At 42.3% G+C, this 1110311-nt stretch overlaps 7 protein-coding genes, 1 long non-coding RNA gene, 1 other non-coding gene and 1 pseudogene across 12 annotated transcripts; 3 read left to right on the plus strand and 7 right to left on the minus strand.

Annotated features, from left to right (window-relative positions):
* Positions 1-1529: 1529 nt before the first annotated feature.
* On the minus strand, positions 1530-509779 carry KIF26B (kinesin family member 26B). The gene is made up of 15 exons (XM_068986463.1): positions 509717-509779; positions 508505-508906; positions 313714-314250; positions 264648-264817; positions 149906-150089; positions 93503-93709; positions 88515-88608; positions 87042-87304; positions 83136-83319; positions 70627-70786; positions 25019-25181; positions 20592-24000; positions 7398-7600; positions 6791-6941; positions 1530-1678 (listed from the first exon to the last, which is right to left on the minus strand). Exons 1-15 carry the CDS (start codon positions 509777-509779, stop codon positions 1530-1532), a joined length of 6339 nt encoding a protein of 2112 aa, XP_068842564.1.
* A 48446-nt stretch (positions 509780-558225) lies between these two features.
* EFCAB2 (EF-hand calcium binding domain 2) lies at positions 558226-675732 on the minus strand. Its single transcript, XM_068986480.1, has 7 exons — positions 675483-675732; positions 624697-624781; positions 587179-587251; positions 564289-564368; positions 563661-563703; positions 563490-563556; positions 558226-558408 (listed from the first exon to the last, which is right to left on the minus strand). Exons 1-7 carry the CDS (start codon positions 675511-675513, stop codon positions 558293-558295), a joined length of 495 nt encoding a protein of 164 aa, XP_068842581.1. The 5' UTR covers positions 675514-675732; the 3' UTR covers positions 558226-558292.
* An 83129-nt stretch (positions 675733-758861) lies between these two features.
* LOC138090810 (keratin-associated protein 3-3-like) lies at positions 758862-759162 on the minus strand (annotated as a pseudogene).
* A 4776-nt stretch (positions 759163-763938) lies between these two features.
* On the plus strand, positions 763939-773587 carry HNRNPU (heterogeneous nuclear ribonucleoprotein U). 2 transcript variants are annotated; one of them, XM_068985670.1, is made up of 14 exons: positions 763939-764829; positions 765667-765778; positions 765860-765933; positions 767842-767981; positions 768544-768643; positions 768993-769105; positions 769420-769683; positions 769836-769955; positions 770281-770409; positions 770501-770669; positions 770923-771177; positions 771438-771622; positions 771983-772054; positions 772524-773587. In XM_068985670.1, the coding sequence occupies exons 1-14, from the start codon at positions 764139-764141 to the stop codon at positions 772575-772577; spliced, it is 2478 nt and encodes an 825-aa protein (XP_068841771.1). In that variant the 5' UTR covers positions 763939-764138; the 3' UTR covers positions 772578-773587. The 2 variants fall into 2 exon arrangements, with proteins under 2 accessions (XP_068841771.1, XP_068841772.1); XM_068985671.1 differs by having other exon boundaries at positions 763939-764772.
* A 4343-nt stretch (positions 773588-777930) lies between these two features.
* Positions 777931-784178, plus strand: LOC138090349 (uncharacterized). Its single transcript, XR_011145870.1, has 3 exons — positions 777931-778032; positions 779957-780056; positions 780689-784178. It is a non-coding gene; the product is annotated as an uncharacterized lncRNA (long non-coding RNA).
* Positions 781626-788363, minus strand: COX20 (cytochrome c oxidase assembly factor COX20). 2 transcript variants are annotated; one of them, XM_068985862.1, is made up of 4 exons: positions 788203-788363; positions 783022-783136; positions 782852-782915; positions 781626-782457 (listed from the first exon to the last, which is right to left on the minus strand). In XM_068985862.1, the coding sequence occupies exons 1-4, from the start codon at positions 788218-788220 to the stop codon at positions 782316-782318; spliced, it is 339 nt and encodes a 112-aa protein (XP_068841963.1). In that variant the 5' UTR covers positions 788221-788363; the 3' UTR covers positions 781626-782315. The 2 variants fall into 2 exon arrangements, with proteins under 2 accessions (XP_068841963.1, XP_068841962.1); XM_068985861.1 differs by lacking the exon at positions 788203-788363 and adding an exon at positions 788013-788065.
* Positions 788364-856581: 68218 nt separating this feature from the next.
* On the plus strand, positions 856582-857006 carry C14H1orf202 (chromosome 14 C1orf202 homolog). The gene is given in 2 exon segments (XM_068985725.1): positions 856582-856732; positions 856735-857006. Coding segments are annotated over 2 exon segments (423 nt in total).
* Positions 857007-885459: 28453 nt separating this feature from the next.
* DESI2 (desumoylating isopeptidase 2) lies at positions 885460-924440 on the minus strand. 2 transcript variants are annotated; one of them, XM_068986316.1, is made up of 5 exons: positions 924269-924440; positions 898743-898815; positions 896052-896145; positions 894394-894535; positions 885460-886012 (listed from the first exon to the last, which is right to left on the minus strand). In XM_068986316.1, the coding sequence occupies exons 1-5, from the start codon at positions 924308-924310 to the stop codon at positions 885779-885781; spliced, it is 585 nt and encodes a 194-aa protein (XP_068842417.1). In that variant the 5' UTR covers positions 924311-924440; the 3' UTR covers positions 885460-885778. The 2 variants fall into 2 exon arrangements, with proteins under 2 accessions (XP_068842417.1, XP_068842418.1); XM_068986317.1 differs by lacking the exon at positions 896052-896145 and having other exon boundaries at positions 894394-894530.
* Positions 924441-932552: 8112 nt separating this feature from the next.
* Positions 932553-1080106, minus strand: CATSPERE (catsper channel auxiliary subunit epsilon). The gene is made up of 22 exons (XM_068985726.1): positions 1080018-1080106; positions 1079661-1079709; positions 1064790-1064863; positions 1064442-1064511; positions 1061486-1061556; positions 1048052-1048076; positions 1037487-1037564; positions 1034817-1034923; positions 1011488-1011980; positions 999315-999792; positions 993411-993853; positions 983129-983187; positions 978673-978748; positions 974207-974259; positions 971608-971658; positions 970958-970991; positions 970809-970888; positions 961196-961295; positions 956501-956587; positions 949978-950135; positions 941698-941751; positions 932553-932706 (listed from the first exon to the last, which is right to left on the minus strand). Exons 1-22 carry the CDS (start codon positions 1080104-1080106, stop codon positions 932553-932555), a joined length of 2883 nt encoding a protein of 960 aa, XP_068841827.1.
* Positions 958322-958393, minus strand: TRNAW-CCA (transfer RNA tryptophan (anticodon CCA)). The gene has a single exon. It is a non-coding gene; the product is annotated as a tRNA-Trp (tRNA).
* Positions 1080107-1110311: the final 30205 nt, after the last annotated feature.

The raw sequence follows: 1110311 nt of genomic DNA on the forward strand, positions 1-1110311 counted from the left end.
ATGCTTTGGGTTTCCATCACTAAAATGGGTATACTAATCCCTAAGAGAATTGTGGCAGAGATGGACATCTCAATTTGAGAATAAAGTCCAAAGTTCCTGGAGTCAAGCCTTGTACACCCACATGCATGAAACCCTGGCCCCCACAGGTGTGTAATGTATGACAGGAAACCTTTCCCTGCCTTCAGGTGTCAAGGTTGAGCAGAGAGGCCTGGTCCTTTCTTGGTATGGAGGCTTTTGTTCAAAAGGACTGGAACTTCTTGCATTAAATAGCACTCTGGACAACAGAAAAGTTGTGTAACCCCGCCCCCCATCCTTCCTTGTTCTGGACCAATACTACTTCCATCTCTGAGCATTTACAAGTCCAAGAAGGTCTCCAGACTGGGAAAAATCCTCTGCTCTAACAAATTTGCAAAACTGAGGAACAAAAAATATGGCTCCGTTGAACTGGTTCAAGTGTTCTTTAGATCCAGAATCTTTGGAATAAAAATGAATATGAAAAATGTTGTTGAGGACCCCAGCTTCGTGGGTAAAAAGGAACCAGTTTTACGTGCCTCAGGACATGTAAAGAGTCAGATAAGACAGTAACTGAACTGAACTGACGTGCCTCAGGACTTGGAGGGGAAACTATTCAGCACAAACATTCCACTCAAAGGGTAAGGAGGGCCAGGGTCATAGAGGCTCCTTTCCCCCTGAAGACACACCCATTTCTCTCAAGCTCACGTGCGCCTGCTCCATAATCGACCTCCAAGTCTGCCCTCTGACCCTGTCACTGGTGGGAGGTGGCAATGAGCATCACCTGCGGTTCCAACCGTCCCTGGAAACGCTGGCTTGGGTCCAGAAGTCTCTAGTTTCTGCTTGAGTGGCCTTCCCAGCAGAACCATAGCAGACAGTTAACATTTATTTATATGCAATACTGATTAGGAAAGAGCTCTACAAACACAACTTACTTAGAAATAGCAAGTCAGAAATAGGCTAAAACACCAAGAGAAAACGAGCTGTAAATACATTGCAAAAATGTGTTCGATTTTTTTTTGTTCATGTTGTTGTTTTCATCTTGACTAGCACCATCTGTACACAAGAAAATATCAACATAAACGTTTGGATAATAACAAAGATTTGCAAGGCACTTAATCAGTCATTCGGGGAAACCTGTTGTTTTGTTTTAACTTTCCACAACAATCCCACGTCCGCTCTCGCCCTTTCTCACAAACCAGAAGAGGGAGGTCTCTTTTGCCAGCAGTTCTTATGTACAAACAAGTTCTTCAAGGTTCCTCAAAGTGCTTTTTCAGTCTCACGGGGGCTTCCACGTCCCTTGGGCTTCCCATCATTCGCTCCTCTCCTGCGTGTCTGGCGTCTGCACCGTCCCTACAGAAAACAAAAGAAAAACTCGCCTTCCGCTCCACGCTCACTCCAGACTTGCCACCAACCTTCGTCCTCCTTCCGTGGTCTCTGAGCGGCGCCGGCACTAAGGGCCGGCCCAGCGCGGCTGCCTGCGGCTCGGGAGCGAGGGCCGGGCCGGGCGGCTCCCGTCAGCGGCGCCGGGAGGTGATGTCGAAGCAGGTGATCATCATGAGGTGCGCCTTGCAGAAGTTGACGCGGCTCTCCAGGCGCTCCGTCACGCACTCCAGCGCTTCCAGGTACTCCAGGGAATCCAGCTCCAGAACCTGCTCCAAGTCAACTGCAAAGAAGGAGAAGCCCGATGGGAACGCGCTGCCCGCGGGGAAGGGTGACCCGACGGCTCGGTCCCGAGGCTGCTGCGCCTGCGCCGGGAGGTCTTAGCACCGCCGTGCCCTTGACCCTCTGCAGCTCTCAAGTCGGCAACAGAACCCCTTGCTACTTCCAACTGTACTGGGGCCCTCCATTCTAATGATAACACTAGATCCCGGACATTTAATTGAGGCTCTGTGTGTGTGCTAAGTTGCTTCAGTCCTATCCGACTCTTTGCTACCCCACCAGGCTTCTCTGTCCATGGAATTTTCCAAGGAAGAATACTGAAGTGGGTTGCCAGTTCCTTTCTCCAGGGGATCTTCCCCATCCAGGGATCTAAACCTTGCAGTTCCTCAGTGGTAAAGAGCCCACCTGCAATGCAGGAGACATTAGAGATGAGGGTTCAATCCCTAGGTCGGGAAGATCCCCTGGAGGTGGGCATGGCAACCCACTCCAGCATTCTTGCCTGGAGAATCCCCATGGACAGAGGCGCCCAACAGGCTACTGTCCATAGGGGCACAAAGAGTTGAACAACTTAACATGCACGCACATGTTAATAACTAGATTCCTGGACTCACAGACACAGAGAACAGACTTGTATTTGCTAAGGGGCAGGGCAGTGAGGGAGCGAACTGGGAGTCAGGGATTAGCAGATGCAAAGTATTATATATAGGATGAATAAACAGCAAGATCCTACTGTATAGCAAAGGGAATTCTATTCAATATCTTGTGATAAGCCATATGGAAAAAACATAAAAATGTATATATATATATGTTATATAAATGTATATATATGTGCATGCAACTGAATTATCTTGCTATATTGCAGAAATTAGCACACTGTAAATCAACTATACTTTGATGAAAAATAATTACAATTCTTTGCTCAGAAGACAAGCAAGATTTAGGACCCAGATTCTGTCCCTAAAGTTCAGACCTGCACAGGGTTAAAAGTCTATTTCCTTCAGTTCCTCAAGGGCAATTATCTGTGGCCACCTCTCCTGCGCCACTGGCTACTAGTTGGTCCAGTTGTGACTGGGTAGGGTGGTGGGCTGCTGCAGAGTGTCCAGCGTGGGAAGGACAGGCATGGACAGCAGCCAAGGCAGTGGGGTGGCCCTGGAATCCAAGGCAGGAGGCCTGCACTTGACTGCCAAGAAGGCCACACCTAACCTTTGCTGGCACAGGGTCCTTAAAAGTAACACAAGAGTCATCCCTAGCCTGCCTACTTTCCTAACTAGAGTTGCTATGGAGAGTAGAAGCAAGAAGAAACGATGACTGTGAATGTGGTTTGAGAACTGCAACGAGCTATCAGAAAATCTGGGGTGGAAATCAGGGCTGACTTCTTTTGTAGGGGAGCTAACAGAGCTCAGAAAAGGGATGTCCTGTTCAGGGTCACATAGTTAATAAGGACGGGAGCTCGAAATAAGGTGGAGGCTCCTGAACACCAGTCTAAAAGAAAAAAAAAAAACGCTCCCCATACCATATCCACATCAGACTATGTTATTGGATCACCTTGAAAGTGGCATCAGAATTAGGAAATTTGAAAAAAAAAAAGGATCCCAGCATATATATTTCTACGCCAGTTCAGTTCCAGTCAGTTGCTCAGTCGTGTCCGACTCTTTGTGACCCCATGAATCGAAGCACGCCAGGCCTCCCTGTCCATCACCAAATCCCGGAGTTCACTCAGACTCACGTCCATTGAGTCAGTGATGCCATCCAGCCATCTCATCCTCTGTCGTCCCCTTGTCCTCCTGTCCTCAATCCCTCCCTGCATCAGAGTCTTTTCCAATGAGTCAACTCTTCTCATCAGGTGGCCAAAGTATTAGAGTTTCAGCTTTAGCATCATTCCTTCCAAAGAAATCCCAGGGCTGATCTCCTTCAGAATGGACTGGTTGGATCTCCTTGCAGTCCAAGGGACTCTCAAGAGTCTTCTCCAACACCACAGTTCAAAAGCATCAATTCTTTGGCGCTCAGCTTTCTTCACAGTCCAACTCTCGCATCCATACGTGACCACTGGAAAAATGATAGCCTTGACTAGACGGACCTTTGTTGGCAAAGTAATGTCTTTGCTTTTGAATATGTTATCTAGGTTGCTCATAACTTTTCTTCCAAGGAGTAAGCATCTTTTAATTTCATGGCTGCAGTCACCATCTGCAGTGATTTTTGAGCCCCCAAAAATAAAGTCTGACACTGTTTCCACTGTTTCCCCATCTATTTCCCATGAAGTGATGGGACCAGATGCCATGATCTTCGTTTTCTGAATGTTGAGCTTTAAGCCAACTTTTTCACTCTCCTCTTTCACGTTCATCAAGAGGCTTTTGAGTTCCTCTTCACTTTCTGCCATAAGGGTGGCATCATCCGCATATCTGAGGTTATTGATATTTCTCCTGGCAATCTTGATTCCAGCTTGTGCTTCTTCCAGCCCAGTGTTTCTCATGATGTACTCTGCATATAAGTTAAATAAGCAGGGTGACAATATACAGCCTCAACATACTCCTTTCCCAATTTGGAACCAGTCTGTTGTTCCATGTCCAGTTCTAACTGTTGCTTCCTGACCTGCATACAGATTTCTCAAGAGGCAGGTCAGGTGGTCTGGTATTCCCATTTCTTTCAGAATTTTCCACAGTTTACTTTGATCCACACAGTCAAAGGCTTTGGCATAGTCAATAAAGCAGAAATGTGAGTGATCATACCATCATGATTATCTCGGTCATGAAGATCTTTTTTGTACAGTTCTCTGTGTATTCTTGCCACCTCTTCTTAATATCTTCTGTTTCTGTTAGGTCCATACCATTTCTGTCCTTTATCAAGCCCATCTTTGCATGAAATGTTCCCTTGGTATCTCTAATTTTCTTGAAGAGATCTGTAGTCTTTCCCATTCTGTTCTTTTCCTCTATTTCTTTGCATTGATTGCTGAGGAAGGCTTTCTTATCTCTTCTTGCTATTCTTTGGACCTCTGCATTCAGATGCTTATATCTTTCCTTTTCTCCTTTGCTTTTCACTTCTCTTCTTTTCACAGCTATTTGTAAGGCCTCCCCTGACAGCCATTTTGCTTGTTTGCATTTCTTTTCCATGGGGATGGTCTTGATCCCTGTCTCCTGTACAGTCTCACGAACCTCAGTCTATGCCAAACACCCTGCCTATTATCCAGGGAATAGTCAGCATACAGACTCATTGATTTTTTTTTTTTTTTTTGTCATTCTTGATTTTAATTCATCCTGAAGGGCCAATCTCTGAGCTTTTCCTTTCATGTGGCCTTCTTTCTGTTCATTACTTTTCTCAGCAAAAAAAAAAAAAAAAGCACTGATTCCTGACATGAACAAAGGCAAGAAGGAAGCAATTGTTTCCTGGAAGCATCTACATTTGTACCGATGTTTAAGCAGCTCACTTCCTGGGAAAAGTGTGACTTTGTAAGATGAAGACAATTGTCAAGGCTGCCTCAGGCATAAACAGCTCTCAAAAATGTTAATGAAAGGATAAAAATGAAGAAGAGGAGCTGCTGAATGGGTGCCCCTGGGATTCTGAAGTGCCAGAGGATTCATGGAAGAAGGAAAAGGGTGTGTACAGGTGGGAAAGACCAGCATTAGGCTCCATGTTTATGCCATGGCCAGACTTCAGCTAATGTCCTTGTTCGTGTCTTGTCTGCCCCATCACAGCTTAGAGGGAAATACCCTGGAGAGCAGGAGTTTGTGTCTCTGTCAGGATTTCTAACAAGGGGCCCCCGTTGGTGCATCAGGCAACCAGGCACTGAGGAAATCAAATTCCTCAGCCCTTTGAGAACAGCTATTTTCATTAACTCTAATAATACAAACACTACTACTAAACACTGAGCTTTCATCACTGGCAGGCAGTGTAAGGAGCACTCAACCGACAGTAGCTCATTTACTCTCCCAACAACTCTATGAGATGGGCAAACCATTATGTTTTCCATTTGACAGTTAAGGAAATCAAGGCTCAGAGAGGTTAAGCATCTTACCCAAGGTCTCACAGCCACACCCAGAGCGGCTCTGCATGACTATGGCTGACACCACACATGGTATAACTCAACATGATAAGATGCATCGTGATAACTGGCCCCAGCGTCCTGGCCTCCTATTGGCTTGTTTGATCCTCACGTGAACCGATGGGGTACTCAAGGGTGATGTTATTACTGCATCGTTATGGAAAGGAAGCCACCTGCAGACATGCTGTGAAAGTGGCAGGGCACAGCTAGGAGGCTGGCAAATTCTGTCCTTTCCTCTTTGCTCAGGATCATTTCACCCAGTATTTCATGCTCCCTGCACTGACCTGGGAATGCTGGGAATAGGTGCTGTGACATTCAGGGGTCAGTCGTGAAGAGAGGGAGGCACAAGGAAGAGCTGGTGAGTGCGGGATAGGAAAGGAGAGAAAGGAATTCTAGTGGAAGCAACACATTTTATTCCAGAGGCTAAGTTGTCCAGCATTGAGCCCCATATCATTGAAACAGTTGGGACCAGATCTGAGCTTTATTTTGTGGTAAATGGAATGGTTAGGAACAAATAAATAAGAGACAATTGAATCTATCTTTCAAAGAGAGCAAAATTGTTCTGAATTGTTACTAGATGGTCGCTGTCATCCTGGGCTTTCTATTAGATGGAAATAACACTGTGAATGTTATTCTTTTCACTCAAAAATGTGTTTTTTTTTTTTTTTTTCTTTCTGGTTCATTCTTTGTGAGTCTTTTCTAGGATTGCACATTCTACCCCATTAAGAGCTCTATAAATTCTTGTCTATTTCAGGATAGATATGCAATGTGATTTTGTGGCCTGGGAGCAGATTTGTAATATAGCCTTCATGTCTGGGTGATCGTCCACCACATGCAGGGGGGAGAAAAAAATATCTCATTTTCAGGCACTCTGGACTGAGACACACAAGAAATAATCCGGCAAGAGCAATGGTCACCACCCCGCTGCCCCCTCCTCCCCATCTGCTCCCAGGAGAGTGGGATCAAGCTCAGGGAAGCTGCCTCCAGCAGATGGGCAGGGATGGGGTTCAGACAGCGTCTCTGTCCCTCGGCCTGGTCTGTTTAGTAGGTGAACCCGGGAGTCGCAGTGACGGGCCTTACATTCACTGAGCCACTTGTTAGGGTCCAGCATCAGATACTGTTTGGTCGTCTCCAGCTCCTTCATCAGCCATTCGTACTTGGCACGGACCTCCGCGATTCTCTGCTGGCGATGCTCCAGAATTTTCAGTTTTGCGTTAAAACACATGACCTCCTAGGATGAAGATGAGAAGGAGAGGGAAGTTGAAGAGGGGAGGAAACGGGGACCTTCAGCTCCAATCCGGCCCACGCAACCTCATATGGAAAGGAATACTTCTGCTTATAGTCTGTGCAAGGAGGGCACAGGGGGTTCAGCTCTGATGCCCACGCACAGAGACAGGACTATCACAGGCTTATCCCAAATTTAGAAGGCGATTGGCATCCCAAGCTGGAGCCAGAAAAGCCCGGAGAGCCCACCGGCTCTCCCGGTCTTTGAACCTTCCACGTCTCCAGGTGGAGAAATAGGCAGCTCTCCTGAGGAGCTGGGTGCACAGGCCTGGCTGCTGGCCGGAGCCCTCGCCTCCCACCCGCGCGGAAGCTGGGGGTGTCCGGGGCCTGTGCCCGGTCTCAAGCACTGTCCCTGAGGGGCCGACAAGGGGACCTGCGGGGGCGCGGGGTGGAGGAGGCTCACCTTGCTGCTGCCCCCTCGTCGCCGCTGCAGCCGCTCCACGTCGTCGATTTCATAGACTTTAATCTCAAAAGGTTCCCCGAGGCCCCTCTGGGTGCTGCGCAAGGGGCCATCCACCCAGCGAACGCCCGCGCTATTGGTGGGTTTTCTCACGGGGGAGGGGGTGTCAAGGGACAGCGCCGGGATGAGCCTCCGTCTCTGGGAACCTAGGTAGGGAATTAAGTCCACAGATAATAGTTTTTGAATTTCTTTTGAACATATTTTTTAATTCAAGGGGTGGGGGCGTGACAGCCTCCCCTCCACCCCCACCCTACCCCGATCTGCGGCAGAGCTGGGTTTGAAATGCTCCAACCTCCCACCACCTCAGCATCCACTCCCTTTCACTGGCACTTGCCTTCATCTCCACAAGTTCAACCCCCATCCCCCACCAGGGGTCTCCCCCTTAAAACACAGGGGCTGGAGGACACTAGAACTGAGAGCCACTCTGGCTGTACCCTCAGCATGGACACGTGTTAGCATGAAATTAGAGATGTTCAGTGTTAGGGGAAAATAGATGCTAGGATTTGATACTGTAGTAATGCATGGAAAATCCCATGGACGGAGGAGCCTGGTAGGCTGCAGTCCATGGGGTCGCTGAGGGTCAGACATGACGGAGCGACTTCACTTTCACTTTTCACTTTCATGCATTGGAGAAGGAAATGGCAACCCACTCCAGTGTTCTTGCCTGGAGAATCCCAGGGACGGGGGAGCCTGGTGGGCTTCCGTCTATGGGGTCGCACAGGGTCGGACACGGCTGAAGCGACTTAGCAGCAGCAGCAGCAGGAGGAGTTTATTTGCTTCTAACAACACTGGAATCAGCACTGCTCACACCAGGCCCTACTGGACATGCTCTACACACTGTGAGGGAGACTGCTAGCTATCCCCCAGTACCTGCCCTCCTCTTCAACCTCAGCAAGAGGCCCCGAGTGGGAGCTGGATGCACAGGGTACCAGGTGTACCCTGTGTAGTACATGTGACTTAAGCTCCACCAGTGCAATGGAAGTGCCCTTTGCAACAGCTGTAATAGAAAGTGTCCTGAAAAGGTGAGGTCTGCCCTCCTTGTCCTCTCTCCTTTGTCTCAGATGGAATACGGCCTGCTGCCCAGTCCATGACGTGAAGATTGTAAATAACAGATAAACGAGACAAGCAGCCAGGATTCCTGGTACCCAGGAGACCTTCACATGATCGCCTATGCAGTTTTTTTCTTTTTTAAAAAGACTTACTTTTTCTAGAGAAGGTTTAGGTTGACTGCTAAATTAAGAGGAAGGTACAGCAAGTTCCCATATACCTTTGGGCCCCACAGACCCACAGCCTCCCCCACCATCAAGATCCCATCACAGAGGTACATGTGTTACCGCCGATGAACCTGCACTGTCATGTCGTCACGCATATGGACACCCAGAGTCCATAGTTTACACCAGGGTTCACTCTTGGTGTTTACGGCCTATGGTTTGGATAAATGTGTAACGATATGTATCTGCCATGATAGTATCACACAGAGTATTCGCATTGCCCTAAAAACCCCCTACACAGACTTTTACATGAGAAAATTAATCTTATATTGTTATTGGGTTTTCTGTCACAGACAAGCCTAGTATGTAATTCTCACAGAAGCAGAAAGTAAGGTACAAAAGACTTCAATAACTTGCCCAAAGTCTTAGCATTACCTTGTTTAAAAAAAATCCATTGCCCACATTCTCCACCAAAATAAGAAATATCAGATAATAAATGATCTTCCCAAAGGATGGCTTATGATCAAACACTACAGAACATGGCACATAGTAGGCTGCGGTGACTGAGGATGGACAGGCGGGTGGTACTGCAGACCAGGATGAAGACCACAGGCGGGCATGGTGATATCCCAGGATGTTGTCACTGCCTGTATTCTGCTTCAGGGTCATGATCTTACCTGTATCGTGTTTGTTAAACATCTTCTATTTTACCCCTAGTCTGAGGGGAGGGAATCTGTGAACTGGGAAACCAACGGTAGCCTCCCTGTGAAATGAATTTGATTGCTGGGTCTGCAGCGAGATCCCTCTGTCGTCCTTGAGACTTCCTTGAAAAATTGACCCGGTAAGCATCTGGCTCCAAAGTTTGCCCACCTCTTAGCTGCTGGGGTCTGTATTGCATTTGTGGTATTTGGTTGCAGTGCCCCTCGATATCTGGACCCCAGAGATATCTGGGAAGAGGGGTGGGCCAACATTGTAAGGGCCGAGCAGAATATGTAGGGGTAAAGTGTACTGTTATGCCATTTAAGATGGCTGTTCTCTTGCTTTCTATGCATTCCCCTGCTTAACCAGTCCCGGCTTCATTCACATGACTATCCAATCCTCTTAATTCTAGGGCTTAATCAATCCCTGGTAACCAATGAGACTACCTGACATCAACTGCGCGTGTAAATGGTAGCCTCTTTCTCCCCCAAGTAGCGAAACCTGCTGCCGTGTCCTGCCTGCTGCACAAGGTGGGGTGTCACTTCAGGACCCCCTGTCCCTAAACCACTGATGTCTCTGTTGCTGTCTCCCAGCTCTTTCTTCAGTCTGGGCCAACTATAAGGTTTGCAGGCCTGTGGGGTGCAGCCCAACACATACCATGCAGATTTGAGCCCTAAGAGGCAGGTCTCTAGAGGATTATAAGAAGCAATCACTAAAGGACTGTCAGGACGGGGGTCCCCAGTGCACCAAGCACCACTTTTTTTGGTGACTGGTGACATGAGTGAGTGAAACCATGGCCTGGCTTCTGAGGATGGGGTCTAATCTTTTCACCCACATCTGAAGTGGATCTAGCCTCCTGCTTTGGGTGACTACCAGGTTTGTTCCCCTGGCTCTGGCCCCTATCCTGGTGGAAGGCTGCAGGCCTGGCCTCCTGGTAGGGAAGCATGGTGCTGCCTCAAACAGCTGCATCTCATGAGGCACACACCCACCTGGCACCTTCTTTCACCAGGACCAGACATTAGGAAGCTTGCTTCCTCCTAGAAGGAGGATGGTTGGGAAACATGACACCATCCCAACAGGTTTATCTTGAAGCTGAAGGAAGCCAGATCTAATTTAACTCAGAATGGATATGTGATCCCTCTGGAGTCTGCGGGAAGCCTTGGCTAGCTGCATATAGAGGCTGAGCTGATTCTGCTTTGAGATAGAATGTGTGTCTTTGACCAGTCATTCATAGTGACCTACTCTTTGCGACTCCATGAACTGTAGCCCACCAGGCTCCTCTGTCCATGGAATTTTTCAGGCAAGAATACTGGATTGGGTTGCCAGTCCCTTCTCCAGCGGATCTTCCTAACCCAGGGATCGAACCCAGGTTTCCTGCATTATAGGCAGATTCTTTACCACCTGAGCTACCAGAATGGACCTCATTAAAGTCAGATTTGAGTGAGAGTGAAGGAGGGCAAGAGAACATACACACCATGATACAGCAGCCCTGAGAATACGAAGGATACAAAGCAGTGAGACTTTTCTGGAGGCCCCACGAGATGGGCTATATCGGTCAGTGGGCTGCCGTAAGGGGAAGCACTGGTCTTTACAGCTGGTCCTTACACCCCTGCAGTGTTTGGGGAACTCTGAAGGAGTGAGTGCCCTCTCTCCCCCACTCTCTCTCCATCTTCCTCCCCGATTCCAGTTGTTGCATGCTGGGCCAGTGTGGCCTGTGTGATGTGATGACCCTTCCAAAGAGAAGACACTGTACTTTTCTCCAGCTTCAAGAGATCCAGTGACTGCTAAGAAAAGCTTAAAATACCATAAGCTCAGAGAGAAAAAGAGCCAGAACTCTGAAAAAGAACCAAGGCACAGGACAACCTTCTCACCAACCTAGGGAGCTAGGAATGTGAAAAGCCACTCCCTGCAGCTCCAGGTGGTGGCAGTGGTGGTGGAGCAGCGTTCAGGGCAGTACACGCCTGTTCAGAGCAGTCTTTCCTTCAGCAGACAACGAGGGACTCTAAACACAGAGTCAACTTTCCCTACAGAATGTACTCTGTCCTCTAGGCTCGCTTGGTTTCATGTCAAATCTCATTGTAGGGGGCCAGATCTTTATCTTGTGTATGTATGCATGTGCAAACACACACACATACACACACACACACTAACTTATGAAACTAGGAAGTGTCAACCACTGAAGATGCCAACCACTGAAGATGCCAACCACTGAAGTAAATATCTGTGTCCCTTACAATGGAAATGAACCATCCGGTAGTTTGGGTTTTTTTTTTTAATTGGCCCAAGCATGCCAGCTGACTCTGAGCCAGTGGTTGTGCCTTTGGGGCTCAGCTCCAGTGAGACATGGCTGCTGCAGAACATGCATGGAGGCTAAAGAGCACCGAGCATCAGTGGGAAGATGTCCAGCTCTCAGGGACAAGGAGAGTCTGAGCGGCCTTCAGGTGGAGCCTTGGCCCTTGTTCCTCAGGCTGCAAACACTTGTCATGGGACTCCTGGTAAGCCCTATTTTCTCAGTTGGATAATATATACTCAGCCCCTAGGGAGGTATATGTATGGGCATTGTGCCTGCTGCAAGTGCTAAGTCGCTTCAGTTGGCTCTTTGCGACCCTATGAACTGTAGTCTGCCAAGCTCCTCTGTCCATGGGGATTCTCCAGACAAGAATACTGGAGTAGGTTGCCATGCTCTCCTCCAGGGGATCTTCCTGACCCAGGGTTTGAACCCATGGTTCCTGTGGCTCCTGTCCTGCAGGTGGATTCTTTACCACTAGCACCATCTGGGAAGCCATATGGGCATCTATCTCAGTGCACCCATCTCACTGGGTGCGTGGGTCCAGACATTTCTGGGATGACTCTAAGAATCTGTTTATGTGAGAAAAAGGGGAAGAACTGAGGAGGCTCATGGGATGGGTGGTGTATCACTTATCTATCACTGTGTGACCAATTAACCCTAAACCCAGCAGCTAAAAATCACAAATGTTGGCTCTCTCACACATTCCTATGAGACAGGGATCTGGGAGAGGCTGATGGAGCAGGCAGTTTTGGCTGAGCGGCTCTTGTGATCTGCAGTCAAGCTTTCAGCTCACGCGATGGGGCTGCCATCATCTGAAGGCTTGACTGTGGCTGGAGCATCCACTTCTAAGCTCAATGTTGTGGCTGTTGGCAGGAGTTTCAGTGCACTGCCTGGTGGGCCTCGGCACAGGGCTATTTATGGCATGGCAGCCAATCTACCCAGAGCAAGAAAGAGCAGCTCCAGTGTCTTTCACAACCTAATCCTGAAAGTGACATAACCATCACTTTCATCTACCTTATTCAATTGGACACAGAGACCAACCCTAGTAGAGTAGGGGAGGGGATGAATCAAGGGTGATGCCAGGAGGCAGGGCCCATTGGGGAACACCAAGGAGTCTTGTTACCACAGATGGGAAAATATCAGGAATTAGGGTCACTCTCTATTAGCCTCCTCATCTCTCCAGGGCACCCTATGAGATGAGAGCAGAGATCACCCTGATTGGTGAGAGAAAAGTAAAGAAGCCTGAAAGGAGAATGACATTTTACAGGGCTACAGTATCCTGATAGAGATATTCTGAAGGCTAATTTCTGTTATCATGCTTTTTTTCAATCTTCTCAACTTCCTCACCATGTCAATCAAGCCCTGCCAGGGTGAGAAGTGAGTGCCCAGTGTCAAGTGAATTGCAGTCTAAGGGCTTCTCCTGTGTGTAGTGACTGGCTATCTTGGATCTTCTCAGAGTTCTGAATTTCAGTTCAGTTCACTCGCTCAGTCATGTCTGACTCTTCGCTACCCCCATGGACGGCAGCACTCCAGGCCTCCCTATCCATCACCAACTCACGGAGTTTACTCAAACTCAGAGTCGGTGATGGCATCCAACCATCTCATCCTCTGTCGTCCCCTTCTCCTCTTGCCTTCAATCTTTCCCAGCATCAGGGTCTTTTCATATCAATCAGTTCTTTGCATCAGGTGGCCGAAGTATTGGAGTTTCAGCTTCAGCATCAGTCGTTCCAATGCATATTCAGAACTGATCTCCTTTAGAATGGACTGGTTGGATCTCCTTGCAGTCCAAGGGACTCTCAAGAGTCTTCTCCAACACCACAGTTCAAAAGCATCAATTCTTCAGCACTCAGCTTTCTTTATAGGCCAACTCTCACATCCATACATGACTACTGGAAAAACCATAGCTTTGACTAGATGGACCTTTATTGACAAAGTAATGTCTCTGTTCTTTAATACGTTGTCTAGGTTGGTCATAACTTTTCTTTCAAGTGTCTTTTAATTTCATGGCTGCAGTCACCATCTGCAGTGATTTTGGAGCCCCCCAAAATAAAGTCACTGTTTCCACTATTTTCCCATCTATTTGCCATAAAGTGATGGGACCAGATGCCATGATCTTAGTTTTCTGAGTCACACCCAGAAAACTAAATCAAGGCAAATTTGGCCTTGGAGTACAGAATGAAGCAGGGCAAAGGCTAATAGAGTTTTGCCAAGAGAATGCACTGGTCATAGCAAACACCCTCTTCCAACAACACAAGAGAAGACTCTACACATGGACATCACCAGATGGTCAATACTGAAATCAGATTGATTATATTCTTTGCAGCCGAAGATGGAGAAGCTCTATACAGTCAGCAAAAACAAGACCAGGAGCTGACTGTGGCTCAGATCATGAACTCCTTATTGCCAAATTCAGACTTAAATTGAAGAAAGTAGGGAAAACCACTAGACCATTCACGTGTGACCTAGATCAAATCCCTTACAATTATACAGTGGAAGTAAGAAATAGATTCAAGGGATTAGATCTGATAGACAGACTGCCTGAAGAACTATGGATGGAGGTTCATTCTGAACTTGGTCACTGGAAAATCAGGTTCACAAATGAACTGATATCACCTAGAACTTGCATCCACTATTGAGGGGCCTTCCCGCCCCTCATGTCTCCTCCAGAAATACACTGGTAATCTTACTTGGGGTGTGATGGGGAAAATTGAGGACAGGGGCCAGGGGAATGTGGTAAGACCAGAGGAAATGGAGTTTAATGCTATGAAGGGAATTTCAGAGGGAGAGATGGTGCCCTCGCTCTGCTAGAAACAGCATAGGAAACAATGGTGCCAAAATGCCATATCATCACTTGGAGAGAACTGACCACAGGGCTTTGGTCTGGGTCCCCATAGAAATACGAGTTCTTGGATTTCCAGCATGCTCTCAAGAAGATGCTTCCTGCTCTCTGCTGAGCCCAGTCCCTGCCAGTGACCACTCTATTCCAGGCTCCTGGAAGTTTGGGGAAACGCCTTAGTCAGGCTATAGTGGTGTGGGACCTGTCAGATGCAGCTGTCTGGTTTGGGACCACTCATCCTGAACCAGCCTCCCCACTGATGCCAGTGGGTCATCAGAAGGATTCCTTCTTCTCTATCACTCCCTGCTCATCAGCCCAGCACTCTGTATGGACATGGAGACGTCAAGTGTTAAACAAAAAACCTAAAGTTGATAAGTGCCAACAGTTTTGCTGCATGAAATGGCCCCAGTTTGACCTGAATCCCTTGTTCTCCCAGCCACTCCAGGCTTGTCTGCCAGCTGCATATGTTTGGAGGGGCCCCCAACCTGTCATGGCCCATCCCACCCTATTCTCCACAGCGCTGATGACTCCAGCAAGGAGTCTGATGTCAGGCCTTCCATTTTTACCATCACTGAGTGCAGATAACAGTGTCCACACTGAATCTGAAGATGCTGCTTCTTAGGTCAAGTGTCAGAAAACACAGGCATTCCAAGTGCCGAGGCCCACAACATGCCTTGAGGGACATACAGATGCCCACCCCGGCCACCCATGGAGAGCCCGCCATATCAGCTTTCCGGCCATCACCCTCCATCTTCATTCTGACCCAGGGAAGCATCACTAGGAAGACAGTGAGTCAAAAAGCAGAAAGCACCGATGCTGAAAGGCTGCCCAGGCATCAGTGATGAGGAGGGGGAGGGGAAAGATCAGTGAGCATGGATTTACTGACCAGCAAGGGCCAGCCAGCCCCAGGCCTCCCGGATGGATGCAGATGTGGCTGCATGGGCAGCTGTAGGGCTCAAACTGATGAGTGAGCTTGTCCCAGGCTGCAGAGGAGATGGGGAGATGCCCGGTAATGGACCTGTCCTCTGGGCAGAGCCCAGGCCCCTCACATGCTCACTCGGTGCCTCTCAGCCCTGCACCCACCTCCACCCACACTGCACTCTAAGGAGCTTCCTCAGTGTCTTAGGGAGCCAGACTTTTCTATTTTTTCCAACTTATTGTCAAAAAGCTGTTTTATTTGGAACCCTTTCTCATCTGTTTCTAGATGAAGTCTCTTAGAAACACTCTAGTAATCTTATATCAGCCAGCAAACCACTCACCTTAGCCCTGTTTCCATTAAGCTAGAGACCACTGTGTTTCCTGAAATTCATTAAAACAAAATAAGATTGCACCTGAGAACCGAATGGACCATGGGGAGGGGACAGAGTGAAGCATGGTGCTCTAGGCCCTTGGAGGAGTGACCAGTCAAAGATTCCAGGGCAGAAGATCTGTAAACTGAACCCATCAGTCAGTAATGTTTACTCATGTCCCAGAGAAGGGAAGGCACAGTGTCTGGTGCTTAGAGTGGGAAAGAAAATAAGAGGTTGGGTTCAGTGTTTAAAACACGGGTCACCAGCAGGGCATGCAATCAGAAGTACATAGAAAAGAACTCAGCTAACCTGTAGGACCACACTACCAGCCAGTCAACCAACCAATGAATCAATCAACGGTGTCCACCTGATTCATGGTAATCTGCCCCAGCCCAGCTCTAGGGACTTGACAGGCTGAGTGAAGTGCTGAACAGGCCTCAGAGAAGCTCCTGCCAGGCAGGTCAAGCCCTGGGTGCGTCTCGGAACTGACATGCTCCCTGGCTAGCTTCTCTCCTGGGCTTTCTGGATGTGGGGTCACACCACACTGGGGCTTGCTGCAGTGGAAATGAACTTCCCTTAAACCTAATCTAATTTTCATATTTCCCTAGCCAGCCTGAGAGACAAGCGGGGAGAAAGAAAGGAGCCAAGGGGGTAATGCACCAGGTGTGGGGTCAAGTGTGAGGAACATGAGGAAGACGAGAGAGAGAGAGAGTCAGGGAGGGCCCACGCAATGGGTGATATAAATGAGCTATCAGTGGAAAGCTGGGGCCTCAGGCGGGGCCCAGCTGATGCAGCAACACAATACACTGCCCATCACTGATTCATATACTTTTAGCAACTGATTTTCAGTTGCTAACCTATGGACAGGTTGAACATTTGCTCCCTACCTGGACTGGCTGTCATAACTACTTCATGCCTAACAGTTACACCTACATGTCCGTGCATGTCATAGGGGGGCTGGCAAGGAACGGTGGAGGGACAGATAAAAATCCATCACAAAAAGCAACCCACAGCTTCTGTCACCTTATGACACTCTCAACGAAGAACCTATAAATGACTCCCCGTTGCCAACTGCAATAATTCTTATCCTAGTTGCCAGATGCTCAAGGAATAACTTGATCTGGGCTTACGTTTTCTGTTTATAATCACATCCATTAAGACTATTACCTTTATTGAGTTAATCCCACTCTGTTGTCCATAAACCATGCTCTTACTGCCCCAAGCTGCCTCAGCTGACAATGCCCTTTGTCCCAGCATCCTTCAAGGCCTGGCTGAATCCCAGTATTTCCCTATAGCCTTCTTCAGCTGCTCTGGGCCATCTTTGTCTAAATATTTCCTCCACGTAGCCCTCACTTCCTCACTCAGCACTTGGCAATGCATCTTGGTTCCTGGTTCACTGTTCTCTGTTTCATGTTCTTTGTCTTTGCTCTCCAATGAGATTACATACTTCTCACAGTGGCTTGGTTTTCTACGCTACCTGCCCCTTCCCAAACACACTTGCAACTTTCATATCACCAAGCTCTAACAGCACAGAAGAGGTCTGATCAATGTTTAACAACTTAAAAATAAATCCCATTGACTATGCATCATCTTATGGAAAGGAAGGCATATTATCATCAATATTCTTTATGTTATTTGCATCATCTTATACAGCGTGAGCATAGAGAGACCATGGTGGTTCTCTACCAACCGCTTCATTTTACTTCTATGTGAGAAAACTGAAGCCCAGAAAGTATAGCTATTCCCTAAATGTCACACAACCCAAAACCCCAGGTCTCCTGCCTTTCTAGCTCAGACTTCCCACTGCACCATGCCCATAGGAAAAGCCCAATTCTGCTTACTCTCCACCAGCACAGATCTCCAGGAATGGGACTGGAAAGGTGAACCATCGGGATGTTTGGTTTCTCTACCTGCACTACAAAGCACTCAAAGAGCTCAAGGTTATCTTCCTAGTAATATATTTCTAGTTTGTTTTCACTAAGGAGATAACAAAAGAATTGAAGTTTTCCAAATTCGAAAGCAACCTCCACTAACAGGTGACTGCTTGCCTCCCCTGCAGTTCCCAACATCTCCAGTAACTGTAAAATCCAGCCATCGAGCTAGGAATTTCCTTTGAGGAGCTTTATGGCTTCTCTTAAAGAAGTTGCCTTTGATTTATGCTGATCATGTCTGACAGCCAGCATTTCTCTTAATAATAATCATAAATAAGTGAGACAAGGTCACCTCACATGCAGGGAGCGTATCTCCACTGCCATATCCATTAGGGAGCCCAGGATCTACAGCAGCTGCTCACAGAGGTTTGCTGCCCTCAGCACTCTCTATGAAATCCCATCTCTGGCACCTAGCCTGGTGCTTTGATTGTACACCAACAGCCAAACCTAACGAGGGACCTTCAGAGAACATATTTACAAACAGAGGCAGCACCAAGCAAGGACATGTGCAGGGCCTGTGGTCCACTTTCCAAGTAGTTACCTTAGTTTTTCTTCCCCTCTACTCCAGTGCAACAGCCAAAACAAACAATTCAAGTAAAAAAAAAAAGAGAGAGAGTAAAGCTATTGAAAGAATAAATTGGATAGGTAGAGTCAAGATGCTAAATTAGAGTATGTGAAAGCACTCTGTAACATTCAAATGTACGTGGGCACATAGCAAATGTCTCACAATAATCTGGATTTTGAAGACCAAAATTGGGTAGATTCTAATAAATAAGGTTTATCAAACAAGTATTGGGAAGGCCAGACTTTTTTTTTTTTTGGCAAAGGCTCTGGCTTAAACTTTCTTGCTATTTTTAGTAACCATTATCAGTACATTTTAGTGCCCTTGACTCTGAAAATAGGACCCAGCAGTTGTCATGTCATACTGAATAGATTTCTGTTCTCCACTTGTATTATATGGGATTCTGCTCCCAGGTCTGGTGGTGAGATTCAGGGCCAAGGGCCTGATGTGGAGCACCATCAAAGTGAATCAAGGCCTGATGCACACAACACCTGGGAAATAAAAATGTTAAGATTCTGACAGTCACGATGACTCCCAAACATGCAGGGAGGCTAACATCCTCATGGCATTTCATGATCTGCGATGGGATGGGTGGATGGGGCAGTCTATTAATACCTCATAACATCTAGAATTACAACATGACTCTGGTGTCCCTTGAAGTTTTTTTTTTTTTTTTTTTTTTTTAGGCAGACAAATGGTTTATCATGTGCACTGACCACAGTCCTTACATCTGAATTGAAATATTCCAGAGTTTGTGCCTGTCTGTAGTGTGAGACTAGAAAAAAGCAACCCTGGGGTTGAGAGAAAAAAACCTGAGAAGCAGTTGCTGGCTGGAGCAGCTGCAGGAAAAAGGAGACATTTCCTTTGGGTCTCATCTCATCTTTTAATTCCAAATGTGCTGGTGGCAATGGTTTCTGAGCACTCCAGGTTCTACAGAAGGACCACAGTGTAGCTAAGGACAGGCTAGGAGAGCTGGACAACAGGCCACTCACACATCAACCAAGGTGCAGAACTGCATGTGAGGCTCTGCAGGAGACAGCTTCATTACAAACGAGTCCCGCGCTAAAGATGAGTGGGGGCAAGTTCTCTGAAGGTGGTTTAAGAGCAAAGATGAGTCAGCAAAATTCTCAAGGAGCTAAAGTTGTCCTTGGTCCCTTCTGTCTTCTCTCTTTGTCCCTTTCTCTTTTTACTGACCTTTCACCTCACCTACCCTATGGCCACCTGGGTCATCAGCTCTGACCTAGGTCCTCTTCTCCTTGCCCATCACAACTTACTGTCACATGTTCCCCCAAACTCCAAAGAGACAAATCAGTGGGCTTTATACATGGCAGTTCCTCCAGAGGACTTATTTGTCTTTTGATAGGAGATTCCTGGACATAGCAAAGACTTCCTCCAAAAGCATGCATTTTGGTTCCATAGTGAGTGGGTGGTGTGCTGTGTGTGTGTGTGTGTGTGTGTGTGTGTGTGTGTGTATGAATGTTGGATATTTCAAGCCTGTGGTGGGAGCCTGACTGTTCCACCAGTGTGTGTGGAGGAGGCAGTGGCGTGGAGGAGGGGCTGCCCCCACTGCACCGTCCATGAGACAGTGGGCTTCATTCAACCCCAGAGAACGGGTGCTAGGCTCTGGGGGCCACTGGGTCATAAGGGCAGCTGCTGCTGCTGCTGCTAAGTCACTTCAGTCGTGTCCAACTCTGTGCTACCCCATAGATGGCAGCCCACCAGGCTCCTCTGTCCCTGGGATTCGCCAGGCAAGAATACTGGAGTGGGCTGCCATTCCTTCTCCAATGCATGCATGCATGCTAAGTCACTTCAGTTGTGTGCGACTCTGTGCGGCCCTATGGACAGCAGCCCACCAAGCTCCTCTGTCCACAGGATTCCCTAGGTAAGAATACTAGAGTGGGTTGCCATTTCCTTCTCCACATAACGGTAGCTACAATGACCTGATCCCTTTGAGTGGTTCTAAGCTGCAGTATTCTTGGTCCTTGAGCAGAGACACCAGGTGTCTGGGCCCAGAATGGGGAGATCTCATGCAGGAAGAGGCCTCTTCCCGTCCCCTCCCCCCCCTCCCCCCGCCGCACCCCCACCCCCGACAACCCAGGGCTGGTGAGTGAGGAGCGGTGCCCTGGGGGCCTGCCTTCTCTCTGGGCTGAGACTGACGAGCATCACAGCCTGAAGCCTGAGTGATGCCCTGACAGAAGGTCGGTTTTGACAGTGATGGCTCTGTCCCCAGCAGGTGATAGGTGGCAGGAACAGGGGTGCCTGGGCTCCCATCCCTGCATCCCAGGGCCCACCCAGTGCCCACCAGGTGCCCACGTCTACCTGAGTTGGCGCGCTTCTTTGGGGCTTTGAGGCTGCGGCAGCGCCCGCCCACGGAGCTGCTGTTCTCGCTCATGGAGTCCTGGGTGGACGAAGCACTGCCAGTGGCCTCGCTGTCGCGCATCATGCTCTCATAGCCACTGCTGCCGCCACTGTGGTAGAAGAGCGCCGTCTTGCCCATGGCGGGCGGCAGCTCCCCGCTTAGCACGCTGCTGTTGTCGCTGCCGTGGCCGCTGCTGCAGCGGTGGGGCCGGCGCGGCGGTGTGATCTTGCTGTAGGGCGAGGGTAGCGGGGCGGCGGGCGGCGGGCGCTCGTCGGTGGGTACAGCGCGCTCCTCCGCCTCGGGCCCCGCGCGCCCGGGCGGCCCTCGCCCGCCCGCGCCACCCTGCAGCAGCTCCGAGATGCGCCCGTTCACTGCCCGCAGCGGCAGCTTGGACGCCAGGCCCGAGCCGCGGCTCCGGCTCAGCGACTGGGTGGACCAGGACATGTGCTTCCCGCCGGGGGGCGGCCCGGAGCTCTGGCCCACCGCCTGCGGCAGGGACTTGGTGGAGAAGCTCAGGGTCTTGGTGGTGGATGTGGACAGGCTGCGGGCCTTTGGGCTGGCCAGGAGCAGCTTGCTCACGGCGGAGATCTTGGACTGGCTGGCCTTGGGCGAGGCCCCGGCGGACTGCGTGGGGCCTGGGTTGGTGGGTGAGGCCCCAGCGCTGCGGCCCGGGCTCCTCCCTGTGCGGGGCATTGTGCTGTCCTTGCTCGCGTGCAGCCGGGAGCTCATGGAGGACAGGCTCTCCGCCCTCTCCAGCGAGAGGCATTCGTAGTGGCTGACTGTGGTCCTACCCAGAGAGTTGGTCCGGCTGGCCAGCTGCTCCAGCTTAGCGCTGAAGAGCTTGCTGCTGCTGCTGGCATCCTTCATCTTGCCGCTGGGCTCGTCGGGGAAGCTGGCCAAGAAGGGTGCAGGTTGGTTCAAGGGGCTGCTGGAGCTGCTGCTGCAGGTGCTATGCTGTGGGCTAGCCCGGTTCTTCTGGTCCAGGCTGGACTTCCGGACAGGGGGCAGTGGGGGAGTCCCTTTGGGCCGAGCCAGGACACAGTGCTTGGGGGATGCCACCTTCCTCTCCAGGTTGGCCTTGGAGGGCTGGGTGCTGGAAGCCGAGCCAATGCCGTTGGTCTCCGAGGTGCAATGGTAGAAGAGGCTGTCTAGCTCCTCCTGCCTGCTGGCTTTCTGAAAAGCCCTGGGAAGGCTGCTGGATTTCAGGCTTTTGTTGAGATGCACGGGGCTCTGGGCAGCCACACTGGGCAGGGCCATCTCACAGCCATCCACCACTCTCTTGAAGTTGTCGGCACCTGGGGAGGCAGACACCTCACCGCTACTGTTGCTCAGCCTGTCACTGGGGCTGGCCTTCTTGTCCTGTTCTGCTCTGGCTTCAGGCTTTGGGGGTCCCGTGGCTGTCTCAAACCTACTCCCTTCTTCACTGGGATAAGCATTCTCTTTTTTCACCTCCTCTTCTCGTTTCAGCCAGGGGTCCTCAAATTTCATCTCTTTCTTTGCACCACTTTCCTTGCTCTCCTGGGACTGGGCTGCTTTGGGGACTGAGCTGATGGTGGCCAGGGACGCCTCAGGCTCCTGGACGTTGCGGGGGCTCATGGCGATGCAGGGGTATACTGTAATGTTGGTCTTCATGGGGATGTACCCTTCGCAGTTGCTCAGACTGGCCGTATTAGAGATGGTAACCATGGCCTTGCCCAGGGTGGATATCTTGCAGCCTTTGATGGGGGCTGCCTTGTTGAAGGAGTCTTCCCCCATTTCAGACAAGATGAGCAGGTTGTCGGGGCCTGCCTTGGGCTTCTCCCGGCACACCACAGCAGTGTTCTGGATGCTGCCGACGAACTCTGAGGCCGGAGGCTCTGCCATTGCTTCCCCGTGCCCAAAACACGCCTGTGCTATGAAACTGTGGCACGGCTGCTCGCCGTCACTGCCTGTGCTCATCTCACTCAGCCAGGAGCTGATGGAGGAACGTCTGCTCCCCACCTCCCGGGCCTTCTCGTCCAGGTTCAGCTTTGGGAGGGGCAGGAACTGAGTGATGCTGACCTCGGACACTGGAGCCACATTTGAGTAGCACTCCAGGTCCTCGCTGATGCTGCCGATGATGCTGACGGGCCGGGAGCCTGAGGCCAAGGCCTGCACCGAGCAGTCGCTGTTGAAGCTGATGATACTGGTGGGGCGGCCACTGTCTAGCACCCCGCTGATGGTCAGCTCCTCCACCAGTGTGAACACCAGCTCGTCCTCACCGTTCAGCTCCAGAGGCTGCTGTACTGTCACCATTGTGGTGCTCAGAATCTCCTTCGTGGAATCTGGGGAAGTTGCTGCCTGATGATCGTCCTCCACAGGGGTTTCTGGGAACCCTTCGCTCCCAGTAGACATGGATTTCTTCAAAACCTGGGGGCTCATTCCGACCGGGGGGGTGCGTACCTCGGGCTGCAGCAGGGACTCACTAGACACCATGCCCGAGTCCTTGCTCAAGGTGGGCAGCGGGGCCGGAGAAGGCAGGACCCCCTTCTGGGTGTAGACTTTGCATCTCTGGGAAGGAGAGCTGGCCGGCTTGTACTCTGAGGTCTTGGACAGGCTGGCGATGCCCAGCCTGGGGGAGCCCATGGGCCTGGGCTTGCCTTCCACAAAGCTGCAGGAGTTCAGGCTTTCCCGGCTGCTCCGGAGGCTGGGGCTCTGCGCGAGCTGGGAAGAACTGTGCTGGCTGCTGCTGCCGGGGATGCTCCGGGGTGAGGCAGGGGTGGGGCTGTTGGTGAGTAATGCGGCAGGGACCGGGGAGTGATTCCTCTGCACTTTGGAGGCCGGGGGCTCCGCACTTTCTCTGTCTGTCAGCTGGCTGTCTGAGCCATCATCTTCCTTATCAGACTCACAGAGCGGGCTTGCCCTGGCTGCCAGGCTCAACGGGACACTCTTGCTTGCCTGCTCTGCCCCATACTGGGCTGGCAGCTCTTCAAAGGGAAACTTGCTGGGCTCCTCGCTGCCATCGATGCAATCCAACCTCTCCTGCAGCTCGGCGAAAGTGTTGCACTTCAAGCAGTCCCTTTCCGATTTGCCGGCACTAGCCTCTCCGGCCTCCGTGGACCGGCTGTCACCCCTGGCCTTCTGCAGGGCTGGCACGATAGGGACAAAATCTGGGGGCCCCTCGTTGTCAGTGAGCTCCTTGTCAGAGAGGGCTGTGCCGTTTGGCCCGATATAGATGACTGTGTCGCAAGACTGCTCGCTGCTGGAGGAGTAGTCAGGGTCGCTGGACAGGTGAGGGATGGGGAAGTCTGACTCAACGGCGGCCCTGGCGTGGAAGGGTCTTAGCTGGGTGGGTCTGCGCATTCTGCCTTCCTCACAGGAGCTCTCTCCCCCAGAGGAGCTCGATGTGTACTGTGAGTGAGAGGGAAACAGTTAGTGTGGCGTCATGGGGCAACTGGCCAGGTGACTGGCGGAGGCCATTGGCTCCATGCAGGCCATCCAGACCCCGGGCCATTACCCGGGTGTGCCAGGCCAGGTGCTCCAGCTCTGTATGTCATGCCCTCATACTACTGTGAAGCACACTGGGGAAGCAGAGGCTGCTCATGAAAGGAGGTGACCACCCCAGGTCCCATGTGACCTCCTAAGGACTTGAGGGGGTCACTAGTTTGCACCCCCAAGCCATGTATGACAGTTTGTGCCAGGGGACACTGGTTGGAAAGATGTGCTTTTGACCAAATATATGTGTGTCTATATATATATATATATATATTTCTTATATATATATATATATATAAAGGAGGGAAAAAGCCCCCACAAATCACCAGCTGTCCACAGACCAGACTGACCACAATCATAATGATTTTCTCAGACATTCTTGTCATACCGCCACTGTCCTGGCTTTGCCTCTGCCTGAGAAAATGAGCCCATTGGTTTCATCAACCAGAATCAACCACTGAATTAACAGGACAACACCCCTTGACCGGAAAAAGTGCCTCCTGGGAATGCACGGGAAGTAGGGTCACCTGAGCAAGGAGTAAACTAACAGTCCCCTTTGGGATCAATCAGTTGAAGGACCAAGGTAGGCAAGATACAGACTATGGATATTTCCCATCGCTCTTAAAAAGTTTCACCTCCAAGTCGCAATCGTTTAAACTCTCTAAAGTGAACCAAGCACTCCCCATTAGGAGTCCAGGCTGGATGACTGAGGAAATCACCAGCAGTGGGGGGGTGGGGGGGGGGACGGGACTTCTGTATCGGCCAGAAGGTAGTCCTACCCCGAGGTGGATGCTGAGCCAGGTCTCCGGCAGCCAAGCTCACCAGGCCCCTGGTGCTGGGGGATTAGAAATATTGATTCCACTCTTTCTGACTCAGTTCCAGGGCAGGTCTCCGAAAGCTGCTTCCTCCTCCGCACCCCCAGCAAACCCCTTACCTTCGTTTTCTTTTTCTTCATCCTTAAGACTCGCGAGGCGATCTGGATCGTGGACAGGGTTTCGGCGTAGTTCCCAGCGGCGGCAGAGATATGAGCGATCATGGTGGTGCGGCAGTTCACGTTCCCCAGGGACTCCCGCAGCAGCATGGTGAGCTTGCTTTCTCTGCCAACAAAGTGAATTAAGGCTGCATTAGTGGGCCATGCCTCACTCTGGCTGTCAGGATAGGACTTCGGGCCCCTACATGGCTTGCTGTGGGCAGTGGTTTTTTAATCCCCCTCTTTTTTTTTTAATGTGTACTAATTAACATCATCTTCTACATGAAGTGATTTGCAGTTGGCAGCTGAGCCAGTGCTTCTAACCCCAAGGATGGAAAGCATGCAGAACACCTCCCTTGGCACCACTGTCCTGGCTGTGATGGGATATTCCTGTGTGTCTGTGCATATGACACTGCCCGGAATGAGGCCTGGGAATAGAAATGAGAGGCAGGGATGGGGAGAGAGCAACTCTGTGACCCGTGATTGGGCATGCTGTCTGCACATCGGGGCTTCCTCTGCAAATTTCCACACCAGGCAATCCCTGCCATAAAAAAAGCACTTTCCCAGCTATGAACTTGTATTGAAGAGCTATGTGTTTATAATACAGGGCAAGGTTTCTTTTGCCAAGGAGTTGCACCCACTTTATTGCCATTGTCTCTTAACATATATTTGCACAGAGTAGTGACAAAGGAAAAGGTATTCATATTCCTGATTAAAACCGGGGGCACACAGACATAGACCCAAGCACTTAATCAGCAACAGAAGGCAGAACTTTCTAGAAGGGACTCCTCTAGGGATTTTGCAGGTGCTGTGTGGGGCCAGTGTCCTGAGTAATGAGGCCCAGGAGTTTACAGATGGTATTTCTAGGCTCTTTAAAAAGTGATATGAAGGAACAACTCATGTTTTTTTTTCATTCCTGAACTAGTCTTGACATTCTTTCTGCCTTGCTTTTAAGAGGCTTCTGCTTGCGTCATCATCAACTCTTGCCTCTTAACTGCTGCCAAATGCCATTTTGTCTCTGGAGCCATCCCTGATCCAGAAGTCTGACGGAGCCTCTTTGCTTCCCATGCCTTGTGTTGAGTTTGTTTTGCCAGAGGAGAGGGGTTTGTCCTCAGGTTTTAATCAGGTTGTCAGGGCCTCCCTCGTGGCTCAGATGGTAAAGAATCTGCCTGCAGTGCAGGAGACTCAGGTTTGATCCCTGGGTCAGGAAGATTCCCTGGAGAAGAGATTGGCTACCCACTCCAGTATTCTTGCCTGGAGAGTTCCATGGACAGAGGAGCCTGATGTGCTACAGTCCACGGAGTCACACAGAGTCAGACACGACTGAGTAACTAACACTTTCACTACTTTCAGCAGCCAGCCATTGGCTCCTCCCCCAGCCCCGCCCCCGCCCCGCACCCCAGTCAGCTCTCTGGAGAGAGACTGTCCAGCTCAGGAGACCTGGTTTGACATGCAGGCCCCTGTCAGCAGAGATTAGACCTCAGAGACAGAAAACCACTTCACACGTGACCTGCATTAGACCTTCAGGGAGAAAAGACGTGTAAGAGCAATAGTTTTCCCTTTCCATCTGGGACCAATTAAGGTGTCAGTTCAGAGATACTGGGCTCACTATGGCTCAGTGCCAGTGCAATTTAAAATATATCATAGTTTCCCTTCAAGGAAAACACTCAGTGATAAAAGTGGTGGAACGACAATGCTATGGACTGACTGTTTACATCTCCCCCAAATTCATATGTTGCAACTTAACGTCCCATGTGATAGTATCTGAAGGTTGAACCTTTGGGAGGTGATTAGGTCATGAGGGTGGAGCCCACATGAGTGAAATTTGTACCCTTATACAAAAGACCCTAGAGAGCTTCCTTGTCCCTTCTGCCATGTGAGGGAACGGTGAGAAGATAGCTACCTATGAGCCAGGAGGCAGGGCCCCACCAGGCACAAATCTTCCAACACCTTGATCTCAGATTTCCAGCCTTTAGAACCGTGAGGAATTCACTTAAGTTCCTCTGTCTATGGGATTCTGTTATAGCAGCTTGAACTGACTTGGACAGGAAAGTACGTGGGTATCGAGGAGGAGCCCTCCAGCCCTAGGTCCTAGCTCTGAACATTTATCTTCCTTCAGAATGTCTATCAGGAACATCATAGAAACCTCCAGAGTTGACAACCAGATGGGGAAGTCAAGTCTCATTCCTGGCACACATTTTCAGTACAGACATTGTACATGGACAAGTCTAAGCCTTTGTCTTCCATATGGGAAGTGGGTGATACATCCCATCAGAGTTAAGTTGTGATCATATATGGTTAATTCTTATTAGTCATGACAGTTATTTTTATTACGTCTCCAGGAACACTGAGCTAGTGAATGCTGAGCCATGCCCCTAGGGGAAATATGTGGGTTTATGTTCCTGAGACCCCTGGTCACAATATTTCATCAATTGATCAACACATAACCTTGTTTTATGTGCATATCTATTTAAAGACATCCTAATTTCTATTTCTTATAGATAATGAATTATATGTACTTTCTATATAATAAAACACTAGCTGAGAAGGATTTAACATTTCCTTGACTGGGTAACATGACCATAAATTTCTTTGGCTTTCAGCCTTACAATATTTTCTACTATGCTTTAAAAGAAAAAAAAAACTGGGCATATTATGAATCCACCAATACAGCCCGTTTCCACAGTATCATCATGCGCTTCGATGTTACTTAAGTACTTTCCAGAACTCTGATGCATATACATCAGGGAATTTCCTCTTCCTGGATGTACCATATTGTTGATTCATTAACACTGAACTCACACCAACAGCACTATATCACGCCTAAATGAAGCTTCTCTCACACATGTATTTTTTCTGTAAATCACAGCCTTCTTGCACTAGACAACTGCAGCACTATACCTGGGGGCTACTTTACACAGTGAAATCACCAACAAAAAGCACAGAAATACAAAAAAGTGTCACTAAATAGACTGCAAAAAAGACCCTTTTTTACATGATGAGAGGTGAAACAAGAAGACAAAGCTGTTGGCTTGTCCAGTCTCAGCTGGGAACATGTGCATTGGGTGGCTCAAACTTTTTATCACTAAGCATGTCTGCAAATTACAATAAAACTATGGATTTTGAACATAATTCACAACATAGAATCTGCAAATGATTCTGAGGATCAACTGTACTATGAAGTTCTTAGGGATGAGTCTTGTTCATCAGTTGCTCTGCTGAAGGCACACCCCAGTTATTTATCCACATGGCCCTGTAAAGGCCCCAGGAAAAGATACCAAAGACAAAATAAACAGATATAGCATTGTTGTATCTAACTGTTTGCCCTGTGTGTTTCCACATGATTCCCCCATTCATAAGTCAATCATAGGACAATTTTTATTTTTAAGTCCACATTGTTGGAGGAAGCCAGGGCCTGTGTGTTGCTTGGCAACGAGCATTTTAGCTCTCCTTTGGAAAGCCAGTAAAACTGCCAGCAAGATTGTTTCACATGGGCCTCTCTAGACTCTAAAACATACCTGATGGGAGTGAAAGATGGTGTCTATAAAGTTTTCATTTTTTTCTACCTCATCATGATCCTTTAACTTGGAACAAAGACAATTAAGTCGGGGAGAGAAGGTGAAAGAAGGGACAAACTGTAGGTTTAACTCACTGTCTTTGGCAGGAAAATAAAAAGAGTGGAAAGTTTCTAGGGCAGTGATCAGTTCAAACTCAGTCTGTACCTCTGCATAGATGCCGAGGCAAGAGGAACAGGACAGCACAGGTGCAGAACTGCTGGCCGCCGAGCCCCAGGGCCAGGGTAGGTGAGAACTCAGCCTTGGGGACCCATGCGAGAAGGACAGGTTCGGCGGGACGGGAAGGGACGGGTGACAGAGTAGGCTTGACTGGGGTCTGGGAAGGACCATGCTGCTCTTCTTTCAGACAGTCGTGTTCTATGCACACATATTCCACTTCCCTCCCAGCCCACTGCACATATTTTTTAAAACAAAATTTTTTAAAATGTCTTGCTTTTCAAAATAAGTCAACCTTTTATTAGCCATAGCAAGAGAACACTAAAAAAAAAAATAGCATAATGAGTAAATTTTCATTAATTTTATAAGAACATGACAGAGCACGTAGTACTCTAGGACACGAGCTGACACACTGAGGCCCGCCAGCCCAATCCAAGCCCCTGCCTGTTTTTGTAAATAAAGTTTTATTGAGACATGGCCACACCAATTTGTTAACAGATTGTCTCTGGCTGTTTTCACACGACAACAGCAGAGGTGAATAGTCATGACAGAGTCCATATATTTGCTATCTGGTCTTTTACAGAAAAAGTCCATTGACCCCTGCTCTAAAGTATTGACAAAGGGTGGTTTCATTTTAGACAGTGCCAAAAAGTTATCAACAAGAACACAGAGGTATGTCTTAATTTCCTTGTGTACGTGCTCCGTCGCTTCAGTCACGTCCAACTCTTTGTGACCCTATGGACTATAGCCCGTCAGGCTCTTCTGTAGATGGGATTCTCCAGGCAAGAATACAGGAGTGGGCTGCCATTTCCTTCCTATTCAACAATCTCTTTCTGACTTGACAGTTGTCTGTGTTGTCTTTCTGTCAGTTCATCTGTCTTTCTTTCAGATGTTTCCTGAAGGGAGAGCTTGTAAAATCAGCAGCATGGAAACAGGCAGAGGAACAAGGGCTGGTTTTAGAAATCACTCAAGCACCAGGACACAGTCATCAGCGACTGCCCCGTTCACTTCCTATGTGATACAGAAGCAGAGGCTATCCTTCTCAAGAGCCTATGAAGCTGCTCACCCTCCAACTCATTAAGTTGTGAATGTCTACAGTGGCTCACTCAAATAACATTTTGATGAATGTGGACCCTCAGGAGGCCATCCTGCAGACTCTGAGGATGTGCAGAGCAGAGGCCCTAGAGCCTACCACCCAGTAAGGGAGACACACATGTAAACACATGTTATTTGACTTTGCTGGTGGTCCAGTGGTTAAGGATCCACCTGCCAACGCAGGGGACATAGGTTCGATCCCTGGTCTGGGAAGATTCCACTTGCCACAGAGCAACTAAGCCTGTGCTCCCTAATTACTGAGGCTGCATGCTGTAGCTACTGAAGCCCAGGAGCCTAGAGTTTATGCTCCACATAAGAGAAGTCACTGAAATGAGAAGCCTGTGCACTGCAACTCTCTAGAGTAATCCCCACAACTAGAGAAAGCCTGAGAGCAGCAATGAAGACCCAGCATAGCCAAAAATAAATAAAATTAAAAAAACCAACTCATTATCATACCATCCATTAAAGCCAATGACAGAAGAGCAATCTAAAACAGCACATGACAAAGAAAGACCCTCAAGACTGGGAGCGTCCCCACCATCACTGTAACTGCCTGATGGCTGGGAACACCCGGACTTCAATTGGTATAGCACAGTTCTCTCCTTGGCTGAGATTCTCCTACATGGCCCAGCATCCAGGGATATATTTGCTTGAGGCTCCCCCTGAACCCAACAGAACTCTAAATTTCTTTCTGAAAGGACAATCTGGAATCTCAAGATCATTGTTCACTAACCCTGAGAATTGGGAAACTGTCCCAACTGGTAAGTTGGTACAGGGCCTCCAGAGTCACACATTTACAATGTTGGCCAGGTAATTTCATAAGAAAATAGATGTTCCTTTCATGACAGCTGTTAAATATATTTCTTCCCCAGAAAGGAGGTGAAGAACTCTGGACATGGGAAGAAAGGTATCTACTGACCATGTTCTTTTGAAGAGTAGTGAGCTCTAAATCACCAAGTTGAGCAACTCAAATACAGCACCCTGGATGGGCCAGCCCTTCTTCAAGGCCTTATTCTTGTGGGAGAGCACCATAAATGTCCACTTACAGACATGGATCTGTTTTTAAAAAATATTCCTCCTTCAATGCAAACACAATGAGGGCACAGAAAAAAGCAAAGTGACTTATATTAATTCCTAATGAAACGAAAGGAAAGGAACTTAGTTAATCTTGAAAATTAATCTCCAGAACAATGTGCAATTGAAAGATTCCTGTGGGCAGCAGACATAAAAATCACAAACACATACACACATGTGACCTCCCAGACATACACACAGGCATGCTCTTTTTTAGAAAAAGGAGACAGTGCTTGTTTATTTTTAAGCAATACATCATTGGCATTGAAGAACAGAAACCATACACACAGAATTCTTATAGATGTCAGATCAAGATAACAACCAGTGTTTATATGCCAGGAAAATTCCGGTATCCCTCATGTTGTTAAGGATATGAACTCTGAACTCCCATTTTCTACCCATTTTACCTGTAAACTGCCAGAATGTATTGCAGAGCCCCAAACAGAGCTTGAGATGAGGGCAAGCGATCCCAAGGATGGATCCAGCTCCAAGATTCTAATCTCCCAGCCTTAGACCCCAAACACCAGGCCCCTGCAGCTACCCACTGACCACCAGGGAAGAGGAAAGAAAATAAGAAGAAAGAACAGAAAGGAAAAGAAGGACCAGAGATAGGCTAAAGTCATGAACTTGGCCTAGTTTCTGGCTCCACTATAGCCTCTCTCCCACTGACCCTGCCTCCTTCCCATTCACATCCTATTGGTCTGTGAACATCCTTTTCTACTATTGTCTGAAGAGTTACCAGTGTCCCCCTGAGACCAGCTCAAGTATTGAGGACAAGTGTCCCAAGACACCAGGACCTATAACCCAGTGCTCCTGGCCCAGGTGGTCCACATCTGAGTGGTTCTTTCTCTCTCACTAGAAACAGTGTTCATTGTGCAGAGGGTAGACTGAGTCACCAGGCCCCCAGGTGAGGGCAACTCTCATGCCTCTGCTTGTCTTTACTTGTGAGACTACTGGGCTGTGATGCTGAAACACATATGTCCACAAGGGAAAAACCACTTCACTTGAGTTTATTTCTCTGTAAGGGATGGGTGGTCCCCTGTTCGGGGTTGCTTCACAGACATTTACATGTTTGGGAGAAGACTTCACACGCCTTTTTGCACGGGAAGCTGTCTGCTCCGCAGGAACGGCCATTTCTCGGCAATGTTCCCCTCAAGGATGCCAACACTTTAGAGCACGAATTTTCCAGTTTCTGGTACTACAGAACAGCCCAAAGCTTAGTACAGGCCAAGCTATCCTACTGGCATACCCAAAAGGAATTCATGAAGTTAAAGGGCTTTTGACTCAGTTTCAGATATTACTCCATTTGTAGTGCAAACGGTGTGAGCAGGTCTGTGCTGTGGGATGCTAAAAACAAGAGTGCATAATCCTGGCAACCCTGATAGAGAAACATGGTTCTCAGGTCTTCCAATGAGGGTGACTTTGGCTTTCAGAATAAACCATTGGCTAGAATAGCTGCCTGCATCCGGCATGTGTGTTTGAGGTGCTTCTGCCAGCACTGGCATGCAGCAGTGTGCGAGATGGTGAGACCGCTCATCAGAGGAGAGCTTAGAAGAGGACCATGTGGAGAACCACCCACTGCCAACTGAAGGACCAGCCTTTGTGATCCAGCCAATATGCTGCCTGGTATGAGTTCATGCCTTACCTAACCTGAAACCATCTGTTGGTGGAGGTGCTAAGAGTGGTCACAGTTAGCCTAACTGATCTCTCATAGAGCTCTTTATTAAATACTATAGAATTCTATATTAAATACTATAGAACAGTGCCAGATTTTATTTTCTTGAGCTCCAAAATCACTGTGTGTGGTGACTGCATATTGTGCATGTATAGACGGTGACAGCCATGAAATTAAAAGCTGCTTGCTCCTTGGAAGAAAAGCTATGACAACCCTAGACAGCATATTAAAAAGCAGAGACAGCACTTTGCCGACAAAGGTCCACCTAGTCAAAGCTATAGTTTTTCCAGTAGTCAAGTACCAGTGTGAGAGTTGGACCATAAAGAAGGCTGAGCACTGAAGAAGTGATATTTTCTTTTTTTTTCTTTAATTTACTTTATTTGGAGGCTAATTACTTTACAATATTGTGGTGGTTTTTGCCATACATTCACATGAATCAGCCATGTGTGTACATGTGTTCCCCATCCTGACCCTCCCTCCCACTTCTCTCCCCATCCCATCCCTCATGGTCATCCCAGTGCACCAGCCCTGAGCACCCTGCCTCATGCATCGAACCTGGACTGGCAATCTATTTCACATATGATGGTATATATGTTTCAATGCTATTCTCTCAAATCATCCCACCCTTGCCTTCTCCCACAGAGTCCAAAAGTCTTCTTTACATCTGTGTCTCTTTTGCTGTCTCACATAAAGGGTCATTATTACCATCTTTCTAAATTCCATATATATGCATTAATATACTGTATTGGTGTTTTTCTTTCTGACTTACTTCACTCTGTATAATAGGCTCCACTTTCATCTACCTCATTAGAACTGATTCAAATGCATTCTTTTTAATGGCTGAGTAATATTCCATTGTGTATATGTACCACAGCTTTCTTATCCATTTGTCTGCCAATGGACATCTAGGTTGCTTCCATGTCCTGGCTATTGCAAACAGTGTTGCAATAAACATTGGGCTACACGTGTCTCTTTCAATTCTGGTTTCCTCAGTGTGTATGCCCAGCAGTGGGATTGCTGGGTTGTACGGCAGTTCTATTTCCAGTTTTTTAAGGAATCTCCACACTGTTCTCCATAGTGGCTGTACTAGTTTGCATTCCCACCAACAGTGTAAGAGGGTTCCTTTTCTCGACACTCTTTCCAGCATTTATTGTTTGTAGACTTTTTGATAGCAGCCATTCTGACTGGCGTGAGATGGTACCTCATTGTGGTTTTGATTTGCATTTCTCTGATAATGATGTTGTGCATCTTTTCATGTGTTTGTTAGCCATCTGCATGTCTTCTTCAGAGAAATGTCTGTTTAGTTCTTTGGCCCATTTTTTTATTAGGTCACTTATTTTTCTGGAATTGAGCTACAGGAGTTGCTTGTATGTTTTTGAGATTAATTCTTTGTCAGTTGCTTCATTTGCTATTATTTTTTCCTGTTCTGAAGGCTGTCTTTTCACCTTGCTTATAGTTTCCTTTGTTGTGCAAAAGCTTTTAAGTTTAATTAGGTCCCATTTATTTTTGCTTTTACTTCCACTATTCTGGGAGGTGGGTCATAGAGGATCCTGCTATGATTTACATCAGAGAGTGTTTGGCCTATGTTTTCCTCTAGGGGTTTTATAGTTTCTGGTCTTACATTTAGATCTTTAATCCATTTTGGGTTTATTTTTGTGTGCGGTGTTAGAAAGTGTTCTAGTTTCATTCTTTTACAGGTGGTTGACTAGTTTTTCCAGCACTACTTGTTAAAGAGATTGTCTTTTCTCCATTGTATATTCTTGCCTCCTTTGTCAAAGATAAGGTGTCCATATGTGTGTGGATTTATCTCTGGGCTTTCTATTTTGTTCCATTGATCTTTGTGCCAGTACCATACTGTCTTGATGACTGTGGCTTTGTAGTAGAGCCTGAAGTCAGGCAGGTTGATTCCTCCAGTTCCATTCTTCTTTCTCAAGAGTGCTTTGGCTATTCAAAGTTTCTTGTATTTCCATATGTACTGTGAAATTATTTGTTCTAGTTCTCTGAAAAATACCATTGGTAGCTTGATAGAGATTGCATTGAATCTATATGGGAATTTGTGTGGTATACTCATTTTCACTATATTGCTTCTTCTGATCCATGAACGTGGTATATTTCTCCATCTATTTGTGTCATCTTTGATTTCTTTCATCAGTGTTTTATAGTTTTATATATATAGGTCTTTTATTTCTTTAGGTAGATTTATTCCTAAGTATTGTATTCTTCTCATTGCAATGGTGAATGGATTTGTTTCCTTCTCTTTCTGTTTTCTCATTGTTAGTGTATAGGAATGCAAGGGATTTCTGTGTGTTAATTTTATATCCTGCAACTTTACTATATTCATTGATTAGCTCTGGTAATTTTCTGGTGGAGTCTTTAGGGTTGCAGAACCTCTCCTTTATGTAGACGATCATGTCATCTGCAAACAGTGAGAGTTTTACTTCTTTCCCAATCTGGACTCCTTTTATTTATTTTTCTTCTGAGTGCTGTGACTAAAACTTCCAAAACTTTTTTGAATAGTAGTGGTGAGAGTGGGCATCCTTGTCTTGTTCCTGACTCTAGGGGAAATGCTTTCAATTTTTCACCATTGAGGATAATGCTTGCTGTGGGTTTATCATATATAGTTTTTATTATGTTGAGGTAAGTTCTTTCTATGCCTGCTTTCTGGAGGCTTTTTATCATAAATGGATGTTGAATTTTGTCAAAGGCTTTCTCTGCATCTATTGAGATAATCATATGGTTTTTATCTTTCAATTTGTTAATGTGGTATATCACATTGATTGATTTGTGAATATTGAAGAATCCTTGCATCCCTGGGATAAAGCCCACTTGGTCATGATGTATGATATTTTTAATATGTTGTTGGATTCCATTTGCTAGAATTTTGTTAAGGATTTTTGCATCTATGTTCATCAGTGATCTTAGCCTGTAGTTTTCTTTTTTTGTGGCATCTTTGTCATGTTTTGGTATTAGGGTGATGGTGGCCTCATAGAATGAGTTTGGAAGTTTACCTTCCTCTGCAATTTTCTGGAAGAGTTTGAGTAGGATAGGTGTTAGCACTTCTCTAAATTTTTGGTAGAATTCAGCTGTGAAGCCATCTGGTCCTGGGCTTTTGTTTGTTGGAAGATTATTGATTACAGTTTCCATTTCTGTGCTTGTGATGGGTCTGTTAAGATTTTCTATTTCTTCCTGGTTCAGTTTTGGAAAGTTGTACTTTTCTAAGAATTTGTCCATTTCTTCCACATTGTCCATTTTATTGGCATATAGTTGCTGATAGTACTCTCTTATGATGCTTTGTATTTCTGTGTTGTCCGTTGTAATCTCTCCATTTTCATTTCTAATTTTGTTGATTTGATTCTTCTCCCTCTTTTTCTTGATGAGTCTGGCTAATGGTTTGTTTATTTTTTTTATCTTCTCAAAGAACCAGCTTTTAGCTTTGTTGATTTTGGCTATGGTCTCCTTTGTTTCTTTTGCATTTATTTCTGCACTAATTTTATGATACTTTCGAATTGTATTGCTGGAGAAGACTTTTGAGAGTCCCTTGGACAGCAAGGAGATCAAACCAGTCAATCCTAAAGAAAATCAACCCTGAATATTCACTAGAAGGACTGATGCTGAAGCTGAAGCTCCAATACTTTGACCACCTGATGCAAATAGCTGACTCACTGGAAAAGAACCTGATGCTGGGAAAGACTGAGGGAAGGAGGATAAGGGGCAGACAGAGGATGAGATGGTTGGATGGCACCACTGACTCAATGGCCATGAGTCTGAGCAAACTCTGGGAGATAGTGAAGGACAGGGAAGCCTGGTATGCTGCAGTTCATGAGTTTGCAAAGAGTCAGACACAATTTGGTGACTGAGCAAGAGCAAAGACAACATCAACATAGAACTCTTAGCACAAACAGCACCATTTGGGGATGTCTGTGATGCAGGGAGAGATGTGTTCTTCCCATTGCCATCCTGGTTAGCCAGGGCTGGCACCATGGTGGCTCAACAGCTTTGGTGACTGTGCCCAGTGAGAGGCAGGAGAGCAGTGATCATGCCCAAACAGGGCTATTCCAGGTGAAGCAGTAGTTGTCCCCAGCAGGGGGCTACGTGACGAGCATTCATGAGAGCTCCCTGAGGTACGTCAAAAATGATCTGGGTAGAAAGACAGTTTATATACACTGGAGGGTTTACATTGTAGGTATGGATTAAGGTCAAGGAAATTAGAGTTATGACTTTAGTCTTCTACCCTTATACACATAGGAAGATGAAATCTAAGGAATTTGGGCTGCATGAATCCATTTGATCCTGGATATCAGTATTCTGTTTATCTGAATAAGATAAAATTCACATTAATTCAGCCCACTCCATGACAAAGACCAGCTGTAAACAGGGAACAGGCTCAGAATCTTTCAAAAGAAGTCTATAATGTAACTTGAATTTAGAGTTAACAGAAGGTTTCAAGTTAAAATCCTAACTTATCTGCTTCAATCTCACTTAATGAGATATATTTGCAATTTCTGAAGTGGCTATAAAATATAGGTTCACATATAAATTAAATGTGTTTCATGAAAACTTTCTTACTTTATTCTTTTGCTTAACAATTCATTCCTTCTTATCTAGAACAAGAAAAAGACTTCCATCCTGGTCTAGTCATTGATCACTCAGTTAGTAGAATCCGAATTACTCTAGATATTCTAAATCTAAGTTCTGCTCAGGAAAACATACATTCATTTCAAGACTGTAGCACTCGGGTATGGCATAAGACATTTTAAAGGTAATTCATGTAATAAGAACACAATTTAGAAAACTCACTAATTCTAGGATACAAGGTTGAAAAATAGATACAAACTTCCAGTTATAAATTAAGTAAGCTTTGTGGATGTAATATACAGCATGGTGACTATAACTAGTAATAATACTGCATTGCATATTTGAAAGTTGCTAAGACAGTAGACTGAGACTTCCCTGGTGGCTCAGAAGTAAAGAATCCACCTGCAATGCAGGAGACCTGGGTTCGATCCCTGAGTTGGGAAGATCCCCTGGAGAAGGAAATGGCAACCCATGCCAGTATTCTTGCCTGGGAAATCCCAGGAACAGAGAAGCCTGGCAGGCTACAGTCCATGGAGTCTCAGAAGAGTCAGACATGACTTAGTGACTAAACAACAACCAGAGAGAAGATATTAAAAGTTCTTATCACAAGAAAAAAATATTTTGTAACTTATGATGGTGGACATTAACTGGACTTATTATGGTGATCATTTTGAATTATATACAAATATTGAATCATTGTGTTGTATACCTGTTGTATTGTCACCTTGCTTATTTAACTTATATGCAGAGCATATCATGCAAAATGCTGGACTGGATGAGGCACAAGCTGGAATCAAGATTGCGGGAAGAGATATCAATAACCTCAGATATGCAGATGACACTACCCATAAAGCAGAAAGCGAAGAGGAACTAAGGAGCCTCCTAATGAAAATGAGATAGAATAATGAAAAAGCTGACTTAAAACTCAGCATTCAAAAAATGAAGATCATGCCACTTCACAGCAAATAGATGGGGAAACAATGGAAACAGTGACAGACTATTTTCTTGGGCTCCAGTATCACTGCAGATGGTGACTGCAGCCATGAAACTAAAAGACGCTTGCTCCTTGTAAGAAAAGCTGTGACCAACCTAGACAGCATATTAAAAAGCAGAGACATTATTTTGCCAACAAAAGTTGGTCTAGTCAAAGTTATGGTTTTTATAGTAGTTATGTATGGATGTGAGAGTTGGACCATAAAGAAGGTTGAGTGCCGAAGAATTGATGCATTTGAACTGTGGTGTTGGAGAAGACTCTTGAGAGTCCCTTGGACTGCAAGGAGATCAAACCAGTCAATCCTAAAGGAAATCAGTCCTGAATATTTATTGGAAGGACTGATGCTGAAGCTCCAATGTTCTGGCCACTTGATACGAAGAACTGACTCATTGGAAAATACCCTGAAGCTGGGAAAGATTGAAAGCAGGAGAAGAAGGGGACAACAGAGGATGAGATGTTTGGATGGCACACTGACTCGATGGACATGAGTTTGAGCAAGCCCTGGGAGTTGGTGGTGGACAGGGAAGCCTGGTGTGCTGCAGTCCATGGGGTCGCAGAGTTGGATGCAACTAAGCGACCGAACTGACTGATACCTGAAACTAATATAATGCTATGTAACTTACACTTCAATAAAAATTCTTAATTGAGAATAAAAGGAAAAAATAGAAAAATAATTTTAGAACCATAGAGTATTAGAGCTGAAAAGATTCTTAAAGGTCATTTTATTTCTTAATAAGAGGACTGCCACTATTATAGGTGACCTGCTTACTGCCAGAATATTTTTAATGACTGAAAACTTCAAGGCAGCCTGGGTAATATTTTTAAATAGCCTCAATTATTAGAAAGTTCTCTCTTATACTGAACTTATATCTTTTTTATATTTCTAACCCACAGACATTCAACTCTATTTCCAAGGGGCACCCAGGGTAAGAATCATCTTTTTGTGCACACTAGCCCTTTACATTTTAAAAGACACTTATCATGTCCTTAAATGTTCTCTTGCTTGGGAGTAGTCCATGTTCCTTCTACTGCTCCTCAAGTATTTGGTTGGTCATCCAAGCTCATACTAAGCCCTCCTCTACTTACCACATAATTTAGTACTTCCTCTTCACTCAGACTTGTCTTGATTCCTATGCAATAAAGAATATGGCCTCGCCCAAAGAGATCTAGCTTTAACCTCAGCTTCTGGGAAGTAATCTGTATTATATCTGCTGGGACTATCTCTGTGGAGAGTGGGGACTGGTCACACTAGATCATAGGGCCACACCCAATAGTCTTAAAGTGGGAGCTGGCCATGCCTGGAAGATCAATCATGTGATTTACTTCAGGGGCCTTGCGTCACATGGTATCAGTCAACTTAGAGACCAAATTCAGCCAGGCTGGAAATTAATCCATCATGTCTTTGCAATGAAGCCCCGGGAAAAACTGCATACCAAAACTCAGTGCATATTGTCACACATTGACAACTGGGAGGGTAACACATTCTGTCTCCACAGGGGGAGACAATGGAGGCTTCATGTTTGGAACCTCTCTCTCCCCAGACTCTGCCCTCTGCATTTCTTCCTTTGTATGCTTTTAATCTGTATCCTCTATAACAAGATGTAGCCGTGAGTACTTTCAGGGAGTCTTTGAGTCCTTCTAGTGAATTACCAGACCTGGAGGTGATTTTGGGAACCCTCTAAATATGCAGTTGGTGTCAGAAGTGAGAGTAGTCTTTTCTGGACTCTTCCTCTAATTTTGTAGTTGGACCCTAACTCCTTACAGTTGGTGTCAGTAGTCTTGGGCAGACTTGGCAATTCAAGGACTGTGTCCTCAAACCTCACAGTTTGGTCAATGCCAGGTAGCTCTTTTCAACAGGATCCCAAGACCATCGAGGGTAGGAGTTAAGCTTTCAATTTGATCTTTCTTTTTATTTCAACCTTTCTTCACAGTAATTCAAACAATGTTTATGACTTATTAGCTCCAGGACAGAAGGGAAAGAGCCTATATTTATTTTTACTTAGTTTAGCATAACCAAGAGCTAGGAATGTCATCACTTTGTTGAAAAACAAAAAACAATAACTTAGAGAAGGCAAATTAGTAGACCTCACAGACAAATAGGATTCTCAGGTTGCTCAGTGGTAAACAATCTGCCTGCCCAATGTAGGAGACGCAGGATATACAGGTTTGATCCCTGGGTCAGGAAGATCCTGGAGAAGGAAATGGCAACCCACTCTAGTATTCTTGCCTGGAAAATCCCATGGACAGAGAAGCCTGGTGGGCTGCAGTCCATCGGGTTGTAAAGAGTCAGACACGACCGAGTGACTGAGCACAGATGCAGGCATGCACAGACAAATAGAAAATAACAGGTCCATAGGTTTCCCCTGAATTAGCAGACTAGCAAAAATAGAGTGTGATAGTGAAGTTTAAGATATTATAAAGAAGTGCTTAATGGCTCATTAAATAGTTACTGAACTCTGCAGACTGGTCTGTATAGATGCATGCTCATTATTTAATCCACCTGCAGGACCAGAATAGGAGTAATTATAATGTTTATACTGTTACTGAAATTTAGACATTCTTCACATTATCTGAAGTTTTACTTTCTTTTACAAATTTATTTGGCCCAAACCATTATCATTAATTATCGATACTTTACGATAGACATTTCTATAGCCCTGTCATTTTTTTATAGAGCCGTTGCAGTGGTTTATGACAGCTTTACTTGGGGAGAGATAAGGAACTATCTCAATTATGTTGCCTTATGACCATTACACATCTTTTGAGTATCAAAAGATGAGCTCATTATACTATTTAGAGACTTTGCTATTCTTCAGCTTTAAATTATCCTCAGATTTAGGAGGATGTGTTAATTCCAGTGTCAAAGATCTCTGCAGTAATCCAAAAGGCAATGATGGATGACAGAGATGGAGTCAAGAGTCACGTTGTCATGGTAACCCTGAGCTTCTCCCCTGATTTCTGCTCACCCTTGGTCTTTTCCATGGATTCTCAAAGAATTCTCAAGAAGAAAGAAAATGAAAGTTACAAATGGAATTCTTGATATAATAAAATCCTATTTTTGTCTAGTGCCTTCTATCAAATCTTTTCTACTGTCTTCCCACTATACCATCCCTAAGCTTCCTATATCATCTTAGTGATAAACCTATATTTTTAGAACATTCTTATGCATTTTCATGAGGTTTTAATGTTTATTTCAGGTAAGAAACTTACATGAAGCTTATGTTTGTTTGATGTGGTATTTTGATGGTGCCTCTTTCTGTGGCTCAGTCTGTGATTGCCCTTCAGGGTTGATACTAGAACTGTGCAAAATCTGGGCTTTGAGAATCTGCAAGTGTATTTAGAGTTCTTTCAAAAGAAATGTGTTTACCAAAAAAAATTTAAAAAGTCAGGGAAACATCTGGGAGGGTCTTGTCTACTTTTTTTAACTGACTCTCTAACAAAACTCGAAGATGACAGAGCAATGTGGGTACTAGGTGAATTATGGGGCTTTTATTTTCCAGCTCTGGAAACCCATATGAACCCCTCTTCTGCCACATTCCTTGGAAAGGCCAAAAAGAGGTTAAACAACATGAGACAAAGAGTCTGGGCTTGACAATTACACTGCATTACAATCATGACTATTTCCAGTCTCCTGTGTTCAGTTTAGGCAATTCCATGCTTTCTTTCTATCAAAATAAAATGAACAGAGAAAATGCAAATTTGAGCCCTAGCTGTCATTTCGTTTGCCTTCATTTGACTGTGTTCTGATCATGCGCACACAAAGAAAGCAAGGTCCAATCTCTCTCTGCTCATCAGACTGCATGCCAGAGGGCACCCCTCGTGTTGCAGGATAACCTTCCAGGAGAGGTGACATAAGCTGGATCATTATGTGAAGCCAGGGGTACAGAACATCACCCTCCTGGGAAGGATTCACACCAGTACTTGGGAGGATGGATTAGATGATGAAACGTGTCCTCCCTGTGATCTCAAGCTCAGCTCTCTCCCTGCGCAATGGCTTTTCTTTAAAGGCAGTAGCATGGAGCTTAAAACAGGATTCTGATTGTCAAGGTCAGGATGAGCCATTTGTGCCCTCTTCTTCCAAGCTTTCTCCCTAATCCTAGCCAATGGCCTTTCCAAGTCTTGGGAATGCTGAAAGTGGCTTCAGGAGGAAGAGTGAAGCACTATTGCCACAAAGTTCATCACTCACCAAACAGCAGCCCTTAGGTGCTTACCCTGTGAGTGGCTGACTGGCATGACCCAAGTTCTAATCCATTTGTTACTTTACGGACTGAAAATCTAGAAGGCTTCCTCCTTATCATATAAAATATTACAATAAAGATAACTTGGGGGTTTTGAACCTGGGGTTGGGCAGCCGCCTGAGGAGGAAGCTGCACAATATCCTAAGGTGCCTTTCTGCACTGTGGACACTGTCTGTTCCACTCCAGTCGCTATTTCTGGAACAAGGGCAGACGTTTGTGTTTCTCCTGCATCTGTGTTCATCCCAGCTTTCAGCCTGGAAAGACCTTTACTTTATTCCTGTCAATGGAAATTCTTCCATATACAACTCAATCCACTAATTATTACCCCATTAATTATTAAGGAAAAAAAAAAGAAGGTCTAATGGTAGTAGAAACCCTCAAGGACTTGTGTCCTTGAAAACTGCTGGCCTTTCCTTTTCCTTTTTTTTTTTTTTTTTCTTAACTGTGGTAAAAGACTCTGATGCTGGGAGGGATTGGGGGCAGGAGGAGAAGGGGACGACAGAGGATGAGATGGCTGGATGGCATCACTGACTCGATGGACGTGAGTCTGGGTGAACTCTGGGAGTTGGTGATGCACAGGGAGGCCTGGCGTGCTGCAATTCATGGGGTCGCAAAGAGTCAGACACGACTGAGCAACTGAAATGAACTGAACTGAAATATACTTAATATAAAAGTCACTATTTTAACTTTATTTTAACCATACACTTTAAATTTAGTGTATGGTTCAGTTGAATAATATTGCATTGTGTGGATATACCATGTTTTCTATTCATCTCTTGCTGAACACTTGCACTGTTGCTATCTGTTGCTTATTGTGAAGAACGCTGCCAGGAACATGGGTGTACAAGTGTCTGTTCAAGTCTGCTTTCGATTTTCTTGAGTATATATCTAGGAGTGGAAGTGGCTGGATAATATGGCAATTTTATGTTTAACTTTTTGAGGAATTGCCAAACTGTTTTCTGCAGTGGCTGAACCATTTTACATTTCTCCCAGCAATGCACAGAGGTTTCAATTTCTCCACATTCCTGCCAATACTCATATTCCAATTTTTGGTAATAGTCTTCCTGAATGGACTCATTTGAAAAGATCCTGATGCTGGGAAAAATTGAAGGCGGGAGGAGAAGGGGACAGCGGAGGATTAGATGGTTGGATGGCATCACCGACTCAATGGACATGAACTTGAGTAAACTCTGGGAATTGGTGATGGACAGGGAGGCCTGGTGTGCTGCAGTCAACTCTTCGGGGTTGCAAAGAGTAGGACACGACTGAGCGACTGAACTGAATTGAACTGAACTTCCTCACAGATGTGAACTGATATTTCATTATGGTTTTATTTGCACTTGTCTAACGACTAATGATGTAGAGCAGGGGTCCCCAACCTCCATGATCTAATGCTTGATGATCTGAGATGGAGCTGATGTAACAATAATAGGAATAAAGTGCACACTAATTATAATGTGCTTGAATCATTCTGAAACTATTCCCCCCACTCCCATCCTGCTGCTGCTGCTGCTGCTGCTAAGTCGCTTCCGTCGTGTCCAACTCTGCGACCCCATAGAGGGCAGCCTACCAGGCTCCCCTGTCCCTGGGATTCTCCAGGCAAGAACACTGGAGTGGGTTGCCATTTCCTTCTCCAATGGGTGAAAGTGAAAAGTGAAAGTGAAGTTGTTCAGTCGTGTTCAACTCCTGGCGACCCCACGGACTGCAGCCTATCAGGTTCCTCCATCCACGGGATTTTCCAAGCAAGAGTACTGGAGTGGGGTGTCATTGCCTTCTCCCACTCCCATCCTAGTCCATGGAAAAATCGTCTTCCACAAAACCAGTCCCTGGTGCCAAAAAAGATTGGGGACCACTTATATAGAGCATCTTTTTATGCCCTTATTGGTCATTTGTATATCTTCTTTGGAGAAATATCTATTCAAGCCTCTTGCCCATTTTTTAATTGAATTGGATTTTGTTGTTGAACTCTGGTGGTTTAGTTGCTTAGTTGTGTCCGACTCTTGCGACCCCATGGACTATAGCCTGCCAGGCTCCTCTGGCCACTGGATTTTCCAAGAAGAATACTGGCTGCTGCTGCTGCTAAGTCACTTTAGTCATATCCGACTCTGTGTGACCCCATAGATGGCAGCCCACCAGGCTCCTCTGTCCACGGAATTCTCTAGGCAAGAATACTGGAGTGGGTTGCCATTTCCTTCTTGAGGGGATCTTCCCAACCCAGGGATCAAACCCTAGTCTCCTGCATTGCAGGCAGATTCTTTACTGACTGAGCTACCAGGGAAGCTTCCAGGAAACTCTAGGAATTCTTTATATATTTTGGAAATTAATCCTTTATTAGATATATGATTTGCAAATAGTATCTCCCATCTTCCAGGTTGTTTTTCAACCTTTTGAGAGTATCCTTTGATGTATAAAAGTTGCTAACCCTTTATAACTCTTAGATTTTAACTTAACATTTTTTTGGCATCTGTGATTCAAAAGCCTTCCCATATTTGGTATTCCTGTGATAAGCCTGCCAATAAGAGTTACCAATGATTTCTTATGCTATTTTGTGCTTAAAATACTTAATCCAATATGGTCCTTGTTACTTGGAGACCAATAACCAGCCAGCAGATGGGGAAAACTTGAAAGACTGTTGTTACGCACATGTGCCATGGACTGCCCTGGGATAAACTTCTTTTGAAATCAAGAATAACTAATTTTAAGGACAGTGATGAGGGCAGCTCTGTTAGAATGCCTTCTGGGTATCATGTGTGGTTTAAAGAAACATAATTCCACAGTCTTCACAAAATGTACCAATTGGATGGGCTCTTGGCACAAAGACCAGTGCCTAGTAATTGGAAGGAATTAAAAGGAAATTAAGTTTAAAAATGGTTTCCATTACTGGTCCAAGTCTGAGGGAATATGTTACACAAGGTCACAATTCATACATGAAATCTTACTGGGAGACAACATGAAAGCCGTGAAAGAATTATGCATTTCTTGAAAAAGAATTAAGATATTTGAGTTTTCTAGTAACGCTTTGCTTATAAAAGGCTATTGCAGCACAAATTCTGCACCTTTTAAGTTGATAAGTTCAATCTCAAATAGCTGTTCATTTTTTAATGGCATAAATGTGGTCTGAGTTCAGAGTCTAGTCACTGTCATTCCTGTAAGAGATCTGAGTGGGCAGTTTCTCAAAGTCCTGCCAGTGACAAGAGGCTTGTAAATGAGGAATCAATCATAATGTCCTATGACACTTCTTTGCCCCCCATGCCATCTCTACTTTTTTATTTTGAAAACATTTCAGAGTTTTCCCAAAGTGCTAGGAAACACTCCCGGTGGGCTAGATGGATGGTCCAAATGCCACTAATGATGCCTGTTTCCTGGAGAACTGCCTAAGATGGGCAGAAATCATTTCTAATACAGTACCCAGCAGAGATCTGCCTTTTATGAATATTTAAATAACTATATAACGGGTACGTCTCCATCAAAAGAAATCTCCCCCAGCTTCGTACCTCCTTAACTTCCTAACTTCCAAAAGCATTACCTTAAAAAAAAAAAAAAAACTCCTAGGAGTCACATTCAGAATAAAACCAAGGTAGACACTGCCTTGACCTAGAACGGGTGCCATATGCTGAGTATGAGGCTCACAGTCTCACTTGCATAACAGCAGAGAGACTCCTCCAGCCCCTCCAAGTGTTCTAGAGCACAAGCCATGGCCTAAATGGGTGTGCACAGCTCATAGTTTTCAGGGGTAGATCACAGGAGAGACATTTATACCAAAGTCGTTGTCAGGCCCATCTTGAGAAATATGGACAACAACAGTACCTAGAGAGGAACAGTTGGAACCACCAATATGCCTTCAATTTAAGACTGTGGCCAAGTTAAGCCAGGTCAGTCTGTGAACTACGTCTGTGTTACGACCTCAGGTTTCTTCTTAGACTGAGTCCACATAGTTTGAAGGTCTCAGAGGAAAAAAAAAAAAAAGTTTGGGTTCAGCAGTGTGTATGGGTTAAAAGAATTGATAGAGCCAGCTTGTAGAGTTCAATACATGTGGTCTGTAGAAAAAACAAATGCTCCAAAATAGCAACAAGGGGTCATCTGCTTGCAGTTAAGTCTTAGCAGAGGAAGCAGCTTCCTGTGTGGTAGGAGGTCAGAGGGTCTTGGTACAAAGAACTTGCCCATCCTCATTCCTCTGCATTCATACAGAAAAAGTCTAAGCCAAACAAATAGGCTATTTTGGGGTAGTTTACCCAACAAGCAGGTATTAAGAACCGAGGATAGGGACTTCCTTGGTGGTCTAGTGGTCAAGACTTTGTGCTTCCACTGCAGGAGGTACAGGTTTGATCCCTAGTCAGGGAATTAAGATTCTACATGCTGCTCAGAACAACCGAAAAAGAAAAAAAATTTTTTTTAAAAAGAACCTAGGATACAAGGAGGCCCTCAGGTAGCCCTGGAATTGCAAACACAGATGAGACATATCTATAGGGCTGTAATTAGGCTGAACATTTTTGTTGTTTAGTTGCTAAATTGTGTCCCCTTCTTGGGAATCCATGGACTGTAGCCTGCCAGGCTCCTCTGTCCATTGGATTTCCCAGAATACAGAAATTGGTTACTTCTTCCTATTTCAAGGGATCTTCATGACCCTGGGATCCAACCAGCACCTCCTGCATTGGCAGGCAGATTTTTTACCTCTGAGCCACCAGGGAAGACCTAGGCTGAACATAGATTCTGGTTTACCCAGAATGTCTCAGGTTATGCCTATTATCCTGCATCTATCTGGTTTATTTTGTCCTCAATTTTTCATGTTTAAAAAAACACAGCATTATTATAAAGACTGTAAAAAAAGGAGGTAAGAAGAGTTGGGCAGACCTTCCCTCTCTACTCCCTTGGTTCCATCTTGCAATGTGTTTGATACATGCAGTGAACAGAGTTTACACTTTAAGATATAATGTTCCTAGCAAATGGAGAGACTTATGCTGAAAGGCAACTGTGATTGGTTATTGCACACACATAATTTGTGACTGTGCTCAAACAGACTTCTATTTATACCCAGAGAAATATAAGCTGTAGATGTCAAAATTAGCAAAATTTACATATGAAGAGTTAGAGTAACTCAGCTACAAAAATGTTGTGATAAATCTTATATGGGGTTTCCCTGGTGGCTCAGTGGTAAAGAGTCTGCCTGCAGTTCAGGAGTCCAGGGTTCAGTCCCTTGGTCAGGAAGATCCCCTGGGGAAGGAAATGGTAACCCACTCCAGTATTCTTGCCTGGGAAATCCCGTGGACAGAGAAGCCTGGCGGGCCACAATCCATGGGGTCTCAAAGAGGTCAACACGATTTAGTGGCTAAACAACAACAATAAGAAAAGTGTATATGGGGAAAAAAGAAGAAACCCAATGATTACATCAGGGAAGTAAGTAGTTTTGTCTTTTGCTGCCTGTAACTGACTGGGTTTGAGAAATGTTTGCGACTTTAAAGAACTAGCTTAAATGATATGAAATTGCTGACATCAGACAGGTTTTTCATGCTTTATAAATCTACCTAAGTGTCCTACAAAAAAGCATAGGAGTTTTAGAAATAGATCTTCTAAATTTTGATTGTACTTTGTTCAAAACAAAGTCATAAATCCATAATCAAGTGTTCAACAAACGAAATACAGAAATCTCAGCCTCTGAAGTTTGTAGAGTTGCAACTATTAAATAAGACAACACTCGCAAATAGGGAGGACATGAAATAGATCCCTGCCAAAGCAAGGAAGGAACTAAATGAATGCCTGACAGCAAGAGACAAGCAATATAAAAGATATACCTTTAAAATTCTATCATTGTGCTCCAAAATCGATTTTGAGACAGATCTTCTGAAACTTTAACACCGAAATTCTTACTGAACTGAGAAACTCATTGTACTGAAATGAACTCATAGTTGGTTGTTATGTAATAATTTTACACTTGACTAGGATATTCTATCAAGAGAAATAGAAGCTGTAATGTATAGTTTTATGTTAAGAAATACACATACATAAATATATAGGTAGGCAGTTAGATAATTGAAGCAAAGTGCTGAGGCTCTGTGATAACACTAGGGAAAAAAAAAGAATCTTAAGAAAAATACCATTGATATGACATTAGGCATAGACTTGGTGAAGGTGACCTAAATACAAAAAGCTGTATCCAGAACAGCTATTCTGCTTATTTTAATGTCTTGGCAAATAACAGAAAGATTTTTTTTTTTACTTTGGTGCACATTAAATTTTTTATCAGAAAATATTTTATTTTTGAGGGTGATTTTTCAATAGAAATATTTTATGGATTCACTAATCTAACTTCAGATTGTTAAAAGCATTGAGTACCCATTTTTCACTCTCAGAAGTGTCTCAGTTTGGATAGTAAATTTTGTGGTTCTATTATTTATATTTTAGAACAGTAAGAGATGTGTAACAGAAAAACATAGAAAAGTAGCTCCCCAAAAGCAATATGGTAATCTGAAAAGATCTTCCTATCAAGTATAATTAGACATTATGGATAGGATATTTTCACAAATCTTACTAGATGCATTGGTGAGCTTGTATAAGAGTAAAAAAATTTTAGGCAAAAAAGAATATACAAATTTGGGGACTCAAGAGAAGTAGGCAGAACTGGAGTTTGCTTTTACCCTGAATATATCTACCAAACTAAGTGACATTCAAGCTTAGCTTTATATGGCCTCAAAGGGCATGGATAAAAATATAAAGCCCAATGCCTGTCCAACTTGAAGGTTTTAATGGGACAATCCCCATCCACAACAATTGCCCCCTGACATACACAAGAAATAAGTCTTGAAATATGGCACTGAGAAAAGAAGAAAGAAATTATCCCCAGAATTTGGAACCAAAAGCAGAATTAACGTAGGTTTGCAGTCTTAATTCTCAGTACCTGGGTGGCCCAAAGTATTTCAAGCTGAGAATATTATTTAGAGTATCCTCAACTGGTAGTAATCCCAGGCATTGAGTAGAAATAAATACAAATGCTAAAGTAAACCATCTTTATCCCAGGTCTCAGAGTTCTCACAAATAAAATGCCAAAGAAAATGAGTTGCCCCTGGGCAAAAATAAACATACAAAGAAACAAGGCATCTTGAGAAAGACTCAGCAGAAACAACATATGGCAGAAGGAGATGTTCAAACGTAGATTACAAACAAACAACAAAAAATGGATTATGATGTTTAATGAAATAAAATAAATTAAGCAAAAAAAAAGAAAAAGAAAGATCAGGAATGACCAATTTCCACTGTTGGCCATGTTGGTAAAATAGGACCTGGATTTATCCTCCACTCTTAACAATGAGAAAATCAAACAGGATATTAGGAAAAAATTGATTTTGGATACCAGGCAATGGGCAACAACAGAAAGGAACCTTTGAGAGAAGGGAAACAAACAAGGTAGGACCTGAACTTGCCCAGTTCATTCTCCAGAGAGAACTTTGAGGCCACAGAACAGAAGGGCTCAAACAGAACCAGGCAGTGACCTTGCTGAATTGAGAAGACAAAATTTGGAATCTGGGGAGGACAAAGCAGCTAAAATTTTCAGGGCAAAACACAGAAAGAAAGAAAGAGCAGTGTTAGAAAGAAAGAGAGAGAAGAGCTTCTCATATGAAGTTGGGAATAATTTATGTTCAAGCAGAGTGGAAAGATTTACTAATACATGGAGCATTGGACAGACTGCTCAGAAAGGGCCAATAAGAAGAAGAATGTTAGGGTCCTCTGTGCTGCTGCGTTGCTTCAGTTGTGTCTGACTCTGTGTGATCCTATGGACTGTAGCGCCCCAACCCTGACCAGGCTCCTCTGTCCATGGGATTCTGCAAGCAAGAGTACTGGAGTGGGTTGCTGTGCCCTCCTTCAGGGGATCTTCCCAACCCAGGGATTGAACATGCATCTCTTACATCCCCTGCATTGGCAAGAGTGTTCTTTACCAATAACGCCACCCAGTAAGCACTAGGGTCCTTGACTAATGGTCAAATGAGCCCAAATGCTCTGCACCTGCCCTAGAGATGATTAAAAGCAAGCCTCAAAAGGAACAAACTGATTCCTGTGTAAATTAGTAAATAATTCTAAATAACTCACAGGTCAAAAAAGTACTGATAATAAAAAAACAAAAAACATTTTGAACTAATAACAGTAAAAATAATCATCACTATCAAAACTTGAGGAAAGAGACAAAGCAGTACCCAGTGGATGATGTAAAGAATTAAATGCTTATATCATAAAAGAAGAGTGAAAAATGTTAAGCTAAGTAGCCATCTTAAGATGGAAGATGAAGAATAGCAAAATAATTAAAAAATAAAGTGGAAGGAAAGAAATAGTAAAGAGTAGAAATCCATACAATGAAGAACACACTATGAAAAATTACAAAAGCCCAAATAATTAAGACAGTCTGGTCTTGGCAGAGGATAGAATCCAGAGACAGACGCCTACATATTTGACATGTGTTATATGATCAAAGGAGCACTGGAGATGGGTGGGGATTCAGTAAATGATGCAAGGAGAAATTATTGCAAAATAGAAGAACCCAGAGTTCACAAAGTATCCATAGGAATTGATAAGCAAAAGCTCAACAACTCGATAGAAAAATAAGCAAAAGATATGAATAAGAGTTATACAAAAAGGAAGAAATAACTGACAAACATGAGAAGATATTCAACCTTATTAGCAATCAGGAAGATGCAAATTAAAATTATAATGATATGCCATTAAGTACCCAGCAGATGGCCAAAATTTTTAAACCAGACAATTCAACTATTGGAAATGTTGGATGGAGAGAGAACTCTGGTCTATTGTTAGACCATTACTAGGTACTACTATTCTGATTTGACCTAATGGAGAAGGAGATGGCAACCCACTCCAGTATTCTTGCCTGGGAAATCTTATGGACAGAGGAGCCTGGTGGGCTACCGTCCAGAGGGTTGCAGAGAGTCAGACACGACTTAGAGACTAAACACATACCCGCAACAAATTTGACCTAAGAGAGCACATTACCTTACCCCAGAGCGAGCATAAAGGGAGAACCCACAGTTTTGATGTAGGTATAGAGTTGTGATGATTGGTTTTGATGTAGATCGGTTTTGATGATCAGTTTTGATGTAGGTATAGAGTTGAATGAGGCCCAAGGAACTGGGGACTCTTAACACTGGTACAGACAGGAGGATAGGGGTGGAGTGGCAGACACTGGGCATTCTTGGATATCACAAAGGCCCTGGGTACCTGTCGAGGGGGGTGAGGAAGGCATTCACTGGGAGGAAGAGGCACCAGCACTGAGTGGCAAAGTGGTAGTGAGGCACTCATAAACTTTGCTTCTTCATAATTTTGTCCCTTCGCAGCTCCACTAACAGTGCTGAGTCAAATGCGGCTGCAGAGATTTCTGTTATCTGCTTCTGCATGTGCCTGGCTGCCATGACAAAGGAAGTCTGGAGTAAACCTCCGTTGGTCAATTAGTAGTGCTGGCTCCATGGAACTGTCATGAAGATGAAGTGCAGTTAAAAAATAAAGAACTGAATATAGGCACATAGTTGGCACCAGATGATGTTGGTGGTGATAATAATGACGGTGACGGTGACGGTGGTGGTGGTGGTGGTAATGGAAGAGGATGTGGAGGGAGTAGGGGCCAATTTGCTTCATTTTTCTGTGTTCTCAGGGTCTTCATCTATAAAATGGTAAAAAATAATAGCATCTACTTCTAGGGCTGGTGTGAAGATGAAAAGAGAATACTTGTACAGACTAGGCTTATACCTAGCAAATACTCCCAAACTGGTAGCTTTGCTAAGTTTATTGCTTTTGCACACTACCCATGGTTCTAAGACCATGCGAAATGGGTCTTTAAATGGGTCTGGAAGAGGGGATTTAATGCCAAAGGGCAATTCCAGCTCATCCAAAAAGCTTTCAGAGGAATAGTCACTTGGTTCTTTTCATTGGGGCTTTTCATTTACAAATTATAGGCTCAAATGAATCACTTTGGTGAGGAAAAACCTCTCGCTTTTGGAAAGGTCAAATTGTACAGGTTTTTGAACGTGGCTATTCTCCTTTTCTGAAGAAAATTGTCAAGCAGGGGCTGAGATGGATTTCATTATTCCAGCAAGAAATCATGCAGGGAGGTTTGCTTTTTTCAGAATTTGATTGTCAAGGAGACCACAGTGGGAAGACATGCAGGCTGTGGATTTGTCCATTTCCCTAGAGTGGGTAGAGGTTGAATTAGCCAGAAGTTGGAAGGCGTGCAGGCATTTCCTGGGCAAGAAACTATCATCCCCTTTACTGCAAAAAGTTAATCACAAGAGCTGATGAAGCCTCATCCACACGGAGCCTAATGGTACTTCTTGGTACACGGTTTTCAACATGCAGCTCAAATTTTATATTATGGTCAAAAGATGGGCTGCTATTCCCCAAACTGAGAATATTAACTAGTCGCCATGGGAGTTTTTCCTTAGGTTTCTAATGCATTCCTGGAACTTCTCTATACTTAATCCTTAGGGCACCAACTTCAAAGCCATTCAATAAATGACTATTATAAAGATGTAGTTTGGGTAACTAAACCAATTAGATGAACTATATGATATATTTGTTTCTGCCAAATTCTAGACATTTGGAGAGTTGTGGCAGTAAATAAGAATCTATAACAGAGAAGGCATATTCAGACAACTTACTGGAACTTCTTACCTCTTTCTTAAATGTATTTTATAATATGGCTTTTAGTGGCACCAGTGGTAAAGAACCCACATGCCATCCCAGAAGATGTAAGAGACATGGGTTCAATCCCTGGGTCAAGAAGATCCCCTAGAGCAGGGCATGGCAACCCACTCCAGCATTCTTACCTGGAGAATCCCATGGATAGAGCAGCCTGGCAGGCTACAGTCCATAGAATTGCAGAGTCAGGCATGACTGAAGCAACTTAGCATGCACACTTTAACTGATGTACTATCATAAATAGTGTACAGCCTCAATGCATAGAATGTCACTTAATACACTGTAGATGCTTGATGAATTGTCAAAATAACCTAGTAGAATAAATACTGACTTCCCTGGTAGCTCAGCTGGTAAAGACTCCACCTGCAATGCAGGAGACCCTGGTTCCATCCCTGAGTTGGGAAGATCCCCTGGAGGAGGGCATGGCAACCCACTTCAGTATCCTTGCCTGGAGAATCCCCATAGACAGAGGAGCCTGGAGAGCTACAGTCCATGGGGTCACAAAGAGTCAGACACGACTGAGTGACTAAGCACAGAATGAATATATTTTTGCCATATATCTGATTCAGAAACTAGGGCCATAGCTTCATTGCTTCTCCACATTCTAAATGGCCGGCATCACTACTCTGTCCTAGCTGAGAATGGGGCTCTGATGGCCACAGTGCAAGTCTGGGGGCCCAAAGGATCCTCCAGGTAATGAGGCAGGCAGTCCAAAGTTGAAGGCAGATGTCTGATTCATATCTGTTACTAACAGGTAGGGTTTAGAGCAGGTTGGTTTAATTTAAATAGTGCAAAAATAATAAGGAATCTGGAGAAAAAGTTTGTCATCTTGATGAGCTCATGTGATAGGAGAGATATGTTTATAAAGAAATAATTAAAATGTAATATCAGTGCCCACAATTTAATACCTACAGAATGCCACAGGCGGTTAGGAGAGGGAAAGCACTTTTCTGGAGCAAAGAATTGGGAGGAAGGAAAGAAGATCAGAGAAGGATTCAAAGACAATACAGTATTTGAGATAAGCCTTGAAGGGTACACAGGAAGGAATGCAACAGTTTTTAATATTAGGAGGTTGATTTATGTAATTTACCACATTAAAGAATTAAAGGAGGAGAGCATCTCTTCAGAGGCAGAAATGAATTAGACAAAATTTGGCTATTTTGTTAAACTGCTTATAAAGCCATCAACAGGAGATCAAAAACTCTTGATATCCTCCCACAATGAAAAATCATACATTAATGAAAATGAATAGACTATAGCTACACACATCAATATGGATATCAAAAATGAAATACTGATTGAAATAAGTTAAGTTACAGAAGGACCAGGGAGAGCATGATTCTATGTTATGTAAAGTTCAAAAACACAGGAAACTAAACATGTAGTTTTTAGGGACACAATTTAGGCAGTAACATTGCAAAGCAAGCAAGGGGATTTTAGATATAAGACTTTTTTCAGCACAGTGGCCCCCTCTGGAAAAGGGGGGAGGTCAGTACAATCAGAGAAGAGTACATGGGGGCCTCTCGAGGCATTGAAGTCTATTTCCTCATCTGGCCGGTGGGCACACAGGTATTTGACTTGTTATTTTATAGACTGAGCTGATGTGTCTCTACATCTGTATATATGACACAGTTCACAATTAAACCGTACAAGAAACAGGCACTGGGATGACCCAGAGGGATGGTACGGGGAGGGAGGCGGGAGGGGTGTTCAGGATGGGGAACAGGTGTACACTCGTGGCGGATACATGTTGATGTATGGCAAAACCAATACAATATTGTAAAGTAAAAAAAAAAAGAAAAAAGAAATAGGTAGAAAGAGATCCAGCTCAATCCTGGACTATAGTGTGCTCCTGGGAACTATTCACTGAAGGAAGGAATGAATGGACAGGTTATTGTAAGCAGAAGAAACAGCATCTACAAAGCATGTGGGTGTGAGAGGCCATAGGGGCTTCAAGAGACTGTGCATAGTTTCTATGATCAGAAAGGTGAGCCTGCCCCAAATGATCAAGAGCTTCATAGGCCACACAAGGGTTTGAACCTGCAGCCAACAAGAAGCCACTGAAGGATTTAAAGAGGTGGGTGACATCAGGATTACATTTTAAAAGCACATTCTGGCAGCTGAGTGGAGGGTTGTTGTTGTTTAGTTGTTAAGTCATGTCCGACTCTTTTGCGACCCCACAGACTGTAGCCCACTAGGCTCCTCTGTCCTGGGGCTTCCCAGACAAGAATACTGGAGTGGGTTACCATTTCCTACCCCAGCCGATCTTTCCCGACACAGGGATTAAACTTGTATCTCCTCCATTGGCAGGTGGATTCTTTACCAATGAATCACCTGAGAAGCCCTGTGTGGACGTAGATGAAACTAAAACCTTTCTCCCTTCACCAAAAAGAATCCTCAGAAAAAAAACAGTGGATGTATCACATGCCCTTAGGGCCTCCCTTGGACTCTGTTCGAGAAACTACATACATAAACATCTTCTCAATACACGCAATTACAATTAGTCCTCAGTGTAGGATTTTATGCTTCCGGAAGGCAAGGTTAATGGGAGACATGAGATAAATGGTTTGACGGAAAGAGCTCACACAGAACTTTTAGGACAGACATGTTTAACACTCTCTATTGGCACGTTGGGACACGGAATTGGGAAATGCATGCTTATAAACTAGGCCCTGATAATACTTCCTTTTAGCCAAATCTAGAAACTCCCAAAGTTTTTTACTGATTTCACTGCTAAGGTACTCCTTACAGTACCTAAAGAATGGTAAGGAAAAACAGAAATAAAAAGCAATTGTGGTTGCTGCCCCAAAGGAGTGTCGTAAAGTCTATTCAGGTCCACTATTCTTCAAAGCAGTAACAAATGTACCATAACCTCTATTTCTTGAGTTCTTCCTTTATTATATAAAAATAAAACTTCAGCTGTATTTTAGTTAAAAAATTACTAGGTACATTAGACAATTTGGTACAACTTAACTGCTCCATGAATATAACTGAAATTTGTTCAATTATACATGAAATGAATTATCACCTCATTTGCATGGACAAAAAAAATCTATTAATGCTCAATTGAGCCTGAACCAGTTGTGAAACAGGTGAGAATTTATGGTTGGATACTCTGATTGAAGCTCTATTAATGTTCAAGACACTTTTTAAATGAATTAAGCCCCAACTCATTTGTATGCTCCATCCCTCCTCACGTCTAATGGTGCCTAAATCAAGCCATCCTTGAATAGTCACAGAGCCCTGCACATACCTGAGGGCACCTTGGGCTCTCTGTGCATTGGCCCCGAGCTAACCTGAAGCCCTCCTCCTTTGGCTGTTTTCTTCTAGCAGCAACATAACTTGTGATATGATGATTAGTTATCATTAAAGATAACAATTAGCTGTGGACTCGGAGTCTTGCCTTTGGCCCACTAGTTTATCATGATTTGTGTCAGGCTATGTTGACATCATTCTACCAAAAGACAGAACAGCTGTGAATGTTAGGCATTTATGGATGGACAGTGGGAAACTTTGCAAAACAGATGAGTGAGAATGGAGAGCGAGTGGGCACACATGAGGAAAGATCTGCCCAGACAGCCATTACTGCAGATTTTCTGATTCCCTCGGCCTTACTTGAGTAACTTTCCTCACCAGCGGTTAAGCACTGGTTTTCACACATTACCAAGTGTGAGACTTGCCGTTTATGTCTCTATCTCTCCTACACTGTAAATTGTCCAAGGAGTGGAAATCATCTATGTTTCTCTGTCATATTTCCAGTGTCTTGAGTATTGTAGGGGTCCAGTTAGTATTTTTTAATTAATAGTGAACAGTTGACTAAAAGATAATGACTCAATGCATAAAAGAACTTGCAGATATTCTGCCACATATTGCTCACATTATTTCTTGTGTATGTTTGTTATGGGTTTCCCTTGTGGCTCACTGACAAAGAACCTGCCTGACAATGCAGGAGACTTGGGTGTGATCCCTGGGTCGGGGAGATCTCCTGGAAGAGGAAATGGCTACCTACCCACTCTAGTATTCTTGTCTGGAAAAATCCCAGATGGAGGAGCCTGGCAGGCTATGGTCTGGGGGTAGCAAAACAGTCAGACACATCTTAGTTACTAAACAACAATGACAACATGTTTGGTAGCCTCAATCAGAATTGTAACAAAATCAGGCACTTGAACTCCCCCTTCAGTAGGGGGCTTTGGGCCAGAGTTCACCTTCCTGATCAGAATAGCACCATGCTCCATGAATAATGGAGTTAAACTTGGTGTATCACTTGGGATATAAAACGTAAGGTGAAATTTGTATCATCAAGGTCAGCCTTAAAAATCTCTTTGAAAGAAAAATCCTTGTCTCATGAAATCTAACACATTCAGGTTTTGCTTCAGGGTTGGAACATGTCTCTGGCTGAGCCCCAGAAGGCTGTGGCTTGTATTCAAAGGCCATATTATGGGAAAAATTTGTCTTTAACAATTTGAATGGCCAGACAGATACAGCACGGCTGCAGCACCCTCTGCTCACCTACCGCCCCCTCTCTGTGGTGGTCCCTCTGAGGTAGGCGGCAGGTGGAGTCATTCACTCCTTAGAGAATCTGTTATTTCTCTCTTTGTGCAGAGTACTCCAGGTTGGAGTCTCTTAAATTAAATGTCTGTATCTGGCAGCAACCCGATACATCAGGCACACAAACTCCTGCTGAAAAATGTATGAAGCTTCCATTTTAACAAAAGGTAATTATAATTCACTTGGCCAAAAGGGATGCATACTTTTAAAATCAAGAAACAGACATAAAAATACAATACTGCCAGATCAGTCTCGGTTATAACGTTTTGAAATATATGCAAACTCTCATTTTTACCTTTGAAACGTGTTTCTTTAAAGGTCTATCAGGGACATTGTCTCAAAGGACTCTATCACATTTCTGAGATAGAGGTGAATGGTAATTCTGAGTCAGCTGGTGGAAAAAAGCACAGGAAGAGGGACTTCCCAGGCAGTCCAGTGGCTGAGACTTTGTGCTTCCAAAGCAGGGGGCAAGGGTTTAATCTCTGGTCAGGGAACTAAGATCCTGCATGCTATGGGGTGCACCCCTCAAAATAAATAACATTAAAAGGAAAAAAGAAACTGCAGGAAGAGAGCCTGAGTGTCTGGAGGTGGGCAGTGGACCTGGCATGAGGACCCGCGCCTCCCTGGTCTCAGCTCAGCACCACCTCCTGAGCCTGTGTCACACATTCCTTCTCTTTTGGAAACCACAGGTATGTGGTTTCACATACTTCTCTGGGAGTGGAACCTGAAGAAACTTCACAAATTCCCATCAATAGATGACAGTCTCATCTACCAACTGTAGAAATGCCCCAAACTGAGATTATTGGCCAGCTGTTGGAGGAAGCTCATCACCGCACGCCCCGTCATCCTCGGCCCTGCCATCATTCTCACCTCTTGCCTCTCTCCACCTTACCTTTCTTGTGTTCAGCACAACTTCTAGACCCAGACTGGATGGTGACCTCTCTCTTCTGACAGGAATCTATTCACTCAGGAGTGTCTTAATGCACCTGCAGAAGCTGGTGCCAAGGGGGAAGAGGGCTGGAAACTGTCTTATCGGGAGGCTGTGCCGCTCTGCAGTCTCCAGAATGGGGGTGGGTAAACACTTCTCATGCAGGAGGCCATCCAGCCAGGCAGGAGGGCTGTCTGGGAGTCCTGTGTCCTCAGAAAACATTAGAGTATCCTGAAGCTCTTCAGGGTACAAGAAATGGCTATATGAACTTCCAGGCTCTCACACGAGAAAGATTACAGAAATTAAGAAAGAGCAGAAGACTGTGAAATAGCTGAGATTTGCTGAGTTCATCTGCTGGTGGTACCCAGAATATGGCATCAGGATGGGTGAGCTCCTCTGAGAGCCATTTAACAAGGTCAGCCGAGTTGTGTTCATCAACCCTGCACAAGGTTCTCTCACTTACTAACTTGAACATTCTCACGTGGCATTTCTGATTCAGCCCTGCTACTGGATTGAGATTGGGGAGGGGGAATTGTTTCCCATCCTCATTTTTCTTATTTTACTTTCTTCACTGCCACATCATGGAAAAAGTGAGGCCAGATGACCCTGAATGGACAGTTAGCCACAGCTGGTCCCCTGCCTTGGACCCACATTTTCACTTACAACCACCTGCATGTATTCAAGCTTTATAGATACATTTGATCCATTGTCTGGCCTTATTTCAACAAGTACTGATTGAGCACCATGCCATTCTGCACACTGTGTCAGAAAGAGGTTATATATCAGAGGCAGTGAAGTATCTCTGTCACCTACCAGTCCTGTAGATAAGAACAAGTCACTTAATCCTCTGGTCGCAGCTTCCCCATCTGTAATACCAGTATGACCACAGTAGTACCTATGCTAGGAGGCTGTTGGGAGAATTAAATCCCCAGCAAGCCTTCAGTGCAGCTCTGGATGCACAGCAAGGGAATGATGACTATGAGCTGTTGTCATTACACTCACACGGTGGAACACCCCTCAGCCACGGCTCACACTTGCACATGCCAACCACCTGGATTGGAGCAGAAACCCAGAAAACAAGTACTAGAAGCAATTTCCTCCTTCTCCCTAGGACTCAGCAACTCCATAAATTAGGAATCTCACAGCTGTGCATGCTGTGCTTAGTTGCTCAGTTGTGTATGACTCTTTGGGACCCCATGGTCTACAGCCCACCAGGCTGCTCTGTCCATGGGATTCTCCAAGCAAGAATACTCCAAGCATGCCCTCCTCCAGGGGATCTTCCCAACTCAGGGATCGAACCCAGGTCTCCTGCATTGCAAGTGGATTCTTTACTATCTGAGCCACCAGGGAAGCCCAAGAATACTGGAGTGGGTAGCCTATACCTTCAACAGGAGATCTTCCTGACCCAGAAATCCAACAGGAGTCTCCTACATTGCAGGCAGGTTCTTTACCAGCTGACGTACCAGGGAAGCCCCTAGGAATCTCTAGGCCCTTGGCAAAAATGAAAACAAAGTTCCCATTCTACTTTTTGTCCTTTTATTTACTTTGTCATGCAAAGATGGGCATGATAAAATATAGAAACAGCAAGGACCTAACAGAAACAGAAGAGATTAAGAAGAGATTGCAAGAATACAAAGAACTGTACAAAAAAGGTCTTAATGACCTGGATAACCACAAAGGTATGATCTCTCACCTAGAGCCAGACATATTGGAGTGTTAAGTCAAGTGGGCCTTAGGAAGCATTACTAAAAACAAAGCTAGTGGAGGTGATGGGATTTCAGCTAAGCTATTTCAAATCCTAAAAGATGTTGCTGTGAAAGTGCTGCACTCAATATGCCAGCAAATTTGGGAAACTCAGAAATTGCCACAGGAGGAAAAGATCAGTTTTCATTCCAACACAAAAAAGGCAATGCCAAAGAATGTTCAAAGTACCATAAAATTGCGCTTATTTCAAACGCTAGCAAGGTAATGCTCAAAATCCTTCAAACTAGGCTTCAACAGTACATGAACTGAGAACTTCCAGATGTACAAGCTACATTTAGAAAGGGCAGAGGAATCAGAAATCAAATTGCCAACATCCACTGGATCATAGAAAAAGCAAGGGAACTCCAGAAAAACATCTACTCTGCTTCATCAACTACACTAAAGCCTTTGACTGTGTGGATCACAACAAAATGGAAAATTCTGGAAGAGGTGGGAATACCAGACCACCATACTTGCCTCTTGAGAAACCTGTATGCAGGTCAAGAAGCAACAGTTAGAAATGGATATGGAACAATGGACTGATTCAAAACTGCGAAAGGAGAATGTCAAGGCTGTATATTGTCACTCTGCTTATTTAACTTCTGTTTCATGTGAAATGCTGAGCTGGATGAGCAAAAGCTGGAATCAAGATTGTTGGCAGAAATATCAATAATTTCAGATATGCAGAGTACATCACCCTAATGGCAAAAAGTGAAGAGAAACTAAAAGCCTCCTGATGAAGGTGAAAGAGAAGAGTGAGAGAGCTGGCTTAAAACTCAACATTCAAAAAACTAACATCATGGCATCTGGTCCCATCACTTAATGGCAAATAGATGGGGAAACAATGGAAACAGTGACAGGCTTTCTTTTCTTGGGCCCCCAAATCACTGTGGATGGTGACTGCAGCCCCGAAATTAAAAGTGCTTGCTCCTTGGAATAAAAGCTATGGCAAATCTAGACAACGTATTAAGAAGCAGAGACATCACTGCTGACAAACGGCCATATAGTCAAAGCTATGGTTTTTCCAGAGTCGTGTATGGATGTGAGAGTTAGATCATAAAAAGAGAAAGCTGAAGAACTGATGCTTTTGAACTGTGGTGTTGGAGAAGACTCTTCAGAGTCTCTTGGACTGCAAGGAGATCCAACCAGTCACTCCTAAAGGAAACCAGTCCTGAATATTCCCTGGGAGGAATATTCACAGGCCACCTGATAGGAAGGGCCGACTCATTGGAAAAGACTGTGGTGCTAGGAAAGATTGGAGGCAGGAGGAGAAGGGGGCAACAGAGGATGAGATGGTTGGATGGCATCACTGAATCAGTGAGCATGAGTTTGAGCAAACTCCAGGAGATAGTGAAGGACAGGGAAGCCCGGTGTGCTGCCACTCATGGGGTTGCAGAGAGTGGGACATGACTTCCCAAACGAACAACAGGAGGAAAAAGGCCTGACTGGTGAGGCTGGTAAATGTGGTCATGGGCACGTGCAGCCCAGTGCTGTCTGTCTGTCTGCCCCTCTGCAGCTCACACATCCCTCCACTTGAGCCATGTGGCTGTCTGGGTAAGGGACTGCTCTGCTGACCCCGTTTCTGCCCATTCCTGAGTCCTGGGGTCTAAGTCTGTGGAGTGACAGGAGATCTCCTTCCACTCTGCTAGGATTCAGCAGATGGAGAATTCAATTCCCAATCATTCGATTTTTTACATAATTTTATTGATTTATTTATCTTGGACTGCACTGGGTCTTCGTCGCTGTGTAGACTTTTCTCTAGTTTCGTTTAGTGGGAGCTACTCTCTAGTTATAAAGCTTCTGTCTACAATGCGGGAAACCCAGGTTCGATCCTTGGGTCAGGAAGATCCTCTGGAGAAGGAAATGGCAATCCACTCCAGTACTATTGCCTGGAAAATCCCATGGACAGAGGAGCTTGGTAGGCTACAGTCCATGGGGTTGCAAAGAGTCGGACACAGCTGAGTGACTTCGCTTCACTTCACCCTCCAGCTGTAGCGTGCAGGCTTCTCACTGTGGTGGCTTCTCTTGTTCTGGAGCACAGGCTCTAGGGAGTGTGGGCTCAGTAGTTGTGGCTCCCGGGCTCTAGAGCACAGGCTTAATAGCTGTGGTGTGTGGGCCTAGCTCCCCTGAGGCATATGGAATCTTTCCAGACTAGGGATCGAGCCCGAGCCTCCTGCATCGGCAGGTCGATTCTTTACCACTGAGCCACCAGGGTAGCCTCTAATCATACTCTTGTGTCTATTCGCCAACTGGTTTGGAATACAGAGAGAAAAGGGTCTGATTAGTAGCCTCAGAAATTGAACATCAAAGAGAACCTCTCGAAAAACCAAAAGAGAAATGAAGACGCCTCCTGACTTCTGCTCAGTCCTCAAACCATAGGCTCATTATCTGAGAGGGACAAAGAAAACTATATACTATGGCTTTGCTGCCAAGGATCATGATTGAGTTGGGGGCCTAACAGTCTGCTCCCAATTCAGTGAAGTTCTGTGAGGGGACAGAAAGGGGTCCTCCTGGGAACTGAAAGGATGACACACAGAGTTTATGTGCTCTGTGTGTGTCAGTCACTTAGTCATGTCTGACACTTTGTGACCCCCATGGGCTATAGCCCACCAGGCTCCTCTGTCCATGGAGATTCTCCAGGCAAGAATACTGGAATGGTTATCACTTCCTTCTCCAGGGGATCTTCCTGACCCAGGGATCGAACCCAGGTCTCCTGCATTGCAGGCAGATTCTTTACCATCTGAGCTATAGGGAAGTCCCTATAGCTTTATGTGTTTATAGTTTATGTGTTAGACAGTGACAGAAAGACCCAATGTTTGAACCCATGGCTTGTGATCCCAGCTGAGTCCCAGGCAGCCTCATTTCTCCCTGAGTGACCTGTATGGTTCTGTGATAATCCTGGTAGAATTCATTTACTGGTAGGTGATGCCCCAACTCGTAAGAAAATAATATAGATCTCTGAGAACTTTGAAAATTAAATGTGAAGATATTACTGGCCAGGGAAGCAAACGGAGGTAGGAGGGAAGAATGAAAGGAAGTAAGATGCTAGAATTTCATACAAAAGAGACCCACGTACCACTGATTTTCTGAACTCACTTTCTCTGCATCCTCACAGTCATTAAAATGTATAGAAATGGATATTCTGAAGCAGCAACACTAAGAATCATCATTGCTGCAGTTGCTTGGCAACCTGAGACTTTGATTATTTTATTTCTAAACAGGGAATGCTATAAACTGGTATCTGGAGTTTGTGAAAATAGTTTTAAATTGATGTTCTCTCTGTAAATCAGGAAGAGATAATACAGCATTAACGTACATTTAAAGGTTGCTAAATATGCAGATGTGTGTGTCTCATACCACATGCACACAAAGATTCTTCCTCAGAGTTTCTCTCCATTATATGCTATCTTAAGTAAATCTGGAGAATTAATATCCCTTTGCATTTTTCCTGGAAAATATCTATTTAATTTCCCTTTGTCAATAACATGCATTTGAGTCCCAAGGAACGAATCTTTTACCTCCTGTGTGAATTAGGGAAACTGAGTATTGTGGCTCATATCAGTCATGAGCTCCTTTCTCTAGCTTCCCAGACACTGTGTGGGTTTCCAGTTCTGAGAAAGCAAAGACAAACCCAACATCGAACTGGCTACTGGGAGAAAATTAGTTCTCAAGACAAGGCAAAGGAATGTCCACCTTCTTCAGAAATGTGACTCTTATGAAGGCCTGACAAATCTTAGGGTGCTCCCAGAGATCCTGCCTATGGGTTCCAGCATGGATGAGGTATTCACATTTTGAAAAAGTTGCCTGTATTTATAAAATGTCATTTCTCCACAATTTCTCCACATTCTCTCGAATGTGACCTTGGTTCCTGACTCCTCAGTAGGGCCTTAGGAGGAGAAAGACTCCCATTCCAGACACTGAGGATGAGCATCCCTAACTTCTGTAGAATAACCTTTTCTAAAATGGCCCCTGGGGCTTCCCAGATGGAGCTAGTGGAAAAGAACCCGCCTGCCAATGAGCAGACATAAGAGATGCAGGTTCAGTCCCTGGGTCGGGAAGATCCCCTGGAGGAGGGCCTGACAACCCACTCCAGTATTCTTGCCTGGAGAATCTCCATGGACAGAGCAGCCTGATGGGCTACAGTCCATGGAGTCACAAAGAGTCAGACACGCCTGAAGCGACTCAGCAGGCATGCACACAAAGTGGCCCCTGCAGCAGTATTTGCTTGCCACTGAAGCTCACGACAGCAGACTGCCTTGGGCTCCACCTTTCGTCTCCAGAGAGAAGGGCACCAGAGAGTCAGATGCCTGAGCCCCACAGACTGTCCGTGATGGATTCTTACACACAAGGATTAGGTCTTGGTCTGAACCACAGTTCAGTTCAATTCAGTCGCTCAGTCGTGTCCAACGCTTTGCGACCCCATGAATCGCAGCACGCCAGGCCTCCCTGTCCATCACCAACTTCCAGAGTTCACTCAGACTCACGTCCATCGAGTCAGTGATGCCATCCAGCCATCTCATCCTCGGTCGTCCCCTTCTCCTCCTGCCTCCAATCCCTCCCAGCATCAGAGTCTTTTCCAATGAGTCAACTCTTTGCATGAGGTGGCCAAAGTACTGGAGTTTCAGCTTTAACATCATTCCTTCCAAAGAACACTCAGGACTGATCTCCTTCAGAATGGACTGGTTGGATCTCCTTGCAGTCCAAGGGACTCTCAAGAGTCTTCTCCAACACCACAGTTCAAAAGCATCAATTCTTCGGCGTTCAGCCTTCTTCACAGTCCAACTCTCACATCCATACATGACCACAGGAAAAACCATAGCCTTGACTAGACGGACCTTAGTTGGCAAAGTAATGTCTCTGCTTTTGAATATGCTATCTAGGTTGCTCATAACTTTTCTTCCAAGGAGTAAGCGTCTTTTAGTTTCATGGCTGCAGTCACCATGTGCAGTGATTTTGGAGCCCCAAAAAATAAAATCTGACACTGTTTCCACTGTTTCCCCTTCTATTTCCCACGAAGTGATGCTATGATCTTAGTTTTCTGAATGTTGAGCTTTAAGCCAACTTTTTCACTCTCCTCTTTCACTTTCATCAAGAGGTTTTTTAGCTCCTCTTCACTTTCTGCCATAAGGGTGGTGTCATCTGCATATCTGAGGTTATTGATATTTCTCCCGGCAATCTTGATTCCAGCTTGTGCTTCTTCCAGTCCAGCGTTTCTCATGATGTACTCTGCATATAAGTTAAATAAGCAGGGTAACAATATACAGCCTTGACGTATTCCTTTTCCTATTTGGAACCAGTCTATTGTTCCATGTCCAGTTCTAACTGTTGCTTCCTGACCTGCATACAAATTTCTCAAGAGGCAGGTCAGGTGGTCTGGTATTTCCATCTCTCTCAGAATTTTCCACAGTTTATTGTGATCCACACAGTCAAAGGCTTTGGCATAGTTAATAAAGCAGAAATAGATGTTTTTCTGGAACTCTCTTGCTTTTTCCATGATCCAGCGGATGTTGGCAATTTGATCTCTTGTTCCTCTGCCTTTTCTAAAACCAGCTTGAACATCTGGAAGTTCACGGTTCACGTATTGCTGAAGCCTGACTTGGAGAATTTTGAGCATTACTTTACTAGCGTGTGAGATGAGTGCAATTGTGCGGTAGTTTGAGCATTCTTTGGCATTGCCTTTCTTTGGGATTGGAATGAAAACTGACCTTTTGCAGTCCTGTGGCCACTGCTGAGTTTTCCAAATTTGCTGGCATATTGAGCGCAGCACTTTCACAGCATCATCTTTCAGGATTTGAAATAGCTCAACTGGAATTCCATCACCTCCACTACAGACCAAATCCATAAAAGAAGAGCATAGAGTACCAGTTCCATCATGGGGCTGTTCATGCAGAACCATGCTTCAAATTGACTTAGGAAGAGGATCTCAGACAGATACAACACTAGAGGGTCACAGAATGACTTTCTTTGACCTCTTGTTCTGTGGAAGCCAGGACATTATAACATCTCTGTTGTTTAGAAATAGAGGACAGCATATTGCTGGCAAATGATAAAATAGACCATTTGACCTATTGAAGTCATTATTTCTCCAAATGGAGTCACAGCTATAAATGAAGGAAAAATGTTTCAGGCTTTAAGTGTCACTGTGTGAAGGGTATGCTTCCCCTTACCAGACATCTAGAAGGTACCAAAAATTCTATTTTGAGAGAACTGGGTGGTGGTTATAATTTCCAAGTCTTTGGAGAGACTGGTCCTGCAGATCAGCTGGGACATAACAGGACTTTTTAGCCAAAGCCAAGTACACACTGACAGAGCCTTGTGGTGGCCCTTCTGGGTAGCAGTTCTAGTGGCCCTTCTGGGTAGCAGTTCTAGTGGCCCATCTGGGTAGCAGTTCTAGTGATGTACGCCTGCCATGCTGGTTTCTGGCATAGGAATTTGTTTTGATGCCACTATATATTTTTTCTCATCTATCCAAGGGGAAGGCTATGATGAGGAACAGCAAATGGCTGAGCAATGGAAGGAAACAGGCAAAATGCACTGTTGAAAAGCTTAGGACTATGACAGCTTCCTGGAAACAAGAGGTTCCCCAAACTTAGGGAGTTCTGTGTAGCCTGTCTGACAAGGGGGTTGGAGCCTTTGGTGGTCTCCTTCCTGTCCCCGGGTGCTTTTCTGAATGGTGTCACCACTGGGATTGATTGATGGAACTTGGATTGCCCAGCGAGCCTGAGCTATGTCACGGCTGTGTCTGGGAAACTATTCTGCGCTTGCATTTATCACTTATAAAGGCAATATCATTTGCAAAGTCAAAAACCATTCAGGGCACACCTAGGGTGCCCATGGGAGTTCCTGGGATGAGTAATGAATCCAAACTTGCTTTCGGGCTTGATCACATGACAGAGAGTCTGTCTGGAACGATGACGAAGAGAAACGAGGACAGGCTCTATCCCTTCTGTGCACATTCCAGTTAATTTCCCAAAAGCAAACACAAGTGATGTGAGTTCCAAGCACAGAAGTGTCCAGGGTGACAAATGAAGTGGGTTTTTTGTGTGTTTTGGAGGGCGTGGGGGGAGGGTCATGAGAGTGGAGTCTGGTTTTCCTTTTTTTTTTTTTTTCCTTTAAGTGAACAAGAATAAGAGGAAAATTGCAAGGGTACAAAACCTATCTCAGGAACTTACTGCAGAGACAGGGTTTGACATGAGAAAAGTGTTTAGTATGCTAACAAAATGCTGTGTGATGGGGGTTTGGAGCACGTACTGAATTGATAAAAGAAATCTGGGCCATCCTGCTGTGCTGAAGACCTCATGCTGTGCAGAGCAAAGGCAGCTAATATATTACAGAGCTTGATGAGGCTGGGCGAGTGGATCAGTAAGGAACTGCCAAGGTCTCTGAGGCTGTAAAATGTGATGCGGATTGATCCTGCCACCAACTGGCTGGGTGACTTGAGTAAATCTTGGCCTTATCTTCGTGCACTTTGAAAGAGGATAGTTTATTGTTGATTAATCACTTTGCAAATGCATTCTCAGAACCAAATATTGACTATCTGCTGTGGCTGAGAATCTGAAACAATATTACAGCAACGATCTTCAAAAGCTCACACCTAACGATGCGCATTCAGGACTGAGGGATGATACAGCTGGCTATACAAGTGCACTGCCAGTGAAGGTCTGGGGAGGACAGAGCTGGCTGGGTGGCCAGGCCCCCACGTTTTCTGACACCAAGCAGTGGGGAGCTCTGCAAGGTCCCCAGGAGGATCCTGATGGTGAGGGACAACTCTACGCCTGGGTCTTATGTCGACACCGTATTTATATTAACTGTAAGCCTACTTCAACAGAGAGTGAGATGGTTGGATGGCATCACTGACTCAATGGATATGAGTTTGAGCAAACTACAGGAGACGGTGAAGGACAGGGAAGACTGGCATGCTGCAGTCCATGGTGTCGCAAAGAGTCAGACACAACTTAGCGACTGAACAACAAAGTCTACTTCAGACATGGAGCTTCTTTAATCATCACTCCCTCGGAGCCAGAAGGGAAAGAAGGGAGCTGAAGCAGACAGATGTCTGCAGAGAAAGGTGAGTGGAGTTTCCACATTTTGTCAGCCCTCGCAAGTGAGCAGGTCATTGTGACTAACTGGTGTATGGTATGTTTAATTTAACAAGAGACCTTGAACTATGAACAAAAACAATTTTTAATGTTGATAGTAAAACCCAACTTGAACCAAAAGGAAGTTACTTCATCTAAAGTAAAAGTAGTTTCATATGCTTACTTTTATCCATCCCCCCACCATCAATTCAACAAATATTTATTGAAATCCATAAAAGCATGTTGCCCCACAGAAACAATGTGAGATATATATATATGAGATATAAATATACAAGCAAAATACATAATCAGTGACCTCATAAGGTGGTATTTTGAATTTTGTCTACATCATGATCTGTCAAGTTATCTTACTAATACACGTTTCCCTTTTAATGGACAGGGAAGCCAACAAGGGCTGATAACGCTTTCTTTTCTTTCTGACATCTCAATCTTGACAGGACCTTTCCAGACCTTTATTTTTTTCCCTCCTTCTCTTCTCTCTTTCCTTCCTCCCTCCCTTCCTTCCGTCTTCTCTTTCTTGTAATCACAAGTTGACTTTATTCAGTTGTAGAAATGATACTGAATGAAACTTCATAAACCTTCAAATTGAATTTTTTTTTTCCTCATAGAAAAGAATCACACAAGGGCTGGAAAAGCTACTTCTGGGTGTATCCTAGAATTCCACATTTCAAGAACTGAGACAGACCGGCTTATAATATCTATTTAAACTCCAAAGTAGGCTAGTAATGGGCTTCCTGGTGGAGAACAAAATCACAGCGTTGGCATCAACTTATGGTAGAGGCAAAGCACAACTCCAGAACTCATACTGAATCTCAGCTACTGTAGAAAAAACTGCCTGACTTCCCAACACAACAGCAACATTTATTTGTCGAATCCTACAGATTAAAAAATTATTCCATATACCGTATATTTGCTTAATCCTCATGGCAACTCTGTAAGGTATGTGTTATTTCCATTTCAATAGGTGGGTATAGGCTCAACCACATTATTGTTATTGGTTATTGACTACAGTGTTACACACTTTACAAAAAACTTTCACACACATACCATTACAAGCCTTTTATCCTTGTTGTGTAAATAAGATATATAGCTATAGCTCTCAGTTCATGAGATGTGAAGGTTCAGATAGCTAGTGAAAGGTACAGCTGGACCTTGGCAGAGCCTGAAAAATTAGAGAGTTCCCCTCATCCCATCACCATATTGTCTAGTGGAAAAGCTGAACTGGAGCGTTGGTGGTGAGGGGTGGCTCCAGGGCTGGGTCATTCATGGCCAAAGATGATATGGCAAGTTTTTGGCTATTCCAGACATAGGAGCAGTTCTAATTTCATCTTTCTGGAGCATAACCGAAAAGAGGAAAAGGTTCTTGGAAGTGAAACAAACATTTGCTTGGGATAGTGGGTGGTAATTCCCCAAGCATTTCAGTTCTCCTAAATAGGATTGCCAGATAAAATACAGGGTGCCCCTATAGCTTATGCAATATTAGGGACATACTTAACACTGAAAATATTTGGTTTTTATCTGAAATTAAAATTTAACTGGGCATCCCATACTTTTATTGGCTAGATATGGCAGCTCTACTCCTAAGGGAATGGTAATTCAATCTTAGGACCCTTGCTCTTACCTCTATAAAGCATTCGTACAATGGTGGCAAAAGTTTGAGCGCATGCATGCTAAGTCATTTCAGTTGTGTCCAGCTCTGAGATCCTATGGACCTTAGCCCCAGGCTCCTCTGTCTATGGGATTCTCCAGGCAAGAATACTGGAGTGGGTTGCCATGCCCTCCTCCAGTGGATCTTCCTGACCCAGGGATCGAACCCACACCTCCTGCAGCCCCTGCATGGCTGGCAAATTCTTTATCACTAGTGCCACTAGGGAAGCCTCAACAATAATCTACCAATGGCAATTGTTATTGAAGCCCTCAACTGAGGTAACTTCCTATTATTTCTGACTTGAGCAGCCTAATGTTAGGATTGGGGCAAATTTATGTATTTCCACAGCTTTTGAATTTGGCAGATCATGCATTACATAACTGCTAGTGAAGGCCAGTTTCCGGCACTGAACTGACAGTGTGGTCCATACATCTGCAGTACAACTTTCCCCAGATGCCACTAGACTGAGAAACCCCCACCTAGCCCTGGTACTGTGCTCACTTCATCCCATTCTTCGAGCAGAAGAGTCACTTACTTGTATGGGATGTGCTTGCTGCCATTGACGAGAGCCAGGATGACATTGCCCAGGGCAGACAGTGAGAGGCACAGCCCTGAGCCTCCTTCCCGATTTTTGCTAAGAGCTTTCACACAGCTGCCAAGATCGATGAGGTGCAGGCGGCTGCGGCCTCCAGACACTGCCACAGGAGAGAAGACAAGAGAAGAAAGGACTGGTTAAGTCTGGTAAACCCTCATCTGTCCTTCAGGTGGCTCCTTGGGAAATCTGAGGGGAAACAAAGAGGAAGTAAAAGGTTGAAGTTCACGACGTAGGACGAGACCCCAACCAAATCCTGCAGGGGTAACAAATAGCACGGTCCTCTTAGATTCTGTCCATCACACACCACTGGCCTTCTGAAACCTATGGACATTCCTACTATAAATAAAGGAATAATTCCTTTTGGTTGAATTAGATGAGATTTAACAGAGAAGGTAAATTTATATTAAAAGAGAATAAGACTTGTGCCTACAGAAATTCCTGCCTTTGTGTAACAGAATTCTGAAATTGATCATATTAAAACATGAATAGCCCATAAGTGATTATCTGCTTTGGTTGAGTGTTATAGAGACCAGTGACCTAAAGCTCAGCCAGGAATCAGGCTAATAACTCAAATAATAATCAAATGGGTTTAAAACCAGTAATGATGAGAAAAAATCTTGAAAATAGCCAGAGGGGGAAAAATGTTACAAGTAAAGGAACAATGATAAAATGATTCTTCTCAGAAATAATACAGGTGAGAAGACAATGGAGCAACATTCTTAAAGTACTGAAAACTTCCAACCTACAGTTATACACCCAACCAGAGTATCATCCTCAGATAAAAGGAAAATAAAGACTTTTTCAGACTTAAAAAAGCTGAAAGAATTCATCACAAAGGATATACACAAAAGAATGAATAGTTTTGGAAATGACAACCATGTGAATAAATTTATGTTTTTCTCTTATTTAAATCTCCTTAAAAGTTAATTGACTGCTAAAGCAAAAATAACAAAAATGTAATATGTGGGTATAACACACACAAAATTAAAATGTTTGGCAACAACAGCACAAAGTTTAGGAGTGGAGAAATGAAAATACTGTAAGGTTCTTATTCTAGACAGGAAGTGGTATAATATCACTTAAAAGTAGACTGTGATAACTTAAAGATGTATACAATAAATCCTATAGCAATCACTAAATAATAAAGATTTAGAGCTAAAAAGCCAAAAAAGAATATTAAGTGGAGTCATATAAAATGTTCAATAAGTTCAAAAGAAAGCAAATAAAATAAAAAGAACAAAGGACAGATTGGTTGAATAGAAAACATACAGAAAAGTAATACTTTGGGCCACAGCATATGAATTTTCCCATTAAATGAAGTAGTCTGAATATCCTTATTAAAAGTCAATATTGTTGGATTTGATAAAAAGCAAGACTCTTCTACATGCTGCCTATGGGAAGTGCACTTCAAATATAAACAAACAATAGGTTGCAAATGTAAGTATGGAAAAGGCTATACCATGCAAATAGTTGCCATAAGAAAGCTGAGGCAGTTACAACAATATCAAACAAAAGAGACTTAAGACAAAAATATTCCTAGAGGAAAAGAGAGAGATTTTATAATGAGAAAGGATAAAAGTCATCAGGAGGTCAGAACAATCAAAATGTGTGGTATTTGGTGTTTCTAAACTATTTTATTATTTTTACACTATTGGGTAATGTTAGTAGAATAGTAATTTTTTTTTAAATACCTCGTGCTTTTGAATAAATAGCTTTGGAATGACATTGGTTAATGTTAAAAAAAAAATAATGGAAGTTGAAACATATGAAGTCAAATCTGATAGAATTGCAATAATGAACAGAAAACTCCAGGCTTATAGCTGGAGATTTCAAATACCCCTTTCTCAATAACTGATATAGCAGAAAAGTTATATCAATAACTGATATAACAAGTAGACAGAAAACCAGTAAGGATATAGAAGATTTGAACAACTATCAATTCATTCTACCTGACATTTACAGAACATTCAACCCAACAACAGCAAAATACACTTTCTTTTGAATTGCACACAAAATATTTACCAAGATAGACCATATTCTGGTACATGAAACAAGTCTAAGTAAATTTTAAAGGCTTCACATCATTCCAACTATGCTCTGACACACTAGAGTTAAATTTGAAGTCAATCCAGAAAGATACCTGGAAAATCCCTAAATATTTTGAAACTCAACAACACAGCTCCAAATAACTTAGGGTCAAAGAAGAAACCAAAATGGAAATTAGAAAGTGTTTTTAAGTGAATGAAAATGAAAAACAACATATCCAAATTAGGAAGACACTTCTATTGTTAGAAGGAATTTACCCCATTAAATGCCTGTATCAGAAAACAACAGAGGGTCTCCAATCAGTTACCTCAGCTTCCACTTTAACAAACTAGAAAAAGATGAGCAAATTAAAGGCTAACTAGCAGAAAGGAAATAATTAATATAAAGTCAGAAATCAAGGAAATATAAAATTTAAAGAACAATAGAGAAAAATCAATACCATCTAAAGTGGATTCTTTAAGATCAATAAAATTCATATTTCTCTAGCATGACTGATCAGCAAAGAGCAAAGACACAAATTTCCCGTGTCAGGAACAAAAGAGGTAGTAACCTCACTACTGCTGCTAAGTCACTTCAGTCGTGTCCGACTCTGTGTGACCCCATAGATGGCAGGCCACCAGGCTCCCCCATCCCTGGGACTCTCCAGGCAAGAACACTGGAGTGGGTTGCCATTTCCTTCTCCAGTGCATGAAAGTGCAAAGTGAAAGTGAAGTCACTGAGTCATGTCCAACTCTCAGCAACCCCATGGACTGCAGCCTACCAGGCTCCTCCATCCATGGGATTTTCCAGGCAAGAATACTGGAGTGGGATGCCATTGCCTTCTCCAACCTCACTACAGTTTCTACAAATAAAGAAAGGATAATAAAGAAACATTATGCCAGGAGGTTAGCACAACTTGGAAGAATGAACACATTTCTCGACAGATACAAAGTACCAGAGCTCCCTCAAGAAGTAACAGATAATGTGACTAACCCTACATCCATTAAAGAAATAGAATCTGTAGTTAACAACCTTTCTACAGAGAAAGCAGTGTACTTAACCACACTGGTGAATTCTACCAAACTTTAAAGGAAGAAATAATATCAATTTTACACAAATTCTTCCTGAAAATCAAATAGGGGAGTGCATGGGTGCTAAGTCACTTCAGTTGTGTCCAACACTTTGTGACCTCATGGATGCAGCCCGCCAAGCTCCTCTGTCCTTGGTTTTCTCCAGGCAAGGATACTGGAGTAGGTTATCGTTTCCTCCTCCAGGGGGTCTTCCTGACCCACGGACCGAACCCAGGTCTCTTACACCTCCTGCATTGGCAGGAGCGTTCTCTACCACTAATGCCACCTGGGAAGCCCCAGATAGCAGAGACTACATCCCAGTTAATTCTTTGAGACCAGGATTACCCTGATAGCAAAAACAAAGCTATTCCAAGAAAAAAGTTGAAGACCAATTATCCCTCATGAACAAATAGACAAAAGTTCTAAACAAAATACTAGTGAGTCATACTAGAAAATTATAGCTAGGAACATATTAAAAGGATTTTTATACCATGAATAACTTAATTAATGACTAAATAAATGAATTAATCCAAAGAATGCAGGGTTGGTTAACAAAAAATTCATCTATCATTATAATTCACCATATTAGAAGACTAAAAAGAAAAAGATTCTCTCAGTAGATGCAGACAAAGCATTTAACAAACTCCAAAATCCATTACTGATAAAAATGGTTGGCAAAATATAAATCAAAGGTGATATTCTCAGTTTGATAAAAAGTGTCTAGGAAAAACCTGCAGATAATAGTATTCTTAATAGTAAGAGACTAAAGCTTTCCAAGATCAAAAACAAGACAAGGATGTTCACCCTTTCTATTCAACATTATATGGGAGGTTCTAGCCAGAGCAACTGGCAAGAAAAAGAAATAAAATGTATCCAGATTGGAAAGAAATAAGTTAAACTGTCTTTCTTGACAGTTTACATGATTATCTATGTAGAAAATCTAACAGACGCCACACACAAAAAAACAACTAGAACTAATAATTGAGTTTAGTAAGTTGTGGAATACTAGGTTCATGGATCGAGATAAGTGTATTTCTAAACTGTAGTGCCAAACAACTGGAAATTGAAATTTAAAAATACCTTTTACAGTAACATCAAAATATTAAATACTTACAGATAAATCTGACAAAAGATACATGCACTGAAAACTACAAAACATACCTGAGAAAAATTAACAAAGACTTGAAAAAATAGAGAGAAGTCTGATGCAGGAGAACAAGGAAAACACCCAGGAACCACTGTCCTGATCCCAGCCTTGTCTCTGCTCATCCCAGCTCAACTTTACATCTAGCACTAACATAAAAGGTGATGAAGGTTTACAGAAAACATAAAATTTCAATTCAGGTTCTCCAGTGACTCTGGTACACTTGTGGCCAGAGTTATATTTTGTTTATATTTGTTATATTTTGTTTATCTCCAACTATCTCCAATAAAAATCCTTAATAGGAAAGATATAATACATTACTTTTCTTTAATCCTGTTTTGTATTATGCAGGATCAAGCCACTGGCAGCATGCAAGGGAAATTAGTTATTTTTAAAGCAAAATATCATCTGTTTTGCAACCTAATTATATAGACAGAAGAAGCTCAGATATTTCACGGGCTCTGCAGATTAAAGGGCAAAGACAGGGACCAATTTGGACTTTCAGACTCTAATAGTCCATTTGATGTAATGGAATAAAATTCGTAATGTACATGTAGTAAAATAGAACACAGAGAACAAAAGCATAGTTTAGACTGTGCTAAAGAATAATATTATAAAATACCTGTAATTATACCTGCATGACTCAAAATGAGAGTCATGTTTTAAACAATATAAAATCAACTTTGCTTTATAACCACCGGAGTTTCAGTAGTCACAGAATTCTGAACTTCACACACAGTGCTGAATCCGGAATGGAACACAGTGAGTGAGCACAGGCCGTCAGCTATTACCAAGAATTCCCATGGTTGGAGAGAAAGTAGTTCTAGAATCAATGAACAATAGGTGATAATTAATAGCAGGTAAGAAGCAGGTTCCTCATGGACTTTTCAGATTTTTGAGGTCAGAGCTGCAAGGTTTAGGAACATAACCCAGTCTGCCTTGAGACTGTTTATATTTGAATATGTATATTTCAAGTCTAGACTTTGACCAATTCAAATTACCCATGTGCCTTACTCTCCCACAGGGAGCAATCTACTAATTAACCCCACTCTCAAGTGATTCTTCCAACTCATGTTTATGGAGCCAGGATATGCTAAATTCTCCCTAAAACATTTAATTCCTACAATAATCCTATAAGGCAAGAATTGGCTCTGTCTTATAGATGAGGAAACTGAGGTTCACAGATGTTAAACAAATCACTCAAGATCTCATAGAAAATTAAAACTCAATCTAAGATGAAAATCCAGAGCTAACTTTTACAGTTATAGTTTACTCTTTTAACTCACTTTCCCATGACTTAGTGGCTCCCAAACTTGGCTGCACATCAGAATCACCTTGGGGTATTTACAAAATATGGACACCTGGCTCCTACTCCTAGGCTTTCTAATTTAACCAGTCTAGAGTATGGCATGGGCATTGGGATTCACTGGAAGGCTACACAGGTGATTTTCTTGTGCAGCAAAGTTTTGGAACAATGGCCTTGCCACCTGACCAGGTTAACCCAGGCCCTCCATCAGCTGTGTCAGGCACAATGTCTGATGCCCATAGCACATTGCAGGCTTGTGATGTGTGTTGACTGTTCCTCAGCTTGTCTTTGCACTTCTGCTCCAAAAACATGAACTGTACACTTATCAACAGGTCAGCTGGCTTTCCTCCCAAACCTAACTATGCCACTTGTACTTAATATTATAAATAAAAATAATAAAATATTATGTAAATCAATAAAATACATTTATGTAAAGAGTTAATATTTCTAAAACACTTAAATCAATGCTTTGGAAAGGTGTGATTAAAATGAGTTAGTTTTTGAAAAAAGATACTGACTTTGGTATGAATGAGAAATTACAGTGTGGAAAAAATTTCAAGAATCTAGAAAAAGTCTATACCCAGTTAGCTGTACAAGTGTCTCTTAAGTCCTTGAATCATTCAGAAGAAATTGAAAGCAAAAGCCAGACTATTATTAATATTGAGTGTGGTTTATAAAAGTCAGAATCTAAAGTTGAAAACTCATCTCAAAGAGAAAACCATGGCCCTGTATCAGAAGACCAATGAATAAACACACAATTGTATGTTTTAAGTTGAAAATATTTATGACATGAATGTATCCTTTAATATGATTTTTCCTTTTTAACTTAACTTTCTCAGTTAACTGATCAATTCCTTCTGACTGTGTTGCATGAGACGGCTTCTCTGAACTCACACCACCTGCTTCCACAAAGGGTAAGAGGGTGGTCTTTCTGAGAATTTCCCTGGTGGCTCAGTGGGTAAAGAATCTGTCTACAACGCAGGAGACTGCCTGCAATGCAGGAGACCTGAATTCAGTCCCTAGGTTGGGAAGATTCCCTGGAGGAGGGCATGGCAACCCAATCCAATATTCTTGCCTGGAGAATCCCATGGACAGAGGAGCCTGGTGGGCTGCAGTCCAAGGGATCACAGTCAGACACAACTCAACAACTAAACCACCGCTACCATCACCTCTTTATGAATCAGCTGAATGAGGTAAGGAAGAAATTCACTCACTGTTTAATACGTAGCACACATGCCGTTTGGTGTGTCACGTAAGAGCTGATGTGCAGGCACCTCACTGGGCTGCAGAGGACACTGTGCCAGGCGACAGGAGGCTCTGTCCCCAGGGAGCCTGTAGTCTGTCGAGGGGGCTGAGACAAGCCCAGAATGACTGAGACATAAGGCAGTGGCTTAACATCCCCTGAAATGCTATGGGACTTAGAGGAGAAAGATATTCCAGAGGGGAGAACCTGAAAGGCTTACGGGGAGGCAGCTCAAGGGAGAAGTGGGGTTCAGACACGGCTTTTAAAAATTATTTATTTGGCTACATCGGGGCTTAGGTGAGGCACATGGATCTTCACTGGGCCATGTGAGATCTTCTGTTGTAGTTTATGGACTCTCTAGGTGTGGCACACGGACTCAGCAGTTGAGGCTCATGGGCTTAGTTGCTGCGTTCTTAACCCTGGAATCTTAGTTCCCCAACCAGAGTTTGAACCCGAGTTCCCTGAATTGCAAGGCAGATTGCCACTGGACCACGAAGGAAGTCCCCAGACAAGGGTTTGTTTGTTTTTTTTTTTCAAACGATGTTATTGTTCCTCCCCTTCCTTTCCTTCCAAGAGGAGGCAGCCTTGACTCTAGTGGTAGAAGAGATTGAAAATAAAAGCACAAAAAGATGACTGATGGGGGTCCCAGTTGGTGAGGTCCCAGAAGAGGCAGAAGGGGGCAGGATGAAGATCAAAGAGATGGGAGGGAGCAGATCTATGGGAAAGGAGCGGGGGAAAGTGAGGCACACGGACAAGGAGGTTTGGATGCTAAGAGGACAGAAGCTGAGGCCATAGTCAGACTGACTTGTTCTTCTCCTTAAACAGGAGGCTGGTTATCCACTGAAAGAGATAGAGCAGGGGCCTCAGGCTCCAAAAGAAGATTGGAAACAGCTGCCCTGGTGGAGGTGGTGGGAGGCCAAGAGGCATCACTGTAGGAATCCCAGACTGCAAAGTCTGGAAAATTGTCTCCTGGCCCAAGATTTTAAAAATCATATTATAAAAATCTCAAACCATGGAACTGTCATTTCCCTGTTGACCAAGGAGAACATGAGAGCCTGCAGCGGCCCTCATGTGCGACCATCTTTGCTCCACAGGGCTTTGCAGTGATGGACAGCAGAGGCCCAGGTCTGCCTCTTTTAAAAGCAACATTTCCCAGATCCCTTTTTCCCACACTCACCACCCAAATAACAGATCTCTAGAGTCCTATGGACCCCATAGCCCTGGATAGAACATCAGCTGATTCAAGCCATTCCAAGACACACAGGAAAGAGTGGCTGGTGGTCAAAAGGAAACCAAGATTAAGGGAATAGTCTGATGAGACTTGAGCAGATGAGCGCAGGCAGAGAGTGTCCGTGTCCTCGTCCACTGGTTCATGTGCACACACACACACACAGATGGAGGCCTGTGTGCTGTACACAATTGCACACACAGCCAGCCCAGTCTCCACTCAGCCTCCACACTTCTTCCCCTGGAGGGGATAAAGTGCATGAACAAATCAGAGACCTAGTGTTATTCTTAACCCTGGGCAGTAGTTGCTTGCAAACTGAGATTACTCATCAAAATGGTGCTTTTAAAGACCATCTTAATCAATAGGACTTGCAAAAATCTATATGGTGAACTTATTCCACTGAAGTATCACTAGTACCATTTGGCTTTGAACTTCTAATTCACTCATCTTTATGGGGAGCAACTCCTAACTGTTACAGTTTTAGGGTCTCTTCCTCAACAGTGCAGTTTCCAAGGGGAATCTCAAGCCTTTACAGAGGTAGCTTAGCAAAGCGGGGGAAGGCTCTGTGGTGGGTGAAGAATCAGCCTCACTAATTCTTCAACAACGTTTAAACCAGGAAACATTTTAAGCTTAACCTAGTGCTATCTGCAAAGCAGTGATATATCAACACAGAATTTTCTTTCCTATCTTGATTGGACATGTTGAAAACATTTTCGTCTGTCCACTCATGTGCATATGTGTAGGTATGTGTGTGTTTATAAAATGCATATATGTGTATAAGATCCAGGTGCCTATGCACACATGGTGTGTTTAGTTCTTACAGCAGACAACTAATTTGAACTCTTTGGATCCATCATCTTCACTTCTAATGGCCAGTTACCAGCAGTTTGCTCTGCTCTGCTTCCCTGCAGGGTGACTAATTAATAAACTTTTCCTTAATTGAGTTCTGGCTCCCAGGTCCAAGGGGATTATTACTTATATATAAGTAAACAAAATTTCCATTTTAAACAACACTCCAAATCTCCTCATTATATTTTAAACAGATATAAATTCACTGAGGTCAAGCAAGCCGCAGGCTAGGAGGCTGTGTGCATTCTGGCCTAAATTCTCTTCCTCACAGGAAGCCAGGTGCTGTGGCAGGCAGGTGATGCCCCCAGATCCTTCAGGGCTTACCCCATCATCAGCCTCGATGCCTGCCCTTTCTTTGTTCTCATCTACAGCCATGTTAGAAAGTAACTATCGAGATTCTGAAAGCCATTAATGGTATCTGCCTTTTCTTTAAACCTGAATTTATTATTTAAAAGCCATTCACTTCCACAATTTATAAATAGGAAGAAAATGAATTTGATGTTAAATATTTAATAAGTGCCCAGGATTGGTTAAGGGCTGACTTGGGTGGATGGTTGGGTTTAAGGAGTGTCCTGCTGTTGCTGCTGCTAAGTCGCTTCAGTCATGTCCAACTCTGTGCGACCCCATAGACAGCAGCCCACCAGGCTCCTTTGTCCCTGGGATTCTTCAGGCAAGAATACAGGAGTGGGTTGCCATTTCCTTCTCCTGCTGCTGCTTAAGTAGCTTCGGTCGTGTCCAACTCTTAGAGACCCCATGGACTGCAGCCTACCAGGCTCCTCCATCCATGGGATTTTCCAGGCAAAAGTACTGGAGCAGGTTGCCATTGCCTTCTCCGTTCCTTCTCCTAGCCTACCCTTTTTGGAAGTTGAATGCTAAGTTCTTAGAGTTGAAATAATTTAATCAACTGTTTGTTTGTTTTCAAGATTCCTCCCTACTTTCAGATTCCAGATTGAGAGCAGACCCATGAAAGGAAGTGAAAAACTAACAAAGTTGCTTTAACTTGGTTTGAAACCTATAAGGAGGAGATTATCCTTCCTCCAGAGCTTTTCGGCTCAGAAACATGTGGAAGCTATTTGGCTCCAGATTCAGATCTTCAGTAAGTCACCCTTTGCTGACAGTACAAGAATCCACTGTAAGCTTTGATTACGATGATTACTGGCTGCTTAAAAGAATAAAATAAATATTTTTTTTCAGACTCCCCACATTCATGCTGCTAAGATAGAACCCAGAAAAATCAGTGAGGTCAGGATCTAAAGCCAGCTCCCAGACTGTCAGGAGAACTGTGGATAAAGCTCTGTTAGAGAATTTAAAGGTCTGGATCATTTCATCCCTATCCTAATTCCTTGTCTCCTTCTCTTCTAGCAAGTTATTCTAAATGGAAATGCTATACATAATGTGAGCCATCCACTGAAAATCAATCTCCCCTGAAAGGCTCGCATTCGAAAGATTTTGCTCATCCCCAGCCAGACCTGTATCACCATCACTGGCTGTCAAGAGGGATCTGATCAGCTGACGGACGACATATCTCCTCGGGTGCAAGTGAGGGCCAGTACTGGATTCCTGGGCAGCAGCCAGTGTAAGTAGCCAAGGCTGTGGGTCCAAGCCTGGGTTAGTGGAATTCTGGCCCCAGCAACGATATCTAGCAAGATTTTAGTCCTGGGACTACACAATCCCGTAACAGGGGAGAAGGGCAGGGCATATCTCTGCAAGAAAAGTGAATGACTGATCCATGCGGCTACAAGGATGCATCTCAAATGCACTGCAGCATGCTCAGTCACTCAGTCTTTTCCGACTCTTTTGCAGCCCCATGGGCTGTGGCCCGCCAGGCTCCTCTGTCCATGAAATTCTCCAGGCACGAATACTGGAGTGGGTTGCCATTTCCTTCTCCAGGGGATCTTCCAAACCCAGGGATCGACCCCCATCTCTTGCATCTCCTGCATTGGCAGGTGGATTCCTTACTGCTGAGCTATCTGGTAAGCCCCTCCAATGCATTATATTAAGTAAAAGAAGCCAGACACAAAAGGGCCACACGTGGACCACATGATTCCATTTAGGTGATATTCTGGATGAAGGCAAGGCTATAAGGACAAGAATCTGATCAGTGGTTGTCATGGGCTGGAGAGGGGCCTGACGGCTAGGGCTAGAGGGACTTTTCTGTACCCGTGGCTTTGTTCTCTATCTTGATAATGGTGGAGGTGGCTACACAGCTGAACAGATTTGCCAACATTTACTTAACAATATAGAAAGTGGGTAATTTTTACTGAATTTAAATTATATCTCATTAACCTGAACTAAACAACAATTAAGGAGTAGGAACAATAACGGAAGACTGGACCAACAAAGGCATTGAGATGGGAGGAGGGAGCTTCCACTTCCCTTAAGCAGAAAGGGGGAATGGAAGCCCCCCACAGCTGCCTCCAGGAGAACCAGTTTCCAACTCTTTGGGCAACAAGGGGCCCAAACGGGGGGGCCCATCCACAGGTCGAGGCTGCGTGTCTTAATTCCAGGTTCTATGGAATTTGGTTGGTTGGTTGCCTCCCATTATAGTCAATTAGCTCCACAACTTCTAGACACCAGGCCTAAACACCTAACTCAGGGCTTCTGTCTGTCTTTCTGGCATCCAGTTGGAGAGTGCTGGGGGCCAACTGCCTGGGTTTTGAAAAGCCGTGTAGAAGGGGACAGAGAGCTGCTGCTACTTGGCCAGCCAAGTGTTGGGGGCCACACTTGCCTTAGAAAAGCCCAGTGAGGTCAATGGACTACTTTGCCCACAGCCCAGGGTCCCACCTGAGACACTCAACTGAATGCTGGCACTCAACTTCTGAGCATGGAGTATATACTACTCGGCAGACAAAGACTGGAGTGATGCAGTGCTGGTTTTGAAAACAGCCAGGAGTGGACCCTCTAAGTACTGAGTTGGGTTCCTGGGAGAGCAGCTTGCTCACAGAGCACATCCCAGGCCTAGGTGTTTACAGAGAAATGTCACTGCTGGGCATTACCTGAGGGAGGGAGGCAGCCAGGATCTGGTTAGCTATTCAAAAGTCTGATTCACAGTCTATTTTAAAAACATGATTTTGTTTCTTCTGGGTTCATAGAGTGGATTCAAACTAATGATTAGTAACATGGCCAGGGTGCTTTGGTAGACACATTGGTCTTTCATGATGAGCACTTTTATGGTTTATGAACAAAAATATACTATGAAGAGGTTGTTTTTCTTTATGAAAGTTTGTTTTCTTACGTTCCCATAGCAATTACACGTGTAAATTATCTTTACCAAGGGAGCCCTTTTCGCTTGGATGTTCAAAAGCAAAGGTCAGCCCAGACTGGTGAGACTGTACTACATTTCTTTTTAAAAATTCATTTACTAGATACCTTCTTTTTGGCCGAGCCCCAAGGCATGTGAAATCTTGGTTCTCCCACCAGGGATCAAACCCCATGCTCCCTGCACTGGAAGTGCAGAGTCTTAACCACTGGACCACCAGGGAAGGGCTTAGCTCGTGTTGTGCTTTAAAAGGTCCCGGGCTGCCCTGGAGGAGAGCCTTCTCCCCAGGGAGGGCAAGGAGGAGTGGGGGTCGAGGCGCACTTACTTCCCCCCTTGCCGCTCTTCTCCATGCGGTACTGGTAGATATGCAGCGTGAAGAGCATGTGCGAGTTGCGGAGGTCATCCTCGTCGCAGTCTTGCTGGTTGCCCCGGCGGGAGGCGATGGCCGCATCCAGGAAGAAGGCAGCCTTCTCCGCGGTGGGTGCCCGCAGCTCGCTCTGGTTCTGCAGCTGCAAGACACAAGGGAAGGGCTGATGCCGCGGGCGAGAGGGCTCACCTGCCACTCAGGCTGGCTGTCCCCGACTCTCCAAGGCTGATGTCCTTCTGGAACCAGGGACCATGCCCATGTGCAATTCTCAGCTTAATTTATTCATATCTGAAAATTAACCCTAAGCATGCTTATTGGAGAAGAATATTTTTACCCATTTTACAATGGAAGTAGCATCTGTAAGCTGCTCTTGTTGTTTGGTTGCTAAGTCGTGTCTGCCCTTTTGTGACCCCATGGACTGCAGCCCACCAGGCTCTTCTGTTCGTGGGGTTTTCCAGGCAAGAATACTAGAGTGGGTTGCCATTTCCTCCTCCAGGGGATCTTCCTGACCCAAGGATTGAACCTGAATCTCCTGTATTGGCAGTGGATTCTTTACTGCTGAGCCACCAGGGAAGCCCAGAATCTCTAAGTAGCAGGCGTGAAAAGCAAATGGTTTTATCTCAGTGTTCAGTGGGAGCAGGTGTCCCGCCCTGACCTCTGCAGTGCCCAGAAAACCCAACATCCTGGGCAATCCGTGTACCTAAGGGAACATGTGGGATGTGGCTGCATCGTGAGTTCAAAGATTAGACTGTACAGAAGCAGGTAATCCAGGGTACTGTATCTCAAAGAAGTGAGAAACCTTACTTGGCTTTAACTCAACTCTCTATTTTTCCAGCTATTTAATTAAAGTCAATTTTAGGCCACATTTACTAGAATAGTTCTAAACAAGTAAATGTAAAAGACATGAAAATAAAAAACAACCCCAAGCTACTTGAATGTCTCATCTATATCATTTGTCTCATCTAAAGAGATATCTACTTTATCTTTAATTTCTAAATTATGTTCAAAGCATACTCATTAATTGATTAAAGAAGCATCAGGGGGGATGTATCTAAATCCTATGAGATGCCTTGGCAATTATTTTGACAGTTAACCTGACTCAGAGCAATATTATCAGCATTTGACCTGCATTTCTTTATCAAGGGAGGGGAAGAAAAGGAAACGAATATTTCTGATCTGTTCAAAGAAATGATTTGTAGTACGAGCCTTAGGGTCAGTAGACATTTTGACAGTTTTGCTGACAAAGGTCCATAGAGTCAAAGCTATGTTTTTTCCAGTAGTCATGTATGGTTGTGAGAGTTGGACCACAAAGAAAGCTGAATGTTGAAGAATTGATGCTTTTCAACTGTGGTGTTGGAGAAGACTCTTGAGAGTCCCTTGGACTGCAAGGAGATCAAACCAGTCAATCCTAAAGAAATCAGTCCTGAATATTCATTGGAAGGACTGATGCTAAAGGTGAAGCCCAATACTTTGGCCAACTGATGTGAAGAACTGACTCATTAGAAAAGTCCTTGATGCTGGGAAAGATTGAAGGCAGGAGGAGAAGGGGACAACAGAGGATGAGACGGCTGGATAGCATCACTGAGTCAATGGAATGAGTTGGAGCAAGCTCCAGGAGATAGTGAAGAACAGGGAAGCCTGGAATGCTGTAGTTCATGGGGTCAAAAAGAGTCGGACATGACTGAGCGACTGAACTGAATTGAACTGATTCTGACTCTAACTGCACCCATAATTCTGAACTGGGAGAGTTGATGTTTAGAACCTGAGGCCACCAAAATCCTCAAACTTCAAAGACAGGTTCTCTTGTGCTCATTGTTTTATACTTACTATGGCAGAAAAATAACTCAAAGAATGTTTAATATTCTTCAGCAAGAAGGTAAAGAGGACATGGGTCTTGTCCTCTTCTTCAGTTCAGTTCAGTTCAGTTCAGTCGCTCAGTCATGTCTGACTCTTTGCAACCCCATGAATCGCAGCACGCCAGGCCTCCCTGTCCATCACCAACTCCCGGAGTTCACTCAGACTCACGCCCATCGAGTCAGTGATGCCATCCAGCCAGCTCATCCTCTGTCGTCCCCTTCTCCTCCTGCCCCCAATCTCTCCCAGCTTCATTTAATCAGAGCTTTCACCTCTGTGGAACTCCATTATTGATGTTATAAAAGTGAATGGAGGTTATAGCATAGTTGAATGTCTAGGTGATGCTTAGAGTGGGAACAGTGGGTAGGGTCACACCAACTCTGTCACAGGTGCTGTGTAGATGAGGTCTGAGCACGTCTTATGCTTCCAACTGGTAGTTCTCAAAGTGTAGTCCCCAGACCAGCAACATCAGTATAACATAGAAACTTGTTACAAATGCGTATTTCAGGGCTCTATCCCAGGCCTACTGAATCAGAAATTCTAGAGGTGGAGCCCAGCAGTCTGTGTTTTAACAAGTCTTCCAGGCAACTCTGATGAAGACTGAAGTTTGAGAACCACTGCATTAAGGTCTGTATGACCACTTAGCTTGCATTCTATTTAGGTTTCATATCCAAATAATATCTGATGCATCATTAAAACTATGAAGAGCCAATTTTAGTCAGACATGGTACAGACCTTTGGGCATTGCTGAGAACTAACCAGGCAATCACAAGTGACAGTCAGCAGAAACATCCAAGAGGGCTTCCTGGAAGGAGTGACATCTAGCCAATACACCCAAATAAGGAGCTAGCCAGATGAAGAGCAAGAGGAGAGGAGCAGGCACTGTTCCACGCACAGGGAACAGAATTTGCAAAGGCCCAGGGTAAGAGGGAGGATGGTGGATGCGTTAGAGTCTTGCTCCTGAGAGTGCGGTCAGTCACTGGGAGGCTTGTTAGAAATGCATGATCAGGGGCCCAATCCCAGGCCTTCAGAACCAGAATCTGCATTTTAACGAGATCCTCAGGGATTCTTATGTACATTAAAGTTTGAGAGTCACTGCTTTCTGAGGTGATCTAAATGTAATTTAAGAAGAGCGGCAAGGAGGGAAGTGGGAATAGGTGATCCTGGAAGGTCACGTAAGGCTGTGTGAATCACGAGGATGCATAATGGAAGTAGGAGGATCTGAGATGCTTTAAGCAGGGCAAGAACATGGACAGGTATGAGTAGATGGGGGTAACAGAGGGTACCTTCACCTGAGAAAATAATCCCACTTGAGATGAGATAGGTATTATACTTATCAAAATGAACACATCTAAAATGCAGGCATCTGATAAAACTAGAAACTAAAGCCTACTGCTAGAGACTGAAAGAAGTGATTCTTCTGGGTGTGAACCAGAGACCTCCCAGGTCATTCCTGCATCTATCATCAAACAGCGAGGTAGAAACACTTTCAACAGGCAAGACATCCTGAAGAGGCCAACTGGAACTTCTCTTGGCTTAGCAATTATATCATGGTTCTAATTAGAAAGTGGTTATTAGTTTTTCCTACAGCACCACTAATCCGGCTGTAAACCAGTGCCAGAAACACAGTTTATAGAGCCATAAACAGTCCCAGTAATGGCTGGAGCTATTTGTGCAAAGCAGTAAATATTTCGGCTTGTTGTTAAACAAAAGAAAGATTGTACTTTTTTTGGGGGGGAAAGGGGCGAAAAGAAAAGTGAATTCAATTCCCCCCGACTGCTACAACAATTGTGGTTCCTGCTCATTGTCAATTAGATTCAAGGTACAAATATTTAGGTTGGGCAAGCAGCTGGTCCTGCAGCTGCAGGCCATAAAGTTCCAGTCCACTTTAAAGTAAACACTTGCAAGCCTTCCCAGTTTACATGTTGAGTGAGTCACGAGGTGAAGTGCCCCAGCCGCTGAGGTAGGGATGAGCCACCCGGAGCCGACCAAGCCCCCGGAAGCAATCACCTGCGTGCCACAGATGGGGTCCTCGCACAGGTACACGCCTGGGGACTGGCCGTCCTGCAGGCTGCCCGTGGCCACCTCCGACAGCAGGTCCCGAAGGTTCTCTTCTTTACCCCACACCTCCACGGCTGAGATCCGCACCGAGAAACGTGCTCCCGTCTTTTCTTTCCGTTCGTTGATCAGCTTGAAGAGCCAAGAGATGGCACAGGGGATGATGCCCAGATTTTGCATGGAGTCGTCTTTGCCAATCATGGTGTAGGACTTTCCTGGGAGGGCAAGGGAAGAAAGAACAGCAGCTTGAGTGTCTGGACATCATTCTGCAATCTCAGGAATAGATGCAAGGATGCAGGAGAAAGGCCTGGGGAGTGGGGAATGGGAAGAAAGGAAATGAAAAGGTGAAAAGTATTCAACAACAACAACAACAACAACAAAAATGTGACAGCAACAACAAAGAAGACATTTCCAAGTACTATTGATGGAAGGGCTATAATAAAGAATGTGAGAACCCAGACTGATGTCAAGGTTAAATCACAACTGACCTCGAGGAAGATCCCACAACATTACAAGCTATCCAGTTTCCGCACTGTTTTCCTCATGGTGCAAAGGCTAGAGGTGTTTCATCACTGTTACGGGTCTTTTTATCACACCCCACAGATTCACTCCACATGCTTACACTTTGTATCCTTTCTCAAGTTAAATGTTGGGTATACTTTTATAGCATGAGCAAATTCCCTTTAAAATCTGGACCACTGCTTTGATCAGAGATCAAGAAGTGGTAGTGAGATGAAATGGGCTTTCCATCCTGGCCTAGAACTGGCTCCATTATAGCAAAGTTGCTGCTGGGAGCTCTGCTCAGGGCCATGTTTTGGAACGCCCCAAATTACTAACTTATCAAGCACGCCAGATAAGACCTGGTGAGCAGAGGGCCATAGGTCAGGATTAAGAAGGCACTTCAGGAGGATTCAGTCATTAGGCCCTCACAGAGCTGTGGGGAGGCCTCCTTTCCCAGGTGCTTCAGCACAGGTGGGTTCTCGACCGCTGGGTGGTGGGAAGTAGGGGTGCTTCCAGACTGATCCCCCCAGACAGGGTCTAATGGGGTTTAGGCTTTGCTTGGTGGCTGCTCCTCTGGCTTTATGTAGAATCCAAGAGGAAAGGGGGGCCCTCTCTGCTCCCCAACAACCCCTGCTCAGGAAATGTAATTTTCTTGCTGGCTTTCTGGGCATGACCCTGACCCAGACCAACTGGGAACAACCCCGTTACTCTTTGTTCATCTTCCGGACTTTAAAGCTTTACTAGATGACTGGGAATCCACTTAGGATAAACATCTACATTTCAGAAGCAGAAACAGTTATTCATGATTATTCAGTTCAGCACTGCAGGAAAACACCTTCCCCTTCATCTGAGGACAATACAGAAAAAAGGATGAAGTAATAGGGACTCCAGCAAGCAGCATGAAGAAGCGAAGTTCTCACTGACCCAGCTTGGCGTGGCCGAAACAGAACACACAGCCATCTGCCCCATTGACCACAGACTGGATCACTTCTGCCACGGTTCCAGCACACACTTCCGCCTGGCAGACACAAGAGGAGACACAAGCTGTGAGTGGACCATTAACAATGGAAACTGGTGCCTGCTTTCCTCGGGCTCAGGGTCACAAAGCCTTGGCATTTTCAGATGGGTCAGCTCTAATGGAGTCCTGGAGGTTCTCAGAACCCTTCATACTTCCCAGTCCCTTGCAAGCCTGAAAGTTACACTCATTACATGCAAACCAACCTTCTGCTAATCATATATTTCAGTTGCTGTCTCTGCAGACGAGGCAGGAACAGGCTGGAATGGGAATCCAGGGTGCCTTCACGGACCTTACACCCTTCTCTGATTTACCATTCTGGCATCCTTGTACAAATATTTAAATTTTCCATTCACCCTCTGCTAACTAGATCCTTCCTTCCTTTCACACACACATGTGCGTGCACATGTGCGCATGCGTTTATGAAATAGATTAGGCTTTATTAGAGAGTAAAAGGTGATGTGCCATTTCAGGAAAAAGTGACCTTGAGATACATTATAGTTCTAATACAAGCAGGAGGTTAATGATGGATGTCTGCTTTGTCTTCCTAACTCCCTCCTCTTTCTCCATCTCCATCCTTCCCTTTTCAAAACCAGCTTTTTCTTTCTTTCTCTATCGATACACTCAACATATACACTATTAATCACCATCGGTCAGTATATTACAGTGGGTTTTCTTCAGCCTGTTATATGTCTCATCTCCAGTGTGACTATGAAATCTTTAGACAGAGGCCAGGCTCTTGGTGACATTTGGTATTTCCCCATTAACACCCAATAATACAGTGCTCTGCAAATGATAAGAAAGTACATTTAATGAACTGATTTGGGGATCTGGGAAATCCCTCTGGTTGGCATCCAAGGCTTCCACAGCAGCGAGAGGGCCAATCACTCGCCATGTGCTGCAACTTCTTTTCTGCCTCAGTATCGTGGCAGATCTGGAAGCAGTCGGAGGACGTGCAAACTGATAGCTCCACGGGCATCAGAGCAATGTGCCTCCTAGTGGGAATCTGAGAACTGCAGCCTCGGCAATGAATGCAGTTATTCACCTCCAGGTTGCAGCAACACAATGAACCTAAGTGTTCAAAAATCAATTTTCTCCCCTGAACTGAAACGGAAAAACCACACTCCCAACAGTTGTCAACTGTTCTGGTGGTCACCTCGGCAGCTCTGCTGGGGGCTCCCACTCAACGAAGGCGGTAGCTGGACAAGGCTGCGGTGGGGACCACAGGCTCTGTCTCACCCCCAGAGCCTAAGCAATGAGAGCCCAGTGCCAAACCCTGAGATGGAGGCAGTGGAAACTTGATGGAATTTGCTAACGTGCCTCTGCAGGACTGGGAGAAGTTATCAACAAATGAATCCTGCCTTCCTTGGATATGAAGTGAGATGGAATCTAGGAGGTGGAGAGCCCACCTAGAGCCATACATAAAATAAACCATATTAGGTTCAAGGTCAGCAAAGAGAAAGATGCTTGAATGTGAGCCAAATCCACACACATCCCTGACTCCCCTGTCCAAAGGCCCGAGGTCAGAGAGATACAGGAGCGGCCTCACAGGGCACAGGGTGGGCGGGCAGGTGTCCCCATGCAGAATTCCTGCCCAGTGTTCACTGAGAAGAGAATGCTCAGCAACATGTCCATCTGGTGTTTGTTAGGAGCTGACCGTGGTCCCTGGAGGCCCTTTGCTGTCTTTCCCCTTGAACCAAGAGAGGCAGGAGCCTTCCCGAGCAGACTCTGTGGGCAGGGCTGGGCTCCCCATGGGCAGGCCTCAGTTCTCCCACCCACCCTTCCTGGTGATGACAGAATGTTTGCGTTCCCCTTCCTCCATCCAAGTTCATATGCTGAATGTTCAGTGTGATGGTATTTGAAAGTGGAGCCTTTGGGAGGTGATAAGTCATGAGGGTGGAGTCCTTGTGGATGGGATTAGCGCTCTTACAAAAGAGGCCCCAGAGAACTCTCCTGCTCATCCCACAATGTAAGGATGTATGGAGAAGACAGCTGTCTATGAATCAAGAAGCACCCCTCACCACACACTGAAACTGCCAGCTCCTTGATCGTGGACTTCCAACCTTCAGAACTGTAAGAAATAAATTTCTGTTGCCTATAAGAAACCCAGTTTGTGCTGTTTCATTAAGAGGGTGCAAATGGACTAAGACACCTCCCAAAAGCTGGACCCAGCAGAGCTCTGCCCCAGCAATGGGCAGCTGATGACTGCCAAGCCCACTTGAGGGTACTGAGGGTAGCTTATAAGGAGGAGCAAGGGCTGCTCTAAGCACTGCTGAGCTTCAGGAATCTGATGTCCTTAGAGACCCAGTGAAAGCAAAGCTCATGACTGCTTCGGGCCACTGTGGTGGCTGCTGCTTCACAGGACAACCACAAGGGCCTGAGGGCAGAGGCCCCTTTGGCACACTTTCCTGCTTTCCCATTTGAGAGGCTCAAAGGGTGTTCCCTCAAAGGGGCCGAGGCTGGCCATGCCAGCAGCCTGATATCACTGCTAACAATGACAAGAGAATAGTAAAAATAGCATTGATTGGACACTCACTACGTCCAGGCTCTGCTCTAAGCACCTCATGTGTATCCACGCAGTGAATCACAGCAACCGCATGAGGCATATTTCGATCTTGTTTTCATTTTATGGTTGAGCACACTGAGGCCCAGAGAGGTGAAGTGACTTGCCCAAGGACACACTGCTAGTAAACAGTGGATAAACTGGCAAGAGGACAAAGATACAACACCATACTGAGCAGGACACAGATTGTTTCTTAGGAAGAATCCAGGATGGATGTCCACCCAGGAAAGGGTCTATGAATGAGAGACTGAGTTTTTGAGTCTCAGTTTCCTTATCTGTAATGTGAAAACAGCAATAACTCCCTTTCCAATACCACTGGATTCCAAGAAGAGTCCAAGTGGGTTAATGTACATGAAACTTCTTGAAAACTGCAAATTTATTAATTTATAGAACTGTCATTTACTATATTAGAACCGTAGCAAAATCAAAGCATTTTGAAGTGGCTGCAACTGTCAGAGTGAGCACACGAGCCCTGGAACCAAGTGCAAAATGTAAGCAAAGACTAGCAATAAAGATGGCTCCCTTTTCCGGAATAAATCTAAAACTCATTAATAGGCCACACTTAATTTAGGGTTTGCTTTGGAATTCTTATGACTTAGGGAGATCTGCTTTTGAAAAGTTTTAGCTTAATTAAATTATTTGTGGGTCATTTATTAGACCCAATGTCAGGTTTAGATTAGTGAGCCCATTGGGTGGTAGAATACACACAAAAAATGTAACGAAGAGAGAAACTATAGAACTTATTCATAAAGTACTTCATCTTTTCATAGTAAAACTCTTTGGGGAAACCACATGCTCGGCTTGTTAATGAATGGAGCCTATAATATGTGCTAAGTGCCAATGGTGTAATATACGTGCCCATGTGAATATCACTACTTCCTACATTCAGATGCCACATGGAGGAAATTAACAGGAGCTGCAAATGGCAGCCATCAGCACCCTGTCTTCAGGTTCTGCTCTAGGCTATTAGTTACCTGATTGTACATTGTTTTGAATAAATCTTGGGAAGTGCTAGAAATTTATCAGGAAGCTGCAGGTGTCTGATGCCAGAGTGCAGGCAAAGTAGGCCACTGTACACCTATAACCTGGGTTACAGATGTCTGCTACAAGATCCATTGCACCAATTCATGGCAGATGAATCGCACCAGATGGTGTAAGTGGATCTTCTAGTACACCTGTTCTTACTGGGATGGGTTCCAGGAGCTTTGGTTAAGGAATCTTGGCATCGTAGGCCCCCAAGAAGCCTCCAAATTATACTCATAACTGAACAACAAAAATGGCCACAATTCTCCATCGCTCTCTGTGTGTTTCCCCCTTGCAATGTGACTCTGCAGCTCCTCCAATCAAGAGGCAGAGCCTCTTCCCACCCCTCAAGTTTTGACCAATCAAATTCAGCAAAAGGGACGATGTGTCAGTTCTGAGCTTAAGACCGCAAGAGGCCTGCAAGCTTGGATCCTGTCACTGCCATGACAGCAAGCCCAGGATAGCCTGCAGGTTGATAAGAGACAACATGGAAGACAGACCAAGTGAGCTGCCCAATGCCACTCTGGACCAGCCTAAAGCTGGCCAATCCTCAAACATGTGATAACATCCAGCCGAGATCAATGGAGTTCTTGACCCAAACCAAAGTTGATCACTGATGCACAGGTGTGCCAAGCTGGGTGTAAAGGAATGCTCAGCTGACCCACAGATTCATGAGTGATAATAAATTATTCCTGTTTTAATCCACTAGGTTTAGAGCAGTTTGTAATGCAGCAAGAGTTATCCCTAGCCTGACCCAGGCCACAGGACTGCATGACAGCCTCAATTTCTCTGCCTAACACTCCAGGTCCTCACTAGGACTACCCTCTATGGAGCTGGAGAGCCCTGCCTAATTCTAACCCAGCTCCTTGAAACACCTTTTCTCTTCTTATAGGTTCACACCCAGAAGCCCAGGCAGAGACACGTCCCTGGTGGTCCACTGCAGATGCCCAGGCAGAAGTGGGGTCCCAATGGACCAGTTGCCAGCACCTTGATGCAGCTGTTCCTGAAGCTTCAAATTCGGCCCGCTCCCTTCCTGCTCCTGTTTGCCATCCACTGATTGGCTCACTCTTCCTTCTCTCCAAGAGTATGTTCTGCTGAAATCCTGGCACAGCCTGCCCAAGGTGTGACACCAACCATTCAAAAGGACTGAACTAGTCAATGGAACTCAAACTGACTTGGAAACGTTGCTGTGTGGACGCTGGAACTGACCCAGCAGACTGCTCTGGAAGGCAGCTCTTGGGTCCTAGTGAAGAATTACAGATTCTTGAAACTAATCAATATGGCCTGAACCTGAGGAGGGGTTATACCCACCTGAGAAGCATCTTGTGGGAAAACCGCATCAAAGGCAAACATCTTAGGAGGAACTTGGTTCCCTCTCTTTTGGAAGGCATTTAGACCTCCACACGTCAGGGGGTCATACAAGGTGATTTGCTTCTTCCGTGGGTCCACCTTTAAGAAAGAGCTGGATTCTGAGGTATCGCGAGCCAGCGTGGAACAGATGCGAAGCATGACTTTCACCTGTAAAGAAACAAAGGCAGGAAATGACAGGCATTAAGACACTTGGATACTTTATGATGGAGTATTTTTACGTCCGTTGGAGACACAAGTGTATATGGCAGTGTGGAATCATCTCATGTCAAATTATGAAAAAATGCACAATGAATTAGCAACATAATCCTCAGTAGGTCATGGGAAAACTGACTTATTTATAATTACCAGGTAGAATATTTTGATACGTCCGTTACTTTATTACAGAACTGGCACATCATGCTCTTTATCTTCCTATTAATATAAATAGAAAGTTAACTGTACCCAGGTGGCCCAATTACTTAGATGAAAAGGTAATCTGGACTGCCATGCTTTGGGGGCTAGTGTAGTTCTCTCGAAGCTCACAGATCAATAAACCCTGGACATAAAAGTTAGCTCCGTAATTTACTCCTTGCCTCTTGCACATCAGGACTCTTAGAGACAAAAACCCACAGTTATTAGTGTCATCATTAGAGGACTGTGAAAATGGCTTGTTTCTAATGACCAGCATTTGAAATGTGTTCTAAGGGGCAAAAGTGATAAAAGATTTGTTTGAAACATGTTATTTGAGATCCCATTAAGTGAGTGCATAGAAATGGTCATTTCAGGGGATGAAAGCACATCTCCGCGGGAAACAGGAGACAGCACCCCCTTTAACCTGCCTCTTAAGTCAACGAACGTGGACATTTCTAGTGCTCAATCCAGCCCAGCCCCATCCCAGGGCTGAGCAGGGCACTTGTGAGAATGGACTGCTTGCCCTGGACTCTTTGAGTTGAGTAGAAGTCGAGCTGAAGCCTCATGCACAGTTCTGGAGGCTCAAGTTCTGAGAAAATGGCAGCATTTGCTCCCTTACCAGCTCTTTGTTACCATGGAGCTAGTTCAGTCCAAACGTGTGAGCATCTAACCTAGGAGCCAGGCACTGGGGCTGCAAAGACCATAATACGGTCTTCTTTGCAAAGACTAGCAGGGCAGACAGACCCGAAGGGAGGGGATTTTTTTTAATACAAGGAGGCAAATTCTGATGTTATGAATAGGGTTACTTTTATTATTTAAATTTATATATTTATTTAATTGGCCATGCTGTGTGGAATGTGGGATCTTCATCCCCCGACCAGGGATCAAACCCACGCCCCCCACATTGGCTTTGTTGCCATTGGAAGCTGACAGTCTTAACCACTGGATCACCAGGGAAGTCACACATAGGGGTATTTTTGAACTCCTCTCTACATCATGCCCTCTTCATCTAATCAACATACAGGCCTGATGAAATGTCAATCATCAATTTTGGGGAAAAGGACTGTAAAATTTTACATCAAAGATTTCAAGCATACGGAAATGCTCAGAGAATACTCTCCACTGTGCCTAGCGAGTGAGGTCACCCTCCTGCTTATCTCAGCCTGTCTGCTGAGGCATAGGGACTCATCTGCAGGGGGCAAAGCTGAAATGTCAGGAAATCCTAGGGCACTGGACTCATTGGATGTTCCGCATCCTGTCCTGGCTGGCTTGTTCTTATCACTTAAGAATAGTTCTCTAGTGCAGATCCAGAGGCTGTGGTCATAGTGGAAGAGGGCAAGGTTGGGATGAAGCTGACCTCTCACAGGCAGGTCTCTGTTCTCCCACTGAGGTCATATAATTTTGCTGCTCTTGTTGCTCAGTCACGAAGCTGACTCTTTGCAACCCCAGGACTGCAGCAAGCCAGGCTCCTCTGTTCTCCACGATGTCCCAGAGTTTGCTCAGATTCATGTCCATTGAGTCGGTGATGCTACCTAACCCTCTCATCATCTGCCACCCTCTTCTTCTTTTGCCTTCAGTCTTTCCCAGCATCAGGGTCTTTTCCAATGAGTCACCCGAGCACTGAAGATTGAGCACTTTCAAATTGTGATGCTGGAGAAGACTCTTGAGCATCCCTTGGACAGCAAGGAGATTAAACCAGTCAATCCTAAAGGTAATCAACCCTGAATATTCATTGGAAGGACTGATGCTGAAGCTCCAATGCTTTGCTACGTGATGGGAAGAGCCAACTCACTGGGAGGTCAAGTAATGGTACCTGCCTTTTGCTGAGGGTCTATGGTATGCTAAGGCTGTGCTATTACTAATGGTATTGTACTTTACCCTCTCAATAGGCCTGTGCACAGGTGGACTTGTCCAGATTTTATAGATGAGAAAACAGATGTTACAGAACTTGCGGGTGGTACAGCTGGGCTCTGATCCCACCTCTGTCTGACTCCAAAACCCTGAAAAGTATCCAATCCATACTTTTTCCATTATGCCAACTACTGCCTCCCATACACAGTCAAACTTCTCAGAGCCTCAGTTTTCTCATCTGTATATTAGGAACAACAATGCCTATCTCATGGGATCGCTGTGAGAATGAACTGACATGTGAAGTACTGAGCACAGAGTAGGGGCCTGATTCCTGTTTCTCCTCCTCCTTCCTCTTTTCCCCCTCCTCCTCCCCCATCTTCTGCCTCCCTTCCCCCTCCGGCCTGTACTTGCCTCTCTCTGAATCACGATATTCTAGCGTTTTCCAATCACAGTGTGATTGATAAGGTTTTAGAACACTTTGCCCTGGACTCAGACAGGATGCCATGGGGGAATCACTGCAGATGGAGCTGGGTATGAAGTGCTGGGACTTACAAGGCTCCCATCAGTACAACACCGTCTAGTCTCATACATAGTCACCGCGTATATGACAATAACCATCACGTCTGTCTACCTTTCATTCTGGCAATTTTCTTGTTCACCATGAATGTCTCCAATATTCTTTCAGTTCCACTCATGTCTATACACAGCAGGTGTGCTAAGAGCATGTATTCAAATTGCAACTTTGGGTAGGTGCCTGGGGCCTCTGGGCTTTCTGTCAGACAGCCTCCTAGCCCAGCCCCTGAACGCTACAAGTCAGGGATGATGCAAGCCCAGGCAGAACTGATGGAGTCACATGGCCCACTGCTTTTCTATTTCACAATTTCACATGCAATTTCTGGGTAACTAGAGGTGCTGAATGTAAAATATAAGCTAAGCCAGGCAAGGGCCCACAAGGAGAAGCAGGAGAGAAGGGACTGGATCGGCGAGTCATTTGTTCAGGGGGAAGGCTTCTGAATCTTAGTGAAGTTCCAGGCCTGTGGTTCGATTTTCCCAGACAAGCTGCAGATCTCAGCCACTGGTCTGACCAAGGAGATCCACAGCTCTTTAAAAACCTACTGAATTCTGGGCTGAAGTAAATGCCACCTTCCATTCTCTTCTTTGCAATTCATTTAAATAAATGGATATATATTTTTTTCACCCTTAAAGGAAGGAAATTGGGTTTCTCTGCTTCATTTCTTTGTGTCATTATTCCTTGAGCCCAGCACTCCACTTCCTACTAATCCTCTGTAATTAAAGTGCTAAGGAGATACCACTTGTGATCAAGAAAGTCCCCTAACTTCTTGCCAGGAGTTTGTGCTTTTGTGGCAAATACTGGTAGGTTCTTGGCAACATCTCTGACAACCCTCCTCGCCACTGCCTTGGGAAGAGGGTCCCCACAGCTGTCGCCATGCACAGCCTTCTCCCCAGCTCTCAGGGTCGAGGGGACTATTTTGGGCCCAGCAACTGAGGATCTAGAAAGGCCCAGAGTAGGGAAATGCCAGCCTGTGCCCTGACTCCCTGAGAGGAGCTGAGCACCTCACCTACCAAAGCGCTCCCTGGTAGAGACTCCACTTTGCCTCATTCATTGGAGTTTCCAGTGGCTGGTGCAGGACAGGTGTTGCTCCCAACAGCAGGTATCTTGCTGTCCTGCTCATTAATCATTCCAGGGCCTCCTCCTGGATGGCCTGGCGGGACTAATGAAGAGGCGGGTTTGTGAGACTCACAGAGCCTCGACCCTGAGCTGGACAGACTCTCTGTCAATGTGAAGCAGCGCTGACTGCCTCAGCCTTCTGGGGAGCCCACGACAGGCAGCCCCACGGGGCTCACTGCTCCACCCATGTGATCACCCAGACCCCCGCCTTTACCGAGGCTGAGGACCAGGAAGGTTCCTCACCGCCTGTGTCTCCGCCCACAAGCTGTCTGGTCACAGGTTCTCCTCAGACTATATGGCTTAGGAGGGCTGGGGGCCAACTTGACCTTTCAAAGGGTCCCTCATCGGTCAGAGAAACACTGCAGCCATGGTGAGGTGGTGGGGTGTGGAGAGGACACAGCAGTCCTTCACAGGTGTGTCTTTGTCTCAGGTCCTTTGTGGAGCCTCACAATGAAGCCTCTGGAGCAACACACGTGTGACAGGGATCAGTCCCTGGCTGGTGCAATGAGAGTGTGCTGGCAAGGATAAATAGTTTTCCCTACAAGGTTAGAAACGGAAGAGTAAATTCACCACCACCATCTTTCAGTCACGTTCTATTTCTGTATTTTGGTTCTTTATCCTGGTGTCTAAGTTCACAGAGTTTTAAGAATCTGCTCAATAGAAGCTGGTCATGGTGACATCAGATCAACCGAACCATGAACACCGGGTGGCATCATTTCTGTCTCAATTCCAGCAGTTCAGAATGATCTTCACCTTCCGCATATATTCTTAAGTTTCTAAAACACATCTGGAAATGGTTCTCCGAGGCATGCAGAGTCACATAAGACGGGTGCATCAGAACCCACCAACCAGAAGCATGGTGGGGCGAGAAGAGCTGGTGAGACCATCAGAGGGGATTCTAGACCCCAAGGAGCCATCTCCTGAGACAGAACCTCCAAACTGCAGAGCCGGGAGCACTGACAACTCCAGCTCAGGGTCGGTTTCCATCCCACTGAGGCATGCAGTGACACTAGGGAGGACTCTGATGAATGTAAGCCATGGAAATATCCACCTTGCCATCACTCATGGGCGACTTTCTCAGCTCAGATGAGACAGAGAGAGGCCTGGACCAGAGAGTGAGCTGACATCCAGCCCCGCCTGATCGAGCCAATGGGCAGGCAGGAAGCACTGCTGGGCTGCCCGCAGCACACCAGGAAGCCTTGCCTGGTTTCTGTGTATGTCTGGATGGGATTCGGCTCTTGAGGAAAAAACACAGGAGAATAACAACAGGCTCTATCATACCTGAAGTACTTCTCCATTCTTACAGGTTCTAGGTGTGATGGGCACTGACTGCAGTGAACCAGGAGCCAGGGGACTGGGTTCTTAGGCAAACATCACCACCAGGTGCAGCTGTTCATCTAAGGTGCGATGGGGGTGGGTGTGGGAGGGGGGCTTGGCTTCCTTACCCCTAATGTGGGCTCGTTGCATCACCTCCCTTGCAGAACAGGCATGAAGAGATTAAAAAAAAAAAAAGACATACTCTAGAATGACATACAAATGTGAAATATCACTCTTTGAAGAAAAAAAGGAATGGATTTGCATGCTTCAAACTAACTAGTACAAAATAGACTTTCTGCATCAAATTAATGGCATTAGAAGCCCTTCTCCTAGGCTTAATTTTAAAAATTAAAGCAAAAACTTATTTAATGAACACACACAATGACAAGAGAGACAAGAATAAAATATCCTCCTTCTTCTTCTGCCTCAAATTAAATTAAGGCATATACAGTCTGCTTATGTCTTCTGTAAAGGTGAGTAATCTGTGTAAAATTGGATCTGAGGCTCTAAAAGCTAAATGAGCTATTTCTCTTATTTTATCCTTTCTTTTCTGTCTTGATCACACAAGATAATATGCTCACAGTGTCTACTTATGGTACATTAGCCACTTCAGGGAAATTCTCCAGCCATTCTAAGTGAGATGATTGAAGAGACAGGCACCTTAAACAGTATATATTTCTCAAAGTGTATTCTTCTCAACACACTCACTTTTCTGATCTACCAAGAAATCGAGCAATCTTCCATATTCTTCTATGCTTTGGACATTCTGTCAAATCTATTATAAAAGATTTTGATGAAGCACCAATTTCTAAAACACACTGCAAGGTATTAAGGGTGTGATTTTCCAGCCATTATTTAAAGAATGCTTTCCTACTTAGATGGAGAAGGAAATGGCAACCCACTCCAGTATTTTTGCCTAGAGAATCCCATGAACAGAGGGGCCTGGTGGGCTACAGTCCATGGGGTCGCAAAGAGTTGGACACGACTGAGCGACTAACACCCATTTCCTACTTAGAGCCTAATGTAAGATTCTCTTGCTAATCCACCACTGGCACAGTGAAACCCACAAGGATGACTTTCCTTTCCGCTTTTGAGTTACCAAATGTGCCTGATAGGAGAGAGGGGAAAAGATGTTTTGTAAAGAAGCAAATTAAAATTGGGTTTTAGAACAGAAGAAGGTTTAGACATTTTTCTGATAAAATTTCTAGAAATATCTGAAATTACCTTTTCAAAAAAAATAATTAGTTAATTATTTTGGGCTGCTCTGGGTCCTTGCTGCTGTGTGCGGTGAGTGGGGGCTACTCGTTTTTGCAGCGCACAGGCGCCTCATTTCGTGGGCTTCTCCTGTTGTGGGGCACAGGCTACAGGGCCAGCAGGCTTCAGTAGTGGTGCTGCACAGGCTTAGCTGCCCTGCGGCCTGTGGGATCTTCTCAGACCAGGGATCAAACCCATGTCCCCTGCGTTGGCAGGCAGATTCTTAACCACTGGACCATCACAGAAGTCCCTCCACGAGTTTCTAAGGAGACCATGGAATCATATGCCAAATAGTAATAACCTTGGAGGTCTCAAATAACTCTGATGCTAGGATGTCCAGGGAGAACCAAACAGGTTCCCTGCATTTACAGACGGGGCTTTCAAACATTAGGTTACCAAGTCATTATTCCATCTGCACATAGTTCCTGTTTACAGAATCACAGAGTCACATTGAAGCTCATGACCAGGCAGTCCCTGGGATCAGGGTCCCTCACACCAACTAGCAGGCTGGGAAAAGCTTGGCCAGGCTTCAAGGAAGGAGACGGGCATGTTTCAGGGGCTGGTCTGTTGCAAGGATAGTGACTCTGACAGCCACCTGTTAGCAAAGGCTCCATCTCTTAGCTCAGTGGTAGGATACTTATTTGAAATGGATGAGCTGTTTAGACATACATCCTAAGACACAGGTATTCTCAGGTCTAAGGAAAGCGGGATGTGGAATGTTCTCTCCAACATTCAGAATGCTCACTGTCTGCAGGTCCTCTCTCTGACCACATGGAGCATAGCCCGGCACTTGGCAGCAGAAGCTCTGGAGACCCAGTGCCTGGGTTTGAGTTCTAGTTGTACCTTTTACTAGTGCATATCTGTGGACGAGGCTTCACCTTCTGAAAGCCACATCTAGAAAGATCATGAACTCTGAAGTCAGAATGTCCTGGCTTCTACAAGCTGTGTGACTATCAACATATTTTAATAGTTTCCTCATGAATAAAATGGAGATAATAATCCCAGTCTAGAGGGCTTTACAAGATTATGAAGCAAAAAATCATGCTAAGTGGGATTCCCAGATGGCACTAGTAATAAAGGACCTGCCTGCCAATGCAGAAGATGTAAGAGGTGTGGGTTCCATCCCTGGGATGGGAAGGTCCCCTGGAGGAGGGCATGGCAACCCAATCTAGTATTCTTGCCAGGAGAATCCCAGTACAGAGGAGTCTGGCAAGCTACAGTCCATAGGGTTGCAAAGAGTTGGACACGACTGAAGTGACTTAGCATGCACGCACATGCTAAGTACTGAGCACAAAGTAGGTCTTCAATAAATAATAGTGACCATCCCACTGAACCCTCCTCATGACACTGCTGTACGAGCGGGTGTTCTAGAAGCAGATGATTTCTGCTCTCCCTATAAACACCTTAGACCTTAGATTCAGGAGATCTAGTCACTAGACTCTTAATAGTTTTTACCTGTAGGAGAGATCTAAAGAGAGAGAATGTTACATCTACATACAGTACAGAACTCCATGCTTATCCAAGGCTGCCAAATCTGCACAGATGCTAGGTTAGCTCATGCCTTCCAACTGCCACCCACTCTCTCTGTTGCCTGATTTTTTATAAATCCTGCGTAAGTGACAATTGGAGATTTTTCTGAATACTGAGCAGGAAAACCATCGTAGTTAGTCACCAGAAGGTGACTGTGGTTATTTTATCTTTGGAAATACCCATTCAACAGATAAAACACAGCTTGGAAGACATTTTCGAGAAAAGCAATAGTGAAAGTGAAAGTCTCTCAGTCGTGTCTGACTCTTTGAGACCCCATGGACTTAGTTCATGGAATTCTCCAGGCCAGAATACTGGAGTGGGTAGCCTTTCCCTTCTCCAGGGGGTCTTCCCAACCCAGGGATCGAATCCAGGTCTCCCACATTGCAGGCAGATTCTTTACCTGCTGAGCCACAAGGGAGCCCAAGAATACTGGAGTGGGTGGCCTATCCCTTTTCCAGTGGATTTTCCCGACCCAGGAATAGAACCAGGGTTGCCTGCATTGCAGGCGGATTCTTTACCAATGGAGCTAAAGCAGTAGTGGGAACTCCTTAAATTAGAATTCTTTCAAGGGGACTCTGTTTGGATTTGGGAACTTATTGGGGTTCCCTGGTGGCTTAGATGGTAAAGAATCCGCCTGCAGTGCAGGAGACCCGGGTTCAATCCCTGGGTCAGGAAGATCCCCTGGAGAAGGGAATGGCAACCCACTCCAACATTCTTGCCTGGAGAATTCCATGGACAGAGGAGCCTGGCAGGCAATAGTCCATAGGGTCGCAAAGAAGTCAGACACGACTGAGTGACTCTCACTATTTGTAAAAGGCCCATTTACTGCTCAAGCTCACTCATGGGTTCTGACTGGAGAGGTAACTAATAGATCTGTCTTTAAATAGTGAACATTCAAGAAATGCTGTGTCTGCTGGTTCTGGCTGTCATCAAAGATGCTGTTCAGCTTGGCCACCAACAGGGCCAAGGGAAAGCTGTTTTTCTTTTCTGCAGCCCAGTTTATCATAAATATGAAGACTTCAGCTTGCTAACCTGACACTTGATTTAGTGTCTTCTGTACCTCACTGCTGGATTCTCCTTGGTCCCAGGAATTTCAATATCCCACTGTTTCTGGCCTTTGACCTAGATAAATAAACACCCGAACTCTGAAAATAAGTCAAGTGACCCTGTTAGGGGACTGTCCAGAAATACTAGCTACCAGGCCCACCATGGAATTTAGTAGAGCACCACAATAAACAGTGTAGTTCTCTAAATCAAAAAGGCAACAGCCACGATCATCTAATAATTAGCTGTGTATTTCTCTGGTATTCATCACTTCCATCCATTTTCTTTATAAAACTGTCAGCTAGGAACCCTGTCCAGCTGCTCCCAAGTTCTATTAAATATGTGCATCTCTCATGGATTGATCATTTTGTTCCTGGCAACACCTCATATGAATGAGGCCTGGGCAGCATTAGCCCGAGTTCTCAGTGCTTCCTGGGGCCAGATGTTAGGTAAGCCAGTATAGAACCCCCTCATGCTCAGCACTGAGGTTTTTCTAGGCCAACATGCTTGCTGTTGGGAGAGAAATCATCCTGAAGAGGTGGGATCTGATGCAAGGTTGGGGAGTCCCCTCCTGGACAAGCCATGGGGGTGCACACTCCAGGATGAGACTGTTTCTCCAGCTGCAACTCTGCAGCTTTAGTTCCAGGAAAGAGAAGAAGGAGATTCTTGTCCTAGTGACAAAAAGCACCTGAGAGATCTTTAGGGCCAAGAGGCTGAAATCTGGAACAGTCTTGGCTAACACTTAGGGTAAATAAACATTTCATCAAAAACTGATGCACCCGATGGATCGCCATGCCCAACTCCACATTCTTGGGACCTCCTCAGACTAAAAGAGGTGGGGAGAGGGAAGAAAGAAGGGGGAGGAAGACATCATCCCAAATCTCAAATCCTTGGCCCCTTCATAAGTCTTAGAGACTTTCATTCTCATTCAATGAAAAAAGATGAGGAAAGTTCAACCCCAGCAACTCTAACCACAATTACTCCAATGCTTTCACTGTCAGTTCCTCCAAAAGGCCTCCCTATTTGCAAGTGCCTCCCTCAAATTCCACTAAACACGCACAAAACACACAGTATGCACAGAGCCCTGGTGGCTCAGCTGGCAAAGAATCCGCCTGCAATGCCGGAGACCCTGGTTCGACTCCTGGGTTGGGAAGATCCGCTGGAGAAGGGATAGGCTACCCATTCCAGTATTCTTGGGCTTCCCTTGCAGCTCAGCTGGTAAAGAATCAGCCTGCAATGTGGGAGATGAGGGTTCGATCTCTGGGTTGGGAATATCCTTGGAGAAGGGAAGAGCTACCCACTCTAGTACTCAGGTCTGGAGAATTCCACGGAGTACAGTAGTCCATGGGGTCGAAAAGAGTCAGACATGACTAAGTGACTTTCACTTTCATTTTCCTACCGATTTGAGAGTGCCTGTCTCCAATTCCACTAAACACTCATGAAAAACACAATGTTCATAGAGCCCCGGCCAGGGCTGGGCAAGGGAGGCGCGGGAGGACGTTGAGGTGGCGGGGTGGGGGGGGGGGGGGGGGGCGGTGGTAAAGAAAGTCAGACCTACAATAACAGAAAAGGGAGAAGGTGGCATTTCCATCTCAGATCACTTTATTTTCAAGTTTTTAGGCTTAGAACCAAAGCAACTTAATTCTCCGCTTAGCTCCAAAGAGCCTGAAGTTCAAAGCTGCCTGCTGGTTGGAAGAACTAGATGGGATCTGATAAACCTGGGCAGCCCCTGCGGTGAAGGGCCTGCTGATAAGAGGCAGGGATGAGTGAAGTCCAGCGGGGAGTAAAGGAGCAAATGCTAATGAAAAGCTCCGGCCACCTCTGGCCAGAGGCAAACCGCTGACCACCTCCAATTTCCTTCACTGACTGGATCTTGGCAGGGAGGCCCTCGCTGGCAGCAAGACACAAGCTTAAAGCAGAAGGGTGAATTCTAATATGGAGGATTATTTGGAAGACATGTGTTCTCTTTACTTTCTTAAAATGTCTGTGTGAAGAATCAGATCGAGTTGAGGAAGAGAATTACCAAATAAACGTGAGATTTACCTAACTGCAGTCTTTTGTGTGCTTATGGTAAGAACTGAAAAAGAAAAACTGTCAAATTAAGGTGAAGTGAAGTGAAGTTGCTCAGTCGTGTCCGACTCTTTGCAACCCCATGGGCTGTAGCCTACCAGGCTACTCTGTCCATGGAATTTTCCAGGCAATAGTCCTGGAGTGAATTGCCAGCTTCCCCACTGGCTTAGCAGTAAAGAACCTGACTGCAATGCAGGAGACAAAGTTTCAATCCCTGGGTAGGGAATGTCCCCTGGAGAAGGGAGTGGCAATCCTGTCCAGTATTCTTCCTGGAGAATCCCATGGCCTGAGAAGCCCGATGGGCTGCAGTCCATCGGGTAGGACGTGACTGAAGTGACTGAGCATGCATGCATACACCCATAATCCAACAATGACAATCCTCTTTGCCTGGAAGGCTGGGGCTAGGGAGAGGACCTGGGAGGGGGGAATTCTCCCAGCAGCTGAGAGGCTTTGGAAACCTTTAATGCAAGGTGCTTGATCAATAAGGTGTGCTACTGCATTTGAGAATTTAAAAGCCCTCCTAGCATGCCGTGTCTGAAGCAAATGTCAGAACCATTTATCATGTGTTGGGATGAATGGCATGCAGCCCCAGCTTGCCAAACTGTGAGAGTGAACTTTGCTTAGGTCCCACACAAATACCCTTGACAGGCCCTTTTATATCACATGGAATCAGCTTTCCTCAAAGATCAGAATGCATGAGGAGGCTTGATCATGGCTCTGCAGAATGGAGACTGCCACTCGGCTCTGTTACTGGGAAGTGTTCCCATCATGGAACTTTGTTCCTGGGCTCCAGCTTATAAACGAGTGTTTTCTCTTGCCTTCCAGGTGAACACATGAATTTCCCTCCTTGTCTTTTCAAAGAGCCTGAGCGGCTGTCCTCTCATCAGACAATGGTACCCAGTTCATCTTGTTTAGACTTAGAAACCTCAGGCTAGAAGAAACTTGCCCAAGGGATGTGGATTGACAAACAATGGCCAGTGACTCTCCCAGACTCCTGGCCACTCCTCCAACTAGTTGAGTGGGTAAACACCCAGAGCAGGAATCAAGAAACCTTCATCCATTCATTCCTTCAGCATCTGTGGGGCATCTCTCAATCTGAGCCAGGGTACCATGCCAGGCTCTGTGTTTGCAGAGATCTTAAAGAGCAGATGTTGTCTTCAAGGAACTTAGAGTATCAGGTGAGATAAAAAGTGTAACACATGGTACAAAAGAGCTCTATACTGGGGTACAGTGAGGGTCCAGGTGGGAGGGGACATTTCCACTAGGGGAGTGGGGCTAGGAAAGGTTTCAGGAAGATGATGATCAGTGAGAGGAGTCAGGGTCAGCCAGGCACCTCAGGCAGGGCACGGGTACCTGGGCAGAGTGAGCAGGTAGGCAGAGGCCAACTGGTGTCTGCGAACCTGCAAGTAGCCATGGGGCCTTGAGTCGAGTTTCTCAGCCTCCCTGCACCTCAGTTTCCTCAACTATAAAGTGGAGGTGGAAATAATGCCTACATCTCATGGAAGTTGTTAAGAGGATTACATGAGCTGATGCACGTGAAACTCTCAGCAAAGAGCCTGGCACAGGGCAAGGGCTCAATGAGTATTGCTTCATGACTTTACTCTGATCTTCCTTAGGGTGGAGGAGGGATAAGAAATTAGACTGGAAAAGTAACTGGATGTCAGATTGTGTAGAGATTTGCCTTCCAAATTAAAAACTCTGTACTTAACTTGGAAAATGGGGAGACATTAAACCAGTGGTCCCCAACCTTTTTGGCACCAGGGACTAGTTTCATGGAAGATAATTTTCTTCATGGGCTGGTAGGGCAGATGGTTGGGGGATGATTCAAGCAAATTACATTTTCTGTGCACTTGATTTCTATTATTATTACATCAGTTGCTTCCCAGGTGGCTCACTGATAAAGAATCTGCCAGCCAATGCAGGAGATGTGGGTTCGATTCTTGGGTCGGGAAGATCCCCTGAAGAAGGGAAATGACAACCCACTCCAGTATTCTTGCCTGGGAAATCCCATGAACAGAAGAGCCTGGCAGCATACAGTGCATGGGGTTGCAAAAGAGTGAGACACAACTTAGAGACTCAACGACAACAACACCTCAGATCATCAGGCATTAGATCCCAGAGGCTGAGGACCCCTGAATTAAAGGGCAAAGAAGGAAAGTAACGGGAGGTTCCCATCGTTCTGCGGTAGATCAGCTTCGGGGTCACGATTTCTCCATCCATAAACCAGTGCTAACAATACCACTAACTTTCCTTCAACTTGGGCTGTTACAAAGTTAAAGATGAGAGTGTGTGTGCAACTAGCACTTTCATAGCACAGCATTTTAGACATGCTGAGTCAATGAGTCTACTGGGGGCTTGCGTAGCTGACAGCTCTGCAGTTAGAAGTCTGCGGTATGCGAGTGAACTTGGTACTAAAAGCAGCCACATGACTTGACAAGGAGAATAATGAGCCAGTCAACCAACAAATAAATATTTATTAAAATGCCAGTGAGCAAGGCACACTCTTTACCTAGGAAAGCAAAGTATGCCAAAACATTTTCATTCAAGGAAAGAGCAAGACAGATCTGTTTCAGAACTCTCAAGAACAGAACACTTGTTGTACGGTAGCTATACATAAATCCCCAGGACCTAGACTGCTCGTAACCGTGGAACAAGCTATGCTGGCGGTAGTTGGGGTGCTACCTGACAGAGGAACATCTCTTTTCTCCCCAGTGGAGGATAATTCACAGTCTTGGCTCCTCTGCTGGGGATCATGTATATTTTGTTACTCAGTCGCTAAGTTGTGTCTGACTCTTTGTGACCCTATCAAGTGCAGCATGCTAGGCCTCATGTCATTCACTGTCTCCCAGAGTTTGCGCAAACTCATGCCCATCGAGTCCGTGATGCCATCCAACAGTCTCATCCTCTTGCCCTCAGTCTCTCCCAGCATCAGCGTCTTTTCCTTGGTCAAGAAGATGAAGATCCCACATGCCTCAGGATGACTGAGCCCATGCTCTAGAGCCCAGGAGCCGTAACTACTGAAGGCCACAAGCCCTAGAGTCTGTGCTCTGCAACAAGAGAAGCTGCCACAATGAGAAGCCCCTCAGAGCCACTCAAGAGTAGCCCCTGCTCACCGCAACTAGAGAAAGCCCACATGCATCAATGAAGACACACCACAGCCAAAAATAAGTGTTAAAAAAGTACACTCATTAGGAAATCAACAGTAAAGGAAGTCAGCAATTGTCCTGAGACCATTTTTCCTCCTGGAGAACGTGGTCCTGGTTCTGCAAGGTGTGTGACTCCAGGGGCATGAGTGTGGACAAGTGGGCATATTTGAGATTAATCTTTAACACTTTCACTGAACAATTTCCAGCATCAATAAGCATGCGTGATTGGGTAGAATGGCCAATATTTATTTCACATGGAAAACGGTTATTAAAATCAGGAGAGTTGGGATCATTTCACCAGGGAAGGATCCTTTGCTCTCGGCCATCATTCCAGAATGATGCTTGAATTTAATGGAAACGTTTCAGAATAAACCAGTCACTAGAAACATGTAACACTCACTGGGTAGGCAGAGGAAATGCAAATGCTGCTTTGTTGGGCAGTTGAAAGCTGGGAACTTTCCGGCCAGTTTGTCCACCTTTGACACACCAAACGTGAGGATGATGATATAACCCAGATCCAACTTGAATCCCATTTAGATACCAGAAAATCGTATTATGATGCTGTCTACCTGCAACACAGGCCAGACGGTAAAGGGCCCTCGAGCAACATGAGAGAAAGCTCTGGTGAACTCTACTCAGAATGAACTGATTTAATAAAGTCTCATGCATGACAAAAAACATTCATCTATAAAAACGGAGTAAACAAGACTATGATGAATTTCCCCCAGAAGATTGAGTCTGGGATAGAGGTGTCTGGGTGGGGTCATGATAGTGGCAGCTAAGGAGAGACCTGCAGCTGGGCTGCCCGAGTCCAGGGGCTAGTACCCAGATCTGGCAGTTACACACGGCAGTTATGCTCCACGCAAAAAAAAAAATTCATTTTCACATTTGTAAGACTATGAATGCCTTGAAGGAGAGCCTGCATCTTATTTATCTTCACATTCCCAATATCACTGATGGTGTCTTTCACCCATTTGGAGCTCAGTTCTACAGGATCAGTAAAGTCTTAATCTGAGATTTAGAAAATAGAGATTGAAGTAATTTGCAAATGGACTGTCTCCTAGGAAGGTTCTGGATGCAGGCACAGAGGGAAATGGAAGAGACAGGAAGGAGGAGGAAGATCATTCTATTAATAATAATGACAAACTAGACCATCAGGGTTTGGAAATGTTTTTAAAGCAACCCACCCAGATTCTAAACTTTTTCTTCTTATATTTGTAGAGGGTGGGTAGGTGGTGGTAGTTAAACTGAAGGTGAGGTAGGGGTTGTGTCTGAATTTACAGACGATATGGAGGTAAGTGGGGCTTCCCAGGTGGTGCTAGTGGTAAAGAATTTGCCTGCCTAAACAAGAGATCTAAGAGACAAGGGTTCCACCCCTGGGTGGGGAAGAGTCCCTGAAGGAAGGCATGGCAACCCACTCCAGTATTCTTGTCTGGAGAATCTCATGGACAGAGGAGCCCAGTGGGCTACATTTCACAGGGTTGCAAAGAGTTGGGCAGGACTGAAGCGACTTAGTATGCAGGCATGCATGGAGATAAGTGCATTTCAAATGCTAGCTTCTCTGAAGGACAGCAGGGGCGTGTAGGGTTTTTTGGCAGGTGGTGGTGGAGAATGCTGCTGACCCTTTTGCTCAGTGTCAGCTCTTGCACATGGTTTCAATTTAACAAGCATCTCTCTCTCTTTTTAAAATTTATTTGCATCAGGTCTCAGTTGTGGCACTTGAGAATCTTCATTGAGTCATACAAGATTTTTGTTGCAGGACATGGACTCTTTAGCTGTGGTGTGGGCTTAGTTGCCCTGCAGCATGTGGGATCTTAGTTCCCAGACCAGGGATCAAACCCCCACCCCCTGCATTACAAGGCAGATTCTCAACCGTTGGACAGCCAGAGAAGTCTCACAAACATCTAAGGGATGGTGGACTCTTGAGGACTTCACTCTGCCATGCTCTTTGCTAAACTTCCCAGCTACCCTATTAAGGTAGGCCTTTTACTGTCATAGAAGAAATAGGTTCAAGAGCACAGAATGGCTTCCCTGAGCTCTCACAGAAAGTAAGAAACAGAAACGGGATTCAAACCCAGCTCTGGGTAGAGGTCAGGTACACTGCCCTCTCTCCACCACAACAGTCTCACTGGGCAGATATGGTGAGAGAACTAATACAAGCCCTTCAGATCAAGTCCAACCTAGAATACGTAAACTGCACACAAAACAGACCTCACACTGAGTATATTTATATTCGCTTTTTTGGGCAGGTTTTGTGGAACTCCCTAAAGTCATTTTTTTTTTCCCCTTGTGCTGCCGTGGTTCAGCATGCTGAAACGTATTTCAGAACTTTAAAAAAGCACAAGCTATGATTAAGTATATTAAGGGACTTTTAAAACTTAGATTAATGGTCTGATAAATTGTAAAATAGCTCAAAACTGTATAAATTTGTATTCAGGGATTTTCTAAAATTGTTAGTTATTGACTCAATAGATTGTAACAAGTCCTTTGAACCTGTTCTGCTTTATTACTCAAATCTGTAGTCTGTAATTTATGGACAGGTTGAGGAACACAAAGACCCCCTTGGTGGACTCCCTGGAAACTCTCAGCCCCTACAGTTCTGCATTAGGAGAATCTGCTGGCCACTCTGCAGACACATCGGCAGGACTAGAGATGGTTCAATGGTGAAGTTAAGCTTAGTACCCTTCTTCCCTCCAATTGATCTGACTTCCAAAGGCCATAAAGACCTTTGCTCAAGTCTCAGTGGTTGCCTGGGGGTAACAGTTAACATCCAGCGCTAGTAAAATGGCTAAGTTATTCCACACTGCTCACCCAGAGAGTACCTGTCACTTCATGCTTACTGTATTTACAGGTAAAATAGCTGAGATCCGAAGATGAAAAGTGGGACTTCCCTGGTGGTCCACTGGTGAGGAACCTGCCTGCCAATGCAGGGGACACAGGTTTGATGCCTAGTTCGGGAAGATTCCACATGCTGCGGTGCAACTAAGTCCGTGTGCTACAACTACTGAGCCTGCGTGCTGCAACGACTGAGGCCCACGTCCCCTAGAGCCTGTGCTCTGCAACAAGAGAGGCCACTGCAATGAGAGGCCTGGACGTCACAACTAGAGAGGAGGCCCTGCTCACTGCAACTAGTGAAAGCCCGCTAAGAGCAATGCAGGCTCAGCTCAGCCATAAGTAAATACATAAGAATTTGTTAAAAGCAAAGAGGTACAGTGATGTACACAAGTTCAACAGCTAGATGCAGTAAACTCAGTAGAGAGTCTGTGCTTCTTGCCTCTCATTTAATAGCTTTCTACCTGGAAATGTGTTAACAAGTCAGTGGTTGTGGACTTTAGAGGAAGTGAAGACCTCTAGGACTGAAACCCCAGTCAGCTCTCTGAATTTAGGTCAAGGCAGGAAAATGGATGGCTCACAGAAGGAAATTGACCCCAGTCTTCAAAACACACACATCTGCCTATCTCACTATAATGCTCACTAATGTATTTGCAATACAGCTCAATGCTATTGTGATCAAGGGCAAAGCTCTCATCAATAGTTCTGGGTTTGAACTTGGGATAAAACTAGAGGTTGAGAACCTCGTGAACACCCTTCCAAGTAGCATCAACTCTTGTACGTCTCTTGGGTACTGACAATATATCTAAAGAAATAATCTTCTAAATGCACACAAGAAGTCCGAAAGGGTTGACATCCAAAAGGCGTGCAGTGTGAAATCCACACTGTAGCCACCTCGTTGGTGAGTGGGCCAAAGTCGTTGCTATGCCCTTATGTACCACATACTCAGAAACTGGTCAAGCGGTGGCAATTGAGAAAGATGGTCTGTATTGAGTAAAATGAATGCAAGAAGCGCAGAGTAACTCCTCACCTTCCATCCGAGGTCTGTATCACTCTACCGGCAGAACAAACCTCACGCCGTTAACAGCAAAAGAGATGATCTGAAACAGCCTTTAGTTTTCCTGACCGTTATCACAGTATTGACAGAAGAAGAAATGAGGGCAACACACAGGATAGAAAATGACAAGTGAGACAAGGGGTGAGAGGTGTGAGCCACACCCAGCCAGGGACAAGGAGGGGTGGCGCGAGTAGAAGCCTTTCAGTCTCCAGGAGTGAGGAGGGCTATTTTGAAGGAGTTATTCCGATCCATGCTGAGCCAATTTTCCTCTCTGCCCTCCAGATGCTCTCTTCACCCTTCCCCATCCTGCTCTGTGCCAGGGAGGCAGCCCTCCTGGACCACATCCATAGATGCTCACACATTCCAAAGGGAGGAGGGCATGTCGGGAAACCCCTTTACCCTTCCTATTCTTTGACTCTGAAAGCTGCTCTCTCTCTTCGTTATTTCAGACCAGGGATGTGGGCACTCTGCTGTTACTATCCCTGGGCTACTGTATTAGCTTTTCTAGTTTTCTGCAAATGATCTATACTTCTGTAAACAATCCCTCTTTACAGCCTTCTCAAAATAACCTATTTGAGTATGACACTGTTTTCCTGGTAGGATCCTGCTGATATACTTGATTGCTCAGGTGATATCTTTTTTTCCCTCAGTTTGCAGGCAATGGCTGCTCTTTGAGAAAGGGGAGGAGAGAGAAGACTCTAGTTTTGACATTTATAAGTCATAGAGTGGGAAGAGGCTGTGCGTGTGTGCTCCATCGCTAAGTTGTATCTGACTCTTTGCCACCCCATGGATTGTAGCCCACCAGGGTCCTCTGTCTATGGGATTTCCCAGGTAAGAATACTGCAGTGGGTTGCCATTTCCTTTTCCAGGGGAACTTCCTGACCCAGGGATTAAACCTTCATCTCGTGCAGGGCAAGAGATTCCTTACCACTGAACTACCGGGGAAGCCCCGGGAGAGGCCACTTAACGTTAAATACTGGGTGTGTTGGGGGCTTTCTATGCTATGACATTCTTCCCCACTGGTGCACACTTGTGCCCAGAGCATCGCTGTCATGACAGCTGCCACAGCTCTCATCCCCATTCTACAGATGGAGAAACACGGTGGAGAGAGCAAATGCTTCCCTTAATCACACAGTGCGCTCACTGAGCAGGACGAGACACAAACACAGACTGGTATTAGTGAAAACTGAGGCTCCTTTTTATTTGAGTTGCTGCTATTTTCCCCTTAGGAAACTTCAACTGTAGAGATAAACATGGATTTTTTTTTTTCTTTGTGCAAAGGTTCCAGAATGTTCTTCCTTTATTTGGTGGAAAATGGAGCACTGTGGTCCACATGCCAAGGGCAGTGAAATACAGCTCACAGAATCAGTCTGGTTTGTTTTTTTCCTTTGGATTATGACCAGGTGGCTGGGAAGGGAATAATTCAGAAACACAGAGAATGCCCTACTGTTTATTCAAAGAATGAAAAAAAAAAAAAAAAAGAACTAGGACAGGAAAAGTTTAGAAAGCAATGATTTATGAGAAGAAAACCACAATCTCTGGTAGTGTAACAGAACCTATTTCCCCCCAGTTCATAAACTCTGCTCTTTGAGCCTATTTAACTACCCCAAAAGTAATTTCATGCAAAAGTTCTGTTTCTATGTTGGCATTTCTAGCATCATCTAAACAAAAGTCTCAGTGAGTTGAGTGGATTTTCAGTTTGCCTGTAGGCACAGCCACCTAAAGAAGTCTTGTTTTTAGAGGAAAGTCATCTCAGACCAGCTGCAAGGAGCCCAGTGAGCCAAGGACAGAGCCCGGAACAGGAAAGCTAGAGGCTTAGGATCCAGAGCCCTGAGAATAGAGTTTTCTTATCTTTTCACAGTGGAACCCAGGTTCCTGATAGGTCCCAGAATCGGGCAGCAAGAAAACTTCTGATCTCTCACCTACGAATTCCCTCCCTGGTGATCATACTGTCTGCCTCCATCAGAAATACTCCAGGGCGGGCATTAGCTGCCACAAGCCTCACAGTGCTATCTGTGTTCTCTAAGTTCATGGCCAGGAGAGAAAAGTGACACAGATTTAAAGGAAAAAAATGGAGATCCGTAGAAATTGGATGCTTGTTAGAACTTAGGGAAAAATGCCAAAGAAACTGTGTGAGTCAGGACTTCCACCAGAGGATGGAGGCCAGGGCCCAGATGCCACCCACCTGGCTGGGAATGCAAGGGGGTCTACTGCGTGAGGCTCAGGGGGCCTCTTCCCCCAGGCTGGCCCCAGGCTCTGGATGTGTGTATGGGCAGGAGAGACATTCCTCTGCCTCTAGTATTCTCTCCCCTAATTCTGTTCTCGCTGGACACCCATCTTATGATTTTCTAAGACATATTGTCCAGTAGAAGTTCATCCACAAGAGTTGAGTCAATGAGCCACTGGGTCCGGTTCTATTAGCAGCTGGGACACTGAGTAAAGAGAACACATCCGCCCAGAATTCGTGAAACTCTTCTTTGCTCCTGCTTCCTTAGCCTCCTGAGCCCTCCTCTCTCCCTGGAGAACCAGGGAAGCTCTTCTGACCATGACCTTGAGCTCCACACAGAACTTAATTCTGTTGTCCCCTCTGGATAGGGTGGACCTGCAGTCAGGACACCTGGTTCTCACTCTTGACTCTGTCACAACCCAACTGTGCATTTACCTCCAGAACAGTGGTTCTTGACCAGGGAACATTTGGCAACGTCTGGGGACGTATTCATTTGGGGAGTGCTCTCGGCATCTGAGTGGGCTTCCCTGGCAGCTCAGTGGTAAAGAATCCAGCTGCCAGCGCAGTAGATGCAGGAGATTCAGGTTCACTCTCTGGGTTGGGAAGATCCCCAGGAGAAGGGAATGGCTACCCACTCCAGTATTATTGCTTGGGAAATCCCATGGACAGAGAAGCCCGAAGGGTTATAGTCCATGGGGTTGCAAACAGGTGGACACAGCTGAGCAACTGAGCACGCACACATTCAGCATCTGAAGGGGAGCTGTCAGGGATGCTCTAAACACCTCACAGTGCACCAGGCAGCCTTCTGCTGCTGCTGCTACTGCTAAGTCACTTCAGTCGTGTCCGATTCTGTGCGACCCCATAGACGGCAGTCCACCAGGCTCCCCCGTCCCTGGGATTCTCCAGGCAAGAACACTGGAGTGGGTTGCCATGTCCTTCTCCAATGCATGAAAGTGAAAAGTGAAAGTGAAGTCACTCAGTCGAGTCCGACTCTTCACGACCCCATGGACTGCAGCCTACCAGGCTCCTCTGTCCATGGGATTTTCCAGGCAAGAGTACTGGAGTGGGGTGCCATTGCCTTCTCCGAGGCAGCCTCCTACAATCCAGAATTAGCCAGCCCCCAAGAGGCCTTCCCTGGTGGCTCAGAGGGTAAAGAATCTACCTGCAGTGTTGGAGATTCAGGTTCGACCCCTAGGTCAGGAAGACCCATGGCAACCCATTCCAGTATTCTTGCCTGGAGAAGTCCATGGACAGAGGGGTCTGTAGGCTACAGTCCATGGGGTCTGCAAAGAGTCAGACACAACAGAGCACACCAGTGCAATAAATACCATAGGGCTGCTCGGAAGAAACCTTGCTTTAGAGTTCTGTTTTCTCACGTGTAAAATGAGAGGTTTTGATTAGATCATCAAAACAAAACAAAACAAAAACACTTTTGGAGACAAAATTCTGCAGTATAGATGAAGTATTTGGGGAAGTAAATAATCTTACATTAAATTTAGATGTGAATCACCTCATAAATGATGCTGAGAAGTAAAATTAATCCCCTGAAATAAATAGGTAGAAATATGGTAGCTCATATCAATAATATAATAAGTGAATGTGACCTGTAGCTAAGGCAGTCCCTTAGGCTATAAAATTGTAAGAAACTGTGTTGTGTCAACAACCTAGCCAACAAGGCAATCATTTAGAGGGCAGGAAAAAAAAAAAAAACAAACCCAGGTTCCAAATCCCAGGCTTCCACTTAGGAGAGTCTGGTGGGAAGTGATATGTACAAACTCCTCTTTGTCTAAACAATGTGCCAAACAGAAAAGGCCAGAGGTGATTCATGTGGAAATGGTTTTTCAGAGGAGCTGCAGTAAAGTACCCCCTTTCCCAAGCCCTGAAGAAATGTTAGCCATAAAATCAATGGAACACAGCAGAAAACACCTGAGAAGGCCCCAGGGAAAGCTACCTGATGCCCAGACATTCGAGGTGCAGGCTCAGCGCTGGCCACAACACAGCGACACTCAGCTCATGCTGGTAGCTCAGGGCACTTCTCCCGTCCGGCTGTCACACGCACAAAGGCCAACATCACAGGTGCTTTTGCAGGGATTCAGAAAAATGTCACTAAATCCCCACAAAGACAGCTGACAGTAAATATAATTACTGGGAGGATGGGGGAGCCAAGGAACAAGGAAAAGTCTTAGGATGGAGAAAAAACTCCAGCAATGACAGCAGTTGACACTCCATGTAGAGATGGGCGCCTGGAAGTTCCAGGCTTGTTTTCAAGGAAGGTCTGGGTTACCTAGAAACATCTGTCTGGTCTCCTCAGTGATAACCTGTGCTTATGAGTTTCTGAGGCTGAATTTTTTTTTAATGTGTTTTTATTGTGGTAAAAGTCACTATAGTATAAAACATACTATTTTAGCTATATTTAATTGTACAGTTCAGTAGCACTAAGTACATTTACACTGTTGTGACATTCTCACCGTTATTCATCTTTTTCACTTTATGATACCAAAACCCTCTCCCATTCCCGAACCCTGGCATCTACCGATGTACTTTCTGACTCTATGAATATGACTATTCTAGGACATCCATGGTGGCTCAAATGGGAAAGAATCTGCTTGCAGTGCAGGAGACCTGGGTTTGATCTCTGAGTTAGGAAGATCCCCTGGAAAAGGGAATGGCAACCCACTCCAGTACTCTTGCATAGAGAATCCCATGGACAGAGGAGTCCAGCAGGCTATAGTCCATGGGGTCACCCAGAGTTGGACACAACTAAGAGATATTTAAAACCACAGGTGCTTCTGAGGGTGGATTATTTTTCAAAAATTGTATTATTTATCTTTGTCTGCGCTGGGTCTTCGTTGCTGGTGTGGGCTTTTTCTCGAGTTGCAGCAGGCCGGGGCTCCTCTCTAGTTGTAGCGCACAGGCTTCTTGTCCCACTGGCCTCTCTTGTTGTGGAGCGTGGGCTCTGGGGCACACGGGCTTCGGCGGCTGCAGCACCCAGGCTCTGGAGCATGGGTTCAATTGTTGTGGCGCCTGGTTTTAGTTGCTCTGTGGCATGTGGGATCCTCCCCGACCAGAGATCAAACCCATGTCTCCTGCATAAGCAGGAGGTTCTTCCCCAGGGAATTCTTCACCAGATTCTTGAGGGTGAATTTTTATATTTTATTTTCTAATGTCCAGACTGAAGAAAATGCGGCAAGTCAAAGCCAACTGGACTCTTCAAATATCTGAGCCTGAAAAGACTGACTCTGAGAAGGTGAGCACAATCCTGACCCTCCCCATTGCGTGGAGGTGATCAGATGTGCGTGGAGGATGCTCCCTCAGCTCCAGGTCATGAAAGGCCCCAAGCAAGACTAAGGAAGGGGCGTGAGTGGTGGCAAGAAAGAGTTCAGGCCCTAGACTCTCCTCCACAAAGGCCTCCTTCCCATAATTCAGGGAAAATGTCACACAGAAAGAAAACTGAGAGAAGAGGCAGTCTCTGTCAATGCCTGTTTTCCTCCTGGGAACATTTATTAAATTATTGTATTGACAGAGCTAATAACATTACGGATTTTAAATCTTCATTTCCCCGACATCCTTACCCACATGACGGAAGCCCTGTGATATGAACAAAGTCACCCTCTCAGGAGGGAGTTAGAGAAGGCAGCAGTTTTGGGGGGCGGGTAGCACAGTCACCCACTCCAGGAACCTGACATGTCTGGAGCAAAGGCGTGTCAGTGAGGACATTTGCTTTATATTTACTTTATACTTTCAAAAAGATACAGGAAAGATAATCTTCCCAACTATGTGTGTTACACTCTCAGTTGTGTCTGACTGTTTGTGACCCCATGGACTACAGAGCGCCAGGCTCCTCTGTCCATGGGATTCTCCAGGCAAGAATACTGGGGTAGATTGCCATGCCCTCCTCCAGGGGATCTTCCCAAGCCAGGGATCGAACCTGAGTCTCAGGCAGATTTTTTACTATCAGAGCCACCTGGGAAGCCCATCACCCTTTTAAAATTGTATGTATTTGGTTGTGCTGGGTCTTAGTTGTGGCATATGGAATCTAGTTTCCTAACCAGGGATCCAACTTGGGTCCCCTGAATTGGGAGCATGGAATCTTAGCCACTGGACCACCAAGGAAGTCCCATCATTACTCTTTTTTGAAAAGGAGGATGGTGATGCGCAAGAACTAGGGAAAGGCATGTTTGGAACAACAGCAGCCTCCCTTACCCTCCCCCAGCCTTCCCAAGCCCATGGTGCTGGCGTAGACAGTTCCTCCCCAGGCCTTTGGCACCAGAGAAACTAAGGCTAGAGAAGTTGATGGCCCTACCACCAAACAAAGAGAGGTAAAAAGTGGGCCACAAAGCAGCCTGACCCTCAAAACCTCAGCTGGAAGACCCTAACCCTAAAGCAGGACAGCTGGGAGTGAGGCACCCAGCCTGCCCGCCACCCACATTGTCCACCCAGGCCCCTGCTCTGATGCTTCAGTGGCATCTCCCCAGCCTCAGCCCCTACTTGTTGCATACTTACTCAAATTAAATGATCTCTAAGAACTATGGAGGTTTGACGTAAAACTGACCCCAAACCAAAGCATGTCAACTGATTTTTTTTTTTTTTTAAGCCACTTTTCAATAAGCAAGAACAAACCTCTGCATGCGGAGGGGTCAGGGAGATATCAAATAACTTGAAAGGAAAATGAGGCTAAAGGATGATACCGAAAGAACTGATTTTAGGGGAAAAGTAAACTTCATTCATTTACAAAGCACCATGGCCTAGGCAAATACTGGAGCTTTAATGTGAAAAAAAAATTTTAATTTAGATAAAATTTGCATCTATAAGTCCCACTTGTAGTCATCTCAGGATGCGGCAGAGCGAAAGGCAGATATCCTCGTGTTTGTCATCTGTGTTCCTGGGATTTCTTCTTCTGTTTTTGCATTTTATTCTGTGTGCATTTCAAGAAAGGTTTTTACTCCTTCTCATATACTGGGCAAAATATCAAGAACTCTGTTGATATGTGTATTTATAAGAATTTTATATAAAGAATCAAGTGCTCAGAGCAGAAGCAGGAAGAATGAGGGTATGTTTCTCTGTTTCCCTATTTAGCCGGCACACTTTCCAACAGACGGGGCAACAACAAACACATCTGAGCCGCTAAAAGGCCTTATAACTTGATTACTTTCCGTCAGATAGGCATTCCAAAGGATCACACTAAATAAAAACAAACAGGTAATATAGGTATGTGACATGTGTGTTAGTCGCTCAGTTGAATCCGACTCTTTGTGACCCCATGGACTATAGCCTGCCAGGCTCCTCTGTCCATGAAATTCTCCAGGCAAGAATACTGGAGTGTTCAGTCCCTCCTCCAGGGTATTTTCCTGACCCAGGGATCAAACCTGGATCATCAGCATTACAGGCAGATTCTTTACTGTCTGAGCCACCAGGGAAGCCCAGGTATGTGACATGTCTTGAAATAAACATGAGCAATAGAACATGAGAATTGGGATGAATGTAAGAAGTAAGGAAGGGTGTTACTAGGATGATTCGTTCTGAGGATAATATTGAATATTTATTGAATATATTGAATATTTTAGTTTTACATTTTTATTTCTATTTTTTTGAGATAAAATTCATATAACATAAAATTTTCCATCTTATCCAGGACAAATCAGTGGATTTTTAAAAAATATGTATATTTACAATGTTGCACAACCATCATCGCTATCTAATCCCAGAATACTTCTACCGTCCCCAAAGAAACCCCAAATCTGTTTACTGCGCGTGTGTGGGTACACTGAGTAGTCACTCAGTCATGTCCGACTTTTCATTACCCTTTGGACTGTTGTCCACCAGGCTCCTTTGTGAGATTCTCCAGGCAAGAATACTGGAGTGGGTTGCCATGCCCTACTTCAGGGGATCTTCCCAACCCAGGGATGGAGCCTATGTCTTCTGTGTCTCCTTCATTGCAGGCTGATTCTTTACCTGCTGAGCCATCGGGGAAAACAGTGACTTGTGATTTCTCCTCCTCTAACTCCCTGGCAGCCACTAACCCGCTTCCTGTTTCTGTGGTTCTGTCTGAGAATGACTCTTCAGAGAGAATTCCCAACAACATCCCCATTTGTCCGAGGGATGGTGACAGGTGCAGAGGAGGCAGGATGGTGGACTGTTTCTGAGCTCTGGGCCAGTGGGAGGGTCCTCTGTGCACTTAGAGATGGCTGAGGTCTCAGCGTATAGGAGCTCATCCCTGAGAACAGAAGCGTGCCCAGCCTCCTTTTCAGGACCTCACCCTCAAAACTGACTCCCTGGTCAGGCAGCCCCTCTGTTCCCACGACAAGGCAGGAGCCAAGCAAGTGATGAAACCCCAGAACCTCGGCACTCGGTGTCCAAACATGAAAGTGTCGTCTACCTCCTTCTGTTTCCAAAAGTGACTCCTGTCGTGGGAGCCACAGCCAGGTGTCTGTGAAAGGGCGATATGCAACATTCCAGGCCGAATGACAAGAAGTAAATAAATCCTGCCTGCCCCAGGGTGAAGCACTCCTACAAGAAGAGGGCCTGTCCTCTGGAGCAGGGATGCAGGCCCTTGGCCTTGCAGCCAAGAGATCTCAGCTCTGCGTGCATTTGCCATACTTGTCATACTTAGCGGAGAAAAGCTATTCCCTGAGGATGTTGTTCCCACAGATTCCTCCATTGCCAAGGCCAGAAGCACACTCCTCTCATCTCAATCAAGGTGGCGTAAAGAGGGAAGCCAGCCATGCGTATCTGTCATTTGGACGATTAGCCCTTTTGATGGTAGATTCCTCTCTGAAAGACTGGCTCTTACAAGCACCTGATTGTCACCAGGGTCAATTTTCCTGGGTCTATCAAGGGCAGTAAGGGTGGACGTCCTTACAGCGTGGGATCTGGAGGCTAACAATGGAATCCGTGTAAATATACAGGAGACACCCTGGTAACCTCTGACCAAACAGAACACAAGTCTTTGGGAGGCAGAGGCCATACTAGAGACTCCATTGTGTACACAGAGAGCATGTCAGAGTGATGCCTCTCCCAAGCCTCTGCTTATTTTTCTAAAATCAAGAGAAAGGCTTCGTTAATTCCGTTACTGGAAGGGGTTAGAGAGCCTGACAAAAGGAAGTCAAAGCTAATGGACAAGCATCTCTCAAGAAAAGCTGATGAGTACAGAATCACAGAGCAGTGCACACTGCAAAGCCTCTGACCACTTTCTCGTGTGGGAAGGAAGAACAGAGATGGGAGGGCAGAGAGGCTCTACCCACTGGAAATCGGACTTACCTGCACCTCGATCTACAGATCAAATAACTGCACACACGTTGATCTCTCAGTCAACATGTTTACTTGGAAGCAGTGCAGTATCATGGCATAGACACAGGTGGGAGCTGGGAGCAGAAGCCCCACCCCCAGTGCCATCACCTCCCTGGCCTGGTGCATCACTAATATCAAGCAACACAACTCCTCTAGGACCACAGCTATGTACAGGGCTTTCCACATGACGGGCACTTACTAATGTCTTGTTAGTACCTGAACACATAAACAAGCACAGTTCTTGGTCACTGAGAGACGTACAACCCAACTGGAGAAGGGGGCACGAGGGAAACCAAATAGGATGTAATGCAATTACTCCAAACCATGGAAATGTGAGTAATAAAGCAGGCAGTATTATCATTCTAACTGACATATATTAACATGACAGGTTTTAAAATTTTAGATGTAACTAAGAGGCTAAAAATGACTTGTAATTTTTGTGAAACGTGACCATGAAATCACAGGTATGAACAGGTTGCCTCAATCCCCAGCCTGCAGCAAAATCAGTGAATCCTCATTCCGGGAAAACAAAACATTTCAGTTTGAGCTTTCCCTGACTTCTGTGACCTGATATTTAGTGACTGTGTAACCCTGGGGGAGAAATATAGATTCATGCAACTGTGTTTCTAACATAAACAGAGGTCCATAGACCAGAAGCCAATACTGAGCACTGTTGTGAGTTAGTATCAAGGTACAAGGGGTACGGCATGTTAGCAAATCTCTGAGAACAATTTCCTACCACAAGCATCCCAGTGCCTCCTCAGCTCTCTGCCTGCAACACATGGTAACCGTCAAGTGAACAAAGGTAGATTCATATTCCCAGGATTCCAAAACTCAGGGAAGGCGTCGAGGAGGAGGCAAAACTGGCCTCTGTAAGGGAATGCAAGAAACCAATATAATGGTCCAGGCATGGCATGATGATAGCCTTAAAGGGGGACAGTCGATGTGGAGAGAAAGCATGAGGTGCAGATAACAGTACAAGCGGAAATTTAGCAGAATTTGGTGATGGGTCGTATGTAGAAGAAACACAAAAATGATGCCGAAGTTTCAAACCTGTGTGGAATTATCACTTGACATCCTTGAATTTTAATTTTCTCATCTATAAAGTGGAAATTAAAACCCTCTGTCTGGGGACTTCTCTGGTGGTCCAGGGGTTAGGAGTCCACCTGCCAATGCAGGAGATACAGGTTCAATCCCAGGTCCAGAGAAGTCCCACATGCCGCAGAGCCACTAAGCCTGTGCACCACAACTACTGAGTCTGTGCTCTTCAGAGTCTGCAGGCAGCAGCTACTGAAAGCGCTCATGCCCTGGAGCCTGTGCTCTGCAAGAGAAACTACTGCAATGAGAAGCCCACTTGCTGAAATGCAGAGCAGCCCGCAAATAAAGTCCGTACACCGTACCAAGACCCAGAACAGCCAAGAAACAAACAATAAAAAATTACAGTATTTAAGAGAAAAAAAGAAGTGATTTAAAAAACAAGCACACACACCTGTCCCTATTTACCCCCTAACTTTGCCTCTAGGGAAAGATACTTGATCGTTAGAACTGACTCATGGAAAAGACCCTGATGCTGGGAAAGATTGAAGGCAGGAGGAGAAGGCGACGACAGAGGATGAGATGGTTGGATAGTATCACCGACTCGATGGGCATGAGTTTGAGCAAGCTCCAGGAGTTGGTGATGGATGGGGAAATCTGGTGTGCTGTGGTCCACAGGGTTGCAAAGAGTTGAACATGACTGAGCAACTGAACTGAACTGAAAAAGTGCTCAGGAAAAGACAAAAAGAACTCTTGACCATGCAAGAAGCCCCTAGCTGGATTCTTCATTTTGTGTGAGGCGAAGTTTCCCTAAGGCCCAGTGGGATACTTTTGAGGGCTTCCCTTGCTTCCCTGGTGGCTCAGAGGTTAAAGCGTCTGCCTGCAATGTGGGAGACACGGGTTCGATCCCTGGGTCGGGAAGATCCTCTGGAGAAGGAAATGGCAATCCACTCCAGTATTCTTGCCTGGAGAATCCCATGGACGGAGAAGCCTAGTAGGTTACAGTCCACGGGGTCGCAAAGAGTCGGACATGACTGAGCGACTTCACCTTCACCTCCAGTGGCTCAGCGATCAAGAATCTGCCTGCAATGCAGGAGCCACAGGAGACACAGATTCGACTCCTGGCTCTGGAAGACCCCTTGGAGGAGAGAGACTGGCAACCCATTCCAGTATTCTTGCCTGGAGAAACCCACCCACAGAAGAGCCTGGAGGGCTACAGTCCATAGGGTTGCAAAGACTCGGACACAACTGAAATGACTGAGAGTGCACACATGGGATACTTTGGGAAGACAGTCAATATAAAGTGGAGTGAATAATACACAGAAGAACAAGAACTTAAGTGGTCATTTCCTTAATCCTCTAGCACCACAAACCAGACTCAATTCCCAGTGATAAAGCTCCACACCTTCCCCGATGGCCTAACACAACATTCATTCACTGATTATAAGGAATATTCTTCACACCCAACCAAACTCTCATAATGCCCCTTAAACCTATTTCTCATCTTAGCCCAGTGAGCATGGAGCAAAACCAAGCATCTTCCACATTTTAAACCTGGTAATAACATCTAACTTCCTCTGGCTCAGAGTAGGAAAATCACAGAACTTTATCTTCAGTTTTAAAGTCCTTAGAACTGGCTTGTGGACACAGAGGAGGAAGGAGAGGGCGGGCCGCATTGAGAGTATGACTAACATATATACACCACCGTGTGTAAAATAGATAGCAAGTGGGAGGCTGCTGTATAGCAAAGGGAGCTTGGCTCTGTGCTCTGTGATGACCTAGTGGGGTGGGATGTGGTTTGGGAGGCTCAAGAAGGGGATATAGGTATACATAGAGCTGATTCACTTCGTTGTACAGCAGAAACTAACACAATACTATAATTATATTCCAATAAACAAAAAAAAATCATTCCTCTTATACTGGCTCAATCGAAAAGCACAGCTTGGATAAAGCACAGCTTGGATAAAGCACAGCGAATCTTAAAGACTCTGCTGCTGCTGCTGCTGCTAAGTCACTTCAGTCGTGTCCGACTCTGTGCCACCCCATAGACAGCAGCCCACCAGGCTCCCCCGTCCCTGGGATTCTCCAGGCAAGAACACTGGAGTGGGTTGCCATTTCCTTCTCCAATGCATGCATGAAAGTGAAAACTGAAAGTGAAGTTATTGAGTCGTGTCCAACTCTCAGTGACCCCATGGACTGCAGCCCACCAGGCTCCTCCATCCATGGGATTTTCCAGGCAAGAGTACTGGAGTGGGGTGCCATTGCCTTCTCCACTTAAAGCCTCAGAGACCATGAAACTCTATTTCCCACATCCATGCTGTGACACTGAGTGATGAGTCAGAACCTACAAGTGAAATCACAAAATGAATGGGTTCTCCATGCCTTCAGTTTCTTTTAAGGACTTTTTTTTAGGAACCCCGAGGAGACCGTGTGACCCCACGGCCAGAGTGTGATGATGCTGGTCCACACCTACAGCGAGTCAATAAATGCTCCCTCTAGCTCCCTGTTCCCTTTCATGCCGCTGCACACAGCAAGGGAAATGCCTACAACTATGTGATGTTCCACATGCCTTCAAGCCTTTCAAACAAGACTTTGAGAGCCCTTTTCCCCTTTGAATTCTTAACCCGAGACTGTTAATTTAGATGAAAACTTGAACAGGGAATGATGACAGAGAACAGAGACAGCATTGTGCTCCCACACAACCTCATCCTGCTTGCACTATTAGTATATAAAGGAGAGTTTGGTCCTGAGATCCAGCTACCTAACAGCCCCCAATTCTGCAGAGCTCAGCTAGTAAGAACCATTCAGCAAATCGGCCATTTTTTTTCAGAGTTTGTCATGGTAGACCATTGAATGATCAGTGTGGTTTGGTTTGAAGAATGTAAGAGAGCCTTCCCATCCCAAACTTGTATTCTTGCCCCCAGTAATCCCTGTACACCCTGGAGGTCACAATAAAATGCAACATCTGGTTGAGGGTGGGAGAGTCCCTTTGAGCCAGCATCTCTCTCCCACCAAACCTGCTCAGCAGATCCTGAGGAGGGCAAGGAAGAAGCGAGCTCTGGGTGGGAATGGAACTGGAGAAGGCAAGACCCCAGGACACAGCCCTGTGCACCGCTGGACACTGAAAGGTTGGCCAAATAAGAACACCTGAAACAGCTCCTGAAAAGCCAAGAGCAGTCACTTCTAAAGAGAAGCCCATGTAAGGAAAGCTCTTCCAGGATGGAATAAATCAGGAGCAGGAAGCGTGCTGCCATGTTGCAGTCTACCCAGCAGCATCTGGGATATCTCCGGGGAAATAGTAATTGCAGGTCTTTACGGGTCTGCTTATTTCTACAGTCTGGTCCGCAGAGACAGTAAACGCTGACTGTGTCTGAAGACAGGAGGCACCTGATCAATCATCATTTACTATTTCTGACCCTGTGCTCTGGCTGGGGGGGCAGGGCTATGTGCTCTGAGGACAAGGAATATGGGGGGGGGGGGGCGGCGGGCACAGCACAGCCACGTTAACTTTGACCTTGTGCTCTTGGCTTAAGTGTGGCTAGAGAAGCAAGTTTTAGACAGCAGTATGTTGCACTTGAAAGCTTCCACTTTGCGGGGAAGAGAAAGAATCATCACTCTTGCCCTTAATTTATTTTTTCCTTTTTTTTTTTTGTTTACATCTTAGCACAAGTAATTGTATTTATTTGTTTGGTATTCATTCATTCATTCACTCAGTCATATTCTATCTTATTTCAGAAAAGATTTTGTACAGGGTGCACAACTGTCGTCTAACGTGCCTTTAACCTCCAGGACCCTGAAGGAATGCAAGTTGATGGGCAGAACGTGGGGCCCTTAGGGTGGAGGAGCTACCTGGAAGCAGTGGGGGTGGGGCAAGTGGGGTAAAGCTGAACTGAAAAGAGGCTCCACAGCCAACTTACATGTTTCATGCGTCATGTGAAAAGGGCTCGATAACTTCCTGTGGGCACTGCAAAAATAACCTGCAAGAACTAACACTGAGCATCTTTACAGCAGGGCCACAGAGGCAAAGGAAATTACCTCCTTTGTCTACGTGGATCTGTTTCAGAGGTGCAATACTGTTGGCAGTACTGATGTCATGCCCCTAATGTTTCACCTGAGCAAAAACCTTAATGTATAAGGAACACTGCGGGACTTCCCTGGTGGTAAAGAATCCGCTGGCCAATACAAGGGAGATGGGTTTGATCCCTGGTCAGGGAAGATTCCACATGTTGTGGGGTAGCTAAACCCATGCACCATGGCTACTGAGTCTGTGCTCTGGAGCCTGTGAGCTGCAGCTACTGAGTCCACGTGCCCTAGAGCCTGTGCTCCAGAACAAGAGAAGCCACCACAGTGAGGAGCCTGCACGCTACAGTGAAGAATAGCCCCCACTCACCACAGCTGGAGAAAACCCACGAGCAACAACAAAGACCTAGAGCGGCCATAAATAAATTTAAAAAAAATTTTAAAGAAGGAGCACCGTGCAAATGGCTTGCCAAGGTCTGCCATTCTCCACAGTCTTCACAGTGAGGTCTGAATTAGGATAGTGTTTCGCCACAGTGAACTCCAAAAACTGCTGGCACTCAAATTTTGTTCTTTATAACATCCTTTTGGAAAGAAGACCATTCCCTGGAGTCTGTGACCTGTGCCCCCATGGGAGGCGACTTATGTGTATCTTGAGGTCTGGGTTTTGCTGAAAAAGCCTTGTGGATGCCTCATCTAAAGACGCACAGTTGAGGTGGGCCTTTTCCTATCTTTCTGAGTCCTGCAGACAGGACTTAATCCCAAGCTTTCAAAATGCTGTCTGCTGCTCACATTTAAAAGGGCGAGATGGTGGTGGTGGGGGGGGGGTCGTCCCTGGTGGCTCAGTGGTAAAGAATCCGCCTGCCAATGCAGGAGACATGGGTCAGTCCCTGGTCCAGGAAGATCCCACGTGCTGAGGAGCAACTAAGCCTGAGAACCACAACTGTTGAGCCTATGTTCCAGAGCCCAGGAGCTGAAACTCCTGAAGCTCGCACACCCTAGAACTGGTGTTCTGCACCAAGAGAAGCCACCTCACTGAGAAGCCCGGGCAGCACAACCAGAGCGTAGCCCCTGCTCACTGCAACTAGAGAAAAGCCAGTGCAACAGCAAAGACCCAGCACAGCCAATCAATCAATCAATACATGGAGAACAAGGAAAAGGGAAGCAACTCCAGCTCTGTGCTGGGAGAAGGAAATGCCATGGTGACCAGCCTCTGCCCTGGAGGAGGTCTCAGCATAGAAGAAGAAAGAGAGGCAGAAAGCAGTCCTGGCAGAGACAGGAGGGAAGTACAAGCACACTGCCTGGGGATGAGGGGTGGAGGGGATGAGCAGTTCGTGTGACCGAGGATGGGCGGAAACTCTACAGTAGAGGGAAGAGGTACAAAGGCTCCAGGACACAAAAACGTCCCTTAGTGGACACTGAGGCTTCAGTGTGGCTGCAGCGCACGTGGTAGCATTTGGGGATAGGAGCGAAGGCAGGAGTCTGACCGATATATTGGGATTGGATTGTGCAGAGCCTAGCGTGACTTGCTCAAACGTTTCACATAATCCAGTGTAATTACGATGCTGGAGAAGACTCTTCCTTGAGAGTCCCTTGGACAGCAAAGAGATCAAACCAGTCAATCCTTAAGGAAATAAAGCCTGAATATTGACTGGAAGAACTGATGCTGAAACTCCAATACAACAACAACAAAGTGTAAGTAAGTTCAACGATCACACTTGGAGTTTAGGAATATAATTCTGCTGTTGGAGGACACATTAAAGAAGGGGCAGAAACAGAAGGATGCACTGACCAGGAGAGAAAGCAGGAACCTGTGGGAAAGTCCTGGGAAGAACGCTGGGGGCTGGGAAGGTGAGAAGGAGGAAGGACGGGGTCAACTTTGCACATTGGAGCGGAAATGGTGGGATCTTTGGAAAAAGTGGCATTTGACTCAAAGCATTTGAATTTTGTTGATTTCCACTTTTAATAGGCTCTTTCCAGAATCCATCACTTATAAGCTCACATTCATTCCCTGAACACACAAGAACTAAATACCAGCTCCTGTGCTGGGAAGAGGGAAGGCAGCAGCTGCCAAGATGGCCAAGGCGATGATCTTCTCAAATTCTCACGAGGAATTTGCTGTGGACGGGGAAGTTGGACTGATGACGGCAACACAACTAACTGGATAGGTGTATACACAAGGAGCAAAGACAGGAAAAAATGCTTCTCTTGTTTCAGTACTTTCCACGTTTGTGGGAATTCTTTTCCTGCAAAACTGATGGGCTGGGGCCCCTGTCACTGACCACTGGTCTAGCGGTCAGGACTCCGTGCTCTCGTACCATGACCTGGCCTCAAACTCTGGCCAGGAACAAAGCTCTACTTCAAGCCACTGCAGGCCAAGGCCACCCCAGCTCATTCCTATTGTAAGGGTAACACCTAAAAATTGCCATTTTTTTGTCACCAGGTTATGTTTTTCGAAAAGTCTGTCATACTAAGTGCAAAAGGTAAAAGTCACAAACCAAGTTACCCTCTCACATCTCATCCTTTCTGTAGGATCTCTGACACCCCACCCCCAACCCTTGCCTCCTCAACTCCGCCCTGCGTCACCTCTGGGCTTTGTTCTTGAAGGTGGCCACTCACACGGCTGGAAAGTGGATTCATGGCCAAGTGTGGCAGAGAGAACGCGAAGACTAAGTTGTCCATATGAGGCGGTCCCTCAGGTTGCCCCATGAGCCTCCAGGTGTGCAGCAGAGACCACAGTGGCCCCAGGGGAAACAGCCAGAGGGGTGCTGTGAAGCTCGGGCCACACAGAGGATGAGGCTGCAGAGCGGGACAAGTCTTCACGTCCCCACTGAGTCCCTCCATGACTAGGAAACCTTGGTTTCTGCCTCATTTGTAAAATGCTCTGTAGGTCTATTGAGAGGGTCTGGTGGGCTGACGAAATGCTGCGCGTGCAGTAGTTGGTAAGAAACACTGATATGCTGCTGATCCTAACTACACCATCACAGGCAGCAAGAGCTGCCGGCAGAGCCAGCAGCAGCAAAGACTGGAGCCAGAGTTGACCCGCTTGACCCCAGGCATGTGACTCTCTGTGCCTGTTGCTCATCAGTAAACTAGATTCTTTAAATTAGCTAATGCATGTAAGTGTATGATGTATGTAAATGAGCTAACATGCGTGTTAGGTACTGAAACTTTGAGTCCCCCAGAATTCATACGTTGAAACCTAACCCCCAGTGTGATGGTGTTTGGAGGTGCAGCCTTTGTGAGGTGTTTAGGTCATGAGGGTGGCGGCCTCATAAATGGGATTAGTGCCCTTACAAAAGAGGCTCCAGAGAGCTCCCTCACGCTTTCCAGCATGTGGGGACACAGCGAGGAGATGGTCATCTACGCACCTGGAAGCAGGCTCTCACCAGACACCAGATCTGCCAGCATCTTCATCAGCGAACTGTGAGAGGCAATGTTCTTTAAGCCATCCAGGCTATGGCATTCTGTTATGGCAGCCCCGATGGACTAAGACAGCATGTAAACGTACCATGTATACAGATGAGTTAGTGTATGTACAATGCACGTGAATGAGTTAGTACATGTAAGGATACTGTGTGTATCACGTATGTAAATGGGCTAATGTATGCAAAACACTGAGAACAGTACTCAGCAGTCAGCACTATGTAAGGATTAGCTAAAGTATTATTACATTGGAGAGGAGAATGCTACCCCCTTTTTAGCTGGGATTCAAAAACTGATGCTGAGTCAGAATCCCAGAGAATGGTTCAAGTGGTTCTCCCCACAGTGCACATACCCGCCCCTTAGTTATCGGTATGAAGGCATTTCACTCGGTTTGCCTGTGCACATGACCCTGCCTTCCTCATTCTGGGTCTGCTCTTCTCCCCCGAAGGGGAGCATTCCACACGCCACATGGCTTCTTTCTGTATCTGCAGCCGCTCAGGCTGCTCCCCACATGTCCAACCTCCTCCTCTACCACCCCCGCACTGTCAGCCTGTGCCTACATCATTGCTGGTTCATTATTAACAGGCCAAGATCAGGCTGGAAATAGCTCTGTGCTTTTGGGTTTCAGCACTGCCTCCTGTCTTCCTGATGCCCCTCACGATAAACAGCTGCCATGAGCTAGAACAATTCCTAGCACTGGGCACTGGGTACCAGCCTCTGGGGGCAGCACTTGCCCCCCCGACTAAGGTGCTTTGGTTTCCCCATCACATCTGTGCAGGCTGCTATGAACCAGACTTCCCATGGGACCAGAAGGTACAGCCAGATCATTCCTGAACTGGGCTTCCCTTGGGGGCTGTGATTCTGAAGGTGAGACCCTGAAGTCCAGAATCTGTCCTCTCCAGAGCACAGAGGAGTCTGGGGGATGTCACCTGGGTGGAGACCTGGCCTGTCTGTCACCACCGTCTAAAGAAAACTCTGAAGGGATGGGGAGTGCGTGGTGGTGAGAGGGAGCTGGCAGCTGGAGGGAAGGATGGCTCCAGGGCAGACACACCTGACAGCAGGCATAACACCTGACATTCCCAGGCAGACCTCCTCGGGAGGGGCGGGGCTGACAGCTCGTCAGGTCTGTGCTTCTCTGTTCCCAGAAACTTATGAGGTCCCTGAGAACCTCCATGAAGTCAAGTGAGACGCTTAAAACCTCTGTGCTTTGCGAAAGCAATCCAAAATCCAAATTCCTTCTTTGTTCTTCTAATAGAATTAGGGACAGAATATAATAAGAGGATTACTATCCAGTGATTTGTTTTAAAACAAATATCATGGCAGAATTAAAATGAAGTAATAGCATAAGCTACATTTTTATTTCATAGGAAAGAAATAAAATAGTAAGTCGCCAGGCCCAGCATCACATATGTAGTGCAACAAGTCTCTCCTCCCTTAGCAGAAGGAAAGCTCTTTAAAGGCAAGATCTGCATCTTGGGGGTATCTGAGTCTCCTTCCAAGAGGGGAGATGCTCAATGAATTGAAGTAATGGGTGTCTGTGTCTTGAAATGAATAAACACCAAAAAAAAAAAAAAAGGAAAAGGATGAATAAGATACAACCCATTTCTTCCACATTCACAGTATGTGTCGGGCCACATGAACAGTGCATGGAGATGCGACAAGGGGGAGGGGCTGCAGTTGGCGGTAACGCAGGAGGCAGCTGGGCCTGGAGGGAAGAACGGCTTTTTCCAGGCCAACAAATGATGGGGAGACAGGCATCCCTGGCAGAGAGGAGGGCAGGTGAACAGACAGGGAGGCACCGCAAAGGGGCCTGGCATGTCGGTAACATATTAATATAATGTGGCATGAAACGTGCAGCCAAAATGTTGAAAATACTAATTGAAAAGAACAGACTTACTCAAGAGCAAATCAAAAACCCTCATTACTTGCTGTCCATTTGGTATTAAAAGCAGATTTCCTTAAATTTCAATATAAGTACTATGAGCCAGCATACACAAAGGCTTTAAGAAAACACAGATGCGTAGTAGATCCCAGTATGTGAAGCAGAATGATGAGTTGTTTCTCTTATATAATCTGACAAGAATTCTGCCTCGACTCCTGTCAAAGATTTGAGAGCATCCTATGTAACACAGCATCATCGCCTAGACACAAAATGCATCAACCCACCCTCTCCCCTTATCACCTCTTCCTGAGCCTGGGTAAGTGAGACCCTGGAACTGAGGTCTTTTGAGTGACGATGTCAGGCATTTTGCCTTGCAAATAAATGCGCCCTTCACAAGTTGTTATGTTGCTGTGCATGTAAATGGTGACTGAAATCATTCAACCTGAATGTTCTGAGAGGGCAGGCAGGACAGTGACATGGTGGGCACCCTGTCCCCGCAGCTCTCTGCCCTCTGATCCTCAGCAGGTGAATGTTTATCCAGCACCTATGTGTGCAGGGAGCGCCAGGCATGGGCACGGTCAGATGAAGTTCCTGCCTTCAGAGATTCCGAAGTGGGGAAGTGGGCCAAACCCAACACAGCAAAATAAACACTGAATTGGGGGCCCACAGGGCTGCTGTGAGGACAGCGTGAGGCTTGGGGACCCAAGGGAAACTTCTAGGAGAGAGTAGCACCCAAAATCAATCCCAAACAAGAAAGATGAAGAGTCAAGGAGGAAGACGCAGGAGCGTGGCTGAAGCCCTGGAAGCAAGAGGAAGGTTCCTCCTCATAGCGCTGAAAACTGTTCTCTTGGGTTCAAGGGGCCAGTGGGGGGAAGGTGGGGCCGGAGAGCAGGAGTAGTCTCTGGCAGCCCCCAGCTGAATATTTTGGATTTTCAGTTGAGGGCAAGGGTCAACTCGAAAGGGAAGCCACATGATCAGCTGGACAGGAGTGGGGTGAAGAATTTGGACAGCTGCTGGCACAATCCAGGCTCAGTCCCCCTGCTGGTCCGGGAACCACTTTTGTTCTTCACAAGAGGAGTCTAACAAGTTGCAGGTGGTCACCTGCTGGCCCTGCATCTAGGTGGTTGGTCATCCACCTTTTCTCTAAGCTCTCTTGCATAGGCATGCTACTCTTCCTTAGAAACTGCTAAATGAGTGATCCACAAAATGAATTCCCAAAGAAACCCTTGTTTCAATAGCTCAGTAAATACTGATTAGGTTGCATTTGAATTTGAGGCACATCATCCCCTGTATTAGTCTTTTTTCCTAAAGGCTCACTAAACCTTCCTGCGAATCCTGAGGATAGCTTTCCTTTGTTCAGCCTTTCTGGGGGCAGCATCCTCTCCTACTTGGACATGTTCCTCCTCACTCTAACCCTGATGTTCCGATGGGAACAGATACGTATTTACATCCCACACCCAATCGGGGCCAACCCCAGCCCTTCTCTGGAATTTTCAGGGCAGGAGAGGAGTCTGTGGGGTCTGCTGGTGGAAGCTGTAAGATAGACTTCAGAGCTGTCAGCAGGTATGTGAGGGCAAAGGCTGGTCTGAACTGAAGACTGAAGCCAAAATGTGGAGAAAGCACAGCTAAGAGGCAGAGAGAGACAGAGAGTCCTGGAGCCTCAGTGAACCCTGCCCCAGGCCTCCCTGACTTTCCCTGCTCTGGGTCCACCGACACCAACATCCCTCCAGTCATTTCCCTCTTCTGACGGTTTGAAACTAAAAAGTTTCGGTTTTTAGTCAGAAACTAAAAAGTTTCTGACAGTTGCTTGAAACTAAAAAGACTTCTAATTAAGACAAATCCCTCTCATTTCACCTTTAGGCCCCTCCACTCATCCCCACTCCAGACTGTACCACCTTCGAGTACACTTATTTTTCAAGATAACTTCAGAATCACACTGACCACTGATACCAGTCTCCAGGAGCATCTCACAGGAAACCAGGCAACACGGGAAGTTTGAAAGGTAGGAAGTGTCTGCCTCGGTGACAAAAGCAGAAGGAGAGTGTAGAGGGGGTGGGGAGCGTAGCTCAAGGGTAGGCGGCTTTCTATACAACCTTAAAAAGAGCCCCTTGCTTCAGCCCACCTCAGAGAGGACAAGTACAACTTCCTTATCACACATGTTCAGGGGAATTCTATCTCTCAGTACAGGACATGTGAGCTCTGTTAAGAGAGTCTGCCGGAACACAGATGCTCTGGAGGCCACTGTGATTCATTCACACGAACTAATTGCGGCGGAATTGCGGGCCGTATATCAAAGTGTTAGAAACGAAACAGAGGTATTGATACATCGTCTCTTGCCTGCTGCACTATCAGCTGTCATCACAATGTAATCTGAATACTTTAGGAATATGATGGTGTGCTCAGTAGAAAAGGAAAGAGGGAGAAAACTCACCAGGAGGCCAATTATCTTGCACAAATTTCAGCTTTATCTGCCGTGATAAGCCAGAGTGATGACAATAAGAATAGGTATTTTTAGTTTGAGTTGTCTACCTCAAGAATGATTTTTAACTTTTTTGAATAGCAATTGTTCGAACTCTTAAGGACAGAGAGCATTCTGAACTCATCTGTGTATTCTCAAAGTTACTAGCACATAGCAAGGACATCACACATGTCTTCTGAACCGATCAATGGACAGACACATGCATGGATGGATGATGGATAAACGAATGAGGGATGGGGTAGGCAAAAGCAGGAAAAATAAACACAAAGTGACTATTAGACTTTTTACTTCAATGTCATTCAGTTCAGGGAGTTCTATCTGCCTGGCATATGGCTAAACATTTGCGGGGATATGAAAGCAGTATAAACCAAGACCCCCACGCTCACAGACTAAACACTCAGTGGAGGAGATAAATTATACCCATAAAACAATGAGAAAAATATAAAGCAGCAAATGGTTGACGTGCAGAGTCTTTGCTTAGGGGTAGGACAAGGTGCAAAACACCAGGTGTGGGGAACGGATATGGGATGTTGACAAATGGAGGCACTTAGCCAGATTAGGAAGAGGGGGTAGGTGTGGACAGGGGGATAGAGTGATCCATCATGAGAGAAAATTAAGAGCAGAAACCAGCATGCAGGGCAGGCAAAAGGGGTTCGGGGAGCACTGCTTCTCCTAGCACTGTCTCCATAGACCGCAGCTCAATAGATCCTCACAACATACCTCCTGAAGCAAGAGTTGACATTCAAACATCCCTAGTGTCACTGAGCTGGTGTTCCAGACAGAGAATTTTAATGGGACTGAATTGCCCACGTGGTGGAATGTAGTCTAGGATGGGGTCCACTGTTGGGTCAGCTCCAGGCCCCACCCAGCTCTCATTCAGGGTTGCCACTATTCTGGGCTAGAGTACAAGGGCCTTTTCTCTCATGGAATTTAGGACATCTGGGGGGTTTGTTTTGGCCTTTAACAAATCATTTTGAATATTCGTTTACTTTCTTTTTTTAAGCACAGTATTTTAAAAAATATTTGTGCGGCTGCATGAGGTCTTAGTTGCGATGCGCAGGCCCAGTTGCACATGGGATCTTAGTTCCCTAACCAGGGATCGAACCTGTATCCCTTGCATTTCACTTAACCACTGGACCACTAGGGAAGTCCCTGGAGATTAATTTACACTTACTCCTACATGGAAACAGGAGCCACACAGGCAACTCATATCATTAGAGTTTTTAATACAGGTGATAAAACACCATAGGGACAGTAACAGAGCTCTTCAAGATGATGAGGGGAGAGAGCAGTGGGATGCTGGCAGCAGAGGAGGGAGGCCTGGCCCCGGCCTCACCTGTGTTCACCACCCTGCAAATGCAGCTGCAACACGAGAGCCAGGGACATTGGCTTCCTGAGCCCTTCCAGAAGCCCAATGCTTGCATGTGAAGGGTGCAGAGAGACGGCATCATGACAAGTCCCAGAAATGGGGTTCCTGTATATCCCAGCTCCACCGCGACTAGGCAACATGACCTTGAGCAGCCTTCTCATACCTGTTTCAGCTTCTCTAGATGTAAAATGGGGGTTATTATATCAGGTTCTTCCAACAGACTTGTAATGAGGATTTAACAAGTTAATACATATGAAACTCTCAGAACAGTGTTCCAGTGGCACGAAGAAATGGCCAATATATGTCGCAAGATCAAGAAATGAATACTGAAAACAAAGCTGGAGAGTGTTCCCATCCAATTTGAAAAGCTGTGACACCTCTGGGACATCTCTTACCTTCTCTGAACCTCATCTATCAGCAGGGCCTGACGCTGCCCCCTCCCCGACACTGCCCACTCCCAAGAGCTGTATGAAAGATCAAGGGAGATGGATGAAAGGAGGTGTGAGCCATAAGTCTCACATAGATCATCAACGCATAACTGAGACCCAGGTCATGAGTCCCATCATCCTTTCATTCACCTCCTGTGATAGCTAATTCTGAATGTCAATTTGGCTGAACCACAATACCCAGATATTTTTGTAGTCAAGTGTTGTCTTAGACGTTTCTCAGAAAGTAGTTTTAGATGAGATTGACATTTAAGTCAGCAGGCTTGGAGTAAAGCAGATTACCCTCCATAACATGAATGGGCCTCATCCAAACAGTTGAAGGTCTTCATAGAAAAACACTGACCTCCATGGAAGAAAACAGAATTCTGCTAACAGACTCCCCCCTGGGTTTCCAACCTACCAGCCTTCCCATACATTTTGGACTTGCCAGCCTCCATGATTGTGTGTATTCCCCTACCCCTTTTTCTGCACACACACACAAACACTCACACACACCTCCTGCTAGTTCTTCTTCTCTAGGGAACCCTGACTGATACACTTACGATTTACTGAGCACATGTGTAGGATTCAAAGGGCGGCAAGAGAGACAAGGTCCTGCCCTCAAGAAGCTTACAGCCAATAGTGAGAACCATTCAACATGGAATTAAGGAGATCAGCTATCTATAGGGTAATGAATGCAATGAAAAGAAACTTGGGGTGCTATGAAAGCACCCTAATGGGGCACCTAAGCAGGGAAATCGTCCTCAAGGAAATGGCATTCCTGCTTGGAAGGAACCAGCCAAGCAGAAGTGGAGCAGAGAAACAGCAGGACCTCCAGACAAGAGCAAGTGTTCCAGGCTGGATGCCATTCTTGCCCACGCTTTGGCCACTTGTACTGGGAACCAGAGTGGATAACCTGGTTTCAGCACCGTGTAGCTGGTGGTAGCCTGAATGGTGTTTTTTTAGTCCTGGAGTCCTCTGGGGCCCCTGCAGGGTGCTAATTTTTACCACATTCTATAGAATGGGGGATAGAGTAGCTGAAGGTAGATCAACAATCGCTGTTCTCTGCCTTCCCCATTTCCTATGATTTTTAGCTTTCCACTGCTTTATATGGGACTTCCCGGGTGGCTCAGTGGTAAGGAACCTGCCAGCCAATGAAGGACACTCGGGTTCGACCGCTGGGTCAGGAAGATCCCCTGGAGAAGGATGGCAACACACTCCAGTATTCTTTCCTGGAGAATTCCATGGACAGAGCAGCCTGGCAGGCTACAGTCCATGGGACTGAGGGTCAGACAGGACTTACTGACAAACAAAAACAGCTGCTTTACATGACAACACAGTGCAGGCAGTATTTTACTGATCGGGTTTCTAAAACTGTACCCTTCACTGAAAACCTTCTGATACAAATATGGTGAAATGTTTTTCTCAAAATAGCTGAATCACGGAATAGATCAAGTTCACAAAGATAGGGTTAACTGTCCCTCAGCTCGTTCATGGGGTAAGACATTCCCAAAGGACCTTTGTTCTTCTTCCCAAATTCAAGGGGTAGGTATGGGGTAGGGCAGTGGCCAAGCTGCTGAAGGAAAAACCCCCAAAAGATTCCAGAAAGAGAATGGCCACCCGCTCCAGTAATCTTGCCTGGAGAATCCCATGGACAGAGGAGCCGGGTGGGCTACAGTCCGTGGCGTCACAAAGAGTAGGAAATGACTGAGTGGCTACCGCTTTCACTTTCAGCCTCTCTGGACTTACTGTTTGAGGGTCAGAAAGAGCCAGAAGCAGATAATTTAATGATGATGGTTGTAGGTTAGGAATTTGCGAACTGGTTCCACACTGCCTGGTCCCATGCTCCCCCCAAATGCCACAGCACACATGAGCTTCCAGAGAGCCACGCGTGGCCCCTAGCAGCTCCTCTACCAGTACCTGCTAAACCAAACTCACTACATGGTCTCAATGCTCTGCCTTTTGCCCAAGCTGGCCTGAGCTGCTCCAGCCCAACAGCGATGCTGTAAGTTGTCAGACACAGACAAGGGTCATAAACACAGTGTAGGTGGTGCTGCTCTGGGGGTGGGCAGGGGACCAGGGATTAAGTTGGGCTATCTGGGAACAGTGATGGAGCAGGCAAGAGCGCTCTTACCCTTGGCAGGCATACTGTTGTGAGTTCACACTCCTGAACGTGCAGAACTGAACCTACAAACCTAAGAAGCTAGCACTGGAAACAAAATGATTTTATCATTGGTGGTTTCAGTAAGAACAAAACCTCTGATTAGCTACAGCTGGGACACTGCTCCACTAATGAATCCACCAGATATTCATTGTTGGTGGTAAAGAGATCTCAACTAAGCTGCACATGGACAAAATTTTTATATGAATAGTTGGCTGTAGTGTGGAACACACAGGCAAGACCAAGGGAACAGGAAAAGAAACTTGGAAGGAATTTTTTTCCCTGCCATGGTTATACTTTTGTTTCATCTAGAAAGTTATATATACTCAAATTCAAGACTGGAATTTGGAGATTGGTTTGTGTATCATGTAATGAAATCCTATCCCCCAAGGTGATGGAATTTCGAGGTGGGGACTTTGGGAGGTGGTTAGGTCATTAGGGTGGAGCCCTCATGAATGAGATTAGTGCCTTTATAAGAAGAGACAAGAGAGCTTGTTTGGGCTCTTTCTCTGCCTTCTATCAAGTGAAGAACAAGTTAGATGACTGCGGGCAAATCAGGAAGAGAGCTCTCATCAGATACGGACTTTGCCGGAACCTTGACCTTGGACTGCTCAGCCATCAGAACTGAGAGAAATATGTTTTTGTTGTTTCCGCTGCCCAGTCTATGGTATTTTTGTTATAGTGGCTGGAACAGACTAAGACAGCATTACAGAACAGAGCTAAACTGAACTTGTAAAGGATCATGAGAGAACTCAGGGAGTGTTGTGCCTCTCAGAAGCTAGACAATTTTTATTTCAGAAACTATTTAACAGTCTAAGCAAAATATGTTTTGCTTTTAAGAATGTATCAGAATGATCTCCCCCCTCCATAATGATACATTTCAGCTCAAAGAAGCATTATAAAGGAATTCAAATGTTTTGTTAAGCTAGTCACTGAGTAGGCGAGAATAGCATTTCCTACTCTGAGGCACAAAGGACATCTTTCTAATTAACTCAGCAGTTTGGACTCACCATTTTTTTTTTTCATAAAACATTACTATCAATCCTATTTTAATGGGATAATTAGAGCAAATCATGATTAACTTTTCTTTCAGCCATTAGCAGGAGAAAGACATAGAAAGATAAGATGTTAGAAATGTTAGTTTAAAATATACCTACGCTTCCCACACTCTTGATATCAGTAACTGTTAAATTGAGCTGAGCCTGACTAAAATGTGGTTTTTGGACAAAGAATGATCAAAAGCCTTATTCTGGCATTACAATCCATCTTATTGCCCTTTGTTTAATTGAGAAAGTGGCATTTATTCCAGAGAGAATTCCCTTATTTTATCTTGTGTTTCCATTTCATAAGTCAGGGTGCTAATTAGGGATTACAGGTATTCCGAGAAGCCCCAAACCTATCCTCCAATTATGCTAAAGGTTTATAGCCTTTAAAAAAAAACCTTAGAAAAATCACCTTCCAACTCGTACCACACAAGTGTGTGCATATGTGTTCATATACACACACCCCTCTCCCATCATCTCAATTCCTTTAAAAAGTCATAGACTTGAAGCTGAAGTCACAAAATTGGGGGAAAGTTTAAGAATCACTCACTCAGGGACTTTCCTGGTGATCCAGGGGCTGACACTCTCAGCTCCCAATGAAGGGGGCCTGGGTTTGATCCCTGGTCAGGGACTAGATCCCACATGCTGCAACCAAGAGTTTGCATGCCACAACTAAGGCCTAGTACAGTCAAATAAATAAAAACATGTAAAAAAAAATGAATTACTCACTCAAATTCTGCCTTAAAGTCTTCATGACTCACAACCATTTACACTCCAAAGCTTAAACTTTTGGCTTCTCCCACAAAAATGGGTTGACAAGTTACTTCATCTTGTTGGGCCTTAGTTTTTTCATATGCAAAATGAGAGGATTGGACAAGATGGTCTTTGGGAAAATGTCTCAGGGAGGGATGCTGCTGGCACTTGCACATTGCCAGAGTGCCAGCACTAGGCAGCATCTTCTCCCCGGTGTCACCCTCCCAGGGCAACTCAGTGCTGAGAAGTAAGCAGGGCCAAAGACCACTAGGGTCTTTTTTGGCTGTGCTGGGTTTTCACTGCTGCTTGGGCTTGCAGTGAACTGGGGCTACTCTCTAGTTGCGGTGCTTGGGCTTCTCATGGTGGTGGTTTCCCTTGTTGCAGATCACGGGCTCTGGGTAATGTGGACTTCAGGAGTTGTGGCACTGTGGGCTCAGCAGTCGTGGTTCCTGGGCTCTAGAGCACAGGCTCAATAGTCGTGGCCCATAGGCTTCGCTGCTCTTCGGCATGCAGGATCTTCCTGGAACAGGGATCCAACCTGTGTTTCCTGCACTGGCAGGTGGATTCTTTATCACCAAGCCCACCAGGGAAGCCCCACTAGGGTCTTGTCCTTCAGATGTTGTTGGTACTTTTGCTTTCTTATGACAGCTCTATCATGCAGGATGGTTCCTACGCTGTGCTGAATGCCCAGTTAGGATGCCTAGTACTAAACAGAATTACCATAAAACACCCAACAGTTTTTGAGTGTTCTTTATGTAAGCTGGCACTGAAAGAGTACAAACTTCCTCCCTGCTTACCCATGAATCATTTCATGCAGTTTGCTCTGTGTGGATATTTCAGGCAAAGAAAACCAGAAAATTAGTGTTCTATATATAATGTTAATGTGCCATCCTACCAGAAATCTGATGTAATTAAACTGAAATGTGCTGCTTACCCTTCTCCGTCTGCACCTAATAATGAAGCCAACAGAAAAATATATCCATACAACTTGATCAGCCGTCCTAAAGGCAGTCATATTAATAACGAAGAACAAAAATGGCCCTCATGCTTTCTTTTACGTGTGGTTTACTATGACTTTTCTGTCCAGTAGCCTTTAATGGAGAACATCTTCCCAACACTTTCCGTCTTTGCAAGAATGAGCCTGCTAAACTCAAGAATGACATGGCAGCAGCTGTAAAGTCCCACCTCATCACTTAGCCGTTCAGGTTGGCCCCAGGACCAGTGCAGCCCTCCCAGCAGGGCACCTACATTTCCTGAGCTTGGGGGTCCAGTGTTGCAGCAGCATTCTGTGCATGCGTAAGGGCGGGCGGGCTCTAGGAGAGATGCAGAGCGGACCACTCTGTGTCTGCTGGGGGCGGAGGCAGAGTGGTGATGGTGAAGGAACCACGAAGATTAATGAGTCGGGACATTTTCTTCAAGTCTCCTTTCTCTGGACATACAGGTTGGAGAAGGGGTCAAAATAAGAAAGAAAGAAAGGAGAAAAAACCCCAAACTAACTACAGGAGCTTAGCCGACTCAACCAAAACCAACGGAGCATAGAAAACAACTGTAATTAGGGAGTGGAAGTTCACATGAGTTTATTTCCCAGAAGAGCTAACAATTCAATTTTCAAAGCTATCAAGCCAGCTATCCTGATGAATGAGCATGTTTTATTTAGGCAGTCTATTTCTCCCCAACCCACAAAAGCACACCAAAATAGAAAGCTCAGATTCCTTTCTACTGTCTGGCATGTTTAAGGGAGTGGGGAGAGTAATCCCTGGTGAGTGAGCAGTGAGATCCAGAATTTCCCATCACATTAGGACACTGGAAATAAATGTTAAAGGCTGATTCAAATCTTTTCTCTTTGCTTTGGTAAAGTTTTAGGATGAGGAAAGGGAGAAATGATGAATTGGATCATTTGCATACTATTTCAATAACTCAGACCTTGGTGAGTTAGAAGGCACGAGATTTTCTCCTTGGTATTGCCTGGCATCACTTCCTGAACAAGCAAGAGCTACACTGGCTACTTCTACTTGCTGAACAAATGAATAAGAGCTTCATTAGTACTTTAAAAAAGATCTTATTTAAAATTTTAATCTAATTTTCAATTTTATTGTTGCAATCAGAACATAAACTGAACAGGAATCTTGGCTTCTTCTTCCTTACAGTGTCACAAGGGCTTAGTAATTGAATGACTTCTGCTCTAAACATGTGAATAAATCTGTAAAGGGAAAGAATCTCTACTGAAAACCACACATGGCTCATTTATTTTTTTCTATCCTATAGTCTACACACCAAATAAGGAGAAGTTTAGAATTAAACTAAGTCTAGACAATATAGAACCTGGTAACATGAGCCAAGAAGTGAGTGAGAGTGAGTGCGTGTGTGTGTGTAGAGGGGGAGATGTTATTTAGAGAATATGTTTTATGTTTTTGTTGTTGTTCAGTTGCTAAGTCACGTCCAACTCCTTGTGATCCCGTGGACTGTAGCACGCCAGGCTCCTCTGTTCTCCACTGTCTCTCAGAGTTTGTGTAAATTTATGTTCTTTGAGTCAGTGATGCTAAACTATCTCATCCTCTGCCATGCCCCACCCCCCTTTTCCTTTTGTCTTCAATCTTTCCCAGCATCAGGGTCTTTTCCAATAAATCAGTTCTTCATATCAAGTGGCCAAATTATTAGAGCTTCAGTATCAGTTCTTCCAATGAATATCCAGGGTTGATTTACTTTAGGATTGATCTGGTTTGATCTCCTTGTAGTCCAAGAGACACTCCAGAGTCTTCTCCAGCACCACAATTCGAAAGCAGCAATTCTTCAGCACTCAGCCTTCCTTATGGTCCAACTCTCACATCCGTATATGACTACTGGAAAAACCACAGCTTTGACTGCATGGACCTTTGTTAGTAAAGTGATATCTCTGCTTTTAATACTCTGTCTAGGTTTGTCATAGATTTTTTTTAAAAAATAGAGGTCAAAATATGCTGTGACAGAGTTTGAAAAGTAGTGCTAAATAAGAAGCAGATGACTGAAAATCAAGCACTGTGGAGAAGGGCTTCCCAGGTGGCACTAGTCGTAAAAACAAACAAACAAAAACCCGCATGCCAGTGCAGGAAACATGAGATGCAGGTTTGATCCCTGTGTTGGGGAGATTTTCTGGAGAAGGAAATGGCAACCCACTCCAGTATTCTTGAAAGGAGAAACTCATGGACAGAGCAGCCTGGCAGACTACAGTCCATAGGGTCGCGGACGACACGACTGAAGCAACTTAGCATGTGAAGAAGAATAGTGGCTCCCACCTCTATTGCCTAAGAAAAACAATCTAGCCAGACAAGTCTGTTTCTAAACCACAACTCTGAGGACTCCTTGGAGTTGCCTGCCTTGGGGCTGCACTGTCTACAGAGAAATCTTAGTGAAGTGCTTCAGAAATGTACAGATAGATGGGCATGAGTAGTGGTCAGGATCCAGCATGATGGGAACTACAACCCTTCTTCTACCCAGAGACAAGGCAAAGGGGGATCCCCAGGAGAAGAAAACAGCATTTGTAGCTCAGGAGAGTTGGCTGAGGCTGAACGCCAGGCAAGCATTTTCACAGAAGGGTGGAGTCCCAGAAGACCAGGGGTGTATATACAGGTGATATACACACCCTCCCCTCTTTGCAGGCATGTGGCCCAGAGCAGCCCACCAGCTTCTGTGTACTGTCCCCAGCAGTGGCGCCTCCTGCAGTACCTGGAGCACAGTATGTCTACAGATATCCACTGAGTAAACTGAGTATGACAAGCCCACCTCAACCTGGTTCCAGTTCAATTTTCCATAAATTTTCCATAATTCTTCATGTTTGTTTCATCCAATTTTTATGATCTTTCCAAATTCTAAAGAGTCTGTTCTCTCGCTGCGATTGTGTAGTCGCTCAGTCGTGTCTGGCTCTTTTGCGACCCCATGGACTGTAGCCCGCCAGGCTCCTCCGTTCATGTAATTCTCCAGACAGGAATACTGGAGTGCATAGCCATGCCCTCCTCCAGGGGATCCTCCCAACTCAGGGACTGAACCCGCATCTCTTAACATCTCCTACACTGGCAGACGGGCTCTTTACCACTGAGCCACCTGGTCCTCCCTGTTGCTAGCACCCACCTATAGGAGTTTTCTTGTATTCACAAAGCATATTTGAGGGAACAAAGGCAGAGAGTTGACAATTGCATTCTGTCAAGGCATTTTTGGAGGTTATGAAGGAAGAGAAGTTCTCTTTTCCCTTCATGCTTCATGTATTCCCTTCAGGAATTCTTCTAGGAAGAGGAGAATTAACCATCCCTAATGTAACTGTCACTATCACCATTCTCACCCTTAAAAGCATACATGCCCCCGTGGTGGGGCTGCAGAGTCAAATACTGAGTGAGTTAAACAGATAATATACGCTTTGCTCTAGAAGCTTGTAATCCAACACTAAGAGCTCTGACATTAATCTGTGACACACTAACAAATGAACCTTAAACATGGATGTTAATTAATTGTGCAAACAAATTTCATGAAGAGCTTTTACTGACTTAGGAGAAGGAACCATTTTCAAACAGATTAGAAATATCATTTACATAAAGTCAAACCCATGAAATATAAACAGGGACTAAGCTGCTTTGATCCACTAATCATCTTTATCTGTTCATTAAGAATGTCTCTACACGACCACTTAGTACTATAGCTTCTTTATATAACTTGAAAGTTAGACAGAATTACTTGAAGTCTGTGATTCCAAGTTTTCCTTAAGTCAAATCATCCTTCATCTTGGTCCAAGTCAGTGAGATGTCTAAGGCTGACTATTAAAATGATGAGATTGTAAGTGCTGTCAGGGCAGAGATTCTGCCTGTATGTCCATCGCGGCAAGCCTAGTGCTCAGCACAGGGCCTGACACATAGGACTCTGTGACCCCATGGACTGTAGCCCACCAGGCTCCTCTGTCCATGGAATTCTCCACGCAAGAATACTAGAGCAGGCAGCCATTTCCTTCTCCAGGGGCTCTTCCGAGCCAGGGATGGAACTCTGGTCTTCCACATTGCAGGCAGATTCTTTACCATCTGAGCCATAGAAGATGCTCAATAAACATTTGCTGTGTGCCAAGTACTACTCTAGGTGCTGGGGATTCTGAGATATTCCCTGTGTGTGTGTGTACACTGTGCTTCAGCTCCAGGTACACTGAAGTTACCCCAAGTCTGCCCATCACTGCGGTCTCCAGAAAAGCTTCTGCCTCAAGAAGCACTTGGCGGCCAGCGATAACTCTGGGTGGAGGGCCTGGTTGGGGTGAGGGAGGAAAGTTGTTGCTGGAGACAGCTGGCAGTGGGATGAGAGGAGGGGAAAGTGGGGCACTCCTGGCTTGCTATGTGTCTACCCTGGCCCGTCACCGCCCTTTCCCTCTCAACCACGACTCTGAAAAAGGAAGCCTGTCCTCTACAGGATGAAGGTGGCTGGTTCCCAGTTCATTCTGCTGCCCTTATGGTCCCATTACTTTCTTGTCTCCACTCGAGTTTTTAAAGGTCACGTGAAACAGAAGGGAATAAAATGTCTCATGGGTCCTGACCCCTGGGTTTGACTCAGGAGGCACTGGGAAAGCTCCTGCTCCCTCAGGGCCTCAGTTTTCTTGGGAGTAACTGTAAACGAACCCACAAAAGGTGTCTTCGGGTCTCCTGAGGAAGTCCTTGGTGGTTGAAGATGAGAACTGGGGCTGGGCTGGGCTTGCTCCTCACTGGGCCTCAAAAACCCCAGCCCCGCCCCACCCCCAGGTTAAATAATTAAGTTACCAAATTGCCAAATTGAGAATTTGGCAATTCTTTATGTTCTATATGAAACTCCACTGTATTTCTTTGAAATGTTAATATGTAAATTATGCAACAGAGATAAATTGACAGGGATTTTTCCATACAGGTAAGAAGAATGCTGATGCTGGGAAAGATAGAAGGCAGGACAAGAAGGGGATCACAGAGGACGAGATGGGTGGATGGCATCACTGACTCGATGGACATGAGCTTGAGTAAGCTCTGGGAGATGGTGAAGGACAGGGCAGCCTGGCATGCTGCAGTCCATGGGGTTGCAAAGAGTTGGACATGACTGAGCAACTGAACAAAAACAAGAAGAACGCTGGGGAAGGAAGTGGCAACGCACTCCGGTATTTTTGCCTGGGAATATGCCTGCAAAATCCCACGGACAGATGGGCTACAGTCCCTGGGGTCTCGAAGAGTTGGACACAACTGAGCGACTCAGCACAAGAATGCAGTTCCTCATGGTAGTGGACTAGCAGGCGGTGAGAAAAGCATGAGCCTGGTAAATGGACCTCCGCTAAGTTCAGGCCACTGGTGCCACTGTGGAGAGTCATGGGTGTCTCGCACTCGGAGAAGCACATGCCTCCGAGGGAGGAGGCAGGAGGAGGTGTACTTCTTTACCTCTGGTTTCAATCACACGTGTTTTCAAGTTAAAGTATATAATGACACTGCCTTCCAGAAAGCATACCCCCTCCCGCTGTCACTTCCTCTCCACCAGTGCCTACATCTCCATGCTGAGCTGGAAAGCTGCTGCGAGGTCGATCGTCAGACAGAAGTCACACCTTCTGTCATCTTCTGAGACACTCAGCCTGATGACCCCACTTCCATGGACAAACTCTGGGCTTCCTGCAGTCCCAGCTGGCAATGTCACCCTTTCTCTCCCATTACTTCCATGGAAAAATGCCGGCTTCCTGCATTCCTGGCTGGTAATGTCACCCTTTCTCTCCCATTTAAAAGAGCACATTAGACTGCAAATGAGTGAGAGGGACAGTATTTTGCTTTTAAAAAAAGGGTATCATTTGTGAGCTTTAGTTTATGAATGACTTTAACATTAATTGTCGTCATACCTGGTCTTATGCTGCATATCTTACTTATTTGTCTATCTGATCACTACATATAGTACATCTTGGAATCAAGATCAAATCAGCGCCCCCCAGATTATTTTCATTCAAGGCTCGGCTCATCATGGATGGAAACAGTCCTTCTGCTGGTTAAGGCCCCTCCTGATGCCCTGATCGCTTTGTCTCAGAATTCCAGGAAGGGGCGCCGGGATGGGGGAAGCGGGGACAGAAGGTCCTCTGCTCGGGGCCCAGGTCCACCTGAACGTATATCTGCAACAACCATTTTAGAAACCACAGACTGGGCCACTGCCACAGATGGAGGAGGATGGTTTCTTATGTGGTTCATTTTGAGGCATCCTGGTCAGGGTCATAGTAGGGGTACATGGGTGCCCCAGGTTGGCTAATAGTCGGGTACCTCTTTAGAGTGACAGCATTTAAATACTGGTTCACATACATTCAGAAGAGAAGTAGGATGTCTTTTAGAGCAGCAGGGGAAAAGGAGACTGCAGTGGGAATTTGATGTCACTTTGTCCAGGGTGGTTCAGCTCTGGCACTAAAGTTCCAAACTCCTCTTAGCTAAAGCAAAGTCCACGCACACTTAAAAATAATTCAGAAGGTAAATTTTCTGTTATGTGTACCTTACCACAAATAAATTTTAAAAAAAAGTTTTTTTAAGCCTTGCAATTACTTGTACTCACCCTTTTTAGAAGGCAGTCTATCAGCCATCCAGTATGACCTCAGTATGCCCCCAAAGGGGTGCCACTACCACCCACGTGAGTCCTGCTCATGGGGTTTCCTCCAGTTCCTTCCATGGCTGGTGATGCTCAGCAGCCCTTGCAGGCTGAGCCCAGGCCACTGCCGTGCTGCCTGGCTTTCTGCTTCACCACTGGGCCTGGGAAAGTCCTATCTAATGCCATGGAGCATTCCAGGGTTGAATGCCTTCCAATAGAATAAGCATTATGCTCAGTCACAGAGTTGTGTCTTTGTGACCCTATGGACTGTAACACACCAGGCTCCTCTGTGTGATTTTCCAGGTAAGAATACTGGAGTGAGCTGCTATGTCCTTCTCCAGGGATCTTCCCGACTCAGGGATCGAACCTGCATCTCCTGAGTCTCCTGCATTGACAGGCAAATTCTTTTACCGCTGAGTCACCTGGGAAGCCCAAAATAAGCATTGCTTGGGACTAAAGAAGGAAGAAGGCACAGTAGAAATTCATTCATTGACTGATTTCACTTTCTTAAAGAAGGTACTAAACTGATTTGGGGGCTTTCCCTGATAGCTCAGTTGGTAAAGAATCTGCCTGCTATGTGGGAGACCTGGGTTCAATCCCTGGATTGGGAAGATCCCCTGAAGAAGGGAAAGGCAACCCACTCCAGTAGTCTGACCTGAAGAATTCCATGGACATGGGGTCACAAAGTCCATGGGGTCACAAAGAGTTGGACATGACTGAGTGACTTTCACTTTCACTTTCAAACTGATTTTTAAAAGTTGGACCATGTGTCTGACAGAGATGGAGGGAAGACCTATAGTAAAAATTACTGTGTGCAAAGACCAGAAAAAGCATGGCATGCTTGATACTTGGAGAGCAGTTTGGTGTGGTTGGTTAGTTGGAAATAGAGCGATTTAAAAAAAAAAGGAATATTGCTCTATTCAACATAATCTTAAAATGTAAACTCTGTTGGAAAGAGTAGCAGAGTAGATTAGCAAGTTAGTACTTTCAGTGGGTGGTGAAATTGGGGGTGGGAAGGTATGGGAGGAAGCAGGAGAAGAGAGAAAAGCAGGAAGGAAGAAGGGCAGAGGGTGTGGGGTAAACTCCAGAAGGACCACTAGTCAGGCTGAGGCCACTGAAGGCCGTGAACCTGGGAATAACCACACTGAGGGTCAAGGGGAAAGGGAATCAGTGACATAAATGAGGAAAGTCTTCCAGGAGTTATGTATGGATGTGCGAGTTGGACCATAAAGAATGCCGAGTGCTGAAGAATTGATGTTTTCAAACTGTGGTGCTGGAGAAGACTCTTGAGAGTCCCTTGGACTGCAAGGAGATCAAACCTGTCAATCCTAAAGGATATCAACCCTGAATATTCATTAAAGGACTGACTCTGAAGCTGAAGATCCAATACTTTGGCCACCTGATGCAGAGAGCCCACTTACTGGAAAAGAACCTGATGCTGAGAAAGACTGAGGGCAGGAGGAGAAGAGGGTGACATGGGATGAGATGGTTGGATGGCATCATCAACTCAAGAGTTTAAGCAAACTCTTGGAGGTAGTGAAGGACAGGAAAGCCTGGTGTGCTGCAGTCCATGCAGTCACAAAGAGTCAGACAAGACCAAGTGACTGAACAACAGCAACAACAAATAAGGAAAATCTTAGTCCACATAGTCGAGCAGCCACTCGCCTCAGCAAGACCTGCAGCTTCCAAAACGAGCGCTGTTGAGTCAGCGGTGAGAGACTGGCAAGGTGGCATGGTCCAGCCTACTTGTGATGACAGCAAAAGAAAGGAAACAACCGCCCCTTTCTTCAGCTAAATGTTTTTATAAGTCCCAGGTTATTTACCCATTAAAGAGTAAACTATATGTCACTTCACCCAGACGTTCATCCCAGCAGAGAGAGTTAAGAGATGACATCTAAAAACAAAGTTATCCTAAACACAGCTGAGCCAGGTCTTGAGATGGTGTCCCTACATCTCATTAAGTACCTCATTTCTAAGTAACTGTAACAATTCAAAATTGCATTTCTTGGCTAGAATGGCACACAGCAAATGCTCCCCAGAAATCCCATCAGTGGTCTGGTTCAAAAGAAGAACTTGTGATTTCTCTAAAGGGGAGGAACAGTGAAAGTGTTGCAGGGAAATGACCTAGCATCTTTATGTCTTATTTCTGTACGGTCTCTTGGTCTCTCCTGCTTCTGCCTTCCATCTTTTGTGCTTTGGGGTTCCTTCTTTAATTGGTTACAGTTCTGTCAATCAATACAAGGCTGAGGTTTTTTTTGTCCCCTCCTGCCAAAATCAAACCACATCTCCAATAGATGGAATGTCTTAATTTACCACTTAGTATATGTAACCAAAGGAAAATTTTACAGTACTTCCCAATGAATTTCATTTTGTCTCCTCTCCCTGTCACCTTCTGGTTTTAATTATCCAACTGAGCCCCCATTCTCTTCCTTGCTTTTGACACAGAACCCCACAGTTGAAACCTGAGTGGATATGGCCCAGGTGCCTACCTTGCCCAGGCCTGGGGTGTCCTTCACCTTGCTGACGGCTCTCAGCAGGCAGGGCGGGGCCGGGGGTGGGGACGTCTGGAGAATCCCGCTGAAGCTGGTGGCAAAGAGAGGTGGCTCGGTAACAGAAGAAGTGGAAGGCCGATGTTTCTTCTTCTTAGATGAGAGATTTAACTTCTGGGCAGCTCTGGAGGGAAAAAGAAAAAAAGACCATAAAGGAAAAAGTATGGCACAATCAGATATGCTAGGGTCACTTTTTGTCCTTTCCCTTAAAGAAGCCCCTAGTTCTTACTGCAGTAAACAGTTCTCTCTCTTCCTCCAAGGGCCAGGTGGTAGCCCCTAATTGTGACCAAGTGAATCCAGTGTTGTGCACGCCATGCTAAACCGCTTCAGTCATGTCCGGCTCAGTGCGACCCTATGGACTGCAGCCTGCCAGGGCCCTCTGTCCATGGAATTCTCTAGGCAACAATACTGGAATGGGCTGCCATTTCCTCCTCCAGGGGGAAATCTTCCTGACCCAAGGATCAAACCCACGTCTCTTATGTTTCCTGCACTGAAAGGCAGGTTCTTTACCACTAGCGCCGTGAGTGAACCCAGGGAGCTGCCCGATCCTTCATATGGCAGAACAACGCCATGACCTCACAAGGTTCCGCAGCCTCCATCCACAAAGAACTGCTTATTATCCACAAACACTCAGCTTAAGCATGAATAAAGCTGGCCATCTTTGGGGATAAACAATACCAATTAGGTTAATCATTTCATAACTTCTGGTATAAACTCAAGTGTGAGAGACCTTACGAACTTCTTAGAAACTCTAACACATTGTAAAATCCAGACTGGTCTGAGGAAGAACCACGTGGTGACCGTTCAAGGTATGCTGTGGATGTGATTGTGGAAGAAAAACACAGACCCCAGTGCAGTAAGGAAATATAAATCAAGCTGTTAAAGAAACATAACACCTAATCAGGATAAACTGCAGCCAAGGTGTCGGGTCCTGAGACAAGGGGCAGCTCGTGAGGAAAGCAAGCTTTTTGCAGGGTGCTCTTTCGCTACAAAATGCAATTCATGGGCAAGAGCAAGGGGTGACGGAGTCAGAACTCACAAAGGTGGTAGAGGACGCAAACGAAAAGGTGGGCGGGAGGGCACTACTGTCATTAACAACAATTGTTATTCTCATCACATCTTCCCTCGTTAGAATGTCCTATAACACCTGAAATAGGGCAGTCGTATCATAGAGGAGAGTGGGGAGTAAGGCAAAGGCACGGACTATAACATACTCACTTCTGGATTCATTCTTGGTGTTTTCACCCTATATTCCTGTTCTAAGAATTCCAGTTTCCTTACCAAAGGTGAAGAAACATTTTAGCTGCTGCTTAAATCAAATGCTATTTTGTTTTGATGTATTCTACACATCAAAACCTTATAATCCATCCCGTGTTTTTACCAACTGCATAACAGGTCACAAGCAAAGTAGCTCAAAAAGATTAAATCAGCATTGTTTCCACCCCTCCCCACTTCCCACCACCTTCCCTCTTCATGTATGAATCTTAAAGCTGTGGACTGGTTAATTTTAATTTTGTATCAGTAACTGTCATGCTTTTGACACATCCCCTTGAGCTACAAAATGGCCACTACACAAATACAGCAAATAGAATTACCACTTCAAAGCTTAATTTTTTTTCTTAGCTGTGAAATTGAACATCTCTTTTCACAAGAGTGATTTTCAGAGGAATGGTGCGTGAGGAATGGCAGATTTTGATGGAATGATGCCCTAACAGTCCCAATGCCAGACTTAGGGGCCTCTATAGTGAATCTATGTAAGATGATGGAAAATGAAGGGCACTAGAAGGAGATTTCCTCAGTACTTTCTTTCCCCAATCAGAAAAAAGAAAACCCACCTAGGACTAATTTTTCTCATGCTTTCGTTGCCACTGTTTCTGATACTACCCCTCTAAAATTAAAGGTGAAGTGGGATTGTTCGGTGACCGGTCTGCTGTATCTCTTGGTAGTTTTCGTTACTCTGTGAGATTTTCTCCTTGAACAAACAGTGATTCATCCAGAGGTGTGTGTGTGGACATCACATTCTACTGATAGCAACCGCTTACTGCTTTCAAGTCAGGGTGTCCACAGACATAGGAGCGTTAGGAAGAAGGGCGAAGATGATGATCTGCTAGGAACTGAATGGATCACGTGCTTATCCATTCACATTAGAATTCTTTCAGATGGCGGTAAAAGGACCAAGGAGTTGCTGTGCTTCACACTTCCCCACCAGTTCGGGGTTCCCAGTCCAAAAGTGGGGACAGAGAGGAGAAGGCAGTGACACTTTGAAAGGCAGCTCGGAAGAGACGCTGGTTTTTTCTCATTTCTCTTATCTGTACTACCCATGCCCATTTACAAACAGACCCTGCAGAAGAGGAAAGAGAGGGTCCTTGAAATTAAAGTGTATAAAGGGCATTCCCAAGGAGCCAAGGTTTCATTCCTCCTGATATTAACATAACATTTAATATTTGATATTACTGCTACTGCTAAGTCACTTCAGTCGTGTCCGACTCTGTGCGACCCCATAGACAGCAGCCCACCAAGCTCCCCTGCCCCTGGGATTCTCCAGGCAAGAACACTGGAGTAGGTTGCCATGTCCTTCTCCAGTGCATGAAAGTGAAAAGTGAAAGTGAAGTCGGTCAGTCGCATCCAACTCTTAGCGACCCCATGGACTGCAGCCCACCAGGCTCCTCCATCCATGGGATTTTCCAGGCAAGAGTACTGGAGTGGGGTGCCATTGCCTTCTCCTTGATATTAATATAATATCAAAATTTTGCTCTATTACCAGATCAATCCCAACAGCACACAAACATGCTGTTATTTCTCCTGTCTTCAGAAATAAAACACAGGTCTTTCTCTTCATTCTTCTTACCCAGCCAGCTACCGTTCTGTTTTCTTGCTCATCTTTGCAGCCAAATTCATGGAAACTGTTGCCTACACTTGTTTTCTCCAGTTCACCTCCTCCCATTGCCTATAAACTCATCCCAACCAGGCATCCAGCCCATATCTAATCTGACACAGCTCTTGTCAAGGCCACAAATGACCTCATGCTTGCTAAATGTCATGGTCCTCAGCCCATTTTACTTGACCTATCAGAGGTCCTTCTGATACCCTACTCAGGCCAATATTTTGAATCTCAGCAAACTTTGTGAAGAAGATACTAATAGTATGCCCATCTAACAGACAAATAAACGAGTCTTCAAGAGTTAAATCCAAAGTCCTTTGAGTATCTGACTTTATTTGAACATCTAGCTTCTTCAGCTACTAGGTAGATGATAGGTAAGTTACTTAAATTCTGAAAATGTTTATATAAAGGTCCAGCATAGCACCTGAGCATATAGCTGGTACTTAGTAATATTATCATCATCATTATCATTATTACACATATTATTATCGAGCCTCAGTTCTGCAGAGTAAGACAGAACAAAAAAATTATCTACCTTTATAGACATTTGTGAAATTTAAATAAGAGTGCAGGTAAAGGGTTTAGTATACAGGAGGTACTTAATAGATGGTACTTTGAAGGAATATAATAATAAACAGTGGAACTGAGACTGAATCTAGGTCTCTGTTTCCCATATTGCATCAGATCATCTCTGAACAGGTAGAAAAACAGGCAGGTGAAATGCAAGGGCATTTGTGGGGTATAAGTAAAGGGGACGTCTTTCTAAAAATCAGAGTAACCCGTTAGTGATGGGTCTGCTTCTTGAAATAGCTTTTATCATCGAAAGTGTCCAAGTAGTGGCTAGAAAGCCATTTACAGGGAATACCAGGGAGATGAAAGCAGGCACTGGGAACATGGTATGATTTCCAAAATTTCTTCCGATGCAAAAACACTGAAATGATCCCTGAAATCTCTATTCCATTCAGGGAAGCTTCTGTTGGCTTCAATGCAGAAAAACAGTAATGCAGGAAATTATTTGAGAATACATAAAAACTACTTTCTTCCCAAAACATATACATATATGAAACTTCAAGGGGGAAACTTTACTCACATCACAGTTACAAAAAAAAAAAAAATACAAAACCTGAAACATATATATGAAATAAAGAGTATTCTAGAACTTAGAAATCACAGTTTAGAGCCATATATTACATAAGGACATTTTATTTTCATTTTGACATCATCCTAACCAGCTATTTGATCTCTATTTTATATGTTTCAATTTCTTGGAAGCCAGCAGCTTCTGCTGTTTTTACAGAGCACTTCAATGACACACAGATGGGTCAAGTTTGAGGGACAGAAATCATTCATATATACTTGTATTATTCAGTGACATAAAGGAGCAGAAGTCATGAAAGAATTGAAAAGGTAAAGACATTTTGGCTAGCAATTATTTTGTGTAATTAATGCCTCACAAGTTCTTTTTTTTTTTTTTGTAGGGAGAGGAACAGATGAGTATGTCATTTGATAAGATTTTAAACAACAAAAAGTTAACCTAAAAACTGTGAGAAGTAATATTTACTTGACTCATTCTTGGCATGGACTGTATCACATATTCCCTACAGCTATACAGCCCTGCACACATCTGTAACTATCTCTGGGCTTCACTTAATTCTCTGAACCTTATTTCAATTAAAAAAAAAAAAAGGTAGCCTCTCTAGCAGGATGAAATTAATATTCACTGAACAGCTATAAAGAAAGTGACGCCACACGAAGCAATATCAGTCTGTGAGGAGAGGAGCCATAATGTGAACTTGGCAGGAATTTAAACCTAGCGAGCTCAGTTCTTCCCTCTGGGCTCTACCCTTTCTCTCCATCCTTACCCGTCTCACACAGGAGACAATTACCCTAACACATCAGTGTGATGCCATCTGAATTCAGGAATCAGTTTAGAATTGAGATGACCTTCAAAGGGGATGGTTCCTTGTTCCCCCTGGCCAGATCTACCCAGATCAAAAAGAAAGAGGTAAATAATTATCTAGTGAATTTAATTGGTTTAGGTGGGGGAGAGCTTTGGATCTCAGTTATACAGATCAGAGGGGGGAACTTATGGGGTATCTTTTTCTTTTTTTTGCATTTGTGTGATAGACTATTTGACCTTGGATTTTCAGAATTACGGAGTGTTTAAACGGCAAGCCCTTCATTCTAAATGCATCCCATGAGAATTAAGTTGGGGTCTACCCTGCTTACTCTCTAGAGTTTACTAAAATATTGCCCTAACAATATTGTAAGAACTGTTAGCTTCATGAAGAATAGAACTCTCCTTAGAGAATATCAAGCAGGAATATCAGGTAGTACCGTTGTTTTCTTAAGGATTCTTCATCCTTTAAAAAATTCTAGTACCGTGTTTGCTAACAATACTCAGAGCATTTCATCCTGTCTGAAGGGGGTGTTCAACTGTGAGATGATCATATAGGTGGGTGAAAGCTTCATGAAAATTAAGAGGTCATTCAAATTGGGTTCAAATAAGTTGAATCCAAGAAATTGACTGGTGAGACATCATCTGAAAAACTGCTCAAGAGGAGGGCAGGGTGAGGCCCTTAGAACTGCCCCATCTGTTGCCCAGAGAGGGTCCTGACCCAGGAGGGAGATGAGAGTGGTAAAATCGCCAGCGTCAGCAGGTAAAAAGACAATCTGCATGGCAATTTAATGTGAAATGGCCAGGGTTGTCATAGGCTCCGATGGCTTATGTGCCATTATAAAATATTTCAATGCTCTGAGGATTAAGACTGTCTGGTAAATGAGCAATGACGTGACAGATCACAGCAGCTCCCAGGAAATCCATGGGGTCAGTGACACCGGGGTAGGAGAAAATACAACAGATTATAAATAGGGAGGATGTGTGACAAGAACCAGTGGTCTGAGGCAAAGCCCTCTGGAAATAGTTAAGATATCCATCTACATGTTAAAAAAAAAAATCAGTTAGGCTTCATTTTGAAATAATGCCTATTCAAAAGTATTCTGGCACTGCCATGAAGCACGTTACTCATTCTGGAAATTCTCCAAACAGGGAATAAAAAGCGTCCTCCTTCACCTTTCCATTTTCTAATTGGCTGTCACTGAGGTCATTTCCATGCCTCCGGAGACCAAAAAGCATATGGGTCTTGGGGTTTTTCAGATTTTTATGTAAATGATCCATTTCATTAGTGTAGGAAGATAATTCATGACATGACTTCAAATAAAATATTTACTGCTAGGAGGCAAAACATGGCTGACGGTTAACCTCAAACAATATTGCATTAAGACACGGCAGCCAGACACTATTATAATTTGAAAATAGATTGATTTTTGCAACTTGCTGCACAGCATTCACCTAGAGTGAGAATCTCTATGAATTTACCCTTATTCTTCTCTTAAAACTTTACCCATTCAAGGCTTCTACAAGTTGCCCTTATCAACTCATTGAGGCTTCAGCAATTGAGAGGCAATTGAGAGCCTATGTCTTATGTCTTAACACTTAATGAGATGCTGCTGTGCAGTGTGGTCTTTCCTTCTGGATGCTATTAGTGTTGACTCTATCACTGCATTATTAGTGATGTGATAATAGCAGAAATAAAGTATACAATAAACGTAATATACTTGAATCATCCCGAAACAATCTCCACGACCCCCGGTCCATGGAAAAATTGTCTGCCGTGAAACCAGTTCCTGATGCCAAAAGGGTTGGGGACCATGGTGTGTATCCACTCAGGGCTTCTTAATTGATTCAGCCTTTGGAGTTACAGGAACATATGCAAAGTCCCAAGACTATGTATCTGAAGTTCTAGAAATGCTCAGACCTTGGAATGTTTCACTCTTTCTAAAGCCTTTTTTACACACTCTCACATCCATCACACTCAGTCCTCTGAGACAAGCAGAGAAGGTGTTTGTACCACAAAGTACAGACGTAAAAAGCCAGGGAGGCACAGAAGTTACCTGATTTTACCTCTAGTCACAGGACTCGTGATTCTCATAACCGAGATGAGGATTTGCATTTTCTGCTTTAGACTTGGGGTCAGTCTACCACTTCATGCTGTTACGCAATGTGATAAATAGAAGCACTTATTTTATTTCATTTGGGCAATATAAAACCAAATGATAATCATGTGCCTAATAACGAAGACAGAAAAAAAGCAGTTACATAGTTTTGTATGTAACTCAAATCAAATCATATATAAGCATTTACCAATTACTGATCTAGTTGCTTAGCAACATACCTTCTCATCACAGGGGGGGAAAATGCCTCAGCTGAGTGAGTCAGGTCATGCCCAGAATTAGGATATGAAAGGCAAATTATATGAAAATGGTTTCTCGACTCCTACAATCCCAACCCAGAGCGAGTCTTTGCATGACAGTAACACCACCACAACCACCACCACGCACCATTCTTCCGTGCCATTCTCCACTGCCTCATACCTCTCCTACAGACACAAAAAGGATGCTGGAAACTGCTTAGAATGCAGCTCAGCGCTCTGGAAACCGAATCAATCAATCAGTGACAACTATATACTAAAGAACTATGCTTCCCTGGTAGCTCAGTCAATAAAGAATCTGCCTGCAGGGCAGGAGACCCGAGTTCAATCCCTGGGTCAGGAAGATCCCCTGGAGAAGGCAACCCACTCCATTATCCTTGCCTGGAAAATCCCACAGACAGAGGAGCCTGGTGGGCTGCAGTCCACAGGGTCGCAAAGAGTCAGGCATGACTGAGTGACTAACACTTTCACTTTCAAAGAACTATGCAATTAATAGGCTATGCATGTCAGTCACCTCTGAGTCACCCCACAGGTGCTCTGTGTCCAAGAGTCTACTCCTAAGTTGCGGCTATGAGAGGAATCCACACCACTCAATATTATTGAGAACTTCCACTGGCTCCCTAGAAGCTCGGAGAAGGTAGAAGCTTTACCTGAACTGCACATCATTCACTCATGCCTAGAGGTGCAAAATGGGGAAAAAACAAAATTTAAAAACCATACTGTTAGTGAATACTGCTAATCCATTCGTGTCTGGATTTTTTATGGTCAAAGTGAGAATAATAGAGGTGAATGAAAATACAACTACAGGCAAAAACAACGGGATGAAGAGAAGCCCTTTCATAAACTAACTTTTCTTTTACGAAAGCTATTCAAAGTAAAAATCTTCTCCTTTGCTGAAAGCCAGGTACCTAAGAAAGTGTTTGCTGAGCCAAGATCCTTATGTGAAAATAGAAATGTTTTCATATGCTCAAATAAAGCAGGAGATGTTTAATAATAAAAGAATTAGCCATTGACATGGAAGGCTAAGGGCTTCCCTGGTGGCTCAGATGGTAAAATAATCCACCTACAATGCAGAAGACTTGGGTTAGATCCCTGGGTTGGGAAGATCCTCTGGAGAAGGGAATGGCAACCCACTGCAGTATTTTTGCCTGGAGAATTCCATGAACAGAGGAGCCTGACGGGCTACAGTCCATGAGGTTGCAATGAGTCGGACATGGCTGAACAACTAAGCACGCACACATGGAAGGCTAAACAGGAGTACAAAGGATGAATCTGTTATTTCCTGGCTGAGGCAATGTGGACTGTAGGAACACAGACACACACTGTGTCAGTGGCAGAATTTAAGTCCTGCTGAGGCCCTTTGCCTCCCTCTCTCTGATGCTCCGTTTTCTCAGGGCTCAGGTAAGCTTCCTTGGTGTCTACAGGGATTTGGAACATTTTAAGAAAGACTCTTCCACTCGTCTTGCTGGGAGTTAAGCCCTTTCAGCTCATTATACAGCAGCTGCTGCTTGCACTGTGTAGGCCCCCAAGCTCCGCTCACCTCAGGCGCCCGGCAGCGGGATACCAGACATGGAGGCCGATCTTGGCAGCTTCCTGAATACTTCATGTGATGGGGCTTTGAGGGAGTGCCTTCACTAATGGCCGAGACGCCATCTTTGGGAGGCTAGGTTCCAGGGCCCGAAAGAAGGCTGGGAACCTCTGCTCTAACGAACTTAATCGCGTCTGGAACTTGACAGTTGGTGCCATACTCTTTTGGCAGCTTAGGGACATGTGGGCTTTCTTATTACACTTTTCTATTTCTGTGTGTCCAGCAAACCCAGTAGGTTAGACCAGAACACTGCTAAGACAACCAGCTTCAGGTCAAACCTAGAGGAAAACACATTAGAAAGAGGGAATTTCTGTGTCCGAGACTCAGTGACCTCAGAAAGATGCAACTCGCTTCAGGCCTCATCAATCTTTCATATTTTGAGAGGGCTCTCCACTCTTTCAAGGACACTGGAAGACTGAATAAACCAAAAATGGTTCTAGACTGGTGTGTAATATAAAGATCTACAGCAGTGGTCCCCAGCCTTTTTGGCACCAGGGACCAGTTTCATGGAAGACAATTTTTCCACAGATCGGGGGGCCGGGGGATGGTTTCAGAATGATTCAAGTGCATTACACTTACTGTGCACTTCATTTCTATTATTACTACATCAGCTCAACCTCAGATCTTCAGTCAGATCTTCAGGCATTAGATCCTGGAAGTCTAAAGAACATACTGCCAATTTGTAAGCTGCCTTTGACACCATGTGGAAGAGGAAATGGCCACCCATTTCAGTATACTTGCCTTGGGAATTTTCCACGGACAGAGGAGCCTGGCGGGCTATAGTCCATGGGATTGCAAAGAGGCGGACACAACTTAGCAACATGTATGACATGTATGACGTACATATTTGTTTGTGACTCCACAGCTGTTAGCTTCTTTATTTCACTGCTTCACTCCACGCAGATGCACAAAGCTACACTTTCTTCTCGCCTGCTGACCTGACTCAGTAGACTCCAACTAGCCAGGGCACATACCTAAGAACTTTACCAGGGATGGAAAAAGTCTAACGGGCACAGAAGCCTGGAGGTGTGCCTCCAGGATCCTCTACTCCAAAGGTGTTCACTACAGATGTCCTGGACGAGGCCACGTGAGGGGACAGCACAAGGCAAGCCCGCTGCCCCATCCAGGTGGGACACAGCCTTGCCCGCTCTCTGACCGGTGGCAGTGCCCACGAGCCTGGGTTTGAGGACATAGCCCAGCTGCACTTCAAATCTCCCTGCTCCTGCTCTACAGACTGTGCCAAGCCTAGGTCTTGGTCTTCCCGGACTCCTAACCTGGCTTCCTGATCTCCTGCATCTTGCCTTCTGCTTGCCGACTTGGCTTCAGCTTAGAAACCCTCTGCTTCGGCAGATCTGTAGGTCCCCGGCCTGATCTGCCCAACCAAGCCTCCACATTAGTACCTGGGAAACCAGCTAGTTTCTAACCTCCTCCAGAGTCAGGCCTTTGCAAACCGGGCTCAGCAAATAAAAGAACTGTAAACACCGAGGCCATCGGACCCTAGTCAGTACAACTGTAGTTGAAAAATCCATCCCAAACTAGGCATATATGATTGTAGTTAATTGCCAGTACTGCTATCTTTCACAAACATGAATAATTGAGAACTAGCTGGTCTTCTTGATTGGAACTGATAAACTCATGTATCTACAACTAGCTATTTTAGCTGCTTATAAATATAGACAGACAAAAAGACAATCATAGGCTAATTAAAGCCTATTCCTTAGGGATGCTTGTGTTCGATTTTTCTGCAGAGAAACAATTGTCCATAATATATGTATGGATATTGACTACATTGCAAGAAATAGCTAACTAAAATTAAGATTCCTTCAAGGAATGAGCATATTCCAGATAATTTGATTTCAAGAATCTAATGAATCTAATGTTCTTTTCATTACATCATGCAGCCTTTTAGATGCTAACTCCAGTAGTTTCTAGTTAAATCATTTATATATATGCTAATGTAATGTTCAAAGGAAGAAACCACATGATCTACCATAAACAGAGAGCCCATTTAAAAGCCAAGGGTGACCACTAATTCCCTAGTTTCCTCTCATATTTATCTTCCTTAGCTGTTTGGTAGAAAATTATCTTAAAAAGCATAAGAAACTGAAAAGCAGTTGTTCATTTAATGTCTTTATTTTAAAAGAAACAGTGCTTTATCCTCACTTTCCCCATATTTTGATCATGTGAAATTAAAAACTGCCATGAAATTACATACTTCAGATATAATTTGCTGCCTGAAGCAGCGAGCTGCTATCAAGGTGTGATAGCTAGAAATGGACAGCAATTGCAGAGAAAACAAAGCCTTTAATCTGTAACTCTTTGCTGAATACCTGTAGCTCTCTCACAGCAAAGATAATTAATTGTCAATGCTGGGTGACACACTCTGGTTTGGGGGCTTCTTGGTTAATTAAATGTGATGATATGTTAGTTTTGTTTGCTAATGGAAGTAATTTCTTTTTTCCCCTTTAATATCAATGTTTCTTTTTATTTAACAAATTATTTGGTATAGCTGAAATCTGAAGAAATCATTAAGTAAGTTATTTCAAAGAAAAACAATCTGCTAGGGGTCTCTGCATTAAAAAAGAGTAGGAACCAGACACAGCAGCGGTTCAGAATGCCCGCCCTCCACCTCTGTTGCAAGGTCAGGCAAGCCCTGATTCGGGGCAATCTTCTAGACTGCTGATACCTCAGCAGCCCCACTTGAGGGAGAGAGGTAGAAAGAAACTCACACCCCTTCCTCTCGTATTTATTCTACTGCCAGGTCACTTGGAAGGGAGTCTATGCAGATTGTTGAAAAACATGGCAAATTCACATTGCAGATATACACTATCATGGGTAAAATAGGCAGTTAGTGGGAAGCTGCTACATAGCACAGGGAACTCAGCTTGGTACTCTGTGATGACCTGGAGGGGTGGGAGGAAGGTCCAAGAGGGAAGAGATACACGTATACACATGACTGATTCATGGTGTTGTGCAGCAGAAACTAATACAACATTGTAAAGCAATTATACTCCACTTAAAAAAATACATAGGTGAACTCATCATAGGCATGTTCAAAGGCTCCAAAGCAGAGGAAAGGAGGCAGCTTTTGTTTTCAATGAAGTTAGAAGCCATCTCCATGCAGCAGACAGCATAGATGAGAGATTACTCCAGAGCAAATTAACTTGTGAAAGGAGGAAGCGTCTATGATAATCATGGCCACTTAGGACTGCAGGGGTTGGCAGAAAGGAAGGAAATTCTCACACATGATACAACATGGGTGAACCTTAAGGACATTATGCTTAGTCAAATAAGTCAGGCACAAAAAGACAAATACCGTATGATTCTTCTTGTGTGTGGTACCTCGAGTAGTCAAAACCAGAGAGACAAACAGCGGCATTGTGGTTACCAGGGACTGAGGGAGGCAGGGGATGAGGAGCTACTGTTTCAAGGGGATGGAGTTTCAGTTTGGTAAGATGAAGAGGTCTGGAGATAGATGGTGGAGATGCCACACAACAACACGCTGCTGCTGCTGCTAAGTCGCTTCAGTCGTGTCCGACTCTGTGCGACCCCATAGACGGCAGCCCATCAGGCTCCTCCGTCCCTGGGATTCTCCAGGCAAGAACACTGGAGTGGGTTGCCATTTCCTTATCCAGTGCATAAAAGTGAAAAGTGAAAGTGAAGTCGCTCAGTCGTGTCCAACTCCTAGTGACCCCATGGACTGCAGCCCACCAGGCTCCTCCATCCACGGGATTTGCCAGGCAAGAGTACTGGAGTGGGGTGCCATCGCCTTCTCCAACAACAACATGAGTGGACTTAATACTACTGAACTGTATATTTAAAAATAGGATGGGTAAGTGTTAGTTGCTCAGTCGTGTCTGACTCTTTGCAACCCCATGGACTCTAGCCCACAAGGTCCTCTGTCCATAGACTTCTCCAGGCAAGAACACTGGATTGGGTTGCCATTCCCTTCTTCAAGGATGGGTAAAGTTACGTATATTTTACCACAATAAAATTTTAGTTTATGGTTTGTTTCCAGATTTCAGCATCAGAAAACAACAACAAATTATGGGGGCAATTCTTTTGGTGACTTTGCATCAAGACTGCTAACAAAGATCTGTGCTTTATTTTTTGTTGCATGTTCTTGCTTATTTGATGATTCTACATGAGCGAGGCAGTTACGCTAGGAAACAGCCTGGGCAGGAAACAGGAGGTAGGTCTGGGTGCCTGTCTCCACTGCCAGGACATGGATTTGACGACCAAGGATGGATGCTCTCAAACCCATCCCTTTGCACACTGCATCTGGGGTTGTTGAAATCTGGACATGTACATGTGTGTGCATGTTAGTGTGTGTGTGTGTGTGTGTGTGTGTGTAGCATGGGTATGGAGGGAGGAGGCAGGGAGAATAATAAAGAAATTAAATAATATAGAATAATAAAAAGATAATGCAGTGGATTCCTCCCAAGTAATTCACATCTCTCTCAGCTAAAGTCTTTATTGGGACTTCCCTGGTGGTCCAGTGGTTAAGAATCTGCCTGCCAGTGCAGCGAACACGAGTTTGATCCCTGGTCCAGCAAGATCCTACATGCCACAGGGCAACTGAGCCCAGGAGCCACAGTTACTGAAGCCTGCACACCCTAGAGCCTGTGCTCCACAACAAGAGAAGCCGCCACAATGAGAAGCCCGCACTGAAACTAGAGCGTAGCCCCGACTCACCATAACTAGAAAAAACCTGCATGCAGCAACAAAGACCCAGAGCAGCCCCCAAAATCAATTAATTAAAAAAATTAAGTCTTTATTACAGTCTTGCTACTTTTTTGTCTTATAGTTAAAAAGTATTTTTGAGAACAATGATCAAACAATTAATAATTAAACCGGTATAAAGAAAAAACTATTTTGAAATAAATTACAGGCAATGGAGAAATTTGTCAAAATACAAAGAGGATTTAGTTCAAATTTCCTGGTTAACTCCATAAGGAAACCTGAGCCATGTTAAACTGCATATTTTACTATTGTTTACTTTAGTGGGCCTATTATTTTTAGGCAGGTGAAATCTAAAATGGGTAAATTAAATTTTATATGCTGTAGTTACTCTTAGGTATTAGAATCCGAAGTTCAATGATCACCGTTTTTGCAGAATTGGAACATGACTACCTTAAGCACCCATATAGGTTTCAAGTACTATCTCAACTTACTTACACATTAATTATAACTATAGTTTCCTGACATTCAATCCTTGGCTAAGAATAAAATTCCTAGTTCTGATATTATTATAAAGATAATAATTACATTGGGCTTTGCAGATGGCTCAGCAGTAAAGAATTTGCCTGTAATGCAGGAGACCCAGGTTCGATCCCTGGGTTGGGAAGATCCCCTGGAAGACGAAATAGCAACACACTCCAGTATTCTTGCCTGGGAAATCCCATGGACAGAGGAGCCTGGCGGGCCTACAGTCCACGGGGTAGCAGAGTCAGACGCGACTGAGCACAATGTTTATATACTGATAGAGCACCTAGGAACGGGTGATGTGATCCTGTTCTCTAGCCCCAGATGCCATCCAGCTGTGTCTGTGAACAAAGTCACATGCCATTGGACAGAATGTAATGCATATTATATAACCAATCAATCACCTTCTCCTCCTGTGAATTCTTGCATTTACACAATATACTTTTACAAATTGCTTGTAATTTAAGTTTTTACAAATTGAATCTTATTTCACATTGATTTCCATTAAAATTTCAGAGCTACTTTATCTTTACAAATGATATTCAATTGAAAGTGGCTGGAAACTCTTTAAATTTCTATGTTTTCCCTCTACTCTGCCAAACAAATCACTAGCAAGCAATGCAAAGAGCCATTCAGTGCTGTATTCAAAGGTGCACAAAAGTGACTCTTAATGCATGACTAATTGCCAAGAAATGGCTAAGAAATATTTAAGAGTCTCTTAATTTTTACACTTGCCTTTGACTCCATAGACAGAAACCAGTTATTTTCAAGATACATAGTCTATGTCTAGAGCTTCATTTATGGTATTTGGATTCAAAAACTACTTGGCTTGGTTTTTCAGATTGGAGAATCTTCAGCATGAAGTTGGCAACTGAAGTTGTGTGAATGGACGTGAGATGGTCCAGGGAGGTGCAGAGAAGAATGAGAACTGAAAGTGACTCATAACAGAACCATCGGAAACCTCAGCATTTAATGAGTAGATGCAATAGGAGGTATCAAAGGAGTCTTAAAAAGAGCAGCCAGAGAGACGAGGGAAAAGATGGAACAAGACGTCGATAATGTTAATGTTACTAAGAGACCAAAAAAGACAGAGAGTGAAAAGTGTCCACTGGATTAGAATGAATAAATTCATCATCAACTTTGACCAGAATCAGAGGAGAGGTGGAGTTCATTCCAACAGACTGAGAAATAAATGGGGGCTATAAAGAAATAAAGATAAGGAGGTCTACACCATTGTTTTAAGAAACTATAGAAGGAAAAATATAAAAAATTATATTTTTAGGCTTCACCTAAATGCCTTGAGCTGAATTACGATGCTATGTATAGTTTTGTTTTTATAGAGGCTAACATAAAAGCATCCTTAAACATTTCTATAGCTTGTAAAAAGTAAATGTTTTTCATCTTGTTATCTATGCATTTATTATTCATTTTATTCTAAAAATACTTATTGAATACTTGCTATTTACAGGTAACTATGCTATTACCCACTGTTCTCTACATTAAAATTCCCTAAAAAAATCTCCACGGAAGACTAAGAGTCTCCAGACAAACTCTGTATCACTTTATTGGGTAAAAATAATAACTCAATATGAAAAACAGGCTTTGGAGTCAGAGTGTGTGTGCGCTCAGTTGCTCAGTCTGACTGTTTGTGACCCCACAGGTTATAGCCCACCAGGCTCCTCTGTCCATGGGATATTCCTGACAAGAATACTGGAGTGGCTTGCCACTTCCTGTGTCAGGGGATTCCCAACCCCGGGATCAAACCCAAGTCTCCTGCATCGCCTGCAACGGCAGGCAGATTCTTTACCAGTGAGCCACCTGGGAAGCCTTGCGGTCAGAGAGTCCTGGTCAAATCCTGGCTTTGCCACTCTTCGATCTGTAGAAAGATAATAACTCCCACCGAGAGGGTCTGTGTGAAGATAAAGGGCAGGATGGATGAACAGTGGCCATTAGGATGGTCTGCAGCCAGTGAGCTCAATACGTGTTTTGTTCCCTTCTGCATTTTTTCACTCTCCTTCTGATTCATTTACCTTGAAAGTGAAAGTTAGTCACTCAGTTGTGTCTGACTCTGTGACCCCATGGACTGTAGCCCATCAGCCTCCTCTGTTCATGGGATTTTCCAGGTAAGAATACTGGAGTGTGTTGCCATTTCCTTCTCCAGAGGATCTTCCCCACCCAGAGATTGAACCTGGGTCTCCCGCATTGCCAGCAAACTCATTACCAACTTAGCCAAAGTCTAGTTAATGTCCAATAGCAATAATCAAATTGGTCCAGGAACTGATATCTTTCTCTCACACACTTCTCTCTCTCTCCCGATATATATATAGGGAAATATGTATACATATGTATGGATCTAATTTATTTTATAAATACATAATTTTATAAGCCACTTAAAATCACTTAGGGTATAAATTCTTAATGTTATATGTGACTATTCTGCTATTTATTGATCTAGGTGATTTTTCACACATTTTTATCAAGGCTGCTAAAAGGAGCTCCTACCTAATGTACTATGTAACAATATTGTATTGATCAATACCTGTAGTTCTTTTAAAGCTAGTTAGGTGGGCCAAAACTGGTAAGGTGCTATCTGTGATTTTAGATTATTAGATAATAAATGATCTGTTAAATCTGGGACTTCCTGGTATCTCAGTAGGTAAAGAATCTGCCTGCAAAGCAGGAGACCCACATTTGATCCCTGGGTTGGGATCTAGAATAGAACATTCCAGCCTCTTCCATGCCTATGATTTCAACAGGGCTCAAGGATTCTCTGGGTGGAGAGAAGAGCTCTGTAAATGAAGACATGTGATTCAGTACATGCTCCAGCAAACAATGATTTAGCATTAAGTACTTCAGTATTTCAGAGTTCCCTCAAGAGGCAGAAAAGAGAAACAGCCCGGAGTTTACAGATTGTGGAGCCAAGTGCTCTGAGTTTGGATCTTCTGTCTGACACTCACAGCTCTGTGACCTTTGTTGAGCTCCTTACCCTTCCCATGCCACAGTTTCTTCAGCTGCAAAACAGGATGGCCACTGTGTGGGGTTGTCGTGAGATTTAAACAAACAGATGTCTTAGAACAGCTCCTGGTGCATAGTACATACCTAGTAAATGTCTGTGTGCTACAATTACTGTTATAATAAAATACTAATGTGAAAGCTATATCCTAAATGTTTCTTTTCAGGGATTCTTTCCCATAAGCTTCTTAAAATATAATCATAAGAAGAAAGGTAAAAGAGATGCCTTTCCTTTAAGCCCTGTTAAGCCATTCTGGGTCAACTCTCAACATGGCTCACCAGGGCTTATTGCAACTGACTCTATGATACTGAATCTGATGTGTTCCAGTCCTGGGCATCATGAATGAGAATTCTGGTTGTGCTGTTGGTGGGGGTGGGTGGGTAGTGGAGGTGGTATTTATAGCAAAGAAAGGTCAGAAAAGAGGACAATGTCAGTAAATAAATTGAGGTCTTCTACAACCTTAAATCAGATGTCAGGGAAGTCTCTGTTGATGCAGTTGCTTCGGCCTGGAAACCACCAGTAGAAACTAGATTCTTACATCAACCGTGTGTCTGCAGATTTTATGTGCTAGAGGTAATTATTTGTTAGTTGCTTCTCTGACTAAGAGTCCTCATTCCAGAATGACTGTGTAGGATAACCAGTTTTCATCCTCACTGATCATCAGGCAGTGTCCCGGAGCACTTAGAAAAATCAATACATATGCAAAATCAAAATGCTCTTAAGCAAACTAACACAGTTGTTTAAACTGGCCCACGAGTTAAATTGGGTGTAGACACTGTCATTTTCCTTCATGTACAGGAAATAAGTGGTCTCTGCTGTACAGAGACTGATAGAATCTGACTGCTACGTCTTTCACGCCAGCCAGGCACCTGCCAGTGTGGTCCCTGGCCACAATGAGGAACGGACCAAAAGTGTGACTTGCCAGTACTGCTTCTTAAAACTGACTGTGACTGTGACTTCCTTACAATATTAAACGTTCCATAATGTCAGGAGCCATACCTGTCTTTCCTGCAAGTACGTTCTCAGCATTGCCTCAACATAGTGAGCAATTCATAAACATGGATGGATAGATGGATGAATAGATGGAGTTGGCCCCTGATCAAGGACATGGGTTTCCCTGGTAGCTCAGCTGGTAATTAAAAAAAAAAAAAAAAAAAAACGCAGAAGACCCCATCAATTCCTGGGTCGGGAAGATCTGCTGGAGAAGGGATAGGCTACCCACTCCAGTATTCTTGGGCTTCTCTGGTGGCTCAGTTGGTAAAAATTCAACTTCTATGCAGGACTCCTGTATTCGATCTCTGGGTTGGAAAGGTTCCCTGGAGAAGGGAATGGCTGCCCACTCTAGTATTCTGGCCTGGAGAATTCCAAGGACTGTATACTCCATGGGATTGCAAAGAGTCAGACATAACTGAGCAACTTGCACTTATTAATGACACTGAAGAAGAAAGTCTGGCTGCCTGTCTTTCTAATAGGAACGACCCTATGGTCCTCACATGATTCCCAATAGAAGAGTTTGGAAACATCTGTCGAGCTGGAGGCAATTTACATTTAAGGGTTCCTATAGCCCAGAGGTTCTGCACAGCTATGTTTTGAGGGCATATTCTGATGTATTTAAATTTCTAAATATCTTCCAAACCAAGCCTGTCCATTTATATTAACAGGTTCTTCATCATCTGTGGGAAAGGTGGTTATTTTTATTTTTAGGAGAACTAAAATAAGATTCCATCTAATTCTTTTTAAAGAGTTTGGCACAATCTAACCCAAGGATTCCCAGATTCACCAGTATCTCTGTCAGTCTGACTCCATACCCACAGCCTCGCTCATTCTACTGTGTTCCCTAAGGAAAGGCATATGGTCAGAGCTGGTGCTTACTATCTCCTGCTCCCATGTAAGTTTCATGCAAGGCTTTTGTTTACTTCATTTCTCGCCAAGAATGGTGCCTGGTACACCCACAGGTACTCAAGTACTCAATAAACACTAGTAGAATGCATAAATGAATAAAAACACTTTGGGAGGGGTTGTTTTTGCATTTTGCTAGCTCCTTAAATGATGGTAATCCATAAAATACTTTGTGTTATGGGATTTTGTTGGCTATTATGTTCATAAAACTAATATAATTATTGTACTCATGATTAGTCTGTGCCCAGCATTTGCTGTAGCAAGCCTTTGGAGGAGGGATGTTTTTGAAGTTGCCTGTTGAAGCAAATATCCTCACTGGGTTCTCCATGAGTTAAAAGTCGTAGACTTCTGTTTCAGAAGGTTCATTCCAAAAGTCATTTGATGATTCTTTTTTCCATTTCTGACTTTTAGAAAAGAAACCATTTGCTCCCAGACCAGCCAGGGAGGGCTCTTCCTCTTTCCTCCAGAGGGGGCTCAAAGTTCACATTTCCTTGACTTATCCTTGGGGTAGTTCTGATGAGAGACGCCTTTAGATACGGCTCACATTTATCATTAACTGATGAATCTTTGATTTTTTTTTTTAAGAAAAATAGATATTTGTCACAACCATAATTTCAAGGTAATTAAATCAATAATGTTATTGTACTTGAACAATATGTTCTTATTAAGCTGTCAATGAACGACAATTTAACAATTCAATTTTAATCCTGCTCTGCATTTCCCCAGAATAAAAATATGGCTAAGTCAAACAACTTTACCTAACTTTCCCCACTTATTGGATGGTCAAAACTTCTTACATAAAGCAACTGTGACTATAAAAGTCTGTGTTAATACAGCGAATTCTCTATCAGGACACAGTCGTCCTTTTACTAGGAAATAGTTTTCCAACTTCTGAATTTTAATAACTCCCTTTCATTTTATTTTAAAAATAATTTTCCCATTATATATTCTTTACATCCATGTCTTATGCCCTTACAAAGCTGTAAGCTCCTGGAGGGTACAGCCAGTATCTTATTCCAGTACTTAGCCTCCATGTGGCAAGAGCGTTAGGAACATTTGTAGATGAAAGAATGAATTGGGCCCAACCGTGAGTATGTGACAGTGTGGTGCTTCTCACTAACTCTGCTCCCAGACACCTGGCACAGCTTCCTTATCCAAAACGCCATTCTTCAAAGAGTCAAAAGCCAACAAAATACCTGATCCCTAAGGGCTCTCCCTATGCAAAAATGCTTCTGTAACCACTCTGACATTTTGACTTACTATTAAAAGCATCTAAAACCTTACTCTACCCTTAGAAGGCTCATTAGTACCTTTTCCACTATCATGAATTTGGGACATTATACCTTTAAGTAAAAGTGGGCTTACCAGGTGGAACTAGTAATAAAGAACCCGCCTGCCAATGCAGGAGACATAAGAGACACAGGTTCGATTCCTGGGTCAGGAAGATCCCCGGGAGGAGGGTATGGCAACCCACTCCGGTGTTCTTGCCTGGAGCATCTCCATGGACAGAGGAGCCTGGCGGGCTACAGTCCAGAGGGTTGCAAAGAGTTGGACATGACTGAACGACTAAGCACACACACACACATTAGTAATCACTGCCTATTTTGAGAATCCAAAAACGATTTTGTTTAATTGTGTAATATGAAGATAAATTCATAACACCCACGCACTTTCATGTTTCTGTGTATAAACAGAGACTTAAGCCAATTCCTATATAAAATGCCCTCCCCTCCCTGCCACCTCCCTACTCATCCTTCTAGACCCAGCTCTAACGCCTGGCACTCCTTTCCTACCACCTAAAGGAGAATTTATCCTTTTCTTCCGTATGTTCCGATAATATTTTGTCAGTAGAGCTATTTTGTGGTTTATCATAGTGTATTACACTAGAATTAATTTGTGTTTTAAGAACATCTCTCCTTAATACACTTTTGAATCCCCCAAACTTACAAGCTGCTTGTAACATATTAGGTGCTTGATAAATGTTTGTGCAACAAATATCTGCTTCCTCCCCTGAATCTGACCTGCAGGCCTATATTTTAAAATTAGATATACATATCATAAACTGCTGATTTGATTTTTATCAAAACTCCTGCTGCTGCTGCTGCTGCTAAGTCACTTCAGTCGTGTCCGACTCTGTGTGACCCCATAGAAGGCAGCCCACCAGGCCCCCCTATCCCTGGGATTCTCCAGGCAAGAACACTGGAGTGGGTTGCCATTTCCTTCTCCAATGCATGAAACTGAAAAGTGAAAGTGAAGTTGCTCAGTCGTGTCTGATTCTTAGCGACCCCATGGACTGTAGCCCACCAGGCTCCTCCGTCCATGGGATTTTCCAGGCAAGAGTACTGGAGTGGGGTGCCATTGCCTTCTCCATCAAAACTCCTAGCAGAGTTTTAAACACAAATACAAGAGATTGAAATTTGGACAGATTTAGTCATTGTTGCCAAAAGCTAAATGCTGGGCACTGTTTTTTCCTGTCACCATTTATATATTTAACCCTCTTCCTATCTCAAGTGCCACACTGCAAAATTCTTGCCCACATTTAGTAATCAAAATACCAAGAGAGAAAGCTCCCTACCCCCCACCCATGGTGGGATGGGGAGCAAAGCCAGCAGCCATGGAGAGCAGCCGGAGACCTTTAAAGACCCATCAGCCCAGCTCCCCCTCCCCGCTCTCCACTCACCAGCTTTTAGTCCTCAGTATCCAGGGACAGTCTGGCAACTGGAACTTTGTGTTCAGCTGACGAGCATGTGCAAATGACAGTTTTGGCTGTCAAGGAGCTTATTACCTAAGCGAGGAGCTTACATATTTATGAGCTGACAGCTCAGATTTGTGGCTTTGCAGTATTCCTCAATTTCCCTCTAGAACAGCCAATAGGTGTAGGAAGGCCTTGCAGGCTCATTACTTTACCCTACATCTCCACCCCAGCACCACGATACAGCAGGTGGCTCATTTGTGGAGACATCGAGGGTCAGAGGAAAGTGAAAAATGAGCTTGCACAACTCTTGGGCTGGACCTGAAGAGGTGAAGGTGAGTAATAGATCCACAGTGCACTCAGTCTAATGGCAAAGGCAGCTGCAGTGGGGCTTTTCCACAGATATGTGTACATATGTGTGTCTGTGTGTGTGTGTGTATACACACATAGGATGAATATATACATCTCTGTAGAGTTGTCTGTTAACAAAGCACACTCATGGACATGATCTTGTCACCTCTAGCCATCTTGTGGCTCTGCATCAGGACTGGTCATTAAGAATAACTGTTTCTGTTAAACATGCTTTCTTTTCTTCCTGCAGAAAAAAAAAAAAATTCTGAAGAAGAAACAGACCTAACATTAAGGCAGAGCTGTTTCATTTGGGCCAGAGCTCAAGCACTGCTATGGGAAACCACAACCTTCGGCGAGAGGGCTCAAGAAGTATAGCGAAGTCCCGCTGATAAGGCTGGAATGCAAACTCAAGTTTGTCAGGCTCCGAAGTCCCTACTCCTCCCTTGCCTGAGCTGCCTCAGTGATGAAGCTGACGAAATAAGTGATGTGGATTTTTCATGCCGAGGGCCCTTTTCTTCCTCTCTCTCCCCGCCTCTGCTCTGAGAACCCCTCCTGCATCCTCTCTGGCGGGGACCTGCCACCACCCGCTACTCATGCCCAGGAGGGTGAAGCCACACTGGGCTGCCCCCAGGGGCCGGGGCTTTCAGAGCCTTATCTCTCCCTGTGGAATGAGAAGCTCGGTTGCTCATAGTCTCAAACATCAGAGCCTCTGGCCCACATAAAGCCCGTCCTGTTTCTAGACAAAGAAGGGGTCCTGTACTACGAGGACAGTACAAAAAAGAACATTGTGTCACTGAAACTTATGAATCCCAGGATCTGAGAGACCAACTTGAAACACTGGTACTCAAGGTACACTGTGCCTCCTACAAACTTAAAACCAAGTGCCATCTCTACTCATCAAAGCCTTCCACAAACATTCTTTCATTTCTTTCTTCCCTCAAGACCAACCACGGAGGCAGCAGGGACTCTTCACTCATCCTTTCCCTTGTGCATCCACTCTGCAAGTGTTTATCCAGCAGCGTCCTGGTCTTGACACCAAACGAGGAGCTTCAGGCAGCAGCGTCCCTCTCCAGGCAATGACAGGGCCACAAAGCGGGCAGGGAGGTGAAGCCTCGTCCATTGGGGTGCCTGGGAATTGCCCAGAGTGGGGAGTCCTGACCTGGCACAAGGGATCAGGGCAGATCTCATAGAAGAAGAGAAGAAAGGAATTAGCCAAGAGCAGGAGGAGAGGACGGCAGCTGACTGAAGCAGCATGAATTGAGGTGTGGTGAGCAACGGAGCAACCTGTTTAGGGACAGGGAAGAGTGTCAGTGGGGCCAGAGTGATGAGAAGGGGTGATAAGCTCCTCGAGGTTACACAGTGATTACTAACAGAGCTGGAATGAGAACACCCAGGTCTTGACTCTTACCCACTTTTCTTTATGTTCTATCATACTGTCTTCCTCAAGATCCCCATCACTTAGGTCGTGGGAACTCTATTGAAAACGTCTGACCGACAGGCCCACTGCTGAGAGCAAAACGTGAGGACAGCATCCTCTCAAGGACACGACCAGGTGCCACGCTAAGTACCACGTGTCTTCATTTAATTCTCACAAAACCTGATGAGATAAGTTGTGCATGCATTTTACTGGTGCAAAGAACAGAAGTTCAGAGAAGCTGAGCAATTTACTGGCCAAGGGCTCAGATGGGCAGAGTAACTCTGGGTTCTACTGAAGGCAGATGTAAACTAAGTGTGGGTCTTCCAACAACTCAGAAGGCGGCGAGAGAAGGCAGGTCCTTCTGGTCACCAGGAAAACTTGCAGAGACACCTTTCACCGAACAGCTTTCTTTACCACATTTTTTTGCAGACACATTTCTCCCCTGCAGTCTCTCCCAGGCCTTGGGTGGGCAGGGGAGGTTAAGGATGGGCACAGTATATGAAGAGGTCATGGTTCTGCAGCGAAATGCCCCAGGAAGGTGAACACCCCCTGCAGTACAGGTGAGACCAGAGAAGAGCAAGTTCCCAGAGAGAACCATCAGGTATAAAGCTAAGTCTTAATCAGTGCAAGAGCACAAACTAGACCTGGGAGAAGAGCGATGAGGACCCTAACAGAAGTTTTTTTCCCGCAGTGACAGATCTGAGGAGGTGGTTTTAGAACCTTCTTTAGCATCCACTTGTAAAGCAGAAGCCGTCGCTATGGAAGATGGGGACCTAGAGTTAGAGAAGGGGGGAGCCAAGCAGAACGAGAGGACAGGCAGTGCATCCCCAGCAAAGCTTTGCAGCAGGATCCCAGGGCCACAGTGAAAGCTGGGCTCCATCTGCAAGTAGTGATCAGTTCAAGACGGTCTTAACCATCTGGCGTTATCAATTTAGACCTTCTGGGCACTTAACAGAACTTTGCCTGACACTCCTCAGAGACAACAGCTCCTTCCCTTTCTCTTCTTTCACCTTGACTTTCAGGTTTTTTGTTTTGTTTTGGTTTTAATTGCTCAGCAGTTTTACTGATGCCAATCAGCCGCCTCTCTCAGAGACTGTTTGCAGGTGTCAGCGTTACTAGCCCCCTTGCTCACGCACCACTATAAAGCTCTCTCCACCCTCCCCGAAAACCCTGCCCTTGGCAGCGGATCTTTTTAACAGGACGCAGGTGAGATTCAAGGGGGACGCTTCTGAGGCACAGAGAGCCTGGACTGGCAGAGAGGAGAAAGGCAGGAGGGGCACATGGGGATGGAAGAGAGCTGCTGGCCCTAAGGGAACAGAAACGCAGAAGATGGTTTCTTATTGGCTTTTCTGTTTCTGGAGAAATTGCCCCTCCTTTGCTCAAAATCTAAAAGCAGTGGGAAAGAATCGATCTCTACAAGCCCAGGAAGGCAATGATCAGTGTCTGCTTTAACAGGAAACTAAAACTAAGGATGAGAACTGGAATTTGGGTAAGAGAGTTATTCCATTTCTAGTCTGACCTTGCTTTTAGGTGATTTTCCTTTCCCCTTCAGGTTTTGCTTTAGGTTTTTCAGTATCCACCTACCCCAAACCTCTTCCAGATGCACAAGCCTGCCAGAATCCTGATAAACAAGAAACCCAAACAAAACAGCACAAGGTCGAAAGCATTTCCCCTGTGATGCTACCACTTCATGTGCAGAGGCACTCACGTGACGCTGCCAACATGTGTTTTCTGTCTCAGATTTCCCTTGATAACAAAGGACATATTTTAAAAGGCGTGGCCCTAGGTATATGTGGCCAGCTGGAATCTGAGAAGAGTGGGAGGATTTCCTTTGGTTTTAGGCTGATCCCCTCAGGTGCCCAGTGCTGCAGCCCTTGAAGCTGCAAAATGCCCATCAGTAAAGTTAGCAACACTCTGGGTCAGGTTTACAAGATATGATCTCATTCAGTGGCTCATAGAACTGATTTAATATTCAGGAATCAACTGAGCTCATTCAATTCCAAATTTGGCAGCCTTGTGTGTTGCATTACAGTACTTCCTCTGTCCAGAGCTGGGCAGGGCATGCTAAAGGGAATCTTTAGAAAGGTCTTTCATGAGGTTCCAATACTCAGAGGCAGGACAGGAGCTGGGAGAGGGGCAGGGATGGATGTGATGGATGAGAAAGGCAAAAGATCACTCAGAAAAGCTCTTTACAGTGTCCCCGGAAGAAATCCCTCTTCCAAATAACTAAGCAAGTTTTAAGCCAGACATATTTGTAGTAACACTACCAGAGAGACTCCAAGAGAAAAAGTTTCAACTGGTCATAAAAATGTTAGCAATCTGTTTTGATGTTTTTACCTAAGCGGTTTATGATCTTAAAAGTTCCCTTTAAAATGTTTTCTTAAATCAAGAAAGCTTAAGTTACTCTTTCTATACAAAATTAGCCTCATTTCAAATCCTGAAGAAAAAGCAAATCATCTTCTTTAATTTCCATTTCTAATCTTCTACAGAGCTGTTACTCTCTCCTGTGAAATAAACAGGTTTTGGTCTTAAACTTACTTGTTGTTCCCACCTTCCCACCCCAACCAAATACTGGAAATTAAGTGCTTAAATCAAGCCCTGGCATAGAAAAATGGAATATCTTCTGACTGGCATTGACTGGCAGTGAGTGCCTTTCAAACTGCCAATGTCATACAGCCGTGGGGTGACCAGACACTAAGTTCTAGAACAGGAGGGGTTCTGTCTCAAGCTGAAATGGAAGGTAAATATAGTCAACAATTAATATTAGGGGGAAAAATCCATCTCACATTTATGCAGCCACAAAGAAGCTATTCTGAGAGCCACAGGCTAACTTCATTTTTATGATCCTGTGAAGACAGCACATGTCAATTCTGTCTTTGATTCTAAAATGAGCTAATGTCAATTTTTTTTACCACCTCTGAACAAGTCTGATTATAGCAATGATTGTCAGTTCAAATCCCTGGTTCATTTATTGCCCATTTTAGCCTCACCCTCTGGGGGATGTTTGCAGATTCTCTGTGGGCAGTTTGTGTGTCTCACTTGATACAGCTGATGTATCCTGCAAGTCGACTGAACAAGGAGACGCTCATATAAGCTGGACCCTCCTAACTTCTAACTTCTCTATGCTTCATACATTTTATTCTTCACTTTTCTCAAAAGGAAATTCACTAGAAAAGCTAAAGCAAAAAAGAAAAGAGCAACTAAGACAGACCATCTAACTACAGGAATATAACTGTTACTTACACCGCTTTCCAATCCATCATCATTGATAAATCATGGCTAAATAATCAAGTGCAGAATCCATTTCTTCACATCTGTTAATAAATAGCTTCTCTCATATGTCTCTCGCAGATCGGGGGCCATCTCAGGAGGAAGTAAGAGAGTGCGAAGGTGAAGGAGGAAAGGCTGGGAAATTCTAAAATCCATGGGGGTCTGGGAATTCTCAGAGCAGACCCCGGTGAAACATTCCTGTGATTCCAGCCTTTGGCTAAACCAGGATCCCAGGCTCTCTGAGCGTCCAGCCACCTTCCTGGTCCAGCTTAACCCCTGCTCCAACATTGCATTTCCCTCCAAGAACACTGCATTGATGGACGAGGAACCCACAGGATCCTGCCAATCCACACACACAAGCACGCTTCTCAGGGCAAGCCGCTCCAGTTTCTCTCTTGTCTGCTATCTCAGAGAGAGGGAGGGAGGGAAGAGCAGAGGCAGGCAGGGAGGGAGGGGAGAGAGAGAGGGAGAGGGAGGGGGGAGAGAGAGAGAGAGAGAGAGAGGAAAGACAGGAGCTTTACAAAAAGAGAGCAGCACAGAGAGAAACACTTGCTAGAACTCCCATTAACCCGCAGTAGCTGAGGAATTTTCTGAGCACAGCAGCTGCAAAACAGATCCTCAAAATCAAGTGTTTAAAATCTTTAATTATACATCCACATACACATTTGATGCAGACAAAGCCAGGAGAACCAAGGTTCTGGGTCTGCAAGTGTGACTGTGCAAGTAAACACTTGTAGACAAACAGATGCAAGCATGAGTCCCCATGAGAATCATATTTCCATGCATATATTTCAGTGAAAATGTCTAGTCTCTCAGTTTACATGTCTTAAAACTATTCAAATATTCTCAGTGATAGAAGTGCAAATCAGACCAACAGCACTCTTTGCCTCTGATGGCATCCCTGAGCACGCCTTCCCCAGATTTTCAGAGGGGCGTTTCAGTTTCTTTTTCCCTGCTTCAGGAAAGAAGCCCCCAAAAGGAAGAGGATAAGAGGCGAGGCAGGGGTTTTCAGCTTGACCGTCAACTTCGTGTGGTGGTTCCTTTGTTTGGGGGCACTCTGCAGACAGAGTCCAGACACACTGTGCCTCAGGCAGGGGGTGGCATGGAGCAGGGACGTGACACACACGTGGGGCTCTGCAGATGGCCAGGGACAGGAGGAGACATACGAGGAGGAAGAAGCAGTAGCAAGAGGGGAGCTGAAGCAGGCGGCAGACGTGAGGAAGGGGCAGCATGGAGGTGGGCAGCACAAGACCATCTCCAACCACTTCCTGAATTCCTCTACACCTCCCCTCTCCACTCAAGAAATCCCTTCACCACGTTTCTCCAAGAGGCCCAATCATCTGCATTAGAAATACCTGGTGACAATGTTAAACTGCAGATCCTGGGACTCTATCCTGAAGGTTCTGATTGTGCAGCTGGGGACCAGAATATACCTGTTTTAAAATTAATATTTGTTGGCATATAGTATACTTTGGCCATCTGATGCAAACAGCTGACTCATTGGGAAAGACCCTGATGCTGGCAAAGATTGAAGGCAGAAAGAGAAGGGGGCAACAGAGGAGGAGATGGTCGGATGGCATCACTGATTTGATGGACATGAACTTGGGCAAACTCTGGGAGATGATGAGAGACAGGGAAGCCTGGCGTGCTGCAGGCCATGGGGTTGTGAAGAGTTGGACACGACTTGGCCACTGAACAATAACAACAACGTAGTTGCTTTACAATGTTGTATTACTTTCTGCACGGCAAAGTGTAGTCTATATATATGCATAGCTGATTCACTTTGCTGTTCAGTAGAAAGTAACACAACATTATAAAGCAACACCCCAGTGTATAAGTAGAGTTCCGTGCTATACAGTACGTCCTCAAAACAAATATCATGTATTTCCGCATACCTGCAGAATCTGCATCCTAACGAGCCCACAGTTGATCCTGATGCGGACCAGACTTATCGAAGATTCGTTTCTCCATCAGTGCGGAGTGAGTAGATGAGCGAACGGGAAAGTGAACGAAACGAGAAGAGGTCCGAATGGGAGACCTGTGAGGACTCGAACATTGATGGGGGGTGGGGCACAAAGGAAACAGTGTGCAGTGGGAGTGGCGAGAGGGGCCCAGGAGAGAGCGGGGCCAAGGAAACAAAGTGTGAGCCGGGAGAAGGAGCGACTTGCATCTTTTCCAGATGCCCCATGATTTTCACAGCTCTGCAACGACACACACTGTAGCCTTTGCCAAGAATTCGCTCCATCCCCAGACAAACCATCCCTTCAAACCCAGTCCGCATCTCATCCTCTTAGAAGCCTCTCTTGCCCAGAGGTAGGTAATGATCCCATCACATTTTGTTTGTACATCTTACTCCAAGTACCTTCATACCTTGACATTATGCATCAGCTTCTTTCTTACTTAGCAGATGATGGTGAGTTGTTCTATGGAAACCAGTGATCTCTCAATCATTATACACATCCCTAACTTTTGGATACAAAGTTGGTACCCAATAAATGTGCATTCATTAAATGGCTAAATATATCATAAGAGTATTTCTTAACCTGGGTGGTTGTTACATAGATGTTTGCTCTATTGGTCTTTAAACTGAGCATCTATCCACATTTCACATATTATTTTGTATGCAAGATACACTTAACGATAAAGAACATTTTTAAATGAGTCGTAACAGCTGGGACTTGGTCCAAAAGTTAGGTCTTAATGAATAATAAAGAGAAAAAACTGCAAAGAGCTAACGTAAAAAGAATACATCATGAGAAACACTGCGCTGGAAGAAGCATAAGCTGGAATCAAGATTGCCAAGAGAAATATCAATAACCTCAGATTTCAGATGACACCACCCTTATGGCAGAAAGTGAAGAGGAACTAAAATGCCTCTTGATGAAAGTGAAAGAGGAGAGTGAAAACGTTGGCTTAAAGCTCAACATTCAGAAAACAAAGATCATGGCATCTGGTCCCATCACTTCATGGGAAACAGATGGGGAAACAGTGGAAACAGTGTCAGACTTTATTTGGGGGGGCTCCAAAATCATTGCAGATGGTGATTGCAGCCATGAAATTAAAAGATGCTTACTCCTTGGAAGGAAAGTTATGACCAACCTAGATAGCATATGGAAAAGCAGAGACATTACTTTGCCAACAAAGGTCCGTCTAGTCAAGGCTATGGTTTTTCCAGTGGTCGTGTATGGATGTGAGAGTTGGACTGTGAAGAAGGCTGAGCACCGAAGAATTGATGCTTTTGAACTGTGGTGTTGGAGAAGACTCTTGAGAGTCCCTTGGACTGCAAGGAGATCCAACCAGTCCGTTTTAAAGGAGATCAGCCCTGGGTGTTCTTTGGAAGGAATGATGCTAAAGCTGAAGCTCCAGTACTTTGGCCACCTCATGCGAAGAGTTGACTCATTGGAAAAGACTCTGATGCTGGGAGGGATTGGGGGCAGGAGGAGAAGGGGACGACAGAGGATGAGATGGCTGGATGGCATCACAGACTCGATGGATGTGAGTTTGAGTGAACTCCGGGAGTTGGTGATGGACAGGGAGGCCTGGTGTGCTCCAGTTCATGAGGTCGCAAAGAGTCGGACACGACTGAATGACTGAACTGAACTGAACCTAAAAAGAAAGTTAATAGGAGGGAAAAAAAATAAAACAAACCCCAAAGAAAGCACCAGAGTGAGTGAACCCAGTGGAATAAGCAATAGAGTGGAGGTGGGTTTTGATAAACTGATGGGTTTGGGGCTCAGAAAGGGCTCACACTTGTAAGCAGTGGTGGCAAAGGGGTGTTCTTACAGAGATGGGTTACACGAAGTGGGAACAGAGCTTGCACTAAGTCTCCTCGAGAAGGACCACGTAAATTAACAGAGAACAAAATCTCTCATTTACTTGACTTAAAAAGTTTGGAGGAATTATAAATTGAAAGTTAGGAATTACAATAATAATTAATGAATGAACAGAGGTATGAATGAATACACGGTTGGATGAATGGATGGATGGATGGATGGATGGATGGATGGATGGGGTGCTAAGGCAAAAGGGCCCACAACAACTCTGGGTAACATCACTATCCAAGGGGCATTTTAAATGCTGTTTAATAGTTTTTAAAGTGTTTCATTTGGTAACAAGATTCCATGTATAGCTGAGGAATCATAGATCAGAAAAGTTAAATGACTTGCTCTTCGTACACAACTAATAACTTCTAGAAGGAGATCTAGAATCCAAACCTTTTCACAGGTAATCTGCTGCATTCCTCACTATCTCCAATTAAGCCCCAACAGGTGAACGTGGTCATTAAACTTGGCAAACAGAAATGGAAATGAAAATTACTCCCAGGATTCCATCTTGAAGCACAGTGGAGAAGCTATCTTGAGGACTGGTCTATCTGTCAAAACATCTGTTCAGCAAGCATCATATTCAGTATTACAGAGTTGGGACTCTCTAACCAGAAGTTTGAGATGGCCTGGCAGATGGTTGGGAAAGCTGTTGTCACCTCTTGCCTCTTCATTATCTCTTAGTTTACCAGAAGGCTAGCGACCATGGGTACTGGACATGGAGAGGTGTTCTCTAGATCTTTCTTCAAGGGAGGGCTTGTTGCCCTAGCTGTGGGCAGTTAGCCTCTAGCTGTCAGCTCTGTTAGGATTTGCCTAGCTGCAGAACGCCACTTTACCCAAACGCATGGCCTTCTCTGGGTCACCCACATTCCATGGTTGATGGGGGTTCAAGGACCCAGCGGTTAAGTCCAGTACAGGTCATCATGATGGCCATTTATGCTCCAGAGCTCCCCTGTGGTGTTGACTGAGGTTTTGTTTGGCAGCTTGACATTTTCCTCCATATAGTCCTGCATCCTCCTCCTCATTTCTACAGCCTTTAATCTCTAATAAACATCCTGCATGGGCAAGTCCATCTCCATGTTGGCCTGCCAGAGACCCCAGCCTGCAAAGCCATGGGGTAAAGCAGTGCTGTCCTTGTGCCCTGTTTAGGCTTTACTACCAGTGGTCTTCACATACTCTCTTTTTGTGATGCCAAAGCTTCAAGGTAATGACAGCTGATTCTTCTGCCCTCACTAAAACGTCAAGCAACTGATTTTTATCTCCAGGTCTCAGTTCCCTTATCTAGAGGAAATCAGAAGTTGTGGACCCTGGAGCCACCTGAGTGACACGAGGCAAGTCAGAGCCCCTTCACCCAAAGTTGGTGGTGGTGGTGGTCACTTCCTAAGTTGTGTCCAACTCTTCGGTACCCCATGGACTGTAGCCCACCAGGCCCCTTTGTTCATGGGATTCCCCAGGCAAGAATACTGGAGTGGGTTGCCATGGTCCTCTCCAGGGGATCTTTCTGACCCAAGGATCAAACCCACATCTCCTGGACTGGCAGGCAGATTCTTTGCCACTGAGCCACCTGGGAAGACTTTAACCAGAGTAACTCTGCTTTTATGTTTTATATGTTGAGGATTTCATTTAAAATTGGAGCTTTACAGTTACACATATTTTTGAAAAACACTGGTTCAGCTGATCCCACAGATACCTCCCATTTGTAACATTCTATGATGCTCTGATTATCCTCTGAGACCACCAAAGAAGTAGGATAATAACTTGGGGAGTGTGTGTGTGTGTGTGTGTGTATGTGTGTGTCTGTGTGTCTGTGTGTCTGTGTGTGTGTTAGGGCTTCCCTAGTAGCTCAGCAAGTAAAGAATCTGCCTGCAATGAAGGAGACCCTGGTTTGATTCATGGGTTGGGAAGATCTGCTGGAGAAGGGATGGGTAGCCTATTCATTCAGTTGTGTCTGACTCTTTGCAACCCCATGGACTGTAGCCTGCCAGGCTCTTCTGTCCACAGAGTCCTCCAGAAAAGAAACTTGAGTGGGTAGATATTCACTTCTCGAGGGGATCTTCCTGACCCAGGAATCAAACCCAAGTGTCCCTAATTGCAGGTAGATTCCTTACTATATGAGCCACCAGGGAATCCCAACAACGTGGTACCTAAGATGCTCCAGTGATTTGGAAAAACAAATCAACTCACATATAAAGCCAAAATATAGATTAAGAGACAGACGCCAAATAAGGCTGAATTCTAGTTTACTGGACAGATAGGGAATTATAAAGTGGTGATGGAATAAAGAGTTTCCCCAAGGATTTGGACAATGTATTAGTTTATGGGGGTATCAGAAGGATTTAAGATAGCAAAGTAAAGGAAACAGCTTTCATTTAAGTGCACCAGATTCCCTGCCTGTGGTGTGCAGGCATCTCCTCTTTCTGAGCCCCAAATACAATAAGTCAAGTGTGTGACGAAGGCCATCTTGGAGGACTCAAGACATTAGGCTCCACTGTTTCTGCAGTAGGCCTGAGAGAGTGATTTCCTTATTCCCTCTTATAAGGAAATACCATTCCAATGAAAATAACTGAAAAGGAAAAGAAATCTAAGCTGTTAAAACTGCAGTGACATATTCTGTATAAAAATGTATATATTCACATGCAAGGAAGAGGGTTTAATGGTTATCAAATCATTATAAACTATAGGGGGGGGCGGAAACAAGTCAAAAAAAAGAATTATACCTAAATTACCTGTGAATTTCCCTATGGGAAATACCAAACATATGAAAATCCTTAATCATTCAAAGATACTCATGCTAATATGAAGCATATGCATTCTGGAAATGCAATGAATTGATGGTTAAAAAAGTAAGTTATGTTCCTTGACATGCTGTGCCCCCAAATCTACCACCTTTTCTGAATGTTTTTATTTGGTCATTATTTTCAAGATCTCTGTTATTCATATTTGGAAAAGAAACTATGACATACAAATCAAGGGACATTATAACATATGATGAGAGTTGTACATAGCGCCTTGTGCACAGTCCTCTCCACCTTCAAAACTTCAATCTCCCACAAGTGTGGATCCTGAGTCTGCTAATGAGAAAACTCTACCTCACTGTTTGGGCTTCCCTGGTGACCCAGCAGCAAAGAATCTGCATACAACGCAGGGGTCACAGGAGACGTTCCTCTGATCCCTGGGTGGGGTGGATCCCCTGGAGGAGGGCCTGGGAACCCGCTCTAGGATTCTTGCCTGGAGAATCTCACGGACAGAGGAGCCTGATGGGCTACAGTCCACAGGGTCACAAAGAGTCAGACATGGCCGAAACAACAGAGCATGTGTGCACATCTCACCATGTGGAGCAGTCAGGCATGCAGGAGCTGGTATAGCTTTTTCTTTGTAAAACAATACTATGAGTTATTGCTTAATTCCCCAAGGTTAAAACATGCAGTTCACCCTTCAGTAGGAAGTTAAGGATTGGCTCATTTAAGATATTCAAATTTTACAATTTCTTTTGTAGCCTCCTGTAGTCTTTTGTGCTCCATGTTTTCCAAGCCCCCTCATCATGAGATGGGGACAGCCCAGACCACAAATATAATTTCAACTGAGAAGGGGAGGGAAGGAAAGAGCAGAGAGAAAGGAAGGGAGAGGACAGTGCACAGGGAGGCAGGTGGGGGAGTTGGAGCGGAAGCCCTAGCACTGGCCGTCTGCTCCCAGAAGAGCAGAGAAGCCATGGCGGGCAGAAGCTGCCCAATGGATCAGGCTCAGGGCCTCTTGTCTCCCATGGCTGAAGCCCTGCCTTCTTGGCCTGTCCTCACCAGCCATGCTCAGACGGTGTGCAGATGGGACAGGACAGCTCTGAAAGCTTGAAGATTGCTATTTTATTAAGGAGCCTCTAGGGATAGAAGGCAATGGCACCCCACTCCAGTACTCTTGCCTGGAAAATCCCATGGACGGAGGAGCCTGGTGGGCTGCAGTCCATGGGGTCGCTGAGGATCAGACACGACTTCACTTTCACTTTTCACTTTCCTGCATTAGAGAAGAAAATGGCAACCCACTCCAGTGTTCTTACCTGGAGAATCCCAGGGATGGGGGAGCCTGGTGGGCTGCCGTCTATGGGGTTGCACAGAGTTGGACATGACTGAAGCAACTTAGCAGCAGCAGCCGGGATAGAAGAAAATGGCCAGAGCAGGGCCAGGTTCCTTTCCCTGGGAAGCTCTTGCACCGGCTGCACTTGGCCACTCAGGAGAGGACCACTGGCAATCCTCTCTAGAAAACCTTTGCACACACCTCTGGCGAATGCCTGGGGTGGGCCCAGGTAGAGTCACACGATGTCAGATCCCACAGTATAACAGCTGAATTGGCCTAGGAAAACTACAAGAGCTGTACAGAAGAGCTGTGCTGTGCTCAGTCACATCCAACTCTTTTGCAACCCCATGGTCTATAGCCTGCCAGGCTCTTCTGTCCACGGGATTTTCTGGGCAAGCATATTGCAGGTTGCCATTTCCTCCTCTAGGGGATCTTCCTGACCCAGAGATCAAATTCTCATCTCTTGTGTCTCCTGCATTGGCAGGCAGATTCTTTTACTACTGAGCCAGCTGGAAAGCCATAGGAGAAGAGATCGATGTTCAAACTTTCACAAGGCGAGACAGCCACCCTGCAGCAAACCCAAGAGCAAAGCTCCCCAGTCCTCACTCCAAATCCACCCATCCATCCAGGGGTGGAAGCAGCCCTATCACCAGGGAGCCTTCTCTCCTGGACAATGATTGCTCTGCAGATAAGTGGGGCTCTGAGGCCTTGATCTTCAGTTTGGTGGACTTAAGAGAGGATTTTCATCCCTCTCAAAAGAACTGAGGAATTCTCTCCATAGAATGGATTTGAGAACAGAGATCTTTTGTTGAAAATAGTCAGAACATCAAACATTTTTTAAAATGAAAGGTCAAATACCTCTGATATTTAGTTAGATCTGTGTGGGGGAAAAGGAAGTGCTTTCAAGAATGTAGGTGCTGAATTTGGGAAAAGCCAGTATCTTAAAAATTCATTTGACATGGTATATACGGGGTGGTCAGCACCACCCAAAGAGAGCATGAATATCTTGGCACCTTACAAAAATTAAAATCTAATTCATACCATACACAGCCAAATAGACATGAAAGCTGTGTGTTAATTAGATATATGCATGAGGGAAAATGATACATGAAAATCTAGATCTAATGTTTAAAAGACAAATTAGGACAATGCATGTGTAGTTTGAAAAGAGCTTAGCATAAAGTTCTTTTCCAATTAATACAGATAGGTTTTCAGGAAGACCTCCCTGATGACAAGGAAGGATTTGGTACCTGCTAATGTCCTGTGTTCTTTCATCCCTCGGTCATTTTACTTCTCTTTCCATATCCAGAGGCATTTCTGCATGCTCAGATTATGTGTGTGCTAACTCACTTCAGTCATGCCTGACTCTTTGCAACCCTATGGACTGTAGCTTGCCAGGGTCCTCTGTCCATGGGATTCAATAGTCAAGAATACTAGAGTGGGTTGCCAAGCCTTACTACAGGGAATCTTCCTGACCCAGGGATCGAACTCACGTCTTCACTGGCAGACAGTTTCTTTACCACTAGCACCACCTGAGAAACCCAAATGTCTATAATCATAACTACTATTTTCATTCATTCACTCATTCAACTAAATAAATATGCACAAAGGGCCTGGAACAAGACCAACCTAGTTTTGATCTTCTGCAGTCCAACATAAACTAAGCTCATGGTTTCCAGAATAATTTTTGCTGCTTATTTTTAAACATAACAGCCTGATACACCTTGTTCTTGAAAAAATGTAAGAAAGTACATGTTTTATCTAGTTTTTTATCAACTTTAAAATCTCTTGTTGGAAGAAATTATGCTATAATGACCTTTCATATCAAGTAGTTATAAAACAATAGACAAAATGACCTTCTTATAAGGAAAGCAAAATGCAGTTATCTGTCCTGGGTCTGGAGTTCTTCTCCTCTGAAGGGCACACTACCTTAGTTGGATCCTCGATGGTCAGATGCTCGGAGAACTGTACTGAGGTACAGCTGGCATCCTATGCACGTGCAGGGCAGCAGTTACCAACATATCGGGGAAACACAATGTGTGTGTGATTAAGCAATTGCTGGTTCTAAAGAGAGAATTGTAGCCAGGCCAAATTTAGCAAAAGGCTCAACAATCCTCCATTTGTGTGTTGGTAAAGGAACAGCATTATTTTGGACTGCTAGATGCCTCTAAATATCTGGCTAGTCTTAGGAAAAAAAGACAATCGTTGATACTTCAGTTCACAAAATCTAATTCTGATATGAATTCTAACTCCTAGCGCAGTATGGCAATTTCCCTCTCTTTAAAAAGTTCTCTATAGACAAATATGAATTGCCACGATACCTTTGTATGCTAAAGCAGGATTATCACCTCGTTTTAGATGCCAGAGAAAGAAGAAATTTATTCCACCTGCATTTATAAAATCATAAAACAAGTGTCAAAGAACTCTAGCATCAAACTAATCTAGGTTCAAATCTCTCAGCACAGCTAAAAACAAGCAACCACCACAACAGATACTGAACAGCACTTGCCATGTGCCAGGCCCTGTCCAAGGGCTTTACGTGTGTCCGTTTATTTAATCCACATCACAATAGCTATGTGTCTACCAAGCAGGTGGCTCAGTGGTAAAGAATCTGCCTGCCAATGCAGGAGACACAGGAGACTCAGGTTCCATCTCTGGGTTGGGAAGATCCTCTGGAGGAGGAAATGCAACCCACTCCAGGATTCTTGCCTGGAAAATTCCATGGACTGAGGAGCCTGGCGGGCTGCAGTCTATGGGGTCACAAAGAGTCAGATGCAACTGAGTGACTGAGTGTGCACACATGCACAACTCTGTGTAGTACATAACATTATTATCTGTATTCCACAAATGTGGAAATGGAAACAAATAAGCTAAAAGCTTTTCTCCAGGTCACACAGCTAAGTGGCAAAGCCAAGACTCAGACACACTCGATGTGGTTTTAGAGTCCCCTCCATCAAACATCGCCCTAGATTGCTTTGTGTAAATTATTGAAGTCCTCTAAGCTACTGTTTTACCTGCGAATAATGGTACTGACCTCAAGGATTGCCAGGATGTCTAAGATAAAGCAACTAAAAGTGCCTGGCAGGCACATCACATAAGCTTAGTCTCTATTTTAATTGTTAGGCAGTGTCCAGTCCCTCCTCAACACCTTGCCTGCAGTGGGCTAAGTGGTTCATTCTTCCTCTAGGAATATCTATAAGTGACCTGACATTGCCTGCCGTCCTTTCTGGGCTCTGGAGATATGAAATCACAAAGTCCTAGGCTGGATATAAAGATTCCTCTCAGTCATCAAGGGGAGGGGGTGGCATTTTAGCTCCAGAAAGAAAGAAGCCCAAGCTGTTGAAGGAAATGAATTTCACCTTTATCCTCTCCCTGACTCTTGTGTAAGAATGTTGTTATTCAGTTGCTCAGTCATGTCCAACTCTTTCAGACCTCAAGGACTACAGCATCCCAGGCTTCCTGTCCTTCCACCTTCTCCTGGAGTTTGCTCAGACTCATGTCCATCGAGTCGGTGATGCCAACCAACCATCTCATCCTCTGTTGTCCCCTTCTCCTCCTGCCTTCAATCTTTCCCGGCATCAGGGTCTTTTCCAACATCAGGTGGCCAAAGTATTGGAGTTTCAGCATCAGCCCTTCCAATGAATATTCAGGGTTGATTTCCTCTAGGATTGACTGCTTTGATCTCCTTAAGATACAAATCAATTAATTCATCCTATTCTTATTCAGCATCTTGCCATCCTGAGGTCCCTTCCCAACTCTTCAGAATTCCCTCTCTAATTCAACTTGGCTTTCCAAGTTGGCCAGGAGCCAACCCTTGCCTGTGTGAAGTCTGAATGCTACGTAAGCTACCTTGTCCTGGATGTTCTTCTGAGAGTTTGGGAGTTTTTGACAAGTTACTGGCAAAAGAAGAAGACGCTCCTGCCAATTTGCTTCAGGCACTGAGAATGTTCACAGGTATCATACCAGGTGTTATTAATATGTTATTTACAAGAAACCCAGTGTTCAACCTATTGTTGGGGTTATATAGTGTTACAGTTTTTGTACTTACAAAGTAATGCATTTTTTCCAACTCAGAAAGCTTAGAATGTGTGAAGAACTCAATTTTCAAATGTGAGATATATTTATGGCAAGTGAGTCTTAGTTAGGAATCAGGATGTGGGCCAAATGGTCAATACTCTTTCTTCAAGTCAAATAATCACTTTAGAAAGCTGAAGCCTGGGACAAATGTCACTCTCGGGGCTGAGCTGGTCAAGCTCACAGGTGTAAGGTCAGCACCCTGGTGAAATGCCCTACTTTTTTAGTTCCCCAAAGTAAACCGACAACTTCATCCTAAGGAATTTGAGAACTGGAGGGAATGTTTCTGAATCCTCTGCTCTGGGGCTTAGAGAATGGATGTCTAAGACATGTAGTCCCCCAAACTGCCATATTCTTAGCAAGAGTGGGGGCCATCTATCTGCAGTCTACTTAATGGCATGCAGCCACACAGGCGGAAACAGTTAGCACTGAAAAATTAAAGAACAGGGGAGAAAATGATGCTCCCACCGTGGCTAAGCCTCGGCAGAATCTTGAGGGAGGGAGAATTCCTTCAAGGAAAATGGCCTTGTCACACATTCCACACTGCTTACCTGGTGTCCGTTATGGACTCCACGCTTTACCGGGCATCAGACCAACCAGCCTGAACACCAAGAGCAAAACCCCAACAAAACAAGGCTTCTGCCCAGTCTTCCATTCCTGCAGGCTCAGGACATCAACTGGTTAATCTGAAAGCCATATGCACGAATAAGCTATTTCCAAGAAACATGTGCTTTCTGAAGCAATGCTGTCGTCTCTGCCTCCTGGGGTCGTGGATTTATTTGTCAGTAAATTATAGAAAATCTGTGAGTGGAAAGTTTTTGGATTACAAAAATTATACCACTGACAGTTACCTATTTACTTATAAGTCAGGCATGTACCCCCAGCTAATTTAGCCAGCTTAACCTGTCCAAAGAAAATAAAATCAGAAAATAATATTTTTCTGATAATAATATTATTTTATTATACAAATAAAAAATAAATAATAATCATCTATTATGCTTAGTTCCCATGGAATATGGGAAGAAAAAGTCAGTATGAAGAAGGGACTCTATCTTCATCTGACTTTACTTCTCAATTCACTGTGCAGCCTTGGCTCTATCACTTAGTCTATCTAGGCTGATTTATTTAACCTCATGATACTCGGATGATGTTGGATTAACCTAGATTATTTTTGTAAAGTGTTAGAACCCTCTCCCAGAAAGGATACACTCCCCACCTTTACTCACACACATGCTACGATTATTTGGTGCTTTCTTAGGACACTGAGAATTGTCTGCAGTTTAGAGCTTCCATACACCTTTCTCTCTGAGCACAGGTAACAAGAGCCACTGCTAGCACTGATACGAGATACTCAACATCGATAAAACCTGGTACAAAAATGCAGTGTGAGTTCTTTTTGCAGTAGTCATACAAGTTGGGCAACCTGATGTGACTGAGTCTGCTTCCCTAAAGCACCTGCTTAGCCTCCTCTGCCCTCTTCCCACAAACACACAAAACTTTGACTTTTCCGCCACCGCACTTAATTACAGAAGGAATTCTGAAGACTCGGGAAGGGGCTTCAGGGTGGCAAGATGCTGAATAAGAAGAGGATGAATTCACTGATTTGCAACTTACACAAGAGTCAGAGGGAAGATAAACGTGAAATTCATTTCCTTCAACCAGCTCTGTCTCCTTTCTTTCTGGAGCTAAAGTGCCACCTCCATCCTATGACCATCAAGGATGAATCTTTATAGTCAGCCTAGGACTTAGTGATATTACATCCCCAGGGACCCAGAAAAATGGAGGCAAAGAAGAATGTGAGCCAGAAAAGGAAACATTGGTAGGCAAGAGAGAGGAGTGAGGAGAGACCAGACTTGCTCCTGCTTTTTCTGCCCGCTGCTCTCAGAGCTGCCCAGTGGACACACAGAACCTCTAGGCAACGGGCAAGACGGGTCTTCCTCACAGGCAGCTGGCGAGGGCAGCTGTTAAATTATTGAAAATTCCAGGCTGAAAGGAAGTCAAATATTAATGAGTATATTATTGAGAGGAAGAAAACTTGACAATCCACGCAGATTTAAACTATTAATATCTCTTCAGGAAGAAAGCCCAGTGAACAAAACTGAATGCCGTCAGATAGAGCTTCAAAGAAGCTGCCCCCTGCCCACACACCGGCTCGGTGAGAAGACTGCCAACGGCTGCGCTTTCTCCCACCCTAGCTTTTGCTGGTGGCTGCTGTGGATAAACAGTTTTCAGTTATGGTTCACAAACTCTGTTTTGGGCATGTTCTTCCTCAACCCTGTTGCTTCTCGAGTGAAGGTTTTTGTTGGTAGAGTACATGATGGTATTCCACTAGCTTCTAATTAAGCACAGGGAGCCAACAGTGATAACCTTCACAGCCAGGCTGACTTATCACTTGGGTTGCCCCTGAGGTTTCTGATTCAATTTCCAGCTTCTCCGATCACACTAAAGCCATCGGGTTGAAAATATTAGAATATATAGCAGGGCAGCCCAGGTTCTCATCCCTCCTACCTCACTCAGCTTCTAGGAAGACTTCCACGTGGTAAAAAAGATACACGGGGAGATCAAAGAATGTGGCAATTTGATGGATAATAAATGATGTCTGAATGTTGAGAAGTCACTTTGGAAATTAGATGTGCATTATTTTCATTTTTTGTATTTTTTAGATGGATGAATATAATATGATAGAACAAGTATGTTTTAAAATAGCATCAACTAATAATTGCTTTTTATTTAATAATTGGAAATTTCACATAAAGCACTGGCATTACTATAATCATCTCCATTCTTGTCCCTGTCAGCAATTTGCTTTAAAATACAGTCTTTCAGCATACATGGTGTGATATACATGTGAGTTAACATTAATTTACACCATAGGGAAAGTCAGTTAACATTAAAACTGTCTTAATCAGGAATATGCACTTCAAGGATGATTGGTTAGCACTTCATATGTTGAATTTTCATTATCATTGAATTTCAAAATATCATCTAATTTTCATTGAAATTTCTTCTTCAACCCATGGGTTATTTACAGGTGGATTGCTTAACTGCCAAACATTGGGGAATTTTTCTGTTTTCTTTGTTATTGATTTCTAGCTTAGCTTCTCTTTGTTCAAAAAAAAACTTACTCTGAATGAATTTCATCTTTGAAATTTGTCAAGATCTGCCTTATAAGCCAACAAATGGGTCAATTTTGGTAATTTGGGAAAAAACTGTACTGTGTCAATACTGAGTGCAATGGTCAATATATATCAATAAGGTAAAATAAATTAATAGTAATTGTTCAGATCTTTATTCTTACTGAATTTTTGTCTGTGTGTTCTGTTATTTCTTGAGACAGTGGTGATTATGTCTCCCACTATGATTATGGATTGATGTATTTATCTTCTTTATTCTGCCATATGTTTGCTTTTTACATTTGGAGACATGTTGTTAGATATGTACAAATTTAGAATTGTAACTTTCCTGCGGCTTCATCCTTTAATTGTTATAAAATATTTCTATTTGTCTTTAATGACGATTCTTTCCTTAAAGTCTATTTTCTTGATACGAGCTTATGTTGGTTAGTATTTATAAGATGTATCTCTGCTGCTGCTGCTGCTGCTAAGTCGCTTCAGTCGTGCCTGACCCTGTGTGACCCCATAGACAGCAGCCCACCAGGCTCCTCTGTCCCTGGGATTCTCCAGGCAAGAATACTGGATTCTAGGCAAGGTTGCCATTTCCTTCTCCAATGCGTGAAAGTGAAGTCGCTTAGTCGTGTCTGACTCTTCGCAACCCCATGGACTGCAGCCTACCAGGCTCCTCTGTCCATGGGATTTTCCAGGCAAGAGTACTGGAGTGGGTTCCCATTGCCTTCTCTACTGTTTCTTTTATTTTCAACTTCTCTGTGTCCTTATATTTAAGAAGTGGCTTTCACAAGCAGTACATAGTTAGACGTTTTTGTTCTTTTTTAATGTGGTGTGACAATATCACTTAGTTGGAGTAGTTAGTCAATTTTCATTTACTGATATGTTTATTTCTTTAGCTAGTATCTTAGAATTGTTTTCTATTGGTCCACCTGCTGTTATTAAGGTCCTCTTTCTCTCCTGTTTCTTAGATTAATCAAGAATCTTTCATTCTATTCCCCCTTCTATGTATTATTTTACTAGTTACTCCAGAGATTACAATACACGCCCTTGACTTATTATAGTATAGTAAAATTATGACTTTTAATACTTCCAGATGTTGCTGTCACCTTATAACACATGAACTCCATTTAGCCCTCTTCCACTTTTTGCATTTTTTGGCCATACATTTAATTCTACATATATTTCAGACTCCATAAGATTCCATTTTTGCTGTTTTGTGTGGTAAATGTTCCTTTATATTTGTCCATATATTTTTCTCAACATTTTATTCTAAAATGATATTTTTCAAAAATAAAAATGGAAGAATTATATAGTGAACAACCTCATTCAGATTTTCTAATCAACAGTTTTCTATATTTGCTTTACCACTTATCTATTCACCTCTCTATCCAGTCATCAATTCATTTTATATTTTTAATATAGTTCAACTTAAGCACATATTCACCCTTTCTGTCACTCTCTATTTCCTCCTGCATTTCTGGGATCATTTTCTTTCTACCTGTAGAAATATTTTAGTATTTCTTTTAATGTTAGAGTACTAGTGATTGATTCTTTCAAGTTCTGTTTGTCTTAAAATGTCATTTCACATCAACTTCTCATGACTATTTCTGTTGGATTTATGAAATTTTAGCTCGGCAGTTATAGTCTTCTAACCTGTTAATATGAATTCCACTGTGTTCTGGCATCCATTGTTTCTTCTAAGAAGTGAGCTATTGGTCTTACTTTTGCTCCTTTGAAATTAATGATTTTTTTTTCCTAGCTGTTTTCACAGTTTCTCCCTTTGATTTTGTTTTCAGCAGTTTTACTACATTTTATTCTAGTTGGGACCTGCAGGCTTCTTGAATCCATGTTTTTGATCATTTTCAGAAAATACCATTCCTGCCCTATTCCTTCTCTTCTGGGACGCCTATCACATGTGATGTAGAATAACATGCACACACGTGTCACATATGTGTGTACATATGTTATATGTCTCTTGCGCCTTTATATTTTCTACCGATCTGTCTTCCATTTTCACTAAATCTTTCTTGTCATGCATCTAATCTGCAGTTAAACACATCTGTTGAGCTCTTAATATCCATTATTTCATTTTTTTAAGCTTCAGAATTTTCAATTTGTTATTTAACAATTCCAGTTTTCTAATGAAATCCATCATGTCATCTATTTTCTAAATACACCAATCAGAGTCATTTTAAGGTCTATGAATGATAACACCAATAAATGAGTCATTTATGGTTAGGAGTTTTTTCCAAAGCATTTTTTTTCTTTTACTTGTTTCCTGTTATGCCTGGTCATTCTTTATTGAAAAAATTTATGAGAACTTTAGAGACTCTTAAATATACTCCCTTCTTTCAGTGACCCTATCATCTAGTAGGCAGAATGGGGGGTGAACACCACAACCCAATCAAAGACTCACATTAGTTTTTGTATGGCTGGGTCTAATTTGAGTTTACCTTTACTCCTAGGGTGTAGCTCTCTAAAATCCCAAAATGGTATCTCCTGGGGCCTCTTCTTGAAGGGCTTTGCATGGCAATATTTTTTAGTCAGCATTGTGTGCTGAAAACTCTTCTATTCAGTTCTTATTGTTTTCCTTCTTTTACCTAGCTCCTTAGTCTCCCCTTTCTGTACAGTAATATTTTTTCAAATATAATATAAAGGAAATATACTGGAGTATCTAGCTAACTTTTCTGTAATTTCCTTCTCTCAGGCTTTTGACCTTTCAAGTCCTGTCTACCTTGAAAACTCTGAACTCAAATTTCCATGATATTGTCAAAAGGTCTGCTACATTCTCAGCAGAGGACCTGAGAGAAAAAAGCATCTTCTCAACTCACTATAGTTCCCTTCTCTCTCAGATCTTAGCTACTCAAGCCCTACTGCCTTGGCAGCTTTCTGACATAACTCTGGCTCAGCAGGGGCCTTCCTCAACTTAGCATAGACTGAGACCCGAATCTGTCCGGATTGGCCAGTGCCTATGACAGTCCAAGTTATTATCTGAGAGGCTCTAATTGGCAGGTAGCAGTCCTGAAGCAGTTACTAAAATTGGTTTGGCTATCATTATTACTGGTCAACAGCAGAGACACTGATAATTAAAGCAATGCAAGTTAGAAGCGATTTATCTTTGGTGAAAATGATTGTATTCAAAATATGTGGATTGGCTAGAAATAGTATGTAGGTACTCTTACACAAACAGTAGGTAGGAATACAGCAAGCCAAAATAGCCTATAGATTAGAACTCCGATTGGTCTACTGTTCAGATCCTTACACGTGTATTTTTTTTGCCCGACTTTAACTAGATGTATCACACCGTCAGGCAAGAAATACACCTGCCTCTAGTGTATCTTTTATGCAAGGTGCTGTAGGAGTATGCACCTAAAAGGACAAAGATTTAGCTCTTTATTATGTTTACAAAATAGACTGAATAACTTTTTGCTGGCTTGCTAACACATGTTTATAACTATGGCAAAATCTAGTTTAAGATTTATTTTCTTCATAACATCACCTGGAAATGGTTTGTGGAAGGAAACCTATGGACCCACTTACCTTGAACTATGGGAGGCTATCATATCTACCAAAAATAACTACAGTTAACCAAATCGGCCTAGGTCAGTTTGGAAAACATCCTTTGCTTCACAAGTCAGTGCAGGACTTTAGTGGCCATGATGGCTTTATCCTTTGCTCTGGCTTTTCATCTTTGTTTTTCTTTAAAAATATCATGTGAAATATGGTAATCTTGGCTTTTTCATGGCCCCATTTAACCACGTTCTCTTATTAGTTGCACACAAGAAGAACTGAGGTCCTGAAAGGTCTAAGTTGACAGGTGAACCATATCCAAGAGAACTGAACTCCTCCCCCTCCGCATCAGAAGAAAGTATACAAAGCTTATAATATCACCTTAAGCAAAGGAAATATTACAAAGCCTGAATGCTGCTTCAATGAAACACCTCAAGACTCTAGAGAAACCCCTGAAGTGGCATTTCTGACATTTGTGAAGGGCTTAAAAACTGCTTCCTGGAAAACAGCTGACAGTGCTCAGCCCTTGTATTCCTGGGGCTTAGTGGGAATGACCCCCCTCCCTCAAAAATATGCAGAGAGTGAAACCAGATTGCTGTTTCATTGCCCTCCTGGGAGCGCAGACACCAGGAGGGTCCTGGGTACAGAGGATCACAGGATCCTCACACTCCTAGACTTGGCACAAACTTTGAGATTTTCTGGTCTATTATTTCCAGTTTATAATTAAGGAAACAGGTCAAGAGAAATTTCATAATTTAGCCAACATTACTCAGGAGGTAAAGGCCTGATCCAGAATTCAGTTAACTAGATTTTAAATCCATTGTCCTGCTTAGGGTTCCCTGTCTTCTGTCCTCCATAAAGAACTTCTGGAGGCCAGTGGCTCCTCCTCAGGTTATAGTAACATTTTCCCCAGGCCAACTCTTCTAATCTTTCCCAGGTTAGGTCACCATACGCTGATTCCAGTCCGGAACTTTAGGTGACCTGTGTCTATTCAGCTGTCTTGGATATGAGCAAAATGCCCTAGGCAAAGAAAATGGATGTTTTTTCTATCAGAGTAACAGGAAACAACCGCAGTCAGTAATGTGGGCTACTTTTAATTTTGAAATACCAATATATAGTTCTTTCTTTTCAGAGGAGAACTGTGGAAAGACTGATGTCAGCAAGACAAAGAGACTTATATGTTAGCTTTGACCTAAATTTTTTAGGTCTTTACATCTCTGGTTGAAATTCATTTCATTCTTAGGATAATTCTGGCAGAGCATAAATATGCTGTCTCAAAAGAAAGAATAAACAAAATTAAATCTGTTCAGTGATTTCTCATGGGACAAATGCCAATCTAAGCAACAAAATGAAAGAGGAAAAATTCTTCATCACTGAAGAGGTGAATATGTGTTTGAATTTCCTGTAAAAATGAAGAATGATGAGGATCCGATTTATTTGCCAATATTACAGATATTTTGAAACAGCATTTACTTGTTCTGTTTTTATTTCCCCACCTACAATTGGAGCTAGCAATGTACTTCACAAACAGGGAAAACACAAGCACCTGGGATTCTTGATAGAAAGGTTCACATATAGCAATAAACCACTCAAATATTTTTCATCGTACATACCATTTTCCAAGGATTCAATATTGAGGAAGAAAACAAATCCAAAAGTAGGATTAATGGAAAAATGGGCATTGCTTTTGATAAGACACTCATTTGAAATGTCTACTTTTTATTAGCAAGTAGCCACTAACAGGCTAGAAATACAAATACAGACTGTGTAATAATAACATGTTCTACAGAAATCCAGATGCTCTGTGGTCCACACAGAAGTCCCTCGTGTTTGTGAATAATAAGATCCCCTGGAGAAGGAAGTGGCAATCCACTCCAGTATTCTTGCCTGGGAAATCCCATGGACAGAGGAGCCTGGAAGGCTACAGTCCATGAGGTTGCAAGAGTTGGACACGACTGAGGGACTAAACCACCACCAACAACATGGGAATGGCTACTTGAGTTTCATCTTTGCTCTCCCTGAATCTACCCATTACATATATCACAAATCAATCACAGACAGCACTGTGTTCTGCCAAGTTCAATACTCAAGGTGCAGGCCAACATTTCATTATTGTGGGCAAGTAAGCCGAAACTAATTATTCCAGGTGGTCAAACAATTCTACAGACAGTAGTGCAACTGTCATAAATGTGGCCTTATGGGCTTCCCAGGTGGCACGAGGGGTAAAGAACCCATCTGCCAATGCAGGAGACGTAAGAGACATGGGTTTGATCCCTGGGTCGGGAAGATCCCATGGAGGAGGGCACAACAACCCATTCCAGTGTTCTTGCCTGGAGAATCCCAAGAACAGAGGAGCCGGGCGAGCTATAGTCCGTAGGTGTGCAAAGAGTCGGACACAACTGAAGCGACCGAGCATGCACACACATGGGCTTTACACACAAGTCAGTCATTGATTAGCAAGCTGTTCCTAGGTATGTTCCTTAAGCTCTCTGACCCTCTGTCTCTTCCTTTGAGTTAGGGTATTAACAGCATCTGCCTCAAAATGTTTCTGTAAAAACTGAGTAAGGTAATTTGTGTAAAGTTCTTAGCAAAGGGCCAGGCACATTGTAAGCATCAAGTGGATGTTAGCTATTATTAGTAGTAAAAGAATAATATAAATAGCATTAGCAGTATCTAAAAAAACAGAGTCCTGGTCTATATTAAACTAAGTCACACTATGTTATATCATATGATACCTTCTGAGCAGCAAGTTTGCTTCTTCCCTTAATAACCTTTGACATTACATACTCACATCCCAAAGAAGAATCAGAAATGGAAAATAGATCTGCTTTAAAAAACTTCAAACTTAGCAAACATTAAAATGAACTCTTTCAGGAGGGAGGAGTGCTATGTTTAAAATGTACTGGATCTGACTGTCTTGGAAAATGACAGGCTAACACTTGGGGGCTATCCCAAAATCACTTCTGTCCATACTGGGGCCTGACATCTCTTAGATTTCTACCTCAGGACTTGATCATAGATTGGATAATTTTAAAATGAAATGAGCCATCAAGTTTACTTCCATGAGATATAAATATCTTTTCTATATTTGCATCATGAATCCAGTCCATGTTTATTCATAAGTAACACACAATTGCAATTTAACAAATGATGCTGCATTCTCATATCTGCTCTGGAGGGTTGAAAAAGATGTATTAGTCCTTCTGAGGCTGTTGTTTCAAGGAGTTTGTTCAAGAAAATGCCTCCAATGCCAAAGGACTGCTATATGGTGGGTGTATTTATAACGATCAGTAAGTGGTTTTTACCTAGATGATCAGCAATGAGGTTTAGCTTCCAGAGTGTGGAAGCTAGACTAGCTGTTCCATGTCTGACAGTGATTTGTAGGAGGTAAGACTCTGCTTTCCTGCCCATACAAATCCATAGGACCCACTGCGAGGGATTCTGGGGTGCTGAAGTCCAGGGAGTCCTCTGAGATGGAGGGTCCAGGTCATTTGCAAATAAAAGTGCATGCGGCTCCCTTAAGAGTCACTGCTGCTGCTCAGTCATGTCTGACTCTTTGAGACCCTTTGGACCATAGCCCACTGGACTCCTCTATCCAGGGGATTTTTCAGGCAAGAATACTGGAGTGGGTTTCCATTTCCTCCTCCAGGGGATCTTCCCAACCCAGGGATCGAATCTGCGTCTCCTGTGTCCCCTGCATTGCAAGCGAATTCTTTACCCACTGAGACACTGGGGATGCTCAAGAGTCACCAGAGGAGCTTTAATCTTATCAGTATATTTTGCATCTTCCAACTGTAAACCCAGGCTAAGGCATAAAGAATCAAGTCTTGGTGCCTCTGTTATTAAGGACTCACTCACAAAATTAACCTCTTGTAGATCTGCCCTCTGATTTTAGTGTCTGAAATGCAAATGGAGCACCACGTCAGTGCCTTGAGATAATTATAATAATCTTTTTAAAGCTAAAATGCTTCACTCTCCTCTAAGTCTCCATTACAGCCCAGACCTGAGTCTTCCATTCATCAAAATCCAGACGGGGGACAGATGGGGCCACAGCAGAGGAGTGACATGATCTGTGGTTCAGATCTAATCCCAAGAATGGACAGACCAGGAGGCGCCAGCCTCTCAGGCTGCAAGGGTGATTCATTCTGTAGAGGCTGTTCCTTCAGGAACCGGGCTGTGTGGCACTGCTCAGACGAAGCTGTGAGAGATGCCACAACCAGACCCTGTCTCCTCTCACTCCTGATACCATCCCACCCCATGAGGAGGAGTATTTATTTGGTAGTGTTTTCAAAAAGTATACCTACTGTTGGGGTCTGTTGCCAAAATTGTGGCCAAATGTCAGGTGGGTGAGAAGCCTTCTGCTCTTTTATGAGGATTTTTTTAAAGCTTAAGTGAGCCTAAGTTGGCTTCCCTGGTGACTCAGACAGTAAAGAATTTGCCTGCAATGCAGGAGACCCGGGTTCAGTCCCTAGGTGGGGAAGATCCCCTGGAGAAGGGCAGGGCAACCCACTCCAGTATTCTTGTCTGGAGAATTTCAAGGACAGAGGAACCTGGTGGGCTACCGTCCATGGGGTTGCAAAGAATCAGACACAACTGAGTGACTAACACTTTCACTTTCTTTCAGGTGAGTCTGAGAGTTGCCACCAAAGCAATGAAAGAAGAAAGCACTCCACCATGGGAAGGTTTTCATGCTCAAAGGAGACAAAACACACAAACATCCAATTTTACAATATGGATTAGAGGAGTGTTCAGGCCTGAGGACTACTTACTACTGTTCCTTTGAGGTTTCACTTTGGAGGATGTCAAGGAGAAAGGCAGGCAACCAGGCTGCTCCTAAAAGGGTGAGGAGAGGCCAAAGCAGCCCCCGAGGTCCACATGAAGGAGCCGACAGACCTGCAAGACTGGCCACAGTTACTCCGAGCCCTGTGCTGGGTTTAATATTGTGTTCTCACCGCCTTGAAATTCTTAATCAATTTTGAATGAGGAACTTCATATTTCCTTTTGCACTGGGCCCCACAAATTGTACAGTGGGTCCTAGCAGTGGCACTTTTCTCTTTTGAAAGTGAAAGTGCTAGTTGCTTAGTCGTGTCCAACTCTTTGCTACCCCATGGACTGTAGCCCATCAGGTTCCTCTGTCCATGGAATTCTCCAGGCAAGAATACTGGAGTGGGTTGCCATTCCCTTCCCCAGGGGATCTTCTTGACTCAGGGATCAAACCCGGGTCTGCTGCATTGCAGGCAGATTCTTTACCGTTTGAGCCACCAGGGAAGCCCATGTTTAAGGCACATATTTAAATCTGACAGATTTAAATCTGTCAAATTTAAAATCTCAAATTCATATGCTAAAGACCATTTAGGAAATACATGGTGGATCATATTTACAAAGTTCACAAACAATGAGGTGATATAATACGAGTTGCACTGGTGAAACATTTCAAGGGACTCAAAACACTCCCCTGGTTCAGTTTTTACAGATAAAGGTTCAGGCTGCGTGTACATGGATAGAGACCATGGGGTTCCAACCCTCTGCAACTAACCCAGTCCTCAGGCCCAGGACTGTAGACTTTGAGATATGAATTCAGGCTCTGGTATGACCTTAGTGAGCTGTTTATGAAAGCTAAAACTTCTGAACGAAATAATAACTACTTTGCTGTGTTGTTGTGAGCATTAATGAGATACTGAGAATTAAATTGGGCTTCCTCAGTGGCTCAGCGCTAAAGACCCGGCCTACAAAACATGAGATGCAGGTTCAGTTCCAGGAAGATCCCCTGGAGAAGGGCATGGCAACCCACTCCAGTATTTTTGCCTGGAGAATCCCCATGGACAGAGGAGCCTGGAGGGCTGCAGTCCATGGAAGTTGCAAAGAGTCAGACACAACTGAAATGACTGAACACACACATACAGAATTAAATTATTTTATGTATTTTAAAGTTCTGTATAAAACCATTTCTGTAGTACTCTATGTAACGTTCTTTCTTTTTTCCCCTTGAATTATCTGCTCAATTGTATACACTGGGACAACTTTTTTCTTAGAAAAGATTCATCAAATCGACAGATGCTTCTTTTGCTTCAAATATGACCCTCATTTAAAAAAAGGCAGGAGTTTTATTCTGGACTTTCTCAATAATTTTACAAATTGCTCAATGAAACAGTGTTAGACCAAATAGATGGACAGGATAAAATAAGAATGTGTTACAAAAAGAGACTGGCAAATAGGCACTTAAATTAGAACCAACATTTCTTCACTTTGCCTACATTAACCCTTGAGAAAGCATACCGTCTTCTATTTTTAATCAAGGTATATGGATTTCTTTAAAGCTCCCTTAGCAAAGGTCATGTCTAAGTAAATGCCAGTATATTTAAGAAGAACAGCTAGGAGGAGGTGGCTGCAAAGAAAAATGTTCATATTTAACTAGAAGGCAGGATGAGTATTGATCAGGATGCAAAGCAGTATGGAATCTTCCCTCCTTCCTTCATTCATTTATTCATCACAGCAATAGAAAAAAAATGTCACCACCACTCATGTGGAAGGACCACAAAGCATTGTCACCTTAGAATCTTGTTTCACAGGGTCTGTGATCCCAGAGAAAGGCTACACAGGGTCACCAATTTATAAGAAGCTGCAGAAATTTCTCCTAAGGCCACCTTCACATACAGAGTTGTTTTTTTTAAATGAAAATTTTCACTGTGGTAAAGCATGTATATAATATAAAATTTGTCATCTTTAACATTTTAAGTGTGCATTTTAGTAGCATTAAACACATTCATATTGAACAACCATTACCAGCATTTACTTTCAAACCTTTCATCTTCCCAGACTAAAACTCATTAAGCAGTAAGTCCCCATCATTCCTCCCCCAACTCCTGGCAATCACTGTTCTACTCTCAGTCTTTCTGAATTTGCCTATTAGGCTTCCCTAGTGGCTCAGAGGGTAAAAAGTCTGCCACAGTGCAGGAGACCCAGGTTCCATCTCTGGGTAGGGAAGATCCCCTGGAAAGGGAAATGGCAACCCACTCCAGTATTCTTGCCTGAAGAATCCCATGGACAGCAGAGCCTGGTGGGCTATAGTCCATGGGGTCCCAAGGAGTTGGACATGATTGAGCGACTTCATTTTCACTTTCATTAGGTACCTCATATAAGTGGAATCGTACAATCTTTTTCCTTTGTGCCTGGCATATTTCACTTAGCATATGTTTTCAAGGTTCATCCATGGTGGGGCATGTGTCAGAATTTCATTACTTTTTACAGACAAATACTGTTCCATTGTATGGATACACCACATTTTTGCTTATCCATTCATGCCTCTATTGATGGATACTTGGTCAGCATTGTTTTAACTTCTTGGCTTCTGTTGTAAAAATAGGCTTAAAATACCAAGCAAAAAAGCATTGCTTTTTTGTCATCCCACTTAATCCAGAGAGGAAAAGTAAGTCTCAGGGCCCTCTGTCACACAAATCTACTCTGTTGTAAGCTTTTTTTTTGGAGAAAAGAGAAAGGAAGGAAGAGAGGGAGGAGGGAAGAAGTAAGAGAGTTAATGGCTCATAGTAAAAAGGAAAAAAAAAGTTCTAAATAGCTAGAATAATCTCCAATCTTTGAACACTGCTTCAAAATGTTTCATTGTGCAGCAACATTTCTTTTTCATCAGTCCAATTTGGAAACCAAATACTCCAGAGAGGAATGCATCCCAGAAAGTACATGGAATAGTAGAGGGACTGTATCAGAGAAACTACATGGTATCTGGTTTTCGCATTATGAGGCACATATAACAGATGACCAAGGTCAGATACATTCATTCACTGTTTCTGGACTTTGGGTGAATGCAGTAACATGGCTCCATCAGGTGCTGATCAGCACCTGTAGGATGGAACAGGTATATAAAGGGCAATACCTCACTAGTACTTTCCTTGGTGAGGTAAGATTCAGAATACTGCCCAGAATAAGCAAAATTACAACCCAGAATGATGAACACTTAATAAGCAAGCACAGAGGAGTCAGAAGTGAAGGGAAAGAGAGAAAAGCTATGGAAATAGAAATCTTTGGAGTGGAAGTAGAAATAAAACACGGAGAAATATTATAAGAAGCAGACTACTGACTGTCCCTCTTGACAAAGCACCATTACAGTGAAGAGCTTCAGTTCAGGAGAATGTATTCAGTTCAGTTCAGTCGCTCAGTCGTGTTTGACGCTTTCTGACTCCATGAATCACAGCACACCAGGCCTCCCTGTCCATCACCAACTCCCAGAGTTCACCCAAACTCATGTGCATCGAGTCAGTGATGCCATCCAGCCATCTCATCCTCTGTCGTCCCCTTCTCCTCCTGCCCCTAATCCCTCCCAGCATCAGGGTCTTTTCCAATGAGTCAACTCTTTGCATGTGGTGGCCAAAGTATTGGCGTTTCAGCTTCAGCATCAGTCCTTCCAATGAACACCCAGGATGGGTCTCCTTTAGGATGGACTGGTTGGATCTCCTTGCAGTCCAAGGGACTCTCAAGAGTCTTCTCCAACACCACAGTTCAAAAGCATCAATTCTTCGGTGCTCAGCTTTCTTCAGAGTCCAACTCTCACATCCATACATGACCACTGGAAAAACCATAGCCTTGACTAGATGGACCTTTGTTGGCAAAGTAACGTCTCTGCTTTTCAATATGCTGTCTAGGTTGGTCATAACTTTCCTTCCAAGGAGTAAGCATCTTTTAATTTCATGGCTGCAATCACCATCTGCAGTGATTCTGGAGCCCAGGAAAATAAAGTCTGACACTGTTTCCACTGTTTCCCCATCTACTTCCCATGAAGTGATGGGACCAGATGCCATGATCTTTGTTTTCTGAATGTTGAGCTTTAAGCCAACTTTTTCACTCTCCTCTTTCACTTTCATCAAGAGGCTTTTTAGCTCCTCTTCACTTTCTGCCATAAGGGTGGTGTCATCTGCATATCTGAGGTTATTGATATTTCTCCTGGCAATCTTGATTCCAGCTTGTGCTTCTTCCAGCCCAGCGTTTCTCATGATGTGCTCTGCATATAAGTTAAATAAGCGGGGTGACAATATACAGCCTTGACGTACTCCTTTTCCTATTTGGAACCAGTCTGTGGTTCCATGTCCAGTTCTAACTGTTGCTTCCTGACCTGCATACAGATTTCTCAAGAGGCAGGTCAGGTGGTCTGGTATTCCCATCTCTTTCAGAATTTTCCACAGTTTATTGGAGAATGTATTAGAATGAAGGAAAAAATATAAAGAGGAAGTGAGGAAACTAACTTATGGACTTTAATATTAATATTTTGCTAATATATTATGAAAAGTTGAAAAAGAAGAGAAAAAGATTTTACAAACTAATATAAAAAGATACATTCTTGGGGCTTCCCTGGTGGCTCAGTGGTAAAGAATCCACCCACCAATGCAGGAAACTCGAGTTCGATCCCTGATGCAGGAAGACCCCCTAGGCAATGGAGCAACTCAGCCCATTGGCCACAACTAGTGAGCCTGTGGTTAGAGCTCGGCGCAACTATTGAGCCCACGTACTGCAACTACTGAAGCTGGGTGCCCTTGAGCCTGTGCTCTGCAACAAAAGAAGCCACTGCAATAAGAAGCCTGTGCAATGCAATGAAGAGTAGCCCCGACTCGCTGCAGCTAGAGAAAAGCCTGCGCAGCAACAAAGACCCAGCACAGCCAAAAATAAATAAATTTTTTTAAAAAAGATACATTCTTTTTTTTTGGCCTTGCCACATAGCATGTGGGATCTTTCCCGACCCAGCATCAAACCCATGACCCCTGCATCTGGAGTGCAGAGTCTTAATGACTGGACCACAGAAGAAGCCCCTGAAACTGAATCTTTCTGATTCAGTTCCAAGGAGTTATTTTTTTGTAACGAGAATTTGGGGTTCCCACACCAAACCTGACAAAATTTGCAAAATTAATGTTCCAGCTCTGCAAGTTACCTTCTCCTTTTTAACCTTATGGTTGCTCCACTGTTGCAACCACTCCAGGTGATTTGTCTGTGCCTGCCAGCGACAGCACCTGCAGCAATGTGCTGGGACTTGCTCAGCACATCCTCCCAAAATTAATCAGTGAAATTTCTTCCCAATGATTTAAACTTTCCTCCTACACCTGCCCGGCTCTCTGCAAGACAGGTGTAAGTATCTGCGGTAAAGAGACTGTGCCACACAACACTGTAAATCACCTGTATTTCAATATGAAAGGAAGAAACCGTGACAGTCCAGGCGCTTCAGCCAGTTCTGGAACAAGGCAGAGCCGTTCAGGGCTTGAGCTCTAGGGGTCTGGATTTCCATGCCAGCTGGGTGGATAACTCTCTTGATCTCTCTAAGCTTCATTTTCTCACCTCTGAAAGGGAACACTAATAGAACCTGTGAGGACTAAAAGAAATGATGCCTTGAGCACACAGTTTGAGACAAAGTAAATGTTCCATAGAGCTTGCCGGGTGGCTCAGGGGTAAAGAACCTGCCTGCAATGCAGGAGACCTGGGTTCAATCCCAGGGTCAGGAAGATCCCCTGGAAGAAGGCACAACAACCCAGTCTAGTCCTCTTGCCTAGAGAACCCCATGGACAGAAGAGCCTGGCAGGCTGCAGCCAGGACTGCACAGAGTCGGCCACAACTGAAGTGACTAAGCAGCGGCAGCAGCAATCGCTCTGTAATAGGCTCAGTTGCACACTCCTGTCCAGCTCTTTGTGCTCCATGGACTGCAGCCTGCCTGGCTCCTCTGTCCATGGGATTCTCTAGGCAAGCATACTGGAGTGGGTTGCCATTTTCTCCTCCAGGGGATCCCCCCAACCCAGGGATCAAACCCTCGTCTCCAGGTAATTTCTGCACTGGCAGGGGATTCTTTACCACTGCACCACCTGGGAAGCTCCCAGGTGTTCTATAATGTTGTATTATGTCAACTATTAAATATTATTTTTATTACAATTGATTCTGAGACAGCCTTTCTCCACCAGGCTCTTGGATTCTACATGAAACATCAGTGTGCCTGTAGACCCCAGGCACTTATGAAACCCCCTGAGAACTGACTGGAAGGGACACAAAGGAAGATGAGCCAGAGCTCTGGCCAGCACTTAACACCCCATCTTCCAAAGGAAACAATGCCCCAGAGTGTAACCTAGCACTTGCCTCTTGCGCCTTCTCAGACCTAAGGGGAGGCTTTCTTCAACAACTTGGACTCAGTGTTTCATATTCCCAGAAACTATGCCCCTGGTACCCCACGTCATCACACCACACTTTCCAGACTCCAAGCTTCCAACACTGGAGATGACATGCAGGTTCATTCGTCTCTTAGAACTGGATTTCATGGCACACACTGTCCTCTGAAATCCACATGTTCCCCTGGGTAAACCATTCATTGGTGGGAACACCAGTAGTAATTATCAACCACCCCTGGTAGAAAGCACAAGAGGAATGTATTAATTAAGGCTCCACAGTCCATTAATAAGGCAAGTTTTCCACTGGACCTGTTCCCATCTCAATCCCACCAGTGTCCTCTCTTCTCGTTGCAAAGGAAGACTTCAGGCAGATGGAATATATCACGTACACTGAAAGCAGGGTGCCCTCGGGCAGTCTCTTCCCAAGCCCCGAGAAGAACCTGGTTAATGATGTTTATATTCAGCCTTCTGGGTTTTCATACAAGACAATATGCATCTCTGAATATACATCCATCTAGTGAGACACCTAGTTCTAATGTTGGAAGTTCTATCATTGGAAGTTCTTACTTAAAAAGAAGTATCTCTCCCTGTTGAACTGCCTTCTTGACAATCTCCACTCGTGGTCTGCAATTCTCCTAGAATCAAATTCGCTGCCCACTTGCTTTTTCTCTCCTCCTTTGATATGGGCCTCATTAGTGAGGAGAGTAAAAACACACACAGCTCTGAGAGGAGAGCAATTTGGTTCGATGCCACTATGCCACTGCTAGGAGAGGATGCTAGAGCACTCTGTCACATCAAATGAGAGGCTCCTCAAGGAGGCAGAGAAGATTTATCAGGTCTGTGGGCGAGATTCCCAGCCTAGAGACTCTGGGGGACTTCTGGAGAAATAAGCAAAGCTTAGCGCTCAGTAATGGTAACATTTGTATTCCCCTCTTACAGTAATCATCAACATTTGCCCACAGCTGTCCTGACTTGTTGAAAAAGAAAATCTATTCCTTGTTTTTATGGTGAGTTGACAGGAGGTCTGACACTCCAGGGAAAGAAAAGAGTATTCAAATATTAGCCTTATGTGAAAAGATCAAAGATCTGGGACTAGGAGGGAGAGTCACATCTCTCAACCAGAAACCAGAATGCTGAGAGATGCTGGGGTATGTACTGAGTTTTCCCGTTGAATGATGAGTCCCCAGTCACCAGTGGCGGAGTTCAAACATGGAAACCTGACATTTTCTCTTGTCCTTTTTATACTACATTTGAGCATTAGAATGTTTCAGGAGTTCCATTGTTCTCTAGACAGATTGACTGAAACATGGGAACGGGACCCGACACAGTTCTCATGCCAGCTGAGCTGGTGGCAGTGGGCATTCTCTAAGCAAAGGGAGGGCCACAGAGCTGTGAAGTGAGGCTTTGCCAGTTATCATTTATGGAGCAACCCACACAGAGGGAAAGACAAGAGAAAAGCCATTTGGTCCACCATTGATTCTAAGCAGATGTGTCTTCCTGGAGCATAAATATTCCAAGACAGCACTTACAGGTGATATTTTAAATAAGAAAATGCATGTGCGGTGCATGGCCTGCACAACACAGTATAAGTACTTCTCACATGGTAGTTGTTGCCAAATCTTAAATATGAAGTAACTGTGGTGAAATAACTATAGTGGGGATAAGAAGAGATTTGAATCAACTAACTGCTCTGGGATAAACTGCCAATGGGCCCTTAGGTCTTCTATAAAATAAGGAGATGGGCCCACATGATCGTAGGGTCTCTTTCACTGGGAACATTTAATGACTCCAAGGGTTTGTATCCAAACTTTAAACATTTCTATTCTCAATCTTCTAAAAGTGTTAGGATTAAACTACATTAGCACTTGGAACACATAAGTTAAACAGAACAAAGAATCCCAAGGTCTCTATAGAAAGCAGGACAGTCCATGTACCCAAGTGCAGCATAGTTCTAAAAAACCAGCCCAAACAAGGTCTGTCCACCCAACCACTCAGCAGCTCTAACTCTTGGAATGTATGGTTGCAACCCAAACGTTCACTTCAACCTGGGATTCACTGGTTAAATAATACCAGGTTGGACTATAATCCTCTGAAGGACCAGGGCCTATTTGCATCACAGAAATGTGGACACTCTCAGAGGCCCTCTCCAAGTCCATTCCCTCTTTTTTAAATCCTGCTATCTGAGAATCATAGGATTTGTAAGCTGGCAGAGCTCTCAGAGGTCTGCACCCAGTGCGGTGTCCCTCTGGTCACACCCCAACAAATGATCACAGAGCTTCTACAAAGCAGGTTAGGAGAAGGCTGCTGCACCCGAACCTACCCTGCATATAATACTGCAGCTTTAATGATTTGAAAGTCCCTTTGAATTTAAATGAAAGGTGTCAATTTGCAAGCCTTAATCTCCAATCCTAGTTCTACCTAGAAAGAAGACACTAAGTCTGTGTCCTTTCAAACGTTTCAGTGTAACTCCTTCCTTCCTCCTCTTCCTTCCTCCTCTTCGTTTCCTCCAGGCTCAACCGCCTCAGATCTAAAATTATTCCTCCCCGAGGTGATTTCTAGACTAGTCAGCAACCCACTTGCCTTTGACAGATGGACACAATATTTGGTCAGTGATCTAACAATGTCTTGGTGCTTTTTACCATCCTCTGCCTTCTGCTCTCAAACTGCTTTCTCTACAAGGGAATGAAGCAAATTAGTCAAGTTAGGTAAGGTTACCACTCACTTTTGGGGTGGTAACATCTCAACAACACCACCATGCTTACCCCCTCACACCGATCAGAAGCTGAGATACATGTGCAAGAACAGGAAAATAACCAAAAACCGGACAATGATTAGAACAAAAGAGATTTCACACAATGTTGATGCATGGGCCCCTGAGGTCATTAATGAATGACTTGTTACATAATACCCTGGGTGCCTGTAGTGTCACCACATTAAATATATGTTCCTAGAGAAGTTTCTCTATAATGTGTGTTTTCAGTTATAACATGAGCTCATTGTTGAAACTCAATAAACAAAAAATATTACCACATTCTATCCACATTCATGTTATTTTGTCCTTAAAATAAATGGGAACCTTGGTGATCTTGGTCAATTTCATGATTCTAAATACCATCTATATGCCAATGACTCCCAAATTTATATCTTCAGACCAGACTATTTCCTGAACCCCAGACTCATTTATCCAACTGCCTGCTTGACAGCTCCTCTTAAATGTCTAACGGACATCTCGACCTCAGCATACATCCAAACTAAACTCGTCTTCCTTCACAAACCTTTTTATCTCACTTAATGGCAATTCCATCCTTACGGTTGATCAAACCAAAAATCTTTGGATTAATCTTCATATCCTCACTTTGTCTCAATCTTAAGAGAAATTCTACTGGCTATCTTCAAAATATATCCAAAATCTGATCACTTCTCCACCATCACTGTTTCTGCCCTGATCTGAGCCATCATTATTTCTCATCTAAGTCAATAAAATAGCCTTCTGACTAGGCTCCCTTGTGTGCACCCTACAGTCTTTTCTCAACAAGGCAGCCACAGTGGTCTTCAGATATGTTAAAAACCTTGCTGTGGCTCCCCATTTACCCAAGACAAAACAAAACAAAGTCCTTCCACTTGTAGGCATGCATGCTCAGCTGCTTCAGTTATGTCTGACTCTTTGTGACGCCATGGACTGTTGCCCACCAGACTCCTTTGTCCATGAGATTCTCCAGGCAAGAATTCTAAAGTGAGTTGCCATGCCCTCCTCCAGGAGATATTCCTGACCCAGGGATTGAACTTGAGTCTCTTGCATTGCAGGCGGATTCTTTACCCACTGAGCCACCTGGGAAGCCCCCCCACTTGTAGGTATGTACTGAAATAAAAATACATATGCAGGGACTTCCCTGATGGTCCAGTGGTTAAGAATCTGCCTGCCAGTGCAGGGAACAGGGGTTCAATCCTTGGTCCAGGAAGATTCTACATATTGTGGGGCAACTAAGCTGGCACCCCACAACGACTGAGCCCACAGACCTGAAGCCTGTGCTCTGCAACAAGAGAAGCCACCGCAATGAGAAGCCCTCAGACCACAACTAGAGAGCGGCCCCTGCTCGCCACAACTAGAGAAAGCCCTTACGCAGCAACAAAGACCTAGTGAAACCAAAGATAAAATACACAAACAAATAAATAAAATTAAAAAAACATATACCCACAGCAAACCTCGTACAACATATTCATGGCAGCATTATTCATAAAAGCCAAAAAGTAGAACCAACTCAAATGTTCATCAACTGATGAACAGATAGATAACAAAATGAGATGTATCCTTGTAATGGAAACTTATTTGGCTGTGCAAAGGGTGAAATGTTGATACATGCTGCACGCGCATGAGCCTTGAAAACATTATGGTAATGTCTGAAGCTCCGATTTCTCCACATCCTTGCCGACACTCCAAACACCACAAAAGCCCCGTGTCTTTTCCTTATAGCTCTCCTAGGTGTGAAACAGTAGCTCCCTGTGGTTTTGGTTTGCATTTGCCTAATGACTAATGAGTTCAAGCATCTTTTCATATGCTTTTAGCTATTTATATATCTTTGGGAAAATGTCTATTCAAACCTTTTACCCTTTGAAAAATTGAGTTGTTGCATTTTTGTCTTTGGGTGGTAAGAGTTCTTTTTATAGTCCAGATACTACACCCTTCTAGGATATGTGATTTGTAAATATATGTCCCATTCTTCTTGCTGATTTTTATTCCCATCCACCCAATGACCTTCTGACTCCCAGCCTGGACCCAATCCAGGATATCTCAGGTTGCCCTTGCCGCCTTCTCAGCAACTGGCACCAGGCAGTTCCTCCTCCTCAACTGTTGGTCAACGAACACGTCCTCAGCACAACTGGGGCCAGCAATGGCACCCTTGACAAACATGGACAAGTATGATCTGATTGCCATCCATCAGGTCGACTGTCTGTGCAGCTCAGTCCAAGAGACTGAGGTGGCCATAGTCTCTGCAGGGCACAGTAGCTGGCTGCTCCAGGGCCAACCAAAAGCTCACCATCCAGGGAAGGAGGACATGTGAAAAGAGGTGTTTTTAACTTTGAGTAGGCACACAATACCCCAGTCAATCAATGCTAATGTGGCTAAGAATACTCATTTACAAAGTGTTGTTTATATGAGCAATGAAACCCTTTTACCAAAAAGAACTGTTTCTTATACAACATGTTCTAATAAGAGTAGAGCTGCACTGAGGAGGAGAGACTAGATGGGCCCCTGGCTCTCTGCAGGGTACCTGTTCTCTTGAGCTGGGCAGTCCCTGTCACCTCTTGGAACATAGTCTGAAAACCATGTATTCGCCTGTAAGTTCCCTGTTAGTGAGAAAATTGGCATTGTAATTTTGTCTGTTGTAATATTTTTATTTTATTTTTAATTTTTATTTTTACTTTATTTTACTTTACAATACTGTATTGGTTTTGCCATACATTGACATGAATCCACCATGGGTGTACATGCGTTCCCAAACATGAACCCCCTCCCACCTCCCTCCCCATAACATCTCTCTGGGTCATCACTGTGCACCAGCCCCAGGCATGCTGTATCCTGCGTCGGACATAGACTGGCAATTCGATTCTTAAATGATAGTATACATGAATTTGGGAGAATGGCATTGTAACATATTGTTATATTTTTAAAAGAAATATTTTCTCAAAGTATTTAGAGCGTTATACTGAGATAGCAACAGTAATTGCTGGGATTATGAATGTTTAACTTTTTTCTTCTTGCCTTACTTTTCTTCCACCTTTCTTGCCATCTCTCTCATTAAGGATGGATTAATTTTGTAATTTAAAACAAGCAGGTGAGTGCAAGAGAAAGTGCTTATACAGTGCAGATTTTAAAAAGCTCTTCCATCTCCTTGATTGACAGGGCACACAGACCCAAATGACCACTGCCCCAGTAGCAGCACCATCTCACTCAAATGACAATGATACGCATCAGTTATAAATCCTGATTCGTGCCATTTCAAGATCATAAGATATCTAAGGCTTTCAGGCAAATCAAAGATATCAATTAAAATACTGAAAACAATAAGAACTATCATATAAAAGATACACCATAAAACCATTGCACACTAGCCCTCCAAAACAATTGCTTTTCATCTAATAGTAAAGACTTGCTCCATGAGGACCATTGAACCAAAGAAGCTTCTTTGGTCCAATGATCCTTACTAAGCAAATCAAGGAGGCCATGGTGATGCCCACCCACTCATCCAATAGATTCTCTTGCATTTCTCCACAAGTCTTTACTATTTTGGTTTGCAAGTATTCTCTTATTGTGTATGATTTATTCACTTTCCCTAAATAAAAGGTTAGGTTGCATAAGGGCAGGAAGAAGAGATTTAAAGGAACAACACAGTGCTATGTTGTTGCTGTTGTTTAGTCACTAAGTTGTATTCCGACTCTTTTGGGACCCCATGGACCATAGCCCGCCAGGCTCTTATGTTCATGGGATTTCTCAGGCAAGAATACTGGAGGAGGATGCCATTTCTTTCTCCAGGGGACTTCCTGACCCTGGGATCGAACCCATGTCTCCTGCACTAGCAGGTGGGTTCTTTACCACGGAGCCACCAAGCCCACAGTGCTATATACACACAGGCAAATGGCCAGGCTCGGTACCTTTCATCTCAACAGAAATGGCCCCTCTGCATCCACTTCTTGGTTGCACTAGGAAAGTAACTTTCTGTGTCCACATTGGAGGAGTCTAGTTTAGAGAGTGAGACAGGCACAAAACCTGTAATTTCAATGTAGGGCTCAGGAAGGTTCCCTGAAGGAACTATAGCCTTGAAAGGTAAAGATGAGTTATTCTTTTCCGTTATCTGAGGGCAAGAGAGCATAGTGAGCCCAGTGATAGAGGGCCAACTAAGGCAACTGCTCACTTCTCTCCTAAGTCTCTTTGGAAAGAAAATACTATACAAGATTACTTTTATTAGCACAATAAACTTCTAAGAGCCAACAGTCTACTGGTGGAAGTTTTATAAGCAGGAAAATAAATGCATCCATTCATTCCTTTACTCACTTAATAAGTGCACCAATAATACTTCCCATGTGTAAGGCACATGTGCTTGTATGTATATCTTACATGAGTAGAGGTGGGGCTACAATGCTTCCCCCGAGAATTTTGCCTGGTTGATTTCATCATAGCTTTTTGACTGGCCAGTATTTTCTGGATTATTTATTGTCTGTCTCCTCTGATCAGAATGGAAGATTTATGAGAGCAGGAAGCTTATATTTGTGGTCCCATTGTACTCAATCACCTAGAACTATCAGGCATGGGCTCAATAAATGTTTGCTGATATAGCTAATTAGTTCATGAATATAAATATCATATATCTAGATAGAAAATGTCTACACATAGCCCAAAGAGATACAAAGCCTTACATGACAAGAATTCACTAAAGAGTGTGAACTTTTATTAATAAAGATAACATATTTCAATGCAGGAAAATACACTTTTGTCATATAAATAGATGGTAAAAGCACTGTAAAGGTGTTTGTCAACAGACTATTGACTTTTGTCTCACTTCTGTACTACATAGGTGTCTTTTGGCTGGCAAGAGTTAAAAAACAACTATCAAAAGCTGAACAGTAGACTCAACTTTAGTAATCACTTTTACATTGTCTTACTTGAGAATAGAAACCATATTAAAAGCCAACAAAAGAATGGGCTTCAGTTCTCTTGAAAATGCTTCCAGTTAACCAGGAATGGAATGTATCTTGAAATTCTTGAGCCAGTTATCAAATCAAATATATCTTATATATTTATTCATGTGTGAGAGAGAGGAAGAGAGAAGGAAACAGCGGGAGATCAGATGTGAAATTGTACTGTGAAATTCAGGAGGAAATGGGCATCTGAAAGTTACACAGACAAGATTTCAAATTATGCACCAATAGGCAGGAAATTATCCAACACAGAAGGCCATCCTGTCCATCAGGAGGTCGGGGATGGAGGCTGGAGTTACAGCGGCACTATGCTTCAGACCACAGTGCTCTTCTAAGCGTGAACTCTTTGGCCAACCCTTGCCAATTCTTCCTCCATAATTTGAACCCATTGCTTTCTTTCCATGTCTGCCTGATTCCGATTCTCAGTAACCCCAGTCCTGACTACTGCAATAGCTCAGTTCATCTGCCTTCTGCCTAATCCATTAGGACCGCAAGATCATCAGTACGTTCCCCCTGCCAATAAGATATAAGCCTGGGTGTCGAGGACCCTTCCAATGAGACCCGCCTTCTCAACACAATCCCTGGGCTTAGCAACCCAAACTCTCAATTATCAACATGTATGGTGGGAATACCCTCTAGCTCCTCTCATTCATCTGAATCCTCTTTACAGGCTTAAGTTAAACTCCTGAAGACTCCCCCGACTCTAATCCACCATGACCCCCACTTTCTTTGCACATCTATAGAATTCCCTCCTGGTACTATTTATTGGCATATATTCATAGACTACCTTTTGCATGTACACGTGCGTGCTCAGTTGTGTCCAACTCTTTGCAACCCTCTGGACTGTAGCCTACCAGGGTCATCTGTCCATGAGATTTTCCAGGCAAGAATATTGGAGTGGATTGCCATTCCTCCTCCAGGGGATCTTCCCGACCCAGAGACTGAACCCACATCTGCATCTCTTGCACTGGTAGGTGGATTCTTTACCACTGAGCCACCTGGGAAGCTTCAAATGCACATTTTATTCTTTTCAATGAGACCTTAAATTCCTAAAAAACAGGGAGTAGATCATCTCCCCATCACAGGGTGAAGCACAGTACACTTCAGGCAGACAGTAAAAAAAAAAAAAGTTTTAATCAATTGTTTACAGCAACTGTGTTTGGGATGTGTTGCAATATGGCTGTAAATTGTCTATTTCATTAAGCATGAATGGTGACAACAGCAATCAAACAAGGATAAAGACAAGTATAAGTTTTTACAGATTTTTAAAGGGCTTGGCTAATACAAAAGTCACTTGAAGGTGCTAACAGATACTCTTTGGTGTGCCTAGCCCCACCTGGAAGTCAGGGAACCACAAAACACATGGTCTAATTCTGGAGGAAAGGATAACACTGATTAAGTCATGAGAGTTCTTGCTACAGGTAGGGAATATTAATAATACATACTAAGTATTAATAATATATGCTAAATGCCCGAAGACTATGCCAATCAGTTCTGTTACCCACCTACCCCCCCTTTTTAATGGATACGACCAAAGGAAATTGAACCACAAAACCTTCACATTAAAGCCAAGTTAATGGCTTGATTACAACCGAGATGAGAGGAAAGGCATTTTCAAGTCTAGGTAGACCATCCCTTTCAGACACTCTCCCCTGAGGACCGTGTTTCTCTGTGTGCCATAATGTACGTGTGTGTGTATGTGTGTGTGTGTATGTGATCTTCCTACACTGGAACCTGGTGTTGGTGTTAAACTGGGGGGCCATGCTGGTGGGAGCGGGAGGGAGCCAGAGTCTCTTCTTTATGATCCAGCTGGGGAAAGGCATACAGCATAGACACACTTCTCTTTCTACCCTAGCTGATCTTAAAAGACAAAACCATACACACACACACACACGCACACACACACACATCTTGAACTCCTAAAAAGCAGAGAGTAAATTCTCTCTCCCCACAGGGTGAAGTACTATACACATTGCAGGCAGATAGTAAAATAAGTTTTAATCAATTGCTTAAGTCAACTGTGTTTGGGATGTGTTGCAATAGGGCTATAGATTGTCTGTTTCATTAAACATGAATGGTGACAATGCCAATCAATCACACACACACACTACATATATATGATGTGTGTGTGTGCTGAGTCACTTAGGTTGTATCCGACTCTTTGCGACCCTATGGACTGTAGGCGCCTCTGTCCATGGGATTCTCCAGGCAAGAGTACTGGCCTGGGTACCGTTTCCTCCTCCAGGGGATCTTCCTGACCCAGGGATCGAACCCACATCTCTTGGGTTCTTTACCGCTAGCACCACCTGGGAAGCCCACACACATATATATGGTGTATGTATATATTAAAATACACATATTTTAAGTATATATTCATATTTAAAAGTAACTAGTTTAGCAAGTAGTTTTACTTATTAAAGCAATAGAAAGTATTTCCCCTGCAAGAACCCTTAACAGTTCAATGAAAACTGCTAAAAAAAAAAAAAAAGCATAGCTAGCAAAAAACCAAAATCAAGCCATTGTGTATAACTGAGCTTTCTATCAGCAGTTCTACTCCAGACTTTATAACTTTTTAATAAAGAGAAATGTCACTCAACTCAATAACAAGGGTTCCCCCTTTCTCTCTCTGTCTCTTTAAGATACAAGAATTTGAAACAGTAACTTTCTAAGCCTGAGTTCCCTCTTTTGGCAAACAGCTCTCTTCTTTCCAGCAATAGCCTTCTTATTTTTTTCATTCTTTTCTCTAACCTCTTTGGGTTTTCATACAAATGGCATATGACTCCTGGGACATTTTGCATTGAAGTCCCACTCTCAGGAGAATGAAATACTGCCACCCTGATGGGCTGCCACCTGCTCTATAAAAGGAGCCTGGATGAAGATAAGTGCCTTCTTTTGTGATGAGAGTTCAGAGAAGGTGATCTGCGGAAGCAGTGAGGTCTGCGTAAGGCACAGAGAGATGCTCTCCCTCCTTCACCTTCTCAGATCAAGGACCATGTCTGCTGGGTCCCCCGTCAGTAACCCAGGGAAGGTGGTTTATGTTAACTCCCCAGGGCTGATTCTCTATGGAGGATGAAAATATCCTCATGATGGTGGGTTAGGGAGGGTGAAAGGCATAAATAAAGTTGGTGTTTCTGGTAGTTCCAAATCCTTAGAAAGGAATTTAAAGAATTCTAGGTTGGTGCTGCTCATCCCCGCCCCTCCACCCCTCCTCCTAGGAAAGGTCAAAGGTACAGGTGACTCTATAGGTCAAAGGACAAACAATTCAGGAGTATTCGACCTGGTTCTCACTTATAAACCATCGAACACATGATTTAAGCCATTATTAGGGCTTTCCCAGGTGGCGTAGTGGTAAAGAATTTGCCTGCCAATGCAGGAGATGCAAGAGACTCGAGTTCGGTCTCTGGGTTGGGTAGATGCCCTGGAAGAGGGCATGGCAACCCACTCCGGTATTCTTACCTGGGAAATCCCATGGACAGAGGAGTCTGGTGGGCTACAGTCCATGGGGTGGCAAAGATTGGACACGACTGAAGCAACCTAACGCACACAACATGCACAGAACCTCTTAGGAATTCAGATCCAGTGGTTTGCATCTTGGACCCAGAAGAGGAGAAAGGACTGGGGAAGAGAGGCCTCTTTTTGCTTTGGCTGTACTGGTCTTCAGTGCGGCACATGGGCTCCTTGTTGCCTCTCATGGGCTTAGTTGCCCTGTGGCATGTGAGATCTTAGCTCCCTGACCAGGGATTGAACCCACCTCCTCTACACTGGAAGGTGGATTCTTTACCCCTGGACCACCAGGGAAGTCCCAAGGCCTCCTTTCCTTTGCAAACACTCAAGTACCAAACACTGAGGTGCTCCAGCAATAATGGAAAACCAGATTTTTATCTCAAACTCTCACAGCAACCAAAAGCAGTGTTTTAAGAAATGATGCACAGCAAGCATGACCACCTACACAAAACTCCATGAAGCATCATCCTAATGATTAAACTGAAAACAGAATAAATAGCTTGCATCATCCTTTTACATTTTTTAATTGAGGTATAATTCATATAAGTTTCAGTGTAAACAGTGATTCAATATTTGTACATATTGCAAAATCATCACTCCAATAAGTCTAGTTAACATCCATCACCATACATGATTTTTCTCTTGTGATGAGAACTTTTACAGTTTATTCTCTTAGTAACTTTTAAATATGCAATACAGTATTATTAACCATAGTCATCACGTGGTAAATTACATTCCTGTGACTTATTTTACCCCCTTTACCCATTTTAGCTAATCCCCCTTCCTTGTCTTTAGCAACCACCAATCTGTCCTCTGTTATCTCTGAGGTTTTTTTTTTTTTAAATTAATAGATTCCACAGGTAAGTGAGATCATATAGTATTTGTCTCACTTATCTGACTTATTTCACTTAGCATAATGCCCTTAAGGTCCAACCAGGTTGCAAAATGGCAAGATTCCCTTCTATTTTATGACTCAATAATATTCCATTGTATATATACACTATACACACACACACACACATCTTCTTTGTCCATTAATCCATTCATGAACACTTAGACTGTTTCCATATTTTGGCTGTTGTACAAACGCTGCACTGAACATGGGGGTACACATATCTGAGTTAGTGTTTTCATTGAGTGAAACTGCTAGATGATATGGTAGTTCTAGTTTTAATTTCTTGAGGACACTCCATATTGTTTTTCATATTGGCCACGCCACTTTACATTTCCACCAACAGTGCACAAGGGATACTTCTTCTCCACATCCTTGCCAGCACTTGGTATTTTTTGCCTTTTTGGTATTAGCCTTTCTAGCAGGTATGAGGTGATATCTCATTGTAGTTTTAATTTCCATTTCCCTAAAGATTTGGTGATGTTGAGCATCTCTTCATTTACCTGTTGGTCATCTGCATGTCTTCTTTGGAAAAATGTTTATTCAGATCTTCTGCCCATTTTTCAGTAGATTGTTCAGTTTTTTCTTTTCCTTTTCAGTTGTATGAGCTCCTGATATACTTTGGTATTAACATCTTATCAGATATATAATTTGCAAATATTTTTTCCCATTCAGTAAGTTGCCTTTTCATTTAGTCAAAAAGTTTGTTTTGTTCTGTAGCTTGATCACTGCTTTTTCCCTCATTCTTTCATACCAGCCATCAGGTAGTGTAAATATTTTGTATCTAGGAGAACTTATTTTATTATGCAATGTCCAAAATATTGGTATCTAGGTGAATTCTCAAATACCTACAACTGTCCTAGGTCCGAAGCTTAATAACTTCCAATCTTACATCTTTTGAATGAAACCAGTCATTTTAAAATAGAAACAGACCGACAAACTTAGAGAACAAACTTATGAGGGGAAGGGGGGAAGGGATAGTTAGGGAGTCTGGGATGGATATGTACACACTGCTATATTTAAAATAGATAACCAACAAGGGCCCACTGTAAAGTACAGGGAACTCTTCTCAATATTCTGTAATGGGGGAGCAGTGGGAAGGCGGTTCAAGAGTGAGGGGATATACGTTTACATACAGCTGATTCACTTGTTGTGCAAACTAACACAACATTGTAAAGCAATTATAATCCAAAAAGAAAGATAAAAACATTCTGTAATAACCTAAATGGGAAAAGAATTTGAAAAAGAATAGATACACTACGTGTATAACCAAATCACTTTGCTGTTCACCTGAAACTAACAAAACATAGCATTAACATCATTAATCAACAATACTACAATATAAAATAAAAATTTAAGGACTTCCCTGGTGGTCCAGTGGTTAAGAATCCTCCTGCCAATGCAGGGGACACAGGCTCAGTCCCTGATCCACATGCCACAGAGCATCTAGGCCCATGCGCCACAACTACTGAGCCAGAACAAGAGAAGCCACCGCAAAGAGGAGACCGCTTGCCACAGCTAGAGAAAGCCCGCCTGCAATAAAGACCCAGGGCAGCCAAAAATAAAAAGACAAATCAATTAAAAAATAATAATAATTGTAAAATAATAAAAAAATAAAAATAATTGTAAAACCATTCACTTTTACCATTTTAAGCAGAATACTTGCTATTGGTGCCAAGACCCTCAAGTCACTTTATTATCTAAATGAATGCAGAACTAAAACTGAGGGTTAGGTAAGCCTTCTTCTTCAAGTGAATGCCAATAATTTAAGGAGCCAGAGGATTTTTAAAGCATTTATGAGAAAAGGCAACCAAGCGTTAAATCAAGATCCTTGCAACTGTCTGCCTACACATTTGGTTTTCATCCAGTAAACCAAGTGGAGGAAAATGACTTTGCTTTATATCTTACCCTGCCGTCCTATGGCTGATTTTATTTACTTGTAAATCCCAGCCACAAATTTTCCTTTAAACTGCCATCACTTTAAACACTCCCTTGAAATAATATAGGGTCATACTATTCACCTGATAGTGAATAGTACACCCCTTCCTTCTAAAGGGCTTATTTATTCTTTTGTTATGTAGAAACAAGAAAAGAAGCGTCTGCTTACTGTTCATTTGACCTGTGTACCAAGTGCAGGCCATTTTGTTCCTTTGGCCTTTACAGGCTTTAGGAAGAACACAAGGTTTTTTATCGAGAAAAAAAAAGCTATTCCTGTCTATCTCAGTCAAGAACTCTAACCCTGAGGTCCAGAGATGAGCTGAAAGGAGTGCTGAAACTCCCCGAAAACATATGCAACATTTTGCATGTTTGGGCACTTTTCTGAGGAGCAGACCTGCTGTTCTCAGTAGATGCTCATGCTGGGGGTCTTCCATTTTGCCCTCTTAGTCCCTCTCCAGCATCCACTCCTTCAATGCCAGGGGTGGACTGATGCTTGCTGCATGAACAGACAGATGACCTCCTCTGGTTTCAGGACGATGGAACACTCAGAAGGAGATGGGAGAGGACGGCACTTAGGGCCGCTGATGGCCCCAGCTCTTGTCAGGGGTCCTCCCTCTCTAAGTGGTGCCAGCAGCAGCCTCTTTTTGCCTTCAGGGCTGCCTGTGGTAGGAGCGCTGGCTACCCAGCCTACGGAGCATCCCTCGTGGTTTCTCTGCCCCAGCCATAGCTTTGTAAACAGCCCCCTTTAAAACTACTTAGTACATGTGCATGTGTGTGTGCTAAGTGGCTTCAGTTGTGTCTGACTCTTTACGATCCCATGGACTGTATAGCCCGCCAGGCTCCTCTGTCCATAGGATTCTCCAGGCAAGATTACTGGAGTGGGTTGCTATGCCCTCCTCCAGGGGATCTTCTTGATCCAGGGATCAAACTCTTGTCTCTTATGTGTCCTGCACTGGCAGGCAGGTTCTCCTGGGAAGCCCCAACAGACTGTGCCATCTCTTCTCTGCCAGGACCCAAAGAATATTAAAGAGGCTGATGATCCTGAAGGGTTATGAATATTTATACGCTAGAGGGATCTGTATAAATTTGATGGAAACTGAAATTAGAAAAAAACTAGAAAGCGCATCTCCAGGTAACTGGACAGAAAACCCAAAAGACATTTGCTCCGTGGCTCCTCCTCATCCTTTGATGCCATCTCTCCGCCCCGAGTGCCTTCATACGAGCCCCAAGCACTAGGTGTGGGAGCTCCTGCCAGAGCATCAGTGCTGCTTCCCCTTCTTATCCGAGTATGAGCTTAGGCTAAGGGGTAACAGCTGCTCACAGGTAGTTCCCTTGGGTCTCCTGTGAAACTACAACAGTCCACAGCCCATTGCATGCTGCAGGGAAAGAGATGGTCCTGCAGGTAACGTGTGGGCTGGTGCCTGGGCAGCTGACAGACCCGTGCACGTGCTGGGCTCCGTCAGTCAGCCAGTCCCACCCTATTGCTCTGCACCCCAGTGCTGCCCTCTGTTCACCTACCACCCCCCTTGATCAGTGAACTGCTGTGGATTTCACTTTCTAGATTTGATACTCATGCCCTCCCTAGTATACAGCTTTGGGTTCTTGTCTTATGAATATTGGCACCACAAAAGAAACACCCTGTCCTGAGCATGCACGTGTACATACCTGCACACACGTGCACTCACAGGTGGGGGAAATGGTCCCACATGGCTCTGCCTGGCCCACCATCTCCTGAGGCAGTGATCCCTCCCTTCCCAGTGCTTTGAAAACAACCCAGTGTTGTGGACAATGGATCAACCATAGCATGTTTGGAACCAGAAACCAGCACCCTATTTTGAATATGCATTTAGCTTTTCGTGTTTATTTCCTACTCTGACATGCTCCTTTCATCCGACTTGTGCCAGAGAGACAGGCACTGGCGGAAGTTTGAGGCAAGACTAGAAAGGGTGGGGATGGTGTGATTAAGTGTGAGTCTGTGCATGTTTTCCAGAGGAGGAGGAGGTAACAGTTTAGAAAGCTCTGTGGTACAGCAATAAAACATCACTAATTGAGGAATGAATCATTTACAAAAATCATTACAGGGAAGCCTTAGGCAACAGACCTCACGGCACAATATTCCCAGGTAGAAAATGAGCAAGAGGGATTCGTCTCTGAGGTGAGTGTACATGGAATCGTACTCAGCCACCACCAATTTCCTGTAACAGAGTCACATGGCGCCAGTGGTAAAGAACCCACCTGCCAATGCAAGCGAGGTAAGAGATGTGGGTTCAGTCCCTGGGTCGGGAAGATCCCCTGGAAGAGGACATGGCAACCCACTCCAGTATTCTTAGGAAGCCCCTGGTGGCTCAGGCAGTAAAGAACCTGCCTGCAACGGAGGAGACCCAGGTTTGATCCTTGGGTCGGGAAGATCCCCTGGAGAAGGGCATGGCAACCCACTCAAGTATTCTTGCCTGGAGAATTCCATGTACAGAGGAGCCTGGCAGGTTACAGTCCAGGGGGTCACAAAGGGTCAGACATGACTAAGCAACTAACACTTTCACTTCACACTCAAAACATAGAACACAGTCCTCTATCTACCTCCTCTTATCCCTTTAATCACAACCCAGACTGTTGTTCCCCAGAACTGGTCCAGTGGTAGCTGCACCACACAAGCAGGGAATATGCTGGACTCCCAGGTCCTGCGACAGGCCAATCTAGAGAAATTTCTGTAACCACTTGATTGCACAGTCCTAGGAAGTCCATGAACTTCCTGATAATGAAAATACCTTCAGATTTATGACTTGGCTACTGTTACCCTCCTGAGCCCTCTAGCCCTCATCTGCCCATTCCAGCTGGGAAGAAATAAAACCCACCCCAGGACTGGCAATATATCTACGTGAGATACACACGATATCATGGGAGTCTTCAGGCTTTTGTGGTCTGCCACACCACTGCTTGGATCCCGACTTCACTGCTACTCAATTGGGAGATCTGGCAAGTTGCTTAACCTCTCTAAGCCTCGGTTGTCTCCTCTATAAAATGGGAACGATAATCCCTACCTCACGGGATTGGTGTGAGGACTAGATACCGTCATGTATGTAATGGGATGCTGCTGCTGCGTTGCTTCAGTCATGTCCGACTCTGTGCGACCCCATAGATGGCAGCCCACCAGGCTCCCCCGTCCCTGGGATTCTCCAGGCAAGAACACTGGAGTGGGTTGCCATTTCCTTCTCCAATGCATGAAAGTGAAAAGGGAAAGTGAAGTCGCTCAGTTGTGGCTAAGGGTCAGTGTAAGTAAATGAAAGTCACTCAGTCGTGTCCAACTCTTTGCAACCTCACGGACTATGCAGTCCATGGAATTCTCCAGGCCAGAATACTGCAGTGGGTAGCCTTTCCCTTCTCCAGGGGATCTTCCCAACCCAGGGACTGAATCCAGGTCTCCCGCATGGCAGGTGGTTTCTTTACCAGCTGAGCCACAGGGAAGTCCAATAATACTGGAGTGGGTAGCCTATTCCTTCTCCAGGGGTTCTTCCCGGCCCAGTAATCAAACGAGGGTCTCCTGCATTGCAGACAGATTGAGGCAAATATGGAATGGATCATTCAAGAGGCAAATTTATTATCACAGGCAGTTCAACATCTGAAGAAAATGTGTCCTCTTAACAGAAAGAAAAGCCAAATTCAAGTTTTTGCACCAGCTTACTTTTAAATTCATTTAAAGGTAAACTTAACTAAATGTATTTTAAACTTAGTCCTGTGTTGCTGTGAAAGTTGCTCAGTCATTTCTGACTCTTTGTGACCCCATGGAATATACAGTCCATGGAAATCTCCAGGCCAGAATATTGGAGTAGGTAGCCTTTCCCTTCTCCAGGGGATCTTCCCAACCCAGGGATCAAACCCTGGTCTCTTGCATTGCAGGTGGATTCTTTACCAATAGGGTGAGTACAAGGAATAAATATGAGCCGACGTCACTCTCTTTAAAAAAAAACAACAACAACATTTATTCATTATTTATTTATTTGGCTGCACTGAGTCTTGGTTGTGGCATGAGGGATCTTTAGTTGTAGCAAGATGTCACTCCTGTTGACTTATACTGGCATCCAGAAGCTGTGGGTCCTTGTGAGAAAGGCACCATTGGGGAACATGGGTGCCGGACAGAGGGCGTGTCCTCAGTATTATGTGACCCTAATTATACCACATGCTATCCAGTTATCCATCCTATTTCATTTACATGTGCTTTGTATCCAGCCTTATCTCCCCAACCTGGTCATAAGCTTTGGCAGGAGCTGTCTCTCTGGGTCCCCTAGAACCTGCTCATCTCAGTCCGTGTGACTCATTAGTTTATTCACATCGATTCTTTCACAGGAGGCAGCAGGGTAAGGACTGAGAGGGCAGTCTCTAACTTAGGCCCAGTGGAGTTCACATCCCAGCCCTAAAGGACTTGGTGTCACTAACTTCACTTTCTGAGCCTCAGCTTCCTCGTATGGATGCTGTGAGCACAAAGGAAGATGGTGTCTGTAAAGCACTTATTAGAAAAGAGAATGACATGTGAAAGCCATTCAATAAATATCGGGTCTTATCACTCACACTGTGGGTGCATGGTGCGTACACAGTGGAGATGCTACTGTGGTCCACTGCCATGACCATCACTTTCTCCTCCTTCTTCAAAGCAGGAGTCCATTTCTGGCTTTGATTTGTTGACTGAAATACTCCACAGTGTGAAATATGCCTAGCCGATAAGTTTTACAAAGATATCACAAAACTTGACTTGAAGATATTTTGGAGATTAACTTAAAAAAAAAATCATCCAGGGAAAAGCATAAGCAGGCCTGTGTCATAGCATTCTTTCAGTGTGTCTTGAAGCCATTCCATTTGCTCAGATTTTGATGTAACTCACTCCAATCTCAATGGTTCTCCTGAGAAACAAGGTAGACTGCATGCAGTTTTGCAAAATTCTTCCACCACCATTACCAGTAAAGATCTCCTGTCTGCAAGACACCTAAAATCAAATTCCTGAGGTCAGAATAAAATGATATGAATTTCTGCATTCTATCTCTCCTAATACTTCCTTCCTTGTCTGGAGAGAGTATATCTCTTGGAGTACAATACTTCTGAGACCACAGTTATAAGTGGAAGATGGAGCCCAGAGCCCTCTGCTTCCTGAAAGCCATGGGGCAGTGTTCCAGGAGGGTCCCATCAGCTCTAGTCAAGGACCAAGCAACTCATGGTAACTGGATGGATATTAATTTCTTTCCCCCTCAGTGAGTTTCTCTCAGTGTATTGCCACTGACCACTATCAGCCAGAGTGTGACCTTACTGAACATATTATCAGCCAATCTGTTGGTTAAAAGATTGTGAAAACTGAGCTGACTTTGAAAAAACAGAACCGAAGAGTCAACCCAGGTTTTAGCACATCACCCCTAAGCAATACAGGCTTCCAATGGGTCCCCAAATGTTGTTGGACAACTGAGATGAGAAACCATTTTCCTGAATGTCAGCTTAGCCATGGCAGGGAAGATGGCTATAGGATGCTTCATGTCCTCAGTGAATGGACAGATTCTTAGTTTCCATTTAGGATCTTTCATAAGAATGAAAGGGACTAGACCTTTGAACTGTGGGTTTGTGTCTTCAAATCTTCCTGGCAGAGAGAGCTCTTTCCTTGGCTTCCCGTCAACCTTGCTCCTCCTGTCTCTAGAAGGGCTCTTCTGGGATCTTTGATTCTGATAACTTTGTTTTCCAGATTTGTTTGCCTCTCTGCCTCCTCCACCGCCCAGAAGCAGGGGACCGCTTCTGCCCTCTCTGTCTTTGTATCTTCTGTTGTGAGTGCGGAAGTTTTCACGAAAAGTCTGTTGAACAGATAGGAGCCACGATGGCTAAATAACTCTCGGACGGGTGGCATCACTCAGGGGCCGTGCATATGCTCCTGCACGGACACCATGGCCCTTGGTCCTGCCGCTGGAAGACAAGGCGGGCTGTCCACACTGTCTGCCTCTCTTTTACAAAATATACATCTTTTTCTCACAACCTTCCTTTACCAAATGACTTTTCAAGAACCTTCCTACACTGGAATTCTCTGAAGGCTGCTTCTTTCTACTCCTTCGGCAAAGAGCTAAGTGGTAAATACTTTAAGTTAAATGGTTTCTGTCCAGCTACAAAATTCCAATGTGCATCGTGCACGCACACATACTCAACTGCTGAGTCGTGTCTGACTCTTTGTGACCCCATGGGCTACAGCCCACCAGGCTCCTCTGTCCATGGCATTTTCAGGCAAGAATACTAGAGCAGGTTGCCATTTTCTTCTCCAGGGGATTCAGTTTCAGTGTATTACTGCGAAATCAGCCACAGACAACCCATAAACAAATGGGGCAGCTGTGTTACAAGGCATCTTTATTTTCAAAAGTGAAAGTGAAGTCGCTCAGTCGTGTCTGACTCTTTGCGACCCCATGGACTGTAGCCTGCCAGGCTCCTCTGTCCATGGGATTTTCCAGGCAATAGTACTGGAGTGGATTGCCATTTCCTTCTCCAGGGGATCTTCCCAACCCAGGGATTGAATCCGGGTCTCCCGCATTGTAGACAGACACTTTACCGTCTGAGCCACCAGGGAAGTCTTTAGGCTGGATTTGGCCCTTGGACCATATTTTGCTAACCCCTGACCTAAGAGAAAAATCATCCAGAGAGAACACGATAAACTCATTCTGCTTTAAGGAAACTTTGAAGACAACGCTGGAGAAAATTAACTCCAGGGCATTTCTTAACTTTTTCATTCTACCATAGGTCACATGCAGAAAAAAGAATGAGTGGAGGAACAGAGAGCTTGAATCCTAGACTTTACGGTAGGCTGCAAATTTGATCACAGATCCACATTTCAGAAGTTTTCATCCTTTTACGTGCTGTAACGGAGCATGGGAACCCAGCCCCAGATCTGTAGCGCTTGGTTTTTATCCCACTCTCACATCTCTTTCTGGCTTTGCTGTGTTCTTTAGTTCTTTTACAGTTCAGGTGACCCCAAAGTACCCAGTCACTCTTTTACTGACTCAGTCAATCCGAAGACCCTTCATAGCAAGGTCATATTCTCTTCTGTATTTCACCCTATCCTCCTAGGGACTGGCAGCACCTCACATACAGAGGATGGGCGATTTCGTCAGTGAAGGAGGTGTCACTGCCATCTTAAGGAAGGTATAAGACATGTGGCTTTGTTGGCTCTCAGGATATTCCAAAGCAGATAAGGCCGAACACAAGTAAGATGACATAAACCTGGAATTCCAACCACTGCTCTAAAAGCAGCTTAGAAAGATTAAAACAAACAAAAAAAAAGCTAGGTAGGGATGGAAGAGGGGTTAGAAAGTCAATCTGAAAGGAAAAAGAGGGATGATACTGAGGAAACCAGAATTGAAAGAGACACATGTACCCCAGTGTTCATCACAGCACTGTTTACAATAGCTAGAACATGGAAGCAAGCTAGATAAATGGATAAGAAAGTTATGGTACATATACACAATGGAATATTACTTAGCTATTAAAAAGAACAGATTTGAGTCAGTTCTAATGAGGTGGATGAAACTGGAGCCTATTATACAGAGCGAAGTCAGAAAGGAAAGTATATTAACGCATATATATGGAATTCAGAAAGATGGTAATGACGACCCTATATACAAGACAGCAGAAGAAACACAGATATAAAGAACAGACTTTTGGACTCTGGGAGAAGGTGAGGGTGGGATGATTTGAGAGAACAGCATTGAAACATGTATATTACCATACATGAAATAGTCGACCAGTCCAAGTTCAGTGCATGAAACAGGGCACTCAAAGCTAGTGCACTGGGACAACCCAGAGGCATGGGATGGGGATGGAAGTGAGAGGGGGATTCGGGATGGGAGATACATGAACACCCATGGCTGATTCATATCAATGTATGGAAAAGACCACCACAATATTGTAAAGTAATTAGCCTCCAATTAATATAATTAATTTTTAAAAGTAATCAAAATAAGCATATGCATTGAAATTGAGCAAAAGCTTTTTTTTCAAGTAATAAAGATTCTGTTTTTCTTAGTCAAAAAAAAAAAAAAGAGGGGTGATAAGCAGAGAGCTGGACTTCACCAGAAACATAACCGATGAACCCACTTTGTCTTGCATTTTTCCAGCACACAGGATGGAAATAATGGGCTGTTTGCAAACAGAATGCAGAGCAAGGAAGCATTCAACCTAAAGCTATAATTAGTTTGTCAGCGCTGTGAGTCTATGATGTGTGTACAAAGAGAAACGCGCTCCTCCTGGAGCACCTCCTCTTCCACCTCTGCCTTCTCTTTCCAAAATGGGCTTCAATAATAACAGGCAAATGGAAGGCAGGCTTCAGCCAGCCGCCTTGGAAGCCTGACTCATGACATGTTCCTATCAACTGAGCTCGAAGGCCACGAATAGTTTCATCATCCGCCATTCCAAACACTGATGGGAGTAATAACCCTAGGAAAATTACAGTGTAGGGGGATTTAATTCCATGCCCTTATTTGCAGGCTAAGGACGCTAACATCTCTTCTAACTGGGCTTGCGTCATATTTGATGAATGTTCAAACGTGATTGTACCGGTAGCTTTTTCTCTGAAAATTGCAGCGATTACTCATTAGTAAATGAGAGCCCTCAGGCAAAGAATCTGGTCAGAAGACTGAGCACCATGTTACCAACAGATTCAACAAATTAATCCTAAAAGTTTGGCACTTAGAATGGGATTAAAGCACTGCAATTAACATTTCCATGTATGAGATTATATCCATTACTACTCCTAAAAAAATTATTTGACCTTTCTATTACAAGCAGTCTACCCTAGACTGAAAGAAATTGAAAGCACATGGAGATGTAGCTTTATGCCTTTAGGGACACACAGGTGGAGAGAGAGACCCTAAACAGGCAACATGGCGGCACGCTGCACCAGAGCCTAAGGTTTAGTCACTGATCCTTGGATCTTGCACAAATTAAGCAACTTTCTGCTTCTTCCTCCTAATCGGTAGACAGTAATACTCTAGTAAGGCTGCTCCCTTCTTCAGAGGTTTCCCATCAGCTAAATGGCTGGTGTCTTTGTACCACTATATATGTGGCCTGGGCAGTGTCTTTCTATAACTTGGAGCATAGCCTAGTGTTAAGAGATAGGTCTTGTAAAGTAGACTTTTGTGGTTTGAAGGGGCTCTGGCACTCCCTGTATGACCTTAGTCAAGATCTTTGTATCTCAATTTCCTCACGTGTGAAATGAGGTAAGGACTAAATGTACTGAATCATGTAAAACCCCCTAGAACATTTGCTAGCCCACAGTAAGCACTCAAAAAATATTTACTAACTGAGGAACCAGAGATCAAACTGCCAACATCCACTGGATCATGGAAAAAGCAAGAGAGTTCCAGAAAAACATCTATTTCTGCTTTATTGACTATGCCAAAGGCTTTGACTGCGTGGATCACAATAAACTGTGGAAAATTCTGAAAGAGATGGGAATACCAGACCACCTGACCTGCCTCTTGAGAAATCTGTATGCAGGTCAGGAAGCAACAGTTAGAACTGAACATGGAACCACAGACTGGTTCCAAATAGGAAAAGGAGTACGGCAAGGCTGTATATGGTCACCCTGCTTATTTAACTTCTATGCAGAGTACATCATGAGAAACGCTGGACTGGAAGAAGCACAAGCTGGAATCAAGATTGCCAGGAGAAATATCAATAACCTCAGATATGTAGATGACACCACCCTTATGGCAGAAAGTGAAGAGGAACTAAAAAGCCTCTTGATGAAGGTGAAAGAGGAGAGTGAAAAAGTTGGCTTAAAGCTCAGCATTCAGAAAACAAAGATCATGGCATCTGGTCCCATCACTTCATGGAAAATAGATGGGGAAACAGTGGAAACAGTGTCAGACTTTATTTTTGAGGGCTCCAAAATCACTGCAGATGGTGACTGCAGCCATGAAATTAAAAGACGCTTACTCCTTGGAAGAAAAGTTATGAGCAACCTAGTTAGTATATTCAAAAGTAGAGACATTACTTTGCCGACTAAGGTCCGTCTAGTCAAGGCTATGGTTTTTCCAGTGGTCATGTATGGATGTGAGAGTTGGACTGTGAAGAAGGCTGAGTGCCGAAGAATTGATGCTTTTGAACTGTGGTGTTGGAGGAGACTCTTGAGAGTCCCTTGGACTGCAAGGAGATCTAACCAGTCCTTTCTGAAGGAGATCAACCCTGGGATTTCTTTGGAAGGAATGATGCTAAAGCTGAAGCTCCAGTACTTTGGCCACCTCATGTGGAGAGCTGACTCATTTGAAAAGACTCTGATGCTGGGAGGGATTGGGGGCAGGAGGAGAAGGGGACGACAGAGGATGAGATGGCTGGATGGCATCACGGACTCAGTGGACGTGAGTCTGAGTGAACTCCGGGAGATGGTGATGGACAGGGAGGCCTGGCGTGCTGCGATTCATGGAGTCGCAAAAAGTCGGACACGACTGAGCGACTGAACTGAACTGACTGAACTGAATGTTATTTATATAAGTGTCCATGGTGGGGAGACTCTGGTATTTATGTGATAGCTTTAAAACATGAAAAATAATTTGGCAGTTTCTAGAAAAGAAGGAGATGGACCTATTTATGACTCAGCAATTCCAATGCTGCCCTAGAGAAACTCACAAATGGCACAATCAACAACATCCACTGCAGCAACATCTGCAAGAGCAAAATGCTGGAGTGACCATCAGTGGGAGAGCGGGTAAATATGCTGTGAAATTTCCATATAATGGAACAGTATTAAAATGTTTGAATCCCCAAAACATAATAATGAGGAAATAAAGGTTGCAGTATGAAACTTACAGTATGATCCACTTATAAGAGGGCTAAAATGTAAAGCAATATTCCATATTGCTTACAGACATATGCCTGCGCCATAAAAGTAGAAAGCATGCACTCAAATTAAAAGTACCATATTCAGAATAACAGCTGCCTCCGGAGAAGAAAAGGAATGCAATCGAAGGAGGAAATACAGGGGGCTTCAACTATTCTGTGATGTTTTATTTCTTTAAAAAATAATCAAGAAAAAATGATAAAATCCTATTTGATAAAAGTCTTTCTTATATCATTCTATTAACATTTTGCATGCATAAAATATTGTTGAAACAAATGCTGCCTGTTCTTTTGTTTTGATTTGCAGCATTTGTTCTCTCTGATGTTCTGCTAGCATGAGATCATGTATAGAATACAGTTTACTTTTTCTTTTCCATCTTTCTTTTCTGGGATAATTTATAATAAAATAATAAGTTCTCATGACGACTCCTAATAGACTAAAAATTCTCATTTTAGCTTTAATAACCAACATTGTACATCAACAATATATTTAGATAATGAATCATTCTCCCATTAAAAAACATTTATGTAACCTCTTGTATGGACAGCTCTATTCAAAGTACAAAGGTTGGAAAATGCAAACAGCTGGTATTGCAGCTTCATTAAAAATTTAAAAATCACTAAGAAAAATTCAGATACTCTAATGGAAGGATGAATATGAAAGATACAAAAATTCTAGCAGAATTTAAATAGCTGATGAAAACATGAAAAACATTCAACTAAATAAACAATTTAAAATGAACAAAATTTAAAATGAGATATCACTTTAAGCTACCAAATTGGCAAAAGTACTATTCAATACTGGTGTAGTTTCAGGAAATAGGGCACTTATACACCGCTGGTGGTTAATCTGGCATTATATATCAAGGGCCTTAAAAATCTGGACACACTTTGACCCAGTGATTCTCCTGCTAGGATATACTAAGGAAATAACAGAAGACATGCATAAAGATTTGTGTGCAAAGATATTCACTATGGCATCATCTATCATAACAAACCCCTGAACATGTAACAATAGCATATTCATTAAATAAATATTATCAACATAATATAATAATCTTCAGTCTTCATATATATTTTCATATTTTTTCAAATTATATTAAATGGACAAAAGTTCAAGAGGTAATGTTAGTAGAGCAAGCAGGAGACTGCATACATGCATGAATCCAATTCAGCAAAATAAGTTACGCACTGGAGAAAGAAATACTCTAAAAAGTCACTAGTGATTATCTCTGCTTCTGTGATCATGGGTGTCGTATTTCTTTGTAAACTGATGCATTTTTCAATAGCCCTGTTTTATAATTAGAAGAAAACACAAATTATCAGATAATTATAGAATCTGAGACCTAGAAAGTACCTTCATTTTTAGAGTGAGGAAGAGATTAAGTGATGATCACACTCCTGAGTGATCATACTCCTTCCTGGCCTGGGCAGCCATGTTTTCCAAGGCCCCCAAGGAAGAGCTGCAAGACCTCTAGTGAGCCCCAGGGGGCCAGCCAGGATAGAACTGCAGACACCGTGAACAAGTACTCTGGGCTGTGTTCATGCTCTCTCACTTCTGGAATATTCTTCCATTTGTATGCAATCGGGTTAATCACAATAACTGGGGAAAGGCGTTAAAAAGATATTTTATTTCGCTTGACATCACTACCTCAAGTATTTGCTTTATACTTTAAGCTGCAATTGAAAATAGAAAGTGACATAGCATAGTTTTTTAAAAAGTAATTGATGTTTTGGGGGTTTAGAAACACCTAAAATCAACTAAAATCAAACAGCAGCTAGGGTGGCAAGAGACGGGATGTGTGTGTGTGCTCACTTGTGCTTGACTCCTCGGGACCCCATGGACTATAGCCTGCCAGCCTCCTCTGTCCATGGGATATTCCAGGCAAGAATACTGGAGCAGGTTGCCATTAACACAGTAATAGAGCCAGCTTCCAGCAGACGCACAGACAGACCACGAAGAGGGAATAGAGGTTCCCTAGCAGGAAGTTGATGAACAAGTTTTTTAATATTCAGGTGCTTTAGAAAACCACACTCACAACATCTAGTGCTTATTTCACCTTAACTCAAACATTTGTCCCAGATAAGTTTGTTATAATCTGAAGTTGAGACTCCAGATTTACAGAGTAGATAGGAGATATCTAGGCATTTATCCATGTTGGAAAACAAAGCCCAGCTTGAGAGTTATTTTCATTTAAAGAGAGTTCCCACAATTCTTACAATAGAAAGGAGACTAAAAAGGAGAAAGAAAAAAGACTGTTGCGGGGTGGGGCAATCTTCTCTTCCAGGGCTGGTGGCTCCCCTGATAGAGAACTAGGGCAGTTTCTAGGGCAGATCAGATCCTTTCCATTGAAGCCTCCTCAATAGTTTTCTCAATGTTTGCCTGAAGCAGGGGCTTGCTGACAAAGTGCATTGTATGAAGCCTCCCAATGGAAGGTATCAAAGGAAAATACCAAGTTTTGTTCAGCCAGGGCTTTCCTGCTCTGTTACTGATGCCTTTGAGCACCTCAGAAGGAGACAAAGGGAAAAAAAAACCCTGATGGACCAAAGCATGCTTTTTTTTTCTTTTCCCATTCACATAACAAGACATGCAGAGAGAAAAATGAATGCATTTGGAAGGGGCTGGTAAGGCCAAAACGGAGCCATATTTTATTTCCCCTAGTTTTCAGATTTACTCCCTGAATGCTCCAAGAAACAGACACAAGAACCACTTAGAAGAAAAGTAAGCAGGCAGTCTCGAATGCTGCAGAACTGCTTGAATGAAGCCAGGCTAATTAATGTAGAAGCTGTAAGGTTATGGCAAGAAGTACAAAAGGGAAAGACAAGAGACTCTGCTCTGTAATGTGCAGCAAGACGACTCCCTTCTTCTCTCATACAACTTGTAGTAGCTCAGAAAGGAAGCCCAGGGCTCCGCTGCTACAACCAAAACTTCCAACTATTTGAGTAGGGTGAATCATTCAAATCAACTGATTGGCCTTCCTCCAGTTCACATCCTTCATACTAGTGTGAGTTTCAGCTCCCTAACAGGGTACCACTGCCCATCCTAAAACCTTGGCTGAGTTTGTGACCCATGTGGTGCTCATGCATAGGAGACGCTTCACTGCCATTTTGATGTATACAAGTTCAGAAATGGCACCACTTCCATATGGAAGTATACTGAGGCTGTTACTGTGTCCGTGCTTAGAAGTAAAGCAATCAACATTTTTAATTTAATAGACACAATTATTTCAACTTCTTTCAAAGTCTTTGAGCCTCTGTTTCATCACTGGTAAACTGAGGGCTTGTTAGAATCTCATTTCCTCTTACAATTTGTGATTCTGATAAGACAAGGTAGAATGCTGGTCAAGAACCATGAAAGAAGACAAATGACACTATAATATTAAAAGCCACAATTCATAACAAAAGTATAACATTTATGAATTATTTTGTACCAAATACATGGCAACCACTTCTGAAAAACAAAGCTACATGAGCTGCGAAGAGAAATAGAAACACACTAAAAGCAGGAGCCTTTAACTCAAGGCTGGTACTAGGGTGAAGTGAGTGAGGCACTTTCCTCGGATGCGCAATTTAAAGGAGTGCCCCAAACTCAGAGCCAAAATTAATAATATTTGAATGCAATGCTTTAAAAAATATAAATTAATGCATATAATCTTAATAAATAAAATGTGAAATTTAAAAATAAAGACAGGAGCAGTATTACTGATTTTTTTTTCATTTGCCTCGGGCTCCAACATAGCTTAGCATAACACTGGCACTGCTTGAACCTACCACTCCTGGTCCAAGACAATTCAGCAATTCAAGAAGACAAAAAATTAAGTAAGGTTACAGGAAACCTAAACAATATGATAAATTAATCGATCAGATAAATCTCTGGTATGCTGGAAAAACTGGATATCCACATGCAAATAGCGTATTTAGACCTCTACTTCACACTATGGACAAAAGCTAACTCAAAATGGATAAACAACCTAAATATAAGAGCTAAAACCACAAAACTTAGAAAACATAAGCATAAATCTTCATGACCTAGGATTTGGCAATAGATTCTGAACTATAACACAAAAGGCAGGAGCAACAAGAGAAAAATACACTGTACTTCCTCAAAATTAAAAGCTTTTGCATCATAAACACTATCAAAAAAGGGAAAAGATAATACACACACTGAGAGAAAATACTTGTAAATCATGTGTCTGGTAATACTCAGATAATGCAAAGAATTCCTACAACTCAACAACAAAAAGACAATTAAAATTGAGCAAAAGATCTGAATAGACATTTTTCCCAAAAAATGGATAGTAAGCATATGAAGAGATGTTCACCATCATTGGTCGTTAGAGAAATGCTGCAGTGATATATCACTTTACACTAACTGTAATGTTAAAACTTTAAACAAATAAACAAAAATGAAAAATAATATGCTGGTGAAGATGTAGAGAGATTGGTATACTCCTTCTTTGCTAGTGGAAATTTGAAATGATGCAGCCTCTGTAGCAAACAGTTGGACAATTCATCAAGAAGCTAAATGGAATTACGATATGACTCAGCAATTCCACTCCTAGGTATATATCCAAAAGAAGAGAAAACAGGGACTCAGATACCTGTGCAGCGATGTTCACTGTAGCATTATTTCCAGCAGCCAAAATCTGGAAATAGCTAAGTGTCCATGAACAGATGAATGGATAAACAAATTGTGGTATATACATATAAAAGAATATTTTTCAGCCATAAAAAGGAATGAAATTCTGATATATGCTACAACTTGATAGACCCTGAAAACATTATACTAAGTGAAAGAGACCAGACACTAAAGGACAAATATTGAATGATTTCATTTATATGAAATATCTAGATTAGGCAGATTCATGGAGATAAAGCAGAGGTTTTTAAGAGCCAGGGGATGGAGAGTTATTACTTAATGGGTACAGAGTTTCTGTCTGAGGTGATGATAAAGTTTTGGAAAATAATAGTAGTGATAGTTGTACAATATTGTAAATATAATTAATGCCAGTGAATTATACATTTAAAAATAGTTAAAATGGAAGATTTTATGTTTTATATTTTTTACCAAAATAATATTACAGAAACATAAACCTTCTGGATACATATCATACTTTGCATCCAAAAAACAGGGAACACACCTCCTCATGTGCGATTCATGAAAGTTGACTGTACCTTAAACCACAAAGAAAAGTTCAATAAGTTTCATAAGATAGAAGTAATAAAAATATTATCTGATCATAATGCAATATAACCAGAAATAAATAACAAAATAATAAAACCAAAAGGCTCTTCCACTGGAAACTTTAAAAATCTATATTAAATAATTCTCAGGTAAAAGGGGAAATATAAACCAAAGCTGTAGAATTTCTAAAACAAAATGTTAATAAAACACTCTATATCAGAATCTATAAGATACAATTAATGCAGTCATGAGTGGAAAATTCATAGCCTGAATTTTACATTTAATGAAAATAAATGCATTAAATTCCAAACTTCAACAACAAAGTAAACCGAAAGAAAGCAGCGATGGAAATAGTAAGATTAAAAGCAGAAAGCAGTGAAGCAGCAAATATAGGTTGACCATAAAGTTCATTCAGAGTTTTCCAGATGAGCGCGTGGACAACTCCGAATGAACTTATTGGCCAACCCAACAGAAAAACACTAAAACCAATTAAAAAATAAACAAACACATTAAGCTGCTTGCTCTTTGTGGGGCAGAAAAGAAAGAAACTTTTCTCTGTAGTACATCTAATGGCAATGGACAAGATGAATTAGTGCCCAGGTGGGGACATAACTTCAATCTAAATCTAGCAGGAAATTACTTAGAAGTTCACTTTCCATCTTAAAAATTCATGCAAGTTTCATACAGTATTCCATATACATCCCTTTGTGTTTTACTCTTAAAAAATCGGTCTCATCCTGCCCCTAAGGCTTCAAGAAAAACCGATGCCCCAGGAAGACGTGCCATATACTCAACAGCTGCTGAGAGGTCCCGGCACATCACTGGGGGTTCAGGTACCTAGGTTTGAGAAGATCCCTTCAGGATTCACACATTTTCATTTCAAATCTTACCACAGAATAATCTATGCAAGAGATATAAATAACACCACTGACCTCATTTTCTCAAAAGATTAAGTCACAATGAAGTGAATTTTTTTAACCAAAAGCATCAAAATCAAATAGTGCCAGGGATGAAACAATACATAATTCACCAGCAATTCCTGTTCTCAGAGGCACTGAACAGCATCCTACACTTTACTGAAAGGGCCTTACAGAAAAGGATTACACTATTTTCCCATATAATTAAGATGACTTCTTTCTCCCTCCAGCATTAAACGTGAGAGAAGGCCACTCACTTCCCCTTTCAGAACACCTGGAGCAACCGTGAAAATCTTTTCAGAGTGTGTGGTGGAAGACCTTCTCTTCCAATCTTCACGTTCAAATTCGAATCCCTGGCAACTAATTGTGAATAGCAAGCAAGCTATTGTAAATTGTGATTTTCAGCCCTGTAAACCCAGTGATTTGGGACAAGCCACTCTGTTGCTTTCAAGCTAGACAGAGAAAGCAACTTGTGGATGGAAAAACAAAGTCAATAGAGAAGAGTGAGAGGAAATGGCCACCAAAAACACCAACTGGGGTGGGAGGTGGAAGGGAGGTTAACAGGGAGGGGACATATGTTTCAGTTCAGTTCATTTCAGTTCAGTCGCTCAGTAGTGTGCGACTCTTTGCGACCCCATGAATCGCAGCACGCCAAGCCTCCCTGTCCATCACCAACTCCTGGAGTTCACTCTGATTCACCTCCATCAAGTCAGTGATGCCATCCAGCCATCTCATCCTCTGTTGTCCCCTTCTCCTCCTGCCCCCAATCCCTCCCAGCATCAAAGTCTTTTCCAATGAGTCAACTCTTCGCATGAGGTGGCCAAAGTACTGGAGTTTCAGCTTCAGCATCATTCTTTCCAAAGAAATCCCAGGGTTGATCTCCTTCAGAATGGACTGGTTGGATCTCCTTGCAGTCCAAGGGACTCTCAAGAGTCTTTTCCAACACCACAGTTCAAAAGCATCAATTCTTCGGCACTCAGCCTTCTTCACAGTCCAACTCTCACATCCATAAATGACCGCTGGAAAAACCATAGCCTTAACTAGACAGACCTACCTATGGCTGATTCATGTAGATGTATGGCAGAAACCAACACATTATTGTAAAGCAATTATCTTTCAATTAAAAATAAATAAATTTGAAAAAGAACAAAAGATTAAAAAAAATAGTACTAAAGCACACACACACACACACACACAATATGCCAACTGGAGGAAACAAGTGATTGCTGCAAGGGGCTCAGTGGAATGAGAGCATGGGAATCCTCCACGTTCTGCCTAGACACACACCAGTTTTATATTGGAATTCTGGTGCTATCCAAAGCAAAATGCATAAGCCATCCCCATTGATACATTTTCCTCTCCTATCAATAAACAGAATATCCAACATGTATGAATACACCTCCCATGTATAAGACTGAAAAATGCTTACACAAGAAAAGTTATTATAGATTCCATATATGGTAGACCTACTTGCAATTAATCCATTAGCAGACAGAACTGACAGTAACTGCATGAGATATCAAGTAGACTATAAAAAGATTAAAAAGCATCTTATGATAGAGGCATATCCTTGAGACAACTTGTCATTTGAAATTTATGTTTTTTTCTTTTGCTGGATAAACCTCTCCCCTACCAGTAAAGTATCAAGGGTATTTTCACCTCTTTATTCAACCATGGGTTTTCAAGCAAATCTTAATTACAAAATTCCATAATTCAGTCTAAAATGGAAAAGTCTTTATAATTTCTGCCTCCTGTTTTGTCAAATGTAAAGAGCTTGAGGCTAGCCAGGTGTTTAGCGAATGCACTTCCCAGCTTGTAGTAAGTTATCTGATAAACAGTACCAAGTGGAAATACATGTCAGCCATAGAAGGGTGATAAAAATGCAGCTCTTACGGCACACTGATCATGGGAATTAGGTCAGCGATGGAAACACAGCCCCTCCTGGTCCAGCCACAATGGAAGTGATTACTAGACACTCCATAAACAAGCATTACTCAAAGGCAAGTTATCCAAAGCCTCCTCCAAAAAAAATGTTATTGAGAAAATGCATTTCCTTTGTGGTATATCCAGCTAGTTTCTTGACTCAGGCTTGCTAACTGCTCTCATTGATTTTTAGAAACATCTTGGCTCTTTTCACCCAATCATTTCCATATGACAACAATCCACGGGGATGCAGAGCTCAATGTAGGCAAAATCCTCGATGTGGACGGCATCTGCAAGCTCCAGCCTCTTTCTATTATCATGATGGATGATCTGTTGTTGTATTCATTTTGGTTCAAAAATCCACATGATGTTACCCTGAACTGCAGACTCAAAGCAGCAACAGATCAGTCCTCAAGTACAGGTGTGCTAAATTGAACAGTCTCCTCCTTCCAGACACTGGAGGTTCTTTACTCTGAGAATATGCATATTTTTTATTACTTTAAGGATTTAAAAGCTACTGGGTGCTTCTGGTTTTAAAAACCACAAGGCTAGCCAAAGTCTAGCAGACTTCACTATCTGGAATCCATGGATGTTCAATAAATATATTTTTCAGTGAATGGAGAACATGAAATTATTAAAATTCAACGTAGCTCTGTGTACGCAAGAGAGGATTCAACACTTTGTAGGCTGTCATGTCAATTCTGAATCCTAAAGATTGCTATCTTTCTGCACACCAAGCTGAGAAGAGCTCTGGGCTGTTTCTGTAACTGAGAGAACTCCCAGTCTCCTCCAGGCTTTGGAGCATCAGCCAGACCTTCAGAAAATCTACACTGATTCCTTCTTTCTAAGATTAGTTCTTATTAAGAGTTATGATCTATCTCCCCAGTTCTAAGCATATTCTTACTCACTTAGTAGATACAACAAAAGATAAGTTGGGCAGAATGAATTAAAACATCAGGGCTAGAACATTAGGCATGAGCTCCTTGTCACAATCAGTATCAAGTGACCTTCAAGAGAAGATGAAAGCACAGCTGCAGCATGGAGTTTACTCCACGCAAGGGACCAGCTCCACAAGCCTGATCCATCCCACGTGCTATACGGTGAAGCAGCAAATAAAACAGAGCTGAGAGTTGCAACTGCAGTGTATATTACCACCCAATCCATCCAATCAGATCATATCCCAGAATCTATTAGTGTTCACAGCACACGTATCTTTATGAAAGAGACCAGTGATGTGGTCAGAAACTGTACCTCCAAATATGAAAAGAAAATGAAATTTACTTCCCCAATAATGGAATTATTATTCAGGGTCCTTCAGAATCTGGTCAATGTCTATGGTAACTCCCTTGCAATAGTAGTAATGATCTGTCTTTGTATAAAATGGGAGAGGCTAGAGTTTCATGTGAATGTTTTGTAAATTAGAGCATACTACCTCCATGAGATAAATCATTCACTTAAGAGTCAACTGTTTTATCATAGGTTTGGGGTTATTCTTTAAATTACTCTTAAACCTAGAGGCTTAGTTCAGTTCAGTTCAGTCGCTCAGTCGTGTCCAACTCTTTGCGACCCCATGAATCGCAGCACGCCAGGCCTCCCTGTCCATCACCAACTCCCGGAGTTCACTCAAACTCACATCCATCGAGTCCGTGATGCCATCCAGCCATCTCATCCTCTGTCGTCCCCTTCTCCTCCTGCCTCCAATCCCTCCTAGCATCAAAGTCTTTTCCAATGAGTCAACTCTTCACATGAGGTGGCCAAAGTACTGGAGTTTCAGCTTTAGCATCATTCTTTCCAAAGAAATCCCAGGGTTGATCTCCTTCAGAATGGACTGGTTGGATCTCCTTGCAGTCCATGGGACTCTCAAGAGTCTTCTCCAACATCACAGTTCAAAAGCATCAATTCTTCGGCACTCAGCCTTCTTCACAGTCCAACTCTCACATCCATACATGACCACTGGAAAAACCATAGCCTTGACTAGACGGACCTTAGTCGGCAAAGTCGTGTCTCTGCTTTTGAATATGCTATCTAGGTTATTCATAACTTTTCTTCCAAGGAGTAAGCATCTTTTAATCTCATGGCTGCAGTCACCAATCTGCAGTGATTTTGGAGCCCAAAAAATAAAGTCTGACACTGTTTCCACTGTTTCCCCATCTATTTCCCATGAAGTGATGGGACCAGATGCCATGATCTTCGTTTTCTGAATGTTGAGCTTTAAGCCAACTTTTTCACTCTCCTCTTTTACTTCCATCAAGAGGCTTTTGAGTTTCTCTTCACTTTCTGCCATAAGGGTGGTGTCATCTGCGTATCTGAGGTTATTGATATTTCTCCCAGCAATCTTGATTTCAGCTTGTGTTTCTTCCAGTCCAGCCTTGATCCCTGTCTCCTGTACAATGTCACGAACCTCATTCCATAGTTCATCAGGCACACTATCTATCAGATCTAGGCCCTTAAATCTATTTCTCACTTCCACTGTATAATCATAAGGGATTTGATTTAGGTCATACCTGAATGGTCTAGTGGTTTTCCCTGCTTTCTTCAATTTCAGTCTGAATTTGGTAATAAGGAGTTCATGATCTGAGCCACAGTCAGCTCCTGGTCTTGTTTTTGTTGACTGTATAGAGCTTCTCCATCTTTTGCTGCAGAGAATATAATCAATCTGATTTCGGTGTTGACCATCTGGTGATGTCCATGTGCAGAGTCTTCTCTTGTGTTGTTGGAAGAGGGTGTTTAGGTTCCTCTAATTAAATTCTGGAACCTCCAGACTTACCAAAAGGAGGTAGCCTTGGAGATAAAAATCTACCCAAAGAGAATGCAATGGACACTCTGGGACCAGCCAGATTGTGCTTCCAAAGAGCCTTCTGTAGGGATCCTTAAGCATAAACTAGTTTCATGACCTTTTCTCCCTTCTTATTATGGAAGATTTCAAACACATACGCAAACAGAACAATCTTTGCAACTATCACCCAGTTTGAACAATTCTCAACTCATTGCCAATCTTTTTCCATTGCTTTTCTCTCCCAACACTTTCCTCTTCTGCATCACTGTAACTTTTCATCTGTAAATATTTCAGTATGTATCTCTAAAGGATAAATACACATAAAAAACTATAGTTCTGCTATCAGCATAAAACATTTTAATTCATTACCGGTTTAAGTATTTGCCTATGCCCCTTTGACGGTTCTCCCAGGCTAAGGTTACCTGGGAGACCAGGCTTACATAACAAGAGAAGCATGGTTCCACTATAATCCCTGATTGCCATGCTCACATTTCACCCTCTGAGCCCTCAAACAGCCCCAAAAGGAAGAAGATTTGTTCCTATCCCTGTTCAGTTAAAACCGTAATGTTCTTGGCATCCAGAGTCCTCGATGCTGATGACTGTGACAGATACAAAGCAAGCTAAGGACAGAACCAGAATCTGCTATAAATTACATCGGCCTTTGGTGTTTGTGTTCAGCTGGAACACATGTGGGGAACCCCCATACCCCCAAACAAAGAGTTGACATTTCTTTTAAATGGAAGAAATCTGTTTTCACTTAGACTATTACTGCTATGGGTTCACATACTATATACATATATATTTTTTTTTTTTTTTAATTTCTTAACATGCAGCTATTGGTTTTGAAGACACACATGGAGCTAAAATCTGTGCAGCACTTCGAGTCACAGCAGGGTTTCAGAGGGGGAGGCTCTCTGTCCTGAGCAATCCCCACTTCTTATTTTCCCTTTCCATTTTCCCACCTCATAAGAGAACATGGAAGTTTACTTAGGAACAACTTCCCTTCACTCCCCAGAGGTCTGCCTTGTCAACATGAATTATATCATCCAACATGAAATAACCCAACGTTCTGCTCCATACTGACTCAGATGGAATGTGGCTCACCGATCAGACATGTGAATTTAGTGAAGAAAAAATACCATTCCCAGAATTCAGGAAAATCGACACTCTTTCTTGCGGTGGTACAGAGGACAGTGTTGCTTGAAAACACCAGGGGTTCCTGGTGCCCCACCCGGCTGCCTTCCTATCCCCCCAGTCTCCTCTTTTGCAAGCTGGGCATGACGAGGGGCAGGTGCTGAAGACAAGGCTGGTGCAGAGCCCAGGGCCCCTCGGCACTCTTGCAGCATTGCGTGTGCCCCCCTTCAGTGCACGTCTGCTCCTAGCAGTCAGCACCTCCACTCTTTCCCAAAGACCTATCCTTGGACTGCTGGAGCCTGCTCTGCCTGCATGCACAGAGAGCTGGCCGGAAGTCTCCAGGATTCACTGCTCTCCTGCAACCCTAATAGGTGGCCAGGAAGTATGACAGCCTCAGCTCTGCTGCCCAGCTCAGGACAGCTCTGAGGTGTAACCACAGCAGGACCAAGTTGACACAGAAAGCCAACCTCTGCCGGAGTAAGGGTGTGGTGACATCCCCTGTGTTGGCTTTCTCTTATCTCTTCCCTTCCCTGCCTCTCTCAATTCCTTACCAGTGCCCTGGGGATCACATTCTTAATAAGTCACTTGCTTTGGGATTTGCTTCTGGAGAGATGACCTAACACAGCAAATCACCTACCACACCACGGTTTACTCTGAGCAATCTGGAAAGTGTCACCCCTTCTTAGCACATACATGCATGAGCGTCACGTAGGACAGACAGGTGCAGAGCTATTTCACATGTACCCAGAGCACACATGGCAAGCAACTCCTCTTTTATTCCATCTTTGCAGCAAGGTGGTACAGAGCAAAGGCCCACCAGGCATGGGCATATCAGCTTGTCACCTGCAGCAGTGACCTGGGTATGTTCCTCAAAGAGTCCAGGGCTCTTGTTTCAATGGTATTCTTTTTCGAATGGTAATAATCCCTACCTTATGGACTTCTCTGGTGGCTTAGTGGTAAAGAACCTGATTGCCAGTGGAGGAGATGTGGGTTTGGTCCCTGGCTTGGGAAGATCTCCTGGAGAAGGAAATGGCAACACATTCCAGTACTCTTGCCTGGGAAATCCCATGGACAGAGGAGCCTGGTGGGCTACAGTCCACGGGGTCACAAAGAGTCAGACACGACTGAGTGACTAAACAACAATAGTCCCTACCTCATAGTAGGAGGATTAAATGCGATAACCTGGCACAGAGCAGGTGCTCAGATCGCCTGCTGAGTCTGCATCTGCATTCTGATGGTGCCCATTAGGTCAGAAGTGACCCAAAATCTATCAAAGGAGCCAGCTGCCTCTGCGGTCTGGCTCTTCCCCGGCAGCTGTTTGCCTATGCCTGCGGATTCTTCGCATTTCCAGGGATAGCAACCAGATGCTCTCATAACTGCATGGAAAAAAAATGGTCCCTCACCAAGAAAAAAGGCCCTTGACGGACGTTACCAAGGCTTTATGAGCCATCAAGCGCAACAGCTGGATAGTTCCAGGAAACGTATCCGCCCAGCGACTGTTAAGCAGCAGGAGATATTTTATTATCTTTTCCCCTCTGTTTAATGTGTTGCTCACCTTCTGCCGAGACTGTTAGCCCTGATTATCAATCTCCACATAAAAATATAGGGACGACCTATTCCTGTTCCTCTCCTGGGGTCTCCCCATGTGGCTCATTACTGTTGGAATCACACACTGGTTAGCCATGTGGACTGGAACCCCCGCTCCCTGGAGCTGACAGATAGGCGGTGGCGGGGAGGACAAGGAGGAAGCCGGAGAAGCATGGATGGTCATGAGCACCAGAAAATTATATGATTACAACAAACAAGAAGCCAGCAACAGAGAAAGTCTCTTCCATTCACCTTTGGCTGAGGTGTAGACATCTTGAAAAAAGTCGACTTTTTTTCTGAACTGGACCGCATTCTGTTTCTTTAAGGAAACCTGGCAGCTGTGTCCTCAGGGAGCTGTCAGACTTCCTGCGTCTTCACTTTCAAATGTGAATCCTCACCATTTCCGAAGCCCAGCTCCATCCCGGTGAGGAACCGGACAGCAGGGCAGCAATGCTCCGCACCCTTCTTCATTAGGGCAGCAGATACCAGCTGGATTGCTCCCCGGGATCTAAGCAAGCAGATGGCTGGAGTTCACAGTCCCAAAGCAGTGCTTTGCAATTCCACATGAAGCCAAGGAGAGGACGCCAGACCATCACCTGTTCTCTTTCTGAGTCACTGCGCTGATTGGGATTTTTATCCTTTCCTGTCTTGCCTCCTCTTGGGCATGAAGCAATCCAGGTGCAAGGGAGGACTGTCTAGCATCTGCTATGCTGACATTCACGTCCAAAACATCGGATACCAGAAGTCACTCTACACCAACCTGCCCCTGAATTCGCCTCCAAAGGATAAGCCCGTGACGTGTGCCTAACCTAGACGTGCCGAAGGGGCTTCAAAATCCTGGCTTGCATTCAGCCAAGTTTATGCATTTACATCAGCCGATTTGTTACTTGATAAAAATGCTCAGGATAATGTAGCCACTTCCTAAAATGCTGTAGGAAAGACTACTTCAGAAACAGATTAGAAGAGCCATGATACTGGCCTGGAGGCCTGAGGCATTAAGCTGACAATTCTATCTCCTCTGCACAGGAGAGGCAGGTACCTCCCGCAGCATCTGAAGCTGGGAATTCACTCTCCAGCTCCCAGCTCTGGCTAACAGCTCCCCACCAGCCTACCATCTGTGAATGGATCTGGACCTGCAGATTTATAGTCTCAGTCGGTACCATGTCTGAGGATGTGGGAGACAGTTCCCCTTATTTTTCCCTAACGCTGTTTCTTCTCCATCTTAAGACCTAACTCAAGATTTAATGTAAAATGTATACACATGTCACATGAGACACTCCGATTCCCTCCCTCACAGCATCTTCCAGAGTGAGGGGTCCTTCCAACTGCCTGTCCTCAACCAGAAGTTCCTCTACTCCCTCCTTGGTTTCTGCGTCCCTCTCATATTTTAAGGTGTATTTATCAAAATGTCCCAAGAACTTCTATGTTCAAACAAATTTCTATTTTGTCCAAGGGTAAGACAACACCTTTCACTTTGTTTCCAATATTTTCCGTCCAACAAATTTTGTTCCTGTTGGTTTCCTGGTTGTAATCTTAGACTGAACCTTCAGGCAACGAGGTTCTTAGGCTTCCTGCTGCAGGTATCATCAGTTTCTCTGAGTCCTCTGACTCACAGAAGATTTTGAATCATCTCACCTGAACTGTTTCTTCCTGCCCTCATTAGATTGCCTCTGCTCATTCCGCTGTTCATTCTACCTTGACGATATTTCATTACATGGAAGAACTTAGCCCTATGCACAAATTTGGAAATTTCCCATGGTACTTTTTATCTCCATACCTTGAAAAAAATGTTAAACAAGTTTAGTTCAACATGCCTTCCTAAGGGGCGGAGGGTGTGCTATCATTAACCCTTTTTCTCCCAGAGAAAATGATCATTTATCCCACCTCTTCATTTACGAAGACAATTCTCTCTCCACCTCGAAACATTTTCCCTAATCCCAAAAGAACTCAATTACTTAGCATTAGTGAGGTATAAGTCATATATAATACGTGATACACATTTAAAGTATACAATTTGGTGAGTTTTTTTGTCACATGTATGCACTTCTCCATTGGCTTAGATGGTAAAGAATCCACTTGCAATGCAGGAGACTTGAGTTCAATCCCTGGATGGGGAAGATCCCTTAGAGAAGGAAATGGCAACCTGCTCCAGTATTCTTGCCTGGGGAGTCCCACAGACAGAGGAGCCTGGTGAGTTACAGTCCGTAGGGTTGCAAGAGTCAGACACGACTGAGTGAGCACACACGTCATATGTATACACCTGGGAAACCATCGTGGGATAATGGACATCCATTACCCCTAAAAGCCTCCCGCTGCCCATTTGTTATCTTTCTCTTCCTCCTCCCATTCCTAGTCTACCACTGATATGCTTTCTGTCACTGTAGATTAGTTTGTATTGTCTATAATCAAATATAAATGAAATCATACCACAGTAGTCATTTGGTTTTGGTGGGGGAGTCTGGCTTCTTTCACTCACTATAACTGACACTCACCCATGTTGCATATATAAACAGTTTGAAAAGTCTGAGTAGTATTACATTATATGAATATGCCACATTTTATTTATTCATTGGATACTTGGGTTGTTTCCAGTTTGGGGTTATGATAATATTGCGGTGAACGTTCATGGACAAGTCTGTGTGTGAACATATGCCTTAACTTCTCTTCAGTAAATACCTAAGAGTGAAAGACTGGGGGTAGGGTAGTATAAAATCATGTCTCAGTCAGTTCAGTTCAGTTCAGTTCAGTCGTTCAGTCGTGTCTGACTCTTTGTGACCCCATGGACGGCAGCACACCAGGGCTCCCTGTCCATCACCAACTCCTGGAGTTTACCCAAACTCATGTCCATTGAGTTGGTGATGTCATTCAAGAATCTCATCCTCTGTCATTCCCTTCTCCTCCTGCCCTCCATCTTTCCCAGCATCAGGGTCTTTTCAAATGAATCAGCTCTTCGCATCAGGTGGCCAAAATATTGGAGTTTCAGCTTCAACATCGGTCCTTCCAATGAACACCCAGGACTGATCTCCTTTAGGATGGACTGGTTGGATCTCCTTGCAGTCCAAGGGACTCTCAAGAGTCTTCTCCAACACAGCAGTTCATGTCTACTGCTTCCAGTATGACGTTTGTTAAAAATTACTTTTAATTGAAGGATAATTGCTTTACAAAGTTGTGTTGCTTTCCACCATACAACCATGTGAGTCAGCCATTAGTATACATATGCCCCTTCCCTCTTGTGTCTCCCTCCCACCTTCCCACCCCATCCCACCCCTGTAGGTTGCAAGTATGACATATTTTTAAAGGCTTTCTGAAAAATCTAAATAAAGTATAGCCTTTCTTTCCCCTTAATGTATTTTCTCAAAAAAAAAAAAAAAAGTAAACATGGTTCCCAAAGAACAAAATTGAGAAGGAAAAGTATATGGGGCCTCACACAACATTGTAAATCAACTATTTTTCAATAAAAACTTAAAAGAAAATGAGGCCTTGATGCTGTACCTATACTTATTCAGGACTTTTTTTCTCCACCAGGGCTCCTCAATCTTAACCTCAATGAAGTGGCATACCGCAGCTACATGGCCCAGGTAACAAGCAATCCCTTCGGGAGAGGAGGAGACATGATTTCCCCACTCTTGGAAGTGCTGTGGTATGCAGGTGCCAAAGCATTTAAGAGGCTAATCAAATTCATTCTGCCAGCCCTCGTGGGTGTATTATTTGAGTATATGTAGGAATTTATGGCTCAGAACAATGGTAAATAAAGAAGACTTTCCTGTGTTTTGTTTCTGATGCTGTTAGACTTGTTTTGAAATTTATGTAAAATAACAGATCCAAACCAAAACCCAAGACAGAAAGGGAGAGAAAGAAGAGAGAGTATGAAAAGATGAAGGTTAGAGGAAAAAGATAACGGGACCAAATTCTTAGAGTCTGTGCTTCAGGTAAATAATTCCCTTATCCTGAAAAATTTTTCAAGCAAAGGTCAAAAGATATGGGTGAGTCATTGCCTGCATATCAAAGCTATGTTGGGAAATCCTGTTTGAGCCATCACCCCCATGCCTCTTTTATGAAGGGGGCATCACAGAATGAACAGATTGTAATATTGAAGTTCCAGGTGTATAGGAAATACACTTGGTATTTTTAATTTATGAGCTCCTATAGCAATAGATATAAGCTAGGATTTTTTTCCCCTGAACGTGCAAAGAAATACTAGTGATTTTGAAATTTACTGCAGCTTCCCTCCACCCCCCACCAACTAAGCAGGATCTAAGCTCCATAAATCAATCTTCCTCGTGTGCCTATCTTTAAAGGAAATAAAGAACACGCTAAGTAGTAAATCCACCACCACAGGACTTTGAGGCTGTGGTTGGTGATTAGGACCACAGGCAAAGCCTAAAGATTCATGACATCAATTTTTATTTTCTCTATCTTTAGTGTGAAAGCTAAAACAAAATGCTCAGCATCTTAAGCAATGAGTGAAATGGGAGCTCTCCAACTGATCTAAAGGAGACAAGGATTAAATTACACCTGTCCACAGATGGGGACACTGAGGAGCAAAGAATGACAATGGGGCATGGACAGAGGGAGGGAAGGAGGTAGACCTCCTGAAAAGCAGCAGGCTCTTCCTCACAGCCCCAGGGCTAAGAAACCAGAGCCAGAAGAAACCCCAGGGGTCTCAGAAGATGATGGGCAAATTGCACAGGTTGGAAAGCATTTTCAAGTTAAACTGAGCGCTGATTCTAGGTGTGATGGTCCATGTGGCTAGGCCATGGCACCCAGTTGTTGGGTCAAACACCAGCCTAGAAGTTGAAGATGCCTAGATCTGTGAAGATGTGATTCACATCTCAGTCAACAGACTCTGAATGAAGCAGATTCCCCTCTGTTGTGTTAAAGGAAAACACTCAACTCAGGTGCATGGTTTGGCCAAGGGCTCAGTTCCAAGTGACCGGAAAGAAGGTCCCACCCTCAAGGCACAGCACTGGGCATGGCGGGGAGCACTCCTTTCTCTCCTGCCCTGAGCGCAGGCTCTCCCTCTGTGTTGGAGAGATGACTTTCATGGTGGAACTGGGTGACCTGGGATTCGAGTGGTCTCCCCAGGAGAGAAAGGAGGAGACTGGCAGGAACTCTCCACAGCAGACTCCTAATGCTTCTGAGACACACTCACCAAATATTGACTGGGCCCCAGCACTGTACTAAGAGTTAAGGCTGTAACGATGGAACGAGACAGACAAGTGCCTCTCTCTGTGGATCTCACGCTCTAGAAGAGACAGGAAATGGATGGAGAAGACAATTTCTGATAATAATACACACTGTAAAGTCACTGTTAACTTCCAAATAACCTGAAGACTTGTGGAGAGTGATACTGAGAGTTCTGAAGTACTGCTCTGTCCTGGACTTCCATGTTGCTTATAGATGCTGTGTGCATGCTCAGACAGGTCCAACTCCTTGAGACCCCCATAGACTGCAGCCCACCAGGCTCCTCTGTCCATGGTATTATCACAGCAAGGACACTGGAGTGGGTTGCCATTTCCTCCTCCAGGGGATCTTCCTGACCCAGGGATTGGACCCATGTCTCCTGCTTTGGCAGGTGGATTCTTTACCACTGAGCCATCTGGGAAGCCCTGTGTTGTTTGTAACTGTTCAGCAATGGAACCGGCTGCCCCTCTGGACAGGGAGCTCCCTGATGGGAGTGGCTGCCTTTCTGTCTTCCTCAGTGTCTAATAGAATGCCTGGCATAGAGTATGGGTTTACCAAATGCCTAATGAATGAATAAAGGCACTGACACTGAATGGATGCATGAATGAATGGGAACATATTGCCAATATCTTATGCCGGCTTTCCCTAGAAACATCCCTGGATAAGGATGAGAGTGCTGATAGGTTTAATAGGAGGGTGATTCTAGAAAGCAGTGCAGGGAAGTGGGAAAATGAGACAGGGTGGGAAGAAGTAATCAAGCAGATTGCTGATGTGGGCAACTGGGGCTCAGTCCAACTTAGGAAATCAGGGAGACAGGGAAGACCCTGCCTCGGTGTTATGGCAGCCAAGGGGAAAGGGAGTTCAGGAATTTATCCGCCAGCTCCTGTCAGCCTCATTTGAGAGCTGCTCCCAACAGGATTACTTCCACGGCTATCAGGCCTGTCCAGGCTTGAGGGCAGTGGATGCCAGCAGCCAGAGAAAACCCTCAGGTAGTTACAAGTCCTGGACCTTGGGAGCTGAGAGGTTTGGTTCAGAAAATGATGAGCAGATGGGTGTGGGGCCCAACAGTACCTGCTATAGCCAGCTATATGCATCTGGTAAATTCCTGGAGGACTGGAGCCCGTGGTGTGTGAATGGTTTGTGGAGGCAGTGGGGGTCAGACCTGCTGACAACAAGGCTTGGTCATCCTTGGCTCTTTCTCTCTACCTCTCTCAGTTGTAACCTGATGCTTTGAGTCCTCGAGGGTGGTAACAAGGTCTTATTTTGACTTTAAAACACTTGTAGGTGGGAGCATTCACAGGGACTTAAGATTGTTTAGGTTTTTTTTTTTTTTTATCGTCCCTATAAAGTGCCCTTAAAATCCTGTACAGCCAGGTTCAAGAATATTCTGCCACCTTGCCACTTTGAGTACTAAAGAGACAGATATAATAATAGATGAAAATTTATTTCAGAAGAATGAACCACATTTATTTTTTTAAGTACCTAAAAGACTGAGAATAAATTTTGAGTGATGGTTTCTATTTTCTCATGTTTTTATTCCAAGTGGCTTGCCTGGTGCTGATTACAACCTTTTCACTACAGACCCCGAGAGAATTTCCTCTTTCTTTGTTACTGCCAAGGCCCTTTTCTTTCCTTTGCAGGGGTTTAAAAGGACAAACTATGGACTCGTAAGGCTTTGGTATCAGTGGATGCCAAGAAAATGACACAGTCCATTATTTCTAGGCTTGTGAAATTATATTTCCCGAATTCCAGGGTACTTCACGAACAAGCACACCAGGTGCCAAAAAAGGCATCTAATTACCATGTGATGCTAAAATCATTTTTGCATCAACTAAGTAAAAAGATGATTATCAGAAATAGTGTCCTGCTGAACCTGTGTCGAAATCAATCATGAAAAATATTCCACTTATTTTTTTATCCATCAGAATTATTTATCATTAATACCAGTACTTGGAATGACGATAACTCTGTGGTTACACAATCCTACAGTTTCTTTTTAAATATTTCATTCCTTTGAAAAGCAAGACAGACCTAAGTTTTCAAGCATGGTTGACTCATTCTTTCAACATTGATGTACTGAGCTCCTCTTCTGTACTAGGTGATGCTCAATGCGGAGGGGGAATTAGATACAGTTTCTGTTCTCATGAAATCTACCCATTAGGAATCAGACAGAAAGAAAAGACAAATTCACTATTTTCACTTTGGACTCACCTTCAGGGACGTCTCTGTTATGAAAAGCAGAGACTTCAGTGAGATCTCTTTTAGCCTTCAGTTTTACCTATTTCTCACCAACTGATTATAACAGTATTTCCTAAATTCCGCTTCCTATACCCTAAATGAGGAGCCAATTCTTAAGTGAATTAATGTCACAGACCGATTGGTGTTTTCAGCAAGGATACAATTCCTCAGCACACTGAGCCTCTACCTAATACGACGTAAGATAATACATCTTTAGTTTCTATAATGTCTTCCACGTGATTTTATCCCCAAATGCTTTACATACTTCACTAGGACAGCTATAGAATTAAAATAATAAATCAAAGCCCGGGACAGAAAGCAAAGAGGTTTATTCAAGGGAGGAAAAGACAGGTTTTCAACTAGCCAGGAGGAAAGATGGAGAGCCCTGCTTCATTTGTGCCAGAGTTACAGCTCACAGCTCTTTCCTCTGCTTTAACTCTTTCTTTGGTTTCTTGTTCCAGGCAGCACCTCTTATCCCATATCTACAAAGCCTCCTTTCGAAAAGACAACCAGGGACTTAAAACTTAATAAGAATCTCACTTTCCCAACCATGCCTTTTCCCGTGCTTTGTCAGAATATTATCTCCCCCAAGCATCTCAAATTTAAAAGAATAATTTAATTCCTAAGCAGGTAGTTTTGAATTTAGTGGGAAAAAATGTAAACTTCTCAAAGGAATTCAGTGGAAGACCTTCTGGAGACTTAGCAGCACATCTCCCTTTCGGTCTGAAATGCACTCATTCAGTAAATATTCATAAGAGAGTATTATGTGGGAAAAGAGATGCAAACCCTGAATATCTGTGATCCTAAGTAGGCAAGTCAGGGAAGGCCTTGCCATTAAGTGGCATTTGAGCAAAGATCTGAAGGAAAGAAGGGCTGAGTCAAGAAGATATCTGGAGAAAGAACAGAGGAAAGAGAAAGAGCAAAGTCTATGAGGAGGGAGTGGCCTTGGCACTTCTTGAGGAAAAGCAAGGAAGTCGGGAGCCTAGATCAGAGCAAGCAAGGAGGGTGGTAGAGGAGCCGGGCGGCCAGACTATGGAGAGAGCCTGACAAGTCACTGTAAAACCCTTTAACTTTTACTCCGAATGAGACCGGAAGCAATATTTTAGTAAGCAACAAAATTAGAAGGATAGAGTAGTTGTTCAAAATATTTCTCCCTATGGCTTCAGTGATGCGCCCTGCATTCACTTCTCTGCTTTGGTCTCACTGACCGTCCTTGTGTCGAGACCGCATGAATGCCCACCCATCACAGCCCATCTTGAGTTTGGAGGCAGGATGGCACAGTAGCTAAGAGCATTTGTTCTTTCGTCCAACAAACATTTCTTAGAGATTCTCTTAGGCACTAGGGCTTCAACCAAGAACAAAGTGGCAAATATCCCCACCTGCATGGAGCTGACATTCTGGCTCATGGTCTCTGGAATCAGATAACCTACTGAAGTGCTTCTAGCTGTCTGACTGCAATCAAGTTACCTCATTCTGTGCTTCAGTTTCAACAGCTAAACAATGGGATGATAAGAGGGCCAACGTGTGGGGACTTTTGAAGTTTAAACTCATGTAAAGAACTCGAAATAGTGTGTGGTGTACAAGAAACCCTCAATAAACATTGGCTGTTATTAGTTTTAAATGAGAAAAGAACTGAAGGAAAGAACAAGCTACAGAGGTATTGCCAACAGGGTGGGCGCAAAAGTGCAGAATAGGAAACACATTTTTGAAATAAGTAGTAGATAAAATTGTGTCCTCTCCCCATCCATCTTCTCCTTCCGGACACAGGTCATTCTACTATTCTTTTTAATCGACTCCATGCCACCAAATCCTCCTTCTTCTGCTCCCAATTCAAATCTTGAGGGTATTAACAAAGAGAGTGACTAGGTCTTTTACTTCTAGTGTATTTCCTGTTTGGTTAATTTTCATTGTCAATGTTACACGGCAGAATTCCAGCTCCCCACCCGTGAATCACCACCAAGGTATACAGTCATAGAATTCTTCATTGCTCCTTTCACGCTCTCCTGCTTTTGTTTTTCTTTCTTATTTGAGAGTTTTGCTAGGACTATAAAACCACAAAAAGAAGGATTTAGAAGTGTGCAGCCAGCTAGCTAGAGCCCCATCAGGGAGGACAGAATTTCTCTCTGTGTGCATCACGGATGTTTTCAATCACCAGCGGCGCTTCATTCTTTCCAGGTGACGCTTTAAGAGCCAGTCGTGGTCCTCCGTCCCCTGTGATGGCAGTTTTGCTCGGAGGTATGATGCTGGATCTTTACAGTCACCATGGAGGTCCCTAGGTAGTCATTAGGCTGGACTACAAGGTGCCATGTAAGCACAATATAAAGGTAGGCATGACACAAGTCGCCTGCTCCAAAGGGAATGTTGAGAATTCATTGGATTTCCCACGAGGGTAGACTTTCATCCTTTTCATAGCAAATCTTAGAGAAGGGAATAGCAACCCACTCCAGTATTCTTGCCTGGAGAATCCCATGGACAGAGGAGCCTGGCAGGCTACTGTCCATGGGATTGCAAAGAGCCGGACACGACTGAGTGATTAAGCACAGCACATAGCAAATGCCATCTTAACATCATCTCTAGGATTTAGGTGACCCTTACAAAGTAGGATCACAGTTTCATTTAATCATCACCATAATCTTATGAAGTAGATATGATGATCTCTGTTTAACAGGAGAAACTGAGGCTTAGAGAGATTAAGTCACTTGCCTAAAGTCAGAATGTCAGTGGCAGACTGTGGATTCAACCACGGCCCACTCCATCTTTCTTTATCCAATATTCTTCTTCCTCTCCCCTACCCTTGCATGAGTAGAAAAGACATTCAAATTGTACAATAAGAACCAGGATGCCTAACCCTGAGAATATTTGACAAGAATCACCGGGATCCTTCCATTTCACTGAACTGCTTTGCCTTCTAACATCCACCTCAAGGCATGAATTGGATTTTCAGCTGAGGGAAAGCTCTACAAATGATTCCCAGATGTTGTGAGCTGATTGCCAGCACCCCAACTGGCCACCCAAAAAACAAAGGACTCGTTTAAGTCAGAAAATGCCGTAACTCACACATTCTCTGTGGCAGGAGATGAGAAGTGTGGCAAACACTGACCACTTTTTCCTTTAGCAGAGACCATCAGTTCAGAATGGCGTGGACCAAGCCATGAGTGCCATTTCTGTTATGGTCTGCACACCTCAAAACAGAACAGTCCTGAAGCTCGCTGGGGTGGGGTACTGGGTGTTAGGGTTATATATTTTAAGTGTTTTAGGATTTTTTTTGAACACAAAGGATAATAGCGTAGAATCGTGGCCACTTTTTCTTCAGCGCTGTCTCTGTCTCTCATAAACAATCAAGGATTTACTTCTTCATGCAGCAAATATCTTAAACTACTTCCTGGGGCCACTGAAATCTGACGGTGCTAAATACACGTTTGACTTCTTCGTGTTCTCCTTTCACATTGCGACTGCTGTGTGTTCAAGTGAAACTGTATTCATATAGCTATGATTCCTAAACATTCACTGCATCAATATACAAGGGCACGAGTTCCTTCTTTTCTGAGAAGTCCATGGAGTCTTTCCTAAGTAAAGCTGTGACTTGACAGAAATAAATAAACACGAAAACAGGGTAGGTGTTTGGTTCCCACTTCAAGACTTCAAAGGTCTCTGCCCTGCCACGGTTTAGCCCCCAAGGAAGGAGCAGGAGTGGCTGGTGCCATACAAGCCCAGACCTTATCTTTGAGCAGTTGAGAAGTAGATGTCCCTTTGGATGGACGGAGCACCTCAGCGAGAGGCACCACAGCTCGGCCAGTCGAGTCTAAGCCAGAGGGCAAAGGGCACAATTATGTATGTCGGACCTGACCACAGGTGTTCCATACAAGGGTCAACAGCAGCCCCACTTCCATGGGAGCTGTGGAAGAGGCAGGCAGGGAGATGGAGTCAGGGAGGAAGAGAGCTCATGGAAGCAAAGGGGAAAGGGATAGACAGAGAGTCAGCATGAGACCCCAGAACAAGTGAGGAGACCAAGGTGCACACATCAATGCAGACAAAACAGAAAAATACAATAATCATCAAGAGAAAGTCCACAAAATGAGCTCCCCAAAGCCCCTCTCGTTTTGTTTTGTTTGTTTTGGTTTTTTTTTTTTTTTGTAAAGTTATTCTATTGTAATGGACATGGTGCTGGAAATGAACTTCTAATGTGCAAAACTGGGGGAAGAAAGTCTGCCCCGTCTCCACAAAGAATCAGCAGGAGAAGAGTCGGATCTGTGCACCCTGCTCCATTTTTCTCCTCCTGGATCGCCTGAGACCAACTGTGGCGTGTTTAGGATAGTTCTTCTCTGGTAATAAGTGTTGATGCATTTATAATGGAAGATGCGAGCATCCCTAAGGGAACTGTACCTGATGGAAGAACAGAAGAACCGTGAGCAGTTTCACACTCCTCATCCTTCTTTGACTTAATAAGCTCCTTGCAAATAACCAGCTACTACTGCTCTGTGTCAGCATGCCCAGGGACTAAAGAAAGCCTTCACTGTACAAGATTATATATGAGAAGCATCTGCTGTACCTGGTTTAAACAAGGCACTATGTGAGCTGCCTGTCAGCGAGAATGTGGAAGATGGCTTTTAGGAAGGGCCTCCTCTGTAGCAGTAGGCTGTGTGAAGCAGTACATTTTCTCAGAGTACCAGGAGCAGATCTGGTGATAGCGGGGTGGGGTGGGTGGGGAGATGAACACAGAGACTCATATGAGGGTAAGGCCTTGGAGGGGTGTCAGCCCCCTCAGCTCAGCTTAGCCCTGATTCAGGATCCGAGTTGGTCTAGGTTTTAATGCCACAGCAAGCTCTGGCCTCAAAGGGATGCTGGTTAAGTCAGTCATAAGAGTCAGCTGCATGACAAGGGGCCTTGGAAAAAGCCATTAGGTGATATAAGGAACGGTCTCAGAACAAAGGCGGAAGAAACTGCACAAGAGGTGGAGATGGACAGAAATATAATAACATCCCTAAGAAAAGAGTGAGTTCTGGCAAAAGGCAAAAAGTCAGCAAAAGGAAATGAGAAACAGTTTGGCAAGCCAGAGAGAGAAAACAGAGCAAGTGGACCCTATGAAACAACTTTGAGGACAATCTGATATTGAGGTGAACATAAAAATGTATGCAGAAAATTCCAGGAGCTATGTCTTTTTAATCAACAGTAAAAAAAACAAAAAAACAAAAAGCTGTGTAAAGATTAGAATCTTCCAGAAGAGAGTCAGTAATCATAAAAGAACCCTGTTACTGGCAAAACAGAGGAAAAGAGAGGGAGAAGCTCTAACTAATATGGTGGACCCAACAATGAGCAGGCAGACAGACAGTAAGGATTTGAAAGGGAACGTGAAAGTGAAGGTTGCTCAGTCGTGTCCGACTCTTTGCGACCCCATGGACTATATAGTCCATGGAATTCTCCAGGCCAGAATACTAGAGAAGGCATTCAGTAATCTGAAACAAACAAAACCTACAAAAACAGATTTAAAGGACTTACTGACATTAAGCAAACAGAGAAATGAAAAAATATTAATAACCAGAAATGCCCTTTATATAATTTTACTTGAAATTTTCATTTGAATTTGGTAAAAAGTTACATACAGTCTTACAAAGGTTGTAAAGTAGAGGCAAAAGCTGTAAATAAAAAAGTATTACAATAACAAGTGGCGTCTGAAAACCCATGTGCTCTCCAACCCCACAGAGATGGCAGTACTAGTTCTGCCAAACTTGAACTTGTCTTAACAAAGCTCATGTGATATCTGGCAATTTTCACTGTTTTTTCTAATACTTAATCTGAATGTAGATTAAAATCCTCCAGAAGTTTTAAAACAACAATATGATTATCGGTCAGGTTATTTGGGAAAGAACATCAATGCAAAGATATGAGATCACTTGAAAGATTCATTTAATTTACAAGAGTTCCTGGCAGTTCTAGGCATCATCCAGAAATTGTTCACTGCTCTTCAAATTAAAATTAGGATTCCACTACCTCAACCTGCAATGCTGAGGATTCACCCAAGAGTTTTTATAGGGTTTCATGCACTTCATACTTTTAAAACACAAAGTACATAATTAAGTAACTCTCACCTATAGTCATCATATTGTACATTACAGCCTTGGTACTTGGTAGTTAACTCATAACCGGAAGTTTGTACCTTTTGACGACCTTCATCCGATTCCCCTTTAACACTGTTGTATGGCATGTTTGAAACTTGTTAAGAGAGGAAATCATAAGAGTTCTCATCACAAGGGGAAAAAATATTTTTTCTCTTTTCTTTTTTTGTATCTGTATCTGTATGAGGTGATAGGTGTTAGGTAAACCTATGCAGTAATCATTTCACAATACATGTAAGACAAAGTGTGTAAGGTAATCCATGTATACCTTAAACTTGGGGCTTCCCTGATAACTTGGTAAAGAATCTGCCTGCAATTCAGGAGGCCCTGGTTCGATTCCTGGCTCAGGAAGATCAATTGGAGAAGGGTTAGGCTACCCACTCCAGTATTCTTGGGCTTCCCTTGTGGCTCAGCTGGTAAAGAATCTGCCTGCAAAGCGGGACACCAGGATTCGATCCCTGGGTTGGGAAGATCCCCTGGAGAAGGGAACAGCTACCCACTCCAGTATTCTGGCCTGGAGAATTCCATGGACTGTATAGTTCATGGGGTCACAAAATGTTCATATTTAAAGAAATAAGAAAGTCTGGCAAGGGAGATATAGAAGGACAAGCTACTGGGGCTTCAATATTTTCTAAAGCAGGGGATTCCCAGGTGCCTCAGTGGTAAAGAATCCACCTGCCAATGCAGAAAACAAAGGTTCAATCCCTGAAAGGGGAAGATCCCCTGGAGGAGGAAATGACAACCCACTCCAGTATTCTTGCCTGGAAAAGCCCATGGACAGAGGAGCCTGGCGGGCTACAGTCCATGAGGTCGCAAAAGAGTCAGACACAGCTGAGCACACACAGATGTATTTTCTGAAGCCGCATTTCTGAAACTATCTGGTGAAAGAATCTTTTTTTTCTTTTTATTTCTAATTACATTCAAGCCCTACTTTTTTATTCTTAGATTCAACAGGCATAAAACTCCTGTTAACTTGCTACAGAAGTTGCTAAATTGTTCCTCTGAATTTCCACACTTCCCACAGACCAGTAAGTATGTGCCATTGAGAAACCACACGAGGGGCAGCCCTGGTCAAAAGTATTATTCAGAACTGGAATTCTTACTTTATAGGTGTTAAATCTGAAATGCAACAAGGTCCACTCAAAACTCTACCCATAGCTCCAGAAAGTAAACACTTTAAAAGAAAGGTTTGTATCACGGAAAAAAAAAAAAAATGTGGATATCTGCAGCCCTCAACAAATTGAGGTTTTGTCGCTGTTCCGCTTATCTTTTCAAACTGATTGCAGGGCCCACTTACTTCTAGGGTTTTATCAGCAATGATCATCAGTTCATGATTATGGTGGGAAAGCCTTGCAGTAAAGTATTTCCTGGGCCTACTCATTAGCATAGAGAACAGCATCAAGGCTCACAGTGAGAAGGCACGCGATGACTCCCCGCCCTGCCACTTCCAGCTGAGCAGCTTTGGGCCGGAGACTTGACTCAGGACACCTCTTTCTCTGCTCATCAAACAGAGGAAGTGGCAGGATCCACGTCACAAAGTTACTCTGAGGATTAAGGGAGATTTTGCCCACGAAGCGCTCAGTACAGTGAGTGATACATACTGAGCGCTCCGTAAACGTCAGCCAGGGTTGGCCACACATTTGGCAAATGGTGCCACTCCTAGGTGCAAGAACGAGGCCAGCACCATCCCTGAAGGCCGGCCCCGCTGTGCTCAGGAGGAGCTGCCCAGAGTCCAGAGCCCTGCAGACTAGGGGAGGTGTGTCCCTCACATGCTCAAGACTCAAGACGAATGAGCTGAAAAGCGGTGAGCACAGCTGCGAGGAGCTGGCTCTGCCCCTAGTCTCGATACTCCCGTTCTTCCACATAAAGCCTAACTTTACTATGTTCCACGTAAACACTAACCTGTCTCCAGTTCTGGCACCAGGGGCAGATCCAGATTTTACCCTCACTGAAAGCCGCCTCTGCCATGACCTCACACAGCTGCACCGCAGCAGAAACAAAAGCTCATCTGATTGCGAGCTCAGTTTACTGTTTGACAGCATAAGCCCAGCTGGTTTTGACTTCTCACGTGGGCCTTTGGGAACCTAACGATGTGAGGCACCTCCCCGGTTCTCTCTTGACAGTGTGGACCTTGGGCAGATCACTCAGCCCTCTGCTTTCAGTCCCCATCAGTGACAGAGAGGCTGTCAGGATGCTGCCTCCCTTCCTGGAGATACGAGGCCCAACACTTACTGACGAGAACAGCAGAGCAAACAGGGTAATGGGTGGGGGGGGGCGGAATATATATATATATGTTCATTCTTGAGACATATATTTAAAGTATACAAATATATGTATATATTTAAAGAATTATTCTTTTTCACACGGTACTTCCCCTTCACTATATACTGCAAACCCTTTAAACCCAGGCCATGTGCTTTTTAAAAAAGAAATACTTAGTCTCTTTGCTGCTGCTACTGCTGCTAAGTCGCTTCAGTCGTGTCCGACTCTGTGCAACCCCAGAGATGGCAGCCTACCAGGCTCTTCTGTTCCTGGGATTCTCCAGGCAAGAACACTGGAATGGGTTGCCATTTCCTTCTCCAACGCATGAGAGTGAAAAGTGAAAGTGAAGTCGCTCAGTCGTGTCCAACTCTTCGTGACCCCATGGACTGCAGCCCACAAGGCTCCTCCATCCATGGGATTGTCCAAGCAAGAGTACTGGAGTGGGGGGCCATTGCCATTGTCTCTTTAGTTGATGACATTTTATGCTAAATTCCCTCTTCAATATAAGATGATTTATATTTAGCTGATTCACTTTGCTGTATACCTGAAACTAACACAACATGGTGAATCAACTATACTCCAGTAAAAATTATTTTAAAAGATTTATTTTGCTAATTTATGTAATAAACCAATTGTATTTCCTATATCTATATGTAAGTATTTCTTATATGAACGTTGATTACCCAGCTATGGCATGCAAGGTTACATCTCCATTATTAGTCCTGATCCCTTTTTATTATATATAATACATATAGAATTGCTTTACAATGTCATATTAGTTTCTGATATACAACAAAGTGAATCAGCTCTAAGTATATATACATAGCCCCTCCCTCCTGAGCCTCCTCCCCGCCTCACCGCATCCCCCCCACTCTAGGTCATCGTAGAGCACTGAACTGAGCTCTCTGCACTATATAGCAGCTTCCCACTAGCTATCTATTTTACACATGGCAGTAAAAACATGCCATGTACTTTTAATGCCTTAAACCATTATGCTTCAAGTGCTATCAAAATTCATCACAAAGAAAGCAATAACAAGGGTTTAGGCAGCCCTCTGAATTCTTTCCAGCTCTTTGAAAGCTCATATCAGAAGTCCCTGCAATTCTGAAATCAAGAGTTCTTGTTTATCACTAACATCATCTGCAGGGTGAGCCCCAGCCAACATCACTGGCCCATTCATTTGAGTCCATCTTGGTGTTTCCATTCTACTCCTTGGTGTACAAGTAAAAGTCTCAGGAAGGCCATCTGTGCCAGGCGTTCACCATTCTTCCAATCCTCCTCTGATCCACATGAAAGCTGGCCTCCACGCACCTTCTGTCCAGCATCCTGGCCTTCCAGGTCCATCACATCTTAACATCCTCTCCCTGCACCCAGGCCTTCCAGGTCCATCACATCTTGACATCCTCTCCCTGACTCTGACAACACTGTTGGTTTCCTCCCAACAGCAAACACTGTTCTCCCTAACAGTGTTCATCAGGGCCCATAGCCTCCTATTTCTTCCTACGTCAAAGCCTTTTTCTGCGGTTTTTTTTTTTTGTGTGTGTGTGTGAGTTAGTCAATCTATAAAAATTTCCAGATGGATTCTGAACTGAAGGCCTTTCAGTGTTTCAGGAGATCAACTCCCATCTGGGCACTGAATGTTCTTGCCAGAAACAAGGTTGGGTAGTCACCCAATGCAAGCTTGGTTTCGCTCAGCAACAGGGACCTTGCTCTCTCCCGAGGCAGTGTGAATTGTGAGCTAGTTCTTGTTCATTCTGAGCTGAGAGAGCCCTCCCTTTCATCTTTAGCTTTTATTCGGCCTCTGCCCACATAATAGGGTGTTTTATACAACCATCCAAATTCCTCTTTTATGTGATGGCCCATGAGATAGCCGAGGGCTCCCATCTCCAGAATAAACCTGCCAGGACGTGGCTTCCTAGTTCCTCACCATTTGGTCACCCTCCTCCGGACATGTTCTAATAGCCTACCTAGGATCTGGGCTCTTCTGTGCTTGTGACATTTCCTTATATTCTGTTCCGTCTCTTTCTTCTTTCCTTGAATATGACCTCCCAGTAACCTTGCACAGTGGTCCCAGACAACACAGAAATTTACGTACAGAAAGAGCTAACATGATGGACAGGTGGCCACTACATACATGTTTCCTATTATGTCCTACACATTCAAGCTGGCCCAGTTATTCCTAGGACAACACACATGGCACCAAGGAACAATCGGAACCTCAAAACTAGTCTTCCAACAAGCCCCGTGTGCTGGCTTTATTGTGTCTTAATCCTAGATGTCAGTCTCTGTTCCTCCTCTAACTCACTCCTTTCCTAATCAGAGTCCTTTCATCAGATTTGTGCTTTGGATGTTACCATTCCTAAGGATAACAAGAGTCGGACACGACTGAGCGACCTCATTCACTTTTCATTTTCATGCGTTGGAGAAGGAATGGCAACCCACTCCAGTGTTCTTGCCTGGAGAATCCCAGGAACGGCGGAGCCTGGTGGGCTGTCGTCTATGGGGTCACAGAGTCGGACATGACTGAGGCGACTTAGCAGCAGCAGCAGCAGCAGTGACATCCATGAAAATGAAAGTCGCGTGTCTGACTCTTTGCAACCCCATGGACCATACGGTCCATGGCATTCTCCAGGCCAGAATACTGGAGTGGGTAGCCGTTCCCTTCTCCAGGGGATCTTCCCAACCCAGGGATCAAACCCAGGTGTCCTGCATTGCAGGCGGATTCTTTACCAGCTGAGCCACCAGGGAAGCCCATAGTGAATTATCATTTGTATAGCATATACTTTATAATTTACAATCATCTTACTCTTCAGAGCAACCCTGAGGAATAGGTATTACCCTCATTTTATAGATGAGTACACTGAGGCAGTCCAGGAACTCAAACCCAAGTGGTCTTCTGATTTCATAGTTGATGCTATTTAGTATACACTCTACTGACTCAGGGGCCCATGAATCTTAAGTACAGAAAGTTTTCTACAGGTAAGTGAAAGTGAAAGAAAGTGTTCGTCTCTCAGTCTTGTCCAACTCTTGGTGACCCCGTGGACTGACTGTAACCTGCCAGGCTCCTTTGTCCATGGAATTCTCCAGGCAAGAATACTAGAGTGAGTGGCCATTCCATTTTCCAGGGGATCTCCCTGACCCAGGGATTGAACCTGGGTCTCCTGCATTGCAGGCAGATTCTTTACCAACTAAGCTCCCACGGAAGAGGAGCTTATGAATCTTAGGTACAGAAAGCCTTCTATGGTTCAGTTCCAAGTATCAGAGAATGAGTCACAGAGGAAAAAGCAGAGGAATCTGGTTTCCATTTCTGGCTTTGCTATAAACTACCTCACAGTTTAACTTTGGTCCTCAGTTTCCTCTTTCATAAAATAAGGGATCAAATTAGACAGTCTCTGAAGTGCTTTCCTGCCCAGCTGTCCTTTGTCTCCTGCCCTGTCTCTGCGGTGTTGCTAAAATTAGGCAGAAAACATTGTTGAAATACCTTTCTTTTTTATTTCTCAGCATTCTTTTTTTAAGTTTCTGGAATTAGCTGGATAGTTTGACAACTATGCAGCTAGTCTGTCAAGAAGGAAGAAAACTGACATGTATTTAATAGTTAAATTTTAAGCAGTTCATTTTCTGTAATGAGAATACATATCTGGAAGCACCAGCCATGGGGCTGCACCCATAAAAGTCCACATCCCGTGGAGACCATCTTTAGAGCCACATATTCTCAACACAGGTTCTCAACGCAGGCAAAGTTTGGCAACGTCTGGGGACAGTTTAGGTTGTCACAACAACTCAATAGACATGAGTTTGTGCAAACTCTGGGAGATGGTGAAGGACAGGGAAGCCAGGCATGCTGCAGTCCATGGGGTCACAAAGAGTCAGACACAACTGAGTGACTGAACAACCACCACAACCAGCGAAGGTACCATGGGGATCCGGCAAGTAGAGTCCAATGACGCTGCTGAACATTCTATAAGCACAGGACAGTCCTCACGACAAAGAATTATCCGGCCCAAGATGTCAAAGAGCTGAGGTTAAGAAACTGTGACTTAAAGAGCGAAGTCAAACAACAGCCCCAAACTCTTGCTGGTGTTTTAGCTAAGCTGGTCCGCTTGAGAGGCTAACCAGGTGGGCTCACCTGAAAGAACTGAGGCTCTGGACACCTCTCTTACCTGGCAAAGAAGGACGCTGCCACCGAGGTGCCCGAGGAGGTCTCGCTGCCCACGCAGGAGCCCTGCGGGGCGGGGACGCCGCTGCAGGCCGAAGGCTTGTCTGCATTGTAGCGATTCAGCGCCGCCTCTGTTAGGCCTTCCCGGCCAGGCTCTGTCATCAGCTGGGAGATCTGACAAGGAAAACGGATATCGAGCTCATTACCTGTGGCTCATGGCATTTCCTGACCACCACTGGCAGCCTCTCTGTTTTGGGGTCGAAGCCAGAGTGCAGGGGAGATGGGGATGGGGGGTTGTGGGGGGGGGGACTGGGAGGAACACATTCCCCACATCCACTCAGTGACACGTGACATGTACACACTACATGTAGTGTCTAGGGCTTCTCTGAGGCCATTTTCCTGCATTTTAGCTAGTATACCTCATTTTCATTAAATGTAATGGAATAAAATGATCCTCTGACATTGTAAGTTTCAATTACGTCTGTGTCTCCCTTCCATTTGGAGGTGAAAGCGGGAGCCATTAATCAACACTGTTTGCAGCCCAAGACCAGACCAAAAAGACCAACCAGTGCTGGTTTCTTACCCGGAATGGCCCTCAGTGCTCTCAAATAGACAAGTGGGACAAAGATATCATTTTTATTAAGGCAGAAGTGAACCTGCTAATGAAGAACCTAAGAAATTAAACAAAACACTATTTGTTACTGTTGTTGCTGCTATAGGCAGTCAGAAAAGAGATGACTTGGAGGAGCTCATAAAAATAGATATAGTCTACCACAAATTACTAAATTTTTTTTTTCTTGGAGGGTTTAGACCATTTCAACAGACTTAATTTTCCTACTGGTTCATTAAGATAAATGGTTTCCATTTTATTGGCAATAATTGACTTCATGATGCAAATGCTAGTGGATGGGGATGGGTCCATTTTGCCTAAATGCACATAATAGACCATGAAGAACCATACTTCTGGGCAAAGTTAGATACCTGTATAGAAACGTACTTTTGAAAAGTGCTAATCCCATGACAAATGCAACAATTATGCAGGCAAGTCTAAGTGTGCTGTTTTGAAAGCCTGGTACTTTACAACTTCAGTCTACTTACAAAAGGAAAAACTGTTGGGTTTTTTTTTTTTTAAGGAAACTTTTTAGTTTCTTAAAAAAAAAAAAAAAAAAAAAAAAACTGGTCTCCAGGCGGTTCAAACCTCTTAAATGTTGAGTGGAAAATGTTTCTAATTGCCTAGAAAATACAAGAGCAATAAGGCAAAGATCAGGAACAGTTTCTACTTTGTAACTGAGCAGGCCAGAAGGCCAGTGAAAGAGTCCATTTGTTAACCTTTGAACATAAAACATTTGTACTTTCCATTATTAGAAGAAGAGCGATTACTCTTGAGCCCCATAGACTTGAAACTTAGCTCTGCTTCAATTCATGCTCTGACTTGGAAAGCCTTGGCATTATTCAGTTGTAGCTCTGCCAACACACACTTTCTTATTCTCATTCATTAAACGCACGGTAAGGAAACTCAGCCTACATCAGCAAAAGCAAAGAGCAGGCAGGAAAGACAGCCAACGGCCTGGAGGGCATCCCCTGCAGAGACAGGGACTGCTGCCCTGGGGCTTCCTATGCCGCCCATGGGGTGTGGGCTCCCCTCAGCCAACTGCCGCTCTGTCAGAGGAATGAGGCAGGCTGGAGCGGGGGCAGCTGAAACGATCAGGGACCTGGCCACCACCATGCACTCTCTTGTCAGCACAAAGTGGGTGTTGATGAAACACTGGTGGTACACGATGCCATCCTGGACGATGTCCCCCCATAAAACTCCAAAATCTGTAGCACCATTTTCTTTTCATCAACCAGCTACAATCCAAGAGACACTGGTTTTAATACACAAAGACAACTGAAAAAAAAAGGCAGGAAACCAGTTGCGTGAGTTGTGCGATTTGTTACCACTTATAAAATGCATTCACTGGCTGTAGCTACCGTCTGATCTTCTGCGTGTGTTGTTTCCTTTTCATTAATGTCACTGCAATCTGAAGTTTGGAGGGAAGGGAATGGCATCCCTCTGCCTCTCTATGTATGAACAGTCCTTGCAGACCCCCTGTGGACCCACAGAGAAGACAGTAGGATGTGTGGCAAATAACATGACGGCCTACCCCAGAGGCACGGGCTTCCGGGCAGTTCCAGGCTCCTGAGTCTGGCCCAGGAGGAGTGTGAGGGTCCTGCGGGCACACAGCTTTTCACAGCATCACCCAGCAAATGAATTTCCATGCACTGGCCTCCTTAAAAGAGAGCTATTGGCTACCTTGTGCCAAGCAAGAAACTCTAACTCTTAGAGAACTTTAACTCTAACTCTGAGAGAGCTCTTAATGGACATGGGACGCTCAGTTCTTAGGCCTCTAAATACAATTACTCAATAATCAGTTGCTTTTGTTTTTATTTATTTATTCGCCTGCCTTGGGTCTTCTTCGTTGCGGCAGTCAGGACCTTTTGTTGGTGGTATGCAAACTCCTACATGCAGCATGTAAACTCCCAGCTGAGGCACGTGCCGTCTAGTTCCCTGACTGGGGATGGAACCTGGGCCCCCTGCATTGGGAGCACGGACTTGTAGCCACTGCACCACTAGGGAAGTCCCCTCAGTTGCTTGTAGAAATTAGAATTAGAGAATGTTTTAGAGCTAGAGGTGATATCAAGGTCATCCTGTTTTTCTTAATTAAGGAAACTGAGGAGCAGAGAAGTGATTTGCCCAAACAAATGTTGTTTGAGACCAGGATTCTGACCCCAAGGCCAGCACTAGCCCTCTTCTCCCTCCTCCCTTCTTTCTCCTAATCAAAAGAAAAATTTTACACATATAGAAAAAAAATCAAATAATCGTCAAACATATGACAGGGATTACAAAAAACAAAATTTAACATTTTATATTTTAGAAAATATACTTTAAAAGAAATCAACTCATATAGAGAATTAAATTGCCCATGTCCCTGGTTCATTGCCCTTCTTCCTGGTTCCCCCTTTCCAGACACGGTCAGTGTTGTGATTTTGGTGGGGGCCAATACTTTGGCCACCCCATGCAAAGAACTGACTCATTGGAAAAGACCCTGATGCTGGGAAAAACTGAAGGCAAGAGGAGAAGATGAAGGCAGGATGACAAAGGATGAGATAGTTGGGTAGCATCACTGACTCTATGGACATGAGTTTGAGTAGGCTCTGGGGGTGATAGACAGGGAAGCCTGATGTGCTGCAGTCCATGGGGTGGCAAAGAGTCGGACACGACTGAGCGACTGAGCTGAACTGAGTCCATGCTCTTCTTCACCACATGCCTTCCATCACATCACAGCCCCCAAGAGCTTGGCTGAGCTCGCCCTGTGGTTCCTTTGGAGCATTCTCTATGTCTTGTTCTGCTTGTTGCAAAATGGGAAGGGGCACCCTCCCAAATGTCAACTGCTGTATGATCTCCCCACCTAAAAGTTCCTGTTATTGGTAATGAACACCCAGTGTCTTCTTCAGGGATTACAGACTTTCAGAAATAATATACAAACAGCTACAGCAATGCTAACTGACCTCCCCCTCAATCTCTGCACTCCAGTATTCCAGCCTCCCTCAAGTTTCTCAAACAGGCTCCTCTTGCAACAGGGTCTTTACACATGCCTTCACTCTCCATCTGGAATGCTTCTACTTTTCCTTCAGATTCGAGCTCAAGCATCACTTCTCAGAGAAGCCTTCTTCCAATCTCCCTCCAGCCTCTGTGGAACTTTTACAGAACTGCAGTCCTTCCTTCAATATCTTTACCTTGGTTTCTAGTATGCATTCAAGAGCAGGTCACTGGGGCTTCCCTGATAGCTCAGTGGTAAAGAATCCTCCCACTAGTGCAGGAAACATAGGCTGGATCCCTGGGTTGGGAAGATCCCCCAGAGAAGGAAATGGCAACCCACTCCAGTATTCCTCAGAATACTGGACAGAGGAGCCTGGTGGTCTATAGTCCACGGGGCTGCAAGGTGTCAGACACAACTTAGCCACTAAACAGCAACACACAGCATGGACTCTCACTACACAAAAGCCCCAGGATAGTGGGTCAAGGGTTACCACTATATTCCCAGAGATCAGCACAATGCTGGGATGTCCAAAACATATTTTTGGAATAAATCTGAGCTATTACTATTTTCTACTTCTCATATTTATCTAATTAAATATTTTTCCTTAAGTCCTTTACATAAGAAGTCTTAGTTCTTTTTAAAATATCACTGTATTTCTATTTCGTTTGCCTATTGGGATATACTAGTTTTTTCCCTCTCCCTATCACCACCAGCAGCGTCCTGGCTCCATTCTGTGCTAGTTTAGGGATCAAGAGCTGCCTCTTTTTCAGACCTGTAATTCATTTGTTCATTTCTTCACATGAACAACCACATATTGGGTATTTAGTACATGCCAGGTACTGTGGCAGGCACATATGCTAACATTTCTTACAGTCTCCTGTATCTTCAATATTTACTTTTTTCCCCTTGAAAGCTGTGTATAACTCACTGGCTCACTGGCCATCAGTTTCATACACAAAGATAATCCACAAAATAGCTGGCCTAAAGCATAACTCCTATCTGTTCTCTCTCCTTTAGTCAAATCTTTATGATTCTGAAAAATAGCCCAACTAGGTTTGCTCTCAACAGAGGCAATGATAGCTGCTTTAACTGAACAAATAAAATCATATTCTAGACTATTCTGAAAGAGAGGGAGCCCCCTTGTCAGATAAGCAAAGATTTTTCATATGCACACTGGAGCATGGGCTTTAAAATGCTGGGTTTTGATGGAGCTCTTCTTACCATGGTATTGTCATGCTTGCTGTAAAAATGTCCCTTTTCTTCAACCCCTCAAACTACACGTAAGTTGTAACTGAACTGTTCCACTATAAAAGAAACAGGTAATTGGCTGAAATTTGGCTATGAAACAACTATTCCCATCCAAATTCTTCCTGTGGCTCTCTGAAATTGTGATAGCTTGTCATTGTACTGGTCATACATTAAGCAGAGAAGGCTAAAGCTCCATATCTATGGCGCCACTAACAGAAAAAAAGGTGGCCCTAATACCTGTTGACCTCTTTGGTGATAATGAACCTCTTCTTCCTCTTACAAACCTCATTTGAAACTATCAATATTAGGTTAGGCAGACAAGTTGGCTATTATTCCCATCTCACAGATGAGAAAAGAGAGGTTCAGGGGAGTCAGTAATTTGTCCAGGGCTGTTCAGCCATTAAGTAGGGAAGTTCAGATGGAAATGCAGATTTCTGACTATATTCTTTATTCTTTTCTAAAATTATTGTAAGATCTCATCTCAGTGACTGAAGTTTACTGAATAACCTGGGAATCAGACTTGGCAGATTACATGGAATAAACTTTACTTAGTCACTGACCTCTGGAGAAGGAAATGGCAACCCACTCCAGTATTCTTGCCTGGGAAATCCCATAGACAGAGGAGCCTGGTGGGCTATAGTCCAGGGGGTCACAAGAGTTGGACATGACTTAGCAACTAAACTACCACAGTCACTGACCTCAAGAGATTTGAAAGAAAGCTAGACCAAAAAACTTGCAGTCAGCCAAAGAAAGACAATGTTTCCTCTCCCTCTCCAAAATAAGGGAGGAAGGGATGTAGGAATGTTGTCTGTGATTTGGCAATGGGGAGCTTCCGAAATGTGTTTCTAGCCAAATCTTTAGGTCAAAGAGGTCCTCAGGGAACTGGAAGGAAGGAAGGTGTCTGCGCTCACCTGCTGGCCTTCCTGGGTGAGCAGGTGCTAAACCTGGGTCCCTCCCAACCTCCTTCTGAAGGGAAGAGGCCCCGGGTGGGCTGACGGGCTGCAGCCCCGGTCATACAACACGAGTGACTGAGAGAGACCTCACTGTGAACTGCCTCCACCCCACCGCTTCCTGAGCCAGAGCTGGGTCTCAGGAGCCACATGAGGCAGACCCTACTGCCCCTGAGGGATTCCGATTTCCTTCCTTGATCATCCCTGTGACAGAATTAACATCCCCTCACCCCGCATTCCCAAGCCGACCCTCCTGGGCGGCAGACCACCGACCTAACATCACTCACTCTTCCTTGGGTTCTGAATTTTATTTCAGGGCAGTGGCCTTTCCCCCAAGCCAGGGGCCCCCTGCACTTCAAAAGCAAGTCTCTCTGAGAAGGGCCCGCTCTTTCACTGCCAGCCATAATGAAGGCTCTGTTCTGGACAGATCTGCCCAGAAGACTCTGCTCCTCTACAGGGCGAGGAGAACCCCAACCCCTTCACCAGCTGTGCAGCAATCCCACCTTTGGTGGGGCCAGGTAGGTGGGCGGCATGTGGGATGGAGCTGAGGAGTGGACTGTAGTGGTCGGTCCCACAGAGCCCTCACTGCAGGCCTGCGGAAGCTGGATTCCAAGATGCTGATGGTCAGAAAGCCAGGGTGCCTCCTCAGGGGAGAGCGGCGAGGAGACGCCAAGACTGGACCCCGATTTGTTTGATTCTGAGACATTGTCAGCCCGTTCTCCACACTTGGTCCAAGCACCACCCTGGCTTTAACTGACCCCTCACGGTGGCTCTGGTGGCCCCCTCCCCACAGCCCACGGTGTGGGGAAATGCTCAGACAGTAGCAGTGGCCAGAAACAGTCTGCAATCAAAAGCCTTCTTTTCAGAGGACTACCGTTTACCTCCGCTTTTCAGACTGTCCTGAATTAATTTCGTCTCTCACGACACTGTGAAAGCTACCAGACTCTTCCGGGGAAAATTCGGATCCCCAAACCTCATTCTCTCCATATTAACATGTCTAAAAAATGTACAGTTCTAGGGGAAAGGATTTGTTATCTTGATTATGTGGGTACATTACAGCCTAGAAGCAGCAGCTGAAAACTTGCCAGGGGGTTCTAGTCACTAACTTTAGGGGGACTAGATTTTCACTGCAGGATTTTGTTTGGTTTAGTTCTGATTAAAACCTGCAGTTGGCTCCCCTTCTCAGTTACACTGGATGGTTTCACTAACACAACAGTATCTGACTTTCAAAACACCACATCACATCCCTCGAGTGGTGGTGAATTAAACAGGAGACGGGCAGTAAAGGAAGCAGGTACAGGGAGGAGGAGGCCTGTGTATCTGCACACGTGCGTCCTTGTCCACATGGGGTCTTTGGTGTGCGTGGGAGTCCCCACTAACATTCCTGTGCATAGGGAAGTGCTCACAGACCTCACAGATAAAGCTCTTAACTTACGTTTCATCTTAGGCAAGAGTCATGTCTTACAATCATATTTACATTTTTGCACTGACACCTCAGGACGAGCAGCCACATACTGGTCAACAAAGAAGTCTCAAATCTTACATTCGGTTATGACCGTGACCACAGAAATCAAGACAAAAGATGTTTGGCTATTATCAACCAAGGCGGCTTTCACATTGCAAATCGCAATCTATAAGCCATTGACCTTTAACTTCCCCACCGACAGGAAGGCATCTGAGAGCTTCTAGAGTGTGACAGGTTGGGGGTTCATCTTAAATGGCATTATTGACCCAGAAAGCCATCTCCCTTTGACTCTGCTGAGGCAGCAGAAAACACCACAGTATCCATTTCCTGTGTAGAGACATTTATGGACAGCAAACGCATCCCACTCAGTCATTGTATTTAATGACATTATGACCCTAAATCTCAGAATATAACGTGTAAAGCATTTTCTCTTAGGCGATTAATATTGGGGTAGCTCCTTTATTGTTATTTACTACTTACACTGTTACTTAATATTTTTTATGATTTTGAAAACAGTTGTTGTTTTAGGCACAAAGTCGTGTCCGACTCTTTCTCGACCCCATGGACTGTAGCCCACCAGGCTCCTCTGTCCATGGGATTTCCTAGGCAAAAAATACTGGAGTGAGTCGCCATTTCTTTTTCCGGGGGAATCTTTCTGACGGAGAGATCGAACTTCCATCTCCTGCATGGGAGGCGTATTTTTTTACCATTGAGCCACCTGCAAAAATAGTGATGCTCAATAAATTTTTCTGATGTATGTACAAACTAATTCAGTTATCCTGAAAGTGACTGGGCCCAGCTAATGCCAGCCCTTGGCCTTGCCTATGCTGTCAGCCGCTGCACTCTTAGGGATTGAGGCCAGCAGAATACACTTTCAAAAAGCATATGTAAAATATAGGTGAGATAAACAAACCTACAAAGGACCTCCAAACCAAAGGGAAACAGTTACAGCTGACCACACAGACCCTGCATTTCAGTCATAGGGTAATAGGAAGCTGTGATAGTAGGGTAATAGAGAACAGTGTCCTCCTCCAGTAATCACATTGCAGTGAGATAGACTGCATTAACTTACTTAGTTTTTGCTCATATCAGAGAGTGGGGGGAGAGAGAATTTTTCTCCCCTTTCTGTATATGAGTCTTTGCTTTCACTGGAGGAATGTGTCAGTCCTCACTGAGTCACTTCTGCGGCTGGCTGTAACAGCCTCTGGCAGAGGCCCCCTCCCCCATAACCCCTCCCCTCCAAAGCAGGCTCCCCTTGGGGAAGCAGCTGCACTTGGTGAGGCAAGGACAGTAGCACAGAGGATTCTTGCCAACGGCCATGGATGTGTGTCTCTTACTTTGGAACCACTCCTTCTGGGGACCAAAGTGCTTCCTTCTATGAGTTATGTTCATTTGATCCTGGCAGGCAGAGAAACAAGAGGAATTACCAACCCACTAGGGAAGCACTGGGATGTCTCCAAAGCCTGAATGATCTCTTCTTCTGCAGTGTCTGGGCAAGTGAGTGTGGCCTGGGCTGGCTGCCCTCGGCCCTCACTGAGCTGTTCCACTGCGCTCTTTCCTTGTCGTGCTTTCTGCCCTGAGTGATTGGGCAAGCTTGATCCCATTTCAACCCTAATCTCCCTCTGCCCGCCTGTTCTCCCACTGGAAAGCAGACCTGCCCGGAACGGAAGGGATGCATGCCGAAAAGGCGCTCCGGTCCCATGCGCAGTGGAGAGCATCCTTCCTGAGCAGGATTTGTAAAGGGGGCAGAGCTGATGTCACAGCACAGGTTCTTGCTAAGAAGTCTCAGCAGACACTGCAGCAAGTTAACTACTGTTGGCTCTTCTTGCCTGAAGAAAATCTACTGAAAACTATGGTAGTAAAATGGGTTTCCCACTAATCTTGTCTAAAGATGTTTTAACAACAACAACAAAAGGACAAATGCTGTATGATTCCAATTGTATCAGACACCTGGAGTAGTTAAGTTTATAAAGACAGAAGGTAGAACGGTGGTTGCCAGACGCCTGGGGAGGAGCACGGGGGAGCTGGAGGAGGAAAGAGTTTCAGTCTGGGAAGATGGGCAAGGTCTAGAGATGGATGGCAGCAATGACTGCACAACACATGAACACACGCAATGCCACAGAACTAACGGCAAGTTACAAATTGTTAAAATGGCAAATTTTATTGTGTACATTTTACCACAATTTAAAAAAACAAAAACAAAAAAACAGGCCACCAGGAGACTGCTGACTAAAGGGACAGCCCAAGAATCTACTCATTGAAAGGACTAAGAAAAAAAGCCCATGGACAGAAACCAAAGCTGGAAGGACAGTGCTCCCCTTAATTCACAACACGGCCCCACAACCACAATAACATCTCCAGGGTTCAACTCAATCATTTGGTTGTACCTGAAACTTCAGAGCTCTTAAAGCAATGCCTGGCACACAGCAGGTGCTCTAAATATTTCCCGAATATTGTAGAATCACTTGAAGAAGTAGTTCAAGAGGAGACTGTCCTGTAGTATTAGAGACTGTGCTGGAACACAGGCCTTTCCTGGAACACAGCAGAGGTGCTGAGATTTTCTCCGTGCGAGACTCACCTAAGGGACAAAAGATTCTCTATCCAGAAACACCAAAGGGGGAAGTTTAGGTTATGTCTGTTTTACCACAATAATAAAAACAAAGGAACAAAACAAAACCACCACAGCATCAAAGAGTTAATCCTCTTCAGTTTGCCCCAGGTGGTCTGTACCTGCTTTGTCATTTTAGAGGACTCTGAGGGTCTAGGCCAAGTCAGAGAAGGGGGCCGAGTCCTCCAGGGACTCTCAGGGTGAGTTTGCAGGGTCCAGAGACTCTGAGGGTGAGTTTGCAGCGTAGCCTCGGTGACAGGACCCCACCAGCATATGCCCGCAGCCTACAGGAGACAGGGTCAGCCAGAGCCCTCAGCCACAGAGGCAATGGGAGGGGGAAACCAGGAGAGCCAGAAGGGGCTGAAGAAAGCCCCCAGCAGAACTGGACCCCTGGGTGAAACCCCATTTGAATTCTGCACACTTGCCAAGTCAAATGCTATCATTCCTCATCTTCACTCAAGCGACTTCACTCACGTCAAGTCACACCTGAACTGTGGGTTAACATTCTTTCCGTGATGGAGTATTCCCGAACTGGATTGGTTCAGACCCTCTCCTATGCCACGGTTGACTTTTAGGCATTAATGCTTTGGTTAATTTTCTCACAGCCCTAGGCATGCTGTCCACAGAACAGAGCCAGTGCCATATAACCTGAGCCTGGTCCCAGATCTGGCCCCGTCCTCACGGCTCCCAGGCACACAGATCACCTCTCAGACCCTTCGCTGCCTTAAGTCTGATAAACTCCCCATGCTGTCCAGTCACCCCCTCCCCCATCAGCACCAAGAGGCCATGATGGGATTCCTATGTTCCAGGGCTGGATGTTTGATTACCCTGATTATCTTAGCTTGCTTTGGCTATAAATTTTATTAGTGGCCATAAAATTATCCATCCACAGCGTTTGACTCAGTGACCTCTTGCAAAAGAGAATTGCACACACCGGTGCTACCGGGGCCTGGGAGAAGCCACCTTTTCCTCACCCGTAATTTACAGCCTCGCCTTCATCCAGGGTTCTGCCCTGTGTGATGAGACTCAGCAAACAGAGCGGGCTGCTTGTGTTTCATGATACCCGTTATCGGGGCTTAAATCTGGCCCCTCAGCACAGGGTGACTGTCTTCTTTTATTCTTTGTGCTTCTAGAAGGCAGAGGGGCAGGGCCACCCAAAAGCTTTAGAAAAGACTGAGGTACACGGTGCAGCAAAGGCCAGGCGCATGTCTGTTTTGAATTCTTCCCTTAGATTTCTTAGTTCTGAGATGTGCAGCTCAAAGCAGAGCTCAAATATTCCTTTAAAGAATATCTGATAACAAATGATAAAGTCTTACCATTAACCTGATAGTGTTTCTACATACGCTTGTTGTTGTTTCGTTGTTAAGTCACGTCTGACTACTCTGCGACCGCCTAGACGGCTAGCTCCCCAGGCTCCTCTGTCCATAGCATTTCCCAGGAAAGAATACTCGGGCGCGTGGGGTGCCATTTTCTTCTCCAGGGGAATCTTCCCAGCCCAGGAATCCAACCCGTGTCTCCTGCATTGGCAGGGGGATTCTTTACCACTGAGCCACCAGGGAAGCCTATTTCTACATACAGATACATGTAAATACATTGACTGAAAATACTTTTAATACTTACTCCTCAAGTATGCTTTGTGGGGTGGTTTGATAAAACATTCATAGACAAATAATGATACCTGGAGTCGAGCTGACATGATGAGGTTAGTTTCAGCCTGAGAGAACGCTGAAAAATGACATCAGACATCCTAATGGAGCATCGTCATATTCCTTACTGTTTTTGAGTCAGGCTCTATTCTAAGAGCTTTGTATATGTGTTGCCATATCTAATCCTGACCACAACCTTATGAAGGAGGCACAACTGTCACCAAATAATAGTTTAAACTCTGTCTGCCACATGGAAGAAGTCCGGAGGAGGTAATGTCGCCAGCTTCCCTTTCTATCCTGGAGTTTTCTATCTTGCACTGATCACATCCAGAGAATTCACAGCTCTCAGCTATGGCTGCCCCATTCAGAAAACGTGTTAACAGTCAATGAGTTGATGAAGAGCAGAGGAAAGGATCATTTGAATAATTTCTCAATATGCACACAGACTTGCTCTATCCAATGTTTGGTGATTTTTATGATCAAAGGAAAGTAAAATCAAATGGTCTGAATCTTGATGTAATTGAGTTCACTTTCAATTTGCAACTAAGCAAATTCAGACTGAGTAGAGCAGTCAAAGGGAAAAAGCACAACCCTCATCAAGGGTTAGGCCAGAGGTGACTCTTAGCTCGGCTCCCAAGACCTGGAAGGACTACTGATTTTTCCATGTACTGAATCATGTGGGCTACTCTTTTACTGGGGGAAGGTTACCATTGCTCAGGGAAGCCCCAGTGGCTCAGTGATAAAGAATCCGCCTCCCAATGCAGGAGATGTGGGTTCAATCCCTGGGTCAGGAAGATCCTCTTGAGGAGGAAATGGCAACCCACTCCAGTATTCTTGCCTGGAGAATCCCAAGGACAGAGGAGCCTGGTGGCTACAGTGCATGGAGTCACAAGAGTCAGACATGACTTAGTGACTAAATCACCACCACCTACCATTGCTCTCCACCCTAAACACTTCCAAGAGCCAGCGCTCCAGGAAGCACGCCCTGAGCATGCTTCCCCACCCTGAATGATCGGGGCCACCCCTCCATATGGTCCCCACACCTGCCCTTACATCAGAGCATTTGTTTTATTTCATTTTGTAACTGCCTGTCACAAACAGGTCTCTCTTCCCGACTAGACGGCGAGCCCAGTGAGGATACGTACTGGTTCTACCAGAATGGCACAGTGTCTGGATATGGAATATATCTAATAAATACAACAATTAATACATTAATGAACAAACACAAATAAAAATGAACTTGTTATAATTGGGAAAGGATTGCTGGAGTTTTGTTTGCTTTTGAGCACAGTTGCGAGCTCAGTCCCTAAGTCGTATCTGACTCTGAAACCCCATGGACTTTTAGGCCACCATGCTCCTCTGTTCATGATTCTCTAAGCATGTATACTGGAGTGAGTCATCATGCCCTCCTCCAGGGGATCTTTCCAACCCAGGGGTCAAACCCATGTCTCCATCATCTCCTTTATTGGCAGTTGGATTATTTACCACCAGAACACCTGGGAAGTCCTTGTTTTTGAAGGATAAATGTTATTTTCACCTGGTTTTTAAAACTGTGAATGGACTATATAAATTCTATTCAATAAAAATAAGATATTTCAGCATATAACTTCATTCAATACAGTGGTGACACAAATGACTAGAGTGGGGAAGAAAAGGCAAACAAAACAGAGGCCAAGGGACAGAGAAAAAGGAAAAAAGAGATAAGCAGGAGAAGGGGAAGAAAGAGAAGAAGAAAAGGACATTACAGAAAAAGATTTTTAAAAAGCAGAGGAGATCAGTTCCTCTCAGCCAGCTTGAGTTGAGCATGTGACAGCCACAGGTAGGGAGCTGGAATTCTCTGGACTATTGGGCAATCGATCCTAGGAACGCAGTTTCTGAGAGAGACAAAATCAGGCTCGCGGGTTGAAGTCCCTCTGCCTGTCCTTGGCTCTTCCTGGTACCAGGCAAGAGTTTTAGCTACACCCAGAACCCTGAGGTACGTGAAGATAAAAGGTGTGAAGGAAGAAGTTTAAAGACTCATAGGAACTGCCCTGGTAATCCCGTGGCTAAGACTGTGTTCCCAATACAGGGGGCCTGGGTTCCATCCCTGTTCAGGGAACTAGATTTCACATGCTGCAACTAAGACCTGGCACAACCAAATAAATAAATATGTTTTAAAAGACCCATGTCACAAAATTGAGCCACTCTCTCACCCTTTTCTAATTAAAAAACATAGTTCTAACTTCTGGGGCAAAAGCGGGGGCTTGGAATTGCTCAAGTAACTTTTACAGATGGCATTGTTTATTAGTTATGGTTCCAAGAGAAAACACAATAAGATTAAGAAACTGAACATTAGATTACAGAACTGATGTAGTATTTAATTCTAATACAGACCGTGGCCTTTCCATCCAAGCCTGACCTGCTGTGTTTATACAACATCATGCAGCTTTAGGAAGCAGTCCCTTCCCAGAACATACCACTGTTCTTCACCTAAGTCTTGGCTAATGCTTGGAAAACTTTCAAGAAACCAGCAGCGCGTTATGGCCTGGAATTTATAATGTGCATTCCTTGTAGGCACCTTACTTCCTCATATTTCCTTTGAGCTCTCGTGAGAAAAAGAGGGACCTGAGACAATACTTCTCTGTAAGTGACCTACCAAGGTCTGCAGAATGGCCACTTCACTAAATGCCAAAGCAAGCTTGCATTCTGGGCAAAACCAAGGGGACAATGTTGGGAAGTTGACAAACAAAGGCATGTACACACACACAAACACATACATATGTGTACACTCATGTGTGCACGCACTCACACTCACACACACACACACACACACACACACACACACTCCCCTCAGGATGCTGGGATGGTAAACGGAGAGTCCACATCAAAGAATGGGTGAGGTTTGGAGCTGCTGGAGCCTTGGTCCCAGAGATGTAAAAGCACAGGTCTGCAGGCCTCCCAGCACCCAGGAAGGGGCCTGTCCTTATCTGGAGTCCTTGGAGGAAGCTGACAGCATGGGGGTTGGCTCTAGGCCAGGGGATTCATCCTGCTCTTCCTTGGCCAGCTCAAACTACAGTGACCAAGAAGAGATGCCCAGACTGGAGACAGGCTGGGCCAAATGGAATTGCCAGTGGAATCCCAATGCCAAGAAAAGGGTGTCCCATGCACCAGGCCCTTGAAGGGTTGTACTGAATGAGAGGATCCAATTCTGGGTCTGACTTGGTTGATGACAATGTGAGGGACTCAGAGCAAGTCATTTCCCCTCTCTTAGCCCAAATTTCCCCAGGGAGGGGAACTCGTGAGTCTGTGTCTGGGATAAAATGAGATAATGCAGTTCTGGGGCTCCTAAAGTCATTATCACTTATAAAGCAGGGAGGTTTAGACATATTCCTGGTTCATCTTAAAGTATGTCCCTAATTTAACATTTGTGTGGCCTTTATGCAAAAACATACATATACATCAATTCAACAACAACAACAAAACAGAAAGGGTTCCCCAGAGCAGTACCAAACCATTGATGGTGAAAAGGGGGCTGATTCTGTCCAAGTGATCACAGACTTTCAAGGTTCCAGCTTTGAACTGACCTCACATCTTCTGTTTGCCAGCCACAGAACTGCCAAATCCTACACCAGCCAAAAAGCAATTTTCACAAAAATGTTTTAATGGAGCTGAAAAGTCCTTAGAGAGAGTCTTGGCCAACTATCATGTGCAAACATGGAGGGACTGTGGTCCATATTGGTGACACGAGTTGTCCAAAATCACACATCTGGTTTGTGGCCCAGCCAGTCAATTGCAGCACTTATTTAAAAGAGTATCAGACAACTAACACTAGGGCAGCAGAACTCTAACATGACTGAGAATTCCTGAAAACACATACAGACAGAGAGAGTCAGGGTCTGAGTTCAGCAATAAGCCAGGGGCCTGGTTCTAGCTGAAGAGCTGGCTGCAGGACCTTCACGAAGTCCATCAACCTCTCTGCCACTTAGCTTCCAAAATCAGGGATCTGCCATAAGGAATATCAAATAAAAACACTTTCAAATATCCTTTTCCTCAAATAACAATGGCTTAAGACTCTAAACTGATGTTTCAAAGTCTCCCATTGAAAAGCTGAACAAGAGTAGGCAAATATTTGTGGGCTGACCTAAGATAATCCTGTGAAGAGGTCTGGAACTGTACCTTGGTCTAGTCCCTTCTGAGTTTAGGATCAGATCACTTCCTACACACCCAGAATTCTGGAAATGGCTCAGCAGGGTTGCTTCCTGGGAAACTCTTGATCATTAATCCCAATCAGGACAGATACTAATCTTGTCACCAGGCCCACGACAAACTGCATTTGATGGATTTCTGAATTGGTTCACCCAGGGGATCTGGATGCTTAATAAAATACATTTATTTACACAGGCATGTTTCCACTGTGTATTTCACTAGTAAAAATAATACTGAGAATGCTTTAGAAGTTTAATAACATTTTGTTGTTCAGTCGCTAAGTCGTGTCCGACTCTTTTGCGACCCCATGGACTGTAGCCTGCCAGACTCCTCTGTCCATGGGATTCTCCAGGCAAGAACACTGGAGTGGGTTGCCATTTCCTTCTCTAGGGGATCTTCCTAGATCAGGGATTGAACCCGAGCCTCCTGCATTGGCAGGCAGATTCTTTACCACTGAGCCGAGGGAAGCCCTTAATAATATTTGGTTATCCGTTATATCCTTAACCCTGAATTCTCAAATTCAAGGATATTTAAAAATCTTGGATCCCATGAGTTGTAAAATGAAATTCAGAAATTAACTTTGCTGTTGTTAGATTTCTTCAAGTCCATATTATTTTCTCAGTACCTCTTCAAGCCTCTTTAAACAGAAGACTCTTTTAACATCATTAACAAAGAGACAAAGAGTTTCTGAGTGAGTTGAAGCCCAACTTGTAAAATCTTGTATGTCTTTACTCAACAAAAACCTATTTTTAATCTGTTTGGGCTGCAACATTCCATCAAGTGTCCTAATTTCTTCATCTCATGGTTCTGCTCAAATTTCTTCTCTGTTCATTTAAGATGTTGGTTTTCTCATCTATTTTACATGCTACGGCTTTTCCCAAAGCTCAGCTATACTTTCCACTTGTCAGAACTTTATAATATGGGTCAGGCCTAGCAAAGTCAATACCAACTAACTGATTGTGAGCCTATCTAACTAGATTCCCCCAGCGAGCAACCTAGAGCCAGCAAGATTGGCAGACCCTGACACCTCAGGGATTGCAGCCAACGCTGTGCTTTATTCTCTCACAGAGTGGGACCCGTGAGTTCATCTCTTCCACATCTGCCCTTTTGTTACAAACCTTGAGTCCCTGGAGTCTGCTATTTAAAATAGAGCAGATCTTTGGGGATTCTTGTCTTTCATTCACACTTGAAAAGCTATTCATCCAATCTTGAGTTAAAAGACTCTAAACTGTATTAACAAATCAGGCTGGTTGCAATTCTCCCAAAATTAAATTATTCTCCTGACAACCTCTTGAGAGAAAGCAACAAAGCATCAGCATCTCAGCTGAGTCTGTTGATCATCCTTCCTCAATTCTCCAAACCTTCATTCCACCCTTAACACAGAGTAACACTGAAGTCTGCAGGGCTCCCATATATGGGGCAACCATTCAAACAGATCTAGATTCTCGGATCCAGAGTGTGCAATAGCAAAGCCATCGCAGAGAGAAGCTGATGGCCCCAAATTACGATTTTCAACACAAACTGAGAATACATTGAGGTGGTAGTAACCCCTTATCAGCATGGACAGCAACACAGCCATTTCAGAAGGTCAGGTCCATGAAGGCAGGAAATAAATCTTGCCTTTGGAATACCTTTCTCACCCTGAGCAACCTTCTTACAGTAAGTACCGAAAACTGCTCTTTGACTTTCTACATGGCCTATCACCAGCACATTCATACAAAGCTGGCAAGAGCGAAACAACACATAGACATTTTATAGTAGGTTAAGATTTAGTAGACTGTGTTTTCCCCAGAGCCCAAGATGAGGCCAAAATAAACAGGCACACATACACAAACCCTAGAATTGCTCCTGTTGGAAGAGCAATTCTGCCAAGCAGGGTCTTTGCAAAAAATGAAAACTACTCCTCTGGGGCAATTTTTAATTGAGTGGGGCTGAAAAATGGAAGATATATGATTGTCATAGATATGTAACACTAAAGACTAAGAAATACACTGAGAACGTGGGCAAGCATGGTGCACATTAGGTTTAACTCAGAGCTATAGGCTGTCTGGGACTGAGAATGCTAGGAAAAAAAAATGTATGAAATATACAAAGACACATTTGAGAATTAGTAAACATACCTACTGAGGAAATACAGAATAAAGAACCTCGAATTAGATGGGTTCTAAAAGGAAGACATCACAGAAGCAGGGCTGTAAGAAGTTACAGAAGCTCCTTCTTTCCACAGAGACCTTAAGAACAATCATAGTAACCAACTGTCTAGAAGAGTTCCAGTGTTGATCTACCCAGAAGGAGAGATGTACCAGATGTTTAGAGGAAAGCTTTTCCCAAGCATGAGTTTTTGATGTGTAGGTACTTTTAATGTATAGAATCTAAACCTTTGCAGCTTTCTAATTACCAAATTGTAATTTCATTAATATCCCAGACAGACCACAGCTCCGAGTAAACCTAATATATACCACGCATGCCCACTTTCTCAGTAGATTTCTCACATCGGCTTTAGTGTTACTTATCTATGACACTCATATATCTTTCATTTTTCAGACTCATTCACTTGAAACTTTTTGTTACTGGCCTCCTAAGTACATTTACATGTGTCAAATCTGTTCTCCTGAATTTTGCTCCAGGAATTATGTTCGCTCCAGATTGCAGACTTACTATCAATTTTTAACTAGTCATCAGGAGCAAAAAAGCAGTATTTATGAAAGATGCTTTACCTTCACATTCTAGAAAAACTTCCCTCCAATCCAGGTCAGCACGGGGAGTATTTGCCACATACAAGGGTCAAACATAAAAAGGCAGTAGTGGGAATAAGAGGCGTGGGCCCCCCCTCTCTATCTAGCAAGCCTGCCAAAGCACAGACAGGAGGCACTCAGATGAAGGCACCCCATTTAAAGGAACTTTGTTCTGTATGTGCTTTGTTTAAATCCCAGAGTGGGAGATGACCCACAATAAGCCACTTGAACTTTTTTCTCTTTAAGTCCCCAGTTGAAATACAGTATGTGGGAGTTCTTTCAATAGCAGTTATGCAGGCCTTTTCAAAACCTAAATTTGAATACTCTGCAGTTACCAACTGGGAATATAACTGCTCAATGACAGGCCTGAAAGCCAATAGAGCCCTCACTGGCCTCACTTCACCAGGTTGCCAGCCAGGCCTTCTGGGGGCTTCCCCACAGGCAGCCTTGCTTCAGGCTTCCTGGCCAGGAGACCCACCCTTAGGAGACCTGACCTTCTTCCCAACTGACTGATACTATTTGCACTGTTGCTTATCTATTCGAAGCTGGAGTAATAAGAACAAACTCAGCTAAACTAAATTGGCCTTTTGTTTGCCATTATCATAAAAATTTTATGTAGGAACTAATAAAAACATGCTTTACATGCACAGTTACATGGGTTTACACAGGCAATAATATCCAGCAAGTTCTACCCATAAATTCAGTTATAGACACATAGGAATAAATATTTTATCTTTCCCAGTGTTTTCATTTATCGAAGGTGTGAACACAGAAATGAATGACTACCTGCAGCTTCTGAGGGCCCTAAGTCTCCCCAGATGTCTCTCCAGGAGAGCAAACAGTTCCTTTCATAAGTTTCTGGATAATTTTCATAATTTTTTAGTCTCCTAAGAGCTCAGTATTAATTAACCCTCCAAACTCAGTGAATGGAAAGCTTTTTACAAAGCTTTAAAAAAATAAATCGCTTTTAAAACGAGTTCAGGATTTCGTTAGAAAAAAATTTTAAGCAAACAAAAAGGTTCAATTCTCCTCTCGACTCGGACCTTACAGCAGATTTACAATAGGTTTAATTAAAGAAGTTTAATGAAATCCAAACCTAACTACTCTTTCCCCCAAACTGGATCACTGGGTAATTCAGCTTTTCCATCAGTAATGCACTCTAAAAATACAATGAATTGAATTTTGTCTGTGGGGTTTTTTTTTGTTGTTGTTTTCTCTATTTTCTTTCCTTCCAGATTTACACTGTTCAATAGAAATATAATGGGAGCCACAAATGAAAGCTGAGTATGTACTTCAAATTTTGCTATAGTCACTTAAAAGAGTAAAAAGGAATAGGTGAAATTAAAGAATGTATTTTATTTAACCCAATGTATCCAAATTACTGTCATTTTAATGTGCAATCAATCTAAAAAAAATCTTACTAATGAAATATTTTACACTGTTTTTTAATTGTCCTAAGTTTTGGAAAGCCAATGTGTATTTTACTTACAGTACAACTGAATTTAGACTAGTCTCATCTCAAATGCTTAATAGCCACATATTGACTGACAACTACCCTGTTGGACAGCAAGGGTTTAGAGAATCCTTGACTAGCCTAGGAAAGACAATTTTCAAGAAACTTCATGATTTATGTGATTGCTTTTATACCCTGTGGGCACACGTCTCCCAAGATGATAACTGTGAATCTAACCTATTATAAACTCAGAAAATAATTAAATTACATGTTATTTAAAAAGTCCATTTTTTTTCTGTCTATAACTGACAGTAACATAGGCAAAGACAAGTAAAAAGGAGAAATACTTAGAACAGCCAAAAAGAAAGTCTATGTCAACAGTTAGAAGAGCTAAGTTAAAAAGCGTTACTGATCAGACCCTCTACCAGCCTTCAGAAGCCCTGGTGTTATTGTTCAGCCGCTCAGTTCATGTCCAACTCTTTTGTGACCCCATGGACTATAGCCCACCAGGCTTCTCTGTCCATGGGATTTCCCAGGCAGGAATACTGGAGTGGGTTGCTATTTCCTCCTCCAGGTTATCTTCCAGACAGGGATGGAACCCATGTCTCCTGCATTGCAGGCAGGTTCTTTACCACTGAACCACCAAGGAGCCCCCGCAGCTTCTTAAATACAGACCACTGTGAAGTTTCTTCCATTTGAAATTGCACTTTGGGAAAATGAGAAGTTAAAATTTTCCCATTTAACTTTTTTCCCATATAAAGAAGCTATGTACTAGGTGTCTGTAACCTTTCAAAAAATGCTATCTCCTATTACTTTTCCACCATCCCTCAGTCTCTTAGCGTAGATACTAAAAAAAAGACATTCATACAGGGCATTTTAAAAGTGAAGGATTAAACCAACATCATTACCCTATCTCTGATTTTTTAACTGAGTGAGTGAATGAAAGTCACTCAGTCGTGTCCGACTCTTTGCGACCTCAAGAACTGCGGCCTGCCAGGCTCCTCTGCCCAGGCAGGAATACTGGAGTGGGTAGCCATTCCCTTCTCCAGGGGATCTTCCCAACCCAGGAATTGAATGCCGGTCTCCTGCAGTGCAGGCAGATTCTTTACCATCTGAGCCATTGGGGAAGTGTCTCTGTATCTCTGATTTTTCAAGTAAGTTTTGGCAAATTACAAACTTCTCTGTGGTTAAATGTTGTCATCTAAAAATAAAATCACCCCAGTAATTCTAAGTCTGTGTTATGTCTTGCAAGTGTGAGGCATATTTTTTTCTTGATGTGGTATTCTATTTAATAATGCATGCTGCTGCTGCTGCTGCTAAATCGCTTCAGTCGAGTCCGACTCTGTGTGACCCCATAGACAGCAGCCCACTAGGCTCCTCTGTCCCTGGGATTCTCCAGGCAAGAATACTGGAGGGGGTTGCCATTTCCTTCTCCAATGCATGAAAGTGAAAAGTGGAAGTGAAGTCGCTCAGCTGCACACTGATGCATATTAAACAAGTTGTTCTGGAGGGCAGAGACCAGAGTTGTTGAATGTACTCTGCTGAGCTATCCAAAGCAACGCGTGCATAGAAATCCTTAATTATCCCATGTGTTGCTGCTGTTGGCTCATAAAATGCATGCATGCACTGAAATAAGGGCTCTGAGTAAACGTAAAAGTATTTTTTTCTGTTTCTACATTCATAAGAGTGTGTTGTCTCAAGTTAAAACAAAGAACTTCAAAATGATGAACTTTTTCCTCCTTGAAGACAAAGGCAAGACCTTCTGGGAATAAGTCAGATTGACAAAAGGAGAATTTGAGGATGATCTCAAAGTCTTTGATCTGCTTTTGTGTGTTTTTGTAAAAATATGTATTTATTTGTTTTTATTTATTTGGCTACACTGGGTCTTAGTTGCGGCACGTGGGATTTTCAGTTGTGGCATTTCGAACTCCTAGTTGTAGCATGTTGGATCTAGTTCCCTGACCAGACAGAGCTCGAGCCCAGTCCCACTGCATTGGGAGGGCAGAGTCTTAGCCACTGGACCACCAGGGAAATCCCTTGTGTGTTTCCAATCAAATACAGAAAAGTCAACCATGTATAAAATGCACATTCAAAGTTCCTTGCCCTTCTCCCTTCCACACCGTATTTTCTTTAGAACGGGAGTGGGTTTGGATTCCAGAGAATCCTGCCTCGGTTTTCAAGTGAACCAAAGGATAAAAGTAAGTGAAATATACCCTAAGATTAGAAGTATTTTTATCTACAGATTTAGAATAAGGCACTGAGACGACCAATGAACCTTAATAATGTCACTGTTAAAAGATCTTCTAAAAGAGACATAACAACTAAATCCAAACTAATCCTACACCGAACCCTGTACTAGGGGAAGACAGGGCTATATAGGACATTATTGGGTCAATTCGAAAATATTGGAATATGGATGGTAAAGTTATTCACCACAGTTAATTTTATACTGAAGTTGAAAACTGCATGCTGGGGCTTCCCTGGTGGCTCAGTGGTAAAGAATCCATCTGACAGTGCAGGAAACACAGGTTAAATCTGTGATCCGAGAAGATCCCACATGCCGTGGAGCAAGCAAGCCTGTATGCTATTGAGCTTGAGCCCTAGAGCCTGGGAGCCACAGCTACTGAAGCCCACACGCCCTATAACCTGTGCTGCACACCAGAGAAGCCACTGCAACAAGAAGCCCAGCACCGCACTTAACGAGCAGCCCTTGCAGCCAGGAAGACCCAGAACTTAATTAATTAATTGATTTTTAAAAATCCACACTCTGGCTACACAAAAGAATATCCCATTTCTTAGGAAATACACATTCAAGTATTCAGGCATAAAGGACTGTGGTGTATGCCCCTGACTCTCAAAGGTTCAGAAAAGAAATGAACCATAGCTAACCTAAGTACAGGAAATACGGGTATCCTTCGTACTATTTTTATTTTTGCAAAATTTCTGTAAGGTAAAAATTATTTCCAAAAAAATTCTAATTATTTTAAGAGTGAATATACCTGGTAGGGAAAAAAATTCTTCTGAACTGTATTTTTCTTTTAGGAGTTTACACTGGCCAGTCCCTTGTCCTCTCTTCCTAATTCCCACAGCAAGCCTCTGGACTTGACTGAAGAAGATGGAAAGCGATGACCAGGCTCCCACCTGGTAAAGGGCCCACCTCTCTCCTGGGTTACCCTGGCTCCAGCTCTGAGCTCGAGGCCCTTGTCTCATCTCCTCCGTAGAAAGAACATGGGCTCTGGGCGCTGGGTCTCACATGCGCCCAGATGTCCTTGCCACACTGTCATTTCCATGGGGAGAGATATGGGATGTATCCGTCAATGGTTAATGCAATCTTCACAGTGGCTCTGAAAGCTGATAAGACTCCCTGTAAGGAGATAACCACAGGCTCCTAGGAACCCTGGCTGCAACCCTGCCGCCAGGATGATAGCCAGGATTATGGAGGGTCAAGGCACCTGTGGGAACCCCCAGGGCCACAGAGGAAAGGAAGTGGCTTGTGAAAGCATTTGTACTGCCTTCCCTTGCCCCACCTCCTGAAAACCTACTTACTTTGAAACAAACGAATCCTTCAGTTTTGCGCTAAAACCTCCAAGTCAAAGAGAATCATGGAAGCAGAGCAGGGCCAAACCTTAATGGTCAATAAGTCCACCCTCTCCCCTGATGCAGGGGTAGCTTTCAGGCTATTGGGTCACTCAGCCATTTTTGGGATTCCCCAGTGACCAGCTGGGACACTCCTCACGTAGAAAGGAAATACACCCCAAGACTGGATAACTCTGATTGTTGGAAAATTCTCCCTTGTAGTCGGCCAAAACCTGTTTCCCTAAAATGGAGGATGGCATCACTGACTGAATGGACATGAGTTTAAGCAAATTTCGGGAGATTCTGAAGGACAAGGAAGCCTGGCATGCTGCAGTCCATGGGGTCACAAAGAATTGGACACGACTGAGTGACTGAACAACAACTGAACAAAAATGAAAGCAATGTGAGAGCAGAGAACTTTCCTCATCCGTGCCTTGACAGCAGGCACCAGAAAAAAATAACTTGGAAATGAATTAATCAATTAATGGACAGTGTGCACAGTGGCTCTTTTTCTATCCTCAGGAGCAATGAAAAGCATCTACTATATCCTCTAAGATGCAGCATTTCAAGCACTTGAAAATAGTGTCATGTCTGCCTGTCTTCCCCTGTCCAGTCTAAAATCCTCCACTTTCCATAACTGTGCCTCACACTACAGTTTATGAAACATGGCCAGTTACTGTCACTCACCTCCCTGTACTCCTTCACAGCTCATTCATTTATTTATTCATCTGTTTCCAAAAGGAATTTGTCACGTTACTTTTAAAAAGAGGCAAATACAACAAAATTAATAAAATGGTTATGCAAAACCAGGGTCTAGAGAGATCTAACACGCCAAACAAAAAGTTTGCTCGTTTTTTATGACTGATTTTAAAACTTGACGCTAATATTCCTGGTGCAAAAGCAAAGAGAGAAACACTCTGAGTCTCACAACTCTGTATTACGAGGCTGAAACAGGCCAGTTCCTTGGGAGAGAAAAGGTGACTCCCTGTGTAAAGGACAGAGGTCTTGTGTAAGGCATTGGAAACCGGGGACACTGAGCCATGCAATGGATAATCAGTGTTCCTCCTCAAAATTCACAGCAAATGCTGAGCAAAATTACAGTAATTTTTTTTTTTTTGTAGTAATTTCTGATGAAAGCTTGAAGGTAGATCAAGACACAATTGTTGATTATAAAAAGGGTTAAGTTGATTTGGTACAAGTACACAAATATCTTCTTCAGTATTTTAACCTTATTCCAAGATGTAACTTAGAATAGTTGGATAACTTGTAAGTCCTATTTTAAATTGTGCTAAGTTGCTTCAGTCATGTCCGACTCTTTGTAACCCTATGGACTGAAGCCCGCTAGGCTCCTCTGTCCATGGGGCTCTCTAGGCAAGGATACAGGAGTGGGTTACTATGCCTTCCTGTAAGGGATCTTTCCAACTCAGGGGTTGAACCATGTCGCTTGCATCTCCTGCATTAACAGGCAGGTTCTTTACCCCTAGCACCACCTGGGAAGCCCATTTTAAATTGTTGACCCTTAACCAAACTTCTCATCCTCGGGGATTCTGAGTACTGGAGAGAAAAAAGCTTCAGATCATACTCTTGTGTGAGTATAGAATACTCATCCTATATTCTTGAATTAGGAGCTTCATACATTCTAGAGACCAAATAAACAAAAGGTAAAGTTCATTATTTTGTTATAAAAATGAGGGTCCTTACTAATGATGTCACAACCCTGCTGGGAAACAGAAACAGGCCAGAGGTACCTGCTCACAGAGCCAAGGTTTCCTGCAGGACGTAGCTGGGGAGGGCAGACTCACTGTCGTTTACTTTTATAACAATCCTGCTAGGTAAAAATAGAGTTTCTGTTTTACAGATTCAGAAAGTGAAGATGAGGCTGAGAGGAGTTTGCCAAAGGTCACAGAGCTAGAAGTAGCCAGATCTAAATGTCCGGAAAGATCTAAATGTCAAGCTGTCTGGCTCCAAATTTTGTATTTTCCCCGCTGTTTCATCTGGCCGCCCTGGGCCACAGTAGGACAAGTAAATACAATACCTATAATGTTGATATAATGACACAATGGGGGCTTCTCAGGTGGCTCAGTGATAAAGAATCTGCCTGCAATACAGGAGATGTGGGTTTGATCTCTGGGTCGGGAAGTTCCTCTGGAGGAGGAAATGGCAACCCACTCCAGTATTCTTGCCTAGAGAATCCCATGGAGAGAGGAGCCAGGCGGTCTACAGTCCATGGGGTCTCAAAGAGTCAGACATGGCTTAGTGACTGAACAACAATGACATAATCATGAAGCTTTAGGAGTTCACCAGGCTGCCCTGAGAGAAACATCGGGTCTAGGCATGATGTGCTCGTAAGGATTTTAAGACCAGGAAAAATATCTTGATTTGCAGCACTGTGCATTTCCAAAGGTGTAAGTTCCCCGCTCCATGGCCCGGTCATGGGCTCTAGCATGCCTCTGGGTCTGCAGGGCTTATTTCCAGGCAGCAGAGTCCACGGAAGTCTACCTGCCCCCGGATTGCTTCTTAGCAAACAAGAAAGGTCCACAGTTTCCTGACCTCGTGTTGCCACCAACTTATCTTTCACTTTAATGGCATAACATGACCTGTTTCTGGAAAATAAAAGGGAAAGAAGAGAATGAACCCGTCAACTGAATCAAGATCATAAAAAATTCTATCCTGAAAAACCAGAACATCCTTGAAATGCCCCAAAAGTCTCTCTATCTTCAACACATATATCTGCCCACATCTACTTGAGTTTGAACCTGATATTACATTATGATTGTTCAAGGTTGGAACCAAAATCAAATTGCTTACTGTTCTGTTATGCCTATATATTGCAGATACTGGTATATTTCTTAAAATAAATAACTAACTTTATTCAAGAAATAGGAGCTGAATAAATGCTTCTTTGGCTTAGCAAATTCATCTACTAATCTAATACAAAAGGTACTTTTATTTTAATACTGAGTATGAAAGTTATTTTTATGCTTTTTAAATATTAAAAAAAAAAAACCCTTCTGGTTAAACCTGGTGCGTTCAATACATGCACTTAGGACTGTTCTTTCCTAAAACCCTAATAAAATGACAATAGAGAGTACTTAAGAGGATAGGAATTTACAAGGCTGAAGAAAATGAGAAAGGAAGCAACTGCAATATAATTTTGTAAGCTAGAACCCAGATAGATGAGTAGTAACAAGCCAGCAGACCCAAGAAAGATGAGTCCCAAGCCAGTGCAAACAACCCAGTTTACACCTTGAAACCCTTAAAAGGTTCAAAAATTGACAGCATCACTGGAAGTAAATGTGATTGAACTAAGCCAAAGGGATTGATTTTTAAACTCTGTTTAAGAAGTAGCTAGAGATAAGAAGTTGTGGTACATATACACAATGGAATATTACTCAGCCATAAAAAGGAACACATTTGACTCAGTTCTAATAAGGTGGATGAACGCAGAGTCTATCATACAGAGCGAAGTAAGTCAGAAAGAGAAAGACAAATATCATATATTAATGCATATATATGGAATCTAGGAAGATGGTACTGATGAACCTATTTGCAGGGCAGCAACGAGACACAGACATAGAAAACAGACTTGTGGACTCAGAGTGGGAAGGAGAGAGTGGGGCGAACTGAGAGAGTACCATTGAAACATATGCCTTACCATACGCAGAATTAGACAGCCAGGGGGAATTTACTGTATGAGGCACGGAGCTCAAATCAGGCTCTCTGTGATAACCTAGAAGGGTGGTATGGTGTGGGAGGAAGGTTTAAGAGGGAGAGGACATATACATACTTATGGCAGATTCATGTTGATATATGGCAGAAACCAATACAATACTATAAGGCAATTCTCCTCCAATTAAAAATAAATAAATAAATACATTTAAATAAAATTTAAGAATAAAAAGGAAAAAAATAGAAGTAGTTAGAACTCCAGATCCCTTTCTCTGCTCTGGGTGGTTGCATCTTCCCACCCTGGCAGAGTCTAAAGGTTTATTCTCTGAGATGATAAAACCCAGGGTCTCTAGATTGTAACCCACTAAGCAGTTATATGTAGGGAAGTAATTAAGGAGGAATTAACTCAAAGTTTACATACCGAATTTGAGATCTCTCATCTTCTTCCTCTTGGGTCCCAGAAAACTAGCACCCACCAGGTTAGAAGAAGAGTCTTTTCTAAAGGAGTTGGAACAACTCCAAAGAAAAGAACTAAAGAAAAAAAATTTAATGTTTCCTTTAGGTCATTGCACAGGTAAGACCAGACTCAGTCACCTTTCATGCCCCTCCATTCACCTATTTTGTGCCTCCTTCATAAACATGATCAGTCAGCCAAGGAGCACCAAATATTTGAAGAAAGCATCTAAGACAAAAGAGAAAAAGGAGACCATCTTGAGGAAAGAGAGACTACAGAGGAAATAAAACTAAAAGAGAACAAAGTAAAACCCACTTTCAATAATATTCTCAGAAAGATGAATGAAAATACTATATCCATAAAGCAAGAATGGAATGCCATTTAAAAAAGGAAAATTTGGAGAACAACAATAACAACAAAAAGAAGCTCTTGGAAATTAAAAATATGATAGCAAAAATGAAAATCTTAATAAAATGGTTAATAGATAAAATTGAAGAAATCTTCCAGAAAATATGGGAAAATGAAAAAAAGTGTTTGGCAGATAGAAAAGCAAAGATAATTTTTTTAAACCAGACCAGAAGACCTAATAATAGGAGCTCCAGGAAGAATAAACAAGGGAAATGGAAGGGAAGAAAATTTTCAAAGAAATAAAGTTTCCTAGAATAGGCTAACATGAGATTGTAGATAGAAGGGCCCATGAAGTGCAAGAACAATGGAAAACAATAGACCACACCAAAACACATCTCTGAAATTTCACATTAGGGATAAAAGACTCCTTAAGAGAAAGGCAGAGACAGAGATTAGAAATGTATATAAATGATCAAGATTCAGATTTTCAGCATAAACACTGGACGCTAAAAAGTCACTAGAGAAATACCTTTACGATTCCGAGGGAAATTGACTTGCAATCTAGAACTCTATTGTTTAGTCGCATGACTCTTTCGTGACCTCATGGGCTGTAGCCCACCAGGCTCCTCTGTCAATGGGATTTCTCAGGCAAGAATCCTAGAGTGGGTTGCCATTTCCTTCTTCTGGGTGTCTTCCTCACTTAAGGATCGAACCCAGGTCTCCTGAATTGGCAGGTGGTTTCTTTACCACTGAGCCACTTGGTCTCTTCTAGCCAAAAATGATTAAGTATCAAGAAAGAATACAGATAGTTCAGATCCAAAGTATCAAAATTTACCCCTCTTGTATACTTAGAGGAAAAGTAACCACAGTTAAATGGATCAACTGCAAATACCCTTTATATGTCATAGCAATACCTTTATATAGCCTTTACATTATCATAATAATCGAATCAAAATTGTTGGAGCAATGGGAAGGCAAGAAATAAGCTTACCTGTGGTGTAGGAATGGGGTGGGTGGTGGTGAAAGAAAATTAAATCCTCATGTTCCTCAGTGGTTAAGCAATTGGTCAGTGATTCTCAAACTTGTCAGTTTCAGGAAAACTTCAAAATCTTAAAATTATTGAGGATTGTAAAAAGATCCTTCTTAAGAAGAGCTTTATTGTATAATATTTCTGTTTTTCAACTTGTTTAGTTTTCCATGTATTTATCATTAATTCAACCCCAAGCTATCCTCTGTATTCTATAACTCTGTCCTTAAATCAAATGTATTAGCTAAAATGATTATTACATATTCCTCAAGAATTCTTTTCCAAATTCATGACCTGCACAGTCTGAACAGGTTACTCTCTCTTAAATCTATCAATATTCACTATTTTAGAGATTAAACTAAAACTTTAAATATATATATATTAAATAAAAATAAGGTCATTATATGTTGTCATAAATATTTTATGAAATACATTTATTTTCCCAAGTTAAAAAATGTAATGAGAATATTGATATTGTTTTACATTTTCATAAACCTAATACCTGGTTTATGTTGTTTTGGTTATGTGGATTATGTGTGGGTATGTTGTTTCAGTTAAACACAGGAAAAAAAATCCTACCTCATACAGATATATGGTTAGTAAATGGAGGACTATTTTAATAAACTTTTCAGATAATTTTGGACATTCTTCTTTGATACTACACTAAAAATTGACAAATGGTGGTTTCTTAACGGTTCACTGAAATGAGCAATCTGAATTCACATTAATAAATATTCAGTACTCTATTGTACTAATATCCATTAGGCTATCTTGCACTTTGAATGGATATTATGTTACAACAAGATTTTGTAACATAATGCATTGGTCATTTGGAAACTATTAGTTTACTGAATTATACATATCTTCCAGATGTTGACACATTACATTATACAATATTTTAAAAGTCACCTTTGTTAATATCCCCACTAATCTTATCAGAAAAGTCTTTAAGTGTTGAGAAACTTTGCCATGGTGGCAAAATCAAGTTTCCCAAAAGTTGAGACTTCAACTGAAAGCTCAAATTTTACCATTGGTAAATCAATCCCATCAGCTGTTTTCCCCTTAAATAGCAAGCTTTTGCATTCATGTTTGAGAAAATGTCTGCCAAATACTCAAGTTATTCTTTCAACTATCTAAAAATATATTCCACCAGAGTGGCAGGGAGGAGAAGGCCAGTAGCTTGCAACTCAGACAACCCCATAAGTGCTTTTCCCCGAGACAACCGTTGACCGTCTCTGAAATACCTCACATTTCAACACACATTTCTAGGTTTAAGAACATTCATCATTTTTATTGCTTCATCACGGACATTCTTGAGTGAAAATGCAGTTTTTTAAAAGACTCCACATGCATGATGATGAAGAATACAGTGACTAGAGGTACAGTTTGGCACCACTGTCTTGATTCACGTGGACATGCCAGCAGTTTCACCCGTCACTGCCTTTGCACCATCAGAGCAAATGTCCACACGGTAAACAAAGGCAAAGGATGTCTGAACAGTACATAAGAGTGGTTTTGAACTCACAGACCCAACAAAAGGGTCCCGGGACTCAAATGGTCCACAGAGGACATGTTGAGAGTTGCTGTAATAGGTCATCTAAAATTAACTCAATCAAGCTAATAGGAACAAAGAAATGATACGCTATGGAAAGAAATATTAAGAGCTAGAAGCAGGAAATGCCCACTACATGGACAGGTCTTTCATATCAAGCTTGTCAAATGATTTAACTCTTTCACTTACGAGCATGTATAGCTTTGATTTAAAAACCTAGTAGAAGGACCTCCCTGGTGGTCCAGTGGTTGAGACACCAGGCTTCCACTGCAGAGGGCATGGGTTGGGAAACCAAGATCCTGTAAACATCGTAAGTAATTTAAGCATTCTTCCAAAACACAATGTACTGCTTCAGATACTTAGGTGATTCAAATATCACTTCAACAGATAAACATGGTTTTGTACAAGGAGCTTGAAATATTTCATTTTTAATGTTGACGTAATATAAGCTACAGTTCTTTGTCAGTCAATTCAAGTAGTGAAGGTAGATAAATTATACCTTATTTCAGTTCTGCCAGGAGAGTTGTGTGCTTGTGTGGACGCGTGAGTGTGCATACATGAAGATGAGCTTTTTAAGAGAGGACAGTATGAACTCTTGAATTATTAAGCACTAGATGTAACTGAAATCCTCCCCCATCTGAGAGGGAATGACATCGCTTGAAATAAGCTTTCTTGCTGACTGGAAGTCTCACTCAGGAGGGTCCAAAGCTCACTGTTCCAAGTCACCTTACAGAGACACACTTACAGAGACAGGAGCACACTTCACACCCCACAGTAGCTTTTCTGCGGGCAGGTCCAAGATTCAGAATCAACCCACTGACTGGCTATCTGCCCTCCTAGAATAAACACAGACTAAGAGCAGCATTCTTAACAGAAATATAATTCTGGACAGATGGACCTGAAAGGCTAGATGCCTAACACTGACAAAAGGTACTTGTGAGGAGGGCTGGTGTGCCTGTCCCCATGAAGAACAGCCCAGGAGCCATCTTCCCCTGATGACTCAGACTTGCTCCTCCCCAGGGAAGGCGGGAGACAGATGTGAAAGGGATGAGGGACCCACTCAGTCATGCTCCTGTTGATGGTGAAAATACATGGGGCCAGATTAATTAACACAGTCATTATCCTGGCAGTTTCCAAACATGGCGATAAATGCTAACAGCATCATATGTGCAAGGCAAGAGAAAAAAAAGAGCAAATCTGGGCAAATCAGGACTGTGACATTTATGTGACTAGGCATTTGAAGGAGCCATTTTTTCTTCAGTAAATAAAAGTACATGATTCTAATAGTCACTTTAGTATTATTTTTCAAGGAAAAACATTTTCAATGTGAGCTATTTTTCTACTTCTTCCAATAGTATCGATTCAGAAAGTTATCTTTCCTGGTGGCTCACTATAAAGAATTCCCCTGCAATACAGGAAACACAGGAAACTTGGGTTCAATCCCTGGGTCAGGAAGAGCCCCTGGAGTAGGAAATGGCAACCCACTCCAGTATCCTTGCCTAGAAAATCCCATGGACCGAGGAGCCTGGTGGGGTACAATCCATAGGTGGCAAAGAGCTGGATGGACTGAACACATGTGCACACACACAGAAAGTTACCATGTAGATCTTCTCAGAAAGTGTTTTTTCAATACTTTGATAAACATACTAAAATGTTCATATCATGGGCCTTTGTCCTGCAAGATTAAACATCTCACTCTCAAGAGTTTCCACGTCACATCTTTCTCATACAGACGAGCCATGAAAGACTCACCAGGAAGACAGGAAACAGCTCTGCTGCTCAGTGTCTGAAGTGGGAGGCATGGAACCAGAGGATCTTTAAACTCAAGGATCCAAAAACCTATTTGAGCCTCAAAAATATAAATACATATTAGACCAAAGTTGGTAACAGGAGCCCAGGACTCAGCATCTCCTGGGTGAATGACCAGAGGCTGGGTGAAATGGATGAGGGGGGAAAGTGAGACTTGCACTTGGTCTCAGGTGCTTTCCGCTCCTACCCCACCTGCCCAGGGCCACAGCAACACCCAGTTACACTCCAGGGAGCTGTCAGGGCAGCCCCGCCTGCTACTAATACGTGCACACAAGGGAAGCAGAGAGATATTTTTAAAAGTAGAATCAAGAGCTAGTCAGGATAATATACCTCTACTTCCTCCAATACTACAACATTTACTCTTTATTTCTGGATTACTGTTCAGTTAAATAAACAGCTCATCTAATTCATAGCTATGTAAGTAACCAATATGAAGATGCATTTTTCCAGATACCCGGATGGACTCCTGTCTGGCTCCCCCTGCTTTCCCACGGCATGGCGTCTGTGCTTCTGCCCTGGCACTGACCCCAGTCTGACCTACGTCAGACTATGCCTCACTGGGAAGTACAGGGAGTTACACCTCACTCATCTGTACTTTTCAGCCCCTGACACCTGGCATGTTGTGAGTGTCTCAAAACACTGAATGAAAGGAAATACTGACTTAAATCTATTCTTCGACGGAACTGTCTTTCTCCTCCTAGGATCAGGGAGTGACAAGATGATTAGTGATCTCTGTCATAGGTTAAGCTGATGAAGTTACTCATCACTTATCTTATCAATGGATGGTGTTAAAAAGGAGGTTGTTTAAAGGAGGAAACAATGCCAACACCGGTTGCAAATCTAGTTAGTGGGATCCTTGTGACCCTTGTAGTGTTTATGGACACTGAGATCAGGGTCAGTGATGGGGGTGGTGGGCAAGATTCTTCTGCATTGTGGGTGGTCAGGGTCTAGTATCCTCATAGTTGCAACCCCAGCTGGGCGTGAAGAGCCCCCCTGAGCCCACCACCTGTTGTCAGGGTCATAGAGCCTGCCTATCATCAGGGACACAGGAGTCATTCAGTGCCAATGTAAGAACACAACTGCCTGCCCCCTGCAACACACACACACACACACACGCAGGTCAAGGAGACCCACTTAGAACAGCCCATCACACCTCACCGACCTTCTACACCAAGTAACACTGCTAACAGGCAAAGCCGTAATTTAGCTGTCTAAAATACTGTGCTTTGTACCCCCAGGAACTAGTATGGTAAGATGTCCGCCTCAAAAACTGTTTCCTGGGGGGCCTCTATGGTAGATCAGTGGTAGAGAATCTGCCTACCAGTGCAGGAGACATGGGTTCGATCCCTGATCTGGGAAGATCCCACATGCCTTGGAGCAAGTAAGCCCATGAGCCACAACTATCGAGCCTGGGCACCACAGCTACTGAGTCCACATGTTACAACGACTGAAGCTGGCGTGCCCCAGAGCCTGTGCCCCACAAAAAGAGAAGCCGCCACGATGACAAGCCTGAACACCGCAACAGAGAACAGCCCCTGTTCATTGCAACCAGAGAATAGCCCCTGCTCACTGCAACTAGAGAACAGCCCCTGCCCACCGCAACTAGAGAAGAGCCCCTGTTCACTGCAACCAGAGAAACGCCCACACAACAGTGAGGACCCAGCACACCCCAAAATAAAAATAGAAATAAATAAATATTATTTCTAAAAATGTTTGCCGAACGGATGAATAAATGTATGTGATGATAACATAGTGACGCTGCTTTTCATGTCTATGTACTGAAAAGACAGAATGGTACCGTGGAGAAGACATGGAACCAGAGCCAGAAGACTTGGGCTTTGCAAGAATTAGTTCCTCCAGCTTCTCATCCACCCAGGAAAATACATACCTTATAAAACATTTAATGAATAGGTACTATAATTAATACATTTATACCCATTAACCTCAAATGCTGCCTTATGCCATTTACCACTGAGCCTATTATATAGCTAGAAGTTAGCAACTACTCTCCAGAGGTTGAAATGTTTGTGATTTTTAAATTTTGACTTCCTTTTTAATTACTGTATTTTAGTTTCCATTACCTTTTCTGACAAATATTTTCTGTGAATTGCTAACAAGTGATATAGAATTGACCAATTTTCATTGCAAGTCCTTTTATTTCCTTTGCCCACCATTCTCAGAGATGCAAATAAACCATAATAAAATGAGATTATGGGGTAGAATGAGGGGAAACGTACGAATAACTTATAACCTATATAATTAAGTCTTAGAACTCTCAAGAGGATGATTGTGTGATTTAAAATAAAAATGGAAGAAGGAAAAAGAGAGAAGAGACACGTGGGCAAGGTAAGGAGAATGAAGACTGGGGATTAGTAACTAAATAAGGAGAATCATCAGAATAGAACTTGCTTAATATTAAAGTCAGAAAAAAAAACCCAGAATTCCCTCAAGTTTATTATTAATATAAAACTTGTTACTATGAACTTATAGAAATGCAATTTACCAAACTTATTTCAACAAATAACTACACACTGAATAAAATACTTGTTGACTAAATTTTTCAGCATTCAGAAATGTGGGCTTCCTCCATACAGGTGGTGTCTATTCACATTAATTTGTACCTCAGTTTCCTCATCTTTAAAATGGGCATAATGATCTCCTTACTTCAGAGGACTGTTGCAAAGCTTGTGTGAAAACCCACAAAGCAGCAAGCACAGTACCTGGCATGTGGTGAGAACTCAGCACGTGTTAGCTGTAATAATTATTCTCACTACTATGAGACTCTAGATCATTGATATGCACACACAGCTGTCAAGTTGAGAGACAATGAACTTGGTAACTCTGGAGAGAAATCATACTAGAAATGGCTGAGCATCCCAGTAGGAGAATACAAAATATTAAAAGCTCAGCTGTCTGTTCATAGGCTGACAAAGCTGAGAGCAGAATGGGGGCAGGGGGAGCTCCAGTTTCCTCTTTGCAAACAGGGAAACTGCCCACAGTCATGAAGTAGTGGGAAGACTTCCCGGGTGATCGAGTGGTTAAAACTCCTCACTACTAATAGCAGGGGAAAGTGAAAATGTTAATCGATCAGCTGTGCCCGACTCTTCGCGACCCCATGATCCCGTGGACTGTAACTCACCAGGCTCCTCTGTCCATAGAATTCTCCAGGCAAGAATACTGGAGTGGGTTGCCATTCCCTTCTCCAGGGGATTTTCCAGACTCAGGGATCAAGCCTGGGTCTCCTACATTGCAGGCAGATTCTTTACCATCTGAGCCATCAGGGAAGTCCAACTGCAGGGAGCTCAGGTTCAATTCCTGGCTGGGGAACTAAGATCCCACAGGCTATGTGTCACAGCCAAAAGATTTTTTTTTTTAATGAAGTAAGTGGTAGAAGTGGGGATGGAATTAAGATTTGTGTTTCTTTGCACTCTATGATTTCCACCGTTCCCAAAGGAAAAGCCATTTTGATGGCTGAAACACTTGGCCCATTTTAGCCATCCAGCCACACGCTCAACAACAAATCAGTGTATCTCTTCCTCAATAATAAATGGATCTGGAGCCCTTTTTCTAAAATAGTAAAGCTTCCAAACTACCCTTGTTAGAGGCCAAAGCCTCCTGCTCCTCATTTTTTCCACAAAGCACCAGCTACCCTCATCTTTTCTACTCATTATGTGTGAACAAGAATTTTCATTCCTCTGCTCTCTGTCCCTCTCTTACCTCCTAAGGGCTCAACAGCATGGTTACTGCTGCTAAATGGCCAGTTTCATAAACTGTGACTCAGCACTGGATTTTGAAGTGTCTGGAGGGAATGAGCCACCTAATGAACAGCAGCGATTAATCCCTCAAAGCACCTACACCACTGAAGCATTCTATCAAAAAAGCTGTTTAGATGGAAAATATAATCTGTCCTTAGAGGAAAACAAAACAACTGTTGTCGTCAACAAAAACTCCAATACACAGTCTTAGCTGAAATGGGTTCTGATGCATCCTGAAGCTACAGAGTGAGCCCTGGGAAATAGCCATGTTCAAGATAATTGCCATGCTGTGACAGCTGGAAACTGACCTCAGATACAGGACTGCCTCAGACTTCTGAATTCACCAATTCCACCACTTTTTTCCAGGCTTATGTGTGTTGTTCCAGGTATGTCTGTGTGTGTGTGTGAGTGTGTGTGTGTGTTTTAGTTGCTCAGTCATGTCCAACCCTTTGCAACCCCATGGACTGCAACCTGACAGGCTCTTCTCTCCATGGAATTCTCCAGGCAAGAACACTGGAGTGGGCAGCCATGCCCTTCTCCAGGGGATCTTCCCAACCCAGTTGACTGCCTGTCAACTATGTTACAGGCAGATTCTTTACCATTTGAGCCAACAGAGAAGCCCCCAGGTATATCTACCTCGCCTTTAAGTGTGTTGTCAGGCTGCAGGAAGGCAGCGAGTCATTCTCTAGTAGTCAGTGCAGGTCGATTTTATAGAATCTCTCAGTATGGGATCTCATTTTGCAAGAGTGTGTGTGTGTGTGTGTGTCTGTGTGTGTGTGTGTGTGTGTGTGTCTGTGTGTGTGTGTGTCTGTGTGTAAAATTTCATTAATCTAGTGCTTAGAATTAAAGACAAATTCAGAATAAGTGAACCTAATCCTTAAAACAATCTTAGGAAAGATATAAAAGCAAATATTGATACTTTGTGTGGCAAAATGTCACTCAGCTCATAAGCAGGTGAGTCAGACTTTACAGGCAGACCTGGATGCCCCATCCACTACCCCAAACCGAGTTCCATCTTCACTGGAGATCTCAGCCAACAGAGTCCTTTCTAAAGCATACGTGTTAGGGGACTTTCCTGATGGTCCAGTGGTTAAGAATCTGCTGGCCAATGCAGGGGACACAGGTTTGATATCTAGTCTGGGAAGATCCCACATGCCACAAAGCAATTAAATCTATGTGCCACAGCTACTAAGCCCGTGCTCTAGAGCACACCAGCTGCAACTACTGAGGCCACGTGCCTAGGGCATGTGATCCAAAAACAAGAGAAGCCGCTGCAATGACAAACCCGAGCACTGCAATGAAGAGTAGCCTCCTTTCACCACAACTAGAGAAAGCCCACACAAAGCACTAAGACCCAGCACAGCCAAAAATAAATGAATAAGTAATAAAAAAGTAAGAAAGCATATGTGTTAGGACAGAGAATTTAAACATCTACTTACTCTGTTCAATAAAGACCACACTATTAACAAGAAAAGGGCCCTGTTGCCATTTATTAATCTTAGGAAATCAGTATAATTCATGATGAGAGTCCCAGTATTAGGCCTGTTCAGTCTGTCTCTCAGAGGAGCTAAAACATGTCTCACTAGATGGCAGCATTGCCTCCACAGCCTTTTCTGTTGATTTTTGGCCCAGCTTTGTCTCAAGCTTTGTCCCCGCTGGTCTCCCCACCTCCCAGTGAGAAGATGTGATGTAGGGCATTCGTTTTTACACAAATCACAGAGGAATACAATTTGAACGTGGACTTGCAAGTCCAAGTGACCTAGAACTGCCCACAAAGATATGTTAACAGAGTGTGCTGCTGTGGGTGGCCCTCCCCAGGATGGGGAATGTTGGACCAATCTGAGGAGTTGGCCCTTCTCCTGAGGGACAGAGGGCATGGAAAAGGCCAGTGCACAGGAAGCTCTTTGAATCTCAGCTCTGGCATGTTCAAGCTGCTGTGCGACCTTGGGTGAGTCACTTGACATTTCTGGGCCTTGGTGTATCATCTGTAACTCACAAGGGCAGCCTTCCCATCTTGCTTCCACTGGGGTCTCTAGGGACTGTTTACTTTAACAAAAAGGCAGCCTGTCAAGAACAGGCTAATGGGTTCAATCTTTCCACTGATACAGATCCTCACAGCCTGAGCCACAGGGACCAAAGGAAACCAGGCTTGCTAAAGTGATTTAGCAAGTTAGACTGGCTCAGATGTGTCATGGAATTAGAAAACTCCTGGTCACAGCCTTGAGTATAAGACAGGTCTGCTGCTATGCTTGCTTTTCACGTGGTACCTTTTTTCTCCCCAGAATCTCAGTCCTTCCAGGGCACTCAGATAAGCTACTGAAAGAGTATGTTAACTCTTTGTGGCCACTGACGCAGCAGCAGTGCACTAAGTGATCTTCAGAGTCCTAAAAATGGTGACTAATAAGCTTCCCAAACACCTAAATTACTCCCTGGGAGTGACTTAGTCATATGAAATGTATGACTCATTAACTAATGTTCACGAATACCTCTATAAGATAGGGGCATGCTAATTTGTCACGCTAAAGACTGTTAGCACAGTAAAATCTCAATTTAAAATTAATTAGGTGTGTGCCTGGGGTGGGGTAGGCAAGGAGCAGACCTGAAATCTCCAAGTTATTGAAGATTCCAAATTATGTAATAATTTCAAAAGAAAGTTATATTTGACAAATAAAGATACAAGCAGATAATACGAAAGCGAGAATATTACATTTTATTAGATGCATAAACTAAGGAAAGCAAGAACGAGCGACCTGAGGACTATTTCAGAACACTCGTGCAACAGGAGTCATGAGTCACGACTGAATAACCTCATGTTTCAAATTAACTTCAGAAGAATGAGATTTTTCTCTTTCAGATTATTTCAAATGCCACCGCTCTACTATTCTGTAGAATTTTAAATTATTCATGTTTATACACTGTCACCCCTCCTCCTTTTTTAAAAAAGGTCTTCAAAAATGGAGAAAGATGGGTCTATGAGCCTTCCAATATTTTATCAATTTACTCACTAATGGTGGGATGAGATCGACCTGTTTAGAATGTGACCTTCTCTTGTAAGATGTGGTGCACATACGGAAAGCTGGTTTCTGGTCATACGTGGAGGTGGCAGACATTGTCTGAGCTGGGTGACATTTATTTCATGAGCTTGATATCATTTTACAGTTTGGGTCTTGTTTTTTCATTCACTACTGGCTTTTCCATTGGAAAAGAGGACCCTGATTCCATGTAGTCTTGAGTCTGGGGAACCTGAGTTGACTGAGGGTAAGAAGGCCCTCAAATTTCCAGTCCCTTCACTGAGGTCTCACTCTGGGTCAGACATGCTGAGTGTTTCACATACATCATTTTGTATAGTCACCACAACAGCGCTGCAACTGGCCACTTTGCAGAGGAAAAAATACAGACATGTAACAGTAAGATGCCTGCTCGAGGTCACACTGTAAGCAAGGAAGCTGGACTTTTATTTCCGGTGCATGAAAAGCAAATGTAGCGTGACCCAACATCTAGTCCCTCATTGTTTGAGACTTGGATAAAATCACTGATGAGTAGCAGTCTCAGACTCCCCCCTCCCCAGAATCTGTTTCCTTTGTCATTTTAAAAAAGCAGCAGCCATTGTTCACTGTGGACCTGTGGACGGTGGGTGTTCCTGAGTTCCTTTCCTCAGCTCTACAAAGAAAGCCAGTCTTTTGCCCAAGTAAACCAGGGCTGGGAGGATGGCCCAAATGGGAGAGGAGATGAGATGCTCTCTAAAACAAAGATAACTGCGAAAAGGGGTCCCCATCCAGGGAATCCTCTCTCTGTTAGGACTTCACCTTCCTCGAGCAGCCATCCCCAGCTCTGCCCTCCACCCCGGCCTGGCCTGGAGGGAGCTGGACAAGAGGGTGGGCCACATTCCCACTGCTTCTCACCTCCCGCCCACCCAAAGGACCCAGGGGGGAGAATAAGAAACGCTTTTAAGTAGCACAGCACCTACACACTATTTTTAGCCTCTTTCTGGACCCTAGAACTATTGCTGAAGAAAAAAAAAAAAACAAGAACCATTCCACCAACGTAACCCCAGCGATCAGCTTGGTCAGTAGGAAAGGAACGGAAGCTTCCTGCACTGGTCAATTAGGTAGGTCATCAGCATAAGCTGACATACCCCAGGGAGCACTCCAGGAAGTACTGTTTACATGTATACCAATGGCTGTAAAGGCACGTATAACAGTTTGTGTGTATAAAAGCATATAACAGTATTATATGCGTAAATTCAGAAGAGGAGGTTGTTATTCTACAAAGAAACACATGTGAATATTTTTTCATTTCGTCTGACTTGAAGTATTCTCCAGCTGTACAAGGGTGTATGGATATGACCTTCTCCCCTGCTTTCTTTATTTTGCCCTTTGTATCTTTTCCCCTTCCCTTCAGTCTTCTCTATCCACAGGACAGAACAAGAACGTGCCACTGCTGACCAGCTGTGAACATCTGCACCTCCCCGTTTCTCAGAAGTGGGATCAGCAGGACCAAGCATGGGTCGCTCACCTCCTCAATGCTATCGTCATCTTTCACCCGTCTGGCTGGCATCTATTTATCTGCAGTCAGAGGAACAGTGACCCCAAATCCATGTCCACCCTGAGCCTCAGCATGTGACCTTACCTGGACATAGCATCTTTGCAGATGTAATTCGTTAAGGGTTGAGATGACATCATACTGAATTAAAGCAGGTCCTAAATTCAACGACCAGTGTCCTTATAATAAGAGGAAAGTGACAGATGGAGGAGAAAGCCATGTGAAGACAGAGGGGGAGACTGGAGTGACACGGCCAGAAGCCAAAGAATGCTTGCTGGAAGAGACAAGGAAGGATTCTCCCACAGGCTCTTCAGAGGAAGCTTGGCCCTGCCAACACACCTAGATTGTGGACTTCAAGTCTCCAGACAGAACCATGAGCCAATGAATTTTTGTTATTTTAAGCCACTTAGTTTGTAGTCATTTTACTATGGCAGCCCTAGGAAACAGAATATACCATCATCTATCTGTCTGTCTGTCTATCTATCTGCATTGTTCTCGTCCCTATACTTATTACACTGCTGCTGCTGTTAAGTCGCTTCAGTCGTGTCCGACTCTGTGCGACCCCAGAGACGGCAGCCCACCAGGCTCCCCCGTCCCTGGGATTCTCCAGGCAAGAACACTAGAGTGGGTTGCCATTTCCATCTCCAACGCATGAAAGTGAAAGTGAAAGTGAAGACGCTCAGTCATGTCTGACTCTTAGCGACCCCATGGACCGCAGCCTACCAGGCTCCTCCATCCATGGGATTTTCCAGGCAAGAGTACTGGAGTGGGGTGCCATCGCCTTCTCTGCTTATTACACTGCTGCCAGATAAACGGTTCTTTAAAGCTGGGGTTCTTTGCCCTGGCAGTTCAAACCAAAGCCTGGGTCCCACCTGAGATATTCTGATTTCATTGGTCTAGACTATGGCTTAGGCACTGGTATTTTTCTTTAAAGCCCCCAAGTGATTCTAGTTGAGAACTCCTGCTGTCAACAAGGAAATCTTTCCATTTTCCAGCTCCAAAATCTCCGGTGGTTGTCTTCTGTCTACTGAATTAAAAGAAAAGGATAGCAACTAACAACTTCTGCTCTCCAGCTGGCAAGGTGCTTCCACATTCATGTGAACCCTCAAAACAGCAGATGACAAAGGACTGAATCCCGGGGCAGTTCTGCGAAACCCCTCCAATCAGGACAGCAGACACGACAGAGAAGATGGGCTTCCTGCTACAGAGATGCCTGCCAAGTCTCTCCTCACCCTCCCACTCCCCAGCTTGCAATGTTTTCTGCAGTTTCAACAGTATGAGATACTTACATAATGGTAATTACTAGCTGCTGATGGAGAGGGCTGTGGCGTGCTTGTTATTATGATGCTGTAACAATAGGGAAATCTGAGACAATTGAAAACCAACCGCGCAGTATGAGTAACCTCTCATTCTGTGGAGGCACCCAGATGAAATAATCTGACTTGCTAATGCACTGTCTGATCCACCGGGTAATGTAGTTTGTTGTGCGGGATGAAAAGCCCATGTTCTTGGCCATCCTGCAGGTTTCCACAGCAACTCCTTGGTCCGTATACCTCATTAACGTCTCCTACCAAGCTTCACAGCTACCCAGTGCTTACCAGGTGTATTAATTTCCTATTCCTGAAGCAAATTACTGAACATTTAGCAGCATAAAGCAGCACGCACATCCATTCTTTACTCCATCAAGTCCAGGGTGTCAGACATCTAAAATGGGCTAGACGAACTGCTTCTTTCTACAGACTCTAGGGAGAATCTGATTCCTTGATTTTTCCAGCTTTTTAGAAGTTGCTTTCACTGCTTGGCTTGTGACCCCTTCCTCCATCTTCAAAGCCAGCGAATTTGCACCTTCACTCTTCTGACCTCTGCTTCCATCCTTACATCTTCTCTTTCTGACTCTGTTCCTCCTGTCTCCCTTTTACAAGGGCCCTTATGATTACATTGGAACCACCCAGATAATCCAGGATCATCTCCCCATCTTAAGATCCTTAACTTTATTGCATTTGCAGAACCTCTTTTATTTTGTAAGGTAGCATATCCATAGGTTTCAGGGATAAGAACATGAACATCTTTGAAGGTCCTCTTCTAGCCTCCTGGGCTTCCCTGATAACACTGGTGGTAAAGAACCTGTGAGGCAATGCAGGAGATATAAGAGACAAGGGTTCAATCCCTGGGCTGGGAAGATCCCCTGGAGGAGGGCATGGCAACCCATTCCAGTACTCTTTCCTGCAGTATCCCATGAACAGAGAAGCCTGGCAGGCTACGGTCCATAGGACTGCAAAGGGTCGGACATGACCAAAGTGACTTAGCACACACACACTAATTCAGCCTACCACCCAAGTAAATGACTGCTGCTGCTGCTAAGTCACTTCAGTTGTGTCCGACTCTGTGCGACCCCATAGATGGCAGCCCACCAGGCTCCCCTGTCCCTGGGAATCTCCAGGCAAGAACACTGGAGTGGGTTGCCCTTTCCTTCTCCAATGCATAAAAATGAAAAGTGAAAGTGAAGTCGCTCAGTCGTGTCCGACTCTTCGAGACCCCATGGACCGCAGCCTACCAGGCTCCTCCATCCATGGGATTTTCCAGGCAAGAGTACTGGAGTGGGGTGCCATTGCCTTCTCTGAAGTAAATGGCTAGGTAAAAAATATTTTTGAAATTTATTGATGAAGTGTAAGTGTTCCCTTCAGCCCATGGCCCTGCCCATGCTTATAAGAAGCGCTGACTCTTTCAGAATTTCACCCATTCTTGAGAAATGCTCTGTCCGTGACAGAAGATAGAAACTGATCCTGTTTCTTGTGCCCAGGTTTGTCAAAATGCATAAAGATAAATAACACTCTTTTGACCATCTATAAACAGGAGAAAACAAAAACTCATGATGTCGAATGATCTTGCTGATGTCATAACTTATCAAATTGCAACACTTTATGTTATTGGCCTGCCTGGACAGAGCAGCAGCAAAATGGCACTAGGGCTGGCCCAAGAAAGGCATTTTGTGTATTTCAGGAACAGGCGTCTGACTCTGCAGGGCTGCAAACAACAGGAATGGAAATCCTCCACTACTGACACACAGCAAACACCTGCCCTACTCCTTTGTGAAAAGTGGCTCAGTGAGGAAAGAACATGAGTGCACCTCATCCCCCAAGGCAACAGCTCTACTCTCCATGCGTTTCTGGGTTCCATGGATTCATCACAGTCAAAGCCTCTGAGCACTGGAACACGAGCGAGCCTCAGAGTCCACCCTCCTCTTCCAAGGGCACCTGGAAGTCCTCAATAAAAGGATCAGCACCAAGTCTTCCCAGAGCTTCTGACTTCAGAAGACCAAGGCCTGGATACTGCCAAGATCCCACAGTTGAGCAAGCTCGGAGCTGCTTTCAGGTTGGTGCTACTATTGCCTCGCTCTTGCCTGTATCTTCAATTACAAAGTCCAATAGTGCCTCTGCAAGAATACTGGAAAGGGTTGCCATTTCCTTCTCCAGGGGATCTTCCAGACCCAGGTATCGAACCTGGGTTTCCTGCATTGCTGGCAGATCCTTTACCATCTGAGACACCAGGGAAGCCCAGGCCTCTGCTTACTATATACAGTTAACTCCTAAAGATATGAGACAATCCCACATGACTTCAGCCAGAGTTTAGTCTGGAATTATTCCTAACATTGACTCTAATGGATGTTTTTTTGAGAAAGCAGGATAACTTTTATCAAACACATATCCTCAAATCAAGGAACGCACACTGAATTCATCATGGATTTATCACCTATGTATTAATTTAACATATTCCTGAATCTTCTCGACAACTTCAATTTATCAAAGTCCCATAAAATAAAACTCTTCAACCCTTTCAAATGTCCCTATTTTGAGTGTGACATCAAAAAACCACCTGGACTACTTTCATTGCACCCAAGGATTTACTGACTATCATTAAGATACTTCATGTTAAAGATTAGCTTGGAGCCAATTAACTGGTGGTTTCCACCCAAAACCTTGAGGTCTGGATAGGCCTTCTACCCTGGAATTTTTTCCTAAATTTAAGGCCAGTCAGGAGAAACAACTTTAGTGTATCCTTGAGACTGGAACTTTCCCTAATGAGTAGCCCTTTTTTTGTATATGTTAGTTGCTGTCAGAGACATGAGAATAAATAAATCTATGCTCTCAAGAAACAAAAGACATCAAACAGAATCAGGAAACTCTACCCAAAAGAAACTTCAAATCTCTCGGCCTTGGTTTCTAGACAGCTGATATTGGGATCCCTGTGTTACAGTTTATAAAATATGTTCATACTTTAAAAAAAATTGTTCTCTTGCAAGGTAGGGATTTCATTCATAAGGAAAGAGACCAAAATATTAAGCCACTAAAACAAGATTCAACAGTTGGTGGAGCCATGCTCTTGAACTAGGCAGAACCATCTCTAAATCTCCCACCACGGTGCAAAAGGCAATTACTATCCTACAGAAGTGGATTCTAACACGAACATTCTGTGATTAGAGTATTATGTGTCAATTCTTTCCTGTATTTCCTGTAATAAATGTAAATTGGGGAAAAGCAGTTGCCATTCAAAAGAGGTATATAATTAATCTGTGGTGAACTACAAGAAATTAATCCAGACATGCTTTCTCAAAGCTAAAACTCATGTGATAAAATGAAAGTTCTAGAGCATTGCACTGACTGTGCTAAATGTCTGTAAGTTAATAAAAGAACATCTTTCTTTTAAACAGTCCACCTTATCAGCTTCTGTGAAATCGACTTGCTATGATATTTAATGAAAAAAATTATCTGCAGTTTGTTCGCCATTTTTTAATGTAATCTCAATGCTTCCTAAATTACTATTTTTCTTACCTGTCTGGATAGATTCTCATTTATCTGCAGTGCTTATAGGTTCCCACTCTTTCTGGAGGTAATCGAGAAACATGAAGGATCTAGCAAAAGAGAATCAAGAGATCTTCCTACTGCAGCCTTTAAAGACTGCGTCCCTGGGACTCATAGGATTAAACAATCCACCGGCAAATGGTCAGGAAGATCCCCTGGAGAAGGGAATGGCAACCCACTCCAGTATTCTGGCCTGGAGAATCCCAGGGACAGAGGAGCTTGGTGGGCTACAGCCTACGGAGTTGGACACAACTGAGCAACTAACAGTTTCACTTTTTCACTTTCACACACACACAGTGCTGTGGGAAACAGGGAACTTGAGGGGCTTGAGGGACACTTCTCTCTCCCATACAGAGGTTTTCCTCTGCTCACTGCTGCAAAGCCCATCCTCATTCTTGTCATCCCCCTGTACTTAAATGGCAGAACAGCCTCCTCTTCTCCCTTGCTTCTACAGGCTCCAGGCTTGCTGGTGTGGAGCAGCGCACTCGGCAGCAACAAAGTCCAGACAGATACTTCTCTGCCCAGAGAACGGCTTTGGCACGAAGCCAGAGGACCATCTGCTCTGTGGAGAGGGAAGTGGGAGTAAGGGTGAGCAGGAAAAGTGAGGTCAGCTTTCAGAGCAGTCCACCATCTCTGGCAAGCTGGCCAGACTGTGAACTGCAGAATATTTACTGCAGGGAGATGTCCGTAAGAGGAGCCATGCAGTCTAGCCAGACCCAGAGCCCCCACCCCGGGGCATGAGGATAACACAGTCACAACACGGGGACATTGGTTCACCAGGCACCAAATCTCTTTATCCCAGAGAGATTTCCTCTGATCCCTTTAACTACTGCTCGGGGGAAATGCAGAAATTAGTCTGTTCTGAGTTGGAAAGAAGCAATTGAATGTATCCAGGATGATCTCAAGTTGGTAGCTGCGTGAATCACCTTTGTGCCTGCCTTTGGCCACATCAACACACTCTTGCCCCATGGGCTGGACTTCAAGCCCTTCTGCAGGCTCTCAGAGCACACTGGGCATCTGTCTATACTTGCAGCACCTCCCTGGATTATAACACATAGTTCCCCTGCCTTCTCCACTAAGGACCACAGGACAGGAGCCTGGGTTTCCAGCCCATGGCAGGAGCCCCAACCAACACACAGCATAGTGTCTGGCACTTGGGAGAGCTTATAGACACTTGTTATTGTACAGGAAATTCTTTTTCCTCTGAGGTGGAGCATGGGGAAGGAAGAGCAGAAAGAATTGTTGCATATTTTATTTTAAATGTACCAGTAATCCTCAATCTTCCTTTTAAGCAGCCTATTCAGCCCCCCACCCCCTACACAGACTTTCCCCACACTCTGGATTTTTTATATGAAAGCTCCAGTTCCAAGTTCTTCTGTCCTCACTCACCAGCACTGTGCAGCAGCTGAATCTTCTAACTAGCGCCTGATACATGTTACAAGTGCTCTGGGGCCCTGGAAGGTGAAATGTGAGTTGTCTGTGTAACATGAGTGAGTGTGTGGCTAGCACAACCCAGGATGTGTTGAAAATATGACCTGGGTAGAAGGATGTGCACCAGAGAATTTTATTTATAGTAGTAAAAACCTAAACTCAAATAATTGATGCTCGGTTATATAAATCAGGACATATTCATATATGGGTAGTATTTATATAATGGAATATTAGGCTACCATTAAAGATCCTATTTTAGAAAAATATATAATGATGGGAAAATACCATGAAGTATATTAAGCAAAAAGCAAATCACAGAACTGAACATTATCACAATTTTAGAAACTGCATGCGTATAAAATCCTGGGAGGAAATATACCCAAAAGCTGTGAATTTCTATTTCTGGGTGTTGTTGCTTTTTAAAGTCTGTCTTGAACTTTTTCATGTTTTTAAAATTTTATTTTACAACAGACATGTATCACTTTTTATAATTTCTAAAACTATTTTTAAATTACAAACCAAAAAAAAACCAAGCATATTATTCAATAATGGAAAGAAGTTATTCTGTTCCTGCCCTAGATGGTTATAGTCAAGCATTAGACTATGAAGTCCTACCCAGGGTGCCACTGGTTTCTCATTATATTTTTATCCACAACCCAGAAAATTCTATCCAAAAGTGAAGTGGCAGGCAGGCCCCCACAGGTCAAAATAGGAGGCCTTTTTTTTTTTTTTTTTGGTGTACCATGTCTTAAAAGAAACCATAGCTGGAAAAGATGTTGAGATAAGTGTTCTGGGGTAAGTTCAGAAAGTTGGAAGCATCCAGGGCAGGGAAAGCCATTCTCCTGGGCAGGGAAGACCTGGTGCTACTCTGGCACCAGCTGTTCGGCCACGTAATTATTCCATTTCTTTAAGCATCCTGTTTCCCCATCTGTAAGGGGAAGATCCAACATCTGTCTTGCTGACCTCACAGGTGTATGGGGCCGGTTGGGGTGGGGGGGATTAAATAAAATGATGTGTGCTCTATATTTTGTAAACTATACAGCAGCATCAGGTAAACGAAAAGCTTAGCCGTCCAAGGTTACTAACTTCTCAAGATAAAGATCCACGCTCCCCACTTTCTTTCAAGATATCAAGAGAAACAATCTCTACTCCCTTTTACACTCTAGAAAAGTCACCAGGAATTTTATCAGCTGCATGCAACTCATTTTATGTTTCTCTGCACCTCTATCCCATGAAAGAAAAACTACGCTATGCATTCACTCAACTTGTTTCTTTTTTCTCCTGGACACAGGGGTAGACTGGCTTTCTCAGCCTCCCCTGAGGGAAGATGGGACCAGGAGACTGAAATCTCACCCCCTCCAGGCTGGGCCTCCCACCTCTTCCTGGGAGATCCTCCACCCTCTCTCTCTTTCTCCAGTTCCTGGCTGGTTGTACAAGATCTCGTGGAAGACTCTGAGACCGCTGGAAAATGCTGGCATGCTATCGATAGATGGAGGAGCCTAGGACCCTATGTCATAGTGGAAGACTACCCACCAAACACCCCATACAACCCCAACACAAGTGAGAAATAACCTGAGACCAACTGTTGCACCAATTATCCACCCCGACTAGTACATTCAACATCAACACTTCCTGCTGCTTCCCACCATGAGTGACGCAGCAGACACAGAGAGCACATGGGGTAAACCCAACCCTCCTCCAGCAGAAAACTCACCCAAGAAAGATTAAGAAAACTTTTTTAGATTCCCTGGCAGACTTAAGACCTGCTCTGTTATTTCTATAGGGAAACTTGAGAGTGTGTGCTAATTTAAATAACAGAAAAGAGAAAATAAGAAAAGGGGAACACATGTTTGGTAACCTCATCCCACAGTATTTAAAGTGAGATGCAAACAGAAAAGGGTTATGGTCGGTCAAGGTGGGAGAAATTAAGAAGAGAATCTCTCTCTCTTTTGAGAATGGTATAGACTATGGAAACAGAGTGCCATCTTGGGTCACTGGTCCCTGGATTAAATAGAGACATTTTATCTCTATTTGGCATCATCCAGCAGGGCTACATGGAAACACCAGGCTCTGCATTGGGGAGTTCCCAGAGGGACAAAGTAGAGAAAGAAAGTGCTACCCACTTCTTTGCTTTGACTGTAGCCAACCCTGTCCGTTTTTACTCAGAGGCTACTTACCTGGTAGGGATACAGGGTGACCCCGTTGGTTCTCGACAGGGACCAGGTGCCGTCCAGGTACTGGTGAGCCTGAATGGCCACTGAGCTGAGGATGTTCCCATTGCTGGGACTGGTGGCCATCTGGAGACTGACCTTGGCCTGGTGGGTTGGAGACCCACTCTTCTTCTCCGCCCCATTGCTGACCCCAAGGCTGTTGGGTTTGCTGCTATGCTTATTGGTGATGAAGGCTGTGTAGCTGGAGGGGGCATAGGAGGCGGGCACAAAAGCCCAATCCCTGGGCTGCTGGAGCCCCCCCACGTGCCGGGACCCCACCAGAGTGGGGACATTGGAGAGGGGTGGGGGGGAGCCAGGGGAACCATCAAAGCGCTCGCTGCCAGCCGCCTGTTCCAGGGTCAGCACCATCTGAATGGCCTCCTGCTTCAGCTGGTTCAAGTGGGTGGCACAAATGTCACAGCGGTTGTCCCTGTCATTCCATGCTTTCCGGATGGTGTTGGGGACCTGGAGCTTATCATGAATCACAGCCGAGAAAGCAGGATCCTGGAGAACACATAAACAAACAAACAAACAAAAAAACAGAGAGCCTATAAATCAAGGCTGGTAAGTGCAATTCAGATGTCTAGTTTATGAGTTAAGCCCTTCATATATCCAAGAAGTTGGGTTGTTTGATTGACATCCAGCAGAAATGAGCAGCCAGATTGGCAGACGAGCCTCTGGTTGACAAACACATCTGACAAATGTAATATTTTACAATGGAGACATTAAGGAATTAAATAAATAAATAAATATATATATATATTTCTAAGCATCCTCCTTACCAGGCTAGTCAAGTAAGAACATTCCAGACTCTTCCCCTTGTGTCCACGGTAGCTCTATAGGCATACCTGGTTGCTCTCAAGGTGTTCACAAATGGGTGAAGTAGACGTGAATGGGTGTCCGGGCCTGGTGGGGGTGAGTACGGCCACTCTGGACTGATGCTCTGTGCCCCAACCCACGAACTATGAAAACTTGGTAGCAGATGGAGGCACTACTTGTGACCCAGAACAGAGATTCTATTCCAAGAAAACCCTGGCCTCATTAGCATCGTTTGCTAAGTTCCACTGGAAGAAAAACCAACTAAACAGATTCTGGCCCAGAGATACAGCCTCTCCAGCAGTCCAACAAACCCCTCCAGAGCCCCCATGTTTACTGTTGGCCCCCAGCAGGCTGGCCATGCCCACACCCACGTAGCTGACATTCTGAACCATCAGAAGAAAAATATCTCCTTCATAAACAGTCCAAGATACTTTTCCCCAGAAACTTCATCTAAAACTATTAAAAACTCTTTTGCTCAGAAGCATATATGTAAAAGAAACCAGAAAATGAATTTAATGAAGATAATTTCTTTCATTTGTGTGTGTGCGTGTATGCTAAGTCGCTTCAGTCATGTCCAACTCTTTGCAACCCTATGGACTATAGCCCACCGGGCTCCTCTGTCCATGAGATTCTCCAGGCAAGAAAACTGGAGTGGGTTGCCATACCTTCCTCCAAGGGATCTTCCAACCCAGGGATCAAACCCGAGTCTCTCTTACAGCTCCTACATTGACAGGCAGGTTCATTACCACTAGCACCACTTGGGAAGCTCCTTTCTTCATTTACTTTGCTTTAATTTTTGTGGGAAAGCAGGACTGCACAGAGAAACAAGCACCAGGTGTGTTAACCGGTTATCAAAATACTTGGATTCTAGTTCCAGTTCTGCTACTCATTAGCTGTGTGACCTTGGACAACTTACGGAGCCTCTCTGAATCTCTCATCTGTCACTCAAGGCCATGGCCTATCTTTACTGTAGGGTTCTTCCCGCTCCATGACTCTGTGTAGGGAAATGGGGATACCATAGGTACACTGTAGGATACAATGTCTGCAGAAATGGACAGAGCTCCTGTGCTGTTTGGGGGCCTGGTTGAACTTTTGAGATTCCACAACTGCTGCAAGTAACTCATGAGGCTTATCTCAACGTGTATTTTCCTGAGGACATTAGAAGAAAATCTTCCCTTCTGAAATCTGTGGTATCTGTCATGGAGTGGAAACCCCATCAGGGCTGAGTGGGATTTGATGAGCTGGGGGTGAGGGGGGCAGCGTGGGGCAGCCAGGGTGGGCAGGGAGATCAGCGACGGGAGGGTCACTCTTCATTATGACCCATCTTGATTACGGGCTCCAGCATTTTGTTTTCCCTGTTTAACTACCCTGAACAGCTCCTCAGCATGCAGTGATTAATTGATTAATAAATCAAGAGGCCTCTTTACACAGCAGCAGCAAGGAGTGGCTCAGAGGGGTAGAAACTCAAGACGGTCATAGAAAATGATGAGAAACAATAGGAGGTCAAGGTTGACCAAGTCTGACTGATGAAGTGAGGCAAACCATATGAGGCCTGTTTGTGGCGCCCCTTCTCAGCTGCTCTGTCCAGAGTCCCTGACCAAAACTCAGCACATGTGGGACCCAAAAGAATCCCTAGGGACCATTCTAGAGCAGACCATCACCCTAGTTTCCAAATAAGAAAACTGAGCCCCCAAAAGGGTTAAAAGCTTGGACTACACCCAGACTAGTTGACCTCTAGTTCACGATTTTCAGCTGTAAGAGCCAAACAGCCATCTTCATCAATGGACTCAGAATTTTGCACAGACATAAGGGTTTCACCACCTTCACCTATGAAATGTTCGTTTAATCAAAAGGAAATATTTGGGGCCCCGTATGCGTCAAAATACAGTTTCTTGCTTTTCACATAATATTACATACTGAGCATTTTTCCTTGTCAATATATGTCATTTGAAAATGTGATTTTTTTAAATGACCACATGGTATTTTATCCTGTGGTTGTTTCATACGTCATTTTTTAATTCCCACGTCTACTACCTAATTAGAGGCAGGGTGAGAAATCAGAGACTGGCATTCAAAAGCAATCTGCTCCCCATGGCTTATGCTTTCAAGGCGCCAAACTATTTGGTTTCAAGAAAGCTCAAATTAATTGCTTACTTAGAATATTTTTGTTAACCCATCACCTGAAGTAGCATCATAGGGAAAAGGGAGATATAAGACCAGCCCCATCCACACATCACAGTTGATTTTAGATTCCTGTAGAATCTGGATTTGACTCTGACATCTGCAGCTGGATTAGAAAAGATACATCCCCTCCACAAAAATTGCCTAATGCTGAGGACTCATTTTCTCTCTTCTTTCTTGGTTTTCACACTCTCCCTTGAAGTACCTTCCTCACTTAGCCTGCTACTGTTTGCTGCTTGACTTCCCACATGGAACAAACAATACATGTTGTCTGTGCAGCAGGCTGAGGATCTTGGTTCCTATTCTGAGTTCAGACTCCAAGGAAGCCTCTTGGCTCCTGGACTACCCAGTGCCAGGTCCCCTTGCTGCCCCCTCTAGTCTGGGACCAACCAGCACACACTCAGGCACATGGAGCCCAGCACTCCCCTCCCAGTTCCCAAGGCACCGACAAATCCATCAGGAGCACTGCAGCTGAGCCCACAACTAGGATGGCCCCTGACATCCAGGAAGGGGCAAAGCCCAGAGCCCACCGCTGCCTCATCCAGAAGAAAGCGAGATGGGTGGTTTAATGAGTCTGCCATTGCTGACGGATGTCAAGAGGTGTTCCCAAAATTAAGCCACCCTTGATCTGAAACCTTAAGTGAGTTCTTAGCATCAAAAGGCCTCAGTAAGTCAAAAGGTACATTTTAGGGAAACGAAAATCCCTTTCAAGTGCTGGTCTACATACTGTAAATATTTTAGTGCACCTCAAAACTTCAAAGAGGAAAGATCAACAGACAGAGTCTTCTGTAAGTGATGGCATAAAGGGAATACTGCTTCCTGGGAGAGTAGGAATAAACAGGGAGAAGAGAAGCCTTCAGGATCATGGAAGGCTCACACATGCTGAGTTCTCCTGACATGGACAGGAAAGGACTGTTGTGGCCCCAGGAGATGGACTAGGGGAGTGCCCTCCGGTTCAGCTCGCACCAGAAGAAACCTGGACCCAGAGAGGGAATGGGCTTAGTATGCAGTCTGGCATGCTACCTACCGTGTGGACTCAAACACTTTCATACTGTCTTGTCCTGACTCATCTTGTGACCTCCGAAAGTCCGATGGGAATAACAGGAATGTGTGCACAGCCAAACCTCTATTTTTGGAGTCCTGATTTTTATTTCAGCACCTTGGAAAATGGGCTAATGGCATTTGGGCAATGTTTTCATCCTAAGTTTTCAACTTAAGGATTCTGTGCTCAAAACATTCTCATCTTCCAAAAATAATACAAAATTATTATTATTCCACATGCATCATGGAGAGGAATTCAAGAAAACACTTAGGAAACTGATAAACGTCTTCAGGGGGCTTCCCTGGTAGCTCAGAGGTAAAGAACTCCCCTGCCAATACAGGAGATGTAGGAGACATGGGTTTGATCCCTGGGTCAGGAAGATCCCCTGGAGAAGGAAATGGCAACCCACTCCAGTATTCTTGCCTGGAGAATTCCATGAACAGAGGAGCCTGGACATGACTTGGCTAGTAACTAAACAACAGAAGGTCCTTAGAAGGAAAGTTAGGGATAAATGAAGTTAATATGAGTGTGTGTGCGCTCAGTTGCTCATGCAGACACCTATGTCTGCCCACTTAGTGACTGCTACAAAGAGAATGCCAGAAAATGGTTTTCCAATCCCTAGCTCTTCTAGGGATTGTTTCAGGAAAACCGGTGTCCTGCTTTGTCCCCTGGAGGTCTCTCACAATCTAATGGCTCTCTAAGATTGCCACATGTGTATTCCAGCAGACCGATCTAAGACACCATAAGTCTCTCTGCCTCGGGCAAGGGCACCCCAACCCATGGCTTCCACAGCCATCTGCATCCCAGTGACTGGGAATTCTCCATCTCCACCCCTACCTGGCCTTTCTCCTGAACACTAAGCCTTACAGGCCCCTGGAAAACATCATCCAGATAAACACTCTTCAAACTGACCATTCAAAATTCATTTTATTTCCCCCAATCCTATTCTTATTTCAATAGTCACTATCAAACTAAATAGTGCTATTATCCACTCAGGGACCCAGGCTAGAAATCTAGAACCTTCTTGCCTCCTCCTGTTCCCTTCAATCCAATCACAAAGTGTAGGAAATGGTCTTTCCTAAAAGCTCTTGAATGGTCCCTCCTCTCCTTGCTCAATGCCATGAGAAAGCTTTCAGCATTTCTCACATCATCATGGTCTCCCAGATTATAGCCTGGACCTCAAAACCCTCCCCACAACAACAACAACAAAAAGATAAAACAGAAATCAGTCACCATCCTGCTTTCCTACAACTCCACTCTGGAAACTATCTTATTATCTGTAGTTTTTATTTGCAGAACTGTTTGTCTGTTAGACTGTCAGCCCCTTAAGAGGAAATATCCTTTCCATCTTTAATTCCTCCAAGTCTAGAATAGTGTCTACTTCACTGCAGGGCCCAACAAACATTTGTCAAATAAACAAATTGAAAGAACTCAACCAAAGCTAAAACGATCAATAATGAAGTTGGTCTTGGTCCATCTGTCATTTATTTTGTCTACGTGAGCTAGTTGCCTCTTATAAAAATGACCATGAAATAAATTCCTTCAAATCTAAAGCTAATATAGTTTTCCAATAGCACTTGTTCTGCCTGACTAAAGAGCCTAAAGTGAGTTAGCCGTAATCTAGATAGCTTCCTTTTACCTGAAGCTTTCTTAAACTACCAGAATAGATCCTCTATGCTCTCCTCGATACACAATCTATTACTCTTTTCTCTAAGTTCCCAAGAAAATGATGTTGATATGCAAAGGAACTTTTTTAACCATCAGGCCAGCTCATCAGCAGGCCACCAAGAGAAATCTACTGAAGGGAAAACTCCACATCAATACCACACCCCTGGTCCAGTAGGGCTAGGCCCCGGCAAGCGGGCAATGTGCTTATTTTCCAAGAGCCAGCAGCCAGGTTTCCACACATGGGGCAGGGCTGCTAATGAGCGTGGGAAGTCTGTGGAACCCGAGCCGGAAAGCAAGAGCTACCGCCCCGGCAAACCAAGCTGTTTACTAGCGTCTTCACTGCTTTCTGTCCCAGTTCATCTTCTAAGGGATGATCTCCTTGGTAATGAACACTCAAGCCAGTTTTGAGGACAGGATTTTTTTCCCCAGCTTTATTTTGGCCAAGAGTACTTACAGTGCATTCCCGCAAAGCCTCTGGGTCTGTGAGGAAGACAACAGCTGGAGTCAGAGTCCAGCGTGAGTTGTGCAAACGCCTGCTGATGTTTGCTCCTGGTTTATTATTCTAGAGGCCTCTAGTGACAAGCTCAACAAGATTTAAACTGTTCTTCAAAGGCAGTTTTTTTCCACTTTGTCCCTAAACTTTCTTCTTCCATAAATGCTATCCCATGAGGCCCAGAATGGTGGCTAGAACTCCAAGAATGCAATGTTTTGTTCCCCAAGGCAGGCAGTTTCCCAGAAGATCAAGGGACTTTACCCTCACACACCTTGTAATCTTTCTATCCGAGGGTCTGCCTCCAGCCCCCTCCCCGCCCCCTGCCACATTCCCCATCCGTGTCCTTTCCATCTCAAGAATCTCAGCATTCTTCCCAGCTATTACCAAAGGCAAGTGTCCATATTAATGATTCTCTGTTTTGACTGGAAATAGCAAAATTGGCAGTTTGCAGAACAACAGATAGCAAACCTCAGGTGAATCTGACCCAAGAAAACAAATTTTTTTTTTCTTAACTTTTAATTTTGTTTTGGGGTATGGCTGATGAACAATGCTGTGATAGTTTCAGATGAACTCAGAAGCAGAGGGACTCAGCCATACATATACATGTATCCATTCTCCCCAAGACCCTTCTCCCATCTAGGCTGCCACATAAACATTCTCATTCATGCCTAAACATTCAAATATTTGAATTCAAATGTCTCAGAAGAACTTGGACTTTTCCAACTTGGTAATTTCAGAAGGAGAAAAAACAAAATTTCACTTAGCCATTGGTATTACTAGGAATAAGACTCTAAAACCTGACATCTAAGGATACCCCAAAATGCCAACCAGTGGGTGTGATTGCTTCCTCAGGAAGATCTGGTTCCTCCATGCTCCTCAGCCTTGATCTAGCATCTCACTGCCCATATGTGTTTGATGGGACATGCAAGATCGAGGGGATGCAAAGGATTGGGGAATCCAGAATGTCTCTCACATGAGACTCTACTCACCATCTGTCATGCTGAATCTACCCAGCAAGAATGGACAAATAAACATTAATATCCTTTACTCCTGTTGTTCAGAGTTCCCAAATGCACAAACAAGGCAGAGAACCAATTAGAAAGTGTGACAAGCAGTGACATCCCAGTGCTCTTTGTCGAGAAGAGTGACCACCCTCACAAGCTGCCATTCTCGCTGACGCACTGTGGGAACTCAAGAAAGTCCCTGAGTGTCTCACTCAGCTGGGCAAAGGGGACACAGCAGGGTTCATTCTCCAAAGTTAGTGACAGGGAGAAAGAGGGGCATGAAAGAGGGGACTGGGTGCACGGCAGAGTGTGTTCCAGGTGAGGTCTGAGACAATCCAAAGAACCAGCACCACAGTGACGGCAGCTCAGCCAGGCCCTGGAATCACAGCTGGCCCACAGATCTGCTCGGCACACCTGAAATTTCCTATCCTTCCGGGCCTCATCCAGACCCCAGGCTTTTTATCACTATTGGACTCCAGCACTGATCTTGCATGGAAAAAAGAATGAATATAAAAGATGCTGGGTAATGAGCTCAGAAAGACCAAAAAGGAAAAAAAAAAAAAAAAAAGTCAAAGGAAGAAATGTTAAATGTCAGACCAAAGTTGTTCTATATAAGAAACCAAATTAACCTGGACTGTAGTGACTTTGCACACGGCCTAAGCCACCCCGCCTAGTGTTACAGATGAGAGCTGCTGGCCCATTAGAGATGCACATGTGCTTCAATTTGAATGATTATATTCAGGACGCGAGGCTGCTGGGAGCACCAGAGGCAGGCAGGATGCAATTAACAGGGCTGCTTGCTGCAACATGTGAAAAAGTGTTGCATATGATAAGACTTATCTGCTTCAAAGGAAAAAGGAGATTTTTAATTGGAACTTCATATGATTAAGAAAACTTCATGGATTCTTTTGAGGAAAAGAATAGTTGAGGTATTTCTCATCACAACCACAGAAATTATTTTTCTGTCTATGTCTCTCATCTTTTCCAACTGGATGGCACGGACAGTGTCTTGATGCTTTTGAAAAAGCTTGTTAGTGAGTATAGGAGGTTCAGATGCTCCCCTGGTGGCTCAGATGGTAAAGAATCTGCCTGCAATGTAGGAGACCTGAGTTTGATCCCTGGGTGGGGAAGATTCCCCCGGAGAAGGACATGGCACTCCAGTATTCTTGCCTGGAGGATTCCATGGACAGAGGAGCCTGGTGGGCTACAGTCCATGGGGTCACAAACAATCAGATAGGACTGAATGACTAACACTTCCACTCTCATGGGAGGATCAAGACCTGTCTCCATAACTCAGTAGCTGTGGGACAGGAAGCCATTTTTAAAAACCTATCCAAGCCTCAGTCTCCTTAAATGTAAAAATGGGAAATGATAATAGTCCCTATTTTAATGAGTTATGTAAGTATTATATGTGCAACATGTTTAGCACAGTCCTGATGCCTGGCTCAGGAAGATCCTCAGGGATAGGAAATGGCAACCCTCTCCAGTATTCTTGCTGAAAGAACTCCATGAAAAGGCAAAAATGATGAGCCTCCCACGTTGGAAGGTGTCAGATATGCAGATGATACCCCTCTGCAGAAAGTGAAGAGTATCTAAAGAGCCTCTTGATGAAAGTGAAAGAGAAGAGTGAAAAAGCTGGCTTGAAACTCAATGCTAAAAAAACGAAGATCATGGCATCTGGTCCCATCACTTCATGGCAAATAGATGGGGAAACAATGGAAACAGTGACAGACTTTATTTTCTTGGGCTCCAAAATCACCGCAGATGGTGACTGCAGTCATGAAATTAAAAGACACTTGCTCCTTGGAAGAAAAGCTATGACAAACCTAGACAGTATATTCAAAAGCAGAGACATTACTTTGCCGACAAAGATCTGTATAGTCAAAGCTATGATTTTTCCAGTAGTCATGAATGGATGTGAGTTGGACCATAAAAAAGGCTGAGCACTGAAGCATTGATGCTTTTCAACTGTGGTGTTGGAGAAGACTCTTGAGAGTCCCTTGCTCTGCAAGGAGATCTAACCAGTCCATCCTAAAGGAAATCAGCCCTGAATATTCATTGGAAGGACTGATGCTGAAGCTGAAGCTCCAATACTTTGGCCACCTGATGTGAAGAACTGACTCATTTGAAAAGACCATGATGCTGGGAAAGACTGAAAGAAAAGGAGAAGAAGACGGCGGAGGATGAGTTGGTTAGATAGCATCACTAATTCAATGCCTATAAGTTGGAGCAAACTCAGGGAGACAGTGACGGACAAGGGACCCTGTCATGCTGCAGTCCATGGGATTGCAAAGAGATGGACACAACTTAGCAACTGAACAGATGAGACGTACTTTTTACATGTGGTCTATGATGAACCATCAGGTGGCAAATGGATTTCTTATCCATCTGTAAGTAGTTGTATTAACGTGAAAAGTCGCTCAATCATGTCCAACCCTTTGCGACCCCATGGACTATATAGCCTGCCAGGCTCCTCTGTCCATGGAATTCTCCAGGCAAGAATACTGGAGTGGGTAGCCGTTCCCTTCTCCAGAGGATCTTCCCAACCCAGGGACTGAACCCAAATCTCCTGCATTGCAGGCGGATTCTTTACCATCAGAGTTACCAGGGAAGCCTAAGAATACTGGAGTGGGTAGCCTATCCCATCTCCAGCAGATCTTCCAGTCCCAGAAATCAAACCAGTCTCCTGCATTGTAGGTGGATTCTTTACCAGCTGAACTACCAGTGAAGCCCAAGTTGTATTAAGGAATCTCTTAATTATCTAATTATGAAATTTCCTAATGTTTCTTTTTATTTCTTTTATTGATTTTATGTGTATGAAACACTGCAGAAATGTATTTCGCTATGTTTTCTTGGACTTACCACAAAAAGATAAAGTACCTAAAATCTGGTGTTGCTGCTGTTGTTTTTAAAAGAAGGAATTTTAGCAGATAAACTCTGTTTTGACCATGTGCTGATGTGCTCAGTTGTGGCCGACTCTCTGTGACCCCATGAACTGTAGCCCGCCAGGTCCATGGAATTTTCCAGGCAAGAATACTGGATTGGGTTGCCATTTCCTTCTCCAGTTTTGACCATAAACCACAACAAACTTAAAGACTTCTGCTGGTCCCCCTGTGAGCTAAACCTTACAACCCAGTGTCAAGGGCCCCGTGTAATTTACTTCAAGCTGTCCTGTCAGACATCTTTCTCTGGGTTCCTCATGTGACCCTGCAGGACAGGCAGGGTGGTTTCCCTCTGCCCCTTAGAAGCTTCTTCATTTCCCCTCTCTGTGCCTTTGCTTACATTTCTGCCCTGATGACAATTCCCATCTTGCCTTATAAACCACAAGAAAATTTAGAGGGCTGGGAGTGGGAGGGTAATGGATATGTTCACCAGTGTGATCGTTTCCTGGGTATCTATGTGTGACCAAATATATCAAATTGTATACTTCAGATGTGTACCGTTTAGTGAATGTCAATCATATACCCATTACACTAAAAAAAAAATCTTGTTTATCCATAGTAAGGCCCAGCTCGTCCACAAAGTCTGACTCCCAGGAGGCACTTCCATTGCACTTTTCTGGTCTGAGTGACTCACATTACTTAGCAAACACTTCCTCGTTGGTTAGAGCCATACATGCTCTATCTCCACAATCGTGGTAAATTCCTAGGGGGAAGAAACCATGCCATAATTTCAACAGTAATGATAACTTCTACGCTTGCCCCCCTGGTATCTACTCCAGACAGCACCCAGGGAGATCCTCATAAGTCTTAAATCTGATCCTAGTGGTCCTTGGCTAAAAATCCTCCCATGGCCCCCACCCTACTTCCCTCAGAGTCAAATCAAAGCATTAGAGTCTGTGTTTACAAAACTCATTTTAGATACCAGTCATCTAGTCATTAAATCTCTGACCCTAAATTGACTGAAGTCTGTGGATTCACTTGGATTACTTATTTCAAGTAGCATTTGCTGGATAAAAATTAAAATTAAAAAGTAATTTGAAGACTCAAAAAATAAAACTAAACAAAAACCCAAAAACACGCAAACAAAAAAATCAAAGTGTTTGCACTGGGCTCTACAGGACCTGGCCTCCTGCTCCTTCTCGAACTTCAGCTCCAACCACTGCTCCCTGACTCAGTCTCTCCAATCACAAGGGCCTGAGCTCTTCCTCCATCACACCAGGAATGCTCACTGCCACCTCAGTGGCTCTGTACTCCCTCCTCCTTCTTCATGGAAGACGTGTGCCCTTATATACAGGCCTGACTGTCTCTTACCACCTGCAAGCTGGTCAAATATCCCCTTATAATGAGGCCTCCCTGACCACCTCATTACAGATGTAAGTCACCCCAAGCACTCCCTAACCCTCTGCACTGCCTTCTGTCATTGTCTAACACAGCAAGAGGATTCCAGAAAAACATCTACTTCTGCTTCATTGGCTATGCTAAAGCCTTTGACTGTGTGGATCACAACAAACTGGAAAATTCTGAAAGAGATGGGAATACCAGACCACCTGACCTGCCTCCTAAGAAACCTGTATGCAGGTCAAGAAGTGACAGGATCAGACATGGAACAACAAAATTCAGAAAGGAGTATGTCAAGGCTGTATATTGCCACCTTGCTTATTTAACTTATATGCAGAGTACATCATGTGAAATGCCAGGCTGGATGAAGCACAAGCTAGAATCAAAATTGCAGGGAGAAATACCAGTAACCTCAGATATGCAGATGACACCATCCTAATGGCAGAAAGAGAAGAGAAATTAAAGAGCCTCTTGATGAAGGTGAAAGAGGAGAGTGAAAAAGCTAGCTTATAACTCAACATTCAAAAAATGAAGATCATGGCACCTGGTCTCATCACTTCATGGCATCTGGTCCCATCACTTCATGGCAAACAGATGGGGAAGGAAACAATGGAAACAGTGACAGACTTTATTTTGGGGGGCTCCAAAATCACTGGGGTTGGTAACTGCAGCCATGAAATTAAAAGACTCTTGCTCCTTGGAAGGAAAGCTATATTAAAGCAGAGACATTACTTTGCCAACAAAGGTCCGTGTCATCAAAGCTATGGTTTTTTTCAGTAGTCATGCACTGATGTCGGGGCTGGACAATAAAAAAGGCTGAGCACTGAAGAACTGATGCCTTCAAACTATGGTGCTGAAGAAGACTCTTAAGAGACCCTTGGACTGCAAGGAGATCAAACCAATCAATCCTAAAGGAAATCAACCCTGAATATTCATTGTAAGGACTGATGCTGAAGCTGAGGCTTGATTATTTTGGCCACCTGATTCAGAGAGCCAACTCATTGGAAAAGACCCTGATGCTGGGAAAGATTGACGGTAGGAGAAGAGGACGACAGAGGATGAGATGGTTGGATGGCATCACTGCCTCAACAGACACGAGTAAGGCTCCGGGGAGTAAGGCTCTGGGTGCATTTTAATAAATATCCCTGGTGATTCAGTGGTTTGGGGTTACAGAGGAAGGGATGGGAAGGGAGACAGAGATGGGGCAGGGAGAAGGAAGAGGTGCCTCTCCCTTTTAAGTTTCTAAGCCTAGCCGCGGCCTTTGGAGAGAAGTTGGCCATTTCCTGCAGGGCTCACCATGCTACCCAACGGACTGCAACTATTCTGAAAACCTCAACTTTTTCTAGACAATAATTCAAGACAGTGATAAATGGCTCTTGCTTCTCTCCTTACTCCCATAGTTTCAACAGCTGTTGATTTTGATCCCTAGGAGACATTTGGAAATACCTGGGGACGTTTTTGTTGTCACAACTTGAGACGGGGCTACTGTCATCTGGTGGGTAAAGGCTAAGGATGATGCTAAATGTCTTATCAGTTCAGTTCAGTTCAGTCCATTTCAGTTCAGTCGCTCAGTCGTGTCCGACTCATTGCGACCCCATGAATCGCAGCACGCCAGGCCTCCCTGTCCATCAACAACTCCAGGAGTTCACTCAGACTCATGTCCATCGAGTCCATGATGCCATTCAGCCAACTCATCCTCTGTCGTCCCCTTCTCCTCCTGCCCCCAATCCCTCCCAGCATCAGGGTCTTTTCCAATGAGTCAACTCTTTGCATGAGGTGGCCAGAGTATTGGAGTTTCAGCTTCAGCATCAGGCCTTCCAATGAACACCCAGGACTGATCTCCTTCAGAATGGACTGGTTGGATCTCCTTGCAGTCCAAGGGACTCTCAAGACTCTTCTCCAACACCACAGTTCAAAAGCATCAATTCTTCGGCTCTCATCTTTCTTCACAGTCCAATTCTCACATCCATACATGACCACTGGAAAAACCATAACTTTTACTAGATGGACCTTTGTTAGCAAAGTAATGTCTCTGCTTTTGAATATGCTATCTAGGTTGGTCATAGCTTTCCTTCCAAGGAGTAAGCGTCTCTTAATTTATCCTTTAATTAAAAATACATAAAATTTTTAAAAAAAATTCTAAAAAGCACAATCTCTACATTGACCTCTGGGTACTGGGTATTGGCTGACTAGCGGGCCAGGCACAGACGGTGTGGGTGAGTAAGCCGGGGGATAGGCACTGGCCCCAGGCTAATAAACCCCCCCACACCATGGCCCCCAGCCTGGGGCTGCCCTTGCTGGTGAGACAGGCACTGCTGGCAGGCCAGGCGATATCTTCTAGAGTGTGGTGGGAGAGGCTGACAGGAGACTCGAGTCCCGACCACACGGAACCACAGATCTGGCCGGCGGCTCAGGGGGCGGCAGTGAGTCTGTCACGCTCAGCTCTGCCGCCTGCCCCGGGCTGAGAGGGCACCGCTGAGGTTGCTATAACTACGAAATCCTTCAAGCCTCTGGCCAGATTTCATGTCATGGTAACTTTGCAATTTCCCTCTTGGAGAAAGAAAACCAGTGCCATGGCAAGAAAAAGTCATCTCTGAGATGTAATTTGGTGCAATTATAGAGAAGACCAGAGAGTCTTTGTTCCTGCAAAAACCACATTATGTAGCACAGGCTACATGCCAGATTCCATGCTGGGTGGGTTTGGTGAGCGAAGTCCTAAAGGCTTCCTCCGTAAGTGCCCCAGCTGAGGAGACCGAGAGGACGAGGACCTGACCGGACATTTCTGTTTCCACTCTTGATACGTTAGTGATGCCATAACACACCCTTGGCAAGGGGAGTCCTAGACGCATCGGACGGATCACACTTCCACGACCTAGTTATAAGATCTGAGCTGGGCAGCCCGGAACCTAACCATCCGCATCCTCAGACATTCGTCTGTTCGTTTGGGGTGGGATGGATTAATCACAGAAGAGCCAGCAATCCTTCTTACCCTTCCTTCTTCCATAATGATCTCAAGTGAAAAGTCACTGAGATGAACAAGACCACTCAAAAAGCTCTGAATATGGGGGGGGCTGGGAGGGCTGGAGGCTCGGGACAGGCAGGAAGGCTTTATCCAGCTCCTCTACCAGCTTTGGTTAGTAACAGTCATTCCTAAGAAGCCAGTTGCTGTGAACTGTTTACAAACCCACAAGTCAGAGAACCAGCCATCCAGCCAGCCTTGATTCAGGGCCCCACCCTCTCAATCCTGACCAGGAGTTACCGCAAGGCAGCGATGGTTTCTAGACATGCCCCGGGGCCTGTACCATGACTGGCATCCTCCTGAGAGACTGCCACCCCTGCCAACCCCCCACCAACACAATTTTAACCTCTCTCAGGGCCACAGTGATTCCTGGCTTCTCAGAGGAGTCTTGTGGCAGGCAGGGCTGCCACAGCATCCTGGGGATATGAGGAAGAGCTGAAGCTGTTTTGAGTGATGCCTTCTAGATGCTCCTATACAGGCTCAACCACAAGAAGCCCAGGTTAGTATCAGAAAGAGAGAGGGTGAGCAGACCAGGACAGCCCTCTCTGCTGCCTCCAGTCACTCTAGCACATGGGAGATGGCACTGCATTTGACAGAGTGCCAGTTGTACTTATTTGCTACCCTGTTACATTATTCACCTATCTCCGTATTTTCTAAAGGGGCCTTCTGACTAACAGAGCCTACAGAAGACAGGTTTGAACTGGTTGATTAGTATACATTGTCTACGCATATAAAATAATTGTGTAAGAAAAGGCAACAGCAACTATCTCACCAAGATCTCTGATGTGTTAATATTCAGCTGCACTGCATCTTAGTTGGAGAAGGCAATGGCACCCCACTCCAGTACTCTTGCCTGGAAAATCCCATGGATGGAGGAGCCTGGTAGGCTGCAGTCCATGGGGATGCGAAGAGTCGGACACGACTGAGCGACTTCAGTTTCACTTTTCATTTTCATGCATTGGAGAAGGCAATGGCAACCCACTCCAGTGTTCTTGCCTGGAGAATCCCAGGGACGGCGGAGCCTGGTGGGCTGCCGTCTATGGGGTCGCACAGAGTTGTACACGACTGAAGCGACTTAGCAGCAGCAGCAGCATCTTAGTTGCAGCGTAGCGGGTCCAATTTCCCATACAGCGATGGAACTAGGACCCCCTGCATTGGAAGTGTGAGGTCTTAACCACTAGACCACCAGGGAGAACTCTCTGACATGTCAATCTTAGGAAGATAACAACATCAATAGGAAAGGAAGGCATTCAGACTGAGGGGGTGGGTGGGCACACTCTACACACATTCCAGGAGGAGAGGGCAACAGAGGATGAGACGGCTGGATGGCATCACCAATTCAATGGACATGAACTTGGGCAAACTCTGGGAGGTGGTGAGGGACAGGGGAGCCTGGCGTGCTGCAGTCCACTGGGTCTCAAAGAGTTGGACACAACTTGGTGAGTGAACAACACACACACTCACGCATGTGCACATACACACAGAAACACACATCTTTCTAGGAAACTAGTAAGATGACTCTGGTGGGGCTCAGGGAAAACAGGTAAGACAGGCTCAGGAACTGAAATTTCCAAGCCTGGGAAGAAAAGTCATCTCTCCCACCTCCCACTCCCTGCCTCAGTGAGATCTCCTCAGGGTATGTTTTCCAGTGATTGATGTGTCTAATAAGAGATAAGATGGCAAAACTTGGACCCAAGCAAAGTTACCTGCCCCGAAGTAAACCTTAAAGAAGTAGAAATGGGAGAATAAGAGCATAGAACACATTCAAAAATAGATTTTAATTTTGGTTACAGATTCCAAGAAAATTTTAGGAAACATGGTATAAACTGGATTCGGCCTTCCATCCTGACAGGGAGTCAGGAGGAGTGAAAGACTTAGAGCATATCCCCACACATATGTGACCACATTTTAAAACTCCTTAACATGTAGTAATTCCCAATACAAATGCAGACTGACATATTTTGCCCTGTTTACCTATTCATTCAGTATATTCACTCATTCATTTCTTCATTCACTGTCATTCATTTATCAAACACTTATCATTGTGTCAGGTTCTTTGATAGGTGTTGGAAAACAAGCATAGCCCCAACTTTTATGGACTATTACAAAATATTTTATAAAGATTCATAACAAAATAGTACATCCTTCTCATCTGGGGGGGGATGATGAAGAGCTAGCGGAGCTGAGCAGAGCTCTGGACCTGAATTACCGGCATCTGGGTTTTGGTACAGGCTTTTCTATTTTTTAGTTTCAGAGCCTTGGTCAAATCATTCAGCCTTCCTGAACCTTAGCCTTCTCATCATAAGACGGGATAAATATTGATGTAAGTATGAAACAAGAGCATAGACATAAAAGCACTTTGTGAAGAACTCTACAAATGCAACGTGTTATTATTATAAACAATAAGTCTTTCCTATGTTGACTGCGTGAGGAGCAGTCAGGGGGAAGCCATGTCCTAACTGTGCACCTATCTATTCACAGCCAGGAGGCGCACGGTCCACGTGTCCAAAAGGATAACAGAATAACAGGACCAAAGACAGCCTACACAGGGAGGCCAGAGAGGCCAAGGTCAAGCATCAAGTCCAGCTCCCTGTTTCCAGACAGGGAAACACTCTCAGCTGAGTGTGTCACAATGAATAGGTCAGAAAAGATAAAGCCGGGGTGGCTCCACCTCCTCCCTGTGCCGTGAGACTGACCCTGGTATGCTCTGTCCAGGTGCCTTAGGACACCTGTGAGAATTCAGTTCCCTGGCCTCCTCTCCTCTCTGCTGTGATGGAATTTTCCAGAAGGACAAAGCAATAGAGTTCCTCACTATCTAGACTTCTGTTGTGAGCCCACTTACAAGCCAGGCAAAGGGAACAATTCAACACTGTGGAATAGTTACCAAGAGCCAGGAAGACCTTACACAATGTCCCCTGGAATCATATAACCCCCTCAGTGCAGTGGGCCAGCCATGAGCAATGGCCCCATCAGGCAGGCCTGGTGGGTCTCTCTGCACGACTGATGTTCATCCTAGTGATCTGGGATCCAGGAGTCGGGTCCACATGCACCATGGCCCACAAGATGCAGAGCACACATCCAGAACGTACACGGCCAGAAGAGGGCTCAGGGGAAAAGCCTTATGTGGGTTTGGATGGCCACAGATTGCATCCCAACATCTACTTGGGGTCAAAAGGTCAGCAACAGGGCAGGCAGTCCTGTTCAGGAGACACCAGCCCAGGGACTGGAAGGGCACTTGGAACCCAGCTAAAACTTTAACCAACCATGTTTTGAGGGGTTGGCAGAAACTTCTGTGGCCCATGGCACATGGCAAGCTTCAGAGAAGGTCAAGTTTCACAGTGGCCTGTGAAGTGACACTAGAACCTACTTCTTAGTGAGCCCCTGCTTATCTAGAGGGGGCTATGCTGAAACAGGTACAAAACTCTCAAGAAATATCCTTCAGAAAGAAGGGGATTCTGACGCAGCAATATCTGTGTTCTCCCCTAGCCACTGCTCAGATCACTTTCTGCCAAGCCTCGAATGTTGCAGGCTAACTGCGCACACCTCTGGACACCTGCGCCTGGCACCCGATGCAGGGGTCCACCAAGCCAGACAGTACCACAGCTGACTGTCACACAGCCACTGGCTGATCAGACTAATGCCTTTGGTGGAATGTGAAGGGCAATTATTTATGCAAAAAAATACTCTTTTTTTTCCTAATACCAGCTACATGGTCAAGAGGCTATCCACACTTTTTTTTTTTAATTGCTCCAAGACAATCCTCTGGAACTAAGATGTTATAAACGTGTTTCAGGTGCAGTTCTCCGCTGATTTTTTGCAAAAGCTTGTTCTCAAGGGAGTACATGCTTGTGTTATTTAAGTTTCAAATACAGGTACATTCAATATTAACTCCACTATGTTTGTGAGCTGAAAATAGAGCCCAGCTGTGGACAGTGGTTTGATTGAGACCAGATTTTTCCACATTATTATTTACAAGCAGAGTTTTGGTTACTTTTTCTACAAATAGTATTACCTGATTTATTGTTAACTGAGCCTGGCCACATTTCCTTAGAACTTAATTCATTAAGCCAATAGTATTGAGACAAAAACCTTTAAACTAGAGGCAGTTAATATCAGGGTGGGTATTTCGCGTGGGGGGAGGGATTATTTCTAGTAAATAATTCAACATTAATGAGTACCATGTATTTCAAAGGCTTAGGGAAGTAGTAAAATGGAATTATTGAAGTTTCTCTTTTAAAAATACTGTGGTTCTTTAGGAAAACCATAACCTGTTAATGTTGTTATTTAAACTATTTCTGGACGTTATCATCAACTGAAAACATGCTGTAAAAGCTTCTGAAATCTTTTATTACAATTTCAGGTGAATTTATAAGTGTCATAAAACTTAAGGGAAGAGGAAGGAAAACTCATTTATACATTGTTATTTTACTCATCTTGTAAATGTGAATCTATTGACTTAAAAAAAATTAAAGACATGGAGTTCTAAAAGGCATTGTCCATGCATTTCCTGTGATGATTTCATTCACTCACTCAATAGCTATCTATTAAGCACCTATTACACACCCTACACTGGCAACAGAGCGGAGACCAAGCTCTGTAGAGCTCAGCTGCCTGGAGCTCTCTTCTGCAGAAAAATGAATAATGAGCAAGTACATGAGCTGCCCTGTGGTGACACACAGAGAACAATGAAGCAAGGCAGGTCAAAGGAGACTTGGAAGTTGGAGTAAGGGGCTGCTCTTCTCCACACGACAAGCAGAGATGGCCTCTCTTAAACAGAGACTTGAATGTAGCAAGTTTGTGGGCCCAGGAGACATCTAGGGAAAGCATCCTAAGCCAGGCCGGGTCCAGAAAGCCCAGGTGGGAGCATGATCAGCATAGCTAGGAACAGAAAGGACGGCACGGCTGCAGCAGCTGAGTGAGAAGGGGAATTGTTGAAAATGAAGTTGGGGAGACTGTCAAGCCGAGAAGTGAGACCCAAGCTAGAGACAACACTTCAGAGGCCAACAGTGTGTAGATGGCATTTAAAACTGTGGGGCTGCGGGGGTTACCCAGGGAGTGAGTGTAGACAGAGAAGAGGTGTGATGACTGAGCTCCCAGGATCTATTTAGGGGAGATAAGAAGGAACCTGCAAAAGATACTTACAGGAACAGATAAGTGAGGTAGAAGGAGAACCTAAGGAAACAAAGGGGAACAGTGGTTCAGGAAGGAGGGAATGGTCAATGGTAAACACGACAGGTAGTCAAGTATCAATAAAATGAGGGCTGAAAAGTCAGCATGCACACTATGGTGGAGAAGATAAATTCTTTCATCTCTCTGTTTCTCAGCTTCCTAATCCATGTAATGAGGATAAAAACAGTACCTACCTTACGAGCATAAGTGAGTTAATATTCATAAAACACAATGGTGTCTGTAATAGCAGGTGGTCAACAAATCCTTGAACGAATGTAGCAAGATGTTCATAGCACAGTGAATGTCTGTTACATCTCACATATCATCCATCTATCATTACTATCTTCTATGACCTTTGCAAGAGTTTTTGACTGAGAGATGTCAACTAAAGGCTGAATGGAGAAAGCCCAAGAAAAGGTGGAGATGAGAGTCTGAAGATAGAGGTCAAATAAGTCTTTTCTAAAAAGATAGATTTGCTGCAAAGGGAATCAAAGAAATGGGGCAGTAGTTAATGGGGGATATGAAGTCAAGAGAGTTCTTAATTTTTTTTAAGTCGTGAGCTATAACAGCATTTTAATATTCTAAAAGGAATGATCCATAGAGAAGGAAAAAATGATACAGAAAGAAGAGGCCACTGGACGATGTCACTGAGCCAGTTGGTGAGGTGGCATTTAGAGGACACCCAGCCTTAAGGAGTACAGACCCACCCACTGTATCAGCCAAAAGGGAGAACAGGTGGGCAGATGGTGGGATCCTGGGAAATTCAACTGAGAATGAAGACGGAAAGGGTAGTGTCAGAGGCTGGGAAGAAGAGAAAGGTGTAAAGCAGTCAACCAGGAGAGAGGATAGTGAATCGTACAGGTGCCAGCTGGGACCGAGAGCCTGCTCAAGGTAAATGGTCAGTAAATGAACACAAAGCAACTGGCAAAGGGATTAATCTCTGAAATATATAAGCAGCTCACACAGCTTAATGTCAGAAAAACAAACAGCCCAATCAAAAATGGGCAGGAGACCTAAACAGACATATCTCCAAAGAGCATATACCACAGACCAATAAACACATGAAAAGGTGCTCATCATTGCTCATAATTAGAGAAATGTAAATCAAAACTACAATGAGATATCACCTCACAGTGGTCAGAATGGCCATCATCAAAAAATCTACAGACAATAAATGCTGGAAAGGGTGTGGAGAAAAGGGACTCTTCATGCACTGTAAGTGGGAATATAAACTGATAAAACCACTGTGGAAAACAGTCCTTAAGAAACTAGGAATAAAACCACCATATGACCCAGAAACCCCACTACTGGGCTTATTCCCTGAGAAAATCACCATTCAAAAAGACACATGTATCCTGATATTCATTGCAGCATTATCTACAATAGCCAGGATATGGAAGCAATCTAGACACCCATCGACAGATGAATGCATAAAGAAGACATGGTACATATATTCAATGGACTATCACTCAGCCATAAAAAGGAACGCATTTGAATCAGACTGAGTAAGGTGGACGAACCTAGAGCCTGTTAGACAGAATGAAGTAAGTCAGAAAGAGACAAAAGTATCATATATTAATGCATATATGTATGGCATCTAGAAAAACAGCACTGATGAACCTATATGCAGGGAAGCGATAAAGACGCAGATGTAGAGGACAGACTCGTCGGCGCAGCAGGGAAAGGAAAGGGCAGGGCAAACTGAGAAAGCAGCACTGACATATACACACTGTCACACGCAAAATAGACAGCCAGTGGGAAGCTGCTCTATAACACAGGGAGCCCAGCCTGACACTCTGTGATGACCTACAGGCGTGGAACGGGAGTGCGAAGGGAGGCTCAAAAAGAACGATATATATGTATACATATAGCTGATTCACGCTGCTGTATGGTAGAAACCAACATAACATTGAAAAGCAATTATCGTCCAATGAAAAAAAATCTATAAAAAGAAACTGAACAGTTATCATGGTCTTGTACTTTACCCAGGTTCCATTGGGCAAATTCATGGGCCAAGTGGGTGGACAACAGGATTTTACCAAGGCTGCAGCTTTGTAATGAGAGTGGGATGAAGAGAGAGATGGGGAGAGGAAGGAAAGAAGGGAGAAAAGAAGGAAAGGAGGGAGAGAGAGAGGGAAACAGAGAGGGAAGGAGAGCACAGTCGTTCTGGTTAGAGCAGCATAGGGCCAGAGACCCACCTGCACCCCAAGACAGCCTGGCGATTCCACCAAGGAAGCCCTCGGCCTTCTCGGGATGTGTAGGAAGCATCCTGGATTTCTGTTAAATGCTTACCTTCACTGGCTGTGACAGCACAGCAAAGGTCTTCTTGCTTTCACCTTGTAAATCAAAACCACACCTCGGCCAATTCCTCTCCTTTACAAGTGGAACATTGTAGTTAATGATTTATAAGTCAGCAGCTCCTGACCAAATACATCTATTTCACTTGAGACTTTGTGGCCTGTCAAAGCCATCAAGCATTGACAAGAACAATGAACTGAACCTTGAGCAGCCATGGATGAGGTCTTATCAATCAGGAGCAAAGAATTTGTGCTTTCTTCCAATTCCAAGATGACTTCTTTCCTACCTCTAATCTACTGCTAAAAGCAAAACAAACAAACAAACAAACAATTAAAGTTTTAAAAATTTAGCAACAACTTTTGGCAAACCATGCATTCATATTCACAGGTGCTTTCATCATGCTGATTTGGAAAATGACCTTAAGGTGTGGAGGCTATTCATTATCCTGGCAGGCAAATGGAGATTCTCAAAAATATATATATCATAGTACAAAAAAAAAAAAAAAAAAATTTTATGGGACTTTCTAAATATTTTTAACAGTTTTTATACAATAAAGTCATTGGCCAGCCTGAGTCTTAAATCTCAAATGATCCCTGTGTGAAATGTACTATTTCTTCCAACAATTCACACCCAAGCAACTAATACACTAAAGATACCAAAGGAATTTATCTTCCTAATTCAGCCACAAGCAAAGTAATAGTGAAAGCAGATAGTTGGAATATATAAATATATTTATGGTTGTTTCTTTCCAAAATAAACATGAATAATATCTGATTCTTGTTCTCCAAATCCTATTTAAGTCGGTGCTTTCTCTCTGTCTGTCCCCTGTTTCTCTCCCCAACTCCTCATACAAAGGTCTTATCCAGCTGGATTGCTGCCTCCTTGGGCACTGAAGCAATGGGTTCTAATCCTAGTAAACTAGTCTGGCTTACTAAGAAATTGTGCAGTGGTCCTCCAACCACTTGGGAAAAATGGGGAAAAAGATAAAAGAGTATCAACTTCAGCAGAAATACAGAGGCAAAATGACTGAAGACCCTACACTGAGGAGCCGCCTTGGGGTGGGAGACCAATTTTCCCCCGCTTGAATCCACATCATCAATATCCTCAATTAAAAAACTTATTTTTTGAAAAAGCAATTTTATATAAAAACATTGAAGACAATTGTCTCTGCACTTTTCTATCCTGGGCTCCTGGACACAGAACACTATCTGAATGACTCAGTTCAGTACAGTTCAGTCATTCAGTCGTGTCCAACTCTTTGCGACCCCATGAATCACAGCACGCCAGGCCTCCCTGTCCATCACCAACTCCCAGAGTCCACCCAAACTCATGTCCCTTGAGTCGTTGATGCCATCCAACCATCTATCCTCTGTCGTCCCCTTCTCCTCCTGCCCTCAATCTTTCCCAGCATCAGAGTCTTTTCAAATGAGTCAGCTCTTCACATCAGGTGGCCAAAGTATTGGAGTTTCAGCTTCAACATCAGTCCTTCCAATGAACACCCAGGACTGATCTTTGGGATGGACTGGTTGGATCTCCTTGCAGTCCAAGGGACTCTCAAGAGTCTTCTCCAACATCACAGTTCAAAAGCATCAATTCTTCAGAGCTCAGCTTTCTTCACAGTCCAACTCTCATATTCATACATGACTAATCTGAATGACTCAAAGGCCTTCAATTCTTTAACTTCTTTATCTTGGAGTAGTTTTCTGGTTGGTGAAATAAAAACCCACTGAAGGCAAGAAACTGTTTACTGGGTCAAGTGTGTGACAAATCTCAAGCAACCAGGACTTTTAAGGTGCACACAATCAGTACGCCATCCACCAAAGGCTCAGGGGCAATCAAATGCATTTCCTTGAGGTGCAATGAGATTTGAGGATGTTTTCTAGTACCTGGGGTGGTCTCTAAAGCAAAGGATTACTTCCCAAAACTCATTCTATAGTCTGAGAATTTGAAAATCCAGAGAGAAAGTGAAAAAAAAAATCTACATCTGGGTAGTAAAGCATCATGTGAACCCTGGAGGGAGAGGGTGGATGCCTGGGAGCCCAGGCCCCACACAGCTGTGCTGTGTCCCCCAGCCAATGGCCAGGCAACCAGCCAGCAAGTGAGACCAAGGTAATTTGGATGCTTTTAAAAAGAGGGAGGAACTTTTCATTGTGGAGAATGTAATTTGCTGTGGGGAAGAAGCTTGTGAACTAGTCTGAGTCTCCATGATTTTCTCCAGGTTCCTGTAGGGTCTGCCTTCTCTGGAACTTTCGGCTTTTCCATTGAAATCCCCCAGGGACAATCTGGAAAACCTACCCTTCGTGTTTCTGGGACCTTGACATTATAGACACAGTCCTAAAGCTCCCCTGTGGTTTTTCCAGTAGTCATGTACAGATGTGAGAATTGGACCAGAAAGAAGGCTAAGTGCCAAAGCCTTCAAACTCTGGTGCTGGAGAAGACTCTTGAGAGTCCCTTGGACTGCAAGGAGATCAAACCAGTCAATCCTAAAGGAAGTCAGCTCTGAATATTCATTGGAAGGACTGATGCTGAAGCTGAAGCTCCAATACTTTGGCCATCAGATATGAACAGTTCACTCACTGCAAAAGACCCTGATGCTGGGAAAGATTGGGTAGGAGGAGGTAGGGGCAATAGAGGATGAGATGGTTGGATGGCATCACTGACTCAATGGACTGAGTTTGAGTAAACTCCAGGAGACAGTGAAGGACAGGGGAGCCTGGCATGCTGCAGTCCATGGGGTTGCAAATTGTCAGACATGACTTAGAAACAGAACAACAAACACTGAAACTCCCCTAAGAGGATTACCAGTTGACTCTGGGACACTGAATGACTCTCAGTGTACACTGTGTACTCTGAGCCCAAAGAACAATGAGGACATCTCAGGAGCCAGAACTGGAAAAGGAGGATGGATTCTAATTGCAGAGATGCAATAGATCCTGTCAACTCCATCTCCTCGATATATCTCAAATTCACATTCCATATTCATAACTGTCCCCATCCTAGTCAAGAAGGCCACTATCATCTACTTGGGTGACTGCAATAAATCCCCCCACTGCACACTAACTTCCTCCTTCAGTTCAGTTCAGTGGCTCAGTCATGTCCAACTCTTTGCGACCCCATGAATCGCAGCACGCCAGGCCTCCCTGTCCATCACCAACTCCTGGGGTTCACTCAAACTCACATCCGTCGAGTCCGTGATGCCATCCAGCCATCTCATTCTCTGTCATCTGCTTCTCCTCCTGCCCTCAATCCCTCCCAGCATCAGAGTCTTTTTCAATGAGCCAACTCTTCGCATGAGGTGGCCAAAGTACTGGAGTTTCAGCTTTAGCATCATTCCTTCCAAAGAAATCCCAGGGCTGATCTCCTTCAGAATGGACTGGTTGGATCTCCTTGCAGTCCAAGGGACTCTCAAGAGTCTTCTCCAACACCACAGTTCAAAAGCATCAGTTCTTCAGTGCTCAGCTTTCTTCACAGTCCAACTCTCACATCCATACACAACCACTGGAAAAACCATAGCCTTGACTAGACAGACCTTTGTTGGCAAAGTAATGTCTCTGCTTTTCAATATGCTATCTAGTTTGCTTATAACTTTCCTTCCAAGGAGTAAGAGTCTTTTAATTTCATGGCTGCAGTCACCATCAGCAGTGATTTTGGAGCCCCCAAAAATAAAGTCTGACACTGTTTCCACTGTTTCCCCATCTATTTCCCATGAAGTGATGGGACCAGACGCCATGGTCTTCGTTTTTGAATGTTGAGCTTTAAGCCAACTTTTTCACTCTCCACTTTCACTTTCGTCAGAGGCTTTTTAGTTCCTCTTCACTTTCTGCCATAAGGGTGGTGTCATCTGCATATCTGAGGTTATTGATATTTCTCCCGGCAATCTTAATTCCCGCTTGTGTTTCTTCCAGTCCAGCGTTTCTCATGATGTACTCTGCATATAAATTAAAGAAGCAGGGTGACAATATACACTCCTTTTCCTATTTGGAATCAGTCTGTTGTTCCATGGCCAGTTCTAACTGTTGCTTCCTGACCTGCATATCGGTTTCTCAAGAGGCAGGTCAGGTGGTCTGGTATTCCCATCTCTTTCAAAATTTTCCACAGTTTATTGTGATCCACACAGTCAAAGGCTTTGGCATAGTCAATAAAACAGAAATAGATGTTTTTCTGGAACTCTCTTGCTTTTTCAATGATCCAGTGGATGTTGGCAATTTGATCTCTGATTCCTCTGCCTTTTCTAAAACCAGCTTGAACATCAGGAAGTTCATGGTTCAGGTATTGCTTAAGCCTGGCTTGGAGAATTTTGAGCATGACTTTACTAGCATATGAGATGAGTGCAACTGTGCGGTAGTTTGAGCTTTCTTTGGCATTGCCTTTCTTTGGGATTGGAATGAAAACTGACCTTTTCCAGTCCTGTGGCCACTGCTGAGTTTTCCAAATTTGCTGGCATATTGAGTGCAGCACTTTCACAGCATCATCTTTCAGGATTTGAAATAGCTTAATTGGAATTCCATCACCTCCACTAGCTTTGTTCATAGTGATGCTTTCTAAGGCCCACTTGACTTCACATTCCAGGATGTCTGGCTCTAGGCGAGTGATCACACCACTGTGATTATCTTGATCATGAAGATCTGTTTTGTAGAGTTCTTCTGTGTCTTCTTGCCACCTCTTCTTAATATCTTCTGCTTCTGTTAGGTCCATACCATTTCTGTCCTTTATCAAGCCCATCTTTGCATGAAATGTTCCCTTGGTATCTCTAATTTTCTTGAAGAGATCTCTAGTCTCTCTCATTCTGTTGTTTTCCTCTATTTCTTTGCATTGATCACTGAGGATGGCTTTCTTATCTCTTCTTGCTATTCTTTGGAACTCTGCATTCAGATGCTTATATCTTTCCTTTTCTCCTTTGCTTTTTGCTTCTCTTCTTTTCACAGCTGTTTGTAAGGCCTCCTCAGACAGCCATTTTGTTTTTTTGCATTTCTTTTCTATGGGGATGATCTTGATCCCTGTCTCCTGTACAATGTCACAAACCTCCATCCATAATTCGTCAGGCACTCTATCTATCAGATCTAGGCCCTTAAATCTATTTCTCACTTCCACTGTATAATCATAAGGTATTTGATTTAGGTCATACCTGAATGGTCTAGTGGTTTTCCCTACTTTCTTCAATTTCAGTCTGAATTTGGCAATAAGGAGTTCATGATCTGAGCCACAGTCAGGTCCCAGTCTTGTTTTTGCTGACTGTATAGAGCTTCTCCATCTTTGGCTGCAAAGAAAATAATCAATCTGATTTCCATGTGTAGAGTCTTTTCTTGTGTTGTTGGAGGAGGGTGTTTGCTATGACCAGTGCATTCTCTTGGCAAAACTCTATTAGTCTTTGCCCTGCTTCATTCCGTATTCCAAGGCTAAATTTGCCTGTTACTCCAGGTGTTTCTTGACATCCTACTTTTGCACTCCAGGGCAGCTGCGATGGTGTACAGAACGTGGCCGAGAGGAGCTACCCCACGTCTGAGGTCAGGGGCAGAAGCCAGAAGGACCCCATGCCCGAGGGGCGGTGGCCAAGAGGAATTACCCCACGTCCAAGGACAGGGGTGGCGGCCGAGAGGAGCTACCCCACATCCGAGGTCAGGGGTGGCGTCCAGGAGGAGCTACCCCACGTCCAAGGAGTGGTGGGTATGGGGGCGCAGGAGGGCCTAGAGGAGCTATTCCACGTTCAAGGTCTGGAGGGGCAGCAGTGAGGAGATACCCCTCATCCAAGGTAAAGAGCAGTATTGCATAGGAACCTGGAATGTCAGGTCCATGAATCAAGGCAAATTGGAAGTGGTCAAACAGGAGAAGGCAAGGGTGAACGCTGACATTCTAGGTATCAGTGAACTAAAATGGACTGGAATGGGTGAATTTAACTCAGATGACCATTACATCTACTACTGCAGGCAGGAATCCCTTAGAAGAAATGGAGTAGCCATCATGGTCAACAAAAGAGTCCGAAATGCAGTACTTGGATGCAATCTCAAAAATAACAGAATGATCTCTGTTCATTTCCAAGGCAAACCATTCAATATCACAGTAATCCAAGTCTGTGCCCCAACCAGTAATGCTGAAGAAGCTGAAGGTGAATGATTCTATGAAGACCTGCAAGACCTTTTAGAACTAACACCCAAAAAGATATCCTTTTCATTATAGGCAACTGGAATGCAAAAGTAGGAAGTCAAGAAACACCTGGAGTAACTTCCTCCTTAACACATAGCAATTAGTGTGGGTTTTGTTTTGAGCTTCAGCTTAATCCAAAATCCTCCCTTTGCCTGCAAGGCTGTCTGTGATGTAGCTCCTACCTTCTGCCTCTCCTCCTTCCCATGCCATATTTATCCTTCAGATCTTGGCTAAAAAAATATCACACCCTCAGAGACACTTCCCTGCCTGCAGACTAAGTCTGGCCCCACATTGCACCCTTCTATCACAAGACGCTGTACATTTCTCTTGGTGCACTTATCACAACTGTGACTGGAGAATTAATTGAGTAATTAGTCATTTGATGTCTCTGTTCTTCATTAAAATATCAATTTCACGAGCCGTAGGATCCTGTCTGTCTTCCCTGTGTGTTCTCAGGGTCTAGCATGTGGTGTAGGGTCACTGCAGACACACATACTTATGAAGGAATGAATAAACAAGTGACCAGTCTCCTTGCACAGGGCCCTTCTGGACAGAGTTTGAGGAGGGGTTGGACAAAAGAAGAGAAAGTCCACTGACATCCCAATACAAACTCTACCAAGAACTCTAGCTTGGCCAGAGCAGTTGTCATTTTTGGTAGGCTCTCCTGGGTTCACTTTCATGGAGAGGAAGAGAATTTCAGAGCTAGGAAGCTTGATCAAACCACTGAGGTCTGAGGTTAGGACAAAGCGATGGGACACAAGGGCCTGGTGTTCTCTCTGACACTGCTCAACTGGGATGAACAATCTGATGTATAAAATAACTCCTGGGACCTAGGACTGTCAGAATCCACACTCAGCAAACCCCATGGCACACAGGCCATTTGGTAAATCTCAGCAGAGCATAAATATGTGGATTTCAGTGCAACTTGCAAGGCTATGGTTTTTCCAGTGGTCATGTGTGGATGTGAGAGTTGGACCGTGAAGAAGGCTGAGCGCCGAAAAACTGGTGCTTTTGAACTGCGGTGTTGGAGAAGACTTTTGAGAGTCCCTTGGACTGCAAGGAGATCCAACCAGTCCATTCTGAAGGAGATCAGCCCTGGGATTTCTTTGGAAGGAATGATGCTAAAGCTGAAACTCCAGTACTTTGGCCACCTCATGCGAAGAGCTGACGCATTGGAAAAGGCTCTGATGCTGGGAGGGATTGGGGGCAGGAGGAGAATGGGACGACAGAGGATGAGATGGCTGGATGGCATCACTGACTCGATGGACGTGAGTCTGAGTGAACTCCGGGAGTTGGTGATGGACAGGGAGGCCTGGCGTGTTGCGATTTATGGGGTAGCAAAGAGTCGGACACGACTGAGCGACTGAACTGACTGACTGTATGATTACCTACAGTTCCTCAAAAATAAACCAGATTTCTTATATTGATATATTAAAAAAGAGATGACTGTGTAACTTTGTAAATATACTAAAAGCTACTGAAATGTACACTTTTAAAAGGTCACTTTTATTACATTTCAATAAAAAAGGCATTCCCTCTGCCACCCTAAACCATGCTCATTTGAATGACACTTATGCACACTTTACCCAGAGGGAATCTACAATCTTAGAAGCTTACCTTCCATAATGAATATTGGCCCCTGGTACTCGAAAATTAACAAAACAAAGTGAAGTATATTAACAAAAGGCTGAGCAAGAAGTACACTGAAGTCAGAACTAGTCAAAGCTAGCATTAGTGTGGTAAAGCCACACTGGCACAGAATAATAAATCAGTGTGATTGCCTTCAAGGGAGAAGCTTTCTCCACGAAATCAGCGGCAAAGGCCACAAGAATAATCTGAAAGCAAATTCTACCTAGAAAAGATTCTATAATCTAGGAAGCATATGATATTTCATGCTATTACACTTGGATTCCAGTACCATTTAAAAATCCCATAAGACCCTCTGTAATCTGGGATACATAATCATTGAATCCTTCACAAGGACATCTGTCTTATATAAGCTGAGTGCAGTCAAAATGCCTGCGCCCCAGGAGCCATTGAGAGGACCATGAACGTGCAGTGAGGTTTCTGAGGATGCTATAGTTCTCCAGAATGTCTCAGAGGTCACAACATACCCTCAGTTGAGCAAAGCAGGAAGAGTAATGACTAATTGGATCCAAAGTCTTTTATAGAACTATGGAGCTATGTTTTAGCAGTAAAGGAAATGTGGTGCTTAGTATTTAGTTGTGTTTACTATCACACAGAAACGAGTATTTATACACATTTATGTATACAGATCACTCAGTAATGCATGTAAATGTATCAGATGTACACAAGAGCAGAAACTAACATCCTGGAAGAACCCAACATGTAAATCAGGAAGCAGCCAACTTCTATAAAGCACTAGACAATAAATATTTTGGGGTTTGCAGGCCATATGGTCTCTGTTGCAATGACTCAATCTGCTACTACGGTGCAAAAGTTGCCATAAATAATATGTAAATGAATGAGCATGGCCATTTCTGATAAAACTTTATTTATAAAAGCAAGCAGCAAACTGAATGTGGCTTGCAGGCCATAATTTTTCGCCTCCTGGTACAGCAAATGGAAGCACAAACTTGTTAAGAAACAGTTACTTAAACTATTCCAAAGGACTCTTTCTAAAGAATTAGAGACAATCTTGTCTTCTTATAGTTATGAGACATCATTTAAGCATCCAGTGATTCAGTGTCTACTTATAAACATTAATTCATGTTATACCATACTATATCACATGATATTCAATGGATTTTAAAGTGTAAAAGCTGTGTGCTCCTAAACCAACTGGTTCCAGGAGGTGCTACATAGATTACTGGGGTCTGTTTTTTGTCTCCTCTCCTCCTGTCAAGCTGTTAGCCATCACTTTGTTGGTTTTGTCTCTGTAATTGTCTCTATCTTCAATTTGCCATTGCTGATCTGCTCCAGGCCAAAAACAGTATCTAAAGAAGGCCTGGCTTTGAAGGACCATATGTCTCTCTTATGCGTAAAGAAACAGGAGCAGAGGGTGAGACAAACTAGCAGAGTAGCACTGACATATATATACACACTACCATGTGTAGAACAGCTAGCTGGTGGGAAGCTGCTGTGCAACACAGAGAGCCCAGATCTGTGCTCTGTGATGACCTAGAAGGGTGGGATGGGGGTGGGCAGAAGGCAAGCTTATACACACATACATCTACATATTTATATGTGTATTTATGACTGATTCACACTGCTGTACGGCAGAAACCAACTCAAATTTGTAGAGGAATTATCCTCCAATTAAAGATAAAAGATATATATATATATATATACACACACAAACAGAATAAAAAGAAACAAGAGCACAAGGTTTACCACCCCCAGGCATGGCTACTCTATAGACCTTTGGACTACGTTCTCATTCTGCACTTATTTTACATAATCAAGGTTGTTAGATAACTGACTTGTGGGTAAGATGTTACTCTTGCCTGTACGTGTATGTACACCTATCTACACACACATTCATAGTCATTTATTTATTCGTTCCGCAAATATTTATTGCATCCCTCTGCGCTAGTCACTGTTCTAAGTACATGGAATACATTAGTGAACAAAAGATTAGAAAACCAAAATAAACATGCACACAAACAAAAAACAGCCATCAAGGAGCTTACATTACAGCAGTGGGAAATAGATAAGTCATCTTTGTCCTAGAGTAGATCTGAATGTACTGAAAACACATGGGCCTTAACATGCACACACATACTTCCTAAGTACTCGTAGGTCACCAGGTTAAATGACTAACAATCTTTAGTTACAGAACGTCTAAATGCCTCCCTCCACCCACCCCCCCCCCACACACACACACAGTTAAAGTTACTTCTGTTTGATAAACCAGAATGTCCACTCACTCCAATTTTCATTCTTCATCTCATTTCCTGCCTCTTTCCTTCCATGGTAGACCCCCTTAGAAGCAAAGGTAGGTCACAAACCAGCAAAAAGACCTAACAGACTACCTGGGATTGCAAGTGGTCAGCCTGTTTTTGGATTGTTTAAAACTGCTTATTTGACTAGTAATGAGGCAGTACATTCCTGTGATCTGGGAGGTGAACCAAAAATCCTAGCTTGGGTTTCAGTTTCATGTAAAATTGACTGCTTAGCAAAGGGCCAGTCTTTCCAGTTTAATGAAGCTGGCTTTGTGGTCCTTGAGCACTCTGGGAAGGGAAAGGATAAGGATTCACAGAGAATTAGCAACATTCCGGTGAGCAAGGCCAAAAAGCATGCTGTTGATCCAGTAGGTGAACAGGAAAAACTAGGAAATGGCTAAACCCCAAGGGCCCTTCAGGAGCTGTCCCCAACCCTGTTGTCACAGATCCATCACAGCCCACGCCTACAGAGAAGCCTAGGGAGACAGAAGATGTCCTGCCACGGAGGATTTTCACATGGAAAAAGGGAAAACTGCATCCCTCCCTGGAACAGATCACCGAGGGCCAGATCAACCGTTCAGCAGCCAGGACGAAGCACACACACGAATGGCTGTGACCCGCAGTCTTGCAAACTGCCCCTAAGACCTCCACATCAATCCACAGGCCCCTGTACAGTCCTTCTTCTTTGTATGGCCACCAGCCTCCTTTCCTTGTCTTTTTCCTGGGAACAGAGGATGGAGCTTCTTTTAGAGAGCACCCTTGGGACTTCCCTGGTGGTTAAGAATCTGCCTTGCAATGCAGAGGACGCCTGGTCCAGGAAGATCCCACTTGCCACGAGGCAGTTAAGCCTGTGAGTTGCAACTACTGAGACCTCGTGCCACAACTAGAGAGTCCGAGTGAGTGCTGCAACAAAAGATCTTGCCTGCCAAATAAATAAAAATAAAATTAATTAGTTTATTCATTTAAAAAATCTTTAGAGACGACCCTTGGGGCCTAAGGGCTTCCTTGGTGGCTCAGGCGGTAAAGAATCTGCCTGCAATGCACGAGTCCCAGATTTGATCCCTGGGTCTGGAAGATCCCCTGGAGAAGGAAATGGCAACCCACTCCAGTATTTTTGCCTCGAGAGTCCCCTAGACGGAGGAGCCTGGCAGGCTACAGTCCACGAGGTCAAAAAGAGTCAGACACAATTGCATGACTAATATTTTCACTTTGCAGCATAAAGGCAAGAGCTACACAGAATGGGGGAGAAATCACTGTGGAGGATTTCTTTTTTCCTTTGGGAATTCCAGCTCTGGCTCACTTCCCAAGACTCTCTTTCATGGCTAACCAGAGGAGTAACTAACTCATTCAGTGACAACCACTCACTGGTAAACCGGATGCCAGGCCCAGAGAGGCCACAGTAAGGGCCTAAAAGGAAAGGACACTCCAGATCTAGAATTCGACTGACAGAGTACTTAGGAGGTAAACCAGCAGTGTGCTGGGCAGCACGGCCCATCTGTGAGCTGGGCTGGATGAACTACGCCTTCATGTTGAGCACAGAAGGGCCAGCTGGGCCCCAGAGGCCAGAGACTGGGCTGATGGTCAGAAGTAGCCGTAAGTGAGCAGGGCAGGAGAGGGCAGGCACTCCTTGGTCCAACAATGTCTCTACCTGTCTCCTACTTTCTCAAGGTTAACAGAAACCACAGGCCTACTGGGACCTGCGGGGGACTCCAGACTAGACCCAGTGCTTATCCTGTTTAGGGTTATAAGCTTTGGAATCAAACAGATCTGGGTTCAGATCCCAGTTCTGACACCAAATACACGTGTGGCCTTGGCCCAGTGACTTCCCTCTTTGCACTTCGGTTTCTGCATCTACAAAAACGGAAGGAAAGGAACACCCAGTTCGTAGGGCAGCAGAAGGATGACAGGATGGGGACTGCAGAAGGTGCTTGGTGGAGGCAGACACGGTGACTGTGTAAAAATCTCACCATCGGCAGAAAACAGACAAACAGCCACACACCACACACTGGATTGCACACTCATTCCCCGTTCTCAGGGGCTGTTTCTGTTTCTTTGCCTGGCCAGCATCCATATTCCTCTCTAGAAGATGATCCTTCTTTGCCGATCCTTGAGGGAGCACTGGCCCCAGCCCAGGCAGTGATAATTCAGCTGGGGAAGGGCTGGGGTCACTCTTCTGAAGGCTCCAGCAGGATTGCTTGCTTTTGCATCCTTCCTGTGCACCCCAGGGGCTTCTCACCTATGTGCTGGAGGAGGAGGGGCTGAACTGGTAGGAATTTCACTCTCTGCAGAAGACATCTGTTTTGAGGGCAGTAAAGACCCAGGTGGCACTGTTTTGAAGGCAAAGAAATGAAGGGCAATTACCCTGCCATTAATCAGCGAGGTTACAAGAACTGAACAGTGTTACTTAAGACCAGGAAAGAACATTTTAATAACATTCCTGGGGATAAAGACTGAGCAAAACACAAATTAAGTTAGTAGGCATCTATGTGACTGCTTGATATATATCAATGTCGATTTTAAAGCTGCCTGGCAGAATTCAAGGTGAATTAACAGGGAGCTGCTACCACTTCCTCTGAAAAATAAAAACAAGAGAGGCCATCGCCAACTCCCACACATGTCATTTCCTGTACCTCAGTGTACAGGGAACAACAGACCACCAAACTGTCCTTTCCTGCTTCCTTCCGAGTCCCAAATAAATTCCCCATACCACCTCCACACACACTCAATAGGGGAGATGTTTAAGTTAAAGATCTGGAGAGGTTAAAAATTAAGTACATAAAAATACAAAATAGAGAGTTGCAGTGTTTTTTAAAATGTAGTAGAATAGACATAACACAGCATTTACTGTTTCAACCATCTTTAAATGTACAGTTGAGTGGCATCAGGCATACTCACATTGCTGGGCAGCTATCACCACCGTCCATCTCCAGAACATTCTCATCGTCCCAAAATAAAACTTGTACCGATCAAACAGTAACTGTCTCATCCTCCCCACCTCCTCCCAGCCCCTGACAACCACCATTCTACTTGCTATCTCTATGGACTGGACTGCTCTCGGGACCTCATATAAGTGGAATCATCAATATTTGTTCTTTTGTGTCTGACTTACTTCATAAAGTATAGGTTTCATCCATGTTGTAACATCTGTCAGAATTTCCTTCCCCCTTAAAGCTGAATAATATTCCAGTGTATGGCAGGCCACATTTTGTTTATCTATTCATCTATCAGTGAACATTTGGGTTGTTTCTGCCTTTGGGCTCTCGTGAAAAATGCTGCTCTGAACATGGATGTACAAACATCTGTAGGGACTCTAATCTTACGTTAAATCATCCAGAGCGTCTTTGTCCTACTTTTCTTTTGAATGTTGACTCTTTCTTATTTTTCACCAGTCTTCTGACCATTGCTGCCCAACATACCCTTCTGGACCGCTGTGATGGCTTCCTGTTGGCACCCCCAGCCTACAACATGCCCTCATTCTGTGGATTTGATCTGGAGAGACCCACTCTGAAAGCACATGGCCTCTCCAGATGTTCCTGAGCCCTTCACTCCCATTTCTGAGCTTGCCTCTTACCCCTGCCATTAACCAACACAGCCAGGCACCCACCCCTCCCCCAACACTGATGCAGAGGAGAGGGAGTGTGGTGGCGTCTAAGCTACAGCCACCCCTCCCAAAGAACAGCAAACTGTTGAGCCATAAGCAGAAGCCAGTTGCACTGCTGGAAGCTGGCAAAGCAGCCAGGACTCCTCAGTGTCTTGTGCAAAGCATGGACAATCATCACAGACCGATGTGAGGGCCCCATCACCTCTGTGAAACCTAAAGGAAGCTACAGCTGCCAGGGGACACTAGTGGGGGGTCAGCCACAGGGGAAGAATGGCTGTGCAGGGTAGGACAGAGAACGGTGGAGGGGCTGAAACTAACTGGGGAATGAAGGTTAACCAAACAAAAGCTCTTTCAGTAGCGAATCTTCTGGGGAAAAATAAAATTTAAAAAGAAGTGCTTACTTCAGACATTCAGAAGCTAAAGAGAGAACATATTTCAAAACATAAATCCAGACCTAGGGAGTGAATGCTCATTAATAGTGAGAACCCCTGTTCTGTCCTGAAATGTTATGCCCACCTCTCACCTGGCCCTTGCGAGACTTGCAGGGCTCACGTCATTTTCAGTCATCTGCCTGAATGAATTCACAACAGTTCAGAGAAAGGTTTGCACACACACTCTTCCAACCACCCGTAAACAAATATCCACAGAAGGGTTCCCCAGCAGCTCAGTCCAGTTCATAATCATATACTTTATTTCCTAATGTTCATTTAGTCTAAACGCAAAATCTGAGTTTAAAAAAAAAATCCCTTCATTTCCTCCCTATGGAAGAAGTACACAATATCACATTTTGTGCATTATTGCATTACCCTACATTACATAATTATATACGATGAATATTACTTTGTAGACACCTATCCATTTATCATCGATATCCAGTTATCAACCTAAAATCTCACAGTCAACCAGACCTCAGTGGAAAAATCAAGCCTTTCCTCTACAGCCACCAGTCAAGGAACAGTCCCCAAGACCAGGCTTGGGCTCCTCGGAAACCCTGTCTCCCAGGCAGAGTAATTCAGGTGTGTGCCCCACACAGTGCCGTATTTGGGGATGGATGCAACGTTTCCTGCAAATATGGTTACTTCAAATTTCCTTCATCTATGTCCAGATCTGTATTTTCACCTGAAATCTTGGATGACAGCAGGCTTTCCTTAAAAGCTCCTTGAGTTACTTATTCTTTTATCTTAAATATACAGAATGTTAAGGGCTATAATTTTTCCCAACTTGGGCCTGTCGCTCCTCAAAGTTGACCTATACAACTCTTCTGAAATTAATCTGGGACTTCCCTGGCAGTCCAATAGTTAAGACTTCACTTTCCAGTGCAAGGGGTGAGGGTTCAATCCCTGCTTGGAGAGCAAAGACCCCCACATGCCTCATGGTCAAAAAAATCAGAACATGAACAACAGAAGCCATATTGTAACTAATTCAATAAAGACTTTTAAAATGGTTCACATTAAAAAAAAAATCTAAAATTTGTCTTCTGGAGCCCCCGCAACCGGGCTCATTGCTTCTCAGAAACCTTTGGCATGCCTCCACATCCTCCAGGGCCTGGACTTCTCCGGCAAGGACGGGACTCCAGGCTCGCTGTCTCTCACAGCAGGTTGAGAAGCTGTGGTTCTGTCACCCCAAAGTGCGCAGGCCCTTCCTACCACCACAGCATATCGCGAATTCCCACCAGCCCTGGCGCGCTTCTGTATTCCTGCTCCAAGGCATTTCCCGCCTGGATGGCTATATTTCCAGACTGCGGTTTCACATCACCTCAGGCTGCATTTTTCCAGCCTGCTTCTCCAGAATCGCTAATCCCTCCTGTTCCCTTCTCAGTGTTTGGTCTTTGCTGGTTCTCCCCACCTCACTCATGAACGTGTTTTCTTAATCATGTAATTTGAATCACTAAGAGAATGAGTGAATAGATCAGCCCTCATCTGACATCCTTGCTCCCCCTCCCCCAATGCCGCGTCACCCCCTGCTCATCTTCACACGTGGCAGCCGGCCACTGCCATCCTGCCGCCTTGCCTGTCCAGAGCCGTCTGTCTGTGATTCCCCAGGAGCTATGCTGCTGCTCATCACCTGCCCTACCTGAGGGGTCCCAGCACAGCACCTCTCTGCTCGGACAGCACAATATCCCCACTCCTGACTGCCCTCCTCAGGTGAGCCCAGCGGGGCTCTGTGTGCTAAGAGTGGACAGCTCACCACACAAAGCCTGAGCCAGAGTGGACTAGATAAGGCAGGCTAATAATATTAAAATCCCTTTCAAATTTTATTTTTTCTATTTTGTACACATATCACTCCATTGTTTATCGGGCAACTATTTAATTAGTATCTACTGTGATAGCATTTGATGAACCCCTAGGCCACACATAGGGCTTCCCAGGTGGCTCAGTGGTAAAACGTGGGTTTGATCCCTGGGAAAGATCCCCTAGAGAAGGAAATGGCAACCCACTCCAGTATTCTTGCCTGTGAGATCTCATAGACAGAGGAGCCTGGTGGAGTCCATGGGGTCACAAAGAGTCGGACACGACTTAGTGACTGAGTACACACACACGCAGGTCATACATGGGAGAGAGTGGCGGGGGAAGGAGGTTAATGGAGAACTGAAGTGAACGGTGAATGAGCATATATGAGGGGCGTCATCATGGCCTCTAACCACCTGGCCCCTGGAAACATGGCAGGGAGGAAACACCCTGGAAACACCCAAGGCTGGCATTCTGGACTTCCAGACTCTCCCAGGTGCTGCTCCCAGCTTTCTGGGTACCTCCTCTGTTTGTGGTTCAAATCCCGAGAGAAACAGTATGGGTGAATGAATGGAGCCTCACAACCATGGACAAGAATAACCGAGTACTTGGATACATTGTCTCTGCACTTGTAATTCGTTGCACTGGTGATGAGTGCTTCTCTCTCAGACTTGTGTTAATGACAGGTGGCAGGGTGACAGCCCTGAAAATCAGATGCTTCTCCAAGGCCTGGGGATGCTGGAGTGAGAAGGAAGCCCAACCCTGAGACTAAGGCAGTGAAAACAATTCAGTCTTCGCTGAGTCGCACACTGCTGAAATATTCTCTAGGGACCAGTGGCTACCTCCTCTCCTGCCCCTACCTTCACAAAAAGGAAAATCACAGAAATGGTTAAAACTTTTCAAACATACTGCCACTTTGAGAGCCTGTGAATTCAGCTGGTTTTTTTCCAGTGATAACCAGATGCCCACATTTTAATTCACAATTTAATGCCTTTTGCATAGAATGGCAAAATGACAGAAAATTAGAGAAAATTGCCCTCTAATAGATTATAATATATTAATAATAACACACAATGCATCACAGAAGATGCGTGGACAGAAAGGACTGTGACGGGGAGGCCATTCTCACTGCAGAGTGAATGAAATATCCTGGCTAATTCCCAGCCACCGCTCGCCCACCTGTCTTCACAATCTCCCCACGGGAGACAGCTCGAATGGTCTGATACCTGGCGCCCATCATACCTGTGATGAGAAAGGCCCTGCCAGAGTGGGCATCAGGGGGAGGTTGATCACAGAATCACAAGAGTCATGTCCTTCCAGTCTCGTGGAAGCTGAGCCTTTCTAAACTGACTAAGCGTATCACCACATCCTGATCTTGGCTAGAAGGAGCTTAGTGTCACGTGGTGGTCACAGCGCAGCCGGCCACTCTCAGAACTGTAGGAACTATATCACAGACACAGCGTGAATTAAGGCCAGATGTTTACAGCTTATACAAAGGCATTCAGTGTCGGGGTATGCTTAGCACATCCAGGTAATTAACGGATAAAAATGAATCTAAGGTACCCAGGAGACAAAGTCTAACAGAGTAAAATGACAGCCACTAACTCACTATCTTGGCCTACTTAATAGGGATATTTTTGAATAAGAATAAATAAATTAAAGGATAACAAGTCAGAGGGTTGCCAGGGACCCTTAATTCAGGCGGAATCCCTTGTTTCTGTAAATAGGACTAAGACCCAAAAAAGGAATAAGTGGCTCCCCTATCTTGACGTGCTCCGAGTGGCACAGGGGTAAGCCCGCGTCTCCTGCCACACGTCCAGGTGGCTCCCCCGCACGCCCTCCTAGGTAATGATAGCCCTGTCAACAGAGCCACACACTCGAGGGTCCCTGTCCCTCCTCACCTGTCACTCCCTCGACAGCTGTGACAGAACCAGACAGTCCTGCTCTCTGCCACTCTCCCCTGCATGCTGGCTAAGGGTTTCTTGTTGTAGGATAAGGACATTCTTCCAAACCCAGGTTAGCCCACTATCATTATCTGGAAGTTATGAGTTCTTGAGGTCTGATAAACCCCACTTATCACCAAAAATATTATCTTTATAAAAGTATAAAGCACTCATTTTTTCTCCCATTGGTTGAGTATCTTAAGGCACTGGAATGCACACTTAATTGAAATTTTGCCATCATCTTAGAAGAAAAGATATGAGAGACTAGACTCCTCCAGGATCAATGCTATGAAGCAGTTGCTTTCAACTCCACCAGGGTCCCAGAGCCCTCTTAGATCCAGGTCAAGAGTTCCTGCTGTGTCTTCCAGCCAGTGTAGACTTCTAGAGATATAGCTAAAAGTTGGGAGGAGGAAGAGCCCAGAACACAGGGAAGAAAACAAAGCAGAAAGGAAAAGGAGCTAAAACAATGCACGTGATAACCAATCAGAGGAATTCGGGCTCTGGGAAGAGAACTTGAAAAAGAAAAGAATAGATCCATGTGTATGTATAACTGAACCACTTTGCTGTGGTTAACACAGCAAATTAACACAACACCTGAAATTAACACAACAGTGTTAATCAACGATACTCCAGTATAAGACAGAAATAAATAAATAAATCTATTTAATGTTCATTCTATTTTTAATACTTTAAGTATGCCTTGGAATAAACTAACACTTTAGATAAGAAGAGTAATTTGGGCTCACTTACATTTATTCCACATGCCTTGATCATCTGAAATGATACTACCCTATAAAGGAAGGCTCCTTGATTCAAACCCTCAAACCTGTTCCACTGACATAAGGCATGGGGTGAGGTGGGGGGCGGGGGGGCGGGGTAGGGGAAATAAAATAGGAAACCTTAACCAGAAATGGAATCACCATGAAGATAAAGGAAGCTTCAGCTTTGGAGTCCTCAGTTGCAGGGTCCCTTCTGAGTCTTGGGGATGGTGGGTCTAGCAATGTCTGCCCAAGGTCAACTGTATTCTCTCTTTTTTTTTTTTCCAGTTTAATTAAACAATAACTGATGTATATTATTATGTAAATTGAAGGTATAGAAACATGATGATTGGATACATGCATACATTGCAAAATATTTTCCACTATTAGGTTAGTGAACACTGCATTCTTGTTCTTAAAGAAGATTGCCTAAATCATTTAAGACTCATTGTTGTTGTTGTTGTTGTTGTTGTTGCTTAGTCTCCAAGTCGTGTCCGACTCTTGCGGCCCCCTGGACTGTGGCCTCCCAGGCTCTTCTATCCATGGGATATTTTTAGGCAAGAATACTTCAGTGAGTTGTTGTTTCCTTCTCCAGGGGATCTTTCCGACCCACGGATCGAAGCCACGTCTCCTGCTTGACAGGTGGATTCTTTACTGCTAAGCCACTTGGGAAGACAGGTCTCACAAAACTTAGTTCTGTCTCTGGTCCCAACATTGCTGTGACCGTCACAATCTTAACTTCTTCAGACTATGAAGAGTGAGAAGAGAAAGCCAAGAAATTAAGGATTTAAAGAAAACTATAAGAGAGAAAGAAGTTGAGAGATGGATGTGAGGGGGAGAAGGATTCCTACTGATCACTCGGCCTTTTGGGGCCTGATCATGTACCTGTAAACGGGGTGTTGATATTAATATTAGTATCAATATAATAAATAGATGGATTTATTGATATTAATATAGATGGATTTTTCCAATAATGGATATAATTCTTAGGGACAGAGAAATGCCTGCTAGATGTATGTAACCCACAAGATTGTCCTGAAATAGTTTCTGGAGAAACGTGCACCACGGAAGGCCCACACGCTCCTTCCTCCCAGCTGCCTCTCCTGTGCCAAGCCCACAGCAGAAGCCTTGGCACACGTGCAGACCTCCTTGGCCTCTTTGCAAAAGTCAACATTTCTGAGCATTCTGAGGCCACAGGAATTGAAAAAGAAAATGGTTCAGAACCTGTGCTCGGCTGCCCTGGAATAAATCCAACAGCCGTTAGAAATCGAGTCTCTGGGCTGAGGACAGGATAACTACCTTGGTGAGAAGAAGAAAAGGCTGTTTCATTGAACATGTGAAGGAGCGGAACACATTTACCACCGTCCAGAAATGCTATTTGCTAAGTAGCCCTAAATAACTCACCTACTAAATCATGTTCTTGATATTTCAGTTGGAATATTATAACAGCTTATTTTCTCTCTAAACAGAACACCTCTGTGACAACAAAAAATGAAGTCAGGAGATGAACTGTTACTGCTTGATGACTTTTATTTACACTTGAAATATATCCGTTAGGTTGACGGTGACTGTTCAAAATTTGCACCCTGCAAAGAACCCACCTTACTTTGGGAGAATTTATACACCTGAGAATTTATACTCAGGTCTTGTTAGGTATTTCTCATCTTTATGGAGACACACTCTTTGGGGTGGTGGTGGGGGAGAAGGAGTCTATGTTCCAACCACGCACTTTGATTTCATTTTCACCATCTCCCCTGCTTTTCTCTCCATTTAATAATAAAGCAAGGGGGCAGCAACTGAGACAGGGGTTTCCAAGTAGCCCTCAGAGGAGTAAGAGGTCATGATCAAGCCTGCTGTGGCAGCTCTGGTTGGAAAGTCTCCATCACAACCTGTAGCCAACAGCAAGCCCTGGGTTCAACTGAAGCACCTATTTCTAGAATCTGAAGTCTGGATGAAATGGACTCTTAAGCTTGTCTATACAATTTCCTGGGCTGAAGGCAAAGTGGCATTGCATAGAAAAGCCTCTATTTAAGCTCACATCAACAAATGAGCCAGCTCATAGTTAAAATGATACTTTCCCCCTCCACTGGACTGCACAGTCTTCCCCCTAAATTGGAATGCCTTCCAATAAGATTCTTGATTCTTTCATTTTAAAAACATAAATACTTCAGGAATCTATATATATCATGGTGATACCTGAAGTGCAGAGATGTATAAATCAGGAGATGGGTGTGATTAACTTATATAATTCTGATTTTTTTTAAATGTCCTTTTCCTTAGCTGGATAATAAAGTCAACCAATTTGTCATTTAGTCACCATATAGGAGAACTTTCAGCTCTTTCCAGCTTTTAATATGTTTTTTATTCAGTTCAGTTCATTTCAGTTGCTCAGTCATATCTGACTCTTTGCTGTCCCATGGACTGCAGCATGCCAGGCTTCCCTGTCCTTTACAATCTCCTGGAGATTGCTCAAATTCATGTCCATCAAGTCAGTGATGTCAGCCAACCATCTCATCCTCTGTCATCTCCTTTCCCTCCTGCCTTCAATCTTTCCCAGCATCATGGTCTTATTTCTAATGAGTCAGCTCTTTGCATCAGGTGGACAAAGTATTGGAGCTTCAGCTTCAGCATCAGTCCCTCCAGTGAATATTCAGGACTGATTTGATCTCCTTGCAGTCCATCTTATTAAACATCTATTATATGTCAGGTACTTGGCTAAGTGATGTGGATTCAAAGATGAACCATGAAGTGGTCCCATACCACTGTCTACAAAAACATACATAAATATCTAAATAACATACATGGTAGGTTGAACTATATGAAATTGCCATTTTTGCGGTCAAAACGGTAAACAATGGCAATTTCATTTGGTTCAACTTAATATATGTAAAAACTGCTATGGGTTTACTGATGAGGAAGTGATTAAGCTGGGTATTGTGTGAGGAGGTGGGCAATAGATAGCACCTTCCTTTAGGAACACGGTATCTTGGATCCTTCTCTTGTGTTAACAAGCCTGCTAGATCACAGTGATGATGTGTTTGAGGCACGGCTGGCCCATGGTAGGTATCTCAAGAGATCGCATGCTCCAAACACTGTGCAGCGCTCCAAACAGGAGACATCTCAAGTCAAGGGAGATAGACAAGTGACCTGGGCACTGAGCTAAGGAGAAATGTGAAGACAGAAAGGAATAAACCCCAACCAAGAGCACCTACCTCCATTCTGCCTCCCACAGCCTCTGCCATCTCACCATGTGGAGAACTTCTCTCTCCAGGTCTAAGGGATTTTTCTGTGACCTTTGTGAACCTCACGTGAAACACTATCACTGTTTATTGCTTCCACTGAAAGAATTCTTTTTCACCCAGTTAGTACACCTCAAAGTTCTGTAAGAACAGGACTGTGCTTCTTGAAGATCAGATTCCTAAACAATGTATCTTGAATTCTTTTCAGCAACTCCATCCACCATATGGGACTTATCTCAAGTCTGAAAATGTGCTTTCTGTCAGCCCAAACTGCGTGGCATTGAGACCAATTCCATCTACACTGTCTGCTTCCCACCTTAGCTTGGTCCTTGAGGGCATGCAGTAGGAGCTTAGTAAAGGCTTTTTGAGTGAACGAATGAGTAGATGGCTAGAAGGATTGATGAACAAATACACAACTACACGAAAAAGTGGTACCTTAGAGAGCAGGAGTCTTTTACAGCCTTTCTTAAATAACAGATTTAAGCAGTTCTTTCAGGTTGATTGAAGGACACCATCCCAAAGACAACCTTCCCGGGAAATGGGGAATCTCATTCAACATGCAAATTTTATGGCTCAATGAAAGACACCAATCGGTCTCTGGATCAAGAAAGACCTTTTTCAAAAGGCTGATCTTCTTGATTTTGGTTACTGATTTTCTTGAAAGTTTTCCACACTTGTTCACAATTTGTTACAAAAGCACTTAAAATCGTGACTTCTGTCTCCACTGAAGATCTTTTCCCTTGATTTTAAAATCATGGTAATTGTATCAAGTTTCAGGAAGCATAACCTCTCTCAATCACAGGTATAAAACGAAGGCAAAAAACCCCCCTTCAGAGAGATTGTTGGGAGAATCAAATGGGGTAATGCTTGTAAAAGAACTTTGAAAAACTACAAACTATGGGACACATATATAGTGAAAGCTACAAATACACACACATATTGATACACATACACACATATATGTATTGAACACACATACATGTTTTGAACATTAATAGTGTATGTGTACATATACAGCAAGACATATGTATGCCATATAAAATAAATATTAATGGTAAGATGCTTTTAATCAGGATACCTATATAACAGCTCAAAGTTGTATACTGCCAGAATAAAACTCTCAGTATGTGTTTCCTCATTTGTCCCAAATCAGGGCCAAGTATTGCTATGATTATTCTCCTTTTACAGACCTGGCAAGGGAGATCAAAAGAATTCAAGCGACTTGCCCGGGCTCACCCAAATATGATGTCAATAAGGGATTTAGGAGCAAACTGGAGAAATTTTGACCCACAAGCTAGAACTGTTTTCTACTAGACTATGCTGCCACCTAACTGACAAGGTTAAAAACACCCATATTTATTACACCAGCACTTAGAAGAATAAATTAGCCATCAATGTATCCATGGCTATCTGATCCTTAGCTATCTTATCTTTGGTTATCTTTTTAATAAGGAACTCTATCGTTATTAAAAAACAAAAAGGCTTTTTAATATTTAGAGACCTTCACCATTTTGTCACTCTAAAAATTGTCAACAACGGCCACCCAAGCAACAGAGAACCCACAATAATTAAGAATGCCAAGCAAATGCATAGTAGGTTGCTTAGTGCATTCCTAGTTCCTCTCTCCACTATAAGATGGCTTCACAGTGTAGTCTCTTCCATCAACCAGTGCTCATATTCAGTCCCATCAAACAAAACAAACAGACAAAAACATGAGTTTGATCTGCCTCCAGTTGACCCTGATTTTTCCTGGGTTTGGGGGTGAGAGGGAAATGAAATCTAAACTTACTGTCTTGGTTCTCCTCACAACCCAGTGGTTCCCTGTGGGCCCCAAAGGTTTCCAGGAATTAAAAATGAGTCCCAATGTAAGTCACTGATTTCTGTGAGGATCAAATCAAATTTGTGGCTTCCTCGAACTTGGTTGCGGAAGCCCCAACAGTCAGAGCTCCTGTGCTAAAAGGCTGAACTACCGGCACGCTTGCTCCTGTAGAGCCCTCTTTCTGCGGCACTGGCCACTCACAGCAGCAGTCATCAGCATCTCAGGTGGAAACAGACGGGGCTTTCACTTTCTGTTCTCCCACTGTCTTCGCTTCAGCCTCTTCCTCTTTCAATGCCCCAGTTTTCTCAATGGCTATAGTAAAATTCTCTCGTAAAACAGGTTTACAAGAGAGTAGATCACAGGTAGGATATACTATATTTTGCTGATTTTCCCCAGAGGAGCAAAATTCTTGATATGCACAAACAGCTTTGTTGCTGTTATTGTTTAGTCACAAAGTCCATGTCCAACTCTGCAACCCCATGCACACCAAGCTCCTCTGTTCTTCAATATCTCCTGGAGTTTACTCAAATTCACAAGCACAGTTGGGTTTGTCATATTAAGCAAGAACATCTCGACCAAGACATAAATCTATTGACCATATTCCAACCGGTGGTAAGAAACAGCAGAGGAGATGGTGGGGGTGGGGGGAAGTATATATACATTTTCATGAAAACAATTTAACTCAAATAGAAAGAAACAGCAAACTCTTCGTATTCTTCTCGACTATGCTAAAGCCTTTGATTGTGTGGATCACAACAAACTGTGGAAAATTCTGAAAGAGATGGAAATACCAGACTACCTTACCTGCCTCCTGAGAAACCTGTATTGCAGACCAAGAAGCAACAGTTAGAACTGGACATGGAACAACAGACTGGTTCCAAATTGGGAAAGGAGTACATCAAGGCTGTATATTGTCACCCTGCTTATTTAACTTATAGGCAGAGTACAGCATATAAAATGCTGGGTTGGATAAAGCACAAGCTGGAATCAAGATTTCTGGGAGAAATCTCAATAACCTCAAATATGCAGATGACACCACCCTTATGGAAGAAAGTGAAGAGGAACTAAAGAGCCTCTTGATGAAGGTGGAACAAGACAGTGAAGAAGCTGGCTTGAAACTCAACACTCAAAAGACTAAGATCACGGCATCCAGTCCCATCACTTCATGGCAAATAGACGGGGAAAGAATGGAAACAGCGACAGACTTTATTTCCTTGGGCTCCAAAATCACTGCAGATGGTGACTGCAGCCATGAAATTAAAAGACGCTTGCAAAAAAAAAAAAAGACGCTTGCTTGCTCCTTGGAAGAAAAGCTGTGACAAACCTAGATAGCACATTAAAAAGCAGAGACATTACTTTGCCGACAAAGGTCCATAAAGTCAAAACTATGGGTTTTCCAGTAGTCATGAATAGATGTGAGAGTTGGACCATAAAGCAGGCTGAGCGCCGAAGAACTGATGCTTTTAAACTGTGGTGTTGGAGAAGACTCTTGAGAGTCCCTTGGACTGCAAGGAGATCCAACCAGTCCATCCTAAAGGAAATCAGTCCTGAATGTTCATTGGAAGGACTGATGCTGAAGCTCCAATACTTTGGCCACCTGATGCGAAGAACTGACTCATCTGAAAAGACCCTGATGCTAGGAAAGACTGAAGGCAGGAGGAGAAGGGGATGACAGAGTATGAGCTGGTCGGATGGCATCACCGACTCGATGGACGTGAGTTTGAGCAAGCTCCAAGAGATGGTGAAGTGCTGCGTGCTGCAGTCCCTGGGGTTGCAGAGTTGGACACGACTTGGTGATTGAACAACAATTATTGTTGATATAAAGAAAGAGGAGGCATATATTATATGATTCCAACTATGTAACATTCTGGAAAAGACAAACCTTGGAGATAGTTAAAAGATCTGCTGGTTGCTGGGAGTGAGAGAGGAGGAGGGCTGAATAAACAGCACAGGGAATTTTTAGGGCAGTGGAGCCCTTAATCTCTATGGTTCAGAATGGTGGATACCTGTTATTACACATTTGTCAGAACTCATAGAATGTACAACACAAAGGGTGAACCCTAATATCATCTATGGAGTTTAGTTAATAAATAATGTATCAATCTTTTAAAATATTTTTTCCATGATCCTCTGTCACAGGATATTGAAGATAGTTCCCTATGCTATACATTAGAACCTCGTTGTTTATCCCTTCTAAATGTTATACAACATTCTTTTGTCTCATTTTAAGGTGGTATTATTACTGTATTCAGAAAATGTTTGCCTATGTTCTGGAAATAGAAGTAAGAGACGTGAAGAAAAAATGATGTATCAATACTGGCTCATCAGTTATAACAAGTGCACAATACTAACGCAAGATGTTAATAATAAGAGAAACTGGGGGTGGGGGAGGCAGCATATGGGAACCCTCTGTACTTCTTGCTCACTTTTTTTTTATAAACCCAAAACTGCTTTAAAAAAAAAAGTCTATTAATTTTTTTAAAAGGTAGTAGAGCAATTCATGGAGGAGCCTGGTGGGCTGCAGCCCATGGGGTCGCGAAGAGTCGGACACGACTGTACGACTTAACTTTCACTTTTCACTTTCATGCACTGGAGAAGGAAATGGCAACCCACTCCAGTGTTCTTGCCTGGAGAATCCCAGGGATGGGAGAGCCTGGTGGGCTGCCATCTCTGGGGTCGCACAGAGTCGGACACGATTGAAGCGAGTTAGCAGCAGCAGCAGAGGGATTCAGGGTTCCAGCCTGCCTATCTCTGGCCCTAAGCACTAATACACGGCAGTGTGTACGTCACATTACTACTTTGACCCTCCAGTTTCTCCTCTGGGACAAAGAAGAATAACAAGGGCTGATCTACCTCACAGAGCTGACCATCATATTATAGGAAAATACAGTAATATAAGTAAAAGCCTTTGTGAACAGTAAAATCCTGAATAAATGTCACTTTGTTACTAAGGAAAGTTCTTAGACTGGTAGGAACAAATATATTCTCTGAAGTGTTCATAGACAGAATGATAACACTGGCCTGTCTTTTCTTGCTCTTAAATCATTCCCACTTGATGGATGCACACCTAAGGAGCAATAGAAAAATATCATGGACTTATATGAGTCTAAACTGCAAAGTGTTTCCATGTACATATTTCTCAAAGTCACTGGCTGTACTTCATGTACAATCTCTTCTTCTCCAACCCATCTTCAGCGACGGGCCAGAGACGCCATCAGTAGTGAATCACGGTAATAAAGTTATTCACAAAAATCCTGGAAAATACCAGCAACTCTAGCCAGAGTTTATCCCCAGGGATTGGTGGACACACGTTTTTAGGAAGGACAGAGATTGGGAGAGATGCATACGAGAAGACAAAGCTCAGACATCATGAAATGTTCCATAATACCAATATGGGAAAACATTCTATCAGTGTTTTCTTTTGATTTCAGAAAAAGCATAGCAATTATTTTGCCAAGCACGGAAGATGTAATAATGAAGTAACCTCAACAATAATTTTTAAAAATCACTTTATGCCAAGTCGTTTTCACGGCTGTTTGTCAGGCCTGGCACACGGCCAGCGACAGGAGACTTCCTGAAGAATGCTGAGCAAGAGGTGGCCCCGCAAAATGCCACACTGTCACTCGCTCTTCAGCAGGCTGTTATTTATACTAAGTGGTGACAGCTGAGAAAAGCCTCAGAAGTCAGAAAGTCCAGCCCAAGGACAGAGGTCTCAGAAGTCTGAGCACATGAGTGACCTGGATCCGGACATGTTATTATATAGCCCTGTGACCTTCACTCAGCTTGTGTCTGGCTCTCTGTTGTTTACAGCCAGACAGCTACAACTTCAAGGAAAAGAATATCCTTAGCTATACTGAATTAATCCCTTTGGGTCTCTGTAGTGATTACATCAAAATCAAAACCATAGGCATCTTGCCAGTTTGCCCCATCTTAACTAAGAGCCTTCATGATCTCCAGATACTTCCCACCAGCTTTATTTCCTCCTTGTTGCTGCCCTCCCAGCCCACTCCCCTCTCTCAATGCCGATTCATAGATCTTCACAGAGCTCTTATTCCTTGCAGAGAAGAGTATGGTCCTGCCAGATCTTTTAACCTTAGAAGGAGAGCTTCATCTTCTTGAATCTCCTGGCACCTCAGAATGCATTTTCCTATAAAAGAATTACTGCAGACTCAGTTTTGTGTTCCTCTCTCTCTTCACCACTGCCAAAATCCCCCAGCTTTTTCTTCCAGTGTATACTTCAAGATTTTTCCTCGAGGCTAAAGATGCTTCTTAACCAGAGGATAAAGATATATAAAAGTCACTATAAATCTCCAGAAGAATCATGATCCACATATCCCCATGTTCTTCCTATTTAGACAAGTGTCCTTCTTTCCTAGAAATAAAATGGAATAGTTTTGTTTGGGATTTTTTGTTTTTGTTTGGTTTGATTTGGGGAGAACTGGTTTCAAATAGTAAAAGCTGTCCTTATTACTGACAAACCCTTTTTCTCTTCACCTTGTTTTGTTGATTTGCCTATGTTGATCTAATCTGGCCATGTTGAATCTCAGGGATGAGATTTACCAGCAGGCAGAGGAAATACGTTACACACAGCTGATGGGAGTTTTCAGAACTGCCTTTCTCCCTGGAGATGTAATGTGTATACCAGTCCCCCAAACTCATGTTTGCTGCTTTCTGCCTTAGCCATGTGATCTTAGCCAGTCACAGCAAAGTCTCTGCTGGGAAAGGTCAGCAACCAGAAGCTGACACTGCTCAGCTCTGGGGCAATTCCAGCACTGTTCTGTTACCTACAGCTCAGGAATCAGGCAGACCCTAGTAGGCAAGCCCACCTGTCAGACTGTACATCCCCCCACCCGCCGCCGACAGCCCCAGGGGTAAAGAGGGCCCCTTGGAGAAGCAATGGGGGTAGTCAAGCCCCCAGAGAGATACTCAGACTGGTGCTCACAGAATTCTCTCCTTCCAGAAGCATCCTCTCCCTTCATCTTGCTGAAACTAAGTGGAATTCACACCTGTATTTGCCAGCCATTCATTGTATTGCTTTTTTTGCCCGATCAGTGACAAGTGTTGATACTAGTTAATTGATTTGTCTTGTCTTTCAAGGCCCTGTCTTTTGTGTGTACCTAATAAATATTTGCTGATCTGACCCAGAGTTAAATCTTAATATGCTTGAGGGTCTCCTCATTCTTGTCTCAGAATTCTTAGCCCTTGGGACAGAGGCAATATAAACGAAGAAGGAAAACAATAGATTTAGAAAAGACCCTGATGCTGCGGAAGACTGAAGGCAGGAGGAGAAGGGGATGACAGAGGATGAGATAGTTGGATGGTATCATCGACTCAATGGACATGAGTCTGAGCAAACTCTGGGAGATGGTGAAGGACAAGGAAAGCCTGGCGTGCTGCAGTCCATGGGGTCGCAAAGAGTCGGACATGACTCAGTGGCCGAACAAGTACTTCTCAATCAGTCTATCTCTGAGAGAGGCCTGGCGAGGATCTAACCCAGAAATCAGGTGGAGTGGAAGTTTTATCTTAGAGACACTAACGTGCTTAAACGTATTAAATCCCCACTATCCCCATACTGTTCAAGGTCATTGAAGACAGAAAGATAAAATCTCATGGCCATTCTACTTTAGCAAAGCTTCCCGGTTTTACTTTTTTTCTATTCATCTGAAAACTTCCCAGCCTTTCTGGCAAGAAAGGCTGACATTCTCAGTGTCTGAGCCCAGTGCCCTCCCAGCACGGGGCAGTCCCTTGGCCCAGCACCATGGTCTGGGGGAGCTCCAGGGAGGTGCTCAGAAACCTGCAGAGAGGATCCCACCCCTGGGCATTTAAGGAAACCAAACCACTTTCTGCTGGTCATCATCACAGCCCCGTGGGCTACAGCTCTCCAGGTACCCTTACCACCACCCCTTCACGGTCCTCAATCAAAACCCAAGCACAGGCCCATCCCCTTCCTCTTGGAGTTACTTCATTCCCCAAGGTGATGTTTAGGTGATTAGGCTGTTTTTCTCAGCAGTGCCCAAAACAAACGACCTCCCTTCTAGCTCCAGCCTCAAGCTTAGCATAAACAGATCAATCAACCCTGAGGGAAAGCAACAACCCCTGAAAACCCACAGACAATGAGCCCCCTGGCCTGCCAGACAAGGAAAATGTAAGGGCTGTTAGGCCCCCTTAGTGTTGCTATGGGTTAGGTAGAATTTTAGAATTTCTAGAGCTGGAAGGGATCTTAGTTCAATTTCTTCCTTCCACAGACAAGAAAATTAAGCTTAGCATTTAAGATTGTTTCATTATATAAAACTGGATGCAGTATGCCCTTTTTAAAGCAGGTTTCTAGATTTATTTCCCTCCCGTTAAACACAGGAGAGCACAAAACAATATGGCAGCAAAATCCCAGTCTGGGAGTACAGCAACTCCAAATTACCCCTAGACTGCTGAAACCATATATCACCTTCGCGTAGCAGATCCAATATGCACTCCTGACTGGGGGCATCCATCACCCGGCCCCCGGGAGCCCCTCCACCATGGCTGAACTATCTTAAAGGAAACGTGCTGGAAGCATGTGAAAGGCAGATTACCTGGTTTGCTTGACCATGATAACAGGGGTCCTTGAGCTAGTACGTGTCTGTCCAAAGCCCCACGGAAATCACACTTTTATTCATACTTAAGCATTTTATATCAAATGCAGTGATGATATCAAATCAAGGTCAGGAAATTGGCCATGCTGGCCAATACAAACACTGCTGGGTGGGGTTATATGCGTCTAGATATTTTTAAGGGGATGAGTGGAGACAAACAAATTGTTCCTTAGTAAATGCAGGGGTAGAAAATAGTTTAAAATATTTTTTAAGCAAATTCTATTAGAGAAAAAAAAAAAGAGATTAATCATGGTTCAAAAAAAAATTTGGAAACCACCAAGCTGGGTTTTCATCTTGGGAGAAAAGGTGGAGAATGTTTCTACTGAATCAAAATGAATCTCGTTTCGGGAATAATTTTCCTAAGTAAGCAGCAGCCAGGGAACCACAATGTACTCAGCTTCAGCAAACTTTCTTGCAGCATAATCACACACTAGCCTGGTAACATGGAATGGGCTGTGGTCTCATTAGGTGACATTATATTGCAGTCTATAGTCATGTTTAGAGTACTCATTTACCATAGATTGGTATTCTATTTGAACTTTTGGAATCAGTGATATACATTATAACGGGAATCAAATTTTTATTGTGATCGATAAAAATTTACCATTTCAACTCTTTTTAAGCGTATAGTTCAGTGGATTAAGTACATTCACATTGCTGTGCAACTGACACCCCATCCATATCGAAAATGTTTTCATCATTCCAAAATGAAACTCCATACCCATTAAATAATAACTCACTCACTCTCCCCCTCCTCCCAACCCCTGGCCATCACTATTCTGCTTTCTGTCATATGGACCTGACTACTCTAGGGATCTCATTATAAGTATCATCATACAACAATTGCCCTTTAAACAATAACTCTAATGGGAATTATAGTCAAGTAATTCAGATACCTAATGACACTTTACCAATACTCATGTATTACCCCACAAATTTAAACCTTGTAGGGAAAATAGAAGATTATTTAATACTAGAAATATAAGATATTTCTACCACTTTTAAAATCAACCCTGAATATTCATTGGAAGGACTGATGCTGAAGCTGAAGCTCCAATATTTTGGCCTCCTGATGCGAAGAGCCAACTCATTGGAAAAGACCCTGATGTTGGGAAAATTGAAGGCAGGAGGATAAGGGGAGGACAGAGGATGAGATGGTTGGATGGCATCATCGACTCAATGGACATGAGTCAGGGAGATGGTGAAGGACAGTCAAGCCTGGTGTGTTACAGTCCATGGGGTCACAAAGAGTCAGACATGACTTAGCGACTGAACAACCACCACCACTTTTAAGAAAGAATGGTAGAATATAAGGCAAACCAAGGCTACCATACAAATGTGCACTGACCCCAAGAGTGGGCAAAATAGTGATCAGAGCTCAAAAGTGACCATCTTGACTACAGCTTACCATACGGCCAATGGAGAAGAGCATGGAATCCAGAGACTTTAGTGAAGTCTCATTCATTCACTCACGTGTCCATTCATTTGTTTATTTAACAAATACAGTCAATTGCTTCCATGCAATAGCTAAGCTCAGTGCTGAGGATAAACCCTAAAGGGCAAGTGCTGCCATCTGTCTCACTGTCTGACCCCAAGGGGTTTGCCATCTAGTTGAGGACTTGGATAAGTGAGTAGAATACTACATTACAAAGGTCCACTGGCTGAACAAAGGGGCTGACAGAGTATATAGGAAGGGGTTTAACCCAGGCAGGAGAGGACTGGCCTGAAAACATGCCTAAGAGTAGGAAGCGCTGGGAGGAAGTACTAGTAGGCAGTGGGAACGGCTTGTGTCCAGACCAGGAGGAAAAGAGGAAGCTCACTGGGCAGAGCTGAAGGGAGTTCCATAATCCTGGATCTGGTACAAGCGTGTGAGTGCAGGAGCTCAGTCGTGTCCGACTCTCTGCGACCCTATGGACTGTAGCCTATCAGACTCCACTGTCCATGATATTTTCTTGGCAAGAATACTGGAGCAGGTTGTCATTTCCTACTCCAAAGTATCTTCTTGACCCAGGGATCGAAACTGAGTCTCCCATGTCTCCTGCATCCCAGGCAAATTTTTTACCACTGAGCCACCGGGGAAGCCTGGATATGGTATGAGAAGCAGTGAAAAAGGAGACTGGAGAAGGTGTCAGGGGCCAAATCAGGATGGGACTCAGTTGTGTTAGGAGTTTTAACTGTTTCCTCAGGACAAGGGTCGAGGGAGGGGGGAGAATCACTGAAGGATTAATTAGGAAAATGGTGTTTATAAAATAGAAATCACCATCCTTGAACCATATCACAGATGTTTAGGATAGGTCACACGGTTTATATCCGCTAAATAGCTGTCAAATACTTGGATGTCCCTTCAAAGTAATTTCCAGTACTATGAACACTTTCCTTGTGATCTGTGACCTGGGTGTTTGTCCAAAGAGGTCCTGCTCTACAGGACAGGCCTTTTGGCCTGTGGATGGAGTGGTGGTTATTGCTGGTGGTCACCAGTATTGGTGGCTTTCCTCACCTTCCAGGACACACAGAAGACAAAGTTTCCCAACCTCTGTGCCGTTGAGCAGGGTCATGCAACTGGCATTAAATTTTGTTACTTTGGGGCTGACGCATCTAAAAGTCAACTTGCAATTCTTCTGTCCCCCTTTTTCTGCCTTGGTGCACCCCTGAAGGGAGTCATGAGATTAAAGCAGTTTGGAGAAGTGGAGGGCAACTGTCCCAGAGAGTCACCTGGACCCACAGGGGACCTTGTATAAACAAGTTAAACCACTGGAATTTTGTCTTACCACAGCTTAACTTAGCTTATCCTACCTAATGCAGGTGGAGTACAATATAAACCCATCTTAATCCTGTACTCCATTCTTCTATAAATACTTTATCACTGTTACTATCTGAGACAGCCTGGTAGGGTGAAAGGGCATCAAGATTGTTGCCAGAAGAACTGAGTTCTAGTATGGACACTGCAACCCATCAGTCTTAAGAACTTGGGCAAATCTCATAAGTGCTCAGAGACCACTTTCTTCCATAAAAGGGGGAGCCATACTTTCTACAACTTGAAGAGTTGGTGTAGAGTTTAAAATTAAAAGGGAAAATATATGTGAAAATGCCATCTAAGATACACCTTAGTGTGCTCATTTTCTTACAACTGCTAACGATAGTGTCCTAGGGGAAAAGGAGAGGAATGAATTAGAAATGTTTTAATCTCCCCTCCTCCCCCACTCAAAAAAAAGTGGGGTGGGGGCAAAAGACTCCTATATTCATGCAGATTAAAAAAATCTCATTTTGTGGCTCGAATAATTTCAGGGTTTTGAAAGCTCATGTGAAAGTTGATTATCACATGCAGCCTCAGATAATTTCCCCAGAGAGCTAAACAAATTAAAATATATTTTTTAACTCCAACAAGCTGACACAGACCATCAGTTGTATCCTTGGTACAAGTTTCATCCTGTAGTTTTAATCAGAACCTGGTGTCTAAGCAATATTTACCTGGTGGGAAGGAAGGATGCAGAAGGGATAAGCCAAGAAGTGGTTAATCAGCTGGGTCCTCCCATCCCAGCACCCGTTATATCTGCAGACGGCCATCTCCACACTGGAGGGAGACCTAGCCATACAGAGGCTGGGCTCCTCACAGCTTGAACAAGTTGTTTCCCACTCACCCACCCACCCAGCCCAAGCCACCATCCCAGGAGACCCTCAATCTGCCACACTTATAACCTTAGCCCAACCCAGCCTGGCTGATCCTACCAGGGCTGATGCAGATGGAGCAGGTAAGGCTAACTCCCCTGAAATGGTTTTCAGTCTGTTCGGGAAATGACAAAAGGGTGAACAGCCCAGGCAGCAGCAGCAGGTTTACGGAGCACAGACTGTATGTGAGCGGCTCCAGCCACCGTGCTGGGGTTCTCTGGCCCTGCACAGAGCTCCACTCCTTCTGAGCTGAAGTTAGGATCATGGGAAATGGACAATCAAAAAGGAAAGAGCAGGCAGTGAGAACAACTCCCATATAGGGAGAAGCTGGTCTGAAGATTGGTGGATCCAGGCAGACCCAATGTTTCACTTCCAGTCTGAAGGCAGAAAAGAAAAAAAAGAGGTCTGAGAGTAAAGACAGGTGAGCAAAGACCCTCACAGGATGGGCAGCCTTTTTGTTCTGTTCAGGCTTTCAACTGATTGAACAAGGTCCGCCTACACTGGGGAGAGCATCTGCTTTACTAGGTCTATGGATACAAATACTAATCTCACCCAAAACCACTCTCATAGACACATCAGGATAATGTTTGACCAAATATCTGGGCGCCCGTGGCTCGACAAGTTGACATATGAAATGAACCATCTCCATGCCACTGGCAGTATTATCAGCATGGACAACCCTTGGTTCCAGGCATTTCTGATGCACTCAGACCCTCAGCTGTGCTCCCCACGTGTGGTATACACCACTCCAGAGCACTGCAGTACTTTTCTACAATGTTTTAGTCAGTCCCCCTCACCACTCCATCAAGAGTGAGCACCACATCCTTAAGGAAATGGCTCTCAGGCATCTGTGCTACAAACAGGTATTCTTCTTTAGGCCACTGGTTTGCCTTTATCTTCACGGCCCCAAATTGGGTTACTGATCACTTACCTGCCTTCACTGTCTATGGTGAAGCTTGTGACCAGGTGTGTGGATCACTTCTAGAGAAAAATTCACCCATGTGCTGATCTTACCTTAGGGTTGAACTTATTATTCCCACCCTCATCTTCCCTCCATCTCCATTTCCCCACCTCATCCCTATTTTTGTTCTATTGCACGTAGTTTAAAAGGACATCTCCAGGGCTCTCCTGGTGACTCAGTGGTAAAGAATCTGCCTGCAGTGCAGGAGACCCCAGTTCGATTCCTGGGTCAGGAAGATCCCCTGGAGAAGGGATAGGCAACCCACTCCAGTATTAACGGGCTTCCCTGGTGGCTCAGGCAGTAAAGAATCCACCTGCAAAGCGAAGACCTGGTTTGATCCCCGGGTTGGGAAGATCTCCTGGAGGACGGCATGGCAACCCACTCCAGTATTCTGGCCTGGAGAATCCCAACTACAGTCCATGGGGTCGCACACAACTGAGCCACTAAGCAGCACGGCACAGCCATGCCCTCCACCAGGGGATCTTCCCGACATCTCATGGTGGGTGGGTTCTTTACCACGACCGCCACCTGGGAAGGCCAACTAAGCCTGTGTATCACAACTAGTGAGCTTGTGCTCTGGAGCCCAGGAGCCGCAACCACTGAGCTCACGTGCTGCAACTACGCAAGCCTGCGGTGCTCTAGAGCCTGCGCTCTGCAACCAGAGAAGCCTGCGCACCACACTTAGAGAGTAGCCCCCACCAGCCACAGCTAGAGACAAAGCCCGCACAGCAACGAAGACCCAGCACAGCCAAACACAAACGAATAAATCCACATTAAAAAGAAAAGGACATCTCAGGTTCCCAAGTTTATTTTTGAATGAGGCAGGCATGCAAAGGGATCCATCCCCATCTAGGTTATTTTATTTCCCTCTCTCCAGGACCTAACGCCTTGCCATTTTCTCCAAAACAACTACTAAACCAGACTGCTCTGCATTTTGATAGTCTGTTAAATGCACCATACCTGCCATATCCAAAATGCCCCAGCTGTCACCTAACTTCCACATTTCAAAGACAAGACCACATTGCCTTTTCTTTACTCTTCCCAGAATTCTAGGAATGTGGTGATAAGAGTCACAGTTACAGAGTGTCCTCCTCTTACCCAGGGGCTGATTTAAACTGACTCAGGGAAAACTTTCATTTAATGGGCTCAAAGGTGGACTTTGAATATTGCAGATAAGAGTTTTGGCCTCAAAACATTAACAATTCACATCAAAGTTGGGCTGAAAGATTAACCAGTTAAAGATCCCTGGGAGAAGATACTAATTACTTCTGAAGAGGGAGAAGGAAAGTGGGATTGGGGAGGGGAAGAAAAGATTCAACGAGCTGTCTTTGAAATGTCTTTCATCAAAAAGAAAAAAATCCAAAGCCAATATGGCAAAAAGCTGGCATTTGTTAAACATGAGTGGTAGGTTGGTTTGTTGCATCACTCCCTGCGCATTTCTGTATATTTGAAATATTTCTAAGCTGATCAATATATTTGCTTAAAGAATTCTGTTTTTAAAATAAAGATCCCTAAAGAAAAGGAGCTTTCAACCAAACCTGAATGGATCTCAGGGGCTTATCCCCCGGGGCCAGAAGTCTCTGGGGCCCCCTCATTAGCAAGAGCTGAGGACAGAGAACACTAATTTACTTACCAGATCACAATGCCTTCTTGCTGAAATGGATTGAAGTGTTTTCACAGAGCTGCTGGCATCCTATTCCCTCTTTGTCATGATCGCGCACACGAGACAGTTTTGTTTACAACTATGAAATGCTGCCAGTCTCTCCAGTGACAACTGTACCCAGAAAGAGTGCATTACCTCATCTGACAACCTAACACAGACGATAAAGCAGCTTCAGAGTGCCGCCAAAAGTTAATTGACACTAATTTGAATAGTTACCAGGGTTACAGATAATAATAATACCCTGCACAGTTAAGAGTTTTAAGAGTTTCCAAAAATGTCTTCACACGCTTGATCTCTCCCTGTTCTTGAAAGACCCTTGTGAAAGAGGTAGGTAAAGAGAGTGTCATATCCAGGGTCACTTCTAATAATTCCATAATCCATTCATTCTATCAAGTGGTAAACATTTATTACATACCAGGCAGACAAGACTAGGGGCCAGTCACTAACATGAACAGGCACCCTCTCTGGTCTTAAGGAGCTCTCCATCAGGTGCAGATAATCAGACAAATACAAATATAAACACAACATGAGGCAGACTGTGCTGAGGGCTGCAGGAGAGCGGTGAATGGAATATCTGCCTAGAGGAAGTCACGTCCAATTTGACGAAGGACGGCATTTGAATAATATGCAAGGTTTACAGATGTATAGATGAAGAGAAATGTACCATATAAATGAAAGACTGAAAGCCAAGCCTTGGAGTTTGAACCTGATTTAGAAGGCAATGGATAAACTTTTTTTCCTACATTTTTCAAACAGCTTTAATTGATACAATTCAAACACTACACACTTCACCCATTTAAAGAATAAAATTCTGGGGTTTGAAATGTTTACAGGGTTGTGCACACATTACCAAGTTGAGAACACTTCCAACTTCCTAAAAGAAACTCCATACCTTTAGTTGTCACTCCCCACCTCAGCCCCTGGTAACCCCTGATCTGCTAAATTTCTCTTCAGATTTGCCTATTCTGGAAATTTCATTACAGTGGGACCATACAATTCGGGGTCTTTGGGGTATGGCTTTGGGGCATACCATAATGCTTTCAAAGTCCATCCATGTTGCGATGTGTATCACTACCTCATTCCTTTTTATTGCCAAATAATATTCTGCTCTATGGACAAACCACATTTTGATTAGTCATTCGTCTGTTGATGGGCCACTTTTTGACTTTGTGAGTCATGCTGCCATAAACATTTGTGCACAGATTTTTGCATGGACTTTCTTGCATGCTTCTCTTGGGTATACACCAAGGTGTGGAATTTTAGGGGCATATGGTAATTCTATGTTTAACTTTTCAAGGATCTCTGAAGCTATTTTTCATAGTAACTGCAGCATTATACATTCCCGTCAACAGTGTATGAAAATTCGGTTTCTCCATATCCTTGCCAACATTTCATACCACCTGTCTTTTTCATTCAAGTCAAAATGTCCACAGCTATTCCGTCGCCAGCTGACAGGAGAAGTGTGAGGAAGGACAAAGTTGGGTATAAAGAGGAGTAGTCTCAACCAACAAGAGTTAAATAACTCAACTAAAAATCTGAAAAACACTTATGGTAAAGGTCCTACACAGGACTTCTCCAGTGGCCCAGTGGTGAAGAATCCACGTGCTAATGCAGGGGACATGGGCTTGATCCCTGGTCAGGGAAGATCCCACATGCCGTGGAGCAGCTAAATCCGTGCACCACAAATACTGAGCCTGTGCTCTAAAGCCCACGCTCCACAAGAGAAGTCACCGCGACGAGAAGGCTGTGCACCACAACCTGAGAAAGCCTGCTCGAAGCAATGAAGACCCAGTATAGCCAAAAATAAGATAAAGTTAAATTAATTTTTTAAAAAAAGAAACGCTTAAAAAACAAAAATATCTTGGAAGTGACCCACGCTAATGGGAGGCTCTGAAGCTTAAACTTAATTTAATAGTAAGTTCACTCTGTGTGCCTTTTAAGAGGGAAGATGGCTAAGGACAGAAAGGGAGATGTCTCTATTTAAAGAGAGAAAGAATAAATAGAATCATGGAAATTTACATTACCATATGTAAAACAGATAGCCAACGGGAATTTGCTGTAGGACACAGGGAACACAAACAGGGGCTCTGTAACAACCTAGAGGGGTGGGATGGGGAGGCAGAAGAGAGGGAGCGTCAAGAGGGAGGAGACATACGCATACCTATGACTGACTCATGTTGATGTTTGGCAGAAAACAACAAAATTCTGTAAAGCAATTATTCTTCAATTAAAAAATACATAATTTTTTAAAAAAGAATAAATAGAATCAACAAAAAAGAAAGAGGCAACATAAAAACTAGAAAGCACAGTGGTCCAGAATAATGATAATTTCCGTTAATATTTATTGAGTGAGTTTCTGTGAGTGGTTTTTAAGTGCTTTCTAGATATCGCTTGACAAGACTCATCATAACCCTATTAGAGGAAGCCAGAGAAGGAAAAGATTTTCCAGAATGGAAAATCAACAGTGTCAGACGCTGTTATTAAAAAAAATGTCAAAGACAATGAAGGTCCGCAAAACAGCTTAGGAATTGGTGACTAAGTTTGGTCATCAGTAAGTTGTTGGCCACATTTGATAAAGTGGTTTCAGGACAATGTAAGAATTTACAGCCAACTGCAGAGCATTAAGAAGTGAGTGAGTTGTGAGGCAGCGGATACTGCAAGTACCGACTTTTCTTTCAGAAAGTTGGACAGTGGGTGGAAAATTAGGACACCAATAAGAGAGGCTTGCAGAATGAGGGGATATTTGACTTTTATTTCAACTTAGGCTTATCTGTAAATGAATGAAGATTCAGATGGAGCAGACACCCAGAGCAAGTAGGAGACCAAAGGACACCCAAAGAGGAGAAGGGTAAAGAAGAGACGGGATCGTTCTTCCTCCGTCAGTGAAACCAAATATTTCTGAGGATTCAAGGGAAGGATCTAAAACGATGCCAAATCCATTCTGTACCATCGGTCAGACATACCTTCCTGAGCAAAAATATCCTCCTCATCATTTTTGCCATCAATTCTTGAGCCTTTTTCTGGTCTTGATTAGTACCCAGATTGATCAGGGAAGAGAGTGGAATACCATGCTATTTATCAGCCTCCATCACACCCAGAGTGACTAGATTAAAATTTAGTTCTCCAGTATCACAAAAGAAAATGAAAGTGTTAGTCGGCGTCTGAATCTTTGCAACCCCATGCACTGTAGCCCACCAGGCTCTTCTGTCCATGGAATTCTCCAGGCAAGAATACTGGGGCAGGCTGTCATTTCCTTCTCCAAGGGATCTTCCCAAACCAGGGATTGAACCCAAGTCTCCTACATTGCAGGCAGATTCTTTACCATCTGAGCCACCAGGGAATCACAAAAGAATGAGACTGAAATTCTTCCAAAATCCCATCAGACTCATTTGTTATTAGTGTTTTCCCTTTCTCCAAAAGAGAGTGCCAATGTTGCCCCCTGTGTATGTGGCTGGATTATGCTGCTGGAACTGGAATGTTTTTAACTTTTCTTTGGTGTAAGGGGACCTGCTCCTCTGTGAATTTCCCCAGGGACCCTCATCTGACCTGGGGGAGACCGCAGAGCTGGACAACTTTCCAACCAAGTACTTAGCTTGCGAAGCATCACACTTGCTCTGCGGTGAAGCCACAGACGAGTGGGTGCATCCTCACGACCTCACACTTCCTCCTCCTCCACATGTTGTCAAAAAGCCGGACAGGATGTCATTTCATGGCACGAGAGCCGGCAACGACTCTGAAACCTCAGGATCTGATGAAGGGACAGAAGGGCCTGGCCTGGCTATACTGCCTTTGTGTTTATTCCACTGGCACTTGCTCTAAAAGAGAAGTTGCTTCTAGTTTTAGTGTTGGGGAGGGATTTCACATTTCCTTCACCTCACTTTAATATCAGAAACCACCAGCATGCCAGATATTCTTCAGGTGTGTGAGCAGTAATTACCCAGATGCAAACCATTAACATATCCAAATTAATTTTGCTAAGATTGAGTAAATAAACGAAGGGAGTTGATGTACTGAGTTCAATGTCAGAATTGAAAAGGATCCTCGGGGACATTTAGTCTGAAAATATCTTTTCACAGATAAGGAAATTTAGGTCCGGCACAACAGAGATTTGCTCAGGGTCCATGAACATGTTAGCAGCAGAACTGAGAACAGAACTCAAATCTCCTGGTTTATTCTATTTTTCTTAATCACTACATAGATGACCATTCCATTCTCTACAATGACACAGTTCTTCATAACCTGGAAGAAATAACCATGGTTCTCTGATATACTGGGTAAATCCTCAATGTTTCTTGCTGTGTCCATGACACATAAAGGGGGTGGGGGTGGATTAGGGTGATAAGCTATTTCCTTCCTTGTTGCTGAATTTATGGAAAACCACCTTCCTTCAATCCTATATCCAGAGAATACAACATCTAATTTATGGCTGAATAAAACTGGATGCGTTCACATGACTCTATTCATTTGGACATGTTTGTATACTATCAACCCTCATGTTTTAGAAATAATTCCAAAACAAGTCCTTCAAATCCTTTACCACATCACTGGCTTTCTTTCCCAACAAGAGATTATTTAGGCCCACAAGACTGGCACCCTTTATGGCATTACAGTAAATTTATATTAGATTTTTCTGACTACTACTGATAATAACATGCTGACAGATATAATCCTGTTGATATGATTACACATCAACAAACAGGGCCTTGATTGTGAAGCGGCAAATGGACTAACGAAGTCTACTAAGCATAAATCCAAGAAATATGATAGAAAATGACTGCTTAAAGAGGTACTAAGTCACAATAAGAGATCAGACAGAATTCCTCCTCTTTGGTAAACTTAATAAAATGGCACTTTATTGGCACCGCTCTTCTAGCTGATGAACACATCCTGGAACACTTGCAGAGCCCACGGGGGTACGACAGAGCAATAAAAATAGGAGCGGATACTTAGGACGTAGAAAGTGGAACAGCTGAGTTGGTTCCACTCAGCATCTTAGGATGCTACGGATTTAGTTTTCACACATCTTGGCAACCTGGAGATTGTCATCTTAACACTGATTAGGAAGTAATCAGGCAATGGAAGGCAGAAGCAGGGGTCAGAGATTTCTCTGAGAAATGATTCAGCCTTATGGTTCACCAACAGTCTGTTTAAGCTTCGAACCAGGTTCATTTTAGCAGTAAACATTTGAAATGATAATAGCAATATAACATTTCCTCTCTTCTGGAGAGCTCTCTGATACAGGTGTCAGAGAATAAAAGCCTACAATGTTAAGATACAGGGCAAGGGACAGGATGACCTGGGACTCCAGCCCAAGTCCTAAAGCTCTTTGAGTCCAACCCCCAGAGTCCAACCAGGCAAGTACAGCCAGAATTTGGCCAGGCAGCCACTTTATTGCACTGCCTGGCTGTCCACTTATATAAACACACAGAGAATCCAGGAATATCTCCAGAGGAGAAAGCCCTGCTTTTGTCTGACAAAGCTGCTCTGACCCCAAAGGAATGCACAATAGGAAATGAAAGTTGGACAGAAAATCAATTCCAACAGGAAACAGGATGATCCCTGCTCAAACTCAGTTCCAAGATATATCACTGTAATAACCCAGAGCCCCCACCTCACCTCCTGCATAGTTTGGGAAGCGGGAGAGCCCAAAGAAACCAGGCAAAGGGGCCCACAGTTCAGCCATCACAGCTTACTGTCATCTCACCCAGATTTTAAGGCATCCGTGCCTTGACAAGTGCAAGAATGATAGTTGTGTTTTAAGAGGAACTGGAACTAAAGACATGAAAAACCTTCTTTAAAAGTAAGGGGAGAAGAAATTATGAGTGAGTTATGTTCAAAATCTGAATAAAATACACTTACACAGAGCAAATCAATCTAATTCCTCAGAAGAAGGAATTGCTATCTTCAGAGCCTCCACTCAACACATAGTTACTGAGTTCCTACTGCATCAAGCATTGGCAAAGTGCCCAAAGAGAAGAGATGAAGAAGATACTCCCTTCTGAATCCACAGTTTAAGGGGCAAGGCAGGTCCTCTATCCCGAGATCAGTCTCCTCTCTCAGGCTCTCTCCCCCAACACTGCTTGTTCTTTGACTCACTTTGCCAGTCTGTTAAAGTGGGTCCAGTGCAGACCATTGTTCCAGGCGTTCCTAAAGAACAAAGAACATGAGAGCGGATTTTTCCCAGGTGGTAAATAACCCACCTGCCAATGCAGAAGACGCAAGAGATGCAAGTTCAATCCCTGGGTCAGGAAGATCCCCTGGAGGAAGAAATGGCAACTCACTCCAGTATTCTTGCCTGAAAAATCCCATGGACAGAGGAGGTTGGTGGGCTCCAGTCCATGGGATCACAAAGACTTGGACACGACTGAGGCGACTTAGCAGCAGCAGCAAGCGACTGAGCAAATATTAATTAATATTAAATAAAGTCTATGACTTTTTAAATAAAGGACAACAAAGATCTGGTAAGTAGCTTGAAATGGTAGCTGATGCCAAAATTATTTACACTACATTGGATTTTCTCTTCCAGTAGGTAGAGTGGGCTGGTGGAAAGAATTCTGGATGTAGACCCAGAAGCTATCATCTCCAGATCCAGTTCTAGCCAGTGTTAGCCGGGCCAGCTTGGGCATACTAGGTAACATCTCTGTGTCTCAGTTCCTCCGATGAAGTGGGCAAATATCTGCTCAGCTCCTTGGGACTGTTGTCAGGATTGAAAGAGATTATTTATGTGAAAAGTATTTTGAAAATTCAAATATTAACTTTTATTACCTTTATGACTATATTCTGTTTTTCTTACATTAAACATAAAATAAATTTGCCTTTCCTATGAAAACATCGTCTGATGATGGAAGCCAACCGGGTGAGGAAAAGTCAACATAGGATCATGTGTTTTCCTCTCATAACACATCAAGCAGGTGATCCAAACTAAGAAAAAATCAATCTGGAATTGAACACAAATGCAAAGTGAAAGCCATTCATTTGATCAGACCTGTTGGAAACAGGATTTTATTTACCATGTTAGACTCTGGGCAGGCAAATAGGTCTGGATCAGGTAGTAGAGGCTGGCACCAAGGCAACAGTAATAAGGAAAAGAAAAAAATTATAATGTAACTGTTCAAACTCAGCTCTGAGAATTCGGGTTAAGCTAAAAGCCAGGCGGGAGGCAGGGAGCTGGGTTAGGAACACAAACAGGTTTAGTAATCAATCCAAAATCACAGTTGTGAAAACCACATAAAATGCCATCTGGCCTCCTGGATCGTGTGGAACATTAAGCAAAGGCAGCCTTCCAATACACATGTTCTCGTTTCTCTGAGACCAGCTCTTCTCATTACCCCATCAACTGTGCAAGAGTCACCCGGATCCTGGTCCAGGGCTGCCACCCTCGCCAGAGCAACTCTGAACACTAGCAAAGCAGTTCACGTTCGCAGAAGGCTATCCATCCGATGTTTTCTGCTCTCTGGAAACCAGCTGGGGGCTGAGGTCTCCTCTGCTTTCCCGAGACTGTCTGCTATGCCCATGTCCATCTTCCTCTTGTCTTAAACATGGTCATGCACATAGCTGACAATATTCTGGAGAATTAATTTTTGTGGCTTCCCACGTGGCTCAGCAGTAAAGAATCTACCTGCCAGTGCAGGAGACGTGGATTCCATCCCTGGATCGGGAAGATCCCCTGAAGGAGGAAATGGCAACTCACCCCGGTATTCTTGCCTGGGGAATCCCATGGAAAGAGGAGGCTGGTAGGCTACAGTTCATGGGGTCATGAAGAGTTGGACACGACTGAGGGACAAAACAACAAGCTGTGTGCTGTGCTAGGGCTCAGGTGTGTCCAACTCTGCCACCCCATGGACTGTAGCCCACCAGGCTCCTCTGTCCATGGGAATTCTCCACCCAAGAATTCTGGAGTGGGTTGCCATGCCCTCCTCCAGGGGATCTTCCAAACCCAGTAATCGAACCCAGGTCTCCCGCATTGCAGGCAGGTTCTTTACCATCTGAGCCACCAGGGGAGCCCAAACAACAAGCAAAAATATGCATAATATGAACTTTACCAATTTAACCACTTTTAGGTATACAAATCAACAGCATTGATTGTAGGTCCATAATGTTCTGCAACCATCACCACTATCCATCTCCAGAACAGTTTCATCATCCCAAATGGAACCTCTGCACCCAGTAAACAGTAACTTCCCATTGCCCTCCTCCTGGCCCCTGGCAACCTCTACTTTCTGTCTCCATGAGTTTGCCTATCATATAAGGTGAATCATATAATATTTCTCCTTTTGTGTCTGACATTTTATTTCGCATAATGTCTTCAAGGTTCATGCTACATGCTGTAGCAAATGTCAAATTTTCATGATTTCTAACACTGAATAATATTCCATTGTGTGGATCTGTTTATCCATTCAGCCACCCACTCTGAACACTACTTTTTGTATAATATAATCTCATTTGTAGTGAATGAAGGTCAAATTTTCCCATAGTAGGCATCAGTCTTCCAGATTCACAAGCACACAGGAAATCCACCACCGTGGTGCCCATCTCCCAGGCACTAGACTGTGAGATTAGGAAGCATAGGAATCATGCCTTCATTTGACCCTGTTCCCATTCCTGTCAATCAACAGCATGCCTAACACAGGATAGGCACTCGATAAATACTTCACAAAGGAATACGTAAACGTTGAGAACACCTTTTCCCAAAGGTTGCACCTACTCTTTTCCTCTAAGTCAAGCTATTTTCTAGAAAAAGACATACTGTTAAGAAAGATACTTCTAAGGAAGGATTTCATGTTTTTAAACAATTATGGCTCTAATTTTTTGAAGGCAGAATTTATTTGGCCCATCAAGCTCAGAGGTAGTATGTGGTCATGGAAAGAATATTGGACATGAAGTTGGAAGATACAGCTTTAAATCCCACTCTGCCCTTGACTAGGTGACCTTGGTTAAGTCACTAGACCTCTCTGAACTTCAACGTCATCATCTGTAAAATGGAAATAATAATAACTGTCCCCTTCTCCCAACTGAACATTAATATGAGGTGGATCAGGTGCTCTTTGACAACCTAGAGGGGTGGGATGGGCAGGGAGGTAGGAGGTGCAAGAGGGAGGAGACATGTGTACACCTATGGCTGATTCATGTCGATGTATGGAAGAAACCAACACAGCACTGTAACGCAATTATCCTCCAATAAAAATAAGTTTCAAAAAAATGTGAGATGGTTCATACAATTCAGTGTGCACAGACCAGTTCTACTTACTTGGACATACAAACACTCAAGTGTGCTATATCAGAAGTCAAAACATCAATGAAATCGCTAAGGAACACTTACCAGTTACATGCAGAATAAGTTCAAAATTGCACAGTACTGTGGTGAGGCTATAAAAAGAAAAGCTGAGTTTTGACTGGGCCCTTGAGGCAAGCGACAGGTGTGAACTTCTAGAAGAGGGGATGAAATTCTAGGCAAGTGACATAAAGATAGTAAAGGTGGAGAAGTGAAAACCGGTAGTTGGAAGGGAACATGCAAGGTGGACTTTGCCAAAGAAGGGATCTGTTCCTGACCTAACATTCTAGGCATCTCATTAAGATTTGAGCCAGCAGAGGCTCCTGAATCTAGAGACTACACGAAGGTCCCTCAGTGAGAAGTCCACAGGGCCAACCCTGGTGCACCTCGTGCAGATCCAGGTACACTTCCTGACCACATCTCCTTTTGGGCCCTTATCATTCCCACTCGAATTATTGCCCACACCTCTGATTGCTCTGCTTGCTTCTGGTGTTAAATGGCTCTATCCTGTAGCCATAAAGTTCAGGCCATAAAGAAGGCTGAGTGCTGAAGAACAGATGCTTTCGAATAATGGAGCTGGAGAAGACTCTTGAGAGTCCCTTGGACTGCAAGGAGATCAAATCAGTCAATCCTAAAGGAAATCAACCCTAAATATTCATTGGCAGGACTAATGCTGAAGCTGAAGCTCCAATACTTTGACCACCTGATGTGAAGAGCCAACTCACTGGAAAAGACCCTGATGCTGGGAAAGATTGAAGGCAGGAAGAGAAGAGGGCAGCAGAGAATGAGATGGTTAGATAGCATCACCAATTCAATGGACATGAATCTGAGCAAACGCCAGGAGATAGTGAAGGACAGAGGAGTCTGGCTTGCTGCAGTCCATGGGGTCACAAAGAATCGGACATGACTTAGAAACTGAACAACGACAACAAATCCTGTATCCATGGAGACTCAAGACTTTTTTAATAAGGGATGTCAACTGCAGACACAGTTCTTCAGCACAGAGAGGAGAGATTTAAACCAGCAGCACGAATACTCCTCACTTGCTCCTAAATAGGGAATATCATGTAAAGCATCACCCTCCTTGTTCCCTGAACTTGGGTAAATTTCTTAGCCCATAAAGAAAAAAAAAAAAGACAACACATCAAAACTTCCAGGACCCTACAGTTCCTTCCCTAAAGCCAAAGGTCTTAACAGCAAATGGAGTCCAATTCAATGAATACACTCAAGAGCTAGAGACTGGCAAACAACCAAACCTGAAGATTTATTGGACTCTTTGTGATCAACATTAGGTGAGATGCAAGGGGTACAAAGATGAGTAATGGAGAGCCAAGCTCATGTTCAAGTCTGAACCAGAGTTATCTTAAGCAAATGTAAATTCCCCAAACATCTTCACACTCATTCACGCCTCCTTATACCCCAAAGCCATCAAGTCAAAGCAAATCTGCCCAAGCCATTCTCTGAATGAAGTCCAAAAAAATCTCTCAGGCAAATCCAGTATACTCGAAACTAGACAGAAAATTTTTTCTAAACATATCTAATGGATATCTCTCTTTCAATTACTTCAAGTCCTTGAAAAGTAATGTTTCCAGAAAGGACTTAAGAAAATACTAAATAGCATCATTATCTCTAATGTTCAAATTGCCTCAGGAAAGTTCACTCTCAGTATCTCCTTTATGGCCTGCCACTCATCCAAGCGTGTCAACATCTTTTCATGTGCTTTCCAAAATGGATTGAAAACACCACTTAATGTGAAGTCAGATGAGACCTGGAGGAGTGTGGATTATGATTCACTGTATTATTTCAAGAGATGTTGTTCTAGCTGCGCGGTTAGAGTTCTCTGACTCTTCCTTAAGTTCGATCATAGTCATCAGTTTGGGCTTCCCTGGCGGCTCGGCGGTGAAGCATCCGCCTACAACGCAGGAGACATGGATCCAATCCCTGGGTCAGGAAGGTCCCCTGGAGAAGGAAATGGCAACCCACTCCACTATCCTTGCCTGGGAAATCCCACAGACAAAGGAGCCCAGCGGGCTGCAGTCAGGGTGTATGCTAAGTTGCTTCAGTAGTGTCCGACTCTCTGACTGTCAGGCTTCACTGTCCATGGAATTCTCCAGGCAAGAATACTGGAGAATTTTCTTCTCCAGGGGATCTTCCTGACCCAGGGATCAAATCCACGTCTTTTACATCTCCTGTGTTGGCAGGCAGGTTCTTAACCACTGGCACCACCTGGGAGGGCTACAGTCTATGGGGTCACAAGAGTCGGACACGACTTAGTAACAGACTTTCACTCTTGTCCACTTATTAGTTTAAGCTTGGTACTCTAGGCCTGTGTCTAAATCACACAATGACCAGTTGGTTCAGGCAGCTGATGGTTCGGTTTTACTAAGAATCAATTAGGAAGTTGGCTGAATTGACCATTTGTTGAACTGAAGTGTCTAATTAATTCAGTTAAACTGTTAAATCAATGGTATGGAGAGACATTTCCCTGGTATATACAGAGTTGTATCTAATGTTTGAAAAGGGATAATATCACTGCATTCACCACAAAGGTTTTTAATGTCTATGCTCCATTATTTTTGTCTTGATTGGTATGACATATGACTCTGGGCTCAAATCTCTGCCATCTTTCCCCATGAGTTGAAGCAGACCTGGATATATTTAAGAAAATATCAGAGCAGTCAAAACTGGAGTATCCACAGAACTCAAACTTGGCTTCCTTCAGAACATTTCCTTTAGGAACTGGTTTCAGCCCTTTTCCTTGTCTCCTCTCTCTATTCCCAACAAAAGTAGAGCAGAAAGAGAAATTCAGTCATTCAGATGAAAAAGCAAAAGCCTGCATTATACCTGATTCAGGGTTATGCTATTCAAGGGCAGCCTTGTTAACTCTGACTCCTTTAGAAGACAAGTCAGTTCATGATGTATGAAGAAGTTCAAAAAAAGGAAAACTGTAAAATCTGAGATGGGAGTTACCCTGCTCCTTCAAAGATGTAAGATGAGGATTAATTGTTGGAAGGATCCTCATGTTCAGTTAGCCTCTGATCCTTTGGTTCATTCCTTGAGAACAGAGTGAGAGGGATGGGGAGGGGAAGGAAAGCTTACGGATCCTCTCTCTCTATGACCGAGACTGAAATGAAAGTCTGGAGACTGGGGGTTCCCAGCACAACTGTACTGCCTCACACTTCTATGGCTCCTTTCTCTAAGAAAACTAAACATTCTAGGAACCTTACCATAGACTTCCCATTCACAGCCCCTCAGGGTACAAAACAGGGCTACCATTTTGGTCTATATTCCTTACAGGAAGAACTAAAAACAGTCTAACTGCCTTCCTTCTCCAGGGGAACCTGCCTGTGGGAAATCAGCTGTAACTTGCAAACTCAAATTTATAGTGATGCTCCTTCCAAAAAGACAGGTCGGAATGACTAAGTTCAATTTTAAGCATATTCCTAAGCAGAAAAATATAAAGAAAGGAATCTTCCTTCTTTATTGTCACACTTTGTTATCCCAAGAATCCCTTCACCACAAAGAGCCATCCGTCTGCTGTGAAGCTGAGTTCTGTTCGGGAAAGCCCCCCAGAGACACTCAGGCTTGGAGGAATCAGTAAGATCATCCAGACGACATAGGCACGTGGTTCATCTGCAGCCAGAGCAAAGACCAGCCCCGACTCTACTTCTGCCGCCAACCCCTACTCACGCAGCGCAGAGCTGGCTCAGAACATGGTCCTCCTCAGCATCACCTCTCCCTCCAGCTGCCCACACTCAGGAAGCATCACCCAGACCATCAGGAACAAAAAAGAGACACAGCCCAAGCAGAAGGCATCGAGAAAACAAGGTTTTTCTTAGCCCTGGGGACGGGATTAAGAAAGATTAAACAGACACACACAGGTAAGGTTTGAGTCCAAAGCCTGTCTAAATTACATTTCTTGGATTTTATTGTATTATCTTTGTGGCACAGTTATTAAACATTAAAGGGAATAACTCCATTCTCCAAGTAACCTGATACTGAACGTGATTGATAAGCAGAAATCATGGGCTTTGAAGAAAACTCCAAATGTTGAAAATTCACGAGCACAGACAAGACAGGAGTGGCATTTGGGCCTCCTGGTGAATGAACTGCTGGCCAGAGGGGGACCATCAGTGTTTTATTAGGCAGAAACTGGCTGGTTTACACGCTGCTTCTGTGACCTCTCCCCACTGCCTGCCCCCACCCCAGGATTGAATGGAGCTGGAAGACACACACTTGGTTTACTCCACCCATTGACAAAGATCCATCAGCTACTCCCAGAGTAGCAAAGCTGGTAACACGGGGCTTAGAGACCCTCCTGTGACAAGCCATGCCTGCTTTACCCTGAAAACCAGGTACCTTAAGGTAGCAAAGTTTTTAAAATGACCCCCAATAAAAAGGGTACGGAAAAAAAGGAGCAGCCTCTTGCACCCATTTAAGGGCCTTATACAGCCACCCAGCCCCTCCAGGCAGGGGAACAGCCCCCTACTGGCCCTTCCCAGTCTCCTCCCTTCCAATACCCACAGGCTAAGAAGACACTGTTCAGGAAAGGAAGGAAGTGGAAGTGAAGTCGCTCAGTCGTGTCCAACTCTTTGTGACCCCATGGACTGTAGCCCACCAGGCTTCTCCGTCCATGGGATTTTCCAGGCAAGAATACTGGAGTGGGTTGCCATTTCCTTCTCCAGGAGATCTTCCCGATCCAGGGATTGAACCTGGGTCTCCCACATTGTAGGCAGACGCTTTACTGTCTGAGCCACCAGGGAAGTAAAAAATGCATGTTAAAGATGTCTTTGAACAAGCACTTAAGGGCAAAGTTATCATAACCAGTGTGGATTAAGGTTAGTCCTTCTGCTTTCTTCCCAAGCCCATGATGGTGGGGAAAGGAGTGGGTTTCATAACCAGTCTGGCACTCCTTTAATCTAATTTTCTATGCAGCCTAGGAAAAGTTTGTTTGTTTATTTAATCTCTCCCCTGCTTAAAACCCTTCAACAGCTTCTCCTGTCTCTTGGGAAAGAGCCTTCTGGGCCTGGGAGCCTGGGAGACCTGCTCTTGCACACTTCTCCCTGGCCCTAGGGCCCCAGTCATCCAGTCCCCCTCCCCTTCCCGGATCCTCCCCTGCCCTCTCTCACATCGCCTTCTCTGTCTAAGAGCCTCTGGGTCAGCCATCTCCAACTGTCCCTTTCAGTCTCATCTCAAACATCACTTCTCCAACAGACCAGTTGTTATCTGTTCTCTTCAACGCCACATGTCTTTGTAATTAACTGCACTTGTAACTTCTACTCAAATATCTTCACCACCACAGGACAAGAATTATGTTTCACCTGCACACTGCTGTGTGTAGAGTTGGACTATAAAGAAAGCTGAGTGCCAAAGAATTGTTACTTTTGAAATGTGGTGTTGGAGAAGACTCCTGAGAGTCCCTTGGTGCAAGGAGCTCCAACCAGTCCATCCTACAGGAAATCAGTCTTGAATATTCATTGGAAGGACTGATGCTAAAGCTGAAACTCCAACACTTTGGCCACCTCATGTGAAGAACTGACTCATTGGAAAAGACCTTGATGCTGGGAAAGATTGAAGGCAGGAGAAGAAGGGGACGACAGAGGATGAGATGGTTGGACGGCATCACCAACTTAATGGATGTGAGTTTGAGCAAGCTCTGGGAGTTGGTGATGGACAGGGAAGCCCGGCGTGCTGCAGTCCATGGGGTCAAAGAGTTGGACACGACTGAGCGACTGAACTGAACTGAACACACTTCTGTATTCGCAATATAGAGTCTGGCTTATATTAGGCACTCAGTGGGGCCCAACACATAGTCTGTCAACTGCCTAGGAGGACTTGGGCACTGACGGGGCAGCACACAGGCCTAAGTCCTTGTAAATGTGGAGTGGAACCACAGGAGTGGGAAAATGATGACAAAACCCACATGGAATAGAACTAAAGAGAAAAGTTTTCCTCTTTGAAAGACCCTCCCAGATTTTGGCTAAATCTAATACTTCTCAGATTTAATTCAAACATTTTATTTGTACACCTATTCTCTGCCACGTGTGGTACATTGCTTGCAAAAATGTCCTCAATTAGTCTCTTCCCTGTACCCCTGCCGTCCACAGTAAGACTTTGCAGCTCCCCCCCAACCCCTATTAAAATGTGAAGTCTATTTCCCTTCCCTTTAAATCTAGGCTGGCCTTGTAGTTTCTTTAGCCAACAAAATACAGCAGAGGTGGCACCATGCCGATTCTAAGCTCAGGCTTCTAGGGACCATACACACTCCTGCTCAATCTCTTAGAACTCTGCCCAGTTGCCTCCTGAATGAGCCCAGGTTGGCCTTTTGGAAGATAAAAGATCACAACCCCCAGCTGACCTGAAAGCTGATCACAGACATATGAGGGAGTCCAGCTAAAAGCAGAACTCCTCAGCCGAGCCCAGAATCACAGCTAAATAAATGACGGTCACTTTAAGTCACTAAGTTCTGGAGCAGTTGGTTGTGCAGCAGTAGGTAACTGACACACCAAAGAGCACTGGGGATGCAGAAATGAACGCGGCGCAGAAAAGTCCAGCACCTCGGTGAGACAGACACCACTTCCATTCACTCATTTACTCAACACAGATTTATTGAGCACCTAAATGAATGCCAGGCTCTGTATTAAAGCTGGATATACAAAGGTAACAAGACACAGTCCCATACCCCAAACTAAATGAGAATATAGATAGACAATTCCAAAACAGAGTGTATTAACACAGGGGTAAGGAAACCTAGGGCTTCCCTCCTCTGCTCCCCACCCGCCACCACGGGTGGCTCAAGTAGTGAAGAATCCACTTGCAATGCAGGAGAGTCAGGTTCTATCCCCGGGCGGGGAGGATCCCCTGGAGAAGGAAATGGCAACCTGCTGCTGTAGTCTTGCCTGGGAAATCCCCCATGGACAGAGGAGTCTGGCGGGCTACAGTCTATGGGGTGGCAAGAGAGTCCAACCCAACTTAGTGACGAAATAACAACAAAGGAAACCTAACCGAGTTGGAAGTAGGACTGCGGGTAGAGGAGAGCGGTTTGGCGAGACTTCCTAGAGAAAAGGGTATCTAAGCAGAGCCCTAAGGAATGAGCAAATTTAGCCAGGAAAAGAAGACTGGTAGTTATATTTCCAATCCATACTACTTATTGTTGAAAGGAGGATAACATGTATTGTGTTATTCCCATTACATCTCCTGATGCTGTTCCACTCTTTATTGGTCTTTTGAAAGAACTGAGAAAACTCAGGGATTAAACTCCCAACTCTCCTGCAAATAATTGGCAATTTGGAACCTACTACTCCATGAAAAGAGTTTTAATTGAACACCCTCCCACCCTCCAAACAGAAGGAAAATTTTTCCAATAGATGGAAAATTAAAACATAGAAGTTCTAAATATTCAAGCGGAAGAAGAAAAAAAAAAAAAAACACTTTGAGACTGCAGAAACTCATTTGAGCCACAAAGCCACAATTTAAGTTAGCAATTTTCACTCTTGATGTTGCATACCACTCCTGATTACACCAATTAATTAAAGTGGGTGCATCTGGTTCCTTCTAATTTTCTGCTATCAGGCATACAGCAGCTACTAATAAATGTTTATTAGATGATTTTTTCAAGTCCATATACTTGCTGAGTAGAAAATCACAATAATAATTGAAAGGAGTAATAGCATACTACAATGTCTGGATTCCTATAACTTATTGGTAATTTTTTTTCAGTGATAGTCTTCTATTCAACGGATGGAAAATGTGTTCATATTCCACCCTATAAGCATATCTATGATTAAACCAAAATTCAATTTCATTGCACTTTACGAAGAAAGTTGTCTGACTTGATCAATCGGTTATGGTGAGGATTCCAAAATTACTGTTGCTTCAGAGAGAAATATTTTATTTCTGAGCAACTTTTAGCCACCAATTCCAACAACTTTCTTTTTTATGTAAATCGCATATTAAAAAGTAGCACAAATCTCAGACATCATCAAATAAGATGGAGCCCACTGCATCAGCTGCTTGCATCTTATACAAGGCAGGTACAAAAAAAAACAGTTGTGTTATTTGGACTGACTTTCCCCTTGTTGATAAAACCTCCTCCTCTGAAGTAGCAACAGTAAACTAAACAATTATTCAACTGTCAGAGATGTTACAAGTCTTTGGGCAAGAAATCAAGACCTTTTGGTTATTCTTATTGCTGTTAATTACAGAGAGGTTACACGTGTTACTGCACAGATCTAGTTCTATGTGCTGTACAGCTCTTCCTCATTGAAACACAGGAAACCAGACATATATTAGAATCGACTCATTCAGATTTAGTCGATTCAGAACACCGTCATTCACCCTGTGATGCTCTCTCTCTAGGAGTCCTACTGGCCAACTGGTCCACCACTGTCAGCCAAGACTTCATCTCCAATGGACACAATCCTCATTTTTATGGTACACATTCCTATGTTCTTTCTCCACATGAGTGCCACCTTTTCTGAGTAAATTTGCTCAATACTCTTTCATGCCAGCTATAATTCTCCCCTGAGATTATGTTCTGGAGGCATTTAGAACAGATTATTAAATTGGATGCTGTATTATCCACAATCCATTTATGCTGTCCATTTTCCTGTCTTATGTTGCTTGCTAAGGAGATTAGTGTGAAATGGGGTCCCTGTCCTAAGGGGTTAATGATTTTATACTGCTCACTCTCTGCAGAAGTCATAATCTGCTGTGTGTGAAATCACATTTAGTTGCTGTGAAAATGATTACGATGCTTGGAATGGAACATTATAGCTTCAGGTGGGAGATAAGTAGTAAGAGCAGATGGACTCCTAAAAAATACAAAAGTTCTTCCCAGGAATAACGCTCAGTACTAAAAATGAGGGGGAGGAAGGGATGATGCAGGGAAAGAAAGAATTGGGGGACACAGAAATTAACTCTGTCAGTGGATTTTCTGTTTCCTTCCCTTACCATTCTTTTTATCTTTTAAAAAATCTATAATTGTATGATTGGAACCCTCACAAGATAATTATCAAAATCCAGAAGGTGGTGGAAAAAATAAAGATAGGGAGATGAAAAGGAACAGCTACTTTTCAACAAAATCCTAAATTACGATCAAAATCAGGAATTCATTCCTCTTTGATGGGCTCACATCAGTAAAGAGACAAGGCACTCAGACACTCAGAGATCCTCAGATTACAGGCTCTAACTAAGAATGTGATCTCTGAAATGTGGAAAAGTACCAGTCCACCAATAACCTCTTAATCAGCCCTAAAAACAGAGCCAAATCTCAATAACGGGGGGTGGGGGGGGGCAGTGGGACATTTGTATAGATTTTGAAAAACTAGAGAAATATGCAAACACCGTTCAATTTTAAAACAGATGCAGAAGACAGAAGACTGGGGTTCAATCCCTGGGTCAGGAAGATCCCCTGGAGAGGGAAATGGCTACCCACTACCCACTCCATTATTCTTGCCTGGATAATCTCACAGGCAGAGGAGCTTAGAGGTCTACAGTCCATGGGGTCACAAAGAGCTGGACACAACTGAGTGAGTGAGCACGCACGCCCATTCTTCTTAACATGAAAATTGAATGACTTTAAGTAATAGAAATTAATAAGTGTGTAAAATGATCCACATATGATTCCTCAAACATTTTTTTAAAATAAAGATTAAATGTAATAGTTAAAAATATATAGCAATCACCATAGAGGAAAACTATTTCCAGATTGGTAAAGATTTTCCTGTTATATGTAATTGAAAAAAAAAAAGAAAAAACTTCTGAAAAGCTGTAAGAAAATTAAAAAATTTTTAATTGAAATTTTATTTTGTTTTAATTTGACATATTTTATTTTTTCAGCATTTAATATAAGCAAAGTGATATAAACAATGAGTAAAAAGATAAGCTAGAGACTCAGAGAAAATACCAACAAATGCTAATTTTGAAAAAATTTGCTACTTAAGTTTACTTTGTACTGACTTCTTTAATAAAGTAAAGAATCTTTAATTTATGAATACCATCTAATTTATCTTTTCTATAAATATGCCAAATATCTAGATATGTTAAAAATGGGACAAATATATATCCCAGTAATTTTCTTCAGAATTATGATATGGTTCACCAGGGGCTTAAGGGGCAAAATCCAAAATATATGAGTCTGGGCTTTGTTTCCTGCCCATTCCAGCCTAAGAATCCCCAGGTACTCCCTCCTCCCTCCCTGTACCATCCCTCTGGGTCATCCCAGTGCACCAGCCCCAAGCATCCAGTATCATGCATCGAACCTGGACTGGCGATTCATTTCATATATGATATTATACATGTTTCAATGCCATTCTCCCAAATCATCCCACCCTCACCCTCTCCCACAGAGTCGAAAAGACTGTTCTATACATCTGTGTCTCTTTTGCTCTCTCACATACAGGATTATCGTTACCATCTTTCTAAATTCCATATATATGCGTTAGTATACTGTATTGGTGTTTTTCTTTCTGGCTTACTTCACTCTGTATAACAGACTCCAGTTTCATCCACCTCATTAGAACTGATTCAAATGTATTCTTTTTAATGGCTAAGTAATACTCCATTGTGTATATGTACCACAGCTTTCTTATCCATTCATCTGCTGATGAACATCGAGGTTGCTTCCATGTCCTGGCTATTACAATAGCCAGGAGTTGAGTTTTAACTCCCAAGGCTGCCACGTGAATTCTCCTCTCAGGTGCCCTGCCCTCCGGAAGCAGTGAAGGTGGAGGAAGCAGTGGTCTGTTTGAGTTTCCTTCTGCCAATTTTCTTTTTTTTCTAATTTTAGGAAATATTCAGTCTGGAATATCCCACCTGAGGGAGCTCAGGGACAAAAATGAACACACCCAAGTGATAAATTCAACCCTCAAAAGATGTAAACTTCGGAGAATAAAACCTAATGAGTACGGATCCACACACACTAACATGAAGAAGGGTGCTGTCCCTGGTGAACTGAATTAGTATCCCACATTCTTTACGTGTATCTACTGTGTGATTCTGCAGTTGCTTCTACTGAAGGCAGAATCTATTTCCTACTCCACTGGGAGCCATATGAATTGCTCTGGCCAGTGGAATGTGACCAGAGCGTGCAACCTTAAGAGGCATGACATCTTTCGCCCAGCAGTCATGCCCTTCTGCCCCTGCCATGAGAAGCAAATGTGCTCCTGCTCCATGAGGGACGAGAGCCACAGGGAGCCGACTGCACCCAGGGCTGCCCTGGGTACCAGGCTGAGCCGAGCCCAGCTGGACCCGTAGAGACCCCAGCTGACTTCCCCGGTACAGAAGCAAGAACAAATGGCCGTTATTTTAAGCCACTAAGTTCTGTGGTAGCTTGTCAGCGTGGTAGCATCCCAACAACAGGCAGCCAGTATCTGTTTTCCTGCTCCACTGCTATACGTATGCTGCTGAGCGCCTGTGCTCCATGCTCAGTCCCTCAGTCATGTTAAACTCTGAGACCCTTGGGACTGAGAAGCCTGCCAGGCTCCTCCGTCCATGGGATTTTTCAGGCAAGAATATTGAAGTGGGCTGCCATTTCCTCCTCCAGGGGATCTTCCCAACCCAGGGATCAAACCTGAGTCTTCTGTGTCTCCTGCATTGCAGGCAGATTTTTTTTTTTTTACTGCTGAGCCACTGGGGAAGCCCCAAAGAGACAGTGCATCTCCATTTTACAGGGAAAAATACAGCAAGACAAGTTAAGTCATAGCTCAGGTATGTGGCACCGCTGGAGCTGGACCTCCCAGCCCAGGTACACAGGTGCCCTGCACAAACCCCTGTTCCTTGGAGAAAGAAACAGAGTTTAAGAAGGCACTGCAAACAGAGTGTCGCAGCTGGAGACAGAAGCCAGTGGAGTTCTCCTACAGGGAGCTCTCATCACTCATTTTCCATCTCCATCTTCCCCACGAACAGATTAAGTCATATTAAGCACGCTATTTTCCACGGTGGACTTCTGGAGACAAAAAGAAATCTCTGATTCAGGAAAGGAATCGCTAATACCAAACAGAGAAAGCAGGGACCCGCCTTTATGTCAGGGCTCTTGATGGAGGCCTGAAATTCTGAATACAAAGTAATGAAATAAAGGAGCTCTGAAAATGATAAGTGATGTAAAATAAAAAGTATACTTAATGATGTCCATGACTTGAAAAGAGGACATTTTGGCAGCAAAATCAGTGCAAAGAAATGAACACTCAACAGGACCAGATGATAATGTATGAAATGAGTCCTGCTGACTGATCCACAAGGAAGAGGATGCTGAGGACACAGCGTGAACAATACAGGTAAATTGTTCTCAAATGTATGCATAGCAGAGAGTCTGAAGTGTGAATTCTATGGCAGTACTTGGGGAAAATTACGGCACTCTAATGTAGGTACGCTTTTCCCTTTTGTTATCACTCCGCCTTCCTTTTCCCCTAACCCTTTTAAAACCATTTTCCTGCCTGCCTGCTTTTCCCCACCCCCAGTATTTAATGATTTCTCCCCACCCCCTCAATGGACATGAGTTTGAGAAAGTTCCAGGAGATGGTAAAGGACAAGAAAGTCTAGTGTGCTGCAGTCCATGGGGTCTCAAAGAATCGAACACGACTGAGTGCCTGAACAACAACCCCACCTCCTTCCAACTTTCTACCCTCTGCGCTTTGCCACAGGCCATCAGTAAACATGAGACATCAGCCTTGCATGGGAACACCTGCAGGATATTGGTCATGACAGCGGGGTGGGGGGACAGTCACTCCACAGGATTTTATCTGAAGCACGGGTGGCTCATCCGGAGACTCTGCATCAAGCACCCCCTCCACTTCTGGATCATGGGCTCCCTGGGGCTGTAGGAGATACAGCACCCTAAAGAGTCTTGCCTGGAAAAAGGTCAAGAAAGGCATTTGAAGAGAAAGGAGAGAGAGGGTGCAACCTGGAGAGATTTCATTCTTTTTCTTTTATTTTCTTAAGTGGTAGAGAGTACCTCCCCACACCAAACAAAATCTCCTAAAAACAGCTCCTCTAAGACAGAGTTGCTTTGGCTCAAGGGGCCAGGAATCTGGAGCCCACAGGTTCCACCTTTGCTGGCACACTCCCTACAATGCAGCCCCTAGGGCACCCCCTGGAATCCCCAAGGCACTAAGGAGTGCAGTCGGACACCACTGAACAGGAGCCCCCACCAAACAGCCATGCAGACAACAGCCACAGACAGGCTGCCCCACGTGGAGTGATGAGGCTAGACTGCTGACTTCTGAAACCATCCTCCCCACCGCAAGCTTTGCTTTCCACAGTAAAAGACCCAAACCCACTTCCCACATTGTATTAGATTCCCAGGGCGACCATAACAAATCACCACAAACTTGTTGGCTTAAAACATGTGCATTCTTTCACAGTGGTGGTGTCCAGAGGTCTGAAAGCAAGGTGTTGGTTCCCTCTGAGGACTCCAAAGACGGTCCCGTGCCTCTCTTCTACTGCTGTTGACAATCCTGGGTGTTCCGCAACTTCCAGACACATCGCTCCAGTCTCTGCCTCTGTCTCCACACGGCCTTCTCCCTGTCTCTATGCATTTCCTTTTCTGCCTCTTGTGAAGAACACTCATCACTGACTGCATTTAAGGCCCACACTGATACATGATGATCTTAAGATTCTTCCCTTACTTACATCTGCAAAGACCCTGATTCCCAATAAAGTCACCTGAGGCTCCAGGGGAAAGATGTTTGTTGGCAGGTCACTGTTCAGCCCTGCAGATGGACACACAGCTATGGCTCACGTGTACCAGGTGTGCAAGGCAGGTGTTGCTGGGCGACTAACAGTCTCAGTTTGCTCAGAACTCTCCCAGTTTTAGAGCTTCCCAGGCGGCGCTAGTGGTAAAGAACCCACCTGCCAACGCAGGATGCATAAGAGACGTGGGTTTGACCCCTGGGTTGGGAAGATTTCCTGGAGAAGAAATGGCAACCCACTCCAGTATTCTTGCTTGGAGAACGCCATGTATGGAGGAGCCTGGTGGGCTATAGTCCAAGGGGTCGCACAGAGTCAGACACAACTAAAGTGACTGAGTGCTCCCAGTTTTAGCACTGAAAGACCTGTGTCCCAGGCAAACTCTCAGTTCCAGGCAAACCGAATGCTTGGTCACTCTAGAGTTAACTCAGACACAAATGGACTTACAAACATGGTGTTTACAAATGAGTTAAAATTCAGAGGCTGGAGGACTAGAAAATACCTGGACAGACGGCCCAGACCAGTTCAGGGGTCAGATCAAATCCTTCTGGGCTCTGACTTCTGTGTGCTGACTTGTACACTTCAGCGCAAACAGTGGTCGCAGCAGGGCACTGGAAACATGGCTTCATGGATGGCCAACTTATGAAATAGGAGGTGCACGCAAAGGACCATGCTCTCATCCCCTCCCACTGGTCTGAAGTTCTGCCTAATCTTCACAATGACAAGGATGAGCTTTCAAACCTTTGTTAAGCAACAAAAAGCTTAGATATAAGAAAGGCCCTCCAATACAGAGACAACCAGCATAAATCCCCAACTCTCCTGAAGTCATTCTTGAAGTTCCCTAAAAATTTCCAATTCACGAATACTTCTCACTCTGAAACACTTAAGTGGTCAAACTATGTACTCTTACCTGAAAGCCTCAATTGAAGAATTCCTCGGAATTTGTCAAGTTCTTGGAATTTGAAACTCACTTGGAATTATTGCCTCTTTATCAATTTTTTTCCCGTTTCCCTGATACTTAAAAGTCACCAGCAGTATCTGTTCTTTGTTGTTGTTTAGTCACTAAGTTGTGTCAAACTCTTTTGTGACCCCACCAGGCTCCTCTGTCCATAGGATTTCCCAGGCAAGAATGCTGGAGGGGGTTGCTATTTCCTTCCCCAGGGGATCTTTCCAACCCAGGAATTGAATTCTCGTCTCCTGCATTGGCAGGCAGATTCTTAACGCCCTGAGCCATCATGGTAGCTGAGCACACCAATCACATATGCGCAAGTTTACAGGTAACTACAGTTGCGTTTTCTTGAACAAGCCAATCTAAGAAAGGAGATTTCAAAAAAGAGTAAATCTGTCTCAGAGACCGCTGCATAGAGAGGGTCACAAGGATGTGCCTCGACCCCACCCATACACCCGCCCTCTCCTCTCCAGTGCTCTTTCCAATGCGCAGGCTGTGACTTCCAAGAAGCATTAAAGGCACCCAGTGATAAAGAAGCAACACATGCTCCCAGAGAGTGAACTTTCTGTGGCAGTGATTTTTTTCATACAAAGTCATATCTGTTAATAATGACAGTGCTTTTGATTTTTTAAAGAATAATATTTTGAAAGCAGATGGCATGAGACCCAAGACCAGCAATTTCCATCAGGACACAGGGAAGAGATTACAAGGAACCCAGTTCTCTACCTGCCCCCAAATTTAAAAAGATGCAGTCATGTGGGGCAAGCAGCATGCATATTGAACACTAACACATCTGTTAGGTTATTAATAAGGACAATAATCAGAATTAGTGAGCGTCCGCTGTATGCAATGCAGCGCTTTGCCTACATTCACACATCTAAGAATGTTGGTGACCAAGGAAGAAAGGAAAAGAAAACAAAAACCAAAACTGGAACCTAGTATCTGTTTAAAGCTGTGGTCAAGAGCTGAGAGGGCTTCCCTGGAAACTCAGCTGGTAAAGAATCTGCCTGCAGTGCAGGAGACCCCAATTTGATTCCTGGGTCAGGAAGATCCCCTGTTGAAGGGATAGGCTACCTACTCCAGTATCCTTGGGCTTTCCTGGTGGCTCAGACAGTAAAGAATCCACCTGCAATGCAGGAGACCTGGGTTCGATCCCTGGGATGGGAAGATCCCCTGGAGGAGGGCGTGGCAACCCACTCCTGTCTTCTCGCCTGCAGAATCCCCATGGACAGAGGAGCCTGCCGGGCTACAGCCCATAGGGATGCAGAGTCAGAAACGACTGAGAGAATAAGCACAGCAAGAGCTGAGAGCTCTCTGGAGATAGACACCATAATATAAACACCAGGCACTGCTGCTTTATAACACAGGACATAATGAAATACATCTTGAGGGGAGAAACAATGCACTATTGTGTCTGGCAAAGTTTGGGCCAAATCTCAGTATTGCATGTGTTTGTATTTAGAGAAATAAATCTGCCTTAACAATTCTTTAATCAGTGGCACAATAACGTAGAAGCTGCCATCTGTGAGTTTAATCATCTAAATACTGGAAAAAAACTGATGATCCCGAGGGAAGAGCCTCAGCGTAAGAAAGCTGGGCAGACACACGCAGACTGTGGCTCCAAGATGACAAAAGAGCTAGTCAGCTCATTCCAGCCGGCCAACCAGTTATTCAGCGTCATGACATCTGTTAACTAACTGGGCTTCTCTTTCTTCTGTTAACTAACTGGGCTTCTCTTTCTTCCAGATGAATTTTTTGGTATCACCCAGACATCAAATGACTGATGCTTGACTCTAGAAAGACAGTCCTCCCCAACAATTATAATTCTTTAAGGAAATGGGTCTTACAAGTCACATCTCTCCCAACGGGTCTGGGAAATCTGCCGGCTACCGGACCAAACAGCCCGAGCTCCTGAGGGCAGGGTGGGGATGAAATCAACAGCAGGGTCTGCCTCTCAGCTTCCTGTCCCCAGTCCTATCCCAGTGCCCAGTGTGTGCTAAGTACTCAAGCAGCGTTTACGAGGTGTATCGGCAAGCCTCTCTGCAAAGGCCCCCATGTATACTCTGAGAACCGCTCACTCACTAGAGCGTGTCAGTTCATCACTCACGCCTCTGACGTGCCTGGAGAGCACGAAGGGAGCACTGAAATGCCAGAACCCAGCCAGAGCTGAGGCAGCGAGTGTGACGGAGGAGGAACCGCAGATACACGCGTCTGGACCTTCTCTCAGAGAAGCAGCTGGAGGCCTGGCCCCGTCATAAAGAAATGCAGTGGATCAGGGAAATGCGCAGGTCAGAAGTGTGAGCACAGGCCAGAGGGCACAGGCTAAATCCACGCATCACTACTAAGGTGGGATCCCCCTGCCGTCACAACTCTCCTCTCATCCTCGGGCTACAGAAGTAGACGCTAGTTAGTCTGAGGCAGGACTTATTTTATTATTATTTATTTTTTTATTTGGCTGTGCCAGGTCTTGGTTTCAGCATGAGGGATCTTCAATATTCATTGCAGCATGCAGGATCTCTAGCTGCGACATTGGGATCTAATTTCCTGATCAGGGATCGAACCTGGGTCCCCCTGCATTGGGAACGTGGAGCCTTAATCACTGGACCACCAGGGAGGTCCCTGAGACAGACTTTTGAAGTCCCCTTATTGCCCGAAGAATTCCATGGACAGAGGAGCCTGGTGGGCTGCAGTCTGTGGGGTCCCAAAGAGTTGGACGTGACTGAGCGACTAACTTCCATTTTCACTTTATCGTGACCCTCCCCTTTGCTGCCCACCATGAAATGCTGACCAGAAGTAAAAGATGACAATAATATTAATAAGAAGGGCAATGAATACTTAAAGAGTTTTTATTTTGTGCCAGGTATGGTTCTGAATGCTGTCTCACATATATACATGAACCCATGGGGATGAAGCTCTCTGACTAAATCCTAAACACGAGCTGAGATATTTGTTGTGGGTGGTACATGTGTACATGAAATGAACATCTGCCTTCCATCCTTCTAAAAACTTCCCTCTGCCTCCAGAGTAAGACTCCTGAGAGGCCCCTTTAGGAAACCATCCCCTTACTGGAGACTCTACCTGGAAAAGAAATGAAAAAGTGAAGCACAGACAGATGTCTCTTAAGTCAACAAGAAGAGGGACTTCCCTAGGGGTCCAGAGGTTAAGACTCTGCCTTCCAGTACAGAGGATATGGGTTTGAACCCTGATTGGAGAACTAAGATCTCATAAGCCTTGCAGTGTGGACAGAAAAAAAAAGTCAACAAGGAGGTAAGATGTATTCAGAGCAAAATTATAACAAGTAATCAAAGTCAGCAGCCATTGGTCTTTTCTTCAGTTGGTTACTTTGGGAGGTGGTAGCCTCCTGGACCCCTTACAATATTGATCCCAGTGCATTTAGGTGTGTACATTACAAGGAGGAAAGAAAGGCTCTCCAAGGATAAACACACAGACGGGACCAAGCTGTCTGCCAGCGTGGAAGCAGCAGTAATAACGTGCTCCACCTTGAGTATTTCATGCCCCACTTCAGACAGGATATTTGAAAAATGCCGGCCACACTTATCAGTAACCAAAACAACACAAGGCAAGGTGCTGCGGAGAGAGATGGTTCTAATCTTAGGTCCAGGGATGACTGGTAGCCCCCCAGTTTCAGATTCTGCACATTAAGAACCATCAGGAAATTCAAGGGTTAAGTGCTCAGACTGCGCCGTTAGTCAACCAGCCATCACTAAGCATCTGTAGCTGTTCACGGCCCTGGGTGAGGTGCCATGGAGAATACAAGACAAGAGCGTAGCAGGCAAGATGGCTGCTGAGCCAAAAAGCTAACAGCAAAAATGCTGCCCCTGAAGGCCACTGATTAAGTGATGTACACCCCTAGTCAGGAGCCTGGGTCTGTGTTTGCTGAGGTGAGCACTTACCCCATCCGGGCCCAGCACGAATACCAGCATGACATTCACACTCGGCAGAAGGTAACAGACGGGCGAGAAGCGCTTCCGTCTTCCTGCCATTTAAGGGAAGGACACTGCACCAGGCGTGTGACAGGCACCCAAGACACGAGCTTCAAGCGCTGTTAATCCTCTATTGTTTAGTCGCTGAGTCATGTAAAACTCTTTTTCGACCCTGTGGATTATAGCCCACCAAGCTCCTCTGTCCATAGGATTCTCTAGACAAGAATATTGGAGTGGGTTGCATTTTCCCCTCCAGGGAAGCTTCCCGACCCAAGGATCAAACCCTAGTCTCTTGCACTGCAGGTGGATTCTTTACTGATGGCCCACCAGGGAAGCCCCCGTTAATCCTATGGTCCTCACTGGAAGTCTTATATTAAGAATATTATATTTATAAAGCATCAAAACATTCTTATTTGACATTCTTTCCAGGCCTCTAGGGAGACTCCAACATTCTTATTTCCTTTCTTACAGGTACTCAAACCCCAGAGAAGTTAAGCAACTGCCTTGAACCACACAGCAAGTTGGGAGAAACAATGAGGTAACTTCCAAGCCCCCTAAACGGCCCCCACCCAGAGTCCACATTGCTTTACCATACAGACCTGAATGACATTTCTTCATGACAAAAAGGACCAAGGTTGCTCACACTTACAGAGCAGCGAGCATGGCTGCCTGATTCTGGAGGCCCATCTCCTGAATTGCACGGAAACTCCGCAAGGGGCAGGCAAACAGTCCACCGGGGGAGTCCAACTCCATCCATACTTTATTCAACCTTCCTGCCTCCCCTGCCTCCCCTCTACTGAAAAAGGAAGTCTGTCTCTTCACCGCCGGAGAAGAAAATAAATAGCATCCCATCACGCCATGCCATACCCCAGCAGTACCCTCTTCAATAAACTCTATAGAGAGATTCATCCTTCTTAAGCAGATCTTTTTTTCAGTTATTATCAATCCTGCAAATGGTTTCTTAACATTATGAAAGGTTAGTTTCCAGGTTTCTAGGAAGTGACATTTGCATTTGGTGGTCAGGTACGTTGGAAAGAATCTGCCTGCAATTTGGGAGACCCGGGTTCAATCCCTGGGTCAGGAAGATCCCCTGGAGAAAGGAATGGCAACCCACTCCAGTATTCTTGCCTGGAGAATTCCATGGACAGAGAAGCCTGGTGGGCTACAGTCCATGGGGTCACAAAGAGTTGGACACAACTGAGTGACCAACACTTTTAAGGCCCAGGGCATTCTTACCCCAACCTGCAGTCTCCATGTGTTCACTTCCTGGACCTTATTCTCCAGAATCCAGACACCTAATCTGATGAGGGTGTTGACACTTAAGGGAACTGACCCTAACATCCCTGCCCAGCAACACCTGTACATTCCAGTGGCCAAGCCCCAGTCTTTTTCCAGCTAGGAGAGACGCAGCAGAGCCCAGCGGGGAGGGAAGGCAGGGTGGGTATGTGTGGTCTTTTCTAAGCCTCCAGGCCCAACACTGGGTAGCAGCGATCAGCGCTATGCTCCAAACTGGACACAAAAACAGACCTAAGCTGGGAAAGATTTTAAGAAATCATCCAGTCCAACAGTGCCTCTTCTTTCTAGTGATAAACAGACTGAGATTCAGGACAGAGCTTAAAGTTTAAATATCTCCTGATCCATTACTGTTTCTATCACCTAACATACTCTCTAGCCTACCTGCTGCCCCCACAGAGGAGGTGGCTTGTTGTTTAGTCACTAAGTCATTTCTGACTTTTTGCAACCTCATGGACTATAGCCTGCCAGGCCCCTATGTCTAGGGGATTTCCCAGGCAAGAATACTGGTTCCCAGGCAAGAATACTGGAGTGAGTCACCATTTCCTCATACAGGGGATCTTCCTGACCCAGGGACTGAACCTGTGTCTCCTGCACTGGCGGGCAGATTCTGTACCACTGAGCCACCAGGGAAGCCCCAAGGGGGCAGCTTGGGTTTGGCAATTGAAGGACTCGTCCAAAAGTCTGATTCACATGAATCTGTGGCATAAAATGAGGGGCACCTGTGATTTCAACACAGCCTCACTTTTACCTTTTATGCCAGCAGGCACATCAACATGCCAAGCACCAAAGTGGGTTCACGCATTGCAGAAGAATGTAGCAGAGAGGGTTTGGGAACCTCCCAGAAGTATAGTGAGTCAGCAAGCACCATGGCGGCCGCTGCCTCGGCCCCTGTCCTCCCAGCTCCCCCCAACGGGGCCACTGGCTCTGATGTCATGCTGCCCTCCCCACCTTGCTGCTGGAGCCACTCTACACTGTTATCCTTGGCAAACACCAGGGTATTGTTACCCACGGCCCCGGGTCAGACTCTGTGAGAAGACACTTGGAATGAGACACTGCAGCGCCACACAGAGCAGGTGGAATCTGGAAAAGAGCCAGCTGCTAATCACAGTGAGACCAACTTTCATTTCAGTCTCCCCCTGCTTTACGGCTCCCGTTTGTTTGCCTGCTCACGTCTGCAGGTTAGCCAGGAATGAGCTTTGATCCTGCTCCAAGCCCAGCATCACTGTTCGCCCATGGCAGTGAGCAAAGGAAATGTGGCGAGCAAGGTGGGTCAGGAGTGCACCCCCGCTTCAGTCCCAGGGGGATCCCGAGACTCCTCTTCCTCGTGCACTTTGGCACCTGAAGCTTGAGTTTCCCTTGGCCCACGTGGCCTAGTGTGTTTTTATCTCTTTGTGTTGGTCCTGCCTTCTAGGACTCCAGCCTCCTAGAAGAGGGGACGCTAGCACCTACTATATAGCACAGGGAACTCAGTGCTTGGTGTGACCTAAAACGAAAGGAAATCCAAAAAAAGAGGGGATACATGTATGCGTCTAGCTGAGTCACTTTGCTGTACAGTGGAAACTAGCGCAACATTGTAAAGCAACCACACTCCAATAAAAATTTTTAAAAGATGGGGTGATGACAGTGCTGAGGAAATGTCAGTGAAAACAGCACAGAAGTGCAGCCACACCAAGGGCCCCAGGGCTCCAAGTCTGGGCGGCTCCCAGCTCCCCTCCAGAGAGTCAGCACGACAACCGTCCGGCCAACAGCCTGGATCACAGACCTGGACTCGGTCCTGTGCCACCCGAGACCCCGCCACGGTGATGCTTCCAGCCCTGGGCCAGGCCTTTCAGACGATGGGCCCCTGACGAGCCACTCAACCAGGACAAGAATTTGGGGGCAAAGAAAAGAAAGTTCACCAATCTCTTCACGCTAGTTGAGAGGTGAGCAGAAAATAGTGTTTCAGAGTCTCGCCCATGTACTGGCCGGATGTGGGGGATATAACCTGTGAAGCCACACATGACCTAAAAACCAGCAGCATCACCAAAGACTCCTCGGGTGCAAGAGGCTGAGAAGTGCTGGTGAGGAATGACTACTACAGCTGCCCAGAGATGGCCTGGGCCTGGACAGTGAGACTGCTGGGCTGGACGAAGCTGACAGCGTCTTCTGACTTTAAGGCTGACACCTGCCTCGTAGTGTCATGACAATGCACGTGTCCGTTTCACGTTTGTGGTTAACAGATGTCACACAGCATATTCATGGAGCCAGATTACATAAAAGCAAATACGGGTCTTATGTCAAATCCCCAAACGGCAGTAATATTCCTGGCCTATAGCACTGGTGATTTAAGGGTTCGAATTTTGTCATAAAGTAGTTGGCCATCAGAGGAGAAGGGATCTTAGATTTTACAGATGAGAAAACTGAGACTTTGAGAGGTCAAACAGCTTGTTCAAGGTCATACAACTGGGTCATACACCCAGGTCCAGTGGACTTTCCAGCACAGGCAAGAGGAGGAGGAAAGGGTTTAAGCAACAGGGGATCAAGAGTAAATGAAACCAAACAAAATAAAATATGCAGAGAAAACTGTCTTAGGATGACTTTAAGTGACTCATGTAATGCTTTATGCCTCTCCGTTTCTACTTCACAAAGAAACATTTCAACCATTGGCTAACTCTGAGTACCATAAAGAAATGGGTTATGCAACACCAAAGAAGCACCATGACTAACAATTTAGAAACTGCTACTCTGGAGGAAAAAAAGAGAGAAGAAAATATTAGAGGTACCATCTTATCAAAAAGGAAAAAGGAATTTTTCCATGTCCCCAGATTTTTTAAAAAATGTTAATTTAAAAGAAAAAGGTTCAATTTTAATATACACAGATCATTCTACATAGCCTTAAAGAATTATGTTGTAAACTAATCAGGACAAGAATGTTTCAAAAGAAGCCAAATTGCTCTTCATAAGAAGGCGTGGCAGTACCGTCTTGTGTGCTCTCGGGACAGCATGAAGGACCACTCAGCTCACCTGCGGGCAGTGGGCTGCAAAAAGTGCGTCAGGCAGAAAACACACACAAGACACGGCTTATAAAGCGCTTTTCAGAAAGAATACATGATTATCCGCCAGGGCTCTTTAAAAGGAGAACTTACAAGCCTAACCATATTTCTGATTTCAATCTAAATGGGTTACACACAGCTCCAATCAGGAACCCTGGTGTGAGTTTTCAGAGACTTCTCTGAAAGACTGGTTTCAGCGGTTCTGGACACTTTACTGATTTTGAAGGTATGGAAGAAATGTCTTTAGACATCTAGAAACGGGAGGAGTGTTTTCTTTTTGTTAAGAAACGTAATTGCTATATTGTAAAAGCCAAGCACTGAAAGGGTCCAACAGTTGCAACCCGACAGAGACAGCACATAAACCCAGGGGAGGGCAGCTGTCTCGCAGCTCCGTGTGCAGCCTCTCTGAGAATGCACTCGCAGCAACGGTGCTGGTCCCACGTGTGGCCTCAAGAATAGCTCCGTGAGCCGCAACCACTGAGCCCATACATCGCAGTTGCTGAAGCCCATGCACCCCAGAGCCTGTGCCCCACAACAAGAGGAGCCACGGCAATGAGAAGCCCATGCACCACAATGACACAATAGTCCCTACTAGCCACAACGATAGAATGCCCACAGTAGCCCCTACTAGCCGCAACGAGAGAACGCCCACAGTGGCCCCTACTAGCCGCAACGAGAGAACGCCCACAGTGGCCCCTACTAGCCACGAGAGAACGCCCACATGGCCACAAAGACCCAGCACACCCAAAAATAAATAAATACTTTTTTTTTAAGAACAGTTCTATGAGAAATTAATAAACTGAAATCAATAAAAAGGGGAGAAAATGTCCTCCCCAGGTTACTCTTCTCCCAGAACTAAGAACCCGCCACCTGTATATGTACTTTTGGAAATCTCTATAAAGCGTCTTTCAACAGAAATTGCCCAGGCCTAGAAATCTGAGCTCATCAGTTCAGGCAGGATGTGTTTTAAAGATAAGTCATCATTTAAAAAGAATGTGCTATTTTTCCTTTCACAAAAAGGAAACTGACCCCCTCCCTTTGCTAATTTTCATAGAATTACCTTTACCCTCTCTCTGTAAAGCATGAAGAAATTCTAGCTTTTTGCTCTGGAAAGTTCCAATACCTGGTTAATTCTGGGTGCAATGTCTAACAGAAATTATTGTGTGTCTGCTATATGCCAAGCATTGTAGTTATGCTACTTTATGCATGCTACCTATATAATCTTAAGAAAGTCTAGAAATAAAGTTAACCATAAAGAAACAACTGCTAAAGTAAATGCTTTAAAAGTCACCTTCTTGATGAATATTTAGCGACACAGGAAATGCCCATAATATTAAAGGAAAAAAGTAGGACTTAAAATTCCATATACAATATAATCAAAAAAATTTTAATCTGTATACAATTTAAGAAAAAGCAGAAAAACTGAACAGTCTTATAATCATTTTTAAAAATTAAATGAGTAGTTAAAATTGACAGAATCCCAACGTCAAAACAGTTTTATAGGCAAATTCTACCAAATTTTATCAATCCAATCTTATAGCAACCTCTTCCAGAGAAGAGAAAAAAAGGAACCATTCCCACAACTCATTCAACAAAGCCACTATAACTTTGAAACCAAACCATATAAGGACAGGACAAGGAAAGAAAATTATAGGCCACATTCACTAATGAACACAGATGTGAAACTCTTAAAATTTTAGCACATCAAATCCAGCAAAATATTTTTTAAAATAATAATGATGATAACCAAAGCATCTTTAGCACAAACACTATAAGAATAGCTGAACATTAGAGAATATCTTAAAGTTGCTCTCCCATTAAATACTGAGGATAAAAATTATAGTCACCTCAACAGATGTAGAAAGCCACTTTATAAATTCAATTCTCATTCACAAAAGTTTAAAAATATTAGCAAACTGGAACAAAAGCTTCCTTACCTTGAAAAAGGATATCGACCCACTTCTCACTGCAAATATCATGGTTAAGGGTTGAATGTGAGATGCAGTTCTTTAGAAACTTTAGAACAAGGATGCCCACTATCACTACCCCCATTTAACATGGTACTACAGAACCTAATAACTAGAAGACATGACAAGAAAAATCAATAAGAGCCACAAAGAAAAGATGTTCAAAACTACAGGCAATATGATTATCTACACAAAGAATTCAAGAGAATTCACAAAGTTTTAGGCTGAATAAGAGTTTAGCCAATTTGCTGCATATTTCATTAATATGTAAAATATATTAGAGAAACAGGTAAGGAACTTTATGAAAGAGGTAGGCAAGGATATATTTTTAGGTACAACATTAAAATTATAAAGCATTGAAGAAGAAATAGATACGACCTCTTTATGACAAAAGACAATATAAACATGTTAGGGGAAGATATTTGAAATGAATATAATTAGTATAGCAGACCTGAGACTAGTGTCCTTAGAAAGGACTCTTTGTAAAACTGGCCCTTGGTTGGCCTCTGGAAACTTGGATTTCAGGAAGTTTCCCATCATTCCCAGAACTGTTATGAGTGGCTCCCTGCCTAACCTGTTTGTTCACACACTGTGGTTTAGGCTGAATCAGGTTTCCCTCTGGGAATCTGGAATTCTGCATGGGCTCGCCGGAGGGTGCCTCTACAAACAGCACCTCCGGAAAACCTTGGGCACGGAGTCTCTAATAAGCTTCCCTGTACAGTTCATATTAATTGCCACAATTTGTTACTAGAGGAAGTAAGTGCATCCCTGTGACTCCACAGGAATGGAAGTCCTGGAAGCTTGTGCTTAGTTTCCTCTGAACTTCACCTTATGCTCCTTCTCGCTTTGATAATGTTGCTTTGTATCCTTTAGCTGTAATAAATCTTTGCTGTTAAGACTTTGTCCTGAGCTCTCCAAGTTCCTGGTTATTGTGTCACAGGGGACCCTGTGACACAATAACCATCAAAGACATACATTGACACCTCCTAAGATTCAGCTGTACCAATGGATGTGAAAAAGGTGAGCAATACTATGAGAAAAATGGACAAAGGAAATGAACAGACTATTTTTAGAAGAGAGAAGTCCCATGGCTAATAAAACTAGAAAAGATAGCAACCTCACCAGGAATCAGGGAAATGCAAGTTAAAATCATGAAACACCCTTTCACGCTCATTTGTTGTAGACAAATGTCTTTGGAGAACAGTCTAGTGACATCTGGTAAAGCTGAAGTTGTGTGTACCCTGTGAGCCTGCAAATTATGTGAGCAAGATATATGTGGAATACTAACGCACATGGATGTATATTAAGCTTTGCTTGTAATAGTGAAAAGCTGGAAGCAACCTCAGTGTCCATCAAAAGAGGAATGGCTAAGTAAACTATGGTGTAGTCATTCATTAGAAAGTTAAACAGTTAAAGAAACTAAATCAGTAGATAAATCCTGAAGCTATCATGGATTGAAATAGTAAGTTCTCAAAGGATATGTACAGTATGTTACCATTATGAATGACTTTAAAATACACAAAACATACAGCAAACTCTGTTACTATATAGTACTCTACATAGAAAGCTACGCAATTATCCATGAAAGCACAGATGAGGCTAATTTCCATTATCTCTAGGGAAGAAAACAGGGCAATAAAAGGGGGAGCCGTTGACAATGTTTTAATACACTAAAAATGCATCTAAGTGACTTCCCTGATGGTCTAGTGGTTAAGAATTCGCCTTGCAATGCAGGGTCAGGGAACTAGGATCCCACATGCCTTCGGGCAGCGGGGGCCAGGAGCTGCAACTACTGAACCCGTGGGCTCCAGAGTCTGTGTGCCACAACTAGAGAGTCCAGGCACTGCAACAAAAGTTCCCATATGATGCAACAAAGATCCCACCTGCTGCCACTAAGACCCAACGCACCTAAACAAATAAATTTAAAAAAAAGATAATACAGCAACATGTAATGGTAATATTAAAAAATGCTTCTGAGGCAACTATGGCTACATGGATCATATAATATCATTTCCTATAGACTCAAGCCAGTCAATCCTAAAGGAAATCAGCTCTGAATATTCACTGGAAGGAGTGATGCTAAAGCTGAAGCTCCAATACTTGGCCACCTGATGTGAAGAGCCAATTCATTAGAAAAGACCCTGATGCTGGGAAAGACTGAAGGCAGGAGGAGAAGGGGACGACAGAGGATGAGATAGTTGGATGGCATCACTGACTCAATGGACATGAGTCTGAGCAAACTCCAGGAGATAGTGAAGGACAGGGAGGCCTGGCGTGCTACAGTCCATGGGGTTGCAAAGAGTCAGACATGAATTATCAACTGAACAACAACAGTAGAATTAAATATTTGAACATTTCTCAACCTTTAAAAAAAATGGTACATAGGGACTTCCCTGGCGGTCCAGTGGTTAAGAATCCGCCTTGCAATGTGGGGGACATAGTTTGGATCCCTGGTGGGGGAACTAAGATCCCACGTGCCTTGGGGCAGCTAAGCCTGTGCACTGCAACTGCTGAGCCCTCATGCCACAACTAGAGAGAAGCCTTCGCATCACAACAAAGAGCTCACAAGCTGCGAGGAAAGACCCTACATTCTGCAATGAAGATTCAAAGCAGCCAAATAAGTTTTTTGAAGCAAAAAAAAAAAAAAAAGGTAAACATTTGGAGGGTCACATTCAAAACAGATAGTATAGGACCTTCTGAAAGTGAAGTTTCTCAATCGTGTCTGACTCTTTGAGACCCCATGGACTGTAGCCTACCAGGCTCCTCTGTCCATGGGATTTTGGTTGCCATTTCCTTCTCCAGGGGATCTTCCCAACCCAGGGATCGAACCTGTCTCCCACATTGCAGGCAGACGCTTTACCATCTGAGCCACCAGGGAAGCCTAAGAATACTGGAGTGGGTAGCCTATCCCTTCTCCAGGGGATCTTCCCAACCCAGGAATAGAACCGGGGTCTCCTGCATTACAGGGGGATTCTTTACCAACTGAGTTAGGACCTTCTACTAGGTGGGAAAACAGAATTTCTTCAGTTGCTCAGTGTATCAATTTACAGATACGCTAGTTAACGTTACCGTCAGCTCAAATGTTAGTATTGTTCTAACCTGTCCTGTACAAACCCCCAAACAAAGTGATCCTTCCCAGATCAGTTCTATGGACTGACTGTCTAAATTAAATCATGTTAACCTAGACCCACAAAGCAGGAAGCTGACATGCATTACTTACACCACAGGACTTCCATTAGGCCACTGGAACCCACCCTGTGTTATGGATGCCCCTGTGCTTCCTCCTTCACTGCTCTCCCTGCCCTCCTAGCTTACTCAGCTAAAGCAAAATCACTTTCTTCGTCCTAAATTCAAGCGTCTTTCTCCACAGTAACCTACAGAAGTTGTTCCAGAGATACTAAATCTCCACAAAGCCTTCAATGACAAAAAAAAAAAAAAAAGAATAGAAGATTATTTTTATTCACAACCCAACATCTGATTTCTGCTTGGGGTATAAATTGATTTACACTTACTTCTTTGACATGTCATTTAGTGTTTATTTCCACAGGAGAAGCTATGTCAGATGTTGACAAATATCTCAAACAGAAAAGAGGGGGGGGGGGAAGCAAATGCACAAATCAAGTTCAGTTTAAACTACTGTGGGGGATAATCACGTGTTAGCTTAAAGAGAGACTTTATGAGAGAATTTAACCATAAAAACCACAAAGTGTTATCTAAGCCTAGATCCCTGCTGTGAAGCTCTCATGAACATTTCAAGCTCATTAGCATTTAGTTCTTGGCACTTACAACTTTCACGATGGTGGAGCATTCAAAAGCAAGTCTACTACTTTGGCAATCATTAAACATGAGTGATTTGGGTTAAGTATTATCCCCGAGTTCAGGAAGTAACCTTAGTTTAGTCTTTGGCTAAATAACATGCATCTTCTTATGTAAAAGCTACTCTAAAACAGTCATGGAAACAGTGAGAATCTGGAGCAATCTGAGTAATGTAAGAGATCCTTCTTCCCTCCTGCAGATGGGCAGAAGGTAGTGATGAACACTGGCTCTCAGATCTCTGAAGGCAGTCCCTGCAGAGGCCCTTTCCACTACCAAGCCAGTCAGTGCTCCGAGTTATATTGCTGACGGTCCTAAGTAGGTCTCACCATCTTCATCAAGGCACTCAGGTATTTGGGGTATAAAAGTATACTATCAGCATGTTTATCCCAGGGACCAAAAGAGCAATGTATCTTAGCTGTAAGCCTCAGACTCACCCAGGATGTTAACAGGATAATGAAACCATTTGAATGTTCACAGCAGTGTGTGCACCGCTGGCGGTGTGACTATTAGAAGACGCTTTGCCTTATCTTCTGGTCCCGCAGTGAGACCGAGCACTGGAACCAGGGCTAATGTGGGCTCTGCTGAGCTGCGGACATCTGCCGTGACACCTCGGTACAGAGGGGTCAGAAAAGTACACAGAGCAAGAGAAAAGAGGGCAAAGCTCTCTGCGGGCTGTGAATGTATGTGGTTGAGGTGGGGGCTCCTCCTTCTGCGTCCTCACGCCTCCAAAAAGGTGAGTTGTAACTGTTCTGGAGCAAAGAGCCCACCTGCTAATTTAAGCCATGGCTAGTATTTCTTCATCATGGAATTCTTACTGTTTTTCATATTAAATGCAAAATTCCATGTCCAGCCTTCAGAGTTCTGCCAACCCCCTCTGCCTCCCCCAGGCCCACTGACCACGACTCAAGCTCACCACTGTAATGGCCCACAGCAGCATCCCCTGCCCAGGCCCTTCTCATTTACAACATTTGCCTCTCTTCTCTTCCCATCAACACACTCTGCCTTAAAAAATCACTGACTTGATATTCCTCCAATCAATTACATTTTAAAATAATTACTAAAATCCTGGGGCTTCCCAGGTGGTGCAAGAGATACAAGAGATGTGGGTTCGAGCCCTGAGTCACGAAGATCCCCTGGAGTAGGAAATGGCAACCCACTCCAGCATTCTTGCTTGGAGAATCCCAAGGACAGAGGAGCCTGGCGGGCTATAGTCCACGGGGATACAAAGAGTCGGACACAACTGAGCATGCACGTCACACTAAAATCCTATGTAGCCACAGTGGCAGGCACTGTAAGGATCACAGAAAGAAAATCGTTTACACCCTAGAGCAGTCTGGCTCCGTCTTACTCTCAGACTCCTCAGCACTTTGTGCTCTACATGAGTGTCATATGGTGACGCACTGCTTCTTTAAGGGGTGTGTGTGTGTGTTGCTGCGTGTGTGTGTGTTCCGCCCCGACTTGCAAGCTTTTCATGCCCCATCTATTATTATAGTGTCTCTAAAAACCCCAGCACATAGCTCTGCATACAGCAGAATTCTTTTGTCTTCTAACCACAGAAAAGGCCTACGTTTTGTTTCATGATATTTTGATATTCATGATATTTAACAACTATTGTGGCATGGACACCTATCAATCAAAAGAGATTTCTCAATGACTCTATGTGAGCATGTGTGGGGAGGTGAGATTGTGTCTGTCTGCCTGTCTTCCTCCTAGGATATAAACCAGCCAGAGTCATGGCAGGGTCCTAGAGACTGCCTGCTGTATCAGGTGTTAACCATTTAGTTGCTGATTGTGAGGAGGTCCTAGACATCCTAGAGGAGTAGCTTGGGTGGTGGGGTGGACTTGGACTCAGATACTGTGTGATGGCGTTTCACTATTTTAACAACCAGTGTGGTCATACGTATGCCTACCAGCTAAATAGCAATCCTGCTGTTGATGCTACTGAAGATGAGGGTAATGACGAAATAACAGAATCGCCAGCCAAGAAGAATCAATGATTCCAAAGAGCAGAGCCTTGATTCCAGTGGCATCGGGTGACCTGGATTAGGTGGAACTTCCTTTTAACAAATAATGCAATTAAAAAATATCCAGAAGAGCTGAATAGACATTTTTTCCAAAGAAGACATACAGATGGCCGACAGACACATGAAAATATACTCAACATTATTAAGCATCAGAGAATTACGTTATCAAAACCACAATGAGATATCACGTCACACCTATCAGAACAGCCATCATCAAAAAGCATACAAATAATAAATGTGCACAAGGATGTGGAAAGAAGTGAACTCTTGTGCACTGCTGGTGGGAATGTAAATTGGTGCAGCCACTATGAAAAACAGTATGGAAATATCTTGGATTATCTTTCACAGACAAATGAAACAAATAGGCTTTTAGGAGAAACTATAGAAAAATTTTTAAGGAAGAATTTTCTTAGATAAGACATTCAAAAAGCAAAAACAACACAGAAGAATATGGGTAAATGTGACTATACTGAAGTTTAAAACTTCTGTAGAACAGAAGATGGAACATGGTGAACAGACCACAGACTGGAAGCAAAAACATGCCACAGACAACAAAAGACTATTATTTAGAATATATATAAACTCCTAGATCAACAAGGACAAAACAAGCATCAGGTCAAAAGAAAAAAAAAAACAGGCAAAGGACATAACAGGCAGTTTATAGAAGGGGAAATTCCAAAGAGCTAATAAGTATTCGCCATGATGATAATCTTACCAGGAATTAGGGAAAGGCTAATTAAAACAACAATGACATATCACTTCTCACTCATATGACTGGCAAGAATTTAAAGTTTTACTTTTTAAAAAAAGCATTGGCAAGGGAGAACAGGATGGGAGTGTCACTGGTGCAATCACTTTGGAGAGTAATTTGGCAATAATGAGTAAAACTGAAGACATGCATAACCTATGACCTGAAAATTCCTCCCGCCTTTCTCTTTCTCTCTCTCTTCTTCCTTGCCTCTCCCCGCTTCTCTTTCCCTATCTCTCTCTCTCTCTGTCTCTCTCTTTCTCAGTATACAAACAGAAACTTCCACACAGGTGCCAAAAAAGACATATACAAGAATGCACACAGCAGCAATGGAGGTAACAGAGGGCAAAACCCCTAAATCAGAGACTTGTGACTATACCAGATTACATAACAGAATATTACACAGCAGCTAATACCATGCACATATCAAAAATAACAATATTGAATGAAAAAGCAAATGTAGAATGCCACACACAACATACCGTTTAATATGCAACTTTTTAATTGGTCAAGGTACTCTGTGTCCTAATACTTGTTATATAAATGTGTATTTAGAATACGAACACCAAACATGGGAAGGGCAATCACAAGTTACTTGCAAAGCTACCACTTCTAAGGAAGACAATCAGGAGTAGGAAAAAACACAAACAGCCTTAGCTCTGTCTTTATCATCTCAGCTCTGTAGACTTAAGGGACTAGATCTGATAGACAGAGTGCCTGATGAACTTGGATGGAGGTTTGTGACATCGTACAGGAGACAGGGATCAAGACCACCATCCCCAAGAAAAAGAAACGCAAAAAAGCAAACTGGCTATCTGAGGAGGCCTTAAAATAGCTGTGAAAAGAAGAGAAACAAAAAGAAAAGGAGAAAAGGAAAGATAAACCTATTTGAATGCAGAGTTCCAAAGAATAGCAAGAAGAGATAAGAAAGACTTCCTCAGTGATCAGTGCAAAGAAATAGAGGAAAACAACAGAATGGGAAAGACTAGGGATCTCTTTAAGAAAATCAGAGATACCAAGGGGACATTTCATGCAAAGATGGGCTCGATAAAGGACAGAAATGGTATGGACCTAACAGAGCAGAAGATATTAAGAAGAGGTGGCAAGAATACACAGAAGGGCTGTACAAAAAAGATCTTCACGACCCAGATAATCACAATGGTGTGATCACTTACCTAGAGCCAGATATCCTGGAATGTGAAGTCAAGTGGGCCCTTGAAAGCATCACTATGAACAAAGGTAGTGGAGGTGATGGAATTCCAGTTGAGCTATTTCAAATCCTAAAAGATGATGCCGTGAAAGTGCTGCAGTCGATATGTCAGCAAATTGGGAAAATGCAGCAGTGGCCACAGGACTGGAAAAGGTCAGTTTTCTTTCCAATCCCAAAGAAGGGCAATGACAAAGAATGCTCAAACTACCGCACAATTGCACTCATCTCACACGCTAGTAAAGTCATGCTCAAAATTCTCCAAGCCAGGCTTCAACAATACGTGAACTGCGAACTTCCAGATGTTCAAGCTAGTTTTAGAAAAGGCAGAGGAACCAGAAATCAAATTGCCAACATCTGCTGGATCATGGAAAAAGCAAGAGAGTTCCAGAAAAACATCTATTTCTTCTTTATTGACTACGTCAAAGCCTTTGACTATGTGGATCACAATAAACTGTGGAAAATTCTTCAAGAGATGGGAATACCAGACTACTTGACCTGCCTCTTGAGAAATCTGTATGCAGGTCAAGAAGCAACAATTAGAACTGGACATGGAACAACAGACTGGTTCCAAATAGGAAAAGGAGTGCGTCAAAGCTGTATATTGTTACCCTGCTTATTTAACTTCTATGCAGAGTACATCATGAGAAATGCTGGGCTGGAAGAAGCACAAGCTGGACACAAGATTGCTGGGAGAAATATCAGTAACCTCAGATATGCAGATGACACCACCCTTATGGCAGAAAGTGAAGAACTAAACAACCTCTTGATGAAAGTGAAAGAGGAGAGTGAAAAAGTTGGCTTAAAGCTCAACACTCAGAAAACTAAAATCATGGCATCCCGTTCCATCACCTCACAGCAAATAGATGGGGAAACAATGAAAACAGTGGCAGAATTTATTTTTAGGGGCTCCAAAATCACTGCAGATGGTGACTGCAGCCATGAAATTAAAAGACGCTTGCTCCTTGGAAGAAAAGCTACGACAAACCTAGACAGAATATTAAAAAGCAGAGACATTACTTTGTCAACAAAGGTCCATCTAGCCAAGGCTATGGTTTTTCCAGTAGTCATGTATGGATGTGAGAGTTGGGCTGTAAAGAAAGCTGAGCACAGAAGAACGATGCTTTTGAACTGTGGTGTTGGAGAAGACTCTTGAGAGTCCCTTGGACTGCAAGGAGATCCAACCAGTTCATCCTATAGGAAATCAGTCCTGAATATTCATTGGAAGAACTGATGTTAAAGCTGAAACTCCAATACTTTGGCCACCTGATGCGAAGAGCTGACTCATTTGAAAAGACCCTGATGCTGGGGAAGATTGAAGGAGGGAGGAGAAGGGGACGACAGTGGATGAGATGCTTGGATAGCATCACTGACTCAATGGACATGAGTTTGAGTAAACTCTGGGAGTTGCTGATGAACAACTGGTGTGCTGCAGTCCATAGGGTCACAAAGAGTCGGACACAACTGAGCGACTAAACTCAAATGAACTGAAGCAAATGCGACCGTAAGCTGAGATCTGATAAAGTTGCTGATGGACATTCAACATGTGATGCTCTATTCTTATCTATAGTTTGCATTATTTAAAAATAACCATGAACATCATGATGCTATTCTAACTCTCACAGGCATTTTTCTCTCTTTTGATTCCCTAGCAAGGAAAGACATTACAGGAAGAGGGAAAGGAAAGACATTACAGAGGTTCTGGAAAACCTGGGAAATCCAAGGAACAGCAATCAAGCCCCTGTATCTCCAGTGGCCACCGATGAGGCTGCCAGGTCAGGAATGAGCCCTGAAGGGCATGTGAGGCGTGTGGCCAGCGCTCATGCCACGGGCTAAGGGGAGCCACTAGGGCCAACCCCCCAAGCAAATACTGATTGGACTCGACCCCTGTTGCCGCTGCTGCTGTGAGCGCCTGCCCTGGGCCCCAGAGTCTGCCATGGCCGCTGACCCCACAGCCCTGTGGCAGTCCCCTGCACCAAACAGGAGGACGCAGGTGGGTTACCATCTCCTGAGGCCCTCACCCTGCAAGGTAGGGAAAAATGAACGTGGGGGCCAGCACTGATCCTGGCCCTGGACTGTGACCTCGAGGGACCCGGGAGCTCTGCTCCCGCCCAAGGGGCCTGGGACTCTGGATCTCTGCACGACAGCTGGTCTGCTGGCTCCCTTTGGCCAAACAAGCATCTCAAACCTGCCTGCCGACTGCCTCCCCTCCGCCTGGGCGTTCTCAGGCTTTGTCTTCATCCGCAGCTGCCCCTTCCCGGCTCTGGCTACCATCATCTTTTCACCTCTGGCTCCTTGCTTCTCTCGGTGGCAAAGACATCCCCTAAGTGCTTTGGAGCCACTCAGGAAATACTGACACTAATTGGGGTCAAGGGAAGACATTCCTTGCTCCTGATTATTATTCCTCCAACAGGAAAGTTCTGAGACCAGGAAGAGCTGCTTGGTAAGATTTGGGGATATTCTGAATGCCCAAGAACAGGAAGCAGTGAAGATCCAGGGTTCAGGGGAGGTAAATTGCGGCAGGTCCCCAAGGTGGGGACAGAGTCCTCCAGCTCCATCCAGGCAAAGTCCTCTTCTCGGTTCTGTGAGTTCCCTGGGGCTCTTTCCCACAAAGCTCCGACTGGCCTCCGTCCTCCCTGTGCCACTAGGCCACATCCTCCACCCCCCTCACCCCAGCAGCTCCCCGGGAAGGCCACATCCTCCACCGCCCCCCCCCCCCCAGCAGCTCCCCAGGACTTTCTGGCATCCTCCCCATGGCATCCTCTTATCCTGGCTCCTCTGAGCACATTCCTGCATCCACGGATGGCCGAGCTGACAGGACAGTCTCAGCCAAACTGCCCTGCTGCTCCTCTTCCCTGCTGGCTGCTCACTCACCTCCAGCCCTAATGAAGCTCTTGGTAGAAGCATTAATGTACTGTGAGTCCCTTTTGCTTCTGAAAGCCTCCCCTAAAAGGGAAAAGACTAAACAGAAACACAGGAGCCTGAGCAGAATCCTGTTTCTCCACAGTAACCCTAAACACAGGCTTCCCCGGTGGCTCAGTGGTAAAGAATCTGCCTGCAATGCAGGAGATGCGGGTTCAATCCCTGGGTCAGGAAGTTCCCTTGGAGGAGGGCATGGCAACCCACTCCAGTATTCTTGCCTGGAGAATCCCATGGACAGAGAGCCTGGCAGGCTGCAGTCAATCGGGTCACACAGAGCTGGACACGGCTGATGCAACTGAGCACGCACAGCACAATCTTATGCACACGTGTGTGTTATATGTGCATTTATGCACATTATTCTGAACACACTCGGAATAATTCAGATTTTAAATTCCAGAATTTTAGGACATAGAACATTAATTCTACCAACCCCAAAATACAGTTTTCAGGAATTTCGACATTACAGCACACAGTAGTAAGGTGATGTTGCAACTCCACTCTCCTAGTTACCATGACCTGGTTACCCTCACCCCCCTCCCCCCAAGAAAATAAAACAAAGCAAAGGTGGCAATGAACACTGCAAAGGTGGACTCAGGAGGACACCAGGCCTCAGAAAAATTCCTAGGTTTCACGGAGGATGGTGACTTTCACAGGAAGGAACTCTTGATGTGACAAAGAAAAGTACACTGTCATGAAAGATAACTTTTGGATGGAAAAACATAAAAAGTTCAGAAGATCATCATACTCACCATAGTCCTAATGCATGGATCCAAAATCGGTCCCACTCACCTATTATGGCATTTCTGATACTTTTTGTTTTTTAATGTGGGCCATTTTAAAAGTCTTTATTGAATTTGTCACAGTATTAATTCTGTTGTACATTTCTTGGTTTGGCCCTGAAGCATGTGGGATCCTACCTCCCCGACCAGGGATCAAACCCACAATCCCCTACATTGGAAGGCAAAGTTTTTAAACACTGGACTGCCAGGGACGTTTCCTCTGATAAGGTTTTAATAGAAGTCAATGCAAATACAGAATTCATATCCCAGGATAGCACTAAAATGTCGCTCTTCTGGAAAATGAATCAGATGACCTTTTTTTTCGGCTTCAGAGCAATAGCTCCCTTTTTGGCTATATGCAGTATCATTATTTTCCGTGGGATTTCAGCTAAATATCTGCATAGATGCAAGAAGAACAGGAATTCATTCTCAGGGGGAACGAGCCAACTGCCGCAGGAAGCAGCGGCATTTCCTCCCTCCCCACTTCCATCTTCCACTAAGCGCCATAGGCTTCCAGGTCACACAGGCCATTCTAAGATCAGGGAAGTAAAATCAGTGGATTCGGAGGGCGTGGGGGAAGTGAGGCAGAAAATAAAACTTTTAGCATATGTGGAAAAAAAAACATTGAGATAAGAAGCCGTATCTCTCATTAAGGGCTACTCAAAGTTATGACTGCAGACAGCCTACTGATTCCCAGAGAAAAGTACAGCCATTAAAAGGAAGCATTTAGAATCGTCTGTAGCAATTTGAATATAAGATATATCTTGTTTCCAATCATAAAAATGAGGGTTTTTATTTTCTATGAATTTAGGTTTCTTACTTAATTTTTATAGTAATTCATTTGTACTGTATTTTAGAAACCTATCAATATGCAGCGTACTGGAAATTATTGAAACTGATCCTTGACCACAGAGAGTTTAGGAAGTTCTGTCCTCTATGACTGATGAACATTTAAAAAGACTGGTGTTTTGCAACTTGCAAGTAACGATTTTCCTATTCGTACAGAAAGTTGCAGATTCCCTCAAATAATCCAAAGAAAAGCACTCTGTTCGAAAGATAGCCAGCAAAAGACTCCAGCAGCAAAGAAGCAGGGAAAATGTGTTTGTTTCCAAAAAAGTTGAAAGCTGTAAAACTGGGGAGTCCCATCCTGGTTTTTGCCATGACGTTCACGGGCCCCTTCCCTAGTGGCTCAGACGGTAAAGCATCTGCCTACAATGCGGGAGACCTGGGTTCGATCCCTGGGTCGGGAAGATCCCCTGGAGAAGGAAATGGCAACCCACTCCAGTACCCTTGCTTGGAAAATCCCATGGACAGAGGAGCCTGGTAGGCTACAGTCCACAGGGTCGCAACAAGTCAGACACAGCTGAGAGACTTCACTTCACTTCTTCACAGGCCCCTGGGCCCCAGTTTCAGCATCACAGCTTACCAAGACAAGTTTTCCGAAGCCAGGGACAAAGGCTTCACCACAGCCGCGTGATCGCTGGCACCATTACGTGCTCCAGGCTTCTGGGTGCTGGAGAAGCACATTCCCCATCATGAAACCTCCATCCAGATGGCCTCCAGGAACCAACGACACCTTGAAATCAGTAGCAGGAGAGCAGACTTGCTATCAGAGAAATAGGCATGTGCCCTCTGTCTGTAAAGAAGGGAGGGAACACACCTGCATCTGCCACAGTCTTAGTCCAAAGATGGACTTCAGAGGCGTGTGGTAGGGGATCCAATCTGTAGGTCACAGTTGTCTTTGTTCAAGTCCTGGTGTTGGCAAAGGATACACCACCCAGGGTGATGGCATGGGAGGAAGAAGGAAGTTGGGAAGGAGGGAGGGCAGAAGGGAGGAAGCTGGGCATCCAGGCATGGTGCTGCTTAAGGCGTCACAATCTTCATTCCCAAGGAATTCAGCTGCTCTGTGAGTCAGATACATTTATGATCATCACCACCAACCAGAGGTGCCAGTCCCAGCTCCGTCTTACATAATATCGAGTGGTCACTTCACACCTCTGTACCCCATTTTTCCGTCTGCAAAATGAGAGCTTTGAGCTATGTGATCTCGAGAGTTTAATCGAGCAACACACAGTTATTAGGTATCTATCATGTGCTATGAGCCAAACAGGAAGGCTCCCTGGCCAGCTCACAGCCAGGGAAACTCGCTAGTCCCTCCCCTTACCTCTAGCATTAGAGGACTCTGTATCATGTACTTGCATTTCTACCCTCTAGTGTTTTTAGGGTCTTCCCTGGTGGCTCAGCTGGTAAAGAATCCTCCTGCAGTGTGAGAGACCTGGGTTCGATCCCTGGGTTGGGAAGATGCCCTGGAGAAGGGAAAGGCTATCCACTCCAGTATTCTGGCCTGGATAATTCCACAGACCATATAGTCAATAAGATCGCAAAGAGTCAGACAGAACTGAGCGACTTTCACTTTCTATTCAGATTTTTCTATTCAGGAAAAACCAAGTATCGTGCATTACACAAGGAAGACAGATATTCTTGAAGAAAACTCACCATACCAAACTCTAATTTATAAAACAAATATAATTCAGAACTGATTAATAACATTATGAATTTATAAAGGAATTCATTACAACGTTCTCCCAAATAACAAACCGTATAGTTCCCATATTAACGATTATAGTATTTATTGAGCATCATTTATGTCCCAGGCACTGTGCCAAGCTATGTCATATGCAATAAGCTTGTGATGCAGGTAACAACTCATTCCTGTCTTACAGGAATGAAAAGGATGGAAAAAGATGAGGTTCAATATGCTTAAGACTGAAGTGCCCAGAGAGCCACAGTGGGTAAATGATGGAACCAAGATAAGAAAGCAGCACTTACATGCTTAACTTTCTTACCTGTTCACAATCTGCCCATCAAAACATAAATTATATACTGTGTGCGGGCAACTTGTGGTGGTGGTGGTGTTTGGGGAAGGCAATTGGCATTTTCTTAACTACTCAGAAAGCTGCTGAGAAACCAAATGACAAGCCCTGTATGCCATTTACATGTCTTAAAATTGCACACACAGCTCCCAGCTCACACAGGGACACTGCAGGATCTTTATACTGTCCTCCAGCATTACAATACTAAGTCTTTCAATGCTCTGTGGACTCTTCCTTTCTATCCCCTACTTAATGGGAATTAAAAAGCAAATCTGATTTAACTGATAACAAACTTTCACTTTGCACGGCAAAGAACATCAACCTCTAATAAACATGGCCTTCATAATACAACCTTAAAATAAGACAGTAATGATCTAATTTACTGAATTCCAATGTATACTTATTTTCCTTGAACACCTCAGCTCTGCAAAACTAAGTACAGCAGTTGCCCCTCCACAGACAACTAAATGCCGTGCAGCGAGCCAAGGAGGGAGACAGAAAAGCCCCTTGCGGCTACTTCACCACACAGGTGCCTATGGAAGTCCGTTCACCTCTTCGGAAGACTCTGCCTTCTGAAAAGCAGGAAGGCCACGGCCCGCCCTGCCAAGTGGGCCTGAGGGCCACCAGGCGCCGGACAGACTGGCCGCCAGGCTGGTGCAGGGCACAGCATTTTAACACAACAGGCTTTCACTCTCTCAGAGACACTCCAGAGAAGGCTGATGTTGCAGAGGCCTGGAAGGGAGCCCCCTATTGAGTTCATACAAGTTCAAAGCTTACCATCAAACCTGCAGACCCGGGCATTCACAGCTGAATAAATCAGCCCTTTGCCCCCAGGTTTCCTCTTTTCATTGGAATCCCCCAGGAAGCACCAAAGCTCTGGGCTGTCCTCCACCCAGAAGTGCTCACACGCGGCCCAGGAAACACTGCTTCTCACCAGCAGTGCCAGGAAAACTCCCGCCTGGTTCTCTAGCTCCCCGGAACAAGTAGGGGTGGCCAGGTAGCAGTGGGACCTGGGAGACCTCCATAAAGGGCAAGATAGAGCTCCCCACTCAAGTTCCAGAGCCAGGGATGGTCTCCCCTGCCACACGTGTGGGGCGTGTGTGTGTGTGTGTGTGTGTGTGTGTGTGTGATTGGGAGTCTGCATGCAAGTGTGGGTACCTCCCAGCCCTGCAGGGGTGCTTTTGGTACCATACTATTGGCTATTTACTTAAAAGTATCAAACAAGGGGCCAAGAGCTTGGTTCTGAAGTTCCTGCACTGGGCAAAATATTAGGGTACTGAAAGGCTATTTTTAAATCTCCAATTTCCCATTAAACTAATATTAATTATGTCATTCACAAACTTCTACTAAGCCAGGCAGTATACTGAATGCACACATGTATTACACCTCAGTAAATCTTCACCACCTACAGAACAGATCCTAACAGAAATGAGATTTCATAATGGTATCTCCATTGGACAAATAAGAAAACTATAGCGAGGAAAGAAGCTGATATTTGGAGTACATGCCTATGGTTGGTTACAAGATTTTTTTTATATGAATTTGTCGTTGATGGTAGCAAATGATACATCTTGGCTCTATTAAACACACTCCACAGTGCTTCTCAAACTTTAATGTCTGAATCACCTTGAATCATTTGACTCACCTTGGTATCTTAATAAAATGCAACTTCTGCCTCAGTAGGTTTGGTGTAAGGCTTGGGATCCTGCATTCTGCGTTTTTAAGCCGCCAGGTGATGTCATGCTAGTCCTCGGACCACACTTTGAGTAACAAGGTACAATAGAGAACAAGGGTTTCCGCTTTAATAAGTTGTGCATAATATTTCGCCATGCCCCAAACTTGAGATCTGTCTGACTCCATGATTTTTCTACAAAGTATTCTATCATCATTACAATGCTGGCTATAACTTAAGAGTAATATATGTACCAAGCAAGCTCTACAGAGTCATTCATTCCTTCTGGGCTCTGGGAACCCCGGGCAGACGTGTCTTGATCTTTTGTGTTATGTCCAGCACCTAAAATAGTGCTTGACGTTTACAAAGTGACTAACAAATGCTGGCTGAGGGAATGTCTTTAATCCCATTAGCGTCCACAGACGAGACGAAGATGCTAACTCAGGAAACTACAAACAGGGCAGCAAGTGTATCTCCACTTCCAACAGATGCCGATAGGATGATGATGGTTGCCTGGTGGGCTATGGAGAGAAGACTTCTGAGGCATCACTAGGGTTCAGTGAAAAAGAGAACCACGGCCAAGACCAATTATTAATGCTTATAACTTGGGAGGAACACAGTGAAAGCACATGTATCATATATTTGCCACCATTTCTAGATCAGGATCTTCCCAAGTCTAGATAACAAAGGAAGGCAGTAGTACACATGGATTTGCTCTGTAATATACACAGATTACAACTAAAGAGTATTGTCTCCTTAATACCATAAAATATTTTTGTTAAGAACTACACTCTCAAATGTCCTTGGTGCCTTCTCTCAGAACAATTTACCAAATTGAAATTTTCGGCTTCTTTTCCTAGAAAACTCTTTCATCTCTTCCCACCATAGTGCTTCTGGTCTTCCCAAAGCTCCAAGTTCTCTCTTTCCCTGCTTTTCATATTTGGAATCCAGGACCTCCAAAGCCTTGTTGGAAACTCTCCTCAGAGATTCTGGACTTAAAAACACCGCAACTTGGCTCCGTGAATTTTTTAAACTTTCTTAGCAAGGATCTTATGGATGATTACATCCAGTTAATCTCAGAAATCCGAGGTCCTTTTTCAAGTAGCTTTGCCACTTGTTTTATTAAATCACCGGGTATTTTGTTAAATTTCTCTAGTTATCTCTTTGTTGGTTGATACTAATCCTCTAGTACCTTCTTCAGGAAGAATTTGCTAGTACAATACTCCCTGAGTTTTTGTATGATTAAGATGTCTTATCTTGTTGATACTTTAAGGACAGATTAACTGGAAATAAAATCCCTGGCTCACATTTTCCCTAAGTTTCTTGACAATATTATCTCACTGATGTCATGTTCTGCCTGATAGCAACAATCCTGATACCAACCTAACTTTCTCCCTTTGTTAAGTGACCGGGTGTGCTTGTTTTTTATTTTCATTATTTATTTGTGGCTGTGCTGGGTCTTCGTTGCTGTTCAGTCTTTTCTCTAGCCACTGTGTTCAGGCTTCTCACTACTGTGGCATCTCTTGTTGCAGAGCAGAGGCAATCGGTGCGTGAGCTCAGGAGTCGCAGTTCCTGGGCTCTAGGGCACAGGTTCAATAGTTGTGACGCACAGGCTTAGCTGCTCTGAGGAATGTCAGATCTTGCTGGATCAGGGATCAAATCTGTGTCTCCTATATTGGCAGGCCGCTTCTTTATTACTGAGTCACCAGGGAAGCCCTGGTGTTTTGCTTTGTTGGATCAGGGGAAAGTTTTTGTTTTATTTTAATTGGAGAATAATTAAAATATTGTGATGGGTTTTGCCATATATCAACATGAATCAGCCATGGGTATACATGTGTCTCCTCCATTTTGAACCCCACCACCACCACCCTCCACATCCCATACCTCTAGGTTGTCACATAGCACCAGCTTTGGGTTCCCTGCATCATACATCACACTCCCACTGGCTGTCTATTCTACATATAGTGAAGTCGCTCAGTCGTGTCTGACTCTTTGTGACCCCATGGACTGTAGTCTACCAGGCTCCTCTGTCCAGGGGATTTTCCAGGCAATAGTACTGGAGTGGATTGCCATTTCCTTCCCCAAAGGATCTTCCCAACCCAGGGATCGAACCCGGGTTTCCCGCATTGTAGATAGGCGCTTTACCGTCTGAGTCACCCGGGAAATGGTTTTTATGGCAATGTTTATATTTCAACACTACCCTCTCAAGTCATCCCACCCTCTCTTTCCCCCGCTGTATCCAAAAGTCTGTTCCTTATGTCTGTGTCTCCTTTGCCACCCTGCACATCAGATCATCAGTATTATCTTTCTAGATTCCATATTTGTGTGTTAATATATAATACTTGTCTTTCTCTTTCTGACTTACTTCACTCTGTATAATAGGCTCTAGCTTCATCCACCTCATTAGAACTGACTCAAATGCATCTCTTTTTATAGCTGAGTAATAGTCCATTTTGTGTATGTACCACAATTTCCTTATTCATTCATCTGTTGATGAGCATCTAGGTTGCTTCCATGTCCTAGCTACGGTATAGTGCTGCAATGAACACTGGAGGCCAGAGAGCTGTTTGCATCAACCTCCTCCCCTCTCCACTCCTCCTCCTCCTTCTCTTCCTCCTCCGTATTATCACCTCCTTATCGTTTGCAACCTCTACATATTTTAGCATTCTCAGTAAACTTTCCCCAATACATGTAAAATTTTTCAGTATACAGATTCGCATCTTCTTTTTCCTGGAAAGTATTCTTGGATTGCAGCTTTTAAAGCTCGTTTTATTCCATTGATCTGCTTTTTTCTTCAAATATCTGTGTGTTGGATGTTCTTTGCCTATCTTCTGTATATCACTTTGTCTCTGATCCGTTTCAGCTCTTTAGCTTATTTTTGTTGTCTTGACTGATTTTTCTCCTCTTCTCAATATTTTCAGTAGAATCTGAACTGTCCTCTTGTAATTCTGTCTTCAATTCTGAGATGATTTTGTCTTTTTCTTCAATTTCTCTCTTGCATGTCACAATCTCTAGTTTTACATCTTCCACTTCGTTTCTATTCTGAGATTTTCAATTTCGTGATTTGAGGTTTTTTTCCTATTTCTTCAAATGCTTGTTCAATGATAATCAGTTTGTGTTGGAAGTAGTGTTACAGTTTTCATTTGAGTTGTGATTGTTTTTAGAAGAAGCATTTTATTCCTTCCACTGAAAAGGTTTTATTCTCGATTTCTGTTTCCTTCTTATAGTCAACTTTGATGCATGTTACTTGTCATTTTCTAGTCATTCTTAAATAACCTGGATGGTCATCATTTGGGTAGCTTGCTAATTACTTAATTCAAGAATGCCTCTTCTGTTGCTAAAGTGCATATCTTAACAAAGGCACACTGGAGAGTGAGTGGAGGAGGGGACTGAGAAGTTGGCTCTGCTGGTTTTGGATGTTTATTTCCCCACTTACACATGTCTGGTTTATCGTATTCTTTGTCTCCTAGTTACACTTTAGAAGTAGATTATGAGTGCTTTTATTCTCTCTTCTTGTTGATCTTTATACAGACCAACAGGAAAATGAATAGAGAAATTTGGAAAACAATAGAAACTGAGATACAGATGGCAGGTCTTTTAAGTCTAGAGTAACACTTCCATTAAACAATAATCAAACACTTCCTTCAACAGCACTTTCAACAATCACAGTGCCCATCACTTATAGACTATGATAAGGCTGATAATGTTGGTAAAGTATACATGAACACAAAAAGTATACAACAAATTAATGAAAAAAACAGAATGGCCAAGACCAAACAAAGTTCTTGGGCACCGTCAGTGAACAGACTAAATTTTGCTCTAGAGTATAGCTCTATTCTTGGGTTTCCCAGGTGGCTGAGGAGTTAAGAATCCACCTGCAATAGAGGAGACACGGGAGACTCAGGTTCGATCCCTGGGTTAGGAAGATTCCCCAGAGGAGAAAATAGCAACGCACTCCAGTATTCTTGCCTGGAGAATCCTACTGATAGAGGAGCCTGGCAGGCTATAGTCCATAGGGTTGCAAAGAGTCAGACAGGACTAAAACAACCGACTACACACACACATAGCCCTATTCTTACCTATGAAAATCCACAAGTTGAAAGCTAGTAAGTACCAAGCTCCAGACCATCAGGGATTGGGAACTGTATCTATATCATTCTAGGCAGAGAGAGTATACTGCCGTTAAAAGATCATTTGGAAGAAAAATTTGAAACTTCCCCTAAAAATACAATTTGGGAATTTGACAATATATTCATTCAGAGAGGTATGGGTAAAAAAAAAAAAAAAATCCCTGTAGCTGGAACGTAACCTTATTTACTTTTGTCGAAGCCCTCAGGCTACTTTTAGCAGATGGTATCAAGTCATGGTTGGAAGATAAGTTCTGGAGCCGGGCAAAACAGGGCTCTGTCTCCCTTCCACCACTGCTAGGTGTGTGACCTCCAGTGCTAAGTCCCAGCTGTAAAATAAGGATGACATTATCTCCTAGGACTATTGTGAGGATTAAGTGAGATAACAGATGTAAATCTTGAGCACTATATCCTGCACACAGTAAACAATTCAACAACTGCGTGGGTTTTGTTGCCATTATTAATACTATTACTCTTTCCTCTAGTCCTAATATGAAGGAAACTTTATAATTAAAGAGGAGAAATTGACCTTTGTTTCTTAAATCAGAATACATGGGAAGATAAGGACCTAGAGATAGCTCTTATAAATATCTAGACACAGAGGTCATTTCAGTTATGGAAATAGTTAAGTGTAGAAAATAAAGAGGGTCACTAAGGAGCTGCTAAGACAGCAAAAGAAGCAGTGGAAAGTGAAGAGAGATGTCTTCCCAGTCCCCCCAGTTTCTGTAGAATCCATGTTGTAGGGACTTCACTGTTGGTCCAGTGGCTAAGACACTGAGCTCCCATTTCAGGGGGCCCAGGTTCAACCCCTGGTCAGGGAACTAGATCCCACAAGCCACAACTAAGAGTTCAAGTGCCACAGCTGAAGATTCCATACATCCAATAAAGACTGAAGATCCTGAGTGCTACAGCTAAGACCCAGAGCAGCCACATAAACAAATAAATATTTCCTTAAAAAAAGAATCTGTATACTTTATATGACCCTGCTAGTACACATGGCTTTTGAAGGAAGGTCTACAAATTTTACATCATAAATAAATACAGTCAGCGTTTTAAAAGAAAAAACTACAAAGGGATTTTTGGGAAATAACCCACATACATCAAAGCCTGCAATAGTTAGTGGCTCAGGAAACAATGTGTCTAAAATTCTAACATGTTCATCCCATTCTCCTGTTGTTATTGATTTTAAATTCCACACGCTGGGACAAAGCAAGGAGCAGGGTGAGACAGCAATGGCTCTGCACACGAGGAATCCAAGATGCACAAGCATCATCCAAGTGCCACATGAGTGGGTTAAAAAGGAAAAAAAAGAGAGAGAGACAAAGGACGAGAAGGCAGGCCACAGCCTTAGGCCTGGGTACAGAGACACAGCTGGGCTTCCCTATCATGTGGGTGTGCCCGTCGCCTTGTGCCAATGGCATAGGCAAGGCTTTGTCATGCTGTTGATTTTAGCAGACTTGAAATCCTCTGGCTGTGGAATAAAAGGGCTTCTTCTTTTCTTTACCATACAGGGAAGTAAACAGGGACTTATCACAGGGACATCCACCCTTCCTTTCAGACTTGTATCCATGGCTCAGTTCAACCGGAAATGCAAGCCCCTCAGCAACTGGCTCTTGGTAAAAATGTCACCTGGTACTGAAAAAGAAGTTGCCCTAGAACATGTTAAAGGTGACATGAGGCGGACCTAAATCTAGGGGTATTGAGTTCACAGCTTGCCATTCTCTACAGTTCATTCAGAGAAAACTGCCTGAATTCCAAGAATCTGAAATATACCACCTGACAAACCAGTGATATGGAACCAGAGGTCTGTGGAACAGCCTAATGGAGAACAAAAACTAACTTCTTTCCTTAGACCACCTTTACAGACAGAAAGTGAGTCTCCGCTTTCTTAGGGCAAATTAGAAGCTTAAATACATGACATCATCACAGTAACTACAGGACAGCCTGTGACTCTGCAACAACACCTTTTTCTCTCCAGAACTCCAAGAGATGCATGCTCCCCTGGATTACACACTGAAGGCAGGGATACCCAGGCAAGTGTAGCCAAGACAGAAAATGAGCCCCCAGATGGTTGGGAAGACCCTACTTTTAGTCTCAGCTGGGAAAGTCAAAGTCACTCAGTCGTGTCGGACTCTTTGTGACCCCATGGGCTGTAGCCGGCCAGGCTCCTCTGTCCATGGAATTCTTCAGGCAAGAAAACTGCAGTTGGTTGCCATTTCCTTCTCCAGGCGATCTTCCCAACCTAGGGATCGAACCTGGGTCTCCCGCATCAGAGGCAGATTCTTTACCATCTGAGCCACCAGGAAAAGCCCTAGGCTGGGAGGAGCTCATTAAATAAAGAGAATGTGTGTTGGCAGTGGGGTCTGAGGAGCCCAGCTGATCTGCAGATCCTCATTTTTTTCCTTTCACTGCCGGGGGATTTTAGGAGGAAAAGCCGTCACTGTTGAACAAAGCCTGGATTCCAGATCTTTCCCATTTTGTCCAAAATCCCCACAGGCAATAAGGACCCTGGGCTCAGAACTGTTGACCTGGTAGGGAATGGGCTCCACTCCCCACCCCCTCCCCACCACTCAGACTGCCTGGATTGTGGTGAAGATTAAGTGAGATAACGGGTGTGAATCACCAGGCACCACTTCCTGCACACAGTGAGCACTCAACAATTGTGAGAACAGTAGTTGAGCACCAACAGCACCCTTGTTCTATTTTTTTTAACACAACATGTTCAGTGAAACACAAAACAAATTTGCCAAGTGCCTGTTCCCTTAATCCCGAACTCCTTGTGCGTTTCAAGGGAAACTAGACCATATGGTTCAGATTTCACTCACAAATAAATCAGCATAATGTTTGTTCAGTAAAAGCTGTTTTATGCTCTCATTTTTATGGGCCTTTTTATCCCAAGTCCTAAAATAATAATAATAAAAGCTCGTTCTGTTTTGCTAAGGGCAAATAAACTCTGGCTTAAACCTTTCTGTCCCCTATGGACTAGAGGTGGGGAGTGCCTCTGAGCATAGCTAAATGAGGCCTCGCTTTATAGGACCTGGAAGCCAGGGGAAGAATCCACAGCAAAGGACTCCAGGACTTAGACAGGTGAGGGAAGCCCAACAGAAAAGTAGCTGCTGATTCCTAAAAGGAACTGATGAATGGCGGGAGCCGCAGGCACCTCCATTCCTCTTTCCTGATGCAGCCAGTATAAGCAGCAGAAGTCTGTTTTCTCCATCACCCTTCTGCATAAGGTCAGAGATATTCTTCACAGACAACTGGAGCCTCAGAAGACTTAGATGCAAAGAGACTGGACAGTAAAATGTTGCTGCCACAAATAGTGAAATTTTAGGAAGTGTTTTACTATTAAAAAGAACCCCCTGTGTGGTACTGCTCTCCTGGTTTTATGAAACAGTGCTTTTTAAAACTAATTAATTAATTAATTTTGTTGTGTCATGCAGGATCTTTGCTGATGCATGCAGGCTCAGCAGTTGCACTGCACAGGCTTAATTGCCCTGCAACATGTGGGATCTTAATTCCCTGATCAGGGATCAAACCTGTATCCCCTGCACTACAGGGCAGACTCTTAACCACTGAGCCACCAAGGAAGCCCCCCCAAAACAGTGCTTTAACAGAGCTCTCCACACCTTATATCTAGCTGTGCAGTTCTCCTCATTCCAGTTCCCTGCCACCCACACCAGCGTTGCTGTCATTTGAACTTTGCACTCATTACTCGCTTCTTTGCCTATTCATATAGTATTATTTCCTCTATATGAATTCTGAAATTGAGTGTGTGTGAAAGAGATAGCTGTTTTGACCTTATAAAAAGGCTAAAATACTTCCATACATTGTGTTGGGGATTTAAATAATAAACTACTTTGGCAAACCATCTGGAAGTTTCTTACACACTAAACATATACACCCACACTATGACTAGCCCAATTCAATGCCTAGGAATTTACCCCAGAGAAATAAAAACATGCTCACAAAAAGATCTGGAAACCATACCCTATGACTTATACACTCAAGGCCCATACGGTAAAAACAAAAATGATTACTCAAGAGCCAGAATCTCGTTTTGCAGAGGACCAGGGAAACCGCAGATACAGAGATAACCACTGACAGCCCCTTTGCTTGAGCATCACACAGGCACATTGAGGGACTACAGTGACCACTAGTGAACTCTGGATATCACAGGATGAAAATCCACTGCATGTAATATATAGAACCTGCCCACCTCCAAAATTGCACATGTGATTCATGCACAGATATGAAGGACAGTCATGCCTGTGCAAAGAACTCTTGAAACTTCCCCTTACTTCCCACCAATCACTTCTAAGCCCCTTTTCCTCTTACTCCCTACTTTCACTATAAATACCCCCCTCAAAAGTCATGGGAACACAGATCTGAGCATTGCCTCCTGTCCTCCTGCTTGGCCAACTTGCAATGAAACCTTTCTCTCTGCAAAAGACAGTCGTCTTGGTATTTGCAATAAAACCTTTCTGCAAAAGACAGTCAACTTGTGCTCAAAAGACAGTTGAGCACAGGGTAACAAGTCTTCCTCAGTTACAATTTATACAAGAATGTACACAACAGCTTTACTCATAAGAGCCAGAATCTGAAAGGAGCCAGATGTCCATCAGTAGAATAAACAACCTGTGGTATATTCACACAATGAGATACAACTCACTATAAAAAGGAATAAGCAACCTATATAGTAACATGGTATATCTTAAATGCAAAGTCAGCTGTGTTCAAAGGTTTTGGTCTCAGGATCACTTTACACTCTAAAGTACTGAAGACTTTCCAAAGCCTTTGTTTATGGGGGTTATATTTTATAGCAACAAAAATTAAAATGAGAAAATTCTAATATCTGTATCAATTTGTTTAAATATAATAAAATAAGCCTATTATAAATTATACTTTTAAGAAAAATAATTCTATTTTCCTAAGTAAAAAACCAAGAATACCCCCTTCCTTTTTTTCCTTTTACATTTTTCCAAATCTCTTTAATGCTGGACTTAATGGGATATAGTTCAGGTCTCAAGTCTTCTGTACTCAATCTGTTGTGGTAAGTTTTTGTGGTTAAATATCTAAAGGAAATTCAGCCTCACACAGAGACACGGTTGGAAAATGAAGGAGTATTTTAATAGTCTTTTCAGATAATTATGGGTATCATCTTTGATACAAACCAAAACCTCACAAGCGGTTCTATCGTAAAGGTTAGTTGTAATGTGGAACCTGAAACCATATCAAAAAGCGTTTTGCTCTGTTATTAACTACATGAGAACTCATTGGTCTATTGATACTTGGAGTGGAACTTTTACCCGTGTCTGATGTAACATCATACACAGGACATCTGGAAAAGAAGAATTCACTGAGTTATACAGAATTCCCAAATGTTGACACACATCCTGACACACTATTTCAAAAACCACATTTATTAAAATCACCACCAATCTCATCAGAAGAGCCTGTAGTTGTTGCGAAGCTCTCGAGTTCATCAGGATACAAGTTTCCAAATTCTTAATTTTTATATGAAAGTTCAAGTTCTATCAATAGTCATAAAGGCCCTTAGTTATTTCAAGTGACAGGCTCACTCTGCCACATACTCAAGTCCAAGCCAGAGTTTGTCTGCCATTTGTTCCTCCAGGTGCAAATGATGTCCTATTAAAAGAAGAAAGCTAGTTCAGCTGCAAATCAAATCATGGGGCACCGGCTGTTCCTGGAGACACAGCAGCAGCACTGCGTGCAGGCTTCCCATTCTGTCGCTAAATCCTTAGAGGACACATACTCTGGGGCCAAGATCGAATAAAATTCATTGTTTTTACAACTTCAGCAGGGGCATTCTTAGGTCATGCAGGTTTCTTCGTCTACAAGTGGAGGTGAAGAACAATAACTATGAACAGTTTGATGTCACTGCTCCCATTCTCAGAAACCAGCAGCTTTCCGCCCATCTCCTTTGCCTCATCAACGTGAACATCAACCACAGGATAAAGAGTGAAAAAAGTTTCCGTGTTATTATGAAACTACTGTGCCATCCAGACCCCCTGAAAGGGTTTTAGATGCTCCCAGAGATCCATAAAACACTTTAAGGTCTGCTGTGCTATGTACCTGAAAGAAGTCTCACAAAGAAGGATATTTATTTTATGACTTCATTTATATGCAATTCTAGGGCAGATAAAAGTATACGGTGGAAACAATCTGAACAGTGGTTGCCTTGACAGACGGGGTGGTCTGAGAAGCTTGGCCAAGGAGGGACCATGAGAGAGCCTTCTAAGGCAATGATCTATGAAACGCATCAAGAAATAAGATAGATTGACGCAGGGCTTCTCAACCTCAGCACTAAGGAACATTGGAGCTGGATAATTCTTTGTGGTGGCACCTGTCCTGTGCAACATAAGATGCTGGGCAGCATTTGGTCTCTCCCCTCTAGAGGCAAATAGCACCCTTCCTCAGATGCAGTCAGATGTTCCCTGAGGGCAGTCAGCCCCGACTGGGAACCACTGTGTTAACAGGAAGGATGGGTGGATACTATATATGTAAAGCAAGTGCAGTAGAGTGTTAACGGTGGAAACTAGACAGTGAGTGTACAGGAGTTCACTGTGAGCGAAATTCTTTCAACTTTACTGTGTGAAATGTTTCATAGTAAAACTTGGAGCACACATGCTATCATTTTTATTGTATACCTGAAACTAAAATAATATTATGTTGTGCGTATGTGCTAAGTCACCTCAGTCATGTCTGATTCTTTGCGACCCTATGGACTGCAGCCTACCAGGCTCCTCCGTCCATGGGATTCTCCAGGCAAGAATCCTGAAGTGGATTGCCATGTCCTCCTCCAAGGGATCTTCCCCACCCAGGGATTGAACCCGCATCTCTTATGTCTCCTGCATTGACAGGTGGGTTCTTTACCACTAGCACCACCTGGGAAGCCCATATACCTCAACTTAAAAATAAATTTTCAAATGCTATTGTGTTGTGAGCAACCTTTTTTGCACTTAATATTATATTGTTAAAATGTACACATATTATTGTATGTCATTGTAGTTATTAATTTTGGCTGTTCACAAAAATTCCACTGGGTGAAAAATTCTATAGCTTATCCATCATCCTCTCAATAGACATGTGGGTTGTTTCAAGGTCCTGCTGCTGTGCTCCTGTGAATACACTTGTGTATGTAATTTATAACTCAATCTATCAGTTTTGCTTGCTCATTGATTTTTCTTCCTCTGCTGTCATAGTTAGATAAGGCTTCCCCACTCTGAGATCAGATAGAAATTCACCTATATTTTCTCCTCATCCTTTCAGAGTTTCATTTTCTATGATCAACCATTTAATTCCTCTGACATCTATGCTGGTATTTAGCATTATTCATTCCAGAACCATTTGTTGAGAGATTCTATCTCCCCTTACTAAGCTGGCATGTAATAGCTCTTAACCATTACCACATACCTCTTCCTGCAAATAAAAGAACTGAGAAAATTCTCCTCACAACTTGGAAGAATTACTATTCACCTTCTCTGCGCCCCCCACAGCCTTCGCCACATTCCGCCTTGTATGTGCTCTTCGTGTCTATATGTCTGACTATGCTGACAGGCCGTAAATTTCCATTAACTCATCAAACAGCCAGACCTAGAACTGAGGGCTCCTGACTTTCCTTGTGCTTCAAAGGATAATAAAGGCATTATTAAGATTTTACCTGAAAGCCCAACACTGACCCTCACAACTGTTGAGCTGTTTGGTCAGGCTGCCTGAGCTAACCAACTGAAAAGCCGAACGCAAATGCCGCACGTAAAGCTGGAGTCATCAAGAGTAGAGGCGGATCAAGAAAAGCTTGTTTCACTTCCCTTCAGCCTTCAGAGAAAGTAGGGCCTCCTCTGACCCGAGGGCCAGTGGACTTGTTATCAATATTGCTGAGAGCTCTCAGGAACGTGGAAATGGTTTCCCAAGATGCTACTGTTGGATACTGCTTGTTTATCCCTTTTCTTTCTTGGGTTTGACCCCACAAGACTTGCTGGTGACATTAGCTCCCTTGCTTACCATTAATATTGGTGCTATTTGGATACAGATTGCATACTTTTTAAAATTGGGGAGAGGAAAATTAATTTCCCATGAACAAACTTACACATACAAATGTCCCTTTGGAGCCTCCATGGACACCAGTTAATGGGAAGGCAGGCCAAATGGTCCTGTCCTGGCTGATGTTTGGTTTTTACGGCCTCCCCTATTCCCTGGAGCCTATTCCTTCTTCATTCCCTTCTTTCCCAGGCTTAAATTTGAGCATCCTGCAGACAAACTCAAGGATGGTGAAGCTGTGTGAAATTCATTACCAAGGAAGGACAAAACGGCTCAGGCTGTGGTCTTTCCTCCCCATGTGTGTCCACACCCACCCCAGGCCCCAAAACCCCCACCCTACACTCCTGGAATTTTCATTGTGTTTGGAAATTCTGCGGCTCCCTGAAACAATGCTGGTGTTGCTGGTAGTTAAAGAAAACCAGCTGTAAAATCTCAATCCCCTTCTTGTTTTTTGGCAAGAGACAGTAATTACGCCTCAAAGAACATATCTCAACTCTGCCCACAGCCCCCACCACAAGCACACACACACTTTATTGGAATAGCACACAGTCAGGCATCTCACCCCTTCGAGATGCCTCGCTAATGAGAGAGATGCTCTATCTTGGCCTGTGGGTCAGTGAGGAATCCTCATTCTCCAGCAACCAACACAGATGACCAAACTGTAATGAGATTTATACCAGCCTCCTGACCACCCCCTACTCTCCACTCTAAAACAATGGGACTACCTATCAAGCATGGGATACGAGGCTTCCCAAACCCTAAGCTAGAGGAGAAATGAAAAGAGAAGAGGATGTGAAGACAGTGGACCCTGCATTCCAATCCTTTGGTCACTTAACCTCTCTGAGCCTCAGTTCCTGCATCTGTGAAAAATGGAGCCAGGAACAAAAATTCTCATCTTAAAACCCCACCAGGTTATTGGGAGAAAGGTGAACATACATGAAAGACTTCAATGGATCAGTATACCTTTATACTGGTGGTCATTAGTACTGTTTGTATAAACTGGCAAAGGAAAAACAAAGATTTTTCTTTTAACTTTTTATTTTGTATTGGAGTGTAGCCAATTTCCAAGTGGCGGTAGTGGTAAAGAACCCATCTGCCAATGCAGGAGACTCAGGTTTGATCCCTGGGTCAGGAAGATCCCTTGGAGGAGGGCATGGCAACCCATTCCAGTATTCTTGCCTGGGAAATCCCACGGACAGAGGAGCCTGGTAGGCTACAGTCCATATGGTCACAAAGAGTCGAAGATGACTGAAGCGACTCGACCGATTAACAATGTTATGATAGTTTCCAGTGCACAGCAAAAGGACTCAGCCATACATACACATGCATTCGCTCTCCCCCAAACTCTGCTCCCATCCAGGCCGCCACATAACATTGAGCAGAGTTCCCTGTGCTGTACAGTAGGAGACAAAGAATTCTTAAGGAGGAAAACACTGCCCTGTTCTTATATTCTGGCCCCACCTTCTAAACTGCTCGCTGGCCTTCAGTGCAGAATAGACAACGTGCTGCTGAGATGACAGAAGCTCCACGGGAGAAACCCAGTCTCTGAAAGGCCACCCTCACCGGGCCTCTCGCACGGGCAGGTGAAGGAGCATGCCAGAGTCTGGGCTGATCAGAGCTGTCCAGAGGAGTTAAAGAAAGTGGAATCTGCTCCAACCTCAGAAGCCTTCTGAGACCTAGACAGGGCCATCCCAGTGGCCTGGGTGGGGGTTGCCGCCCTCTTTCATCACAACCACCTTGGAAAAAGGAGAGTGACAGGAAATGGCAACGATCGGGGTGAAAACTGCAAAGACACAGCTGGTGCTCGAGTTTCTAATGCAAGTATATGTACGGTGTCTCCTGTGGTGACAGCACTTTCCCCTCTTACACAGACATAAAGAAACCCAAGGTCAGACATTCGCCACTCTCAGGAAAGGGCACCTTCCCAGAAAACAGGGGTGGATGCAGGATGCTCCCTCCCAGCACATGCGGTCTTGGGAGGGTTCCAACAAAAGGCAGAAACGTCAGCAGGAGCTGAGGAAAGGGTCTCAGGCCTGGCCGAGAGGAGCTGGTCAGATGTGCAAAAAGCAGGAGTTAAGAGCCAATAACTTTTTGGTGGTTCATTCTGCCCCAAGCTTTCTTTTGAAAAAGACTCGTTTATTTATTAATTCATCAGTTGGGGAATATAAACCCTCTCCCTATGGCAAGGCACAAGGCCTATTTACTCATAAATTCTTAGCTAAAGCCCGCACATGAAGTACACAGTGAGACTGTCCCCTCCTGGGCAGCCCCATCTCCAGGAACCCATGGCGCACCATGGTGCTCCTGAGCTCACCCAGACCAAAAATGGGGCCGAGGGGTAACCTGGTTCTTGTTCTCCCTTGGACAGGTAACACGCAGATCGCCCACTGGCTATATGGAAACCATCAGGCCCCACTCCATCCTGCTTTTTCTCACTCGCCCTCTTCTGTTCTTCTTTCAGATGGGCTAAACGGTAAGCAGGGAGAAGAAAGAAAGCCTTGGAGCATCTTCTGTTTTCACCTGAGCTCCCTGGGGGGAGGCAGCTGCCTAACCTGCACCTGTTCACCTTACGCAAACCAGACCAAGGGCCCTGGGGTGGCAGGCATGCACCCCACTGAGAAGCCACAGGCTCGCTCTGCCCCTGGGGCCTGATTTCACGACTCAGAAGACACAAACACACAGATGGGAAGCTGGACTTGGCCTCAGAGTCCTGAGGGTCCCAGCCATGGCCTCTGCCCTCTGTCCCCTGCACCAGATACACGTGTACTCAACTACAGAGGGGCTCTCTTCAGAAGCAATGTGTAAAAGGGACAAATAAGGGCACCCAAACACTGTGTCACCGAACTGGGACTGGGGAGAGAATGCAGGACTAAGTCTGAGTTCTGCCACCAGTCAGCTAATCTCCAGCAATTCACTTATTCTTCCAGTGCCTTCTGGTCTTCATTGCAAACCTGGAGCGATATTAAAAGCTAACTGGCAAGATGGTGATAACCAAGAGAGGTAGGAAAAAGGGAAATGACGACAGCCATTACTATTCATAGTGAGGCGCCAGGAAGTGTGTCTGCAGGTGTGCCATGGTAGGCAGCCATTACTACTCAGTGAGGTGCTGGGAAGTGTGTGCAGGCGTCCCATCGTAGGCAGCCATTACTACTCACAGTGAGGTGCTGGGAAGTGTGTGTGCAGGTGTGCAATGGTAGGCAGCCATTACTACTCACAGTGAGGTGCTGGGAAGTGTGTGCAGGTGTGCAAGGGTAGGCAGCCATTACTACTCAGTGAGGTGCTGGGAAGTGTGTCTGCAGGCGTGCCATGGTAGGCAGCCATTACTACTCACAGTGAGGTGCTGGGAAGTGTGTGTGCAGGTGTGCAACGGTAGGCAGCCATTACTACTCACAGTGAGGTGCTGGGAAGTGTGTGCAGGTGTGCAACGGTAGGCAGCCATTACTACTCAGTGAGGTGCTGGGAAGTGTGTGCAGGCGTGCCATCGTAGGCAGCCATTACTACTCACAGTGAGGTGCTGGGAAGTGTGTGTGCAGGCGTGCAATGGTAGGCAGCCATTACTACTCAGTGAGGTGCTGGGAAGTGTGTGTGCAGGCATGCCATGGTAGGCAGTCATTACTACTCACAGTGAGGTGCTGGGAAGTGTGTGTGCAGGCGTGCAACGGTAGGCAGCCATTACTACTCAGTGAGGTGCTGGGAAGTGTGTGTGCAGGCGTGCAACGGTAGGCAGCCATTACTACTCACAGTGAGGTGCTGGGAAGTGTGTGTGCAGGTGTGCAATGGTAAGCAGCCATTACTACTCAGTGAGGTGCTGGGAAGTGTGTGTGCAGGCATGCAATGCTCGCCAGCCATTATTATTTATAATGAAGTGTGGGGAAGTGTGTGTGCAGGTGTGCAATGACGGGGAGCCATGACCATCTTCACCATTAAGATCCTGAGCAAGTCACAAAGCTGCTCTGAGCTTCAGTTTCCTCATCTGAAAATGGAGGTCATAATCTTTACCAGGCAACCACTTAGGATTCTTGGGAGGCCAGGGGGTGTCATGCGATTATACACAGAAATAATATGTGTGCTGCAGTGTTATAAGGAAAAATAACAACTAAACAGAAGGTAAGAAAATTTTCAGAACTAAAAATCTCTTTACTCAAAACAAAATGTCCTCTGTTTCATTGCTACATTATCAAAGCTGGTGCTCTGGGACAACCCAGAGGGATGATGTGAGGAGGGAGTTGGGGAGTGTTCAGGAGTGGGGGACACATGTACACCTGTGGCTGATTCATGTCAACGTATGGCAAAAATCACCACAATACTGTAAAGTAATTAGCCTCCAATTAAAATAAATAAATTTATTTTAAAATAAAAGATTGCTATGGTTAAAAAAAAAAGTCCCCTGTTTCACTGCTAAATTGTCAGACATTTTTGGTCCTTTTAACCACTTACACCTTTGTCTGCTTTTGAATTCCACCAGTTTAGAGCAAATGGGTCCTCAGTCAGAGGGGAAATGGCCATCATATCCCAGGTGAGCAGACAGCAGCGGCCGACCTCCCTGCAGAGACAGACATGCTTCCTCATGGCAGGGATGCCTCTGGGCTGGAACCACAAAGCCTCAGCCTCTCCCAGAACCACCAAGGACACAGTGATATAACGGCCTCAGATATGAAATAAGGCAAAAGTGAACATTTTCATATTAAACAGTTTAAGGAAACTGTAGTCGCAACGGAGGCAGGAACATAGCCTCCCTTGAAGATCACTGAGCCTCTAAATCTTTCAACACCCTGACTTGGTCCAAAAGAACCAATCCGCCAAAGAACAAAGGTCAACCACTGCATTACCCGCTGCAGAGCTGGCTTGTGTGTGTATTCTGGGGCCAGACTCCCCATCCGACTCGACGAGCTCTTCTTCATTTAAAATCCAAAGATAATTCCTGAGAACATAAAGCACGATCTCTGAAAGGCTACAATAAATCAATTTTTCCTGCCTGCATACAATCTAGATTTAGCAACTTAGTTCATCTTAATAAACAACTTACTCATTCAAAGGAAAATAAATGAAATGTTTTGCCTTGAGGGACAGTTTTATTTTTAATGGTTCGGTGCTATGGTGACAGAAGTAATATTCTGCGACATGAATTGCCTTTTGTTCTTCAGGAGCTCTTGAGGACAGGGTGGGGGCAGGGTAGGGTAAAGGGTTGTCACTTTCTGAGTCCACCCCACTGGTGAGCATAAGAGTCAGATCTTTTTCCTGTTCCTCGTTTTTGTCACAGATACAGCCACTCTTGCAAGGAACTTCATGAAAAGAAATGGAAATGATGGTTGATCTTTCTAAGCCATCAGTGCGATGTGGGGTGGTTTTATTCCTCATTAATACTTTTAAGCAGGTAATGACAATAAAATTAGAACTCGGGGAGAAGGGATATCTCTTTTAAAACATAATGAGCAAAAAAAGAAAGAAAAAACATAATGAGCGGTGTAACTATGATGAGGGGGGTCTGATTCCTTTCACTATGATTATCTTGAAAGGAAGATTAGGGCATGCCAAAATTATGCCATTCTAAATGCTGAAGAAGGTTAGGGCACATTTTCAAATTACCTAAGGAACTAACATTATTAGTTCAAAAAGACACTGATTATGTTCAGTCTCTAAAGAAACACAAAAATACAGAGATGATACACAGAGAACCAATTTCTATGATCCCAGCTTCTCAGGTCCAAAATACATCCTCAAAGGACTGTAAGACTGTAAGGAGTAGAAACCAGGCCCAATTACCTCTTGCATCCTGGAGCCCAGCTAGCTTAACGCCTGGGAGGAAGCAGACACTGAATGAGTATGTTTTGAAGAAATGAACAGCAAGTGAGTAGGTGAGTGAGTGAGTGTCAGTGAGTGAACTAACCAATGAAATGAATCTTCAGAGGAGGAAAAGCTCCATGGCTTTCGGAGCAAAGTTCTGTCTCCATGCGTCCTAAAGAGAGGTATCTCCTTTGTGACTAGCACCGTCGCCTCTCTAGTCTCAAAGAGGGCTGTTCAATAATCAGGGAGCCCTGTTTGCCTCAGGAACTGAATCCTCTTCATAGCACTTTCCCCAAACATCCACACAACATTCCAGTGAAATCAGGTTCCTCAGACCATGTCACAGTGGGGTGTCTGGTGGGTCAGAGAGAAGCCTTCCACCGGTGCCAACAACCAGCACCAGCATAAGCCAAACCTGAGGACATCACCACCTGAGACCAGTAAAGTACACACAGCAGGTGGAGAGTTTTGGTCCGGGAAAAGGAGGAGAAATGAAAGGGAAAAGATTTAAGCAGAAAAACATAGGCAATCCTAGCAGCCTCACTGTGGTCCAATACGAAATCACCCTCTCAATGAAGCCCTTCCAAATTCAAACCCAGCAGACAGGAGGCATCCTGCCTCCCTCTTCTTAACAGAGTTTTGTTCTTCAGCATTTCTCATTAGTGCATGCATACTAAGTCGCTTCAGTTGTGTCTGACTCTGTGTGACCCTATGGACTGAAGCCTGCAAGGCTCCTCTGTCCATGAGATTCTCCAGGCAAGAATATTGGAGTGGGTTGCTACACCCTCCTCCAGGGGATCTTCCTGACCCAGGATTGAACCCACATCTCTTAGGTGTCCTGCGTTGGCAGGTAGGTTCCTTACCACTAGTGAAACCTGGGAAGCCCTATTTCTCACTTCAGTTCAGTTCAGTTCAGTCGCTCAGTTGTGTCCAACTCTTTGTGACCCCAGGAATTGCAGCACACCAGGCCTCCCTGTCCATCACCAACTCCTGGAGTTCACTCAAACTCACATCCATCGAGTCAGTGATGCCATCCCGCCAGCTCATCCACTGTTGTCCCCTTCTCCTCCTGCCCCCAATCCCTCCCAGGATCAGAGTCTTTTCCAATGAGTCAACTCAGCATGAGGTGGCCAAAGTATTGGAGTTTCAGCTTTAGCATCATTCCTTCCAAAGAACCTTCAGGGCTGATCTCCTTTAGAATGGACTGGTTGGATCTCCTTGCAGTCCAAGGGACTCTCAAGCATCTTCTCCAACACCACAGTTCAAAAGCAGCAATTCTTCGGTGCTCAGTTTTCTTCACAGTCCAACTCTCACATACATACATGACTACTGGAAAAACCACAGCCTTGACTAGACGGACCTTTGTTGGCAAAGTAATGTCTCTGCTTTTGAATATGCTATCTAGGTTGGTCATAACTTTCCTTCCAAAGAGTAAGCGTCTTTTACTTTCATGGCTGCAATCACCATCTGCAGTGATTTTGGAGCCCAAAAAAATAAAGTCTGACACTGTTTCCACTGTTTCCCCATCTATTTCCCATGAAGTGATGGGACCAGATGCCATTTCTCACTTAGCACCTACCAAATTCTGCCTTCCTGTTATTTATGTACTTGCTTTCTTCTTCCATGTCACCATAAACCACAAGCTTCACAAGGACAGAACTACATCTTACTCATCTTTTTATTTTTTTAGGTCATGCAGAAACATGATGGGCAATTAGAAAATATTTATTGGTTTAGATTAAGCTGAAATTGAGAGTAAAAATCAGAAATAAATTGGAAACTATGGGAGTCTGAAAAATTCTAGGAAAATAGAACTAAATCCATATGTCGATCATTTAAGAAAAGAAAAAGAGGGAGATGGAACAACAAAAACAAAACATCAATGCAAGATTCACCCAAAGAAGACGAGAACAATCAAACCAGAGAGTGGAGGAAAGAAAAAATGCTAATTTTCTCATAAATTTTCAGGTCAGAAAAGTATAGCAGCCCATATACACGAATACCAAAGATGTCTATTCCACATGACCTCAGAGGCTAGAGAAGAGAGATCTAAATTAACATCTGACATTCAAAGAAGCAGAACAGCATCAGCCATTTCAGTAGAAACGAGATTATTCTGGTCACCTAAGAGCAACATACATTTATGGAAGGAAAAGGCTTTTCTCTTAAATTTTCTTTTAAGTTTCTAGTCAATTCTGTTCAAATGCAATTTGTTTATGGAGTTCTACCAGGTAGGAAAAACATAATATACTTTGCCTGGAACAAAATGACATATATATTGGTGTGAATACAAAAAGTGTTTGTGACCATCTTCTTTGAGTTTTCACTTTACTAAGAGAAGGTTAAAGAGTTGCCTTTGCTGGGTGTTCTCTTTCCTTAATACAGGACATTAGCCACCATTCAAGGCATGGGCAATGCTAGGCCAATCCTCTGGAGACAGAGCCTGGGAAACAGAAACTGAGCTCCTAAAACAAACTGTGCTTCTAACTCAGGCCCAAGGTGTGCAGACCTGTCGGCAGGTAAGCAGAGGAGGCACCAGTCTCCAGAAGGAACATGTCCAGACCTTGGGGGAGACTACAAATCAACTTGAGAGAGAGTAGTTTCCTGGGTGTGGGCGTTTCTGTGATGCCTATGGTCCAGATACCACACACGAGAACACAAGGATCTGTCTATTAGTGGGGAGACTGGGGTGTGCAGTGGGCAGTCTGAAACCCAGGTGGCCTGGGGACTCTCAGCTACTGAGAATCTGTCTTAAAGGCCTCTCCCATCTATCAAGTATCCACCCAATTATAAACTCAGATGTGTAGGTACCATCTACACATCCTTCATTCCCCTGAAACAGATTTCCCTGCTAACAAACTTTTAGTCTGGTCCCTCTGAAGAAAAATCAAGGTCATAAGAAGGGATACGGAAGTACTGTAGGAGTCGTACTGTATGAACAAGAGGAAACTGCACTGTAGATTTCAAATTTTAGAAAAATTCACATTCTGACATAGTGACTATGCCACAATTACCTCGAGGTGGCCCCAAGCTCCATCCCCAGTCAGGAAGCCCTGAGGTCCAGTGGAACTAAGGTTGAGGCGTCTTCCATCATCTAAACAAGGAATGAAGCTGAAGGCCCAGCGTGGGGCCGCACGCGCATCCACACTGTAGTAAATGCATCTGAATCAGGAAGAAGTTATGCCAACCCGGCATGTGATCATCAGCCCAGGACCCAGAGATCCTCCTCCGAACAAGGAAGGCAGCCTGGCTCTGTCATCCACTCCTGGTCCCTTTCTTTCCACCCACTTCTCCGTCCCTTCTCCTTGGCGCCACTTTAGGACTGCCCCAGGAAGTCTCTTTCATCCCTGAACCCCATCAGTGGTCCCTGGGAGGAAGAAGTTTGCTGAGCTCTCTACTCAGGAGACGAGAGAACACAGTTTACTCTAAAAGCAGAAAAAGCATGAGAAATGTGAACCCCTCGGAGGTGTTATAACATGCAGTGTTTACTTAACCACGCAGTCAGCATGAAAAGAGGACGCCCCACCAGGGTCTCCACAGAGGAGATGGCCTGAAGTGGTCGGATGGCCCCTCTCCAAGCCCCTCATCAGCCTGTCTTTTGGGGTTAATTGTGGTAACAGAGCCCCCGTCGGGCTTACTTAATTTCTTTTGCTCCAGAGGTTCATTCGTAAAAATCTGAGATTGACCCAAATTGTTTTGAACCAAAAAAAAAAATCCAAACAGAAGTAGGTTAATTGAAAAAAATAATGCCTGGCTACATCAGGGGTTCTTCCCGCCTTGGAAATCCACACTAAGTTAAAATTGGCCAATAGACCTAAAACTGCATTAATGTTGTTTATTAACTTGAGTTTTAAACAAACTGGGTCAACTTATCACTCAGTTGTTAGCTCCAGGGAGAACACCCATAAATGATGGCTGGAATCCTTTTGTAATTACAGTCATGGAAAATGCCAGCTGTAGAATAACTGTATTCAATTCGTGGGTGTTAAGTACTCATTAAGTGGCCGGTACTCCACTGGAGAGCAACCCATGAGGAGCAGTATCAGGGGTAAAGGAGGATGATGCAAGCCTGGCACCGGGGTCCCGCCACAGGGACACCTCTCTGGTGACTTCACGCAAAGTTACACCAGCGTGCAGACCTCAGTTCCAAAACCAGGGCAAATTCTGAATTCACACTGGCAGGACAGTCAAATACAGCCTACCGGGCTGCTGCTCTTCAATGCACCAGAGAAGAAAGGCAAAGCCAGGCCACCAAGTAGGATCTGGGGCAATGCTGAGTCCTAGGGGGAGGAAGGGAGAGAAAACCAGGATTCGTTTTGCCCTCTAAACTCACTCCGGGCATCACAATCTCTTTGTCAAGAGCGGGGAGAACAGGAGGGGCCCCTAGAATTGTGGGGGATGAGGCAGAAGATAGAAAGGACCTGAAGGATGTGTATCCATCACAGAGGAGAGAACAGGACTGGAGAAGAGGCAGGGTGCCGCGCAAGAACTCAGCATTTCCAGTCCCAGCTCCGCCGCTTCCTATGTTACCATGAGCAAGCCACTTAACCTCTCTAGGCCCCAATTCTCACCCTTACAATGGAGACAAACAGGACACCTCTCTCCCAAATGGGATGCTGGGGAGGGCTTCCATGATGGAAGGCTCCAAATACACCATCACCAGGCACTGACCCAGAGGATGCATCACCTCCCACTTTGACTCAAAACTCCCAGGCAGACAATCTTCTCTGGGAGGGGTGTGGGGGGGGAGGGGCAATGTTGGGCTCTCTCCTAGGTACCCCATCTCCAAGGTGCACACTGAAGGGAAAGCAAAAGTGATGTGGCTTGGTGCCAACAAGGCAGACCACATTTTCTAAGGAATAGAGGAGAAAAGATTGCTCCCAAGAGAGAACTTAACAGTTAGTTCCTGATAGAGAATTCTTTCTCTGTTTGTGAGTAAAGAAAGGGAACGCCTTCCCAGGTAGCACTAGTGGTAAAGAACTCGCCTGCCAACACAGCAGACGTAAGAGATACGGGTTCAATCGCTGGGTCAGAAAGATCCCCTGGAAGAGGGAATGGCAACCCACTCCAGTATTCTTGCCTGGAGAATTCCATGGACAGAGGAGCCTAGTGGGCTACGATCCGGAGTTGCAAAGAGTCGGACACGACTGAAGTGACTTAGGACTAGTACCGGGCAAGGAAGAGGAGAAGAGAAGGAAAAGAGAAATTTTTCTTTATGAAAAGTTATCGTGAACTGCACCAGAAACACAAAGGAGCGTAAAAGAATATGATGAACAACATGTATCCATAACCGGAATAAAACATGACCGTCACGTAAGAAGGCCTTTGCCAGAGGACGCATCCCTGGGCAGGCCCCATTCAGGTGTGCACGGAAGAGCCCCAGCTCAGACTGGAAATGGGATTCCACAGTCCTCCTCCCCAGGTTACCATGTCTTCAGCTGCCCTGGGGTTAAGACTGCTAGCCTCCGGAACCAGATCATTTTAGCATATTAAAAAGCAGAGACATCACTTTGCCGACAAAGGTCTGTATAGTCAAAGCTATGGTTTTCCCAGTAGTCATGTATGGATGTGAGAGTTGGACCATAAAAAAGAAAGAGTGCCAAAGAATTGCTGCTTTTGAACTGTGGTGTTGGAGAAGACTCTTGAGAGTCCCTTGGATTGCAAGGAAATCAAACTAGTCAATCCTAAAGGAAATCAACCCTGAATATTCATTGGAAGGACTGATGCTGAAGCTGAAGCTCCAATACTTCGGCCACCTGATGCAAAAAGCTGACTCATTGGAAAAGACCTTGATGCTGGGAAAGATTGAGGGCAGGAGAAGGGGATGACAGAGGATGAGACGGTTGGATGGCATCACCGACTCAATGGACATGAGTTTGAGCAAACTCCGGGAGATGGTGAAAGACAGGGAAGCCTGGCATACTGCAGCCCACGGGGTCACAAAGAGTCAGACACAACTGAGTGACTGAACAACAAGAGGCAGAAAGCTAGATGGCTGTGGGGAAGGGAGACAGCTCCGGGCCTTTGGATGGTGGCCCTTAGGAGGGAGAGGCTTTCCACTGCATCACTGATGGGACAGCCTCAGGCCACACAGGAGCCCAGACCACCATCTGGGGATCCTGTGGTGACTGCTCCCACCCCACACCCAGCTGAGTGCCCCCAGTCTGGCTGGAAGCTCGGCCTTTTCAGTCACAAGGGAATACTGTGTTTAGCAACAGTTGGCTAGCCTTTTTCCTTCAGGCCCATCGCTGGGAAACATTACCACAAGAAAACACAAAGCCCCTACAAACATTCCCTTGGTGTGAGCTTTTAAAACTGCCATGCTTCCCCAGGATATATTTTTGGTCTCGAAAAACAAATAGGGCTGTGGTATCCGGAGAACTGAGCATCCCAGTGGTGAAGAATAGAAGGTGCGGCTGTGGGAGGAAGATGTGTCTGACGAAAGGACGTCCTCGGTCTGGGAGGTTTCTCTGGGAAAGAAAAAAGCTACAGACCAGGCTGCTCCAAACACCTCTTCTTCAGGACGAGCCTCGTTCCTGCAGTGAACAGAAGCACCTGAGAAGGGCTGTGGAGACCGCCCCGGGGCCCCGCTCTGCAGCCTGCCGAGTTCCCCGCCTGCACCAGGACGGAGGTAAGAGCGGATGTGTCCTGAGAGGCTCCCAGGCTCCAGAAGCCCAGCTTCTCCTCCCTCGTGGTAACTCCCTCCAGCTTCAGTTCTGACCTGACCCTGGCCCTCGGAACTGAAGGGAGATCACGCTGAACTCTGCTGGGGAAGAAAACAAAATGCCCCGAACCAGAGAATGTTGGCTCCTCATTCCAGATATTTCTTTAAGTGTCCTTTTCCTGTGCTTTGCCTAACGGTTATCCTCCTTCCTGTGGCTCCAGCATATCCTGAAACCCTTCAAGGGCCAGAGCTCTAACCTCCTCCCATCTTCCACAAAGCTCCCAAGCTCTACCACGCTGTATGAAGGACCGCATGACCTGACATTCAGAACTCTTTTAAAAACCTCATGGGCAATGAATCAAGTCCATCTTTAGCCTGACATTCAAGACCCCCATGACCTGCCTACAGCCTGCATTTCCGCCTGTGACCTGCAACTATCTCCCCGCTGCTATTTAGTCAGTGAGTTGTGTCCGATTCTTTGTGACCCCATGAACCATAGCCCACCCGGCTCCTCTGTTCATGGGATTCTCCAGGCAAGAATACAGGAGTGAGTTGCCATTTCCTTCTCCAGGGGATCTTCCCAACTCTGGGATCGAACCCAGGCCTTCTGCATGACAGGTGGATTCTTTACCACTGAGCCACCGGGGAAGCCCCCCCCAACTCTCTCCCTGCACACATCTAACACTCATTCAAAGCCAGGGCACGCCTTGCATTGCTTCTTACACATACACATGTTCTCTGAATCTGTTCCTGCAGTGACCAGCCTCCACTCTCCAGTCAACACCTTGCCCATCCTACAGGTGGCATTTTCACGAAGCCTTCCTGGCTCACCCCAGACAAAAGGGGCCCCTTCATTGTCTGAGTCCTAATGCCCTTTCTGTACCCTCTGGAGGCCTTCTCATGTACTTTTGCTTTTCCAGTTTTGCATATACATCTGCACTTGTCTTCTCTCCTCTATTAATCCACTTGCTAATAACATCCTCCAAGTGTCTACTGTGTTCTAGGTTCTGGAGAAGATCCAAAGACAGGACAGGAAAGACAACATCCTTGACCTCAAGGGGCTCACATTCTGGCTGTGAAATGAACAGCAACAACTGGTCTTTTCTTCAAACTCCTTGTGTCCCCAGCACGGAGCAGATGGCCACAACGAAGCACACAAAAGTAGTCACAGATTTCAGCTGTAAGATATTGAAAGGAAGGAGTTGGCTCAGCTGAGCTCATGGTGACCTATGGCGATGACCCACACATGTCGTATTTTTCTATTTGACACTGAGGGGAACTGTAGTCTATAGCCACTCCAGCAAAGCCTCCCCTCACCTTACCTCTACCCCTAACCCAGACACCTTACCGTGTACCGTAAAAATCAACTCCATCTGCAGATGTTGGACCCTGGGTAAGAGGAAGCAAAGGGAAGAAGTATCTTTTGTAGACAGAGATTTTCCCTTGCCTCCCTCTCTAGCCCCTTCCTCAATTACACTAAGCCGAGGTGCTTTCTGCACCCACGTCACCTCTCCCCAGCAAAGAAAATAAGCTCCAGCAGAAGCAGCCAACTGACCCTCTGGAGGAGGCTAAATCAATGCAGCTCTCCAACAAGTCTGTTTGTTTTATATCCTTAGAGAGAGAACCAACCCCTGAAAATGACCAACTTGTGTCAATTACAGAATACAAGGGCCTGGTGCTGTCAATGGGGGAAGATAAATGTAAATTACAGCTCGCTGAACTCCAGTGAATTGGCTGTTAAGTGGGACAATGGGCTAAAAGATGTTGTTTGGAGCACCTCATTAATAAAATTCAAAATTGTTTTCTGCAATTATGTGCAATCATTGGTTATTTTACCCCTAGCCAAGCAGACTCCCACTGCCAATCTATCGCTTCAGTTTCAAGTGCCAAGAAAATGTCCCTGGCACGGAGGTGAGACTAGAAGAGGGAGTTCTATCCCAGGAGCCCTGGATTAGCTAACAGAGAATTATCTGTTGAGAAAAGGAAACAGCTGAAAAAGGAAACCAGCAAGGGGTCTCCAAGGCAGTGTTTCAGCTACAGAGCCCACCTCCCACGATTGCTCCATCAGCTTCCCAAATGGTTTTGCAGCCAGAAAGTGGAGAGAAGGGGCTGCTCCCTCCCACTGCAGCCCCTTCTTGCTTTACATTTTCCAGCAGATCTGATGCTATTTGTATATCTGGTGAGGGACTGATTAATACAGGACAGAAATGTACACTTTTCTTGACAAAAGGATGATAAAAAATGTGATCTGTGAAAAACCTCAGGGCGGGGGTGCGTGTGTGTGTGCGAGTGCGCACTCTGAAGGAATTGTGGGGAGGTGGGCAGTGAGAAGTGAAAACTACTAACTTAGCAGAGAGGAGAGACAAGCTCCCAAGTGGATTAATCTAATGACGGAAAGAAAACAAGTACAGAAATATGTGTAAACCTGGAAAAGAAAACACCTGTTAGAATACAGCCCATTCTATGGTTTCATTCCACATGAATCCCCCAGAAATTCTATCACATTTCTTCTGGTGAATCCTGCCTTAATTCCATGCATTCATTGGCTTCATTCATTCACTCAGCCTGCTCTATCCACACCTCCCCTTCTCCATGCCAGCAGTGATCTTGCCTTCACAGGGTCCTCCCTCTGAGGAACTGAGCTGAGATCCATTTTATTTACTTCTAGCTGGGCTGGGTCTTTGTTGCTGTGCTCAGGCTTTCTCTAGTTGTGGAGAGCAGGGGCTACTCTCTAGTGGTGGGTGTCTCACTGTGGTGGCTTCTCTCATTGCAAAGCACAGGCTCTAGAGCATGTGGGCTCAGTTGCTATGGCGCACATGCTTAGTAGCTCCGTGGCATTGGGATCTCTCTGGACCAGGGATCGAACTCATGTCCCCTGCATTGGAGGGTGGATTCTTAACCACTGGACCACCAAGGAAGTCCCCTGAGATCCCATTTAAATGTCATCATGCTGATTTAGACTTGATCATTCTATCCGGTTGAAATCACCCGGACTCTTAATTCTGTGGTCTCTGTCTGGTATTATTATAGATGATTTTATGTACTTGGTATCTTTTCTATATTTTCCATGTTCTCTATTATGGGAATATATCACTTTTATGGGCTTCCCTGGTAGCTCAGCTGGTACAGAATCCACCAGCAATGCAGGAGACCCCAGTTTGATTCCCAGGTCATGAAAATCCCCTGGAGAAGGGATAGGTTACCCACTCCAGTATTCATGGGCTTCCCTGGTGGCTCAGATGGTAAAGAATCTGCCTGCAATGCAGGAGATCTGGGTTCAGTCCTTGGGTTGGGAAGATCTCCTGAAGGAGGGCATGGCAACCCACTCCAGTATTCTTGCCTGGAGAATCCCCATGGACAGAGGAGCCTGGTGGGCTGCAGTCCATGGGGTTGCAAAGAGTCAGACAGGACTAAGCAACTAAGCATGGCACACAGCACCCCATCACTTTTATAAACAGAGAGATTTTAATTTCCTACTTAAATACAATTTTTTATAAATTATGAAATTTACTTTTTAAAGAGCTAAGCATGAGGGAGCAGAAGTGGCCTGTGGTCAAAGGGCTCATGGCAATTGGCCAGTCCTATCTCATGATGGTCTTAGCAGAGGGACCACCGACTGACACAGCCGCAGTGGACAGCACCACCCCGATCCAGGGTCAGAGCCAATGTGTCCGGACAGTCTCCAGGATTCTCCCGGCCTCCTTCAATAGAGATGCATCTTATTCCTTGAAACAGCCGTTGAGGTTAATTCTTCAGATCAATAACTGCCTATATTGCTATGTGCAACAGTGCCTTAGGCTACTCCCCAGCCTGAAGTTGGTCTTTTAATGTCAAGAATATATCATTGCATGAAGAAAACACATGATTTGATTCAACAAATGTCTTCTATTCCCACACCCCTTCCCCGCTCACCAGGAATGTCGATTTAAGACGTATCACATGGGATTTCCCTGGTGGTACAGTGGACAGGAATCCGCCTGGCAATGCAGGGGACAGGGGTTCAATCCCCAGTCCACATGCTGTGGGCAACTAAAGCCTGTGCCCCACAGCTACTGGAGTCTGTGAGCCCCAGGGCCTGTGAGCCACAACTAATGAGCCCTCGTGTTACAACTACTGAAGCCCGTGCGCTCTAGAGCCCGTACTCCGCAACAAGGGAAGCCACCACAATGAGAAACCTGGGCACCACAATTAAGAGTAGCCCCTGCTCTCTGCAACTAGAGAAAGCCTGGGCGCAGCAATGAAGACCCAGCAGCCAAAAATACAATAATCAATATTTTTGATTAAAAAGACCTATCACATGAAATGTGTGCAACAATGGTGGCGGGGGGGGGGGGGGGCGGTGGGCAGTTCCAGGGACAGAGGCAACAGAGGAAGAAGTGGGGACTACATTGGGTGTGGGTGCAGCAAAGGTCCCAGGCTCCACATCCCATTTCTCTACCCAGTGACCCCATTTCTTCCCACTTGAGTGAAAGATTTCCACAGAGTTATGCCTTCAGTCTGTCCAGGGAGCTGGAGAGTGAGCAGGGGCTTCAGATGCACCGGGACACTGAGCTGGAGTAAAAAGGGGGGTGCCCACAGTAGCAGTTGACAGGGACAGACTCAGGCCACCTCGCCTGGTTCCCCAAGTGCGGCCAAGTGTATATTCAGAAGCATTTCCATGGGAAGGCTGCCCCGTGAGCCCAGACGAGATATGGTGCTAGGGCCATCTTAGAAGGAGTTTTACGTGGGAAGACTTGCTGGCTAGTCTACCAGCAACGTCATAGGACTATTTTACTTTCCCAGTGGAATGTAGCAGTTGTCTGATTATTGCGGAAATGTAGCTTGCAACCACATCATTCTTGTGGTATTTGGTGGTGCTGGTTGTGCATATTATTGTTATTATTCTTGTGTTCTTCAAGCACTATCTCCCCTAGATTCTTATGAGAAGATTCAATAAAGCAGCCATGAGCTCTGGGCCTTAGTTATTTCATTCTATAGGATAAACAGGAATTAGCATGCTTTCCACATACCTTAACAACGATAATCACTATGAATTATAGAAATAATTCTGGTGTACTCTAAGAAAAAACTGCATTATAAGACAATTAACTATAGTAATGTTCTTTTTAACAGACTCCAGTAACTCTGGCAGACACACTATCTGGTGAGGTAGGGAGGCTGGAAGCTAGAAGGTATGCTAGTGGCCTGAATTTCCAGCAGATGCTGCACAAACACATCGACTCCTTTTATTACCCCATCTTAAACAATTAAGAAACACCTCACCAAATAACGTCCTGGAGAAAAAAAAAGATAAAAACTTGAAACTTTAAAGGGAACCTGTTGTTTTGAGGTTTAGACAGAACATAAGAGGAATTTAAGAGATCCTGACAACACATAAGATGGCATCTCACTACAATTTCAAATGAATGGTTTCCAAGGTGATGCTCCAAGTAGCATTTATACTTAGGACTCTAGTTGGAATATTCCATATGTGAATTATTATCATCCATGAAGCTCCAGGGTGGCTCTTGTTTGTCTCTCCTTCCTAGACCTTAAGTATCTTCCAGGCCCCTCATGAGACTCCTCTTCAAGCCCCCACCCATCAGTTTTCCCAGCTTCCTGGAAATCCAAGCCTGGCATGACAATAATTGCAGGAGGATATACGAATTAAACCTAAACTATCTCTGTGTAACGATGTAGGCTAATTGCTGACTCCCTGCGAGCTACTCATGCACTGGCACGATCGGCAGGGAGATTTACACTTCTCCCAGGAACTGGACCCAGTTCTTAGCTACAGTCAAGAAGCTCTGGTTGACATCAGTTCCCATGAAAGCTTTATCCATAAGCTCTTGAACCATTTAAGTTCACGTGGGAGCACCAACCCTCTTCTGTCTCTTTTAGGCTCCAGCCATTGGCATATGAATGTGGCCACAGAGCATTCAAAACATTCTCAGATTCATAGGAATAAATACACCAGTGGAGATGCCAAGACACTGGCTGCCAGCAGTCAGGGTATGGACAGGGAGGCCAGACCCTCAGGGAGAGGGCCCCTTGGGCTGCACCTCCAGGGGGAGGCAAGAGGAAATGCATCATGGAAAACAGCGCCACCGGCAAGAAGAAATCCACTTCCCGATTCAAGATAAAACGAAGGTAAGAAAATCTTTCCAATCTTTAAACATGAACGAACACTAGTTGTGTGGTAACTGAGGATCCCATGACGCATGCCACACACAACCATAAACATCTGCCTCCTGGTCTATTGCAACAACTTGAAATCCTTGCTCTTAGGGCATTCTCCCAGTTAAAAGTCAAAGGCACCCATCTTGAACCACCATAGGATGACCAGCAAATGTTTGTTGGGTGAAAATCTATGAAAAAAGGAGGGGGAGGGGAAATGAAAGTGAACCTAAAAGTTGCTCAGTCAGGTCTGATTCTTTGCAACCCCATGGACTATAGCCCATCAGACTTCTCTGTCCATGGGGATTCTCCAGGCCACAATACTGGAGTGGGTAGCTGTTTCCTTCTCCAGGGGATCTTCCCAATCCAGGCATCCAACCCAGGTCTCCCGCATTGCAGGCAGATTCTTTACTGTCTGCTGCTGCTGCTAAGTCGCTTCAGTCATGTCCGACTCTGTGTGACCCCATCGACGGCAGCCTACCAGGCTCCCCCGTCTCTGGGATTCTCCAGGCGAGAACACTGGAGTGGGTTGCCATTTCCTCCTCCCATCTTTACTGTCTGAGCCACCAGGAAAGTCATCAGGGAAATAATGTATATGTATTCACTTTCACTTTCATTCAACATCGGGGGCTTCCCGGGTGGCAGTAAAGAACACGCCTGCCAATACAGGAGACGTAAGAGACGTGGGTTGGATCCCTGGGTTGTGAAGATTCCCTGGAGGAGGCCATGGCAACCCACTCCAGTATTCTTACCTAGAGAATCCTATGGACAGAGAAGCCTGGGGTACTATGGTCTACCGGGTCATAAGGCGTTGGACACGACCAAAGTGATTTAACATGCATGAATGTGGCAGAAACCATCCTGACTACAATTCATGCAAGAAGCAACTATCTTCTTAAGGGCACCACAGTCAGTTTCCTTGTCACTTCAACCCACTTTCAAACGGAGAAACTGATGTTCAAAAGAGTTACAAAACTTATCCCAAGCTCAGACAGCTAGGTCAAGATCTGGAGCTTGATCTGTTAGACTTCAAAGCCCATGTTCTTTCCAGCAAACCCTATTAGTCCATGTCCTCCAGCGTAAGTGAATTTTTTATTTTCTTGGAGTACATTTAGTACAGACAGAGGTGCACAAGAGCTTGCCTTCTGCAGTGAGTATGCTAGAGTGTTGCAAGGGACCAGTGACATAAATTTGAGCTCTCCCTGCCGACAACAGTTCCCAAGTCTTACTGAAGGTGTATAATAACAGTGAGTGGCAGCCTGCACGGAAGGGCTTGGGGGGAGACATGGTACAAAGAACCAAGTCGTTCAAAATGGCATAATTGAGTACATATGGCCTGCCTAGCAATCCTAAATAAAGCTGCTCTGTAATTCTAATGCCCCAAGGCCAACATAACATAGACCAGCAGGCCTCCTGCCTTTCAGTATTTAGGCAGACTTATAAAGCAGCAACCACCTAAACAAGAGCAACTTTAAAACCCCGACAGGAAATAAAAGGCTTCTCCCCAAAGCAGAAAGTCAAGCTGCCTTCTCAGATACAATCATACCCCTGTCGTGAAAAATAGCTGGGGGTAAAAATTCTCCCTATTAAAAAAATCCCTACAGAAGCCTGGCAAAATTAGAAATGGATCCCGTTACCCCACTCCCCCCTAAAAAGGAGGCTTGTTTTCATTTTAGAACTTGCTTTAAATAGTAGATAATGACTTCTGGTAATGTTTAGCTTTGATTTCTTCAGGTTGTGAATCTAAGGAAGTGGAAAGCTGGTTTTATGTGAAAGCAAAGATCTAAGACCTAGAATTACAAGTCATTTATTGTAGCTATCCTCTGCCTCTAGGTGGTTGTCTTAAAAGTTATAAAGGTGCAATTATCCAGATGGCTAATAACCTTTCTGAATTCAGAATTCCCATGGTCATGGAAGAAACCACAGGCAGAGCTGAATGTTAGAAGGCAAATGGGACCAATCTGAAAATGCCAAGAATTCAGAACCCAGGAACAAAACAACCCCTGGCAGGCACCCGAAGATTTCTGCACCCTCTCTCCTAACACATCTTAAGGCAGGTAACTGTGCTGCTTCTGTGGCCAGAATTGTTTCGTCTCAAGCAAAATATTATCTACATTCTAACATCTGTTGTTTCAAAATGGAACTGACCTGGCCTGCTTGTATATATAACTTGTAATAACTTGAAAATCAGGAGGTGAAGCAGTGATGATTTTGAGATTGTATGTTACTCATGTAGATAATCCAACCCAAGAGCTCCAATCTCAAGCCCGACTCCAATTCTTACCCATACGGGTTTGAGCATGGCCCTTAATTGCTGTAATCCTTAGTTGCCTCACACATAAAAATGAAGATAAGCCTCCTTCTCAGGTTTGATACTGGGCACACAGTATGGGATTAATTCACCTTTTACTAAAACGCTGTTACCTTTTCCACAAATAAGTATAAGAAGCATCAACAGAACGCATCATATAAATACACCTCTTAAATAAAAAGGCAACGGCACAGCAGTCTTAACTCTATTTGAAAAATTCCCAGCACTGATGCCTGTACACATGCACTGTGGTTTCAAGACTGCTTGGAAAATCCTACTACCCCCAAATCAGACCTGCACATATCTAAATTTAACAATTAGGGAGTCATTCCTTTGGATTAGATTTGATTTCTATGAAAGAGCAAGTTCCCCTAGAAGAAAGAACAATAATAATTCAAGTCTCCATCAGTCATTTACAGTGACAATTTTTTATGCTTTTCTGAAAATGAACATTAAAATGTATATCAATCGCCAGTCCAGGTTCGATGCATGAGACAGGGTGCTCAGGGCTGGTACACTGGGATGACCCTGAGGGATGGGATGAGGAGGGAGGTGGGAGGGAGGGTCAGAGTGGGGAACACATGTGCGCTCATGGCTGATTCATGTCAATGTATGGCAGGAACCACCACAATATTGTGAAGTAATTAGCCTCCAATTAAAATAAATTTTTTAAAATGTATATGAAGGTAACCAGGGGCTGCAGGAGAAACATAGGTAGCCCCAAAGAGGGAAGGAAGACATATTTGGGAGGCTGGAGAAATTTATGAGTATATATGTACATTTCCATATACAAAGATACTGACACATTCTCTTGGGATCAAGATTGTGCTGAACAGCATCTGCTGTGTAACACTTGCATTAATTATATTGAAAAAATTTAGGATTTCAGCCATGATATTCCTTCCTCAAAGTCCCTAGAGCTACAGAAGATTTAAATATTTTGTCTCAGAGATTATCAGGGCTCTAGACAAGATCAACCAGACTCAAGAGACCAGAAGGGAAATAAAAAAATGGTTCACGAAATTCTGTTCCTCATTGAATGCCATGTGCTGCTACAATAGTCTCCCAATCCTTCACTGAGCATCTGTGAAAATGAGGTTTAGGAAAGAAATGAGATTTGGGACCATCACTGCCCCTATCCTAGAAATTAAAAATAAGCCAGTGAAAAAACAGCCCAGTGGGATCAACAAGACTGTGATCTTGTGGGTCTGTGTGGAGCACAACAAACTGGAAAATTCTTCAAGAGATGGGAATACCAGACCACCTGACCTGCCTCCAGGGAAACCTGTATGCATGACAAGAAGCAACAGTTAGAAACGGATATGGAACAGTCTGATTCAAAATTGGGAAAGGAATATGTCAAGGCAATGTATTGTTACCCTGTTTATTTAACTTATATGCAGAGTATATCATGTGTAATGCTGGGCTGGATGAAGCACAGCTGGAATCAAGATTGCTGGGAGAAATATCAATAACCATGGATATGCAGATGACACCACTCTTATGGCAGAAAGTGAAGAGGAACTAAAGAGCCTCTTGATGAAAGTGAAAGAGGAGAGTGAAGAAGCTGGCTTAAAACTCAACATTCAAAAAACAAAGATCATCGCATCTGGTCCCATCACTTAATAGCAAATAGATGGGGGAAAAGTGGAAACAGTGACAGACTCTATTTTCTTGGGCTCCAAAATCACTGCAGATGGTGACTGCAGCCATGAAATTAAAAGATTCTAGCTCCTTGGGAGAAAAGCTATGACCAACCTAGACAGCATATTAAAAAACAGAGATATCACTTTGCTGACAAAGGTCTATATAGTCAAAGCTATGGTTTTTCCAGTAGTCATGTACAGATGTGAGAGTTGGACCATAAAGAAGGCTAAGTACCAAAGAATTGATGCTTTCGAATTATGGTGCTAGAGAAGACTCTTGAGAGTCCCTTAGACAGTAAGGAGATCAAACCAGTCAATCCTAAAGGAAATCAGTCCTGAATATTCATTGGAAGGACTGATGCTTAAGCTCCAATATCTTGGCTACCTGATGCAAGAGCTGACGCATTATAAAACACCCTGATGTTGGGAAAGATTGAGGGCAGAAGAAGGGAATGACAGAGGATGAGATGGTTGGATGGCATCACCAACTCAATGGACATGAGTTTGGGCAAACTCTCGGAGATAGTGAAGGACTGGGAGGCCTGGTGTGCAGTCCATGGGGTTGCAAACAGTCGACTTTACTTAGCAACTGAACAACATGAAGTGAACTAGCTGCCTTTGGGCCCTGCATGGTCTGTCCTGCCTGAGATTCCAGCCTTAGCTCACACACACTCCCTCCTCACCCCTCCTCAGGCCTCCTTCCTACCCCTAGATGCTCATTATGCTTCCTTGACCTCCCAGTCTAACTTGGAGCCCCATTAGTCTCTCTCACAGCATCCTTCATCTCTCCATTACAGCACATATCTCAGTTTATAACTTCATATTTATTATTTTTTAATGTCTGCCCCACCCTGATTACAAATAATAACTTGTGTTTATTGAACATTTACCAAAAATTAGGCTCTGCTCTAACTGTTTTACAAGTGCTGTGCTCACTCAGTTGTGCCTTTGTGACCCGACGGACTGTAGCCCACCAGGCTCTCTGTCCATGGGATTTTTCCTAGGCAAGAATACTGGAGTGGGTTGCCATTTCCTACTCCAGGAGATCTTCCTGACCCAGGGATCAAACTTGAGTGTCCTGCATTTGTAGGCAGATTCTTCACCACTGAGCCACCTGGGAAGCCCTTAAAAGAAATATTTATCTTATTCAAGGGGCTTCCCTGGTGGTTTAGAGGGTAAAGCATCTGCCTGCAATGCAGGAGACCCGGGTTCAATCTGAGACCCAGGTTCAATCCCTGGGTTGGGAAGACCCCCTGGAGAAGGAAATGGCAACCCACTCCAGTACTCTTACCTGAAAAATCCCATGGACGGAGGACCCTGGTAGGCTACAGTCCATGGGGTCGCAAAGAGTCTGACATGACTGAGTGACTTCACTTTCCTTTTCCTACAATAAGCTTTGAGACAGGTGTTTTTACCATTCCCATTTTACAGATTGGGAAATTGAGGGCCAGAGACACAGGTAACCTGTCTGGGTGCGCTCAGTTTAATAAGCGCTTGATCTGAGAATTGAACTCAGGCCATCTGACTCCAAAGACTGCCCTGAGCCTGCTATTATGATCTAAACCTTCCCGAAAGGAAGACATTGGGTCTCTTGCTCACCAATGTATTCCTGATGCTGAGCACAGTGCCTGAGTCCAAGGCAGCATGGAGTAAGTACTCAGTGATAGTCTGTAGGAAGAAGGATAAGGCGGGGGAGGGGGGAGTCACAAAACAGGATTTCATTCCTTAGTGTTTTCTTTCCCACAATTTGATTAAGGGCATCTGTGTGAGAGAATGCTGGCTGAGGCTGGAAACCACCGGGAAATAATCAAATGTGAAACTCAAACATACTTGTGAAATTCAGCTATGTACAGGAGTACTAATAATTTTGAGGACATCAGAAAAACATAGTGATTATCCTGGATAACAAAACTGTAGCTGGTTGTTGTCTATATTATAAACATCATTTATTTTACTTTTGAGGCATTAGAATGCCTATATATGTATGTATGTGTGTATATATATATATATATATATATATATATATATATATATATCAGTTTAAATTATAAAAATATACTTCCTCACAGGTACTTTAACTTTTGGCTCTATCTATTTTTGTACTGTTTTCATTGTTGACAATGAACATTTGTAATGTAAAGAATTACAAGGAACATTTTACAAACTTTAAAGTCAAAAAAATTTTTTTAATCTTTAAAAATATATAGACCTCTTCTCACTTGTGTGTCCCTGATTCTCCAGTCTTCTCAATGGGTAGGTACACAGCTACCATCACTGGCTGTAAGCAGCTTCTGAAGTGTGTGTGTTTTAAAGAACGAGGTTATTATAATTATACTGTGCTGAAATAAAAGATCAGTCTTCACTGCCCTCTTCAAAGTGCTCTCCTCTGGAAAAGTAATAACCTGAGGATAAAGCCTGCCCCACCCCTCCTCAGATCTTCCTGGCTGATGGATACTATTCAAGGCTAAGGGATGAAGGATAATAAATAGGTTTAAACTATGCCACACACCAGTTCATTAAAAATAATAAATGTTCTCCAAGAAGACCCATAGTTCCTAAGAGGATTACAGGCAATAAAAGCAAGACGGCTATGGAGAACTTCCTCCTGGTTTCTCAGGCCTGCATCATCTTGAGTATTTAAGCTTGTTATTCATTCAACAAGTATTTGTTATGGGCCTACTACGGGGCAAGGAATTGGGTGCTGCAGGGGATTCAAATATGAGTAAGATATAATCCCTGCCCTTTAGGAGTCTGAAAGCACTTGCCAGAATCTTTAAACAGAAAAGAATCAACTCACAGTAACATTTGTTATTTCAAAAATTGTTTCTCCACCAAACACTGAAGGAATTATATTTTCTTCCTCTCAAAGAGTTTACCATTCAGGCAGGGAAAATAAGGTGGAACATAAGTAACTGGGTACCACGCACCCAGTTACGTGGTAGGTTCCGATGGCAGAGTGATAGGATCGTGGTCAGTCAAAGGAGGATGCGCTCAGAGCCACTTGGAGGGCTTGGCAAATATTTCCTTGAGATAGTGGCATTAGGAAAAGTTCTGAGGGAAGTGGAGGATCTGGGCAGGTAGAATGGGCCAAGGACAGTATTCAAAGTGAAGAAAGAAGCACCGAAATGAAATTCAAAGGAGAATTCTGAGATCTGTTAAACTACAACTCTAGTTTGGCTAGTGCAGTAGTTCTCAAAGCATCACCTGGTGACCTGTTAGAAACAAGTTCTCAGGCTCATCCTAGACCTACTCTGGGTCTGGGGCCCTGCAGTCTATGTTTTTTTCGATTTAATTAATTAATTTGTTAATATGACCTCAGTGTGTGGCATGCAGGATCTTAGTTCCCCAACCAGGAATTGAACCCATGCCCCCTGCATTGGGAGCAGGGGCTTAACCACTGGACAGCCAGGAAAGTCCCTTCAGCAATCTACATTTTAACAAGTCTTCCACGTGATCCTAGAGCAAGCTAAAGTTGAAAAACGGCTGGTTTAGAGTATAATACACATGAGGGACTAAATCTTGGAAAGGTAGGTAGGAGACCTGGAATTTATATGAAGATTAAGGAGTCTAAGGAATTTATATGAAGATTACCATTCAACGGAAAGCCAATGCAGGTTTTTAGGAAGACAAATGATATTTTAAGAGCTATACTTGAAAAGCATGGTGAGAGTTGTATTTAAAGCCATTAGGAACAGAAACACAATGGAATTCGGGAGACCAGGCAGGAGGCTGGGGTGCCACCAAGCTAAGAGACAGGTACTGACATACTGATTGTTGCCAAGTGGAAATCAATGGCATTTGGATTTGGCCACAGAGTAACTGCTAGGGAGGAGACAAAAAAAAAAAAAAAAGGAAGCCACAAATATTATGTTTGAAATCTTACTGACTGGGAGAATAGTGGTTTGGGTAAATCACTGGTGGCCCATCTACCATGGTCTTGCCATGGGGACAGCATCCAATCACTGTTGCCTTATCTGTAGACCTAATACATAAGGTTGTAAAATGTGACAAAAGGACACTAGAAGCAAATGCTTCTAAGAATCTCTTCCCATAGAAAGACCTCCTCAAAGGACCTGGAAGACAAGCTCAGGTTCCAAGCAAGGGCTCCAGTCCATCCGTGCTCCCTAAGGGAGAGTAACAAGCCAATGACTCTTCCCCAAGGCACCCTACACAGGTCTGCCTCCTCCCCTCTGCACTGAGGAGGCGCTCAGGAGGCACAGAAGATCCACCTGGAAAGATGAAAGGCAAGGATGGAAAAGTAGAAATGCAGATACCCAATCCTTAAAAAAAAAATCACAGGTTCATGCTTACGTGACCTATTTCTCCTAAGGAATTCAAGAAGTGTGCAGCTCAAAGACTGCAACCGCCCAGCACATCTCACTCCCTCAGGTGGGATCAAGGCTGCCCCCGACAGCTGCTACACACCCCCTACCAAACGATGGTGCAAGGACGCAGAGACAAAGAAGAATGCCATTCCCAGCTTAGAAAGAGGAAGACTCCCCTGACTGGGAGCCAAATAAACAGCAGGAAAATACAGGCATAATCTGGAGATGCTGCTGGACCAAGTTTTGTCCACTTGAGTAAAAGCAATATGTGACAGTGGATTCTGCCTAGACTGTCAGTGGACGAAGGAGACTTATGGGTCTACACGTCAACAGCAACTAGCTAAGCAGGAACAAAATGGTGGCTTTTTAGAGGCAGTCTGTTAAGAAATCCCACCCACTCCCAGGTCACCTTGCTTCCTACATAAAATCCTCGAGGAGCCCATACAAAATAACAATCCTTGAGGCCTCCTGAGCAGCTGTCTTTAATACCAGTCTCTCCTTCACTTTTCTCCACATGCTAAGTGCTTTGGAGCCTGACATGTTTGAATAAGATAATAACCATTTTTACAATGGTCAATTGTAAAAATCTACAGCCCTCTCCAAACATGACACACACACACACAGAGTGAGGAAATTACTGACATTTCTACTACGAGCAGCTTTTGGCTCTTCAAGAAAACACTATTACTTGATTACAAGCATCTCTATTTTTCTCGGTATACAGGCACCCAGGCCAGTGTTTTTCATCTGAGTGAGTTAAGCCTTGTTAACACTCTCAGGCTAAAATGTCAGTTTCTAAAGTGAAAAATGAAATAATCTGTGATTTCCATACACTGAGTTTGCAGTGTCACAATTTTACCGGAGTGAGTGAAGTCGCTCAGTCGTGTCCGACTCTTTGCGACCCCATGGACTGTAGCCTACCAGGCTCCTCCGTCCATGGGATTTTCCAGGCAATAGTCCTGGAGTGGATTGCCATTTCCTTCCCCAGGGGATCTTCCCGACCCAGGGATCAAACCCGGGTATCCCGCATTGTAGACAGACACTTTGTTGTCTGAGCCAGATCTACACAACTCTAATCCTGTACAGCTTTCCCAGACATAGCCATCTCCTGCATCAAGCCATCTATGAAAAATGAAACTCTGAATCAATTCCAAAACAAGGTGGGGATTTTCAAAATGCATTTAGCACGAAGATGAGAAATACGGTCTCCTCCAGAGATCAACTAGGGCAGAAATGAGGCTAGAAGAGGCAACCAAAACTTTACATAGAAAGAACTATCTTATTTCTCCTCCTACAAAAATCAAATTACCTGGCATCCTGCATGGACTGTTTTAACAATTAGGTTAGTATTGGCTGGGTATTCTCAAAAGTCCATGCAAAATTCATAAAAGCTCATTTTAAAGCAAGAAGAAACTTTCAAGTGCAGATGTAATTCTCTATCTTTAGAAAGCTCAGTTCCTTGAATAATAAATAGCCACAGCCATGTGCATGCCGTGTGTGCTAAGTGGCTCAGTCGGGTCCAACTCTTCGTGACCCTCTAGACTGTATAGCCCGCCAGGCTCCTCTGTCCACAGGATTCTCCAGGCAAGAGTACCAGAGTGGGTTGCCATGCCCTCCTCCAGGGGATCTTCCCGACCCAGGGATCGAACCTACATCTCCTGCAGCTCCTGCACTGCAAGATTCTTGACCGCTGAGCCACCGGGAAGGACACAGGCATATCTCTGCCCAAAATTTCTCTCTGCCATCGATTGCTAGATGCTTTATCACATGCCAGCTAGATGCAAGCATCAGATGCTTCATCAGATGCCACTCTATGCCAGAGTTGATTTCTTCATAAAGTACATATAAATCACCAATAGACTTGGCACAGTGGTGGAAAGACTCTGGGGTCAGATTACCTTGGTTTGAACACGGGCTTCTCTACTCACTTCACCCCTCGTGCCTATTTCCTCCTCTATACCACAGGAATAATTACTGTACCATCTTCACAGGACTGCTGTGAAGAGTAAGTGATATAACACCAATGGAGTGTTCAGCACAGGCCCCTGGCTCTTAATAAACCCTTAATAAGGTCTATCTATTGCTTCCCTAAAATGAGGGAAGAAATATGGAATTTAGGAAAAGTTATTTTAAAATTAAAGCATGAGCTTTCTTTTTCCAAAGTCAATTGAAAGAGACTTCATCATATCTGACTGTGAGGGCATTGAATATAGTGGCACTAAGAATTCAGATACATCAACACTGCTATATTTAAAATGGATAACCAGCAAGGACCTACTGCACAGCACAGGGAACTTTGCTGAAAGTTATGCGGCAGCCTGAATGGGAGGGGAGTTTGGGAGAGAATGGATGCATGTATATGTATGGCTGAGTCCCTCAGATCCACCTGAAATATCACAACATTGTTAACTCCAATATAAAATAAAAAGTTTTTTTTATAAAGGAATTCAAATACATCAGAGATGACAGTTCACAAACTCATGCCTGGTGACTTATCTTTGACCTCATTTTCACAGAAGGAAAGAGTTACTGTGGGCTGTGCATGCCCCTAAAATAAACATAATCCTTCCCTCTCTTCTGGAAGATTACACTATTTTAAAAAGTCATCAGTATAGATGCTCATTCAGCAGGATACAGTTTGAAAACTAAGTAACTTCTCATAGGATGGTTTATACAATAGAAAGAAGAATTCCCAGAAAAGGATATGTGAGAATCAAATTTTTACAAAGTGAACCAAAATTTTAAATACTTTGTAAAGTAGTATGTGCTTTTGGTGAAAAATTTAGAGAACAGTTTACAGGAGATTAGCAGCCATCCAGAGAAGGCAGTGGCCCCCCACTCCAGCACTCTTGCCTGGAAAATCCCATGGACAGAGCAGCCTGATGGGCCACAGTCCATGGGGTTGCCAAGAGTCGGACACGACTGAGCGACTTCACTTTCACTTTTCACTTTCATGCACTGGAGAAGGAAATGGCAACCCACTTCAGTGTTCTTGCCCGGAGAATCCCAGGGTCGGGGAGCCTGGTGGGCTGCCATCTATGGGGTTGCACAGAGTCGGACACGACTGAAGCGACTTAGCAGCAGCAGCAACAGCAGTCATCCATTGCCCTTCCCTGGTGGCTCAGTGGTAAAGAAGCCACCTACCATGCAGGAAAACAAGTTTCGTCCCTGGGTCGGGAAGATCCCCTGGAGGAGACAGTGGCTACTCACTCCAGTATCTTGCCTGGAGAATACCATAAACAGAGGAGCCTGGTGGGCTACAGTCCATGGGGTCAAAAAGAGTTGGACACCACTATGTGGCTAAAACAACAACAAGTCACCATCCATATTGCTCTTTATTAATATTTTAGCCAACGATCACTTTTTTACCTTGACAAGGTTTTCATTATCTAGACTAGAACATACTCCATATGCAATGTCACATCTGGCTTTTTGTTCACTTAGCGTAATTATAAAGAGCACTTTCCCTGAAACGCTGGAAACATTTTATAAATGTTATTTTGAACAACCACATAGTATTTGATCAAGTTGATCAGAATGTATTTAATCATTTCCATAATACTGAACATGCAACTTCTTTTCAACGTTTTATAATAATAGTGTCTGAGGAAATATCTTTGTGCATTTTCCTTGCAGTTATGGTTACTTTCTTAAGATAGATTCTGAGAAGTGAAACTATTAGGTCATAGGCTAAGAACAATTCTAAAGCTCATCAAACTGCTTTCTAAAATAGTTGCGTTAATTTACTCTGTGCTATATGAAAACACATCACATTTTTAAATATATTCACTAAGCTGGGTCAATTTTTGGTAACTCGATTCAGTTCACTCGGTCAGTCGTGTCCGACTCTTTGAGACCCCATGGACTGCACCACGCCACACTTCCCTGTCCATCACCAACTCCCACAGCCTACTCAAACTCATGTCCATCGAGTTGGTGATGCCATCCAACCATCTCATCCTCTGTCATCCCCTTCTCCTCATGCCTTCAATCTTTCTTAGCATCAGGGTCTTTTCCAATGAGTCAGTTCTTTGTAGCAGGTGGCCAAAGTATTGGAGTTTCAGCTTCAGCATCAGTCTTTCCAATGAATACTCAGTATGATTTCCTTTAGGATTGACTGGTTGGATCTCCTTGCAGTCCTAGGGACTCTCAAGAGTCTTCTCCAGCACCACAGTTCAAAAGCATCAATTCTTCAGCACTCAGCTTTCTTTACACTCCAACTCTCACATCCATACATGACTACTCTCAAAGTTGTTTTAATTGGCGTTTATTTTATTACTAATAAGGCTGAACAATTTTGGTTATCAGCCACTGAGTTTCCCCTTTTGCAAAGTCTGTTCATTAACTTTGTCCCTTTGTTAATTGGGATTTTTACAGGCACTTCCCTGGTGGCTCAGTGGTAAAGAATCTGCCTGCAATGCAGGAGACACAGCAGACCTGGGTTTGATCCCTGGGTCAGGAAGATCCCCAGGAGAAGGAAATGGATACTCACTCCAGTATTCTTGCCTGCAGAATCCCATGAACAGAGGAGCCTGGCGGGCTACAGTCCATGGGGTCACAAAGAGTAGGACATGACTGAGAGACTATTGTATCACATACTACTTTAACAGCTCGTAAAAAAATTTATACATCAAGTATACTAACCCTTTTGTAATTTTTTACATCCTCTATGGATTGACTTTATTGATCAAGTGTCCAGTTCTTTCCTGATGTACAGAGTTTAATTTTTATGTAGTCAAACTTGTCCCTAATTTTCTCTTGTGATACTTTCTTTTCTTTCTTTGGTCTTTCTTTTTTAAATCAAAATATATTTGACATATAACACTGTATATGTTCAAAGCTTTTCAATCTTTTAAGCTTAGAAACTTCTCCATTCACTGATTAGATAGTCACCTATACTTTTTTCTATATTTTTTATTTTTTCTTAAATTTAGTTCTCTTACTTAGAATTTATTTTAGTATATAGCATTTTAATTATATTTTGAGGACAACAGTAACAGTAATTTAATGGTAAGATAATTATTAAGGTGATTAATTTAATAGCTTGTTGTAAAATTAATTAACTGTTTTCAAAAACACAAATATTGTATTCACCTAGAACAGGCAAATTCCAGAAACAGAAAGTTATCAGTGGCAGAGGGGGAAGAGGCAGTGGGGAGATGCTTTAAGAGGTTTTTTTTTTTTTTTGAAATTGTACTTAGGTATTTATTGGGGCTGCGCTGGGTGTTCATTGCTTCTCCTGCTTTTCTCTACTCTCTAGTTTCAGTGTGTGGCTTCTCATTGCGGTGGCTCTTGTTGCGGAGCACAGACTCTAGGGAGCATGGGGTTCAGGAGTTGTGGCTCCCAGGCTCTAGAGCACAGGCTCTATAGCTGTGGTGCACGAGCTTAGTTGCTTCACAGCATGCAGGATCTTCCCAGACCAGGGATCTAATCCATGTCTCCTGCATTGACAGGCGGATTCTTATCCACTGAACCACCAGGGAAGCCCAGGAGTCACTATTTAATGGGTATAGAGTTTCAGTTTGGGAAGATGAGAAAGTTCTGGAGGTGGGTGGTCGTGACGGCTGCACACCACCATGAATGTACTTAATGCTACTGAATTGTACACTTAAAAATTAAAATAGCAAGTTTGATGACAGGTACAGTTTACCACAATAAAATTAATCAACAGTGTTTTATTTAATCATGGTTTACAGAGTTAGAAGTTGTGGTTAGTGAATTGCGCACTAAGCAGATTGCAGGGGTGATAGTTAAAATACTTAACACCTGGCACGACATAGTCCCCAAATGATAATAATTAGACGAGATGCTCAACCCATCAAAAAAGATGCCCAGTACATCAAGAAGGACAATGGCCATAAACAACCAGGTAAGCCTTACTGATCTACAACAGGTGAATAGCTGCCCTACTTCCAGGGCTAATTTTATTCATGTAACCAATTGTCAAGTATATTCACCCCTGGAAGTTTATAAGGTATACTGACAAATTCTGACAAATGCCATCCAATTCTCCTTTTCTTTGGTCAGTCATGGAACCATCAGTTAATGGTCACACATTACAATGCAACTAGATGATTATAAATTCCTCTTCATAATAATGATACAGTTATATCTTCCAGAGAGCATGACCTGGCCATACAAGTGCATCCAAGATCAGTCATTTCTTCAGTTGGGTTTATTTGAAGGTTTCCTGCATGTGGGTAACATTATCTATCAGGTGTTGATTTTACAGCTTTCCATGTTGGGAGGAAACTTCTTTCTAAGCTTTGGTGTCATCTCACAGGAAAAACTAGGGTCACAAACAAGCAAATGTTTATCTTTATATAAATTTGGTACTTGGGCTTCCCTTGTGGCTCAGCTGGTAAAGAATCCACCTGCAATGTGGGAGACCTGGCTTCAACTCCTGGGTTGGGAAGATCCCCTGGAGAAGGGAAAGGCTACCCACTCCAGTATTCTGGCCTGGAGAATTCCATAGACTCTACAGTCCATGGGGTCGCAAAGAGTCGGACACGACTGAGCGACTTTCACTTTCACTTTCGGTACTTATTTTTTAAAGGGAGACTGAGGCATCATGAAACTGAGGAAAAATGGCCACTTCCTTCAGATCAAAGAACGCCTTACAAAGATGCTGAAGTTTTAGGGTTTTTTTAAGTTTTTTCCATCACACACAATGTTAACATTTTTTTTTTTTTGCAGTGCCACACAGCATGTGGACTCTTAGTTCCCCAACCAAGCATGGAGCCCACACCTTCTGCATTGGAAGTGTGGAGTCTTTACCTCTGGACCACCAAAGAAGTCCCAAAGGTGTGGAAGAAATTTAAGAAAATCATTTTGGGAAACTTACAGGAAAAGACATCTTATGTACAAGAGGAAAATGGAGGCCAGCACAGGAATTAGGACTCGGTGTTTTCAGAATCAGCAGCAGTTGCTCCGAGGGAAATGAGAGACTGTTCTCAAGTGTAGCCACAGAGCCCATGGCTGATTCCAGACTATGCTAATGGCAACTGTAAAGCTACCACCCTACATCCTCCCTTATACAGTCCAGACCACATGCCAAGTAATTCTGGGCAAAAGATCCAGAAGACGGTCTTAAATGGAAAGTTACCAACCGAATGGCCTGATTCTGAGGATGCACAAAAGGAGGAGGGAGGGTTGGTGGCAAGTGAGCCCTAGTGACCAGAGCAGCTGCCCTCCAGCCCCTTCTACGCTCACCCTGCTTCTCACTTTTCCTCAATACACTGGCAAGTCTAGGGAGGATGCTGCTCTTCCTGGCTCCAGAGCTGAAACTTCTCAAGCATCACACAGGAGGGATGAGGTTTATAACCTTTCACTTAGGGACTCCTTCAGAAAGAAAATCCTCAGCAGATGTCTAGACCCCAAATGCTGCCAGAGTCTTAGGCCCACAAAGCCCTGAGTGCACGGCAAACACACTTTTAAAAGACAGTCCAATTGTTAGCGTCAAATCTGATGTAGACATGGCTTCCTTGCAGCTTCACAATATAACAGAGATAAACTTTAAATCACACTTGGCTGTTTTTTTATCAAAGTGTTAAGGTGTGCTTGGCCCAGGAAACATCATTATCTTTTGTTAGAGTTGTTGTTGTTTAGTCGCTTAGTCAAGCCCCACTCTTTGTGACCCGATGGGCTGTATAGCCTGCCAGGCTCCTCTGTCCATGGGATTTCCCAGGCAAGAATACTGGAGTGGATTGCCATTTCCTCCTCTGGGGGATCTTCCTGACCCAGGGATCGAACCCAAGTCTCCTGCATTGACAAGCAGATTCTTTACCACTGAGTCAGCAGGGGAGCCTCCCGTTTGTTAGAGTAAATGACACTGAAAAGAACAGAACAACCAGAGTTAACTTTCCAAAACTGGAATAACATAGGCGGAGCCTTTTATAATCTATATTTTCCAGATTTTTTTTCAAGAAAAAAAAATCACCAACGCAAGATAACAGTTGACTATTTTTTTACTATGGTAAAAATATACATAAGAGTTACCATATTAACCATTTTAGAGTGGACAGTTCAGTGGTCTTAACTATATTCACACCATTGTGCTATCACTGCCACAAGGTATGTTATTGTGATAGATAATCAATTCACCCATTAGAGGATGCGTAAGTTGCTTTCATGTTCTGACTATTGTGTATAAAGCTGCTATGACTGTGGATGTGCAAATACATGCTTGAGTCCCTGCTTTCCATTCTTTGGGGCACATACCCAGAAGTGGAACTGCTGGATTACATGGTAATTCTATGTTTCATTCTTGAGGAGCCACCATACCATTTTCCATAGCGGTTGTACCATATGATGTTCCCACCAACAATGCACAATAGTTCACGATTTTAAAGTTTACACGTTTTTGTAAGTAGAATTTACTTGGCAGCTAGTTTCTTAAAACCCATCACATTGCTAGTTTACAAGGTGTAATGGCAAAGTTAAAATATCTCTCCTAGAGGGAGCTATTAAATCGAACTCAAACATGACAGTATGAAAATATGATCCTGGAACAAACAGAGGCCCTCAGAGAGGGAGGTGGGTTCTGCTTGCTCCTGCAGTGGCCTCACCTCCTGCCCACTTGTCCAGCTCACTAGCCACATCTATGCTCCACAGTATCTTCAGTCTGCCCCTTGGTTCCTACTGCAATGTTTGCCTTCCTGATTCCGAGGCTCATCATTCAAACTTGAAATTCTCGAAGGTCAGAAAAGTAATCCTCAACCACAATTTTCCTTATCTCAGTCATAAGTTCAAGAATATAATTCTATGCCCTTTGCTTATAAGGAAAGATGGCCATTAACCAATTTATGCTAACAGGTGACTAATAAATGCTCTAATAATTGTTGAATGTTATCTAGTAAACCATGGCTTCTCTGGTAGCTCAACTGGTAAAGAATGTGCCTGCAATGGAGGAGACCCCAGGAGATTCCTGGGTCAGGAAGATCCGCTGGAGAAGGGATAGGCACCCACTCTAGTATTCTTGGACCTCTCTGGTGGCTCCGATGGTAAAGAGTCCACCTGCAAAGTGGGAGACCCGGGTTTGATCCCTGAATTGGGAAGATTCCCTGGAGAAGGGCATGACTGAATGACTAAGCACAGCACAGCACAGTAAACCATGAAAGCTGAATCAGCATTTCGTCACCTCCCAACATAACTACCCATTCCCACTCACAAAACTCAAACACCAAGAACCTTCCAATCCACATTCTCCTAAGTATCAATACAAACAAATGTGTTCAGTATTTGGTCAAGACAGGAACCTGAATCATCAATTTTTCTGTTTGTCAGGCTGGTCAAAAGCAAGTGACCACAGAAATACTCTACTTCATTAGCCAAAGAACCAGTTATCATCTTTTATTCTGGAGAAGTAAATTGTTAGAAAAGTGCTGGACTTTTTATCCAATAATATCATAGTTCTTTCGGAGATGATGGTAACAATGAAGTCACTTTATTGAGTTGACACTTCCACTGTCCCATTTGGCTTTTGTCTAAAAGGTAACCAGGACACTTAAGACTCCAGACTGGAGGTAAGTCACTTTCCATACAGCTCTCGGAGGAGAGGGTGGGGTAGAACCTCACTGCTAAGTGTCCTGATTGCTGACCGTGTGACCTTCCACTCTCAGCTCCCAATGACTTTCAGGGCCACTCTCTAAAAACAACTCCTGGGGATTTTCCCTGGTGGTCCAGCAGTTAAGAATCCCCTTTCCAATCCAGGGGACACAGGTTTGTTTCCTGGTCGGGGAACAAAGATCCAACATGACAGAGGCAATTAAGGCCGCACACCACAGCTAGAGAAGCCCCTGCCCCTCAGCGAAGAATCCTCAGCACAATGAAGACCGAGAGCAGCCAATATAGAATAAATACATAAGTAATTAAAAAAAAAAAACACCTCTTGTCAACCATAGAGTTAATGAAATTCCTTCCACCTCAGAGACACAGGGAAGTCACTTTGTCCCAGAGGATAACTTACAAGGGCTGTTTAGCTGATTTCATTTGCACCCAAATAAAGGAGAAAATGAAGAAACTCAGTAAAGAGCTAGAGAGGTGACACTTAGCCCAAGGTTAGGGAAGTGAAGTGAAAGTCGCTCAGTCTTGTTCAACTCTTTGCGACCCCATGGACTGTAGCCTGTCAGGCTCCTCTGTCCATGGAATTCTTTAGGCCAGAATACTGGAGTGGGTAGCTGTTCCCTTCCCCAGGGGATCTTCCCAACCCGGGGATTAAAACCAGGTCTCCTGGATTGCAGGAGGATTCTTTACCATCTGAGCCACCAGGGAGCCCAAGGATATCAGACTGAGTAACCTATCCCTTCTTCAGGAGATCTTCCCAACCTAGGAATCAAATCGGGGTCTCCTGCATTGTAGGTAGATTCATTACCAGCTGAGATACCAGGGAAGCCCAAGGTTAGGGAAGCAGGACTCATTCTTTAACCAAGGAGCTTTCACCCAGAGCTCAGGGGTTCCTGCAACATCTCCAGATCCCAACTCAGTCCGTGACTCTTTGAGGGGGGAATCTTGTCCCTGTTGCTATCATTTAGAAAACTAGCACATCTGGGAGAAGAAGACCCATTTTCAGAAAATATAAATACTAGAAATACAAGTAAACTGGTGGCAGGAATTCTTGACATTGGTCATGGAACTACCAGATGACTGTGACAGAAGGAATGTGCCACCCTCAGGCTTTGCAGAGAAAAAAGTGATCAGAGTGCTGCTGACTGAGAATAAAGCTCACGTTCAGAGTGACAAGACGACCTAAGAAAGGATGTGCGGAGTCACTAAGTCCCAACACAACTTGTGTCTCTGGATACTGTCCAGGCTCTCCCCTCTTTATACCATTCTAAAAGGCTGGAACCACAAGTCTTAGTATCTCCACCACCTTAGCACACAGCAGGGTCTCAAAAATGTGAGCTGACTTGAATTTGAATTGGATAATTTGCATAATCCCAGAGAACAAAAAAAAAGAAATCTGGCTCTGAAACTTAACTGTGGGTTTGAGTGCCCTGGATTCCAATCTAGATTCATATGGTTTCCCATTGTACAGGGATCTAAATACCCACAGGAGTGTTTTACTGCTCCAGACAGATTTTTTTCAGTGAAGACAAGAGACATGTTCAATAATACATCTCTATCTGCTGCAGCAGTAATAAACTTTCATCAATCCTCTCAGGTTTAGGACGAAGAAACCAAACAACCATGTTTGCTAAAAACGGTCCGTCATGTACTTACCTCTGTTCCCAAGGACTTCAGGTGCAGGCCAACTTCCAACCCTAATAAAAGAGTTCCTGAGAAGCCCATCTCAACTGTACCAAAGGGAAACTGCTTTCTAAAGGTAAACCACGGATAAATCATGTTGTGATGAGAACTGATGCTCTATATTTAAACTCAGAATTTTAAATAGTGGCCTTTTTCTTATTTTTATGCAGGAACGATGAATGTATTTGATTTTCAATACTTTCCCCCAAGATTTTAAAATCAAATGATGACTGGAAGAACATTAAACATGAATCAGCCTCCTGGGAGACTGCACACAGGGTGTACTTGTGTGTGTATGTATAGGATCAGACCCTAAGGCCAACCCACAACCATTCTCCATGATCACTTGGTTCACTGGAGGACTAAGCTATTCCTGGCAATGTGCCCAAAGTGTTCTGAGACCTGGCCTGGAGCTCAAATTACAGAGTATTAAACTTCCTCTTGACAACCTACCACTCAATTTGCCTTTTCGATTTATGCCTCAAGAGGGAATATCCTATGAGATCACTAAGTCTAGTGATTTCCATCTTGTGTCACTAGTCTTGGTGTTTGGTTAAAAATATGGCCAGCATCTCACCCTCCCTCCTGCCCTCCCCCCAAAGTCATATCTGATCCTTGGAGGGACTTGGGAGGAAAACCAGACCTGTACGTAAGATATAGCTCCTGTGCCTTTTGCAGGAGGGTGAGGGGTAGGGTGAAAAAAAAAAAAAACACTGAAAGCAAGAATAGAGAGACAGTTTTATCAAATAACTACATGACAGCACCTCAGCAAAAATTCCGATCACTGTCTGCCCCTCTGACAGCTCACTTGGCAGGCTGCCCTGGTGCCACAATGATTTAATTGTGTCATGCCACCAGCCTCTCTCTGATGATTCATTTGCTTTGTCACCTCTGATGCTGGTCAACAGGGCAAGCTTTCTTCCGCTGAGTGCCAAGGTCCTGCAGTCCGTCTCCCACCTCCGAATCGCTCATGTGGCAGTTCTCCCACCCCTCCGAAGAGGTGTTAGAGATTCTGGCACAGTCTCCACTCCCTGCCTGCTCATGTGCCAACTCTCACCACCGTCCCTGCAATCTTAACTCTACCCAGCACGTAATGGCCACCATGTTCAGTTTTGCTAAAAAATAAGGTACAGAAAAGAAAATGCACAGTGGTGTTCAAAATCTATCTTGTTGAAACTTCAATGAGTTTGTGAGAAATTTTTATTGCAGGAAAAGTGAATGATCTTAATTCAAAATGGATCAGAGAACTAAGCTGGAGCTAAAACTACAAAACTCTTCAAAGAACATATAAAAATAAACCTTCATGATCTTGGGTTAGGCAACGATTTCTTTAGATACAACACTAAAAGCACAAAACCTGGTAAGCTGAACTTCATCAAAAATAAAACCTCTGTGCCTCAAATACATCATCAAGACAGTGAAAAGATCAGGAGAAAATATTGACTAATTATATATCTGATAACGGACGTAGCCAGAGTATATAAAGGTCTCTTACAATTCAGTAACAACAACAAAAAGCCCAATTAAAAAATAGACAAAAGAGGACTTCCCTGGTAGTCCAGTGGTTAAGAATCCACCTGCTAACACAGGGGACACGGGTTCAGTACCTAGCCCGGGAAGATCCCGCATGCCTGGAGGCATCTGAGCTCATGTGGCACAGCTACTAAAGCACATGCACCCTAGAGCTCGTTCTCTGCAACAAGAGAAGCCACTGCAATGAGAAGCCCATGCGCCGAAACTAGAGAGCAGCCCCTATGGTCCGCAGTGAAGAACCTGTGCTCAACAAAGACCCAGCATCGTCAAAAATAAAAAAAAAAATAAAAATTGTTTTAAATGGACAAAAGGTATGACTAGACATTTCTCCAAAGGAAACATATGAATGGTCAATAAGCACATGTAAAGATGCTCAACCGCGTTAGTCATCAGTGAGATGCAAACCAAAGCCACAATGCAAATACCTCTTCATATATACTAGGGCAGAAAAGACAGACAATAACAATTATTGGTGAGGATGCGGAGAAAGGAATCCTTATCTATCATTGGTGGGAATGTAAATGGTGCAGCCACTTTGGAAAACAGTTTGGAAGTTTCTCAAAACGTTAAACACAGAGTTGCCATCAGGACCAGCAATTCCACTCCTAGGTATCTACCCTCAAGAAGAGAAACCCTATGTTCACACAACGGTTGATACACAAATGTTTATAATAGCATTTTTTCATAATAGCAAAAAACTGAAAATGACCCACATATTCATCAGTTGATGAAAGGACATATAACATGTGCATATCCAACCAATGGAAAACTATCTGATAATAAAGGTATGAAGTTCTGACCCTTGTTACAACCTGGTGAACCTTGAAGACATCGTGCTAGGTGAAAGAAGTCAGTCACAAAAGACCATGTATTACATGGTTCCGTGTATAGAGCATGTCCAGAAGGTGGACTAGTGGTGTCCTACGGCAGTGGGGGATGAAGACAACAGAGAGTGGCTGACAATGGACACGTTTCTTGTTGGAATGACAGAAATATTCTAAAATTTGATGGCAGCAAAATTTTGGAAATAGCATTAAAATCCACTGATCTATATGTCTAAAACTGGTGAGTTGTATGGCAAGTAAATGGTACCTTAATAAAACTATTTAGAAGCAGAAAAGAATAATCTCACGTTTCTACTTGTCCAACTGCCTGACCTACACACAGACTGGCCTACAAACTCATCACAGCCTACGAAAGCATCAGCCAGCCCACGGTGGCCAGCACTCCCTCCTCTGCCATCCAAGGGTCTTCAGCTGAGACTAGGGGAATCTTGCCATGGCAAATACACCTAATGGTCTCATCTCTTCCCTAAAATCATAATTTTCCCAAGAAAATCAATCCTAAAGGGAATCAAAAGAAGAGATTAAAGACGGCAAGTATTTTCTTCTTAATTAATTTTCAGTGCAGGAAAATTGCTTTACAATGTTGCGTTTGCGTCTACTGCACAGCAAAATGAGTCAGTCACACATATTTATATATCTCTTTTTTAGATTTCCTTCCCATTTAGGACACCACAGAGCACTAAGTAGAATTCCCTGTCCTATACAGCATGGTCCCATCAGTTAAAGACATAAAGTACTTTAAAACCTGTTGCTGGGTGTAACCATGCCTTATAAACAACCCACCTCCATAAACACACACATACGCACACACCAGTCTCAGAACATCACTGAGGGAAGCCATGTTTATTTTTATCCGGATTGTAACGAAAGAAATATTCGTCTTCTTACGGCCTTTTTATTTCTTACTTTACTGCTATTCTCTCCTGAATTCTCCTGAGCTAATGTGATACAATCTTGAAAATTTACACCATAATGAGATCAAGAGGGGTTGGCAAGAGCCTGTGCAGTAAATTGGCATCCGTGCTAATCGATAACCCACTTTCAGATGAAAGGAGCCAGGCCCAATCCATCCTCCACACCAAGGCCGCCGAGCAACCAGCAGCCTTCTCTGGGTGAGCGCTAATTGCCACTCTCACAAAGCCAGGGGCAATCTTATCCAGGTGATCCATTAGCAGGAAACTACTATAAAAGGAGCAAGACAGGAGGGGGAGAAAATCAGGGTAAAGAGGTTAAACAGCACAAAAGTGATTTAAAGGAAAGAAAGGGTTTGAATTTGTGTGTGAAAGAGATAAAGAAACTTTCATGTGGAAAGATGGCTGAGAGCTCTGGCAAATTCCTCTCTGGCACAATCATTGTTGCAGCTCTCAGGCCTCTCTCAGACAGCCGGGCTGGGGAAGGGGGCAGCACCCCTCCCTCCACGCCCCCCCACCATGGTCTTCCCCACAGTAGAGGTAAGGATATGCTCACTGACTCCAGGGGACCCCAAATGCTGCTCTGGCCAGCAGCAAGGGGGTGACTTTCTGAGCTGTGGTTCTCTCTGCTTCCCGCCTCTCACTATGTCCATGGTGAACACTGGCCCAGGAACTGTACACCCACCTCAAGCAGAAAAACGAACACAGTCCTCAGGACTGCATGAGCAGATCAGTATGTTTTAAAAGTGACTACACCCTCTTAGCCATTCCTCGACAACCTCCAGCTTCTGAGGCTGAATGTTCAAACCCAGGAGAGACACGAGTCCCTCCCAATTTAGACATGAGGAGGCTCTGACATCCTCAAAATACTTCGCAGGGAAACAAAAGTTCCAGTGAAAGCAAATTCCTTTAAAATCTCACAATAGTCTTTTTTTATACATAAATCTAATTTTTATATGGATTTTATTCATTTTGGCTGTTCTGGGTCTTCATTGCTGTGCAGGCTCTTTTCTCTAGCCGGGATGAGAGGGGGCTACTCCCTAGTCGCAGTTCACAGGCTGCTCACTCCCGTGGCTTCTCTTGTTGCAGAGCAAGGGCTCTAGGGCATTCGGGCTTCAGTAGTTGTGATCCCCAGGCTCTAGAGCATAGGCTCAGTAGTTGTGGCACACGGGCTGAGCTGCTCTGTGACAAGTGGGATCTTCCCGGACCAGGGATCCAGTCCGTGTCTCCTGCACCAGCGGGCAGATTCTTTACCACTGAGCCAGCAGGGAAGCTCTCGCAACAGTCTCTTGCCAGGTGTGTCTGGCATCCCTCTAATTCTTCTCTTTGCGGCTACCAGCAATTACCCTAGAGCACAGATCTGATCCCCTGTTTACAACGCAGGCTGGTCCTCGGCCAGGCCCACAAGACCCTGCACCTAGTGTTCACCTCCCACCCCAACACACCCGTACACACAAAGCTCCAGGTGCTTCTAGGCCTTGGCTCTCACAGCTGCCGCTCTCCGGAATGCCCTCCTCCCCCTCTGCTGTCAAGGCCAACACTTGCTTGTCCATCAAGGCTCAGAGGAGGGTCCACCCTGATCCTCCTAACACTGCCTCAGCTGTTCCCCTCTCCCCTCCACACCTGCCCTGCAGCCATCATAAGAGGCTGGGGGCTTGTTTATTTACATGCTTGTCTCCCCTAGCAGTTGGTAAACCTCTTGGGACCAAAGTCTGAATCTCATTTGTTTCTGCATCTGCAGCATGTAACACATGGTACGGGGCACACATGAGGAGTTTAATAGATGTTTGAGGAGTGATTATGTGAATATGAGTTTTAATGATGTCATTTGGGTCTCTCTCCTTGGAGCAGCGGTCCCCAGGCTTTTTCACACCAGGGACTGATTTAATGGAAGACAAATTTCTCCAGGGACTGGGGTGGGGCGAGGGTTTGGGGATGACTTATAGGTATTACATTTACTGTGTACTGTTTTTCTATTATTATTACATCAACTCTGGAGTGGGTAGCCTTTCCCTTCTCCAGGGGATCTTCCCAACCCAGGGAATCTTCCCAACCCAGGGATCGAACCCAGGTTTCCCTCATTGCAGGAGGATTCTTTACCAGCTAAGCCACAAGGGAAGCCCGACATCAACTCTACTTCTGATCAACCTCAGATCCTGGAGGTTGGGGACCTCTGTCTTAGAACATTCTTTGGAGTGTACCAAACACTATTGTGTTCCAAAATAACTTAGAGCAGGGAGTGGGGGATGGGAAGTAGTTGTTTGATGGGTTTGGGGTTTCAGTCTGCGAAGATGAGAAAGATCTGGACGTGGATGATGGTGATGGTTGCATAAGTGAACACACTTAATGCTACTGAATTGTATACTTAAAAGTGGTTGAGATGGCAAATTCTATGTCATGTGCATTTTACCACAATTAAAAAAGGAGCAACATAGGGACTTCCCCGGAGGTCCAGTGGATAAGACTCCGCACCCCCAACACAGGGAGCCCTGGTTCAACCCCTGGTCAGGTAACTAGATTCCGAACAGGCATGGCCAAAAGAGAGAGAAGAGGAAAAAAAGAGAAACAACTCGGAATGAATTGCAGCAGGAGACTGTTGACTAAAGGGACAGCCTGAGATCTGCTCACTGAAAGGACTAAGAAAGCCCTTGGACAGAAACCAAAGCTGTAAGGACAGGTCCCCTTAATTTACAGTTCAGCCCGATATCCATGATAACATGTCCCAGGTCAAAGTCAGTACCTGAAAGTTCCACGCTCCTACTGAAATGCCCAGCACATAGTAGTTGCTCTAAATACTTCCTGAATGTTCTTAGAACCATTTGAATAAGCGGCTCAAGAAATGGTTCAAGGCAGCGCAGGGGTGGGGAGATTTGACTTCCATGTGGGACTCCCTTCAGAGAAGAAACAGTCTCCACCCAGACACTCCAGCGAGGGCCTGGCTCCTTGGTCCCCCGCGAGAGACAGCTCTCCTTGCTGCCTGAGCCTCACCTTTAAGGACTCCTACGGGACCCGAGGCCATCAAGCTTGTGGGTTCCTCAGTTCCGGAGAGCGATTTTCTCCCTGTCTCACTGAAGGTGGCTGTGCTAATAGAAACAGGCCCAGCCACCGCCACAGCCCTCACCAGACAGCAAGAAGCATGCACGCACACACACACACGCCAAGGCAAGCAAATCAAAACCAAAAGGCTGTAGGTCCTACCCCTTCATGTCACAGGGAGTGAGATGGCATTCACACAGAGGGCTGAGGAGGAGGCTGGCCTGGCTCCCCTAGCTGCTCACAGGACGTTCATCACTGTCAGCCATCTGCATTGTCATGTTAAAACATACCCACAACAGCCCAGGATCTTCACAAGCATTTCATCCCACAGTCTTCTCCCCCAAAAGAAGCCCTAAATAGGGTTACTTAGCACTGTTCCTTTATTAAGAGATAGTGTTATCTTAGAGGGACTTAGGGATCAATACACACAGGGTTATCTTTAAAAAACAGAGGGAGTGCCCACATCCCTGTGTCCCTGCAAAAAGTTATAGCAGATGACCTGCAGAAGCGACCGCAGAGCTCTCTACAAGCCACCTAGTCACAAGAGCACCGGCGAGATTCAGACCTGGCTCTATTCAGAAGTAGACATCACCTACAAAAGTCACAGGAAGAATCATCTGAAATTCAGGGGGCCCCGAGGACCTGCTGACCCATCCAGTCAGCCATACTTCTTTCACTGCAGCCGAAGGTACCATTAAAGGAAGAATGGACACACCAGGTGTGCCTGAAGCCCTTATGCGTGCATCCATGCTAAGTCACTTCAGTCGTGTGCAACTCTTTGTGACCCCATGGACTGTAGCCTGCCAGGCTCCTCTGTCTTTGGGATTCTCCAGGCAAGAATACTGGAGAGGGTTGCCATTCCCTTCTCCAGGGCATCTTCCCTACCCAGGGATCAAACCCACATCTATATCTCCTGCATTGGCAGGCAGGTTCTTTACCACTAGTGCCATCTGGGAGGCCCAAAGCCCTTATACTGAGCATGAAAGAGCTGAGCTAGACTCCCCCTGCCTATCTGATGTCTCTGTGGGGGTAGCTAACATATGACTCATTCTGCAACACCTTTCAGAACCTTCCCCACCTTCTAGGCCTTCAACCGCCAGCCTTGCATCAAATGTGTGCAGTTTAAGGGACTTCCATGGTGGTCCAATGCTTGAGAGTCTGCACTGGCAATGCAGGAGGTATGGGTTCGATCCCTGGTTGGGGAACCAAAATCCCACATGCCTTGTGGTGCGGCCAATAAAGTTCAGAAAGGAGTGGGCAGCTTAAGATACAAACTACTCTATATAAATGGATAAACAACAAGGTTCTACTGTATAGCACAGGAAACTATATTAAATATCTTGTAATATACCATAATGGAAAAGAATATGAAAAAGAATATATATATATACATATATATTTACATACACACACACCCAAAGGATGCATCTTTCCTTAACCCTCTGGTCCCCTTCCATAGTATATGACACTCCACTTACTAATTAATCCTCATATGACCTTCATGGATCTGAAACTACTTCTTTCCAAACAAACAAACAAACAAAAAAAGAATGCCAGTATCTCACGGAATAAATATTGAGATAAAATTTCTCAGGATAAAATTTCACCACTTTTAAATAAAGTCATGCTTCCATGCTTCCAGCTCTCCCCTTTAACTCTAGGCTGGAAGAGAAAACTTTCAGAAATGGAGCAAGTAAAAAGAGGCTTCTGATGAAAATACAATAATACAATAAAATAGATCTTCGAACTTGGATCATGGCTTCTTTGTTATTTTCAAATCATGGCTGGATTCACTGACTTTCTACACTTTGCCACAAAATTACGTCTTCTAATTCCTGTACATTTTTTTTTCAAGTCTCAACAGAGTCTCAAATGATCTCAGCCAAAGGAAACTTGCCCTTGGCTGGCAATTGTACAAAGAACCACCTAGTACCTCAAAATAAAAAGGTTGTCCTGCCTCCTGTCCACTTTCCCTCTTTCAAGTTCCCTGCCCTGTGATCATGTCACCACCTCAGCTGAGTCATGGAACATAACTCACAGCACAGGTGACCTACCAGCCACCCACAGTGAATGAGCCTGAATACAGGGCCCTAAGACTTGGAAAGGAAATGGGTTTCAGCCTTCTTAGATTCTTATTCCAGCCCTATAGACTCATTCTTTGGTGGAGCTAAACAATATTAACCAAGATTTCATCCTTTCTCAAAACTGCATCAGGGAAAGGGGAAAAAAATGAATCTGAGCCTAACTACTCTATAATTCATATATATGCCCACTCAATTTGTTCACATGTAATATGCACAGAGACTGTAGCCACATGCAGCCTATATTCCAGGAATACAGGATTACATCATTGGTATTTTTGTATTAACATAGGTGGTGCCTTTTACAAAAACATGTACAGAAATGGAAGCTCCATTCCTGGATTTTCCCATACCTATTTCGAGCTGCTATCTGGTGTATACATCACCCTATCCTGCTTCCTTTCTCTGCTGAAATACACTGGAGTCTGGAGTCTGATTGGCTCCAAGATGTAATGGAATATCTAGCCTTTCACCTCTCGGTCATAGGACTGAATCTGGGTCACAACAGCAGCATCTGAAAGCAGTTACTGTACTGTCTATGGCCTTGCTTAAGACAAAAGCCACTGTTAACAGCTGTTCATTCTTGTGGAAAGCCTCAACTAGGAAAGGCAGAAAGGAATGAGAAATGGGCTCCTCGAAGAAACTCCCAGTTAGCCAGAGCCCATGAGAACGGTTTGAAGGAGCCCTCTGCAAGAAAAGCTTTGATGCTTTATGGCCTGACGGCTGTGTCGCACCATCTGTGGGTACAGTCACCGGTAATGTTATGCTTTGGTAAAATTCCCTTTCCTCAACCTGCAAAGTGTCAGACACCTGTAAAAAGGCAGAAATTTCAATAACCTCTGAAATTCCACAAGCTCAGAGCAGCAGTGCTTCAGAAAAGGAGTCTTAGGCCTGACCTAAACTCATGGATGACATTGATCAAGAGTCCAGGGCTAGAATAGTGACCAGCAAAGAGGAGACGCAGTACTAACAGTTGCTGAATGAATGGGAAGCGGGGTAGGGGGCGGGGGGAACGTCTTGGTCTCTCTTTCTTTCACCTATTAAATGAATTTAAGACAGACTATCTTATATCCTTCCCTGGAGGCTCAGATGGTAAAGAATTTGCCTACGGTGCGGGAGTCCCGTGTTCAGTCCCTGTCTGGCTCAGGAAGATCCCTTGGAGAAGGAAATGGCAACCCACTCCAGTATTCTTGCCTGGAGAATCCCTTACACAGAGAAGCCTGGCAGGATACGGTCCACGGCATCACAGAGAGTCAGACACGACTAAACAAAACACACTTAACACCCTACATCCAGCCATGACATTCCTTAAAGGGAGGCTGTGAGAAAGAAGGGGGAAAGTGGCCAAGGCCCAGTATACTAACCCGAAGAAAGCAACTATATAAATAGAAGGTTTTATGAACCTATCTGATCTTTAAAAAGGCCCATTTGGTCTAACTCCAAAATAGCAATACCCACAAAATGTGTTGGCAAATTCAGAAAAGCAATGCTGCTATTGAACATACTGCTGTCAAGTACCCAATCACTAATAAGTCATTTTTTTAATTCACTGCAAAATGTGCAAAGCAATTATAGTAACGTATTAATAACTATTATGCAGGGAACCATTTAATGTGCTGCCCTCACAAAGATTTATTTGCTAGCTTAATGTGTTTACCCAATGATGATAACTGCCAGTGTAAAACTTTCAGACGATTCCAGGCACAAGTAAAACAATTGCTTTACACTGGTGCCTGCAGAAAAGAGTAACACGGGTCCTGCCCGTGACACACACTCTCCCATGGCACATGCAGAGGGAGGAGCTGCCGGGCTTCTGGCTGGCCATGGACAGTCCTCTTCTCAGAAGGCAAGTGGAACTAAGAGAAGAGACAGCAAGGGCAAGGAGTATTCCAGCGTCCCTTCACAGGTCACTCACCTGGCCCACATCTGCACTATCTTCCACCTTCCTCCTAAGGGGCTATAACAGGGCTCACAGAGACGCAGCACAGTGAAGGGGGTGAGGAGGGGTGAGGATGCTGGTCCAGACACCTAACCTCACTGAGTTTTCTCATCTGTAAAATGGAGACAGTAACCATACCTCACTCCTAGGATGACTGTGAGGATTCACTGTGATATTGCACATTTCATGCTTAGGAAGATTCAGTGGTTAGATTGACCAATGTCATCATGCATAGTGTTCAGGAGCCCTTCCTGGATGCAATCTTCCCTGATCAGGCAGTCCACAGGGATATCTAGTCCCTCAGAACACTGTTTTGTGACACAGTTTGTACTGCTGTATATGTGTGCTTGTGTGTTGAAATATACAATGCAGAAAACTGATCTTTTTAAGTATACGGTTCAGTAGCATTAAGTACTTTCTTATGGTTATGCAATTACTACCACCATCCACCTCTATAACTTTTTCTTCTTCCCAAACTGAAACCACTCCCTCACTAAGCAACTCCCTTCCCCCAGGCTCTGGCAACCACTGTTCTGTCTCTATGAATGTGGTGACTCTAGGTATCTCATATAAGTGGAATTTGTCCTTTTGTGACCAGCTTATTTCACTTAGCATAATGTCCTCAAGGTTCATCTCCACTGTAGCAGGAGTCAGAATTTCCTTCCTTTTTAAGGCTGAATAATATTCCACTGTGTATATACCATATTTTGTGCATCCACTCATCCACTGATGGATACCTGGGTTGCCACTGTGAATAATGCTGTCATGAACATGGGTATTATACTGCTATCCTGATGTATTACGTTGTATCATCACGTGTTTTTTTCTTCCTTTATTTTTGCTGAGCTGTGTCTTCAATGCTACACATTTGGGCATTCTCTGGTTTTGGTGGCTCTTTGTTGTGGGGCTCGGGCTTCTTATTGGGTGGCTTCTCTTGTTGCAGATCACAGGCTCTAGGCGTACAGGCTGCAGTAGTTGTGGCAAACAGGTTTAGTTACGGCAGCACGTGAAATCTTCCCAGTCCAGAGATCGAACTTGTGTCCTCTGCATTGACAGGTGGATTCTTATCCACTGGACCACCAGGGCAGTCTCATCACTTGTTAACATTGATTTATAAATCTAATGTTGTCATCTAACCTCTTATGAGGGCAATGTGGTTGGCTGGTTACCCTGCATTTCTCAAGGGTTAGGAAGACCCTCAAGGCTTATTCTTTCTTCATAAGATTCCCTGGAATGTCTCACCTTCTTCAGCCTTCACTTACCAGTTCCTACTCATCTTATTGGCCTCAATTCAGCTGTCACCTCTTCTAGGAAACCATCTCATCCCACTCTATATCATGTCATGACACATCTTGAAGGGTGCTGTGAAAAGCAGGTGCCAACAGTCCAGCACAGTGGCCTGGAGCAGTGGAAGCTGCTCCCTGTGTGCCCCTAACTCCACCCTTGGCCCATTGATTCTCAACCAACTCCACCCATCTTGTGGTCCCTGCGAGGGACCCAAGGGCAACATTTGTCTTAACCATCTTTCTATCCTCAGCACGGAGTCCAGGACCATATACCTATATGTGTGCATGTATGCTTAGTCACTCAGTTGTGTTTGACTCTCTGTGGCCCCACGGACTATAGCCTGCCTGGCTCCTCTGTCCAAGGGATGTTCCAGGCAAGAATACCAGAGCAGGTTACCATTTCCTACTCCAGGGAATCTTCCCAACCCAGGTACTGAACCCATGTCTCTTCCATCTCCTCCACTGGCAGGCAGATTCTTTACCACTAGCGCCACCTGAGAAGCCCCATATACCTACATGGTAAAGGCCAAAGAAATGTTGGCAGGCAGATGAACAGATAGATAGACACAGAGATGGATGATGAGAGAATGAAAACCAAATGTTCATTTTGTAGAATCAGTCTGGGAAAAGGAGGTCACCCTTTAGATACGTAAGTTTTACTTTTCTCTTCTATAAGATGGTAGTTTGGATACTAACGTTTAATGAGTGCTTACCTACTATGTGCCAGATAAAACATGCCTACAAAGCAATTTTTTAGATGTTAATCTTATTTTTTAATTTTTAACTGCATTTTTATTGAAGTGCAGTTGCCATGTAATAGTATATTTTACAGGCATACAATACAGTGATATACAATTTTTAAGGGTTATACTCCATTTATAGTTATTATAAAATATTGGCTATATATGGCTATACAATATATCCTTGTATTGGTAGTTTGTTTTGTAGCTAATAATTTGTACCTCTTAATCTACTATTCCTATTCCTTTCCCCTCTGGTAATCTCTAGTTTGTTCTCTTAATCTGTGAGTGTGTTCTTTTTTGATATACTCACTAATTTGTTGTATTTCTTAGATTCCACATATAGGTGATATTATACAGTATTTGTCTTTCTCTGGCTGACTTATTACACTTAGCATCAATCCAGTTCAGTTCAGTCGCTCAGTCGTGTCCAACTCTTTGCGATGCTCTCCAAATCCATCCATGTTGCTGCAAATGGCAAAATTTTATTCTATTTTATGGCTGAGTTGTATTCCATTGTGTGGAATGAAATTGAAGATCTTAAACATCTTTATCCATTTATTTGCTGATGGACACTGAGGTTGCTTCCTTACCTTGGCTATTGTAAATAATGCTACAATGAACACTGGTATGCGTGTATCTTTTCAAATTAGTGATTTTGGTTTTTTTGGATATACTAGGAGTGGAAATGCTGAGTCACACAGCAGTTCTATTTCTAGTTTTTTTGAGAAACCTCCATACTTTTTTCCACAGTAACTGCACCAATTTATATTCCCACCAACAGTGTAGGAGGGTTCCTTTTTCTCCACATCCTCCCCAACATCTGTTATTTATGTTCTTTTTGATAATAGCCATTTTGACATATGAGGTGATATCTCATTGTGGTTTTGACTTGCATTTCCCTGATGAGTAGTGATGATTAGCATCTTTTCCATTTGCCTGTTGGACATTTGAGTATCCTCTTTGGAAAAACATCTATTCAGTTCTCTATGAAGCAATTATTACTACCACCATTATATAAGTGAGGAAACTGAGGCAGAGAGCAATGTCCTTCAAGTTCAAGAGCTGATAAACGACAGAGCAAAGGCTTAAGCCAGATGCTCTGGCCCCAGGCTTTTAATTACAAAAGTAAAGCAACACTGCATAACCTCTAAGGTTCCTTCTATGCTCTCATTCTATGATTATAAAATGCTAATGAATAAAAAGGATATTCTGAAGTCTCCAGGAGGAAAGGTGATGTACAGTGTTAAAAATAATGGCATTCATTTACACTGACATATTATGTTGACTTTTGCCCAATGTGAGAATTATAAAGAGGGTTTGGAAAGCCCAGGATCCTACTAAAAAGATACTAATGGGTGCTCTTAAATGGAGTGATGAACACAAACTCCATTTCTTTCCAGAATTATCAGGACCTCATTATTGTCTATGGGGGGGGAAACCACCCTGCTTCCTTGTTACGCTGCAGTGAATGACTGGAAACCAGCCTCTCACCTACTGCATTCCTCCTCTCACCTCAAACTGAAGCGATTCCAAGCCTTTAAAGGGAGGGAGTCCTTTATACTTCCGGACCCCACTCCATCCTGGGTGTGATCATATGTCACCATCTCACCAAGTAGCGGAGGCAGAGCAGCACCAACAGTATCAACTATCAGATAAAGGGAGAGATTAAATTGGAGGAGCCCGTGTCTGGGGAAGTAGCCTCAAGCTGCCCTCTCAGTTTAGTTCCTGATGGTGCTAACAAGTTTCCTCCCTGATTACCTGGGACATCATTTTCAGCATCCAGTGAGCGTTCTCGTCCTCTCTTATTCTGCCAGATGAGAAGTGAACGGAACAACATTAAACTAAGCGAAAACAAGGACTTATCCACTAACAAGAAATTCAAGATCCCCCAAGCTAGCCAGCCCATATAAATCCTAGACCAAGATCCACTTGGATGAAGGAGCTGTTCACACTCTGATCCCTGGGAAGATCAGAGTGGATCTCACTCTTCTAAGAACAGGAGGCCCTGACAGTGGGACAGTATCCTGACTCTTCCCAGGAGTAACCCAGGCATCACCTCCCACCCTCTACACACTGCCAACATCCCCCTCCTCTCTCACCTTGCCTTATCCTCACTGAGGTTTTCATCACACAGCAGTGGAAAGGAGATTTTTTTTTATTCCAAAGGCCAGACATTTTTGGAGAATTCATGTAGTGGAGAAAACAATCACTGTCTGCACGGTAAAATTAATAAGATTTGATTACTGTGCCCTCAGGGTTCAGAGTCAAGGAGAGCCACATGGGCAAAACAACTGCGTAAATAAATCCTATTAGAAACTGATGGAGAGGCAGGAGCGTGAGGTTCTTCGGGTGACCCTGGGCAAACCTCCTGAACCTTACCATCATCTTGTCACACTCTTCCTGACCAACAAAGATGGGTATTACGGAGATTCGCTAATAACCATGAGTACTCTATTTAAAAAAGTAAATTAGCACAAACTGCCCCCACAAAAATGCCCACAACCAGCAACTTCCTCCCCCAAGTGGATGCCTCTCACAGGAAGCCGAGAGCTGATTAGGCACGTTAAAACAGTGCCTTTGTATTACATTTACCACCCTGGCTGCAAAAAAAAAAAAAAATGCTCGTGAAGCCATCATTAGCAGCCTCACAGCTGTCAACCCTTCCTGCACTCCCAGCTCTTGAGACAGTTAGCCATCCTTCTGTGCTGAATGCCCTTTTAATTGCACACCCCACTTTATTAGCTGCCTTGACCTCCAATAAAAAGCTTCGGCCTAACAAGGTCTGAAAACCTGAGACAGGACGTCTACCGTGTCATCAACGTGTAGGCTTCCTGGAGGGCTCCTGCCAAGTGTGTACACACACAGGCACATGCACCGCCTGTTAGAAAGACTTCTTCCTAGAAACTTCACAACTAATTACATGTGCGAACTTAGGAAGAAAGAGCAAGAGGAAAAATAAAGGATAAGGTATCTGAGAACAGAATCAAGGGAGACACACGTAGGGTTTGCTGGGCTGCAGGATACACATGAGTGCCCCCCAAGGGGCTTCCCTGGTGGCTCACTGGTAAAGAATCAGCCTGCCAAAATGCAGGAGACCCAGGTTCGATCCCTGGGTTGGGAAAATCCCCTGGAGGAATGCATGGCAACCCACTCCAGTATTCTTGCCTGGAGGATCCCATGGACAGAGGAGCCTGGCGGGCTACAGTCCATAGGGTTGCAAAGAGTCAGACACAACTAAGCAACTACACAGCAACAACAACTGGGCACCAGGGAACTGAGCTGGAGAACTAGGGCAACAAGGGGTATGCCTGCTGCTCCCCTGTCCTGCGCCTGCTCCTGCTGTGTCTGCCCCCTATTCCTAACGTGCTTTGGTCTGGGCAAGACCAAATGAAGGCCTGCTTTTAATATCTGTCCTCCCTGAGCTGTGTTTAGACTATAACAAAAATATAAATTATTGTAGTTGAAAGAAGAATTAGGAAAACATTTCCCAGGAAGTGGACAGTTTAAACAGGCAACCTAGGCTAGTGCTAAAGATGAAAAATGAAATTGTTAATAACTAAGTGGGCCTTGTTCACTCAGCATCTGCTACCTGCCATCTCCTTTGCAGACCACAGCATCCAAACAACAGGATTATGAGACCCAAGTCATGGGAGTGGGCTGTGTAAATACTGGTCTAAGTAATTATGACCTTGTCTAGAGATTTGAAGGAGCAGAAAAGAGAAGAATAAAGCAAAGGGGGAAAAAGATTTTCAAAAACATTAAGATGTAGATTTTTTTAAGAATAATGAATGAAATGATTGGAATTCTGGTGCTATCTAGTGAGATTCCTCACAAATCATTCCTAAAACCTAGTAAGTACGGCAGATTTCCTAATGGAAGACAACTATAAGCAATCCTTATATCTAAGGCAATCCTTTTTCTCAAAATTCCTTATCAAATTGCTCTCATAAAATCAAATGTCCCTTTGTTTGCCAAGTTGATTTCCACTCACAAATACAGAAGACAGTAAACAGCTTCATTAAGAAACAGCTATATGGCTTCCTGTTTAAGATGGTGGATTAGAAGGAGTGCACTCATCTCCTCTTGAGAGAGCACCAAATTGCAACTAGCTGTTGAAAACCATTGACAGGAGGACACTGGAACCCACCAAGAAAAGATACCCCGTGTCCAAAGACACAGAAAAGCCTCAGCGAGACCGTAGGAGGGGTGCAATCATGATAAAATCAAATCCCATACCCACCAGGTGGGTGACCCACAGACTGGAAAACAATAATACCAAAGACGTTCTTGTGCTGTTGTGAAGGTTCTGAACCCCATGTCAGGCTTCCCAGCCTGGGGATCTGACAAAGGGACTGGGAATTCCCAGGGAATCTGGCCTTAAGGGCCAGTAGGATTTGATCATAGGCTTTCTAGAGGGCTGAGGGAAACAGAGACTCCAGTCTGGGAGGGCACAAACAAAACTTTGCACACACCAAGACCCAGAGGAGAGAAGCACTGACCCCACAGGAGACTTGAACCAAAACTACCTGCTTGTGTTGGAGGGCCTCCTGTGGAGGCGTGGGTCAGCAGGGGCTCACCAGGGACAGGGGCACTGGAAGGTCCCCCTTGGCATAAACCCTCTTGAGTTAGCCATTAGAACTCACCATTAACCCTACTATAGACCCCAGGGCTGGGTCATCTCAGGCCAAACAACTACCAGGGAGGGAGTACAACCCCACCTATCAGCAGCAAATTGCATTAAAGCTTTACTGAGTAAGGCTCTGCCCATCAAAGCAAGACCCAGTTTTTGCCATGCCAGTCCCTCCCATCAAGCAGCTTACACAAGCCTCTTAGCCTCATCCATCAGAGGGCAGGTAGAAGAGGCAAGAAGCAGCACAGCCTCACAGTGGCTAAAACAAAAACCATATTACAGAAGGTTAATCATGATGAAAAAGCAGAAAGTTATCTCCCAGATGAAGGGACAAGATAAAATCCCAGGAAAACAATTAAATGAAGTGGAGATAGGCAACCTTCCAGAAAAAGAATTCAGAATAATGATAGTGAAGATGATCCAGGATCTCAGGAAAAGAATGGAGGCAAAGATTGAGAATATGCAAGAAATGTTTACCAAAGACCTACAAGAATTAAAAAACAAACAGAGACAAATAATACACTAGAAGGAATCCATAGCAGAATAACTCAGGCAGAAACACAGATAAATGACCTGGAGGACAGAATGGTGGAAATCACTGCCACGGAACAGAATATAGAAAAAAGAATGAAAACAAATGAAGACTAAGAGACCTCTGGGATAACATTAAACACACCAACACTCTCATTATAAGGGTCCCAAAAGGAAAAGAGAGAGAGAATGGCCCTGAGAAAATATTTGAAGAGATAATAGCTGAAAACTTCCCTAATGTGGGAAAGGAAATAGTCAACCAAGTCCAGGAAGCACAGAGAGTCCCAAGAAGTATAAGCCCAAGGAGGAACACACTGAGACACATAGTAATCAAACTGACAAAAATTAAAGACGGGTAAAATAGAAAAAGCAACAAGGGACAAATGACAAATAACATACAAGCGAATGTCCATCAGGCTATCAGCTGATTTCTCAACAGAAACTCTACAAGCCAGAAGGGAATGGCATGATATATTCAAAGTGATGAAAGGGAAGAAACTACAACCAAGGATACTTTACCCAGCATGACTCTCCTTCAGATTTGCTGGAGAAATCAAAAGCTTTCCAGACAAGCAAAAGTTAAGAGAATTCAGCACCACCAAACCAGTTTTACAACAAATGCTAAAGGAACTTCTCTAGGCGGGAAACACAAGAGAGGGAAAAGACCTACAGAAAATAAACCCAAAACAATTCAGAAAATGGTAGTAGGGTCATACACATCAATAATTATCTTAAATGTAAATGGATTAAATGCACCAACCAAAAGACACAGACTGACTGGGTGCATGAAAACCTGTGCATGTATGCACTTCTACTTGCCACATGACTCTGCTTGATCCCCTGCTCTCCCACAAATTGCATGTATTTTATATTGTTAAGTTAATCTCGTTCCCATTGTGGCTTGCAAGTATAATTACCTTTAATTTTTTGTTTGGCTATTGATTGTGAAAATTGATAAACATCTTTTACCACTGTGATTATGTAACTATTACTTACTTAATACCACTGTATCATGATTGATCAACTGAAAAATAATAGAATTCTATATCACCAAAACTAGAATCCAACAGGAAAACCTGTAATCACTTTTTAAAATTCAGATGCATATCAGAATTATCTTGAAATTTTTTGAAAAATACCAATGCTCAGGTATTGTTTTTTTTCTCCAGAGCTGCAGATATGTTTCTAATGACCAGTCATGTTTAAAAACAACTGGACTATATGATCTTTTACTTTTTTCTAGTTTGCTTCACTTTTCCTGTCACATTCAGTGCTCCCATTTATGTTCTCCAATTTCTCCATCTCTTCCTTTTTTTTTTTAAGGTTTTTTCTCAAGATTTTATCAAGCATAGTAGAAAAGCTTTTGTATACATATGCATATATGTATAATTTGGACTGTGAAGAAAGCTGAGTGCCAAAGAATTGATGCTTTTGAACTGTGGTGTTGGAGAAGACTCTTGAGAGTCCCTTGGACTGCAAGGAGATCCAGCCAGTCCATTCTAAAGGAGATCAGTCCTGGGTGTTCATTGGAAGGAATGATGCTAAAGCTGAAACTCCACTACTTTGGCCACCTGATGCGACGAGTTAACTCATTGGAAAAGACTCTGATGCTGGGAGGGATTGGGGGCAGGAGGAGAAGGGGACGACAGAGGATGAGATGGCTGGATGGCATCACCGACTCGATGGACATGGGTTTGGGTGAACTCCGCGAGTTGGTGATGGACAGGGAGGCCTAGCGTGCTGCGATTCATGGGGTCGCAAAGAGTCAGACACTACTGAGCGACTGAACTGAACTGATAATATATATATTTTAGAAAACATGAATTTTTGCCTAACTAAAAAATATTATGACATTTTGATTCCACTTGTTTGACTTAGTATGAATAGAATGCTAGATTTCTAATTAAGAAATAGATAGGCAATAAGCAACAGAGGTTTACTGTATAGCACTGGGAACCATAGTCAATATCTTATAATAATCTATGATGAAAATAATTAAATAATATATGTATATATAATATACATTATATATATATTATATAACTGAATCACCTTCCTGTGCACCTGAAACATTGTAAGTCAACTATACTTCAATAAAATATATATATTTAAAAAAAGAAACAGCTATATGACACAGGAAACACAAATCTGGTGCTCTGTAACAACTGACATGGGTGGGATGGGGTAGGAGATGGAAGGGATGTTCAAGAAGGAGAAAACATATGTATACCTATGTCTGATTCATGTTGATGTACGGCAGAAACCAACACAATATTGTGAAGTAATTATCCTCCCATTAAAAATGAAAATTTAAAAAAGAAATTTAAAAATTATATGCAAATAAACTTAGGGGGAAAAAAGAAATAGGAAGAATCCTGTCAGTCAATTTATTAATACAATCAAAATTCCAAAGGCAGAAATATCAGCCACGGTGATGCCAACAAGTATCTTCCTCTGAATGGGAAAAAGGGAGACACACCTTGGCTGACTAAGGGTGGGATTCCCATAGATGTGCCAACCCATGGAACAGCTTCAGGCTCCAGATTCAGCCAGTAATCCATCTAGGACTTTGTCAAGCACATCCCTCTAGAATCTGGGGACAAAGATTAGGCTCCATGAAGTCTTGGGGTTTCCCTCCAGCTTCAGAGACTCACAGGCCTGGAAGCAGTTGCTGCTGCTGCTAAGTCGCTTCAGTCGTGTCTGACTCTGTGCGACCCCATAGACGGCAGCCCACCAGGCTCCCCCGTCCCTGGGATTCTCCAGGCAAGAACACTGGAGTGGGTTGCCATTTCCTTCTCCAATGCGTGAAAGTGAAAAGTGAAGTCGTGTCCGACTCTTTGCAACCCCATGGACTGCAGCCCACCAGGCTCCTCCATCCATGGGATTTTCCAGGAAGTTAGAGACCACTAATTCCACCCCCTTGGTTTACAAAAGAGGAATAAAGCACAGCTTGCTGGGTGACTCGCCCAAGGCCACAGTGCTTATTACCATCAGAGGCCTAATTGCACCTCAACATCTGGGAGTGTAGACAGCCTCCAATGCCTACAGCCGCTCACCCTTTTATTTCTGTTTCTCTCACCCACTCTCTTGTCCTTCCTCCTTCTCCTTCTATCTAATTCCTCTCCCTTCTACCCTTCCCTCAGTTCCCATCACCACACTGCCTGGCTGGGCAGAAACAAGGGATGTTCACAGCTGTGGGTCCACAGGGAAGACATTTAAGGCCACCTCTTCAGCTGCTGTGCTCAGGACTGAGACATCCTTCTATGAAAAGACACACACCTGAACCAAGCAGGTGATTATTTTTCATTAAATAATGGCAGTTACTAGTCATTTGCCTGAATTCAACTACATATTTTCTGTAGAGGCTTCCCCGGTGGCTCAGATGATAAAGAATCTGCCTGCAATGCAGGAGACCTGGGTTCAATCCCTGGGTTGGGAAGATCTCCTGGAGAAGGGAATGGCTACCCATTCCAGTATTCTTGCCTGGAGAATTTCATGGACGGAAGAGCCTGACCGGCTACAGTCCATGGGGTCACACAGAGTTGGACAAAACTGAGCAAGGTATAACTCTTTGGTTAGATAGCTCAGTAGCTTTTGGTTGTTATTGCTGTTGGTGGTGGTGGTTTCTTATCAGTTAATTAGTAAGTCTCCTCCTTCTGCATGAAACCACCAGGTAGATGGAGGAGGGAGTAGAGGAATAGTGATTACAACTTTAAAGAAAGCAACCACTATAAATAAGATGATCGCGTTTCATGGGAAAGTGTAGCTGCTCATCACCGCTAATTAAAAGATGGAATAACTTCACAGGAAAACCTCAAGCCCTATAAATTCCTATGTTATCTTTGAAGAAATCCTGAGTTAGCAACTACAAATCCCAGACAGCACTCAGATTAGATAAAGAATTATTCAACGTTTACATTTTTCACCCCTGTGGTGGCAAAGTAGATTTAAAATGGTTATCTGCAATTCATGCTTTAAAAATAAAGATATTTTGTGTAAGGACTAAGAAAGCTTTTAAAAACATGCCGTGTGGAGAACTGAAACTTTTAACAAGAATTTTTTGCAGTCAACGACAACAGTGAGCTTAAACTCCATTAAGTAGAAAAGATGTACATAAGTAGTCCTTCGTCTGTTAGTCTATAATACTTAAAACACATTTAGATATAGTTCTGCTTATCAAAAGAACTTATTCTACCCCAGAGCCTTCTGAAATGTTCACCTATAGAGCAGCATAAGAACATCGATTCTCTCTACATAAGAGTTTACAACAACGTTCTCTACGCAGGGCAGCTACAGCGCTGAGAGCTGAGATTATGGGCAGGAAATCCTACTTGGCGGGGGAGGGTGTCTTTATTTCCAGACTTCTCTACAGGGTCTGGGCGGAATCCATGCGATAGGATCAGCAAAGTATAACTGCAAAGAAAACTGTCTGAGAAAGATAAAACTGGATTGGGAGGCAGATAAACCCAAATTCCTGGTGCCGCTCAGATTTGCACATCGCATGCGCAGTCACTGGGGGAAGTCTGGTCTCCCTCACTCAGCCGAGCGGAAATGCCAAGTTCGGTGTCTGCGGTGCTCCCTAGGGGGGCCTCCGAGAGGGGCAGCGCTTAAAGGGGAGGATTTCCATCTGTGACAAAGAATCTCAATCCATATTCATGGCATCTCAACTAAAAGAAGAAGCGATTTTCTTCAAACAAGCTCTGGTTCTGTGGAGACACCCTATAAATGAATAAGTAAGTATGAGATGCTTGATTCACTTGCAGTTGAAGAAATACAAAGGAGATGAGCTGAATAGTTCCATCTTCTCTGACAACTGCTTTCCCATTTTGGTGTCAGATCACTGGCAAAGGGAAAAAGAAAGAGAGAAGAAGAAAGGAAGGGAAGAGAAAGAGGAAAGGAAGTAATTTTCATAAAATTCAACTTCCTGTGGGGAGTCCTTGGAATAAAACAGAAAGTGATGATTGGATATCATCTCACAATGTCACTGTCTCCTCACAACAACCCTGATGGGGCCCCAACATTGCCCTCATTGTAAAGATGAGAATAAACAGGTTTGGAAATGCTAAGTGACTTGCCCTAGGTCACACACTCAGTGACAGCAGCCTAGTTTTGCACCCACGTTTGTTGACCCCAGCGCTTCATTTTTTTTAAGGTCGTAAGAGCCTCAGAAAATGCATCTCTCTTAACCTCTCAGTGTCCTCAACAACTCTGAGCTGCCTCAGACGTCCTCATCACTCCTGGATACACAATGACAATTGCCTGCCTTTCTCCAGAGTGCCAGAAACTTCTAACAAAAATCCCCAACCTCCTCCTGATTCCTGATTCAGTGGAAACCTCAGCCCTTACCTCCTCAGTCTCTCCAAGGTATCTGACCTTTCATCACTCTACCTTCTGAAGCTCAGCCCTCCCTCACTTTCCTTGCCACCACCTTCTCCTATTTTCTTCCCTCTTTTCTGTCCTCTCCTTGATTTGTCTCCCTGCCTCCTCAAGCTGCCTGTCCCTTCAACAGCAATGGATCCCACAACTCTATGCTTCACCGTCTGTCACCATACATATCCTCCTTGAAGAGTTCACCCCATCTGTGGACTCCACCACCATCCTCACCCTGACACTTCCCAGATCCATGGTTCTAGCCCTGAGTCCACTCTAGAGCCCCGCTGGACCCCCCTGGATCATTCCACCTTAAGCTCTAGAGAGCTGAAACCAATCTTAGTAACCACACCTATCCCTGAAAACCAGACCTACAATAACAAAACCCACTCTTTGCCTGTATTCCCCATCTCCATTAAAAGTACCACAACCCACACACTTGCCCTGCCAGAAATCTGAAAGAACTCCTCAACTCCCTCCTCTCCTCTCCTCCCCACCCATTTCTCAGCTGCCATTGCCATGGGTTTTCTTTGGACAAGATCTTGTCCGCTCTGGGTCCAGGCTTCCTCCTCATTCCCACTGCTCAGTTAAGTGTGCACCAGCTTTCACTCAGGCCACAGGGAGGGGCCTCTCCACTGAACTCCATGCACCACCTTTCCAATCCAGCTTCTCTCTCCCTAGCAGAGCAGTCTTTCTTAAATGAGTATCTGATCATTTCACTCCCTTCCTGAAAGCCCTTCAATGGCTGCCTATAGAATAACATTCAGATTCTTTGGCCACAAGGCCTTCATTCTCTCCCTGCCACCTTCCCAGCCTGTCACTCACCCCATGCACACACTGCGCAATGTCAGAAATGCACCACTGGGATTCCCCCAGGATACTGAGTGTGCCTTATGCTCACCATTCCCCTTTCCTGGAATGCTGATGCTTCACCACAATGCTCCTACTCACTCTGTCAAAGCCAGCTCAAGCCTCACCTCTCTGTTCACCCCCTCCAGCAGCCTCCATAGCCCATGGTCCAGCTTTTAATATGCTGCACCCTCTTTGGTTTTTTGTCCATCTCTAATACTAGGCTGGGAGTTACTCTCGGGCAGGAAATTTTAGTCTTTTTCATATCTTGGTTATAAGGTGGCATACTACTGTAGCTGGTACATGAGTGGGAATCAAAAGTGCTTATGGAATATGAATATGACAGGAAAAAACCATAAATAAAATATCAGCAAACTGAACCCAGCAACATATTCAAAAAATATGTTGTGACCAAGTGGGGTTTATTATGAGAATGCAAGGATGGTTCATTATCAGGAAAGCAATGATAATATTTCACAATATTAATAGATCTAGGGAGAAAAATCATATGATCATCTCCATAGATACTGAAGAGACATCTGACAAAATATAACACCTATTTCTGACTAAAAATACTAAATAAAATAGGAATTGATGGATACTTCCTTAACTGTTAAAAATATAGAGAGAGACCTCAGTCCAAAGGTCAACATCTTACTTAGTAGAAAAAGCTATACATATGCCAAGCATACATTACCATTTAACACTGTAGATGGGGAAACAATGGAAACAGTGTCAGACTTTATTTTGGGGGGCTCCCAAATCACTGCAGATGGTGACTGCAGCCATGAAATTAAAAGACGCTTACTCCTTGGAAGAAAAGTTATGACCAACCTAGATAGCATATTTAAAAGCAGAGACATTACTTTGTCAACAAAGGTCCATCTAGTCAAGGCTATGGTTTTTCCAGTGGTCATGTAGGGATGTGAGAGTTGGACTGTGAAGAAAGCTGAGCACTGACGAATTGATGCTTTTGAACTGTGGGGTTGGAGAAGACTCTTGAGAGTCCCTTGGACTGCAAGGAGATCCAGCCAGTCCATTCTGAAGATCAGCCCTGGGATTTCTTTGGAGGGAATGATGCTGAAGCTGAAACTCCAGTATTTTGGCCACCTCATGGGAAGAGTTGACTCATTGGAAAAGACTCTGATGCTGGGAGGGATTGGGGGCAGGAGGAGAGGGGACGACAGAGGATGATTTGGCTGGATGGCATCACGGACTCGATGGATGTGAGTCTGAGTGAACTCCGGGAGTTGGTGATGGACAGGGAGGCCTGGCGTGCTGCGATTCATGGGGTCGCAAAGAGTCGGACACGACTGAGCGACTGAACTGAACTGAACTGGAAGCATAAATCAATATAACAAACAAGAGAACTACTAGAAGAATAAAAATAGCAAAGGAGAAGAGTTATGATATCTGTATTCATGAAAGAAAATCCAAGAATACTAATTTAAAAACTAATGAACAGAGTAATAGAATCTAACAACAGGATATACAGTTAATATACTGCCCTTCTTATATATTAACATCAATTAGAAGAGATAATGGAAGTGAAAAGCTCATTTATAAAAGCAACAAAAGGTATTTTTAATACCTAAAAATAAATTTAACAAGAAACGGGCAAAGCCTCTATGACAAAGACATTTAAAATTACTGAAAAGTAGATGTGTTCAAACAGAAAGACATTCCATGTTCTCAGGAAGGAGTCAACATCAAAAAGATGCCAAAAACCCCCCAGGGTTAATATATAAACTTAACTTGGTCCTGATTTTTAAAAATTTTGTGGACTTAGGCAAGTTGATTCTAAAGTTCATATGGGAAAATAGTCAGGAAGGATAACCAGAAAGCTACTAGGAAGGAAAGGCATTATTTGGGAGAGAGAAAGCCAGTGTTACCAAATACTAAAACACGGCACACAGCATCTATAATTAAATAGTGTGGAATCAGTACATGAGAAGACAGATAAATGGGACAAAACAGAAGGGGCAGAAGTAGACCCAACTATTGAAAATCTGGTTTATGAACACAGATATTTCAAATAAAATGAGGGAAAGACATATATTTTATTTTATTTTAATAAGCAGTTTGGAGACAACTGGATAGACATTTAGAAAAGGGCAAAATTGATCTACACCTCTCAATATACACCAAAATAATCTCTCAATGGATCAGAGATATAAAAAGGAAACCCTATGAATATTCAAAGAAAATATAGGTGAATTCCTTGATAACCTGGAAAAGGTAGACAGACCACCTTTCTAACCATTATTCAAAATCCAGTTTTCTTAGATGGGTCCTAGAACATCCCAAAGGCAATAGTAAGCAGGAGGATGATTTATTATTTTGATAAATATTTCAAAAGCAATTTAGGAATAGAGATGTATTCTCTGTCCTTTTGTACCTACACAAATACAGTATTATTTCTGATTGGTACGTGTGAGCCTGAAAGATCAATGGGAGCCCATTCTAAACAGTGCTTCTGTGCCACAATAAGACCACACAGAAGATATTTTTTAATAAAGGAAAGATTCTTATGATTAGCCTGTGACTCAAGACAGTGATAAAAAGGAAATTAGCTTTGTATTCCTGAAAACAGACTGGGAACCCTCACAGACAGCTCTCTACCGGGACAAAGCAGAGTAGAGTCTGGCAATCCTGCTGTCTCAGCGCTTGAAGGTCCAGCTGAAGAATTCGAGCTCTCTGGTGGTCCCCAAGGGCCCCTCAGGCAGGGCTTTTGAGAAGGGCTGGCAAGAGTCTCAGCCACGTGAATGTAAGTAAAAGGAAGTTCCTTTGACCCTCTCCAGTACATTGAAGAAAATTACTCAGCTCAGGATCCTGACAACCTCACATATTTTCCCCCACCCCAAAAGTGACGTCACCAGGAAAAATAATCCCAACCTTCTCCCTCAAGCAAGGGTCTCCCACTCAGGCAGTTGTATCAACAGTGTATTAATATTAATGAGCTGTTTAGTAATATTAATATCCCCTCAATGGCTTTGGAGGGGAAACATTCTTGGATTTCACTGGTCCCTGTATCTTTACTCATGCTTCCTTTTGTGACCTAGACCACATCAATCACCTGGAATTCCAGGGTAAAGAAAAGAAATCAGATTCATCTTCATTTTGCTATGAGATTTTATGTATGTATATGTTTATGTATATTAGTACAGTGCCTAGCATATACTAGATGATAATTGCCAGCCATTTTTAGTCATCATTATTACTAAATGATAATATTAGTCATCATTATTACCATCACCATTGTTATCAGCTGATGAATGGTTCAGTTTGATCTGCGATATAATGCCAAAAAGCAACTATTTTATTGACTTAATCCTGCCAAATGCTGACAAATTACCAGCCTCAGCCATTTAAAAAATCACATTTCTAATGCAATAATCCTATCTGCAGTGAGTGTGGAAGAGATCACTACAGGCCAGGGATTTTTACAAAGTGAATTAAATCACTATAAAAACTGACCATGCTGGTTCACAATTAAAAGTCTGGTAGAATAAAATGCCATTATTCCATAGCTTACTAATAAGCCTTAAAGAAGATATTACTGCTCACACGTCTCTACTGGGAATGTTTTTATAATCCCTAAAATGTTTCAGAAAGGCTTTAATGACAAATGCTACAGGACTTTTTCACTACTCATATTATCTATTAGCTGATCCCTTATCTAAAACATTTCCAAAATGGAAGTTTCAAATGAAGCATAACCATGTGTTCTTAGAAGATTTCAGATAGAATTTTATCATAACTAGTAAGTATTTAAAATTCAACATCTATTTATAAACAGTCTTACATTGGCTTCTAGAGGATCTTTTAAATGGAGTTATTTTTTCATACCCCTGTTTTGGAACTGAAAAACTACAGAAAAAAAATACATGTTATGTGTGTATATACATATATATATATATATATTCCCAAGTCTAGACTTACTTTCGACCTGGCTATTTAGAGCCTTGTTTGGTGTTCTTAAAACCGCTGACGCATTCCTTTCTTTAATCTCTGTGATTCCTGGCCACTCTTCTCAGTATGTCTGGCTAATCCTCCTGATATTTCTGAGACATAAATGAACCCAGAATATATGACCAGAGAAAATTCAGCTAGGAATGTAGTTCTGCACTGTTTTTTACATAAAAGATTTTCTTGTATTGATATGGAAATGAGCAGATGTCTGATAACCTTCTGCCAACCTGGAATTTTTTGCTTACTCCAGGGAGTTCTTAGGGGCTGATGTTTCATAGGGTTTGCACTGTCCATTCAAAAATTCTGTCACAGACCTCAAAAGGATCTAGGAATGCCCCCAACTGGGAGATTTATTCTTTGGTACCTATTTCTGGCTTGGTACCTCAACTGTGAATAGAACAGGAAAGATGCTCTTGCCAGTGGATATGAAATGATTTTACATTTATACATGGGGATGCTACAATAGGTAAAAGGACTGATTTCACTTAAAATCCCAAGACTTTAAAAAAACAAATTTTATCTGACCACTTTCACTTACCTGCCCTAGAAAGAAACAAAAAAAACCCAGTAAGTTACTCCTTTTTAAAAAAAAAAAAAATGACTGAAGTGATACTGCTGCTGCTGCTAAGTCACTTCAGTTGAGTCCGACTCTGCACGACCCCATAGACGGCAGCCCACCAGGCTCCCCTGCCCCTGGGATTCTCCAGGCAAGAACACTGGAGTGGGTTGCCATTTCCTTCTCCAATGCATGAAAGTGAAAAGTGAAAGTGAAGTCGCTCAGTCGTGTCTGACTCTTAGCGACCCCATGGACTGCAGCCTACCAGTCCATGGGATTTTCCAGGAAAGAGTAATGGAGTGGGATGCCATTGCCTTCTCCATGAAGTGATACAAATCAATCCAAATGATTTACAGTCTGTACCAGGCAAAAAACTTAACTCACTCAGGTGTTGCTATTTGAAAGGCTGATGCAATACATCAAGAGGACTTGGTAACCCACTCCAGTATTCTTGCCTGGAGAATCCCATGGACTGTAGCTCTTCTGTCCATGGGGCTGCAAAGAGTTGGACACGGCTGAGTGACTAAGCACAGCACCTGCAGAGCATCATTAAGAGATGTCCTTTTCATTATAGGGGACTGGAATGCAAAAATAGGAAGTCAAGAAACACCAGGAGTAACAGGCAAATTTGGCCTTGGAATATGGAATGAAGCAGGGCAAAGGCTAATAGAGTTTGCCAAGAGAACGCACTGGTCATAGCAAACACCCTCTTCCAACAACACAAGAGAAGACTCTATACATGGACATCACCAGATGACCAACACCAAAATCAGATTGATTATATTCTTTGCAGCCAAAGATGGAGAAGCTCTATACAGTCAGCAAAAACAAGACCGGGACCTGACTGTGGCTCAGATCATGAACTCCTTATTGCCAAATTCAGACTTAAATTGAAGAAAGTAGGGAAAACCACTAGACCATTCAGGTATGACTGAAATCAAATCCCTTATGATTATACAGTGGAAGTGAGAAATAGATTTAAGGGCCTAGATCTGATAGATAGAGTGCCTGATGAACTATGGACTGAGGTTCGTGACATTGTACAGGAGACAGGGATCAAGACCATCCCCATGGGAAAGAAATGCAACAAAGCAAAATGGCTGTCTGGGGAGGCCTTACAAATAGCTGTGAAAAGAAGGGAAGCGAAAAGCAAAGGAGAAAAGGAAAGATATAAGCATCTGAATGCAGAGTTCCAAAGAATAGCAAGGAGAGATAAGAAAGCCTTCTTCAGGGATCAGTGCAAAAAAAAGAGGCAAACAACAGAATGGGAAAGACTAGAGATCTCTTCAAGAAAATTAGAGATACCAAGGGAACATTTCATCCAAAGATGGGCTCAATAAAGGACAGAAATGGTATGGACCTAACAGAAGCAGAAGATATTAAGAAGAGGTGGCAAGAATACACAGAAGAACTATACAAAAAAGATCTTCCTGACCCAGATAATCCCAATGGTGTGATCACTCACCTAGAGCCAGACATCCTGGAATGTGAAGTCAGGTGGGCCTTAGAAAGCATCACTACGAACAAAGCTAGTGGAGGTGATGGAATTCCAGTTGAGCTATTTCAAATCCTGAAAGATGATGCTGTGAAAGTGCTGCACTCAATATGCCAGCAAATTTGGAAAACTCAGCAGTGGCCACAGGACTAGAAAAGGTCAGTTTTCATTCCAATCCCAAAGAAAGGCAATGCCAGAGAATGCTCAAACTACCGCACAATTGCACTCATCTCACGGGCTAGTAAAGTCATGCTTAAAATTCTCCAAGCCAGGCTTCAGCAATAGGTGAACCGAGAACTTTCAGATGTTCAAGCTGGTTTTAGAAAAGGCAGAGGAACCAGAAATCAAATTGCCAACATCTGCTGGATCATCAAAATAGCAAGAGAGTTCCAGAAAAACATCTATTTCTGCTTTATTGATTATGCCAAAGCCTTTGACTGTGTGGATCACAATAAACTGTGGAAAATTCTGAAAGAGATGGGAATACCAGACCACCTGACGTGCCTCTTGAGAAACCTGTATGCAGGTCAGGAAGCAACAGTTAGAACTGGACATGCAACAACAGACTGGTTCCAAATAGGAAAAGGAGTACATCAAGGCTGTATATTGTCACCCCGCTTATTTAACTTCTATGCAGAGTACATCATGAGAAATCCTGGGCTAGAAGAAGCACAAGCTGGAATCAAGATTGCTAGGAGAAATATCAATAACCTCAGATATGCAGATGACACCACCCTTCTGGCAGAAAGTGAAGAGGAACTAAAAAGCCTCTTGATGAAAGTGAAAGAGAGTGAAAAAGTTGGCCTAAAGCTCAACATTTAGAAAATGAAGACCATGGCATCTGGTCCCATCACTTCATGGGAAATAGATGGGGAAACAGTGGAAACAGTGTCAGACTTTATTTTGGGGGGCTCCAAAATCACTGCACATGGTGATTGCAGCCATGAAATTAAAAGACACTTACTCCTTAGAAGGAAAGTTATGACCAACCTAGATAGCATATTCAAAAGCAAAGACATTACTTTGCCAACAAAGGTCCATCTAGTCAAGGCTATGGTTTTTCCAGTGGTCATGTAGGGATATGAGAGCTGGACTGTGAAGAAAGCTGAGCACCGACGAATTGATGCTCTTGAACTGTGGGATTGGAGAAGACTCTTGAGAGTCCCTTGGACTGCAAGGAGATCCAACCAGTCCATTCTGAAGATCAGCCCTGGGATTTCTTTGGAGGGAATGATGCTGAAGCTGAAACTCCAGTACTTTGGCCACCTCATGGGAAGAGTTGACTCATTGGAAAAGACTCTGATGCTGGGAGGGATTGGGGGCAGGAGGAGAAGGGGACGACAGAGGATGAGATGGCTGGATGGCATCACCAACTCGATGGACGTGAGTTTGAGTGAACTCCGGGAGTTGGTGATGGACAGGGAGGCCTGGCATGCTGCGATTCATGGGGTCGCAAAGAGTCAGACATGACTGAGCCACTGAACTGAACTGAAGCTCAAGGTTGCCCCTTCTACGTTCCCAGGTCTGTTCATTCCTAAATCTGCCTCTACTCTTTTGTCTCTTTGCAGAAACCACAAACTCAGTTCATGGAAAACCAAATTCACTAGCTTCTTTCTTCTGAAAAGAAGAACACGTCAAGAGTTTATTGAGGGAGGACCCTTTCATAACTGCCTTCAGGGTACGCTGCTTGATTGTGTTTTGTATTCTAATTTGTATTGCAAGTCCTTGAGGTCATGAATTTGATTTCCAGCTTCTTCAATGCTCTCCAAGTCCAGGATATACTCTTAGGTCATTCTTGTTAATATTTTAATACTGTTTAAAGCACCCCACTCCAGTCCTCTTTCCTGGAAAATCCCATGGACGGAGAAGCCTGGTAGGCTGCAGTCCATGGGGTCGCTAAGAGTCGGACACGACTGAGCGACTTCACTTTCACTTTTCACTTTCATGCATTGGAGAAGGAAATGGCAACCCACTCCAGTGTTCTTGCCTAGAGAATCCCAGGGACGGGGGAGCCCAGTGGGCTGCCATCTATGGGGTCGTGCAGAGTCGGACACAACTGAAGCGACTTAGCAGTAGCAGCAGCAGAGCTTCTAAAGAAAGAAGGAAGTCCAAATGCTGCTTCCAGACTTCCTGCTACTCTGTAAAAGCAAGACTCAGTGGCGTACAAGAAAGACCACAGGCTTCATATTCCATCAAATCTCAGTGCAGCGATGACTAAGCTGAGAAAGGTTGGGAAAGTTACTCAACTTCTTTGGAAATCAATTGGCTCATTTACAGCATCCAGATGATATTACTTGTGCCTACAGTTATTCCAGTGAGACACTATTTGTAAAGAGTATGCCACACAGCAGGTGCTCAATGAATTCTATTGTATTGCCTGCATGCTCAGTGTTTTGTGGACTCTTTGGGCTGTAACCTGCCAGGCTCCTCTATCTGCAGGATTTTTCTTCTGAGTTCCTTTCAAATCTGTCTCTCCTCCCATTTCCTGCCTCAGTTAACACTACCCACCCCACCCCAGTTACCTAAGCTAGAAACCTCCAAGTCCTGTTGTCTTCTGCCAAGAAACCTCATTCTCCAGTGGTCACATGACTAGTACTGAGTGTGCTCAGAACAGGGTGTCCACACTTCAGGCCACCAGAGCCAATGTCTAACTCCTGGGACCAGCCTGACACCCCTGCATGGGCTCACCGGCACTTCACCTCCCCTTCTTAACCAACTGTTCCAGAGACAAAACTGGAGGACTTCAACAGCGCTTGCTCTCTACCAATAGGCACAGTGTGACAATTTAGATGGCAGTATGAGATTTGGGAAATGTACTGACGGAGGCAGATATTGAAAGTGGATATTTTATAAGAAGAGCCCTAAATTCGGCAAAACATAAATCCCACAGAATCTTGTCTAATTGATAATCATAAACATTCCTGTCTTTCTTTGAAGAATGTAAGCACTTTGCAAACCTTATCGAAAATCATTTTTTGACATTCTAATCATTTGAAAGGTCACCTAGAGTCTGAATCATTTTTTTTCCTTTACACTAAGGAAAAATAGTAAAGTTAAAAATACAGAGGAAAACTGATTTACTCACTGTCACAAAATAAATCAGTGGTAGAGAAAGAACCAAAGCCAAATCTACTCTAAAATAATAAGGTTCCTGGATGTGCTATTCTGCCTTTGACTTTAAATGCTTACCTAGGAGACTTTTCATACCTCCTCATAGAATGTAGTACTCTATGTAAGAAAAGAGTCCCCACATACAGCTAAAAATCTTAAGTGAATTGCAAACATGATGTTTGCTAATTACCCCTCAAGAACATGCCTTTATCTTTCAGACCCTTACTCTTCAGGGCAAACTACATGTTGGAGTCACAATGACGTCTCTTGTTCTTATAAAAATTAACTCCTTCTGTGCCGGAGGGCAATGGAGGTCCAGAGTTCGCTCATAAATCTGGCTCTGGGAAGAAGAAAGGCCTTGTGTCAGAGTTACTTGGGCCTCCACCCATGGTGCTTGAGAGAACACAATATTTGTTTGGTTAAAATACTGCAAATTTCAAAGGTGTAATGGAAATATTACCTAGTCTGAGGGTACCAATATTTTAAAAAGGAAAAAAAAAACAACTAAAATGACTATTCCCAGAGATAGCCAGACGATTTGTATTTAAAATCCTGGCCCCAAACCTCTTTACTAACAGTGAGGTCATCTGAGTGACACTTGCTTCTGGCTGAGTCGTGTGCTCTCCTTTGCACTAAATGTCATATCTCACTGTGCCATATCACATCTAAAACTCCAGGCAAACTCATGTGTGCACTTAAAGTGACCCCATGTGACTCTCCCCAAGACTGATAGCGCTCTTCTTGATGCATCTGGATTACTGTAAGCTGGTGTAGAGCATTGAGGTTCCCCAGATCCAACGTTTCTTCTGTAGCCCTCACTGACAATGTCATCAGTTTCCCAGCATCAGTTTTATTTCATCATGTAAGTAAAACTGGCATATATATCAAGCTGCCTCTTATTGCACTGGGAATGATTTTTCCAGGCTGCTTCAACAAAACCAAAAATCTACTTTGTCACATGACTCCACAAAACGTGATGGATGCATTTAAATTTCAACATTTGTTTCTTCTTTTTATAGATTTCCTTTCCTCCCACCACTTTTATGAAAAGAGTATATTGTAATTTACCTTTGCACACAAGGAGCATGCAACAACACAAAGAAGCTACTGTAAAAACAGGTCTGCAAGAATGTTCTAGAATAAATTGGCAGACTGCAACTTACTAGGATTGCCAAAAATCAGATACTATATATCTTTAAGAATAAAAGTTATTAATAATTTACCAGCTGGTCTAGTCTGGTTATACCATCTTATAGCACCCCACACCCATCCTCTGTTGTACTCACCACAAACGGAAATAAATTATGAGTTGTGCATTTTGTGGCCAACATCTCTATCCTCTGTGAGAATACAAGCTCCATGTGGACAAGGACTGCAGGTACCTGTTATTTTACTGCTGTGCCTAACACAGTTCCTTGAATGCAGTAAAAAAAAAATCAAAGAATACTGATAAACGATCACAAGAGTAAATAAATCTGTTAGTGAAGAGCTGGTGTTAACTCAGAGGATAGGGCTTACACGAGTGAAATAAGCTTTTAGAGTGTCTGAGATTTATTCTTGGGGGTGTCCTGACAGATTTATTATCAAACTACAAAAATGGCATACTGACAACAATCTACAAGTTAATTATTCTAGAGACAAATTCGGGATTCATAAAACCAATTCTCTTGGTGGCAATTTTCCACATTTAAAATTTTACAACTTCTGTGGGTATTTGTTTAATTTAACCCTTGCATATGAAAACATCAATGTGTGTGTTTGCATAAGCAGAAATGGCCAGTAGATGCATTTATTCCTAAACTCCACGACTCAGAATCACAACACTTTACTTCAAAAGTCACAGAACTATAAATCAGAAAATACCACTGAACAGTGTCAGAATTCTCTACAGCAATTCACGCTGTTTTCTTGATATTTCTCTCTAACCCGCTGATAAAAACTCTTTGAAGTGAAAGAGTAAATATTTTCATTTGATAGTACTTAGGCCCAACAGTGCAAATAAAATTGCATTGTGTTACACTCTGGGGGCTCTGGACACACACAACGTTGGCAAGGTTGCCATGGAGGAGCCAACGTGCTCAGTGCTCGAGCAGACGGGTGAGCCGCGCTCAGAGAAGCTCCTCAACCCCTTAGTCTTCCTCTGACAGACACACAGAGGTTAGGGGGAATGCTGGCTTTCCAGTGTGTGTTTCTGTTTGGTAACCCTGGAAAGGAAGGACCACAAATAGGCAATGGGAAATGCCAATTCCTAAATATCAGCCTGCTTTTACCGCTCCCACCGACACTTTTGTAAAGGAGCATGGATGGGGGTGGGGAGAAAAATCTAATGAGTCGCTCCTGCGGAGGGCTGGGGAGCAGGGGGAGGGGAGTATTGGGGGGCGTAGTAAGGAGGCAGGCGGCTGGGCGCCGAATCCCCGCAGCTGGTGTCACAATGTCCCCGGCCTAACACGCGGCTAAGGTCTGTGGACACGCGGGAGACGAGGGTCTCGGGGAAAGGCAGCACTGCGCGGGTCCTTCCGGATAGCTGGGCGGGTGCTGGGGGCACAGAAAGGGCACTCTGGGAAGTGGAGGGAGGCAGGAAGGATAACACGGGCAACCCAGGTGGACAGCGAGGCCTGGAACTGCGCACGCACCACCCAAGCAATGCGCCGGAGGAAGGTCTGGCGGCGGAGACGCGCGAGATCGCCCCCCGAGGCCCGGAGCTGCCCGGGCGGAGCCAACGACCCGCCTGCAACTGAGCATCTCGTGGCGCTGCAGGTCCCCCTACCCCCACCCCCGGCCGCAGCGAGGCGCGCGCAGCTGTGGCCCGCCAGCCCCGTGCAGTCCCCGGCGGCGCTCACCTTGCCCGGGAAGGGCCCCGGGAGGAGCAGCTTCAGAGCCTGCCTCTTCAGCTCCACCAGGCGGGCGTTGCAATTCTCGCACCACACGCCGCGGTCTGATCCGGGGGAGGAGCCGCCGCCGCTGCCCGAGCCCGGGGAGCCCGTGCCGAAGCCTGGCGAGCCGCCAAGGGAGCCCGGCGAGCTGGTGCCAATGCCCGGGGAGGCGGGGCCCGGGGAGCCCGTGAAGGAGCTCGGGGACGAAGTACCTGAGCCCGGGGACGGGGTCCCCGACGAGCCGAGCGCCGAGCCCGCGCCCTCGGGGGTGGGCCGGCTCCCGGCGCGGGACTCTTCGTATGCTTTCCGGTACCAGCTCTCAGGGGAGAAGGGTGCCGCAGGCTTGGTGGGCGAACAGACTTCATTCACCTGCAGGGGAGACATGCGGGTGTCAGGGGCCGCCGGGCACCCGAGCCCCGGCCCAGGGCCACCCTCCCGCCTGCCCGTGGATCTGCGTGCCACCAAAGGCCCCGGCCCAGCGCCAATAGGGGCGCGTTGGGGACCTCTCCGGGCCCGGCGGCCAAATCTGCCTGCATCTGTCTAGTTAATTGTCTTTAAGTGAATCCTCGTCGCCCAGGTGTCCGCTGCGCCGGTTCCCGGGCGCCGGCGGATTCCTCCGATCTGGAGGTTCGGGACTCGCTCGCTCAGGGAATTTCAGTGGTTTCTGCAGAGGAACCCACCGATTCAACTCCCCGCGCTTTTGAACCCGGCACCCATCCCAGAAGGAGCCCACGCTTAAGATTCTGGAAGACTATGTCGGGGGGGGGGACTGATTTTTGGATTTGTATTAATTCGGGGTACAGCCCTCTGGATCCTGAAGGTAAATGAAAGGTTTTCCTGATTCCAGGGAATCCCTAAGAGCTGCGGAGATTTCGTGGGAAACCCTCCCATTCGACTTAACTCTGCTTGGAAGTCAGGAATGCTGCAAAAGTTAGGGATGCGGGGAAGAGGAGGAACGAGAGGGTCGCAAAAATTCCGAGGGCAAGGCGAGTGTGAGGGCGTCCTCACGGGCAGACCCGCCTCCGCGCGCGCACGCCTAGCTGGCCCGGCCGAGGTGCCGTTGCAGCCGGAGGAGAGCTCGGAGCCGCCCTGCCCCGGCCGCACGTTACCCAGAAAGAGAGACCCCGGTCGGAAAAGAGTCTGGTAACACGTCTCCGCATTAGACCCGTCACAACTTACCCCGTATTTCTTGCCCCTGGTGGAGACTGCAAGCCTCTCTTTATTCCCAGCTATCGAATTCATGGTGGCTTTTCCAGAGGAGAGTGTCTAAATGTTCCACCAACGCTACATCCAAAAGGTCTTCCAACCCAGAAGGATGCCCAGTGGTAGGGGGCTGTCTCTTGGTCCTCACGTCAAGGTTTCTTAATGGAGGGGTTGGGGGGATAAAAGCAGATGGACCCCAGAAGTAACAGCACTAATTTGCAGCAGGGTTGGAGTGCCTGGTTTATTCTTCTCTTCAAATAATGCTTTTCCTCCTCTTCTGCCTCCTCCAGTCACACGTTCTCTTTTCACGGTCACATCCAGATAATTGGCATTTTCCTTAGCCTAGTGAGTCCGTTTTCCTCCACGAGGGAAAAGACGAGTACAATCGGGGCACACGGCAGCTGCCGAGGAGGTGGGCGAGACCCCCGCCTCGCCTACCGCCAGCGAACGGGCTGTGGGAACTTGTCTCCTTTCGCGGAGCTTGGTAACTGAGTTCAAAGAAATTCTCCCAAAATATAAAGATCCAGATCGGGGAGGAGCCTCGGCGTGTGGGGGAGCCAATATCCGCCGTCCCGCTTTGCCTGACAGTTGCGCGAGGGCAGAGAGGGGCGGCGGTGTGGCCCGGCCGGCGTCCGCGGTCAGGGCGCGCGTGTGCGCCCAGGCGCAGCGCGGATCCTTGCGAACCGCGGCCCCGCCAGGGAGCCCGCCGCCTGGCTGCCGCCGCCGCCGAGCCTGCCGGGATCCATTTTATGTTGCGGCTCTCCTGCCTGACATTCCGAGGCCGAGAGCCGGGGGATGGGGTCGTAAATCTCGCGCGGTGCGGGGAAGTTGCTGGTGAGCGGCCCGGGTGCAGGGCTGTAATGAAACAGCACTGCGCGAGACTGGAGCTGGGGGCAGAGCCGAGCGAGCGCAGCCGGACAGAAATGCGCCCGAGCTTCCCCGCCCCCAAGTTCTTTCTCTTCCTGGCAAGGCTTGCAGTTCTGCCTTTGAAACGCCGTGTAAGAGGGATTGAGTCACAAACAAGTCCACAAATATGCCGAGTCCTCCCCCCGCCCTTTGTTCTCCTAGACCTGCCCTGCAAACCTTTTCTGGAATTGCCCTCCTAAGCCTGGCCGGCCGGGGGGCCACCCGCCCAAGCGCAGCGGGAGAACAGGGCCTTCGCCCCAGCCCGCCTGTGACCCAGTGTGCGCTGTGCCTCGCCGCCCAGGGCTGGGACGCACGAGCCCGGGTAGCAAGTGGGCAGCCACCCGGCAGGGAAACTGAGGGGCGGCGCGGGCCTGGAAGGGGGGTGTGTGCGAGCCGGCCTTGGCCTCGTCTCGGTCGGGGGTCCCTTCGGCACCCGATCCCGGCTCTTCCAGCAGGCAGAGTCCACCGGCTCCCCGGAGCACCCGGTCATCGCCCTCTCCAGTTTCCCTCTGGCCCCCGGCGCAGAGCCCAGAGCCCAGGAAGCCGGCATTTGCCGGGCTCCACACGTAGCTGCTCCAGGGTGTCATTTTTCATCTCCGGAGAGGACAAATCTTCTAGTGAGCCCGCAGGTCTGTTTTGTTGTGACCTTTAATTAACACCCCGCGAGACTCCTCTTGAAGGACCGGCCCCGTGCGGGTATCACGTGAGGTGTAATGGCATCTCCGCGCCCGGGGGGTACCCGGCCTGGGGGCAGGCGAGGGTGCAAAGGACGCCTGGGGCTTTCCAGTCTCTAGTTTCCCTCTGAGATACGGAGGGGGCAGGAAGACAATATCCTAGGGTGCTGGAACCCTGTGGAAGTGGCAACGCCCCCCACACCTGCTTTCCTCGGGGGGAAATTCCTTCGTGCATCCCTCGCGCTGCCATCCACCACACTCCCCGCCCCCCGCCCTTCCCGCCGCAGCCCTTGCGTGGGAATGTTTCACAGCCACCACAGCGAGGCAAGAAGGTAAAAATGTAGATGTCGAAAACAGTGTGGAAGTTTCCATTACGTTCCTACTTCCATTTAAAAGTGGTCTTATCAAGAGAGGTCCTTATGGGGCAAGTACACCTCCGGGCAAGTGCCTGCTTCCGTCCATATCTGTATTCCGCGCAGGTGCTGCGGGAAATAGCATCGCCATTAGCTACGCCCTGCTCATCTGCCGAAAAGCAGCACGTGGCCAGGTGAAACGGACTAGCCCGTGAGCCGCGGGTGGGGAAGGTGAGGTGTCGAGGGAGAGTACTGAGGAGCTGGGAGATTCACCTTGGAGACGGAGACCAGAGGTGGTCTGATTTGCATCCCAAAGTAGCTGTGGCTCCGAAGCCTGTTTGGTGAACTCGGAGCGCCCTCTGTTGATCAAAGTTTGCAACATGAAGCCCAGCAAGAGAGTTTGATATGAGGCTTTTAAAAAATGGATGTAAAATTTACATGCCGTGAAATGCACACTTTTTATATGTACAGTCTATTAATTCTGATAAATGTACACTCCAAGGTAAGGCACCACCTCAATCAAGTTATATATCTCCATCACTCCAGAAAGTTCTTCCTGTGTCTTCCCAGGTGATCCCAATCCGTCATATAAAATCATGGTTCTGATTTATGTTGTATCACCATAGATTAGTTTTACCTGACTCCGAAGTTTTTGAGCGATATGTTGTTGATAGTATGGGTCTGTTTTCTGTGTGAACTCTGTTTTTCATTCCTGTCTCTCCGGCCTTCTTTTTGTTGATTGAATTGTTTAGTATTTCCCTTTCACACCTCTATTAGCCTTTTAACTGTTCATTCAGTTAACTCAATCGTATGAGACTCTGCGACCCCATGGATGGCAGCATGCCAGGCCTCCGTGTCCATCAACAACTCCCGGAGCTTGCTCAAACTCATATCCATCAAGTTGGTGATGCCATCCAACCATCTTATTCTCTGTCGTTCCCTTCTCCTCCTACCTTCAATCTTTCCCAGTTCAGTTAAGTCGTTCAGTCGTGTCTGACTCTTTGTGACCCCATGAACCACAGCAGGCCAGGCCTCCCTGTCCCTCACCAACTCCCAACTCCCAAACCCATGTCCATCGAGTCGGTGATGCCAACCAACCATCTCATCCTCTGTCGTCCCCTTCTCCTCCTGCCCTCAATCTTTCCCAGCATCATGGTCTTTTCAAATGAGTCAGTTCTTTGCATCAGGTGGCCAAAGTATTGGAGTTTCAGCTTCAATATCAGTCCTTCCAATGGACACCCAGGACTGATCTCCTTTAAGATGGACTGGTTGGACCTCCTTGCAGTCCAAGGGACTCTCAAGAGTCTTCTCCAACACCACAGTTTAAAAGCATCAATTCTTTGGGGCTCAGATTTCTTTATAGTCCAACTCTCACATCCATACATGACCACTGGAAAAACCATAGCCTGGACTAGATGGACCTTTGTTGGCAAAGTAATGTCTTTGCTTTTTAATATGGTCATAACTTTCATTCCAAGGAGTAAATGTCTTTAAATTACATGGCTGCAATCACCATCTGCAGCGATTTTGGAGCCCAGAAAAATAAAGTCAGCTACTGTTTCCCCATCTATTTCCCACGAACTGATGGGACCAGATGCCATGGTCTTCATTTTCTAAATGTTGAGCTTTAAGCCAACTTTTTCACTCTCCACTTTCACTTTCATCAAGAGGCTTTTTAGTTCCTCTTCACTTTCTGCCATAAGGGTGGTGTCATCTGCGTATCTGAGGTTATTGATATTTCTCCTGGCAATCTTGATTCCAGCTTGTGCTTCTCCCAGCCCAGCGTTTCTCATGATGTACTCTGAATATAAGTTAAAGAAGCAGGGTGACAATATACAGCCTTGACGTACTCCTTTTCCTATTTGGAACTAGTCTGTTGTTCCATGTCCAGTTCTAACTGTTGCTTCCTGACCTGCATACAGGTTTCTCAAGAGGCACGTCAGGTGGTCTGGTATTCCCATCTCTTTCAGAATTTTCCAGTTTATTGTGATCCACACAGTCAAAGGCTTTGGCATAGTCAATAAAGCAGAAATAGATGTTTTTCTGGAACTCTCTTGCTTTTTCCATGATCCAACGGATGTTGGCAATTTGATTTCTGGTTCCTCTGCCTTTTCTAAAACCAGCTTGAACATCTGGAAGTTCACGGTTCACATATTGCTGAAGCCTGGCTTGGAAAATTTTGAGCATGACTTTACTAGTGTGTGAGATGAGTGCAACTGTGCGGTAGTTTGAGCATTCTTTGGCATTGCCTTTCTTTGGGATTGGAATGCAAACTGACCTTTTCTAGTCCTGTGGCCACTGCTGAGTTTTCCAAATTTGCTGGCATATTGAATGTAACACTTTCAAAGTGTCATCTTTCAGGATTTGAAATAGCTCCATTGGAATTCTATCACTTCCACTAGCTTTGTTTGTAGTGATGCTTCCTAAGGCCCACTTGACTTCACATTCCAGGATATCTGGCTCTAGGTGAGTGATCACATCATCGTGATTATCTGGGTCATGAAGATCTTTTTTGTAGAGTTCTTCTGTATATTCTTGCCCCCTTTTCTTAATAGCTTCTGCTTCTGTTAGGTCCCTACCATTTTTGTCCTTTATTGAGCCCATCTTTGCATGAAGTGTTCACTTGGTATCTCTAATTTTCTTGAAGAGATCTCTAGTCTTTCCCATTCTGTTGTTTTCCTCTATTTCTTTGCAGTGATCGCTGAGGTAGGCTTTCTTATGTCTCCTTGCTATTCTTTGGAACTCTGCATTCAAATGGGTTTATCTTTCCTTTTCTCCTTTGCTTTTCACTTCCCTTCTTTTCACAGCTATTTTAAGGCCTCCTCAGACAGCCATTTTGCTTTTTTGCATTTCTTTTTCTTGGGGATGGTCTTGATTCCTGTCACCTCCATGCATAGTTCATCAGCCACTCTATCAGATCTAGTCCCTTAAATCTATTTCTCACTTCCACTGTATAGTCATAAGGGATTTCATTTAGGTCATACCTGAATGGTCTAGTGTTTTTCTCCATTTTCCCAGCATCAGGGTCTTTTCCAATGAGTCAGTTCTTCCCATCAGGTGGTCAAAGTATTGGAGTTTCAGCTTCAACAGCAGTCCTTCCAATAAACACTCAGGACTGATCTCCTTTAGGATGGACTGATTTGATCTCCTTGCAGTCCAAGGGACTCTCAAGAGTCTTCTCCAACACCACAGTTTAAAAGCATCAATTCTTTGGTGCTCAGCTTTTTTTATAGTCCAACTCTCAGATCCATACATGACTACTGGAAAAAGTATAGCTTTGACTAGACAGACCATTGTTGGCAAAGTAATGTCTTTGCTTTTTAATATGCTGTCTAGGTTGGTCATAGCTTTTCTTCCAAGGAACAAGCATCTTTTAATTTCATGGCTGCAGTCACCATCTACAGTAATTTTGAAACCCAAGAAAATAAAGTCTGACACTGTTTCCAATGTTTCCCCATCTATTTCCCATGAAGTGATGGGACCAGATGCCATGATCTTAGTTGCCTGAATGTTGAGTTTTAAGCCAACTTTTTCACTCTCCTCTCTCACTTTCATCAAGAGGCTCTTCTGTAAAGATTATAATATGCATCTTCAACTTGGGCTAATTAATTTTGTGCCACTTCACCTAAAATGTAAGAAATTTGCAACAGTATAATTCCATTTTACCTCCCTCCTTTATGCTACTTCTCTGGGTCGGGAAGATCCCCTGGAGAAGGCAGTGGCACCCCACTGCAGTACTCTTGCCTGGAGAATCCCGTGGAGGAAGGAGCCTGGTGGGCTACAGCCCATCGGGTCGCAGAGAGTCGGACACGACTGAGCGACTTCACTTCACTTCCCTTTATGCTTCTATTTGTTGTATTTTATATCCACATACACTGTAAAATCCATAATACCATTGTCTCCATTTTACTCTAAACAACTTGTCTTTTGGTAAAGCTAGAACATTTTAAATATGTGGGTTTTTTAAAAAAAACTAATTGGGTAATTCTGGTGGCTTAGAGGGTAAAGAATCTGCCTGCCATGCAGGAGACCCAGGTTTGACCCCTCGGTCAGGAAGATCCCCTGGAGAGAGGCATGGCAACCCACTCCAGTATTCTTGCCTGGAGAATCCCATGGACAGAGGAGCCTGGAGGGTGGGCTACAGTCCATGGGGTCACAAAGAGTCAGACACGACTGAGTCACTAACACATACACACACAAACTATTTATTTATTTGGCTGCTGTTGGTTCTTAATTGAAGCACAAGTGGGATCACAAGTGGGATCACAATTGAAGCACAAGTGCTTCATGAGGGATCTTTTATTGTGGTTCCCCAGTTCCCTTGGAGCTTGTGGAATCTTAATTTCCAGATCAGATATTGAACCAGAGTCCCCTGCATTACAAGATGGATTCTTAACCACTGGACCATCAGGGAAGTCCCTGGCGGTGGCGGGGTGGGGAGGTGGGGGGCGTTTTTTTTTTTTTTACCCAGTTTTATATTGGGGAGACTGATAAAAAATTTTTTCCTATAGAGCCAGCTTTTCAACTAGGTCATTTCCCTTCAGACTGAAGAACTTCCTTTAACATTTCTTGTACCAAGGGTCTAGTGGTGACAGATTCCCTCAGCTTTTGCTTATCTATCTTTTTTTCACTTTTGAGTCTGAAGAACAGTTTAACGTATTTTGAATTTTTGGTTGACAGTTATTTTTCTTTCCACCCTTTAAAAATGTCATTCATTGCCTTCTGTCCTTGCTTGCTTCTGATTAGAAGCTAACATTAACTCTCATGGGAATTCTTGTGTGTATATAATGTGTCTTTTTTCTCTGGATGTTTTGAAGATTTTTCTCTTTACAATTGGTTTTCAGCAGTTTGGCTATAATGCTCCAGGATGTGTTTCTCTCTGTATTTATCCTGCTTAGGGTTTGCTGAATTTCTTAGACCTATAATTTGATCTGTAAGTTTTTCAGCAAGTTTAGGGAAATTTCAGTCATTATTTATCGAATTTTTCTAGACCCATTCTCTCTTTTCTGTCCTTCTGGGACTCCAATTACATGTATATTAGGACACTATTTGAATTGTCCCATGAGTTACTGAGGCTCTGTAATTATTTCAGTCTTCACCCTTTTATTCTTCAGATTGGATAATTTCTATTGATCCTTTATTAAGTTCACTGACATTTACCTCTGCTATCTCCAATCTCTGTCAAACCTATTCAGTGAATTCTTCATTTCAGATATTGTACTTTTCAATATATAAGTATATAGTTTCCCTTTAAATCTGTGGATATAGTTATAATGACAGCTTTAATTTTCTTGCCTGCTAATTCCAACATCTGGCTCATTTGGGGGTTACTTTCTATTAATTGTTTGTTCTCTTGACTCTGAATCACATCTTTCTGTGTATTTTCATAACCAGTATATTTGAACTGCAAGCTGGATATTGTGGATATTACATCACAGAGATGCTAGATGCTATTACCTTCCTTTGAAAAGTAATGATTTTGTTCTAGCAGGCAGTTAAGTTAGTGGTATGTGCGTGCATGCATGCTCAATCGCCCAGTTGTCTCCAGCTCTTTGCAACCCCATGGACTGTAGCCTACCAGGCTCCTCTGTCCGGGATTATCCAGGCAAGAATACTAGAGTGGGTTGCCATTTCCTCCTCCAAAAGATTGTCCCAACCCAGGGATTGAACCTGAGTCTCTTGTGTCTTCGGCATTGGCAGGCAGATTCTTTACCAGTGGGTCACCGTAAACTTATAAAGGCTTGGCTTTGTGCTTTGTTAGAGCAGATAGTTCTGTTGAGGTTTGGCTCTTAGATCTGAGGAAAATCCCTTAGTCCTGGGACTTGTTCTTTACCCCTGAAGTATGGCCCTTCTGGGGTTTTGATGGAAGGACTAAAGTGGAGGCTTCCCTGCAGGCTCAGTGGTAAAGAATCTGCCTGCTAATATGGGAGACACAGGATTGATCCCTGGCCCAGAAGGATCCCGCATGCCACAGAGTAACCAAGTCCGAGCACCACAACTACTGAGCCTGTGCTCTAGAGCCCAGGAGTCGCAATGTGCCCTCGAACCTGGCTCTGCAGCAAAGGAAACCACCTCAATGAGAAGCCCCCTCCCGCCGCAGCTAGAGAAAAGCCCAGCGCAGCAACAAAGACCACGCACAGCCAAAAATAAATACATAAAATTATTTTTTTAAAAACGAAAATCTAAAGTGTTTATCAGGTCCCGCCAATTTGGGCATTAAACTCCAAGCTCTGCTCCCCTGTAGTGATAGCAGCTGAAATCTCTTCAGCTCTTTCGAGATGCCTTTTCCCTTGGACTTCTTGTAACTCTTCCATGTATGCAAAATTAAAAAATATCAGCCAAGGATTTGAGAGAAATATAATGTGAATTTCAGGCCTGCCTCACTTTGACTCTCTCCTCCCTGGGATTTTTTTCCTCCCTTTCCAGCTACACCCCGAACTCCACTGTGTAATGTCTCTAACCAATAAGACTGGCTTTCACGTTGAGTTATAGTCACTGTGCCCAGCAGACTGGAAAAACCCCTGTAACCCTTCTTTCAAGGATTGAATCCTTGAATCCCCTCCAGTCTCTGCCCTGCTTTTGGCTAGTCTCCAGTACCTTTAAATAGGTCCTTGTTGCTGTTGTTACCCAGACTGTAATTGTTTTCTTTTGGAAATTCAGTTGTATGTAAAGCACACCTTCATTTTAGCTTAAAAGTGTTTTTTTCAAGTTGACCTAGGTTTTTGTAATTCTTGTAGTTTCAAGGGTTTCTGTTTTCTGAGTTAGCAGCCTAAAGAGTTAGTTTTTAAAGAAACTAGCTATAATTTTATTTTCTATCTAACTGAAGTTCTTTTCATGATGCAACCCAACTCCTCACAGATAGGTAGAAATTTCTATATCTATACAGGCATGTTCAGTTCCAGACTACCACAATAAAGCAAATATCATAATAAAGTGAGTCTCGTGAATGTTTGGTGCCTCAGTACATATAAAAGTTACTTTCATACTATACTGTAATCTATTAAGTGTGCAATAGCAATATGTCTAAAAAATGTACATAGTAAAAGTTGCTCATTTGTATCCAACTCTTTGGGACCCAGGCCAGAATACTGGAATGGGTAGCCTTTCCCTTCTCCACGGGATCTTCCCAACCCAGGGATTGAACCCAGGTCTCTCACATTGCAGGGGGACTCTTTACCAGCTGAGCCACAAGGGAAGAGCAAGAATACTGGAGTGGGCAGCCTATCCCTTCTCCAGTGGATTTTCCTGACCCAGGAATCGAACCAGGGTCTCCTGCATTACAGGCAGATTCTTTCCCAACTGAGCTATCAGGGAAGCCCAAAAAATGTATGTACCTTAACTTTAAAATACTTTACTGCTAAAAATGCACCATCTGACAATACAGAGTTGCTGCTGCTACTGCTGCTGCTAAGTCACTTCAGTTGTGTCTGACTCTGTGTGACCCCATAGACGGCAGCCCACCAGGCTCCCCCGTCCCTGGGATTCTCCAGGCAAGAATACTGGAGTGGGTTGCCATTTCCTTCTCCAATGCATGAAAGTGAAAAGTGAAAGTGAAGTTGCTTAGTAGTGCCGAACTCTTAGTGACCCCATGGACTGCAGCCTACCAGGCTCCTCCGTCCATGGGATTTTCCAGGCAAGAGTACTGGAGTGGGGTGCCATTGCCTTCTCCTAATACAGAGTTATAAACCTTCAATTTGTAAAAAAAAAAAAAAAAAAAACAGAAGAAGAAGAAGAAGAAGCATTATAGGTGAGATGCAATAAAATTTGGTGTGCTTGTATACTTCTCACATCTTCCTATTTGAGAGTGTTAATGGAATTACTTCAAGATTTAGGTTAAGAAAAAAAAAACCTCTTATTATGGATAAATTACATACTGACTTCCCAAAACCTAGAGCTCCTATTAGCATCAATTTATTTATTCCATTGATATCCCTGGGTGAAAAACAGTATCTCCCTGCTATATTCATAAGTACAAAGTGCAAAAAAAAAAATGTTAAGGTCCATTACCTGACTTAGAATGAAATCCTTATTCCATATTCCTTGTTGCTTATTTATTAAGCAGATGTAGCTTCTTTGGGAGTGTTTTGTGGGACTTTTATATTTTCAGAAAATGAAATTTAGCTTTTTCATTATTTATACCTCAGGGGTGAGTAGCTCATAAATTTTATAGCTAAAATATATTATGCCGCTGTGCTTTTGAAAGCCCCAAAGTATAAATCAGGAATAACCAAAATCAGGCTGGTAACTTCTAATTGCTAAGCAGAGAGCAGACTATAATAGCTTCCACTCCTCTTTAGTATTTTTCTTTTGAGTAATTTCCACATTGGTTCAGGCACCAACATGCCAGCAGAGTCAGTGGAGTGCATGTGCCAGAGGCGCCTGCATTTCTCCTTGAAAGAGAATCAAAGCAGCTTACACTGTCCATGTGGTATCGTGATGAATATGCAAACAATATTTGCATATGATCTACTGGTGTTCTGGGGACCATATGATCATGTATGGGCTGCCAAAGAATCATCCGCAAGCTGATAACTTTAATTTGTGTACTTGGAGCACTACTGTAGTGCAGGAGAAGGTTGTTATCCTGCAACCTAAGGAAGGTTTTCCACTCTTGGATGATCATTTCAATCATTAATCATTTTATGCTCACAAATTCCTTTCATGCTCAATTCCAAGTTTGATTTCAGTCCAAAGTTCAGATAGTTCAGAAGATAAAGAGGAAAGGGTGTGAACCAAATTTGTGTGGTTAGAGTGATTTTTTTTTTTTTTTTGGCTTTCAGATTATGAAAAAAAGACCAATGATTAAAAATAGAGATGTGGGGGCTTCCCTGGTGGCTTAGTGGTAAAGAATTCACCTGCCAATGCAGGAGACATGGGTTTGGTCCCTGGGCCGGGAAGATCCCCCAGGCTGCACAGCAACTAAGCCCAAGCACTACAGCTACTGAGCCCATGCGCCCTAGCGTCCATGCCCAGCAACAAGAGAAGCCACCCCAGTGGGAAGACTGCACACACAACTAGAGCGGAGCCCCTGCCTGCCACTACTAGAAAAAAGCCAGCACAGCAACAAAGACCTAGCATAGCCCAAAATAAATAAAATTTGAAAAGAAAGATATATTTAAAAACAGAGGAAGATCTGATGAGTGCCCTCCCATTGACACTGGGCACCAGATGTGATGACCATGGAAGATGCTGCCACTTATCACAAGAAGCCTCCTGCTTTGAAAAGGGATTACAGCACTCTATGTACCATTGTTTATGATAGTGAAGTCAGAGAAACAACTTATGTGTGCATCAGTAGGGGATGGGTTTAAAAACTTACAGTAGTCAGACTATAGAGTACCATGCAGCCATTAAAAATGTTCTCATAAAAGAATAATTTTATGGAAAAAGTGGAAAGATGTTGACGATATATTAGTGTTAAGTTTTTTGTTTGTTTTATTGGCCAAACCATGGTACAGGTGGGATCTTAGACCCCTGTCCCAGGATCAAACCCATGTACCCTGCATTGGAAGTTCAGAGTCTTGACCAATATCTTTCCCATCAGGGGAGCCAATGTTAAGTATTTTTTAAAATATAAGTATGTACAATATAATGATAATTCAGTGGAAACAAAATTATGCAACAGAAAAAAAAAAGAGAAGTAACATCAAGGTATTAAGAGTACAACAGCTCTCTGAGAGTTTCCTCTACGTTTTCTGAGAAAAATGTAACATTATAATCACTATTTTACTATAAGAAAATTTTAGTTCAGTTCAGTCACTCAGTCGTGTCTGACTCTGCGACCCCATGGACTGCAGCCCACCAGGCTTCCTTGTCCATCACCAACCCCCAAAGCTTGCTAAGAAAAGTTACTAAATTAAAAAAAAAAAAAAAAGGAAATTAAAGCAAGTTTTAATTTTTAGAAAATGAATCACAAGGAGCTAGAAGGGTAAAGGATGTGGGTTCCCTACCTATGCGTAGTGGAAGCCAGGATATGAAAACAAAAGAAACAGTAACAACAACCAAAAGGGCAAAAAATACAATATGCTGGCAAGACAGATGGAAAGAGAATACTGGTGATTAAAAATATTTTACAACAAAATAATATTTCAAAGCACTTTACACAAAAAAAGAAAACTAATTTTACATCATTTACCTTCACAACTCACTAAATTTATAGTTAGGAATATAAGAAGGGGATCCTAGAACCCTCTAGAAGGGAGGTGACTTGCCCAAGACACAGATCCAGTAGGGGGTGGGGCGGGGTGCAAGGGAAGAAGCACAGACCTTTCTTCGGTCCCCAACCAGGAGCCACGCACAGAATCAGAAGTACAGCACGTGCTGCTGATAGATGAGACTTTAAAAGGCTGTGAGAGTCCAGGACACAAAACAAAACCACTTCAGGTCTAGCTGATGACTGCTCTGATGAACTTAGAGCTGGAGCAGAATATCATTGTATTGTTGGGTGCCGGGAAACATTCTTATATAAAATTTCAAAAACAGCATTTGGTTTAGAGGTAGGTCAGGTAAGCAGGTCAGCAGAACAAAGGAAACAGAGTCAAGGAAGCCAGAAAAAGGTGGGATATTCTCACTGGAGAAGTCAGTGAGGAGGAATGGAGAGTGACTGGACCTTGCAGGATGGATCAGAGGTTAGGAAAGGGTGGGAAAGACATCAGACAAGAGACAGACACCCAGGAGAAAAGGGCAGGGATGCCCCGAGTGAACTCTTTTTCCAGAACCCAGGTGCCTGTGGGAGTATGGAGGGATGGAACCATGTCATGTAATAGTTTGAATGTCAAGGATTAGGGTTTTGAACTTCAGACAGTGGAGAACACTAAGGGTGAGGAACATGGCCAAGGCCACACATAACATTAATCTGGTAGCACTTCGTAAAAAATAGGTTGGAGAAGTGCTACATGGAAGCAGCCAACCAGTCAGGAGGAAAAAGGTAAGGGGAGGTCATAGAATTCAATCATTAGGAACCAAGAATCCTCATATAAAGACAAAAAATGTGGAGAGTGTTTCATCAAAGAAGTTATATAAATGGCTAATAAAGCACATGAAGCAATGCTTAACATCGTTAGTCATTATGGAAATGAACATTAAAAACCACAGTGAGATACTACTTCATACTCACTGGAATGAATATAATCACAAAGGCAGACAATAGCAACTCTTGTTGAAGTTATGGGGAAACAGGAACCCTCATACATTGCTGGCGGGAATGTAAAATGATGTAGCCACTTGGGAAAACAGTTTGGCAGTTTCTCAAAAAGTTAAGTATAAACTAAGTATCTACCTGAGAGAAATAAAAACAATACCACACAAAGACTGGCACACAAAAAGTTCATAGTGGCATTATTCATCATAGCCAAAATGTAGAAAGAACCTAAATGTTCACCAGTTGGTAAGGGGTTAGACAAAACGTGGCATATCCATACAATGGAACATTATTTAGCAATAAAAAGGAAGGAAGAGTTGATACCTGCTACAACATGGATGGCCTGCAAAAACATTAGGCTAAGTGAAAGAAACCAGACATGAGAAACCATATATCGTATGATTTCATTTATGTGAAATTTTCAGAATAGACAAATCTGTAGGGACAGAAAGTAGATTAGCAGTTACCTGGGGATGGGGGTAGAAACAGGGATTAACTATAGGCCTGAGGGGTCTTACTGGGGTGATGCAAATGTTCTGAAACTGATTTAGGATAATAGCTGCACTACTTGCTAAATTTACCCCCCCCCAAAAAAAGAAGTGCACTTGTGTAGACTGAACCTGATTATATGTAAAATAAACCTCACTAAAGTCGTTTCTAAAAAGTAATGGGAGAGATAAAACAGCAAGTGGAAATGAAGATTGATTTCAGAACTATCAGCACTTGATCAGCTAGGCTCAGAGACCAAACAAATAGGAGGAGGAAGCTTGAGGTGCAAGGGGTGATTTTCAGGATGTGAGCTGAAATAGCCTTTTTGACAACAACGGAAAAGGAGAAGATGATGTGTTTCAGTTAGAAAAGATGTAGCCACAATAATCCAATTGCCTTTCCCTCTGAAGCAAAATTCCCAGAGAGAAGGTTGACCTGTGTGCGCACTTCAGGAATTCCAGCAGCTACAGCTGGAACCCCGGAGTCTCTCTTCACATCGATCAGAATGAACGCAACACGGGGAAGAACACTAGGAGACACTCGTTAATTCCTGGCGGGAACAGAAGACTCATGAAAAAGCTGAGAATACGTGCTTGAGAAAAAGTTGTGCTATTAACATCTCTGTAAGGAACTGCCAGGGGCTTCCCAGATGGCTCAGCAGTCAAGAATCTGCCTGCACTGCAAGAGATGAGGGTTCAATCCCTGGGCAGGAAAGATCCCCTAGAGGAGGGCATGGCAACCCACTCCAGTATTCTTGCCTGGAGAATCCCATGGACAGAGGAGCCTGATGGGCTACAGTCCACTGGGTCTCACAGAGTTGGACACGACTGAAGCGACTGAGCATGCAGGCACGCAAAGAACTGCCAGAACAAGATCGCGGTGGCGGAGGCAAGGGAGTGAGCAAACATTGGCAGGAGCAGGAGTGGTTGGGAGCAGGTGCTGGGAACGAGCACCACAGTCAAGCCCAGGAGGTGATGGCAGAGAGGTCCATGCAGCCCAGGGAAAGGCTTCGAAGCCTATGGTGGAGGATAGGTGGCCACATGGAGACCCTTCCTGAGGGAGAGAGGAGCTTGCCGGAGCTGGGGAATTGCGCAAGTTCCTCCAGTGAGAGCTTAGAGTCAAGATCGATTTTTCTAACCAGATGCTGCTGTTGCCACACCCTAGATCCCAGATCATGTTGCCTGAGCCCAGGGCACCAGCCTGGGGAGCCTCCGGTCCTCTGAATTGCTAAAACCTCCCCTTTCCCTGCTACCACACCCTCTGTCGCCTCCCCCTCCATCTCGCCACTCTACAAGATCTGCCAACACACATCTCTGTCACCAAAGACATCCTCTCAGTTCTATTCCTGCTAGAAAATCAATAGTTCTGGTCCACCTGCATTTGCCCCAGTCGGCTCATGAGCTGGAAATGCAGTGTGTTGGATGGGTGAATAGATGTGTGGGTGGGTGGGTGAACAGAGACAAGACCTTGGGGAAAAAAAGAGGGATCAGATGAGAGAAACTGGACAACAGATGTTCCTTGGTGGGGAAGAAGGGACAGCTCACACAGCTTCTTATGGAAATGTTGTGATTGAGATCAAACGCTGATCTTTCCTGATACTTTTCTAATACGAAAAAAAAAAAAAAAAACCAGGATTTCAATTTAAAGCCTCACTTAAAAGCAAAATACAGATAAGTGTCAGAGAATTCAGGCGTTACGGTTTCCACAGCAACATCCACATGGCCATCCAACTACTACTAAATAAATGAAATTAAGCGTTTCTATTGCCCTTGACATTCAGCCATATGCTAAGCAATCTCTTTATTGGTTTATAATTCCTTGCAGCCACCTGTGCAAGAGGGAGCCTTTGCACGCCCACATTAAGAATGATGAAACCAAGTCCCAGGGGAGTAATAATAACGTATCTAGAGGAACCCTGGCTGTCTGACTAAGTGGTGAATCTCACGGAACAGCAAGCGACAGGGTGGAATGACAGTCACAGGGCTGCCCGGAGTGCACAAGGAAGGGCAGTCACTAGTTAATGCCTCTGCGTGCTAGGTCCTGCTGGTGAGCTTTCTCAAGCCCCCAGTAACAAAGACAGAGCCACAGGCAAGTAATGAAGCGATAAGAAAAGCCAGAGGCCTCAACATTCCAAGTGGAGGGGATGCGAAGAAATACTGCGTGGCCTAGGTTCAGTTGGCCTCTCATGTGGCCAGAGTCACTGCCTGCCCAGGACTCTGAACATATACTAAAGGAAGGAAAATGTTCCTGCAGTGGTTCAGAAGAATGGGGGGCAACAAACTCCTAGGCCTCACAGAACAGAAGCCAAGCCCAGCGCACAAGATTGCCTGTGGAAGTTCCACTTGTCTGACAGACGAACAGGCCCCACAAGAGGTGGCAGGTGTTCACTGTGGCAAAGCTCTTATGGCAACAAACTCTAGCAAATCTCACCTAGCAGATGCACATGGGCACATGGATTAAAGGCATCAATACAACCCAGGGCTCTGAGCCACAAAGTGTGACGTGGGGCCCACGGTCCCAAGGCGGGCCGGCTAAGGACTTAGCTGTCATCTTAATGAGCGATCTTTAAGGAGAAATGAATGGTGGCTCATGAAATACAGGGCTGAGCTAAATCGGGAGGTGTTGCCAATGCACACCTGAACAACACAACCTAGTGGGGTGAAAATGCACACTTTTGGTTTGAGAACAAAAAGCACAGAGGCAAGCCCCAAACATCACACTTCCTGCATCAAAGAGATAGGTTTGGAATCCCAGATTCTGAATGGTAGACAATTAGAAAGTTTTTCCTAAAAGACAAACAGATAATAGGTTCAAGATCAATATAAACTTAGGCTGTATTAAAGCAGACCCACCTCCTGCAGGAAGTTTTTCCCAATTAGTCCTACTTACGTACCCTATAGCCCTTCTGGGACAGCAAGCTTATCTTCCCAATATCCCTAATAACCAAGCATTAAGCAGATACCTATATAACAACATAGCCATGCATGAGCTGTCCATATATCTGTTTTCGGTTGCCCTCTTTTCTCTATTAAGTGGATTATCCCTCAAGAGTTCTAAAGCCGTGGTGCAAAGGTACAACCTGATTGTTAATTACAGAGCTCCAACTTAAGATATGAGGCATCCATGTAGGATTCCAAAACTGTGTGCATGACATGTTAGATTATGAGCCAGTGGCCACATCCTTAATCTTTATGTCCCTAACACTCAGCACAATGCTGGCTGTGGCTCTTAAAACATGTTTATGGGGGAAATAAATGTGTACCATTATATTAGTGCTTTGCTTTTCATATGAAATAGGTGACTTGAAACTTACCTTGAACACTGCATTCTGTTCCAAAAGTCTTACAGCCAAAAAGACAAACGAAGTGACCAATCACAAGCAATTAAAAAGCCTAGGAGAGACTGCTCGACAGAGAAGACAAAAATGACTAGAATACAGAGTCTAAAAAAAAAAAACAACATGTCATGCACACAGTTTTGGAATCCTACATGGATGCCTCATATCTTAAGTTGGAGCTCTGTAATTAACAATCAGGTTGCACCTTTGCACCATGGCTTTAGAACTCTTGAGGGATAATCCACTTAATAGAGAAAAGAGGGCAACTGCAAACAGATATATGGACAGCTCATGCATGGCTATGTTGTTATATAGGTATCTGCTTAATGCTTGGTTATTAGGGATATTGGGAAGATAAGCTTGCTGTCCCAGAAGGGCTGTAGGGTACGTAAGTAGGACTAATTGGGAAAAACTTCCTGCAGGAGGTGGGTCTGCTTTAATACAGCCAAAGTTTATATTGATCCATTTCCAGGGGTGAGAACAAAGACAGGAACATACCTCATTCTCAGTTCAGTTTCAGTTCAGTTCAGTCGCTCAGTCGTGTCCGACTCTTTGCGACCCCATGAATTGCAGCACGCCAGGCCTCCCTGTCCATCACCAACTCCCGGAGTTCGCTCAGACTCACGTCCATTGAGTCCGTGATGCCATCCAGCCATCTCATCCTCTGTCATCCCCTTCTCCTCCTGCCCCCAATCTCTCCCAGCATCAGAGTCTTTTCCAATGAGTCAACTCATTGCATCAGGTAGCCAAAGTACTGGAACTTCAGCTTTAGCATCATTCCTTCCAAAGAAATCCCAGGGTTGATCTCCTTCAGAATGGACTGGTTGGATCTCCTTGCAGTCCAAGGGACCCTCAAGAGTCTTCTCCAACACCACAGTTCAAAAGCATCAATTCTTCAGCGCTCAGCCTTCTTCACAGTCCAACTCTCACATCCATGCATGACCACAGGAAAAACTATAGCCTTGACTAGACGGACCTTAGTCAGCAAAGTAACGTCTCTGCTTTGGAATATACTATCTAGGTTGGTCATAACTTTTCTTCCCAGGAGTAAGCGTCTTTTAATTTCATGGCTGCAGTCACCATGTGCAGTGATTTTGGAGCCCAAAAAATAAAGTCTGACACTGTTTCCACTGTTTCCCCATCTATTTCCCATGAAGTGATGGGACAGGATGCCATGATCTTCATTTTCTGAATGTTGAGCTTTAAGCCAACTTTCTCGCTCTCCTCTTTCACTTTCATCAAGAGGCTTTTTAGCTCCTCTTCACTTTCTGCCAGAAGGGTGGTGTCATCTGCATATCTGAGGTTATTGATATTTCTCCCGGCAATCTTGATTCCAGCTTGTGCTTCTTCCAGTCCAGTGTTTCTCATGATGTACTCTGCATATAAATTAAAGAAGCAGGGTGACAATATACAGCCTTGACGTACTCCTTTTCCTATTTGGAACCAGTCTGTTGTTCCATGTCCAGTTCTAACTGTTGCTTCCTGACCTGCATATAGATTTCTCAGGAGGCAGGTTAGGTGGTCTGGTATTCCCATCTCTTTTAGAATTTCCCACAGTTTATTGTGATCCACACAGTCAAAGGCTTTGGCATAGTCAATATCTCATTCTAGGAGATTAAAATTTAGGAGACGAGTTTAGATTAGAGCTAAGATAGTGCAGGCTTTCATGATAAAAATAATGACTGAAAACTCTGTCACAGAGTCACTCTGACACAGAGGACTTGTCATCATCTCCCTAAGCTACCGGAGGCAAGCGTACCAGTGTTGAACTTTCAAGGACACCTGGTTGATCCTCTAGTCCAATATCCAGTTCCATGCCAGCACAGAATATTGTTCTTTAGCAGTTGGCTTTTCAGAATACTTTACACCAAGTGATTAGCATTTCCTTACCCGTTATTCTTCTATGAAGACAGCTGGCAGAGTTATTTCACTTATACTGGTGAGATGCCCCAAAACACAAGAAAGCTAAATGATATGCCCAACATCACAAAAGCAGTTAAAATGGCAAAGAGGAATTTGAATTCCAAACCTCAAACAGTCCTTCTCTACTTACTCTCTATTTGCTACAGTGAGCAAGCGATGTTTCTGTTCCAGGATTCCTTGAGGACATGCTTCCTGAGACCTGCTCCTAGCTCGTGCTTCAAACTCGCAGGCATTGCATTCAAATAGTCTTTATTTTTATGTTACTGACAAATACACCCGAACTGCACACAGCTGAGAGCCCTGGAACCAGTGTTCACACTCCTTAGGGTGGGGGCGGGGAGTGTTCAAATGACTGAAAACTGGAGAAGGACATGGCAACCTGCTTCAGAATTCTTGCCTTGAGGACCCCCATGGTCAGAGGAGCCTGGCAGGCTTTGGGATCGCAAAGCATCGGACAAGCCAAAACAACTGAGCACGCACACATGCATAACATAAAATTTACCGTCTGAGCTACTTCTGAATGTACAGTTCAGTGACATTAAGTACATTCACAATGTTGTAAGCCATCACCACCATCTACCTCTGGAATTTTTTATCTTCCAAACTGAAATGTACCGTCAGACACTAGCTCCCCATTCCTCCCGGCCTCTGGCAACCACCATTCTACACTGTCTCTGACTTTGACTATTCTAGATGCCTCATCTTACATGGAATCATACAGTATTTGTCTTTTTTGACTTTCACTTAGCATAAGGTCCTCATGGTTCTCCTTTTTGGCTGCCTTATTTTGAAGGTCGAAACCGGCAGACTGAATGAGAAGACAGAGAATGAGAGGAGGTGAGAATGATTAGCTAGCTTTTTGACCTGAGCTGGATGGATGGAGTCTCCATGGAAAGCGGAGCTAATACATCAGCCCACAGCCATGTCTACGTTCCAGCATGTTCTCACATCCCCTTCACCCCTGCTCTAGCACCTCATGGACCTCACTAGAGGTGCCATAGCAACAAGGGACCAGTGGGATTTCCCTGGTGATCAGGTGGTTAAGAATCTGCCTTGCAATGCAGAGGACAAGGGTTCTGTCTGGTTGGAGAATTAAGATCCCACATGCCAAGGATCAACTAAGCCTGCATGCTAAGCCCGTGAGTCACAGCTAGAGAGTTTAAGACAGCAAGAAAAGGTCCTGCCGGACTCCTACATGCTGCAACTAAGACCTGACATAACCAAATAAAGAAATATTAAGAAAGAAAAAACCAAGGCACTGGTGACACCTTTAAATCTTTCCATCATCCAAATGAAAGATGCAAGGAGGATTTGGACATTCATCTTGCCCTCCCCCAATGTCAGAGAAACAGAAAACAACTCAAGAGTCTAAGAATACTATCAGAGAACAAACAAGCATCTCAGTCACTGATGTACACACCCTCAGAGTCAGCGATTTACCAGCTAACATGCTACGGGATGAGATGCTGAGAGAATCTTGTACACCTTACTTAACCTGAATAAGGAGTGAACGTTGATCGGCAAGGAGAGTTTTCAGCCAGATCTAGCCCAGAAGCTGAACAGTTCAGTCCCTGATCACAGAGATGATCTTAGAGCCAACTGCTTTCCTCTTTCGTCTTCCCATGACTCCTTCCCTAGGTCAGCACTCGCCTCCTCATAACGAGGGTGATGGTGGTGGTGTCCACACAGGATGCTCCCTCAGGTCTCACCCCAGCCCAGTAAGTCTTCCAAGGAGGTGCAGACAAGCCACACCCTGCTCAAAGCTTTAAGGGTCCCCTTTATCTAAGGCATAGGACCCTGGGAGGAGGATGCCCCAGCAGACACTTTACACCCTTTGGAGGGGCTCTTTCCAGCTACACCCTCTACTGGAGACTCTCAAACCCCCCTCCCAGGGCTGTGCGCTCCCTCCCAACCTGAGAACAGTGCATCCGCACAGCAAACTCCTCTGCATGACCTTCAGGGCCCTTCATGGTCGGGCGCCAACCCAGCCTCTCCACACTTAATCTCTGCTACTTTCTTCCACAGACCCTAACATCCAACAAAGCTGAGACCCTCATTTTTTCCCGCACACACTGGCAACCTTTCATGCATCTGTTTTTGCCTTTGCCTAGAATGGCCTTCCTTCTATCATTCCTCCACACATTCAGTCCTCCCTTCTACAACAACCCTCCTCAATGCCACCTCCTCCAGGAAGCCCTTCTCTGAGCCCTCTACCCAGCTGCACTGTCTTGCCTGAATCCCCACGTCTGTCTCATGTGGGCTCCTTTCCTGTGAGAAGGTCCTTCTCTCCTATCAGACCATGAACTCACCAAGGGCACTGGTCAGTCGCATCCCTATTGGTTCCTCTCCTGGGGCCTGACACATGTCATCAGGGTTCAGAGTTTGTTAAGTCAGTGAACAGATATGACAATCATTTACGTGAGTCAAATATATAACTAGAAAATCACTCGGCACAGGGACTCCTGGAAACGTCAGGATCGTATTTGTTTCCCTGCTCTATGCCTGCTGCATGTCACCTTTATGATAACACACAAAATCCAATGAGATAACAGAAAAACATGTCTGAACTCTTATCATAGGTTTCTACTAACGCTCAGGTTCTCAATTGCCTGTTTTTTCCCTCAGTCCTACTCCAGATTTTTAATATCTTACTGTTTATCCATTCATTTTACTTTTTTTTTTTTTACAAAACCAAACCAAAAAAGAACTTTAAATTTTGCCCAATACTCCTGAGAAATTCTCCTTTACACTTAACTCAAAACAAGGGTAAGTTAACTGTAGTGGGTTGAATTAGAGGTACTCCAGGAGATACAGTCAAATCCTAATGCTCCCCTCTCCCCTGTAAATGTAACCTAATTTGGAAATAGAGCTTCTGCAGGTGTAATTAAGTTAAGGATCTCAAGATGAGATCGTCCTAGACTTGGAGTGGGCCCTAAATCCAGTGACTGGTAGAAGATCTGAGGCATAGACACAGAGGAGAAGTAGGGGCAAGGGCAGCCTCTGAGAAGGTGGAGACAGAGATGGGCGTGACGCTGCTGCAAGCCTAGGAACTTCTGGAGCCTCCAGAAGGTGGACAAAGCAAGGAATGGTCCCTCCTGGAGCCTTTGGCGGGAGGATGGCCCTGTCAACACCTTGATTTGGGGCTAATGGCAGAACTGAGAGAGAATACATTTCTGCTGTTTGGAGCCATCAGGTCTGTGATAATTCATTATGGCAGCCACAGGAAATTAATACATTAACCCATTGTATCAGTCCCCAAATAACACCCAAACCCAACTCTTCAGACAGTTTCCTCTCTTCCTATTACTCTTTAAAAAAAAAAAAAATCATCTCATCTTACTTGGCTTTCCTCTCTCCCACCTTGTACTTGTCAGTGCCTGTCTCAGTGTGGGCTGTCTTAAAAACAAAACAAAACTCTATGGACTGGGTGGCTTAAACAATAAACATTTATTTCTCACGTCCTAGAAGCTGAGTCTGAGATGAGCATGCCAGCAAATCTGGTTCTGGTGACTTCTTCCCGGTTGCAGACTGCCGACTTCTCCCTCCCTGTGTCCTTGCTTGGTAGAAAGAGGCCCATCTATCCCTCCGCCTCTTCTAAGGGCAGTGATCTGTTCCAGAGGGCTCCATCTTCGTGGCTGATCTTCTTCCAAGGCCCCACCTCCAAACACCATCACACAGGGGAGGGTGGGCTACATCAATATTCGGTCCATAACAGTCCCCTTTCCGCCTTTCGGTTTTCTTTCTCTACTCTCTGCTTCTTTCTGGTTTGGGTGCCACTATTCCTAACCTCGCTTCATCATGCAGGTGGGACCTCTGAATCGCCTCCCTGGAAGTCCCTGCGTGATGAATGTTGGATTTATACTGCACACTTCACCACGTGAGAGTTGAAACCTCTCATTTGGGGCAAAAGCCACAGGAAATAAGCAAAAAGCTACTCATCACGTCATTAGAGAATCTTAGCCCACTTCCAACCTATCCACTCCCTTCCCACAGCTTCAGGCCATCATTTCTCCTGATAACCAGTAATTTCAGTCATTTTCTACATGCATTTCTGTTGGTCTTCTGAGAATTCTCATTTCCCAAAGTAGAAAGGCCACATCGTCTTTGGTGAGCCTGGGTGGTACAGGGGGTTGCTGTGCTGGGGGAGATTATAGTGTGACAGGGAAGGGGGTGAGATGGCATCACCCCACTTTCTGCCCACCCTCAGCAGAAGGGAGACAGCAGAGCAAACAGCACCTGGGAGAAAGGGGAGATTTCCAGTTACTTCCTTCCCGGGTTCTTCCCCGGAGCCTCTGTTATTCCTACCCATCCTGGGCCAGAAAATGAGTTTAGTGAATGAAGAGTAAAATGTCCGAGCCTTGTAGGGCGCATGAAGGAAGTCATCAAACCAGGGCAGGAGGCCCCCCAGCCACAGCAAGACTCTGTGTTCACTTGGTGAAACACCACTCAGAAGTCCCCGTGTGTGTGTGTGTGTGTGTGTGTGCACATGTGCAGAAGTCCTCTTTTTTTGGCATCCTTTAAATTTTCTTCATCAACGAAGTACATGTACATTAGTTTAAGGTCAAATAGGCCGAAGTATTTTTCACAAATCCTCTGTCCCACTCCCCTGTCCCCCACCTGTGCCCCTCTTCTCTGGAGCAACTTCTGAACTTCTTGGAGTATTTAGCTTCATTTTTTAAAATGTGCTTGTGCTCTTCTTTCTGCCGCCTCTTGATTTATCCATTGCAGACACTGACCCTTCACTCTGCATTGTGACGCTTGAAGTTTAAGTTCTCTGCTCTCTCCCTCCTCCCAACGATGGTATTAATAAAAACCAGAGCAGGCTCCTAATTGTGGGGCCTTGCACAGCTGGTCACCCTTTCCTCCCGGATCCCACACTCCCTCCTGTTCCCCCCGCCTCACTGGTCACTCCCTGGGGCACCTCTGCAAGTTCTCTCTCTCTTCCCTGCCCTCTTAGGGATGGAGCAGGCAGCGTTCAATCCCTGGTCCTCTCTTCTCCTCCATCCACTCTCCCTGCTTGGTGGTCTCATCTAAACTCACAGCTCTAAGTACGTCCATTTCTTGATGACTCCCGGGGATTCATGTCTCTAGCCCTGACCCCTTCCCTGACGCCAGACCCCTATGCCCACCTCTCTTCTTGACCTCTCCACTTAGATGGCCAATAGACACCCCACACTTAACACAACCCACACCCACTCTGGCTGGTCATTCCAAGAGCTGCTCCCCCTGCTGACTTTAGTGGTTGCACAGGTACAAAACCTGCAGGGAGGCAGGGGTACAAAGAGCAGAGAGTCAGTGAGAAATTCCCCACAGCAGATGTGGTACAGACATTTTTAAAACAAGCTAATATCCTCAACATTCATAGCAGGATTATTCATAGTAGCTAAAATGTGGAAATGCATACGCATCCATCAATAGATGAATGGATAAACAAAATGATATATACCCATACAATGAAATATTATTCTACCATAAAAGGAATGAAGTTGATAAATGCTCCAACATGAATGAACCTTGAAAACCTTATGCTAAGTGAAAGCAACCAGACACAAAAGGTCACATATTACATGATTCCATTTATATGAAATGTCCAGAATAGACAAAGAGCAGGGTATGGAGAGAGGAGGGAAGCAAAGAGGAACACTGATGGATACAGGGTTTCTTTCTGGGATGATGAAAATGATATGCAATTAAACAATGGTGATGATCGAACAACTAAAAACCACTGAATTGTACACTTTATAAGAGTGAATTTTATGGTGTATGAACTACATCTAGAAAACTTTTTTATGAGCTAACATTCAAATTTAAATAGTGTGCTGTAATGCGTTACTAAGTAACTCATTCTCATTACTCCAGTCTTCAGTTAAGGACTGCCATATACACTGCCTCTCTTAGAACACATTGAAGCAAATTAGGAGAAAAGAATGATGTTCTGTGTTTGGGTGAATATGGAGAAAAGCAAACAGTCACACAAGGACTGTAGAGAGGAGATTAAGGATTAAGGAAGCAAAAATCAGATCAAGAAATAACTAGAAGAAACCTAAAAACTGTGATGCTCCTACAAGGATCTGTGGTGAAAGAAAGTGAAAATGAAGGCGCTCAGTTGTGTCTGACTCTTTGTGACCCCATGGACTGTAGCCCACCACGCTCCTCCGTGCATGGGATTTTCCAGGCAAGAGTACTGGAGTGGGTTGCCATTGCCTTCTCCAGAGGATCTTCCTGACCAGGGATCGAACCCGGGTCTCCCACTTTGTAGGCAGATGCTCTACTGTCTGAGCCACCAGGGACCTGTGGTAGGTGGTGCCAAAGACAGAACCTGCTGGTTTTCCTCCTGTTAGCGGCATGGGGACTCTAGAGATATTTGCTAATTTCCTCCCAGCCTCCAAAGTCTCTAGTTTTGTTCAGATATGTACCTCTTCCTGACACAGTCCATATACTGCATGGAAAGCCGTTGGTTTTAGGGGCAGGGTATTGGCCCAGAACTAAGCTACTCAGTGCTGGTCCCAAGACGAACTTAGTGTGTCAGGTCAGAATAAAGTCAAAACAGGGGATGGGAATAGGGTTTCCTGATGCTGTATCTCTGCAAGGGAAAGTCCAGGAACTGCCTTCAGCCATCTTGAGAGGAGGTGGTTTGAAACTGGAGCTAATACAAAGAAAGAGAACCAAGACTTAGACACTAACTCTGACATACGAGCCACGGGCAGGCTGCATCTACACCTTTGTCTGCTATTAGACTGTTCAGTTACACGAGCCAATTAATTCCTTTTTATGGGGTGAGCTTTCTGTTACTCGGAGCAGCAAAGATCACATCTATAGTCAGGTGATGATGTTTGAGAGCACGCAAAGTGTGCAAACTACACCTTTCTATTTCCCTATTATGTTGCTTGTTTTTTTCATCAGAGGTTTCTAAAAAGGGACATAAAACCTCCTGAAAATTCTGCTTATGAAATACTTGCATGGGTTTCATGATAACTAATACAAATCGATAAAGCTTTCAAGACAATAAAAATGTAACTGACAAAATTAATTTTGATTTGTGTTAGCCTTAAATATTTTGAAAATATAAGTCTATACTTGACAAACCCAAGTTCAAGCCACATTAATATTATTCCTGTCAACACATCCACCATTTGGTTTCTGTAGAAGGTCAGGTGCCGTGTTGTTTTGGAGTGTGTGTGTGTGTGTGTGTGTGTGTGTGCTCAGTTGTGTCCAACTCTTTGAGACCCCGTGGACTGCAGGCCACCAGGCTCTTCTGTCCATGGAATTTTCAAGGCAAGAATACTGGAGCAGGTTGCCATTTCCTATTCCAGTGGACCTTCCTGCCCCAGGATTGAACCTGAGTCTCCTGCAGTAACAGACGGGTTCTCTTCTGCTGTTCCACTTGGGAAGCCCATTGGAGTACAGTGGACTGCAAGTCAAAATTGCCCTTAGCCTGTAAATCCACCCAGACTCATTACTCCACACAGTTCATGTATCAGCCTCTAGGGGCCGTCTGATCCCAGAAACTAGCTTGGCCGCTTTTCATGTAATGCTCTAAGTGACAGATGTCTCTGTATATAAAATCGAAAATTACAGCAATCACTGGAAATGTCACCATCACTGCCTGAGTATGCAAGAGATGCACCCAAAGCAAAATGCTTAAGCAACATTGAAAATAGAGTATGAGCAAAAACCTACCAGGCAAATGAAATGAGGAAAAAATGGAATATTAATGGTTTTAGCAACATGGAATTTTCCCACCCCGACACACTGACCAAAAGCATGCGTCAGGCTCAGCCAGCACCTCACAGCCATCAGTAACCTGAGAGCATTGAGTTCTCTACCACCTGGGCCCAACTCCTCACTGAGTTAGTGAGTCGGGCCCCTCTCCCAGCTGAGGAGCTGGTCAGCTGGCCCTGCTGCTGCTGCTGCTGCTGCTGCTGCTGCTGCTGCTAAGTCACTTCAGTCGTGTCTGACTCTGTGTGACCCCACAGACAGCAGCCCACCAGGCTCCCCCATCCCTGGGATTCTCCAGGCAAGAACACTGGAGTGGGTTGCTATTTCCTTCTCCAATGCATGAAAGTGAAAAGTGAAAGTGAAGTCGCTCAGTCATGTCTGACCCTTAGTGACCCCATGGACTGCAGCCTACCAGGCTCCTCTGTCCAAGGGAATTTCCAGGCAAGAGTACTGGAGTGGGGTGCCATTGCCTTCTCCGCAGCTGGCCCTAGGCAGGCACAATTTTCTCTTTGTACAATATCTGCTATAAATCAAAGTTTCCTAAATAGCCCTGAAGGTGGTAAGTAGGATGTTCCCAGTTCTCCAGAGGCAGGGGGAGGGGAAGCAGGAAACCTCACTGCCTCAGCAGTCTGGCCCAGTCCACCTGCACACATTGTTCTCAGCCTCTTTTCTTTCCTCCCAAGATTTACTGATTCTCCTGGAAGGACTGCTGTTGCTCTGTCGCTCAGTCATGTCCAACTCTTTGCAACCTCATGGACTGTATCTCGCCAGGCTCCTCTGTCCATAGCGTTCTCCAGGCAAGAATACTGGAGTGGGCTGCCCTGCCCTCCTCCAGGGGATCTTCCCAACCCAGGGATCGAACTTACATCTCCTGTATTGGCAGGCAGATTCATAATTTGTTCTAATTCCCTTATCGTCTATTTCTCATGGCAAATGGTGGATATTTTTTTACTTTTAGGATCCTTAATTTGCCTATATAATGTAAATATGGACCAGTGCAGCCTGCCTCATTGTTTCAAAATTATTCAAATTTTGCTCATTCCTGCGTGCTGCAACTGCGGCTTCTGCTTGAGTAGCCACTCCCTGCCTGGTAGTCATTATTTCTCATTTGAGGCGTATTTCAAACTATGCAGATGTGCTTTAGTCTTGCTGTTATGATTTGCCAATAAAAGGAAGCCAGATTGAGTGACAACAAGCTCTCTGCAAATTGCTTCACACTGGATATCTTTGGGAGCTTCTCAAAACTGATTTTTAAAAAAAGAATGAGGAAAAACTGCAATTTTCTTTACAGTGCTTAGAGGCTTTTCCATGGATATTTCTGAATGTCAGATAAGATCATTGCTGCCTTTGTAAGTATTAGCCACAAGGAAAGAGATAAAAACAAATACTTTATACCGCCCTGCACACAATCAAGAGCTAAAGAGCCAGGATATTATACAGTTCATCCATGTATTGATATTTAGTTGATAAAATATTTCTACAAGACCAGCATTCATGCTATTTTGACAACATGAATCTTTGTGACTATAGATTAAGACAAAGAAAGATTTTAGCCAGATATGTAAGGTGGCTGAAAGCTTTAGAAAAATATAAATAAAGATTTTGTATTTATGGTACAAAATAGAAACAAGAAACCCAGGGACTCTCTTCTGCCCTTGGTGGATATCTTTGTTTGAGGCTCGCACCTGTTTGGGGCTTCCCAGGTGGTGCTAATGGTAAAGAATCCACCTGCCAATGCAGGTAGACTTAAGAGACGTGGGTTCGATCTCTGGGTCAGGAAGACCCCCTGGAGGAGGGCATGGCTACCCACTCCAGTATTCTTGCCTAGAGAATGCCAAGGACAGAGGAGCCTGGAGGACTATAACCCATAGGGTCACACAGAGTCAGACCCGACTGAAGCAAAGTAGCATGCAGGCAAGCTGGCTGGCCCCAGTTCTGTGCCTTAGCATGAGCCATCCCACCTGAAACAACATCCCCTTCCCACAACTTGGCTGGGAACCCCCTACGTGTCCTTTAAGACCCAGCTCAGATGGCACCTCCTGATCTCTAGACTCCCCAAGCCGGGGTTGCTGCTGTCTTCTGTGCTCCAGCAGCACTTTGACCATCGCCTGACCGTGGCATTGGCCATGAGTGTTGTGATGCACCTGTTTGCATGTCTGTCCCTTTCACTGCACAGCAAGCCCTGTGTGGGCAGGCTCTGCAGATTAATCTTTAAGGCCCACTACATAATTTGGTGTGCCTCACTCAAGGAAGGCGCTTACTGATGAACAAAAAAATGAATGAATGAGTGACTGAAAGATTGACTTAGATACACACATCCAAGGTGGCAAACAGCTGGCTGAGAATGATACATCAGTTGTCACCAGGTCCTGCCCACCACACTGTTCCACTTAAGAGCACACCCCTCATATCACTTGTGAGAACTGCCTTCCCAGATGTAACAGCCACTCCTGAGGATCCAGGAAGTAACTCTCCTTCTAAAGAGTGGGGAACAATTTTTTTAAATACTAATTGAAATTAGTTGATTGATAGCATTTCCCTTTGATGGATTTCTAAGAAACAAAAGTTCTGCCATAGATTGCCTTCCAATCAGGCATGCTCTTCAAGCATCACTGAATTCCCTCTTGAATAAGAATGGTGAAAATGGGCCTCTGGCCAACCACTGGGCTTTGCATGGTGACTTCCACAGGAAAGGTGTACAGGAAAGGACCTAGAGACAGCCTCAGAAGACACTTTTTAAAAAATAACTCCGGCATGCAGACCAGTAGGGCACTTGGCAGGTGAGACCAGGGACTGTATTATGCAAAACCTTATCTCATCTTTTCAGATGTTCTTCTAATAAATTGCTCCTGTTTCATTTTCACTTCAATTTAAAAAAGTACAAAATCAACTCTCTTTTCTTTCCAAACTAGACATCCTGAATGATAAAATGGTGTACCAATGGTTGGCCTAACAATGATGATGACTATAAGCTTGGACCCTGAAATCAGATAGATTTGGGTTGGAATCCCCATTTCATCACTTCTAAGTACCATGCCCTTCATCTCTGTGTGTCAGCCTTTCCCACACTAACCAAGTGTAGGGTCTTGTGAGTAAAGTGCATGGTGTCTAGCATGTGGTTAATGCTCAGACTGTTGGATCTTAACACCGTTATTGTTGCTCCTGTTGTTCAGTCGCTCAGTTGTGTCCGACTGTTTGTGACGCCATGGACTGCAGCATGCCAGGCTTCCCTGTCCTTCACTATCTCCTGGAGCTTGCTCAAACTCATGTCCATTGAGTCAATGATGCCATCCAGCCATCTCATTCTCTGTGGCCCCCTTCTCCTCCTGCCCTCAATCTTTCACAGCATCAGGGTCTTTTCCAATGAGTTGGCTCTTTGCATTAAGTGGCCAAAGTACTGGAGCTTCAGCTTCAATATCAGTCCTTCCAGTGAATATTCAGGGTTGATTAATATGCTAATATTCCAGAACATTAATCAGAATGTATTAATGTTCATATTGCATGTTCATAAATGGCATGTTAATTTTAGACTGGAAACCACTATGTTTTCAGTGGCCATCTCTAAGTGGAATGTCCTCTTTCTATTGCATTTTTCCTCAAGGAGCTGCATTACTGCTCCAGAATTCTAGGTACATTCTTTTTTTGGCCATGCCACATGGCCTGTGGGCTCTTAGTTCCTCAACCAGGGATTGAACCAGTGTTCCCTGCATTGGAAGTACAGAATCTTAACCACTGGACCACAAAAGAGGTCCCTAGGTACATTCTTAATAGCTTTCTCAGAATCTTTATGGAGAAGTACCTGGAAACCTCATAAAACTAGCATTTCAACTGTGTCTCATTTGGCTGACTTATAAGACACTGTGAGGTGCTTTTCAAGGGTAGGGGGAGACTGCATGGGAAAAATAGTCTTAAAAACACAGCATGATGAGCAGACATTATTTAAGGATCAAGTAAACTGTATTCCATTTTTCAAAATCTAAGCCATTGTTATAAAATTCACATTCAAAAAAGGGTGCAGTGAGGACCAGAAGTTATTGTTTCATAAGTAAAGAACTTCAGTTTAGAATGATAAACTTCTAGAGACAGTTACACAACAATGTGAATGTACTTAGTGCCACTGAACTGTAAGCATAAACTGGTTAAAATGGTGAACTTTGTGTTACATATATTTTACCACAGTAAAAAAAAAAAAAGGAAAAATAAGTTTAACAATCACATGTTTTCACACATCTCTCTAAACGTATGAACACACACATACAAATTTCAGTAAGCTTCTCTCACCCAGCTACAGATATCTCTTTAAAAAACTCCAATAGTCTTAAAGATGACCTTAAAGGAAATAATTAAGGTAATAAAGATAATCCATTTAAAACAATGATAGTCAAATCCTTCAGGTCAGCAGGTGGGCCACAGGGCTTTCAGGAAGTCCCCTGTCTGTGTTCCCTTAAATGAGCTAAGGTACAAGAGGTAGCATGTTCTTTTTTCAGGAAATTTCAAAGTCAGGAGGGAAAAGCTATCTTTTATCAAAGTGGAGAGAAAAGGGACAAAGAAAGTAGGCACTGGAAATATTTTCAAGAGGTAAGGAAGCCAAAATAGAAGTCATGAAACTAAATGATTCCTGTAACCTTCATTAGTCTTGCTTTTCGCAGCCCTAGAAAAGTCCAAGTGCACTGCAGAGAAATTGTTCGTAGCTCCATCCTTTGCCACAAATGACTCATGGGAGACCAAGGGTGTGAGAGGCCCAAGCTTTTCCTTTACAAACACTCTGTCCTGCAGTCAGCAGGTGGACAGAGGCTGGGGCACTTCCGTCCTCTGCAGGTCTCCCTCAGTTCCCGGCACCAACCCACCCACGTGCACTTGGTGGTCTCAGCGCAGTGCACACGAGTGGCAGACACCCACCCACGAAAGGGTGAAGAAAGAGGGGGAGGGCTGTCTCCCCTCTGCCTTTCTTATGTCTTTGCTGTTCTCTCTCTATCCCCTGTTGCCAGAGAGTCAATTATAAAGTTAATTTTTAGCAGCAAAGTTTGCGTATTTTGGTCTTTGTTTTCCTAGGATATACTTCTTAGTAGGTTCAGTATTTGACTGTGTAGTCAGGGTTTTATAAGTTTGCACGTGCAGTTCTTTTCTTTTGTTTTTTATAAAGAGAAAAGTATCATTTTCTCAACTCTCCATGGGCTAGTCTATTACAGTGGACCTGGGTGGAAGTTTCTTCCAGTGAGAAGCTGTCTCCCTCCCACTTTAGGATGGATGGAAGGTCCACACTAAAACTTTAAACCCCTTTGGCCACGTGAATTCAAAAAACTTTTAAGACGGCAGAGCTCTGGAGGGTGAGTAGTCCACTGCCGCCTCCTCGTCTTGCCTCTCCATGACCACAAGCCACCGGCCAGCCTCACTCAAACATGTCCTGTCAACAGTCCCAGGACGGGCAACAAAGGCAAAGACACACAGGTACAACCGTATCAAGCTTTAAGACTTCTGTGCATCAAAGTCAGTGGAGGGGAAGACAGCCTACAAAGTGGGAGATAATATTCACAACTCGAATATTTGATAAGAGGCTAATATTCAGACTATACAAAGAACTCCTACAACTCAAAAAAATCAAATAATCCAATTTTAAAATGACCGAAGGACTTGAATAGATATTTCTCCAAGAGACAATATACAAGTGGTCAAGAAGCATGTAGAAAGATGGTCAGCATCACTAATCATCAGGGAAAAGCAAATATAAACACCCGTTAGATGGCTACTATCAAAAAACCACAAAACAAATGTTGACAAGGATGTAAAAAAATCGGAAGCCCTGTGCATTGTTGGTGGGATGTAAGATGGTGCAGTCACCATGGAAAACAGCATGGCGGTTCCTCAAAACATCACAGACAGAAGTACCACATGATCCAGCAGTCCATTTCTGGGTTACGTCTGAAAGGACTGAAAAGAAATATTTGCATTTTCACCTTGTTAGCAGAATGATTCTCAATAGACTAAAGCTGGAAGCAACCAAGTTGTTGCTGTTTTGCTGCTAAACTGTGATTCTTTGTGACCCCAGGGACTGTAACCCGGCAGGCTCCTCTCTCATGGGATTCTCCAGGCAAGAATACTAGAGAGGGTTGCCATTTGTCCCTCCAAGGGATCTTCCTGACCCAGGGATCGAATCTCTGTCTCCTGCTTGGCAGGCAGCTTCTTTATCAGTGAGACACCAGGGAAGCCCAACCAAGATGAGCAGATTAAAAAAAAAGTATGATATGTACGTGCAATGGAGTATTATTCAGCCTGGAAAAGGAAGAAAATTCTGACATATGCTGTGACACAGAGAAACCTCAAGGATACCATGCTAAGTGAAATAATCCAGTCACAAAAAGACAAATAATGTACGCTTTCACTTACATTAGTTATTTAGAGTAGATAAATTTACAGAAACAAAAGAAGACTGGTGGTTACCAGGGGCTAGGGCAGGGAGAAAGGCGAGCTGTTATATAAAGGACTGCAAAGAGTTGGACATAATGAAGCAACTAACACTTTCACTTTTCATACCATTTCAGACAGACAAGATGAAAACAGTTTGGAGATCTGTTTCATAACATTGTAAATATACTTAACTGTACACTTAAAATGGCTAAAATGGTAAATTTTATGTTATGTGATTTTTTACCACGATTTTTAAAAACACATTCTAAATCACAGAGCTTAAGAGCTTTAAGGAATTTTTTATTTAATGTTTTGGTCTTCTATACATAAACTAAGAAGAAAACAGACTGTCCCTTGATGTGAGCAAGGGTTTTGCCTCTGTCCCCAGGGGAAACCCCATCTAGATCGAAAACCACCTAATATTTCAGGGGCTTTTCAGAGGACCCAAACCTTGCACCAGTAGGATTATTGTGCCTCTTTCTTTCCTGCCCAGCAAAATGTGTCCAGAAGAGTCAAAACAGGCCTCTATTTTTCTTTAAAGTTTTCTTTTTTTTTTCACTTTACAATACTGTATTGGTTTTGCCATACATCTTCCTCAGTGTTTGTGTGCATGATATTAAAATGAAAGTCCAATTTTAATATTAATTCAGCTTAATTGTAATTTTAAAAGTTAATGAAGGCCTTTAGTCCAAGTTATGCAATGGGCCAGGCATTCAAGATGAAACACGAGGGATTCACAGACTAAAAGGCAAGTCAGATGAATGAACAAGTAACTGTGCTGCAAAATAACACCTGCTATAAAAAGGCATATACATAAAAAGGTACAGCACACCATGGTAAGCTGAGAAGAGAGCATCTAGTGGGTGAGAAGGAGTAAGGACAGGTCACTGCCGTGAGCAGAGTCCGCAAGCATGAGGCAGCTCATCGTAGTGGTTAACCCACAACACAGACTTTGGAGCAGAGGAACCTGGGTGTCAGAACACAGCCCTGCCACTGCTAGCTGTGTGCCAATAAGCTTACTAGTTAACCTCTCTGAGCCCCAATTTCCTTACCTACAGAAAGGAGATAGTAATTTTTAAAAAATATGTAAAGTTATTATAAGGGTTACATTAAATAAACTAACCTAAATAAATGACCCATGCTCAATACATGTTCAGTGTTATCAGTTAGCCTAAAAGAGAAGGCTCACGTGGAGGCAAGAACAACACGTGTAAAGGCATGGAGGCACAAGAGGTCTTGTGTTCCCGCCAGTGTGCATGGAAGGTCTTGCAGGAGGGAGCAGGATAGGAGGCTGGAAAGGCTGTCTGTGGGCAGTGGGGACCTGTGGAGGGTTTAATCAGGAGGGTGATGAGGAGACATTACCTGTGCCCCTCACATTGCCCCATCTTGTTGTTCAGTTGCTTAGTCATGTCCGACTCTTTGCAACCCCATGGACTGCAGCACACTAGGCTTCCCTGTCCTTCACGATTTCTCAGAATTTGCTCAGACTCATGTTCATTGAGTCAGTGATGCCATCTAACCATCTCGTCCTCTGTCATCCCCTTCTCCTCCTGCCTTCGATCTTTCCCAACATCAGGTGGCCAAAGCATTGGAGCTTGAGCTTCAGCATTAGTCCCTCCAATGAACAGTCAGGGTTGATTTCCTTTAGGATTGACTGATTTGACCTCCTTGCTGTCCAAGGGACTCTCAAGAGTCTTTTCTCGTACCGCAGTTTGAAAGCATCAATTCTTTGGCACTCAGCTTTCTTTATGGTCCAGCTCTCACATCCATACATTACTATTGGAAAAGCCTTACCATTTCAATAACTGGTCTGACTTCCATGTCTGAGGGCTTCACAGGCTCCCTTCCCCCAAGTACTGCAGGAGGGTCATCCACTGTTACAGAACTGGCTCCTCTCCCTGATCCAAACCAAGCCTGATGAGAGCTGGGACATAAATGGCCCTGCTCTCTCACCCTCAGGTAGGATAAATCTGAAGCACGCATTCCACAGTGACTCCACTGGTTCCCCAGCAGGACTCAGTTCCAGTTACTCACATTGGTACCCAGCTTGATAACACATCCCTCACTGGCTGGCTTCCCTTCCCCATCTCACCTCCCTACTCCCATGGTACCATTTCCTGAGATTACCTCCCCAATGAACCAAGAACCAGAATCCTTATCTCAGGGCCACTTTTTAACAAAAGCTACACTAAGATGTGTGCCATGACCTTATCTGTTTAAAAAGATGCTTCTTGAAGCAAGTGAAGAATGGATTGGACTGAGTGGAGCTAGAGGCAGAGAGTCAGGAGATCCCTGCAGTAAGCTAGGCAGGAGGTTGTGAGCATTATAGTAGAGTGGAAGCGACACTCCGGAGACAGCGCTGCTGCTGCTGCTGCTGCTAAGTCGCGTCAGACGTGTCCGACTCTGTGCGACCCCATAGACAGCAGCCCACCAGGCTCCTCTGTCCCTGGGATTTTCCAGGCAAGAACACTGGAGTGGGTTGCCATTTCCTTCTCCAATGCATGAAAGTGAAAAGTGAAAGTGAAGTCGCTCAGTCGTGTCCGACTCTTAGCGACCCCATGGACTGCAGCCTACCAGGCTCCTCCGTCCATGGGATTTCCCAGGCAAGAGTAGTGGAGTGGGGTGCCATTGCCTTCTCCGCCGAAGACAGTGAGGCAGGTCCTCAATGACTGATGCATGTCACTAGGTTGGGCCAACAAGAGTTGAGGAAGAGCCTCCTCTTGCAGGTTTCGCTGCATACGAGGGACCTGCAGGACATTCACTGGTGAAAGCCTCAGTGACAGGTTGGATCTCGAGGTTTACAACTGCAAGTTTTCAGCTTAGAAGTGGTAGATGAGATCACTGGGATGAATGAGGCCACGTGGAGAGAGGATTAAGGAAGAAAAGGTAACACTAGCATCCTGGGGATGATAATATTTAAGGGTAGGAATAAAACGAGGCACCAGTCAAAGGGAAGAGACAGTCAGTCATCAACAAAAAAGGAGAGAATCGGTGAAAAGTATGTCTTTGAATCCAACAAGCATGAAACACTGCAGTGAATTCAAATTGGTTAAGGCCTGGAACAAGGTTACCAGCTTTGGCAGCTGCTGTGTTGGTGGCAGCAGCTTGAGCAAAGTGATGAAGGCGAAAGGCAAACTGCGGGAGCCTTCGAGACAGAGGGAGGTGTGGATGTGAGCTCAGAGAGGATAGAACCCTCTTTCCAGTTGGTGGGCGTGATGGGATGGAGAGAGAGAGAGAGACCATGGACCCAGAGGAGTGGGGGTGGGGCACAGGAAGGAGAACACATCTAAGAGCAGGGAAAGCGTCATTTGGGGGTTTTTTTTCCCAAACTTAAAACTTTTTATTTTATATTGGGGTATAGTTGATTAACAATGTTGTGGTAGTTTCAGGTGAACAGCGAAGGAACTCAGCCATACATATCCATAGATCCATTCTCCCCCAACTCCCCTCCCATCCAGGCTGCCACACAACATTGAGCAGAGTTCCATGTGCTATACAATAGGTCCTTGTTGGTTATCCATCTTACATATAGCTGTGTGTACATGAGGGAAAGTGTCTTTTAAAAGATGGGGTAGACCTGAATAAGATTGTGGTCTGAGAGAAATAAACGCACGGAGAAAGGTAAAGACAGAAGAATAAAGAGAATATTTGACAGCGAAAGGTCAGCAGTGAGGCAGCTGGGGGTGGGGACAACGGCACAGAAGGAGGCTGGCTTTGAAGAGGGTGGGGATGTCTGAGAGCAGAGATGAGGAGGTTGGGATGAGTGAAAACAAAGGTAAATTTAGATATGAAGAGGACTGCACACTGAACGATTGCATGTATAGGAAATTTGGGCTGGCACGGGGTGGTAATGGAGAGTGTCTTGAATTAAAGGGCTACTCTGGGAGCATGAAGGCTTCCCTGGTGGCTCAGATGGTAAAGAATCTGCCTGCAATGGGGAGAGACAGGTTCGAACTCTGAGTCAGGAAGATCAGAGAAGAGAATGGTTACCCATTCCAGTATTCTTTCCTGGAGAATCCCATGGACAGTGGACCGTGGAGGGCTACAGTCCATAGGGTCACAAAGAGTCAGACAGGACTGAGCAACTAACACTTTCACTTTTCACTTTGGGGAGCTTGTGGAGTGGGGGGAGGGGCAGAGAACTGGAAGGCCTGGGAACCAGGAGAGGGCAGTGTGGAGGCAGGAGCTGGGGCCAAACCCACAGAGCAGACACTCCAGGACACTCCTTTGCCTGGCAGCTGCACCTTCTGGCCCTGGATCTTAAAGGTGCCATTTGGTCTTTGATGAGGGAGATTGAAGAGCATGCAAACCTAAGGGTGTGTGTTTTCCGTAAAATAAGAGACCAGGTCCTCCACTCAGAACAGAAGGCCCAGGGGTGGGGTGGGAACTTGAAGAAGAGTTGTATAGATCTGGAGCAGCCTTTGATTTCATGTTGATTAATCAGGGGGTTGACTTTCCTGGTGGCTCAGAGGTTAGCGATGGGATGCAGTGTACAGTCTCAGAGTGCCTGGCCCAGAGAACAGCTTGATGGCCACTTGGCTCCATAAAGTCTGTTACCTGAATACACACACATTTCTTTTTCCACATCTTGACTCTTGGCTCCACCTGCACTTCTGCAACTTGCAAGCACCTCAAGCCAATAAAACTCCCTGTGCTGACCTTCCCTGCATGGCACCCTGTAGGTCTCAGTGTCCATACCCACTTACGGACTCGGTGGAATGACTCCCCAGTCACCTTCCTCCCAGAACAGTTTTCAGTTACTGACTGTGCCTTTTAGGCCCACGGGGCCCACTTCTCTCTGTAGGTAGAACTGACCCCGCCCACTCATCTTCACTAGTGCTTCATTGCTCTCGGGACTAGTGCCCTGGATCTTAGCCATGTATTAGGATACTGTCCATCAAGGAATTAGAAATGCAATCTTTCTTTGGAGTTAGGTTACCACTGTTTGGAAGTAGTTCTGTTTCCTATAGCATATGAATTTTTAATCACTAAAGAGAAATTTTAAATTATCTGGTTATTATCCTGATTATTACAGAAATTAACTCTAATCTCTACCTGGTTTACAACTCCAAACTCAGTGGTAACCAATATATGTTGTCAAAAGACCAAATTTAAAATGGAAGAATGACAGTAATGATAATTTGCAATTATGAGTTATGTGAGTGATTTTCTTCTTTTTTAGTATATATTATTTTCACATACAACTTAGATATACTATTGATAAATGTCCAAATATATTGTATGTATTAGTTGATTAATGTGTTTTGTTAGGGAAGAATTGTATTCAGAATTATCATGAATCCTTGCTGTGCTATTACAATTTATATAAGTCGTTATTCTAAATCACCGTTTCCCCTGTAACCTTATGATGTTTGAAACCTGTTTCATCAACCTGCAACAGCTTTATTAAATCAAGTCAAATCCAAACACTTCACTTCCACCTACACTGAAGAAAAGATAGACTCACTGTGACAGAAATAGCAGCGTAACTGCTAATACAAACACTGTAAATGCCAGGAAGTAAGAAGGCAAGAATGTTACCCAGTGCAGCCTTGGCTGGTATAGGTGCCAAATGGGGGCTTACACTTCTGATAAGGACACAAGCAATTTCAAGCCTCACCTGTCATACACACAGGTAGAAAAATAAAGTGTGTGTTTTTAAAATAAATTAAGAAATACTTTTGAAAAATTAAAACAATGAAGAGAACTGCTGTATCCTTGCTAGTATAAACTGCATTTCAAAGAAGCCAAATGGTCCTTGAAGGAAAATTATCCTAAATAAAGGAATTGCAGCATATATATGCAAAAAAGAATGATAGGATTTTTTTTAAATTACATTTCCCAGCTCCTACTAACCCATGTTTATAGGCAAGCGTTAGGGAAAGGTCAATGAGGAACATTACTTTGGCTGGATTACACTGACAGCAATTGAATATGAGCAAGTGACGAAAAGAGAGACGACAGACATCACGTGCCTTCACCCGCGGGAAGGCAATAAAAATACACCACCTGCAATGAAGTTGATTTGTGGTGGTCTAGTTGCTAAGTCGTGTTCAGCTCTTGCAACCCCATGGACTGTGTGGCCTGCCAGGCTCCTCTGTCCATGGGATTCTCCAGGCAAGAATACTGGAGTGGGTTGCCATCTCCTTCTCCAGGGGATCTTCCCGACCCAGGGGTTGCACCTGGGTATCCTGCAATGTAGGCAGATTCTTTACCAACTGAGCTATGAGGGAAGCCCCACTTCCTACAAGGAAGCCTTACTTCAATGAAGTTGATTTACAAGAAAGAAAAAACAAAACTGACCTTGAACTCGATCAAGCCTCTAGATAAAACAATGGGTCTATAGAAAATACCAGGAAGAAAGGGACATGTCACTTAACACCACAGAAGTGCAATCAGACAAACCCAAAACGTGGGGAATAGAACTAATTCAGAACCAGTGGCCAAGGTTCTCAACAAATAAATGGCAAGAACCAAAGTGGACAGGAGTGTTAGAGACCAAAAGACACATTAACCAAACTCAGTGTATAGGCCTTGTTTGGATCCTGATTGGAATAAACCACCAGTAAAATGGCATTTATGAAACAACTGTGGAAATTTGAATAATGTTTGTGTATCAGATGTTATTAAAGAATCATTGTTAAATTTTTTGTTATGAAAACGGTTTCAAGATTGTGTGGGAAAAAGAGGAGGAGATCCTTATCTGTTAAAGATATTATCAGAGCCCTTATAGACATGATATCCCGGAATTTGTTTTGAAATAATTCAGCAAGGGTGAGGGTTGAGGTCAGGGAAACTGTGGAGGGGGCAGATAAAGCATGATTGGCCATATGTTAATGGGTAATGGCTACATGGGGGTCTATTTACTCCATTCTTTTTGTGTTGAAATTTCTTAACGGGAAGTCCTTTTTTTAATCACCTAAACTGGTGATTGGGCTTCTCCGATAGTTCAATTGGTAAAGAACCTGCCTGCAATGCAGGAGACCCCGGTTTGATTCCTAGATTGGGAAGATCTGCTGCAGAAGGGATAGGCTACCCACTCCAGTATTCTTGGGCTTCCCTTGTGGCTCAGCTGGTAAAAAAAAAATCTGCCCGTAATGCAGGAGACCTGAGTTCGATCCCTAGGTTGGGAAGATGCCTTGGAGAAGGGCAAGGCTTCCCACTCCAGTATTCTGGCCTGGAGAATTCCATGGACTGTATAGTCCATGAGGTCGCAAAGAGTCAGACACCACTGAGAAACTTTCACAAACTGATGATCAGTCCCTTGCAAAGATAGTTCCAAAGCCACTTGAACTTGGTTGCGCTCAATTCATAGACCCTTCTCTCATGTCCCCACCTTCTCCACCAAAGCAAGCACCCTTTTAATTCTAATGTCCCCATAAAGGCACTTGAAACCAATTCATCACTGTCTTCTGACTCTGTATGTTGAGTCTACTGCCCCATGCCTCTTTTTACTGTGTTATCCCCAAACCTACCCTCCCTCCTTAGGTCTATTTTTATGGATCTTAGACAAAGAATGTGACTTCTTTCACAGTTATCCTCTTGCCAGCCTCCAGCAGCCCATGCTACACATAACCATTCTTCTTCTCTCTGCCTTTCCTTCAATGGGTCTCACTCCTGATACCACAGAGTTTTCCAAGCCCCCAGTAGAAGCAAATAGTCTTAACCACTGGTCATCCAGGGAAGTCCCAACAGCCTTTCTTATTCCCAAAAATCCTGTAAGTATCTGGATCCAAACTTGTTTATAATTTTAAAAGATTGAGAACATTGGGGAAATATTTATATTCATCATTCAAAGGATATTTCCTGAGTGCTTTGTAATGGTAGATATCATGTATCAAGTCCTGGGCAGGTAGCCCTTAATGCTCAGGGTAACCTGACTAGGGTATCTACCAGGTAGACATGATTATCGCCATTTTATACCTGGGCAAGAGGTACAGACACATCAAATGACTTTTCCCACTCACATATTCTGTACCTGCTGGCACAGCTGTAATCCAAAAGCAGGCCTATTATCCTCCCTAAGCCATGCTATCACTCTATTTTAGCATGAGCCTCAAGCCACCCCATTCCAGAACATTCTTTCCCACCCAGGACTGCAGCAGTACTGCCAACAGGAACACAAGAACCACTGCGGGTTCATCCTATCAGTTCCTCTAGGAAGCTCTCTGTGAGTCCCACCAGCAGACCTGGCAGCTCTCTGCTCTGATACCAAAGCACTTTGCTAGCATTGCTGAACACCTGTTACTTGCTTGTAACTACTTGTCTCCACAAGAATGAAATCTCTCAAGGACGAGGACTATGTCTCCTACTTATTTTGGCACCTCTGGTGCGGGGAACAGTGTCTGGCCTGTAGTGGGAATTCAATAAATGTTGACTGAATGAGCAAATGAACTGCATTGGGAAACATGTTCCCATCCCAAGAAGCTAGTAGTGGAGCAGACGGCCAGTTGGCTGCTTCTTCTGGCCTTGATGACCATTCAAGGTCACTTCTCATTTGCATGTTTGTTTCCCAAGGTCCTGTTTCTTTGCTTGAATATCTGTGACATCTCCTGCTAACAGTTCTGTGCGACAGCGGCTCATTCTCACTAATCACCTTCTCCAAGTGTTAATTGTTCAGAATGAAAGTGTACCCCTTAAATTCAGAATCTGCCCATAGTGCTGTGTTTTGTGGGATCCATTTCATAGCAACCAGAGGGGTTCTTATATCTGATGGGAAACAATCTGTGAGGTTCAAATTTGGTGCCTCCTTGAGCTAATCCAATTGAATTCTTCAGTATACATGGTCATGAACCTTTAGAAAGTTCAAGTAATCAACAGAATGCAGATTTCAAGAAATCAATCAGATTATTTTTTGCCTATCAGTTTGGCAAAAATTAAAAACAAACAAAAAATGCTGATGAGGTTTGGGATATGAGAACAATCTTCCTCTGAGATACCTTGAAAACACATTGACAGTAGACTTTTAAAAAGGTCTCCAGCTCTTTAAAGTTGATCCAACAGTTCCAATTCTAGGAACATGTTCTAAGCAAATAATAAAGATTTAACTACCAGGAGGTATAGAGCAATTTATTATAACAGAAAAAAATTTGAAAATTATTTAAATAACCAGGAATAAGAAATGCACAATGGAATATTACTCACCTATAAAAAAAGAACACATTTGAGTCAGTTCTAATGAGGTGGATGAAACTGGAGCTTAGAGTGAAGTAAGCCAGAAGGAGAAATGACCAATACAGTATATTAACCCATATATACAGAATTTAGAAATATGGTAATGACAACCCTATATGCAAGACAGCAAAAGAGACACACATGTAAAAAACAGAATTTTGGACTATTTGGGAGAAGGCAAGGGTGAGAAGATATGAGAGAATAGCATTGAAACATGTATATTACCATATGTAAAACAGATGACCAGCGCATGGTTGATGCATGAAGCTGGGCACTCAAAGTTGGTGCTTGGGGCCAACCCAGAGGGATGTGGTGGGGAGGGAGGCAGGAGGGGAGTTCAGGATAGGGGGACACCTATACACCCATGGCTGATTCATGTCAATGTATGGCAAAAACCACCACAATACTGTAAAGTAAATTAGCCTCCAATCAGAATAAATAGATTTTTAAAAAAGAAATTAGTTAAATCAGTTAAGGTACATCCCAACAACTAGATGCCATTCAGTGATTAAAATTTGTATTTCCGGACTTCCCTCATGGTCCAGTGGTTAAGAATATGCCTGCCAATGCAGGGGACACAGGTTTGACCCCTGGTCCAGGAAGATTCCACATGCCATAGGGCAATGAAGCCTGCAGGCCACAGCTACTGAGCCCTTCTGCCCTAGAGCCGGTGATCTGCAACAAGAGAAGCCATCACAATGAGAAGCCTGCACACCGCTACTAGAGAAAAGCCCACTCACAGCAAGAAGGACTCAGCATGGCCAAAAATAGATCGATAGATCGTTTCTTACAAACACCTGATGCAGCCAAATAAATAAATATTTTAAAAAATAATAATAATTTCTGTCACACTCTAACCTTTAAAGAATTTTCACTTTCCTTATCTCAGACAGTGCCTCTTACCCTTTAGCATGCATAAGGCTCCCCTGAGGATGTCTGTGAAAATGTGGGTTCCTGGACCTCTGGAGGGTCTGTTCTAGAGGTCTGGAATGGGACCTGGGAGTTTAAATTTCTAACAAGCACCCCCTCCCAGGTGCTTCTCAGCAGGTGATTGGTAATCTATACTTCAGTAGGTGCAGGCCCAGGAGACCGTCACACATGGCACGAGGCAGGCACATGTGTCCTGGAGGTTCTCTGCCTACTTAACCTGCCCAGGAGAGACAATGTAGTAACACTGAGCTTCTACAGGGAATTGGCTATATAAATAAGGTAACTTCCTTAACTGGAAGCGGTTAGAAAAGGGGGAGGAAGGAAGGAGACAAAGCCCTAGATCCACTCCATTCCACAGAAAACTGTCCCACCAGCGAAAATCCCAACCAGCCTGCCGTCGTGGACATTCTTCCTCGTCTCTTACCATTTGACACTTGGACACTGGGTACATGCAAAGGGGACTCCATCTGCGCTGCTTTTGGAAGGTGGAAGGAGAACTACAGTGGGGCTCTTTATTTTCCAGACACAAGAACACAGGAGCGAAGTGCCTGACCCAGAGTGGGTCTCAGGCGAAGCAGAGGTCAGGGCGAGAGGATCTCCCGATGCCAGGCTTGCACCCCAGCCCTGAGTGATGGAGCTTCCCCAGCCCCGAAGGTTTGAGAGCAGACTTGGGTTTCCACAGGGGCTGAGACGGTGGGCCCTGTACAAGCCTGGAGTCACATGGACAAGCAAATTTTCTACACAAGAGACCGAGCTCTCTTCTTGCCAGGAAAATGCCATTGTGACTTAAACTGGATGTTGAGGGCTAAGATGAGTGAAAGAGGTAAAATATGAATCCAAATGGTTAGAATATAAAGAAAAAATTTCCTTTTGCAAATATGCTACAAAATTATTCTGCAGCTAGGAGATAAAATAAGATTTTTGTGGGAAGCCTGTTGTACTTTTTCATGGCCTTTTAAAAAACAAATTAATGCTAAAGATAGAAAAATGAATCATACATAAAACTCTTTTAATTACTAAAGAGATAAAATTTCCTTGAGATGGGGTGTGAAGTTTGACATTAATCAGAACTTCTGAAAGTATTCTAGAAGGTGAGACTTGGGGGTGCCCAATCCTGAAGTATCCTTCCCCAAAATGACAATATGACATTATCACTTATGAAGAATGCATGTGGATTGTATGCCCAGTCATGTCCGACTCTGAGATCCCATAAACTGCAGCCCACCAGGTTCCTCTGTCTATGGAACTTTCCAGGCAATAATATGGGAGTGGGTTGCCTCCACCTCCAGGGCATCTTCCCAACTCAGGGATCGAACCCACGTCCCTGGGGTCTCCTGTATTGGCAGGTGGATTCTTTACCACTGAGCCACCTGGGAAGCCAATTTATAAAGAGACTGGGGCTGATTCACCAGCCTGTATTTCTCTGTTGTGACCAGGGTCACGCAGGGTAATAGGCTTAGAGCAGACCACTCAGAGCTGCCTTGTGGGCTCCAAACAAGTCTGTACCTGGGCTTCCGCATGGGGCACCAGCGCCCACTTTCACGGTGCGTGTTGTGCCGGCTGCTGCTGCCGAGGGATATGCCCCTGGGTGTGCTTCCACCTTCAAGGGCGTTGCATGTCTCTGGCACCGTCCTTCCCAGCTGCAGTGCGTCGCCTATCAGAAACAGCCTGTCTGCTAAGGTTCTGGGGGTCGCCACACCCCTGCCTCACACTTCTCCGCCCTGGCCTCAGGGCACGTGGCTCATGCTCCCTCTGGGTGGTGATTCTAACACGCCCGGCTGGGTGAGTGGCACCTTACGCCTTCACTAGGCTCTCACCTCAGCACAGTCTCAGGACACTAGTGAAGGAAGAAATGCTTCCTGGGAAGCACTTCACAGTATTTCTTCCTGTGAAGAAATACAGTCTGTGGTTACTTTTTCATAAAACCTTCTGTTAAGATGATTCCTCGCCACCATTTTGATGCACTGTTTTTCAAATAGGAAGACCACATATTCAGGGACATTTCTAAGAGGTAGATCGGTTAACAACTACGCTGGGACAAGTGAATGCTGAGACCACCCCAGGTAGCCTGGGACACATGGTCACCCTGCTTAGGAAGGAGATGAGCTGCCCAAAGACGGCACGTGAGGCTGAGTCCCAGCTGACCCCAGGTCACACAAAACACGAACACAAAAGAACTCTTCGTGTAGTAAGTCACTGAGGTTTCAGGTTATTTGTTACCATGGCATCACCCAGCACAGACTGATGAATACAGCCTTATAGCTGTGTAACTTCTTTGTTACCACCTGGGAGAAATGGAGGTAACATAACACAATCCACATCACTGGGTGTTTGTGAGGATTAAAGGAGCTAATATAAAAAGCACTTAGCTCGGTGCCTGGCACATGGTCATCAGTCCACCAGATGTTAGCCAGTGTTATTAATTATAATAATAACACAAGAGAATGAAAGAACACTCTAAGAACACAGGGAAGTCAAATTTCAAACCAAGCATGCATGCACTTACTCAGGAATGGCAGGAAGGCCAATCGCGTCTAACATCCGCCCCACAAGCTGTTTGCCCCTTTGGCCATGGGAGGCCCTGCCTCCTTCTCTCAATCTAGTAGCCCACTCCCACTTGTATCTCTCCTGACCCATGGACTAGAGACCATCATTACAATGGCTCTCTTGGGAATTCCTCCACTCCGTGACCTTGGGTTGCTTCCATCTCACCCAAATGACAAACCTTAATCCTGAATCAATACAACGATCCAACATTTTTGCTCCTGGGCCCACGTTACTGAACAAAATCCTCCCGCATTTCCTGATGTCTTTATATGGGCTCTTTCTCAATTCTTTCTCCCATTTCCCACAAGAGATATTTCCAAATTTCACCATTCTCCTCGAGCTCTCAGCCCTTTGAATATAAATGTGCCTGCTTGTGTCCATCTTCCAAACATAACTCCCTCAGCCTGCTCAATCCAGCCCTGCGTCTCCCCTTCTCGGCATGGCCAAGGAACTGTCCTCCGCGCTCCACTTCCTCACACCCCCTGCTCCTCCACCCACTGGACTCTGCACCCTGCCGCTTCCCAGGCTTCCCCAGCAGAGGTTATCAATGAACTCTGTTGTGACGGACATTTTCTCTGTCTTTAATTGACCTTGCCTCCCGTGACATTTGACGGGGTTGGTTACTGCCTCCGAGTGCTTCTCTCCTGCCTTGGCTTCATGACGCCTCTCTGCTGCTGGCCCTCCTCTCCAACTTCTCGTTCCCAGTGTCTTATGCCTCCTCTTCCTCTGCCCTCTCTTAAATGCTGGTGTTCCCCATGCTTCCCTGTGGCCCTCTTCTCTTTTCTTGCCAAGGCATTAACTACTATTTAAAAGCCAAGAACTCAGAGAATCACGTCTCCGCCCAGCTCTTCCTCCTAATGATCCAATTGATTATTGAATGTCCCCACCTGGGTATCTCACTAGCTCCTCAGTCCCCTGGTGTCCAGAGCCAAACTCATCATTTTGCCTACCAACCTCGACTAGCTTCTTGGATTTCTGAATGAATGACATCACAATTCACTCACTGTCCAAACCAGAGACCTGGCACCCAGGCTTGTCTTTTCCTAATCTCGCTCCTCCCACCAACCAAAGGGCTACCATCTGGTCTCCCTACTTCTAGTCTTCACTCTTCAAGCCTATTTTCCTTACTTACAAATGATCTTTCTCTGTGATCTTCAGAAGAAAGTTCAAACTCTTACACTAAAACCTTAACTGTACACTTAACCCACTATCCTTAATGATACAGCTCCTGACTGCCACCTCTCTCATCTCTCATGTCCCTAAATCTCCTCCATTCCAGCCTACTGAATTATTAATACTTTAAATTTCCAGACTGTTCTGTGTTTCATGACACCTCTGGATTTTCCTGTTCTTGTTCTTGCTGCTCTTCTGAAATACCCCATGTCCTGCTGCCCACTTAGTAAACCACTCATCTTGAAGTGAGATGTTACTTGTTTCCAGAAAGCCTTCTCTACTCAAAGTAACCTTTTGTCTCAGAGAAAGTTCCCCACTCCACGCTGAGTCAGCTGCCCTCTTTGGCACTTCCACAGTCCCCTGAACATGCCCTGTCTGAAATGTGATTGCTGACTGCCCTGCAGGTCTCCCTCACCAAACTGTAATCTTGACTAGTTAGGGACTGATTCATGTGCAACTCCAATTCCCGGTACATTATCTGATGTGGTTTAGTCACTAATTAGTGTCCGACTCTTTCGCAACCCCGTGGACTGTAGCCTGCCAGGCTCCTCTGTCCACGGGATTTCCCAGGCAAGAATGCTGGAGTGGGTTGCCATTTCCTTCTCAAAGGGATCTTCCCAACCCAGGGATTGAACCTGCATCTCCTACACTGGCAGATGGATTCTTTACCCCTGAGCCACCAGGGAAGTCTGACTTTATCTAGTAATTCTCAGTAAAGGTTTCATGAATGAATAAACAGTAATAGTCTCTTGAGTAGCAGCCCCCTGCACGTCTAGGAGGAACAATCACAAGCAACATTAAGTGTTTATATGCTTATATACACAGGCACATGTAGTGGGGAAGCACCTTTAAATAAAGATCAGTGTGTATGTATGTGAAAGAGTGATACAGGTTATGGAAGATGACTCATTTTCCTTTACCTGACTTTCCTCTTTGCCTTTCCATTGTGATTCTTTGTACTCAGATAACATTATTCTGCTCTTTTAACACTTGTACCTCTTATATACCATAAAATTTCTCAATATTCTTACTCAGTATTCAGAACAATATTCTTATGACAGGTATTCTGAATAGGTAAGATTCTAAAAACCACAAGAGAACTGCCACTTCCACACATTATCAGTTTCCAATCAGTCTTCTTTTCTCAAGGGTCAGCCATCTCAACTCCTTTAGCTATGCCATAAATGGTAGGCAACATGCTAGATCAGCCAATTTAAATTTCTACATACACTAAGTGACTATCATCTCAGAAGAGATTTGAAATTGGCACCCACAAGAAATTAATTATTAATATCCATTTCAATGAGCCTCCTTCCCCACTCTGACTGACGAAGGGTTTGTTGTTTTAAAAAGAAGCTGTCATCACATTACTACTCATTTTCAATTTGTGGTCATCCTGCCTCATTCCAAGATCTTCATATGCTAAACCTTAGGTCTTTCTAATCAGTCCTCACTTTTGTCAGCTTAATTAACTTGAAAGCAACCTGGGTTTTATTGTAGAACATTAACAATAACCCATGGATAATGTTAAATATTTTATGAATAGCTTAAAAGCAATGTGTTTAATTAGCAATGTAATGTGTCATTCCATTAGGCTAGACATGCTAAATAGATCTGTATTTTAAATTGTATGATCACCTTTAAAGAACAAAATATCTTGAAATAGTTGTCACAAGGCATTAATTAGCAATATGTAGGAGTTATAAGATAAAATGTGAAATTAACAGGGACAAGCAGTCTTTAAAATTATACTTTCAATTAGAAATGAAGTCTTTAGAGAGTTTAATTCTCATCTATCACCATCATTGTTATGTAGTCCTTATAAAGAATTGAATTCGATTCTGGATCAATTGCAGCAGACAACATTTCTTCCATTTCCTCCTGAGAAAAAGGCTCACCTGGGAGGAACAAGAAAGGACACTCATCGTTCACAATCATCTAATTTATTTTTTTCTTTCTCTTTCCACTAATCCACTAAATTGCCATGGAGCCCCACCATCCCACGTTGTGTTGCCGGTTACTCTCCCTGGGGCCATAAAGCCAGCACATCCTGACAATCAGAGGTTCAAAGAGTATGCTCTCGTGCTCCTGGCAAATCTTGGAGTTATTTTACCTTGCAGATAGCATAGTTCAAGCAACCTTTAGCATCAATCATTTCAGCCAAAACAGCAGGAGGACATGAAAACATAAATAAATAAGGTTTTCTATTTATTTAAATTAAAATCACTAAAATTGCCAAAAAGGCAATTAAAAGGATTAACCTGAAATCACAGTTTTATAGGAAGTCTAATCATTATATTTAGTAAGCATATGAAGAAAGGATTAAACGGTTGCTACGCAGAAAGGCTGAACAACAGATAACATGGTTTAAAACTGTAAGTAAAAGTGGAAGTGAAGTCGCTCAGTCGTGTCCAACTCTTTGCGACCCCATGGACTGTAGCCCACCAGGCTTCTCCGTCCATGAGATTTTCCAGGCAAGAAAACTGGAGTGGGTTGCCATTTCCTTCTGCAGGCGATCTTCCTGACACAGGGACTGAACCCGGGTCTCCTACATTGTAGGCAGACGCTTTACTGTCTGAGCCACCAGGGAAGTCCAAAGTGTAAGAATGTCTATGAATATCCTCTAATGAGGGTAGATCAATTTAGTGTCTCAGCTGCACCCAGTGACCACACATGCCGTTCACCAGTCATTTCAAACCAGTCCTCTTTGCTATAGTTTGGCCCAGTGTTGCTGTCAAATGAAACCAAAAGTTGGACAGAAGATCTGTGAGCTTTAGTTGGGTTCAGATAACAACTGAAGGCCATCTTGGATACTGGTTTCACCAAGATGAAAAGCAAATTTAGGAAGAACATTGGAAAGGCCGTCATCTATTTAAGACAGAATTTTGTTCTGATATTAAGCCAAAATACAGAAACATCCAAATTGTCACCTTATTCCTAAAGAGCATTAATCCAAGTAGATAAATTACCAAGGCCTGAGAGTTACCTACCTTATGCACTTAAGTCACCTGCTACTACAAACTATGATGCCTTCTAAGGTGGAATTCAGTTACTAATACAGAAATTATTCAAGTGGGGGTTTTGATGATGATGATGATAGTATTACCAAACAATGGAACATGCTCGTGTTTTTTTGAAATCATGTTTACATCCTAAGGAAAGAAAGAATGCCTAAAATGTCTAAAAAAGACAAATTCTGAATCTTTCTTATAACCTAATTGGTAAACACTAAGTCCACTGCCAATGAACTTTGATGGATATGGGAGTCCTTATGAGAACAGAGACAACAAATATTTATCAAGACCCACTGTTTGCCAAGCACTGATCTAAGTGCTTCACAGATATTAAGTTAATCTCCGAACCACCTCCTGAGAGGTAAGAACTGTGAATCCCCGCTTAGAGCTCAGGACACCAGCACATGAGGAGAAGAGGCAGGCAGCCCCAGCCAGTGCCTGGAGGAGCTGGATCTGCACGCCCTCAGAACAAGTCGAGGTCCAGGAACCGCACTCGGTCACTTGGAACGAGGCCGTGTTCACAGCGAAATTCAGAAGGTAGTCACTGCTTCCTCAAGCAAGGAAAGAAACAAGTAGTATTTGATTAGGGATGGGAGGAAAATAGCTTAATCGTTAAAAGCACAGCTTGGGGGCCAGACTGCCTGGGTCCAAATGCTCAACTGTTTTGTTAGCTTTAAGATCCCGGGCAAGTCCCCGACTTCTCTGTGTCTGCTTTCCTATCTGTAAAATACTATCCCATGGGTTTGCTGTTGTGGTTCCGTCACTCAGTCATGTCCGACTCTTTGTGACCCCATAGGCTGCAGCATGCCGGGCTTCCCTGTCCTTCACCATCTCCCAGAGCTTGCTCAAACTCATGTCCATCGAGTCAGTGATGCCATCATCATCTCATCCTCTGTTGTCCCCTTCTCCTCCTGCCTTCAATCTTTCCCAGAATTAGGTCTTTTCTAATGAGTCAGCTCTTTGCATCAGGTGGCCAGAGTATTGGAGCTTCAGCTTCATCATCAGTTCTTTCAATGATGTTCAGGATTGATTTTCTTTTGGATTAACTGGTTTGATCTCCCTGCAGTCCAAGGGACTCTCAAGAGTCTTCTCCAACACCACAGTTCATAGGTTTGTTATGAGTATTAAAATTGTTCTTATTTGAAGAGCACTTAGAACGTTGCCTGGCACACAGGCAGCAATATGTGTTAGTTCAAAAAAGTTCTTTTGAGATCTTTCCTGCTAATAAATACTACTTGACACCATATACATACCTAGACACATGTGGACTTCTATCCTGTAGGAGCTTGATTCAGTGTGACTTATTATGTTCATCATATAACATCCTGGGCATTTAGAATGCATATTCTCAAACTGATTAATATTCTGTGGATATTGTGAACAGCTGCACTGTCTCTGGATGCACCGCGGTCTGATTCCTCTATTTCAGTGAGTACCATTACCCTAATACCCACTACCCAGGCCAAAGCCTTGTTATTTTGACTCAGCTCCCCTCTTTGCGCCCTGCTCTCAGTTGCTCATCATACATAACCTGTGGATCTTGCTGCAGACAGTACTATTGTATCAAACCCTTCTTTCCATTCCCATTGCCACTGCTAGATATAGCCCTTATTGGGACACCTTCAAAATGCTGAACCAGCCTCCTAACTGGTCTCCCCAGTCTAACCTCTTTCTTGCTCTTCTCACAAGCCCACCAGCCCCAGGTCAACCTTTCCACAATCCCTCTTGCACTGCGCAGCTCACCTGCTCAAAACCCTACAGTGCTTCTCCACTGCCCACAGGATAAAGTCTCCTGAGCCTCAGCCTCCACAATCTAGTCCTGGTTAATCCATCTAGATTCATTTCCTACTGTTCGCCAACAAGACCCTCTGAGTTTTCTGTCTCCAAAAATATCATGCTCATTCCTACTTCCCCGTCTTTGTTCATGCTTTTTATCAATCGATGTCTTCCTCTCATCAGCTATCAATGGATGTCTTCCTCTCATCAGCTCCTTCAACCATTCTACCTCACTCACTCATTAATTTAACGAGTACTTGCTGAGACGTATGATGTAAGGGAGTGCTATAATGCATAATATTTTAGCCCTTCTCCTGATAACTCACCCATATTATTCTACTATCTTTAGAAACCTATTTTCTCTTAAAGCCTTCCCAGAACAAGCTTTCCAGGCTGGTCCAGACCACACTGATCTTCTGATACTCACTTTTTTCTACTATCTTACATTTTGAATTGTTTTATTCCCTTCTGTAAGACTATAATCTCCTTGAGAAAGGGAGCAGATTTTAGTATTATTACCTCTCAATGCTCTTGTATCCCTTACCTACACACAGTAGGCACATCCTACTAATGATTTGGCCCTTTTGACTAAATTCATATTGCCTGATATAACCTAGTATTTATTTCCCTTAGCTTAATCCCTAAGCTGGTGCTTTGAAACATCACATTTCCATCAAAGTTCATCCCTAAGATAATTTTAAGAGGGTCATAAGTTCTTGGCTGGCAGCTTTAACAATCATGTCACATTCACTCTCACCCTCTGTATTCTCACCTAATGGTGGATCAAGTCAAAATGGTCAAACCAGTGGCACATGGAGACACAGTCTTAGTCTTCTGTACTTAAAATCTCATGCACTTCTGATTGTCTCAACTGACTAGCAACTCTGAATTACTCAGGACTCATCTGTGAACTAGTGAACCAGACAGAGAAAAGAGTTCTAACTTTATATGGGAAGAGGGCAGGTGAGACCATGAAACCATATATATGAAACCATATACATATGAAACCATGAGAATGGTTTCAAGAGCATGTCCATTAGGCTACTCAGGGAAAACAAGTTTACACATCAGACTAAGTAGAGAGAATTCCTAAAGAAAATATGTTGGCCTTACAGAGGTGTGCAGGTATTATGTATAAGTGTGAGTGTGTGTGTGTGTGTGTGTGTGTGTGTACAGTTTAAGTGCAAAGCAAATATATTCACTGTTATTAGCATAAAAATGAAAAATTTAATGGAATTCATATATACATTTGAGGCTGTACTGCCCCTAACTTTACCAACTGAAAAGTTCTTTTAAAAAGGAATTTTGGGGCTTCCCTGGTGGTCCACTGGTTAAGAATCTGCCTTGTAATACAAGGGACACCAGTTCGATCCCTGGTCCAGGAAGATTCCACGTGCTGCAGAGCATGTGGTAAGCGCCTGTGCCACAGCTGCTGAGCCCACATGCTGCAGCTCCTTAGAGCCCATGCTCTGCAACGAGAGAAGCCACTGCAGTGAGAAGCCTGTGCACCGCAGCTAGAGACGCAGACCCTACTCACCTACTGCGACTGCAGACAGCCTGGACACAGCAGTGAAGACCCACCACAGCCAAAAAAGAAACATGAACAAACCTTTTTTTTTTTTTCTTAAAAAAAAAAGGGAATTTTTACAGACTCCAGTTGAAATCTTCAATCTAGTAACAAGAATGATTAATAGTTCATGTTTTCCTGTTTTCATGTTTTCCATGTTTTATTCTGGAAATACTCTAAGTGAATGAAATGACTTCAATTTATAGAAGTATCATTATACTTTACAAAATCCTATAAGGCAATAATCCATCCCCTCTTAACTTACCCTTTGTCCTCTTATCCACCACAAAACTCCAAGACCAAAATGATACGAATACTAAGTAACTTCTTTTAACTGGAATGATCAAAGTATCCTCTAGAACTTTTGCATAATTGTTTTAAAATTATTAATCACTTAAATAAGTCATTGTTAACAAGTAACAAGACTTCCCTAGTGGCTCACACAGTAAGAATCTGCCTTAGGTGGGGAAGATCCCCTGGAGAAGGGAATGCCAACCCACTCCAGTGCTCTTGCCGGGAGAATTCCAAGGACAGAGAAGCCTGGTGGGCTACAGTCCATGGGGTCGCAAAGAGTGAGACACAACAGAGCGACTTTCATTTATAAGTAATGAATCACTCTCACCTTCTTCAGTCATGTACTTTATCAGTTCGTCCTTAGAAAGAAATCCACGTTTAGCTGGATCTAATACCTAGGGGGAAGGAAAAGATAGGTATTCTATTTTTTTATGAAAATTCCACATGATGATTTTTTTCACATAAATATAAATGTATGTAAAATTTGTGGCTTACATACCTCAAAAGCTCGAAGAAGGATATCTTCTGGAATTGGTCTATATCTAATTATGCAATAAAAGGAGTAAACACCACAGTATTTAGCTCAATCTCCAAATAACAAATGATTGCATTTAAAAAAATAAATAAAGCTGCTAGCATACTAGGATAATAATTCATCCCTCACTGAAATATTTTTGGATTTCTAGATAATAAAGTTGAAAGTACTCCATACCCACAAGGAATACTTAGTTAAATGTTATGTTAGCTTTTTTCATCATTATGGGAACAAAATTCCTACAGTTAACAAACCATGGTAAGCTAATGCTACACTTTCTTTAGAAAAATAATTAGGGTTAATTCTTATTTATCATTGATAATTCAAACAGAAGCTAATAAGAATGTTGTTGATTTATGCTTTTTGCAGCTTCTTTGCCCTTTAATTACACTTTGATTATTAGATTAATACCGAAGTGGTGGATATTTCTGAGAACATACCAACTGGCCATTCAGAAGTGTAGAGAAAAACTAGGAGGAAGCTATTCTGTGATAAACGTTGGCTGAGTATAACATACAAAGTGAAAAGGCCAAGTGTTTTGAAATTAATGCAATTCTAATCATTACCTTAACAATTGTATTTACTTTCTTACCTTCTTTCCAGTAGGACTTCAGTCATCACTGGTAGAAATTTTTCAAATCGAATGTATCCAGTGGGTTCTTCTTCCTCCACCTGGACAATCAGTAAAAAACAGCCTCTTATTCATTCAGCAAATGTAATGACCAGCTACTTTTTCCAAGCACTGTGCCAAGCACTGTGCCAAGCACTGGGGATTTGATAATGGGGAACATTTCATGCAAAGATGGGCTCAATAAAGGACAGAAATGGAATGGACCTAACAGAAGCAGAAGATATTAAGAAGAGGTGGCAAGAATACACAGAACTGTACAAAACAGAGCTTCACGACCCAGATAATCACGATGATGTGATCACTCACCTAGCGCCAGACATCCTGGAATGTGAAGTCAAGTGGGCCTTAGAAAGCATCACTATGAACAAAGCTAGTGGAGGTGATGGAATTCCAGTGGAGCTATTTCAAATCCTGGAAGATGATGCTGCGAAAGTGCTGTACTCAATAGGCCAGCAAATTTGGAAAACTCAGCAGTGGCCACAGGACTGGAAAAGGTCAGTTTTCATTCCAATCCCTAAGAAAGGCAATGCCAAAGAAAGCTCAAACTACCACACAATTGCACTCTTCTCACATGCTAGTAAAGTAATGCTCAAAATTCTCGAAGCCAGGCTTCAGCAATATGTGAACCGTGAACTTCCAGATGTTCAAGCTGGTTTTAGAAAAGGCAGAGGAACCAGAGATCAAATTGCCAACATCTGCTGGATCATGGAAAAAGCAAGAGAGTTCCAGAAAAACATCTATTTCTGTTTTATTGACTATGCCAAAGCCTTTGACTGTGTGGACCACAATAAACTGTGGGAAATTCTGAAAGAGATGGGAATACCAGACCACTTGCCTCTTGAGAAACCTATATGCAGGTCAGGAAGTAACAGTTAGAACTGGACATGGAACAACAGATTAGTTCCAAATAGGAAAAGGAGTGTGTCAAGGCTGTATATTGTCACCCTGCTTCTTTAACTTCTATGCAGAGTACATCATGAGAAACGCTGGACTGGAAGAAACACAAGCTGGAATCAAGATTGCCGGGAGAAATATCAATCACCTCAGATATGCAGATGACACCACCCTTATGGCAGAAAGCGAAGCAGAACTAAAAAGCCTCTTGATGAAAGTGAAAGTGGAGAGTGAAAAAGTTGGCTTAAAGCTCAACAATCAGAAAATGAAGATCATGGCATCTGGTCCCATCACTTCATGGGAAATAGATGGGGAAACAGTAGAAACAGTGTCAGACTTTATTTTTTGGGCTGCAAAATCACTGCAGATGGTGATTGCAGCCAGGAAATTAAAAGACACTTACTCCTTGGAAGAAAAGTTATGACCAACCTAGACAGCATATTGAAAAGCAGAGACATTACTTTGCCAACAATGGTCCGTCTAGTCAAGGCGATGGTTTTTCCTGTGGTCATGTATGGATGTGAGAGTTGGACTGTGAAGAAAGCTGAGTGCCGAAGAATTGATGCTTTTGAACTGTGATGTTGGAGAAGACTTTTGAGAGTCCCTTGGACTGCAAGGAGGTCCAACCAGTCCATTCTAAAGGAGATCAGTCCTGTTCATTGGAAGGACTGATGCTAAAGCTGAAACTCCAGTACTTTGGACACCTCATGCAAAGAGTTGACTCACTGGAAAAGACCCCGATACTGGGAGGGATTGGGGGCAGGAGGAGAAGGGGACGACAGAGGATGAGATGGCTGGATGGCATCACCGACTCAATGGACATGAGTCTGAGTGAACTCTGGGAGTTGGTGATGGACAGGGAGGCGTGGCGTGCTGTGATTCATGGGGTCGCAAAGAGTCGGACACGACTGAGCCACTGAACTGACTGACTGACTGACTGACTGATACTTGGATGTGGTCCCCACTCACAGGGTTCATATTCTGAAAGTGGAGGCATAAATCCATCAAAAAACCAACAAAGCTGAGTGTCTAATTATAAGTTTATGTAAGAAACAATGAAGTAAAGGAGCAAAGGTCTATTAGAGTACAGAAAAAAGAAAACTTTTCTTGGCCAAATTATCAGGAAATGCATTCATACAGAAATCACACTTGAGTTGACTATTATAAAGGATGAGTAAAAGGGAATCAAAAACAGCAGGGAAAGACACCCCCAGGTAGATGAAATTATAGGCACTAAGACCCTGTGGGATGCACCGGAGCCCAGGAGGCTGAAGCATATGGACGGAGAATGTTTTCAGATGAGGCTGGAGAGAGAAGTGGGGACTAGACCATGCAACGTATTACCATCCACGTACATGACTTTGGTTGTTATCCCAAGACACCATTACCCTAAATCACTGAAGGTCTCATAGATGTGTGTCTAAAAATCACACTGGTTGTGGGTAAGGCAGCTTCTGCAGTAGTTTAAGAAGATATGCCAAGGGCTTGGATTAGAGAGCGGTGGCCACGGAGAGAGAAGTAGGTGTTTTCAAGACCAAGAAAACCTGGTACTGCATCTATTACAGGCAAGGATGAGGGAAAAAAGAGGGCCAAGGACAACTCCCAGGATTCTGACTTGCACAAATGAGATGGACTAATGCTTCCCCTGACATAAGGAACACTGGCTAAGAGACCAGATTAGGGAACCAATGAATCTCAAGGACTGTACTATTCATTAAATATGGAACACTGTTACACCACTGCTAACTAAGACAACACCTAACAATTTTGGTACCCAGAACTATTAGATGAGAATGAGGAAGACTCAAGCTCAAAAGGTTCAGCCTTGATTGTGTGGCTGAACAGTACTCTATTCATTTTAAATTTCATGTCAGGCTATTTATGAGAAGTTGTAAATGTTCCACTCCCTTTCAAAAATCCTATTAAAAAGCTCACACATTCTGATTCAACAGTGGCGATTTTAAAAGATTTATTCTTTGAGCAAAAGATAAGAAATCTATAGGTGCTGCTAAGTGGAACACACTGTCATCAAATGACAACTATTTTTTAATGTTTATACTAGATTCTCACCTAGTATGAGGCAAGCCCTTGAACTCCACTATCAGTAAGAAATGTCATCCATCTAATGACAGGATGATGTGTTTCAGAATTTCTGAGGCCATCGATACATAAGCAATTGTTTTCAGCTGCCTCTAGATCCAAGGCAAGCAATTTGCAAATCAGTGTTCATGTGGCTGTGATTTGTGGCTGTGGTTCAGACGTGCTTAAGTAGCACTCTAACTCCCAGCCCCACAAACTGCTTAAAACTAAAATGCCAATCTAATGAGACTGCCTCCAGAGGGATCATTTTTAAATTAAAAGGTTGTGTTTCTATTCTGATTAATCCAGAAATCTGTTCCAGAAGCTGGAGCTATAGTTTGTTTCCCTTTCCCTGTACCCTCAACAAACTGCAGAGCCAACAGTCTTGACCATGCAAGAGCAAAAATCCTATGTTATGAGCACCCTCATCAATCCACAAACGGTTCATAGTTTTTCCAAAGGGATTTCAACTCTACAGCACGCTCTCCATCATGTGAGAAGTCACAGACACATCCTATGTCCCTCATAATGCCTACCCCACCATGGTCATGCTCCTGGACAACTTCCAGAAGCCCTTGGTGCTCTGAACACAGGTGAAACGCTATTCTGTGTACAGCCAAATGGCCTGATGGATCTGTATAGGCCTAAAACTTCACAAAAATAATAAGTTAAAGCAAAACTCCAGTGAATCAGGATAGCAGATGAGGCATATATTTTCCTTGATTTTTTTAAAGAGAGATAATGAACAAATAAAGGCCTTGGGGTTAAAAAAGTTAGAAGAAAAATATGTAAGTCCATCTTCAACTTGGACAGTGTGAAAATCTTTCTGTGACTCAACACTGTCCTCTAGAGGCCACATCTAATCTGCTCTTTTTGTATTAAGAGATATATAAGCAATGGCATAAAAATAGTACAATTATATAATATTTCTAAATACAGTATTAATGAACTGTATAACATATACTAGACACTACCTTATATTATTAAAAGCTTTTATTATATATACATATTTTAGAATAGATTTAGATTTACAGATAGCAGAGAGTTCTCATATACCTCCCAGTTTCCTCTACTGTTTACCCTTGCATTATTATGGTACAACTATACTTGGTTCTTGGAAGAAAAGTTATGACCAACCTAGACAGCATATTCAAAAGCAGAGACATTACTTTGCTAACAAAGGTCCATCTAGTCAAGGCGATGGTTTTTCCTGTGGTCATGTATGGATGTGAGAGTTGGACTGTGAAGAAAGCTGAGTGCCGAAGAATTGATGCTTTTGAACTGTGGGGTTAGAGGACTCTTGAGAGTCCCCTGGACTGCAAGGAGATCCAACCAGTCCATTCTAAATTTGGAAGAAATGATGCTAAGGCTGAAACTCCAGTACTTTGGCCACCTCATGCGAAGAGTTCACTCATTGGAAAAGACTCTGATGCTGGGAGGGATTGGGGGCAGGAAGAGAAGGGGACGACAGAGGATGAGGTGGCTGGATGGCATCACCGACTCGATGGACATGAGTCTGAGTGAACTCTGGGAGTTGGTGATGGACAGGGAGGCCTGGCGTGCTGCAATTCATGGAGTCGCAAAGAGTTGGACATGACTGAGCGACTGAACTGAACTGAACTGACACTTGGTTCATTGTAACATCCATTGAACCAATACTGACCTATTATTATTTACTGAACTCCATGTTTTATTTTGATTCCACTGTTTTTTTAAAAGGCATTTAAAAAATATGGTACATTTCTCTATCATAGAAGAGAAGCAAGAAAAGCAGGATAGAACAACCTGCCTGACAATCTGGAAATGGTTGGATAGAGGGGAGGATAATAAGCGCTTCTATTACTTCTGGTGCAGGACAAACTAGTTGACTTTATGAGGCCATGAGTAAGACAGGACGAAAACACTAGTTTCTATAAATGTTATGCAATAATGGCTCAATGATTATTTAAATGCCTTTAAAATTTCATAGAAATATATAAAATATTGAACCACAATTTATCATATATTGTATGTAAACATATATAGATAGTTATGGGTTGAGTTATATCTTCCCTAAGTTCATATGTTGGAGTCCTGATCTCTGGTACACCTCAGAATGTGAATTCTTTGGAGACAGGGTAATCAAGTTTACCCTCAGTGAGGTAATCAAGTTAAAATGAGGTCATTAGGGTGGGCCCTACTCCAATATAACTGATGTCCTAATAGAAAGAAGAAATCTGGACAGAGAAAGGCACACAGGGAGAATGTCATGTGAACATGAAGACAAGCTCTACAAGCCAAGAAGGCAGGCCTAAAACAGATTCTTCTCTCCTAGCCAACAGAAGGAACCAACTCTGCCTAAGTCTGTCCTTCTAGCTTCCAGAACTGTGAGACAATAAATTTCTGTTGTTTAAGACACTGTCTGCGGTACTTTGTTACAGCAGTTCTACCAAACTTCATACACTTGCACACAAATGTTGTGAGAAATATGACATAAAGGTGCTTTGTAAACCTTGAATTATTATGATTATTATTTTAATCAGTAGTGTACACACTTCTGGTTCTATATTCTGCAATGACACCTCCTCCTAAGAGAATCGATCTCTGGTGGTAAAATTTTAGACACAGCCTCCTTGACCCACCATAGGGAACTGCTTTTTACAGAAGTCTGATCCTGACTTCTCTCTGTGAAATGCCATGTGGAATGTGGCACGAATGTATTAAGCTGCTAGGCATGTCTAATGCCTGTCCCTCGCCCCTGAACCCTGGCCTAGAGGAGAGGGTTTGCAGATCAGTAGCCGTGATGTCTCCACCCTGCTGTTCCCCTACTTGCTTCCTGGGCTGAAAGGAGAGGAGAGTAACAGCCAGCCATCTGTCACATCTTCCTCCTCTTCAAAAGACAAAAACGAAACAAATATATCTTGTTATTGTGCACGTGAATGAGGCAAAGTAAGTTCTAATCTGGTCTGTTTCATCTAAGAGAAAGGCTAATGTGCTAGAAAGGAGGTAATAATTAGAAAGTAAGCTCGGGAGCATTTATGAATGCAGAGGAAATAAAACCTCTTTGTAGGATGACCTCCAGCTTAGCCTTCAAGCACCATTTATAGGAGGAGCTCCTCTTAATAGCTAGCAGGTGTCTACCTGGAAGAAGACTGAGGCTCCAACACACCTGGCTTCTCCTCCTCCAAAGAACTATGGTGGCAGAGGCAATCTGAAGAAAATACCCTGCTTCCCTGACACACGAAGGGGCCCGCCTCCACGGGCTAGCACAGGGCCTCCAGCCATTCCACAGCCTCTTTGCATCCTCCGGCCCAATAAGGAGCCATCTCAATAAATATGTAAATACTGTGGGATTACTTTTAAATCAATATTTATCTAAGTTTCAAAGCATGTGGCAAATACTCTTTCTCCCTCTACCTTGGTAAAACACAATTGTTTTCACCTGTTCTGCACTTGAGGCCCTTCTAGCACAGACAGGTAAAGCGCCCCTCGTGGTCCTCAAGGGCAGTCAGGTGCTGTGATGGGACCACAGCCCAGAGTTCTTTCTCCCATTCCCACAGTGAAGTCATCAGGCCATCTCTTTTCTCATTAAAGCATTATTTATTTTAATACTGAGTTCTCTGAATAGGCACAATAAAACACACTGACAATTCATTTCTCCCCAGGGACATACAATCCGTCAATAAACTGAACTATTTCACGCTTCACAAAAGCAAGATAATACCAGTAGTTTAGATGGTTTATAAAGCACCTACATTTCATCTAGTTCCAGGTCACCAAATAAGACATACATATGAATTTTTTAACTATTTGTAGTAAAAATATAAACACAATGAGATATTTCAAGTTAGACTTGAATATCACATATGCAAATTTTGACATAAATTGTGTTTCAGAACCAAAACACTATACAATTTAGAAAATACTTCTCTGCCTTGGACAGAATAAAATGATCACAAAAATTCACTGGCATTTACCAATTAGTCTTACAAATGAAAATTCCTAAAGTTACTTGCTTTAGAAAAATTATTTACTTCAAACACCCCAGATGCTGTTGTGTAAAAATTGGGGTAAGTACTTCTTTGGGGTTATAGGTCCCTTTCTTATTATAAGAGGTATCAAAAAAGACTAACTTGTCTTTTGGGTGGACTATCAGAGAGTCGAAGAATCAACAGGTGGCTAGGCCATGTAATCAAAAAGGTCCCTTTTTCAATTTGAAGTTTCCATAATTTGAAGCAATAGGAGTCGGTTTCTGTCAAGCTATGAATCCCCCCAATCTACCCGCAGGCCGCAGTAGGGGCAGGAGAGGAAGGGGCTCCACTTACACTAATTTGTTTCACCCCCTTCAGTTTCAGTTCCTCACCACCCCTAGTAGACAGAGGCAGTAAGTGTTGAAGCAATTGTTCCCCCAAGGTAATCTACTATTTATATCAAAAGTAACTGTTTAAAATTGTGTTGCAATGAGATTCGAGGAAAAGCTCTATCCTGGGTTGAGACTTGGTTAGCATAATAAATATTCAATATCACATGAGGTTTATTAGGTCCAGAGACAGTTCTAAAATCGCATTCATAACAACATTTTAGTTTAAAGTATTACTTATTCTTACATTTCATGAAGCAATTCAAACTCTCAAATATCTTTAACAGACTAAGAGTTCAACTACTTTAGATACCTCAAGTAAGTGGAGTCATGAAGTACTGGTCTATTTCATGACTAGAATTTTCACATATCTTCACATTTCATCCATTTTACAGTATATGACAGGATTTCCTTCTTAAAATTTTCAGTTCAGTTCAGTCGCTCAGTCGTGTCCAACTCTTTGCAACCCCATGAATCGCAGCACACCAGGCCTCCCTGTCCATCACCAACTCCCGGAGTTCACACAGACTCACGTCCATCGAGTCAGTGATGCCATCCAGCCACCTCATCCTCTGTCGTCCCCTTCTCCTCCTGCCCCCAATCCCTCCCAGCATCAGAGTCTTTTCCAATGAGTCAACTCGTCGCATCAGGTGGCCAAAGGACTGGAGTTTCAGCTTCAGCATCATTCCTTCCAAAGAAATCCCAGGGCTGATCTCCTTCAGAATGGACTGGTTGGATCTCCTTGCAGTCCAAGGGTCTTCTCCAACACCACAGTTCAATAAATTAAATAACAGTATGAAAGAATCACTTTGATGTAATATTGAGTAAAAAGGTAAAATGTTCTGGTTGTGTTTGAGTGACAGAAAAAAGAGAAATCACTCCTCTGTTTTTTGAGCATCCAATTTTAATCAGCATGCATTTTTTAAAGAATGAAATTTTTATAATAACATTGGAAATGACTGTGATATACAACCAGCAAAAAAAAGCAAGGTTGAAACTGTACATACTAAATTGTACTATAAGATTACTATTATGCTAAAAACATGTACAGGAAAATAATATGGGAGGAAGTGCACTAAATTACTAATACTGATTATACTAAGGTGATGGATTGGGGATGTCACCAAGATGGCAGAGTAGGAAGACCCCATGCTCCCATCTTCCCACAGGCACATCAAAATCCCAACTACTTGTAAAGCACTCTCTATGATAATAATTTGAAGACTATCAGGAAATATTTTTCACAACTAAAGATAAAGAAGTAACCATAACAAGGGGGCTTCCAAGGTGGTGCTGGTGATAAAGAATCTGCCATAACAAGACAGGTAGGAGGACTGGAGACACTGTATTGCCAGGACCCACACTCCCAGGTGTATGACACACTCCTAGGTATATATATGACAAACCTAGACAGAGGCAAATTGGAAGGGTCACAAAGGAGATGGCAAGAGTGAACGTCTACATTTTAGGCGAACTAAAATGGACTGGAATGGGTGAATTTAACTCAGATGACCATTATATCTACTACTGTGGGCAAGAATCCCTTAGAAGAAATGGAGTAGCCATCATAGTCAACAAAAGAGTGAAATGCAATACTTGGATGCAATCTCAAGAACAACAGAATGATCTCTATTCATTTCCAAGGCAAACCATTCAATATCACAGTAATCCAAGTCTATGCCTCGACCAGTAATGCTGAAGAAGCTGAAGTTGAATGGTTCTATAAAGACCTACAAGACCTTCTAGAACTAACACCTAAAAAAGATGTCCTTTGCTTTATAGGGGACTGGAATGCAAAAGTAGGAAGTCAAGAAACACCTGGAGTAACAGGCAAATTTGGCCTAGGAGTACAGAATGAAGCAGAGCAAAGACTAATAGAGTTTTGCCAAGAAAATGCACTGGTCATAGCTAACACCCTCTTCCAACAACACAAGAGAAGACTCTACACATGGACATCACCAGATGGTCAACACCAAAATCAGATTGATTATATTCTTTGCAGCTAAAGATGGAGAAGCTCTATACAGTCAGCAAAAATAAGACCAGGAGCTGACTGTGGCTCAGATCATGAACTCCTTATTGCCAAATTCAAACAGATTGAAGAAAGTAGGGAAAACCACTAGACCATTCAGGTATGACCTACATCAAATCCCTTAAGATTATACAGTGGAAGTGAGAAATAGATTCAAGGCATTAGAGCTGATAGGTACCTGAAGAACTATGGATGGAGGTTTATGACATTGTACAAGAGACAGGGATCAAGACCATCCCCAAGAAAAAGAAATGCAAAAAGGCAAAATGGCTGTCTGAGGAGGCCTTACAAATAGCTGTGAAAAGAAAAGAAGTGAAAAGCAAAGGAGAAAAGGAAAGATATATCCATTTGAATGCAGAGTTCCAAAGAATGGCAAGGAGAGAAAAGAAAGCCTTCCTCAGTGATCAACGCAAAGAAATAGAGGAAAACAATAGAATGGGAAAGACTAGAGATCTCTTCAAGAGAATCAGGGACACCAAGGGAATATTTCATGCAAAGATGGGTGCAATAAAGGACAGAAATGGTATGGAACTAACAGAAGCAGAAGATATTAGGAAGTGGTGGCAAGAATACACAGACGAACTATACAAAAAAGATCCTCATGATCCAGATAATCACGATGGTATGATCACTCACCTAGAGCCAGACATCCTGAAAAGCAAAGTCAAGTGAGCTTTAGGAAGCATCACTACGAACAAAGCTAGTGGAGGTGATGGAATTCCAGCTGAGCTATTTCAAATCCTAAAAGATGATGCTGTGAAAGTGCTGCACTCAACATACCAGCAAATTTGGAAAACTCAGCAGTGGCCACTGGACTGGAAAAGGTCAGTTTTCATTCCAATCCCTAAGAAAGGCAATGCCAAAGAATGCTCATACTACTGCAAAATGGCAGTAATCTCACACGCTAGCAAAGTAGTGCTCAAAATTCTCCAAGTCAGGCTTCAGCAGTACATGAACTATGAATTTCCAGATGTTCAAGCTTTAGAAAAGGCAGAGAAACCAGATATCAAATTTCCAATATCCACTGGATCATCGAAAAAGCAAGAGAGTTCCAGAAAAACATCTACTTCTGTTTTATTGACTATGTCAAAGCCTTTGACTGTGTGGATCACAATAAACTATGGAAAATTCTTCAAGAGATGGGAATACCAGACCACCTGACCTGCCTCTTGAGAAACCTGTTTGCAGGTCAGGAAGCAACAGTTAGACCTGGACATGGAACAACAGACTGGTTCCAAATCAGGAATGGAGTACGTCAAGGCTATATATTGTCACCCTGCTTATTTAACTTATATGCAGAGTATATCATGAGAAACCTTGGGCTGGATGAAGCACAAGCTGGAATCAAGATTGCAGGAGAAATATCAATAACCCTCAGATATGCAGATGATACCACCCTTATGGAAGAAAGCAAAGAGAACTAAAGAGCCTCTTGATGAAAGTGAAAGAGAGTGAAAAAGTTGGCTTAAAACTCAACATTCAGAAAACTAAGATAATGGCATCTGGTCCCATCACTTCATGGCAAATAGATGGGGAAACAGTGGAAACAGTGTCAGACTTTATTTTTGGGGGCTCCAACATCACTGTAGATGGTAACTGTAGCCATGAAATTAAAAGACACTTGCTCCTTGGAAGAAAAGTTATGGCCAATCTAGACAGCATATTAAAAAGCAGAGATATTACTTTGCCAACAAAGATCCATCTAGTCAAAGCTATGGTTTTTCCAGTGGTCATGTATGGATGTGAGAGTTGGACTATAAAGAAAGCTGAGTGCCAAAGAATTGATGCTTTTGAACTGTGGTGTTGGAGAAGACTCTTGAGAGTCCCTTGGACTGCAAGGAGATCAAACCAGTCCATCCTAAAGGAAATCAGTCCTGGGTGTTCATTGGAAGGACTGATGTTGAAACTGAAACTCCAATACTTTGGCCACCTGATGAGAAGAACTGACTCACTGGAAAAGACCCAGATGCTGGGAAAGATAGAGGGCAGAAGGAGAAGGGGACAAGAGAGGATGAAATGGTTGGAGGGCATCACTGACTCAATGGACATGATTTTATGTAAACTCCAGGAGTTGGTGATGGACAGGGAGGCCTGATGTGCTGCAGTCCATGGGGTCGCAAAGAGTCAGAGCAACTGAACTGAACTGAACTGAACTGAGACAGAGTATTAAAAAGCAGAGACATTACTTTGCCAACAAAGGCCCGTCTAGTCAAAGCTATGGTTTTTCCAGTAGTCATATTCATATGTGAGAGTTGGACCATAAAGAAGGCTGAGCACCGAAGAACTGATGCTTTTGAACTGTGGTGTTGGAGAAGGCTCGAGAGTTCCTTGGACAGCAAGGAAAGCAAATTAGTCAATCCTTAAAGGAAATCAACCCTGAATATTCATTGGAAGGACTGATGCTGAAGCTGAAGCTCCAATACTTTGGCCACCTGATTCGAAGAGCTGACTCAGTAGAAAGGACCCTGACGCTGGGAAAAATTGAAGGCAGGAGGAGAAGGGGACAAGACAGGATAAGATTGTTGGATGGCATCACCAGCTCAATGGATATGAGTATGGGTAAACTCTGGGAGATGTTGAAGGACTGGGAAGCCTGGCATGCTGCAGTCCACAGTGTCACAAAGAGTCGGACATGACTGAGAGACTGAACAACAACACTCCCAGGTAGGTCACCCACAAACAGGAGGATAGTCACAATTGCAGAGGTTCCCACCAAGAAGTAAGAGGTTCAAGCCCCACTTGGGCTTCCCAGTTTAGGGTCCTGCACCAGAAGATGAGCCCCCAGCACGTCTGCCTTTGTGAACAGGAGAGCTGGAGGGCTATAGGAAACAGAGACTCCTCTCTTAAAAGGTGCACATAAAATCTCACACTCTGAATGCTAGCTCAGAGGCAGTAGTCAAAAGGAGCCTAGGTCAGACCTACTTGCTAATCTTGGAGAGCCTCCCAGAGAGGCAGGAAGCAGCTGGACCTCCAAGGGATAAAGACACTGGTAGCAGCCTTTTCCGCGAGCTTCTTCTACCACAATGACACCAGCACTGCCAAGCTCTATTTCAGAATCCTTCCACTAGCAAACCTCTGCTGGGGGCTTATTCACCCACCAGTGGGTTGGCAGCAGCCCCTCCCTCACAACCCAGGCCACACAGAGAGCTGCGGATGGACTCAGCCCTGCCCTCCAGTGGTCCAGCAGCAGTTGCACCCCCTCACCGGGCTGCTCACCCAAACCACACAGCAAGCCTATCCCACCCTTCAGTAAGAGGCAGCACCTTGCAACCAAGTGAATCAGGGGCCAGCCCCCTCACCAGCATGCCCACAGTAGTCAGCCCTGCCACAATAGAAGGGCACACGCAGCCCACACAGGGGGCATATAGCTCTGGTGATCAGAGGGGAGCATGTGGCTGAGCCCCCTAGGACATCTACATAAGGCCACTACTCCAAGATTGGGAAACAAAACTGACCTACTTAACACATAGAAATAAAGAAAATTAGGCAAAATGAAGAGAGTGTAACAAGAGACAGAGAAGGACATTACATAGTGGTAAAGGGATCAACCCGACAAGAAGATATAACAATTGTAAATATATGTGCACCGAACCCAGGAGCACCTAAATACATAAAGCAAATATTAACAGACATAAACAGAGAAATCAACAGTAATACAATAATAACAGTAGGGAACATTAACACTCCACTTGCGTCAATGGGCTTGCCAGCATTTAACATTTTCAAACTCAAATCTTAGACATTTTAATGGATGTGTAGTGGCACCTCATTATCCCACGGACTAGAGATATTCATCGTCTTTTTATGTGCTTATTGGCCACTGATACTTTTTCCTTCACGAAATGGCCATACAAATCTTTGGCTATTTTAAAAATTAGGTTGAAATAGATATTCATATTGGAGGAGGCAATGGCACCCCACTCCAGTACTCTTGCCTGGAAAATCCCATGGACTGAGGAGCCCGGTGGGCTGCAGTCCATGGGGTCGCTAAGAGTTGGACACGACTGAGCGACTTCACTTTCACTTTTCTCTTTCATGCATTGGAGAAGGAAATGGCAACCCACTCCAGTGTTCTTGCCTGGAGAATCCCAGGGACGGGGGAGCCTGGTGGGCTGCTGTCTATGGGGTCGCACAGAGTCAACACGACTGAAGCAACTTAGCAGCAGCAGCAGCAGACATTCATATGGGCTTCCCTAGAAGCTCAGCTGGTAAAGAATCTGCCTGCAATGCAGAAGACCCCAGTTCGATTCCTGGGTTGAGAAGAGCCCCTGGAGGAGGGCATGGGCAACTACTCCAATATTTTTTCCTGGAGAATCCCATGAACAGGGGAGCCTGGCGGGCTACAGTCCATGGGGTGGCAAAAAGACAGACATGACTGAGCGACTAAGCACAGCACAGGCATTCATATATTATCAAATGAATTATACAATATCAAATAAATTATCTTTCAAATATTTCCCCCCAATCCATGACTCGCATTTGTTTATTTTTATTTTGGGCTGTGCTGGGTCTTCCTTGCTGCCTGTGGGCTTTCTCTAGTTGCGGCGAGCAAGGGCTACTCTTTGCTGTGGTGTGCAGGCTTCTCACTGCAGTGGTTTCTCTTGCTGCAGAGCATGGGCTCTAGGGAGCATGGGTTTCAATCGCTGAGGCTTGAGGGGTCTAGAGCTTGGGCTCAGGAGTTGTGGCACACAGGCTTAGTTGCTCCACAGCATGTGGGATCTTTTTCAGATGAGGGATTGAACAGTGTCCCCTGTATTACAAGGCGGACTCTTAACCACTGGACCACCAGTGAAGCCCTGTATGTTTTTAGCTCTGCCCTTTGATGGGCAAAAGTTTTTAATATTGATGAAATTAATCACTGTTGTTCCTTAATGACAAGCTTCCTTGTCTCTTTATCTAAGAAATCTTTGGCTAACCCAACGTCACAAAGTTTTCCCTATGTTTTCTTCTAGAAGTTTTATAGATTTAGCTCTCATGTTCAGTTCTATGATCCATTTCAAGTTAATTTTTGTATACGGAGTAAAAGAAAATTGAAAAGAGTGTTGTTTCTTTCTATTCAGACAACCATTTGCTCAAATGCTATTTATTGAAATGATTATCCTTTTCTCATTGAATGATGTTGGCACCTATGTCAAAGATATGTATGGCTCTATTTCTCAATTCTCTAGTCAGTTCCACTGATCTACATGTGTACCAGTGTACAAAATATCACACTGTGCATGATACCACACAATATGTGTACAAATACAATGCTCAAGATTACTGAAGCTTCATAGTAAATCTATAATCAGTTCAGTTGCTCAGTCGTGTCTGACTCTTTGCAACCCCATGAACTGAAGCACGCCAGGCCTCTCTGTCCATCACCAACTCTCAGAACCTACACAGACTCATGTCCATTGAGTAAGTGATGCCATCCAACCGTCTCATCTGTCATCCCCTTCTCCTCCTGCCCTCAATCTTTCTCAGCATCAGGGTCTTTTCTAATGAGTCAGTTATTCGCATCAGGTGGCCAAAGTATTGGCGTTTCAGCTTCAACATCAGTCCTTCCAATGAATACTCAGGACTGATCTCCTTTAGGATGGACTGGTTGGATTTCCTTGCAGTCCAGGGGACTCTCAAGAGTCTTCTCCAACACCACAGTTCAAAAGCATCAATTCTTCGGCACTCAGCTTTCTTTATAGTTCAACTCTCACATCCATACATGACCACTGGAAAAACCATAGCCTTGACTAGATGGACCTTTGTTGGCAAAGTAATGTCTCTGCTTCTTAATATGCTGTCTAGGTTGGTCATAACTTTTCTTCCAAGGAGTAAGCGTCTTTTAATTTCATGGCTGCAATCACCATCTGCAGTGATTTTGGAGCCCCCAAAAATAAAGTCTGACACTGTTTCCCCATCTATTTGCCATGAAGTGACGGGACCAGATGCCATGATCTTAATTTTCTGAATGTTGAGCTTTAAGTCAACTTTTTCACTCTCCTCTTTCACTTTCATGAAGAGGCTCTTTAGTTCTTCTTCACTTTCTGCCATAAGGGTGGTGTCATCTGCATATGAGGTGGTATATATCCATCTTTGTCTTTTTTGTCAAAATTATTTTGGTTGTTCAAGGTCTTCATGTTTCCATTCAAACTTTAGAATCAGTTTGTACATTCCTTCAGAAAATTTTGCTATGATTAGTTGAAAATGTATTGAATCTAGAGATCAGGCTGAGAAGAACATCTTAAAAATATTGAGCTTTCTAATTCACAAACATGTATATCTATTCATTTATTTAGATCTTAATTTCCCTCTACAATGTTTGCTGTTTTCAGTGTGTAAGTCTCATCTATCTTTTGTTAACTTTATTATTTCACTTTTTAGGCTATTATAAATGGAACTGATTACTTAATTTTTCTAATTGGTAACTTACAGTTTATAGAAATGTAATTAATTTTGTATGTTGACTTTGTAGCCTGTAACTTGGCTAACTTCATATATTAGTTCTAATGGCTTTTTGGTAAATTTCTTAGGATCTTCTACATACACAATCATGTTGCTTGAAACATAGTTTTACTTTTTATTATCCAAACCGTGTATCTGTTGTTATTGTTTCTTGCCTTGTTGCACTAGCTAAGATTTCAAGTACAGTGATGACTAGGAGTGATGAACATAGACATTCCTGATTTTAGGCAGAAAGCACTGAGTTTTCACCAATGAGCAAGATGTTAGCCTTAGGGACTTTTGTAGATGTCCTTAGCCAGGTAAAGAAGTTTCCTTTGCTTCTTATATTGCTGGGTATTTTTATCTTCAATGGGTGTAGAATTTTTTCAATGTTTTCCCTTTATTTATTCAAATGATCATATCATTATCTACTTTGTTCTATTAATGTAGTAAATTACATCAATTAATATTAAGCTAACCTTAAATTTCTGGTATAAATGGCACTTGCTCATGATGTATTATCCTTTTTAACATATTGTTGAAATTAATTTGATAAAATTTTATTAAGGATTTTTTTGCATCTATGTTAATAAGGTCCATAGTTTTATTTCTTGTAATATGATTGTTTGGTTTTGGTATCAGAGTAATACTAGCCTCAAAAAATGAGCTGGAAAAGTTTTCTTTCCTGTAATATTTTCAGAAAGATTTTTGTATAGAATTGGTACTCCTTCTTCCATAAATGTTAGAGCAAATTCACCAGTGAATTCATCTGAATTTCTAGTTTTCTTTGTGGGAAAATTTTTAATTATAAATTTAATTTTGGTAATTGATATGAGACTATTCAAATTCTCCAGTTTTTGTTGAGTCAGTTTTGGTCATCTGTGTCTCTCGGGGATTTATCCATTTATCTAAGTTGTCAGACTCACTGGCATACAGTTTTTGATAATGTTTTGTTATTATTTGAAGGATAATGAAAACCCATTCTTCATCTTAAAAAATTTTTTATACAGAAGCTACTCTTTAATTTCTGTTTCAAGAAGTGACTACAGCTCTAGTACTATTAAGAATTGGTAGAAGGGAAATTTCATAATTAAATAAAAGATAATTTAAAACACTTTTTATTGAAGTATATAGTTGATTTACAATGTTGTGTTAGTTTCAGGTATACAGCAAAGTGACTCAGTTTTGTATTTATATATACATATATATGTTTATATATATTCTTCTTCAGATTCTTCTCCATTATAGGCTATCACAAGATATTGAATGCAGTTTCCTTTAATCTTGATATTGGTAATTTGTATCTCAATGTACTTAGCTATGAGTTTATCAACTGTATTTGAACAGATTCATATTTTATTTCAGTGATTTTTCTCTGTGCATTTCCTATTTCACTGATTTCTGCTCTTTATAATTTTCTTCCCTCTATTTATATTGTGTGTATGTTGGTCTTGTTTTTCTAGTTTCTTATGATGAGAATTTAGATAATTACTTGCAGATTTTTTTTGTCTTTTCTAATATAAACACTTAGTGGTAAATTGTCCTCTAAGTGATGTTTTACCTGCATCCCACAAAGTTTGACATGTTGTATCTTTACTATCACTCAGGACAAAATGTTTTCTAATTTTCCTTGTGATTTCTTCTTTGATTCATGAATTATTTAGAAGTATGTTGCTTATGGGGAGAGGGGAGGAGAGGAGAGATGTATGGAAAGAGTAACAAGGAAATGTACATTACTATATGTAAAATACATAGCCAAGGGGAATTTGCTCTATGGCTCAGGAAACTCAAACAGGGGCTCTGTATCAACCTAGAGGGGTGAGATGGAGAGGGAGATGGGAGGGAGTTTTAAAAGGGATGGGATATATGCATACCTATCACTGATTCATGTTGAGGTTTGCCAGAAAGCAACAAAATTCTGTACAGCAATTATCCCTCAATAAAAAAATAAATAAATTTTTTTAAAAAAAGAAGTATAATTCCAAGTACTTAAGGATTTCCTAATGATTTTATTCTCAATTGCTCTCTATTTAATTCATTTTGGGGGGTATTAAAAATCTACTAAGACTTGTTTTGTGGCCTAGTACTTAAACTATCTTAATGACCACTCCATGTACATATGGAAAGAACATGTATATTGCAGTTGTTCAGGGTAGTGTTCTATAAATACTAGTTAGCTTGGAGTGGTTGATGGTATGGTTCATATCTTCTATATCTTTGCTAATATTTTATATAGCTATTCTATCAGTTACTTAGAGTTCACTGTAATTGTCATCTGTGATTCTGGAATTGTCAGTTTTTCCCTCTAATCTGTCTATGTTGCTTTATGTATACTAAAGCTCTGTTATTAGGTGCACACACATTTTTGATTTTTAGACTTGCCTGATGACTTGACCTTTTAAAAAATCACTGTGCAATGTAATAATCTCACCAGCATTGATGTTATTTTCCAAACATCTTTTAGTTCTCTTTTGTAATTACTTCAAATTCTCCATAAGGACACTTAGGTTTGAACTTCAAAGGATGTAGACCACTAAATATCCTTTCCACTTGTACTGAAATGTCATTATCTCCTCCCAGCTCTTGCACATTGAAGATCCCAGGTGGCTCTAACTTAATAGCAAAGGAAAAAATGTTTAGTAATCTGTATGTTGGTAAGATTTTCATTAACCGTTCTCATTTTTGCTGGGTTTGTGACATTCCAAACAGACAGAGATTATGTGGGACCAGTGGTTAACTACAGAATATTAAGTAGACGGATCAATGCAGAGTGATTTTTTTTTAAATGATCCATTTCAAGAGAAACACTGGATTTCAAATTGATCTCCAAGAAGTGGACAACTGAAAGTTAGTATGAATCTACAATAAAATTCAGTTAAATGACAATTAGAGAATGGAACACAGACTTCAATTTTTTATAGAAGAATCTTAAAGTATAGTCACTATTTCACTTCAGAACAAATGAGGCGGAAGCAGTTTCAGTTCTGAAACTACTACAGAGCATTTAGCAAGAGGACATCTACCTCGAGGCATTTACTATTACGCAGCTTTGTATGTATGTATGTATGTATGTGTCAAATATCTGTGCGCTTTTTTTCCTCTCAGTTATTTGGGAAACTTCAAAAAGGCCAGTCACATGCAAACCTTTTCAAGCATATTGCTAGACTGCAATGTGAATAAACTGTGTTGTGAGTAAGTACAGAAAAACATTTATATAGAGCTTAGATAGCTCAGTGATCTTTATGAGACCATGACTGTTCTAAATATCTGTAATTTTCAAAAGTTGTGTCAATGTACCTAAGAAAACGGTAAAGACAAAATAAAACATTGTGACCTGAACACCTACTGTTGGTAACTGCCCAAACCTGTCGGGGTGTTTTGGTAGCAAGTCATCTACAGAGCAAGCAAATCCAAATATGCAGAGTGCCCACTAAGTAACAGCTGACTCCTTACAGTTATTAAATTTAATACTCATAAAACACCATGCTATTGTTGCATTCCTTTTGCATGTGAAACCAGACTTTGAAAGATTAAGTGGCTCACCAAAGGCCACACAGCTGTAAGCAGTAGTTATGGGATCTGAGCCCCAATCTCCTAACACTAGACATAGTATTGGTTCTACTTTGCCAGAGAAACCTATATATAGATCAGGAGTTGGCAAACCTTTTCTGTAAAAGGCCAGAACCTTTAAGCTTTGCAAATCATATCGTCTCTTAACTCCACTCTTGTAATAAGTAAATAGCTATAGATAATATGTAAGTAAATGAGTCTTACCCTGATGATGGGAAAGATTGAAGGCAAAAGGAAAAAGGGGCAGTGGAGGATAAGATGGTTAGATAGTATCAATGACTTAATGGACATGAATCTGAGCAAACTCCAGGAGCTAGGGGAGGACAGAGGAGCCTGGCGTGTTACAGTCCATGGGGTTACAAAGAGTCGGATATAACTTAACAACAGAACAACAACAACAAAATGGGTCTAGTTGTGCTCCAATAAAACTTTACAAAAGTAGGTTGTGGACTGGATTTGGCCCAGGAGTTGTGGTTTGCTGATCCCTGCTATAGATTAAAAACATACAAGCAAACCATAAAAGAATTAGGTTCTAAAGTTTCAGAGGTATTTTTCATTACTGCTCCACTTAGTCTACTTGATTACAAACAATAATTGTGATTTCACTGTAAATTCATCTTCCAGTTTCTAGCTCTTCCACAGTGCCAACTTTCCTCTCCCCAATACAAATTCCAGCTTTCATGATAGTCACTGTAAGGGAGTGATCAACACTTTTTGTTAGTGAGGACCAGTGCAGGAGATGTTTTTTCCCGCTACTCAGAAAAAATGACTTTCAGTTCAGTTCAGTTCAGTCGCTCAGTCGTGTCCGACTCTTTGCGACCGCATGATTCACAGCAGGCCAGGCCTCCCTGTCCATCAGCATCTCCCAGAGTTCACTCAGACTCACGTCCATTGAGTCCGTGATGCCATCCAGCCATCTCATCCTGGGTCGTCCCCTTCTCCTCCTGCCCCCAATCTCTCCCAGCATCAGAGTCTTTTCCAATGAGTCAACTCTTCTCATGAGGTGGCCAAAGTACTGGAGCTTCAGCTTTAGCATCATTCCTTCCAAAGAAATCCCAGGGTTGATCTCCTTCAGAATGGACTGGTTGGATCTCCTTGCAGTCCAAGGGACTCTCAAGAGTCTTCTCCAACACCACAGTTCCAAAGCATCAATTCTTCGGCGCTCAGCCTTCTTCACAGTCCAACTCTCACATCCATACATGACCACAGGAAAAACCATAGCCTTGACTAGACGGACCTTAGTAGGCAAAGTAATGTCTCTGCTTTTGACCATACTATCTAGGTTGGTCATAACTTTTCTTCCAAGGAGTAAGCGTCTTTTAATTTCATGGCTGCAGTCACCATCTGCAGTGATTTTGGAGCCCCCAAAAATAAAGTCTGACACTGTTTCCACTGTTTCCCCATCTATTTCCCATGAAGTGATGGGACCAGATGCCATTATCTTCGTTTTCTGAATGTTGAGCTTTAAGCCAACTTTTTTGCTCTCCTCTTTCACTTTCATCAAGAGGCTTTTTAGCTCCTCTTCACTTTCTGCCATAAGGGTGGTGTCATCTGCATATCTGAGGTGATTGATATTTCTCCCGGCAATCTTGATTCCAGCTTGTGTTTCTTCCAGTCCAGCGTTTCTCATGATGTACTCTGCATATAAGTTAAAGAAGCAGGGTGACAATATACAGCCTTGACATACTCCTTTTCCTATTTGGAACCAGTCTGTTGTTCCATGTCCAGTTCTAAGTGTTGCTTCCTGACCTGCATACAGATTTCTCAAGAGGCAGGTTAGGTGGTCTGGTATTCCCATCTCTTTCAGAATTTTCCACAGTTTATTGTGATCCACACAGTCAAAGGCTTTGGCATAGTCAATAAAGCAGAAATAGATTACTTTACTGGACCCCAAAATGAAAAACAGTTTCCTGCTTTATTGAATATTTTTAAATGCTAATAAAAAATGGGTACTTGGTTTTAGTTATCAAAATGGTAATGTAAATGAACTTATGGACAAAACAGAAACAGACTCACAGAAAACAAACATTGTGACTAAAGAGGAAATGTGGGGGAAGGATAAATTAGGAGTTTATGATGAACATATCCATACTACTATGTATAAAACAGATAATAAACAAGGACCTACTGTATTGCACAGGAAACTCTACTCAAGATTCTGTAACAACCTATATAGGAAAAGAACCTGAAAAAGAATGTATATATGTATGTGTATAAGAATCATTTGCTGTACACCTGAAATTAACAACACTGTAAATAAACTATACTCCAATACTAAATAATTAAATTTTAAAATTGTTAATGTGGAGCAACAGTCATCTTTCCAATCTATGTACTTTAGGATTCAAAACTTGTCTTCTTATACATTATTTCATTTATCTTTGAAGCAAATTCTGAAGTAAGTATTATTATGGAGAAACTGATGCAGAGGTTAAGCGACTCACCCAGAGTCACTTCCTTCTCTTCTGGGTAAAACTGAACAAGCAAGTACTATGCTGGGTGCAAGGAATAAGGAGATAAACAAAATCATACATGCTTGCCTTTGTTCCTATCCTCTTTGTTGATACTTGGCCTCCACCAAAATCCACATACCTCATAAGCAAGTTTGAAAAGAGTTTTCTAGTGACTACCCAGGTAGTTTTTTCCCTCCAGGCCTCTACCTCGTTAAACTGAAAGGTGTACTTGAAATTTGATCAGATACTTTTCTGGAAAACCAAACAAGGCGTGGAGCTCTCTGGTTTTGGGCTTCTCATCACCATTTATAAGTCCCTCCAGCAACTCATTGACACTATTACAAATTAGCATTTTCAAAATTCAATGTCAAGTGAGTTATTATTTTGTTTACTACTTTTTCTGGAAGTTAGTTTTATTTCCTCAAATATATTCTATGCAGTCTCTACTCTTTCTATTCCCTGTAAACTGACATTATTTACTATATTCTTTTCATCTGTCAATATTCATTTTGCATACAGTCAGTCCCCTGTGTCTACTGGCCTTTCTTCAACTAATTACAAAGAGTGTAATATCTGAAGCGAGGTCCTTGCTTGATCCATCGCATTACTTGGTCATACACATTTCTTTAGGATCTGATATCAACTCTTGCAGATTCTGTTGAGTTGCTAATTCACATAGCTGTCCTAGGGCTTCCCTGGTGGCTCAGCGGTAAAGATTCCGCCTGCAAGGCAGGAGTCCTGGTTCTGATCCCTGGGTCAGGAAGCTCCCCTGGAGGAGGGCATGGCAACCCACTCCAGTACTCTTGCCTGGAGAATCCCATGGACAGAGGAGCCTGGGGGGCTACAGCCCATGGGGTCGCAAAGCGTCAGACGTGACTAAAGCGACTTACGTGCACGCACGTTCACAGCTGCCTAACGTCCTCACGGAGTACATCTGGGAATCTATGGCATTTTTCACTTCAGGTATGGATTGTTGTTTTTTGTTTTATTACAAGAAGATAGAGCCACGCAAAGAGTCATTCCATTTCAGTCAGCCATGAATGAAAGTTTCTTAGCCTGCTTACCTCTGCAATCAGATCATGCAGCTCTCCTTCACTAGGGCAGCATCCTAATGACCGGATAATTGTTCCGACCTCTCTGGGGGAAAAAAAAGTAGTCAATTGTTTTAGAATATAACCTCTGAAAAAACAAGCACTACGTTTCTCTAAATTATTTCAGAGCAGGTGTAGCACAGCAAACAAAGTCATGTCATAAACATTGCCTCAGGAGGATGGAAGATACTTTCTGAGGAAAGGAAAAGGCAGACAAGTGAACCCAAGAGAGAAAGAAGTGTTTGTGGTGACTGGCAAGTGCAAACCCTGCCACCTCCGAACTGGTTTTAGGTGTTACTTAATTCTTCTGAGCCACAGTGTCCACATCTGTAAAATGAGGATGATGATGCCTAATGGGGTGAAGTCTAGAGGCAGGGTACCTAAGAGCAGCACCTCTAGTGGCAGACTGCTGCTGCTGTTTAGTCGCTAAGTCATGTCCGACTGTTTTGAGACCCCACGGGCCCACCATGGGCACACCAGTCTCCTATATCCTGGGATTTCCCAGGCAAGAATACTGGAGCGGGCTGCCATTTCCTTCTCCCGGGGATCTTCCCGACCCAGGGGTCAAACCCTCGCCTCTTGCACCTCTTCCTCCGCAGGCAGATTCTTTACGGCTGAGCCGCTGGGGAGGCCGCTGGCAGACTGCTGGGGGTCCACCTCCAGCCCTCTAATTTGCTAGGCTGGGCAGGGGAGTCTGCATGCATAAGCCTACTTGGCAGGTGGCACAGACTCTTCCTTGAAATACCCAGAACTGGGCTGAGAACACTCTAGCAGTCACCACCATAACATAAAGCACAGCTCTTGACAGAGTAGCCACTCAACAAATATTAGTCATTCCTCACCCCCTGCCCCATAGGAATGTAATTCAATTTAACAATAACCTGAGAAAAGTATAAGCTATATTCAGTACTCCCTGGATGCTCAGACAGGGGATTTATAATAGATTATTAAATATTTTCATTTAAAATGGTTAACAAGTTGTGATATTGTGAAAGTTAACTTGTTCAACTTAACTAGATGTTAATGTTAACTAATGTTAACAACTTAACTAATGTTCACTTAACTAAAATATTTAACTTCTTTACCACTCTGGCTAATATCTGTGGTATTATATTTACTCTCTATTTTACAGAGAAAACATTTTAAATAAGAATTTTTAAGTTCTTCAGGAGGCTGAAGGATGAGTATCAAGAGAAAAACCTGAAGTCAATAACTGTGGAATACAGGATTCTTGGTGTTCACTGACTGAAATTTGAAAGCCAACTAAACATGTAATGTTTTCACGTCAACTCTATTTCATACCTCCCTGAGCTCCTTAGTCTCACTGCTTTTCATGCCCACATGCCTCACTGAGGCAGGATCTGAACATGATGCTGTTACTAGAGACTAAAAGTATTTTACAAGATTATACCTTCTCTCAAGAAGCAGTTAAAGATGACCCATGAAACTGGCCAAGACCAACGTAGTAACATTCTGTAACATTAGACTGGCTATTGCACACATTAGAACAAATAGTTAATGAGGCAGGGACCAAAAAATGTAATTTGATAAACAGTCATGGATTTATCGCCTCCATAACCTTCTAGATCTTCTGTTCTGTGAATCAGAGAACTGCTTCAACTCCAGACTCAGAAGGATAAGAATAATGGCTGCCTTAACTCGTAGAAACAAAGGGAAGACAGGGACGTGAGGAGGGTAGCGTTTGTATGCCCCTGCAGGTTAGAAATCCTGGGGAGGTGGGCTGGGGGGAAGGAAGAGAAATTTCAGGCCTGCACCATGCAGTACAGGAGCTGCTACCTCCACTGGCTACAGAGCACTGGAAATGTGACCAGTCCAGATTGAAAAGGGCTCCAAGTGAAAAGTCCATATGGATTTCAAAAACTAGTATAAAAAATGTAAAACATCCATTAATAATTTTTAATTGATAACATGTTGAAACCATATTTTAGATATATTGGTCAAATAAAACACATCGTTTTACCTGTTTCTCTTTTACTTTTTAAAAATACAACTAAACCAATACACTATTGTAAAGTAATTAGCTTCCAATTAAAATAAATAAATTCATATTTAAAAATAAATAAAAATACAACTACTAGAAATGTTTGAATTATATATGCAATCCTCCTTTTGATGGTTCTTTTCTAGGGAGCAGCTGCCGTCATGACGCACTTTGTGAAGACAGGTACGGTACATAAAGAGAAAATTAGAATTGCATTGTGCTGTGTCAGCAATGTAATTGAACCCCCTGTGCCACTATGAGAAACTTTCAACCGTAATTATTTACTTACTAATTTACTGGCCACATGTCAAAGCATGCAGAATCTTAGTTTTCTGACCAGTTTTCCCCCTGCAGTAGAAGCACAGAGTCTTAACCACTGGACCTCCAGGGAATTCCCTCAACCATATTTAAATGAAGTCCTGGGTCGCTGACCCAGGTCTCACATCTTCTGCCTATATCCGAGAAACAGTAACAGGCTAACTTACTAGCTTTCGAAGGGGTTAAAATCAAAGGGTAGACTTGACATGTATAAAGATGCACAGGAGAAGATCTCGGCTGGAAACCCAGATCTGGTAACAAAGCCACGGGAGCAGAAGTGCTCCTCTAAGAAGAGTGCCTTGGCTGGAAGAGATGATGACCCAGGAAGAGCTCACAAGAGTACCTCCAATGACACAATGGTCCAGGGATGAGGAATCTGCACTAGACTCAGAGAAGAGGAGCCAGGAAATAAGCTGAAATTCAGGACAGGGTGATGTCATGGAAACTAAGGAAAGAGATGGAAAAAACTGAGTTATCTTTGGTGTTAAATGCTGCTGAAAGGTCAAGGAAGATAAGTTCTGAAAAACGTCCACTGGAATTAGTAAAGAAGGAGATCAGTTCTGACTTTTGACCAAGGATATTTCACCTGAAGGCTGAGGAGGAATCAGGGTTGAGGTGGATGGATCTGTGCAATGAAGGGGAAGAATTGATGTCTGGAGGGGGACACGGTGTCAAGGAAGATTTTTTGTTTTTTAAGACCAGAAAGATGTGAGCATGTTTAAATACCAATGGGCATGAGCCAGGGTGAAGCAGAAGACTGATTAGGGCACCATCAGCTGAACAGGTGGGCTTCCTGAGGAGGCAGGAAGGGCTGGGTCGGGGGCTTAGTGCTATATCCACGTGGCCATCTCACCTGAAGACCTGCCACCAGCAAGCTGCTTCCTATGAGAAGGTGGCAGATTCCTCCTTGCAGTCTTAGGAAATTTTACTCTGTCCCTCTTTCCACTTTGCTCTGAAGAACCCATCACCTTCTGCTTTCTGAGGGCACTGGGCAGGCAGACCACAGAAAACAAAGCCTGATGTCCTCTGAGCATCAAGGAGATTCTTTCTGTCTCGTCCTGATGATATAAGAGAAAAGGGCAAAGACCCTTCAGCTGAGGAGTCCATAGTGGCCTAGAGAACAATACATAACCTCAAGAGCTCTCCTGTACACAAACAACAGGGTCTCTAGCTCGCCCACCCTCTCTTTCATCGGAAAGCTAATTCCTCCTCTGTGCTCTGGGCTCTGGGAGCTGTGGTCCAGATCCCTGCAGCCAACCTGGGCATAGAGGAAGGGAGTGATGCCCGTGCCTTCAGGCCTAGACATCTCAGCAGCACAGCAGTTTCCTTGCCCTTGTTTTCCCTAAAGACTGCATTAGCCTCCTAGTACAATGAGGGCCCTGGTGACTCAGACAGTAAAAAATTGGCCTGCAGTGCGAGAGACCTGGGTTCAATCCCTGGGTTGGGAAGATCCCGTGGAGAAGGGAATAGCAACCCACTCCAGTATTGTTACCTGGAGAATTCCATGGACAGAGGATCCTGGTGGGCTACAGCCCATAGGGTCGTAAAGAGTTGAACAGGACTGAGCGACTAACACTAACTAACTGAGGACAATATGAGAGAAGAAAAGAAGGAGCCACCAAATTGCTAATGTTGAACTTTTCTGGTCTTGCACATGGTGAAATGGAACTGGATTAGGTTTAGAAAAACACAGGAACATGACACATCTTTTACCTCTAGTCTACTAGACTACTCTAGATACAGTTCATATCTATAACCCCAGTTCGTGGTTTGGGAATGAGATGCGAAGTCTTCTCTTTCTGTCTCCATTCTTTTCTGCTCCGCTTGCCCAGGGCCTGACCTACTGCACCAGCTCCCTTGCCCCCACGCTCCCAGTCCCAGTTGCCCAACACGAGGCAGAGCATTGCAGGTTTCCATTGCTGGATCACACACTGCCCAAAATGTGGGGGCTTAAACAACAACGAGGTCTTATTTTTTATAATTCTGTAGGCTGGCTCGATGGTTCCTCCACTGGTTTCCCCTGGGGTTCACTCATGCAGTGTTTAGCACTTAATTAATCTATCTACACATCGGGTTGCTCAATATTTCATAGTAAACTATTCAAAATTTCCATTATCACCACCCTGGATTTTGGGTCCCTTAACCTTCCATCCTGCCTGCTCTATTGATCCATAACCCTGGGCATCTCTGCGTCTCTAATTTTAATTTCCTATTTCTGCAAAGCACTGCTGGAAGAAAACAACAAAAAACGTGTGGCCCACTACAGATTCATGCCATCTAGCATCAAGTGTCCTGCATGTTGCCTGACAATCCTTTCTCTACATCTCCTGTTGATGCCCTAGCAAACCTCCCAAAGAGCTATCCTGAATCCTCTCTGGCCTCAAGCTCCAAAGCATGGCCTCCCTTAATCTCAGCAGAAAACCCTATCACCTGCTTCACCAAAGAAATGAAAACAGCTGAAGTTGGCACCATCACCGACCTTCCTCACTCAGCTCCGGTTGCTCTAACAATATACCACAGACTAGGAGAAAGCAATGGCACCCCACTCCAGTACTCTTGCCTGGAAAATCCCATGGATGGAGGAGCCTGGTGGGCTGCAATCCATGGGGTCGCTAAGAGTTGGACACAACTGAGCGACTTCACTTTCAGTTTTCACTTTCACGCACTGGAGAAGGAAATGGCAACCCACTCCAGTGTTCTTGCCTGGAGAATCCCAGGGACAGTGGAGCCTGGTGGGCTGTCACCTAAGGAACCACATAGAGTTGGACACGACTGAAGCGACTTAGCAGCAGCAGCAGCAGCAGCAGGGAACCTAAACCACAGATATTCATTTCTCCCAGTTCTAGAGGCTTGAAGTCTGAGATCAAAGCACTAACTGATTTGGGGTCTGGTGACAGTCCACATCCCAGCTTGCAGACGACCTTCTTCCTGCTGTGTCCTCACAAAGTGAGAAGAGAGCAAGCTTGGGTCTCCCTCTTCTTTGGGGGGCTCCACTCTCATGACCTCATCTAAACCTAATCACCTCTCAAAGGTCCCACCTCCAAATACCATCCTGTTGAGGGTAAGGGCCTCAATATATGAATCTGAGAAGGACTCAGACCTTCAGTCCATACCACCACCTTTCCATGCACTCCTCTCACACCACTGCAAGTGTGTACATGAAAGGGAAAGTGTTAGTCACTCCACTGTGTCCGACTCTTTGTGACCCCATGGACTGTAGCCCACCAGGCTCCTCTGTTCACGGAGTTCTCCAGGCAAGAATACTGGAGTGGGTTGCCATTCCCTTCTCCAGGGGATCGTCCCAACACAGGGATCGAACCTGGGTCTCATGAATTGCGGGATTCTTTACCATCTGGGCCACCAAGGAAGCAAACCTCCTTCCTTATGCTCTCAACCATGGAGGAAAAAAAAGCACTCTTCCTAACAAAGCTAACCCCACTCCGTTTTTCTTAGTTCCAGTCTTGGCTCTTGTTCTTGCCACATGTGCCTCTCTTTCAGCATCTTCATTCTTTCCTTTATTATTTGCTACCTCTCTGGCTATAAAACATTCACAATCTTCCTTTTCTTGAAAAAATTTCGATGGGTGCCCGACCACCTCCAACTATTCTATTTCTCAGCTTCCTTTTGCCATTACAATACTTAGAAATTATTCCTCTTGTAACTGTCGACTCCATTCCCCACTCATCCTCTCCATGTCTAACCCCTCTGCAAAAATACTTTCATCCCTGGCTCCCTACTCATCAGTCAGGCCAGGCCTCTCTCACTCCCCCTTCCCTTGCCTTCCCTTCAGCTGACCCTCTCTTCTTCCCGTAGCCCCTTTAAGTGCCCCCTGCTCAGTACCTCTGTTGCAGGATGATCTCTGCTGTTAAAAATATTAAAGGTGGCCCAAAGAATAAGGACTATCTTAGATTTGGACCAAAGAAGACCACTGGTATCTCAGTATGGAGTAGGAAATGGCAACCCACGCTGGTCTTCTTGCCTAGAGAATCCCACGAACAGAGGAACGTGGTGGGCTACAGTCCACAGTGTCACGAAGAGCTGGACACGACTGAGCGGCAGAGCACGCATGTGCAGTATCCTAGTAACAGCACTTAGAAGAAAGAGGAAGAACCCGCCACCACCACCAGCACGAGTGCCAGTGGTAAGAAAGTCTAGACCGGAAGTACAGAGTACACAGCTGTGGGGGATGCCCACTGAAGGAGACGCAGAGCACACCTGACAGCTCTGTCCGGCACATTCTATCAACTCCCTTAATCCTCAGGAAGTGGGCACTACTATGACCTCCATTTGCAGAGGAAGAAATTAAATCCCAAAGGCATTAAGGAATTGGCCCGAGGCCACATATAGCCAATATGTTAAAGCAATGACTCCCTTGGGACTAGGGAAATCTCGGGAGCTGGGGAGAAGTCTGACAAGGGGGCTACGCAGAGAACAGGGATGAGAACAGAAACAAAAGCCCTCACGGTGTGAGAAAAGAAGATTAACTAGCCTTCTGCCTTAGGAATGGACATCTCCTCTAAGACTTCTAGAAAGAACAGACTTTACATCTCATTCACCTCCCTTATAACATGATCATGATCTGTATGGATATGAGAAAAAATATCTCCTCACAATAGCTCTGTGCGGTAGGCACTGTTATCTTATATATGGGGGAAACTGAACCACAGAAACGTCTGGTAATTTTCCCAAGATCCTAGTAAGTAGCGGAATTGGGATTCAGACGCACACACAGGCTGGACTCCACACTCTTAACCACTGCACGCCACTATCTCTCATAAATCCCAACTGCACATTTAGTTAGACTTAAAAAAGAACTTGACCGTAACAAGGTGCTTCTACAGAAAGCTGTGGGTATGCCACCACGTGAAAGCCTTGAAGACAGATCCAGGGATCACAAGTTGATAACCAAACGAACAAATGTGGCCCTCAGATAAGGTTTTGCTTGCTTCTTTGTTTACAGATAGCATTCGTTTGCTTCTTTGTTTACAGGGACATATGTAAACATCATGAGAATGGTCCTGCACTTCTGATTCACATATCACAGGCATGTTCCATGTAGAAGTCTGTATACATCACTCCTGAAAAATGCCAACTTTGTACTGTTTAGGAATTTACTTGCAAGAAGCAGGGGAAGAAGCCAAATGGCTTCTTAAAGTTCTCCTCAAGTGCTTGACTCTAAGATTATTTTTAAACACACACACACACACACCACACAACCTATGGCTTATAAAAGAGAATGTTCTTATTCTCAGAATATACACATTCAAGTATTTAAGGGAAAAGGTCTCAGTGTCTACAACTTACTCTCAAAGTCTAGTAAAATGATACAAATCAATACCAGAAAAACAAACAACCCAATCAAAAAGTGGGAAAAAGACCTAAACAGACATTTCTCCAAAGAAGATATAAAGATGGCTAATAAACACATGAAAAGATGCTCAACATTGCTCATTATTAGAGAAATGCAAATCAAAGCTACAATGAGATATCACTTCACACTGGTCAGAATGGCCATCATCAAAAAATCTACAAACAATAAACACCAGAGAGGTTGTGAAGAAAAGGGAACCCTCTGCACTATTGGTGGGAATGCAAATTTATACAGCCAGTATGGAGAACAATAGGAAGAATCCTTTAAAAACTAGGAATAAAAACACCATATGATCCAGCAATACCACTACTAGGCATACACCCTGAGGAAATCAAAATTTAAAAAGACACATGTACCCCAGTGTTCACTGCAGCTCTATTTACAATAGCAAGGACATGGAAGCAACCTAGATGTCCATCAACAGATGAATGGATAAAGAAGCTGTGGTACATATATAAAATGGAATATTACTCAGCCATAAAAAGGAAACACACGTGAGTCAGTCCTAATGGGGTGGACGAACCTAGAGGGAAGTAAGTCAGAAAGAGAAAAACAAATGCCATATACTAACGCATAAATATGAAATCTAGAAAGATGGTACTGAGGAACTGTCTGCAGAGCAGCAATGGAGATACAGACATTGAGAACAGACTTATGGACACAGCTGGTGGGGGAGGAAGGAGAGGGCGGGAGGTATGAGAGAATAACATGGAAACATACATTACCATATGTAAAAGAGATAGCCAATGGGAATTTGCTATATGACTCAAGGAACTCAAACTGGGGCTTGGCAGCAACCTAGAGGGGTGGGATGGGGAGGAAGGCGGGAGCGATGTTCAAGTGGGAGGGGACATGGGTAAACCTACGGCTGATTCATGTTGATGTTTGGTGGAAACCAACACCACTGTGTGAAGCAATTATCCTTCCATTAAAAACAAAATTTAAAAAAGACTCTAGTAAAATGAAAATAATAGTAAAATACAAACATAAATATAAACATAATAAATATATAGGGAGAGAGCACACACATCAAAAGCAAGCGTGGCAAAAATGTTGGGAACTGGTGAATCTAAGTGAAAGTACACATGAGTTCAGTGTACCATTTATTATCTGTCTATAAGTCTGAAGTTTTTCAAGCTTCATTTCATTCTTGAAGTCAAAATCAAAGTAGTAAGAAACAATAACTGAAATTCTGCCTTGTATAAACTATTCATGAAACAATTTGCTCCTTTCATGTTATACAGTTTTTTATCATTTTGACTTGAAAAGTTGATTATTAAGGATGTCTTAGCCCTCAGTTTTGGAGAAGGCAATGGCACCCCACTCCAGTACTCCTGCCTGGAAAATCCCATGGATGGAGGAGCCTGGTAGGCTGCAGTCCATGGGGTCTCGGAGGGTCGGACACGACTGAGTGACTTCACTTTCACTTTTCATTGTCATGCATTGGAGAAGGAATTGGCAACCCACTCCAGTGTTCTTGCCTGGAGAATCCCAGGGACGGGGGAGCCTGGTGGGCTGCTGTCTCTGGGGTCACACAGAGTCACATATGACTGAAGTGACTTAGCAGCAGCAGCAGCCCTCAGTTTCACAATAAAATGTACTAGTTACAACCTTTTCCCTCAGTATTTTAGAATTTAATATTGAAAACTTGGCAAGATGATAGATCTAAAGTAGTCTGTTTCCAGAAGTACAGGTAGAGATGAGGCTGGATACCAGTCTACCATGCTTGTAGGTAGAAGAAAAGTGTATGGAAAGGAAGGAGCCCTTCTCATCCCTTCACCAAATACCAAGAATTCGGCACCAGAACTGCTCCTGCTGTTGCAGGGAAAGAGCTGGTTTTTGTGAGTGACTCTAACAAGCACTGGGCTCAAGCTCTCCAAAGACAAACAATGGCCAGGTCAGCCTCTGGCCCAGAAGGCAGCTTACTAGGAGGTGCCCTTCTGTGGCAGTCCGTTGATTGCACTGTGTTCTTTCTTCAAATGACACCGGATGAGATGAACATATTTGACTAGGCTCTTGAGTCCCTAAACAGAGTCCCCGAGAGGAGAGTAAAGGGAAATGACAGCAGAAACAAATGTGATGTGGAGCTTTTGTCTCCAATGTCCTGAAATATGAGGCCAGAGCACTGAAGACCACGTGATCCCCTGAGCTGCTCTCACATCTTAATTCTAGTGCCAGAACAAGGGACATAACAGGAGGGTTAAGGTGCTCTGAAGAACTCCAGATGGATCTGAGACTCCGGCCGTTCTGAAGGAAACCACACTGCAAACATCCAGCCTTCGGTGTTGTAAGGCTCCTGAGAGTGAGCTAAGGAAAAAAAAAAAAAAATGCAAGAAAGAACAGAAGATAGAAAAACCCGGGGCCATTAATTTTTTAGAAAGAGACAGAGGTCTGGAAAGAAAGAGATCTGAAAAGCAAAATGTAAGGAAACATTGAAAGAGATGAGAATATAGTTTTAAGAGATAAGGAATAGAAATGTCAAAGCTTAATGATGAAAATACATAAGCTCAGAATTAAGAGGAAGTATGTATTAGATAGGAACTAGAAAATGAAATAAAAATATGAAATAAGAAAATAACTAGTATAATTATACAGATTGGCCTATTTAACTTCAACTAAATGAGATTTTGAATCAAGCTAATTGATTGAAAAATATTTTAAAATAACCTTTTAAAATTACTGTGAAAGTGTTTAGTTGCTCAGTCATGTCTCACTCTCTGTGACCCCGTGGACTGTAGCCCACCAGGCTCCTCTGTATGTGGACTTCTCCAGGCAAGAATACTGGAGTGGCCCAGGCAGACACTCTAAGGAATCCAAAACTGAAAGATACACATGTACCCCATTGTTCATTGCAACACTATTTACAACAGCTAGAACATGGAAGCAACCTAGACGTCCATCGACAGATGAATGGATAAAGAAGTTGCGGTACATATACACAATGGAATATTACTCAGACATAAAAAGGAACACATTTGAGTCAGTTCTAATGAGGTGGATGAACCTAGAACCTATTATACAGAGTGAACTTAGTCAGAAAGAGAAAGATAAATATCATATTCTAACGCATATATACAGAATCTAGAAAAATGGTACTGCAGAATTTATTTACAGGGCAACAATGGAGAGACAGACATGGAGAATAGACTTATGGACATGGGAGAGTGGAGGAGAGAGTGAGATGTATGGAACGAGTAACATGGAAACTTACATTACCATATGTAAAATAGATAGCCAACGGGAATTTGCTATACGGCTCAGAAAACTCAAACAGGGGCTCTGTATCAACCTAAAGGGGTGGGATGGGGAGGGAGATGGGAGGGAGATTCAAAAGGGAGGGGATATATGTATACCTATGGCTGATTCATGTTGAGGTTTGATAGAAAACAGCAAAATTCTATAAAGCAATTATCCTTCAATAAAAAATAAATTAATTATATATAAAAAAAAAGAATACTGGAGTGGTTTGTCATTCCCTTTTCCAGGGGATCTTCCTGACCCAGGGATCAAACCTGGGTCTCCTGCATTGCAGGCAGATTCTTTACCATCTGAGCCACCAGGGAAGCCCTACTATTATTAAAACTATTTAAGTCCTCAAAATTATTAAAGTCACCATTTAAAAGGACTATTAAAAACATATTAATGTCAATGCAATAAAATTTAAATAGTTCTTGAATTTTAATAGGTTCTTCTAAAGTCTTTCTGTCAGGCTTTTGGAAAAGGAGAGAGAGAAGGCATAAACAAGCTTATTTGTTTACAGTAGTGTGCGGGTGATCAAGTGGTTTCCTCAGGAGAAAAAGCTCTGATCAGGAGCGTTTGCATCTTCACCGCGCAAATCTACCCACCGTGGCCGGTTTCAAGCTACCAATCTGACGTCACTCACGATGGAGTTAGTGACAATAGCCCTATCACTTGGTACCCTCCCACACAGGAGACATATATCATCTCCGGAGCCGAGATAAGATAGAAACATAACACAGTAATTAGGAAGTGGTAAGCTGAGTGTTTGTCACCTTGGTTATTTTTTCACTGGTAATCAAACGACAGCTTGAAAAAGCATAGAACCCTTCTTGAGTTTGTGTGTTACCCTTGTGCAGGGGCCACACTGATTTCTCTTCACCTGGCTTCCCTGGTGGCTCAATGGTAAAGAATCCACCTGCCAATGCAGGAGACACAGGCTCCATCCCTGATCGGGAAGATCCCACATGCCGCGCGGAGCAACTAAGCCCGCGCGCCACAACCACTGACGCTGTGCTCTAGAGTCTGAGGGCCGCGGCTACTGAAGCCCGTGCGTTCTAGAGCCCGTGCTCCACAAGAGAAACAGCCGCAATGAGGAGCCCACGCACCACAACTAGAGAGTAGCCCCCACTCTGCAACTAGAGGAAGCCCGCACAGCAGAGTCCAAGCTAAACAAACAAATAAAAATTTAAGAAGTTTCTCCGCACCATTCCAATTTTAGCATAAGGGCTGCCCAATGGAGCACATTTGTTTTTAATATAATTAACTTGTAAGTTTATATAGCTCATTTTTTACATCACTAGGTTTAACAAGGGCTTACAGAATTCCTGAAAACTTACTCATCAGCTCTGCTGACCTGGTACAAGTCAACATGACTTCACTCCAGCACACCACTGATCCTGTGAGTCCCAACCACCTCATGTGACTTCTGCCCTGCCATCTCAAGACAGGAGCACCACCTGCACAACCAGCACAGTTAGGTCCAACTCACTTAGTGTTCTATACACATGCACGCAAAACAGAAAGCAAATACAATCTATGTTTAAAACAAAAAAAAGCAACTTTTTCCTTCAGAAAAAAAAAAATTTTTCTTTTAGATAAATTTCATGGGATTTTAAAAAAATTACCAACACCTCAATTTTGATAGGCCTTTCAGAGAAAATGAAAATCAACTGTCTCATCTAAAGTCCTTAAAATTTGCAGAGACATTTTTTTGTCAGAGGTCTTAATACTGATAAGAGCTACAAGTCGGTCAGTCAGTTCAATCGCTCAGTTGTGTCTGACTCTTTGCAACCCCATGGACTGCAGCTCACCAGGCTTCCCTGTCCATCACCAACTCCTGGAGCTTGCTTGAACTCATGTCCATAGAGTCGGTGATGGTATCCAACCATTTCATCCTCTGTCGTCCCCTTCTCCTCCTACCTTCAATCCTTCCCAGCATTAGGGTCTTTTCCAATGAGTCAGTTCTTTGCATCAGGTGGCCAAAGTATTTCAAGAGCTACAAACTTAAGTCCAAAAGCCTTTTTGGCTAAATACTAAGAATTTGTTTCCACTCCTGCATTATATAAAGAATAGTAGACATGGAGGTGAAATCATTTCACAACAAATGAGTCACAGTAAGGTTGTCCAATAGTGGCATCATCATTTAGTTTACACACAGCAACTGGACCACTTAAAACGTTTGGCCAGGGGCAGGCGGGCTCTTGGTAGGCTGACTTTTGGTGAGTGCAGTACCATGTTCCTGACACAAGGTGGAGCCAGTGGCATTGAGTTAGGTTGTGAGTCTTCAGTTTGAGGGCAGTCTAAGGTCAAAAAGATCACAAAGTGAAGACCCTATTCTGCAGGTCTAGGGGGAGAAAAGAATTCTAGGCAAGAAAAGATTAGGCAGAATATTGCACCTTCTCTATGAAATAGCTGACACTAGGCTAAGTACAAGAAAATGTTTAAAGCAATTCCAAAATGTCTTAAGAAGGAACAAAGGGTTTGAAAATGATTTTTATTGATGTAATAAATATTTATTGAACACTACTGTGCCAGGTACAACAGAAAACAAAATGAAGACTTTGCCCCTGTGGAAGTCACTTTTTCACCGACTCATTCCTGGCAAAGCCATGGAATGAAGCTTAAAATCATGGCTCATAACACCTATGGCTAATTCATGTTGATGTATGGCAGAAAATCAAGCCAATATTGTAAAGCAATTATCCTTCAATTAAAAATAAATAAATTTTTTAAAAAGGAGAATCAAAGCATTAATTCCTCTGCCTAAGAGCCCCCAGCACGCCTCATTGCACTAAGAATCTAAACTCCTTTTTCATGGCCTATAAGGCTGTACATAATTTGGCCTCTGCTGGCCTTTGCGACTCGATCTTATACCACTCTCCTCAAAGCTACACTGTCCTTTATGCTTTTCTCCAACACATGAACCCCTTCCCTTCATAGGGCCTTCATACTTGGTCTCCCCTAGTTCACCACATGGCAGGCTCCTAGTCTTAAAGATCTTAACTCAAAAATTACCTCAGGAGAAACTTTCCCTGACCAGAATGTTTAAACTGTCCCCATAGTAGTCATGTATGAATGTGAGAGCTGGACTATAAAGAAAGCTGAGCACCAAAGAATTTATGCTTTTGAACTGTGGTGTTGGAGAAGACTCTTGAGAGTCCCTTGGACTGCAAGGCGATCCAACCAGTCCATCCTAAAGGAAATCAGTCCTGAATATATTGGAAGGACTGATGCTGAAGCTGAAACTCCAATACTTTGGCCACAAGATGCAAAGAACTGGCTCAATGGAAAAGACCCTAATGCTTGGAAAGATTGAAGGCAGGAGGAGAAGGGGATGCGAGAGGATGAAATGGTTGGATGGCATCACCGACTCGATGAACATGAGTTTGAGCAAGCTCCGGGAGTTGGTGATGGACAGGGAAGCCTGGCGTGCTGCAGTCCATGGGGTCTCAAAGAGTCAGACATGACTGAGAGACTGAACTGAACTGAATCCCACCTAACCACCCCTCTTTCTCTAATACATCAATGCTATGTTCTTGATACCATATTTTATTACCTTATCCTATTTTATTTACTTTATAGCACTTATTACTATGTGAAATTGTATCTGTTTATCTGTTTGCTTTTATACTGTTTGTCTCTTCTTTCTAAAATACAAGTTCCATAAGGACAGAAGCCTTTCAATGTTATATTCCGACCCTCAGAAGGAGCTCACACCTAATAGGAACTCTAAATATTTGTTAAATAATAAATGAATACTTTTCTATTTCTCTACACTCATTTAATTCTCACATCAATCCATATCATAATCTCCACTTTAAAAATAAGGAAACTGGGAATTGGGGAAGTCATACTGATGCACGCTCTAGGAACATAACTAGTATGGAGCAGAGCCGGAAGCTGGTTCCAATCCTCTGACTCCTGCGATTCTCTCTCTCAGCTCTCTGCAAGAACACCTTAGAACAAAGCATGGTGGTGAGTGTAATTTGGGAGGAAAAGTAGTGATAGAGAAAAAGACTCAGATGCAGATCAGAATCACTATGCCTTTTGCATATTTCTCATGGATGTTTTGGTTATAACAAGAGTTTTAATAAAGGCTAACTAAATTGACTAAAACATTTTTCATTGTTGCAAAAGGTCTAAATAATTTCAAATTCAACATTGCCAAATGGCTGTTTACTGCCCAAACAAAGCAAACAAATAAAATGTCCACTCTCATGGAGCTTCCTGTTTAAGAAGCAACACCGAAACGCCTTTTGGCAGACACTACAGTAATGGGGGGAAAAAATCAACCAATAAATGCTAAAATTAGTGGGCAAATTTGGAGGAGAAATAGGATGTTTGCATGGTCTTGACGTATCTCCCCAAGATATTTACTAATTAACAAAGTGAAAAATAACAACCTCATAGTGGGAAAACACTATCTTAACCAAGAGAGCAAGGTTAACATTGAGCACAGCATAAACCTGCCGTGGTGCTCTGAGAAAAATACAAAATCACTTCTGCATTATTCTTGGCAAAAATGCATTAGCTCAACCTATGCATGCTGCTGCTGCTGCTGCTAAGTCACGTCAGTCATGTCTGACTCTCTGCGACCCCATGGACGGCAGCCCACTAGGCTCCCCCGTCCCTGGGATTCTCCAGGCAAGAACACTGGAGTGGGTTGCCATTTCCTTCTCCAATGCATGAAAGTGAAAAGTGAAAGTGAAGAAGCTGCATGAGTAAACATCTAATATACCCAAACTAAGGAACATTCTACTACTGCAAGTATCAAGGTCGTGAAACAAAGACTGAGGAACTGTCACAACATAGAGGACCTAAAGACATATAATAACCAAATGCAAATAGGATTTTGAATTGGATCCTGGAAGAGAGAAGAGAGATTAATGGAAAAGCTGGTACAAATCAGTAAGATCTAGAATTTTTGTTCACGATTCTGAAAAATGTTAATTTTTCTTTGATTTCAGTAATTGTACTACAGTTATAAGACATAACCATTAGAAGAAACTGGTTGAAGGAACACTCTGTACTATTTTTGTATTTCTGTAACTACAAAAGTAATTTCAAAACAAAATGGCTTCAAAAACATTGAAAAGATTAAATTTAAAAATACTGGCATTATAAGGTCCTTTTTGCTCTATGGGCAGAGTGGAGATTTCTGGTTAATCAGATACTTTTAGATTTACCACTTTTACATGTTAGGGGTATCAGTCATTTGTAATATAACATTTTCTCAAGTTGTCATTTATCTCTGGATTTAAAGTTTTGTTTTGCTTTTAGCTAAAAAAAACTTCTATGTGGCTGAATGTTTCAGTCTTTTTACTTTTGGATGTTATTTTGAGTCATTTTTCTCTACTCCAAGTTCAGAAAGGAATTCACCCACATGTTTTTTAATACTTATACAAAATTTTATGTTTTATGGTTAGATTTTTTGTTGCATACAATCTTATCTTGGTACATAACCTGAAGTACAGATCTAATTTTACACTTTTCAAATGGCTATCTAGCTATTAAGTCTATCTTTTCCCCACTTACTGGAGATGTCATCTATATCATGTATTATCTTTCCATTGGCACTTGGCAATTATTTCTGAATTTTTTGTTCTATTTCATTGGTCTGTCATGCCACACTCTTTTAATTTTGTAAAGGATTTGTAATATATTTTAATATCAAATAAAGCTAAACTGGAGCTTCCCAGGTGGCCCAGCGGTAAAGAACTTGCCTGCCAATGCAGGAGACTTGAGTTCAATCCCTGGGTCGGGAAGATTCCTTGGAGAAGGAAATGGCAACCCACTCCAACATTCTTGCATGGGAAATCCAACAGACAGAGGAGTCTGGCAGGCTACAGTCCATGGGATCGCAGAGTCGGACACAACTTAGGAACTGAACAACAGCAGCAACACAGCTAAACTTACCTCCTTGCTCTCCTTTGTCAGCTCTTTATTGGCCATTCTGCTTATTTTTTTTTTTTAACATGAACATTAAATTCACTTGCCTAGCTCCAGAAAAGACTTGCTGGTATTTTAACTGTGTTTATAAGTTGATTTAGGATTACTTGACACCTTTATGATTTCAAGTCTTCCTATCCATAAACACGGTATGTCTGTCCATTTGTTCAATTCTATTTGTATATTTTTTTCAGGTTTTCCTAATGTACAATTATATTTTTTGTTATGTCTATAAAATTTAAACTTTTTTGTTGCTATTGTAAATGGGTCTTACCTCTGATTATGGGCTTCCCAGATGGCGCTAGTGGTAAAGAACCTGCCTGCCAATGCAAGAGACACAGGAGACATGAGTCCGATCCCTAGGTTGGGAAGATTCCCTGGAGCAGGAAAAGGCAACCCACTCCAGTATGCTTGCTTGGAAAACTCCATGGACAGAACAGCCTGACGGGCTTCAATCCATAGGGTTGCAAAGAGTTGGACACGACTGAAGCAACTTAATACGCATGTACCTTTCATTATATATCACCTAACGGGTCATTATTTATATAATTGAAGGCTTGATTTCTGTATATTAATTTAATTTCCTACAACTTTATTAAACATTCTTTGCGGTGATTTTTGATTGATTTTTTGGGGGTTTTCTAGATATTTCCTTATTTCCTATATGTAAATAGAGACAGTTCTTTTTCTTCTACCTTTTCGTGTCCAATATTTATGCCTCTGTTTTTACTTGTCTAATTGCTGGCTAAATTCACTGCTGCTGCTGCTGCTGCTGCTGCTAAGTCACTTCAGTCGTGTCCGACTCTGCGACCCCATAGACAGCAGCCCACCAGGCTCCCCTGTCCCTGGGATTCTCCAGGCAAGAACACTGGAGTGGGTTGCCATTTCCTTCTCCAATGCATGAAAGTGGAAAGTGAAAGTGAACTCGCTCAGTCATGTCCGACTCTTCACGATTCTATGGCCTGCAGCCTACCAGGCTCCTCCGTCCATGGGATTTTCCAGGCAAGAGTACTGGAGTGGGGTGCCATTGCTAAAGTCTCTAGTTAATACTAAATAATAATGATGAATATGGATATTCTTATTTTGTTCCTGACTTTAGTGGAAATGCTGATTGTGCTTCTTCATTAAGTAAGAGACTGGATTTTAGGCTGAGATACACGTACTTCATGTTATGGCACTATTTCCTCAAGATGTATTTCACTGAGTGTGATGGCTAATTTTATGTGTCAACTTGATTGGGCTTAAGGGATGCTCAGTTGGCTGACAAGACATTATTTCTGAGTGTATCTGTGAGGATACCTCCAGAATCCAGCATTTGAATGGGTAGACCTAGTAGAGAGCGGGACTTCCCTGGTGACTCAGACGGTAAAGCGTCTGCCTACAGTGCAGGAGACCTGGGTTCGATCCCTGGGTCGGGAAGATCTCCTGGAGAAGGAAATGGCAGCCCACCCCAGTACTCTTGCCCGGAAAATCCCATGGACAGAGGAGCCTGGTAGGCTACAGTCCATGGGGTTGCAAAGAGTTGGACACGACTGAGCGACTTCACTTTCACCTAGTAGAGAAGATCGCCCCCACCAACTTGAGTGGGCTTCATTCAATCTGTTGGTATGCTAAGTAGAACAAAAAAGCAGGAGGGCACGTTTTTTCTCTTTGCTTGAGCTGAGACATGCATGTTCTCCCATTCTTGAACAACCATGCTCCTGGCTCTCAAGCTTTAAGGCTCAGAATGGTTTACACCACTGGTTTTTTATTCTCCAGCTTGCAAATGTCAGATCATGGGATTTCTTGGCCTACATAGTTATGTGAGCCAATTCTTAAATTCCCTCTTCTTTCTTTGTGTATTTTAAAGATACACATATCATCAAAATTAGGAATGTGTGCTGAATTCTACCAGATGCCTAAGTATTTATAAATATGATCCTATGCTATTTCTTCTCAGATCTACTAGTATGATGAAATACATATATACTTCCCAACATAGAACTGTTCTTTTATTCTTGATATAAACTCCTTTTTGCTTTAATGTGCTATTGCATTTTGTTGCAAGTAATTTATTTGTAATTTTTGTATAGAAGTTCTCATAAGTAAGATTGTTCCCTAGAGTCTTTTTTAATGCATTCTTTATTAAGTTTTGGGTATCACTGTTATACTCATTTCAGAAAAATAATTTGAAAGTTTTTCTTTTCTTATTTCCCAGAAAAGAGTAAGTACCATTGTGACTAAAATTTTTAAGTCTGATAGAATTCTCCTATAAAACCATTGGTATTGAAGCCTTTTTATGAAAGAATTCTTGGAAAACTTGCCTTCTGATTCTATGCAATTTAGTATGTTTAGATTTTCTATGTTTACTGGGATCAATTTGTTTTGTCTTGCTTTTTATTTTGGGTAATTGACTCTTTTCTTAAGTGTATAATTCAGTGGTTTTTAGTATATTCATAGTGGTGAGCAGCCATCACCATTACTGATCCTAGAACATTTCATCACCCCCAAAAGTATCCCCATACCTGCCAGCAATCACTTCTCATTCCCCACTCTCCCTGCCTCCTCGTAATCATTAGCCTGTGGTCTGTCTCTATATATTTGTCTGTTATGGACATTTCATATAAGCATCACACAATATATGGCCTTTCCTGTTTGGCTTCTTTCACTTAGCATAATGCTTTCCAGGTTCCACCATGCTGCAGCACAGGTCAGTACTTCATTTGCTAGTGGCTCAGATGGTAAATCGTCTGTCTGCAATGCAGGAGACCCGGTTTCGATCCCTGGGTTGGGAAGACCCCCTGGAGAAGGAAATGGCAGCCCACTCCAGTATTCTTGCCTGGAAAATCCCATGGACTGTGGAGCCTGGTAGGTTACCGTCCATGGGGTCGCAAAGAGTCGGACACGACTGAGTGACTTCACTTCAATATCCATTATATGGATATACCACATTTCTTTATCCACTCATCAGTTGATGGACATTTGAGTTGTTTCTGCTTTTGGAATATTATGAATAATGTTGCTATGAACATTTATACACAAGTTTTTGTGTGAATGTATTTTTTCGTATCTCTTGGGCATACGCTTAGGAATGAAATTCTTGGGTCATGTGGTAACCATGTTTAAAATTTTGAAGAACTACAAAACTGTTTTCTAAAGTGACTGTACCATTTTAGATCTCCACTAGCAGAGTATGAAGGCAATGGCACCCCACTCCAGTACTCTTGCCTGGAAAATCCCACGGACGGAGGAGCCTGGAAGGCTGCAGTCCATGGGGTCGCTGAGGGTCGGACACGACTGAGTGACTTCACTTTCACTTTTCACTTTCATGTATTGGAGAAGGAAATGGTAACCCACTCCAGTGTTCTTGCCTGGAGAATCCCAGGGACAGGGGAGCCTGGTGGGCTGCCGTCTATGGGGTCACACAGTCGGACACGACTGAAGTTGCTTAGCAGCAGCAGCAGCAGAGTATGAGGGTTTTTCATTTCTCCACATCTTCGCCATCTTTTGTTATTTTACTTTTTAAAATTACCTTAGTAGATTTGAAGCAGTATTTCTGTAGTTTTGACTTCCATTTCCCTAACAACTAATGATGTTTTGCATATTTTCAGGTGTGTAAGTAAATAAGTAAGTAAGTGTTAGTTACTCAATCGTGCCCGACTCTTTGCGACCCCAAGGACTGCAGCCCACCAGGCTCCTTCTCTGTCCATGAGATTTTCCAGGCAAGGATATTGGAGTGGGTTACCACTTCCTTCTCCAGGGGATCTTCCCAATCCAGGTATCAAACCTGGGTCTCCTGCACTGCAGGCAGATTCTTTACCGACTGAGCTACAAGGGAATTCAGGTGTGTATTAACCATTACATGTGTTCTTTGGAGACATAGCTATTCAGATCTTTGGCCCACTTTATAAGTGGGTTATTTGCATTTTTATTATTGAGATATAAGAGTTCTTATATATTCTGGATGCTGGACCCTTATCAGATATGTAATTTGCAAATATTTTCTCCCATTCTGTGGCTGTCTTTTTATTTTATTATGTCCACTGAAGCGCATAAGTTTTCACATTTGATGAAGTCCCACTTACCTGTTTTTCCTCCCTCGGTTGCTTATGCTTTACTTGTCATATCTAAGAAACTACTGCTTAATCCTTGGTCATAAAGACTTATGCCTGTGTTTTCTTTCAACAGTCCTATAGTTTTATTTCTTACATGTATGTTTTTTCCTCTATTTTTAGTTAGTTTTTATATATGGTATGCTATAGGAGTCCAACTTCATTCATTTGCCTGTGGATATCAAGTTGTACCAGCATTATTTGTTGAAAAGCCTTTACTTTCTCCATTGAATTGACTTGCCAACTTCATTGGAGATCAACTGACCATAAATGCAAGGGTTTCTAGATTCTCAACTCTATTCCACTGATCTACATATCTAGCCTTATACCATATGCCAGTATCACAGAATCTTGATTACTGTAGTGTCGTAGTAAATTTTGAAATCAAGAAGTGTGAGTTCAACTTTGTTCTTTTTTAAGATTGTTTTGGACTATTCTAGGACCCTTGCAGTTCCACAGGAGTGTTTAAAAGCTATTTATTTATTTATTTGTGGCTGCACTGGGTCTTCGTTTTGGCGTACGGGCTCTCTGCTGCTGTGCACAGGTTTTCTCTAGTTGCGGCGAGCCAGGGCTATTCTCGAGTTGTGATGTGCAGGCTTCTCACTGCGGTGGCCTCTCTTCTCTTGTTGTGAGCATGAGCTCTAGGATGTGCAGGCTTCAGTAGCTGTGGCACAGGAGCTTAGTTTTCCCACATATGTGGGATCTTAGTTCCCAGCCCAGGGATTGAACCCATGTACCCTGCATTGGCAGGAGGATTCTTAACGACTGGACCACTAGGGAAGTCCCTCCATATGAATTCTAGAAAAAGGCTGTCAATTACTGAAGGAAAAAAAGATGCAGCTTGGATTTTGATAGGGATTGTGTTGAATCTGGTGATTAATTTGGGGAGTACTACCATCTTAACAGTATTAAGTGTTCCAACTCAGGTACACAAGACTAGAACAAGCTTTGAAAAATAATTTTTAACTAGAAAGTTGCTTTTTTCATTTGGATTCTCAAATTTGCTTATAAAATTGAATATACCATTATCTTATGATATTTTAAATTTTCCTTTGTTTTGATGGTTATTCCTCCCAAGTCACCAGTGCATTTGCGCTTCCTTAAAACAAAAAAAAAAAAAATTGCCAGTGGTTTATTTTTTTTTTAAGCCTTTTATAAAAATCTGGCTTTTCATTTTATTCACTAGTTTCGACTATTTCCCTGTTTTCCAGTCCCATTAATTCTGTTTTTATCTTTTCTAATTCCTCCCTTTTGCTTTCTCTCAGCTTACCCTTTTCCCTTAGCTTTTTGAGTTGAAAGTTCTATTCATTTTTTTATGTCTTTTGTTTTTCTTTACATAGGCATTTGAAGTTGGTTACAGCACATAGATTCTGCTGTCATTTCCATTTTCGTATCTCATCTCCATTACAGCTATTTTCTTGATGTTTTCAATTTCATTGTCCTAAAATCTCCCCTTTGACCTAAGAATTGTGCCTGTGTGCATCTGTGTGTGCTAAGTCACTTCAGTCATGTCCAACTCTGTGTAACCCTATGGACAGCAGCCTGCCAGGCTCCTCTGTCCATGGGATTCTCCAGGCAAGAATACTGGAGTAGGCTGCCATGCCCTCCTCATGTATAGACTTTAAATTTTTTCTAGGTTGAGCATGAAATTTGGGTGTAAATGAGGTTTCCCAGAAAAGGGTGGAAAGTAAAAAGATAGAAGGAGATGAATCTCTGGTGGACATTAATAAGTCAAATGGAGGGATCAATTCAGTTCAGTTCAGTCTCTCAGTCGTGTCTGACTGTTTGTGACCCCATGGATTGCAGCACACCAGGCTTCCCTGTCCATGACCAACTCCTGGAGCTTACTCAAACTCAAGTCCATCTAGTCGGTGATGCCATCCAACCATTTCATCCTCTGTCATCCCCTTCTCCTCCTGCCTTCAATCTTTCCCAGCATCAGGGTCTTTTCCATTGAGTCAGTTCCTCACATCAGGTGGTCAAAGTACTGGAGCTTCGGCTTCAGCATCAGTCCTTCCAAAGAATATTCGGGACTGATTTCCTTTAGGATTGACTGGTTTGATCTCCTTGCAGTCCAAGGGACTCTCAAGAGTCTTCTCCAGCACCACAGTTCCAAAGTATTAGTTCTTCGGGGCTCAGCTTTCTTTATAGTCCAACTCTTACATCCAAACATGACTACTGGAAAAACCATAGCTTTAACTAGACGGACTTTTGTTGGCGAAGTAATGTCTGCTTTTTAATAGCTGTCTGAGTTGGTCATAGCTTTTCTTCCAAGGAGTAAGCATCTTTTAATTTTATGGCTGCAGTCACAATCTGCAGTGATTTTGGAGGCCAAAAAAATAAAGTCTCTCACTGTTTCCTTTGTTTCCCCTTCTATTTGTCATGAAGTGATGGGACCGGATGCCATGATCTTAGTTTTCTGAATGTTGAGCTTTAAGCCAGCTTTTTCACTCTTCTCTTTCACTTTCATCAAGAGGCCCTTTAGTTCTTCCTCGTTTTCTGCCATAAGGGTGGTGTCATCTACATATCTGAGGTTATTGACATTTCTCCCGGCAATCCTGATTTCAGCTTGTGCTTCATCCAGCCTGGCATTTCGCATGACGTACTCTGCATATAAGTTAAGTAAGCAGGGTGACAATATACAGCCTTGACGTACTCCTTTTCCTATTTAGAACCAGTCTGTTGCTCCGTATCCAGTTCTAATCATTGCTTCTTGACCTGCATACAGATCTCTTAGGAAGCAGGTCAGGTGGTCTGGTATTCCCAACTCTTCAAGAATTTTCTATAGTTTGTTGTGATCCACACAGACAAAGGCTTTGGTGTAGTCAATAAAGCAGAAGTAGATGTTTTTCTAGAACTCTCTTCTTTTTTGATGATCCAACAGATGTTGGCAATTTGATCTCTGGCTCCTTTGCCTTTTCTAAATCCAGTTTGAACATCTGGAAGTTCACGGTTCATGTACTGTTGAAGCCTGGCTTGGAGAATTTTTGAGCATTACTTTCCTAGCATATGAAATGAGTGCACTTGTGCAGTAGTTTGAACATTCTTTGGCACTGCCTTTCTTTGGGAAAATAGAGGGATAGTTGACCCCAAAAGAAACTAGGAAGGAACAGTCAGAGACATTGGATGAAAACAAAAGGTGATGTCATGGAAAATAAGGCATAAGACAGTAAGTGATCTCAGGCAACACAGTTAGAATGGGAATAGGGTTGAGAGATAGAAGTTAAATAATAAATTGCATGTTGAAGAATGAACAGAGTGACGGTTATCATCAAAGTAAACTCCTTTTCTTATTAAAATTCGTGGCTATGAAGAGAAAGACACAGAACATAGCCTGGGTGTTACTGGGTAGAAGTTGCTGTTGTTTTATGTTTTACATGGAAGACACTTACGCAGTGGGATAGTTTAGAACAATAATGGAGGTTCTTCCATTCTTAATTCTTTTTACCCTTCTCCCAACCTAGGCAGCTAGGGCATTCCAGGTCACTGCCTCAGGGGAGACGGAGAAGGCAATGGCACCCCACTCCAGTACTCCTGTCTGGAAAATCCCATGGATGGAGGAGCCTGGTAGGCTGCAGTCCATGGGGTCGCGAAGAGTCAAACACGGCTACGCGACTTCACTTTCACTTTTCACTGTCATGCACTGGAGAAGGAAATGGCAACCCACTCCAGTGTTCTTGCCTGGAGAATCCCAGGGACGGGAGAGCCTGGTGGGCTGCCGTCTATGGGGTCGCACAGAGTCGGACACCACTGAAGCGACTTAGCAGCAGCAGCAGCAACAGCCTCAGGGAAGAAGATAACTTAGCAGAATACAGAGATCAGCATGAATGCCAAAGAAAGCTTAGTTATCAAAAGAGATCATTACCTGTGTGGGTGTGGCTAAGGCACTTCCACTATCCATGCATGCCTCTAGAGACATCCTTATTTCTGCCTGGCTTTAGGCCAGTGCTCAGAAAGCCACCAGGCTTTGTCAGCTTGGAGAGCTCTCCGCTGCTCTTCTGTTTTCAGTCCTAACAAATGGGGCTTGTGGGCAGCGCTGTAAGACCACCACATAGGTAGGGTCATCCAAAATTTTTCCCAAGCTCTAATTAAGATTCCTTTTCGCAGAGTATGGGAATCCCTCTTGCTCCATTATACCCTTGTCTACACCTGATACTGTGAGACTTTGTAGCGTTGAAGTTTGTTCTTCAAGTCCCTGGGTCAAATCTCTGCCATTTTTTTCTGTGGTTTTTAACTCCCTAGCACCCAGCACTAAGAACCACTGCTCCAGTCCATGCGCCAACCTCTCCCCCATCCTGCAGCTAGTTTCCTTTCTAAAAACTCAAGTCTGGTCTTATCACTTTTCAACATTTATGGATTTATTTTTCCTGTATAACCAAATCCAGTCTCCGTAGGGCAGCAAGCAATCACTCACTGTCTGGCCCCTAACACACCTTAACACTTTCATTTCCTAATAACTCCTCATAGCTAGTTACATACCTTCTGCTAACATCATCAATGCTGTATATACACAAAGACAGTGTTGTACATATTACACAGCCCAAATATTAGATACATTTGTCTTCAATAAATTTATAACTTAAGAGAGACAAGAAATACAAACTTTCAGGTAAAAATATAAATATTTAACTAAAGTTAGCAAAGAAAAGCCTAAAATGAGCTCTCAGAGGAAGGTCAGAAACTATTATAAAATACATCAGTAGTTTTCAGAAATAAAGTAGACATTTGCTCGTCACTTTTCAGCAATTCAAAAACTAAAATAGAAGAAGGCAAAGGGTTAGGAGCTGGTATGACTAACATGCACTTAAATTAACCAAGAGTTGACTTAAATTACAGTGCTTACACCCTGGCTTCCGGCCTGGCTTCAATACTGCATTATACACTGGCATCTCTAAACACTTGTTTCTGAACCTTTCGAAGACAAAAATAATGAATTCCCATGTTCCTTGGGACCCTGCTATTGTAACCGAATCTTTTCCCTTTCATAGCCACCTGAATAGAACCCACATCGGTACAGTTTTTCTCACCTCCCCCCAGGGAAAGAACAGTTTAGACATCTTGCCTTATTATCTCTGTAGATAAAATGAATGAGCCTTCTGGCACTCACCCTATCTAGAATATATAGAACACTGAGTCCCACTGCTGCAACTGACCACTGTTCAGACAAAGTTACTTGCTCTGTGTAGCAAGGTAGAACCATGAGCTACTGCTTTGTCCTCCAATTAAATTGAGGGCAATTTCAAACACTGAATCTGATATACGTAACTTGCAATTTGTAGAAAAAGTCTTAGAGGGAGATATTCTTCATGCCATGTTTGATGGAGTAGCAAAACAATAATGGCTCTTCTTCTCTACCCCAGCAGCCCCCTCTGAAGGTGGTGCCCTCCCAAACAACTTCATTCAGCCTAGGACACAGCTTAGTAAGATATCTAGGGGACCCAAACCCTTCCTTGAGTTCCTATGAAGAATATTCAATAACAACAATCTGTGAGGGAAATGGTCACTGGCATAACAAACTCCAACACCCAGTGACATAATGCTACTGTCACAGAAGTGGCTTATGTTAGATTCAAAATGAGTTTTTCTCAAAACAGGTGGCCTTCCTCAAAGGAAAATCACTGAGAAGCGCAGCTCATTCCGTCCTGTGGCTCTACCCCCCTCAATGCATGGCTTCCGGTCACTCCACTTGTCTGTCTCAAGCTAGAAGGGGAAAAAGCCTGAAGGGTGACATATGGAAGCTTTCATGGATCAGACCTAGAAGCGGCGCACATCAATTCCACCTACATCCCCCTGCCCAAAGCTCAGTCACATTCCAAGCCTCCCTCTATCTTTAAGAGAGTCTAGGAAGCACAGTGTAGCTATGTGCTCAGGAAGCAAGGAAACAGAATTAGACCCCTCAGTCTCCACTATAGTGGATCACCCTGACATGAATCACTAGCAGTATCAAGGAAGGGGAGTCTTAAGAAACCAGTGAGTTTAACACAGAGCTCCAAGTGGCCTAGAAATTGGGTTGGAATAGACTAATAATAGGCTTGTACAACCTCATCAGGATTTGAAGGACCTGACAAATCCACAGTCCTCCTGAGTTTCTTAATGGACAGGCTGTTATGCTTTGTACCACTTGGACTGCCTCCCTAGGCACAGCTGCTTTAACCAGAGATGGCTACTTAACCCAAAAATGATCTCTCTCTATAGGCCTACAAAAGCAAGGCCTATGAAGTTGCTTACTGTAAGAGCTCTGCTCAACAAAAGTAATCTCCACTCAGTATTGACAAACAGCAAAAGCAAATTTTTCTCTCTCCTTCGTTGGGAGTTTTAAAGGAAGACAGAGAGGGACACAGATGACAGAGAGATGGAAGAGGAGAAACATATAGGAAGCAATAAGCAGAATCAGAAGGAATCAAAAGCCATAAGCAAATAGAAGCAAAGGAACAGGAGACACACAGTGGAGGTTAAATTAGCAGCAAAGTAGTAAGAAGAATCTGGAAGAGAAGGCACGGGAGCATATGAATAAACAAAGGCGAAAGGTGGTGGGGAGGGATAAATTAGGAGTTTGGGATTAACATATACACACTACTTATATAAAACAGATCACCAACAAGGACCTGTAGTCAATATTCTATAATAACTTATAAGGGAAAAGAATCTGAAAAAGAATAGATGTATGTATAGGTATAACTGAATCAGTTTGCTGAAACTAATACAACATTGTGAATCAACTACTGTTGTTCAGTCGCTAAGTCGTGTCTCACTCTTTTCAGCCCCATGAACTGCAGCACACCAGGCTTCCCTGTCGTTCACTATCTCCCAGAGTTTGCTCAAATTCATGCCCATTGAGTTGGTGATGCCATCCAACCATCTCTTCCTCTGTCATCCCCTTCTCCTCCTGTCCTCAATCTTTGCCAGCATCAGGGTCTTTTCTAATCAGTCAGCTCTTTGCATCATGTGATCAAAGTATTGGAGCTTCAGCTTCAGCATCAGTCCTTCCAATGATACATATCAAATCAACTATATTTCAGTATAAAATAAAAAAATTTTTAAAAGAAGCATATGAGTAAAATCCCCAGCATGTTGGACTACTAGAGTTGAAGTGGACTGCCAAAACACTGGAGCCCTATGGTCCCTTTGTAACAAATGTCATTCCAGTGGGCTAAGAGGACTGAATACCACTGCAGTTGTTTACTTATTCCTTATGAATTTAAGAAATAATTACTTCTTATACCATTCATTTCCAAGTATATCCTTACAATACACTTGGATTAACTGAGAAGCATAAGGATTATTTTGGTCCCATGCAGCCTGAAAGAGTGTAGGCAAAAGAATGATAAGAGGGAGCCAGATTTCCAAATATGCCTGTAGCTATCTGAGTACACGGTAATTGATGCTTCTTGGGTTTGTGTTCCCTCTAACTTTCAAAGCTAATGAAGATACTGCCATGAACTGTTCTTTGTTATGTATTTGTATTAAGTCTTCCACACTTAATAACGTGGACAGTTTTCAAATGAATCCAATATGTTATTTCCTAAGCTAAGGAGAACACATTGAGGCTGAAGCTGTCCAAACTTGGAAACCACAGAAGGTACACACCCAGAGGTCACAGGAATTATATGCCCAGAGGCCCCAGGTAGTACACTCCCTGTTCAGTTCAGTTCAGTTCAGTCACTCAGTCGTGTCCAACTCTTTGCGACCCCATGAATTGCAGCACGCCAGGCCTCCCTGTCCATCACCAACTCCCAGAGTTCACTCAAACTCACGTCCATCGAGTCGGTGATGCCATCCAGCCATCTCATCCTCGGTCGTCCCTTTTTCCTCCTGCCCCCAATCCCTCCCAGCATCAGAGTCTTTTCTAATGAGTCAACTCTTCACATGAGGTGGCCAAAGTACTGGAGTTTCAGCTTTAGCATCATTCCTTCCAAAGAACACCCAGGGCTGATCTCCCTTAGAATGGACTGACTGGATCTCCTTGCAGTCCAAGGGACTCTCAAGAGTCTTCTCCAACACCACAGTTCAAAAGCATCAATTCTTCGGCACTCAGCTTTCTTCACAGTCCAACTCTTTTCCATATATGACCACTGGAAAAACCATAGCCTTGACTAGACAGACCTTTGTTGACAAAGTAATGTCCCTGCTTTTGAATATGCTATCTAGGTTGGTCATAACTTTTCTTCCAAGGAGTAAGCGTCTTTTAATTTTATGGCTGCAATCACCATCTGCAGTGATTTTGGAGCCCCCAAAAATAAAGTCTGACACTGTTTCCACTGTTTTTATTTCCCATGAAGTGATGGGACCAGATGCCATGATCTTCGTTTTCTGAATGTTGAGCTTTAGGCCAGCTTTTTCACTCTCCTCTTTCACTTTCATCAAGAGGCTTTTTAGTTCCTCTTCACTTTCTGCCAGAAGGGTGGTGTCATCTGTATATCTGAGGTGATTGATATTTTTTCCTGCAATCTTGATTCCAGCTTGTGCTTCTTCCAGACCACCATTTCTCATGATGTACTCTGCATAGAAGTTAAAGAAGCAGGGTGACAATATACAGCCTTGACGTACTCCTTTTCCTATTTGGAACCAGTCTGTTGTTCCATGTCCAGTTCTAACTGTTGTTTCCTGACCTGCATATAGGTTTCTCAAGAGGCAGGTCAGGTGGTCTGGTATTCCCATCTCTTTCAGAATTTTCCACAGTTTATTGTGATCCACACAGTCAAAGGTTTTGGCATAGTCAATAAAGCACTCCCTGAGACCACCAATAATCTGAGAGCCTCTGGCTCCCAATTTTTGTAGACACACAGCAAACTCTGTGCCTGATCTAGATAACACAATAAGTACAAGACAGATACCTACCAGCCAGAATCAAGTGAAGTTGATCACCAAAGATATAAAATACAAAAAGGGTCTCCTAAAAACAGGCAATTAAGTACTCTGAACAGGACAGCCTGAACCCGAGTGTTATTTTTCTGTTAGTGCCATCGTATTACTAAACTTTCATCTATAAAGACACATAAAAATAAACAGCTTCAGGAAGTAGAATTTGGGATAGTTTTTTAAACTTTCTTTAACTAATTTTTAAAACTGATTGTTTAATCACAGTTTATTAAAAGGGCTATTACAAAAAAACCAAGTTTTTACAAATCAACTTGAAAGTGAGATGGTAAAATAACAAGATATAAATCACCCTTTAAAACTATTTATTTTTATGTGTAATTGTGAAATATTTCAGAGAAAAGTAAAGAAAAAAGGATTACATGGAATTCCCTGGAGGTCCAGTTGTTAGGACTCTGGGGTCTCACTGCCAAGGGCCAGGGTTCAATCCATGGTCATGGAATTAAGATCCTACAAGCTTTGCAATGTGGCCCCCCCCAAAAATTATAAATTTCATATATCCAATGCCAAGATTAAATAGAAGTTAACATTTTGCCACATTTGTTCCCTAACAATAAAACATTGCAGAAACAGCTGAAGTTCTGCTCATCATTCCTGTCCCTCCATCTTCAGATGCAACCACTACTCTAAGGATGCTGTTTATCACGCTCATGGATGTTGTCGTCATAAACAATAGACTATCACTTTGTATATTTAAAATTTATATTATGTGGTTTCCCCTGTTGTAGCCATGCGTTCCAGGAAACAAACTCACTCAGAAGGACAATGCAGATAGTGGAGTGCAGTTTATTACACTGGTGGGCCCAAGGCAGAGTCTCCTCTTAGCCAAGGACCCCGACCAGTTTTTGTGAAAACCTTATGTACCCTAAGTGTACGTGCTCAAACCCACCTCCCCAAATTCCCTGAAACTAGTCTGAACAAAGGAAAAGAAAGATACAATCAAAGTTAACCCAATTCTATGCCTTAAGCCTAGGTAGTTAACAGTGAACAATTATCAATAGGCCTGTGGTCATACCCCAGTAAGCATAATAGAATTTATGATTCTATTCGGTTACACAGATAATTGGGATATTGTTTTAGGCACAGGAGAGTGTAGATACGAGCCCTGGGGCTCTTCCATCTGGGGGTCTGGTTTTCCAGTTAGTATGTTGTTCCCATAGATACTGGGCATATAGATCAAAGTCCACAGTCTGGCCCAAGATGGAGTCCTGCTTTCAAGATGGAGCCTGTTCTGTCTCTTTCCTCCTCCATCATAATTTTCACTTTCTTTTGTAATATTTTAAACTTCACATTTTTCAAATTTATCCAAGTTACTCATGTAGTTTTATTTCATCATTCATTTTATTCATGCATGTGAATTATCACTGTATGAAGAAAATTATAAAAATTCACTCCCTATCAACAGGTCTGTGGGTCTAACAACCCCATTCCTCTTTTTATAATATACTTTTCCAAGCCACAAATGCACATCCATTTACCTATGCAGTTTTTCAAAAGCTCTTTGAGTGACCCCAAGCTTTCTCTGATAATAATTGCTTGGGGAAACTGTCCATGCAATTTCTCTATATTCCCCACACTTTTACAACCTGATAAAGATGAACTGTGAAATGCTGTATTAACTTCTCTTCAAAAATAGTATTAAAAGTGAAGTAATATTTATGGCATCTCTAATCCTCTTAAGAGTTATTTGTAAATCATTACCAAAAAGTTCTTATCATATACTTCCTATTGAATTTTAGACAAGATCTAATACACTCAAGGTTCTTGCCAGTTGCTTAAGAAACTTAAGTCTCCTTATCAGTGAAATAGATGAATACTGGGTGTTGTGAGCCCCAGAGACTCATGCTAAGTTGAGATAATAGCAGTGAAAAAGAGATTCTCTGCATTAGCAAAAGGCTACCTGGGGTTGCTGGACTGCATAAAATTTGCATTATTCAAACAGCCAAAAGGTGGAAACAACCCAAATGTCCATGGACAGAGAGCTGAATAAACAAAGTGTGTTATATACACACAGTGGAATATTATTCAGTCTTAAGGAATGGAATTCTGATACGAGTTACAACAAGGAAAAACCCTGAAGACATTATGCTAAGTCAAATAAACCAGACACAGTGAGGTACCTAGTATAGTCAAACTCATAGAGACACAAAGTAGAATGGTAGCTGCCAGGAGCTAAGGAGAAGGGAGAATGGGGAGGTGCTGTTTAAAGGGTATGGAGTTTCAGTTTGGGAAAATAAAAAAGTCCTGAAGATGGATGGAAATAATGGAAATATACTCAATACCACTAAACCATACACCTAAAAGAGCTTTCCTAGTGGCTCAGACAGTAAAGAATCTGCCTACAATGAGGGAGACCTGAGTTCGATCCCTGGGTCGGGAAGATCCCCTGGAGAAGGGACTGGCAACCCACTACCCACTCCAGTATTCTTGCCTAGAGAATTCCATGGACAGAGGAGCCTGATGGGCTACAGTCCACGGGGTCACAACAAGTCAGACATGACTGAGCGACTTAACACACAGCCACACACACTTAAAAATGGTTAAAATGGTAAATTTTGTTAAGTATATTTATCAAAATAAAAAATACACACACATATATACACATCTGTACTTGCATGGACTATCTCTGGAAGTATTAGAGAAAATTATAATGAATCTTGCCTTTAGGAAGGGGAACCAGAGAGCCAAGTGAAAGTCTACCTATTACTATATATTCTTTGTACCTTTAGAATTTTACCTTATATATTATCTAGTCAAAAATTTAATTTTCAGTCATGCTTTTGATTGAAATCTGAACACAGAGCAGGAAAATGTATGCAAGTCAAAATGTACAATGGTCTATGCTTGTATGAGGCAAAATACTATTAAAAACCTGCCATGACGTTTTTCAAGATGCAACTTTCAAAAACTATTTTACAAGGAAAATGGAAAATAAAACAAACTGCTTCAGAACTGAAAAGATCAAAACAGAACACACAGCTTTAAGTAAAATATTCTTAGGAGAATACAATATAACATTGCTAATCCAGATTAAATAGAGGAAAAACAAGTCTAAATTGTTCTATTGTTCTAAGCTTTAAATCCCAAATTAATTGTTCTAAGTTAATATTGTTCTAAGAGCTTTAGAAATATCCACTGACAACAGTGGTTCTCAAACTTTTTCATCTCAGAACCCCTTTTACATTCTTAAAACTTATTCAGACTCACAAAGAGCTTTTGTTTATGTGAATTACATTTAATATTAAAAATTAAACCTCAAAGTTTAAAAATGTTTATTATTCATCCAGCTCAGTTCAGTTACTCAGTCACATTCAATTCTTTGCAACCCTATGGACTACAGCACATCAGGCTTCCCTATCTGTCACCAACTCCCTGAACTTACTCAAACTCATGTCCATCAAGTCCAAACTCATGTCCATGGAGTCAGTGATACCATCCAACCATCTCATCCTCTGTCGTCCCCTTCTCCTCCTGCCTGCAATCTTTCCCAGCATCAGGGTCTTCTCCAATGAGTCAGTTCTTTGAATCAGGTGGCCAAAGTATTAGAGTTTCAGCTTCAGCATCAGTCCTTCCAATGAATATTCAGGACTGATTTCCTTTAGGATTGACTAGTTTGATCTTGCTGTCAAATTCATAGAAATAACAATAAACTCATTATATGTGCTCAGTGGCTTCAGTTGTGTCTGACTCTATGACCCCATGGACTGTAGCCCACCAGATTCCTCTGTCCTTGGGATTCCCCCAGCAAGAATACTAAGTGGGTTGCCATTTCCTCCTCCAGAGGATCTTCCCAACCCAGGGACTGAACCCGCTTTCCCTGCATTGCAGGTGGATTCTTCATTGCTGAGCCACTGGGGAAGTCCCATATTTGCTTACATAAATATTTCTTGTGTGTGAAAAATAACTATATTTTCCAAAACAAAAAATAAATTTAATTAGAAGAATGGTAGTGTTGTACATGTCTGCTTTAACGTCTGGCTTAACAGAAGACAGCTGGACTCTTTCTGGCTCTGCCTTCAATCTGTTGCAATATCACACATGCAGCTTTTGAAAAAACTCCAATATACACTTGTGAAAAATGAGAATGAAAATAGCAAATACTGTCTCCGATTTATTACAAGAATAGCTTTGATTTCACAGACTCCTGAAAGAATCCTAGGGATACACAGGATTCTCCAAACCATTTTGAGACCTACTAACTTACATCAGTCCTATGTGGCAAATGTAAAAACTGAGGCACAGAAAAAGTAAATAAGTTACTCTTATTTAAATAAGAGTAAATAAGTTACTCTTCGATCCCTGGGTTGGGAAGATCCCCTGGAGAAGGAAATGGCAACCCACTCCAGCATTCTTGCCTGGAAAATCCTATAAACGGAGGAGCCTTTTAGGCTACAGTCCATGGGGTCGCAAAGAGTTGGACATGACTGAGCAACTTCACTTCCACTTTCAAATAAGTTAGAGTGAGTAAATAAGTAAATAAGTTAGAGTGACAAAGCTAGGAATGAACTCAGAAAGTCTGATTCCAGTCCCCAAGTTGTCCCTCAGAGCCAGGAGGAAAGCAGCTCATTTAATAACGTTTTACACAATGATGAAAAAAAACGAAAACAAAACAAAACCCACCGGCTGCCTGGCAGTCACAGTACCATACCTCCACTCCACCTAAAGTAATAAAATTTCAAATTAAAGTTTCCAATTCACGCAAAGCCGAGGTAAGGGGTGCTGGTCTGCCCTTCAAGAGAAACAGCGTCACTGAGGGATTAAGCACACGACGGGGCAGAAATAGTCAAAAGCCCAGTAAGTCTCTCAAGGAACAACTCTCTTCCAAACCAAGCTATTTCTGTCTCTGGAACTCTTACCCCATTCAGACACCTCTTTACTCAATCTACCCAGAATACTGCCTTCAATTCTTTTTTTTTTTTTTTAATGTTTAAAGTCTTTATTGAATTTGTTACAATATTGCTTCTGGGTTTTTTTTTGGTTTTTGGGCCGCGAGGCAGGTGGGATTTTAACTCCCCAACCATGAATCGAACTGCACTGGAAGGCGAAGTCTTAACCACTGGACCACCAGGGAAGTCCCCTGCCTTCAATTCTTAATTAAAATGCTCAAAAAGAAGAGTAATGAAGAGACCAGTTCTATCAGATAGTACAGCATACTATATAAATTGAGAGTCATTAATGTAGGATTGTCCTAGCATGGCTTCCTTGGTGGTTGAGACGGTACAGAATCCGCCTGCAATGCAGGAGACCGGGGTTCGATCCCCAGTTTGGAAGATCCCCTGGAGAAGGGAATGGCAACCCACTCCAGAATTCCATGGACAGAGGAGCCTGATGGGGTCCATGGGGTTGCAGAGTTGGACGTGACTGAGCGACTAACACTTTCACTTTCACTACTTGTCCTAGTGTATGGTCATGAGGTAAGGCAATAGGTCAGAATACGTAACCCAAATCAGATGCAATTATAGAAAGTGTAGTACATTATAAAATGAATCTAATAATTCAAGAGATAAATAAATGGAATGGCTTAGTAATTTGGAAAAGGAGAGTCTATTTATTTAGACCTTCAGTTTTAACCATAAGCCAAAATAAATTTGAGCAAGATTAACTGTTTTTACAAATAGAAGAGCCTGCTAAAGCTAGGAAAAGCAGGACCAGACTTTACTTCAGCTCTACGTCCCCTGAGCCTCTTCCAGGGCTGAGGCACAGCTGCCCCAAACAGAAGAAACTAATCTGAGTTTCGACTGTGTCGTTATCCTGTTATTCCATCTTTGGCAAGTCACTTTGCTTCCTGGCTGATTTACAAAAAGTACATAGTAATGATACTGGCAGCATGAGAATGCTCACTGTAAACTTTAAAGTGCTATACAAAGTAGCAGAAGGAATGAAGACTAGAAACTGCATCATTCCATGTTGCTACCACTGGGATATTTCAGTGCTTAAAAACTATGCCAATTTTCCTGGTAACTTTCTTTCTTTTATAAGGTAGACAATTAAAGTGAGAACATACACTTTCCTGCTGGGTCTCAGGACAATTATTTTAATTCTGAGTGGGAAGAAAGATGCGTCCCATAAGCATGTTTGTGTGTGTGCGTGTGCACTCAGTTGTGTCCGACTCTTTGTGACCCCATGGACTGTAGCCTGCCAGGCTCCTCTGTCCATGGGATTTCCCAGGCAAGAATACTGGAGTGTGTTGCTATTTCCTTTTCCAGGGGATCTTCCCAACCCAGGGATAGAACCCAAGACTCTTGCATCTCCTGCATGGGTACGCTGGTTCTTTACTAGCTGGGCCACCAGGGAAGCCCATGAGCGTGTTTGCATGCAGGCTCTGTCGCTTTAGTCGTGTCTGACTCTCTGCGACCCCATGGACTGTGGCCCACCAGGCTCCTCTGTCCAAGGGATTCTCCAGGCAAGAATACTGGAGTGGGCTGTCATGCCCTCCTCATAAGCATGTTTATGTCCCCTGAATCGGCCCTTTCACCAAAAAATGGCAGGCATCACTGCTCTAAGGGATTTGGGAGATTTTCTCTTTACTGCTACTTTTTGGAAGCCTCCCCTCAAAGCAAGAGACTATCCTGTGAAGTCCGTGAAGGGTGGGGTGGAGAGGAGGAGGGTGGAGGTGGGTATCTTGGAACCAATACCTTGTGGATACTGAGGGATGACTGTAGTTACAATCGGTCATACTCATATTGTTCATTCAGTCTAGCTCAAATTTAAAGCATTTAGTTCTCTGACCAGTCTGGAAGTGATGGGGCTGGTTTACAAGCATCAAATGGTTCTTGCCAAAACCATTTAAAAATCATTTCCCACTGTTTTGTTGGCCTCCATACTGAGTTCTAACTCTTGAGATTGTGATCACATCAAATATTTCTCAATCAGCTTGGCTTCCTGGAAGGATGATTTCATTATCTTTATTTGATGTACATGTGTGGCACAGATTCTACAACATGCATCATCTCCTCTGTCTTTTGCCTCTATTTTTCAAACTATTCTTTGTCTCCTGTCCTCTATTCTAAATCTACCAGTATTCGTGTTTTTTTCTCATCTTTTTATGTTCTTTTGTTTTGGTCCTTTTTGTTATTTTACTTGAGGAGTGTATCACGTTTGAGAATTATTAATCCTTCTCTATAATATCCCATTTATGCTTGATAATACATAGCTATGGTGTTTGGTTTGGTTTTGTTTTTTGCCACACTGCACTGTTTGTGGGATTTCAATTCCCCGTCCAGGAAATGAACCCAGACCATGGGAGTGAAAGTTCAGAATTCTAACCACTAGGCAACCAGTGAATGCCACATATCTATGTATTCTAAAAGTAAACACATTCTATGTATTCTAAAAGTAAACAAATATTTACTGAGTGCCAACTGTGTGTCCAGCACTAAAGCTACAGTGTACAAGTTTGTCTCATTCACAGAATTTAGTCTATAGATTAGAATAGGCAATGTGGACATACAGTCTTTCCACCAGATTATGAAGACTAAGAAACAGTACCGATACAAAACAGCAGCTAGAAAAGACTTTTTGGCGAGCACAAAACATAAATACTTTAGCATAGTAAATTCAAAGAATGTAGAAAGAGAAATGAACCATCTTCTATTTCACCAGTTGTATCAGCAATTTAGAATTAGAAGGAAACATCTCCAAACCTCACATCCACTGTATTATTTGACTCATGGTCAAACACTTCAAAAGCTTCTTTGATTTTTTTGTGAAATTCTGCTACAGCTATCTCTGCAAAAGAAAAAGCAAATAAAATTATTTTACTCTAATTTTAAATTCAAAACAAAAAAATTCAACAACTAGAAATTATTAATAAGGAAGAACATGCAGAACACTTCCCTAGTATTCTTTTTCGGCGGGGAGGGGAGTTATGTAGGGGAACACCTTTTTTCTTAGGAGAGGCATGCTGAAGTCTTTAAGAGTGAAATGTTGTAATATTTGCAATTTACTTCCCCCGTCCCCTTCCCAATATTCTTTTTGTTTGTTTGTTTCTTTAATTCCTAGATTTATTTTTAAATTTATTTCTTTAATTACTTTATTTATTTGCCTGCATTTGGGCTTAGTTGTGGCATATGAACTACCATTCATCCTACTATTTCACTCAGATGCTCTATTTTTCCAGGTTGCAACATAACCTTCAATTGTGAAAACTATCAAAGGGATGTAACAATTTACTGATATTTATTAATTATTAATTTATTATAATAACATGGTGGCAAACTTCTAGTTTGATAAGCAAATAAATGTTAGCTCATTATTTAAATGTACAGTTCCTTGCTTACAAGTAAATCTGAATCGTGATCCTTCATGCTTGTTTATCACCTCTGTTTTCTATGTTTTGAATTGCCTGTTCAGGTTCTCTGCTCATCCCTACTGGGATCTTCCATTTTTTTCTTAACAATTTGTAATGAGCTCTTTAAATAATAAAGACTTACTGAAATTCTTACTTAATTCTTACAGAAAGAATTACTGAAAACAATTTAAAGAATTACTGAAAACAATTTTCCAGGTCAGTTGTTTGCATTTGTTTTCCTAAAATGAAAACATCTCCCTTATGAATATCAAAATCACACATGATTACTGAAGACAAAAAAAAAAAGAAGTTGAGACCAAGTAAAAATTACTTCAAATCCTAACATGCAGAGTTAACTACTCTTACTGTTGCCGTCTAATCTAATGTTTCACTCAACAGTAAATTGTGAGCATCTTTTCATTCTCAAAAAAGTGTTTATTATATTATCATTTTTAGTGGCTGATAATCCATTATAGAACTTTATCATAGTTTATTAAACCAGCTCCCTAACTGTAGACATTTAGGTAGTTTCTAAATGTTTTTGTTGTTAAGTATATTCATTCTTGAGTGAACCATTCTGCCCAATTCACCTTTGTGCATTTGTCTTATTGTCTCACTGAAATACGGTAAGTTGAATGCAGTTGAATTTGTGTTAGATAGTGGGAAACTTCTTACTAGTTCTCATAGTAACTTGGGAAAAATCTCACTGGTTATAATCCTGTCATTTCACAAAGCTGATATTTGCTTTTTAAATTTAAGATTACCTTTTAAAAGTATGTTATTTTTTATTTTTATTTTAGTCACACCTGTTGAGATTTCTTATCCTTTACAGTTGAGAAACACAGCCTTTGAAAGGACCACCAAAAGAGGGAGAAAATTATCTTTTTTCTACAGGTTTGGTAAACTCAATTCTATTTTCTTCTACAATTTAAAAATATACTTTTTAATCCATCTGAAAGTTATTTTGGCATGATTCAAACTGAAAGATTAATTTCTAATCTGATTTTAATAATTTTTAATTTACTAAGCACTTGAATTCTTTCCTCCTACTTTACAATGTGTTATAGTCCTTTATGTGATGGAGACTGCTTCCATTGTCTATTCTACTAATTCCATTCTGAATTGTATTTCTACCATTATGTCATTACCATCCCATTTCACTTATTAATATTATCACTGTTGCTGGTCTTCTTCTTAGGAATATTCATTAATATACTCACCAGTGTAAGTCTTCCAAATGAAATTTACAAATTCAAATAAAATTTAGAAATTCCAAATAAAACACCATCGGCATTGCTACTGCAATGAAGCTATACACTGAGAAAGAATGAACATTTTAAAATAGTTTTCACATCTAAGAGATCTATATTAGCTATATAGCCCTTTTTATATCTCTAAATTGAAGGTTATACATTATGGCTTTCCTCATACAAGCCACACACAAATTCTCCAAGAAGATTACACCTCAGTATTTTATGGATTTTGTGGATACTGTGAAGGAATATTTTTGGAAACCTTGAAATTCCTAGAAGTAGAGGTAAATATTAATTTTTTTAAAATTTGCTATTGATCTTATATCCATCTATTTCCCCAAACTTTTATAATCCCTTTTCAATTGGTTACTTTGTATTTTCTGATGATTCATTTGGTCTCTTCTTTCCAAAATGCATACTTTCTTATTTCTCCTTCATGATTTAGGACACTGGCCAGAACTACCAAAACAAGTTGAATTCATAAAATGATAATGATAATCTTTGCTCTTTAAAAACATTATTATTTGATAGATTAGAATACTAGTCCTTTACCAGTAAATGCAATGCTGACTTGTGCTCTGAAATAGGTATTACTAACAAGTCTAAAGCATTATTCTTCCATTCCTACGCCCAATTTTATATTAACAACAATTACTAACTTTTAACAACCTCTAATTAATACTGATGTGAAGAACTCACTCATTGGAAAAGACCCTGATGCTGGGAAAGACTGAAGGCAGGAAGAGAAGGGGACAACAGAGGATGAGATGGTTGGATGGCATCACGGACTCATTGGACCTGGGTTTGAGCAAGTTCTGGCAGTTGGTGATGGACAGGGAAGCCTGGCGTGCTGCAGTCCATGGGGTCGCAGAGTCGGACACGACTGAGCAACTGAACTGAACTGAAGTTTTCTAAAATGGGTTCTGTTTCATACTCATTCCTCAACGTGTTTCTCAGTAAAAGGCTGCAATGATCAAAAATGCCTGAGAAAGGCATTTAAAGGATGTGTTTTTGACAAAAACAGACTCACAATATTATGTTCTCCTCTTGGGGATTTATCATGCATATTAGCATATTAAAGTCTTTGAGATGTTCTAACGAAATTAATGCACCATTTTCCAAATTTACTTGATCATGAAATCTTCTTTTTCCAATCGTCAGGAATAAATAATGCTTTAATCGACATTTGGAACTTCCGTAACTCAGGAATCCTCATCCACTCGACACAGGTATGATGTGAAAGGATTTCAAGAGCGTCCAAAAACACTGATCCTCTCATCTCTCAGTGTGGCCAGATCACAGTTAGATCTGGCAAAGCGAGGCAGCTGAAAGAATCTATTCCAGGGATTCCTAGCAGGAGGCTCAAGGCAGAACAGGCTCTGACGGCAAGCCCCTTGGTCTACACAGGTAGCAAGCGCAACAAACACCAAGCAGCCAGTGCTCCGTGCTCGCCATGAAAGCGATCCACCTCACACACTCCTATTTCAGAAGCAGAACTCCAACGCACCACTGCTCACCATGGGCAAATGGACAAAGATCCCACGGAGCCAGCAGAGCCGCTCGTTTCCACATGCCCAAGGAACGTAATGTCGGGACCCAGGGAGCTTGTGGCTCTAAGAAGCAGCCCGTAATCCTTATCTTCACACACACTAGCTAATTCTACCCTTCCACCGATGATACGACTTTTCAGTAGCAGCCAAGCTTGCCGCCTGGCTCTAACAACACGTAACATGTTATATAAATTAAATTTACACCGTAATTTTTAAATAATGATATGAGAAAGTTCAACTAGATTAAAAAACTATTTGCAGGGACTTCCCTGGTGGTCAGCTGTTAAGACTCTGAGCTCCCAGTGCAGGGGGCTGGGGTAGGGAACTAGATTCCACATGCTGCAACTAAGACCAGGAGCAGCCAAATAAATAAATAAAAATAAATATTAAAAAAAAAACATTTGTGTTATATCACAAAATTTTCAATTATATTTTTCAATTAAAGGGTTATGTGTTTGACAAAAACAGACTCACAGATACAGAGAGCAAACTACTAACTAGTGGTTATCAGTGGGGAAAGGAGTGAGGGGTGAAACAGGAGAATGAGATTGAGAGACACAAACTACTATATATAGAATAAATAAGCACCAGTCAGAATGGCCACCATCAAAAAGTCTACAAACAATAAATGCTGGAGAGGGCGTGGAGAAAAAGGAACCCTTTTACATTGTTGGCGGGAATGTAAATTGGTACCGCCACTGTGGAAAAGAATACAGCGGTTTCCTAGAAAACTAAAAACAGAGGTACCACATGACCCAGCAATCTCACCCCTAGGCATATATCCAGAGAAAAATCACAATTTGAACAGATATGTGCACCCCAACGTTCATGGCAGAACCATTTACAATAGCCAAGGCATGGAAACAATCCAAGTGCCCATCAACAGACAACTGGTTTAAGGAGATGTGATATATATATACACAATGGAATATTGCTCAGCCATTAAAAAAAAATGCCATTTGCCACATGGATGGACCTAGAGATTGTCATATGGAGTGAAGTAAGTCAGACAGAGAAAGACAAATACCATATGATATTGCTTATATGTGGAATCTAAACAAAGGGTACAGGGCTTCCCTGGGGGTCTAGTGGTTAAGAATACACCTGCCAATTCAGGGAACATGGGTTCAATCCCTAATCCAGGAAGATCTCGCAGGCTGTGGAGCAACTAAGCCCATGTGCCACAACTACGGAACCCGTGTGCTGCAACTACTGAAGCCCGCATGCCTAGAGCCTGTGGTCCACAACAAGAGGGGCCACCACCATGAGAAGCCGGCACACCTTGAGAAGGAGTAGCCCATGCTCGCCACAACTGGAGAAAGCCTGAGCCCACTGCAGCAATGAAGACCTAGCACAGCCAAAATAAATAAATAATCTTAGAAAATAAAAATAAAAAAATTTAAAGGGTACAAATGAACTTATCTACAAAACAGAAATGGTGTTACAGATGTAGAAAACAGATTTAGGCTTCCCTGTGGCTCAGTGGTAAAGACTTCGCCTGTCAACGCAGGAGACACGGGTTCGATCCTTGGTCTGGGGAGATCCCGCGTGCCGCAGAGCAACTGAGACTGTGCACCACAAGCCTGTGCTCTAGAGCCTGGGGACCACAACTACCGAGCCAACATGTACAGCTACCAAAGCCCACGAGCCCCAGAGCCTTTTCTCTACAAGAGAAGCCACCGCAGTGAGAAGCCTGAGCACTGCAATGAAGGGCAGTCCCTGCGGGCCACAGCTAGAGAAAAACCTGAGCAGCAGCAACGACCCAGCACAGCCGAAAACGCATAAACAAAAAATTTCAGAAAGAAAAACTATGGTCACCATCGGGTAAGAGGGGGAAGGGCAAGTTGGGAAATTGGGATTGACATATACACAGTACTCTATGTAAAACAGATAACTAAGTACAGCACAGGAAACTCTACTCAATACTGTGCAATGGCCTATATGGGAAAATGATCTGAAAAAGAGTGGGTAGATGGATAACTGATTCACTTTGCTGTACAGAAGAAACTAATTTACAGTATTGTAAATCAACTATACACCAATAAAAATTATAAACAAATAAACAGGATATGTTATACAGCACAGGGAAATATGTCATTATTTTGTAATAACATTAAATAGAATATAATCTATAAATATTGAATGACTATCTTGTACACCTGAAATGAATATAACATTGTAAATCAACTACAGTTCAATTTAAAAAGGATGAGTTTTTGAAATTATAATTTCAATTGTTTTAAGTTTTTTAATGGCTGAGAAAAATGCTTTCACATTTTTACATAAACAAAGTTTCTCACTGGTAATAAACTATCAAAAATTGAGGATCTTACACTTCAAAATTTAATCAGGAATTGAAAATGTCATCCCTCAGAATCCATGGGGAGAGTGATTCCAGGACCTGCAGATACCAAAATCTGAGGACACTCAAGTCCTTTATATAAAATACCGTAATATTTGCATATAACCTACATGTATCCACCCATATAGGCTAAATCATCTTTAGATTACTTATAATATCTAATACAATGTAAATGCTACATAAACAGCTGCTGGCATGGCAAGCTGAAGTTTGAATCTGAAACTGAAAGCTTAGTAAACAACTCTATACCCACCACCTGTATCAAACTATTATTAATGTTTTGCCATTTTTTTTTCTTTCCTAAATCCCTGTCTTTAATTACAGACATTACAATTATTCATCCCTAAATACTTCAACATGCATCTCCTAAAAATAAGGACATTCTCCTACATAATCCCAATATAATTATGATATTGTTAAAATTCATAAAAATTCACTAAGAACATATAATATCTATTCAATATGCAAATTTCTAAATTGTACCATAATGTCTGTTTTACAGTTACTTTTTCAATCTGCACTCTAATTAAAGTTTATGTCATACATTTGGTTTTAAATTTTTTTGGTCTCTTTTAAACTAAAACAGTCTTTCATTCTCTCCTGGTCTCCTGTCCCCAGTGAAATTGGCTTGTGGAAGAGACCAGGCTATGCAATGTCTTATAAAATGGCTTACTTTCTGGACTTGTCTGATAGTGTTATTTCACCCTCATGTTAAAAAAAATACTACTCCGTTAAGTTTCATTCCTTCATATCACCTGCTCCTCCTTCTCACTACTGTCCTCTACTGATTCTCTGATCACTTTCCTCCAAATTTATCAAACGAACCAATTTAATTTCCAACAACCCATCCTCACACTTCTATTTGAACATCAACACCTTTCGATTCTAATTATTAAATACTTTCAAAATCAGTCTCCCTCTTCCATTTCCACCGCCACAGTTTAAGTCTAGACCTTCATTGCTTCTGGCCTGGATTAATGCAGTCACTTCCTGTCTGGATTTATGCAATCATTTCCTGTCTTTTTGCCTTTAGTCTCCTTTCCCTCCATTTCCATTCCATCCTTCAAACCATAGTCCACATTTTGCTAGGATTATCTGTCTAAAACAAAAATTTGTTCATATGACTTCCTGGTTTAAAATCTTTCAATGATTCCCAAGTTCTTTCAAAAAAATAAAAAAGCATTCAGTCTCCTAAATCGCGTCTACAAACTGGCCCTTCCTTATCTCAAAAATGTCATTTCTCAATACTTTTTCATACAGATTCTCCACCTTGGAAATCTTAGTAGTTTTTCAATTATTAAGCTTTTTCACTGTTATTATGATTGATAGTCCTCTGTATGAAACAGTCCTCTCCTTTTTCTGGATAATTCCTACTTATCATTTGAGACAGTAACACACTTTCCTTTCATCTTCTTTTTGAATTAGGTACCCTCCTGTGTAATCATATAGCACCCATGGATATCTCTATTATAATATTATATCAAACTGTATTGTAATCAGCAGTTAACTAGTCTCCCCTTCCACATTTGTAAACACCTTGAGAACAACTTTGACACTGCCTGGAACATACTAAATTCTCAATAAATGCTTACTAAATAGTTAATAATTATATATGAGACAATCCATGTCCCATTTGGATATGACAACTCACAATTTCCCTTTTTGATGTTTTGTTGGGTATTTTTAACAGAATTATATTTATTTCCTTCATATAATGAAACTGGAGAATGCCTAATTGTTTTTCTATGTCACAGAACAATTTGTGTAGCAAGAGAACTATCTTTTGGGTAAGAAATTGGCAAGGAAAGAAGCTACTATAAAAAAAATGGCAGTAAAATATAGTGGTTAACAAATTCAGCAATATATTAAAAGGATTAAACATCAAGACCAATGGAATTTATTCCAGAGACACAAGACTGTCAATCAGAGTTACATACTACATTCATAGAATGAAGGCAGAAAAGCCACATGATTAGGATAATTGATATAGAAAAAGCATTTGACAAAACTCAACATCCTTTCATGATAATAATATTCTGAAAACTAGGAACAGAAGCAAACTTCCTCAACATGATAAGGGCCTATATGAAAAACCCACAGCTAATATCATTTTCAGGGCTGAAAGACAAAGCTTTTCCTATAAGATCAGGAATAAGATAAAAAAGTCCTCCTTTACCACTTTCCAATATAGTATTGGATGTTCTAGTCAGTTAAGCTGGGCAAGAAAGAGAAATAAAAGGCATCCAAGTTGAAAAGAAAGAAGTATAATCATTTCTGTTCATAGATGACAATCTTATTATGTAGAAAACCCTCAGTCTAAGAAAAAAAAGAAACCTGACAGAGCAAATAAATACATTCAGCAAAGTTGCAGGATGCGAAATCAACACACAAAAATCAGTCACATTTCAATATAATAAAAACAAAATCTGAAAAGGAATTTTTAAAATTCCATTTGTAATATCACTAAAATATCAACCAAACAAAAATACATAAGTTGGATGTCATCAAAATTAAAACTTGTGTGAAATCAAAGGACACTACTAAGAGAGTGAAAAAACAACCCACAGAATGGGAGAAAAATCTGCAAAGCATATATCTGATAGGGATTAATATTCAGAATATATAGAGAACTCCTACAACTAAACAACAACAGAAAAACCAACCCAATTTAAAAAGATGAAAAAATTTGAATAGACATTTCTCAAAAGAAGTTATACAAATGGCTGATTAGTACCTGAAAAGATGTTCAACATCACTAGTCATTAGGATATCTGTTATAAAAATAGGAAATAACAAGTCTTGGTGAAGATATGGAAAAATTGGAACAGTTGTACCTTACTGATGGAAATATAAAATGGTACAGCTTTGTGGAAAACAGTATGGAAGTTCTTCAGAAAATTAAAACCTAATTACCATAAAACCCAGCAGTTCCACTTTTGGGTATATGCTCAAAATAATTGAAAACAGGGTCTCAAGTATTTGCACACCAGTGTTCACAGCAGCATTATTCACAGTAGCCAAAAGGTGGAATCAACCCGAATATCCATTGACAGGTGGATACATAAATGAAAGTGGCGAATATATACAGTGGAATATCATTCAGTCTTAAAAAGGAACAAATCTATGAAACTATGACATGTGCTACAACATGGATGAATTCTGAAGATGTTATATGCTAAGTGATATAAGCCAGATACAGAAGGACAAATATTGCATGATTTCAAATATATGAGGGAGGCAGAATAGTCAAACTCATAAAAACAGAAAGTAGAATGGTGGTTGCCAGGAGCTGGGAAGAACTTGTCAGGAGATAAGAGGAATAGGGAGCTAATGTCTAGTGGGTACAAAGTTTTTGTTTGGAATGATTAAAAGTTCTGATAATGGAGAGGGTGATAGCTGCAGAGCTCTGTGAATGTTCTTTGTTGTTGTTCACTCAGTCACATGCGACTTTTGTGACCCCCTGGACTGCGGCACGCCAGGCTTCTGTGTCCTTCACTGTCTCCTGGCGTTTGCTCAAACTCACGTCCACTGAGTCAATGATGCCATCCAACCATCTCATCCTCTTTCGCCCCCTTCTCCTCCTGCCCTCAGTCTTTCCCAGCATCAGGGTCTTTTCCAGTGAGTCAGCTCTTCGCATCAGGTGGCCAAAGTATTGCAGCTTCAGCATCAGTCCTTCCAATGAATATTCAGGGTTGATTTCCTTTAGGATTTCCTTTAGGTTTGATCTCCTTGCTGTCCAAGGGATGCTCAAGAGTCTCCTCCAGCAGCAATGTCACTGAATTGGGCATTTGTAAAAGGTTAGAATGGTTTTTTAAAAATCCTAAAACTCGAAGTTCAAAAAGAAAGAATCAACCATTCTAATGACATTGTTCTAAAACTGACTGGTAATGGGTGCACATATCTATGAATATATTAAAAACTGAACTGTGTATCTTGAAAGTGAACTAGATGGTATGTGAATTATATCTCAATAAAGCTGCTATTTAAAAAATGGAAGGGATATTATAATTCCTACACTCATAGGTAAGATAATTATATAAGTAAACATTCCTCTTATTCTAATGACAATTTTTTTTAAGCTACTAAAATATTTTCAAAATGCCAATTAATGTAATTTTTAACATGCTTGTGAAGACAGTCCTTCTCAATCTGAACTCTTATTTCCTCTTCTTGTATCTTGCATTAGCTGTCTTAGTCTATTGGGCTAAGATATTGGACTGCTGTAACGAAGTATCACAGACCAGGTAGTTTATAAACAACAGAAACTTCTTTTTCACAGTTCTGGAGGCTGAAATTCTGAGACCAGGATGTCAGTATGGTTCAGTGAGGGCTCTCTTTCAGGCTACAGACTTCTCATTGTATTTTCACATAGTGGAAGATGGTAGGGACCTCTGCACAATCTTTTTTATTAGGACAGTAATCCCATTCATGAGGGCTACATCCTCGTGACCTAATCATTTGCCAAAGATTCCACCTACTAATAACATGACTTTTGGGAGTTAGGATTTCAACATATGGTCTGGGGCTCAAAAATTCAGATCACAGCTCTATTACTAAGTAATATCTTGTATCTTGTGAACGGGTGTGGCTAGATAGAACACTCTTGCCTTGTTCCTGATCTTAGTGGGAAAGTCTCAAATTTCTCACCATTAAGTCTGATGTTAACTTTAGGTTTTTGTAGATGCTCTTTCTCAAGTGGAGGAAGTTCCCTCTATTCCTAGTCTACTGCTAAGTTGCTTCAGTCGTGTCCGACTCTGTGCGACCCCATAGATGGCAGCCCACCAGGCTCCCCCATCCATGGGATTTTCCAGGCAAGAGTACTGGAGTGGGGTGCCATTACTAGGAACTAGTAATTTTTCTTTTTCACTCTGTTGATGAGATGAGTTACATTAAATGACTTTTGAATGTTGAAGCAGTCTTGCATACCTGGGATAAATCCTACTTGTTTACAGCATATAATTGTTTTTATATATTATTGGATATATATGTATTAGAAGCACTTAATATGGATCAGGCAATAATCTAAATTCTTTACGCATTTTAACAAATGTAATCAAGCTGGAATCAAGATTGCTGGGAGAAATATCAACAACTTCAGATATGCAGATAATACCACTCTAAAGGCAGAAAGTGAAGAGAAACTAAAGAGGCTCTTGATGAGGGTGAAAGAGGAGAGTGAAAAAGAAGACTTAAAATTCAACATTCAAAAAACTAAGATCATGGCATTTGGTCCCATCACTTCATGGCAAATAGACAGGGAAACAGTGGAAACAGCGACAGATTTCATCTTCTTTGGCTCCGAATCACTGCGGATGATAACTGCAGCCATGAAATTAAAAGACACTTGGCTCCTTGGAAGAAAAGCTGGACAAACCTACACAGTACATTAAAAAGTGGAGACATCACTTTGTCAACAAAGGTCCATATGATCAAAGCTATGGATTTTCCAGTAGTCATGTACGGATCTAAGAGTTGGACCATAAAAAAGGCTGAGTGCCAAAGAACTAATGTTTTCAAACTATGGTACTGGAGAAGACTCTTGAGAGTCCCTTGGACAGCAAGGAGATCAAACCAAGCAATCCTAAAGGAAATCAACACTGAATACTCATTAGAAGGACTGATGTTGAAGCTGAAGCTTCAATACTTTGCCACCTGATGCAAAGAGTCAACTCATTAGAAAAGACCCTGGTGTTGGGAAAGACTGAAAGCAAAAGAAGAGGGTGACAGAGGATGAAATGGTTGGATAGCATCACTGATTCAATGGACATGAACTTGAGCAAACTCCGGGAGATGGTGAGGGATAGCAAGGCCTGGGGTGCTGCAGTCCATGGGGTCACAAAGAGTCAAACACAGTTTAGTGACTCAGCAACAACAAATCATTAACCAGACTTATACATGCATACTTGCTAAGTCACTTCAGTCATGTCTGACTCTGCAACTCCATGGACTATAGCCCACCAGGCTCTTCTGTCCATGGGGATTCTCCAGGCAAGAATGCTGGAGTGGGTTGCCATGCCCTTCTCCAGGAATCAAACTTATCAGGATGATGCCATTATTTTTTTATTGTAACAAAATATACATAACATGAAAATTTCCACAGCCATTTTTAAGTATACATACAGTTTAGTGATATTAACTACATTTATATTACTATGCAGCTATCATCATTGTCTGTCTCTAGAACTTTGTGCTATATATGCATTAGATGGGCTTCCCAAGTGGCTCAGTGGTAAAGAATCTGCCTCCCAATGCAGGAACTGCAGAAGTGGGTTCAATCCCTGGGTCCAAAAGATCTTCTTGAGAAGGAAATGGCAACCCGCTCCAGTATTCTTGCCTGGGAAGACCCATAGACAGAGGAGCCTGGTGGGCTATAGTCCATGGGATTGAAAAGAGTCAGATACAACTTAGTGACTGAGAATGTATGCACACATCAGTTCAGTTCAGTTCAGTCACTCAGTCGTGTCCGACTCTTTGCGACCCCATGAATCGCAGCATGCCAGGCCTCCCTGTCCATCACCAACTCCCGGAGTTCACTCAAACTCACGTCCATCAAGTCAGTGATGCGATCCAGCCATCTCATCCTCTGTCATCCCCTTCTCCTCCTGTCCCCAATCCCTCCCAGCATCAAAGTCTTTTCCAATGAGTCAACTCTTCGCAGGAGGTGGCCAAAGTACTGGAGTTTCAGCTTTAGCATCATTCCTTCCAAAGAACACCCAGGGCTGATCTCCTCTAGAATGGACTGGTTGGATCTCCTTGCAGTCCAAGGGACTCTCAAGAGTCTTCTCCAACACCACAATTCAAAAGCAGCAATTCTTCGGCGCTCAGCTTTCCTCACAGTCCAACTCTCACATCCATACATGACCACTGGAAAAACCATAGGCTTGACTAGACGGACCTTTGTGGACAAAGTAATGTCTCTGCTTTTGAATATGCTATCTAGGTTGGTCATAACTTTTCTTCCAAGGAGGAGTAAGCATCTTTTAATTTCATGGCTGCAATCACTATCTGCAGTGATTTTGGAGCCCAAAAAATAAAGTCTGACACGGTTTCCACTGTTTCCACATCTATTTCCCATGAAGTGATGGGACCAGATGCCATGATCTTCATTTTCTGAATGTTGAGCTTTAAGCCAACTTTTCCACTCCACTTTCACTTCCATCAAGAGGCTTTTGAGTTCCTCTTCACTTTCTGCCATAAGGGTGGTGTCATCTGCATATCTGAGGTTATTGATATTTCTCCAGGCAATCTTGATTCCAGCTTGTGCTTCTTCCAGACCACCGTTTCTCATGATGTACTCTGCCTATAAGTTAAAGAAGCAGGGTGATAATATACAGCCCTGCCATACTCCTTTTCCTATTTGGAACCAGTCTGTTGTTCCATGTCCAGTTCTAACTGTTGCTTCCTGACCTGCATACAGGTTTCTCAAGAGGCAGGTTAGGTGGTCTGGTATTCCCATCTCTTTCAGAATTTTCCACAGTTTATTGTGATTCACACAGTCAAAGCCTTTGGCATAGTAAATAAAACAGAAATAGATGTTTTTCTGGAACTCTCTTGCTTTTTCCATGATCCAGCAGATGTTGGCAATTTGATCTCTGGTTCCTCTGCCTTTTCAAAAACCAGCTTGAACATATGGAAGTTCACGGTTCACATATTGCTGAAGCCTGGCTTGGAGAATTTTGAGCATTACTTTACTAGCATGTGAGATGAGTGCAATTGTGCGGTTGTTTGAGCTTTCTTTGGCATTGCCTTTCTTTGGGATTGGAATGAAAACTGACCTTTTCCAGTCCTGTGGCCACTGCTGAGTTTTCCAAATTTGCTAGCATATTGAGTGCAGCACTTTCACAGCATCATCTTCCAGGATTTGAAATAGCTCAGCTGGAATTCCATCACCTCCACTAGCTTTGTTCGTAGTGATGCTTTCTAAGGCCCACTTGACTTCACATTCCAGGATGTCTGGCTCTAGGTGAGTGATCACACCATCGTGATTATCTGGGTCGTGAAGATCTTTTTTGTACAGTTCTTCCATGTATTCTTGCCACCTCTTCTTAATATCTTCTGCTTCTGTTAGGTCCATACCATTTCTGTCCTTTATTGAGCCCATCTTTGCATGAAATGTTCCCTTGGTATCTCTAATTTTCTTGAAGAGATCTCTAGTCTTTCCCATTCTGTTGTTTTCCTCTATTTCTTTGCATTGATCACTGAGGACAGCTTTCTTATCTCTTCTTGCTATTCTTTGGAACTCTACATTCAGATGCTTATATCTTTCCTTTTCTCCTTTGCTTTTCGCCTCTCTTCTTTTCACAACTATTTGTAAGGCCTCCCCAGACAGCCATTTTGCTTTGTTGCATTTCTTTTCCATGGGGATGGTCTTGATCCCTGTCTCCTATACAATGTCACGAACCTCATTCCATAGTTCATCAGGCACTCTATCTATCAGATTTAGTCCCTTAAATCTATTTCTCACTTCCACTGTATAATCATAAGGGATTTGATTTAGGTCATACATGAATGGTGTAGTGGTTTTCCCTACTTTCTTCAATTTAAGTCTGAATTTGGCAATAAAGAGCTCATGATCTGAGTATTAGATACTAATTACTATGGTTAAATATGAACTTAAATAAGTTTCTGTTTCAAAATATTGTATCACGGGATCAAGACTATTCAAATTGATGAGACTAACATGAATGAAGTCTTATGGAGAAAAACAATTTAAAACCTTTGACGAGTCTATTATTTAAATAGATTAAAATAAGGCAAGGTTGATTTTTTTTAAATGCAATTACTCTGGCAGACTCCAACAGTCATAACTGGTAGCTGAGAATGCTACCTGAAAGAGTAAACCCAGAGGTCAAGATGAAAATAGCACCTATTGTACAGGCTGCCTACTGTATTTTAAAACTAGTAAGAAAAACAAATCTTTAATAGAGTAGCATGTGTGCATGCTCAGTAGCTCAGTCCTGTCCAACTCTGCAACTCCATGGACTGTAGCCTGCCAGATTCCTCTGTTCATGGAATTTTCGAGGCAAGAATACTGGAGTAGGTTGCCATTTCCTTCTCCAGGGGACTCTTCCTGAGCCAGGGACCTAACCTATGTCTCTTGGGTTTCCTGCATTGTCAGGAGGATTCCTTTCCACTGTGGCACCTGCAAAGCCCTGGATAGAATAGACACAACAGTAATAAATACACTTCATCCTAATTCAAATGTCTTGTTGGTTATAAAATTGAAGCGCACATCACAGGGCAACTAAGCCCGAGCACCACAACTAGTGAGCTGGTGCTCTGGAGCCTGCTAGCTGTAACTACTGAAGCCCGAGCACCTAGAGAACGCCATCACAAAGAGAAGCCTGAGACTGCAACTAAAGAGTATCCCCTGCTCAGAGCAACTTGAGAAAGCCCGTGCACAGCAACAATAGCCCAGCACACCCAAAAATAAAATAGATAAAATTTTATGAAATAATAAAGGGCATACATATTTTAGACTATAAATCAAGTTTAACAATTCTAACACTCCTTCTGAATACTACTATCAAAGGTTCCAAGTAGTTAAGCCAATCAAGAAGCTAAAACCAAACTAAAGCATCATGTTCCCCTCTTGCCCTTTAGTATCCCTGACTTCTTTTGTTTATTTAGATTCTTCATCTTCAAAATACAAAAAGCCAGATTGTGCGTATCATTGCCAAAATATAAGACTCAGTCTCATAATATTTGGCTAAAATACTGTGGTAACAAGTCAGAAAGCTATATTAACCTATTTACATGTTAACAGCCTAATGGAAGCTTTAAAAAGTTTTTACTGCTGTCAGAAAAAAAAAACAAACTATTTAAATTAAAATGAAAGTACAAGAATATGTCTTTGCAACAATGGATGTGAATGTATGCCAAAAATATTAATATTTGGCAACTTATACTGATTAAGTCAGTATTTCAAAACAACAATTAAAATAATGCCTGATGGAAAAACAACTTTTATCAGGAAAAAATCTTGAGGATTAGAATATAACAAATGAGATACTTGAGGAAATAATTATGTCTTAATAAACAGACCTTTTTTAACCTAAAAGTATATTAAAACAGAATGTAATGTGATCAAATGTGCTATCACTAATTTTTAAAATGATTTTGGTAATCAAAGTACTTCTCTGTATGAATTCGTGTGTATATAACATTATTTAAGTTGGTACAAGTTTAAGTTGGTCCAGTATATCTTCATTAGTTATTAACATACAGATTATGATTTTATGCAAATTTTTGAGAAATTTCTGAAACGTTTGGCTGATGACATATTTAGGCCAGTAGAGAAAAAAAAAAGACAATTGAAAACCTGAGACTCAAGAACTGAAACAAAATTTAGAAGTCATTTAGCCCTTTCAACTAATGAGAAAATCCCCCCTGAAATGTGCTTATGTGGTTGTGGATCAAGGTTTGGTTTATTGTCCTCCACTGTGTGACTAATCACTCATTTTTGGTTTTGTTTTTAAGAAGCATTGCATTTAAAAAGGTGACCCAGACCACCATTAAGAATGGTGAAAAATATGTTCACATAGCTCTTAAAAAAAAGGAATCCATACTCAGTCCTCATTCACAAGGCATAAAGTCTCAATTAAATTTAACTCTTTATTAGTCATATAATAGAAAAGTAAAGTCATAGTTCATAAATGTGACAAATGTGCCCTGGAAATAATAAATCTCTTGCTACAGAATATGTTTAAACTATAACTTTAACATATATGAATAAATGCTTGGGAATTCCTTGACAGTTCAATGGCGAGGACTGGGCACTTTCACTGCAGTGGCCTGGATTTGATCCCTGGTTAAGAACTAAGATCCCTCAAGCTGCATGGTGCAGTTTTTAAAAAAAAATGCTTGGTTGATAATCCAAGTAATTCCACTTATTTAATTCATGGTTATATCTAATTCAACATCAAAAATGTTATCTCAAAAATTAAGTAAAGCTAAAATATAATATGCAAGTGTTCAGCAAGGTAGATGCTATTTTGTGAAGCTTGGGAAAAATATTAGCAATAACATTTAATTTCACAGAAATGTCACATTCAGCAGGTGTTCTAAAAAATGTTACTTTTTATAGCATGCTCACTTAGCAAATGAGCACTTTCATAAAATGGTCAGATGGTGAAATAATATCAGAAATACTAGTTAACAAGCACATTTAAAAAATGTAATTAATTATTTTAATTGGAGGCTAATTACTTTACAATATTGTGGTGGTTTTTGCCATATATTGACATGAATCAGCCATGGGTGTACAGGTGTCCCTTCATACTGAATCCCCCACCTATCCCTCTGGGTTGTCCCAGAGCACCAACTTTGAGTGCCCTGCTTCATGCATTGAACTTGCACTGGTCATCTATTTTACATATGGTAATACATGTTTCAATGCTATTCTCTCATATCGTCCCACCCTCGCCTTCTCCCACAGTCCAAAAGTCTGTTCTTTGCATCTGTGTCTTTTTTGCTGTCTTGAATATAGGGTCATCATTACCATCTTTCTCAATTTCATATATATGTGTTAATATACTGTATTGGTGTTTCTCTTTCTGACTTACTTCACTCTGTATAATAGGCTCCAGTTTCGTTCACCTCATTAGAACTGACTCAAATGTGTTCTTTTTTATAGCTGAGTAACATTCTATTGTGCTTATGTACCACAACTTCCTTATTCATACCGACGGACATCTGGGTTACTTCCATGTCCTAGCTATTGTAAACAGTGCTGCAATGAACACTGGGATACATGTGTCTCTTTCAACTCTGGTTTCCTCAGTGTGTATGCCCAGTAGTGGGATTGCTGGGTTGTGTGGCAGTTCTAGTTCCAGTTTTTTAAGGAATCTCCACACTGTTCTCCATAGTGGCTGTACCAGTTTGCATTCCCACCAACAGTCTAAGAAGATTCCCTTTCCTCCACACCCTCTCCAGCATTTATTGTTTGTAGACTTTTGGATGGCAACCATTCTGGCCAGTGTGAGATGGTACCTCATTCTGGTTTTGATTTGCATTTTTCTGATAATGAGTGATGTTGAGCACCTTTTCATGTTTGTTAGCCATCTGTATGTCTTCTTCGGAGAAATGTGTGTTTAGTTCTTTGGCCCATTTTTGTTTTTGTTTTTTTAATATAAATTTACTTATTTTAATTTGAGGCTAATTACTTTACAATATTGTATTGGTTTTGCCATACATCAACATGAATCCATCATGAGTGTACATGAGTTCCCCATCCTGAATTCCCCTCCCACCTCCCTCCCTATCCCATCTCTCTGGGTTATCCCAGTGAACCAGCCCCAAGCATTCTGTATCAGGCATCAAACCTAGACTGGCAATTCATTTCACATATGATAATATACGTGTTTCAATGCCATTCTCCCAAATCATCCCACCCTCGCCCTCTCCCACAGAATCCAAAAGACTGTTCTATACATCTGTGTCTCTTCTGCTGTCTCGCATACAGGGTTATCATTACCATCTTTCTAAATTCCATATATATGCTTTATTATACTGTATTGGTGTTTTTCTTTCTGGCTTACTTTCTCTGTATAATAGGCTCCAGCTTCATCCACCTCATTAGAATTGATTCAAATGTATTCTTTTTAATGGCTGAGTAATACTCCATTGTGTATACATACCACAGCTTTCTTATCCATTCGTCTACTGATGGAGATCTAAGTTGCTTCCATGTCCTAACTATTATAAACAGTGCTGCGATGAACACTGGGGTACACGTGTCTCTTTTGATTCTGGTTTCATTGGTGTGTATGCCCAGCAGTGGGATTGCTGGGTCATATGGCAGTTCTATTTCCAGTTTCTTAAGGAATCTCCACACTATTCTCCATAGTGGCTGTACTAGTTTGAATTCCCACCAACAGTGTAAGAGGGTTCCCTTTTCTCCACACCCTCTCCAGCATTTATTGCTTGTAGACTTTTGGATAGCAGCCATTCTGACTGGCGTGAAATGGTACCTCATTGTGGTTTTGATTTGTGTTTCTCTGATAATGAGTGATGTTGAGCATCTTTTCATGTGTTTGTTAGCCATCCGTATGTCTTCTTTGGAGAAATGTCTAGTTCTTTGGCTCATTTTTTGATTGGGTCGTTTATTTTTCTGGAATTGAGCTGCAGGAGTTGCTTGTATATTTTTGAGATCAATTCTTTGTCAGTTGCTTCATTTGCTATTATCTTCTCCCATTCTGAAGGCTGTCTTTTCACCTTGCCTATAGTTTTCTTTGTTGTGCAGAAGCTTTTAATTTTAATTAGGTCCCATTTGTTTATTTTTGCTTTTATTTCCAATATTCTGGGAGGTGGGTCATAGAGGATCCTGCTGTGATTTATGTCAAAGAGTGTTTTGCCTATGTTCTCCTCTAGGAGTTTTATTGTTTCTGGTCTTACGTTTAGATCTTTAATCCATTTTGAGTTTATTTTTGTGTATGGTGTTAGAAAGTGTTCTAGTTTCATTCTTTTACAAGTGGTTGACCAGTTTTCCCAGCACCACTTGTTAAAGAGATTGTCTTTAATCCATTGTATATTCTTGCCTCCTTTGTCGAAGATAAGGTGTCCATAGGTGTGTGGGCTTATCTCTGGGTTCCACTGATCTATATTTCTGTTTTTGTGCCAGTACCATACTGTCTTGATGACTGTGGCTTTGTAGTAGAGCCTGAAGTCAGGCAGGTTGATTCCTCCAGTTCCGTTCTTCTTTCTCAAGATTGCTTTGGCTATTCGAGGTTTTTTGTATTTCCATACAAATTGTGAAATTATTTGTTCTAGCTCTTTGAAAAATACCGCTGGTAGCTTGATAGGGATTGCATTGAATCTGTAGATTGCTTTGGGGAGTATACTCATTTTCACTATATTGATTCTTCTGATCCATGAACATGGTATATTTCTCCATCTATTAGTGTCCTCTTTGATTTCTTTCACCAGTGTTTTATAGTTTTCTATATATAGGTCTTTCATTTCTTTAGGTAGATATATTCCTAAGTATTTTATTCTTTTCATTGCAATGGTGAATGGAATTGTTTCCTTAATTTCTTTTTCTACTTTCTCATTATTAGTGTATAGGAATGCAAGGGATTTCTGTGTGTTGATTTTATATCCTGCAATTTTGCTATATTTGTTGATTAGCTCTAGCAATTTTCTGGTGGAGTCTTTAGGGTTTTCTATGTAGAGGATCATGTCATCTGCAAATAGTGAGAGTTTTACTTCTTTTTTTCCAATCTGGATTCCTTTTATTTCTTTTTCTGCTCTGATTGCTGTGGCCAAAACTTCCAAAACTATGTTGAACAGTAGAGGTGAGAGTGGGCACCCTTGTCTTGTTCCTGACTTTAGGGGAAATGCTTTCAATTTTTCACCATTTAGGATAATGTTTGCTGTGGGTTGGTCAGATATACCTTTTATTATGTTGAGGTATGTTCCTTCTATTCCTGCTTTCTGGAGGGTTTTTTTTTTTTATCATAAATGGATGTTGAATTTTGTCAAAGGCTTTCTCTGCATCTATTGAGATAATCATATGGCTTTTATTTTTCAATTTGTTAATGTGGTATATTACACTGATTGATTTGGGGATACTGAAGAATCCTTGCATCCCTGGGATAAAGCCCACTTGGTCATGATGGATGATCTTTTAAATGTGTTGTTGGATTCTGATTGCTAGAATTTTGTTAAGGATTTTTGCATCTATGTTCATCAGCGATATTGGCCTATAGTTTTCTATTTTTGTGGCATCTTTGTCAGGTTTTGGTATTAGGGTGATGGTGGCCTCACAGAATGAGTTTGGAAGTTTACCTTCCTCTGCAATTTTCTGGACGAGTTTGAGTAGGATAGGTGTTAGCTCTTCTCTAAATTTTTGGTAGAATTCAGCTGTGAAACCATCACAGCTGGTCCTGGGCTTTTGTTTGCTGGGAGATTTCTGATTACAGTTTCAATTTCCATCCTTGCAAAGGGTCTGTTAAGATTTTCTATTTCTTCCTGGTTCAGTTTTGGAAGGTTGTACTTTTCTAAGAATTTGTCCATTTCTTCCAAGTTGGCATATAGTTGCTGATAGTAGTCTCTTACGATCCTTTGTATTTCTGTGTTGTCTGTTGTAATCTCTCCATTTTCATTTCCAATTTTGTTGATGTGATTTTTCTCCCTTTGTTTCTTGATGAGTCTGGCTAATGGTTTGTCAATTTTATTTATCTTCTCAAAGAATCAGCTTTTGGCTTTGTTGATTTTTGATATGGTCTCTTTTGTTTCTTTTGCATTTATTTCTGCTCTAATTTTTAAGATTTCTTTCCTTTACTAACTCTGGGGTTCTTCATTTCTTCCTTTCCTAGTTGCTTTAGGTGTAGAGTTAGGTTATTTATTTGACTTTTTTCTTGTTTCTTGAGGTATTCCTGTATTGCTATGAACCCTCCCCTTAGCACTGCTTTTACAGTGTCCCATAGGTTTTGGGTTGTTGTGTTTTCATTTTCATTCATTTCTATGCATATTTTGATTTTTTTTTCTTCTGTGATTTGTTGGTTATTCAGCAGCATGTTGTTCAGCCTCCATCTGTTGGAATTCTTAATAGTTTTTCTCCTGTAATTGAGATCTAATCTTACTGCATTGTGGTCAGAAAAGATGCTTGGAATGATTTCAATTTTTTTTAATTTACCAAGGCTAGATTTATGGCCCAGGGTGTGATCTATCCTGGAGAAGGTTCCATGTGTGCTTGAGAAAAAGGTGAAATTCATTGTTTTGGGGTGAAATGTCCTATAGATATCAATTAGGTCTAACTGGTCTACTACATCATTTAAACTTTGTGTTTCCTTGTTAATTTTCTGTTGAGTTGATCTATCCATAGGTGTGAGTGGGGTATTAAAGTCTCCCACTATTATTTATTGTTAATTTCCCCTTTCATACTTGTTAGCATTTGTCTTACATATTGCGGTGCTCCTATGTTGGGTGCATATATATTTATAATTGTTATATCTTCTTGGATTGATCCTTTGATCATGATATAGTAGCCTTCTTTGTCTCTTTTCACAGCCTTTGTTTTAAAGTCTGTTTTATCTGATATGAGTATTGCTACTCCTGCTTTCTTTTGGTCTCTATTTGTGTGGAATATCTTTTTCCAGCCCTTCACTTTCAGTCTGTATGTGTCCCTTGTTTCGAGGTGGGTCTCTTGTAAACAACATATATAGGGGTCTTGTTTTTGTATCCATTCAGCCAGTCTTTGTCTTTTGGTTGGGGCAGTCAACCCATTTACGTAATTATTGATAAGTAATTATTGATAAGTATGATCCCGTTACCATTTACTTTATTGTTTGGGGGTTCAAATTTATACCTCTTTCTGTGTTTCCTGTCTAGAGAAGATCCTTTGGCATTTGTTGGCGAGCTGGTTTGGTGGTGCTGAATTCTCTCAGCTTTTGCTTGTCTGTAAAGCTTTTGATTTCTCCTTCATATTTGAATGAGAACCTTGCTGGGTACAATAATCTGGGATGTAGGTTATTTTCTTTCATCACTTTAAGTATGTCCTGCCATTCCGTCCTGGCCTAAAGAGTTTCTATTGAAAGCTGTTATCCTTATGGGAATCCCCTTGTGTGTTATTTGTTGTTTTTCCCTTGCTGCTTTTAATATTTGTTCTTTGTGTTTGATCTTTATTAATTTCATTAATATGTGTCTTGGGGTGTTTTGCCTTGGGTTTATCCTGTTTGGGACTCTCTGGGTTTCTTGGACTTGGGTGATTATTTCCTTCCCCATTTTAGGGAATTTTTCAACTATTATCTCCTTGAGTATTTTCGCATGGTCTTTCTTTTTGTCTTCTTCTTCTGGGACTCCTGTGATTCGAATGTTGGGGCATTTAACATTGTCCTGGAGGTCTCTGAGATTGTCCTCATTTCTTTTAAGTCATTTTTCTTTTTTCCTCCGTTTCATTTATTTCTACCACTCTATCTTCTACCTCACTTATCCTATCTTCTGCCTCTGTCATTCTACTGTTGGTTCCCTCTAGAGTGTTTTTGATCTCATTTATTGCATTATTCATTATATATTGACTCTTTTTTATTTCTTCTAGGTCTTTGTTAAACCTTTCTTGCATCTTCTCAATCCTTGCCTCCAGGCTATTTATCTGTAACTCCATTTTGTTTTCAAGATTTTGGATCATTTTCACTATCATTATTTGAAATTCTTTATCAGGTAGATTCCCTATTTCTTCCTCTTTTGTTTGGTCTGCTGGGCATTTATCCTGTTCTTTTACCTGCTGGATATTTCTCTGCCTCTTCATCTTGTTTATATTGCTGTGTTTAGGGTGGCCTTTCCATATTCTGGCAGTTTGTGGAGTTCTCTTTATTATGGATTTTCCTCACTGTGGGTGGGGTTGGACGGGTGGCTTGTCAAGGTGTTCTGGTGGGTGGAGCTGGATTTCTTCTCTCTGGAGTGCAGTGAAGCATCCAGTAATGAGTTATGAGATGTCACTGGGTTTGCTGTGACTTTGGGCAGCCTGTATATTGAAGCTCAGGGCTATGTTCCTGTGTTGCTGGAGAATTTGCGTGGTATGTCTTGCTCTGGAACTTGTTGGCCCTTGGATGGTGCTTGGTTTCAGTGTAGGTATGGAGGTGTTTGATGAGCTCCTATCGATTAATGTTCCCTGGAGTCAGGAGTTCTCTGGTGTTCTCAGGATTTGGACGTAAGCCTCCTGCCTCTGGTTTTCAGTCTTATTCTTACAGTAGCCTCAAGACTTCTCCATCTATACAGCACCAATGATAAAACATCTAGGTTAAAGATGAAAAGTTTCTCCACAGTGAGGGACACCCAGAGACGTTCACAGAGTTACATGGAGAAGAGAAGACGGAGGGGGGAGATAGAGGTGACCAGGAGGAGAAGAGGGGGAATCAAAAGAGGAGAGAGGAAGCTAGCCTGTAATTACTTCCCTATGTGCTCTCCACAGTCTGGACCACCCAGAGATGTTCACGGAAGTATACAGAGAAGAGAAGAGGGAGGAAGAGACAGAGGTGGCCAGGAGGATAAAGGGGGGAATCAAAAAGAGAGAGACAGATCCAGCCAGTAATCGGTTCCCTAAGTGTTCTCCACAGTCTAGAACACACAAAGAGATTCACAGAGTTAGGTAGAGAAGAGAAGGAGGAAGGAGGAAATAGAGGTGACCTGGTGGAGAAAAAGGAGAAGAGAGCAGTCAAGCCAGTAATCTCGCTCCCAAGTAAAAATGGGTACTGAAGATTGGGTTCTTAAAGGTACAAAATTGATAACAAATATAAAAAAGCAAAGATTAAAAATCTAGAGTAGAGGTTGGATTCTCAAAAATACAATATTAAAGAAAAAAAGTCACAAAATTATAAAATATATATATATGAAGTTTGCTTTAAAAATAGAGTCTTTTTTTTTTACAAAGTAATAGTAGGTTATAAAAATGAAAATTAAAGGAGTAATAGAGGACTTAAAAATAAATCTCTTTTTTAATTTAAAGAATGATAATAGTAAAACTATATCTAGGACTTTCTCTGATGTTGTGGATAGTGTGGGCTCAGTTCATTTTCAGATAGTTCCTTGATCCAGCTTATAGTTCTCAAGATCTGTAGGCCCCTTCCTATGTAGTCGGTGCTAACTACAGGGTTTTAATCTATTGCACCTGTCACTTCCAAGGTGGCTCCCTGTGTTTGTTTCAGCTTCTTCTGTTTGCTGGTCTCTTCATTTCTGCCCTGACACAAGGGGGCAGTGGTGGACACTTTTTTAGGCTCATTTGTTCAGTCATGCTGTGGGGAGGGAGGAACACTGCAAACAAATAACACTGGCATGTCCTCGCAGTGTCTCAGCCACACTGGGTTTAACCCTGCTCACAGCGTGTGTGCTCTCCCTGTCTACACTGCTTAGGCTCTATGTTGCTCTGCCGGGAAATGTCTGAGGCCGGCCCTGGGTTGTATGCACTTCCCAGGTCTAAGCCACTCAGGTTCAGGTACTTGGGTACTCCACAAAGGCGCAGACTCAGTTGGGCCTGTGTTTTATGCCCTTCCCAGGTCCAAGCAGCACAGGTGAGTGCTTGGCGAGCACAGTCACTGTGACTTATCGCCTTCCCCATCCCTGCCGCTCGGTTTTCTGGGTGTACAACTGGTGCACCTTCTCAGGTGTGCCGTGTGTCTCTTCTGGGGAGCTAATCTCTGGCTGTGACCCTCCCGGCAGATGTCGACCGTCCAGATTCCCAAAAAGTCTTGGTTAGCAACAAAGCCTGCTAGCAGTTTGGTAGATGATGCCTCTCTGGGGCCGCGATTGCCCCCTTTCAGCTCTGGCTGCCCTTGTCTGCCTGTCTCCAGAGGGGGATGGGCAGGTCCACAGCCAGTAGCTCTGCTCAGTCCTTTGTTCTGTGAGCAGGCCTGTAGGTGTCTTAGGTTAGGGCTTTTCGTGGGATAGCTATCCCACAGTCTGGTTTGCTATCTCAAGTTAGTTCCCTCAGATTGCCCTCGGGGCATACAGGCCCAGTCTTTAAGCAATGCCCGTGCCTCCCTGTCCAGCCCCCGCTTGCTAGTGGCGGATGCGGGCGTCTGCACTGCTTCTCTGCTGGGAGTTACCCTTGAGCACGTAATCTGTGGGTTTTAATTACTTATTTATTTTTTCTCCCGGTTATGTTGCCCTCTGAGGTTCCAAGGCTCACCACAGACTCGCCAGTGAGAGTGTCTCCTGGTATTTGGAAACTTCCATCGTTTTTAAGACTCCCTTCCCAGGACTGATCTCCATCCCTACCTCATCTCTCTTTTTATCTTTTATATTTTTTCCTACCTCCTTTCAAAGACAATGGGCCGCTTTTCTGGGTGCCTGATGTCCTCTGCCAGCATTCAGAAGTTGTTTTGTGGAATTCACTTAGCGTTCCAATGTTCTTTTGATGAATTTGTGGGGGAGAAAGTGGTCTCCCCATCCTATTCATCTGCCATCTTAGGACCACCTCACCCTTTGGCCCATTTTTGGATTGGGTTGTTCATTTTTCTGGTATTGAGCTGCATGGGCTACTTGCATATTTTGGAGATTATTTGTCAGTTGTTTAGTTTGCTATTATTTTCTCCCATTCTAAACGCTGCCTTTTCACCTTGCTTATAGTTTCCTTCATTGTGCAAAAGCTTTTAAGTTTAATTAGGTCCCATTTGTTTATTTTTGTTTTTAATTCCATTACTCTGGGAAGTGGGTCATAGAGGATATTGCTATGATTTATGTCACAGAGTGTTTTACTTATGTTTTCCTCTAAGAGTTTTATAGTTTCTCGTCTTATGTTTAGATCTTTAATCCATTTTAAGTTTATTTTTGTGTATGGTGTTAGAAAGTTTCATTCTTTACAGGTGGTTGACCATTTCCCCAGCACCACTTATTAAAGAGATTGTCTTTTCTCCATTGTATATTTTTGCTTCCTTTATCAAAGGTGTCCACAGGTGTATGGATTTATCTCTGGGCTTTCTGTTTTGTTCCATTGACCTATATTTCTGTCCTTGTGCCAGTACCATACTGTCTTGATGACAGTATGTAGCTTTGTAGTATAGTCTGAAGTAAGGCAGGTTGATTCCTCCAGTTCCATTCTTTCTCAAGATTGCTTTGGCTATTCAGGGCTTTTTTGTGTGTTTCCATACTGCTGCTAAGTAGCTTCAATCGTGTCCGACTCTGTGTGACCCCATAGAGGGCAGCCCACCAGGCTCCTCCGTCCCTGGGATTCTCCAGGCAAGAACAGTGGAGTGGGTTGCCATTTCCTTCTCCAATGTATGAAAGTGAAAAGTGAAAGTGAAATCGCTCAGTCATGTTTGACTCTTCGTGATCCCATGGACTGCAGCCTACCAGGCCCCCCCATCCATGGGATTTTCCAGGCAAGAGTACTGGAGTGGGGTGCCATTGCCATTGTGTTTCCATAAGTATTGTGAAATTATTTGCTCTAGCTCTGTGAAAAATAATACTGGTAGTTTGATAGGGATTGTGCTGAATCTGTAGATTGCTTTGGGTAATATACTCATTCTTCCAATCCATGAACATGGCATACTTTTCCATCTATTTGTGTCATCTTTGATTTCTTTCATCAGTGTTATAAAACTATAAAGTTTCCTATATATAGGTCTTCTGTTTCTTTAGGTAGATTTATTCCTAAGTATTATATTCTTTTCATTGCAATGGTGAATGGGATTGTTTCCTTAATTTCTCTGTTTTCTCATTGTTAGTGTATAGGAATGCAAGGGACTTGTGTATTGATTTTATATCCTGCAACTTTACTATATTCATTGATTAGCTCTAGTAATTTTCTGGTGGTGTCCTTAGAGTTTTCTATGTAGTGGATCATGTCATCTGCAAACAGTGAGAGTTTTACTCCTTCTTTTCCAATCTGGATTCCTTTTATTTCTTTTTCTGCTCTGATTGCTGTGGCTAGGACTTCCAAAACTACGTTGAATAGCAGTGGTGGGAGTGGGCACCCTTGTCTCATTCCTGATTTTAGAGGAAATGTTTTCAGTTTTTCACCATTGAGGATAATGTTTGCTGTGGGTTTGTCATATATGGCTTTTATTATGCTGAGGTATGTTCCTTCCATGCCTGCTTTCTGGTGAGTTTTTATCATAAATGGGTGTTGAATTTTGTCGAAGACTTTCTCTGCATCTATGGAGATAATCATATGGTTTTTATCTTCCATTTGTTAATATGGTATATCATATTGATTGATTTGTGAATACTGAAGAATCCTTGCATCCCTAGGATAAAGCTCACTTGGTCATGATGTATGATCTTTTTAATATGTTGTTGGATTCTGTTTGCTAGAATTTTGTTGAGGATTTTTGAATCTATGTTCATCAGTGATACTGGCCTGTAGTTTTCTTTTTTTGTGGCATCTTTGTCTGGTTTTGGTATTAGGGTGATGTTTACCTCAGAATGAATTCAGGAGTTTACCCTCCTCTGAAATTTTCTGGAAGAGTGAGTAGGACAGGTTTTAGCTCTTCTCTAAATTTTTGGTAGAATTCACCTGTGAAACCATCTGGTCCCGGGCTTTTGTTTGTCAAAAGACTTTTGATTACACCTTTGATTTCTGTAAACAACCACATTTTTATAACAGAATGACTGTAATATATGTCAGAGTATCTTGTATATTTTTTAAACATACTGTATGCTGACAAAGATTTATTTTTATAAAATAAGAATCTTAGAACTATTTTTAAGTGTGTCAACAAACAGGAACACTTTTCAGTTATTGTGTACCCTCCATTTTCCATGCATTCTTATGAGTATTTATTAAAAACTAATTCTTACATGTGCTTTTAAAAATCATTTCCTGTATGTTAACTTTGTTCAATTTTTTTCTCCTCCTTAAAAAAAAATTCAAAATAATAAAATTGTATAACAGTTTTAGAAAAGAAACTAAAAAGCAGGAGAAAAATTCGAGTTTTTGCTCCTTTACTTCCTTATAATTGGATGTAACTAGAAAAAGTGTGGGAGGAGACTTGATATTATTAAGGGTCTTTTTCAGTAACACACATTAAAGGAATATCGATTTTATTCTAAGGGCAATAGGTATCAAAGTAGGGTTTATCAAGTAGGGAGTATCTGACTAGATTTATTATCAAGAAAGATCACTCTTGTTGCTAGGAGGAAATCTCAATTGGAAACAAAGAAATGGCTAGTGATCTTCAGAAAGTGTATCCTCAGTGTGTCCTATTCTTTCCCATGCTGTAATCACTTGATGGGGGTGCCCAAGTTGTCCTTCCCCAACCCTCATCAGACTGCAAATTCAGTAAGTCATAGGCTTCATCGGTTCTCATCACTTCTAGGTAGTATGTATTCCAGGATCCCAACAGAGGGACATTCTACAAAAGAGCTGACCATTAATCTTCAAAGCTATCAAAGTGATCATGAAAAATAAGGAGAGTCTGAGACTGTCACAGCCAAGAGGAATGTAAAGAGACATGACAGCTAAATGCAATGTAGTATCAGAGGTGGGATCCTGGAACAGAAAAGGGCATTGGGTAAAAATTAAGGAAAACTGAATAAAAAATGGATACAGGATGCTTGGGGGTGGTGCACGGGGATGATCCAGAGACATGATATGGGGTGGGAGGTGGCAGGGGGGTTCAGGATTGGGAACTCATGTACACCCATGGAGGATTCATGTCAATGTATGGCAAAACCAATATAGTATTGTAAAGTAAAATAAAGTAAAACTAAAAATTAAAAACAAAACAAAAGAAATAAAAAAGTTACTAACCTCTTACTTTGAAAAAGTTTTGCCACCATTTCTAGGTTGCAGCACAGCATCTGACTACGTGGGTTTAAAGATCAGATCCATCAGACTATGCCAAAGCCTTTCACTGTGTGGATCACAATAAACTGTGGAAAATTCTGAAAGAGATGGGAAGACCAAACCACCGGACCTGCCTCTTGAGAAACCTATATGCAGGTCGGGAAGCAACAGTTAGAACTGGACATGGAACAACAGACTGGTTGCAAATAGGAAAAGCAGTACATCAAGGCTGTACATTGTCACCCTGCTTCTTTATATGCAGAGTACATCATGAGAAACGGTGGTCTGGAAGAAGCACAAGCTGGAATCAGGATTGCCGGAAGAAATATCAATAACCTCAGATATGCAGATGACACCACCCTTATGGCAGAAAGTGAAGAGGAGCTAAAAAGCCTCTTGATGAAAGTGAAAGTGGAGAGTGAAAAAGTTGGCTTAAAGCTCAACATTCAGAAAATGAAGATCATGGCATCTGGTCCTATCACTTCGTGGGAAATAGATAGAGAAACAGTGGAAACAGTGTCAGATTTTATTTTGGGGGGCTCCAAAATCATTGCAGATGGTGACTGCAGCCACGAAATTAAAAGATGCTTACTCCTTGGGAGGAAAGTTGTGACCAACCGAGACAGCATATTGAAAAGCAGAGACATTACTTTGCCGACTAAGGTCCATCTAGTCAAGGCTATGGTTTTTCCAGTGGTCATGTATGGATGTGAGAGTTGGACTGTGAGGAAAGCTGAGCACCAAAGAATTGATGCTTTTGAACTGTGGTGTTGGAGAAGACTCTTGAGAGTCCCTTGGACTGCAAGGAGATCCAACCAGGACATTCTGAAGGAGATCAGCCCTGGGATTTCTTTGGAAGGAATGATGCTAAAGCTGAAACTCCAGCACTTTGGCCACCTCATGCGAAGAGTTGACTCATTGGAAAAGACTTTGATGCTGGGAGGGATTGGGGGCAGGAGAAGAAGGGGATGACAGAGGATGAGATGGCTGGATGGCATCACTGACTCGATGGCCGTGAGTCTGAATGAACTCCGGGAGTTGGTGATGGACAGGGAGGCCTGGTGTGCTGCGATTCATGGGGTCGCAAAGAGTCAGACACGACTGAGCGACTGAACTGAACTGAACTGAACCTTTTGGACAGGTAACTTAATTGCTCAATACTCAGTTTCTCTCATCTGCAAAAAGGTATCAAGACTGTCTTAATGTCACAAGGTTGTTTTGAAAGCTACTACCAGAACTACAGTAATATTCAATAAAAGTTACCCATTATCAGAATTTATTTTTAATTTGAGCAAAGTTACTTAGTATCTGAAGAAAGTAAGTTATATAAATTTGACTGAGAGAAATTAAGTTTTCTGTTACAGTTGACCCTTGAACAACTGTAAATACTACAATACTACAAGAGTCCAGAGTTGATTGAATTTGAGATACAGACCATGGACAAGGAAGAATCACCTATATAAGGAGCACCAGTATAAATTATATGCAGATATGCAACTATGCTGTGGGTGGCATCCCCCCAACCCCACATTGTTCAAGAGTCAACTGTACTCATTTACATGAAATGTAATGAAAGAGAAAAAAGGAAAAACTCTATTAAATAATTTCACCCAGGATTATTAGCATTGGTTTGCATGCGTGTGTTAGTCACTCAGTTGTGTCTGACTCTGCAACCCCATGGACTATGGCCCACCAGGCTCTGCTGTCCATGGAATTCTCCAGGCAAGAAACTGTAGTTGGCACCCATTCCCTTCTCCAGGGGATCTTCCTGACCCAGGGATCAAACCTGGATCTCCTGCATTGCAGGCAGCTTCTTTACCATCTGAGCCACCAGGGAAGCCTGAGCTTCCTACACTGGTTTCCATGAAGTCGTAAACCTTACCAGAATCTGTTGGTATCTCACTAATAATATTTTTTGAACTAGTAATTACTTTAACTATTGGGTTAGATATGCAAATCATCTTTTTAAAAATAGGGACTAAATAGGGACTTCCCTAGTGGTCCAGTGGTTAAGACTCCATGTTCCCAAAGCAGGAGGTCCTGGTTCATTCCCTGGTTAGGGAACTAGATCCCACATGCTGCAACTAAGATCCAGTGCAGCCAAATAAATTAATGTTAAAAAAAAAGATTAAAAAATACAAATAAAATGTATATATTTTATATTATTTACATTATTCATAGTTGTTCCTACCCTTCTAGGTCACAAAAGCATACAGCAAACTTCTTTTTTATAAAATAAATACAACTAAGTTAATACAATACAATAATAAAATGCCTTTTAATTGGTGAAATCTCAGAGGCAAGTTATATTACTGCACAGTAATTACTTTTACCTTCTTCCCATATTACACATTACCAAAGCCAACAATTTGACATATTTGTTTTTCAGCAATAGAAATACTAGGGCTAAAAATTATCTATTATACTAAGTTAAAATCAAACCATACCAAGACAAAACCAAAACTGTGCTATTCTTAGTTGCTCAGTCACGTCTGATTCTTTGTGACCCCATGGACTATAACCCACCAGGTTCCTCTGTCCATGGGGATTCTCCAGGCAAGAATACTGGAGTGGGTTGCCATGTCCTCCTCCAGGGGATCTTCCCAACTCAGGGACTGAACTCAGGTCTCCAGCATTGCAGGTGGATTCTTTACCATCTGAGTCACTAGGGAAGCCCCAAACCAAAACTACTTAACATTTAATTTCAAAAGAGGAAATTAATCATAATAAATACAGAAGGAGCTATATTAACCAAAATATATGTCAAACTGCCTAAGAAAACAGAGAGGCTTTTGTTTTGTTTCCTTTCCCTCTGTCCCATTGAGTGATAGTTGCCACTGACACAGTCCCAGGGCAAGGACGTAATCAAGGGTTTTCAATTTCAGCACCAGCTACCAAATACTGGCCCCACTACCCAGGGAGAATAGAGAAGTTTTTAAATATCACAGCTGGGTTTTTTTTTTTTAAAGCTAAGATGTCTGTATATATATTTAAATACTAGGTACTCAAAACCCCACCTACATAAATTAAGAGAAAATAATAAGCGTCAAGAGAAATCCTTATCATGAGACCTGTTTAAAACACACAACAAAGAAGGTAAAGAAATGCATTCCACAAATAATGCCAATACCTATTCCAGAGATATGCTGTTAAAAAAGAAAATGTTAAGAACCCATTAAGGTGTTTTGGGGGGAGTAGGCATTCTTAATGAATTCTTATTTTATAAATGGCTTGATCCAAAAACAATTTATCACCAAAACACCTGGCTTAAAATACTGTATGGTATTCGCTCATGATCTAGCTTTATGTTACTATGTGCTTTCATTTATCAAATATTTATTGATCATGTACCAGAAATACATTTTAATTTAAAAGGAAACCAAACCAGCTACAGTGAACTATAATAGCAGATGTGCTAAAACTCAGCAAAGTAAGTAGAGAGCGTTTTAGAAGCACAAGAGTGACGCCCGTCTCAGTGTTTAGAGTGAGACTTAGGTAAAGATGAAGAAATAGTCAGAAATGGAAATGGAGAGGCATTAATTCATCCCTAACCCTCTTCAAATCTCCACATCCAGTCGCAAAGAAATTCAGAATCTCTAGGCTCTAAAACCTTCTTACCTATTTCCTCTGCTACCACCTAGTCCAAGATAACACCATCATCACCTGCTCTTGCCCTGGTCCAATCTGCCACAGTGTAGGCAAAGGACCTTGGACCTCTTAAAAACATAAACTGAATTGTATTATCTCCCTAGTTAAAAGGCTTCAATGACTTCCTCTTGCTCTTGGATAGAGGTCAGTACCCCTGACCTGGTCATCTAATAGGTGTGGTTTCAGCCTACCTTCTTACAGTCTCACCCACCCTCACTTCTTCACACCAGCTACACTGACCCTTATTCAATATTTCTAGTAAGCCATGCTCCTTTATTTATTCAGGCTTTTGAATCTGCAGTCCTTTTAGCTGAAAACTAGTAGGTTTGGGGGGCTTCCTTGGTGACTCAGTGGTAAAGAATCTGCCTGCCAGTGCAGGAGACATGGGTTCTATTCCTGTGTCAGGAATAAGCCCTACAGAAGGAAATGACAACCCACTCCAGTATTCCTGCCTAGTAAATCCCCTGGATAGAGGAGTCTGGCAGGCTACAGTCCATACGGTCGCAAACAAGTTGGACATAATTTAGCAACTACACAACAACAACAGTAGGTTTTTCAGAATAGGGAATGCCACACTCAAAGCCCCTGAAGTAAGAAAAAATTAACTCAGGGGTCCCTCTTCTAGAACTTTTTGAATTTATCCCAAATATCACTGAATTATGGTTCTCTTCTCTACAGTATATAATCTCTTAACACGGTAAGACCCAAAAATGTTCTATTCTCCAATGTCCATCACAGTGCCTGACACACTAAGTAATTAGTGATATAATATATAGAACTCTTACTACATACTTTACCACTGTATGAGGTAGCTTCTAATTTACTCCTCATTTAACATGCAAAGAAGTTAGAATAGTTATGTACCTAGCCTAAAATTGTTGCTGTTGTTCAGTCACTAAGTCATGTCCAACTCTTTTGAGATCCAGCTATTAAAAGGTAGAGCTGGAATTCAAATCCATAAAGACTTACTATCAATTTCATGTTCTGAACCACTAAACAATACGATTTATTCAAGAAAGCCCAGGATGAGAAAAGAATATATACAGAGGCTTAGAACTTTCATTATGGAAAAAACAAATAAACTGTCCATTATGGTACAATATAGAAGGCATGAAGGGTGGCACCTACCAGACTTGTGATTAGAGAAGAACCTGGAGAACTAAAACATCATAGTCTGCTCTATTAGAGAATTAGACCATACTAACGCAATGGTGATGGACAGGGAGGCCTGCTGTACTGTGATTCAGGGGGCCGCAAAGAGTCGGACACAACTGAGCAACTGAGCTGAACTGAACTGAACTGAACTGAAGGCAATGGGAAACATGAAAGGTTTCTGACAGAGAATTCATCATCAGATAAGCAAATTTTCAACATGGTAAATGAAAATAAGTAAAACAAGAGGCTTTTGCAATAATTCAGTAGATGCACATGTACGTATGAATAAATTGAAGAAGCTCCTATTTTTATGACTTGTATTTTCTCTGTCATATAAGAACTGAAAAAAAGAATAGGGAGGATGCCCACTCTTATCACTTCTATTGAACATAGTATTGGAAATCCTAGCCACAGAAATCAGACAAAAAAAATAAAACATATCCAAATTGGAAGGGAAGAGGTAAAACTGTCACTATTTGCAAATGACAAGATACTCTATACAAAGGCATTAAATTCTCCACACAAAAACCATTAGCATCAATAAATGAATTCAGCAAGGTAGCAGGATACAAGATTAACATAAAGAAATTTGTTGCATTACTTTATACTAACGAAATATCAGAAATAGAATGCAAAAATATAATCCTGCTTAAAATTAGGTCAAAAAGAAATATCTAGGAATAGACTTAAACAAGGAGGTGAAAGACCTATATGCTGAAAATTATAAAACATTGATAAAGGAAATTGAAAATTATTAAAAGAATGGAAAGATCTCCCATGCTCTTGGATTGGTAGAACTCACATTGTTAAAATGGCTTATCCCACACAAAGCAATCTACAGGTCTCATACAATCACTATCAAAATACCCATGAACTAGAACAAATAATATCAAAATTTACATGGACCCACAAAAGACCCAGAATTGCCAAAGGAATCTTGATGAAAAAGAACAAAGCTGGAGGCATAATCCTTCTACACTTCAGAGATTACTGCTGCTGCTGCTGCTGCTAAGTCACTTCAGTCATGTCCGACTCTGTGCGACCCCATAGACGGCAGCCCACCAGGCTCCCCCGTCCCTGGGATTTTCCAGGCAAGAACACTGGAGTGGGTTGCCATTTCCTTCTCCAATGCATGAAAGTGAAAAGTGATAGTTAAGTCACTCAGTCATATCTGACCCTCAGCGACCCCATGGACTGCAGCCTTCCAGACTCCTCCGTCCATGGGATTTTCCAGGCAAGAGTACTGGAGTGGGGTGCCATTGCCTTCTCTGTCAGAGACTACTACAAAGCTATAATAATCAAAACAGCCTAATGTTGGCATAAAAAAGATATGTGACCAATGAAACAGAATAGGAGCCCAGAAATAAACCCACATACTTACAGTCAATTAATATACAGCAAGATAGCAATCAAATACAACAGAGAAAAGATAATCTCTCCAGTAAGTGGTGTTGGGAATACTGGGCTGCTACTTGTAAATTAATGAAATTAGGACATTCCCTCACACCATATACAAAAATGAGCTCAAAATGTTTTAAAGACCTAAATATAAGACATGACACCATGAAGAGACTCCTAGAAGAGAACATAGGCAAAACATTCTCAGACATAAATTGTAGGAATATTTTCTTAGTCTCCCAAGGCAAAAGAAATGAAAGCAAAAGTAAACAAATATAACCTAATCAAAATTAAAAGTTTTGCACAGCAAAGTAAACTGTCAACAAAATGAAAAGATAACCTATGAACTGGGAAAAAATATTTGCAAACAATGTGATTGATAAGAGTAATAGTCAAGAATATAAACACCCCATACAATTAACTATCGAAAAACAAACAACCTAATCAAAGACCTAAGTAGACATTTCTCCAAAAAGACATACAGGTGCCCAACAGGCACAAGAAAAGACACTCAACATGACTAATTATTAATGTGAATCAAAACTAGAATGAGGTATCACCTCATACTGGTTAGAATGGCTATCATCAAAAAAAGTCTATAGATAATAAATGCTAGAGGGAGTGTGAAGGAAAGGGAACCCTCCTACACTGTTGATGCGAATGTAAATTGGTACAGACACTTTTGCAAACAGTATGGAGTTTCCTTTAAAAACTAAAAATAGAGTTACACACACACACACACACACACACACACACACACACAGAGGAATATTACTCATATTAAAAAAGTATTAAAAAGAATGTTATTTGCAACAACATGCATGGGCCTAGAGAATATTATACTAACTGAAGTCAGTCAGAAAAAGACTAATATTATATGATATCATTTATATGTAGAATCTGAAAAATAATACAAATGAATCTATATACAAAACAGAAACAGATTCACAGATACAGAAAACAAACTAATGGTTACTAAAGAGGAAAGAGTAGGGAGGAGGAATAAACTAGGAGTAACACAAAATACTACACATAAAATAGATAAGCAATAAGGATTTACTGTATATAGTACAAGGCACTATATTCAATATCTTATAATAACCTACAATGGAAAATAATCTGAAAAAAAGAAATATATATATATCTAAACTACTGCTGTATACCTGAAACTAACACAATACTATAAATCAACCATACTTCAATTTTTTTAAGTGTATCTAAATTAAACTTCATAGAGATTTTACATAAGAGATTATCTTTGTTCCTAGGAAATATATACAAAAGTATTAAGGAAGAAAGCGGTACAACTGCAACATACTACTGTTAAATGTTTCAAGTAAAGAATATACATATATAACAGATACATACAACAAGTTATATGTATATATATGAGAGAGAGTGATAAAATGTGACAAAATATTGAAATTAATCTGGGTAAAGGGAATGTGGGAATTCTCTGTACTATTACAATTTTTCTGTAAATTTGAAATTACTTTACAAAATTATTATTCAAAATTATTCTTAAAAATAATCAGTGATGAATAAAAAGGCAGTTCAAGAATGAAATATCTGAATTGAGGATGTCAGAGGTCGCACAATTCTAGATGTTATAAGATACAAGTTCAGCCATGAAAGTGGGCAGTTGAAGTATAATGCAGACAAAGTCATTGAAACTGGTCACATTTGAAACACTTTCCCTCTCATTTCATTATATTGCACAGTTTCTATGAAACTTCACTTACTGATTTCACCTTTCACTCTTCTTTTGAAGCCTTTAGTGCTTATGCTATTTTATAATGTAGTTGCCAATGCAAATCTACTAACCAATTAAAAAGTTGCATAGTTCCCTTTCCTTATAACGAATGAAGATCTTAATTATTAGAATTTCAAATCTCTATCTCTTTGACATCCTATTAAACAGACTACCACTTTTCAGGTTTATTATCTTGGGTCCTACTCAGAAGTATTTGAGAGTCCCATGGACTGCAAAGAGATCAAATCGGTCAATCCTAAAGGAAATCAACCATGAATATTCATTGGAAGGGCCGATGCTGAAGCTACAATACTTTGGCCATCTGATGAGAAGAGCCAACTCATTGGAAAAGACCTTGATGCTGGGAAAGATTGAAGGCAAAAGGAGATGCAGGCGGCAGAGGATGAGAAGGTTAGATAGCATCACTGACTCAATGGACATGAATCTGAGCAAACTCTGGGAGATAGTGAAGGACAGGGAAGCCTGGTGTGCTGCAGTCCATGGAGTTGCAAAGAGTCAGACAAAACTTAGCAACTGAACAACAACAACAGAAGTATTTAACCTGTGCGATACTATTAAACTGAATACAAATGTTACCGTCAGCTACTATATCAAAGTTGGTGATAATAATAGCACATCGCCCCCTACTGTGCCAGGCATCCCTGCATCGTGAATTTCTCTGACTTAAATTTCCAGAAGTTATCACCTGGTTACGCCAAAGGATGAGAGATCCAACCACTTGCCTTATGACTTTCATCCAAACCCCCCATATTTAGTCTCACTCCACACACAGGCCATCAGAGGTGGCTGTTGACTCCAGTTCTAAAAATTACTAGGATTTCACAGCTCCCCTTGGTTTGTTTCTTTTTGGCTCCCTCCTCCACAGGCTTATGTTTATTTTCTTTGGTTCTGCTAAGTTAGTGGCCACTCATTCATCCATTTAATAAATTATTATCTCCTCTAGTAATGTCTTTTTATAAACCCCTATTATCTCCTCTCCTATTCTCTTTATCTTTGTAAGCCTATGCCTTTTTTTTTTTTTTTTATTCTTTTACTGTCATTCTGTGGGATTTCAGTAAGGGCAAAAATAAACATGGGTACTCAATCATCATGTTGAAGCAGAAATGCCATTCTAGCATTTTAAACAATGAAGTTGGATTTAAAATGTAATTTCCAATCTAAGTGCTTCTGCAAATGTAACGAGGGTAGCTCTGAACTATTTTCAATATTTTTAGAAGGTTAAAAAAAAAACACATTTACCCATGAAAAGACCATGCAAGATGACACTAAACTACTTTACTCAATATGTTACCCTTGGTTCATTTATTCCTTCAACAAAGATGTACAGATTGATTACAATAAATCCTATAATTGGTCTAAATCCCAAGGAATTGATAGAAAGTGAAATAAAGTCTCTAACTTCACAGTTTCCACTGTAGCAGGACAGACAAACAATACGCAAATATGTATCTTATTCTAATCATAAGCTCTGACTGGCAATTGTGTATCTTCGATTAATTGACCATTTTTAAAAGAAAATAATGTAATTAGTAAAAAGGATCACAATAAGTACTCATAGAATTTAGAAATGAGATTATCTTCTGTAACTCAAAAATAACAAGTATGAACCAACAAAGAGGAGAAGGAATGAAATCATTTTTCCAAAGGGGATACACAGTGGGGATCAAAGCTGTATCAAAACATTCTTGATACAAGACATTCATTGACCATTTACTGTGGTGGCATTATTCTGCAGCATTATTTATAGCACAGAAAATCTGGGAACAGTGTAGACATCCAATAGTCAGGGAAAGCTTCTGCTAAGTCTGCTCAGTCACTTCAGTCATGTCCAACTCTGTGCGACCCCATAGACGGCAGCCTACCAGGCTCCCCCATCCCTGGGATTCTCCAGGCAAGAACATTGGAGTGGGTTGCCATTTCCTTCTCCAATGCATGAAAGTGAAAAGTGAAAGTGAAGTCGCTCAGTGATGTCCGACTCTTCGCGACCCCATGGACTGCAGCCTACCAGGCTCCTCTGCCCATGGGATTTTCCAGGCAAGAGTACTGGAGTGGGGTGCCATTAGTTAAATATAATTCATAAATAAAATAAATGCAGCTATTAAAAATAATGCTGAGAAATACTGATTCACTGAAAAAGTGCTTATAATAGTAAGTACAAAAGCTGGATATAAAACTATATACAATGTAATCTCAAATCTGTAAAACAAAACAAAATACAAATCTGTCTAGAAAAAACCTAGAAGCAAATACACTGAAACTTTACCCTAGAATCTAGATCAATGGTTTTTAATAGCATCCTCATACCCCAGTAACTTTGTTAGAAATGCAGATTCTCAAGAGCCCACCCTCAGCCCACCAGCCCCAGACTTACAGGTGAAGAAACTCTGGGAATGGCGCTTAGCAATCTGTGGTTTAACTAGCCCTTCAGGTGAGGCTGAAGTTCATTAAAGTTTGGGAACTACTGCTCCAGATAAGGAGATCATGGGCCAAGTTTTCCTTCCTTTTATAATAAAATTCCCCTTGACTTCTCTATGTGGGGTATAGAGACTAAGAGCATTGGCTTTGGAGTCAGACAGACTTGAACGTGAGTCCTTGTTTCAGCAGTGAGCTAAGTGGCTGGCCTTGGTCATACTGCTTTACCTGTCTATCAACACTACTCTAATCCATGCTCTCCTGCCTTACATTGTTTCTGACAAGAAGCCTAGGTAAGGCTTCTTTCTTTCCTTCTGACTTCTTTCAGGCTTTTCTTGCTATCTTTGGTTTTCTGCAGAAATATAATATACCTAGGCATAGCGTTCAGGTATGACCTAAATCAAATCCCTTATGATTATACAGTGGAAGTGAGAAATAGATTTAAGGGCCTAGGTCTGATAGAGTGCCTGATGAACTATGGAATGAGGTTCATGACATTGTACAGGAGACAGGGATCAAGACCATCCCCATGGAAAAGAAATGCAAAAAAGCAAAATGGCTGTCTGGGGAGGCCTTACAAATAGCTGTGAAAAGAAGAGAGGCGAAAAGCAAAGGAGAAAAGGAAAGATATAAGCATCCAAATGCAGAGTTCCAAAGAATAACAAGAAGAGATAAGAAAGCCTTCTTCAGCGATCAATGCAAAGAAATAGAGGAAAACAACAGAATGGGAAAGACTAGAGATCTCTTCAAGAAAATCAGAGATACCAAGGGAACATTTCATGCAAAGATGGGCTCGATAAAGGACAGAAATGGTATGCACCTAACAGAAGCAGAAGATATTAAGCAGAGGTGGCAAGAATACACAGAAGAACTGTACAAAAAAGATCTTCACGACCCAGATAATCATGATGATGTGATCACTAGTCTAGAGCCAGACATCTTGGAAAGTGAAGTCAAGTGGGCCTTAGAAAGCATCACTACGAACAAAGCTAGTGGAGGTGATGGACTTCCAGTTGAGCTGTTTCAAATCCTGAAAGATATGCTGTGAAAGTGCTGCACTCAATATGCCAGCAAATTTGGAAAACTCACCAGCGGCCACAGGACTGGAAAAGATCAGTTTTCATTCCAATTCCAAAGAAAGGAAATGCAAAAGAATGCTCAAACTACTGCACAATCGCACTCATCTCACATGCTAGTAGTAATGCTCAAAATTCTCCAAGCCAGGCTTCAGCAATACGTGAACCGTGAACTTCCAGATGTTCAAGCTGGTTTTAGAAAAGGCAGAGGAACCAGAGATCAAATTGCCAACATCTGCTGGATCATGGAAAAAGCAAGAGAGTTCCAGAAAAACATCTATTTCTGTTTTATTGACTATGCCAAAGCCTTTGACTTATGGATCACAATAAACTGTGGAAAATTCTGAAAGAGATGGGAATACCAGACCACCTAATCTGCCTCTTGAGAAATCTTTATGCAGGTCAGGAAGCAACAGTTAGAATTGGACATGGAACAACAGACTGGTTCCAAATAGGAAAAGGAGTACATCAAGGCTGTATATTGTCACCCTGCTTCTTTAACTTCTATGCAGAGTACATCATGAGAAATGCTGGACTGGAAGAAACACAAGCTGGAATCAAGATTGCCTGGAGAAATATCAATAACCTCAGATATGCAGATGACACCACCCTTATGGCAGAAAGTGAAGAGGAGCTAAAAAGCCTCTTGATGAAAGTGAAAGAGGAGAGCGAAAAAGTTGGCTTAAGGCTCAACATTCAGAAAATGAAGATCATGGAATCTGGTCCCATCATTTCATGGCAAACAGATGTAGAAACAGTGGAAACAGTGGCTGACTTTATTTTTTGGGGCTCCAAAATCACTGCAGATGGTGACTGCAGCCGGAAATTAAAAGATGCTTACTCCTTGGAAGAAAAGTTATGACTAACCTAGATAGCATATTCAAAAGCAGAGACATTACTTTGCCGACTAAGGTCCATCTAGTCAAGGCTATGGTTTTTCCTGTGGTCATGTATGGATGTGAGAGTTGGACTGTGAAGAAGGCTGAGCGCCGAAGAATTGATGCTTTTGAACTGTGGTGTTGGAGAAGACTCTTGAGAGTCCCTTGGACTGCAAGGAGATCCAAGCAGTCCATTTCGAAGGAGATCAGCCCTGGGATTTCTTTGGAAGGAATGATGCTAAAGCTGAAACTCCAGTACTTTGGCCACTTCATGCGAAGAGTTGACTCACTGGAAAAGACTCTCATGCTGGGAGGGATTGGGGGCAGGAGGAGAAGGGGACGACAGATGATGAGATGGCTGGATGGCATCACGGACTTGATGGACTTGAGTCTGAGTGAATTCTGGGCGTTGGTGATGGACAGGGAGGCCTGGAATGCTGTGATTCACGGGGTCGCAAAGAGTCAGACACGACTGAGTGACTGAACTGAACTGAACTGCGGCATAGCTTTTTGGTATTTATCCTGATGGTGTTCAGTTAGCTTCCTGGATCTGGTTTGGTGTCAGTCATTAATTTTGGAAAATTCTTGGCCGTTATTTTTTAATATTTACATTTATTTATTTATTTTATTTAGTCACACTAAGTCTTAGTTGTAGCATGTGGGATCTAGTTCCCTGACCAGGGATTGAATCTGGGCCCCCTTGTATTGGGAGTGTGGAGTTTTAATCACAGGACTGCCAGGGACATCTCTCCTCTTGGCTGTTATTATTTCAAATATTTCTTGTGCTTCATTCTTTGATTCCTTTTCTTCTGGTAGTTCCAATTATGTGTATTTTAGACCTTTTAAAATTGTCCCAGTTCTTGGATGTTCTGGTTTTTCTTTGGTTTTTCACTTTTTCTCTCTGTATTTCAGTTTGGGAAGTGTCCAGTGGCATCATCTTCAAGCTCAATGATTCTTTCCCCAGTCACGTTAAGTCTACTGATGGGCACATCAAAGGCATTCTTTCATTTCCGTTACAGTGCATTTGGTCTCTAATATTCCTTTTTCTTTCTTGGAGCTTTCATCTCTCCACTTGAAATACTCATCTGTTCTTGCATGTTGTCTACTTTTTCCATTGCAGCCCTTAACATATTAGTCATAGTAATTAAATTCTTTATCTGATAATTCCAAAATTTGTACAATGTATCTGAGTCTGGTTCTGATGCTTCCTTTCTCTTCAGGTTGCTTCTCTTATCTTTTAGCATGCCTTGAAACTTCTTGTTAAAAAACACACCTGATGCATCAGGTAGTAAGAACTGAGATAGAAGGTCATTAGTCTGAGGCTTTATGCCTGTTTGACTAGCAATAGGGTGTGTGTGAGCTTCCCAGATGGTATTAGTGGTAAAGAACCCACCTGCCAGTGGAAGAGACCAGAGACGCAGGTTCGATCCCTGGGTCAGGAAGATCCCCTGGAGGAGGACATGGCGACCCATTCCAGTATCCGTGGGAGAATCCCCATGGGCAGAGGAGCCTGGCTGGCTGCAGCCCATGGAGTCACAGAGAGTCGGCATGACTGAAGCGACTGAGCGCACAGGAGGGTGTGTTTACCGTTTCCTGTTTCCTGTAGCTCTGGTGCCAGGTTCCTGACAGAATTCCTCCTTAGACACAGTGTGCAGTTACGCTTTCCAGCTGTAAAACACTGGTATTACACTGGGTCCTATTTATGCAGTGATAAGGTGTGAGTGAAGAAAAGCAATCTATAATCTCGTGGTTAAATTTGTTTTTGGTTTCTGGAATGTGACCCTTATAACTGTTTTTTAGCTACTTCCCATCCTCTTAGATGAGATAAGAAGGCTATGGGGCACTGTGGCTGGCTAAACACAGATAGGTAGGACAAGGCTCTGGTAATGTCTTTTCCCCCTGGAAAGCACATCTTTTTATGAAGAATGTTCTGGAGATTTCAAAACAGTTACTTTCCCCCTCTGCCTACTAGAGCAATAAGGAGGTCTTTCCTGTCCCTTTACCAGATAGCCTGGTGGGGTTCCTGGAAGTAAAACCCAAAAAAATATGAGAGACTTCCTAAGGCTGTAGGTTGCCAGCAGTTTCTCACTAGCACAGCTTCCACATAGCCTTCAACTTTTTGTCAGAATTACCAAGTATTTCTTCCAGTTTACGGCAACAGGGGTGATGACTTCCAAGACTTAGTGTTGGAGCTGAAACTAGAATTCTGCTTTACCATCCAAGCCCCTGTTATTCATTTGTAGAAAGGGGATAAAAGGGATCTCTCTCACACAGGTTTGTTCAAAGAATTAAATAACATAACTCATGTTAAATATTTAGCCCAGTGCCTATTTCAAAGTGCTGATGCGATCAAGAACTCTTTGAACTGAAGTCTAAGGAAATTAAATGACATGCCAATGAAATCTGGGAAAAAAAAAAAAAAAAAAAGCAGTGTTCAAATTCAAGCCCAGGTCTTAAGCTCCAAATTTATTGCTACATTTAAAAAATAAGTTATTTCTTTACACTCATTCATTCCTTCAACAAGTATTTACAGAGTGACTGCAATACATCCTACAACTGTTCTAAATCCCATGGAATTAACAGTAAGTGATATAACTCTTATTGAGAGAGTCAGTTCCTAGGTAGGTTGAAGTCAGGGTTCCCAAGGAGAAAGGGGTCCAGAGCCCTCGAGAAGGAGAAAGGGGTCTGGGGCTCTCAAGGAGAAAAGGACAAACGTTTTTTTCTATGTTGCTTTGCCTTAGTCAATATAACAATGCATCTTGCTTGAGGACACGTTTCTCCTTAACAAGAACCTTTTGACTAACCCTGTCATCTTAAAATTATATTATGGGAGTGGGTCTGGTAAAATCTTTCTATTGTTCATTCCAATCTTGTTAATTTAAGATGTATGTTGTGGGAGTGGGTCTGAAAAAAATAAATAAGGGCTTGATAAGACTAGTCAAAAGCAAAGGCAAAAGGGAAAGATACACCCATTTGAATGCAGAGTTCCAAAGAATAACAAGGAGAGATAAGAAAGCCTTCCTCAGTGATCAGTGCAAAGAAATAGATGAAAACTACAATAGAATGGGAAAGACTAGAGATCTCTTCAAGAAAATTAGAGATACCAAGGGAACATTTCATGCAAAGATGAGCTCAATAAAGGACAGAAATGGTATGGACCTAACAGAAGCAGAAGATATTAAGAAGAGGTGGCAAGAATACACAGAAGAACTGTATAAAAAAGATCGTCACGACCCAGATAATCATGACGGTGTGATCATTCACCTAGAGCCAGACATCCTGGAAAGTGGGCCTTAGGAAGCATCACTATGAACAAAGCTAGTGGAGCTGATGGAATTCCAGTTGAGTTATTTCAAATCCTGGGAGATGATGCTATGAAAGTGCTGCACTCAATATGCCAGCAAATTTGGAAAACTCAGCAGTGGCCACAGGATGGGAAAAGGTCAGTTTTCATTCCAATCCCTAAGGAAAGCAATGCCAAAGAATGCTCAAACTACTGCACAATTGCACTCATCTCACACACTAGCAAAGTAATGCTCAAAATTCTCCAGGCCAGGCTTCAACAATACGTGAACCGTGAACTTCCAAATGTTCAAGCTGGTTTTAGAAAAGGCAGAGGAACCAGAGATCAAATTGCCAACATCCGCTGGATCATTGAAAAGGCAAGAGAGTTCCAGAAAAACATCTATTTCTGTTTTATTGACTATGCCAAAGCCTTTGACTGTGTGGATCATAATAAACTGTGGAAAATTCTGAAAGAGAAGGGAATATCAGACCACCTGACCTGACTCTTGAGAAATCTTTATGCAGGTCAGGAAGCAACAGTTAGAACTGGACATGGAACAACAGACTGGTTCCAAATAGGAAAAAGAGTACATTAAGGCTGTGTATTATCACTGTGCTTATTTAACTTATATGCAGAGTACGATCATGCAAAATGCTAGGCTGGATGAAGCACAAGCTGTAATGAAGATTGCTAGGAAAAATAACCTTAGATACGCAGATGACACCACCCTTATGGCAGAAAGCAAAGAACTAAAGAGCCTCTTGATGAAAGTGAAAGAGGACAGTGAAAAAGCTGGCTTCAAACTCAACATTCAAAAAACTAAGATCGTGGCATCTGGTCCCATCACATCATGGCAAATAGATGGGGAAACAATGGAAACAGTGATAGTCTTTATTATTTTGGGGGGCTCCAAAATCACTTCAGACGGTGACTGCAGCCATGAAATTAAAAGATGCTTGCTCTTCAGAAGAAAAGCTATGACTAACCTAGACAGCATATTAAAAAGCAGAGACATTACTTTGCCAACAAAGGTCCATCTAGTCAAAGCAATGGTTTCTCCAGTAGTCATGAATGGATATGGGATGTGAAAGTTGGACTATAAAGAAAGCTGAGCCCTGAAGAATTGATGCTTTTGAACTGTGGTGTTGGGGAAGACTCTTGAGAGTCCCTTGGACTGAAAGGAGATCAAACCAGTCAATCCTAAAGGAAATCATATTGAATATTCATAGGAAGGACTGATGCCGAAGCTGAAACTCCAATACTCTGGCCACCTGCTATGAAGAACTGACTCATTGGAAAAGACCCTAATGCTGGGAAAGATTGAGGGCAGGAGGAGAACAGGATGACAGAGGATGAGATGGTTGGATGGCATCACCAACTCGATGGACATGAGTTTGAGTAGGCTCTGGGAGTTGGTGACGGACAGGGGAGCCTGGCACGGTGCAGTCCATGAGGTCGCAAAGAACTGGACATGACTGACGACTGATCTGAACTGAACACTTAGATTTCATGTCATACATATGGAATCTACTAAACAGCCACTAATTCCCTAAAATGTACCAACCACTTCTTCCAATTTATTCAGCATTCCTTTAATGTCAGGCATTGTGGTGGGTGATAAATGACTAAGAAGATACTGTCCACATTACAACAGATTATGAAATAGATATAACTATTTCCAGTTTACATTTGAGGAACGTGAAGATCCCTAGACTTAGTATCTTGGCTAAGATGAGATAGAGCTTGAGGAAACCATGATTTAAATTCAGATCTTACTTCAGTGCTCAAGTTTTCTACTATTTTGAACTACACTCTATACTATCAACAGTTCACTTTTCAACAAGCAGTATTAACCAGTTTTTTACATTAGATTTCCAAATGTTGGGTTTCGAGAGGAATGGCACAATACAGGGAAACAAACACAAAACAAAATTATAAAACTTCTTCTATCTAGGAGCTGATTCCTGAATTGGAAATACTTAACCAAGCAATATTATCAAAGCATGCAAAGTAAAAAGAATATTTTAAAACAAACAAAAATCATAAATCCTAGAAAGAACTTTGAGTACCTGAGTCTTATTAAAAAAAAAAAAAACTGACATGCCTTCCAAAGCTCAATGCTGCTAAGTCGCTTCAGTCGTGTCTGACTCTGTGCGACCCCATAGACGCCAGCCCATCAGGCTCCCTCGTCCCTGAGATTCTCCAGGCAAGAACACTGGAGTGGGTTTCCATTTCCTTCTCCAATGCATAAAAGTGAAAAGTGAAAGTGAAGTCGCTCAGTCGTGTTGGACTCTTAGCAACCCCATGGACTACAGCCTACCAGGCTCCTCCATCCATGGGATTTTCCAGGCAGGAGTACTGGAGTGGGGTGCCATTGCCTTCTCCAAAGCTCAATGGCCTGCCAAAAATTAGAATGTTATTCCTAAACAGTCTGTTTCCTAGACATGATTTTAATCACAAATAGAAGATTCTTCCAGTCCTATATAAAAGTCTCTAAGAGATAGAAACATTAAAATAAGATTTAAAGATCCAAAGAATCAACAACTACATTGATTCCTCATTTTAAACAAAACAGAGGAAAAGAAAAAAATTAATAAATGATGCTCTGGTTGAGGAAACTTACATGGAAATAACAGAACTTCAAAAATAATCTTTCCTATCCTGCTGCAAACATTCTTCTTTTAGTAAAACAAATAAAATTAAGTACTTTTTTAAAAAAATCAACTTGATTCTAGAATTTCAAATTCTTTATGTCATATTTTCTAATCTAGGAAAAAAGATAAATTATACTATGTATAAGGTACAAAAATGTTACAAATTAAGCATGATTTCAACGTATATAATCTTACAGAAAATTTTTATAAATAGAGCAAAATAGCCCATCATAGATTTAGTTACTATTTCTTACCAATATTCTCACTATTTGTATCAAGATTAATCCCTAAATGTTGAAGAGCTGGACATGATGACTACCCAGAAACTTAATCCTTTAGAACTTGAAAAAAATTCAAGATTAAATATGAACAACTTAAAATATATATGTGTTGTTATTTTTTAAAGACTTGCCAATGAATTTTTTTGGCTCTCAAAAAAAACGTTTGTTGAGCCAGATGAAATAAAAGCATATAGCTTACTTGAAAGAAAGAGGGAAAAAAATCTCTAACAATAATTGTATATGCTTTTAGGTGTAGATCTTTGGGGAAACAGTAAATAATGCTTTGATTAAAACAAACACTTTTAATTAAATTATCTGAATGTGACAATATTTATTGAATTTCTACCATGTGCTGTATATTCTGCAAGACACTGAGTATAAAGAAATGATCCCCATCCTCTTTGAGCTTAAAGGATATAGCCTTCAAAACTATCCTTTTCTTTTGCTTGATTCCATGTTCATCAAGCAACTTTAGACATATAAATCTACCCTCTACAAAAGCTTAATACACATAAAACAGTATACGACATTGCAGAGGTCAGCTTCCTGACCAATGTATCAATTTAAATCATACCCCAATTTAAATTAATAAATCATTATTCAGGTTTGTACATCACTCTTCATGAGTTTAGTTAGTTTGAGTGAATCCTCAAAGCCTAGCCTATTCGGATTAACTGGTCAGGCGTAATTTCTGAAACTTCAGAGCAGAGAATCAAATATATGAGTGAAATATGTGTATTCAAAGATGGTTATCAGCATATGAGTCTCTAATTTATCCTTAAGACAACATACCTTTATTTCATTCTCGAGACAACATACTTCTATTTCATCATGCCCGTCAAGATGCAATTACAATTAGCTCATAGGACCGTTGTAAAGAGTAACTGAGATATACCGTGGAACAGTGCTTCTCAAACTTTAATGTGCGTGCGGATCACAGGCAGGAATGCATAAATGCAGTCTAATTCAGTAAGCCAGGGGCACGGACTGCGCTCCTTCCTTTCTTACCAGCTCCCAGCAATACCAGGCTGCTGCCCTCATCAGGGGATACAGCACACCTGGCAAGCAGCTGGCACATGGCTGCACATACCAGTCCAGCTGACTGCTCTCTCCCTTTTGTGAATGTCTTATCTTCCTTATCTAGTTCACCTTCTTTGGGAGAAAAAAATACCCTCCAAAGTTCTAACCTGACTCAGAATGCCTTCCATATGGTAGGCATTAAACACATGTCAACTGAATGAATAACACCCAGTCTGATTTTAACAGTCATTACTTCTATGGCTATAGACAGAATTGTTTCTTCTCTGAAATAGTTTATTATAAATAGGAAAGTATCCTTGAAAATCAAAAAAGCTTTTCAATCTATTTTTTTAATGAAGAAAAACAAACTGTATTTGAAGCATAATCCAGTGTGTCTTTTCCTCAGGCTGACCTAATCAAATCTTTTTAAAAATCCATGGTTATCTCCTGAAAGTCTTCCTTTTTTTTAAAAATAAGAATTTTAATAAACAAAGGTAAGTCTTTCTGGGGAAGTTTTTATTTTTTTGTTTTTTTGTTTTTTGTTTTTAGCTGCACTGGGTCTTCTCTAGTTGCTGCCAGCGGGGGCTACTTTTCATTGGGGCGCAGGAGCTTCTCATGCCCCGGGCTTTTTTTTGTTGGAGAGCCCAGGCTCAGCAGTTGTGGCGCAGGGGCTTAGCTGCTCCTTAGCACGTGCAATCTTTCCCCAAGAGGGATGGAACTTGTGTCCCCTGCACTGGCAGGCGTATTCTTAACCGCTGGACCACCAGGGAAGTCCCTCTGGGGAAAGTTTTAAAACTAATATTAAAAAAGTAATCATTATCTTAGGACGTACCTTATACTTTTAAAACAGCACAATAAAATTATAAGGACATCTTAGGAAGGTAACATCTATAAAATGTCTGGCTTTTCAGACTAACGTAATCATAAAAAAACAAATCAAATAGTATTATTGCTATCACTACGTAGCTCTTTGGCACAGTGCCGTGTTTCTCCGCCTTTTTTCTGTGATCACCATGACAAGCGACTGACTACCTCAGCGCTGGCTTCTACACTTGTAAATATTACTTAATATCATTACATCTTTGTTCCATGCTGAGAAAAATGGTATGCTGATATGTTTCAAGCACTCAAAAAAAGAACAAAGGTGGGGTATTATTTTCATTTCTAAGATGTTTACCTCTATCGTTTCAATGGCTTGACGTTTTAGCGACGAGTTCATCAATTACTGAAATACAGACTTATTTTTGAGTAACTAAAGGAGGGTGGTAAAAAAAAAAAAGCATCAACTTTTTAATCAAACTGCTGAATTAAAACAACGTTAACAGTCTTAACAAATAAACATGGATAAGCAGGTTTTCTTTCCCCTAATAATGAAAACCTATCAATGCCTCCCACTCGGCGACCGGAGGCCCAGTCCCGCCTCTGCCGCCGCGATCGCGCTGGGCCGTCTGGTGGCACCGCAGAGACAGGCCTGCGCACCGAGCTCTACGCGTCGCCTCTGGAGTTTGCTCTTTCATCTTTATTAAAGTTTTTTGTATTTTTGTCTTGTTTTTCGCATAAGACAAGACACCAGGCGGGTGGCGCGCGCGCTTCGGATCCTAGAGGCGCGGACGCAGTCGCGGTGACCTCCAAGCCGTCCTCCCACGTCCCCGCTACGAAGGCAAAATGGTGGCCGCAAGCGCCAGCCGTCTGGGCCGGGCGGGGTGTCAGCGCAGCCGGGGAGGAGCACGGCAGACGCCCGCAGCCTGAGCCGTCCTCACCCAGGCCGCCGCGCGGGCCCAGAGCCTGAGTAGCTGCCGGCGTGGCGCCTGCGGCAACGAGAACCCAAGCTAGGGCTTGGAGGCGGTGTCCTCGACCCGGTGAACAAGGACGCCATTATGGGCCTCCGGGGCGGCGCCTCGGCCGCAACCCGCGCTGGAAGCGAGGCTCGGGGCTCCGAAGGCGGGACGATGGCGGCGGGGGCGGGATGAGGGCCCGGGAGGCGGGGCGAGGGGGGCAGGAACGGGGGAGGGGGCCTCCGCTGCAGGGCGGGCGGCGGGGCCTGGCTGGGTCGGCCTTCTCCCTGAGGGTGGGGCTCCAGAGGTAGGGGGTCCCACTCTGTCTGGAGCTCCCCGGTGCGGCCGAGGTCGCGGCGGGCGGCGAGGGCTGCGCTTCGCGGTGCCTCTTACCTGTGCCGTCCCTGTCTCTGTCGTCCGCCATCTTGTTGCGGCGCCGTCGCCGGGGAGAGGCCTGTCGCTAAGCTAGGTCACGGCGTCCTGACACCCTTCAGCCCCGCGGCGAGTCGGCCCTGGAGGATGGGAGGCTCCGAATCCCGAGGGAAGGAGACCCTGGGGCGGGGGTGGGGGGAAGGAACGCTCCGAGCGCGCGCGCCCCCCGCTCCCGCTAGGACCCCGTGGCGCTCGGAAGCCCGGATCCGCGCCCGCGACCCTTTTTAGTCGCGTCGGTGGCTTCAACCTATTCTGCCCAGTACCGAGCCCTGAACCCTGATTTTTCTGGCATGGAGGAAGTATTTAATAATAAAGTTCAGAACCCCTCCTTTCCCATTTTTCTGATCCATTTGGGGACACACTGCTCTCCTCGTCCCCTCCAGTTTGTAGGATGTGGCGTTGCTCGACTTTTTTTTTTTTAACTGCAGATTTTAAAACGCAGCTGGAGAGCTGGTGCTGGAGAGCTGGTGCAGAGCTCGACTCCGGAGGGTAACAGAAGCAACCCGCAGTGCCGCCGCCTCCCCTTCCCATCTGCCCCACCTCCGGCCCACGTTTTCGCCAGTCCAGTGCTCGCCGCCCACTCCCAGAGACCGGGAGTGCACGGCGGGCGAGCGCTGGAGCTGGGACGGAAAACTGGGCTGGCGGGCAGGAAACCAGAGAGCCATTAGAGTGTTACTGGTGGAGCTGAACCGCTGTAGAAAAACATGCTGTAAAATTGGCGCAAACATTGCGTCGTCAAGGCTGCGATTTCTCCTACAAAATAGAGGTTCTCATAGCAACAAAGACGTCCCTGTATTGTGCCCACTGTTAGGTACATGAAAATGTTCCTACTTGTGAAATTTGACAAGATGTCCAGCTAAAATAACCGAGGGAAAGTTTTACATCTCGCTTTTCTGAAATTTGGAAGCTGTAACATGTTAAATGTTTGTCTCATTTTAAGGAAAAGTTCACTAGAATATTTTCTTTTAAAAATGAGTTTTGAATAATATGCCTAATGGTGTGGTTCGAGCGAATATATATATTTTTGAAACTAGTTTTAGATGGTTTTTTAGTCCATGTGCGTGCTAAGCCGCTTCAGTCGTTTGACCGTTTGCGACCCCCATGGACTATAACCCGCCAGGTTCCTCTGCCCATGAGATTCACAGGCAATACTGGAGTGGGTTGCCATTTCCTTCTCCAGCATATCTTCCCGACTTAGGGATCCAACCCTGGGTCCCACATAGAAGGCAGATCTTTTACTGTCTGAGCCAGGAGGGAAGCCCCTTTAATGCATGTGTATATTAATTTAAATGACTTAATTTTATGTAAAAATCATTTATAAACAACTATTAAGAGGCCTTCAAAATATAAGGTATTTAATGGTTTGATTAGCTGAGTTTTTATATTTTTTATTCTGGTTCTATAATCCCTCAGTAAACCCTAAAGAAAACTAATATTCTTTATTAAAATAAGTATTTTTTCTGTAGAAATTATTCCTGTGGTGCTCCAATCAGCATTCTCTTTGAAATTGACTACGAACAATTGAATCCTCACAAAATGGCTCAGAAGATAGATATTTATATAAAATGAATATAACCATGAATAATAATTTCTTAATGCCAAAAAGTAGAGTAATCATTAGCACAGACTTCCCTGGTGGCTCAGTGGTGAAGAATCCACCTGCCAATGCAGGAGATATGAATTCAATCCCTGGGTTGGGGCGATCCCCTGGAGAAGGAAATGGCAACTCACTCCAGTATTCTTGCCTGGAAAATCCCTTGGACAGAGGAACTTGGTGGGCTACAGTTCAGTAGATTGACAAGAGTTAGTTGTGACTTAATGACTGAACAACAACAAATGATTAGCACTCATGTATATTTAAATTTCATGATCATTATGGCCTAGTTATTTGTTTTTTCAAGACCCTCTTCATATAGGTGATGAAGGCCTTTGAAATAAATGTGGGAGATCCCAGCTTTAGTCTTCATGCTCACTACTCACTGTACCTTTTCCCGTGCTACTCTCAGTTTCCTTTTTCTGGAATGCCTTTCTCTCCTCTAACATTCACCCTCCCACAGACACACATTAGTCCCCTCCCTGTTGTCAGTGACCTCCGTGAAGGTCATGTGCTCCCTGAAGCTTTCCGTGTCAACCCCTTCTGAGCTGTTATCTGTAGACCCTCACAAGGACTTCCCTTGTAGCTCAAACAGTAAAGAACCTGCCTGCAATGCAGGAGACCAGTGTTCCATCCCTGGGTTGGGAGGTTCCTCTGGAGAAGGGAATGGCAATCCACTCCAGTATTATTACCTGGAGAATTCTCCTGGAATTGGAGAATTCCATGGACAGAGAAGCCTGGTGGCTACAGTCTGTGAGGTCGTAGAGAGTCAGAGACGACTGAGCAACTAAGACACACACACAGACCCTCACGTTGATTTACAGTGATTCTACTTGTTTCCCCCCACCAAACTGTAAGCTCTTGAGGATGGGAAGTGTTTCATTTGTCCAAACTTTTCAATGTTTATGTCTAAAATAATGTGCATTTCTAGGGCTTTCCTGGTGGTCCAGTGGTTGAGCGTCCACCTCCCAATGCAGGGGACATGGGTTCGATCCCTGGTCCAGGAAGATTTTACCTGACTTGGGGCAACTAGTCGCTATGCCACAAACCGTAGAGCCAGTGCTCCACAACTAGAGAGTAGCTCCCGCTCACTCCAACGAGAGAAAATCCACATGCAACAACGAAGACCTAGCACAGCTGAAAATAAATAAAGTTATTTAGCAAATAAAATGTGTGAACTCTATCAAACTTGAAAAACTAATGTGCATTTTTAAAATTAGGACAGAATTTAGTCTTCTCAATGACACTGATAGGAAAAGCTTTTTATTTTTTAGATTATTTCAAGCCACATTAACCTCTAATTCTCAACTCCTACAGCATACTTAAGATAACACTCTAAATTTGGATGAGTAAAAAAATTTATGTTAATTAACCCCTCCACCCAATATAGATTTGAAGATGGATCCTAATATATACACATCTTTTGTATCCCCATAGTACCTATCCCAATTTGGGACACATACTAGGAGCTTAAAAGTACTTTTCAGTTGACTAGTTAGACATAAAAGTCTGTTATTATTCTGGAAAACTTTCCACAAAGTGAAAAAAAGGTTATCCAAGTGACAAAAGCCCACTATGCCAATGAGTGGGGCCAGAGGGATATGAATAGGTTATGTCTTTTTGTGTGATTGAATTTATTGTGTGATAAATTTGTTCACACAGGCATGAGTTCTGTGCCCATGAGGGACTCAGAAAATGTTTCTTCTGAATGCAATTGACTCAGTTACCTAAGATGTGGGTAAAGTGAAAGGGTAAGTGGTGTGAATAATGCAAAATGATAGTAAAACCTTTACAGCACTGTTACTTTCCTAGAATGGGGATCATTGACATCCCCTTGGACTAAGAATAATTTTTTTAAAACCAGATTTTCCTTAGCCATTGCCCTGTACTGACCTCATGATTCTAGGCAAGGCATGTAATCTCTTTAAACCTAGTTAACTTAGAGAAATGGAGATAGCAACATCCAAGCTCCTTGTCTTAAAGTTTTCATAAGACTCAATAGATGTAACTGAAAGCTTTGAAAATTTTAGAGAACTTGTGGAGAATCCCCACTTTCAGGTAGGTCAAACCCCAACTTCTCTCCCAAGATTCAGCTTCCACTTGGAGAGTTTGCTTTTCCAGGTCTTCAACAGGAGGCTGACTCCAGGTCTTACACAGATGACAGAGCTTCATGTTAAGTTTGTGGCCCCTTTCTGATTTCCCACCTTGGATTTTTAATCCTTATCAAGCATGAGTGGCTTTAAGGATATCTAGATTCTTTGGGCTCTTGAGTCAGGAAAATGAGAGGGAGGTTGTTACTTCTCAGATCTAATTCCACTTTTCAAATGGAAGATAAATGTTTCATCCTTCTCTGGATGATTAACATCAAGAATCCCCAGACCTTCAAGAAAGACACTGCTCCTAACCTAGCCTTACCCATAAGGGGAGTAGCCTTACTCTGTGATCTCAAAGGGAAACATCAGAATATGATAGAATAAGGGTAGTTTTCTTACAGTTAAAATAATAAAAACAACTCTAAATACTTTGTATATATTATCTCTTTTAATCTTTCTCAGGCTGATAGTACCTCCATTTCACAGATGAAAAAACTACGTCTTCACATTAATGGCCTGTTTAAGGTCTCACAGCTAGTTGGTAAGAGAGCTGGCAAGGAGTCTAGTTCTGATTCCAGAGCCACTGTGCTTCTCTATAAATGTAAGATTCCATTGTTATATTCTATTTAGTAACCTGAATATTTAGAGGAGAATGTTAAGGGCAAAAATCCTGGACAGAATTAGTCACCTTCCTCACCCTTTTTTCTTTTTTTTTCACTGCTTCAAAACATCAACCAAAGCAACTGACAGAGACCCTTAGGGACTTGAAAGGAACTAGATAATGGCATGCATGGTGCCCTTGTCCGGACAAAAAATTAAATGTAAGGCCTAGCTTTGGGGTGGCAGGAGAGGAGGTGAAACCACGCCCCAGTGGTCTGCTCACCTTCTTTTCTTTCCTTCCCGTCTTCCAGCAGATTGAGGTTTCAAGGCCCCTTGGTAATGAGGGAGAATTGTGTTAAATCCTTGGCTCTGGACAAGCGCATTTTCAGTGCCAGAGTTCCTTCAGGCTTTTCAAGGAGACCCAGGGCAGGAAGCTGGAACTGCAGCACTTGTGGGCAACTTGAAAGTAAATCTTACATGAAACCACAACTCTCAAAGCGTTTGGAAAAATAACTGTTCTGGCGTTACTTCTCTCAAAAGTACATGTTTCTTTCTGTTTTCCTTAAGAACGCATATTGACACAACAAGTTACTGTTTAATTCATTGCTTAAGCATTTCCTGTTCTAAGCAGTACTTTTCAGGGACACTCATTGCTAAGCAACTTTTGATGAGTCTCTGGTTCTTTATTCATTGAAAATCAGACCTGAAAGGGGCAGGGTGGTAACTGACCCAGAGACTCAAAAAATGTTCATTATCTCTGATATAACCTCTTTACTCTTAAGTGTGAAAATAGAGGGAAAGTGTAGAATTATATAGGTGGTTAACTTTGGAATAATGGTTTTTAGTTCCAGCTTCAAAAATAGATCTTTGAACTTAACTTTCATTTCTTGTTATATTTACATTAGGAGACAGAACTGTGCAGAAGAGTTAAGCCTTAGGAGGTAAGTGGACCCAGGATTGAACCTCAGTCCACTGCTCATTAGCTATATGAGTTTAGACATTATTTCTCCTCTGTAACCTTGGCTTCCACATCTAAGGTTTTTGTTGTTATTCAGTCACTAAGTCATGTCCAGTTCTTTGCGACCCCACGGACTGCAGTACACCAGGCTTCCCTGTCCTTTACCATCTCCTGGAGTTTGCTCAAACTCATGTCCATCGAGTCGGTGATGCCATCCAACCATCTCATCCTCTGTCATCCCCTTCTCCTGCCTTCAATCTTTCCCAGTATTAGGATCTTTTTCCAATGAGTCAGCTCTTCGAATCAGATGGCCAAAGTATTGGAGCTTCAACTTCAGCATCAGTCCTTCCAATGAATATTCATTCAGAGTGGATTTACTTTAGGATTAACTTGTTTGACCTCCTTGCTGTCCAAGGGACTCTCAGGAGTCTTCTCCAGCACCACAGTTCATGGGATAAGGAGATGATTGACCAGTTGGGACATGGAGGCCACCTCTGCTTCTCCCTTGACTTCTGGCCTGATGTAATTTCTTTAGACTATGGCCATGCGTATCTCTTCTGAAACTAGGGCCAATAGTGATAGTATTTGGAGCACTTACTGTGTTTTAGGAACTATGCCCAATATTTTATACCATCGCAGTAACCCTATAAGAAGGATACTGATATAGTTCCCTTTTAAAGATGGGAAAAAAAAAAAAAAAAGAGTTAAGATCCCAAAATTGCTTCTCTGAGAGGAAAAGTGGCTTTTCTGCTGCTGAGCCCCAAAGCCTTTCCTGAGATGCTCCCTCAGAATCTTATTCTGAATTTTCCATTTCCTACCTATATCAGTCCCCTGGGACACAACTGCTCTCCTGTCCAGCCAATGCACTGAAGAGGGACTGTGAAGGGGGCTGGCGCATCCCGATCTCCACCTTCCCTGCCACCCTGGATATGAACATGCAGGCTAAGAGTTTCATTACTGACATATGGAGAAAGAGATAGGATAGTAAAGTTGGCAAATGGGGATGTTATTAATGTCCTGGAAACTTAGAAAAATTTTGCAGACCTAGTTCCTGATTCATAAAGCTCTTGATGCTCTCTGAGATGATTAGAGTGTGTGCCTGGCACACCCGGCTCTTCCCTTCACTATACCATTCCATTAGTGCCACTACTATAGTTAATTTTCCTTCCTCGAGCTTATACAGATTAACGATAGTCCATGTAGCTCTTACAGGACATAAATGAATATGTAAAATTTTAAAACTCTAGGTGATAGTTTTATATTGACATAGAATTTTTTTTTTTTGATTATAGATCTACAATATTGTGTTAGTTTGGGGTATATAGCAAGGTGGTTCAGTTATACATACAGTCATTCTTTTTTCAGATTCTTACGTAGATAATCACAGAATATTGAGTGGTGTTCCCTGTGCTATACAGTAGGTCCTTGTTATCTTTTTTTCCCCTGATTATATCTATCTTACATGTAGTATTCTGCTAAGTCGCTTCAGTCGTGTTTGACTCTGTGTGACCCCATAGACGGCAGCCCACGAGGCTCCCCCTTCCCTGGGATTCTCCAGGCAAGGACACTGGAGTGGGTTGCCATTTCCTTCTCCAATATGTAGTATTGTGTGTATGTTAATCCCAAGCTCCTGATTTATCCCTCCCCACCATGTTTCCCCTTTGGTAACCATAAGTTTGTTTTCGATGTCTGTAAGTCTGTTTCTGTTTGGTAAGTAAGTTCATTTGAACCATTTTTTTTTAACAAAATAGATTCCACATATGAATATCATAAGATATTTGTCGCTTTTTTCCCTTTGGTTGTGCTGGGTCTTCGCTGCGGCACTAGAGCTTTCTTTAGCTGTGGAGAGTGGGAGCGCTGTCCATTGGTGGTGCGTGAGCTTCTCCTGGTGCAGAGCACAGGCTCTAGGCAAACCACGTACTTCAGTAGTTGAAGCACATGGGCTCAGTAGCTGAGGTCCACTGGCTTAGCTGCTCCTCGGCCTGTGGGATCTTCCCAAACCAGGGGTCGAACCCATGTCCCCCTGCATTGGCAGGCAGACTCTTATATTGCATCACCAGGGAAGTCCTGATATTTGTCTCTGAGAGACATATGGATTTTTCAGTTTCAGATACTGAAAAGTAAATTTGTGCTATCATTTTGTATTATAGATAATTCCAGTACTGTTTGCATCTTGAGAACTGAGCAGAAAATGACTCAACACTATGCCTCATCTTGACTTTGTAAGCCTGGCCTGTGATTATGGTTGTTTACATTTAATAAAATGCCTGTGAGTAGCAAGCAGTTGAGACTACACACTCTCATGCATTGGAAGCTAACTCCTTGATAAAGTTCCACATTACCTAGTAACTGCCCTAGAACTCGGAGAAGGCAATGGCACCCCACTCCAGTACTCTTGCCTGGAAAATCCCATGGATGGAGGAGCCTGGTAGGCTGCAGTCCATGGGGTCTCTACAAGTCGGACACGACTGAGTGACTTCACTTTCACTTTTCACTTTCATGTTTTGGAGGAGGAAATGGCAACCCACGCCAGTGTTCTTGCCTGGAGAATCCCAGGGACGGGGAAGTCTGGTGGGCTGCCGTCTATGGGGTCGCAAAGAGTTGGACACGACTGAAGCGACTCAGCAGCAGCAGCAGCAGCCCTAGAACTGCAACTGCAACCCCAAGAGGGAACATCACTAAACAAAATGATACTAACATAAACAGATTTTAAAATCGTCACAGATTTTGCTGGGGTTTGCTTTATCCTTTTTTTTTTTTTTTTTCTTTTTGAAGTTAACTATATTTTCAAGAAGGTAAGGGAAGGTGTGAGAGTGGAAGTGAATAGTGGTGACAGGAAAGAGAGGTCAAGAAGTTATTTTTAGGAAGGCTTGCAGGGGAAGGGAAAGTCAATTATACACCAGGAGTGGGGGCAGGGTGACTAAGCCAAGGGAAAGCTGGTTAACTGGGGAAGGGTTTACCTAGTTCTCCAGTCCCTCTTGTTTCTTCCTGCATGTTCACAATTCTTCCTCACCAAATAGTATAAGAACAGCAGCTGCAAACTCCTGGGTAGGAGGCGTGATCTTGTTCATTTTAGCCTCCCTCTCCTTTCTTGGAGAAGGAAGTTTCCCTCAGTTACCAGAAAATATTTATGAATATTTTATGTCCTGGGTGCAAGACAGCCTGTTAGGCTCAACAGGGAGTACACAAACATGATAGCTGATAGCTGCTTTCCATTTGCTGAAATACTTTTAAAGCTGGTAGTTTTACCATTTGTGTAGTTATTTTCTGGCTGAGCCACACAGCATGCAGGATCTTATTGCACCCAACAGGGACTGAACCTGTGCCCTCTGCTGTGGAAGAGCAGAGTCTAAACTGCTGGACTGCAGGGGAAGCCCTTAGAGCTGGCAGTTTTAAACTGGCAGTCTTTTGAGACTTCCCGGGTGGCCCAGTGGTTAGGACTTAATGCTTTCACTGGTGGGGCCTGGGTTCAATCCCTGATCAGGGATCTAAGATCCCACAAGCTGTGTGGCCTGACCAAAATACTAAATAAATAAACTAGCAATTTTGGGGGTTTGGGTTTTTTGTCATCTAATCTTTTTGTCCTGAAGTTTGCTAAATTACTGGTCCACAAAACTGAAATACCCACCCACCAAAACTACTTTCTCCTTCTTATGATGGATAGTGCATACCAGACCCTTCCCATAGTCTGTGTCCCCAATGACAGTTTGTATCTACAATAGTGATCAATTATTAGTTACCAGAACACCACAGAAATGTGTCATTGGTTTGAATTAATAGTCTTTCCTCCAGAAGATAAGTGGTTGCAAATTTAACTACTTTGACTAAGTCTGTTCACTAGGTTGGGTTTCCCAGGTGGCTCAGTGGTAAAGAATTTGCCTGCCAGTGCACGAGATTACAAGAGGCAAGAGTTCAATCCCTGCACTGTGAAGATCCCCTGGAGTAGGAAATGGCAACCCACTCCAGTATTCTTGCCTGGAAAATTCCAGAGGACAGAAGAGCCTGGTGGGCCACAATCCACAGGGTCCAAAGAGTTGGACTCGACTGAGCAACTGAACACACATGCATATTCACTGGATTTTTTTTTTTTCAAAGGCTGTGCCACAGCGCATGCAAAATTTTAGTTCCCCAACCAGGGATTGAGCCTGTGCTCCCTACCTTGAAACCTTGGAGTCTTAATCACTGGAGCACCAAGGAAGTCGTTCCTTAGACTGTTTGATTTCAGTGCCTGGAGTGGATCCCAAGGCCTTTGACTTTGTAGACCTTTAAGTAGAATATTAAATAGAAATTTACTAACTATGGCTTATACTGGGCTTCCCAGGTGGGCTAGTGGTAAAGAACTCACCTGACAAATTCCCTGGGTTGGGAAGATCCCCTGGAGGGAGAGCATGGCAACCCACTCCAGTATTTCCTGGCCACCTGATGGGAAGAGCTCATTAGAAAGACTCATTAGAAAAGACCCTGACGCTGGGAAAGATTGAAGGCAGGAGGAGAAGGGGACAACAAAGGACAAGATGGTTGGATGGTTGAGCAAACTCCGGGAGCTGGTAAGAGACAGGGAAGGACTGGCAGTCCATGGGGTCACAAAGAGCTGGACATGAGTGAGTGACTGAACAACAACAATCAGTATTCTTGCCTGGGGAATCCCATGGACAGAGGAGCCTGGTGGGCTACCGTCCATGGTGTCGCTGAGTCAGATTCAACTGAAGTGACTTAGCATGCGTGCACACACATGGCTTATATCTCATAGAGGAGTGTATATTGTAATCAAAAAACCATGTTTTTCATGGAAAAAAAATGCAACCAAGAATATAATAAATATTTTAAAAACTGATGTCCACAAACATAAAGTCTTTCCTAGATGATCTTAAAAAAAACTATGCCTATACAAAAATGGAAGTCTTCCCTGTAGCTCAAACAGTAAAGAACCAGGGTTTGATCCCTGGGTCGGGACGATCCTCTGGACAAGGGAATGGCAATCCACTCCAGTATTCTTACCTGGAGAATCCCTTGGACAGAGGAGCCTGTCAGTCTACAGTCCGTATGATCGCAAAGAGTGGGACACGACTGAGAGGCTAACAGTGCCACTACTCTACAGAAATAAGGCTTCAAGTATATCTTCTTTTTAATGGCCTTCTCTTTTTTTAAGTTAAGTTATTTTTTTACCGAAGGATAATTGCTTTACAGAATTTTGTTGTTTTCTGTCAAACCTCAACATGAATCAGCTATAGGTATACATATATCCCCTCCCTTTTGAACCTCCCTTCCATGGCCTTCTTTTTAAAATGTGAGTGATACAAGTGCCCAACAAATTCTGTTCTTTCTTTACACTGGGTATTTTTTAAAAAATAATCTCTTTAAGAAGGAACAGCATAATGTGATGGCCAAGCTGAAGAATTTTGAATTTTATTTCTATTTTTGCTCTAGTGTTATTCAGGAATATCTACTGCTGGAATTTCTGTGGAATATTTATTAGACTTCTATGCCTCCATTTCTCTAAAGTGGGTATAGCATATTTACCGCTTAGGCTTTGAAATTTTAGGATGAGAATTATGATCTCTTCCATTAAGTATCACTTACCTAGTAAAAGCACAAATAGAATTTGAGGATCAAACATGTTAAATAGGATTACTATCTTATCTTGACAATATGCAAGGCAAATTTCATAACCAATCCAGGGTGCCTACACCTATGTGCCACCCAGATCTATTGTACTCACATCTCTGTCTGGTATTGAGCTATCCCAGCAATGAATGCTTCAACATACCCCATAGGAAAACACTACTGTTAAAATAAAATGAATGAGAAAGATATCAGCTAGAAATAAAAGCAGTTTTAAACAGCTGGCCTCAATACCATTCTTTGTTTTTATCGATAGGCTTTACTTTTTAGAGCAGTTTTAGGTTTACAGGAATATTAAGCAAAAAGTTGAATTCCCATATACTTCTTTTTAAGCTCACTCTATACACACTTTCCCCTATTATTAAAATCCTGTATTAATATATTTTACTACATTTAAATAATTGAAGACAACTATTGCTTGGTGATTAAGAAAATAAGTACTCTAGTGAGCTTGAGCAATTGGACATCCTGGCTACTAACAGAATTTCTTTGGCACCATTTACACACAGACTAAAGTTATTTTATTTGGTAATTCCCATATTTAAATAGCTATTCAGCTAGTTGGGGGCACAATTTGCCACCAAACATGATAAAGGAAATACTAAACTTATAACATGAAACTATATGCTGAGGTTCTGCCCCTAACTTCCCTTGGCTAGTGGCTTTGGCTGGGTCTCTTTACCTGTGTGAATTAATTTTTCAATCCCTTGTTCCCAAGGGCTCAAATATATGTGTGTATTTTTTTTTTTTACTAAGTTCTGTTTCTAGTTTAATGTGTATTAAAAGCCTAGTACCTCAGATCCATGATTTCACAAATATCATTAAGACAAATTGGTTTTAAAATTAGTCGATTTATGTGAAATTAAGGAAAATGTTAAGTATCTAATTATACAGCCCACTCCAGTACTCTTGCCTGGAAAATCCCACGGACGGAGGAGCCTGGAAGGCTGTAGTCCATGGGGTTGCGAAGAGTTGGACAGGACTGAGCGACCTCACTTTCACTTTTCATTTTCATGCATTGGAGAAGGAAATGGCAACTCACTCCAGTGTTCTTGCCTGGAGAATCCCAGGGACAGGGGAGCCTGGTGGGCTGCCGTCTCTGGGGTCGCACAGTCAGACACGACTGAAGTGACTTAGCAGCAGCAGCAGCATACAAGTAACAGGCATATGACAAAAATCAGAAGTAAAGGGCATGGACTTCTCAGTGGTCCAGTGGTTAGGAATCTGTGTTTTCACTGCCAAGGACCCAAGGAACTAAGATTCCACAAGCCATACAGTGCAGCCAAAATATATAAATAACTGAATAAGTTTTGGGAAACACTGGATTAATTAATGTACTAATTCACTTGAGAAATTGTTTCAAGTGGGGCTGTGTCCCACAATTCTTTTTTGTAATCTGTGCTCTATAATTTGGCTCAATTAAAGAACCTTAGAATTTACAGGAGGAAGACAATACAATAAGAAAAGTATTGTATTAGAGAAATGCCAAGAGGTTAGGGAGCACAGAGCAGAGCAATTAAATCTAATTCCAAAATAACTTCACTATTTCTGGAAATTAGACAAAATCTGCTGGGCCAATTTGTGAGTAAAAGAAAGGGCTGATTAAACCTGTCTTAAAGTTTTTCAGGCTCTAACAGTTTCCTTATATTATATGGCTTGTAACTTGACAAATTATCCCGAACTTATCCTAGTGTTTAAGTGAATTCATAGCTCTTTCTCAAGTAAAATGCTGTCATGACTCAATCATGAGGCAACCCCATTCTGCATGGAACCGACTGAACTGGCTTTTAATTGGGAAGGAGACATGTGACTCTCATTTTCACATAAGGCTTCCTCTGTCGCCTCAAGTATCCAAGGCATGTGACTCTTACTTTAATACACGTGTGGAACATATAAGGCCAAAACGAGTAATGCACCTTATTCTTCTCCATAAGCCATGTATCTTTCCCAAAGCAAAAGTGAATGTGTTATTCATTTGTGTCCTACACTTTGCAACCTCATGGACTGTAGCCCACCAGGCTCCTTTACCCACAGAATTCTCCAGGCAAGAATACTGGAGTGGGTTGCCATTCCCTTCTCTAGGGGATCTTCCCGACCCAGGGATCGAACCCGGGTTTCCAGCATTGCAGGCAGATTCCTTACTGTCTGAGCCACCAGGGAAGCCATCTTTGCCCAAAGCCTGAAATAAAAACCTGTTAAGCAAAAATTGAAAAAAGCTAATTACAAATAAACCATGATCCCATTCTGGTAAAAATACACTTAAAGTATCAATCATTTGAAATTCTTTTATCCATCCATTTTTTCTGGCTTTTCCATGCCCTACTCACGTAGGTTAGCAGGAAAAGAACTTGGATGATGTCTCAGTTCCCAACCATAAGTTAGAATATAGCACTCTTTTGGAGAGTGGACAAAAGGTGCATCACTTTAATAATTAAGTCTGTGTGTACAAAGCTGCCATTGAAAATATCTGCTATTCCAGGCAATGGCCTGTCAGTTAAACGTTCATTTAATAACCTTCTACTTAAATCGGGATAATTTTCGTTGATGAATGTTTATTGTTTCTTTCCCAGAAAGCAAAATCTGTCTTTTTTCCCCTTGTGCTATGCATAGTCGCTTCAGTTGTGTCTGATTCTTTGAGATTCCATGGACCATAGCCCATCAGGCTCCTCTCTCCATGGGATTCTCGCAGCAAGAATACTGGAGTGGGTTTTCATTTCCTCTTCCCAACCAGGGATCGAACCCACATCTCCTGTGTCTCCTGCACTGTAGGTGGAGTCTTTACCACTGAGCCACCAGGGAGTCCTTGATTATAGTAATCCACTTTGCTCAGGTATTTAGTAATATCTATCACCTCTGTTACTATATTTAGAATTGCTGGGTGCTAGGCCCATAGCTAGCATATAGGACTTTAACACTCACAATGATCCTATGAGTTATAGACTATGATTTTTCCTATTTGATGTTTTAGAAAACTGTGGCCCAGAGAAGTGAGATTCTGTGTCTTTTGACCAAACAGAGACATGAGCTCAGGTAGCCTGACCCCCAAACCGGTGCTGTTACCTACTCTCTGTGTTTTTGTCCCTAATTCTCCTATTTTGCATCATGTTCTACAAATAAACCTCTTTTAGACTTTTTTCCAAAGGAGAAAGATTAATGTTCCTAAATTTGTAAATCAATTTTATAGTGAGTCCTTCTGCGAGTTTTTTTTTAATCCTTTATATTGTTACTCCAAAAATGCATTCCCCAAATGTACCTATTTCAGTGTTTGTATTCTTACAGAAAGATTTGCTTGATGTGATGTGCCATTACTTCAAGTTATAGTTGTAATACATAGCTTACATCTAATATATAACTTATGCTATAATACATAACATAATACCCATCTGTCATTCTCTTCTTGATGTTCATGGAATAAAATTATATGATTTAAAGACACACATTTCAGGGCTTCTTCCCTAAATAATCATGCCTGCAACTGGGGCACCCTAGCAACTAACTGTGTGCTCCAGACAACATTTTAAAAGTAGGGCGCTAAAGGAGGCCCTAAGCTTCATCCCATCTCCTGAAAGCCACTGTGGTCCTGGGGAATGAGTCCTGGGCACAGTGACAAGAGTTTTTATCTGGCATACCAGCTCTCACGGTTTCAGATGACAGAATGTTAACCCAACTTTCTAAGTCTGCCACTGTAAATCTACTGGCACAGAGGGAACAGTTATGAATGCAGCTTCTGTCCCCCATCCTTGCTAGTTATATACCAGTCTAGCCATGTGTGCATCAGCACCTCTAACATTTTAAACATTAACTGTCCTCTTTCCTTCACCTAAAGATTTTAAGAAAATGCCTCTTACGGTAGTGTATGTAATAGTAGGCCAGTCGCACTCTGACTCTTTGCCACCCCATGGACTGTAGCCCATTAGGCTCCTCTGTCCGTGGGATCTTCCAGATAAGAATACTGGAGTGGGCTTCCATTTCCCACTCCAGCTGATCTTCCCGACCCAGGGATCAAGCAACGTCTCCTTCACTGACAGGCAGACTCTTTACCACCTGGGAAGCCCTGTAGTATATTTGTTATGTGTGAATAAGTACGGAAGCCTCGAAATGAATAGGTTTGTAAATAATGTTATTGCAGACTAGTGAAATCAGAATATATTACCTTTGGGTTCCCTTGCCTACAGTGGTTAGGACTTCATGCTTCCACTGGGGGTGGCATGGGTTCAATCCCTAGTCAGGGAACTAAGATCCCGTAAGCAACACAGTGCAACCAAAAAATAGAAGAATTCTTTTTTTAAGAATGTATCATCTTCGTTTATTTATTTGCATATGTAGATATGTACATGTCTGTATGTACTTTCTGCTGTAGAGAAAGGATGTACTGAATTTAAATGGAGGATAGATACTTTTGTACAAATGCATAATCAGTTTGTGTGTTTTTTTTGTTGCAACCGCTGTCACTGCTTTTCATGACTTGGTATCTTAGATTGAATTTCTGCTCTTTCTATGTTTAGAAACTATTTTTATCTTGGCCAACTGACTTACCATGGAGCCATGTGAGTGTTGTTATTTTTAAATATATAATAGTCATCCCTAGAACCCATTTAAAGCCCTGAGAAGACCACTGTATGCCTGTCCCACTCCACAGCACATGTTCCAGGATGTAAGATAAAGGATTTTTTAAAAATAAACATTTACTGAGTTCCTACTGTATACCGGACAACAGGCTCTGTGCTTTCATGTTTTGTTTTTTTTTTTTTTCATTTTCTAACAACACAAAATTCTGTATTGCTAAAGACTTCTTGCCTTACAAGCATATGGTACTTTTCCATGTCATTATAAGGCTGTGTTGAATGAAATGAGCATGGGTATTAACGCCAGTTAGTCCTGAGTTCAAATCTTATTTTTTGCCACTTATTATCTACATGAACTTGGACAAATTACCTAATTTCTTTGAGTCAAAACTTTTTCATTTGAAAAATGAGAATAATACTTCCTTGCTGAGTTGTTATGAAGAAATATTGGGTTGGTGTAGGATACCAGGCCTCTTGGACTTTCCTGGTGGCTCAGCAGTAAAGAATCTACCTGTAATGCAGGAGATGTGGGTTTGATCCCTGGGTTGGAAAGATCCCCTGGCAAAGGAAGTGGCAACCCACTCCAGTATTCTTTCCTGGGAAATCCCACGGACAGAGGAGCCTGGTGGACTGCAGTCTACGGGGTCACAAAAGAGTCAGACACGATTGAGCAGCTAAACAACTAGGCACTTAGTGTCTGACACAAAGCAATACAGTAAAAGGCGGTTATTGCTATCTCTTATTATTCTGAGTTTCTTCCTGTCTTAAAAAGGAAAAGATCAAAGAACTTGGAAGACACGTGCTAGTTAAAGAATCACTACACTGCTCCTCAAACTGTTTGACCTGGGCAGTTTCCATTCACATGGTTGAAAGGTGGTGCAGTAACCTGATGTGGCATTTGAACAACTGCCAGGCCTTTCAGTTGGGGCCTTTTGCCCCTGGGCGTCCTCAGACATCTGCTGGAACCCCATGAGTGAGTCCTGGTAACTGTTTAACAGAATATTAGCTTTGACGGGTGTGCCTCTGTCTGCTTGGTCTTGATGTGGTGTGTTGAAGAGCAGCAATGCATTACACACACCTTCAGGAGAGACTGTTGGCTCTCATGTCCACTTCCACATCCAACTGGGTCTGGGTTGACACCACCTGGTAAAGATTCCAGAACCCCTGAAATGTTCTATGGGAAATCTACTAGGTGCTTTCTGGATCAAGGGCCCCTGGAGCTTTTCTGAGTGATCTGAGGTTGCCTGTTGTGACTTCAAGTTTTCCCCGACTGCCAAGAGAGACAGCAGGTCTGCTTCCCCTTCTCCTGCTCTAGTCGGCCCTTTGGGTGGTCTTCTCTCCTGTACCCTCGGGAGAACTTGATATAATTCCTTTACCTGGGGGACAGGAGTTGTGGGACCTGGGCTGCTGCGATTGGTGAGGAAGGAGATAAGAAGTCTTAAATTTACAGAGTTGTGCAAAGAACTTCACAGTGGAGGTAGCATTGCAAGAGGTAAATCAGGGGTTCCAATACTTCACAGGTTCCAATGGACTTTCTTGAAGTGATTATTATATGCTCAGGTATTTATTTACTCCTCAAGTGCAAGAAATTTGGCTTTCATTTTTCTGGTATTTCTCAAATCACCTAAAACAGGTCTCTGTTGTAGTGTCTGCTTCACAGCTGTAGCTGGGGCAATGAAAATTTCAATGATGCTGTTTAATACCTCAAGATAAACATTTTTCTAAACAAGCATTTTTGCTTGAAATTTTACACACTGAAGGGCTCTCACTTTGTTTCATAAAACTAAATGATCTAAGCAGTCCTTGGAGATGCTTGATATTTTACATATCTCTCTCTTGTGTACAGACTTATTTGGAAAACTCTTGTTTTATTTGCCTTAAATAAAACAGGCAGTCAGGATTTATGTAAATGGTTGATTCTACACATGATACAATTTTGTTAACAAAAAGCAAGTATATAACCACAAAAAAGTTTTATATGTAAAAGTAATACAGTTACTCAAAATTTTGAAAAAATAGATTTTGATACTTTAACATCTAAAACAAGCTTACTATCCTGCTCATTATATGTTAAAAAATGTCCTCATTTAAAAATTCTATGTTCTCATTAGAATTTTAGCAATGGATCAAGTGTCTTTGCAGAAATAAAGTATTTTTCACTTTTATGCCCAGCAGGCAGTTTAGAAGTTGTTATAAATAGGTTTTAACACGATTCATTTAACTTGTTTAACTTAAATATTTTAACAGATTTGGGCTTTCCTGGTGGCTCAGCGTAAAAAAATCTTCTGGCAATGAGGAGACACCGGAGACCCAGGTTTGATCCCTGGGTCAGGGAGATACCCTGGAGGAGGGCATGGCAACCCACTCCAGTATTCTTGCCTGGAGAGTCTCATGGACAGAGAAGCCTGGTGGGCTACAGTTCATAGGGTTGCAGGGTCGGACACAACTGAAGTGACTGAGGATGCACACACGCCTTATCAGACTTGAATGAGACTTTTCAGAGAATTTATTTTGGCTTTTTTGTTATCAAAGCTTTGAAATTTTATAAAAAGAAGCTTTCAGTGAAAAGGATAGTGTAATTTAAAATTCTTTTTCCTCTGCTTAAAAAGGAAACTATTTTTTGAATCACTAATATAGGCACATGGTACAAAATTCAAAAGGTACAAAGGCTTAAATATTGAAAAAGCAGTCTCCCTCCCTCCCTGTCCTCCACTCACCTAATGTCCTTCCCTAAATACAGTTACCAGTTTTTTGTTTCTATTTTTTAAAAAGCATATGCAAATATATATTTTTTATTTATGTCTTTTAACCTTCCTTTTTGAGTAACCCCCAAAGAGTCCCAGCATATAATCCTTCTGGAAGTCTATACAAAATCCTTATTCTACCTAGGAAGCACAGAGAAAATAACCAATTTTTATTTTCTGTGGGAAACTTTTTTTATTAAATATTAATACAATAATGATAATAAAGTAAACTCTGCTATAGATTAAGAAGGAAATAACCAAAAATGGCAATATTTATATTTTAACTAAATAGAAAACTAGTTTATTAAAGTTTATAATAAAATATTTTAAGATTACTTGATGATCATTTTTGTATATTGTTTAACTCTGATTTTCAAATTCCTGAGTCAAAGCTTTCCATCAATTTATACAGGATTTGAAAAAAGTCTAGTTTCTCCTTACTGGGAATCCTGGTCTTCTTACTATTTTTTTCATGTGGCAAGTTTAAAAAGTAGAATGTACTGGACATATTAAATATATCTAATCCTCATAATTGTTTATGTGGTTCTCAAGGCAAGAATCCTGAAGTGGTTTGTCATTCCCTTTTCCAGCGGACCACATTTTGTCAGGCCCTAACTAACAGGGACATGCCCTTCAGCTACTCAGCACAGCTGGATGACATGCCCGGTGCCCTGACTGTCCCACTGCTGGTCCTCGTTGAGTATTTAAACCTTCACTGGCTATCGGGTGTTGGTCAACATGCAGCCAGGGGTTGAGGCAAAGGCCGTGCTGGAGTGGCTGGGAAAGGGGTCCAGGGAAGGCTGGAACTGATGTTGGATGCAGAGCACATTGTACAAAATAAGGGGCTGGATGAAGCACAAGCTGGAATCAAGGTTGCCAGGAGAAATATCAACAACCTCATATATGCAGATGATACCACTTTAAAGGCAGAAAGTGAAGAAGGTAAAAGAGGAGAGTGAGAAAGCTGGCTTAAAACTCAACATTCAAAAAACTAAGATCATGGCATTCGGTCCTATCACTTCATGGCAAATAGATGGGGAAAATGTGGAAACAGTGTCAGATTTTGTTTTCTTGGGCTCCAAAATCACCGCAGTCAGTGACTGCAGCCACAAAAATTAAAAGACATTTGCTCCTTGGAAGAATAGCTATGACAAACCTGGACAGTGTATTAAAAAGCAGAAATGTCACTTTGCCGACAAAGGTCCATCTAATCAAAGCTATGGTTTTTCCAATAATCATGTACATATGTGAGTTGAACCATAAAGAAAGCTGAGCCTTGAAGAATTGATGCTTTCAAACTGTGGTGTTGGAGAAGACTCTTGAGAGTCCCTTGGACTACAAGGAGATCAAACCAGTCAGTCCTAATGGAAATAAACCCTGGATATTCATTGGAAGGACTGATGCTGAAGCTGAAGCTCCAATACTTTGGCCACTGATGTGAAAAGCCAATTCATTGGAAAAGACCCTGATACTGGGAAAGACCGAGAGCAAGAAGGGGGCGATAGAGGATAAGATGGTGGGATGACATCACTGACTCAGTGGACATGAGTTTGAGCAAGCTCTGGGAGATAGTGAAGCACAGAAAAGCCTGGCGTGCTGCAGTCCATGGGGTTGCGAAAAGTCAGACACAACTTAGGAACCAAACAACAACAAAAATCGTCATAACAACCTTGTAAGATTGTATTTTCTGTCCTCTTGGAAATGAAGAAACTGAGACTCTGAGAACTGAGGTGACTTGCCATAGGCTCAAGTAGGAAGTGCAAACCTAGGTGCCCCTCTAGCTCTAACGACCCAAGACATGACCCACGATGTTGTTTGAAACACAGAATCTCTCAGCCTAGAAAAGGAATGACAGTATGGGTCTCATTTCATCAAGGCAAGTGCCAGAAGCCTGAAGACACATTTGCAAGCAAAATATTAATAGAGTCAGGGAAACTAGGTGAAAATATATTTTGTTGTTGTTTAAGTCGTGTCCAACTCTTTGCAACCCCATGAACTGTAGCCTGCCAGGCTTCTCTGTCCATAAAATTTCCCAGGCAAGAATATTGGAGTGGGTTGCATCTCCTCCTCCAGAGGATATTCCTGACCCAGGGACCAAATCACATCTCCTGCAGGTGGATTCTTTACCACTGAGCTACCTGGGAAGCCCCTAAAATAAATTTAGGTGAGGTGATAATGAATAAAATAACCATATCCTTCAGATTGTTGATTAGCAGCCTAAGTATTTCTGGGAGTAGGTGCAGTAGGGCTCAATCCTTGGCACTGTTCTGATCAATGTTTTATTCATGTTTAGGACTAGAGCAGTGACTATAGTATTGTAGGGTATATAAATGCCTATTGAATAAATGTATGAGTGAAAGAAGATTATGCTAATCATATCTTTAGCTCTCACAAAATTACAAATCACAATTATTATATCAAACAGGACATTTAAAATTAGAGTACCATAACAGGTAAATTTGATAGGTTAAGGCTAAAATAATTAAATTTAATAAGGATAAATGTTAAATCCTAAACTTAGGCTTTTAAAAAAATATTTATTTATTTATTTATTTGGCTGTGCCAAGTCTTAGTTGTGCCATGAGGATCTTTAGCTGCAGCATTCAAACTCTTGGGTACAGCATGCATGCCCTTGGTTGCGGCATGTGGGATCTGGTTCTCCAAACAGGGATTGAACCTGGGCCCCCTGCATTGGTAACATGGAATTTTAGCCACTGGACCACTGGGAAGTTCCTAAACTTAGACTTCTATAATCAATTTTATGATGAGAAGGTATGGGCATTAAGACTTGAAGTGTGAAAGAAAAGAAGAGTAGAAAAGGAAGGAAGGAGAGAAAGAAGGAGGGAGGAATGTTTGTACTTTTAATGAATAACAACTTCATAATAAGGCTAATAATATGATACAGCTACTGAATGAAATTAATAGACAATTGGGGAACAAGGTGGGTATTTCTTGTGGTTGCTCTACAATAGTCAGATCCCATCTAGAATATGTTTCAAGCTCTGGGTCTCTCTTGTTAAATGGAACAATAGAGATCTGAAAAGAATCCATAGGAAAGTGACTAGGGTGATGAACAGAATTAAATCTGTGATACAAAAAGAATAGTGATGGTATTAGGGACTTTTAGAGAAAAATAAGTTGGGGAAGCATGATAGCTATCTTTGAGAACCTGAAAAATAAATTGTATTTACAGGATATTACTTCCCTGGTGGCTCAGAGGTTAAAGCGGCTGCCTCCAATGCGAGTAGACCCTGGTTCGATCCCTGGGTCGGGAAGATCCCCTGGAGAAGGAAATGGTAACCCACTCCAGTATTCTTGCCTGGAGAATCCCATGGATGGAGAAGCCTGGTAGGGCTACAGTCCAAGGGGTCGCAAAGAGTCGGACACGACTGAGCGACTTCACCTTCACCTTCATTGGACCATAGACTCACATGTTTGGAGAATCCTCAGAGGTTATCTCATCCACCTATACAGCTGCAGCTGTAATATTTTGACATTTCTCAGCAAGAGTATAGATGAGTTGTTGACCTGGAGCCTAAATTAGTGATTCTCAGAGTATAGACCCCAAACTAACACCACCAGTATTACCTGGGGCCTCATCAGAAATATAAAACTCTACCCCAGATCTACAGAATCAGAAACTCTGGAGGTGGGGTCCAGTATTCAGTGCTTTAACAAGCTCTCCAGGTGATTCTAGTGCATGACAATATTTGAGAACCATGAGAGATCATCAGATGTAGGTGTTTAGCCTAAAACCTTGATTGCAATTTTGTCTGAAAACCTCCCCTCCCCTCAGTGATTCTTATTCATCTATCCTTTAAACTGCTCCAACCATTAATCTAATTAATCTTATGCAATGAATATTTGTCAGGTATTGGCTACACAGCTTCCAAATCCCCTCTCTGTTAGGATCGATATTCCATTTTATGAGTCTTAAGAATAGAAAAGGTGTCCCACTGTGGATCCCAAAGGGTCTAGATAGTCCCTCTTCCAACCCTCTGGGAGCAAGGTATACACATGTGAGCCAAATAACACATTACTTTCCCCTGCCTGGAACTCTTAACCTTGAACAAGTAACACAAAGACAAAGGGTTGATTTAGAGTTCATTCATTGAGCAGGGTCTAGGGACAGCAGTTGGCAAGAGTATCTGATGCTGGTGGTGGAAGCAGATTTCTGTGGGGTGACCTTGGTTTTGGGGTACTTCTGCCTAGCTTCCTAGCATTTCTGTCCCTTTTCTGAGCCTGGTTCTCCAGCCTTCCTACAAATTCTATAATCCATCCTATATCCTTTTAATATGGTACTTTAAATAAGTTAGGCAGAGTTAATTTCTGTTGCTTATCAGAACCAGAAGGATACATACCTACTCTTTCTTAGCAAATGTCCCATATTCAGCTAGACATTCAGATTCATATCTCTGCTTTAGACCAAGACAAAAATAGGTAATCAGTGCTGGCAAGAGTTAGCAAGGAGCAGAAAAAAAGTCTGAAGCTAGTGGATGGATTTGGGGACTCTTATCTTTAGGAAAGATTCCAAATCCTTCCTGAAATAGTCCAGCATCGCTTGATTTTGTAGAAACATATTAAATCACTAATGGCTGTGCCACCTCTGAAATAGTCTTACCCAAGAAATTGAAACTGAATCTGATCAAGTTTGTTGAGCTAGCTTTCATTTACAAGAAATGGGGCAGATAATGAAAGAATGAGTTAAATGACACCAGTAGGAAGTGTGTTAGTTGTTCATTTGTGTCTGACTTTTTGCAACCCCATGGACCGTAGCCCAGGCTCCTCTGTCCATGGAATTCTCCAGGAAAGAATACTGGAGTATGTTGCCATTTTCTTCTCCAGAGGATCTTCCCAACCTAGGGATTGAACCAAGGTCTCCTGCACTGCAGGTCAATTCTTTACCATTTGAGCCACCAGGGAAGCCCAAGCAAACAGGCAAATCCAACATATGGGACATTGTATAGGACAACTAAACCAGTATCTTCCGTAAGTCAATGACATTAAAAAAATCAGTAGGAACAAGGGAAGATCACTCTAAAAGAAAAGAAAATTAGGAGCTATAACAACCACATGTAATGTGTACGTCTTATTTGGATTCTAATTCAAATAAACTAATTGTGACATAAAAAGAGTAAATTTACAAATAAAAAATTATAAAAAAAAAAATTTCTCCAAAGCCTGTTATTGATGTAGTATCATAAAGCACACCTTTGATTTTCCACAACTGTTAAATAAGAAGATGATTTGCATTTAATAGTAAAAAAAAAAAAAAAAGATACCCCATAGGATAGAGTGCCTAAGTTTCAGACCTGTGAGATCTGATCATGGTTATTCCTGTGTGACCCTGAACAAATTACATGACACACTCAGCTGTAGAATGAGAAGTAACACATAGAACAGTAATTTTAAATACCTAATAAAAGCTATAGTAAAGAACATGGTAAGTGTAAGCGCTGTAGAGCTGTGCCTTTATAACAATAGTCCACTAGAATGTTACATGGCCTCTAAGGTGACCCTGAATGGTCTCCTTCTCCTCCTCCTCCAGGTGTTCATACCCTGTGTATTCCCTCCCTTTTGAGTGTGATGTTATTTAAAGATTAGGTTATAGAAAAAGATGTCAGATGTGTAATAAATGAATGAAAAGAAAAAGAAAAGGCAGCAGCCTATCTTTCTAGCTCGAAACAGATTTTACCTTAAAGTATCTCGGATTGTGCCTGCGCATTGAGAATCATGTACATCTCGACTGTGTGCAAAGAAAGTGACATTGCGCCTGTAAGGAGGTACATCTTAAAGAAGCACAGGTGCGTTAAGAAAGGAAAAAAGCCAGACTACATGTCTTTTTAAAGAAATTTACCATCTTAATCACTTTAAGGGTATAGCTCTCCAGAACTTTTTCACCTTGCAAAACAAACTCTATCCCCATTAAACAACAATTCCCCATTTTCCCCTCCCTCCAGCCTCTGGTAACCGCCATTGTCCTTTTTGCTTCTATGAATTTTACTACTTTAGATACCTCATATAAATGGAGTTATATGCTGAGACTGGTATATTTTGCTTAGTGTCATGTCCTCAAGATTCATCCATGTTAAAACTCATGACAAGATTTCCTTCCTTTTCTAAGACTGGATAATATGCTATGTATGTTCATACCACATACTGTTTTATCCATTCATTCATCAATGGACATTTGGGCTGCTTCTACCTCCCGGTTATTGTGAATAACACTGGTATCTACATGACTGTGCAATATCTCCTTGAGATCCCCATTTCAATTTTTCTGGGTATATACCCAGAAATGAGTTTGCTGGATCATATAAGTAGCTCTATTTGTAATTTTTTGAGGAACTGTCATACTCTTTTCCAAGGCAGTTGTACCATTTTACAGTTTCAACATTGCACAAAGATCTGACTTTTCCACATCCTTGCCAAAACTTATAATTTTCTGTTTTTTTTTTTAATAGTAGCCAACATAGTGGGTGTAAGATGATATCTCACTGTGGTTTTGAGTTGCATTCTCTGATGATTAGTGATTTTAACCATCTTTCATATACCTGTTGGCCATTTGTATATTGTCTTTGGGGAAATGTTCATTCAAGCCCTTTGCCCATTTTTAAATTGATTTGATTTTTTTGTGAAGTTGTAGCTCTTTATATATTCTGGATATTAACCCCTTATCTGATATATGATTTACAAATTTTCTCTCCCATTCTGGTAGTTGCCTTTCCACTTTACTGATTGTGTTCTTTTTTTTTTTTTAAGATTTATTTATTTATCTGTTTATATAGTTTTGTCTGAGCTGAGTCTTCATTGCTCTGCGCGGTCTTTGTCTCATTGCAGTGAATTAGAACTTTTCTTGTTGCAGAGTGTAGGCTCTAGGCATGTGGACTCAGTAATTGTGGCTCCCAGGCCTTAGAGCACTGGCTCAGTATTTGTAGCACACAGGCTTGGTTGCTCCACGGCATGTGGGATCTTCCAGGACCAGGGATCAAACCCATGTTCCTTGCATTGCAAGGCAGATTCTTAATCATTGTGACCAGCCCCTGACTATGTTCTTTAATGTGCAAAAGTCTTTAAGTTTGATGTAATTCAATTTGTCTGTTTTTACTTTTGTTTCCTGGGCTTATGTCATAACGAAGAAATCTTTGCCAAATCCAGTGTCATAGTCTCCTGTGTTTCCTTTGAGGAGTTTAATTTTGGGTCTTTAATCCATTTTGAGCTAAATTTTGTATATATATAAGATAATGGTCCAATTACATTCTTTTGCAAATGGATATCCAGTTTCCCAGCATCATTTGTTGACAAAACGATCCTTTCTCCATGAGTGGGCTTGGCACCCTTGTTAGAGATCACTTGACCATATATATGAAGGTTGATTACACAAATGTTAGTTATTATTTAATGCAAGGAAGAGGGAGTGAGATGGTGGAGAAAGGGCTCTCTAGTTTAATGAGGAACCAGCATTGGCTCGTGGGGTGGTGGACCAGAATATAATGGATAGGATCATAGAGCTGTAAATATTATTCTCCCAAATTCAGAGATTCTTGGTGAGATCATTTCCCTCCACCTTTTATTTTGCCACAGAATCTTTGTATTATAAAAATTGAAATATACTAAGGCCGTGTGCTGTAAGTGAGCCCATGCAACCTGCAACCTGTGCTCTGCAATAAGGGAAGCCACCAAAATGAGAAGCCCATGCATCGCAACTAGAGAGTGGCCCCCACTCACTGCAACTAGAGAAAGCCCACACGCAGCGATGAGGACCCAGCACAATCAAAACTAAATAGATAAATAAAATTTAAAAAACATTTTTTAAAGGATTAGGAGGATAGATTTTTTTTTTAATTGAAATAGAGGTAGTTGAGGCAGATGTCTGGTATCTGATTCAGCCTCAAACTACTTTTGCAGCAACCTACCTGGGGTACCCAGTGCTTCCACTAAGGTCACTTAAGCTTCCATTCAGCTTAAGCCAACCAAAGTGCATGCCACGGCCACACGTAGCAGAGGCAGCTGCTTCTCTTCCTTCAGTTTGTGCTGTGTTGTTCATTCGGTTTTTTGATATGCTATTCAAAGTACTTTTTCAGGTGTTCACTTTCTGACCTCTCAGCTGACCAAAGGAGCTTATCTATCTTCTTAATTGTTTAGTCTCTACCCTAGTGTTCTAGGAACAACAAAAACTCAATTACTATTGATTATCAGAGGAATCTCCCCTTGCCAGACTCCTCTGGAAATTAAAGTCTTTGCCACCAACATAGGCCACTCTACTCCACTACTTCAAGGTCACCTAATAGCCACAAGGTCACCATGACCACTCTAGCTGGCTTCTGAAAGACATAAACTAACACATGGTCATGACTAGAGCATTGACCAGGACTGGGCTCACTTGGTCTCCCCATGGGGCAAGGGTCTGCTCCAGAGCCCCCCAGCACCTGTGTAGGCCGGAAGGAGGGGAGCGTGTTGAGGAGCAGAGTGCACTCTGTGCCCACAGGGCTGCTGCCATGTGGTCTTGGCTTTCTGAGTCTGGATGGCAGCCATGTGGCCCCCACACTCAATTCAGAAATCCTAGGCCCACCCATTTCCAGTCCACACTGCCTCCCACTGCTCGGGGGCTTCCCTTCTCATCACCCCAAGTGGCTGTTTGCATCAAAACTTCCTAGAAAGCTGGCTCCTGTGTCTGCTGAGGAAGGCAACAGGTGGAGGTTCCAGGTGGTGACTCAGAGGGACCCACAGTTTTGGGGAGATGGCTCTAGGCCAGGAAGCCTTGAACTTGGGCCTGCTTGGTCAGGATGCACTTCCTCTCCCCAGGAGACTCCCCTCCCACAATGTCCTCCAGGTCTGCCCATGGAAGCTGGTCAGGCTGGTCCCCCATGGAGCAGGGATCAAGTACCTACACATGTGTGGCCTTGGAGCTATGTGCAGAGGTGGTGTGCCCAGGTGTGTGTCTGCTTCTGCAGCCAAGAGTGTCCTGAGCAGAAGCCTGCTTTTGTAGATAGCTCTGTGGTTTCAGAGGGCTTCTCAGGTGGTGCTAGTGGTAAAGAGCCCACCTACCAATGCAGGAGACATAAGAGATGCAGGTTTAATTCCTGGGTCAGGAAGATCCCCTGGAGAAGGGCACAGCAACCCACTCTAGTATTCAAGCCTGGAGAATCCCATGGACAGAGGAGCCTAACAGGCTACAGTCCATAGGGTTGCAAAGAGTCAGACATGACTGAAGCAACTTAACACACACTCTGCATATCAAATCAAGAACCAAACCAAAACAAGACAAAAATAAGCAATCTCTGTGGGACAACTGGCAGTACCTTGGATGGCAAAGCCCTCCTCTGTTCTCCTGCCTGCCGTCTGGTTACATGTATTCATCCCTCCCATGACCTGTTTGAGGACAGGTAATCTTGTCTTCATCCGAGTTGACTAGGATCTCTATCTAAATGTTTCTCACCCTCTCTACTTTTCATCTGAACTACTGCAGCCCAAGTTCGGGCCTTAATTGTCTGGCCTGCCTGCTAAGTGGTCTCCCTGCCTTTAGTCCTCGTTGTTGTTGATTAGTTGCTAAGTAACGTCCAACTCTTTGGGACCCCATGGACTGTAGCTCAGCAGGTTTCTCTGTCCATAGGATTTTCCAGGCAAGAATACTTCAGTGGGTTGCCATTCCTCCTCCAGGGGATCTTCCCAACCTGGCATTGAACCTGTGTCTCCTGCACTGCAGGCAGATTCTTTACTGTCTGAGCCACCAGGGAAGTCCTGCCTTCAGTCCTGCTCCACTGAAATCCATCTTCCGCACTGCTTTCTAAATAACACATCATGTTCCCTGCATCATCTTTCTAAATGACAGATATAATTGAATCACATTCCAGCTCAAAAATATTAAACACTTCTCTGTAGCCTATAGATAAACTCCAAAAGCCAAAATACTCTACAATGCACTTTATCATCTGACATCAATATAACTTTCTTTCTCCCCAGGTGGCTCAGACGGTAGAGTGTCTGCCCGCAATGAGGGAGACCTGGGTTCAATCCCTGGGTTGGGAAGATCCTGTGGAGAAGGAAATGGCAACCCACTCCAGTACTCTTGCCTGGAAAATCCAATGAACGGAGGAGCATTGTAGGCTACAGTCCATGGGGTCGCAAAGAGTTGGACACGACTGAGCGACTTCACTTTCACTTTCACTTCCTGTCTAGTGATACCCCAGCTCATATCAACCTTTTCTCTCCCCATTTAAAGTCTGAATGCTTTAAACTACTGTGACATTTGTGCTCAGATTGTCCCGTTGACCTGAAAAATCCTCTTCCTTGCAGTAAATAACAACTAACATTTGTATAACACATTATCTTTCCTGGAGAGAGGCTTTCTGATAAACACTCAATTGAGAGCTTCATGTCAGTGACTGGGTTTTAATGCATCACTTATTTGCTGTGTAAACATGTGCAATTTATTTAACCTCTACAAGTTTCTGCTCTTTAAAAAGAAGTTAATAATAGTGTCTTATCGCCTAGGCTTGTTTTGAGGACTAAATGAGTTAATACACTTAAAGCCTTTAGAACATTGCCAGACACACAGCACACACTGAATGGGGGTTAGCTGTTATTTGTTGTCTTCACAACACTCCCACTGTTAAACAACAACTAGCCCAAAGTCTCAGGAGTTAACACTTAGATCTTCCCACTCTCAAGCTTAGTCAGTGGATTTTGCCTAGCATATTGCTTTTCCCGCTAGTGAAAACCTCACTCATTCTTCACAGACCCAGCTCAAGAATCACCTTCTCTCATCTATGTGACCCAAGGACACACCCAATGTATTTTACTGAAGATGCCATTGATTGTAAGATGCACGATTGTTTTGTGTGTGATTAAGAAGAAAAAGAAACCTACCAATAATAATTGTGAGACACTATCATTTGTAAGATGTAGAAGGCAATGGCACCCCACTCCAGCACTCTTGCCTGGAAAATCCCATGGACGGAGGAGCCTGGTAGGCTGCAGTCCATGGGGTCGCTGAGGGTTGAACACAACTGAGCGACTTCACTTTCACTTTTCACTTTCATGCATTGGAGAAAGAAATGGCAACCCACTCCAGTGTTCTTGCCTGGAGAATCCCAGGGACGGGGGGAGCCTGGTGGGCTGCCGTCTATGGGGTCGCACAGAGTCCGACATGACTGAAGTGACTTAGCAGCAGCAATGAAACAAGGTACAGGTGTGTGTTTATGTCATCCAGTCATGTCTGACTCTTTACAACCCCATGTACTGTAGCATGCCAGGCTCTTCTGTCCCTGGAATTCTCAGGCAAGTATATTGGAGAGGGTAGCTATTCCCTTCTCCAGGGGATCTTCCCAACCCAGGAATCAAAACCCAGTCTCCTATATTGCAGGCATATTTTTTCTTTTTACCATCTGAGCCACCAGGGAAGCCCAAGGTAACCCCTCTCAACTGGGTTTAGGTGGACAGCTGCACAAGTCCCTAATGAGCACATATACACTGTATTATAATTAGTTGTTAACAAGGCTGCTTTCCCTGCTAGATATGAGTAACTTTAGGGTAGGAAGTGCATCTTATTTACTTTGGCATCCCAGTGCCTAACTCTGTGCTTGGCACAAGATAGATATTCAATAGCCATTTGCTTAATATACATTGAAATCCTCATATAAGATCATATTAGACACTATGAGGAGTACACTGAGACTAAAAGGTAAGTGACGGACTTTGCATAATAATGAAACTTCATTGACCCAACAGTTTGACCAGATAAACCTTGGCAAATTTGTCTTCCTGTTTTAAGGGGCAGAAAAATGAATGACACCATAGCATTCTTCCTGTATTGCCACTACCTTCCACAAGAAATAGGGATGTTACCTGCTGGGAAGTATTGTAAACACATATGCATCTTTTATGGGTTCTCAAAGACAGATGGCCCTTTTGCCATCAAGAAAAGACTAACAATATTCCTAATGGTCTGAAGATGTCTATTTTTAAATTAAAGAGGATAAAGAAAATGTTCATCTCTACATTCTTTGAGGATATACCTATTCTTTTGCTTTCTTTCCCTTTTTCTGGAGGGTTTGAATGACCTGCCTTTTAAGGTTTAAAAATAAGTGCCCAGACTTGGCTTTGAAATACTTCAAGAGTACAGAATTACATGAATCCCAGATTCTATAAAGATTTTAGCTACACTGTTATCCCTACAAACACTGTGACTTATGTCATACCTTCAAAAACATTAGCAGTAGTGTTTTTTTCCTTTTCTATATCATTCCATTAATCTTTCAAAGAAAAGAAAGCTTCAAATGGTGACAGAAAGTTGCTTTTGAAATTGAATCTTGTGATCTTAAGCATGCATGTACAGTGCAAACTAGCGGTCCAGGGAAACAAACTGACCCACCTGGAAACACAGTGAAGACGAACTTCCTCTCCACTTAGAAGGGTGTCTTTAAAGGGGTTCTTGGCTGGCTTTCTTAATGACAGAGCAACAACCATGATCATTGATTCTGTTTAGTCTCTCTCTTGTTAGCTGTATAAAACCAAAGGGAGCACACAGGGGGTGGTCCGTGTAACACTACATGTGTGTGGTTGCCTGTATTCTTCTTCAAAGACATGGGTGTTCTTTGGGCATGTGACCTTGCTTTGTGTCATCTAACCCTCTAACCTTGGGCTCACTGACCATGAGACTGCTCTAGCCAAAGCCAGTGAGCCATAAAGGGAGAATATAAGCCCATGAAGTGGCCTGGCATAAGAACCCTACCCAAGAGGACTAATCCAGATTGCTTATTGATTGGTCAACCTGATCAGATCATTTATCTCGAGGAACTTTGATTATGAACCAGAGAGAAGGTATTAGAAACTGAATCTGAAAAAATGAGTATGGACATGCGACTAAAGCAGGGTACAAAAGCTTCTACTTCAGAAGAGAGAATAGGATGACTATGCTGTGGGACCTCACTGGCTGTCCACTGGTTAGGACTCTGAGCTTACAGTGGCCAGGGTAAGGGTTTGATCCCTGACAGGGGAACTAAGATACCACATGCCAAGTGGCAAGGCCAAAAAGTAAGTAAGTAAGTAAATATCCAGGTCCTGCTGCTGCCGCTGCTGCTGCTGAGTCGCTTCAGTCGTGTCCGACTCTGTGTGACCCCATAGACGGCAACCCACCAGGCTCCTCTGTCCCTGGGATTCTCCAGGTAAGAACACTGGAGTGGGTTGCCATTTCCTTCTCCAATGCATGAAAGTGAAAAGTGAAAGTGAAGTCGCTTAGTAAGTGTCTGACTCTTTGCGACCCCATGGACTGCAGCCTTCCAGGCTCCTCCGTCCATGGGATTTTCCAGGCAAGAGTACTGGAGTGGGATGCCATTGCCTTCTCCATCTAGGTCCTGCTGCTGCTGCTAAGTCGCTTCAGTCATGTCCGACTTCGTGTGACCCCATAGTTGGCAGCCCACCAGGCTGCCCCATCCCTGGATTCTCCAGGCAAGAACACTGGAGTGGGTTGCCATTTCCTTCTCCAATCTAGGTCCTAGGTGTACTTAAAAAAAAAAAAATATATATATATATATGGGAGGGGGCTTCCCTTGTGGCTCAGACGGTAAAGTGTCTGCCTACAACGTGGGAGACCCGGGTTCGATCCCTGGGTTGGGACGTTCCCCTGGAAAAGGAAATGGCAACCCACTCCAGTATTCTTGCCTGGAAAATCCCATAGACGGAGGAGCCCGGTTGGCTACAGTCCATGGGGTTGCAAAGAGTCGGACACGACTGAGCCACTTCACTTCACTTCATATATATGTGACCATGTCATTAGAGCTGCTATTGTTTCCTACAAGGCATTGCTCAGAATTACTGTTTTATATGAAGCTTGAATTTTCTGCTATTGAGACATTTTCCTGTTTCTTTCTTAAAAAATTTTTTTGTTGTTTTTGGTTGCACTGGGTCTTCATTGCTGCAAGCAGGCTTTCTCTAGTTGCGGTGATGGGAAGCTACTCTTTGCCGTGGGCACCAGCTTCTCATTGCGGTGGCTTCTCTTGTTGCAGATCACCGGCTCTAGGCACCTGCGCTTCAGTAGTTGTGGCTCATGGGTTTAGTTGCCCTTCAGCATGTGGGATCTTCCTGGACCAGGGATCTTGTCCCCTGAATCACCACGTGGATTCTTAACTGCTGGACCAATAGGGAAACCAATTTTCTTGTTTCTTTACTTTCCTTGTAGTCTTTATGTTTAAAAAACCTTTTAAAATTAAAAATATGGTACTCTGAACAAACTTCAAACAATAAAGAAATTTATGTTGGAAAACTTATGCTTTCCCATTTTAATATCCTAAAGATAAATGTGCACATTTATTTTAATAAATCATGTCCTGTTACTTGCTCTTTTTATTCAGTAATAAATCCTGAATACCTTTACATGTTAAAAAAAATTGTCTACGTATCTATCCATCTAGATCTTATTTTTTGCAACAGCTGCATTGCATTCCATCGTATGCTACTGCTGCTGCTAAGTCATTTCCGTCGTGTCCGACTCTGTGCGACCCCATAGACAGCAGCCCACCAGGCTCCCCATCCCTGGGATTCTCCAAGCAAGATCACTGGAGTGGGCTGCCATTTCCTTCTCCAGTGCATGAAAGTGAAAAGTGAAAGTGAAGTCGCTCAGTCGTGTCCGACTCCTGGCGACCCCATGGACTGCAGCCTACCAGTCTCCTCCGTCCATGGGATTTTCCAGGCAAGAGTACTGGAGTGGGGTGCCATTGCCTTCTCCAATTCCATCGTATGGGTATAGCATACTTTACTCGATTTGTTTTATTAACCACAGCAATCTGATACCAATTGCTGTGGAAGCTGTTTCGAATATTCAAAATAACAACTTACAATGCAAATATAAAAGTCACCCTTCCCCACACATATTTATGTATTTATGCAAATATAGATATATATTTTGACTTATAAACAGCAAACATTTATTTCTTACAGTTTGAGAGGCTGGGAAGTCCAAGGTCAAGATACCAGTAGAGTCAGTGACTGCTGAGGGTCCACTTACTGGTTCATCAACCGCTATCTTCTCACTGTGTCCTAACATGATGGAAGGGCCCTCTTTTATAAGGGCACTAATTGAGGGCACTAATTCCACTCATGAAGATTATACCTATTGATGTAAGTATTTCTGTATAATAAATTCTCAGAAGTAGAATTTGGAGGGTCAAAGGAATGCACACTTACAATTTTAATAGATGTGGCCAAACTGCCTCCCTACCAGTTGAGCTCATCTAAGGCTCCCTCTGTTTCTCACCGTCTAAAGCATGGCAATGTGGATTTGGCTGCACTGAAGGTCAGTCACTCCATCATGGTGAAGTTGACTGTGCCTGAGTTAAAAGCGCCTAATGGAATCTATCCTTTCTTACCTGGGAGGTGGAGATGTGCCTTGTCATGCTGGTCAGTCTGTTTTACAGCCCCTTGCTCAAGTAGGTTACACTGAAATGAGTACCTTGCACATTTTGAGAAGTTCTTGTGATTGTCATTCAAGAACTGTTATATGCTGGGATTTGTCCACCTAAAAGGTAACAGTCAAAAAGACACACATTAATTTCAAATGCATTATTTAGTGCAGCAGCATGAACTGAGGTTAAGTCTAAAAAAGAGGAAAATTTTATACAAGCCTGCATCAGGCCAATTTTATGTATGGAGGCATAAAGGTAGAAGCCATTCTTGAACTATGCTATTTGGAAAGCACATGTCCAATGAAATTCAAATAGACAAAGCAAAAATTGAATTAAGATAGCTGAACATACCTTTTTAAAATGTAGCAGACTAAAGTGCCAATAGAGAAGCAAGTTCCAGGCTAAACCGAAGGTCATCTTCATTCAATAACCTTTTATTAAGAACCTATACGGTCCTGTGCTGTGTACTAGGGATTCAGAGACAACTAGGATGGTTCTCTATCTCAAGAAAATTACAGATCTATGAAAATGTGAAAAAAATACTGCTTTCCTAGTGGTACAGTAGATAAGACTCTACCTGCCAAGCCTGGATGGGAGAGCAGTTTGGGAGAGAATTGGATATATGTATATATGGCTGAATCCCTTCACTATTCAGCTGAAACTATCACAGCATTGTTAATTGGCTATATCTCAATACAAAATTTAAAGAAAAAAAATTTAATGCTAACAAGATGAGTTCTTTTAATATTAATGCAGAGATTTATGCTGTAATGAGTTATGATCATGTACATACTGATAATTGCTCATTAAATGATAAAAAAGGGAATACATCTTTTGCTATGCTCAGTAAATTTAAAAGCAAAACAAACAGCAACAAAAAAGATGGGGCAACTAACCAGGTCTGAGAGGCCTCGGGTAGATTTCACAGAGATGACCTCTGAATGGAGACTTGAAAGATAAATAGGCATTTTTTCAGATCAAAAAAGAAGGGGAAAGCATTTCTGGGTGAAGGGACAGGAGATGTAAAATGATCTGGCCTGTCTAGGGAATATGCAAAATGCTAAGTTTAGTGCTTTTGTAGGACAGTGCTCATATGGGTCTTATCAGAAGTGCTTCATCTGATGCGTAGCTTTTATGAACTGTGTGTCTCCGACGGGGGCCTTTGTCTCTGTCTTCATTCTCCATCTCGGATGTGGCTATCCTATATGGAAGCCATTTCCCTCTTGTCGCTACTGAGCTCTTAAAGTGAGTGTGGTCAAGGAACTGAACTTTTAACTTCATTTATATTTTAATTAGCATAAATTTGGAAATAAATACTCCAGTTATTGGAAAAATTAAGTGTATTTGGGATCACTTGGGTATGTGACTGTACTTTTTCAGCTATAAATTGTGTGCACTCTAAATACAGACCAAATATTTCTGATGAAAAATTAACATCTGAATTGAGATGTGCTGTAAGTGCAAAATATACACTGTATTTCAACGACAATACACAAACAAGAGATGTAAAACAGCTCATTGACAACTTGTATGGATTACATCTCCAAATGATAACATTTTAGAGACACTGGATAAATGAAATCTATTATGAAAGTCAGTGTCACGTGAATTCTTTTTTTCATTTAAAATATGGCCAATAGGACATTTTAAATTATGTGTGTAGCTTGCAGCATCGTTCTGTTGGTATTGCTGGTACTATTCTCATTGCTTCATGCCTGGATCTCTGCAATAGCTCTCTACCAGTTCTTTCTACCATTCCCATTTATGCCATTCTCTACACTATGACTAGATAAATCCTCTCAAAACACCAATTTTATCAGACCAGAACGCCAAACTCCAAATCACGCCTCGTGTTCTGGAATTTCAACTCCCTCCTCTCTCTTCAATCTAGCCTTCATGAGCCTCCTCCACGTCATCCAGTCTCTTCCAGTCCAGCCAAATCTGCTTTTCTCTCTGACCTATAACTCAGCTCCATCTTCTGAGTTTACAAGAGAAATCCAAATTTCTATGTAAAATTTTCTGATTTTTAAAAGTATTGACAACTGATAGAAAATTTTTACCCAATATTGACTCCCCTCTATTTTCCTTATAAAAAGAACCCTGCTTTAACCCAGGCAGCAAGTCCATCAGATTAAAAAAAAAAATACATTCTCCAACTTCTTTTTCACCTTGGGTGGATGAGATAAAAAGGGAAGTTGTGTGGAAAGTTCAGGTAATCTGGGCCAGCCCGGCTGGAAAGCGGCCCCTTTTCCTCATCTTCCTCCTTCCTGACAGAATGCAATGGCTGGAGCCTCAGCAGCCAATTTTTTTTTGTTTTTTTAAAACCATAACACTACATAGAAGGTGAAGGGAATTCCCTGGTGGTCCAGTGGTTAGGACTTGGCACTTTCACTTCTGGGGCCCAGGTTTGACCCTTTGTGGGGAAACTAGGGCACAAGCCATTTGGCGCAGCCAAATATGTGTGTAAGCCTGTGTCTGTGTGTGTGTGTCTGTGTGTGTGTGTGTATGTGTGTGACACATGATGGAAGCCATGTGTTAAGAATGGTAGAGCAGAAGTATATGTGTCTACGATCTTCCTGACTCTGGAGTTACCACCTTGAGTTGCTCACCACTAGTTTTTCTCTTACATGGGCAAGAAATAAAACTCTATCGTCTTTAAGCCACTAAATTGAATTTTCTATTCATAGATGGCCAGGCCTAAGTTGGCAACTACTTTAATGTTTGTTTCAAAAAGCACTATGCAGACACAAAGAAACAAAACAAAAAACATGTCCAAGGTTCACTTAAAAGTGTCTGGGCCTCAGTTTCCCTATTTGAAAAATCAATTTATTTAACCAAATTTGGAGACCATTTCCATGCCTGAAACTTTGTGTTTATATTGATTTACTCATCACATGTATGAGTGCCTATTATTTACCAGATATTACTTTAGGCACTAGGGTGTAGCAGCGAACATGAGTATAAGTCAAACTCTCCTCTGATACTCACTGTGATTCAGTCCGTGATGAGCTTTAAGCCCAGGCTTCCCTTGTGGCTCAGTTGGTAAAGAATCTGCCTGTCATGTGGGAGACCTGGGTTTGATCCCTGGGTTGGAAAGATCCCCTAGAAAAGGGAAGGGCTACCCACTCCAGTATTCTGGCCTGGAGAATTCCAAGGACTGTATAGTCCATGGAGTCACAAAGAGTCGGACACGACTGAATTCACTTTTACTCTCTGCCCTTACACACTGTGCCAACAGTACATGCAACTTAATTTCTCTGTTTTGTTTTGTCTAATCAGCAAATAGATTAATAATGCTTTACCTCAATAACAATAGTTAACATATATATATGGATATTTGGAATTATCTCATTTAATCCTTAAAACTAGCCCCAACTTCTTTGGAAAAAATGAGAAAAGAAATTAGATAACTTGCACATAGGTGGTGCAGTGGTAAAGAACCCACCTGCCAATGCAGGAGATGCGGGTTTGATCCCCGGGTTGGGAGGATCCCCTGGAGAAGGAAATGGCAACCCACTCCAGTATTCTTGGCTGGGAAATCCCATGGACAGAGGAACCTGCCAGGCTACAGTCCATGGGGTTGCAAAGAGTGGACAGGTTGAGCAACTGATCAAGCACCCACTCAATTTGCACACAACCAGTAAGCACTACAGCCAGGTTTCAAAATCAGTCTAATTCTATGGTCATTTTGAGGATCAAGTGAAAATAGAGAATTTGAAAATATTTTGGTAACTTAGCAATAGCCTGGGCTTCCTGGGTGGTGCTACTGGTAAAGAACCCACTTGCCAATGCAAGAGATATGAGATGGAGGTTCAGTCCCTGGGTTGGGAAGATCCCCTGGAGGAAGGCATGGCAACTCAATTCCAGTATTCTTGCCTGGAGAATCCTATGGACGAGGAGCCTGATGGGCTACAGTCCACAGGGTCCTGAAGAGTTGGACCCCACTCAAGCAACTTAGAGGGCACTCAGCAATTGTATACAAATTCCTTGCATAGCAAAGGTCACTAGAAAACTAGAATGAAAACAAAATTTCTAAGTGGATGATGCCTGTGACACGTAAACAAAGATAATTTTTACTAGTTATTTTTTGTCAGAGATATTGCTAAGAGCTCCATATCCATTGTTGTTGTTTAGTTGCTAAGTCAGCAAGTTGAGAAAAATCCAATAGGTTATTTATATACTCGATTAGCTTACATCTTTATTGAAGCATCTGGGGCTCAATTAGCGGTCAGTACACAGCAATTAAGTAAATAAAACAATGAGGCAATAACTAACACTGGCAAAAACTGTGTAGCAACGAAAATTTAATTAGTTGTGAACTGTATTTATACAATATAAATGTAACAATATAAATCACAAATACTGATATAACAAAAAATTATGATGGGACTGTATTGGGAAGATGGAGAAAAGGTAATGGAACAAGAGCTGGGGGTCATCCTGCAAAAAGAAAACAAGCAGATTCAAATAACCAGAGGAAACAGTTTAAAGGAATTTAACATGTTTACCTCTAGGGAGTGGGAACAGGGGATTAGGAAAGGGGAAACAAGAAACTGTTGTTTTAATTATAATAGCAGTTTTGACTCTTTAATGTATAAAACTACATTTAAATATCACTGTAGAGATTTCCCTCGCAGTCCAGTGGTTAAGGCTCTGAGCTCCCAGTGCAAGGGGGCGTGGGTACACCCCCTGGTCAGGGAACTAAGACAGGCACAGCCAAAAAAAAAAGATTATCATAATTTTTATAAACAACCTTTTGGCTTTTCCAACTGCCAGATATGTCAAGCTAGATTCTTTGGCCTGACCATTAAGTCTCTCCACAACCTCTCTCCACCTGCCCTATTTATCTTCTCTCTGCATTTTTTTCCACCTTGTATTCTGGTTCCCCTCAAGCATTATTCATTTGGCATTCCTGAATCTCTTCAAAGACATCACTTACCCAGCCTGAGATGGCCTCTTTCCTGTCTGATCTAAAAATCTTACTGCTGCTGCTGCTGCTAAGTCGCTTCAGTCGTGTCCGACTCTGTGCGACCCCATAGACTGGACTATGCAGCCCACCAGGCTCCGCCGTCCCTGGGACTCTCCAGGCAAGAACACTGGAGTGGGTTGCCATGTCCTTCTCCAATACATGAAAGTGAAAAGTGAAAGTGAAGTCGCTCAGTCGTGTCCAACTCTTAGCGACCAAAATCTTACTAGTAGATGGAAAAAAGAAGCACTAGAGTGAAGGTCGTCCTTGGGACAGCATGAAGAAGCACCAAAATGTGGTAGATGAGATCAGTCAACAGTAGATTGAGAGGCTGATAAACTGGGAAGAGTGTGTTAACAGAAGAGGGATGGTCTATGCTGTACTTTGTTGTTCAGTCACATGCAACTCTCTGCAACCCCATGGACTAAAGCCTGCCAGGCTCCTCTGTCCATGATGTTCTCCAGACAAGAATACTGGAGAGGGTTGCTATGCCCTCTTCTAGGGGATCTTCCCAACCTAGGGATCAAACCCTGGTCTCCCACATTGTAGGCAGATTTTTTACCAGCTGACCTACCAGGGAAGCCCCGGGATGGTCTATATGCATCTGTAAAAAGTAGGTTCTTGAGTCATTCAATATAAACTCATTAAGTTCCTAGTATGTATCAAGTATATACTCCTGGGAGCATATAACAGAAAGAAATATAGTTGAATAGCAAGGATTCAGAGGCACTGAAGTATTGTAGAAAGAGAGGTCAATAAATCAACCATAAATAATTACAATTGGGGGACTTCCCTGGTAGTCCAGTGGTTAAGACTCCATGCTTCCACTGCAGGAGGCACAGGTTCAGTCCCTGGTCGGGGAACTAAGATTGCACATGGCAAAAGGGAAAAAGAAAAGAAAACAACCACAAAGGCCTCATCTACTAAGCAGACATAATCTCTGTAGAGAGAAACACTACAGGCTTGATGATGTTAAATGGAATGGTTTCTTTAAGATCCATTTTGTAAAAAATTCTGGGCTAGATGCTTTATATCCATTTTTTCTGAACCATACAGCAACCTAATAGACTGAAGTGAAGTGAAGCAAAAGTTACTCAGTCATGTCTGACTCTTTGCAACCCCATAGACTGTAGCCCACCAGGCTCCGCTGTCCATGGGATTCTCCAGGCAAGAAGAATACTGGAGTGGGTTGCCATTTCCTCCTCCAGGGTATCTTCCTGACCCAGAGATTGAACCCAGGTCTTCTGCACTGCAGGCAGATTCTTTACCATCTGAGCCACCAGGGAAGCCCAACCTAGTGAACTACCTATTATTAATTCCATTTTTCATAGGAACAAACCAAGGCTCATAAAAGCCAAGATTTTATGGCCAGGATCAGAGGAGAAAATTGGTTTCTGGTCCAATTCCAAGAAGAATTTAGTGATAATTGATTTTCCACTATACCCCATAGCCTCCTGAGTCAACTAAATCATGCATATTACGCAATCTCTGATTTAATCTGATTCCATATGTAGGAAAAAAATGCTCTGGTTCGTCAATAAAACCTTACTGGGGCTTCCCTGGTGGTCCAGTGGTTAAGAATTCGCCTTCCAATGCAGGGGATATGGGTTTGATCCCTGGTCAAGAAACTGAGATCCTACATACAGAGGGGCAACTAAATCTGTGTGCTGCAATTAGAGAGCTTGCACATGGCAATGAAGCGCCTACACCACAACAAAGACCCAGCACAGGCAAAATATAAGTACATAAATAAATGAAACCTTACTTTGCTAGGCAGTTAGCAGTAATAGTAAAATTACCAGCTGCTATTGTATTAAATATTTGTTACTGGGCACTTTGCTAAGTACTCTACACGCATGAAGTAGAAACTGTTATCTCCATCCATTTTACAGAGAGGAGAACAAAGACATAAAAGATGTAAATAATTTGCCTTGAGGCACACCACTAGTAAGAGGCGAGCTTGTGTTCTTGACCATTTCACGTGTGCTGCCATCTAACATACACTGTACAGTGGTAAAGACTTTCCTATAATCACGTTTAGTGAGCACCACTCCGTGGTTTGGGGCTTGTTGAGGGAGTATCAGTGCAGCACAAGACCTATTCTTTGGCTTCCAAATATTTACAACTGAACCAAAGAGGCAAGATACACACAGTGAAACTCTTAGGTAACAATTGAGGGGTGTATATTATTAAGTACAAAATTGATTAGCACAACCAATAAGGGCACTGAGATTTCAGAGTAGGGAGGTTACTGAGAGCCAAAGCAGAGATGAATAAGCTGGGAACAGAGCCCAGCAAGGGAAGGTTGTAAGATGGGAATGAGCACGGTGTCCCTGGGGACCAGGGACCAGGTGCCCCCAGCAGTGGAGGCTCTTAGTGTGAAGCGATAGGATTCACAAGCAACTTCCTTCAGAGCCTCGCCTCAGAAACTCTGGGGTTCAGGAGAAGCCTTCTTGGGGAGACAGTTCAGTTGTCTTCCTAACTCAACTTCAGACAATGAAGTATCCACAGGTAGCATGAGCTTCTCAGTTGTAGCCCCATCATCTTCTAAGTAGCTCCCCAGAGACTCAGGGGCGAAAAGACAAGAAGCTACTGGAAGGCAAAAAAAAGAGAAAAGTTCATCCCCATAACCCAGCACTTTCGACAGTGACAGCTCTTGCCTGTACTCAACAGATGCTTCCCAAACCAGGAAGGAAGGACCCCTGCACAATGTAGACGGGCAGCTAAGGGTGTGAGAGGCAGCAGAGGCTCCAGGTCTGCTGTGCGACTTTGCAGTTACTTCACCTGTTATAGCACAATCTTCTCACCTGTGAAAAGGGTCTACTGGAAGGGTCTTCCTCAGAGGGTTACTGTTGTGAACACTGAATGAATAGAAGCGAAGCACTTTGCACAGGCCTGGCTTCTACTGAGAGCTATTTATGTCACTGTTAGTAATACGGGCTCTAGAGCCAGACCAAACGGTTTGAAGCCTGTCTCTGCTTATCATGGGAGTAGTCCCTTTGAACCTCAGGTTTTCCATTTGTAAAATAGGTATTTTAATAGCACCATCAGTCTCATGAAGCTATTGTGAGGACGAGGTGAGCTAAACACACACAAAGCACTGAGCACAGGCCCAGGGCACACCTCAGTAACACAAGAGAGCATCAGTCGGCTTGCTTAGTCACCAGGTCTCTCCTCTTACTCTGATACTGCAGCTGGCAGGTGGTTAGCACATTTCCGAATTAGGCAAGACTTTATTTATGGAGTTGGTGTCGTTCTACCATCACCAGTTCCTCTTCAGCTTCCTTCTAGGGTGGTTTCTATTTTAAAATACATTTTAAATTTTTTATTATGCAATTTTCAAACATATAAAACCAGAGAGAATAATGCAGGGCCTCACCATATACCCATCACCCAGCTTCAACGGTTATCAACACATGGCCAAACATACTCCATCTATATTACATCTATGTTCCCTACGTCGTATCTACTTTCCTCTCCAACTAGATCCTTTTGAAATAAATTTCAGATATTGTAAAATTTTACCCATAAATACTTTTGCATATATCTCTAAAACAGTATTTCTTAACATACAATTGTACTACCACATCTTAACATTTTAATGCCAATTCCTTATTACCACCAAAACACCAACAACCAGCATTGATTTTTCCTTGATTTTTTTCTCATTATCTTTTACAGCTATTTTTTAAATGTATTGGAGCATAGTTGATTTACAATGTTTTGTTAGTTTCAGGTGTACAGCAAAGTGATTTTATTAGAAGTAGATCTGTGTAGGAAAATTGCTCAGTCGTGTCTGACTCTTTGTGACCCCATGGACTGTAGCCCGCCAGGCCCCTCTGTCCATGGAATTTTCCAGGAAAGAATACTGGAGTAGGTAGCCATCCCCCTCTCCAGGGGATCTTCCCAGCCAAGGGATCAAACCCAGATCTCCTTTACTGAAGGTAGATTCTTTACCATCTGAGCCACCAGGGAAGCCCAGGCACACATCTATTCTTTTTCATATTTTTTCCCATGTAGGTATTATAGAATACTGAGGAGAGTTCCCTTTGCCATACAGTAGGTTCTTGCTGATTATCTCTTTCACAGCTTTTTTTAATTAGGATGCAAACAAGGTCCAGAAATTGCATTTATCTGGTTTTTCCAGTCTCTTCCCATCTATGGCTTTCACGCCCTCCTTCCTTTCCCTCTTGCAATTTGTTGTTGAAGAAACCAAATAGTTTGTCCTGAAGAGTTTCTCATTCTAAATGTTGTTGACTGCTTCCCTATGATGTCATTTAATATCTTCCTCTGACCCTTGGAACATCCTGTTGTACCGGAAGCGAGAAAGCTGTCAAAGATGTCTACAGTGGTGCCAGACAGACACAAGAGCACTGGCAGGAAATGGGATATTTTGAGCATCAAATAAATAAGTAAATAAATAACTGCAGCACATTGAAATGCATCAAGTACAATAATATCCACAGCTTCACAGTAACTCTCCAAAAATAGACTCACTGGTCACCTTTGCAGGATGTGAAGGAAGCAACTCTTTATTTCCAACAAAATGGATAGATACAAGAGTCAAGCACTCATTTTGCCTTTTCTGTATGAACTGTATCTCGGGGTACTCAATTACTGAGAAGAGATCCTGCCAATAAATGAAGAAGGAATGACATAATTAAAATATTGCCATTTTGCAGCCCCTAATGAATAAAGGATCTAAGAAACGGTTATCAAGGGCTGCTGAAACCATAGGTGGAGAGCTGGTGGGGAAATTTATAATGAACATACCAGGTTGATAGTTTCTGTCAACGAATACTGTCATCACAGAAAGAAAAGCCACCGGGGATTATGTGCCCTTGATATGATACAGTGTCTGTGAAGTAATCATGTCCAAAAATTCGAATCTGATCAAGCTTCTGTTGGTGACTACTACCTTAAAGGTAGTTTGTACTGTTAATATTTATTTTTCCCCAAATGAGCAAATATTAAATGAAACCCACCCAAAATCATACAGCACTAGTCAAACTGGGCACCTCCTAATGTGGGTACCCTAAACTGCTCCAGTGAAGAAATACAGCCCCCACAGTTTCAGAACGATTACATTCCTGAGATGTGGCTTCTCCTATAACAAATGAACATTGCAGAGCAGAGGAGACTTTCAGACTTCCGGATGTCCATGCACTATCTTTTTGCCCGGATCTGTAAGATGAACTTTTGTTCACACGTGCCATGCCTTTAAAATATATTGTTATCGTGTTCAAGAAGATGATGGCAAGCTGGCATCTGACAGCCAAATTATCTGTCAAGAATCCCCGTCCGTGTGCAGAGAGAAACGAAACTGTGTTTCTGAAAAGCCACAGGCCTGGGGCGAGTTCTGCAGCCCAGGGACTCCGGAGCAGGGCAGACGTGGGTGCGCGCCGGGAGCTGCGGGAGCGGCCTGCGCGCAGAGATGCGGTCAGGAGGGTGCGTGCCTGTCCCCTGGGTCGGGCGGCGCAGTTCCCGGAGGAACGCAGGGCCCATCGCGCGCGCTGCCTGCCTCATTATTGCTTTGAGCCTGTTCATGTTTTTGACCCGGATCGCAAAAACCCAACCGCCGTAGGCTTCTTATTTTCCAGTATCAAATTCCGTATTCCTGAATAAGAACCTGCAGATTCGGCTATCATTTTCACAGATAACTTAGTTACATATACTGGGAAAACTACAACTCTTATTAAACGTGACCAGCTGGCCGGCAGTGCCTACCATCATGTATATTTAGAGTTATTTAGTACTCCACTTTGTGCTCAAGAACGCTGATATTTTATTTCAGAGATCACATGAAAAGAATGAGTCACAAGGAATTAAATTACAATACAAAAAAATTGCTAGATGCTTACTTAGACTCACTATAAAAACTTTTAATATATAGGAAAGTTTCAAAGCCCAGTGGATTCTTTAATTTACTTCCGTTTTCAGATGCACACAAGAAATAATTAAATGATACTTTAAAATAACTTTGAAAAGAAGTTAATTTCATCCCAAAGAGCAGAAATGACATCTTTTCCCGCTCTTCTAAGTTCTGCCACACCCTGACACATCAGTTAGAAAAGATCCAAGATGTATCCTGGCATTTATCTTGGTTTTCTTTGCTGTTCTCTTGGAAATGTGGTGAATGCAATTTCCTCTTAATGGTAGTACTCAGCTTAGGTTCTGTGAATTCTGTTTTTCGGAGGTGGTGAGGGAGGCAGAGTGGGATACACGTTCAAGCTGAGTCTGAGCTCATTTGACTTGTGTGTTGAATCTGAAAGGAATTTTCCTTGCACAGGATGAAAAGTAAAGGAGAAGTCCCCTCATTTACCATCAGCCCAGGCCAGAATGATTATTTCCAGCCTGACATTTAATACACCCATGATCACAGATATTGCCACTGAAAGCTTTCCCAACAAAGCAGGAACCAGAGAGCATTGCAGCAGTGTCTAACTTTAATTCAGAGAAGTGAGGGAGCTCTGAGGTGGGGATAAACTGCAAAACACAGTATCAATATCTCATTAACACAGGGAAAGAAGAGCAAAGTGAAGAGAACTGTGTGTATACATAAAATGAGTATGGGCTCACAAAGAGCATGGCACATCCAAATGCAATGTGAAAGTCTGACTGTGAAGAATTGTTTAAAGTATGTTATTGATGTTTTACCCTACCCTGTGGGACCCAGGCTCCTGGGAACAGCATCTATGCTACAATCACTAGGCAAAAAGTAAACTGGGAAGAAAGGAAAAGTAAGATGAAAATTCTTCCTGTGTGCTGTGTCTACCTTTTTCTCCCCTTTCTCTAAGATGCCTAACCCCAATAGTTCTCTTTTGCAAAACTGAACAATAGGATGGAGGGGGAGGGAAAATACGGCTATTAGGTGTAGCAGTTGTCATTTCCATGCTCTCGCCCTTACAGCTTTGCAGTGATGCTTATACCAAAATAGTGATTCTTCAATCTTTTCATTATCTTATGTTTGAATTTATTTCAGCATCCACAAAGAAATATTACTAGGGCTCCCTTTCAGACCAATACCATGTTGTTAAATTTTCAAATGTGTATTTCACATACAATTGTTGGTAAGGAATTTTTGTTTGAAAAGTCAAAATGATCATTTGTTAAGGATCTTCTTTATCATGGGGTCAGTATACTGGCTATGGTTTCTACTTTCTACATTGACTCAAGAAAGCTGTGAGCTGGGAATTCCCTAGTGGTCCAGTGGTTAAGAGTCTGCACTTAGGGAACGCAGGTTCAATTCCTGGCCAGGGAACTAAGATCCCACGTGCCACAGCCAAAAAAAAAAAAGGCTGTGAGCTTCTCCAGGTCATGGCTATCTCCTCTTCTTCCTTGCCTCAACGTCCTCTGCACTGCTAAGATTGCAGGGTGTGTTTGGCGAGTATTTGCTAAATAGATGAAAGGCTCATGATTTTACTTAATTCATTTCTAAGCAGTGAGATCTAGTGAAATATCATGGAACACAACTGAAAAGAAACCATGTAAAGAATTCAGCTCTTCAGAGACCGTAGGAGGAAAGCAAAGTACTACCTGGGAAAACAACTTGCCTTGAAAAACTAATGTAAAGAGAAGCAAAGCCTAAAGTGGAGAACTGACATACTAGCCTTGACTTAATGTGGCATCCTTGTCCTGGTGAACTGGTTACCTTAATTAACATGGGAAGTTAATTTACATGCTTATGTTTAAAAAGAAGAGGGAGCATAACGATTATCTTAGGGTCCTTGCTTTTAATTACACATAAGTATTTATTGTGGTGAATTAATTAATTTTAGGGGGTTTCCCAGGTGGCGCTAGTGGTAAAGAACCCACCGGACCATGCAGGAAACATGAGAGATGTGGGTTCGATCCATGGGTCGGGAAGATCCCCTGCCTGGAGAATCCCATGGACAGAGGAGCCTGGCAGGCTAGTGTCCATAGGGTTGTACACAGTTGGACACAACTGAAGTGACTTAGCATGCATGCAATCAATTTTAGAATGAATTAGTCTCAATGTATAGCAGACATTCAGTTCAGTTCAGCTCATTCGTGTCCGACTCTTTGCGACCCCATGAACCACAGCACGCCAGGCCTCCCTGTCCATCACCAACTCCCAGAGTCCACCCAAACCCATGTCCATTGAGTCGGTGATGCCATCCAACCATCTCATCCTCTGTCGTCCCCTTTTCCTCCTGCCCTCGATCTTTCCCAGCATCAAGGTCTTTTCAAGTGAGTCAGCTCTTCGCATCAGGTGGCCAAACTAGTGGAGTCTCTATGCCTAATAATTGACCAGAGTTTTTTTCTTGTGTATAGCAGAGAGCCTGAGATACAGCAGTGCGCACTAATCTAAGTCTGCTGAACTCTTTGACATACAAAGAAGTCATCAATTTTCAGGGCTGAAAAGAAGCTTGGCAATCTCATTCCAACATCTTTCATTTATTGAAGAAGGAATTGAGACTCAGAGGTATGTGAGGACATTCACCCAAACCAACAGAAAGTGATGAGTGCTCTGGCCAGAAACCGTAGCTCCTGTCTTAATCTTGGGCCTACATGAATTATCCCATATTTATTTTATTGTTTTTTCTCCCTTTTCAAAACGTATAAGTTTCTGATTAATAATAGTAATAATAGTAAAGTATGTTAGTCGCTCAGTTGTATCTGACTCTTTGTGACCCCAAGGACTCTAGCCTGCCAGGCTCCTCTGTCCATGGAATTCTCTAGCCAAGACTACTGGAGTGGGTACCCATTCCCTTCTCCAGGGGATCTTCCTGACCCAGGGATTGGACCCAGGTCTCCTGTATTGCAGGCGGATTCTTTACCATCTGAGCCACCAGGGAAACCCAGTAATAATAAACAGCTATAGCATGTCCTCAGATTTATAGAAGCATTTAACACATTATATGCAAAAATTACAGCCCCTGTCGATCCCTGGGTCGGGAAGATCCGCTGGAGATGGAAATGGCAATCCACTCCAGTACTATTGCCTGGGAAATCCCATGGACAGAGGAGCCTGGTAGGCTACAGTCTATGGGGTCGCAAAGAGTCGGATACGACTGAGTGACTTCACTGATAAAGAAGATATTTAATTTTTTGAGACAAAGACATAAAGAAAAACAGAAAAGGGACTGTCTCAAACTTGCTCAAATGGAGCCTTTTTGTTTTAATCATATGCAGCAACAGTAAATGATCTAACCTTATAGTAAAATTAAGATGTTGCTGAAGGGTGTAAATCAGTCATTTGCAAACTTTTAAACTATTGTTCAGAACTCTAAAACATGTAACAGATAAAAGTGGAGCTTCTCTGCTTGAAGTTGAAAAAGAGAGTTCCAGCAGTTTATCCTCCTCTGTGTTCCCATATTGGAGCCTCTATAGCACTGTTGGAAAAGTCAATGATTTAAAGGAAACGGTCAGAATTAAGCCTAGACAGTGTCTGGAGTAGCCAGAGGCTGAACGGTCTCATCAGGCTCACAGCCAGTTGATTCACTACAGCATGATGAATTGAGCTTTGCCACTCTGTGATGATAAGCTCAAATACACTCCCCCTCTCTATTTTTTTTCCTGTATGTTGTGCTTGTTCTTTTATTCTCCTTGGCAGGGTTTTAAACTGGAAGGTATGTAAGAGCCACCTGGTGATCTTATTGAAAATTCAACTTCCTAGCCTTCAGCTCCATAAATTCCCTTTTAATGGATCTAGGGTACAGTTCTTTAATTTGTCCTTCAAATGAGTACCACAAGTGAATTTTGAACCCCTCTTTGAGAAACACTACTCTGAAGCATCTATTAATAATAAAATGTCTCATTTTTTCCTGAATTTAATCTTCACCATATGTATTAAAAAGGGGATTTGTATTTTCAGATCCTAATAATTATGCAAATTATGATTTTGTTCAGTCGCTCAGTTGTGTCTGACTCTTTGCGACCCCAAGGACTGCAGCACACCAGGCTTCCCTGTCCTTCACTGTCTCCCGAAGCTTGCTCAAACTCATATCCATTGAATCAGTGATGCCATCCAACCATCTCATCCTCTGTCATCCCCTTCTCCTCCCGCCTTCAATCTTTCTCAGCATGAGGGTCTTTTCCAGTGAGTCAGTTCTTCACATCAAATGGCCAAAGTATTGGAGCTTCAGCCTCATCATCAGTTCCTTCAGTGGATATTCAGGACTGATTTCCTTTAGGATTGACTGGTTTGATCTCCTTGCAGTCCAAAGGACTCTCAAGAGTCCTCTCCAACATTACTGTTCAAAAGCATCAATTCTTTGGCACTCAGCCTTCTTTATGGCCCAACTCTCACATCTGTACATGACTATTGGAAAAACCATAGCTTTGTCTAAATGGACATTTGTAGGCTAAGTAACAGAGAAGACAATGGCACCCCGCTCCAGTACTCTTGCCTGGAAAATCCCATGGATGGAGGAGCCTGGTAGGCTGCAGTCCACGGGGTCCCTAAGAGTTAGACACGACTGAGCGACTTCACTTTCACTTTTCACTTTCATGCATTGAAGAAGGAAATGGCAACCCACTCCAGTGTTCTTGCCTGGAGAATCCCAGAGATGGGGGAGTCTGGTGGGCTGCCGTCTATGGGGTCGCACAGAGTCGGAAATGACTGAAGCAACTTAGCAGCAGCAGCAGGCTAAATAATGTCTTTGCTTTTTAATATGCTGTCTAGGTATGTCATAGCTTTTCTTCCAAGGAACAAGCATCTTTTAATTTCATGGCTACAATCACCATCAGCAGTGATTTTGGAGCCCAAGAAAACAAAGTCTCTCACTGTTTCCATTGTTTCCCCATCTATTTGCCATGAAGTGATGGGACCAGATGCCATGATCTTAGTTTTCCGAATGTTGAGTTTTAAGCCAGATTTTTCACTCTCCTCTTTCATTTTCATCAAGAGGCTCTTTAGTTCTTCTTCACTTTCTGCCATAAAGGTGGTGTCATCTGCATAGCTGAGGTTATTGATATTTCTCCTGGCAATCTTGATTCCAGCTTGTGCTTCATCCAGCACAGCATTTTGCATGATGTACTCTGCATATAAGTTAAATAAGCAGGGCAACAATATACAGCCTTGACATATTGCTTTCCCAATTTTGAACCAGTCCATTGTTCCATGTCTAGTTCTAACTGTTGCTTCTTCAGTAATATATATTAAATATGGGGCTTCCTTAGTGGTTCAGTGGTTAAAGAATCTACCTGCCAATGAAGGAAAAGTAAGTTCTATCCCTGGGTTGGGAAGACCCCTGGAGAAGGAAATGGCAATTCACTCCAGTATTCTTGTCTGGGCAATCTCATGGACCAAGAACCCTGGAGGGCTAAAGTCCGTGGGACTACAAAAGAGTCAGACATGACTTAGTGACTAACATTTAACAACATGTTAAATATAATGTATATTAATTCAAAATGAGTTATGTGGGGCTTTATGGAAACAATTTTTGGTAAAAGGAATTCTGATAAGTACAAAACTAGAATACCATTAGTAAAGAAAAAAATACAAGGAATCTTCTCTCATGCGATACAATCTTTTCTATTTGAAATCAACAACTAACATTCATTTAAAAATCTGAGACAAGTGTGTAAGTTGTGTACCCTATCTGTTGTTCTGCTAGTTATAGCCAACGAAAGACATAAATGAAAAAATGAGTTTGATTATTTGAAAAGAAGACATATTCTTCTTTTCTCCCTCTTTTTTGCAGTTGCTATGTATTTGTAGCGAGAAACTCCAAGAGAGGCAACTGAAATACTGTTGGAAAGAATGAGAGAACTCAGTAAACTGATGATTATAAAATCAACATTAAAAAATAGCTTTCCAGACTTCCGTGGTGATCCAGTGATTAAGAATCTGCCTGCCAATTCGGGGGACACAGGTTTGATCCCTGGTCTGGGAAGATTCCACATGCCACAATGAGAACTGATGAGAACTTTCTCAATATGCACGCTGTGACTAGAGAAAAGCCTGAGCAGCAAAGACCCAGCACGACCAAAAAATGAGAAACACTTAAAAAAAAAAACTCTGTCAATTCTCCCCAAATTAACGTACATATTTTACTCAGTTTCAACCAATGAATACAAAAACAATTTCATTGAAAATAAACAAAATGATTCCAAAATGAAACTGGAAGTGTAAATACTTGACAATATCAAATACATGACAGTATGGAAATTTGATAATTAAATTTAGAAAATATCTCTTTTAAGGAACTTAGCATTTACTCCTTCTATTTTTCTAACTTAATAAGGTAGGGTAAAATTGCTTCCATTTAACTTTCATTTTATAGGCCTTCCCAGGTGGCACTAGTGGTGAAGAATCCACCTGCCGATGCAGTAGACACTGGTTCGATCCCTGGGTCAGAAAGATCCCTGGGAGTAGGAAAAGGCACCCCACTGCAGTACTCTGGCCTGGAAAACTCCATGGGCGGAGACCTGGTGGGCTGCAGCCCATGGGCCACAGAGAGTAGGACATGACTGCACGACTAAGCACCAGCAGCATGTACTCTAGTATGCTGCCATTGCATAGAACCCTAGATACACAGCGGTTTCATTTTTAGGTGGGAAGCTGAAGCACAGGAAAGCTAACTTTTTAAAAAATCGAGGTATAATTGACACACAGTGTACAATGTAATGAGTTGACACTGTATTCACTGAAAAATGATCCGGTTTCTATTTTTTTTGGACAATGGCACCCCGCTCCAGTACTCTCGCCTGGAAAATCCCATGGACGGAGGAGCCTGGTAGGCTGCAGTCCATGGGGTCGCTAAGAGTCGGACACGACTGAGCGACTTCACTTTCACTTTTCACTTTCATGCATTGGAGAAGGAAATGGCAACCCACTCCAGTGTTCTTGCCTGGAGAATCCCAGGGACGGCGGAGCCTGGTGAGCTGCCGTTATGGGGTTGCACAGAGTCGGACATGACTGAAGCGACTTAGCTTAGCGTTTGTCACCATAAAAATTACACAAAAGTATTTTGTTTCCTCGTGATGAGAACTTTCAAGATCCACTCCACTGGCAACTTTCAAACATGCCCAACAAAGTCATTGACTATCATCACTATACTGAGCGCTGCACCCATGATTTATTCATTTCACAAGTGCAAGAATGTACCTCCCAACCCCCTTCCCTCATTTTGCCCACTCCCAACACCCTACCCCCGACAAGCAGCACTCATTTTTCTGGATGCATGAGTTTTGGGAGTTTTGTTCACTTGTTTTGTTTTTTATATTCCATATATAAGTGAGACCATATGATATTTGTTTTTCTCTGTCTGACTTATTTCACTTAGCATAATACCCTCTTTTAGCATAATGCCTTCGGTTCTTCTCTGCTGCTGCAAATTGCAAGATTTCATTCTTTTTCATGTCTGAGTAGGATTCCTCTGTGTGTGTGTGTGTGTGTGAGAGAGAGAGAGAGAGTCATCTTTACCCATTTACCCAACAATGAACACTTAGATTCCTGCAATGAACATAAGGCTGATATATTTTTTCAAGTTAGCATTTTCATTTTCTTTGGGTAAATACCCAAGAGAAGATTGTCAGATCATTTAGTAGTTCTATTTTTAGTTTTTTGAGGACACTCCATACTGTTCTCCATGGTGGCTGTGGTTTAGTCGCTAAGTTGTATCCGACTCTTGTGATCCCATGGTCTGTAGCCTGCCAGGCTCCTCTGTCCATGGGATTTTTCAGGTGAGAATACTGGAGTGAGTTGCCATTTCCTTCTCCAGGGGATCTTCCTGACCCAGGAATTGAACCCAGGTCTCCTGCATTGCAGGCAGATTCTTTACCGACTGAGCTATGAGGGAAGCCCATGGTGGCTGTACCCCAATTTATATTCCCTCCAACAGTGCACGAGGATCCCCTTTTCTCCACATCCTTGCCAACACTTGTTATTTCCAGACTTTCGGATAATGGCCATTCTAACAGCTGTGAGGTAATATGTCATTGTGGTTTTGATTTGCATTTCTCTAATGAGTAGTGATGTTTAGTATCTTTTCCAGTAAGGATGACTTTTAAAGAACATCTCCCCTGAAATCATCCTGCTGTTATCACCATGCTGTCTGTACTAGAGTAAGGCTGTCTCCAAAGATATTAGATTTCTTTTCCTCGTCATTTTCAATTTTTCTATTTCACCAAATTTATGATTCAGCAGCTGCTTCCCTGTGAAAATAATAAAGCCCACCCAAACCTCACCGCTTGCCTCTGTTATGATTATGCATTGACACACACGTTTGTTTCTTCGGTAGGAGTTGCATATCTCTCAGTCACTGTTATTTCTACGTGGCTCAATGCACAATGTATTTTTATAGTCCTCTGCAAATCTACCTCTATTTTCATCTTCTTCCATGTTGTCCGTGACCTAGAGGAAAATACAGATTTCTCATCAGAAGTTAGTCTCACAAGAATTTTGTGTGCTTTACTCATATTTAGTCACCTCATTTCTCTTAGTTGTTTTAGTTTTCACCATAAAAATCTGATTAATTGGAATATCTACATTTTTCTTTATCCCTAAAGAGTTTGATAATGACCAAGAAAAAGAATATATCTTTACATGATAATTTTGTTTGTTTGTTTGTTTCTGGCCACATGATATGCAAGATCTTAGTTCCCCAACCAGGGATTGAACCTCTGCCCCCTGCAGTGGAAGCATGGATTCCTAACCACTGGATCACCATGGAATTCCCTACATGACAATTTTAAAAATAACGTTGTATTACCAAAAGCATTAAATATTCTTGTTAGATATAAACTGTTAATTTGTATGTATTTTAAGAATAATAATATTAATAATAATTGTTAACTTTTATTAAGCATTTTCCATGTACCAGCCATTGCTCTCTAAGCCTTTTACATGCCTTAGAAACTTGTGTAATCTTAACAACCATATTACTCAGTTATACTTATCATCCCCATATTACAGATGCAGAAATTGAGGAACAGAGAGATAAAAACAACTTTCATAGAGTAAAAAGCAAACAAATAACACGAGCCATATTAAAACAATTGCTGAATGAACTGGCATATATTTTTCTTCTATACAGGTTATAACCGAGCAATTACTAGTAACTACAGTGAACATTTAAGGCAGGAAATTGCAGATTGCATTGGCTCTGTAGTCCTATTATTCACTTAAAGTACTGCATTAATTTTACACTTTAGAAACCCATAATTGGAAATTATGGCCCTATTCAGTTTGGAAAATATACCTATGTATTATGTAGGACAGAGGTCACCTGCCTAGAAGTATGCAAATTCTCCCTAATTTCCTTTAAATATTAGAAGAGCTTGACACAATATAAAAGTCTTGTCAGGTATCTTTTCTCTCCTAGAGAATGAGCTTTGCAATTAGAGACCTAAGTGGAGGCCTCTATTTCAACCTCGTCAGGTTTGCTTTTTGAAGTCTTTCTGCCTGGCCATGTGATTGGATTTCCACACAGATTCTGCTGCTGCAACATTTCATCCTAGACACCAACCTAGCCATTTTTCCATTTTCTGTTTCTCCATTTATTAAATGATATGTGCCTTATCTATAGTTGTCGCTCAATAGTACTTTCCTGCTTGGACAGTTTGAGGGATGGGTAGAAGGATAGGGTCGATCATCAGAACATACCAGAGGAAGGGTCTTTGGGTGCTAAGAAACTGACTCAGTTAGGAGACCATAATGGAAAGTGTAGCATTGGGAATGTTAAGCATATTAAAGAGGAGAAAGTCGAAGGCAGTATCAGTCCCAGTGCTCTCACCTGTGAATGCTGATATTCAACTGACTCCTGTTCTTCCATTTGCCTCACTCTCCCACGTTACCTGTGCTCAGCTCAGCTGTGGTGAAAAGCTCTTTTCTCTCTGGACTTATCGTGCCATTTCTAACTGATGGTAACCCTCTCTGCACTTTTTGTTTCTAAAAGAATATTTCTTTCATAACAGCATAAAGCAATTACAAACGGACAAGGTATTATGGCTTCACAGTTTTTACCACGTGTAAGCCAAATTAAGATCCTGGTATAATCTTTTGTAGTATCTTTCATAAAAGAAATCAAAGTTTCTCTTAAAAAGTGAGTAAAATGGCATCAGGAAGACTGACATTTTCCCCACATATTACATTTTAGTGTAATCTTCCCTCACATTGCTTGTGAATGATTTACATGCTTCTTTTTTGTACAATTCAAAACAATTTGAATTGTATACTTTAAAATGGTGAATTTCATGTCATGTGAATTTTATCTCAATAAAAAATAATTTCCAAAAAAAAAGAGTGGATATATGTATACATATACTGATTCACTTTTACACCTGAAATTAACACAACATTATAAGTCAACTATACTCCTTATGAAAATTTAAAAAAAAAATTCCATAATGTAAAATTTACCATTTAAATCATCACAAAATGTACAGTTGGTGGTTTTTTGAAGCATATTCACAATGTTGTATAACCCTCACCACTATCTCTTTCCAGAACAATTTCATCATCTCCTGAGAAACCTCTTGCCCATGGAAAGTAGTCACTCTCCATTTTCACCTCCCCCATCCTGCAGCAACCACTCATCTACTTTGTCTTTACAAATCTGCCTCTTCTGAACATTTCACATAAATGAAATCACATTATGTGGCCCTTTAAGTCTGCCTTCTTTCACTTTGCATAATGTTTTCAAGGTTTATCCATGTTGTAGCATGTATCAGTGCTTCATTTTTTTATGGCTGAGTAGGAGTCAGACACGACTGAGTGACTGAACTGAACTGAACTGAACTGAGTATTCCATTGTATGGATAAATCATAATGTGTTTTCCTGTTCATCAGTTGATGGACACTTGACTTGTTTCTACTTTTTGGCAACTATGAATAATGCTGCTAAGAACACCCATGTACAAGTTTTGTCTGAATATATATTTTTAATTCTCTTTGGTATATACCTAGGAGTTGAATCACTGGGCCATATGCATGGGTCATATGCATGCATGGTAACTCTAGGTTTAACTTTTTGAGGAAATGCCAAGCTGTTTTCCACCGCAGCTGTAACATTTTTGCATTTCCACGACCAGTATATGAGGTTTTCAAATCCTTGCAACACTTTTTATCCATCCCCCTTCCCGTATTTATTTTCACTGTAGCTATGGTGGAGGCTATGGAGTGATTTCTCATTGTGGTTTTGATTTGCACTTCCCTAATGACTAATGATGTTGATCATCTTTTCATGTACTTGTTGGCTAGTTAGTTGCTTGTTATTCTTCAGGTTTTTGCTAACAGCTGTCTAAAGAGAGAGTTTATTCTCTCTCTTATTGTTCTAGCATTCTAAAATTCTTCAGAGCACTTACAATATTCTTTTATTATTTGGTTAGCTGTTTACTTCACTTTGACAAGGACAGTTTCTGGCATATAGTAGGGGCTCAATAAATATTAATTCAATGAACAAATCAATCAGAAGACTAAGAAGACATGGAAATAAGCAACTTGGTTGCCAACTAGAAAATGGCAACAACAACAACAAAATTCCAGGAAATCAGGCAGATGAAGGAGCTGATACAGAAAAAGTGAAGCACAGGCAAGAGAGTCAGTAGGGTAACTGTCATGAACACTGAGTCATGCATGAAAAGCAAGCTTAATATAATGGAATAAAACCAGAAGAATATACCTTGAGTCTTAGAAAAGTGTCCATACCCTTAATGGTCAGTGATGTAGAACGATTTATCCTTGAGGATCTTAACTGTGGCATCTGCTGCAGGATCAGGAAGTTGGAAACACCACCACTGTTGCTCAGTAGGGAATGGCTACATAAACCCTCCACACGGTGAAACACTATGCTGCCATTGCCAATGGCTTACCATTGAAAACTAAGATCATGGCATCCGGTCCCATCACTTCCTGGCAAATAGATGGGGAAACAGTGGAAAGAGACTTTAGTTTTCTGGGTTCCAAAATCACCGCAGATGGTGACTGCAGCCATGAAATTAAAAGACACTTGCTCCTTGGAAGAAAAGTTATGACCAACCTAGACAGCATATTAAAAAGCAGAGACATTACTTTGTCAACAAAGGTCTGTCTAGTCAAGGCTACGGTTTTTCCTGTGGTCATGTATGGATGTGAGAGTTGGACTATAAAGAAAGCTGAGCGCCAAAGAATTGATGCTTTTGAACTGTGGTGTTGGAGAAGACTCTTGAGAGTCCCTTGGGCTGCAAAGAAATCCAACCAGTCCATCCTAAAGGAGATCAGTCCTAGGTGTTCATTGGAAGGACTGATGTTGAAGCTCAAACTCCAATACTTTGGCCACCTGATTTGAAGAGCTAACTCATTGGAAAAGACCCTGATGCTGGGAAAGATTGAGGGCAGGAGGAGAAGGGGACGACAGAAGATGAGATGGTTGGATGGCATCACCGACTCAGTTGACATGGGTTCGGGTAGACCCCAGCAGCTGGTAATGGATAGGGAGGCCTGGCATGCTGCAGTTCATGGGGTTGCAAAGAGTCAGACACGACTGAGCGACTGAACTGAACGTTGCCAATGAGAATACAAAAACCAGATAGGAAAAATTCAGGGGTACTGATCAAAAAAATTTCAGAGCTGAGGCCAGGGACACAGGAAGTTTCTTGGCAAAAAATTTCTTGACACAGGAAGTTTCTTGGCAAAAATTGAAGGAGAAGAAATAGGGGAAAATTAGAAATCTGGAATCAGAAGCTAGATAGACACACATTGAGTTAATGAGGGAAAAATCTAATACCTTTATATCACTTTTTAGCCAAAATCAAAACCAGAAGCCCAAGGAAGAATGACCTAAGTCACCAGTCAGATGTTTCATGAGCATCTACTATATGCCAGGTACTGTTAGGCACTGGGAACACAGGACAACTAATACGCTCAGTCGTGTCCGACTCTTTGCGACCCCATGAATCGCAGCACGCCAGGCCTCCCTGTCCATCACCAAATCCCAGAGTTCGCTCAGACTCACGTCCATTGAGTCAGTAATGCCATCCAGCCATCTCATCCTCTGTTGTCCCCTTCTCTTCCTGCCCCCAATCCCTCACAGCATCAGAGTCTTTTTCAATGAGTCAACTCTTCACATGAGGTGGCCAAAATACTGGAGTTTCAGCTTTAGCATCATTCCTTCCAAAGAACACCCAGGGCTGATCTCCTTTAGAATGGACTGGTTGGATCTCCTTGCAGTCCAAGGGACTCTCAAGAGTCTCCTCCAACACCACAGTTCAAAAGCATCAATTCTTCGGCGCTCAGCCTTCTTCACAGTCCAACTCTCACATCCATACATGACCACAGGAAAAACCGTAGCCTAGACGGACCTTAGTCGGCAAAGTAATGTCTCTGCTTTTGAATATGCTATCTAGGTTGGTCATAACTTTCCTCCCAAGGAGTAAGCGTCTTTTAATTTCATGGCTGTAGTCACCATCTGCAGTGACTTTGGAGCCCCCCCAAAATAAAGTCTGACACTATTTCCACTGTTTCCCCATCTATTTCCCATGAAGTGATGGGACCGGATGCCATGATCTTCGTTTTCTGAATGTTGAGCTTTAAGCCAACTTTTTCACTCTCCACTTTCACACTCATCAAGTGGCTTTTTAGTTCCTCTTCACTTTCTGCCATAAGGGTGGTGTCATCTGCATATCTGAGGCTATTGATATTCTCCCAGCAATTTTGATTCCAGCTTGTGCTTCTTCCAGCCCAGCGTTTCTCATGATGTACTCTGCATAGAAGTTAAATAAGCAGGGTGACAATACACAGCCTTGCCGTACTCCTTTTCCTATTTGGAACCAGTCTGTTGTTCCATGTCCAGTTTTAACTGTTGCTTCCTTTGACTTCCTTTGACTATGTGGATCACACTAAACTGTGGAAAGTTGGGTTAGGAAGGCAATAAAATTAAACAAATAATCACTAAATGATCAGTTAATTACAGGTGCACAAACTGTTGTGATGAGGAAGCACAGGTGTTACCAGAATATAAGGGGGTAAGGAAGTAACATTTAAACTGAGAGGTAAAGGAGCTTCAGGAATTCTCAAGGCAACAGGAAAGGTACAAGAGGAGGAACAGGCACTCCAGGCACTGGGAACAGCATTTGCAAGAGCCCTGAGGTGGCGTGAAGTCCAATCTGAGAAATGGGGGTGGGGGAGGGGAAGGAGGGATGTGAAAAGAGGCTGGCAAGATGGGCAGGGTCGGCCATTCAAGGCCTGATGGGCCATGTTACGGATTAAGGATTCCAGGGAATTCCCTGGCAGTTCAGTGGTTAGGACTCTGTCCTTCCACTGCAAGAGTCCCAGCATTGATTCCTAGCCAGGAACTAGGATCCTGCATGCCATCTTGCATGCCACATGGTGTGGCCAAAAACAAAGCTTTTTTTTTTTTGATGAGTGGCATAGTGAGAGTCCCCTTCGATGTCCATCCACCTTTTAGTGTATAGCCTCACTCCCTTGACTATAGTTTATTAGACTAGAGGTATCTAACCCAAATTTTCCAATAGGTTTCTTCTTTTTTTGTTGTTATACTTTTATCAGATTGAGTTTATACTCTAACATGGCTATGCCAAGTATTAGTTTTTAGTTCTTAAAGAAAGCAAATATTTCCCTTCTATGAATATTTAAAACAACACTTGAACCAAACTGATTTCAAACTAAGAGACATGTAAACAACCCCAAAATGAGAGTTCAAGTATTTAGCTGCTCCAGGGAGAAAACAAACTCTTCTTTTTCCTTTGACCTTATAATCTGACTTACTAAACTACTATCCCAGGTAAAGACTCATACAGTTTGCTATGTGAGTTAAAAATGCCATGTTCTTGGTCAAGACTGTAGGTTTCTGGAGCAATTCTTTGATCTTTCTTTTAATAGAATATAATTGGCATGTAACATCACATAGCATATGATATAATGATTCAATATCTCCATATATTGCAAAATGATCACCATAATGTGATAATGTGACAAACATAATGTTAATCTGTATTTGTTTTTTGTTTGTTTGGTTTTTTTTTTTTTTAGATTTTAAGGGAGGAGGCAGATGGGACCCCCAGAGAAAAGCGACTGGAGATTCGTTCTCTATTGACCGAAGCTCCAAGACAAGAAAAGCAGAACAATTAAGGGAGGTTAGACCTTGCGCAGACCACTTATTTCTTGTTCCCAAAGCCAAGAGACCTCCCTGACCACATGTGTGCTGAAAAGGCTCCTCAGAGGCCAAAGAGGAGTTATATCAAGGGATGTTCTACCCATAAGCCTTTGCAGTAGAATCCATCTTGGTTAAAAGATGCATGTGTACACATGGGAGGATCCTGAGATACACCAAATATGGACTGTGAACCAGGGAAGTCATAATGATTAGCCAAAGAAAACCCAAGAGAAGTGTTCCATAAAAGTAATTCAAACTACCATGAGGGTGCAACTCAGCAACTCAGAGACTCTCCCTTTGAGTCTGCCCATGTGTCTATCCACAAGTACTGTACATTTTCCTCCTAATATATATTTTGCTTGCTTCAGTACTTTCTGTCTTTGTGGAAATTCTTTTCTACAAAGCCTAAGGGCCAGGGCCCATGTCACTGACCACTGGTCCAGTGGCTGGGATCTGGTGCTTTCACTGCCATGACCTAGCCTCAGTCTCTGGTTGGGAATCCAAGACTTGCTCTAAGCCATTACAGGCTGAGGCCACCCAAGATCAGATCAGTTTCACATGTGAGATCATATTGTATTTGTTTTTGACTTATTTTACTTAGTGTAATATCTTGAAGTTCTATCCACGTTGTTGCAAATGACAAGATTTCATTCTTTAATGCAGATGAATAACATTCCAGTGTGTGTGTATATCACATCTTCCTTATCCATTTGTCCATCAGTGGACACAGGATGTTTCCATATCTTGGCTATTGTAAATAATGCTTCAGTGAACATTGGGAAGCGTATATCTTTTTGAGTTAGTATTCTCATTTTCTTTGGAAAAATATCTAGAAGTGGAATTGATAGATCATCAGTTCAGTTCAGTCGCTCAGTCGTGTCCGACTCTTTGTGACCCCGTGAATCGCAGCACGCCAGGCCTCCCTGTCCATCACCAACTCCCGGAGTTCACTCAGACTCACGTCCATCGAGTCAGTGATGCCATCCAGCCATCTCATCCTCTGTCATCCCCTTCTCCTCCTGCCCCCAATCCCTCCCAGCATCATAGTCTTTTCCAACGAGTCAACTCTTCACATGAAATGGCCAAAGTACTGGAGTTTCAGCTTTAGCATCATTCCTTCCAAAGAACACCCAGGGCTGATCTCCTTCAGAATGGACTGGTTGGATCTCCTTGCAGTCCAAGGGACTCTCAAGAGTCTTCTCCAACACCACAGTTCAAAAGCATCAGTTCTTCAGCTCTCAGCCTTCTTCACAGTCCAACTCTCACATCCATACATGACTACTGGAAAAACCATAGCCTTGACTAGACGGACCTTACAGTAGCCCTATTTTTAATTTTTTGAGGAGCCATCAGAATTCTTTTGGTATTTATACCTAGTCTTGCTTCTCCTTACCAAATGTTTTAGGTGACCAAATGCTTACCAGAGGTAGATAATCAGATATAAAATATTTTTGAGATTTTTCTCATGAAGTGTAGGTGTTCTCTTTAAACCAGCAGTTCTCAGTTAGTATGTCTTTTCTCACCAGGAGACATTAAGCAATGTCTGAGACAGTTTTGATTGTCACAGCTTGGAGAGGGTGATCCTACTGGCATACAGTGAGTGGGTAGAGGCCAGGTATGCTACTAAACATGTACACATAAACATACACAGGACAACTCCCTCAAAACAAAGAATTATCTGCCCCAAATATCAATTGTGTCAATACTGTTATAAGGTAAAGAATAAGCCAGTGATCTTCCAGCCATAAAAGAGGAGTTATTTCCTCCTTTAAAAAAAAAATTCTTTTACCTATAAATACGATAAGAGTTAACAACAAAAAAACATTACAAGGATTCCAAGTGTATGGCATTATGGAAAGTTCAAACTACGATGACAGTCAAAAGATCAGAGGTTGCCAGGGGTTGGGAGGAGGGAGGGACCAAGAGGAAGAAAACAAAGGGTTTTCAGAGCAGTGAAAATAATGGTAGGTACATGTCATTTTACCTTGGTCCAAAGCCATAGTGTATACACCAAAAGTGAGCCCTAATGGGAACAAACTATGGACTTCTGGTGCTAATGATGTGGCAGTTATTCATTGTAACGAATGTACCACTGCAGTGAGGGATGTTGATGGTGGGGCAGGCTGTGTGTGGGGGTGGTGAGACAGGGAATATATAGGAACTCTCTGTCCTTGCCCTTTCTGCTTAATTTTGTTGTGAACTGCCCTTAAAAATAACATTTATTTTTTGAAGAGAAAATTAGTTGGAAAAATAAAACAACTTTTAAGAAGCTTGGTGAATTTCCCACTCTGACACTATTTGAGAAAAGGAGACCTAAAAATTCATAATATGAATTTTATAACTAAATCCATCTTTCAGTATAAAATTCTGAAAGATGTTCAGTTCAGTTCAGTTCAGTCGCTCACTCATGTCCGACTCTTTGCGACCCCATGAATTGCAGCACGCCAGGCCTCCCTGTCTATCACCAACTCCCAGAGTTCACTCAGACTCACGTCCATCGAGTCAGTGATGCCATCCAGCCATCTCATCCTCTGTCGCTCCCTTCTCCTCCTGCCCCCAATCCCTCCCAGCATCAGAGTCTTTTCCAGTGAGTCAACTCTTCGTATGAGGTGGCCAAAGTACTGGAGTTTCAGCGTTAGCATCACTCCTTCCAAAGAAATCCCAGGGCTGATCTCCTTTAGAATGGACTGGTTGGATCTCCTTGCAGTCCAAGAGACTCTCAAGAGTCTCCTCCAACACCACAGTTCAAAAGCATCAATTCTTCGGCGCTCAGCCTTCTTCACAGTCCAACTCTCACATCTATACATGACCACTGGAAAAACCACAGCCTTGACTAGACGGACCTTAGTCGGCAAAGTAATGTCTCTGCTTTTGAATATGCTATTTAGGTTGGCCATAACTTTCCTTCCAAGGACAATCCCAAAGACAGGATTCAGTGCCAGACACCTGCATGTAACAGCGTTCTCCTTTTGTGGCGGATGCAGCGTCAGGTCTGCAGTCTGTAATAGGTCTCACGGGAATGAAAGTGTTTGAGAAACCATGAGTTAAAGAAAGTAAAACATTTGGGGGGTTTTTGTTCTTGTTGTTTTTCCTTTCATGAAGAACCACTTGGGGCCTTGCAGATGCCTGTGTTCATTGTGAAGTCTTAAGGGGTTTCCCAAACTTTGGTGACCACAAAACACTTCGGGAATATCTGAAGGGACTATCTGGGACACTAATTAGTAGACTCGGGAGAGTCATTCAGGTTGGTAACGCCCTGGTCTCAGGCGGAGATTTTGCTGTGTCCCCTTGTTTCCTTATTTGAGCCTCCTTGCTTGCTTGTTTGGCTTGTTGCTCTCATTGCCTCCAACACTATCGTCTCCAAGCTTCAACCCATTCCCCTAGAACTGAGAGTACAGTGGGCTGTCCCCAAGAGAGGGTCGGCAGCTTCACCGCCTTGAGAGCCTCCCTCGGGCCTCCTGGCCCTGTGCTTCATGTGTGGCGGGGCCTTGCTGAGTAACTTTCATGTTTGTACACTTCCTGCGTGTTCACATACCCAGTTTTTGAACCCCAGGAATGCCTCACTGTCTCTGAGAAGTACTGAATTTCATTCTCTCTCCATTGCAGAGGAAATTCAAGTCCTTTTAATAGGGTTGGATACAATTTTCAAGTCAGCTTCACAAGGCCTCTCTCCTGACATCCCACCTTGCCTGTAGTACAGGGGAGTTTCTGTGTTTTTGTGAGTGGGTGCGTCCGTGCTATTCTGGGTCTTTCTTTCCCGGCTGCCAGCAGAGCAGGTGTTTCTCATGGAACACGAGAGCTGCCAGGATCCACGCTGCCTCCCCCTTTGTGCTCAACACTTGTGTCTGGGCTGCTTGGTGCTGCCAGGACTGTAGCTTTATTCCCCTGGCCTTCTTTCCCATTGCATGAAAAGACGAAGCAATCTGTTAGACAGATCCATAATTTTCTCTTTGTCTGTATAGAGGAAAAAGAATGTCTGATCTTTGCTTTCTTAATAATTAGAGTAGAATATCTAGTCAAACCCTTGGAACTGTTGTCGTAAAGACTGCATAATATTTGACTGAGGTTGTCTGCAGTGTTCCACTTCATCAGACACTTAGGAACCTCTGTATGTCAGGCATCGTGCTGGGTGCTGGGGATAAAGGGATGAATGAGACAGATTCCGTACCCGGAGGCTGACACAAACAAGAAAACAAGCAAGTTCAGTAGGGCAGGAAGTGCTTTGAGGGAATCTGTACCCAGGGGGCCCATGAGATATAGGGAGAGCTTCAGGTGGGCGCCTGGGAGCAGATGCCGTGAACTGGGTCTATGGGACTTCTGCTGAAACTCCCAGCACAATGTATTTCCTTCGGGTTACAAATGAGTGTTGTATGTTCAACTTGTTTTATATAACACATAAGGTTGAGAGCATTTTATTTATTTTCATCTTGATTAAGGTTTTAAGGATTATTGCTAAGAGAGTGGCTACCGTTACCAAAGTGCTCATTTTGTCAAAGGTAGTGGGAAGAAAGTCACAACAGAAAAATCTATCAAGGCATCTTAGGAGTCAAATGATAATAACTCACATTTGTATATTATTTTAAGAGTTTGCAACGCATTTTTGCATGTATTGTCCTGTTTGGTACCAACAATAATCTTACAAAGTAGGTAGGGAGATTGCTGATTAAACACAGCCCAGTTAACACAAGGGTTCATCTCTGTTGCTCCTGCTGCTGCTGCTGCTAAGTCGCTTCAGTCATATCTGACTCTGTGCAACCCCATAGACGGCAGCACACAGGCTCCTCTGTCCCTGGGATTCTCCAGGCAAGATATTGGAGTGGGTTGCCATGTCCTTCTCCAACGCATGAAAGTGAAGTCACTCAGTCGTGTCCGACTCTTCATGGACTGTAGCCTACCAGGCTCTTCCATCCATGGGATTTTCCAGGCAAGAGTACTGGAGTGGGTGCCATTGCCTTCTGCATCTGCTGCTCCTGAAGCTCTACCTAATGACAGAAGGGAAATGAAGACAGCACAAGACTACAGGGTCAAAGGGGCTTCCCAGGTGGCAAAGTGGTAAAGAATCTGCCTGCCAAGAGGGGTGGCTGCCCAGGAGATAGGGTTCAATCCCAGGGTAGGAGATGAATTGGGAGGTTGGGATTGGCATATGCATTCTACTGTATTTAAAATAGATAACTAATAAGAACCTACTATATAACACAGGGAACTATATTCAATAATCAGTAAAAATCCACATGGGAAAAGAATCTGAAGAAGAAGAGACATATGAATATGTATAACTGGGGCTTCCCTGGTGGCTCAGTGATAAAGAATCCACCTGCCAATGCAGGAGATACAATCCCTGGGTCATGAAGATCCCCTGAAGTAGGAAATGGCAACCCACTCCAGTATTCTTATATTCTTGCCTGGGAAATGTCATGAACGGAGAAACCTGGATGGTTATAGTCCATGGGATTGCAAGAGTTGGACACAACTTAGCAACTAAATCCCCACCACCAGCACCATACATATAACAATCACTTTGGGCTTCCCTGGTGGCTCAGAGGTTAAAGCTTCTGCCTGCAATGCTGGAGACCTGGGTTCGATCCCTGGGTCGGGAAGATCCCCTGGAGAAGGAAATGGCAACCCACTCCAGTATTCTTGCCTGGAGAACCCCATGGACGGAGGAGCCTGGTGGGCTACAGTCCATGGGGTCGCAAAGAGTCGGACACGACTGAGCGACTTCACTTCACTTCACTTCACTTCACTTGCTGTACACTGCAACTAACACAACATTGTGAATCAATTATATTCTAATATAAAATAAGACATAAAAAAAAAAGAGAGACATCTTCAGCTCTGCAAGATCGCAACCATTTCACTTCCTGCACATCCATCTCTAGGAAGCTGCAAGAGAATAAGATCCACTGAGATGAAGGTATAACCCAAGAAAGAGTAGGATACAGAGTTAGGAAAAAAGAATCCATCACAGAAGAGAGGAGGAAAGAAGTCTCAGGACAGAAGTTGCCCCAGGGGAGCACCAACCCATGCAGCCCAGGGACAGAGTCACCAGAAGCGTGACATCCAGGGGAAAAGAGTTCCCAATAGACAGACTTAATTTTATGTGTTTAACCACATAGAAAATCTTGTTCTGGGGCTTTTCAATTCAGTTGGAGAATGCAGAAATAAATAGTGATAATGATATGGGAAACTGAGCAAATGAGAAATTAAGTTGTATAAGAAAGGGAATATAATGGTTACACATAAATCAGCTCAACATAAATAAGACTTGCACAGTAGTAATAATAAGGCAAAAAATAAATGTAGGCTTAACAAACATTGATATAGTTGTGTTTGGGTGATTGAGCAAGCAGAAGGGAAGGGTGGGATAGTAGACGAGTACGGTACCTTCATCTTCCAAAATCAGAAGTGCAACCGTAATACATCTGACATGTAGTGGTATAAGCATATTAACTCTTATGAAATTATAAATAGTGAGAAGAGTCAGGTACAAGAATGGAAAGAGTTTGCTCTCAGGAGGAGGAGACTGAAAGATGAGAAAGTTTGGGAAGTCTTCCGGTTACTATTGTGCCTAACAGATTATCCTCAGATTAGGTGGCTTTAAACATTAACAGCCGTTTTCTGCGTTCTCCCTCCTGGTTTCTGTGGGTCAGGGTTTCAGGCAGGGCTCCGTTGGGCAGCTGTGGATAAAGCTTGAGCTGTGCGATCAGAGGCAGGAAATGGAGCTGGAGCTGGGACAGTGAGGGCCTGGAGCAGCTGGGGCAGTGGTGCCTGGCTGGGTATCTTTCTCTGCCTTCCCATCATCTCAGGGTTTCACTGCAGGATTTCTGTAGGTTGGCTGACTTGGGCTTTTCATACCATGGTGACCTCAAGGCACTTAGATGCCGAGTGCAGCAGTTCAGGATTCCAGAAGTGAGTGGTCCCTCGCTCTTGTTTAGAGCTCTTTATTGCTACCTGGATGACCAAGGACAGCCACTGTCATTGATATTAATGACCACAGTCTAGTTCAATTACAACAGTTAACAAATGAACTGGCTCTCCAACCTCAACATTTTTAGCCTTACCTGATCATTAGTATGACTCTGAATGCAATTTATCAGATCTCAACTAAGCAAGATCAGGGAAGACACTGATGATGTTTAATAAGATACATCAGGCACCTGAAAATTGAATCTGGTTTTTCAAGGGACAGACCCTGGAATTGGAATTACACTTAATGCCCTTTAGAGTGACTCTGCCTTAGGCTAGGACTTTTCAGTGCCCACCTAACACACACACATTTGTCAGACTACCACAAAAACCAAAAGTCTTTTAAATAAGGCTCTGCCTAGATTAGTATCGCTACCCTTGTCCATCCTCTAAACAACTACCTGCACCAATGACAAATTTCCCACAAAAGAACATTGAACTCAGGCCTGTGAGTGCCCAAATTGATTCCCATTGCCAGGATGTTACACTGCTCTGCCACTGAGTCACTGCGTCTGAGGATCTGCTGCTATTCCCAGACCGCAGCCAAGGACTAGGACATCACTCCTGGATAGCCAGGTACATTGGTCAACTTTGAACCCGGTCTATGAAGCAAGAATGCCACATGCAAAGCTAAACAACATAAGCTGTAAATTGGAGCAAAAGGGAAAAGAGTGAGGGCCCCCAAATTACATTCTTGAGATGTTTAATGAAAGTCAGTGCTGCTTGCTTCATTGAAAATGATATTTACGAATTTCTGAATGGAAAGAAAATGTTTCAGGGAATCTGGATTCAAGCTGTGTGGAGGTGAGTGGGATTTAAGTGACTGCATAGCAGAGAATTAAATAATTCTAAAAGCTGCTTTAAAGAAAACAAAGGCGTAGAAGAAAAAGGCAGGCAAGAGTGGAACACAAGTTGCAAGAACTCCATTGCAAATAAAAGGGCTTAGGATAGTCTTCAGAAGAACCCAGGTCAAAACGATAGAAAGAAGGGAGAGAGAAAAAGGTTCTAGGGACCTGCTAGGCAAGCTGAGTTCGTGATAGGGTAGCTGTCACATGTGAAGAGTTTATAATCAAAGCATTTGGGGTGGGTGTGCCCATACAAATGGATGTGATTCCTCGAGAGATCAGTGAAGATTGCAAGGCAGAGCCCAGCCTTGAGACCAGAAAATAGAAATATATTACCCAAATAGAAGGGCCATGACAGGGGCTTTGAGGTGCACCTAGAACTCTGAGTCTATGCAAGGCTGAGTGTCAAGAAGTAATATTCTCACTGTTTGTTTTGAGCTGACTTGTGTACATTCCACCCAAATTCCTATGTTGAGGTCCTGACCTCCAGTATCTCAGAACATGACAGTATTTAGAGATAGAGCATTAAAGAGGGGATTAGGTTAAAATAAGTCCATTAGGATGGACCCTAATCCAGTCTCACATATGTCCTTATAAGAAAAAGACTATACAGCCTGGTGAATTTATTTTTTCTAAGCATAGAGAAGACAATTCTCTATGCCACTAATGCCCTAATTAAAAAAATTAAGCATATTGTGGTTAGAGAGCCATAATATAAATGACAAACTCTGAGGACTTAGATGGAATGCAAGAGGAGCTGGCTGACTGGTAGGCAGAGTTCTTTCTTCGTCCCTTCCTTGGTTCCCAAGAAGGAATTTTTTAAGACAAAAAGAAAAAAATTTAAACAACCAACTATAATAAAGTGAAATGGTAAAATAACTTTTTAAACAGGATATTCTGAGGAGCGCAACAGGGAAAGATGAAACAGTGAAACATGTCCTTTTAGATTTATCATCTGAAGAGCTTTGACTATCACTCTCAATCCCTGGGTCAGAAAGATCCCCCGGAGGAAGGCATAGAAACCCACTCCAGTATTCTTGCCTGGAGAACCCCACGGACAGAGAAGCCTGGCAGGCTACAGTCCATAGGGTCTCAAAAAGAGTCAGACATGACTGAAGCAACTTAGCACGCAGCACGCTAAAGACCTCAGATTTTATTTTGTAAGCATGATGAGGCATCTAAAATGCAAAGAGGTAATCACATCAGTAGTTTAGAAAAAGAACTATAAGAGCCAGAAGCAGGGGGTGGGGTGACAAGATGGGGCCCAGAAGTAGGGAAAGCAGTGAAGAGGTTTTATAGTCCAAAGAGAGATGAATTGGCCCTGCATGAAAATCAGGAAAGCAAATGGATTATTACAGAGACACTCAAAGGTAAAAACAGAAGGAATAAGTGATTTGTTGAAATGAGTAGCATTAGCAACTTAGTAGCAGCAGCAGCAAGGGGAGAGAGTTGTGAAAGGCTTCTGGATTAATTAGATCTAGTTGTCAAGGCTTCTAAATTGGGTAGTGTTTTAGTTTCTCCAGCTATTCTAACAAATCATCATAAATCTAGTGTCTTAAACAAGACAGAGTTACTATCTTACAGTTCTGGAGTTCAGAAGCCCGACATGGGCCTCACTGGCCTAAAATCAAGGGCTTCATGGACTTCCCAGGTGGCGCTAGTGGTAAAGAACCTGCCTGCCAATGCGGGAGACGTAGGAGGTACGGGTTCCATCCCTGGGTCTGGAAGATCCCCTGGAGGAGGGCACAGCAACCCACTCCAGTATTCTTGTCTGGAGAATCCCATGGACAGAGGAGCCTGGCAGGCTAGAGTCCATAGGGCACTCACACATAGGGCTGCGTTCCTTTCTGGAACTCTAAGGCAGAGTTTATTTGCTTGCTCTTCCCGGTTTCTAGAGGATGCCTGCATCCCTTGGCTTGTGGCCACCTTTTTCCATGGTCAAAGCTGGCACTGGCACACTGAGTCCTTATCTCTTTGCACATCTGAACCTTCACATCTCTCTTTGACCATAGTCAGGAAAGATTCTCCACTTTTAAAGGACTTATGTGATTAAACGAGGCCCATCTGGATAGTCCAATATAATCTTCCCATCTCAAAGTCTGTAACCTTAATCACATCTGCAGAATTCCTTTTGCCACCTAAAGGAATGTTCCTTTCACAGGAATTCACAGGTTCCCAGGATTGTAGACACATGAGGGAGACATTATCCTGCCTGTGAAAAGTGCAACTGTTAGCCGCTCAGTCGTGTCTGACTCTTTGGGACCCCCATGGACTCTAGCCCTCCAGGCTTCTCCATCCATGGGATTTTCCAAGCAAGGATACTGGAGAGGGTTGCCATTTCCTTCTCTAAGGGATCTTCCTGACTCAAGGATTGAACCTAGGTCTTCCACATTGCAGGAAGATTCTTTACCATCTGAGTCACCAGGGAAGTCCCATTCTGCCCATAACAGGTATCAAAGAGCAGAGCGTTTCAAACTTTTCAAATGGATCCATAAGTGGATTGTGAAATGAATTTCATAGGGCACTACCAGTACTTTTTTTTTTTTTAAAGGAATATAAATTAATGGAGTACAATGTGTGTGCTGGGGCTTCCCTGGTGGCTCAGATGGTAAAGAATCTGCCTGCAGTACAGGAGACCTGGGTTTTATCACCTGGAGAAGGGAATGGCAACTCACTCCAGTATTCTTGCCTGGAGAATTCCATGGACAGAGGAGCCTCGCAGGCTATAGTCCATGGGATCACAAAGACACGGACACAAAGGAGCGAGTAACACGCACAGCACAATATGTATGCTAAGAGTATTGGTGTTTTGTGAAGCTTCAATTTAGTTTTTTTCATTTGTGAATATACTGGATTGTGATATAAAATATATTTCCTACTGAAGGTCACGGGAAAAAGTGTTTAAAAGCCATTGACTTTGATGAGAGGAGAATGAGAGGATTAAGCAAAATAGAACATAGTGCTCACAGCTAGCATTTACTGTTCGAAGTCTTAATATTCATTAGCTCATGCCATCTTTCCAACTATCAGTACACTAGATCCTTTCATTTTCTCCATGTTGCGAGTGAGGAAATAGTAAGAGATTGAATGTCTTGCATAAAGTCACACAGCTAGAAAATGGTATTACTGAAATTTAAAATCAGACAGGCCAGTTCCTAGCTTCTAAGTCTGTATAGTTAACACCATCCTGCTGTGTCTAGGGACACCCAGAGTGTGAGAAGAAAGGCGATCTTGCTTCTCCTGTTCATCCTGCTACCCTGGGAACCTTTGCCCATGTATAGTATCTTATTTAAAATAGGAAATGCTAATAATAACAGCAGAGCAGAAAGTAAGCTTCTTACATAACTCAGGTATGGTTCTGTAGTGGGAAAAGAAGGGCAAGAGTCTCTCAATCCCAAGGACAGTGACCTTCTCTTTTCAGGCTGAAAGCCTGAACTCAACCTAGGAGCATAAGTGTAATACACATTGTTAAGACTAATATGTATGCAATTAATATTGTTACCTTAGCAACAAAGGAACTTACCAATAGATAATGTTTTTAGACATGCAATACACTAGATGTCATACCTAATACAAGTCTAGCATTGCTTTAATTGCTTTGCAAACCTTAGTTTATTTAATGCTCAATAAAAACTGAGGGACCTCCCTGGTGATCTAGTGGTTAGGGCTCCATGCTTCCATTGCAGGGAGCACAGTTTTGATCCCTGGTCAAAGAATTAGGATCCCCAGATCCCCTCACTGCACATGGCACAGCCAAAAAAAGAAAGGGGAAAAAACCCCAGCTCTATGAGTGTCTCTTATTATTCTCATTTCATAGACAAGATGCAGTTTTGATCCTCAGGTGGGAAAGATCCGCTGGAGGAGGGCATGGCAACCCACTCCAGTATTCTTGCCTGGAGAATCCCAGGGACAGAGGAGCCTGGTGGGCTATAGTCCATGGGGTCACAGAGAGTCAGACACGACTGAAGCAACTGAGGATGCAGGCATGTAATACTTACCCTCAAAGAAGCTCAGAATATTTTTTAACGGGTGGGGCGTTCTCAGGATTCTAGGGTGTGGAGCCCAATCCACCTTCTTCTAAGCAGGCCTTATCCCAGTAATGTGTCTTCTGCCCCAGTGCCAAGTGGGATTCTTTCCTGGGACTTGGACTTTGTTGAAAGTAAAAAATTGCAAAATTTGCTTAGAAATGATGGAGTGAGAACTAGAAACAAACAACTGAGAACAGTTGATAAAGAAACTGAGAAAGTTGTGTTGATTCTGACAACAGAAAGCCAGAAAGGGACTGGTGTTAACAGAAGTATGTGAAGGAGTGGAAAAAGAGTAAAAAGGGTAGGAGTGAAGGAACCTCCATGATAATCTGAAACTCTGGCTGTGGAAGCGTTTTGTCATGAGGAAAGCCCTAAGCAAATACTATGTTACTGTCATGTCCTGTTTTTTAACTTGTTTAGTTGCTCAGTTGTGTCTGACTCTTTTGCAACCCCGTGGACTGTAGCTCACCAAGCTCTTTTGTCCATGGGATTTTCTGGGCAAGATTACTGGAGTGGGTTGCCATTTCCTCATCCAGGGACTCTTCCTGACCCAGGAATCGAACCCACATCTCCTGTACCGGCAGGCAGATTCTTTACCGCTGAGCCACCAGGGAAGCCCCAAAGGAAACATTTATTGAGCAGGAGTTAAGTGCTGCTAGATGCTTGGAATGCAAAGATAAATACGACCGGTCTATCTAGTTAAAATGTGCTTTGCATGCAAAGGGTGACTTGGTTTTAATTTTCAGTATATTTCAGACTATTAAATAAGTCCCAGACTGCATCTTTATGTTACCCGTAGTAGGCACTCTAAGAATATTTAATGAATTGAAGTATTAGAGATAGATAGGACCTGGTTCAAAACACTTAACTATCTCTGCATTCATTCAACAAAAATTTTTACTGTGGTAAAATACGATAGCATAAAATTTACCAGTTGACCATTGTTGAGTGTTTGGTGGCATTGAAAATAATTCACATGGCAACCATCACTCACATCCATATCTCCGGAAGTTTCTCATCATCTCAAACATAAACCCTGTACCCATTAAACAAAAACTCCCCATCCTCTCATTCAACAAATTTTGGCGTTCCTTCATTCAAAAAGTATTTACTGAGCACCTGTAATTTAGCCCAGTTCTCATTGTGGAAGGTCTGGGTAACCGAACGAATAGAACAGATGCGCTCTGCCATCTCACAGATACAGTCTAGGGAAGGAGACTAACAGGACAGCAACAACGGGGGGAGCGGGGGGTGGGGGTGGGGGGCGCAACATTGCTGACTGCTCCCTACTCAACAGTCCATTTGAATTTGCAGTGCTTCTTTGAGGTAGGTCTGTATCACCACCACCGCGTGTTAGGAAAAGGGAGGTGTGGGCTCCATGTGGGATCAAGCTCAATCTGGACGACAGGGCTTGGTCAGGACATCGGAATTACGTTGAGACCAGAAGCTTGAGTGGAGGTTGGCCAGGCTTAAGATTTTTCCCAGAGCAGGAAAGGACAACAAGGCCAGCGCTGGGATCAGATGGGTTCCGCCAGGCCGAGGAAGCACAGCGCAGAGAAACAGAGGGAAGACGGCAGAGGGAGCAGGAGCCACTTCCTGGAAGCCCCGGATGGTTTCCTGTTCTATCTCCATAGCAGGGGGAAGCCGCTCCAGAGCTTGAAGTGAAGTGAAGTCGCTCAGTCGTGTCCGACTCTTTGCGACCTCATGGGCTGTAGCCTCCCAGGCTCCCCTGTCCATGGGATTTTCCAGGCAAGAATACTGGAGTGGGTTGTCATTTCCTTCTCCAGGAGATCTTCCCAATCCAGGGATGGAACCCGCATCTCCGACTCGGTGGACGTGAGTCTGAGTAAACTCCGGGAGTTGGTAACGGACAGGGAGACCTGGCGTGCTGCGATTCATGGGGTTGCAAAGAGTAGGACACGACTGAGCGACTGAACTTAACTGAACTGAACTGAACTCCGACTTGGTAAGCAGATGCTTTACGGTCTGAGCCAGAGCTTTAAGCCGGGCCTTAAAAAGATCTATCACTCTAGTGAAATGCTATTGAATGATTCACTTCCCTCCAGCTCTTTATTATCATGCTGATGGCAAGTAAGTACAGCTAACCTTGAACCACCCATCATAGAAAAGCAATTGGTATTTACACTGTAAAATCTCTGTGTACTTGTGTTTGAAAGTTCCTCATCTGGGAAAAATGTGAATTTAATGATATAACCTGACTCAAGATCTAATGAAGGAAAAAACTAGAAACTAGTCTCATTTTGCATCCCAACAAACCAAATCATATCACCTTTCAGAGAGATCTCAAGTGTGAGCCTAAAACATAACTGGCCATCATCTCTCAACTCGGGAATTTGTGTCAATTCCTTCAGTTCCTTCTGTTACTGTTCTTCAGTCACTAAGCTGTGTCCAAATCTTTTGAGACCCCATGGACTGCAGCACGCCAGGCTCCTCTATCCTCCAGTGTCTCCTGGAGTCTGCTCAAATTCATGTCCATTGAGTCAGTGATGCTATCTAACCATCTCATCCTCTGCCGCCCTCTTCTCCTTTTGCCTTCAATCTTTCCCAGCATCAGAGTCTTTTCCAATGTGTTCGCTCTTTCACATCAGGTGGCCAAAGTACTAGAGCTTCAGCTACAGCGACAGCTCTTCCAAAAATACTCAGGGTTGATTTCTGGACAAACATAAATTAAGCTTCTGTTTACCAAGTGCTTTAATTAGCTTGCCTAGGCAAAATGATTGATAGTAATTTGAGAACGATCTTGCTTCAAACTCATCTATTTAGGACTGCTAGGCTGCTCTACCATTTGTAGAATAAAGGCCAGGTTCAGAATTTCAGTTTCTGGAGGGGAAGACCTGGAGAAGATAAGTACCTCCAAGGTGAAACTCCATTCTGACTGTTGGACTGCGCTGCCCTCAGTCAGTTCAGTTCAGTTCAGTCACTCAGTCATGTCCGACTCTTTGCGACCCCATGAATTGCAGCACGCCAGGCCTCCCTGTCTATCACCAACTCCCAGAGCTCCCTCAAACTCATGTCCATTGAGTCGGTGATGCCATCCAGCCATCTCATCCTCTGTCGTTCCCTTCTCCTCCTGCCCCCAATCCCTCCCAGCATCAGGGTCTTTTCCAATGAGTCAGCTCTTCACATGAGGTGGCCAAAGTACTGGAGTTTCAGCTTCAACATCAGTCCTTCTAATGAATACCCAGGACTGATCTCCTTTAGGATGGACTGGTTGGATCTCCTTGCAGTCCAAGGGACTCTCAAGAGTCTTCTCCAACACCACAGTTCCAAAGCATCAGTTCATCAGCACTCAGCTCTCTTCACAGTCCAACTCTCACATCCAAACATGACCACTGGAAAAACCATAGCCTTGACCAGACGGACCTTTGTTGGCAAAGTAATGTCTCTGCTTTTGAATATGCTGTCTAGGCTGGTCATAACTTTCCTTCCAAGGAGTAAGTGTCTTTTAATTTCATGGCTGCAATCACCATCTGCAGTGACTTTGGAGCCCCCCAAAAATAAAGTCTGACACTGTTTCCACTGTTTCCCCATCTATTTCCCATGAAGTGATGGGACCAGATGCCATGATCTTAGTTTTCTGAATGTTGAGCTTTAGGCCAACTTTTTCACTCTCCTCTTTCACTTTCATCAAGAGGCTTTTTAGTTCCTCTTCACTTTCTGCCAGAAGGGTGGTGTCATCTGCATATCTGAGGTTATTGATATTTCTCCCGGCAATCTTGATTCCAGCTCGTGCTTCTTCCAGCCCCGCGTTTCTCATGGTGTACTCTGTGTATAGGGCTTCCCTGGTGGCTAAGATGGTAAAGCGTCTGCCTGCAGTGCGGGAGATCTGGGTTTAATCCCTGGGTTGGGAAGATCCTCTGGAGAAGGAAATGGCAGCCCACTCTAGTATTCTTTCCTGGAAAATCCCATGGATGGAGGAACCTGGTAGGCTATAGTCCATGGGGTCGCAAAGAGTCGGAGACAACTGAGCGACTTCACTTTCACTTTCACTCTGCATATAAGTTAAATAAGCAGGGTGACAATATACAGCTTTGACATACTCCTTTTCCTATTTGCTCACCTCAATATCAGTCCCAAGTCAGAGTGGATGGTGAGCGAATTTATCACCATTTAACTGGTAGGCAGTGACTTTGTTCTCACATTTTAAAGCAATACAGTCTTTTTAGTGCCTTGTCAATTTTAGATTTTTAACTTTTCACAATAATAATAATGCTTCTGCAGAAATAAGGTAAGGAAACCAGCTAGTTATCTTTTTCTTTTAACCAGAGTGGTGCTTGTGAACTGTGTGCACAGATAAGCACTCAAGAGTCAAGAATCCCTCTTGTTTCTTTCTTTTTTTTTCCCCCTCTTCCTTTTTCCCAAAATCTATGTTTGAAAACTGATAATGACATATATACCATTGACATTTTATAGCTTAGTATTTCAGCCCATGTGACTTTTGCCTCTTGGGGGTAGACAGGACAGTATCATTTTACAGGTAGAGGCTGAAATTGAGAGAAGGAAACAACTCTGCCTAAAGTAACTGTCTGGTAAGGAATACAGCCATTTGCTGAGTTATACTGATCTCCAAAGCATCATTTATTCCACATATCATGTGTCCTGAATGCTTACTTCTCAGGCTAATCTAAGAACATAAAACAAGCTGGACATACAGCAGAGTCCCCTTGAGAAGGTCGATCAGTGGGAGACAGACACAGAAACAATCAGTTCAGTTCAGTCGCTCAGTCGGGTCCAACTCTGTGACCCCATGGACTGCAGCACGCCAGGCCTCCCTGTCCATCACCAACTCCTGGAGCTTGCTCAAACAGATCATCATTAGTCCATGGGGCACGAATAGCACTGAAGATTTAGGAAGCTCGGAGGAGGCAAACTTAATAGAGTAAAGGACAAGGAGGGTGGGCTAGGAGCAATCAGGAGCATCTTCTTGGAGGAGGTGCCACCTATACTGAATCTTAGAACAGATTAGAATAAGCAGGTCCTAGCCTTATACAATCTCATTATCACCGTGAGGATGAGATAATGATATAATATTCACATGTGTTATATACAATAAGTAATTAAAAAATGAGTGATACAGCTAGGCAGTGGCTCAAGCAGATGACCTATAGGAAGTACAGCATTGTTACCTCTTGCTAAGAAACAAAAAGTTGTAAGATTCTCACACATACGTCCCTCCCCTCCGTGCGGTCCTTTAACTGGGCCACCTCTTGACGGTTCAGCTCTGCCTGCAGGCCTGCTAGTCTGCTTTCCTCCCACACATCACCTCCCGTTGGATTACAAATTTCCTGTAGTGTTCCTGTACTTTTCAGAACTCTCCTAAATATTCAGTTTAACCCTGTTTCGATGATATAAATAAGTAGAGGGAACTGAAACAAGTTCCCAGGCCTGACGTGTCACTAAGGTTTGCTTTGATTCTATGGCTTAATTCAGGTGTCTCCTAATGTGTCTGTGGCCTTTTGGGGGTGAGTGGGATGAAAGGAACAGGTTAGAGATTGAGCCACCAGGGCTTCCCTGGTGGCTCAGATGTTAAAGCGTCTGCCTGCAATGCGGGGGACCCCAGTTCGATTCCTGGGTCAGGAACATCCCCTGAAGAAGGAAATGGCAACCCACTCCAGCACTCTAGCCTGGAAAATCCCATGGATGGAGGAGCCTGATAGGCTACAGTCCATGGGGTCGCAAAGAGTCGGACAGGACTGAGTAACTTTCACTTTCACTTTCATACACGAAAGCACTCAATCTCTAACCTGTTCCTTTCATCCCACTCACCCCCAAATGGCCACAGACAGATTAGGAGGCACGTGAATTTATCCCGATACCTGGATTGGGAAGATCCCCTGGAGAAGGACATGGCAACCCACTCCAGTATTCTTGCCTGGAAAATCCCATGGACATTGGAGCCTGGCGGGCTATACAGTCCTAGGGTCACAAGAGAGCTGGACATGCCAGAGCAACTAAACAACAGCAACAGCAATGGCCCTATGAACATTTCAATATTTTAACTTTTATGTATAGATAAATTATTTTGCCCAGTTAATTTTCATCGTACTCTACTCACTGACTTTCCCATCGCTGGTGATGAAAATTCCATCCCTCCTGTGCTTAGAAGCCTTTCTTTACTTAATTCACCATGATCAGATAAGATCTAGTCAAGTAACTAGAAACCACATTAGATCTCTTAAGCAGAAGAGTTATTTTGATACATATGTATTGAAAGTAACCAGAGACCTTTGAAATATTGGCCAGATCATATCAATCATCTACCCATAATTCAGATAAAACCTGAATTATTTCCCAAAGAAACATCTGCATCTTTTTATATTCTAAAACTATCTTCAGCATCTGCCTCTCTGTTATTGCTACAACTTCAGACTTATGTTCTTCCCATCACTGATTCTGCTATAACCACACGTATTTTTTCTTCCCATTTGATGTTTTACTAACACTTTTTTCTTTTCTAGTTTGTCATTTTGGCACTGGTTATCTATATCATCAAGAATGTTCTTCACCTATACAAATGAAAAAGATTGTTTTTTATAATTTACCTTCCTGATGATATCTAACTTTAAATTTTTAAAAAAAATTTTGATTTACCTTTTAACTGGTGGGAAATTGCTTTACAATTCTGAACAATACGTATTTTATATTTTTATTTACTTATTTATCGATGGTGCTGGGTCTTCGTGCTGCATGCAGGCTTTTCTTTAGTTGAGGCAAGGTGGGCTCCTCTCTAGCTGTGGTGTGCAAGCTCCTCATTGTGGTGGCTTCTCTCTTTGCCCAGCATGGGCTCTAGGCGTGCAGGTTTCAGTAGTTATGGCACATGGGCTTAGCTGCCCCGCTGCATGTGGAATATTCCCTGAGCGGGGATTAAACACTTGTCGCCTGACTGGCAGGCAGCTTCTTTACCGCTGGACCACCAGGGAAGTCCCCGTGAGGTCCTTTAAGTGAGTCCTCTGTCCCAGTTCTCTGAGATTTTTGTCACTCCCAAAGTGTCCCTGACATAAGACCAAGTGACATTTACATGTCTCATCTTGACTGCAGTTTTCCTTAAACCTTGAATCCTCTTCATTCATTTATTATTTCATGCTCACAACTTGGATCCACATGAGTTTTCAATACTTATATGATCTTTCTAAAATTTGGACCTGGTCATGCCACTTCTCAGATCAAAATTCTTTGGTGCTCTCACCCCCTCCACCTCTTTATCAGTGGATGAAGCTCCAGCTTCTAGCTGATCTGGGTTCTTTTCAGTCTGCCTCTTTGATCCTTATAACCATTCCCTATCTTTACCCTGGAGAAGAAAATGGCAGCCCACTCCAGTAGTCTTGCTTGAGAAATCTCATGGGCAGAGGATCCTGGCAGGCTACAGTCCATGGGGTCGCAAAAGAGTCAGACACGACTTAGCAACTAAGCAGCAACAACAACTTTTACTCCTACCCTTGCTCCTGCCCTCTTTCCCCAAACTTTGTACTCCAGCCTTACTGTATTCCAGCTGTAGGAATGGTTCTCATCTTTATGCATCTGCAGGGGCTGTTCCTATTGCCTGGAATGGCCTTCCTTCTCTCTCAATCTCCTTGCTTTTGAAGATACAGTCTTTTCAAGTGTCTTATCCCCCAAGAAGCCCTTTGCTCCATTTTCCAAACTCAATACACACTGCTATTGCAGCGCTTTTGTAATATACTACTCCTGTAGTGTAATTGTTGGTTTGCCTGTCTCTTTCTCCTGTACTGTAATGTACATAATGTGTACATATTGCACACTATTTGTACACATAGTATACATACTATACACTACGAAATCTTGCTAGAATCAGAGTATATCATTTCTGACTTGAAACTCCAATGCTTCAAACTTACTGATGCAGGAAAGGGCTTGGCATGGAAGTCAGGCACCCCTGATTTGATGTCTTAACTTTACCACTCACTGAATTTGTCAAGTTCCTTAATCCCTCTGTTTTTCAGTTTCCATATCTATAAATTGAGACAAATAATTGCCATATTATGAGATTACTATGAGGATTAGAGATATTTTGTATAAAATGCCAAGTACAGTGACTGGTACATAACCAGGCACTCAATAACTGGCAGTTGATATCACAAATAAATGAATCAAGAAAAATACTGCAGACTTAAAAGATGACCCATCTGAAATATGCTTCTGTGGACCAAAGTGAAAACAGTGATAAGGAAGAAAGGTTATATAAACACAGAGTATAAACATAGCGTCTAGGCAATTAGGACATGTGGAAAACGCTTTTGGTTTGATTTTTTTCCCCTTAAACTCCTGACAGCTTTTTAAAAAAATTGAGATATAGCTGACATATGATATTATTTTAGTTTCAGATGCACAACATGATTTGATATTAGTGTAAATGTTTGATATTTGTATTCAAAATGATCGTCGCAATAAGTCTAGCTAACATCCATCACCATACGCAGTTAACAAAAAAAATTGTTTTCTTGCGATGAGAATGTTTAGCATCTACTCTTTTAGCAACTTCCAATATATAATACAGTATTATTAACTATAGTTGCCATGCTATATTTTATATCCCCAGGGCTTATTTATTCTCCTGACAGCTTTTAGTGAAAGACTTACTTATCAGCTGGCAGAAATCTGCAAATAATAGGCAGCTCTGTATATAAAATAATGAATATCATGAAAAAAAGTGAAAGTGTTAATCACTCAGTTGTGTCTGACTCTGTGACCCCATGGACTGTAGCCTACCAAGATCCTCTGTCCATGAAATTCTTCAGGCAAGAACAGTGTAGTGTTCCCTTCTCCAGGGAATCTTCTCGACCCAGGGAACAAACCCAAGTCTTCCGCACTGCAGGCAGGTTCTTTATTGTCTGAGCCCCCAGGAAAGCCCATTATTGCTAATTACTGCTTACTTGTCATACAGCTGACTTCTTGAAGGTGTATGTGAGGTTTTGTTTCATTTTTGCATGTGTGAATATTTGTGGGTGGTCAAGTGTTACAGACCTATACCATGGGAACTCTATAGCTCGGTGGTTGGTCAACATGGCTGAATCCCCATGAAACAGCTGTGCTAGTATAACAGCCTGGTTATAGCTTGTATTTATCCCCAAGCTGCAAACTCCTGGAGGCTGAGGACTGTATTATTCATGTATGTTTTCCCTGAACATAGTATAGAACGTGGTATGTAGTAGGTGTTTAATAAATATTTATTAAGTAGATCAAAGGATGAATTGGGAGGTTTACTACCCATGTGTGTGTTTATAAATGTATGATATATTTATACATACACATATACGCACACTTTCACTCTGATTCCTGGGGTAAGCTTTCCCTTTAGTCTGGCTTGAGCCATATGCAGACTAGGGTTGGTCTTTATTTTTAAAACAGTCTGTAAACAGCTGTATCCCAAAGAACTTTCTGTGATGATGGATATATTCTATTCTTCATTGTCCAGTATGAGACTAATGGCTACAGAACATTTGCAGTGTGGTTAAGTGATTAGGGATCGGATTTTCAATTTTAATTTTCATTTAATTAGCTACTTGTGACAATTGTATTGATTAACACTGGTAAATAATCTCCTATGTGTCATCTCTATGTATTTTTCCAGATCATATTCAACTGATATGTTCTGGGTTACACTTTTTTGATGGGGCTTGTATGTGGAGTCGTAAGACTTTCTTAATAGTTTAATACCACTTTCTAAATAAAGTAAAAATATTTGCTGACCATCTAGTGCTTGGCAATATTGCTGGCATTATGGAGAATACAAAGTCCCTACCTTTGTGTTGCTCCTATCTATGCTGCTGCTGCTCTAAGTCACTTCAGTCGTGTCTGACTCTGTGCGACCTCATAGACAGCAGCCCACCAGGCTTCCCCGTCCCTGGGATTCTCCAAGCAAGAACACTGGAGTGGGTTGCCATTTCCTTCTCCAGCTTCTATCTATGAGGAAATGGAAATGGAAAGATCGAGCATTAAAACAGAAAAATGGACTACACAGCCTTGGGTATGGCTCTGCTAAACATGAGATTAAAATCAGTTAACACAATCCTGCTTCACTACATGGAAGCAATCACACAGTATACTGTCAATGTAGAGGGCAGAGAACCTGGACATGTAAAATCTACAGGCCATAAAAAAATCTGTTTAATAGTTCTAAGAGTTTAGGATCTCTGATGGTGTTCACTAATATATGATTTCCACAAAAAAATATTAGCTGCCAAGTGGAAAGCCGAGCTTGCAAAGAAATTTAGTTGTTATTTATTAAACAAGTGCTAGTGTTATGCCAAGAAGACTCTGCTGAATAAAAATTATTATTACAGCCTCTACTTGATTTTTTTAATAACTCTCTCTTAATTTTGATTTATTTATTTTTGGTTGTGCTGGGTCTTCGTTGCTGCATGTGGGCTTTCTCTAGTTGCGGTGATCAGAGGTTACTCTCTAGTTGCAGGGCCCAGGTTTCTCATTGTGGTGGCTTCTCTTGTTGCAGAGCATGGGTTTTAGGGCACCCAGGCAGGCTTCAGTAGTTTCGGCATGTGGGCTCAGTAGTTGCGGTTCCTGGGTTCTAGAGCACAGGCCCAATAGTTGTGGCACACAGGCTTAGTTGCTCCTGGGCACATGATATCTTCCTGGATCAGGGATCAAACCCATGTCTCCTGCAGGCAGATTCTTTACCACTGAGACACCAGGGAAGCCCAATAACACTCTTTTAAATCAAGAATCCTTCAGTTTGAGTCAGGGTTGCAATGCAGTTCACACATTTTTAAAGGATATTTTTTTATTTCCGAGCTTCTTTCTTGTTCCCTAGTGCAATGCCATGCTGTCTGTGAATGTGGAGGGAAGACACTGCACAGGTGCTGGAAAAGTCAAGTTCCTCTCCCTACCCTCAAGGAACTTAAGTGAAGAAGTGAAGTGAAGTTGCTCCGTCGTGTCTGACTCTTTGCGACCCCATGGACTGCAGCCTATCAGGCTCTCCCATCCATGGGATTTTCCAGGCAAGAGTGCTGGAGTGGATTGCCATTTCCTTCTCCAAGGGATCTTCCCAACCCAGGAATCGAACCCGGGTCTCCTGAATTGCAGGCAGATGCTTTACCGTCTGAGCCACCAGGGTATAACAAGGAACTTAGACTAACTTCCAAACAGATGATCATATCACAGGTAGAAGGTGGGAACTTATGAGGTCATAATCTCTTTAGACTTTCATCATATTCTTGACTGTGGTTCAGGATGGTGCAAATATTTTCTTCCTCTTTTTAAATCAGGTACTGTGATACTGGCCAGTCACTGGTAAGGTATAATGGTGTACTCTTTCAATAAACTCCTCATTGTCCAACCTGCCTGTGTTAGATAAGTTTTGCTAAATATTAATCACTCTTCACCTGGTAAATAGTTAAGTTATCAGAAAAAGCCTGATATCTTACTATGAACTACATGAGTCCAGTTTTCCTATAGGTTTCTAATGGGCACATCTTATTCTACAAACGTTATAATGTGTGCGAAGACAGATTCATAACATTAAAGACAAGATAGCACCTACAGAAACCACTTATTTATTTGTTGTCACAGAAATAAAGTTTATTGGAAAACCCATCAAGTAATTTCTTTTTCCTCTATGAAAATACTCAGTATAAGAAATGGGATCTTGGAAGCAACATGACCAAGAAAATACAGTCTGAGGTCTGAAAGATATCAATACCTTTGATAATAGATGACAGTCACCTGCCCAAATGAACCAAATAGCCATAACAAATTTCTTGATTTTCTTTCCAAGATGAAAGGTAGGTTGCCCATATCTAGGCGATCTGATCTGCCTCAATGTCTAATAAATATACTGAGGCAAGTGAATGCTGAAGAGATAGCTTCCATATTATCACCAGACACTGAGGGAAACAGCCATCTGTCAGCAGCAGCTTGGGATGGAGGGCTGATCCCAGGGCTGAGTGAAGGATATGAGGTTGAGGGTCTCCAGGCCTAGGGTGGGCTGGGAGGAGTGGAGCAGGAAGCAGGTGGGCACACAGGGCCAAGGAATGTGGCATGGTGGGGGGCAGCTGTCACAGCAGGTTGGCTCCGGTAACCAAACTGCGTGCGGGCAGGTGCTGGGCAGGCTGAGTCCGCATGGGCAGCGTTTATCAGAGGAGCAGATGGTGGTGACGGTGCCAGTGGGGGACACTGCAGCAGCAATGGGAGGCACAGAAAGCCATGGCGGTGGCAATCTGGTTTGCTTTTGGAGAAACCCTTTACTTTAACCTCTTAGCCTATTGTGGTATCCAGGTTTAAAGTACTGGGTTGGCCAAAAAGCTCGTTTGAGTTTTTCCATATAAATGGGAATATTTTGTACCATTTAAAATTTAAAGGCTGTGATACACTAGTTTAAATTTCATGTCTGCTAATTAATTATGAAATGCTTCAAGACTCTAATGCAAAGTTTTGAATGTAACAAGTAAAACTTGAATATGAATAATCAATATTTCAAAGTTTAATAGTGCTCCTCCATGGACAGTGTGGAGTCAGCAAACAGGAGACTCACAGAAGTTTCTCCCTAGAGGGACTCTACGAATCTTCCAGTCTGCTCTGCTTCATTTATAGATGAGGAAACAAACATCCAGAGAGGTGGTGCAATTTGCCAAAGGTCCCCCAGCTGGTTACAGTGACAGTACCATGCCCAGAAGCGAAGCCTGCACCCTCCTATCCAGACTTCATTTCACTATGAACAATTCATTGACAATTTACACAATATGTATAATTTCCTAAATAAGATTTGGCAATTCAACTCCAGATTTTCTTAAGCTCATTAAATTGCTCAAAGTAGCTAATGAAGACTAACCTATACTGAGCTCTTCCTGTGCTTCCAGTCCTGTCCTCAGAGTTTAGACTATCTCAATGCATTTTCCCAACAACCTCATAAGGCAGGTATCATTTTAGATGTAAATACTCTCAGGCACAGAGAGATACATAGCTTGTGCAAGATCAGTTCAGTTCAGTTCAGTCGCTCAGTTGTGTCCGACTCTTTGCAACCCCATGAATCGCAGCACGCCAGGCCTCCCTGTCCATCACCAACTCCCGGAGTTCACTCAGACTCACATCCATCGAGTTCATGATGCCATCCAGCCATCTCATCCTCAGTCGTCCCCTTCTCCTCCTGCCCCCAATCCCTCCCAGCATCAGAGTTTTTTCAGCCAACATGCTATCTAACTGGGACCGCAGCCCATGTCTGTCTGATATTTATGTTTGTATTTTTAACCAGAATTTGAAACATCCTCCCTTCCTACTGTGCATTTCTGTTAGTCTATATGAAAGTGTACTAATTCTTAGTAATTTGTAGGTACTGGTAACTTCTCACATTTTTGTAAGAAGATTGAAAAATGTATTGCAGTGTGTTTCTTGCTTCTTTTATTAAATTGGCATTGATTTTCTATACCAAAAAAAAAAAAAAAAGACGTACATGAAATAGCATCTTGAGTCCACTGAATCTAGCATTCCTGCCAGTTCTTACCTCTTCACTAGTAACAACCCTTCAGTATCTTCCTTCTCACTGGAGGCAGAAGCCAAAGTCCTTACAAAACCACTGACAAGGCTGCTGGCAATCTGCACCTCCCCTCAACTCCCTGCCTATCTTCCCCCTCAGGACTACTTACTGTTCCCTCCACCTCTTTGAGATATTTACTCAAATGTTACCTTACTTCTTAGGCTCCCCAGACTACCCCATTTATAACTGAAAAACTCCTCCAACCCCAGCATACCTTGCTCCTGTCCTGTTTTACATTTCCCTGCCATACTTGTTACTTTCTCTATTTTAACTTATTGGCTAATCATCCCTAAGAGAATGAAGGCATAATTACATAGTTCACTGCTGTATTCCTAGTGCTTGTCTTAAGAGAGGGTGCTAAAAAATATTTGCTGAGTGAACTTTATGACAAACTATAACATCCAGGTATGTGCCTTTGTTTCAACTTCAAAATGTAAGCTACATATTCTGAGCACCCTAACTCTGTAATGCCCTGTCATAGATCTATTACCTATGGGCAATTCACTAATCATTTTGTTTTTTTACTGTTGAAATTAATTTTCCCCCTCTTCCACTCTGTATTCTTGGTGGTCTCCAGGATTTCAAAAAGGGGAAATATCAAATTTTTGATAGATCCCTCAGCAATTTAGAGAAAGTGATCTGTACTTTAACTGGTCTCTGTAGAACAGAACTATCATGACAGCATTAAAAATATAAGAAGAAAAACTATTAGGAAAGTGAAGTCACTATTTGTATTTTCAAATGGTAAAATAAAATATTGCTTGTAAAAAGGACGAACAGCAAGATGATGGCTCTTTGAGCATTTGTTGTTGTTGTCTAGTCGATAACTCGTGTCTGATTTTTTGCGACCCCGTCTACTGTAGCCCCCAAGCCCCTGTCTATGGGATTTCCCAGGCAAGAACACTGGAGTGGGTTGCCATTTCCTTCTCCAGGGGATCTTCCCAACCCAGGGACTGAACCCCTGTCTGCTGCATTGGCTGGCTGGTTCTTTTTGAGCATTTATAAAAGGTTTTTCTGTTGAATGTTGTCTCGGAAAGCCCAGGGTAATGAAAGAAGCCTGGGGTGGGAGGAGGACCTGGGTTCTTGGGCCATGTAATGAGCAGACTGAGGATGATCTTTGTGATACAAAGCTCTTGACAAAGCCATAACAAAACCATGACATTTTCTCATGCCCACCTAAAGTTATTCAGTTCAGTTTAGTCATTCAGTCGTGTCCGACTCTTTGTGACCCCATGGACTGCACACACCAGGCCTCCCTGTCCATCACCAATTCCGAGTTTACCCAAACTCAAGTCGATTGAGTCAGTGATGCCATCCAACCATCTCATCCTCTATCATCCCCTTCTCCTCCTGCCCTCAATCCTTCCCAGCATCAGGGTCTTTTCAAATGAGTCAGCTCTTCACATCAGGTGGCCAAAGTATTGGAGTTTCAGCTTTAACATTACTCCTTCCAATGAACATTCAGGACTGATCTCCTTTAGGATGGACTGGTTGGATCTCCTTGCAGTCCAAGGGACTCTCAAGAGTCTTCTCCAACATCACAGTTCAAAAGCATCAATTCTTCTGTGGTCAGCTTTTTTTATAATCCAACTCTCACATCCATACATGACTACTGGAAAAACCATAGCCTTGACTAGACGGACCTTTGTTGGCAAAGTAATGTCTCTGCTTTTTAATAAGCTGTCCAAGTTGGTCATAACTCTTCTTCCAAGGAGTATCTAAAGTTATATTTCATGTTTATTTTTACAATTGATTTAACATACCAAGAATAATTGTTATAAATTGATATTTAGGTATATAAACTTTATTTTCACAATTTAGTTTTTCCCTGGTAAACAGAAATTGCTTTCATGTCTCTAACATTTAAATATGAAGTCATATCTAAGGACACATAAACTTAAATGATCACCATAATTACTATATTTAATTCTGATTCATTAGGGGACTAATTACTTATTTTGTGAACATGGAAGACCCCCTGCAATTCTTTTCCCATTTTGAACAAGGGCAAAGAACCTGAAAAGTTCAAATTTCAGTTTGCTACTTGTTTGTAAGCTCTAAGGATATCATAACCAAAGGCTAAAATGAGTTTTTGGCAGGGTTTGGAAGTTCCTATTTTGGGTGCTATCCCTCTGCCTCCATCAGCTTGAACTAACTCAAATCATTTCACAAATGTTAATATTTCATCTTCATCTATGATGCACTGTAAAATACAAGATTCTTAAAAGCCATTGAAGAGAACTTAAAAATAAAAATTTATTAAACTGTACTATGGGAGAAAGTTAAATGTGTATTTTTCTAAATTTTGAATTAAAATTGGGACAGCCTTGTGCCAGCTAAAGCATGAAGCAATATAGTTGAGCTTAGACTAGACTAGACCACTGGCTAGCCACTGTGCAGATTCTCTGGGGTTTGAGACATTCATGTCTATCACATATCTAAATTCTGGAAAACTGGAAGAACATTAACACACCTCTTAATTTAGTAAAAGGCAAAATTAAACTTCTAAGACACACCAAAATCACATTTCTCTTTGAGAGTGATAGTTATTTTTCTTTTCACAAAATCACAGCCTTTTATTTTTTCATTAGCTTTTATTAGAGCTTTGGCATAATTTTGTCAAAAGTATATCCATAGGAATAGAATCAAAGTGTGTGACCTAGCTGGGGTCTTATCCTCATTGTTAGTTAAGGGGACTTCATAACTGCATGACCAGGTCCTAAATTTGACAGAATAAACCTTACAGGAGGTCTGATGTAAAGAAAACACAGAAATGCAATTCTGAGGCTAACTTCTTTGGCTATTAGTACCATAACAAGGCCTGTAAAGTCCGCTTTGCAGTATGGAGTGGAGGCCACTCTTCAAAAATAAGCATGATCTCCCAAACCCTGCATCAGAGGTCATGGGAGAGACAAAAGAAAGGCCCTTCCTGAGTCTAAAATTCAACTCCCAAGTTAGGATTCAGAAAAATTAAACCAATTATTAAGCAGAAGAAAATCTCCTGCGTATAATGACTGTCAGCTTGTACAAATCAAATCAAAATTTTAAGGGTTCTAAGCAAATAGCTGGAGAAACAGATAAGATAAATCTAAAATGGAAGAAGAGGTGGCGGATTACAGCTGAAATTACCAAGTTGAAGATGAAAGCATTTGGGTAGAAGCAGCCTCCTGGCCGGAAGGCAAAGAACATAAACGAATATTGCCACCAAAGGGCTGGAAACGCCAATAGAGGCTGCAGCGGGTCGGTTTAACTGAAGGCGGTTTCCACCTCCTCCATTAGCGGGGCCCCAATTGGAAGCGCAGTGCGCGGCGCCGCGCTCCCGGCCCGCCGCTCGGGCGGGGCGGGGTGGGGCGAGCGCGGGCGCTCTGCCGGCGCAGAGGCGGGGCGGCTATATTACGTGCGCGGTGCCGCCCCTGCGAGAGGACGTTGCGTGCTCGCTCGCGCCAGGCGAGTCTCCGCGTCTCCCTCGCGAACTCGGTGAAAGGAATTGGCGCCGTTCGACACCAGGCGGATCCGCTCTGCAGCACGAACCCACCTCCAGCCGCAGCCGCAGCCGCCGCCCGGGCCGAGGAGCAGCCGCAGCCGCCGCCAGTGGCCGAGTGAGCGGAGCCGAGTTTGAGCCAGCGCCTAGCGGTGAATCGGGGCCTCACCATGAGTTCCTCGCCTGTTAATGTGAAAAAGCTGAAGGTGTCGGAGCTGAAGGAGGAGCTCAAGAAGCGGCGCCTGTCCGACAAGGGCCTCAAGGCCGAGCTCATGGAGCGTCTCCAGGCCGCGCTGGACGACGAGGAGGCCGGGGGCCGCCCCGCCATGGAGCCCGGGAACGGCAGCCTAGACCTGGGCGGGGATTCCGCCGGGCGCTCGGGAGCAGGCCTCGAGCAGGAGGCCGCGGCCGGCGGCGACGACGACGAGGAGGAAGAGGAGGAGGAGGAGGAAGGGATCGCCGCCTTGGATGGCGACCAGATGGAGCTCGGAGAGGAGAACGGCGCCGCGGGGGCGGCCGACTCGGGCCCGATGGAGGAGGAAGAGGCCGCCTCGGAGGACGAGAACGGCGACGACCAGGGCTTCCAGGAAGGGGAGGATGAGCTCGGCGAAGAGGAGGAAGGCGCGGGCGACGAGAACGGGCACGGGGAGCAGCAGCCTCAACCGCCGGCGGCGCCGCAGCAACAACCCCAGCAGCAGCGCGGGGCCGCCAAGGAGGCCGCGGGGAAGAGCAGCGGCCCCACGTCGCTGTTCGCGGTGACGGTGGCGCCGCCCGGGGCGAGGCAGGGCCAGCAGCAGGCGGGAGGTAAGAAGAAGGCGGAAGGCGGCGGAGGCGGCGGTCGCCCCGGGGCTCCGGCGGCGGGTGAGTGCTGCGTGGTTGGTTACGCGCGGCGGGAGGCCCGCGCGGGGTGGGGACCGTGCCCAGGCCTGCCGGAGCCCCGCAGGGGGGGAGGGAGGAAACCCGCCGCGGGAGGGAGCACCTTCGGGGGCTGGGGACTGCTGGAGGGGGGCGGGCGGGGCGCGGGGAATCCCGGGTTAGGCGTGAGGCCTCGGCTCGGTGTGTGACGGCGGTGGCGGCGCCTCCATTATGTGCCTGGAGAGCCGGGGTGGGGAGGGGGGAGGCTGCAGCTGCCGCTGGAGGGGGAGGAGCCGCGGAGGCGCCGTCGCGCTGCGTGCGCGCGGTGCGGGCACATGTCTCGGGGGGAGGGGAGGCCCGGGGCCCCGGCGGCGCGCCGTGGCGGCTCCGGGCCGCGGTATTGTGCAAGGCGCGCCGGGCTCGGGTGACGTCACTTCCGGCGGGCGGGGCGGGGTCGGGCGGGGCCCGCGGCGAGCAGTACAATGCGGCCGCGGGGAGCGCGGGCCCGGCTGGGGGGAGGGGAGGGCGAGCGGGGCGCTTCGGCCCCTCCCCCTTTCCTGAACACTCTCTGGGGTACACGTGGGCTCCGGGCCTGGGCCGCGCTAAATTTTCATGTGCTTTCTGGAATATTCGAGTGAACTGGCAAAATTAGCAATGTCCTTAGACTGCGTCACTGAATCCAAACCGATTCCAAGGAGATTGTTGTTTGAATTCGCAATTGAGTCGTGGATTGAAATCACAATGTACAAGTCGAGTTTTAGGAAACCTCCAACAAGAAAGGGATTTTCTGCTTGTTGTGGCGGCGTGCCGTGGTGTCTTATACAGCGGTGTCATGTGTTGTAGGAGACGGCAAAACAGAACAGAAAGGCGGAGATAAAAAGAGAGGTGTTAAAAGACCTCGAGAAGATCATGGCCGTGGCTATTTTGAGTACATTGAAGAGAACAAGTATAGCAGGTAGAGATGCTAACCTAGTTTTGGCACCTGTTCATTATTCTTTGGGGAAGGTTGTATCAGGAGACAATTCTGTCTTTTCAGAGCTAAATCTCCTCAGCCACCTGTTGAAGAAGAAGATGAACACTTCGACGACACAGTGGTTTGTCTTGATACTTGTAAGTGAAGCTGTTTCTTCCCCGTTCCTCCCTCAGTTATCAAATACGGTTTTTGGTTACAAAATGTTAGAAAACAATGCGTATAAAGGGTTCTTTTAAACTTGGAAAGATGGTGGCTTTTATTCAGATTCTGGTCACTTAATTTAGTCTAGCAGTTATATTAATAGTTTTAGAGGCTCCAGCAATTTGATAATTTTTTGGTATGATATTAAAATTCCCATTTGTAGGAATGTGAAATGAATGCCAATATTTGAGTGTCTAGCTAATGGAAACTTGTAAGACTACCTATAATTTCTCCCTGTAGGGTCTACAGTAAAAGTAATGTTTTTTTTTTTTTTGTGGAATTATGTTAAGTGAGCTACTTGGGCTAGTTAAGTATTTATTAATGACTTTCCCATTATCACATCACTATATTCCCTATTCTAAAAGATTGTAATATTACTTTCTCAATAACTGCTCTTTTGTTCTCAATTCCAGTTCAGTAGCTGCTGCTTTAACCTAAGTTGGTTTCTTCCAAAGACCTGGGGCAGCAGCAGTGGGCTATCACTGGGCCACTAGCTTTCTTCAGCAGCGAATGGTATCAATGACAGCGCTGTAAATACTGCTACTTTACCCAGTTGCTTTGCAATTGAGTATGAGGAAGTATTGCAAACCTCTAAATGGGCCTTGGCAGTCAGATTCCTCATTTTTCTCACATACAAAGTCATTGATTTAGTATTTTGATCAGAAAGTACAATTTTGTGATAAACAGAAAAAAGGGTAGAAATAATTGCCTAGAGGTAAGGTGTCATCCTGTCCTGTAGATCTAAGGAGTTGAATCTTAGATTCTCCTGTTTTGGAATACATATTTTATTTAGATGTGTATGGTAGTGTAAATGTAAGTCTCTTTATTACATACTGTTTACATATAGTCAATGTAGTGGAGTCTTTTTTATTTTGAACTGTATATGGAAGAGTAGTTGAATGTTTTATGTTTAGTTGCTTATAATTGGCGAGCTATGAAGCAATGGTTTAGGAAGATAATGCTGTTATAAAAGGCTTTTTAGCTCATCAAGGGATACCAGTTTAAGTGCATTATTGGGTTCAAGTATAATTTGTTGAACATTATATCAGAAATGTAAAGAGCAAAGCTTATGTAAGGAATTCCAGACTGTAGGTTTAATTTCATCTCTCCAGTAAAACTTAGGAAACTAGCTTTCTTAATTTAGTGTTGCTTCCACTGAGAACTCAGAAGGTGCATGCTAATGAGCCAGTGACCCAAAGGTAGCTAGGTTAAAGTCGTTTTGGATTTGGATTACTCCAAAGTGTGTAATCCCCCATGCTTATTAACAGGCATATCTGGGGAAAGGGGACCTAAAATGCTGTAGTCGTAACAGCATTGATGACCAGGTTTGTATTGTATAGACTGAGATTGCCTTCTTAAGTTTTAGCGAAGAGTTTAAGATCTAGAACCCCTGTAAAGTGAGGATCAACAGCTCATACTCTTTACTTTAAAATACTTGGTCATGGCCTCCCTTCAGTTTTATTGTGGCACTGGTAAATTCTACCTGGTCTGGCATGCTTCACTTTGATTTCCTGCTATCCTCTACTGCTTGCCTCTAAATCAAGGTAAAGAGCAGAGCAGGTATGTATAAATGTCACATTGTCTTATTTTATATACTTAAAGTACACATATGCTAAACCTTAATATTTGTTAGCTGCATAGGTAGTGTACGCTTCAGTTCATGATTTGGCAAGAATGACTTGGTGGGAGTGGGGTTTAAACTGAAAATTAGAACAGCATCTGTAAAAATGTAGTATGCAGCATTCAGAAATACGTGAAAATTTAATAACATGTAGCTTTGTCTACATGGCAGATGTTTATAGTGGATATCAAAAGAAATAATATGGCATTTGATATAATTGCAGATAATTGTGATCTACATTTTAAAATATCAAGAGATCGCCTCAGTGCTTCTTCCCTTACCATGGAGAGTTTTGCTTTTCTTTGGGCTGGAGGAAGGGCATCTTATGGTGTGTCAAAAGGCAAAGTCTGTTTTGAGATGAAGGTAAAAGTAGTTTTGTGATGTTCTTTTTTTCTTAAGCTTCGTGAGGTTTTTGCCTGTTAGTAGATATCAATGGAACTTCTATTTATTTCAAGTTTCTGTGGGTTACAAGAGGGACTAACCCTGTGTTTTATAGTAGTTGAAGATGTTTGTTATATTAGAAGTTGCCATGTAGATAGAGCCAGCATAATTTTTATTTAGGGTGTTCGTTTTTTTATCAGGCACTTGAAAGGCCCACCAAAGGTTTGAAAAAATTTGGTTAGGCTCCAGTTTTTGTTCTGAGGAAAACATGTTAAAGAATAAAGTTTAGTTGGTTTTGAAGTATTGAGAATATATAATTTCAACATTTTCTTTTAAATGTGACTCAACCAAGTAAATTTTCAGCTTCAAGTTATAAGCCCTTAATTTTTGAATTTCTTAAAAATGTTGGGGGGAGCGTAAAGTTGGTGTGTCTCTGTACTTAGTAGCTGAAGAAGAATTAGCCCATTGCCCAAATGAAATAAACTAGGGTTGATTAAGTGGTTTATTTTCCTTGGTTCACAGTTCGTTTATCTTTGACTTTCAGGTTACAGAGAAGATCCCAGTGAGGCATTTATATACGAAAGATATTGATATACATGAAGTTCGGATTGGGTGGTCACTAACCACAAGTGGAATGTTGCTCGGTAAAGTTTCCATTTGAGTATCTTGGTACTCATGAGTGTTTAGTGTTTGATTTCAGTAGTTAGCAGGCATTCTAAACTTTTTGCCTGTTTTTTAGAGATGAATAATAGTAACATGAGCATAGGTTAAATTTTGGATTTTCTTTCTTTATAGTTAATTGGTTTGTGGCTGATGGTTCAAATAGAATGTTATCATGTCATGCAATTTGTCAACTAGTTAAATAACCACCTAGCTTTTTTTTATATCTAGTATAAAGTCAGTATAGTATACTCTTAAACCCTACATCTTGAAAAAATAATGGGTCGGTTTATTTTGGAGAGTTGATTTAATGAAAGTTAATTATTTTCTTAGGTGAAGAAGAATTTTCTTATGGGTATTCTCTAAAAGGAATAAAAACATGCAACTGTGAGACTGAAGATTATGGAGAGAAGTTTGATGAAAATGATGTGATTACATGTTTTGCTGTAAGTCACAGCTAAATTTGTATGTAAATGGAAAGTTATTAGACAAGATTATTTTAAAGTTACATCAATATCAACTTTCAATTACTGATTCATTTTGACTGAAAACTTAATATGAAGTTGATCCCCAAATCTAGTCTTTTTGGATAGTATTAATTTCTGTTTGTGGACATAGGTGTTTTAATTGTTCACACCAAGCTATTTAAACATACAACCTAAATATCCACAAGATAAGCTTTACTCCTAGGTTGTTTTTTTTTTAAGAAGTGTTACAAGAAGCATATTAAAACCCATTAATTTTTCTCTCCAATTAACAGAACTTTGAAAGTGATGAAGTAGAACTCTCTTATGCAAAGAATGGACAAGATCTTGGCATTGCCTTCAAAATCAGTAAGGAAGTTCTTGCTGGACGACCACTCTTCCCACATGTTCTGTGCCACAACTGTGCAGTTGAATTTAATTTTGGTCAGAAGGAAAAGCCATATTTTCCAATACCTGAAGACTATACTTTCATCCAGAATGTCCCCTTGGAGGATCGAGTTAGAGGACCAAAGGGGCCTGAAGAGAAGAAAGATTGTGAAGTAAGTCACTAGAAAATTTTTTGAAGCTTGGCTAAAGTTCTGTTTAATTTACTGCTGTACTTGTTCCCATTAAAAGGCTGTGGAAGTTCAAATGTGTAAACTGGGCTTTTGTGTATTTAAAAAAAATATTTAAACAGTTCTTTCCATTGTAGGTGGTTATGATGATTGGTTTGCCAGGAGCTGGAAAAACTACCTGGGTTACTAAACATGCAGCAGAAAATCCTGGTAAATACAACATTCTTGGAACAAACACCATAATGGATAAAATGATGGTAAGTAAAATGGGCTTGATTTCAGCATTTTTAAAAGACTAGAAGGTATTCTAGGTAATACTTTGGTTTTTATCCATTTTGTTTAGTATTTTAGAGAGATGAGTTTGGACAGTTAAATGTTTATGTAAGTAGGTGCTTCACCTCTAAGGTAAACTGCTTTCTTTCCAGCGACTAGACTCCATTTTCTGTAGAAGTTTTTTTAACTCAATTATCCAGTAGATAAAGATGAGTTGATTGGCATTGGGTGGTGTTACAGGATAAAATGTCCTTACTTGTAGCACTGAGGAAAGGCAATGTTTAAATTTATTTTCAATTTTAAAAAAAGGTGGCAGGTTTTAAGAAGCAAATGGCAGATACTGGAAAACTGAACACGCTGTTGCAGAGAGCTCCACAGTGTCTTGGAAAGTTTATTGAGATTGCTGCCCGTAAGAAGCGAAATTTCATTTTGGATCAGGTAAGCTGTAACTTTGAAGTTGAAAAAACTGATAATTGTAGAATTAATGTTTGAGGTTATAAACTTTTTTTTTTTTCTCTTTTTCTGAAAGACAAATGTGTCTGCTGCTGCCCAGAGGAGAAAAATGTGCCTCTTTGCAGGCTTCCAACGAAAAGCTGTTGTAGTTTGCCCAAAAGATGAAGACTATAAGCAAAGAACACAGAAGAAAGCAGAAGTAGAGGGAAAAGACCTACCAGAACATGCAGTTCTCAAAATGAAAGGCATGAAGTTCTATTACGTTTAATATCCTGTGATTTGTATCTGTTAACTTAATGTCAGTAATAACTTTCAAGAGTTAAATTAACTGTAAATGAACATATGTATTTAATTTGTGTTTGTAAGAAAATGTAATTACAATATGACTAGGTGTTGTGTGTTTTGTAAGAATTAACAGCTGATTGAGAGTATTAGGCTTTAGGGTTGTGAATGTGTATGTAGTGGGTTTGTAGGTTAATATGATTTTATGTTTTGCAGGAAACTTTACTCTGCCAGAAGTAGCTGAGTGCTTTGATGAAATAACCTATGTTGAACTTCAGAAGGAAGAAGCCCAGAAACTTTTGGAGCAATATAAAGAAGAAAGCAAAAAGGCTCTTCCACCGGAAAAGAAACAGAACACAGGCTCAAAGAAGAGCAATAAAAATAAGAGCGGCAAGAACCAGTTTAACAGAGGCGGTGGCCATAGAGGACGCGGTGGATTCAATATGCGTGGTGGAAATTTCAGAGGAGGAGGCAAGTTATGTTGAGTATTATTTGGTCCAAGGTTGAAACAAATGGTACACTTCTAGTTTGGGTCTATATGTTACTTAGCTGAATTTAACATAGGAAGCTTTTGATCTGCATTATCTGAGCTGTCTTAGTAAGCATGTCTAGGTTATGTTGAATGGTTAAACATTTTTCTCCTGAAATGAAGGAATGGTCCAAAAGAACCCTAAGTCTCATGTAAAGAAGGCAGCAACACACTACTAAATGAGATGTTTCTTGTTTTCTAGCTCCTGGGAATCGTGGTGGATATAACAGGAGGGGCAGTATGCCACAGAGAGGAGGTGGCGGTGGTGGCAGCGGTGGCATTGGCTATCCGTACCCTCGCGGCCCTGTCTTTCCCAGCCGCGGCGGCTACTCAAACAGAGGGAACTACAACAGAGGGGGAATGCCTAACAGAGGGAACTACAACCAGGTAACCATTTAAGATCTCTGCAGACGCTGATTCTCTCTATAATTCAGTGTAAAAGGTTAAATATGATGGGCAGCCTCAGTTAAGAATACAGTGTATATGCATAATTATGATAAAATGCGTAAAATTCATTAATGTTAATTTTTAGGTGCATTAACTGCTAGTAGGAGCAAGTCAGGTGTGATGTCTCTTAGTGAATAAGTTAATCACCTGAAAGGAAACCCAGCAGAGTGCTCAGAGGTTCATGGTTGACTGCCCATCCATCCGTTTCTGCAGCTGTGTCCCCTCTTTTCCCTCTGCCCCTTAGATAAACCTAGCAACTTGTGTTCTGAGTTCTTTAAAGATTTTTTTCTTTTTTTGTAGAACTTCAGAGGACGAGGAAACAATCGTGGCTACAAAAATCAATCTCAGGGCTACAACCAGTGGCAGCAGGGTGTAAGTAATTCCTTATGTGCTTTCATGTACATTTAATTGTATTTTGAATTCATAAGAATCAATCTTGAAAAAAGATCTTGTCCAGGGATCGAAGTGTTTATAAATAAGTATTACAGGGCAAGCTGTGAGCTGTATTGCAGTTGTAGCTGTATACTATCCTTTGAAGGCGAGATAGGTTGGAGTTTGCTGTAACTTAATATTTTTTAATAAAGTAATATTTAATTCATACGGTTTTTTTTTTACTGATAGCTTTAATTGTATAAACTAACCGAAGTCGTAATGTGTTTCCTTTTGTAATGTGTATTGATAATGGGATGTTAATACTAACTAAATCTGGCTTGATAAATCAGAGGAATGACAGGTATAAATTTGTTTCCAGCAATTACTCTGAATTAGATTGTCATTTCCTAAAAGCAATTTGAGTGGCTTATTGATGTTTTTTCTTTAAAAAAAAAATTTTCTCTTACAGCAATTCTGGGGTCAGAAGCCATGGAGTCAGCATTATCACCAAGGATATTATTGAATACCCAAATAAAACGAACTGATACATATTTCTCCAAAACCTTCACAAGAAGTCGACTGTTTTCTTTAGTAGGCTAACTTTTTAAACATTCCACAAGAGGAAGTGCCTGCGGGTTCCTTTTTTAGAAGCTTTGTGGGTTGATTTTTTTTCTTTTCTTTTTTGTACATTTTTAATTGCAGTTTTAAAGTGAATCGTAAGAGAACCTCAGCATTGTGCACGATAAGAGAATGTGTCAGTATTTCAGGGTTCTACATTTTATCTGTAAAATGTGACTTTTTTTTTATCACAACAAAAGTAAAATGTTGCTTTGTACCTGGTGTCTTTTATTAAGAATTTACTCCCCCCCATTTCTCACAGAGATAACAGTCGGGAGTCATTGTCACAATATAATAGAAATGTTAGCAACCAGATTCATGTAAGGACTTAGTGGTCCTCATGAATTGCATAAGACTCTGTACTGCTCATATTACACTCCATCCTCTCTGTAGTTTGCTGAGTAGTGGAGGGGTAAGCTAAATAGTAGTTTTTGACGGTAACTGGGAAGGCTCTTTTTAAGTAACAATGGAATTGGCATATTTGGGAATGAAGATAAAATTTGGAACGAAGATAGAGAAGATGGAGTGTATGTAGAAGGGCTGTTAAAAAATGTAAAACTTGGTTGCATTATTTGTGGAGGCTCAAACTTGTGAAGGTTTAAGTACCATAATTTTTCCATTTGTTCTGCATTTTGATTCTGAAAAGAAAGCTGGCTTTGCCCATTTCTTATTAAAAAAACTTGTTGTAAATCCAGTTGTCTAATGGGATCTATATGAAGTTAGCTATGTCTGTATGCCCTTCTCCCACAAAATACTGTATAACTAGTGTGCTTGTAGTAGTTAACTCCACCATCTTTGTAAGCTAATGAAATTGTGAGTCACCCATTTATATCTTAATTTTTAATCATGTCAGTTCTTGAATGGGTATCTCCTTAGCCTGCTGATTTCTTTTTCTTTCTAAAGAAAGTGGGTGGAGAAATTAATTTAGACGTTTGTTTGCAATAAAAAGAATTCATTTTACTCTTGTTTTGGGATTCTCGCCATCAAGGTTCAAAATCCCTTTATGAAACTCCCAAGAGGAGAAAATTTAAGTGTGTGCTTTCTGGACAGCTTATTCTTTACTCTGCACTTGGAACATTTAGGTTTTAAAAACTTAAATGTATATTGACAACTGACTTAAAATTATGAAGTTGAACTCTTCCCTTCCCCTCCCCCCTGATGACTTTAAACATTTAATGAGGGGAAAAGGTACTGGCTGGGAGAAGTTAACACTCAGTTTACCATCTTTACAAAATGCTAATGGCTGTCCTCAACTGATAATTATATATACATCTATATAATACATGAAACTCTGGGAACAGATGCTTTTAGAAGCCATCATGCAAGCCAGTCAATACTACACAACACTGCTAACTTAACTGTAGTTATGTGATAACATTAGATCCCCTAATTGTAATTTTATTGGGTTTGCACAGAACACTTAATCTAAAGGACCCTCACTTAAGGTGAGGAATCAGGAGTCAAACTGTAGAACTAAAACTTGACATCAGTTTAGTGTTTCATTGGTGTTACAGGTTTCTTCTGGTAAGTATAGGTTTGTTTATTTTTCTGACTGCCTAGATTTTTGTTTTAGCCATTTTAAGTCAGATTTTTAACTTCAGAAATTTTCTTGCTGAAAGATGAGCTGGAGTTCAGATGATGGTGTAGGTTCTGTTGAGAATGTTTTGGTCATTAACACACTTAGCGTAGGAATACTTAACAGTACAAGATAGTGTCTCAAGGGCTTTTGTCTTTTTTAGCAATTGCAACTATCTGCATGAGCCTACTTTTCAGGATGCATCAGTATTACTAGGATTGCATAGACTTGTCCAGGGGGAAAAAGTAAGTTTTGTTGCTAATCAGTGTTTAGATGTCCTAAATGTTTTAACTACTATTGAAAAACCTTGGATATACTTTCTAGTTCAGAATTGCGTATTTTGCTACTCTGATCATTGCCATGGGAAAGTGATGGCCAGGGGACAATTCTGTAGGCTTGTTGTGCCTGTGTAGCACAGAAAATTTGGGGAAGAGAGAGAAAAATGTTGACAGAAAATGTTAGGTTTTAAGAAGCAGTTTCAGAGTCAGAATTACTGTTAACTATTACTGTCTTCATTTGTATGAAATGAAACAAATCTAGAGAATATATAAGAAATTAAGAAGAGGAAGTGTACTATATAGCAAGCAAGAGAAAAAGTTGATGCCAAGTTTGGCAGAACAAGATCTATAAACAAAAAACTTGGTTTACTGTTCACCTCTCCCCTTGCCTACATCCCCTCTGGCAAGCAAAACTGGATGAATTTCTGAACACATGTCCCAACTACACCTTAGAAAACTTACCTGTGAGACTGTTGTTTGAGATGCTTTCACTAGAAACTTTTGCATATAGTTGATTATACCTATCATCCTGAGGCAAGAATTGGATTAGATTGGTTACTTGTACAAAAACAGCATAAAGATAGAAATGATAAGAGTTAAAACTGAAACTGTAAAAGTTAACTCTGATGGTTGGTTACATCTTGTTGCTCATACCTGGCCTTGGGTGGAAAGCTCCAGCTCTGACTGAAGAGCCTGAGACTGACTAGCCCTAATACACAAACAGCAAGGCGAGACCTTAGGATGAAGGCTGACTCCAACCAGTTTGACACTGAAGTGACAAGCTATGTTAAATGTAGAAAACAAGCTCTCGTTTGCCTTAGGATCCTGTCTGAAAATAAATGTGAAATTAGTTTTAAACTCTAGCAACAGGTATTAAGCTTCTTAAAAACAATTTTTTTTTCAAGGAAAGATGACTCAGTATTTTTCAACTCTTGGGGAATTTACATTCATGGAAAGATTGTGTGCTGTGTATGCCTCAGGTGTGGGAGTTGACATGATTTCCTATGAACTTAATATATGAACAGGCTTTTTATCCTAGGATTGTTTTTTAACAGGTTCCATTGCACAAACAATGTTTTGATAATATTTAAGGCAGTGGTGCAAACACCTTTTAGACAGGAAGAATTGATTGTAGATCTGGAAGTGTGTTTCTGATGTGTTTTGAAAGCCAAAACCAGGATAAATATATTAAGGAGAAATTAAGGAAGGTATAAACTTGTATCTTGGTAGTCCAAGTTGAAGATTTTGGTATTAGACACACAAAACAGTTTTCATAATTAACATATAACTTAAAATGTCTCTTTTTTAAAAAAGTAGAGCCTGGAGGACAGAAAAGTCATCCACTTTTCAACCCCCCAGAAGACTCATTTTGGAAGGAACCTGATTCTCCTAAAGCCGTTTTTCTAAAATTCTTCCAGATGTTTGAATCTAAACTTGCTCATATTTCTGGGGCTCTCGAGCTCAAAAATGGGTTTAGATTTTAACATTTTAGTAATACTTAAAGTAAGGATGTATGATAATGACCTGGCAGTAAGTTGCAATGCTTAGTTTATATATTGGAACTCTTTTCTTATACCTGAGTTTTAAGGAACCATTAGTGCTTTTAGGTAAGAAGCTTAGTAGCTGCTTCCAATCCCTTAAAGATTGGGATTTATTACTCATGTAAACTTCAGTCTTTTAAAATCATTAGTTGCCTTAAACTGAACTAAAAATGGTTGAGAGTGCAGTATTTTTGTGATAGTGCAGAGCCTTTTCCTTGCATGATCTTGAGATGTGACTTTTTGGCCGTCAGTCCCCAACTCCTATACTCAAACATACATGCAGGTAATAGATGTAGCCAGTTTAGTGCCTAGAGTTTTATTTGGGTTGTTCTAATGACCAATTTCTAACTTAGTACTATTAATCGTACTACATGTACATGATTACAAGACAATATACATTGTTCCCCTAACTACTGTTGAAACATTTAACTAGTCCTTATTAACCTTGATAATAAAAAATAAATCCTTAATTAATTTGGAAATGACCTACTGGACCGCTTGGTTGTAGTGTGTGTCCTCAAGTGTGTTGCAATAGAAAAATTTAAAACCATGACTTTAACATTAATTTAAAACTTATAAGCTTATACATTTGAACAGGTAATAACCTAATTTTCAAATTCTGCCAATCAGGTGTGCCATTTTATTTGGTGGTCACAGTAGTGACTTTCAACCATGGAAATAGCTGGACCTCAGAAAGTAGCTTTAGGTAGGAGGGTAATGGCTAACAAAGATAACACTTAAGTGAGAGTATATATATACATATGTATACTTTCACATCCTAGCCAATCAGAGATTCAGGTGATAGGTTACTGTTTAGTTTGCCCAAGGAATTTAGTCCATGAAGAATAGTAAACTGAACATAGGTAGAAATATTACTCAAAAGGTTAACCCAGAATACTCAAAAAGGTAACATTTGTACCTGGTGTGATCAGGTTGAGAATGTGCTGTTCATGTGAGAAGCTGAATAAGTACTGTTTGACATGTAGACAGTTGGTAGTTTCCCTTGTGATTGTGGATCCAATATTATGGGAGTAAATGTTGCAGGTAACTGTTAGGCCAGGACATCTGTAATCTCTGGTTTAGATGAGTTATTGGGACAAGAACTTAATGTAGTCAATTCTAATTACTTAGGAATATTGTAATTTTTTTCTCCTTATACTAGGAATCAACATAAACTTGGATCTTGACAAGGAACAGGGGTTTTGCTTTTAAATAAAACGGGATTTGTTGGTATGAGAAACAGTTGAAAGTGATAGCATAATAACAGTCCAGGTAGATGGATATGGAAAGGTTCAGTTCCTTAAATATTTCAGTTAAAATCAGTGCTACACCAGTGGCACAGCAGTTCCTACTGCGAATGTTCAGTTCACCTTGGGTGTCTGCCCAAGCGGACATTCTGTAGGGACGACAGGCTTGGAAAACCAGCGTCAAGTTTGGAATCTGTGAACACCCAACTGCTTGTTGCGTGTTCTTCCTGCCAGTCCTCTAATAATCCCATTACATGATCTTACAGGAAGTAAAATTAGTTTTGGCTAGTAAAATATTTCACACTTGCCAAGCACTTGAGAAGCATTGCCACAAATTCGCATCAGCCGAAAAATATTTTGAAAAGTAATCAAGAACTTTGAGACAGGCACTGTAGACAGCTTGCACAGCATGAAATCTTCAAAAGTATTCAGGCATACATAGAATAAGAACAGTTGAAGCTTGCTTGAATGACAGGATAATCATTTACCTTAGCTATTATTAAGGTACCCTTTTAGTTGTAGTTAAGAGATGGGAGAGTCATGGTCAAGAAAAACAGAAGATTCCAACTTACTGGGTTTTTTTTTTTTTTTTGAAAAATAAAGCAAAAGATAATGTGCTGATTTAAGTTTCATCTCCTTTTCCTTAGTCTGTCCATGTGAATGTGCTGTGTGGAAGAGTAAAAGGGTCCAAGTAAATGTGTTCCAGTGATTCCAATAGGTATTCCAAATTAATTGCTGCTTGTACGTTTAACAATTGTTATATTGGGCTTCCAGGGTCTCACCTTAACTAGAACTCTTAAAAAAAGACGGGAAAGGGAGAAATTAGTAACTAGGTGGGTAGATCTATCTAATTAGAAGGGAAAAAAGTTCTGATAGCTCCTTTGTATACCTGAAATGTGAAGCATATTTAGTAGAATGTTAGTTGGTGGTCCTCTTGCAGAGTGCAAATAGAGCCAAGTCCTTTTAAGATTATCTCGTTCTAATGGTTCAAAATCCTTCCGTTTAATGTTCTTTATGTTTCAACACCCTACTTGTAGTTTAAATACTTAACAGTATTCTAATGCAGAGAGATCTAGAATGCTTATGTCCTTGGGTTCCCACAATCCTGCAACTATGGTAAACGCACAAATAAGCAGTTTATAAAAACTTGGAAAACCATCTTTTGGATAATGAAGTGATGTACATTTATATCAAAAGTCCATTAAATCAGGAATTGAAATCTAAGACAAGGACTTTGATTATGCTAGTTCAGAAGCATGTATGAAGCTTAGAAGAAATTATCCTCACTACATACTTCAGAATAATGTGTTTTGGTGAAATGAGAGGACTTGGGTGCTACACTGATGGGAAATAAAAAGATCAGGATTTCCTCAGTGAAATAGTTTTATTCTGTCAAAACAGTCTCTTCATGGCTTTTGAAGAGCAGACAGCTTGGAGTAAAAGGTATAATTCACAATCCTTTTATTAGAGAAAACCATAAACTAGGAAAATGTTTTTAAAGCAGGCTTAGAATTTAGATAGTAAAACATGTTTCATTTCACATGACTTGTCCTCTGGGCCTAAGGAGGAACATTTTAATGAAAATTCACCCTGTAAGAAACCAGTTTGTGTTGATTTGAATATCCTAAGGGTGGGCCATAAAATAGATGTTTCCTAACTTACAGAACTCTGGAAGTTATTCTTAGAAAAAAGGTGGAACAGGTAACTGCCCATGTGAATATAAGTGAACAAGAGAAACCTTTGACTTTATAATACAGTCAGTGGTAGTTTTCTCAAGACAAAAATACAAATACTTCGGAAGCGTATAATCTCTAGAAAATAAAAGGCGAATGCAGTGGTCGAAAAGACTCATAAAATGTTTGCAACACTGATGAGTAGCGCCTACCTTATAAACTTTGAAATGTAATACTTTGAAAAATACTGTGTAAGTTAATTTGTCCCTGAAGCGTCTCTTTTCAGGGAAAATTTACGTATTGAACTTAATGCACACACACAAAAATACCCTGTGTGAGATACCAGTATTTGGGTGGTAGAAGATAACACTGACCTGATTTGATGACCAATGGACCATATTTTTAAGATGCTTCCAAAAGATACTTTATTCTAGAGGACCATTAAAAACTACAATTAAAACAATCATTGTACTTTTTCTACTTTCCTCATTAAGGTATTCTGCTTTCCCAAAGTCATGTACCTTACATGACTTAAGGGGTGCCTTAATCCCCATCCACCAGATTTTTACCTAGGAATAGAAGGATTCAAACCTTATTTGATACCTAGCATTTTGCTGAAAAGTGTGCATAAACAGGAATCCTGAATTTATTATATAGACCTCCTCGCATTATAAAAGTGAAGCAAAGGGAAACCAGCGATGGAGTAGAGGTACGTAGACTGGAGAGATGCTTGCAACTAATGGTACTAGGGATAGTCAAATTTGTTGGCAAACTTGCTCAATATAAATCAAGTCCAGAGAATAGTTAATCTTAAAAACCCTGAGGTTCTTTTATTGAAAGGTAAAACAAGGAAAAAGGAGGGGTGGGGGGATGAGGGGGACTGCATAAAGCACTTCAAGATAGTAGGTATGATAGATGAGCCACAAAAAATTTTAAACCTACTAATGACGACAATTCTATTTTAATCAGCTATTTAGCTGGTACCTACTGCTATATCACGTAGTGTGAAAAATCGGATTTAATGGAATAATGAAGCAGTGCAGCTGAAGCCTTCATGTGGGCCTGGAAGGTAGGTTACTCTTTCAGCTTAAGTGTGAAAAGCATGTAAGCTTCTGGATGAGAGGGATTAGTGAAAGTTTAATAATTCAACTGACTGTTAACTGCTTTATGCCAGACACTTTATTGGGAATGTAAAGATAAAAATTGACAGGGTTCTTAGCTATAGTCAGTGACCAATGAAAGTGTCTACCACTGTTGGTGTAACAGATGAAACAAACTAATATGAGAGCCTAAATGAGATGATGAACCTAATTCTAGAAGTTGGTGAGCAACAGGAAATAGGAAATAGGAGAAGGGCACTCTTAAGTGAAACGGAAAGTGAGCAGAGGTGAGTTCAGTTCATGATGAGCCAGAGGTACACTGGCAGTAGGATTGGCAGCATTTAGCAGCTTGAAGTGGGATGGCAGAGTGGAAGATTGGACTGGAGGAACCAGAAGTGGAAGTGTCAGGATCAACTTGGAGGCCCTATTGAAAGTGTCTAACAGCAGTGTGTGACACAGGCCTAGAGCGTGTTATGTGGTCCAGTAGTTCATTTTGTATCATCCTAGTAGAACAAGAAGAAAATGTGCTAATACTGTAAATTTATGAAATGACATTTGAAAAGTAATCCAAATAAGTATTTAAACCTCTGTTTTTATCCAGGTCTCCAGTTTGTGCAGTCTGTCTTCTGTGAAAATGAATTAACCTTGTTACTGGTGAAGGCCTTGGAAATTTTTGCCAGCCAAGAGATTTTTCTCTTAACTTGGGGTAAGATTTAATAATAGTGTGCTAGAGCTGGAAGGGATTTAGTTACTTAATCAATTGGCCTGATTTTATGTTACATGTTATTAAAATATGATCAGTTGTCATCAGTTTCCCACCTATCCCACCCTTTAGAACAAATGGCTGTCACATCATGGAACTGTTCACATAGTTATTCAGGTCAATTTGAATAATGTAGACTGCACTGAGCTTTGATTTATGCCAGTAACAGGAGGCAGGTGATCTTGCGAAACTTGGTTCTCCAGTCAGTGTCCAAGGTTCTCCCTGTGGTGGTGGCCAGATAATTAAGATCAATAAAGATCAGAACAGTGGTCCCCAACTTTTTTGGCACCAGGGACTGGTTTCGTGGAAGTCAACTGTTCACCTCCTGCTGTGCGGCCCAGTTCCTAATAGGCCGTGAACCAGTATTGATCCTGGGGTTGGGGATCCCAGATTTTGTCTACATGCTTGACAGTGTCACTCATGATACGGATGGTATTTGATAAACCATAAACACATACCCTAAGCCGTAAGAAGGTGGGCACAGGAGGGGAAAATGGTACTTTTCTCATGAAGTGAACTGGAGCAAGCCCTACCTCTCCTAAAAAGAGGCACAAAATAAGAACAATGTAAGAACATCTTTCTTTCTCTATTTAGTTAACCATGATGATCAGTAGGCCCAGGAATAATGCTGTAATTCTATCCACCAGTGTTCATTCCTTAACCAGGAAGGCCTCTAAGCTTGTGTTTTAAGTATTGATATTTACTAAAACCAAAAATGGATGAATGAATGAGTGAATGCTCTGGGCTTAGTTGGGTGCTTTTTTTTTTTAATGGCAGTCAATTTATTATTATAAATGTCTTTACATAATGGAACAACATGTGTGTAATTTTGCAATTCTTCCTTTGCACCACACAAGTTTCAGAAGATATTTTTATGCATGCCATATGCAAGTTTAAATTCTACTTAAAAATAAAAACCCTGCATACTTCCAAGAAATATTTAGAGCAGCTAAAAAAATCACATTTCCTTTCTGAGAGATAACTCACCTGTTAAAATGGGAGAATACAGTCAAGCAATGGGTACATTTTAAAAGTAACAATTGGAAAGCGATGATCCATTAGTTTCAAGTCTGATATAAAGTCTCTGATAGAGATCAGAAAGTATCCCTTCATTTTTAACAGGGTACAGTAATGCAGTTGTGACTTGTTTTTAAGGCAAGTTTTAACATCCAACTGAGATTTCTTGAGACAGGTGTACTCACTGCTTACTATAAGGAAACACTTTTCTAAGCAAGTTAAACACAAAGATTATTTGAAGTGAGTCCATCATGCTATACGGACAGTAGATACAGAGCCAGAATAAGTTTGTAAATACTGACATGTGTAAAAAAAGACTGCAGCTTACACATACTTTATTTACTTGATTGAAAGCTGTCTTATGGTACATAAAACGTTCTCTGTAGTTCATCTCAGCTTTGTTCACAATGAAGTGAATTGTATCTGGGTTTTCTATGCTCAAGACTGCTCAATTGCCGCTGCTGCCGCCATTGGTCTGTTTTCTTGCAGGATCAAGGTGGGTACTTTCGTATAAAATCTTGTTTTTAATTCCTTCTCTGGCAAGTCTTTCCTGGATTCTTAGCTTTGCATAATTATACCTACAGTGGAACCTAGTAAGGAGAACATGAATAAATTACCAATACCATACCTATGGGAACTAATTTGAAATTTTTAAAAGCTTACAGATGACTGTCAGTGGTACCATAGGCAGGGATGAAGTGAGCATTAGGATAAAAGGTTGAGGCCTTCCTAAATGAAGTATAAACCCTGACATGACATTAATGCAAGTGTCTGATGTCACATTCATCTGTTCATTTGACAAATGACACAAAACACATGTGTATATATACATATTTAAAAGATTAAAGGCATTCCAGCAATATCATTTTGTAAGATAATCTTCAGTAAGGGTGGGAATCTCCCAGTGGGAGATTGCTGCGTATAGCATGTGCTTTGGAATTAGATTAACCTATTAAAATCTTCTTGAATACTTAACACTCATACCAGCATCCTAAAGTCACCACGATAAATCCTCCTACTCCAACGTCACATGATCTTCTAATTCTGCCTGTCGAAAGGAATCATAAACACGAATCGGGATTGTGATACTTCATCTAGAACAAAACTGTAAACACACAAGTGTTTTATACATGAAGAAAAACAGATATACTCACTAGTTAACAAAAAATGTCCAAGGCCAGCCACAACAGATCCTAATGAGCCATATAATACCGAATCCCGTGCACAGGGAATGTTTTCAACATCTAAAATTCCTAGGAGTTTAAAGGGCTAGGAAAAATAAAAGATTACATTGAGTAAAAGAATATTTTACTTCAGGGTGGTTTGGCAAAGATTAAAAACAAACCATCCTGCTTTGGTATCTAATATGAATGAATCTAAAATGTAAACCTTGAGAATTTGACCAGAAAGTACTAAGTAGTAGAGTAAATTACACCTGAATAGATTATGGTATCATGCTTATGCCATAATTTGTTAATCAGCTGGTTTGGAGATAGGGGCATTACATTATTTCATGAGTTTTTTAAATATCTATGGAATCTCTTGGGGATTTGGCTATCACTGAAGGTAAAAAAGCAGCATAATTACAATTTGAGAAACAGATGGGAAAGTGAAATTGTTCTAACCATGTTACTTATAATATTTAGTATACTGTTTTAAATTCCTTTAAGGATGACTGCAGATTTTATCTGTTAACTAGTAACAGCACTTCAGTTTTGTTTATAATAATAAATACTTTGACAAGTCCTTTGTCTGTTTCCTTGCCTGTGATACGAAGTTGCACTTGATTTTATTTCTTTGTTGAAGTACATAGTAACCACATCTAGATGTGATGAAAAAAAGTGGAAATCTAAGAGGGTTGGATTTTAGTCTCAGCTCTGCCACTAACTTCTGTAACCAGTAGGGTATTATTTTTTATTTGGCCTGCAGTCTGTAATGAAGGGGTTTGGCTAGGTGATAATTTAAGTTCTTTCAAGTGCTAAGATGGTTTTTAAATTCTTTATACAGTCTGCATTGGATTTATGGATTTGTTCTCCCTCTTTGAAAAATACTGCCACTTTAAGTGTGACATTTTCAACCTGACGTCTTGTCGCTCTCACTGTACTTTGGGGTTGGGGCGGGGCAGACATTTCTTAAAGTCACACTCAATGTTTTGCTGCAGCACTCTTCTATTCATTTGGGGGAAAAATTTTTTTTCAGTAATGTAACTTTTAAAAAGGAAGTCACTTGCCCATTGTTAGGAATGAGATGATACCTAGATGGTACTATACTATAAGGGAAAAAGAAGACTGGATTGAAGAAATAGGGAAAGGACAGTGAAGGGCAAGTTAGATTCAAGGTTGAAACATAAAAGGTATTCTTGACTGTGTTTGCTTTGGCTAAAGCTTTTGCAGAAAAGACAATGTGACTTGGTTCCTAATAAAGCAAAAGTTATATACTCAGATCACTGTTTTTTTTCTGCCTGTCCCCCGCCGCAATATGTTTGAATGCAGCAGGTGCTTCTCAAAGTTGGCAGACTCCAGTGGAAGGCTCTTCAGTACAAATCTTCGTATACAAGAGGTTGAGATTTAACTTCTGGGCTTTTCATTTAATTTAGCCAAAAAAAAAAAAAGATTGTTCCTTACCTTGAGGTCAAGAGCCCAGTGGCATTTATGGGCCCAGAGGGGAGGGTGTGAACTGTTCTGCAGGTAGGCCGTTGCCCTGGGTGAGGAGAGGGTGCTAGAAAGACTGAGATTGGGGGTGGTAGTGTTTAATGTCAGGTCTTAGAAGCGAGACCAGCAGCTTCTATCAAGGGAGAATGTTAAGATGGCTTTCCCATTTACGCAGAGAATGAAAGGAACCATTAAGTGTTAGCCGCAGCATGCCAGACACTGCATATCCCTACCAAGACAGCACAAGCTCTTTCAAGGCATCTGGACCTTTTCATTTGGATTCTCCTCCATAATGGAGTCCTAATGTAACCCCAGGATACACCAGAATGTGCCAGCTTTTGGTGGGGGGGGGGGGGCACTTGGATAAAACGATCAAGTGCATTTCTTGGCCAGGTGTGTCAGTGGTGGCAGAGTGGAAGCCAGTTTGACCCTGGAAGCCTGTCATTTTCATTGGAGCATTTAACCCTTCCAAGGTTCACATATAAGGAGTGACAGAGTTAAGGACATAACTGTAGATCTGCCTGTGTGCTTAAGCCCCAACTGATGCCAGACTTCTCCATGGAATTCTCCAGGCAAGAATACCAGAGTTGGGTGGGGTGCCGTGCTCTCCTCCAGGGAATTTTCTTAGGTCTACCTGCAGGCGGGTTCTTTACTGGTGCCACCCTGACTCAAAACTGGGTAAGGATATACTGAGATTTTTTTCCCCTTTCCTAGTAAGAGAATTGTCACAGCCTCCTGATAAATCTGAAAGTTAGACCAGTGATGGCTTAAAAGCAAATATAGAATACTGTAATAAAAGTCTTGAGTTTCTACAATATATGATAGTATCTGAACTGTGAGTCTCAGAAATGGAAAGAATCTAAGCCTGAAGTCCTCTTGAAGTAGTTCTACTTGTAATGTTCAAGGGATTTAGCATTCCTTTTATTCCCTAGTGAAGTGAAGTTGCTCAGTCATGTCTGACTCTTTGCAACCCCATGGACCGTAGCCTACAACGCTCCTCCGTCCATGGGATTTTCCAGGCAAGAGTACTAGAGTAGGATTTTCCCATCCCAGGGATCGAACCTGGGTCTCCCACATTGTTGGCAGATGCTTTACCATCTGAGCCACCAGGGAAGTCCTAAGTAGTCTGCAAACTTAAGGCTCACCTGCTATTAACAAAGCCTTTAAACATAGAGATTATATGTTAGGGTAAACGAATATTTTAAGCTTAAATTTAAAAGGGTGACTTTACCAGCACACCTTGATGGAATTAGGAAAGCTCAAAAAGAAATTTCTAAACCAGAATGCCAATTTAATGATTTACAGAGAATAAGCCAAATTAAAGCTGCTTCATTTTCCACCGTTAACATGTATCTGCTCCATCAGTGCTCGTTTGCCTTTTATTTTCCAGGAGGAGCTGGCCCTACTATTTAAAACTAGTCCTCACTGTGCAGCTGATTACTCTTAAGGACTTTGCTTCTAATGGTTATCCCTTACTTTAATTGCATTATTTGTTTTTCCTCTATTTAATAATCTCCAGTCTAGAAATATACAAATTACCCTCTCAGCACCGTGTTCCCCCAAGCCACCATCCCATTTTTCTGCTCTTGACTGCAAGACAGAGTTACCAATATCTGCTTCTGTCCACTTAAAAACCTACCCTGCTTTTAACGCAGTTCAACAAGACATCCCCTACCCTCCACTGAAAGGGCACCACTGAGGTCTTAAGAGCCATTTTCCTAAATCCATCATACTTTACATCTCTGCACATGTAGCACAGATAATCATTTGACTTTGGAACATGTTCTTTGTTTCGCTTGAAATACAATATTAAAATGTTCTCTCATTGAATTTTCTTGTTTTTCAATGGGTTAAACCACCATCATGACCCTAAAATGACAGCAGTTACCTCCTATCAAAGGTAAACAATCATATATACAAGGGATAAAGAGGCCCACTGAAGATCCCAGTGTCTTCACAAAGCCGTCTAGAATTTTGTGTTTGAAGTTAGATGCCTCTTGAAATACTCAAGTGTCAAACAACGGTACCTTTTGTTCTACTAAAGTGTATTCCAAATGGCATGTGAGACACGAAAAACAAAGGCACCAAGACAGACTGGCAAACTGATAATAACTGTGGAAGCAATTTATCCAACGTTTGTTCATAACCATTGATGATCTAGGCCAAATTTATTGTTAAAATTTTATTTTTTGGTTGAGCCACGTCACATGTGGGATCTTAGTTCCCCAATCAGGAACTGCACCCCACCCCCCACGCCCCCCGCACTGGAACCTGGAGGGAAGTGTCTCATCTAGGGCAAATTTAGATGGAAAATTCCCCAGAGCAGCAAGAACACTGAAGAAGCAATCAAAATTCTCAAGCTGAGCAGATCCAGATCTACAGATTTGGTGCAGTGTGGCAGAGTGGGCCTAACATAAATATTTGTGACTAGCTGATCCAACGTTAATCTCTGGTTTACGAGGTATAAAATTTTTTCTTTCTGCGTATTTTTTATGAGCACTTAATCTGCATTTATATAAAAATTGGATTCCTACTCTTAAGGAAGGCAGGACATAAATTAACTTCCAGTATAATGCTGTAATGATAACAGCTATGTACAAGGTGTCAGGGAGATGAGGACAGAAGCACCTCAGCTACCTTTGGGGAGTCAGGAAGCCCTTGCCAGAGATAGCCCTGTTGAGCTTTAATACACTTGGAGAGGAAAGCATGACAATCACAGAGACTGAACAGTTAAGAGTTAGGTGAGGAGCTTTATATGCTTCCCAGGTGGCACTGGTGGTAAAGAACCTGCCTGCCAATGCAGGCGATCTGAGACTCGGGTTCCATCCCTGGGAGGGCATGGCAACCCACTCCATTACATCACAGATCGAGAAATTCGATTTACCCTGAAAGCAATGGGCTACTACAGCTGAGTTTTAAGCAAATGTAAAATGATCCATTTTACAGGGTAGTTCACAAAGACAACTGTCGATGATGGGCTGAGAAGGCAAAGCAGGACACGAATGCAAGCCAGCGAAGCTGTTGGTTGCATAGAATTATGCCAACTCCACGTGGTTGACTGAAAACTAGTTAACGGGGAAAAATCGCAAATCTTTTCATATGATCCTCCTGCTCTGGATATAAATTGACTCGAATATAGCAGTGTTCATTTATCAGCATTTGCCCATTCCTCCATGTTAAAGTATACAGCCTTAGCACCTGTCCTCAGGGTACTTTAAAATCACTATTAGCCAATTACAATATGAGGCGCCTCTCAGCAAAATTTTCTTTCCACAGGGACGAGTCTTGGGGCCTGCAGTAAGTTATCGGTATCGGTCCTCTCATCCTCCTAGTTTGGGTCACTTGAATCGTGTCACGATAAAAATGGGCTGTACGACTGCAGAGAAGCTAATGACACGTGCTCCTATCTAGGGCCTCCCAGCTTCAGAAACGGTGTCCTTACCGCACGCCCGCCCGCGTACCCCGCCACCCCTCGCCCGTCTTCCCCGAATTACCTTCCCCTTCCCGGGTTCCCCGGGCTCCGGCGCAGCCGCCATGGGGACTGTCAGCGCCGCTGCCCCGCCCCGCCGCCGACGGCCGCCGTGGGCGGACGCCCGCCCCGCCCCGCGCCTGCGTCCTCGCTGTCCGCCATTTTAGGGAACGTTTCCCAGTCTCCTAGGCGGCAACACCGGCTTTGCCGGTTACCTCGGGTGCGGCCGCCATTTCCTTTGTTCAGTTGAACGGATCACGTCTTCACCGGGGCTTTCCCCAGGTCGAAGGCCTGGAGAAGAGGCGAAGGAAAGCCAGGGAAGCAACCATGCACCCACGCTCTTGGCACTCGAGGCTGCGCCTTTTCCCGCCCTTGCTCCTCCTCCGTCTCCAACCGCCATTTCTAACCGTCGTCCGCGCGCGTGCTCTCGCTCGCGTGCTTGGACGCCGGGCGCGTGCGGCGGGGGCGGGCGGGGCCGCGCGGAGGAGCCGTGCGCGCCGCCGCCGCTTTGTCCTGCGAACGGGAAGCCCCCCCCCAGCTCACGGCCCGGAAGTCGGCCCGTCCTGGCGTGCGGCCCGCGTCCCCTTGATGTCCTTTGTCCTCCCGCCCCGGGACGAGCCCGGGGCGGCCCTGGCAGCTCCACTCAGCCCTGGCCTCCAGCAAAGTGTGGTCTCGCGCCCACATCGCCTCCTCTCTTGCTTTGGTTTAATCAGGGAGTTGCTTTAAAATAGCGCCGCTCCTTTCGCTTGAAGGAGACTGGGGACAAAATGGAGGGAGTACCTCTTCAGTGAGGATGCGTCAAGACGTTTGTGCCCGGCGTGCAGGCGGGGAAAGGCGGGCGGCGTGAAGTGGAAAAAGGCCTGCGACACGCATTTTTGAATGTTAGGTAGTGTTCAACGTGTACCACTCCCTACGGCTGCGACTAAACCTGAAATCTGCATTTTAGCGGCAGCAGTCGTCTGATGCGAAATAGGGCTTGCCCGCTTACTCAGCACTCTAAATAAGCACAATGCAAATCCTTTCCCCGTATTTTTTCCTTTCCACCGTAAGGAAAATGTCCGTATCAAAACCTCATGACTCTTTTATCTATTTCTATATTTCAAAATATATTCCTGGGAAGATGTTGAAGCTTTCGCATGTATATTATTATTGTGTATAGTCATGCTGCAGTGCACAGAGTAATTGCTGCGTAAGGTTCGCGATGATTGTTTGCTACCATCTGTCATTAGTTGAGCGTTTTCTTACTCTTTACACTTTAGTGATCGTTTAATATCTTTCTACAATCCCAGTAAACAATTAGTTTATGACTCATGTGTATGTGTGTGTTTTAAATAAGTAACTTCGGGGGAGATTAAGCTGGTTTAACATACTGCTCTAATATTAGTTAGGAAATAGTATAAATCTCACCTTGCCCATGATATCCTGCCAGTTTGGGGTTCTTAGCTGAAAATCCTTGCTAGCTATGCTTTGAAATCTTGATCTGAAAGGTAGTATTTAAAGCAGTAATGGGCCATCAAAAGTGGAGAAATGGCAAACCACTCCAGTATTCTTGGCTGGAGAACTCCATAGACAGAGGAGCCTGGAGGGCTATATTCCATGGGGTCGCAAAGAGTAGGACACTACTGAGCGACTAACATACAGTCCATAAAGGAGTGAGGAATTCTTTTGAACTAATTCGTAGTTGTGTCCTAAAGGAAGGAGACCTGGAAAAGTATTAGAGCCATCCTATTTTATTTTTTATTGTGACTTCGAAAAATTGCTAGGGTAAAATTAGGGTCCATTTCATTTATCTTTGCAGTATTTTCACATATCATTTCTTTATATTAAAATTTTAAATTTCACAAATGACAATACATGTTTTTTAAATTTTCATATAAAGCGAAAAGTAAAAGTCTTTTCCACTTTCACCTCTTTTTTCTTCCCTATTTAAGGTAAACACAAGTAACAGTTTAATACATGTTTCCAAAGTGTTTTCTTTTTTCTTGTTAATCAAAACAACCCTGGAATATAGGGTAAAAAGTAAAAGTCTCTCTGTATCAGACCTACCCTCATACTTGTGTGTTTGTATATGGTGCACACACACTTATGTAAATGTCTATGCTATGTGCTTTACATAATTTTAGCATTTAATACTATGCATTGAAAATTTTTCATGTAAGGATCTATGGACTCATTCATTTTAAAGGCTGCTCAGCAATCCTTTAATTAGTTTCCTTCTGATTGACCTAGCCTTGCGGTACTGTTGCCAGTTTACATTCCCCATTAACAGTATATGTGAGTGCTTGTTTCCTTACAACATTTATTTATTCATATTTTAAAAATTTTGGCTTGCCTGGATCTTCCTCATGGCTTTGGCTCCTCTAGTTGCAAACTGCAGGCTTAGTTACCCTGGGGTGTGTAGGATCGAATTTTCCCAGCCAGGAGTCAAACCCCAGTACCCTGCATTGGAAGGTGGTTTTTTGACCACTGGGGAAGCTACTCCTCACGTTTCTAACACTGCATATTATCATATTTGAAATTTTTTGTCCATCTGATGAGTGAAATATGTTTTATTTTTTAATATTTATTTATTTATTTTTGTCTGTGGTGGGTCTTTGCTGCAAGTGGGCTTTCTCTGGTTTCCTCAGGCAGAGGCTACTCCTCATTGTGGTTCTCCAGCTTCTCATTGCACTGGCTTTTCTTGTTGTGGAACCTAAGCTCAGCAGTGTGGTCACCCCCCCACCCTCCCCCAAGCCTTAGTTGCTCCAAGGCATGTGGGGTCTTCCCAGACCAGGAATCACACTGGTATCACAATAGCTTGCATTGCAAGTCAGATTCTTAACCACTGGACCACCAAAAAAGCTGGAAAAATGGTGTCTTAAATTGCTTTAAACTTTCCTGATTAATAGTATGGTTGAGTATTCTTTCAAATGTTTATTGGTGATTCTTTTCCCAAAAATCTATTTGTCAATTTTTTATGGATTTTTTCATTTTAACTTTTAATTTATTATTATTATGGAGTCCAATATGCCAGTGTGTTCTTTTATGGCTTTTGATCTTGTGTCTTACTGAGGCCTTGCTTAAGGCCTTCTTGACTCCCATTAAAAAAAAAAATTCTCATAATTTTGAAAATCATCATATACTCTCTCATTAATAATTTTGATTATATCTTTTCTTATTTCTCAACAGACCAACTTTTGGTATTATTGACCAAGGCAAGTTTGTAAATTTCATTTTCTATTTTATACTTTTTTTCCCTACTAATGAAGTATCTATTTTGAGGTCTTTTGTCTAGCTTTTTGCATTGACTGCTTAAATTCATGTATTCTCCATCTTTCTTGGTTTCTGACAAATGTATTCCAGGCTATAGAATTTCCTCTGAGAATCATTTTATCATATGTTGTCAACAGAGTTTTGACAGGTAATGTTTCTATGACCATTCTTTTCTAAATTTTCTATACTTTCAGTTTTTCTTTCTTTCCAAGTGCATATATTTGGTATGCTTTTGGTATTAAATTTTAGGTGGCCCATGTAGTTCTACTTTGGGAGAACTTTGGGGGAATTTTTCAATTTTTGTGTATGTGTGTGTATTACCTAAGAGATCATTTTGTACATGTTCCATAGGCTTTTGAAAAGAATATGCATTCTCTACCTTAGCCTTGTTAAGCTTACTTATTATAATAGTAAAATGTATACACTATAGCATATATAAAATGTTTAAACTATATGATAATAGCATTAAACTTCTTACTTGCCATTCAGCCATCTATTTGTATGGTAAGAGTTATTTCATTGCAGGCAACAGACTGACTGTAGTTAGCTTAAAACAAGAAAGAAATTTACTGGGAAGATGTGGAGAAGCTCACTGAATGGAGAAAAAGTTGGAGTCTGGTCTTAAAGGACAACATCCAGGACGATTCCGGGGGTTGTGATAGCAGGAACTAAAGGAATGACTCTCTAGGATGACAGTGAAAACCTGTTCAGTCTTACTTCTACTACTGTGTGCTTTGCTTTTCAACCGTGCTGTCTGTAAGACTCTCTCGTTTGTCTGGTCATGGATGCAGATGTCCTGAGTGCAGTGGTGGTTTAGCATAGTGGGGCCAGAAAAATTCTCCTTTAAGGGTTCCTTCCCTCACACGGTGGCTGCAATCCCCTGGCACACTGCCCAGAGTGCCTGCTTTCATTCTCTCATCTAGGAGAGAGTGTTTGGAGTCAGTTATCCCATCCTGCTGCTGCTGCTGCTGAGTCACTTCAGTCATGTCCAGCTCTGTGCGACCCCATAGATGGCAACCCACCAGGCTCTGCCACCCCTGGGATTCTCCAGGCAAGAACACTGGAGTGGGTTGCCATTTCCTTCTCCAATGCATGAAAGTGAAACGTGAAAGTGAAGTCGCTCAGTCGTGTCCGACTCTTCGTGACCCTATGGACGGCAGCCCACCAGGCTCCTCCATCCATGGGATTTGCCAGGCAAGAGTACTGGAGTGGGGTGCCATTGCCTTCTCTGAATCCCATGCTAGATATATAGTTATCTGTAGGCAGCGGGAGGGGGAGGGCTGAAATGGTTACATCACTTTAGGAATCTGGTTGGGTTGTGCTGGCAAACTCGCTTTTTGAGGTTCTCTCTTAAGCTGTGTGGTGTCATTTTGTAATCAGGAATATTGTGTTTAATAACGAGTTTGATCCCCACTTTCTGTATCATTGGGAAGTTCCTAACTGTCCTGGTCGACTGATGGTACACCCTTCTGTCTTTCCAAAGGAAGTGTCAATTTATTTTTATTTTTACATTGCTTTTTTCATTTCAATGGGTTTTGAAGAAAGGAGTGGCAAAAAGAAAAATGGGCTCAGTCAACCCTATGTAACCAGCAGTCTGAATTTTCCCGCTCTTCTTCCCTATTTCTGTGTGTCTGTGCATGTGTGTACGTGAGCGTGTGCTTCAACATAATGGTACTATAGCAACTGATAGGAAAACCAGTTGTTTTCCACCACATTTCTCTCTGTTCTGGAGTTCTGTACCCCACAGACAATGACTTTTATCTTTTTTGGCTCTTTCTTCTGGTAGTTTACTTTTGTATTTCTAAGTAAAAATACTCATTCTATTTCTTAATTTTTCAATTTTAGGCATTATCTATTGATAATAAAAATTTATTTTCTACTCCTTTCCCCTTTCCTCATCCTTTCAATATAGTTGTGTCTCATTTCCAAAAGCTAAATAAACATTCAGTATGTACATTATTATGGCAATGCAAGTGGTCATAGCTGAATCATGTGGGATACTATGATTTCATTTCTTTTCTTATAAAATTTTTAATTTTTCCTGGAGTTAATAATTGTTGAGTTTGTTTGCTTAATTTTGTTGAAGCTAGCTCTTGTTGATCCTTCCTTCCTTTTCTTTTTCATAAGAGATTATCTAACATTTAGCATATAATACTCATTTGACTGATGGGACATTTGGCCCTTGGGACAATTGTGTATTACATGCTCTTCCCTACAGCCCCCTTTACTGGTTGTTCAGAGTCAGTTATACACATCTCTTGCCAATTCTTTGTTCAGTGACTTCATCCTGGTGACTTGAATTTTGCTATAGTGGAGTATTTATGCCACAGAAGTCAACAAGTGCTACACATCAGAGCTTCTTTCTTCCATTTTTTTCTACCTTCCCCCTTCTCAAACAGGTAGTTTATCAAAATGCCATTGAATGCACCTCTCATTAATTTCTCTCTCAAAATTTTTCTAAACAATTGTAAAAATCTCCACAATATAGTAAAAAATGTTGTATAATCTGCATGACATTTTATTTTAAAAGACATCTCTCCTGGAGCCTGTCTCCTCTTGGTTCAGTCTGTAACAGTTGCTTGCTAAGGCTGGTTCCCAAATACCATCCTGGGGGTTCTCATCATCTCATGCCTACTTGGAAATCACCTGCTTCCTCAATTTGTAATCTTCCTCTTTCCTGGCTTATTCCCTCATTTCAGAGCAGTATATCCTCCACTGGCTTCCTGGATAAAGTTTGCATCAGTTCAGCTCAGTTCAGTCGCTCAGTCGTGTCCAACTCTTTGCGACCCCATGAATCCCAGCACACCAGGCCTCCCTGTCCATCACCAACTCCCGGAGTTCACTCAAACTCATCTGCATCAGTCGGTGATGCCATCCAGCCATCTCATCCTCTGTCGTCCTCTTCTTCTCCTGCCCCCAATCCCTCCCAGCATCACAGTCTTTTCCAATGAGTCAACTTTTCGCACGAGGTGGCCAAAGTACTGGAGTTTCAGCCTCAGCATCAGTCCTTCCAGTGAACACCCAGGAGGTAAATATTTTGAGATCATCATGCCTATGCATATTCTTTTCTCCTGACAGCCTTGATATTTGTTTAAAGTGGCCTTTCTAAAATTATTCCCCCTCCTAGAAATAAAGCAAATGCTGATATAATCATAATGTCATTGTCATGCCTAAGAAAGTTAGATAATTTTATAATTCATCCAGAAGGTACTACATATTCAAAGTTCCCTTCAGTTCAGTCGCTCAGTCATGTCTAACTCTTTGTGACCCCATGGACTGCAGCACACCAGCCCTCCCTGTCCATCACCAACTTCTGGAGTTTACTCAAACTCATGTCCATTGAGTCAGTGATGCCATCTAACCATCTCATCCTCTGTCATCCCCTTCTCCTCCTGCCTTCAATCTTTCCCAGCATCAAGGTCTTTTCAAATGAGTCAGCTCTTCGTATCAGATGGCCAAAATATTGGAGTTTCACCTTCAACATCAGTCCTTCCAATGAATATTCTGGACTGATTTCTTTTAGGATGGACTGGTTGGATCTCCTTGCAGTCCAAGGACTCTCAAGAGTCTTCTCCAACACCACAGTTCAAAAGCATCAATTCTTCAGCGCTCAGCTTTCTTCATATTCCAACTCTGACATCCATACATGACTACTGGAAAAACCATAGCCTTGACTAAATGGAACTTCCCTAATTGCACATTGTTTTTAAACAAGGATCCAACACTACATTTAGTTATTGTAGCTCTGAAGGAGATGAGAATACCAGACTACCTGACCTGCCTCTTGAGAAACCTGTATGGAGGTTAGGAAGCAACAGTTAGAACTGGACGTGGAACATCAGACTGGTTCCAAATAGGAAAAGGAGTACATCAAGGCTGTATATTATCACCCTGCTTATTAACTTATATGCAGAGTACATCATGAGAAATGCTGGACTGGAAGAAACACAAGCTGGAATCAAGATTGCTGGGAGAAATATCAATAACCTCAGATATGCAGATGACACCACCCTTATGGCAGAAAGTGAAGAAGAACTAAAGAGCCTCTTGATGAAAGTGAAAGAGGAGAGTGAAAAAGTTGGCTTAAAGCTCAACATTCAGAAAACGAAGATCATGGCATCCGGTCCCATCACTTCATGGCAAATAGGTGGGGAAACAGTGGAAACAGTGTCAGACTTTATTTTGGGGGGCTCCAAAGTCACTGCAGATGGTGATTACAGCCATGAAATTAAAAGACGCTTACTTCTTGGAAGGAAAGTTATGACCAACCTAGACAGCATATTAAAAAGCAGAGACATTACTTTGCCAACAAAGGTCCGTCTAGTCAAGGCTATCGGAGAAGGCAATGGCACCCCACTCCAGTACTCTTGCCTGGAAAATCCCATGGGCAGAGAAGCCTGGTAGGCTGCAGTCCATGGGGTCGCGAAGAGTTGGACACTACTGAGCGACTTCACTTTCACTTTTCACTTTCATGCACTGGAGAAGGAAATGGCAACCCACTCCAGTGTTCTTGCCTGGAGAATCCCAGGGACGGGGGAGCCTGGTGGGCTGCCGTCTATGGGGTCACACGGAGTCGGACACAACTAAAGTGACTTAGCAGTAGCAGCAGTTCAAGCTATGGTTTTTCCAGTAGTCGTATATGGATGTGAGAGTTGGACTATAAAGAAAGCTGAGTGCCAAAGAATTGATGCTTTTGAACTGTGATGTTGGAGAAGACTCTTGAGAGTCCCTTGAACTGCAAGGAGATCCAACCAGTCCATCCTAAAGGAGATCAGTCCTGGGTGTTCATTGGAAGGACTGATGTTGAAACTAAAACTCCAATACTTTGGCTACCTGATGCGAAGAGTTGACTCATTTGAAAAGACCCTGATGCTGGGAAAGATTGAAAGCAGGAGGAGAAAGGGACGACAGAGGATGAGATGGTTGGAGGCATCACCGACTCAATGGACATGAGTTTGAGGGAGCTCCGGGAGTTGGTGATGGACAGGGAGGCCTCGTGTGCTGCAGTTCATGGGGCCGCAAAGAGTCGGAGACGACTGAGTGACTGAACTGAACTGAACTGAATCTCTCTTAGTCTAGGACAGTCTCCTGTTTTAGCTCTTTTATGACACTGACTTTTTAGAAAATATAAGAGTCTACAGCTATTTTGTAGACTGTTCCACATTCTGTGTTGTCTCTTGGTGTCATTTAATTGTCTATTCCCTTTGTTTTCTATAAAATAGAAGTTTAGTCTAAGCTGCATGGTTCATGTGGCTATTCAGCATCCAAAATGTGGCTAATGCAACTGAGGAACTGGATTTTAAAATTTAACTTGAATTAATTTGAATTTAAACTTAAAAGCTCATATTTAATTTCATTATTGGAAAAATTTTGAAAGAGAGCAGAACCCCCCAACCCTTGTCCTCTGCCTGCCTATTGTCTGTGGAAAAACTTTAGCCAAAGAATAAGTTTAACCAGAGAAGCGAGAAAATGCAGAAGCAAATGGAAAACTATTAAAGGAGATCAAATAATAATAATGTAGTCATTAAATATAATGAAGTTCCTTTAGTTTCTTCTCAGGGGCTAGAGATCATATTCTGAGGCATATCCTGTGACCTGTGTTTTATATACTGAAACCTCCACCTGGTGGAGAACGTAAGCTGCCACAGTTCTGAGAACTGGCCTCATGGAAATAGAAACACATTGACCCTAAAGCTGAAGATGAACTGTGCTGAGAACAATCAAGAGATAATGCTGCTCAGACCACTGATGGCCAATTTCAAGATGACTGTCAGAGCTGACTGTGCTATTTCTTCATGTAGCCCCTCCCTCAATCTAGAAAGGCTCTTGCCCATTGGGGAGTTGGCCTTTGATCAGGCCTCAGCTCTCTCCTGACCCCTAGTTACCAGCATCCAAAATAAAGCAAACTTTCCATCAACCTGGCCTCTTGAATGGCTTTTGACAGCAAGCTGCTGGACTCCACTTTTGGTTACATTTTAAGTAGGTTTGGAACAACTTGAGTATGTAGGTCTACTTCTTCAACTGTAAATTTTATGAAACCTAAATAAAGATATATCAAGTATTTCCAATGAAAATTTAGCATCTGAATTGAAATGTGCATTAAGTATAAAAATACACACTGAATTTTTAATACTGTGCAAAAAAGAATGTAAAATATTTTTAAATATTGATTACATGTTGAAATACTAATATTTTGGTTATACTGGGTTAAAACATATTACTATATTAATTTCACCTGTGGCTTTTGGTGTTTTTACTTTTTAAATGTGGCTACTAAAAAATTATAATATTACATATATGGCTCACATTATATTTTTAATGACATGTGCTAGTCTAGAAGCGTGATTAAGGTCAGGTTAAACTTTCTTTGCAAGAATGCTTCTAGATGTTGCTGTATAGTTCCTTTTTTCTTTTGACCAGATTTTGCAGGATCTCAGATCCCCTAGCAGAGATTGAACTTGCGCCATGGCAGTGAAAGCCTAGAATCCTAACCACTAGGCCTCCAGGGAATTCCCTGTTGTTCTGTCTTTCAAATTGCATCATATCAGGAAGCACATATTGTCCCACTATTGGTGATCCTAACTTTGGTCCCTCAGTTAAGACGGAGACTGCCAGAACTCACTGTTGTGAAGATACACTTCCCTTTTCGCAATTAAAAATCCATGCAAACATTCTGTTACCAAAAATCCATTCACCTAATGGTTTTAGCATTTTTTGATGATCCTTACTTTGAATCCATGATTACTTTGAAGGTTGCCAAAAGACGGACATTCTTATTTTTGTCAATTCATCTCCATTTATTATCTGACATTGGTCTGTGAAGAAGAGCTTCTCACTTCTCTGGATTTAAACTATTTATTTATTTAATGTGTAACAGACAGTTAAGATCATCCTCTTTGGTGCTCAATGCACTTGCTCGTACATTCCCGGCCCCTGACTTGTAATCAACCATTGTTTCAGAGAACTCATGCTCCTTACTGAGGATTAAATTGCTTCTTAAAGCAACTTGAGGTGAATCTTTTTTAAGTATAAGAAAAACACTGATAGAATTTTATTCAAGGTAGTTTCTAATGCTTTATATACACATCAACCTACATTGCCACACTTAGAACTAAAGCATTGTACCTCCAAAAATTATTTTCCTCAGTTTGTGTTAAAACTAAATCTTGGGGCTTTCCTGGTGGTCTGCTGGTTAAGAATTCACCTGCCAATGCAGGGGACACAGTTTAATCTGGTCCGGGAAGATCGTGCATGCTTCGGGGTAACTACTGAGCCTCTGAGACCGCAAGCTGCAGCTACTGAAGCCTGCATGCCCTAGAACCCGTGACCTGCATGCAACAAGAGAACTCACGGCAATGAGAAGCCCTTGCACAGCAACAAAGAGCAGCCCCCACTCGCCGCAACTAGAGAACGTTGGTGAGCAGCAGTGAAGACCCAGCACAGCCAAAAATGAATAAATTTTGAAAAACAAAACTAATTCTTGGATAGCTTTAGGTCTCATATTTGCAAAAGTAGGTTAAAATACATCTCTGAAAATGAGTATGCAGAGTTCTCAGTTCATTCTCGTTGCTATGTGCTAGGAATTCTACCTATGCCTGTGGGTCCTAGGTTTTATGGGAACTCTGATCCCTCCATCATCATTGTCTCTCCCTCTCTTCCCATATCCTTTTTTTTTTTAAAGAAAAATCTTGGTCATATTTTTACAACTCCTCAGTTCATATTTTAACAATCTTTTCTGGTATCTATTCATATGAATTTGAGGTTATCTCAAAGTGCACAAATATTACTCCTATTTCCTGTAAATGTACTAAACACTGACAAGAAAAATACTTATTAACTTACTAACACAAATATTTAAAGGTTTCAACATAATTCCTTTTTCAACAAATGATTTTTTCCTCACCTAAGTCAACATACATTTACATTGAGTTTATGTGTAGATATGTAAACAGACACAACATAAGCCAACATACATTTACATTGGGTTTATGTGTACGGATGTAAATAGACACATTCCTCAAATTGATCTAAGATAAACCAGCATATAGTGCACTTCTCTCTGGATATAAGTAACTTTTCAGAAGTAAAGTGGTTCAAATGGGAGCAAATAAGCTTATGTCCTAATGAAATAAACAAGACAGAATTTAAGAAATATTAAAGTGCTAAAGATTAACCCTATAAATCTTTCATTTCTATCCTTTTAACAGATTGTGTGCATTATGTGTGTTTATGAATCAAAACACTTCTAGGCTAGATTTTAAGCACCTGTGGATGGGGCTATTCGCATTCAGTAAAAGGCCCTGAAGCAGCAAGGTGAGCACTATTATAGGTGGATAGGGGATGTTTGTTCTTCACCAGGTTACCTACATGAACTCCCTAAATAGGCAGAGGAGATTATTTGTCTCAGTGGGCTCAAATGTTGACCTGAGCCTTAAAGTTTTGCTTCATTATGTTATATTTTGTTGATTTGCTAATTTGTTTGTTCCATTATTTTTGAAACCTGGCCAAGGTGGAGGTTCTATCCTTGAGACAACTGGGAGATGACACATTCAGGCTGAGGAAACTAACAGTTCAAACCAGCAAATAATCTATAAATTCAGACAAGAGTTACTCTGGGAGTTGAGAAAATAATTTATTGACCATTTACACTACGAACTGCTGAACACTTGACATCATTTTATCCTCACAGTAATTATAGGGAGTTATTATCATCCTTATATTATGGTTTGAGAAATTAAAGAAGTTCAAAGTCAAAGAGCCAGTAACTCATGGTTACCAGAATGCCTACTATTTAACGACCGTCAATATGACACCACGTACTAAGTGGCAGCTTTGAGCCTGATGATGTCTTAGAAATGAGGATACAATATTGAGCAGCACAAACAAGGTCCTTACTTTCCTGGGGTTTATTAGAGGTCTGGGGAGATGGATGATAAGCAAGTTAGTAGGGCTTGCACAGAATTAAAATGTGGTTGTAAATTATAGTACCTCATGATGACTTCTGATTGTGTGGTAAGAGAAGTTCTCTCTGAAGGTACAGAAAACAGGGAGCCAGCCTGGGCAAATTGGTTGAGGAGGAAAAAGCAGAAAGGAAAACCTGGTGCAGAGACCCCATGTGGGAATAAGCTGTGGGAGAATCTAGGGGCTGGTGTTACTAAAGTGAGGTGGGTTGCAGGGGATGCAGGGAATGTAGCTGGAGAGGTGGGGTGCCGGGACCACAGGGCTGAATCCCTGGCTGGGAGTCTGGATTTGTTCAAAGTGTGATAGAAAGTCGTGGAAAGATCTTAGTTTTCTGAATGTTGAGTTTTAAGCCAACTTTTTCACTCTCCCCTTTCACTTTTTGCCATAAGGGTGGTGTCATCTGCATATCTGAGGTTATTGATATTTCTCCCAGCAGTCTTGATACCAGCTTGTGCTTCATCCAGCCCTGCATTTCACATGATGTACTCTGCATACGTACTCTTTAGGCCTTCCCTAGTAGCTCAGATGGTAAAGCATCTGCCTGCAATGTAGGAGACCTGGGTTCAGTCCCTGGGTAGGGAAGATCCCCTGGAGAAGGAAATGGCAATCCACTTCAGTATTCTTGCCTGGAGAATCCCGTGGACAGAGGAGCCTGGCAGGTCACAGTTCATGGGATTGCAAAGAGTCAGACACGACTGAGCAACGAAACACACACATACTCTGCATATAAGTTAAATATCACAGCATTATGTAATTATAAATTTGGAAATAATTATAAATTGAAGTAATGAAGATAAAACTTTAAGAAGATTTATGCATTTGAAAAGCATATTATTGGAAACTGTTAAATAGTTTTTCCAAAATAAAGGAAATGTAAACTAAAATACCAGTGAGATACTGTTTCACATCCATCATTCTCATATGCTGATGGTGGGAGTGTGTACTGATATGATCACTTTGGAAGACAACTTGGGATTATCCAGTAAAACTAAGGATGAGACAACTGAGTGATTCCACTTCTAAGTCCAGAGTCTAGGTTTGCTGACCCCTGCCCGTCCACGAAATGATTGTTACTGAGCTGCATGGAGGTAGGTGCAGAAATTGAGAGTATCTTTTGAGAAGCCTGTGTAGCATTCACATTGCTAAAATATCCAAACATATGATTTTTGTGTTTTACAAAATTTCATAACAGATTTAAAAACAGAACTGATAGTTTGAGAAGTACTCCTCTTCTAGACCAATATTTCTTAAACTTGCATCGTGTATACAGAGTTCCTGGGAGTATAGTTAAAATGTAGATTCTACTTTGGTAGGTCTGGTGTGGGGCCCAAGATTCTGCATTTCTAGCTCCCAGGAAATGCTGATACTGCTCCTCTTGGAACTCCACTTTGAATAGCATCTGTCTAGATTTAACTTTGATTTATGTGTAGAAGGGGTCATATGTGAGAATACTTATAGTCATATGTCTGTAATAGCAAAAATACCGAGAACAACCTAAATGTTCCTGAATAGAAGAATGGTTAAATTGATTATGGTAAAGTCATGAATAAAAGGCTTCCCAGGGGGCACAGTGGTAAAGAATCCACCTGCCAAGGCCAGAGATGCAAGCAACGTGGGCTTGATCCCTGGGTCAGGAAGATTCCCTGGAGTAGGAAATGGCAACCCATTCCAGTATTCTTGCCTGGAAAATTCCTTTGAGAGAGGAGCTTGGTGGGCCGCAGTTCATGGGGTTGCAAAATGCTGGACTCAACTGAACAGAAGCATCAATAAAAATACACGTGTATTATATGTATGTGTGTGTATATACATATATGTGAATAATAACAGTAAAATGAAAAATAACATGGAATGAATAATAGTAATGTAACAACATGGATGATTTTTACAATGATGTTGCTAAACAAATTGTAAATAGCACAAAAATATATAAAGTATGATACCATTTATATAAAGCTTAAACTCATGAAAAACAATAGTATCTATGTAGGGATGCATATACATTTAGCAAAAGCATAAAGATACACCTAGAAATGATGACCTCAAATTCAGGCAAGGGTTTCCTCTTGTGGGGGGCTTCTCAGGTGGCGCTAGTGGTAAGGAACCTGCCTGCCAGTGGAGAAGACATAAGAGACTCAGGTTTGATCCTTGGTTCGGGAAGATTCCCTGGAGGAGGGCATGACAACCCACTCCAGTATTCTTGCCTGAAGAATCTCTGTGGACAGAGGAGTTTAGTAGGCTACAGTCCATGGGGTTGCAAAGAGTTGGACCTAACAGACTAACACTTTCACTTTCCTCTTATGGGAGGGAGGAGAATGTGACTGGAGAGAGGCAACTAAGAGGATTCTATTCATCTTTATAGTTTATTTTTACTTCAGTGCGATGGCAAACAGGTAATTGTGTTTTCTTCTTTTGGCCAAGCCATGTGGTATGTAGGATTTTAGTTCCTGGAGCAAGAATCGAACCTGCACCCCCTGCAGTGAACCCCAACCCTTGGACCACCAGGGAAGTCCCCTGTAATTTTATTTTATGATCTCTAAAAGTTTAAAATATTTTTATAATCACATTCAAAAAGCAGTTTAAATTCATCCAGTGTAAATTTACCAACCACCATCAACTGGCTCATTATGTTCAGAATGAAATCTAAAGTCCTTAGCACAATGCCCTTGGCCTCCGCAAGCTGGCCTCTCTTATAACACTGGGCTCATCCACTGCTCTGCCCTCTTGAGCCCACACTCTTTCCCACCAGTCTCCACGTTGTTTACCCAACACAGAAGCTCTTTCTTGATTTCAAGGCCCTGAATGCCATCCCTTTCCTGGATTGTCTCTTGGTTCTCTCCTCCCACCAGGCAGGTCTTTGCTCAGATGCAACTCCTTAAAGAGGCTGTCTCTGATCATCTTCTCAAGGGAGCACCTTCCTTCCTCTACTCTCTGAACCTTTAGCCCACTGCTTCTTCTTAACCCTGACTGTCATCAGACATCTTATGAGATTGATTTACTGCCTGATGTCACATATATTTGGCTATAAGCACTTGGCTGGTGGTACTTCCCTGGTGGCTCAGTGGTAAAGAATCTACCTGCTGAGCAGGAGACACGGGTTTGATCCCTGGGTCAGGAAGATCCCCTGGAGAAGGAAACCTTTCTTGGGTTTGCTGGAGTGCAATGCTGGAGTGCAGCCCACTCCAGCATTCTTTCCTGGGAAATCCCATGGGCAAGGGAGCCTGATGGGCTGCAGTCCATAGGATCAACAAGAGAGTTGGACACGACTTAGCAACAGATTTTCACTTTCATAAGCTCTTGGAAAGCAGGGCTTTACCTCCAGGGCCTAGAACAGTGCCCCCTGGCATATAGTAAGTAGTCCATAAACATTTATGGAATCATGGATGAGTGAATCACTGAATGAGTGGGGCAGAGAATTTTGACTACTTGCTGAGGCTGGGTGGCCACATTTAATCTACTAATTGGCAGATAACTCAGGAACAATATTGCTTATTTTATTAGAAACCAATAAATTCTTGATAAAACACATTGCTCGTTGGTCATTCTTGGACTATATGAAGTTATTAGCCCTTTTTCCCCAGCATCCAGTTGAACAACTTCATATTAATAAGCAGTGTTTACACATTTTCAGGAAAGAAGAATTAACATTTAGTGCTCACTGTGTTCTAGGTAGGGGCTTCCCAGGTGGCTCAGTGGTAAAGAATCCACCTGCCAATGCAGGAAACACAGGAGATGTAGGCCCCATCTCTCGGCTGGGAAGATCCCCTGAAGGAGGAGATGGCAACCTGCTCCAGTATTCTTGCCTGGAGAATTCCATGGACAGAGGAGGCTGGTAGGCTACAGTCCATGAGGTCTCAAAAGTCAGACACAGCTGAGCAACTGAACTCGCATGTTCTAGGTACTTTGCATATATTATGATTTTGTTTCTTATTCCCTTTTCCCCCCAGCAACTCTATAAGACAAATGTTTCATTTCATAAAGAAAATGAGGTTCAGAGAAGTTAAGTATTTGCCTAGAGTCACAGATTTGGTTCCATCATCTACATCTTATAGTTGAGGTAAAGTTGTATGTTCTATGCCTGTGTAAGGGGTCATTATCTGCATCACTGAATGTTGTTGCTGGGAGGAACTTTAGACTCCTTTAATCCAGCTTCCTCACTTTACATGCAAGAGAACTGAGGTTGACTAGAACACAGGTCTGTTCACCTCTTAGCAGCAGGGCAGCCTCAGGGTTCATGGCCCTTTCACATGACCTCCTTCTGCACCAACTATTGAGTTGGCCAAAAAGTTTGGGTTTGAATGCACTTTCTTGCCAACCCAATAGAGACAATCTTTCCTGTAGCTATCTGCGGATACCGTATTTGTGAATTTACCTCCTAGCTAAAGTTTATTTGTAACTCCCAAATTAATATCTGTGGTACTTTTACAGTCATACACAGGCTTCCCTAGTGACTCAGAAAGTAGAGAATCCACCTGCAATGCAGAAGACCCAGGTTGAATCCCTGGGTTGGAAAGATCCCCTGGAGAAGGGCATGGCAATCCACTCCAGTATTCTTGCCTGGAGAATTCCATGGACAGAGGAGCCTGGCGGGCTGCAGTCCATGGGGTCGCAAGGAGTCGGACTTGACTGAGCCACTGGACACAGACGCACACGTAGCCATACGCAGAATGGTGGAAATTTCGAGTTGCCCACCGCACATGTTCCCAGCTGAGGCTAAACAAGGCTGCATTCAGCTTTTCTGAATTAGCACAAATGCTGTCAAAAGTGCCCCTTACCGTGGTCTCTTTAATGCCATTTCTTTTTTTTTTTTTTTCATGTTTGTTGGTGATTACACAGTCAGCTCCAGTCCATGGGAGTCACAAAGAGTCAGAGACGACTGAGTGACTAACACACACATGCTGTTTAAAATGGCCCCCAAGTGCAGTGCTGCAGTGCTGTTTAGGGTCCACGGAAAGTTGTGATGTGCCTTAAGGAGAAAAATATGTGTGCTGGACAAGCTTGGCTCAGGCATGAGTTACAGTGCGGTTGGCTGTGAGTTCAGTGTGAATGAATCAACAATATCTATTAAATAAGGTGTATTTAAATAGAGAGGCACATAAAACAAGGTTCTGTTTTGATTGGTTGACAAAAATATTGTCACTGGAAGCTCACGGGAACCAAGGGTTTATCTCCCCTAGGAATTCACTACACTCAGCCTTCTTGATGACTTGACAGAACACAGCTATGGTGAATGAGAATTACCAGTGTTTGGGGAACGCACTGCAGAGTTGCATCTGGTTTCAGAGGCCAGAAAGAGGAAGTGATGTTAAAACAAAGAAACAAGTCCCAATCACTAAAAGAACTAGTATTTAGCTATAATTTAAAAGTATGACAGTGGGACTTCCGTGGTGGTCAGTGGCCTGAGATGGATCCCTGATCAGGGACCTAGGTCCCACATGCCACAACTGAAGAACACACTGCTGCAACTAACACCCAGCACAGCTTAGTAAAATAGATGAGTAAGCATTTTAAGGAGAAAGTCTGATGGTATTTTGTTGCTGCTAAAACCTTAGCTAAATCTCTAAAGCTTCAGGGAGTGCTCTCTCCAGGGTGGGAACACTGGGGGAATGTAAACAGTTATTCTCACTGTCAGTTTCTGATTGTCTATGCTGTATCGTTAGTATTTTTTTTCGACCTTTTCTAAGACAGTCATACACTCTCATTGTTAAAATGCGAGATAATTGTAGTAAGGCGGAAAGGGCACTCCGTTTGGAGACAAATGCTGGGGGTGAGCCAAACTCTGATGCCTTCTGGTGGTGTGCTGCTGCTGCTGCTACTGCTGCTGCTGCTGCTGCTAAGTCGCGTCAGTCGTGTCCGACTCTGTGCGACCCCATAGACGGCAGCCCACCAGGCTCCCCCGTCCCTGGGATTCTCCAGGCAAGAACACTGGAGTGGGTTGCCATTTCCTTCTCCAATGCATGAAAGTGAAAAGTGAAAGTGAAGTCGCTCAGCTGTCTCTGACTCTTAGCCACCCCATGGACTGCAGCCTACCAGGCTCCTCCGTCCATGGGATTTTCCAGGCAAGAGTACTGGAGTAGGGTGCCATTGCCTTCTCCGTCTGGTTGTGTAACCTTAAGCCAATTTCTGAACATTTCTGACTCAGTTTTCTAATCTATAAAAACAGACAACAGCCAGTCTTGGCTAACTCACACATCTTATGTGTTTTAAAGACTTCTCATCTGACCTTCACAACCCTGATAACTCCTCAGTTTACAGAGGAGATAACTGAAGCCCAGAGAGGTCAAGTGAGTGGTTTATGAGCACACAGCTAAAGAGAACTGAGCTAGGACTATGAGTCCAAGATCCTTACTGGTCCTAACTACACACAGCCCCAGCCCCTTAGTGGCCCTCACCTCCTGCTGTCTCAAACAGTGCTGAGGGGGTGGGATGGTGACATAAGGGGATAAACCCCAGGGCTAATAAAATGTAAGCTATTACTATTTATTTCATAGGTTAACATTTTCAATATTAATATTTCAAAAGGGGATTTTCCCTTAAGATGCGGTTTTCAAAAAATTTGTTGAAATCATTAAGTATGCTTGTGTTCATTCAGGGATCAATTTTTTTGTTTTTGTCATTGTTGCCAACACTCATTTCTAATTTTCTATTGAAAGTGAATTGAAATGAGGATTTTAAGTGAATGTCTTCTTTATAGCAATCCTTTGTGGAACTTACCTTTTGCATTTAGAATGGGATATTTGTGTTTGTATTTGAGAGCGATTTTTCAGGAGCACAGCATGTTAAGTCATAACCCCGAGAACTGCTTCACCAGCAGCATTATAAGCTAATTGTATTTGACAAAAGAGAAAGAAGAGGGTAAAAAATAGCAGCATACAATTAGGGAACCATTCAAAGTCTGTGCAAGCTAATAATCCACCCTTGAAAACTCCATCCCCTATTCATGAAAATAAACAGTTTGTCATTAAATTGAAACTGAAATTTTCTCTGGTGGGTTTCACTCATTTACTCACTCAATTGCTTTCAGATTTCTTTTTTTTTTAAATTATTTGCTACGTGCTTGGTACTTCTCTACACCAAGAGGATACAGTGAGGAGCAAGACAGGCCCAGGCCCCCTCTCAGGAAGCTTCCTTTTATTGAGGGGAGATGGGCAAGTCTGACATGGCACTGTTTTATGCTGGTGTGCTACTGTGTGAGATTGTAAATGCTTATGGGTTTTATTTCATTTATTTATTTATTTTTGGCTGTGATGGGTCTTCGCTGCTGCTCAGGCTTTCTTTAGTTAGAGAGCGAGGGCTACTCTTTAGCTGAGGTGCGCCTGCTTTTCATGATGTTGCTGAGCACAGGCCACAGGGCCCACAGGCTTCAGTGGTTGCAGCCCACGGGCTTAGTTGCCCCATGGCATATGGAATCTCCCTGAACCAGGGATCAAATCTGTGTCCCCTGCATTGGCAGGTGGATTCTTAACCACTGGACTCCCAGGGAAGTACTGCTTGTGTTTTTAAACTGCTGAATTTGGGGGTAATTTGTTCTGCAACAGCAGTTATCTATGACATACCCAAACTCTCACGTTCAATTTTTCTTCCTTTGGCATCCTTGGCCAACCTCCAACAACCTGACGAAGCTGGACATTCTTCTTTTGTGAGCTCAGAACCAGGCTACAAAAACAAAACAAAACAACCAACCAACCAAAACCCTACAAAGCAATTTTCATGTTCACCGATGTCATTTGGATCCTCAACACTACCCTACAATGTTTTCCTACAGAATTCTTTCTTTTTCAAACCTTCTCCACTGCTTTTAAATCTCTGAGCCCTTCACCTTCCCTCCCTGGCTCAGGTGCCCTCACTGTCTAGATAAGAGGAAGATACAAGCTCTGTGCCTCTAGAATCTCGCATTCCATCTCCCCCTACGTTCTTAGGCTCCTTCCTTTTTCAAGAACATTTCCCTGCCCCCAGCTCAGCCATATCAGGATATAACCAAGCTCCAGTCTCTCCACTCTGAAAAAGAAAAAAATATCCTCTTCCAAACCCATGCCTTTCTCTGTTCACACCCTGTCTCTTTCTTGCCTCCACTGCTTAATCCATTCAGTCTGGCTTCTGCCTTCATGAAACTATTCGTGCAGAGGTCACTGGTCTCTGTGATAATAAATCCAAATGCTACATTTTTATTATGGAAAAAAAAATTTGTTATGGGAAGTTTCAAACATATAAATAAACAGAGAGAACGCAGTGAACCTTCATGTGCTCAACACCCAGCTTCCACAGCCAATAACTCGTGGCCCATCTCACTGGAAGTGTCCCCATGCACCCCACCCAGGAATTATGCTGAAGGAAATAATCAAGTTTTTATTTTGATTAGCCGTTCAACAACATCTAACACTGTGTTTTATTCCTCCCTAGACTTAGAAGTCACCATCCTTTTTCAGTCTTCTTGGTTGCTTTCTGATCTCTACTTTGGAAATTTTCTTGTTGCCTTCACCTCTTCTACAATCCCCTGATTTCCCTGAGGCTCAGGCCTTGCTGTCCATTCAAACCCAGCCCAGCAAGCCCAGCCCTCCCAGGCTGCACTGGCCACCCACTTTCGGGGGAGCCCGTGGCCCCACCCTGCTTCTTGAACTCCAGGCTCTGCTATCTAGCTCCTTACCTGACAGCTTTCCCAGGATCTCTCACAGGTTCTTCAACTTGACAGATTTAGAACTAAACTTGTCACTTTTCCCACCAATCCTCCATTGTTTTGTTTTTAGTTAAAAGGCACCACCCAGCTGCTTAATCCAGAAACCCAGGAATAATCTCTTTGCTCCCCCTAAACCCCTCTACCCCCACCATGGAGCTATTCATGGGATCATCAGAGTAAGTCTAATATCCACTCACTTCAGAGTCACCCAGTCACCCATTCAACCAGATCACCAGTGTTCTAACTGGTTTTTCTGCTTCTACTCCAGGCCAGCTCCCACCCACCCCACCCTGTCCACTCTGCAGCCACAATGTAGAAAATCCTGTCTTGTAATCCACACCTAAAAGCTTTCCATGGCGCTTCATCATTTTTAGAATTAAAGAATCAAAGTCCCTAGCACCCATCCCCCTTATTTTCCAGTCTCATCCGTGCCATTTCCCTCCTCGCTCTTGAAGTTATTGCCAAGAATTTAGAAATATTTTAGGCGGTTTATTGAAAAAAACAGGACCTAGGTAATTTGGATTGTTAATCTGTGGACTCATTCTGTCAGTAAAACTACATGCCCCGTAGCCTTCCTGGTTTCTGTATCTGTCACTGGATTGGCCTATAATCCCATTAAGGGTTATACTGAAACTCCAAATGTGTTTGTTTATCTGGCTGTGCTGGGTCGTTGCTGAGGGGGCTGTTCTTTGGTTGCAGCAAGCGGGGCTTACCCTCTAGTTGCGGTGCACAGGTTCCTCATCGCAGCGGCTGCTCTTGCTCTGGGGTACCCGGGCTTCAGCAGCTGCAGCTCCCGGGCTCTAGGGCTCAGGTTCAGGAGCTGAGGCGCTCTGCCTTTGCTGCTCCTCAGCACGTAGGACCTTCCCAGATCAGGGATTGAGCCCCTGCCCTGGTAGGTGGGTTCTTTACCACTGAGCCACCCAGGAAGCCCTCCAAATTTCCTTTAATTCTGAATTTCCCCCCTTTCTGAACTTGGGCCTACTTCAGGCTGGAAAACTATCAGCCGTTTCTGACCCTTCTGGGTTGGGTTGAGGAGAGGGTGGCACGGGGAGGGAGCAGTCCTGTCTCTCCTGTCTCGTGGCCGGGGTGGCTGTAACTGGGCGATGGCTGTCTGTAGAGGTGGTCTGCACAGGTGGGGCCCTTCTGAGCCCACCTCTAGCTTGGTGCTCTTGGATGACTTTCTGACCTCCTGTCTAGGTGGTTGCCACCTCTGTGTGTGCTCTGAGATGAAGTCCGTGGATAACGCCAGGCAACACCCCAGCATGGGGTCCACATGTGGTCCTCGGGAACATTTCCCTTTGCCCTGCCATTGAGGAATTACAGATCACTTCTAAGTGATTCTTCCCTCTGCCCACAGACAGGGGCAGTTCTGCCACAGCCTCTCACCTTTCCAACACCCACCTGCATGTCTCCCCAGCCCCATGCCCTCTCAAGGGCCTTTTGGAGTCCCTCCACAAGCTTGAGTGAGAAAGAAGGATCCTCAATCCTTCCCCCTTGGAGGGACACACAGCTCAGCACCAAAGTCTCTTCATCCCTTAAGAGGTTGGAAGAGGGTGGTCATTTAATGCTGCTGGAACTAGCTTGGATTTTGTCCTTTACAAGTCTGGTGTAGATGGTCTAGTCTAGTCAGTATCTCAGTTTATAAGTGGGGAGCTTGACACTTATTGTTTACTATTTGGCCTCTGGGACCCATGCTGAAACTCTGACAATGAGAAGGGTTACATTTAACATCTGGATGCAATAATTGATATTTTATTTACCAACTCTTTGAAACTTCTTAGTCCAAGTCATTGCATCAACTTATACATAATAAAGATATAGTCTGTTGAAATTAAATACAATTATTCTAAAATTAGAGTTATAATAAAAAAATTAGTCTGCCTGACCTTGATTGTCCTTATTCCAAATTAATGAAATTTAATATAATTTGTACCACTGACATAAATTTAAATTCTAAATAGAATTGAACATTTTTTATTTTGAAAGACTTTAACTATACCCCCAAATAGAGGGACTAACATATGAGCTCTCAGGTATCCTTCATCTAGCTTCAACAATCAACCTTTGACCTATCTTCCTTCGTTTATATTATTCCATCCCTGTTTTGTTAGAATATTTTAAAGCAAACCGCAGACTAAATTATTTTGCCGTAAATACTAAGGTAGCTATTTCTGAGAGATAAGAGCATTTAGGAAAAAATAACTTCATTGGTATTATTGCGTTTAATAGAATTATCAGTGACATTAACTAGGCCTAAGTTTATACTCACATTTCCCTGAATGTCTCAAAATTGTCATCTTACAGTTGATTTCTTCAAATTAGGACCCAAACAAGGTTTACCAACTGCCTTTGGTGACTATTTCTTTTGAGTCTACTTTAATTTTAATAATTGCTATTTTCCCCAAAATATACTTTTTTTTTTTTTCTTTTTAAAGAAACCAGGTTATTTGCCTGTAGAATTTTCACTCTGTTGAATTTGGCTGATTGATTACTGCTGGTTCATTTACCTATTCGTGTATCTTTCTATTTCCTGTATGTTGGTAGGTGAGTCAGAGGCTTGATTAGTTTCAGGTATGCTGCGAAGAATACTTCTATGTGGTCCCAGGTACTTCATTTCTCACTTTCAAAGACTGGCCAGGTGAGACTGAGGTGGTGTCAACCTGATCCCACCACTTTAAAGCTCCTGATCTACCTTCCAGGGATGGTTTTAGTAGCTGTTGATAACTGTGTCCTAAAAATACATCATTTAATTAGTGGCAACCATTCCCTCCAGATTTATTAACCAAAATTCTATAAAGAAGAACTTTCCTTCATCAACTGTTTAGTTACCTTGAAAAACAGGCTGAATATGAAGATATGGTCAGGATAAATGCTTCTCTTTTCCTTCATTCACCAATTTTCAGAAAAACTTGTTGATACCAAAGCCACCTCCAAAGACAAGCAATGAGGGGTGTGTGTGTGTGTGTGTGTGATTATGTCATTATGAACACTTGGGTTTTTATAATTGTCTTGTTTTTCAATCCATTGTAGACATTATCCTTTTGACACCCAGATTGTTTCATTTTTGGCCCATGAATTGGTTCCTGCGTCTAACAGTGTGGCCTTTCTATTATTCGGGTGGTGTTGTATCTAGGCTGTTACAGTGGGCAGAGATGGAAAGAAAAATTTTGTTAAATGACTAATTTATACTGAAATTCAAATTAGGACATTTACAGTCTGGGCACTAGGGAGGCTCATTGTCATTAGGTGTGGTTGCTTCTTGGCCTTTTTAGTAGACAACTACTGTATACTAACTAATAGTACATATTAATGAGTTAAAGGATTTTTACCCATATTTTCTGAATTTTATATTCCTGTCTCTTTTCTTTTATATTGATAATCTTGGTTTCTAAGATAATGATTTTCCTTACCTATCTGTCTATCCACCTACCTACCTATTTACCTTTTGTCCTTGGAGTATACCCTGCCAGGGTGGGCAGGGTGTGCCAGGGTAGACTAAAAATAGTCTTTGTGTGGATACGCAACCAACCTGATGGGCAGCTGGATTCATTCATTTGTTTCACTTGGTCAAGGGATTAGAAGTTTTTAAAATTTCCCTGCCCTTTGTTAATTTTATAATAAAAATGTTCCCAGGAGATACGTTTGAATAAATACCCTAAATAGATGCATCTAGGAGAGAAGGGGCTCCTCCCTTTGCACCCATGTTTCTCTCCCGCCCCAAAATACTGCAGTCACCTTCATATGTGCTAGGCACCCTGCTAGGGCCTTTGCAGACACCTTCTTCTTATTTATTTATTTATTTTCAGCTGTGCTGGGTCTTCATTGTTGCATGTGGACTTTTCTCTAGTGGCATCAAGTGGTGGCGACTCTCTAGCTGCATCAAGTGGTGGCGACTCTCTAGCTGTATCAAGTGCTGGCGACTCTAGTTGCAGTGTGCAGCCTTCTCATCACAGTGGCTTCGCTTGTGGAACCCAGGCTCTAGGGTGCGTGTGCTCCGTAGTGGAGGCTTACTGGCTCTACAGCGCGGGCTCAGAAGTTGTGGCACACGGGCTTAGTTACTCCGTGGCATGTGGGATCTTGCCAGACCAGGGAACGAAACTGTGTCTCCTGCCTTTGCAAGTGGGTTCTTTACCACTAAGCCACCGGGGAAGCCCCTGAAGACACCTTCTTGTGTGACCATCTCTTTCTGTAAATGAGGGAGATATTTTTATTACTATTTTGCAGATGAATAAATTGATTCCCAAAGAGATCAACTAATTGCCCAAGTCATACAATTAGTAAGGGGAAAGTCCAGAGCTTATCACAAGTGTGCCTGAACTAAAACCCTAACTTCTTTTCCATTACCCTCATTACCTGTCAATAATAACTCAACAACATGTGTAAACTTAAGTCCAGAACTTTGTCCCATCCTGTTTCTTTTCTACTTCTTGAGGCTACATCTGGCATGTTCCTAGCATCTTTCTTGGTAATAGTCCAAACTGGAAACAACCCAATTACTCATTGGCAGTAGAATGAGAATGAAATAATTACTGCTAATGTGACAACTTGGGTGAGTCTCAGAAACAGAGGTCTGAGTGGAAAAAACCCAGAGGTAAAAGTGTGTATGCTGTAGATGACCACTTATATAAAGTCCAAAAACCAAGGTAAATCTGTGGTCTAGAAGTTGCAGGGAGGAGGGGTCAGTGATTGGGAGGGGGCGCCAGTGCTGGGCGCTGGCTTTTTCTTGATTCAGGTGTTGGTAACAGGGGAGTGTTTGCTTTGAAAAAAAAAGAATCAGTATTAGGTCAATATTATACTCATCATTTTTATGTAATGACAAAGGAATTCGAGGCTTAGAGAGGTTAAATAATTTGCCCAAGGTCACATGAAAGTGGCTGGACTGGGATTCTAACTCTGTTCTCTGAGGTTGCAGTCCATTTGCTTAGCCACTGCTTGAGTGACAGAGGATGAAAGGGTGGAGGAAGCATTTCTGTGGGCAAGAGGCAACCATCTGGGGTGTGAGGCTGGCAGTGGCCCGAGGAAGCCAAGAGGTGGGGGACACTGTGGGGTACTTAAGCCAGGGGCAAGCCTGTGACAAGGTGTGTCCTGGAGGCTCCTAGAAAGGTCCTAAAATGAGAGAGGGCTGACTTTCGTCCCTGGGGTGAGGCATGGGATCCCTAAAGAGTACTGAGGATTAGGGAAAAGCCGTGGTGTTCACCCAAGTGGAAATTTTTAAACCTGTGACCCTCCCAATGTGATCTCGCCCCCATGCATTCTCTCTGCTTCCCTTTCTTTACTGTCCATCTGCATCCCACGTCTTCACCACTAAGATCTGTCATCACAGCAGGAAGGATATGTGACCCCAAGGTGCTTCTAATGAACTAGTACATGAAATCTCAAAAAGGAACCAGAATGAGTAATTCTGACCCATTCTAACAAGTGTATACACAAATACACCCACAGACAGTGTATCACACCTTCAGAATGGTTAGAGAGGCACGGAAAATGCCGTGATAACAATTAGTGTTAAAGGTTAAGACATCGTTGTATCAGCTATCGAAGCCTTATGAAAAAATTCTAAAATTGAAAGCATCTTTTTTTTCCCTTAATGTATGAGCAATTCATAAACTTTTTATTTTCTTAGCAATACAAAGCAGCTGAGGTCCATAATTTATTAACAAAAGGAGGCTGTATCACCTGTTCCTCCTTTTGAGGAAAGATAAGCAGCTATTATAGGAGAGCCACCTTTTTTTCTCATCTAAGATGCAGGACTCTCAAGCTTAGCATGAGCTCCTATCAATAAAATCCTATGGACAGCAGCCCTTTCCTCACTGCACATAAAGAAAGATGCTTCTTGGATTAGCAGTCATAGGTGACCTCACCCTTGGCCCCTCAAAGACCAGGCTTCTTTCCTGATTGCCTCTCAAAGCCTGGCCAGTGTGCTGTTATTCTTTGCCCACCTGGAGCTGGGTGATGTATCTGAGAGGAGGTTCTGAATAGCTCCCAGGGTTTCTGTCCCTGCTACCAGTGGGCTATCGTCTTTTATTAGAAGACCAAGGATGGAAGCTTCTCACTTTTCATTCTCCACATGTCAGGTATTAATGTTTTGTTACAGTGGTTTATGAGGCTTTATTATAACTTAAGTAAATTAAGACTTATTTGAAAGGAGGAGAAGGCTGTAATATTTTCAATACATACACTGTATTTACATGTTGAATCTAATCTTCCAAATAAAAGTTTCCAGCACTGACACTAACTTACATTGACTGTAATCAAAGGACGATGAGTCCTTTATCCTAATATCACTTGGCATTACACAAACATTTAAAAACCTCCTTTTCTCAGTGGACACGCAGAAGCTCTGGGCAACAAAGAACACACCCTAGTGGCCAATTCCTGTGATTGTCATTACATTCTAGCTCTAAAGTTAAGTGTGAAAACAAAGTTACAAAAACCCACTGTGTTTGTGTTGATGTGAGACGATTCCACAAATTTCTGCCTTGCAATTTCTTTATATTACTTTAAAACTTTTTATTGGAAAACAAAGCCTAGATACAGAAAATCACACAAAAATAAATGTATAATGTAATGAATCACTATAAGGCATATATATTCTATTTAATACTTATAGTAAATACTTATATTTAACACTTATTAATATTTAACATTGATTAACATTATATTAACATTTAATGTAGTTAAATGTGATTAACTAACATTAATTTAGTTGTAAGGCATATATTAATAAATCACTATATGGAGAAGGCTGAGCGCCGAAGAATTGATGCTTTTGAACTGTGGTGTTGGAAAAGACTCTTGAGAGTCCCTCGGACTGCAAGGAGGTCCAACCAGTCCATTCTGAAGGAGATCAGCCCTGGGATTTCTTTGGAAGGAATGATGCTAAAGCTGAAGCTCCAGTACTCTGGCCACCTCATGTGAAGAGTTGACTCATTGGAAAAGACTTTGATGCTGGGAGGGATTGGGGGCAGAGGAGAAGGGGACGACAGAGGATGAGATAGCTGGATGGCATCACGGACTCGAGGGATGTGAGTTTGAGTGAACTCTGGGAGTTGGTGATGGACAGGGAGGCCTGGCGTGCTGCGATTCATGGGGTCGCAAAGAGTCAGACACGACTGAGCGACTGAACTGAACTGAACTGAAAACAACTACTACAGAGAGTAAAACAACTATAAGTGTCAGACACAACTGAAGCAACTTAGCACACACACATGGTAGCTCTATTTTTATTTACTTTTATTTTTTAAAATTTTAATTGTTAAAAAACCTTTTTATTTTGTATTGCAGTTTAGCTGATTAACAATGTTGTGACAGTTTAAAGTGAACAGCAAAGGGACTCAGCCATACATATACATGTATGCATTCTCATCCAAACTTTCCATCCATCCAGGCTGTCACATAACATTATGGTAGCTCTATTTTTAGTTTTTTAAGGCACCTCCATACTGTTCTCCATAGTGACTGTATCAGTGTTTTGCCCAAGGTCCCAATCCCCAGAACTGAGAGAACAAGACATCCACAGCAATGCAAACGCAAAAAGGGAATTCATTGCTAGCTCGAGCCAGGACCCAAGTTTCATCCAATGCACTGGAGTGGAGCAAGGGCCCGAGCCCTTAGTTACAGCAGTGTTTATAGGGTGAAGACAAAGACAGGGCGTTGGCAGGGGCGGATTGGTTGCCAGGGCTCCTTGGCATCTGCTAATTGGCTAGTTTCACGCGCGCGGGCTTTTCGTCCTTGTCCTGATAAGCTTGAACCAGGCTACAGGGAGTATACTGATTGGTCGAGTCCTGGTGCCTGCAGAGGATGATCTCAGCTCCTCCTTGGCAATAACTCAGCCCCTCTGTAAAGGAGACTTAGGCCTACCTTGGGCCCCTGAAGCCTGTCATGGCGCCTATTTGGTCCTAACACCAGTTTACATTTCCACCATCGGGGTAGGAGGATTCCCTTTTTTCCACACCCTTTCCAGCACTTATTGTTTGTAGATTTTTTGATGATGGCCGTTTTGATTGGTATGAAATGGTAACTCGTTGTAGCTTTGATTTATATTTCTCTAATAATTTTCGATGTGAGTATCTTTTCAGATGCCTCTTGGCCATCTGTATGTCTTCTTTGGAGAAATGTCTATTTAGATCTTTGACCCATTTTTTGATTATATTGTTTGTTTTCTTGATACTGAACCACACGAGCTGTTATAAATTTTGGAGACTAATTCCTTGTCGATTGAATGGTTTGCATATATTTTCTCTCATTTGGTGTGTCATCTTTTTTGTCTTGTTTATGGTCTCATTCGCTATGCAAAAGCCTTTAAGTTTATTTAGGTCCCTTTTGATTGGTCCCCTAATATTCTCCAAATATGACTTAAGCTTTTTAAATATATATGTAATACAATTTTTAAAAGTATAAAATGATTTTAAAAAGTGATTTAGGCAATTTCAGTCCCTTTGTATCTTGAATTATAGATTGCCACATCTTTGGTTAGTGAATGCCCCTTCCAATTGGCTCCTAAATTCTCTTTATAAGACCTAGTGGTTATCCATAGCTTCATTGTGATCTGATCTGACAAGATGATACTTTAAGGGTCAATGTGTGTATTTCCTGCTCCAAGCCAGGAATCAGCCGCTCACTCATTTGTTTTATGCTGTATTACTCATACAGCAATCTCAAAGCAATAATATTAATACCACTGAAGGAGGAAACAGACAGAACAGGCTCCATCATGAAAGCAGGACTCTTGGGCTGGACTGTGGACTTTGACCTATATGCCCAATATCTATGGAGATGACATACCACCTGGAAAACCAGACCCCCTAGATGGAAGAGCCCCAGGGCTTGGTACCTAGACTCTCTGTTGCCTAAAAAAATACCCTAATTATCTGTGTAACAGAATAGAATCATAAATTCTATTATGCTTATTGGGGGTATGACCACAGGCCTGTTGATAATTGTCCACTGTAAACTACCTAGGCTTAAGGCATATGAATCACGGGTTAACTTTGATTGTTATCTTTCTTTTCCTTTGTTCAGACTAGCTTCAGGGAATTTGGGGAGGTGGGTTTGGGCACGTACACTTAGGGTATATAAGGTTTCACAAAAACTGGTTGGTCAGGGTCCTTGGCTAAGAGGAGACTCTGCCTCGGGCCCACCGGTGTAATAAACTGCACTCCACTATCTGCATTGTCCTCCTGAGTGAGTTTGTTTCCTGGAACACATGGCTACAACACCACCACTGCTGATATGATTAGCAAAAACAGTTGTTTTGAAATAAAAACCTTTTTGAATAGATAACATGTATATAAATAACTGAATTACTTTGCTGTACACCTAAAACTGGAAAAGGTTAGTTTTCATTCCAATCCCATAAGAAAGGCAATGCCAAAGAATGCTCAAACTACTGCACAATTGAACTCATCTCACACGCTAATAAAGTAATGCTCAAAATTCTCCAAGCCAGACTTCAACAATACGTGAACCGTGAACTTCCAGATGTTCAAGCTGGATTTAAAAAAGGCAGAGGAACCAGAGACCAAATTGCCAACATCTGCTGGATCATGGAAAAAGCAAGAGAGTTCCAGAAAAATATCTATTTCTGCTTTATTGACTATGCCAAAGCCTTTGACTTATGGATCACAATAAACTGCGGAAAGTTCTGCAAAAGATGGGAATACCAGGCCACCTGACCTGCCTCTTGAGAAATCTGTATGCAGGTCAGGAAGCAACTGTTAGAACTGGACATGGAACAACAGACTGCATCCAAATAGGGAAAGGAGTACATCAAGGCTGTATATTGTCACCCTGTTTATTTAACTTATATGCAGAGTACATCATGAGACACGCTGGGCTGGATGAAACACAAACTAAAATCAAGATTGCCGGGAGAAATATCAATAACCTCAGATATGAGATGACACCACCCTTATGGCAGAAAGTGAAGAGGAACTAAAAAGCCTCTTGATGAAAGTGAAAGAGGAGAGTGAAAAAGTTGGCTTAAAGCTCAACATTCAGAAAACTAAGATCATGCCATCCGGTCCCATCACTTCATGGCAAATAGATGTAGAAACAGTGGAAACAGTGGCTGACTTTATTTTTTTCGGCTCCCAAATCACTGCAGATGGTGACTACAGCCATGAAATTAAAAGACGCTTACTCCTTGGAAGGAAAGTTATGACCAACCTAGACAGCATATTAAAAAGCAGAGACATTACTTTGCCAACAAAGGTCTGTCTAGTCAAGGCTATGGTTTTTCCAGTGGTCTTGTATGGATGTGAGAGTTGGACTGTGAAGAGAGCTGAGTGCCGAAGAATTGATGCTTTTGAACTGTGGTGTTGGAGAAGACTCTTGAGAATCCCTTGAACTGCAAGGAGACCCAACCAGTCCATCCTAAAGGAAATCAGTCCTGAATATTCATTAGAAGGTCTGATGTTGAATCTGAAACTCCAACACTTTGGTCACCTGATGCGAAGAGACTCATTTGAAAAGACCCTGATGCTGGGAAAGATTGAAGGAGAGAGAAGAAGGGGACGATAGAGGATGAGACGGTTGGATGGCATCACTGACTCAATGGACATGAGTTTGAGTAAACTCCAGGAGTTGGTGATGGGCAGGGAGGCCTGGTGTGCTGCAGTCCAAGGGGTCACAAAGAGTTGGAGACGACTGAGTGACTGAACTGAACTGAACACCTAAAACTAACACAACATTGTTAACTATACTCCTTTATAAAATAGAGAGTTAAAAAGACACAGACAAGCCCTTTTTTGGTATGCTCCATATCCTGGTCTTACACCACTGAGAAAAGCAGCTGTACTGTATCTACATTGTCAGAGCACATGGCCGCTACAAATTATACTCAATCTCTTTTACCTCTCATTTGGACTGAATTCCACAAGTAACTATGCATTTAGTGATTACCACTAGTCTATCTCCATGTCTCTCCAGCAAAAGCTCAGGTTCATTTTCCTATAAAAGAGGAGGAAAGAATATGACCAACTGTGTCCATGTTGAGATGAATTACAAATAGTAGATAACATTTCATAATGCCTACCTAATAAAATTCAACCTGCAAACTCTGAACTCTCTTGCACATATGTGTTGCACAGAATGCAACTCTCTTGCGCATAAATTCTTATTTATGACCCGTAGCTGGTGGCGATGGTGATGAGGACAGTCGGAGGGAAAGAGAAGGCTGGTCTTTCTCCCTCCTGTTCCCTAAGCCAGGGTTTTTCAACTTTGGCACTGTTGACATTTCAGGCCATTGATTCTTTGCTGTGGGGGCTGTCCTGTGCCTTGCAGGATGTTTAGCATCATCCCTGGTTTCTACTTGCTGGATGCCAGTAAGCCTCCCCCCAACCCCGCCTAGGGACCACCGAAAGTTCCAGACATTGCCAAATGTCCCCTGGAGGGTGATCACCCCTGATTGAGAACCACTGCCCTAGAAATTGCTGTTTTCATCTTCGTGATTGGACTCATTATCATTTCAGTTAACCCCTGCGTGAAAGGAACTTGTTGTAAGGTACAAGGTCCAGATTAATTCTGTCTTGTCTTTAAGTAATATTAAAATTCTTTGAAGGAAAAATGTTGTGGCTGAGAGCTAACATTTGTATAGCATAACGTTCATACAATTCACAAAATATTTTTCACTTACCACTTAGTTCACTTAACAGAGTTTTATGAACTCTGTAGAGGTTATTAAAATTTCCTGTTTTATAGATGAGAAAGTGAGCCCCCAAATGGTTCAGTATCTTGTATGAGGTCAGAATAGAAGCAGCAGAATAAAAGACACATTCTTGATCAAGCTTGTGATCAAGCTTGAGATTCACCTTCATAGAATGATAGACTCTTTCTATCTTTAGTGCACAAGGAGGAATACACACACACGCAAGCATGTCTGCAAGTACACTTCTTTTTTTGTTGCTAACTCTATGGACTGTTTCTTAAAATTCCCTTTTTATTTAATTTTCATGAGGACTAAACCAGCAATGCGCCATTAGAGGCGGCTCACGATGTTATTGCATATCTTACCACGAGGTGTCGCCAAAGTACACTTACACGTGTTTCTTCCATTGGTGAATTTACTGAGTTCTCCAAGGATTGCTAACCAAGCTAATTTAAAAAGAAGTGTATGGTATGGGGAGGGAGGTGGGAGCGGGGTTCAGGAGTGGGAACTTATGCACACCCGTGGCGGATTATGTTGATGTATGGCAAAACCAATACAGTATTGCAAAGTAAAAAAAAATAAAATTAGAGAAAAAACAAACAAAAACAAAGCAAAACAAAAGGAAGTGTATCATGCAACTCGAAATAGCCCAGGGAGCATAATGAGGATTAAAACGGTGAAGAAGGTGATATAAGAAGACCAGTAAAAGAGGAACCACAGTAAGAGGGGATTTTTTTTTTTTTCCTACTTCACCGTTTACTTGGCATATACAGGAAGGCAGATGCTTGACCTTCATTGCTATAATTCCTTTAAGGAAACAAAATTGCTATAGACTGAATGCTTGTGTCTCTCCCAAGTTCATTTGTTGAAGCCCCAATCCCCACATTTGGAGGTGGGGCCTTTAGGAGGTGATTAAGATTAGATGGGGTCATGAGAGTAGGGCCCTCAGGATGGGACTAATGTCCTTATAAAAAGAGAAGAGACTTGAGATTTATTCTCTCTTTCTCACATGAGGATACAGCAAGAAAGACAGCCATCTGAAGGCAGGAGAGCAGTGGCAAGGAATCTAATTGGCTGGCACCTTGATCTTGAAGTTTCCAGCCACCCGGTTTACCGTATTTTGTTACAGCAACCTGAGCAGACTAAGACAAGTGACCATATTTTCCCCATTCTGATTTTCAAACAATGTAGCTACATATTTCTTTTTCAAAAAGCCCTTTACATGTACTCAGTTGCTAAGTCGTATTTGACTCTTTGAGACTCCATAAACTATAGACCGCCAGGCTCCTCTGTCCATGGGATTTTCCAAGCAAGAATCCTGGAGTGGCTATTTCCTCCTCCTCCGTTTCCTCCTCCAAGGGATCTTCCCAACCCAGGGGTCAAATCTGCGTCTCCTGCATCTCCTGCATTGGCAGGTGGATTCTTGGACTTCCGAGCCTCCTGGAAAGCCCATACGTGGCTTTTAGATTGCCAAATATTTGTGTTTAATTCAGAACAAAGATTGAAGGTGGGGAAGTGTGTTGTGGATGCTAAAGATATGTAAGGCAGTTTCCACTTTTAGGAACTCACATTCTACCCATGGAGACAAAAATGCCCTTGCAAAAACCAAGTACACAAGACAACTTAAGATCCAGGCCCAAAATGGCCTTTCAGATCCTAAGGGCTGTGTTGCTGGCTGGGTTCTCTGGGGAGCAGAATGTTTACTTAGCCGTGTCCTTGGGACCAGAGAGAATGGACGGGAAGGGGTCAGAGCTGGATTGTGTAGAGGAAGAAGTCAGGCTGGGGCATGGGAGCTCTGGAACTAGAAACTCCCCTTCAGAGCTGTCTTGGATTGAGCCAAGATTGCTAGACCTTTATACTCCTGCATGTACCAGTGGTGGATATGGGCACACCAGAAGAGGGGTGAATATTTGAAAGTGCGTATGAAAATGTTAATACATCAAAATGGCACGCCTTGAACATTACTGACATGCTGATAAAACAGATGAGTGATCCCAGGACCACCGATCAGCCAGTTTCTGAATGCCTCAAACATCAATGGCATGGAAGTAGGCTATTTGACCTTCCAAAGGTCAAGGCTAAACCAAAGCCGGTTAGCAGTTTGGGACCAGATACTGAAACGAAAGTCCAACTTGCATGCAACTTTTGGCTTAGAGATTCCATTTCAAGGAGTCTATTTTAACTGCAGTGGACAGTGTTGACTGTCTTGCATCTATCCCTGTGGGGACTGCACCCCTTCCCCTTGGGGAGTTTTCACCTTGGACCAGGAGGCTCCCTGTGGCAGAGTTCCACAGACTAGAGCAGCTGTGTGTGTGTCCATACAGTTTAGAATCATAATGTTATTTATTGTTTTAGATTTGTACCTTTCTTTTCACTTCATGTCCCTCTTACTAGGTCCTTAGGTTTTTTTCCTTTTCTTTTTTTTTTTTTTCTCTTCTTTTTCTGCAATTATACCACTATATGAACATCCTTTGTATGCATTTCTGAAAATGTCCTCAGTATGTTACTAAGAATCTTTCAGTTGCAAGCCATAGAAGCCCAACTCAAACAAGCTTGAGGCAAAAATGGAATGTATTTGCTTCCGTAATAGACAGAAGAAGAGCTGCTTCAGGGTTGACTGGTCCAGAGGGCTCAAAGGAGGCCCTTGCTTTGTCCTCGGACTAGGTCTTCTTTTCTCCAACTCTATATAATCTTCCTATCTGAGTCAGGAATATGCCCTGAGGTAGCTCTAGATTTAAGAGATCTAAACACAAAACTCGGGTTTCCCTGGTGGCTCAGTTGGTAAACAGTCTGACTGCAATGCAGGAGACCCAGGTTCGATCCCTGGATTGGGAAGATTCCCCAGGAGAATGAAATGGCAACCCACTCCAATATTCTTGCCTGGAAACTCCCACGGACAGAGAAGCCTGGCGGGCTATAGTCCATGATGTCACAAGAGTTGGACGCAATTTAGTAAATAAACCACCACCAAACATAAACCCCAAAGGGAAGAACATACTTGATCTCTGCCCCTGTATGTAAAAAATCCCCTGTAAGGGTTCTGACTGCTCTGGCCTGGGGTGAGTGGACACCCGCTTTGGGATTGACAGTGGGCCCTGTGATTGGCAGCTTTCACCAGAGCCACAGAGCTGAGAAGGAGGAGGAAAAATTCCCCAAGGGAAGGAACTATGGTCCCCACAAGGGTGGATGTTGAACAGAGTCACATTTATCCACTACTGTTAGAATAGACTTCTAGAAGTTAGATTTCTAGGTCAAAAGACGCATGACAATTGGGCTTTCGTTTCAGCTTCTGGCCCCAGTCTGCTAACTGGCTTTGGTTTGGTTTTGACCTTGAGAAGACCAAACAGCCTACTTCCTGTCATTTTGTTAATGGCATTCACAAACTGGTAACCGATCAGTGGTCCTCTGATCATGTATTTGTCTTGTCAGCACAGAAATGTCAGTAACACTCAAGGATGTCATTTTGGTTTAGATTTAAAATCACTTCACTTTCAAATATAGGCAACTTTCTTGATGTAACTTGGAGTGAAAAGATTTATCTATATTCACAGAAGATAAAAGATAGTCACTAATTCTTTAACCCTTCTCCCATGAGAAGGAAGTTTGCTGGCCCCTTCACTTGAATCTGGGTGATCTCTGTGCCTGCTGTGACCAGTAAAGTCAGATGGAGTGATGCTGTGCCAGTTCTGGGGTGCATGCTTTAAGAAACTGGTAGCTTAACCTTCCTGTCCCTTTGAACACGTTGGGATCCCTGGACCACCATGTAAGACATCCCTTTACTCTGAGACCACTGTGCTCGAGAGTCCACATGAAGGCTCTTTGATGGACATTCCCAGCTGAGCCCAGTCCTTCAGCCACCACTGCCACCCTGTCACATATGTGAACAGAGCTGCCTTGGGCCCTTCAGATTAGCCCATCCACCAGCTGAATGGGTGACCTTAGTATCGCCTGGGATACTGAGTAGAATTTAAGCAGAGCTGAGCCTTGCCTAAATTCTTGAGCCACAAAATCATGAAATATAATAAGGTGACTGTTTTAAGCCTTTCTATTCTAAGCCAAATAAGTCTTGTTTTGTTACACAGTGATAAATAACTGGACAATATTGTTGTGTGTGGTTGGGTGGACTACTGTTTCACTGTGTGACTATAGTACAGATTATTTATTTATTCTCTTGTCTGTGGCCTTGGGTTGTTCCCATGGTCTGCTATTAAGAACAATTTTGTATATATGTCTTGGTATAAAAGTATAAGAGTGTTCTTAAGTGTATTAATAAAGGTGGAATTGTTAAGTTACAGGATACCTAAGTCTTTAGCTTTACGCTATTATCTTTAACTGTTTACCAAAGTGCTTCTAATACCTGCTTCCTCTGCAAGGAAGGACACAGCCCACTAATCTACATCTTCTCTAACACTTAGTGTTGTCAGTCATAATTTCTGTCCTTTGAATGCACTTGCATCACTTTGCTGTACGTATGAAACCAACATGACATTGTAAGTCAACCATATTTCAATTTTAAAGAAAAGGGGGACTTCCCTGGTGGTCCAGGGGTTGAGAATCTGCCTTCCAGTGCAGGGGACATGAGTTTGATCCCTGGTCTGGGAACTAAGATCCTACAGGCTGTGGAGCAGCTAAGCCCATGAGCAGCAACTACAGAAGTCCTCCCCCTAGAGCCTGTGCTCACACTGTAATGAGAAGCCTGAGCACTGTGACATAACTTGAGAGTAGCCCCCACTTGCTGCAACTAGAGAACGCCTGCTTTCAGCAACAAAGAACTAGCACAGCCAAAAATACATAAATGCACACAAATTTAAAAAGCAAATTTGAGGAACAGAAGTTGCTCTACACTGGTTATATTTTAAACAAACAAACAAAGATCTATATTGAACATTTTAAACTAAAACCCAAAATGAACATTGCTTTGCTGATCTGTTGCCGAGTCCTTCTTTTTGAGGATCAGTTGATTGGAGTTCTGTGTGATTTCTTGAATAAGCCACATTCATAATTCATTATAAACAGTATCCAATTTTGGTTACTTATGTGGAGCAAGAATATTGACAGATGCTCAATAATCTGAGTGCTCAACTCTTCCAGATTATCACAATTTCTTTCTTTAATTTTTGATGGATATCTTTCCCATTTCTTGTTACATAGTCGCACAGTCATTTTCAACTGTTTTGTGTTTCCATGAATTGCAGCCTGCCGTGCTGTTCTGTCCATAGGATTTCCCTGGCAAGAATACTGGAGTGGGTTGCGGTTTCCTTCTCCAGGGGATCTTTGTGACCCAAGGACTGAACTCTCATCTCCTCCACTGCAGGCTTCCCTGGTGGCTCAGCAGTAAGGAATCTGCCTGCAATGCAGGAGTCGCAGGAGACATAGGTTCGATTCCGCTCCAGTATTCTTGCCTAGAGAATCCCACGGACAGAGGAGACTGGCAGGCTACAGTCCATGGGGTCGCAAAGAGTTGGACATGACTGAAGCAACTTAGCATGCATGCATGCACTTCTGCATTTCAGGCAGATTCTTACAGCTGAGCCTCCACAGAAGCTCTTATCTCTCCTGTTGGTAGCACTAAAAAACCAAAAAATAGTAGATCATCTATATCTCATCTTTCCAAAGCTTTCCACTTAGTTTCCATAGAAACATTTACCCTAATATGTCATTGGGTTCTATATATACTTTTAGGTTTCATAGTTAAAATAAGGGAGATTAGCATAAATAAATTTGTGAGTAACAAAATTGGATGTTTGCAAGCAAGCAATTTGCTTCAGCCAAGGATGCTTCTAGCTGAAGGGGCCGACATGTAACGGTGTCTGGAAGAGCAGTCTCACCACGGAGAGGTTCCAGGGGCTCCCAACGCTACCCTGGCAGGGCAGCCTGCGGCAGGCATGGAGAGCAGGGGCAATAGGATGAGCCCGCTAAATGGAGGTCAGTAAGGAGCACGTCTATTGTGTCCGAATAAAAGTACAAACACTTGGGACTTCCTCAGTGGTCATTTAGCTCTCTCAAAGCACTGCCCTTGATTCACAAAATAAATAGAAAACACAAAGTAATATTTAAGAAACAGAAAAGTTAGGTACAAGCTAGGTACAAGTTAAGTACATCCTCCTGCTTGCTATCAATGATTAGCTCTCACTTTAGATTTTATTTCCTGAGTCTGGAGCCTTTGAGTGCATCTCAAGATGTGGGCTTCCCAGGTGGCTCAGAGGTAAAGAACTGGCCAGCCAATGCAGGAATTGTAGGAGGCTTACTGGAGAAGGCAATGGCAACCCACTCCAGTACTCTTGCCTGGAAAATCTCATAGACAGAGGAGGCTGGTGGGCTGCAGTCCATGGGGTCGCTAAGAGTCGGCCTGACTGAGCGACTTCACTTTCACTTTCAGCTTCCAGCCCTGGATGGGGAAGATTTAAGGAGGAAATGGCAACCCACGTCAATATTTTTGCTGGTATAATCCCACGGACAGAGGAGTATGGAGGATTACAGTCCATGGAGTCTCAAAGAGTTGGACACAACTGAGCAACTGAGCATGCAGAAACCTTAAGGGATGTTTGAATATGCAGAGTGGGGTTTACCAGGCCCACAATAGGCCTGAGAGCCTGCGGGTCCACCTTGAAAAAAGTGTCTATTAGGGCAAGAGTCCTCTGTAATCAAATGCCTGATAATGATCTGAGGTGGAACTGATATAACAAAAATAGAAGAAATGTGCACAATAAATGTAATGCTTTTGAATTATCCTGAATCCATTCCCCGCCCCCCTCCGTCCATGGAAAAATTGTCTTCCATGAATTGGTTCCTGGTGCCAAAAAGTTGGGGGCTGCTATCTTAGGGCTGAGTAGGGATTGATAGGCATTCACACTCAGAAGGGGACATCACAGATTTTTGATTTTGTTTTGGTTACTAGGTTTATTGAGACATGAGTTATAGACTTTGTGATTAGCCTATTTCATGTACAGTTAATGGCTTTAGTTTATTCAGAGTTGTGCAACCATCAGCATCATCAGTTTTAGAACATTTTCCTCATCTTGAAGAACTTCTGTGAATTAGCCATCATTTTCATTTTCCTCTTCCACTCCTTAATGCCCAGGCCACCACCAAACTACTTTCTGTCTCTCTAGATTTGCCCATTTTGGACGTTTTAAACGAATACAGTCATATAATAGGTGATCTTTTGTGTCTGGCTTCTTTCACTTAGCACAGTATTTTCAAGGCTCATTCATACTGTAGCATGTATCAGTACAATATTTCATTCCTTCTCAGGGGGGCACACTGTGTGGCATGTGCGATGTTAATTTTGCAACCAGGGATTAAACCTGAATTCTTTGATTTGTAAGGCGGATTCTTAACCACTGGATTGCTGGGGAAGCCCCCTTCATTCCTTTTTATTGCCCAATAATATTCCATCGAGTAGATATACAAACATTTGGTTTATCTCTTCATCAGTTGAGAGGCATTTGGAGTTGTTTCCAGGTTTAAGGTATCATGAGCAATGCTGCTATGAACATTCACGTGCAAGTATTTGTGTGGACATGCTTCAGTCTCTTGGCTGTATATCGATGAGTGGAATCCCTGGTCCTATCTTAACTCTAGTCTTATTATTTTGGGCAACTGCCAACTGTTTTCCAAAGTGGCTGCACCAGTTTCACATTCTTATCAACAGTGTATGAGGGTCCCAATTTCTCCACTCGCTCATCAACATTTTTTTCTTTTATTATACTTTTTGAGAGATGATATTTCATTGTGGTTTTAATTTGGATTTCCCCAATGGCTAATGAGACATTTTTGAATGTCTTTTCATGTGCTTATTGATTATTTGTATATCTTCCTTGGAGAAGTGTGCTTATTCAGATCTTTTGCCCATTTAAAAATTCTGTTGTCTTTTCTCCACATCCTCTCCAGCATTTATTGCTTGCAGATTTTTGGATCACAGCCATTCTGACTGGTGTGAAGTGGTACCTCATTGTGGTTTTGATTTGCATTTCTCTGATAATGAGTGATGTTGAGCATCTTTTCATGTGTTTGTTAGCCATCCGTATGTCTTCTTTGGAGAAATGTCTATTTAGTTCTTTGGCCCATTTTTTGATTGGGTCGTTTATTTTTCTGGAATTGAGCTGCAGAAGTTGCTTGTATATTTTTGAGATTAGTTGTTTGTCAGTTGCTTCATTTGCTATTATTTTCTCCCATTCAGAAGGCTGTCTTTTCACCTTGCATATATTTTCCTTTGTTGTGCAGAAGCTTTTACACAATGGAGTATTACTCAGCCATTAAAAAGAATTCATTTGAATCAGTTCTGATGAGATGGATGAAACTGGAGCCGATTATACAGAGTGAAGTAAGCCAGAAAGAAAAACACCAATACAGTATACTAACACATATATATGGAATTTAGAAAGATGGCAATGACGACCCTGTATGCAAGACAGGAAAAAAGACACAGCGGTGTATAATGGACTTTTGGACTCAGAGAGAGAGGGAGAGGGTGGGATGATTTGGGAGAATGGCATTCTATCATGTATACTATCATGTAAGAATTGAATTGCCAGTCCATGTCTGACGCAGGATACAGCATGCTTGGGGCTGGTGCATGGGGATGACCCACAGAGATGTTATGGGGAGGGAGGTGGGAGGGGGTTTCATGTTTGGGAACACATGTAAGAATTAAAAAAAATAAATAAATAAAAAAAATATATTAAAAAAAATAATAAAAATTCTGTTGTCTTTTCATGATTAAGTTGCAAGAGTTCTTTATATGTTCTGGATGCAAATCTCTTATCAGATACATGATTTACCAGTATTTTCCTCTAGTCTGTGGGTTGGCATTTTAGTTTCTTGATGGTATCAGTTGAAGCACAGTAGTCTTCAATTTTGATGAAGTCCACTTTATCTATTTTCTCTTATGCTATGAGTCCTAACCCAGGGTCACAAAGATTTACTTCTATGTTTTCTTCCAAGAGTTTGTAGTTTTAGCTCTTCCATTTAAGTCCATGATCCATTTTGAGTTAATTTTTGTGTGTGGTATAAGTAAGGGGACATCAAGTCATCCCTGTGCAACTTGTTGAAAAGATTATTCTTTCCCCATAGAATTGTCTGGGCACCCTTGTCAAAACTCAAGTGACAAAAAAAATTAATCATTAAAGTGAGGATTTATTTCTAGACTTGCAATTCTGTTCAATCCCTGCAGATGGTGACTGTAGCCATGAAATTAAAAGACGCTTGCATCTTGGAAGGAAAGCTATGACAAACCTAGACAGCTATTAAAAAGCAGAGACATCACTTTGCTGACAAAGGTCCATATAGTCAGAGCTATGGTTTTTCCAGTAGTCTGTGCTGATGTGAAAGTTGGACCATAAAGAAGGCTGAGAGCTGAAGAATTGATGCTTTTGAATTGTGATGCTGGAGAAGACTCTTGAGAGTCCCTTGCACTGCAAGGAGATCAAACCAGTCCATCGTAAAGGAAATCAACCCTGGATATTCATTGGAAGGACTCAAGCTGAAGCTCTAGGACCTGATGTGAGGAGCTGACTCATTGGAAAAGATCCTGATGCTGGGAAAGATTGAATGCAAAAGGAGAAGGGGGGTGGCAGGGGATGAGATGGTTAGACAGCATCACCGACCCAATGGATATGAGTCTGAGCACATTCTGGGAGATAGTGAAGGACAGAGGGGCCTGGTGTGCTGTAGTCCATGGGGTCGCAAAGAGTCAGACGTAACAGTGACAGAACAACAACAATTATATTCCATTTGTCTGTAAGTCTGTCCTTATGCCAGTATCACACTGTCTTGATTACTGTAGCTCAGTCCTATTTTAATATTAGGAAGTATAAGTCCTCCAATTTTGTTTTTCTTTTTCAAGATTGGGCTATTCTAGGTTGCTTGCAATACTCTGAATTTTGGGATCAACTTGCCAATTTCAGCACAAAGTTGGCTGGGATTTTGACAAGGATTATATTGAATCTATAGATTAATTTGAAGCATATTGCCAAATTAACAATGTCAAGTCTTCTGATCCATAGACATGGGATATCTTTCTATTTATTTTGGTCTTCGTCTCTCAAGAAAGTTTTGTAATTTGCAGAATATAAAATTTGCATTTATTTTGTTGCATTTATTCTTAAGTATTTTGTTCTTTTTGATGCGATTGTAAATGAAATTTTCTTAACTTCATTTTTGTGTTGTTCATTGAAACAATTAGATTTCGTACAGAATACATACAAATGGAATTTTGTACATTAATCTTGTATTCTGTGACCTTGCTGAATCTGTTTATTAATTCTAATATTTTATTACTGGGTTTCGTAGGGCTTTCTTTTTTATAGTTTTATTTATTTGTATATTTTTGGCTGTGCTGGGTCTTTATTGCTGCGTGGGCTTTTTTCTAGTTGCGGTGCGTGGGGGCTGGTCTCTAGTTGTGTGCAGTCTTCTCATTGCAGTGGATTCTCCTGTTGAAGAGCAGAGGCTCTAGGCGCTTAGGCTTCAGTAGTTGCAGCTCCCAGGCTCTAGAGTACACACTCAGTAGTTGTTGAGCACAGGGCTTAGTTGCTTTGCTGCTTGTGGGGTCTTCCCAGATCAGGAACTGAACAAGTGATTCCTGCATGACAGGTGGGTTCTTTACCATGGAGCTGTCTGGGAAGCCCCTAGAATTTTCTATATGTAAGATGATGTCATCTTCAAAAACAGATCATTTGGTTTCTTCCTTTCCAATTGGAAGCCTTTTATTTCTTCTTTTTTATTTAAAAAAAAATTTATCTATTTATTTATTTGCTTAATTGCCCTCTCACTATATTTTTAGAGCTGTCATTATTACTTTGATGGGTTAAGTCCTTGCCATTCCAGTCGTTACACATTTGGTATCCTGAGCCAGGCTCTGGGCTCCTGGGCTGAACAGAACTTTTTTTTTTGGCTGCATCAGAAGGCATGAGGAATCTTAGTCCCCTGGTCAGGGATGGAACCCATGCCCGCTGCAGTGGATGCATGGAGTCCTAATTCTTTTAATAAGCTAACTTAGAGTGTTAGCCTGTTTCCCGAGCTCTGCTAATGACTAACTCAGTGAAGGAGCCATCTGAGGTTAGATCCCTTCACAGTCAAAGCCAAAGACCTCACACCTCCGGGGCCTCGAAGTCACACATATCCTGCATTTGCCTTGCAGTGAGGGTCTCCCCATCCATGTCACTGCCTCCAGTCACGCTAGTCCACTTTATCAATACTCTTTGCCAACCCCTGCCGTTCAACAATTTGCCGAGGACCAAGCTCCTTTCCTCTGAACATTTACTACACATTTGAACACTTTTTAAACTTTAAAGTAGGGAAATGTAGGTGTATTTCTACTGTTAACTCAAAGGAAAAATGTGTGATCAGAGAACTGCTGACACGACTAAGTCTCAATAATATGTGTGAACGCCCATATGCATCTGGTTTTGCGTCTGACAGAGGCAGAAACTCTCCACAGCCATGATGGCAAGGATCAGGGAGTGTTATTGCTCCTATTTGGCTTCTGCACAGGGCGCCCTGCTCTGCCTCCCCAAGGAGTGGACCACAGCCTGGAGCCCTCATCTCTGGGCCCTGAGTGCAACATGTGCACTCAGAGCTGTGCTGCCTGCCAACCGGAAGAAAGCTCAGAGCAGCACCCAGGGCCCACCTGGCCCTCGCTGCTTGGGAATCTTGCCCTCCAGCAGAGAGGAAAGGAATAACCAAAGATGGTGACTTTTCAGCTCTGACAAATGTTTGGTGAGCAGCGGTCTCCTGTGTATTCAGCTCTCTTGCCTAGTGGCACTGAGATTCGTCTGTCTGAAGTGCCGGTGTGGGGTGAGGTCACATGCACCTCCCTGGGGCCTTCACTGTAGAGGTCCTGGCAGTTAGTCAGTGGGGAGAAATGAACAGCAGGTCAGCAGCTACGTTTGTTTTCCTGGTGAAGTCTTTGCAGCTAAACTGATCACATTGTTCTCTAGATTGACAGAGTGCTCAGCTTTTCAATCCAGTTTGTACACAGAATGATATTACTAGCGCTTGAGAAGGGTTACCTGTTCAGAAGAAAAAGACTTCTCACTTCCATCATCACCTCACAGCTCAGACCTGGAGAAGTTGACCCTTCTACTGTGAGGGTGGTGGGCCTCCGTTTTCCACTAAAGTCCAGGAGTGAAGCCATGTACGGTTGTGTTAGGGAATGTTGACTGAAACTGCCTGCCATGGCCAGGCTTGATAATAATCACTTGCCTGAGTTGTCTCATGATAGGCAAGTCCCCATAAAGAGCAGGGAGATGCCACTGAAAACTAACAAGGATATTCCGTCACTGCAAAAAGTCCCTACTGGATAGCACTGAACTCAAGAGTGTGACTTAGTTCATCCAGCTGTTGCAGGAAGGGGCTCTAGAGTGGACTCTTGGCTAACACTCGAAAATGAATTGTCCAAGGAGGCAACGCACTGACGAGGCAAGATTTTATTGGGAAGGGGTGGCTGGGCGGAGAGCAGAAGGGTAAGGGAACCCTCTACCACAAGGCTCACAGTCTCAGATTTTACCGTGGTGGGGTTAGTTTCCAGGTTGTCTCTGGCCGATCATCTTGCTTGGCCTATATTTGGTCTGACTCAGTCCTTCTTGCTGGCATGAGCATCTCTCAGCCAAGAGAGATTCCAGCATGAAGGATTCTGGGAGGTTGGCAGGACAAATGGGCTGGCATCTCCTCCCTCCTCCTTTTGTCCCCACCCAAATCCTCCTTGTTAGTTTTCAGTGGCAATATCTGGGCACCCACGGGTGGCTATTGAGTACTTACAACATGGCTAGTCTCCCCGAGGAACTGAATTTCTAATTTGAACTAATTTAAATTTAAAGAGCCACATGTGATAATTGGCTACAGTATTAGTGCAGCTCTATATAGAATACCTAGATTTGCAGTAACGTGGATGGCCCTGGAGATTATCATACTAATTTAGACTGAGAAGGACAAATATGTGATATCACTTATGTGCAGAATCTTAAAAAATATGATACAAATGAACTTGTTTATAAAACAGAAAGACACGCAGACTTTAGAGGATGAATTTATGGTTACCAGGGGGAAAGGGGGAGGGGGAGGGACCGATGGGGAATTTGGAATTGACATGTACACACTGCTGTATTTAATATAGATAATCAGGGACTTCCCTGGTGGTCCAGTGGTTGAGACGCTGCACTCCTAATGCAGGTAGCCCGGGTTCAGTCCCTGGCTGGGGAACTAAGATACATTGGTGCAACCTAAAAAATTAAGAAAAGAAAGATAACCAACAAGGACCCACTGTACATCACAAGGAAGTCTGTCCAATATTCTATAATAACCTAAATGGGAAAAGAATTTGAAAAAGAATAGATACATCCATACATGTAACTGAATCACTTTGCTGTATGCCTGAAGTTAATACAATATTGTGAATCAACTCTACTCCAATACAAAATAAGAAGTTAAAAAAAGAATACATAGAAACACAGACACCAAAGGACTCCCCCATTAGAGACACCTTTGCTTCTGGGACAGAGTTGTAGTAAACAAAGGTATCCTCTGATTAAATTAAAGTGCTTTTATTTTACTTATGAGGAGGAAGAGGGTTAATTGCCTTTAAAATTTTTACCCACCAGGCAAAAGTCTCCTTGTAAAGACAAAAGTTGGAGTGTTGAAGAGAGAAATCTGAGGACTTTGTTTTTCTAAAAGTAGGATATTACTAAACAAAAATTTAACACCAAAATAAAAGGGCTTTTATTATTTGGAAATAATAAGAGGAATTATATTGTAAATGGTATGAGTTTGGGTTAATCATAGTCTCCTTCTGCTAATGGAGCCTTTTATTTGTCAAGAAAGTCCTGGCAAATCAGAAAGTGCTGATGAATGACGGGCAAAGCTCTCCTTCAGGTTAACAAGGAAATGTTCGTTTGGCAGCGCTGGTGGTTCCAAGCCCCGGAGGCACATTAGAGTCCCCTGCGTTTTGTTGAATATTACACTAGCGCCTGCATCCCCTCTCCAGAAATTCTGATTTAATTTTACCTAGCCCAGGCTGGGGCCAGACTAAACTCCCTAGTAATTCTATTCGCTGATCTCCCATCCAGCCAGTCCCCACTAGGTGATTCGAAGATGCAGCCAAGGCTGAGAACCACTGATTTATAGATGAGCTGAGGATCCAGTCACCCTGATCTGCTAATGCTATTAATTCAAGTGAGACACAGACTTTCAAACTTGTTTAAATAAAAATTCAATGACGGCCTGAATTTTCTTTTACCTCTTTGCCTGTGGGAGAAGAAGGATGATAATCTTCTTCCTGCCTAACACATAAAATTCACACGTGTTTAGAAGACAGAGATGTCAATTTTAATAGAATTACTACCAAGGAACAAATTAGGTGGTGAGATAAACAGTATTTTAAGGGCTAAAGGTTATTTTTCAAAACAATTGCTCAAATACCAGTATCATACCAGATTTTTTTTGCTAGAAGTCAATATTTGCAAGGATATTTTATGATGCAGAAGAGCACCTATTTTTCTCCAGCTTCCAGAAAAGAGAGCATGCTTTTCTCCTTCTCATCTTGATGAGTTGTCTTTCATCAGCCTTTATACAAACCTGAGGTTTTCAAAGCTAAGTGCTTGAATTCCATCAGTGTGACTGGAGATCGGGAAAAATGCAAGCTGAGAAGATGAAAATTTAAAATACAGATTTTAAAAAGGGCAGAGAGGGGAATTGAACAAATGGAATATGGGAGTTGCAATGTACCCCTATTAGCTTCCAAAGGTCTGATCAGCTGCCCCATTTTGCAGCCTTTTTGAGGAAGAGCCATGTTTGTGGCTCTTTTCTGACCTTGGACTTCTCAACCCAAAGGTCCAGGGTGTCTGTGACTAGATTAAAAAAAAAAAAGTCTGTATCAATGCAATGTCCGAGCTTCTCTAGAAAAGCCTACTTCCATTGGAGAAGGCAATGGCATCCCACTCCAGTACTCTTGCCTGGAAAATCCCATGGACAGAGGAGCTTGGTAGGCTGCAGTCCATGAGGTCACTAAGAGTCGGACACAACTGAGTGACTTCACTTTGACTTTTCACTTTATGGATTGGAGAAGGAAATGGCAACCCACTCCAGTATTCTTGCCTGGAGAATCCCAGAGATGGGGGAGACTGGTGGGCTGCCGTCTATGGGGTCGCACAGAGTTGGACACAACTGAAGCGACTTAGCAGCAGCATAGTTACTTTCTCTTAAAACTGGACTCACTTGGGAACCCTCCACTGTTAGTGGGAATGTAAATTGGTACAGCCACTATGGAGAACAGCATGGAAGTTCCTTAAAAAACTATAAATAGAGCTACCATATGATCCAGTAGTCTCAGTGCAGGGTATATACCCAGAAAAGAGGAAAACTCTAATTGGAAAAGATACATGCACCCTGGTGTTCACAGCAGCATTATTTACAGTAGCCAAGACAGGGAAGCAACCTAAATGACCGTCGATAGATGCATGGATAAAGAAGATGTGGTATAGATATACAATGAAATATTACTTAGCCATAAAAAGAATAAAATAATGCCATTTGCAGCAATATTGATGGACCTAGAGATTATCATACCAAGTAAAGTAAGTCAGACAGAGAAATATAAATAGCATATGGTAGTACTTATATGTGGAATCTAAAAAAAAAATGGTACAAATGAACTTATTTATAAAAGAGAGACTCACATAGAAAACAAGCTTATGGTTACCAAAGGGGAAAGGGGTGGAGAGGGATACATTTGGAATTTGAGTTGAACAGATACATACTGCTATACATAATAGATAATCAACAAGGACCTACTATATAGCACAGGGAAATATATTCAATAGCTTGTAATAACCTATAATAGAAAAGAATCTGAAAAAAAGAATATATATAATATATATATAATATATATATCTGAATCACTTTGCACTTGAAACACTATAAATCAACTGTACATCAATAAAAAGTAAAAATAAAAACTAGGCACATCTTTCCTAGGCTGAATGAGACTCTTCCCTGTTGTAGCTAAAGCATATTTCTTCCGTGGAAATGGCAAGCAACTTGTCTGCATCCATTTGGTAACAGATAACCGCCTTTTCAATTAGCAGTAAGACTCTTTCCATGCCAAGCACCTGCAGCTCCTATAACTTTTCTCACTACTAATGAGAAAATTAATTAATGTCCATTCTCCAAGTGCCTACTATGTGTCAGGCACTGTAGTAAGTACTTTACATGAACTATTGCATTTAATCCTTCAATTGTCCTATGAAGTGGATGGCATTGTTCCCATTTTATGATTAAGAAACTGAGGTTTAGAGAGAAAAAGTGTTTTTCCCAGGCAGAGCAAAAAGTGCCAGACTGAAGCAGATACCTGGCTTATGGCCAAGGAGGGTGGTATGGCTGGAACAGAATGAGTGGGGGAGAGGGGACGAGGGTCAAGAGCTGAGGGGCAAGATCAGGTGGGGGCTATAGTCCATGCTAAAGCCTGTCCCTCTATGAAATGGAATGCACTGGAAAGTTTTAAGTAGTGGAGTGATTGAATTTAACCAGATCATTCTGGAAGCTCTAATAAGGGTAGACTGTAGGGGATCAAGGACAGAAGCAGGGAGACCTGCTAGGAGGCTACTGCAGTAATCCAAGCAAAGGATGATAGCAATTTGAAAAAGAGTGGCAGCAGTGGGGATATGGAAACTGGTTGGATTTTGGATATGCTTTGAAGGTTGTTGTTCAGTCGATAAGTCATGTCTGACTCTTTGCAACCCCATGGGCTGCGGCACACCAGGCTTCCCTGTCCTTCACCATCTCCTGGAGCTTACTCAAACTCATGTCAATTGAGTTGGTGATGCCATCCAACCATATCGTGTCCTCTGTCATCTCCTTCTCCTCCTGCCTTCAATCTTTTCCAGCATCAGGGTCTTTTCCAGTGAGTCAGCTCCTTGCATCAGGTGGCCAAAATATTGGAGCTTCAGCCTCAGCATCAGTCCCTTCAATGAATATTCAGGATTGATTCCCTTCAAGATTGACAAGTTTGATCTCCTTGCTGTCCAAGGGACTCTCAAGAGTCTTCTCCAACACCACAGTTCAAAAGCATCATTTCTTTGGCACTCAGCCTTCTTTATGGTCCAACTCTCACATCCATACACGACTACTGGAAAAGCTATAGCTTTGACTAGATGGACCTCTGTAGGCAAAAAATGTTTTTTTAATATGCTGTCTAGTTTGTCATAGCTTTTCTTCCAAGGAGCAAGTGTCTTTTAATTTCATAGCTGCAGTCACCATCTGCAGTGATTTTGGAGCCCAAGAAAATAAAATCTGTCACTGTTTCCATTTCCCCCCCATCTATTTGCCATGAAGTGATGGGACTGGATGCCAAGGTATAGTCAATGAGATTTGCTAACAGACTGATATGTGATGGGGGACAAAGGAAGTGGTCTGGGATCATAGTAATGCCTTTGGTTTAAGCACCTAGAAGAATATATTTGCCTTGAGCCAAAACAGGGAAGATGACTAGAATGGCTTGTGAGTGAATTGGGAACTCAGTTAGGAGTTCATGAAGAGGTTAGGTCAAAACCCAAGTGAGTTTCAAGTAGCAGTTGGGTAAGTGGGTATGAAGTTAGGCAGAGAGGTTCTTGCTGAAGATTTAAAATTTGAAAGTCATTATACACATATTATGGCAACCCACTCCAGTACTCTTGCCTGGAAAATCCCATGGATGGAGGAGCCTGGTAGGCTGCAGTCCACGGGGTTGCACAGAGTTGGACATGACTGAAGCTACTTAGCAGCAGCAGCAGCAGCAGCATACACATATTATTTAAAGCCCTAAAACCATACAAGATTCTCTCAGAATTGGTTATGGATACAAGAGAGAACAGGTCCAATACTGAGTGCTGGAGCACACTGGCATTTAAAGATGGTCATGAAAAAAGCAGCAAAGGAACTTGAGAAAAGTGGCTAAAAAGCAGAAGGATAGCTAGGAGAGCGTGGTGGCGTGGTGTGCTTGATGTCAAGATAGAGGTTCAAGAGGGAGGGAACATCAGCTGTGTCACATTTTGCTGATGGGTCGAGTAGAAAGAGGGCTGATAGGTGTCAGGAAACCATTGCTGACCTTGAGGGCTGCTCAGTAGTGGTGAGAGTGAAAGCCTGGTTGTGGAGGACTCAAGGGAGGAAAGAGGAGGGACACTGGTGGTGTCAGAAGGACAGAAAGAATTTTGTTGTAAAGGAAAGAAGAGAAATAGGCTGGTAGCTGGAAGAGGCAGTGATAGAAGAAATAGAGATGCTTCCTTTTAAAAATTTTGTGTTTGCTGCATGTGGGCTTTCTGTAGCTGCTGTTGGTGGGCTTCTCATTGTGGGGGCTTTGCTTGTTGCAGAGCACAGGCTCTCGGCTCTTGGGCTTCAGTAGCTGCAGCACGTGGGCTCAGTGGTTGTGGGGCCGGGTTCAGTTGCTCCGCAGCTTGTGGAAATCTCCCGACCGGGGACCGGACAGTGTCCTCTGCACTAGCAGGTGGACTCCCAACCACTGGACTGTCAGGGAAGTCCAGAGATGTTTCTATGTTGACGGGAATGGTTCAAGAGAGAGAAGACGTGATGGTGCAGGAGAGAGAAGACATGGGCTGAAGCAACTTCCTTGAGTGGGTAAAAGGTGTTTTGAACCCATAGGTTGAGGGGCTTGGTCAGAGCAGGATGGTTCACCATAGTAACAGGGGAGAAGGCTGAGTGCTCAGACACAGGTGCAGGGGGTGGGGGTGTGGGGAGTGTGCAGGAGGTCTTTGCTGATGGCTTCTATTTGCTTGGTGACATACACAGAAGGGTTGCTGAGAAGGAGCTTGGGGAGGAGGTGTTGAGCATTTGGAGAATGAAGAGAAGGTATGAAATCTGGGAGTGGCAGAGAGAATAGACTAGTAAGTATTGGGTTGGTCAAAATATTCATTCTGTAAGATATTATGGGAAACCTGAAACAAATTTTTTTACCAACTCAATATATTAATAGTATGTTTGTAGGGCATCATCAATCCTGACTAGTCATTGGAAGGACTGATGGTGAAGCTCCAATACTTTGGCCACCTGATGCAAAGAGCTGACTTATTGGAAAAGACCCTGATGCTGGGAAAGTTTGAGGGCAGGGTGAGAAGAGCGAGACAGAGGATGAGATGGTTGGATGGCATCACTGACTTAATGGACATGAGTTTGAGCAAACTCTGGGAGATAGTGAAGGACAGGAAGCCTGTGTGCTGCAGTTCATGGGGTTGCAAAGAGTCGGACATGACTTAGCGATGGAACAACAGGGCACATTCTGGTCCCACTTGACTATCATGAATTTAAATGGTGACTAGAGAGTGTGATTGGGTGCTTTTGTCCAGCCATTGGGAGGTGCAGGCCCAGAGCAGGTGGAGAGTTAAGTTAACCACAGTTATGATTTCATCAGAAGGCCTTAAATTAAGAGAGGAGCAAAGCAGTGGAGGCATGAGCGAGTGATCATAGTGAATAGGTGCAGAAGCCGGTGAGTAAGGAGAGAGGAGAGGACATGAAGAAGCTGGGGGCAGGGAGGTCTGTAGGTTGTATAATGGCAGGTCTCAGTGGGGTCGCGGGGTTGCTGGAACTGGGATATTGATAGAGTTAGTGGGGCGGAGAGGAGAGCAGTCTGAGAGTGAGCTACAGACAGGATGCAGTGGTAGGTGATGACAAGGGTGAGGGCCTGACATGCTGTAATTAGACAGGAGGGGAGGAGGTCCAGGGCCTGGGGGCCCAGAGCTCCTCCCTCTGCCTTGTCTTCTTGTCTCCTGCACCATGTCGCCATCTCTGTAAGTTTCTGTGCTCTTTGCCGTGAAAGAAAGTGTCCGTGCCCTGACTGTGTCTGTTAGCAACCCATCATACATCACTCCTTCTGCCTGCTGTGACAACTGTGCAGCCTGTAGCCCACAAGATGATGCAGGACTTGATTTACTTAACTTGGTACTATGGGGCTTGGACCTTGGGAAGTCACCTAACCTCTCATGCTTAAGTTTCCTGGTCTGCAGAAATGGGGAATCACTTCTATTTTTCTACAAAGTTGCTGAGATGATCCAATGAGATAATCATAAAAATGCTTTGAAGCTAAAAAAAAAAATCACCTAGTGTTTTTTATCTTTGTAGAAATAACAGCAAATGAGGGCAAGAAATTTGAGACAGAGGGAGAGTGAGTGTGAATTACATGCTGGATGGAAAAGGGCCCTAAATAATGTAAGTCTTCAAGGAGCCAGCCATCCTAGACTGGATCCCCATAAAAATCAAATTGGGAAGAAATAAAGAAAAGAAGTTAAAGTTCACTGCTGAAAAACCGTGTTTTTCCCTGGCCCTGTGGGAAGAGAAGAGGGTTATTATTTTAGTGTGGGAATAGGAATATAATTCAGTTTTTCCCAATCAGAGCCTTTTGATGTGTTACCATGATTCATAGGCTATGACTCACATATTAAAATTCTCTCTAGTATATTACTAATAGTTTATGTTCCCTAAAAAAAGAGATATGTTGAAGCAGAGGGATTACATAATTATTTTCTTTTCAGCCCATACCTTGGATTTATCTGACATGATAATTTAAGGAAGAGAAACTTTCTCTAGTTCCTGCTGGGAGAAGAACCTCATTATATTCTCCAGTAAGCACATCTTTAAAATGCTTGTTAAAATCAGCCTCAGTACTGTTATTATTATACTTTGTAACTTACTATGTAAGAAATTATTTTTCTAAGGGTAGGAAAAAGGTTAAATTTGGATCCGCCACCCCAAATTAATTCACTGTCAATTCTTAAATACATTTATTATGTATTTTTGAATTATTTTTGTCATTGTGAATTATGATTACCAAGATTTAAAAACCCGTAAGTTCATCAAAATGCAATTAAGTGCACTATTCTCCTACCTTCATTCAAGTCATCAAAAGATTCAATCAAATATAATATAAGTACCAAGCCAAGCATAATCAAGCTATTTAAAATACATTTCATTTATTCTATTTTATTGAAGACAAGCATACCTAATTGAGAATACTCTAATCTGGTAGATTCAAGACCTATTGATGACTTGAACCTTGTTTAGGTTCTGTTTAAATGCTGTTGAATGGAAAGTTACAAACTCTTCCTGAAGAATAGAGGGTTTATCTTCTATTTGGGCTGAATCTGCCTGCAATGCAGGATACCTGGGATCCATCCCTTGGTTGGGAAGATCGTCTGGAGAAAGAAATGGCTACCTCAAACTACCCTGACTTCTTAAGCCAGACCCACATTGGACTTCTCAGGATGTTGAAATAACAACAACAATGATGAATATATATCAGTCATCAGAGTAACTATAATGACTTCAGCACTTTGTATATTTAAAATCCATCCCACAACACTCAACTTTGAGGAAACAGCCTCAGAGAAGTTAATGTGCCGAAGGCCAGTTAGCTCATGGGTGGCTGTACAGTCCCACACCAGGTTAGACTTTTCCCAGCATTGACATGATGCCTAAGTAAATACTCTACCAAATGAAAAGAGAAACTCAATTTAAGAATTTTAACAAAGCACTTGATTCAGGCCAGCATTTTAATTTGGAGGCCAAGCAATTTAGTTTGGCTCTCTGCCTTGGTTAACCTAACCAGTCAATTTTTTTTTTATCTCCCTGGGTGCCTCTGGATTTGAGTCTCAAAGAATATGCACTTGGAAGAATTAAGAGGAAAAAAAAATTTCTTCAGACAATATGCCTTCAAAAAATCATCCAAAGCTCATTTGTGCTGTGGCTTTCCCCAGAGCCAGATATGAATCGGGTTTTAAATCAATTTCTTTCTTCCCAGAAATTTCAAAGCAAGAATGTTCAGAAGGAGACTCTGTGGAAGCAGGACAGAAACAAAAATGGAAGAAAACTTGGCTGCATGATGTTAACTTAGTGTGGTCAGTTTTGCCTAGAGTTTGCAGCTGTGGCCTCATGTAAATGAACTGGGTCCTGTATTTATGGCAGTAGCGTGAAGGTACCCTGGCCAAGGTGTGCCTTGTCCTTCCTGTCAGGAACTCCACATGAGGCAAAAGAGATGCTCCTCAACCCAACTGGGCTTCCATTTAAGGGAATCAAAGCAGGGACTGTAGGATTCTGTTCCCCATCCAGGAATCTGAGAGGCTGAAAGATACCAGCCAAGAAAACATGTTATCTCCCAGAGATAATACTTCCCTGATAGTATTGGGCTTCCCTGATATCTCAGTTAGTAAAGAATCTGCCTGCAATGCAGGAGACCCTGGTTTGATTCCTGGGTTGAGAAGATTCACTGGAGAAGGAATAGGCTACCCACTCTAATATTTTTGGGCTTTCCCTGTGGCTCAGTTGGTAAAGAATATGCCTGCAATGCAGAAGACCTGAGTTTGATCCCTGGGTTGGGAAGATCCCCTGGAGAAGGGAAAGGCTACCCACTCCAGTATTCTGGCCTGGATAATTCCATGGACTGTATAGTTCATGGGTCGCAGAGAGTCGGACACAACTGAGTGACTTTCACTATCTCCTAGAACATTTCAACAGATGTTCCCAATAGACCAAGTACCCCCCAACACACCTTCTCTTTAAAATCTATGGAATTGGAGTATAACATACATTCAGAAAAGGGTATAAATCCCAAGTATATAGCTCAGCATATGTTCACAACATGAGATACCAGTGTAACCACCATCAACTCAGGAAGTACGACGCTGCCGCTAACCAGAAGGCCCTCTGCAGCAGCCCCTCTCTTGACTGTTTACAGAATGGATCAGCTTTGTCTGTTTTCACCTCACGTAATTGGAATACATTGTTAGACTCAGTGATGGTTAATTTTATGTGCTGACTTGATGGACTGTGAGGTGTCCATACATTTGGTCAAACATTATTCTGGGTGTGTCTGTGAGGATGTTTTTGGATGAGATGAACTTTTGAGTCCATAGATGGAGTAAAGCAGGTTGCCCTCCTGTGTGTGGATGAGCCCATCCAACCCAGTGAAGGCCTGAAAAGAACGAAAGTCTGAGTGAGCAGAACTCCTGCCTGTCTTAAAACAATGAATTAATGTTTGACTGTATCAGGTCTGGGTTGTGGCACGCAGGACCTTGGTTGCAGCATGTGGGCTCAGTAGTTGCTGAACACAGCCTTAGTTGCCCCAAGGGACAGCGGATCTTAGTTCCCAGACCAAGGGTCAATCCTCTGTCCCGTGCATTAGAAGGTGGATTCTCAACCACTGAACTGCTAGGGAAGTCCCTTACCTGGCTGTCTTGAGCTGAGACTCAAAGTTTTTCCTGTCTTTGGACTTGAACTCAAACATGGGCTCTTCCAGGTCTCCAACCTACAAGTCTTGGGCTGGAACTTACACCTTCAGCAATCCTGGATCTCCAGCTCACTGACCACAGATCTTGAGACTTTTCAGTTTCCACAATTGTGTGAATCAATTCCTTATAACAAATCACTATATCGATATTTAATTGGTTCTATTTCTCTAAAAACTCTAATACATAACCTCCTTGCTTTTGCAGTATTTTAACTTAATGTAATGAGCAAAGTCTGTGTTAATTAACAAACTTGAGCTGAGTATGTGAAGTGCTTATCTAGCATCTGTCAAGTCTTATCAACGAAAAGCTTATTTTTCCTATTGTATTTTTTAATTATAATTTTGGTGAGATGGAGGTTTTCAGAGGACTGTACATCTTGTTTTCAGTCTAGCTGAAAATTCATGCCTCCCCAAATGAGGACAGTTATAAATGATGGAACCAGTAGGTGTGAAATTCCATTTAGACCCTTAATGCACAGAGTTGAAAACCTGGATTCAAGCCAGTCATCAGAGCTGTGCTGTCTGAATGGATGATTTACCTAATCTGGAAGTGAATGAAAAAACAGACCCAGTTCAAAGTAGCAAACTGAGTATCCAATGAAGACTTATGACTGTGGTCCTATATACAGAGCCCCACTTGGCTTTCACTTTAATACATCCTTGATAGTCAATAGGGGTTGGAGGAGCAGGGAGAAAGCTACATCTGGGTTTGGGGTGCCTTGTCCACGTTGGTCAATTGGTCAATCATTTATTGGAATATGATCCAAATGCTAGTCAAGGCCTCCCTATCCATCTGCCTCCTGCATTCATATAGCGTCACATTATCCTTGGTATAAAACTTGGTCCCTTCACTGGGTTCCAATGGAAATCCATCTGTACCAACAATTTTGTGAGCTTTAATAGAATTCTACTGCAGGTTTTGGAGTAGAGGGCTCATGGTAATACAATGGATAGCGCCCTTGTCTCGTTCCCCACCTCTGCTTTGCTTTTCTTCTTTCTCAGAAGCTCCATAAATTACTCTTCTGATCTTAGGGATAGTAACTTAACAAACGTTTTGCATTTCTTGAGAACGCCCTGCTCAGAATCAGAGCAAGGCGGCGCTTGGTGCGGGTTAAAAATGCCCTTGGTTCTAGACGTGTCTTTCCCTCAGCCGTCCGTCCTCCTCGCCTGCTGTCATCCTCTCGTCTTTTTTTTCTCTTTTAACTTTTTATTTTGTATTGGGGTATTGCCAGTTAACAATGTTGTAATGGTTTCTGGTGAACAGCAAACGAACTCAACCATGCATACACATGTATCTGTTCTGCTTCCAATCCTCTTGGCTTCTGTGTTAACTTCTGTTGTGACATCCCCACACTCCACCACCACCGTGGCTTCCTGAGGCTCTGCCTAGAAGAGGCTCCTAGACAAATACAACATAGCCAACCAACTGGATTTCAATTTAAAAAAAATTTTTTTTAATTACAAAATTTTTTAAAAAGAGGATCCTAATGCCCCAGCTAATAAATAATAAATAAGTTGGTCCTGTTGTCCTGGAGGGAAATCTTCTCTAAGTTTTATTCAATGGAGACTTATGACTGTGGTCCTACATACAGAGCCCCACTTGGATTTCACGTTAATGCATCCTTGATAGACAACAGGGGATGGAGGAGCGGGGAGAAAGCTACATCTGGGGTAGAACCTGGAATTGCTTGCTTCCTTAGAAGGGATTCCTAACAGGGGGGACTATGAAAAGGTTTCAAGAAGTTCACGGACCTAGGAAGTTACCATTCTCCAAATGAAATCCGGCATTTCCCTCTGTTACAAATACAGCAACAAACCACAGCAGCACCAGCCGTCCCCTGGACTCTGTCACCAGCAGAAACCACAGGTAGTCTCTGTCACACCCCGATGCTTGGGGTACCAGGGATTACTGTCTGTTCTCATCACTTTCACAATTTTGATAGTTACAGTAGAACTTCTGCTCGATCTTGCTATTAATTATGCTAATAATGAAGCAAGTAGATTATCACAAATTTTTAAAACATTTGATTTGTTTCCTTTATAATTCTATGCAATTTACTTTTAACACATCTAGAAACAACATTCTTATAAGAGGCCTATAGCCTTCACCAGACTGCCAAACGAGTCCATGGCACAGAAAAAGTTAAGAAACCCCACCGTATTCTCAGTTTGGGTCTAAGCTGTGTTCCTTTGCATGGAGTTGCTGCATAGAGTTCACCATAAATATGACTCATGCATCAAAGAACTGCCAAAACATGGGACTCAATAGAACATGGTTGCCTGGAAACTAAAGCCTGATAAGATTGTTACTTTTTTCTTTTTTTTAAGGAAAGAAAGCATCCATGCCTATAGTAGGCTGATGCTTGGTCTTCTTGCTCCCAGGTACCTCCAAAAACCTCCCCTAGAATCTCCAGCTCCCACCAGAGGTCAGAGGGTGCGCCCTCTTCCCCTCACTTTCTGACTTGCGTTCTTTTTCACCCCTGGTCTGTGGCTTGTGTGGGTGGTGAGGGTGGGGATCAGTATACTTTGAAATAATTAAAATAATCCTCCTTGTTCTCAAATATTCATTAAGTACTTCCTACAGACAGGACTTTGGGGCTTCCTTGGTGGCTTAAGGTAAAGAAGCTGCCTGACAATGCAAGGGACACGGGTTCGATCCCCGGGTCAGGAAGATGCCCTGGAGAAGGAAATGGCAACCCACTCCAGTATGCTTGCCTGGAAAAATCACAAGGACAGAGGAGCCTGGCAGGCTACAGTCCATGAGGTCACAGACTGGGTGACTAAACAACAACAACAGACAGGACCGTGTGTTCGGTGTGAATGTATTACAATAAACCTCTGTTTCCCCATGAATTCATGATAATGTCTCACATCTTATTGCACCTAACCAAGTACTTTCAAGGTGGTGGGGTTTAGTTGCTAAGTCATGTTCAACTCTTTGCAACCTCATGGACCCTGCCAGCCTCCTCTGTCCATGGGATTTTCCAGGCAAGAATACTGAAGTGGGTTGCTATTTCCTTCTCCAGGGGGTCTTCCTGACCCAAGGATTGAACCCACATCTGCTGCTTGCTTCCCATTTAATCCCCACTCTTTTGAAGATGATACTATAATAGTCTGTCTCACAAATGAAGAAACTGAAGTCTCAGAAAAGTGAGGAAAGTTGGCCTCACAATAGCTGAGCTAAGACTTGGAAAAAACCCTTTGCATGTCTGCTGCGACTGCAGGCCTGGGGTCCCATGCTGTGCCCTGGTGTCAAGAGAGCTCCTTGGACCCACTGCTGGGGGTCAGATTCTCTGATGCCCCTTGTGACCGATGGCAGGGGTGGGTGTGAATCATGGCTTCATCAAGGCCCTAGCTTCTCTAGTTAGACCCTGGTGAGTGACCCAGGGGTTAGAAAGGATGGTGACAGTTGCCACCTGGCAGCTTGGAGAAATTCACAGAGCACCTTCTCCCCTGTGCTCCGAGCGGGGTTCTCTTCATAACCTCCAAGGAAAGAAGCCCTCGGGATGCAGCGTGAAGTTCTGATCCTCCCTGAGCGCCTGAGGGAGCAGTTTTGGCCTCCAGAAAGGCGCACTGTGGTGGAGAAGCCTCAGTTCTCAGGCCCCACCTCATGTGGGGCCCATATCCCATGGGACCCCCCTCCCACCTTCTTCTGTTCCTCAGCTAACCTTCTACTTGCAGCTTTTCATCTCCCTGAATCTTAACTCCTCAGGTAGATGGCCGCTCATTCTGTGCTGATGTTGCTGGAGAGAAGGTGACGCATTCAGCCTGGGTCACGCGGGGTCTAGGAAGACCAGGGTGATTTGTCCACTTCTGGGAAATACGAAGGCTCCACACTCCTTAGAGCAGTGGTCCCCAGCCTTTTGGGCACCAGGGACCAGTTTCATGGAAGACAAGTCTTTCACGAGCCGGGGTGGGGTGAGGGGCGGGGAATGGTTTAGGCATGATTCAAACGCCTGATCACATTCATTGCGCACTCTGTTTCGGAAAGAATCGGACCTGACTGAGCGACTTCACTTTCACTTTTCTATTTCTATTATTGTTACATCAGCTCCACCTCAGATTGTCAGATCATCAAGCATTAGATCTGGGAGGCTGGGGACCCCTGCCTCGGAAAAATCTAAGCCACCAGCTTGGTACTTTGTTGTGAACACCATTCTGGCTGTGGTTTTAGAATTTGGATGTCAAGGAAAAAGCAAATCCTGTTTCTTCAGACTTTTCAACAACTTCATGCCTGAAAAAGACGAAGTGTTAATGATTTCATTTGCAGACCTTGAGGAATGTTACAAAGTGTTAAGTGTTCTACTATAAAGAAGTGAAAATTTAAAAATCTATTTGTATTACTTTCCAAAAATAAAAGAAGTGCAATCAGAGAAACTGTAGTGTTTCTGCCCTCAGAGATAACCGGGTGAGCAGTTCACACTTAATAGATTCTGTCACAGAGATTTTTCTCTGTTCTTACAAATGCTTTTGTAGGAGTGGAAAGCTAAAAATAGGGCTGAAGGTAACATTCATAACCTAAAATATACATAATTTGGAAGATCTTCCAGCTACAGTGATTTCAGGGCCTGGTAATTTTCTGCTGAATACTAGCTGTTTTGATGATAGCCCTAAATTTTTCAGGTTACATTGCTGCTTAGCACACAGCACTGTCAGAGTTTAATTCGCATTATCTTGGTAATCGAATGTGTGTGTGTGTGGCCTTCCAGGGGAGGCAGCACTTCTCATTCATATGGTACAAGTTGACTTTGGATTTAAGAAATCCAAATTCTGGTTTGACATTCTAGAGAATTATTGTATGACCTTGAGAAATAGCTTCACGTGGCTGCTGAAAAACCTTAGTCTGTTCTATCCCTGAGAATGGATGGGACCCACACCTGACAGGGGTTTGAGTGTATTGAAGAGAGAGGTATTTCCACATTTCTATGTATGTGAAGCTCAGGAATGACAGGCCCTCACCCTGAATTGACATGACTTTTTGGGTCCACCCACATGTACCTGACCAGAACCTCTGACCCAATTCCAGTTTCTGAGGGAGACAACTTCTCTGATGTAATCTGAGTTCTAGACTCTGTCCTGGGAAGAGTGAGGTCATTTAATATGGGGAGTGGGAGCTGGGGCAGTTCTTAGGGAAGTGGGGGTTGGGGGGCAAGAATCCATCTCTATCCCCCTGAGCCTTCCTCGTGGTGGGAGGTCTGGTCTGTGGATGACCTGCAGGAAACACAGCAACATGCAGATCTGGGGCTGCTCCTGGGAGCTGGGAGAACCGGCTCCTGTGTGCAGAAGAAAGCCATACTGCAATGACGCCTTCCGATGTCCCATCCCCTGTCCTCACCTCCACAGGCTGGAAAAGTTTCCAAAACATGCCTGGCCCTAATATTTCACTGACTCGTGTCTGAACCACAGACGTCTCAGCCTTTGTTTCTTTTCAGAAACAATATTAACCACCCACCCAAATATTTTCTCTTGAAACTGCCAGGCTATTGAGTGTTTAAAAAGGAATTTGTTGACTGAAACAAATGTTTTGGGTTTCCTGAAACAAGACATTTGCCAAAGCAAAAGCAGCCCTTGGCCAAGTCTCTTCCTACAAAGCGGAGATTGAAACGAAGCTGCTTCTAACCATCTAGGGTTTGGCGCGTTTAGGTGAATCGCCTGGATTTTCTGCCCCGCTGCCTCAGGGGCTTCTGACAATCACGCAGCAAACTGCCGCAATTGTCCACGTGATGTTGACAGTAAAGTTTTTGGTGCCAAAGGCTAATGAGGAGTTGAGAGGCTGGAAATTATTGTCCAGCTGATTTCTTCGTGATAATGGGTATCTCTGAGAGCCTCACAGCTGTCCTTGAAATAAAGCAGATTTGGTTGTCCCCTTCTTAATTTACAGGTCTCCCAGGTGGCTCAAGTGGTAAAGAAACTGCCTGCCAATGCAGGAGACCCCAGTTCGATCCCTGGGTTGGGAAGATCCTCTGGAGAAGGGAATGGCTACCCACTCCAGTATTCATGCCTTGAGAATCCTATGGACAGAGGAGCCTGGGAGACAACAGGCAAGACTGAGCGACTAAACCACCACCACCCCCGCAATAGCAGCATTCTTTACCATAGCCAAGATATGGAAGCAACCTAATTGTCCATCACCAGATGAATGGATAAAGAAGATATGGTACAAATATGTGCTACTCAGCCATAAAAAGGAGCAAACATTTTGCCATTTGAAGCAACATGGATGTACTTGGATACTAAATGAAGTAAGTCAGAAAGACAAATACTGTGTGATATCACTTATAGGTGGAGTCTAAAAAATACAACAATCTAGTGATTACAACAAAAAAGACACAGACTCACAGAGACCAAACCAGTGCTTACCAGTAGAGGGGGCAGGGGCAATCCAGGGTGAGGAGGTTCGAGGCACAAACTATTGAGGGTAAGACAGGCTCATGGATGTACTACACAAAACGAGGAACAGAGCCAATATTTTGTAATAGCTGTTAATGGAAATAGCCTTTAAAATTGCATCAAAATTTTTAAAAATAAATTTAAAAGCCCCCTTTTTATATCTTCCTTATAACAAATAAAGTAGGCTGGCATCATCTAAAAGAATAACAAAGACAGCAAAAGAACAATTGAAATGAGGAAAACCACAAAAATCACTCAAAGATTATATAAAATTATGTTTACAAACTATAGGTCACTGACCGTACTCTAACTAATGTGATTGCCAAGCACACAGACCTGGTTCCTTTGAACACTCTGGTTTAAAATAATTGGATTCTATTCCCAGAAACCCAGCATAGCTTTGCCTTGGTCCCTTTCCTACCAGTTCCCTATTTCCATGGGGCCAGAGCCTTCCTGTTTCCCATTATAGCATCTAATTGTGTATCTTGTCCTTCCCCCAAGAACACTGTGAAAGCTTCTTCTCTCATTAAAAAAAAAAAAAATCCTAACCTTCCTCCACCCCAAAACCCCCAGGCAAACCCATATCTTTGCCTGGTTCAAGCCTTTCTGCCCCCTCTGCCCCAATCTGGTAGTACCTAGCTTTCTTCCTGGGAGGGCAAGTCAAATTCTCAGTTGACTCACAAGGCAGGGTTATGTTCACAAGCCTTTCCTGGTATAGCCTGCTCTCTCTGCTAGCCATGGATCCTTCCACAGCCAAGTACACACCAGTGTCCTCATCAGTGAAATGGGATACTCTTTCTACCTCATAGGTCTGTTGTGGGGCTGAAATGATATCATGCCTGTAATACCCCTTATGGTACAGTGTGGTATAAAACGGCAAGAAATGGATGATGGTAATGATGATGTAATGATGGTGGTGATGAAGGCCCTGATTTTGTTGATGCTGATTCAGGACTGTGTCTCCTCCTTCCTCACTCACCCACCCACCACCTGATCTTGCAGGAAAGTCATCCTTCAAAGGTCTAGATTATAACAATAGAAATGAACCCAGTGTAGGGAGGTGAAAAGGTTTTCTCTGAGGTGGAGACATCTCTCTATAGGAAAATTCCAAGCTGACTAAGGTGGGCAAGATCCTGGAGTCAGGTATCTACAGATGGTGAAGAATCAGTGGAAAGGGGACTACTTTGCCATGAACAAGAGAGAGGAATATTCTTTTTCTTCTTATGAGGAAGAGGAAAGGGAAGCGGAGAGCAGAGAAGACAGTGGCAGGATTGGAAAGAGCTAGGAAGAGTGATAAAGTCGGAGAAGGCCATGGATCCTCCGCAGAGGTGAACACCTTGATATTTAGCGTTCTCCCGGAAGTCATTTGTATTTTTGCGTTTGTGATTTGTGATCCTGTTATTGAGTTCCTGCTCCAACATTTCCATGAAAATTTATGAACTTTGGAATATTTCATGCTTTATGTGGGAAGAAGTTTGTGAAAGTCAGAGAGAGGAGTACACTGGGAGACAAAGGAGTTGCAGAAATCCTGGGAAGAATTCTTTGAATTTCCACAGGCTCTGGTTTTGGGGGCTTCCAAGGGTTGGCTCTGTTTGACATCAAGGCTGTAGTAACATTGCAGTAGCCTTGACATCCTGATGATGAGCTCTACCCACGCAAGGTAAAAGGAAGAGAATCTGGTTCTCTCATAGTCATCATAACATTCAGTAGGGTACAAACATTCGAGGGTGTAATTACCCAGTGTCCTTGGATGCAGAATTTACTTTCCTAATATGGAAACCAGGCCTTTCCTAGGGTGAATTTATTGCATCACAATTTTATCTCAACATATCTGGATAAAACACTGGTTCTTATAATAAAGAGTGATTTTGAAATAGTCACCTTGGGAAGTCTATATACTAGAATGAGGTCAACATCCACAGAGAAGAGGCAAAATCTGTTCTATTTTGTTCAGTAAATACCCCACTGCTGGCCCAGTTATCTGGGGAATGGCAGGGGTCACCCTTGGTGGTCTCACTCTCCCACTTCATGTCTCTGCTAACAAACATGTCACTTTTCACATGTCACGTGTCACAGGGAATGATGTCCCTGAGCTCACCTTGCTGGATCTGAGTGCTGACATAATCTGCTCCTGGGGCTCAGCTGATGCTGCTCTGCCTGGACCTGGTGGAGTAGTCAGCAGGTGTCCGAGACAGGGGAGTGTTAGGCTAGAGAGGTGAGGACGGTTATCTCATGGTCCGGGTCCCCTTGGCACAGTGCTCACTCCCGCAGAGCTCACTGACCTTTCACTGTCCACACCACAAAAAACCGAAGCCATCTGTTTTCTGTCCCATGTCTCTGTGTCCCAAATATTCCTGGGAAAGTTTCCAGGAGTTGGAGCTCCCAGAGCTTGCCATAAGCTATAGGCCTTCAGAAAAGAAGACTCTGCTGGGACTCATGTTGGGAGAACCTGTGTGTACTAGAAGTGTTGGGGCGGGAGATGGGAGCAGGGAGATGGGAGCATGAAGATGGAGAGGATTCCACAGCGGTGGCGCCAGCCCCTCTCGAGCACCTGCTTTGTGTCAGCCACGGCTTTAGGGTCCGACATGTCCTGTCTCTTTGCTCCTCACAACGGATGATAGCGTGAGTTAGGTGGGAAGAGCAGCTCCATGCTCTGATGAGACAGCTGAGGTTGAGAGAGTTTCCATGCCTTACTCAAGCCACGTTGCTAACTCTGAATCAGGTCTGAATGACCCCAAAGCTAATGCTCTTAACCATGCTAATTCTGTCTCTTTTAGATCTGTTGTCCCTTCTTGCTCTTCCTAACTTTGGGGACTCCAGGTCTCTGGTGCTATTCTGAGTATGTGGATTAGGACAAGGTGGGCCTGAGAAGCCTGCTTCTGCTGGGCTCTAGGCCATGGGGAGTGCTGCAGCCTCTGGCCAGCGTTGGGTCCAGGAGATCTGCTGAGGGACCTGGAGGAAACCCCCTCAAAGTGCCTTAACAGAGCATGCCCTGGACTCTCCACAGGACCCTAGTAGGGTAGCAAGTGAAAATACAGAAACCCTGTTAAATTTGCATTTCAGGTAAATAATTCTTTAATAGACGTACAGCCTATGCAATATTTAGGATACACTTATTCTAAAACACTGTTGATCTGAAATTCAAATTAAAAAATTTTTTTATTTTATTTTAACCAATTAATTTATTTTTGGCTGTGCTGGGTCTTTGTTGCTGCATGCAGGCTTTCTCTAGTTGCAGTGAGCAGGGGCTACTCTCTAGCTGCTGTGCACGGGCTTCTCATCCTGGTGGCTTCTCTTATTGCAGAGCACGGGTTCTAGGCTCTAGGCATGTGGGCCTCAGTAGTTGCAGCACGAAGGCTCAGTAGTTGTGCTGCGTGGGCTTTAGCTGCCCCGTGGCATGTGAAATCTTCCCAGACCAGGAATCGAACCCATGTCCCCTGCACTGGCAGTAGATTCTTACCCACTGCACCACCAGGGAAGTCCTGAAATTCAAATTTAACTAAGCATCCTATATTTTATCTGGCAACTCTAGACTCAGTGTCCTCTAGGACTGAGTAGCTGTGTAGATGACAGGTATCTAAAAATTCCAAATTCTAAGCCAGGCCTGAGGCTCTGTTTGAGGCTGCCCAGACTTTCCATGTGGCCTGGGCACACAGGGGCCTCAGGGCAGTGGCAGATGGATGGGCATCCATACAGTGAACCTTACAAGGAGGAACCTGTGCACAGAGGTGTGCCAAGGTGCCAAGCCTGTGCCAAGGTGATCCTTCCTGGCAGAATAGAATGACCGAGGAACAAGAAGGGGATTTGAGGCAGAATAAAATAGGAGGAAAACCCAGTCAGCTAGCATGTTAGTTTGCTAGTGTTGCCATAACGAAATATCATAGATCAGGTGGCTAAACAATAGAAATTGATTTTCTCACAGTTCTGGAGGCTGGAAGTCCAAAATCAAGGTGTTGGCAGGTTTGGTTTCTTATGCAGCCTCTCTCCTTGGCTAGTAGGAGGCCACTTTCTTCCTGTGTCTTCACATGGTCTTCCCTGAGTGTCTGTGTCCTAAGCATCATATGAGGACATCAGTCATATTGGATTACTGCTCATCATCACCACCTCATTGTAACTTAATTACCTGTTTGGACTCTATCTTTAAATATAATCACATTCTGAGGTTCTAGGGATTCAGACTTCAATATATGAACTTTGGTGGTGATGGGGTACACAATTCAGTTCATAACAGCCAGAAAAAGATTCCGGAAGCATGTGAGTTGGCTTGTGAAGGGAAATGGCTCCGTCATGGTGCCCTGGGGACCTTGTACACATCCACATAGGACACAGGCCAGGCTTGACTTGTTGCTGAATCTAAATCTTGGCAGAACACTCTGTAATCTTCCTGGAGCGTGAGGGCATGCAAGGCTTGTAAGGAGCAGCAAGGCCATTTTCTACTTGCCTCCTTTCTTCCTAGGAGGCTGCTGTGAGACAGTTTCTTATCCCCTCTCAGGTTCCCATGATGCATGAGACTTTCTGCCTTGTCCTCCGGCTCTTGGGCCCAGTTGCAGCCTGTAAACTAGCTGCAGCATGGCATCGGATTCTCAGCAACAGGCTGTGCTCTGCAGTCACCTGGCCCTTCTGTTCCAATGCTGCCCTGTGTACGGCTGAGGGGAGCTGGTGTCCTTGGCTGCTCTTCCTTGCACTGTACATGCAAACAGTCTGAATTGGGGTTTGTTGTTTCATTACCAATTGTATCATCTAGGACTTACCTTGTGCTCACTCTTTGGTTCCGGTGGCAGGAAGCACAGATGGCCTGAATACAAGAAAGAGGCATCCATGGAGAGTTGGGGAAGAGCAACCAAAACATAAAGCTGTTCTTAAAGGGAAATGGCTTGTGGGGTTTGGTTCTGTGTAGTCAGGCCAAGGTGAGAAGGAGATTTACTGTTAGGGTGTGCTCAGGGATGATGGGAATGGAAAGGCTCCTGTTGAGATGATTAGATTTTAAAGTTGCTAGAAGAAAAGGCTGAATAGCTGAGGTTGTTGTTTTTTTTTTTTTTTTCCCTCCTGTTTTGTGTTTTTATCTAAAGGCCACACAAGTATTAAATGTTGACCCTTAATTATTAACTGTGGACATTTTTGATGATAAATGTACCAGAAGAAGGAATGCTATACTGGTAGGGTGAATAGTTGAAAGCTCAATAGCAGCAGTCATTTACTATCCTGGGTTCAAAGAATCTGGGGTTCAACTCATAGCTCCTTAGTTTACAAGTTATGTTATCTCAGGTAAATGATTTTACCTCTCCAAGCTTTAGTTTTCTCAATCAGCAAAGTGGGAATTCTTCATTTGGGAATCACTTTGAACTGTTGTGAGGATTGTATAAACAATTGACTTATTGAACACTTAACGTGTGCCTAGTGCTTTATGTATTTTATCTCATTTAATTCTCACAACAACTCCCAGAGAGGTAGGATTGTTATGATGTCAGTTTTACAAATGAATAAACTGCGGCACTGAGGTTAAGTAACACGCCCAAAGTTAAAGCTAGTAACTGTGAGAGCCAGAATTCAAACTCAAGCAGACTCACTCCAAAGCCTGCTCATCTGTCAGTGGGCTACAAAACAAACCGGGAAAATTATGCAAAATATTATTAGAGTGCTTAGCACATATAAGCATGATACATGGTAGCCATTATTTTAGCTTTTCCTTACTTGAATTTAACGAAATTAACAAGTGCAAAAATGTATACAAAGAGGCAGGAAAAAATGTTTTCTTTTTTGTATTCGTGTTTTTCAAAAATTCCTTAAAAATCTTACATGTGCCATCAGAAAAAATTACTGGAGAAAAAGAAAAAAAAAAAAAAATCAGTGATAATCCTACAAGGAAAGAGATGTTTAGGTAAGGCCAGATGAAGAAAATCAGGTTTTGAGAGTTTTCCAGAAACTCTGGTTCTCTGCTGGCTGAAAAATATAGCACACCTGAAACCTGTCCACAAACTATTAGAAGCCTCCAGGGCAATAGGTGCGTGGGACTGATCTCTAAGAGATCAGTGAAGGCTGTGCAGCGGCAAATGTGGCTCTGGACCTCAGGGACCTCCTAGGGCCCTTCTGGCCTGTTTGAGGCCCTGCCTAAAGATCACTCCACGGCAAACTCGGCCGGCTTATTGGTGGGTGGAGAAACCATGTGGGACTCTGGATCCTGGGATAGGGTTCGTGCTGGGTACCCTGAGAGCATGCCTCAACGGGGCATTGTGCGGTCAGCGTTCGGGTCCCCTTGGTAACGTCTACTGGAGAAGGCCATTGGGCGCACCCGGGAAGGGGCAGAAAGGACTCGAGCGGCCCTGTCGCGTCCTAAGGCTGCTGTCTAGCCGCCCGGCTCCATCTCAGACCGTGGCCGCAGTCCGACGCGCTCGCAGGAGAGGCCCGGGCCCGGCATGGCGGACGCGCGGCCGAGCTGCACCCGGCGCGGCGGTGTGCGGCACGGGCTGCTGAAGAGTGTGGCGCCCCTCAAGCGGGACGGCCCGCGGCGCACCGAGCCCGAGGCGGCGGGGCGGCGCGCGGCCGGCGACGGCGGCTCTTCCGGCGGGATGCGGCCAGCGGCCCGCGCAGGAAGAAGGCGCGGTACGAAGCGAAGCCCGGGCCAGCGGCCCAGGAGCGCGGCCGCTGGGGCCCCGCGAGCCTGCGGAAGCTGCTGCAGAGGCTGGTGGCGTGGAGGCGGCACTACCTGCGGGCGAAGGTAGTGGTGCTAGAGGCTGGAGATCCCGCTGCTGGGGCTGGACCGCGCGCAGGCCCGCGACTAGGCCGCGGCCGCCTGGAGCCCTGCCCCGCCTCCTGCATCCAGAGCTTTCATTTTGTTTAGTAAAGGCAAGATATGAAGATAAACCCTGTTCCATTTGAATGAAAGACGGGTGGCTTTTTTTTTTTTTTTTTTGCAGGGATGGTGGGAGGCATTTGAAACCAAGGTTTTAGTGATGTGAACCGGCTTTATTCTCCTTCTCTGGGGACTGGGGCCTTGATAAAGTAACGGATCAGGAGGTGGTCGCCGCGGAGGCCCCGGGATCCCTCTGGTCCCAGCATATTTTCTGGCGGTTGCTACCAGGCAAAGAAGAGCTGGGAAAGGAAGCGGGGGCTCATCTTTCCCTGAACACCCCAGAAGAAGGTGGGAGGGGCAGTGGTCTTCAACTGGAGGCAGGCCCTCTGGGATTGAAACATTTTTGTTTTTCTTTTAAAGAGGGATGTTCGAAGTCTTCACCTTACACCACCAAGAGCAAATCCTGCTTTGATTTTTCGTTTACAGGCGTTTATGAACCCGTGTAAACCAACATTAGGGCCAAGGCCTGAGGGCTAACGCGGGAGTTTGAAAACTTGTGCTGGAAGATCAAAGTGCAAAGGGATAGGAGTTCTGGAGATTCCTGAATGCGTCTTTAACTTCTTCCTCTTCCTCGTCAATAAAAACTTGCTAATGATGCTCTGTATCTCCAGGCCTGCGAGGATGATAGTAAAATATTAGAAGTGGAAGTGCACGAAGTACACTAAAAGAGCTGTATGCAGTCAAGGTCTTCATTAAACTGGTATAATTGTCTCTCCCTAGGCTACTCCCAGACCACTACTGACCCTGCTGTCCTCCCTTCCTGCCGCACCTGGCCAAAGCACCTTCAGACAGACTAGACTCACTGAGCAGCGGGCCTTCAGGTTCTTCACTTGACGTCCCTAATGTTGCTGGGGAGCTCCTGAGGCCTTCCAGGGGTCTCCCCGTGCCCTTGACCTAGAAAGTCGTCTTCGGGGAAGCGGGCATGGAGGACCAGCCCTTGTTCAGTTCATTTCTGTGTAAGGAAGGAATAAGGACTCGGGCGTCGGGAACCTAGGAAACTGAGAACAGCTGAAAAAAGCAAGGCGAAGGCCAGAAAGCTGGGACCAGGAAGGGAGGTCCTACAGGCCACAGTTCTCTGTGATTGAGGTTAGGTGTATTTTGTACTTCTCCTTTTTTTTTTTTTTTTAATTCCTAGCATCGTCCAGACAGCTTCGATTATTCTATAGGGTTGGGATAGGAGAATGCATTTTCAACAGAAAAGCCATTAAGTTTCATAGTCAACATCCATCCTTATAAGGAAACCAGTCTGGCTATCTTACCTTATAGCTGATTGAACCAGGGATCTCAAGATGCCTGAATTACAAACTGTTCCGTAGGGAGCAGCCCAGTGGAATCTTCGTTGCTTGGAGAGGTTGAAACTAAGAGACCATAAAAGGAGAAGCTATTTAAAGGATATCAAACTACTGAATCCTCAAATACCAAAACAGAGGTGCTGTTGAATAATGTGAAAGAAATTCCAACTGTTTAATGTTTCCTGGGTTTGTTTATTTCAGAGAGGAAAGAGTCAAACTAAAGCAGAGTTAATTTTCTCCGATCCTTAATTTGAATGTAGTTGTGCCTTTTTGTTTTGACTGACAGGCCATGGCCTCTACAATACATCTAAGGAAATTAGTCTAGGCTGTGCCTGGGTCTGTGTGGACATATTTCCACTAACTCACACATGTGTGCATACACACACTCATCTCAGCTCTGTGTATAAGCACATGGGATAATGTAAATGTTTATCTTAGAAAATTTGTCCAATCTTCTCGTTCTGTCCACACAAAACGTCACATTTTTGGTAGTGCTTTCTGCCTGTGATTGGTTCCTCCTGACAATTGATTATAATGAATTCCTCCTAGGCCAAGAGAGTGGTAGTTTCTACCACTCTCTGGGCTACTATACCAGCCAGTATGTACGCGCTTGCTAAGTCACTTCAGTTCTGTCCGACTCTTTGTGACTCCACGAACTGTGGTCCACCAGGCTCCTCTGTCCATGGGATTCTCCAGGCAAGAATACTGGAGTTGGTTGCCATGCCCTCCTCTACGAGATCTTCCCCACCCAGGGATTGAACCCTTGTCTCCAGCATCTCCTGCATTGGCAGGAGGATTCTTTACCACTAGTGCCACTTGGGAAGCCCCGTACCAGTGGGTATCTCCTGCCAAAGCCCATCTTCAGCAGAAACATGGCCTTTGGGTGTGGATGCTACATCAGGGTGCTGGGGCAGAATGCCTGCTGGCGGTTTCTTCTCCCACTAAACCCTCCTTCCCCTGGAATTTTAGAGTATTTCCTGGTGACAATGTTAACTTCTGATCCTCTGGGGCTGGAGAAGTATCAGCTTGTGGTTTGTTCTTCCTCCTATATCCATTTTCCTTTGAATCGAAAACCAACACAAAGAAATGCAGCCCCGCATTATTCAGCCACTTTTGGTTGAGTGTTTTCTGGTGCAGATATTCCAGAAGCATGTCTCTTGGCCACAGGAGGTAGGTCAGGTTGGGTCTTCACTTAAGCTCTTTTCATTGCCTCTTGCCAAGGTTTCTCTAACCCCAGATTTCTGTGAGGTAGCTCTGCCTCAGGCCACTTCAAGGGGAAACATGTTTGCTGCAAGGATCCAGGAGACCACAGACCTTGAGGTAGTTCTGGGACAGGCTTGTCCCCCTGCATCTCTTGAGCCCCCTCTTGGGGAAGAGTTTTTATAGGCAGAATTTGGGGTGAGGGCTGCAGGGTATGTGACTTTCTTCTGATTGGTTGATGGAGAGGTAATGGTGTTCCAGGAATCTGGTACTCACCCCAAAGTTACTATCCTCCACCAGGGTGAGGGCCTTGGTTCCTGTAGAACTCAAAGATATATTGTCGTATACACCATGACATATCAATATATCTCTTGAGGAACTAGGACTGGGCTTTATTGCCACACAATTGTTTTCTGACTGCCTTTCCTTTGTTTTTGCATTCCTTCACTTCCTTAATTAGTAACTGTTTGAATCTGCCCTTTGTAATTACAGGAAGGTCTATGAGACTGGAGTCTTTTTCAAAGTTTTTACAAATGAGAAATGGGGGTATATTGTAAGGCTTTTGTATCGGGAGGGCCTCACAGAGTCCTACATGGTTTTAGAGAGTGTTCAAGAGAGAGCTTAAAATGCTTTACCCTCTGAAAGAGAAGGGAGGGAGGCTGTCAATTTGGGTTACCAGTGAGGAGCTCAAGAGGAGGAGCCTCAGCTCACGAATAGGACAGCCTGCTCAGCGTGTCAGGCTTTGCTCTGCCAGGGGTCTCCAAAGGATATATAGAGGCCCAGGTTTAGGCATGTGAGGTAGACTTCTCCCACCAAGGCAGTTGTTTGTTGTTGCTTAGTTGCCAAGTTGAGTACGACTCTTTGCAACCCCATGGACTGTAGCCTACCAGGCACCTCTGTCCATGGGATTCTACAGGCAAGAATACTGGAGTGGGTTGCCATGCTTTTCTCCAAGGGATCTTCCCAGCCCAGGGATCTAACCCGCGTTTCCTGCTTGGCAGGTGGATTCTTTATCACTGAGCCACCTGGGAAGCCAAGGGAGAGAAGTAAGATTTAAGACGCCTCTCCGCTCCCCCCATCTGATTTATATGGGAACAGGTAGAATTGCTTTATTTACATTTGTGTATGTGTGTGCGCCCACGCTAAGTTGCTTCAGTTGTGTTTGACTCTTTGCAACATTACGGACTGTAGCCTGCCAGGCTCCTACTAGAGTGGGTTGCCATACCCTTCCCCAGTGGACTTTCCCAACTCAGGGATCGAACCCATGTCACAATACTATGTTCCCGACAACTACTATGTGACTTGAATCATTTAAAAAATACTTCTAGTTGTGGTAAAATAGACATGAAGGTTATTATCTTGAGGCAGAGCTAGATGGGCCCCAGGTTGAACAACTGCAGTTTGTCCTCTGTGGACAGATACTTCAAGATGAAGGAAGAACTGATCCCTTCCCAGATAAAGAGACCACATATTTCTCATTCTTGAGGTTGAAGAGACCTTCCTGATGACACGTGTGCAGAAAGGCTCCTCAGGGGTCAAAAAGGAAGGGAGTGCCACCCCACAGGTGATGTCAACCTACCCATAGGCCTTTTCCCAACCCAGGGATTCAACCTGGATTTCCTGCACTGCAGGCCCAAGAATACTGGAGTAGGTTGCCATTTCCTGTTCCAGGGGTGTCTTCCTGGCCTAGGGATTGAACCTAGGTCTACCATAGTTCAGGCAGATTCTTTACCATCTGAGCCACCAGGGACGCCATAGGGCCTTTCACTAGAATCCATCTTGGCTAAGAGATGCTCGCGCACACAGGGGAGGACTCTGAGATAAACCAAATATGGACTCAGTGCAAGATGACCGGCCAGAGGAAACCTGGAAGAAATGCCCCATATAAGTGATTCAAACGACCACAAGGGTGCAACTCTGAGTCTGCCCATGTCAATGTACTCCTTTTCCTCCTAGAAACACTTGTTTCACAACATTCTGTCTCTTTGTGGAAAGAAATGCGTTTCTACAAAGCTAACAGGCCAGGACCTTGTCACTGGCCCTCGTGGTCCAGTGGCTGGGATTCAGTGTTCAGTCTCTGGCCTGGGAACCAAAGTCCTGCTTCAAGTGGCTGCAGGTTGAGGCCGCTCGAGATCAATCTGAACCATGTGGTGTTAAGCACATTCACATCACTGTGTAACCATCAACACCATCCATCTCTAGAACCCTTTTCATCTTGAGAAACTGAGACTCTGCCTCCCTTAAACAACAACTTTCCATTCTCCCCTTGAAAACTAGCAGGATCCTGCTGGGCCTTCCCAGGTACAAAAGCTTCTCCATGTCCCTTGTTTCTAGTTTGCAGAAAGAAGGCATTCGTCTCCTAGGCTTTCCCTGAGTTCCAAAGAGCAGGCACCAGCAGTTACTAATTGGGGAAGTGAGGGAAAGCAGAAACTAAGGAAAAACAATTAAACAAGAAGAGTAATGACAGGGACTTCCCTGGTAGTCCAGTGGCTAAGACTCCACACTCCTAAAGTAAGGGACCTTGGTTTGACCCCTGGTCATGGAACTAGATCCCCCATGCCACAGCTAAAGATCCGGCATGCTGCAACGAAGATCGAGATCCCGAATGCTGCAACTAAGACCTGGCACAGCCGAATAAATAAATAATTTTTTTTTAAAGAGTAATGACAATATTTTAGTGATAAAAGAGAGTCCTGTTTGCTATGTAACAATCTGATGTACCTGCAGGGTTGTTCTGTGTTAACTAAGACCCTACCCAGCAGGAGCATGCTGAGCATTAGTGCTAGATCTCAGACTGGTTGGAACCAGAAGGCTGATGATTAAGATTCCTGAAACATCATCCTGTTACCTCAACACCAATCAATCAAAGAAAGTCATGCACCCTGCAGCCCTCACCACAAGCGCTGCCTTAAATACTCTTCCCTGAAAGCCACTGGGAGGTTCAGATCTTTGGGGCATAAACTGTTCCTTCTTGCTTGGTACCTGCAATACACACTATACTGTCCTTCACCACAACCTGGTGTCGGTAAATTGACTGCTGCATGGTAAGCGAGCAGATCAAAGTTCAGTTCAGTTACACACTCCCTCCCAAACTCTTGCAACTATGGTTCTACTTTCTGTGTCTATGCATTTGACCAGGTATCATATTTAGAATATTCTAGGTATGTTTTAAAAAGGAATCACACAGTATTTGTCTTTTTGTGCTTGGCTTATTTCACTTAGCATAAAGTCCTTTAGGTTCCATGTTGTAGCGTATATCAGAATTTCCTTCTTTTCTAAAACTGAATAATATTACAACTATATATACATACCACATTTTGCTTATCTGTCAAGAACACTTGGGTTTCTTCCACCTTTGGCCATGGTGAATAATGCTGCTATGAACATGGGTGTACAAATACCTCTTTAAGACCCTGCTTTCAAATTTTTGGGTACGTATCTGGGAGTGGAATTGCTGAATCATATTCCATGTTTAAGTTTTTGAGGAATAACCATACTGTTTTCTATAGTGGCTGAATTGTTTTACCTTCCCACCAAGAATTGGAGCATCAGTGTTCCAGTTTCTTGAATTCTTCACCACTCGTTAGTGAAAGAGTACATGAAGCATGGATTAGGTTAAACTGGTTCTGATTCCTTCAAGCACATTGTTGACTAATCAAACCTGTAGTTATCTTACAGATACAGCACTGCCCATGAGCAAGAGGGGACCCATGTTTCTAGGATGACCCCAGAAGCAAGAATCTTCAATCTATGGAATTCAGAGAATAGAACTGTTCTATTTAGAACTGTTGTCTAACCAGAGCCACAGACTAGAATTCCTTCAATAAGGAAAACCCAGCTTCCGAGCAGCCCAAGTATCCTGCTTAACATATATACAGACTGGTTAGAGACTGATCAATCAGCTTCTGCCCCAACCCCTTATCTTCTGCCCCAACCCTGGATTAGAGAGACAGATTTGAGCCTTGCTTCTTGCTTTCTTGCCAGTCAGTCTTGCAACAAAACTTGTTCTTTTCTCAAAAGTTGGTATCATAGTGTTGGCTTCAATGTACGAGGGACAGCAAGCCCTTGTTTGGTAATATTTTCTGTTTTCCTGTTTGTTTTTTTGACTGTAGCTATCCTAATGGGTGTAAGGAAGAATTTTATTATGCTTTTGGTTTCCATTTCCCTCATGATTGGTGATGTTGCACATCTTTTCATGTAAACGCATATCTTGTAATCTTTTTTGGAAAAAAGTCTATTCTAGCTCTTTGCACATTTTTTAATTGAGTTTTTTTCCTTCAATTGTAGGAGTTCTTTTACTATATATATGCATACATACACATATATATTACTATATACTTTTACTATGTATTATATCTATATATATATGTAAAATTTGAGAATATTTTCTCCCATTCTGCAGGTCGCCTTTCCACTCTATTGATTTGTGTTCTTTGATGCACAGAAGTCTAAAATTTTGGTGTAGTCCAATTTATTTCTTTCTTTTCTTGCTTATGCTTTTGTTATCATACCCAAGAAATCATTGCCAAAGCTAGTGTTTTCTTCTATGAACTTTATAGTTTTAGCTCATATGTGTAGGTCTCTGGTCTGTTTTAAATTGATTAAATTTTAGAAATTATTTTAACTTTTTGGTTATTCTGGGTCTTGTTCCCATGCAGGCTTTTCTCTAGCTGTGGTGAGCGGGGGCTGCTCTCCAGCTGTGACGTGTGGGCTGCTCATTGCAGGGGTTTCTCTTGTGGAGCACAGGCTCTAGCCTGTGGGCTTCAGTGGTTGTGGCCCGTGTTCCCCGAAGTTGTGGCCCCAGGGCTCTAGAGCTTGGGCTCAGTAGTTGTGGCACACAGGCTTAGTTGCTTCTTGGCCTGTGGGAACTTCTTGGTCCAGGGATCAAACTGGTTTCTCCTGCATTAACAGGCAAATTCTTTACCACTGAGCCACCAGGGAAGCCCAAGAATAACTATTATTAATTGAAAGTTTACCACTTGCCATGGCTTACGTTAGGGTTTACTCTTGTGTTCATCCTATGGGTTTTGACAATTATATGACATCATGGAAAAGATGAAACTATAGACACAGTAAAAAGATCAATGGTTGTCAGGAGCTTGGTTGGGAAGAGGGAGGAAGGGATGACTAGGCAAACCACAGAGGGCTGTTAGGGCAGTGAAACTACCCTGAAAGATATTATAATGGGCTCCATCAGTCTGCTGACTTAGACAACTGGGAGGTGATGCCCAGGTAATCACCTAGGGAATCTGTGTTTTAAGCTTCCCAGGAGATTCTTTGGCCTGCAACTTGGGGAGCACCTTGGAGGCATGGGAGTTGTGGGGAAGGCCTCGGTGGGTCACTGGCTCACTTCTTCTCTCTCCAGGCCCACCTCCTGGGTCAGGCTGGCCTTTTCCTGAGCCTATGTTGAAGCTCAACAAACTATGGAAAATTCTTAAAGAGGTGGAGTATCAGACCACCTTACCTGTCTCCTGAGAAACCTGTATGCAGGACAAGAAGCAACAGTTAGAACCGGACGTGGAACAACAGACTGGTTCAAAATTGGAAAAGGGGTTCTCAAGGCTGTATATTGTTACCTTGCTTATTTAACTGCCATCCAGAGTACACCATGTGAAATGCCAGGCTGGAATTTAGATTTCCAGGAAAAATATCAGCAACCTCAGATATTTAGATGATACCACTCTAATGGTAGAGTCTTCTGAGGAGAGTGAAAAAGTTGACTTAAAGCTCAACATTAAAAAAACTAAGATTGTATGTCTGGTCCAATCATTTCACGGCAAATAGATGGGGAAAAATTGGAAACAGTGACAGACTTTATTTTCTTGGGCTCCAAAATCACTGCAGATGGTGACTGCAGCCATGAAATTAAAAGATGCTTTGCTCCTTGGAAGAAAAACTGTGACAAAACCTAGACAGCATATTAAAAAGCAGAGACATCACTTTGCTGACAGAAGTCCATATGGTCAAAGCTGTGGTTTTTCCAGGAGTCATGTATGGTTGTGAGAGTTGGACCATAAAGAAGGCTGAGAGATGAAGAATTGATGCTTTTGAACTGTGGTGCTGGAGAAGACTCTTAAGAGTCCCTTGGACAACAAGGAGATCAAACTAGTCAATCCTGAAGGGAATCAACCCTGAATATTCATTGGAAGGACTGATGTTGAAGCTCCAGTACTTTGGCCTACGAAGATCCAGCTTATTGGAAAAGACCCTGATGCTGGGACAGATTGAGGGCAGGAGGAGAAGGGAATGACAGAGGATGGGATGGTTGGATGGCATCACCAAATCAATGGATGCGAGTCTGAGCAAACTCTGGTAGATAGTGAAGGACAGGGAAGCCTGGCGTGCTTCAGTGCAGGGGGTCGCAAAGAGTCGGACACGACTTAATGACTGAACAACTGTGCTGAGGCTGCCTGTGCATGTTACCCTAAGCCAGAAGACAGTGACTGTGGGGACCAGCAATCTCCTTTATTTACAGAGGAGGGAACTCAGCCTCAGAGGAAGGAAGTGAATTTGTCCCACACGTCAGGGCTGGGACTAGAATGAACATTCCCTGTCTTTTCCCACTGTGAGCAAGGAGCATGAACATACAGCCCTCATTGGTCAGGCCCCCAGTGTCCTGGTGGGGAAGGAGGTGGGTGGTGATCAGGGACCTTTCCCAGGCAAGTGTTTCTGGTAAACTGACTAAAGAGTTCTGAGAAACAGAACAAAAACTAAACAGCCAGAATCTCCAAGACTCCGGTAACCTGCTTTAACTTCTTTTTCTCATTCTAGACACATGCTGACTTTCCTATTATGTAAACCTCAGGCGCTGCAACCTGCACACTGATGGTCGAGGCTGATTGCAGATTAAAGGCTATCTCTTGCCCCAAAACTTCCTTTTGTGAAGCAGCCAAGGGAGGGAAGGCAGCCTTAACCCATGATTGCCTCTAAGCCAGCTTTCCCAGCCCAAGAAACAGCTCAGAGATCGAGCTGAGACATGGTGTATCAAATCATTTGAAAACACACAGCCTGGGGCTGCCCAGGTGGCTCAGTGGTAAAGAATCCACCTGCCAATGCAGGAGACACAGGTTAGATCTATGATCCAGGAAGATTCCACATGCTGTAGAGCAGCGAAGCCCGTGTGCCACAACTATTGAGCCTGTGCTCTGGAGCCCAGGAACTGCAGCCACTGAAGCCCGAACATCCTGGAGCCCGTGTTCTGCAACAATAGAAGCCACTGCAATGAGAAGCCGGCATCACAGCTAGAGAGTAGACCCTGCTCACCACAACTAGGGAAAAGTCTGTACAGTGACAAAGACTTAGCATAGCCAAAAATAAAGTTATAAATAAAATTATTTAAAAAAGAAAGAAAAGAAAACACACTGTCTGAAGCAATGAAGATGAGATGGTTAACACACAGATGGGGTGGAAAGACCACATGGTTATGCAGTCATCAAGCCAGCAGCCTGGATTCCCTCCCACCTGGAACACTAAGAGTCTGGGGAGTGAGGGGCCCTGAAGCTTAAACCACATTAGCTTCAGGGATAATCCCAGTGTGTCTCTCTGCTGCATCAGCTCATTGCACTGATGGAGGGGTTGTAAGGACCAGAGCCGAGGATGGCAAGGTGGCTTGACAGCCTGAGGATGTTTGAGGTCAGCGCTCCTTCTGTTGAGGAGAGATGCAGGACGAGCTTGCCTGGCCACAGCTGCGCTCATCCATTGCCTATGGAATTGCTGGAGAGTTTGCCTGGTAGGCTGGAGCCAGAGGGATGTCACCAAGGGGTGATTGTGTCAGTCATGGTTTTTTTCTTTTCTGTATTTTATGATGCTTTGACATTTTTGGGCTTTGCAGACCTGGGGAGGGACTGCTGCTCCAGGGTTAGCTAATTCCTCCAGATGACCCACAACTTGTCTGTGATCTTGTCTTTGATATGCAAACAATCAATTCAGAGACTCTAGGCTCCCGTAGTCTGGGACCCTATCCCTCTGCCCCCAATTACTGCAGGGCCAGGCAGTTAAAAAGTAGGTACTGTGTCTATAGCCCGGAGCCTGCAGAAATTATTCAAACTATCCAATCCTCTGCCTGCTCAGTTTGCCTACCCTTCCTTGCCTGTTTCTTTCTAGGAAAACTGCAATAAAGCCTCTTGCCCATGCTTTCCTCTTGCTTGTTCTGCCTCCTAACTCCCCTTGGTGCTTCCGCATGTGGACGGGCATGCCCATTTCTAGGGATTTGTGAGTATAAAAATGCCTTCCTTCATGACAGTCATCTCTGTGTCTGCATGTTTGGCCTTCCCTGGGGCCTAAGTGGTAAAGCCCATCTGCCTGCAAATGCAGGAGACCATCTGCAATGCAGGAGACAAAGGACATGCAGGTTTGATTCCTGGGTAGGGAAGATCCCCTAGAGAAGGAAATGGCAATTCACTCCAGTATTCTCGTCTGGCAAATCCCATGGATGGAGGAACCTGTTGGGCTACAGTCCATAGAGTAAGAGTCAGACACAACTTAGCGACCTAAACTCCATGTGTCTTACCATACCTGGTATATTTTAAAAGGAATGACCAATTTAAGACTCATGACTACTGAGTACCTCACGTACATCATGAATATCTAGTGAGTTTTGGTGCCTAGATTGCGTTTTACCATATTGTAGTATTTGATTAAAAAAAAAAAAAGTGCTTTACCATGTGGTATTTGGAGTTCCAGTGCATCACACAACGAATAATGAGTATTTGGGACTTCGTGTGCGTCTGTGGTCTTCCTATCCATCCTTGCTGTTTAGCACACATGTGTTCTACTGATCTGTATATTGAACATGTCTCACCAAGAACTAACTAATTAACTATACTTAACTCATCTTCCGAGTTTTGAGTATGTCTCACAAGCTATTTGCGTCTTCGGCATGTCTGCTTAGCACGTATGCTTGTCTTTCCCTGGTGTTGGCCTGGTCCTCTCCAGCAGGCGTGCACATTCTCAGTGACACAGTTCCACACGCTTTGAAAGGCTGTGGAACTGGAGTCTCTCCCCACCTGGTGCTGGCTTTGTCCTGCCAGAAGGGCCTTGTTTCCTCACAGCCTTTCACCCTGAGCTGCTGTGCTGAGACTGAAATGAGCAAGTAGGCCCCTTGATGGCTGAGGCCTGACTTTTTACAGGGTCACCTGGCCCCGTAGCTGGCGCAGGGTCACAGAGGACCATGCAGAATAGTCACTGACCCACACAAATGTCTGCCTCAAGGGCCGCTGGGGACTCGGGGGGAAGCACTCACTGAGCCGAGGTGCACACCTGTGCTGGGAGCCGCCACGGGAGATGCCCCCATGACAGGGTCATGTGGCAGAGAACTGTTAAGCAAGGCTTCAGAACTCAAGGGGCTCTCTAGGCTTTCTCGAGCATCTACCCCCAAACCAGAATCTGTCTGTTTTACTGTTTCATGACTTTCCCCAACTCCTCTGACATTAACGGGGGCTAACCCTGACCACCTTTCTCTGGAGAAAATCAACTTAGGGGTATAGCTAATAAGTCTCCTGGACATAAGAGAAATATTTCAAATCAAACCCCCTCTGTTAACATTCTAGCTTGCTCGGCAGGTATATCCGGACTCATACTGCTACGCATGTGATTATTTACAGCTTCCCAACTGTGAGAGGCACAGAAAGCCTAAAACGTAGAGCCTTTGAAAGAGTTAAAAGTTATTAGAGTAGTGCTAGTGCTGACGTAGGATTTCATTATTGGGCCAATGCTTGTTGCTAAGTTCCCATATCTCTTATCCACTGTGCACCTGGGAATGCATTAGTTAACACAGTGAGAATGCAAGAAAAACAAGTGTAGCCTTGAATTTAACCATATCAGACTTTTGAGCTAATTGGTTTGTTCTTGTAACTCACTGCACCTTTGCTCTGTGAAAAACGTTAACTCTGTTTGGCATTTTCTGAGGCTGACATAGATTAGAAATATAAAGAAAAAACACTTTGAGGGAAAAAAGTTTTCTGGTTGAGCAGCCTTTATCAAAAGAGGGTCATGAAATGTTCACAGGCCTCCAAGGCCAGAAGATACTGTATACAACGTCTTTTGTGGAAAAGGTATGCAGAAAAAATCCTGGTTTCGATAAGGGCAAAACTGCTGGAATGTCGGGCTGACTCTGTATGACCTTGCATCTTTCATTTCTCTCTATGTACAAAAAAGTATATAAGTACCGTTTAAAAATAAAGCTATGGATCTCGCTCATCAAAGCAGCTTGATCTTGTGTCAATCATTTTCCTCCTCTTACTCTCTCTTTCAGGCTAGTTCCCATCTGGAGTACAGAGATCTGCCATGTCTACTTATTTGCCTGGGTTTCTAAGACCTGAACGGGAAGGTGCCCTGCGCCTTCACTCCCTCAGGAGACCAGGAGGGCACCTGTGGCCTCACGTAGACGGTGCAAGTCTCTTGTCTTGAGACTTTATTGATTTTCTGTATAAACCAAGGAACATCAGCCTCTTTTCTTCTCTCCTCTGTTTTGTTATCTACAACATTCTTAACTATCTCTCTTTCTCTAAATCAATCGCAATCGCCTACGCCGTTTCTCCTTCAGGTTTCCCTGGATCCTGCAGGGGCTGGACCCTGGCAGAGAGACAGGAGCTGAAGCACACAGGTGATGCCTGCTCTATTACGAGGAGGGGACCACCTGGGAAGTCCTTGGACCCCGTTTTGAAACCTTTAATCTGCCTGGCTACTTCTGTTAGTTTGTTCTTTCATGTTTAAAAATTGTATTTTACTCGAGTTTATTCTCCCAACTTATTTTTTTTCATTTTATTTTATTATTTTTTATTTTTGGTGGTGCTGGATCTTCATTGCTCCCTATGGGCTTCCTCTAGTTGCGGCAAGAGAGGGCTAGTTTTTGTTGTGATGGGTGGACTTCTCATTGCGGTAGTTTCTCTTGATGTGGAGCACAGGCTCTAGACGTGTCAGTTTCAGTAGTTGAAACACGTGGGTTCAGTAGTTGCGGCCCACAGGTTTAGTTGCTTTGTGGCATGTGGGATCTTCCCAGACCGGGGATTGGACCCCTGTCCCCTGCATTAGCAGGCGAATTCTTATCCACTGTACCACCAGAGAAGTCTTCTCTCCACTTTATTAATCAAAGACAAGGTAACCAGTATATCACACTCAATTGATGCAATCTGAATCACACACAAAGCAAAATACAAGGCAATGCAATGCAATTATGCTGAAAATTAATACATGGCACCATCATTACTACTTTGAAATCCTTGGATACTCTAATTTCAGGAGATTTCAGTTCAGTTCAGTTGCTCAGTCGTATCCGGCTCTTTGTGACCCCATGGACTACAGCATTCCAGGCTTACCTGTCCATCACCAACTCTTAGAGCTTGCTCAAACTCATGTCCATCGAGTTGGTGATGCCATCCAACCATCTCATCCTCTGTCGTCCCCTTCTCCTCCTGCCTTCAATCTTTCCCAGCATCAGGGTCTTTTCGAATGAGTCAGTTTTTTGCATCAGGTGGCCAAAATATTGGAGCTTCAGCTTCAGCATCAGTCCTTCCAATGAATATTCAGGACTGATTTCCTTTAGGATGGATTGGTTGGATCTCCTGCAGTCCAAGGGACTCTGAAGTCTTCAGAAGATTTACTCCAGGTTAAATAGCACTTACAGCACTGGCTGGCATTCCCTGACATTTACTACATGCCAGGCTCTGTTCCAACAGTTCTGCAATTAACCTCAGTGATTCTCACCGTTGCCTGTTGAGTGAGATGTGCTGTCAGTTCTGTGTTACAGGAGGACAGAAATGGCAACATATGTGGGTTAAACAGCAGCTGGAAACAAAGGAAAAGCAGACACTCGCCTTATTTCTTTCTCCTGAGAAAGCAACTGTACCCGAAGGTGAGAACTGGATCTTCCATTTGCTGCTGAGAGTGGTATTGTCTATCCCAGTGTGGCAGAATAAAATGATCTGCAGAGATAGATAATTTTACAGAAGAACTTTGTGACTGCAGGATCACTATATACTCTGGGGAAATAGAGGCTGGACCATGATCTGTGAATCCTCTCCTCTCTTAGGTCCTTTATCAACTATATATAAAGATCTAAATTTTTTCCAATTGTAATAAAATATTTTAAAACAGCAGCCCTTAATTTTTGTCTACTTCTTCCTTTCCAGCCCCTACCTCTGCTTCCTGAGCCTTAATATTTCCAGATATATGTGTGTCGAATGCAGCAAGCAGTGTGATACAAAAAATCAAGAGAAGAATTCAGTTACAGTGATCCTGAATGGATGGCTCCCATATGCAGCTGGCAGAGGCTCATGTAAATCCTCTTGGGAGCAACACAACTTCAGCATGGGCCTGAGGGAATGTCTATAGCTAAAGTTCCAGGGAACATGAACTCACCTTAAAATAGAATTATGAAGCACACAAAGAAGCAAGGCACTCTGTGCATGAGCATGAAAAAAAGAAGTTAGCAGCAATAAGCACATAAAGATTTAGACACTGGATTTATTAGACAGGGAATTTAAGAAGTATGTTTAAAGAAAATTAAGCTTGAAAGTATAAGCAGGGAGCAAAAGATTATTTAATGACTAAGAGGATTTGGAAAAGATTTAAATGGAAATCCATGCTACGAACATATAACTGAAATAAACTCAGTGGTTAGATAGAGTAACAGACTGACAAAGCTAAGGATAGAGACAGAAAAACTGGGAAGTAGATGCACCTATTGGAGAAGGAAATGGCAGCCCACTCCAGTGTTCTTGCCTCGAGAATCCCAGGAATGGGGGAGCCTCATGGGCTGCCGTCTATGGGGTCGCACAGAGTCGGACACGACTGAAGCGACTTAGCAGCAGCAGCAGCAGCAGACACACGTATACTAGCACTACATATGCCGCTCAGGATGCAGAACAGAAACACTATGAAGTGGGAATATATAGAAGAGAAGTTAGGAGATACGGAGCATGGGGACGGTGTAATAAAAGTCCAGTTGGAATTCTAGAAAGCAATATTAGAATAGACGAGAAGAAATATTCAAAAGGATTATGGCCGAGAATTTTCCAAAGCTGTTGAAAGCATTGCTTTTCAGATGCAGGAAGCCAGAAGACTCTCAACAGAGTAAATAAAAAGTCATCTATACCCAGACAAGTTATAGTGAAACAGCAGACTACTAGAGGAAGAAATAGATAATATGAACAAACCAATTACTGGTAATAAAATTGATTGAAAAAAAATTCCCCCTAAATAAAAAAGACTAGAACCAAATATTTACTACCATTTAGAGAAACATTAACACCCATTCCTTCTAGCTATTAAAAAAAAAAAAAAACCTGTAGAGAAAAGAATGTTTCTGAACTCACTCTATGAGGCCAGCATCACCCTGATACCAAAAATAGACAAAAATATCACAGAAAAAGAAAATTACAGGCCAATATCACTGATGAACATAGAGGCAAAAATTATCAAGAAAATAGCAAATCAAATTCAACAGTACATGAAAAGGATCATATACCATGATCAAGTGGGATTTATCCCAGGGCTGCAAAGATGGTTTGGTATCTGCAAATCAATTAGTGTGATACATCACATTAATAAATTTAAGAACAAAAATTATATGATTACCACAATATAAGCAGAAAAACCTTGTGATAAAATTTAACATCCATTCATTATAAAAACTTTTCATGAAGTGGGTAGAGAGAGAACATATCAAACAAAGTATAATAAAGGGCATAAAAGACCCTGATGCTGGGAAAGGTTGAGGGCAGAAGGAGAAAGGGGCGACAGATGATGAGATAATTGGATAGCATCATCGACTCAATGGACACAAGTTTGAGCAAACTCTGGGAGATGGTGAAGGACAGGGAAGCCTGGCATACTACATTTGATGGGATCACAAAGAATCGGACATGACTGAGGGGACTGAACAAAAAAATCATATTTAATGGTGAAAAGCTGAAAGCATTTTGTCTAAGATCAGGAAAAACACAAGAATGCCCAGTCAGACTAGAAAGGCTTTGTTAATCATCCGGGGTATTCCACAGTGAGACCTGAAGGGTCAGAATTAATAGGATGGCTGAATCACCCCAAAAGCATGGGCTATTGTGCACCTGCCATAAACGCTTACAAACAAGCCTTGAAAATATCAAACTGATATGCAAACTATGTAATTGGCAGCCAGAAAAAAAAAAAGCCCCCAACATCCTTTAAAATACAGACCCTCAGGAGTATAACATTGAAATATACAGCATTCAATCAAAAAATATTGTTTGCCATAAGCAGGAAAATGTGACCCATAACCAGAAGAAAAACCAGTCAATAAAAACAGACAGAATTTAAAAAACAAACCAACCATAAATGAAAGATATGATAGAATTAGCAAATAAGGACTTTAATATAATTAAATAAATATGTTGAAGGATTTTTAAGGAAAACATGAACAGAATGAGGAGAGGTGGAATATCTCCAGAGATTTAAAAATATAATATACTAAATGAACTTATTGGGATTTATACCAGATTAAGCATGGCAGAAGAAAATATCAATCAACATCAACAAATAGTAATAGAACTATTCGCATAAAAGCACACAGAGAAAAAGACCAGGAAAATGATCAGAGCATCTGACCCAGTGACAATACCAAACCATTAACATATGTATAACTGGAGTTTCAGAAGGAGAGAAGAAAGGATGGGAAGTCAAAGGGAATGACTGAAGGAAAAAGTAGTTGAAGACATAATGGCTAAAATTTTTCAAGATTTTGAAAACTAAAGAAAACCACTGTATCACAAGAAACATTAAAGGAATTCTTCGTGTGAAAGGAAAATGATGCCAGATGAAAATCTGGATCTACACAGATAACCCTGGAAATGGTAAATATGTGGATACGTTTTAAAACATTTTTTGTCATTTAATGTCTCTCTGAGCCGCGCAGATGGTGAAGAATTCCCCTGCAATGCAGGAGACCTGGGTTTGATCCGTGGGTTAGGAAAATCCCCTAGAAGAGAATGGCTACCCACTCCAGTATTCTTGCCTGGAAAATTCCATGAACAGAGGAGCCTGATGGGCTATAGTCCATGGGGTTACGAAGACCCCATGTCATTTAACAGTTTCTTTAAAAGATAACCATTTTAAAGCAAAAGCAAAGTACTGCATGGTTTAAAACAGATACAAATCTAAAAGGTATGAAAAATAACAGAGAGAATGGGAGAGAAGTAATTGAAGTATCCTCTTTTAAGGTTCTAACAATATATGCGAAGTGGTATGTTATTATTTGAATGTAGATAGTTATAATTAATGATGTGTGTTGTAAACCATGAGCAATCACTAGAAGCAAAACAAACTCAAAGACATATGAGCCTAAAACTGCCCTAGAAAAATAATCTTGAAAAAATCCAAAGACAGATTGCTAACAAAGCAGACAAAGTAGATTAATAATAAAATATTCTATATAAATATTCTATCATGCTAAGTCGCTTTAGTCGTGTCTGACTCTGCGCAACTCCATAGACGGAAGCCCACCAGGCTCCCCCGTCACTGGGATTTTCCAGGCAAGAACACGGGAGTGGGTTGCCATTTCCTTCTCCAATTCATGAAAGTGAAAAATGAAAGTCGCTCAGTCGTATTCAACTCTTAGTGACCCCGTGGACTGCAGCCTACCAGGCTCCTCTGTTCATGGGGTTATGCAGGCAAGAGTCTATATAAATATATAAATATTCTATATAAACTCTAAAATATTCTATATAAGTCCTCAAAAAAGTCAGGAAAAAGGAATAAAGAAACCAACCAAACAAACAAAAATACCACAGGACAAGTGGTTAAAAAATAGCTAAGCGGTAGATTTAGACAAAATTATATTAATATTTGCAATCCCTGTGAATGTCTAAAAACTCCAGTCTAAGAAATTGTCACATTGAGATAAAAATGTAAGATTTGATTATATGCTGTATGTAAAAAAGAAAAAAAAAACACTTTAAACGTAATGACACACAGATTGAAAATAAAAGGATGGAAAAGATAAAAAACACTCATCATAAGAAAGTGTGGTTATATTAATACCAAAGTAGACTTCAGAACAAGGATAATAACAGGGATAAAGAAAGAGATTTTTGTCATCTATGTGTACAGCAAGGAGATCAAACCAGTCAATCCTAAAGGAAATCAACCCTGAATATTCACTGGAAGGACTGATGCTGAAGCTGAAACTCCAGTATTTTGGTCATCTGATGCGAGCAGACAGCTCATTGGAAAAGTCCCTTATTCTGGGAAAGATGGAGGGTAGAAGAAGAGCGCGTCAGATGAGATGGCTGGACAGTATTACCGATGCAACGAACATGAACTTGGGCAAACTCCGGGAGAGGTGAGGGATAGGGAGGCCTGGCGTGCTGCAGTCCATGAGGTTGCAAAGAGTCGGACATGACTGGCAACTAAACAACAACAGTACTGTATAACAGCACAAGAGTGAACCCTAATGTAATGGACTTTAGTTAATAATAATGTATTGATCAGTTTGTCAGCTCACAAATGTGCCGCACTAATATAAGATATTAATAGTAGGGGAAAGTGAGCACGTGAGAGGAAGAGTATATGGGAACTCTTTGTTCTGATCAGTTTTTTAGTAAATCTGAATCTGTTTAAAAAATAAAATCTACCATTTTTTTTTAAAAATGGAAAAAAGTGAACTGTATTTTTTACATATGGTGAAAAATGAGTCAGAGAATATAATTAGGAAATAAAAGATATCACACTGGCAGGGAAAAATACAAGGAACCTAGGGATATAGCTAACAAAATATTTAATACAACAAACCCCTTTATGGAGAAAATTATAAAACTTTATCGAGAGACACTAAAGATCAGTATCCATGGAGTGATAGATCATGTTCTTAGGTAAAGACTCAATATCATAAAGATATTGAGTCTTTACAAATTGATAAATAAATTCAATGCATTCCAATAGGATTTGTACACGGGTATGTAACTTGAGAAGTTGATTCCAAATTATACACGGAAGAGTAAAGGGCCAAGAAAAAACCAATAACTTCCAGAAGAATATGGGAACACTTGCTTTACCACATATTGAGGCTTATTATAGAGCGTTAGTAATTAAGACAGTGTATCATTAGTGCAGCTAGTAAATAAACCAATGGAACTAGAGAGTCCAGAAACCTGATTAATGGGAACCTGATTAATGGAGATGGAACTTGTAGCTCTGTGGGTAAAGGAAAGCCTATTCAGCATATTGTGTTAGGGCAGATAGTTATCTTTACAGAAAAAAAAAAAAAGATAACTCACACACACCCAAATCAGTTCTGTTGGATTAAAGTCTTAAAAAAGGAAACATTAAAATATTTAGAAGAAAATGTATGAGAATATCTTTCCAATTTAGGTAGAGAGATGGATTTGTTAGGATTCAAAAAATATTTACCACAGAGAATATTATTGTGTAGTCAATAATATACTTTAAAACAAACTTGTTTTACCCTGAAGATAGTGAAAAGACAAATCTCAAACTGGTAGAAAATATTTGTAGCACATAGAATTGTCAAAGACTAGCAATTAGAATATGTAAATATTTTCTACAAATCAGTAAGAAAAAGATAAATAACCTAATATAAAAATAGGCTAGGGGCTTCCACGGTGGCTCAGAGGTAAAGAATCCGCCTGCCAATGCAGGAGACACAGGTTCGATCCCTGGGCTGGGAAGATCCCCCATGCTGTGGAGCAGCTGAAGCCACACACCACAACTACTGAGCCTGTGCTCGAGAGCCCAGGAGCTGCAGCTGCTGAGCCCAGACATCGTGAAGCCTGTGCTCCGCAACAAGAAAGCCACCGCAAGGAGGAGGTTGTGTTCTCCAACTAGAGAGTGGCCTTCGCTTGCTGCAACTAGGGCAAAGCTCGAGCAGCAACGAAGACCCAGCACAGCCAAAATAAATATTTTTTTAAAATAGGCTAAAGATAGGACAGAACTGTCACAGGAAAAAAAAAAAGTCCCAGAGACATAGATTTTTATCTTATTAATAGTCAGGAAAATGCAAATTAAAAGCATAGCTAGATGCCACTTTATGCCTACCAGATTGGCAAACATTGAAGAGTTAGTCAACATGAAATCTTGGCAAGGGTGTGGAGTAAGTGGAATGAATGAAAGTCTTCTGCTTGTGGGAGTGCAGAGCGTTATGGCCACCTTGAAAAACAATTTTGGTGCCCAGTGTTGACAAGATGATACAAGGACTTTCAGATGATTTGTTAAATAATATATCTAGCAGGGGTTTCCATTTTTCCCTCATGCTCATAGGAAAAAGGTGCCATGATCCTCTTCCTATCTGTAAGAGAAGTTTTTTTTTCAAGTATCTGTAACTTTTAGGAATACTGGGATCTCACTTACAACATTATAATTGGCAGTGAATTAAGTAAGACAAGCAACCAAATATAGGTTTCTTTGGAGGTTATTTTCACATAGTGGTTATTGTCACAGGATGTGGCAACAGTTTCTAGTCGTAGAAGTCTACCTGGACTCTGCTGCTTTGAGCTGCAAGGCACATTCTGTTGAAGGTTCTCAACCAATCAAGCAGATCCTTTGAATGACTTTTGTGATGTTGAGTGCTGTCTTCCTAGGGATTGTGTGGGAGCTGAGTACAGCTCTTACCTTTGAATAATGAAAAAAATACTTTCCAAGCCCAGGCTCTGAAATTTCATTATATGATATTACAAGACAATGACTAGCCTGTGGAGCTCTGTTTGACTAGCAGATGAAGAGAGGGCCGAATAAGATTTTATTTAATGAAAGTGCAGTAAGAAGAGTATATTTTTTTCGCCTAAAAATTAATAAAGTTGAATGTGCACATTCCCTCCAACTCTGCAGTTCCTCTCCCAGATAAGTGGAAACCCTCCCCCATGTTCCCTCCAGCCTCAAAGTTCCACCCCTAGAGGGACCTTTCTATCCGAGCAGGAGATATGTCCTAAACAACATTCACAAGAGCATTAGGGCTGTTTCGGTAAACAGCCCAAATGTCCATTAAAAGTAGAATATATATAAAACTGTGCTATAGGTACACAGAAGTGAAAGTGAACTGTAACTGCACACATAAATATGCACGAATTCAAGAAATATACAAAATTTTTTTAAATCACGGGAGAACATATACAAAGTGATTCCATTTATAAAGTCTTGAGATAGGTAATACCAAACAATATACTGTCTAGGGATGCATAAGTGGGTATGAAAAACTGTTAAAAACAGGAATGAGTAACATACGGTTCAGGATAGTCGTCATCCCCTCAGTGGAGGAGATGCAGCTGCTCATGTTCTATTTTTTTAAGCTGGGTGGTGGGTACAGGGAGGTGTTCATTTCATTATTTTTCAGGCTGAAATATATATGTATGTAAATCAAAATATTATTTACGAGTGAATGGGACTTGAAGGTGCGTGAACTTTTGCTGTAGAGAGAAATCAGGAAAAGTTGCCCTGCTAGGGGTGAGGGAGTGAAGGAAGAGTTTATCTTGGATTGTTGGTTTCAGTTGAGAAAGCGTAGAACAGGTTTTATGCTGATAGGAACGATCCAGTGGAGAAAGGGAAACTAATGTTTCAAAGGGGACAAGGAATAAAGTTGGGACAAGGCCTTGAGAGGTGAGAGGCTGGGACCTAGTGATACAGGAGGATTGGCTTTTGGAAACAGTAAGGACGTTTTCCCATTGTAACAAGGAGAGTGACTCTGGCTTCAAGCTCTGATGAGTATGTAGGTCAAAAAATTGGAAGTTGTGAGGTAAATAATAGTTGTGAGTTTGTCCCTGGCCCCGATTCTAAGAACAGAGCTCCTAGAACCCTTGTAAACTCCTGAGTGATAAGAGCACCAGGAGCAGCTTTTGTTCTGTTGAGGCCACTCTGGGTGGGCACCTTATGGCTCCTGGTCTCCAGAAAGACCAAGTCATGACTGCTTGCACGCTTAGTTGCTCCGTTGGGTCTGACTCTTGGTGATCCTTGTGGATTGCAGCCCGTCAGGCTCCTCAGTCCATAGGATTTCCCAGGCAAGGATGCTGGAGTGGGTGGCCATTTCCTTCTCCAGGGGATCTTCCTGACCCAGGGATCAAACCCGTCTCCTGTGTGTCCTGCGTTGGCAGGTAGATTCTTTACCACTGAGCCACCTGGGAAGCCCCAAACCATGATTAGAAGGTTGGAATCTTTTCCCGTCATCCCTACCTGAGAGGTAAGAGGGGCTGAAAATGGAGTTAATACTCATCCCTAAGTGAAGAAGCCTCCATAAAATCCCAATGGTATGGGGTTTGGAGATCTTCCAGGTGGCCAAACACATCCACATACCAAGAGGGTGACGCACCCTGGCTCCAGAGGGGCAGAAGCTCCCCCATGCCCTGGGTACTCTCAGACCTCATCTTGTATTTCCCTTTATCTGGTTGTTCATTTGTACTTTCTAAATCATATCCTTTAATAAACTGGTAAATGAAAGTGTTGCTCTGTGTGTCACTGTAGCAAATCAAACTCAAGGAGGGTGTTGTGGGAACCTCTAATTTGTAGCCAAGTCAGACAGAGATTGTGGGTAGGGTCCCTACTACTAGTGACTGGCATCTGAAGTGGGGGGCAGTTTAGTGGCACTGAGCCCTTAACCTGTGGGATTGATGCCATCTCCAGGCAGACAGTGTCAGAACTGAGTTGTAGACCCACCAGCCTGTGTCGTGGAGAACTGCTTGGTTTGGAGAAAACCCCCACACATTCGGTGACAGAAGTGTCACCAGTAGGGTATTCTGTGTGACAGGAAAGGAGAAACACAGGGGAAGAAGAACCTTCCCCAATACCGAGGTCAACTGCCCAATTTTTTTTTTTTCCGATTTTTTTTTGAATGATCTATAGGATCATAAATTTTATTGCTGTGTTCAAATTTTAAAATAATAAATATTCATAATGTATTTACATAATTTTAAAGGTCATGTTTTTTGTTTTTTCTCAAACCTTTTAAAGCATATACATACAACCTGGGTTATAATATTTATAATACATTTTAAAATAATACATGTTTTATCTTACAGGTCACTGGTTTTAATATTTTATATTAACAATATTTATCAAACAATGGGAAATTAAATAAAACATTTAATATTGGACATTACTTAAGAAGCATGTTCAGCTCAAGCTTTAATGTATTTTAGGTCATTATTCTCCAGTATTTAACAATTTTTCTCTGCTGTTGACCTATTAGTTTTACTCCTTGAAGGAAATATTTTACCACAGTTATTATTTATTGACATAAACAGTGTGGTGGAATTACAAATATTTCTATTTTTTCAAAAAGCAAATTCAAATCCATATTTTAGCTGAGGCCACATATTTGGGGGCCTATTTTTATTAAAAATTTTTTTTTTCCTGGAGTAGAGTTGCTTTCCAATGTTGTGTTAGTTTCTACTGTACAGCAAAGTGGAAATGAATGCATTCCTGAGCTGGAACTGAGAGCAGGCCTTGCTTAACCTTGGGCTTCCCTGGTGGCTCAGTTGGTGAAGTCAGCTTGCAATGCAGGAGACCTGGGTTCGATCCCTGGGTTGGGAAGATCCCCTGGAAGAGGGCATGGCAACCCACTCCAGTATGCTTTCCTGGAGAATCCCCACTGACAGAGGAGCCTGGCTGGCTGTAGTCCATGGGGTCACAGAGTTGGACGTGACTGAGTGATTACACACACACTTGCTTAACCTTAGCTTTTCCCTTGGCCTTGACAAGACAGAAACTATTCACACTTCCCACTGTAGGAATAAAGTATAATCCTCTTTGGCAGGATCTTTCTTTCAGGGAAACTATCAAAGAGACAAGCTTGAGAGGGCTCAGCAGTTCTCTGGGTTCAGAATCCATAAGGAAGTAGCTGCCTGCCTCTAATCTACTTCTTGCGATGCATAGCATGGAGCATTCATCTTTATTAGCACAGACTTCTGCACACTGAGATCTGGGTGATGAGAACTTCGGGAACAGATAATGGGAGAGTAAAGACCATTGTCCCTCAGTGTATTTGGCATCCTTTCTACAGGTAAGACTTGTTGCTTTACCAGATTGGAGTTGGTAGTCTATTAAAAACCTATTTAGACTTGGGGGAAAGCTCCCCTTTGGTTTCTGTCCTTGAGAACAAATGAGTTGTAGATCATTCCTAGTTAGCAGAGAGTGAACAGGCATTGACAGATCATAAACGGCCATCATTATAATTTTTTTTGGCTGCATCACGCAGCATGAGGATCTTAGTTCCCCAACCAGGGACTGATCCTGCACCTGCTGCAGTGGAAGCTCAGTCTTAACCACTGGGCCACCAGGGAGCCCTAGCCACCACTTGTGAAGTTTTTGAGTTTGTGGAGGGACTAGGTACAAAATGATGGGGGAAGGGTTAGGTTAGAGGTGCAGAGCAGAATAGGTTTACAAGAAACTAGGAGCACAGTCACCCAGGCTCCTGCTCACTTGGTGCTTCTAGACGGGCAGTGTGTGTTCAGGGATAGTGGGGGCCATTCCCCTGCAGGTGTCTCCCCTGCACTCCTGGCAGAGACAAGAGGGCATATTCTCCCTCCCCAGCTTTGCCTCCATCCCCTAGAAGTTGGGGCTGGCACTGCTGCCTGGGAGCATGTGTGGTTATGCTTTGCCTGTTGAAGAGCTGGTCCATGGACCTGAAGTTCATCAGGAATACATGAGAGTAAAAGTACATGCAAATTCAAGAGGAATATACAGTGGAGAAGGGGGCACGGTGTCTCTGCAGAGCAGACGGGATTCTTGGGTTTAACAAATAACGTCCCTATTGGGTGTAAGAGAGACTACAGAATGCACGGTTCCAACACGGGGAACAGAGCCAGGTGCTTCTAGACGGGGAGTGTGTGTTCAGGGTGGGCCCTATCCTTATCCCCACCGGTCTAGAAGTACCTGTAATCTGTAAATGGAGTATAGCTTTTTAAAACTGTATAAACAAACAAAAAAATTTAAATAAAAATAGTACACTCCCCCCCCCCCAAATATGTAACATTTGCAGTCTTCTGGAGGTCAGAAAGCACTATAAAACATTTCTTATAAAAGTATTTTTTAATAAATTGATGTATTTCAATGTTGTTAACACAATAGCCCAATGCTATATCAAGGTAGCAAAAGTGAAGATTCCTGGTATTTTTTCATATAAACACTATGAATGACAGTACATTTGCATTCAAATTCACAAGAAATAATCTTCAGGTTCATGAAGATTCTCCCACTGCTGTAACACCTTTCAAACAGTGAAGATGTGTATTGACTGGGTAGACAATGAAAGTCTGATGACTGAGCTGCACGCTAAACCACACTGAAGGGAAGGGGTACAATGGCAGTATGGCCAATTTGCTGAACAGAACCCAAGCCTTTTAAACTTAGTCATTGGAAGAAAATACAGCACGTATCAAAATTACAGAGTATCTTAAAGAAATGGAGCCATAAGACGACACACAGATGAGAACCCTGAAGCAGTGAAAATGTTTCTACCCGTTTTGTGATGGAAAGAAGCCATGGATACAGAGTCCCGCAGCCGTCTGTAGGGTTGAATCTCCTCATACACACAATGCTATCAATCGGTGAAAACCAGAATTCCCTGCTCTGTACAAATGCTGGTGAAGGTAACTTGCACTATTGCTGTGGGTCAGAGCAACAGTGGGCTGGATTTCAGGCATCAAGTGCAGGCTCTCTTTACTGCTGCCATCACTGCCTTCTACCACTCCACAGGCCACGCTTTCCAAAACTGATGCCCCCTTCTTAGGGTTGAAAAAAAGGAAAACATGAAACCAAAGGGCACTGAGAACAAACAGTAGAAACCAGCAGCTCCTGACCCTCTGTAACACTATTACTGTCCAACCCACCATGAGAAATGTGTTTCACTTGGATACAGCTACAAAGAGAACATCTGATGCCATCGTATCCCATGTATCTTAATGACCTGGTTTTTTCTATAGGATTTTTCTTAACAGAGATCAGGTTGAGAACAAGAGGCTTTTCCTTCAAGGGCAAGGGAAGGTGGCTAAACACTAGTTAATTAAATTCATCCTCAATTTTGAACTGTAGTGAACAAACGGACTTAAATGAGATTTTCTAAAGACACTTATTTTCTCAACCTCAAGTACAATTAGACTGCCAACAATCTCATGTTCAGAATTTTATCTGCTGATTCTACAATAATTGGCCTTTTAGGCCATTATTTACTTTTACTAAGACCCTTTACACTATTTTTAAACCCCAGTTGCTGCAGATGAAAACAAATACAACAAAATCACAATAAAATCATTTGTGTGCTGAGGTGCTGGAATCTGGATGAGCAAAGGTAGAAGGTTTTAGGCTACTCACCAAGAAGTGCCTAAACAACGGCCACTCCTTCACGGGTGTCAGCAGCACAGACTTAAAATCGTGCATATCTGAATGGATAGGAAGAAAACTGGAATCCACCAAATTATTTTTTAAAAATATCCCAAGCAAACTGCACTAAACATTTATCGCTAACCTGAGTTTTAGGTTAGGATAGGACTCTTCTTTGAGTGAACTGATTCACTATCAGAGTCTTTGCATTTTATTCTCAATTTCACTTTCAGACCTGAACTGAGACGTCTCATAAAGATCATATATTCCTTTCTGGCCCATCTCTTAAAACAAGTGCTCTGCCCCAAAGAACTGTGAATAACTCATAAAGGCTTTCCTCTCCAGAAGCAGAACAGTCAAAAGCGTGATTAGGTGAAGTGGCTTCATTTTCCTCAGGTCAAACCCAAGGTTTACTTTCCCTATGAACAGGGTGTGCTTTATTTGATAAAACGACTCAAAATCAGCTTATGGAAAAGTTAAAAATGTAGTTTACTGAAAGATATGTATCTTTACAAAGAGTAATAGCAAACAATCCCATCTAGAAGTTTAATAAATGTAGATGATTTTAAAACTAACAATATATATAAAGCTGAAGTCACTGCCTTGGATAATTTATACACTGCATCCAATATTTTATATAGGACATTCATTCTTAAGGCAGAAAAATTGAATCTGACATGTAATGACTTGGCTCTTACATCCAAGGGTCAAACTGGGAGTAGACGTGAGCAGACAGATTCCTTGCTAATAAGGACATACCTGTGGTGACAACTTCATTCTTAGAGTAGGTTATGTAAGACACATACATTTGGGAGAACAGAAAAAGATGAAGTCTAAGACACATAAATATGTGTTTCCCACATGAGGTCAATGAGACTAGGCTTTCTATTATGAGGTGAAACTACTCCCATAACAAACTAACAAACTTCAACATAGTCTTTCTGGTAGGGAACATAAAATGCTTAAAATATCCAAGTATTCACTTTTGGGGAAAGTGTTCGTTTAGACTCTAGTTTTCAAGATGCAGTATAAAAGGTAGCCTGAATAGTTAAAAGCAGTTGAATGTCAACTCACACTGCTACTCAGAAGGCTACCACTTAGGATACTCCTGCCCCACGTACAAAATCCTGTGCAGGGAGGATACCGATATATACTAAAATAAAAATGAAGCCCCCCCCTCCCCAATGCATGTGCAAAAACACTTGTTACCAGCAAGAATATCTTTAACGAAAAACATCTTACAGAATCAGAGGCATCGAGGCCAGACTGACATGAGAGTGCACCACCCTGTGGAGGTGGACGGATATTTGGGATGAAAGCAACCGTTCAGCGGGAACCTTGGGAGATGTGCTACTTGGAGTGGAAGGCGCGCTAAGAGCACCTGGGCTCGGGCACCTCTCACGCAGACCAAGGTCCTGAGCCCTTAGGGCTGTGTGTGCTCCTTACCTCTGTGCATCCTGGTGCCCAAAGGGTAACAAGAACAAAGACAAACCTAAAAGACAATTCTTAAGCAGGTCACGGCGACTCTCACTGTGTAAGTACCTTCCTCTGTGCCTATGACATATGCCGTAGCTCGGGCAAGGGTCAGAAGTGTACAAAGATTGCCTGCCTAAGTTCTGAAGACATGATTTTCTTCTTTCATGGTGGCAGAAGTCCATGCAAGATTTGTAAACAGTGATACAAAATACTGTAAACATAACTTAACAGAGCTTGTATAAAACAGAAGAAGTAAATCCAAATTTACAAGTGGGTAAAAAAAACAGAGGGCAGCTTCATACAAAGTTCTCCCTCCTGCGCCAAGTGATTTATTTTTTTTGTTTTGTTTTTGATTACAAATATAATCCTGAGCTGAAAAACTGGGATTTGGGGGAGAGCCATCTTTGCATACAAAATATCCAAAGGACGTTTATTCTTTTACTTTTCTCTAGTGATAGTCAACTGCCACAGGCAGTTCTGAATGTGTGACTTTGGAGACGTTTATAGTTTGGTGTGGCGCCCAGGTCTGGAGCCTGCGGGGGTGCTGGCCATGGCGGCCGAGGCTGCAGCGTCCTCTGCTTCCTCCAGTTCGTCCTGGAGCTCCTGGCTGACACTGGACTGCAGGGCTGCGGGCGTGAGCCACTCCTTTGGGAGGCAACTCTGTAGAAAAGGTATACAGGAGCTGAAGTAGGCAAGCCGATTGATCCAGCGAGGAATCTCTTTCCCACAGAGAATCTACAGAGGAGAAGTATAGCATTAGGTGAGAGATTGAGGTTATCTGGTCCGCTGCCAAGGAGTGGAGGGTCAGGGAGAAGGCGGGTATGTAGAAAAGCCACTGTCCCATATCCTTTGGTGCTATTATTTCCAACCTTTGATGACAAGCCGCTCCCTAACTCAGAAGCCTGGGGTCTCCCTATTGTCAGCTCCGTCCCTTCCTTTCTGAAGAACTTTGCTAAGCTGCTTATTTTTTACATCTATAAAATCAAGCTAATTCCATTTGGTTCCTTTCTTTCTTTGCTCTTTGCAACTGCTTGGAGATGCTTGTAGAAGTATTTTGAACACAGAAGAAAAGACGTGTGAAAGAAGATATTATTCAAGTAACAGGAGCTCCAGGCAGTTCTCATCCTTATCCTTAGAACTTGTAAGCCTCATCTTTTTCCAACTGCAAATAGCATCAACTAGGTCTTTTATAATACTAACTTTATTACCCTCCTTTCCTTCCACAGTCGAAACTGGGCTTAACTGGGCCATGCTTTATTGTCCCTGTGGTGGTGTTGCCTCCAGCCAGGTCAAAGATTATTATCTTTGTAATAATGATAATTATGATCCAGAAGTGAAGTATCAGCTAGTTTAGCTTCACTGGTTTCTAAGTATCTTATGTCCAAAAGTTAGCTAAAATGTAAATAAGCTGGCACCTGTAATCAAGCAATGTGACATTTTAGCCCTATGCCTTAATGGCTTCATTTAAACACTATGTCTCTGTCTTAACTACAGCGCTAGAGGGTGGTCTCTCTGGGGGGAAAGTAGAAAGTTTTGATCATTTTTGATTACACTGCCTGGAAGCCCTGAGAGGCAGACAGTACTTAAACATACTTGAAGAATGTGCATGAAGTAGATCTGGGGGGAAGTAGATCTGGGGGAAAGCTGAGCAATGACCTGATATTATTCCATTCCTATCTGTTTATTCTAAAAAACACAGGCTAACAAGTATTCCATTATATTTTACACCCAAGACATAATTAGGGGCATTTGTATATTTGAAGGTTACCACAGAAGTGGTGACTAGGAATAGTTAGGTTAATGTAATAAGCAATTGTTGATTATCCAAGTGCTTTTCTTCATTCTCTTTCCTAAATCCTAATTTTATTTCTCCATGTATGAATGTACTTCATCTCAAAACCCAGAGCTGGCTAGATTAACCTAAAACAGAGTTCTGTAAACTAAAGCCACCTGTTTTTATAAATAAAAATTTTACTGTAACACAGCCATGCCCCTTCATTTTTTATGGCCTATGCATCCTGGGCTACCATGGCAGAGACAGAATGGAATCCAGGAATAATAGTCCACAGGCCTAAAATATTTACTATATGGCTCTTTCAGAATATGTGTGCAGATCCTTGATCAAGCCAATGTCTTTTATTAACCTTTGAGTCAAGATTCATAAGTCATTGAGCACTGTAACTTGAATTCTTAAAATGAAATAATCTATAGATAATAGGGTATCTGTGATACTTGTTTTAATTATGTGTACACATCTAGATCATGATGTAAAATATATTTCTTACTGTGGAAAGTGATCAAAAAATATTTGATTCATATAACAAAATTAGTTTTGCATTTAAGCATCAATTTGGTAATCTCTCTTTCTAGGAATTTACTGAAAAGAGGTAGGAACAGGGTTACTAATTACAGCACTGTTTGTAATAGCCAAAGACTAAAAATAACCCAAACGTCATTAATAGGAAACTGACATTCTGGCACATCCAAACAAGGAGTATCATTCAGCTGTTAGAGAATTAACTCCATGCTACAATGTGTGTGTGGGGGGGGGGGAGTAGAGAAAAGTCTGTATAGGATGCTCCCCAAATATAATGGTGGATAAGCACAGAGTAAATTACCCACATTCCCATTCTAAAAGGGAGAACATGGGAGGGAGGAAGGAATTATTAGTCCTAAGCAATTTCAAAATCTGACTGGGCAACCCCCATTAGGTTTCAAGGCTTGGGACTAATCCTCTGTGGTCCTCAGTTCTGTTGTCTGGGCCCATGAAATCATCTTTTCTCACCAGCCTGTTTCCTGCCTATAGAATTTGAGAATCCAAGAGTCATCTTTCATTTTGTCCTTTCTCCATCCCTTTTATTCCAGGCTGGCAGTGTTTCTACTAACATAACAACCTCAAAAATGTTGAGTCTCCTGTGTACATCACGGGATTGACTCTACGAGATATGAGGTTCCTCTATAGATCTCTCCTGGAAGATTCCATTTCTATTCCTGATTTCCCAAGGATCCAGGAGTTGAATCTTTAATCTCTTCAGCAGCAGTTACCCAGTCACACCCTTGGGGCTCCTCTCTACAATATGCTTTCATAACAGAAAAGCCCCTACTTTTACCATCTTTTCCACCTGGACAGGCCAAACAATTCCAAATCATTAAGTTCTGACTCCTTTGTCGCTTAACTTTTCTTTCCTTATTTTATCTTTCTTTGTTCATTTCTTTTATCCTTCTGTGCATAAGCAGAAAGAATACCTTGAACACTTTGCTTGGAAATCTCATCAGCTAAATATTCAGGTTTAATGTTTATAGGTCTGCTTTCCACGAAACTGCTCGACAAAATTCAGCTAAGCTTCCTGTCACTATATAACAAAGATTTCCTTTCCTCTAATTTCCAATAACATGTTCCTTCTGAGCCCTCACCAGCAGTACCTTTAATATGTATATATTCAGTATTTCTGCTAAGTCTGTTCAAGGTAGTCCAGGTTTTTTTCTATCAAACTCCTCATTATTGCTCCAGCCTTTACCAATCACCCAATTCTAAAACCACCTGCACAATGGTAAAGGTATTGTTATAGTAGCGGCCCATCTCTAGGTACCAACATCTGTACTGGTTCCCTGTGGCAACTTTAACAAACTATCAGAAACTCAGCGGCTAAAACAATTCAATATTTTCTCTTACAGTTCTAGAGGCCAAGGAAGAAGGGTGGAGGGGAGTGGATATTGAGAAGTTAGAAAGCTATGAACACATTTTTTTTCTTTCTCCCACATTTGACTGTGGAACCATGAAAAGACTTTATAAACACAAAATTAAACAAAAAAGCACCTCCCAACCAAAAAGAGGACCAATGGAACAAGGACCCTGTGTAGTCAACTGGTGGCATAACCACACAAGAAAAAAGTTATTTCAACTATAAAACACTGTTACTTTTATTGAGCCATACTCTAAAAATAGAACTGAAAAACAGTTCTACTTTTCAGCAGTCATACTGTTGGTGGCAGTGGCTATACTATTACTCTAAGGTTGTGGCTTAGACGGTAAAGCATCTGTCTATGATGCAGGAGACCCAGGTTCGATCCCTGGGTTGGGAAGATCCCCTGGAGAAGGAAATGGTAAACCACTCCAGTACTCTTGCCTGGAAAATCCCATGGACAGAGGAGCCTGGTAGGCTACAGTCCATGGGGTCGCAAAGAGTCAGACACAACTGAGCGACTTCACTTTCACTTTCAAGGTTGTCTTAGGTATAGAGGGATTAAAATGAATGGGTAATTATGTTGTTGAGAAATGGGATTTTATACCTGGCATAGCAAAGTATAGATATACATACTACTGATAAGGTTAAGTAAAAATCCTATAGCCTGAATTTTAAGTAGAAACATCACTGCTACTGCTGCTGCTAAGTCACTTCAGTCGTGTCCGACTCTGTGTGACCCCAAAGACGGCAGCCCACCAGGCTCCCCCATCCCTGGGATTTTCCAGGCAAGAACACAGGAGTGGGTTGCCATTTCCTTCTCCAACGCATGAAAGTGAAAGTGAAGTTGCTCAGTCATGTCCAACCCTCAGCAACCCCATGGACTGCAGCCTACCAGGCTCCTCCGTCCATGGGATTTTCCAGGCAGGAGTACTCGAGTGGGGTGCCACTGCCTTCTCCGAGAAACATCACTATGAATCTGTAAAAAAGTCCTAGCTCTGTCTTCTGCAGAAAAGAAAAAAAACCTAGAAACTATCACCAACGCACTAGCAAGGAGCAACCCAGATTAAGATTTCTAAATATTTACTAGAAGGAAACAGTTCTGAGGTAGGAAATATACAGATGAGCCTGGAATATTTCATTATACCAAAACCCAAGAAGGCTGTTAAAGATGACTGAGGTCAGGGTGGGATGAACTGGGACTGACATCTATACACTACTATGTATCCAGCAGATAGCTAACGAGGACTTACTGTATAGCACAGGGCACACTACTCAACGCTCTGTGGTGACCCAACGGGAGCGAAACCACAAGGGGGGATATATGTATACGTATAGCTGGTTCACTTTATTGTACAGCAGACACTAACATACGTTGTAAAGCAACTAAACTCCAATAAAAAAATTTTTTTTAATTAGCATCATATCAAAAGACTCAGAAGCTGGCTTAAAGAGAATCCCATTGATAAAAAATAGGACAAGGACAGTAACTGCACTGAACTGAAATATATCAATTATTTTTGAATCTAGGGATGGGGGAGGGGAATCTATAGTTATACTACATTCTGAAAAAAATCTGTAACCTTTGGAGAATGCTAGGGAACTGTATCAGGAGTCCCCAAGACCATCTCCAGGTTAGATGATTTGCTGAGGGGACTCACAGGACTCGGCACATAGTTGTATTCACAGCTATGATTTATTACAGTAAAAGGAATACAAAATTAGCAAGAAAAAAGGCACAGGGCGAAGTCCAGAGGAAATCAGGTGCAAGCTTTCAAAGGTCCTCTTCATAGTGGGGTCACACAGGATAAGAAGCGGTGACAGCACACGCGGAATGTTCACACTAGGGGACACGAGAGACCTAGTGTCTAAGGCTTTTATGTAGGCCTGGTCATATAGGCATCCTTTCCTAGCATGTACTTAGACCCCCAGAACCAAAGCAGGGCTTTAGCATAAGTTTCACTGTCACACAGACAGTTCAGGTACATGAGCCCTTAACCTGCGGGAGTCTGGGGCAGGTGGGACCCTCCTGAAAACCAAGTTCTTAGAGGCAGCCAAGGATGACTCTGTATGCAGGCGTTTCTCAGGACAGCAGTCTCCAGGCTGCTTTGCTAACTTTTTTCACACAGTTCACCCCTCAGCCAAGCTGTCACAGTAGAAATGATCAGAGGACCCCCTGTGGCACAGAGACCAACTTGAAGTACTGAGCTCAGTTGAACTCTTGAGAGGTGCCAGACTTAGCCAACTGAAACAAACTCCATTAAACCATCAAAGTTTAAGTTTCAGTATGAGCTTTCTTCATCTGGTCTGAGGTATCAATTTAGGCACAGCACAATGCTGGCCAGTAAGCTAAAGTTGACCTGAAAGATTTTTCAGGGCCGAAGCAATGTCATGAGAGTCAGGGTGCGCACAGAAGAAGGAAAATACCAGAGGGCCACCAGAAGCTAAGCTTACGGTGTCAGGGCACTCTCAGCAGGGCAAACATGAGTCAGGCAGCACAGGGTTAACAAGGCCCCAGGGTGCCTTCTCACTGTGCTGAGCACTGTGGGCTGGCTACAGACAGAATATCTGTATCCCCTTAAAAGTCCTGTGGAAATTGTAACCCTCACTGTGCTGGTATTTGGAGGTGGGGCCTCTGGGAGGTAATTAGGTCAGGAGTTGTGTGAGCAGCCTTATAGAAGAGATGTGGGAGCTTCTGCACTGCTTCCACCAGGTGAGGACACAGCGAGAAGACGGCCTGTGGACCAGGAAGCAGGCCTCTTGCCAGGCCCTGAGGTCGGCCAGCTCCTTGACCTGGGACTTCCAAACCTCCAGAACCGGGAGAAATAAATTCTTATTGTTTACAAGCCACCAGCCGGAGAAGGCAATGGCAACCCACTCCAGTACTCTTGCCTGGAAAATCCTATGGACGGAGGAGCCTGGTAGGCTGCAGTCGCTAAGAGTCAGATAGGACTGAGCGCCTTCACTTTCACTTTTCACTTTCATGCACTGGAGAAGGAAATGGCAACCCACCCCAGTATTCTTGCCTGGAGAATCCCAGGGACTGGGGAGCCTGGTGGGCTGCCGTCTTTGGGGTCGCACAGAGTCGGACACGACTGAAGCGGCTCAGCAGCAGCAGCAGGCTACAATGTTTTGTTGCAGCAGCCCAAATGGACAGGGCCCTCTGCTCCAGGTTTCTAATTAGTCTGAAAAATGAGCTGCATCTTGGTTCAGAGCGACTGCCTGAAGGCACTCAGTTCCAAACAGTTCTGCCTGTACATGACGCGAGGTGATCAGCCTCGTGAGTGTGGAGACATCTGCTCATGCTCGGGGTGGGGAGTGCAGGAGAGAGGGCCCCCTTCCGCTGTCCCTGAGCCAGGGCCGTCACTGTGACTACAAGCTCAGTGGCCTGTGTGAATTCAAAGTGCCTGCAGCAGCTGAGGCAGGCAGAATGAAAAGTTCTTCTGCAGAGAGAGGGAAGAGATTACTAATGCCTTCACCCATCCTGGTCTCCTCAGGGGCCAGGGTTTTCTTTTGTTGTTGTTATTGTTACAAAATCAGTACGTCACATTCAGCAATCGTAACTTCGTATTAAAAAAAGAATCCCCTACTCTCCCCCAGACCTTTTGTCTGGATCTGGAAGGGAAGTATATTCGAGGAACAGAAGAGTTTTCAGAGGAAACATTTTTATATAATTTAACCAGCTAGATGCATTATGTTAGAAATCAGTCAGGATTAAATCCTGAATTTCCAGAAAATTTCAAAATGGGTTTATATAGCCAACACCTCCTTTCCTCCTGGTCATTTATCTAGTGAATGGTCTAGAAAAGATCCCTCTGATTCTGGGGATGGCTGCATGGGGTAATCAAGCTACCTTATTCAGGTGGGTGCTCCAGGAGACAGGTGGGAGAACAGCAGTTAGGTGAGCACTCTGTTGCTGCCAACTGCAATGAATTCTGATACTCAATTCTGGCACTCATGAAGGGGCCTGCACTGAAACATTCCCGAGATGGGGTTGAGAGTAAGTTCTGTTAGGAGTGGTCACAGGGCAGAGGGGTCACAGGCCTGGTGATGTGCTCTCCCCTAACTGGCAGCTTTTGGCAACAATCACCAAGTCAGGAATGCAATCCGTCTCTGTCTGAGAAATACAGAGCTGCTCAGCAGCTCAATTTCAGATGGTCCCCATGGAGGAAAAGCCCCTTTCTGTGGACCCCTGCAACACGGTTCAGTCAACATCCATGGCGTGTATCTTACAAAAATGCCACTGGTCCTCAGAAAACAACTGGCAAGGCACATCAACAGTGTGCTGTAGTCCTGTTTGGAAGCTATGCTGGGGAAGCCAGGAGGGCAGTGAAAAGGGCCAGCTAGCTAAGCAGCTCTGCAGAGAAGGTCACTGAAACTGCAGCTCATTTTCTCCTTTACATATTTCACAATTCCTGTGGTACTCGATGTGGCCACTGCGACCATCTGCTAAGAGTCAGAAAGCTAGGAAGCGGTTTCAAGTGCGATTTAATTCTCCAGACCTTATTTTATAATCTTTTAACTTTCTTTCCTCCATTTTCTTTTTTAAGGTCCTTTAATTTGGATCTACTTTTGGTTTTCTGCTTGGCACCCAAGAACTGGGAAGGCAAATAAGTGCCTGTGTGATTACTGGCACAGTAAAATTTCTAGATAAGAGAAATGAATCACTTATTAATAAGTAAGAGCCAGAAAAAAGTTGAAGTTAGCAACTAAAAGTTAGGAAAAGAGAAATCTTATTGGCTAAGAAGTGGAAGTCACTTAGGCATTAATTTTTAATGATTTTTTCCCCAATCCCATTGGCATTAATTTAAGTGAAAATATAAGGCTATAATAAAATAAATTAGCATAAGAAGCAAATCATTATTGTACTCACTCTACACACTTGCTAGGTCATGACTAGAATTACAATTTAAAACTGTGCTGACTCTAAATGAACTTATGGTTGAGAGTCGGAGGCGGGGAGGATAGTAAAGGAGTTTGGGATAGACATGGACACACTGCTGTATTTAAAATGGATAATCAACAAGGTCCTCCTATACAGCACAGGGAACTCTGCTCAGTGTTATGTGGCAACCTGGATGGGAGGGAGAGTTTGGAGGAGAACGGATACATGTACATGGATGGCTGAATCCCTTCGCTGTTCACCTGAAACTATCACAACATTGTTAATCGGCTATACTCCAATACAAAATAAAAATATAATTAAAAAGAATTGAATGCATAAAGTAAAAAAAACCCCAAACTATGCTGACTTTAAAGTTACCAACTTTGGAAAGGTCACTTATATATAAGAAACAGTTACAGCAAAGAAATAAAATACCATACAATACATAATGTAAATAAACAGGAAAAAAATAACTTGCTAAATATAGTGGGGCAGTACGTAGATGAGTAAACGTTATTTATTTGAAGAACGTTTAGAATAAAAGTTACCTCTGATAAAGCCGAAGAAAAGTGATTGCAATTTTTATGCATCAAATGATAGGCATTGCCTTTGTATTCTTTTCCCAATTCTTCCACAATTTTTTCTATATCATCTTCTAGGAAGTCAGTGCTCCCTAAAACAACAGCTTCTCTTAAAGGAAAAAAAGAAAAAAGAAAAAAAGAATATAGCTGTGTGAGTTATATTATAGACATGCTTAAAGACTTATTTCCAGAAATGCTTATTTCCAGGAACATTATGATGGATGTTTAACAAAGCAGGGTTAATGTAATAAGACTAAAAAGTAAATGAGGTATTTTAATAAGCTGATTATTTTAGTTTCTACTTTTTAAAAGCAATGAACTCTTAAGTATACCACTTGTAAATAATACAAATGCAAAATAAGTCATTTCCCTTATTAAACAGTATTATATTAAAAATGTAATATCACAGTTATTTTTATTACTATTGCATTAGAATTTATATTACTAGAGGACTAGATCCATGCTGCAAATATTCTTGTTTAATTACAGCTGCCATCAAATGGCTGGTCATAGTCTCACTTAAAAATAATCTTTTAAGTTATCTGCCACTGGGCTGCAGTGAGATCAACTGTCAAATGACTAATTTTTTAAAAAGGCATAAAAACAAACTCATTCTAAACAATACACCAAACTAAAAAACAAACCAACCCCCCCACCGCTTCTAAACTACTACCCTGGAAATGCAATAGACATTATTCAACAGAGAGTACAATTTTAGTCAGATTCAAGTTAGAATCCAAGAAAACTGACAACACTCAGAAAATCTTTTTATCTAGGAGTTTTGACAAAAGGGAGACCTAACAGATGGATTCAGGCTGGCATTATAGCACTTATGTGTGTAAATATTTCAAATTGGTGATAGGCAAAGAGAACCATTAACTTAGTAGTGATAAAAGGGTACAGCCCTATACTGAATTTCAGTGTTATGACCTCATTTCATTATTTTTCACTTGGAAACTCTTATAGGCCTAGAAGTTTCTTTAAAGCTCCTTGAAACTAAGATTCTAAATATCACTTTAAATATAAAACTTAATTAAGGAATGACAATTTGATTATCAGCATTAGCAGCAGGTTTTCGGTGCTGTTGATTACTCCCAAGGCTCCAGAGTGCACTCATATCTATATATTTTAGACATTTTAGGTCTATCAGTGCATATAATAACAATACTTTCTCAGCTAATCTATTCAGATTATTTCAGTTAGTTCAAGTTTATAAATAGTGTCTCTTTCACTGGGAAAATGAAGAGATTTTAAAGAGTGTTAGGTAGGTCACAATCTTTCCTCCATCTCCCTCCAAATAGGAGACTGAGGGAAGCAATCATTAGATAGGAAAGTCTGTTAAAGCAAAATCTTACATTAAGGTAAAAACATTTGTAAAGCAGACAAAACAACTTTCGTGGGTCCTCAATAAGAGCAATAGACTAGCTTCTTTCAGGCACTTTATCTGGCTGATTACTATCTTTATACAACAACTTAGATTTGATTTTAAAGCATTAGCAACTAAAACAACATTGAAGAAACATTTTAACTTCCTATATTTTTTAATCTATAGAATGAATTCTGTATGCCTGAATACAAGTTTTGGCACCTAAGACAGTGTAATAAAAATTATCCTCCCTACTTACTTAAATTTAAATGTTTCTCCTAGTTCAGAAGCATTTCCTGGGGAAATTTCAAATATTCCAGAAAAGGGATAAGGATGGCCACCATAAGCAAATTCTGAAAAGAGAAAACTCATGATTCTTAGTATTTATCACATAAAATTTAACCAGTATGCTGAATTAGATTTAATAAATAATGAAGATAATAATGATACCATCTAAATAGTTTTCAATTTAGTAATGCTTTCACAAACATCTCATTTAGCTATTACTTGTATAGAACAGTTGACGCAAGACTTGAAACTCTAATAAAAGATGCTCAAAGGTAATTCTGACTTCTATGTTTACTTTATAATGGCTAGAGGAGAGTGCCTAACACTCAAAAGAGAAAAAAGTTCCTGTGTTTCCCTACCATGCCAAAGTATGTAGGTGGTCAGTTCAGTGTTGTGCCATTTAAAAATTAAAGTGGTCAAATTTCAAACTTGTTATTTTACTGGAAAAACTGTCTAATAACAATGAGTTTTCAAGGTTCTTGGGATTAAGACTCTTGGTTTATCTTTGACTAAGAATGAAACATTAGGAAACCAGAAAAATGGAATTCAATCCCTCTCATTCAAGAAAAAATCAGCTGAAAAATTAACATACACAGCCACTGAAACACAGACACACACACTCCACAGCACAGCTGTAAGTGAGGAGACAGCAACGTGTATTATAGTGAATGTACATCCAGACTGATCAGATACAAACTCTCATCCAGAATAAAAATGAACAATGGTTTCAAATCAGGAAGGAAATAAAATTTCTGGTGACAATTATGGTATGAGATACTTTGGTATTTAAGTGGAAAATCGTAGTAGACTTAAAGAATTCTAAACAAATGCTTAAATTAATAGTCACTTAAGTTTATTAAATATAACCTTAAAGGTTTTAGAACAAGGCATGGGAAAGAACAAGGCAATTCTAAGTTTACTTTTGATTCAGATCTTTCATAAGAAACAACAATAATGTAGAATAAGAAAGCATTTAATTCTGAAACATATAACTTTTTAATAACAGAACTTTATAAAACATTGTAGATAAGGTTAGATATGGAAAAATCATATTTTGATTTTTAACGTTCTCAATTATAGTAAAATTGCAGGCCCACTTATTCATCTATTCAAGAAGCAATAATTCACTTTTAGGAATGTAGTTGGTTCAGGTTTTACTCTTTTGAATCATGTTTCTAATTATTCATAAGTCATTTTATGAATGGGAACAATGATTAGGCAGATAAAAGGAGAATGGACTAGTATATGAGAATACTTGGGTTCAAGTCTTAGTTTTGTTAATTAGCAGTATGACTTTCTGCAGGTTTGAGCTCTAGTTTCTTCATCTGAAAAATGGATGCCCCATGCTACAATCTACCTCAGAGTAGTGTGGTCATGTGGTTCCAAAATCTGTGGCACTTTAAAAACTGTAACATACCACTCAAATTCAGTTAAAAACAAACATTCATGCAACTTTGGCAAAAGCCACATCAAACAGGGAGCAAGCCCACAGGCTACAATTGCACCTGTATCAATACACCAACCACTGGAACCTCCAACACAAACCCCTCTGCTTTCTGGTAGATGGCAATCTTTCAAGTAAAGTGGAGCTTATATGGCAGATTTTTATAGCCAATATTTAATATGGTACGCTGAACCTAGAAGAAGCTAATTTAGCATATAAAAAGGGGACAGTAAAACAACACACTGACACATGTAATCAATGAGCCTTTTCCTTGTATTAGCTAAGCTGGTACCATGGGATCGCAAAGAGCCAGACAGGACTTAGCGACCGAACGACAAATGTAGTCTTCAGGGGTAGCTGGGAGGAAACTGCAGTGGCATAATCTAAGAAGTCACAAAGACTGCCTAGCTGAAGCCAGTAAGAGCATTTCGCTACAGGGTGAGCTTATGATTCGAACTAGTACATTATGACAGCCTTGGTGAAATCAGCAGCGTGATCTTTCTTATGAACAACATTCTACTTACAACATGGTCAGGAGATTACCTTGTACCAAGAGAGAGAATTAGAACAAAGGAAAAAGCTGTTGAAACAGAGCTGCTTGGTTTGAGTGGTTCCAGCTACGTTTATCGTAATGAATGGTAATAAAGAATAAAAAGGGCTCAATTAATGACAAAGGCCATCACTCTTAAGCAAAAAGCAACATGTATTCAAAGGCAGGATTTGCTTAGTAATATTTTTAAACTTTATAACTGTACATTTGTAGGTCTACAAAAACAAGTTACAGAAATTCCCTCAGGAAATTGGTATTTCAAAATTGACGTTTCAGCACCAATCCTTTTCCAACCAAAATGATTATTTATATCATGCTATCTTTTTAAAGTGCAAGGTTTCTTAGGAAGGTCAATATAGATCAAGGCAAAACTGTGATGGTGTAACAATCTCAAAAGGAAAATATTTTTTAAGACACAGGATTTAGAATAAAAGATAACCAAATCAATGTACACGTGTGTACTTTGAGTACTTTCTCCAAATACATTCAATTTTGGGCATTTTTCTAATATACAGTATAAACAAATATGGGGAGATTTTCCCCTACTTTCTACAATAAAGTATGGTACTTAAAAAATAAAAAAAGGGAAGAGTTACAGTCATGATTTTGCAACCCCTTTAAATGAGAAAAATCTTCAGAAAGTATGTTTAGACTGTGTGCACACATACCTCTGCCATATACTTCAATTCCTGAATGAAAAACTCCAATTCCGATGGAAGAGGTGTATTCGTTCATCCAGTACTAGAGGGGAAGAAAAGATTCAGTATATTTTTCATTTATAATTCAAATCCACTTATAGGAGGCTACTATTTCCTGAATCTTTTACTGAATATTTAGGCCTTTCTAACCCTATTTCTTGGTATTTTCCTTACAGCTCTGAAATTCCCATGATAACGGCACATTCAGTCCTATCACTGTGCCTTTGATTGTTCCATGTAACATATGGAATGCCTTCCTGCGTCAAAATCAAAGTGAGCTCAAAGTGACAGATGCTCAGTCATGTCTGACTCTTTGCAATCCCATGGACTGCCTACCAGGCTCCTCTGTCCATGGGATTTCCCAGGCAAGAATACTGGAGTGGGTTGATACTTCTTCTCCAGGGGATCTTCTTGACCCAGGATCAAACCTGGGTCTGCCGCATTGTAGGAAGATTCTTTACTTCCCTTTACCAGGGAAGCTCAACAATCTCGTTAGTAATCAGAAAAATGCTAGTTAAAACAATAAGCTACCATTCTTTTTTTTTTTTGGTCTGCTTGGCTGTGGGGCCTTAGTTCTCCAACCAGGGATTGAACCCAGGCCCTCATCAGTGAGAGCATGGAGTCTAACCAGTAGAAGGCTAGGGAACTCCCTACCAGATTTTTGTTTTTCTGTTTTTTTTTTTAATCTATCAGACTGGCAAAGATACAAAACATTGCTAATACTTAGTGTTGGTAAGGATGTCAGAAGATACTGCACAAATGTGAATCAATGACAATTAATTTTCCATTCCACCTCCTGGAAGGCAGTCTACAGAAATGCTTGAACATATGCAGAGCCATGTCCTAGGATATTAACTTCAGTTATCTATAGCACTAAAAACTGAAAACAATCTAAATACCAGTAGGAGAATGGTTACGGAAGTGATGGTAAATCCATATGATGAACTATCATACAGCTACTAAAAAGAATGAGTTACTATAAAAGGGCACTAAAAATATACCTAAGACACATAAAGTAAAGACACCAGGTCATAATACATTACCTGTAACAAGATCACATTTTTGTAAGTTAAATAAATAGGTCCTGTGTGTATGTTTACAGGCTAAATATAAAACAAAACAAACAAAACTACCACCAATTACAACAAAAGAAAGTTTGAAGCATTACAGATCAAACTGTTAACAGTTTGGGGGAACAGAGAAATATAGCATGGGGGTGTGAACACAAGGGTGTAAAGAGATATATTCACTTTTGACTCCACACACTTCAAGATTGTTTTCCTCAATTTTATGAACTATGTATATTACTAAGTTTTATTTTTTTTTAACTTTTAATTTTACTTTATTTTACTTTATAATACTGTATTGGTTTTGCCATACATTGACATGAATCCACCATGGGTGTACATGCGATCCCAAACATGAACCCCCCTTCCTCCTCACAACAAACCTCCGGGTCATTCCCGTGCACCAACCCCAAGCATGCTGTATCCTGCATCGGACATAGAAAAATGTTTACCCAAATCTATTTGTTCAGTGGTTTCCTGACAGCCAACTTCTAGGACTTAAATTGTCTTTTCCAATTGAGAAATCTCATTGCTTACACTGTTTACAATGAATAATTTGATCTACTATCTAACTTCCTTAACAATGGCACCTATAGGTTTTTGTTCTAGATGCAGACAGCTCCTATGTAAAGTTACATTTTCTCTTTTTATGGTGTGAGCACCTCTCTTTCAAAATAGAATATTTTCGAAAAAGAGAGAGATACATAATAGTTGTCTGCAATAATCAAAAGATTTAAAAACTTTTAGTAAATTGAACATTTATTTGCATTTAACATTTAACATCACTATTAATTTTAACAATTTATCTTTTGTTGACCAGTAAATAGCCTCCTCAAAGTGCTTTTATAATAGATTTCTATAATGGAAATCTAAACGTTTCATTAGGAGAGAGAAAGGTTTTCATGAAAGAACAAAAACAAAAACCCTGCACAGTGACTTTTGGCCAGAAGAGTTAATACAGGTTTAGGATGGGAAGGTACTTGCCAGGGTGGGGAATCCTAGACTCAGAAGCCTTTTACTCTCTGCTCTTCCACAGTTGAAAATAATCTCCTCTATAGCACTTCTGCATGTTGCCTGGGTATATATACTATATATACTGCTTTGGTCTGAAATTTCCCTGCACTCAAGACTTTACGTTCTAAATACAAAAGAGTATGTTTCGATGCATTCTATAAATTGGAAAATCAATAAAATGAGAGAGAAATCCATCACCTAAAAATCTGGTCAGTCCTTTAAAGTTTACCATGAGAGATGTGACCTACGTAAGGCTCTGAAGAACTGCTGAGACACTGTCACGAGAAACGAGCCCGGCAGCTCTGCAAGCGCAGCGCCACCTCCACACACAAAGCGGGGCCGTCAGGCCAAGGGTTTCGGCTCAAGGTTAAGGAGGCCTGCAAGTTGCTAGGAAAAGGATTTCTTAACCCAGAGATATTTCTTTGAACAGTATTAAAAAGCAGACGTTAACCACTCTTAACATGGTTTCCCAAACGCTCTGTCTCAATATTCTGTGCCAGGCAGGAATTAACGCTGATGTTTAACAATGAGGGACTCAACAGTTCTTTGCATTTTAAGTATCTTCTATCCCTAGAAAGGGCCCCAAAGGTAAGAATTATTTTCTGGATTAAAGTAACTATTTACTAGTTATAGATCTATGACTAGATATTTCTACTGACCTTAAAAAACCAATTATAAAGAATACTATGAGTAACTGTACACTAACAAATTGGATAACTGAAATGAAGAGAATAAATTGCTGGGAAGACAGGGTATTGAGGCTGAATCGAGACAGAAAATTTGAATAGATCTATAATTAATGAGAATGAAGAAAAGAGAATGAACTGGTCATTTTAAAGCTATCCTACAACCAGGGGATTTGGTGCTAGTGGTAAAGAGCCCGCCTGCCAATGCAGGAAACGCAAGAGATGCGGGTTTGATCCCTGGGTTGGGAAGGCCCCCTGGAGGAGGGCATGGCAACCCACTCCAGTATTCTTGTCTGGAGAATGCCAGAAGAACCTGGTAGGCTACAGCCCATAGGGTCGCAAAGAATCCAACACAACTGAAGCTACTGAGCATCCACACACCAAGTATTTAAACAAGAACACTAATTCTTCACAAACTCTCAAAGGACAGAAGAAAAGGGACCATTCCCCAAGTCACTCTATGAGGCCAGCATGAATTGGGACACCAAAACCAGACAAAGACATCATAAGAAAACTACAGGTCAATCTCTCATGAATACAGATTCAAAAATCCTCAACAAAATACTGGCAAACGGAATTTGGCAACATGTAAAAAGGAACATACATCATGACCAAGTGACATTTATTCTAGGAACAGAAAGTGAATTTAGTATCTCCCCAGATCAATTAATGTAATATACCACATCTCTAGAAGAAAGGACAAAGAATTCAATGCTTTCATGATCAAAACACTCAACAAACTAGGAATATAAGGATCCAGGATCAGGGGTCAAACCTTTGTCTCCTGCACTGGCAGGCAGATTCCTTACTACTGAGCCACCTGCTTGTTGGTTATCTGTTTTAAACACAGCAGTGTGACATGTCAATCCTAAACACCCAACCTATTCCTTCACCCTTGCCCCCTAGTAACCGTAAGTTCATTCTCTGTTTCTGTTTTGTAAATATGTTTATTTCATATATATATTTTTAGATTCTGTATATAATACATGTACACACACATATATATAATACTCTGTAATATAATACAAGCGATATTTGTCTTTGTCTGACTTCACTCAGTATGATAATCTCCAGGTCCATCATGCTGCAAATGGCATTTCATTCTTGTTTAATCACTGAGTAATACTGCACTGTACATACGCAAAATGTTACAGCAGTTTTGGAAAAGTCTGGTGCTTCCTCAAATATATTAAGCCTAGGGTTACTATGCTGCTGCCTCTTAGTTGCTCAGTTGTGTCCAACTCTGTGACCCCATGGACTCTGGCCCACCAGGCTTCGCTGTCCATGGGGTTCTCCAGGCAAGAATAATGGAAAGGGTTTCACTCCTGGGTTTATGCTCAAACACATGAAAACACATATAAAAAGCTGCCATCAATGTTCACAGCAATATTATTTACTACAGGCCCAAAGCAGAAACAACCCAAACGTTCTTCAGCTAGTGAGTGATAAGCAGTGTGGCAGACCTTTATTACATTATTTCTCAACTAAAAGGAAAGAAGTTCCTGATGCATGCAGCAATTGAATGGCTCTTGAAAAATTATGCCAGGTGAAATAAGTCAATCACAGTGTATGATTCCATTTATACGAAATGCCTAAAATAGGTAAATTTATACAGACAGAAAATAGATTAGTGGCTACTTATGACTGGGAGGTTTGCAGAGAAATCGGGAGTGATCGCTAATGGGTATGGGATTTCTTTCTGAGGTGATGAAAAATGACTAATATTGAATGGGATGATAGCTGTACAATTCTGTGAATGCCCTAAAATCCACTGAATTGTACACAAAGGGCGAACTGTATGATAAGTGAACTATGTCTCAATAAAACTGTCTAAAAAATGCTGCTGCTACTGCTAAGTCACTTCAGTCGTGTCTGACTCTGTGTGACCCCATGGACTGTAGCCCACCAGGCTCCCCTGTCCCTGGGACTCTCCAGGCAAGAACGCTGGAGTGGGTTGCCGGAACAGAAGTAAAAGATCTATTAACTTGTACCAAATGGTAAAGAGCATATAATTTCCACAGCTGGCAAACCTAAACAAAAACTCTTCTATAAATATCATGAATCCTCCAAGGACAAAATTTCCTTCAGACAGAATACATACTTTGTTCCTTTAAAAAAGTGTAATTTGGCATTATAACAAAGTTTCCTCTCTGTTAGCAAAGTCAGAACCAAGAAATTCTTGAACAAAAAAGTTTCCATTTTCTTGTCCTTCTTCTACGAAATAATCCAAAATATAAACTTTAGTAAAAGAGAAATAAAATATACATATTATGAGTATGGGACTTGACGCCCACCCCCACCCCTCCAAAGTGAAAAGACTATTAGCTACCTTAAAGCATTTCTAATGAAAAACTCAAAAGATGGTCCAATAAGTTCTTGAACTCTTGTTGTTTGGCCATTAAGTCATGTCTGACTCTTTGCAATCCCATGGACTATAGCCTGCCAGGCCCCTCTCCTAGTCAAAAACCTTTAACTAGGTTATTCCTCAAATTACAGATTGCCTTCCTAATTTCAGACAGCTGCCTTCAAAAACATGTGAAAAACAGACTGTAAACAAATAACATACCAAGAACAGGAAAAAACTGGCAAGTCCCTGGCAGTCTAGTGGTTAGGACTTTTTACTTTCACTGCTGAGGGCACAGGTTCAATCCCTGGTCAGGGAACTGATATCCCACAAGCTGCATGGCATGCCCCCCAAAGACAGAAAACAAAACAAAAAATAAAACCCCAAACTCTAAATATATATATATATATTCTGGTCAGTCACCTCTCATCTATAAACAGCAGCACATTACTGAAGAAATTAATTAAGTAAATTCAATGTTTCTCCTTGGTGTGATTAAAACATTTTTTTTCTGAAAGGACTCCAAAGAAAAAGAGAGTAAAACTTCCACAGAAAGTCCGTCAGAGTGAGAAATGCTCTCCAAATGTTCCTGTTTCCGTTAGGGCTTCCTTGCTCTATTATTAGAGAGCACGCCTGGAAGGCTTATTACTCTTTAAAAACTGGGCAGGCTGCCTGCGGGAGACGAGCGTTTAATTCAAGGTCAGCAAGCCTTATCGAGTCCTTCTGCCTCAAAGTCCTGCCAAGGCTATGCAGACAATATGGAGGATGCCTATTTTAAGTGGAGATGCATGATATAACTGTAAACAAACAAACCAAACACAGCAGTCTCTCGGTATCTGCAAGGGACTGGTTCCAGAAGCCCCCCAGACTCCCCAGGCCGAGATGCTCTAGACCCCCATTTGAAATGGCATGGCAAAGGCAGCCCCCTGCATCTGTGGATATGGAGAGAGCTGACTGTATATAAGGACTTAGTCTTACTGAATGATTTCAGCTGTGAAACCCCCCCTAAAATGACTTGCTGTGGGGATTTACTCATGTTGAGTAATATTACCGTCTCACAGTTTAAGATTTATAGCAGTGTTTCTCAATGCTCCTCTAACTTGATTTCCATCCTTTGTCTTTAAAAAATTATTTACCTACCACTGCTGAAACATTTCACACGGTATCTGTAGAATAAACGTCTTCTCACAAAGCTCAACAGAGCTTCTCAAACTCACTATGTGGAAATTCATGCTTTTGTAGAACCATAAAACATTGATATTTTCCAACAGAAGATGTATTATAAATATGCAACATGAAATCACAGCCAGGAACATGTATCCATGAAAAACAAACAAACAAACCAAGCTGCTGAATTAGACATGACTGGATGTTAGCAAGATTTTTGTTCATTTCTGTTGGATATGTCTTCATTGATTTTGTTGTCTAAGTAGCAGCAGATGCCAAAGTTTTAAACTTACATACTTGGGGGAAAAGGACAATTTTATTTAAAGGCTTAGCTTTTTATTTGAATTGGGAAAAGACCACTTTTATTTCTAGAGTTGGGTCCAAGTCTAAGAGTATAACCAGTATTCAGAGACTAGTTGAATACACTGCTCTGAGACAACTGCAGAAGCTGGGATGAAGAGGTATATACATAGTGACACTGGGGCCAGCCTGCAGAGAAAGTTTACCACACGGGGCTGTGTGAGGGCGGAGTGACATGGAACACTGAGGGTGATCCACTAAGGGAAGCTTTATGTTCAAGTTTACCCAACGCTGACAACCATATAATCCCTGAGGGATTATATGAAGATCAGACGCTTTCATCTGAAAGTTGGTTTACCATGTGATTCTTCTCAAACTCTTCCCAATATACCAAAGGAAAACAGTAAATGAGCCAGCTGCTACCACAAAACAGTCTCTCTCAAACCATGAAATAATAGCAGAGATACCATAAACACGTCCATGTCAACCATCTACTAAGCTATTTGGTCAGCTTCATCTAACACCATCATTCCCTTAGGATCCAACAGGAAAGCTCACAACATCTCTGTGTTCCAGTCTGGATCACAAGAACATTGTTTCTATCATCTTAGAATTTACTTGAGTTTACTGCTTGGATAGAAAAAGGCTGATCCAAGCATCACAACGAACAATGCTGGAGCATTTGAACTATAGTGGAAAGACACTGGGCTGAGTGTCAGGAGATGGGGGTTCTTTGCCTTGGTTTCTTCACAGATATTTGGTAACTTTTTTTCAATTTAAGTTTTATTTTATATTGGAGTATTGTTGATTAACAATGATGGGTTAGTTACAGGTATACTGCAAAGTGATTCAGTTATATCCATGTAAGTATCTATTCTTTTTCAAATTATTTTCCCATTTAGGTTATTTTATACAATATTGAGTTCCCTATGGTATACAGTAGGTCTGTGTTGGCTATCTATTTTAAATAGAGTGTATATGTCAATCCCAAACTCCCAATCTATCCCTCCCTGACTCTGACATCTGCTAACTTTTAAAGGTTCCCAATGTCTCAAAAAGAGACACTGATTCCAATTCACACCCTTGGTTCAAATTCTCACTTCACTATCTTACTACTTGTGTGATCTGGGGAAAGATACCTATCCTCTTTGTCCTTATTTACAAAATGGGGATAATAAATAGAGTCTTCCACAGAGGACTACTATGAGAATTAAATACATTAGTATGTATAAAGTACTTAGAAGAGTGCTTGACCTACAACAGACATCAAGTGTTAGTGGCAGGAAACACATGTTGGTAGGATTCTTCCCTCATACTCTGCTCTACACACTGATAAAGGGCTGGATGCACATGTAAATAGCAGACTGGTTCTGGCTATCTGTTAATTCTCAGAACTTTCAAGATTTGGGAGTTATGTCACATTACCAAGAGCAGTGACTCACTAAACTGAATGGAAAACAATGGCAGAGTTAATTCGACTCTGCTTTATGACACCTATAAGCAATTATTTATCTTCTTGAGAAGTACAGATCTAAGTTAAAGGTCTCTGTAAGGCAGTGGTTTTATAGGGTTCTTATATATTCAAGAAGGACATGAGCAGAGGACTGGAGAACTAATCTCACTTTGGTGTTAGGACCTTACAGCCTTGAACGTCTTAAATCCACAGAGATGGCAAGTCAATGAAGAGAAGAGGGCCAAGGAAGGACCGCTAGAACATGTCTAACCCCCTCTGATACCTGCAGTGTCACTGAGGGTTAGAAGGCTTATCAGAATATTCCAGAGTATTAACATAAAAAGAGGAAACAATTCACAGAAAAATCATCATCTTGAAATATATGGGAAAGCAATAAATACATAAATAACTGCAGCTACTTTTGAACTCAATCTTGCTTCAATGCAAAAAACTGGCCTAAATATTTCCATTTATTATTTCTAAAGCATTGTTTACACAGCTGAACTGACTGTACTATATTACAGTCATAAGTTTAAATGTTAAGTTCTTCTGATAGAGAACTTTCATTAAACTTCATTTTAGTCAGTGATTTATTTTATCAACTTAATAAAATGTTATGCTTCCTGCTTGAAAGCAACAACTATGATAAATGCTATCTCCCTAGTCTGGAACTTAAAACATTTAATATAATCACTTAGAGTCTGGGTCTGATTTCCTTACAAGGCATATTAAGTAATATAAGTATAAAGTATGACTGTTTCCCCTAAAAACTAGAATCAGTGTTCATGGCATTAAAGGTAATTTACTTTATTCCCCCCAAAAGGTGTTTAGGACAAGATATTTCAATTACTGAGTTAAAAATCCAAAATAAACTATGACAAGTAGAGACTGTGGGGTAATTATTATAGTGCCTTCTCATATAAAACTGTCCTTGATGTTCACACTGTTAAGCTACCTTATGAAGTCTTTTTGGTACCAATGGATATATTCCAAGATAATCTTACCACAAATGCTACTTAACAGTAAATCATATTAAATGCTTTCTATGGTGCTTTAACAACAGGCTGGTCATAAACCAGAGACAATAAAATTGCACCAAATGAACTGAGATTTTCCAGTATTTTTTTAGATGAAATAATGAATACCCATCTATGTCTGTTAATTTGCTTTATAAGAATTATATAGTATAGATGCTATTTTATTACTATTTCTAAGAAAATGTCCAGTCTCTTCACTACCAGAAAATATTATCTGATAAGCACATGGCTGACTTTCTCTGTCTTAGGGAAAAGAAAATTATCTACATATCAAAAACATTTTCATTTCAAAATTATTTACAAATTGTTGATAACAGTAATTACAGTATTAAGCCTTAATCTTTTGGAGTATGTAATATCTCCTGATTATGAAAGATTTGTCAGTAGTCTTTTAGTTACTAGGGTTTTACTCTCAAGTCTCAGTTCTGATGATAAAATTTAAAGTTAGCCTAAGACTGACAGTATAGCCAAAATAAACATATGCACAAAAGCTATGGCCAAACTTCCTTGTTTGCTGGGACAATCTCAGTTTACATTTGCTTCAATATAACTATTTAAACTGCATCTTCAAAGTTAGCCTAAGACTGGCCTTCTTAGGGACTGTACTGAGTCTTAAAAGCTCCTAAGTACTGTCCTGATCTCATGAGTGTGAATATGCCTAACATGATACACTGGCATGATAATACATATATATATATATATATATATATATATATATACAATATATATATATATACACACACACACACACACTGACATGATAATCTAAAAAGCAAAGAAAATGCGGTGACATGTATTTTGTACAGGGCTGAAGTTTCCTCCTCTTTATTGATTAGACAAACTAATTCTCAAAAACAAATTACTATGTTTACCAAAAGATCCAATTTCTAAAACCCACAACCAGCTAGATACAAGATGACTCTGAAGTAGGTTATTTAAAGGAGAATAGATTTTTAAAAGTCAAATCAACAGTGAACCAAATGCGCCATGAATATTTTCAAGACTAAACCTATTTTATATGATCCACAGTTTGACTCTACTAGTAGATGGGAGAGGGTACTACCAGTTCTTGGTCCTGAACCACAACTATACCGGAAAACCAAGTTCTTGCCAAATCTCTCCTAGCAAGAACTTAATTTAGTTGTGTGAAATATTTTGGTAAAACATTGAAACTCCTTCTAAGGGGCCTATTTGTATTTGACTATCCTCCTGGATTGGGTTTTAAAACTGCATGAGATCTGAGACCAAGTCTTACTTAAATCTGTACCCTCCATGTTGCTTAGTGTATTGTATTACACTTAGATCATTCTTGCAACCAGACAACGCTTTTAATACTGTTCAGCAGATTACAACACACACAACAGATTACCCTGAGGCCTGCTGGAGACAATGAACTTGTTAACCTTATCTGGTGGCTCATTTAACTCACTGTTGGACAGTGAGTTAGAAAGTACAATCACGCTATGGTATACAAACCAATCTCAAGCTAAATTGTTTTAGTTTCCATAAATACTTCAAGACTTATAAATTACTTCCATTAAGTTCATGAGGCAGAAAGGCTGAAGACTAGCTGTCAACTCTAACACCTAAGGGGATAAAAAAGGGTACACAATTAACCCCAATTTTACATATTTAGGATGACAGAGATCTTGGAGATAGTGTCAAATGTACAATAGCCCACTTGAATAAAATCTAAATTGTTAATTTTTATACGATTTTACAAGTTGGTTTTCCATTTACAGTTGTAGAATATTGACTATATTCTCCATGTTATATGATTATATCCTTGAGCCTGTCTTACACCCAATAGTTCGTACCCACTCCCCTACCTCTCTGTTGCTCGACCCCTTCCTAACTGGTAACCACTAGTTTGTTCTCTGCATCTACCACAACCTGCTTTTAATGCCTCAACTGGGGTAGTGCTTTGCTCTGTGTACTAACTCTCCTTCAGATAAAGTGAAGAAATCCCCAAAATCAAGCTGTTAGGTGTTGCAACTACTGAAAGTATACAAACGAAGCTCACTTAAGCTTTTACAATCCTGCAAATAACAACACAAGCAATAACAATAGCTAACACTTTCTAGTGCTGCTCATGTGCCAGGTATTCTACGCATCTTATATAAATTGACTCATATGATCCTTATAAAAACCCTATGAGCCAAGTACAGTACTACTCCCATTTTATTTGACCATTTGGTATGTGGAATCTTAGTGCCTTTACAAGGGACGGAACCTGCATCCCCTGCATTGGAATCATGGAATCTTAACCACTGAATGGCCAGGGAAATCCTATTCCCATTTTAGAAAGAAGCACTAGCACAGAGAAGTTAAGTAATTTTCCCAAAGTCACACAGCTGAAAAGCAGGAGGTAAAATACAAATCCATGCAACCTAATGCCAAGGCTAAACCACAAAGACAAAGAACTATTAACACATTTCACTACTTTCAGTAACAGATTGTAGGCATGACCAAGGAGAAGGCAGGCCGCCTCAGCCTTCTTTCTCATATTGATACTCTTGTTCTGAACCAGTGTGGATGTTCTGTGACTCTCACTCGCCACCCGACTGGCCAGGGAGACCTGTCAGACCCCTGAGCAATGCAGAACCCTGCATGCACGCTTCTCCATCCTGCAAGCAGCCGCCAGAACAAGATGACACAGTGGAGGAAGAAACTGTTTCAGAATGACAAGTCCTAGGGGAACCTCAGGTTAAGTCCAAGAAACCTTTCTAAAGTACTGTAATTACTATGTACCAAGCTCTGGGAATAAAAAGAAGAATAACACACTGTCTCTACCCTCAAGTTCACTGCAGACAGAATAACTTAGGAAATGCAAAAAACTGCTTTTTTTTGGTTGACCATGTCACGCAGCATGTAGGATCTTAGGTCCCAGACCAGGGATTGAACCCATGCCCCCTGCAATGGAAGCGAGACCTGCCAACCACTGGGCTGCCAGGGAAGTCCTACTGCATTATTGTTTTGATACCCACAGACAAAAGAGCAGGTCAGAATGGATGTGAACTGAAACATCACAGCTCTTGCTTGCTTCGCTATTTGTTAGCCTCTTAAAAGTAATAAATTACTTTGGAAGCTGATTTAAAATGACATAAACCCCCAGGCTGAGAGCATGATGGGAACATCACGGTACAATATGGTGGACAGTTAACAGAGAGAATACTGAAGTATCCCACTAGTTCTCCTTGATTCAAATGGCTAACAGCTGGAAAATATTACAGCATATTTGTATGCTGACTGGAATGCAAGTAGGGTAAAAAAAAAAAAAAACAACAACAAACAAAAACTGGTGAGAACAGACGAAGATAATTCTGACAGCAAAGTCCTTGCATAGAAGAGTAAGGGTTTCAGCACAGAGTGGAAGGTTTGACCTGAGACAGGGACATGGGCAATTCAGTCCCATTCCACATAATAGGAGGGAGATGAACAGTGGTAGTGGAAGGATGAGAACATTCTCTTCAATTTCTTTTTTAATTTAAATGAAATAAGCAGTGAAGTCATCAGCTGAGAGTAAAGAAGGTGGAAGGAGAGCATGAAATACTGCAATCGTCTTGGAGAGTGGGTAAGTCAGTTGACCAGAGAAATAAGGAAATGTTGCCAAATGGCATTTAGGGTCCTCCTGGGGTTTGCGGTCATGATTTTAAAGTGAGATTAGTCTGTATGGCTGTATATTTTTCTCTAGCTGCATTTGGCTGCTGAGGTGTTGAGTAGATGTAGAGTTCAATTTAACTGCAGCTGCTAGACAAGTATGACAGAGGGAATGATTAAAATGGTAGACTACAGAACCTAACTTGGATGGGGCGGTGGGAGTAAGGAAGTGACTATTAAGAAACTGACTCATCTAATTGTGGGGGACAGCAAGTGTGAAACTTGCAGGACAGGACAGCAGGCTAGAGAGGCTGGGGAGAAGGGATGTTACAGCGGTCTGATGCAGAATTCCTTCTTCTTTAAAGGATCTTGGTCTTTTTTCTTAAGGTCTTCAACTGATGGGATGAGGCCCACCCACAGTATGGAAGATAATCTGTTTTACTCAAAGTCTACGGATTTAAATGTTTACCAAATCTAGAAAATATTTTCACAGCAACACCTAGACTGTTGCTTGACTGAAAACTGGGCTCTCTATACCCAGTTGACACATAAAACCAACCATTTACAAAATCATTTACAGAAAAGGTTGAGGCTGTAGGGGATGTTTAAAAATCACTACCCATTCACAGGTTCTGAAGAACACAATGAAACTAAGTTTATTGATGTGTGTAAGATTAGGACAAATAAAAAGAGAAATATAGCACTTTTCATGGATGAGGGGTGCTATATGGTGGTTAATGGCACAGATTTAAGTGTTAGAGCTCTTGGTTCAAAACTGCTCTACCCACATGTACCCCAGCGTTCATCGCAGCACTGTTTACAATAGCTACGACATGGAAGCAACCTAGATGTCCACTGGTGGACAAATGGGTAAGAAAGTTGTGGTATATATACACAGTGGAATATCACTCAGCTATTAAAAAGTACACATTTGAGTCAGTTCTAATGAGGTGGATGAAACTGGAGCCTATTATACAGAGTGAAGTCAGTCAGAAAGAAAAACACCAATACAGTATATTAACGCATATATATGGAATTTAGAAAGATGGCCTATATATGCAAGACGGCCTATATAACAACGACCCTATATGCAAGACAGCAAAAGAGACACGTATATAAAGAACAGACTTTTGGACTCTGTGGGAAAAGGTGAGGGTGGGACAATTTGAGAGAACAGCACTGAAACATGTATATTACCATATATGAAACCGATGACCAGTCCAAGTTCAATGCATGAAACAGGGCACTCAAAGCCGGTGCACCGGGACAAGCCTGAGGGATGGGAAGGGGTTTCAGGATGGGGGGACACATGTACACCCATGGCTGATTCATGTCAATGCATGGCAAAACCCACCACACTATTGTAATTAGCCTCCAATTAAAATAAATTAATTAAAAAAACCCTGCTCTACCACTTAAGCCATGAGTCTGAGCAGGCTCTTCAACTAAGTCTGTTTCACCAAAAGGGATACAAGAGAATGGCTTATTACAATGGTTGGCACACAGAAAATACACAAAACTGTTAGCTCTTACTATTACGGGAAAAGACTCTACTGTAATCTATTCTCCCCAAAAATTATACACAAATTTAGTGTCATTATACTTCAATTTTCAATGAATTTTTTGATAAACTGACTTTAAATTCTGTTTGAAAAATAGGTATGTGGAGGAAAAAAGATACATCTGAAGGAGAATATGAGAAACTCATCACCAGGCATCAAAACACAGTAGAATACTACAGTTAAACACCTGTAATGGTGCAGGAAGAGGTAACTAAATAAATGAATAGAAGGTCAAGAAATAGACTTATATAGAATGATAATTTAAGACAGGAAAAATGTACCATGTACCTCTGATGAATGTGGGGACTCACGGATCATTCGTTAATTAGCACTGGCTTTTCACTTGGGAATAAAAGTGTAAACTCTTTCTGTAATTTTAGGCTAGTGGATGCCTTTCTAGGGATGACATGAGGCTGAAATGTCATGAAACTTTAAAAACTTTTATGGGCTATGGGGTAGATAGCTAAAGGAACTGAAAGCAGAGACCTGGAACTGATATTTGTATACCCACGGTCACAGCAGCATTATTTGCAGTAGCTAAAATGTGAAAGGAAACAACGTCAATCAACAGATAAACGCATAAACAAAATGTAGACTATTATTCAGCCTCGAGAAGAAAAAAAACTGACACGTGCTACAGCAGGGATGAACCCCGAGAACACTACGCAGACAGAAACAGGTCAGTTACAAAAAGATAAATAGTGCATGATTCTACTTGTATGAGGCATCTATTCAGACAAAGAAAGTAGAACGGTGATAACCAGGGACTGAGGGGAAGGGGAAGTGGGAAATGGCTGTTTAATGGGTATAATTTCACTTTTGAAAGATGACAAAAAGCTCTGGAGACTGGCTGCACAACAGTGTGAATGTACATTGAACTACATAGCTAAAAATGATCAAGACAATAAATTTCATGTATACTTCAATAAAATTAAAAAGAGAGAGACAAAAAAAGTATGGAATTTTTTCAGAGCCTTACAAAGTAGTCCTAAAAAAGAAAATGAGTAGTAGCCAGAAAAACTTTGGAATGATAATAAACGGAAACTGGCCCAGCCATATACTAAATATATAGTAAAATTATAATAATTAAAACAGTATAGTAATGAGACTAATCAATTCTGTATGGGCAAGAATTCAATATTATGATAAGGATGACATCACAATTTGGCGAGGAGAGACTTTTATTTCAAATAATGTGGGGTCAATTAGTTAATTTTTTAGTTTTCATTTCATGGGTAAGGGACTATCACAGTCAAATACTAAAATACATTCCAGATAAATAGAAATGAAACTGTTTTACACATATCTGGTTTCCCTTTATTACTGCTCTGCCTTTCTCATAGTTTAATACTCTGAATATTCACTGGGCTGACGCTGAAGTTGAAGCTCCAATACTTTGGCCACCTGATGCAAAGAGCAGACTCAGTGGAAAAGATGGTGATGCTGGGAAAGGCTGAAGGCAAAAGGAGAAGAGGGAGGCAGAGGATGAGATGGTTAGATAGCATCCTCAATCCAACGTACATGAATTGGAGCAAACTCTGGGAGACAGTGAAGGACAGGGAAGCCTGCTGTGCTGCAGTCCATGGGGTGGCAGAGTCAAACCACTTAGTGACTGAACACTAATAATAATATTATTTTGGCAGTCTTCTCTTTATATTCTAATAACCAACTGGGTGATATATGAATAAGAGTGCTTTGGAATTTAAATATCTTATAGAAAATCTTGACAGTCAACAAATGCAAAGTATAACTTAAGAAAAATCTGTTTGACAAAAGAATTCACCTAAAATAGTAGGCTCTCCCTGGTATTTAAAAGTAATTTATAAGTTTCACTAAATTCTATTTTGTTAACTTTATCCCTCATCACGTGACCTTGGGATTGATATACACTGCACCACTGTAGTTTGAAGGGTCTACAGTCATTAACACGCTTGGACCCTTCATATCTGAGTACTTGTCAATCATAAAAAGCTTCCATACTTTACTTTTTGAAATGTTTGACTCTTTAACAACATGGGAACACCTGAAATGTAGACTTTATTTTTCCCAATAAATATAGTCAGCCTTTGAATCCAGTTTCTGCATCTGTGCACAGGGAGGGACAACTATGGGATCTGAGCATCTGCAGATTTTGGTATCTGGGGTGGGGCCTGGAACCAATTCCCCCAAGGATACTGGGGGATGACTGAACATCAGATTTTCCATTTTAAGTTACTAGGTTAGCATTTATTCCATGGCAAGTCAAAGGACTGCTAAAAGGGAACACTGAACATTTTGGGGTTTACAAAATATCTTTCACAGATGGTATGGTAGGCAGAATGACTTCTTAAGATGTCTAGATCCTGGTCTACAGAACCTGTGAATATGCTATACTACATGGCAAAGGGACTTTCAGAAGTAAAGTTACAGACTTCAAGATAGATATTCCTCTGGAATACCCTCGTGGGTCTCATCTAGCTGGGTCTCCTGCATTGCAGGCAGATTCTTTATCATCTGACCCAACAGGGAAGCCCTTAAGATAGATATTCCCCTGGAATATCCTCGTGGGTCTCATCTATTTATAAAACCCCGCAAAAGCAGAGAACTTCCTCTGGATGGATGCGGAATCGATGTGGCAGAAGGGGAGGCCAGAGCTATCTAAAGTGTGACAAGGACTCAATGCGTTATTGCCAGTTTGAAGATGAAGGATGCAGGTGAGGAATGCAAGAGGCTTTAAGCATCTGAGAGGGGCCTGGCTGACACAACAGGAAGGAATGGGACCTCAGCCCTACAACTGCTGGCAACTGAATTTTCCTAACACTCTAACAGGCTTGGCAGCAGATTTGTCCCTGCAGCCTAGGCCAACTGACAACCTGCTTTCAAACCTTGTGAGACCCAGAAGAGAGGAACCGGCCTAGTCTACCTGGACATCTGACCTAAGCAAGTGTGAGAGAATAAATCTGCACGGTCATAAACCACTAAGTTTGGGGCAATTTGTTATTGTGGGGATATAAAACAAAAATATAGAGGCACTGGATTCTTTTACATTCTAAACAACCCCCCCACCGCCCCCCGCCAAAAAAAGGAAGAAAAAAAAAAAGCAGATACTGTTAGGGATAACATAAGAGGGCAGACTTATGACTGTCCTTTTTTTTTTTTTTTTTTAAAAGCTAGATCTGTAGGTCACTGTTTTTAGAACAAGTGGTAGGAAAGTCACTGGTCCAAGAAGCATACTTGGTACACGAAAATTAAGACTAGTTTCTACTAACCAGCTCCTATTAATCAGGAATTAGTTCCTATTAATCAGACACTGACAGTATTTTTGGAGGGATTATCTTCCAAGGAGTGACTAACACCCAAGTTCAAAGAATAAACCAGTTAAGAACATTTCTTCAGTGTAGTTCCACAGTGTTTAAAACAACCCCCCTCCCCCTGAAAAAAGCTATGCCATAGAACAATAATTGATATTTTTTCCTATCCTATTCCCCCTTCTTGGTCACCCAATTCCAACAATAAAGCTAAAATCCTACAATAAACTAAGTAAAAGTACAGGGAAAAAAAACCCCAGAAACAGGCATTTGACACAGGAGAAGAAGGATCAGATGACTTTCTCATACCATTTAAGTACTGGCACCATGCCTAATAAAACTGCCTAGTTAAAATCCCATTCATTTAGTAAATATTACTTACAGAACAGCTTCTAGTGACAGGCCCTGTTCTAAACCCTGGTGACAGTACAATGCTACCAAGTAATTTCCCCTTCACGGATCAGTGCCTTGCTGTGGCAAAGGGACCTGCGTTACTCGGTGAAGCTATGGGCCATGCCGAGCAGGGCCACCCAAGGTGGACGGGCCCTAATGGAGAATTCAGACAAAACGTAATCCACTGGAGGAGGCAATGGCAAACCACTCCATTAGAACCTCATGAACTGTGTAAAAGGACAGAAAGATATGACACCGAAGCATGAGTCCCCCAGGTCTGAAGGCGTCCAATATGCCACTGGGCTACTAATAGCCCAGAGAGAAGGAAGCGGCTGGGCCAAAGTGGAAACGACGCTCAGTTATGCATGTGTCTGGTGATGAAAATAAAATCCTATGGTGCAAAGAATGGTATTGCACAGGAACCTGGAATGTTAGGTCCATGAATCAAGATAAATTGGACGTGGTCAAGCAGAGATGGTAAGAAAACACATGAACATCTTTAGTTCACATCAGTGAACTAAAATGGATGGGAATGGGCGAATTTAATTCAGATGATCATTGTATCTACTACTGGGGCAAGAACCCCATAGAAGAAATGGAATAGCCCTTATAATCAACAAGAGGGTCCGAAATGCAGTGCTTGGGTGCCACCTCAAAAACGACAGAATGATCTTGGTTCGTTTTCAAGACAAGCCATTCAACATTACAGCAATCCAAGTCTATGCCCCTGCCTCTGATGCCGATCAGTTCTGTGAAGACTCAGAAGACCTCCTAAAACTAACACCAAAAAAGATGTTCTATTCAATGGGGATTGGAATGCAAAAGTGGGAAGTCAAAAGACATCTGAAATAACAGGCAAGTCTGGCCTTGGGGAACAAAATGAAGCAGTGGAGAAGGCGATGGCCCCCCACTCCAGCACTCCTGCCTGGAAGGTCCCATGGACGGAGGAGCCTGGTGGGCTGCAGTCCGTGGGGTCGCTGAGAGTTGGACACGACTGAGCGACTTCACTTTCACTTTCATGCATTGGAGAAGGAAATGGCAACCCACTCCAGTGTTCTTGCCTGGAGAATCCCAGGGACGGGAGAGCCTGGTGGGGTGCCGTCTATGGGGTCGCAGAGTCGGACACGACTGAAGGGACTTAGCAAAGGCTAACTGAATTTTGCCAAGAAAATGTATTGGTCAGAGAAAATACCCTTTTTCAACAACAGAAGAGACGACTTTACATATGGACATCACCAAATGGCCAATACTGAAATCAATTTGATTATATTCTTTGTAGACAAACATGGAGAAGCTGTATACAGTCAGCAAAAACAAGACCTGGAGCTGACTGTGACTCAGATCATCAGTCATCAGCTTCTCATAGCAAAATTCAGGCCTAAAGAAAGCAGGGAAAACCACTAGGTCAGCCAGGTATGACTTAGATCACATCGTCTATGAATATGCAGTGACGGTTAATGAATAGAGTCAAGGGATTAGATCTTGTAGACAGAGTGCCTGAAGAACTCTGGATGGAGGTCCGTAATACCGTACAGGAGGCAGCAAACCAAACCATCCTAAAGAAAAAGAAAAGCAAGAAGGCACAGTGGTCATCTGAGAAGGCTTTACAGCCAAAGAAATAAGAGAAGTGAAAACCAAGGGAGAAAGGGAAAGGTACACCCAACTAAACGCAGATTTCCTAAGAGCAGCACAGAGACAAGGCCTTCTTCCATGAACAGTGCACAGAACTAGAAGAAAACAACAGAAGGGGAAAGACTAGAGAGCCCTTCAGGACAACTGGAAACATCAAGGGAACACTGTGCCCCAAGATGGGCACAATAAAGGACATAAACGGTAGAGACCGTGTTTGTTTAATCTATACGCTGAGAAATGCCAGGCTAGATGAGTTATAAGCTGGAATCATAACAGGCGGGAGAAACATCAACAACCTCGATATGAAGAGGATACCACCCGAAAGGCAGAGAGCAAAGAGAATTAAAGAGCCTCTTGATGAGGATGAAGGAGGAGAGTGAAAGAGCTGGCTTAAAACTAAATATTAAGAAAACTAAGATCATGGCATCCGGCCCCATTATTGCATGGCAAATAGAAGGGGAAAAGGTGGAAGTAGTCACAGATTTCCTCTTGTTGGGCTCTAAAATCACTGTGGATGGTGACTGCAACCCTGAAATCAGAAGACATTTTCTTCCTGGCAGGAAAGCTATGACAAAGCTAGACAGTGTGTTAAAAAACCAGGGACATTACTCTGTCGACAAAGGTCAGTACGTCAAGGCAATGGCCTTCCCAGTGGTCAGGTAAGGTTGTAAGACTGGACCGTAAAGAAGGCTGAGGGCTGAAGAATTGATGCCTTTGAACTGTGGTGCTGGAGAACACGCCTGAGAGTCCCCTGGACGCAAGGAGATCAAACCAGTCAATCTTAAGGGAAACCAACCCTGAATACTCACTGGAAGGACTCATGCTGAAGCTGAAACTCCATTATTTTGGTCATCTGATGCAAAAAGCTGACACACTGGAAAAGTCTATGGTGCTGGGAAAGCTTGAGGGCAGGAGAAGAGGGCATCAGAGGATGAGATAGCTGGATGGCATCACTGATGCAATGGACTTGAACTTGGGCAAACTTCAAGATATGGTGAGGGACAGAGTGGCCTGGGGTCGCAAAGAGTCGGACACGACTGGGCGACCGAACAACAATCAAGTAACTTGCAGGCTAGTGGGGTGGGCAGAACATGCAGTTATTGAGACAGGTAGAAAGTACAACCAGGGCCCAGAAGTTAAGGCAAGTCTGATGAGTAAAGGCTAAGCTACAGTCGGAAGGAACAGGGGTTGTATTAATAGCTGAGCAACGTTGGAATTGGACACTCCACACAGAAGGATCAGCATGTGTAAAAGATACCAGTTACAGTATAGTCTATTTGGATAACTTAAAAATGTCATTGTGTGAGCATAAAGAGTGAATATTAGGTGGAGGGGTGGTAGCAGGGGACTGGTAGGAAAGGTTTTTTTTAAATAGTCAGGTGCACCAATAAAGGCCTTAGTTATCAGACTTTATCTTACAGGTGAATTTTAAGCATATGTTTCAGGAAGATTACTTTGGTCACAGAAGGAAAGATGGATTAAAATGAAGTAATATTTGAGATTGAAACTCATAAGAAGTCTATTACAGACGCAGAGATAATGAGGGCCAGAACTTGAGAAGCAATAGTGGGAATGGGGATATAAGATAACCAATTTAAAGAATATTCAGAAAGTGAAATATGTGATAGACATCATAGGGAATCCCAGCTACTCGCCTACTCACAACTCACCACAAAGGCTGGAAAAGCCACACACCCTCCTTCTCCAGCTTCATCACAGTCACTGTGAGCCAACTCTGGACAATCTCTCAGGAAAGGAAGGTGGGTCTGGCAACGTCTTTCCCTTCTATTATTAAAAGCAGAGGTGCAGGTGGAGAAAGGTCCTACCTACCTGTCTTCACAGCTCAGTGAATGAGGACAGTATGGCGCATGACAGTCATGTTCCAATGACGAGGGGGCAACGCAGGAACAAAAGCCAACATGCCGAGGACAGCTGAGTGAAAAGATGAAAGAGTCTTGGTCCTTGCTGACTTGGCTGAGCTGCTCAACTAATACAGGGACTGTTTAATCTCTGGATTAAGGATCCTTCCAGTTTAAGCCACTGATCATCAAGCTCTCTCTGACTTCCAGATAAAATTAACCAAATTAAGAGACAGGAAGGGTTTGAAGGGTTTGTAATAAAAAGGAATTTAAGTTTTACTCCCAAGGTGTTCGCTTGGGAAACTGAGCAGAAGAAGGTGCTAGTTATCTAGATAAAATTACAACACAGGAAATGTGTGTGCACCCGCCCGCCAGAGCATATAGCAGGGAGGGCTGGGTAGAGAAGAGGGGAGGGCCCTGAGGCCAGGAAAGGAGAAAGGGGAAAATGTTTGTTCCTGGATATGTTGATTTAAAGATACTACGGAATCACTTAGGTTAAAAGTATATTCAGGTGAGTCTGAAACTCTTTCAAGAAGATGGAATTAGATTTACAGATGTGCAGGAAGTCAGATCCTGTCATACCTGAATGGCCTCACACTCTTGGAGAAGTACAATGGGGTGAGGAGGATCAAAAGAACGGAGTCCAGACAAAAACTTCATCTGAAGACTCCTAGAAAGTGTCTATGACTCTGAAGATGTACAGATACTATTTAAAAATCGGGAAGAAAATTGTTTAGAGAATGAAATCTACAAACATCATTATATTACTGCATATTTTTGGTTTCTAAAAATTCATTTAGCAGCACAAAATCTCAATCTATGACAAAGGAAGACCTTGTGCACAAGAGACTGGCCCAGCAATTGAAACTAACTTGAGTCACTTGCTTTACTATGTATACCAGTAAATTAGCAATATGTGAATAACCTCATTCCCAAAATACATGTGACAGAGTTATGGAAGAAAAGAAATGATCAGCAGCTCCCAATCTACTCAACAGGAAAAACACAGTCAACTAGAGCAGGCAACAGTCTCACAGAGAAAGAGGAACAAGGATACACCGCAAGAGGTCCCTATGAATAGTGGCTGTAAGCACAAACCAAAGGCTGATTTTCATGCTTACAAAGTCTAGACTAGATAGACAGCTGATATACCAGGCCTGTACCGACACACCACAGCAATCCTCATCAAAGGCATTTATGATAACTAGGAAGTACTACCAAAGATAAAAGGAATTTGCCCTTGACATCAAGCAAAGATGCTTCAAAAACCAAAACTGACTTGAGAAAAAATGAGTATAATAGCTACAAATTTATACCTCAATCCACTGGTCTTGATTCTAAAACATAACTCCGACCACACTGCTCCTCACCTTGAAAACTTTAAATGGATCCCCCTGGCTCACAGACCATCCTCTCAGCCACAAACTAATAAAAATTCTAGCCAAACTGGAAGTTTTGTCTCCTTTCATGCCTCCTACACTCTAGCTACACTGGATTTTCCAAATCCAACCTGTGCTGTCCTCCTCCTGCCAGTCTGTTCGTGCTGACTATTCCTTGTCTGCAGAAACCCTCCATTCTTCAGAGTTTTCCCCCTTTACTTTTCAGCATTCCATGATCCTACAAGAGCACTGTCTTCTTGGCATCTTGTTCTGCTCTTATCAAAACCATGGCATTGTTCTGAATTGTTACCACTGGTGTACCTCCACTATGAAACTCTAAATTCCTTACAGAAGAAAGCATAATCCATTCATTTCTGTGACTTTTACAGGGTCCTAACTAAATAACTGTAGGTTGCTGAGTTAGTGACATAAGACACTTACTTACAGACCAAAAGCCCTCAGGAGAACAAACAAACTCTGTTTATTAGAAGTCTAGTAACTCAGCTATTTGCCATTTCCGATAAACATTCACATGCTCCTCCTGTTGACAGGAAAAAGCAATATATAAGAAATAAACACAGAACTATTCAGTAGAAAAAATAATGAAACAGACTGTGGTCTAGAAATTCTAGATCCTATTTGTAGCTCTCTGGGCAGGTACTTGGCCTTTTGGCTAAGATCAAGTGGTAGCTCAGATGGAAAGCATCTGTCTATAATGCGGGAGACCTGGGTTTGATCCCTGGGTCGGGAAGTTCCCTGGAGAAGGAAACGGCAACCCACTCCAGTACTCTTGGCTGGAAAATCCCATGGATGGAGGAGCCTGGTGTCCATGGGGTCACAAAGAGTTGGACACGACTGAGCGACTTTACTTTTTTTACTTACTTTTCTGGGCAGGTACCCTTTTCTCTATTTACTTTGCAACTACCTACTTCACAAAAGCTATATGAAGAATAATATCTCTGTTATCTAGTTAACATTTTAAAGATCTTTCAGAACACTCCTCCCTTCAAAACATACTGGTTTGAGAATCATCTCTAGCTTTTCCTACGTTTACCACATAGCAATGATTTCTGTTATTCATAGACTACCCAAGCCCATTATAAGCCAAGCAATGTATCTCCAGTTTTATTTTAAAAAGCAAAATGTTCTCTTCCTCTACTTTCACAGACTTCTTTTAGGCAATGAAACTGGCCCTCTGGCCACTGCATAATCCTAATTTATAAAGGGGTTTAACAACCTAGAAGAAAATGTATACTGTGCTCTCAAGAACAGAATATATCTTGAGGGATGGTGTGTAACAATCTGCATGAATAAATAAAAAACCAAATTCAGATCACTCAAGGGGGACTGGGTAGAAAGAGTAAAAGGGCAATAAAATTCTTGAAAAATCAAGGCTTCCACAGCTAGCCACAAAAAGTTTACATCTAGAGAATTATTTCTTAACCAGTGACACAGGCCAAAGACTTTACAAAGTACCCCGCTCTTTTAAAATCTCTGGTTCTGATTATTCCTCTCTGGAACTTTTTCCCATCATACTCCATTTTTCTCAGTATGCTAATCTATCTCCTTTCACCTCCAAGTTTATATGCAAACTCAGTACCCTCCTCAGGTCCCAAGCAGTCTCTATGGCCTTCTCACATTAATTTCCAGATTGAGGCAAAGGAATTCCTTCCTCCCCAAGAGGTTACAGTGTAAATGTAAAAACTTAAAAACAATACAGGGGAACACAAAGTTTAGATCGGTGAGTGAGAACCAAGACTCCTAACCTCCCGTATTCTGGCTCTTCTTCATCTTTAAGCCAACAAAAACAACGCTGGGGACTTTTTCACTTGTCAATCCACTTACGAAATTTTAAACATCTCAAGTGGAGGTGACCTCTTATAAAGCAAAAACTAATCAACCGAAAGGAAACAAACCCAAGCATCCATCTAACTGCAACGGCAACTGTGTACCAGTTATTCCAATGGCGATTATAACGCAAACCAACGTTTTGACTCATTTCTGAGTGCTCGCAGTACTCCAAAAGTTAGATGACACGACAAACCCGTTCTTCTCTGCCTCTCCTGCGGCCACGTCAGATACCTGTTGCATCACCTGGTAAGAGGTCTCCAGAATCTAGGAAAGGAGTACCGCCGTGAACCCCTAAATAATTCAGCTGGGCTATTTTCTGGATAAATGTTAGCCTCATTCATTTTAATGCGGTTACCTTGGAGGCTAGGATGTGTTGGCTCCTGTTCACCTTTAAAGAGACTCTAGCACTGGCGTCGACAAGCGGTGACTTTCTCGACTTGGAGGGGCTTGGGAGTTTTTGAAGACGGGCTGCTTCGGCAGAGCCGGCAACTGGGGTGGGAGAAGCGGGGTTGCCCCGGAGTTCCGGTGATGGAGTGGGAAGTCCGACCCTCGACCCAAGCTTCGCGGAAAGGACACTGCTCGTCGGCCAGAAGGTCGGGCCCAGCCCAGGGTCCGGGCCAAGTCGGGGCACGAGGGAGGTTCGAGGCGAACCGAGTCTTGGCCAAAGCCCCGGGGCAGACCAGGAAAAGCTAACAAGCGCGTAGACGTTTGCAGGGATTAAAAAAAATAATCGTCCCCTCCCCCAACCCCGGTGAACCAAGCGGGAGGCGGCGACGCCAGGCTGGAAACGCGAGGGGCCGGGTCCGAACCCACCGGCGAGAGAATGCCGGCCGGGGCCGGGGTCGGGCGCCGGCGCCGTACTCACCATGTCGTACACGTTGAGCACCACTAACTGGTTAGCCCCCATCCTCCTCCCGGCGGCCGCCGCCTCGCGCTCCAGCCGCTCCGTTCCGCGGGGCCGAAGCCGTTGTCACCCACGCGGACGCCTCAGGGGGCCGGAGCCGGGCCCTAAGCGCACAGCCCGGCCGGCGGGAGCCAGGGCGGAAGCATCGGGAAGCTAGTCGCTCCCGGGCGCCGCCGACAGGACCCTCTGCGCCTACCGGGCCGGACCGCTGGCGGCCCGCTCCGGCTCAAGCGCCTCCCCCGGCGGCAGACACGTGGGGGAAGGCGGGGCCCGAGCAAGGGGCGGGCGCCGGGCTCCTGGGGGGCGGGGCCGGCCGGGGCTGGGCCCGCCTGCGCTCTAGCCTCCACCGCCGCACTCGCACCTAAGATGGCGCAACCTTGGTGCTTTTCTGCCCGGGAGGAGCGTGTTCCCAGAAATACTACAATTCCCAGCATGCAATGAGGAAGCGCAGAGGCGGAGTCTCAACTGCGGTCCTTCCTTGCGGTGCGTTTCCAGCTGTCGACTACAGTTCCCAGCATGCTGCGGGGGCCGGGTCCTGCGGGCCAGGCCTAGCCCGACTACAGCTCCCAGCATGCAGTGCTTGCAGTGTGCGCTCTAGCCTTGCCGTCCGTCCTTGTGGGCCCTGAGGTTGTTCTTCTGCTTCTTATATCCGTTACTGTTGTAATTGGTTTCTGTCTCGTTGAGCTCGATGAAGCCTTACGAATGTGGCAAAAGACCACATTGATGACCCTGTTTTCCAAGTCCCTCCTCACTATTATTTTTTATTTTGCAAGGGGAGAAAAATAGAGGAAGGTGGGTTACTGGCAGGAGAAGGGGTATAACATGCATCCAGTTGATTCTCAATGTGGAGTTTTACATTTAATGAAACTATCCTGCTGAAATGGGAAGACAGCACAGTGCTCATAGATTAGCACAACGCTGGGAAACAGTACGTGCTTTTACATTCAATTCAAAAAATATTTGTTGTGTACCTGCCCTTTACCAGGCAGTGATGTAGGCCCTGGGGACTATGGTGTAAACAATAGGGAGGACGAGAAAAATATGCTTTGTAGAGAGTTAAAACAGGATGAAGTGACTGAGAGTAACCTCATGTTGGCTGCAGTGGGAAGGTCTCCGTAAGCTCCGGAGGTTTAAGCTCAGAGTTGAGTTCAGTTCAGTTGCTCAGTCCTGTCCAACTCTGCGACCCTGTGGACTGCAGCAAGCCAGGCTTCCCTTCCTGTCCATCACCAACTCCTGGAGCTTACTCAAACTCCTGTCCATCCAGTCGGTGATGCCATCCAACTAGCTCATCATCTGTCCGGTTTTCCTCCCACCTTCAATCTTTCCCAGCATCAGGGGCTTTTCCAATGAGTCAGTTCTTCACATCAGGTAGCCAAAGTATTGGAGCTTCAGCTTCAGTATCGGTCCTTCCAGTCAGTATTCAGCACTGATTTCCTTTAGGATTGACTGGATCTCCTTGCAGTCCAAGGAACTCTCAAGCGTCTTCTCCAACACCACAGTTCAAAAACACCAATTCTTGGGCGCTCAGCTTTCTTTATAGTCCAACTCTCACATCCATACATGACTACTGGAAAAACCATAGCTTTGACTGGACTGACCTTTATCGGCAAAGTAATGTCTCTCCTTTTTAATGTGCTGCCTAGGTTGGTCATAGTTTTTCTTCCAAGGAGCAAGCATTTTTAAATTTCATGGCTGCAGTCACCACCTGCAGTAATTCTGGAGCCGCCGCCCCCCCCCCCCCACGCAAAAAGAGTCTCTCACTCTCTCACTGTTTCAATTATTTCTCCATCCATTTCCCATGAAGTGATGGGACCAGATGCCATGATCTTCATTTTCTGAATGTTGAGCTTTAAGCCAACTTTTTCACTCTCCTCTTTCACTTTCATCAAGAGGCTCTTTAGTTGTTCTTCACTTTCTGCCATAAGGGTAGTGTCATCTCCATATCTGAGGTTATTAATATTTCTCCCGGCAATGTTCATTCCAGCTTGTGCTTCATCCAGCCTGGCGTTTCACATGATGTACTCTGCATATAAATTGAATAAACAGGGTGACAATATGCAGCGTTGATGTACTCCTTTCCCTATTTGGAATCAATCTGTTGTTCTATGTCCAGTTCTAATTGTTGCTTCTTGACCTGCATACAGATTTCTCAGGAGGCAGGTCAGCTGGTCTGGTATTCCCATCTCTTTCAGAATTTTTCTACAGTTTGTTGTGATCCACACAGTCAAAGGCTTTGGCATAGTCAATGAAGCAGATGTTTTTCTGGAACTCTCGTGCTTTCTCAATGATCCAACAGATGTTGGTAATTTGATTTCTGGTACTTCTGCCTTTTCTAAATCCAGCTTGAACATCTGGAAGTTCATGGTTCACGTACTGTTGAAGCCTGGCTTGGAGAATTTTGAGCATTACTTTGCTAGCGTGTGAGATGAATGAAATTGTGTGGTAGTTTGAACATTCTTTGGCATTGCCTTTCTTTGGGATTGGAATGAAAACTGACCTTTTCCAGTCCTGTGGCCACTGCTGAGTTTTCCAGATTTGCTGGCAGATTGAGTGCAGCACTTGAACAGCACCATCTTTTAGGGTTTGAAATAGCTCAACTGGAATTCCATCACATCCGTTACCTTTGTTTGTAGTGGTGCTTCCTAAAGCCCACTTGACTTCACATTCCAGGATGTCTGGCTCTAGGTGGATGAGCACACCATTGTGGTTATTTGGGACATGAAGATCTTTTTTGTATAGTTCTTCTGTGTATTCTTGCCACCTCTTCTTAATGCCTTCTGCTTCTGTTAGGTCCATACCATTTCTGTTCTTTATTATGCCCATCTTTGCATGAAATGTTCCCTTGGTATCTCTCATTTTCTTGAAGAGATCTCTTGTCTTTCCCATTCTGTTGTTTTCCTCTATTTCTTTGCATTGATCACTGAGGAAGGCTTTCATATCTCTTCTTGCTATTCTTTGGAACTCTGCATTCAAATGGGTATATTTTTCCTTTTCTCCTTTGCCTTTCACTTCTCTTTTTTTCTCAGCTATTTGTAAGGCCTCCTCAGACAACCATATTGCCTTTTTGCATTTCTTTTTCTTGGGGATGGTCTTGATCTCTGCCTCCTGTACAATATCATGAACCTCCGTCCACAGTTTTTCAGGCACTCTGTCTATCAGATCTAATCCCTTGAATCTATTTGTCACTTCTACTGTATAATCATAAGAGATTTGATTTAGGTCATACCTGAATGGTCTGGTGGTTTTCCCTGCTGCTGCTGCTAAGTTGCTTCAGTCGTGTCTGACTGTATGTGACCCCATAGACGGCAGCGCACCAGGCTCTGCCATCCCTGGGATTCTCCAGGCATGAACACTGGAGTGGGTTGCCATTTCCTTCTCCAGTTTCGGCAATAAGGAGTTCATGATCTCAGCCACAGTCAACTCCCAGTCTTGTTTTTGCTGACGGTATAGAAATTCTCCATCTTTGGCTGCAAAGAATATAATCAATCAGATTTCATTATTGACCATCTGGACATCACCATGGTCAATACCGAAATCAGATTGATTAAGCTCAGATCTGAATGACAAAAAAATCAACCCTAGAAATATCAGGAGACAAAGGGAACAGCAAAGCTGATTGTTTCAACCGATTAGGAAGCTATTCCACAAGTGCATGCCAAACGGTGGCTTGGATATTGGGGTAGTGAGGAACATCTAAGAAATTAACTGTGAATATTTTGGAAGTAGAGTCTACAGGACTTGCTAATGGATTGGATATTAAGTTTGTGAGAGAGAGACTACTCCAGGATAATTTCTAGGTTTTTGACTTCAAAAATTGTGTGGATGATGGTGCCATTTATAAGATATGATAATTGGGAAGAGCAGGTGAGGAAGAGGGAAATTAAGACTTAAGGTTTGGTCATTTTAAGTTGGAGATGCCTTTTAGACATCCATGATGTCAAGTACCAAAGTACATTTGTATGTAGAAAGAGAAATTGATAATGTAGGAGAGGGGGGATTTCCATGGGTGAGGTAAGAAGGGGAAGAGATCCAGTGCATAAAGGAGGGTTGGCCTTTGGTCGGAGCGATGCTTTATCTGTACTGACAGCATATAAGGTGCATATGATGGTTTGGAAGGCATAGAAGACAAATGAGGGCAGTTCTTTTCTGATTTGTTTTGATTTTCTCGATGAATAAGTGGCAAGATGATCACTGGAGAGTTGGGGAGGGTTGGGATATAGGGAATTTGAAGAGAGCTGCTGCTGCTGCTGTTAAGTCGCTTCAGTCGTGTCCGACTCTGTGCGACCCCATAGACGGCAGCCCACCAGGTTCCCCCGTCCCTGGGATTCTCAAGACAGGAATACTGGAGTGGGTTGCCATTTCATTTGAAGAGAGAGAAGGTATTAAATAGGGAATACAAATATACTAGGGAAATAGTGTTGAATTGCCAGGCAGTGTTGAGTGACAGTAAATGCTGTGTGCATGACTGTCCTCAGGTTGTGGACAAAGTTCCAAAATTCTTTTTTGGTGTGCCCAGCTGCTTTCTCTTCCTCACTGTGGCCTTCCTCTCCTCTAACCCAGTTGAACAAACTACAGGTGTGGGGAGAGGCAGGCGTTCTTCATTAAGGACATCATAACGCCTCCTCAGAGAAGGCAATGGCACCCCAATCCAGTACTCTTGCCTGGAATATCCCATGGACGGAGGAGCCTGGTAGGCTGCAGTCCATGGGGTCACTAAGAGTCAGACATGACTGAGCGACTTCACTTTCACTTTTCACTTTCATGCATTGGAGAAGGAAATGGCAACCCACTGCAGTGTTCTTGCCTGGAGAATCCCAGGGATGGGAGAGCCTGGTGGGCTGCCATCTACAGGGTCGCACAGAGTTGGACACGACTGAAGTGACTCAGCAGCAGCAGCAGCAACACCTCCTACTGAGAGCTCAAACTACTGGTTCATTTCACCTCTTACTCAAAACGCTCCCTTTGCCCTTTGTGAGCTGAGCTACTCTCTCAGCATGCCCCCATTGCCAATCTCCATCTCTCTCTTTTTTTAATATTTATTTTTATTTATTTGGCTGCACCAGGTCTTAGTTTGTTGACAGTCACTCTTTCATTTGTCTTTATGCAGACACATCATTTTACATAAAGAGAAAATTTTCCATGCTATTTTTCTATTGTTTTCCTTCTTCCCCAGTTTTGGGAGTTTTTATATCTTCCCTCTCTACATCTCTTGATACATCCCTTCTCCCCATCCCACAGTGTACAGACATACACATGCACACGATATACACAAAATGCTGTGTATCTTTCCATACCTTTTCCTGTGTTCTCATATCAGAACTTTTGTGTCATTTATATAATGGGATCATACTGTAAAGTCTTCCCTACATCTTGCTTTTCTCATTTAACAAAATCTTGCAGAAAATCTTCTAAATCAACACACTGATCAATGTGGTCAATGAACAATCATTTATTCAACCGTTCACCTGCTGACAGACATTAATTCTCCCTCTAGCATTCTGTATGTGTATATAGATATATAAAAATCTGTGTATATATATGTGTATGTATATATATATAACTCTGTGTATATATACATATATACACACATAGATGTATATGAAACTGAGGAGGGCATGGCTACCTACTCCAGTATTCTTGCCTGGAGAATCCCCGTGGACAGAGGAGCCTGGCAGACTACAGTCCACGGGGTCGCAAAGACTCAGACATGACTGAGCAACTAGCACCTCTAGCATAGCGTGTTTATGAAACTATTTGATTGTATGTATATGTTGGTCCTCCTAGCTCATGGATAAACTTCTAGTTTCTAAGAGTGGGTCCAAGAGGATTAATATTTTTTAATTGATCTTGCTAGATTGTTTTCGAAAAAACCTTTAAAAATTCACTTTTCCTTCAGAAATTCAGAATTTTTTTTTTCTCATCCCCGATTCTCATTCCTTCCCAAGAGTATTACCCTTCTGAGTTTTTGCCATGAGGCAAGAAAAGTAACCTCATTGTAACTTTGGTTTATATCTTTCTGACTGCTGGTGTGATTGAACATCCTTGGTGGATAAGCACCTGATTTGGAGCCAGTCTGCCTGAGACTTCACTTACCAGCTGTGTGACCTTAGAAAAATTATTTACCCTCTCTGTGCCAGTTTCCTTGTCTCTATAATGGGAGAATAATAGTTCCCATTGCATAGTATGGTTGAAGAGTATTAGATAAATCATTGGGACAGTTTCTGGCACATAGTACACAGTAAAAAAAAGTTTTTAATATGTTTATTGGCTATTTGAATATGCTCTTCTGTGAAATGACTATATCTTTTGCTCATTTTAAATTGGCTCATTTTCTTTCTTTCTTCCATCAAACATTTCTATCAGATCTTGTTTCAAAACCCCTTTCAGAGGGCTGATATGGGGTGGGAGGTGGGAGGGAGGTTCATGATTGGGAACTCATGTACACCCGTGGCGGATTCATGTCAATGTATGGCAAAACCAATACAGTATTGTAAAGCAAAATAAAGTAAAAATAAAAATTTTTTTTAAAAAGGGAAAAAATTATGCTGAAAAAAAAAAACCTTTCAATAAAGCTTTTAAAGATGTTTTTCATATATGGCATATACCTTTCATGTTAAATTTAATTCTGTGTGACTTGTCACTACAATGAATAATTTTTATTATTTCTATTGCTAACAAACTGTTATATAAATATTATAGAGAAAAGGTATTGAATTTTAAATATTTATCTCATATTGAGCCATCCAATGGTCTTATTCTAGGAATTCTTGTTCTTAATTTTGGCTTTCCTAGGCATATAATTAATTATTTAAATTAATTATCTCCTTTTCCCTCTTATTTGTAATGGTTATTTTCCTCTTGTAATATAAGAACCTTCAAAACGGTGATGAACAGCAGGTATCCCTGTCTTGTTCCTGATCTTAGCAAAATGAGGAATTCTGTATGTGGAAATAGCTTTGATTTGTCCCATCAAGTCAAATAGCAAGTCCCATCTTGCTCCTCATCTTCCATTCCTGATGTCTGTGCTGTGGCTTTCAGACTTGTCTAGCTAGCCTCCACAATCACACAAAGCAATACTTTTCCCCACTATTTGGTGAGGGGAAAGGAACCAGTTTATGAAATTAAAGTCCAAGAAGGGAATGAAGAGCATGGACCTCCCCCTGGGTGGGCCCTACACAGCTAAAGCTCAGCACACCATGTGTCTTATGCTTTTCCTCCATAAGTCAGTTCTTTTAAACACACACACACACACACACACAATCTCTTGCTCATTCTCCTCTAGGTGGATATTCATTCTTCAAATATTAACTGTTTAGAAAGCTGTGGTCATGTTTGGACAACTTAAGAAGCTTATTTTGAGCATCAGAATAAAATTTGAAAACTTAAAATTAAGACTTAAAGCATTAGCTTCCTATTTTCAATATTATAAGTTATATTTCATATATATATTTGACAGACTATTTAAATTCACATACTTATTAAGTCTTTTATACATAAATTAACTACAGCTTTATAAGTTTCATATGAAAAGTTTTATGCAAAATAATATTTGACACATTTATATACTTTCAAAAATTTACTTTCATTCTTAGGAAGGAGTGTAATAGCCAAATTTAGGTAGTTTTTAAAGTTTAAAAATTTTTAAAAACTAAACTCTCATTTACTCTGACAAAAAACAAAATTTAGAATACATTTTGTCAGTTTCCAAAAAGGACATATCTACCATATGAATGAACCATTTCCTAAGTGTTTCCCCAAGAAAAATTAAAATCTATGTTCACACAATGACCTATAAAAAACTATTCATAGCAGTTTTATTTCTAAGAGTCTAAACCTAGAAAAAAATCTCAAATGTTAACTAATAAGTTAACCAACAGTAGAACAGAACACTTAGCAATAAAAAGAATTATAGATTCATGCAAAAACATGAATTAATTTCAAAATCACAATGCTGAATCAAGGAAGCTAGGCAAGAGAGAGCTAGAGAATGCAGCTATAAAAAAATGTTTTTTAAGCTATTCAAAACTATATAGACTATCTTAAGATAAAAGTGAACACACTAAGGATTAATTTAATGACATTATATATTAAAATATTCCTGTTTGGGATAATTTGAGAACAATTTTCAGATTTTGAATTTGATAATACTATGAGTTTATACTTAATATTTCTTGGTCAAAATACACTGTCAATATAAGTATATATACATACTTCTACATTCATAGTAAATAGATTTTCATTTCTCTCAATTTTTCTTTTTTTTTCTTTCAGATTCGTGCAGTGGCTCATAAATATATTTTCTATAAATCCTCATATAATGGAAGTAGCTCAAAATGAGAATACTGAGGAACAGTAGCATCAGGAGAAAGACGAAAGCTGCAACCATGTAACCATTTGGCCTGAAATAAGAAAAGAAAAGTCATTAGAAGTTGTTGCTCATTTTGGTTGTTAATTTAGTCAAATATTCTTTGAATGCCTAGCTGCTATGCCATTGTTCTCTGTTAGTGATGAATAAGATTTATAGGACATCTTGTCTCTCTCACGGTGTTTTCCTCTTAGTGTTTGAGGCTGACCAGAGAGGAAGATAGGTCATGTGATTGATGGACATGATGAGAGAAGGAGGCTATGGGAGCCAGGTGTCAGGGAGGCCTTCCAATGGAGGTGCCTTTTGAACTGAGATAGGTGAGAGTTAGCTAGATACGACAAGGATTAGGAGTATTAATATGAGTTAGATAAAAATGTTAGAGAGTGGAGAAGGAGACTAAGGGTGGACATAATATTTTAGGCTAGGGGAGATGCATTACAAAGGCGTGGAAGCATCAAAAGACCTTAAGATCAGCCCCAGACATTCTGCAGCTAAAGCTAGCTCAGTGTGACTGGAATTTAGGCGCTAATGCTCAGTGATTAGGGATGAGGAACCATAGGTTGTTCAAGGTGCAAAAGACAGCTTTTATCAAGTTACAGAGGGTGGATTTTGGTATAAAGGCAAGAGGGAGTTTCAGACATGTGATACAGCATTCTTATTTTCGAAGGATGATTCTGATTGTAGTGTGAAGAATAGATGAGTGGGATGCATGAATACGGAGGGAGAAAACCATTTATGAGGTTTTTATAATAACCAATTATGGTGAGAGTTTTAATTGATTACTGGCTGTAAAAATGGGGAGAAATGGATAGGTTTAAAGTATATTTAGAAGTTAGACTGAGTGATCTTGGTGATTAAGATGTGAGGTTTGAGAAATGTGTTAGAATAAAGGTTATCTCCTAAATTTGGGGATGAGGTAACTCTGAGGATGGTAGCACTATTTATTGACAGGAAATTCACAGGTAAGAACACTTTAGAGGGTATTTGTGAAAATGGTTGGCTTACTTTTGGGCATATTGAATTTGAAGTACAAGAGGGTCAGCCAGGTGTGTGTGTGTGTGTGTGTGTGTTGTACACTTAATAGATGCTACTTTCAGCTGGGATCCAGACCTCTTTCCTTTTCACCTCATGAGTCTTCCATCAGAGTAGATTTATTTCTTAAGCCAAACACTGTGCTGTTTTCTACTTTGTGTCCTGGAACCTGACTTTAGTTTTTAGTTCCCTTTTAAATCATAATTATTTGTTTGCCATTTTACACTTTTCCCAGGTCCCCAGCCTCGTTAGCCTGACCTTCCTCCTCTGTGGATACGAGCTTAATCTAGCTCCAGTGAATCATTTCCTTCTTAGAAATTAATTAGCTAATTTAATAAATGATCTGATATATGCCACGTACTGTGCTGGGTTCTGGTAAAACAATAATGGGTAAAAACAGACCTAGTCTTTACCCTTAGAGAGCTTACATTTTAGTGGGGACATAACATTTAATCAGATAATGAGAAAATAAATATAAAATTGAATTTCTAATAAAAACAAAGTAGGAGAGGTAATGCAATGAAAGCTTACTATAGTAGGATTTCAACCTGGTGAATTGGTCAAGAAATGCCCCCACGAGGAAAAGATAATTATTCTAAACTTTGAAGAATTAAATGGAAGTGGATTTGGTAAAGTTAAGTAGGTAAGGAGGGGAAGGAAGAGATCCGAGATAGAGAAAATAGCATGTGCAGAGCTCCTGCTGTAGAACAGAGTATGGAGAAGGCTGGGGATTGAAAGAAGGCTGGTAAGTCTGGAGCTGAGCAAATGAAGGGAATATGATGCAAGATGAGATTGGAGCAGTAGGTAGCAGCTAGGTCAGAAAAGGTTTTGTAGGTCATGTTAAGAAGTCCTCATTTTAAGGAAAGAAACTTGAAAGTTTTAAGCTATCACCATTACAACGAAAAGAATAAAATACTTAGGCATATATCTACCTAAAGAAACAAATGACCTATATATAGAAAACTATAAAACACTAGTGAAAGAAATCAAAGAGGACACAAATAGATGGAGAAATATACCATGTTCATGGGTTGGAAGAATCAGTGAACATGAGTATACTACCCAAAGCAATCTATAGATTCAGTGCAATCCCTATCACACTACCAACAGTATTTTTCACAGAGCTAGAACAAATAATTTCACAATTTGTGTGGAAATAAAAAAAAAACCTCGAACAGCCAAAGCCATCTTGAGAAAGAAGAGTGGAACTGGAGGAATCAACCTGCCTGACTTCAGGCTATACTACAAAGCCACAGTCATTAAGACAGTATGGTACTGGCCCAAAAACAGAAATATAGATCAATGGAACAAAATAGAAAGCCCGGAGATAAATCCATGCACCTATGGACACCTTATCTTCGACAAAGGAGGCAAGAATATACAATGGATTAAAGACAATCTATTTAACAAGTGGTGCTGGGAAAACTGGTCAACCACTTGTAAAAGAATGAAACTAGAACACTTTCTACCCACTCCAGTGTTCTTGCCTGGAGAATCCCAGGGATGGGGGAGCCTGGTGGGCTGCCGTCTATGGGGTCGCACAGAGTCGGACACGACTGAAGCGACTTAGCAGCAGCAGCAGCAGCAGAACACTTTCTAACACCATACACAAAAATAAATTCAAAATGGATTAAAGATCTAAATGTAAGACCAGAAACTATAAAATTCCTAGAGGAGAAAAACACTCTCCGACATAAATCACAGCAGGATCCTCTATGACCCACCTCCCAGAATATTGGAAATAAAAGCAAAAATAAACAAATGGGACCTAATTAAACTTAAAAGCTTTTGCACAACAAAGGAAACTATAAGCAAGGTGAAAGACAGCCTTCAGAATGGGAGAAAATAATAGCAAATGAAGCAACTGACAAAGAATTAATCTCAAAACTATACAAGCAACTTATGCAGCTCAATTCCAGAAAAATAAACTATCCAATCAAAACATGGGCCAAAGAACTAAACAGACATTTCTCCAAAGAAGACATACAGATGGTTAACAAACACATGAAAAGATGCTCAACATTACTCATTATCAGAGAAATGCAAATCAAATCCACAATGAGGTACCATTTCACACCAGTCAGAATGGCTGCTATCCAAAAGTCTACAAGCAATAAATGCTGGAGAGGGTTTGGAGAAAAGGGAACTCTCTTACACTGTTGGTGGGAATTCAAACTAGTACAGCCACTATGGAGAACAGTGTGGAGATTCCTTAAAAAACTGGAAATAGAACTGCCTTATGACCCAGCAATCCCACTGCTGGGCATACACACCGAGGAAACCAGAATTGAAAGAGACACATGTACCCCAATGTTCACTGCAGCTCTGTTTATAATAGCCAGGACATGGAAGCAACCTAGATGTCCATCAGCAGATGAATGGATAAGAAAGCTGTGGTACATATACACAATGGAATATTATTCAGCCATTAAAAAGAATACATTTGAATCAGTTCTAATGAGGTGGATGAAACTGGAGCCTATTATACAAAGTGAAGTAAGCCAGAAAGAAAAACATCAATACAGTATACTAATGCATACATATGGAATTTAGAAAGATGGTAACAATAACCCTATATGCGAGACAGCAAAAGAGACACAGATGTATAGAACAGTCTTTTGGAGTCTGTGGGAGAGGGCGAGGGTGGGATGATTTGGGAGAATGGCATTGAAACATGTATATTATCATATGTGAAACGAATTGCCAGTCCAGGTTCGATGCATGAGACAGGGTGCTCTGGGCTGGTGCACTGGGATGACCCAGAGGTATTGGATGGGGAGGGGGGTGAGAGGAGTGTTCAGGATAGGGAACACATGTACACCCGTAGCAGATTCATGTCAATGTATGGCAAAACCACTAGAATATTGTAAAGTAATTAGCCTCCAATTAAAATAAATAAATTTATATTAAAAAAGTTTTAAGCTACTAAAATTAGCATTAGGAATCTACTGCAATAATTCAGATCAGAGATAATAGTAACTTGAATTAGAGAGGAGTAGTGGTGATGGGTTTGGTAAGAAGTGGATTCATTTAAGGGCAATTTAAGAAGTTAAATGAATGATAGTCAGTGACTAGATGAGCTGGAGGAGAGAGAGAGATATGAGTGTGAACCTAGGTTTTGTGTTTTTCAGTTTTGACTCTTAGGTGTCTGGTTGTGCAGTTGGTTCTGCTATTTCCTGAGAGAGGGGACACTGGAAAAATAGGGATGCCATATTGTTCAATTCCAGAGTGCAGCGTTCACATTATAGCCTCTGTGAATGAATTCTCTGGGAACTGTGCAATGATGACCTGTAGAGCCGAATGCAATTACCTTGATGAGTTAGTTTTAGAGTAAGACAAATAATGGGGTAACGGAATGGGTGATAAGATCATGAGTTCATTTTTGGACATGTGCAGTCTGACCAGTCTTTGAGATATCCAAGGGAAGAGGTTAAGTAGACAGTGGAATATATGGCCCTGGGTGGGGTTAGAGATATGGTTTGGGAGTTGTGTATTTATAGACGCTAATAGAAATCATGGGTATGGATGAGCTTGCCAGAGTGAGAAGCTGAGGAAACCAGGACTGAGCCCTCCCTAAGGAAGGTCAGCATTTAATGGCTGGTGATACAGGTTGTGGGTTAAGGCTCTTTACGAAAAAGAAAGAGAATGGCTACAGGAGGCTAGGAAAACCTATAGAGCTATATGGCAGACAAAGGCAAAGTCAACTCTAATGAATGCTCAAATATAATGTGGACTGAGCAGTGTCTGTCAGATTTAGTGCAGGCCAGTTCCAGTTCAAGCTGGTGACTAAGGAAGCCCCTGAACTTATATCCTCCCACAGACATACCTGTCCTGCAGCTATGTGTAGAACAATTCTCTCCAAAAGAAAACCAGAAATTCACCGAGCAATGCCTACACATTGGGTGAATAAGAAAAACCCACCCACATAAAAACAGGTAGGGAGAGACTGAGGCACCATCTCACCCAAAACCCCATCCTAGAAAAGCAATATACAATGGAGAGGGAGCTCACAACTCTTAACTTCTCCCTAAGAGGTTTGGATCTAATATCCAGTACCTCAACTTTTAAAACTTCCACCTGAGGGACGGGACCCCCCCAAACACCTAGCTTTGAAAGCCAACTGGGCTTCACCCATGAAATCCACGAGGATAGAGCAAACAAATGCACTCCTGAGAACTCTCGGTAGCTAGCCCCCTCTCTCATTATCCATCACTCCCTCTCCACCCCAGCACAGAACCAGCAGACTGAAATGCTCATTTCCCAATCTTTCCACGAAAGAGTTGTTGTTCAGTTGCTAAGTTGTGTCCAACTCTTTGAGACTCCATGGACTGCAGCAGGCCAGGCCTCCCTGTCCCTCACCATCTCCTGGAGTTCACCCAAGTTCATAGCCGTTGAATTAGTGATGCTATCCAATCATTTCAGCTTCTGCTGCCCTCTTCTCCTTTTGCCTTCAGTCCTTCCCAGCATCAGGATCTTTTTCAATGGGCTAGTTGCTTATCCTAGAAGCTGCCATCTGAGGGCTAGGCTCCTAATATAACATTAATCTAGGGGCCTCCCCAGAGACTGGGGAAGCTAGCAGGTGCCCTCTTGCTGCCTCTCCCCAGGTCACCTGAAATGATAATATCTCTGCAATGATGCTGTGCATTCTTCTGATGCCCCAGCTTCCATGGCTGTTCCTCAGGGGGACACACCACTTGATCACCTGGCTCTGGTAGGCAGCAGAACTTAAGTTCACTAGTCCCATAGGACTGTGTCAGAGAAACTATTCTTAACTGGTTATTCTCTCAGGGCTCAGCACAGAGGGAAGAGAAAGCAAGGCCCATCTCCCAATCTTTTTCTAAAAGTAATACACTTGCATACTTTGAAAGCTGCTGCTTGTGGGTCCAGCTTCCAGCCAGTCTGCATCTAGGTTCTGACTGAGATCCTCTCTCTGGGACAGTGACAGGTCTTGGTACACCCTCAACTACTGGGGAATGCTAAGAACTAAGAAGGCAGCTTGGGCAGTCACAAGGGTTTAAAGGACAATAACTAGGGCTGAGGCAAACAGTAAGTTCCATCTCCTACATAAGACCACTCCTTCTTGCCTGGGAGAAGTGGCTGTTTTATCTATTGCATAGAAACTAACACAGAAAAATCAAGGGAAATGAACAAACAGAGAAATAATTTCCAAACAAAAGTACAAGATAAAAACTTCAGAAGCAGACCTTCATGAAATGGAGATAGGTAATTTACCTGATAAAGAGTTCAAAATAATGGTCATGAAGGTGCTCACTGAGATCAGGAGAACAATGCATGAGCAAGTGAGAATTTCAATAGAGATAGAATATGTAAAAAAGTGCCCAACAGATTTAATGCAGGTCAAAGGTATTTTAATGAGAAGTAATGGGTGGAGTGATAAGATAGAAAGCAGGCTGGATGGGTTAGCAAAATAGGGATGAAATATAGGGAAATGGGGCTTCCCAGGTGGTGCTAGTGGTAAAGAACCCACACGACAGTGCAGGAGACATAAGGGACTTCAGGTTCAATCCCCGAGTCCGGAAGATCACCTGGAGTAGGAAATGGCAACCCAGTATTCTTGCCTGGAGAATCCCATGGACAGAGGAACCTGGAGGGCTACAAGTTGGACAAGACTGAGCACATCAGTGTTACTTCAGTGTCGAAGTAGTTGTTACAGAGAGTGGAGAGTGGAAACTTTGGTTGACCAGAGAAAGAAAGGTTTCCAGGTAGTGTTGGCGATTTATATAAAGTTGGTGATCAATTTGCCCTGTTGTGTATCTTTCTTTACTTGGCTCATCAGATGTCACTGCAAAGAAAGCAGGTAGTCTGGGGCTTGTCAAGAGGGGGTGCCACATTCTAGAAAGATAAGAGAGTTCTGCTGCTGCTGCTGCTGCTGCTGCTAAGTCGCTTCAGTCGTGTCCAACTCTGCGCGACCCCATAGATGACAGCCCACCAGGCTCCCCCGTCCCTGGGATTCTCCAGGCAAGAACACTGGAGTGGGTTGCCATTTCCTTCTCCAATGCAGGAAAGTGAAAAGTGAAAGTGAAGTTGCTCAGTTGTGTCCGACTCTTCGAGACCCCATGGACTGCAGCCCACCAGGTTCCTCTCTCCATGGGATTTTCCAGGCAAGAATACTGGAGTGGGGTGCCATTGCCTTCTAGAAAGTAGTTATTAAAACAGTAGGCCTTGTCTGAAATGTAAGAAAATAGGAAATAAAAAGGAAGAGGTTAGAAGTAGAGGTGAAGGGACTTCCCTGGTGGTCCAGTAGCTAAGACTCCATGCTCCCAATGCAGGGGTTCTGGGTTCTATCTCTGGTCAGGGAACTAGATCCCATGTGCCACAACTAAGAGTTTGCAGGCTGCAACTAAAGATTTTGCATCCTGCAACCAAAAAAAAAAAAAAGATACTGCATGCCTTCATTAAAAGAAAAAAAAATTTAGAGGTTAAGGTCCCAATGAAGATGAAGAAGAGTTGTAGTGGGTGTAGCTGAATTAGCAAACTGGGAATGTCTGAGAATAAGATGTCTGAATTGATGCTTTAGTAAGCAGAGAAGTTATGATAGTATTGATCATGCCTAAGACATAACATTGGGAGAGGATGGCCAAAGTACAGTGCAGGAGGGGGCATCGAGGATTAGGGAAGGCCACAGTGGGGGGTGCTTGCCCTAGAGGTGAACACAGGATAGCATTGAATGAAGGGGAGTTTGGAGAGGGTGCTGCGGTGAGGACAGAGAAAGGACAGGGGTACAGCAGGTGCCAGGAACCTCAAAGGATAAGTGTTTAAAATTTTGTTTTCTGTTTTTCAAAAGAATCATGATCTGCGAGTAGTGATGGTGCTCTGTGGCACAGACAGAGCTCAGAGGACAGGACTTAGGTGAATTTGCTGGTTAAACGGTGGCAACTCCAAAGGACACAGTGGAAAACTTGAGGTGGTTGAGAACTGGGCCAGAAAGCAAAGAAACAGTAGATCTTTGCCTCCTACAAACTGATCTCCAGTTGCTGGTTTGCTCATGAAAAGGGCTCTCTTACCACCAGCTAACCTCTGCAGGGCTCAGGCATGACAGACTGAACTGCAGTCACTAAACTAAAGGACTATCCCTGTGTTGCACCATATTCTCTGGTTTCTGAAATCCAGCTCCTGAGAGGTGAGCTGGGCAAATAGGTGAAATCCCTTAGTAGGTGAGATCTCCTTTTACTCTTTCCTCTCCTCCCTAACTCATCAAATCCCTCCCCGTTCTGTTGGTGGATACTTGCATGGACATATGTTCTTAATATTCATCTAAAGCAAACATACAGATCTAACGAGAAAGAGCAGTTGCTGCCAAAAGGCTATACATGTTTCCCAAAGTTACTTATTCTTAGAAACAGGCATGACTTATCTCATGTGCAGATTATTCATACCATTAACCTCCCATTAAGGAGGTTAAGGAGTCAGTAATATTTAAAATAGGGCCATAAGTAGTTTGTTTATGGTCCACTCTTGTTTAATGTTTTCCAAAACAAAAAACAAAAACATAGGACAGAGAAACAGAATCATCTGCACTCCCAACTTTTGTGTTAAGACATTTTATTCTGCTCTCGAAGGAGACTAAGGCTGAGTCCCGGGAAATGCTTTTCCTACCAGTTTCCTGTGTGCATGGGAATGATGACTGGTGGTCAAGGGCTGACCCAGAGTCAGCAGGGGCACAGCCACTGCCTCCTTCCTGTCCCTACTGCTGCAGTCTACCGTGTACCCTTAGGTGGAGTTGAAAGTCACTTTTGATTGGGAAGACAATGGCTGTTGAGGAGGATGAGCATAAGGAGACCTGAGGTGCAGTAACAATTCTCAGGAATTCATTCCTGCTTTATCCTTGGTATAACAGATACATACAACCTTTAGGATGTCACATATAGGACAGAAGTATAAAGGTCCCAGGAAAAGAGACGAGAGCTGTGTTTCCTTTTCTGTATCTTTTACAACTTCCCAAATTAAAGCCTATTTAGGCACCTGTCATTACCTGGGAATCACTCCAAAGGTCTCTATTGCAAATATAGTGGTTAGGTTACAGAAACTGCAATAAAGAAAAATATTAAAGATTAGATTAAATACAATATATAAAAGACTCTGGCCCATCTCTATGGTAACCAAATCAGGTATAATCTTAGTTAAGGTGTCATTTTCTTTTTTATTTTTTGTTTCAAGATAGTTAGCAATTTTATTACTACCAAAGAAATTTTAATCAAACTGAGTATTGCCTTCCATTTTACAGAGAAAAATCTCCACTGTAATGAATGGGAATTATGAATGAAATATATTTTAATGTATATTCCTTTCTTTGTTCTGTTGATAATTTCACTGCAAAATCACAGTGGGTAGACTCATGTGGAAGCATTAATAAGCATTTTGTTCCCTTCAGTGGACAACTTCACTAATTTCATTAGTTTTATTTTATTTTTTTGCATTTTTTAAAAATTGAAGTACAGTATAGTTGATTTACAAAGTTGTGTTAATTTCAAGTGTAAAGCAAGGTGATTCAGTTATACATTTATCTATTCTTTTTCAGATTCTTTTCCCTTATAAGTTATTATAAAATATTGAGTATAGTTCCCTCTGCTAAATGATAGATCCTTGTTGTTTATCTATATTATATACAGTAGTCTCTATACGCTAACCCAACCTTCTAATTTATCCCTCCCATCTTTTTTCCCTTTGGAAACCATAAATTTGCTTTCTATGTCTGTGAGTCTATTTCTGTTTTGTGAATAAATTCATTTTTGTCCTTTTTTAGGACATACAATATCCACATATAAGTGATATTATACGATATTTGTCTCTGTCTTGCTTATTTCACTTAGTATGGTAATCTCTAGGTCCATCCATGTTGCTGCAAATGGCATTATTTCCTTCATGTTTGTGGCTGAGTAATATTCCGCTGTGTGTTTGTGTGTTTGTGTATAAAACATCTTCTTTATCCATTCACCTGTTGATAGACATTTAGGTGGCTTCTATGTCCTGGCTATTGTAAATAGTGATGCAGTGAACATTGAAGTGCATGTAACTTTTCAGATTATAGTTTCCTCCAGAAATATGCCCAGGAGTGGGATCCCTTGATCATATGGTAGCTCTATATTTAGTTTTTTAAGAAACCTCCATACTGTTCTCCATAGTGGCTGTACCAATTTACATATCTACAACAGTGTAGGAGGGTTCCCTTTTCTCCACATCCTTTCTGTGAAAGTGAAAGTCGCTCAGTTGTGTCTGACTCTCTGTGAGCCCATGGACTATATATAGTCCATGAAATTCTCCAGGCCAGAATACTGGAGTGGGTAGCCATTCCCTTTTCCAAGGGATCTTCCCAACCCAGGGATCAAACCCAGGTCTCCCACATTGCAGACGGATTCTTTACCGGCTGAGCCACCAGGGAAGCCCTAGCATTTATTATCTGTAGACTTTTTGGTAATGGCCATTCTGATGGATGTAAGGTGATACTTCACTGTAGTTTTGATTTGCATTTCTATGATAATTGTCAATGTTGGATATTTTTTTCATGTACCTTTTGGTCATCTCTGTGTGGAGAAATGTGTGTTTAGATCTTTGGCCCATTTTTTTGATTGGGTTATTTATTTATTTTTTTTATATTGAGCTATATGAGCTGTTTTGTAAATTTGTGAAATTAATCACTTGTCAGCAGAATTGTTTGCAGATATTTTCTCCCAGTCCATAGGTTGTCTTTTCATTTTGTCTATGGTTTGTTTTCCTGTGCAAAAGCTTTTAAGTTTAACTAGGCCCCATTTGCTTATTTTTGTTTTTATTTTTATTACTCTAGGGGACGATCCAAAAAGATACTGCTGTGATTTATGTCAGAGTGTTCTGCCTGTGTTTTCATCTGTGAGCTTTATAGTATCCAATCTTACATTTAGGCTTTTAATCCATTTTGAATTTAATTTTATATGTGGTGTTAAACAATGTCCTAATTTTATTCTTCTACATGGAGCAGTTCAATTTTCCCAGTATCACTTATTGAAGAGTGGTACTTTTTTCCAATGTATATTTTTGCCACCTTTGTCATAGAGTAATTGACCATAGATGTGTGGGTTTACTTCTGTCTTTCTATCCTGTCCCATTGACCTATATTTCTATTTTTGTGCCAAACTGTTTTGATAACTGAAGCTTCATAGTGTAGTCTGAAGTCAAGGATCCTGATTCCTCCAGCTCCATTTTTCTTTCTTAGGATTACTTTGATTACTTGAGGTCTTTTGTGTTTTCATAGAAATTTTAAGATTTTTTTGGTTCTAGTTCTGTGAAAAATACAATTGGTAATTTGAAAATGATTGTTTTGAATCTGTAGGTTGCTTCGGGTAGTATTATCATTTTGGCAGTATTGATCCTTCCAATCCGAGAACATGGTATATCTTTCTAGTTGTATCATCTTCAGTTTCTTTAATCAGCATCTTATAGTTTTCAGAGTACAAGTCTTTTGTCTCCTTAGGTTTATCCCTAGGTATTTTATCTCTCATAATTTAGCATATTTCTTGGAATGAGACAGTATATAACTAAATAAACATTAATAATATATGATTTCATCTATCTTCATGTGGGAGAAGAGAGAGGAAAAGAACTTAATTTTATTGAGTCCTTGCTATGTGCCCAGCAAAATTAGAGATTTTTACCCAGATACATCATTTAATCCTCAGACTAAAGACAGGTTTTACTGACTTACTTTACAGATAAATAAACTTAAAAAGACTGCTATTTGCTTAAGACTAGATAGTTACTAGTGACAAAATTTGGACTCAAACCAAAGTAGACTCTCTAGCATAATGTTCTCAAGGTTTCCAGTGACAAGATATCCTTCTTTTTATGGCCAGATAATATTCTATTCTGGGGCTTCCCTGGTGGCTCAGTGGGTAAAGCATCTGCCTACATTGCGGGAGACCTGGGTTCGATCCCTGGGTCAGGAAGATCCCCTGGAGAAGGAAATGGCAAACCACTCCAGTACCCTTGTCTGGAAAATCCCATGGACTGAGAAGCCTGGTAGGCTACAGTCAATGGGGTCGCAAAGAGTCAGACATGACTGAGCGACTTTCCCTTCCATATACCACATTTTCTATAACAATTCATCCACCCTTGGACACTTACATTTGTTCCATATCTTGGCAATTGTAAATAATGCTGCAGTGAACATTTAGTTCAGTTAAGTTCAGTTGCTCAGTCATGTCCAGCTCTTTGCAACCCCATGGACTGCAGCACGCCAGGCTTCCCTGGCCATCATCAACTCCTGGAGCTTGCTCAGACTCATGTCCATCAAGTCAGTGATGCCATCCAACCATTTCATTCCCTATTGTCCCTTTCTCCTTCTGCCTTCAACCTTTCCCAGCATTAGGGTCTTTTCCAATGAGTCAGTGTTTTAACATCAGGTGGCCAAAGTATTGGAGCTTCAGCTTCAGCATCAGTCCTTCTGATGAATATTCAGGACTGATTTCCTTTATGATGGACTGGTTAGCTATCCTTGTAGTCCAAGGGACTTTCAAGAGTCTTCCCCAACACCACAGTTCTTTATGGTCCAACTCTCACATCTATACATGACTACTGGAAAAAACCATAGCTTTGACTAGACAGATCTTTGTCAGTAAAGTAATGTCTCTGCTTTTTAATATGCTATCTAGGTTGGTCATAGCTTTTCTTCTAAGGAACAAGCATCTTTTAATTTTATGGCTGCAGTCACCATCTGCAGTGATTTGGTAGCTCCCCAAAACAGTCTCTCACTCTTTCCATTATTTCCCTATTTGCCATGAAGTGATGGGACCAAATGCCATGATCTTAGTTTTCTGAATGTTGAGTTTTAAGCCAACTTTTTCACTCTCCTCTTTCATTTTCATCAAGAGGCTCTTTAGTTACTCTTTGCTTTCTGCCATAAGGGTGGTATCATATGCATATCCAAGCTTATTGATATTTCTCCTGGCAATCTTCATTCCAGCTTGTGCTTCCTCCAGCACAGCATTTCTCATGATGTACTCTGCATATCAGTTAAATAAGCAGGGTGACAATATACAACCTTCAGGTACTCCTTTCACAATTTGGAACCAGTCTGTTGTGCCATGTCCAGTTCTAACTGTTGCTTCTTGACCTGCATACAGTTTTCTCAGGAGGCAGGTCAGGTAGTCTGGTATTCCCATCTCTTTCAGAATTTTCCACAGTTTGTTGAGATCTAAATAGTCAAATGCTTTGGCATAGTCAATGAAGCAGAAGTAAATATTTTTCTGGAACTCTCTTGCTTTTTCTGTGATCCAATGGATGTTAACAATTTGATCTCTGGTTCCTCTGCCTTTTCTAAATCCAGCTTGAACATCTGGAAGTTCACGGTTCACGTATTGTTGCAGCCTAGCTTGGAGAATTTTGAGTGTTACCTTGATAGTATGTGAATGAGTGAAATTGTGTGGTAGTTTGAACATTCTTTGGCATTACTCTTCTTTGGGATTGAAATGAAACATGATATTTTCCAGTCCTGGCCACTGCTGAGTTTTCCAAATTTGCTGGCATATTGAGTGCAGCACTTTCACAGCATCAGTTTTTAGGATTTGAAATAGCTCAGCTGAAATTTCATCACCTCCACTAGCTTTGTTCACAGTGAACATGGGGGTGCATATATCTTTTCAAGTTGGTGTTTTTGTTTACTTTAGATAGTACAGAGGAATGGAATAGTTGAATCATATGGTAGATTCTATTTAATATTTTCAGAAACCTCCATAACTGTTTTCCATAATGGCTACATAAATTTACATTCCCACCTACAGTGCACAAGGGTTTCCTTTTCTTTACATGCTCATCGACATTTACCTCTTATCTTTTTGGTAACAGTCATTCCAACAGGTGTGAGGTGATATATCACTGTGGTTTTGATTTGTATTTCTCTGATAATTAATCATATTGTAGACCCTTTCATGTACTTGTTGGCCATCTGTGTATCTTCTTGGCAAAAATGTATAGTTAGTTCCATTTTAAAATTGGATTGTTTTTCCTTTTTGATATTGAGTTATATGAGTTCTTTATATATTTTGATATTAACCCCTTATCAGATACATAATTTGCAAATATTTTCTCTCATACTGTAGGTTGCCTTTTCATTTTATTGTGGGTTTCCTTTGCTGGGCAGAAGCTTTTTAGTTTGAGGTAGTTTCACTTATTTTTTATTTTGTTGGTGTCAAATAAAAAAATACTGCAAAGACTCACACGTAGGAGCTTACCATCTATATTTATTTCTAGGAGTTTTATGGTTTTAGGGCTGTCAGTGTTCCATTTGCAGTTAATTTTTGTGTATGGTGTTAGATAGTGGTCTAATATCATTCTTTCACAGGTCTAATGTTCCCAACATTGTTTTTGAAGAGATTGTCCTTTCCCCCACTGTATATTCTTGGTTACTTTGTCATAAATTAAGTGCCTGAATATGTGTGAGTTTATTTCTGGAGACTTCTGTTTTATCCCATTGATCCATGTGTCTTTTTATATGTATATCATACTGTTTTGATTATTGCTTTGCAATATAGTTCGAAATCAGGGAGTATGATGCTTCCAGCTTTGTTGTTCTTTCTCAAGACTGCTTTGGCTTTGGGGGATCTTTTGCGGTTGCATACAAATTTTAGGATAGTTTGTTCTATTTCTGTGAAAAACATCATTGGAATTTTGATAGGGGTTGCTTTGAATCTGTAGATTGGTTGGGTAATATGGAACTTTTTCTTCTTCTTCATTTTTTCTTTTTTTTGAAGAGCTTTCCACTCAGCTCCTTTTCTCTTAACCCTCAGTTCCTTTACTGTGGGTATGTCTTAAAAGCTCTTTTCTTCTAGTATGTCAGTTAACTTATTCACTGTGGAAGATGCCCACATTTGTATTTTCAAAACTCTTTACCATCAGCTATTCTCTCCAACTCTAGTCCTAAAGCATCTGTCTATCAATGTGGGAGACCTAGGTTTGATCCCTGGGTTGGGAAGTTTCCCTGGAGAAGGAAATGGCAACCCACTCCAGTACTCTTGCCTAGAAAATCCCATGGACGGAGGAGCCTGGTGCAGGCTACTGTCCATGGGGTTGCAAAGAATCGGACACGACTGAGCAATTTCACTTCACTTCATTTCAGGACATCTTCACTCAGATATTTCATTGTCCTCTCACATGCAAAGTCAGAACTCTTATCTCATTATTTCCTGCAAAGCAAAACCATCTCATTATCTACTGTGGTCAAAGAAAATACCATAATTTTTAATCACCTAGTCTAGAAAACTTGAAACCATATAAATTCCTTCTTTTCGTTCATTTGGCACATTAGATCAATATAATATCTCTTTCCCTGATAACTATTTATTAGACTTTTTCCTTTCCATTCTTACTGGCAACACAGCTTCCTTTGATCCCTGTCTTGTTAATTCCATTTCTCTCATTTATCTATAATTTATTTTCTGTTCATAGGATTCTTTCTTCTCGGGCTAATTTTCCTAGAACTACTCTCTCATCACAATACTCCTCTAGTAAAGATACTAAAGAGGCTCTCTAAGACATGGTTTGAAATTGACTTCAACTTTATGAATTGCCTTGGATTAATTTCCATCCGTTGTTTTTTACCTTCCTCATGCAAAGTATTGCGTTGGCCATATGAACGAACTTTTTGGCCAACCCAAAATTTTCCACCTTCTTTCACGAGCCATATACAGTATGTTAATGTCCAGCTCAATTGCATCATTAGTGTGATTTCTTTCATTTGAAGGGTCTGTCTCAGTTCTCTGACAATATAAATTCTTAATATTTCCTGTCCTCTGGGAAATTTTCTCCTGATGCTCAATATTGATTTTTCCCATCTCTGAATTATTATTGTGCTTATCAATAATATAAATGGTTATATTTGAAAAATATGTGTTTGCTCTGACTTAACCTCCTTCGGTCTTATGTGTACCCTCCACTCTTCCTTCCCCAACCAGTTTAATTGCAAGTATCTTGAAGGCTGAGATTATTCTCATGCTCTATTTTGCATCTATCATAGCAATGAAACGTAGTAAAGTACTCAGAATGTTAACTGTGAATAGATTATGTTGAACATGAAATCCTATCTCTTACTGCCACAGAACGTTTAACATGATTGCTCCAAAGTGAAAAAGCAAATATGACTGAATACTTCAGTGATATTGTGGGTTCAGTTTCAAACCACCAGAATAAAGTCAACACTGCAATAAAGCGAGTCACACCAAGTTTTTGGTTTCCCGGTGCATATAAAAGTTACGTTTACACTATACCGTAGTCTATTAAGTGTGCAGTAGCATTATGTCTAAAAAAAGAATGTACTTATCTTAATTAAAAATACTTTATTTCTCAAAAATGCTAACCATCATCAGAGCCTTCAATAAATCATAATCTTTTTGTTGGTGGGGGTTTAAAATATTGCAGGCATTACTAAAATGTGACCCAGAGACATGAAGTGAGCAAATACTCTTGGACAAATGGCACTGATAAACCTCACTGACCAAGGGTTGCTACAAACCTTCAATGCAGTATCTTTGAAGTACAATAAAGCAAAGCATAATAAAATGAGGTATGCCTGTAACTGGATAGCTGGGTGATATAAAATTAAATCAAGAAAATAAAAGTGCAATTTTTAGAAACTAACAGTGGAAAGAGTGGCTGACTATTTTTCTGGGCTCCAAAATCACTGTGGATGGTGATTGCAGCCATGAAATTAAAAGACACTTGCTCCTTGGAAGGAAAGTCATAACCAACCTAGACAGCATATTAAAAATCAGAGACATTACTTTGCTGACAAAGATCTGTCTAGTCAAGGCTATGGTTTTTCCAGTGGTCATGTATGGATGTGAGAGTTGGACTATAAAGAAAGCTGAGCACTGAAGAATTGATGCTTTTGAACTGTGGTGTTGGAGAAGACTCTTGAGAGTCCCTTGGACTGCAAGGAGATCCAACCAGTCCATTCTGAAGGAGATCAGTCCTGGGTGTTCATTGGAGGGACTGATGTTGAAGATGAAACTCCAATACTTTGGCCACCTGATGCGGAAAGCTGACTCATTGGAAAAGACCCTGATGCTGGGAAAGATTGAGGGAGGGAGAAGAAGGGGACGACAGAGGATGAGATAGTTGGATGGCATCACCGTCTCAATGGACATGGGTTTGGGTGAACTCCAGGAGCTGGTGATGGACAGGGAGGCCTGGCATACTGTGGTTCATGGGGTCACAAAGAGTCAGACACAACTGAGCGACTGAACTGAACTGAATGCTAAAACTATTATCATGGAACATATATATTCACCTATAGTTTGGATCCAGGATCTTCACACGAAACACATATATTCCAGAATGGTCCAAGGGCCAAACCAAATGGTTATGGTTAGACTTGTTGATGATCTCATATGGTTGAGTTAAATCTCCTGGTTTTCCAATAGCATAAGAAAAACAATGCTTATAGTTCTGAATAGAAAACAAAAAACTTAAGGTCATTATCTGAATTTTATAAACAAAATTATATTCCCATATGTTTATTTTGGAAAATTATTTAAAGATATAATAATTATTCCCATCTCTTCTATCATTTTAGTGCTGTATATTAATAGTATTTTTAGAGGCTATCTTGGGTTAAAGTCTGATTAAAAGTGAAGCTTAGTGAAAGCAAGTACTTTATTTGCAAACAATAATAAATGAGGTTGTTGAGAATCTGTAAGTATTTTATTTCCCTAAATCTAAAAAGTACAAAGTTCTTCATGGATACTTAATGTAGGGACAGATACAATTTTGATTATAAGGTATGGATACAATAGTAGTTAAATTGATAGCTTTCCATGAATGATGTCAGATTTGTGATCACCAAAGAAGATTTAGCCTTGGGACCAGGGACCAGGCTTGGTCACTCAAGAGCTTTTGTGTAGCAGAGTTTTGCTAAAGTAAAAGGTAAAGCATCTGTCTAGAATGTGGGAGACCCGGGTTTGAGCCCTGGGTTGGGAAGATCCCCTGGAGAAGGAAATGGCAATCCACCCCAGTATTATTGCCTGGCAATCCACCCAGTATTATAAATGGAAAATCCCATGGACAGAGGAGCCTGGTAGGCTACAGTCTATGGGGTCACAAAGAGTCGGACACGACTGAGCGATTTTACTTTTTTCACTAAAGTAAAAAAAAGGACAGAGAAAGCTTCTGACATAAACATTAGAAGGGGGACAGAAAATGCCCCACTAGCTAGTCTTATGAAGGCCTTATATACTTTAACCAGACCCACTCCCATAACAATACATCTTAAATTAACAAGATTAGAACAATAGAAAGGTCTTACCAGACTGACTCCCCCAACATACATATTAATATAACAAGATTAGTCAGAAGGTTCTTGCTAATAAGGAGAAATATGTCCTCGAACAGGATACATTGTTATTATATAATCATTAATACAGAGCTTAAGGAAAAACATACCCTTGAGCAAGATGAGTTTTGTAGTGTTATTATTAGCTGTGGGCTTAAAAAAATAAGTGACTAAGACTAAGGAATGTAGGGAAAAAAAAGTTTGTCCCTTTTCTCCTCCTGGAGAGCCCTGGACTCGTTCCTTGAGGGCCCTGTACTTCTTATGACCTACTTAAGAATCAGCTCTCTCAAAATCTTCCCCTAGGAGTTTTATTTATTCCCATTTACCACTACTGTCTCTCCGTGGGTCTCAAGATACAAACTGGAAAGGATATTTGTTTATCTCTTGTTCCCCTTTTTAAAAGCACAGACACTATATTTTTTTAAAGTCACTTTATTAAAGCTATGCTTAGAAAATAAAACCCTAAAATAATACATGGCATTTCTTCTGGATACTTGTAGATCCTGTATGCTTTTACACCCTACTTAAAGTGTTGCTCATCTCTTCGTCATGCAGTCTCACTGTGGCTGAATTCTTTCTATAGCTTTTGAATGAGTAACTCCCACTTGATTTATTCAAGTGGTAATTATTTCTTGGGCTTTTCTTCATATTATTCCTACATTTTGACAATTTTCAATATGCAGATATTGTGTACTTTCTTAACTCTACTTGGTTTTGATGATAATCAGTAACAGTTCATATAGTCCCTGGCCTCATCAATTACTATTCATTTGTAGCCAAGGACTGCTTGGATTACTATAGAGTCATGTCCAGAAACTCAGCTCACATCCTGAGTTATTAAGTATGTAGCTAGCCATTCATAATCCACATTCTCCCTTTCCTTCTCAAACTCTAACGTTAACTTGGAAGAACCTGTGAAAATGCCACCTTTGTTTGTGAGCCCTTCAGATTTTCTCTTGAGAAATTACAGTCTGTAAGCTACTTCCCAGGTCTTTATACAAATGTCTTTCATCCTTACAGAATCAGGACTATGCAGTAACTAGTACAGCTCTAAGAACTGGAAGGTTATTTCATTTCAGGTATATGTTTCAGGAAGACAGTACCTCTGATTGCCATGTTGAATAAATACATAGTGACACTCTTTAGTAAGCATAGCCTTACTCACTAGGACATAACTAGTCTTTGCAGGTACCTGCCTTGGAGAACGGAGAAGGCAATGGCACCCCACTCCAGTACTCTTGCCTGGAAAATCCCATGGATGGAGGAGCCTGGTAGGCTTCAGTCCATGGGGTCGCGAAGAGTTGGACATGACTGGGCGACTTCACTTTGACTTTTCACTTTCATGCATTGGAGAAGGAAATGGCAACCCACTCCAGTGTTCTTGCGTGGAGAATTCCAGGGATGGGGGAGCCTGGTGGGCTGCTGTCTGTGCGGTCGCAGAGTCGGACACGACTGAAGCGACTTAGCAGCAGCAGCAGCAGCCTTCTATTATATTCAAACTCCAGACTGAATCCATCCTTTCAGTGGTGAGATTTTTATTTCTCATACGGTAGAATTGAACACTTAAGGCCTGGTCTGGGCACTTCAGAATTCTTTATAGAATGTAAGCCACTATTTCAATGTTTCTAGAATGTGGTCCCCAGATCAGCATCACTTGGGAACTTGTTAGAAATACAAATTTGGGGGCTTAGCCCCAGATCTGATGAATCAGAAACTTTGGAGGTAGGACCTGGAGATCTGTTTTAGCAAGTCCTCTAGGAGATTCTGACGTCACCTCTACGTAATTCTAAAATTTGAGAAGTACCGCACTGTACTGGGGCTTCCCTGGTGGCTCAGTGGTAAAGAATCTGCCTGCCAATGCAGGAAACACCAGTTCAGTCCCTGGGTTGGGAAGATCCCTTGGAGAAGGAAATGGCAACCCACTGGGAAGTCCCATGGACAGAGGAGCCTGGTGGGCTACAGTCCATGGGATTGCAAAAGAGTCAGACACAACTTAGCAACTAAATAACAACAATACTGTATCGTACTGATTGAGGTGAGCTACTTGAATGCTAGTTATCAGGTAGCTCATTGCTTCCTAGGACTATGTTATTTTATCATATCTTATAACATTTGGGTGCCCTTTGTGGGATTTTGAGCCAGAGTGTTACCTACACCTATCCTCAACCCCAGATTCTTGGATGCCCTTCAGTAAGAAGTTAGAAGGGTAAGTTTTGTTTTTAACTGATTCCATTACTAGTTTAATTCCTTATGATTTTTAAATAGCTGAATAATACTCCTTATAATAAGTAGATGACCTATAATTAATTAATTGGCATCACAAATACATACTGAGCACCTGTAATGGGTCAGATGCTAGTGAAAACAACAAGCAAAATTCCCTTCCCTTATGGAGCCTATATCTTAGTTGGGGAGTCAGATAATGTATAAGATAAATAAGTAGGCTATGTAATATATCAGGGAGTTATAAATGCTAATGCCATTTAAGAAAATAGGGGAGGGAGATAGGAACTGTCATGGGGTGATGTTTAAATTTTTCAGTGGAGTGGCCAGGGAAATCTTCATTGACTAGTTGACTTTTAAGTAAAGACCTGAAGGAAGGTATTAGCTAGTCATGATGGGGGTCGGCAGGGGATGCGATACAGGAAGTCCCGTTGGCTTTGTCATAACTCTAAGTGATATCAGAACCATTGCCTGGTTTTTGAGCAGAAGAGTGGCATGTTCTGATTTATGTTTTAGCCGCATCATGCTTGGTGCTATGTTGTGAACAGATTCATGGTGGGCAAGGCTGCAGCAGAGAGACCAGTTAGGATGCTGTGATTATATCCCAGATGGTTGGTGATGGTGGCTTGAAATAGGGTGGTGACCAAATCTGAATACATTTTGGAGAAAGAGCCAACAAGATTTACTGAAGGACCAAACGTGGACCACAAGATGACACGCAGAGGCTTTTATCCTGACCAAACTGGGAGGATGGAATTTCTACTAACTGAGGTAGAGAAGAATACTGGAGGGGCTCGTCTGGAGGGTGGATATCAGAAGCTCAGTTTCTGACATGTTAAATTTGAAGCGCTATCAGTTTTCTCTCTTGCTGGAATATTCCCAGCAGTAATATGTGGTTATGTCTCTCAACTATTAAAAGAAGATTTTTTTTCTTCACCCATTGCTCTCCAGCTACTACACTGTTTCTCTTCTTTACTACAAAACTCCTTTGCAGAGATATCTGTTCTTGCTGCTTTGAACTTTTTTTCCCTTGCTAATTAAACCTACTTCAGTAAGGTTTTGTCTCTCACTATCCTACCAAAACTCATCCTGTCAAGGTTATCTCTATGTTACTGAAGTAAATAATCATTTTTTTCAGTCCTCATCAGAGTTGACCTATTTTAGTAGTGAATTTAGCACAGTTGATCCCTCCCTCCATCTGAGGAGACTTGATTAACTGGAAGTCCAGAACACCATATTTGCCTGGACTTTCTCTTGCTTCTTGGATTATCCCTTTTTTACCTCCTTTTTGTGCATGTGTGCTAAGTTGCTTCTGCTGTGTCTGACTCTGTGCAACCCTATGCACTGTAGCCCACCAGGCTCCTCTGTCCATGGGATTCTCCGGGCAAGAATGCTGGAGTGGGTTGCCATGCCCTTCTCCAGGGCATCTTCCTGACCCAAAGATGGAACCCATGTCTCTTATGTCTGCTGCATTGGCGGGTGGGTTCTTCACCACTAGCGCCACCTGGGAAGCCCTTTACCTTCTGTACCACTCCTCATGTACTCCATCTCTAAATATTGAAATGATCCAAGATTTAGTCCTTTTCTTTTTTTATCTATATCAGGGGTTCCTAACCTCATAGTGAGTGTGAATAAATATGTAAATATAGATTTTAAAATATAAATAAAGTTGTGAAAGTGAAGTCGCTCAGTTGTGTCCAGCTCTTTGCGACCCCATGGACTGTAGCCTACCAGGCTTCTCCGTCAAGGGATTTTCCAGGCAAGAATACTGGAGTGGGTTGCCATTTCCTTCTCCAGGAGATCTTCCTGACTTAGGGATTGAACCCAGGTCTCCCACATTGTAGGCAGCTGCTTTACCATTTGAGCCACCAGGGAAGTACAAATAAATAAAAATTGTATCTTATTTTATTTTTATATGGACCCCTTTGGCAATCTAGTGAAGCCTACAACTACTGTTGTGTGAGGCCCCTCTCACAATAATGTTTTTAAAAGCATAATGTAACACAGGTTGCATTACAAAGGAAACTAGTTATAAGGAATTATAGCTGTCAAAATATTAAAAACAAACAAAAATATTAAAAACAATAGGGCAAGATATTTCATGTTTTAAAATATGTGCTTCTCTATATAAAATTAGATAAAAGGGTCTTGCACCAGATTTAATAACTACAATAATTTTCTTGGTGAAGTAGGAAGCAAGTTCATTATGTAAGAATGAGGATGGGGAAAGAGTTGCTGGAGACTTAAAGAGAGAGGAGAAAGCCTGCAATAGCTATTTGTGAGAGGGGGAGAAGGAACAAGCTGAAGAAATACAGTAATATTTGCTGGGCAGTATTGTGGGACCATTTTAATCACGAAATGAAAGTGAAACAAGTCAGCGAGGGTTTGTTTTTCTCTGACCACAGTCAGGTGCTAAGGTGGATACTTGAATTTAACCAGGGATGTGATTAGCTATAGAAATATAAAGAAGTGAGGGGAGCAAAGGAATTGAGGGTACATATTAATAGAGTGATATGATTATTGACTGTGGAATTTAAAATAAAAAGGAAAAGAGAACTGGGGGTGCGGTGAGGGTGGTAGGACCAGTGAGTTGAAGGTTACATTGAGTTGGAAGAACTGTTCAAAGGATTGTTGGAGTAAAGCTCCTAGAATCATGTTACTGGGAAGACAGGGAGTAATGGGTGGAAAATGGATGGTGTGGACTTGGGAATATAGAGGGAAATACACATTGTTCATCTCTGTCTGGACATGTGTAGATTCTGCTGGAGAAGCAAAAATAATATTCTTATTGTAGGGTTTACATTTTAAAGGCTGAAGTATCTTCTATGTCACATGTTATTCATGAGATATGATTTGATTTGCCAACTAAAATAATTGCAATTTAGGAAGATTCAATTGAAAAAAATTGAAAACAGTATGGTAATTGGTATTCAGAAAAGATCTTTTAGTTATATAAGAATTGAAATGTCAGGCATTCTTTAGAAAGATTCAGTCTCAGTGCTTTAACATGTGTTTCAGATATTTAATAGTCTGCAGATAGATTTTCAGAAGAGAAAATTAAAACAAAATTGTTAGTAATGCAGAGCAACAGAAGATCAAACAGAATTAAGATGAAACATTTTAGAAAAGAATAGAAAAACTGGATTTGATTTACAAAATCAAACTTAAACCCAAAGTATTTTCTTTAAGCACTTATTAATACTAAACTGCCAAGTTAGTTACTGTAAATAAATAATTTACAAGATAATGTTTTTCTTACCTCAGGTCCCCAGACTTCTTCTAATGGGAGGTGCTTGTTAAGCTCAATCATTGAATTCCACGTTTGAGCTTCATTCAAACAACCGCTCTGTCAAAAGATTTTATATACACAGAAAGATTATATATATATGTTTTGCATGTCAATTTATTTCTAAGTATTTAATTAGTGCCATTGGAAATTATACATCTAATTTTTAATTATTTAAATGTTTGCTGATATGTAGAAAAAATGGACTTTTGTATATTGATCTTGTACAGAGACAACTTCTTAAACTCAGTTGTTAATTTTAATTAGTTCAGATGAACAATCATATTATCTGTGAATATGACAGTTTTATTTCTTCCTTTCCAACCCTTTTAGTTTTATTGCTTATATTTTACCTTATGATAAACATCTAGAACAATGTTGTATAGAAATGGTTAAAACAGGCCTCCTTGTGTCATTCCTGATTTCAGAAGGAAGACTTTCACATTTTTACCATTAAGTATGATGTTTTATGGGCTTCCCAGGTAGCTCAGCTGGTCAAGAATCTGACTACAATGCAGGAGACCCTGGTTCAATTCCTGGGTCAGGAAGTCCCCCTAGAGAAGGGATAGGGTACCCACTCCAGTTTCTTGGACTTCCCTGGTGGCTCACAGAGTAAAGAATCCACCTGCAATGCAGGAGACCTGGGTTCAATCCCTGGGTTGGAAAGATCCCCTGGAGGAGGGCATAGCAACCCACTCAAGTATTCTTGCCTGGAGAATCTGCAAGGATGGAGGAATCTGGTGGGCTACAGTCCATGGGGTTGCAAAGAGTTGGACACTACTGAGCAACTAAGCACAGCAGCATGATGTTTTACACGGGTTTTCTTTGTATCCACATTTTATTAGCTGAAAGAAGTACCATTCATTTATAATTTTATAAGATTTATTTTTAAGTAGTGTCATATATGGATGATACACGTTTAATAAATTTTATTAAACGTTCGTTTGGCCGTGCTGGGTCTTTGTTGCTGCATGGTCTTGTCTCTAGTCGTGGCGAGTGTGGCGAGTGTGGCAACTGCTCGCTGGTTGCAGTGCACAGGCTTCTCCTTGCAGTGGCTTCTCTTGCTGCAGAGCATGGGCTCTAGGCGGCATGGGCTTCAGCAGTGGTGGCATGTGGCCTCAGTAGTTGCGACTCCTGGGCTCTAGAGTACAGGCTCAATAGTTGTGGCTCACGGGCTTAGTTGCTCTGTGGTACGTGGGATTCTCCCAGATCAGGGATCAAAAACCCATGTCTCCTGCATTGGCAGGTGGACTCCTTGCCACCATGGAAGTCAATACATTTTTAATCAAATGACTTTCCATCAACTGTTGTAATAATTGTGTTTTTTTTCTTTATCCTGTTAATATACTGGATTACTTTGACTGCCAAGTGATATTCTCAAGTCTTAATTTATGAAATAAAGAAAGCTTGGCATTATTTTTTAATAAGTTGCTGTATTTGATATGCTAGTATTTTGTTCAGGTGATTTGTATCTATGGTCATGAACGAGATTAGCTCATAATTCTCTTCTTTTAAGGCCCTCATCAAGTCCCTCTGGATTTACAAAATGAATTGAAAGTGCTTCCTCCCACCTCAGTACTCTAAAAGAGTGTTTATAAAGCACACATAGGTTGGCTATTCTGATTTGCTATTCTCAGTTATACAGTATGATCTTTCAATGAAGTGAAGTGAAGTGGCTCAGTCGTGTCCGACTCTTTGTGACCCCATGGACTGTAGCCTACCAGGCTCCTTTGTCTCTGGGATTCTCCAAGCAGGAATACTGGAGTGGGTTGCCATTTCCTTCTCCAGGAGATCTTCCCAACCCAGGGATCGAACCTGGGTCTCCCGCACTGGAGGCAGGCGCTTTAACCACTGAGCTACCAGGGAAGTCTAAGAAGCTTCACATATTTTTTCTTGGGTGGGGAGATGTTTTATTGAATTATTAGTATTGGTTTTGCTCCTTTGCTTTGGTTCTCTTTTCCAGGAATTCCATTTACCCATCGATCGAATCTTCTTTGCCTATCCTCAATATTTGTCACTTTCTCTCAAAGCATTTCTATTTCATTCTTCATTTCTTTTTTACTTAAATTTCTTTCCTCTTTTAATTTCATGTATTTTTAAAGACTTATCTGTTGTTCAGTTTCATGTTTTAAATGCTATTTCCATTTATTCAGAATTTTAGGTTTGAAATTATTTTCTTTCAGTAGCTTAAAATATTTTTGTTCAAAGACTTCTGGCTTTTATTGTTTCTATTGAGAAACAATAGCTTTAAACCTTACAGTTTCTTTTTTGAAGGTAATTTTTCTTTTTTGCTCTACTTTAAAGATTTTTCCCTTTGCTTTTGATTTTAGAAATTTTACTGTGGTGTTTCTAGACGCAGATTACTTTTTCTATGCTTTGATGTCTTTCATCAGTTTTGGAAAATGTTGCTTCTCAGCAACACTTTTTTTTTTTTTAGGATTCCAGTTCTTAGAGCTTTGCATTGAAGATGTTCTTTATGTTTTTTCCTATATTTGAAATCAGTTTATCTCTCTGTGTGTAATTCTGGCTATTTCCCTCTGATCTCTCCTCTAGATGACTAATTCTATTTTCAGTCATCACTCCCAACAGTTGAGTTCCTAATTTCAGTTATTGCAATTTTAATTTCTTTTTTGTAGAACTGATCAGCAGCTCAGAATCAGGCATGGATAAGGCAGAAAGACAGATGTTTAAATTTGCTATAACACTGAACGAGAATAATACTGAGGAAAGTGACATACAGATTGGCAAGACAGTAGCTGAAGGACTGAGCCATGGAATTCAAGTTAGATAGGAAACGGAGAGAAGAAAAATGGGAGAAGTCAAGAGGAAGAAAGCAGAAGGTTCGATATAACAGATATCTAGAGTGTGTAAGAAAAAGTGAGAGGCAAAGGAGTAGTAGGAATGAGAGCTACAGGGTTGAGGTCGAGGTCAGAGACTGAAATGTTTGCATTGAAATGTAATTTTAATAGAGGGAGCTATATTAGTCTGCTTTGTTTCAATAGTAACCCCAGTTCTCAGGGGTTGTATACATGAAATGTTTAATTCTTGATCACACATAGTCCAATGCAGATGTTCCTGGCAGTGACTCCTGGGTGATTCTCCTCAAAGAAGTGAATTATAAACTCAGACTTTTAAAATCTAGGGGCTTCCAAAGTTCCCTGTCTCTTTCATCCAGTTCTCACCTTTGATTGTCGCTGTGCTATACTGACATGTGTAGGAAGATGGGAAGCATGGAGGTTCATGTGAAGTTCTTGAGCACTTCATCCTGGACACATATAACTTCTGCGCATATTCCAGTGATAAGAAGCATGGCCCCATTTAGTGGCAAGTGAGGCTGGGAAATGTAGTCTCTGTTTAGACAGCTAGGTTCTTTCCAGCAATAACGCTACATGGTGGCTGGCAGAATTGTAATTGTTTTCAGGACAAGGGAGAAATAATCAAGTAACTGAGTATATGTCAGCAAGTAGGGATGGGGTAGATAACAACTGGATGACAGAAGCATTGAACTGTGTTTTACTTAGGGGAGGAGAGAACGATCTGGAAATGATAATGTGAATTAGGAAGAATGTAAATTCTACATTCCTTAAGCATATAGGGTAAGAGAAAGAGTACCCTTGGTTTGATAGAAACATGGGGATAATTATATTCTCTGAGGAATGTTTGTTGAAGATGGATCTAGGGTTTTTAATCTTAAGGTATGTTAGAAAGGTTTGAGGTGGTGAAGAGTAATGGAAAACTTAGCCAAGGTTTAAGAAGGATAGAATAGTACAAGGGTGAGACTGTGGGGAGGAAGTAGGCCCCAAAACCTTACATATTGGACCCTGAACAAGTATGGGAGGAATGTATGATGGGATGGAGTTCTTTGCTCAAATAATTATAGCAATGTGGAGGGGGTAGTTGGTGGAACTCGTCTTTTGGTTGCCATCTGGGCAGGTTCTATTTCTTGGAGAATGAAGGTCTCTGATAGATGAGAAAGTTAATTTGGAAGGAGTCATCCTGGTTTTGTTTGACATCTCTGACAAATCTCAGGAATTAAGGCTGTTCACTTCTAGAGAGGCTCCGTCGTGATGGGAGGCCCTCCAGGACAGTAAGCCCCACACAGCGGGGATGGGAGTGAAGTGTGCTGGTCTTAGTAGTGAGGCTTTTCTGCCGTGACCTGCAAAATGAACAGGCAGAATAACAGGGATTCACTGTGGAGGATGAGACTGACCAGTCACTGAGGATGAAGGAAAGCCAGGAGAGGAGAGTGTGGGGACAGAGAAGCCAAGGTCAATGGGTCAAATGCTGCAAAAAAAAAACAAGCGAGATGAAGCCTACAGTGTATCCATTTGATTTAGCACAGATATGATGATTGGCCAAAAGCCAAAGGCAGACCCATAAATAATCAAACATTAAATACAATGTGGAGAGAAAATAAAATAGTAATAATTGCATCATCCTACTATAAGCATTACCTTTTCTAACCCCTTTTGTTCTATGTGACAGTGATTTCTTTTTTCATAAATGAATTATAGTAGTCATAGAATTTAACACAGAGGTAGTATTTTTCTTCCCCTGCCTACAGCTGACTGGTTCTGTTTTCCTTAGATAACTTATACATCGATTTAAAATAGAAATACTTGTCTAATTTTGCATGCTAAATTCTATTTAAATCCAAAAATGTCATACCTTCTTCATAGTATTATTAAAGCTATAGTCATCCCTGCCATGTATTTCCCACACTATGAAATTTACTTCAACATCTTCAACATAACTGTTGTCATTGTATCTGAAACACAAAATACCAGTTTAGTGTAGAAGAGTTAAGAGCTCCAGATTTTAAGATAGATGTGCTTAGGGTTAAATCCTGTCTTTATCACTAGGCTTTGTGATCCTGCAGAAAGTACTTAAAACTCTTGAAGCCTCAATTTTCTTATCTATAAAGTACCTACTGTGTAGGCTTCCTTCAGCTCTCAATATAAAACTAATAGTAATGAAGCAGAAATTTTTTATTTTTTTAAACAGTTGCAACCATATATTGATGAGGTGAGTGAAAGTGAAAGTCGCTCAGTCGTATCTGACTCTTTGTCTGCAGGCCAGAATACTGAAGTGGGTAGCCTTTCCCTTCGCCAGGGGATCTTCCCAACCCAGGGACTGAACCCAGGTCTCCCACATTGCAGGCAGATTCTTTACCAGCTGAGTTATAAAGGAAGCCCAAGAATACTGGAGTGGGTAGTCTATCCCTTCTCCAGTGGATGTTCCCGACCCAGGCATCGAATCGGGGTCTCCTGCATTGCAGGTGGATTCTTTATCTACTGAGCTATCAGGGAAGCCCAAGAACAGTCAAAAATCATAAAATCATATTTCTCGTTCCTCCACCCCCACCATCCTTTTGCTATTCAATTTTAATCACGAATATTATCTTTTTTAATGTTTGCCTTTGTACAATTAAAAATGCTTACATTTCTACCTATATATATATATATAATAAAAAAGATCTTAACTCTTGAGCAGGCATCGGTTGACACTCATGAAAAGCAAGAAGCTACAGTGTCATCTAGTGGCAATAACAATGAATTGCATAACCCATGCTTATAATGATCTTTGATGTTCTATTCATTTCATTGAGAATACCAGGCAAAAATACTTGCCCATGTAAGCATGGCTTATTTTCATTAAAGTTTGTTAATGTGAGATGTAATACTAATTAAACCCGAGAGACTCATGAATGTTACTACATTTTGTAACTCTTCCCTACAATTTGTAACTTCTCCACTATGGCAGTTCCACTTTTGGAATTGGAAAGGAGAGAGCTCTCTATTGATCCATTAGACGTATGTTTACAATCCTGTGTGGTCACTCCAGATAGCTCATTATATTAATCATGTCTTTTACTTTCTGAAAAGTGGTGCTTAATATCTGGGGCCTTGCTTACCTTGGAGGGACTGCCCTTCCCGGGGTTAATTCCTCGAGATGGTAAACCAGGAATGCCTTTCATACACAAACCAACCAACCCAGAACCCTGGACACTGAGGCTTACTGATCTCAGCTCGGATGGTCCTTCCATAGATGTCCAACTCTGGCAGCCCCATAGTCTGTAGCCCACCCAGAACCCGCCTCCTTTACGAGTTGTCACACTGGCCCACTCTCCATCCACCTGCTTTAATCACCCCAAGACGAGGTACTAGACAACTAGACAGCACTTATGCCCAGAGCCCACTGAAACTACTCAAAGTAGCCAATTCTAACCTGCTTGCCCTGTCTCTTCCATTCCATCCTGCAGAAAACACAGCAAAGACTCTTACCTGTTTCCCCCTCACTCCCTCTCTCCTGACAGGTCCTGGTGCTTCCGCATGAGGTCCTACATGATGTGGTGTGCCTCCTATTTCTTGGGATTGTTATTTATAATAAACTTCTTCCTTCATGACAGTCATTTCCATGTCTGTGTGTCTTACCATATCTGATTAAATAAATCTTGAGTAGCCCTAAAACACCCCTAATATCTGCTATTGAACTTCCTGCATCACAGTAGAGCAATTTTGTCCCTCCCCTTCTGGGTTGCTTCTGTAGCACCAAATTCTAGTTTGGGATGGGTTGGCATGAGAATCGATAGCAAAGAAGCAGCTGGGATGACATATTCCCAGCTGAATCATACTTCTAAGACTTGCTTTATTCTTGTTAATATTTGATAGTGAATCTGTTAATTTACCTATAAAATTCTGCCCAACCTTGTTCCTAAGCCGCTTTCTACAAAGGTAAGGCATTTATTATAATCTAGAGACCGAGACTACATGCTAATTTCCTAGTGACCACCGCTATCTCAAGGCACCCAAATTTGCTTCTGGTAAATACCTAATTGAATACTGGGTTATTAACTATGTATTGCTATAATCCAGTTGAACTGGACACTGAGGCGTATTGATCTGACTGTCCCTCTGTAGTTGTTTAGCCACTAAGTTGTGTGACTCTTTTGCTGCCCCATGGACTGGTAGCCTGCTAGGCTCCTCTGTCTATGGGATTTCCCAGTCAAGAATACTGGAGTGGGTTGTCATTTCCTTCTCCAGGGGATCTTCCCCACCCAGGGATTGAACTCAGGTCTCCTGAATTGGCAGATGGATTCTTTACCACTGAGCCACGTGGGAAGCCCATCCCACTGTACTTACCCTCAACTATTTGGTTAATTATCTTAGGAGAATTGGAGTCAACAAGCTTTATCAAGTGATTTCTTGTCACAGAGAAACAAAAGGTTACCCCTAGAGAAAAGTACTGCTGCAATAGTCCAAAGTAGTGCTGCTCTAAAAGGCCACTTTCTGACCCCAACCTCTTCCATCTTTCACATCCTCTCACCTGCCCCTTGACCTCTTATGCACCTCCATTCCCCTTATTCCCCTCTGCTTCTCTGCTGCATAGAAGTTCCTTTCTAGCTGCTCTTCCTCTCCCACTCAGCCCAATCTCATGGTTGATCATCTGATCTGCTGTCTCCCACCAGTACCCTGGACACACTCAGTTATTCTTCCCCTCGCATCTAACGTGTAACCTAAACCTTGGATGCTACCTATGTCTTCTTCAGCTGTGTATGTGATACTTGGGAAGTTCAGTGTGTGTGAGGATTGGACCTACTCATGGTGTCTTACCTCAATTGTGCCTTTGCTGTTGTGCAGCCATCTTTTTACAGGCCCTTAGCCTGCTCCTTTTCATCTTACCCTCAGTGACCTTCGACATTCTCCTGAAGTCCCCTCCTCAACCCCTCCCTTCTCTCAGTTTACAGATGATCCTCCTTTCTACTTCGTGTAAGTAAATCGGGGCTATCAGACATGACCTCTCTCAACTTCTACATTCCGGTCTCCAAACTACTCATTTTTACTTCTTCCCTCCGAATCTCAGGGGCTTCCCAGATGGCATAACAGTGAAGACTGTGCCTGCCAATGCAGGAGACGCAAGGCTCAGTTTCAATCCCTGGGTTGGAAAGATCCACTGGAGGAGGGAATGGCAACTTGCTCCAGCATTCTTGCCTGGAAAATCCCATGGACAGAGGAGACTGGTGGGCTACAGTCCACGGGGTCGCAAAGAGCTGGACACGACTGACCCACTGAGCACACATGCACCCCAGTCTCAAAGAATGGATTATCCTCTGAGCCTTGCCACCTAGGCCTTTGAGTCTGCTTCCCCAGCTTTCTCCATGGACCTTGTTCTTACAGCTTAGGCGCTTATTTTATTTTAATTAGATGTTTCAAATATACGGAGAATAATGTGGAAATCATTATTTATCATTTCCATCCAGGTTGTGTACTTTACTTATATATGAATGTGTCCATAAGTCATGTATATTATTGATTTATGGCTTTGAAAATGTACATACATGATATTATACTGTAAGTATCTTTTGGTGACTTTTTTTTCCACTCGATATTAGATTTTGAGATAAACCCACAGAAATTTCCAGTCTCTTGATCTGTTTTCCTCATTAGTGGGTCCCTCCTGATCTCTCTTCCTTCCCTACCCAACCTGGAATTCATGGCCGATCATTCGATTCCCTCTTACAAGCATCATAGCTCATTCATTTTAACTGCTATTTGGCATTCTGTTGTCTACATAAGGTATTCATCCAAATGTTTGCCATATTTTACCACAATTCTTAAAAATCTGTACTTAAAGACATAAAAAACACAAACATTTAAACCACTTGTCTTTTTTACTTTGTTTAAGATGTCATTTAGTGCAGATTTTTAAAAATTGCCATTGCATCAAAAAATAAAGTACCTAGGAATAAACCCACCTAAGGAGGCAAAAGACCTCTGAAAACTATAAGATACTTGTGAAAGAAATCAAAGATGACACAAACAGATGGAGAGCAATGTCACGTTCAATATTGGAATAATCGATGTTGTCAAAATGACTATACTACCCAAGGCAAGCCGCAGATTCAATATAACATCTATCAAGTTACTGATTGCATTTTTTACAGAATCAGAACAAAATTTTTTACAATTTCTATGGAAATACAAAAGCCCCTGAATAGCCAAAGCAATCTTGAGAAAGAAGAACACAGCTGGAGGAATCAGACTCCCTGACTTCAGACAATACTACAAAGCTACAGTAATCAAGACAGTATGATACTGACACAAAAACAGAAATATAGATCAATGGAACAGGATAGAAATCCCAGAAATAAACCAATTTACCCTATGGTTAATTAATCTATGACAAAGGCAAGAGTATACAAGAGAGAAGAGACCATCTCTTCAATAAGTAGTGCTGAGAAAACTAGACAGCTACATGTAAAATAATGAAATCAGAACATTCTCTAACACCCTACACAAAAATAAACTCAGGATATATTATAGACCTAAACGTAAGACCAGATACCATAACACTGTTAAAGGAAAACATAAGGAGAATATTCTCTGACATAAATCACAGCTGCTACTGCTGCTGCTAAGTCGCTTCAGTTGTGTTCGACTCTGTGCGACCCCATAGACGGCAGCCCACCAGGCTCCCCCGTCCCTGGGATTCTCCAAGCAAGATCACTGGAGTGGGTTGCCATTTCCTTCTCCAGTGCATGAAAGTGAAAAGTGAAAGAGAAGTCACTCAGTCGTGTCTGACTCTTCGAGACCCCATGGACTGCAGCCTACCAGGCTTCTCCATCCATGGGATTTTCCAGGCAAGAGTACTGGAGTGGGGTGTCATTGCCTTCTCCATAAATCACAGCAAAGATCTCCTTTTTTGGTCCACTTCCTAGAGTAATGGAAATAAAAATAAACACATGGGGCCTAATGAAACTTAAAAGCTTTTTTGCACAGCAAAAGAAACCACAGACAAAATGAAAAGATAATCCATAGAAAAGAAGAAAATGAAATTTGCAAATGAAGTGACCAAAGAGGGATTAATCTCCAAAATATGCACAGTCCATGAAAAAAAAAACAATTTGCAAATGAAGTGACCAAAGAGGGATTAATCTCCAAAATATGCACAGTCCATGAAAAAAAAAAAACAATTAAAAAATGGGTGGACGATCTTAAGACATTTCTCCAAAGAAGACAGACATGCAAATGGACAAGAGGCACATGAAAAGATGCTCAACATTGCTAATTATTAGAGAAATACAAATAAAAACTACAATGAGGTATTCCCTCACAGAGTTCAGAATGGCAATCCTCAAAATATCTACAAACAATAAATGCTGGAGAGACTGTGGAGAGAAGGGAACCTTCCTACACTGTTGGTGGGAATGTAAATTGGTCCAGTCACTATGGAGAACAATATGGAGAGTCCCTAAAAAACTAAAAATAGAGCTACCATATGACCCTGCAATCCCACTCCTGAGCATATATCTGGAGAAAATCATGTTCTGAAATGACACCTGCAACCCAATATTCATTGCAGCACTGTTTGCAATAGCCAGGACATAGAAGCAACCTAAATGCCCTTTGATAGAGTAATAGACAAAAAAAGATGTGGGTCATATATGCAGTGGGATATTACTCAGCTGTTAAAAAGAATGAAATAATGCCATTTGCAGCAACATGGATGGACCTAAAGATTGTCCTACTGAGTGAAGTAAGTCAGACAGAGAAGGAGAAATATTGTATGACATCCATTATATAGGAATCTAAAAAGAAATGATACAAATGAACTTACAAAACAAAGAGACTCACAGACTTAGAGAATGAACTTATGGTTGCTGGGTATAAAGACAGGGGAAAAGGACAGTTAGGGAGTTTGAGATGGACATGTACACACTGCTATATTTTAAAATGGATAACCAACAAGGACCTACTGTATAGCACATGGAACTCTGCTCAGTGTTACGTGACAGCCTGGATGGGAGGGGAGTTTGGGGGAGAATGGGTGCATGTATATGTATGGCTGAGTCCCTTTGCTGTTCACCTGAAACTATCACAACGTTGTTTGTTAATTGGCTATACCCCAATGCAAAGTAAAAGGTTAAAAAAACCAGTCATGGAGAAAATAATAAACTAAGAAATTGAGGAAGAGCTACCAGTGAGGTAACAGGAAAAGTAGGAAAATACGACATCCTGAATCCCAATAAGGAAGATATTTTAAGTAGGAGAAAATGATCAACCGTATCAGTTCTCGTTAATGAGATACAGTAAGATGAGACCTGAGAACTGACCACTGAGTTAGCAATATGGAGCCCGCTGGCCACACTGGCTGGCAATGTCAGTGGAGGGGTGGCGGGTAAAAGCCTGACTGAGAAAGATTTGGGAGAGGATAGGAGAAGAGTTGATGACAACGAGTATAGTAGCTAGAGGAGGAGTGGAGACAAAGAGAAGGTTTCAGGTTTTGTTTTGGTTTCAATGAGGGGAAGAACTGCGTATCTGTGTGAGGATCTAGTAGGGTAAAGTTGATGATGCAAGAGAAAAGGGCAAATTTCAGAAACAGTGATCTTAATTAGGAAAGGGGGCAGGGATCCAGTTCACAAATGGAGGCCTCAGATACCCATATACTTTATATATGGTGATAGGAAGACAGTCAGAGTTAATGGGTACAGATGCTTGAAGACGGATAGATAATAGCTGTAGAAGTTTGTGGACAATCTCTTCTGACTGATACCAGCTTCGACTTATTCACCTTCCTTATTCTTTCCCTCATCACTTTAATCTATCAGTTATCAAGCCCTGCCTGTTATTATCACTGATTTTCTCATAAGTGATCCCTCTTCTTTGTCTTTGTTGCTGTCTCATTTTTTTTTTTTCTCCTCCCTGTACTACTAAAACAGTTTGCTGCCTGGTCTCCTTCCTTAGACTTGGTTCCCTGAAATCTTCTACACATCTCTCAGAGACAGCAAATATTTAATCATGCCACTCTACAATAAGAATGGCTAGAAACCATAAAAGGGAATGCATTTGAGTCAGTTCTAATGAGATGGATGAACCTAGAGCTTATTATACAGAGTGAACTAAGTCAGGAAGAGAAAAACAAGGATCATTTATTAACACATGTATATGGAATCTAGAAAGATGGTACTGATGAACCTATTTACAGGGCAACAATGGAGATGCAGACATAGAGAACAGATGTTTATGGACACGGGCAACAGGGAGGGAGGAAGGAGAGGGTGGGACGAATGGAGAGAATAACATGGAAGCATGTATGCTACCGTGCGTAAAACAGACAACCAATGAAAATTTGCTGTATGACTCAGGGAACTCAAACTGGGGCTCTGTAACAACCTAGAGGTATGGGAAGGGGAAGTTAAGGAGGGAAGTTAAAGAGGGAGGGGACACACATGTGTACCTATGGCTGATTCATGTTAATGAATGGCAAAGGTAAATACAATATTGTGAAGCAATTTTCCTTTGGTTAAATAAGTTTTGGGGGGGAAAAAAAAAAGAATGGCTAGAAAGCCTTCCATGGTCTGGACTACCTAGCTAGTTTCTCAGCCTTTTCTCCTGACACATCATGACTCATTTTGTGTTCCAATAACATTATATCACTCGAACTATGAAATTTCTTCCTCTATCACTTCTGCTTGAAAGGCTTACTCAGTGGAATTCCCTGTTACCTTTCCCACTTCTCCTTTCCTCCCTTGCCTTCAGCTAAATATTATCCTTTAAGCCTCAGTGACTCAGCTCTAATGCTCTGGGAACACTTCCCAGAGCCCCTCTCCCTTCCATAGCTAAATTGGGTTCTTTTCTTTTCAGTACCAACAACCCATACTATTCCTTCCTATTTTTCCATTTAGCATATCAGTTCATATCTAATTTATCAGATTCTTGAAAGCAGAAATCCTGTCTTACTCTTCTTTGAATTCCCAGTGCCTAGCACAGTAATTGGTGTAAATTAGGTGTCTAATCACCGATTAAACATGAACTTTGGACATGAACTTTGGCAAACTCTGGGAGATGGGGAGGGAGAGGGAAGCCTGGCATACTTCCATGGGGCATGCTTCCATGACATATGTCCATGGGGGTCACAAAGAATTGGACATGACTAAGTGACTGAACAACAGGTGTTTAATAATGATGATCTGAGATGATTTGAGACTGGTTCCAAACAGGAAAAGGAGTACATCAAGGCTGTATATTGTCACCCTGCTTCTTTAACTTATATTCAGAGTACATCATGAGAAACGCTGGGCTGGATAAAGCACAAGCTGGAATCGAGATTGCTGGGAGAAATATCAGTAACTTCTGATATACAGTTGACACCACCCTTACGGCAGAAAGTGAAGAGGAACTAAAAAGCCTCTTGATGAAAGTGAAAGAGGAGAGTGAAAAAGTTGGCTTAAATCTCAACATTCAGAAAACTAAGATCATGGCATCCAGTCCCATCACTTCATGGCAAATAGATGGGGAAACAGTGGAAACAGTGGCTGACTTTATTTTTTGGGGCTCCAAAATCACTGCAGATGGTGACTGCAGCCATAAAATTAAAAGATGCTTACTCCTTGGAAGGAAAGTTATGATCAACCTAGACAGCATATTAAAAAGCAGAGACATTACTTTGCTAACAAAGGTCAGTCTAGTCAAGGCTATGATTTTTCCAGTAGTCATTTATGGATGTGAGAGTTGGACTATAAAAACAGCTGAGTGCCGAAGAATTGATGCTTTTGAACTGTGGTGTTGGAGAAGACTCTTGAGAGTCCCTTGGAGGGACTGGTTACAAGGAGATTCAACCAGTCCATCCTAAAGGAGATCAGTCCTTAAGTTTTCTTTGGAAGGACTGATGTTCAAGCTGAAACTCCAATACTTTGGCCACCTGATGCAAAGAGCTGACTCATTGGAAACGACCCTGATGCTGGGAAAAGATTGAAGCCAGGAGGAGAAGGGGATGACAGAGGATGAGATGGTTGGATGGCATCACCAACTCAATGGACATGAGTTTGGGTAAACTCCGGGAATTGGTGATGGACAGGGAGGCCTGGCGTGCTGCGGTCCATGGTGTCGTAAAGAGTCAGACATAAATGAGCAACTGAACTGAACTGAGCTGAAGAGTGCATGTCTCTGGGAGAGAACATTAAGGGGGAGGTATTCCTAATGGGGAGGGGCGCTGTAGGTTGAGGAGAGGTTTAGAGAGGATAAAGCAAGCGTTAGCTTCTGTCTGCATCCCTGAGAAGAGTTTCAACCCTCTTACCCACTTATGCCTCAGCTTCTAAACTGTAACCTCCCTCATGCATGGACCACAGATCATCCAGTTTTGTATAACTAGCACTGAAAACTCACTGATGCATATGTTGGGTGCTCAAAACTATTTATTATTAAATACATGATTAATTAGGCTTTTCATAATTTTGAGACTTTCAAAAGTAAGTTAAACTTTTTAGTGAGAATATACTTACAGTTGAACCAAAGGGTGAAATTTTTCTCTGATATTAACTTTCAATGGGCAGCCATATTTGTCCCAATTATATTTTACTCTCTAGAAGAGGAAAAAATGCTTTAGTTATTTTCTATATTTGGCTGATTGACAGAATTATAGTTTTCTTACCAATGGTTTAGATGGTCGATCCCTCAGATATGACCTGTAAAAAAATTTTTTTTGTTACTTAGAATCTTTCCTTTTCCAAAAGCTTAAAAAATTTAAACCATTACTTTGCTTAGGTAAAGAGGTATCACAAAAAAGTCAAACAGATGACCATAATTACAAAAACTCCTAAAATATGTGGAGGTTAAAAAACACATTTCTAAATAACACATGGATCAAAGATGAACTCTCAAGAGAAGTTTAAAAAATACACTCAACTAAATGAAAATGAAAACACAGCTTATCAAAATTTGTGAGTGAGTGAGTGAAGTCGCTCAGTCATGTCCGGCTCTTTGCGACCCTGTTGTAGCCCACCAGGCTCCTCTGTCTATGGGATTCTCCAGGCAGGAATACTGGAGTGGGTTGCTATTTCCTTCCCCAGGAGATCTTCCCAACCCAGGGATCGAACCCAGATCTCCCGCACTGTGGGCAGATGCTTTAACCTCTGAGCCACCAGGGAAGTCAGCAACATCAGTGCCTAGAGGTAAATTTATAGCAATAAATGCACTTATCAGAAAAGACTGGTGCTAATAGCAATAAATACAAACTAATCATAAATTACTGATAGTACATTAATATACAAGTCAATGCTTATGTTAGAAAATATTGCTTACTGTTCAATGCTGTAAAAAAAATCATGCTGAAGACATTCTTTTTTAGTAAATCTACAAGAAATAAAATACAATGAAGTTGTAATATCATCATTCCTTATTTATTAGCACAAACATTTAATTGTTTAACTCAGTGATTTTTAAACTCACAAGTATCACAGAATCATCACTTATTGAATTAGAATTTCTGGGATTGGTGTATGGGCCTAGCATTTCTATTTTCACAAACATTTCTGAAGGTGCCAGAATTAGAAATATACTGATTTACCTCTCATATTTGATACATGTGAAAAATTTGTGGAAAATCTATCAAAGTAAAGACAAATTTCTTTGGACTGTTTTATTTTTCATAATTTTTAAAAACACAGTTCTAACTGTTACTAGAGCCTCAGCTGTGCAGGTAAGGACCCATTTTAATGATTCACATAATTTCTAGTTAGGGTTTATGCAGACATAAGGCTATCATGGTCTATGAAATGATAAGAGTTTTTGGTAAGTTATATTTATTTGATCATTTTTGCTGACTGCTTCCAGTGTAACTCAGAAGGAACCCTGGATACCATTGTGTTTATTTTATATAGAAAATTAAAGCTTGGGACCACTTCCCACCCTGAACTCAAATTTGATCCCAAGAGATGCCCTCTTTTTTAACATCTCTCCTGCCAGAAGAATCATGGGCCTCATAGCTCTCCTTTGTGGACTGTGAAAACTGAGGCCCACCACAACCTGAATTCAAGAAATTAAGGTCATTAAATTTTAGAGGTCGAGAACAGTGGGTTATTGACTAAGAGATCTGGAAAAGGACCTGAAATCTGTGTTTTCTGACATGCTCTCCAGGTGATTCTGACGAGCAATCTAGTCTGACGAAAGCTCACTAAACCTTCCCAGAAATAGATGGATTCAAGTTGCTTTGCATCTCACTGAAGAAGGAAATCTACATGTAGTAATACTGCATGCAGGGATACTGGGAATTGATTTTTCGTAACCTGTTGCTTAGAGTGGGCTTCCCTGGTAGCTCAGGTGGTAAAGCGTCTGCCTGCAATGTGGGAGACCTGGGTTTTGATCCCTGGGTCAGGAAATCCCCTGGAGAAGAAAATGGCAACCCACTCCAGTACCCTTGCCTGGAAAATCCAATGGACAGAGGAGCCTGGTAGGCTATAGTCCATGGGGTCGCAGAGAGTTGGACACGGCTGAGTGACACACACACACACACACACACACACACACACATACATATATATATATATATATATATATATATATATAGCCTAGAGCAGTTATTCTCAAATTTTAATGCCCCTACTAATCTGGAAATTTAGTTACAATAGAGATTCTGGTTCAGCAGCGAAACCTGAGGTTCTGCATTTCTAGTAAGTTCCCAGGTGATGCCAGTGCTGCTACATAGATTATACTCTGAGGAGAAGGATGTAGACCATTCCAGAAACAAGATGCTTTAGGCTTTATAATCAGTTAGCTTTTGTGTTTTCTGGAAAGGGTTTATGGGAGATACAATTCCTTGCTAAATGAGATGGGAATATTTAATTATCTATCTGGCAACTAACCATGACAATTCAGTACTCAAAAGATTATTAGAATGACAGATGAATAGACTTTTGTTTTGGATAAGAACATATCACTTTATAAATAGATTCAGATAGGTGTCAATGTCACTCCACCCTCACCATAACCACAGGAAAGGAACTGCAATACGCTTCTGTCTCCATTTACATTCCAACTGAGCTGCTTAATTTTTGTGTACACCGACCTTTATTCTCTCCCATGTAGAAGAAAGAACTGTGGATGACACAAGTTCCAGAGTGCTTCACTGTGAACCGGAATAAAGTCAATAAAAGTCACATCTTGGAATTCTCTGGAGGAAACACTGGCGGTTCTGTTAGGTTTGCTTTAAAAAACTTTCTCATGGAAAAATATTTGAATCTATGTATGAAGTGACTTGCTTTCATCCATGGAAAAAGGAGAAGGAAATAGGCTTCTCTCATGTGGTTATAAGCCGTCCTCTGACAGAAATGCAATTATAACTGGTTTGAGTAGGATGGACAAGAGAAGTTAAGTGTTTCTCCCTCTCATTTCTCTGGAAATGAATTTACACTGAAGAGCTGACAGAGGTAATGCAAAAGATGGAAACTGGCTTATGAAAAGGGAAGACAGAGAAAAATGCTAATAACAAAGAAAGAGTTTAAATCTTTTTCTCTTTTCGTTTTGTTAAGTCGCTCAGTCGTGTCTGACTTTTTGCAACTCCATGGACTGTAGCCTACCAGGCTCCTCCCTCCATGGGATTTTCCAGGCAAGGGTACTGGAGTGGGTTGCCATTTCCTTCTCCAGGGGATCTTCCCGACCCAGGGATCGAACCCAGATCTCCCACATTCCAGGCAGACGCTTTAACCTCTGAGCCACCAGGGAAGCCAAATGTAACGTTTGACTTGGCAAGTTTTAAAAAGTCTGGTTTGAACAAATTGTCAATTTATTATGGATTTCATATGGACATGTCAGTCATTAGGCTAATATAACTAGTAATTACATTTAATTTAACATTTGTTTTAAAACATAAAGAGTAAGACAAATCAAGTGCAAACATACTTGCCCTTTAACAGCAATGAATTTACTAGCATCACAGCCAACAGATATTTGGAACACCTAAAGTAAAGTAATTCAGGTGATGAGTTTAGTGGTTCTAAATCACATAGTCTAAAATATTACTACAGCTAAAAACAATTGCATTTTAGATCTGAAATAACCCTTTAAATGTAGAGTTTGGTTATTCTGCTCTGTGATGTTTCCTCCTTTGATAGTTTTTTTTTCTTTCTTTGCTTTCTTTCACCCTTGGGGCTCACAAGCTCAAAGGTCAGGTCTCTGCTTTCTTACTTCTATATCAGAGAACCAATTTGATGTCATTTTTCACTAGCACCTCTACAATCATGACTATCAACTCTGTGATTCCCGCTTGCACCTGACTCACCTGGAAGGTTTCTGTAATACATTTAACTATGAATTTGACTTCATTTTAGAACTAGAGTCCTTGTTCTTCCTCAACTGGGATAAGCAACTTCTATTTCTACTTGACTCCAGGACACCTTGCTCATTGCTGTATACCCTGCCCACCTTCCCATCCGCCACCGCAGGCTTTCTAAGTGGGATCTAGACACTTGCCATCTATTATAAACACGCCTTATATGTTGCATATTTTCACAAGGCAAATCTCAAAAAGAAGACCTTTAGGAAGCAGGAGGAAAGGGTTAGAGAATGATGTCCAGTCAAGCTTGATGGATTTAGAGAGTTGCACCTACTAAGCCCTTTCTGGCTTCATTAGAAAGGCATACTTCACAGCAGGAGTTTATGGATTTTATTCCTTGAACCACCTGATCTCACCCATAGGACCTGATTTGTTCTCTCAACAACGCTACCCACAGTCCTTGCTATCTATCATCACTAAATCTTTTCCCATCAAATGTATTTAGAAACATGGGTCTGCCCTTTATCTTTACTAAGTTACCAATATAAGGTACACGGTTGGCTGAGGTCCTCAAGTTTTTCATAGTTACAACACACTATCACTTGATGATATTTTTTGTAACATCTCTTCTTTTCAGGGTCTTAGTTCACTAAAGTCATCCCTAACGTCAGAATTAACAGTCATGACTAAGATTAAAAATATGAGTTGACCTGGAGGTGGCTCTTCAACAAGAGCATGGGTGCAGAATGTGGGAAACGTGAATAAGCCTGTTGTGTAGGGTTCCCACTGCTGGAGGACTGACACATCCTTCCTGGGACTGGTCATCCAATAGAGAAATTCTGACGTATAGCCCACATGAGAATGATGAGTGTATTGGGCTTCTTTATTAAGAAATATTTCTTTATCATTCTCTCAAGTACAGGGCAGAACTCCTCCTCCCTTAGCTCAGATCAGACACAGCATATTCCCCTCTAACTGGACAGAACAACTGAACTGAGACAGGAACTGAGACAGGAATTCTAAAGGCTTTCAACATAGAAATGTTGGAAGACAACATATTAGTCAGTGCAGTCATCTCTCCCTGGGAAATTTCACTTTGGAAGGGATTATTTTGTCCTTCTGCAGCCTGGCTTACTGGGGTGGCCTCACTGCATTCTGATTCTTGGTGTATGGTTAAAAACTGAGATGAAGCCTTGTTGGGGCTGCCAGTTCTATTTGCTGCTCTGCTGCAGGCTATGAAGACTCAGTGACAAAGACGGCAGGCTCGTGTTCGAATGGCTCACCCCATGAGCCATTTGCTCCAGCAGGTTTATCAAGGGCCTAACTTACTTTGCTGACTAAGGTCCATCTAGTCAAGGCTATGGTTTTTCCAGCGGTCATGTATGGATGTGAGAGTTGGACTGTGAAGAAGGCTGAGCGCCGAAGAATTGATGCTTTTGAACTGTGGTGTTGGTGAAGACCCTTGAGAGTCCCCTGGACAGCAAGGAGATCCAACCAGTCCATTCTGAAGGAGATCAACCCTGGGATTTCGTTGGGAGGAATGATGCTGAGGCTGAAACTCCAGTACTTTGACCACCTCATGCGAAGAGTGGACTCATTGGAAAAGACTCTGATGCTGGGAGGGATTGAGGGCAGGAGGAGAAGGGGACGACAGAGGATGAGATAGCTGGATGGCATCACTGACTCGATGGATACGAGTCTGAGTGAACTCTGGGAGTTGGTGATGGACAGGGAGGCCTGGCGTGCTGTGATTCATGGGGTTGCAAAGAGTCAGACACGACTGAGCGACTGAACTAAACTGAACTTCATCCAACCAGAGAAGAAGTCTGTGGGCCCTCTGTCTATAATACTTATCTGGCAGGCTGATGACTTGCTTACCAGTGGGGATGGGAGCACAAAAAGGGGTCCCTGTGGTTTAGAGCATACCTTGCAGTTGTGTACTAGTTTTTATTTTCTTGGCTAGCTAGTTAATTCAATTAACTTTGAATTCTTCATGTGGGTATGCCCCATTGTGCTCTGCTTGGTATATGTTTTCTTGCCACACTTTCCTATTGCCCAAAGGACTCTGGCATATTCCATCATCTACTATATGGCCTATTCTCCATTCTATTTCAGTGGGTAGGTTAATACAAACTACCTGAAATGGGCACAGATGGTGGTTAGATTTGAATAGTCCATGTCTTGGGGTGTGCCAAGGAAGAAACCAGTAATATTAGGTAATTACTCTGTGACAAGTACTATTCTGGGCATTTTACATAAATTATCTCATTTAATACTCTCGACAAAGTAGGTAAATACTGTGAGATGGATATTATATTTCCCCTTTTATGAACGAGGCAGCCAAGACTCAGAGTGCTTAGGAGCTTCTTGAAGTCAATCGGTGGCAGAGCTTGCATTTGAACTCTGGTTAGACAGTAAAGCATTTGCCTACAATGTGGGAGACCTGGGTTTGATCTGTGGGTCAGGAAGATCCTCTGGAGAAGGAAATGGCAGCCCACTCCAGTACTCTTGCCTGGAAAATCCAATGGAAGGAGGAGCCTAGTCCATGGGGTCGCAAAGAGTTGGACATGACTGAGCAACTAAACTTTCACTTTCACTTACATTAACATTGGGCTTCCCTGGTGGCTCAGGCAGTAAAGAATCCACCTGCAATGCAGGAGACCCAGGTTCGATCTTTGGGTCAGGAAGAGCCCCTGGAGAAAGGAATGGCTACCTACTCCAGTATTCCTGCCTGGAGAATTCCATGGACAGAGGAGCCTGGTGGGCTACAGTCCATGGGGTTGCAAAGAGTCAGACATGGCTTAGTGACTAACACTTTCACTCTAGATTAATATGTTTTGTAATGCCTGGGCTGGGCAGGAGAGGGGGCATATCTCTAAATTAGACAGGGAAAGAGATGGAGGAAATCATGGTGCTTCAGGGAGGCAACTTATATGGAATAAAGTGGAGCTAAAGATAGAGAAGGCAGACGGAGGGTGGGGCAGGAAACTCGCTAGGTGGCAGGTTTTTGCTTCTTCAGCAGATTAAGCTGGGTAGGCAGCATGGTGGGTAAACAGGGGGAATGGTCAGTATGCATTTCCTGGGGAAGCAATGTGTTTCAGCTGTGCTCAAGGGTGGATCACGTCTGTCTTAGTTCAAGGCTCCCTCTAAATTCATGGAATCCTGCCCTGATAGGAACAGGCTCTTGGTGCCGAGGTCCTGAAGAGCAGAGCCTATGTCTCATTTAACTTTGAATTCTTCATGTGGGTATGCCCCACTGTGCTCTGCCTGGTATGTAGTGGGTGCTCAATATATATTTATTGATTATTAGTTGGAATGAGAAAGAATAAAGAGAGGAGTCATCCCTCAGTGGGGAACAAACACTCAAAGGAGGTGGTAGTGGGTAGTTATCTGACACCCCTCTGCTACACAACATTGCTGTGCTTTTGTGTATGCCTCTTCCTTGAATTCCCTTTGCATCTTCCTGCTCAGCTTCTACTTGCCCTTCAACAGTCATTTCATGTATCTTCTTTCCACTTTTCCCCTCCCAAACAAAATTCCTCACTCTTTCCCCTGGGCTATTTGAAAATTGTATATTTCACATTCTCTTATACTAGTTTATGTTTTCCCCTTCAGAAAGGACTCTTTCCATTTTGGTAATTCCCATTACTTAGCACACAGGCTGAAACACAGAAACATGGCAGGCATGCAATAAAAATTTTTAAACGAAGAAATGGTCCATTTTTTAAAATAAATAAATGCAGCATTGATATGGACATGACTAGCAATCTTCTCTGGCAAACCGTATCCAAATTTGGATGTTCTCATTAATTTCAGTTTTCCTCTACACAGTTTTATTTATATAAATATATAAATACATTTAAAAATTAATTTTACATCTTTATGCATGTTTATTTTCTGATGTAAATTCATGGAAGGCAGTAAGTAATATAATCTTCTCTTTCCAAAGTAAAATAATGCTGTCTCTACAGTGAAATATTACAGAATGTTGCTAATTGTTAGGGGGAGTGGTATTGAATGGAGTTAATAAGTATTATTTAGTTTACCATCTGTGTCTTATTGAAGAAAAATTTTTGATCTTCTACTCTGGTACTTACCTTGTGGGATACTGGACATGTTTTTGCAAGTTCACTGGGTCTCACTTGGACAAGCAGAATACCTGTGTTCTCATATCTAGGAGAAACAACACATACAGATGACTGTAGAATCATAAGGGAGGGAGCCATGATTCTGCTTTGTGTAGAACAGATGAAAGTCCCATTTTCAAGATGTGATTGAACCCCCGACTGAGGAATCCTTGGTAATAAGGAGTTCATGATCTGAGCCACAGTCAGCTCCTGGTCTTGTTTTTGTTGACTGTATAGAGCTTCTCCATCTTTGGCTGCAGAGAATATAATCAATCTGATTTTGGTGTTGACCATCTGGTGACGTCCATGTGTAGAGTCTTCTCTTTTGTTGGAAGAGGGTGTTTGCTATGACCAGTGCATTTTCTTGACAAAACTCTATTAGTCTTTGCCCTGCTTCATTCCACATTCCAAGGCCAAATTTGCCTGTTACTCCAGGTGTTTCTAGACTTCCTACTTTTGCATTCCAGTCCCTTATAATGCAAAGGACATCTTTTTTTGGGTGTTAGTTCTAAAAGGTCTTGTAGGTCTTCATAGAACCATTCAACTTCAGCTTCTTTAGTGTTACTGGTTGGGGCATAGACTTGGATTACTGTGATATTGAACGGTTTGCCTTGGAAACAAACAGAGATCATTCTGTCGTTTTTGAGACTGCATCCAAGTACTGCATTTCAGACTCTTCTGTTGACCATGATGGCTACTCCATTTCTTCTGAGGGATTCCTGCCCACAGTAGTAGATATAATGGTCATCTGAGTTAAATTCACCCATTTCAGTCCATTTTAGTTCACTGATTGCTAGAATGTCGACATTCACTCTTGCCATCTTCTGTTTGACCACTTCCAATTTGCCTTGATTCATGGACCTGACATTCCAGGTTCCTATGCAATATTGCTCTTTACAGCATTGGACCTTGCTTCTATCACCAGTCACATCCACAGCTGGGTATTATTTTTTCTTTGGCTCCAACCCTTCATTCTTTCTGGAGTTATTTCTCCACTGACCTCCAGTAGCATATTGGGCACCTACTGACCTGGGGAGTACCTCTTTCAGTATCCTATCATTTTGCCTTTTCATACTGTTCATGGGGTTCTCAAGGCAAGAATACTGAATTGGTGTGGCTCAGATCATGAACTCCTTATTACCAAAATCAGACTGAAATTGAAGAAAACAGGGAAAACCACTAGACCATTCAGGTATGACCTCAATCAAATCCCTTATGATTATACAGTGGAAGTGAGAAATAGATTTAAGGGCCTAGATCTGATAGATAGAGAGCCTGATGAACTATGGAATGAGGTTCGTGACATTGTACAGGAGACAGGGATCAAGACCATCCCCATGGAAAAGAAACGCAAAAAAGCAAAATGGCTGTTTGGGGAGGCCTTACAAATAGCTGTGAAAAGAAGAGAGGCAAAAAGCAAAGGAGAAAAGGAAAGATAAAGTATCTGAATGCAGAGTTCCAAAGAATAGCAAGAAGAAATAAGAAAGCCTTCTTCAGCGATCAATGCAAAGAAATAGAGGAAAAGAACAGAATGGGAAAGACCAGAGATCTCTTCAAGAAAATTAGAGATACCAAGGGAACATTTCATGCAAAGATGGGCTCGATAAAGGACAGAAATGGTATGGACCTAACAGAAGCAGAAGATATTAAGAAGAGGTGGCAAGAATACACAGAAGAATTGTACAAAAAGGATCTTCATGACCCGGATAATCATGACGGTGTGACCACTCATCTAGAGCCAGACATCCTGGAATGTGAAGTCAGGTGGGCCTTAGAAAGCATCACTACGAACAAAGCTAGTGGAGGTGATGGAATTCCAGTTGAGCTATTTCAAATCCTGAAAGATGATTCTGTGAAAGTGTTGCACTCAATATGCCAGCAAATTTGGAAAACTTAGCAGTGGCCACAGGACTGGAAAAGGTCAGTTTTCATTCCAATCCCAAAGAAAGGCAATGCCAAGGAATGCTCAAGTTACCACACAATTGCACTCATCTCACACGCTAGTAAAGCAATGCTCAAAATTCTCCAAGCCAGGCTTCAGCAATATGTGAATCGTGAACTTCCTGATGTTCAAGCTGGTTTTAGAAAAGGCAGAGGAACCAGAGATCAAATTGCCAACATCCGCTGGATCATGGAAAAAGCAAGAGAGTTCCAGAAAAACATCTATTTCTGCTTTATTGACTATGCCAAAGCCTTTGAGTGTGTGGATCACAATAAACTGGGGAAAATTCTTCAAGAGATGGGAACACCAGACCACCTAACCCGCCTCTTGAGAAATCTGTATGCAGGTCAGGAAGCAACAGTTAGAACTGGACATGGAACAACAGACTGGTTCCAAATAGGAAAAGGAGTACGTCAAGGCTGTATATTGTCACCCTGCTTATTCAACTTATATGCAGAGTACATCATGAGAAACGGTGGTCTGGAAGAAACACAAGCTGGAATCAAGATTGCTGGGAGAAATATCAATAACCTCAGATACTCAGATGACACCACCCTTATGGCAGAAAGTGAAGAGGAACTAAAAAGCTTCTTGATGAAAGTGAAAGAGGAGAGTGAAAAAGTTGGCTTAAAGCTCAACATTCAGAAAACGAAGATCATGGCATCCAGTCCTATCACTCCATGGGAAATAGATGGGGAAACAGTGGAAACAGTGTCAGACTTTATTTTTTTGGGCTTCAAAATCACTGCAGATGGTGACTGCAGCCATGAAATTAAAAGATGCTTACTCCTCGGAAGAAAAGTTATGACCAACCTAGATAGTATATTCAAAAGCAGAGACATTACTTTGCCGACTAAGGTCCATCTAGTCAAGGCTATGGTTTTTCCAGTGGTCATGTATGGATGTGAGAGTTGGACTGTGAAGAAGGCTGAGCGCCGAAGAATTGATGCTTTTGAACTGTGGTGTTGGAGAAGACTCTTGAGAGTCCCTTGGACTGCAAGGAGATCCAACCAGTCCATTCTGAAGGAGATCAACCCTGGGATTTCTTTGGAAGGAATGATGCTAAAGCTGAAACTCCAGTACTTTGACCACCTCATGTGAAGAGTTGACTCATTGGAAAAGACTCTGATGCTGGGAGGGATTGGGGGCAGGAGGAGAAGGGGACAACAGAGGATGAGATGGCTGGATGGCATCACTGACTCGATGGACATGAGTCTGAGTGAACTCCGGGAGTTGGTGATGGACAGGGAGGCCTGGCGTGCTGCAATTCATGGGATTGCAAAGAGTCGGACATGACTGGGCGACTGAACTGAACTGAACTGAGGAATCCTAGAGGCCTAGTGGTGGTGGTGACTGCTTGCTGCTTCTGCTAAGGTGCATTGTGGCCATATCCTAAAGTCATGAAATGGTATCCCATATTTTGGCCAGGATAGGTCAGCACAATGGGAAATAAAATGAACTTCTAACAGAATTTCAGGCCTTCTGTTTCATTAACACCCTTAGTCTCCTGAGGATGGGACTTTGCTGCTAACATTGTTGCCTGCTTCTTGATGGTATTTCATAGCCATAGCTTCCCTGGTGGCTCAGTGGTAAAGAATCTGCCTGCCAATGCAGGAGACTCAGGAGACGTGGGTTTGATCCCTGGGTATGACGATCTATCTCCAGTATTCTTGCCTGGGAAATCCCATAGACAGAGGAGCCTGGTGAGCTACAGTCCATGGGGTTGTAAGAATCAGACACGACTGAGTGGCTAAACAACAATAACCACAAGCCATTGCACAGATTCCTTCTCTAGCCTCTACAGATAATGCCTTTGGAAAAATAGATACTAAATTATGAAATTAGTTTTCTGAACCTCATTATGCTGTGCAATATGATCTGACTGGAAGCAAAAGGCAGAACCAGACATCATGCCTTTGTAGATTAGGAAAAGCACATGGATCATTTCTGCTCAGGCAAAATAGGGGGTCTCAAAAATTACAGGAGAAAAGTTTTGAAAGTATTATTCATTTCTTGCCCCTGCTAAGGTTTTTACTTATTGAAAAAACTGGGATAAAACAAACACAGACTAACCACAAACAAATGTTCTTTTCCTTTCAGTATTCATTGTATTTTCCTATTTCTCATATATATAAAATATGCTAAATACGTGAAGATACAAATAGCACATTTTTGTATTTTTTAAATCACTATACAATATATCATCTGAAGCTGAAGCTCCAATACTTTGGCCACCTGATGCAAAGAACTGACTAACTGGAAAAGACCCTGATGCTGGGAAAGACTGAAGGCAGGAAATGAAGGGGGCTACAGAGGTTGAGATGGTTGGATGGCATCATCGAATCGATGAACTCATCACCAAATGAATTTGAAATCTGGATATTTAAAAGGCTATGAGGCCATTTAAATAAAACAATATGTGCAAATCAATAACCTGAATAGCATATTTAATATTGAGTAGACTCTTTTAAAAGTCATACTTACTGCAACTTGAAATAATCATCTACTGTTTCATAATTTATATTCTGAGAAAATGTCAATGTCTGAAAAAGAAAATAAAAAAGCTTATGTAAAGCAGGAAAATTGGGAATGGGCACAATCGATACTTTCAAGACAGATTTAAACCTTTCTCTAGGTAAGAAAAATAATATTTAGTATTTTTCTAATTTGTTGTCTATCTCAGAAACTCCAATTATGTAGATATTTGACTTTCCTTGTTATATTACCTTATTTTACTTTTTATATTATCATAGCTCCTTTATTTACATTGTTTTGCTCTCCTCATTTAACTTTTGTTGTTGGAATGTTCTTATTTTTATTTTTCATTTATATCAGCATAGCAAGCTTTCACTTTCTTCTGTTTTCTAATAACCTGTCTCTGGGACCTTCTAAATTCTTCTTTGAGGTTTTTAAATGATTACAGATATCATATGCTCTATAGTTTTTGAGACTATGGGGAGTTATTTGCTTGATCTTTCCTCTGTTGTTTTTGAGTAATTTTTTAAAATGTCCTTTTGCCTTTTGCATATTTTCTCCCCTCTGAACCATGTTTCATCTCAGTTTCCAGTATCCTATATGGTTGCTATCATCTCAGGGTAAAGCCATTTACAGAACATATATGATAACAAAGGCAGAAAATTATAAATTTCACATTTTTGAAGTATGGAAGCTATAATTTCTACATCCTTAAATTACGTTCTGATAGTTCTTTGTCATATATATACTGATCTCCTCAGAGAGGTCAGTTTGGTTCTGGTTGATCTGTTGTGATAACAGACTCTGTGTCTGTAATATAGTCTTAGTGAGGGACTTCTCTGGTGGTCCAGGGGCTAAGACTTCACACTCCTAATGCAGGGGGCCTGGGTTTGATCCCTGCCACTAGTAGATCCCACATGCTGCAACTAAGACCTTGTGCAGCCAAATAAATATTTAAAAAAACCTTAGTGAAAAATCTTATTTCTTAAACAAAGTTTATTTACTTGTATGCTGGATACTAAGTTGAATGACATAAAATATGCAATTTTTTATGATAACATTGAGGCTATGAAAGTAATCACACTAAAAATAAATCTAGCTTCACTTCAACGAGATATTGCCTCACACCAGTCAAAATGGCTATCATCAAAAAATCCACAATAAATGCTGGAGAAGGTGTAGAGAGAAGAGAACGCTCATTGTTGGTAGGAATGTAAATTGGTAAAGCCACTATGGAGAACAGTGTGAAGGTTCCTTAAAAAAATTAAAAATAGAGCTACCAGATGACCCTGCAATCCTACTCCTGGGCATATACCTGGAGAAAAACATCGTCTGAAAGAATACATGCATTCTAATGTTCATTGCAGCACTTTTTACAATAGTCAAGACATGGAAGCAACTTAAATTCCCATCAACAGAGGAATAGATAAAGAAGATGGGGTACATACATGCAATAGAATATTACTCAGCCATTGAGAAGAATAAAATAATGCCATTTGCAGCAACATGGATGGACCTAGAGAGTGTCATGTTTAGTGACGTAAATCTGACAGAGGAGGAAAAATATCATATGACATCCCTTATATGCAGAATCTAAAATGAAATGATAGAAATGAACTTACAAAACAGAAAGAGACTCACAGACTTAGAGAATGAACTTATGGTTGCCAGAGGGGAAGAATGGGGAAAATGGATTATTAGGGAGTTTGGGATGTACATGTACACACTGCTATATATAAAATGAATAACCAACAGGGTCCTACTGTATATAGCACGGGGAACTCTGCTCAGTGTTATGTGACAGCCTGGATGGGAGGGGAGTTTGGGGTGGAATGGATGCATGTATATGTATGACTGAGTCCCTTTGCTGTCTATCTGAAACTATCACAACATTGTTAATTGGATGTACTCCAATAAAAACTTAAAAAAATACAGAGCAAAAAAGAAAAAAAAATCTAGTTTCATGTTCAAAGATAGGAACTAACTGTCAAATTTGCACCTGTATTCTTCTGTCTGCCACCTTTTTCTTCATATGTAATCATAAAAATTATTTTACAAGAATTTTCTTGGACATAATTAGATTTAAAAAGTTTAATGTTATCTTTTGTGAAATGGAAGCATATTCTCCAAACTTTACTTACTAGTTGTCATTTAAATGATGCTTTAAGTTGGGTCTGTAACTCAACCAACATATATGTATGTTATTTTGAATTATAAACACTGAAAATATACACACAATGGTACTACTTAAAAATACACTTTGTGAATGTGATCATCTATTTAAAAATGACTTCATTATAAATGATTAAAGAATAATTAGGGAACTTTCATTTCTACTAGTGGTGGGCTAGGTTATATGGACAAATTCCCCTAAAAAGAGACAAATCAAAAACCATAAAATCATTGGCCTTTTAAAAAGTTATCATAAAAGCATCAAGTAACTGACAAAAAAGTAAGGAATTGTCAGTCCACATACTTGAAAAGAGGGACTTAAGAGTCTAGGAGTAAAGCAGAACACCAGAGCCCATAATCTACTTTCTCTTAAAAGTATTTATCAACTTAGAACAGGGATAATTCAAGATAGAGAATCAAACTGGATACTCTCTCTGAATTAACCTGTGTTATCAGAAGACTATGCTTTCTGGGTAAGGGTAAATTAAGATTAAATTTGCCTTCTCTTTAACCATCCAGTGACTTCAGTCACTGAGTGATCAGAAAAAGCAAGAAAAAATAATTGTCCTAACAATTTGTGGCTATGAGCAGGTACTTGCATGGTTTTATATCCTAGAATTGTTTTCTTGATGATCCAGGGGAATTGAAGAAGTCTCAGAGCAGTGGTACCTTAGATATCTGACACTGGCAAACATAGATCATCTCAAGATTGAAGCATTATTTTTCCTAGACTTCAGAGAATTCTTACAAATACTTTTTCAAGTATAATCAATAGCACACAGTCAACAATAACTAACCCCCGCCCCAAAATAAGGCATGTGTGAGTAATAACCAGAATAAACAATGATGGAGAGAAGAAACAGATGAAATACACATGCTCATACTTCAGATATGAAACTAATAGATGCAGATTATAAAAGATATGTTTACTAGTTTTATGGAAATAAATGACCAGAGCTGGAAAATATCTACAGTATGAAAGAAACTATAAAATTTGTAAGTGTGCTTTAAAAAAGAACAACTAAAACTTCTAAAAATTAAAAATACAACAATCAAACACATAGTACATAATTTTGACATCAGGTTAGACATGACAAAAAGGGGAATAGTGAGGTGGAAGACAGATCAGAAAAATTATAAGAATGTATGCCGGAGACAGACATGAATGAAAATAAAGAAGACAGTTAAAAACTTATAAGGGATAGACTGAGAAAATTTAACCTATTTTTAATCAGAAAAAGAAAAGATAAAGAGGCACAGATAGTGTTTGACAAAATACCTGCTGAAGACAAGACTGAGAGATTCAAGAGGCCCAGTAAATCCCAACTAGATAAAAATAAAGAAACATACATTTAGACACATCATGGTAAAAGTGCAGAAAGCAGAAAATAAAATCTTAAAAGCTAGTAACTACAAGAAATGGCTATTCACCTCTAGGACTGGAATGGAGGGAACAGAGGGAAGAAATTTGGGTTGTTACAAACTAGTAAGTTAGGTTAGGGGTTCCACAGACCTCGAACCCACACCTTGAAAGAGAGTTACTGCTAACCTGGTGTGGCAACTCACTTTTTGTAGTTACTAGCTCAGTAAAATCTCAGTTCCTTTTTTTCTTTTCATTTCTCTCATACATCCAGTTCTACTAATTCTTTATATTAAATCACCTTTACTAAGACAATTGGTTTGTTTCTGTTTTCCTGGCTAGAGGCTTACGGATACAGGAGTAGTGTCAAGAAACCAATCCACAAAGATGGGAATCCTGGGATTGATTTCACTGTGTCCTTGGCCTTGAACATGGTATTAAGTTCTTTGCTAAATGGGAAAGGGATTCTATTATTTCACAGTATGCGGAAACATTACAGTTCTTCACTGACTGTTCCTTCCAGGGAACAGCGCAGAGACAGTAGACTAAAATGCATCCCAAGTCCTTCTGTGAAAGAGGCTTATTAGCTTATTTCCAAAGATGTGGCTTATGGGGCAGGCTTCTAATTAAACATCTAGGTACTGACTACAATTCTCTCCAGAGAATGGTGAGACTGACAGGTGCACCAGTATTGCATTCTCCTTTTGCCCCACTCCAGGTTGTCAGTATCTCAGAGCAAGTATTAACACATCTGGTGCAGTAGCTATTAACACAGCTTTTGCGCTGGCCACTCAGAGAACAGAGAACACATCCCTCAATAGTCTGGCTCTGTTGGCCAGCAGAGCTTGTTCTTACAGGTTTGATGGGATGGCAGCAAACAAAGAAACATTTGTCAACTGGCTATCAGCCCGAGACTCAGCACTTAAGTAGCAGATGGAAATGCCAATTCCCTGAAAGCAGTATATTTGCACAGCTTAAAATCTGTCCCCTGAGTGTCTGGCTTCGAATCAACTTGCATTTGGGTACTGAGATACTCTCCCCAACCCCCTTGAAAGACTGACAAGTCTTAGCACACCCTAAAATACTGAGAGCCACTAAGAATAAAGTAAGTGGCTTGGACAATCACAAATGCTTGAGAGGCAACCAAGAGCTCGAGCAGAGTTGAATAGTAAGTTTCACCTCCTTCTAGACTGGAAGAAGTAGCTGTTTTATTTACTGCTTAGAAACTAACACATAAAATACAGGAAAATGAAGAAGCAGAAATATTTCTAAATGAAAGAAAAAGATAACATCACATAAAAAAAGCCTTAGTAAAATAGTAGTAAGTAATTTATCTGATAGAGTTCAAAATAACAGTCATAATAGTGGCCACTGAGCTCAGAAGAAGAATGGATGAACAAAGTGAGAATTTCAACAGAGACTGAAAATATAAGAATGTGTCAAATAGAAGTCATAGAGCTGAAGAATACGTTAACTAAACTGACACATACAATAGGAGAGTTCAGCAGCAGAACAGATGAAGTGGAAGAAAGGATGAGTGAACTCAAAGATGGCAGTAGAAGTCACCAAATCAGAGCAGGAAAAAGCAAAGTGAAGACAGCTTCAAGGACTTATGGAACATTAGGGGGACCAACATTTGCATTACAGGGGTCCCAGAAGGAGAAGCGAGGGAGAAAGAGGCTCAAAAACTGTTTGAAGAAATAATGACTGAAAAAAACTTTCGTAACTTGGGAGAGGAAACAGACATCCAGATCCAAAAAGTTCAGAGAATTCCAAATAAGATAAATTCCAAAAGACCATACCAAGACACATCATAATTAAATATCAAAAGTTAAAGACAAGGAGAAAGTTTAAAAAGCATCTTGTTGTGTACAAGGGAACCCCCATAAGACTACCAGTAGATTCTTCAGTAATAACTTTGCAGGATGGAAGAGGGTGGTATGACATATTCAAAATGCTTAAAGTAAAAAACTGCTTTTCAGAACTGAAGGAGATATCGTTTTTCAGACAAGCAAAATCAAAAGGAGTTCATCATCACTAAACTTTACTTAAAAGAAATATTAAAGAGACTTCTTAAGTTGAAATGAAAGGGTGCTATTAGTAACAGGAAATATGAAAGTATAAACCCAACTGGCAAAGGTAAATATATAGTAAAATTCAGAACAGTCTAATATATGAATGTGGTAATTAATCAGGTATAAAGCTATATGAAAGTTAAAGACAAAATTAGTAAAAATAGCTATAATTGTTCATAGATACACAAGAGAAAAAGATGTAACTTGTGACATCAAAATGTAAAACACAGGAAGGGGTGTAAAAATATAGAGCTTTAGACTACGATGAAATGTAAGTTGTTATCAACTTAAAATAGACTATTATAAATATAAGTTTTTGTATGTAAGCCACATAGTAACCACAAAGCAAAAATTTAAATGAGATACACAAAAGATAAAGAGACATGAATTAAAGCAAACCACTAAAAAAGTTAAACCAGAAAGGAAGAGATCAGAAAAGATGAAAGGAACACAGAAGAACTACAAAAAAGTTAGGAACAGTTAACAAAATGGCAGTACATATGTATCAATAACTAATTAAAAGATATAGAATGGCTAAATGGGTGAAACAACCCATGTGTATGCAGAGGGCTTCCCAGGTGGCATGTGGTAAAGTACCCGCCTGCCACTGCAGGAGACATAAGAGACATGGGTTTGCCCCCGGGGTGGGGAAGGTCCTCTGGAGGAGGGTGTTGCAACCCGCTCCAGTATTCTTGCCTGAAGAATCCCATGGACAGAGGAACCTGGAGGACTATGGTCCACAGGGATGCAAAGAATCGGACATGACCGAAGCAACTTAGAATAAAAAAAACCCTCTGTATTCTGCTTATAAGAGACTCACTTCAGATGTAAAAATACACACAGACTGAAATTGAAGAGATAGAAAAAGATTTTATGCAAATGGAAATCAAAAGAAAAATGGGATAGCCATAATTATCAGACAAAACATACTTTAAAAGAAAGACTATAATATAGACAAAGGAGGTCATTATATAATGACAAAAGATCAATCCAAAATGATATAATACTTATGCACCTAACATAGGAGCACCTAAACATATAGAGCAAATATAAACAGAGCTAAAATGAGAAATAGCAATACAATAATAGCAGGTAACTTCAGTTCCCAACCTGAATCAATAGATAGATCATCCAGATGGAAAACCAACAAGGAAACATTGGCCTTAAACAACATCTTATACCAGAATGACTTAACAGACATATCAAGAACATTCCATCCAAAAGCAAAAGAATTCTTCTCCAAAGCACATGGAATATTCTCCAGGATAGATTATATATTAGGCCACAAAACAAGTCCTAATAAATTTAAGAAGATTTAAATTATATCCAGAATCTTTTCTGACTACATGATATGAAGCTAGAAATCAATTATAAGAAGAAAACTGGAAAATTCACAGATTTTGCTGAACAAACAATGGGTCAAAGGAGAAATAAAAATTTCTGAGACAAATGAAAATGGAAAGCCAACATATCATGGAATATGTTTGATATATCAACATATCAAAATTTATGAGATGCACCAGAGCAGTTCTAAGAGGATAGCTCATAGTGATAAATGGCCTACATCAAGAAATAAGAATTGTTAGCAAAAAGTCTAATTTAATACCTCAAAGAATTAGAAAAACAAGAAAAAACAAAGCCTAAACAAGCCTAAGGTCAGTAGAAGGAAAGAAATAATGAAGGTCAGAGCAGAAATAAGTGGAGACCAAAATGACAATAAAAAAGATCAATGAAAATAAGAGTTGATTTTTTAAAAAGTATAAACAATATTGACAAACCTTTAGTTAGACTCACTGAGAAAAAAGAGATAGGACTCAAACACATAAAAACAGATATGAAAGAGAAGACATTACAACTGATACTATAGACATAAAAAAGATCATAACAGATTACTATGAACAATTATATGCCAACAAATTGGGAAACCTAGAAGAAATGCATAAATTCCTAGAAACCTGTAACCTACAAGACTGAATCACTAAGAAGTAGAAAATCCAAATAGACAAATTACTAGTGAGAAGATTGAATCAGTAACCAAAAACCTCCCAAAAAACTCCATGACCAAAATGGCTTCACTAGTAAATTCTACCAATATTTATAGAAGAATCAATTCCAATCCTTTTTAAAATCTTCCACAAATATAGAGAAGGAAACATTTCAGAACTGATTTTACAATGCCAGGATTACTCTGATACCAAAGCCAGATAAATATACCACCAGAAAAGGATATCATGGGTCAATATTCCTGATGAACACAGATGCAAAAATTCTCACCAAAATTTAGGAAAATAAATTCATCAATACACTAAAAGGATTCTACATCATGATCAAGTAGAATTTACTCCAGGAATGCACAGATGGTTCAACATGTACCAATCAGTCAATGTGATACAGCACATTAAGAAAATGAAGGATACAAATCATATGATTATCTCAATAGATGCAGAAAAAGCATTTGACAATATTCACCACCCATTTATGATAAAAAAAACTCTCAACAAAGTGTTTATAGAGGAACAAACCCCAACGTTATAAAGCCGATACACGATAACCTCATAGCTAACATCATACTCAATGGCAAAAAGCTGAAAGCTTTTCCTCTAAGATTGGACCAAGACTCACCACTTTTATTCAAGTTCTAGCTAGAGTAATTAGGCAAGCAAACAAATAAAAGGCATCCAAATTAAAGAGGAAAAAATAAAACTGTCACTACTTGAAGATGACTTGATATTATATCAATATGTAAAGAAGTCCTAAAGACTTCACCAAAAAGACAAATCAATATAGGTACAGAATTCATGATCAATATATAAAAATCTGGTGCATTTTTATACACTAATAAGGGTCTGTCAGAAAGACAAATCAAGAAAATAATTCCAGGGCTTCCCTGGTGGTTCAGTGGGTAAGAATCGAACTTGCAGTGCCACAGACACAAGTCTGATCCCTGGTCCAGGAAGATCCCACATGCTATGGAACAACTAAAGCCCATGAGCCACAACTACTGAACTTGCATTCTAGAGCATATGAGTCACAACTACTGAGCCCATGCACTGCAACTACTGAAGCCCACTTGCTAGAGCCTGTGCTCTGCAACAAGAGAAGCCACAGCAACCAGAGAGGACGAGAGTAACCCCCACTCATCACAACTAGAGACTGCCCACATGCAGCTGTGAAGACTCACCACAGCCAAAGAAGTGAAATGAAACTAAAAAATAAGTCTTCAAAAAAGAAAATGATTCCATTCACAGTTGCACCAGAAAGAATAAAGTACACAGGAATAAATTTAACCCAACAGGAGGAGGAGTCAAGATGGCAGACTAGGAGAAGGTAGAATTCACGTCTCCTCACAAGTGCATCGAGAATACATCTACAAATGGAACAGTTCTCACAAAGCACCTGCTGAATACTAGTGGAAGATCTTGGACACCTAAAAGGACAAGAAAGGTTCCCATGCAACTGGGTAGGACGAAAGAAAGAAAAAAAAGAAAGAAAAGAGGAAATGGGAAGGGACCAGCACCCCTGGAGGGGGGCTGAGGGTGAGGAGAGGGTCCTGCAACTCAAAGAAGCGCCCTCCCAGTAGGGAAACCCACTGGGACAGAAAGGGACCTTTCATGATCAGAGGGGAACACAACAACTGATCTGTGGAAGGCAGAACAAAAGTAAGAACTGTGCTCATGGTCCATGCTGCCCCCTGCACACCCCAGCCTGAGTTGTGTGTCTCCTGGTACAGAGCAGGGCTGGGTGCTGGAAAGTGGGGTTTGGAGAGCAGACCCAGGGAGGGGACAGCTGTTGGCTGTGAAGCAACATCTCCTGGAGTAAGGAGCTCCACAAACTGGAAAGTTTGAGGGAAGAAGCCTGGGTTACCATAGGAGCAAGTGCCAATGTTGAGTGGCGCACAAAGGGCAGAGCCCCCATTGCAAGGCCCTTTTCCACCCACCAGCCCCTTGCCTGTATGGGCATTTGGAGGGGCACCCATCTGAGCAGACTTTGTGAATTGATTTGACAAATACAACTGTAGCCAAATGTTGGACTTGAAAGCCCTTGCGGCTTCCATTTTCACCATTTTGGAACACTGTCCTCAGACTGCCATGTGAAGAAGCCAGGTCCAGCCTGGAGGATACAGGACACATGGGACAGAGACAAGTGCTCCACCTGAGGCCTCCTATACTAACATGCCAGTGCTTGCGCCAAATATTTGACATACAGATGAAGCCATCTTACATTATCCTGTCCCAGGCAAACCACCAGATGACTACAGCCTCATGAGTAAACCCAAGATGAAACTAGCTGTCCTGCCCATCTACTCATAACCCAAATTGTTGCCTCACAGAACTTGTTGTTCGAAGGTGTTATGTTTATGGTGGTGTTACAGTGCAATAGATAGCAGATAGAACTCCACAAAACAGTCACATACTATTTTTTTTAAAAGGGAAGTGAACAATATAATTGACAGTAAAAGAGTTCTATAAGAATGTGCTTTTAAGTGGCAAAGAGGCCCTGGATATTGAAAGTAAAAACTGTCACTCAGAAGTTAATGAGTTATCATATCATTATTCATTAAAAACATACATATTTCTCAATATTTCAAAGCTAAATTTGAAGAGAAATTTGTTTTTTTTAAAAAAATGTTAATATTATAATTTTACATTTATTAAAATCAAAGAATTTCAAAATATTAACTTACTGTGGTTTTACTGTAATATCTTGAGGTAACTTCATACTGAACCTGATCTTTTATTTCTAATATTTTGGGGCCATATGATTCCACAACAATATATAGACCAATATTTTCTGAATAGACTATTTGAGCCCAGAGGGACAGGTTTTGTCCCTTGTCCAAAAAGTAAAAAAAATTAAAAATATCATTATGAAATGCCACATAGGGGCACTTTTCTTTTGTCTTGAAAGTTATACTTTGTGCTTCCAGTTTTAAGGGATATTCTTCTGCATATATTTTGCCATTTTCAAAAACATATATGAGATACATATGACCAGATGGTTTAAAAGAAATGAATGATTTTACTGTGCTATTTGTCCATAGATGTAGCTTTATTGCATCTTTGATTTTAATCTTGAAATAAAACATTACATTGTTTTCCATTTTTACCACAATATTTCCATAATAATCTGGAAAAAAAAAAGAGAAAAGTTTTTGTTACTCTAAGTTAACATAAATCCATGCTGACATGGACTGTAGCCGGCCAGGCTACTCTGTCCATGGGATTCTCCAGGCAAGAATGTTGGAATGGATAGCCATTCCCTTCTCCAGGGGATCTTCACAGCCCAGGGATCGAACCTGGGTCTCCCACATTGCAGGTAGATTCTTTACCACCTGAGCCACCAGGGAAGCCCCTACTTAAGTGCACTATTAACCAAAATAATTTCTTTCATAATGATATTTATATACTTTGAGAAAATCAAGGTGTGCAGACACAAACGCATAACTTTACATGATGTTTGAGAGCTGTTCTCCCACTTCATAGCAGAGCACTTTGTTTTTTCTGCATACCTTTCTTCTTGCATTCACTGTATGACTTTTATAATCACATTAACATACAAGAAAGAGCTTGAATTAGTGCATTAAATAATAATGAGGATGAGTATGACAGGAATGGATTTATTAGGAAGTACTGTGATATGGACCAAATTATGTCCCCTCAAAATGCCTGTGTTGAAGCCCTAACTCTCATTGCGACTGTATTTGAATGTAGAGGCTCTAACAAGGTAATTAAGGTTAAATGAGGTCAGAAGGATGGGTCCCTAATCCAATATGACTGATGTCTTTATCAGGGGAGGAAGATACACCAGAGATCTCTTTCTCTCTCTGCTGGCACAAAGGAAAAAGGCTATGTGAGGGCACAGTGAGAAGGTGGGCACTGTCTCTAAGCTGGTCAGAAACCAACCTTGATGACATCTTGACCTTGAACTTCTAGCCTCCAGAACTGTGAAAAAATATGTTTCTATTCTTTAAGCCACCTGGTCTGTGATATTTTTTATGGCAGCCATAGTGTGTGCATGTTCAGTCGCTCAGTTGTGTCCACCTCTTTGTGACCCCATGGACTTTAGCTTGCCAGGCTCCTCTGTCCACGGAGTTTTCCAGGCAAGAATACTGAAGTGGGTTGCCATGTCCTCCTTCAGGGGATCTTCCTGGCCCAGGGAGCGAACCTGTGTCTCCAGCATCTCCTGCATTGGCAGGCAGGTTCTTTTTACCACTGAGCCACCGTAGGAAGCCCAGCAGCAATAGTAGGCTAATGCAGTTGGGATGAAGAAAAGGTGGTAGCGAAGGAGCTAGCACCTTTTCAGGTTCGCTCTATAAATAATAATCAACTTTCTCCCCTTAATAGAGTATTATAACTAAGTTATAGACGTTCATAAAGAGTACATTTCTTAACCTCTTTGATCCTATAACCATATCTATAAAATGAACAGATGGACTAGTTGGTTTCATAGCTTTCTTTTCAGATACGACACTCTGTGTCCAGCTCCCAGGATTATACCTTCTTTAATTTTCAAAAACAATACTTAGAAAGGACTAGATGAAAGGAGAAAGGTGAATAAAAGAGTTAGGGAGATTCAGAGTGTTTTGTGCTTTTGCACCTTACATTTGGAATCTAAATAATTAAATAACATTTTCACAAAATGCCATAAATTATATTCTAAACAAACTCAAATCAGAAATGCTGTTTTTTAGGATCAGAATATTATAGTAAGTGTCAACATACTCCTATTTTCCTATCACACTGCTCATTAAAACACTATTAAGTGAATTTTGGATTAAACATGAAGTTAAGATGAAAATTAGAAATTATTTTTTTAAATAATGAGAATAAGAACACTGTACATAAAAGTTTGCATAATTTTTATATAACTCTATATAAAAGAATCATTAATAATAAAAGCAGAAATTAAGGAATTAAATAAAAAAGGATGTAGAGTTGATAAATAAAGCAGTTCTTTTCAAAGGAAAGGAAAACAAAACCCAAAAAACCTCTAAAAATAATAAATATCTTGCAAACTAGCAAGTAGGGACATAAACAATATTATATATGAACAAGAGAATACAAATACAGATATGTAACAAACTTGAACATTAAAATGTGAAGTCTTTGCCAATAAATACAAACATCTAAAACTGACTGAAGAAGAGATGAAAGAATTTAATAGACCAATTAAAGAAAATAAAAATAATGAAGACATATAACATTCCTGATTGGGAATATATGGCAAATATGCAATCATCTATTCATTACATATTTATTGAATGCTCAACTATAGCTACACACCACTCTAGATAGTTGGGAGGACACATTAGTAAGAAAATAGAAGATTTTTTTCCTTTGTAGCTTACATTCCTTTAGGGACAGCAACCAATAAACATAAAATAAGTAAATTATATAGTGTGTTAGGGGCATTCCTGGTGACTTAGTGGTAAAGAATCCATCTGCCAATGCAAAGGATGTGAATTCAACCCCTGGGTAGGGAAGATCCCCTGGAGAAGGAAATGGCAACCCAGTCCAGTATTCTTGCTTGAGAAATCTCATAAACAGAGGAGCCTGGTGGGCTACAGTTCATAGTGTCACAAAGAGTTGGACACACACACTTGGTGACTAAACACACACACTTAGTGTGTTAGGTGATTAAAGCTGCAGTGATCGGAACAATATAGATCTTGTGAAGACAGATGAGTGGGAGGGAATAGCCTAAAGCTGGACTCGCTTAACATGAGGAATAAATACATGCCAAAGTCGGCATTTCAGATCTGCGGGGCAAGCTTTGCTTAACAGAAGACTGATCTGAAGGCAATACCAGGTTTCAGAGGAAAAATAAATAAAATTAGGTTTCTAACTTACACCAAATACTACAGATGAATTAAAGATTGAAACATAAGAATTATAATGTTAAACTATTTTTTAAAATATTTAAAAATTTTATTTTAGGATTTATTTGACTGCCTCGGGTCTTAGTTGCAAATGGGATTTTCACTGAATCACAGAGGATCTTCTGTTGCGGTGCACGGACTCTCCATTTGCAGTGCATGGACCCTCTAGTTGTGGTGCATGTGGGATCCCAGTTTCCCAACCAGGGATCGAACCCGTGTCCCTGCATTGTAAGGCAGATTCTTAACCACTGGATCACCAGGGAACTCCCAAAGTTAAATTATTAACAGAAAATATATGACAATATTTCTAACAATTGGAAAGTCCTTTCATATTATGACATTATCAGAGAAGTCACACATAAAAAAATACTTGGACTTTAGCCTGAATTAAGTAGAAGAGTTGTCAATATCAAAGTGAAGAATATTCTTGGCAGTAGATATCCAAGAAATAGCAAAGAGGCCAGTCTGATTAGGTAACAGTGAACAAAGAGTCAAGTGATAGGAGACCACATCAGAGTCTAGGGCCAGATCTCATACTGTGTTTCAGGTTATGCTAAGGTTTTACATTGTATTCTGAGTGATATAAGAAGCCAAGTGAGGGTTTTAAGCAGAGGAATATGATTTTGCATATATTTTCAAAGGCTCATTCTGGCTGCTAGGTGTACCCTAACCTGGTTGATGATGGGGACACATGGATAAAAGATGAGAGACCACTTAAAAAACTCTTATACTTATGGGCTAGAGAGGATAGGGTCTTGGACTGGAGTGGGAATGGTGCAAAAAGGTTAGGTTTTAGATATACTTTTTACACATAGCCAGCAGGATTTGATAATGGCTTGCTATGAGATGTAAAAGGGGAGAATTCAAGGATGAGGTCAAGGTTTGTGGTTGGAAGAAAAGAAGAGCTGTTTACTTGATAGGGGACAACAAGGGAAGAAGCAGGCTGCAGTGTGGGTGAGGGACTCAAGGATTCAGTTTTGGATATGTTAGTCTGAGATGCCCACTAGTCATCTGAGTGAAAGTATCAAGAGGTAGTAAGAAATAGCAGTTTGGAGTTCAGGCTAGGGATCATGGCTGGAGGGCAAAGAATCAGTGTAAACAGAGTTCAGAGGTACTTCTCCATTTAGGAATTCAGAAGATGAGAATGGAAAAGAGGCTGAGGCTGGTGAAGTAGGAGGAAAATAAAAAATACCCTCAAAAGTCTTTGGGAAAAGGTGTTTCAGGAAAAAGGCCATGTTGAATTGTTTCAAATGCTGCTGACAGATCACAAAAGATGACTGGAAATTGGCCATTGGATTAACAAATTTATTTATTTTTGGCTGTGCTGGGTCCTCGTTGCTGTGCTGACTTTTCTTTAGCTGTGGAGCGCAGGAGCTACTCTAGCTGTGGTGTGTGGGTTTCTCATGATGTGGATCGTCTTGTTGTGCAGCACGGGTTCTAAGGCATGCAGGTTTCAGTAATTATGGCTCCCAGGCTCTAGAGAACAGGTGCCATAGTTGTGCATACAGGCTTAGTTGCTCCGAGGCATGTGGGATCCTTCCTGATTAGGGATAGAACCCGTGTCTCCTGCATTGGCCGGTGGATTCTTTACCCCTGAACCACCAGGGAAGCCCAAGAATAACTACTATTAGTTAAAGGCTTGCCACTTGCTAAGTATTATTCTAAGCATTTTATATACAATCCCTTATCTAGTCAATGTGACAGTCCTATTAATATATTTTAGATTAGAAAACTGAGGTTTGGAAACGTTAAATGACATTTTTATAGACTTGAAAACAGATGGGATTAACTCTACAACACCTGTTATAGAATTCAGTTTCATTGAATTGTGTTCCCTCAAAAAAGTTATGTTGAACTTCTAACTCCAAATGCTGCTTCAGAACATGACTATATTTGGAAACAGAGTCATTACAGATGTAATTAGTTAAGATGAGATCATTCTGGGCTACGGTTGGCCCTGGTGTCCTTATAACAAGATAGTGTATGGAGACAGGAAGAATGCTATGTGATGCCACAGGCAGTGACTGGAATGTTGCAGCTGCAAGGAAGGAATGGCAAGGTTTGCCAGCAAGTCACAGAAGCTAAGAAAGATTCCTTCAGATTTCAGAGGGAGTATGGCCCTGCCAACACTTTAAATGTGGAATTCTAGCCTCTCGAACTGAGAAAATAAATTTCTGAGGCTTTAAGTTTGTACCAGTTTGTGGTACTTTTGTTATGGGAGCCCTAAGTCCTAGGAAGTGAATACAACCACACATCACCTCCTACACTGAAAACACATATGTAAGTTGCATGTGTATCTGCTGATCGATCAGAATGAACCTCTGAAAAAAGAACTTGAGTTTGCCATTTTGCTTTATGAGATCCTGAAAAAAAAGTGAAAGTGTTAGTCTCTCAGTCATGTCCGACTCTTTTCGACCCCATGGACTGTAGCCCACGAGACTCTTCTGTATATAGAATCCTCCAGGCAAGAATATCAAAGTGGGCAGCCTGCATTGCAGGCAGATTCTTTACTGTCTGAGCCACCAGGGAAGTCCCTTATGAGATCCTAGTTAGCATTAAGATAATTTTAAAGATAACCATTTTTAGATGGTTAAACATCTAAACATCTTTACCCAAAACACCATATATTAATGCATTAAAATTGTACATCTTCATAAGGAAGATATCTATGAATTCTAGAATAATTTTTGCAGATTGAAGATAACTTACCCATAAGAACATTATGAATAATGCTGTTTTGTGATAACCTTGATAGATTTCCAAATTCTGTAGTTGTTTGTATAACTCCAGTATCTCTGAAATTATGATAATAATAGTAGATCCTATGTTTGTCCCATAGTAATAATTCTGGCATTGCTGAATGTAAGAAATATGGAATTAAAAAAGTGTCTATAGTGACATCTAATGCAAAGTCTTGGAATACCCATTTTATTGTATCTTCATTGTATATCACTAGGTAAATTGTTTTGGAGGTGTTACATATAATGCAGTAATTTAATAACAAGGCAAGTTCCAAAGGGTGTCCTGTATACTCAACATTGTGTATAGTCAGAGTAGCAGTTGGTGACATCTTTAGAAGTCCTTTTAGTTTTTCGGTAGTTAATATTTTAACAAATTTAAGAAGAGCATATCCAAGATAAACTTCATTTTCTGTCCAGATTGCCATGTTGCTTCTTCTTTCTTTATCCTGTGACAAAATAGAAAACAATTAGAATACCTTTGATTTTAGAGAAGGTGCTAACAATTCCTGTCTCCTATTTTGCAACATTTAAAAATAAAACACAGTAACTACCTACTAGGTTTAATTTGTACTGTATTTCTGAACAATATTTCAGACATAGAAGTTACACTGAAATCTATTACACATAGGTATAAAAATAAATTATTCCAATAATTTTATTCTTTTGTATACTTTTTCTATCAATAGAAATAATTAATTTAAATCCCCTTTTAAATCCTTAAAGAGCATTAGCCTTCTCTTTTCTTATGTATTTATCTACTCTGACCAAGAGTGTCCCTTAGACTTTGATGTTTACTAAGGTCAAGAAATAAGGATATTTCAAACGTTATTTTTGGAATTCCAACTTCCTTTGCTAAAGAGAAGAGAGAACTTAAAACCTGAGACAAATCAGTACTACCCTTTGATGGACACTGTAAGAGGGGAAAACCACCCAGAGTTGCTACGTCTGAGATTCAGTGGGTGTAATTTCATTTAGGGAGCCAAGTACCCCCTTTACCCTGTCTCCCCTCCCCCAACTGGTTCTAATTCTTAAAGATTTTTACTTAAAATGGAAGTTCTATGTCCATGACAATCAACAGAGTCTTTTGTGCATATCTTGTCTCCCCAAATAAAGAAATTTGTACATTTATTTAATGTACAAATATTTAGTCTATACTCAAACAGTATGTAGAAAGAAATTGAACTGATAATTAAAAAAAAGAGAGAGAGAGACCATTTGGGGTAAAAAGACATTTTACCAAATGAAGATTCAATTTAAAACCTAGAACTTCTGTTGCTGAAAATGAGTGCAAAACAATTCTCAAGAAGGAAATAGATTAGAAACAAAATGATGAGCCCTTTATAGAAAAGACTCAGTTATTCTCACTATTCTTGGCAGAGGGAGGGGAATGGGAATTGGTCATAAACATAATAGATGGGAACTCCAGTGAGCCCCAGCCATGTAATGAGATTATACCTACCCAAAACTCTTTCCTATAGATCTTCACTTGGGTATAGTAAGCCAAGGTCTTGGGGCAAGGCAGGAAAGTGGAACAATCCCTCTGATGCATTCATGGCCTCTCCCAAATATAAAGCAGTAACCTTCTAAGGACAGGGAGGGGACAGGCACCAGGGCAACAAAGTTGAGAGACATCTGTCAGCATTCTGGATGCTCTGTTACCGTATACAGGAAGTGGATAAGAGAGCTAAGACAAGCTCTCCTCTGAGATATACACGGTCTTCACTGAGAGTAAAAAGCAGTCGCCATGCAAGGATTAGGGGCAGGGAAGCAGAAGAGAGAGAAATCTTCTAAGGCAAGAAAATCCTGGGGCTGATGAGAAAGGAAAGAGAAATCCTCAGTGATTAAAAAAAAAAAAGGTTGGCAGCAGAGACAGCTCTCTTAGGATTTGGAAAGCTGGTGACTCAGTTACAAAGTATGAAGAGATCTCTGGAATCTCGTCAGTGCTGAGACTCCAGGCACAGCAAAAAAGAAAACTGCTATGATGAAACACTGAAAATCTAGTGGAAAGACAAGCAAGAATTCAGAGATGGGGAATTACAGCTAAAATATGTAGATGATTTAAAAAAAACAAAACCAGAATAGGGGACTTCCCTGGTGGTTCAGTGGTTAAGAATCCACTTGCCAATGCAAGGCACATAGATCCTGTCCCTGGCTCGGGAAGATCCCACATGCTGCAGAGCAACTAAGCCTGTGTGCCATAACTACTGAGCCTGCGTGCTGCAACTACTGAAGCCCACATACCTAGAGCTGTGCTCTGCATCAACAGAAGCCACTTCAATGAGAAGCCTGAGCTCTGCAAATACAGAGCAGCCCCTGCTCACCACAACTAGAGAAAGCCCACATGCAGCAACTAAGACCCAGTGCAGCCAAAAATAAATTAAAAAGAAAAAAACAAAACAGAACGGAAATGCTAGAAATTAAAGATATGATACCAGGAATAAAGAAATTACTAGATGGATTTAAGAGTTAACTGAGAATAGCAAGAATAAAAGAGCAGTGACTTTGATGACAGGTTAATAGCATGTATCCTAACTGAAATACAAAAAAAAAAAAAAATCAGGACATCTGCCCATATTAAACAGTCTCATATATATGTTTCTGGAATCCTAGAAGAGGAAAAAGAGACTGGTGCAGAAGAAGTGTTTGAAGAAATAATGCTTAAGAACATCCAAAAATTAATGAAAGACATAATCCCAGAAATCCAAGAAGCTCAACTGAACCTCAAACAGGATAAATACAAAGGAAATTACACGTAAGCACATAATAAAAATGCTGAAAACCAAAGATAAAATGAAGGATTTAAACAAGTAAAAAAGACACATTATGTACTTGAGAATGACTGGAATAATGGCTCACTTCTTAACAAAAATGATGAAAGCCATAAGATAACCAAATGTCTTTGTAAATTGCTTTAAAAACAACTGAAAAACAACAAAACCTACCTATCATTATATAATTCTGTATTTGGTGGAAATGAAGGCAAAAAATAAAGACACTTCCTGTTCTGTTCTGTTCTGTTCAGTCGCTAAGTCGTGTCTGACTCTTTGTGACCCCCTGGGCAGCAGCATGCCAGGCTTCCCTGTCCTTCACCATCTCTTGGAGTTTACTCCAATTCATGTCCATTGAGTCGGCGATGCCATCCAACCATCTCATCCTCTGTTGTCCCCTTCTCCTCCTGACTTCAATCTTTCTCAGCATCAGGGTCTTTTCCAATGAGTCAGCTCTTCACATCAGGTGGCCAAAGTATTGGAGTTTCAGCTTCAATATCAGTCTTTTCAATGAATATTCAGGACTGATTTCCTTTAGGATGGACTGGTTGGATCTCCTTGCAGTCCAAGGGACTCTCAAGAGTCTTCTCCAACACCATAGTTCAAAAGCATCAATTGTTTGGAGCTCAGCTTTCTTTATAGTCCAATTCTCACATCCATACACAACTACTGGAAAAACCATAGCCTTGATTATATAGACCTTTGTTGGCAAAGTAATGTCTCTGCTTTTTAATATGCTGTCTAGGTTGGTCATAGCTTTTCTTCCCAGGAGTAAGCGTCTTTTAATTTCATGGCTGCAGTCACCATCTGCAGTGATTTTGGAGCCCAAGAAAATAAAGTCTGACACTGTTTCCATTGTTTCCCCATCTATTTGCCATGAAGTGATGGGACCAGATGCCATGATCTTCGTTTTCTGAATGTTGAGCTTTAAGCCAGCTTTTTCACTCTCTTTCCCTTTCATCAAGAGGCTTTTTAGTTCTTATTCACTTTCTGCCGTAAGAGTGGTGTCATCTGCATATCTGAGGTTATTGATATTTCTCCTGGCAATCTTGATTCCCGCTTGTGCTTCTTCCAGTCCAGCATTTCACATGATGTACTCTGCATATAAGTTAAATAAGCAGGGTGACAATATACAGCCTTGACATACTCCTTTCCCTATTTGGATGCAGTCTGTTGTTCCATGTCCAGCTCTAACTGTTTCTTCCTGACCTGTACACAAATTTCTCAAGAGGCAGGTCAGGTGGTCTGGTATTCCCATCTCTTGAAGAATTTTCCACTTTGTAAAGGCTTTGGCATAGTCAAAAAAGCAGAAATAGATGTTTTTCTGGAACTCTCTTGCTTTTTTGATGATCCAACAGATATTGGCAATTTGGTCTCTGGTTCCTCTGCCTTTTCTAAAACCAGCTTGAACATCTGAAAGTTCACAGTTCACATATTGTTGAAGCCTGGCTTGGAGAATTTTGAGCATTACTTTACTAATGTGTGAGATGACTGCAATTGTGAGGTAGTTTGAGCATTCTTTGGCATTGCCTTTCTTTGGGATTGGAATGAAAACTGACCTTGTCCAGTCCTATGGCCACTGCTGAGTGTCCCCAATTTGTTGGCATATTACGTGCAGCACTTTCACAGCATCATCTTTTAGGATTTGAAATAGCTCAACTAGAATTCCATCACCTCCACTAGCTTTGTTTGTAGTGATGGTTCCTAAGGCCCACTTGATGTCACATTTTAGGATGTCTGGTTCTAGGTGAATGATCACACCATCATGATTATCTGGGTCCTGAAGATCTTTTTTGTATAATTCTGTGTATTCTTGCCACCTCTTCTTAATATCTTCTGCTTCTGTTAGGTCCATACCATTTCTTTCCTTTATTGTGCCCATCTTTGCATGAAATATTTCCTTCGTGTCTCTAATTTTCTTGAAGAGATGTCTAGTCTTTGCCATTCCATTGTTTTCCTCCATTTCTTTGCATTTATCACTGAGGCAGGCTTTCTTATCTCTCCTTGCTGTTCTTTGGAACTCTGAATTTAGTTGGGTATACCTTTCATTTTCTCCTTTGCCTTTCACTCCTCTTCTTTTCACAGGTGTTTGTAAGGCCTCCTCAGACAGCCATTTTGCGTTTTTGCATTTCTTTTTCTTGAGGATGGTCTTGATTGCTGGCTCCTGTAGAATGTCATGAACCTCCATCCATAGTTCTTCAGGCACTCTGTCTATCAGGTCTAGTCCCTTGAATCTATTTGTCACTTCCACTGTATGATCATAAGGTATTTGATTTAGGTCATAACTGAATGGTCTAGTGGTTTTCCTTACTTTCTTCAATTTAAGTCTGAATTTGGCAATAAGGAGTTTATGATCTGAGCCAGTCAGCTCCTGGTCTTGTTTTTGCTGACTGTATAGCGCTTCTCCATCTTTGGCTGCAAAGAATATAATCAATCTGATTTCAGTGTTGACCATCTGGTGATGTCCATGTGTAGAGTCTTCTCTTATGTTGTTGGAAGAGGGTGTTTGCTATGACCAGTGCATTCTTTTGGCAAAACTCTATTAGCCTTTGCCCTACTTCATTCTGTACTCCAAGGCCAAATGTGCCTGTTACTCCAGGTATTTCTTGACGTGTACTTTTGCATTCCAGTCCCTTGTAAGGAAAAGGATATCTTTTTTTTTGGTGTTAGTTCTAGAAGGTCTTGTAGGTCTTCATAGAACCATTCAACTTCAGCTTCTTCAGCATTACTAGTCAGGGCATAGACTTGGATTACTGTGATATCGAATGGTTTGACTTGGAAACGAACAGAGATCATTCTGTCGTTTTGGAGATTGCATTCAAGTACTGCATTTGGACTCTTTTGTTGACTATGATGGCTACTCCATTTCTTCTAAGGTATTCTTGCCAACAGTAGTAGATATAATGGTCACCTGAGTTAAATTCACCCATTCCAGTCCATTTTAGTTCGCTGATCCCTAAAATGTCAACATTCATTCTTGTCATCTCCTGTTTGACCACTTCCAGTTTGCCTTGATTCATGGACCTAACATTCCGGGTTCCTTTGCAATATTGCTCTTTATAGCATTGAACTTTACTTCCATCACCAGTCATATCAACAACTGGGTGTTGTTTTTGGTTTGGCTCCATCTCTTCATTCCTTTTGGAGTTATTTCTCCACTAATCTTCAGTAGCATATTAGGCATCTACTGAACTGGGGAGTTCATCTTTCAGTGTCCTATCTTTTTGCCTTTTCATACTGTTCATGTTGATAAGCTTAGGAAGAATTCAAAACTTTTAAAATATTCTGCATTCCAACCAAGATCTACATTTTTAGTGGCATTTATTTCTAGATTTTTTTTGTTCCATACTGATAGAATCAGCTTCTTAATTTCTATGAAAGCCAATAGGATTTTAATTGAAGTGCTGCTTTTCTCAAGAATTCTCACTGTAACAAAATTGCATTTTTTCCACCTATGAACAAAATACATTTTCATACATTTCAACCTATGATACATTTTACATGTCTTTTACTTTACTCAATGATATTTGTAGTTTTAAAGTGTATATATTTGCATGTCTTTTATCAGGTTTATTCCTGAGTATTTAATATTTTAAATTCTATTTAAACAGTATTTTTTTAAATTTCTTTATTTCTTTTTTTATTTATTATTTTTATTTTACTTTACAATACTATATTGGTTTTGCCATACATTGACATGAATCTGCCACGGGTGTACATGAGTTCCCAATCCTGAACCTCCCTCCCACCTCTCTCCCCATATCATCTCTCTGGGTCATCCCAGTGCACCGGCCCCAAGCATCCTGTATCCTGTATCGAACCTAGACTGGCGATTTGTTTCTTACATGATAGTATACATATTTCAATGCCATTCTCCCAAATCATCCCACCCTCTCCTTCTCCCACAGAGTCCAAAAGTCTGTTCTATACATCTGTGTCTCTTTTGCTGTCTTGTATACAGGGTTATCATTACCATTTTTCTAAATTCCATATATATGTATTAGTAAACTGTATTGGTATTTTTCTTTCTGGCTTACTTCACTCTGTATAATCGGCTCCAGTTTCATCCACTTCATTAGAACGGATTCAAATATATTCCTTTTAATGGCTGAGTAATACTCCACTGTGTATATGTACCACAGTTTTCTTATCCATTCGTCTGCTGATGGACATCTAGGTTGCTTCCATGTCCTGGCTATTATAAACAGTGCTGTGATGAACATTGGGGTACATGTGTCTCTTTCAATTCTGGTTTCCTCGGTGTGTATGCCCAGTAGTGGGATTGCTGGGTCATAAGGCAGTTCTATTTCCAGTTTTCTAAGGAATTGCCACACTGTTCTCCATAGTGGCTGTACTAGTTTGCATTCCCACCAACAGTGTAAGAGGGTTCCCTTTTCTCCAAACCCTCTCCAGTATTTATTGCTTGAGGACTTTTGGATCACAGTCATTCTGACTGGTGTGAAATGGTATCTCACTGTGGTCTTGATTTGCATTCCTCTGATAATGAGTGATGCTGAGCATCTTTTCATGTGTTTGTTAGCCATCTGTATGTCTTCTTTGGAGAAATGTCTATTTAGTTCTTTGGCCCGTTTTTTGATTGGGTCGTTTATTTTTCTGGAATTGAGCTGCATAAGTTGCTTGTATATTTTTGAGATTAGTTGTTTGTCAGTTGTTTCATTTGCTATTATTTTCTCCCATTCAGAAGGCTGTCTTTTCACCTTGCCTATAATTTCCTTTGTTGTGCAGAAGCTTTTAATTTTAATTAGGTCCCATTTGTTTATTTTTGCTTTTATTTCCAGGATTCTGGGAGGTGGATTATAGAGGATCCTGCTGTGATTTATGTCAGAGAGTGTTTTGCCTATGTTCTCCTCTAGGAGTTTTATGGTTTCTGGTCTTGAGTTTAGATCTTTAATCCATTTTGAGTTTATTTAGGTGTATGGTGTTAGAAAGTGATCTAGTTTCATTCTTTTACAAGTGGTTGACCAGTTTTCCCAGCACTACTTGTTAAAAGATTGTCTTTAATCCATTGTATATTCTTGCTTCCTTTGTTGAAGATAAGGTGTCCATAGGTGCATAAATTTATCTCTGGGCTTTCTATTTTGTTCCATGGATCTTTATTTCTGTCTTTGTGCTGGTACCATACTGTTTTGATGACTGTGGTTTTGTAGTATAGCCTGAAGTGAGGCAGGTTGATTCCTCCAGTTCCATTCTTCTTTCTCAAGATTGTTTTGACTATTCGAGGTTTCTTGTATTTCCATACAAATTGTGAAATTATTTGTTCTCAGTTCAGTTCAGTCACTCAGTCATGTCCGACTCTTTGTGACCCCATGAATTGCAGCACGCCAGGCCTCCCTGTCCATCACCAGCTCCCAGAGTTCACTCAGACTCATGTCCATCGAGTCCCTGATGCCATCCAGCCATCTCATCCTCTGTCGTTCTCTTCTCCTCCAGCCCCCAATCCCTCCCAGCATCAGAGTCTTTTCCAATGAGTCAACTCTTCGCATGAGGTGGCCAAAGTACTGGAATTTCAGCTTTAGCATCATTCCTTCCAAAGAAATCCCAGGGTTGATCTCCTTCAGAATGGACTGGTTGGATCTCCTTGCAGTCCAAGGGACTCTCAAGAGTCTTCTCCAACACCACAGTTCAAAAGCATCAATTCTTCGGCGCTCAGCCTTCTTCACAGTCCAACTCTCACATCCATACATGACCACAGGAAAAACCATAGCCTTGACTAGACGGACCTTAGTCGGCAAAGTAATGTCTCTGCTTTTGAATATACTATCTAGTCATAACTTTTCTTCCAAGGAGTAAGCATCTTTTAATTTCATGGCTGCAATCACCATCTGTAGTGATTTTGGAGCCCCCAAAAATAAAGTCGGACACTGTTTCTACTGTTTCCCCATCTATTTCCCATGAACTGATGGGACCGGATGCCATGATCTTCGTTTTCTGAATGTTGAGCTTTAAGCCAACTTTTTCGCTCTCCTCTTTCACTTTCATCAAGAAGCTTTTTAGTTCCTCTTCACTTTCTGCCATAAGGGTGGTGTCATCTGCATATCTGAGGTTATTGATATTTCTCCCGGCAATCTTGATTCCAGCTTCTGTTTCTTCCAGTCCAGCATTTCTCATGATGTACTCTGCATAGAAGTTAAATAAGCAGGGTGACAATATACAGCCTTGACGTACTCCTTTTCCTATTTGGAACCAGTCTGTTGTTCCATGTCCAGTTCTAACTGTTGCTTCCTGACCTGCATACAGATTTCTCAAGAGGCAGGTTAGATGGTCTGGTATTCCCATCTCTTTCAGAATTTTCCACAGTTTATTGTGATCCACACAGTCAAAGGACTTGGCATAGTCAATAAAGCAGAAATAGATGTCTTTCTGGAACTCTCTTGCTTTTTCCATTAGCTCTGTGAAAAATACTGCTGGTAGCTTGATAGGGATTACATTGAATCTGTAGATTGCTTTGGGAAGTATACTCATTTTCACTATATTGATTCTTCTGATCCATGAACATGGTATATTTCTCCATCTATTAGTGTCCTCTTTGATTTCTTTCACCAGTGTTTTATAGTTTTCTATATATAGGTCTTTAGTTTCTTTAGGTAGATATATTCCTAAGTACTTTATTCTTTTCATTGCAATGGTGAATGGAATTGTTTCCTTAATTTCTTTTTCTACTTTCTCATTGCTAGTGTATAGGAATGCAAGGGATTTCTGTGTGTTGATTTTATATCCTGCAACTTTACTATATTCATTGATTAGCTCTAGTAATTTTCTGGTGGAGTCTTTAGGGTTTTCGATGTAGAGGATCATGTCATCTGCAAACAGTGAGAGTTTTACTTCTTCTTTTCCAATTTGGATTCCTTTTATTTCTGATTGTTCATTTATATGTTTGTATCTTTCATATACAAAATTAAATTGCTATATAAATATGCAGTTGATTTTTTTATATTGATCTTAACATACTGCAACCTGGTAAACACACTTATTAGCCCTGTAACTTAAAAAAAATAGATTTCATAATCTTTTCTATATTTAAAGGTGTTTGAATAAAGACAGTCTCCTTTTCAATACAGACTCCTTTTATTCACTTCTTAACTCATTGCACCTGCTAGAACTGTCAATACAATGTTGAATAGATGTGGTGTCGGCACACATTCTCACCTTGTTCCTTATTTTAAGCAAGAAATGGAAGAAAGGAACAAAGGAACAAATGGTGTTAATAAAAAATGAACTCCAAATGGTAAGTTTAACCAGGAACAGCATTTTTACATCAAATCTGAGCAGAGTAAATAACAGTCTCTTACCACTGGACAATGTTAGCTTAAGGTTTCTCATAAATGTTCTGTGTTAGGTTGAGGAAGTTCTCTTTTATTCTTAATCTGCTGATTTTTAAAATCAATTGTGTATACTACATTTTGTCAAATGCTTTTATATGTACCTATTGAGATGATCATATGGGTTTTTAAAATTATTTTCTAATAAGGTGAATTATGTTGATTGATTTTCTATTGCAAGTCACTCTTTTATTCCTAAGTTAAACCCACTTGCTCATGATGTATTTTCCTTTTTATATATTTTTAGATCTGGTTTACTAACACTTTGTTCATAGGTTTTAAATATTTGTTAGTAAGAGATATTGGTCTTCAGTTTTATATACTTGTCATGTGTTATTCTTGGTTGTGGTATCACATAATGCTAGCCTCGCTGCATAAATCAGGAAGTATCCTCCTTGTTCAGTTTTCTGAAAGATTTTAGAAATTGTGGCATTTATTTTAAAAATATATCATAGAATTCACTGGTGAAATACTCTTGGCATGAAGTTTTCTCTGTGGTAAGGTTTTTAAATAACAAATTCAATTTCTTTAATTGATATGGGGGTGTAGCTATTACATACGTCATCTTAGGGAAGCTCTGGTAGCTTGCATAAATTTGTTTTAACTTTGTATTCAGAGTTGTTTGACTTGGCCCCATTCTGAAACAGGATCACACCAGCCAAGAGGCCACCTGATCCATGCAGACAGCTACACAGAAACCCAGCCCTGTCCTCCAATGGGTTGCAGAAGCCCCATATCTGCTTGGCCACACAACCAACTGAGCAGAAAGCCTACCCTGCTCTCCAGTGGGCACACAGCCACCACCCAAAGGGCAGCCTCACAGCCAGCCTGGCCAGGTGCCAGCCTCACTGATCAGCATGCCCATTAGTCAGCCCCACCATCCATGTCAGGGGTACAACTAAAGAATATAGTTCTCGTAACTAAAGGGGTGTGCTGCTGGGCCTCACAGACTGCCTCCTATGTAAAGCTACTTTTACAAGTTCAGGAGACACAGCTGACCTATCTAACACATAGAAGTAAACAGTAAAGAACTGGGAAAATGAGGCAGATGATTATGTTCCAAATGAAGAAACAAGACAAAATCCCAGAAAAAGAATTTAACAAAGTGGAGAGAAGCAATATATCTGATAAAAAGATCAAGATAATGAACACAAAATGCTCAATGAATTTGGGAGAATGAATGAATATAGTAAGAATTTCAACAGAGTTAGAAAATATATAAAAAGAGCTAGAGCAAAGGAATATAAAAGCTAAAATGAAAAACATCATAGAAGGTATTGACAATAAGATTAGATGATACAGAGAAATTAATCAGTGGTCAGGAAGACAGAGTAGTGAAAACCATCTCCCTTTGGGACCATATCAATGCAACATCATACTAACATTTGCATTATTGGGGAGAAGATAAAAGAAAGGAGAAGAGAGAAAGAAAGGGGCAGAGAATTTATTTGAAGAAATAAGAGCTGAAAACTTCACTAACCTGAGAAAAGAAACAGATATCCAGGTCCAGGAAGCACAGAGGGTTGCCAAACAAGATGAACACAGAGACAAAATATAATTAAAGTGACCAAAAAAAAAAAAAAAAGATAAAGAGAGAACCTTAAGAGCAACAAGAGAAAAGCAACCAGTTATATATAGGGGAACTACCATAAGAGAATTATCTGACTTTTCAGGATAAACTCTACAGGCCAGAAGGAGTGGCACAATGTAAATAAAGAGATAAAAGGAAAAAACCTACAACCAAAAATAGCTGCTGCTGTTATTTAGTCACTAAGTCACGTCCAACTCTTTTGCAACCCCATAGACTGTAGCCCACCAGGTTCCTCTGTCCATGGGATTTCTCAGACAAGAATACTAGAGTGGCTTGCCATTTCCTTCTCCAGGGGATCTTCCCGACCCAGGGATTGAACCCGCATCTCCTGCATTGGCAGGCAAATTCTTTACCTCTAGGCCACCTGGGAAGATTAAACAGTTCGGTAAATACATCTAAATGTGCAGGTGTAATATACATATATATGTAATCTTTTACTAACCTTTAAAAAATAGTTGATCCAACACCACTTTCTTGATGTAATGCCAATAATTCCACCATCAGGAAGCTTTGCATTGCTTCCCAGTCTTGTAAATGTATCATAATTTTTTAAGTAGAGAACACCATTTATTAAAAAAAATATTCCATCCTGTGATAGGATCACATCAGACACATTGTGTCTTTCATCTTCAGTCAGAATATTTGGAGGCACTCTGATTCTGGTCCAAGTAAGGAATGAATCATTTGTCTGAAAGGTCTCCATGTCAGCTACCACCACAACAAATGAAGGAACACAAGCAGCCCAATTTGCTATTAACTGACTACCCCGCGGTGAAGATATTGGTAAAAACCCAGGAATCTCAGGTATTGTCAACAAAGGAAAAGTCAGCAGGAAAAGACTATTTGCAACAAAGCAGTCTAGAAAAGCCGCTCGATTTCCTCTAACCTCTTTCAGCACGTCATTTTCTGTCATTGGTACCGAGATATACCATTTCCTAAGAAGAGAAAAATAGAAAATACAAAAGTAAAATGCACCTCCTCCTTCTTCTCATCCATCTTGCATGGTGCTGACATTATCTTTTTTTAAAAATTTCTTATTCTTTTATTGGAGAATAATTGCTTTACAATGTTGTGGTGGCCTCTGCCATACATCAGTGCAAATCAGTCATAATTATATATATTATCCCTTCCTTCTTGAGCCTCCCTCCACCCCCCTCCCCCATTCCACCCCTCTAGGTCATCACAGAGCACCAGGTTGAGCTCCCTGTGTTATACAGGAACTTCCCACTAGTTTTCTATTTTACATTTTACATATTTTATATATGATAGTGTATATACGTTAGTGCTGCTTTCTTAATTTGTCCTACCCTCTCAGTCCCCTGCTGTGTCCACCAGACCATTATCTACAATTGCATCTCCAATTCTTCTCTGTAAATAGTTTCATCAGTACTATTTTTCTAGATTCCATATATATGCATTAATATTTCTTTCTGACTTACTTCACTCTGTATAACAGGCTCTAGGTTCATCCATCTCATTTATCATCTTTTACAAAAATTTTTATTTTTATCAACATAAGTTGGGTAAAACAAAACAAATAATATTAAAATGCCACCATGGCCCCATTTCTCCTCATTCCTCACTTTAGTTTCCAAAAGAAAACAGTTTTGATATTTGCAGCTCTTTGTTCTGAAATGTCTCCATTTTCTCAAATAAATATTCTTATACTGCTCTCTTAATATGTAATTTTGTTCATTATTGGCTTCTTATATGACACATGAAACTATTTCTGCCACATAGTATACCTACCTGTACATCTCTTTTTTCAAGTTAATATCATAGTGTTTAGCTAAATTTATAGTATTTACATTGTTATTTAATATATACATATTGTTAACTACTGAGAAAGTTATAATCAAGTTTTCCTATATGTATATTTACAATATTTCCCATAAAGTTAACAATTTCACTTTAAAAATGTGTTCAGTTTTTTAAGTTTTCCAGTAGGTAATTAAAATGGTGCTCCATAATATTTTCCTTGTGGTAAATGCAGAGGTAACCTAGTACTTGTTTCCTGAAATTTTCTTTCTTTATTCCTGGATTGAAGTCACCATTTACTGGGTCCAATGCTTTGATCTTTCTTTTTTTTGTTAAAAACACATTTTTTAGTACCTCTCTGTTGAAGGGTGTGTGAACATAAAATTTTTGAGACTCTGAATACCCCAAAATATCTTTATTTTACATTAACCAGCTAGATAATTTGGCTAGATAGAGACTTCAAAATTTTGAAGGCATTTTCTCCAGCCTTGTGTATTCAGTTTTACTAATGGGAAGTCAGACGACACATTGACTCTTATTATTTAAATGAGGTGCCTTTCTATAGGTTTTTAAAATCATCACTTTTTTTCTTCGTATTATAAAATTTGACAGGGCTGGGTCTATCTTTTGAAGTGGACACACAAATGTATTTGTGAAAACAAGCACTCTGATATGTATCTTAAAACTCAGGAGAAGTTCTAAGAATTTCTCAGCAGGGCAATTCAGGAGAGATCAGTTTATAGGATGTTCAGTAAATGCTTCTTGAGTTTCCTATTTCCTCGATGAATATACACTTGGTTGGTGGTGATGGCATTCTGCCCACTCAGAATGAGATCCTGCCAGGTGAAGGAAACCCCATGCTGGGGCAATTGAAGGGATGTCATCAAACTTCTATGCCCTAAACCATGGCACCATCAAACTTGATTCAATTATTGCTTTGGGCAAGCCACACCACTGACTGTAACATTGGTTTCAAGCACCAGTTGGTCTTTTCAAATCATCAGTATCATTTTGTTATTGTCCACTGACTATATAATAATCTCATATAAGCAGCCACAGAACAATTATGTATTGGTGACTATTTTGTTTGATTGGATAGTTGGTTATCTACAAGACCTAGGAAGGACCCAGGACTGAAGGCTTGGCCAAGCATATTGAGCTTTTCAGTTTTCCACGTCTATCATTTTGCTTTCAAACCTTTGATTTTTTTTTTAAAAAAATTGTGACTACATTTATACACGTTTCAAATTCCTTTCTTCTTTCTCATTTTATAGCATCTTAGTCACCTTTTATGTGTATGATATCGTCTCTTATTTCTGTGTACACAGTATATTTTTTTGTGAACTTTCTTTGGCTTCCTGCTGTGTGCTATGTCCTCTGAATTGAGTTGTTCTGTTTATTGACTTAGGTCTCTGAATCTGTTCGAAGCTTTCTGTAACTGGTGGTCCTTTAATATTTAAGGGAGAAGCAGAAACAAGTTGTGAGATACCTCTGAGGTATACCTCTTGTTCCTTTGGTGCCTCACTCTGCTTCTCCCCTCCTGATTCCAAATTTAAGTTATCTTAAGTAGTTCAGTTCAGTTCAGTTCAGTTCAGTTCAGTCGCTCAGTCATGTCCGACTCTTTGCAATCCCATGAATTGCAGCACGCCAGGCCTCCCTGTCCATCACCATCTCCCGGAGTTAACTCAGACTCACATCCATCGAGTCCGTGATGCCATCCAGCCATCTCATCCTCTGTCGTCCCCTTCTCCTCCTGCCCCCAATCCCTCCCAGCATCAAAGTCTTTTCCAGTGAGTCAACTCTTCACATGAGGTGGCCAAAGTACTGGAGCTTCAGCTTTAGCATCATTCCTCCCAAAGAAATCCCAGGGCTGATCTCCTTCAGAATGGACTGGTTGGATCTCCTTCCAGTCCAAGGGACTCTCAAGAGTCTTCTCCAACACCACAGTTCAAAAGCATCAATTCTTCGGCGCTCAGCCTTCTTCACAGTCCAACTCTCACATCCATACATGACCACAGGAAAAACCATAGCCTTGACTAGACGGAACTTAGTTGGCAAAGTAATGTCTCTGCTTTTGAATATACTATCTAGGTTGGTTATACCTTTTCTTCCGAGGAGTAAGCATCTTTTAATTTCATGGCTGCAGTCACCATCTGCAGTGATTTTGGAGTCCAAAAAAATAAAGTCTGACACTGTTTCCACTGTTTCCCCATCTATTTCCCATGAACTGATGGGACAGGATGCCATGATCTTCGTTTTCTGAATGTTGAGCTTTAAGCCAACTTTTTCGCTCTCCTCTTTCACTTTCATCAAGAGGCTTTTTAGCTCCTCTTCACTTCTGCCATAAGGGTGGTGTCTTCTGCATATCTGAGGTTATTGATATTTCTCCCGGCAATCTTGATTCCAGCTTCTGTTTCTTCCAGTCCAGCATTTCTCATGATGTACTCTGCATATAAGTTGAATAAGCAGGGTGACAATATACAGCCTTGACGTACTCCTTTTCCTATTTGGAACCAGTCTGTTGTTCCATGTCCAGTTCTAAGTGTTGCTTCCTGACCTGCATACAGATTTCTCAGGAGGCAGGTCAGGTGGTCTGATATTCCCATCTCTTTCAGAATTTTCCAGTTTATTGTGATCCACACAGTAAAAGGCTTTGGCATAGTCAATAAAACGAAAATAGATGTTTTTCTGGAACTGTCTTGCTTTTTCCATGATCCAGCGGATGTTGGCAATTTGATCTCTGGTTCCTCTGCCTTTTCTAAAACCAGCTTGAACATCAGGGAGTTCATGATTCACATATTGCTGAAGCCTGGCTTGGAGAATTTTGAGCATTACTTTACTAGCATGTGAGATGAGTGCAATTGTGCGGTAGTTTGAGCATTCTTTGGCATTGCCTTTCTTTGGAATTGGAATGAAAACTGATCTTTTCCAGTCCTGTGGCCACTGCTGAGTTTTCCAATATGCTGGCATATTGAGTGCAGCACTTTCACAGCATCGTCTTTCAGGATTTGAAAAAGCTCAACTGGAATTCCATCACCTCCACTAGCTTTGTTCATAGTGATGCTTTCTAAGGCTCACTTGACTTCACTTTCCAAGATGTCTGGCTCTAGATTAGTGATCACATCATCATGATTATCTGGGTCGTGAAGATCTTTTTTGTACAGTTCTTCTGTGTATTCTTGCCACTTCTTCTTAATATCTTCTGCTTCTGTTAGGTCCAGACCATTTCTGTCCTTTATCGAGCCCATCTTTGCATGAAATGTTCCCTTGGTATCTCTAATTTTCTTGAAGAGATCTCTAGTCTTTCCCATTCTGTTGTTTTCCTCTATTTCTTTGCCTTGATCCCTGAAGAAGGCTTTCTTATCTCTTCTTGCTATTCTTTGGAACTCTGCATTCAGATGCTTATATCTTTCCTTTTCTCCTTGGTTTTTTGCCTCTCTTCTTTTCACAGCTATTTGTAAGGCCTCCTCAGACAGCCATTTTGCTTTTTTGCGTTTCTTTTCCATGGGGATGGTCTTGATCCCTGTCTCCTGTACAATGTCACGAACCTCATTCCATAGTTCATCAGGCTCTCTATCTATCAGATCTAGGCCCTTAAATCTATTTCTCACTTCCACTGTATAATCGTAAGGGATTTGATTTAGGTCATACCTGAATGGTCTAGCACTTTCCCCTACTTTCTTCAATTTAAGTCTGAATTTGGTAATGAAGACTTCATGATCTGAGCCACAGTCAGCTCCCAGTCTTGTTTTTGTTGACTGTATAGAGCTTCTCCATCTTTGGCTGCATAGAATATAATCAATCTGATTTCGGTGTTGACCATCTGGTGATGTCCATGTGTAGAGTCTTCTCCTGTGTTGTTGGAAGAAGGTGTTTGCTATGACCAGTGCATTTTCTTGACAAAACTCTTAAGTAGTTATAATTTGTTAATTCAAATGCTTTCAGGAGGAGATATGCTAGGTTTCCACATTCAGGGAGCATGATTGCAGGTACCCTCAGTTCAGTTCAGTTCAGTTGCTCAATCGTGTCCAACTCTTTGTGACCCCATGAATCACAGCACGCCAGGCCTCCCTGTCCATCTCCAACTCCTGGAGTTCACTCAGACTCAAGTCCATCGAGTCAGTGATGCCATCCAGCCATCTCATCCTCTGTCGTCCCCCTCTCCTCCTGCCCCTAAGGAATTTCTATTCAGAATTCCCTTCTGCAAGCTCTCAATTAGCAGAATTTCTGTGCTCTATGAAGTCAGTTACCAGTTTCTCTCTCTGCTTTGTATTTTCTGTGCTTGCTTAAAAACTACTTAGAAAATTCAGTGGCCCATACATTATCTTCAGGAAAAAGTTCAAACTATTCCAGTACTTCAATGGAATCTTAATTTTTCCCCCTATTCAGTTTCACATGCCACATTATATTTCAGGTGTTCTTGTTCAGTCTCAGTTGTGTCCAACTTTTTGCTACTCCGTTGACTGCAGCATGGCAGGCTTCCCTGTCTTTCACCATCTCTTGGAGTTTTCTCAAACTCATGTCCATCGAGTTGGTGATGCCATCCAACCAGCTCATCCTCTGTCATCCCCTTCTCTTCCTGCCTTCAATTTTTCCCAGCATCAGGGTCTGTTCCAATGAGTCAGCTCTTCATATCGGGTGGCCAAAGTATTGGAGCTTCAGCTTCAGTATCAGTGCTTCCAATAAATATTCAGGGTTGATTCCCTTTAGAATGGATTGGATTGACCTCCTTGCAGCCCAAGGGACTCTCAAGAGTCTTCTCCAACACCACAGTTCAAAAGCATCAATTCTTTGGTTCTCAGCCTTCTTTATGGACCAATTCTCACATTCATGCATGACTACTGGAAAAACCATAACTTTGCCTAGATGGACCTTTGTTGGCAAAATAATGTCTCTGCTTTTTAAGACATTATCTGAGTTTATCATAGGTTTTCTTCCCAGGAGCAAGCGTCTTTTAATTTCATGGCTGCAGTCACAATCTGCAGTGATTTTTGAATCCAAGAAAATAAAGTCTGTCATTGTTTCATTGTTTCCCCGTCTGTTTGCCATGAAGTGATGACACCAGATGCCATGATCTTTGTTTTTTTAATGCTGAGTTTTAAGCCAACTTTTTCACTCTCCTCTTTCACTTTCATCACGAGATTCTTCTTCTTTGCTTTCTGTCATAAGGGTGGTGTCATCTGCATATCTGAGGTTATTGCTATTTCTCCTGGCAATCTTGATTCCCACTTGTGCTTCATCCAGCATGGCATTTCGCATGATGTGCTCTGCATATATTAAATAAACAGGGTGACAATATATAGCCTTGACGTACTTCTTTCCCAGTTTGGAACCAGTCTGTTGTTCCATGTCCAGTTCTAACTGTTGCTTCCTGACCTGCATACAGGTTTCTCAAGAGGCATGTCAGGTGGTCTGGTATTCCTATCTCTTGAAGAATTTTCCAGTTTGTTGTGATCCACACAGTGAAAGGCTCTGGCATAGTCAATAAGTAGGTGTTTTTCTAAAATTCTCTTGTTTTTTTGATGATCTAGCGGATGTTGGCAACTTGATGTCTGGTTCCTCTACCTTTTCTAAAGCCAGCTGGAACATCTGGAAGTTCTCGGTTCACGTACTGCTGAAGCCTGTCTTGGAGAATTTTGAGCATCACTTCATTAGTGTGTGAAATGAGTGCAATTGTGCGGTAGTTTCAGCATTCTTTGGTGTTGCCTCTCTTTGGATTGGAATGAAAACAGACCTTTTCCAGTTCTGTGGCCATTGCTGAATTTTCCAAATTTACTGGCATATTGAGTGCAGCACTATCACAGCATCATCTTTTAGGATTTGAAATAGCTCAACTGGAATTCCATCACCTCCATTAGCTTGTTTGTAGTGATGCTAAGGCCCCCTTGACCTCTTACTACAAAATGTCTGGCTCTAGGTGAGCAATCAAACCACCATGGCTATCTGCATCATTAAGATCTTTTTTGTATAGTTCTGTGTATTCTTTCCAACTCTTCTGCTTGTGTTAGGTCCATACCATTTTTATCCTTTACTGTGCCCATCTTTCCATGAAATATTCCCTTTGTATCTCTGATTTTCTTGACGAGATCTCTAGTCTTTCCCCATTCTGCTTCTTTTATCCCCTCCCCCCCCCCCTCTGTTTCTTTGCACTGTTCACTTAGGAAGGCTTTCTTGTCTCTCCTTGCTATTCTGTGAACTCTGTATTCAGATGGGTTTATCTTTCCTTTTCTCCTTTGCTTTTCATTTCTCTTCTTTTCTCAGCTATCTGTAAGGCCTCCTCAGACTACCATTTTGCCTTTTTGCATTCCTTTTTCTTGGGGATGGTCTTGATCACCACCTCTGGTACAATATTATGAACTTCCATCCATAGTTCTTCAGGTACTCTATCAAATCTAATCCCTGGAATCTATTTGTCATTTCCACTCTATAATCATAAGAGACTTGATTTAGGTCATATCTAAATGGTCTAGTGGTTTTCCCTACTTTCTTCAGTTTAAGTCTGAATTTGGCAATTAGGAGTTCATAATCTGAGCCACAGTCAGCTCCTGGTCTTGTTTTTGCTGACTGTATAGAGCTTCTTCCTCTCTGGCTGCAAGGAATGTAATCAATCTGATTTCGGTGTTGACCATCTGGTGATGTTCATGTGCAGAGTCATCTCTCATGTTGTTGGAAGAGGGTGTTTGCTCTGACTAGTGTGTTCTCTTGGCAAAACTCTGTTAGCCTTTTCCCTGATTCATTTTGTATTCCATGGCCAAACTAGCCTGTTACTCCAGGTATCTCTTGATTCTTACTTTTGCATTCCAATCCCCTGTGATGAAAAATACATCTTTTTTTTGCTGTTAGTTCTAGGTCCTGTAGGTCTTCATAGAACTGTTCAGCTTCTTTGGCATTAGTGGTTGGGGCATAGACTTGGATTACTGTGATACTGAATGGTTTGCCTTGGAAATGAACCGAGATCATTCTGTCGTTTTTGAGACTTTGTTGACTATGAGGGCTACTCCGTTTCTTCTAAGGGATTGTTGTCCATTCCAGTCCATTTTAGTTCACTGATTTCTAAAATGATGTTCATTCTTGCCATCTCTTGCTTGACCACTTCCAATTTACCTTGATTCATGGACCTAACATTCCAGGGATCTATGCAATACTGTTCTTTACAGGATTGGACTTTACTTTTACCACCAGACACATCCACAACTGGACATTTTTTCCACTTTGACTCAGACTTTTCATTCATTCTGGAGCTATTTCTCCACTCTTCTCCAGGAGCATTTTGGACAGCTTCCGACCTGGGGAGTTCATCTCTCAGTGTCACATCTTTCTGCGTTTTTATACTGTGCATGGGGTTCTTAAGGCAAGAATGTAGAAGTCGTTTGCCATTCCTTTTTCCTTCAATATTATGTTTGTGAAATACATTCATGTTGATTTGTGTTGCTGTGTTTATTCTCTCACAGCTGTATAATGTATTATTTCTATAGTGTAATTATGCAAGAGAATGTTTATCCATTCCTCTATGAAAGGAGATTAGAGTTTCAAATTTTTTCCTTTCAGAAAAATGCTGCTACAGATATACTTTCACATATCTCTTGATTCACCTGTGCATGGGTTTCTCTAAGGTCACCACAGGTGTTGAATTGCTCAAGATATATGCATCTTCAACTTTGTCTAACAATGTAAAAATATCTTTCAAATTGCTTGTGCCAATTTATACTTCTGCTAGCAATGTATGTAAGTGTTCCCATTGTTGCACATTGCTATGGTGTGAATGTTTGTGTTTGCTCAGTATTCATATATTGAAATCTTAATGCCCAATATGATCGTAATAGTGAGGCCTTTGGAGAAGGTGATGGCACCCCACTCCAGTACTCTTGCCTGGAAAATCCCATGGACGGAGGAGCCTGGTAGGCTGCAGTCCATGGGGTCGCAAAGCGTCGGACGTGACTGAGTGACTTCCCTTTCACTTTTCACTTTCGTGCATTGGAGAAGGAAATGGCAACCCACTCCAGTATTCTTGCCTAGGGAATCCCAAAGCCTGGTGGGCTGCCGTCTATGGGGCCGCACAGAGTCGGACACGACTGAAGTGACTTAGCAGCAGCAGCAGCAGTGAGGCCTTGGAGAGGTAATTCATGAGGGTAGAGCTCTCATAAGTGGGATTAATGCCCTTGTAAAAGAACCCCAAGAGAGCTCCCCAACCTGTTCTGCCATGTGAGGATACAGTGTGAATTCTGACACCCAAAAGAGGGCCTTCAATCAACCATATTGGCACCCTGATTTCAGATTTCCAGCCTCCAGAACTGTGAAAAATAAGCTTCTGTTGTTATAAAGTCACCCAGCTTGTGGCATTTTGTTACAGAAGCCTGAATAGACTGACATGTTTTCATTAATAACATTATAAAATGTTAACATATTTATCAGTCTCTGTGTGTAAAATGATCCTCTTTGGGCTATTAATATTTTTCTCTAATTATCAATAAAGTCAAACATCATTTCATGTACCTATTAATGAGTGTTTATCAAATCTTTGATTTTATAATGAGATACTTTTATTAATTATAGAAATTATTTTCTATGCTGAGGCAATAAAAGTATTATCCCATCTCTTTCTAAAAGTTCTCAGCTTAGCCTTTCATATGTATGTCTTCTGAAGTTGTTTTATTATTATTATTATTAATCTGAGATTATTTTAATGTATGATATGAGGTAAGTACTAAGCTGCCCTGATAGCTCAGTTGGAAAAGAATCCACTTGCAATGAAGAGACCCTGGTTCAAGTCCTGGGTCAGGAAGATCCGCTGGAGAAGGGATAGGCTACCCACTCCAGTGGTCTTGGGCTTCCCTTGTGGCTCAGTTGGTAAAGAATCCACCTGCAATGTGGGGGACTTGGGTTCAATCCCTGGGTTGGGAAGATCCCCTGGAGAAGGGAAAGGCTACCTACTCCAGTATTCTGGCTAGGAGAATTCCATGGACTAAGTCCATGGGGTCTCAAAGAGTCGGACACGGGTAAGTGACTTTCACTTTCACTTTCATTAGGTAAGTAATATACGATATGAGGTAAGAATAAAGCTTCATTCTGTCCCTATTGAGATTACATGCAGTTTTCTCCTTTAATCTATTAATGTAATAAATTATGTTAAAACATTTAAAATATCATAGTAAGCTTGCACTTCTGGTATAAACCAACTTGATTATATGTCATTTCTCTTTTCATATATTATTGGATTTATTTTGCTAATATTTTATTCAGAATTTTGCATCTAGGTTCATAAACGTCATCAGCATAGAAGTTTTCTTTCTCATATACACCTTGCCTGAATTGGTGTATGCAAACTTGATAACTTCATTTTGCAAGTTAGGATGGAAATTTTCTGTGCTAGTGCTCTCTCACCCTCCTTAAAGATTGTTAAATACTGATTAAGTTTCTTCATAGTTAAAATATTGCTCAACTCCTGTATTTCCTTTTGAGTCATGTTTGAAAAACTATTTTCTAGAATGTTTTTTCTTTAAGTTTTCAGATGTATTGGTCTATAATTGTTTATGTATCTGTTCCATCACTAATCTTTTTTCCTTTTTAAGAATGTAGATTAGTCTTTCCACATTTTTTCACATTTCTGGTTCATATAAACCCTTTTATCTCAACTCAATGCCACCTCTAAGATGGTATCTAAATATATTTCTCTCTGTATTATCATTTAGTATAGTTTTTCATAGTTCTTGATACAATATGTTATTTACATATTTACTTGTTAATTATCCATTTCCTATGTTAGAATAATTTGAATTCTTGAATTCCCAATTAAAATTTGAATATAGAAGGTAGGGACCTTGACTGTACCCCTAGTTTCTAACAGTAGCTTGATTAGTAGATGTACAACAAACATTTGCTGAATTAATTGTGAAAAACAACTGATATACATGTTGCCAAAAAACTAAGTTAAATCTATACTTGTTCTGTATTAGTTACCATAAAGTTGAATTTCTTTTTTAATTAGCTTGCCATATAACTTATTTTATTTTATTAAAGTACAGTTGACATATAATATTATGTTCATTTCAGGTGTACAACATAGTGATTTGACAATCAAAGTAATAACACAGTGATCATCATGATAAATTTAGTAATCATTTGTTACCACACAAAATTATTACAGTATTATTGCTATATTCCTATACTGTATATTATATCCCTGTGAATTATTATTATCCTTGTGTAATTACAGGTTTGTACCTCTTAATTCCCTTCACTTATTTCAGCCACCCGTTTGTTCTCTGTAACTACATCTGTTTCTATTTTACTTTGTTTGACTTTTAGATTTCACATACAAGTGAGGTCATACAGTATTTTTCTTCCTTTGTCTGACCTACTTCATTTACCATAATACGCTCTAGGTCCATTCATGTTGTAAATAGCAGGATTTCATTATTTTTTATGCCTGAGTAATAGTTCACTGTGTCTGTGTGTGTATCCCATCTTTATTGGTTCATCTACTGATGGATATTTAGGTTGCTTCCGTATCTTGGCTATTGTAAATAATGCTGCAGTGAACACATCTATCTTTTCAATTTAGTGTTTTTATTTTCTTAGGGCAAATATCCAGAAGTGGAATTGCTAGATCATATGGTAGTTCTTTGGAGAAGGAAATGGCAACCCACTCCAGTGTTCTTGCCTGGAGAATCCCAGGGACGGGGGAGCCTGGTGGGCTGCCGTCTATGGGGTCGCACACAGTCGGACACGACTCAGGCGCCTTAGCAGCAGCAGCAGCAGCATGGTAGTTCTATTTTTAATTTCTTGAGGAAGTTCTTCCATAGTGGCTATGCCAGTTAACATTCCCACCAAGAGTGCGTGTTGTTTAGTTGCTCGGTAGTATCCGACTCTTTGTGACTCCATGGACTGCAGCACACCAGGCTTCCCTGTCTTTTACTCTTTCCTGGAGCTTGCTCAAACTCATGTCCATTAAGTCCATGATGCCGTCCAACCATCTCATCCTCTGTTGCCCCACTCTCCTCTATCATTCCCAGCATCACGGTGTTCTCCAGTGAGTCGGTTCTTCACATCGGGTGGCCAAAGTATTGGAGCTTCAACTTCAGTATCAGTCCTTCCAATGAATATTCAGTGTTGATTTCCCTTAGAATTGACTGGTCTGATCTCCTTCCTGTCCAAGGGACTCTCAAGAGTCTCAAGTGTCTTCTCCAGCACCACAGTTCAAAAGCATCAATTCTTCTCCGCTCAACCTTCAACTCTCATACCCATAAATAACTACTGGGGTCATGTACTACATGGAGTGTACTACATATATTTATTATATGCAGTGTGTCAGGGTTCCCTTTTCTCCATATCCTTGCCAACATTTGTTATTTTGTTATCTTTTTGATCATCAAAAAGATGGTATCTCACTGTGGTTTTGATTTGTATTTCCCTGAGTATTAGTCATATTGAGCATCTTTTCATATGTCTATTGGTCATTTATATGCATTCTTTGGAGAAATGTCTTTTCACATCATCTTCCCATCTTTAAATTGGATTTTACTTGACATTGATTTGTATGACTTCTTTATACAATCTAGATATTATTGATTATTTGCTTTTCTGTGCAAAGGGTTAGCCCATCTAGATATTAGCTTATTAGACATAACATTTGCTAATATCCTCTCCAATCAGGAGTTTGCCTTTCCATTTTACTGATGGTGTCCTTCTCTGTGCGATAGTGTTTTAGTTTGGCAATTACCTAGTGGTCAACTGGTTAAGTGGTTAGGATTTGGTGCTTTCACTGCTATAGGCCCAGATTCAATCCCTGGTTGGGGAAACTAAGATCCTATAAATTGGGTGGCATGCCTCTTCCCTCCCTGGCCAAAAAAAAAAAAAAAAAAAAAAACCAAGCTTTTGATGCAGTCCATTTGTTTATATTTGCTTTTGTTGTCCTTGCCTGAGACCAAACCAGAAAAACACTATCAATACCAACATCAAAGAGCACAGAGATTGTGTTTTCTTCTAGGAGTTTCATCACCCCAGAGGTTATACTTTAGTCTTTAATTCATTCTGAGTTTATTTTTATATATGGTGTAAGAAATTGGCCCAGTTTTATTCTTTTCTCCATTGTATATTCTTGTCTCCTTTACTGTAGATTAATTGACCATATAAATGTGGGTATATTCCTGGGTTCTCTATTCTGTTCCATTGACCTATGTGTCTATTTTTGCACCAGTATCATACTTTTAAATGACTATAACTATGAAATTACTGTTACTATAATGCTGTTGTATAGTTTCAATTAGATTGTGATTCCTCTAGCTATGTTCTTCTTTCTCAAGGTTGCTTTAATATTCAGGATCTTTTGTATTTTCATACATGTTGTAGGATTATTTTAGCTCTGTAAAAAATGCCATTGGTATTTTGATAGGAATTGCACTGAATCTGTAGATTGATTTGGGTAGTATGGGCATATAACAATATTAGTTTTTCCAGTTTATGAGCAAGTAATATGTTTCCATTTATTTGTGTCTTCTTCAGTTTCCTTTATTAGTGTCTTATACTTTTCAGAATACAGGTTTTTAACCTCCTTGGTTAAATTTATTCCTATGTATTTTATTCTTTTTGATGCAATTATAAGTGGGATTGTTTTCTTAATTTCTGTCATAGTTTTGTTACTAGCATATAGAAATGCAACAGATTTCTATATGCTAATTTTATTTTCTGCAACTTTACTTTTTTTTTTTTTAGTTCTAATAGTATTTTGGTAGGATCAATAGGATTTTTAATATATAATACCATGTCATCTGAAAACAGTTTTACTTTTTCCTTTCCAATATGGATTGATTGATTTATTTTTTAATGTCTGACTGCTGTGGATGAAAATTTTTATACTATGTTGCCGGGGTCCAGCCCCGGTGGATCCAGGGAATTCGAAGCGTGGATGGCATTGGCGTGAGAAAGACTTATTTATTTATTGACATAAGATTAGATTAAGAAACATCAGTGTAGTAGGAAAATTAAGTGGAAGAAGAGGGCTGAATAGCTTGGATTACGCGGAAGACCAATGGAATTCCAGACAAGGAATTTGCACCATCTACATTGGGCCACTGGTGCTCGCTTGAATATCTAAGGGTGCCTCGCCATAGGCTCCCTTTCGCGCGGGACTTAACAGCCAGGGCAAGTAAGTAGACTTGGTGAGCCTCCGCGCCCCAGATGGAAATTCAGCCTGAAATTAAAGTAAAGAGCAGAGGGAGGGAAAGGGAGAGAAGAAGAGAGAGAGAGAGATGGGGGGAGCCAGATTCCCAAGAAACCAGGCCGAGAGACTAGTCCGAGAAACTGGTCCAATCCTTTATTGTTCAGAAGGCCTTTTATACTTTTGATAAAACATGGAGATCAATGGGTAACACAAAGTTATGCAGCGTTAGCAGTCCAGACTCTTATCAAAACGAGGCTTTTCTCTCTGCATACCTAATTGTATACACAAGTCTTAGGTAATTTACATCACATTCCAGCCAAAAGGGCCAATTAACATTTTACAGCCTTTTTTCTGATAAGGGTTTGTCAACCAGAAGACTTATTTGTGTTGATCTTCTCAAGGTCTGGTGCCACTCTCAGAAAGCACTAAATAAAGTTACATTCTTACATAACAAGGATACAAGAGGAGTGCAGTGATACATAACAAAGAGAAAACTAATTAACTCAAAAGTCTAGTGTCCCTAACATCAAAACTACTATATATCCTTTTCCATATCCCATATACATTGATTAACATCCTCCCAGGTGCCTAAAAGATAAAAGAATATGGAGGCCTGGCGGCAATCATTGAGTCAACAGTGAAAACCAATCACCAGTATGATTTTTAACTCAGAAAAGGCTCTGTATCTTTAAGATGCTTTTAAGCTTTGTGCTTCCCGCGGTTGGGGGGCTGTAAGCAATTCACAAGCTGTAAGAGGTCTGGGGAACCTGTTAGGCAGGCTAGAGAGCTATCAGAGGGGTTTAACTGAAACATCCCTTTCAAATGCGGAAGACTAAAGCCCTGAACTGACTTTTTTCCAGAGAATATCAGAAAAGTGGAAAAGCAGAGCACAAAAGCCGGCAGATTTTTTGTTGGGGTACATGCTTAGGAATTTCCAGAGGGGCCCCTGAAGTCTGAACATGCCTTGCGTATGTCAGCTTCCTTCCTCATGACCTTGTCATGGGCGGGATTCCTCACACTGGCTTCCGGCACTATGTTAATGAAAGTGGAGAGAGTGGACATCCTTGTCTTGTTTTGTGATCATAGGGAAATGCTTTCAGCCTTTCACCATTAAGTATAATATTAGCTGTGGGTTTATCATATGTGGCCTTTTTATGTTCAGATATGTTCATATGGGCTTCCTAGGTGGCTCAGTGGTAAAGAATCTGCCTGCCAATGCAGGAAACATACGTTTGATCCTTGGGTTAGAATATCCCCTGTAGGAGGAAATGGCAACCCACTCCGGTATTCTTGGCTGGAGAATCCCAGGGACAGAGGAGCCTGGCGGGCTACAGTCCATGGGGTCATAAAGAGTCGGAAACAACTAAGACTGAGCACACACACATTTCCTTTGTAGGCACTTTGTTGAGGGCATCCATCATAAATGGATGTTGAATTTGTGAAAAGTCTTTTTGTGCATCTATTGAAATAATCCCATGATTTTTATCTTTTATTTAGTTAATGTGGTGTATCACAGTGATTGATTTGTGGCTATTCATTCACCCTTCTTTCCCTGGGATAAATCTCACTTGATTATGGTATATGATTTTTTTTAAATGAATTGTTGAATTTGGTTTGTTAATATTTTGTTGAGTAATTTTGCCTCTGTGTTCATTAGTGATATTGGCTTGTAATTTTCTTCTTCATAGTGTCTATGTCTGGTTTTAGTACCAAGGTGATGCCAGCCTCATAGAATGAGTTTCTGTTCAGTTTTTGGGGGGATAGTTTAAGAAGAATAATTATTAAGTCTTCATTAAATGTTCAGTAGAATTCACATGTAAAGGCATCTAGTCCTGGACTTTGGTTGGTTAGAATTTTTTGATGACTGATTCAATTTACTCACTAATAATTGGTCTGTGCAGATTTTCTGTTTCTTCCGGATTCAGTCTTAGAAGATTGTATGTTTCTAGGAATCCTTCCATTTCTCTGGTTTGTCCTATTTGTTGGTGTATAATTTTTCATAAGTAATTTCTTATATTTGTATTTCTATGGTGTCCATTTTAACTTCTCTTTCACTTCTGAGTTTATTTATCTGGGCCAAATCTCTTTTTTCTTGATGTGTCTGGCTAATGTTTTATCAACTTTGTTTATCTTTTCAAAGAACAAACTCTTCATTCACCCTTCCTTCCTTCTTTCCCTCTTTGTTTCATTTGTTTTCACTATGATTTCATTATTTCTTTCCTTCTACTAGCTTGGACTTTGTTTATTCTTTTTCTAGTTCCTTTAGGTATAAGTTTAGATTATTTGTAATTTTCTTCTTTCCTGATGTAATCTGTATTGCTATAAACTTCTCTCTTAGAATTGCCTTTCTTGCATCCCATAGACTTTAGAATGTTATATTTCCACTTTCATTTGTCTCAAGGTGTTAGTTTATTTTCTTTTTGACATTTACAGTGACCACCAATGGTTGTATAGATTCCATGTGCTTGTGCTTTTACCTAGTTTCTTCTTGTAGCTGATTTCTAGTCTCATACCATTATGACACTGATTCCACTGTTTCCCCATCTATTTGCCATGAAGTGATGGGACTGGATGCCATGATCTTCATTTTCTGAATGCTGAGCTTTAAGCCAACTTTTTCACTCTCCTCTTTCCCCTTAATCAAGAGGCTTTTTAGTTCCTCTTCACTTTCTGCCATAAGGGTGGTGTCTTCTGCATATCTGAGGTTATTGATATTTCTCCCGGCAATCTTGATTCCAGCTTGTGGTTCTTCCAGCCCAGTGTTTCTCATGATGTACTCTGCATACAAGTTAAATAAGCAGGGTGACAATATACAGCCTTAACGTACTCCTTTCCCTATTTGGAACCAGTCTGTTGTTCCATGTCCAGTTCTAACTGTTGCTTCCTGACCTGCATATAGGTTTCTCAAGAGGCAGGTCAGGTGGTCTGGTATTCCCATCTCTTTCAGAATTTTCCAGTTTATGTGATCCACACAGTCAAAGGCTCTAGCATAGTCAATAAAGCAGAAATAGATGTTTTTCTGGAACTCTCTTGCTTTTTCCATGATCCAGCGGATGTCAGCAATTTGATCTCTGGTTCCTCTGCCTTTTCTAAAACCAGCTTGAACAACTGGAAGTTCACGGTTCATGTATTGCTGAGGAAACAGTGGAAAGTGTCAGACTTTATTTTTTGGGGCTCCAAAGTCACTGCAGATGGTGACTGCAGCCATGAAATTAAAAGATGCTTACTCCTTGGAAGGAAAGTTATGACCAACCTAGATAGCATATTCAAAAGCAGAGACATTACTTTACTAACAAAGGTCTGTCTAGTCAAGACTGTGGTTTTTCCAGTGGTCATGTTTGGATATGAGAGTTGTACTGTGAAGAAAGCTGAGCGCCAAAGAATTGATGCTTTTGAACTGTGGTGTTGGAGAAGACTCTTGAGAGTCCCTTTGACTGCAGAGATCCAACCAGTCCATTCTGAAGGAGATCAGCCCTGGGATTTCTTTGGAAGGAATGATGCCAAAGCTGAAACTCCAGTACCTTGGCCACCTCATGTGAAGAGTTGACTCACTGGAAAAGACTCTGATGTTGGGAGGGATTGAGGGCAGGAGGAGAAGGGGACGACAGAGGATGAGATGGCTGGATGGCATCACTGACTTGATGGACATGAGTTTGAGTGAACTCTGGGAGTTGGTGATGGACAGGGAGGTCTGGTGTGCTACGATTCATGGGGTTGTAAAGAGTCAGACACGACTGAGTGACTGAACTGAACAGAACCATTATGACTGGAAAAAATGCTCAATATGATTTCAATCTTTTTAAATTTATTGAGACTCATTTGTGTTCTTACATGTAACCTATCCTGGAGAATACTCCATGTGTACCTAAAAGAATGTGTATTCTGAAGTTTTGGAGTGGAATGCTCTGTATGCATCTCATAAGGTCATCTGTTTTAATATGTCATTTAATGCCAGTGTTTCCTTATTGGTTTTCTGTATAGATAATCTGCCCATTAATATAAGTGGGGTTTAAAGGACCCTGTTGTTATTGTATTACTGTCAACTTCTCCTGTTATGTCTGTTAATATTTCCTTTATGTATTTAGGTATTCCTAAGTTGGGTACTTATATATTTACAAGTGTTATATATTCTTCTTGGATTGATCTCTTTATCATTATTTATGTTCCAATTTGTCTTTCATTACAGTTCATCTTAAAGTCTATTTTGTCCAATATAAATATTGCTACCCCAGCTGTATTTTTGCTTTCATTTTCATGGAATACAGGCATTCTTTGGCGATATTATGGGTTCAGTTCCAGACCATCGCATAAAGCACATATTGAGGTAAAGCAAGTCACATGATTGTTTTTGTTTCCCAGTGCATAGAAATATTATGTGTACATGCTGTAGTCTATTGAGTGTCCAACTGTCTAAAAGAAAAACATATATAACTTTATCAAAAAGACTTTATTGGTAAAAAATACTAACCAAAATTTGAGTCTTCAGCTAATTGTGATCACTTTGCAATAGTAGTATCAAAGATCACTGATCATAGACCACCATTAATACTTGTTGATCTTCAGTCACAAAGTCATGTCTGACTCTTTGTGACCCCATGGACTGCAGCACACCAGGCTTCTTTCCCTCTCCCTCCCTATCTCCTAGAGTTTGCTCAAACTCATGCCCATTGAGTCTACGATGCCATCCAACCATGTCATCTTCTGTTGCCCCCTTCTCCTCTTGCCCTCAATCTTTCTTAGCATCAGGCACGTTGCATCAGGTGGCCAAACTGTTGGAGCTTCAGCTTCAGCATCAGTCCTTCTAATGAATATTCAGGGTTGATTTCCTTCAGGATTGATTGGTTTGATCTCCTCAATGTACAAAGGACTCCCAAGAGTCTTCTCCAGCACCACAATTCGAAAGCATCAATTCTTTGGCACTTTGTCTTCCTTATGGTCCAACTCTCACATTCATACCTGACTACTGGAAAGACCATAGCATTGACTATATGGACCTTTGTCAGCAAAGTGATGTCTCTGCTTTTTAATATTCTGTCTGCTGTCTAGGCTTGTCATAGCTTTCCATACAAGAAGCAAGCATCTTCTAATTTCATGGCTATAGTCATTAATATTATTACTACATAAAATATAATATAATAACATAAACAATAACAAAAAGTTTGAAATATTGCAAGAATTACAAAATGTGGCATAGAGACACAAAATGAACAACTGCTGTTATAACAATGGTACCGAGAGTATTGAAAGATGCAGAGCTGCCAAAAGCCTTCAATTATAAAGTAAAGCACAATAAAATAAGGTATGCCTGTATCTTTTTCCACTCTTTCACTTGCAGTCTGTGTGTATGTCTTTGGATCTGAAGTGAATCTGTTATAGGCAGCATATATATGGGTCTTGTTTTTCAATCCATTCATCACTCTGTATCTTTTGATGGGAGCATTTAGCTCATTTACATTTGAAGTAATTATTGATATATATGTACTTACAAACAAACAAAATGGCATTGATTTATATGCCATTTTGTTTATTGTCTTCTGGTGACTTTTGTTGCTGTTGTTGTTCTCTGTTACCTTCTTCTTCTCTTACTATCTCTGCTTCTATTTTGATGACTTTAGTGCAATACCTGCATTCCTTTCCCTTTATTTTTGGTGACTCTATTGGCTTTTGGTTTGTGGTTACATGAGGTTCTTATATAACAATCTATGTATACAGCAGCTTATTTTAAGTGGATGCATGTTCTAAATTGTTTGAGCATGTTCTAAAATCACCCTTTACTTTAACCATAAATTGAATTTTGATCTCCTAGAATGAATCTGCTCTCTCAGGTCTCTGTTTGAAGGCTCTCCTATATGTTGCCCCCACTGTTTGAAAGGCTCCTTCAGTTGGCTGACTTTTATTTTCTTTCAATAATGCAGATGTCACCTCTTTAGGAAAGTCCTCTCTGAGCCTTAGTGCACCTTCCAAGCCTCAGTTGGTACACCTTCTATATATTCCACTTCACCTTGGGTTCACTTCTATCACAGCATCTATTTGTTTACTTGTCTTGCCCACTAAACTATAACATTGTTGTCTGGAAGTACTAAATATTTTAGTTATAAGCACCTTGCCCTTTGCCTCAGTTCAATTCAGTTCAGTAACTCAGTCGTGTCTGACTCTTTGTGACCCCATGGAATGTAGCACACCAGGCTTCCCTGTCTATCACCAACTCCTGGAGCTTGCTCAAACTCATGTCCATTGAGTCAGTGATGCATTCCAACCATCTCATCCACTGTCACCCTCTTCTCCTCCTACCTTCGATCTTTCCCAGCATCAGGGTCTTTTCCAGTGAGTCAGTTCTTGGCATCAGGTGGACAAAGTATTGGAGTTTCAGCTTCAGCATCAGTCCTTCCAATGAATATTCAGGACTGATTTCCTTTAGGATGGACTGCTTGGATCTCCTTGCAGTCCAAGGGACTCTCAAGAGTCTTCTCCAACACCACAGTTCCAAAGCATCGGTTCTTTGGTGCTCACCTTTCTTTATAGTCCAACTCTCACATCCATACATGACTAATGGAAAAACCATAGCCTTGACTAGATGGACCTTTGTTGGCAAAGTAATGTCTCTGCTTTTTAATATGCTGTCTAGGTTGGTCATAACTTTTCTTCCAAGAAGAAACTGTCTTTTAATTTCATGGCTGCAGTCACCATCTGCAGTGATTTTGGAGCCCCCCAAAATAAAGTCTGTCACTGTTTCCACTGTTTCCCCATCTATTTGCCATGAAGTGATGGGACCAGATGCTATGATCTTAGTTTTCTGAATGTTGAGTTTTAAGCCAACTTTTCCACTCTCCTCTTTCACTTTTATCAAGAGGCTCTTTAGTTCTTATTTGCTTTCTGCCATAACGGTGGTGTCATCTGCATATCTGAGGTTATTGCTATTTCTCCTGGCAATCTTGATTCCAGCTTGTGCTTTATCCAGTCTGGTATTTCTCATGATATACTCTGCATATAAGTTAAATAAGCAGGGTGAAAATATACAGCCTTGGATTATCAATCAAGCCTAGGTGCTTGATCGATTACGGAAGGCTGGCTATTTGTATATAAATCAATGAAGTTAGAACAAATCCTCACAAGCTTTACAAAAATAAACTCAAAGTGGCTTAAAGACTTTAAAATATGACACCATAAAACTCTTAGATGAGAACATAGGCAAAACATTCTCTGACATAAATTGTACCAGTGTTATTTTAGGTCAGTCTTCCAAGGCAGTAGAAATAAAAGCAAAAATAAACAAATGGGACCTAACCAAACTTATAAGCTTTTGTATAGCAAAGGAAACCATAAACAAAATGAAAAGACAACTTACAGACTGGGGGAAAATATTTTCAGATTATGTGATCCACAAGGGATTAAGTTCCAAAATTGATATATAGCTCATACAATAGCAAGAAACCCTGAACAACCCAATGAAAAGATGGGCAGAAGATCTAAACAGACATTTCTCCAAAGAAAACATACAGATGGCTAATAAACACATGAAAAAATGTTCTTATTGCTAATTATTATAGAAATGCAAATCAAAACTACAATGAGGTATCACCTCAAACCAATCAGAATGGCCATCATTAAAAATGTTTATAAATAATAAATGCTGGAGAGGGTATGGAGAAAAGGGAACCCTCCTACACTGTTGGTAGGAATGTAAATTGGGGCAGCCACTATGAAAAACAGTATGGAGGTTCCTCAAGAAATGAAAAACAGAGTTACAGTATGACCCTGCAATCCCATTCCTGGGCATATATCTGGACAAAACTACAGTTTGAAAAGATACACGCATCCCAGTGTTCACTGAAGCACTATTTACAATAGCCAAGACATGGAAAGAACATAAGTGTCCATCAACAGATGAATGGATAAAGTGGTGTGGTACATATACACAATGGAATATTATTAAGTCATAAAAAGAACGCAATAAGGCCATCTGCAGCAACATGAATGGACCTAGAGATTATCATACTAAGTGAAGTAAGTCAGAAAGAGAAAGATAAATACCATATGCTATCACGTATATGTGCAATCTAAAATATGACACAAATGAACTTATCTACAAAATAGAAGCAGACTTACAGACATAAAGAAGAGACTTGTAGTTGCCAAGGAAGGGAGGAATGAGGAGGGATAGATTGGGAGACTGAGATTAACAGATGCAAACCAGTATATATAGGATGGATAAACAACAAGGTCCTATTGCGTAGCACAGGGAATTATATTCAGTATCTTTTGACAAACCATAATGGAAAAGAACATGAAAAGAATGTGTGTGTGTGTGTGTGTGTGTGTGTGTGTATAACTGAATCACTTTGCTATACAGTAGAAATTAACACAACATTGTAAACCAACTATACTTCACTAAAATAAAATTTCAAAAAAGTTTGTTTAAACCCCATGATCACCTACTAACTTTAATAATAACCAGTTTTACTTTTCAGATGTGTGTTTGTGTGTATGCCCCTGCACTGAAATAATGGTAATAACTGTGCTATCAGTCATACCACCGTGGCTCATTTTAAAGAACCAGTAGAAAACATTTTGCAGTATTGTCAAGATTTGCTACTATCCTGAATGAGACTTTTTCATTGACCTTTAGCTATTTAAACAAATTGTGAACCTAATCCAGGACTGTGACTGGTATTTTCTAAGTTGGTAACCAGTTCTGATTATCACAATTTTTATGTGTTAAAAGAAGCTACTTAGAAATTACATAGAAGATACTCCATGAAATTTTACTGGGGTTTTTAAATATCTTGAAGTTCTGATAATAATTTTACTTAATTTTAAAGATAAATTTCACATCTTAAATTTAAAAATTAAATACCCATCCTCCATTGTTTCTTGTGGAAAATAAACTTTTCTCTTCAGAATTGTATATATGAAAGGCTTCTGTCCCAAAGCCGCAAACTGCTTGCTAAGTACTAAGGAATACTGCAAAAAAAAAAAAAAAAAAGGTTTCTCTCTTTACTCTTTTCATAGCCAAAGTTATCCTGAAATTACACCGTGATATATTAAATTTATTATTTTAGTTAAGACATTGCTTACATTTATAAATTTACCACATTCTCAAGATTCAGCTTTACTTTTTCCCTAGTATATGGTCTCCTCCCCAGTAGAACTTTATGAATTATAAATATCGTAATATAATTTATAACATGTTGAATATACTATGTACAGAGTCCTGAATAAACTAAGATTATGGAGGCTCTTAAATAAATACTCTTGGTTTTAATATCAATGAAATATGTAATGGAGTTTCCAAAACTAATCTTTAGAATTATTTCTATATAAGCCTAACTTCAAAACAACACATCCTTTAGAAAGCATATTTCAAATATATCTGGAAGCTCTAAGAAAAATTCTATAAAGAAGGTATGGTACATACAGATAGTGGAATATTATTAAGTCATAAAAATGTAATAAGGCCATCTGCAGCAACATGAATGGACCTAGAGATTATCATACTAAGTGAAGTAAATCAGAAAGAGATTGAGTGCAGCACTTTCACAGCATCATCTTTTAGGATTTTAAATAGCTCAACTAGAATTCCATCACCTCCACTAGCTTTGTTCGTAGTGATGCTTCCTAAGGGCCACTTGACTTCACATTCCAGGATGTCTGGCTCTAGGTGAGTGATCACACCATTGTGATTATCTGGGTCATGAAGATCTTTTTTGTATAATTCTTCTGTGTATTCTTGCCACCTCTTCTTAATATCTTCTGCTTCTGTTAGGTCCATACCATTTCTGTCCTTTATTGAGCCCATCTTTGCATGAAATGTTCCCTTGGTATCTCTAATTTTCTTGAAGAGATCTCTAGTCTTTCCTATTCTATTGTTTTCCTCTATTTCTTTGGATTGATCGCTGAGGAAGGCTTTCTTATCTCTCCTTGCTATTCGTTGGAACTCTGCATTCAGATGCTTATATCTTTCCTTTTCTCCTTTGCTTTTCACTTCTCTTCTTTTCACAATTATTTGTAAGGCCTCCCCAGACGGCCATTTTGCTTTTTTACATTTCTTTTTCTTGGGGATGGTCTTGATCCCTGTCTCCTGTACAATGTCACAAACCTCCATCAATAGTTCATCAGGCTATGAGACCTAGTCCCTTAAATCTATTTCTCACTTCCACTGTATAATCATAAGGGATTTGATTTAGGTCATACCTGAATGGTGTTGGAGAAGACTTTTGAGAGTTCCTTGGACTGAAAGGAGATCCAACCAGTCCATTCTGAAGGAGATCAGCCCTGGGATTTCTTTGGAAGGAATGATGCTAAAGCTGAAACTCCAGTACTTTGGCCACCTCATGAGAAGAGTTGACTCATTGGAAAAGACTCTGATGCTGGGAGGGATTGGGGGCAGGAGGAGAAGGGGATGACAGAGGATGAGATGGCTGGATGGCATCACGGACTCAATGGACGTGAGTCTGAGTGAACTCCGGGAGATGGTGATGAACAGGGAGGCCTGGCGTGCTGCGATTCATGGGGTTGCAAAGAGCCGGACATGACTGAGCAACTGAACTGAACTGAACTGAACTGAATGGTCTAGTGGTTTTCCCTACTTTCTTCAATTTCAGTCTGAATTTGGCAACAAGGAGTTCATGATCTGGGCCACAGGCAGCTCCCGGTCTTGTTTTTGATGACTGTATAGACCTTCTCCATCTTTGGCTGCAAAAAATATAATCAATCTGATTTCGGTGTTGACCATCTGGTGATGTCCATGTGTAGAGTCTTCTCTTGTGTTGTCGGAAGAGGGTGTTTGCTATGACCAGTGCGTTCTCTTGGCAAAACTTTATTAGCCTTTGCCCTGCTTCATTCCATACTCCAAGGCCAAATCTGCCTGTTACTCCAGGTGTTTAATTACCATTAATTTATTTTATTCCCTCTGAAGTCATTGTCAAATAAAACAACTGACTGGTTGTCATTCTGATTTATCAGTCTATCTCTTATGAATTTAATTACCATGAGTCATAACAACATGCTATGAAAAACTCAGATCTAGACAAATTAAGACATAGAGAATCCTCTACGAAAACTTTTCATTTTATGTTTCTCTTCTGTACATTTTAATTGTAACAGAAGAAAAAACTTGAATCTTGAAAGAGGTAAATATGTAACAGATAAAAGGAAGGACTTATTTATGCACTGTTTTGTACTTTATTAATCTCCAGTGGTAAAGCATTCAATAAAGAACTAGACAGATTTCTGAAGGATGACTTCAAAGTAGATGCTCAAGAAACACCTTTAAAGCATTTTAATGGTCAGCCCCTTTGTGGATAATGAGGTTCACAGAAAATATGGAGAATGCTCAATAAGAATTCTAAAGAAAGATTTATAATTGTAGTGACTGAGCACAAGTTCAAAATCACTATAATGAGTAAACTAAATTTAGTGGATAATTAAAATGTATTTAGCCTACTTAAAATAAATTATTCACAGCTCTTAAAAAAGAAATGAAGCATATTATTTTATCTGTGAAAATAATAATGTTTTCACCTACTAGAGAAGGTTCACTGGCATTCCATAGCAACTCACTGGGGTCCGCGTTTTCTGGATCATATATCCATAAAATGACAATCTACAAAATAAAATGTGTTCGCATTTCTTTACATTTTGGACAAATTTCATTTTTAGCTGTGGCAAAATATAACTATAAAAATGTTTTAATTTGTTTTAAAATTTTCAAATACCTCAATTTAAAAAATCAAAATTAGTGTGTGTTGTTTTTAACAAGAGAAACAATCCAAAGAATTAATAACATCCTCTACACTCCTGAGGTAAGTAATGTTAAAGCTTTATATGAATGCCTACATGTCATTTTCTGCACCCACAAATAGACACAGCAGCCTCCCCACACACTCATACACTTTTTACAAAAATGAAATTACACTGGTCATGGTGGAGGGCATGGCAACCCACTCCAGTATTCTTGCCTGGAGAATCCCCATGGACAGAGGAGCCTGGTGGGCTACAGTCCATGGGGTCACAAAGAGTCAGACATGACTGAGCAACTAAGCACACACACATTCATAGTTTGCTTTTGTCACTTGATATACCACAGTCATTTCAATAGATGTAGATCTAATTATTTTATTTTCTTCTTGAATAGACATTTTACTCTATTATAAAAGTAAATTATATTACAAATACGGCAAAAATTTTCTCTCCCACCTTATGCTTTGTCACTTACTTCCCACACTCTGCAAGTGACTACTATTGATAAGGTTTCTTCTATATTTCCATAAAATTTTTGTCCATACCCAATGTTACTTTTCTCCATTTTATGTAAATACTAGTATATTAAATGCATTTTTGAACATTATATTCACTTAAAGTTATATCTTCGATCTTTAAATGCTCTCATGAATATTTCATACTATTTTACATATTATTACAAATTATGGAGGAACCATAATTTAACAAGTAACCTACTAATAAATATTTGTTTACATCATTTTCCATTACAATCAAAGTTGGAATGAGCAGCTCTGAACATACATTACTTTGTACCTTGGAGTATTCCTAAAAGGAGAATTGATGAGTCACAGGGAATATGCATTTGCAGTTTTTAAGGATTCTGCTAAATTATTCTCCATTGAAGTTTTAACAATATACCTTCTCACCAGCAATGTATGAGATTTCTTCTTTTCTTCACAGCTTTCCCAATGTGATGTATTGTCATACATTTGAATATTGTCAGCCTGATGGATGAAAAATGGTTTTTGATGCAGTTTTAATCTGCATCTTTCCATATATTTGTATTCTATTTCTGTTTCCTGTCTGGTGAACTATCTATTCATTTCCTTTGCTCAGTTTCTATTGGGTTGTTGTGGTGGTGGTTGTTTAGACACTAAGTCATGTCTGACTCTTTGTGACCGCATGACTGTATCCTGCCAGGCTTCTCTGTCCATGGGATTTCCAAGGCAAGAATACTGGAGTGGGTTGCCATTTCCTTTTCCAGGGGATCTTATAACCCAGGGACTGAACCCGAATCTCCTGCATTGGCAGGTGGATTCCTAAACTGCTGAGCCACCAGGAAAGCCCCATTGGGTTATTAGTCTTTTATTTACTAATTTGTAGAAGTTTTTAACCTAAGGAACATTCTATGTCTTCTACATCTTGATCTGTGTGGTAGTTGCATAGACATATGTGTGTACACATGAAAACATTTGTTTGCCTTAGATTCCTTATTATCCCCATATATTGCTGTCCTTCCTTCTTTTCTCTCTTTCTCCTTCCCCTTTTCCTTCCCTCCTTCACCTCCCTTTTATCTTCCCTCTACCTTCTCTCAACCTACATAATTTAACAACTAGTTTTTATTTTTCCCTATTTTTCTCCATGCTATGAATTTGCAGAGATATATATACACACATGTGTACATGTATTTTTATTTTTTATTTATTTATTTAATTTTAAAATCTTTAATTCTTACATGTGTTCCCAAACATGAAACCCCCCTCCCACCTCCCTCCCCATAACATCTCTGTGGGTCATCCCCATGCACCAGCCCCAAGCATGCTGTATCCTGCGTCAGACATAGACTGGCGATTCAATTCCTACATGATAGTATACATGATAGAATGCCATTCTCCCAAATCATCCCACCCTCTCCCTCTCCCTCTGAGTCCAAAAGTCCGTTATACACAGCTGTGTCTTTTTTCCTGTCTTGCATACAGGGTCGTCATTGCCATCTTTCTAAATTCCATATATGTGTGTTAGTATACTGTATTGGTGTTTTTCTTTCTGGCTTACTTCACTCTGTATAATCGGCTCCAGTTTCATCCATCTCATCAGAACTGACTCAAATGAATTCTTTTTAATGGCTGAGTAATACTCCATTGTGTATATGTACCACAGCTTTCTTATCCATTCATCTGCTGATGGACATCTAGGTTGTTTCCATGTCCTGGCTATTATAAACAGTGCTGCGATGAACATTGCGGTACATGTGTCTCTTTCAATTCTGGTTTCCTCGGTGTGTATGCCCAGCAGTGGGATTGCTGGGTCATAAGGTAGTTCTATTTGCAATTTTTTAAGGAATCTCCACATTGTTCTCCATAGTGGCTGTACTAGTTTGCATTCCCACCAACAGTGTAGGAGGGTTCCCTTTTCTCCACACCCTCTCCAGTATTTACTGCTTGCAGATTTTTGGATCGCAGCCATTCTGACTGGTGTGAAGTGGTACCTCATTGTGGTTTTGATTTGCATTTCTCTAATAATGAGTGATGTTGAGCATCTTTTCATGTGTTTGTTAGCCATCTGTATGTCTTCTTTGGAGAAATGTCTATTTAGTTCTTTGGCCCATTTTTTGATTGGGTCGTTTATTTTTCTGGAATTGAGCTGCATAAGTTGCTTGTATATTTTTGAGATTAGTTGTTTGTCAGTTGCTTCATTTGCTATTATTTTCTCCCATTCAGAAAGCTGTCTTTTCACCTTGCTTATATTTTCCTTTGTTGTGCAGAAACTTTTAATTTTAATTAGATCCCATTTGTTTATTTTTGCTTTTATTTCCAGAATTCTGGGAGGTGGATCATAGAGGATCCTGCTGTGATTTATGTCTGAGAGTGTTTTGCCTATGTTCTCCTCTAGGAGTTTTATAGTTTCTGGTCTTACATTTAGATCTTTAATCCATTTTGAGTTTATTTTTGTGTGCGGTGTTAGAAAGTGATCTAGTTTCATTCTTTTACAAGTGGTTGACCAGTTTTCCCAGCACCACTTGTTAAAGAGATTGTCTTTACTCCATTGTATATTCTTGCCTCCTTTGTCAAAGATAAGGTGTCCATATGTGTGCGGATTTATCTCTGGGCTTTCTGTTTTGTTCCATTGATCTATATGTCTGTCTTTGTGCCAGTACCATACTGTTTTGATGACTGTGGCTTTGTAGTAGAGCCTGAAGTCAGGCAAGTTGATTCCTCCAGTTCCATTCTTCTTTCTCAAGATTGCTTTGGCAATTCGAGGTTTTTTGTATTTCCATACAAATCTTGAAATTATTTGTTCTAGTTCTGTGAAAAATATGGCTGGTAGCTTGATAGGAATTGCATTGAATTTGTAAATTGCTTTGGGTAGTATACTCATTTTCACTATATTGATTCTTCCGATCCATGAACATGGTATATTTCTCCATCTATTAGTGTCCTCTTTGATTTCTTTCATCAGTGTTTTATAGTTTTCTATATATAGGTCTTTAGTTTCTTTGGGTAGATATATTCCTAAGTATTTTATTCTTTTCGTTGCAATGGTGAATGGAATTGTTTCCTTAATTTCTTTTTCTACTTTCTCATTATTAGTGTATAGGAATGCAAGGGATTTCTGTGTGTTGATTTTATATCCTGCAACTTTACTATATTCATTGATGAGCTCTAGTAATTTTCTGGTGGAGTCTTTAGGGTTTTCCATGTAGAGGATCATGTCATCTGCAAACAGTGAGAGTTTTACTTCTTCTTTTCCAATTTGGATTCCTTTTATTTCTTTTTCTGCTCTGATTGCTGTGGCCAAAACTTCCAGAACTATGTTGAATACTAGCGGTGAAAGTGGACACCCTTGTCTTGTTCCTGACTTTAGGGGAAATCCTTTCAATTTTTCACCATTGAGGATAATGTTTGCTGTGGGTTTGTCATATATAGCTTTTATTATGTTGAGGTATGTTCCTTCTATTCCTGCTTTCTGGAGAGTTTTTATCATAAATGGATGTTGAATTTTGTCAAAGGCCTTCTCTGCATCTATTGAGATAATCGTATGGTTTTTATTTTTCAATTTGTTAATGTGGTGAATTACATTGATTGATTTGCGGATATTGAAGAATCCTTGCATCCCTGGGATAAAGCCCACTTGGTCATGGTGTATGATCTTTTTAATGTGTTGTTGGATTCTGATTGCTAGAATTTTGTTGAGGATTTTTGCATCTATGTTCATCAGTGATATTGGCCTGTAGTTTTCTTTTTTTGTGACATCTTTGTCAGGTTTTGGTATTAGGGTGATGGTGGCCTCATAGAATGAGTTTGGAAGTTTACCTTCCTCTGCAATTTTCTGGAAGAGTTTGAGTAGGATAGGTGTTAGCTCTTCTCGAAATTTTTGGTAGAATTCACCTGTGAAGCCGTCTGGACCTGGGCTTTTGTTTGCTGGAAGATTTCTGATTACAGTTTCAATTTCCGTGCTTGTGATGGGTCTGTTAAGATTTTCTATTTCCTCCTGGTTCAGTTTTGGAAAATTGTACTTTTCTAAGAATTTGTCCATTTCTTCCACGTTGTCCATTTTATTGGCATATAACTGCTGATAGTAGTCTCTTATGATCCTTTGTATTTCTGTGTTGTCTGTTGTGATCTCTCCATTTTCATTTCTAATTTTATTGATTTGATTTTTCTCTCTTTGCTTCTTGATGAGTCTGGCTAGTGGTTTGTCAATTTTATTTATCCTTTCAAAGAACCAGCTTTTGGCCTTGTTGATTTTTGCTATGGTCTCTTTTGTTTCTTTTGCATTTATTTCTGCCCTAATTTTTAAGATTTCTTTCCTTCTACTAACTGGGGTTCTCCAATTCTTCCTTTTCTAGTTGCTTTAGTTGTAGAGTTAGGTTATTTGACTTTTTTCTTGTTTCTTGAGGTATGCCTGTATTGCTATGAACTTTCCTCTTAGCACTGCTTTTATAGTGTCCCACAGGTTTTGGGTTGTTGTGTTTTCACTTTCATTAGTTTCTATGCATATTTTGATTTCTTTTTTGATTTCTTCTGTGATTTGTTGGTTATTCAGAAGTGTGTTGTTCAACCTCCATATGTTGGAATTTTTAGTAGTTTTTCTCCTGTAATTGAGATCTAATCTTAATGCATTATGGTCAGAAAAGATGCTTGGAATGATTTCGATTTTTTTGAATTTATCAAGTTTAGATTTATGGCCCAGGATGTGATCTATCCTGGAGAAGGTTCCATGAGCACTTGAAAAAAAGGTGAAATTCATTGTTTTGGGGTGAAATGTCCTATAGATATCAATTAGGTCTAATTGATCTAATGTATCATTTAAAGTTTGCGTTTCTTTGTTAATTTTCTGTTTAGTTGATCTGTCCATAGGTGTGAGTGGGGTATTAAAGTCTCCCACTATTATTGTGTTATTGTTGATTTCCCCTTTCATACTTGTTAGCAATTGTCTTACATATTGCGGTGCTCCTATATTGGGTGCATATATATTTATAATTGTTATATCTTCTTCTTGGATTGATCCTTTGATCATTATGTAGTGGCCTTCTTTGTCTCTTTTCACAGCCTTTGTTTTAAAGTCTATTTTATCAGATATGAGTATTGCCACTCCTGCTTTCTTTTGGTCTCTATTTGCGTGGTATATCTTTTTCCAGCCCTTCACTTTCAGTCTGTATGTGTCCCTTGTTTTGAGGTGGGTCTCTTGTAAGCAGCACATAGAGGGGACTTGTTTTTGTATCCATTCGGCCAGTCTTTGCCTTTTGGTTGGGGCGTTCAACCCATTTACATTTAAGGTAATTATTGATAAGTATGATCCAATTACCATTTACTTTATTGTTTTGGGTTCAGGTTTATACACCCTTTTCGTGTTTCCTGTCTAGAGAATATCCTTTAAATTTGTTGGAGAGCTGGTTTGGTGGTGCTGAATTCTCTCAGCTTTTGCTTGTCTGTAAAGCTTTTGATTTCTCCTTCGTATTTGAATGATATCCTTGCTGGGTACAGTAATCTGGGCTGTAGGTTATTGTCTTTCATCACTTTAAGTATGTCTTGCCATTCCCTCCTGGCCTGAAGAGTTTCTATTGAAAGATCAGCTGTTATCCTTATGGGAATCCCCTTGTTGTACATGTATTTTTAAAAAGAAGCATCTTAACATGTTCTTTAAAAAAAATTGGATCACATTATGCATACTTTCCACATTCTTTTTATTCACTCAAATATACATCATTGAATTTCTCCAGTGTCAACTCATAGTGACTGGACAATATTTTATGATATAGTTATACTGTAATTTACAGATCGATTTCTATAATAATGAAGATTTACTGTGGCTCCAGGTTTGGTTTGCTTTACCACATTACAATGCTACAAAATATGGATCATTTTCCATATAGCAGTATATACTAGTGGTTTTATTAATATTTCTGTTCAGTAGATTCCCAGGAGTGGGATTATTGACCCAAAGGGTATATATACATATATATATATATATATCCATTCAGTTCAGTCACTCAGTCATGTCCGACTCTTTGCGACCCCATGAATCGCAGCACGCCAGGCCTCCCTGTCCATCATCAACTCCCGGAGTTCACTCAGACTCACGACCATCGAATCCGTGATGCCATCCAGCCATCTCATCCTCTGTCATCCCCTTCTCCTCCTGCCCCCAATCCCTCCCAGCATCAGAGTCTTTTCCAATGAGTCAACTCTTCGCATGAGGTGGCCAAAGTACTGGAGTTTCAGCTTTAGCATCATTCCTTCCAAAGAAATCCCAGGGCTGATCTCCTTCAGAATGGACTGCTTGGATCTCTTTGCAGTTCAAGGGACTCTCAAGAGTCTTCTCCAACACCATAGTTCAGAAGCATCAATTCTTTGGCACTCAGCCTTCTTCACAGTCCAACTCTCACATCTATACATGACCACAGGAAAAACCATAGCCTTGACTAGATGGAACTTAGTCGGCAAAGTAATGTCTCTGCTTTTGAATATACTATCTAGGTTGGTTATATCTTTTCTTCCAAGGAGTAAGCATCTTTTAATTTCATGGCTGCAGTCACCATCTGCAGTGAATTTGGAGCCCAGAAAAATAAAGTCTGACACTGTTTCTACTGTTTCCCCATCTATTTCCAATGAAGTGATGGGACCAGATGCCATGATCTTCGTTTTCTGAATGTTGAGCTTTAAGCCAACTTTTTCGCTCTCCTCTTTCATTTTCATCAAGAGGCTTTTTAGTTCCTCTTCACTTTCTGCCATAAGGGTGGTGTCATCTGCATATCTGAGGTTATTGATATTTCTCCCGGCAATCTTGATTCCAGCTTGTGTTTCTCCCAGTCCAGCATTTCTCATGATGTACTCTGCATATAAGTTAAATAAGCAGGGTGACAATATACAGCCTTGACATACTCTTTTTCCTATTTGGAACCAGTCTGTTGTTCCATGTCCAGTTCTAACTGTTGCTTCCTGACCTGCATACAGATTTCTCAAGAGGCATGTCAGGTGGTCTGGTATTCCCATCTCTTTCAGAATTTTCCCCAGTTGATTGTGATCCACACAGTCAAAGGCTTTGGCATAGTCAATAAAGCAGAAATAGATGTTTTTCTGTAACTCTCCTGCTTTTTCCATGATCCAGCGGATGTTGGCAATTTGATCTCTGGTTCCTCTGCCTTTTCTAAAACCAGCTTGAACATCTGGAAGGATATGATGCTGCAAATCTAAATTCTCCTTCATTTTCTATTTTTGTTAGCTATTATTTTAATTTCATTTTGTTAAAAAAATTAGTCATTATTTAAATATTTGACTGTCAATACTTATTTAGATGTATCAGCATATTAAATAGTTCACTTGTTCATTATTTACTGCATCTGGTACTTCAGTTTTTCAGTCTGAGAACTCATGTCTTGAACTGTGGAGAAAACACCATAAGTGAAAATGAAAGTCGTTCAGTCATGTCCCACTCTTTGTCACCCATGGACTATACAGTCCATGGAATTTTCCAGGCCAGAATACTGGAATGGGTAGCCTTTCCCTTCTCCAGAGGATACTCCCAACCCTGGGATCAAACCCAGGTATCTCATATTGCAGGTAGATTCTTTACCAGCTGAGCCACAATGAAGCCCAAGAATACTGGAGTGGGTAGCCTATCCCTTCCCCAGCAGATCTTCTTGACCCAGGAATCGAACTGGGGTCCCCTGCATTGCAGACAGATTCTTTACCAATTGAGCTATCAAGGGAGCCCTGGAGAATTCTCCATAACCTTTTGGAACACCTATCATATTTATGACAAATTGTCTTGGTCTATCCTCTATGTCTATTAACTCTTTTCCATCTTTTAATTTTTATGTTCTCCATTTTGCCTGATTCCCATTCTGTATCACTAATTCTGCAGTTTTTTCAACTGTATCTAGTCTTCTATTTAATCTGAATTTTTATTTTTAGATGCCTATTTCTTCATCATAAGACATTTATATAGGATGCTCTTCAATGTTGTATAATTATGAATAACCCTTGTTCTTGTTTCTTTCTCATCTTTTGAGCAAACAAAATATGGATTTAATAACCTTTCAAATGGTCCTCATCTTTTGTTTTGAAAAGTATAAACTTTCTGCAGTTTATATGTATATATTCCAGGCAGTATGTCTTTTCCTGTGGTTTATGCCTTTTATTTTGGGATTATTTTCAGAGCATTTGTTTGCTAAGAGAGTCTTATATACTCTTGGTTATTAAATGAGTTTTATAATCACCTCTGCCTAGGCCCTATGTGTTTCACTACTTGCATTTTTGAGTTTACTCGTTGGTTCTAGGTTCTCCATCCTCTTGAGAGCAGTTTAACTTGGACATTCATCTGAAACTCTGTGACGGTAACTCCTTGTCTGTTTACAGTCCCCAAAAGGGTGTATCATCATTTATTTGCAATTAGCCAGAGAGTGGAGCTTTACTAGTTTTCATTTCACAAATCTTTAATAAATCCTAGCTTCATATAGGGAGGTTAATTTCAGCATCTCTTTCTCCCATATGTCGGAAACTTCATTTTCTATTCTCATACACATCTTAAAACATCACCCTTTGTCTACCAGGGCTTATATTTTGTATAATAAACTTACTGCAGAATTCAGCCTTATCTAACTCTGGATTTTAGTTCTTTAGTGACTTGTGACAACTAGGAAATTCCTTTAATTGCTTTTACATTCTATACGTGCACATATACCAATATTAATGTAAAAGTCTGCACTGATATTATACACACACGTATTTTGTAATGGCATTTCTATATGTTTTGAGTAAGATGGAGGCTATTCTGCATTATTTGGGTCTATAATAAAAATTTTACTTTTAGAAGTTTCTATTTTCTAGCGTAAAATTCGTTATCTACTGATAATACTTTCTTCTTTTTGCATTGTTATAGCTTTAGTAAATAATCCTATAATGTCAGTTGGGTTTGGATAGGGATACATACGGACACATGAGCTCATTCAACTATCTTGATCGAATATAGGAAGTTTTATTTATTATTATTTTCTTTCTGCCTCTTCTTTCCATTATATCATTGCTTTGAAAATATGAAAATATTTATGGAGATTTAATGTCCAAATATTACCACCTTATTTCAGTTTTCAAATTTTGGAATACATCTCTCTGTCATACTTAAAATCAGCCTTTAACCCACATGTCAAAATTTTTAGATCTCAAAGACTCTTTCATAGGCTTGAAAATTATTGAGACTTCCACAGAGCTTTTGTTTTATGTCAGTTAGCCCTATCAATATTTATTACCATATAACAAATAAAAATTGAGACTATTTAAAGATATTTATTAATTTATTTTAACATCCACAATAAACCCATTATATATTAATATTAACTAACATGTTTATGGGGACTTCCTCTGTGGCTTAGTGGTAAAGAACCCACCTGCCAGTGCAGAAGACACAGCAGATATGGGTTTGATCCCTGAATCAGAAAGATCCCCTGGAGTAGGAAATGGCAACATGTTTATGAAAAAAATAATTATTTTCCAAGATAAAGAATAGTAAGAAGAATGGTTGTTTTACATTGTGAAATCTCTTTAATATTTGGCTTAATAAGAGACAGCTGGATTATCATCAGTTCTTCTACGTTCAAGCTGTTGGTATATGGTATTCTGGTGGAAGTACATGGGGGGAAATCTATTCAGACAGATATATAGTTGGAAAAGTGTAGACCTCGTGGACCTCCTCAAAAGGCTTGTGAAGACCTAGGGGATCTTAGTCCATACCTTGAGTAACCTCTGCTCTAAGTAAATTATGTTGAGAATTAGTTTTGAAAATTCCTTGTCTGGTAAATATGGAAGAGAGAAATAATATAGTGGTAATATGTGAGGAAGTATACAAAAACTTTAAAAAAAGTTTTACCTGGGTTAAATTGTGAACAAAATTTCTGTTGGGAAAAAGAAAAATCATATTTTAGTAAACAGAATCCTAAATATTCAGTTAAATGATCTACTTTCAACATCAGTTCAGTTCAGCTGCTCAGTCATGTCTGACTCTTTGTGACCCTATGGACTGTAGCATGCCAGGCCTCCCTGTCCATCACCAACTCCTGGAGTTTACTCACACTCATGTCCATTGTGTTGGTGATGCCATCTCCAGCCATCTCATCCTCTGTCATCCCCTTCTCCTCCCTCCTTCAATCTTTCCCAGCATCAGGGGCTTTTCAAATGAGTCAGCTTTTCGCAACAGGTGGCCAAAGTATTGGAGTTTCAGCTTCAACATCAGTCCTTCCAATGAATATTCAGGACTGATTTCCTTTAGGATAGACTGGTTGGATCTCCTTGCAGTCCAAGACTCTCAAGAGTCTTCTCCAGCACCACAGTTCAAAAGCATCAATTTTTAGGTGCTCAGCTTTCTTTATAGTCCAACTCTCACATCCATATATGATTACTGGAAAAACCATAGCCTTGACTAGATGGACCTTTGTTGGCAAAGTAACGTCTCTACTTTTTAATATGCTGTCTAGGTTGGTCATAACTTTTCTCCCAAAGAGTAAGAATATTCTGTTTATAGTCCACTGTGTGTAAGTCACTTCAGTTGTTTGCAACTCTTTGTGACCCTGTGGATTGTAGCCTGCTAGGCTCCTCTCTCTGTGGGGATTCTCCAGGTAAGAATACTGGAGTGGGTTGCCATGCCCTCCTCCAGGGGCTCTTCCCAACCCAGGGATCTAACCTGTGTCTCTTATATCTCCTGCAATGACAGGTGGGTTCTTTACCCACTAAGCCACTTGGGAAGCCCTTATATTCCATTATGGACATATAAATGATTAAATACTAAATGTTAAAAAAAAAAAGCTCATGTCCATAATTAAATATAATTTTTGCTGAGGGGCATGAATCTATATACTTCTTCCTGAATAATACTGTAAGCTAATTTGACATGATCAATGCACATTAAAAAGTCCATAGTTTAGGGACTTCCCTGATGGCCCAATGGTTAAGACTCCCTGTTTCCACTACAGGGGGCACAGGTTCAATCTGTGCTCCAGGAACTAAGATTCTGCATGCCACATGGCAAGGCCAAAAAAAAAAAAAAAAAAACCTATAGAGTTTACATGTTTTAATTTATGTCAAGATAAAATTTATCAGTTAGCACTGCAAATGTTTCATTTATAGCCTTTCAGTGTAAATTTTCTGAAAGAAGAAAATTTACTTGTATATTTATTTATATGTTGTTTAGAAAGTAATTTTTCACTGTAAAGATAGCTGTTATTTTTAAAATCACATAACCTCTAAAAATCAATGACTCAGGATTGTGATTTCTTTTGTGCGTAGTACTTCAGTTCAGTTCAGTTGCTCAGTAGCTCCGACTTTTTGCGACCCCATGAATTGCAGCATGCCAGGCCTCCCTGTCCATCACCAACTCCCGGAGTTCACTCAAACTCACGTCCATTGAGTCAGTGATGCCATCCAGCCATCTCATCCTCTGTCGTCCCCTTCTCCTCCTGCCCCTAGTCCCTCCCAGCATGAGGGTCTTTTCCAATGAGTCAACTCTTTGCATGAGGTGGCCAAAGTATTGGAGTTTCAGCTTTAGCATCAGTCCTTCCAAAGAATACCCAGGTCTGATCTCCTTTAGAATGGACTGGATGGATCTCCTTGCAGTCAAAGGGACTCTCAAGAGTCTTCTCCAACACCACAGTTCAAAAGCATCAATTTTTCATAGTGCTTAGTACATCATTAAGTACAAAATAAAATGAAGATGTCTTGGGAATCAGTAAATGTACGTGCAGTAAGTTCCTAAGACCATATGATGAAAATAATATTTCATATGTCCAATCTGATATATGAGAAAGCTACTGAAACTAAGTACTAAAAATCTTGATAGGCGATATGTCCAAAGTTCAAGAAGTATGAAGTTTGTCAAAAACATCCCCTGTCAGCACACAGGCACCTAACCCTTGAAGCTGAGGATGCAGAGAGTCCTGGCTTGGGCCACCACTACTGCCTGCCCTGGTCCCTATCTACTGTACCTGGAGGCACTGCTGAGGACTATGATAGCCCTTGCAGTCACCGTGGACACCCTGCAGCATTTGGTAAACACCATGCAACTGTCAATGTTCTGGACCTTAGTGGGCTAAACTGATGAGACATTGGACCACACCGGATCCAGAGCCAGCACATGCCCCTGCACATGACACCCCATACCACTAGACTGGTGGTCACAGCACGCTCCAGCATGCACAACCACAGGTGGAGGTCTTCTCTTAGTGAGGTCAGTCTATGATGTCTCGAAGTGGTGACTGGTTCTTCAAATGTACAGACACCTACACAGGCTACAAGGACAGTGAAGAATCAGGGAAACATGACACCACTTAGGGAACACAGGAAACTCAAGCAACGAATCCTAAGGAAATGGATTACATGAATAGCCTGACAAAGAATTCAAAATACGGTTCTAAAGATGCTCAGAGAGCTATGAAAGAACAACAGCAACAACAACAACAAAAGAATTTAAAGAAATTAGAAAAACAGTATAAGAACAAAATGAGAAATTCAAAAAAGAGACTGAAAACATAAGGAAGATTTTGGAAGGGAAGAATTTATAAGAGAGCTTCACAGCAATTAGACAAGAGAAATAAATAAGAGTTATTCAAATTGGAAGGGAAGAGGTAAAACTATTTGCAGATGACACGATACTCTATGTAAAGAACCCTGAAGTCTCCACACAAAAACTATTAGAACTAATAAAGGAACTCAATAAGCTAGCAGAATAAAAAGATTAATACACAGAAATCCATTGAATTTTTAGACTAACAATGAAATATCAGAAAGAGAAAATTTTAAAAATCCTGTTGAAAATCTCATCCAGAAAAAAAAGGAATTAAACTTAACCAAGGAGGTGAAAGATCTGTACACTGGAAAACTGTAAAACCTTGATAAAGTAAATTGAAGATAATTTAAAGGAATGGAAAGATCTCATCTTCTTGCAGGGGAAGAGTTAATTGTTAACTTAGTTTTTAATTTTTAACTTAATTGTTAATTCTTAAATTGTTAAAATGGCTATACCACTCAAAGCAATCTACAGATTTAGTGCAATCCCTATCAAAATACACATGATTTTTCTTCACAGAACTAGAACAAATAATCCTAGAACTTACATGGCACCACAAGAGATTGTGTATTAATATAACACAAAACCAAACAAAAGGAGAAAAGCATTACAAGTGATAAACATGGTCACTACAAAGTTTCAATTCTTCAAAAAAATCTTAATAATTCAAAGTTATGTGCACCTAAAAGATACCCTCAAAGCATAAAGCAAAAAATTAGGCACCTACATGCAAAAGTGACATGTCTACCACCATAGTGGGAAATTTTAGCCAATTATCAACTCATGAGTCAAATAAGTACAAAAGATGTGAACAGTACACTTAACACAACTGACCTACTGGACATAAATAGCATATGCTATCCAACAATAGGAAAATATATTTTCTTTAGGTACTCGTGAGACGTTTATAAACTCTGACTACATGCTAGGCCAAAGATTTGATTCTAATACTTCTGTGATAATAATAAAATTAGGTTAGAACTCAGTAACAAAATAATAATTGAAAAGACTCACGTCTGTAAATTAAAAATGCATTCCTATACAGCACATTTGCCAAACAAGTTATAGTGGCTCTTAGACTATTATTTCCGAGCAGTAACGAAATATTACGACTATGATATACTCCAATATAGAGGTATTTAGAAAAAATTTTACTTCCTTAAACATACACTTGAAAAAAAGGAAGTCTTAGATCTATGTAATAGACTAAATAACTAGTTTAGTAAGTTTCAGAAAAACAAACTCAAAAAAAGAAATATAAAAAACAAGTTGAGATAAAGTAGACAACAGCAGAAAAACTCAATAAAGCCGAAATATAGTTCTTTGAAAAGACTAATAAAATAAAAATATCTCTAGGGGAAAAAAAAATAAGAAAACAAAAGGAAGGCACAAATAAAAATATTAGAAATGATAAAAGAGTGGCATACCTACAACTACTGCAGAGATTAATCAAAAATATAAGAGGATATTATGGGAAATTTTATGACATAAAAATTGATACTAACATTGCTAAATGAAGACTCAGAAGAATTTCTGGAAAAATACTACAGAAATGAATTTTACAAGAATTAGAACTCCAAAGTAGCATTCTAACCATTAAATAAATTGAATTAATAGTAATAAAATCTTCCCCCACACACTCAAAAAGTCCAGATCCAGGTAGATTTCTATGCAAGTTACCATCAAATACTCAAGGAACATATATTTTCAATCTTAAATAAAATCTCTCAGAGAATAGAAGTAAAGTGAAAGTTGTTCAGTCATGTCCAACTCTTTGTGGCCCCACGGACTATACAGTCTGTGGAATTCTCCAGGCCGGAATACTGGAGTGAGTAGCCTTTCCCTTCTCCAGGGATCAAACCCAGGTCTCTGCATTGCAGGCAGATTCTTTACCAGTTGAGCCACAAGTGAAGAGAATAGAAAAGAAAGACTAATCCTAACTTACATGATGAGTCTAGCATAGTCTTGGTATCAAATGTATTAAAGGATATACAAGGGGAGTAAAACCACAGGCCGCTCCCACTCATGTATATTCACACACATAAAAACCTAAACAACATTAGCAAATGTAACCTATAAATGTATATGAAAGATAATTCATCAAGACCAAGTTAGCTTATTCTAGAAATACAAGTTTATTAATATGGAAATATTAATAACTATTATCTATCAGATTTACATAGTAAAAAGAGAAAAACTATACAAACATTTATGTGGAAGCAGAAAAACATTTTGAATATTTAACAAGTCATAAAAAGAATTCACAGCCAGCTTGGAATAAAAAGGACCTTCCTTAATCAGGTAAAGTTTAACTCATAACCTGTAACAAATATTATGCAAAATAGTGAAATGATGAGAGTCTTCCTTTTGAGATGATGAATAAAATAAGAAGCCCTGCTATCACCCTTCTAAAAAGGATTGTATTTGATATTCTAGACATGTAAGAATAAAAGGAATAGAAGGCATACTTATAAGAAAGAAAAACAAAATCATCATTATTTGCGGGTAATCTGATTTTATTAAATTCCATCCAACAGAATACATAAATAATCATAATTTAGCAATATTGCTGAATGCAAAAATCAACAGTCAAAAGTAAAGTGTATTCTATACAACAGGAAGAGCTGGTTAGAAATTATAATTTTAAAAGTTTGATTATTTATAAGAGAAACAAAAATATAAACTACCTAAGAATTCAGTTCAGTTCAGTTCAGTTGCTTAGTCATGTCCGACTCTTTGTGACCCCACAAGCTGCAGCACACCAAGCTACTTGTCCATCACCAACTCCCAGAGTTTACTCAAACTCATGTCCATTGTGTCGGTCATGCCATCCAGCCATCTCATACTCTGTTGTCCCCTTCTCCTGCCTTCAATCTTTCTCAGCACCAGGGGCTTTTCAAATGAATCAGTTCTTCGCATCAGGTGGCCAAAGTATCAGAGTTTCAGCTTCAGCATCAGTCCTTCCAATGAATATTCAGGACTAATTTCCTTTAGGATGGACTAGTTGGATCTCCTTGCTGTCCAAGAGACTCTCAAGAGTTCTCCAACACCACAGTTCAAAAGCATCAGTTCTTCGGTGCTCAGCTTTCTTTATAGTCGAACTCTCACATCCATACATGATTACTGGAAAAACCATAGCTTTAACTAGACAGACCTTTGTTGGCAAAGTAATGTCTCTACTTTTCAATATTCTGTCTAGGTTGGTCATAACTTTTCTTTCAAGGAGCAAGCGTCTTTTAATTTCATGGCTGTAGTCACCATCTGCAGTGATTTTGGAGCCCCCCAAAGTGAAATCTCTCACTCTTTTCGCTGTTTCCCCATCTAGTTACCATAAAGTGATGGGACCAGATACCATGATCTTAATTTTCTGAATGTTGAGTTTTAAGCCAATTTTTTCACTCTCCTCTTTCACTTTCATCAAGAGGCTCTTTAGTTCTTCGTTTTCTGCCATAAGGGTGGTATCATCTGCATATCTGAGGTTATTGATATTTCTCCCAGCAAACTGGATTCCAGCTTGTGCTTCGTCCAGCCCAGCATTTCTCATGATGTGTTCTGCATATAAGTTAAACAAGCAGGGTGACAATATATAGCCTTGACGTACTCTTTTTCCTATTTGGAACCAGTCTGTTGTTCCATGTCCAGTTCTAACTGTTCCTTCTTGACCTGCATACAGATTTCTCAAGAGCCAGGTCAGGTGGTCTGGTATGTCCAACTCTTACAGATCACAGTTTGCTGTGGTCCACACAGTCAAAGGCTTTGGCATAGTCAATAAAGCAGAAATAGATGTTTTTCTGGAACTTTTGCTTTTTCAGTGATCCAGTGGATGTTGGCGATTTGATCTCTGGTTCCTCTGCCTTTTCTAAAACCAGTTTGAACATCTGGAAGTTCATGGTTCCTGTACTGCTGAAGCCTGGCTTGAGAATTTTGAGCATTACTTTGCTAGCATGTGAGATGAGTGCAATTGTGCAGTAGTTTGAGCATTCTTTGACATTGCCTTTCTTAGGGATTGGCAAGTTCTGACCCTTTCCAGTCCTGTGGCCACTGCTGAGTTTTCCAAATTTGCTGACATAATGAGTGCAGCACTTTCAGAGCATCATCTTTTAGGATTTGAAGTAGTTCAACTGGAATTCCATCACCTCCACTAGCTTTGTTCACAGTGATGCTTCCTAAGGCCCTCTTGACTTTGCATTCCAGGATGTCTGGCTCTAGGTGAGTGATGATACCATCGTGATTGTCTGGGTCCTGAAGATCTTTTTTGTATAGTTATTCTGTGCATTCTTCACACCTCTTCTTAATATCTTCTGCTTCTGTTAGGTCCATACCATTTCTGTCCTTTATTATGCCCATCTTTGCATGAAATGTTCCCTTGGTATCTCTCATTTTCTTGAAGAGATCTCCAGTCTTTCCCATTCTATTGTTTTCATCTTTCTTTGTATTGATCACTGAGGATGGCTTTCTTATCTCTCCTTGCTATTCTTTGGAGCTCTGCATTCAAATAGGCATATTTTTCCTTTTCTCCTTTGTCTTTCACTTCTCTTCTTTTCTCAGCTATTGGTAAGGCCTCCTCAGAGAACCATTTTGCCTTTTTGCATTTCTTTTTCTTGGGGGTGGTTTTGATCCTAATGAAAATGTCCTGATACTTTTATTATTAAAAATTATAAAACCTTATTGGCAGACATGTAAAAAAAACTTAAGCAAATGGAGGGTTATATATTAGTCCAGAGTAGAAAGGCTTCTCAAATTGATTAAAATATATAGACATACTATAAAAAACCCAACTAAGGTTTTTTGTAGAATTGACAAACCAATTCCAAAAATTTATAGGAAAGAGAAACAAGCCCAAGATAAAGCTAAGAAGTTCCTAGAAGAGGACAAGAATTGGGGTCAGTGTGAGGCAGGTATTTGTGCTATCACTTCTCAAGATTTAAAAAATAAACATAATAATACAGATAATATAATTTGTTCAAGTATATACAAATAGATCAGCTAAACAGAATAGCTAATCCAGGATGAAACCCATGCATACACAGAAACTTGATCTATGGCAGAACTGGTTTTGTGGAAATATCATTCAATGAAGTGAAGTGAAATGAAAGTCCGACTCTTTGGGACCCCATGGACTATACAGTCCGTGGAATTCTCCAGGCAGAATACTGGAGTGGGTAGTCTTTCCTTTCTCCAGGGAATCTTCCTAACCCAGGGATCGAGCCCAGGTCTCCTGCATTGTAGGTGGATTCTTTACCAGCTGAGTCAGAAGGGAAGCCCCAGATCATTCAATAAATGAATCTAAAAAATTAATTATTCATACACAAAAAATAAAGTTGTAGTTCTATCTTGAAGCATATACAAAACCTAATTCCAAGTGGATTAAAGATTTAATTGTAGAAAGCAAAACTATACAGAATTTAGTGAAACCTTACAGATTATTATGAAACCAAGAAATAAAATGGGTTAAAATGCTAATTTAATACTGAAGAAAAATTCCTCATGAATAAATGAACACATGCTCCATAGTAATCAAGGAAATGCAGATAAAAGAACAATGATGTGATTTCACACCTACTAGATTGAATATAATTTAAAAATCAGATATTAAGTGTTGTAAGATATAACACAGTGGAAACTTCATCCACTGCCAGTATAGATGTAAATTTGGACAATCTTTTAAAAATCATTTAGAGGCTTCCCAGGTGGCACAGTGGTAAAGTATCTGCCTGCTAATGCAGGAGACACAAGAGATGTGGGTTCGATCCCTGAATCAGGAAGATTCCCTAGAGTGGGAAATAGCAACTCACTCCGGTATTCTTGCCTGAAAAATCCCATGGACAGAGGAGCCTAGCGGGCTACAGTCTATGGAGTCACAAAGATTCAGACATGACTGAGCAACTGAACACACACACACAGGCATGACCTAGTAAAGTGGAACAAATGTATATCCTACATTTAGGTAATTTTACTTTTAGGTCTATTCCCTAGAAAAACATTATTTATGTACATTAGATTGGTACTTTCCAAATTATTATTTCCAAATAATGTACATACAAATGACTGCAGGATCTTGTCAAAATGCAGATTATGATCCATAAGGTTTGAAACGAAGCTGAGATTCTTTATTTCTAACAAGTTCCCAGATGACACTAGTGCTGCTAGTCCTTGGACCACCTTTTGAGGAACAAGGCACTATCTTGCAAATAAATGCATCAGCAGGAGAATAAGCAAAAATAGTTATATAATGAAGTACCATCAGGCAGGAACAATGTAAGAACTAAAGATTCTTGTTTGAAGATGGATGAGTGTCAAAATCTGTGATGTTTAGAGAAAGAAGCAAGTCACAGATGAATGCGTATAATATGGTCAATTTAAATAACACTCAAAAACAAAACTAAACAATTTATTACCATTATATATTGTTGGTAAACTATAAAAAGCAAAGAATCTATTATACAGTTTTCAGGATAGCAGTTAACTCTTGAGGGATAGGATGTGATTAGTAGGGGCATAAGAAAGAAACTGAAAGTCACTGAGTCGTGTCTGACTCTTTGCAACCCAATGGACTGTATGTAGCCCACCAGGCTCCCCTGTCCATGGAATTTTCCAGGCAAGAATACTGGAGTGGGTTGCCATTCTCTTCTCCAGGGGATCTTCCAGTCCCAGGGACTGAACCTGTGTCTCTTGAATTGCAGGCCGACTCTTTACTCTCTGAGCCACCAGGGAAGCCTAAGCAGATTCTAACATGCTGGTAATGTTCTATTTGTTCACTTGCGTGATAGATACATGGGTATTAGTCACTGATGGTTCCTATGATCTCCTCTTAGGGGAAAGAGAAAGTAGCCTTTTGGTTACAGAGGCAGGATCTATTCTCCAATGAAGTGTTACCATGGATTTTTATTTCCGAATTTTCCTTTTTCTCTGTTTCTAAGTTGGTTCAAAACCGACAGAGGGAAAGTTGGTGATTAGCATGTCTGAAATTCCCAACAAGGACAGAAGCCTGCCAGTTTCATTAGCAGCAGAGATTTAATTCTTGTTTCTTGGTAAGACTCCGGGAGAGTGGCCATAAATTAGAGAAGAATGGGTAAATGTGCCCTGTTGGTGGGGCTTGCTGAAATCTAGTGATCAGATCGTTCAGTTCAAAGATTATACATAAACTGCAGGGCCATCTGACATTAAGGGACATGTGAACCAGAGTAATCAAATTATCAGCCAAAACCATGCTTTGCCAAAAACATAAATATTCTGATAGGTTAGGTTTAGGTCATATGCCAATACTCAATATTCTCTGTGGTCAATGAAATATGGGGTTGTAAAGGTGCTGTGCTGTGCTTAGTCAGTCAGTCGTGTCTGAGTCTTTGAGACCCCATGGACTGTAGTCCGCCAGGCTCTTCTGTCCATGGGGATTCTCCAGGCAAGAACACTGGAGTGGGTTGCCATTTCCTTCTCCAATGCATGAAAGTGAAAAGTGAAAGTGAAGTTGCCCAGTCGTGTCCAACTCTTTGTGACCCCATGGACTGCAGCCTACCAGGCTCCTCCAGGGGACCTTCCCAACCCAGAGATCGAACCCAGGTCTCCCACATTGCAGGTGGATTCTTTACCGACTTAGCCACCAGGGAACCCCAAGAAAATGGAGTGGGAGCCTCTCCCTTCTCCAGGGGATCTTCCCGACCCAGGAATCAAACTAGGGTCTCCTACATTGCAGGTGGATTCTTCACCAGCTGAGCTACAGGAAAGCCTGGTTGTAAAGGTAGTACCACATAAATAAAATGAAATTAATAATTTCACCACAAAATGCTGCTGCTGTTGCTAAGTCACTTCAGTCGTGTCTGACCCTGTGCGACCCCATCAATGGCAGCCCACCAGGCTGCCCTGTCTCTGGCATTCTCCAGGCAAGAACACTGGAGTGGGTCGCCATTTCCTTCTCCAATGCATGAAAGTGAAAAGTGAAAGTGAAGTTGCCCAGTCGTGTCCAACTCTTCGTGACCCCATGGACTGCAGCCTACCAGGCTCCTCCGCCCATGGGATTTTCCAGGCAAGAGTACTGGAGTGGGGTGCCATTGCCTTCTCCATCACTACAAAATAGAGGAGGGATATTTCCCTCAAAGAAAGTGATATTAAGCAGATAAGAAGAATTAAGTACATTACAGTCATCTGGAAAGCAGGGACCATATAAGACAGTTCCTCATACCCTATCCAGTACTTAGGATATGCTTTAACTATGATACAAAAAAAAAAAAAAGCTCTGATTCATTGATACATTTTAGTTATTGAATGATATTATAATGCAATTAATTATTTTTCCTTGTACCAGTTTTTCTTTCTCAGTTATATCATTCATCATCATGTTAAAAAGGGTTTGAAGAGCTATCTGAGAAACTAAGAAACTCCTTTTGGAATATAATATGTATAGTGGAAACAAAAGTGGCCTGTAATCTGAAAAACCAGAGCCAATTTCCAATGCTATCTTTTTAGTAGCTACATATATTTTTCCAAATTATTTAACCTACCCAAGCTTACATTTCCCCATTTATAATAAAGATTGTAATGCTGACATTTAACTGGTTATTATGAAAATTGACAAAGCTGATTTACATGAAGTATGACCAAGTAGAAGCAGTATATGTTCAGATAGTGGTTGCTATTGTTATTTTTTGGAGAAGGAAGTGGCAATCCACTCCAGTATTCTTGCCTAGAAAATTCCATAAACAGAGGAGCCTGGTGGGCTACAGTCCATGGGGTCTCAAAGAGTCAGACATGACAGCTTACACATACACACACTGTTATTTTTACTATTTGTTCTTCAATATTAGTTGGGTAGTACATTTGAGGAGAAGGCAATGGCACCCCACTCCAGTACTCTTGCCTGGAAAATCCCATGGACAGAGGAGCCTGGTAGGCTGCAGTCCATGGAGTCGCTAAGAGTCGGACACGACCAAGAGACTTCACATTCACTTTTCACTTTCATGCATTGGAGAAGGAAATGGCGACCCACTCCAGTGTTCTTGCCTAGAGAATCCCAGGGACGGGGGAGCCTGATGGGCTGCCGTCTATGGGGTCGCACAGAGTTGGACACGACTGGAGCGACTTAGCAGCAGCAGCAACAGCAGCAGCAGCAGCAGCAGCAGTACATTTGAGGATAATTTAAAGTGAAAGTGAAGTCACTCAGTCGTGTCTGACTCTTTGCGACCCCACGGACTGTAGCCCACCAGGGTCCTCTGTCCATGGGATTTTCCAGGGAAGAGTACTAGAGTGGGTTGCCATTTCCTTCACCAAGGTATCTTCCCGACCCAGGTATCGAACCTGGGTCTCCTGCATTGCAGGCAGATGCTTTACCATCTGAGCCACCAGGGAAGTCCAGAGGATAACTTAATCAGTAAATAAAAACTTATATGGAAACTATAATGTAGATAATTCATTTGTGGTTAATTAAAGCTAAGCCTTTGACTGTGTGGATTACAACAAACTGTGCAAAATTCTTAAAGAGATGGACATATCAGACCACCTGACCTGCCTCCTGAGAAATCTGTATATAGGTCAAGAAACAACAGTTAGAATCAGACAATGGAACAACAGGTTGGTTCCAAATCGGGAAAGGAGTACGTCAAGGCTGTATATTGTCAAGGCTGCTTATTTAACTTATATGCAGAGTACATCATGAGAAATTCTGGTCTGGATGAAGGCTAGAATCAATATTGCTAGGAGAAATATCAATAACCTCAGATATGCAGATGACACCACCCTTATGGCAGAAAACGAAGAATAACTAAAGAGCCTCTTGATGAAAGTGAAAGAGGAGAGTGAAAAAGTTGGCTTAAAGCTCAACATTCAAAAAACGAAGATCATGGCATCCAGTCCCATCACTTCATGGCAAATAGATGGGGAAACAATGGAAACAGTGAGAGACTTCATTTAGGGGGGCTCCAAAATCACTTCAGATGGTAACTGCCTCCATGAAATTAAAGATGCTTGCTCCTTGGAAGAAAAGCTATGACCAACCTAGAGAGCATATTATAAAGCAGAGACATTACTTTACTGACAAAGGTCTGTCTAGTCAAAGCTATGGTTTTTCCAGTAGTCATGTATGGATGTGAGAGTGAAGTTGTTCAGTTGTGTCCAACTCTTTGTGACTGCATGCACTGTAGCCTACCAGGCTCTTCCATCCATGGGATTTTCCAGGCAAGGGTACTGGAGTGGATTGCTATTTCCTTCTGCAGGGAATCTTCCCAACCCAGGGATTGAATCCGGGTCTCCCGCATTGTAGGCAAATGCTCTACCATCTGACTGACAAGCTTCCTATGGATGTGAGAGTTGGACTATAAAGCTGAGCACCGAAGAATTTATGTTTTTGAACTGTGGTGTTGGAGGAGACTCTTGAGAGTCCCTTGGACAGCAAGGAGATCCAACCAGTCCATCTTAAAGGAAATCAGTCCTAAATATTCATTGGAAGGACTGATGCTGAAGCTGAAGCTCCAATACTTTAGCCACCTGATGCAAACAACTGATTCATTTGAAAAGACTGATGCTGAGAAAGACTGAAAGCAGGAGGAGAAGGGGATGACAGAGGATGAGCTGGTTGGATGGTATCACCAACTCAATGGACCTGACTTTGAGCAAGCTCTGGGAGTTGGTGATGGACAGGGAAGCCTGACGTGCTGCAGCTTATGGGGTCACAAAGAGTTGGACATGACTGAGCGACTGAACTGAAAGCTAAATACTCTTAAAATGCATTAATTACCTTTCTTTTGCATTACTTACATAGCCTTATAATACCATAGAAAGCAAATATGAGATCTGTCCACATACAAATAGCGTTCTTCCTCTAAATCCTAAAAAAAAAAAAGAAACTATGATAAATTTAGATGACTGGTTCTATTATATTTGTTTCTGTGAAATTATATATATATTGTGTATATACACACACACACATATATATATATACTTGCCCTAGTACCTGCTAATATTTGGTCTTTAACCCTTGTTCCTGACACTTGCTCCTAACACTTTTGTAATTCTGAGTAATAGGAATGTCTCACACAGAGCTCCTAAATTCCTTTTGTTCTAATGATGTAAACTCTTGGTGGGCTCCTGGTTGGGAACTGATCACTAGAAAGACCAATCCACGATCAACAGCTTGGAACTTTCAGTTCAGCCTCCCATTCTATGGAGAGGGGAGAAGGGGTGGAAAATGAGCTAATACTCAATCATGCCTACTTGATGAAATCTCCACAAAAATCCCTAAAATATGAGAGTCAGAGAGCTTCTAGGTTGATGACAGTAGGTGATGTACCCAACTCCACAGTGACCAAAGTGCCTGCACTCAGAACCCTTCTGAACCTTGCCTTGTATACTTCTTGACCTGGCTGTTCATCTGGATCTTTTTACAATATCCTTCATTTTAACTGTAAATGTGTTTCCCTGAATTCTGCAAGCTGTTTAGCAAATTATCAAAACTAAGGAAAAGGTTATGGGAACCTGAATTTACCACCCACCATCATCAGGCAGTCAGAAGTGTAGGTGACAACCAGTGACTTGCAATTAGCATCTGAAGTGAGGGGAGTCTTGTGGAACTGGGCCGTTAACTTGTAGGATGTGACATTAACTCTAGGTAGATGGTTCCAGAACTTTAAATGGTAAGATACCCAGCTGGTATAGGAGAATTGGTCCATGTTGAACCCCTCCCTGCTATGATCTGGTCACAGAATTGTTCTCTGTGAATATACAAAGGAAAACAGTGAGTTTTCCTAGGCAGTCTTCCTCAATGAAATACAATTTGATTAATTTTCTGTTTAATGGTTCTCAACCAGAGATGAATTTGCTTGCAAGGAGATGTCTGACAATGCCTGGAGATATTTTAGGTTGTTATAACTGAGGACTGTTGAGTATATTAAGTCAGTGTGTGTGTATGTGTGTGTGTGTGTGTGTGCGTGTTAGTCATTCAGTTGTGTCCAACTCTTTGCAACTGTAGCCTGTCAGGCTGCTCTGTCCATGGAATTCTCCAGCCAAGACTACTGGAGTGGGTTGCCATTCCCTTCTCCAGGAGATCTTCCCTATCCAGGGATCGAACCTGGTCTCCTGCATTTCAGGCAGATTCTTTACCATCTGAGCCATCAGGGAAGCCCCATTAAGTCACATGTATATCCTTAAAGAGTAATGACAAAGATATTCATATATATATATATATATATATATATATATGTATTTGTGTGTGCATACTTTTTACATGTATTACACATTTATGTAGACTTCCAAAACATAACAAAAGGGAAAGAAATCCTTTACTTCTTTAGGAATTGTGTCATGAAACTGGCAAGCACTCAATTCAAAAAGCCAAATTCAAGTATTTTTCAATCTATAGGGATTGAAGAATGAATTACTATATTCATCTGGCTTCTCCCACATCACCCTGTCTACCTGTTCCCTGAAAATAAAGATTATTAAGTAAAAAGAAAGCAACAGAACTCAGGGAAATTATTAACTTATGAAAAAAAAAAAAGTAAAAAGAAAGCACAAGTCCCAAGGTAAAGGCAAGATTTGTCACACGAAGTCTCCACACAGCAATGACTTTAGATATGCTTGTGTGGGAACTTCAGCTATTAGTACTTTGTTACTAATTAGTACAGTGTCAATGCTTAAAATTCATTATTATTATTATTGTAAACTAGAGAGGATTCAACAACACTCATTTATTTGCATCCACACAGCTTTCTTGAATTGAAGAAAATGTAGTAGAATACAAATAAACCTGCTAGAAATGGCTCTTACTTCTGAGTATTGTCATAGGAGTATATGATATTAGTCCCACTTAGCTGGGAATACTATTATCATTATGATGGTTAACTGGGGCTTTAATATATTTACTAATAAAAAAGCTAATGTAAAAATCACATACAATAGTCCCCTCTTATCTGTGGGATATGTATTCTAAGACCCCCAGAGGATGACTGAAATTGTAGATAGTACCAATCCAACCCTATATATACTGCTTTTTCTGCACATACGTACCTAATATAAAGTTTGATTTGTAAAGTAAGCCCAGCAAAATATTGATTATAATTAATAATAAAATAACTACTTCAATATGATCTTTCTTCTTTTCTCATTAAGTCAAAAACTTTCACCTTTTCACTTAAAGGAAGTACTTTATGGCTTCTCTTCGGCATATCTGAATTGCCAGCATAACTGTTCTTGTACTTTGGGGTCATTATTAAGTAAAATTAGGGTTACTTAAACACAAGGAGTACAATATTGCAATTAATAGGTGTGATAACTGGGAAAGCTATTAAGTAACTAATGGGTAGGACATGCTGGACAAAGAAATGATCCATATCTCAGAGAGATGGAGTGGGACCACAAGATAATTCATCATGCCACTCAGAATAACTGCATTTTAAAGCTTGTGAATTGTCTATTTCTGGAATTTCTCATGTAAATATTTCAGACTATAGGTGACCATGGCTAACTGAAAGCACAGAAGGTATAATCACAGATAAGCAGGGGACCACTGTATTAGTTCATAACTTAACAATTTGCTATGAGATATTTCTAAAAATTAATGATATATGGATAATAATTTTTAAATACTTCATTTATAATTACAACTTTACCATTTAAAATGGGTTAAATTAAGTCAAAAACCTCAAAAAAAGGCAAAATAAAATGTAACAGGGATGGTTATTCGAGATTTACTAATTTATCATTTAAATCAACTTACCGGGCCTGAAACAATTGGTTTTATAGCGTAAATACCAGGAGAAGAACATCGTAGTTCTGTCTTGGGTAATCTAGCATTTAAAAAAAAAAAAGAGAAAGGAGAAATAAGTATAGATGCATACGAGATTCCCCTACAACTTCTTAAGCCTAAAAACTTCCATTGTATGCTAATAAGAAAAATAAAAAATATAGCAACATTTTACTTCTATTTTCAAAGTGATTTTTGTCTTTCTTTCACATCTATTTAATGAAAAGAAATTTACATTAAATCACAGCCTTAAATCTAAATGTCCATACTATATGAATGCTTTTTTACACATACATTGATTTTCACAGCAAAAAATCTTACCTTTTATTTTTTATAAAACAAGCTGCTGGAGCACTCCACTCAGAAAATAATGTTCCTTCATACTCTAACTTAATCTGAAAAAGAAGGTAAAATAGCTCAAACAAAAAATATGCTCCCAAATTTTGTATCTCAAATTTTAGATGTAGAATTCAATTTTTCTGGGTCTCTTATTGTTTAAAGAAAGAATAACTAAAATTAAATTCCTTTTAAATTGTACAAGTATTATGACAAGGGAAAAGTAACTTCTTTATGCCACTTCAATAATCTCCCCGAAACTGTAATATTTTTATTTTATTTTACTTCAAAAATAATCTGTTAAGTGTCTATAAGGTGTTTAGTATCATAATTTTCTTCAATTGCAGTTTCTTTATTTCCTTACTTCTGCTTTTTTTCCTGCTTCTACATTCTTTCATTTATAAGTTCTTTCTTCCTTGAAGTATATTACACACTTCCTAACATCCAGTCTTAGTCTCAACACTGGTCCTCCTCTTCAGCCAGATCTGGAGCCCAATTTCACCTTCTAATATTGTTACAGAAAAATTATGTACACATGTATACATCATTATGTAGATATATATATACATAAATACTGCTTCATTGTTTTTACTTGTAAAATGGGAATTATAATACCAGCTATCTCATAGATTTGATGTTATAGGATTAATGACAGTGTATAAGAAGAAAAATGAGGTTCACCAGAAAATTAGACACAACCCTAAAGTATATAAAGCAAATTAGATAGAGTTACTAGAAGATATTTTAAGTCATATATAGAGAGGACTTTTAACACACATAGATTAAAGCCATAGATTAAACTTGAAAAAAAGAATTATAGTTGACCCTTGAACAATTCGGGAGTTAGGGGCACTGATACTCCACACAGGGAAATCTGCCTATAATTCATAGTTAGGCTTGTATATATGCAGTTCTTCAGTACCTATGATTCTACATCCACAGGTTTAATCAACTTTGGATTGTGTAGTACTTCAGTACTTACTATTGAAAAAAATCTTTGTATAAGTGGGCCAGTAGAGCTCAAACCTGTATTGTTCAGGGGTCAATCTGTGTGTGTGTGAGTGTGTGCACGCACACACACACAAATGCATGTGTGGGTATTTCTAAAATTGACCAATAAAAAATACATTCTTTTCTCACATAGATCATTTACCAAAACTGACCACATTTACAAGGGAAGTGCTAGCCAGTCTCAAAGTAGTATTATCATACATACTATACCTTTGATACTAGTGAAATAAAATTATAATTTCTTATAAAGTGAATCAGAAAAATATCTTAGGATATTTGTAATCTTTAAAAAAAACTGTATTCTGAATTATTCATGGAATAAGTAGAAATCACAATGAAAATTACACAATATTTATGAAAAAATAAAAACACTGATGTTATCAAAACTTGAAGCGTGTAAATGGGTCCTAATGAAAATGAATACCCTTAAAAGAAATAAGGTAGTTTGAAAGTGAATAAACTCAGTTTTCAGTATAAGATGCTAATACAATAACCTATGAGAGAACCCCCAAAAGTAAAAAGAAAGATATAAGAGAGAAGAAAAATGGGAATTTACAAAAGAAAATAAATTAGGATGGGTTACTGGTGAGGTAATGTTTCCATCTACTCAAATTTCTTATAAACACAGAAAGAACAATTAGTATAGCAGCAAACAAACAAACAAACAAAAAAAAACAACTGGACAGCATCAACAATAGAATTCAGTGACAAGGTATCCCTCAAATCCCAAAATAAAATTGGGATGGAGATTCGTGTGATATCAGCATAAGAAAGCAACTACGGTCGACCTTAGAAGAAAACACCTAAATCATTATAGGTATTCAGTAGACACTGCAGGGGACAATTTGAGGATATAACCAGAGGAATTTTTATATTTTTCAGTTTCTACATAAGTCTCTGATAATGTCTGAAAGGGCAAGAGGAGGCGGGACCCATGAACTCCAAAATCAATGAGCCAAAGACCTCTTCTAGAATAAAGATCCATAATCAAAATACAAGGAAAAAAATACCAACTGAGCTGGAAAGGGACAATAAGAACAAAGGAAAGGGAAACAACAGATAAATGAGTGGGGGAAACAGAATCTGGGAAGCTCAGAAAGTATTAGCTTTATTTCTGGACACTCTATGGAACAACATAAGCGGTAACTCTAACGCCATGAGGTTAGAAAAGTTATTTTGACCCACCACTTCTTCCTTAAAGAGCAGGAAAACTAATTTCATGCTTTAGAAAACTGAGCAACAGAAAGAGGATCATGCTCAAATCACACACAATTATAATAAAAAAAAGAAGAGAATAAAAAGCAGAAAAACACCTCTGTAAGATCATGCTCAGTAAATACTTTTTTTTTTGGTTTGGTCACACCATGTGGCTTGCAGGATCTTAGTTCCCTAACCAGGGATCAAACTTGTACCCCCTGTAGTGGAAGTGTGAAGTCCTAATCACTGGGATCTCCAGGAAATTCCCCTCAATAAATAAATTAAAACTACCACAGGTCCCTGGTGGCTCAGACGGTAAAGCGTCTGCCTGCAATGTGGGAGACCTGGGTTTGATCCCTGGTCAGGAAGATCCTCTGGAGAAGGAAATGGCAACCCACTCCAGTACTCTTGCCTGGAAAATCCCATGGACAGAGGAGCCTGGTAGGCTACAGTCCATGGGGTCACAAAGAATTGGACATGACTGAGCAATTTCACTTTCCCTTTCATAACTTAATATAAGGGTTAGTTTTATGTGTCAATTTGGCTAGATTGTAGTAACTAGTTATTTAATCAAATGCTAATATAGGTTTTTATATGAAGGTATTTTATAGGTGTGGTTTACATCTACAATTGGTTGACTTCAAATAAAAGAGAATACTTTGATAATGTGAGCGAGGTCCCTTTTGATCAGTTGGAAGCCTTCAGAGCAAAAACGAAGGTTTCCTAGAGAAGAAATTCTGCTACAAGACTACAACATCAATCTCTTGCCTGAATTTCCACCCTCTGGCCTGGCCTAAAGATTTCAGATTTGTCAGTTCCCACAATCACATGAGCCAATTTCTTAACATAAATCTAAAATAAATATGTATAAATTCTATTGGTTCTGTTTCTCTGGAGAGTTATGACTGATATGCCCATTTCAAAACGAGGCAAAATAAATAAAAGATGATAGAAATTATGAAAGAAAAATATAAATCAGAATTTAAAACTCATAAGCTAAACTCAGGAAAAAGTACAAATAAAAAATCAATTTAGAAAAAAACTAAATTAGCACAATTGTGAATAAACCTCAGAGAAGGTGATGGCACCCCACTCCAGTACTCTTGCCTGGAAAATCCCATGGACAGAGGAGCCTGGTAGGCTGCGGTCCATGGGGTTGCTAAGAGTCGGACACGACTGAGTGACTTCCCTTTCACTTTTCACTTTCACGCATTGGAGAAGGAAATGGCAACCCACTCCAGTATTCTTGCCTGGAGAATCGCAGGGATGGGGGAGCCTGGTGGGCTGCCGTCTATGGGATCACACAGAGTTGGACACGACTGAAATGACTTAGCAGCAGCAGAATAAACCTAATAAACAAGGTTTTGAGAAAATAGAAGCCTTTTAAAAAATAAAGAGATAAAAAGTGACTCAAGAATAAGTGACAAATATTAGAGACAGGCAAAGAAAATCCAATATATACATACTTGGGAAGAAGAAAACCTAAGCGATTGAGACAGAAAAATAGCATTAACAATAACTCAAGAATAATATATGAAGAAAAATAACTCGAAACAATGTACTAAAAGGGCAAAACTCATACCTATGAAAAGCAATTAAGAATGATTTTTTTTAAAAAAAACACCAACCTAGGACCTATATTAATAAAAGCATTGAAGTTGATAAGAAACCTTTTGGGGATCCTGACAAAAAGAACAATTTATTCACAAGGGAAAGAAAATTAGATTTCCAGTAGACTTTTCAGAAGCAACACTTTATGTCAAAGACAACAAAGTAAGATATATAAAAGGACATAAAAATTAGCCATAATTTTTGTATCCAGATACACAAACTTTTAGATAAAAGTTCACAGACAAGGTCTTATGACCATAAAACAACTCAAGAAATATTGCTCTTATGGGCCCTTCCTGTGGAAACCACCAGAAAAAGAGATTCAGATCCCCAAAATGACTGCAGAGACATCAACATAAGGACTGGTGTTAGGTATTAAATAGGAATTATTCTGCAGAAATATGTCTACATGGTGGCTATTAAAAAAGGAATATAGCAGTTAATGACAATACTCTGACAATGTATCAGCATATGAATGGTAGTTGAATTATCGTTAGCCTGTGTAATAGTGGTCCAATAAGTTCAATTCTCTCCATACATTTCCCCTCAAAATACGCAGGTCAAAACAGAAATTTTTTTAAAAAGAGAAAAAATACACAGATCAAAAAATAAAACCAAGAAAATTCTATATTACAGTATAACTAGAAGACAAAGTACAATACATACGTCAAGAAACCTCTAGGTAAAAAAATAAACAAAAACTTTTAGCAGAGCTCTCATTCAAGTCCCTGTCATAATCCTTTGTATACAGTAAAAGAGCTTCTGAAAAACTGCAGAAAAGAGGAACAGAGGCGGCTCAGAGGTTAAAGTGTCTGCCTGGAATGCAGGAGACCAGGGTTCGATCCCTGGGTCGGGAAGATCCCCTGGAGAAGGAAATGGCAACCCACTCTAGTACTCTTGCCTGGAGAATCCCATGGAGGGAGGAGCCTGGTAGGCTACAGTCTATTGGGTCGCAAAGAGTCAGACATGGCTGAACAACTTCACTTTCAAAGAAAGTACACTGTAAAAAAAAAAAAAAAAGAAAGAAAGAAAGAAAAGAAAAACACTGCAAAAAGACTCCTGGAAGATCAGAGTATTGATTATGAGGAAAAGAATTAAAAGTGTGTGAGAGTTGAGGTAGGAGCCTCAGAAAGGCATCACTTTTGGAGAGAAGATAAAGGAGAGACACTTTGTGGAAAGTGAGTGGTGAAGGGAAAGGGAAGCAAGAAAGAGAAATGTAGGATATTAAAAGCTAAAACAAACAAACAAACCTCAAAGTAAACACAGCACCCTCAATAAGAAGCCATCAATTAAAGAAACTGCACTTTGCTACAATGAGCTAAGAAAGCAAACTAATTAGAAGTCTCTTAAAACCAACCAAGCTGCTAACCTGTCCATGTAATTCATAGATATAAGCTGTCTACATGAGGACAGAAAATGAAAATAAAAACATTTCGGTTAATAAAACTGCCTTAAGAAAACACACACACACAAAGCAGAAGAAAACTGCAAACTAACATTCTGAACTAAATATTCTCAAACAAGTATTTAATGGTGAGAATGAAAAATTATGAATTATAAATTCACAAACTAGGGACAGAAATGAACCACAAACAGAAATGAGTTGACTGAACTAGGAAATGAAATAGATAACTATAAAGGAAATGAGGACTAAATTAAAATAACGGGAGATTATGTTTGAACAAAAACTGAATAAAAGGCATTGAAGGAAGACAGAAAAGCAACCAGAGAATATAAATGAAAGAAGTAAAGAATCAGAGAGAAAATGATTGACATGGAAATTGACATGGAAGGCAAACAAAAGAATAAAAAATCCAACACTTGTATAATTGGAATCTGTGAAGTTGAAAAGCAAAACAACGGGAAAAGAATAGTTATATTTGGTTTATCTTTTTATTATTGAATTATAATAGTTCTTCATATATTCAAATAGTCTTGGTACAGGTCCCTTATCAGATATTTAACTTGCAAAATTTTTCTCTTGTCTTCACTTTCTTCGTGGTGTCTTTAGCAGCACTACAGGTTTTAATTTTGATGATGTCCAATTTAAGTTTTTCCTTTTGTTCCTTGTGCTTTTGGTGTCATATCTAAACTGTTATCTAATCCAAGATCATGAGGATTTCTCCATATGATTTTTTCAACGATTTTTATAGTTTTAACTCTTATAATAAGGTCTTATCTCCACTTTAAGTGGAGTCTGAGGTAGGAGGCCATCTTCATTCTTTTCATGTAGATACCTCACTGTCCCAGAACTATTTGTTGAAAATAAATGGAATTTTCCATTATTTTTCCATGGAATTTTCTTGAAGTAGTTGTAAAAAAATCAATGAGGTTTTAATTTTTGGACTCTTCTATTCCACAAATCTATCCAACACGGTCTCAATTGCAGACGTTTTGTAGTAACCTTTGAAGTCAGGAATTGTGAGTCTTCCAATAAGACTTCTTGTTCTTTTCCAAGATTGTTTTGCCTATTCTGGTTCTCTTGAATTTCCCTGTGATATTTCACACAAAATAACACTCAGTTGGTAGTTTTAATAGTTTTTTAAATGGATTTCTTAGAGCTTTCTATTTAGAAGGTCTTGTCATATACAAATAGAGATCAGTCAGTTCAGTCACTCAGTCGTGACCAACCTTTTGTGACCCCATGGACTGCAGCACTCCAGGCTTCCCTATCCATCACCAACTCATGGAGCTTGCTCAAACTCATGTCCTTAGAGTCAGTGATGCCTTCCCCTGCCTTCAATTCTTCCCAGCATCAGGGTCTTTTCCAATAGGTCAGTTCTTTGCATCAGGTAGCCAAAGTATTGGAGTTTCAGCTTCAGCATCAGTCCTTCCAATGAGTATTCAGGACTGATTTCCTTTAGGATGGACTGGTTGCATCTCCTTGCAGTCCAAGAGACTCTCAGGAGTCTTCTCCAACACCATAGTTCAAAAGCATCAATTCTTCAGCCCTCAGCTTTCTTTATAGCAACCTTTCACATTCATACATGACTGCTGGAAAAACCACAGATTTCACTAGATGGATCTTTGTTGGCAAGGTAATGTCTCTGCTTATTAATATACCGTCTATATTGGTCATAGCTTTTCTTCAAAGGAGCAAGCATCTTTTAATTTCATGGCTGCAGTCACCATCTGCAGTGACTTTGGAGCCCCCCCAAATAAAGTCTCTTACTGTTTCCATTGTTTCATGATCTGAGCCACAGTCAGCTCCCAGTCTTGTTTTGCTGACTGTATGAGCTTCTCCATCTTTGCTGCAAAGAATATAATCAATCTGATTTCAGTACTGACCGTATGGTGATGTCCATGTGTAGAGTCTTGTGCTGTTGGAAGAGGGTGTTTGCTATGACCATTGCGTTCTCTTGGCAAAATTCTGGTAGCCTTTGACCTGCTTCATTTTGTACTCCAAGGCCAAATTTTCCTGTTATTCCAGGTATCTCTTGACGTCCTACTTTTGCATTCCAGTCCCCTATAATGAAAAGGACGTCTTTTGGGGTTTAGTTCTAAAAAGTCTTGTAGGTCTTCATGCAGCTGTTCAACTTCAGCTTCTTCAGTGTTACTGGTAGGGGTGTAGACTTGGATTACTGTGATATTGAATGGTTTGCCTTGGAAATGAACAGAGATCATTCTGTCATTTTTGAGATTGCATCCATGAACTGCATTTCAGACTCTTTTGTTGACCATGATGGCTACTCCATTTCTTCTAAGGGATTCTTGCCCACAGTAGTAGATATAATGGTCATCTGAGTTAAATTCACCCATTCCAGCCCATTTTAGTTCACTTACTCCTCAAATGTTGATGTTCAGGCTTGCCATCTCCTGTTTGACCATTTCCAATTTGCCTTGACTCACGGACCTAATCTTCCAGGTTCCTATGCAATACTGCTCTTTACAGCATCAGATTTTACTTAAAATATGCAATACAGTATCGCTAACTATAATCACTCTTCTGCACATTACATTCCCGTGGCCTATCTTATAACTGGAAGTTTGTACCATTTGACCCCTGCTTCACCAATTTCACACTCCTCCAAGCCCCACCCCTGGAAACCATCACTTTGTTCTTTGTGTATATGAGCTGTTTCAAAACTGATTCTACATATAAGTGAAATCATATAGTACTTGTCTTTGACTTATTTCACTTATCATAATTCCCTCAAGGTCATAAATGTCAACATTTCATTATATTATGACTTAATAGTATTTCACTGTGTATATACACATTTTCTTTATCAGTTCATCCAGTGATGAGGGACTTAGGTTGTTTCCATATCTTGGTTATTGTAAATAATACTACAATGGACATGGGGATATATCTCTTCCAAGTTAGTGTTTTCACTTATTTGGATAAATATCTAGGAATAAAACCACTGGATCATACAGTAGTTCAGTTTTAATTTTTTGAGAAACCTCTGTAATGTTTTTTCATAGTAGCTGTACTAATTTGCATTCTCAGTAACAGTGAACACAATTTTCCTTTTCTCCACATCCTTGCAACACTTGTTATTTCTTGGCTTTCTGATAATAGCCATTCTAACAAGTGCAACGTGATATCTCATTATGGTTTTGACTTGCATTTCCCTGAGTATTAGAGATGTTGAGCACCTTTTCATGTACCTATTGGTCATCTGTATGTCTTTGGAAAACTGTAAATTCAGATACTCTGCCCATTTTTAAATGAAACTGTTTATTTTTTGGTATTGAGTTGTATGAGCTTATTTTCTATATTAACCCCTTATTATATATATGATTTGCCATTCAGTAGGCTGCCTTCTCATTTTGTTGATGGTTTCCTTTTTGTGCAGAAGCTTTTTGGTTTGATATTGTCTCATTTGTTTATTTTTGTTGCTTTTACTTTTGGTGTCAAATCAAAAAAAAATCATCACCAAGACATATATCAAGGAGTTTACTTGCCTACTTTTTTTTTATTATTTCAGGTCTTGCCTTCAAGTCTTTAATCCATTTTAAGCTAACTTTTGTGTATGGTATAACATAATAGTCTAGTTTCATTATTTGCATGTGGCTGTCCAGTTTTCCCAGCACCATTTTTAAAAAAGACTGTTCTTTCCCTTTTTTATACTCTTGGATATTTTATTGTAAATTATTTGGCTATACATTCATGGGTTTATTTCTGGAGTCTGTTCTGTTCGATTGATCTGTATCTGTTCTTATGCCAATACCACACAGTTTTTATTACTATGGCTTTGTAATATTCATCAGGAAATGTGATCCCCTCTAGCTTTATTCTTTCTTAAGGTTGTTTTGGCTGTTTGGAATCTTTTTTGGTTTCATACAAATTTTACAATTGTTTATTTATGTGAAAAATACCAGTGGAATTTTGATAGGAATATCATTTAAATGTAGATTGCTTTGGGCAGTTTGGACATTTGAATAACATTAATTCTTCCAGGAATTAATATATTCCAGAAATTAATAATATATATTCTGCTGCTGCTAAGTCACTTCAATCATGTCCAACTCTGTGCGACCCCATAGATGGCTGCCCACCAGGCTCCCCCACCCCTGGGATTCTCCGGGCAAGAACACTGGAGTGGGTCGCCATTTCTTTCTCCAATGCATGAATGTGAAAAGTGAAAGTGAAGTCGCTCAGTCGTGTCCGACCCTCAGCGACCCCATGGACTGCAGCCTACCAGGCTCCTCCATCCATGGGATTTTCCAGGCAAGAGTACTGGAGTGAGGTGCCATTGCCTTCTCCAAATATATATTCTAGGAATTAATAATATTAATTCCAGGAATTAGGAGAGTGAAAAAGTTAAAACTCAACATTCAGAAAACTAAGATCATGGCATCTGGTCCGATCACTTCATGGCAAATAGATGGGTGGCTGGCGCTTGCAAGCCCACCCTGGCAGCGGCCAGGGAGTGGGATTCTGCCAGGCAGGAGCTTTTAGGGTGGTGGATGGAGCATGCACTCCACTCCCGCAACCCATGGAGGTGGAGGGAGGGGTGAGGAGGGGCTGTTGCGTGGAGGTGAAGGCTGGATGCTCAGAGAAAAAAACTGCTATGGAGATCTGCTCCTCCCTTCCTGCACAACCTAACAATGGAGTTTTGTTTCTGTGGTGGCCCTGGATTCTTCTGTAAACAGCCCAGTTGCAGCTACACCACACTCCAGCCCCTTCAGGCTGTCTCCAGGAAGCCAACACCAGTACCTCTCCCTGGGTCTGTCCTCTGAACCCTTGGTTATCTCTCTTTGTGAATGTCGAAGCAACCTATTGTACTTTAACAGTTCGTAGTAGTTAAGGATGTGCCAAGATTTATCAGTGACCCCAAGGGGGAGAATCTATCAGCACTTAGATTCATGTTGATTAGCATCCAGATCCTCAGGCAGTAGATTTTAAAATGTGCAAATATATATTGTCTTGAGGGACTTCTGCAAGTTGAACCTCCAGGAAGAGCAGATGGAAATGGACTTTTCAAAATGTTTTCCATCAAGAAGACTCATGGAATATTTAATCCCCAAAGTATCTTATATATGCTTTATTTTCTTTCTTTCTGTAAATATGGATTTTAAGCAAGCATAACACCACTGGTTTTATCATTTACTCTCTTGACTTTTATCAGCCGCCTTCTCTGATAATCGAACTCTGGCTCCTAATCTGCATTTCTGAAATGACATAACTGCATTGTTTTGGTGACCAGTCATCAATTAAAAATGAAACATTTCTGTCACCTACATAAAAAGGAACAGTGGAGAGAAAAAGGGATAATTTTGTTTAAAAGACTAATAAAATGGTCAGTCATATAACAAAGCTGTTCAAGAAAAAAAGATGAAGTACATAAACAAATAATATTAGAGAAATAAAATAATTACAAATAAAAATTCAAATGGCATGTAAAGATTATAAAGAAATAGATAAATTTGAGGATAACTGCATGTTTTATAAGGAAATAAAGTTTTAATAATTTAAATGGGAAAAGAAATTGAAAAAGGATAGATACATGTATATGTGTAACTGAATCACTTTGCTGTACACCTGAAATTAATGCAACAGTGTTAATCAATTCTACTTCAATATAAAATAAGTATTTTTAGAAAAGAAGATATAGTTTTCATAGATTCCTTTTGCCTGATTTTGAATAATATAAATACAACAATATGTGTAAATAGAATATGAATGTTAACTGAGAAATTACTTCGTGAAATCTCTTGGCACCATCTACTAAAGCTGAACATACGCACTTGCCCTATGATTTATTCCACTCTTAGGTATATACCCAGCAGAAATACATGCATATGTTAACCAGATCGATAAAAGAATGTTCAGAGCAGCCCTAATCACAGCAGACCAAAGATGGACACTACTGAATTGTTTATCTAGAGTAGAATGATACACATACTGTCTTGTGTTAATTCAAGGGAAGACTATAGAGAATTGAAACTCCAACTACATGAAATACGTGGCAGATAGGATACATCAAATATATCAATAGGAAATAATTAAGTTCAGAAATTAACGTATCCATATATAGAACAAATAGCTGAGAAAAGAAGAGAAACAAAAGGCAAAGGAGGAAAGGAAAGACATAACCATCTGAATGCAGTGTTCCAAAGAACAGCAAGGAGAGATAAGAAAGCCCTCTTAAGTGAACAATGCAAAGAAATTGAGGAAAACAATAGAATGGCAAAGACTAGAGATGGCTTCAAGAAAATGATAGATACCAAGGAACATTTCATGCAAAGATGGGCACAATAAAGGACAGAAACAGTACGGACCTAACAGAAGCATAAGGGATTAAGAAGAGGTGGCAAAAAAACACAGAAGAACTGTACCAAAAAGGTCTTAATGACCCGGATAAGCATGATGGTATGATCACTCACCTAGAGCCAGAGATTCTGAAGTGTGAAGTCAAATGGGCCTTAGGAAGTACTACTAGGAACAAAGCTAATGGAGGTGATGGAATTCAAGGTGAGCTAGTTCAAATCTTAAAAAATGATGCTGTGAAAGTGTTGCACTCAATATGCCAGCAAATTGGGAAAACACAGCAGTGGCCACAGGACTGGAAAAGGTCACTTTTCATTCCAATCCCAAAGAAAGGCAATGCCAAAGAATGTTCAAACCATGATACAATTTCACATGCTAGCAAAGTAATGCTCAAAATCCTTCAGGCTAGGCTTCAACAGTACGTGAACTGAGAACTTCCAGATGTAGAAGTTGGATTTAGAAAAGGAGAAGAACCAGAGATCAAATTGCCAATATCTGCTGGATCATAGAAAAAGCAAAGGAATTAAAAAAAAAAAACACCATCTATTTCTGCTTCACTGACTAAGCTAAAGCTTTTGTGTGGATCACAATAAACTGTGGAATATTCTTAAAGAGAGATAGGAATACCAGACCACCTTATCTACCTCCTGAGAAATCTGTATGCAGGTCAAGAAGCAACAGTTAGAACCAGACATGGGACAACAGACTGGTTCAAAATTGGGAATGGAGTACATCAAGGCTGTATATTGTCACCCTGCTTATTTAACTTATATGCAGAGTACATCATGAGAAACCCTGGGCTGGATGAAGCAAAGCTGGAAACAAAATTGCAGGGAGAAATATCAATAACCTCAGATATGCAGATGACACCACCCTTATAGCAGAAAGTGAAGAGGAACTGAAGAGCCTCTTGATGAAAGTGAAAGGAGAGAGTGAAAAGCTGGCTTAAAACTCAACATTCAAAAAAACGAAGATCATGGTCCCATCACTTCACGCCAAATAGGTGGGGGAAAATTCGAAACAGTGACAGACTTTATTTTCTTGGGCGCCAAAATCACTGTGGACAGTGACTGTAGCCATGAAATTAAAAGATGCCTGCTCCTTCGAAGAAAAGCTGTGACAAAGCTAGACAATGTATTAAAAAGTGGAGACATCACTTTGCCAGCAAAAGTCCATATAGTCCAAGCTAGGTCCATATAGTCCAAGCTATGGTTTTTCCAGTAGTCATGTAGGGACATGAGAGTTGGACCCTAAAGAAGGCTGAGCGTGGAAAAATTCTTTCGAACTGCGGTGCTAGAGAAGATTCTTGAGAGTCCATTGGACTGCAAGGAGATCAAATCAGTCAATCCTTAAGGAAATCAACCCTGAGCATTCATTGGAAAGACTGATGCTGAAGCTGAAGCTCCAATATTTTGGCCACCTGATGCAAAGAACTAACTCATTAGTAGAGACCCTAATTCAGGGAAGATTGAGAGCAAGAGGGAAAGGGGAAGACAGAGGACAAGATGGTTGGATGGCATCACTGACTTGATGGACATGAGTTTGAGCAAGCTCTGGGAGAGACAGCAAAGCTCAGGGAAGCCTGGTATGCTGCAGTCCATGGGGTTGCAAAGAATTGGACATGACATGCATTGGAGAAGGAAATGGCAACCCACTCCAGTGTTCTTGCCTGGAGAATTCCAGGGATGGCTGAGCCTGGTGGGCTGCCGTCTATGGGGTCGCACAGAGTCGGACACAACTGAAGCGACTTAGCAACAGAGAGCAGCAGCAGAGCAACTTAACAACAACAAAATATATAGAGCAAAGATGATACCAAAAAATAATACAGAAACAATAAATTGTTTTAATACCTGCTGGTTCATTCAATGGAGAAAGTAATGTAAAGACCTATCTTGTATTATATACAAGTTGGACTCCAGATATTATTTATGATCTTTATCTGAAAGGTAATAATATAAGGCATATAATAGAAAATGTAGGATAAGAATCTTTGCAACTCTAGGTAGACAAAATATTTTCTTAAAATTCTAAAAAAGTATAAACTTTTTTTCTTTTAAGATTTTTTCTTTGATGTGGATCTTCTTTAAAGTCTTCATTGAACTTGTTACAGTACTGTTTCTGTTCTGGTGTTTTGATCACAAGGCATGTGGGATCACAGCTCCCCAACCAGGGAATGAAACCGCACCCCCCCACACCCCCTCTGCATTAGAAGGCAAAGTCCCAATCACTGGACTGAAAGGGAAGTCCCCAAAAAAGTATAAATTTTAAGGTTAAACAAAGGAGCAGATGACTTGACAAAAGTCATCCTTTTTAAACAAAATTATGTATCCATGGACAAAGTCAATTGTTAGATGAGTAGATAAGAGTCTACGAAATGATAACCAAAATATTTAAAATCAACATTTGACTAATACATAGAGTACAATGTAGATAACACTCTGTATGCTAAAAAAGGAGCAGAAAATTAAATGGAAAATGAGCAAAGTGAGCACGCTGTTCAGACCTGCATAAATACGGAAAAAAAGGTTCAAAAATCACTACTCATCAGAGAATTGAAAATAATAACAGCATAAACTACTTGTATGTGGTAACGAGATTGGTGAAAAAAGGGAAAATCTATAGTACCGAACACTGGTAGAGATGCTCACTGGGTAAGAATATAAATTGTAATTGCCAGTTTGGAAAAAGTCTTACAGAATTTAGTTAAATTAGGTGTCTGTTTCCCTATGTCCTAGCAATCACAGCTAAAAAATTATTGTACAGATTCATAAAATGACATGTAGAAGGGCATTCATCACAATGCTGTTTGTGGTGGTAAGAAGCCATTCATCCATCATTGGTTGAGGGGATAGGTAGATAAAATACACACACTAGTAATCGGGCAGCCTTAAGAAATGAACTAGACATAGTATTGAGTTTAAAAAGTAATGTAGAGAATGAAATATATAGCTGGATGATGATGAATCCTGGTTTGTCTAGACACTCCCAATTTATACCTCTTGTCCCAGCATAACTATTAATAGCACTTTCATTCTCAGTAGTTGAGACAATACATTATATGGTCATCCTATCTGTATCATAACACCATTTTGTGAATGTTGAATTACAAAAACACTTGAAACAACACTATCTATTTTTTGCTACATACATATTTCAAGATATTTATTGGAGGAGGGAAATATATTAGGAAGATAAACAGGATGAGGAAATAAAAGAATGACACTGCACCATGCACCTGAGTATGATTAACTTTGCTCTCTGCTGTGAAGTAAAAAATATTAATACTTAACTATAGTTTTAAAAAATTAAACACTTACAGTACTTCTGGTACTAAAAACGTCGTAGTTTGGGCTGTTACTGTAATACCTGCAGAGGAAAATGTCAAACGTGAATATTAAAACTACGTCTCCTCCAAATAAAAGGGATTTTAATACATGGTCAAGAGCGCCCCTGGTGGCTCATCAGTAAAGAATTTGTCTGCCAGTGGAGGAGACAAGCATTTGATCCCTGGACTGGGAAGATCCCCTGGAGAAGGAAATGGCAACTCACTCCAGTATTCTTGCCTAGGAAATCCCATGAATAGGGCAGACGGGTGGGCTACAATCCATGGGGTTGTAAAGAGTCAGACACAATCGAATGACTAAACAACAATATATGGTTAGAGCAAGCCTAACCCTTGTGGGCTGCCATGAGCTTTACATTTCTGCTCATGTTCCTTCTTAGAAAGTGTAGTCAGAGCTAAAACTGGGGACATCAGTGACATCAACCCCCAACTCAAGGTGTGTTCAAGGTTACTTAATATCTGAAGACACAATAGTGAGGAGTAAATACTTTTGCATCTTGTTTTTGTTTTAGAATAAAAACCGTTGAAGAATATTGGCTCTAGCTCCTTCACCTATAAACTGAGTTCAAATAAAATGAATACAGATTGAAAAAAAAAACAAACAAACCAGTATTTCTTATTTGAAACACTGAAGTAAAGAGCAAATTTTTTTGAGTTCTAGTGATTATCATTTCTATTACTCAGGGTACTTTCATTTCTGTCTATATGAAATATAGACAATAAAAATACAATGTGAGTCACCTATATAATTGAAATTTTCCTGGTGGCCACACTAAAAAATAGAAAAACAAGTAAAATTGCTTCTAATAATATATTTTATTCAAAAGTAACCTCATTTGTACAGAGCCAACTCACTGGAAAAGACCCTGAGGCTGGAAAAGATTGAAGGCAAGAGGAGAAGGGGATGACAGAGGATGGACTGTTGGATGGCATCACTAGGTACTGAATGAGTTTGAGCAAGCTCTGGGAGACTATGAACGACAGGGAAGCCTGGCATGCTGCAGTTCATGGGGTCACAAAGAGTTGGACATGACTGAGCAACTGAACAACAACCAAGCAGGACCCTCCTGAAACAGATCTCTGTTCCCTATGTCCTCTGCTTTGCCTCACTTATTGTAAAGGTTTAGTCTCCCATGTCTCCCCTCTGTCTCAAAAGGCTAGCTTAAGAATTAATGAAAGAGAATTTCCAGTTCAAGATGGTGGAGTAGAAGGACATGCGCTCATCTCCTTCTGCGAGAGAACCAAAATCACAACTAGTTGTTGAACAACCATCAACAGGAGGATGCTGGAACCTACCAAAAAAAGATACCCCACGTCCAAAGACAAAGAAGCCACAGCAAGATGGTAGGAGGGCCACAATCACAATAAAATAAAATCTCATACCCACTGGGAACCCACAAACTGGAGAACAATAATACCAAAGAAGTTCTCCCATTGCTATGAAGGTTTGGAACCCCGCGTTAGGCTTCCTAGCCTGGGAACCTGACAAAGGGACTGGGAATCCGCAGGGAATCTGACCTTGAAGGCCAGCAGGATTTGATTACAAGACTTCCACAGGACTGGAGGATACAAGAGTCTCCAGGCTTGGAGGGCATAAAAAAAACCCTTGTGTGCACCAAGATTCAAAGGAAAAGAGCAGTTGACTCCACAGGAAACTAAACCAAAACTACCTGCTACTGTTGAAGGGTCTCCTGCAGAGTCATGGGTCAGCAAGGACTCACCACAGGGATGGGACTGGCAGCAGTTGTCTGGGAAGGTCCCCTTTGATGTAAATTCTCTTGGAGGTTGCCATTAACCCAACCATAGAGCCCCAAGACCCCAGAGCTGGGTCATCTCAGGCCAAAAAACTACCAGGGAGGGAGTATAACCCCACCCATCAGCAGATAACTGTACTAAAGCTTTACTGAGCAAGGCCCTGTCCAACAGACCAAGACCCAGTTGTTCCCACTATCAATCCCTCCCGTCAGGAAGTTTATATAAGCCTCTTAGCCTCATCCATCAGAGGGCAGACAGAACAGGCAAGAAGAACCACAATCCCACAGGAGCTAAAACCACATTACAGAGAGTTAGTCAGCATGAAACAGCAGAAAGCTACATCCAAGATGAAGGGACAAGATAAAACCTCAGGAAAAAGAACTAAGATGGAGATAGGTAACTGTCCAGAAAAAGAGTTCAGAATAATGACAGTGAATATGATTCAGGATCTCGGAAAAAGAATGGCAGCAAAGATTGAGAAGATCTAAGAAGTGTTACCAAAGACCTACAAGAACTAAAGAGCAAACAAAGAGAGATGAATAATACTCTAGAAGGAATCCATAGCAGAATAACTGAGACAGAAGCACAGATAAATGACCTGGAGGACAGAATGGTGGAAATCACTGCCACAGAACAGAACACAGAAAAAAAGAATGAAAAGAAATGAAGACAGCCTGAGAGACCTCTGAAACAACATTAAATACAGGAGCATTCACATTATAGGGGTCCCAGAAGGAGAAAAGAGAGAAAGGACCTGAAAAAATATTTGAAGAGGTTATAGCTAAAAACTTCCCTAACACGGGAAAGGAAATAATCAACCAAATCCAGGAAGCACAGAGAGTAACACTGTAATCAAACTGACAAAGATTAAAGACAGAGATAAAATATTAAAAGCAACAAGGAAAAAATAACAAATAACATACAAGGGAACTCCCATCAGACTATCAGCTGATTTCTCAACAGAAACTACAAGCCAGAAGGGAATGGCATGATATATTTAAAGTGATGAAAAGCAAGAAACTACAAACAAGAATACTCTACCCAGCAAGACTATCCAGATTTGATGGAGAAATCAAAAGGTTTCCAGACAAACAAAAGATAAAAGAATTCAGCACCACCAAACCAGCTTTACAACAAATGCTAAAGGAACTTCTCTAGGCAGGAAACACAAGAGAAGGAAAAGACCTACAGAAAATAAAACCCAAAACAATAAAGAAAACAGTAACAGGATCACACATATCGATAATTACCTTAAATGTAAGTGGATTAAATGCACCAACCAAAAAGACATAGTCCACTGGGCAGGTGAAAACATGTGCCTGTATGCACTTCCACTTACCACATCATTCTGCTTGACCCCCACAAATTGTGAGTAATTATTTCATACTGTTAGGTTAATCATGTTCCCATTATGGCTTACAATTGTAATTATCTTTTATTTTTTTGTCAGGCTATTGACTGTGAAAACTGATAAACATATTTTACTATTGTGATTATGTAACTATTACTCACTTAATAACACTGCATCATGATTGGTCAACAGAAAAGTTATAGAACTCTATATCACCAAAGCTATCATTTAATAGAAAAACCTGTAATCACTTTTTTAAAGTCCATATGCATATCAGAATTATCTTGGAATTTTTGAAAACTATAAATGCCCAGGTATTGCTTTCTTTTTTTTTTTTTTGGCCAGTGCTCCAGATATGTTTCTAACGAGCAGCCATGTTTAAAAACAACGGGACTATATGAAGATCTTTTATCTAATTTGTTTCACTTTTATTATTCCATATTCAGTGTTCCCATTTCATTTAGCTTATGTTTTCCAATTTCACCATCTATTCTTTTTTAATGGATGTTCTTTCTCAAGCCTTTATCAAGTGTAATATAAAAGCTTTTGTAGAAAACTCATGAATTTTTGCCTAACAAAAAAATTTTTGACATATTGATTCCACTTAACTTAGTATGAACAGAATGCTAGATTTCTAATTTAAAAAAACAGATATGCAACAAAGGTTTACTGTATAGCACAGGGAACTATAATCAATATCTTGTAATAACCTATAATGGAAAATAATTTCAAAACTAACATATGTGCATATGTATAACTGAATCATGCACACACGTAAAAGAATTGTAGTGTGTGAAATTTAGTAATGTTTATCTTTTTGCCAGTTTTTCTAAATATCCTATGGACATCTAATAACAACATATGAGATACAAAATTTTAAATATATTTGTGTATGATATGATTAATATAAATGTAAACCTATTATATTTCAGTTATTAATGCCATCATTCAAGATGCTCCTATTCTTGTTTTTTCAGCACTTGATAAAATATTCTCAGAGAAATGTTAATATGTCTTACTATGATTATATATTTTTTCTTTTCCCTTATATTTCTTCTGGTTTTTTCTTTATGTATCTTTATTTCTTTGTTAAGTTGTCTAATGGCTTATGATGTTGATCTTCTTTGTGAATAGTACCTTTTATCATTAAAAATATTCATCTTTGTTTCATTTAAAATAAGTAAATTTTAAAAAATAAAAAGAATGAAAGAATGTGAACATGTAGTAACAAAAAACAGCAGCTGGGCCCTGAGAGCAAGTAACAATTTAAATAACAGATCAGCCACATAGCAGTCACAGAATCTTCAGTTCCTCCCTGAAAACCATAGATAAGAGTCTAATGCACATTCCCGAGTTGTTATGCAGATAGTAAAACCCCAACCAGAAGCAGAAGTGAGCTGTATGCTGACCACTGGTTGGAGCCAGAAGGTTGATTATTGAGATTCCCAAAATACCACCCTGTTACTTCACCATCAACCAATGAGAGAACTATGTCCAAGCTAATCGTATATCCTGAGACCCTTCCCCTCAAACTGTTTTATGAAACTCTTCCCTGAAATCCATCGGGGAGCTCAGGTCTTTTGAGCATTAGCCACCCATACTCCTTGCACTTGGAATAAACCCTAACTTTCCTTCATAAAAACCCAGCGTCAGCAAATCGACTTTACTGAGCAACAGCAAGCAGACCCAAGTTTGGTAACAAAGGTAGAAAGTTTAGATAAATACCTCTTAGACCTAGGGACAGGAAAAGATTCTTAAATAAAAACATCTACCCTGGATTTCTCAACTTCCCCTTCCAAAACGCTACCAATAAAATAAAAATCCATTAAGTTCAAGAAAGCTCCTCCTTTAAAAGCACACCTTATTAAGAACTAAAATTCAGGGAGTCTGACCACCACACACACACAAAAAAAAAACCTTTTTTGTCTTCTCTAACCTCTAATTTAAACTGAGCATTTCCTTCAATTATGAATGTACACCAGGAATTGGAAAACTATGTTCTTTGGGCCAAATTTCATTTGTGTTCTGTAAGTCGACTTTTATTTGTACAGAGCCACACTATTTGTTTACCACTGTTGGTTTACTACTGTTTCTTACTGTTGTCCCCTACTATGGCAGAGTAGCTAAAACATACAGCATTGCTTAAAAAGCCTAAAATATTTAATATCTAATTCTTTACACTAAAGCTTGGTGATCGCTGGTGTACAACATAGCAAACATTATATACTCCCATAGCTCACAGGTGAACCTAAAAAATATCAACTACCATAATTTATTGATACACGTCTTAAAAGTTTGAAATATATCATGGTTTTCATGCCTCACAACACCATGATAGGTTTTATTATTTCATTTTATAAAGAATATTATAAAGAGTTTTGCCAAGAAAATGCACTGGTCATAGCAAACACCCTCTTCCAACAACACAGGAGAAGACTCTACACATGTACATCACCAGATGGTCAACACTGAAATCAGATTGATTATATTCTTTGCAGCCAAAGATGGAGAAGCTCTATACAGTCAGTAAAAACAAGACCAGGAGCTGACTGTGGCTCAGATCATGAGCTCCTTATTGCCAAATTCAGACTGAAATTGAAGAAACTAGGGAAAACCACTAGACCATTCAGGTATGACCTCAATCAAATCCCTTATGATTATACAGTGGAAGTGAGAAATAGATTTAAGGGCCTAGATCTGATAGAGTGCCTGATGAACTACGGACTGAGGTTCGTGACACTGTACAGGAGACAGGGATCAAGACCATCCCCATGGAAAAGAAATGCAAAAAAGCAAAATGGCTGTCTGGGGAAGCCTTACAAATAGCTGTAAAAAGAAGAGAAGTGAAAAGCAAAGGAGAAAAGGAATGATATAAGCATCTGAATGCAGAGTTCCAAAGAATAGCAAAAAGAGATAAGAAAGACTTCTTCAGCAATCAATGCAAAGAAATAGAGGAAAACAACAGAATGGGAAAGACTAGAGATCTCTTCAAGAAAATTAGAGATACCAAGGGAACATTTCATCCAAAGATAAAGGACAGAAATGGTATGGACCTAACAGAAGCAGAAGATATTAAGAAGAGGTGGCAAGAATACACAGAATTGTCCAAAAAAGTCTTCAGGACACAGATAATAATGATGGTGTGATCATTCACCTAGAGCCAGACATCCTGGAATGTGAAGTCAAGTGGGCCTTAGAAAGCATCACTACGAACAAAGCTAGTGGAGGTGATGGAATTCCAGTTGAGCTATTTCAAATCCTGAAAGATGATGCTGTGAAAGTGCTGCACTCAATATGCCAGCAAATTTGGAAAACTCAGCAGTGGCCACAGGACTGGGAAAGGTCAGTTTTCATTCCAATCCCAAAGAAAAGCAATGCCAAAGAATGCTCAAACTACTGCACAACTGCACTCATTTCACATGCTAGTAAAGTAATGCTCAAAATTCTCCAAGCAAGGCTTCAGCAATACGTGAATCGTGAACTTTCAGATGTTCAAGCTGGCTTTAGAAAAGGCAGAGGAACCAGAGATCAAATTGGCAACATCCGCTGAATCATGGAAAAAGCAAGAGAGTTCCAGAAAAACATCTATTTTTGCTTTATTGACTATGCCAAAGCCTTTGACTGTGTGGATCACAATCAACTGTGGAAAATTCTTCAAGAGATAGGAATACCAGACCACCTGACCTGCCTCTTGAGAAACCTGTATGCAGGTCAGGAAGCAACAGTTAGAACTGGACATGGAACAACAGACTGGTTCCAAATAGGAAAAGGACGTCAAGGCTGTATATTGTCACCCTGCTTATTTAACTTCTATGCAGAGTGCATCATGAGAAATGCTGGGCTGGAAGAAGCACAAGCTGGAATAAAGATTGCTGGAAGAAATATCAATAACCTCAGATATGCAGACGACACCACCCTTATGGCAGAAAGTGAAGAGGAACTAAAAAGCCTCTTGATGAACATGAAAGTGGAGAGTGAAAAAGTTGGCTTAAGGCTCAACATTCAGAAAACGAAGATCATGGCATCTGGTCCTATCACTTCATGGGAAATAGATGGGGAAATAGTGGAAACAGTGTCAGACTTTATTTTTTTGGGCTCCAAAATCACTGCAGATGGTGACTGCAGCCATGAAATTAAAAGACGCTTACTCCTTGGAAGAAAAGTTATGACCAACCTAAACAGCATATTGAAAAGCAGAGACATTACTTTGCTAACAAAGGTCCGTCTAGTCAAGGCTATGGTTTTTCCAGTGGTCATGTATGGATGTGAGAGTTGTGAAGAAAGCTGAGCACCACAGAATTGATGCTTTTGAACTGTGGTGTTGGACAAGACTCTTGAGAGTCCCTTGGACTGCAAGGAGATCCAACCAGTCCATTCTGAAGGAGATCAGCCCTGGGATTTCTTTGGAAGGAATGATGCTGAAGCTGAAACTCCAGTACTTTGGCCACCTCATGCGAAGAGTTGACTCACTGGAAAAGACTCTGATGCTGGGAGGGATTGGGGGCAGGAGGAGAAGGGGACGACAGAGGATGAGATGGCTGGATGGCATCACTGACTCGATGGACATGAGTCTGAGTGAACTCCAGGAGCTGGTGATGGACAGGGAGGCCTGGCGTGCTGCGATTCATGGGATCGCAAAGAGTCGGACACGACTGAGAGACTCAACTGAACTGAACTGAAAGAATATTAATTTTTAGAGTTCTGTCAGAATGCTATGTTTTAATTTTTTTCTCAGTACTTCGATGACTTTCCAACCACTGCTTTTACTGTTTGACTTCTCCATCTGTTCACTGAGATGCCATGGATCGCTTCGCTCTGAAACCTCTATAATAGTTTTATTGTTGGTATCCTAACATTTTAATGTGCACTAAGTCACTTCAGTCATGTCTGACTTTGTGCGACCCTGTGGACTGTAGCCCTTCAGGCTCCTCTGTCCACGGGATTCTCCAGGCAAGAATACTGGAGTGGGTTGCCAGGTCCTCCTCCAGGGATCTTTCCCAACCCAGGGATAGAATCCGAGTCTTTTACGTCTCCTGTGTTAGCAGGCGGGTCCAGTTTACTACTAGCGCCACCTGGGTTAGAAGGTAATAAACAGAATATTCACAAAATGTGATTTTTCCAGTTAACTATTTGTATTTTAACCTGTGATGAAAATGCAAAATATTTTGATACACCTTCCAATCCAGCAGCCACCTAATGCTGACCAAAAAACTTACATGGAGGATCCCTCAGAACTTTAAAGTTTTCCTTCCTCATTATCAACCCCCTTTCTGCGGGTATTACATATTCTTCCTTTGTGCACATTTTAAAAGCACCCTCTCACAAATCATTCAACCACAACTACTTAACATAAACTATCAACTACCTAGTTACCCTAGCGAAGTGCCCCCACCCTCATTCCCGGTGGAGACTTTTTGGTCCTCTCAGTGCTTCTCTCTGGCAAAGGGGTTCAGAGTGGGACCCGCTATCCAGGAAACCGACACGTGGAAGTAACGCGAAACTACGGCGGGAACTTGGGGAGACAGCTAAACCCTAATTTGTTGTTGTTTAGTCGCTAAGTCGTGTCCGACTATTTGCGACCCCATGGACTATAACCCATCAGGCTCCTCTGGCCATGGGATTTCCCAGGCAAGAAGACTGAAGTGGTTGCCATTAGGTTGCCTTTCCCTTCTCCAATTGCGTGCCCTCATTTCCCGCCCTCATTCACTGAAAACACTGAACGGGCGGCGGGGAGCTGGTGTTGGCGCCAGAACTGGGGAACGAGGCTGCGGTCCACCGGAGCCCCAGGCCACGCGACGCTAAGGCGCAAGGATATGGCCCCGCCTGCCCAGCCCCAGGGACGCCCCTTCCCGCGACTGGCGTCTCTCTACCTCCACAGGGCCGAGCCGCAACAGCTCAGGCAGGACAACAACAACGCCACTCCCGCGGCGGACATGGTGCCGGCTCGCCACTACCCAACGGCCGTGCAACGGATGCGGGTGGCTGGAGGTGCTCGCGGGCGGGGTCTCTTCGCCAGGCGCTAGCGTGTGCGCATGCGTGCAAGCGCACGCCGAGGCTCCCCAGTTAGCTGCTGGAGGAGAAAATATAAGTCAGATTTTAGGAAAAGCAAAACTGTGTTTTTATGTAATGAAGTAGCATAACTACTTAGGAAAATGTGAATTGATTGGATGAAGGCGAAACTTTTAAGCTAGTGTATCGGTTAGCCCAAATCTTCATTGTGACAGCATATAATCACTGCGATAGCTATTACGTACCTAGCAGTACCCTCTCTGTTCCAGGAAGCAGGCACTCGATAAATGATTTTAAAATTGAACAGAAATGAATAGTAACGTGTGCTTATTGAACATCTGCTTTATGCCCAACACTACCTCGTGCACTTGAGTACAAAGAAATAAGATAGCATTCTGATTTGCAAAGGGATTTGCAATCTTGCAGTAAAGCCAAAATAAACAACAAAGCTATCACATAGTATTATAATCTATCTGTTTACTTGTACCGCAAATAATTTACGTCCTTGAGGACGACAGCTGTATCTTTAGTCGTCTTTATTTTATCGTGCCCAGCATAATCCTGTTTTCTAGTAGGTTCTCAGTGTTTACTGACTTAATGAATCACTGAATAAAAGTTGTAAAATTTGTTCCAGGGACTATTAGAGAATGGGATTGTCTATATACAAATGATTTGAGAGATATTACATTTTATGCGATTTTATTCCGTTTCTTGCGAAGCAAATTTATATCAGAACTAGATGTCATAGTTAATATGTATTGCAGTTGAAAGAGCATTTGATTGGCAGCTGGTATCGTCAAACACAAAAATAAAGCAGCCAATTATTTAATCAGCAAAATGGGTTTGTTTGGGAATAGCAGAGAATTGCAATTCGGGACAGGCAAACTTTGGTGAATCATAGACAAATTTGGAGAACAAAGGAGAAGGGACCTGCTTTTATTAGGTTTTAGGAGGAAATGCTTGAGTTGTTTTGAACAAACGTTCACTGGAGAAGAGCCAGGGTCGGATGTTATGCAGTTTCTCTTTGGGTGTAAGTGGTAATGCATCGCCAGTAGGTCAGGGAGGGGTCTTCCTTCCTTTTTCTTAAAAGCAAGAGATAAAATTGCTCTGTGAAAAATATCTTCCCTTATACCAGAAGAAAAGTAATATTCTTGTCTTCCTTCTTGCTGCTGGTTATTCAGACTGCAATAAGTGGCAAGTGGGTGAGAGCTCCCTTTTCAAGACTTCCTGACTCCATTTAAGATGACGTTTCCTGTATTTATTTTCATACACACCCTCATTTATTTTCATATCTCAACTCCAGCACTGTTGTAGACACATCAAAGTTCAGAAGGAAAGGTCCATGGTTAACTCTAATTTTGAAGCAATCTAAGGAATCTGGTAAGTCTGCATCATTTCCATATATATCCGATTTTCCCCACCGCACAGCAATTAAATGACATGGAATTGCTGGGCAAGAGGAGTGAGGTGGGGGGGGAGCACACAAAATAAGATGGAGTGGCTTTGTGGGAACAAGAATATCCTGTTCTTGCAGCAGTAAAGAATCAAGGTAGAGAGACACCAGGACCATGCCTCAGCTATTCGTTCTTGAGCCAGTGCCAAGGCCTGCTTTCAAATGACTGATTACTTACAATTGGTGGTTGCCTTATTATAGTTGCCCAAGTTGGGTGAGCTCACTTTCTTTTGAAAGCCCTATTGTTTTATCTTGAACTTTACCTCCCCTTTGACTGGGGCAACTTCTCCCTAAAACGGAACTCTCATAGCCACCCAACCCCTATTTCACATCTCGTACCAGAGCTTGTTCAGGACAAAGTGGGAGGAAAAGATAATGTATAAACCTGTGGGAACTGATCACTCCCCCCTCACCTCCTTACAGCCATATTTCATATCCTCACTAGTTCCCCAGGTCACGGTTCCATCCTGGCCCCTAATCTGAAATAGACTGTCTGGGGTCACTAGGGACTGAAAGGTTGTTGTTGAATCACGACGCTGGGATTCTTGGCCCCCGGGGGAGAAGAATTCAATCTGGGGCCAGAGACGAGGCTTGATCGCTCAGAGCTTTTGTGTAATAAAGTTTTATTAAAGTATAAAGGAGATAGAGAAAGCTTCTGACATAGGCATCAGAAGGGGGCAGAAAGAGTACCCGCTTAAATCCAAAGAATGTCTGGAGGTTTTAAAGACCTCACCAGACCTACTCCCATAATTTACATTTTAAGATAACAGAATTAGCCAGGTTTAATCCAGAGACTGTCCTCAGGCAGAATACATTGCTGTTATATAATCCTAAGGAATGTAGAGAAGGAAAAGAAGTTTGTCCTTTCTTCCTCCTTGAGAATTCCAGACCCCTCTCTCCTTGGGGACCCCTAGACTTCTTATCAACCTGCCTAGGAAATGACTCTCTCAGGACCCTGCACTAATTGTGGCAGAGGACATATTCCTAGCATATCAAATTAGAATTGTTTGTCATAATCTCGTGTTTGGGGTTCATATAGTTTATGTCATAGGCTACAAACTACTCATGGATAACATTGTTTCCATATGAAGCAAAATACATTTCAACAGACATGAAGTGAATTTAGTGGACACTTCTGTCACTTAACCCTAAATTCTGACATTTAGACACATTCGGGAATCCTTGATCACAATGGAAAGATTGGCACCACTGATGTTAACACCTTTACTTTCTTACTGTCAGAGGACTTAGCCAAAAATCATGGCCACATTGATTTACAGTCTGCATGATCTTGTACCACGTCTGTTTTCATGTCTTTGTCAAACAGCATTAGAAAAAAGTGTAATACCTAATTTCTAACCCACTATTCCTGCATCAGAAATATAATTCACTCTAATCTCCAGCCGTTTTTAAAATTTGCATGAATACTTTTAATTAGTCTCCTTAAAATAGCATAACATCCAATGAAGTTTGAATTCCCTTAACAAGTATTTATCAAACTATTAAAATGCGGCAGACATTGAGCCAGGCATAAAACTTGTAATAGTAAACAGAATATTCTTGGTCCCTACACTTACAGAACTTACCTTCCTTGGAGGTGAGCAAGCAGAATCAAGGGTTTAGTTTTTAAATGTATATAGGTTTAGTTGATAATAGTCAAGAAATGTAATCTAATTTTGAAGGATCTAAGAATCTAATGTTTAGGAAGATAAGCTTTTTTTTAAATAAGATCATTCATTGGTTAAATTTTTCTAAAATCCATTTTATTATAAAAACATATATTCAGGAAAGTGCACAAAAGATGTGTATGATACTTAATAATTTGTTACATAATCGCTATGCAAATTTTTTAAAAGTGGAACATTATCAGCATTGCATAAGCTCTCCTTATGCCAAAATCATTACTCCCACTTTTGTCATGAATCAAGCATCCGTACACGTGGGTCTGTTTCTGAGCTATTTTGTTCTGTTAGTCTTTCATCTATCCGTGTGACAAGCTGTGATATCTATCTAATAGAAGAATTCTCCCCTCTTGTTTGTCTCCATGATTTCTTTGGCTATTCTTAGTCCTTTGCATTTTCATATAACTTTTAGAATCTGTTTAACTTTGCAAAAAAATTTAAATATTGGGGTTTTATTGAGATTTTATTAAATTTATATCTCAATTTGGAGAAAAGTTGACATCTTTACAGTATTAGCCAATAGTAGGCAAGCTTTTTTCCTAAAAGACCAGATAATACATATTTCAGGCTTTGTCTCTTAGAGGAAAAACTGAGGCTATTATGTAGACAATTATATAGCCATTTTAAAAGGTGAGAACCATTATTGGCTTGCAAACTCCTGAATCTCAATAAATCAGAAGTTGTTTTGAATGGATTTTGTCTGTGGACTGCAGTTTTATGGCCCAATAAATTTAATAAATTTATTTTCTTTTAATTTTTATCAGTAATGTTGTATAAGGTTTGGCGTTGCAGTCTTACATATCTGTTAGTTATTCTTTCCATTGAATTCTTAATTTTGGTTATTGGATTTTTAAAAAAATTCTAGAATTCACTTGTTTTTTCACATGTTCAGGTATCTGCTGAAATTTCCAAACCATGTATATCTCCTTGAACAGAAAAAGGAGTTACTTTATAGTCTATGTCTGAAAACTTCAATGTCACCATCCTCTATGGGACTGTTCCCATTGTCTTTTTTCTGGTTTTTCGTTGTTTCGTGTGCTTGATTATATTTTATTGTAGTCAAGATATTACAGTAGCAAAATTGTTTGTAGAAACAATTTCAAGTTTAGGATGATATTTTCATGTAGAGAGGGTTTTTGATTGCTTATGCCAAGGGTTTGAGGAAGCCCCCCATCTAGGATCAGTTCAGTTCAGTCACTCAGTCGTGTCCAACACTTTGCGACCCCATGGACTGCAGCATGCCAGGCTTCCCTGTCCATCATCAACTCCCAGAGCTTACTCAAAGTCATGTCCATTGAGTTGGTGATGCCATCCAACCATCTCAACCTCTGTTGTCCCCTGCTCCTTCCACCTTCAATCTTTCTCAGCATCAAGGCCTTTTCAAATGAGTCAGTTCTTTGCATCAGGTGGCCAAAGTATTGGAGTTTCAGCTTCAGCATCAGTCCTTCCAATGAGTATTCAGGACTGATTTCCTTTAGGATGGACTGGTTGAATCTCCTTGCAGTCCAAGGGACTCTCAAGAGTCTTCTCCAACACCACAGTTCAAAAGCACCAGTTAGCTTTCTTTATAGTCCAACTCAGTCATCCATACATGACTACTGAAAAAACCATAGGTTTGACTAGATGGACCTTTGTTGGCAAAGTAATGTCTCTGCTTTTTAATATGCTCTCTAGGTTGGTCATAGCTTTTCTTCCAAGGAGCACGCGTCTTTTAATTTCATGGCTGCAGTCACCATTTGCAGTGATTCTGATAATTGGAAGCTGAGCTGCAGTCCCCTAGGAAAGCCTTTCTCTTTCCTACTTCTTGTTCACCCCTATTCCTGGGATGTAGAGGGCTTCAAACCAAAGTGAGGGGCATTCACCAGGTCTACTCCCCTTAGACAGGCTCTGTCCCCTACTTCTGGAAGGCTGTCAAAATACCCATCAGCCTCTGAAGTGCTTCCTTCAAGTTTGATGAGTGCAGGAAACTCATCCAGTTTGATGAGTGCAGGAAACTCATCCAGTTTGATGAGTGCAGTGGCCCAAAACATTAAGTCCACCTCCTAGGGCCTCCATCTTTTCAGTGATCCTGGTCTATTTATTCTTAAAAAAAAAAATACTCATGTGCTCGCTGATGCCTTTGGATTTTTAAAATATTTTCCACCCTTTCTAGTTGCCTTACGTGGGACGGTCAGCCCAATTTTCCTATCCATTATTACAAGAGCAGAAGTCCTCATTAGTTATATGTTAGATTTACCTGAGTAGCCTCATTCATACACAGCATAGTAACAATATGTAAAACGTCAGTACACCATTGTTCATCTTTGATTCCCTGTTAAAAAAAAATTTTTGTAGAAGCAATCAGGCCTTGGAAAAATCAGTTGCTGTCCTCAATAGGAACTGCAGGCTTTTATACTCACAGCAGCAAGCATGGGTTACCTCTGTCTACCTACAGCAAATAGCAGCTAACTGATTCACACATCTTTATTGAGAGGCTATTGTATGAAGAGATGACAGTCTCACTTTATAGCAGAACTAAGTGACTAATTAATTACTTGACAAATCTCAAGATAAACCCTAAGTTTCAGCTTTCAGCTCTCTTCTGCTTTTCCAGATTATATACTCTTCCTAGGGACTTGCAAGAATCTAATTTCCACTGTTTGAATGCCTTTATTTCTCTCATATAAAACTGAAAAAGTAGAATAACAACTTTGTATTTTTGGCTACTGGATAATAATGTTTAGTAATTTTCAAAAAAATAATGACCAACAAGTATACAACTTTTCATTAGAAATAAAATAAATCCAATTAAACAGTGAGATGCTATTTTTTAAAATCAAAGTGACAAAATATTCTTTTAGTCATAATAAATGCACAGTGTTAGGAAAGGTTCAGAGAAATGCTGTCTTATACTGCTGGAGGAGAATAAATTAGCACAGTGGTTTTTGAGGAATATGTGTCAATACAGCAAAGCCTTGAAAATGTGCATACCCTGCAACTCACTTCTAATGATGTAGCTTAGGAAATAATTAAGAGTGAAATGGCAACCCACTCCAGTATCTTTGCTTGGAAAATCCCATGGATGGAGGGACCTGATAGGCAGTCCATGGGGCCCCAAAGAGTCGGACACAACTGAGTGACTTCACTTTAAACAGATTTAGCTCTAACATCGCATGTGATATCACATTGTTTATTAGAAACTGGAGACAATCTAATAGTGGATTGTTTAAATAAATTATAGTACAGAAATACAATGAAATATTGAAAACAAATGGATATCTACAGACATGAAAAGTGTTAGTCAATCAGTCGTGTCCAATTCTTCACCACCTCTGGACTGTAGCCTACCGGGCTCCTCTGTCCATAGAATTCTTTGGCCAAGAATACTGGAGTGGGTTGCCATTCCCTTCTCCAGGGTATCTTCCTGACCCAGGGATCAAACCGGGGTCTCCTGCACTGCAGGCAGATTCTTTACCATCTGAACCACCAGGGAGGTCCATCCATCTACAGACATGGGAAGTCAGGATTTTGTTAAACGGAAAATGCAAGTTATAAAAGAGTATGATCTTATATTTGTTTTAAAAGATCATACAGGTTTATATACAGTACATATAGAAAAACATTGAGGATATATATCATGTTGCCATTGGCAGTCTCTGGATGGTGGAAATGAGTGATTAAAAACATATCTTTACCCATTTTATATTTATACTCATTTAAATGAATGTGTATTTACCGCTGTGTTTTTTAAAAAGGAAGGAAAAGTCAAATCCTAATTTTAAAAAATGCTTTGCTTAGGTTTTGGCTTGTGATATGAGAAACCATATGCCCCTACAGGCATCTGCTTGGTCTTGCTGCTTCTGACCTGGATAAATCTCAGTTTGTTTGTTTTCCTGCAAATACCATAATTAAGGACAACAGCTCTCTCATTTTCTACTAGAGATATTTGTGCCTGATTGGGGAAGGAAGTCACCTTTCCAGGGGAATGGTTTTGTTGCAAAAGGCCCATATTTTAACTGGGGAGTCTTAAGTGTAAGTTCTGTGGAGAGGAGGAGAAAGCAACCAGAAAACAGATGCAAGGAATGGACCACAGATCGTAAGGTCTCTATTTAGTCCACCTTTCTCTAGGTTTCTTGAACCTTAGAGGTAGGGATGATGGAAGGATACCTGAAACCTGATTATGTAGATTCCCTCTAAGATGGTGAGTCATTTCAGAAAAGAAAAGACAGAACAACTGAAAATGATATTGAACATCAAACTGATGCTAACATCAAACGGTTAGAGCAACCCCACAGCTATAAAGAGAGGCATTTGACAGAAAGTTTGTACTCTGAATTGATACAGAGATTCCAACTGAACCAAAACTCAGAGAGGACCATTGTTGGCAGGCTCAGTACATGATGACACTATCCATTAAAGGAGTCTTTCCTAAGAGCAAATGAAGAGTTACTTGTCCGGATAAGACACACTTATATATATAATATGGCAAACACCTATCCCTTCTATATCCCACACCCTCTACTCTGATTACAAGAAATCCTGGGAAAGCGACCAGGGTTGAATTTTCCTTGGGGTTGCTGCCAGATAGGGTTGAAATTTTGATTCTCAACTTATAGAATATGGCAGTAAGGAGCTAACCTAAAGACAAAACCATATCAAGATTAGAGGACTTCACTGGTGGCTCGGTGGTAAAGAATCCACTTGCCAATAAGAAGACACAGGTTTGATCCCTGGGCCAGAAAGATCCCACATGCCATGTGGCAGCTAAGCCCATGCACCACAACTACTGAGCCTATGCTCTAGAGCCCGGGCGTTGCAACTACTGAAGCCCATTCCCCCTAGAGCCCACTCCACAATAAGGGAGGCCACCCCAGTGAGCAGCCCAAACACTTCAACAAAGAGTAGCCCCCACTCGCCACAAGAGAAAGCCTGCTTGCCACAACAAAGACCCAGCACAGCCAAAACTTCTTTTAAAAAAATAAAATTTTAAAACAAGATTTGATGGGAAGAAAATCTTCACATCTTCACATGCTCATCTTCACAATAAAAAGTTACAGTCAACCTGGAGTAGAGGCGCTTGAACATGATGTTAGGGGTGTGTCCAAGGTAATATGTTTCTGATTAGCAGTTACATACTGAAGTTTGTTAATGCTTTACTTTTAAAAAGAATAAATTACTGTAGATAAAGTCAGCCACATGAAAGTCATTCTCAGACACTCAGATGCTTTCTTAAATGAGAGAGAAAAAGGTGGACTTTCAGCTATTAGCATGAGCATTATTTTTCATGTCACTGTGGCTAAAAGGTTGACTGCTGCTGTTCTAGAGCAAGAAACAAGGGAGCTCCTGGGTAAAAGAGAGCCCAGGCAGAATCTTAGGCAGGAGAATAGGTCCCAAAACTGAGGAGGTGGGAGGGAAATTGGGAAATGTTGTGATGCAAAGCAAACTAAGCAAGAGGCATGCACTTGAGGCTTTAAAGAAGCAGAATCAGCCCTCTGTGTGTTCAACCGGACATCTTGATACTCATAATTTATAGTAACACAGAAAAGGCAGTGGCTGAAGAGTTATACCAGTTAAATGCCAGTTCTTGCAGGGAGCAGCTTTTACAGATGAGTGTGGAGCTGATTCTCTTCTCCTTGGTTAGTCATGGGAAACCCATTCCAGGGATACATAGAAACTGTTCTTGTCATCGAGGCAATGGCAGCCAATTGGTCCAATTTCACAGTCAACACAGACCAAAAACCTGTTGCCCACAACCTTAGTGAAATCCGTATTCTGAAAGATGAGCATGTCATCAAACAGCCAGTATTCCTGGGGAGGTCGCCATCAGGACTGCTGCCATTAGCCGGAGCTGACTTCTTTCTCATGGAAGGCAGGAAGAGCTGCGACGAAGAGAATATCAAGAATATAAAAACTGAACTGGCCCAGTCATATGATCATCCTCATTCTACTTATACTTTCCACAGTTCCCTAGCAGTTTCTTGGAATAAGAATAAATCAAGGAACCCTATCATTAAATTAAAGACAAGGATGCTGAGAGGCTCCTGTGTTGCCTCTGGTCCATGCCCTGATTCTTAAGAGATGAAAGAGGAGCTTTGACTGCTTGCTCTGGTAACGTGGGCTTCATAGTTATCCTTAATGTGGTCCATAAGGCCCTAACTGTTCCTAATCTCCCCCTGGCTCATTCTGCCTCAGCCACACTGGCCTTCTTGGCTTCTTCAAGCAAGGTAAATCTGCTCGGCCCTCAGTTCTTGGTGAGGTCAGCTCCTTCATGATATTCAGTATAAGTGTAACCTCCTCAGGAGGGTTTCCCCAACAAACAATCTGAATTAGCTTCCCACACTGCCCGTTGTATTTTTATTTTTTAAAATGGCTTTACTGAGGCCTAATGGATACATATGCTGCATATACTTACAGTGTACACTTTTATACATTTTGTTTTGGCTTCTATGTATACCAATAAAGCATTACTATAATCAAGATTATAAGCATATTCTTCATCCTATAAGTTTCCTTATGATACTCCCTTATTTTACTCAATATTCTTGGAAATGATCTTCTTGTTTATTGGCTTAGTTCTTTACCATTTCCTCCACTAAAAAGTAAAGCCCTGGAACTTACCTTTCCTGTTCATTACTATATTCCCAGTGCCTGGAATAGCAACTGACACAAAATCAGAACTCAAGTATTTGTTAAAAGAATAAATACAAGATATCTGGCTCTGCTCCATTCCATCACTATTGTGAATATGCTGGATTTGTCTTATAAAAGGAACATTAAAAAGGAAAATGTTGTTCTAGAATTTGGAATGTTATCCTAGGATCCTTGCACCCACTAATCACACACACACACACACACACACACACACACACACACACACACACGATACCTTTAATTTCTTCCACATGGTTGGCTCATATACATTTAACTGCCCCCAGAATACTACAAAATACAATGCCAGCAAGTTTTGGTATCACTCTACTCTTCATCATTGGGGCTGCTGCCAATATACTTGCCATTTCCCACTTCCTGACGCACTGCCAATGCATCCTCAGACTCTAATAGGATGGCCTCAATGTGCTAGTCTGGCATTGGCAGTCAGAATAAAAGTAATTATTTTTTAATTTAAAAAAATTGGATTGACATTGGTCCAAAAAAGGTAAATGCTTCGGTCAGGATGAGTAAGCCTCTCCCCAAATGTTAGCAGGCATATCCATGAGAACTGCTGTGCACGCGTGTTGCTTCAGTCACGTCCAACTCTTTGTGACCCATGGACTATAACCCTCCAGGCTCCTCTGTCCATGGGATTCTCCAGGCAGGAATACTGGAGTGGGTTGCTATGTTCTTCTCCAGGGGATCTTCCCAAACCATGCATTGAACCAGCGTCTCTTATGTCTTCTCCATTGGCAGGCAGGTTTACCCAGCGCCACTAGATAGCCACCACTAGCACCACCAACTGCTAACATGTATTAAATTCCTTGGAGTTTGCACTTCTGAGCTCTTGGGCATACTGTAGTCTATAGGGTGTCCCTGACAGAGGTGGGTATTGCTGACAGGGAGAGAGCACTAATCTAGAACATATCCACTCCCCATCCTACCAGCACTTGGCTTAATAAAACATATATCTGAACACTATCGCTTGCTGTGTCCCCTGAAATGTCATCTGAGGACATAAAAAAATATGATAGTCTCTCTTCCTGTTATATTGTCATTTCAGTCACTTTTTTTGTTGTTGCCTCAACTGATGGTTAAATGAGTCTCTAATGATTTGTTTTACCCTAATTGAAAATGGGAGTAGGCAGAGGCAAAAACAAAAATCAAAACTCAGGAACCAGGAAACCTGAATTTCAGTATCAACTGTAGCTTTCCGTGGACATGTTTCCCTAAAAATATTTCTGGCCTATCCCCTATATGGTAGGTGTGAATTCATATCTAAACTAAATGTAAGCAGAGTAAAATATAAGGCTAAAAACTCAAAAATTACTTAAGCATTTGCCCTCCAGAAGCATCCAACAAAGGAACACCAGCTCCCCTTGCCCTGTTCCCATGTACAGTGCGAAACACCACTTTTGCAGTCTCACCTGACTAGTGACTTTATTTTCTTGGGCTCCAGAATCACTGCAGATGGTGACTGCAGCCACAAAATTAAAAGACGCTTGCTCCTTGGAAGAAAAGCTATGACCAATCTAGACAGCATATTAAAAAGCAGATATTACTTTGCCAACAAAAGTCCGTCTAGTCAAAGCTATGGTTTTTCCAGTAGTCATGTATGGATGTGAGAGTTGGACTATAAAGAAAGCTGAGCACCGAAGAATTGATGCTTTTGAACTGTGGTGTTGGAGAAGACTCTTGAGAGTCACTTGGACTTCAAGGAGATCCAAGCAGTCAATCCTAAAGGAAATCAGTCCTGAATATTCATTGGAAGGACTGATGCTGAAGCTGAAACTTCAATACTTTGACCACCTGATGCGAAGAACTGATTCATTTGAAAAGGCCCTGATGCTGGGAAAGATTGAAGGTGGGAGGAGAAGGGGAGGACGGAGGATGAGATGGTTGGGTGTACAGAGTTTGAGCAAGCTCTGGGAGTTGGTGATGGACAGCGAAGCCTGGTGTGCTGCAGTTCATGAGGTCTCAAAGAGTCAGACACAACTGAGGGACTGAACTGACTGACTGTCTGATTATCTTGGTTTTTAGGACCCCAACCTAATCCTGAACTGGCTCCTCAGAACCGTGTAAAAAACCACAACGCAGTGACATGCTATGGATGTCTTAGTGGAAACCTCTTTGGTTTTTCAAGAACAGTTAACAGTACCCTTTTAAAAATGAAATATTTTTCTCTTTGTAAAAATACATTATAATCATAGAAAACTTTACAAGCATGCTATACTACAGATGAGAATAAAAACTATTACAATAGAGAGAAAACTTCCGTTAGCTTATTCATAATTCCCCCCTGCCACCGCCCGTAAGTACCTGTGGTGGTTTTAAAATGTCCACAAAGTCTTTGACTGTCCTTCCACCAAGAGGTAGAGTCCATGCCTTTCCCCTTGAGCCCAGGCAGCCACTGTGACTCCCTTGATAAAACATAATGTGGTGGGAGTGACAGGCCAAGTCAGAAAAGGCCAGGCCATTCTTGGTAGTTTCTCTTGAAACACTTTCTCTGGGAGCCCTGAGCTACTATGTAAGAACTCTGGCTACTCTAAGGCTACCATGCAGAGACTGTGTTAAAATCTTCTCAGTCCACAGGCAGACAAGTAAGTGAGAAAGCTTTTGAGATGACTTTGTCTGGGGCTTGGAGATGGGAGTAAGGGAGGGAGCTGAGCCCAGGCATAGATTTAACAAAGATTCTTTCAGATCTTTTAAAAAACACAAAGAAAAGGGAGAGGAGTTTATAATTCCAGAAAAATTGGCTAAGAAAGGGGGGGGGAAACTAAAAAAAGAAAGAAAATAACTTTTTTTTAAGTTTAAAAAATAAATTAATTAATTAATAAAAGAACAGAAGAGTGAGCTAGACGTACTTGCCAAATACATACAGGTCCAGATCCATGAGGCACCAGGCAGATTTTTGTAATCTCCTTCCCTTCCTTAACTCCATCTCTAACCCAAGCCCTTTGAGTCCTAGAGGAGCCAGGAGGTTGAGTCTGCCAGGAACAGTTACTACTAGGGAGACTTGTGCTGCTTGAAATGGAAGGAAGGAGGTACAATCAGAAAGACATATACCAATGTTAGAGCTTCGAAGGAATTAAAACAACCCAATAAAGTAGGTTGAGGGCCTTGTATTCTTGGAACTCTAAGGACTGAGTAACAGTAGGGGAAAACCAAGTAGGAGACTGTCAGACCTCTACACTCGGAATTGCAATGATAGAGGAAAATGGGAAGCCAGAGAAAGAGACCCATCACCAGGACACTGACAGTCGCATAGGCCCATAGCCTCTATTAAATGCGTGCAGCTCCATGGTAGGGGTCAAACCCATGGGCCCAGGCACCACACTAGTGGGCTCTAGGACACCATTCTCTCAGCAAACCCCTCCTTGGGGTCAATCAAGCAGGGCTCACAGATGTTGGGGATCAGCTCCTAGATTAATGCTAATAACTCGTTCCCTGAACTCAAAGCTAGGCCTTGAGTAACATTTCCAGGCAGCCCCAAGGCTCACTGGAGCCTAAAAAGAGCAGACGCACATTTCTGAGTTATATATGCTAGAGCTGAATATCTGAAAATCAAAGTGGGTAAAACCAGGTCAAGAGAATGAGCCTTCCTCCTCTGGTGGGGGTTGGGCTGGGTTCTGCTCAGGCTTGCCAAAGGCAGAGCCTGGCCCCATGAGATTCCCTCCTCTTCAAGAGCACAAGTAGGCCCTCCTACCTGGCTGAGGGCTTTTCAAACACATTACAGAGAAGTCTCCTTGAATCTGAGCTGAGCTGGAAAGACCCATCCAGTTTAGCCCTTAGCTACTGCTATGCACTTTGGCTGACTAATGCACTGATCTCTAAAACTATATATGGTTAGACCCTGGAAGAATAGTTCCTTTCTTATTAGAGACCCCTTTAAGAGTAGAATTTATTGATCTTCTTGTCTAAAAGGCTCTTTGGCACTTCAAAAATTATTTCAGATGTTCTAGACAAGTTGTGATCTATTAAGTTAAAGACAGCGTCTAAGGCTGTTATTTGTCTGATTCTCCCATCCCTAGTGCCTGGAGTTCTACAGGAATCACACCTCTCAGTGGGTACACAGAAAGCATGCTAATCCCTCCCTTTCCCCCCAGCTTGCCTTGAAACACATGGGACATCAGCCCAGAAACCAGATGATGCACCTGGTCTTCAGAGTGGCAATGGCAGCATTCACGTGCTTGGGTACCACATCTCCATGGTAGAACAGGCCATCATTTGCCATGGTGAGGGTCACACTTGACCATCTGACTGGGGGCTTTGGAGCAGACATTAGTAACCCCTGACACCAAGAGACGCTCATGATGGTCTTTCTTGGCTGAGACAACGTGTGAGTGGGTGACCAAGGGAAAGTGGATGTGGGGGTAGGTGCCAGATTGGTCTTGGACTCTGTGAAGTTCACACTGAGGGCACTATCCAAATGCAGGGAGGCAATCAAAGGACAGTCTGGCTAATGAGCCAGTTGAGGCGGGTGTAGGTCAGGTACTTGATGTCCCGGTTACAGTGAGAGATACCATAGATGGCTTCATTGTCCACATGAAGACACCGTCCAAGTGCTTCAGAGTGGAATGGTGGTAAGGATGGAGTTACCCACTGCTTTGGACACTTGAGAGGCTGTGTAGATAGCAAACTCCAACATGCATTTCTTGTCATAGCAACAGAAAGCCAATCCATCAGCAGGATACAGAGCCAGTGTCCCCCTCAAAGCTACAGAAGATCAGGAAATAACAGTATTAAGGATGCCGGTGGCATTATCATCTCTCTCTAGCCCTTTTCTCTTGACAGAATGATTTCCTGTCTACAAAACTGTTGTGACCTAACTACAACTGTATTCACTTTTGTACTTAAGCACAAACTTTCAAGCGTAATTTCACAAAACACAAACTTTCAAGCATAATTTATACTTAAGTATATACATACTATTGTATATACAATGAATGATTTGACAAATATATATACCTATAGAAGTTTCAAACTAATCAAAATATAGAAGTTTCCATCACTCCAGAAAGTTCTCTCATGCTCTGTTACTTCACCTCTAGAGATGTGGGAAGCGAATACTTAGAAGGGGCTTGGAGTTCTGGGGAGACAGATGACCTAGAAGGGCAGTACTGTGTGTATGAAGTGGTGGGGGTATGGAGAGGGGAGATGAGGGTCAGGTGGACACAGGATTTGTAATCAGAGAGCTGAGCCCTCTCAGCTTTGTAGCTTTGCCACCTAGTTGCAGGAGAATGGGACTGAGGTTGGTGGTGCTGAAGTCCATGGGGTCACAAAGAGTTGGACACGACCGAGCAACTGAACAACAACAACAAATATATAATAAATTATTTAAAAGCTAAAGATAAAAGAATTAGGCTTTATATAAATTGATAACTTAAAAAATTCTCCTTTTAAGAAGGCTCTAAGCTTAGTGAGTACTTGTTTTACTTTCACACAGAACCCCATTCTTCAGATCTCCAGCAAATTCTCTGTCTCTGAGCAGCAGAAAGCATATCTGGACAGTCCCTCTAGTCTAGAAGGCCAGTGACAATGTACTGGCTCCTAGCTGGCCTCAGTCCTGGCATTCTTGGCCTCAGGCAAAGATTAGAGTAAGCTGGAAGAGTGGCTAAAGCTAAACAGGAGCCTCTCCCAGCAGGAAAGCCCTGCTTAGGAGTCGGCAACAAACCAAACTGCTGAGGCAGCTTCCTTCCATCTGCTGGGGCTAGAGATGCATAAAAGATCAAAACAGGTTTGGATCAGACTGTCAGGCTTGGCAAAGCAAGGAACCTGCAAGGCGGAAGCCCGAGCCCACAGACTCAAGGCAGAGCAGGCTTCTCAGGCTTCTAACTCTAGATCCACACTCAGGACATGCAGCTCCCCCTAGAGGAAGCCAAGTGGACAGACAGGCCAGAGAAACCAGCACCAGCCTCAGGCCTGTGGTTCCCCTTTCTTCCACACAAGTCCATACTCCAGCCCAGAGAAGAGGTTGTGTGTGTGTCAGTCACGCAGTCGTGTCCAACTCTTTGTGACCCCATGAACTGTAGCCTGCCAAGCTCCTCTGTCCATGGAATCATCCAGGATATACTCCAAGAATACTGTTAAGAATGCATTGATCTGCAGGTGCCAAGGGCACGTGGTCTGCTCACCAGCTTTTGGATCCAGTCCAGCGCGGGATAGGGATCTCCTTCCACACAGTGTAGTGGCCTCTGGCAGCACGGCTGACAGCATCTTCCTTGTCAGATATCAGCTGCTCAGGAAGAGCCGCCAATACCTGCCAGTTTCACCCCACCCCGTGGGGAGGAAAGGTCTCCTCTCCCATGGGAACATGGGCCCTAGGACCCTTTCTGCTGAGTTCCCCCCGGTAGAGCTGGAGAGCAGGGCGTGAGAGGCACACGGCACTCCCGAGAACCGCAAGACTGGTCTTAACCTGAGCTGTGAGGCGTCCCAGGTGGCCCTATTGGTAAAGAACCCACCTGCCAATTCAGGAGATTTAAGACGCAGGTTCAGTCCCTGGGTGGGAGAGATCTCCTGGAGGAAGGCATGGCTACCCACTCCAGTATCCTTGCCTGGAGAATCCCATGGACAGAGGAGGCAGGTGGGCTGCAGTCCATAGGGTCTCCTAGAGTCGGATATGACTGAAGCAATTTAGCATGCACACACCTGAACTGTGAGGGGGAAAGTTAGGGGGTCCCTTTTCCAGTCCTGTCCCATCATGGCCATTTCATTCTGCTTAGTGAGGAATCAGAGGTGTGTTTAGGGGAATCTCGTTTGACTTTTGATTCAGATAAGAACACAGACTAATGAAGAAAACCCCGTCCACAGTTTAATATCTACAACGTCTTTAGGAAGACGAGGGAGGGGCAATGTTGTCAAGAACAAGAAATAGGAAATCCAGATGCAGAGAATCCCTGGGAGCCAACAACAGCCAAGTTCACACAGGTCCGTCCGCATCCTGTTAAGGAACCCATTTCAGGTAAGGGTTTTCCTGATATCTCAGTTGGTTAAGAATTCGCCTGCAATGCAGGAGACCCCAGTTCGATTCCTGGGTCTGGAAGATCTGCTGGAGAAGGGATAGGCTACTCACTCCAATATTCTCAGGCTTCCCTTGTGGCTCAGCTGGTAAAGAATCTGCCTGTAATGTGAGTAGAACTCAGTTCGATGCCTGAGTTGGGAAGATCCCCTGGAGAAGGGAAAGGCTACCCACTCCAGTATTCTGGCCTAGAGAATTCCATGGACTGAATAGACCATGGGGTTGCAAAGAGTTGGAACCAACTGAGCGACTTTCACTTTTCAGTTAAACTTAATTGTTATCTCTGAGAGCCTGAGGGCAGGGAAAGGGTGGTTTAAAGTTTCTGCTTTAATATTCACTCTCTTCTGCAATCCTCTTTCTAAGTCTGACCCCTGACTCAAATATTTAGCAGTTTCCCAGGCAGAGCTCTTTGACTAATCTCCCCCTCAGCACAGGAAGCCCCCAGGACCCCTCCTGGAAGACAGTCTAGATGAAAGCAACAGACCTCATTGCTGTTCTTGCTGGGTGACTGCCTGCAGTACAAGAGGTTTTTCCCCTAAGCAGTGCCCCCAGCAGATTTTGGGGATCGTGAAAAATATGGGCTGGGAGTGGGGAACTCCCCAGTGCTTGCCAGCCCTGTCTCACTGACGGTGTCGAAAAAGTCACTACTAGCTCCCTAGTTGCTGGGCATAGTGCCATCTGTGCTCCTGGCAGTCGAGTTCCCAGCGGGCACTGCCCATCTGCACCCCAACCTGGCCCACAGGGGTAGAGTCACACTCATGCTATTGGGGGAAGCAGAGCAGTGGTATGATCTGAGAAGGGAGGGGGGTTTCAAAAGCCTTTCCTGGGAACACCCCTTTATCTTTGCTTCCCTGAGGCTGAAACCTAGTAGTGCATTACCCAGTTCCCTTTACTGGCTGCCCTTTCAGGCCTTCTTACACTTCACAAGGCCCTCATCTTCTCTTCATTTACTCAGGGCTTTGAGAACAAAGGTGGCAGCCTCCTGGTGAAAAGAACCCCAGACACACCACTTCTCTCCCCTTTAGTCTGTGCCCTCCCAGACCACGCTTCCCCCAAATCTTACAGCATCAACGAGGCCTGCCCAGCCAGAATGCAGTCACCTCTAGGAGGGCAGTGGCTCACTGTTGGATCTCCAGTACCCAGAACCTGGCGCATCACAGGTCTGATGGCTTTGGGAGTCACATGACATCTTCTCTGGCCCACTGGAGACAAGTCACAGCAGGACCAGAAGATCCCACATCCACTTGCATGCTATAAAAACCCGCTTGCTATTCACATAATGTAAAAATCTCCTTGCCAGTTTGGGACCCAGCTCTGGGCTCCCCACACCACAGTCCTCACCTCCAGGGTTCAAGGAAAGTTGCTCCTGGCTCATTCTGGAATGTGGGGAGAGATGGGGGTTGGTTGGAGGTCCCTGAGCATACCCCCACTGAAGACTGGACGCTTTTCCACGTGGGAATGGGATCCACAAAGCTGATCGAATTTTTGGGAAGGGGAGATTGGAGAAGGGTGCAAGAAACTGACTCCCCCAAAGATTCAGGAGCATCTTCTTTGACTTCTGGTTAGCCGGGCTGTTGGCAGGTGTGGGCTGGGGGGAAGGAGTTGCAAAATCGGTAGAGCGAGAAGAGTCTACTCCTTGGGGCACCTGGTAAGGCAACACTTCTGGCATGGCTGGCACTCAACAAATACGGAAACTTCCAAGAGTCTGCTGTTTGGCTGCCAATCACAAGGGAGTGAAGTCAGGATGTGTCCCCCGCCTGTGTGATGGGAGGCTGGTGTAGGAGATGCTCAGACAGGACTACTTGGCTCCAGAGCCATTTCTGCTTTTAGAATACTGGTGTGGGTTTGTTGTTGTTGTTTTTTTTTTTTTTTTATTAAAGAAGAGAATAAAGCATTTGTAAATATATATGTATATATTTTAAAAAAAGAACAAAGGTGGCTAAAGCCTAGATCTTCTAGAGAAAGTCAATACCAAGCAGCCAAACCCCACTGCCTGGTGCCCTGCCTTGCTGGCTGGGGTGATTTGGGAAGGTGCAGAGCTCCACATGCAAAGTTGGGGCACCCTGGAGCCCTGGAGCCCTAGGAGAACGAGTCTCCAGGGCCGGGACTCTGCGTCCTCCACACCCTGAGGAGGCAGAAGATGGAGTTCAGGTCTGTGGGTTCATGGAGGCAGAGATTCTGGAGTTAGAACACTTTACAAGCTCATCTGCACCAAGGGCTGTGTGTGGACACAGGCCCCAGTGCCTCCCAGAATCTCAGGATCCCCACCTCTGGCCTGAACCCCTGTGGAGGCTCTGGGGCTGTCTTGGAGGACTGTTCCTAACTAAACTGAACTGTGGAACTGTTGCCAATATTCTAGAAGACTCCCCTCTGCATCTAGGAAAGTCTAGGGTGGATTGGGGTGGAGGAACAGAAGTCTGGGGAGTCTGTCCATCATAGGAGCTACCTCAGTGAGGACAGTTGACAGGTAGGGTGAATTTTCTGCTTCTTTTGTGACCTTCGGAGCAGTTATCTGACTTAACAAATCCGTGGTCAGTGGGCCAGGACCAGTGTCCAGAGTAGGGGCTTACTCCCCTATGCCAAAGGACAGGCTGTAATGTAATAGGTTTATAATGCTTTTCACACAAAAGAACACATAAAAAATAAGCAAACATTAAAAATAAAGCATTTTTAATATTACAGTAAGGTACCTTGAGAAGTACAGTGCATGTTAAATCGCTTCAGTCGTGTCCCCTTCAGTCTTTGTGACCCTGTGGACTGTAGCCCACCAGGCTCCTTTGTCCATGGGGATTCTCCAGGCAAGAGTGGCAACTGAAGTGGGTTGCCATGCCCTCCTCCAGGAGATCTTCCTGACCCAGGAAGACAGGAAGATGACCCAGACATATCTTATGTCTCCTGCATTAGCAGGCAGGTTCTTTACCGCTGGAGAAGGCAATGGCAACCCACTCCAGTACTCTTGCCTGGCAAATCCCATGGATGGAGGAGCCTGGTGGGCTGCAGTCCGTGGGGTCGCTAGGAGTGGTCTTTACCACTAGCGCCACCTGGGAATGCAACAGCTGTTCACTAGCAGTTCTAGCTAAATCACCGCTGCTTTCACTCTTGCTTCCGGACATTCTGGACTTGAAATAAAGATACTGTCTACTGTACTCTATACAGTACTGTAAGGACACAGAAGCACAACCACTCGCAGAGGATTTGTACGTACATGACAATGTATGCCAGACACGTGAACTAACTTATGTGATCAGACATGGGAATGTGTGTTCATAACTTGGAAAGTTCACAACCTAAGGTTCATATGTAAGGAACTAACTGTATACTAAAGTATTTTTAAACTTAATGCTCAGGTGGCAAAAGAGGTTTAAATCCAGGGTGCAAAGGTTAACTTTGGAACTCTGAAAACTGTTCTTTGGTCTCAACCCTTGGGTTTTATGAGGTTGCCAGCTCTAAACTGGATGCCTCTGGTGAAGGGATAAGATGAAAGTGAATATTCAAGAAAGTACTTTGAAAACCCTTGTATGTACAAAGCTAAGTCATGATTATTCATTGCCTGTCACTGCCCCAAACGAAACAACTCGAACGTTGTGTCCTATTGAAGGTGGGCATACCAATGATGAAAATGAAGCTACCTGGCCATAAACTAAAAAAGCTGAACTCAAGACCATTTTCTCTTCCTTGCCTTTCCTCATTGGGCATCCACTCCACCTGCTAGCAGAGTCAGCCAGTTACAAATGTCCTTCCACCCCTCCATTGAAGAGACTGTACTCTAACCAAAGGATTATAAATATATCTGAAACAGTGACATCCTTAGTGTTATTTTGTGGAAATTACACAAATCCTTCTTTCTGTTTTTTCTTGTTAGATTTATTTATTTATTTGTTATTTAATATTTATCTATTTTTTAATTGATTGATGATTGTTTTACAATACTGGCTTGATTTCTGTCATACATCACAAAACCTCCTTTCTTGATGTAAATATGTTTTTCTTTACATCACACCTATTAAAATTAGTCCTTTTACAAGGTATTTATATTTATTTCTTTTATCTAAATTGCTTCCAAGTTTAGACTTGTCTTTCTTTTGTTTGTTTGTTTTGGTGACTCTTTGCAACCCCATGGATATACAGTCCATGAAATTCTCCAGGCAAGAACACTGGAGTGGGTAGTCTTTCCCTTCTCCAGGAGATCTTCCCAACCCAGGGATCGAGCCCAGATCTCCTGCATTGCAGGCAGATTCTTTACCAGCTGAACCACAAGGGAAGCCCAAGAATACTGGAGTGGGTAGCCTATCCCTTCTCCAGCGGATCTTCCCGACCCAGGAATTGGACTGGGGTCTCCTGCATTGTAGGCAGGTTTTTTTTTTTACCAACGGAGCTATCAGGGAAACCCTTTGTTTTGGCTGCACCCTGCAGATTGCAGGATCTTAGTGCCCTGACTAGGGATTGAACCAGGGCTCCTGGCAGTGGAAGCACCAAGTCCCAACCACTAGACCACCAAAGAATTCCATAGATTTTTTTTTTTAATGCCTGAGAAGATTTTCTAATAGTAATTCAGAAAATTATTTATTACTTTTTCTATTTGACTGTGCTGGGTCTTTGTTGCGGCCATGAACTTCCTCTAGTTGCAGTGAGCAGGGACTACTCTTCATCGTGGTGTGTGGGCTTCTCATCGTAGTGGCTTCTCTCGTTGTGGAGCACGGGACTTAGGTGCATGGGCTTCCGCTGTT

This window comes from Capricornis sumatraensis, chromosome 14, assembly GCF_032405125.1.
Source record: "Capricornis sumatraensis isolate serow.1 chromosome 14, serow.2, whole genome shotgun sequence".
Lineage (NCBI taxonomy): Eukaryota > Metazoa > Chordata > Mammalia > Artiodactyla > Bovidae > Capricornis > Capricornis sumatraensis.

Excerpts from the sequence above, each read along its gene's own strand:
- KIF26B (XM_068986463.1), bottom strand. The coding sequence starts at position 509,779 with ATGAATTCGATAGCTGGGAATAAAGAGAGGCTTGCAGTCTCCACCAGG. Across the intron at positions 25,182-70,626 it reads AGCAAGCACATCCCATACAA|AGAAAGCAAGCTCACCATGC; the intron begins GTAAGTGACTCT and ends CTTTGTTGGCAG. Across the intron at positions 6,942-7,397 it reads GACGAGGGGGCAGCAGCAAG|GAGGTCATGTGTTTTAACGC; the intron begins GTGAGCCTCCTC and ends TCTTCATCCTAG.
- EFCAB2 (XM_068986480.1), bottom strand. The coding sequence starts at position 675,513 with ATGGCGGACGACAGAGACAGGGACGGCACAG. Across the intron at positions 587,252-624,696 it reads AATAATACAGTGGATGTGAG|AGAGGTCGGAACAATTATCC; the intron begins GTTTGGAGATGT and ends TTTTTCCCCCAG. Across the intron at positions 564,369-587,178 it reads TGCATGATCTGATTGCAGAG|GTGGAGGAAGAAGAACCCAC; the intron begins GTAAGCAGGCTA and ends CTGATTGTCCAG.
- HNRNPU (XM_068985670.1), top strand. The coding sequence starts at position 764,139 with ATGAGTTCCTCGCCTGTTAATGTGAAAAAGCTGAAGGTGTCGGAGCTG. Across the intron at positions 767,982-768,543 it reads AAGTCTGTTTTGAGATGAAG|GTTACAGAGAAGATCCCAGT; the intron begins GTAAAAGTAGTT and ends TTTGACTTTCAG. Across the intron at positions 769,956-770,280 it reads CCATAATGGATAAAATGATG|GTGGCAGGTTTTAAGAAGCA; the intron begins GTAAGTAAAATG and ends TTTTAAAAAAAG.
- COX20 (XM_068985861.1), bottom strand. The coding sequence starts at position 788,054 with ATGGCGGCTGCGCCGGAGCCCGGGGAACCCGGGAAGGGGAAG. Across the intron at positions 783,137-788,012 it reads GGGAACCCGGGAAGGGGAAG|CCCTTTAAACTCCTAGGAAT; the intron begins GTAATTCGGGGA and ends TATTTTTCCTAG. Across the intron at positions 782,458-782,851 it reads GTGGTGACTTTAGGATGCTG|GTTCCACTGTAGGTATAATT; the intron begins GTATGAGTGTTA and ends TCTCCTTACTAG.
- DESI2 (XM_068986316.1), bottom strand. The coding sequence starts at position 924,310 with ATGGGGGCTAACCAGTTAGTGGTGCTCAACGTGTACGACATG. Across the intron at positions 896,146-898,742 it reads AATTGAAGTATATGGCAGAG|AATTTGCTTATGGTGGCCAT; the intron begins GTATGTGTGCAC and ends TTCTCTTTTCAG. Across the intron at positions 894,536-896,051 it reads GGAGAAACATTTAAATTTAA|AGAAGCTGTTGTTTTAGGGA; the intron begins GTAAGTAGGGAG and ends TTTTCCTTTAAG.
- CATSPERE (XM_068985726.1), bottom strand. The coding sequence starts at position 1,080,106 with ATGTCACTGATGTCCCCAGTTTTAGCTCTGACTACACTTTCTAAGAAG. Across the intron at positions 983,188-993,410 it reads GATATTACAGTAAAACCACA|ACATTGACATTTTCTCAGAA; the intron begins GTAAGTTAATAT and ends TTTCTTTTTCAG. Across the intron at positions 961,296-970,808 it reads TTTCACCCTTTGGTTCAACT|ATACAATGACAACAGTTATG; the intron begins GTAAGTATATTC and ends TTTGTGTTTCAG.